General features: G+C 43.5%; 32 protein-coding genes, 16 long non-coding RNA genes, 2 other non-coding genes and 3 pseudogenes across 108 annotated transcripts; 24 read left to right on the plus strand and 29 right to left on the minus strand.

The window, feature by feature from the left end:
- The first annotated feature begins 9300 nt into the window (after positions 1-9300).
- On the plus strand, positions 9301-16778 carry LOC144990183 (uncharacterized). Its single transcript, XR_013654172.1, has 2 exons — positions 9301-11148; positions 14710-16778. It is a non-coding gene; the product is annotated as an uncharacterized LOC144990183 (long non-coding RNA).
- Positions 16637-589079, minus strand: LOC144990184 (uncharacterized). Its single transcript, XR_013654173.1, has 2 exons — positions 588966-589079; positions 16637-16848 (listed from the first exon to the last, which is right to left on the minus strand). It is a non-coding gene; the product is annotated as an uncharacterized LOC144990184 (long non-coding RNA).
- Positions 23931-24439, plus strand: LOC144990121 (uncharacterized). The gene is made up of 2 exons (XR_013654075.1): positions 23931-23961; positions 24120-24439. It is a non-coding gene; the product is annotated as an uncharacterized LOC144990121 (long non-coding RNA).
- Positions 24428-25598, minus strand: LOC144990122 (uncharacterized). Its single transcript, XR_013654076.1, has 2 exons — positions 25258-25598; positions 24428-24966 (listed from the first exon to the last, which is right to left on the minus strand). It is a non-coding gene; the product is annotated as an uncharacterized LOC144990122 (long non-coding RNA).
- On the plus strand, positions 81600-82227 carry LOC144990140 (uncharacterized; annotated as a pseudogene).
- LOC144990181 (uncharacterized) lies at positions 102170-103967 on the minus strand. Its single transcript, XR_013654169.1, has 3 exons — positions 103902-103967; positions 103008-103103; positions 102170-102513 (listed from the first exon to the last, which is right to left on the minus strand). It is a non-coding gene; the product is annotated as an uncharacterized LOC144990181 (long non-coding RNA).
- LOC144990047 (uncharacterized) lies at positions 136399-137973 on the minus strand (annotated as a pseudogene).
- LOC144990048 (uncharacterized) lies at positions 142710-145071 on the minus strand. Its single transcript, XR_013653979.1, has 4 exons — positions 144940-145071; positions 143764-143831; positions 143401-143454; positions 142710-143323 (listed from the first exon to the last, which is right to left on the minus strand). It is a non-coding gene; the product is annotated as an uncharacterized LOC144990048 (long non-coding RNA).
- On the minus strand, positions 152743-153570 carry LOC144990210 (uncharacterized; annotated as a pseudogene).
- On the plus strand, positions 306285-312581 carry LOC144990178 (uncharacterized). The gene is made up of 3 exons (XR_013654166.1): positions 306285-306467; positions 310047-310168; positions 310994-312581. It is a non-coding gene; the product is annotated as an uncharacterized LOC144990178 (long non-coding RNA).
- LOC105358199 (general transcription factor II-I repeat domain-containing protein 2-like) lies at positions 383554-389143 on the plus strand. Its single transcript, XM_078943074.1, is given in 2 exon segments — positions 383554-387700; positions 387703-389143. Coding segments are annotated over 2 exon segments (1131 nt in total). The 5' UTR covers positions 383554-387504; the 3' UTR covers positions 388638-389143.
- On the minus strand, positions 449581-486125 carry LOC144990185 (uncharacterized). Its single transcript, XR_013654174.1, has 3 exons — positions 485990-486125; positions 485777-485905; positions 449581-449890 (listed from the first exon to the last, which is right to left on the minus strand). It is a non-coding gene; the product is annotated as an uncharacterized LOC144990185 (long non-coding RNA).
- LOC144990182 (uncharacterized) lies at positions 470442-473365 on the minus strand. Its single transcript, XM_078943073.1, has 2 exons — positions 473303-473365; positions 470442-473211 (listed from the first exon to the last, which is right to left on the minus strand). Exon 2 carries the CDS (start codon positions 473152-473154, stop codon positions 471985-471987), a length of 1170 nt encoding a protein of 389 aa, XP_078799199.1. The 5' UTR covers positions 473155-473211; positions 473303-473365; the 3' UTR covers positions 470442-471984.
- Positions 486230-489550, plus strand: fezf1 (FEZ family zinc finger 1). Its single transcript, XM_004086984.5, has 4 exons — positions 486230-486997; positions 487410-487544; positions 487760-487892; positions 488521-489550. The coding sequence occupies exons 1-4, from the start codon at positions 486230-486232 to the stop codon at positions 488754-488756; spliced, it is 1272 nt and encodes a 423-aa protein (XP_004087032.1). The 3' UTR covers positions 488757-489550.
- On the plus strand, positions 509523-510487 carry LOC111947086 (uncharacterized). Its single transcript, XR_013654170.1, has 2 exons — positions 509523-509884; positions 510068-510487. It is a non-coding gene; the product is annotated as an uncharacterized LOC111947086 (long non-coding RNA).
- aig1 (androgen-induced 1 (H. sapiens)) lies at positions 539862-571483 on the plus strand. The gene is made up of 6 exons (XM_023953079.2): positions 539862-540284; positions 550877-551032; positions 551196-551297; positions 570023-570138; positions 570879-571045; positions 571278-571483. The coding sequence occupies exons 1-6, from the start codon at positions 540144-540146 to the stop codon at positions 571295-571297; spliced, it is 702 nt and encodes a 233-aa protein (XP_023808847.1). The 5' UTR covers positions 539862-540143; the 3' UTR covers positions 571298-571483.
- On the minus strand, positions 585211-588610 carry adat2 (adenosine deaminase tRNA specific 2). 3 transcript variants are annotated; one of them, XM_078943075.1, is made up of 7 exons: positions 588476-588591; positions 588391-588439; positions 587972-588076; positions 587722-587872; positions 587480-587586; positions 586906-586978; positions 585211-585338 (listed from the first exon to the last, which is right to left on the minus strand). In XM_078943075.1, the coding sequence occupies exons 1-7, from the start codon at positions 588505-588507 to the stop codon at positions 585295-585297; spliced, it is 561 nt and encodes a 186-aa protein (XP_078799201.1). In that variant the 5' UTR covers positions 588508-588591; the 3' UTR covers positions 585211-585294. The 3 variants fall into 3 exon arrangements, with proteins under 3 accessions (XP_078799201.1, XP_004085413.1, XP_004085414.1); XM_004085365.5 differs by having other exon boundaries at positions 588391-588605; XM_004085366.5 differs by lacking the exon at positions 587972-588076 and having other exon boundaries at positions 588391-588610.
- Positions 589080-589399: 320 nt separating the features above from the next.
- LOC111947073 (uncharacterized) lies at positions 589400-596244 on the plus strand. Its single transcript, XR_013654171.1, has 2 exons — positions 589400-589538; positions 593808-596244. It is a non-coding gene; the product is annotated as an uncharacterized LOC111947073 (long non-coding RNA).
- A 5123-nt stretch (positions 596245-601367) lies between these two features.
- On the plus strand, positions 601368-607831 carry pex3 (peroxisomal biogenesis factor 3). 2 transcript variants are annotated; one of them, XM_020700353.3, is made up of 12 exons: positions 601368-601486; positions 602032-602163; positions 602929-603010; positions 603083-603126; positions 603354-603475; positions 605903-605969; positions 606042-606096; positions 606163-606301; positions 606384-606454; positions 606530-606652; positions 607071-607167; positions 607246-607831. In XM_020700353.3, exons 2-12 carry the CDS (start codon positions 602157-602159, stop codon positions 607327-607329), a joined length of 891 nt encoding a protein of 296 aa, XP_020556012.1. In that variant the 5' UTR covers positions 601368-601486; positions 602032-602156; the 3' UTR covers positions 607330-607831. The 2 variants fall into 2 exon arrangements, with proteins under 2 accessions (XP_020556012.1, XP_004084984.1); XM_004084936.4 differs by having other exon boundaries at positions 601418-601629.
- An 18478-nt stretch (positions 607832-626309) lies between these two features.
- batf3 (basic leucine zipper transcription factor, ATF-like 3) lies at positions 626310-654430 on the minus strand. 4 transcript variants are annotated; one of them, XM_078943080.1, is made up of 4 exons: positions 653644-654430; positions 653118-653222; positions 652967-653011; positions 626310-628210 (listed from the first exon to the last, which is right to left on the minus strand). In XM_078943080.1, the coding sequence occupies exons 1-4, from the start codon at positions 653716-653718 to the stop codon at positions 628127-628129; spliced, it is 309 nt and encodes a 102-aa protein (XP_078799206.1). In that variant the 5' UTR covers positions 653719-654430; the 3' UTR covers positions 626310-628126. The 4 variants fall into 4 exon arrangements, with proteins under 4 accessions (XP_078799206.1, XP_078799205.1, XP_078799204.1 ...); XM_078943079.1 differs by having other exon boundaries at positions 653103-653222; XM_078943078.1 differs by lacking the exon at positions 626310-628210 and adding an exon at positions 648154-648779.
- atf3 (activating transcription factor 3) lies at positions 634532-644181 on the plus strand. Of its 3 annotated transcripts, none has more exons than XM_078943076.1 (4): positions 634532-634688; positions 635401-635653; positions 635728-635835; positions 639093-644181. In XM_078943076.1, the coding sequence occupies exons 2-4, from the start codon at positions 635402-635404 to the stop codon at positions 639330-639332; spliced, it is 600 nt and encodes a 199-aa protein (XP_078799202.1). In that variant the 5' UTR covers positions 634532-634688; position 635401; the 3' UTR covers positions 639333-644181. The 3 variants fall into 3 exon arrangements, with proteins under 3 accessions (XP_078799202.1, XP_004087030.1, XP_020557856.1); XM_004086982.5 differs by lacking the exon at positions 639093-644181 and adding an exon at positions 636938-638531 and having other exon boundaries at positions 634533-634688; XM_020702197.3 differs by lacking the exon at positions 639093-644181 and adding an exon at positions 636938-638531 and having other exon boundaries at positions 634559-634688; positions 635478-635653.
- A 143-nt stretch (positions 654431-654573) lies between the features above and the next one.
- Positions 654574-677370, minus strand: nsl1 (NSL1 component of MIS12 kinetochore complex). 2 transcript variants are annotated; one of them, XM_004086980.5, is made up of 6 exons: positions 677120-677370; positions 670694-670766; positions 670489-670619; positions 655510-655564; positions 655041-655111; positions 654574-654968 (listed from the first exon to the last, which is right to left on the minus strand). In XM_004086980.5, the coding sequence occupies exons 1-6, from the start codon at positions 677297-677299 to the stop codon at positions 654690-654692; spliced, it is 789 nt and encodes a 262-aa protein (XP_004087028.3). In that variant the 5' UTR covers positions 677300-677370; the 3' UTR covers positions 654574-654689. The 2 variants fall into 2 exon arrangements, with proteins under 2 accessions (XP_004087028.3, XP_023808671.1); XM_023952903.2 differs by having other exon boundaries at positions 655041-655108; positions 677120-677369.
- Positions 677371-719114: 41744 nt separating this feature from the next.
- LOC144990188 (uncharacterized) lies at positions 719115-721835 on the minus strand. Its single transcript, XR_013654177.1, has 2 exons — positions 721695-721835; positions 719115-720165 (listed from the first exon to the last, which is right to left on the minus strand). It is a non-coding gene; the product is annotated as an uncharacterized LOC144990188 (long non-coding RNA).
- On the plus strand, positions 721786-732180 carry flvcr1 (FLVCR choline and heme transporter 1). Its single transcript, XM_011493123.4, has 10 exons — positions 721786-722691; positions 722836-722977; positions 723395-723532; positions 724250-724317; positions 725913-726022; positions 726208-726315; positions 729342-729447; positions 729586-729697; positions 729776-729852; positions 730496-732180. Exons 1-10 carry the CDS (start codon positions 721975-721977, stop codon positions 730571-730573), a joined length of 1656 nt encoding a protein of 551 aa, XP_011491425.1. The 5' UTR covers positions 721786-721974; the 3' UTR covers positions 730574-732180.
- Positions 726159-729260, minus strand: LOC144990187 (uncharacterized). Its single transcript, XR_013654176.1, has 2 exons — positions 729124-729260; positions 726159-726383 (listed from the first exon to the last, which is right to left on the minus strand). It is a non-coding gene; the product is annotated as an uncharacterized LOC144990187 (long non-coding RNA).
- A 1615-nt stretch (positions 732181-733795) lies between the features above and the next one.
- LOC101158912 (ribonucleoside-diphosphate reductase subunit M2) lies at positions 733796-750100 on the plus strand. 2 transcript variants are annotated; one of them, XM_078943081.1, is made up of 9 exons: positions 733796-733926; positions 747830-747967; positions 748037-748153; positions 748230-748363; positions 748513-748607; positions 748676-748809; positions 748884-748988; positions 749062-749175; positions 749428-750100. In XM_078943081.1, exons 2-9 carry the CDS (start codon positions 747926-747928, stop codon positions 749578-749580), a joined length of 894 nt encoding a protein of 297 aa, XP_078799207.1. In that variant the 5' UTR covers positions 733796-733926; positions 747830-747925; the 3' UTR covers positions 749581-750100. The 2 variants fall into 2 exon arrangements, with proteins under 2 accessions (XP_078799207.1, XP_023808655.1); XM_023952887.2 differs by lacking the exon at positions 733796-733926 and adding an exon at positions 746783-747034.
- LOC111947128 (small nucleolar RNA SNORD94) lies at positions 749225-749359 on the plus strand. The gene has a single exon (XR_002872943.1). It is a non-coding gene; the product is annotated as a small nucleolar RNA SNORD94 (small nucleolar RNA).
- A 447-nt stretch (positions 750101-750547) lies between the features above and the next one.
- LOC101158661 (galectin-8) lies at positions 750548-756739 on the minus strand. Of its 2 annotated transcripts, none has more exons than XR_013654175.1 (9): positions 756254-756739; positions 755368-755456; positions 755084-755291; positions 754698-754820; positions 754578-754622; positions 754476-754502; positions 752934-753022; positions 751252-752097; positions 750548-751152 (listed from the first exon to the last, which is right to left on the minus strand). XR_013654175.1 is itself a non-coding variant. In XM_004084834.5 (9 exons), exons 1-9 carry the CDS (start codon positions 756371-756373, stop codon positions 751003-751005), a joined length of 1017 nt encoding a protein of 338 aa, XP_004084882.3. In that variant the 5' UTR covers positions 756374-756739; the 3' UTR covers positions 750548-751002. The 2 variants fall into 2 exon arrangements, 1 of the variants encoding a protein (XP_004084882.3); XM_004084834.5 differs by having other exon boundaries at positions 751252-751417.
- A 4866-nt stretch (positions 756740-761605) lies between these two features.
- On the minus strand, positions 761606-765218 carry LOC101166844 (ribonucleoside-diphosphate reductase subunit M2). The gene is made up of 10 exons (XM_023952886.2): positions 764118-765218; positions 763972-764037; positions 763438-763569; positions 763252-763368; positions 763042-763175; positions 762798-762892; positions 762596-762729; positions 762417-762521; positions 762230-762343; positions 761606-761973 (listed from the first exon to the last, which is right to left on the minus strand). The coding sequence occupies exons 1-10, from the start codon at positions 764205-764207 to the stop codon at positions 761821-761823; spliced, it is 1140 nt and encodes a 379-aa protein (XP_023808654.1). The 5' UTR covers positions 764208-765218; the 3' UTR covers positions 761606-761820.
- Positions 762042-762176, minus strand: LOC111947127 (small nucleolar RNA SNORD94). Its single transcript, XR_002872942.1, has one exon. It is a non-coding gene; the product is annotated as a small nucleolar RNA SNORD94 (small nucleolar RNA).
- Positions 765219-775163: 9945 nt separating the features above from the next.
- tmem242 (transmembrane protein 242) lies at positions 775164-778403 on the plus strand. Of its 5 annotated transcripts, none has more exons than XM_023952884.2 (4): positions 775164-775305; positions 776942-777042; positions 777138-777263; positions 777419-778403. In XM_023952884.2, the coding sequence occupies exons 1-4, from the start codon at positions 775200-775202 to the stop codon at positions 777530-777532; spliced, it is 447 nt and encodes a 148-aa protein (XP_023808652.1). In that variant the 5' UTR covers positions 775164-775199; the 3' UTR covers positions 777533-778403. The 5 variants fall into 5 exon arrangements, with proteins under 5 accessions (XP_023808652.1, XP_023808650.1, XP_023808653.1 ...); XM_023952882.2 differs by having other exon boundaries at positions 777138-777287; positions 777419-777896; XM_023952885.2 differs by having other exon boundaries at positions 777138-777329; positions 777419-777823.
- An 8314-nt stretch (positions 778404-786717) lies between these two features.
- LOC101169754 (claudin-20-like) lies at positions 786718-791026 on the minus strand. 4 transcript variants are annotated; one of them, XM_078943088.1, is made up of 4 exons: positions 788160-788232; positions 787687-787867; positions 787438-787597; positions 786718-787296 (listed from the first exon to the last, which is right to left on the minus strand). In XM_078943088.1, exons 2-4 carry the CDS (start codon positions 787752-787754, stop codon positions 786772-786774), a joined length of 753 nt encoding a protein of 250 aa, XP_078799214.1. In that variant the 5' UTR covers positions 787755-787867; positions 788160-788232; the 3' UTR covers positions 786718-786771. The 4 variants fall into 4 exon arrangements, with proteins under 4 accessions (XP_078799214.1, XP_078799213.1, XP_020570294.1 ...); XM_078943087.1 differs by lacking the exon at positions 788160-788232 and adding an exon at positions 790908-791026 and having other exon boundaries at positions 786718-787597; positions 787816-787867; XM_020714635.3 differs by having other exon boundaries at positions 786718-787597; positions 787816-787867; positions 788160-788344.
- Positions 788511-798165, plus strand: tmem251 (transmembrane protein 251). The gene is made up of 2 exons (XM_078943089.1): positions 788511-788667; positions 797144-798165. The coding sequence occupies exon 2, from the start codon at positions 797152-797154 to the stop codon at positions 797518-797520; it is 369 nt and encodes a 122-aa protein (XP_078799215.1). The 5' UTR covers positions 788511-788667; positions 797144-797151; the 3' UTR covers positions 797521-798165.
- Positions 790895-813510, plus strand: ubr7 (ubiquitin protein ligase E3 component n-recognin 7). 9 transcript variants are annotated; one of them, XM_078943084.1, is made up of 13 exons: positions 803611-803757; positions 803985-804086; positions 804349-804477; positions 804560-804693; positions 804817-804877; positions 804949-805044; positions 805112-805165; positions 805246-805351; positions 805976-806046; positions 809178-809342; positions 809507-809672; positions 809752-809813; positions 813301-813510. In XM_078943084.1, exons 3-13 carry the CDS (start codon positions 804361-804363, stop codon positions 813388-813390), a joined length of 1122 nt encoding a protein of 373 aa, XP_078799210.1. In that variant the 5' UTR covers positions 803611-803757; positions 803985-804086; positions 804349-804360; the 3' UTR covers positions 813391-813510. The 9 variants fall into 9 exon arrangements, with proteins under 9 accessions (XP_023808645.1, XP_023808643.1, XP_023808644.1 ...); XM_078943083.1 differs by having other exon boundaries at positions 803613-803757; positions 803985-804092; XM_023952877.2 differs by lacking the exons at positions 803611-803757; positions 803985-804086 and adding an exon at positions 790895-791034.
- A 2004-nt stretch (positions 813511-815514) lies between these two features.
- LOC101169259 (ankyrin repeat and SOCS box protein 2) lies at positions 815515-845349 on the minus strand. Of its 2 annotated transcripts, XM_020714619.2 has the most exons (11): positions 845245-845349; positions 843796-843888; positions 843558-843715; positions 842585-842695; positions 842180-842349; positions 841950-842105; positions 839162-839407; positions 838243-838414; positions 821830-822406; positions 816522-816675; positions 815515-816450 (listed from the first exon to the last, which is right to left on the minus strand). In XM_020714619.2, exons 2-11 carry the CDS (start codon positions 843814-843816, stop codon positions 816296-816298), a joined length of 1920 nt encoding a protein of 639 aa, XP_020570278.1. In that variant the 5' UTR covers positions 843817-843888; positions 845245-845349; the 3' UTR covers positions 815515-816295. The 2 variants fall into 2 exon arrangements, with proteins under 2 accessions (XP_020570278.1, XP_004084060.1); XM_004084012.4 differs by having other exon boundaries at positions 843558-843888.
- Positions 845350-854090: 8741 nt separating this feature from the next.
- ppp4r4 (protein phosphatase 4, regulatory subunit 4) lies at positions 854091-886675 on the plus strand. 7 transcript variants are annotated; one of them, XM_023952867.2, is made up of 26 exons: positions 854091-854315; positions 854386-854493; positions 859907-859980; positions 869063-869165; positions 869241-869388; positions 870378-870451; positions 870595-870701; positions 870794-870901; positions 870996-871117; positions 871193-871315; positions 872002-872141; positions 877432-877551; positions 879811-879888; positions 880628-880699; positions 880804-880977; positions 881060-881165; positions 881254-881401; positions 881502-881646; positions 881737-881775; positions 881853-881924; positions 882025-882085; positions 882155-882229; positions 884039-884129; positions 884225-884286; positions 884358-884655; positions 886112-886675. In XM_023952867.2, exons 2-26 carry the CDS (start codon positions 854386-854388, stop codon positions 886149-886151), a joined length of 2688 nt encoding a protein of 895 aa, XP_023808635.1. In that variant the 5' UTR covers positions 854091-854315; the 3' UTR covers positions 886152-886675. The 7 variants fall into 7 exon arrangements, with proteins under 7 accessions (XP_023808635.1, XP_023808632.1, XP_023808633.1 ...); XM_023952866.2 differs by having other exon boundaries at positions 854138-854315; positions 854400-854493; XM_023952868.2 differs by having other exon boundaries at positions 854184-854315; positions 854383-854493.
- LOC101174720 (protein Z-dependent protease inhibitor-like) lies at positions 886633-893323 on the minus strand. 3 transcript variants are annotated; one of them, XM_004083953.5, is made up of 6 exons: positions 893184-893323; positions 890273-890575; positions 889871-890161; positions 888435-888708; positions 888042-888189; positions 886633-887765 (listed from the first exon to the last, which is right to left on the minus strand). In XM_004083953.5, the coding sequence occupies exons 1-6, from the start codon at positions 893284-893286 to the stop codon at positions 887580-887582; spliced, it is 1305 nt and encodes a 434-aa protein (XP_004084001.2). In that variant the 5' UTR covers positions 893287-893323; the 3' UTR covers positions 886633-887579. The 3 variants fall into 3 exon arrangements, with proteins under 3 accessions (XP_004084001.2, XP_011490419.1, XP_078799221.1); XM_011492117.3 differs by having other exon boundaries at positions 893044-893194; XM_078943095.1 differs by lacking the exon at positions 893184-893323 and adding an exon at positions 892837-892996.
- Positions 893286-898636, minus strand: xrcc3 (X-ray repair complementing 3). 3 transcript variants are annotated; one of them, XM_020714629.3, is made up of 7 exons: positions 898198-898636; positions 895977-896114; positions 895696-895908; positions 895472-895626; positions 895193-895405; positions 894236-894270; positions 893286-894152 (listed from the first exon to the last, which is right to left on the minus strand). In XM_020714629.3, the coding sequence occupies exons 1-7, from the start codon at positions 898250-898252 to the stop codon at positions 893933-893935; spliced, it is 1029 nt and encodes a 342-aa protein (XP_020570288.1). In that variant the 5' UTR covers positions 898253-898636; the 3' UTR covers positions 893286-893932. The 3 variants fall into 3 exon arrangements, with proteins under 3 accessions (XP_020570288.1, XP_078799222.1, XP_020570286.1); XM_078943096.1 differs by having other exon boundaries at positions 898108-898400; XM_020714627.3 differs by lacking the exon at positions 898198-898636 and adding an exon at positions 897101-897374.
- Positions 898637-898844: 208 nt separating this feature from the next.
- On the plus strand, positions 898845-927518 carry brf1b (BRF1 general transcription factor IIIB subunit b). 3 transcript variants are annotated; one of them, XM_004084010.5, is made up of 19 exons: positions 898845-899226; positions 899452-899658; positions 909768-909848; positions 909916-910089; positions 910199-910230; positions 910295-910367; positions 917415-917564; positions 917637-917730; positions 917891-918017; positions 919347-919386; positions 919470-919565; positions 919630-919920; positions 924492-924553; positions 924640-924721; positions 924790-924842; positions 924909-925177; positions 925251-925299; positions 926792-926969; positions 927040-927518. In XM_004084010.5, exons 2-19 carry the CDS (start codon positions 899475-899477, stop codon positions 927075-927077), a joined length of 2073 nt encoding a protein of 690 aa, XP_004084058.1. In that variant the 5' UTR covers positions 898845-899226; positions 899452-899474; the 3' UTR covers positions 927078-927518. The 3 variants fall into 3 exon arrangements, with proteins under 3 accessions (XP_004084058.1, XP_011490426.1, XP_078799218.1); XM_011492124.4 differs by having other exon boundaries at positions 924912-925177; XM_078943092.1 differs by lacking the exons at positions 909768-909848; positions 909916-910089; positions 910199-910230; positions 910295-910367.
- Positions 900020-907436, minus strand: LOC105357248 (uncharacterized). Of its 3 annotated transcripts, none has more exons than XM_011492121.3 (21): positions 907266-907436; positions 907130-907185; positions 906969-907049; positions 906776-906903; positions 906389-906529; positions 906245-906322; positions 905814-905984; positions 905655-905751; positions 905361-905584; positions 905091-905256; positions 904814-905022; positions 904600-904717; positions 904319-904521; positions 903159-903276; positions 902903-903072; positions 902612-902709; positions 902435-902544; positions 902162-902372; positions 901268-902088; positions 900940-901194; positions 900020-900074 (listed from the first exon to the last, which is right to left on the minus strand). In XM_011492121.3, the coding sequence occupies exons 1-21, from the start codon at positions 907289-907291 to the stop codon at positions 900058-900060; spliced, it is 3498 nt and encodes a 1165-aa protein (XP_011490423.1). In that variant the 5' UTR covers positions 907292-907436; the 3' UTR covers positions 900020-900057. The 3 variants fall into 3 exon arrangements, with proteins under 3 accessions (XP_011490423.1, XP_011490421.1, XP_020570277.1); XM_011492119.3 differs by having other exon boundaries at positions 901256-902088; XM_020714618.2 differs by having other exon boundaries at positions 901250-902088.
- Positions 910651-915997, minus strand: LOC105357249 (BTB/POZ domain-containing protein 6-B). 3 transcript variants are annotated; one of them, XM_023952871.2, is made up of 5 exons: positions 915843-915997; positions 915229-915441; positions 914401-914491; positions 911849-911967; positions 910651-911766 (listed from the first exon to the last, which is right to left on the minus strand). In XM_023952871.2, exons 2-5 carry the CDS (start codon positions 915426-915428, stop codon positions 910734-910736), a joined length of 1443 nt encoding a protein of 480 aa, XP_023808639.1. In that variant the 5' UTR covers positions 915429-915441; positions 915843-915997; the 3' UTR covers positions 910651-910733. The 3 variants fall into 3 exon arrangements, with proteins under 3 accessions (XP_023808639.1, XP_011490424.2, XP_023808638.1); XM_011492122.3 differs by having other exon boundaries at positions 915229-915438; positions 915843-915994; XM_023952870.2 differs by having other exon boundaries at positions 915229-915481; positions 915843-915976.
- LOC101174068 (activator of HSP90 ATPase activity 1) lies at positions 927186-935109 on the minus strand. 5 transcript variants are annotated; one of them, XM_011492125.4, is made up of 11 exons: positions 934970-935109; positions 934792-934851; positions 934088-934190; positions 929841-930031; positions 929533-929615; positions 929342-929459; positions 929176-929270; positions 928956-929093; positions 928318-928419; positions 928180-928231; positions 927186-928111 (listed from the first exon to the last, which is right to left on the minus strand). In XM_011492125.4, the coding sequence occupies exons 2-11, from the start codon at positions 934799-934801 to the stop codon at positions 927954-927956; spliced, it is 1050 nt and encodes a 349-aa protein (XP_011490427.1). In that variant the 5' UTR covers positions 934802-934851; positions 934970-935109; the 3' UTR covers positions 927186-927953. The 5 variants fall into 5 exon arrangements, with proteins under 5 accessions (XP_011490427.1, XP_011490428.1, XP_011490429.1 ...); XM_011492126.4 differs by having other exon boundaries at positions 934088-934259; XM_011492127.4 differs by having other exon boundaries at positions 934088-934286.
- vipas39 (VPS33B interacting protein, apical-basolateral polarity regulator, spe-39 homolog) lies at positions 934792-949234 on the plus strand. 3 transcript variants are annotated; one of them, XM_020714620.1, is made up of 21 exons: positions 934792-934992; positions 935100-935321; positions 936538-936630; positions 937130-937232; positions 937310-937447; positions 937516-937554; positions 938057-938118; positions 938189-938245; positions 941297-941329; positions 947288-947380; positions 947468-947501; positions 947573-947675; positions 947739-947766; positions 947857-947930; positions 948029-948104; positions 948174-948308; positions 948386-948427; positions 948499-948675; positions 948754-948843; positions 948914-949018; positions 949091-949234. In XM_020714620.1, exons 1-21 carry the CDS (start codon positions 934807-934809, stop codon positions 949109-949111), a joined length of 1911 nt encoding a protein of 636 aa, XP_020570279.1. In that variant the 5' UTR covers positions 934792-934806; the 3' UTR covers positions 949112-949234. The 3 variants fall into 3 exon arrangements, with proteins under 3 accessions (XP_020570279.1, XP_020570280.1, XP_078799219.1); XM_020714621.1 differs by lacking the exon at positions 941297-941329; XM_078943093.1 differs by lacking the exons at positions 934792-934992; positions 935100-935321 and adding an exon at positions 935853-935991.
- A 16530-nt stretch (positions 949235-965764) lies between these two features.
- gpr132b (G protein-coupled receptor 132b) lies at positions 965765-971447 on the plus strand. Its single transcript, XM_004084009.5, has 2 exons — positions 965765-966231; positions 969058-971447. The coding sequence occupies exon 2, from the start codon at positions 969080-969082 to the stop codon at positions 970070-970072; it is 993 nt and encodes a 330-aa protein (XP_004084057.2). The 5' UTR covers positions 965765-966231; positions 969058-969079; the 3' UTR covers positions 970073-971447.
- An 11643-nt stretch (positions 971448-983090) lies between these two features.
- Positions 983091-1012899, minus strand: cdc42bpb (CDC42 binding protein kinase beta (DMPK-like)). Of its 4 annotated transcripts, none has more exons than XM_023952860.2 (38): positions 1011778-1012899; positions 1011262-1011353; positions 1011073-1011156; positions 1010904-1010999; positions 1009173-1009321; positions 1006781-1006874; positions 1004851-1005051; positions 1004347-1004595; positions 1004037-1004265; positions 1003827-1003934; positions 1003606-1003739; positions 1002070-1002312; positions 1001603-1001713; positions 1001287-1001531; positions 997003-997108; positions 996805-996929; positions 996613-996718; positions 995821-995969; positions 995648-995745; positions 994907-994986; positions 992903-992971; positions 992756-992827; positions 992576-992681; positions 992359-992495; positions 988139-988278; positions 987987-988068; positions 987695-987911; positions 987558-987620; positions 987235-987476; positions 986807-987161; positions 986623-986720; positions 986461-986545; positions 986261-986378; positions 985882-985999; positions 985523-985759; positions 985208-985316; positions 984955-985016; positions 983091-984460 (listed from the first exon to the last, which is right to left on the minus strand). In XM_023952860.2, exons 1-38 carry the CDS (start codon positions 1011944-1011946, stop codon positions 984338-984340), a joined length of 5301 nt encoding a protein of 1766 aa, XP_023808628.1. In that variant the 5' UTR covers positions 1011947-1012899; the 3' UTR covers positions 983091-984337. The 4 variants fall into 4 exon arrangements, with proteins under 4 accessions (XP_023808628.1, XP_023808627.1, XP_078799224.1 ...); XM_023952859.2 differs by having other exon boundaries at positions 992756-992830; XM_078943098.1 differs by lacking the exon at positions 985523-985759.
- A 5753-nt stretch (positions 1012900-1018652) lies between these two features.
- On the plus strand, positions 1018653-1029924 carry LOC105357406 (photoreceptor outer segment membrane glycoprotein 2-like). The gene is made up of 3 exons (XM_023953269.2): positions 1018653-1019357; positions 1028373-1028619; positions 1029494-1029924. Exons 1-3 carry the CDS (start codon positions 1018777-1018779, stop codon positions 1029746-1029748), a joined length of 1083 nt encoding a protein of 360 aa, XP_023809037.1. The 5' UTR covers positions 1018653-1018776; the 3' UTR covers positions 1029749-1029924.
- On the minus strand, positions 1025157-1026495 carry LOC144990191 (uncharacterized). The gene is made up of 3 exons (XR_013654181.1): positions 1026416-1026495; positions 1025987-1026040; positions 1025157-1025349 (listed from the first exon to the last, which is right to left on the minus strand). It is a non-coding gene; the product is annotated as an uncharacterized LOC144990191 (long non-coding RNA).
- On the plus strand, positions 1026068-1027078 carry LOC144990192 (uncharacterized). The gene is made up of 2 exons (XR_013654182.1): positions 1026068-1026195; positions 1026886-1027078. It is a non-coding gene; the product is annotated as an uncharacterized LOC144990192 (long non-coding RNA).
- Positions 1029925-1039110: 9186 nt separating the features above from the next.
- Positions 1039111-1049105, plus strand: LOC101167262 (creatine kinase B-type). The gene is made up of 8 exons (XM_023952701.2): positions 1039111-1039306; positions 1039812-1040013; positions 1041150-1041304; positions 1043503-1043635; positions 1048028-1048199; positions 1048277-1048400; positions 1048473-1048662; positions 1048740-1049105. Exons 2-8 carry the CDS (start codon positions 1039821-1039823, stop codon positions 1048916-1048918), a joined length of 1146 nt encoding a protein of 381 aa, XP_023808469.1. The 5' UTR covers positions 1039111-1039306; positions 1039812-1039820; the 3' UTR covers positions 1048919-1049105.
- A 6204-nt stretch (positions 1049106-1055309) lies between these two features.
- Positions 1055310-1067863, minus strand: ccr6a (chemokine (C-C motif) receptor 6a). 4 transcript variants are annotated; one of them, XM_023952702.2, is made up of 2 exons: positions 1067482-1067863; positions 1055310-1057330 (listed from the first exon to the last, which is right to left on the minus strand). In XM_023952702.2, exons 1-2 carry the CDS (start codon positions 1067482-1067484, stop codon positions 1056203-1056205), a joined length of 1131 nt encoding a protein of 376 aa, XP_023808470.1. In that variant the 5' UTR covers positions 1067485-1067863; the 3' UTR covers positions 1055310-1056202. The 4 variants fall into 4 exon arrangements, with proteins under 4 accessions (XP_023808470.1, XP_078799226.1, XP_078799225.1 ...); XM_078943100.1 differs by lacking the exon at positions 1067482-1067863 and adding an exon at positions 1067204-1067442; XM_078943099.1 differs by lacking the exon at positions 1067482-1067863 and adding an exon at positions 1066711-1067112.
- Positions 1067864-1074477: 6614 nt separating this feature from the next.
- cep43 (centrosomal protein 43) lies at positions 1074478-1089966 on the minus strand. Of its 4 annotated transcripts, none has more exons than XM_011492110.4 (16): positions 1089801-1089966; positions 1087894-1087947; positions 1087768-1087822; positions 1084850-1084938; positions 1084327-1084449; positions 1084000-1084056; positions 1083862-1083932; positions 1078056-1078105; positions 1077910-1077971; positions 1076854-1077023; positions 1076464-1076517; positions 1075583-1075677; positions 1075464-1075514; positions 1075354-1075387; positions 1075191-1075278; positions 1074478-1075123 (listed from the first exon to the last, which is right to left on the minus strand). In XM_011492110.4, exons 1-16 carry the CDS (start codon positions 1089882-1089884, stop codon positions 1075043-1075045), a joined length of 1218 nt encoding a protein of 405 aa, XP_011490412.1. In that variant the 5' UTR covers positions 1089885-1089966; the 3' UTR covers positions 1074478-1075042. The 4 variants fall into 4 exon arrangements, with proteins under 4 accessions (XP_011490412.1, XP_020570282.1, XP_011490413.1 ...); XM_020714623.3 differs by having other exon boundaries at positions 1084000-1084053; positions 1089801-1089961; XM_011492111.4 differs by lacking the exon at positions 1076464-1076517.
- Positions 1089967-1104090: 14124 nt separating this feature from the next.
- LOC144990193 (uncharacterized) lies at positions 1104091-1109172 on the minus strand. The gene is made up of 3 exons (XR_013654183.1): positions 1109041-1109172; positions 1104321-1104402; positions 1104091-1104244 (listed from the first exon to the last, which is right to left on the minus strand). It is a non-coding gene; the product is annotated as an uncharacterized LOC144990193 (long non-coding RNA).
- Positions 1109173-1109357: 185 nt separating this feature from the next.
- Positions 1109358-1109903, minus strand: LOC110017707 (uncharacterized). The gene is made up of 3 exons (XR_002293202.2): positions 1109783-1109903; positions 1109627-1109715; positions 1109358-1109541 (listed from the first exon to the last, which is right to left on the minus strand). It is a non-coding gene; the product is annotated as an uncharacterized LOC110017707 (long non-coding RNA).
- Between the last annotated feature and the right edge of the window lie 15659 nt (positions 1109904-1125562).

The raw sequence follows: 1125562 nt of genomic DNA on the forward strand, positions 1-1125562 counted from the left end.
CATACATTGGTCACATGATTTCAGAGACCTGCTAAAAGTGCACAATTGTAAAAGCTCTTTTATATAGACAACTGTTTGTTTGCTTAGAGCTCTAAATATAAAAAAAAATGCTTTTCTATCACCTAGACACAGATGGAGAACCATATCAACTGGATTAATAACAGGGTGGCATGTTTAGACAACATGAAGCTGTCCATCACATTTTTGACCTAAACATGTAAACACATCCTTGGCTCTGCGGTTAGGAAATGGTATTTGGGAATCTCTTTATACCAGGAGCCAGCGTGGCCATTGGAACATCGCCACAGTGCCCATCCAGACTGGGACAGCAACGGGGTCCACTTCAGAGCTGTGAGCTGCTGTGTTTAACTCCAGCTGTCCCAGCAAGGGAGACAACTGCAGCAACATCCACTGACCAAGCTGACAAGCCCTGGCAGAAAAGATCCCCACAAGAAAAACACTGGCTCAGGCAGGCTGGTCAAAAAAAAATAGTTTTGCCATTGTCTTGCAGCTCGCAGATCAAGTGGTTTAGTTTTCCAGTAATGTCAGTCAAGAATGCAAGTTCAGATTCACAATGTTCATATTCACCATATTCAACAGACATCTCCTCCAATAGCACCTTAAAAATCCTGTGCTGTTTTGCTTTGCAGCTGAGGTTCTTTACGATTTTCAGAATAAGAGTCATTATATGTCCAGAGCCAATCACTTCTGCACATAAGGCCTGCTGGTGAATGACGCAGCAGTAATGCAGACATTTTGGAAAGTCTGGGTCAGCTTTACAGTGAGTGATGAAACCTGTTTGTCTATTGATCATAGCAGGAGTCCCATCTGCAGTCACTGCTACCAGCTTTTCTAATTGTACCTTTTTCTGCACAAAAACTCCTTCACCGTGTTATACATTTCAACTCCTCTTGTAGTTGTCTGTTAGGGCAGATGTGTCAGGAGTTCTTCTCTTGTGGAAACCAAAAGCTATGCTGTACTGTTGCCGTCCACAGACTCATCACACTGGACGTTAACCACCTGCACTTTGCAAGATCCCGGTCCAGCTAATTGGCCAAGTTATCAGACATAGCTGACACTCATCTAGACATTGTAGTGGAAATTGAATGAGTTCTATTGTTCTCATCCTTAGGGACAGTGATAGCAATTATCATCATTGCTTGAATTTTTTTCATGCTATATGCAAAAGTCTTTGTCCCTTAAGGCAACAGATTACAGCCCCCCCCCCCCCCCCCAGGCTGCTGTCGTATTAACAATAGCTTGGAGCTCCAGAATGGACAAGAAAAAACGACGAGAATGGCTCGAGCAGGGCGTTGCTCACGGGGCGGTCGCTCGTGCCATGCGGTCGCACGTGCTCGGGCCCGCTAAATGCTACTTGTAGCTTTAATTATTATTATTTTTCTTCCGCCGGAAGAATCGCATTTTTGAGGCCTTTAACATACCCCAAAACTTACCAAATTTGGCACACACATCAGGGGTCGCGAAAAATTTCGTATTTTATGAGAAATTGGCATGTGTGCGCAAAAATGGCTCGACAGCGCCACCTACAGTGACTTTTGTCCCGACGCCCCGCATACGCTTTAACGTACAAGCTTGATTTTTACAGGGCATGTTCTTCCGATGGAGACCTACAAAAAAGTCTGAAAGGACCCACCTGTCACCCGCACAGGAAGTCTGATATATTGAGGTCAATATGTCATTTTTGCTCTATTTTGGACATTTGCAGGCCTCGCTCTAGAACGAACTCCTCCTAGAGATTTGTGAATAATGACTCCAAACTTTGGTTTTGTAAACTATACACATGTCCGATGTTAAATTGCAAAGCTTTTAAGTTTTTACAGAAGTTTGTGGCCGTGGCGGCGCGTAGAAATTTGACGTTGTTTCGAAAACACGCCATGAAAAGAAAAATGGCCATAACTCAGCCATGCATATTCCAATCTGATCCAAAATTGATATGCATGATTGTAGTCTGACTCTGAACACATCTGCAGTGAAAAAATCCGGAAAAAGTGTAGCGCCACCTGCTGGCAAGATGAAATGACATGTTTTACTTGGAGTATCACTGCTCTGAGTAGGATGAGCCGACACACCTGAAAATGACATCCACCTGTTGAAAAGCCATTGAAGTTTACTCTGACAAAAAACCATAACTTTCAATGCGGGGGTGTGGTCGTGACAGAGCGGCAAAGTTGGGCATCTCGCCATGCACACAAAAGTTGCTCTCACGTGCACATTCCTTGTCCAATCTCACTGAAATTCAATGGATATGATGAAGCTTCTATTCTGAACCCATGGATATGACAATCTTGGACGAGCTCTATAGCGCCACCTAGTTATTGCATTGGGCACATTCTGCCCTGTATTTTCTCTTTGCTTTGTCCGATGTGCATGAAATTAAAACTGGAGATACTCAGAAGGGTCCTCTCTCATAATCTGAAGTTTCATGGGTGTACACCTGACGGTGCCTGCGTAACAGGAAGTGGTCGATTATGTGCACCCAAATAATAGAAATTTATTATAAATCAGCCGTTTGTCTCAGGAAGCTGAGATTTCAGAATTAGATGCCTTTAATAACCTCCAGCTTTGATATGTAACACAATAGGGTCTATGAGAAACTTCATACCTCTTTTTTTCCTATGCAATTTTGGACTGAACAAAGATTTTTAGCATAAATTCTGTTTAGGTTATCAGCACCAAGAATTCAACTTTCATAGGCATTTATGTGCTACTGCTTCCTAAAAAAATTCAGAATGATTGAAGTTACAGGTGAACTTTTAGACAACATTTCATCCAAAAAGGTCCGAAAACGTCTTTTTAGGCAAAACTACAAACACCTATTTTTTTCATAACTTAATCATCATATATCAACACCATTTATTTTTTTAAATGTAGGGATCTGTGTTTGCTGCCTTCCATATTTTTTTCAGAAGTCCAGGTGAAACAGATGATTTTAAAAAAATCCTGATTCATCCCAAAACCTGTGCTTTTTCCGTCTGGACTCCAAACAAGTGCGTTTTAAAATTACTTATGCTTCAAATATCCACACCAAGTTTCACACGCATATAGCTGAACATGTCTAAATGCTTCTTGAATATTCTTTACAGATATAAAATGAACTGGTCAACTGTAGGATGTCATTTCCTCTTACATGCTTCAGTCTTTTCCTCATGCTGCAGCTTGTTCCTCAGCCTGCCCTGTTGCTGGAGTCAAGTTTCACCCCCCCCCCCCCACACACACACACACCAGCTGCCTGTTCATATGCTAACTAACCCAGAAGTGAGGTGACAATAGTTTAGACACAAGAGGGAGGGCAGACTGCTTTTTCATTTCTTTTGTATGTCTTTCATAGATTTTTATGAATAATCATTGCTTTTCTAGTCATGTAAAATGCAATTAACTTAATATTTTATCTTTTTTTTTTTACAAACAAAACATATGAATGTGCTCCAAAACAAAACCCAACTCTCAGTACAGTTCTACAGATGTAACATAAGACTTAGACAGTAAATGTCTCTTTTATCCTTTTTTAATCAATGCTGCAACTTCTTTTCCTTAATATAAATCCAATGAAATTAAACTACAAAACCAAAAAACACAACCTATAGCAAATTTCTCTACCGCCCAGTTGCACTCACTCCTGTCATCACAAAGTGTCTGGAGCGGCTGCTCCTGGGACACATCAAAGACTCCCTCCCTCCAATCTTCGTCCCCCACCAGTTTGCTTACAAAGCAAACAGATCAACGGATGATGCCATTTCCATCACCCTCCACACTGCGCTGAGCCACCTGGAACACAGAGACACCTACGCCAGGATGCTCTTTGTGGACTATAGCTCAGCCTTTAACACAATCATTCCTGACATTCTGGTCAACAAACTGTCTGAACTAGGACTCCACCCACTCACCTGCTCGTGGATCAAGGACTTCCTGACAAACAGACCACAGACAGTCAAACTTGACCCCCACCTCTCTTCCACCCGGACGCCGCGCACAGGCTCCACACAGGGATGTGTGCTGAGTCCTCTGCTGTACACACTGTACACAGCAGACTGCAGACCAGCCCACACCAGCAACACCATGGTGAAGTTTGCAGACGACACTACTGTGGTGGGGCTGATCTCTGGGGACGACGAGACGGCCTACAGAGACGAAGTCCTGAAACTCTCAAGGTGGTGTCAGGCTAATAACCTCATCCTGAACACCACCAAGACCAAGGAGATCATCCTGGACTTCAGAAAAAACAGAACAGATCCACCCCCACTCTACATCGATGGAAACTGTGTGGAGAGGGTCCACAGCTTCACCCTCCTGGGCACCACCATCTCTGCTGACCTCACATGGTCTAACAACACCATGACTGTCATCAGGAAGGCCCAGCAACGCCTGCACTTCCTGAGAAAACTTAGGAGGAACGACGTCAGCCAGGAGCTGCTGGTAACGTTCTACCGCTCAACCATTGAGAGCATTCTGTCCTATGGCATCACAGTGTGGTTTTCCCACTGCACTGAAGCAGAACGGCAGAGTCTCCAGAGAGTGGTAAAGACAGCGCAGAGGATCATCGGCTGCCCCCTCCCCTCACTGAAGGACATTTACCAGTCTCGCTGCCTTAGCAGAGTGACTAGCATCACCACTAACTCCACCCATTCTGCTTTCCCTCTGTTTGAACTGCTGCCCTCTGGAAGGAGGTACAGGTCCATCAGAACCAGGACAAACAGACTAAGAAACAGCTTTTTTCCACAGGCAATTATCATACGGAATGCACATACGTCCACCAACCACACCTCACTCTAATTTTACTACAATGCGTGCAATATCCTGACTGTCTAACCGGGTCACTGTGCAATAACTTGATATTTATTAAGCTGTGCTCACAGCAACTCATGTAATTCCATTCTATTTTATTCACAAATATTTAATATTTAACAGTTTCTGTCCATATTGTTCATATTTTGTTAAGAGTTGTAAATACAGTATTTCTTTTTCTATTCTATTTTTATTTTTATTTTATGTAACTCCTTCACTCCAAGGCTGCTGCAATTTCATTGTATCCCCATGTACAATGACAATAAACGATTCTGATTCTGATTATATCACTTAGACACAGATGGAGAACCATATCAACTGGATTAGTAACAGGGTGGCATGTGTAGGTTTAACTAGGTTAAAAACTTACATCACTAGACAACATGAAGCTATTCATCACATTTTTGACCTAAACATGTAAACACATGCTTGGCTCTGCGGTTAAGAAACGGTATTTGGGAATCTCTACCAGGAGCCAGCCTGGCCATAGGAACATCGCCACAACACCCACCCAGACTGGAACATCAACGGGATCCACTTCACAGCTGTGAGGCTGCTGTGTTTGACTCCAGCTGCCCCAGTAAGGAAGACAACTGCAGCAACAACCACCGACCAAGGCGGCAAGCCCTGGCAGAAAAGATCCCCACAAGAAACACTGCAGGCTGTTCCATAAAAATATATAGTTTTACCATTGCCTTGCAGATCACAGTTGAAGTGGTTTAGTTTTCCAGTAAAATTAGTCAAAAATGCAATTTCATATTTACCATATTCATATTCACCATATTCAGCAGACATTTCCTCCAATAGCACCTTGAAAATCCTGTGCTGTTTTGCTTTGCAGCTGAGGTTTTTTTTATGATTTTCACAATAGGAGTCTTTATGTGTCCAGAGCCAATCACTTCTCCACATAAGGCCTGCTGGTGAATGAAGCAGCAGTAATGCAGACATTTTGGGAAGTCTGGGTCAGCTTTACAGTGAGTGATGAAACCTGTTTGTTTATTGATCATAGCAGGAGCCCCGTCTGCAGTCACTGCTACTAGCTTTTCTAATGGTACCTTTTTCTGCACAAAAAGTCCTTCACCGTGTTATACATTTCAACTCCTCCTATATTTGTTTGTAAGTGCAGTTCTGTCAATAGTTCTTCTCTTGATGTTGATTTCTCGATGATGTTAAAAAGTTGTCAATCAAGCAATGATGATAATCACTAACACTGTACCAAAAGATGTGAAAAATAGAAGTGATTAATTTCCACTACAATGTCTAGACAAGTGTCAGCTATGTTTGATAACTTGGCCGATCAGGTGGACCAGGATCTTGCAAATCGCATGTTGTTTTGCATCCAGTTTGAAGATTCTCTGGACAGCAGCAGTGCAGCACAGCTGTGTGTTTGTTTGTTTTTTGTTTTTCTTCTGGATGAGAAAATGAGCAGGTCTAATCAAGGCTTCGTTTGAATTTTTTTTTCACAATATATGCAAAAATTTCAGTCCTTAAAGGAAACAGATAACAGCCCCCCCCCCCCGCCGACATGCTGCTGTCATGTTAAATGTAGCTTGCAGCTCCAGAATGCAGAAGGAAGAACGACACAAAAAAGCTCGAGCAGGGCGTTGCTCATTCACTCACTCGTTCATGCTATATGCAAAAGTCTTTGTCCCTTAAGGCAACAGATTACAGTCCCCCCCACCCCCCCACAGGCTGCTTTCATATTGACATTAGCTTGGAGCTCCAGAATGGACAAGAAAGAACGACGAGAATGGCTCGAGCAGGGCGTTGCTCACGGGGCGGTCGCTCGTGCCAGGCGGTCGCACGTGCTCGGGCCCGCTAAATGCTACTTGTAGCTTTAATTATTATTTTTCTTTTTCTTCCGATGGAAGAGTCGCCTTTTTGAGGCCTTTAACATACCCCAAAACTCACCAAATTTGGCACACACATCAGGAGTCGCGGAAAATTTCGTATTTTACAGGAGATTGGCATGGGCGCAAAAAAACGGCTCAACAGCGCCACCTACAGTGACATTTGTCCCGAGCCCCCGCATATGCTTTAACATACAAGCTTGATTTTTTCAGGACATGTTCATCAGATGGAAATCTACAAAAAAGTCTCTTGGTACCAAGCTGTCAGTCGCACAGGAACTCTGCTATATTGATGTCAATATGTCATTTTTGCTCTATTTTGGACATTTGTAGGCCTCCTTCTAGAACCAACTCCACCTAGAGATTTTGGAGTAATGACTCCAAACTTTGGTTTTGTAAACTAGACCCATGTCTGATTTTAAATTGCAAAGCTTTTACGTTTTTACGGATGTTTGTGACCGTGGCGGCGCGTCGAATTTCAAGGTCATTTCGAAAACACGCCATGAAAAGACAAATGGCCATTACTCAGCCATGCAAAATCCAATCTGATCCAAAATTGATGTGCATGATTGTAGTCTGACTTTGACCACATCTGCAGTAAAAGAATCCGGTACAGGTGTAGCGCCACCTGCTGGCATGAGGAAATGACATGTTTGACTTGGAGCATCACTGCTCCAAGTAGGATGAGCCGACACAATTGAAAATGACGTCCACCTGTTGAAAAGCCATTGAAGTTTACTCTGATAAAAAACCATAACTTTCAACGCAGGGGTGTGGTCGTGACAGAGCGGCGAAGTTGGGCGTCTCGCCGTGCACACAAAAGTTGCTCCCACGTGCACATTCCTTGTCCAATCTCACTGAAATTCGATGGAGGTGATGAGGCTTCCATTCTGAACCAATGGATATGACAATCTTGGAGGAGCTCCATAGCGCCACCTAGATATTGACAAATACATTTTTTGTCACATTCTGACCTATCTTTTCTCTGTGCTTTGTCCGACGTTCATAAAATTACAACAGGAGATACTCACAAGGGTTTTCTCTCATCGTTTAAAGTTTCAGGCTGTACACCTGATGGTGCCTGCGCAAGCCACCGCCAAACAGGAAGTGGTTGATTGCGTTGCAGGCAGATAATTAAAAATTCATAAAAAATCAGCCGTTTGTATCACGAGGCTGAGAATTCAGAATGAGATTCCCCCATACATATCTCCAACTTAGATATACAGCACTCGCACAGGTGCACAAAAACAGCTCAATAGCACCACCTACAATGTTTGTTTTCGCGAGCCCCGCCATGTTCTTTAACATACAAGCTTGATTTTTACAGGACATGTTCATCAGATGCAAACCTACAAAAAAGTATCTTGGGACCAAGCTGTCAGTTGCAAAGGAAGTCTGCTATATTGGTGTCAATATGTCATTTTTGGTGTATTTTGGTCATTCGCAGGCCTCCTTCTAGAACGAACTCCTCCTAGAGATTTGAGAGTAATGACTCCAAACTTTGGTTTTGTAAACTAAACACATGTCCGATCTTAAATTGCAAAGCTTTTAAGTTTTTACGGTTGTTTGTGACCGTGGCGGCGCGTCAAAATTTGAGGTCATTTCGAAAACACGCCATGAAAAGGAAAATGGCCATTACTCAGCCATGCATAATCCAATTTGATCCAAAATTGATGTGCATGATTGTAGTCTGACTTTAAACACATCTGCAGTGGAAGAATCCGGAACAGGTGTAGCGCCACCTGTTGGCAACAGGAAATGACATGTTTTACTTGGAGCATCACTGCTCCTAGTAGGATGAGCCGACACACCTCAAAATGACGTCCACCTGTTGAAAAACCATTGAAGTTTACTCTGATAAAAAACATATCTTTCAAAGCGGGGGTGTGGTTGTGACAGAGCGGCAAAGTTGGGCGTCTCGCCATGCACACAAATGTTGCTCTCACGTGCACATTCCTTGTCCAATCTCACTGAAATTCAATAGATATGATGAAGCTTCCATTCTGAACCGATGGATATGACAACTTTGGACGAGATCTATAGTGCCACCTAGTTATTGCATAGGGCACATTCTGCCCTGTTTTTTCTCTGTGCTTTGTCTGATGTGTATGAAATTAAAACTGGAGATACTCAGAAGGGTCCTCTCTCATCATGTAAAGTTTCATGGCTGCACATCTGACTGTGCCTTCGTACGCCACCGCCAAACAGGAATTGGTCGATTTTGTTGCAGTCATAGAAAAAGCTCGATAGGAAATCAGCAGTTTGTCTCAGGAAGCTGAGATTTCAGAGTTAGATGTCTCTTACAAATCTCCAACTTTGTAAACAGCACTATAGGGTCTACCAGAAACATTTAACCCCCTAATCCTTGTATTTTGCTGAAAGTCACTTTTAGACATTTTGGACTGAACAACTATTTTTAGCATAAATTCTGTTTAAGTTATCAGCACCAATAAATCCATTTATGTGCTACTGCTTCCTAAATATTTTCAGAATTATTGAAGTTACAGGTGACCTCTGAGATCACCTTATATCCAAAAAGGTCAGAAAACGTCTTTTTAGGCAAAACTAGAAACACCTATTATTTTTCATAACTTATCCTTCATATATCAACACCATTTTTTTTTAGAAAAATGTAGGGATCTGTGTTTGCTGCCTTCCATATTTTTTCTGACTTCCAGGTGAAACAGATGATTTTTAAAAAATCCTGATTCATCCCAAAATCTGTGCTTTTTACGTCTGGACTCCAAACAAACATTATTTTCCATAACTTATTCAAAATCCGACACCAAATTTCACAGACATGTAGCTTTACATGTCCAAATGGACCCTGATATATTTTCACAACTCTTCAATGAATAAAATATCTTTTTAATCTTACTTGTCCCCTGATGCAGCTCTTGTGTCAAGGTAATTAGCAGAACAATGCTGCTATCTGCAGGCAAACGTTTGACCTGAAATTGCGCTTTTCATGCATGGCACAGCTCTAAGCGATTCATCGTTGTACACATACAGTAAAAACTCAAACCACCCTTCACCCTTCCCACTCCCCTCCATTAGAAAATATGAACCATGACCCCCACGTACAATGAATAATGACTATGTAACTTCTAAGAGAAACGTAAGGCTTGGCTCTGTTGTGAGGAAACGGTATTTGGGATTCTCTTCATACCAGGAGCTAGCCTGGCCATTAGAACATCGCCACAGTGCCCACCCAGACTGGGACAGCAACGGGGTCCACTTCACAGCCGTGACGCTGAAAAGTTAAACTCCAGCTGCCCCAGTAAGGGAGACAACTGCAACAACAACCAGCGACCAAGCCGGCAAGCCCTGGCAGAAAAGATCCCCTCAAGAAACACTGCAGGCTGTTCCATAAAAAAGCAGCAGTGAGTGATGAAACCTGTTTGTCTATTGATCATAGCAGGAGCCCCGTTTGCAGTCACTGCTACCAGCTTAACTAATGGTACCTTTTTCTGCACAAAAACTCCTTCGCCGTGTTATACATTTCAAATCCTCTTGTAGTTGTCTGTTGGGGCAGTTGTGTCAAGAGTTCTTCTCTTGTGGAGAAATCTTCAAACATCGTGTTAGTAAAATCCAACAGCCTTGCTGTACTGCTGCTGTCCACAGACTTACCACACAGAATGCCAAACTACCTGCACTTTGCAAGATCCCGGTCCACCTGATTGGCCAAGTTATCAGACATAGCTTACACTTGTCTAGACATTGTATTGGAAATTAGATCAGTTCCATTTTTCTCATCCTTAGATACAGTGTTAGTAATTATCATCATTGTTTGTGTGACAACTCTTTAAGTTGAGAAAATGAGCAGGTTTAAACAAGGCTTTGGCTGTGAAGGAATTTGTTTTATTATTATCATTGCTTAAATGTATTTGGTTAAATGTATGTTTAAATGTTAACTCAGATTGACCTTTTTACCTCTTCTAAAAACAGTTGTGTGTTTGTTCATCTGCTTCTCATCCCCCACCCAGGATGAGGGGTTTACGACACACTGTCCTGAACTGATAAGGGATACTGTTTGAAGTTAGAATCCAACCAAAAGGGTCATTTGACGACACCCCCTAATGAACTTTTTGTTTTTGTCTTGAAAATGTTACCTCCTTCTTGTGTTCTTAATAAAAGCATCACGAGGAGATGCAGACCTTTGAGAAGAGAAACGTGGTGGACCTTTTCCAACACATTTGCTCCTCTCCCTCGTGCATGAGAAACTTGATTCTTGTTGTGGTTTGTTGTTTATAATTGTGTTTTTCTTTAATGTCTAGATGCATTTATCTGACATTCTTTGGTCCATTCGAGCCGGATGACAACATATCTGCGTCCTTGGGGGAGGACCATGCCGATTGAAGTCTGTGCACAGCCCGTGAGACTAGGTCTCCGGAGGAAAGTCCGTCGTAGTGAATTCTACGCCGGCCAATCGACTGGTCTGATCCCTGGGTCCGGATTGACGTTATTCGTTAACCAGTCAGACCACAACGACAAGGCAAGTACAGCGCTTTTTCAGGGGTTCGAGTCCCCGAAGTGGCCCAGAATTCTGAGGGACAGGTTCAAGTCCTGTTGCCTAAAACACGTGTGGGTTTGGAGTCCCGGAAAAGTCCAGAATTCTGTATAAAGGTGTAGGTTCGAGTCCTGCAGCCTAAAACGCGTAAGAGGGTTCAAGTCCCTAAAAGGCCTAGAAAAAGAACAACAAAAATAAATAAAAATAAAATAAAAAAGTTTTTTTTTGGTGTGAATGTGTGTGCATGTGTGAAAGGAGTGAACTTGTTCGAAGCAGTGAGCAGCTGGAAACCTTGCGGTGTTAACACAAGGCTGCTTGTTGGAGTAGAACAAGATTTCATCTCATTAGGCTTTAGGTGAAAAGAACCCAGAGTCTAAAACGGGTTTTGCTCCTGGAAGGACCCTAAACGTGTGACCGGATCAGACAACAGGTCTGACCTAGAAGCTTGTTGCACGGGGAGTGAAATTCGGTCCTGAGAGAAATTCTCTGTTGGTTCTGATCACACTCTGTGACTAACGTAAATGTAAAAAAATAGAAAAAATATAAAAAATGGGGGAATTCAAATAAAAAAGTTGAATTACCATGAGATTAAAAATATATAGAAAGAGGTTCATCCAGGTTCAACTACATTCTTGGTAAAATGGGATAAACCTACAATTTTAAGGGGAATGTACTGAATTAGTTCAACAGTTACCAATTCAAACCAGAATAAAAACTAAAAAAGAAACAAAAAAATAGTGAAGAATTAATTTGTGCAAAACTGTGCTTAAATGAAGCAACGAAAAATAAAGAATGGCATTCAGAAAAGTAAAACTAGAGAAGCATGTCTGATTCCTAAAAAAGAAGAGGATAAATCAGTTGTGAGACTCAGACCCCTGCAACAGCAGGCTGCAGCAGGCTGCAGACCGAGCAGGAGCAGGATGAAAGGGGGGGAGAGCAGAAACCAGCTGATTTCTCACCTCCTCCCTACCAGGGGACAAATGCTCCTCTGTTGACGGGTTTTTACCCACCAGTGACTGATTTAAATAAACTAGAAAAACAAAAAAAATGATTTTAAGAGGAAAAGGGAAAAAACTTGAATGGAGTAATACTTTGGGGGTTGGTTTGGAAGAAGCTGGAGAGTCATCTAAAGTTGCATAGACATTTCCAATGATTGAAGTGTCCAATCCCAGAGCTGGAGAAGATGGCCAGAGGCCTACACTTCTTTTGTTTAGCACCTGGACATTAGAGGATGTTAAAAAGGCAGTAGAGGGAGTTATCTCTCACAGGGAAAATCCACAGGATTTTCATGGGCAAATGATGGAAGTTCAGAGAGCTTACCATCTGAATGGCATTAAATGTCAGAAAGCATGTATGACTGCTATGAAAGCAGACTGGGCAAAAGTAAAGGAATCCTATGGATGATGATGATCCACCCAGACCTCTTCCGCATAACAGTCTAAGAGTTAATTCAAAGTCTTACACTTTTAGGACAAAGAATTAGAGAAGCCTTTCCAATGAGAACTGATTAGGGAAAGATTGGTCAAAATAACCAAAAAGATGGAGAGTTAGTGTATGATTTTAGAGTCAAATTTGAAGAAGTTTTAAAGCTAATAGTGGACTCAGGGATAATGATAATGATGATGGTCCCTATAGACAGCAGCTGAAACAAGTTTTACTGCAAGCTATGAGACCAGAGATTGCAGACTAGATAAGGAAACTTTACGTTGATCTACCAACAGGAGCACTACAACAGTTTGTGAATTTTGCTGTTCATGCAGAAAAATGATGGTGAATAAATAAGAAATTAAGGAATCAAAGTGTAGATACATTTTGGCAGGAGGAAAGTAGTGATGTGTTTTTTGGAAGGAATGTGAACAGAGGAAGAAATCGTGGTCGTGGAAAAGGAAATTTTAAAGGAAGTTTTAGATGAAGGTTTAGAGGAAGTAGCAACAGAGGGTCAGAGCAAGTTGATGATGGATGTTGGATTTGTGGACAGAGAGATCATTGGGAGAGAGAGATTGTCCTGAAAGGAAGAAATAAACTTGACTAGATGGTAGAAGTAATGAGAAGATTAACACTGAATCTGAACCAGAAATTCAACCAATTTGTGATGAATTTTTAGATCTCACTGAAAGAGAAATAGTTTTTGTTGATGGGTCAGCAAAGAAAGATGAAACAGGCAGAAACAAAGTGGGTTTTGCTGTTGTAACTCAAGATAAGGTTTTGAAGGCAGGACCCCTGCCTGGAAATTACTCAGCACAATCAGCAGAGTTGACAGCTTTAACTGAAACATGCAAACTGTTTAAAGATAAGCCAGTTACGATCTATACTGATAGCCAATATGCGTTTGCTACAGTGCATTTTGTTTTGTCAACAGTGGAAGAACTCAGGGTTAAGACATCAACAGGAAAACCAGTAACACATGTAGACTTACTGAAAGAATTATTGACTGCTGTAATGTTACTATCTAAAGTGGCAATATGTAAATGCGAGGGACACACACGAAGAACAGATCCTATTTCTAAAGAAAATGCCTTTGCAGATGCAACAGAAAAGCAAGCTGCAAAAAAAAAGATGTAGAAATATGCACAAATGAGGATGTGACTGCAGATGCAACCGCTGATGTTTTAAAAGAAATGCAACACAGCGCACCACAACAAGAAAAAAAATTTGGTTGAAAAAGGGAGCAAAGTTAGAACAAGGTTTTTATGTCAGCACAGAAGGTAAACCTATTTTACCAAAATCTATGTACAAATGGGCAGCAATGTTGAGTCATGGGCTTTGCCATGATTCAACAGGGGGGAGGATGAATTTATTAGAGACATTTTATACAACTTATGGATTTATTCTCTATAAACTCTATAAAAAAATTTTTGTAAACAATGTGTTACATGTATGCATCATAATCCCCTAGGCAATGTTAGATTTAAGAGAGGGAGATTTTCTGAACCACTTTTTCCTTTCCATACAATCCATATGGATTTTATTAAATTAAATAAAAGCAAAAAAAAATTGAAATATTGTTTAGTGATTATTGATGCATTTTCCAAATGGGTTGAAATTTTTCCATGTGCAACACAAGACGCTATTACAGTAGCTAAAGGTATTTGTAAAAGAATAATCCCAACTTTTGGCATACCACAAGTGATAAGAAGTGATAATGGTACACATTTTGTAAATCAAGTGATAGACAAAATGGTTCAACATCTTTGCATTGATCTAAAGAGACATTGTAGTTATCACCCACAGAGTGCAGGATTAGTTGAGAGAACTAATGGCACTATCAAATCAAAGTTAAAGAAATGCATGGAAGAGACAAACAGACAGTGGCCTGACTGCATAGACTTAGTTCAGCTAAGCATGCGTATCACACGCACAGCAGGTCAACCTTTAACGCCTTTTGAAATGTTGTATGGACGTTCTTATAGGTTACCAGACCTTGATCCTACACAGCAACATTCTCTAGATGATGATGCAAATTTAGTGGATTATTTGAGAAAAATGTTTACCACTAAAGATGTGCAAAGGACAAATCAAGTGCCAGATTCCTTCTTATCTCCACAGGACACTTCACCAGTGCAGGTTGGTGACTGGGTGTTTGTGGAGGCCATAAAAAGGAAGTGTTGGTCCAGCCCACGGGGGGAAGGGCCATTCCAAGTCCTGCTGACTACACCAACAGCTGTAAAGATTGCTGAAAGGACGTCTTGGATCCATCTATCACACTGCAAGAAAAAGCATCTGGGTGAGGCTAATTCCAACTGCTAGGTGGGGAAGTCTGACTACAAAGGGAGGCAGCCGTATAGAAGCTGCTTGTCTCAACGTCAGCGAAGCCGAGACATCCACCTAGTCATAGGGAAGAAAGCACACCAGATCTCTTTTGCACTACATGGATCCTACACTGTTAGAGGACTTGAGGAGGTGACGTGCTAGTAACCTCTCCCTCCCGAAGATAGGTACATATCCATCATGGCGTGTCCAACTGGGCTAAGAGACAGTTTATTTTGTTTACTGTTCCTGCTATTCCTGACAGGAGCAACCACATGGATTTGGTTTTTTTGGAATCATTATCCACCTGCAAGAAGAACCACCAACGAGGAAAGACTAAACATTTCTCGACGATGGCTGAGTATTGATGAACATGATGTTTTGAATAGTCCAAAAATGAACATAACTCACCTGTATATGACAAATTCTTGGTATAGGTATGTTATGTTACTGGCTAAGGAAAAGAATAGATCGGATTGCTATGTTTGTTCTGTAATTGAAGCTTCATCCCTACATCCTAATTTACAGGCAAAGCAATTTTCTGAGTGGAAAAGCGACTGTGTTATTGAATATAGTACCAGAGGGTATATTAGTACTGGAGCCGTCACCACTTCAAATGGTACGCTTGTAAGACCGAGTTGCAAGAGTTTGTATCAGTTTAAAAAACTGAAATTGACAAAATCATTAGCTCCATATGCTAGTGTGGAACCAGGAACTGTGTTTCCACATTGCGTAACTAACAATGGCACAGAGTTTTTAGGAACTTTGCCGACGAAGATGTGTCATGAACTTCTTGTTCCCTTCACAGTCCAGATAATCAATGACAGAGTTTCCCATGGTTATGCAGTTCCCTGCCCCAGAGGACGTTGTGTTGGATCTAATCCAGATTTAATTCCAGGTAACAATGGTACTTATGTGGTTGATCAAATGTTTTGGTTATGTGGGCAGGCCCTCTACCTCAGTCTGCCTAGAGACTGGAGTGGGATTTGTGTTTCTGTAAAGGTCACAGGTCACACTTTCATAGTTTCTGCAGTCCATGAGCCTCACCTGCGTCACAGACGTAACCTTATTGATGTCAAGCCACATGATTCCATTTGGGGATCAGATGTACCTGAAGACCATAAACTCTGGAATACGGGGCAAAAGGTAACTATGGCGTTGTTTCCCTAGGTGGGAAATGCTAAAACGCTCTCAGAATTAAGACCATTGATTATCGATTAGGTTTATTTTTGAACGCTACAATTAAAGCATTTAAAGGCTATAATGAAAAAATGTCAAGCATGAGACTTATGGTTCTACAGAACAGATTGGTTTTGGACTTATTGGTTGCTCAGGAGGGAGGTGTTTGTAAAATGTTAAATGATACCTGTTGTACATTTATTCCTGACAACACCAATGAAGGTCACAGCATCACTGAAGCATTACATCAACTTGAAAAGGTTCAGCAGGCAATGCAGGATGACAGGAAACCCCAATCTTGGGATTTCTTCTCCTGGTTTGCTTTTGGTTCCTGGTGGCAACTTTGTTAAAAATAGTGACACCTATTCTTATGGTACTGATCATATGTTGTGTGTTCACTATGTGCATTTTTCCTTGTATTCAATCTATGATTTCCAGAGCAGTGAATGGTGGAGTACAAAATGTTCTTATGAGTCAAGAATACAACTTGTTATTAAAGGGAGAACAAGATGACTGTAATGATTTTGAAATTGAAATGACTTGAGAGAAAAAAAAAGAACTTCTCATCTGAGTGTAAATTGAAAGTGTTATGAAAATGAAGATGTCACAGAAAACTGAAAAGAGATGTGATATTGGATGTGAGATTTTGACATTTATCAATGATAAAAAGGAGGGAGTATGTGAAGGAATTTGTTTTATTATTATCATTGCTTAAATGTATTTGGTTAAATGTATGTTTAAATGTTAACTCAGATTGACCTTTTTACCTCTTCTAAAAACAGTTGTGTGTTTGTTCATCTGCTTCTCATCCCCCACCCAGGATGAGGGGTTTACGACACACTGTCCTGAACTGATAAGGGATACTGTTTGAAGTTAGAATCCAACCAAAAGGGTCATTTGACGACACCCCCTAATGAACTTTTTGTCTTTGTCTTGAAAATGTTACCTCCTTCTTGTGTTCTTAATAAAAGCATCACGAGGAGATGCAGACCTTTGAGAAGAGAAACGTGGTGGACCTTTTCCAACACATTTGCTCCTCTCCCTCATGCATGAGAAACTTGATTCTTGTTGTGGTTTGTTGTTTATAATTGTGTTTTTCTTTAATGTCTAGATGCATTTATCTGACATTGGCTTAGGAATTTGTATCATGCTATCGGCAAAAGTCTCCGTGCTTAAAGCCAATAGATTACAGCTGCTACTGTTAGACTGCTGCAGGAGATTAGGTCAAACCACCCCCCCCCACCCCCCCGCTGCTGTCTGCTCACATGTTATTTAGCCAGGAGTGGCATCAAGGATAAAAAGAGTTAGAAAGGCCAGGGCTGCACGGTGGCGCAGTGGTTAGCGCTCTTGCCTCACAGCAAGAAGGCCCCTGGTTCAAGTCCCGGCTGGGGGACATGAAAAATATATCAATGGGGGGCCTTTCTGTGTGGAGTTTGCATGTTCTCCCCGTGCATGCGTGGGTTTTCTCCGGGGTCTCCGGCTTCCTCCCACCCTCCAAAAACATGCTTCATAGGTTAATTGGCAATTCTAAATTGTCCATAGGTGTGAGTGTGAGAGTGCATGGGTGTGTGATTGTGGATGTTCTACCCTGCGACAGACTGGCGACCTGTCCAGGGCATCCCCTGCCTACGCCCAAGTAGCCGGGATAGGCTCCGGCAACCCCGTGACCCCGAAAGGGACAAAGCGGTACAGAAAATGAATGAAAAAAAAAAAAAAAAAAGAAAGGCCAGTTCAACACTGAAAGACTGCTTTTTCATTTGTTTGCATGTCTTTTATACATCTTTTGTATTAATTATTTCTTTTTTATTCATCCAAAATGCAATTACCTCAATATTTTATCTTTTTTACAAACAAAACATAGCCTTCTTCTTTCTCTTTCGGCTTTTCCCATCAGGGGTCGCCACAGCGAATCATCCTTTTCCACCTCACTCTATCATGAACATCTTCTACCCTAACGTTAGCCAACTTCATGTCCTCTGTTAAGACATCCATATATCTCCTCTTTGGCCGTCCTCTTGCCCTCCGGCCAGGCAGCTCCATCTCCAACATCCTTCTACCAATATATCCACTATCCCTCCTCTGAACATGTCCAAACCATCTCAGTCTGGCTTCTCTGACTTTGTCGCTAACACAGGCAACATGAGCCGTCCCTCTGATGTACTCGTTCCTTATCCTGTCTAACCTGGTCACTCCTAAGGAGAACCTCAACATCTTCATCTCTGCTACCTCCATCTCAGCCTCTTGTCTCTGTCTCACTGCTACCGTCTCTAACCCATAGAGCAGAGCTGGTCTCACCACTGTCTTGTACACCTTTCCTTTGAGTCTTGCTGGCACTCTTCTGTCACACAACACTCCTGACACTTTCCTCCAACCGCTCCAACCTGCCTGCACTCGCCTCTTCACCTCTTTTCCACAATCCCCATCACACTGAACTGTTGACCCCAAGTACTTAAACTCCTGCACCTTCTTCACCTCAGTCCCCTGTAACCTAACACTTCTACCTTGATCCCTCTCGTTCAGACACATGTATTCTGTCTTACTACGACTGACCTTCATACCTCTTCTTTCCAGAGCAAACCTCCACCTCTCTAGCTGTTCCTCCACCTGCTCTCTACTCTCACTGCAAATTACGATGTCATCTGCAAACATCATTGTCCAGGGAGATTCCTGTCTTACCTCGTCTGTCAGCCTGTCCATCAGCATAGCAAACAAAAAAGGACTCAAAGCTGATCCTTGGTGTAGTCCCACCTCCACCTTGAACTCCTCTGTCTGACCTACAGCACATCTCACCACCGTCATACTTCTCTCATACATGTCCTGAACTACTCTGACATACTTCTCTGCCACTCCAGACGACCTCATACAGTACCACAGCTCCTCCCTCGGCACCCTGTCATACGCCTTCTCTAAATCTACGAACACACAATGCAGCTCCTTCTGACCTTCTCTGTACTTTTCCATCAACATTCTCAAAGCAAAAATGGCATCAGTGGTGCTCTTACGGGGCATGAAACCATACTGCTGCTCACAAATCTCCACCTTCTTCCTAAGCCTGGCTTCCACTACTCTTTCCCACAGCTTCATTGTGTGGCTCATCAACTTTATTCCTCTATAGTTGCTGCAGTTCTGCATGTCACCCTTGTTTTTAAAGATCGGGACCAGAACGCTTCTCCTCCATTCCTCAGGCATCTTCTCACTCTCTAAAATCCTATTGAACAACCTTGTTAGAAATTCCACTGCTGTCTCTCCTAGGCACTTCCATACCTCCACAGGTACGTCATCAGGACCAACGGCCTTTCCGCTCTTCATCCTTTTCAGAGCCTTCCTAACCTCATCCTTTCCAATCTCTGCTACTTCCTGCTCCACAACAACCACATCTTCCTCCCTTCTTTCCCTGTCATTTTCCTCGTTCATCAGCTCCTCAAAATACTCCTTCCATCTTTTCTGTACACTCTCTTGGGTTGTTAGCACCTTTCCATCTCTGTCCTTAATCACCCTTATCTGTTGCACGTCCTTCCCATCTCTGTCTCTCTGTCTGGCTAGCCTGTACAAGTCCTTCTCTCCTTCCTTTGTGTCTAACCTGTCATAAAGCTCATCGTAAGCTTTCTGTTTGGCCTTTGCCACCTCTCTCTTCACTCTACGCTGCGCTTCCTTGTACTCCTGTCTACCTTCCTCAGTCCTTTCTACATCCCACTTCCTTTTAGCCAACCTCTTCCTCTGGACGCATTCCTGTACTTCCTCATTCCACCACCAAGTCTCTTTACCGTCTTTCCTCTTTCCAGATGACAGACCTAGCACTTTCCTACCTGTTTCCCTGATAATCTCTGCTGTAGTTTCCCAGTCCTCTGGAAGCTCATCCTGACCACCCAGGACCTGCCTCAACTTCTGCCTAAATTCCTCCCAAGTTTCTTCATTCTGTAGCTTCCACCACTTGGTCTTCTTTTCTGTTTTCCCTCTCTTCTTCTTCCTGACCTCCAGAGTCATCTTACACACCACCATGCGGTGCTGTCTGGCTACACTCTCTCCTACCACCACTTTGCAGTCATTAACCTCTCTCAAATGACCTCGTCTACATAGGATGTAGTCCACCTGAGTACTCCTACCTCCACTTCTGTATGTCACTCTATGTTCCTCTCTCTTCTGGAAGTAAGTGTTGACTACAGCCATTTCCATCCTCTTTGCAAAGTCCACCACCATCTGTCCCTCCAGATTCCTTTCCTTCACACCAAACCTGCCCATCACCTCCTCATCACCTCTGTTGCCCTCACCAACATGCCCATTAAAGTCTGCTCCAATAACAACTCTCTCTCCTCTGGGGATACCCTCTATGACCTCATCCAACTCACTCCAGAATCTCTCCTTCACTTCTAACAAACAAAACATAGCCAACTTCAGTATACTCCAGCAGATGCAACATAGGATAATAAATATCTCTTATATCCTTTTTCATCAGTGCTGCAATTTTTTCCCTTTCTTTACATCCAATGAAATTAAAGCAACAAAAAACACAACTGATAACAAATGTCTCTACAAAATGATGTGTTTATATGTAGCACCTTTAAACACCAAACAAATAACAAATGCTTCCCAATTAAAGCACAAAAAATGGAACATAAAATGTAAACACAAATTCGAAATTGCCATTTTAAAAAGATCATTTTTTTCCAGCAGCTTTTTAAAATAAATCACTGATTCAAACAACTGTTTGGTTGCTTAGAGCTCTAAATATAGAAACAATGCTTTTATATCACTTAGACACAGATGGAGGACCATACCAACTGGATAAGTAACAGGGTGGCATGTTTAGGTTTAATTAGGTTAAAAACTTACATCACTAGACAACATCAAGCTGTTCATCACATTTTTTACCTAAACATGTAACTACACGCTTGGCTCTGCTGTGAGGAAACTGTATTTGGGAATCTCTTCATACCAGGAGCCAGCCTGGCCATAGGAACATTGCCACAGTGCCCACCCAGACTAGGACAGCAACTGGGGCCACTTCACAGCCGTGAGGCTGCTGTGTTTAACTCCAGCTGCCGCAGCTAGGGCGAGAACTGCAGCAACAACCAGTGAACAAGCCGGCAAGCCCTGGCAGAAAAGATCCCCACAAGAAAAACACTGGCTCAGGCAGGCTGGTCAAAAAAAAAATAGTTTTGCCATTGTCTTGCAGCTCGCAGATCAAGTGGTTTAGTTTTCCAGTAATGTCAGTCAAGAATGCAAGTTCAGATTCACAATGTTCATATTCACCATATTCAGCAGACATCTCCTCCAATAGCACCTTGAAAATCCTGTGCTGTTTTGCTTTGCAGCTGAGGTTGTTTATGATTTTCAGAATAGGAGTCATTATGTGTCCAGAGCCAATCACTTCTGCACATAAGGCCTACTGGTGAATGAAGCAGCAGTAATGCAGACATTTTGGAAAGTCTGGGTCAGCTTTACAGTGAGTGATGAAACCTGTTTGTCGGTCAATCATAGCAGGAGCCCCGTCTGCAGTCACTGCTACCAGCTTTTCTAATGGTACCTTTTTCTGCGCAAAAACTCCTTCACCGTGTTATACATTTCAACTCCTCTTGTAGTTGTCTGTTAGGGCAGATGTGTCAGGAGTTCTTCTCTTGAGGAAACCAAAAGCTATGCTGTACTGTTGCAGTCCACAGACTCATCACACTGGACGTAAACCACCTGCACTTTGCAAGATCCCGGTCCAGCTAATTGGCCAAGTTATCAGACATAGCTGACACTCATCTAGACATTGTAGTGGAAATTGAATGAGTTCTATTGTTCTCATCCTTAGGGACAGTGATAGCAATTATCATCATTGCTTGTTTCTTAATCTGATAAAAACCTTCTTCTCCTTAATGAGAAAATGAGCAGGTCTAAACGAGGCTTAGATTTAAGAATTTTTTTCATGCTATATGCAAAAGTCTTTGTCCCTTAAGGCAACAGATTACAGTCCCCCCCCCCCACCCCCTACAGGCTGCTGTCATATTAACATTAGCTTGGAGCTCCAGAATGGACAAGAAAGAACGACGGAAGTTAGAATCAGGATAAAAACCTTCTTCTCCTTAATGAGAAAATGAGCAGGTCTAAACGAGGCTTAGATTTAAGAATTTTTTTCATGCTATATGCAAAAGTCTTTGTCCCTTAAGGCAACAGATTACAGTCCCCCCCCCCCACCCCCTACAGGCTGCTGTCATATTAACATTAGCTTGGAGCTCCAGAATGGACAAGAAAGAACGACGAGAATGGCTCGAGCAGGGCGTTGCTCACGGGGCGGTCGCTCGTGCCAGGCGGTCGCACGTGCTCGGGCCCGCTAAATGTTACTTGTAGCTTTAATTTTGTTTTGTTTTTCTACAAAAATGCTGTTATTTCGGTTGTGTTGCAGTTCACCTGGCTCTTTAATTTGATTTTTTTGATTTGAAACAGTTTATTTCAAGAATAATACACAAAAACAATACAATCATCAGTTATACATTCATACAATTCATACAATTATCAAACTTAGGATACTTAGACATATTAATAAATATTGTTTGAAAGGGAGTGGAAGGAAGCAAACGTATATAATCCTACCTCTGTTCTACCATAACTATTTTATTACACGATTTATCATTTTTCGGTTCATAACTTTATCAGACAGCATAGACCTTTTTCGCAAAAACCGGAAACACGTCAGCAACGTGTAAACTTAGTTCCGGTTTGTGCTTCGCTGGCGGAGAATGGCAGAGCCTAGAGTGTTTTCGAAGAGCCTGAGTTGTGTTCCGAAGTTCATCAGCGCCGATGTGATGAATAGTGTGAAGATGCATTTGTCCACTAAAGGAAACGAATTGGACAAGGGATATAAATTCGTCCACGAAGAGTTTATCCACCATTACCAAGGTAAGCTTCAGCTAGCTTAGCCATAGCCGCATCACCGGTAACTATGTGTGTTTACGTCAACTGTAAATCCTGGTGTTATTTGTAATATAAGGTATAACACATCGCAGTGAATATGTTGTGTGTATGTTTAAGTGAAAAGGCATGAGATTAACATAACACCCAAAAATTTGGTGAAGCTGTCAATAAGAAATATTAAGTTGCCCGTATGCGTGTTCATTCTTCTTGCTGCAGACAGTTGCGGCACTTTCTTCACTTACTATTAGTATTATTTTTCTGAAAGTAGGGTGACCAGACGTCCTCTTTTCTTGGACATGTCTTCTTTTTTGATACTGATATAATAAAATAACATTGAACATAGATGAAATGTAATCATATTTGCTTATGTATGCAGCTCTGCACACCAATTACTCTCGATGAAATATCTCACAAACTCACTTCACTCCTCTTTTTTACAAACTCAAATCTGGTCACCTACTGACAGTTATTGTTTCGTGTTACATTGATGTAGCAACATAAGTATGTCTTAATTGTAACCTATTTAATTTATTGTGGTTAGATATCACTGGATGGATGCAGAAAGTGCCAACCTGAAAGCTTTCTGCTGCAGTTGTGCAGCTGGGAAAGGATTCTGCAATGACATCCTTTTGCCATCCTGTTCCAGAGCGCACATTATTCACAGCTGGGTCAGCAGGCTGATCCACCCCCCCCTGGCCTGCACCAGTGTCTTGCAAAGAGGGCACAGACCAAGAGCACAGGTGGGTTTGTGATCAAATTATCATTATGATTTAAGAACGGATGTGTATCCATAACAACTATAAATTATTATAAAAACACCCCCAGTAGTGACTACAGACTGTAATTGCTTTTTGCCTTTAACTTATAAGGGAATCCATCCTGAACCGGTTAGTGAGCTGGTGGTGCAAAAGCCCAAAACAGTTGGCAGGGACGGTCTGAGGTCCACACTGTGGTCCACACTGTACAAGACATATACAGGTGATTCATTTAACTTTTTGTTGCTTTGTGACAGCAATTTAAATTTTTTTTAATGTTATGACTAACCAAATTATGGTTACAGCAGATATAATGAATTAAATTTAAATGTGGTTATGCACTTATGTCTAACTTTTGTGTGTTGCGTTTGTCTTGTGTAGGACCACAGCCAGATCCATATATGATGGCATCTGGAAGCAGATTATGCCAGGTGCAGCCCCAACCTCTCATGGCTGTGTTGGATGGGGTTTCTGAGATGGAATGAAAGAAAACTTGGATATATAATATTATGGCAAATGCATGAGTGCATACCTTAAATTACACTTATCTTGTCTTTAACAATCAGTTCAGCCTTCTGTCTTACTGTTGATGATCTGTAATGTTATTTTTTATTGTAAATCTTTGATGTTATTTGTGTTGTGATTAATCAGTTGTTGTTACGCATACCAAAAAATTAAATGAGGCACAATTTTGACCAAAATTGTTTTATTTGTTCATCTAATTTTTTTGTGAAGTCAAAGTCACATTTCAACAGGAAAATATTACGAATATAACAATTATATTTAATTAGATTTTAAGGATATGTGGAAACACTAAATTTTCCATACTATTTGCACATTATACATTATTTACATACCAAACATTAATTCACTCTTCAACACAAAAAAGTCCTTGACAATTTGCCAAAACACGGCGGTTAAGCCAGATCTGATTCACACTGCCCATCAGTGTGAGCGGCACGGGAGAGTCCCTGATGTGGAAGGACTTTATCCTACTGATCACTCTTTCCACCATAATTCTGAGGCGGGTAATGGCTTGGGTTTGTTCTGTTTCCTCCTTGCTGATGGAGCTGAAAGCTTAAAAGGTGGAATCATGATCTTAGATCCATTGTCAGTAAGGAGGTCTTTAATGAGGAACTCTTTGTTTGCCATGACATCGTCTCCTGGCTCCAGCAAAGGAACTTGGCTTCTAAGTCATGGATGTAATCCAAAGCCTCATCCAGAGCACCTGTGAAGATAAATAAATTAAAAATCAGTCTAAACATATTTATTCTACCTTTCAACACAACACAGTAATCATGTTTTGAAAAGTATGTGAAGTATTTAATTACAAATACATTTCATTTATTTTTGTTAATGACAAAATACCCAAAATTAATTAAATATATGTAATTAAAATAGGTGAGAGCATGAACAGCTTTTATTATAAACATTAATTTGTTCAGGTAGAAATGCATTTATCCAATAACGGTACACATAGTTGACTAACATTAATCAAACACATTATGAACAACCTTACCTGCAGGTGGGTGTGTCACGTAGTCGTGATCCATCTTTACTGCCTTAGCTTAGCCACCATGTCGCTAGCTTCACAGCACAGCTGCATAGCCTGACGTTTGAGGTTCTGTCATATACTGACTCCCTTCTCCAAGGATCAGTAAAGTTGTTCCAAGGGAAAATACTCGGGACGACACCACTCTTCAGGCGACGAACGACGCAGCCGCACCACAGCCGGAGCGAAGTGCCGGCAGCAGACGGTGCTACCTGTGTTTACATTAAACTATGCCCTTCCTCTCCTCGCATTGCCTATATCCATTTGGGTTTCAGGTTTGGATCCACAGGAAAATAATGAAATGAGAGGCCGTGCTGTTTTTGGTTGGAAGACGAACAGCCTGGAACACAACAGAAACTGCAACTCTTCGACTCTGCCATTCTTCATATGTGCCGCTATGCTAAGAGGAAGTTGTTTTACACGTCATTGACGTATTTCCGGTTGAAAAATGCGGAAGTGTGAAAAAGGTCTATTAAGAATCCTGAAATATCAATAAAGCATATGACAAAGATGAATTACTTAAATTATTATGTACAAAATAACTTTTAGAAATCAACATGGCAAATGCAGATCATTTATCCAAAATATATGCAGATTATATTACTTATAAAGTCATGTATATGATTAATAAAATACTATATCATTAAAATAGGCATAACACTGTTTCAAAAATCTTCACAGCAAAATTTGATCAAGTATCAAAGTTAAAATATGTGCAACATTACGGTATGTTACATTAGGAAAAATCATGAATCAATTTTTTTTCATTTTTGGAGCAAGTGAAGTAATATCATTAGAAATCAATCAATTAAACCATTTTCAATTTTTGATTAAGCATTTTTTTATTAAGGTAATGCTATGAGGTAAAATAAAAGAGGGTCCATATTCTGTCGAATGACCAAGGTTGGTATTCCATCTTCTGCTGATTAACAGTCATTATTCTGGGTTTAAACAGAGTTTATAGTTCTCTTCGCTGTTATGTCTGCAGACTAAGGCTGGGCGATGTGGCCTAAAAATAAAATCTCTGATTTTATTACTTTTTTTATTCAATTTAAGATTTACCCCCCCCCCCCCCCCCACACACACACACACACACACACACACTTAAGGAAAGCAATAAGTACAAACGGCAGACAACTTAAAGCAGATATTGCTTTTATTTAATCAAACGCAATACAAATGTAACCCCCATTTCTGGGATGGATGAATAATAAATAAATGAACAGACTCTTGGAACAAAAGTGTTTTAAGTTACACTTTGTAGTCTCGACTAAAAGGAGACAAACATTCACCTTGAGAGTAGCACCATTTTCTAAAGGATTAACAATATAGCTCATATCTGGGGTCAAAGTTTTTAATTAAATTAATAAACACCATCTTCTCCAAGGTATATGCAAAGCGAGCGCTTCAGTGATTGTTCTCCACCGTGCCCCTTTCCTAGGAATGGGTACCGAGCCCCGGTATTGAACGAGCCCTGGGGCAACATTCTTTTTCGAGCCCTTTAAAATCCAATTTTTCAGTATGCTATGAGTTTTGCTACCAACTGAGCTCCTCATTTTGTAATTTGAGAAATGCCAGCTCTTGTAAAACACATTGATTCTTGTCAAAGAGGTTAGTCCCAACTGAAGGTAGACATAAGCATGCTAAGTGTTTGCTCTGTCTTGGTGAATGTGAAGCTTTCAAGACTGTTGTGGTGTTTAGGGATGGATGATCAGAGTGCCAGAGCAGATTGAAAATTCAAGCAAAAAATCATTTTTATTTTTTTAGCATTACATTTTTGGAAAAACATTAGCTTATTCTAAGCATCACATGGATTTTACATGATCCAGAATAGAGGGTGGCCATTTTAGAATTGGATTTTGTTTCGGATTTGGTTATATGTGACATCTATTTTGTTATTTTGGGGGATGCATAGTGTGAAATGCAGATCAAACATTTTTTTGGCATTAAATGTTCTTGGCCCCAGTGGCACAGTTGTAAAGTGAAATTAGAAAAAAAGTTTTTTAGTGCCTCTGCATTCAAATGTTGCCATTCAGCAGGTATTCTTTATTAAAAATGTCAAAATTACAGCCCAAATCATTCGAGCGAAACCTGTAGGACTGGACGCCATTAGAATGTTATTTCTTAAATATGTAACTTATGACGAGAGCAAAAGAAAGGAAAACTCCTACAAGAAACACACACACAGATTATGATTGATCAGCTACAGTTGTTTATTGCCAGAGCAAAATGCTATGGAATGGAAAATACTTTGTCTACGGTCATGTATATTTAGATGTGTATAAGAACGACTTCCAACTTTGATTTAATTAGTTTGAGGATGAGCCAAATGGAACTACAAAAAAGTGTTTTATATGTCTTATATTTGTCACCAATTTATCATTATTATTTTTTTTAGGAGAAGTAGTATTAATCAAGTCTTTTAGGGGGCCTGGAAAGATATTGGGGTTCCCTGGCGTTTATTGCATAAACGCTTGAAGAAAAACGATAGTGAAAAGTATGTCAACATTGGAGCTGACCCTCCAGTGCAATAGGGTTAAACAGTTCAAGAACGTGTCTACATACTGACTTCTGATTTGAGCACTGAGCTGAAAGGTCTGTTTGATTGGGATATGTTTTCAGGAACAGTGATTTTGCCACAAGTATTTTACGTTTTAGACATTTTATCTTTCCTGATCCAGCAACCTTGAGCCGTGGAAACAAAAGTGTGGGGTCAAGGTATTCGCTTGACTGGAGCTGAAAACATGAAAAGGTATTCATCAACGTTAAACCGGAGGGGAGTGTGTGTGTGTGCGTGGGGGGAGGGTCTGTTTTTCAATCCTATATTTTCCCTGTTTTGATGGAAGATCTTTCATGAAACCTTACCTGCTTTTCAACATGTGTCCCATAAAATGCACATTTAAGATAAAATCCTGGAGACTGCACTTTCAAATCAGCTTTTAAAGGGCCCACTTTGTTAGTTTCAATTATTTTATAATATGTCTTTGATGTGTTTTTTGCACGTCAGGAGAATGCTTTGTTATCCCAACTGATTTCTTATCGTTTTCCTTCAAATCGATTATGTTAACAGTGTATTGCTGTGAAAATGAAACAGTTGTTTCTTTTAGTTAAACATTTTATCTTATTACTGTTGTTCACAATTGCTAAAACTCATTTTCTAAAACATTAGAACAATTTAGCCAAACACAATTTTCAAAATATAGATGAAATATACAAAATACTTAATTAACTTTTGAGTCAGAAGCTCAATTTGAGGTCACAATGAAGACTCTGTTGTCAAAACTCACACACATACACACAGCAAACACAACACACTACATTGCAAAACAGCATGCAAGATTTTCAAAATATAAGCTAAACGTACAAGATACTTGACACTTTGAGGTCACAATGAATACTCTGTCATCAAAACTAACAAACACACAGCAAAACACATCACACTACTTAGCAAAACACTTGACACCGTTCTCAAAATATAAAGAATGTTACAATGGTAAAATAACATTCAGGATTTGTTTTTGTTTTCTTAGTGTAAGCAAACAGTTCACAATTATTCCACTTCACCGTCTTATCTCTGACCAGAGGACCACCATTCACATCATAGTCAATGTTCACCCTAGCCACAACACAGGGAGAAAAATATCTTGTATGCCTGATTTAGACTTGACAAGACACAACTGAAATGTCATTACAAGCCATGGCTTGCAGCAGGTTTTCTTGTGTGTATGGTTATCTCTCGTAATACCTTTTGACCCCTTTCCCTTATGGTCATTCCATAAACCAAGATATGGTCAATAACTATGGGCTGGATCTCATCAGAAATTTGTGTCCTCTGCCTGGGTCCAGGTCTTGGTGCAGGATTGGGGTCTTGCTCTTAAACGCTGCTCAGTCTTTCTAGAACTGTTCTTATATTCACTGGAGTTGATTTTCAACAAGTGTCTTCAGTTTTGATCAGTTATATGTTAATGGTGACTGTTGTGTTGGAACAGAGTTTGAGTTTTCCTCTTTGTGTTAAATTTTTGCATCATGTATGTTGTGAATTACAACTGTGTTTTAAAAGTGAGCATGTATCATGTGTTCTGCAAAGAGTAGATTCGAGTTTTGCAATTGACTGCAAACTGTGTTTAGGTTTAGATCAAAGAATGATGTTTTTGCCTTAAAGAAATTGATCATCATGTTTGGAGAATGTCTCTTTGGGATAAACTGTAATACTGAGACAGCTGCTAGGTCAACTGCAGCAAAATATCAAAAACTTTATTATGAGTAAATAATATTTGAAAAAGAGATCTCTTTAAAATATAAGACATAGAAGCATAAAAGTGCTTTAGTTAAATAGAAATATCTTTGTTCAAAATTGCACAATGTGCATATTGTTGAAGGATTTGCTGCCTCATAGGTTTAAAACAACATAATATAGGATTAAAGAAATGACCATATCATAGGAACCCAGTTTTTTGCCTTTTATTGCAGATATTATTGAATTTCTTTTTTCCTCACTCAGATTTTATGACAGCTTTTTGATTCTATCAAGTTAGAATATTACTATATTTCTTAGTGCACCTAATGTAAACCACATTAACTTTCTGTCCACTGACAGGTTTTTTTTAATGCAATTATAAGTTTCTGACTTTCCCTAATTACTGAATTTCAAAGTCCTACCAGGTGATGTTTTTTATTCTGAATACATTCACAAATGTACCTTGTTATATTGCTGTAAATCAACGGAACATCTGCCCATACATTTTTGCCTAATAAATGGCTGACCTTTTTGACCACTTTCCTTTGTTTGTTAAGTACTGTTCACTTGTCAATTAGCAACATGAAACCTCCATGAACTGCCTCATCTGTGCTCAGATGGAGCTGGAGGTGAGAAAAGCTTCTTTCATGAGAATAATTAGACAAAAGGAAGCAGCCATCTGTTGACGCTAACTAAACACACTCCGCGTTTCTCCCATCGTTCTATTCTTCTTGTCTTTTAATTTTCAATGCAGTTGTCCTTGAGATCATTTCTAAATGTAACACTCACCCACATTTTGCAACTGCAGGTAGTGCTTTTCCATTTGGACAACCAGATGGGGCCTTGAAAAGCATTAATCTTCCTCCTGAGGCGGGTGATGATTCACCTTTAAGCACTTTTGCATTTGTATTATGTTTGGACAACAAGCTTTTGGAAGAAATCCAAGGCAGTAAAGGGTAGAGATTTAGGAAAAATAAATAAATAATGGAATTAATGGATATTTTTCTATTCTGTGAAAATCCCAAAATTTTATTTGGCAATGCAGGTATTAGTTTCAAAGGCTGGCAAGACATTTTTAAATTATTTTTTTACAAGCAAACATGCGGTTAGGCATTCTACTGTTGTGCTCTACTTAAACTCTTGACGGCTTGTTGACGGCAATACCTCTAGAGCCCAGCACCTCTGTACCTAAACAACATCAAGATCTTAGGAGAGCCATCTCATGGAAGATGTAGTCTTGTGGTTGTTGTTGTCACAGAGCTCAATGACACATACAAAACTCAGTTGTAACTTAGGATAGGTACCAAAACTCAGTACTGGTACTGGTACTGACACGTATGGAACTACCGGTAGCGTATAAAAATGCCATTTTGGGGCTTTGTTTCTTTGCCAAACATTTATAATTTAATTTTGCTGTACAATGCTGACCAATCACTTTACCTTTCCTGCCATTCTTTCTCCTCCAAACATGATGAGTAGAGTTCTAATTTGGTTTTGTCTGACCAGGACATTCTCCCAATTCTCTTCTGGATCATCCAAATGCCCTTTAGCAAACTTTAGGTGGGCCTGAACATTTACTGGCTTTAGCAGGGGGACACATCTGGTACTGCAGGGTTTGAGTCCCTGGCAGCGTAGTGTGTTACTGATGGTAGCCTTTGTTACTTTGGTCCCAGCTCTCTGCAGGTCATTCACTAGGTCCCCCGTGTGGTTTTGGGACTTATGCTCACTGTTCTTGTGATCATTTTGCTCCCACTTGGTGAGATCTTGCGGGCAGCCTCAGATGGGGGGAGATTATCAGTGGTCTTGTATGTCTTCTATTTCCTAATAATTGCCCCCACAGTTGATTTCTTCCACACCAAGCTGCTTATCTGTTGCAGATAAGCAACAAACCACTGTTTGTTTCCCTCCAACAGGAGCTCTTGAAAGAACATCTGCAACTGTAATGTTTTTGCCTGCCACATGAGAGATGGTAAAAGAAAACCTCATCAGTCTCATGCATAATCGTTGTATGCGGGGTGGCAGTTCATCCAATCTCTTTGAACGCAGCAGTGAGACTAAGAGTTTGTGATCCATGTGAAAACTTTTTTGTAATGAGAAACTCTTGAAACCTCTCACGTGCCCATGTTAAGTCCAACGCCTCCTTCTCAATTTGAGTGTAGCTCTGCTCCTTTTTGCTCAAAGCTCTGGACACGTACCCAACGTGTTTCTATCCATTATTTTCTTGTTTTTGGAGGAGAACTGCACCCATCCTATTAGAAGAAGTATCTGCAGACACCAGTGTTTTATCATTTATACAGAGCTAGTCCTGGGGGTGTTGTCAGATCTGCTCTTATACTTTCAAAAGCTTCCTGCTCCTGTGAACCCCAGATTCACACGCTGGACTTCTTTGACAAGGTCTTTCAGAGATGTGTCTTTTATGCCAGGTGAGGCAAAAACTTTCAAAGGTAATTGGCCTTTCCAAGAAAACGTCTCATCTCACTCACATTGTTTGGCTCCTGCATGTCGGTGATTGCTTTAACCTTTCGGAGTTATGGCTGATCCCTGATGCTTCAATCTGACTCAGAATTTAATCTTGCTTTTTTAAAGCTCACATTTGTCATTCAGTGTGACACCTGCCTCTTGGAGATGATATAATGCTCTTCTCAGTCTCTCGTGCTCTTCTTGTGTGGTTCACTAGATGAGAACGTCATCCATCTGACACAAACCCCCTTTGAGACCTTCCAGTATGCGTGACATTAATTTCTGGAAGTGCTTGGGGGCAGACAAGATTCCAAAACACAAACAATTGTAGCAGTATTGTCCAAATGGAGTTAAAAAGATGGTCAACAGAGAAGAGTATATAGATATTGGAATCTGCCAGAATCCAGCATTGACATCAAACTTTGAAAAGACTTTGACTCCAGCCAGCTGTCCTAATGTGTTTTCAACAGAATGAATATGATTTTATTTTCTCTTAAAACAGATTTATCAGCTCTCTTAGGTCAGTGCAGATCCTCACCCTGCCTGTGCATTTTGGCACCACTACTAGGTGCACACCACTCAGTTGGCTGGTCTACTTTCTAGATGACCCCCCTCTACTCTACTGGGGTCATCTCTTCCTTAACTGTCGGCAAATGGTGAAGGGATGTGCGTCTTGGTGTTTACAGAGAAAAAGGCTGAGTGTTCGGTGTCAACACAATATTGTGCTCTCACTCCATTTTCCAAGTCCACTGAAAAGTCCAGGGATTTCCCTTTTAACAGTGTCTGTGGAGTCCGGAATGATGTTCTCTACTCTGGCAACCAGCTGTTGCCCCACTCAAGAGTGGCATTGTGTTGTGTCGGTCGAGTTTAGGAAAAGAAGTGTAGACACCTGCTCAGTTCAAGATCCAACTTTATTCTCTTCTTCTGCAGCTTCTCTCAGCCTCATCTACATACATCAGTGGTTATCTCCACGTACTGGTCAAAAGGTGTAATGACACTCCATAACAACACCACATATCCCCCCTTTTTTTTTAAAACAAATAGAGGATTCTCCATAAGAGGAAACATTTGACTCCATAACCTTTCAAATGTTATGAATAACGAAAATACAGATAGAAACAGAATTGTCAATTTGAGTTGACCCTTGAACATTAGGTTAGTATTACTCAATCTCCATTAAGTGTAACCGTAAAAGATAAGCTGTGGCCAGAATGTTTAACTTAAATATATGACCTTGGTAATATCAAATTTTATACATATATATATATATAACTTTGGTAATATGAAATTTTATTAACAACCAATGTCAAAGTCAGGAACAACGTCAACATTTGTAACAGTTTATCATAACCTGTCATCCCCCTGAAAAAAATAAAAACACTTAAGTGACGTAATCACTGAGCCAGGTAGGAGGCAGAACGTGTCTGCGACCACGCCTGCGCCCCGGAGGAGAAGGTAAAGGAGCATAAGATGGTAAATACACCTCCTCAGGCTGTACAGAACCGTCATGAGCCTCTGCAGCGATGGCAGGTGATGCTGGGGACAAATGAATGGCATTCCACACCTTGCCATCTGAGAGTTTGAAGGTTGAAGGACCTTTCTGTGCTAAAACCTGAAGCGGCTGCGTGAACTTGGAACGTCCTTTCTTCACAAAACCAGGTTTCCTAATCCGCACATAGGAACCACATGGAAAGTTTGCAGTTTGTGCTGCACGTCGCTTATCTGTGTACTGCTTAATCTTAGCTTGGCGTCGCGCAACAATATTGCTCAACATCCCACAGTTCATCTGAGAATATGCACGTGGAGGAGCCAGGTTTCTTATGTTGAGTTTGGTGCGGAAAGGGCGGCCATGAAGCAGTTCGGCTGGTGAAACAGAAGTTAAGGCATGAGGAGTAGCCCGATAAGCAAAGAGAAAGTCAGTAACATAGGGCAGCCACGGCTGACCTTGAATGTCAGCTGTTTGTAAGCAATTTACAAACACCCTGTTCCACCTTTCTATCTCACCGTTACTCTGAGGATAGTAGTTGGAGCTGCGGCAGTGCGTGATGTCACGTGCAGCGAGGAAGTCCTCAAACTCGAAACGAAACAAAACAAGAACCATTATCAGTCACTAATTCGAGGGGGTTACCTTCACGACTGAAAAGATAAACTAGAACCTGTTGTAACACAGGACAGTCCAGACAGGCATGGATCAGCTGGTCTTTTGTCACAGCGGCAAAGTCCACATTAGCCACCAGTGCTACCATGTCCTCTTCTAGCTCGTCTGGTGGAGGAGAAGAGACAGGTAAACAAGATAAACAGTCCGCCACAACGTTCTCACGACCTGGTTTATACTCTACAGTGTAGTTGAAACACATGAGGCGAGCTGACCATCTAGCAATCCGCATTCCTGCTCGTCCAAAACCTTTAGTAGATAGCAGCGCAGTGAGTGGGCTATGGTCAGTGCGTAGAGTAAAGTGTTTACCCCATAAATATGTGCGCCAGCGTTCAGCAGCCCAAACACAAGTGAGCGCCTCTTTCTCAATGATAGAATACTTCCTTTCACACTCACTAAGAGACAGTGAAGCAAACGCAATGGTTTTTTCGGTGTCCCCGTGTAACTGGGTAAGTACTGCACCAATACCATAATCACATGCATCTGTGGAAACTATGGTGGGAAGAGCTGGGTCAAACAGAGAAAGAGCAGAGCTAGTAGCTATCAGTTTTTTAGCGTTCTCAAAAGCCACTTGTGCCTCCTCAGTCCAGTTGAAGTTTGCGTTCTTACGCAACATGGCACGAAGTGGTTCCACAACCCAAGCATAGTTGGGAATGAACTTAGAATACCACCCTGTGAGGCCTAGGAAAGAGTGTAGAGTTGTAGCATCACAAGGGGAAGCAGCATCTGTGATAGCATTGATGTGATCAGGATTTGGCTTGATACCTGCAGCAGAAACAATGTGCCCCAAAAATGACAGCTCAGTTTGTCTAAACAAGCACTTTTCCATGATAAATTTCAGCCCGCTACTGCACAGCCGGTGCAGCACAGCCTTTAATCGCTTTTCATGAAGATCAGCCGTGTTAGCAAACACAATCACATCATCCAAATAACATTGAACACCATCCAAACCTGACAGAATCTGTGTCATCATCCTTTGAAAAGCACTGGGGGCTGAAGCTAAACCAAAAGGTACTCTGGTAAAACGGAACAGTCCATCATGTGTAATGAAACCAGTAAGGTCCCTGCTTTCAGGATGAAGGGGTACTTGGTAGTAAGCATTCTGCAAGTCTATGGTGGAAAACATCCGTGCTCCACGTAGCTCATGAAACACCTCCTCAATGTGTGGCAGCGGATGGCTGTCAATAACCACTGCTTTATTGGGTTCTCTTAAATCAGGACACAATCGGATACGACCGGACTTTCTTTTCACGACCACAATAGGCGAAACCCATGGGGATGAGTCAATGCGTTCAATGACGCCTTCGTGTTCCAATCTCTGTAGTTCCTTGGAAACTGCATCCCGCACAGCAAATGGCAGGCGACGCAGCTTTTGTTGCACAGGGCGAACTTCCGGTCTGATCTTCACCTTGTGGGCAAAACCCGTCACTAGTCCCAGTTGTTCAGAATTGTCTTGGGGTTCCTCAAGGTTGTTGGCAGGAGCTGTGTACTGCACAGAGACCGATGGATGTTCTGAAGTAGAAGGCACAGCTGCACTGACCCGGCCCTCTCTAATAACCAGGTTCAAAGCGTTGAAAAGATCCAAACCCAAAAGTGAGTTTCCAGTTGACACCACATACACATTGATTGTGGCACAGCTTGTTCCACAGCTCACTGTCAGTTCCAAGCAGCCTAAGACAGAAATAGGTTCTCCTGAATATGTAACTAGTCTTCTTTTTGCTGCAGAAAGTGGAATATGACCATAATGCTTCTAGTACAGGCGCATAGGGAGAATGGAAACTGCAGATCCGGTATCGACCAGCAGGTCAACTGTAATTGTAGGTCCCTCAGCTGCACGCATAGAGACTTTGCACATCAGCTTGCTGTTAAGGCTCATCATGTCCTCTTCTTCCACCAGTAATATTTTGATTGTGTCAGGCTGTTCAACTGACACGTCCCTCACTTTATTCAACACAGTCCCGCTCCTGCAGACTCTCTCAAAATGTCCATGTTTACTGCATTTTCTGCATGTGGCTGAATTAGCAGGGCATTTAGGAAAACTTGCAATGTGTGTTGAAGATCCACAGCGGTAACATGTCTTACCAGCAAACCCAGGTCCATTTGGCAGGACTCTCTGTGGTGCTTTAGCTTGTGGACGTAACTGGGGTAACGTAGTTGTTAATTGTCCCTCTTAATCAGAAAGTGTCTCACTTTCCAGCCGGTGGATTATACCACGTTTAATGTGACCGTGTCTGTACCTCCCACTGCCGGTGGCAGTCCCCTGCTGCACCATGCCAACTACAGCTTCACAGGCTGGTGTAGCCATAGCTTTAGCTTCTGCCAGAGCACTTTCAATCTGAGCAGATAAAGTGAGAGTTTTCTGTAAAGTGAGATTGTCTTCCATTAGCAGGCGTTCTCGGATCCTCCTGTTGTTGTTTTTTTCCACAATTTGGTCACGTATCATGTCATCAGCCAGCGCGCCAAAATCGCACGTAGTAACGAGCTCACGTAAGGCAGCAGGATACTGAGCAGTTGACTCACCGACACGTTGAGCCCGCTGACGAAACTTATTTCTCTCTGCCACTGCATTTTACTTGGGTATGAAAAACATCTTTAATGCCTGCAGGGCATCCGCGTAGGAGTCACCCGTATCCGGTAAAGTGTAGAAAATGCGCTGGGCTTCCGCGCCAACAGTGTGGATCAGCAGCGCGCGTTTCCTCTTGTCCTCCATCTTGTCGGCTAACGCCAGCACGTAGTTTTCGAACATGCATATCCAGGACTCCAGAGGGATCGTAGGCTTACCGGGATTCTGTAGGAATGCCGGGGGCGGCGAAATTCCCAGTAAAGCCATCCTCGTCGCCAATATGTTGTGTCGGTCGAGTTGTAGAAAAAAAGAAGTGTAGACACCTGCTCAGTTCAAGATCCAACTTTATTCTCTTCTTCTGCAGCTTCTCTCAGCCTCATCTACATACATCAGTGGTTATCTCCACCTACTGGTCAAAAGGTGTAATGACACTCCATAACAACACCACACATCGTCAGTCCTTTCACAACATAGATGTCCTCCTTTGTGTTCTTGCTATTTTTGTGAAGGTTAGCTGTGAACATACCTTTGACTTTTAAACGTGTACCTCGTGGTCTTTGTAAGATTTTTGTCAGCTTCCCAAACTGTTCTTCGTTGTACAGCATCTCTGAAACAGCTGTCACATCAGCACCAGTGTCAATTTTAAAAACTGTGCTATGGCTGTTCAAATCTACTTCTGTGATCCAAGGACTTATTGTGTCTTTGTCAGACACTCAGCCTAAGAAAGAAGCTCCATCATCCGAGTCCTCTGTCACCATAGCAATATTCATGCCTTTTGTCTTTTTAGCTCTGCAGACTCTTGTGTAATGTCCCTTTTCCTGCGCTGATTGCACACTGTTTCACGTGTTGGGCATCGCTGCATCCTTGTCATCTTGAATCTCCACATATAGTACACTTAATTATTGTATACTGTGCAGATTTTTAACTTTCTGGCAGTATTGCTGCGCGCTAGCCTTTGCACGCGCCGTGTTGACACGTGTGCACTCCATCCATCTTCATGTCTGCTCTGAAGTTACTGTTAAGCATCTCTTGCTACCTTTTAACCCGCTGACTCTGTCGCGCTCTGTTAACTGCTTTTTCTAAAGTCAGCTTTGGATCCATTTGTTGTTGTTCTGATAACCATTTGTCTTTCAAACATACAACAAATCAGTCTTTCACCATCTCACTGTGAAAAGTGCCGTAGCAGCAGTGCTCTGCCAGGCATTGCAGCACAGTATGGAAGCTGTCGACCGTCTCTCCCATCTCCTGCTGCCGTTTGTTGAACTTAGCTCTTTCAAAAATTATATTTCTGCAAGCCACAAAATCAGCGTCCAGCCTTTTCTTGACTGTGTGGAAGTCAACATGCCCCCTCCGGGCTTAGGTGCAATGAAATCGGAATATCCTCAGCTTCCTCCCCATGGAATAAATCAGTGCGTTTACTTGGTTTTCCTCAGCTCGAGTGTCCAAACCAGACACAATCTGAAACCTTTCAAAGTGCTTTATGCACTTAGGCCAGTCATTCGCCTTGAAGGTAAACTTCTGAGGCGGTGGCACCTGGAAAAATCTCATGGCGGCCCTCCTGGACTTCGGTGGTAAGTATGAGCAGCAAAATCCACACTTAATTCATTCTGAATTCCTCAGTTTAAAGTCCTCATGGGCTAACTTGAGACCATGTTCAAGTGGCTAAGTTTCATATTTCTAGCTAACTCCAACGCACGAGTCACGCTTACAGCTTCTCACAGGTTCACCTTTATTGATCTTAGGAGTAGGGAGAAGCCATACGGTAAGGGGGAAGAATTTTGATTCAGACGTTAGTTGGTTACAATAGCCTGCATTATTAAAAAGTGTATTTAGGCTGTAGTTGTAAAGACAAACTTTTTTACATTGATCTAACTTAATTATTTGCTTTGGTGATGATAATTTATATTTTTTAGTTCAGTCAACTTAAAAATACAATTTTGCTATCAGAAATATATTTTTTATTTTCATTCAAATTAATTCAGTTAAGTAGGTGAAGCTGCTGAGTGAAGCCGTCAATGCTTCATGACGTCATAACGTAAGCACCTACTTGTTAAGTGCGCCATGCGCGGTATTGACCGTATGTGACTGCAGACTCCCGCCGCTTACCAGTGTATCGACAGAGGACATTTGCTTTGATGAGTTTTAATCATATTAGTTTTGATGAAAAAGTTGACTTTGGTTCTGTAAGCATGCGTTCCTTTAAATTTGTTTATTTTTTCTGAAACTTTGCTCTTGGAATACATGAAAAGGAGCTTGGCTAGCAACCATTTTTGGACTTAAAGAAAATAAATCTGTTTTTATTACTATCGACTTTGAATAGGAAAATGTAGTAATTTTGTATGGTTTATATATAACATAAAAAAAGTGTTTACATTATTTTTGCCTTTTTTTTTGATTGCCCACCCTTTCTGGCGGAGTTCAAACATAACATATTGTCCCTGCCAAGGGTGTACCTTTCAGTTTTAATATCAGGAGAAATATTAGAGCTTAAAAATGTCATGTTTTATCCTGGCATTCATGCATGCATTGTTATAGGTTTAATTTTGAGGCAGTATATCAATTTTATTCAAACTGCAGACCAAGTGTTGGATGCAGGAGATTTTCAAATTTGGAAGGCCCCTCCCTAAATTCCTAAATGAACTGGCATGATAATTTAGGAAATTGTCTCTGTGACAGGTGATAAATAACAAGTCATAAGGATTTGACGTCAGCGCAGCTTCGCCGAGTTCCATTAAAGCCTGCCAACCACCATCCTTCCTGTGAATTGTCCCATGGGGGTAGGCAGTTTAGACCGGGTTCAAAGGTATATATATTATTATAAGATTTTTGCCTTACATTGGACACAATGAACCAGCATGGCATTTTTTGACATACCTTAAGGATATTGTTGATGTTGTCACAAATTGTTTCTGGGATCCAAAATAGGACAAACTCAGGAGCTCAAGAGAACAGATACATTTTATTTTTTCAACATCAAGGAGCCAAGTTCCTGGAGAAATACAGGCAATGTACGGATGCTGAGAAGATAGAAGAGGGTTAGTGACGCGAAATGATCTTGAGAAATCTGAGCAAAAAAAGCCTTACTGCGATGAGGAGTAAGGCTCACTGAGAGGACTGCCAGAGTTTATTGAAATCATCCAAATATTGAATATTGCAAAGCAGTTGATTTTTGTTGTGAGGAAATTCGATGGGTGTTATATTGAACATTACCAATCTTTTGAACTCAAAACATCAGCAAAGAACTAAAACTAAAGGAACTGCTGTGTCATGTCGTCAAAGACGTGGCAGACACAGATGCTGGAACCCGGAAGTACTCAGAGCCAAAAATACCAGGAAAAGGTTTTTATTCACCCAAGGGGGGAGTACAGAGTAATATGGAGAGCTTGGAAGAAGATCTTCTGTAGAGTGTCGCTATCGTCTTGGAGGTTGAAGGTAATGAGTTCTGCGTGGGCCGCTGAGGTCAGCAGAGCTTGAGGGGAAAGACGCGAGGACGCGTCTGGGCGTGAACCCAGAGGAGACGAGGCGTGGGCGCTGAGGACAGCGGAACCAACTTGAGGCGAGGTGTGGACGCAGAGGACGGCGGAACCAACTTGAGGCGAGGTGTGGACGCAGAGGACGGCGGAACCAACTTGGGATGAGATGTGGAACTCTGGATGAGGAGGAACCAGCTTGACCCGTGGAAATGAACCTGAAGGTAAGTACAAGGCGTGGTGAGTAGGATGTAAACAGGAATCATAAACTTGACTAAAAGGCCAGACTTAAGCACCAGAGTGAGTTTAACAAACTGCCGCTGGATTCTGGTGAGACGCTCCCTTATGAAGGCCTGGCAGGATGATGAGGTGATGTTGGGCAGCTGGTTCCAATCAGCAGAGCAGGAGCTGTGAGGGGGGAGGTGAGCTGACAGAGGCACTGTGACATGCTGGACCTTAAAGATGTATATTCACTAGAAGACTACAGAATAAAAGGAATGCATCTTGTTACAGTGAAAAGATATATACATGTGTAATGGGTGAGATAATAGATTATTGTAGATTTAAACATTTTGATATTTCACTGGAAATTTATTTCTCTTTCAGATAATTAAAGTATTTTAATTTTGTTGAAAAAACAAACACTTTTAGTGAAAACTTTCCACATGAAAAAACAGATGTTTTTAAACAGAAACTTCAGATAGTTTGTATATCTGTTTATAAACGTTTTGGATAGGCTTCTAATGTCAACCTTACCCACTGAAGTGTGTTTTTGCTCTATTCTCAGATTGCCATGGTAAGTCCAAAACCTCCTAGAGTGAGGGTTATTCTGGGAGAGAACAGCCCTGAAAAACTGACTTTGCCAAATGGCATTCCAGATTGGGGCGGGGGGGGGGGGGGGGGGTCATCCAGATTCTGGATGAACTTCTCAGCAAGTTGAAGAAGAAAAGAAAAAAAATCATCTTTTTCTTCAATTCAGTCAGATGACTCTGGATGACACTGAATGACACTGTTTTCCTCTCCCCCCCTGAATCTGTGTCATCGCACTCACAGCAATGGCCAACTGACTGTCCTATCCCCGTATTTTCAGATGACGCAGAGCTTCAGCTACAGGAAGGGAATTCTGAGTATCAAGCCAGCAAAAATAAATTGGGGCTGTCAGCTCCCAGGCTAAATCTGACATTTAGGGAAGGCTAGCAGAAGAAATTTACAAAGACCGAGCATATCCAGAGGACAACAATTTTTTTGTAGTTGCAGAGGCCTTAATCAAAATGATATATGACTCAGCTCAAATCACATGGGTGTCCAAAGTTGTCTGTGAACTCGCTTAAATCCAAAGCCGATACTGATCTGTCTTGTGACGCAAAAATAAAGAAGCCAAAACAAGCTGAAGCTAACTTTATCCATCCTTTCCTTTTGGAGAAACTCAAGAAAGTATGGAGGAAGAGGGGCTTGAACTGTTGATAAAGATAAAGAAAACTAACAATGACAAATTGATTGCAGACAAAATGGCTTGGACATTTGCCAACAGCCATCAGGAGGTGGTGAACTCAGAAGTTAAGATAGAGGATCTTAGAAACGCATGGCCTGCTCTGTTGCAATAGAAAGAGGTAGTAATGCAAATAAATATTCACCTGAATTTTTAAAATGAATTTGTTTGCACATAACTTCCAATTTTTAATGTTTTTTTTTTCAGATTAATGCAGAGTTTCGGAGACTTGTGGCACTACCTCTTGAAGAGACATTCATGGCCCGATTAGACAGGTTGTCGGGTCCGTTAATGAAAGTCATCTAGGCTGAAGGAGGAGCAACACGTGCAAAAGTGGCTGACATTTTGAAAATCTGTCACGTATGAATATCAGTTAATAAAGTGTTAATCAACAGAGTAATGGCAATTTAAAACAGGATGTTAAATCGTTTTAAATGAAGTACCCCGAAATAGTCTACAAACCCTCTTTTCTGTAACATCGCTGTAAAAAAATTGACAACTGGTTTATCAGATTCACTGTTTATAGCCTTTTTGGACTTTATTTGTGTCATGTTTGGAGTTTCTTTTGTATTGGTTTTTGCTTTCTGTTTTGGTCTGTCATGTTGGAGTTCTGTTTCCTGTTATATTTTGAAAGGTTTCCTGTCTTGTCATGTTTTTGAGTTTTACTTCCTTTGTCCCAATCTGTCCTGATCATGTTTACCTGCGTCTTGTCAGCCCTGTCTGTATATAAGTCTTGTCTTTGCCTTCCTCTTGTGCTGGTCCATTAACGTCGTAATGTCTCTTCCATGTAAGTCTTCTGCCCTGTTCATCATGCTATGCCCACAGTGAGTTTTGGTTTTTGTTTTGTTACCCTGCTCTGCAGCGCTCTGCACCGTGTGCTCCCGCCTATGCATTTTTGGGTCCTTCACGCTACCACAGCCCTCCCCACATGACAGAATGGACCAGCCAAGAGGAAGGCAGAGATAACACTTAAATACAAACAGGAATGACAAGACACAGGTGAACATGACAGATTGGGACAGAGGAAGTAAAACTCAAGAACATGACAAAACAGGAAACCTTTCAAAATAAAACAGGAAACAAGCCTCAAACATGACAAAAACAAGATGGAAAGCAAAAACCAACACAAAGAAACCCAAACCATGACAATTTGATTCTTTTTTAAAACATGTTTGTGTGGCATTAGGCTAGGTACACAAAATCCTATATTTTTGCACAATGTTTGCTTGTTGCTTTGATAATGGATAGTGAAACACATTTAATGTGATTCGTCTTCGTCACAGCAATATTTTGATTTCTACAGTCCTGTTTTAAGAGTTTTTTTGTAGAAAAAAACCTACCCTTTTTATTTATGGATACAGGAAAAAGAAAGGTAGACTAAACAAAACTGTGATGTGTCCAGTTGCGAACAAAACGGCTCTTATGACATAAATATGTCTCGTATTTTGCACTAGACTAGAAAATGCAATTCGCTTTTTTTTCCCAACTCTGTATTCCTTGCTCCTGCTCAGCTGACAAACACACCACCCTCCTCTTCCTCAGCACATTCCCAGACGCAACAAGTGAATGAGCAGGATGTCGTTAGGACTTTTGGGTCCTTTATTTGGCAGAGGTGTGTCCCTCCCGGGTTACTCCAGAGTAGTGCTTCTCAAACAGTGTGTGGGGGGGCTGCGATGCGATGCCAGGGGGGGCGCGCAGTAGTAGCGGTTTTAGGCACAGGTAATACAGGCAATTGCTCGGGGCGCAAAAGGGGGTCTGCAGTGACAGCAGCTCAGTACTTGGAAAATATTTGTGCCACTCTGTATAACTCTGTTATATCACAGAGTTAATAACAGCCTGAAACCTGTGAACTGCCGTCCCTGCAGCTGCTCCTGTCTCCTGTCACACACGGCTTGCGTGTGTGAGGAGAGGGGAGGGGTAGTGGGCTCAGGCTGAGCAGAGCGCTGCCTCTGTTGCGCAAGACCAGGATCATGGCGTGCCTTTAGATTACTCAGCTCATTCTAGTAATGTCATTCTTCACGAACTATTGTTGACATTTTTATGACTTGTCCTTATTTTCCATCAATGTTTTCTTTGTCTGCCTGTCGTTTAGTTGGTGTCAGTTTTTGACAGAAAGACAGCATGTAATGCAGTAAAACAGCTGCACTTAATGAGATCATAAATAAACAATCGATCATTTAGGGGGGAAAAACAGCACAATGTTTTTGTCTATTTCTTCAGACTAAAAATGTTACATATAAATAGATCAATTTAAATGTAATATTATTTATTGATTGAAATATTTTCCTCAGCATCAAATGGTTCACTTGGTCAAAATGTTTCTAGTTTAAATAAGGACTGACAATTTTTTTTTATTTCAGGCACTTTAAGCTTTTTTTCTGTTTTAGACTACAACAGGGTTTCTGTGTGGCAAAATGAAGGTAATATTTGTTCCAAGTGGATTTATATTGATTTTTTGTTTTGTTAATGTTAAAAGATGCAATTTTAAGTATACTCATACAATTTTTATTGATACTAACCTAATATATTGTCCCCGCGGTGAGTGTGTTTGGGGGATGGTGGGGGGATCAGGGGGGCGCGAAATGTTTTCTTTTTCCTAGAGGGGGTCTAGCTAAAAGTAATTGATAAGCACTGCTCTAGAGGCCAGAGAGGTGTGGCAGGTTCAACTAGCATTGTGACTTTTGGGTTGGAAGAACAAGAATAAAAGGAGTGGGGAGCAGATTTACCTAAAGGGCGGACCTCGCTGTCCTTGTTTTGTTTTTTACTGCAGAGTGAAACTCCACCATCACTCGGTCACAGTGGTGGCAGCGCTGTCAGTGGGTTAGCGAGTTGGCAAGTAACTTAAAATGTTTCCGAACCCCGCTACTTGTATTATTCAGCTTCCATCTACTGCTAGTGCAGCTCAAAGTTGCCGCCAGTAACATGTGGTGTGGGGACAAGGATCCTTTTAAGTTCTGTATGCACCGATTCGCCAATTCTCCCTTGATTTCAAAGTGGATCTGCGGGAACCAGGGGCTCCTTGGCTGGGTGAGACAGCTGGAGATGGGTGTTATAGCCATGGTGGGACATGGGGGTTGCTGTGATGATGAGCTGGCCCAAATCCTCCTGACAGATCTGAGCAAGTTTGCTTTCCTTTTGTGGGACAGCCCTCCAGATGTGATAACAGATCGGATTACAATGCCTCGAAAGAGAGACTTGGAGCTGGGTTCGGACAGATACAATTTATGGATCGTTTCAGAGCCAGCCGGTCTGCTCGGACCTGGGCTCCCGGTAAAACCATGGAGGTTTACGCAGTCTGGATCCTGCTTTGAAGTCAAGTGCCTGGAGCAGGGGGCCACGGACGTGGAGGAAGCCCTGACCATTGCTGAAAGATGTGAGAATGCGAGAGAAGCTCAACAGAGGGACTGTATGAGTATTCACGGTACTCTGGGTTACAAATATGTTTTGGTAGTAGAGGATTACTTCACTAAATTTGTGGTGTGTGCTCTGCCCAACCAGACTCCTGAGACTGTTGCCCGCTGTCTTTTTGAGGACTGCATGGGGTCCCTGAGACCAGGGTTGGTTGTTTGAAGCGGTGATTCAAAACCTCTGCCAGTTGCTGGGTATTTCTAAGACACGTACCGCAGCTTACAACCCGTAATCAAATGGCATGGCAGAGCAGCATAACTGTATCCTAATTAACCAGCTAGGCCAAGATGTTGTTGTCTCATTGGGGGTAATGGGATGACCATTTGAAATCTGTCGCTTATGCTTCCAACACCTCCAAGCACTCCAGCACACGGTTTTCTCCCTTTTATCTCATGCACATTTTATGGTTTACAGCAGAGCATAACATACAATGGTCGCTCCTTTTATGTTTTTGTAAATAAACGCCTCAAATCTTAATACAAAGATATCTTTGTATAAACCCACTGTGTAGTTTTTAATTATCAGTACATAAACAATGTTATGTGCTAATAATATAGATAGATAGATGGATGGATGGATGGATGGATAGATGGATAGATAGACAGATAGATAGATAGATAGATAGATAGATAGATAGATAGATAGATAGATAGATAGATAGATAGATAGATAGATAGATAGATAGATAGATAGATAGATAGATAGATAGATAGATAGATAGATAGATAGATAGATAGATAGATAGATAGATAGATTAAAAAAACACCTCTCTCACCCTCTGCGGGTGGTTTCTCCTCCAAGCTCGGGTCCTCTACCAGAGGCCCGGGAGCTTGAGGGTCCTGCGCAGTATCTTAGCTGTTCCTAGCACTGCGCTTTTCTGGACTGAGATGTCTGAGGTCTTTTCAGGTATCTGTTGTAGCCACTCCTCCATTTTAGGGGTTACTGCCCCGAGTGCTCCAATTACCACAGGCACCACTGTCACCCTCACGTTCCAGGCTTTGTCCAGGTCTTCTCTGAGTCCCTGGTATTTCTCCAGTTTCTCATGTTCCTTCTTCCTGATGTTCCCATCGCTTGGCACTGCCACATCCACCACAACGGCTTTCCTCTGTTCTTTATCCACCACTACAATGTCTGGTTGGTTCCCCATTACCATCCAATCAGTCTGGATCTGGAAGTCCCACAGGATGTTTGCCCTCTCATTCTCTACCACCTTCGGAGGTGTTTTCCATTTTGACCTTGGGGTTTCCAGTTCATATTCTGCACACATGTTCCTTTATATTATTCCAGCCACTTGATTGTGGTGCTCCATGTATGCTTTACCTGCCAGCATCTTACATCCTGCAGTTATGTGCTGGATTGTTTCAGGCGCCTCTTTGCGCAGCCTACACCTTGGGTCTTGTCTGGTGTGGTACATCTGAGCCTCTATTGCTCTGGTGCTTAGGGCTTGTTCCTGAGCTGCCAGGATGAGTGCTTCGGTGCTGTCCTGTAGGCCAGCCCTTTCTATCCATTGGTAGGAATTCTTGATATCAGCCACTTCAGTTATGGTCCGGTGGTACATCCCAAGCAGGGGTTTATCCTCCCATGAGGATCTGTCCTCCAGCACTGTATCCTCTGCTCTCCATTGCCTGAGACATTCACTGAGCACACTGTCAGTTTGGCCATCTTATTATTCCTGCAGGGTATCTGATAACTGGCAATGCATAGCTGTTTATTGCCCGGGTCTTATTTTTGCCATTGAGCTGGCTTTTCAGGACTTGCCTTATTCATTGGACGTATTTAGCTGTTGCAGCTTTCCTTGTTGCCTGCTCCAGGTTGCCATTTGCCTGCGGAATTACAAAGTACTTGTAACTGTCCTCAATGTCTGCTATTGTTCCTTCTGGGAGTGAGACCCCTCATGTGTGGACTACCTTGCCTCTCTTTGTCACCATCCGGTTGCCTTTTATTTATTTATTTATTTTTTACTTGTCCTGTCCAACAGCTGGGCAGTGAAGAAAAATGAGAAATCTGTCGCTTTGAGATTTCTTCCATGCGTGTTCGTATGTCGGGAGAATGACCAGAAAATGCGAACGGAATAAAATTAAGAGGTTTTATTGTCCCTAACAAAGAGCTCTAAACAAAATAAAACAGAATAAAACAGATCGATCTGGGTGTCCAAAATCAAGGCCTGCAATAGGTAAGACATTACAATCCGACTCACATGCAGCTTGTCTGGACACAAAAGAAAGTTCCTTGAGTGCAGACTTTTAAACATGTGGTCAGAACCTCCTCCCCCGGAAGCAAGATGGCGGCTGTATCTCCGCCTCTGGCCGAGATTGGCTGACAGAGGAGCCCGCCTACTTCCTTGAAATCATAGGATCTGGTCTCTGCTTCCCGTGGTCCTCCACAGGCGGCCGGAACTTCCCAGCATGCATTCAGTAGATCATAAAGCTTTTGTTCTCCACACGTGAGTGGACGCCTGGAGTGGTTCCCACAGCTTCAACCATTACCAGAGATAGTTAATTTATGGCCCATGTCAGACCTACAACCAAATGGCCTTAGAAGATCAAAGACTGTTTCTTCCCCTGACGGGGGATGGACGTGGAGCTGCCTCCTCACATATGCAACTTAAGGAAGCTTCTTCAAGGTTCAAAGGATTTTAAAGCACACACTTCAGCAAATGACTTATCTTCAATTTAATAAAATTTAAGACTGACAACCCTAATTAAATTACCAAAAATATAAATTCCTTCAGCAGGCAGATGAGAACTGAGGGCCTCTTCTGTTGGACATATTTTACTTTAACAACAGGGGTGGTTAATTTTCAGACAAACCAAAGGTATGTCTGAATAAACCCCTTTTGTAATTGAGGCAAAACTTTATTAATTTCAATCATGTTTGAAAATCTTTGGTGTTGGACCGGACAGAAAAGGAAAGAAGGGAAGAAGAGAGAGGGATGTTAGAGAGAGGGGGGGGGGGGGGGTAGGAGGGTGATAATAGGAGGGGGAGGGGGTAAGACCATTGAAGGACTTCATATTTTTGGTACTTTCATTAGGGTTGTCAGTCTTGGGGAGCCGGTTTAGCTCGTGCTGGTTTGCGGCGCCTTCCGTCCGCGAAACCCAGGTTCGAATCCGGGCTGCTCCCTGTTCCCTTCTCTACCTCTGTGCCGGTCCCAAGCCCGGTTGCTTTGAGAAGGTTGCGTCAGGAAGGGCATCCGGCGTAAAACATTGCCAAATTTACCATGCGACTTGTTCGCTGTGGCGACCCCTGATGGGAAAAAGCCGAAAGAGAAACAACAGTCTTAATTTTTATTACATTGAAGATAAGTCATGTGCTGAAGTGTGTTCTTTAACATCCTTTGAACTTTAAAGAAGCTTCCTTAAGTTGCATATGTGAGAAGGCTTTGACTGCAGCTCCACGCTCATCCCCCATCAGGGGAAAGAAAGGGATTCTTTGCTCTTCTGAGGCCATTTGGTTGTAGGTCTGACATGGGCCATAAATTAACTATCTCTGGGACTGATTATAGCTATGGGAACCACTTCAGGCGTCCGTCCACGTGTGGAGAACAAAGCTCTATGATCTACCTCCTGCGGTGACAGTTCCTGCCACATGGGGTGGACCCATGGGGATTCTGTACCGTGTCCATCTGTGAGAATGCTCCCCAGAGACCAGGGGCCTCATTTATAAAACTTTGCGTAGGATTTGCGTCAGAAGTGGCGTACGGATGAAACATAGGATGTGCGTACGCACAGAAATATTCGGATTTATAAAACCGTGCGCACGCACATCCTACGCATCTTTCCCTTAATAAATCACAACCAATTCTAAATGTAGCGCAGCTTTTGCGGCTTCATGACACGCCCATAGTTGCCCATAAATAGTCCGTGAAACGCCCACAAATTAATATTCATTGATCGCGAAACCATGGCAAACACAGAGAGGAAATCAAAAAAACGTATCTTCACTCAATGTGAAGTAGAAGTTATCGTTGGCGAGGTGGAAAAGAGGAGAAAAATGTTTTTGCCCACAGTGTGGGCATTACTCATGCAATAAAAGACAATTGAGTGGCAAACGGTGGCAGACGCATTAAATGCTGTAGCCTCACAACCTCGGACCGTGGGCGAAATATAGAACAATTTTATTTTAGTTGCTGGGTGTTCCAGCGGGGCCAGTGGTTACGATGCTGCAGTTGAGCAGCCGTCTGGACCCAGCGTCTCCACGGCACTGGAGATCACAGCAATCAGCACCACCAGGGGGTAGAGGCACGTTTTTAAGCTGTGCCACATTGTGTAGCACAGCACATGCCAGCACGATTTGGCACACACTGTCACTTTCACGTGTTTCTTCCATCTGCCGACGGTGTCGCCATTTCTCATTTCACCCGTTTTTGTGCGTACGCCTGGGTCAGAGCTTGTGTGAAGGACCGCACATTTTCACGTCAAGTTTGCTTTTTATAAATCTCAACTATTGCGTAGGGAGTGGCGTACGCCTTCCTTTGTGCGTACGCAACGTTTCTAAATGAGGCCCCAGATGCTGTGATTCCAAGTATGGACTGAAGGAAGTAGGCGGGCTCCTCTGTCAGCCAATCTGTAGCGACCAGAGGCGGAGATTCAGCAGCCATCATGCTGCAGGAGGAAGGACTCTGACCACATGTTTAAAAGAGCCATGCTTTGGAAAAAGCTTTGTTCCCAGACGGCCTCATGTGATGTTGATTGTAATTTCTTACGTTTTGATGGTTTTGGATCTGGGAACCCAGAACGATGTTTTATTTTGTTTAGAGCTCTTTGTTAGGGACAATAAAACCTCTTAATTTTATTCCGTTCGCATTTTCTGGTCATTCTCCCGACTTACGAACACGAATGGAAGAAATCTCAAAGCGACTGATTTCTCATTTTCTTCATCTTGGTGACCCTGATGTGATAGTCGTGGGATCGGAATGCGGATCGGAACGCGGATTGGACCGGATCATATTGGTTTATTACGAGAATTCTGAGACTTTCGGCGTAAAGTCATTACGAGAATTCTGAGACTTTCGGTGTAAAGTCTGGGGATGCTTCCTGCCATGCGGTCGACTTCTTCAGAGGCCTCATAAAAGGACAGTGAGCAGAGCCTTTTCTAAAGTCTGCATATTGATTAACTCAAATTAAAGGACAAATCGATTGTGTGGGTGGCGGAGTGTACCCCGTATACGGTGGGACCGTATAAGAAAAAGTGTTTGAATAGACAATTGGGAAATGGCAAATTCGGTAGTTTTGCGTCTGTTCAGCCTGTGAAATTTGGGCAATGGCAAATTCAAAAGGAAAATTGGGCAGCATAGCGCACCCGAATAAGTTTTGTGGTTCACCCTCCCTGAAACAGCGAATTGGGCAGAAGCAAATTATGAACATTGGTCGGCAGCAAATTTATGAAAATTGAATAAAAGCAAATTATGCAGGTTTTGCGTCTGTTCGGCCTGTGAAAATTGAATAACTGCAAATTGGGAGCTTGTGACAATTGGGTAACAGCAAATTAAGTAGGTTTGCGTCTGTTGGAGCCTGTACGTCGGAAACGTACAAAAAACAGTGTTACTGTAGGAACTAATTTTGCGCGTTTTAGGATTTTCGGAAACACGAAGAAGGCGGCGACCTTTATAAATTATTTTTTTAGATGGAGACATGACCAAAGAAGGATCCGCAACTATCACGGAAGGTGAACTTGGGGTAATATCAGGTGTGTGATGCATTTTGTCCGGACAGTGTACGACTGTAACACAATAGACAATACGACGACAGACGACGCTGACGACTTGACTTGACAACAGCGGTGAAAATGTCTTGAATGAGGATGAATGGAATGAAATGTATGCAATTTTGGAAAGAATGGGATGAAAAAGTGTTTGAAATCTGTGAATTTTAACTTTATTTTCCACATTTCCCTGTGTATTGTTTTCTCAATGGACGCAGCCATCTTGTTCATCATGTTTACGTCGAACGGACCAATGACGGGACGTTTTAGTTGCTTTCGAATGTGTCGACAGCTCTGATTGGTTTTGTCTGTACCACGTGGTAAGCGTGACGGAGTCCTAGCCAAAATGGCGTCGACGGCTATAATTGGCTTTGTTTGTACCCTGTGGTCGGCGAGACGCGTCCCTGGAGAGCACAATGGCGGAACACGCTAAACTTTTACACGAACAAATTTGAAGAGTTTGGGATCTAATTTGCGGTAAAATCATGGCGGGGATCGTCGTTATCGAGCGTGGTCATGACCTCGGTTGTAAGACGTCGTTTAAAAATAAATTTCAGTGGGTTTTCGGTTCGCCGAAAAAGGTTTTTAAGTAGTGCAGTGCCTCCGACGGAAGCCTCTGCCACAACGGCAAGATGACTGCGTGCATGGCTGCAGCAGCCATCTCTGTTTGAACAAAAACAACTTTCTCGGGAGGTTCCCCAAATCTTTTCAAAAAACATGGTAAGGTAGTATCGGTCTAATACATTTTGTGTAAAATAATTTTGCAATTATTTCAGTTTTCTTATTTTGAATACATGTCTCTAATTTGTTTGTATTTCCTAAAAACCGTGATTAAGTTCAGCTTTGTTCAAAGAAGTATTATTGACATTTTAAATTTGTTTAATTTAGTTTGTCTGTTTGTTTTAATCTTGTGCACTGCTGTTTGAATAAGAAGCAAATGAGTGGGGGGTTTGTCTGTTTGAATCATAATCAATAATATTTGAAAAGTGATCAGAAAATAACTGAGAATGGGAAAGGACAAAGCAGTGAAGTAAAGTAGAAATGAAAGGCATGGGAAGTGAAATGGAAGGTCTGTGGACATGGAAAGGTATGTAATGTAAAAGGAGGAGCAGGTTCTGGTAGAACGGAAGAAGGGGGAATATGAATGTTAAAACGCTAGTTATGAACGATTCATTTCAGTGAAATGGTTTATTTTGTTTATGTGTAAGGTACCTAATTTGTTGTGTTATGTCTTTTGAAAAAACGGTTAAAAGTTAATGTCTTTGTATTGATTGTCTGTGTTTTAGAGTGTGAATTGTGTTTTTGGTTAAATAAGGAAAAGCTTAAATTGTGGGATTTTGTTGCTTTTAGCACTTCTCCAAATTCCTTTTGTAGGACAGCAAGTCCTTAATGGTAAGTCAAAACAATTTGTCTTTGTTTCTTGATTAAGAGTGAATGATTAGCTGCCAGAATTCATGCAAGACAATATATTTTTCAAAGATTTTGCTCCACGTCCGTCATTTCGGACAAAGAAAATTTTAGGGATTTTTCTCTTTGCTGGCTTTCATTACTGATCAACAGACGGCGTTGGAGACGGTGAAAACTGAACATGACTAATACATTTTCTAAAACTCTTTCCAAGCAGAAGAGCAGACCTCTCCTGGGACCTCATAAATCTTTACGCAGAAAACCCCCCTCTGCTTCGTGGGTGAGTGACAAAAGGCGCAGAGGTTTACCATCCTCCGCAGCTCACTACCTTCACAGGAGGGGGCCGAGTCAGGACTGATTGGCCCTCAGGTCAGCTCTCCTAGTCAATTGAAGGCATGATTTTGCGCATGAAGAATGCATTGGAGTGTCTGGCAGGTGATAAGAGTCGATTTTAACATACATCTGATTCATCACTGCAGAACACATTACAAGACAGAGGGAGAAGTTGATCAGCTGAAAAAACAATTATTTACACTGCAAGCAAAATCCACTCGGGATAATAAAGGTGTTTAAAAACAAAAAAAAACAAAGCAAATAACAATGAGTTTAAATACCCTCAGGACCTCACATATAGTGGTCCTGTGGGTTGAACGGTTTATTTTGCATTCACAAACTCACAAATGCAATGGTACACAGCTGTACCTCACTTAGCACTCCCCCTGGTCAGGAGGCTCGGCAACTCGGACCCCTGACTAAGCGGGACGTTAACAAAGACTGGCAAAATTGTGTTTTTTTCAGGTGTTCACTTTTCTCCCTCAATAAAAATGTACAGGTTAACTTTGCCTTCAACGACTGACTCCTGAGTTCTACAGCATTTCTGCATTGTCGGTCATCGCAGCAAAGAGGAGACAGATCATGAAAATGCAGAGGTGATGTTAAAAACGCTCTCTGAGGCTTCATGGTCCACAGGTTCAGTTGATGTTCGTTCATTCTTCACCGTCCCCCCGGTGGTGATTCAGGTAACTACAGAAGCACAGATTTTTAGATCTCAGTTCAGCTGGGTGACTGATGCAGATGAACGGATGAAGGAAACTCAGTCTGGGCTGTGGAACTATGGTATCATTGAATATTCGTATTCTTCGTGGTGTATGTCTTTGAAACCGGTTTTAAAAGCAGATGGATTGAGTGGCATATGATTTAAGCTAATGTTAATTTAAGTTGACGACGTCACCATTATTTTAAAACCTATCCGTCCCTGATCCATATTGCATGCTGTCAACTTTAACCCCACAAGGTGTGTTGTTCGCTGCTATTGACTTAGCACACATTTTCTTTTGCATTCCATCACATAAAAATAGCAGACAATTATTTGCATTTTGTTACAGAGGTGTTCATAAAATTCTTCTGGCATTTCTAATCACTGTTTAAAGTCTCTCTGACAGAACATTATACTATAAGAGGTTTGTGTTTTGATGATGTAGATTGATGACATCCTGCTCGCAGCACCAACTGCTGAAATCTGCCTGCAATTAATGAAAGATCTTCTGTTGCAGTTGTATTATTTCTTCTTGTGACCTTGGCTTTTACAGGAGCGTGGACAGGACGCCTGTTCACCTTACCGGTGCACCAAATTGTTTATTGTTTTAATTTTATTCCGTTCGCATTTTCTGGTCATTCTTCCGACTTACGATCACGCATAGAAGAAATCTCAAAGCGACTGATTTCTCATTTTCTTCACCATGAAGCAGCATAGAGCAGCAAGTTTACTGGTTGTTTATCATTACGGTAAGGTTCAAATGTAGGACAAAAAGGGCGGGGCCTGTCCACACACACACTCAAATGTTATCAACACACCTGCTAGCTGCAAAAATGTCCACATGTCAACATGTACACAAAACAGATAGTGTTAACACCGGATACTTATGCCTTCAAACCAACTAGTGTAAAATATTTCATTCATTCAATCATGCAAACTATTAGTGCAAAGGTGAGCTAACACCTGTGCCCAGATGAGTGTTTATGTTCTTCTAAAATGGATGGTGGAATGTGAAAAGAAGGAAGGAGAGTGCCCAACCATCCCCACACCATGACCCCCGCCGCAGCAGCAGCGGCAGCCGGAACCCCCCAACGCCACACGGCAGCAGGCAGGGAACAACCGCCCCCCGGGTGGCCAAATCCGCCACCCAGGCCAGGGCCAGCAGGACCGCCGCGAGGCCCCCAGAGCCAGAGAGCAGGGAGGTGTAACCCTGACATGCTTTGCAGCTTCGCCCCATCCACAGGTATGACATGAAGGTCTCGCGAGAGTTTGCGCGATTATGCTTTATAAAGGGGCATGCGCAGTCAGTTTTGTTGACGGAAGTCGGACAAAGGGGCTGTCACTGCATACATGAGACGCAGGCGGGTAATGAGAAGCGCAATGCGAGCGAGCAGCGTGCGAACTGGTGAGTGTTTTGTATATATCAGGGTGTCATTCTTATTAAACACTCTCGGTTGTGTGCCCAGGCGGATCAGCTGATGCTGGCGTTAGCTGAGTTCGTCTTGTTGAACGGGTTATGTGGTTTTGAAATGCTGACGTGTTGTTGTCACTGGTGTTTGGGATTTGATTCACTCTTTATTGGTTTGTATTCACTGAATATATTGATTATGTTTGATTTTGAGTACTCTTTTTGAACTTTAGTTGTTTATTTGCTGGAATTTGTGTTTTACTTTAATGTCCTCTTCCAGTACAAACAAGTTAGATATTGCTGGTTCTGTGCAGGCCAGGTTCCACCGAGGATGGAGGCTGTTCGGCCTTGAATTCAGGCCGTTCCAAGCTGGAAACATTGGACTGGGCGGTAGGAAGCATCTACACCTACACCCCCATATGTGGATATGATGGATCTATGCGATGAACTTTGCTTACACTGAACTTCTTGGACTGGATTTATGAACATTATTGGAGGATGGACAGCAGATGCACTGCAGTGAACTGATTTATGTTTTGTTGCTTGTTTATTTCCTGTTGTAAATCAAATATGAACACATATATACACTTTCTGCATCTTAATTTTGTTTGTCATCATTAGCACTTCCTCTGAAACGAACTTTGGCCCTTCATAACTAGTTTAACTAGAGTCTGGTGGATTCTAGTTAACTGGCTACATAAATTGGCGAGCTAGCTAGGAGGAAGTGCATGGTGTTTAGTGTTGTAAATTTGTTTGTATTTTTTTCTCTCTCTCTCTCTCTGAGTATCAAGAATAACCATGAATGTGTTTTTGGATCTTGGTATTAAGTTGCCAAATGCTATTTTAGTTGAAGGCATTATAAAACCTGCATATGATGAACTGATTGATTTTGTGCGACCCTATGGCTCTATTAACAGGATAGAGACCATTAGTGATGCAGATTCTGAGTTTAATGATGCGCTTGTTGTAGAATTTAGAAAAGGTGGAGTCAAGGAGTCTGCAGTATAGATCTGGCAAGCGAAATAATGATGCAGATGTATTGTCACGGTGACCTCATCCCCCCCATACTGAATGAATCACCTCAGACTGGGGAGTGGGATCCTGCCTATCATGTTGTTGAGCGTCTATCTGATTCAAGCAGACCCTCTGAATTATCTCCTGAAGTTGTGGATGCAATCTGTCAAGGTGCTCTGGTGAGAAGTTGTCTACCTCAGTCAGCTTGCATTGATGTTGCATTGGTTGAATCAATGACAGTCTCTACTAACGTGTTTCCAGAAGCCTTTAAGGAGGAGTCATCTCATGGTTTGGACGTTGTACCGTCCATGACTGACATTGACCTACAAGAATCACAGTATGCAGATCCAGCAAACAGAGAAGTTATACAGCAGCTTGAGGCGGGAGAGAAAGTTCTGCCTGTTGCACATCGACTTCTTCCTGAGCTCTCTTTGCTTCTGAGGGAATGGAGTCGATTGAAGCTGGTGAATGGAGTCCTTTATCGTGAGAAGAAAGAAGAGGATAAACCTCATCTGCAATTGGTTCTGCCACCAGATTTGCGCCCTTTTGTTCTTGAAAGCCTCCATAATGATATGGGTCACATGGGGATTGAGCGGACATTGGACTTAGTACGGCAAAGATTTTTCTGGCCCAAAATGGCAGCCGCAGTGGAGCATTATGTCAAGACCTGCAATCGCTGTGTAAGGCGTAAATCTTTACCTGAGAAAGCAGCACCTCTTGTTAACATTCACACCACCAGACCATTGGAGCTTCTGTGCATGGACCTTCTATCTCGAGAGCCAGATAGCAGTAATATCTCTAGAGCCAGATAGCAGTAATACGAAAGACATCTTAGTATTAACTGACCATTTCACCAAATTTGCTGTCGCTATTCCAACTCCGAATCAGAAAGCCAGGACTGTCGCAAAGTGTTTGTGGAATGATTTCATAGTGCATTATGGCATTCCAGAACGTCTGCATTCTGACCAAGGCTCAGATTTCGAGTCTAGGTTAGTTGGGGAGCTTTGTGACATGACTGGCATCAAGAAATCCAGAACAACTCCCTATCATCCCAGAGGGAATCCGGTAGAGCGTTTTAACCGGACATTGTTAAACATGCTAGGCACGCTCGATAATGAACAAAAGGTTAAGTGGAAGGAGCATGTCAAGCCTTTGGTTCATGCATATAATTGCACACGGAATGATGTAACTGGGTACACGCCATACGAACTTCTTTTTGGGCGGTTACCTCGCTTCCCTGTAGACTTAGCATTTGGGTTACCGATAAAGGAACCTCCAACTGTAGCACATACAGACTATGTAAAGAACTTAAAATCCAGACTAGAAGAGAGTTATAAGCTTGCTTCAAAGAATGCATGGAGGTCTGCAGATAAGAATAAAAGTTCTTTTGACAAGTATGTGAAACCTGCTAGTCTGCAAGTGGGAGACCGTGTGTTAGTTCGTAATGTTAAAATCCGTGGGAAACATAAGCTTGCAGACAGATGGGAGCACGATGTGTATGTGGTTGTTAGTCGTGCCGGTGACCTACCAGTATATGTGGTACAACCTGAATCTGGAGGGGGACCAACTCGCACGCTTCACCGGGATTTGCTTCTCCCTTGTGGATTTTTACCTCCTTGTTATTCGGACAATGCCCCAAACTGTACTATCCTTCGGAGGCCGCATACTCGTAGCCAGAGTCCACTTCAGTCTTCCTCTGATGTAACAGAAGATCAGGAGCAAGAGGAGGATGAAGTGATCGTTCCCAGGGGACGGACTGTCCTTCCGATGAGATTCAGTATAAAACATGTGACTGATCATGACCAGCAAGCTGAGGTCTCTACTACTGGAGACGTCATTCCATCCACCACATCTGGCTGTGTTAGTCCACCTCAGGAAACTCTGGTTGTGGGACCTGCGGTGTCTAGTAATCCTCCTTGTTCAGATGCAGCACAGATTCATGATGCGTCCGAGGACGGACATGGGGATGAAGAGGATTTGGATATGGTTCTAGGACCACAAGTCACTGAAGAGGACAATGAGCTGCCTGCCCCTGTTTACCCTCTGGATGTCGCGGGCCCTTCCAGTGATGACCGTGAGCAGTCAGCCCGGTCTGTGTCACATGTGCGTCCAGTTCCGAGCCCTGTTACTTGTTCAGATGATGCTGATGCACTTCTGAAAAGGTCGAGTCGCATGCGCAAGCCGCCTAGTCGTTTTCAGTATTCTGCGTTGTGTAATCTCCTGGTGTCAGTTGTGCAGAGCTTGTTTCAGAGTCTTTCTGATGTTTACACAGAAGCTCTTGCACTCAGCGATGACCCCATTATCGCTGACCCTTAGCTCAGGTACGACTGGGACAGTCGTGGTCCAGCTGGGGGGGGTGTAACCCTGACATGCTTTGCAACTTTGCCCCATCCACAGGTATGACATGAAGGTCTCGCGAGAGTTTGCGCGATTCTCAAACTATGCTTTATAAAGGGGCATGCGCAGTCAGTTTTGTTGACGGAAGTCGGACAAAGGGGCTGTCACTGCATACATGAGACGCAGGCGGGTAATGAGAAGCGCAATGCGAGCGAGCAGCGTGCGAACTGGTGAGTGTTTTGTATATATCAGGGTGTCATTCTTATTAAACACTCTCGGTTGTGTGCCCAGGCGGATCAGCTGATGCTGGCGTTAGCTGAGTTCGTCTTGTTGAACGGGTTATGTGGTTTTGAAATGCTGACGTGTTGTTGTCACTGGTGTTTGGGATTTGATTCACTCTTTATTGGTTTGTATTCACTGAATATATTGATTATGTTTGATTTTGAGTACTCTTTTTGAACTTTAGTTGTTTATTTGCTGGAATTTGTGTTTTACTTTAATGTTCTCTTCCATTATAAACAAGTTAGATATTGCTGGTTCTGTGCAGGCCAGGTTCCACCGAGGATGGAGGCTGTTCGGCCTTGAATTCAGGCCGTTCCAAGCTGGAAACATTAGACTGGGCGGTAGGAAGCATCTACACCTACACCCCCATTTGTGGATATGCTGCTCGCGATAAAGGACTCCATTCACCAGCTTTATAAAGGTTTTTCTGGCCCAAAATGGCAGCCGCAGTGGAGCATTATGTCAAGACCTGGTCCAGGGAGGAGCAAGGCAGGGGCCAGCCGCCCCCACCCAGGAGGGGAGCACCCCGGGAAATAAAGGGGGCCCACAAAGGGTGTTGTAAACTTGGCCTGACCTGGCTCGGCAGAGCATCACCTTGGTATATCCCACATTTGATGGACACTTGTGCAAGTGGCTTGCCATTAGCTTCAAGGGTGGTTTTCCACAGCTTCATTGGGTTTCCTATGAAGGCTCTTAGAGTCCTGTTGATGTTGTACAGCTCCAAGCATTCAGTGATCCACGTGTGTGGCATTGAGTCATAGGCTTTCTTGTAATCAATCCAGGCTGTGCACAGGTTGGTGTGTCTACCAATGCCCTTCTCTGTGTTGCTCATGTATTGATCCATGTGCCTATTTATCTTGGTTGCAATGATGCCTGACATGAGCTTCCATGTTGTGGAGAGACAGGTTATTGGCCGGTAGTTGGATGAGACTCCACCCTTTGAGGGATCCTTCTGGATTAGGATCACTCGCCCTTCCGTTAACTATTCGGGGCAAGTCCCCCTTTTAGCAGCTGGCACCCCGCTATGGAAGATATAGAACCTGAATCTTCACCATGAGCCTTTGAAGTTCCAGCCTTTGAAAAACAGAATCCTGCTTTGGAAAGGAATGATTGAGAACTCCCACAGACAAGATGAACAGAAAGACATTGTAACAAGCTGTAACATTACAAAACAAACAAAAAGAAGAAACAAATAGAAAACACAGTGATTTGTTTGCACTGAGTAAAGCAATTAAAACACATGCATTTGAATGCTGTTTTAATTAATTCCAGATTCAACTCACAGTGTCCATTAAATGACTGACCAGGAAAAAGCAGAACAGAAAATAATTCAGAAATAGGACTGGAAGAAGATAACCAAGCATACTAAAACAAACCAGTTGATTGTCACACTGAGGTGTCATTTAAGTAAATGTTCAGCAACACTAGAGTAGATGTGACATGTCATAATTACTTAATTCTATGATTGATCTTTTTTTTTTAAATCATTTTGCATTTTTAGCTTTGGTTCAGTTAGCAGCACTCACACTGAAGTGGTACATGACACCACAAGTAGCTGACATGCATTAATGTCTTGTGTGGTCACATGATGAAAACAACACCCACAAACCATATGCACACAGGCTATGATGCCAAGGTACAAAACTGATTAATCATACATGGTGAAATGTGACAGCTTTATCTGCTTTAAGAAGGAAGCTTGGCTTTCAGCCATTTGTAATTACACTATTAATTACCATGCGGTCTTCTGGTGCTGCCATGGTAACAGCTCAATATATGTTTTATGGTTTAGATGTCAATTTAACTACAAAGTAGAAAGGTAAAAGGTATAGATAGATAGATGATGATGACTTTATTAATCCCACAATGTGGAAATTTCATATATCTGTGGCAGCAAAAAACGACATTCAGAAATAATCTATATAACATCAAAAAAGGACATAAAAATGATATTCATATTAAATTATTAAGAATATTAAATTATTAAAAATTATAATTACAATTATTATTGCATTTATTATCGAAAATGAGATTCATAATAAATAAATATTAAATACTACTACTAATAATAATAACAATAATAATAATCACAATAATAATAAAAATAGAATATATACAAAAAATATGTGGTCAACTGCAAATGCTTGATTCCTTATGCAACCCGCCGTTGTCAATTTCTTTTTTTTTTTTAAATTGTAAATTGTACATATTGTAAAAACAGCAACAACTGCAACAAAAGTAAATGAATCAATGAGTAAAAGAAAGAAAAACACCCCTGGGACAGTGGAGTGTCACTTTGACATGGTGTTACGCAAATCAGTTAGCGAATATGCATCTCCTCTGGTTATGGTCTGGAAGAAGGATGGAAACTTGCGTATCTGTACAGATTTCAGATGGCTGAACACACGGACACTAAAGGATGCACACCCGCTCCCTCACCAGGCTGACTGTCTAGCAGCTCTAGGCGGCAATACGTTTTTTAGCACAATGGACCTGACATCAGGGTTTTATAATATCCTCATGTGTGAAGAAGACAAGCACTACACCACTTTCACTACCCCCATTGGGCTATACGAGTACAACAGAATGCCCCAAGGACTCTGTAATAGCCCTGCATCATTCATGTGCATGATGTTGAATATCTTTGGAGACCTCAACTTTACCAGTCTACTCTACTATTTGGATGATCTGCTAGTTTTTGCTCCAACTGAGGAAGAAGCTCTTCAAAGACTGCATGTTGTCTTTGTCCACATGCTCACCAAACCAAAGTTGCAGATTGATCCAGGAAGCTGATGGGGCTGAGGTTAACATGGTGCAAGATGCTTTCAGACTCGTTCTCCAACATATCAAAGAAGTTCAGCTCTTGCACACCACCATCATTCCCACCCCAAACTCGGTTGGTTCTCCAGAGGTTAAGGCAGTTTTCCAGCACCATGATCACTGGCAAAGAGGTGCAGAAACTCAAGCTGTTTGTCTCCTTCAACATGTGCAATCACTGCAGCCCACTGATCCTGAGCCTCTGCCATCTTTCACTTTGAGCGAAATGGAGGACAGCTTAAGACGGGATGTCACAGTCTCAAAGCTGCTACCATTTGTCATCCGCAAAATGCGCCCCTCAAGACGTGAAAGGTCTGGATTTACTCCCAGCCAGCTAACCCTGTTAAAATCGTGGGAGAGACTCATCGTCAGAGATGGACTACTATATAGGGAAACCAATGATCCAACAACCAAGATGAAGAGGCTCCAGTTTGTCCTGCCTGCTGACCTCAGGAAGAAGGCCTTGGAAGGTGTCCATGATTTAGCTGGTCATCAGGGCCAGGCTAAGACTCTCCATCTTTCTAGGCAGCGGTTCTTTTGGCCATATATGGAACAAGACGTCTATGAATATGTCCGGTGTTGCCTACGTTGTGTTCTCGCCAAAACTCCAGAACCAGCCGTTCATGCTCCGCTAGAGAGTATAAGGACTACTGCTCCAATGGAGCTAGTCGGTATTTACTTTTGGTCAGCGGAGGACAAGAACAAGCCTTCTGTGGAAGTCTTAGTTGTGACCGATCACTTCACGAAGATGGCCCATGCTTTTCCATGTCGCAACCAGTCGGCAAAGCAAGTTGCCAAAAACCTATGGGACAATGTGTTTTGCATCTATGGCTTTCCTGAGCGTATCCATTCTGACCAGGGGGCCAATTTTGAAAGCGAACTGTTGTCTGAACTCCTGCGTCTGTCAGGTGTGGCTAAGTCTCACACCACTGCCTACCACCCTATGGGCAACGGAGGAACAGAGAGATTCAACAGCACATTAGGCAACATGATCAGAGCACTCCCCTTAAAAACAAAGCAGGAATGGCCTCGGCAAATCCAGACATTGACGTTTGCTTATAATGCCACTGTCCATAAGACCACAGGGTTTGCCCCTTTTTACCTAATGTTTGGTCGTGTTCCCCGACTTCCTGTAGACATAGTGTTCCGGTCAGTTATTCATGACTCTGATGTGACTGATTTCACCACCTATTCAGCCACACTTCTCACAAACCTTGCAGATGCTGCAAAAGTGGCTCAGCAGCACGCCGTTCATCAGCAAAAACATCAGGCAAAGGGGTACAACAAAAAAATCAGGGGTGTTGCCCTCCAGATTGGCGACAGAGTGCTCCTAGTCAACAGAGGTGAACGTGGCAAGAAGAAACTGGTTGACAAATGGGAACCTACAGTCTACACTGTTGTGGCCAGTCAACCACAAATTCATGTCTACAAAATACAGGATTCGAACGGACGCTGCAAAGTTGTCCACAGGGATCTGCTACTTCATGTAAGCTTCTTTCCTGTTATTGAGTCACAGAATCTTGGTGTGGAAGCAACTTCGGAGGGGTGTGACACAGAGAGAGTGGATCCGAGTGACCTGAATAGCCTCCAACATGATTCTCAGAAAGAGCGGACCCCTTCTTGGGTTTCGTCTGGGTGTGACAACAGCATCACTGGTGGTTCAGTGAAAACTAGTCTGGGATCAGATGTGTCTGTTTCCCACAACACAATGTTGCCCTGATCTCCCACCAGTCCTTGCCGGTGCTGACGGTGACTCACCAAGAGCTGATGTGACCAGTCCTCTGACTGATACTACCCCCATACTTGACTCCGGACACAGAGAATCCAACGGTGACTATAGACCTGTACCACCAGTGAGTTCAGCCCACATTCCAGGGTACTTTGTTTCTAGAATGGGTCGAGTAGTTAAACCTGTGACCAGATTTATAGAAGTCATGATGCAGGAACCTGTGTGGGTGTGAACTACAGTATAGTTGGGACTTTTTCTTTTCATCTGCTGTTGATGTTCGGGTTTTATGACATTTGGTTATTAATTTATTTTGACCAGTGTAATTAGAGATGTAGGCTGCATCTCTGTATTCTAAAAGGGTTAACAGACTTGATCAACCTGTTTACTTCTTTTAATCTGTTAAGTCACATAGTTTCTCTATACTGATTCAAGGATTTGATTCTTGCGAAATTGGTCTCTGTTTCTTTGCACAAACTTTGTTCCCCGCTGATTTGATGTGAATATTTGGTGGAATTCCAGGAGGGGTGAATGTAACAAATGTTAAGTTTATATTAGTTTAATTCCACCAAATCTATAGGAAATTGCTGTTTGCGTACATTTGCACCAGAGTATTAAGCTATCTGAGGGTACTTGAACTCACCACGAGCACGCTAGCAGGTGTTAATGAGCATGCGCACTCAGACTGCTGCGAGCCGTGGCTGAGGTAAGACGTGAACCTCTGTGTGTCCGCCCTTACTAGTTTTATTTTCCTGTAAATTGTTTGTTAGTTTGTTGCAATCATAACTCACAAAGTCGGGAATTGTGTGGTGTCAATTTTACGTAGTTTACGTAGTAAACTACGTAAAATTAACACACACCAAATTAACACCACACAATTCCTGACTCTGTCAGTTATGATTGCTGTAGCAATAGGAATTGCTTGTTTAGTTTTGGGTTCCGACCGGAGAGTTGAGAGTGGAACACCGGAAGTGGAGTGTGTATACCTGTAATGTCGAAGCAAGGGGTTTATTAAAACATCCCCTGGATAAGGGCAAAATATACATTGTCTGCAGTGGTTTTTTTGCAGGTAATTGACATTAAACATGGTGGCAGCGGTGCTTCGAACGACACACCCGGTGCGTGAGTGAAGAAAAAGCGAAGCGGACTGTCCCGTTGAGCTAGGCTAAGCTAGTTAGCCGCGGGGGTGCTAACGGCTTGAAGCAGCAGGACAGACGCAGAAGAAAGGAGCACGACAGAAAGTATAAAAGATGGAAGGATTAAAACCACCTGCACAATGGAGTATGGACGCAGCAAACCTTCCGAAAGCATGGAAAACGTGGAAAGAAGAGTTTACACTCTACACGGAACTAGCTCTGCCAGACACAGAGGAAAAGGCAAGAGTGAAGCTGTTTTACTATCTCATCGGGGAACATTGAAGAGAGCTCTGCGGAACGCTCATCGGTTAACCCATTAACCTTTTGAACCCGAACGTAAAAATGGAGCACACGGATAAGGTGCTAGTGATGTACAACAAGTCAAAGTTGTGTCCATTAGGAAAATGTAAAGTCAAAATGGTTAATCCAAAAAACAATAAAAAATACAAAGTAGAGTTCCAAGTGGTAGGAGAGGACTGCAAAACACCGCTACTCGGAAGATCAGCGAGTGAAGCAATGCTAATACAAGTCAAATATGACAACATCTACGCTTTGGACAGCTCAGTGACAAAAGCACCTGCAGAAGAAAATACCTGGTTGTTGGAGGAGATAAAAACAGAATTTCAAGATGTTTTTACAGGAGATGGATGCTTAAAAAGTGAATATGAGCTGGAAATAGACCCAACTGTACAGACAATGATCAACTATTTGGCAAACTTTTACAAACATTTGTCAGATGACTATGAGCCTCTTAGACAACTTACTCACAAAGACAGCCTTTGGGAATGGTCAGATGTGCAAGAAGATGCATTTAAAAGACTGAAAGAAAAAATAACACAAGTCCCAGTTTTGAAATATTACACCCCAGTAGAGGAGTTGACACTGCAGTGTGATGCCAGTGAGACGGGGCTGGGTGCTGCTCTGACGCAAAAAGACCATAAACTACAAATTCTGATAGAAACGATACAAAAGGGATGGCCAGCTTGTAAAAAGGAGGTACCGACAGAAATAACCCAATTCCAATCTATACAGGACGAGCTGAGTACACAGGATGGACTGGTCTTCAAAGGAGAAAGAGTGGTGATTCCAGACGCGCTGCAGGCGGAAATAACCCAGTGGATCCACTCAACACATATCGGCACAGAGGGATGCCTCAGAAGAGCCAGAGACTGCATTTATTGGCATGGTATGAATGACCACATCAAAAAATATATCGCAAAATGTGATATATGCCGAAAAGTGGACGCTAAACAACAAAAAGAGACACTAAGACCACACGAGCCGACCGACAGACCATGGACCAAAGTTGGGAAAGACTTATTCAACTTTGACGGTAGAGAGTACCTAATTACAGTGGATTACTATTCCAATTTCTGGGAGATTGATCACCTACCAGTTACTAAGTCAAGTACTGTGATTAGGAAACTGAAAGCTCATTTCGCACGTCAGGGAATACCGGAAGTTGTATTTTCTGACATGGGCCACAGTACAGCTCAACAGAGTTTGCCAGCTTTAGCCAGAAATGGGACTTTAAACATAAGACATCATCGCCTGGTTACCCTCAGAGCAATGGCAAGGCAGAGTCTGCAGTCAAAACGGCAAAAAGACTCATGAGAAAAAGCCAAACTGGCTGGACAGGATCCATATTTGGCCTTCTTAGATCACAGAAACACTCCAACACAAGGCTTGGACACAGGTCCAGCACAGAGACTTTTAAGCAGGAGAACAAGAGCACTCATTCCAATGAGTGACAGTCTTTTACAGCCCAAAGTACCAAAGAACGACCTAGGACTGACAAAGAACAGGGAGAGACAATCAAAATATTACAACCGCACAGCAAGAGACATGGACAATTCGAAACCAGGAGACTCAGTCAGAGTTCAACCTTTCAAACCACACAGCTTGTGGGACAAGGCGAGAGTGTGCAAAACACTTGGAGACCGATCCAATTAGGTGGAGTTGGACAATGGCAGAGTCCTGCGGAGGAACCGTCGACATCTGAGAAGAGCTGTGGAGGTCGACTTAAGAATACCATCAACACCAGAACCTGTTAGGCTAAACTCAGGCCAAAGCCAAAGAGACCTACAAAGTACCACCACCAAGTCAGGACGTGTTGTTCACCAGCCAAGATACCTGAAAGACTATGTTTGCAGTTAAGATGATAATTTTTGCTTATAGAGACTTTCTTTGAAGAAAAAAAATGACAAGGGGAAAGAATGTTATATTATTTGGAATAAAGAAAGCCATTAGAACAGAATGTAAGGTTATTACAAAAGAATGTAATTTTATTTTGGAGAAAATAACTATTTTCAAGAAGCTGAAAAAAGTGCATATCTAAGTTGGACACTGTTAGAATCTGAGTTATTAAATTTTTTAAAAGAAAAGGAATGTAGCAATAGGAATTGCTTGTTTAGTTTCGGGTTCCGACCAGAGAGTTGAGAGTGGAACACCAGAAGTGGAGTGTGTATACCTGTAATGTCGAAGCAAGGAGTTTATTAAAACATCCCCTGGATAAGGGTAAAATAGACATTGCCTGCAGTGGAGTTTGTGCAGGGAAAGCGACATTAAACAATTGCAACAAACTAACAAACAATTTACAGGAAAATAAAACTATTAAGGGCGGACACACAGGAGTTCACATCTAAACCTCAGCCACGGCTCGCAGCAGTCTGAGTGCGCATGCTCATTAGCACCTGATAGCGTGCTCGTGGTGAGTTCAAGTACCCTCAGATAGCTTAATACTCTGGTGCAAATGTACACAAACACCAATTTCCTATAGATTTGGTGGAATTAAACTAATAGAAACTTTACAGTTGTTACACCGGACATTGGTAAAAATGTATGTGTTCTATCATAAGCAACATAAACATAAGTAAATGTTCCTCTCTTTAGGCCTAATCAAAGGAAAACACACTAACAAATTACCATTAACTGGTCCACTAACTGCTGCTTTATAAGCTTTATACAGGTAAATTACCAACAAAGTGGAATTGCTTAGTTAATAAAATTTAGTATCATGGCTGTAAACTTGACTAATCTTCAGCTACTAAGCCTTTTGTAAAAGTAATGCATTTTATTCCTTGACTTCAACCCAAACAATGGTTTCCTGTGAGGTCCTGTTTCCTGTGACGTCATTTCCGGGTGAGCCTTTCCCAATACTAGTCGTCTTTGACTACTGTCCTCTTGTTTGGCATTAGCCTGACTACTATTGCTTACTCTAAGGGTTATCTGGGTTAATATTCACATCTAGCACCTTTTAGTAGCGAATACACTACTGTTAAACCGGTTGCTGTTCACTTTCTCATTTTGCTAAATAAACCACTTCTCTTTACCTAAACACCGCTAGCCTTAGCTTAGAACCTAGCATGGCCACCACTCTTTCCACCTCTCCCCCTTTCTCCTGCCCCGTGTGCCATATGTTTAGTGATGATCCTGCCTCCTTTAGTGAAGATAGCGGTAGGTGTGTTAAGTGTAGTCTTGTGTTAGACTTGGAGGCCAGGCTGGAGCAGTTAGAAGCGCGGCTCCGCACCGTGGAAGCTAAGCCGGCTAGCCAGGTCGTTACTCGCTGCGCGGGCCGCGCTACCAGGGCTAACTTAGTTAGCACCCCAGCGTCTTCCCAACAGCCGGGAGACAGTCAGGGGTTTGCACCGGTTGGGAGGAAACATAGTGCTAAACGCAAAAACTTAGAGCACCCGAGACTCCACGTTAGTAATAAGTTCTCCCCCCTCAGCGACACACCCGCTGAACACTCAACTCTGGTTATAGGCTCTTCTGAAGTTAGAAACGTGGAGCTCCCAGCGGCTACAGTCAAGTGTTATCCGGGGGCCAGAGTTGGTGACATCGAGGGGAACCTTAGGATGTTAGGTCAGAGTAAGTCCAGGTTCCGTCGAGTCGTGATTCACGCAGGCGGTAATGATGCCCGACGGAGACAATCAGAGGTGGTTAAGTTAAACGTAGCTTCGGTGTGTAAACTGGCTAAGACGATGTCCGACACTGTAATTTTCTCTGGTCCCCTGTCGAACTTAGTCAGTGATGAAATGTACAGCCGCTTTTCATCATTTAACCGCTGGCTTTCTAGATGGTGCCCTGAAAACGGCGTTGGTTTTCTGGATAACTGGAGCGCGTTTTGGGGGAAGCCCGGTCTCATGCGGAGAGACGGCGTCCATCCCACTCGGGACGGTGCCGCTCTTCTTTCTAGAAACATTTCTGCTAGCCTAAGTCTGTCAACCTGACAATCCAGAGACGAGACCCAGGCGCAGAGCAGCAGTGTAAAACGCTCCTCTGAGCTTCCCTAAGGGTTAGTGCAGGTGCAAAACCCATGCAGGGAAAGTCAAGCAGGCCCTAGCTTTAGCTTATGTGCTGAAAGACAAATGAAAGGAGCGCGTCACAGAAACCTTAAAGTGACAGACAGCAGTACTCACAAGCAGAATTATGATGTAATTAAATGCGGTTTATTAAACATTCGATCCATTTCCTCCAAGTCCCTATTAGTCAATGAGTTAATCATTGATAACAACCTTAGTCTTTTAGCCTTAACAGAAACTTGGCTCCAACAGGATGACTATGTTAGATTGAATGAAGCAACCCCCCCCCCCCCCCCCCCCCACCACCACCACTTATGCTAACTATCAGAAATCCAGGATTTCGGGGAAAGGAGGTGGTTTGGCAGTAATATCACAGCCTAGCTTACTTCTCAGCCCTAAAGTTAAAAATGCTTATAATTCATTTGAAAGCATCATATTGTCTATAAATCATCCAAACAGGAAAACTCGAAAACCTGTTTTACTCATAATTATTTATCGCCCCCCCCCCGGCCCATATTCAGAATTTTTAACTGAGTTTTCCGACTTCCTATCGACTATTGCCTTAGATTCTGATCAAAGTATAATATTAGGGGATTTTAATATTCATGTTGATGACCCCAGTGACTTTCTAGGAAAAGCTTTTGCAGCTTTATTGTTCTAACCCATGGTATAGAGATCAGCCAGCTGAGTGTCCTTCCTCTTAACCCCATCATTTCTGATCACTTTATGATTACCTTCCAGTTTACACTGGAACATCCTTCTGCCCCAGTGAATAAGAAACAACTTAGAAGAACCTTAACTGACCGTTCTGTGTCTGAGTTTAAACACACAGTTCAGCCAGTACTTAGTGATATTCTTAGAAAATACTCTGAGTCCAGCTCCCATAGAATCAGTCCTAGTATAAATGACCACTTTGTTAATGATGCTTTACAAGCCCTCAGGAGTACACTCGATGTTGTTGCCCCCTTGACAAAACGTTAGACAAAACTGAGTAGCACCGTGGTTTAACGCTGAAACTCGTTCTCTTAAACAAGAAACCCGTAAGTTGGAAAGACAATGGCACCGCTCCGGTTCAGAGCAGTCTCTGGATATCTGGAAACATAGCCTATTAAATTATAAAAAAGCCCTGCATAGAGCTAGAAGCCAGTACTATTCAACCTTAACATCAGAGAATGGAAACAATCCAACATTTCTTTTTAGCACTATTGCTAAATTAACTCGCAGTCAGAGCTCAGTAGAACCACATGTTCCTGTTTCTCTCAGCTCTGATGATTTTCTTACATTTTTTGATAGTAAAATCTCAAATATTAGACATAAGTTAAATCAAGTTATTCTTACTATCAGCCCAGGGCAGGCTGAAGCGGTAGAAGTGGAGGCATCCATAGAAACCTCTGTAACATTAGACTGCTTCACTATTGTGGATCAAGCGGAAATAACATCAATTATTACGTCCTCCAAATCCTCAACGTGTCTGTCTGACCCAATTCCCACTAGACTTTTTAAAGAAACTTTTCCCCTAATTAATGATCCCATATTAACAATGATAAATACCTCTCTGGAAACAGGTTACGTGCCACAGTCTTTTAAATATCCAGTTGTTAAACCTCTTCTGAAAAAGCCCAGTTTAGATCCTAGCATCTTGGCCAACTATAGACCGATATCAAACCTGCCCTTTATTTCTAAAATCCTAGAAAGAGTTGTAGTTAAGCAGCTTTACTGCCACCTACAGGACAACAGCCACTTTGAAAATTTTCAGTCGGGGTTTAGACCCCACCACAGTACGGAAACTGCACTAGTCAGAGTCTCTAATGACTTGTTATTGGCCTCAGAAAAGGGAACACTTTCTATTTTGGTCCTTTTAGACCTCAGTGCAGCCTTTGACACTATCGACCACAGTATTTTACTCCATAGATTAGAGCAGGACATAGGGATCAGAGGATCTGCTCTCCAGTGGTTTAAATCCTATCTGTCCGATAGGTATCAGTTCGTTAATGTAAATGGCCATTCCTCTCAGTGCACTCGAGTCAACTATGGAGTCCCACAGGGCTCAGTCTTGGGACCCATCCTGTTTACGCTTTATATGCTACCCCTAGGAAACATAATCAGGAAACACCGCATTAATTTTCATTGTTATGCCGATGATACGCAGTTGTATTTATCCATGAAGCCTGACCAGAATGACCAGATAGAGAAACTGAACGCCTGCATCAGAGACATCAAGACCTGGATGACAATTAATTACCTCCTCTTGAACCCAGAAAAAACTGAGGTCATTATACTTGGTCCTAAAAACCTCAGAGATGCTCTGTCTGCTCAGATAGTCTCCCTGGTGTCATGATCTGAACAGGGCGGACCCAGATGCTGCAACCCAGAAGGAAGAGGCAGTTAGGTGAATGGTAAGGAATGGGTTTTATTTTGAAAGAGCCAGCGGATCCAGGAACAGGACGGGGCGTGGAGCTTGACGAGGATTCCTCGACTAACGGTGAGTGCGGGAACTTTACTGTGGCGTGACTGGAGCTCTTGACTGCGGCGTGAATGGAGTGCCTTAGACCGCGACGTGGCTGGAGTAAAAGGCTGAGGCGTGGCAGGAGTTCTTGGCGGTGGCGTGGCTGGAGTTCTTGAGGAGCGTGGAGGGTTTCAGCTTCTGCTCGAGGTGGAATGCGGACTCGGGTTTCTCTCGTGGAAAAAGGCAGACCTGAAGCACTGCAAAAACAAGGTAAGCGAGGCAAAAACTTGGCATAGAGGGCCAGACATGGCATAAGGTGAGGTAAGCACCATCAGGTTTAACGAACTGGCAAAGACTGCTTGTGGAGGTCCTCCTTAAATGGCAGGTGAGAAGATGAGATGAGAAGAAACAGCTGTGAGTCAGGAGCAGAGCTGGGAGGGGGAGGAGTCTGACAGGCCACCATGACAGTACCCCCCCCTCAACGACCACCTCCAGGTGGTCCGGGACGCCGATCCGGGTGGGCACGGTAGAAATCGGCGATGAGGGAAGGGTCGAGGATGAGGGAACGGGAGACCCACGAGCGTTCCTCAGGCCCGTACCCTTCCCAATCCACCAGGTACTGGAAGCCACGGCCACGGCGGCGAACATCCAAAATCTTGGAGACAGTGAACGCCGGAGTGCCGTCGATGATACGGGCGGGTGGTGGGGAGACGGAAGGCGGGCACAAAGGGCTGTCCAGAAAGGGTTTAATTTGAGAAACATGAAAAGAGGGATGAACCTTAAGCGCCGCGGGCAGCTTGAGGCGAACACAGGCGGGATTGATTATCTTGTCTATGACATAGGGCCCGATGAACCGGGGCGATAGTTTGCGTGATGAGGATTGTATGGGGATATTCCTGGACGACAGCCACACCTTCTGCCCTACCTGGTACACGGGACCCTCCACCCTGTAGCTATGCGGCAGTTAGCCTCCTTAGTCCGTAGGAGAGCCTCACGGGTCTGAGTCCAGATGCGCTGGCAGCGCTGGAGGTGTTCCTGGACGGAGGGGACCGCAAGGTCGAGCTCCTGAGAGGGAAAAAGAGGGGGAGAGTAGCCCAGCGAGGCTTCAAAAGGAGACAACCCCGTAGCAGTGGAAGGATGGGTGTTGTGGGCATACTCGATCCAGATAAGGTATTCTGACCAGTCGGATTGGTTCTGGGCAGCGAGACAAAGGAGGCCGGCTTCGAGTTCTTGGTTAGCTCGTTCTGCCTGTCCGTTGGACTGCGGGTGGTAACCTGAGGACAGGCTGACAGTAGCACCAAGCGCAGTACAGAATGCCTTCCATACCTGTGATACGAATTGAGGTCCTCTATCAGAGACTATGTCAGCAGGGATGCCATGATGACGGAAAACCTGGTCAACTAGGGTCTTGGCGGTCTCGGTGGCAGAGGGAAGCTGGGGAAGGGGAATGAAGTGCACAGCTTTAGAGAACCTGTCGATCACAGTGAGGATAACTGTATTACCCTGAGAGGGGGGTAACCCCGTGACAAAGTCGACAGCAAGGTGGGACCAGGGCCGGTGAGGAGTGGGCAAAGGGCGGAGCAAACCAGCAGATGGAGAGTTACCGGATTTGGACCGGGCGCAGACAGTGCAGGCACTAATAAACTCACGAACATCCTTGTCCATGTGAGGCCAAAAAAATCTCTTGCGGAGGAGGGAGAGGGTTCTGTGAACTCCTCCGTGGCAGGCGATTTGAGAGCTGTGTCCCCAGGCAATGACGTCAGGCCTAAGGGACGTGGGAACAAAGAGAGTGCCATCAGGACATGGGGTATTACAGGTCTCCTCACCTTGGGCATTTCTGACGCGGGTTTCGATGTCCCAGGTTAGATTGCCCACGATGCAGGTAGTGGGGATGATGGGAGCAGGAGGCGAAGCATCGTCAGGGCTGTACTGTCTGGAGAGAGCATCGGGCTTGGTATTGCGGCTTCCGGGTCTGTAAGTAATAATGAAGTCAAAGCGATCAAAAAAAAGGCACCACCGAGCTTGGCGAGAGTTCAGTCTTTTGGCTGTGCGTAGGTAAGCTAAATTCTTATGGTCCGTCCAAACTATAAATGGGTGAGTAGCTCCCTCCAGCCAGTGACGCCACTCCTCCAGTGCCAATTTAATGGCTAGCAGTGCCCGATTTCCCACGTCGTAGTTGCGTTCGGCCGGTGATAATTTGCGGGAGAAGAAGGCGCAAGGTTTCATTTTGCTGGAGGATTCTTCTCTTTGGGAGAGTACGGCTCCAACCCCAGTGTCCGAAGCGTCGACTTCGACTATGAATTGTTTCGTGGTGTCCGGTTGAATAAGAATAGGGGCAGAAATGAAAAGAGCCTTTAAAGTGTCGAAAGCTTCCTGGGCCTAAGGGGTCCAGATAAATGGCTTAGAGACTGAGGTGAGCTGGGTGAGAGGGGCGGCTATGGAGCTATAGCTACGAATAAACCGGCGGTAGAAATTTGCGAACCCTAAAAATTGTTGAAGTTTTTTGCGGGTAGTGGGAGGTTCCCACTGGGCAACGGCTTCCAGCTTGGCAGGATCGGGGCGTACCTGGCCGGCTTCGAAAATATAACCTAAGAACTGAATGGAGTTAGTGTGGAATTGACACTTTTCAGCCTTAACATATAATTGATTTTCGAGGAGCCTGGACAAAACTAGACGGACATGATTTTTGTGCTGGATGGGGTCACGGGAGTAAATGAGTATGTCATCGAGGTAAACGAACACAAACCGGTTGAGAAAATCACGGAGCACATCGTTGACTAGTCTTTGAAAAACAGCGGGAGCATTGGTAAGACCAAACGGCATAACAAGGTATTCGTAGTGGCCGAGAGGTGTGTTAAAAGCCGTCTTCCACTCGTCGCCTTCTTTAATGCGTACGAGGTGATAGGCGTTGCGAAGATCTAATTTAGAAAAGATCTGGGCCCCCTGGACTGAGTCAAAAGCGGTACTGATGAGCGGAAGCGAATATTTGTCTTTTATGGTTATTAGATTAAGTTCACGATAATCGATGCAGGGACGAAGGGTCTTATCCTTCTTTTCAACGAAAAAGAAGCCAGTGCCTACAGGGGACGAAGAAGGACGAATTTGACCGGAAGAAAGAGCCTCTTGAATATAAGTCTCCATGGCGGTCTTCTCAGGGCCAGAGAGGTTGTATAGGTGGCCTTTGGGAAGCGTAGCGCCAGGAAGGAGCTCTATGGCACAATCGTAGGGGCGATGCTGGGGTAAAGAACCAGCCTTACTTTTACTAAAGACGGCTTTGAACTCGTGGTAACAAGAAGGGACGGAAGATAGGTCGATGTTTTCAAGCATAGGAGTATTAGTAGGAGAAATAGGGGGAATAGCCGATTGAAGACAATTGGCCAAACAAAACCCACTCCAATTAGTAATGCGTTGCCTGGCCCAGTCAAACTGAGGGTTGTGGATCTTAAGCCAGGAGTAACCTAGAACTACAGGGTTATGAGGAGAAGAGGTGACATAAAACTGAATAAACTCGTGATGGTTACCAGAGGTGATGAGTAACAGGGGTTTAGTGCGATGGGTTATGAGAGAGAGATGTTGACCCCCCAATCCAGCGGCATTGATAGGATTGTCGAGGGTTTCTATGGGGAGAGAGAGAAGGGAAACCAGAGAATGATCAATGAGGCTTTGTTCGGCACCAGAGTCAACAAGAGCATGGGTATCGGAACACTTAGACTGGAAACATAGCTTGACAGGAATATAACAGAAGTCTTTATGGGTAGATAAGACCGACTGACCCCCCCCGCGGCCTGTCTTTTAACGGGGTTCGGGAGTTCAAACGAAGTGAACACTGAGAAACTTGGTGTCCTTGACCACCACAGTAAAAACATAGTCCTTCCTTACGACGCTTGCAACGTTCTTCAGCAGATAGACGTGAGAGACCAATCTGCATGGGCTCGTCCAGGCTTTTACGTTGAAAATTCTGTAGTGGAGGTTCCAGTATGGATGGTTGAGCAGAATTGGTCAAGGTGATTTTACGTATAGGGAGTGGACGTTCATGTTGGCGTTCTCTTAGTCTGATATCAGAGCGTAGAGCAGCGGCCACGAGTTCCTCAAAAGAGGGGGCTTCAGGCCGAGTACATAAATGATCCTTTATAGTTTCGTTGAGTGACTGGTAGAAAACACCTCGCAGAGCGGGATCTGTCCAACCTGCCTCCACCGCCAGGATGCGAAAATCCACCACATGATCACTGACTGAACGGTTGCGTTGTTTCTTTTTTTTTTTTCAAATTTATTTTTTATTGAAAAAGCACAGGATAAATTGTACATTGTTTTGACGTGTTACAATGTTCATGCTTTCTCAGTTTTTTAATTGAAAAACAAAAAAAACAAGATAATAATAAATAAAAAAGGAACATGTGAGGAAGCAGGGACTTTCAAAACATAAATGATATGACATGATTTCAGATGAAATCTGATCTTACAGGCTTAACATATTCTGTCCATATAGATCAAGTAGCGTAAAAAACATCCAGCCGTATTTGTAAAGAGTGTGAGATTCTTTCCATTGTATAAATTCTTTGTACCACATCAATCCAGTCCTCTCTCGTTGGTTGTTCAGGTTTAAGCCATTTTCTGGTTATTGCTTTCTTACTGGCTGCCAGCAGAATGTAGAGCAGTTTCTTATTTTTGTTGTCTAGGCCATCAATTTTACTCAAAAACAGACTTTCAAAAGACAAGGGGAAAACAATAGAAAACACATTTTGCAGATGTTCATGTATGTCAGACCAATACTTCTTGATAATCACACAGTCCCAAAATATATGGAAGTGATTGGCTCCATTGTTACCACACCTCCAACATTTACTATTTCCTAGGTATTTTTTTTGAGAGGGTGTAGTAAAAAACCTCATTATGCTTTTCCAACAGAATTCACGCCAAATGTTTGATCCTGTTGTGATCCATTGTTTCCGACATATTTGTTCCCAATCCTCCTCTGTGATAGTGAGCTGTCCTTCTCGTTCCCATCTTTCCTTTACATAGTATGTGTTCTCCCCCTTGTGCGACAAGATACTATTGTATAACTTAGAAATTATTTTTGTAGGGCATATTGCTTTTATTAACGTTTTAAAAGTTTTAAGAAACCTTGGGTCATCTGTGGATATTTTAATTTTTTGATTGAAATAGTGCCGGACCTGTAGATATCTGAAGAAATCGTCAGAAATTAACCCGTGTTTTTTTTTTAGGGTATCAAATGTTTGAAATGCTCCCTTATGAACAAATGAGTTGAAATCAGTTAGCCCTTTGGCAATCCATAACTTAAATCTACCATCATATTTGTTGGGGGTGAACTCTGAGTCGTACGCACACCATCTGAGAATTTTTGAGTCTTCCATCAAGTTGCATTTTTTAACTGTGTCATTCCAGGTTTTAATCATCATATTCAGTAAGGGGTCATCTTGTAAAGGAAGTTCCCCCTGTAACTTGATATCTGCTAATAAAGCTTTTAATGGCATTTTTTCAAAAGTTTTCAGCTCTAGATCTTTCCACCCTGCAGTGTAAACTGGAGAACACATGCAGATAAGAGGCCTCAGCTGGGCAGCACAGAAATAGTCTTGTAGACAAGGAAGATTTCTGCCACCCTGATCTGTTTTTAATTGTAAGGTTTTATATTTAATTCTGGGTTTTTTCCCTCTCCATATGTAGCTTGATAACATCTTATCCCATTCTACAAACTGCTTTTGGGGTATGGGAAATGGTAAACATTGAAATAAATATAACATTCGTGGTAATATATTCATTCTTATTGAGTCAATCCGTGAGTGAAGGTCTAAAAATGGTATTGCATTCCACCTTTGTAGATCTGACTGTAGTTTAGTGTTAAGTGGTCCATAGTTCACTTCAAACATCTTTGTAAAATCTTTGTGCAGAGCAATGCCTAAATATTTAATTGAGTCTGCCTGCCATTCCCATTTGTACTCGTCTTTAATATTTTGAGGAGGGCTGTAGTTTAAAGTTAAAACCTGTGTCTTGTTTACATTAATTTTATATCCTGACAGAGTGCCAAAATCTTTAAGGGAATCCATAATTATTGGTAGAGTTTTTGTAGGTTGAGATATAGTTAATAGTAGATCATCTGCGAATAAGGAAAGCTTTTGTTCCTTTCCTGAAACTTTTACTCCTTTAATGTCTGCTCTTTGCCTGATCCATTGCCCAAGAGGTTCAATGTATAATGCAAATAAAAGGGCAGACATGTTACATCCCTGCCGAGTTCCTCTTTCTAAGGTTATCGTCTCAGTGAGGTCTCCATTGATTTTAATCCTGGCTGTTGGTTTGTTATATAACCCTGAAATTGTCTCAATGATTGATTTGCAAAAGCCAAATTTGCCGAGTACTTTATATAAAAAGGTCCACCTCACCGAGTCAAATGCCTTCTCGGCATCCAGGCTGATCACTAGAGTCTCCTGTTTTTGTTGAACAACTTGATGAATTATGTTTAGTACTTTCCTGATGCTGTCCTGTGTCTGTCTCTGTTTAATGAATCCTGTCTGGTCCTTATGTATCAGCATTGGGAGAATTGTTTCCAATCTCCGTGATATTATAGAAGTGAATAGTTTGTAGTCGATGTTTAAAACACTAACTGGCCGGTAGTTAGCACAATCCAGTCTGTCCTTTCCCTCTTTGGGGATTATTGAGATTATTGCTTCGTTCCAAGACAATGGAGTCATTTTTTTCTCCATCACCCAGTTGAATGTTTTTAATAAGGTTGGAATTAGATGAGTTTCCATCGTTTTATACCATTCTGGACTAAACCCATCTGCTCCTGCCATTTTTCCGCTTTTTAGTTTTCTGATCGCAAATTGAATTTCTTCACTAGTAATTGCTGTAAGCAATTTTTCATTTTGCTCAACTGTTAGAGTTGGCAAATCCAAATTTTTTAAAAATGCATCTATTTGGTCACTATTATTTAGGTTTGTTTCTGAGTAGAGATTTTTATAGTATTCATGAAAACACTGTTGAATTTTCTCCTGGTCCGTTTCAATTTTTTTACTTGAAGGATTTTTTATTTTATAAATTGCTCTCTCTGCTTGTTGTTTTCTCAGTTTATAAGATAGAAGTTTCAAAGATTTGCTGCCTACTTCATAATATTTTTGTTTCATTAAAACAAGTTTTTTCTGTACCGCCAGTGTATTGATGTCGTCAATTTCTTTCTTTAATTTTATAATTTCAGTCTTATTTTTGGTCTTTACACTTTGGAAATGCTCCTGTTGAAGTTTTAACAGTTTTTCTTCTAAGCACTTCAGTTTCTGTTGATTAGCTTTTTTCTGGTAGGATGAGATGCTAATTATTTTCCCTCTCAGAACTGCTTTTAGAGCATCCCAGAGAGTTCCTGGTGATACCTCACCATTATCATTATGTATTAAGTATTCTTTAATTTCATAGCTTAATTTATCTTTGATATTTGGATAATTTAAGATGTTATTGTTTAATCTCCAAACAGTGGCTCTTTTCTGTCCAGCCAAGTAGAGACTCACTGTAACTGGATTATGGTCAGAAATTGCACAAATTCCAATATCACTGTTTTTCACTCTTAGTAGGTCATTTTTGAACATAAATATGTAATCTAGACGGGAGTACGCGTTATGCGGATGTGAGTATATTCTCTTTTTGTTGGATTATTTTCCCTCCACACATCAACTATGCCCATTTCCTCCATGAGATGTCTCATCTTTTTCCCAATCTTTCTATAGTCACCTTTGCCATTTGAGGAATCGAGAGAGTTATTTAATACAATATTGAAGTCTCCGCCGCATATCAAGGTTCCTTGACTTTTTGTTGAAATTATTTCAAAAATATGTCTATAAAAAGACCAGTCGCTACCAGGGGGAACGTACACATTTAGTAATGTTATTAGAATACTATTGATTTTTCCTGTTATCATTATATACCTGCCTTCTTTGTCTTTGTATTCTGATACGTGTTGATAATTCACTTCCCCAGCTATCAGGGTGGCCACCCCTCTCCTCCGCCCTGAGCTATGGGAAGAATAGAAAACGTGTTTAAAGCCCATTTTATTCAACTTTAGATGCTCAGCCTCTGGGAGATGTGTTTCTTGTAAAAAGACTATTTCTGCTTTATCTTGTTTTAGTTTGGATAATGTTTTCCACCTCTTAACTGGATTATGTAAGCCATTGATATTAAGTGTAAGCAGTTTTACGTTTCTGTCATACATAATGTTTCACATTTTAGTATTTTGCACATATATTCCCTGCTCCTCATTTTGAACACTGAACTCTGAACAGAAAGAAAACTTAACAGTTGAACATAACTAAAAACAAATGTAGGTAACTTAAACTTCCAAGGTAGGGGTCTTAGAAATAGACCCTGTTGAGCCTCTAAAGGCAGTGTCCTCCTCACTTTGGTAGGGGGGGCCCTTTTGAGCAGGGCTTTAGGTGTGGGAGATTGTCCCACCGACAGAACCACGTATAATGTCAGTTACTTATACACCTGATGACCATTACGTCTCAATATTTTTATTTGAATTAAAGGTAAAAGGTAAAAATAAGAAAATAAAAATAAGATCTCCTCAGACAAGTTCTAGTAGATTCTGATTTATCAGAAACGGAAACCAAAGTTACCATTGGGAAACCTTTCCAGGGTATTTATAAAACTCACTCCACCGCTGGGTCAGCACCGGTTCTCCTGAATGCTCTCAGTTTTTCTTTATAACTCGGACCCGGTGGGCCTGGTGCTGTGCGGCCGGTCCCTTTAGTCACCCTGTTCCAGGTGTTCAGCTGCTTGTATCGCTCCAAAACAGATTCCGGTGGTTTGATGACCTCCACAGGAAATCCTCTTTTGCTCATGTCCTCACTTGCTTCTGTCGCTGTGTTGTAGATCTTGACTCCATCAGCATACTTCACCTTCAGCCTTGCAGGAAATAGGGTTTGAAACTGGATCTGCTTGTCTTTTAGAATCCTCCGGATAGCTGCATATTCTCTTCTTTTCTTGAGAATGAGTGGAGGGTAGTCATTGTCCAAAGATATCTGTTTACCTTTCCAGGTAAAGCCTTTTTGTTGCCATGCTTTGCGGAGTATTTGCTCTTTGGTTTTGAAGCTTAAAAACTTCACCAGAATAGAGCGTGGTGAGGCTCCGTTAGGGGGGGGCGGCCCTAGTGAGCGATGGGCTCGTTCGATGTTTATATTCTCCGCGCCCTCTAGCTTCAAACCTTCACGAAGTAAAGTTTCCACAAAAGCACTCATTGAGGGGGAATCTCGCTCAGATGTTTCTGGCACACCATAAATCCGGATGTTTTCTCTCCTTTCGCGGCTTTCCAGGTCCGTTAGCTTGTCTGTTAGCTTCACGTGTACCTGCATTAGCTCCACCATAACGTCTTCCATTGTTTGGATTCGCTCCTCTGCTTTTTCAATCCTCCCCTCAGCTTCTTCCATTCGGTTATTCACTTTAGCGATGTCTTCTTTAATACTTTCCAATTTTTCGTTGTTTTCTTGGCGAAACGCTCTAAGCTCTTGCAGCAGTATATTGTATTCTGCCATTTCGCTTGTGTTAGCAAACGTTAACTTAGGTGGTAAGCCTCCGGTGACTAGCTTTAGCAGCTAACGTTAGCCCGTTTCAAAGTCAGTTTGCTTCCACCAATTCGCTGCAAAACACTGGTCTTTGGTGTTCTCTCTTTGCCCTCGATGTTATATTCAACTTACATAGTTGATTTCGCCGTTCCCGGGGCTTTTTTTGACTGATTTCTCTGGTTCAGTCGGGAGCTCTCCCACTACACAGCCATCCCGATGATGTACAAACCGGAAGTCCGGTTGCGTTGTTTCAGAGTAAGAAGTCGCCTGGTGGCTTCTTCTTGTTTACGTGGTTGGTCGAAAACAAGTCTGAACTCACCGATGAAGCGGTCGAACAGCAAGTGGGAGATGGGGTTAGCAGCAAGGAAGGCTTGAGCCCACTGGAGCGCCTTACTCCTCAGGGAGTTAACGACCATTGCAATTTTGCTATGATCCGTGCGATAGTATCTGGGAGCCTGTTGGAACAAAAGCTGGCATTGGAGTAGAAAACCCCCACAATTTTCTACATCCCCAAAAAATGGCTCTGGCTGGAGACGGTAGTTTTCCAGGTGAACAGAAGGTGGAGCAGGATCCGGCACTGTAGAACCAGAAAATTGTCCAGTTAGTTCTGATAAAGTTTGTGTCATACCATCGAGGCGGCAAAAAAGGTCTTGTTGAGCTGAAGCCATTTTAGAAAGGGCGTCGGCTTGGCGTCCTAGCATGATGCCCTGTTGGTTTACAGCAAGACGGAGACCTTCTGGGTCAGCTGGGTCGGGGTTTTGGCCAGTTCGTTCTGTCATGATCTGAACAGGGCGGACCCAGATGCTGCAACCCAGAAGGAAGAGGCAGTTAGGTGAATGGTAAGGAATGGGTTTTATTTTGAAAGAGCCAGCGGATCCAGGAACAGGACGGGGCGTGGAGCTTGACGAGGATTCCTCGACTAACGGTGAGTGCGGGAACTTTACTGTGGCGTGACTGGAGCTCTTGACTGCGGCGTGAATGGAGTGCCTTAGACCGCGACGTGGCTGGAGTAAAAGGCTGAGGCGTGGCAGGAGTTCTTGGCGGTGGCGTGGCTGGAGTTCTTGAGGAGCGTGGAGGGTTTCAGCTTCTGCTCGAGGTGGAATGCGGACTCGGGTTTCTCTCGTGGAAAAAGGCAGACCTGAAGCACTGCAAAAACAAGGTAAGCGAGGCAAAAACTTGGCATAGAGGGCCAGACATGGCATAAGGTGAGGTAAGCACCATCAGGTTTAACGAACTGGCAAAGACTGCTTGTGGAGGTCCTCCTTAAATGGCAGGTGAGAAGATGAGATGAGAAGAAACAGCTGTGAGTCAGGAGCAGAGCTGGGAGGGGGAGGAGTCTGACAGGCCACCATGACACCTGGATGGCATAAGTATAGCCCCTAATTCCACAGTTAGAAACCTTGAGGTTTTATTTGACCAGGATTTATCATTTAAGGCTCAAATATCTCAGGCGTGTAGAACTGCCTTTTTTCACCTGCGGAATATTGCTAAGATCAGAAATATACTTTCTAAGAGTGATGCTGAAAAGCTCCTCCATGCATTTGTTACGTCGAGGCTGGATTACTGTAACTCCTTGTTAGCAGCGTGTCCTAAGAGTTCCTTAAGAAGTTTCAAGCTTCTCCTGTATTGGTTTCGCTCCATTGGCTCCCAGTTGATTCTAGAATTAAGTTCAAGATCCTCCTGTTAACCTATAAGGCCTTACATGGACTGGCCCCGTCCTATATTCAGGACCTCATAGTCCCTTACCACCCAAACAGAACAGTTCGCTCGCAAAATGCAGGACTGCTGTCCTAGAATTAGTAAAAGTACAGTTGGAGGTAGAGCGTTTAGCCACCAAGCCCCTGTCTTATGGAATAAGCTCCCAGCTCATGTAAGAGAGGCCGACTCAGTTTCTACATTCAAAGTTAGACTGAAAACATTCCTCTTTGGACAGGCTTATTGTCAGACTAGTTAGTATTCAGAGATTATTTAACTTAATGTTAATTTCTTTAAATTAAACTTAATAACAACAACTATTTGTTTTAAAAGGCTGCTAGAAGTTGAAGCTGGGGTAACTATGGTGCTCCGGGGTTCTGTCCTCTTTTCTCTTCTACTTCTACCCTTCCTCTCTTCTCCATTCTTGATCATTATTCATCATTTAGTTCTCCATGCCTCTGTTTGGTGCAGTGAGATTCATGTATTGTCCCTTTTTTCCTCTCCCCTCCTGGGGAGTGGGAGTGCTTCCAGACTCCTGTTGGCTCATCCGTGCTCCAGTTGCTGATAGTCTACCTCGCCTTTGCTCCTGCTCTTTCAACTGGCTGTGGATCCTGCCTCTGGCTCGTCTCTGCTCTGTACCTGACCAAGTACCTCGTCTCTGCTCCCGCTCCTACACCTGGCTGTGGATCCTGTCTCAGGCTCGACTCGCGCCTTTGACTGTCCCCCCAACCACAGCTGGATGAAGCTCGTCTGCTGGACTTTATATATGTAGTTGTTGATTTAGATAAGTTAATTCTTCTCTAAGAGTTCTGGTAAATCGCCTGTCCGTCCTGGGGGAGGATCCCTCCTTCATGTGGGCACCCGTGAGGTTTCAACGTTTTTTCCGGAATCCGTTTTTTTTGGGAGTTTTTCCTTACCGCGAAGGGGGGTCTAAGGGCAGGGATGCAGCTTAGTCAGTTTGTTAGTTTGTTAGTTCATTTTAGTATTTTCCTATTGAACTCTTTGTATTCGTGATCCTTTTGAGTTCATGTTTTACTTCGAAGCCCATCGAGACGACTGTTGTTGTGATTTTGGGCTATACAAATAAAATTGAATTGAATTGAATTGAACCCCAAATGTCTTGAAAACAGCAAGTTTTTCAATTTTTTAGGTAATAAAAAATAGATTACAACATTGCTACAGCCAACAGTAAAAAAGCTGATGTTACAGGCAATTATTTATGTGCGACCAGAACAAAAACTGATGTTGGCCACACTTAATACGAGCAACCGCAAGTATTTTAAATGCAACCCAGGCTGAAAAATTTCTATTAGTTTTCACACACTTAAATGAGTGATATTTGTTCTACACATTTGACTGGGAGGGAGGTGAGCTGCAGACATGGCAGCGCTCAGGTTGGGCCAGATCCGGTTCCTGACTCATGACATTGCAGTCGTCTCATCAGATCACCAGGGCTAAGAGAGCTCGAAAAACAAGACGATGGAGCTGGATTTAATTGATTTTTTTGTCACATAATTGGCACACATTAGGGTTGTTGATATTGTTCAATACCAAGTGAAGTAGTTCTTTATTGTATTAAGTTACCTTACTAGGTTAGATCCTCTGTGTTATCTGTTTAACAATGTGTCCTTTAACAGGCAGACGGCTGGATCCAAATGCAGCAGGTTTATTAGCTCAGCTTTGTGGAGGGAGTCCAATCAGGCTCAGGCAGGCAGGGGTCGATAACAGGCATGAAAGCATCAGAGGAGAAACAGGGCGATCAGAGTTCAGATGAAGGTTGGGGCGGGTGGAGACAAAACATCGTCAGAGGACAGAAGATCAGGTCCAAATATAACACTCGGTAAGGAAGGCAGAATGGCACAAACAATACTTCGCACTGAGCTTCTCTCAGTGTAGTGCTTGTTTATGCCATGGTTGTCATGGTTCCCGGAACGTGGCGGACCCAGGTGCTGAAACCCAGAAACAAGGCCGGCGAGTAACAGGTAAGAAGAGTTTAATTGGATCCCTCTCCGAGAAGTTTCTGCTTGAGATGGCGATGGTTCAGAGATGGCTGGTGTCACTCGTGATGAGATTTTCCTGTAGCAGGAGAACAACGTTAGGGCAGGAACGAGGGCAGAATAACAGCAGAGCAAACCTAGACGTGAGACCAGGGTAGTCACCATAGAGGACAACGATCTGGCGTTGAATGATGGGGTTGAGTCTCCTTTTAAACAGCAGGGCTGATGAGGTTGAGTGGCAACAGCTGGAGGTGGTTCGGAGTGGAACTGAGATGGAGGGGGAGGAGACTCACCAGACCATGACAATGGTTGATTGAATGAATGACTCTGGGGGGTATTCCAGGAAGCATGTTTAAACTAGCCTGACTTTAAGCCTGAACTCTGGCTGAAATCCGCCTGAACTTGCTTACTCTGGGTATGTCGGTTCCAAAAGACCGGATATGAGTTGGCGTAATTACGCTTTACTTGGTAACCCTGGGTTAATGCACGTGCACAGCAGCTACATAAAGACATTCTCAATAGATCGCTGATTTCTGGAGTCACCATGGAAACGCGTGGAGAAAAAAAAAAGAAAGTGTGACACTTGAGATGGAAGTGAGACGGAGTCTGACATTTTAATGACGGCGGATAAAGATTATAAGTCCATCAAAAAAGTAACATGGTTGCATCATCAAAAAAATAACAGACAAAGTAAATGCATGCGTTTCTGATATTGTTTCCATTTTCCTTGTGACGCATATATATATATATATATATATATATATATATAAATATATATAAACTTAAATAAATTTCTTACGTCTATAAAACTCAATTGTTTATACAACTCAAATTTACGTATTTATCTAACTAAATGTCACATTACTCCATTAATCTTTTTTCCATCTTAATTAATTATATTTCTTGATCTCTCATATGTCTAAGTTTGAGCCGGCAGATATGCTCATTCACTGAAGAATTTTCCATCATTGTCATTATAAGACATACTTGTAGGTGTGCTATATAAACTCATCATCCTCTCCTTCATTCTCACTCATGGTGCAGAGATGTAAGCATAGTAGGACAAAATAACTCGGCAAAACACAGTAAAATAGCTAAACAACTAAACACATTCTCTCAAAAACCCACACTTAAACCCAAATCCGTCCAGACAGGCAAAGGGAATGATATCCCAGAATCCCTTGCGGTGCCGATCTAACGGCAGCACCAAAGTTATACCTACTTAATTGAATTAATTTGAATGAAAGGAAGATAATTGTCTGACAACTATGTGTTTTTTTTAAGGTGACCTAACAAAAAAAATGATTTATCTTAACTGAAGCAAATAATTAAGTTAGATCAAAGTAAAAAAGTTTATCTTTCCAACATCCATATGTGGTCTTATCACCCTCTCATGTTGGAAAAAGTATTATCTTAGCTTCTTCATCCACTAAATCATCTTCAACACGCCATGCTGCTTCACCTCTCTGAAAACAAACTAACCTTCAACTAAACCTGCTCCAGACCAGGTTATGTTCAGAGCATGAGTTGCCATGGTAACTTGACACACCCTAAAACATACCTCCATTTCTGGAACCGAAAGCTGAGGTTATCAACTTCCTTAGCCTCAAACTTATCAAGGGAGCTAGCATAACCTGCTTTCTGGAATACCCCCCTAGTGTGCAGCATCCAGGAAGTGTGCACTGGGGTTGTTGGTAACTGTAGTGTGGCTAGAACTCTGGGGACAGTTGCCACTGGTGACCAGAGGGGGAGACGGAGCTCCTACTTCTGGCACATGGTTCCATCATGCAGAAGCAGGTTAATCTGTTTTCTTTTTTTTAAGTAAAGCATTTTAAAAGGCATTTTGTTGAAGTCATTTGGAAAATTATATTGTGAAACAGTGGAGTTTTACAGAATCCTCTAATTTGGGTTTTAGGAAAGCCAGATGGAAAAGTGAACCCTTACTGGTCATTAGCCCTGTGGGGCTCTGTCTATTTTGTGAGGTCATAGTGAACACATATGGGCGAATGAATTGGTCCCGGATGATTCTTTTTTACTTATCTACATCACGTCCAACCCAAATACCTATCAGAAACCATTTCAAACCCATACAGACAAGTGGGTGGGATGGGTTTTCTACTTCCAGCCCACATGGAAAAAAATATGGTCCCTACATGAATTCTGATGTTACCCACTTGGGGCTTACAGGAAAACCTACCACTCCCAGCCCACATGGGGAAAAAACAGATGGAACATGCATGGGAACACCGGACAAAACCATTTATGGCCCACATGCTAGCTCATTTAGTAATATGCAATACTAATTGACCCATTAGTGCAGGGGTGTCGAACTCATTTTCACAGAGGGCCACATCAGCATAGTGGCTGTCCTCAAAGGGCCAGATATAACTTATACATGTAACTAAATGTACTGAAAAATAAATGCAACTACTCCTTAATGTTAAATAACTCATTTATTTACTATAACTTTTTAAAGTGACAATTAAAGTTGTCTAGAAAACATATGTTTGCTGCTTGTCTGGCATAAATCCTTTTACAGTTGATTCTGTCAGGATAGGTTATATGGACAGTGTTTAAATCCTAAAATATAGTTGCCCAATCTGATATTTCAACTCCAATTCCCCCTAAATATGAATAAATAAACACCAATTTCTATTTTTTATTTTAAGAAATTAAAAACGTTTATGCTTGGCTTTGAGTTTGGCACATGTGCATTAGTGGGACAAAAATGGGTTATGGCTAAATTACATGATTTGGTCCATGTTTGCCCTGTTTCAATCATACTTCCAGCCCACATGGGAAGAACTATGAGCCCCATGTAGGTCATTGTTACGTCCCCTGTTGGGGCCTACAGGAAACCCACTCAGCATCCACTTCCACCCTATGCGGGAATACGCAGTTGATGTTACACCCCTGTCTAGGAGTTTGTAAACGGGAGTAAACTAAAGGTAAAAAGAAAAACTAAATTCACCAATGACTCGAAAAACCCTCACCAGACCCAGACTGAAATTAAGCTGGGAATTTATTTACAATGACAACTCAAAAACATACAAAAATAACCAACCTAAATTACCAGGATCAATAAACTCTAACAATGTTTGTTCTAATGCTCTGCTGCTGCCAGCTGGAGGGGGAGGGGCTTCAACAGATGAGGTGGCAGTTTTTAAAGCTGCCGCTGGGAAGTCCTCAGCCAATCAGGTGGTCCGGACACGGTGGAATCTAATTGGCACTAAAGAGGAGAAAGAAAAGGAAAGACAGACCCTCCCAAAAGAAAACATACAGAAAAACATTCCAAACATACAAACAAAACAATAGTACGGCCACAGCCGTAACACCCCCGCAACCTAAGAGAAAACTTCTGCCCCCCCAGAAGCCATCGCTTAGGTTGAGTGGATGCTACGCAAAAGAGCATCCGCTACCAAATTCTCAGCTCCCTTTTTGTGTTTACTATTAAGATTGAAGTCCTGAACCATCAGTGACCATCTCATTAATCTTTGGTTCGAGTTTTGCATCCTGTTCAAAAAAACTAGAGGGTTGTGGTCAGTGTAAACTGTAATCGGATGGGAATTAGAACCAATGTAAACTTCAAAGTGCTGGAGTGCCAGCAACAAAGAAAGAGCTTCTTTCTCAATTGTACTGTACCGTATTTGATGAACGGTAAACTTCTTTGAAAAATAACAAAGGGGATGCTCAACACCATGTTCATCTTCCTGCAGCAGAACTGCCCCAGCACCACAATCACTGGCATCAACTTCTAATTTGAAGGGACGCTCAAAATCAGGAGCAGCCAGGACAGGGGCATTGCAAAGAAGAGCTTTGACAGAGTTAAATGCATTCTGGCATTCAGGTGACCAAACAAAAGATTTACAGACACTAGTCTGGCTTGTTAAGGGAGCCACAACATCTGCAAAGTTAAGGCAGAAACCTCTGTAGTACCCCGCCATTCCTAAGAAACGTCAGAGTTCTTTGTGGTTCTGAGGAGCTGGAAAATCTGGATAGCCTGAACTTTTGCAGTCTGAGGACGAATTTGACCCTGACCTACTTCTTTCCCCAAGTAGGTTACAGTAGCTTTACCAAAATCACATTTGGCTAAGTTCAAGGTGAGTGAAGCTTTACTTAGCCGTTCAAAAACACCAGTCAAATGTTTTAAATATTCTTTCCAGGTTTTAGAATAGACAACAATGTCATCAAGGTAGACTTCACAGTTCTTTAATCCTGAAAGAACTTTGTTCATGAGACATTGGAAAGTGGCGGGTGCATTTTTTAGACCAAAAGGCACGACAGTGTACTGCAAAAAATGATCAGGAGTAACGAAAGCAGACACTTCAGATGCACGAGAGGTCAATGGAACTTGCCAATAGCCTTTTAGCAGATCTAACTTGGTAACAAAACGTGCTGAACCAAGTCGGTCCACACAATCTTCCATGCGTGGTAGAGGGTATGAGTCTGGTTTTGTGATTTGATTCACCTTTCTGAAATCTGTGCAAAATCGAACGGTTTTGTCAGGCTTGGGTACAAGCAGACAGGGAGAACTCCAGGAACTGGAACTAGTTATAGCTAATCTGTTCTCCAACAGGTATTTAACTTCCTGTTGGAGCAGTGCACCTTTGGTGGGGTTAACACGATAGGGATGTTGTCATGGGATATTGCAAAAGTACGGGACGGATTATCTGAAAAAAGAGAGATGTGGTTATGGATTAGTCTGAAAATGTCCTCCTGTGCAGACTTACTTAGGTGACTTAGGTAAGATGCTAAATCATCCAGTATTCCTGAATTTTGGAGTCGAGAACATGACGGGACCTGTCGAAGACCGTCACTCTCTGGACTCTACTGAGATGGGGAACCTGTTGTGGACAGAGAAGCAACAATTCCCACAGTACGGTCCACATAAGGCTTCAACATGTTAATGTGGCACACTCTGGATTTCCTGCGTCTGTCTGGAGTGCTCACAACATAATCAGTTCCAATAAGTTTTTCTTGGATCATATATGGCCCACTAAATTTTGCCTGGAGAACTGAACCAGGAACAGGGAGAAAAGTGAGAACTTTATCTCCAATGTCAAAATGTCTGCACAACTTTCTGGTCAAATGTTTTCATTTTTGTCTGTGACACAGACAGATTGCTGCGAGCCACTTCACAAACTCGATGCAACCTTTCCCTGAAAGAACTAACATAATCTAACACATTCTGTTTAGCATCACAAGAATTAGACAGAATTTTGTCTTTCAAAAGTTTCAAAGGGGCCACGAACAGTGTGACCAAACACGAGCTCTGCTGGGCTGAATCCAGTGGATTCCTGAACACTCTCTCGGGTGGCTAACATCAAAAAAGGCAGACCTTCATCCCACTCTCTACCAGAGTCTAAGCAGAATTTCTTCAACATATTTTTCAATGTTTGGTGGAATCTTTCCAGTGTGCCCTGTGACTGTGGATGATAAGCACTTGACAACCTATGTTTAATGGAAAGTGATTTAATAACCTGTCCAAAAAGCTTTGAAGTGAAATTTGACCCTTGATCAGACTGTATGGATTGTGGAAAACCAAATGTGGAGAAGTTAACCAGAGCTTTAATTATAGCTTTGGTTCTCAGTGTGCGCAAGGGAATTGCTTCTGGGTAGCGTTTTGCAGCACACATCAGGGTCAGAAGGTACTGATGCCCTGATTTGGTTTATGTAGTGGACCCACACAGTCTAGGATGAGATGTTCAAACGTTTCACCTATTGCAGGAATTGGATGCAAAGGTGCAGGTGGAATAACCTGGTTTGGTTTTCCACTCATCTGACAAATGTGACATGAACGACAATATTTGGTCACATCAGACTTCAAGCCCGGCCAAAAAAAATGACGTAAAATGAGATTGTATGTTTTCTTTCCCCCCAAATGACCCGATGGTCCATCATGGGCTAGGCTGAGAATCTGGCAACGATACTTTTCCGGTACAACGATTTGCTGAACAACATTCCATCCCAAATTACCAAGAGCGGGAGGAAACCAATTACGCACCAAAAGTCCATCATTGAAAGCATAAGATGATTTCTCTTCATTTGAATTAGCAGAAGACAAACATTTGGCAAGAGATGGATCAGCTTTCTGGACATGAACAAATTCATTTTTTTCAACATCAAAAGAAAGTTTTGCTTCATTAAATGGCAAGTTAGGCATTACATTCGACTCAGTTTTCTCAGGTTCAGCTTTAGCATGTTTAGAAACATCTTGATTACAGAGAAATGAATCAGACAAATCAATAACATCACTCATTTTTTTTGTCTGCGCACAGGTAACAGCACAAGCAGGAAACAGATAAGGTTTGCTGGCAGCAACTTGAGCAGGTTCGAGGTTTTGAGTCATTGGATTTTCCATAACTTCTGGGGCAGGAAAAACTTTTTCCCCAGCCAGATCATTTCCTGAGATCATGGCAACCCCACACACAGATGACTGAGCACGGAGCACGACTTTTGCCGGCCCAGAAAAAAGTGGCGAATATAAAAACACGTTATGCGTCGGAGCCCGAATGACATTCATGTTCACGCCCCACACAAGTGTGTCAAACCCACAGGAAGAATCAGAAGAAAATGGATAACACTGTCAAGAAGAAGGGACTGACTTGCGGCGGTGTCGCGCAGAATTAAAATCGACACCTGCTCTTCCGCCTTCCCCGTCAGGGAGACAGAACCTTTAAAGAAGAAAGGGTGAAAACTATCTTCCGACTCCTCGCAGGGCTGATCAATGACAACAGGAGATTTTACAGGGCCAGATCGAACAAAACCGACCCCTCTGGGCTTTTTGGGACTTTGATTGTTCTCCTTTGACAGGAGCATGGGACAGTTAGAGATGACGTGTCCTTTTTCGTGACAGTAGAAGCACTCCCAGCTCTCAGCAGAGAGCGGTTTTGAGCGCGGCGGACTTCTAAAAAAAGATTTGGGCTTTTTACTGGCAAAAACAGGTGGAGAAGCGTCTGCGCGCACAGATGGAAACACGGCGCGGTGTGTCAGCACAAACTCATCTGGGAGCACGGCCGCGTTGGTTAAGGAGGAGACTTTCTGCTCATTCAAATAAACAAGGATCCTCTCAGGGAGGCAGGACTTAAATTCCTCTAGTAAAACTAACTCACGAAGTTGAGCAAAGTCATCTGCCTTGCATGCAGCAGACCACCTGTCAAACAGAACGCTTTTCTCACGCGCAAACTCCACATGCGTTTAGTTGACAGCTTTTCTGCAAGCACGAAATTTCTGACGGTAGGCTTCCGGAACCAGCTCATAAGCTCTCAAAACAGTGGCTTTTACCACATCATAATCCAAACTTTCATTAATTGATAATGTGGAGCACACCTCTTGTGCTTTTCCCACGAGTTTGCTCTGTAACAGCAAACTCCACACATTTTTTGGCCATCCCAAAGTGGCAGCGATGCGCTCAAACCAGGTCAGAGATCCCGGACGGGCCCCCAATTTATGTTACACCCCTGTCTAGGAGTTTGTAAATGGGAGTAACATAAAGGTAAAAAGAAAAACTAAATTCACCAATGACTCGAAAAACCCTCACCAGACCCAGACTGAAATTAAGCTGGGAATTTATTTACAATGACAACTCAAAAACATACAAAAATAACCAACCCAAATTACCAGGATCAAGAAACTCTAACAATGTTTGTTAGAGTTAATGCTGCTGCCAGCTGGAGGGGGAGGGGCTTCAACAGATGAGGTGGCAGTTTTTAAAGCTGCCGCTGGGAAGTCCTCAGCCAATCAGGTGGTCCGGATACGGTGGAATCTAATTGGCACTATAAAGGAGAAAGAAAAAGAAAGACAGACCCTCAATAGTACTGCCACAGCCGTAACAGTTGAGACCAACGCAAAAACTGCGGTCAAACCCACTTATAACCCACATTCTAGCCTCTTTAGGTCATTAAGCCATTTGCAATATTAATTGACACATTAGTGGGGCCAAAATGGGTCTGGGGTACCTTTCCCAGTTGGGACCCATACATCCTGTTTTAATCCCACTTCTAGCCCACAAGGGGGAAAACATGGGGACTATGTCAGTTCTAATGTTACTTACCCTTTTGGGGCCTACAGGAAACCCACTCAGAACCCACTTCCAGCCTATGCGGGCACATACAGTACAATTAGGACCAACATGGAAGCTGCGGAAAAACCCACTTAGCCCAGATTCTTGCCAAGTTAGGTCCTACATAATACCCATATGCAATACTGAGAAGACACATTAGTGGGGCCACAATGGGTCTTGTGTACATTTCCCATATTCCATAATTTCCTTGTTTTAATCCCATTTTCAGGCAACTTGGGGCCTGCTGGAAACCCACTCAGTTCCCACTTAAGCCAATGTGGGCAAACACAGGTGGGGCCAGCATGGAAACTGTGGACAACCCCATTCGGGCCAACAGTGTCCGAATGTCAGCTGGCTCATTAGTCGGTGTTACGGCTGTGGCCATATTTGGTTTCGTTTTCTTTTCGTTCTGTATTTCTGTAACAGAGTGGGACCTCTGTGTTCATGTGCATGTGCATTTGTGTGTCTGTGGGTTTGTGATTATTTTCAGGTGTGCTGGAAAGGGTGTGGCCTCCATTTTGACCCAAGCTGATGGAGGCAGCCTTAAAAGCACCATTTGGACCTCCAGCCTGCGAGAAGGGAGCCTGGCTGCAAACAGTCTCCACTGCAGCTTGGCCCGCTTCTCCATTTTTGTTATGTATTTCTCCACGTGGGGGATATTCCAGAAAGCAGGTTATGCTAGTTACCACGGTAAGTTTGAGGCTAAGGAAGCGGTTGCAGTTCCAAAGACGTATGTTTCAGGGAGCAACTCATGCTCTGAAGATAACCTGGTCTGGAGCAGGTTTAGTTGAAGGTTAGTTTGTTTACAGAGAAGTGAAGCAGCATGGCGTGTCCATTTGAAGATGATTTAGTGGATGAAGAAGCTCAGATAATACTTTTTCCACCGTGAGAGGGTGATAAGACCACATATGGATGTTGGAAACATATACTTTTTTACTTTGATCTAACTTAATTATTTGCTTCAGTTAAGATAACTTTTTTTTTTTAGTTCAGTCAACCTTTGGAAGTCAATATTTCTCCAGTTCCTCATGTTCCTTCTTCCTGATGTTCCCATAGCTTGGCACTGCCACATCCACCACAACGGCTTTCCTCTGTTCTTTATCCACCACTATAATGTCTGGTTGCAAGTCCCACAGTATCTTTGCTCTCTCATTCTCTATGACCTTCGGGCGTGCTTTCCATTTTGACCTTGGGGTTTCCAGTCCATATTTTGCACACAAGTTTCTATATGTTATTCCAGCCACTATATTCCACCCTGCAGTTATGTGCTGGATTGTTTCAGATGCCTCTTTACTCAGCCTTCACCTTGGGTCTTGTCTGGTGTAGTAGATCTGGGCCTCTATGGCTCTGGTGCTCTGGCTCAGGGCTTGTTCCTGAGCTGCCAGGATGAGTGCTTCAGTGGTGTGCTGTCCTGTAGGCCAGCCCTTTCTAGCCATTGGTAGGACTTCTTGAGATCAGCCACTTTAGTTATGGGACTGAGGGATCCTTCAGGACCAGGATTGTTCGCTCTTCTGTTAGCCACTGTGATGGTTACTTGATTCTGTTCAGGGAAGTTGCTATGTTCTCAGAGAGACCACTGGGCATTGCTTTTATGTGCTGTCTCTTTCTCCCATATACTTTTCCAGTACTGTTCAGTTTCCAGCCTTGGTGGGTCTTCTCGGCCGTTCTGACCCACTGAGCGTCAACCTTTGCAAGTTGGGGAAGGGTAGCATGGTGATTATGGGGGGGGGTTAAAACCATGAATCAGAATAAAACAAAGAGTTGCTAGATGATTATAATCATTACGGTCAGGTTTAGATGTAATGCAAATTTAAAAGGGGCAAGGCCTGGGGACATACACACTCAAATGTTATAAACATACCTGTTGTATTATGGTGCCTGTCAGTCTCCTCCTCCTCCTCCTCCCCCTCCCCCTCCTGCTCTGATCCTGACTCCACCAGCTGGGACCAATTCACCTCATCACCTGCTCTGCTCTTAAGGAGATCCAGACCCATTAGCCAACGCCAGTTCGTTGCCCTCTATGGTGACTCTACCTGGTCTCAAGTCTAGTTCATGTTTCCATGTTCAAGTCTGGCCTCGTGCCTAACCTGCCTCTCTCTGTCTCAGGATTCCAGCCTCAGGGTGTCCCCAGTGTGGATGTCAGTCCGAATCCTCCAGCAGTCCGGTGGAAACCTCCAGCCACGCCACAAGCCGTTTTCCTCTCCAGCTGCCCACCAAGCCACACCAACTTTCCTGGAAGAAGAATAAAACTCATTACTTGCCTTTCACCAATCCTTGTCCTCATTCTGGGATGTTCACATACAAACATGTCGACATAAACACAACACAACTACAGTTCACCAACATATGTGAAACATTTTTATTCAGTCATGCAAACTAATTGTGCAGAGGTTAGATATCACCTGTGCTCGAGTGACTGTTTATTTTCTTCCAAGGTGGATGATGGAATGTAAAAAAAGGAAGCAAGAGTGCCCAGTCATCCCCACACCAAGACTCCCACTGCAGCGGCAGCCAGGAATCCTGCAACACCTGCACGGTGGCAGATGGACAGAAACCGCCCGGTGGGCAATGGCATCCACCACCCAAGCCAGAGCCATCAGGACCGCCACAGGGTCCCCCAAAGCCAGAGAGCAGGGAGGTATAGGGGGACAGTGAGTGCAAGCCCCAGCCCGACCAGCCCCCCCACCACCTGGGATGTGGTGACCGTGCTCCCTTGAGCAACCCCAGACCCCGGCCCCAAGCGGGGGGTTCCCCCAAGCTGGGAGAACTCCAGTTAGGCCTCGACGGGAAAAAGGCAGTCCACCAACCTCAAATACCGATAGTGGTCCCACCCCCTCCCCCAAGCAGCCCCCCCAGGACAGGCCTAACCAGCTAACCCTACCTGCCTCCCCAGACCCAGCGTCCATGGTAGGTGTCACCCAGAGCAACCGCGGGCCCCAAGAGGGTGAACGAAAACGAACGAAATGTTTCAATGAGACAAGAACTGAGACAGGAACTGTCGTTATATACGTTCGTTGAACCCAAGCTTAAGATTTTTCCCCACAATGCTGTTGCACTCCATGTAGACCTGAAAATACACAAAGCATGGAGTCAGAATCAGAAAAAGAAGTCACTCTTTATGGCGGCAAGTCGTAAGATAAGTCAAGTGTGAAAGTGCATTTGTGAGTTAAAGCACCCCCCCCAACCACAGCTGGATGAAGCTCGTCTGCTGGACTTTATATATGTAGTTGTAGATTTAGATAAGTTAATTCTTCTCTAAGAGTTCTGGTAAATCGCCTGTCCGTCCTGGGGGAGGATCCCTCCTTCATGTGGGCACCCCTGAGGTTTCTTCGTTTTTTCCGGAATCCGTTTTTTTTGGGAGTTTTTCCTTACCGCGAAGGGGGGTCTAAGGGCAGGGATGCCATTATAGCTTAGTCAGTTTGTTACTTCATTTTAGCATTTTCCTATTGAACTCTTTGTAGTTGTGATCCTTTTGAGTTCATGTTTTACTTCGAAGCCCATCGAGACGACTGTTGTTGTGATTTTGGGCTATACAAATAAAATTGAATTGAATTGAATTGAATTGAATTGAATTGAATTGAATTGAATTGAATTGAGGTAAAAAAAAAAGGTGGATTGAAAGGTAATATGAAAGAAAAATACTTTTTCAAGAGCAACACAAAAAAACATTCATCTTAATAACATGATAAAAAAAACTAAACTACATACTAAAACAATGCAAAAATTTAAAACTGTCCCTTGTAGTTTTTGATGCTGAGAATTTTAGTGGATGGCTCCCATTTGAAACATGGATCAAGGCCTGCTATTTAATTGTCATTATTGTTGATAAAGTTCCATCCAAGGGCAAAATGTTCGTGGTCTTCGTTATGTTTAGGTCTACTTTGCATTTTAGTGGAGCAGCGCCTGGACCAGCTGCAATGGGTTCAAGCCTCTGAACCAATCTTGCTCCTGTAACCTGTGAGAAATGAATCACTTACAGCTGTTCCAACCAAATGAAGGCAATTAAGTCGTCACTTTTCTGCAGAGAGACTTTGCCACATTGGAACCATACGATGTTAGTAGTGATTGGTCAGAGTCAGTCTGAATCAATATTTCTAAGCCAACCACTCTTGTCAGTCAGGAGTAAACTTGTAGGAAGGCCAGACCCCTTCGACTGAACGTGGGCTCAGGATAGATTAGATTAGATGTGGCAGCAACAACGACATTCAGAAATAACATCAAAAAAGGACATCAAAAATGACGTTCATATTAAATAAACAAATAAATATTAAATAAATACAGCTGCGAAAGTGTAAAAAACATATGATCCACTCCAAACATGTGATCAATTGTAAAAAACATGTATGTTTATTTTTAAATACAAAAAATAAGTAATAAAGTTCACACTAAATCAAACAACCGTTCAGGAACAAAAACAATTGAAAACAGCAACAACTGCAACAAAAGTAAATGAGTGAAAGAAAGAAAAAAAAACCTGGGACCATGGAGTGTCCCTGTACAGTCTGATGGCTGTGGGGAGGAATGACCTGCGGTAACGCTCCTTCTTGCACTGTGGGTGCAACAGTCTCATGCTGAAGGAGCTGGTCAGCGCCTCTACAGTTTGGTGCAAGGGGTGGGAGGGGTTATCCTGAGCTTCTAACCCTAACCCTCTGTCCCCCACCTCCTCCACGGACTCTAGTGTGTAGTCCAGAGCCGGCCTTCCTAACCAGTTTGTTAAGCCTCTTCAAGTCTCTGCCTGCACTGCCCCCCGCCCAGCACACAACTCCATAAAGGACCACTGAGGCCACCACAGTGTCATAAAAGGTCCTCAGCAGCTGTCTGCACACACCAAAGGACCTCAGTCTCCTCAGCAGGTGAAGGCGACTCTGGCCCCTCCTGTACAGAGCATCCGTGTTGTTGGACCAGTCCAGTCTGTTGTTCAGGTGAACACCCAGGTATTTAAATGTGTCCACGACCTCAATGTCTGAACCCTGGATGTTCACCGGTGAGTGTCCTGGACTTCAGGAGGTCCTGAGGGACCAGCTCCTTTGTCTTGCTGGTGTTTAGCAGCAGGTGGTTAATTTTACACCAACCCACAAAGTCAGAGATGACCCCCTGCACTACTGCTCGTCCCCCCCCCCCCCCCCCCAATACACAGCCCATAATGGCATTGTCATCTGAGAACTTCTGCAGGTGACAGTGGTGGGAGTTGTAGGTCAAGTGCAATGTGTACAGGGTGAACAGGAATGGGGGGAGCACAGTCCTTTCAGGTGCCCCCGTGCTGCAGACCACCACATCAGACACACAGTCACGCAGCCTGTGAGCCAGTCTACTGTGGCCTGTCTGTGAGGTAGTTGATGGTCCAAGCAGCCAGATGTTGGTACACACCTCCAGCTTCCTCCTCAGCAGTGATGGCTGAATTGTGTTGAAAGCACTGGAGAAATCAAAAAACATGACTCTCACAGTACTCTCAGGGGACTCCAGGTGAGACAGGGCCCGATGTTGCAGGTAGATGATGGCGTCATCCACCCCGATGCCTGGTCGATATGCAAACTGCAGCGGGTCCAGTGCTGAGCTCACTTGGGTGCGGATATGGCTGAGCATGATCCTCTCCATACAGGTCTGAAGTGGTTCAGTTCCATAGGACGAGGTATTTTTGGAACTGGAAATAATCTGTCTATCAAATTGATAATCTGTCTATAATAAAAATCTGTCTATCAAACTGTCTAAGCATTTGACATGAAACAACTTACTTACATTGAGTCACCTGATTGGTCAGTTTATAGCTCGAATGACTTGCAATACAGAAAAATGTAAAAAATTAGGATTACCAAGAAAAAAGGTATCAAATCAAGAATGATTATTCTGACTAAAAGAAGGACTTTGTAACAGCTGTTTATTTCTCTGTAGAAGTGTATGGGATTTTGGCTTCTTGGAACCAGCGGGTACGTCCTGTTTGGAATTCCAGGGATGAAGTGTCACTCAGGCCAGTTCTCTTATAAAGTCACTGCTTATGACAAAATCACGCCATTTATTAGCCTACTTTAAAATACAGATAAAAAATGTAAAGCAAAACTACAGTGTGTATCAACCATTTGGTTTTGAATGGGTATTAAAAGACAAAAATAAATGTTAAAACACAAAACAATAAATGTTGGAAAACCTTTTACGTTTAGATCTTGGTAGACCGGACATATTATTTACCATGTGTTTATTAGTCCCCATTTTAGCTCAGAATTTTTCCTTCTCACTGCACTCTCGAAGTTCACCAGTCATGGATATCAAGCCTCAATTTGGGTTGTCTGGGTTGTATGGGTTGTCTCTCCACATGTCCTGCGCATCCCTCAAACAGCTGCACTTACCTCTGTGAAACTCTCAAGACTGCGTGATTGAATGTAACATTGATTTAAGCCTTACTCACAACAGGGGAGGACTTACCAATAGTTAAAGGTCGGCGATCGCCTGGGGGCCCAAAGCTGAACAACCATGAAAAGTGTCTAAAATAAATGTACGCTCATTATTATTTTACCCTTGTGCTATCTTAGATGACCCCACCCTTGCATTGACGTGTTCTCCCTACCATGACAAAGGTGGATAAAGGTGGAAAGATTTCATGTAATCCATGGACACCAGTGAAGATCACAAATCATTGAAGAAAAAAGGTTCAGAGCACTGTCTAGTGGGTCTAGATGACCCAACTCCCAACGTTAAAGTGCCTAGGATAGCACAAGGGTTACATCTGTCAATTTATGGCTTCAAGACCATTGGCTGTTCTAATTTGTGTCAGCTCCTCTACACACAAACTGAGTTTTAGAATCAATTATCATTGATTGTTTAAAATGAAACGACAACCAATAAAAAGTATGAGGGGAAAAAAACTGTCCCTGACCACAATGTTTCACTCGTTAACAGAGCAACCATAAGCAAACATGCAAATAATGAGAGCAAAAATCTGCGCACACGTGCTCCGGTCCACAGAAAAGTCTGGTCCAAAACTGGATAAAGAGCCCAAAATAAAAATAATTTAAAATAAAAGAGGGGAACCGAGCTAATGAATGAACAAATACACTGTTAATTGACTCATATTGTCAATCATATCTTTACACACAGTGCATTTTGTATCAGGCAATGTACTCATTTCAAAAGAGGTGTATGGTGGTGCAGTGAGTAGTTCTACAGGTTGAAGTCTGGCTGCAACCTTCCTCCATGGAGTTGGGATGTACCCCGGGTCCTGCATCTTCCGATAAATCAACCACTTGCTGACATTGTAAATAGTGGTGTTTGTCCATGTGTAAATAAGTGATTCAGATCAAACTCCCAATGTAACACAAATAGTCACTGCCATAACATTGATAGCATTCCCTCTAAGCATGCTGATTTAAAAACAGTAACACTTTTGGAGTTTTTAATATTTACCTGCTTAGTTTGGTAAAGATGTACTCAATCTTATTGTGTTTTATTCATTCGTTTTCTAATCCATTTTGTCTCTTTCGGGGTCACGGGGCTGTTGGAGCCTATCCCGGCCATTTGTGGGCAAAGGCAGGAGACACCCTGGACAGGTTGCCAGTCTTTCGCAGTGCCACAATCACAAACCCATGCACACCTATATGGACAATGAAGAGTGACCAATTGACCTATGAAGCATATTTTTGGACGGTGGGAGGTGTGTTTTAGTCATATGTATTATTAAGGTAGACTTATTTTGTTCAAATATGTTTATTTTTGATCATGTTGATTCAGAAACAAAAACAATATTAAAATTTTTACATTTTACCTGCTAAATTTGGGTAGGCATTGCTCCATTTGATTGTGGCTTTGTCATGTGTAATATTTAAGTGTACTTAAATTGTGTGCATAAATATGTTTTGAAAAAATGTAATCTCATAACAGTAACATGACTTTAATGTTTAATATTTAACTTCAAAATTTGAGTACGCAAAATCTAGTTTGATTGTGTTTAAGTTGCGTAGAATATCCGTTTAATTTGTCGAAATCAAAATGTTCCAAATGATTTGATAAAGTAACACGTGTCAATATACAATGTCTAATATTTGGCTGAAAATCTTGCGTTAGAAACATTCAGATATTGTGAATTATTTAAAAAAAAGTTATTTAGATAAATGTATTCGCATTAGCAGAATAAGTTTAGACTATTATAAGAATCAATCTAACACTATATATTCGCAATATGTACATGTTGGCTTATACGTGTGTAAAAATTGCTTTTTATAAAGATGTTAATTAGGTATGAAGTATGTTTAAAATTTGTGTAGATTTAACTTTATTTTGACTTCTTCTATGTAAATTACTTCAGGCAGTTTGCCTAATAAAAGGTCAATATTAGTCATATTAGATGCAAATTGTTACCTCACATTTTTTGGGTAGTTTATTTATTTTCCCCCCCGCTTTTTTAACTTGTTCTGTCCAACAGCTGAGCAAACAGATTAGAGCTGAAGGCTATTTTGTGTTGGACAGGTTTTACTATCCCAAAAAGAGGTTATATAACTTTGAGAAACCAGAGTGTGAATTTGTATAAACCCCTTTTTGTTTTTTATTATTTTTAATTTATTTGTTACATTTACTGTGAGTGGGGAGGGAGAGGGGAAAAATGTGAGAGCCCCCCTCTGGAACAGAGTAAAAAGGAGAGAGGGGGAGAAAGTGGGGGATACAAGTACTGATTTGAATAAGTTATTATTTTAAGCTGTAACAATTATACCAGATCTGCTGGAAAGACAAATATTACATCAAAGGTGAAATTCTGACACAAAAACAAGCGGAAGATATCTGTCCATCAATACACTGTGGGTTAGGAGGGGGGATGAAGCACACGGGAGCAGTGTGGCAGTGTGCACGTGCATGTGGGGGTGAAGATACATGCACGCTGCAAAAGTGAACCGTGTGTTCATAAGGGGAACCAGATCCTCCCCAGCCACACCAGGAGAGGGGAGGAGAGACCCCCAGGTCAGGAGCGCCTCCGGCAACGGGACCCAGGCAGCCCAGGAGGGGGGGAGGAGGGGAACGCCCACCCACCCAGCCAGGCGCAGAGCACTCCCCCTACAGGGGCCCCCCCGGCGCCTAGAGTCATAGGCGAACCCGGCGTCCGGGCCCCCAGGCCACAGGACAGCTTAGCGCTTAGCCGTACCAAGCGGTCGCCATGGGGGCCACCGGGCGCCAGACACCAAGACAAGGGCCAAGGACGAGGCCAGGGCCCCGAGAACCCATGAGCCGCCCACCACCCAACCGGTGCCCCGTCTCCGCAAGCCAGCCCCCAGAGATCGCCGATTGAGGATTACGTTGATAGGACATAAATGTTCCATTCTGAATTATATGCTCAAACTGATGGATTCGTTTGTTCTTCCATGAAGCAAAATGAATCATGTTTTTGTTAATTAAAATGTCAGGGTTATTCTAAATGGGGGTGAGTTTACATGGAAATAATGTGAGGTTGTTTTTTTTTAAGAAAATCCCACCAGGCTGTTAAGGATGAGCTGATGTTTAAACTTCTGAAGCATTTGTGTTGTTTAATTTTAGAACTGAAAAAAGGTAAATTAGAAATATCTAGGTTATCACAGAGATTTTGTTCTATATCTACACTGTAAACCCGAACGAATTGACAGAACTTAAAAATTGTTTTGTAACAGATTACACAATAGTTTTTAAGTTATATTATTAAAACTTTTAAGTTAACATTTATTAAAATTTATATGGTCAGTTGGCTTAAATTTGTATTATTTCATATTAAAAATATTAAGATTCCTCAACTTACAAAAGAGTGATTATTTACTCAAAGTTTTTAATTTTTTCCAACTAAAAAAAACACTTTAACTAACTATATTTTTATAATATTACTCAACTCATAAAATATGTAAAATTCACTCAAATGTTTTATAAATTCTCTAACTCATTAAATGTGTAGCATTGAAAATATCTAAAATTCTTCAGCTTAAAATGTTTCTACTTGAAATGTATTCTAAACAGAGGTATTGATACTGCCCCACTACAAGATTTAAAAGCTAACATTGATAAAAACCAACAAACATGAAAGCCACACAATAGCAATTGCTTAATACACTTTTTTTAATTGCTCTTTAAAAAAAAAAGCACAAATATCAAGAGGATTAAGAAGCAATCAGTGAAATAAAACTCCATTATAAGAGTGCTACACAACATAACACAACAAAAAGTGTTGGTTTTGTATTGTACGGCAGAAAAAGCAAATGATCACAACAAAACACATTAGTTACATAACCCTTAAACCAACAAATAGTCCATTCTGGGAGACTCACTCAACGAAGCATTCTTCAGCGTCAATAAATGTTTCAGTGGTTTGCTGTCCTCACGGCTCATGACACAGTCTGAATAAATGTGAAGGCAAGTTCAAGTTTTTTGGGGTGCTGTAGGTCCAGAGCATAGATGTCCCCGAAGAGTAGAAGAGATTAGTCAGCCGGATCTGTGGGACCACTGACGGCAGCATCAGGAGCGTCACCACGACAACTGAGAGGAGAACCACAGCAGTGTCTGTGAGGTCTGGTATTCTGGAAAATACAAAACATAAAACACAGATGAGTTCAGACCCTCAAAGATATTCATCACACTAATGTCCAAAACTGACATTCCTGCCACCTGTCAATGTGAATCTTTTCATGCTAACATTCTGTTAGCTTTTAATCAACTGGCTGTGATACTTTAAGGACCAACTCCAATTAAAATTGTGTTTTAAAAGGTTCTTTAGCATTTTTCTGAAAAGTGAGGACATTTATAAAATAATTTAAGACTAAAGCTTCATTTTTCTTTATTCATATAATGATGGATCAGGAGCAGAAAAGGTAAACGAAAAGGTTCCTGCTCCCTCCAATCAGCAGTCCCTGATGTTCGCCTTTCATCTTCCGTCTCATTCTTAAAACCATTTAAAAATATTACTCAGTTTGCAAACTACAAACAATTGCCTATTTATTATGGCACTCAATAAAATCTCAATCAATATTAAAGGATTAGAGAAAAACATTGACAGGGAGTCATGTGCACTTACAGTACAGGTCTCTAAGAAGTTGGAGGCATCTTCATGCAGATAAACAGGAAGTGCATGGAGGACACGTGCCCGTCTCCTGTTCACATCACGCTGGTCCTAAAAGAATAAAAAGAAATATCCATTACCATTGAAGCAAACGCAGAGCAAACACTTCCAATATGTACTTAAGGAACTTTAAGAAATAATAAAATGATACCTTTTCTAGATGTCTATTTCTAGTAAGAGGACAATGCAGTGTTTATGGCATGATCCACTTCAGGTCAAAGACCCAAGGCAAGTTACACCATGGCTTCTCACTGCTGTTTACAAATGATTTGTTATCCGTTTTTGAATTATGCTCATTAGAAATTCACCTGGAGGTCATAAATCCTAACCAAGCTGGCCAGTTCCTGTCTGTTTTGGTGGACTTTGGCTCAGAAAAAGGCAGCTTTAAGTTCCACAAACATGTAAAAACTGCACAATTTCCTCTAACTGCATCTACTCAACATAAATCCATTTCATATCTTGACAGATGAGTTTTCATGGTTTCAAATGATGGAATGGTGCTAATGGAACATTATTGTATTATTGTAATATATTGTCATGAAGACATGACAATATTCCAAAGTGTCTCCACATACATGGCAGTGGAAACACCTTGGAATAGTGGCTATGTAGTACTGCAGTATTATATGTAGTACTGCATAGTGCTCAAGTAGCAGAACACAACTTGCACCTCCATTCTGTTGTGCCACCTTCAGCCTGCAATTTAAATATGTTTAGTTAAATTGTAAATAATTTCAACTCTATTTCTATTTGGCTAGTTAAAATGTGCATAAATGATTCCATGCTGCCGTATAAACCTAATAATGGTAATAGTTCAGGATGAATATATTAAATAAGTATAAAACTCACCCACTGACGGCTCTTTTCTGGTGAAATGGTGACTTTCTGGTGAACTCTCTGAAGTTCAGTATCTCTGAAAAAGTCCAAAAGAGATTTTTCAATGTTAAAGAAAAATGTTTCAATTATATTCTGATCAAAACATTTATTGCACTACACAAACTATTGCATTTTTTGTTTTTTTAATAGCTCTAGACAAATAACAGGAGACAAGTTACCTCGCTGGTCTTGGCGTCTACCTGGAGGTGAAACACTGAACACTCTTGTAGTTCGGTACCTGAACACAACACGAGCACGTTGATTAATTAATTTTTACAAAAACCTTTCTTATAATAGAGTTCAGTGATTTAAAAAAAAAGCTTAAAGCTGCATTAATAACCCAATGCTTCCATGTAGCCACCAGACTTTTGGCGGTAGCTCCTCCCACACGACCGTTAGAGGCTTTGAGTGACATTTTTGGACATGTGTCCAGCAGAAAACTTTAGCCACTAACAAAAGGCCTCCAACGCGAATTTCACACGCAGATCACGTTTAGCGTGATTGCAGCATAACAGATCATTTCTACCTCTGAAAAAACTCATCACTGTCGTAACTTACGTGCAGAAATGCATACTCGCATGCATACTCGCATTCGGCAAATCCAACATGGCCACCTGAGCTAACTTTGAGAAAACGAAAGACCCTCCCACCAGTACGTGATGACGTCATGACGCTACTTTAGGGATCTTAAAATTTTTGAGTGCTAGATACAAATAAGCTTTAAAATATTGAGCACTGTTAAGTTAAATTTGAAAAAATGTTGATAGAGCTTAATACTTTATAGTTGAATCAACTACAAAAGGACATTTAAGTTGTGTAACCTTAATAGTTATGAGCCAGTACAACTGTCAGGGTTTACAGTGTAGCCAAGATTCATCTAACACACTAGGATTCAGCCATTTTCGACATAAAACAATCTGTTAGCGGAGTAATAGTCCTGGAAGTCTGGTAGGCCTAGTCCTCCTCTATCTTTAGGTTTTTGAATAGTTTGCTTACTGATCGTTGGTGGTTTACCTTCCCAAAGGAATTAAGAAATGATTGAGTCTAATGATTTGAACCAAGTAGTTGGAGGTTTGGAAGGAATGATTGAAAACAGGTAGTTAATTTTGGGGAGAATCGTCATTTTTATGGTTGCAACTGCATTAATCAGCGATATGGGTCGATAGCTGGATGGTGATGTGGGATCTTTCCCAGGTTATAGAAGTAAGATATTTTTGGCAGAGTTCATATTTGGAGGTAGATAATTGTTTTCCTTAATTTCTATTGTCATTCTGAGAAAAATGGGAGCTAAAATTTGCCAAAACTCTTTTTAAAATTATGCAGGTATGTAGTATGTTTAAAATATGTGTAGATTTAACTTTATTTTGGCTTCTTCTAGGGTAAATTACTTCAGTCAGTTTTACCTAATAAAAGGTCAACATAACCATTCATATTAGATGCAAATTGTAACCTCACATTTTTTGGGTAAATTCATAAGGTTGTTTTTTCTTAGGTGCAGGTCACTTCCTTTTGCACATTTCAGTTCTTAATTAAATAATCTTTCTATATGCATTTTTGTTATCATTATCTTATCTGCTGTTGTTTTACTAATTTGTAATCTTTGCTCATTTACTATATCCCCTATTGCATCATTAAATATCCCTCACCAACCTCTATTATTTCACAGAGATTACTTCAGTGGATGTCTTGCAAAGGAATGGTTGTGGGAGTTAAAGAATTTTAGCGAGGTTTGGTGCTTTTTGCTTGCAACATCAAGAAACTAAAAAGGCATGTCTGATAACTCACATTTCAAGGCTACCAGCACAGGGCACTGCTGTGTAATTTCTTGAGTCTTGCATAAATCTCCATCTGGTTTTTCTGTAGCAAACACTGTCATCCAGAGAGCAGCGAACATTTCAAGGCTGATTTCATTCTGCCTCTGAAAGGTCTTTTAGCCATCAATATAGAGGTTACTTGAATAGACTAACCTCAGACGAGAGAGCTACAAAGTCGAACTGAACCTTAGACGCCCTGAATTCACAGGTACTTTTACAATGATGTCTTTGGCATTTATGTGATTTCTGTTAATGGCTTAAAAACAGGAAGCAGTCAGCAGCATGCCTTAGGTTCATTTCAACAGGGACAAATCATCTTCCCAATTAGGTTTTTGTCATTTTAAATATAAAAGACTTACACTGACTGATGACAAAATGTGTGATTTTCCATTAATGAAAAGGAGGAAAAATAAGTATCTAGTGCCAAAGTCAAAGCAGATTTCCATGGCTTTAATTATTTTTATTATTATTTGTGTGAGCATCTTAGACTGGAGCAGAACTGTTCTTTTTATCATAAAATCATGCTCGAGTGTGCACAAACTGTGACAAAGCAATCCAGTATATCCAGCTTTTGAGAGAGTAACCATGCCTCAATATGTCATGCCATGCCTTTTCTTCAGGGCTGTAGTTCTTTTTATAGTACTGTTTATTTTTACATCTTGGAGGTGGAGTGAATAGCTGGAGCAATTGACCATGATTTACTGATTCTAAAGTTTGAGTTGTTGCCACCAGAGTCTAGCTAGTAATTGTTCAAATTTATTAGCAAATCACAAAAGCATTGCTATGTATAAATGCTCATTGATACACACCACCTATCCATGGAAATGATGGTATAAGACCCATAATGGAGGTGACCGCTCAAGGTGGCAGAAATAATTTAAAAAAAAATAACTTAAGAATAAACATAAAAACACTGGTGAGAAACAAAAAGAATTGATCAGACGTAACCAAAAACCTGATCTTGTCATTCTTAATATATTAAGGATGAATGACTTAACTGATAATGGGTATGGATTATTTTAAATAAGTAGGTCAGGCTGGGACGGGAGGAAAAACCAAAGTCTAAAAAGAGAACAGGAATCAAGAAAAGAACTGATACTACACAAACCCCTTTAAAACCAAGCATGACTCCCATGACACATTTGCAAGAGCACTCTTTTCTTAAAAGTTTGTTGTATGTGGTTTCCCTTTATTACTGCTACTGAGCGAAGCCACCAGAAAACTATCAAACACATAAACACAGGACTCTCCAACACAGAAAATTGAGACAGGTATTTTAAGAAAATGTACATATCTTTATTGGTACCAAAATAAAATTTTAAAAGGCCAATGATAAAAATGAAAAAACAAAAAACAGACAAGACAAGGACAATGAGACAGATTGCCATGGCGGTTGTGTCCAAACTACTACCCTAACCCTAGCTTGATGGCAACATCAAGAAGAAGGAACATGAGAAACTGGATGGTTTCTCAAAGAACTGGAGAAAGCATGGAAAGTGGAGGCGACATTGGTCCACGTGGTAATTAGAGCACGCACTTGGGGCAGTAACCCCCAGTGAAACACACACAAAATGGGCTGGGCGTGAACACAGCACACATACAGACAGGAGAGGAAAATAGAGGGTTACCACTCAGCTTACACCAAAAGGGTTGACAGCAAAATGATCTGCTTCTGAAACAAAAGTAGTCCCAAGCTGAAATGTGTCTCCCGACGCCACGCCCTGGCATGTCTTGAAAGGGCTGACACCCTTCCGTTATCCAGTGTGGGGAAACACTCTGGGCTCCGGTGGTGTATGGTGCATCAGGGAGACGAGAAGGGAGGCTTGAGCAGATGCTGTAGTTCCCAATCCGACCATGTCACGTCTGTTGGGTGTGTGGATGGACGGCAATCACGGCGGGAGCTAAACTCAGCCCCTCAGGCAGTGGTCGAGGTGATTGGGATAAACTATAGCGAAGACTGAGAGCCAGACCTTCTAAGATAAGCTAAGAAAGATCCTTTTTCCGCTGAGGAGGAAACACCTCACCATCGGGTCCCGAGCTGTGGTCGCCGTGGACAAATTGTGCAAGATCTATTTATTTGTCAATAACCAATGTGCAGCATCAGTACAAGAAGAAACACAGCAAGGTCTGAACAAAAAATCAAATAAGTAAGACATTTAGTGTACACAAGATGTTAAGTCAGTAGAAGCTTGGTGTTGGTGTGCACAAATGCAAAGTCCAGTTCACGGTGTGCTCAGATGAGAAGATGGGAGAGGAGGGGGGTAGATGGTGGGAGGGAATGTTCAGCAGCCGCACAGCCTTTAAATAAAGGCTGTTATTCAGTCTGGTTGTTCTAGCCTCGATGGACCTGTACCTTCACCCTGAGGGCAGCATTTGAAAGAGATGGTGGGTCACAGCCTTCGGGCCCCGCCTCCTCTCCTGTGGCTCTCCTTGAGTGGCACTCAGCTGTCTGCAGTTAGGCTAATTTGTTTGTACACTTTAAGTCTGTCTGTTTATGCCTTCTATGTCGGAGTGTTGTCTTTGTTTGGTCTGTATCATGTTGGTTCCAAGTCCTGTTATGTTGTGGAGTTTTTTCCCACCCACTGTGGTGTTTTTTGTTATTAAAAGATCTCTGGATCTTCCCTCAACCTTGGAGTCTGGTCCTGCATTTGGGTCATCCTGATATACCATAACATGGTGGGCTGGATGGTGCTGGTCACGCAGGATGTTGTGGACTCTCTTTAGACAGCTGGTGGTGTTGAGGCTGCTCATCTCTGGGAGAGTGGTCCCGATAATTTTCCCTGTTGTTTTCATCACCCGTTGGAGTCTCTGCTGATCAGGCTTTGTGCAGCTGTAAAACCACACTAGAAAACCAAATGTCAAAACACTGCCGATGGCACAGTTGTAAAAGTTCACCATCAGCTGCCTGGAGATTTTAGCAGTCTTTAGTTTCCTCAGGTAGTACAGGAGCTGTTGGATCTTACCCACCACTGAGGCAGTATGTGGATTCCAAGATAGGTCCTCAGTCATAGTGACCCCCAGAAATTGAAAACTAGTCACCCTCTCCACCTTTTCTATGCCAATGGAAAGTGGCTGATGGTGTTTACTGCATCTCCAGAAGTCAACAATAATTTCCTTGGTCTTTGTGATGTTTAGGATGAGGTGGTTATTGTTGCACTATGATACCAACTGTTGCACTTCTAACCCTGTAGTCCGTTTCATTATGGTCGTTGATGAGTCCAAGCACTGTGGTGTCGTCAGCAAATTTAACGAAGAAGTTGGATGAAGATGATGAGCAGCAGTCATGAGTGAACAGAGAGTAGAATAAAGAGCTCAGCACACACCCTTGGGGGGGCCCTGTATTGATTAAAACAGTGGATGATGTGAACTTTCCCGCTCTAACACTCTGTTTGCGGTTGGTCAAAAAATCTGTAGTCCAGTTGCACAGTGCAGTGTTGAGTCTAAGGTGGTGTTGCTTGGCTCGAAGCTTAAATGGCAGTAAAAGCTGAGCTGTAGTCCACAAAAAGAAGCAGTGGATAGGTGTTCTTATTCTCCAGTAACCTATGGAGAACAATGGCGATGCGATCCTCAGTTGACCTGTTCTTCTTGTAAGCAAATTGATATGTGTCAAGTGTTGGTGGTATTTCAGCTTTGATGTGTTAGATGACCAGTTTTTCTAGGCAATCTGCGGGGATGGAAGTGAGTTCCACGGGTCTGTAGTCATTTAGACACGTGACCTTCGATTGCTTAGGATGGGGATTATTGTAGAAGATTTGAAGCTGGTGGTGACCCATGCTGTGGAGAGTGACTAGTTGATGTTTTGCAAAACACACCTCACCTTGTGTGTGCTCAGGACTGGGAGAGTGTCGGTAGTATGCAGGGGAAGGGGGCAGGATAGGATCTGTATTTCTTCTGTCAAAATGGGCATAGAAGAGGTTTAAGTCCTCAGCCAGTGTAGGGGAGTCCACTGGGGGTGGTGGTGATTTCCTCTAATAGTCCGTGATTGCCCTTATCCCCTGCCAGACCTCTTTGGGGTTTGTGGTGGAGTCAAAGCTGTCTTCAATGCACCTTTTGTATTGCTGTTTTGCAGTGTTGATGCCTTTCCTTTAAGTAGTCCTGGCTTTGCTGTATGATTCCTCATCCCCAGCTTTTTTGTGCGCAGTTCCTCGTTCGAATCAGTTGTTGCACTCTGTATTTCATCCAAGGTTGTAAAATTTGGAAAGCGACTGTCTCCAGTTTGTTACTTTATCACGCAGAAACAGATGTAATCCAAAAAACAGGGGAGGTATAATTATCCAGAGTCCCACGGGTGACCGTGCTCTGCTCTCTGAATACATCCCAATCTGTGTGGTGGAAACAGTCCAGAAGCATAGGGACAGCATCATGTTGCCATGTTCTCACTGTTTTTATCTTCTTTACCCTTTTAATTGTCCTAGGTGAGGATAAACCTAGGCTTTGTATGCTTTTGCCATGTTAGAGTACACCTGGTCCAGTGTCTTGTCTCCTCTGGAAGCACATTAGCCCACTAGCGCGTCTGGGATCGTGCTGTCCAGCCACATTTCCGAGAGAATCATGCAGCAGCAGTTGTTAAGAGTCCTTTGTGTAGCCGTCAGCAGTCGTATCTCATCCATCTTTTTCTGGATTGATCGCAAATTGAAGAGAAACAAGGTAGGAAGCGGCGGTTTAAACGGGTTAGCCTTTAGCCGAACCCCTATGCCAACTCTCTTGCCTCTCTTCTGTCTGCGCTCGCAGTGTCTCCTTCTCCGGCCTTCTGCTGTGAGTATACCGGGGGATGGTCTGGCGATCTCCGGGGGTATGAGGTCCACGGTTAACAAGATGATGTTCTCTGGTGTTTAGTTGTAGGAGTTCCGTATGACAGTACTGAAGTGATAGTGTTCTTGATATGTGCAAAAAAATGCACATCACCAGTGTTGAAGTGCAAAAAAAGAGTGACTGTGTGAGCTCCGGGCCGCTGCATCTGTGCGCGCCGCCATCTTGTTTCAGAACTACAGTTCAGTGGCCAGGAGAGAACGGATGTAACACATGTTACTCCCCTCATACATAACCACAAGTAGAACTAATGTTTTTTTTTCTGGCTTTGGGGGCCCCTGTGGTGGTCCTGCTGGCCCTGGCCTGGGTGGCGGGTGTGATCGACCGGCAGGCGGTTGTTCTCTATCTCCTACCGTGTGGGTGTTGAGGGGGGTCCTGGCTGCCGCTGCTGCTGCGGCAGGGGTCTTGGTGTGGGGATCACTGGGCACTCTCCCTCCTTCCTTTCCTTCCTTTTACATTACATTATCCACCCCAGAAGAACATAAACACTCACTCGAGCACAGGTGTTATCTGAGCTTTGCACAAATAGTTGCAAGACTGAATTAAATGTTTCAATCACAATCAAGCCGGAAATACAGCTCAATTCAATTCAATTCAATTTTATTTGTATAGCCCAAATTCACAACAACAGTCGTCTCGATGGGCTTTGTATCTGTAATTGAAAAAGATAAACATAAAATCAAAAGGATCATAAATACATACAATCCAATAGGAAAATACTAAATTGAACTAAGAAACTGACTAAGCTAAACTGGACATCCCTGCCCTTAGACCCCTCTTTGCAGTAAGGAAAAACCCATAAAAAAACCTCAGGGGTGTCTACATGAAGGAGGGATCCTCTCCCCACTCCCACAGGTGACTCCTCCAGTTGCTCCTATGGTTTCAGAAACTTCTATGAACCTCCACTGAGGTTCTATTTACCCTGAAGGGTCGTCGTGCTGACAATTTTGCAATTTTAAACACAATCCCTTCATTTCATGGGCTTGTAAGTAATTGCACAAATGAAAAAACTGGAAACAAAATGGTCATTACAAATATTTGGTTGAAAACTCTTTGTTGGCAATGAGCCTGAAGTCTTGAACTCATGGACATCACCAGATGCTGGGTTTTCTCCTTCTGAATGCTCTGCCAGGCCTTTACTGCAGCGGCTTTCAGTTGCTGTTTGTTTTTGGGCCTTTCTGTCTGAAGTTTAGTCTTCAACAAGTGAAATGAGGCTCAATTGGGTTAAGATATGGTGAGTGACTTGGCCATTCAAGAATATTTCACTTATTTGCTTTAATAAACTCCTGAGTTGCTTTTTGCTGTATGTTTTGGGTCGTTGTCCATCTGTATTATGAAACGCCGTCCAATCAGTTTGGCTGCATTCACCTGGATCTGCGTAGACAGTTTGTCTCTGAACACCTCAGAATTAATTGGGCTGCGTCTGTCCTGTGTCACGTCATCAATAAACACTAGTGTCCCAGTGCCACTAGCAGCCATGCTAGGCCAACTCCAGGCCTTTTATCTGCTTCACTCATAATGACATAACAAGGGAATTGCCCACACCTGCCCATGCAATAGCATGGAAGTCAATTGTCCAATTACTTACAAGCTCATGAAATGAAGGGATTGTTTTAAAAAATGCTTTGGTTTTTCACATTTTTATGCAATCTTTTTGTTCAACCCATGGAATAAATGCTGAAAGTCTGCACTTCAATGACATCTGAGTTGTTTTATTTAAAATTTATTGTGGTAAATATACAGTGTCTCTGTCCAAATATTTATGGTCCAGACTGTACATTTTTAAGCACTTTGAGCAGCTAGTCAGAGCGAATATAAATCCAATCCATTATTATTATGGCCCGCAGCAGCAGTCACTGACCACAAGGACCGTATTGTTTTCGCAGTTGGAATGATTTCCGCGCCTTTTAGCAAAAATGTGACTCCCACCGCATCCTCAAAAAGTCCCCAAAATGTGAACACACTTAGGATAAATTGAAAATTAATTTTCCACAAAGTCAATGTCACCCCTCCAAAGACAATGAGATCCCGGCGAGCGATCCCTTAAAAAAATGTATGGGCCGAAAATCGCGTAAGGGTCTGAAAAAAATTATTTCAAAATACAGTTACGAAACCAAAACTCACGTGTTGGGGATAGCCCAAAAAAATTTTGAAACCATTATGGCACGGCCACATGACCTAGGGCTTGGCGGCCATTTTGTGGCAAACCCTGAGAAAACGAAACTTTTGTTTGAGCGATTTTCAGGAAATTTCACAAACTTGCTGCCAGCTCCAGTCTACAAACACCAAGTGTTGTTGACCTTTGACCTTGGGAAAAGGACGCCATCTTGCATTTTGAAAAAAAAAACCTTTAGCTTCAGATACAAACAAAAGCTCGTCCTAGAGATTTTTAGCAATTGTCATAACTTTTCAGGCATCCATAACAAGGTACTGTGGACAAAATATTCAAATTAGAAGTTGTAGATTGTGGACAGTCTGTCAGTGGCGAATTTCTCAACCGTTGCGATCATAGGTAACTCGCACATTTTTGTTTGGAATTTCGTGAAAATGAAATACGAGATTCCCTGGTCCACGCTGCACAAAATGATGTAAGATACGACAAGATCAATGAGGGAAAGCAAAAAACCGTCGCTATAAAATGTGCCGACTCGGCAAAAATGAAAAAATTCATAATTTGTTTCTTTTAAAATTGACAAACGAAACCAATATATCCTTGTTGGCAATATCCAAATGAAGTTTTAAAATCATTACAGGATGGCAACATGACCGACGGTTTCAATTCAATTCAATTTTATTTGTATAGCCCAAAATCACAACAACAGTCGTCTCGATGGGCTTCGAAGTAAAACATGAAATCAAAAGGATCACGAATACAAAGAGTTCAATAGAAAAATACTAAAATGAACTAACAAACTGACTAAGCTATACTGGCATCCCTGCCCTTAGACCCCCCTTCGCGGTAAGGAAAAACTCCCAAAAAAACCGGATTCCGGAAAAAACGAAGAAACCTCAGGGGTGCCCACATGAAGGAGGGATCCTCCCCCTGGACGGACAGGCGATTTACCAGAAATCTTAGAGAAGAATTAACTTATCTAAATCTACAACTACATATATAAAAGTCCAGCAGACGAGCTTCATCCAGCCGTGGTTGTGGGGACAGTCAAAGGCGCGAGTCGAGCCGGAGACAGGAACCACAGCCAGGTGTAGGAGCAGGAGCAGAGGCGAGGTACTCGGTCAGGTACAGAGCAGAGACGAGCCAGAGATGAGCCAGAGGCAGGATCCACAGCCAGGTGTAGGAGCAGGAGCAGAGGCGAGGTAAACGGTCAGGAACAGGAGCACGGATGAGCCAACTGGAGTCTGGAAGCACTCCCACTCCCCAGGAGGGGAGAGGAAAAGAGGGACAATACATGAATCGCACTGCACCAAACAGAGGCATGGAGAACTAAATGATAAATTATGATCAAGAATAGAGGAGAGGAAGGGTAGAAGTAAAAAAAGGAAAGAGGACAGAACCCCAGTGCACCATAGTTACCCCAGCTTCAACTTCTAGCAGCCTTTTAAAAGAAATAGTTATTATTAAGTTTAATTTAAACAAATTAACATTAAGTTAAATAATCTCTGAATACTAACTAGTCTGACAATAAGCCTGTCCAAAGAGGAATGTTTTCAGTCTAGCTTTGAATGTAGAAACTGAGTCGGCCTCTCTTACATGAGCTGGGAGTTTATTCCATAAAACAGGGGCTTGGTGACTAAACGCTCTACCTCCAACCGTACTTTGACTAATTCTAGGAACCACAAGCAGTCCTGCAGGTGAAAAAAGGCAGTTCTGCACGCCTGAGATATGTGAGCCTTAAATGATAAATCCTGGTCAAGTAAAACCCCAAGGTTTCTAACTGTGGAATTGGGGGCTATACTTATGCCATCCAGGGAGACTATCTGAGCAGACAGAGTATCTCTGAGGTTTTTAGGACCAAGTATAATGACCTCAGTTTTTTCTGGGTTCAAGAGGAGGTAATTAATTGTCATCCAGGTCTTGATGTCTCTGATGCAGGCGTTCAGTTTCTCTATCTGGTCATTCTGGTCAGGCTTCATGGATAAATACAACTGCGTATCGTCGGCATAACAATGAAAATTAATGCTGTGTTTCCTGATTATGTTTCCTAGGGGTAGCATATAAAGCGTAAACAGGATGGGTCCCAAGACTGAGCCCTGTGGGACTCCATAGTTGACTCGAGTGCACTGAGAGGAATGGCCATTTACATTAACGAACCGATACCTATCGGACAGATAGGATTTAAACCACTGGAGAGCAGATCCTCTGATCCCTATGTCCTGCTCTAATCTATGGAGTAAAATACCGTGGTCGATAGTGTCAAAGGCTGCACTGAGGTCCAACAGGACCAGAATAGAAAGTAGTCCCTTTTCTGAGGCCAATAACAAGTCATTAGAGACTCTAACTAGTGCAGTTTCCGTACTGTGGTGAGGTCTAAACCCCGACTGAAAGTCTTCAAAGTGGCTGTTGTCCTGTAGGTGGCAGTAAAGCTGCTTAACTACAACTCTTTCTAGGATTTTAGAAATAAAGGGCAGGTTTGATATCGGTCTATAGTTGGCCAAGATGCTAGGATCCAAACTGGGCTTTTTCAGAAGAGGTTTAACAACGGCATATTTAAAAGACTGTGTTACGTAACCCGTTTCCAGAGAGGCATTTATCATTGTTAATATGGGATCATTAATTAGGGGAAAAGTTTCTTTAAAAAGTCTAGTGGGAATTAGGTCTAACAGACACGTTGAGGATTTGGAGGACGTAATAATTGATGTTATTTCCGCTTGATCCACAGCAGTGAAGCAGTCTAATGTTACAGAGGTTTCTATGGATGCCTCCATTTCTACCGCTTCAGCCTGTTCTGGGCTGATAGTAGGAATAACTTGATTTAACTTATGTCTAATATTTGAGATTTTACTATCAAAAAATGTAAGAAAATCATCAGAGCTGAGAGAAACAGGAACATGTGGTTCTACTGAGCTCTGACTGCGAGTTAATTTAGCTATAGTGCTAAAAAGAAATCTTGGATTATTTCCATTCTCTGATATTAAGGTTGAATAGTACTGGCTTCTAGCTCTACGCAGAGCTTTTTTATAATTTAATAGGCTATGTTTCCAGATATCCAGAGACTGCTCTGAACCGGAGCGGCGCCATTCTCTTTCCAACTTACGGGTTTCTTGTTTAAGAGAACGAGTTTCAGCATTAAACCACGGTGCTACTCGGTTTTGTCTGACGAACTTAGGTTTCAAGGGGGCAACAACATCGAGTGTACTCCTGAGGGCTTGTAAGGCATCATTAACAAAGTGGTCATTTATATTAGGACTGATACTATGGGAGCTGGTCTCAGAGTATTTTCTCAGAATATCACTAAGTACTGGCTGAACTGTGTGTTTGAACTCAGACACAGAACGGTCAGTTAAGGTTCTTCTAAGCTGTTTCTTATTCACTGGTGCAGAAGGATGTTCCAGTGTAAGTTGGAAGGTAATCATAAAGTGATCAGAAATGATGGGGTTAAGAGGAAGGACACTCAGCTGGCTGATCTCTATCCCATGGGTTAGAACAAGGTCCAGGGTGTGCTTATGACATTCACACTTTGGGTGAAACCAACATCATCTAATAAAGCTGCAAAAGCCTTTCCTAGGCAGTCACTGGGGTCATCAACGTGAATATTAAAATCCCCTAATATTATAGTTTGATCAGAATCTAAGACAATAGTCGATAGGAAGTCGGAAAACTCAGTTAAAAATTCTGAATAGGTTTGGCGACCATTTTTTGCCAAATTCTGCGATTTCGACATTTTCACATTTAAACATGGTATGGGAAAAATGAACTGTTTTTCGAACAACTTTCACAAAATGTCCCGCCCATGTCGCTAGCGTAAGTCCACAACCACTTCTGGAGTTCCTTTGACTTCGGAAAAAAAGGCATCCAATTTGAATTTTTAAAAAAAGTACATTTAATATCAGAAACAAACGTAAACTTGTCGCCTGGATTTTATCGATTATCTTGGAACCTTTTGGGCATCAATAGCAAGCTACTATGGAAAAAATGTTGCAGTTGTAGATTTTGAATGGTGTGCGTGTGGCGAGCTAGCAAAAGTGATGTATTGTTATAACTCTTTGGAGTTTCAATGGAAAACTGTGAAAAACTGTGTGCATCCATATCTGGAACTGAACATATTGAAACACACTGGATATGGCCATATAAGGAATGAGGGCGTGGTTATCAAAAAACCTCTGTTGGTAAGGACATCAAAGCGTTTACTTTTTTCGTTTCGTCTGAAACTGACGTCGATCTGTTCATCATCCCCAGGCGACCAAAACAAAATGGTTGCCACAAGCACCTTTTGCCACATTAGCATATTACTAGTATGTTAAGCATAGTTTTTTATTTTTTCTTTATTTTTATTTTTTTACTTGTCCTGTCCAACAGCTGGGCAGACAGATGAGAGCTCAAGGCCTCTTGTGTTGGACATATTTTATTTTAACAACAGGGGTTGTGAATCTTCTGACAAACCAGAGGTATGCCTGAATAGGTATGCCTGAATAGAGAAAATGCATTAAAAAAAAAGAATAGAAAAAATGCATAAATTAGCCACATAATTGAATAAGCCTCAGGGTTGAAAGTGTGTGACAAAAGTAGCGGCTTATAACCTGGAAATTACGGTACATCAGCAGATTTGGAACACCTGAACACTGTTTTTGTGGTGGGGCCAGTTTCTTTTTTTATACTAGGTCTGGCCTTTGTGTGAGTGCCCCCCCCCCCCCCCCCCACTCACACCAAGGGTTCTACATGTCCAAGGTGCAATCAAAACTGACAGGGGAGGGGCCTATGTCAGTTTTGGGGCAACCATGGGCATGGGGTGATTGCCACGAAGCCCCCCACCCCAGAAGCACATCGCAGGCTGACGAACCCCCACCCCAATCACCCTTATTAGTGGTTGTGTAAGGAAAAGAGGCTGGGTCGGGGACAACTTGCAGACTCTTTTCCTTACACAACCACTTATTGGGGTGATTAGTGAAGTAACCGTCCTTCATACCCCATAGCGTTGGGCCCCAGTTTACCTAGCCCAGGGGGCCCCATAGCAAGAGGCGCAGATCCCCCAGGCCTAACACCCCACACAAAAAAGAGAGGAGCCAAGAAATATCCAGCACCAGGGGAAAGGCCAGGTCCCCGCAGCAGAGGGATGCTCCTGCGAGAGCTCTTGTCGGGCTCTGACAGGACAGAGGCAGCCTGACCAGTAAGGGCCCCCACCGATTGCCTCAGCGGAGATCCCAACCCAATAAACCTCCAAGGACCCCCCCACACACACCCCAGACAGCAATTAGCTCCCTAAGAGTGAGAAGAGAACCTGGTTCAAATCCCAACTGGGACTTTTCTATCTGAAGATTGCATGTTCTCCCCCTACAGGTATGGATTTTTTTTCTCACTTCCTGCCACAGTTCAACAACATGTTTGAAATTTTAAGTCCTGTCTGCAAATTGCTCCTGTGTGAGTGTGACTCCATGATAAACTGGAAACTGATTGGAATGTACTCTACTTTTGAAAAGTAGCTAAGTTGGCCCCAGCAATCATGTGACCCTTAAAGGTTTTCAGCGTGTTGTGATGATAACCAAGAATGGATGTAAAATTCCGCTATTTAATTTTTTAAATAGAATATGTTTAAAAAATACATCTAATAGACATCTAAAAATATCCCAAGATTAGATGTCTGTATAGGAGACCTCTATATGTACAAATGTTTCAGGAACAGTATTGGTAGACATCTAATAGAGAAACATAAAAAGAGTTGCCTAAGATGTCTAGGACACATCTACAATAGATGTATATTAGTTATCTAATGGCCATCTTTTGCCTGGTATGAAGGCTCTGGCAGCAAAGCCATGACCTTTATTTAATGTTGTATTCATTTTTAGGACATTTCATATTCAAGGGGAAAAAAACATCAAGACATTTTAGGATTTTTTTCAGGTTTGATTTTTTTAATCCCTGATGTAGCACAGCCTCACCCAGACTCTGCCTAGAGTAGCCCGTAGGAATATTCAGTTTGGCTTTATTTATCTTTTTTGACATTTGAATTGTTCAGATTAAAGCAATGTTCCTAAAATTCTGAGAAGTCCTTGGCCACAGCTAAATGGTAACACAAAACCAAAATAATCATAAGTTAACGTTCAAAAATAATTATTGTTTACATATTACCCTAAGATTAACTTGTTAAATTAGTAAAAAATTACTTGGGTCTGATTTATTATTTTCATTCCCTAATATTTTGAAACATAGCCCCATTATTGTTTCCTAAAACATGTTAGTGCACAGCCTTGCAAGCAATCATTCTCTGCTCTGGAGAATACAACTCTTCACTTTGTTTTCATTTGCCTCTGTTAATGCTCAGGAAACAATATAACCCCCCCCCCCATTTGAATAATTCAAGTTGAGTGCTGTGTGTATGTAGGGATTTGAGTGGGGTTTTTGGGAGTGGGGGGGGCAACTAACTGGCACTACATTAGTTTGAACAGACGGACAAGTGGGATTGTCTTGATCCCAGAGGATCAGGAGGAAACGCTCTCAGATTGGAGCACTGCTAATTAGACATGAGGGGTTTAATAAGTGGGTGTATAATTGCACTTTGGATTCAGCCCAAAAATGTATTCCTGTGAGCCACTTGTTAAAGTAACAGTCTTTTAAAGGCAGAGAAAGCTGTAATTCCAGATGGGGGTGCTGCGCATTTGGATATCAGTGGGGGAACATGGTGTTGCTGTGTAACCTGCGCAAAGGAAATAAAAGCAATACTATTCATTTGCCACAATTAGGTTAGCTTTTGTTACTTACAACTAAAAACTTCAACATACTTCCTACGTATCTAATCCTCATGCTATCCTAGGCACTTTAACATATGGAGTTGGGTCATCTAGAGACACAAGACAGTGCTCTGAACCTTTTTTCTTCAAGGATTTTTGATGTTCACTGGTGTCCATGGATTACATGAAATCCTTTTCACCTTTATCCACCTTTGTCATGGTAGGGATTACGTCAATGTCAGGGTGGGTCATAGGACAGCACAAGGCTTAAGTCTTTTCAGAGTTTGTCCATGTTTGCTTTTTGTTAGTTTTCACTGTAAATTCCCTAAATGTCACATAACCAGTTTAGATTTTAAGTAATTAAAATGCATTTATCACCGTATTGGGAACTTTACAGAGTTGTTCTATTGATAAGTGGTCTTGGGCTTTGTTAATTCATCTGTTTTGATGGCAGGCCTCTTAGTGCACTAGGTAGGTAATAAATAAAAAAAACTTAGCACAAAACACGCTTTATGTTTGTGATGCAAATAGATCTGCATGGAGGAATCAGTCCAAAATACCAGCAACAGTTTGTAAAAACCTTGTGAAGGTTTACAGAAAAAGTTTGACCACTATCGTTGCCAACAAAGGGTATAAAACAAGATATTTACCAAATACTTATTTTCCACCATAATGTACAAATAAATTCTTTAAAAATAAGACAATGTGCTTTGCTGGATTGTTTTTCTCATTTTGATTCTCATAGTTGAGTTATACATATGATGAAAATTACAGGTTTCTCATCTTTTTAGGTGGTATAATTTGCACAATTAGTGGCTAAATAAATACTTTTTTGTCCCACTGTACTTACACTACCAACAAGTTAGAAATATTTTGAAAAATTTGTATTGGCATACCAAACTCATTTTGCTCATTTTATGTTTTCCACATATTGGTCTCACTGCATCTTACTTATTAGGACCTCAAAAATCAATCTGGCATCAATTTCAACATTCTGTGTGTATAAAAAGCTGATTTACCACCCCATCACAGAAGATGGAATCATGTGGATCCAATAATACACATTAAAGACACCCAAAGGAGGAGGAGAGAGGGAGGCACAGCCAGGCAATCCAAATGAAGTGATGCTTTACTCCAAAATAAAGAGAATCTAAATAGTCCATGCTCCACACTGACTGGACAGTCACAGGTACTGGAGGCTTTCTGGCACTGATCAGTTAGGCAGTACTTTCTATAAAGGCTGCAGTTTAGTTAAATAAATTGAAGACTCATTATCAAACAGTCTTGTTCACTGTTGAGTGCCTTGCAACCCTGGATGGTCCAGATGGATGGAGTAGTGGGTGGTTGGTGGATGGCCACCATGTCCCAACAAGGGTGCGACATCAGCAAGGAGGAGGCAGAGTCATACTTTGGGAGAGAGCTGGTGAGCCCCATTAAGGGTTCCTGAAGGTGTGAAAATGACCTCTGAAAGGTATGTGGATTTTCTGATTGACCACTTCCTTTCATGATACAAAAAGAACTGTGCTTTCCGTAACAAAATCCCCTTTATGCATGACAATGGGCCATCACTTCACCCTCCCTGCCTCCATTGTGGCTCCACTGGTGTGTGAATGCATATAAATGTCCCGGTGATGGTCAGAAGGACCCTAGGCACAAACTGGCACCTGGGCCTCTGTCATCACCAAGTAGGAATGAGGAGTGAATGAATAATGGACACATTGTAAGCGCTTTGAGCACCTGAAAAGTTGTTAAATGTTCAGCGCACTGTCTATTGGGTCTATATAACCCAACTCCCAATGTTAAAGTGCATAGGATAGCACAAGGGTTAAGAGGGCTGCAATACTACTGTAGTTCCTGATGAAGCGACGATAGAAGTTAGCGAACCCCAGAAACTGCTGAAGTTTTTAGGATTTACTGGGGGTTCCCAGTTAACGACTGCCGTGATCTTAGAGGGATCGGATCAGATAAAGCCAGCCTCGATGATGCAACCCAGAAATTGTGCAGTGGAAATATGAAATTTGCACTTTTCAAATTTGACAAAAAGGTGGTTCTCCAAAAGTCTTTCTAGTACCTGACGTGCGTGGTTCTTGTGTTGCGTAAGGTTCTGGGAGTAAATAAGTATATCGTCTGGATAAACAAAAACAAAACGATAGAGAAAGTCTCTGAGAACGTCGTTAACCATTCTCTGAAAAACAGCGGGAGCGTTGGTAAGATTGAAGGCCGTTTTCCACTCATCACCTTCCTTTATACGAACGAGATGGTAGGCTTTGCGTAGGTCCAGTTTAGAGAAGATGTGAGCCTCCTGGACAGAATCGAACACAGAACGTATGAGAGGGAGTGAATACTTGTCCTTAATGGTAATTTGATTTAACTCATGGTAGTCGATACATGGGCGTAAGGATTTGTCTTTCTCCACAAAAAAGAAGCCGGCTCCCCCTCCCGGTGAGGAGGACGGACGAATGTGTCCCATGGATAAGGCCTCCTGAATGTAGCTCTCCATGGCTGCTCTCTCTGGGCCAGATAGATTGAATAATCTTCCCTTAGGAAGAATAGCACCACTGAAAAGATTTATGGAGCAATCATAAGGACGATGAGGAGGTAAAGCGCTGGCTTTAACCTGGCAAAAACAGACTTTAGGTCGTGGTAACAGGAAGGAATTTTGGACAGGTGAACCTCTTCAGAGATACTGGGGACTGGAGAGGAGACAGAAGGAATGGCTGACTGGAGGCAATTGGCCATACAAAAAGCACTCCAATTACACTGACCAAAAATATAAACGCAACACTTTTGTTATTACTCCCATTTTTTATGGTATGAACTCAAAGATGTGAAACATTTTCCACATACACAAAATAACCAGTTCTCTGAAATATTGTTCACAAATCTGTGTAAATCTGTGATAGTGAGCACTTTTCCTTTGCCAAGACAATCCATCCCACCTCACAGGTGTGCCATATCAAGATGCTGATTAGACAGCATGATTATTGCACAGGTGTGCCTTAGACTGGCCACAAGAAAAGGCCACTCTGAAATCTTCAGTTGTATCACACAGCACAATGCCACAGATGTTGCAAGTTTTGAGGGAGCGTGCAATTGGCATGCGGATAGCAGGAATGTCCACCAGAGCTGTTGCTAGGGAATTGAATGTCCATTTCTCCACCATAAGCCGTCTCCAAAGGCGTTTCCGAGAATTTGGCAGCACATCCAACCGGCCTCACAACCGCAGACCACGTGTAACCACACCAGCCCGAGACCTCCACATCCAGCATGTCCACCACCAAGATCGTCTGAGACGACGCTTTTTAGATCAAACTGATCTGAGGAGCTGATGCTGTAGTATCGCGAGACTCAACGAGACCGGTGTGGCAACTCAACTCGGCGGTGCGTAAGTAGCTGAACAAACATTTCTGTATTATATCATTTTATCGCCATATCAAATTAGCTGTAAAACTAACATCTGTAAAAGTTCAAGAAGCCTTTTGACAGCCTGGAGGACCTGGAGAATTATATAGCTACAATACCTTCGTTATCGGGAAGACAGACACCACCACTCCTTCCTCCAAACGCGGCCGTCCAGAAGATTCTCCCAGAGCTGCCTCTTCTCCAGGCAGCGGAATCAGTGACGCTTTAGATTCCATCGATAAAAAGCTCTCCAGCCTTGATTGCCGCTTGAATCTGCTAGAGATCCTCCATAGAGAGTTCCAAGGCCTGCGCGAGCCTTTAGAGTTCAGCCAGCAGCAGGTGCGGGAACTCGCAGTGGAGAACCAGGCCCTCAGAGAAACTGTCAAGACCCTAAGCAGTGACACCGCTCGACTTTCTGAGGAGTGAGGGGACATCACTGTGAGTAATCAGGAGATGTCCCCTCAGTGCCCTACCCGCCAATTTTAACTGCACCCCCTTAGTACACACACCCTTTACTCCTCAAAATATACATTCAAACATAAACACACACACACACATGCACACACCCTCAAAAACACACACACACGCATTTTGCAAGGAAGGTGGGACCTAGGACCATCTGTCCCCTACCCCATCCCTGGTGGGGGGTACTGGACCCTTGGAATCGGCGGCCGTGTCCCCTGGGTGCCGGTTTCCTGGGCTCTGCGGTGCTCTCTCCGTGCAGGAAGAGGGATCCCTGAGCTTTCTGGCAAGGCCAGAAGCCGGGGATCGCATCCCACCTGAGCCGGGAGTGGGTTCTGATCCTTGCCTTTGGGTGCTGGGCCTCGCCAAATTTCCAACTGTGGCCGAGCCTGGTCGGGCCATGTTTACAACACCCCTCGTGGGCCCCCCTTTTCTCCGGGGTCCCCCCCTCCTGGGTGGGGACGGCTGGCCCCTGCCTTGCTCTCCTGGACCAACCGTGGGCCGGGTGGGTGGCTGCCTGAAGTGCGGAGCGGGTCTCCCTTGGGGGGTCCTGGCTCGTACCTGGAGTTGGGGCAGGGGGATGCCCGGAACTCCTGGGTGGTGGTGGGGTGCTCGTCTGGGGCTATGGGCACCCCTCTCGGGTGGGGCCCTGCGTTGGGCCCTCCCGGCGCGGCTGGGGGGGCGGGCTCTCCTGGTTGGGCTGGCACTCTCTTTCCCCCCATGCCTCCCTGCTCTCTGGCTCTGGGGGTCTTGCAGCAGTCCTGCTGGCCCTGGCTTGGGTGGCGGAGGTGATCGCTCAGGGGGCGGTTGTTCTCTGCCTGCTGCCGTGTGGCATTGGGGGGTTCTGGCTGCCGCTGCTGCTGCGGGGGGGGGGGGGGGGGTCTTGGTGTGGGGATGGCTGGGCACTCTCCCTCCTTCTTTTCACATTCCACCATCCATTTTAGAAGAACATAAACACTCAATTGAGCACAGGTGTTAGCTCACCTTTGCACTAATAGTTTGCATGATTGAATGAATGAAATATTTCACACTAGTTGGTTTGAAGGCATAAGTAGCCATATCTGAACACTATCTGTTTTGTGTACATGTTGACACGTGGACATTTTTGCAGCTAGCAGGTGTGTTGATAACATTTGAGTGTGTGTGTGGACAGGCCCCACCCTTTGAGATTTGTACTACATTTGAACCTTACCGTAATGATAAACATGCAGTAAACTTGTTGCTTTATGCTGCTTCATGGTTTTACCCCCCCCCCCCCCCCCCCATTATCACCCTCCTGTCCCCCCTCTCTCTAACATCCCTCTCTCTTCTTCCCTCCTTTCCTTTTCCGTCCGGTCCAACACCAAAGATTTTCAAATATGATTGAAATTTATAAAGTTTGGCCTCAATTACAAAAGGGGTTTATTCAGACATACCCCTGGTTTGTCAGAAGATTCATAACCCCTGTTTTTAAAGTGAAATATTTCCAACACTAGAGGCCTTCAGTTGTCATCTGTCTGCCCTGTTAAAAAAAAAAAAAAACAACAAAAAAATTGACCAGCCACCCGGACAGCTGCTGAAACTATCGTTTTGCATAACCACAGAATTTCTGCACAAACTGTCAGAAACCATTTCAGGGAAGCTCATCTGCATGCTCGTCGTCTTCGTCGAGGTCTCGACCTCACTCCAGTTTGTCGTCGTAACCGACTTGAGTGGGCAAATGCTCACACGCGATGGCGTCTGGCACGTTGGAGAGGTGTTCTCTTCACGGATGAACCCTGGTTTACACTGTTCAGGGAAGATGGCAGACAGCGTGTGTGGCGTCGTGTGGGTGAGCGGTTTTCTGATGTCAATGTTGTGGATCGAGTAGCCCATGGTGGTGGGGTTATGGTATGGGCAGGCGTATGTTATGGGCGAAGAACACAGGTGCATTTCATTGATGGCATTTTCAGAATCAGAATCAGAATCAGAAATACTTTATTGATCCCACACGTGGGAAATTTGTTCGTTACCATAACAACTGACAGGAAAAAAAGAGTAAGAATAATATAAATAAAAATAAAAAAGAGAACAAGGAAAATGTGGTATAATTTAAAGAGCTATTTACATAACAGTGCAGGTAAAGAGATGTGCAAAAGAAATGTGCAAAATAAAGAAAAGAGAAAAAAAAAATGTGCAAAGGTTATCTTCTGCATTGTGAATTATTGAACAGGGTTATAGTATTTGGCAGGAAGGATTTCTGGTACCGGGCAGTTTTGGAGCGGAGCTGTCTGAGCCTTCTAGAGAAGGAGCTCCGCTGTTTGTCCAGAACAGGGTGGAGAGGATGCTCTGGGTTGTCCATGATGGATAAGAGCTTGTTCAGTGACCTCCTCTCCATCACTGCTTCAAAGGTTTCCTGTTTGCAGCCAATGACAGAACCCGCCTTCCTGATCAGCTTGTTCAGTCTGTTGGTGTCACTGACTGCAATGCTGCTTCCCCAGCAGACCACAGAGGAGAACAAGGTGCTGGCCACCACAGACTGGTAAAAGATCCCCAGCATCTTGCTGCACACATCAAATGACCTCAGCTTCCTCAGGAAGTAGAGTCTGCTGCAGGCCTTTTTGTACACAGCAGTACTGTGGCTCCTCCAGCTCAGTCTGCTGTCGATAGTCACACCCAGATATTTGTACTCCTCCACCGCTTCCACATCCCTGCCCAGGATGCAGAGGGGTTGTAAGACAGTCCTTTTCCTCCGGAGGTCGATCACCATCTCCCTGGTCTTGTCCACATTGAGCAGCAGGTGATTCTCTCCAGCCCACTCCACAAATCCGTCCACCAGCCTCCTGTACTCCTCCTCCCGTCCACCGCTTATACACCCCACAACCACAGAGTCATCAGAGAATTTCTGTAGGTGACATGACTCTGAGTTGTGCTGGAAATCTGAGGTGTATAAGGTGAACAGGAATGGAGAGAGCACAGTGCCCTGTGGGGCTCCCACACCACTCAGCACCACGTCAGACAGGACGCCGCCCAGTCGGACAAACTGTGGCCTGTCTGTCAGGTAGTCAGTGATCCAGGAGACGGTGGACGCACCAGCACCCATCAGCCGCAGCTTATCACCCAGTAAAGAAGGCCGGATGGTGTTAAAGGCACTGGAGAAATCAAAGAAGGTGATTCTCACCATGCCTCCACCACCATCCAGGTGTGAGTGAGCTCGCTGCAGCAGATGGATGACAGCATCATCCACCCCCAGGCGCGGCCGGTAGGCAAACTGCAGGGGGTCCAGAGAAGAGCTCACCACCGGTCTCACTTGAGCCAACACCAGCCTCTCCAGCACCTTCATCACATGGGAGGTGAGGGCAACTGGACGGAAATCCCCGAGGTGAGATGGAGACGTCTTCTTAGGAACGGGGACCAGGCAGGAGGTCTTCCAGAGGAGCGGCACCTTCTCCAGTCTGAGGCTCAGGTTGAAGAGATGCTGGAGAACCGCAGACAGCTGGTGGGCACAGGTCCTCAGGGTACGAGGGCTGACGCCATCCGGGCCGGCTGCTTTGTGCTGGTTAAGTTTCTCCAGCTGTTTCTTCACCTGGCAGGCTGTTACAGTCAGACAGGGAGGGAGGGGGGTGGTGGTTGGACTGGGGGGAGGGGTGATGGGCTGTGGGCCCAGTAGGTGTGGTGTGTTAGAGGGGGAAGGAAGGTGAGGAGGTGTGGGGGGTTCATGAGGGGGGAGGTCAGTCAGCTGAGAGGCAGCAGGAGCGGGGGGGTGGTGTGGTGGAGTTGGGGGGGAGGAGGTTGAGGCATTCAGAGAGCTAAACCTGTTGAAAAAGGTGTTAAGCTCGTCAGCTCTCTCTTTGCTGCCTCTGATGGGTCTGCTTCTCCCCCCACATCCTGTGATCTTCTTCATTCCAGACCACACTGCTCTCATGTTGTCCTGCTGGAGTTTGGATTCCAGCTTCCTCCTGTAGGAATCTCTCCCGTTCCTCAGCTGATCCCTAAGTTGGTGCTGCACCCTCTTCAGCTCCTCACGGTCTCCAGACCTGAAGGCTCTCTTCTTCCTGTTCAGGAGGTTCTTCAGGTCACAGCTGATCCAGGGTTTGTTGTTGGGGAAGCATCGAACAGTTCGAGTAGGCATAACAGACTCCTCACAGAATTTAATATATTCTGTGATGCAGTCCGTCATGCCATCAATGTCCTCCCCATGAGGCGTGCAAAGAGCGTCCCAGTCCGTGGACCCAAGACAGTCCTGCAGGGCCTGCTCCGTTTCTGGGGTCCACCTCCTCACAGCCTTTTTGTGGACACGTTCCCGCATGGCAATAGGGACATAGTTTGGGATGAGGTGAACCAGGTTATGGTCAGACCTGCCGAGGGGGGGGAGGGCTGTGGCTCTGTATGCCTTCTTTGCATTTGCATACAGCAGATCCAGAGTTTTATTTTCCCGGGTGGGACAGTTCACATATTGAGTGAAGTCCCCAAGCGTTCTGTCCATGGTGATGTGGTTGAAGTCCCCAGTGATGATGCAGAAAGAGTTAGGCTGCTGTGTCTGCAGGCGGGAAACGGTGGTAGTGATGGTGTCAGCGGCGGCCTCAGCATCGGCGGATGGAGGAACATACACATTCACCACCACAACCGATGTGAATTCCCTCGGCAGATAATAGGGCCGGAGTCCCACCGCCAGCAGCTCCACATGCGGCGTGCAGAGTCGCTCCTTCACGCAGACGTGTCCGGGGTTACACCACCGCTCACTCACGTAAAGAGCGATCCCGCCTCCCCTCTTCTTACCGCAGCTGGCTGCATCTCTGTCCGCTCTCACAGTCGTAAAACCAGGAACCGCGACGCTGCTGTCCGGGATGTGGGAGTGCAGCCACGTCTCGGTGAAGCTCAGTAGGCTGCATTCCCGATACTCCGTCTGGGTGTTCATTAGCGTCGTTAGCTCCTCGGTCTTGTTGGCCAGTGAGCGCACATTCCCCATAATGACTGCAGGCACGACAGGCTTAAATCTCCTTCTGTTCATCTTAACGTGAGTCCCGGCTCTGCGACCCCGACGTCTCCTCCGTATCTCCTTCGGAATCTCATGCCGAGCTCCATGAAACAGGCTAGGCTCTCTCAGGGCCAGCAGCTGGTCGCGCGTGTAAACAATGGCCATGCTTTCCATTGTTATTCCCTCCGATGTGAGAATATCAACGAGAGAAAAAAGTAAATAAAAAGCACAAAAATGGAAAAAAGACAGAAATAATAAAAGAACAACAACAACAAAAAAAAATTTGAGAAAAAAAGGAAAGGAGACGATGATTACAGACTTGAGTAAAAGAGTGATTACAGGAGCTATGGCAACAGGCGTCCGTTCACGGCGCCATCTTTTAGAGAACAGGGTATCTCTGTGCATTTTGAATGCACAGAGATACCGTGACGAGATCCTGGGGCCCATTGTTGTGCCGTACATCCATCAACATCACCTCATGTTGCAGCATGATAATTCACGGCCTCGTGTTGCAAGGATCTGTACACAATTCTTGGAAGCTGAAACATCCCAGTTCTTGCATGGCCAGCATACTCACCCGATATTTCACCCATTGAGCATGTTTGGGATGGGATCGGCGTATACGACAGTGTGTTCCAGTTCCTGCCAATATCCAGTAACTTCGCACAGCCATTGAAGAAGAGTGGACCAACATTCCACAGGCCACAATAGACAACCTTAACAACTCTATGCGAAGGAGATGTGTCGCACTTCATGAGGCAAATGGTGGTCACACCAGATACTGACTGGTTGTCTGAGTCCCCTGACCCCCTCAATAAAACAAAACTGAAAAACTGAAGTCTAATCAGCATCTTGATATGGCACACCTGTGAGGTGGGATGGATTGTCTTGGCAAAGGAGAAGTGCTCAATATCACAGATTTAGACAGATTTGTGAACAATATTTCAGAGAACTGGTTATTTTGTGTATGTGGAAAATGTTTCACATCTTTGAGTTCATACCATAAAAAATGGGAGCACTAACAAAAGTCTTGCGTTTATATTTTTGGTCAGTGTAGTTATGTGACGATGAGTCCACTTAAACTGAGGGTTGTGTAGTTTTAGTCAAGAGAAACCCAGAACAATGAGGGTCTGGGTAGATTGAGTGATGAGAAATTGTAGGAACTCTCTATGATTACCGGACGTGATAAGAAGGATGGGTTTGGTGCGATCAGTAATGAGAGGTGTTGACCCCTAATCCCGAAGCCTCGATGGGAGTATCCAGGGGTTCTGTTGGCAGAGAAAGTTTAGACACAAGATGAAGATCTATCAAGCTTTGTTAGGCACCTAAATAAAAAAGGGCTTGGAGATAGTGAATTTCAGAGTGAAGGCAGATTTTGATAGGAATAAGGAGAAAGTTTTTCTCTGAGAGTCGCCCGCCCGCGGCCTGTCTTCTAACGGGCGGGCCCTGGTGTTTAAACGCAACGGGCAATGTGAGACCAGATGACCATGTTTACCACAATAGAAACAGGAACCCTCTTCTCTGGGTCTTTGACGTTCTTCAGCAGTTACCTTAGAGAAACCGACCTGCATGAGTTCTTCCGTAGTTCTGTGGGGTGTATCAACCACCGATCGAGGAGGTGAGCTCGAGGTGGTGGTGTGAACGATGGCATTGGGTGGTTGCTTACGGGCTGGGTGGTGTCGTTCATTTTGACGTTCCCGGAGGTGAATATCTAAACGAAGGGCCGCGGAGACGAGATCTTCAAATGTAGGGGCCTCCGGTTGAGAGTAAAGGTGGTCTTTTATGCTTTCATTAAGTGATTGGTAAAAAAATACCTCTTAAGGCTTGGTCAGGCCAACCTGTTTCCACCACTAGTATTTGAAAATCGATAAAATGGTCGCTGACCGATCGATTGCAATGATTGAGGCTCAGCAAACGTTGGGTGGCTTCTTCCTGCTTGCGTGGTTGATCAAAGACCAGACGAAATTAGTAGATGAAACGGTCATAAGGCAGATGTGAAATGGGAACCATTAATTCATGAAATCAAATCCTTTTGAATATTTGACATCCGAGACAAGGCGTTAGCGTGCAGGTCGAGGAATGTTCCTCGCTGTGAGACCGTGAGGCGAAGGCCTTCCGGGTCAGCTGGGTCTGGAATTTGGCCAGTTCGTTCTGTCATGACTTGCTAGGCGGGGCAAACCCAGGCGCTGGAACCCAGAAGGAAAATACAGGTGAGTTATGAAGTACTGTAAGTAATTGAGTTTATTTTTTTTTCCGACGTGGCTTGAAGTCTTGGCGAGGCTGGAGGCTTTATCGTGGCCATCAGGGTCAACTAACTGGCGATGAATGCTGGCACTGGATCTCCTTAAGACGGTCTGGAGGATGATGAGGTGAGTGCCCACAGCTGGTTCGAGTCAGAAGTGGAGGGGAGGTGGACAGCGGTGGAGAGCTGCCAGAGGCACCATGACAACAACTAGAAGTCTGCATGTCATGACCAGATCACAACTTATTTATTGCTGTAAATCGTAGGAGAATACGGCAGCATTTTAAGCAGGAGGCTAAAAAGGAAATTCAGTCAAGCCAGTGAGATGTTCATAGATGTGGACTCCCAAGGTATATAACTCTTTTTAAAACATTTTAAACTGCCAATAAGTATCTCTATTGGCTTCTCTTGACAAAAACAACAACGTACAAATACATTTCAAAAGATAAGGTTTTTGTTTCTTTTTAAAATCAAGCTTTCGATGCTGCCCACAGAAATACGGCTGCAAAGCACCTGGTAACTGTCCCAAGTGAAGTGCTCTGTTTATGTGTTAAATGATAAAAGTAAGGGGGGCCTCGCACTTGGCTAGCATTGAGACAGGGGTCCCTGGGTCATCGCCGTCTGGGCACGGGGCGGGCGGTGATTGCCGGCCGGAATAAACAACCAGGGGCCATGTTGGGAGATTGGCTGTTGTGGCGTGGCTTGTGGGGAGGCTTAGGGGTCGGCTGCCCTTGCCCGGTGTTTTGCCTGCGACCAGGTTGCTTGGCCTGGCGCCCTGGGGGTCAATGATCCATCCACAGCAGAGGGGTAAAAGGTTTAATTTATTAAATCTAATCTTATTTATTTTTTGGTTTCTTGGCTTTTTTGGGGGGAGGGGGAGTGGTGGTGCTGGACCTCCTGCCCCTCAGGTGCAGCCCTGGGCCCCTCCCTTGCTCCTTTGCTCAGCCCCCCTCCTGGCTGCCCAGTGGTAATGCACCCTGGGAGGTGATGCTGGGGGCCTCTTCTCCTGGTTGTGCCCATTCGCCTGTTCCTTCCTGCTCCCACCACAACAAATTGTGCACATATGCACCTGGGGCTCCGGGAATTGGATGGGTGGGATATGCTGGCGGGGGTCACTCTCTTTGGGGGCAAGTCGGTGCCTGCCCTCCATTCCACTTTTACTGGCATGTTAAACACGTTTATTCATCTATGGCCTTGCAGGGGTGGTCTGTTGCAGGGGGGCATGGTGAAACATCCGGGCTCGTCGCTATGCGGTCCCCCCCTCAATTTTAATTTTCACTTTAGACACCACACACTCCATGTTGGCATACCTCACATGAACAGAGGGACCCCGGGATGGGGGGGCTCTGCTTTATGGCAGCAGTGGGACCCACCACCCCACCAAAGACCCCCTATTTTACCAGAAGCACACACTGCACACCCACACTATAATGCATAGGTGGGTTCAGGGAGGGGCAGCCAGTCTTCACCCGCCTGGTCCTCTCAGGGCGGCCTGGCTTATAGGAATCCTGTTGGCCGGAACAGCGGCCAGGCGCACACCGCTGCAGGGTCGGTCAACCACTGTGGGGCCACTGTGTGGTGACAGGTGGCGGGTGGCAAACAGAAGAATATGTGTGAGGAATCATGTGTGGGGACATGCCTGGGGGCTACCTCTGGGGGGGACTCAGGGGCGGATACGGGGGGAGGGGTTGAGGAAATTGTCGGGTAAGGGGGCTGTAGAGTTTACTGTAGTGTGTGTGTGGGGGGGTGGGGGTGGAGCTGTTGTTCCGTTGTGATCCTTGGGCTCAGATACCGGTACTGGCCTAGGCTGACGAGGCTCCGGCTGGGTGGTGGGCGGCTCCAGGCTCCCAACCCCATGCTTGGCGCGCGTCTCTGTGTCTAACGCCCAATGACCCTAATGGCTGCTGCCCGGAACGGCAGAGCACGCCTGTCCTTTGGCCTTGTGGCCATGGACCCTGTTGCCGGAGGGGCCCCCTCTCGGGGGGACCTCTCATCAATCAATCCCCCCCACTCGGGCTGCGTCGGTCCCATTGCCGGGGGGTGATCACGGTCTGGGGGTCGTCTTCCCCTTCTTTCCTGGTCTGACTGGTCAGGCTGGGGAGGATCTGGTTCCCCTTATGATCCCATGGTTCACTTCGGCAGCGTGCATGTATCTCCACCCCCACTTGTACGTGCACACTGCCACACTGCTTCCTGTCTTACTTATCCCTCGCTCCAGACACACAGTGAATGGACAGATATCTTCGGCTCATTAAGTGTCAGATTTTCACTCTTGGATGTAAAATGTGTCTTTACAGCAGATCTAATATAAATGTTATTAAGTTTACAAACATACTCAAATTAGTAACTCGGCACCTGTACCCCCTTGCTTTCTGCCCCATCTGTGTTTTTTCTTCTACCCCCCCCCCCCCCCCCATACACACACACACTTTTCCACCCTCTCTTCCCTCTGTGAAAAAAATAAGAAAATATTTATTTAAAATATAAAACCTAATAAATAAATAAAAAATATCTAAAAAATTTAACTCTCCCTTACTTGCACCTGTGCACATCAGCCCAGGTGCGGTAGAAGAGAAGATGTCACATTTTCCACAAGAATTTTAAGTGAGTCCAAGGCTGGATTTTGTTGTTGGGCCCACATAATTAAAGTCCCAGTAGCTGTCACGCACATGTGTTTTCCGCATTCGTGTTCTCTCTCTGACTGAATTTGAAGGCTTGCTGTCTCGCATTAACCAGAGAGGCCACAGAGGCTTCAGATAAACATGAAATATGGCTTTTTGGTGAAAAACTTTCTAATCATGATTAAAACGTCCATGGAAACATATTTAGATTGAAATAAATTGTCATGGAGGTCCTTTAAGAACCTTTGGAGCATCCTCAAGCAAAAATATATATGGGGGTGGGAGGCAGTCCACTTTCAAACAGCAGCTCTGCAAGGCTTTTTTTGACATCCTGCAAAGGAATTCAAGCAGCACTCACAGGTTTAATGGATGTAAGTATTGTGAAGCTGCTACAAAATCAAGGGTCTTATGTTAAGATGTAACTTGAGGTTTGTGATTGGAATAGCTTTTGATTTCAGTAAATATGACCTCCTATTGGAGCAAATTCAACGAATAACCATTTTCAGTTTGTCAGAATCTATAATCACAACTCTGTTGTGAGTAATAATGTGGAACAGTTTTTATTTTTGAAAAATAAACTGTAACCTTTAGGATGTTTGTTCAATACCGGCTTGATTTAAACTGCTAGGAAGGGCGCCTTCACAGGAGTTATTAGAGCTGTACAGATTCTCATAATAAAACTGGGAGGCTTCATTTATTACCTGCTTGTCAGTGATTAATGTATCATCATGCCCTTGCCCCTTTTAGTTGATTTGTTAATATTCCACCTGCCTTGCCTCCATGTTCATAGATGTTACACCGATTTCTTAACAATAGATACTCAATGGAGTATAATGTAAGTCTGTCATTTTTGGCACTAAGTATTAGACACTCTTTAAACAGGTCTTGAGTAAAGCTGTGACAGTGTGGGATTTTTTATCACCACGGTGATGAACAACGCATTATTCTTTATTAACAAATAAAAGTAACTACTTACTACCTATCTGACAAATGAACTAACTATATAGGTGTTGTAGAATGACTAAGTGTATGTGTGTCTGCGCGCTGCATGTGTGTAGGAGGAAGGAGCGCACAGAAGTGTGTTGGGGGTGTGGGTTGATTCTTCTGCAGCTGACCACTCTCCAGCTGCAAGCAAGCCTTTATCTGTGCAGACACTGTACAGACGTCTTCTCAGAATATTATATATTGCCCAGTAATACACGAACTTCAGACACTGTCATCTTTCCTGTAGCCATGAAGCCTGACACCCATGAAGAACACGGGGCAGGAGGCTCCGCCTTTGTTTATATATACATGTAACTTTGCGCTGCACAAAATAGTTCCCAGACAAAACATATTCATTGCACTATAATAGTGCGAGTTCATGTTTGGTGTTACAGAGTGAAGGAGAACAGTAATGACCCCCCCCCCCCCCCCCCCAACACAAAATCCTCCGGCGGGCGGCCGTGTTGTGCACTCAAGAACGCATGCAGCTTGTAATCGAAATGAATACATTGGAAATGAATGATTACAACACAGTAAATTTGTTGTATTTCCTTGCAAGACAGAAACTTCTTTTGTAGAATGACGATGCGTATTTACGTCTGAAACCGCGTGTGTGTAAGTATAGGGAGCCCAGTGCTGCATGAGGCTCTAAGAGGGAGTGAGAGCCGCACAGCGCAAGAAGTGAGGGAATGAAGGTACAGTAATAAAAGGTTTCCCCAGAAACGCTTGAAGTCTGAACACAGGACCAGCAGAAAAGTAAATTATCAGCAAAGATGAATGTGTTTAATGTGTTTATTATAGTTCCAATCACGCACCATATGCAGAATTAAAAAAAAAAAAAATCGCGGTGATGCGGTTATCGTCACACCCCTAGTCTTCAGTGGGATTTTCAGAGTGTCTATAATCTATGTCGGCTATTTGTCTTTCCAAAACCGTCTACTTTAATAATAAATTGTTTTTCTTTTTGACTGTAAAAGATGTGATTTGGCCTCTAAGGTAAGCTTTACGGATGCCATTGAGAGTCAGGTTAAGTCCTGTAAAATGAGAAATTTGATATGAAATTAACTCAACAAAGTTTTTCTAATTTAATAAGTAAGTAGAATTTCCACCGACAGTCAGGTATGTTCAGTTTTAAAATAAGATGTGCATGGTCCAATTTTACAATAGGTTAAAAAAATAACATGATTGAATATTCTGTGTATGTTTGTTAACTGGAAAAAAAAAAAATCAAACCTACTGTAAGACTGATGCACACTTGAAAAAAAAGAATATTTCCTAGCCTCTGGGTGTAAAAAGCGGCAAAAATCTGAAATACCATAGGTGACGAGGAACGATTGTAAATGAAAGACAGATCTTGACATAGCGTAGCCTGGTTTCACAGGCAACCTATCCATCTCAGGGTACATACACAAGTTAAAATCCCCTCCCATAATAAGCAGCTGGGAGTTTAAGCAGGGCAACTAACCCAAAATATGAGGGGAAAAAAGGAGAGAATCGTCAAAGTAAAGCTGCGTTCACACTGAACGTGATTTATGCAGTAGAGGCGGAGAGTTTCAATGTTTAGTCAATGGCACAGACGTGATCTGAGGTCCTGCAGCATGATTTGAGCGGCGGGCGCAGCACAAATGTCTGGCAGCAGCAAGATTTGAGTGGCGAGGCTTGGGGAACGTGACGAGTTCAGTGAATCGATCAGCGGGTAGATTACACACTGAAATTTTTTTTGACATTTACTTAAAAAACTCTAGGAAGGTTTTTCCACACAGAAAGTGCTTGTAGATTTTACTCAGGCTATTTTCATGTAATATTTACTTACTAGAACCCCTATTGTTTATGAAAAATACACAAGTAAATTTAAATGACAGTACTCGCCTATAGATTATAAATTTTACTCACATTACCATTGCATCTAATTACAAATTCCAAATAAATATTGCTGCTGTTTCTTTGTGTATCTTGCTCATTTTTACTTTGTTATATTCTATGTAATTATGAAGTAAATTTTATCAATAATATATTAGTTAATTATAATTAAATTAAGTACATATTTTTACTATTTTATTAAAGAAATTCTATATTTTCCCAAAACAACAGTCGTCTCGATGGGCTTCGAAGTAAAACATGAACTCAAAAGGATCACGAATACAAAGAGTTCAATAGGAAAATACTAAAATGAACTAACAAACTGACTAAGCTGTACTGGCATCCCTGCCCTTAGACCCCCTTTGCGGTAAGGAAAAACCCCTAAAAAACGGATTCCGGAATAAACGAAGAAACCTCAGGGGTGCCCACATGAAGGAGGGATCCTCCCCCCAGGAATTAACTTATCTAACCCTGCAACTACATATATAAAGTCCAGCAGACGAGCTTCATCCAGCCGTGGTTGGGGGGACAGTCAGGGGCGCGAGTCGAGCCGGAGACAGGAACCACAGCCAGGTGTAGGAGCAGGAGCAGAGACGAGGTACTCAGTCAGGTACAGAGCAGAGACGAGCCAGAGATTAGCCAGAGGCAGGATCCACAGCCAGGTGTAGGAGCAGGAGCAGAGACGAAGTACTTGGTCAGGTACAGAGCAGAGACGAGCCAGAGGCAGGATCCACAGCCAGGTGTAGGAGCGGTAGCAAAGGCGAGGTGGACGGTCAGGAACAGGAGCACGGATGAGCCAACTGGAGTCTGGAAGCACTCCCACTCCCCAGGAGGGGAGAGGGAAAGAGTGACAATACATGAATCGCACTGCACCAAACAGAGGCATGGAAAACTAAATGATAAATGATGATCAAAAATTGAGGAGAGGAAGGGTAGAAGTAGATGAGAAAAGAGGACAGAACCCCAGTGCACCATAGTTACCCCAGCTTCAACTTCTAGCAGCCTTTTAAAACAAATAGTAGTTGTTATTAAGTTTAATTTAAAGAAATTAACATTAAGTTAAATAATCTCTGAATACTAACTAGTCTGACAATAAGCCTGTCCAAAGAGGAATGTTTTCAGTCTAACTTTGAATTTAGAAACTGAATCGGCCTCTCTTACATGAGCTGGGAGTTTATTCCATAAAACAGGGGCTTGGTGACTAAACGCTCTACCTCCAACCGTACTTTGACTAATTCTAGGAACCACTAGCAGTCCTGCATTTGCGAGCGAAGTGTTCTTATCGGATGGTAATGGACTATGAGGTCCTTAATATATGACGGGGCCAGTCCATGTAAGGCCTTATAGGTTAACAGGAGGATCTTGAACTTGATTCTAGAATCAACTGGGATCCAGTGAAGTGAAACTAACACGGGAGTGATGTGATCTCTTCTGCTAGTTTCTGCTAACAATCTAGCTGCTGCGTTCTGAACAAGCTGGAGACTTCTTAAGGAACTCTTAGGACACGCTGCTAACAAGGAGTTACAGTAATCCAGTCTAGACGTAACAAATGCATGGATGAGTTTTTCAGCATCACTCTTAGAAAGTATATTTCTGATCTTAGCAATATTCCGCAGGTGAAAAAGCAGTTCTACACGCCTGAGATATGTGAGCCTTAAATGATAAATCCTGATCAAATAAAACCCCATGGTTTCTAACTGTGGAATTAGGGGCTATACTTATGCCATCCAGGGAGACTATCTGAGCAGACAGAGCATCTCTGAGGTTTTTAGGACCAAGTATAATGACCTGAGTTTTTTCTAGGTTCAAGAGGAGGTACTTAATTGTCATCCAGGTCTTGATGTCTCTGATGCAGGCATTCAGTTTCTCTCTATTGTCATTCTGGTCAGGTTTCATGGATAAATACAACTGCGTATCGTCGGCATAACAATGAAAATTAATGCTGTGTTTCCTGATTATGTTTCCTAGGGGTACACTGAAAAAAGGAAAAACAGCGTCTTTGAATTTACTAAAATAATGCCAGTACATGCAACGCAATTTATTCATGTTTTTTCTGTTACTTTAATTGAAACAAGTTAATTCTATGTGATTGAAAAACTGTTAAATGTTCTTGATTTTATTGTGTTGCCTTTAAGTGATTAAATAAAAAAAGTAAACACGATGTAATTAATTTCCCTCAAAACCAGAAACGGAAATACATTCAAAACTAAATGGTACTGCCCTAACTTCAGCAGAAGAAAACGTGTCTGTGGAGCGGGAATTTCAGCTGGCTTGTCCTTTCACTGTTCCTAATCTAGAACCAAAAAGATAAAAGGTAAGTTTATTAACAATGATATACGCAACTTTACCATTCCTGTCGATTATATAATCCTGTGTTTTTATTTTATTTTATTTTACTACTTTATAATTCGATGGCTAACTGTAAAACGTTTTGCTGTGGTTAGCTTGTACCTTCCCACAATACACACACCCCGCTAGCTTAAAAGAGATTGAAAAAGCGATTGGTTTCGTCTCTCTTGTTGCAAAAATCGTTTTTAATAAAGGATGTTGTTTTAGACTTGTGTTAAAAGTCAAGCGTGCACAAACTCTGGGCGCTAAGAGCAACGCTTGGTGCGTAAAGAAGAATCCATCAGCGCTTGGAATAAACGTGGGGGGAAAAGGGATTCGTGCGGCAATGAGTTCTGTGCCGGGGGGTGCGATGAGAAAAATCTGCGGGTGAAGTTTCTTTATATATATATGTGTGTGTGGGTGTGTCATTAGATGTAAAAATGCAATGTTTATGAAACATTTAGAGTGAATTATTTGCCTTATGTGTTGTTGAGGATGAGAAGTACTAAAATTAAAGTTTAAAGGAATGTTTTTTTTTTTTTAAACATTTGTTTATTTTAGTGTACTGGGGAAATATTATTTGGGGACAAATAGTTCTTAAAAATTCTAGTCTGCAAAAAAACAATCATGGATGGTAACTCGTTATAACTTATAACAAAGAGTAAGTTAAAATAGTTTTACTTCAAATCATTACCAGAAGAAGAGCTTTCAGCATTTTAATAAATTTGGGCTAAAACATCAGTTGTTAGTTCCATGAAATAAAAAAATAAAAGCACACAAATGTGTATTTGAGGACATATCTTTTAGCAAAAGGAGACATGTTTTTGGAAGCATTACTTTTTGTCACATGTTTAGCAGAATGTTGTATTGTTTTCTGTCTACTTTAACATGTTTCAGTTATGTACACAGTTCCCTGTTCGGTGATGTTAAAAAAAAATACTTTTGCACAGGTCATCTTGTTACACGTCCAACACAGACTTTTATTGTAAGGGTAGGTGTTGTTACCTTCTTCAAAGCTTCTGTTGATATTTCTTAGTGTGTGTGTGTTCGCATGCGTGCAAATAAACTGTTAAAGACCACATGTGGTTAATTGTCATCTCAACATGTGTTGCAGGTCGAGGTAGTGACATTCATGTGGCGTTGTAAGGGGTGCACAGAAACTACAACAAGTAGGTCTGAGCTTTTACAGCACTATAAGTTAAAACATCCACATTTTGGGCGTAGTTGTCGTTTTCCATGTACATACCAGCAATGTCCATGCACATTTCAGACATGGAATGCCTTAATTGTTCATCAAAGTAAAATACATTGTACACTTATCTATCAAAAGGATGTAATATTCAGCTGTCAGCATTGTGCTTGTTGTGATTTAACATCAGAAAGGGATTATTTTGCTCATGTAAATGCTCACCTCAAAAGAAACGAGACTGTTGTTTGTATGGTTTTAGGATGTGACTTTAAAACAAACATTTACTGTACTTTTAAGTCTCACAAAAACCGTAAACATAGCCATCACACCTTGGTGGATTTTAAACCAGGTGTTGTTCTAGGTAGAGTACCCTCTGTGAATGAGTTAGAGACAGACAGTCAGGAACTGCTGGATCAGTCAAATAGTTCTATTCCTTCAACTAGTCATCAAACCAAGGATTTGGAGAAGGAAATAGAGCAAGGTTTTGCTGCTGCTTTGCTTAAGTTGGAACACATGGTCCATGTGCCAAGCACAGCAGTGGATGTGTTTCTAGAGGAAATCCACAGTTTTATTGGTTCCACATCTATTCCACTATCCTGTGATGTGCTCCGTGACATTTTGCATCAGAGAAACCTTTCTGTGAATGAAGTCACAATTAGAGAGATTGTTAATGCAATTTACTCTACCAATCCTGTGCAGAGATCCATACAAAAGGGTGGCCCTTTGAGTACTGCTTATCTACATAAGTAGTATTACAAGCAGAAATTCAACGTTATTGAACCAGTTGAATACATTCTTGATGCAAAAAACAAACACAGTTTCCAATATGTCCCATTACTCAAGTCCTTAGAGCAGCTATTAAATGAAAAAGAAATCATTGATAAAGTTGTTGAAAGTCATCAAAGTCAGGATGGCACACAGTCTGGAGTGTCAGGTCAGTACATGTCATCAAAAGATGGTGCCCTATTTGGAGCAAACAGTTTTCTTGGTGGAGAAAAGCCAAAGATTATCCTGAATCTATAAGTGGATGACTTTGAGGTCTGCAACCCTCTTGGCACCTCCAGGAAGAAACACAAGCTTTGTGCTGTTTATTGGACATTGGCTAACCTGCCTCCTGGGTCTCATTCCTCCTTATCATCCATCTATTTGTCAGTTTTGTGCAAAACTGACTATGTTAAAACCTACGGTTACGACAAGGTTTTTGAGCCTCTCCTACAAAATTTGAAAACACTGGAGGAGCATGGTGTTTACGTTCCCCTGTTAGGCGAGTCTCTTAAAGGCACAGTATTCAGTGTGGTGGCCGACAACCTGAGAGCGCACAGTGTTGCAGGGTTTATGCAGAGCTTTTCGGTTGAATATTATTGCAGATTTTGCACTGGGAAAAGCAGTGACATTCAAGTACACTCTGTTGCATCTGGGGCTTTCAATCTTAGAACTAAGGAACTTCATCAAGTTCACGTGAAACAAGCCCAAGATACAGGGACAAGTTGTTATGGAGTGAAAAATGAATGTGTCTTCACAAAAAATCTATCACACTTTCATGTCATTTTTGGATATCCTCCTGATCTTGCCCATGATCTTTTTGAAGGTATCATCCCAGTGGAGTTGGCTCATTGTTTGAATTTGCTTATTTCCTTATTTTTCATTGGCTGACCTAAACAATGCTATTCTAAGTTTTCCATATAAATGGACTGACAGGACAAACAAACCACATGTGTCACAAAGTTTCTCCAGCACGAAGACAGTGGGAGGGAATGCACATGAAAACTGGAGCTTGCTCCGCTTTTTGCCCTTTTTGGTTGGGTCACGTGTACCTGAACACGAACCTGCAGGGTTTGTCCTTATGGATCTTAAAGATATTACAGAGCTTGTTGTTGCCCCTGTTCACAGGGATGACTCACTAGCATTTTTGGAAAGTAAAATAACGGAGCACAGGCACAGACTAAAATAACTTTTCCCTGATTTGAGATTGTTACCAAAACACCATTACTTGGAGCACTGCCCGCAGATGGTCCAGTTGTTGGGCAATGGACAATGCGCTTTGAAGCTAAGCATAGCTTTTTCAAACAGGTTATCAGACACACAAGTTGTTTCAAGAATGTCACCCTTTCTTTATCCTTAAAACATCAGATGATGATTTCTTACCATCTGAGTACACCACATCTATCTAAGCCAGACCTTGAGGTTTCAGCTGTATCCACTCTACCAGTGGACTTGCTCAATGAAAACATAGCACAAGTCATCCAGCAAAAGTTCCCTGGCACACATGAAGTCCACTTTGCACAGTGTGTGACAACCAAGGACATTACTTACAGGAAAGGGATGTTACTGGCTCACAGAGCAGGTGGATTGCCAGAATTTTCTGAAATTGACCAAATATGCATTATACATGATTGTGTGTTCTATGTTGTCAAAGAGCTGTGTGGTTGGTATAGAGAGCATTATCGAGCCTTTGAACTCAGCCCAGCACCTAAAAGAACATTCACTATTGTAGAAATCAGTGACATCCTTGATGCATATCCGCTTGTTGACTACAAAGTTGGATCAACACCCATGGTGGCTTTAAAAAGACATATAGAAATAAAAGGTGGGTCTTGATTAGTGCATTAAAACCATGTTTTTAGTCTGTAAAACATTTTATTTGCAAATATGCATGTCATTAGTTGTTACAATTTATTATGAAATTCAAACTTTATGAAGGTGTGATGTCTTTTTTTTTTATCTGTGCAGAGTAAAAGACATGAACATGGCGACTAACATCCCAAAGACTGTGATTCTGAAGATTATTTTGCCTGATGATACACTGAAAAAAAAGACCTGTTGGATTGACATAAAAAAATCATGGACATCGGTTGCGCGCAAAAAAATCATGTTGAACCAATATAATTATTGCACATAATAAAATCATGTTCTACCGTAATGAATGCTTCTTTGTTTCTGCACCTAATAATTTTACATAAACAAACAAGATTTTATTATGTCATTTACCATAATTTTTTCAAACATTTAAAACACTATTATTTGTTTGAAATTACCTACATAGTTAATTTAATTTATAAATTATTTTAAAAACATTTAAATTGAAAAATAAAATTGCAATTGCAGATTATTATTTAAAGCAAATACTTTCTTGTGCATTATGACAATCCAATGAACATATGACACTGAACACAAATTTCAGATTTAACTTTTTTATTATCTAAACTTGAAAAATATGTTTACAGTGTAGCAAAAAATGACAAATCAAAATAAATTGGGCTTTCTATTTTAATTAAACAGAAGATAACAGAGCCAAAGCAAACAGCTGGAATCCCTTCTTAGGAAAAAGTTAAACTATTTAAAGGTCATTTTATTCAAAGAGTCGGATTTTTAAGCCTGAAACCTTAGACACCACTTTGCCTTACAACTCTAATACAGTTTTTTTTGGATCACCTCAAAGGTGTGTGACGGAATGTCCAAGGGAGAGAACCCAATCGCAGGAAGAACGACCCAAATCCAATAGTTCACTCGAAGGGCCTTAATGCCAGAGAACCATAACACCAGAGCGTAGAACGAAGACGCTCCGACACAGAAACAAGATCAGACACTGCATAAATAGACAAACCAATCAACATAATACAGAACACCTGTGACCAGCGGGAGAGCTCAAGAAGGGAAGGGCCTCCAGGAGATCATAGCAGGAGCAAAGTCACGGCCCCATGACAAGGTGTTTCTGAGATGAAGATGGTAATCAGATTTGTGCTGTAAATAAGGCCAAAAAAGCCTTGGCATCTGCCACTCAGACACTTGGTGGGTCGACCACCACAGCCTGGGAGATGTGGACCACGAGAATGTCCTCTTCCTCACCACTGCCAGTTCCCACCGTGGTGTCCTCGATTGCCTCCTGGATTGCTGCATGGTCTTCATTCTAAAGAACACAGAACATATTTGTGTGCACAGTTCACATTTGAAGTTTAGTTAAAGCGTTTAGATTACACAACTCACCTGTACTTTGAATAAACCCCTGAACTTGCTTATATTGACGAGAAGTTCAGCAGTCTGAAATACAAAGAGTCAAAAAATTTTAAATTCACATGAAAACTTTGGAAAAATACAATTCTTACCCTTGGCTCATCAATAAATGTTATAGTTACTGTGTTAACAAAATCATTATATCCTTAGTGTCATGTTAACAGAGGTAGTGGGATAACTGATCAACCATCAATTTCATTATTTATTATGTATGTATCTCTCTGCATAAAAGGTGTGTGTAAAGAGTAGGGCTGGCAATCTTGATTACCTCCCGATTCGATGACAATCCAGGAGACAATAATTGCAATAATATATAGTAAATGCATGGTGACCCACCTGACTCAGTGAAGACTGGACCCCAGCATGATCAGGGAGGAGCAGTTGGAAGTGTTGTGTGATGAGCTCTGTAATCAGGACGGAGGTTTATTAGTTAAATTTCAAATATATAGAGAGAGTGAGACTTCCACAGCTTTGTTGTATCATTTTAATAACTAAACATGCATTGTTTTGAAATCAATAGCTGCAAAAATATTCTGAAGAAATTAGACCAGAAAGAACATTAGACAGCTCCTCCCCCCACAGGACTCAAACCACGCTTGTGAGAACCCGCGAATTTTGAAATGGAAACTGCAAAACTAAACTAGCAGATCGGGAGTAGATAATCCCCCCCACCCATAAAGGATTCCCATATGAATTTATCACAAATGGGAGGAATATGTGAAGTAGGATTACAGACATTATTATAAGGCTGTAAACTTTTTACTACACGTTATACACTTGTTCCAAAAGGACATGAATATTTTCACTCCATTAAACTCTCAAAGCTAAAATAAAAATATGTTCAGCATCATAGAATGAAAACAAAGCTCTGATTGAAACCAAAGATTTATGTAAACTGGACACACCAAACGCATTCTGTGCACGAGACGCGCACGGAGAATGATTGACAGCTGACTGAGACAGAAGTGCGGTGCTGTTTACTGGTCAAATAATGCCGTCCTTAAACTAGCTCATGGTGGAACAGTATGGAAAAACTAAATAATGACAATAGTAATGATAGCTTTTCACATTTTCCTTCAATTTCGGTCTCCACAACGCAGAATATAGCAAACAGAAATCCACTTAGTGACGATGAAAATTCCCCTGGCAGAGTTTCTCTGCCTGTGGAAAAAAAAACGCCGTGCCCGCCAGCGCCCACTGCCCCTCTGTCAAAAGCGAATTCCTACGGCATAACTACTCACCACTCTTCCCCGTACATCATTTGAAATCACCGCGTTTACAGCTGAATCTGCCTGCAACGTGAAAGTACAATTTACCGCGCGCACACACCTCCCCCCTACCTGCCGTCCGAGGGCTGCGGCCGGCAGGGACAAAAGTGGCGCGCAGAGCCTTAACTTTGATAACTACGACAAAAGTGGATTACAAAGCTCTTCCCCGTGGAAAAAATAACACTAATGATACATTTAGGCCTTCCACTTTCTTAAATTAATTTGTTAGAGTAAATTAACTTACCTTTTTTAAGTTCCTCCAGCCAGAGCAGGTGCTTGTAGCTTCTCTAAAATGGCTGACTGCAAAGTTTCCCCTCCTGGAATTCTTCTTCACCGATGGGGTTTACTTATCCAAAATTAAGGGGCAAAGGATCAAACATAACTATTTCATGTTTTGTCAACATGATTTAAATATATAAAAGTAACACAGCAAGAAATGATGTGTGATTTTCAAAGCCAGTTTAGCTCGTGCTGGTTTGCGGCGCCTTCCGTCCGTGAAACCTGGGTTCGACTCCGGGCTGCTCCCGGGCTGCTCCCTGTTTCCTTCTCTACTTCTGTGCCGGTTCCAAGCCCGGTTTGAGAAGGTTGCGTCAGGAAGGGCATCCGGCGTAAAACATTGCCAAATTTACCATGCGACTTGTTCGCTGTGGCGACCCCTGATGGGAGAAGCCGAAAGTGGAAGAATTTGATGTATACGTGTTAAAGTTGTCAATGATTTTAGTTTCTTTACATTTTACTAATAATTGTGTTCTACAGCTAAAAGACATAGTCTCCCTCCAACTATATATTTTATGTTCCCAGTGGTCTTTTAAGTTTGATTATGCTGTTTCCAACAAAATACAAAAAGCATATGTTGATTTTGAGACATAGTTTCTTCAGAGCAGCAGGGGTTCATTAGAAATTCGCCTCTGAGTTTTGAGCTGGACTGTTGGCACGAGAATTCGCTTTCTCTTATTTCCCTTCAACCCTTTGTTTACAGTCACTCCCGCTAGCTTATAGCACTTCACAAGCTTAAACTCACATTAGCACAGCTAAAAAAACGGCATGCAATAGTGGAGGTATTGAGTTGTACAGTTTTGAGCCAGATGCCAGCTAGGATGAGGAAAACAACGCATCTATTTTTATGATTTTCAAGTGGATGCATCAGAATTGTAACAGAGACTTTGGTTCAAACGTTTCAGTTGATGCATCACAAACCTGGGCTTTTTTAAACTGCTGGTTTTTATCTGTTCCTGATCATCACGATTTCAATGAAGAAATACTAAAAAATGCAGTTTTTAATCTTAAAATATTTAATAATTGTCCTCCATCATAAAAATGATGTGAGAACATGTTAAAAACACCCAAAACAAAATTTTCATTGGAGTCTGTCTTTCTAGAGGTGAATAATAAAGATATTTTCTTTTCCAGTGTAATGATCTAGATGCCGGATGAGAGTCCATTATTAAAGGAGTCTGCATTTACATGGGTGAAGATCCAGAAAACTTGGTCCAGGAATATGAGGTATGTATATCTTTTGTTTAGCTAATAAATTTCTTATATGCTGGACTTCACAAAATGTTCTTTTACAGTCCTTCATTTTCTTTCCAACTGCTTAAGGCCGTGTCGCACTGCCACCACCTACAATCTTTGTTTTTTCCACATTGTGAATGGACAGTTTTCATCCGTAGACAATGCGCAAGCGGCAGTGCAACGCGGCTTTAAAGGAAGTGTACGTCTTCCTGTATTTATTAACCTACTTACCAACCTACTTAAGGAGCTCCTGGACCAGTATTCATCGCCAGTCCGTTGCCCCTTATGGTGCTCATTTTGGTCTTACATCTAGTTCTTGTTAAGCTACCTTGTTCCAAGCCTGCACCTAATGTATCTCCTTACCTGTCTTCAGGAAATCCCAAACCACGAGTGGTCGCCTGAATCAGCCGGTGTCTGGAAACCTCACTCAGTCTGCTACTCCGGTCTCACCACGAGCCTCTGCTGATCATCCAACTGTAATCATGACAGAACGGACTGGCCATTACCCCGACCCAGCTGACCCGGAAGATCTTCGTCAGACTGTCACCCAACAAGGATTATTTTTGGAACTCCTGTACAGCGCCATCACTCGGATCACTACCGTTCAAGAGGATTTGTTATCACAAATGAAAGGTACCACACAAACAATTACTGAGCAAACCAAACTCCATGCTAATTCTGCTCCAGGATCTTCTCTACCATTTTCCGGCAATACCGCTGCTTCCGCCTCCGAATCATTCGCCGCCTCAGAAAACATCCGGCTGCAACCGGAACCTTTCTCCGGGGACGTGGAAGCCTGCGGAGGATTTTTACTGCAGAGCCAACTGATTTGTCAACAAACCCCTCGTTATTATCAGTTGGACCTCAGTAAAATTACACTAATCATTAACAGTGGGCCCAAGCTTACCTTTCCGCCAACCCCATCAGCCAAATCACGTATGAACGTTTCCTCTGCGAGTTTCGCCAAGTTTTCGACCAACCACGCAAGCAGGAGGAAGCTACCCGGCGGTTACTCAAACAACGTAACAGACCGGTTAGCGATCACATTATAGATTTCCGAATTCTGGCGGTAGAGGCTGGCTGGCCCGATCTACCCCTGAAAGTGATCTTTTACCAACCACTCAACGAACAAATCAAGGATCACCGTTGCTCTCAACCCGAAGCTAACACCTTCGAAGAATTAATCTCCGCGGCGCTCCGTTCTGACATCAGGCTGCGGGAGCGACAAAACGAACGTACCCCCAAACTCCTTCGTTCTTCTGCTAATCACGTCCAGCGCTCCGACACCCCCGCTGCTCCTAAATCTCCGGACGAGTCCATGAAAGTCGGACATTCTAAATTATCAGAGGAAGAACGTCGCAGACGACGGGATGAGGGATCCTGTTTTTATTGCGGTAATAAGGGTCATTTGGTCTCCCCCTGCTCGCTTCGTTCTAAGCCCCCGGGCCCCTCGCCAGATGACCGGCCGCAAGCAGTAACTAACATGAATCATTCTGGTAAAGATTTTTATTCGTCCCTGTCAAGCTTTGTTTAGGTCTTCATGTTCACGATTCACGTGCCCTAGTCGACTCCGGGGCAGAACAGAGCCTTATTGACCAGCAGCTTGTTGATAATCTGTCTATACCCACAGAACCTCTGGATAGACTTATTGAAGCCTCCGGGTTGGGTGGCCAGCACTTATCCCGCATCACTCATCGCACCAAACCCATCATGCTCGTTTCATCAGGCAATCATCGTGAGTCCATCCGTTTTCTCGTCACTCAGTCATCCCACACTCACATTATACTTGGGTTTTCATGGCTCAAGTTACATAACCCACAGTTTGATTGGTCCCAAGGATCAGTCATCAAATGGAGCCCGTATTGTCTTGCAAACTGTCTACTGTCTTCCCTTCCCACTGTAACCCCCCATAGCGCCAAGTGCCCTAGTCAGGTTGATTTGTCCGGCATTCCTCACTGTTATCATGATTTAAAGGCCGTTTTCAGCAAAACTAAAGCCAGTGCTCGTCCCCCCCATAGACCATATGATTGTGCTATTAATTTACTGCCAGGCGCCCCTTTACCCAAGGGCCATTTGTTTAACTTATCCGGTCCTGAGAAAAAAGCAATGGAAGAGTACATCCAGGAGGCCCTCTCCCTGGGGCACATTCGACCATCCTCCTCCCCTGTGGGAGCCGGATTCTTTTTTTTAGAGAAAAAGGATAAATCACTCAGACCCTGCATTGACTACCGGGAACTGAATCAAATCACCATAAAGGATAAATATTCCCTACCATTAATCACCTCGGTTTTTGATTCCGTCCAAAAGGCCAGAATTTTCACCAAGTTAGATCTCTGTAATGCCTATCATTTAGTCCGCGTTAAGGACGGCGATGAATGGAAAACTGCCTTTAACACTCCACTAGGGCATTATGAGTATTTAGTCATGCCCTTTGGCCTCACCAATGCCCCGGCAGTTTTCCAAAGGTTGGTCAACGACGTCCTTCGCGACTTCATTAACCGGTTTGTTTTCTTCTACCTCGATGATATCCTCGTTTATTCCTGCGATCAGACTCAACACGAACACCACGTCCGTTTGGTACTAGAAAGACTACTAGAAAACCAACTCTATGTAAAACATGAAAAGTGCGAATTCCACACCTCCCCCCTACAGTTTCTTGGCTACATCATCGAGGCTGGCTGTATTCGTATGGACCCCTCGAAAATTGAGGCCGTTACTGATTGGGACCCTCCGGACAGTTGTAAGAAGCTACAGCAGGCTTTGCTAACTTCTACAGGCGATTCATACGCAACTACAGCAGCATTGCCACACCTCTGACACGCCTCACCTCCAAACACTTCAAACACCCTTTTGTCTGGTAGCTCAACAAGCCTTTGACAAATTAAAGAATCTCTTTGTATCTGCTCCTATCCTCATCCAACCGGACCCCTCACATCAGTTCGTAGTCAAGGTGGACGCCTCTGACTCTGGGGTAGGAGCAGTTCTCTCCCAGAAGGAGGAAGGCTCTGGCAAGTTGAAACCTTGTGCTTTCTTCTCCCGTAAACTGTCCCCTTCAGAGCAGAACTATGACGTTGGAAACCGGGAGCTCCAAGCTATCAAGTTAGCTTTGGAAGAGTGGCGTCACTGGTTGGAGGGAGCCGAACAGCCATTCATCGTGTGGACAGATCATAAAAACCTGGCTTACCTCCGCTCGGCTAAAAGACTCAACTCCAGGCAAGCTCGTTGGTGTCTTTTCTTTGACCGCTTTCATTTCATCATCACCTACAGACCTGGCTCCCGCAAAGTCAAGCCCGACGCCCTCTCTCGGAAATACAGTCCTTCGGAGAACACTCCCTCAGCCATCATTCCGTCTTCATGCATCATCGGTATTGTCACCTGGGACGTCGAAACTAAGGTACTTCAGGCCCAGACTGGGGACGATAACCATCCTCCAGTACCCAGGGGAACATTGTTTGTGCCTACTCCCCTCCGTCCAGAAGTTATTGCCTGGGGACACACTTCTCGTGTGGCGTGCCATGGTGGAGTTCATGGGACCATCAACCTCCTTCGCAAGAGGTTTTTTTGGCCGTCGATGGAGAAAGACGTACGCGAGTACATCTCGGCGTGTACCACCTGTGCCCGATCTAAGACGTCCTCCTCGGCCCCTGCATGGTTACTCCATCTTCTCCCCACGCCAAACCGACCCTGGTCCCATCTAGCTATGGACTTCGTCACCGAGTTACCCCCATCCAAAGGTAACACCGTCATCCTCACGGTTGTCGACCGGTTTTCCAAAATGGCCCATTTCATTTCACTTCCTAAATTGCCCACCGTCACTGAAACCGCTGATTATGGTCAATCATGTTATTCGTCATCACGGCATCCCCATGGACATTGTCTCTGACCGTGGTCCCCAGTTCATTTCCCAGGTCTGGAAAGCCTTCTGCACGGCCTTGGGGGCCACGGTCAGCCTCACGTCTGGATATCACCCCCAGTCCAACGGCCAAGCGGAGAGAGCGAACCAGGAACTGGAGGCAGCACTCCGCTGCCTGGCGGCACAGAATCAGCAGGACTGGTCCCAATACCTCGTGTGGATTGAGTATGCCCATAATACTCATCCGTCCGCTGCTACTGGGATCTCCCCTTTTGAGGCGGCCCTCGGGTACTCACCACCTCTGTTTCCGTCACAGGAACTGGACTTGGCAGTGTTTTCCGTCCAACATCACATCAAGCGGTGCCAACGCATCTGGACTCAGACGAAGGCTGCTCTCCTCCGCACCAAGGAGAGCAACTGCCGCATTGCCAATCGTCACAGGGTGGTGGGACCCGATTACCAACCTGGCCAAAGGGTTTGGCTCTCCACACGCAACATCCCCATCCAAGCCACCTCCAAGAAACTGGTTCCACGTTTCATCGGTCCATATGCCATCGAAAAACTCATCAATCCCACCTGCGTCCGACTCCGTCTTCCCAAAGCCCTTAAGATACACCCGTCGTTTCATGTCTCACAGATCAAGCCAGTCCAGGACAGTCCTCTGTGCCCGCCGTCCACTTCCCCACCACCCGCCCGGGTCATCGACGGCGCCCCGGCATACGACGTCAGCCGGATCTTGGATGTTCGTCGTCGGGGTCGCGGATTCCAGTTTCTGGTCGACTGGGTGGGCTACGGGCCGGAGGAGTGCTCCTGGATCTCTCGTTCGCTCATTTTGGACCCCTCGCTCACAGAGGACTTCTACCGGGCCCACCCAGATCGCCGCCCTTGACCGCCTGGAGGCGGTCGTTGAGGGGGGGTACTGTCATGGTGCCTCTGTCAGACTCCTCCCCCTCTCCTCTCCGCTTGGTTCCCTAATTCAGCCCAGCTGCCACCACTCAACTCATCATCACCGCCTATCTACTTAAGGAGCTCCTGGACCAGTATTCATCGCCAGTCCGTTGCCCCTTATGGTGCTCATTTTGGTCTTATGTCTAGTTCTTGTCAAGCTACCTTGTTCCAAGCCTGCACCTAATGTATCTCCTTACCTGTCTCCAGGAAATCCTGAATCAGCCGGTGTCTGGAAACCTCACTCAGTCTGCTACTCCGGTCTCACCACGAGCCTCTGCCGATCATCCAACTCCACAGATCTCCACCAACGCCGCCCTACGGAGGGATCCACCAGTGACGCCACAGAATCCAGTCTCTCGTATTGTGGACCACACGGAAACTGCTCACTCCCTAACCTTGCTGACAATTAAATCTTATTACTTACCACACCAGCTTGCTCCTGTGTTTTCTTCTGGGTTCCAGCATCTGGGTCTCTAAGGTTCTGTAATCATGACACATCAAGGTGCTACAGAACCTGGAAAATGTGGCAATGGCTGTCGCCATGCTGTTTGGATTGATGTATGCCCTCAACCTCAGCTATCCGCAAAACCTCTGTTACACGTTTGAGGTACTTCAAAAGATAATAATGGAACTGAACGAAGGAGAACTTTCCAACAAGGTTCGTGCTCTGAAAAACAGACTCTTTCAGTGACAAGATCAGAGGCCACGGACAGTGAGCAGTGTCTTCAGACATTCACCACAGAGGGTGTTTTGTCCTCACCTACCAGTAGTACTTGTTTTCCATTGTTATATGCATTTTGTGCAATGTTTGATTCTATGATTGAATAGCTTTAGATTTTAATAACAAGAATAAGAAGAAAACAGTTTTGTTTTTATTTGTTTACAATTCTTTAGGAGGATATTTTTCCACTCAGGTATATTTGCATTAGTACTTAACAGTTTTTACTTTTAAGAACTATACCTGACAATGCACTTGTTTTTTGTCTTGATACATGGTTCAACCGTCTTAATTTTGAAGTTTATTGCAACTGTGAATGTTCTCAATACAGAATTGCTTTGTGATGCCAGTCTTTTGGTGTGAAACGGACAAATGGTCAAGAAAACGTAGCATTTTCTTTAGAATTGCACTACTAAAGGTGATATGCCCTTAGTTGCCAGCACTACTTAAGTTCCATATTCTAACATTTAATTGCGTGGTGTGCAACATTTTTGTTTTCTCACTTCTACCGCTTCAGCCTGTTCTGGGCTGATAGTAGGAATAACTTGATTTAACTTATGTCTAATATTTGAGATTTTACTTTCAAAAAATGTAAGAAAATCATCAGAGCTGAGAGAAACAGGACCATGTGGTTCTACTGAGCACTGACTGCAAGTTAATTTAGCAATAGTGCTAAAAAGAAATCTTGGATTATTTCCATTCTCTGATATTAAGGTTGAATAGTACTGGCTTCTAGCTCTACGCAGAGCTTTTTTATAATTTAATAGGCTATGTTTCCAGGTATCCAGAGACTGCTCTGAACCGGAGCGGCGCCATTCTCTTTCCAACTTACGAGTTACTTGTTTAAGAGAATGTGTTTCAGCGTTAAACCACAGTGCTACTAGGTTTTGTCTAACGAACTTAGGTTTCAAGGGGGCAACAACATCAAGTGTACTCCTTAGGGCTTGTAAGGCATCATTAACAAACTGGTAATTTATACTAGGATTGATGCTATGGGAGCTGGACTCAGAGTATTTTCTCAGAATATCACTAAGTACTGGCTGAACTGTGTGTTTAAACTCAGACACAGAACGGTCAGTTAAAGTTCTTCTAAGCTGTTTCTTACTCATTGGGGCAGAAGGATGTTCTAATGTAAACTGGAAGGTAATCAGAAAGTGATCAGAAATGATGGGGTTAAGAGGCAGGACACTCAGCTGGCTGATCTCTATTTTTACGTACAACATCATCTAATAAAGCTGCAAAAGCATTTCCTAAACAGTCACTGTGGTCATCAAGATGAATATTAAAATCCCCTATTATTATAGTTTGAGCAGAATCTAAGACAATAGTTGATAGGAAGTCGGAAAACTCAGTTAAAAATTCTGAATATGGGCCGGGGGGGGGCGATAAATAATTATGAATAAAACAGGTTTTCGTGTCTTCCTGTTAGGGTGATTTATAGACAATACGATTCTTTCAAATGAATTATAAGCATTTTTAACTTTAGGGCTGAGAAGTAAGCTAGACTGTGATATTACTGCCACACCACCTCCTCTCCCTGAAATCCTGGATTTCTGATAGTTAGCATAAGTGGGGGGGGGGGGGGGGGTTGCTTCATTCAATCTAACATCGTCATCCTGTTGGAGCCAAGTTTCTGTTAAGGCTAGAAGACTGAGGTTGTTATCAGTGATTAATTCATTGACTAAGAGGGACTTGGAGGAAATGGATCGAATGTTTAATAAACCACATTTAATGACATCATTATTCTGCTTGTGAGAACTGCTGTCTGTCACTGTAAGGTTTCTATGACGCGCTCCTTTTACTTGTCTTTCAGCACATAAGCTAAAACCCCGCCCAAGGTGCATCGCAGGCTAAACCCCCCACCCCCTCACCCTAAAATGAGATTATATGAGGAAGGGGGTAAGTTGGGGACAGCTGGTAGACTGTCCCCTGGTGGTCAAACATCCGTCCCCCAGCCCCCTCCCATCATAGGGCCCAGGTTCCCCCCAGCCCAGGGGTCCCACCCCCTGAGGCACCAACACCCCAGGCCCTGCACCACCCACCCCACACAGAGAGAGAGGAGCCAGAACCCCCCCCACCCCCCGAGCTGGGAGAGCTCTGGTCAGGCCTCGACGGGACCGAGGCAGCCAACTGGCCGGGGCAATTGCCAATTGCCTCAGCGGAGACCCCGACCCGTCAAACCCCCAAGGTCCCATACCGATAGTGTCCCCCCCACACCAGAAAGCCCCCCCCCCACAGGACAGGGCCGACAAGCTCCCAGACCCCCACCCCCAGACCCCGCAGCCCCAGCGGATGACACCCGGAGCTACCGGGGGTCCCAAGGGGGTTGCCTCGCCACGTCCCAGAGCCACGGAAGGGTTTATCCCAGCCCCAGGTTTAGATGGGCCGCCCATCCAGCGCCGCTGGACCTCCCCCCGTGCAGGGCCCTTCGCCAACCCCCCCCCCCAGATTCGATCAGCTCATCTCCACTTTTCCACATCAATCCATCTCATGATGTAGCACCAGAAACATAAAATTTAAAATTTAAAAATTAAACCAAACTGCCACACAAAGAAATTTTGTGACAAGTTAAACATAATTTTGATCAGTTTGGTCCAAATTAGCAATCATAAGGTGCCATGCTCAGGAAAACAGAACAAAAAACAAAAAGGTCATCTATATGCTTTTCACCTAATTTCTACTATCTCAAGGATGTAGGTTGATATTTATTTCTTTTTTGTTACATTTATTACAAGTGATGTGAACATCATTTTGAAATATTACCTGCATGGCCTGGAGTTGTCCGAAGTAGTTGCTTAAGCGCATTCAACGTCTGATGGTCTTTCTGTTCAAGTCTAAAAGGAAAACAGAAATATGACAAGCAGGAATGGTCAAAAAACAGAACGTCATAATTTCTTATAAGTGTATAACTATTAAACCAATTGGTTAAGTAAGGGTTAATGGCAGCCATTAACCCCCCGCAGTCTGTCCGCAGACATTTGAGGTTTCACCGTATACACTCAGTGACACATTTGATTTGATTTATTGATTTATTTCAAGCATTGTAGTCGAAGCAATAAAGAATTTACACAGATTTGTCAAACTCATTATAGAAATGATAAAATGCATAGATTAAAAAAACAGAAATAAAAGTCACTTAAATAACATATGCTTAATTTAAAACAGTGATCATTAACTAAAGTCTAGTAGAGCTTGATTTATTGCTTGAAAATGAGTGGGAAGAAGCGAATTTATATAACCCCACCCCTACTGAGTTAATTAGGGCCCGAGCACGGAGTGCAAGGACCCTATTGTATCTGTTAGGTTTATTAGGGTCCGAGCACGGAGTGCAAGGACCCTATTGTAATTCGAATGTTTATTATTAGGGCCCGAGCACGGAGTGCAAGGACCCTATTGTATCTGTTAGGTTTATTATTAGGGCCCGAGCACGTAGTGCAAGGACCCTATTGTATTTACTCGGATTAATTTACTCGGATTATTAGGGCCCGAGCACGGAGTGCAAGGACCCTATTGTAATTCGAATGTTTATTATTAGGGCCCGAGCACGGAGTGCAAGGACCCTTTTGTATCTGTTAGGATTATTAGGGCCCGAGCACGGAGTGCAAGGACCCTATTGTATCTGTTAGGTTTATTATTATTAGGGCCAGAGCACGGAGTGCAAGGACCCTATTGTATCTGTTAGGTTTATTAGGGCCCGAGCACGGAGTGCAAGCGGGGGTGTAATCGTGACAGAGCGGTGAAGTCGGGCGTCTCGCCATACACAAATGTTGCTCTCACGTACACATTCCTTCTCCAATCTCCCTCAAATTAAATATATTTGATGAAGCTTCCATTCTGAACCCATGTATATGACAACTTTGGACGAGCTCTATAGCGCCACCTAGTTATTGCATGGGGTACATTCTGCCCTGTATTTTCTCTGTGCTTTGTCCGATGTGCATGAAATTAAAACTGGAGATACTCAGAAGGGTCCTCTCTCATCATGTAAAGTTTCATGGGTGTACATCTGACGGTGCCTGCGTAACCGGAAGTGGTCGATTATGTGCACCCAAATAATAGAAATTTATTAAAAATCATCCGTTTGTCTCAGGAAGCTGAGATTTCAGAATAAGATGCCTTTATTAATTTCTAGCTTTGATATGTAACACTATAGGGTGTACGAGAAACTTCATCACTTGATTTTTTTAATGAAATTTTGGACTAAACAACTATTATTATAATAACTTCTGTTTAGGTTATCAGCACCAAGAATTCAACTTTCATAGGCATTTATGTGCTACTGCTTCCTAAAAAAATTCAGAATGATTGAAGTTACAGGTGAACTTTTAGACAACATTTCATCCAAAAAGGTCCGAAAACGTCTTTTTAGGCAAAACTGCAAACACCTATTTTTTTGCATAACTTATCTTTCAAATATCAGAACAAAAAAATTAAAAACGGTAGGGATCTGTGTTTGCTGCCTTCCATATTTTTTTCAGACTTAAAAGTGTAACAGATGATTTATAAAAAATCCTTTTTCATCCAAAAACCTGTGTTAAATCTGTCTAGACTCCAAACAAACATTTTTTATGGTAACTTATGTTTCAACAATCGACACCAATTTTCACAGACCTATAGCTGAACATGTCCCATAGCTCCCTGAATATTTTCATAGATATAAAATGAACTGGTCATTCTAACATCTGGCATTCTAACATCTAACATCTTACATGTCAAAGCCTCTCTCAGCCTGGCTCTGCTGAAGGAGTCGTGTTACAACCCCGCCCCCTCCTGCTGGGACCCCTGCTTCTATGTAAATTAGCAAGCAGTGAACAGAGAGATGAAGAGTAAGAATGGCCATTACTCAGGCATGCATAATCCAAAGACAGCCAGTTAAACACTGAAAGACATATTTTTTCGGTATGTCTTTCATACATCTTTAGTATTAAAAACTCTCCCAGATGAATGTGCCTGAGTCCACCTGCAGGTGGATCACAGACTTCCTGACGGACAGACAGCAGTATGTGAGGCTGGGAAAGCTTGTCTCAGATACTCGGACCACAAGCATCGGATCCCCCCAGGGCTGTGTCCTTTCACCCCTGTTACTCTCCCTGTACACAAACAGCTGCACAGCTGGTCACCTGTCTGTCAAACTCCTGAAGTTTGCTGACGACACCACACTCATCGGCCTCATCTCTGACGGAGATGAGTCGGCCTACAGGAGTGAAATAGCCAGGCTGGTGTCATAGTGCAGCGCTAACAACCTGGAGCTTAATGCTCTGAAGACAGTGGAGATGACAGTGGACTTGAGGAAGGCCCCAGCCCCCCTCCCCCCTGTCATCCTCTGTGACTCCCCGGTGACCTCTGTGGAGTCTTTCTGCTTCCTGGGAACCATCATCAGCCAGGACCTCAAGTGGGAGCAGAACATCAGCTCCATCACTAAGAAGGTCCAGCAGAGGATGTACTTCCTGAGGCAGCTGAAGAAGTTTCACCTCCCTGAAAAGATGCTGGTAGACTTCTACGATGCCATCATCGAATCCACCCTCACGTCCTCCATCACAGTCTGGTTCGCTGCGGCCACGGCCAGAGACAAGGCCAAGCTGCAACGCGTCATCCACTCAGGAGAGAAGGTGATCGGCTGCCACCTCCCGTCTCTCCAGGAGCTGGAGGCGGGCAGCCAGGATTGTAGCGGACCCATCTCATCCAGGACATAATCTCTTTCGGCCCCTCCCTTCTGGCAAGAGGCTCCGGTCCATCAGGACCAGGACCTCGCGCCACAAAAACAGCTTCTTCCCCACTGCAGTCAGCCTGCTGAACAGTACCCCAACTACCCCAGCTGACCCTCCCCCCGCCCACCAAAGGACTGTCGGTGACACTTACAGGCCCCACCATCCCAGCCCACCTGTGCTCCCACTTTACTTCACCTTACTCTACTGTATATAGTGTGTTGTTGTTGTTAACTTAATTTTTAACTTATTCTTAATTGCACTATACACCAAGTCAAAGAGTTGGGCGTCTCGCCATGCATAAATGTTGCTCTCACGTGCACATTCCTTGTCCAATCTCACTGAAATTCAATGGACATGATGAAGCTTCCATTCTGAACCCATGGATATGACAACTTTGGACGAGCTCTATAGCGCCACCTAGTTATTGCATGGGGCACATTATGCCCTTTTTTTTCTCTGTGCTTTGTCCGATGTTCATAAAATTACAACAGGAGATACTCAGAAGGGTCTTCTCTCATCGTTTAGAGTTTCATGGGTATACACCTGACCGTGCCTGCGCAAGCCACCGCCAAACAGGAAGTGGTTGATTGCGTTGTAGTCAGATAATTAAAAATTCATAAAAAATCAGCCGTTTGTATCACGAGGCTGAAATTTCAGAATGAGATGCCTCCTACATATCTCCAACTTAGTGTCCAGAGCCAATCACTTTTACACTTAAGGCCTACTGGTGAATGAAGCAGCAGTAATGCAGACATTTTGGAAAGTCTGGGTCAGCTTTACAGTGAGTGATGAAACCTGTTTGTCTATTGATCATAGCAGGAGCCCCGTCTGCAGTCACTGCTACCAGCTTTTCTAATGGTACCTTTTTCTGCACAAAAACTTCTTTACCGTGTAATACATTTCAACTCCTCCTATATTTGTTTGTAAGGGCAGTTCTGTCAAGAGTTCTTCTCTTGATGTAAAGAAAAACAAAAAAACAAACAAACACACAGCTGCGCTGCACTGCTGCTGTCTAGAGATTCTTCAAACTGGATGCAAAACAACATGCGCTTTGCAAGATCCGGGTCCACCTGATCGGCCAAGTTATCAAACATAGCTGACACATGTCTAGACATTGTAGTGGAAATTAGATCACTTCTATTTTTCACATCTTTAGGTACAGTGTTAATGATTATCATCATTGCTTGATTGACAACTTTTTAATCTGAAAAGGCCTTCTGGATGAGAAAATGAGCAGGACTAAACAAAGCTTCGTTTGAATTTTTTTTTCACAATATATGCAAAAATATCAGTCCTTAAAGGAAACAGATTACAGCCCCCCCCCCCCCCCACCCCCCCCCACCTTTCGCCGACAGGCTGCTGTCATGTTAAATGTGGCTTACAGGTCCAGAATGCAGAAGGAAGAACGACACAAAACGGCTCGAGCAGGGCGTTGCTCATTCACTCACTCGTTCATGCTATATTCAAAAGTCTTAAGGCAACAGATTACAGTACCCCCCCCCCCCCACACCCCCCACAGGCTGCTTTCCTATTGACATTAGCTTGAAGCTCCAGAATGGACAAGAAAGAACGACGAGAATGGCTCGAGCAGGGCGTTGCTCATGGGGCGGTCGCTCGTGCCAGGCGGTCGCACGTGCTCGGGCCCGCTAAATGCTACTTGTAGCTTTAATTAGGGCCCGAGCACGGAGTGCAAGGACCCTATTGTATCTGTTAGGTTTATTATTATTAGGGCCCGAGCACGGAGTGCAAGGACCCTATTGTATCTGTTAGGTTTATTAGGGCCCGAGCACGGAGTGCAAGGACCCTATTGTATCTGTTAGAGTTATTAGGGCCCGAGCACGGAGTGCAAGGACCCTATTGTATCTGTTAGAGTTATTATTATTATTAGGGCCCGAGCACGGAGTGCAAGGACCCTATTGTATCTGTTAGGTTTATTAGGGCCCGAGCACGGAGTGCAAGGACCCTATTGTATCTGTTAGGTTTATTAGGGCCCGAGCACGGAGTGCAAGGACCCTAAGGACCCTATTGTATCTGTTAGGTTTATTATTATTAGGGCCCGAGCACGGAGTGCAAGGACCCTATTGTATCTGTAAGAGTTATTAGGGCCCGAGCACGGAGTGCAAGGACCCTATTGTATCTGTTAGAGTTATTAGGGCCCGAGCACGGGGTGCAAGGACCCTATTGTAATTCGAATGTTTATTAGGGCCCGAGCACGGAGTGCAAGGACCCTATTGTATCTGTTAGAGTTATTATTAGGGCCCGAGCACGGAGTGCAAGGACCCTATTGTATCTGTTAGGTTTATTAGGGCCCGAGCACGGAGTGCAAGGACCCTATTGTATCTGTTAGAGTTATTATTATTAGGGCCCGAGCACGGAGTGCAAGGACCCTATTGTAATTCGAATGTTTATTATTATTATTATTAGGGCCCGAGCACGGAGTGCAAGGACCCTATTGTATCTGTTAGAGTTATTATTATTAGGGCCCGAGCACGGAGTGCAAGGACCCTATTGTATCTGTTAGAGTTATTATTATTATTAGGGCCCGAGCACGGAGTGCAAGGACCCTATTGTATCTGTTAGGTTTATTATTAGGGCCCGAGCACGGAGTGCAAGGACCCTATTGTAATTCGAATGTTTATTATTATTATTATTAGGGCCCGAGCACGGAGTGCAAGGACCCTATTGTATCTGTTAGGTTTATTAGGGCCCGAGCACGTAGTGCAAGGACCCTATTGTATTTACTCGGATTATTATTATTATTATTTTTCTTCCGACGGAACAGTCGCCTTTTTGAGGCCTTTAACATACCCCAAAACTCACCAAATTTCGCACACACATCAGGAGTCGCGAAAAATTTTATATTTTATGGGAGACTGACATGGGTGCACAAAAATGGCTCGATAGCGCCACCTACAAAATTTGTTTTGGCGAGCCCCGCCACATGCTTTGACATACAAGCTTGATTTTTTCAAGGAATGTCCATCAGATGGAAACCTACAAAAAAGTCTCTTGGGACCAAGCTGTCAGTTGCACAGGAAGTCTGCTATATTGATGTCAATATGTCTTTTTTGCTGCATTTTGGACATTTGCAGGTCTCGTTCTAGAACGAACTCCTCCTAGAGATTTATGAATAATGACTTCAAACTTTGGTTTTGTAAACTAGACCCATGTCCGATGTTAAATTGCGAAGCTTTTAAGTTTTTACGGTTGTTTGTGACCGTGGCGGCGCGTCAAAATTCGAGGTCATTTTGAAAACACGCCATGAAAAGAAAAATGGCCATTATTCAGCCATGCATAATCCAATTTGATCCAAAATTTATGTGCATGATTGCAGTCTGACTCTGAACACATCTGCAGTGGAAAAATCTGGAAAAAGTGTAGCGCCACCTGCTGGCAAGAGGAAATGACATGTTTGACTTGGAGCATCACTGCTCCAAGTAGGATGAGCCGACACACCTCAAAATGATATCCACCTGTTAAAAAGCCATTGAAGTTTACTCTGACAAAAAGCCATAACTTTCAATGCGGGGGTGTGGTCGTGACAGAGCGGCGAAGTTGGGCGTCTCGCCATGCACACAAAAGTTGCTCTCACGTGCACATTCCTTGTACGATCTCACTTAAATTCGATGGAGATGATGATGCTTCCATTCTGAAACCATGGATATGACAATCTTGGACGAGCTCCATAGCGCCACCTAGATATAAACAAATACATTTTTTGTCACATTTTGACCTATCTTTTCTCTGTGCTTTGTCAGACGTTCATAAAATTACAACAGCAGATACTCACAAGGGTCTTCTCTCATTGTTTAAAGTTTCATGGGCGTACACCTGACGGTGCTTGCGCAAGCCACCGCCAAACAGGAAGTGGTTGATTGCGTTGCAGTCAGATAATTAAAAATTCATAAAAAATCAACCGTTTGTATCACGAGGCTGAGATTTCAGAATGAGATGTCTCTTACATATCTCCACCTTAGATATACAGCTCTCGCATGGGTGCACAAAAATGACTCAATAGCGCCACCTACAATGTTTGTTTTCGCGAGCCCCGCCATGTTCTTTAACATACAAGCTTGATATTTACAGGACATGTTCATCAGATGGAAACCTACAAAAAAGTCTCTTGGGACCAAGCTGTCAGTTGCACAGGAAGTCTGCTATATTGATGTCAATATGTCATTTTTGCTGTGTTTTGGTCATTTGCAGGCCTCGTTCTAGAACGAACTCCTCCTAGAGATTTGTGAACAATGACTCCAAACTTTGGTTTTGTAAACTAGACACATGTTTGATGTTAAATTGCGAAGCTTTTAAGTTTTTATGGTTGTTTGTGACCGTGGCGGCACGTCAAAATTCGAAGGCGTTTCGAAATCACGCCATGAAAAGAAAAATGGCCATTACTCAGCCATGCATAATCCAATTTGATCCCAAATTGGTATGCATGATTGTAGTCTGACTCTGAACACATCTGGAGTGGAAGAATACGGAAAAGGTGTAGCGCCACCTGCTGACAACAGGAAATGACATGTTTTACTTGGAGCATCACTGCTCCAAGTAGGATGGGCCGACACACCTCAAAATGACGTCCACCTGTTGAAAAACCATTGAAGTTTACTCTGATAAAAAACATATCTTTCAACGCAGGGGTGTGGTCTTGACAGAGCGGCAAAGTTGGGCGTCTCGCCATGCACACAAATGTTGCTCTCATGTGCCCATTCCTTGTCCAATCTCACTGAATTTCAATGGATATGATGAAGCTTCCATTCTGAACCCATGGATATGACAACTTTGGACGAGCTCTATAGCGCCACCTAGTTATTGTATGGGGCACATTCTGCCCTGTATTTTCTCTTTGCTTTGTCCGATGTGCATTAAATTAAAACTGGAGATACTCAGAAGGGTCCTCTCTCATAATCTGAAGTTTCATGGGTGTACACCTGACGGTGCCTGCGTAACAGGAAGTGGTCGATTATGTGCACCCAAATAATAGAAATTTATTATAAATCAGCCGTTTGTCTCAGGAAGCTGAGATATCAGAATTAGATGCCTTTAATAACCTCCAGCTTTGATATGTAACACAATAGGGTCTATGAGAAACTTCATACCTCTTTTTTTCCTATACAATTTTGGACTGAACAAAGATTTTTAGCATAAATTCTGTTTAGGTTATCAGCACCAAGAATTCAACTTTCATAGGCATTTATGTGCTACTGCTTCCTAAAAAAATTCAGAATGATTGAAGTTACAGGTGAACTTTTAGAGAACATTTCATCCAAAAAGGTCCGAAAACGTCTTTTTAGGCAAAACTGCAAACACCTATTTTTTTGCATAACTTATCTTTCAAATATCAGCACAAAAAAAATAAAAACGGTAGGGATCTGTGTTTGCTGCCTTCCATATTTTTTTCAGACTTAAAAGTGTAACAGATGATTTATAAAAAATCCTTTTCATCCAAAAACCCGTGTTAAATCTGTCTAGACTCCAAACAAACATTTTTTTATGGTAACTTATGTTTCAACAATCGACACCAATTTTCACAGACCTAAAGCTGAACATGTCCCATAGCTCCCTGAATATTTTCATAGATATAAAATGAACTGCTCATTCTAACATCTGGCATTCTAACATCTAACATCTTACATGTCAAAGCCTCTCTCAGCCTGTCTCTGCTGAAGGAGTCGTGTTACAACCCCGCCCCCTCCTGCTGGGACCCCTGCTATGTAAATTAGCAAGCAGTGAACAGAGAGATGAGGAGTAAGAATGGTCATTACTCAGGCATGCATAATCCAAAGACAGCCAGTTAAACACTGAAAGACATATTTTTTCGGTATGTCTTTCATACATCTTTAGTATTAAAAACTCTCCAAGATGAATGTGCCTGACTCCACCTGCAGGTGGATCACAGACTTCCTGACGGACAGACAGCAGTATGTGAGGCTGGGGAAGCTCGTCTCAGATACTCGGACCACAAGCACCGGATCCCCCCAGGGCTGTGTCCTTTCACCCCTGTTACTCTCCCTGTACACAAACAGCTGCACAGCTGGTCACCTGTCTGTCAAACTCCTGAAGTTTGCTGACGACACCACACTCATCGGCCTCATCTCTGACGGAGATGAGTCGGCCTACAGGAGTGAAATAGCCAGGCTGGTGTCATAGTGCAGCGCTAACAACCTGGAGCTTAATGCTCTGAAGACAGTGGAGATGACAGTGGACTTCAGGAAGGCCCCAGCCCCCCTCCCCCCTGTCATCCTCTGTGACTCCCCGGTGACCTCTGTGGAGTCCTTCTGCTTCCTGGGAACCATCATCAGCCAGGACCTCAAGTGGGAGCAGAACATCAGCTCCATCACTAAGAAGGTCCAGCAGAGGATGTACTTCCTGAGGCAGCTGAAGAAGTTTCACCTCCCTGAAAAGATGCTGGTAGACTTTTACACCGCCATCATCGAATCCACCCTCACGTCCTCCATCACAGTCTGGTTCGCTGCGGCCACGGCCAGAGACAAGGCCAAGCTGCAACGCGTCATCCACTCAGCAGAGAAGGTGATCGGCTGCCACCTCCCGTCTCTCCAGGAGCTGCACATCTCCAGGACCTGGAGGCGGGACCTCGCGCCACAAGAACAGCTTCTTCCCCACTGCAGCCAGCCTGCTGAACAGAACCCCAACTCCCCCAGGTGACCCCCCCTCCCCCCCCGCCCACCAAAGGACTGTCGGTGCCACTTACAGGCCCCACCATCCCAGCCCATCTGTGCTCCCACTTTAATTCACCTTACTCTACTGTATATAGTGTGTTGTTGTTGTTAACTTAATTTTTAACTTATTCTTAATTGCACTATACACCAAGTCAAATTCCTCGTTTTGTAAAGTGCGCTCTACTGAACCTGGCAATAAAACTTTTTCTGATTTCTGATTCTATTAATCATGGTTTTTTATTCATTCAAAATGCAATTAAATCAATATTTTATCTTTTTTCTTTTCCTTTTTCTTTTTTTTATCTCTTATATCCTTTTTTATAATCAATGTTTGAACTTCTTTTCCTTTCTATTGTCATGGTTTCAGTTTGTTGTCTTGTTTTTCGCTTTAGTTCTTGTTCTGCCTTGTTTGGTTCTGTTTCCTGTTTTATTTTGAAAGGTTTCCTGTCTTGTCATGTTTCTTGAGTTTTACTTCCTTTGGTCCCCATCTGCCCTAATCGTGTTCACCTGTGTCTTGTCTGCCCTGTCTGTATATAAGTCTTGTCTCTGCCTTCCTCCTGTGCTGGTCCATTAACTTCTGCTCATGTTGATCACGTCTTCTTGTCTGGCGTCCATGTCCCTTGCCATGCCACAGTAAGTTTTTGTTTTTAGTTTTGTCATCCTGCTCTGCAGCGCTTTTTGTTAGTTAAATAAACCCACTTGCCCTGAACCCGTTTGCCTCCCGTCTCTGCGCCTGGGTCCTACCTGCTGTCGAGCCTCCCCCCCACACGACATCTATACATCCAATGAAATTAAACTACAAATCAACAAACACAACTGATAACAAATGTCTCTAAAAAATGATGTGTATATTTGCAGAACCTTAAAAACACCAAACAAATAACAAATGCTTCCCAATTAAAGCACAAAAAATGGAACACAAAATGTAAAACCCAAGTTAGAAATTGCAATTTGAAAAAGATACTTTTTTCAGCAGCTTTTCAAAATCAATCACCAATTCTACTCTTCTGTGGATGAAACAAAGAACTCCAGAACAATGAAGCCATTTCTCTAAGTCTCTCTCACCTTCAGTTTTAAACAAGGTCTGTGAAAATCCACCATACATTGGTCACATGAACTCAGAGACCTGCTAAAAGTGCACAATTGTAAAAGCTCTTTTATATAGACAACTGTTTGTTTGCTTAGAGCTCTAAATATAAAAAAAAATGCTTTTCTATCACCTAGACAAAGATGGAGAACCATATCAACTGGATTAATAACAGGGTGGCATGTTTAGACAACATGAAGCTGTCCATCACATTTTTGACCTAAACATGTAAACACATCCTTGGCTCTGCGGTTATGAAATGGTATTTGGGAATCTCTTTATACCAGGAGCCAGCCTGGCCATTGGAACATCGCCACAGTGCCCATCCAGACTGGGACAGCAACGGAGTCCACTTCAGAGCCGTGAGCTGCTGTGTTTAACTCCAGCTGTCCCAGCAAGGTAGACAACTGCAGCAACATCCACTGACCAAGCTGACAAGCCCTGGCAGAAAAGATCCCCACAAGAAAAACACTGGCTCAGGCAGGCTGGTCAAAAAAAAATAGTTTTGCCATTGTCTTGCAGCTCGCAGATCAAGTGGTTTAGTTTTCCAGTAATGTCAGTCAAGAATGCAAGTTCAGATTCACAATGTTCATATTCACCATATTCAACAGACATCTCCTCCAATAGCACCTTAAAAATCCTGTGCTGTTTAGCTTTGCAGCTGAGGTTGTTTACGATTTTCAGAATAAGAGTCATTATATGTCCAGAGCCAATCACTTCTGCACATAAGGCCTGCTGGTGAATGACGCAGCAGTAATGCAGACATTTTGGAAAGTCTGGGTCAGCTTTACAGTGAGTGATGAAACCTGTTTGTCTATTGATCATAGCAGGAGTCCCATCTGCAGTCACTGCTACCAGCTTTTCTAATTGTACCTTTTTCTGCACAAAAACTCCTTCACCGTGTTATACATTTCAACTCCTCTTGTAATTGTCTGTTAGGGCAGATGTGTCAGGAGTTCTTCTCTTGTGGAAACCAAAAGCTATGCTGTACTGTTGCCGTCCACAGACTCATCACACTGGACGTTAACCACCTGCACTTTGCAAGATCCCGGTCCAGCTGATTGGCCAAGTTATCAGACATAGCTGACACTCATCTAGACATTGTAGTGGAAATTGAATGAGTTCTATTGTTCTCATCCTTAGGGACAGTGATAGCAATTATCATCATTGCTTGAATTTTTTTCATGCTATATGCAAAAGTCTTTGTCCCTTAAGGCAACAGATTACAGCCCCCCCCCCCCCCCCCCCCCCCAGGCTGCTGTCGTATTAACAATAGCTTGGAGCTCCAGAATGGACAAGAAAAAACGACGAGAATGGCTCGAGCAGGGCGTTGCTCACGGGGCGGTCGCTCGTGCCATGCGGTCGCACGTGCTCGGGCCCGCTAAATGCTACTTGTAGCTTTAATTATTATTATTATTATTATTCTTCCGACTTTTCCGTCGCCTTTTTGAGGCCTTTAACATACCCCAAAACTCACCAAATTTTGTATACACATCAGGAGTCGCGAAAAATTTCATATTTTATAGGAGAACGGCATAGGTAAACAAAAATGGCTCGATAGCGCCACCTGCAAAATTTGTTTTCGCGAGCACCTCCATATGCTTTATAGTACAAACCTGATTTTAACAGGGCATGTTCATCGGATAGAAACCTACAAAAAAGTCTCTTGGGACCAAGCTGTCAGTCGCACAGGAAGTCTGATATTTTGATGACAATATGTCATTTTTGCTGTATTTTGGTCATTTGCAGGCCTCGCTCTAGAACGAACTCCTCCTAGAGATTTGAGAGTAATGACTCCAAACTTTGGTTTTGTAAACTAGACACATGTCCGATGTTAAATTGCAAAGCTTTTAAGTTTTTATGGATGTTTGTGACCATGGCGGCGCGTCAAAATTGGAGGTCGTTTCGAAAACACGCCATGAAAAGAAAAATGGCCATTACTCAGCCATGCATAATCCAATCTGATCCAAAATTGATGTGCATGATTGTAGTCTGACTCTGAACACATCTGCAGTGAAAAAATCTGGAAAAAGTGTAGCGCCACCTGCTGGCAAGAGGAAATGACATGTTTTACTTGGAGCATCACTGCTCCGAGTAGGATGAGCCGACACACCTGAAAATGACGTCCACCTGTTGAAAAGCCATTGAAGTTTACTCTGACAAAAAGCCATAACTTTCAATGCGGGGGTGTGGTCGTGACAGAGCGGCAAAGTTGGGCATCTCGCTATGCACACAAAAGTTGCTCTCACGTGCACATTCCTTGTCCAATCTCACTGAAATTCAATGGATATGATGAAGCTTCTATTCTGAACCCATGGATATGACAATCTTGGACGAGCTCTATAGCGCCACCTAGTTATTGCATTGGGCACATTCTGCCCTGTATTTTCTCTTTGCTTTGTCCGATGTGCATGAAATTAAAACTGGAGATACTCAGAAGGGTCCTCTCTCATCATGTAAAGTTTCATGGGTGTACACTTGACGGTGCCTGCGTAACAGGAAGTGGTCGATTATGTGCACCCAAATAATAGAAATTTATTATAAATCAGCCGTTTGTCTCAGGAAGCTGAGATTTCAGAATTAGATGCCTTTAATAACCTCCAGCTTTGATATGTAACACTATAGGGTCTACGAGAAACTTCATCACTTGATTTTTTTAATGAAATTTTGGACTGAACAAAGATTTTTAGCATAAATTCTGTTTAGGTTATCAGCACCAAGAATTCAACTTTCATAGGCATTTATGTGCTACTGCTTCCTAAAAAAATTCAGAATGATTGAAGTTACAGGTGACATCTTAGAGAGCATTACATCCAAAAAGGTCCGAAAACGTCTTTTTAGGCAAAACTACAAACACCTATTTTTTTTCATAACTTAATCATCATATATCAACACCATTTATTTTTTTAAATGTAGGGATCTGTGTTTGCTGCCTTCCATATTTTTTTCAGAAGTCCAGGTGAAACAGATGATTTTAAAAAAATCCTGATTCATCCCAAAACCTGTGCTTTTTCCGTCTGGACTCCAAACAAGTGTGTTTTAAAATTACTTATGCTTCAAATATCCACACCAAGTTTCACACGCATATAGCTGAACATGTCTAAATGCTTCTTGAATATTCTTTACAGATATAAAATGAACTGGTCAACTGTAGGATGTCATTTCCTCTTACATGCTTAAGTCTTTTCCTCATGCTGCAGCTTGCTCCTCAATCATCCCTGTTGCTGGAGTCAAATTTCACCCCCCCCCCCCCCCCCCCACACACACACACCAGCTGCCAGTTCATATGCTAACTAACCCAGAAGTGAGGTGACAAGAGTTTAGACACAAGAGGGAGGGCAGACTGCTTTTTCATTTGTTTTGTATGTCTTTCATAGATTTTTATGAATAATCATTGCTTTTCTAGTCATGTAAAATGCAATTAACCTAATATTTTATCTTTTTTTTTTACAAACAAAACATATGAATGTGCTCCAAAACAAAACCCAACTCTCAGTACAGTTCTACAGATGTAACATAAGACTTAGACAGTAAATGTCTCTTTTATCCTTTTTTAATCAATGCTGCAACTTCTTTTCCTTAATATAAATCCAATGAAATTAAACTACAAAACCAAAAAACACAACGTATAGCAAATTTCTCTAAATAAATTATGTGTATATACAATATGTAGCACTTTTAAACAAAATAATAACAAATCCTTCCAATACAAGCACAGAAAAATGGAACACAAAATTTAAAACCCAAATTTGAAATGGCAATTTTAAAAAGATAATTTTTTCAGCCTGCTAAAAGTGCACAATTGTAAAAGCTCTTTTACATAGACAACTGTTTGGTTGCTTAGAGCTCTAAATATAAAAACAATGCCTTTATGGACGTGGCACGGATGGCACGGATGTTCAGCAGGGTAAACCCCAGGAAAGCGGCGGGACCTGATGGAGTTCCCGGAAAGGTTCTGCGGGCCTGCGCCGATCAACTCTCCCAGGTCTTCACAAAAATCTTCAACCTGTCGCTAGCTCAGGCTTTCATCCCTGCTTGCCTGAAGTCATCCACTGTCATCCCGATACCCAAAAAGTCCTCATCCACAGCCTTCCTCACGGACTTCCGCCCAGTTGCACTCACTGCTGTCATCACAAAGTGTCTGGAGCGGCTGCTCCTGGGACACATCAAAGACTCCCTCCCTCCAATCTTCGTCCCCCACCAGTTTGCTTACAAAGCAAACAGATCAACGGATGATGCCATTTCCATCACCCTCCACACTGCGCTGAGCCACCTGGAACACAGAGACACCTACGCCAGGATGCTCTTTGTGGACTATAGCTCAGCCTTTAACACAATCATTCCTGACATTCTGGTCAACAAACTGTCTGAACTAGGACTCCACCCACTCACCTGCTCGTGGATCAAGGACTTCCTGACAAACAGACCACAGACAGTCAAACTTGACCCCCACCTCTCCTCCACCCGGACGCTGAGCACAGGCTCCACACAGGGATGTGTGCTGAGTCCTCTGCTGTATACACTGTACACAGCAGACTGCAGACCAGCCCACACCAGCAACACCGTGGTGAAGTTTGCAGACGACACTACTGTGGTGGGGCTGATCTCTGGGGACGACGAGACGGCCTACAGAGACGAAGTCCTGAAACTCTCAAGGTGGTGTCAGGCTAATAACCTCATCCTGAACACCACCAAGACCAAGGAGATCATCCTGGACTTCAGAAAAAACAGAACAGATCCACCCCCACTCTACATCGATGGAAACTGTGTGGAGAGGGTCCACAGCTTCACCCTCCTGGGCACCACCATCTCTGCTGACCTCACATGGTCTAACAACACCATGACTGTCATCAGGAAGGCCCAGCAACGCCTGCACTTCCTGAGAAAACTTAGGAGGAACGACGTCAGCCAGGAGCTGCTGGTAACGTTCTACCGCTCAACCATTGAGAGCATTCTGTCCTATGGCATCACAGTGTGGTTTTCCCACTGCACTGAAGCAGAACGGCAGAGTCTCCAGAGAGTGGTAAAGACAGCGCAGAGGATCATCGGCTGCCCCCTCCCCTCACTGAAGGACATTTACCAGTCTCGCTGCCTCAGCAGAGTGACTAGCATCACCACTAACTCCACCCATTCTGTTTTCCCTCTGTTTGAACTGCTGCCCTCTGGAAGGAGGTACAGGTCCATCAGAACCAGGACAAACAGACTAAGAAACAGCTTTTTTCCACAGGCAATTATCATACGGAATGCACATACGTCCACCAACCACACCTCACTCTAATTTTACTACAATGCGTGCAATATCCTGACTGTCTAACCGGGTCACTGTGCAATAACTTGATATTTATTAAGCTGTGCTCACAGCAACTCATGTAATTCCATTCTATTTTATTCACAAATATTTAATATTTAACAGTTTCTGTCCATATTGTTCATTTTTTGTTAAGAGTTGTAAATACAGTATTTCTTTTTCTATTCTATTTTTATTTTTATTTTATGTAACTCCTTCACTCCAAGGCTGCTGCAATTTCATTGTATCCCCATGTACAATGACAATAAACGATTCTGATTCTGATTATATCACTTAGACACAGATGGAGAACCATATCAACTGGATTGGTAACAGCAACAACCACCGACCAAGCCGGCAAGCCCTGGCAGAAAAGATCCCCACAAGAAACACTGCAGGCTGTTCCATAAAAAATATAGTTTTACCATTGCCTTGCAGATCACAGTTGAAGTGGTTTAGTTTTCCTAAAAAAATTCAGAATGATTGAAGTTACAGGTGAACTTTTAGACAACATTTGATCCAAAAAGGTCCGAAAACGTCTTTTTAGGCAAAACTGCAAACACCTATTTTTTTGCATAACTTATCTTTCAAATATCAGCACAAAAAAATTAAAAACGGTAGGGATCTGTGTTTGCTGCCTTCCATATTTTTTTCAGACTTAAAAGTGTAACAGATGATTTATAAAAAATCCTTTTTCATCCAAAAACCTGTGTTAAATCTGTCTAGACTTAGTATTAAAAACTCTCCAAGATGAATGTGCCTGACTCCACCTGCAGGTGGATCACAGACTTCCTGACGGACAGACAGCAGTATGTGAGGCTGGGGAAGCTCGTCTCAGATACTCGGACCACAAGCACCGGATCCCCCCAGGGCTGTGTCCTTTCACCCCTGTTACTCTCCCTGTACACAAACAGCTGCACAGCTGGTCACCTGTCTGTCAAACTCCTGAAGTTTGCTGACGACACCACACTCATCGGCCTCATCTCTGACGGAGATGAGTCGGCCTACAGGAGTGAAATAGCCAGGCTGGTGTCATAGTGCAGCGCTAACAACCTGGAGCTTAATGCTCTGAAGACAGTGGAGATGACAGTGGACTTCAGGAAGGCCCCAGCCCCCCTCCCCCCTGTCATCCTCTGTGACTCCCCGGTGACCTCTGTGGAGTCCTTCTGCTTCCTGGGAACCATCATCAGCCAGGACCTCAAGTGGGAGCAGAACATCAGCTCCATCACTAAGAAGGTCCAGCAGAGGATGTACTTCCTGAGGCAGCTGAAGAAGTTTCACCTCCCTGAAAAGATGCTGGTAGACTTTTACACCGCCATCATCGAATCCACCCTCACGTCCTCCATCACAGTCTGGTTCGCTGCGGCCACGGCCAGAGACAAGGCCAAGCTGCAACGCGTCATCCACTCAGCAGAGAAGGTGATCGGCTGCCACCTCCCGTCTCTCCAGGAGCTGCACATCTCCAGGACCTGGAGGCGGGCAGCCAGGATTGTAGCCAACCCCTCTCATCCAGGACATAATCTCTTTCGGCCCCTCCCTTCTGGCAAGAGGCTCCGGTCCATCAGGACCAGGACCTCGCGCCACAAGAACAGCTTCTTCCCCACTGCAGTCAGCCTGCTGAACAGTACCCCAACTCCCCCAGGTGACCCCCCCTCCCCCCCCCCCCCCCCGCCCACCAAAGGACTGTCGGTGCCACTTACAGGCCCCACCATCCCAGCCCATCTGTGCTCCCACTTTAATTCACCTTACTCTACTGTATATAGTGTGTTGTTGTTGTTAACTTAATTTTTAACTTATTCTTAATTGCACTATACACCAAGTCAAATTCCTCGTTTTGTAAAGTGCGCTCTACTGAACCTGGCAATAAAACTTTTTCTGATTTCTGATTCTATTAATCATTGTTTTTTATTCATTCAAAATGCAATTAAATCAATATTTTATCTTTTTTCTTTTCCTTTTTCTTTTTTTTTATCTCTTATATCCTTTTTTATAATCAATGTTTGAACTTCTTTTCCTTTCTATTGTCATGGTTTCAGTTTGTTGTCTTTTTTTTCGCTTTAGTTCTTGTTCTGTCTTGTTTGGTTCTGTTTCCTGTTTTATTTTGAAAGGTTTCCTGTCTTGTCATGTTTTTGAGTTTTACTTCCTTTGGTCCCCATCTGCCCTAATCGTGTTCACCTGTGTCTTGTCTGCCCTGTCTGTATATAAGTCTTGTCTCTGCCTTCCTCCTGTGCTGGTCCATTAACTTCTGCTCATGTTGATCACGTCTTCTTGTCTGGCGTCCATGTCCCTTGCCATGCCACAGTAAGTTTTTGTTTTTAGTTTTGTCATCCTGCTCTGCAGCGCTTTTTGTTAGTTAAATAAACCCACTTGCCCTGAACCCGTTTGCCTCCCGTCTCTGCGCCTGGGTCCTACCTGCTGTCGAGCCTCCCCCCCACACGACATCTATACATCCAATGAAATTAAACTACAAATCAACAAACACAACTGATAACAAATGTCTCTAAAAAATGATGTGTATATTTGCAGAACCTTAAAAACACCAAACAAATAACAAATGCTTCCCAAATAAAGCACAAAAAATGGAACACAAAATGTAAAACCCAAGTTAGAAATTGCAATTTGAAAAGATACTTTTTTCAGCAGCTTTTCAAAATCAATCACCAATTCTACTCTTCTGTGGATGAAACAAAGAACTCCAGAACAATGAAGCCATTTCTCTAAGTCTCTCTCACCTTCAGTTTTAAACAAGGTCTGTGAAAATCCACCATACATTGGTCACATGAACTCAGAGACCTGCTAAAAGTGCACAATTGTAAAAGCTCTTTTATATAGACAACTGTTTGTTTGCTTAGAGCTGTAAATATAAAAAAAAATGCTTTTCTATCACCTAGACACAGATGGAGAACCATATCAACTGGATTAATAACAGGGTGGCATGTTTAGACAACATGAAGCTGTCCATCACATTTTTGACCTAAACATGTAAACACATCCTTGGCTCTGCGGTTAGGAAATGGTATTTGGGAATCTCTTTATACCAGGAGCCAGCCTGGCCATTGGAACATCGCCACAGTGCCCATCCAGACTGGGACAGCAACGGGGTCCACTTCAGAGCCGTGAGCTGCTGTGTTTAACTCCAGCTGTCCCAGCAAGGGAGACAACTGCAGCAACATCCACTGACCAAGCTGACAAGCCCTGGCAGAAAAGATCCCCACAAGAAAAACACTGGCTCAGGCAGGCTGGTCAAAAAAAAATAGTTTTGCCATTGTCTTGCAGCTCGCAGATCAAGTGGTTTAGTTTTCCAGTAATGTCAGTCAAGAATGCAAGTTCAGATTCACAATGTTCATATTCACCATATTCAACAGACATCTCCTCCAATAGCACCTTAAAAATCCTGTGCTGTTTTGCTTTGCAGCTGAGGTTGTTTACGATTTTCAGAATAAGAGTCATTATATGTCCAGAGCCAATCACTTCTGCACATAAGGCCTGCTGGTGAATGACGCAGCAGTAATGCAGACATTTTGGAAAGTCTGGGTCAGCTTTACAGTGAGTGATGAAACCTGTTTGTCTATTGATCATAGCAGGAGTCCCATCTGCAGTCACTGCTACCAGCTTTTCTAATTGTACCTTTTTCTGCACAAAAACTCCTTCACCGTGTTATACATTTCAACTCCTCTTGTAGTTGTCTGTTAGGGCAGATGTGTCAGGAGTTCTTCTCTTGTGGAAACCAAAAGCTATGCTGTACTGTTGCCGTCCACAGACTCATTACACTGGACGTTAACCACCTGCACTTTGCAAGATCCCGGTCCAGCTAATTGGCCAAGTTATCAGACATAGCTGACACTCATCTAGACATTGTAGTGGAAATTGAATGAGTTCTATTGTTCTCATCCTTAGGGACAGTGATAGCAATTATCATCATTGCTTGAATTTTTTTCATGCTATATGCAAAAGTCTTTGTCCCTTAAGGCAACAGATTACAGCCCCCCCCCCCCCCCCCCCCAGGCTGCTGTCGTATTAACAATAGCTTGGAGCTCCAGAATGGACAAGAAAAAACGACGAGAATGGCTCGAGCAGGGCGTTGCTCACGGGGCGGTCGCTCGTGCCATGCGGTCGCACGTGCTCGGGCCCGCTAAATGCTACTTGTAGCTTTAATTATTATTATTATTATTATTCTACCGGAAGAGTCGCCTTTTTGAGGCCTTTAACATACCCCAAAACTCACCAAATTTGGCACACACATCAGGAGTCGCGAAAAATTTCGTATTTTATAGGAGATTGGCATGGGCGCAGAAAAACGGCTCGATAGCGCCACCTACAGTGACTTTTGTCCCGACGCCCCGCATACGCTTTAACGTACAAGCTTGATTTTTACAGGGCATGTTCTTCAGATGGAGACCTAAAAAAAAGTCTGAAAGGACCCACCTGTCACTCGCACAGGAATTCTGATATATTGAGGTCAATATGTCATTTTTGCTTCATTTTGGACATTTGCAGGCCTCACTCTAGAGCGAACTCCTCCTAGAGATTTGTGAATAATGACTCCAAACTTTGGTTTTGTAAACTAAACACATGTCCGATGTTAAATTGCGAAGCTTTTAAGTTTTTACGGATGTTTGTGACCGTGGCGGCGCGTCGAAAATGGAGGTCATTTTGAAAACACGCCATGAAAAGAAAAATGGCCATTACTCAGCCATGCAAAATCCAATATGATCCAAAGTTGATATGCATGATTGTAGTCTGACTTTGAACACATCTGCAGTGGAAGAATCTGGAAAAGGTGTAGCGCCACCTGCTGGTAAAAGGAAATGACATGTTTTACTTGGAGCATCACTGCTCCAAGTAGGATGAGCCGACACACCTCAAAATGATGTCCACCTGTTGAAAAGCCATTGATGTTTACTCTGATAAAAAGCCGTAACTTTCAATGCGGGGGTGTGGTCGTGACAGAGCGGCGAAGTTGGGCGTCTCGCCATGCACACAAAAGTTGCTCTCACGTGCACATTCCTTGTCCAATCTCACTGAAATTCAATAGAGGTGATGAGGCTTCCATTCTGAACCAATGGATATGACAATCTTGGACGAGCTCCACAGCGCCACCTAGATATTGACAAATACATTTTATGTCACATTCTGACCTATCTTTTCTCTGTGCTTTGTCCGACATTCATAAAATTACAACAGGAGATACTCATAAGGGTCTTCTCTCATTGTTTAAAGTTTCATGGGCGTACACCTGACGGTGCCTGCGCAAGCCACCGCCAAACAGGAAGTGGTTGATTGCGTTGCAGTCAGATAATTAAAAATTCATAAAAAATCAGCCGTTTGTATCACGAGGCTGAGATTTCAGAATGAGAGGCCTCTTACATATCTCCAACTTAGATACACAGCACTTGCATGGGTGAACAAAAAACGGCTCAATAGCGCCACCTACCATGTTTGTTTTTGAGAGCCCCGCCATGTTCTTTAACATACAAGCTTGATATTTACAGGACATGTTCATCAGATGGAGACCTACAAAAAAGTCTCTTGGGACCAAGCTGTCAGTCGCACAGGAAGTCTGCTATATTGATGTCAATATGTCAGTTTTGCTCTATTTTGGTCCTTTGCAGGCCTCGTTCTAGAACGAACTCCTCCTAGAGATTTTTGAACATTGACTCCAAACTTTGGTTTTGTAAACTAAACACATGTCCGATCTTAAATTGCGAAGCTTTTAAGTTTTTACGGTTGTTTGTGACCGTGGCGGCGCGTCAAAATTTGAGGTCGTTTCGAAATCACGCCATGAAAAGAAAAATGGCCATTACTCAGCCATAAATAATCTAATCTGATCCAAATTTGTTGTGCATGATTGTAGTCTGACTTTGAACACATCTGCAGTGGAAAAATCCGAAACAGGTGTAGCGCCACCTGTTGGCAACAGGAAATGACATGTTTTACTTGGAGCATCACTGCTCCAAGTAGGATGAGCAAACACACCTCAAAATGACGTCCACCTGTTGAAAAACCATTGAAGTTTACTCTGATGAAAAACAAATCTTTCAACGCGGGGGTGTGGTCGTGACAGAGCGGCGAAGTTGGGTATCTCGCCATGCACAAATGTTGCTCTCACGTTCACATTCCTTGTCTGATCTCACTGAAATTAAATAGATTTGATGAAACTTCCATTCTGAACCCATGGATATGACAATTTTGGACGAGCTATATATGTTCATAAATGATCATGAAGCATGATCATTTAATCAAGCTTCATAGGAAATCAGCCGTTTGTCTCAGGAAGCTGAGATTTCAGAATTAGATGCGTCCTACAAAGCTCCATGTTTGAAAAGCAGCACTATACGTACGAGAAACATTTAACCACCTTAATCACCCTATTGTGCTGAAAGCAAATTTTTGGACATTTTGACTCAAGCAAATATTTTTATCATAACTTCTGTTTAGTTTATCAGCACCAAAATAAAAAATATTTACATTTATAAAATGAACTGGTCAACTCTAGGATTTTATTTATTCAATCTTACATCCTCAAGCTTTTCATCAGTCTCCCCTGCTGCAGGAGTGGAGTTAGCCCCCCCCCCCCCCAACCCCCGGCTGTGTGCTCACATGTAAATTAGCCAGGAGTGGCAGACAGAAAGTAGAACAGTTAGAAAGCCTAGTTCAACACTAAATTACAGCAATTTCCTTTGTTTTGTTTGTCTTTTATACATCCTTAGCACTAATCATTGCTTTTTTATTCATCCAAAATACAATTAACTTTATATTTTATCTTTTTTTTTTTTACAAACAAAATATATGAATGTGCTCCAAAACAAAACCCAGCCTCAGTACACTCCTACAGATGTAACATCAGACAGTAAATGTCTCTTTTATGCTTTTTTAATCAATGCTGCAACTTCTTTTCATTTCCTTTCAATACATCCAAAGAAATTAAACTACAACGACAACAAACACAACATATAGCAAATGTCTCTAAGAAGATTGTGTATATACAATATGTACCACCTTTAAACACCAAATAAATAACAAATCTTTCTAATACAATCACAAAAAATGGAACACAAAATGTAAAACCCAAATTAGAAATTGCAATTTTAAAAAGATACATTTTTCAGCAGCTTTTCAAAATCAATCACATATTTTACTCTTCTGTGGATGAAACAAAGAAGTCCAGAGCAATGTAGCCACTTCTCCAAAGTCTCTGTCACCTTCAGTTTTAAACAAAGTCTGTGAAAATCCACCATACATTGGTCACATGTATTCAGAGACCGGCTAAAAGTCCACAATTGTAAAAGCTCTTATATAGACAACTGTTTGTTTGCTTGGAGCTCTAAATATAAAAAAATGCTTTTCTATCACCTAGAAACAGATGGAGAACCACATCAACTGGATTAGTAACAGGGAAACATGTTTAGGTTTAAACTTACATCAATAGACAACATGAAGCTGTTCATCACATTTTTGACCTAAACATGTAAACACATCCTTGGCTCTGCGGTTAGGAAATGGTAATTGGGAATCTCTTCATACCAGGAGCCAGCCTGAACATTGGAACATCACCACAGTGCCCATCCAGACTGGGACAGCAACGGGGTCCACTTCACAGCCGTGAGGCTGCTGTGTTTAACTCCAGCTGTCCCAGCAAGGTAGACAACTGCAGCAACATCCACTGACCAAGCTGGCAAGCCCTGGCAGAAAAGATCCCCACAAGAAAAACACTGGCTCAGGGAGGCTGGTCAATAAAAAAATATAGTTTTGCCAATGTCTTGCAGCTCGCAGATCAAGTGGTTTAGTTTTCCAGTAATGTCAGTCAAGAATACAAGTTCAGATTCACCATATTCATATTCACCATATTCAGCAGATATCTCCACCAATAGCACCTTAAAAATCCTGTTCTGTTTTGCTTTGCAGCTGAGGTTTTTTATGATTTTCACAATAGGAGTCATTATATGTCCAGAGCCAATCACTTCTGCACATAAGGCCTACTGGTGAAAGAAGCAGCAGTAATGCAGACATTTTGGAAAGTCTTGGTCAGCTTTACAGTGAGTGATGAAACCTGTTTGTCGGTCAATCATAGCAGGAGCCCCGTCTGCAGGTATGGCTACCAGCTTTTCTAATGGTACCTTTTTCTGCACAAAAACTCCTTCACCGTGTTATACATTTCAACTCCTCTTGTTGTTGTCTGTTAGGGCAGATGTGTCAGGAATTCTTCTCTTGTGGAAACCAAAAGCTATGCTGTACTGTTGCCGTCCACAGACTCATCACACTGGACGTTAAACCACCTGCACTTTGTAAGATCCCGGTCCAGCTAATTCACCAAGTTATCAGACATAGCTGACACTCATCTAGACATTGTAGTGAAAATTGAATGAGTTCTATTGTTCTCATCCTTAGGGACAGTGATAGCAATTATCATCATTGCTTGTTTCTTAATCTGATAAAAACCTTCTTCTACTTGATGAGAAAATGAGCAGGTCTAAACGAGGCTTAGATTTAAGAATTTTTTTTTAATGCTATATGCAAAAGTCTTTGTCCCTTAAGGCAACAGATTATAGTCCCCCCCCCCCCCCCACAGGCTGCTGTCATATTAACATTAGCTTGGAGCTCCAGAATGGACAAGAAAAAACGACGAGAATGGCTCGAGCAGGGCGTTGCTCACGGGGCGGTCGCTCGTGCCAGGCGGTGGCACGTGCTCGGGCCCGCTAAATGCTACTTGTAGCTTTAATTATTATTATTCTTTTTCTTCCGACGGAAGAGTCGCCTTTTTGAGGCCTTTAACATACCCCAAAACTCACCAAATTTGGCACACACATCAGGAGTCGCGAAAAATTTCGTATTTTACAGGAGATTGGCATGGGCGCACAAAAACGGCTCGACAGCGCCACCTACAGTGACATTTGTCCCGAGCCCCCGCATATGCTTTAACATACAAGCTTGATTTTTTCAGGACATGTTCATCAGATGGAAACCTACAAAAAAGTCTCTTGGGACCAAGCTGTCAGTCGCACAGGAAGTCTGATATTTTGATGACAATATGTCATTTTTGCTGTATTTTGGTCATTTGCAGGCCTCGCTCTAGAACGAACTCCTCCTAGAGATTTGAGAGTAATGACTCCAAACTTTGGTTTTGTAAACTAGACACATGTCCGATGTTAAATTGCAAAGCTTTTAAGTTTTTATGGATGTTTGTGACCATGGCGGCGCGTCAAAATTGGAGGTCGTTTCGAAAACACGCCATGAAAAGAAAAATGGCCATTACTCAGCCATGCATAATCCAATCTGATCCAAAATTGATGTGCATGATTGTAGTCTGACTCTGAACACATCTGCAGTGAAAAAATCTGGAAAAAGTGTAGCGCCACCTGCTGGCAAGAGGAAATGACATGTTTTACTTGGAGCATCACTACTCCGAGTAGGATGAGCCGACACACCTGAAAATGACGTCCACCTGTTGAAAAGCCATTGAAGTTTACTCTGACAAAAAAAAACCATAACTTTCAATGCGGGGGTGTGGTCGTGACAGAGCGGCAAAGTTGGGCATCTCGCTATGCACACAAAAGTTGCTCTCACGTGCACATTCCTTGTCCAATCTCACTGAAATTCAATGGATATGATGAAGCTTCTATTCTGAACCCATGGATATGACAATCTTGGACGAGCTCTATAGCGCCACCTAGTTATTGCATTGGGCACATTCTGCCCTGTATTTTCTCTTTGCTTTGTCCGATGTGCATGAAATTAAAACTGGAGATACTCAGAAGGGTCCTCTCTCATCATGTAAAGTTTCATGGGTGTACACCTGACGGTGCCTGCGTAACAGGAAGTGGTCGATTATGTGCACCCAAATAATAGAAATTTATTATAAATCAGCCGTTTGTCTCAGGAAGCTGAGATTTCAGAATTAGATGCCTTTAATAACCTCCAGCTTTGATATGTAACACTATAGGGTCTACGAGAAACTTCATCACTTGATTTTTTTAATGAAATTTTGGACTGAACAAAGATTTTTAGCATAAATTCTGTTTAGGTCATCAGCACCAAGAATTCAACTTTCATAGGCATTTATGTGCTACTGCTTCCTAAAAAAATTCAGAATGATTGAAGTTACAGGTGAACTTTTAGACATCATTTCATCCAAAAAGGTCCGAAAACGTCTTTTTAGGCAAAACTGCAAACACCTATTTTTTTGCATAACTTATCTTTCAAATATCAGCACAAAAAAATTAAAAACGGTAGGGATCTGTGTTTGCTGCCTTCCATATTTTTTTCAGACTTAAAAGTGTAACAGATGATTTATAAAAAATCCTTTTCATCCAAAAACCTGTGTTAAATCTGTCTAGACTCCAAACAAACATTTTTTTATGGTAACTTATGTTTCAACAATCGACACCAATTTTCACAGACCTAAAGCTGAACATGTCCCATAGCTCCCTGTATATTTTCATAGATATAAAATGAACTGGTCATTCTAACATCTGGCATTCTAACATCTAACATCTTACATGTCAAAGCCTCTCTCAGCCTGGCTCTGCTGAAGGAGTCGTGTTACAACCCCGCCCCCTCCTGCTGGGACCCCTGCTATGTAAATTAGCAAGCAGTGAACAGAGAGATGAGGAGTAAGAATGGCCATTATTCAGGCATGCATAATCCAAAGACAGCCAGTTAAACACTGAAAGACATATTTTTTCGGTATGTCTTTCATACATCTTTAGTATTAAAAACTCTCCAAGATGAATGTGCCTGACTCCACCTGCAGGTGGATCACAGACTTCCTGACGGACAGACAGCAGTATGTGAGGCTGGGGAAGCTCGTCTCAGATACTCGGACCACAAGCACCGGATCCCCCCAGGGCTGTGTCCTTTCACCCCTGTTACTCTCCCTGTACACAAACAGCTGCACAGCTGGTCACCTGTCTGTCAAACTCCTGAAGTTTGCTGACGACACCACACTCATCGGCCTCATCTCTGACGGAGATGAGTCGGCCTACAGGAGTGAAATAGCCAGGCTGGTGTCATAGTGCAGCGCTAACAACCTGGAGCTTAATGCTCTGAAGACAGTGGAGATGACAGTGGACTTGAGGAAGGCCCCAGCCCCCCTCCCCCCTGTCATCCTCTGTGACTCCCCGGTGACCTCTGTGGAGTCCTTCTGCTTCCTGGGAACCATCATCAGCCAGGACCTCAAGTGGGAGCAGAACATCAGCTCCATCACTAAGAAGGTCCAGCAGAGGATGTACTTCCTGAGGCAGCTGAAGAAGTTTCACCTCCCTGAAAAGATGCTGGTAGACTTTTACACCGCCATCATCGAATCCACCCTCACGTCCTCCATCACAGTCTGGTTCGCTGCGGCCACGGCCAGAGACAAGGCCAAGCTGCAACGCGTCATCCACTCAGCAGAGAAGGTGATCGGCTGCCACCTCCCGTCTCTCCAGGAGCTGCACATCTCCAGGACCTGGAGGCGGGCAGCCAGGATTGTAGCCAACCCCTCTCATCCAGGACATAATCTCTTTCGGCCCCTCCCTTCTGGCAAGAGGCTCCGGTCCATCAGGACCAGGACCTCGCGCCACAAGAACAGCTTCTTCCCCACTGCAGCCAGCCTGCTGAACAGAACCCCAACTCCCCCAGGTGACCCCCCCTCCCCCCCCGCCCACCAAAGGACTGTCGGTGCCACTTACAGGCCCCACCATCCCAGCCCATCTGTGCTCCCACTTTAATTCACCTTACTCTACTGTATATAGTGTGTTGTTGTTGTTAACTTAATTTTTAACTTATTCTTAATTGCACTATACACCAAGTCAAATTCCTCGTTTTGTAAAGTGCGCTCTACTGAACCTGGCAATAAAACTTTTTCTGATTCCTGATTCTGATTCTGATTCTATTAATCATTGTTTTTTATTCATTCAAAATGCAATTAAATCAATATTTTATCTTTTTTCTTTTCCTTTTTCTTTTTTTTTATCTCTTATATCCTTTTTTATAATCAATGTTTGAACTTCTTTTCCTTTCTATTGTCATGGTTTCAGTTTGTTGTCTTTTTTTTCGCTTTAGTTCTTGTTCTGTCTTGTTTGGTTCTGTTTCCTGTTTTATTTTGAAAGGTTTCCTGTCTTGTCATGTTTCTTGAGTTTTACTTCCTTTGGTCCCCATCTGCCCTAATCGTGTTCACCTGTGTCTTGTCTGCCCTGTCTGTATATAAGTCTTGTCTCTGCCTTCCTCCTGTGCTGGTCCATTAACTTCTGCTCATGTTGATCACGTCTTCTTGTCTGGCGTCCATGTCCCTTGCCATGCCACAGTAAGTTTTTGTTTTTAGTTTTGTCATCCTGCTCTGCAGCGCTTTTTGTTAGTTAAATAAACCCACTTGCCCTGAACCCGTTTGCCTCCCGTCTCTGCGCCTGGGTCCTACCTGCTCTCGAGCCTCCCCCCCACACGACATCTATACATCCAATGAAATTAAACTACAAATCAACAAACACAACTGATAACAAATGTCTCTAAAAAATGATGTGTATATTTGCAGAACCTTAAAAACACCAAACAAATAACAAATGCTTCCCAATTAAAGCACAAAAAATGGAACACAAAATGTAAAACCCAAGTTAGAAATTGCAATTTGAAAAAGATACTTTTTTCAGCAGCTTTTCAAAATCAATCACCAATTCTACTCTTCTGTGGATGAAACAAAGAACTCCAGAACAATGAAGCCATTTCTCTAAGTCTCTCTCACCTTCAGTTTTAAACAAGGTCTGTGAAAATCCACCATACATTGGTCACATGAACTCAGAGACCTGCTAAAAGTGCACAATTGTAAAAGCTCTTTTATATAGACAACTGTTTGTTTGCTTAGAGCTCTAACTATAAAAAAAATGCTTTTCTATCACCTAGACACAGATGGAGAACCATATCAACTGGATTAATAACAGGGTGGCATGTTTAGACAACATGAAGCTGTCCATCACATTTTTGACCTAAACATGTAAACACATCCTTGGCTCTGCGGTTAGGAAATGGTATTTGGGAATCTCTTTATACCAGGAGCCAGCCTGGCCATTGGAACATCGCCACAGTGCCCATCCAGACTGGGACAGCAACGGGGTCCACTTCAGAGCCGTGAGCTGCTGTGTTTAACTCCAGCTGTCCCAGCAAGGGAGACAACTGCAGCAACATCCACTGACCAAGCTGACAAGCCCTGGCAGAAAAGATCCCCACAAGAAAAACACTGGCTCAGGCAGGCTGGTCAAAAAAAAATAGTTTTGCCATTGTCTTGCAGCTCGCAGATCAAGTGGTTTAGTTTTCCAGTAATGTCAGTCAAGAATGCAAGTTCAGATTCACAATGTTCATATTCACCATATTCAACAGACATCTCCTCCAATAGCACCTTAAAAATCCTGTGCTGTTTTGCTTTGCAGCTGAGGTTGTTTACGATTTTCAGAATAAGAGTCATTATATGTCCAGAGCCAATCACTTCTGCACATAAGGCCTGCTGGTGAATGACGCAGCAGTAATGCAGACATTTTGGAAAGTCTGGGTCAGCTTTACAGTGAGTGATGAAACCTGTTTGTCTATTGATCATAGCAGGAGTCCCATCTGCAGTCACTGCTACCAGCTTTTCTAATTGTACCTTTTTCTGCACAAAAACTCCTTCACCGTGTTATACATTTCAACTCCTCTTGTAGTTGTCTGTTAGGGCAGATGTGTCAGGAGTTCTTCTCTTGTGGAAACCAAAAGCTATGCTGTACTGTTGCCGTCCACAGACTCATCACACTGGACGTTAACCACCTGCACTTTGCAAGATCCCGGTCCAGCTAATTGGCCAAGTTATCAGACATAGCTGACACTCATCTAGACATTGTAGTGGAAATTGAATGAGTTCTATTGTTCTCATCCTTAGGGACAGTGATAGCAATTATCATCATTGCTTGAATTTTTTTCATGCTATATGCAAAAGTCTTTGTCCCTTAAGGCAACAGATTACAGCCCCCCCCCCCCCCCCCAGGCTGCTGTCGTATTAACATTAGCTTGGAGCTCCAGAATGGACAAGAAAAAACGACGAGAATGGCTCGAGCAGGGCGTTGCTCACGGGGGGGTCGCTCGTGCCATGCGGTCGCACGTGCTCGGGCCCGCTAAATGCTACTTGTAGCTTTAATTATTAGGGCCCGAGCACGGAGTGCAAGGACCCTATTGTATCTGTAAGAGTTATTATTAGGGCCCGAGCACGGAGTGCAAGGACCCTATTGTATCTGTTAGGTTTATTATTATTATTATTATTATTATTATTATTCTTCCGACTTTTCCGTCGCCTTTTTGAGGCCTTTAACATACCCCAAAACTCACCAAATTTTGTATACACATCAGGAGTCGCGAAAAATTTCATATTTTCTAGGAGAACGGCATAGGTAAACAAAAATGGCTCGATAGCGCCACCTGCAAAATTTGTTTTCGCGAGCACCTCCATATGCTTTATAGTACAAACCTGATTTTAACAGGGCATGTTCATCGGATAGAAACCTACAAAAAAGTCTCTTGGGACCAAGCTGTCAGTCGCACAGGAAGTCTGATATTTTGATGACAATATGTCATTTTTGCTGTATTTTGGTCATTTGCAGGCCTCGCTCTAGAACGAACTCCTCCTAGAGATTTGAGAGTAATGACTCCAAACTTTGGTTTTGTAAACTAGACACATGTCCGATGTTAAATTGCAAAGCTTTTAAGTTTTTATGGATGTTTGTGACCATGGCGGCGCGTCAAAATTGGAGGTCGTTTCGAAAACACGCCATGAAAAGAAAAATGGCCATTACTCAGCCATGCATAATCCAATCTGATCCAAAATTGATGTGCATGATTGTAGTCTGACTCTGAACACATCTGCAGTGAAAAAATCTGGAAAAAGTGTAGCGCCACCTGCTGGCAAGAGGAAATGACATGTTTTACTTGGAGCATCACTACTCCGAGTAGGATGAGCCGACACACCTGAAAATGACGTCCACCTGTTGAAAAGCCATTGAAGTTTACTCTGACAAAAAACCATAACTTTCAATGCGGGGGTGTGGTCGTGACAGAGCTGCAAAGTTGGGCATCTCGCTATGCACACAAAAGTTGCTCTCACGTGCACATTCCTTGTCCAATCTCACTGAAATTCAATGGATATGAAGAAGCTTCTATTCTGAACCCATGGATATGACAATCTTGGACGAGCTCTATAGCGCCACCTAGTTATTGCATTGGGCACATTCTGCCCTGTATTTTCTCTTTGCTTTGTCCGATGTGCATGAAATTAAAACTGGAGATACTCAGAAGGGTCCTCTCTCATCATGTAAAGTTTCATGGGTGTACACCTGACGGTGCCTGCGTAACAGGAAGTGGTCGATTATGTGCACCCAAATAATAGAAATTTATTATAAATCAGCCGTTTGTCTCAGGAAGCTGAGATTTCAGAATTAGATGCCTTTAATAACCTCCAGCTTTGATATGTAACACTATAGGGTCTACGAGAAACTTCATCACTTGATTTTTTTAATGAAATTTTGGACTGAACAAAGATTTTTAGCATAAATTCTGTTTAGGTTATCAGCACCAGGAATTCAACTTTCATAGGCATTTATGTGCTACTGCTTCCTAAAAAAATTCAGAATGATTGAAGTTACAGGTGACATCTTAGAGAGCATTACATCCAAAAAGGTCCGAAAACGTCTTTTTAGGCAAAACTACAAACACCTATTTTTTTTCATAACTTAATCATCATATATCAACACCATTTATTTTTTTAAATGTAGGGATCTGTGTTTGCTGCCTTCCATATTTTTTTCAGAAGTCCAGGTGAAACAGATGATTTTAAAAAAATCCTGATTCATCCCAAAACCTGTGCTTTTTCCGTCTGGACTCCAAACAAGTGTGTTTTAAAATTACTTATGCTTCAAATATCCACACCAAGTTTCACACGCATATAGCTGAACATGTCTAAATGCTTCTTGAATATTCTTTACAGATATAAAATGAACTGGTCAACTGTAGGATGTCATTTCCTCTTACATGCTTAAGTCTTTTCCTCATGCTGCAGCCTGCTCCTCAATCATCCCTGTTGCTGGAGTCAAATTTCACCCCCCCCCCCCCCCCCCCCACACACACACACCAGCTGCCAGTTCATATGCTAACTAACCCAGCAGTGAGGTGACAAGAGTTTAGACACAAGAGGGAGGGCAGACTGCTTTTTCATTTGTTTTGTATGTCTTTCATAGATTTTTATGAATAATCATTGCTTTTCTAGTCATGTAAAATGCAATTAACCTAATATTTTATCTTTTTTTTTTACAAACAAAACATATGAATGTGCTCCAAAACAAAACCCAACTCTCAGTACAGTTCTACAGATGTAACATAAGACTTAGACAGTAAATGTCTCTTTTATCCTTTTTTAATCAATGCTGCAACTTCTTTTCCTTAATATAAATCCAATGAAATTAAACTACAAAACCAAAAAACACAACGTATAGCAAATTTCTCTAAATAAATTATGTGTATATACAATATGTAGCACTTTTAAACAAAATAATAACAAATCCTTCCAATACAAGCACAGAAAAATGGAACACAAAATTTAAAACCCAAATTTGAAATGGCAATTTTAAAAAGATAATTTTTTCAGCCTGCTAAAAGTGCACAATTGTAAAAGCTCTTTTATATAGACAACTGTTTGGTTGCTTAGAGCTCTAAATATAAAAACAATGCCTTTATGGACGTGGCACGGATGGCACGGATGTTCAGCAGGGTAAACCCCAGGAAAGCGGCGGGACCTGATGGAGTTCCCGGAAAGGTTCTGCGGGCCTGCGCCGATCAACTCTCCCAGGTCTTCACAAAAATCTTCAACCTGTCGCTAGCTCAGGCTTTCATCCCTGCTTGCCTGAAGTCATCCACTATCATCCCGATACCCAAAAAGTCCTCATCCACAGCCTTCCTCACGGACTTCCGCCCAGTTGCACTCACTGCTGTCATCACAAAGTGTCTGGAGCGGCTGCTCCTGGGACACATCAAAGACTCCCTCCCTCCAATCTTCGTCCCCCACCAGTTTGCTTACAAAGCAAACAGATCAACGGATGATGCCATTTCCATCACCCTCCACACTGCGCTGAGCCACCTGGAACACAGAGACACCTACGCCAGGATGCTCTTTGTGGACTATAGCTCAGCCTTTAACACAATCATTCCTGACATTCTGGTCAACAAACTGTCTGAACTAGGACTCCACCCACTCACCTGCTCGTGGATCAAGGACTTCCTGACAAACAGACCACAGACAGTCAAACTTGACCCCCACCTCTCCTCCACCCGGACGCTGAGCACAGGCTCCACACAGGGATGTGTGCTGAGTCCTCTGCTGTATACACTGTACACAGCAGACTGCAGACCAGCCCACACCAGCAACACCGTGGTGAAGTTTGCAGACGACACTACTGTGGTGGGGCTGATCTCTGGGGACGACGAGACGGCCTACAGAGACGAAGTCCTGAAACTCTCAAGGTGGTGTCAGGCTAATAACCTCATCCTGAACACCACCAAGACCAAGGAGATCATCCTGGACTTCAGAAAAAACAGAACAGATCCACCCCCACTCTACATCGATGGAAACTGTGTGGAGAGGGTCCACAGCTTCACCCTCCTGGGCACCACCATCTCTGCTGACCTCACATGGTCTAACAACACCATGACTGTCATCAGGAAGGCCCAGCAACGCCTGCACTTCCTGAGAAAACTTAGGAGGAACGACGTCAGCCAGGAGCTGCTGGTAACGTTCTACCGCTCAACCATTGAGAGCATTCTGTCCTATGGCATCACAGTGTGGTTTTCCCACTGCACTGAAGCAGAACGGCAGAGTCTCCAGAGAATGGTAAAGACAGCGCAGAGGATCATCGGCTGCCCCCTCCCCTCACTGAAGGACATTTACCAGTCTCGCTGCCTCAGCAGAGTGACTAGCATCACCACTAACTCCACCCATTCTGCTTTCCCTCTGTTTGAACTGCTGCCCTCTGGAAGGAGGTACAGGTCCATCTGAACCAGGACAAACAGACTAAGAAACAGCTTTTTTCCACAGGCAATTATCATACGGAATGCACATACGTCCACCAACCACACCTCACTCTAATTTTACTACAATGCGTGCAATATCCTGACTGTCTAACCAGGTCACTGTGCAATAACTTGATATTTATTAAGCTGTGCTCACAGCAACTCATGTAATTCCATTCTATTTTATTCACAAATATTTAATATTTAACAGTTTCTGTCCATATTGTTCATTTTTTGTTAAGAGTTGTAAATACAGTATTTCTTTTTCTATTCTATTTTTATTTTTATTTTATGTAACTCCTTCACTCCAAGGCTGCTGCAATTTCATTGTATCCCCATGTACAATGACAATAAACGATTCTGATTCTGATTATATCACTTAGACACAGATGGAGAACCATATCAACTGGATTGGTAACAGCAACAACCACCGACCAAGCCGGCAAGCCCTGGCAGAAAAGATCCCCACAAGAAACACTGCAGGCTGTTCCATAAAAAATATAGTTTTACCATTGCCTTGCAGATCACAGTTGAAGTGGTTTAGTTTTCCTAAAAAAATTCAGAATGATTGAAGTTACAGGTGAACTTTTAGACAACATTTGATCCAAAAAGGTCCGAAAACGTCTTTTTAGGCAAAACTGCAAACACCTATTTTTTTGCATAACTTATCTTTCAAATATCAGCACAAAAAAATTAAAAACGGTAGGGATCTGTGTTTGCTGCCTTCCATATTTTTTTCAGACTTAAAAGTGTAACAGATGATTTATAAAAAATCCTTTTTCATCCAAAAACCTGTGTTAAATCTGTCTAGACTTAGTATTAAAAACTCTCCAAGATGAATGTGCCTGACTCCACCTGCAGGTGGATCACAGACTTCCTGACGGACAGACAGCAGTATGTGAGGCTGGGGAAGCTCGTCTCAGATACTCGGACCACAAGCACCGGATTCCCCCCAGGGCTGTGTCCTTTCACCCCTGTTACTCTCCCTGTACACAAACAGCTGCACAGCTGGTCACCTGTCTGTCAAACTCCTGAAGTTTGCTGACGACACCACACTCATCGGCCTCATCTCTGACGGAGATGAGTCGGCCTACAGGAGTGAAATAGCCAGGCTGGTGTCATAGTGCAGCGCTAACAACCTGGAGCTTAATGCTCTGAAGACAGTGGAGATGACAGTGGACTTGAGGAAGGCCCCAGCCCCCCTCCCCCCTGTCATCCTCTGTGACTCCCCGGTGACCTCTGTGGAGTCCTTCTGCTTCCTGGGAACCATCATCAGCCAGGACCTCAAGTGGGAGCAGAACATCAGCTCCATCACTAAGAAGGTCCAGCAGAGGATGTACTTCCTGAGGCAGCTGAAGAAGTTTCACCTCCCTGAAAAGATGCTGGTAGACTTTTACACCGCCATCATCGAATCCACCCTCACGTCCTCCATCACAGTCTGGTTCGCTGCGGCCACGGCCAGAGACAAGGCCAAGCTGCAACGCGTCATCCACTCAGCAGAGAAGGTGATCGGCTGCCACCTCCCGTCTCTCCAGGAGCTGCACATCTCCAGGACCTGGAGGCGGGCAGCCAGGATTGTAGCCAACCCCTCTCATCCAGGACATAATCTCTTTCGGCCCCTCCCTTCTGGCAAGAGGCTCCGGTCCATCAGGACCAGGACCTCGCGCCACAAGAACAGCTTCTTCCCCACTGCAGTCAGCCTGCTGAACAGTACCCCAACTCCCCCAGGTGACCCCCCCTCCCGCCCACCAAAGGACTGTCGGTGCCACTTACAGGCCCCACCATCCCAGCCCATCTGTGCTCCCACTTTAATTCACCTTACTCTACTGTATATAGTGTGTTGTTGTTGTTAACTTAATTTTTAACTTATTCTTAATTGCACTATACACCAAGTCAAATTCCTCGTTTTGTAAAGTGCGCTCTACTGAACCTGGCAATAAAACTTTTTCTGATTTCTGATTCTATTAATCATTGTTTTTTATTCATTCAAAATGCAATTAAATCAATATTTTATCTTTTTTCTTTTCCTTTTTCTTTTTTTTTATCTCTTATATCCTTTTTTATAATCAATGTTTGAACTTCTTTTCCTTTCTATTGTCATGGTTTCAGTTTGTTGTCTTTTTTTTCGCTTTAGTTCTTGTTCTGTCTTGTTTGGTTCTGTTTCCTGTTTTATTTTGAAAGGTTTCCTGTCTTGTCATGTTTCTTGAGTTTTACTTCCTTTGGTCCCCATCTGCCCTAATCGTGTTCACCTGTGTCTTGTCTGCCCTGTCTGTATATAAGTCTTGTCTCTGCCTTCCTCCTGTGCTGGTCCATTAACTTCTGCTCATGTTGATCACGTCTTCTTGTCTGGCGTCCATGTCCCTTGCCATGCCACAGTAAGTTTTTGTTTTTAGTTTTGTCATCCTGCTCTGCAGCGCTTTTTGTTAGTTAAATAAACCCACTTGCCCTGAACCCGTTTGCCTCCCGTCTCTGCGCCTGGGTCCTACCTGCTGTCGAGCCCCCCCCCCACACGACATCTATACATCCAATGAAATTAAACTACAAATCAACAAACACAACTGATAACAAATGTCTCTAAAAAAATGATGTGTATATTTGCAGAACCTTAAAAACACCAAACAAATAACAAATGCTTCCCAAATAAAGCACAAAAATGGAACACAAAATGTAAAACCCAAGTTAGAAATTGCAATTTGAAAAGATACTTTTTTCATCAGCTTTTCAAAATCAATCACCAATTCTACTCTTCTGTGGATGAAACAAAGAACTCCAGAACAATGAAGCCATTTCTCTAAGTCTCTCTCACCTTCAGTTTTAAACAAGGTCTGTGAAAATCCACCATACATTGGTCACATGAACTCAGAGACCTGCTAAAAGTGCACAATTGTAAAAGCTCTTTTATATAGACAACTGTTTGTTTGCTTAGAGCTCTAAATATAAAAAAAAATGCTTTTCTATCACCTAGACACAGATGGAGAACCATATCAACTGGATTAATAACAGGGTGGCATGTTTAGACAAAATGAAGCTGTCCATCACATTTTTGACCTAAACATGTAAACACATCCTTGGCTCTGCGGTTAGGAAATGGTATTTGGGAATCTCTTTATACCAGGAGCCAGCCTGGCCATTGGAACATCGCCACAGTGCCCATCCAGACTGGGACAGCAACGGGGTCCACTTCAGAGCCGTGAGCTGCTGTGTTTAACTCCAGCTGTCCCAGCAAGGGAGACAACTGCAGCAACATCCACTGACCAAGCTGACAAGCCCTGGCAGAAAAGATCCCCACAAGAAAAACACTGGCTCAGGCAGGCTGGTCAAAAAAAAATAGTTTTGCCATTGTCTTGCAGCTCGCAGATCAAGTGGTTTAGTTTTCCAGTAATGTCAGTCAAGAATGCAAGTTCAGATTCACAATGTTCATATTCACCATATTCAACAGACATCTCCTCCAATAGCACCTTAAAAATCCTGTGCTGTTTTGCTTTGCAGCTGAGGTTGTTTACGATTTTCAGAATAAGAGTCATTATATGTCCAGAGCCAATCACTTCTGCACATAAGGCCTGCTGGTGAATGACGCAGCAGTAATGCAGACATTTTGGAAAGTCTGGGTCAGCTTTACAGTGAGTGATGAAACCTGTTTGTCTATTGATCATAGCAGGAGTCCCATCTGCAGTCACTGCTACCAGCTTTTCTAATTGTACCTTTTTCTGCACAAAAACTCCTTCACCGTGTTATACATTTCAACTCCTCTTGTAGTTGTCTGTTAGGGCAGATGTGTCAGGAGTTCTTCTCTTGTGGAAACCAAAAGCTATGCTGTACTGTTGCCGTCCACAGACTCATTACACTGGACGTTAACCACCTGCACTTTGCAAGATCCCGGTCCAGCTAATTGGCCAAGTTATCAGACATAGCTGACACTCATCTAGACATTGTAGTGGAAATTGAATGAGTTCTATTGTTCTCATCCTTAGGGACAGTGATAGCAATTATCATCATTGCTTGAATTTTTTTCATGCTATATGCAAAAGTCTTTGTCCCTTAAGGCAACAGATTACAGCCCCCCCCCCCCCCCCCCCCCCCCCCAGGCTGCTGTCGTATTAACAATAGCTTGGAGCTCCAGAATGGACAAGAAAAAACGACGAGAATGGCTCGAGCAGGGCGTTGCTCACGGGGCGGTCGCTCGTGCCATGCGGTCGCACGTGCTCGGGCCCGCTAAATGCTACTTGTAGCTTTAATTATTATTATTATTATTATTATTATTCTTCCGACTTTTCCGTCGCCTTTTTGAGGCCTTTAACATACCCCAAAACTCACCAAATTTTGTATACACATCAGGAGTCGCGAAAAATTTCATATTTTATAGGAGACCGGCATAGGTAAACAAAAATGGCTCGATAGCGCCACCTGCAAAATTTGTTTTCGCGAGCACCTCCATATGCTTTATAGTACAAACCTGATTTTAACAGGGCATGTTCATCGGATAGAAACCTACAAAAAAGTCTCTTGGGACCAAGCTGTCAGTCGCACAGGAAGTCTGATATTTTGATGACAATATGTCATTTTTGCTGTATTTTGGTCATTTGCAGGCCTCGCTCTAGAACGAACTCCTCCTAGAGATTTGAGAGTAATGACTCCAAACTTTGGTTTTGTAAACTAGACACATGTCCGATGTTAAATTGCAAAGCTTTTAAGTTTTTATGGATGTTTGTGACCATGGCGGCGCGTCAAAATTGGAGGTCGTTTCGAAAACACGCCATGAAAAGAAAAATGGCCATTACTCAGCCATGCATAATCCAATCTGATCCAAAATTGATGTGCATGATTGTAGTCTGACTCTGAACACATCTGCAGTGAAAAAATCTGGAAAAAGTGTAGCGCCACCTGCTGGCAAGAGGAAATGACATGTTTTACTTGGAGCATCACTACTCCGAGTAGGATGAGCCGACACACCTGAAAATGACGTCCACCTGTTGAAAAGCCATTGAAGTTTACTCTGACAAAAAACCATAACTTTCAATGCGGGGGTGTGGTCGTGACAGAGCGGCAAAGTTGGGCATCTCGCTATGCACACAAAAGTTGCTCTCACGTGCACATTCCTTGTCCAATCTCACTGAAATTCAATGGATATGATGAAGCTTCTATTCTGAACCCATGGATATGACAATCTTGGACGAGCTCTATAGCGCCACCTAGTTATTGCATTGGGCACATTCTGCCCTGTATTTTCTCTTTGCTTTGTCCGATGTGCATGAAATTAAAACTGGAGATACTCAGAAGGGTCCTCTCTCATCATGTAAAGTTTCATGGGTGTACACCTGACGGTGCCTGCGTAACAGGAAGTGGTCGATTATGTGCACCCAAATAATAGAAATTTATTATAAATCAGCCGTTTGTCTCAGGAAGCTGAGATTTCAGAATTAGATGCCTTTAATAACCTCCAGCTTTGATATGTAACACTATAGGGTCTACGAGAAACTTCATCACTTGATTTTTTTAATGAAATTTTGGACTGAACAAAGATTTTTAGCATAAATTCTGTTTAGGTTATCAGCACCAAGAATTCAACTTTCATAGGCATTTATGTGCTACTGCTTCCTAAAAAAATTCAGAATGATTGAAGTTACAGGTGACATCTTAGAGAGCATTACATCCAAAAAGGTCCGAAAACGTCTTTTTAGGCAAAACTACAAACACCTATTTTTTTTCATAACTTAATCATCATATATCAACACCATTTATTTTTTTAAATGTAGGGATCTGTGTTTGCTGCCTTCCATATTTTTTTCAGAAGTCCAGGTGAAACAGATGATTTTAAAAAAATCCTGATTCATCCCAAAACCTGTGCTTTTTCCGTCTGGACTCCAAACAAGTGTGTTTTAAAATTACTTATGCTTCAAATATCCACACCAAGTTTCACACGCATATAGCTGAACATGTCTAAATGCTTCTTGAATATTCTTTACAGATATAAAATGAACTGGTCAACTGTAGGATGTCATTTCCTCTTACATGCTTAAGTCTTTTCCTCATGCTGCAGCCTGCTCCTCAATCATCCCTCTTGCTGGAGTCAAATTTCCCCCCCCCCCCCCCCCCCCCACACACACACACACCAGCTGCCAGTTCATATGCTAACTAACCCAGAAGTGAGGTGACAAGAGTGTAGACACAAGAGGGAGGGCAGACTGCTTTTTCATTTGTTTTGTATGTCTTTCATAGATTTTTATGAATAATCATTGCTTTTCTAGTCATGTAAAATGCAATTAACCTAATATTTTATCTTTTTTTTTTACAAACAAAACATATGAATGTGCTCCAAAACAAAACCCAACTCTCAGTACAGTTCTACAGATGTAACATAAGACTTAGACAGTAAATGTCTCTTTTATCCTTTTTTAATCAATGCTGCAACTTTTTTCCTTAATATAAATCCAATGAAATTAAACTACAAAACCAAAAAACACAACCTATAGCAAATTTCTCTAAATAAATTATGTGTATATACAATATGTAGCACTTTTAAACAAAATAATAACAAATCCTTCCAATACAAGCACAGAAAAATGGAACACAAAATTTAAAACCCAAATTTGAAATGGCAATTTTAAAAAGATAATTTTTTCAGCCTGCTAAAAGTGCACAATTGTAAAAGCTCTTTTATATAGACAACTGTTTGGTTGCTTAGAGCTCTAAATATAAAAACAATGCCTTTATGGACGTGGCACGGATGGCACGGATGTTCAGCAGGGTAAACCCCAGGAAAGCGGCGGGACCTGATGGAGTTCCCGGAAAGGTTCTGCGGGCCTGCGCCGATCAACTCTCCCAGGTCTTCACAAAAATCTTCAACCTGTCGCTAGCTCAGGCTTTCATCCCTGCTTGCCTGAAGTCATCCACTATCATCCCGATACCCAAAAAGTCCTCATCCACAGCCTTCCTCACGGACTTCCGCCCAGTTGCACTCACTGCTGTCATCACAAAGTGTCTGGAGCGGCTGCTCCTGGGACACATCAAAGACTCCCTCCCTCCAATCTTCGTCCCCCACCAGTTTGCTTACAAAGCAAACAGATCAACGGATGATGCCATTTCCATCACCCTCCACACTGCGCTGAGCCACCTGGAACACAGAGACACCTACGCCAGGATGCTCTTTGTGGACTATAGCTCAGCCTTTAACACAATCATTCCTGACATTCTGGTCAACAAACTGTCTGAACTAGGACTCCACCCACTCACCTGCTCGTGGATCAAGGACTTCCTGACAAACAGACCACAGACAGTCAAACTTGACCCCCACCTCTCCTCCACCCGGACGCTGAGCACAGGCTCCACACAGGGATGTGTGCTGAGTCCTCTGCTGTATACACTGTACACAGCAGACTGCAGACCAGCCCACACCAGCAACACCGTGGTGAAGTTTGCAGACGACACTACTGTGGTGGGGCTGATCTCTGGGGACGACGAGACGGCCTACAGAGACGAAGTCCTGAAACTCTCAAGGTGGTGTCAGGCTAATAACCTCATCCTGAACACCACCAAGACCAAGGAGATCATCCTGGACTTCAGAAAAAACAGAACAGATCCACCCCCACTCTACATCGATGGAAACTGTGTGGAGAGGGTCCACAGCTTCACCCTCCTGGGCACCACCATCTCTGCTGACCTCACATGGTCTAACAACACCATGACTGTCATCAGGAAGGCCCAGCAACGCCTGCACTTCCTGAGAAAACTTAGGAGGAACGACGTCAGCCAGGAGCTGCTGGTAACGTTCTACCGCTCAACCATTGAGAGCATTCTGTCCTATGGCATCACAGTGTGGTTTTCCCACTGCACTGAAGCAGAACGGCAGAGTCTCCAGAGAATGGTAAAGACAGCGCAGAGGATCATCGGCTGCCCCCTCCCCTCACTGAAGGACATTTACCAGTCTCGCTGCCTCAGCAGAGTGACTAGCATCACCACTAACTCCACCCATTCTGCTTTCCCTCTGTTTGAACTGCTGCCCTCTGGAAGGAGGTACAGGTCCATCTGAACCAGGACAAACAGACTAAGAAACAGCTTTTTTCCACAGGCAATTATCATACGGAATGCACATACGTCCACCAACCACACCTCACTCTAATTTTACTACAATGCGTGCAATATCCTGACTGTCTAACCGGGTCACTGTGCAATAACTTGATATTTATTAAGCTGTGCTCACAGCAACTCATGTAATTCCATTCTATTTTATTCACAAATATTTAATATTTAACAGTTTCTGTCCATATTGTTCATTTTTTGTTAAGAGTTGTAAATACAGTATTTCTTTTTCTATTCTATTTTTATTTTTATTTTATGTAACTCCTTCACTCCAAGGCTGCTGCAATTTCATTGTATCCCCATGTACAATGACAATAAACGATTCTGATTCTGATTATATCACTTAGACACAGATGGAGAACCATATCAACTGGATTGGTAACAGCAACAACCACCGACCAAGCCGGCAAGCCCTGGCAGAAAAGATCCCCACAAGAAACACTGCAGGCTGTTCCATAAAAAATATAGTTTTACCATTGCCTTGCAGATCACAGTTGAAGTGGTTTAGTTTTCCTAAAAAAATTCAGAATGATTGAAGTTACAGGTGAACTTTTAGACAACATTTGATCCAAAAAGGTCCGAAAACGTCTTTTTAGGCAAAACTGCAAACACCTATTTTTTTGAATAACTTATCTTTCAAATATCAGCACAAAAAAATTAAAAACGGTAGGGATCTGTGTTTGCTGCCTTCCATATTTTTTTCAGACTTAAAAGTGTAACAGATGATTTATAAAAAATCCTTTTTCATCCAAAAACCTGTGTTAAATCTGTCTAGACTAAGTATTAAAAACTCTCCAAGATGAATGTGCCTGACTCCACCTGCAGGTGGATCACAGACTTCCTGACGGACAGACAGCAGTATGTGAGGCTGGGGAAGCTCGTCTCAGATACTCGGACCACAAGCACCGGATCCCCCCAGGGCTGTGTCCTTTCACCCCTGTTACTCTCCCTGTACACAAACAGCTGCACAGCTGGTCACCTGTCTGTCAAACTCCTGAAGTTTGCTGACGACACCACACTCATCGGCCTCATCTCTGACGGAGATGAGTCGGCCTACAGGAGTGAAATAGCCAGGCTGGTGTCATAGTGCAGCGCTAACAACCTGGAGCTTAATGCTCTGAAGACAGTGGAGATGACAGTGGACTTCAGGAAGGCCCCAGCCCCCCTCCCCCCTGTCATCCTCTGTGACTCCCCGGTGACCTCTGTGGAGTCCTTCTGCTTCCTGGGAACCATCATCAGCCAGGACCTCAAGTGGGAGCAGAACATCAGCTCCATCACTAAGAAGGTCCAGCAGAGGATGTACTTCCTGAGGCAGCTGAAGAAGTTTCACCTCCCTGAAAAGATGCTGGTAGACTTTTACACCGCCATCATCGAATCCACCCTCACGTCCTCCATCACAGTCTGGTTCGCTGCGGCCACGGCCAGAGACAAGGCCAAGCCGCAACGCGTCATCCACTCAGCAGAGAAGGTGATCGGCTGCCACCTCCCGTCTCTCCAGGAGCTGCACATCTCCAGGACCTGGAGGCGGGCAGCCAGGATTGTAGCCAACCCCTCTCATCCAGGACATAATCTCTTTCGGCCCCTCCCTTCTGGCAAGAGGCTCCGGTCCATCAGGACCAGGACCTCGCGCCACAAGAACAGCTTCTTCCCCACTGCAGTCAGCCTGCTGAACAGTACCCCAACTCCCCCAGGTGACCCCCCCTCCCGCCCACCAAAGGACTGTCGGTGCCACTTACAGGCCCCACCATCCCAGCCCATCTGTGCTCCCACTTTAATTCACCTTACTCTACTGTATATAGTGTGTTGTTGTTGTTAACTTAATTTTTAACTTATTCTTAATTGCACTATACACCAAGTCAAATTCCTCGTTTTGTAAAGTGCGCTCTACTGAACCTGGCAATAAAACTTTTTCTGATTTCTGATTCTATTAATCATTGTTTTTTATTCATTCAAAATGCAATTAAATCAATATTTTATCTTTTTTCTTTTCCTTTTTCTTTTTTTTATCTCTTATATCCTTTTTTATAATCAATGTTTGAACTTCTTTTCCTTTCTATTGTCATGGTTTCAGTTTGTTGTCTTTTTTTTCGCTTTAGTTCTTGTTCTGTCTTGTTTGGTTCTGTTTCCTGTTTTATTTTGAAAGGTTTCCTGTCTTGTCATGTTTTTGAGTTTTACTTCCTTTGGTCCCCATCTGCCCTAATCGTGTTCACCTGTGTCTTGTCTGCCCTGTCTGTATATAAGTCTTGTCTCTGCCTTCCTCCTGTGCTGGTCCATTAACTTCTGCTCATGTTGATCACGTCTTCTTGTCTGGCGTCCATGTCCCTTGCCATGCCACAGTAAGTTTTTGTTTTTAGTTTTGTCATCCTGCTCTGCAGCGCTTTTTGTTAGTTAAATAAACCCACTTGCCCTGAACCCGTTTGCCTCCCGTCTCTGCGCCTGGGTCCTACCTGCTGTCGAGCCTCCCCCCCACACGACATCTATACATCCAATGAAATTAAACTACAAATCAACAAACACAACTGATAACAAATGTCTCTAAAAAATGATGTGTATATTTGCAGAACCTTAAAAACACCAAACAAATAACAAATGCTTCCCAAATAAAGCACAAAAAATGGAACACAAAATGTAAAACCCAAGTTAGAAATTGCAATTTGAAAAGATACTTTTTTCAGCAGCTTTTCAAAATCAATCACCAATTCTACTCTTCTGTGGATGAAACAAAGAACTCCAGAACAATGAAGCCATTTCTCTAAGTCTCTCTCACCTTCAGTTTTAAACAAGGTCTGTGAAAATCCACCATACATTGGTCACATGAACTCAGAGACCTGCTAAAAGTGCACAATTGTAAAAGCTCTTTTATATAGACAACTGTTTGTTTGCTTAGAGCTGTAAATATAAAAAAAAATGCTTTTCTATCACCTAGACACAGATGGAGAACCATATCAACTGGATTAATAACAGGGTGGCATGTTTAGACAAAATGAAGCTGTCCATCACATTTTTGACCTAAACATGTAAACACATCCTTGGCTCTGCGGTTAGGAAATGGTATTTGGGAATCTCTTTATACCAGGAGCCAGCCTGGCCATTGGAACATCGCCACAGTGCCCATCCAGACTGGGACAGCAACGGGGTCCACTTCAGAGCCGTGAGCTGCTGTGTTTAACTCCAGCTGTCCCAGCAAGGGAGACAACTGCAGCAACATCCACTGACCAAGCTGACAAGCCCTGGCAGAAAAGATCCCCACAAGAAAAACACTGGCTCAGGCAGGCTGGTCAAAAAAAAATAGTTTTGCCATTGTCTTGCAGCTCGCAGATCAAGTGGTTTAGTTTTCCAGTAATGTCAGTCAAGAATGCAAGTTCAGATTCACAATGTTCATATTCACCATATTCAACAGACATCTCCTCCAATAGCACCTTAAAAATCCTGTGCTGTTTTGCTTTGCAGCTGAGGTTGTTTACGATTTTCAGAATAAGAGTCATTATATGTCCAGAGCCAATCACTTCTGCACATAAGGCCTGCTGGTGAATGACGCAGCAGTAATGCAGACATTTTGGAAAGTCTGGGTCAGCTTTACAGTGAGTGATGAAACCTGTTTGTCTATTGATCATAGCAGGAGTCCCATCTGCAGTCACTGCTACCAGCTTTTCTAATTGTACCTTTTTCTGCACAAAAACTCCTTCACCGTGTTATACATTTCAACTCCTCTTGTAATTGTCTGTTAGGGCAGATGTGTCAGGAGTTCTTCTCTTGTGGAAACCAAAAGCTATGCTGTACTGTTGCCGTCCACAGACTCATCACACTGGACGTTAACCACCTGCACTTTGCAAGATCCCGGTCCAGCTAATTGGCCAAGTTATCAGACATAGCTGACACTCATCTAGACATTGTAGTGGAAATTGAATGAGTTCTATTGTTCTCATCCTTAGGGACAGTGATAGCAATTATCATCATTGCTTGAATTTTTTTCATGCTATATGCAAAAGTCTTTGTCCCTTAAGGCAACAGATTACAGCTGTCGTATTAACAATAGCTTGGAGCTCCAGAATGGACAAGAAAAAACGACGAGAATGGCTCGAGCAGGGCGTTGCTCACGGGGCGGTCGCTCGTGCCATGCGGTCGCACGTGCTCGGGCCCGCTAAATGCTACTTGTAGCTTTAATTATTATTATTCTTTTTCTTCCGACGGAAGAGTCGCCTTTTTGAGGCCTTTAACATACCCCAAAACTCACCAAATTTGGCACACACATCAGGAGTCGCGAAAAATTTCGTATTTTACAGAAGATTGGCATGGGCGCACAAAAACGGCTCGACAGCGCCACCTACAGTGACATTTGTCCCGAGCCCCCGCATATGCTTTGACATACAAGCTTGATTTTTTCAGGACATGTTCATCAGATGGAAACCTACAAAAAAGTCTCTTGGTACCAAGCTGTCAGTCGCACAGGAAGTCTGCTATATTGGTGTCAATATGTCATTTTTGCTCTATTTTGGACATTTGTAGGCCTCCTTCTAGAACGAACTCCTCCTAGAGATTTATGAATAATGACTCCAAACTTTGGTTTTGTAAACTAAACACATGTCCGATGTTAAATTGCAAAGCTTTTAAGTTTTTATGGATGTTTGTGACCATGGCGGCGCGTCAAAATTGGAGGTCGTTTCGAAAACACGCCATGAAAAGAAAAATGGCCATTACTCAGCCATGCATAATCCAATCTGATCCAAAATTGATGTGCATGATTGTAGTCTGACTCTGAACACATCTGCAGTGAAAAAATCTGGAAAAAGTGTAGCGCCACCTGCTGGCAAGAGGAAATGACATGTTTTACTTGGAGCATCACTGCTCCGAGTAGGATGAGCCGACACACCTGAAAATGACGTCCACCTGTTGAAAAGCCATTGAAGTTTACTCTGACAAAAAACCATAACTTTCAATGCGGGGGTGTGGTCGTGACAGAACGGCAAAGTTGGGCATCTCGCCATGCACACAAAAGTTGCTCTCACGTGCACATTCCTTGTCCAATCTCACTGAAATTCAATGGATATGATGAAGCTTCTATTCTGAACCCATGGATATGACAATCTTGGACGAGCTCTGTAGCGCCACCTAGTTATTGCATGGGGCACATTCTGCCCTGTATTTTCTCTTTGCTTTGTCCGATGTGCATGAAATTAAAACTGGAGATACTCAGAAGGGTCTTCTCTCATCATGTAAAGTTTCATGGGTGTACACCTGACGGTGCCTGCGTAACAGGAAGTGGTCGATTATGTGCACCCAAATAATAGAAATTTATTATAAATCAGCCGTTTGTCTCAGGAAGCTGAGATTTCAGAATTAGATGCCTTTAATAACCTCCAGCTTTGATATGTAACACAATAGGGTCTACGAGAAACTTCATCACTTGATTTTTTTAATGAAATTTTGGACTGAACAAAGATTTTTAGCATAAATTCTGTTTAGGTTATCAGCACCAAGAATTCAACTTTCATAGGCATTTATGTGCTACTGCTTCCTAAAAAAATTCAGAATGATTGAAGTTACAGGTGACATCTTAGAGAGCGTTACATCCAAAAAGGTCCGAAAACGTCTTTTTAGGCAAAACTGCAAACACCTATTTTTTTGCATAACTTATCTTTCAAATATCAGCACAAAAAAAATAAAAACGGTAGGGATCTGTGTTTGCTGCCTTCCATATTTTTTTCAGACTTAAAAGTGTAACAGATGATTTATAAAAAATCCTTTTCATCCAAAAACCTGTGTTAAATCTGTCTAGACTCCAAACAAACATTTTTTTATGGTAACTTATGTTTCAACAATCGACACCAATTTTCACAGACCTAAAGCTGAACATGTCCCATAGCTCCCTGAATATTTTCATAGATATAAAATGAACTGGTCATTCTAACATCTGGCATTCTAACATCTAACATCTTACATGTCAAAGCCTCTCTCAGCCTGGCTCTGCTCAAGGAGTCGTGTTACAACCCCGCCCCCTCCTGCTGGGACCCCTGCTATGTAAATTAGCAAGCAGTGAACAGAGAGATGAGGAGTAAGAATGGTCATTACTCAGGCATGCATAATCCAAAGACAGCCAGTTAAACACTGAAAGACATATTTTTTCGGTATGTCTTTCATACATCTTTAGTATTAAAAACTCTCCAAGATGAATGTGCCTGACTCCACCTGCAGGTGGATCACAGACTTCCTGACGGACAGACAGCAGTATGTGAGGCTGGGGAAGCTCGTCTCAGATACTCGGACCACAAGCACCGGATCCCCCCAGGGCTGTGTCCTTTCACCCCTGTTACTCTCCCTGTACACAAACAGCTGCACAGCTGGTCACCTGTCTGTCAAACTCCTGAAGTTTGCTGACGACACCACACTCATCGGCCTCATCTCTGACGGAGATGAGTCGGCCTACAGGAGTGAAATAGCCAGGCTGGTGTCATAGTGCAGCGCTAACAACCTGGAGCTTAATGCTCTGAAGACAGTGGAGATGACAGTGGACTTCAGGAAGGCCCCAGCCCCCCTCCCCCCTGTCATCCTCTGTGACTCCCCGGTGACCTCTGTGGAGTCCTTCTGCTTCCTGGGAACCATCATCAGCCAGGACCTCAAGTGGGAGCAGAACATCAGCTCCATCACTAAGAAGGTCCAGCAGAGGATGTACTTCCTGAGGCAGCTGAAGAAGTTTCACCTCCCTGAAAAGATGCTGGTAGACTTTTACACCGCCATCATCGAATCCACCCTCACGTCCTCCATCACAGTCTGGTTCGCTGCGGCCACGGCCAGAGACAAGGCCAAGCTGCAACGCGTCATCCACTCAGCAGAGAAGGTGATCGGCTGCCACCTCCCGTCTCTCCAGGAGCTGCACATCTCCAGGACCTGGAGGCGGGCAGCCAGGATTGTAGCCAACCCCTCTCATCCAGGACATAATCTCTTTCGGCCCCTCCCTTTTGGCAAGAGGCTCCGGTCCATCAGGACCAGGACCTCGCGCCACAAGAACAGCTTCTTCCCCACTGCAGCCAGCCTGCTGAACAGAACCCCAACTCCCCCAGGTGACCCCCCTCCCCCCCCCGCCCACCAAAGGACTGTCGGTGCCACTTACAGGCCCCACCATCCCAGCCCATCTGTGCTCCCACTTTAATTCACCTTACTCTACTGTATATAGTGTGTTGTTGTTGTTAACTTAATTTTTAACTTATTCTTAATTGCACTATACACCAAGTCAAATTCCTCGTTTTGTAAAGTGCGCTCTACTGAACCTGGCAATAAAACTTTTTCTGATTTCTGATTCTGATTCTGATTCTATTAATCATTGTTTTTTATTCATTCAAAATGCAATTAAATCAATATTTTATATTTTTTCTTTTCCTTTTTCTTTTTTTTTATCTCTTATATCCTTTTTTATAATCAATGTTTGAACTTCTTTTCCTTTCTATTGTCATGGTTTCAGTTTGTTGTCTTGTTTTTCGCTTTAGTTCTTGTTCTGTCTTGTTTGGTTCTGTTTCCTGTTTTATTTTGAAAGGTTTCCTGTCTTGTCATGTTTCTTGAGTTTTACTTCCTTTGGTCCCCATCTGCCCTAATCGTGTTCACCTGTGTCTTGTCTGCCCTGTCTGTATATAAGTCTTGTCTCTGCCTTCCTCCTGTGCTGGTCCATTAACTTCTGCTCATGTTGATCACGTCTTCTTGTCTGGCGTCCATGTCCCTTGCCATGCCACAGTAAGTTTTTGTTTTTAGTTTTGTCATCCTGCTCTGCAGCGCTTTTTGTTAGTTAAATAAACCCACTTGCCCTGAACCCGTTTGCCTCCCGTCTCTGCGCCTGGGTCCTACCTGCTCTCGAGCCTCCCCCCCACACGACATCTATACATCCAATGAAATTAAACTACAAATCAACAAACACAACTGATAACAAATGTCTCTAAAAAATGATGTGTATATTTGCAGAACCTTAAAAACACCAAACAAATAACAAATGCTTCCCAATTAAAGCACAAAAAATGGAACACAAAATGTAAAACCCAAGTTAGAAATTGCAATTTGAAAAAGATACTTTTTTCAGCAGCTTTTCAAAATCAATCACCAATTCTACTCTTCTGTGGATGAAACAAAGAACTCCAGAACAATGAAGCCATTTCTCTAAGTCTCTCTCACCTTCAGTTTTAAACAAGGTCTGTGAAAAGCCACCATACATTGGTCACATGAACTCAGAGACCTGCTAAAAGTGCACAATTGTAAAAGCTCTTTTATATAGACAACTGTTTGTTTGCTTAGAGCTCTAAATATAAAAAAAAATGCTTTTCTATCACCTAGACACAGATGGAGAACCATATCAACTGGATTAATAACAGGGTGGCATGTTTAGACAACATGAAGCTGTCCATCACATTTTTGACCTAAACATGTAAACACATCCTTGGCTCTGCGGTTAGGAAATGGTATTTGGGAATCTCTTTATACCAGGAGCCAGCCTGGCCATTGGAACATCGCCACAGTGCCCATCCAGACTGGGACAGCAACGGGGTCCACTTCAGAGCCGTGAGCTGCTGTGTTTAACTCCAGCTGTCCCAGCAAGGGAGACAACTGCAGCAACATCCACTGACCAAGCTGACAAGCCCTGGCAGAAAAGATCCCCACAAGAAAAACACTGGCTCAGGCAGGCTGGTCATAAAAAATAGTTTTGCCATTGTCTTGCAGCTCGCAGATCAAGTGGTTTAGTTTTCCAGTAATGTCAGTCAAGAATGCAAGTTCAGATTCACAATGTTCATATTCACCATATTCAACAGACATCTCCTCCAATAGCACCTTAAAAATCCTGTGCTGTTTTGCTTTGCAGCTGAGGTTGTTTACGATTTTCAGAATAAGAGTCATTATATGTCCAGAGCCAATCACTTCTGCACATAAGGCCTGCTGGTGAATGACGCAGCAGTAATGCAGACATTTTGGAAAGTCTGGGTCAGCTTTACAGTGAGTGATGAAACCTGTTTGTCTATTGATCATAGCAGGAGTCCCATCTGCAGTCACTGCTACCAGCTTTTCTAATTGTACCTTTTTCTGCACAAAAACTCCTTCACCGTGTTATACATTTCAACTCCTCTTGTAGTTGTCTGTTAGGGCAGATGTGTCAGGAGTTCTTCTCTTGTGGAAACCAAAAGCTATGCTGTACTGTTGCCGTCCACAGACTCATCACACTGGACGTTAACCACCTGCACTTTGCAAGATCCCGGTCCAGCTAATTGGCCAAGTTATCAGACATAGCTGACACTCATCTAGACATTGTAGTGGAAATTGAATGAGTTCTATTGTTCTCATCCTTAGGGACAGTGATAGCAATTATCATCATTGCTTGAATTTTTTTCATGCTATATGCAAAAGTCTTTGTCCCTTAAGGCAACAGATTACAGCCCCCCCCCCCCCCCCCCCCAGGCTGCTGTCGTATTAACAATAGCTTGGAGCTCCAGAATGGACAAGAAAAAACGACGAGAATGGCTCGAGCAGGGCGTTGCTCACGGGGCGGTCGCTCGTGCCATGCGGTCGCACGTGCTCGGGCCCGCTAAATGCTACTTGTAGCTTTAATTATTATTATTATTATTATTCTTTTTCTTCCGACGGAAGAGTCGCCTTTTTGAGGCCTTTAACATACCCCAAAACTCACCAAATTTTGTATACACATCAGGAGTCGCGAAAAATTTCATATTTTATAGGAGAACGGCATAGGTAAACAAAAATGGCTCGATAGCGCCACCTGCAAAATTTGTTTTCGCGAGCACCTCCATATGCTTTATAGTACAAACCTGATTTTAACAGGGCATGTTCATCGGATAGAAACCTACAAAAAAGTCTCTTGGGACCAAGCTGTCAGTCGCACAGGAAGTCTGATATTTTGATGACAATATGTCATTTTTGCTGTATTTTGGTCATTTGCAGGCCTCGCTCTAGAACGAACTCCTCCTAGAGATTTGAGAGTAATGACTCCAAACTTTGGTTTTGTAAACTAGACACATGTCCGATGTTAAATTGCAAAGCTTTTAAGTTTTTATGGATGTTTGTGACCATGGCGGCGCGTCAAAATTGGAGGTCGTTTCGAAAACACGCCATGAAAAGAAAAATGGCCATTACTCAGCCATGCATAATCCAATCTGATCCAAAATTGATGTGCATGATTGTAGTCTGACTCTGAACACATCTGCAGTGAAAAAATCTGGAAAAAGTGTAGCGCCACCTGCTGGCAAGAGGAAATGACATGTTTTACTTGGAGCATCACTACTCCGAGTAGGATGAGCCGACACACCTGAAAATGACGTCCACCTGTTGAAAAGCCATTGAAGTTTACTCTGACAAAAAACCATAACTTTCAATGCGGGGGTGTGGTCGTGACAGAGCGGCAAAGTTGGGCATCTCGCTATGCACACAAAAGTTGCTCTCACGTGCACATTCCTTGTCCAATCTCACTGAAATTCAATGGATATGATGAAGCTTCTATTCTGAACCCATGGATATGACAATCTTGGACGAGCTCTATAGCGCCACCTAGTTATTGCATTGGGCACATTCTGCCCTGTATTTTCTCTTTGCTTTGTCCGATGTGCATGAAATTAAAACTGGAGATACTCAGAAGGGTCCTCTCTCATCATGTAAAGTTTCATGGGTGTACACCTGACGGTGCCTGCGTAACAGGAAGTGGTCGATTATGTGCACCCAAATAATAGAAATTTATTATAAATCAGCCGTTTGTCTCAGGAAGCTGAGATTTCAGAATTAGATGCCTTTAATAACCTCCAGCTTTGATATGTAACACTATAGGGTCTACGAGAAACTTCATCACTTGATTTTTTTAATGAAATTTTGGACTGAACAAAGATTTTTAGCATAAATTCTGTTTAGGTTATCAGCACCAAGAATTCAACTTTCATAGGCATTTATGTGCTACTGCTTCCTAAAAAAATTCAGAATGATTGAAGTTACAGGTGACATCTTAGAGAGCATTACATCCAAAAAGGTCCGAAAACGTCTTTTTAGGCAAAACTACAAACACCTATTTTTTTTCATAACTTAATCATCATATATCAACACCATTTATTTTTTTAAATGTAGGGATCTGTGTTTGCTGCCTTCCATATTTTTTTCAGAAGTCCAGGTGAAACAGATGATTTTAAAAAAATCCTGATTCATCCCAAAACCTGTGCTTTTTCCGTCTGGACTCCAAACAAGTGTGTTTTAAAATTACTTATGCTTCAAATATCCACACCAAGTTTCACACGCATATAGCTGAACATGTCTAAATGCTTCTTGAATATTCTTTACAGATATAAAATGAACTGGTCAACTGTAGGATGTCATTTCCTCTTACATGCTTAAGTCTTTTCCTCATGCTGCAGCCTGCTCCTCAATCCGCCCTGTTGCTGGAGTCAAATTTCACCCCCCCCCCCCCCCACACACACACACACACCAGCTGCCAGTTCATATGCTAACTAACCCAGAAGTGAGGTGACAAGAGTTTAGACACAAGAGGGAGGGCAGACTGCTTTTTCATTTGTTTTGTATGTCTTTCATAGATTTTTATGAATAATCATTGCTTTTCTAGTCATGTAAAATGCAATTAACCTAATATTTTATCTTTTTTTTTTTACAAACAAAACATATGAATGTGCTCCAAAACAAAACCCAACTCTCAGTACAGTTCTACAGATGTAACATAAGACTTAGACAGTAAATGTCTCTTTTATCCTTTTTTAATCAATGCTGCAACTTCTTTTCCTTAATATAAATCCAATGAAATTAAACTACAAAACCAAAAAACACAACGTATAGCAAATTTCTCTAAATAAATTATGTGTATATACAATATGTAGCACTTTTAAACAAAATAATAACAAATCCTTCCAATACAAGCACAGAAAAATGGAACACAAAATTTAAAACCCAAATTTGAAATGGCAATTTTAAAAAGATAATTTTTTCAGCCTGCTAAAAGTGCACAATTGTAAAAGCTCTTTTATATAGACAACTGTTTGGTTGCTTAGAGCTCTAAATATAAAAACAATGCCTGGACGTGGCACGGATGGCACGGATGTTCAGCAGGGTAAACCCCAGGAAAGCGGCGGGACCTGATGGAGTTCCCGGAAAGGTTCTGCGGGCCTGCGCCGATCAACTCTCCCAGGTCTTCACAAAAATCTTCAACCTGTCGCTAGCTCAGGCTTTCATCCCTGCTTGCCTGAAGTCATCCACTATCATCCCGATACCCAAAAAGTCCTCATCCACAGCCTTCCTCACGGACTTCCGCCCAGTTGCACTCACTGCTGTCATCACAAAGTGTCTGGAGCGGCTGCTCCTGGGACACATCAAAGACTCCCTCCCTCCAATCTTCGTCCCCCACCAGTTTGCTTACAAAGCAAACAGATCAACGGATGATGCCATTTCCATCACCCTCCACACTGCGCTGAGCCACCTGGAACACAGAGACACCTACGCCAGGATGCTCTTTGTGGACTATAGCTCAGCCTTTAACACAATCATTCCTGACATTCTGGTCAACAAACTGTCTGAACTAGGACTCCACCCACTCACCTGCTCGTGGATCAAGGACTTCCTGACAAACAGACCACAGACAGTCAAATTTGACCCCCACCTCTCCTCCACCCGGACGCTGAGCACAGGCTCCACACAGGGATGTGTGCTGAGTCCTCTGCTGTATACACTGTACACAGCAGACTGCAGACCAGCCCACACCAGCAACACCGTGGTGAAGTTTGCAGACGACACTACTGTGGTGGGGCTGATCTCTGGGGACGACGAGACGGCCTACAGAGACGAAGTCCTGAAACTCTCAAGGTGGTGTCAGGCTAATAACCTCATCCTGAACACCACCAAGACCAAGGAGATCATCCTGGACTTCAGAAAAAACAGAACAGATCCACCCCCACTCTACATCGATGGAAACTGTGTGGAGAGGGTCCACAGCTTCACCCTCCTGGGCACCACCATCTCTGCTGACCTCACATGGTCTAACAACACCATGACTGTCATCAGGAAGGCCCAGCAACGCCTGCACTTCCTGAGAAAACTTAGGAGGAACGACGTCAGCCAGGAGCTGCTGGTAACGTTCTACCGCTCAACCATTGAGAGCATTCTGTCCTATGGCATCACAGTGTGGTTTTCCCACTGCACTGAAGCAGAACGGCAGAGTCTCCAGAGAGTGGTAAAGACAGCGCAGAGGATCATCGGCTGCCCCCTCCCCTCACTGAAGGACATTTACCAGTCTCGCTGCCTCAGCAGAGTGACTAGCATCACCACTAACTCCACCCATTCTGCTTTCCCTCTGTTTGAACTGCTGCCCTCTGGAAGGAGGTACAGGTCCATCAGAACCAGGACAAACAGACTAAGAAACAGCTTTTTTCCACAGGCAATTATCATACGGAATGCACATACGTCCACCAACCACACCTCACTCTAATTTTACTACAATGCGTGCAATATCCTGACTGTCTAACCGGGTCACTGTGCAATAACTTGATATTTATTAAGCTGTGCTCACAGCAACTCATGTAATTCCATTCTATTTTATTCACAAATATTTAATATTTAACAGTTTCTGTCCATATTGTTCATTTTTTGTTAAGAGTTGTAAATACAGTATTTCTTTTTCTATTCTATTTTTATTTTTATTTTATGTAACTCCTTCACTCCAAGGCTGCTGCAATTTCATTGTATCCCCATGTACAATGACAATAAACGATTCTGATTCTGATTATATCACTTAGACACAGATGGAGAACCATATCAACTGGATTGGTAACAGCAACAACCACCGACCAAGCCGGCAAGCCCTGGCAGAAAAGATCCCCACAAGAAACACTGCAGGCTGTTCCATAAAAAATATAGTTTTACCATTGCCTTGCAGATCACAGTTGAAGTGGTTTAGTTTTCCTAAAAAAATTCAGAATGATTGAAGTTACAGGTGAACTTTTAGACAACATTTCATCCAAAAAGGTCCGAAAACGTCTTTTCAGGCAAAACTGCAAACACCTATTTTTTTGCATAACTTATCTTTCAAATATCAGCACAAAAAAATTAAAAACGGTAGGGATCTGTGTTTGCTGCCTTCCATATTTTTTTCAGACTTAAAAGTGTAACAGATGATTTATAAAAAATCCTTTTTCATCCAAAAACCTGTGTTAAATCTGTCTAGACTTAGTATTAAAAAATGCCTATGAAAGTTGAATTCCCTGTACACAAACAGCTGCACAGCTGGTCACCTGTCTGTCAAACTCCTGAAGTTTGCTGACGACACCACACTAATCGGCCTCATCTCTGACGGAGATGAGTCGGCCTACAGGAGTGAAATAGCCAGGCTGGTGTCATAGTGCAGCGCTAACAACCTGGAGCTTAATGCTCTGAAGACAGTGGAGATGACAGTGGACTTCAGGAAGGCCCCAGCCCCCCTCCCCCCTGTCATCCTCTGTGACTCCCCGGTGACCTCTGTGGAGTCCTTCTGCTTCCTGGGAACCATCATCAGCCAGGACCTCAAGTGGGAGCAGAACATCAGCTCCATCACTAAGAAGGTCCAGCAGAGGATGTACTTCCTGAGGCAGCTGAAGAAGTTTCACCTCCCTGAAAAGATGCTGGTAGACTTTTACACCGCCATCATCGAATCCACCCTCACGTCCTCCATCACAGTCTGGTTCGCTGCGGCCACGGCCAGAGACAAGGCCAAGCTGCAACGCGTCATCCACTCAGCAGAGAAGGTGATCGGCTGCCACCTCCCGTCTCTCCAGGAGCTGCACATCTCCAGGACCTGGAGGCGGGCAGCCAGGATTGTAGCCAACCCCTCTCATCCAGGACATAATCTCTTTCGGCCCCTCCCTCCTGGCAAGAGGCTCCGGTCCATCAGGACCAGGACCTCGCGCCACAAGAACAGCTTCTTCCCCACTGCAGTCAGCCTGCTGAACAGTACCCCAACTCCCCCAGGTGACCCCCCCTCCCCCCCCCCCCCCGCCCACCAAAGGACTGTCGGTGCCACTTACAGGCCCCACCATCCCAGCCCATCTGTGCTCCCACTTTAATTCACCTTACTCTACTGTATATAGTGTGTTGTTGTTGTTAACTTAATTTTTAACTTATTCTTAATTGCACTATACACCAAGTCAAATTCCTCGTTTTGTAAAGTGCGCTCTACTGAACCTGGCAATAAAACTTTTTCTGATTTCTGATTCTATTAATCATTGTTTTTTATTCATTCAAAATGCAATTAAATCAATATTTTATCTTTTTTCTTTTCCTTTTTCTTTTTTTTTTATCTCTTATATCCTTTTTTATAATCAATGTTTGAACTTCTTTTCCTTTCTATTGTCATGGTTTCAGTTTGTTGTCTTTTTTTTCCGCTTTAGTTCTTGTTCTGTCTTGTTTGGTTCTGTTTCCTGTTTTATTTTGAAAGGTTTCCTGTCTTGTCATGTTTCTTGAGTTTTACTTCCTTTGGTCCCCATCTGCCCTAATCGTGTTCACCTGTGTCTTGTCTGCCCTGTCTGTATATAAGTCTTGTCTCTGCCTTCCTCCTGTGCTGGTCCATTAACTTCTGCTCATGTTGATCACGTCTTCTTGTCTGGCGTCCATGTCCCTTGCCATGCCACAGTAAGTTTTTGTTTTTAGTTTTGTCATCCTGCTCTGCAGCACTTTTTGTTAGTTAAATAAACCCACTTGCCCTGAACCCGTTTGCCTCCCGTCTCTGCGCCTGGGTCCTACCTGCTCTCGAACCTCCCCCCCACACGACATCTATACATCCAATGAAATTAAACTACAAATCAACAAACACAACTGATAACAAATGTCTCTAAAAAATGATGTGTATATTTGCAGAACCTTAAAAACACCAAACAAATAACAAATGCTTCCCAATTAAAGCACAAAAAATGGAACACAAAATGTAAAACCCAAGTTAGAAATTGCAATTTGAAAAAGATACTTTTTTCAGCAGCTTTTCAAAATCAATCACCAATTCTACTCTTCTGTGGATGAAACAAAGAACTCCAGAACAATGAAGCCATTTCTCTAAGTCTCTCTCACCTTCAGTTTTAAACAAGGTCTGTGAAAATCCACCATACATTGGTCACATGAACTCAGAGACCTGCTAAAAGTGCACAATTGTAAAAGCTCTTTTATATAGACAACTGTTTGTTTGCTTAGAGCTCTAAATATAAAAAAAATGCTTTTCTATCACCTAGACACAGATGGAGAACCATATCAACTGGATTAATAACAGGGTGGCATGTTTAGACAACATGAAGCTGTCCATCACATTTTTGACCTAAACATGTAAACACATCCTTGGCTCTGCGGTTAGGAAATGGTATTTGGGAATCTCTTTATACCAGGAGCCAGCCTGGCCATTGGAACATCGCCACAGTGCCCATCCAGACTGGGACAGCAACGGGGTCCACTTCAGAGCCGTGAGCTGCTGTGTTTAACTCCAGCTGTCCCAGCAAGGGAGACAACTGCAGCAACATCCACTGACCAAGCTGACAAGCCCTGGCAGAAAAGATCCCCACAAGAAAAACACTGGCTAAGGCAGGCTGGTCAAAAAAAAAATAGTTTTGCCATTGTCTTGCAGCTCGCAGATCAAGTGGTTTAGTTTTCCAGTAATGTCAGTCAAGAATGCAAGTTCAGATTCACAATGTTCATATTCACCATATTCAACAGACATCTCCTCCAATAGCACCTTAAAAATCCTGTGCTGTTTTGCTTTGCAGCTGAGGTTGTTTACGATTTTCAGAATAAGAGTCATTATATGTCCAGAGCCAATCACTTCTGCACATAAGGCCTGCTGGTGAATGACGCAGCAGTAATGCAGACATTTTGGAAAGTCTGGGTCAGCTTTACAGTGAGTGATGAAACCTGTTTGTCTATTGATCATAGCAGGAGTCCCATCTGCAGTCACTGCTACCAGCTTTTCTAATTGTACCTTTTTCTGCACAAAAACTCCTTCACCGTGTTATACATTTCAACTCCTCTTGTAGTTGTCTGTTAGGGCAGATGTGTCAGGAGTTCTTCTCTTGTGGAAACCAAAAGCTATGCTGTACTGTTGCCGTCCACAGACTCATCACACTGGACGTTAACCACCTGCACTTTGCAAGATCCCGGTCCAGCTAATTGGCCAAGTTATCAGACATAGCTGACACTCATCTAGACATTGTAGTGGAAATTGAATGAGTTCTATTGTTCTCATCCTTAGGGACAGTGATAGCAATTATCATCATTGCTTGAATTTTTTTCATGCTATATGCAAAAGTCTTTGTCCCTTAAGGCAACAGATTACAGCCCCCCCCCCCCCCCCCCCCCAGGCTGCTGTCGTATTAACAATAGCTTGGAGCTCCAGAATGGACAAGAAAAAACGACGAGAATGGCTCGAGCAGGGCGTTGCTCACGGGGCGGTCGCTCGTGCCGTGCGGTCGCACGTGCTCGGGCCCGCTAAATGCTACTTGTAGCTTTAATTATTATTATTATTATTCTTTTTCTTCCGACGGAAGAGTCGCCTTTTTGAGGCCTTTAACATACCCCAAAACTCACCAAATTTGGCACACACATCAGGAGTCGCGAAAAATTTCGTATTTTACAGGAGATTGGCATGGGCGCACAAAAACGGCTCGACAGCGCCACCTACAGTGACATTTGTCCCGAGCCCCCGCATATGCTTTAACATACAAGCTTGATTTTTACAGGACATGTTCATCAGATGGAAACCTACAAAAAAGTCTCTTGGTACCAAGCTGTCAGTCGCACAGGAAGTCTGCTATATTGGTGTCAATATGTCATTTTTGCTCTATTTTGGACATTTGTAGGCCTCCTTCTAGAACGAACTCCTCCTAGAGATTTATGAATAATGACTCCAAACTTTGGTTTTGTAAACTAAACACATGTCCGATGTTAAATTGCAAAGCTTTTAAGTTTTTATGGATGTTTGTGACCATGGCGGCGCGTCAAAATTGGAGGTCGTTTCGAAAACACGCCATGAAAAGAAAAATGGCCATTACTCAGCCATGCATAATCCAATCTGATCCAAAATTGATGTGCATGATTGTAGTCTGACTCTGAACACATCTGCAGTGAAAAAATCTGGAAAAAGTGTAGCGCCACCTGCTGGCAAGAGGAAATGACATGTTTTACTTGGAGCATCACTGCTCCGAGTAGGATGAGCCGACACACCTGAAAATGACGTCCACCTGTTGAAAAGCCATTGAAGTTTACTCTGACAAAAAACCATAACTTTCAATGCGGGGGTGTGGTCGTGACAGAGCGGCAAAGTTGGGCATCTCGCTATGCACACAAAAGTTGCTCTCACGTGCACATTCCTTGTCCAATCTCACTGAAATTCAATGGATATGATGAAGCTTCTATTCTGAACCCATGGATATGACAATCTTGGACGAGCTCTATAGCGCCACCTAGTTATTGCATTGGGCACATTCTGCCCTGTATTTTCTCTTTGCTTTGTCCGATGTGCATGAAATTAAAACTGGAGATACTCAGAAGGGTCCTCTCTCATCATGTAAAGTTTCATGGGTGTACACCTGACGGTGCCTGCGTAACAGGAAGTGGTCGATTATGTGCACCCAAATAATAGAAATTTATTATAAATCAGCCGTTTGTCTCAGGAAGCTGAGATTTCAGAATTAGATGCCTTTAATAACCTCCAGCTTTGATATGTAACACTATAGGGTCTACGAGAAACTTCATCACTTGATTTTTTTAATGAAATTTTGGACTGAACAAAGATTTTTAGCATAAATTCTGTTTAGGTTATCAGCACCAAGAATTCAACTTTCATAGGCATTTATGTGCTACTGCTTCCTAAAAAAATTCAGAATTATTGAAGTTACAGGTGACATCTTAGAGAGCATTACATCCAAAAAGGTCCGAAAACGTCTTTTTAGGCAAAACTGCAAACACCTATTTTTTTGCATAACTTATCTTTCAAATATCAGCACAAAAAAATTAAAAACGGTAGGGATCTGTGTTTGCTGCCTTCCATATTTTTTTCAGACTTAAAAGTGTAACAGATGATTTATAAAAAATCCTTTTCATCCAAAAACCTGTGTTAAATCTGTCTAGACTCCAAACAAACATTTTTTTATGGTAACTTATGTTTCAACAATCGACACCAATTTTCACAGACCTAAAGCTGAACATGTCCCATAGCTCCCTGAATATTTTCATAGATATAAAATGAACTGGTCATTCTAACATCTGGCATTCTAACATCTAACATCTTACATGTCAAAGCCTCTCTCAGCCTGGCTCTGCTGAAGGAGTCGTGTTACAACCCCGCCCCCTCCTGCTGGGACCCCTGCTATGTAAATTAGCAAGCAGTGAACAGAGAGATGAGGAGTAAGAATGGTCATTACTCAGGCATGCATAATCCAAAGACAGCCAGTTAAACACTGAAAGACATATTTTTTCGGTATGTCTTTCATACATCTTTAGTATTAAAAACTCTCCAAGATGAATGTGCCTGACTCCACCTGCAGGTGGATCACAGACTTCCTGACGGACAGACAGCAGTATGTGAGGCTGGGGAAGCTCGTCTCAGATACTCGGACCACAAGCACCGGATCCCCCCAGGGCTGTGTCCTTTCACCCCTGTTACTCTCCCTGTACACAAACAGCTGCACAGCTGGTCACCTGTCTGTCAAACTCCTGAAGTTTGCTGACGACACCACACTCATCGGCCTCATCTCTGACGGAGATGAGTCGGCCTACAGGAGTGAAATAGCCAGGCTGGTGTCATAGTGCAGCGCTAACAACCTGGAGCTTAATGCTCTGAAGACAGTGGAGATGACAGTGGACTTCAGGAAGGCCCCAGCCCCCCTCCCCCCTGTCATCCTCTGTGACTCCCCGGTGACCTCTGTGGAGTCCTTCTGCTTCCTGGGAACCATCATCAGCCAGGACCTCAAGTGGGAGCAGAACATCAGCTCCATCACTAAGAAGGTCCAGCAGAGGATGTACTTCCTGAGGCAGCTGAAGAAGTTTCACCTCCCTGAAAAGATGCTGGTAGACTTTTACACCGCCATCATCGAATCCACCCTCACGTCCTCCATCACAGTCTGGTTCGCTGCGGCCACGGCCAGAGACAAGGCCCAGCTGCAACGCGTCATCCACTCAGCAGAGAAGGTGATCGGCTGCCACCTCCCGTCTCTCCAGGAGCTGCACATCTCCAGGACCTGGAGGCGGGCAGCCAGGATTGTAGCCAACCCCTCTCATCCAGGACATAATCTCTTTCGGCCCCTCCCTTCTGGCAAGAGGCTCCGGTCCATAAGGACCAGGACCTCGCGCCACAAGAACAGCTTCTTCCCCACTGCAGCCAGCCTGCTGAACAGAACCCCAACTCCCCCAGGTGACCCCCCCTCCCCCCCCCCCGCCCACCAAAGGACTGTCGGTGCCACTTACAGGCCCCACCATCCCAGCCCATCTGTGCTCCCACTTTAATTCACCTTACTCTACTGTATATAGTGTGTTGTTGTTGTTAACTTAATTTTTAACTTATTCTTAATTGCACTATACACCAAGTCAAATTCCTCGTTTTGTAAAGTGCGCTCTACTGAACCTGGCAATAAAACTTTTTCTGATTCCTGATTCTGATTCTGATTCTATTAATCATTGTTTTTTATTCATTCAAAATGCAATTAAATCAATATTTTATCTTTTTTCTTTTCCTTTTTCTTTTTTTTATTATCTCTTATATCCTTTTTTATAATCAATGTTTGAACTTCTTTTTCTTTCTATTGTCATGGTTTCAGTTTGTTGTCTTTTTTTTCGCTTTAGTTCTTGTTCTGTCTTGTTTGGTTCTGTTTCCTGTTTTATTTTGAAAGGTTTCCTGTCTTGTCATGTTTCTTGAGTTTTACTTCCTTTGGTCCCCATCTGCCCTAATCGTGTTCACCTGTGTCTTGTCTGCCCTGTCTGTATATAAGTCTTGTCTCTGCCTTCCTCCTGTGCTGGTCCATTAACTTCTGCTCATGTTGATCACGTCTTCTTGTCTGGCGTCCATGTCCCTTGCCATGCCACAGTAAGTTTTTGTTTTTAGTTTTGTCATCCTGCTCTGCAGCGCTTTTTGTTAGTTAAATAAACCCACTTGCCCTGAACCCGTTTGCCTCCCGTCTCTGCGCCTGGGTCCTACCTGCTCTCGAGCCTCCCCCCCACACGACATCTATACATCCAATGAAATTAAACTACAAATCAACAAACACAACTGATAACAAATGTCTCTAAAAAATGATGTGTATATTTGCAGAACCTTAAAAACACCAAACAAATAACAAATGCTTCCCAATTAAAGCACAAAAAATGGAACACAAAATGTAAAACCCAAGTTAGAAATTGCAATTTGAAAAAGATACTTTTTTCAGCAGCTTTTCAAAATCAATCACCAATTCTACTCTTCTGTGGATGAAACAAAGAACTCCAGAACAATGAAGCCATTTCTCTAAGTCTCTCTCACCTTCAGTTTTAAACAAGGTCTGTGAAAATCCACCATACATTGGTCACATGAACTCAGAGACCTGCTAAAAGTGCACAATTGTAAAAGCTCTTTTATATAGACAACTGTTTGTTTGCTTAGAGCTCTAAATATAAAAAAAATGCTTTTCTATCACCTAAACACAGATGGAGAACCATATCAACTGGATTAATAACAGGGTGGCATGTTTAGACAACATGAAGCTGTCCATCACATTTTTGACCTAAACATGTAAACACATCCTTGGCTCTGCGGTTAGGAAATGGTATTTGGGAATCTCTTTATACCAGGAGCCAGCCTGGCCATTGGAACATCGCCACAGTGCCCATCCAGACTGGGACAGCAACGGGGTCCACTTCAGAGCCGTGAGCTGCTGTGTTTAACTCCAGCTGTCCCAGCAAGGTAGACAACTGCAGCAACATCCACTGACCAAGCTGACAAGCCCTGGCAGAAAAGATCCCCACAAGAAAAACACTGGCTCAGGCAGGCTGGTCAAAAAAAAATAGTTTTGCCATTGTCTTGCAGCTCGCAGATCAAGTGGTTTAGTTTTCCAGTAATGTCAGTCAAGAATGCAAGTTCAGATTCACAATGTTCATATTCACCATATTCAACAGACATCTCCTCCAATAGCACCTTAAAAATCCTGTGCTGTTTAGCTTTGCAGCTGAGGTTGTTTACGATTTTCAGAATAAGAGTCATTATATGTCCAGAGCCAATCACTTCTGCACATAAGGCCTGCTGGTGAATGACGCAGCAGTAATGCAGACATTTTGGAAAGTCTGGGTCAGCTTTACAGTGAGTGATGAAACCTGTTTGTCTATTGATCATAGCAGGAGTCCCATCTGCAGTCACTGCTACCAGCTTTTCTAATTGTACCTTTTTCTGCACAAAAACTCCTTCACCGTGTTATACATTTCAACTCCTCTTGTAGTTGTCTGTTAGGGCAGATGTGTCAGGAGTTCTTCTCTTGTGGAAACCAAAAGCTATGCTGTACTGTTGCCGTCCACAGACTCATCACACTGGACGTTAACCACCTGCACTTTGCAAGATCCCGGTCCAGCTAATTGGCCAAGTTATCAGACATAGCTGACACTCATCTAGACATTGTAGTGGAAATTGAATGAGTTCTATTGTTCTCATCCTTAGGGACAGTGATAGCAATTATCATCATTGCTTGAATTTTTTTAATGCTATATGCAAAAGTCTTTGTCCCTTAAGGCAACAGATTACAGCCCCCCCCCCCCCCCCAGGCTGCTGTCGTATTAACAATAGCTTGGAGCTCCAGAATGGACAAGAAAAAACGACGAGAATGGCTCGAGCAGGGCGTTGTTCACGGGGCGGTCGCTCGTGCCATGCGGTCGCACGTGCTCGGGCCCGCTAAATGCTACTTGTAGCTTTAATTATTATTATTATTCTACCGGAAGAGTCGCCTTTTTGAGGCCTTTAACATACCCCAAAACTCACCAAATTTGGCACACACATCAGGAGTCGCGAAAAATTTCGTATTTTATAGGAGATTGGCATGGGCGCACAAAAACGGCTCGATAGCGCCACCTACAGTGACTTTTGTCCCGACGCCCCGCATACGCTTTAACGTACAAGCTTGATTTTTACAGGGCATGTTCTTCAGATGGAGACTTACAAAAAAGTCTGAAAGGACCCACCTGTCACTCGCACAGGAAGTCTGATATATTGAGGTCAATATGTCATTTTTGCTTCATTTTGGACATTTGCAGGCCTCGCTCTAGAACGAACTCCTCCTAGAGATTTTGGAGTAATGACTTCAAACTTTGGTTGTGTAAACTAAACACATGTCCGATCTTAAATTGCGAAGCTTTTAAGTTTTTATGGATGTTTGTGACCATGGCGGCGCGTCAAAATTGGAGGTCGTTTCGAAAACACGCCATGAAAAGAAAAATGGCCATTACTCAGCCATGCAAAATCCAATCTGATCCAAAATTGATATGCATGATTGTAGTCTGACTCTGAACACATCTGCAGTGAAAAAATCTGGAAAAAGTGTAGCGCCACCTGCTGGCAAGAGGAAATGACATGTTTTACTTGGAGCATCACTACTCCGAGTAGGATGAGCCGACACACCTGAAAATGACGTCCACCTGTTGAAAAGCCATTGAAGTTTACTCTGACAAAAAACCATAACTTTCAATGCGGGGGTGTGGTCGTGACAGAGCGGCAAAGTTGGGCATCTCGCTATGCACACAAAAGTTGCTCTCACGTGCACATTCCTTGTCCAATCTCACTGAAATTCAATGGATATGATGAAGCTTCTATTCTGAACCCATGGATATGACAAACTTGGACGAGCTCTATAGCGCCACCTAGTTATTGCATGGGGCACATTCTGCCCTGTATTTTCTCTTTGCTTTGTCCGATGTGCATGAAATTAAAACTGGAGATACTCAGAAGGGTCTTCTCTCATCATGTAAAGTTTCATGGGTGTACACCTGACGGTGCCTGCGTAACAGGAAGTGGTCGATTATGTGCACCCAAATAATAGAAATTTATTATAAATCAGCCGTTTGTCTCAGGAAGCTGAGATTTCAGAATTAGATGCCTTTAATAACCTCCAGCTTTGATATGTAACACTATAGGGTCTACGAGAAACTTCATCACTTGATTTTTTTAATGAAATTTTGGACTGAACAAAGATTTTTAGCATAAATTCTGTTTAGGTTATCAGCACCAAGAATTCAACTTTCATAGGCATTTATGTGCTACTGCTTCCTAAAAAATTCAGAATGATTGAAGTTACAGGTGACATCTTAGAGAGCATTACATCCAAAAAGGTCCGAAAACGTCTTTTTAGGCAAAACTGCAAACACCTATTTTTTTGCATAACTTATCTTTCAAATATCAGCACAAAAAAATTAAAAACGGTAGGGATCTGTGTTTGCTGCCTTCCATATTTTTTTCAGACTTAAAAGTGTAACAGATGATTTATAAAAAATCCTTTTTCATCCAAAAACCTGTGTTAAATCTGTTTAGACTCCAAACAAACATTTTTTTATGGTAACTTATGTTTCAACAATCGACACCAATTTTCACAGACCTATAGCTAAACATGTCCCATAGCTACCTGAATATTTTCATAGATATAAAATGAACTGGTCATTCTAACATCTGGCATTCTAACATCTAACATCTTACATGTCAAAGCCTCTCTCAGCCTGGCTCTGCTGAAGGAGTCGTGTTACAACCCCGCCCCCCCCTGCTGGGACCCCTGCTATGTAAATTAGCAAGCAGTGAACAGAGAGATGAGGAGTAAGAATGACCATTATTCAGGCATGCATAATCCAAAGACAGCCAGTTAAACACTGAAAGACATATTTTCTCGGTATGTCTTTCATACATCTTTAGTATTAAAAACTCTCCAAGATGAATGTGCCTGACTCCACCTGCAGGTGGATCACAGACTTCCTGACGGACAGACAGCAGTATGTGAGGCTGGGGAAGCTCGTCTCAGATACTCGGACCACAAGCACCGGATCCCCCCAGGGCTGTGTCCTTTCACCCCTGTTACTCTCCCTGTACACAAACAGCTGCACAGCTGGTCACCTGTCTGTCAAACTCCTGAAGTTTGCTGACGACACCACACTCATCGGCCTCATCTCTGACGGAGATGAGTCGGCCTACAGGAGTGAAATAGCCAGGCTGGTGTCATAGTGCAGCGCTAACAACCTGGAGCTTAATGCTCTGAAGACAGTGGAGATGACAGTGGACTTCAGGAAGGCCCCAGCCCCCCTCCCCCCTGTCATCCTCTGTGACTCCCCGGTGACCTCTGTGGAGTCCTTCTGCTTCCTGGGAACCATCATCAGCCAGGACCTCAAGTGGGAGCAGAACATCAGCTCCATCACTAAGAAGGTCCAGCAGAGGATGTACTTCCTGAGGCAGCTGAAGAAGTTTCACCTCCCTGAAAAGATGCTGGTAGACTTTTACACCGCCATCATCGAATCCACCCTCACGTCCTCCATCACAGTCTGGTTCGCTGCGGCCACGGCCAGAGACAAGGCCAAGCTGCAACGCGTCATCCACTCAGCAGAGAAGGTGATCGGCTGCCACCTCCCGTCTCTCCAGGAGCTGCACATCTCCAGGACCTGGAGGCGGGCAGCCAGGATTGTAGCCAACCCCTCTCATCCAGGACATAATCTCTTTCGGCCCCTCCCTTCTGGCAAGAGGCTCCGGTCCATCAGGACCAGGACCTCGCGCCACAAGAACAGCTTCTTCCCCACTGCAGCCAGCCTGCTGAACAGAACCCCAACTCCCCCAGGTGACCCCCCCTCCCCCCCCCGCCCACCAAAGGACTGTCGGTGCCACTTACAGGCCCCACCATCCCAGCCCATCTGTGCTCCCACTTTAATTCACCTTACTCTACTGTATATAGTGTGTTGTTGTTGTTAACTTAATTTTTAACTTATTCTTAATTGCACTATACACCAAGTCAAATTCCTCGTTTTGTAAAGTGCGCTCTACTGAACCTGGCAATAAAACTTTTTCTGATTCCTGATTCTGATTCTATTAATCATTGTTTTTTATTCATTCAAAATGCAATTAAATCAATATTTTATCTTTTTTCTTTTCCTTTTTCTTTTTTTTTTATCTCTTATATCCTTTTTTATAATCAATGTTTGAACTTCTTTTCCTTTCTATTGTCATGGTTTCAGTTTGTTGTCTTTTTTTTCGCTTTAGTTCTTGTTCTGTCTTGTTTGGTTCTGTTTCCTGTTTTATTTTGAAAGGTTTCCTGTCTTGTCATGTTTCTTGAGTTTTACTTCCTTTGGTCCCCATCTGCCCTAATCGTGTTCACCTGTGTCTTGTCTGCCCTGTCTGTATATAAGTCTTGTCTCTGCCTTCCTCCTGTGCTGGTCCATTAACTTCTGCTCATGTTGATCACGTCTTCTTGTCTGGCGTCCATGTCCCTTGCCATGCCACAGTAAGTTTTTGTTTTTAGTTTTGTCATCCTGCTCTGCAGTGCTTTTTGTTAGTTAAATAAACCCACTTGCCCTGAACCCGTTTGCCTCCCGTCTCTGCGCCTGGGTCCTACCTGCTCTCGAGCCTCCCCCCCACACGACATCTATACATCCAATGAAATTAAACTACAAATCAACAAACACAACTGATAACAAATGTCTCTAAAAAATGATGTGTATATTTGCAGAACCTTAAAAACACCAAACAAATAACAAATGCTTCCCAATTAAAGCACAAAAAATGGAACACAAAATGTAAAACCCAAGTTAGAAATTGCAATTTGAAAAAGATACTTTTTTCAGCAGCTTTTCAAAATCAATCACCAATTCTACTCTTCTGTGGATGAAACAAAGAACTCCAGAACAATGAAGCCATTTCTCTAAGTCTCTCTCACCTTCAGTTTTAAACAAGGTCTGTGAAAATCCACCATACATTGGTCACATGAACTCAGAGACCTGCTAAAAGTGCACAATTGTAAAAGCTCTTTTATATAGACAACTGTTTGTTTGCTTAGAGCTCTAACTATAAAAAAAATGCTTTTCTATCACCTAGACACAGATGGAGAACCATATCAACTGGATTAATAACAGGGTGGCATGTTTAGACAACATGAAGCTGTCCATCACATTTTTGACCTAAACATGTAAACACATCCTTGGCTCTGCGGTTAGGAAATGGTATTTGGGAATCTCTTTATACCAGGAGCCAGCCTGGCCATTGGAACATCGCCACAGTGCCCATCCAGACTGGGACAGCAACGGGGTCCACTTCAGAGCCGTGAGCTGCTGTGTTTAACTCCAGCTGTCCCAGCAAGGGAGACAACTGCAGCAACATCCACTGACCAAGCTGACAAGCCCTGGCAGAAAAGATCCCCACAAGAAAAACACTGGCTCAGGCAGGCTGGTCAAAAAAAAATAGTTTTGCCATTGTCTTGCAGCTCGCAGATCAAGTGGTTTAGTTTTCCAGTAATGTCAGTCAAGAATGCAAGTTCAGATTCACAATGTTCATATTCACCATATTCAACAGACATCTCCTCCAATAGCACCTTAAAAATCCTGTGCTGTTTTGCTTTGCAGCTGAGGTTGTTTACGATTTTCAGAATAAGAGTCATTATATGTCCAGAGCCAATCACTTCTGCACATAAGGCCTGCTGGTGAATGACGCAGCAGTAATGCAGACATTTTGGAAAGTCTGGGTCAGCTTTACAGTGAGTGATGAAACCTGTTTGTCTATTGATCATAGCAGGAGTCCCATCTGCAGTCACTGCTACCAGCTTTTCTAATTGTACCTTTTTCTGCACAAAAACTCCTTCACCATGTTATACATTTCAACTCCTCTTGTAGTTGTCTGTTAGGGCAGATGTGTCAGGAGTTCTTCTCTTGTGGAAACCAAAAGCTATGCTGTACTGTTGCCGTCCACAGACTCATCACACTGGACGTTAACCACCTGCACTTTGCAAGATCCCGGTCCAGCTAATTGGCCAAGTTATCAGACATAGCTGACACTCATCTAGACATTGTAGTGGAAATTGAATGAGTTCTATTGTTCTCATCCTTAGGGACAGTGATAGCAATTATCATCATTGCTTGAATTTTTTTCATGCTATATGCAAAAGTCTTTGTCCCTTAAGGCAACAGATTACAGCCCCCCCCCCCCCCCCCCTCCAGGCTGCTGTCGTATTAACAATAGCTTGGAGCTCCACAATGGACAAGAAAAAACGACGAGAATGGCTCGAGCAGGGCGTTGCTCACGGGGCGGTCGCTCGTGCAATGCGGTCGCACGTGCTCGGGCCCGCTAAATGCTACTTGTAGCTTTAATTATTATTATTTTTCTTCCGCCGGAAGAATCGCATTTTTGAGGCCTTTAACATACCCCAAAACTCACCAAATTTGGCACACACATCAGGGGTCGCGAAAAATTTCGTATTTTATGAGAAATTGGCATGGGTGCGCAAAAATGGCTCGACAGCGCCACCTACAGTGACTTTTGTCCCGACGCCCCGCATACGCTTTAACGTACAAGCTTGATTTTTACAGGGCATGTTCTTCCGATGGAGACCTACAAAAAAGTCTGAAAGGACCCACCTGTCACTCGCACAGGAAGTCTGATATATTGAGGTCAATATGTCATTTTTGCTTCATTTTGGACATTTGCAGGCCTCGCTCTAGAACGAACTCCTCCTAGAGATTTTGGAGTAATGACTTCAAACTTTGGTTGTGTAAACTAAACACATGTCCGATCTTAAATTGCGAAGCTTTTAAGTTTTTATGGATGTTTGTGACCATGGCGGCGCGTCAAAATTGGAGGTCGTTTCGAAAACACGCCATGAAAAGAAAAATGGCCATTACTCAGCCATGCAAAATCCAATCTGATCCAAAATTGATATGCATGATTGTAGTCTGACTCTGAACACATCTGCAGTGAAAAAATCTGGAAAAAGTGTAGCGCCACCTGCTGGCAAGAGGAAATGACATGTTTTACTTGGAGCATCACTACTCCGAGTAGGATGAGCCGACACACCTGAAAATGACGTCCACCTGTTGAAAAGCCATTGAAGTTTACTCTGACAAAAAACCATAACTTTCAATGCGGGGGTGTGGTCGTGACAGAGCGGCAAAGTTGGGCATCTCGCTATGCACACAAAAGTTGCTCTCACGTGCACATTCCTTGTCCAATCTCACTGAAATTCAATGGATATGATGAAGCTTCTATTCTGAACCCATGGATATGACAAACTTGGACGAGCTCTATAGCGCCACCTAGTTATTGCATGGGGCACATTCTGCCCTGTATTTTCTCTTTGCTTTGTCCGATGTGCATGAAATTAAAACTGGAGATACTCAGAAGGGTCTTCTCTCATCATGTAAAGTTTCATGGGTGTACACCTGACGGTGCCTGCGTAACAGGAAGTGGTCGATTATGTGCACCCAAATAATAGAAATTTATTATAAATCAGCCGTTTGTCTCAGGAAGCTGAGATTTCAGAATTAGATGCCTTTAATAACCTCCAGCTTTGATATGTAACACTATAGGGTCTACGAGAAACTTCATCACTTGATTTTTTTAATGAAATTTTGGACTGAACAAAGATTTTTAGCATAAATTCTGTTTAGGTTATCAGCACCAAGAATTCAACTTTCATAGGCATTTATGTGCTACTGCTTCCTAAAAAATTCAGAATGATTGAAGTTACAGGTGACATCTTAGAGAGCATTACATCCAAAAAGGTCCGAAAACGTCTTTTTAGGCAAAACTGCAAACACCTATTTTTTTGCATAACTTATCTTTCAAATATCAGCACAAAAAAATTAAAAACGGTAGGGATCTGTGTTTGCTGCCTTCCATATTTTTTTCAGACTTAAAAGTGTAACAGATGATTTATAAAAAATCCTTTTTCATCCAAAAACCTGTGTTAAATCTGTTTAGACTCCAAACAAACATTTTTTTATGGTAACTTATGTTTCAACAATCGACACCAATTTTCACAGACCTATAGCTAAACATGTCCCATAGCTACCTGAATATTTTCATAGATATAAAATGAACTGGTCATTCTAACATCTGGCATTCTAACATCTAACATCTTACATGTCAAAGCCTCTCTCAGCCTGGCTCTGCTGAAGGAGTCGTGTTACAACCCCGCCCCCCCCTGCTGGGACCCCTGCTATGTAAATTAGCAAGCAGTGAACAGAGAGATGAGGAGTAAGAATGACCATTATTCAGGCATGCATAATCCAAAGACAGCCAGTTAAACACTGAAAGACATATTTTCTCGGTATGTCTTTCATACATCTTTAGTATTAAAAACTCTCCAAGATGAATGTGCCTGACTCCACCTGCAGGTGGATCACAGACTTCCTGACGGACAGACAGCAGTATGTGAGGCTGGGGAAGCTCGTCTCAGATACTCGGACCACAAGCACCGGATCCCCCCAGGGCTGTGTCCTTTCACCCCTGTTACTCTCCCTGTACACAAACAGCTGCACAGCTGGTCACCTGTCTGTCAAACTCCTGAAGTTTGCTGACGACACCACACTCATCGGCCTCATCTCTGACGGAGATGAGTCGGCCTACAGGAGTGAAATAGCCAGGCTGGTGTCATAGTGCAGCGCTAACAACCTGGAGCTTAATGCTCTGAAGACAGTGGAGATGACAGTGGACTTCAGGAAGGCCCCAGCCCCCCTCCCCCCTGTCATCCTCTGTGACTCCCCGGTGACCTCTGTGGAGTCCTTCTGCTTCCTGGGAACCATCATCAGCCAGGACCTCAAGTGGGAGCAGAACATCAGCTCCATCACTAAGAAGGTCCAGCAGAGGATGTACTTCCTGAGGCAGCTGAAGAAGTTTCACCTCCCTGAAAAGATGCTGGTAGACTTTTACACCGCCATCATCGAATCCACCCTCACGTCCTCCATCACAGTCTGGTTCGCTGCGGCCACGGCCAGAGACAAGGCCAAGCTGCAACGCGTCATCCACTCAGCAGAGAAGGTGATCGGCTGCCACCTCCCGTCTCTCCAGGAGCTGCACATCTCCAGGACCTGGAGGCGGGCAGCCAGGATTGTAGCCAACCCCTCTCATCCAGGACATAATCTCTTTCGGCCCCTCCCTTCTGGCAAGAGGCTCCGGTCCATCAGGACCAGGACCTCGCGCCACAAGAACAGCTTCTTCCCCACTGCAGCCAGCCTGCTGAACAGAACCCCAACTCCCCCAGGTGACCCCCCCTCCCCCCCCCGCCCACCAAAGGACTGTCGGTGCCACTTACAGGCCCCACCATCCCAGCCCATCTGTGCTCCCACTTTAATTCACCTTACTCTACTGTATATAGTGTGTTGTTGTTGTTAACTTAATTTTTAACTTATTCTTAATTGCACTATACACCAAGTCAAATTCCTCGTTTTGTAAAGTGCGCTCTACTGAACCTGGCAATAAAACTTTTTCTGATTCCTGATTCTGATTCTATTAATCATTGTTTTTTATTCATTCAAAATGCAATTAAATCAATATTTTATCTTTTTTCTTTTCCTTTTTCTTTTTTTTTTATCTCTTATATCCTTTTTTATAATCAATGTTTGAACTTCTTTTCCTTTCTATTGTCATGGTTTCAGTTTGTTGTCTTTTTTTTCGCTTTAGTTCTTGTTCTGTCTTGTTTGGTTCTGTTTCCTGTTTTATTTTGAAAGGTTTCCTGTCTTGTCATGTTTCTTGAGTTTTACTTCCTTTGGTCCCCATCTGCCCTAATCGTGTTCACCTGTGTCTTGTCTGCCCTGTCTGTATATAAGTCTTGTCTCTGCCTTCCTCCTGTGCTGGTCCATTAACTTCTGCTCATGTTGATCACGTCTTCTTGTCTGGCGTCCATGTCCCTTGCCATGCCACAGTAAGTTTTTGTTTTTAGTTTTGTCATCCTGCTCTGCAGTGCTTTTTGTTAGTTAAATAAACCCACTTGCCCTGAACCCGTTTGCCTCCCGTCTCTGCGCCTGGGTCCTACCTGCTCTCGAGCCTCCCCCCCACACGACATCTATACATCCAATGAAATTAAACTACAAATCAACAAACACAACTGATAACAAATGTCTCTAAAAAATGATGTGTATATTTGCAGAACCTTAAAAACACCAAACAAATAACAAATGCTTCCCAATTAAAGCACAAAAAATGGAACACAAAATGTAAAACCCAAGTTAGAAATTGCAATTTGAAAAAGATACTTTTTTCAGCAGCTTTTCAAAATCAATCACCAATTCTACTCTTCTGTGGATGAAACAAAGAACTCCAGAACAATGAAGCCATTTCTCTAAGTCTCTCTCACCTTCAGTTTTAAACAAGGTCTGTGAAAATCCACCATACATTGGTCACATGAACTCAGAGACCTGCTAAAAGTGCACAATTGTAAAAGCTCTTTTATATAGACAACTGTTTGTTTGCTTAGAGCTCTAAATATAAAAAAAATGCTTTTCTATCACCTAGACACAGATGGAGAACCATATCAACTGGATTAATAACAGGGTGGCATGTTTAGACAACATGAAGCTGTCCATCACATTTTTGACCTAAACATGTAAACACATCCTTGGCTCTGCGGTTAGGAAATGGTATTTGGGAATCTCTTTATACCAGGAGCCAGCCTGGCCATTGGAACATCGCCACAGTGCCCATCCAGACTGGGACAGCAACGGGGTCCACTTCAGAGCCGTGAGCTGCTGTGTTTAACTCCAGCTGTCCCAGCAAGGGAGACAACTGCAGCAACATCCACTGACCAAGCTGACAAGCCCTGGCAGAAAAGATCCCCACAAGAAAAACACTGGCTCAGGCAGGCTGGTCAAAAAAAAATAGTTTTGCCATTGTCTTGCAGCTCGCAGATCAAGTGGTTTCGTTTTCCAGTAATGTCAGTCAAGAATGCAAGTTCAGATTCACAATGTTCATATTCACCATATTCAACAGACATCTCCTCCAATAGCACCTTAAAAATCCTGTGCTGTTTTGCTTTGCAGCTGAGGTTGTTTACGATTTTCAGAATAAGAGTCATTATATGTCCAGAGCCAATCACTTCTGCACATAAGGCCTGCTGGTGAATGACGCAGCAGTAATGCAGACATTTTGGAAAGTCTGGGTCAGCTTTACAGTGAGTGATGAAACCTGTTTGTCTATTGATCATAGCAGGAGTCCCATCTGCAGTCACTGCTACCAGCTTTTCTAATTGTACCTTTTTCTGCACAAAAACTCCTTCACCATGTTATACATTTCAACTCCTCTTGTAGTTGTCTGTTAGGGCAGATGTGTCAGGAGTTCTTCTCTTGTGGAAACCAAAAGCTATGCTGTACTGTTGCCGTCCACAGACTCATCACACTGGACGTTAACCACCTGCACTTTGCAAGATCCCGGTCCAGCTAATTGGCCAAGTTATCAGACATAGCTGACACTCATCTAGACATTGTAGTGGAAATTGAATGAGTTCTATTGTTCTCATCCTTAGGGACAGTGATAGCAATTATCATCATTGCTTGAATTTTTTTCATGCTATATGCAAAAGTCTTTGTCCCTTAAGGCAACAGATTACAGCCCCCCCCCCCCCCCCCCTCCAGGCTGCTGTCGTATTAACAATAGCTTGGAGCTCCACAATGGACAAGAAAAAACGACGAGAATGGCTCGAGCAGGGCGTTGCTCACGGGGCGGTCGCTCGTGCAATGCGGTCGCACGTGCTCGGGCCCGCTAAATGCTACTTGTAGCTTTAATTATTATTATTTTTCTTCCGCCGGAAGAATCGCATTTTTGAGGCCTTTAACATACCCCAAAACTCACCAAATTTGGCACACACATCAGGGGTCGCGAAAAATTTCGTATTTTATGAGAAATTGGCATGGGTGCGCAAAAATGGCTCGACAGCGCCACCTACAGTGACTTTTGTCCCGACGCCCCGCATACGCTTTAACGTACAAGCTTGATTTTTACAGGGCATGTTCTTCCGATGGAGACCTACAAAAAAGTCTGAAAGGACCCACCTGTCACTCGCACAGGAAGTCTGATATATTGAGGTCAATATGTCATTTTTGCTCTATTTTGGACATTTGCAGGCCTCCTTCTAGAACGAACTCCTCCTAGAGATTTGTGAATAATGACTCCAAACTTTGGTTTTGTAAACTATACACATGTCCGATGTTAAATTGCAAAGCTTTTAAGTTTTTACAGAAGTTTGTGGCCGTGGCGGCGCGTAGAAATTTGACGTTGTTTCGAAAACACGCCATGAAAAGAAAAATGGCCATAACTCAGCCATGCATATTCCAATCTGATCCAAAATTGATATGCATGATTGTAGTCTGACTCTGAACACATCTGCAGTGAAAGAATCCGGAAAAAGTGTAGCGCCACCTGCTGGCAAGATGAAATGACATGTTTTACTTGGAGCATCACTGCTCTGAGTAGGATGAGCCGACACACCTGAAAATGACATCCACCTGTTGAAAAGCCATTGAAGTTTACTCTGACAAAAAACCATAACTTTCAATGCGGGGGTGTGGTCGTGACAGAGCGGCAAAGTTGGGCATCTCGCTATGCACACAAAAGTTGCTCTCACGTGCACATTCCTTGTCCAATCTCACTGAAATTCAATGGATATGATGAAGCTTCTATTCTGAACCCATGGATATGACAATCTTGGACGAGCTCTATAGCGCCACCTAGTTATTGCATTGGGCACATTCTGCCCTGTATTTTCTCTTTGCTTTGTCCGATGTGCATGAAATTAAAACTGGAGATACTCAGAAGGGTCCTCTCTCATCATGTAAAGTTTCATGGGTGTACACCTGACGGTGCCTGCGTAACAGGAAGTGGTCGATTATGTGCACCCAAATAATAGAAATTTATTATAAATCAGCCGTTTGTCTCAGGAAGCTGAGATTTCAGAATTAGATGCCTTTAATAACCTCCAGCTTTGATATGTAACACTATAGGGTCTACGAGAAACTTCATCACTTGATTTTTTTAATGAAATTTTGGACTGAACAAAGATTTTTAGCATAAATTCTGTTTAGGTTATCAGCACCAAGAATTCAACTTTCATAGGAATTTATGTGCTACTGCTTCCTAAAAAAATTCAGAATGATTGAAGTTACAGGTGACATCTTAGAGAGCATTACATCCAAAAAGGTCCGAAAACGTCTTTTTAGGCAAAACTGCAAACACCTATTTTTTTGCATAACTTATCTTTCAAATATCAGCACAAAAAAATTAAAAACGGTAGGGATCTGTGTTTGCTGCCTTCCATATTTTTTTCAGACTTAAAAGTGTAACAGATGATTTATAAAAAATCCTTTTCATCCAAAAACCTGTGTTAAATCTGTCTAGACTCCAAACAAACATTTTTTTATGGTAACTTATGTTTCAACAATCGACACCAATTTTCACAGACCTAAAGCTGAACATGTCCCATAGCTCCCTGAATATTTTCATAGATATAAAATGAACTGGTCATTCTAACATCTGGCATTCTAACATCTAACATCTTACATGTCAAAGCCTCTCTCAGCCTGGCTCTGCTGAAGGAGTCGTGTTACAACCCCGCCCCCTCCTGCTGGGACCCCTGCTATGTAAATTAGCAAGCAGTGAACAGAGAGATGAGGAGTAAGAATGGTCATTACTCAGGCATGCATAATCCAAAGACAGCCAGTTAAACACTGAAAGACATATTTTTTCGGTATGTCTTTCATACATCTTTAGTATTAAAAACTCTCCAAGATGAATGTGCCTGACTCCACCTGCAGGTGGATCACAGACTTCCTGACGGACAGACAGCAGTATGTGAGGCTGGGGAAGCTCGTCTCAGATACTCGGACCACAAGCACCGGATCCCCCCAGGGCTGTGTCCTTTCACCCCTGTTACTCTCCCTGTACACAAACAGCTGCACAGCTGGTCACCTGTCTGTCAAACTCCTGAAGTTTGCTGACGACACCACACTCATCGGCCTCATCTCTGACGGAGATGAGTCGGCCTACAGGAGTGAAATAGCCAGGCTGGTGTCATAGTGCAGCGCTAACAACCTGGAGCTTAATGCTCTGAAGACAGTGGAGATGACAGTGGACTTCAGGAAGGCCCCAGCCCCCCTCCCCCCTGTCATCCTCTGTGACTCCCCGGTGACCTCTGTGGAGTCCTTCTGCTTCCTGGGAACCATCATCAGCCAGGACCTCAAGTGGGAGCAGAACATCAGCTCCATCACTAAGAAGGTCCAGCAGAGGATGTACTTCCTGAGGCAGCTGAAGAAGTTTCACCTCCCTGAAAAGATGCTGGTAGACTTTTACACCGCCATCATCGAATCCACCCTCACGTCCTCCATCACAGTCTGGTTCGCTGCGGCCACGGCCAGAGACAAGGCCAAGCTGCAACGCGTCATCCACTCAGCAGAGAAGGTGATCGGCTGCCACCTCCCGTCTCTCCAGGAGCTGCACATCTCCAGGACCTGGAGGCGGGCAGCCAGGATTGTAGCCAACCCCTCTCATCCAGGACATAATCTCTTTCGGCCCCTCCCTTCTGGCAAGAGGCTCCGGTCCATAAGGACCAGGACCTCGCGCCACAAGAACAGCTTCTTCCCCACTGCAGCCAGCCTGCTGAACAGAACCCCAACTCCCCCAGGTGACCCCCCCTCCCCCCCCGCCCACCAAAGGACTGTCGGTGCCACTTACAGGCCCCACCATCCCAGCCCATCTGTGCTCCCACTTTAATTCACCTTACTCTACTGTATATAGTGTGTTGTTGTTAACTTAATTTTTAACTTATTCTTAATTGCACTATACACCAAGTCAAATTCCTCGTTTTGTAAAGTGCGCTCTACTGAACCTGGCAATAAAACTTTTTCTGATTCCTGATTCTGATTCTATTAATCATTGTTTTTTATTCATTCAAAATTCAATTAAATCAATATTTTATCTTTTTTCTTTTCCTTTTTCTTTTTTTTTTTATCTCTTATATCCTTTTTTATAATCAATGTTTGAACTTCTTTTCCTTTCTATTGTCATGGTTTCAGTTTGTTGTCTTTTTTTTCGCTTTAGTTCTTGTTCTGTCTTGTTTGGTTCTGTTTCCTGTTTTATTTTGAAAGGTTTCCTGTCTTGTCATGTTTCTTGAGTTTTACTTCCTTTGGTCCCCATCTGCCCTAATCGTGTTCACCTGTGTCTTGTCTGCCCTGTCTGTATATAAGTCTTGTCTCTGCCTTCCTCCTGTGCTGGTCCATTAACTTCTGCTCATGTTGATCACGTCTTCTTGTCTGGCGTCCATGTCCCTTGCCATGCCACAGTAAGTTTTTGTTTTTAGTTTTGTCATCCTGCTCTGCAGTGCTTTTTGTTAGTTAAATAAACCCACTTGCCCTGAACCCGTTTGCCTCCCGTCTCTGCGCCTGGGTCCTACCTGCTCTCGAGCCTCCCCCCCACACGACATCTATACATCCAATGAAATTAAACTACAAATCAACAAACACAACTGATAACAAATGTCTCTAAAAAATGATGTGTATATTTGCAGAACCTTAAAAACACCAAACAAATAACAAATGCTTCCCAATTAAAGCACAAAAAATGGAACACAAAATGTAAAACCCAAGTTAGAAATTGCAATTTGAAAAAGATACTTTTTTCAGCAGCTTTTCAAAATCAATCACCAATTCTACTCTTCTGTGGATGAAACAAAGAACTCCAGAACAATGAAGCCATTTCTCTAAGTCTCTCTCACCTTCAGTTTTAAACAAGGTCTGTGAAAATCCACCATACATTGGTCACATGAACTCAGAGACCTGCTAAAAGTGCACAATTGTAAAAGCTCTTTTATATAGACAACTGTTTGTTTGCTTAGAGCTCTAAATATAAAAAAAATGCTTTTCTATCACCTAGACACAGATGGAGAACCATATCAACTGGATTAATAACAGGGTGGCATGTTTAGACAACATGAAGCTGTCCATCACATTTTTGACCTAAACATGTAAACACATCCTTGGCTCTGCGGTTAGGAAATGGTATTTGGGAATCTCTTTATACCAGGAGCCAGCCTGGCCATTGGAACATCGCCACAGTGCCCATCCAGACTGGGACAGCAACGGGGTCCACTTCAGAGCCGTGAGCTGCTGTGTTTAACTCCAGCTGTCCCAGCAAGGTAGACAACTGCAGCAACATCCACTGACCAAGCTGACAAGCCCTGGCAGAAAAGATCCCCACAAGAAAAACACTGGCTCAGGCAGGCTGGTCAAAAAAAAATAGTTTTGCCATTGTCTTGCAGCTCGCAGATCAAGTGGTTTAGTTTTCCAGTAATGTCAGTCAAGAATGCAAGTTCAGATTCACAATGTTCATATTCACCATATTCAACAGACATCTCCTCCAATAGCACCTTAAAAATCCTGTGCTGTTTTGCTTTGCAGCTGAGGTTGTTTACGATTTTCAGAATAAGAGTCATTATATGTCCAGAGCCAATCACTTCTGCACATAAGGCCTGCTGGTGAATGACGCAGCAGTAATGCAGACATTTTGGAAAGTCTGGGTCAGCTTTACAGTGAGTGATGAAACCTGTTTGTCTATTGATCATAGCAGGAGTCCCATCTGCAGTCACTGCTACCAGCTTTTCTAATTGTACCTTTTTCTGCACAAAAACTCCTTCACCGTGTTATACATTTCAACTCCTCTTGTAATTGTCTGTTAGGGCAGATGTGTCAGGAGTTCTTCTCTTGTGGAAACCAAAAGCTATGCTGTACTGTTGCCGTCCACAGACTCATCACACTGGACGTTAAACCACCTGCACTTTGCAAGATCCCGGTCCAGCTAATTGGCCAAGTTATCAGACATAGCTGACACTCATCTAGACATTGTAGTGGAAATTGAATGAGTTCTATTGTTCTCATCCTTAGGGACAGTGATAGCAATTATCATCATTGCTTGAATTTTTTTCATGCTATATGCAAAAGTCTTTGTCCCTTAAGGCAACAGATTACAGCCCCCCCCCCCCCCCCCCCCCAGGCTGCTGTCGTATTAACAATAGCTTGGAGCTCCAGAATGGACAAGAAAAAATGACGAGAATGGCTCGAGCAGGGCGTTGCTCACGGGGCGGTCGCTCGTGCCATGCGGTCGCACGTGCTCGGGCCCGCTAAATGCTACTTGTAACTTTAATTATTATTATTCTTTTTCTTCCGACGGAAGAGTCGCCTTTTTGAGGCCTTTAACATACCCCAAAACTCACCAAATTTTATATACACATCAGGAGTCGCGAAAAATTTCATATTTTATAGGAGAACGGCATAGGTAAACAAAAATGGCTCGATAGCGCCACCTGCAAAATTTGTTTTCGCGAGCACCTCCATATGCTTTATAGTACAAACCTGATTTTAACAGGGCATGTTCATCGGATAGAAACCTACAAAAAAGTCTCTTGGGACCAAGCTGTCAGTCGCACAGGAAGTCTGATATTTTGATGACAATATGTCATTTTTGCTGTATTTTGGTCATTCGCAGGCCTCGCTCTAGAACGAACTCCTCCTAGAGATTTGAGAGTAATGACTCCAAACTTTGGTTTTGTAAACTAGACACATGTCCGATGTTAAATTGCAAAGCTTTTAAGTTTTTATGGATGTTTGTGACCATGGCGGCGCGTCAAAATTGGAGGTCGTTTCGAAATCACGCCATGAAAAGAAAAATGGCCATTACTCAGCCATGCATAATCCAATCTGATCCAAAATTAATGTGCATGATTGTAGTCTGACTCTGAACACATCTGCAGTGAAAAAATCTGGAAAAAGTGTAGCGCCACCTGCTGGCAAGAGGAAATGACATGTTTTACTTGGAGCATCACTACTCCGAGTAGGATGAGCCGACACACCTGAAAATGACATCCACCTGTTGAAAAGCCATTGAAGTTTACTCTGACAAAAAACCATAACTTTCAATGCGGGGGTGTGGTCGTGACAGAGCGGCAAAGTTGGGCATCTCGCTATGCACACAAAAGTTGCTCTCACGTGCACATTCCTTGTCCAATCTCACTGAAATTCAATGGATATGATGAAGCTTCTATTCTGAACCCATGGATATGACAATCTTGGACGAGCTCTATAGTGCCACCTAGTTATTGCATTGGGCACATTCTGCCCTGTATTTTCTCTTTGCTTTGTCCGATGTGCATGAAATTAAAACTGGAGATACTCAGAAGGGTCCTCTCTCATCATGTAAAGTTTCATGGGTGTACACCTGACGGTGCCTGCGTAACAGGAAGTGGTCGATTATGTGCACCCAAATAATAGAAATTTATTATAAATCAGCCGTTTGTCTCAGGAAGCTGAGATTTCAGAATTAGATGCCTTTAATAACCTCCAGCTTTGATATGTAACACTATAGGGTCTACGAGAAACTTCATCACTTGATTTTTTTAATGAAATTTTGGACTGAACAAAGATTTTTAGCATAAATTCTGTTTAGGTTATCAGCACCAAGAATTCAACTTTCATAGGCATTTATGTGCTACTGCTTCCTAAAAAAATTCAGAATGATTGAAGTTACAGGTTAACTTTTATTCAACATTTCATCCAAAAAGGTCCGAAAACGTCTTTTTAGGCAAAACTACAAACACCTATTTTTTTTCATAACTTAATCATCATATATCAACACCATTTATTTTTTTAAATGTAGGGATCTGTGTTTGCTGCCTTCCATATTTTTTTCAGAAGTCCAGGTGAAACAGATGATTTAAAAAAAATCCTGATTCATCCCAAAACCTGTGCTTTTTCCGTCTGGACTCCAAACAAGTGTGTTTTAAAATTACTTATGCTTCAAATATCCACACCAAGTTTCACACGCATATAGCTGAACATGTCTAAATGCTTATTGAATATTCTTTACAGATATAAAATGAACTGGTCAACTGTAGGATGTCATTTCCTCTTACATGCTTCAGTCTTTTCCTCATGCTGCAGCTTGTTCCTCAGCCTGCTCTGTTGCTGGAGTCAAATTTCACCCCCCCCCCCCCCCCCCCCACACACACACACACCAGCTGCCTGTTTATATGCTAACTAACCCAGAAGTGAGGTGACAATAGTTTAGACACAAGAGGAAGGGCAGACTGCTTTTTCATTTGTTTTGTATGTCTTTCATAGATTTTTATGAATAATCATTGCTTTTCTAGTCATGTAAAATGCAATTAACTTAATATTTTATCTTTTTTTTTTACAAACAAAACATATGAATGTGCTCCAAAACAAAACCCAACTCTCAGTACAGTTCTACAGATGTAACATAAGACTTAGACAGTAAATGTCTCTTTTATCCTTTTTTAATCAATGCTGCAACTTCTTTTCCTTAATATAAATCCAATGAAATTAAACTACAAAACCAAAAAACACAACGTATAGCAAATTTCTCTAAATAAATTATGTGTATATACAATATGTAGCACTTTTAAACAAAATAATAACAAATCCTTCCAATACAAGCACAGAAAAATGGAACACAAAATTTAAAACCCAAATTTGAAATGGCAATTTTAAAAAGATAATTTTTTCAGCCTGCTAAAAGTGCACAATTGTAAAAGCTCTTTTATATAGACAACTGTTTGGTTGCTTAGAGCTCTAAATATAAAAACAATGCCTTTATGGACGTGGCACGGATGGCACGGATGTTCAGCAGGGTAAACCCCAGGAAAGCGGCGGGACCTGATGGAGTTCCCGGAAAGGTTCTGCGGGCCTGCGCCGATCAACTCTCCCAGGTCTTCACAAAAATCTTCAACCTGTCGCTAGCTCAGGCTTTCATCCCTGCTTGCCTGAAGTCATCCACTATCATCCCGATACCCAAAAAGTCCTCATCCACAGCCTTCCTCACGGACTTCCGCCCAGTTGCACTCACTGCTGTCATCACAAAGTGTCTGGAGCGGCTGCTCCTGGGACACATCAAAGACTCCCTCCCTCCAATCTACGTCCCCCACCAGTTTGCTTACAAAGCAAACAGATCAACGGATGATGCCATTTCCATCACCCTCCACACTGCGCTGAGCCACCTGGAACACAGAGACACCTACGCCAGGATGCTCTTTGTGGACTATAGCTCAGCCTTTAACACAATCATTCCTGACATTCTGGTCAACAAACTGTCTGAACTAGGACTCCACCCACTCACCTGCTCGTGGATCAAGGACTTCCTGACAAACAGACCACAGACAGTCAAACTTGACCCCCACCTCTCCTCCACCCGGACGCTGAGCACAGGCTCCACACAGGGATGTGTGCTGAGTCCTCTGCTGTACCCACTGTACACAGCAGACTGCAGACCAGCCCACACCAGCAACACCGTGGTGAAGTTTGCAGACGACACTACTGTGGTGGGGCTGATCTCTGGGGACGACGAGACGGCCTACAGAGACGAAGTCCTGAAACTCTCAAGGTGGTGTCAGGCTAATAACCTCATCCTGAACACCACCAAGACCAAGGAGATCATCCTGGACTTCAGAAAAAACAGAACAGATCCACCCCCACTCTACATCGATGGAAACTGTGTGGAGAGGGTCCACAGCTTCACCCTCCTGGGCACCACCATCTCTGCTGACCTCACATGGTCTAACAACACCATGACTGTCATCAGGAAGGCCCAGCAACGCCTGCACTTCCTGAGAAAACTTAGGAGGAACGACGTCAGCCAGGAGCTGCTGGTAACGTTCTACCAGTGTGGTTTCACAGTGTGGTTTTCCCACTGCACTGAAGCAGAACGGCAGAGTCTCCAGAGAATGGTAAAGACAGCGCAGAGGATCATCGGCTGCCCCCTCCCCTCACTGAAGGACATTTACCAGTCTCGCTGCCTCAGCAGAGTGACTAGCATCACCACTAACTCCACCCATTCTGCTTTCCCTCTGTTTGAACTGCTGCCCTCTGGAAGGAGGTACAGGTCCATCAGAACCAGGACAAACAGACTAAGAAACAGCTTTTTTCCACAGGCAATTATCATACGGAATGCACATACGTCCACCAACCACACCTCACTCTAATTTTACTACAATGCGTGCAATATCCTGACTGTCTAACCGGGTCACTGTGCAATAACTTGATATTTATTAAGCTGTGCTCACAGCAACTCATGTAATTCCATTCTATTTTATTCACAAATATTTAATATTTAACAGTTTCTGTCCATATTGTTCATTTTTTGTTAAGAGTTGTAAATACAGTATTTCTTTTTCTATTCTATTTTTATTTTTATTTTATGTAACTCCTTCACTCCAAGGCTGCTGCAATTTCATTGTATCCCCATGTACAATGACAATAAACGATTCTGATTCTGATTTTATCACTTAGATACAGATGGAGAACCATATCAACTGGATTGGTAACAGCAACAACCACCGACCAAGCCGGCAAGCCCTGGCAGAAAAGATCCCCACAAGAAACACTGCAGGCTGTTCCATAAAAAATATAGTTTTACCATTGCCTTGCAGATCACAGTTGAAGTGGTTTAGTTTTCCTAAAAAAATTCAGAATGATTGAAGTTACAGGTGAACTTTTAGACAACATTTCATCCAAAAAGGTCCGAAAACGTCTTTTTAGGCAAAACTGCAAACACCTATTTTTTTGCATAACTTATCTTTCAAATATCAGCACAAAAAAATTTAAAACGGTAGGGATCTGTGTTTGCTGCCTTCCATATTTTTTTCAGACTTAAAAGTGTAACAGATGATTTATAAAAAATCCTTTTTCATCCAAAAACCTGTGTTAAATCTGTCTAGACTCCAAACAAACATTTTTTTATGGTAACTTATGTTTCAACAATCGACACCAATTTTCACAGACCTATAGCTGAACATGTCCCATAGCTCCCTGAATATTTTCATAGATATAAAATGAACTGGTCGTTCTAACATCTGGCATTCTAACATCTAACATCTTACATGTCAAAGCCTCTCTCAGCCTGGCTCTGCTGAAGGAGTCGTGTTACAACCCCGCCCCCTCCTGCTGGGACCCCTGCTATGTAAATTAGCAAGCAGTGAACAGAGAGATGAGGAGTAAGAATGGCCATTACTCAGGCATGCATAATCCAAAGACAGCCAGTTAAACACTGAAAGACATATTTTTTCGGTATGTCTTTCATACATCTTTAGTATTAAAAACTCTCCAAGATGAATGTGCCTGACTCCACCTGCAGGTGGATCACAGACTTCCTGACGGACAGACAGCAGTATGTGAGGCTGGGGAAGCTCGTCTCAGATACTCGGACCACAAGCACCGGATCCCCCCAGGGCTGTGTCCTTTCACCCCTGTTACTCTCCCTGTACACAAACAGCTGCACAGCTGGTCACCTGTCTGTCAAACTCCTGAAGTTTGCTGACGACACCACACTCATCGGCCTCATCTCTGACGAAGATGAGTCGGCCTACAGGAGTGAAATAGCCAGGCTGGTGTCATAGTGCAGCGCTAACAACCTGGAGCTTAATGCTCTGAAGACAGTGGAGATGACAGTGGACTTCAGGAAGGCCCCAGCCCCCCTCCCCCCTGTCATCCTCTGTGACTCCCCGGTGACCTCTGTGGAGTCCTTCTGCTTCCTGGGAACCATCATCAGCCAGGACCTCAAGTGGGAGCAGAACATCAGCTCCATCACTAAGAAGGTCCAGCAGAGGATGTACTTCCTGAGGCAGCTGAAGAAGTTTCACCTCCCTGAAAAGATGCTGGTAGACTTTTACACCGCCATCATCGAATCCACCCTCACGTCCTCCATCACAGTCTGGTTCGCTGCGGCCACGGCCAGAGACAAGGCCAAGCTGCAACGCGTCATCCACTCAGCAGAGAAGGTGATCGGCTGCCACCTCCCGTCTCTCCAGGAGCTGCACATCTCCAGGACCTGGAGGCGGGCAGCCAGGATTGTAGCCAACCCCTCTCATCCAGGACATAATCTCTTTCGGCCCCTCCCTTCTGGCAAGAGGCTCCGGTCCATCAGGACCAGGACCTCGCGCCACAAGAACAGCTTCTTCCCCACTGCAGTCAGCCTGCTGAACAGTACCCCAACTCCCCCAGGTGACCCCCCCTCCCCCCCCCGCCCACCAAAGGACTGTCGGTGCCACTTACAGGCCCCACCATCCCAGCCCATCTGTGCTCCCACTTTAATTCACCTTACTCTACTGTATATAGTGTGTTGTTGTTGTTAACTTAATTTTTAACTTATTCTTAATTGCACTATACACCAAGTCAAATTCCTCGTTTTGTAAAGTGCGCTCTACTGAACCTGGCAATAAAACTTTTTCTGATTTCTGATTCTCATTCTGATTCTATTAATCATTGTTTTTTATTCATTCAAAATGCAATTAAATCAATATTTTATCTTTTTTCTTTTCCTTTTTTTTTATCTCTTATATCCTTTTTTATAATCAATGTTTGAACTTCTTTTCCTTTCTATTGTCATGGTTTCAGTTTGTTGTCTTTTTTTTCGCTTTAGTTCTTGTTCTGTCTTGTTTGGTTCTGTTTCCTGTTTTTTTTTGAAAGGTTTCCTGTATTGTCATGTTTCTTGAGTTTTACTTCCTTTGGTCCCCATCTGCCCTAATCGTGTTCACCTGTGTCTTGTCTGCCCTGTCTGTATATAAGTCTTGTCTCTGCCTTCCTCCTGTGCTGGTCCATTAACTTCTGCTCATGTTGATCACGTCTTCTTGTCTGGCGTCCATGTCCCTTGCCATGCCACAGTAAGTTTTTGTTTTTAGTTTTGTCATCCTGCTCTGCAGCGCTTTTTGTTAGTTAAATAAACCCACTTGCCCTGAACCCGTTTGCCTCCCGTCTCTGCGCCTGGGTCCTACCTGCTCTCGAGCCTCCCCCCCACACGACATCTATACATCCAATGAAATTAAACTACAAATCAACAAACACAACTGATAACAAATGTCTCTAAAAAATGATGTGTATATTTGCAGAACCTTAAAAACACCAAACAAATAACAAATGCTTCCCAATTAAAGCACAAAAAATGGAACACAAAATGTAAAACCCAAGTTAGAAATTGCAATTTGAAAAAGATACTTTTTTCAGCAGCTTTTCAAAATCAATCACCAATTCTACTCTTCTGTGGATGAAACAAAGAACTCCAGAACAATGAAGCCATTTCTCTAAGTCTCTCTCACCTTCAGTTTTAAACAAGGTCTGTGAAAATCCACCATACATTGGTCACATGAACTCAGAGACCTGCTAAAAGTGCACAATTGTAAAAGCTCTTTTATATAGACAACTGTTTGTTTGCTTAGAGCTCTAAATATAAAAAAAAATGCTTTTCTATCACCTAGACACAGATGGAGAACCATATCAACTGGATTAATAACAGGGTGGCATGTTTAGGTTTAAACTTACATCAATAGACAACATGAAGCTGTCCATCACATTTTTGACTTAAACATGTAAACACATCCTTGGCTCTGCGGTTAGGAAATGGTATTTGGGAATCTCTTTATACCAGGAGCCAGCCTGGCCATTGGAACATCGCCACAGTGCCCATCCAGACTGGGACAGCAACGGGGTCCACTTCAGAGCCGTGAGCTGCTGTGTTTAACTCCAGCTGTCCCAGCAAGGGAGACAACTGCAGCAACATCCACTGACCAAGCTGACAAGCCCTGGCAGAAAAGATCCCCACAAGAAAAACACTGGCTCAGGCAGGCTGGTCAAAAAAAACTAATTTTGCCATTGTCTTGCAGCTCGCAGATCAAGTGGTTTAGTTTTCCAGTAATGTCAGTCAAGAATGCAAGTTCAGATTCACAATGTTCATATTCACCATATTCAACAGACATCTCCTCCAATAGCACCTTAAAAATCCTGTGCTGTTTTGCTTTGCAGCTGAGGTTGTTAACGATTTTCAGAATAAGAGTCATTATATGTCCAGAGCCAATCACTTCTGCACATAAGGCCTGCTGGTGAATGACGCAGCAGTAATGCAGACATTTTGGAAAGTCTGGGTCAGCTTTACAGTGAGTGATGAAACCTGTTTGTCTATTGATCATAGCAGGAGTCCCATCTGCAGTCACTGCTACCAGCTTTTCTAATTGTACCTTTTTCTGCACAAAAACTCCTTCACCGTGTTATACATTTCAACTCCTCTTGTAGTTGTCTGTTAGGGCAGATGTGTCAGGAGTTCTTCTCTTGTGGAAACCAAAAGCTATGCTGTACTGTTGCCGTCCACAGACTCATCACACTGGACGTTAACCACCTGCACTTTGCAAGATCCCGGTCCAGCTAATTGGCCAAGTTATCAGACATAGCTGACACTCATCTAGACATTGTAGTGGAAATTGAATGAGTTCTATTGTTCTCATCCTTAGGGACAGTGATAGCAATTATCATCATTGCTTGAATTTTTTTCATGCTATATGCAAAAGTCTTTGTCCCTTAAGGCAACAGATTACAGGCCCCCCCCCCCCCCCCCCCCCAGGCTGCTGTCGTATTAACAATAGCTTGGAGCTCCACAATGGACAAGAAAAAACGACGAGAATGGCTCGAGCAGGGCGTTGCTCACGGGGCGGTCGCTCGTGCAATGCGGTCGCACGTGCTCGGGCCCGCTAAATGCTACTTGTAGCTTTAATTATTATTATTATTATTAGGGCCCGAGCACGGAGTGCAAGGACCCTATTGTATCTGTTAGAGTTATTATTATTATTATTATTAGGGCCCGAGCACGGAGTGCAAGGACCCTATTGTATCTGTTAGGTTTATTATTAGGGCCCGAGCACGTAGTGCAAGGACCCTATTGTATTTACTCGGATTATTATTAGGGCCCGAGCACGGAGTGCAAGGACCCTATTGTATCTGTTAGGTTTATTATTATTATTATTATTATTATTATTATTCTTCCGACTTTTCCGTCGCCTTTTTGAGGCCTTTAACATACCCCAAAACTCACCAAATTTTGTATACACATCAGGAGTCGCGAAAAATTTCATATTTTATAGGAGAACGGCATAGGTAAACAAAAATGGCTCAATAGCGCCACCTGCAAAATTTGTTTTCGCGAGCACCTCCATATGCTTTATAGTACAAACCTGATTTTAACAGGGCATGTTCATCGGATAGAAACCTACAAAAAAGTCTCTTGGGACCAAGCTGTCAGTCGCACAGGAAGTCTGATATTTTGATGACAATATGTCATTTTTGCTGTATTTTGGTCATTTGCAGGCCTCGCTCTAGAACGAACTCCTCCTAGAGATTTGAGAGTAATGACTCCAAACTTTGGTTTTGTAAACTAGACACATGTCCGATGTTAAATTGCAAAGCTTTTAAGTTTTTATGGATGTTTGTGACCATGGCGGCGCGTCAAAATTGGAGGTCGTTTCGAAAACACGCCATGAAAAGAAAAATGGCCATTACTCAGCCATGCATAATCCAATCTGATCCAAAATTGATGTGCATGATTGTAGTCTGACTCTGAACACATCTGCAGTGAAAAAATCTGGAAAAAGTGTAGCGCCACCTGCTGGCAAGAGGAAATGACATGTTTTACTTGGAGCATCACTACTCCGAGTAGGATGAGCCGACACACCTGAAAATGACGTCCACCTGTTGAAAAGCCATTGAAGTTTACTCTGACAAAAAACCATAACTTTCAATGCGGGGGTGTGGTCGTGACAGAGCGGCAAAGTTGGGCATCTCGCTATGCACACAAAAGTTGCTCTCACGTGCACATTCCTTGTCCAATCTCACTGAAATTCAATGGATATGATGAAGCTTCTATTCTGAACCCATGGATATGACAATCTTGGACGAGCTCTATAGCGCCACCTAGTTATTGCATTGGGCACATTCTGCCCTGTATTTTCTCTTTGCTTTGTCCGATGTGCATGAAATTAAAACTGGAGATACTCAGAAGGGTCCTCTCTCATCATGTAAAGTTTCATGGGTGTACACCTGACGGTGCCTGCGTAACAGGAAGTGGTCGATTATGTGCACCCAAATAATAGAAATTTATTATAAATCAGCCGTTTGTCTCAGGAAGCTGAGATTTCAGAATTAGATGCCTTTAATAACCTCCAGCTTTGATATGTAACACTATAGGGTCTACGAGAAACTTCATCACTTGATTTTTTTAATGAAATTTTGGACTGAACAAAGATTTTTAGCATAAATTCTGTTTAGGTTATCAGCACCAAGAATTCAACTTTCATAGGCATTTATGTGCTACTGCTTCCTAAAAAAATTCAGAATGATTGAAGTTACAGGTGACATCTTAGAGAGCATTACATCCAAAAAGGTCCGAAAACGTCTTTTTAGGCAAAACTACAAACACCTATTTTTTTTCATAACTTAATCATCATATATCAACACCATTTATTTTTTTAAATGTAGGGATCTGTGTTTGCTGCCTTCCATATTTTTTTCAGAAGTCCAGGTGAAACAGATGATTTTAAAAAAATCCTGATTCATCCCAAAACCTGTGCTTTTTCCGTCTGGACTCCAAACAAGTGTGTTTTAAAATTACTTATGCTTCAAATATCCACACCAAGTTTCACACGCATATGGCTGAACATGTCTAAATGCTTCTTGAATATTCTTTACAGATATAAAATGAACTGGTCAACTGTAGGATGTCATTTCCTCTTACATGCTTAAGTCTTTTCCTCATGCTGCAGCCTGCTCCTCAATCATCCCTGTTGCTGGAGTCAAATTTCACCCCCCCCCCCCCCCCCCCCACACACACACACCAGCTGCCAGTTCATATGCTAACTAACCCAGAAGTGAGGTGACAAGAGTTTAGACACAAGAGGGAGGGCAGACTGCTTTTTCATTTGTTTTGTATGTCTTTCATAGATTTTTATGAATAATCATTGCTTTTCTAGTCATGTAAAATGCAATTAACCTAATATTTTATCTTTTTTTTTTACAAACAAAACATATGAATGTGCTCCAAAACAAAACCCAACTCTCAGTACAGTTCTACAGATGTAACATAAGACTTAGACAGTAAATGTCTCTTTTATCCTTTTTTAATCAATGCTGCAACTTCTTTTCCTTAATATAAATCCAATGAAATTAAACTACAAAACCAAAAAACACAACCTATAGCAAATTTCTCTAAATAAATTATGTGTATATACAATATGTAGCACTTTTAAACAAAATAATAACAAATCCTTCCAATACAAGCACAGAAAAATGGAACACAAAATTTAAAACCCAAATTTGAAATGGCAATTTTAAAAAGATAATTTTTTCAGCCTGCTAAAAGTGCACAATTGTAAAAGCTCTTTTATATAGACAACTGTTTGGTTGCTTAGAGCTCTAAATATAAAAACAATGCCTTTATGGACGTGGCACGGATGGCATGGATGTTCAGCAGGGTAAACCCCAGGAAAGCGGCGGGACCTGATGGAGTTCCCGGAAAGGTTCTGCGGGCCTGCGCCGATCAACTCTCCCAGGTCTTCACAAAAATCTTCAACCTGTCGCTAGCTCAGGCTTTCATCCCTGCTTGCCTGAAGTCATCCACTATCATCCCGATACCCAAAAAGTCCTCATCCACAGCCTTCCTCACGGACTTCCGCCCAGTTGCACTCACTGCTGTCATCACAAAGTGTCTGGAGCGGCTGCTCCTGGGACACATCAAAGACTCCCTCCCTCCAATCTTCGTCCCCCACCAGTTTGCTTACAAAGCAAACAGATCAACGGATGATGCCATTTCCATCACCCTCCACACTGCGCTGAGCCACCTGGAACACAGAGACACCTACGCCAGGATGCTCTTTGTGGACTATAGCTCAGCCTTTAACACAATCATTCCTGACATTCTGGTCAACAAACTGTCTGAACTAGGACTCCACCCACTCACCTGCTCGTGGATCAAGGACTTCCTGACAAACAGACCACAGACAGTCAAACTTGACCCCCACCTCTCCTCCACCCGGACGCTGAGCACAGGCTCCACACAGGGATGTATGCTGAGTCCTCTGCTGTATACACTGTACACAGCAGACTGCAGACCAGCCCACACCAGCAACACCGTGGTGAAGTTTGCAGACGACACTACTGTGGTGGGGCTGATCTCTGGGGACGACGAGACGGCCTACAGAGACGAAGTCCTGAAACTCTCAAGGTGGTGTCAGGCTAATAACCTCATCCTGAACACCACCAAGACCAAGGAGATCATCCTGGACTTCAGAAAAAACAGAACAGATCCACCCCCACTCTACATCGATGGAAACTGTGTGGAGAGGGTCCACAGCTTCACCCTCCTGGGCACCACCATCTCTGCTGACCTCACAGGGTCTAACAACACCATGACTGTCATCAGGAAGGCCCAGCAACGCCTGCACTTCCTGAGAAAACTTAGGAGGAACGACGTCAGCCAGGAGCTGCTGGTAGCGTTCTACCGCTCAACCATTGAGAGCATTCTGTCCTATGGCATCACAGTGTGGTTTTCCCACTGCACTGAAGCAGAACGGCAGAGTCTCCAGAGAGTGGTAAAGACAGCGCAGAGGATCATCGGCTGCCCCCTCCCCTCACTGAAGGACATTTACCAGTCTCGCTGCCTCAGCAGAGTGACTAGCATCACCACTAACTCCACCCATTCTGCTTTCCCTCTGTTTGAACTGCTGCCCTCTGGAAGGAGGTACAGGTCCATCAGAACCAGGACAAACAGACTAAGAAACAGCTTTTTTCCACAGGCAATTATCATACGGAATGCACATACGTCCACCAACCACACCTCACTCTAATTTTACTACAATGCGTGCAATATCCTGACTGTCTAACCGGGTCACTGTGCAATAACTTGATATTTATTAAGCTGTGCTCACAGCAACTCATGTAATTCCATTCTATTTTATTCACAAATATTTAATATTTAACAGTTTCTGTCCATATTGTTCATTTTTTGTTAAGAGTTGTAAATACAGTATTTCTTTTTCTATTCTATTTTTATTTTTATTTTATGTAACTCCTTCACTCCAAGGCTGCTGCAATTTCATTGTATCCCCATGTACAATGACAATAAACGATTCTGATTCTGATTATATCACTTAGACACAGATGGAGAACCATATCAACTGGATTGGTAACAGCAACAACCACCGACCAAGCCGGCAAGCCCTGGCAGAAAAGATCCCCACAAGAAACACTGCAGGCTGTTCCATAAAAAATATAGTTTTACCATTGCCTTGCAGATCACAGTTGAAGTGGTTTAGTTTTCCTAAAAAAATTCAGAATGATTGAAGTTACAGGTGAACTTTTAGACAACATTTGATCCAAAAAGGTCCGAAAACGTCTTTTTAGGCAAAACTGCAAACACCTATTTTTTTGCATAACTTATCTTTCAAATATCAGCACAAAAAAATTAAAAACGGTAGGGATCTGTGTTTGCTGCCTTCCATATTTTTTTCAGACTTAAAAGTGTAACAGATGATTTATAAAAAATCCTTTTTCATCCAAAAACCTGTGTTAAATCTGTCTAGACTTAGTATTAAAAACTCTCCAAGATGAATGTGCCTGACTCCACCTGCAGGTGGATCACAGACTTCCTGACGGACAGACAGCAGTATGTGAGGCTGGGGAAGCTCGTCTCAGATACTCGGACCACAAGCACCGGATCCCCCCAGGGCTGTGTCCTTTCACCCCTGTTACTCTCCCTGTACAAAAACAGCTGCACAGCTGGTCACCTGTCTGTCAAACTCCTGAAGTTTGCTGACGACACCACACTCATCGGCCTCATCTCTGACGGAGATGAGTCGGCCTACAGGAGTGAAATAGCCAGGCTGGTGTCATAGTGCAGCGCTAACAACCTGGAGCTTAATGCTCTGAAGACAGTGGAGATGACAGTGGACTTCAGGAAGGCCCCAGCCCCCCTCCCCCCTGTCATCCTCTGTGACTCCCCGGTGACCTCTGTGGAGTCCTTCTGCTTCCTGGGAACCATCATCAGCCAGGACCTCAAGTGGGAGCAGAACATCAGCTCCATCACTAAGAAGGTCCAGCAGAGGATGTACTTCCTGAGGCAGCTGAAGAAGTTTCACCTCCCTGAAAAGATGCTGGTAGACTTTTACACCGCCATCATCGAATCCACCCTCACGTCCTCCATCACAGTCTGGTTCGCTGCGGCCACGGCCAGAGACAAGGCCAAGCTGCAACGCGTCATCCACTCAGCAGAGAAGGTGATCGGCTGCCACCTCCCGTCTCTCCAGGAGCTGCACATCTCCAGGACCTGGAGGCGGGCAGCCAGGATTGTAGCCAACCCCTCTCATCCAGGACATAATCTCTTTCGGCCCCTCCCTTCTGGCAAGAGGCTCCGGTCCATCAGGACCAGGACCTCGCGCCACAAGAACAGCTTCTTCCCCACTAGAGTCAGCCTGCTGAACAGAACCCCAACTCCCCCAGGTGACCCCCCCCTCCCCCCCCCGCCCACCAAAGGACTGTCGGTGCCACTTACAGGCCCCACCATCCCAGCCCATCTGTGCTCCCACTTTAATTCACCTTACTCTACTGTATATAGTGTGTTGTTGTTGTTAACTTAATTTTTAACTTATTCTTAATTGCACTATACACCAAGTCAAATTCCTCGTTTTGTAAAGTGCGCTCTACTGAACCTGGCAATAAAACTTTTTCTGATTTCTGATTCTATTAATCATTGTTTTTTATTCATTCAAAATGCAATTAAATCAATATTTTATCTTTTTTCTTTTCCTTTTTCTTTTTTTTTATCTCTTATATCCTTTTTTATAATCAATGTTTGAACTTCTTTTCCTTTCTATTGTCATGGTTTCAGTTTGTTGTCTTTTTTTTCGCTTTAGTTCTTGTTCTGTCTTGTTTGGTTCTGTTTCCTGTTTTATTTTGAAAGGTTTCCTGTCTTGTCATGTTTTTGAGTTTTACTTCCTTTGGTCCCCATCTGCCCTAATCGTGTTCACCTGTGTCTTGTCTGCCCTGTCTGTATATAAGTCTTGTCTCTGCCTTCCTCCTGTGCTGGTCCATTAACTTCTGCTCATGTTGATCACGTCTTCTTGTCTGGCGTCCATGTCCCTTGCCATGCCACAGTAAGTTTTTGTTTTTAGTTTTGTCATCCTGCTCTGCAGCGCTTTTTGTTAGTTAAATAAACCCACTTGCCCTGAACCCGTTTGCCTCCCGTCTCTGCGCCTGGGTCCTACCTGCTGTCGAGCCTCCCCCCCACACGACATCTATACATCCAATGAAATTAAACTACAAATCAACAAACACAACTGATAACAAATGTCTCTAAAAAATGATGTGTATATTTGCAGAACCTTAAAAACACCAAACAAATAACAAATGCTTCCCAAATAAAGCACAAAAAATGGAACACAAAATGTAAAACCCAAGTTAGAAATTGCAATTTGAAAAGATACTTTTTTCAGCAGCTTTTCAAAATCAATCACCAATTCTACTCTTCTGTGGATGAAACAAAGAACTCCAGAACAATGAAGCCATTTCTCTAAGTCTCTCTCACCTTCAGTTTTAAACAAGGTCTGTGAAAATCCACCATACATTGGTCACATGAACTCAGAGACCTGCTAAAAGTGCACAATTGTAAAAGCTCTTTTATATAGACAACTGTTTGTTTGCTTAGAGCTCTAAATATAAAAAAAAAATGCTTTTCTATCACCTAGACACAGATGGAGAACCATATCAACTGGATTAATAACAGGGTGGCATGTTTAGACAACATGAAGCTGTCCATCACATTTTTGACCTAAACATGTAAACACATCCTTGGCTCTGCGGTTAGGAAATGGTATTTGGGAATCTCTTTATACCAGGAGCCAGCCTGGCCATTGGAACATCGCCACAGTGCCCATCCAGACTGGGACAGCAACGGGGTCCACTTCAGAGCCGTGAGCTGCTGTGTTTAACTCCAGCTGTCCCAGCAAGGGAGACAACTGCAGCAACATCCACTGACCAAGCTGACAAGCCCTGGCAGAAAAGATCCCCACAAGAAAAACACTGGCTCAGGCAGGCTGGTCAAAAAAAAATAGTTTTGCCATTGTGTTGCAGCTCGCAGATCAAGTGGTTTAGTTTTCCAGTAATGTCAGTCAAGAATGCAAGTTCAGATTCACAATGTTCATATTCACCATATTCAACAGACATCTCCTCCAATAGCACCTTAAAAATCCTGTGCTGTTTTGCTTTGCAGCTGAGGTTGTTTACGATTTTCAGAATAAGAGTCATTATATGTCCAGAGCCAATCACTTCTGCACATAAGGCCTGCTGGTGAATGACGCAGCAGTAATGCAGACATTTTGGAAAGTCTGGGTCAGCTTTACAGTGAGTGATGAAACCTGTTTGTCTATTGGTCATAGCAGGAGTCCCATCTGCAGTCACTGCTACCAGCTTTTCTAATTGTACCTTTTTCTGCACAAAAACTCCTTCACCGTGTTATACATTTCAACTCCTCTTGTAGTTGTCTGTTAGGGCAGATGTGTCAGGAGTTCTTCTCTTGTGGAAACCAAAAGCTATGCTGTACTGTTGCCGTCCACAGACTCATTACACTGGACGTTAACCACCTGCACTTTGCAAGATCCCGGTCCAGCTAATTGGCCAAGTTATCAGACATAGCTGACACTCATCTAGACATTGTAGTGGAAATTGAATGAGTTCTATTGTTCTCATCCTTAGGGACAGTGATAGCAATTATCATCATTGCTTGAATTTTTTTCATGCTATATGCAAAATTCTTTGTCCCTTAAGGCAACAGATTACAGCCCCCCCCCCCCCCCCCCCCCCAGGCTGCTGTCGTATTAACAATAGCTTGGAGCTCCAGAATGGACAAGAAAAAACGACGAGAATGGCTCGAGCAGGGCGTTGCTCACGGGGCGGTCGCTCGTGCCATGCGGTCGCACGTGCTCGGGCCCGCTAAATGCTACTTGTAGCTTTAATTATTATTATTTTTCTTCCGACGGAACAGTCGCCTTTTTGAGGCCTTTAACATACCCCAAAACTCACCAAATTTCGCACACACATCAGGAGTCGCGAAAAATTTTATATTTTATGGGAGACTGACATGGGTGCACAAAAATGGCTCGATAGCGCCACCTACAAAATTTGTTTTGGCGAGCCCCGCCACATGCTTTGACATACAAGCTTGATTTTTTCAAGGAATGTCCATCAGATGGAAACCTACAAAAAAGTCTCTTGGGACCAAGCTGTCAGTTGCACAGGAAGTCTGCTATATTGATGTCAATATGTCATTTTTGCTGCATTTTGGACATTTGCAGGTCTCGTTCTAGAACGAACTCCTCCTAGAGATTTATGAATAATGACTTCAAACTTTGGTTTTGTAAACTAGACCCATGTCCGATGTTAAATTGCGAAGCTTTTAAGTTTTTACGGTTGTTTGTGACCGTGGCGGCGCGTCAAAATTCGAGGTCATTTTGAAAACACGCCATGAAAAGAAAAATGGCCATTATTCAGCCATGCATAATCCAATTTGATCCAAAATTTATGTGCATGATTGCAGTCTGACTCTGAACACATCTGCAGTGGAAGAATCCGGAACAGGTGTAGCGCCACCTGCTGGCAAGAGGAAATGACATGTTTGACTTGGAGCATCACTGCTCCAAGTAGGATGAGCCGACACACCTCAAAATGATATCCACCTGTTAAAAAGCCATTGAAGTTTACTCTGACAAAAAGCCATAACTTTCAATGCGGGGGTGTGGTCGTGACAGAGCGGCGAAGTTGGGCGTCTCGCCATGCACACAAAAGTTGCTCTCACGTGCACATTCCTTGTACGATCTCACTTAAATTCGATGGAGATGATGATGCTTCCATTCTGAAACCATGGATATGACAATCTTGGACGAGCTCCATAGCGCCACCTAGATATAAACAAATACATTTTTTGTCACATTTTGACCTATCTTTTCTCTGTGCTTTGTCAGACGTTCATAAAATTACAACAGCAGATACTCACAAGGGTCTTCTCTCATTGTTTAAAGTTTCATGGGCGTACACCTGACGGTGCTTGCGCAAGCCACCGCCAAACAGGAAGTGGTTGATTGCGTTGCAGTCAGATAATTAAAAATTCATAAAAAATCAACCGTTTGTATCACGAGGCTGAGATTTCAGAATGAGATGTCTCTTACATATCTCCACCTTAGATATACAGCTCTCGCATGGGTGCACAAAAATGACTCAATAGCGCCACCTACAATGTTTGTTTTCGCGAGCCCCGCCATGTTCTTTAACATACAAGCTTGATATTTACAGGACATGTTCATCAGATGGAAACCTACAAAAAAGTCTCTTGGGACCAAGCTGTCAGTTGCACAGGAAGTCTGCTATATTGATGTCAATATGTCATTTTTGCTGTGTTTTGGTCATTTGCAGGCCTCGTTCTAGAACGAACTCCTCCTAGAGATTTGTGAACAATGACTCCAAACTTTGGTTTTGTAAACTAGACACATGTTTGATGTTAAATTGCGAAGCTTTTAAGTTTTTATGGTTGTTTGTGACCGTGGCGGCACGTCAAAATTCGAAGGCGTTTCGAAATCACGCCATGAAAAGAAAAATGGCCATTACTCAGCCATGCATAATCCAATTTGATCCCAAATTGGTATGCATGATTGTAGTCTGACTCTGAACACATCTGGAGTGGAAGAATACGGAAAAGGTGTAGCGCCACCTGCTGACAACAGGAAATGACATGTTTTACTTGGAGCATCACTGCTCCAAGTAGGATGGGCCGACACACCTCAAAATGACGTCCACCTGTTGAAAAACCATTGAAGTTTACTCTGATAAAAAACATATCTTTCAACGCAGGGGTGTGGTCTTGACAGAGCGGCAAAGTTGGGCGTCTCGCCATGCACACAAATGTTGCTCTCATGTGCCCATTCCTTGTCCAATCTCACTGAATTTCAATGGATATGATGAAGCTTCCATTCTGAACCCATGGATATGACAACTTTGGACGAGCTCTATAGCGCCACCTAGTTATTGTATGGGGCACATTCTGCCCTGTATTTTCTCTTTGCTTTGTCCGATGTGCATTAAATTAAAACTGGAGATACTCAGAAGGGTCCTCTCTCATAATCTGAAGTTTCATGGGTGTACACCTGACGGTGCCTGCGTAACAGGAAGTGGTTGATTATGTGCACCCAAATAATAGAAATTTATTATAAATCAGCCGTTTGTCTCAGGAAGCTGGGATATCAGAATTAGATGCCTTTAATAACCTCCAGCTTTGATATGTAACACAATAGGGTCTATGAGAAACTTCATACCTCTTTTTTTCCTATACAATTTTGGACTGAACAAAGATTTTTAGCATAAATTCTGTTTAGGTTATCAGCACCAAGAATTCAACTTTCATAGGCATTTATGTGCTACTGCTTCCTAAAAAAATTCAGAATGATTGAAGTTACAGGTGAACTTTTAGAGAACATTTCATCCAAAAAGGTCCGAAAACGTCTTTTTAGGCAAAACTGCAAACACCTATTTTTTTGCATAACTTATCTTTCAAATATCAGCACAAAAAAAATAAAAACGGTAGGGATCTGTGTTTGCTGCCTTCCATATTTTTTTCAGACTTAAAAGTGTAACAGATGATTTATAAAAAATCCTTTTCATCCAAAAACCCGTGTTAAATCTGTCTAGACTCCAAACAAACATTTTTTTATGGTAACTTATGTTTCAACAATCGACACCAATTTTCACAGACCTAAAGCTGAACATGTCCCATAGCTCCCTGAATATTTTCATAGATATAAAATGAACTGCTCATTCTAACATCTGGCATTCTAACATCTAACATCTTACATGTCAAAGCCTCTCTCAGCCTGGCTCTGCTGAAGGAGTCGTGTTACAACCCCGCCCCCTCCTGCTGGGACCCCTGCTATGTAAATTAGCAAGCAGTGAACAGAGAGATGAGGAGTAAGAATGGTCATTACTCAGGCATGCATAATCCAAAGACAGCCAGTTAAACACTGAAAGACATATTTTTTCGGTATGTCTTTCATACATCTTTAGTATTAAAAACTCTCCAAGATGAATGTGCCTGACTCCACCTGCAGGTGGATCACAGACTTCCTGACGGACAGACAGCAGTATGTGAGGCTGGGGAAGCTCGTCTCAGATACTCGGACCACAAGCACCGGATCCCCCCAGGGCTGTGTCCTTTCACCCCTGTTACTCTCCCTGTACACAAACAGCTGCACAGCTGGTCACCTGTCTGTCAAACTCCTGAAGTTTGCTGACGACACCACACTCATCGGCCTCATCTCTGACGGAGATGAGTCGGCCTACAGGAGTGAAATAGCCAGGCTGGTGTCATAGTGCAGCGCTAACAACCTGGAGCTTAATGCTCTGAAGACAGTGGAGATGACAGTGGACTTCAGGAAGGCCCCAGCCCCCCTCCCCCCTGTCATCCTCTGTGACTCCCCGGTGACCTCTGTGGAGTCCTTCTGCTTCCTGGGAACCATCATCAGCCAGGACCTCAAGTGGGAGCAGAACATCAGCTCCATCACTAAGAAGGTCCAGCAGAGGATGTACTTCCTGAGGCAGCTGAAGAAGTTTCACCTCCCTGAAAAGATGCTGGTAGACTTTTACACCGCCATCATCGAATCCACCCTCACGTCCTCCATCACAGTCTGGTTCGCTGCGGCCACGGCCAGAGACAAGGCCAAGCTGCAACGCGTCATCCACTCAGCAGAGAAGGTGATCGGCTGCCACCTCCCGTCTCTCCAGGAGCTGCACATCTCCAGGACCTGGAGGCGGGACCTCGCGCCACAAGAACAGCTTCTTCCCCACTGCAGCCAGCCTGCTGAACAGAACCCCAACTCCCCCAGGTGACCCCCCCTCCCCCCCCGCCCACCAAAGGACTGTCGGTGCCACTTACAGGCCCCACCATCCCAGCCCATCTGTGCTCCCACTTTAATTCACCTTACTCTACTGTATATAGTGTGTTGTTGTTGTTAACTTAATTTTTAACTTATTCTTAATTGCACTATACACCAAGTCAAATTCCTCGTTTTGTAAAGTGCGCTCTACTGAACCTGGCAATAAAACTTTTTCTGATTTCTGATTCTATTAATCATTGTTTTTTATTCATTCAAAATGCAATTAAATCAATATTTTATCTTTTTTCTTTTCCTTTTTCTTTTTTTTATCTCTTATATCCTTTTTTATAATCAATGTTTGAACTTCTTTTCCTTTCTATTGTCATGGTTTCAGTTTGTTGTCTTGTTTTTCGCTTTAGTTCTTGTTCTGCCTTGTTTGGTTCTGTTTCCTGTTTTATTTTGAAAGGTTTCCTGTCTTGTCATGTTTCTTGAGTTTTACTTCCTTTGGTCCCCATCTGCCCTAATCGTGTTCACCTGTGTCTTGTCTGCCCTGTCTGTATATAAGTCTTGTCTCTGCCTTCCTCCTGTGCTGGTCCATTAACTTCTGCTCATGTTGATCACGTCTTCTTGTCTGGCGTCCATGTCCCTTGCCATGCCACAGTAAGTTTTTGTTTTTAGTTTTGTCATCCTGCTCTGCAGCGCTTTTTGTTAGTTAAATAAACCCACTTGCCCTGAACCCGTTTGCCTCCCGTCTCTGCGCCTGGGTCCTACCTGCTGTCGAGCCTCCCCCCCACACGACATCTATACATCCAATGAAATTAAACTACAAATCAACAAACACAACTGATAACAAATGTCTCTAAAAAATGATGTGTATATTTGCAGAACCTTAAAAACACCAAACAAATAACAAATGCTTCCCAATTAAAGCACAAAAAATGGAACACAAAATGTAAAACCCAAGTTAGAAATTGCAATTTGAAAAAGATACTTTTTTCAGCAGCTTTTCAAAATCAATCACCAATTCTACTCTTCTGTGGATGAAACAAAGAACTCCAGAACAATGAAGCCATTTCTCTAAGTCTCTCTCACCTTCAGTTTTAAACAAGGTCTGTGAAAATCCACCATACATTGGTCACATGAACTCAGAGACCTGCTAAAAGTGCACAATTGTAAAAGCTCTTTTATATAGACAACTGTTTGTTTGCTTAGAGCTCTAAATATAAAAAAAAATGCTTTTCTATCACCTAGACAAAGATGGAGAACCATATCAACTGGATTAATAACAGGGTGGCATGTTTAGACAACATGAAGCTGTCCATCACATTTTTGACCTAAACATGTAAACACATCCTTGGCTCTGCGGTTATGAAATGGTATTTGGGAATCTCTTTATACCAGGAGCCAGCCTGGCCATTGGAACATCGCCACAGTGCCCATCCAGACTGGGACAGCAACGGAGTCCACTTCAGAGCCGTGAGCTGCTGTGTTTAACTCCAGCTGTCCCAGCAAGGTAGACAACTGCAGCAACATCCACTGACCAAGCTGACAAGCCCTGGCAGAAAAGATCCCCACAAGAAAAACACTGGCTCAGGCAGGCTGGTCAAAAAAAAATAGTTTTGCCATTGTCTTGCAGCTCGCAGATCAAGTGGTTTAGTTTTCCAGTAATGTCAGTCAAGAATGCAAGTTCAGATTCACAATGTTCATATTCACCATATTCAACAGACATCTCCTCCAATAGCACCTTAAAAATCCTGTGCTGTTTAGCTTTGCAGCTGAGGTTGTTTACGATTTTCAGAATAAGAGTCATTATATGTCCAGAGCCAATCACTTCTGCACATAAGGCCTGCTGGTGAATGACGCAGCAGTAATGCAGACATTTTGGAAAGTCTGGGTCAGCTTTACAGTGAGTGATGAAACCTGTTTGTCTATTGATCATAGCAGGAGTCCCATCTGCAGTCACTGCTACCAGCTTTTCTAATTGTACCTTTTTCTGCACAAAAACTCCTTCACCGTGTTATACATTTCAACTCCTCTTGTAATTGTCTGTTAGGGCAGATGTGTCAGGAGTTCTTCTCTTGTGGAAACCAAAAGCTATGCTGTACTGTTGCCGTCCACAGACTCATCACACTGGACGTTAACCACCTGCACTTTGCAAGATCCCGGTCCAGCTGATTGGCCAAGTTATCAGACATAGCTGACACTCATCTAGACATTGTAGTGGAAATTGAATGAGTTCTATTGTTCTCATCCTTAGGGACAGTGATAGCAATTATCATCATTGCTTGAATTTTTTTCATGCTATATGCAAAAGTCTTTGTCCCTTAAGGCAACAGATTACAGCCCCCCCCCCCCCCCCCCCCCAGGCTGCTGTCGTATTAACAATAGCTTGGAGCTCCAGAATGGACAAGAAAAAACGACGAGAATGGCTCGAGCAGGGCGTTGCTCACGGGGCGGTCGCTCGTGCCATGCGGTCGCACGTGCTCGGGCCCGCTAAATGCTACTTGTAGCTTTAATTATTATTATTATTATTATTATTATTCTTCCGACTTTTCCGTCGCCTTTTTGAGGCCTTTAACATACCCCAAAACTCACCAAATTTTGTATACACATCAGGAGTCGCGAAAAATTTCATATTTTATAGGAGAACGGCATAGGTAAACAAAAATGGCTCGATAGCGCCACCTGCAAAATTTGTTTTCGCGAGCACCTCCATATGCTTTATAGTACAAACCTGATTTTAACAGGGCATGTTCATCGGATAGAAACCTACAAAAAAGTCTCTTGGGACCAAGCTGTCAGTCGCACAGGAAGTCTGATATTTTGATGACAATATGTCATTTTTGCTTTATTTTGGTCATTTGCAGGCCTCGCTCTAGAACGAACTCCTCCTAGAGATTTGAGAGTAATGACTCCAAACTTTGGTTTTGTAAACTAGACACATGTCCGATGTTAAATTGCAAAGCTTTTAAGTTTTTATGGATGTTTGTGACCATGGCGGCGCGTCAAAATTTGAGGTCGTTTCGAAAACACGCCATGAAAAGAAAAATGGCCATTACTCAGCCATGCATAATCCAATCTGATCCAAAATTGATGTGCATGATTATAGTGTGACTCTGAACACATCAGCAGTGAAAAAATCTGGAAAAAGTGTAGCGCCACCTGCTGGCAAGAGGAAATGACATGTTTTACTTGGAGCATCACTGCTCCCAGTAGGATGAGCCGACACACCTGAAAATGACGTCCACCTGTTGAAAAGCCATTGAAGTTTACTCTGACAAAAAACCATAACTTTCAATGCGGGGGTGTGGTCGTGACAGAGCGGCAAAGTTGGGCATCTCGCCATGCACACAAAAGTTGCTCTCACGTGCACATTCCTTGTCCAATCTCACTGAAATTCAATGGATATGATGAAGCTTCTATTCTGAACCCATGGATATGACAATCTTGGACGAGCTCTATAGCGCCACCTAGTTATTGCATTGGGCACATTCTGCCCTGTATTTTCTCTTTGCTTTGTCCGATGTGCATGAAATTAAAACTGGAGATACTCTGAAGGGTCCTCTCTCATAATCTGAAGTTTCATGGGTGTACACCTGACGGTGCCTGCGTAACAGGAAGTGGTCGATTATGTGCACCCAAATAATAGAAATTTATTATAAATCAGCCGTTTGTCTCAGGAAGCTGAGATTTCAGAATTAGATGCCTTTAATAACCTCCAGCTTTGATATGTAACACAAAAGGGTCTATGAGAAACTTCATACCTCTTTTTTTCCTATGCAATTTTGGACTGAACAAAGATTTTTAGCATAAATTCTGTTTAGGTTATCAGCACCAAAGACTACACTTTAATAGGCATTTATGTGCTACTGCTTCCTAAAAAAATTCAGAATGATTGAAGTTACAGGTGACATCTTAGAGAGCATTACATCCAAAAAGGTCCGAAAACGTCTTTTTAGGCAAAACTACAAACACCTATTTTTTTTCATAACTTAATCATCATATATCAACACCATTTATTTTTTTAAATGTAGGGATCTGTGTTTGCTGCCTTCCATATTTTTTTCAGAAGTCCAGGTGAAACAGATGATTTTAAAAAAATCCTGATTCATCCCAAAACCTGTGCTTTTTCCGTCTGGACTCCAAACAAGTGTGTTTTAAAATTACTTATGCTTCAATTATCCACACCAAGTTTCACACGCATATAGCTGAACATGTCTAAATGCTTCTTGAATATTCTTTACAGATATAAAATGAACTGGTCAACTGTAGGATGTCATTTCCTCTTACATGCTTCAGTTTTTTCCTCATGCTGCAGCCTGCTCCTCAATCCGCCCTGTTGCTGGAGTCAAATTTCACCCCCCCCCCCCCACACACACACACACACCAGCTGCCTATTCATATGCTAACTAACCCAGAGGTGAGGTGACAAGAGTTTAGACACAAGAGGGAGGGCAGACTGCTTTTTCATTTGTTTTGTATGTCTTTCATAGATTTTTATGAATAATCATTGCTTTTCTAGTCATGTAAAATGCAATTAACTTAATATTTTATCTTTTTTTTTTTACAAACAAAACATATGAATGTGCTCCAAAACAAAACCCAACTCTCAGTACAGATCTACAGATGTAACATAAGACTTAGACAGTAAATGTCTCTTTTATCCTTTTTTAATCAATGCTGCAACTTCTTTTCCTTAATATAAATCCAATGAAATTGAACTACAAAACCAAAAAACACAACGTATAGCAAATTTCTCTAAATAAATTATGTGTATATACAATATGTAGCACTTTTAAACAAAATAATAACAAATCCTTCCAATACAAGCACAGAAAAATGGAACACAAAATTTAAAACCCAAATTTGAAATGGCAATTTTAAAAAGATAATTTTTTCAGCCTGCTAAAAGTGCACAATTGTAAAAGCTCTTTTATATAGACAACTGTTTGGTTGCTTAGAGCTCTAAATATAAAAACAATGCCTTTATGGACGTGGCACGGATGGCACGGATGTTCAGCAGGGTAAACCCCAGGAAAGCGGCGGGACCTGATGGAGTTCCCGGAAAGGTTCTGCGGGCCTGCGCCGATCAACTCTCCCAGGTCTTCACAAAAATCTTCAACCTGTCGCTAGCTCAGGCTTTCATCCCTGCTTGCCTGAAGTCATCCACTATCATCCCGATACCCAAAAAGTCCTCATCCACAGCCTTCCTCACGGACTTCCGCCCAGTTGCACTCACTGCTGTCATCACAAAGTGTCTGGAGCGGCTGCTCCTGGGACACATCAAAGACTCCCTCCCTCCAATCTTCGTCCCCCACCAGTTTGCTTACAAAGCAAACAGATCAACGGATGATGCCATTTCCATCACCCTCCACACTGCGCTGAGCCACCTGGAACACAGAGACACCTACGCCAGGATGCTCTTTGTGGACTATAGCTCAGCCTTTAACACAATCATTCCTGACATTCTGGTCAACAAACTGTCTGAACTAGGACTCCACCCACTCACCTGCTCGTGGATCAAGGACTTCCTGACAAACAGACCACAGACAGTCAAACTTGACCCCCACCTCTCCTCCACCCGGACGCTGAGCACAGGCTCCACACAGGGATGTGTGCTGAGTCCTCTGCTGTACACACTGTACACAGCAGACTGCAGACCAGCCCACACCAGCAACACCGTGGTGAAGTTTGCAGACGACACTACTGTGGTGGGGCTGATCTCTGGGGACGACGAGACGGCCTACAGAGACGAAGTCCTGAAACTCTCAAGGTGGTGTCAGGCTAATAACCTCATCCTGAACACCACCAAGACCAAGGAGATCATCCTGGACTTCAGAAAAAACAGAACAGATCCACCCCCACTCTACATCGATGGAAACTGTGTGGAGAGGGTCCACAGCTTCACCCTCCTGGGCACCACCATCTCTGCTGACCTCACATGGTCTAACAACACCATGACTGTCATCAGGAAGGCCCAGCAACGCCTGCACTTCCTGAGAAAACTTAGGAGGAACGACGTCAGCCAGGAGCTGCTGGTAACGTTCTACCAGTGTGGTTTCACAGTGTGGTTTTCCCACTGCACTGAAGCAGAACGGCAGAGTCTCCAGAGAATGGTAAAGACAGCGCAGAGGATCATCGGCTGCCCCCTCCCCTCACTGAAGGACATTTACCAGTCTCGCTGCCTCAGCAGAGTGACTAGCATCACCACTAACTCCACCCATTCTGCTTTCCCTCTGTTTGAACTGCTGCCCTCTGGAAGGAGGTACAGGTCCATCAGAACCAGGACAAACAGACTAAGAAACAGCTTTTTTCCACAGGCAATTATCATACGGAATGCACATACGTCCACCAACCACACCTCACTCTAATTTTACTACAATGCGTGCAATATCCTGACTGTCTAACCGGGTCACTGTGCAATAACTTGATATTTATTAAGCTGTGCTCACAGCAACTCATGTAATTCCATTCTATTTTATTCACAAATATTTAATATTTAACAGTTTCTGTCCATATTGTTCATTTTTTGTTAAGAGTTGTAAATACAGTATTTCTTTTTCTATTCTATTTTTATTTTTATTTTATGTAACTCCTTCACTCCAAGGCTGCTGCAATTTCATTGTATCCCCATGTACAATGACAATAAACGATTCTGATTCTGATTTTATCACTTAGATACAGATGGAGAACCATATCAACTGGATTGGTAACAGCAACAACCACCGACCAAGCCGGCAAGCCCTGGCAGAAAAGATCCCCACAAGAAACACTGCAGGCTGTTCCATAAAAAATATAGTTTTACCATTGCCTTGCAGATCACAGTTGAAGTGGTTTAGTTTTCCTAAAAAAATTCAGAATGATTGAAGTTACAGGTGAACTTTTAGACAACATTTCATCCAAAAAGGTCCGAAAACGTCTTTTTAGGCAAAACTGCAAACACCTATTTTTTTGCATAACTTATCTTTCAAATATCAGCACAAAAAAATTTAAAACGGTAGGGATCTGTGTTTGCTGCCTTCCATATTTTTTTCAGACTTAAAAGTGTAACAGATGATTTATAAAAAATCCTTTTTCATCCAAAAACCTGTGTTAAATCTGTCTAGACTCCAAACAAACATTTTTTTATGGTAACTTATGTTTCAACAATCGACACCAATTTTCACAGACCTATAGCTGAACATGTCCCATAGCTCCCTGAATATTTTCATAGATATAAAATGAACTGGTCGTTCTAACATCTGGCATTCTAACATCTAACATCTTACATGTCAAAGCCTCTCTCAGCCTGGCTCTGCTGAAGGAGTCGTGTTACAACCCCGCCCCCTCCTGCTGGGACCCCTGCTATGTAAATTAGCAAGCAGTGAACAGAGAGATGAGGAGTAAGAATGGCCATTACTCAGGCATGCATAATCCAAAGACAGCCAGTTAAACACTGAAAGACATATTTTTTCGGTATGTCTTTCATACATCTTTAGTATTAAAAACTCTCCAAGATGAATGTGCCTGACTCCACCTGCAGGTGGATCACAGACTTCCTGACGGACAGACAGCAGTATGTGAGGCTGGGGAAGCTCGTCTCAGATACTCGGACCACAAGCACCGGATCCCCCCAGGGCTGTGTCCTTTCACCCCTGTTACTCTCCCTGTACACAAACAGCTGCACAGCTGGTCACCTGTCTGTCAAACTCCTGAAGTTTGCTGACGACACCACACTCATCGGCCTCATCTCTGACGAAGATGAGTCGGCCTACAGGAGTGAAATAGCCAGGCTGGTGTCATAGTGCAGCGCTAACAACCTGGAGCTTAATGCTCTGAAGACAGTGGAGATGACAGTGGACTTCAGGAAGGCCCCAGCCCCCCTCCCCCCTGTCATCCTCTGTGACTCCCCGGTGACCTCTGTGGAGTCCTTCTGCTTCCTGGGAACCATCATCAGCCAGGACCTCAAGTGGGAGCAGAACATCAGCTCCATCACTAAGAAGGTCCAGCAGAGGATGTACTTCCTGAGGCAGCTGAAGAAGTTTCACCTCCCTGAAAAGATGCTGGTAGACTTTTACACCGCCATCATCGAATCCACCCTCACGTCCTCCATCACAGTCTGGTTCGCTGCGGCCACGGCCAGAGACAAGGCCAAGCTGCAACGCGTCATCCACTCAGCAGAGAAGGTGATCGGCTGCCACCTCCCGTCTCTCCAGGAGCTGCACATCTCCAGGACCTGGAGGCGGGCAGCCAGGATTGTAGCCAACCCCTCTCATCCAGGACATAATCTCTTTCGGCCCCTCCCTTCTGGCAAGAGGCTCCGGTCCATCAGGACCAGGACCTCGCGCCACAAGAACAGCTTCTTCCCCACTGCAGTCAGCCTGCTGAACAGTACCCCAACTCCCCCAGGTGACCCCCCCTCCCCCCCCCGCCCACCAAAGGACTGTCGGTGCCACTTACAGGCCCCACCATCCCAGCCCATCTGTGCTCCCACTTTAATTCACCTTACTCTACTGTATATAGTGTGTTGTTGTTGTTAACTTAATTTTTAACTTATTCTTAATTGCACTATACACCAAGTCAAATTCCTCGTTTTGTAAAGTGCGCTCTACTGAACCTGGCAATAAAACTTTTTCTGATTTCTGATTCTGATTCTATTAATCATTGTTTTTTATTCATTCAAAATGCAATTAAATCAATATTTTATCTTTTTTCTTTTCCTTTTTTTTTATCTCTTATATCCTTTTTTATAATCAATGTTTGAACTTCTTTTCCTTTCTATTGTCATGGTTTCAGTTTGTTGTCTTTTTTTTCGCTTTAGTTCTTGTTCTGTCTTGTTTGGTTCTGTTTCCTGTTTTTTTTTGAAAGGTTTCCTGTATTGTCATGTTTCTTGAGTTTTACTTCCTTTGGTCCCCATCTGCCCTAATCGTGTTCACCTGTGTCTTGTCTGCCCTGTCTGTATATAAGTCTTGTCTCTGCCTTCCTCCTGTGCTGGTCCATTAACTTCTGCTCATGTTGATCACGTCTTCTTGTCTGGCGTCCATGTCCCTTGCCATGCCACAGTAAGTTTTTGTTTTTAGTTTTGTCATCCTGCTCTGCAGCGCTTTTTGTTAGTTAAATAAACCCACTTGCCCTGAACCCGTTTGCCTCCCGTCTCTGCGCCTGGGTCCTACCTGCTCTCGAGCCTCCCCCCCACACGACATCTATACATCCAATGAAATTAAACTACAAATCAACAAACACAACTGATAACAAATGTCTCTAAAAAATGATGTGTATATTTGCAGAACCTTAAAAACACCAAACAAATAACAAATGCTTCCCAATTAAAGCACAAAAAATGGAACACAAAATGTAAAACCCAAGTTAGAAATTGCAATTTGAAAAAGATACTTTTTTCAGCAGCTTTTCAAAATCAATCACCAATTCTACTCTTCTGTGGATGAAACAAAGAACTCCAGAACAATGAAGCCATTTCTCTAAGTCTCTCTCACCTTCAGTTTTAAACAAGGTCTGTGAAAATCCACCATACATTGGTCACATGAACTCAGAGACCTGCTAAAAGTGCACAATTGTAAAAGCTCTTTTATATAGACAACTGTTTGTTTGCTTAGAGCTCTAAATATAAAAAAAAATGCTTTTCTATCACCTAGACACAGATGGAGAACCATATCAACTGGATTAATAACAGGGTGGCATGTTTAGGTTTAAACTTACATCAATAGACAACATGAAGCTGTCCATCACATTTTTGACTTAAACATGTAAACACATCCTTGGCTCTGCGGTTAGGAAATGGTATTTGGGAATCTCTTTATACCAGGAGCCAGCCTGGCCATTGGAACATCGCCACAGTGCCCATCCAGACTGGGACAGCAACGGGGTCCACTTCAGAGCCGTGAGCTGCTGTGTTTAACTCCAGCTGTCCCAGCAAGGGAGACAACTGCAGCAACATCCACTGACCAAGCTGACAAGCCCTGGCAGAAAAGATCCCCACAAGAAAAACACTGGCTCAGGCAGGCTGGTCAAAAAAAACTAATTTTGCCATTGTCTTGCAGCTCGCAGATCAAGTGGTTTAGTTTTCCAGTAATGTCAGTCAAGAATGCAAGTTCAGATTCACAATGTTCATATTCACCATATTCAACAGACATCTCCTCCAATAGCACCTTAAAAATCCTGTGCTGTTTTGCTTTGCAGCTGAGGTTGTTAACGATTTTCAGAATAAGAGTCATTATATGTCCAGAGCCAATCACTTCTGCACATAAGGCCTGCTGGTGAATGACGCAGCAGTAATGCAGACATTTTGGAAAGTCTGGGTCAGCTTTACAGTGAGTGATGAAACCTGTTTGTCTATTGATCATAGCAGGAGTCCCATCTGCAGTCACTGCTACCAGCTTTTCTAATTGTACCTTTTTCTGCACAAAAACTCCTTCACCGTGTTATACATTTCAACTCCTCTTGTAGTTGTCTGTTAGGGCAGATGTGTCAGGAGTTCTTCTCTTGTGGAAACCAAAAGCTATGCTGTACTGTTGCCGTCCACAGACTCATCACACTGGACGTTAACCACCTGCACTTTGCAAGATCCCGGTCCAGCTAATTGGCCAAGTTATCAGACATAGCTGACACTCATCTAGACATTGTAGTGGAAATTGAATGAGTTCTATTGTTCTCATCCTTAGGGACAGTGATAGCAATTATCATCATTGCTTGAATTTTTTTCATGCTATATGCAAAAGTCTTTGTCCCTTAAGGCAACAGATTACAGGCCCCCCCCCCCCCCCCCCAGGCTGCTGTCGTATTAACAATAGCTTGGAGCTCCACAATGGACAAGAAAAAACGACGAGAATGGCTCGAGCAGGGCGTTGCTCACGGGGCGGTCGCTCGTGCAATGCGGTCGCACGTGCTCGGGCCCGCTAAATGCTACTTGTAGCTTTAATTATTATTATTATTATTAGGGCCCGAGCACGGAGTGCAAGGACCCTATTGTATCTGTTAGAGTTATTATTATTATTATTATTAGGGCCCGAGCACGGAGTGCAAGGACCCTATTGTATCTGTTAGGTTTATTATTAGGGCCCGAGCACGTAGTGCAAGGACCCTATTGTATTTACTCGGATTATTATTATTATTATTTTTCTTCCGACGGAACAGTCGCCTTTTTGAGGCCTTTAACATACCCCAAAACTCACCAAATTTCGCACACACATCAGGAGTCGCGAAAAATTTTATATTTTATGGGAGACTGACATGGGTGCACAAAAATGGCTCGATAGCGCCACCTACAAAATTTGTTTTGGCGAGCCCCGCCACATGCTTTGACATACAAGCTTGATTTTTTCAAGGAATGTCCATCAGATGGAAACCTACAAAAAAGTCTCTTGGGACCAAGCTGTCAGTTGCACAGGAAGTCTGCTATATTGATGTCAATATGTCATTTTTGCTGCATTTTGGACATTTGCAGGTCTCGTTCTAGAACGAACTCCTCCTAGAGATTTATGAATAATGACTTCAAACTTTGGTTTTGTAAACTAGACCCATGTCCGATGTTAAATTGCGAAGCTTTTAAGTTTTTACGGTTGTTTGTGACCGTGGCGGCGCGTCAAAATTCGAGGTCATTTTGAAAACACGCCATGAAAAGAAAAATGGCCATTATTCAGCCATGCATAATCCAATTTGATCCAAAATTTATGTGCATGATTGCAGTCTGACTCTGAACACATCTGCAGTGGAAGAATCCGGAACAGGTGTAGCGCCACCTGCTGGCAAGAGGAAATGACATGTTTGACTTGGAGCATCACTGCTCCAAGTAGGATGAGCCGACACACCTCAAAATGATATCCACCTGTTAAAAAGCCATTGAAGTTTACTCTGACAAAAAGCCATAACTTTCAATGCGGGGGTGTGGTCGTGACAGAGCGGCGAAGTTGGGCGTCTCGCCATGCACACAAAAGTTGCTCTCACGTGCACATTCCTTGTACGATCTCACTTAAATTCGATGGAGATGATGATGCTTCCATTCTGAAACCATGGATATGACAATCTTGGACGAGCTCCATAGCGCCACCTAGATATAAACAAATACATTTTTTGTCACATTTTGACCTATCTTTTCTCTGTGCTTTGTCAGACGTTCATAAAATTACAACAGCAGATACTCACAAGGGTCTTCTCTCATTGTTTAAAGTTTCATGGGCGTACACCTGACGGTGCTTGCGCAAGCCACCGCCAAACAGGAAGTGGTTGATTGCGTTGCAGTCAGATAATTAAAAATTCATAAAAAATCAACCGTTTGTATCACGAGGCTGAGATTTCAGAATGAGATGTCTCTTACATATCTCCACCTTAGATATACAGCTCTCGCATGGGTGCACAAAAATGACTCAATAGCGCCACCTACAATGTTTGTTTTCGCGAGCCCCGCCATGTTCTTTAACATACAAGCTTGATATTTACAGGACATGTTCATCAGATGGAAACCTACAAAAAAGTCTCTTGGGACCAAGCTGTCAGTTGCACAGGAAGTCTGCTATATTGATGTCAATATGTCATTTTTGCTGTGTTTTGGTCATTTGCAGGCCTCGTTCTAGAACGAACTCCTCCTAGAGATTTGTGAACAATGACTCCAAACTTTGGTTTTGTAAACTAGACACATGTTTGATGTTAAATTGCGAAGCTTTTAAGTTTTTATGGTTGTTTGTGACCGTGGCGGCACGTCAAAATTCGAAGGCGTTTCGAAATCACGCCATGAAAAGAAAAATGGCCATTACTCAGCCATGCATAATCCAATTTGATCCCAAATTGGTATGCATGATTGTAGTCTGACTCTGAACACATCTGGAGTGGAAGAATACGGAAAAGGTGTAGCGCCACCTGCTGACAACAGGAAATGACATGTTTTACTTGGAGCATCACTGCTCCAAGTAGGATGGGCCGACACACCTCAAAATGACGTCCACCTGTTGAAAAACCATTGAAGTTTACTCTGATAAAAAACATATCTTTCAACGCAGGGGTGTGGTCTTGACAGAGCGGCAAAGTTGGGCGTCTCGCCATGCACACAAATGTTGCTCTCATGTGCCCATTCCTTGTCCAATCTCACTGAATTTCAATGGATATGATGAAGCTTCCATTCTGAACCCATGGATATGACAACTTTGGACGAGCTCTATAGCGCCACCTAGTTATTGTATGGGGCACATTCTGCCCTGTATTTTCTCTTTGCTTTGTCCGATGTGCATTAAATTAAAACTGGAGATACTCAGAAGGGTCCTCTCTCATAATCTGAAGTTTCATGGGTGTACACCTGACGGTGCCTGCGTAACAGGAAGTGGTCGATTATGTGCACCCAAATAATAGAAATTTATTATAAATCAGCCGTTTGTCTCAGGAAGCTGAGATATCAGAATTAGATGCCTTTAATAACCTCCAGCTTTGATATGTAACACAATAGGGTCTATGAGAAACTTCATACCTCTTTTTTTCCTATACAATTTTGGACTGAACAAAGATTTTTAGCATAAATTCTGTTTAGGTTATCAGCACCAAGAATTCAACTTTCATAGGCATTTATGTGCTACTGCTTCCTAAAAAAATTCAGAATGATTGAAGTTACAGGTGAACTTTTAGAGAACATTTCATCCAAAAAGGTCCGAAAACGTCTTTTTAGGCAAAACTGCAAACACCTATTTTTTTGCATAACTTATCTTTCAAATATCAGCACAAAAAAAATAAAAACGGTAGGGATCTGTGTTTGCTGCCTTCCATATTTTTTTCAGACTTAAAAGTGTAACAGATGATTTATAAAAAATCCTTTTCATCCAAAAACCCGTGTTAAATCTGTCTAGACTCCAAACAAACATTTTTTTATGGTAACTTATGTTTCAACAATCGACACCAATTTTCACAGACCTAAAGCTGAACATGTCCCATAGCTCCCTGAATATTTTCATAGATATAAAATGAACTGCTCATTCTAACATCTGGCATTCTAACATCTAACATCTTACATGTCAAAGCCTCTCTCAGCCTGGCTCTGCTGAAGGAGTCGTGTTACAACCCCGCCCCCTCCTGCTGGGACCCCTGCTATGTAAATTAGCAAGCAGTGAACAGAGAGATGAGGAGTAAGAATGGTCATTACTCAGGCATGCATAATCCAAAGACAGCCAGTTAAACACTGAAAGACATATTTTTTCGGTATGTCTTTCATACATCTTTAGTATTAAAAACTCTCCAAGATGAATGTGCCTGACTCCACCTGCAGGTGGATCACAGACTTCCTGACGGACAGACAGCAGTATGTGAGGCTGGGGAAGCTCGTCTCAGATACTCGGACCACAAGCACCGGATCCCCCCAGGGCTGTGTCCTTTCACCCCTGTTACTCTCCCTGTACACAAACAGCTGCACAGCTGGTCACCTGTCTGTCAAACTCCTGAAGTTTGCTGACGACACCACACTCATCGGCCTCATCTCTGACGGAGATGAGTCGGCCTACAGGAGTGAAATAGCCAGGCTGGTGTCATAGTGCAGCGCTAACAACCTGGAGCTTAATGCTCTGAAGACAGTGGAGATGACAGTGGACTTCAGGAAGGCCCCAGCCCCCCTCCCCCCTGTCATCCTCTGTGACTCCCCGGTGACCTCTGTGGAGTCCTTCTGCTTCCTGGGAACCATCATCAGCCAGGACCTCAAGTGGGAGCAGAACATCAGCTCCATCACTAAGAAGGTCCAGCAGAGGATGTACTTCCTGAGGCAGCTGAAGAAGTTTCACCTCCCTGAAAAGATGCTGGTAGACTTTTACACCGCCATCATCGAATCCACCCTCACGTCCTCCATCACAGTCTGGTTCGCTGCGGCCACGGCCAGAGACAAGGCCAAGCTGCAACGCGTCATCCACTCAGCAGAGAAGGTGATCGGCTGCCACCTCCCGTCTCTCCAGGAGCTGCACATCTCCAGGACCTGGAGGCGGGACCTCGCGCCACAAGAACAGCTTCTTCCCCACTGCAGCCAGCCTGCTGAACAGAACCCCAACTCCCCCAGGTGACCCCCCCTCCCCCCCCGCCCACCAAAGGACTGTCGGTGCCACTTACAGGCCCCACCATCCCAGCCCATCTGTGCTCCCACTTTAATTCACCTTACTCTACTGTATATAGTGTGTTGTTGTTGTTAACTTAATTTTTAACTTATTCTTAATTGCACTATACACCAAGTCAAATTCCTCGTTTTGTAAAGTGCGCTCTACTGAACCTGGCAATAAAACTTTTTCTGATTTCTGATTCTATTAATCATTGTTTTTTATTCATTCAAAATGCAATTAAATCAATATTTTATCTTTTTTCTTTTCCTTTTTCTTTTTTTTATCTCTTATATCCTTTTTTATAATCAATGTTTGAACTTCTTTTCCTTTCTATTGTCATGGTTTCAGTTTGTTGTCTTGTTTTTCGCTTTAGTTCTTGTTCTGCCTTGTTTGGTTCTGTTTCCTGTTTTATTTTGAAAGGTTTCCTGTCTTGTCATGTTTCTTGAGTTTTACTTCCTTTGGTCCCCATCTGCCCTAATCGTGTTCACCTGTGTCTTGTCTGCCCTGTCTGTATATAAGTCTTGTCTCTGCCTTCCTCCTGTGCTGGTCCATTAACTTCTGCTCATGTTGATCACGTCTTCTTGTCTGGCGTCCATGTCCCTTGCCATGCCACAGTAAGTTTTTGTTTTTAGTTTTGTCATCCTGCTCTGCAGCGCTTTTTGTTAGTTAAATAAACCCACTTGCCCTGAACCCGTTTGCCTCCCGTCTCTGCGCCTGGGTCCTACCTGCTGTCGAGCCTCCCCCCCACACGACATCTATACATCCAATGAAATTAAACTACAAATCAACAAACACAACTGATAACAAATGTCTCTAAAAAATGATGTGTATATTTGCAGAACCTTAAAAACACCAAACAAATAACAAATGCTTCCCAATTAAAGCACAAAAAATGGAACACAAAATGTAAAACCCAAGTTAGAAATTGCAATTTGAAAAAGATACTTTTTTCAGCAGCTTTTCAAAATCAATCACCAATTCTACTCTTCTGTGGATGAAACAAAGAACTCCAGAACAATGAAGCCATTTCTCTAAGTCTCTCTCACCTTCAGTTTTAAACAAGGTCTGTGAAAATCCACCATACATTGGTCACATGAACTCAGAGACCTGCTAAAAGTGCACAATTGTAAAAGCTCTTTTATATAGACAACTGTTTGTTTGCTTAGAGCTCTAAATATAAAAAAAAATGCTTTTCTATCACCTAGACAAAGATGGAGAACCATATCAACTGGATTAATAACAGGGTGGCATGTTTAGACAACATGAAGCTGTCCATCACATTTTTGACCTAAACATGTAAACACATCCTTGGCTCTGCGGTTATGAAATGGTATTTGGGAATCTCTTTATACCAGGAGCCAGCCTGGCCATTGGAACATCGCCACAGTGCCCATCCAGACTGGGACAGCAACGGAGTCCACTTCAGAGCCGTGAGCTGCTGTGTTTAACTCCAGCTGTCCCAGCAAGGTAGACAACTGCAGCAACATCCACTGACCAAGCTGACAAGCCCTGGCAGAAAAGATCCCCACAAGAAAAACACTGGCTCAGGCAGGCTGGTCAAAAAAAAATAGTTTTGCCATTGTCTTGCAGCTCGCAGATCAAGTGGTTTAGTTTTCCAGTAATGTCAGTCAAGAATGCAAGTTCAGATTCACAATGTTCATATTCACCATATTCAACAGACATCTCCTCCAATAGCACCTTAAAAATCCTGTGCTGTTTAGCTTTGCAGCTGAGGTTGTTTACGATTTTCAGAATAAGAGTCATTATATGTCCAGAGCCAATCACTTCTGCACATAAGGCCTGCTGGTGAATGACGCAGCAGTAATGCAGACATTTTGGAAAGTCTGGGTCAGCTTTACAGTGAGTGATGAAACCTGTTTGTCTATTGATCATAGCAGGAGTCCCATCTGCAGTCACTGCTACCAGCTTTTCTAATTGTACCTTTTTCTGCACAAAAACTCCTTCACCGTGTTATACATTTCAACTCCTCTTGTAATTGTCTGTTAGGGCAGATGTGTCAGGAGTTCTTCTCTTGTGGAAACCAAAAGCTATGCTGTACTGTTGCCGTCCACAGACTCATCACACTGGACGTTAACCACCTGCACTTTGCAAGATCCCGGTCCAGCTGATTGGCCAAGTTATCAGACATAGCTGACACTCATCTAGACATTGTAGTGGAAATTGAATGAGTTCTATTGTTCTCATCCTTAGGGACAGTGATAGCAATTATCATCATTGCTTGAATTTTTTTCATGCTATATGCAAAAGTCTTTGTCCCTTAAGGCAACAGATTACAGCCCCCCCCCCCCCCCCCCCCCCCCCAGGCTGCTGTCGTATTAACAATAGCTTGGAGCTCCAGAATGGACAAGAAAAAACGACGAGAATGGCTCGAGCAGGGCGTTGCTCACGGGGCGGTCGCTCGTGCCATGCGGTCGCACGTGCTCGGGCCCGCTAAATGCTACTTGTAGCTTTAATTATTATTATTATTATTATTATTATTCTTCCGACTTTTCCGTCGCCTTTTTGAGGCCTTTAACATACCCCAAAACTCACCAAATTTTGTATACACATCAGGAGTCGCGAAAAATTTCATATTTTATAGGAGAACGGCATAGGTAAACAAAAATGGCTCGATAGCGCCACCTGCAAAATTTGTTTTCGCGAGCACCTCCATATGCTTTATAGTACAAACCTGATTTTAACAGGGCATGTTCATCGGATAGAAACCTACAAAAAAGTCTCTTGGGACCAAGCTGTCAGTCGCACAGGAAGTCTGATATTTTGATGACAATATGTCATTTTTGCTGTATTTTGGTCATTTGCAGGCCTCGCTCTAGAACGAACTCCTCCTAGAGATTTGAGAGTAATGACTCCAAACTTTGGTTTTGTAAACTAGACACATGTCCGATGTTAAATTGCAAAGCTTTTAAGTTTTTATGGATGTTTGTGACCATGGCGGCGCGTCAAAATTTGAGGTCGTTTCGAAAACACGCCATGAAAAGAAAAATGGCCATTACTCAGCCATGCATAATCCAATCTGATCCAAAATTGATGTGCATGATTATAGTGTGACTCTGAACACATCAGCAGTGAAAAAATCTGGAAAAAGTGTAGCGCCACCTGCTGGCAAGAGGAAATGACATGTTTTACTTGGAGCATCACTGCTCCCAGTAGGATGAGCCGACACACCTGAAAATGACGTCCACCTGTTGAAAAGCCATTGAAGTTTACTCTGACAAAAAACCATAACTTTCAATGCGGGGGTGTGGTCGTGACAGAGCGGCAAAGTTGGGCATCTCGCCATGCACACAAAAGTTGCTCTCACGTGCACATTCCTTGTCCAATCTCACTGAAATTCAATGGATATGATGAAGCTTCTATTCTGAACCCATGGATATGACAATCTTGGACGAGCTCTATAGCGCCACCTAGTTATTGCATTGGGCACATTCTGCCCTGTATTTTCTCTTTGCTTTGTCCGATGTGCATGAAATTAAAACTGGAGATACTCTGAAGGGTCCTCTCTCATAATCTGAAGTTTCATGGGTGTACACCTGACGGTGCCTGCGTAACAGGAAGTGGTCGATTATGTGCACCCAAATAATAGAAATTTATTATAAATCAGCCGTTTGTCTCAGGAAGCTGAGATTTCAGAATTAGATGCCTTTAATAACCTCCAGCTTTGATATGTAACACAAAAGGGTCTATGAGAAACTTCATACCTCTTTTTTTCCTATGCAATTTTGGACTGAACAAAGATTTTTAGCATAAATTCTGTTTAGGTTATCAGCACCAAAGACTACACTTTAATAGGCATTTATGTGCTACTGCTTCCTAAAAAAATTCAGAATGATTGAAGTTACAGGTGACATCTTAGAGAGCATTACATCCAAAAAGGTCCGAAAACGTCTTTTTAGGCAAAACTACAAACACCTATTTTTTTTCATAACTTAATCATCATATATCAACACCATTTATTTTTTTAAATGTAGGGATCTGTGTTTGCTGCCTTCCATATTTTTTTCAGAAGTCCAGGTGAAACAGATGATTTTAAAAAAATCCTGATTCATCCCAAAACCTGTGCTTTTTCCGTCTGGACTCCAAACAAGTGTGTTTTAAAATTACTTATGCTTCAATTATCCACACCAAGTTTCACACGCATATAGCTGAACATGTCTAAATGCTTCTTGAATAGTCTTTACAGATATAAAATGAACTGGTCAACTGTAGGATGTCATTTCCTCTTACATGCTTCAGTTTTTTCCTCATGCTGCAGCCTGCTCCTCAATCCGCCCTGTTGCTGGAGTCAAATTTCACCCCCCCCCCCCCCACACACACACACACACCAGCTGCCTATTCATATGCTAACTAACCCAGAGGTGAGGTGACAAGAGTTTAGACACAAGAGGGAGGGCAGACTGCTTTTTCATTTGTTTTGTATGTCTTTCATAGATTTTTATGAATAATCATTGCTTTTCTAGTCATGTAAAATGCAATTAACTTAATATTTTATCTTTTTTTTTTTACAAACAAAACATATGAATGTGCTCCAAAACAAAACCCAACTCTCAGTACAGATCTACAGATGTAACATAAGACTTAGACAGTAAATGTCTCTTTTATCCTTTTTTAATCAATGCTGCAACTTCTTTTCCTTAATATAAATCCAATGAAATTGAACTACAAAACCAAAAAACACAACGTATAGCAAATTTCTCTAAATAAATTATGTGTATATACAATATGTAGCACTTTTAAACAAAATAATAACAAATCCTTCCAATACAAGCACAGAAAAATGGAACACAAAATTTAAAACCCAAATTTGAAATGGCAATTTTAAAAAGATAATTTTTTCAGCCTGCTAAAAGTGCACAATTGTAAAAGCTCTTTTATATAGACAACTGTTTGGTTGCTTAGAGCTCTAAATATAAAAACAATGCCTTTATGGACGTGGCACGGATGGCACGGATGTTCAGCAGGGTAAACCCCAGGAAAGCGGCGGGACCTGATGGAGTTCCCGGAAAGGTTCTGCGGGCCTGCGCCGATCAACTCTCCCAGGTCTTCACAAAAATCTTCAACCTGTCGCTAGCTCAGGCTTTCATCCCTGCTTGCCTGAAGTCATCCACTATCATCCCGATACCCAAAAAGTCCTCATCCACAGCCTTCCTCACGGACTTCCGCCCAGTTGCACTCACTGCTGTCATCACAAAGTGTCTGGAGCGGCTGCTCCTGGGACACATCAAAGACTCCCTCCCTCCAATCTTCGTCCCCCACCAGTTTGCTTACAAAGCAAACAGATCAACGGATGATGCCATTTCCATCACCCTCCACACTGCGCTGAGCCACCTGGAACACAGAGACACCTACGCCAGGATGCTCTTTGTGGACTATAGCTCAGCCTTTAACACAATCATTCCTGACATTCTGGTCAACAAACTGTCTGAACTAGGACTCCACCCACTCACCTGCTCGTGGATCAAGGACTTCCTGACAAACAGACCACAGACAGTCAAACTTGACCCCCACCTCTCCTCCACCCGGACGCTGAGCACAGGCTCCACACAGGGATGTGTGCTGAGTCCTCTGCTGTACACACTGTACACAGCAGACTGCAGACCAGCCCACACCAGCAACACCGTGGTGAAGTTTGCAGACGACACTACTGTGGTGGGGCTGATCTCTGGGGACGACGAGACGGCCTACAGAGACGAAGTCCTGAAACTCTCAAGGTGGTGTCAGGCTAATAACCTCATCCTGAACACCACCAAGACCAAGGAGATCATCCTGGACTTCAGAAAAAACAGAACAGATCCACCCCCACTCTACATCGATGGAAACTGTGTGGAGAGGGTCCACAGCTTCACCCTCCTGGGCACCACCATCTCTGCTGACCTCACATGGTCTAACAACACCATGACTGTCATCAGGAAGGCCCAGCAACGCCTGCACTTCCTGAGAAAACTTAGGAGGAACGACGTCAGCCAGGAGCTGCTGGTAACGTTCTACCAGTGTGGTTTCACAGTGTGGTTTTCCCACTGCACTGAAGCAGAACGGCAGAGTCTCCAGAGAATGGTAAAGACAGCGCAGAGGATCATCGGCTGCCCCCTCCCCTCACTGAAGGACATTTACCAGTCTCGCTGCCTCAGCAGAGTGACTAGCATCACCACTAACTCCACCCATTCTGCTTTCCCTCTGTTTGAACTGCTGCCCTCTGGAAGGAGGTACAGGTCCATCAGAACCAGGACAAACAGACTAAGAAACAGCTTTTTTCCACAGGCAATTATCATACGGAATGCACATACGTCCACCAACCACACCTCACTCTAATTTTACTACAATGCGTGCAATATCCTGACTGTCTAACCGGGTCACTGTGCAATAACTTGATATTTATTAAGCTGTGCTCACAGCAACTCATGTAATTCCATTCTATTTTATTCACAAATATTTAATATTTAACAGTTTCTGTCCATATTGTTCATTTTTTGTTAAGAGTTGTAAATACAGTATTTCTTTTTCTATTCTATTTTTATTTTTATTTTATGTAACTCCTTCACTCCAAGGCTGCTGCAATTTCATTGTATCCCCATGTACAATGACAATAAACGATTCTGATTCTGATTTTATCACTTAGATACAGATGGAGAACCATATCAACTGGATTGGTAACAGCAACAACCACCGACCAAGCCGGCAAGCCCTGGCAGAAAAGATCCCCACAAGAAACACTGCAGGCTGTTCCATAAAAAATATAGTTTTACCATTGCCTTGCAGATCACAGTTGAAGTGGTTTAGTTTTCCTAAAAAAATTCAGAATGATTGAAGTTACAGGTGAACTTTTAGACAACATTTCATCCAAAAAGGTCCGAAAACGTCTTTTTAGGCAAAACTGCAAACACCTATTTTTTTGCATAACTTATCTTTCAAATATCAGCACAAAAAAATTTAAAACGGTAGGGATCTGTGTTTGCTGCCTTCCATATTTTTTTCAGACTTAAAAGTGTAACAGATGATTTATAAAAAATCCTTTTTCATCCAAAAACCTGTGTTAAATCTGTCTAGACTCCAAACAAACATTTTTTTATGGTAACTTATGTTTCAACAATCGACACCAATTTTCACAGACCTATAGCTGAACATGTCCCATAGCTCCCTGAATATTTTCATAGATATAAAATGAACTGGTCGTTCTAACATCTGGCATTCTAACATCTAACATCTTACATGTCAAAGCCTCTCTCAGCCTGGCTCTGCTGAAGGAGTCGTGTTACAACCCCGCCCCCTCCTGCTGGGACCCCTGCTATGTAAATTAGCAAGCAGTGAACAGAGAGATGAGGAGTAAGAATGGCCATTACTCAGGCATGCATAATCCAAAGACAGCCAGTTAAACACTGAAAGACATATTTTTTCGGTATGTCTTTCATACATCTTTAGTATTAAAAACTCTCCAAGATGAATGTGCCTGACTCCACCTGCAGGTGGATCACAGACTTCCTGACGGACAGACAGCAGTATGTGAGGCTGGGGAAGCTCGTCTCAGATACTCGGACCACAAGCACCGGATCCCCCCAGGGCTGTGTCCTTTCACCCCTGTTACTCTCCCTGTACACAAACAGCTGCACAGCTGGTCACCTGTCTGTCAAACTCCTGAAGTTTGCTGACGACACCACACTCATCGGCCTCATCTCTGACGAAGATGAGTCGGCCTACAGGAGTGAAATAGCCAGGCTGGTGTCATAGTGCAGCGCTAACAACCTGGAGCTTAATGCTCTGAAGACAGTGGAGATGACAGTGGACTTCAGGAAGGCCCCAGCCCCCCTCCCCCCTGTCATCCTCTGTGACTCCCCGGTGACCTCTGTGGAGTCCTTCTGCTTCCTGGGAACCATCATCAGCCAGGACCTCAAGTGGGAGCAGAACATCAGCTCCATCACTAAGAAGGTCCAGCAGAGGATGTACTTCCTGAGGCAGCTGAAGAAGTTTCACCTCCCTGAAAAGATGCTGGTAGACTTTTACACCGCCATCATCGAATCCACCCTCACGTCCTCCATCACAGTCTGGTTCGCTGCGGCCACGGCCAGAGACAAGGCCAAGCTGCAACGCGTCATCCACTCAGCAGAGAAGGTGATCGGCTGCCACCTCCCGTCTCTCCAGGAGCTGCACATCTCCAGGACCTGGAGGCGGGCAGCCAGGATTGTAGCCAACCCCTCTCATCCAGGACATAATCTCTTTCGGCCCCTCCCTTCTGGCAAGAGGCTCCGGTCCATCAGGACCAGGACCTCGCGCCACAAGAACAGCTTCTTCCCCACTGCAGTCAGCCTGCTGAACAGTACCCCAACTCCCCCAGGTGACCCCCCCTCCCCCCCCCGCCCACCAAAGGACTGTCGGTGCCACTTACAGGCCCCACCATCCCAGCCCATCTGTGCTCCCACTTTAATTCACCTTACTCTACTGTATATAGTGTGTTGTTGTTGTTAACTTAATTTTTAACTTATTCTTAATTGCACTATACACCAAGTCAAATTCCTCGTTTTGTAAAGTGCGCTCTACTGAACCTGGCAATAAAACTTTTTCTGATTTCTGATTCTCATTCTGATTCTATTAATCATTGTTTTTTATTCATTCAAAATGCAATTAAATCAATATTTTATCTTTTTTCTTTTCCTTTTTTTTTATCTCTTATATCCTTTTTTATAATCAATGTTTGAACTTCTTTTCCTTTCTATTGTCATGGTTTCAGTTTGTTGTCTTTTTTTTCGCTTTAGTTCTTGTTCTGTCTTGTTTGGTTCTGTTTCCTGTTTTTTTTTGAAAGGTTTCCTGTATTGTCATGTTTCTTGAGTTTTACTTCCTTTGGTCCCCATCTGCCCTAATCGTGTTCACCTGTGTCTTGTCTGCCCTGTCTGTATATAAGTCTTGTCTCTGCCTTCCTCCTGTGCTGGTCCATTAACTTCTGCTCATGTTGATCACGTCTTCTTGTCTGGCGTCCATGTCCCTTGCCATGCCACAGTAAGTTTTTGTTTTTAGTTTTGTCATCCTGCTCTGCAGCGCTTTTTGTTAGTTAAATAAACCCACTTGCCCTGAACCCGTTTGCCTCCCGTCTCTGCGCCTGGGTCCTACCTGCTCTCGAGCCTCCCCCCCACACGACATCTATACATCCAATGAAATTAAACTACAAATCAACAAACACAACTGATAACAAATGTCTCTAAAAAATGATGTGTATATTTGCAGAACCTTAAAAACACCAAACAAATAACAAATGCTTCCCAATTAAAGCACAAAAAATGGAACACAAAATGTAAAACCTAAGTTAGAAATTGCAATTTGAAAAAGATACTTTTTTCAGCAGCTTTTCAAAATCAATCACCAATTCTACTCTTCTGTGGATGAAACAAAGAACTCCAGAACAATGAAGCCATTTCTCTAAGTCTCTCTCACCTTCAGTTTTAAACAAGGTCTGTGAAAATCCACCATACATTGGTCACATGAACTCAGAGACCTGCTAAAAGTGCACAATTGTAAAAGCTCTTTTATATAGACAACTGTTTGTTTGCTTAGAGCTCTAAATATAAAAAAAAATGCTTTTCTATCACCTAGACACAGATGGAGAACCATATAAACTGGATTAATAACAGGGTGGCATGTTTAGGTTTAAACTTACATCAATAGACAACATGAAGCTGTCCATCACATTTTTGACTTAAACATGTAAACACATCCTTGGCTCTGCGGTTAGGAAATGGTATTTGGGAATCTCTTTATACCAGGAGCCAGCCTGGCCATTGGAACATCGCCACAGTGCCCATCCAGACTGGGACAGCAACGGGGTCCACTTCAGAGCCGTGAGCTGCTGTGTTTAACTCCAGCTGTCCCAGCAAGGGAGACAACTGCAGCAACATCCACTGACCAAGCTGACAAGCCCTGGCAGAAAAGATCCCCACAAGAAAAACACTGGCTCAGGCAGGCTGGTCAAAAAAAACTAATTTTGCCATTGTCTTGCAGCTCGCAGATCAAGTGGTTTCGTTTTCCAGTAATGTCAGTCAAGAATGCAAGTTCAGATTCACAATGTTCATATTCACCATATTCAACAGACATCTCCTCCAATAGCACCTTAAAAATCCTGTGCTGTTTTGCTTTGCAGCTGAGGTTGTTAACGATTTTCAGAATAAGAGTCATTATATGTCCAGAGCCAATCACTTCTGCACATAAGGCCTGCTGGTGAATGACGCAGCAGTAATGCAGACATTTTGGAAAGTCTGGGTCAGCTTTACAGTGAGTGATGAAACCTGTTTGTCTATTGATCATAGCAGGAGTCCCATCTGCAGTCACTGCTACCAGCTTTTCTAATTGTACCTTTTTCTGCACAAAAACTCCTTCACCGTGTTATACATTTCAACTCCTCTTGTAGTTGTCTGTTAGGGCAGATGTGTCAGGAGTTCTTCTCTTGTGGAAACCAAAAGCTATGCTGTACTGTTGCCGTCCACAGACTCATCACACTGGACGTTAACCACCTGCACTTTGCAAGATCCCGGTCCAGCTAATTGGCCAAGTTATCAGACATAGCTGACACTCATCTAGACATTGTAGTGGAAATTGAATGAGTTCTATTGTTCTCATCCTTAGGGACAGTGATAGCAATTATCATCATTGCTTGAATTTTTTTCATGCTATATGCAAAAGTCTTTGTCCCTTAAGGCAACAGATTACAGCCCCCCCCCCCCCCCAGGCTGCTGTCGTATTAACAATAGCTTGGAGCTCCAGAATGGACAAGAAAAAACGACGAGAATGGCTCGAGCAGGGCGTTGCTCACGGGGCGGTCGCTCGTGCCATGCGGTCGCACGTGCTCGGGCCCGCTAAATGCTACTTGTAGCTTTAATTATTATTATTCTTTTTCTTCCGACGGAAGAGTCGCCTTTTTGAGGCCTTTAACATACCCCAAAACTCACCAAATTTGGCACACACATCAGGAGTCGCGAAAAATTTCGTATTTTACAGGAGATTGGCATGGGCGCACAAAAACGGCTCGACAGCGCCACCTACAGTGACATTTGTCCCGAGCCCCCGCATATGCTTTAACATACAAGCTTGATTTTTTCAGGACATGTTCATCAGATGGAAACCTACAAAAAAGTCTCTTGGGACCAAGCTGTCAGTCGCACAGGAAGTCTGATATTTTGATGACAATATGTCATTTTTTCTGTATTTTGGTCATTTGCAGGCCTCGCTCTAGAACGAACTCCTCCTAGAGATTTGAGAGTAATGACTCCAAACTTTGGTTTTGTAAACTAGACACATGTCCGATGTTAAATTGCAAAGCTTTTAAGTTTTTATGGATGTTTGTGACCATGGCGGCGCGTCAAAATTGGAGGTCGTTTCGAAAACACGCCATGAAAAGAAAAATGGCCATTACTCAGCCATGCATAATCCAATCTGATCCAAAATTGATGTGCATGATTGTAGTCTGACTCTGAACACATCTGCAGTGAAAAAATCTGGAAAAAGTGTAGCGCCACCTGCTGGCAAGAGGAAATGACATGTTTTACTTGGAGCATCACTACTCCGAGTAGGATGAGCCGACACACCTGAAAATGACGTCCACCTGTTGAAAAGCCATTGAAGTTTACTCTGACAAAAAACCATAACTTTCAATGCGGGGGTGTGGTCGTGACAGAGCGGCAAAGTTGGGCATCTCGCTATGCACACAAAAGTTGCTCTCACGTGCACATTCCTTGTCCAATCTCACTGAAATTCAATGGATATGATGAAGCTTCTATTCTGAACCCATGGATATGACAATCTTGGACGAGCTCTATAGCGCCACCTAGTTATTGCATTGGGCACATTCTGCCCTGTATTTTCTCTTTGCTTTGTCCGATGTGCATGAAATTAAAACTGGAGATACTCAGAAGGGTCCTCTCTCATCATGTAAAGTTTCATGGGTGTACACCTGACGGTGCCTGCGTAACAGGAAGTGGTCGATTATGTGCACCCAAATAATAGAAATTTATTATAAATCAGCCGTTTGTCTCAGGAAGCTGAGATTTCAGAATTAGATGCCTTTAATAACCTCCAGCTTTGATATGTAACACAATAGGGTCTATGAGAAACTTCATACCTTTTTTTTTCCTATGCAATTTTGGACTGAACAAAGATTTTTAGCATAAATTCTGTTTAGGTTATCAGCACCAAGAATTCAACTTTCATAGGCATTTATGTGCTACTGCTTCCTAAAAAAATTCAGAATTATTGAAGTTACAGGTGAACTTTTAGACATCATTTCATCCAAAAAGGTCCGAAAACGTCTTTTTAGGCAAAACTGCAAACACCTATTTTTTTGCATAACTTATCTTTCAAATATCAGCACAAAAAAATTAAAAACGGTAGGGATCTGTGTTTGCTGCCTTCCATATTTTTTTCAGACTTAAAAGTGTAACAGATGATTTATAAAAAATCCTTTTTCATCCAAAAACCTGTGTTAAATCGGTCTAGACTCCAAACAAACATTTTTTTATGGTAACTTATGTTTCAACAATCGACACCAATTTTCACAGACCTATAGCTAAACATGTCCCATAGCTACCTGAATATTTTCATAGATATAAAATGAACTGGTCATTCTAACATCTGGCATTCTAACATCTAACATCTTACATGTCAAAGCCTCTCTCAGCCTGGCTCTGCTGAAGGAGTCGTGTTACAACCCCGCCCCCTCCTGCTGGGACCCCTGCTATGTAAATTAGCAAGCAGTGAACAGAGAGATGAGGAGTAAGAATGACCATTATTCAGGCATGCATAATCCAAAGACAGCCAGTTAAACACTGAAAGACATATTTTCTCGGTATGTCTTTCATACATCTTTAGTATTAAAAACTCTCCAAGATGAATGTGCCTGACTCCACCTGCAGGTGGATCACAGACTTCCTGACGGACAGACAGCAGTATGTGAGGCTGGGGAAGCTCGTCTCAGATACTCGGACCACAAGCACCGGATCCCCCCAGGGCTGTGTCCTTTCACCCCTGTTACTCTCCCTGTACACAAACAGCTGCACAGCTGGTCACCTGTCTGTCAAACTCCTGAAGTTTGCTGACGACACCACACTCATCGGCCTCATCTCTGACGGAGATGAGTCGGCCTACAGGAGTGAAATAGCCAGGCTGGTGTCATAGTGCAGCGCTAACAACCTGGAGCTTAATGCTCTGAAGACAGTGGAGATGACAGTGGACTTCAGGAAGGCCCCAGCCCCCCTCCCCCCTGTCATCCTCTGTGACTCCCCGGTGACCTCTGTGGAGTCCTTCTGCTTCCTGGGAACCATCATCAGCCAGGACCTCAAGTGGGAGCAGAACATCAGCTCCATCACTAAGAAGGTCCAGCAGAGGATGTACTTCCTGAGGCAGCTGAAGAAGTTTCACCTCCCTGAAAAGATGCTGGTAGACTTTTACACCGCCATCATCGAATCCACCCTCACGTCCTCCATCACAGTCTGGTTCGCTGCGGCCACGGCCAGAGACAAGGCCAAGCTGCAACGCGTCATCCACTCAGCAGAGAAGGTGATCGGCTGCCACCTCCCGTCTCTCCAGGAGCTGCACATCTCCAGGACCTGGAGGCGGGCAGCCAGGATTGTAGCCAACCCCTCTCATCCAGGACATAATCTCTTTCGGCCCCTCCCTTCTGGCAAGAGGCTCCGGTCCATCAGGACCAGGACCTCGCGCCACAAGAACAGCTTCTTCCCCACTGCAGCCAGCCTGCTGAACAGAACCCCAACTCCCCCAGGTGACCCCCCCTCCCCCCCCCGCCCACCAAAGGACTGTCGGTGCCACTTACAGGCCCCACCATCCCAGCCCATCTGTGCTCCCACTTTAATTCACCTTACTCTACTGTATATAGTGTGTTGTTGTTGTTAACTTAATTTTTAACTTATTCTTAATTGCACTATACACCAAGTCAAATTCCTCGTTTTGTAAAGTGCGCTCTACTGAACCTGGCAATAAAACTTTTTCTGATTCCTGATTCTATTAATCATTGTTTTTTATTCATTCAAAATGCAATTAAATCAATATTTTATCTTTTTTCTTTTCCTTTTTCTTTTTTTTTTATCTCTTATATCCTTTTTTATAATCAATGTTTGAACTTCTTTTCCTTTCTATTGTCATGGTTTCAGTTTGTTGTCTTTTTTTTCGCTTTAGTTCTTGTTCTGTCTTGTTTGGTTCTGTTTCCTGTTTTATTTTGAAAGGTTTCCTGTCTTGTCATGTTTCTTGAGTTTTACTTCCTTTGGTCCCCATCTGCCCTAATCGTGTTCACCTGTGTCTTGTCTGCCCTGTCTGTATATAAGTCTTGTCTCTGCCTTCCTCCTGTGCTGGTCCATTAACTTCTGCTCATGTTGATCACGTCTTCTTGTCTGGCGTCCATGTCCCTTGCCATGCCACAGTAAGTTTTTGTTTTTAGTTTTGTCATCCTGCTCTGCAGTGCTTTTTGTTAGTTAAATAAACCCACTTGCCCTGAACCCGTTTGCCTCCCGTCTCTGCGCCTGGGTCCTACCTGCTCTCGAGCCTCCCCCCCACACGACATCTATACATCCAATGAAATTAAACTACAAATCAACAAACACAACTGATAACAAATGTCTCTAAAAAATGATGTGTATATTTGCAGAACCTTAAAAACACCAAACAAATAACAAATGCTTCCCAATTAAAGCACAAAAAATGGAATACAAAATGTAAAACCCAAGTTAGAAATTGCAATTTGAAAAAGATACTTTTTTCAGCAGCTTTTCAAAATCAATCACCAATTCTACTCTTCTGTGGATGAAACAAAGAACTCCAGAACAATGAAGCCATTTCTCTAAGTCTCTCTCACCTTCAGTTTTAAACAAGGTCTGTGAAAATCCACCATACATTGGTCACATGAACTCAGAGACCTGCTAAAAGTGCACAATTGTAAAAGCTCTTTTATATAGACAACTGTTTGTTTGCTTAGAGCTCTAAATATAAAAAAAATGCTTTTCTATCACCTAGACACAGATGGAGAACCATATCAACTGGATTAATAACAGGGTGGCATGTTTAGACAACATGAAGCTGTCCATCACATTTTTGACCTAAACATGTAAACACATCCTTGGCTCTGCGGTTAGGAAATGGTATTTGGGAATGTCTTTATACCAGGAGCCAGCGTGGCCATTGGAACATCGCCACAGTGCCCATCCAGACTGGGACAGCAACGGGGTCCACTTCAGAGCCGTGAGCTGCTGTGTTTAACTCCAGCTGTCCCAGCAAGGGAGACAACTGCAGCAACATCCACTGACCAAGCTGACAAGCCCTGGCAGAAAAGATCCCCACAAGAAAAACACTGGCTCAGGCAGGCTGGTCAAAAAAAAATAGTTTTGCCATTGTCTTGCAGCTCGCAGATCAAGTGGTTTCGTTTTCCAGTAATGTCAGTCAAGAATGCAAGTTCAGATTCACAATGTTCATATTCACCATATTCAACAGACATCTCCTCCAATAGCACCTTAAAAATCCTGTGCTGTTTTGCTTTGCAGCTGAGGTTGTTTACGATTTTCAGAATAAGAGTCATTATATGTCCAGAGCCAATCACTTCTGCACATAAGGCCTGCTGGTGAATGACGCAGCAGTAATGCAGACATTTTGGAAAGTCTGGGTCAGCTTTACAGTGAGTGATGAAACCTGTTTGTCTATTGATCATAGCAGGAGTCCCATCTGCAGTCACTGCTACCAGCTTTTCTAATTGTACCTTTTTCTGCACAAAAACTCCTTCACCGTGTTATACATTTCAACTCCTCTTGTAGTTGTCTGTTAGGGCAGATGTGTCAGGAGTTCTTCTCTTGTGGAAACCAAAAGCTATGCTGTACTGTTGCCGTCCACAGACTCATCACACTGGACGTTAACCACCTGCACTTTGCAAGATCCCGGTCCAGCTAATTGGCCAAGTTATCAGACATAGCTGACACTCATCTAGACATTGTAGTGGAAATTGAATGAGTTCTATTGTTCTCATCCTTAGGGACAGTGATAGCAATTATCATCATTGCTTGAATTTTTTTCATGCTATATGCAAAAGTCTTTGTCCCTTAAGGCAACAGATTACAGCCCCCCCCCCCCCCCCCCCCCCCCCAGGCTGCTGTCGTATTAACAATAGCTTGGAGCTCCACAATGGACAAGAAAAAACGACGAGAATGGCTCGAGCAGGGCGTTGCTCACGGGGCGGTCGCTCGTGCAATGCGGTCGCACGTGCTCGGGCCCGCTAAATGCTACTTGTAGCTTTAATTAGGGCCCGAGCACGGAGTGCAAGGACCCTATTGTATCTGTAAGAGTTATTATTAGGGCCCGAGCACGTAGTGCAAGGACCCTATTGTATTTACTCGGATTATTATTATTATTATTTTTCTTCCGACGGAACAGTCGCCTTTTTGAGGCCTTTAACATACCCCAAAACTCACCAAATTTCGCACACACATCAGGAGTCGCGAAAAATTTTATATTTTATGGGAGACTGACATGGGTGCACAAAAATGGCTCGATAGCGCCACCTACAAAATTTGTTTTGGCGAGCCCCGCCACATGCTTTGACATACAAGCTTGATTTTTTCAAGGAATGTCCATCAGATGGAAACCTACAAAAAAGTCTCTTGGGACCAAGCTGTCAGTTGCACAGGAAGTCTGCTATATTGATGTCAATATGTCATTTTTGCTGCATTTTGGACATTTGCAGGTCTCGTTCTAGAACGAACTCCTCCTAGAGATTTATGAATAATGACTTCAAACTTTGGTTTTGTAAACTAGACCCATGTCCGATGTTAAATTGCGAAGCTTTTAAGTTTTTACGGTTGTTTGTGACCGTGGCGGCGCGTCAAAATTCGAGGTCATTTTGAAAACACGCCATGAAAAGAAAAATGGCCATTATTCAGCCATGCATAATCCAATTTGATCCAAAATTTATGTGCATGATTGCAGTCTGACTCTGAACACATCTGCAGTGGAAGAATCCGGAACAGGTGTAGCGCCACCTGCTGGCAAGAGGAAATGACATGTTTGACTTGGAGCATCACTGCTCCAAGTAGGATGAGCCGACACACCTCAAAATGATATCCACCTGTTAAAAAGCCATTGAAGTTTACTCTGACAAAAAGCCATAACTTTCAATGCGGGGGTGTGGTCGTGACAGAGCGGCGAAGTTGGGCGTCTCGCCATGCACACAAAAGTTGCTCTCACGTGCACATTCCTTGTACGATCTCACTTAAATTCGATGGAGATGATGATGCTTCCATTCTGAAACCATGGATATGACAATCTTGGACGAGCTCCATAGCGCCACCTAGATATAAACAAATACATTTTTTGTCACATTTTGACCTATCTTTTCTCTGTGCTTTGTCAGACGTTCATAAAATTACAACAGCAGATACTCACAAGGGTCTTCTCTCATTGTTTAAAGTTTCATGGGCGTACACCTGACGGTGCTTGCGCAAGCCACCGCCAAACAGGAAGTGGTTGATTGCGTTGCAGTCAGATAATTAAAAATTCATAAAAAATCAACCGTTTGTATCACGAGGCTGAGATTTCAGAATGAGATGTCTCTTACATATCTCCACCTTAGATATACAGCTCTCGCATGGGTGCACAAAAATGACTCAATAGCGCCACCTACAATGTTTGTTTTCGCGAGCCCCGCCATGTTCTTTAACATACAAGCTTGATATTTACAGGACATGTTCATCAGATGGAAACCTACAAAAAAGTCTCTTGGGACCAAGCTGTCAGTTGCACAGGAAGTCTGCTATATTGATGTCAATATGTCATTTTTGCTGTGTTTTGGTCATTTGCAGGCCTCGTTCTAGAACGAACTCCTCCTAGAGATTTGTGAACAATGACTCCAAACTTTGGTTTTGTAAACTAGACACATGTTTGATGTTAAATTGCGAAGCTTTTAAGTTTTTATGGTTGTTTGTGACCGTGGCGGCACGTCAAAATTCGAAGGCGTTTCGAAATCACGCCATGAAAAGAAAAATGGCCATTACTCAGCCATGCATAATCCAATTTGATCCCAAATTGGTATGCATGATTGTAGTCTGACTCTGAACACATCTGGAGTGGAAGAATACGGAAAAGGTGTAGCGCCACCTGCTGACAACAGGAAATGACATGTTTTACTTGGAGCATCACTGCTCCAAGTAGGATGGGCCGACACACCTCAAAATGACGTCCACCTGTTGAAAAACCATTGAAGTTTACTCTGATAAAAAACATATCTTTCAACGCAGGGGTGTGGTCTTGACAGAGCGGCAAAGTTGGGCGTCTCGCCATGCACACAAATGTTGCTCTCATGTGCCCATTCCTTGTCCAATCTCACTGAATTTCAATGGATATGATGAAGCTTCCATTCTGAACCCATGGATATGACAACTTTGGACGAGCTCTATAGCGCCACCTAGTTATTGTATGGGGCACATTCTGCCCTGTATTTTCTCTTTGCTTTGTCCGATGTGCATTAAATTAAAACTGGAGATACTCAGAAGGGTCCTCTCTCATAATCTGAAGTTTCATGGGTGTACACCTGACGGTGCCTGCGTAACAGGAAGTGGTCGATTATGTGCACCCAAATAATAGAAATTTATTATAAATCAGCCGTTTGTCTCAGGAAGCTGAGATATCAGAATTAGATGCCTTTAATAACCTCCAGCTTTGATATGTAACACAATAGGGTCTATGAGAAACTTCATACCTCTTTTTTTCCTATACAATTTTGGACTGAACAAAGATTTTTAGCATAAATTCTGTTTAGGTTATCAGCACCAAGAATTCAACTTTCATAGGCATTTATGTGCTACTGCTTCCTAAAAAAATTCAGAATGATTGAAGTTACAGGTGAACTTTTAGAGAACATTTCATCCAAAAAGGTCCGAAAACGTCTTTTTAGGCAAAACTGCAAACACCTATTTTTTTGCATAACTTATCTTTCAAATATCAGCACAAAAAAAATAAAAACGGTAGGGATCTGTGTTTGCTGCCTTCCATATTTTTTTCAGACTTAAAAGTGTAACAGATGATTTATAAAAAATCCTTTTCATCCAAAAACCCGTGTTAAATCTGTCTAGACTCCAAACAAACATTTTTTTATGGTAACTTATGTTTCAACAATCGACACCAATTTTCACAGACCTAAAGCTGAACATGTCCCATAGCTCCCTGAATATTTTCATAGATATAAAATGAACTGCTCATTCTAACATCTGGCATTCTAACATCTAACATCTTACATGTCAAAGCCTCTCTCAGCCTGGCTCTGCTGAAGGAGTCGTGTTACAACCCCGCCCCCTCCTGCTGGGACCCCTGCTATGTAAATTAGCAAGCAGTGAACAGAGAGATGAGGAGTAAGAATGGTCATTACTCAGGCATGCATAATCCAAAGACAGCCAGTTAAACACTGAAAGACATATTTTTTCGGTATGTCTTTCATACATCTTTAGTATTAAAAACTCTCCAAGATGAATGTGCCTGACTCCACCTGCAGGTGGATCACAGACTTCCTGACGGACAGACAGCAGTATGTGAGGCTGGGGAAGCTCGTCTCAGATACTCGGACCACAAGCACCGGATCCCCCCAGGGCTGTGTCCTTTCACCCCTGTTACTCTCCCTGTACACAAACAGCTGCACAGCTGGTCACCTGTCTGTCAAACTCCTGAAGTTTGCTGACGACACCACACTCATCGGCCTCATCTCTGACGGAGATGAGTCGGCCTACAGGAGTGAAATAGCCAGGCTGGTGTCATAGTGCAGCGCTAACAACCTGGAGCTTAATGCTCTGAAGACAGTGGAGATGACAGTGGACTTCAGGAAGGCCCCAGCCCCCCTCCCCCCTGTCATCCTCTGTGACTCCCCGGTGACCTCTGTGGAGTCCTTCTGCTTCCTGGGAACCATCATCAGCCAGGACCTCAAGTGGGAGCAGAACATCAGCTCCATCACTAAGAAGGTCCAGCAGAGGATGTACTTCCTGAGGCAGCTGAAGAAGTTTCACCTCCCTGAAAAGATGCTGGTAGACTTTTACACCGCCATCATCGAATCCACCCTCACGTCCTCCATCACAGTCTGGTTCGCTGCGGCCACGGCCAGAGACAAGGCCAAGCTGCAACGCGTCATCCACTCAGCAGAGAAGGTGATCGGCTGCCACCTCCCGTCTCTCCAGGAGCTGCACATCTCCAGGACCTGGAGGCGGGACCTCGCGCCACAAGAACAGCTTCTTCCCCACTGCAGCCAGCCTGCTGAACAGAACCCCAACTCCCCCAGGTGACCCCCCCTCCCCCCCCGCCCACCAAAGGACTGTCGGTGCCACTTACAGGCCCCACCATCCCAGCCCATCTGTGCTCCCACTTTAATTCACCTTACTCTACTGTATATAGTGTGTTGTTGTTGTTAACTTAATTTTTAACTTATTCTTAATTGCACTATACACCAAGTCAAATTCCTCGTTTTGTAAAGTGCGCTCTACTGAACCTGGCAATAAAACTTTTTCTGATTTCTGATTCTATTAATCATGGTTTTTTATTCATTCAAAATGCAATTAAATCAATATTTTATCTTTTTTCTTTTCCTTTTTCTTTTTTTTATCTCTTATATCCTTTTTTATAATCAATGTTTGAACTTCTTTTCCTTTCTATTGTCATGGTTTCAGTTTGTTGTCTTGTTTTTCGCTTTAGTTCTTGTTCTGCCTTGTTTGGTTCTGTTTCCTGTTTTATTTTGAAAGGTTTCCTGTCTTGTCATGTTTCTTGAGTTTTACTTCCTTTGGTCCCCATCTGCCCTAATCGTGTTCACCTGTGTCTTGTCTGCCCTGTCTGTATATAAGTCTTGTCTCTGCCTTCCTCCTGTGCTGGTCCATTAACTTCTGCTCATGTTGATCACGTCTTCTTGTCTGGCGTCCATGTCCCTTGCCATGCCACAGTAAGTTTTTGTTTTTAGTTTTGTCATCCTGCTCTGCAGCGCTTTTTGTTAGTTAAATAAACCCACTTGCCCTGAACCCGTTTGCCTCCCGTCTCTGCGCCTGGGTCCTACCTGCTGTCGAGCCTCCCCCCCACACGACATCTATACATCCAATGAAATTAAACTACAAATCAACAAACACAACTGATAACAAATGTCTCTAAAAAATGATGTGTATATTTGCAGAACCTTAAAAACACCAAACAAATAACAAATGCTTCCCAATTAAAGCACAAAAAATGGAACACAAAATGTAAAACCCAAGTTAGAAATTGCAATTTGAAAAAGATACTTTTTTCAGCAGCTTTTCAAAATCAATCACCAATTCTACTCTTCTGTGGATGAAACAAAGAACTCCAGAACAATGAAGCCATTTCTCTAAGTCTCTCTCACCTTCAGTTTTAAACAAGGTCTGTGAAAATCCACCATACATTGGTCACATGAACTCAGAGACCTGCTAAAAGTGCACAATTGTAAAAGCTCTTTTATATAGACAACTGTTTGTTTGCTTAGAGCTCTAAATATAAAAAAAAATGCTTTTCTATCACCTAGACAAAGATGGAGAACCATATCAACTGGATTAATAACAGGGTGGCATGTTTAGACAACATGAAGCTGTCCATCACATTTTTGACCTAAACATGTAAACACATCCTTGGCTCTGCGGTTATGAAATGGTATTTGGGAATCTCTTTATACCAGGAGCCAGCCTGGCCATTGGAACATCGCCACAGTGCCCATCCAGACTGGGACAGCAACGGAGTCCACTTCAGAGCCGTGAGCTGCTGTGTTTAACTCCAGCTGTCCCAGCAAGGTAGACAACTGCAGCAACATCCACTGACCAAGCTGACAAGCCCTGGCAGAAAAGATCCCCACAAGAAAAACACTGGCTCAGGCAGGCTGGTCAAAAAAAAATAGTTTTGCCATTGTCTTGCAGCTCGCAGATCAAGTGGTTTAGTTTTCCAGTAATGTCAGTCAAGAATGCAAGTTCAGATTCACAATGTTCATATTCACCATATTCAACAGACATCTCCTCCAATAGCACCTTAAAAATCCTGTGCTGTTTAGCTTTGCAGCTGAGGTTGTTTACGATTTTCAGAATAAGAGTCATTATATGTCCAGAGCCAATCACTTCTGCACATAAGGCCTGCTGGTGAATGACGCAGCAGTAATGCAGACATTTTGGAAAGTCTGGGTCAGCTTTACAGTGAGTGATGAAACCTGTTTGTCTATTGATCATAGCAGGAGTCCCATCTGCAGTCACTGCTACCAGCTTTTCTAATTGTACCTTTTTCTGCACAAAAACTCCTTCACCGTGTTATACATTTCAACTCCTCTTGTAATTGTCTGTTAGGGCAGATGTGTCAGGAGTTCTTCTCTTGTGGAAACCAAAAGCTATGCTGTACTGTTGCCGTCCACAGACTCATCACACTGGACGTTAACCACCTGCACTTTGCAAGATCCCGGTCCAGCTGATTGGCCAAGTTATCAGACATAGCTGACACTCATCTAGACATTGTAGTGGAAATTGAATGAGTTCTATTGTTCTCATCCTTAGGGACAGTGATAGCAATTATCATCATTGCTTGAATTTTTTTCATGCTATATGCAAAAGTCTTTGTCCCTTAAGGCAACAGATTACAGCCCCCCCCCCCCCCCCCCCCAGGCTGCTGTCGTATTAACAATAGCTTGGAGCTCCAGAATGGACAAGAAAAAACGACGAGAATGGCTCGAGCAGGGCGTTGCTCACGGGGCGGTCGCTCGTGCCATGCGGTCGCACGTGCTCGGGCCCGCTAAATGCTACTTGTAGCTTTAATTATTATTATTATTAGGGCCCGAGCACGGAGTGCAAGGACCCTATTGTATCTGTTAGGTTTATTATTATTATTATTATTATTATTATTATTATTCTTCCGACTTTTCCGTCGCCTTTTTGAGGCCTTTAACATACCCCAAAACTCACCAAATTTTGTATACACATCAGGAGTCGCGAAAAATTTCATATTTTATAGGAGAACGGCATAGGTAAACAAAAATGGCTCGATAGCGCCACCTGCAAAATTTGTTTTCGCGAGCACCTCCATATGCTTTATAGTACAAACCTGATTTTAACAGGGCATGTTCATCGGATAGAAACCTACAAAAAAGTCTCTTGGGACCAAGCTGTCAGTCGCACAGGAAGTCTGATATTTTGATGACAATATGTCATTTTTGCTGTATTTTGGTCATTCGCAGGCCTCGCTCTAGAACGAACTCCTCCTAGAGATTTGAGAGTAATGACTCCAAACTTTGGTTTTGTAAACTATACACATGTCCGATGTTAAATTGCAAAGCTTTTAAGTTTTTATGGATGTTTGTGACCATGGCGGCGCGTCAAAATTGGAGGTCGTTTCGAAAACACGCCATGAAAAGAAAAATGGCCATTACTCAGCCATGCATAATCCAATCTGATCCAAAATTGATGTGCATGATTGTAGTCTGACTCTGAACACATCTGCAGTGAAAAAACCTGGAAAAAGTGTAGCGCCACCTGCTGGCAAGAGGAAATGACATGTTTTACTTGGAGCATCACTACTCCGAGTAGGATGAGCCGACACACCTGAAAATGACGTCCACCTGTTGAAAAGCCATTGAAGTTTACTCTGACAAAAAACCATAACTTTCAATGCGGGGGTGTGGTCGTGACAGAGCGGCAAAGTTGGGCATCTCGCTATGCACACAAAAGTTGCTCTCACGTGCACATTCCTTGTCCAATCTCACTGAAATTCAATGGATATGATGAAGCTTCTATTCTGAACCCATGGATATGACAATCTTGGACGAGCTCTATAGCGCCACCTAGTTATTGCATTGGGCACATTCTGCCCTGTATTTTCTCTTTGCTTTGTCCGATGTGCATGAAATTAAAACTGGAGATACTCAGAAGGGTCCTCTCTCATCATGTAAAGTTTCATGGGTGTACACCTGACGGTGCCTGCGTAACAGGAAGTGGTCGATTATGTGCACCCAAATAATAGAAATTTATTATAAATCAGCCGTTTGTCTCAGGAAGCTGAGATTTCAGAATTAGATGCCTTTAATAACCTCCAGCTTTGATATGTAACACTATAGGGTCTACGAGAAACTTCATCACTTGATTTTTTTAATGAAATTTTGGACTGAACAAAGATTTTTAGCATAAATTCTGTTTAGGTTATCAGCACCAAGAATTCAACTTTCATAGGCATTTATGTGCTACTGCTTCCTAAAAAAATTCAGAATGATTGAAGTTACAGGTGAACTTTTAGAGAACATTTCATCCAAAAAGGTCCGAAAACGTCTTTTTAGGCAAAACTACAAACACCTATTTTTTTCATAACTTAATCATCATATATCAACACCATTTATTTTTTTAAATGTAGGGATCTGTGTTTGCTGCCTTCCATATTTTTTTCAGAAGTCCAGGTGAAACAGATGATTTTAAAAAAATCCTGATTCATCCCAAAACCTGTGCTTTTTCCGTCTGGACTCCAAACAAGTGTGTTTTAAAATTACTTATGCTTCAAATATCCACACCAAGTTTAACACGCATATAGTTGAACATGTCTAAATGCTTCTTGAATATTCTTTACAGATATAAAATGAACTGGTCAACTGTAGGATGTCATTTCCTCTTACATGGTTCAGTCTTTTTCTCATGCTGCAGCCTGCTCCTCAATCTTTCCTGTTGCTGGAGTCAAATTTCACCCCCCCCCCCCCCCCCCACACACACACACACCAGCTGCCTGTTTATATGCTAACTAACCCAGAAGTGAGGTGACAATAGTTTAGACACAAGAGGGAGGGCAGACTGCTTTTTCATTTGTTTTGTATGTCTTTCATAGATTTTTATGAATAATCATTGCTTTTCTAGTCATGTAAAATGCAATTAACTTAATATTTTATCTTTTTTTTTTTACAAACAAAACATATGAATGTGCTCCAAAACAAAACCCAACTCTCAGTACAGTTCTACAGATGTAACATAAGACTTAGACAGTAAATGTCTCTTTTATCCTTTTTTAATCAATGCTGCAACTTCTTTTCCTTAATATAAATCCAATGAAATTAAACTACAAAACCAAAAAACACAACCTATAGCAAATTTCTCTAAATAAATTATGTGTATATACAATATGTAGCACTTTTAAACAAAATAATAACAAATCCTTCCAATACAAGCACAGAAAAATGGAACACAAAATTTAAAACCCAAATTTGAAATGGCAATTTTAAAAAGATAATTTTTTCAGCCTGCTAAAAGTGCACAATTGTAAAAGCTCTTTTATATAGACAACTGTTTGGTTGCTTAGAGCTCTAAATATAAAAACAATGCCTTTATGGACGTGGCACGGATGGCACGGATGTTCAGCAGGGTAAACCCCAGGAAAGCGGCGGGACCTGATGGAGTTCCCGGAAAGGTTCTGCGGGCCTGCGCCGATCAACTCTCCCAGGTCTTCACAAAAATCTTCAACCTGTCGCTAGCTCAGGCTTTCATCCCTGCTTGCCTGAAGTCATCCACTATCATCCCGATACCCAAAAAGTCCTCATCCACAGCCTTCCTCACGGACTTCCGCCCAGTTGCACTCACTGCTGTAATCACAAAGTGTCTGGAGCGGCTGCTCCTGGGACACATCAAAGACTCCCTCCCTCCAATCTTCGTCCCCCACCAGTTTGCAGAACAGAACAGATCCACCCCCACTCTACATCGATGGAAACTGTGTGGAGAGGGTCCACAGCTTCACCCTCCTGGGCACCACCATCTCTGCTGACCTCACATGGTCTAACAACACCATGACTGTCATCAGGAAGGCCCAGCAACGCCTGCACTTCCTGAGAAAACTTAGGAGGAACGACGTCAGCCAGGAGCTGCTGGTAACGTTCTACCGCTCAACCATTGAGAGCATTCTGTCCTATGGCATCACAGTGTGGTTTTCCCACTGCACTGAAGCAGAACGGCAGAGTCTCCAGAGAGTGGTAAAGACAGCGCAGAGGATCATCGGCTGCCCCCTCCCCTCACTGAAGGACATTTACCAGTCTCGCTGCATCAGCAGAGTGACTAGCATCACCACTAACTCCACCCATTCTGCTTTCCCTCTGTTTGAACTGCTGCCCTCTGGAAGGAGGTACAGGTCCATCAGAACCAGGACAAACAGACTAAGAAACAGCTTTTTTCCATAGGCAATTATCATACGGAATGCACATACGTCCACCAACCACACCTCACTCTAATTTTACTACAATGCGTGCAATATCCTGACTGTCTAACCGGGTCACTGTGCAATAACTTGATATTTATTAAGCTGTGCTCACAGCAACTCATGTAATTCCTTTCTATTTTATTCACAAATATTTAATATTTAACAGTTTCTGTCCATATTGTTCATTTTTTGTTAAGAGTTGTAAATACAGTATTTCTTTTTCTATTCTATTTTTATTTTTATTTTATGTAACTCCTTCACTCCAAGGCTGCTGCAATTTCATTGTATCCCCATGTACAATGACAATAAACGATTCTGATTCTGATTATATCACTTAGACACAGATGGAGAACCATATCAACTGGATTGGTAACAGCAACAACCACCGACCAAGCCGGCAAGCCCTGGCAGAAAAGATCCCCACAAGAAACACTGCAGGCTGTTCCATAAAAAATATAGTTTTACCATTGCCTTGCAGATCACAGTTGAAGTGGTTTAGTTTTCCTAAAAAAATTCAGAATGATTGAAGTTACAGGTGAACTTTTAGACAACATTTGATCCAAAAAGGTCCGAAAACGTCTTTTTAGGCAAAACTGCAAACACCTATTTTTTTGCATAACTTATCTTTCAAATATCAGCACAAAAAAATTAAAAACGGTAGAGATCTGTGTTTGCTGCCTTCCATATTTTTTTCAGACTTAAAAGTGTAACAGATGATTTATAAAAAATCCTTTTTCATCCAAAAACCTGTGTTAAATCTGTCTAGACTCCAAACAAACATTTTTTTATGGTAACTTATGTTTCAACAATCGACACCAATTTTCACACACCTATAGCTGAACATGTCCCATAGCTCCCTGAATATTTTCATAGATATACAATGAACTGGTCATTCTAACATCTAGCATTCTAACATCTAACATCTTACATGTCAAAGCCTCTCTCAGCCTGGCTCTGCTGAAGGAGTCGTGTTACAACCCCGCCCCCTCCTGCTGGGACCCCTGCTATGTAAATTAGCAAGCAGTGAACAGAGAGATGAGGAGTAAGAATGGCCATTACTCAGGCATGCATAATCCAAAGACAGCCAGTTAAACACTGAAAGACATATTTTTCGGTATGTCTTTCATACATCTTTAGTATTAAAAACTCTCCAAGATGAATGTGCCTGACTCCACCTGCAGGTGGATCACAGACTTCCTGACGGACAGACAGCAGTATGTGAGGCTGGGGAAGCTCGTCTCAGATACTCGGACCACAAGCACCGGATCCCCCCAGGGCTGTGTCCTTTCACCCCTGTTACTCTCCCTGTACACAAACAGCTGCACAGCTGGTCACCTGTCTGTCAAACTCCTGAAGTTTGCTGACGACACCACACTCATCGGCCTCATCTCTGACGGAGATGAGTTGGCCTACAGGAGTGAAATAGCCAGGCTGGTGTCATAGTGCAGCGCTAACAACCTGGAGCTTAATGCTCTGAAGACAGTGGAGATGACAGTGGACTTCAGGAAGGCCCCAGCCCCCCTCCCCCCTGTCATCCTCTGTGACTCCCCGGTGACCTCTGTGGAGTCCTTCTGCTTCCTGGGAACCATCATCAGCCAGGACCTCAAGTGGGAGCAGAACATCAGCTCCATCACTAAGAAGGTCCAGCAGAGGATGTACTTCCTGAGGCAGCTGAAGAAGTTTCACCTCCCTGAAAAGATGCTGGTAGACTTCTACGATGCCATCATCGAATCCACCCTCACGTCCTCCATCACAGTCTGGTTCGCTGCGGCCACGGCCAGAGACAAGGCCAAGCTGCAACGCGTCATCCACTCAGCAGAGAAGGTGATCGGCTGCCACCTCCCGTCTCTCCAGGAGCTGCACATCTCCAGGACCTGGAGGCGGGCAGCCAGGATTGTAGCCAACCCCTCTCATCCAGGACATAATCTCTTTCGGCCCCTCCCTTCTGGCAAGAGGCTCCGGTCCATCAGGACCAGGACCTCGCGCCACAAGAACAGCTTCTTCCCCACTGCAGTCAGCCTGCTGAACAGTACCCCAACTCCCCCAGGTGACCCCCCCTCCCCCCCCGCCCACCAAAGGACTGTCGGTGCCACTTACAGGCCCCACCATCCCAGCCCATCTGTGCTCCCACTTTAAGTCACCTTACTCTACTGTATATAGTGTGTTGTTGTTGTTAACTTAATTTTTAACTTATTCTTAATTGCACTATACACCAAGTCAAATTCCTCGTTTTGTAAAGTGCGCTCTACTGAACCTGGCAATAAAACTTTTTCTGATTTCTGATTCTGATTCTGATTCTATTAATCATTGTTTTTTATTCATTCAAAATGCAATTAAATCAATATTTTATCTTTTTTCTTTTCCTTTTTCTTTTTTTTTATCTCTTATATCCTTTTTTATAATCAATGTTTGAACTTCTTTTCCTTTCTATTGTCATGGTTTCAGTTTGTTGTCTTGTTTTTCGCTTTAGTTCTTGTTTTGTCTTGTTTGGTTCTGTTTCCTGTTTTATTTTGAAAGGTTTCCTGTCTTGTCATGTTTCTTGAGTTTTACTTCCTTTGGTCCCCATCTGCCCTAATCGTGTTCACCTGTGTCTTGTCTGCCCTGTCTGTATATAAGTCTTGTCTCTCCCTTCCTCCTGTGCTGGTCCATTAACTTCTGCTCATGTTGATCACGTCTTCTTGTCTGGCGTCCATGTCCCTTGCCATGCCACAGTAAGTTTTTGTTTTTAGTTTTGTCATCCTGCTCTGCAGCGCTTTTTGTTAGTTAAATAAACCCACTTGCCCTGAACCCGTTTGCCTCCCGTCTCTGCGCCTGGGTCCTACCTGATCTCGAGCCTCCCCCCCACACGACATCTATACATCCAATGAAATTAAACTACAAATCAACAAACACAACTGATAACAAATGTCTCTAAAAAATGATGTGTATATTTGCAGAACCTTAAAAACACCAAACAAATAACAAATGCTTCCCAATTAAAGCACAAAAAATGGAACACAAAATGTAAAACCCAAGTTAGAAATTGCAATTTGAAAAAGATACTTTTTTCAGCAGCTTTTCAAAATCAATCACCAATTCTACTCTTCTGTGGATGAAACAAAGAACTCCAGAACAATGAAGCCATTTCTCTAAGTCTCTCTCACCTTCAGTTTTAAACAAGGTCTGTGAAAATCCACCATACATTGGTCACATGAACTCAGAGACCTGCTAAAAGTGCACAATTGTAAAAGCTCTTTTATATAGACAACTGTTTGTTTGCTTAGAGCTCTAAATATAAAAAAAAATGCTTTTCTATCACCTAGACACAGATGGAGAACCATATCAACTGGATTAATAACAGGGTGGCATGTTTAGGTTTAAACTTACATCAAAAGACAACATGAAGCTGTCCATCACATTTTTGACCTAAACATGTAAACACATCCTTGGCTCTGCGGTTAGGAAATGGTATTTGGGAATCTCTTTATACCAGGAGCCAGCCTGGCCATTGGAACATCGCCACAGTGCCCATCCAGACTGGGACAGCAACGGGGTCCACTTCAGAGCCGTGAGCTGCTGTGTTTAACTCCAGCTGTCCCAGCAAGGGAAACAACTGCAGCAACATCCACTGACCAAGCTGACAAGCCCTGGCAGAAAAGATCCCCACAAGAAAAACACTGGCTCAGGCAGGCTGGTCAAAAAAAAATAGTTTTGCCATTGTCTTGCAGCTCGCAGATCAAGTGGTTTAGTTTTCCAGTAATGTCAGTCAAGAATGCAAGTTCAGATTCACAATGTTCATATTCACCATATTCAACAGACATCTCCTCCAATAGCACCTTAAAAATCCTGTGCTGTTTTGCTTTGCAGCTGAGGTTGTTTACGATTTTCAGAATAAGAGTCATTATATGTCCAGAGCCAATCACTTCTGCACATAAGGCCTGCTGGTGAATGACGCAGCAGTAATGCAGACATTTTGGAAAGTCTGGGTCAGCTTTACAGTGAGTGATGAAACCTGTTTGTCTATTGATCATAGCAGGAGTCCCATCTGCAGTCACTGCTACCAGCTTTTCTAATTGTACCTTTTTCTGCACAAAAACGCCTTCACCGTGTTATACATTTCAACTCCTCTTGTAGTTGTCTGTTAGGGCAGATGTGTCAGGAGTTCTTCTCTTGTGGAAACCAAAAGCTATGCTGTACTGTTGCCGTCCACAGACTCATCACACTGGACGTTAACCACCTGCACTTTGCAAGATCCCGGTCCAGCTAATTGGCCAAGTTATCAGACATAGCTGACACTCATCTAGACATTGTAGTGGAAATTGAATGAGTTCTATTGTTCTCATCCTTAGGGACAGTGATAGCAATTATCATCATTGCTTGAATTTTTTTCATGCTATATGCAAAAGTCTTTGTCCCTTAAGGCAACAGATTACAGCCCCCCCCCCCCCCCCCCCAGGCTGCTGTCGTATTAACATTAGCTTGGAGCTCCAGAATGGACAAGAAAAAACGACGAGAATGGCTCGAGCAGGGCGTTGCTCACGGGGCGGTCGCTCGTGCCATGCGGTCGCACGTGCTCGGGCCCGCTAAATGCTACTTGTAGCTTTAATTATTATTATTATTCTTTTTCTTCCGACGGAAGAATCGCCTTTTTGAGGCCTTTAACATACCCCAAAACTCACCAAATTTGGCACACACCTCAGGAGTCGCGAAAAATTTCGTATTTTACAGGAGATTGGCATGGGCGCACAAAAATGGCTCGACAGCGCCACCTACAGTGACATTTGTCCCGAGCCCCCGCATATGCTTTAACATACAAGCTTGATTTTTTCAGGACATGTTCATCAGATGGAAACCTACAAAAAAGTCTCTTGGTACCAAGCTGTCAGTCGCACAGGAAGTCTGCTATATTGGTGTCAATATGTCATTTTTGCTCTATTTTGGACATTTGTAGGCCTCCTTCTAGAACGAACTCCTCCTAGAGATTTGTGAATAATTACTCCAAACTTTGGTTTTGTAAACTAAACACATGTCCGATGTTAAATTGCGAAGCTTTTAAGTTTTTACGGATGTTTGTGACCGTGGCGGCGCGTCGAATTTCAAGGTCATTTCGAAAACACGCCATGAAAAGACAAATGGCCATTACTCAGCCATGCATAATCCAATCTGATCCAAAATTGATATGCATGATTGTAGTCTGACTCTGAACACATCTGCAGTGAAAGAATCTGGAAAAAGTGTAGCGCCACCTGCTGGCAAAAGGAAATGACATGTTTGACTTGGAGCATCACTGCTCCAAGTAGGATGAGCCGACACACTTGAAAATGACGTCCACCTGTTGAAAAGCCATTGAAGTTTACTCTCATAAAAAACCATAACTTTCAACGCAGGGGTGTGGTCGTGACAGAGCGGCGAAGTTGGGCGTCTCGCCGTGCACAGAAGAGTTGCTCTCACGTGCACATTCCTTGTCTAATCTCACTGAAATTCGATGGAGGTGATGAGGCTTCCATTTTGAACCAATGGATATGACAATCTTGGACGAGCTCTATAGCGCCACCTAGTTATTGAAAAACACAGTTTTTGTCGCATTCTGACCTATCTTTTCTCTGTGCTTTTTCCGATGTTCATAAAATTACAACAGGAGATACTCACAAGGGTTTTCTTTCATCGTTTAAAGTTTCATGGGTGTACACCTGATGGTGCCTGCGCAAGCCACCGCCAAACAGGAAGTGGTTGATTGCGTTGCAGTCAGATAATTAAAAATTCATAAAAAATCAGCCGTTTGTATCACGAGGCTGAGATTTCAGAATGAGATGCCTCTTACATATCTCCAACTTAGATACACAGCACTTGCATAAGTGCACAAAAACGGCTCGATAGCGCCACCTACAATGTTTGTTTTCGCGAGCCCCGCCATGTTCTTTAACATACAAGCTTGATATTTACAGGACATGTTCATCAGATGCAAACCTACAAAAAAGTCTCTTGGGACCAAGCTGTCAGTTGCACAGGAAGTCTGCTATATTGGTGTCAATATGTCATTTTTGCTCTATTTTGGTCATTCGCAGGCCTCCTTCTAGAACGAACTCCTCCTAGAGATTTGTGAATAATTACTCCAAACTTTGGTTTTGTAAACTAAACACATGTCCGATGTTAAATTGCGAAGCTTTTAAGTTTTTACGGTTGTTTGTAACCGTGGCGCGCGTCGAAAATGGAGGTCATTTCGAAAACACGCCATGAAAAGAAAAATGGCCATTACTCAGCCATGCATAATCCAATCTGATCCAAAGTTTATGTGCATGATTGTAGTCTGACTCTGAACACATCAGAGGTGGAAGAATCCGGAAAAGGTGTAGCGCCACCTGTTGGCAACAGGAAATGACATGTTTTACTTGGAGCATCACTGCTCCAAGTAGGATGAGCAAACACACCTCAAAATGACGTCCACCTGTTGAAAAACCATTGAAGTTTACTCTGATAAAAAACCATAACTTTCAAAGCGGGGGTGTGGTCGTGACAGAGCGGCAAAGTTGGGCGTCTCGCCATGCCCAAATGTTGCTCTCACGTGCACATTCCTTGTCCGATCTCACTGAAAATCAATGGATATGATGAAGCTTCCATTCTTAACCCATGGATATGACAACTTTGGACGAGCTCTATAGCGCCACCTAGTTATTGCATGGGGCACATTCTGCCCTGTATTTTCTCTGTGCTTTGTCCGATGTTCACAAAATTACAACAGGAGATCCTCACAAGGGTATAAGTTTACTCTGATAAAAAACCTTTCAGCTGTTTGTCTCAGGAAGCTGAGATTTCAGAGTTAGATGCATCTAACAAAGCTCCACGTTTGATAAGCAGCACTATAGGGTCTACGAGAAACATTTAACCACCTTAATCACCCTATTCTGTTGGCAAAGCAGTAGAGACGTGGAAGACTCTGTAAAATGGAACATTAATGTATTTCATTGAGGAAATTAAATCTCATTTTTTGAATGTTTCTATTTATTTTTGATGTCTTACATTTTAGTTTATGAAGTATTTTTAAATGCTGAAAAATCTTGTGTTTTTTTTTTACTGGGTGAAAAATGAAAGTATTTAATAAATGAAAGTATTTTTGTTTTCAAACAAGTGATATGGTTTGACTCTGAATAAAAAATACTAAACTTTGAACTCAGGTGTCAAGTGTTTCATGTAGTTAGACTATACAACTCAATGTTGAAAAAGAATGTTAAACTCTTACCCAGCAGATTGTGTAACCTTAAGAACAATTAGTGACAAATGCTTTAACTAAAAAAGTTAAACTAAAAAAAAAAAAAACTTTAAGTTTGACTCACAGGTTGTTCATGTCTGGCCAGGCCATCCAGAGGAAATCTTCTGAGACGTCAACTTCTCCTCCTTGCTGTCCTGTGATGCTGCATATCTGCTCGTTTTCGGTTTGATCTCACAAGAAATGGTTGAATTATTGCCAACAGGAACAGGGTCAGATTCATATTCAAAGCTATTTTCAGTAAGACGGAAGAGAAAACTACTGAAAAAAAGCCTCCTCGCAAGACCCTGTAAATCGTTCAGCGGCAAAAAAAATAAATATTGCCATAGACTAATGACTTGAGGGTTTATTTCTGAACAAATACATTAAATCGCCACCAAAGTGTTTGTAATTTTATTATTTAGAAAATCGGCCACGTTTTCCATGGTCAAAACATAGCAGATTCATAAATAGTCTTTGTAAAATGTTCATATGTATTATGTTTGTACTTTGACAAATAGGTGTCATTCTCCGTGTTAAATAGTAGTAGTTCCCCTCCAGACCAGGTGGTGGCGGTAATGCGCCACTTTTGTTTCGTGTCAAGCGCTTTATGTAAACACCTGAGATAGAAAAGTAGAAAGCACGGGGTGTCCAAATTGTTATGAAATTCAGGGAACTGCATGATGCCGATCTTTGAAGGCTTTCCAGGAGTTACAGGAGAGAACAGGAATTCTGACAAAGTCTGAGTCTTCTGAGGATCACTTGATGATCAACTGTTTTGTAGGAGACTGACTCTATTCAGAATGAACTGACTTTAAGTTGAACCAGCCTGTATCTTGGAACACCTTTGTTGGCAACACCACCCAAAGTTATGGTTTTTAAGTTAAAAAATATTTTGGAACTCTACCCTTCACATCATACAAAGCACATCTCAACAGTACTGTAAAATTATTGCTTATTGGAAACAAACTCTCCAAGGGATTAAAAAGAGAGTTCTTTTGAAATTTCCCCCACCAGCAAAGCATCATGGGAAGTATGACGTCACGACCCCGGAATAGCACACGTTTCTTGTGAGAATTATCTAACAGAATCACCCACAAAACACACATACATAACACAAAGAAGACAGCACACCACCACTTTGGGATTGGAATGTAATTTTATTAGATTTCAACCCTTGGGAGTCAAACTAAAAACGGAGCTGTCTGATTGGTCCATGGGAGAGCTCATGCAAATGAGAACAAACTCAATAGCTAGAATGTTCAACAACGGATTAATGATCAATACAATAATTACTATAAAATGTTCTACACATACATAAGGAACTAAACTAAGTAGAACTTCTATTATTTCATGAAAAAATAACATGTAATCAACCTACTTCATCAAATACGAACGAGAAAAGGGAAACCTTGAGTCAAGCAGCTGGTCAAGCCAATCACCCCAGGGGATTTTCATATCAATCTTCCCTCTACTCGACCCCTGCTGGACGACTGGAGAACCACACCCCACGGAGAATTTCACTCAAGGTTGCCGAACTAGAGCAAAAACAGCTCTTTTAAGAGCTTTCCTCATTTCTACTACACTTCGATCTTCGACGCTCCTGACCAGCAAGGAAGACCACCGGACCCCCAGTGAGAAGAAGGAGGAGGTCTTCAACTTTACTCGAGGTTAGTCACGACCATTATGAATTTTCCCGCGACTTTAAAAGGGCCGTTACTGTAAATCAACGACCTTTTTCACACTAAAGGCCCGTACACACCGGGACGAATATTCGCCAGGCGTTATTCGCCAGCGTTTTTCGCCACGTTTTTCGCCACGTTTTTTGTGTTCACACCCAGGCGATTTTCGCTGACGATGAGTGGAGTGAACATGCAATTTCATTCCCTGACATTAGATGGCGCTTAATGTAAAACAGAAATACTCCTGTACACAAGGTGGCACTGCGCAACTTTACGCTTCTTAAACTCGCTTTTCCCTCAGAAGAAGAGAGCAAGTATTTACACGCTTGTCAGAATCAAACAAAGAAAACATGAATATTTCAAGCACCAGTAGCTCCAACTGGTGCTTGGTTCGGGGATGTTTTAGAATGTCCGTCATTATTGCTTCGCGGCTGTGTAGACGCTACTTGGCGTCTATCTTCTTCGCTGGTATGTGTGCTCAGCAAGGCAGTTTTGTGTTTGAGCGCCCCCAAGTTGTGTTTTACTGTAACTTCAGAAGCTCCAGACACGTGAGCAAAAGCGCCGTTCTCATTGGTCGAGTAGATTTCGACGCGACGCGTCGAAAAAAAAAGACGAACCCGAGGCGTTTTTTTTTTTTTTGACGCTTTAACGCCTGGCGTTTTTTCGCGTCGGTGTGCACACTCTCGTTGGTGGCCTTTGTTTAGTCACGAGGCGTTAAACGTCGGCGAAAATCGCCGGCGAAATTCGTCCCGGTGTGAACAGGCCTTAAGACAACACTACTCACCCTCTGATAAACAATTTTTTTGAATAAAAACCGTAAAAGTTTAAAATCGATAGGACGAACGTAAATGATTTGAACTTTTCCTTCGTTGAACCGGAAGTGGTCATGGCAATTTGATTCGAACGTAATTTTTAAAATACTTTTTAAAGCAAACCAACCGACGAATTTTCTTTTTAACGGACACAAATGTACAAAATGACACGTAGAATCGATACTGATCGACAAACAACAACTTTCTATCCGTTTCAGAGATCGGTTTTTGTAGTCATTCCGCCATCTTTATAGTTCTTGGAATTCGAACGTAGTTTTTACAGTTTTTAAACCACATTAAGTAGTGAAACTCCTTTCTAATTGATCAAATACATAGCAGTTCACATATAATACTTTTTAAACACCGCGGTCGACATCTGTGGAAGTGCGGTCTCGCTAGCCGTCACTGACTTTTTGCATGCGCGTTGACATCATAGTTTACATCATAGTTTACATCATAGTTTACATCATAGTTTACGGTGCACACCGCCAGCGAGCTGAAAAGACGGTATAAAGTGTTAATATCACCCATGTCAGTTACTCATCAAATAACATGTACTGTGCTCAGAAATCAATGAGAGATATTGCAGCTCTAGATTGTCTTTTGATGTACAGATTTATTCCTTTATTGCATGTCTGACCATTCTATAATCAACTACCAAGAATGTGTGTGTTTGAAATATATGCAATCAGACAGAATGTAAAAGTGAGTTTGAACACTAACAAGAGTGTTTTGTGTGTTGTTGAGCACGGCATGGAATGAAACAGAAATAAAGATTCTCCACGTAAAATGACACATCTGATCCAGTCATGTCAATTCATTCTAAAGTGGCTTCTGTCCAAGATTACACAAAACTTTCAGTGGATTATTGTTGTTAATGATGTTCACTAATATAACAGCAAGCCTGAAGAAGATTTACTGTATAAAATTAGAGATATTGATATAGTCTCATTCAGGCTGTCTCCTTCAGTCAGCATATAACATGGAAACTACCCAAAATGCCAATTTATTAAAAGATTACAAAAAAAAGTCACTGGATTATTGTTGGTAATAATGTTCATGATAATCTCAGCAATTTTGAAGAATATTGACAGGAGAAAATTACAGATATTAAAGTTTAATTCTCCTAGGCATCCTGCCTTCATAGTTAAAGAACATTTGATCCACCCAAAATGCCACTTTAACCGGTTTATAAACATTTTATACTATGAATAAGGAGGCCTGAATTGGTCTATTATGTCAATATCTTTACTTTTCTACAGTCATTCTTCTTCAAACTTGCTGTGATGATCATGGACACCATTACTAACAATAATCCAGTGAACGTTTAGCGTCACCTTTGAAAAAAGGGTATTTTGTAAGGTTTAAATATTACACTATGACTGTGAAGTGGTCTATAACTTGACTTTCTTATATTCTTCAGTCAAATTTGTTTAAACTTGCCGTGTAGTTAGTGAACAACACTTCCAACAATAATATGTTAAATGTTTGGCGTCACCTTTGTACCAAATTTTATTTTGGATGGTTATACGTAATACTATGAATGAAAAGGCATAACTAACAATAATCCACTGAAATGTTTGTGTAATCTTTTAATAAATTGGCATTTTGGGTGGTTTCCATGTTATGCTGACTGAATGAGACAGCCTCAGTGAGACTATAATGGCAATATCTCTAATTTTATACAGTAAATCTTCTTCAAACTTGCTGTTATATTAGTGAACATCATTAACAACAATAATCCACTGAAAGTTTTGTGTAATCTTGGACAGAAGCCACTTTAGAATGAATTGACATGACTGGATCAGATGTGTCATTTTACGTGGAGAATCTTTATTTCTGTTTAATTCCATGCCGTGCTCAACAACACACAAAACACTTGTTAGTGTTCAAACTCACCTTTAGAATCTGTCTGATTGCATAATTTCAAACAAACACATTCTTCTTGGTAGTTGATTATAGAATGGTCAGACATGCAATAAAGGAATAAATCTGTACATCAAAAGACAATCTAGAGCTGCAATATCTCTCATTGATTTCTGAGCACAGTACATGTTATTTGATGAGTAACTGACATGGGTGATATTAGCGCTTTATACCGTCTTTTCAGCTCGCTGGCGGTGTGCACCGTAAACTATGATGTAAACTATGATGTCAACGCGCATGCAAAAAGTCAGTGACGGCTAGCGAGACCGCACTTCCACAGATGTCGGCTCACCTGACCGCGGTTTATAAACGCCTGCCGACCCGTGGGTATTTCCACTGAAGATCAGTTCCAACGTATTTAGTACTTTTTAGGTTTTATGTTCAATTTTCAGTGTTTAATAATCTAATATAGGACACATGTTAAATTTGTGTATAAATTTCTTCAAATAATCTATAAGTGTGTGGCAGCCAGTATGAATATATTTGCAGGAACACAGATTTTAAAATGGCTGCTTGGCCTCCTGTTCGCTTTAGGATTGATGTTAAAGTTTTTATTAGTTTATAAATGTTTGTATGGTCTTGGGCCTTCATATTTATCTGATATTTTAAAGTATGATCCCCTCTGGACCCTGAGGTCCTCTGATACAGGCCTTTTGGTTATCCCAAAAGTTAAAACACACTGAAAGGCCTCATTCAGTTTTAATGGACCTCCTCTATGGATTAGCCTCCCAGAGAGCATTTACCATTTTATGTCTATTAAAGTTTATGTATTTGTTTTAAATAAATGTTAATTTTTTTTATTCCTTTTACATTTTATTTGTAACTCCAGAGTTTTGCTCTGAGGGATCTTCCACACCAGTGGCTGACCATTTCTGGACAACAGAGAGGAGCTGTTTGCTGGTTTTTCCAGAGAGCCTTTTGTTTTGTAAGCCAGTTAAGAGTTTGGTAAAGGTAAGTTAAATTTGCAGTGTTTAATAATCTATAGCAGTGCTCCCCAACCTAGTTAGCGCCACGGCCCGGTATGACGTAATTCAAGGTTTTCACTGATAAGGTTTCTTTTTTCAATAAACTTTATTGCACATTTTTTAAGTTAATGGATCGGTCTTTGAGATGTTGGTGGAGGATTACTGTAGCAACGCCACGCAGAAGGAGTAACAGATACGTGACAACACACATCCCGAGCTTTAATTTTGACACCCATGAATGGGACATTGCATGGGTCTCATCATCCTCCCCCCTTCTCATACTCATGGTGCAAAAAAGTACTGTCTGTTAAGTGTAGCTTTCTTTTCTGGAAGTGGAAGGCTCCTCCTGTCTCCTGGCCGGGCCTTTTCCCCTAGGCTCATTTTGCTAGCTTCTGGGTTTTATTTTAGCAGTAACTTATCACGTGGCCGAGAGGAGCACCTTGGTCTGCGTTACTGTTGACAGACGGGTGTGACAGTCACACAGAATCGGGCAACTTTTCTAAATAAAACATCTTTCAGATTCAGATATAAAAAAAACGGAAGTAAGTTATTATTTCTGTGCGGCCCGGTACCAAATGACCCACAGACCAGTACCGGTCCGCGGCCCGGGGGTTGGGGAACACTGTATTTTAGGACACATTTATTATTATTTTTACTTTTATCTGTGTAGAACTATTTTCCAATAGTCTGAAAATATTGTTTGTTTTTGATTATTGGTCTGTGTGGCATAAATGTATTGCTTTAGGTATACATAATAGAAATGATAATCTTATTTTACTGGTGGTTTCATTTTTATATTTTTTTTTTATAGATGCCACGAAAGAAGGGATTTAATATGCGTCGCACCAAAGTGTGTAAGGTTCAAGAAGAAGGTAAAACTTCTGGTTGTGTGTGTCAGGAGCAAATACAGAAGCCTTTGATTTCTGGAATGAAAGTAAGATTAACACATTCAAGTGATAGTACAACATCTCTTACATGTTGTGTTGTGGCTGCAATCAACCATGTTGTTGCTCCAGTGTGTACATGGAGGGACGCTGATGTTGACAATATTAGAAATGAAGGTGTGCAGTTGGTTTGTTCATTTAATGGAAGTGATGGATGTGTGAACAATTCCGAAAAGTTATTCAAGGTTTCTGAAAAGCTCAGTGTGTTTGGAAGAATTTGGGATGTTGCTATCAATGAGCCTGTGTATTCTGGTGATTCAAAGAGTGAAGATTTTTCACTGTATGAAATGATGCAGGAGCGACTGATGGAGGAAGATCTGTGTTTGTTGGATTTGCAGGGTTTCGTTTGTGCTGTCATTCATCACAAAGAGTATTTTGTTGTGGTCGATTGTGGTGCACGAGATTCATCTGGAATGTTTTCTAATATTGGAACATCTGTGGCTGTTTTCAACAGTTGCTTTAATGACTTGATGTTGCACATTTGGAACTTGAAAAAGTCTTTGAATGCAGAATGGTTTGGCATCAGTTCAATGTTTGTGAAAGAAGCTTCTTGGGATGGGTGTAATAATACATTTGGTTTGGGAGCAGAGGATGCACGTGTGAATCAGTCAGTTTTGGGCAAAAGACAGACTGGTTTTATAAAAGAACATGTTCAGGAGTTAAATGACAAAGTTGTGGTTGGCGAACAATGTAAAGTGTTAATGGAACGCAAAAATTCATTGAAAATTGGAAAAAAATGCATTAATTTAAAAAAAAAATCATCTTCAGTGATTTTAAATGAAAACAATTGTAACAGATTTGACACAGAACGTTGTGTAAGGGGATCTTTTCATCAAGGAGATCGGCAGCTTCAAAACAGAGGTGTGCAGTGCATGGCAATAGCCCTGGTGAGTATGGCTAAACACACGGATCGTAGTGTTTTTGAGTGGGAGGCAACAGACTTGGACCATGTTGTGTTTCTTGGTGATCAGCTTTACTCCTCGGTGTGTGAAAACAAAATCATCCCTGGAAATTTGAAGTTTTTGTCAGTACCTGATTTGCCCATGGATTCTGAAATTGATGGTAAATTATTTAAGTTTGAGTATGGTGAATACGTTTCTGGGATTGTTAATGTGAGTAATGGTAAATTTGTTGACAGTGGTGAAGTGATAACTCTTAAAAAGGGACTGGAGCACATGCTTGTCAAGTATAAAACATGTTTTTTGACCATAGGCAGTAGTACTTGTGCTGTTATTTCAGAAAACGGCCATTATGCTGTGGTGGATTCACATGCACGCAGTGGTACTGGAATGGCAGATGTAAATGGAAGAAGTATTATCATGTACCTTCCTAGTCTTAATGATTTATACAATTATATTTGTTGCTTGAGTATTTCACTTGCAGGGAAAGAAATGGCTTTTGAAATTGCATCCGTTGCTGTTACTGACAATGATCATAGTGAGAAAAATAAACAAAGTGTGCTTGAGAAGGATTGTAAAACTGGATTAAATACTGGGTCACAGTTTGGTTTCGGGTGCAGTTTAGATGTTCAAACTAGTCCCTTACCGTTGCATGAAAGTAACAGAAAGCGTAAGCTTTCTACTGTGCAACGTGAATCAAAGAAGACAAAATGGTATGATGCTAATGAAGCTAGTTTGGATGTTGAGTTTCTTGGTGATGTTTCATCAAAGAAACTTGAGTTTTACCCTGTTGATTTTGATGTTACACAAGCATTGTGTAAACAACTGAATGTGCATTGTGAAAACACTGCTTGTTCTAACCCTCTAGAGGTTGATATGTTGGGAATTCCATGTCAAACTGATCATATAGTAGCCGATGGCAATTGTTTTTTTAGGGCTGTGTCCAAAGTTATTAGTGGTACAGAGAAAAATCACATAAAGTTAAGACGTGCAGTTGTCACACATTTACAAAAGAATGTTGGAAATTATAGTTCTCTTTTGAGATCTGAAAATATGTCTGTGGATGAATATCTCAATGTTTCTAGAATGAGATTTTCTGGTAGTTGGGCTACAGAGGTTGAAATTCAAGCTACAGCTGACTACTTGGGTGTGAGTGTGTATACATTTCACAATGAACGTTGGTTGAAATATGCCTGTCAACGTAAGGCCATATCTAAACAAGGCATATATTTGCAAAATATAAATGAGTGTCATTATGAAGTTGTAACTTGCGTTGAAATTTTTCAGCAGCAGCGTTGTTTTGGGTTGTGTAAATCTATGGAAAAAAATAATTTGGGTCATAATATGAGGCAACGCAAAAGAGACTCAGAAATGCTGTCAGAAGGAGATTGCAAGAGTGTTAAACATGGCAGGTCTGAAGTTGGTGATTGTAATGAAGTTTTGTTTAGTGCATTGGTTAACAATGATCACCAAAACAGTGAAATCTATCAAAGTAACAATTTAGTTGAAAATGCTTTCAGTTTTTATCCATTGTCGTTTGAGAGTGCAGTTTTGTTGTCAAAACATATTGATTTAGATTTTGTGAAGCAGTATGAAGACATTCCAACTAATAATGTAACGCTTGGTTCTATTTGTAAGACAGAGGTCACATTAAATGATGGCAATAGTTTTTTTCGTGCTATTTCTCGAGTCATTAGTGGATCTGAAAATTGTCATAGAAGAGTTCGACTGGCTGTTGTTAAGTTTATGCTAAAGAACAGTGACATTCATATGAAGTTGCTGGAGAAAGGCTATGGAACAGTGTCTGAGTACATTCAGAAGTCACGTATGAAATATGTTGGCAGTTTTGTATCGGAGATTGACATTCAAGCTACTTCAAATGTTTTGGGAGTAGAAATTTTTGTACACAATGGTAGCATATGGAGAAAGTATAAGCCTGTAAATAGAATATTTGGAAATCAAGGAATTTATTTGCGAGAATGTGATAAGAAATATTATGAGGTTGTTGTCTGTGTTCATTGTAGTGGTGAAGCTGGATGTGCCAATTGGTGTAAAAGCAATAGTATTTGTTCTGACACACCACTGCTAAGATGCCGTTCTTTTCAACCACATAATGTTAGTTGTGATTCAGTTGGTGAATCTTCTTTTTCTAAGTATCTAAAAAAAAAGAGATCCTTTTACCACAAAATGCATTATCAAATAATTGAACAGCATAAACAAAAGAAAAAAGATATGAGTAAAAGGAAATATGAATCTGATTCTTTGCATAGATCCAGAGCATTGGAATTGAGTAAAAATAAGTATAAGAAAAATGCTATCTATAGAACGTGTGTTAAAGAACGTAGTGCTGCAAAATACAGAACTGATCCTTTACACAGAGATAAAAAAAAAAATGGAAGTAAAAACAAGTATAAATTGGATTTGTTACACAAATGTAATGTTAAGGAAATGAGTAAAAGAAAATATCAGAGTAATGTTACTCACAGAGAAAATGTTAAAGCCCTGAGTTCCAGAAAATATCACAGTAATGTTACTCATAGAGAAAATGTTAAAGCACTGAGTTCTAGAAAATATCACAGTAATGTTACTCATAGAGAAAATGTTAAAGCACTGAGTTCTAGAAAATATCACAGTAATGTTACTCATAGAGAAAATGTTAAAGCACTGAGTTCTAGAAAATATCACAGTAATGTTACTCATAGAGAAAATGTTAAAGCACTGAGTTCTAGAAAATATCACAGTAATGTTACTCATAGAGAAAATGTTAAAGCACTGAGTTCTAGAAAATATCACAGTAATGTTACTCATAGAGAAAATGTTAAAGCACTGAGTTCTAGAAAATATCACAGTAATGTTACTCATAGAGAAAATGTTAAAGCACTGAGTTCTAGAAAATATCATCAAGATCCTCACTTTAGGAAAAGTGTGTTGGATGGGAATAAATTGAAGCGACAATTGAATAAAGAACGGTTAGAAGAGTTTGATGTTGTGATGAAACAATTTTTGGATAAAGTTAAGGATGGACCTGGGTTTGTTTGTTGTGTATGTCATAGGTTGTTATTTGAACATCAAGTATTACATTGTAGAAAAGAGTCCTACAGTAATGCAGGACTTGAACTTATTGCTGATCAATGTATCACTTCTGATTATTTGCATACCTGTAATGCTAACTGCTCAAAAAATTGTGAATGGATGAAAACACCAAGAAGCAAGTTGTGGATTTGTTACACGTGTCATGCTAAAATAAAAAAAGGTCAAGTACCAGCTGAAAGTGTTAAAAATAACTTAGAACTTGAACCTATACCAGCAGAATTGGCATGTTTAAATCAATTAGAACAACATCTAATAGCGTTACATATTCCATTTATGAAACTGTTAGCATTGCCCAAAGGTGGGCAGAATGGTGTGCATGGACCTATTACTTGTGTTCCTGCAAATACTGAACAAACCAGTTTTTTGTTACCACGCATGTCTATTGAGGGTTCTCTTGTGCCTGTGAAATTAAAACGGAAGCTTACTTATAAAGGACATTATGAATATCAGTATGTTGATACGGAACGTGTTAAGCAGGCTTTACAGTTTTTACAAAGCCATAATTCTTATTATAACAACGTGAAATTTAATAATGATTGGATTAATGGTTTTTGTAAAGAAAAATCTGATGTTGTAGAAAAAAATGTTGAATGCACTGCAGATGTTGACGTTTCAAATGTTTTAGGAGATGAACTTCTGCATGATAGACAGCAGCATTGCATGTTCCAGGACACTTGTCTAATGCCAGTAGACATTGGTCAAGAGGCTTTGGATCAATATTTTGATCACATTTTGAATGTAGCTCCCGCTGAAGGCAATAGTCCGGTGAAGTTGTTGTCCGATATTACAAATGAGGCTAAGTGTTTTCCTGTGTTGTTTCCCAAGGGTGGACCAACATATCATGATGGAAGACAACATCCTTTAACTCTATCACGATATTTTAACAACAGGATTCTTAATGCTGATTGTCGTTTTGCACAAAATGTGGAATATATTTTTTTTGCCCAATATATGACAGAATTAGAAAAGGTCGTTTCAAATGTTTCGATTGCAGTAAGAAAAGGTAAGTATAATTTTAAAAATAAACGAGTAGTTACTGGAGAGTTGTTGAATAGTGATGATTCCATTAAAAGGATGTTGGAATTTGATGATGGGTACCGATTTTTAAAACCAATTAGAGGTACGCCAGCTTTTTGGCAGGCGGCCCAGAAAGACCTCATGGCTTGTGTGAGGCAGCTTGGAATCCCCACATGGTTCTGTTCATTTTCTTCAGCTGATATGCGGTGGAAGAATTTACTTTCCTGCATTCTGAAGCACGAAGGTAGAACTGAAACTGTGGAGCAGTTGGAATGGGCAGACAGATGTGAGCTTTTGCGTCGGAATCCTGTCACTGCTGCTCGGATGTTTGATTTTCGTTGGCATTGTTTTCTGAAAGAGGTTCTTATGTCGCCTGCATGTCCTATAGGAAAAATTAAGGATTATTTTTATAGGGTGGAGTTTCAGCAACGAGGCTCACCACATCTTCATTGCCTGTTTTGGATAGAGGATGCACCTGTAATTGACAGAAATACAGATGCTGAAGTGATTGCATTTATTGATCGTTATGTGACTTGTGAGTTACCATCAAATATTGACTTACTGGAAATTGTAACATCTGTGCAAAAACACTCTGAAACACATGCGAAAACATGTAAAAAAAAAGGGACTGTGTGTCGTTTTAATTTTCCTAGACCACCTTCTGCGCGTACATTCATATCACGTAGCACAAGTGCTGAAGAGACACAGTCTTGTCAATGTGTGTTATCACAGAAAGAGTCTTGCAACTGTAAAGAAAATGCACAGACACAGCAATTGAAGAAAAAAGAGGCTTCTGCATTGATTGCACACATTAAAGCTGCTCTCTCAACTGATGGGCCAACTTGTGACAATGTTGAGGATTTGTTTGAATCTGTTGGGTTACACCAAAGCACATTTGAAACTGCATATAACTGTTGTGCTCGGAAAACCCATGTTGTGCTGAAACGTCAACTTAAAGAAGTTTGGATTAATCAATATAGCAAGCCACTGTTAAAATGCTGGAATGCTAATATGGATATACAGTTTGTTGTCGACGCATACGCATGTGTTGTGTACATCATTTCTTACATCTCTAAATCAGAGAAGGAAATGGGTTTATTATTGCAGTGTGCACAAAAGGAAGCAAGCAGGGATGGAAATGCTTCTGCCAAAGAGAGTCTAAAAACATTAGGCAGTACATATTTGCACAACAGAGATGTATCTGCTCAAGAAAGTGTTTATAGACTGACAAATGCACATTTGAAAGAGTGCTCTCGGAAAGTTGTGTTTCTTCCTGTTGGTGAAAATACTGTTAAAATGAGTTTACCGTTAAAAGTACTAAAAGAAAAAGCATCAAAGCATTCTGTTAGTACAGATGATATGTGGATGACAAGCATTGTGGATAGATATAAGAACAGACCTAAGAGTGATGATTTTCCTTCAATGTGTTTAGCAGTATTTGCTTCCGAATTTCGTGTGTTGTCAAAAAATGAAAGTGCTGCTAAGCGAATAAAGTTGAACAACAACACTGGATATGTTGTGAAAAGAACCCGCACACAACCTGCTGTTGTACGTTACGTTAAGTTCTCTGAAACAAAACAGCCTGAACTGTTTTATCAAAGCAATCTGCAGTTGTTTTTGCCATACTACAGCGATAGCCAGCTGAAACCTCAAGGTTTTGAAACGTATCAAGACTTTTTTCATAAGGGCACGATAAGACTTGGTAATTCAGGTCTGCAGTTGGTAAAGTCCGTGGTAACATTAAACAGAAGTAAATTTGAAATTGATGGTGATAAATTGGTTAATGCTCAGCAAGGGATAGATAATGCTGGTGTAGTTGAAGATGGCTGGTGTGAATTATGCCCTGAGCAAGAATTGGAAAGACTTGAGTGTCAAGAGTTGTTGCAGAACCAAAAAAGTGTAGATGATGAACAGGAATTTGATATTCCTGATTTAAGAGTTTCAGCTCAACATAGCCATTTCTTTCAACTGAATAAAACAAAAATGCCTCGTAGTGATGGCTTGGCTTTAATTCGCTCTTTAAATGAAATTCAGATGGATATTTTTTACCAAGTGAGAAAATGGTGTGTGGAAAAGGTTTTGGGAAAAAAGCCAGAACCATTCCACCTGTTCATAACAGGAGGTGCAGGGACTGGTAAAACTCACCTAATTAAAGCAATACAATATGAATCAAATAGACTATTGTCTCCTCTTTGTCGTCATGTAGATGACATCTGTGTTTTGTTGACAGCTCCCACAGGAATTGCTGCGTTTAATGTACAAGCAAGTACTATACACAACACTTTCTGTATTGGTAAAGATGTCCGCTTACCTTACACACCACTGGGTGAGGAAAAATTAAATTCTTTACGTGCCATTTACAGCAGTTTACAGATTTTGATAATTGATGAAATATCCATGGTAGATCATAATTTATTAGCATATATTCATGGGCGTCTGAGGCAAATAAAGCAAACTGGTAACTCTGCATTGTTTGGAAATGTTTGTATTATTGCAGTTGGGGATTTCTTTCAATTACCTCCAGTGAGAGGAAAACCATTGTATGTAGAAAATGTGGGTATGGATCTTTGGTGTGGTGTGTTTAAAATTGTTTGCCTGGAAACCATTGTACGCCAAAAAGATCAGGAATTTGCCAAATTACTCGGCAGAGTTAGGACACGATGCAAAGGTACTGAAATGTTAAAAAGTGATATCCAACAATTGAAGTCACGTGAAACGGGAGAAGGCAGCGCTGCTTTACATATTTTCCCAACTAATGGTCAAGTAAATCAACATAATTTAACCCATCTACATTCATCCTGTCCAGATTATGTAACTATTAAAGCTCAAGATTATGTAAATTGTAAGGAAACAGGTAGACAAGTGTTACTAAGTGGTAATCATTCAAACGCTAACAATACTTGTTTAGCAGGAAGACTTCTTTTGGGGAAAAATGCACGTGTCATGCTTTGTAAAAATGTTGATGTGGCAGATGGTCTTGTCAATGGTGCATGTGGAATTGTGACTGATATTGTCTATAGAAACTCTGACTTTCCACAAATTGTTTTTGTGAATTTTGATAATAAAGACATTGGAAGACAACGGAAGAAACAGTATGAAAATCATCCAGGGCTTGTCTCAGGTTCTGTAGCCATTGTTCCAGAAGAGGAACGACTCACAGGAAGAGGTGGTCTGAGACGTCAGTTTCCTCTAAAACTTGCTTGGGCTTGTACTGTTCATAAAGTTCAGGGTCTTACCATTGATAATGTTGTTGTGTCTTTGAAAAAAACCTTTGCTCCTGGGCAGGCTTATGTTGCATTAAGCCGCGTAACAAGTTTGTCTGGTTTAATTATTCAAGATTTTAAGGAACAGGCCATTTATTGTAACAAAACAGTTTCTGAATATGTGGCAAACATGCCTCAATATCTAATAAATAAAGAAAATCTCACTTCTAGTTCATGTGACTTTAGCATTTTCCTTATGAATGTGCAAAATTTAGAGTGGCATGTAAAGGACTTAGCTTTGTGCACAAAACAGTTACATGCTAACTGCATAGCTGTAACTGAAACATGGCTTCCAAATGCCCCTTTTACTGATGCATTGAACATCAGTGGCTACAATTTTTATAGTATGCCACGCTCACTGTCTTATAGTGGAGTAGATCCTAGACTGAATGTCATTAAAGGCTTAAAACATGGTGGTGTTGGAATGTACACCGTTGAAAATATCCTGTTTGAACATGTAGAGGTACAAAGTGTAGATATTGAATGTTTAGTGCACAGATTTATTAAATCGAACATAGTCGTGGCAGTTCTGTATCGTCCACCATCATATGCCATTTCATTATTTAGAGAGAACCTTAAGAAATTAGTCGATCTGTTGGAGCCCCTGGGTGATACCATTGCTATAATGGGTGATTTCAATGACAATCTAGTAAACTCGAAGACAATAACTGATTTCATGGCACATAAAGGTTTTATTCAACTGGTTTCTGAAAACACAACGTTAAAAAATACGATAATCGATCATGTGTACTTAAAAACAACAAAATATAAAGTCGAATGTACAGTTGTACAAACATACTTTAGTGATCATGATGGGATTCTTTGTCGTTTTAAACATGTAAGTGACTGTTGATGATTGTGGCGAAGGAGAAAGGGACATCTTTATCTCTTTTAAGTCACAAACGTCTGACTTAATATAAAACGTCAAATGTTGAACTAAATACATGCTGGTGTCAGTTATTGTGGCGAAGGAGGCGGGGAGAAATGACGCATCTGCGACATTTTTATCTCTGTTAAGTCACAAACATCTGACTTAATGTAAAACGTCAAATGTTGAACTAAATACATGCTGGTGTCAGTTATTGTGGCGAAGGAGGCGGGGAGAAATGACGCATCTGCGACATTTTTATCTCTGTTAAGTCACAAACATCTGACTTAATGTAAAACGTCAAATGTTGAACTAAATACATGCTGGTGTCAGTTATTGTGGCGAAGGAGGCGGGGAGAAATGACGCATCTGCGACATTTTTATCTCTGTTAAGTCACAAACATCTGACTTAATGTAAAACGTCAAATGTTGAACTAAATACATGCTGGTGTCAGTTATTGTGGCGAAGGAGGCGGGGAGAAATGACGCATCTGCGACATTTTTATCTCTGTTAAGTCACAAACATCTGACTTAATGTAAAACGTCAAATGTTGAACTAAATACATGCTGGTGTCAGTTATTGTGGCGAAGGAGGCGGGGAGAAATGACGCATCTGCGACATTTTTATCTCTGTTAAGTCACAAACATCTGACTTAATGTAAAACGTCAAATGTTGAACTAAATACATGCTGGTGTCAGTTATTGTGGCGAAGGAGGCGGGGAGAAATGACGCATCTGCGACATTTTTATCTCTGTTAAGTCACAAACATCTGACTTAATGTAAAACGTCAAATGTTGAACTAAATACATGCTGGTGTCAGTTATTGTGGCGAAGGAGGCGGGGAGAAATGACGCATCTGCGACATTTTTATCTCTGTTAAGTCACAAACATCTGACTTAATGTAAAACGTCAAATGTTGAACTAAATACATGCTGGTGTCAGTTATTGTGGCGAAGGAGGCGGGGAGAAATGACGCATCTGTGACATTTTTATCTCTGTTAAGTCACAATCCTCTGACTTAATGTCAAATGTTGAACTAAATACATGCTGGTGTCAGTTGTTGTGGCGAAGGAGGCGGGGAGAAATGACGCATCTGCGACATTTTTATTTCTGTTAAGTCACAATCCTCTGACTTTATGGAAATGTGGTTTCTTTTCCTGCATCATGAATACATATTAGGCATTACAAATTTACATTTTTTTTCTGTAATTAGCAATTGAGTAAAGAATCAAAATGCTTTTTTTTGCATATTTCTAAATTTCAAACCATCTGATGTACAAACATATTCGAAGTACTTAAAGTACTTTAGAAAGTAATTGAAATTTATGTATCTATTGCATTCCTATGGCCTAGTTATTCATGATGCAGGTTTTGCTTTCCTTGCCATGTGACCTCAAAAAAAGCAAAAGACATTGGTAATGGTACTCTCAGTTACTGGGATGGGGTTCGATTCCCTACAATGTCCATGTTCTGAGGTCACATAAACACTTTTTTAATGTTAGTGCATATATGTGTCTTCATGAAATAACTCTTGTCTATTTTTAATCATAGAGAAATTTCTATAAATCTCGTCATAGGAACATCCCCACAGTAACCACCCTGACTGGAACATCAACGTGGTCCACTTCACAGCCGTGAGGCTGCAAAGTTAAACTCCAGCTGCCCCAGCAAGTGTGACAACTGCAGCAACAACCACCGACCAAGCCCTGACAGAAAAGATCCCCACAAGGAACACTGCAGGCTGTTCCATGAAAAATATAGTTTTGCCATTGCCTTGCAGATCACAGTTCAAGTGATTTAGTTTTCCAGTAATATCAGTCAAACTGCGAGTTCAGATTTACCATATTCATATTAACCATATTCAGCAGACTGCTCCTCCAATAGCACCTTGAAAATCCTGTGCCGTTTTGCTTTGCAGCAGAAGTTGATTTCACAATAGGAGTCATCATGTGTCTAGAGCCAAACACTTCTGCACATAGGGCCTACTGGTGAATGACGCAGCAGTAATGAAGACATTTTGGGAAGTCTGGGTCAGCTTTACAGTGAGTGATGAAACCCGTTTTTCTATTGATCATAGCAGGAGCCCTGTCTGCAGTCACTGCTACCAGCTTTTCTAAAGGTACCTTTTTCTGCACAAAAATTCCTTCATGTTATACATTTCAACTCCTCTTGTAGTTGTCTGTTAGGGCAGTTGTGTCAAGAGTTCTTCTCTTGTGGACTCCAAAAGTTTGTACTGCTGCTGTCCACAGACTCATCACATTGGACATCAAACCACCTGCACTTTGTAAGATCCCAGTCCAGCTAATTAACCAAGTTATCAGACATAGCTGACACTTGTCTAAATATTGTAGTAGAAATTAGAAGAGTTCAATTGTTCTCATCCTTAGGGACAGTGATGGCAATTATCATCATTGATTGTTTCTCAAACTGAAAACAACAAGCAACAGAATACAGTCCCCCCCCCCCCCACCCCCCCCCCACCCCCCCACAGGCTGCTGTCATGTTAACATTAGCTTGGAGCTCCAGAAAAGAACAAGAAAGAACAAAGAGAATGGCTCGAACAAGGCGTTGCTCACGGGGCGGTCGCTCGTGCCAGGCGGTCGCACGTGCTCGGGCCCGCTAAATGCTACTTGTAGCTTTAATTATTATTATTCTTTTTCTTCCGACGGAAGAGTCGCCTTTTTGAGGCCTTTAACATACCCCAAAACTCACCAAATTTGGCACACACATCAGGAGTCGCGAAAAATTTCGTATTTTACAGGAGATTGGCATGGGCGCACAAAAACGGCTCGACAGCGCCACCTACAGTGACATTTGTCCCGAGCCCCCGCATATGCTTTAACGTACAAGCTTGATTTTTTCAGGACATGTTCATCAGATGGAAACCTACAAAAAAGTCTCTTGGGACCAAGCTGTCAGTCGCACAGGAAGTCTGATATTTTGATGACAATATGTCATTTTTGCTGTATTTTGGTCATTTGCAGGCCTCGCTCTAGAACGAACTCCTCCTAGAGATTTGAGAGTAATGACTCCAAACTTTGGTTTTGTAAACTAGACACATGTCCGATGTTAAATTGCAAAGCTTTTAAGTTTTTATGGATGTTTGTGACCATGGCGGCGCGTCAAAATTGGAGGTCGTTTCGAAAACACGCCATGAAAAGAAAAATGGCCATTACTCAGCCATGCATAATCCAATCTGATCCAAAATTGATGTGCATGATTGTAGTCTGACTCTGAACACATCTGCAGTGAAAAAATCTGGAAAAAGTGTAGCGCCACCTGCTGGCAAGAGGAAATGACATGTTTTACTTGGAGCATCACTACTCCGAGTAGGATGAGCCGACACACCTGAAAATGACGTCCACCTGTTGAAAAGCCATTGAAGTTTACTCTGACAAAAAAAAACCATAACTTTCAATGCGGGGGTGTGGTCGTGACAGAGCGGCAAAGTTGGGCATCTCGCTATGCACACAAAAGTTGCTCTCACGTGCACATTCCTTGTCCAATCTCACTGAAATTCAATGGATATGATGAAGCTTCTATTGGGGAGCCGGTTTAGCTCGTGCTGGTTTGCGGCGCCTTCCGTCCGTGAAACTGGGGTTCGAATTCGGGCTGCTCCCTGTTCCCTTCTCTACTTCTGTGCCGGTCCCAAGCCCGGTTAATTCGAGAGGGTTGCGTCAGGAAGGGCATCCGGCGTAAAACTTTGCCAAGATAACCATGCGAATCATCCGCAATGAATAGGCTGATTCGCTGTGGCGACCCCTGATGGGCCAAGCCGAAAGAGAAAGAAGATGATGAAGCTTCTATTCTGAACCCATGGATATGACAATCTTGGACGAGCTCTATAGCGCCACCTAGTTATTGCATTGGGCACATTCTGCCCTGTATTTTCTCTTTGCTTTGTCCGATGTGCATGAAATTAAAACTGGAGATACTCAGAAGGGTCCTCTCTCATCATGTAAAGTTTCATGGGTGTACACCTGACGGTGCCTGCGTAACAGGAAGTGGTCGATTATGTGCACCCAAATAATAGAAATTTATTATAAATCAGCCGTTTGTCTCAGGAAGCTGAGATTTCAGAATTAGATGCCTTTAATAACCTCCAGCTTTGATATGTAACACAATAGGGTCTATGAGAAACTTCATACCTCTTTTTTTCCTATGCAATTTTGGACTGAACAAAGATTTTCAGCATAAATTCTGTTTAGGTTATCAGCACCAAGAATTCAACTTTCATAGGCATTTATGTGCTACTGCTTCCTAAAAAAATTCAGAATTATTGAAGTTACAGGTGAACTTTTAGACATCATTTCATCCAAAAAGGTCCGAAAACGTCTTTTTAGGCAAAACTGCAAACACCTATTTTTTTGCATAACTTATCTTTCAAATATCAGCACAAAAAAATTAAAAACGGTAGGGATCTGTGTTTGCTGCCTTCCATATTTTTTTCAGACTTAAAAGTGTAACAGATGATTTATAAAAAATCCTTTTTCATCCAAAAACCTGTGTTAAATCGGTCTAGACTCCAAACAAACATTTTTTTATGGTAACTTATGTTTCAACAATCGACACCAATTTTCACAGACCTATAGCTAAACATGTCCCATAGCTACCTGAATATTTTCATAGATATAAAATGAACTGGTCATTCTAACATCTGGCATTCTAACATCTAACATCTTACATGTCAAAGCCTCTCTCAGCCTGGCTCTGCTGAAGGAGTCGTGTTACAACCCCGCCCCCTCCTGCTGGGACCCCTGCTATGTAAATTAGCAAGCAGTGAACAGAGAGATGAGGAGTAAGAATGACCATTATTCAGGCATGCATAATCCAAAGACAGCCAGTTAAACACTGAAAGACATATTTTCTCGGTATGTCTTTCATACATCTTTAGTATTAAAAACTCTCCAAGATGAATGTGCCTGACTCCACCTGCAGGTGGATCACAGACTTCCTGACGGACAGACAGCAGTATGTGAGGCTGGGGAAGCTCGTCTCAGATACTCGGACCACAAGCACCGGATCCCCCCAGGGCTGTGTCCTTTCACCCCTGTTACTCTCCCTGTACACAAACAGCTGCACAGCTGGTCACCTGTCTGTCAAACTCCTGAAGTTTGCTGACGACACCACACTCATCGGCCTCATCTCTGACGGAGATGAGTCGGCCTACAGGAGTGAAATAGCCAGGCTGGTGTCATAGTGCAGCGCTAACAACCTGGAGCTTAATGCTCTGAAGACAGTGGAGATGACAGTGGACTTCAGGAAGGCCCCAGCCCCCCTCCCCCCTGTCATCCTCTGTGACTCCCCGGTGACCTCTGTGGAGTCCTTCTGCTTCCTGGGAACCATCATCAGCCAGGACCTCAAGTGGGAGCAGAACATCAGCTCCATCACTAAGAAGGTCCAGCAGAGGATGTACTTCCTGAGGCAGCTGAAGAAGTTTCACCTCCCTGAAAAGATGCTGGTAGACTTTTACACCGCCATCATCGAATCCACCCTCACGTCCTCCATCACAGTCTGGTTCGCTGCGGCCACGGCCAGAGACAAGGCCAAGCTGCAACGCGTCATCCACTCAGCAGAGAAGGTGATCGGCTGCCACCTCCCGTCTCTCCAGGAGCTGCACATCTCCAGGACCTGGAGGCGGGCAGCCAGGATTGTAGCCAACCCCTCTCATCCAGGACATAATCTCTTTCGGCCCCTCCCTTCTGGCAAGAGGCTCCGGTCCATCAGGACCAGGACCTCGCGCCACAAGAACAGCTTCTTCCCCACTGCAGCCAGCCTGCTGAACAGAACCCCAACTCCCCCAGGTGACCCCCCCTCCCCCCCCCGCCCACCAAAGGACTGTCGGTGCCACTTACAGGCCCCACCATCCCAGCCCATCTGTGCTCCCACTTTAATTCACCTTACTCTACTGTATATAGTGTGTTGTTGTTGTTAACTTAATTTTTAACTTATTCTTAATTGCACTATACACCAAGTCAAATTCCTCGTTTTGTAAAGTGCGCTCTACTGAACCTGGCAATAAAACTTTTTCTGATTCCTGATTCTGATTCTATTAATCATTGTTTTTTATTCATTCAAAATTCAATTAAATCAATATTTTATCTTTTTTCTTTTCCTTTTTCTTTTTTTTTTTTATCTCTTATATCCTTTTTTATAATCAATGTTTGAACTTCTTTTCCTTTCTATTGTCATGGTTTCAGTTTGTTGTCTTTTTTTTCGCTTTAGTTCTTGTTCTGTCTTGTTTGGTTCTGTTTCCTGTTTTATTTTGAAAGGTTTCCTGTCTTGTCATGTTTCTTGAGTTTTACTTCCTTTGGTCCCCATCTGCCCTAATCGTGTTCACCTGTGTCTTGTCTGCCCTGTCTGTATATAAGTCTTGTCTCTGCCTTCCTCCTGTGCTGGTCCATTAACTTCTGCTCATGTTGATCACGTCTTCTTGTCTGGCGTCCATGTCCCTTGCCATGCCACAGTAAGTTTTTGTTTTTAGTTTTGTCATCCTGCTCTGCAGCGCTTTTTGTTAGTTAAATAAACCCACTTGCCCTGAACCCGTTTGCCTCCCGTCTCTGCGCCTGGGTCCTACCTGCTCTCGAGCCTCCCCCCCACACGACATCTATACATCCAATGAAATTAAACTACAAATCAACAAACACAACTGATAACAAATGTCTCTAAAAAATGATGTGTATATTTGCAGAACCTTAAAAACACCAAACAAATAACAAATGCTTCCCAATTAAAGCACAAAAAATGGAACACAAAATGTAAAACCCAAGTTAGAAATTGCAATTTGAAAAAGATACTTTTTTCAGCAGCTTTTCAAAATCAATCACCAATTCTACTCTTCTGTGGATGAAACAAAGAACTCCAGAACAATGAAGCCATTTCTCTAAGTCTCTCTCACCTTCAGTTTTAAACAAGGTCTGTGAAAATCCACCATACATTGGTCACATGAACTCAGAGACCTGCTAAAAGTGCACAATTGTAAAAGCTCTTTTATATAGACAACTGTTTGTTTGCTTAGAGCTCTAAATATAAAAAAAATGCTTTTCTATCACCTAGACACAGATGGAGAACCATATCAACTGGATTAATAACAGGGTGGCATGTTTAGACAACATGAAGCTGTCCATCACATTTTTGACCTAAACATGTAAACACATCCTTGGCTCTGCGGTTAGGAAATGGTATTTGGGAATCTCTTTATACCAGGAGCCAGCCTGGCCATTGGAACATCGCCACAGTGCCCATCCAGACTGGGACAGCAACGGGGTCCACTTCAGAGCCGTGAGCTGCTGTGTTTAACTCCAGCTGTCCCAGCAAGGGAGACAACTGCAGCAACATCCACTGACCAAGCTGACAAGCCCTGGCAGAAAAGATCCCCACAAGAAAAACACTGGCTCAGGCAGGCTGGTCAAAAAAAAATAGTTTTGCCATTGTCTTGCAGCTCGCAGATCAAGTGGTTTCGTTTTCCAGTAATGTCAGTCAAGAATGCAAGTTCAGATTCACAATGTTCATATTCACCATATTCAACAGACATCTCCTCCAATAGCACCTTAAAAATCCTGTGCTGTTTTGCTTTGCAGCTGAGGTTGTTTACGATTTTCAGAATAAGAGTCATTATATGTCCAGAGCCAATCACTTCTGCACATAAGGCCTGCTGGTGAATGACGCAGCAGTAATGCAGACATTTTGGAAAGTCTGGGTCAGCTTTACAGTGAGTGATGAAACCTGTTTGTCTATTGATCATAGCAGGAGTCCCATCTGCAGTCACTGCTACCAGCTTTTCTAATTGTACCTTTTTCTGCACAAAAACTCCTTCACCGTGTTATACATTTCAACTCCTCTTGTAGTTGTCTGTTAGGGCAGATGTGTCAGGAGTTCTTCTCTTGTGGAAACCAAAAGCTATGCTGTACTGTTGCCGTCCACAGACTCATCACACTGGACGTTAACCACCTGCACTTTGCAAGATCCCGGTCCAGCTAATTGGCCAAGTTATCAGACATAGCTGACACTCATCTAGACATTGTAGTGGAAATTGAATGAGTTCTATTGTTCTCATCCTTAGGGACAGTGATAGCAATTATCATCATTGCTTGAATTTTTTTCATGCTATATGCAAAAGTCTTTGTCCCTTAAGGCAACAGATTACAGCCCCCCCCCCCCCCCCCCCCCCCCCCAGGCTGCTGTCGTATTAACAATAGCTTGGAGCTCCACAATGGACAAGAAAAAACGACGAGAATGGCTCGAGCAGGGCGTTGCTCACGGGGCGGTCGCTCGTGCAATGCGGTCGCACGTGCTCGGGCCCGCTAAATGCTACTTGTAGCTTTAATTAGGGCCCGAGCACGGAGTGCAAGGACCCTATTGTAATTCGAATGTTTATTATTATTATTAGGGCCCGAGCACGTAGTGCAAGGACCCTATTGTATTTACTCGGATTATTAGGGCCCGAGCACGGAGTGCAAGGACCCTATTGTATCTGTTAGGTTTATTATTATTATTATTATTCTTCCGACTTTTCCGTCGCCTTTTTGAGGCCTTTAACATACCCCAAAACTCACCAAATTTTGTATACACATCAGGAGTCGCGAAAAATTTCATATTTTATAGGAGAACGGCATAGGTAAACAAAAATGGCTCGATAGCGCCACCTGCAAAATTTGTTTTCGCGAGCACCTCCATATGCTTTATAGTACAAACCTGATTTTAACAGGGCATGTTCATCGGATAGAAACCTACAAAAAAGTCTCTTGGGACCAAGCTGTCAGTCGCACAGGAAGTCTGATATTTTGATGACAATATGTCATTTTTGCTGTATTTTGGTCATTTGCAGGCCTCGCTCTAGAACGAACTCCTCCTAGAGATTTGAGAGTAATGACTCCAAACTTTGGTTTTGTAAACTAGACACATGTCCGATGTTAAATTGCAAAGCTTTTAAGTTTTTATGGATGTTTGTGACCATGGCGGCGCGTCAAAATTGGAGGTCGTTTCGAAAACACGCCATGAAAAGAAAAATGGCCATTACTCAGCCATGCATAATCCAATCTGATCCAAAATTGATGTGCATGATTGTAGTCTGACTCTGAACACATCTGCAGTGAAAAAATCTGGAAAAAGTGTAGCGCCACCTGCTGGCAAGAGGAAATGACATGTTTTACTTGGAGCATCACTGCTCCGAGTAGGATGAGCCGACACACCTGAAAATGACGTCCACCTGTTGAAAAGCCATTGAAGTTTACTCTGACAAAAAACCATAACTTTCAATGCGGGGGTGTGGTCGTGACAGAGCGGCAAAGTTGGGCATCTCGCTATGCACACAAAAGTTGCTCTCACGTGCACATTCCTTGTCCAATCTCACTGAAATTCAGTGGATATGATGAAGCTTCTATTCTGAACCCATGGATATGACAATCTTGGACGAGCTCTATAGCGCCACCTAGTTATTGCATTGGGCACATTCTGCCCTGTATTTTCTCTTTGCTTTGTCCGATGTGCATGAAATTAAAACTGGAGATACTCAGAAGGGTCCTCTCTCATCATGTAAAGTTTCATGGGTGTACACCTGACGGTGCCTGCGTAACAGGAAGTGGTCGATTATGTGCACCCAAATAATAGAAATTTATTATAAATCAGCCGTTTGTCTCAGGAAGCTGAGATTTCAGAATTAGATGCCTTTAATAACCTCCAGCTTTGATATGTAACACTATAGGGTCTACGAGAAACTTCATCACTTGATTTTTTTAATGAAATTTTGGACTGAACAAAGATTTTTAGCATAAATTCTGTTTAGGTTATCAGCACCAAGAATTCAACTTTCATAGGCATTTATGTGCTACTGCTTCCTAAAAAAATTCAGAATGATTGAAGTTACAGGTGACATCTTAGAGAGCATTACATCCAAAAAGGTCCGAAAACGTCTTTTTAGGCAAAACTACAAACACCTATTTTTTTTCATAACTTAATCATCATATATCAACACCATTTATTTTTTTAAATGTAGGGATCTGTGTTTGCTGCCTTCCATATTTTTTTCAGAAGTCCAGGTGAAACAGATGATTTTAAAAAAATCCTGATTCATCCCAAAACCTGTGCTTTTTCCGTCTGGACTCCAAACAAGTGTGTTTTAAAATTACTTATGCTTCAAATATCCACACCAAGTTTCACACGCATATAGCGGAACATGTCTAAATGCTTCTTGAATATTCTTTACAGATATAAAATGAACTGGTCAACTGTAGGATGTCATTTCCTCTTACATGCTTAAGTCTTTTCCTCATGCTGCAGCCTGCTCCTCAATCATCCCTGTTGCTGGAGTCAAATTTCACCCCCCCCCCCCCCCCCCCCCCCCACACACACACACCAGCTGCCAGTTCATATGCTAACTAACCCAGAAGTGAGGTGACAATAGTTTAGACACAAGAGGGAGGGCAGACTGCTTTTTCATTTGTTTTGTATGTCTTTCATAGATTTTTATGAATAATCATTGCTTTTCTAGTCATGTAAAATGCAATTAACCTAATATTTTATCTTTTTTTTTTTACAAACAAAACATATGAATGTGCTCCAAAACAAAACCCAACTCTCAGTACAGTTCTACAGATGTAACATAAGACTTAGACAGTAAATGTCTCTTTTATCCTTTTTTAATCAATGCTGCAACTTCTTTTCCTTAATATAAATCCAATGAAATTAAACTACAAAACCAAAAAACACAACGTATAGCAAATTTCTCTAAATAAATTATGTGTATATACAATATGTAGCACTTTTAAACAAAATAATAACAAATCCTTCCAATACAAGCACAGAAAAATGGAACACAAAATTTAAAACCCAAATTTGAAATGGCAATTTTAAAAAGATAATTTTTTCAGCCTGCTAAAAGTGCACAATTGTAAAAGCTCTTTTATATAGACAACTGTTTGGTTGCTTAGAGCTCTAAATATAAAAACAATGCCTTTATGGACGTGGCACGGATGGCACGGATGTTCAGCAGGGTAAACCCCAGGAAAGCGGCGGGACCTGATGGAGTTCCCGGAAAGGTTCTGCGGGCCTGCGCCGATCAACTCTCCCAGGTCTTCACAAAAATCTTCAACCTGTCGCTAGCTCAGGCTTTCATCCCTGCTTGCCTGAAGTCATCCACTATCATCCCGATACCCAAAAAGTCCTCATCCACAGCCTTCCTCACGGACTTCCGCCCAGTTGCACTCACTGCTGTCATCACAAAGTGTCTGGAGCGGCTGCTCCTGGGACACATCAAAGACTCCCTCCCTCCAATCTTCGTCCCCCACCAGTTTGCTTACAAAGCAAACAGATCAACGGATGATGCCATTTCCATCACCCTCCACACTGCGCTGAGCCACCTGGAACACAGAGACACCTACGCCAGGATGCTCTTTGTGGACTATAGCTCAGCCTTTAACACAATCATTCCTGACATTCTGGTCAACAAACTGTCTGAACTAGGACTCCACCCACTCACCTGCTCGTGGATCAAGGACTTCCTGACAAACAGACCACAGACAGTCAAACTTGACCCCCACCTCTCCTCCACCCGGACGCTGAGCACAGGCTCCACACAGGGATGTGTGCTGAGTCCTCTGCTGTATACACTGTACACAGCAGACTGCAGACCAGCCCACACCAGCAACACCGTGGTGAAGTTTGCAGACGACACTACTGTGGTGGGGCTGATCTCTGGGGACGACGAGACGGCCTACAGAGACGAAGTCCTGAAACTCTCAAGGTGGTGTCAGGCTAATAACCTCATCCTGAACACCACCAAGACCAAGGAGATCATCCTGGACTTCAGAAAAAACAGAACAGATCCACCCCCACTCTACATCGATGGAAACTGTGTGGAGAGGGTCCACAGCTTCACCCTCCTGGGCACCACCATCTCTGCTGACCTCACATGGTCTAACAACACCATGACTGTCATCAGGAAGGCCCAGCAACGCCTGCACTTCCTGAGAAAACTTAGGAGGAACGACGTCAGCCAGGAGCTGCTGGTAACGTTCTACCGCTCAACCATTGAGAGCATTCTGTCCTATGGCATCACAGTGTGGTTTTCCCACTGCACTGAAGCAGAACGGCAGAGTCTCCAGAGAGTGGTAAAGACAGCGCAGAGGATCATCGGCTGCCCCCTCCCCTCACTGAAGGACATTTACCAGTCTCGCTGCCTCAGCAGAGTGACTAGCATCACCACTAACTCCACCCATTCTGCTTTCCCTCTGTTTGAACTGCTGCCCTCTGGAAGGAGGTACAGGTCCATCAGAACCAGGACAAACAGACTAAGAAACAGCTTTTTTCCACAGGCAATTATCATACGGAATGCACATACGTCCACCAACCACACCTCACTCTAATTTTACTACAATGCGTGCAATATCCTGACTGTCTAACCGGGTCACTGTGCAATAACTTGATATTTATTAAGCTGTGCTCACAGCAACTCATGTAATTCCATTCTATTTTATTCACAAATATTTAATATTTAACAGTTTCTGTCCATATTGTTCATTTTTTGTTAAGAGTTGTAAATACAGTATTTCTTTTTCTATTCTATTTTTATTTTTATTTTATGTAACTCCTTCACTCCAAGGCTGCTGCAATTTCATTGTATCCCCATGTACAATGACAATAAACGATTCTGATTCTGATTATATCACTTAGACACAGATGGAGAACCATATCAACTGGATTGGTAACAGCAACAACCACCGACCAAGCCGGCAAGCCCTGGCAGAAAAGATCCCCACAAGAAACACTGCAGGCTGTTCCATAAAAAATATAGTTTTACCATTGCCTTGCAGATCACAGTTGAAGTGGTTTAGTTTTCCTAAAAAAATTCAGAATGATTGAAGTTACAGGTGAACTTTTAGACAACATTTGATCCAAAAAGGTCCGAAAACGTCTTTTTAGGCAAAACTGCAAACACCTATTTTTTTGCATAACTTATCTTTCAAATATCAGCACAAAAAAATTAAAAACGGTAGGGATCTGTGTTTGCTGCCTTCCATATTTTTTTCAGACTTAAAAGTGTAACAGATGATTTATAAAAAATCCTTTTTCATCCAAAAACCTGTGTTAAATCTGTCTAGACTTAGTATTAAAAACTCTCCAAGATGAATGTGCCTGACTCCACCTGCAGGTGGATCACAGACTTCCTGACGGACAGACAGCAGTATGTGAGGCTGGGGAAGCTCGTCTCAGATACTCGGACCACAAGCACCGGATCCCCCCAGGGCTGTGTCCTTTCACCCCTGTTACTCTCCCTGTACACAAACAGCTGCACAGCTGGTCACCTGTCTGTCAAACTCCTGAAGTTTGCTGACGACACCACACTCATCGGCCTCATCTCTGACGGAGATGAGTCGGCCTACAGGAGTGAAATAGCCAGGCTGGTGTCATAGTGCAGCGCTAACAACCTGGAGCTTAATGCTCTGAAGAGAGTGGAGATGACAGTGGACTTCAGGAAGGCCCCAGCCCCCCTCCCCCCTGTCATCCTCTGTGACTCCCCGGTGACCTCTGTGGAGTCCTTCTGCTTCCTGGGAACCATCATCAGCCAGGACCTCAAGTGGGAGCAGAACATCAGCTCCATCACTAAGAAGGTCCAGCAGAGGATGTACTTCCTGAGGCAGCTGAAGAAGTTTCACCTCCCTGAAAAGATGCTGGTAGACTTTTACACCGCCATCATCGAATCCACCCTCACGTCCTCCATCACAGTCTGGTTCGCTGCGGCCACGGCCAGAGACAAGGCCAAGCTGCAACGCGTCATCCACTCAGCAGAGAAGGTGATCGGCTGCCACCTCCCGTCTCTCCAGGAGCTGCACATCTCCAGGACCTGGAGGCGGGCAGCCAGGATTGTAGCCAACCCCTCTCATCCAGGACATAATCTCTTTCGGCCCCTCCCTTCTGGCAAGAGGCTCCGGTCCATCAGGACCAGGACCTCGCGCCACAAGAACAGCTTCTTCCCCACTGCAGTCAGCCTGCTGAACAGTACCCCAACTCCCCCAGGTGACCCCCCCCCCCCCCGCCCACCAAAGGACTGTCGGTGCCACTTACAGGCCCCACCATCCCAGCCCATCTGTGCTCCCACTTTAATTCACCTTACTCTACTGTATATAGTGTGTTGTTGTTGTTAACTTAATTTTTAACTTATTCTTAATTGCACTATACACCAAGTCAAATTCCTCGTTTTGTAAAGTGCGCTCTACTGAACCTGGCAATAAAACTTTTTCTGATTTCTGATTCTATTAATCATTGTTTTTTATTCATTCAAAATGCAATTAAATCAATATTTTATCTTTTTTCTTTTCCTTTTTCTTTTTTTTTATCTCTTATATCCTTTTTTATAATCAATGTTTGAACTTCTTTTCCTTTCTATTGTCATGGTTCCAGTTTGTTGTCTTTTTTTTCGCTTTAGTTCTTGTTCTGTCTTGTTTGGTTCTGTTTCCTGTTTTATTTTGAAAGGTTTCCTGTCTTGTCATGTTTTTGAGTTTTACTTCCTTTGGTCCCCATCTGCCCTAATCGTGTTCACCTGTGTCTTGTCTGCCCTGTCTGTATATAAGTCTTGTCTCTGCCTTCCTCCTGTGCTGGTCCATTAACTTCTGCTCATGTTGATCACGTCTTCTTGTCTGGCGTCCATGTCCCTTGCCATGCCACAGTAAGTTTTTGTTTTTAGTTTTGTCATCCTGCTCTGCAGCGCTTTTTGTTAGTTAAATAAACCCACTTGCCCTGAACCCGTTTGCCTCCCGTCTCTGCGCCTGGGTCCTACCTGCTGTCGAGCCTCCCCCCCACACGACATCTATACATCCAATGAAATTAAACTACAAATCAACAAACACAACTGATAACAAATGTCTCTAAAAAATGATGTGTATATTTGCAGAACCTTAAAAACACCAAACAAATAACAAATGCTTCCCAAATAAAGCACAAAAAATGGAAAACAAAATGGAAAACCCAAGTTAGAAATTGCAATTTGAAAAGATACTTTTTTCAGCAGCTTTTCAAAATCAATCACCAATTCTACTCTTCTGTGGATGAAACAAAGAACTCCAGAACAATGAAGCCATTTCTCTAAGTCTCTCTCACCTTCAGTTTTAAACAAGGTCTGTGAAAATCCACCATACATTGGTCACATGAACTCAGAGACCTGCTAAAAGTGCACAATTGTAAAAGCTCTTTTATATAGACAACTGTTTGTTTGCTTAGAGCTGTAAATATAAAAAAAAATGCTTTTCTATCACCTAGACACAGATGGAGAACCATATCAACTGGATTAATAACAGGGTGGAATGTTTAGACAACATGAAGCTGTTCATCACATTTTTGACCTAAACATGTAAACACATCCTTGGCTCTGCGGTTAGGAAATGGTATTTGGGAATCTCTTTATACCAGGAGCCAGCCTGGCCATTGGAACATCGCCACAGTGCCCATCCAGACTGGGACAGCAACGGGGTCCACTTCAGAGCCGTGAGCTGCTGTGTTTAACTCCAGCTGTCCCAGCAAGGGAGACAACTGCAGCAACATCCACTGACCAAGCTGACAAGCCATGGCAGAAAAGATCCCCACAAGAAAAACACTGGCTCAGGCAGGCTGGTCAAAAAAAAAATAGTTTTGCCATTGTCTTGCAGCTCGCAGATCAAGTGGTTTAGTTTTCCAGTAATGTCAGTCAAGAATGCAAGTTCAGATTCATAATGTTCATATTCACCATATTCAACAGACATCTCCTCCAATAGCACCTTAAAAATCCTGTGCTGTTTTGCTTTGCAGCTGAGGTTGTTTACGATTTTCAGAATAAGAGTCATTATATGTCCAGAGCCAATCACTTCTGCACATAAGGCCTGCTGGTGAATGACGCAGCAGTAATGCAGACATTTTGGAAAGTCTGGGTCAGCTTTACAGTGAGTGATGAAACCTGTTTGTCTATTGATCATAGCAGGAGTCCCATCTGCAGTCACTGCTACCAGCTTTTCTAATTGTACCTTTTTCTGCACAAAAACTCCTTCACCGTGTTATACATTTCAACTCCTCTTGTAGTTGTCTGTTAGGGCAGATGTGTCAGGAGTTCTTCTCTTGTGGAAACCAAAAGCTATGCTGTACTGTTGCCGTCCACAGACTCATTACACTGGACGTTAACCACCTGCACTTTGCAAGATCCCGGTCCAGCTAATTGGCCAAGTTATCAGACATAGCTGACACTCATCTAGACATTGTAGTGGAAATTGAATGAGTTCTATTGTTCTCATCCTTAGGGACAGTGATAGCAATTATCATCATTGCTTGAATTTTTTTCATGCTATATGCAAAAGTCTTTGTCCCTTAAGGCAACAGATTACAGCCCCCCCCCCCCCCCCCCCCCCCCCCCCCCCCCAGGCTGCTGTCATATTAACATTAGCTTGGAGCTCCAGAATGGACAAGAAAAAACGACGAGAATGGCTCGAGCAGGGCGTTGCTCACGGGGCGGTCGCTCGTGCCAAGCGGTCGCACGTGCTCGGGCCCGCTAAATGCTACTTGTAGCTTTAATTATTATTATTATTTTTCTTCCGACGGAACAGTCGCCTTTTTGAGGCCTTTAACATACCCCAAAACTCACCAAATTTCGCACACACATCAGGAGTCGCGAAAAATTTTATATTTTATGGGAGACTGACATGGGTGCACAAAAATGGCTCGATAGCGCCACCTACAAAATTTGTTTTGGCGAGCCCCGCCACATGCTTTGACATACAAGCTTGATTTTTTCAAGGAATGTCCATCAGATGGAAACCTACAAAAAAGTCTCTTGGGACCAAGCTGTCAGTTGCACAGGAAGTCTGCTATATTGATGTCAATATGTCATTTTTGCTGCATTTTGGACATTTGCAGGTCTCGTTCTAGAACGAACTCCTCCTAGAGATTTATGAATAATGACTTCAAACTTTGGTTTTGTAAACTAGACCCATGTCCGATGTTAAATTGCGAAGCTTTTAAGTTTTTACGGTTGTTTGTGACCGTGGCGGCGCGTCAAAATTCGAGGTCATTTTGAAAACACGCCATGAAAAGAAAAATGGCCATTATTCAGCCATGCATAATCCAATTTGATCCAAAATTTATGTGCATGATTGCAGTCTGACTCTGAACACATCTGCAGTGGAAGAATCCGGAACAGGTGTAGCGCCACCTGCTGGCAAGAGGAAATGACATGTTTGACTTGGAGCATCACTGCTCCAAGTAGGATGAGCCGACACACCTCAAAATGATATCCACCTGTTAAAAAGCCATTGAAGTTTACTCTGACAAAAAGCCATAACTTTCAATGCGGGGGTGTGGTCGTGACAGAGCGGCGAAGTTGGGCGTCTCGCCATGCACACAAAAGTTGCTCTCACGTGCACATTCCTTGTACGATCTCACTTAAATTCGATGGAGATGATGATGCTTCCATTCTGAAACCATGGATATGACAATCTTGGACGAGCTCCATAGCGCCACCTAGATATAAACAAATACATTTTTTGTCACATTTTGACCTATCTTTTCTCTGTGCTTTGTCAGACGTTCATAAAATTACAACAGCAGATACTCACAAGGGTCTTCTCTCATTGTTTAAAGTTTCATGGGCGTACACCTGACGGTGCTTGCGCAAGCCACCGCCAAACAGGAAGTGGTTGATTGCGTTGCAGTCAGATAATTAAAAATTCATAAAAAATCAACCGTTTGTATCACGAGGCTGAGATTTCAGAATGAGATGTCTCTTACATATCTCCACCTTAGATATACAGCTCTCGCATGGGTGCACAAAAATGACTCAATAGCGCCACCTACAATGTTTGTTTTCGCGAGCCCCGCCATGTTCTTTAACATACAAGCTTGATATTTACAGGACATGTTCATCAGATGGAAACCTACAAAAAAGTCTCTTGGGACCAAGCTGTCAGTTGCACAGGAAGTCTGCTATATTGATGTCAATATGTCATTTTTGCTGTGTTTTGGTCATTTGCAGGCCTCGTTCTAGAACGAACTCCTCCTAGAGATTTGTGAACAATGACTCCAAACTTTGGTTTTGTAAACTAGACACATGTTTGATGTTAAATTGCGAAGCTTTTAAGTTTTTATGGTTGTTTGTGACCGTGGCGGCACGTCAAAATTCGAAGGCGTTTCGAAATCACGCCATGAAAAGAAAAATGGCCATTACTCAGCCATGCATAATCCAATTTGATCCCAAATTGGTATGCATGATTGTAGTCTGACTCTGAACACATCTGGAGTGGAAGAATACGGAAAAGGTGTAGCGCCACCTGCTGACAACAGGAAATGACATGTTTTACTTGGAGCATCACTGCTCCAAGTAGGATGGGCCGACACACCTCAAAATGACGTCCACCTGTTGAAAAACCATTGAAGTTTACTCTGATAAAAAACATATCTTTCAACGCAGGGGTGTGGTCTTGACAGAGCGGCAAAGTTGGGCGTCTCGCCATGCACACAAATGTTGCTCTCATGTGCCCATTCCTTGTCCAATCTCACTGAATTTCAATGGATATGATGAAGCTTCCATTCTGAACCCATGGATATGACAACTTTGGACGAGCTCTATAGCGCCACCTAGTTATTGTATGGGGCACATTCTGCCCTGTATTTTCTCTTTGCTTTGTCCGATGTGCATTAAATTAAAACTGGAGATACTCAGAAGGGTCCTCTCTCATAATCTGAAGTTTCATGGGTGTACACCTGACGGTGCCTGCGTAACAGGAAGTGGTCGATTATGTGCACCCAAATAATAGAAATTTATTATAAATCAGCCGTTTGTCTCAGGAAGCTGAGATATCAGAATTAGATGCCTTTAATAACCTCCAGCTTTGATATGTAACACAATAGGGTCTATGAGAAACTTCATACCTCTTTTTTTCCTATACAATTTTGGACTGAACAAAGATTTTTAGCATAAATTCTGTTTAGGTTATCAGCACCAAGAATTCAACTTTCATAGGCATTTATGTGCTACTGCTTCCTAAAAAAATTCAGAATGATTGAAGTTACAGGTGAACTTTTAGAGAACATTTCATCCAAAAAGGTCCGAAAACGTCTTTTTAGGCAAAACTGCAAACACCTATTTTTTTGCATAACTTATCTTTCAAATATCAGCACAAAAAAAATAAAAACGGTAGGGATCTGTGTTTGCTGCCTTCCATATTTTTTTCAGACTTAAAAGTGTAACAGATGATTTATAAAAAATCCTTTTCATCCAAAAACCCGTGTTAAATCTGTCTAGACTCCAAACAAACATTTTTTTATGGTAACTTATGTTTCAACAATCGACACCAATTTTCACAGACCTAAAGCTGAACATGTCCCATAGCTCCCTGAATATTTTCATAGATATAAAATGAACTGCTCATTCTAACATCTGGCATTCTAACATCTAACATCTTACATGTCAAAGCCTCTCTCAGCCTGGCTCTGCTGAAGGAGTCGTGTTACAACCCCGCCCCCTCCTGCTGGGACCCCTGCTATGTAAATTAGCAAGCAGTGAACAGAGAGATGAGGAGTAAGAATGGTCATTACTCAGGCATGCATAATCCAAAGACAGCCAGTTAAACACTGAAAGACATATTTTTTCGGTATGTCTTTCATACATCTTTAGTATTAAAAACTCTCCAAGATGAATGTGCCTGACTCCACCTGCAGGTGGATCACAGACTTCCTGACGGACAGACAGCAGTATGTGAGGCTGGGGAAGCTCGTCTCAGATACTCGGACCACAAGCACCGGATCCCCCCAGGGCTGTGTCCTTTCACCCCTGTTACTCTCCCTGTACACAAACAGCTGCACAGCTGGTCACCTGTCTGTCAAACTCCTGAAGTTTGCTGACGACACCACACTCATCGGCCTCATCTCTGACGGAGATGAGTCGGCCTACAGGAGTGAAATAGCCAGGCTGGTGTCATAGTGCAGCGCTAACAACCTGGAGCTTAATGCTCTGAAGACAGTGGAGATGACAGTGGACTTCAGGAAGGCCCCAGCCCCCCTCCCCCCTGTCATCCTCTGTGACTCCCCGGTGACCTCTGTGGAGTCCTTCTGCTTCCTGGGAACCATCATCAGCCAGGACCTCAAGTGGGAGCAGAACATCAGCTCCATCACTAAGAAGGTCCAGCAGAGGATGTACTTCCTGAGGCAGCTGAAGAAGTTTCACCTCCCTGAAAAGATGCTGGTAGACTTTTACACCGCCATCATCGAATCCACCCTCACGTCCTCCATCACAGTCTGGTTCGCTGCGGCCACGGCCAGAGACAAGGCCAAGCTGCAACGCGTCATCCACTCAGCAGAGAAGGTGATCGGCTGCCACCTCCCGTCTCTCCAGGAGCTGCACATCTCCAGGACCTGGAGGCGGGACCTCGCGCCACAAGAACAGCTTCTTCCCCACTGCAGCCAGCCTGCTGAACAGAACCCCAACTCCCCCAGGTGACCCCCCCTCCCCCCCCGCCCACCAAAGGACTGTCGGTGCCACTTACAGGCCCCACCATCCCAGCCCATCTGTGCTCCCACTTTAATTCACCTTACTCTACTGTATATAGTGTGTTGTTGTTGTTAACTTAATTTTTAACTTATTCTTAATTGCACTATACACCAAGTCAAATTCCTCGTTTTGTAAAGTGCGCTCTACTGAACCTGGCAATAAAACTTTTTCTGATTTCTGATTCTATTAATCATGGTTTTTTATTCATTCAAAATGCAATTAAATCAATATTTTATCTTTTTTCTTTTCCTTTTTCTTTTTTTTATCTCTTATATCCTTTTTTATAATCAATGTTTGAACTTCTTTTCCTTTCTATTGTCATGGTTTCAGTTTGTTGTCTTGTTTTTCGCTTTAGTTCTTGTTCTGCCTTGTTTGGTTCTGTTTCCTGTTTTATTTTGAAAGGTTTCCTGTCTTGTCATGTTTCTTGAGTTTTACTTCCTTTGGTCCCCATCTGCCCTAATCGTGTTCACCTGTGTCTTGTCTGCCCTGTCTGTATATAAGTCTTGTCTCTGCCTTCCTCCTGTGCTGGTCCATTAACTTCTGCTCATGTTGATCACGTCTTCTTGTCTGGCGTCCATGTCCCTTGCCATGCCACAGTAAGTTTTTGTTTTTAGTTTTGTCATCCTGCTCTGCAGCGCTTTTTGTTAGTTAAATAAACCCACTTGCCCTGAACCCGTTTGCCTCCCGTCTCTGCGCCTGGGTCCTACCTGCTGTCGAGCCTCCCCCCCACACGACATCTATACATCCAATGAAATTAAACTACAAATCAACAAACACAACTGATAACAAATGTCTCTAAAAAATGATGTGTATATTTGCAGAACCTTAAAAACACCAAACAAATAACAAATGCTTCCCAATTAAAGCACAAAAAATGGAACACAAAATGTAAAACCCAAGTTAGAAATTGCAATTTGAAAAAGATACTTTTTTCAGCAGCTTTTCAAAATCAATCACCAATTCTACTCTTCTGTGGATGAAACAAAGAACTCCAGAACAATGAAGCCATTTCTCTAAGTCTCTCTCACCTTCAGTTTTAAACAAGGTCTGTGAAAATCCACCATACATTGGTCACATGAACTCAGAGACCTGCTAAAAGTGCACAATTGTAAAAGCTCTTTTATATAGACAACTGTTTGTTTGCTTAGAGCTCTAAATATAAAAAAAAATGCTTTTCTATCACCTAGACAAAGATGGAGAACCATATCAACTGGATTAATAACAGGGTGGCATGTTTAGACAACATGAAGCTGTCCATCACATTTTTGACCTAAACATGTAAACACATCCTTGGCTCTGCGGTTATGAAATGGTATTTGGGAATCTCTTTATACCAGGAGCCAGCCTGGCCATTGGAACATCGCCACAGTGCCCATCCAGACTGGGACAGCAACGGAGTCCACTTCAGAGCCGTGAGCTGCTGTGTTTAACTCCAGCTGTCCCAGCAAGGTAGACAACTGCAGCAACATCCACTGACCAAGCTGACAAGCCCTGGCAGAAAAGATCCCCACAAGAAAAACACTGGCTCAGGCAGGCTGGTCAAAAAAAAATAGTTTTGCCATTGTCTTGCAGCTCGCAGATCAAGTGGTTTAGTTTTCCAGTAATGTCAGTCAAGAATGCAAGTTCAGATTCACAATGTTCATATTCACCATATTCAACAGACATCTCCTCCAATAGCACCTTAAAAATCCTGTGCTGTTTAGCTTTGCAGCTGAGGTTGTTTACGATTTTCAGAATAAGAGTCATTATATGTCCAGAGCCAATCACTTCTGCACATAAGGCCTGCTGGTGAATGACGCAGCAGTAATGCAGACATTTTGGAAAGTCTGGGTCAGCTTTACAGTGAGTGATGAAACCTGTTTGTCTATTGATCATAGCAGGAGTCCCATCTGCAGTCACTGCTACCAGCTTTTCTAATTGTACCTTTTTCTGCACAAAAACTCCTTCACCGTGTTATACATTTCAACTCCTCTTGTAATTGTCTGTTAGGGCAGATGTGTCAGGAGTTCTTCTCTTGTGGAAACCAAAAGCTATGCTGTACTGTTGCCGTCCACAGACTCATCACACTGGACGTTAACCACCTGCACTTTGCAAGATCCCGGTCCAGCTGATTGGCCAAGTTATCAGACATAGCTGACACTCATCTAGACATTGTAGTGGAAATTGAATGAGTTCTATTGTTCTCATCCTTAGGGACAGTGATAGCAATTATCATCATTGCTTGAATTTTTTTCATGCTATATGCAAAAGTCTTTGTCCCTTAAGGCAACAGATTACAGCCCCCCCCCCCCCCCCCCCCCAGGCTGCTGTCGTATTAACAATAGCTTGGAGCTCCAGAATGGACAAGAAAAAACGACGAGAATGGCTCGAGCAGGGCGTTGCTCACGGGGCGGTCGCTCGTGCCATGCGGTCGCACGTGCTCGGGCCCGCTAAATGCTACTTGTAGCTTTAATTATTATTATTATTATTATTCTACCGAAAGAGTCGCCTTTTTGAGGCCTTTAACATACCCCAAAACTCACCAAATTTGGCACACACATCAGGAGTCGCGAAAAATTTCGTATTTTATAGGAGATTGGCATGGGCGCAGAAAAACGGCTCGATAGCGCCACCTACAGTGACTTTTGTCCCGACGCCCCGCATACGCTTTAACGTACAAGCTTGATTTTTACAGGGCATGTTCTTCAGATGGAGACCTACAAAAAAGTCTGAAAGGACCCACCTGTCACTCGCACAGGAAGTCTGATATATTGAGGTCAATATGTCATTTTTGCTCCATTTTGGACATTTGCAGGCCTCGCTCTAGAACGAACTCCTCCTAGAGATTTGTGAATAATGACTCCAAACTTTGGTTTTGTAAACTAAACACATGTCCGATGTTAAATTGCGAAGCTTTTAAGTTTTTACGGATGTTTGTGACCGTGGCGGCGCGTCGAAAATGGAGGTCATTTTGAAAACACGCCATGAAAAGAAAAATGGCCATTACTCAGCCATGCAAAATCCAATCTGATCCAAAATTGATATGCATGATTGTAGTCTGACTCTGAACACATCAGAAGTGGAAAAATCCAGAACAGGTGTAGCGCCACCTGCTGGTAAAAGGAAATGACATGTTTTACTTGGAGCATCACTGCTCCAAGTAGGATGAGCCGACACACCTCAAAATGATGTCCACCTGTTGAAAAGCCATTGATGTTTACTCTGATTAAAAGCCATAACTTTCAATGCGGGGGTGTGGTCGTGACAGAGCGGCGAAGTTGGGCGTCTCGCCATGCACACAAAAGTTGCTCTCACGTGCACATTCCTTGTCCAATCTCACTGAAATTCAATAGAGGTGATGAGGCTTCCATTCTGAACCAATGGATATGACAATCTTGGACGAGCTCCATAGCGCCACCTAGATATTGACAAATACATTTTATGTCACATTCTGACCTATCTTTTCTCTGTGCTTTGTCCGACATTCATAAAATTACAACAGGAGATACTCATAAGGGTCTTCTCTCATCGTCTAAAGTTTCATGGGTGTACACCTGACGGTGCCTGCGCAAGCCAGTGCCAAACAGGAAGTGGTTGATTGCGTTGCAGTCAGATAATTAAAAATTCATAAAAAATCAGCCGTTTGTATCACGAGGCTGAGATTTCAGAATGAGAGGCCTCTTACATATCTCCAACTTAGATACACAGCACTTGCATGGGTGAACAAAAAACGGCTCAATAGCGCCACCTACCATGTTTGTTTTTGAGAGCCCCGCCATGTTCTTTAACATACAAGCTTGATTTTTACAGGACATGTTCATCAGATAGAAACCTACAAAAAAGTCTCTTGGGACCAAGCTGTCAGTCGCACAGGAAGTCTGCTATATTGGTGTCAATATGTCATTTTTGCTGTATTTTGGTCATTTGCAGGCCTCGTTCTAGAACGAACTCCTCCTAGAGATTTTTGAACAATGACTCCAAACTTTGGTTTTGTAAACTAAACACATGTCCGATCTTAAATTGCGAAGCTTTTAAGTTTTTACGGTTGTTTGTGACCGTGGCGGCGCGTCAAAATTTGAGGTCGTTTCGAAATCACGCCATGAAAAGAAAAATGGCCATTACTCAGCCATAAATAATCTAATCTGATCCAAATTTGTTGTGCATGATTGTAGTCTGACTTTGAACACATCTGCAGTGGAAAAATCCGAAACAGGTGTAGCGCCACCTGTTGGCAACAGGAAATGACATGTTTTACTTGGAGCATCACTGCTCCAAGTAGGATGAGCAAACACACCTCAAAATGACGTCCACCTGTTGAAAAACCATTGAAGTTTACTCTGATGAAAAACAAATCTTTCAACGCGGGGGTGTGGTCGTGACAGAGCGGCGAAGTTGGGTATCTCGCCATGCACAAATGTTGCTCTCACGTTCACATTCCTTGTCTGATCTCACTGAAATTAAATAGATTTGATGAAACTTCCATTCTGAACCCATGGATATGACAATTTTGGACGAGCTATATATGTTCATAAATGATCATGAAGCATGATCATTTAATCAAGCTTCATAGGAAATCAGCCGTTTGTCTCAGGAAGCTGAGATTTCAGAATTAGATGCGTCCTACAAAGCTCCATGTTTGAAAAGCAGCACTATACGTACGAGAAACATTTAACCACCTTAATCACCCTATTGTGCTGAAAGCAAATTTTTGGACATTTTGACTCAAGCAAATATTTTTATCATAACTTCTGTTTAGTTTATCAGCACCAAAATAAAAAATATTTACATTTATAAAATGAACTGGTCAACTCTAGGATTTTATTTATTCAATCTTACATCCTCAAGCTTTTCATCAGTCTCCCCTGCTGCAGGAGTGGAGTTAGCCCCCCCCCCCCCCCAACCCCCGGCTGTGTGCTCACATGTAAATTAGCCAGGAGTGGCAGACAGAAAGTAGAACAGTTAGAAAGCCTAGTTCAACACTAAATTACAGCAATTTCCTTTGTTTTGTTTGTCTTTTATACATCCTTAGCACTAATCATTGCTTTTTTATTCATCCAAAATACAATTAACTTTATATTTTATCTTTTTTTTTTTTACAAACAAAATATATGAATGTGCTCCAAAACAAAACCCAGCCTCAGTACACTCCTACAGATGTAACATCAGACAGTAAATGTCTCTTTTATGCTTTTTTAATCAATGCTGCAACTTCTTTTCATTTCCTTTCAATACATCCAAAGAAATTAAACTACAACGACAACAAACACAACATATAGCAAATGTCTCTAAGAAGATTGTGTATATACAATATGTACCACCTTTAAACACCAAATAAATAACAAATCTTTCTAATACAATCACAAAAAATGGAACACAAAATGTAAAACCCAAATTAGAAATTGCAATTTTAAAAAGATACATTTTTCAGCAGCTTTTCAAAATCAATCACATATTTTACTCTTCTGTGGATGAAACAAAGAAGTCCAGAGCAATGTAGCCACTTCTCCAAAGTCTCTGTCACCTTCAGTTTTAAACAAAGTCTGTGAAAATCCACCATACATTGGTCACATGTATTCAGAGACCGGCTAAAAGTCCACAATTGTAAAAGCTCTTATATAGACAACTGTTTGTTTGCTTGGAGCTCTAAATATAAAAAAATGCTTTTCTATCACCTAGAAACAGATGGAGAACCACATCAACTGGATTAGTAACAGGGAAACATGTTTAGGTTTAAACTTACATCAATAGACAACATGAAGCTGTTCATCACATTTTTGACCTAAACATGTAAACACATCCTTGGCTCTGCGGTTAGGAAATGGTAATTGGGAATCTCTTCATACCAGGAGCCAGCCTGAACATTGGAACATCACCACAGTGCCCATCCAGACTGGGACAGCAACGGGGTCCACTTCACAGCCGTGAGGCTGCTGTGTTTAACTCCAGCTGTCCCAGCAAGGTAGACAACTGCAGCAACATCCACTGACCAAGCTGGCAAGCCCTGGCAGAAAAGATCCCCACAAGAAAAACACTGGCTCAGGGAGGCTGGTCAATAAAAAAATATAGTTTTGCCAATGTCTTGCAGCTCGCAGATCAAGTGGTTTAGTTTTCCAGTAATGTCAGTCAAGAATACAAGTTCAGATTCACCATATTCATATTCACCATATTCAGCAGATATCTCCACCAATAGCACCTTAAAAATCCTGTTCTGTTTTGCTTTGCAGCTGAGGTTTTTTATGATTTTCACAATAGGAGTCATTATATGTCCAGAGCCAATCACTTCTGCACATAAGGCCTACTGGTGAAAGAAGCAGCAGTAATGCAGACATTTTGGAAAGTCTTGGTCAGCTTTACAGTGAGTGATGAAACCTGTTTGTCGGTCAATCATAGCAGGAGCCCCGTCTGCAGGTATGGCTACCAGCTTTTCTAATGGTACCTTTTTCTGCACAAAAACTCCTTCACCGTGTTATACATTTCAACTCCTCTTGTTGTTGTCTGTTAGGGCAGATGTGTCAGGAATTCTTCTCTTGTGGAAACCAAAAGCTATGCTGTACTGTTGCCGTCCACAGACTCATCACACTGGACGTTAAACCACCTGCACTTTGTAAGATCCCGGTCCAGCTAATTCACCAAGTTATCAGACATAGCTGACACTCATCTAGACATTGTAGTGAAAATTGAATGAGTTCTATTGTTCTCATCCTTAGGGACAGTGATAGCAATTATCATCATTGCTTGTTTCTTAATCTGATAAAAACCTTCTTCTACTTGATGAGAAAATGAGCAGGTCTAAACGAGGCTTAGATTTAAGAATTTTTTTTTAATGCTATATGCAAAAGTCTTTGTCCCTTAAGGCAACAGATTATAGTCCCCCCCCCCCCCCCACAGGCTGCTGTCATATTAACATTAGCTTGGAGCTCCAGAATGGACAAGAAAAAACGACGAGAATGGCTCGAGCAGGGCGTTGCTCACGGGGCGGTCGCTCGTGCCAGGCGGTGGCACGTGCTCGGGCCCGCTAAATGCTACTTGTAGCTTTAATTATTATTATTCTTTTTCTTCCGACGGAAGAGTCGCCTTTTTGAGGCCTTTAACATACCCCAAAACTCACCAAATTTGGCACACACATCAGGAGTCGCGAAAAATTTCGTATTTTACAGGAGATTGGCATGGGCGCACAAAAACGGCTCGACAGCGCCACCTACAGTGACATTTGTCCCGAGCCCCCGCATATGCTTTAACATACAAGCTTGATTTTTTCAGGACATGTTCATCAGATGGAAACCTACAAAAAAGTCTCTTGGGACCAAGCTGTCAGTCGCACAGGAAGTCTGATATTTTGATGACAATATGTCATTTTTGCTGTATTTTGGTCATTTGCAGGCCTCGCTCTAGAACGAACTCCTCCTAGAGATTTGAGAGTAATGACTCCAAACTTTGGTTTTGTAAACTAGACACATGTCCGATGTTAAATTGCAAAGCTTTTAAGTTTTTATGGATGTTTGTGACCATGGCGGCGCGTCAAAATTGGAGGTCGTTTCGAAAACACGCCATGAAAAGAAAAATGGCCATTACTCAGCCATGCATAATCCAATCTGATCCAAAATTGATGTGCATGATTGTAGTCTGACTCTGAACACATCTGCAGTGAAAAAATCTGGAAAAAGTGTAGCGCCACCTGCTGGCAAGAGGAAATGACATGTTTTACTTGGAGCATCACTACTCCGAGTAGGATGAGCCGACACACCTGAAAATGACGTCCACCTGTTGAAAAGCCATTGAAGTTTACTCTGACAAAAAAAAACCATAACTTTCAATGCGGGGGTGTGGTCGTGACAGAGCGGCAAAGTTGGGCATCTCGCTATGCACACAAAAGTTGCTCTCACGTGCACATTCCTTGTCCAATCTCACTGAAATTCAATGGATATGATGAAGCTTCTATTGGGGAGCCGGTTTAGCTCGTGCTGGTTTGCGGCGCCTTCCGTCCGTGAAACTGGGGTTCGAATTCGGGCTGCTCCCTGTTCCCTTCTCTACTTCTGTGCCGGTCCCAAGCCCGGTTAATTCGAGAGGGTTGCGTCAGGAAGGGCATCCGGCGTAAAACTTTGCCAAGATAACCATGCGAATCATCCGCAATGAATAGGCTGATTCGCTGTGGCGACCCCTGATGGGCCAAGCCGAAAGAGAAAGAAGATGATGAAGCTTCTATTCTGAACCCATGGATATGACAATCTTGGACGAGCTCTATAGCGCCACCTAGTTATTGCATTGGGCACATTCTGCCCTGTATTTTCTCTTTGCTTTGTCCGATGTGCATGAAATTAAAACTGGAGATACTCAGAAGGGTCCTCTCTCATCATGTAAAGTTTCATGGGTGTACACCTGACGGTGCCTGCGTAACAGGAAGTGGTCGATTATGTGCACCCAAATAATAGAAATTTATTATAAATCAGCCGTTGGTCTCAGGAAGCTGAGATTTCAGAATTAGATGCCTTTAATAACCTCCAGCTTTGATATGTAACACTATAGGGTCTACGAGAAACTTCATCACTTGATTTTTTTTAATGAAATTTTGGACTGAACAAAGATTTTTAGCATAAATTCTGTTTAGGTTATCAGCACCAAGAATTCAACTTTCATAGGCATTTATGTGCTACTGCTTCCTAAAAAAATTCAGAATTATTGAAGTTACAGGTGAACTTTTAGACATCATTTCATCCAAAAAGGTCCGAAAACGTCTTTTTAGGCAAAACTGCAAACACCTATTTTTTTGCATAACTTATCTTTCAAATATCAGCACAAAAAAATTAAAAACGGTAGGGATCTGTGTTTGCTGCCTTCCATATTTTTTTCAGACTTAAAAGTGTAACAGATGATTTATAAAAAATCCTTTTTCATCCAAAAACCTGTGTTAAATCGGTCTAGACTCCAAACAAACATTTTTTTATGGTAACTTATGTTTCAACAATCGACACCAATTTTCACAGACCTATAGCTAAACATGTCCCATAGCTACCTGAATATTTTCATAGATATAAAATGAACTGGTCATTCTAACATCTGGCATTCTAACATCTAACATCTTACATGTCAAAGCCTCTCTCAGCCTGGCTCTGCTGAAGGAGTCGTGTTACAACCCCGCCCCCTCCTGCTGGGACCCCTGCTATGTAAATTAGCAAGCAGTGAACAGAGAGATGAGGAGTAAGAATGACCATTATTCAGGCATGCATAATCCAAAGACAGCCAGTTAAACACTGAAAGACATATTTTCTCGGTATGTCTTTCATACATCTTTAGTATTAAAAACTCTCCAAGATGAATGTGCCTGACTCCACCTGCAGGTGGATCACAGACTTCCTGACGGACAGACAGCAGTATGTGAGGCTGGGGAAGCTCGTCTCAGATACTCGGACCACAAGCACCGGATCCCCCCAGGGCTGTGTCCTTTCACCCCTGTTACTCTCCCTGTACACAAACAGCTGCACAGCTGGTCACCTGTCTGTCAAACTCCTGAAGTTTGCTGACGACACCACACTCATCGGCCTCATCTCTGACGGAGATGAGTCGGCCTACAGGAGTGAAATAGCCAGGCTGGTGTCATAGTGCAGCGCTAACAACCTGGAGCTTAATGCTCTGAAGACAGTGGAGATGACAGTGGACTTCAGGAAGGCCCCAGCCCCCCTCCCCCCTGTCATCCTCTGTGACTCCCCGGTGACCTCTGTGGAGTCCTTCTGCTTCCTGGGAACCATCATCAGCCAGGACCTCAAGTGGGAGCAGAACATCAGCTCCATCACTAAGAAGGTCCAGCAGAGGATGTACTTCCTGAGGCAGCTGAAGAAGTTTCACCTCCCTGAAAAGATGCTGGTAGACTTTTACACCGCCATCATCGAATCCACCCTCACGTCCTCCATCACAGTCTGGTTCGCTGCGGCCACGGCCAGAGACAAGGCCAAGCTGCAACGCGTCATCCACTCAGCAGAGAAGGTGATCGGCTGCCACCTCCCGTCTCTCCAGGAGCTGCACATCTCCAGGACCTGGAGGCGGGCAGCCAGGATTGTAGCCAACCCCTCTCATCCAGGACATAATCTCTTTCGGCCCCTCCCTTCTGGCAAGAGGCTCCGGTCCATCAGGACCAGGACCTCGCGCCACAAGAACAGCTTCTTCCCCACTGCAGCCAGCCTGCTGAACAGAACCCCAACTCCCCCAGGTGACCCCCCCTCCCCCCCCCGCCCACCAAAGGACTGTCGGTGCCACTTACAGGCCCCACCATCCCAGCCCATCTGTGCTCCCACTTTAATTCACCTTACTCTACTGTATATAGTGTGTTGTTGTTGTTAACTTAATTTTTAACTTATTCTTAATTGCACTATACACCAAGTCAAATTCCTCGTTTTGTAAAGTGCGCTCTACTGAACCTGGCAATAAAACTTTTTCTGATTCCTGATTCTGATTCTATTAATCATTGTTTTTTATTCATTCAAAATTCAATTAAATCAATATTTTATCTTTTTTCTTTTCCTTTTTCTTTTTTTTTTTTATCTCTTATATCCTTTTTTATAATCAATGTTTGAACTTCTTTTCCTTTCTATTGTCATGGTTTCAGTTTGTTGTCTTTTTTTTCGCTTTAGTTCTTGTTCTGTCTTGTTTGGTTCTGTTTCCTGTTTTATTTTGAAAGGTTTCCTGTCTTGTCATGTTTCTTGAGTTTTACTTCCTTTGGTCCCCATCTGCCCTAATCGTGTTCACCTGTGTCTTGTCTGCCCTGTCTGTATATAAGTCTTGTCTCTGCCTTCCTCCTGTGCTGGTCCATTAACTTCTGCTCATGTTGATCACGTCTTCTTGTCTGGCGTCCATGTCCCTTGCCATGCCACAGTAAGTTTTTGTTTTTAGTTTTGTCATCCTGCTCTGCAGTGCTTTTTGTTAGTTAAATAAACCCACTTGCCCTGAACCCGTTTGCCTCCCGTCTCTGCGCCTGGGTCCTACCTGCTCTCGAGCCTCCCCCCCACACGACATCTATACATCCAATGAAATTAAACTACAAATCAACAAACACAACTGATAACAAATGTCTCTAAAAAATGATGTGTATATTTGCAGAACCTTAAAAACACCAAACAAATAACAAATGCTTCCCAATTAAAGCACAAAAAATGGAACACAAAATGTAAAACCCAAGTTAGAAATTGCAATTTGAAAAAGATACTTTTTTCAGCAGCTTTTCAAAATCAATCACCAATTCTACTCTTCTGTGGATGAAACAAAGAACTCCAGAACAATGAAGCCATTTCTCTAAGTCTCTCTCACCTTCAGTTTTAAACAAGGTCTGTGAAAATCCACCATACATTGGTCACATGAACTCAGAGACCTGCTAAAAGTGCACAATTGTAAAAGCTCTTTTATATAGACAACTGTTTGTTTGCTTAGAGCTCTAAATATAAAAAAAATGCTTTTCTATCACCTAGACACAGATGGAGAACCATATCAACTGGATTAATAACAGGGTGGCATGTTTAGACAACATGAAGCTGTCCATCACATTTTTGACCTAAACATGTAAACACATCCTTGGCTCTGCGGTTAGGAAATGGTATTTGGGAATCTCTTTATACCAGGAGCCAGCCTGGCCATTGGAACATCGCCACAGTGCCCATCCAGACTGGGACAGCAACGGGGTCCACTTCAGAGCCGTGAGCTGCTGTGTTTAACTCCAGCTGTCCCAGCAAGGGAGACAACTGCAGCAACATCCACTGACCAAGCTGACAAGCCCTGGCAGAAAAGATCCCCACAAGAAAAACACTGGCTCAGGCAGGCTGGTCAAAAAAAAATAGTTTTGCCATTGTCTTGCAGCTCGCAGATCAAGTGGTTTCGTTTTCCAGTAATGTCAGTCAAGAATGCAAGTTCAGATTCACAATGTTCATATTCACCATATTCAACAGACATCTCCTCCAATAGCACCTTAAAAATCCTGTGCTGTTTTGCTTTGCAGCTGAGGTTGTTTACGATTTTCAGAATAAGAGTCATTATATGTCCAGAGCCAATCACTTCTGCACATAAGGCCTGCTGGTGAATGACGCAGCAGTAATGCAGACATTTTGGAAAGTCTGGGTCAGCTTTACAGTGAGTGATGAAACCTGTTTGTCTATTGATCATAGCAGGAGTCCCATCTGCAGTCACTGCTACCAGCTTTTCTAATTGTACCTTTTTCTGCACAAAAACTCCTTCACCGTGTTATACATTTCAACTCCTCTTGTAGTTGTCTGTTAGGGCAGATGTGTCAGGAGTTCTTCTCTTGTGGAAACCAAAAGCTATGCTGTACTGTTGCCGTCCACAGACTCATCACACTGGACGTTAACCACCTGCACTTTGCAAGATCCCGGTCCAGCTAATTGGCCAAGTTATCAGACATAGCTGACACTCATCTAGACATTGTAGTGGAAATTGAATGAGTTCTATTGTTCTCATCCTTAGGGACAGTGATAGCAATTATCATCATTGCTTGAATTTTTTTCATGCTATATGCAAAAGTCTTTGTCCCTTAAGGCAACAGATTACAGCCCCCCCCCCCCCCCCCCCCAGGCTGCTGTCGTATTAACAATAGCTTGGAGCTCCACAATGGACAAGAAAAAACGACGAGAATGGCTCGAGCAGGGCGTTGCTCACGGGGCGGTCGCTCGTGCCATGCGGTCGCACGTGCTCGGGCCCGCTAAATGCTACTTGTAGCTTTAATTATTATTATTATTATTATTCTACCGAAAGAGTCGCCTTTTTGAGGCCTTTAACATACCCCAAAACTCACCAAATTTGGCACACACATCAGGAGTCGCGAAAAATTTCGTATTTTATAGGAGATTGGCATGGGCGCAGAAAAACGGCTCGATAGCGCCACCTACAGTGACTTTTGTCCCGACGCCCCGCATACGCTTTAACGTACAAGCTTGATTTTTACAGGGCATGTTCTTCAGATGGAGACCTACAAAAAAGTCTGAAAGGACCCACCTGTCACTCGCACAGGAAGTCTGATATATTGAGGTCAATATGTCATTTTTGCTCCATTTTGGACATTTGCAGGCCTCGCTCTAGAACGAACTCCTCCTAGAGATTTGTGAATAATGACTCCAAACTTTGGTTTTGTAAACTAAACACATGTCCGATGTTAAATTGCGAAGCTTTTAAGTTTTTACGGATGTTTGTGACCGTGGCGGCGCGTCGAAAATGGAGGTCATTTTGAAAACACGCCATGAAAAGAAAAATGGCCATTACTCAGCCATGCAAAATCCAATCTGATCCAAAATTGATATGCATGATTGTAGTCTGACTCTGAACACATCAGAAGTGGAAAAATCCAGAACAGGTGTAGCGCCACCTGCTGGTAAAAGGAAATGACATGTTTTACTTGGAGCATCACTGCTCCAAGTAGGATGAGCCGACACACCTCAAAATGATGTCCACCTGTTGAAAAGCCATTGATGTTTACTCTGATTAAAAGCCATAACTTTCAATGCGGGGGTGTGGTCGTGACAGAGCGGCGAAGTTGGGCGTCTCGCCATGCACACAAAAGTTGCTCTCACGTGCACATTCCTTGTCCAATCTCACTGAAATTCAATAGAGGTGATGAGGCTTCCATTCTGAACCAATGGATATGACAATCTTGGACGAGCTCCATAGCGCCACCTAGATATTGACAAATACATTTTATGTCACATTCTGACCTATCTTTTCTCTGTGCTTTGTCCGACATTCATAAAATTACAACAGGAGATACTCATAAGGGTCTTCTCTCATCGTCTAAAGTTTCATGGGTGTACACCTGACGGTGCCTGCGCAAGCCAGTGCCAAACAGGAAGTGGTTGATTGCGTTGCAGTCAGATAATTAAAAATTCATAAAAAATCAGCCGTTTGTATCACGAGGCTGAGATTTCAGAATGAGAGGCCTCTTACATATCTCCAACTTAGATACACAGCACTTGCATGGGTGAACAAAAAACGGCTCAATAGCGCCACCTACCATGTTTGTTTTTGAGAGCCCCGCCATGTTCTTTAACATACAAGCTTGATTTTTACAGGACATGTTCATCAGATAGAAACCTACAAAAAAGTCTCTTGGGACCAAGCTGTCAGTCGCACAGGAAGTCTGCTATATTGGTGTCAATATGTCATTTTTGCTGTATTTTGGTCATTTGCAGGCCTCGTTCTAGAACGAACTCCTCCTAGAGATTTTTGAACAATGACTCCAAACTTTGGTTTTGTAAACTAAACACATGTCCGATCTTAAATTGCGAAGCTTTTAAGTTTTTACGGTTGTTTATGACCGTGGCGGCGCGTCAAAATTTGAGGTCGTTTCGAAATCACGCCATGAAAAGAAAAATGGCCATTACTCAGCCATAAATAATCTAATCTGATCCAAATTTGTTGTGCATGATTGTAGTCTGACTTTGAACACATCTGCAGTGGAAAAATCCGAAACAGGTGTAGCGCCACCTGTTGGCAACAGGAAATGACATGTTTTACTTGGAGCATCACTGCTCCAAGTAGGATGAGCAAACACACCTCAAAATGACGTCCACCTGTTGAAAAACCATTGAAGTTTACTCTGATGAAAAACAAATCTTTCAACGCGGGGGTGTGGTCGTGACAGAGCGGCGAAGTTGGGTATCTCGCCATGCACAAATGTTGCTCTCACGTTCACATTCCTTGTCTGATCTCACTGAAATTAAATAGATTTGATGAAACTTCCATTCTGAACCCATGGATATGACAATTTTGGACGAGCTATATATGTTCATAAATGATCATGAAGCATGATCATTTAATCAAGCTTCATAGGAAATCAGCCGTTTGTCTCAGGAAGCTGAGATTTCAGAATTAGATGCGTCCTACAAAGCTCCATGTTTGAAAAGCAGCACTATACGTACGAGAAACATTTAACCACCTTAATCACCCTATTGTGCTGAAAGCAAATTTTTGGACATTTTGACTCAAGCAAATATTTTTATCATAACTTCTGTTTAGTTTATCAGCACCAAAATAAAAAATATTTACATTTATAAAATGAACTGGTCAACTCTAGGATTTTATTTATTCAATCTTACATCCTCAAGCTTTTCATCAGTCTCCCCTGCTGCAGGAGTGGAGTTAGCCCCCCCCCCCCCCCCCCCAACCCCCGGCTGTGTGCTCACATGTAAATTAGCCAGGAGTGGCAGACAGAAAGTAGAACAGTTAGAAAGCCTAGTTCAACACTAAATTACAGCAATTTCCTTTGTTTTGTTTGTCTTTTATACATCCTTAGCACTAATCATTGCTTTTTTATTCATCCAAAATACAATTAACTTTATATTTTATCTTTTTTTTTTTTACAAACAAAATATATGAATGTGCTCCAAAACAAAACCCAGCCTCAGTACACTCCTACAGATGTAACATCAGACAGTAAATGTCTCTTTTATGCTTTTTTAATCAATGCTGCAACTTCTTTTCATTTCCTTTCAATACATCCAAAGAAATTAAACTACAACGACAACAAACACAACATATAGCAAATGTCTCTAAGAAGATTGTGTATATACAATATGTACCACCTTTAAACACCAAATAAATAACAAATCTTTCTAATACAATCACAAAAAATGGAACACAAAATGTAAAACCCAAATTAGAAATTGCAATTTTAAAAAGATACATTTTTCAGCAGCTTTTCAAAATCAATCACATATTTTACTCTTCTGTGGATGAAACAAAGAAGTCCAGAGCAATGTAGCCACTTCTCCAAAGTCTCTGTCACCTTCAGTTTTAAACAAAGTCTGTGAAAATCCACCATACATTGGTCACATGTATTCAGAGACCGGCTAAAAGTCCACAATTGTAAAAGCTCTTATATAGACAACTGTTTGTTTGCTTGGAGCTCTAAATATAAAAAAATGCTTTTCTATCACCTAGAAACAGATGGAGAACCACATCAACTGGATTAGTAACAGGGAAACATGTTTAGGTTTAAACTTACATCAATAGACAACATGAAGCTGTTCATCACATTTTTGACCTAAACATGTAAACACATCCTTGGCTCTGCGGTTAGGAAATGGTAATTGGGAATCTCTTCATACCAGGAGCCAGCCTGAACATTGGAACATCACCACAGTGCCCATCCAGACTGGGACAGCAACGGGGTCCACTTCACAGCCGTGAGGCTGCTGTGTTTAACTCCAGCTGTCCCAGCAAGGTAGACAACTGCAGCAACATCCACTGACCAAGCTGGCAAGCCCTGGCAGAAAAGATCCCCACAAGAAAAACACTGGCTCAGGGAGGCTGGTCAATAAAAAAATATAGTTTTGCCAATGTCTTGCAGCTCGCAGATCAAGTGGTTTAGTTTTCCAGTAATGTCAGTCAAGAATACAAGTTCAGATTCACCATATTCATATTCACCATATTCAGCAGATATCTCCACCAATAGCACCTTAAAAATCCTGTTCTGTTTTGCTTTGCAGCTGAGGTTTTTTATGATTTTCACAATAGGAGTCATTATATGTCCAGAGCCAATCACTTCTGCACATAAGGCCTACTGGTGAAAGAAGCAGCAGTAATGCAGACATTTTGGAAAGTCTTGGTCAGCTTTACAGTGAGTGATGAAACCTGTTTGTCGGTCAATCATAGCAGGAGCCCCGTCTGCAGGTATGGCTACCAGCTTTTCTAATGGTACCTTTTTCTGCACAAAAACTCCTTCACCGTGTTATACATTTCAACTCCTCTTGTTGTTGTCTGTTAGGGCAGATGTGTCAGGAATTCTTCTCTTGTGGAAACCAAAAGCTATGCTGTACTGTTGCCGTCCACAGACTCATCACACTGGACGTTAAACCACCTGCACTTTGTAAGATCCCGGTCCAGCTAATTCACCAAGTTATCAGACATAGCTGACACTCATCTAGACATTGTAGTGAAAATTGAATGAGTTCTATTGTTCTCATCCTTAGGGACAGTGATAGCAATTATCATCATTGCTTGTTTCTTAATCTGATAAAAACCTTCTTCTACTTGATGAGAAAATGAGCAGGTCTAAACGAGGCTTAGATTTAAGAATTTTTTTTTAATGCTATATGCAAAAGTCTTTGTCCCTTAAGGCAACAGATTATAGTCCCCCCCCCCCCCCCACAGGCTGCTGTCATATTAACATTAGCTTGGAGCTCCAGAATGGACAAGAAAAAACGACGAGAATGGCTCGAGCAGGGCGTTGCTCACGGGGCGGTCGCTCGTGCCAGGCGGTGGCACGTGCTCGGGCCCGCTAAATGCTACTTGTAGCTTTAATTATTATTATTCTTTTTCTTCCGACGGAAGAGTCGCCTTTTTGAGGCCTTTAACATACCCCAAAACTCACCAAATTTGGCACACACATCAGGAGTCGCGAAAAATTTCGTATTTTACAGGAGATTGGCATGGGCGCACAAAAACGGCTCGACAGCGCCACCTACAGTGACATTTGTCCCGAGCCCCCGCATATGCTTTAACATACAAGCTTGATTTTTTCAGGACATGTTCATCAGATGGAAACCTACAAAAAAGTCTCTTGGGACCAAGCTGTCAGTCGCACAGGAAGTCTGATATTTTGATGACAATATGTCATTTTTGCTGTATTTTGGTCATTTGCAGGCCTCGCTCTAGAACGAACTCCTCCTAGAGATTTGAGAGTAATGACTCCAAACTTTGGTTTTGTAAACTAGACACATGTCCGATGTTAAATTGCAAAGCTTTTAAGTTTTTATGGATGTTTGTGACCATGGCGGCGCGTCAAAATTGGAGGTCGTTTCGAAAACACGCCATGAAAAGAAAAATGGCCATTACTCAGCCATGCATAATCCAATCTGATCCAAAATTGATGTGCATGATTGTAGTCTGACTCTGAACACATCTGCAGTGAAAAAATCTGGAAAAAGTGTAGCGCCACCTGCTGGCAAGAGGAAATGACATGTTTTACTTGGAGCATCACTACTCCGAGTAGGATGAGCCGACACACCTGAAAATGACGTCCACCTGTTGAAAAGCCATTGAAGTTTACTCTGACAAAAAAAAACCATAACTTTCAATGCGGGGGTGTGGTCGTGACAGAGCGGCAAAGTTGGGCATCTCGCTATGCACACAAAAGTTGCTCTCACGTGCACATTCCTTGTCCAATCTCACTGAAATTCAATGGATATGATGAAGCTTCTATTGGGGAGCCGGTTTAGCTCGTGCTGGTTTGCGGCGCCTTCCGTCCGTGAAACTGGGGTTCGAATTCGGGCTGCTCCCTGTTCCCTTCTCTACTTCTGTGCCGGTCCCAAGCCCGGTTAATTCGAGAGGGTTGCGTCAGGAAGGGCATCCGGCGTAAAACTTTGCCAAGATAACCATGCGAATCATCCGCAATGAATAGGCTGATTCGCTGTGGCGACCCCTGATGGGCCAAGCCGAAAGAGAAAGAAGATGATGAAGCTTCTATTCTGAACCCATGGATATGACAATCTTGGACGAGCTCTATAGCGCCACCTAGTTATTGCATTGGGCACATTCTGCCCTGTATTTTCTCTTTGCTTTGTCCGATGTGCATGAAATTAAAACTGGAGATACTCAGAAGGGTCCTCTCTCATCATGTAAAGTTTCATGGGTGTACACCTGACGGTGCCTGCGTAACAGGAAGTGGTCGATTATGTGCACCCAAATAATAGAAATTTATTATAAATCAGCCGTTGGTCTCAGGAAGCTGAGATTTCAGAATTAGATGCCTTTAATAACCTCCAGCTTTGATATGTAACACTATAGGGTCTACGAGAAACTTCATCACTTGATTTTTTTAATGAAATTTTGGACTGAACAAAGATTTTTAGCATAAATTCTGTTTAGGTTATCAGCACCAAGAATTCAACTTTCATAGGCATTTATGTGCTACTGCTTCCTAAAAAAATTCAGAATTATTGAAGTTACAGGTGAACTTTTAGACATCATTTCATCCAAAAAGGTCCGAAAACGTCTTTTTAGGCAAAACTGCAAACACCTATTTTTTTGCATAACTTATCTTTCAAATATCAGCACAAAAAAATTAAAAACGGTAGGGATCTGTGTTTGCTGCCTTCCATATTTTTTTCAGACTTAAAAGTGTAACAGATGATTTATAAAAAATCCTTTTTCATCCAAAAACCTGTGTTAAATCGGTCTAGACTCCAAACAAACATTTTTTTATGGTAACTTATGTTTCAACAATCGACACCAATTTTCACAGACCTATAGCTAAACATGTCCCATAGCTACCTGAATATTTTCATAGATATAAAATGAACTGGTCATTCTAACATCTGGCATTCTAACATCTAACATCTTACATGTCAAAGCCTCTCTCAGCCTGGCTCTGCTGAAGGAGTCGTGTTACAACCCCGCCCCCTCCTGCTGGGACCCCTGCTATGTAAATTAGCAAGCAGTGAACAGAGAGATGAGGAGTAAGAATGACCATTATTCAGGCATGCATAATCCAAAGACAGCCAGTTAAACACTGAAAGACATATTTTCTCGGTATGTCTTTCATACATCTTTAGTATTAAAAACTCTCCAAGATGAATGTGCCTGACTCCACCTGCAGGTGGATCACAGACTTCCTGACGGACAGACAGCAGTATGTGAGGCTGGGGAAGCTCGTCTCAGATACTCGGACCACAAGCACCGGATCCCCCCAGGGCTGTGTCCTTTCACCCCTGTTACTCTCCCTGTACACAAACAGCTGCACAGCTGGTCACCTGTCTGTCAAACTCCTGAAGTTTGCTGACGACACCACACTCATCGGCCTCATCTCTGACGGAGATGAGTCGGCCTACAGGAGTGAAATAGCCAGGCTGGTGTCATAGTGCAGCGCTAACAACCTGGAGCTTAATGCTCTGAAGACAGTGGAGATGACAGTGGACTTCAGGAAGGCCCCAGCCCCCCTCCCCCCTGTCATCCTCTGTGACTCCCCGGTGACCTCTGTGGAGTCCTTCTGCTTCCTGGGAACCATCATCAGCCAGGACCTCAAGTGGGAGCAGAACATCAGCTCCATCACTAAGAAGGTCCAGCAGAGGATGTACTTCCTGAGGCAGCTGAAGAAGTTTCACCTCCCTGAAAAGATGCTGGTAGACTTTTACACCGCCATCATCGAATCCACCCTCACGTCCTCCATCACAGTCTGGTTCGCTGCGGCCACGGCCAGAGACAAGGCCAAGCTGCAACGCGTCATCCACTCAGCAGAGAAGGTGATCGGCTGCCACCTCCCGTCTCTCCAGGAGCTGCACATCTCCAGGACCTGGAGGCGGGCAGCCAGGATTGTAGCCAACCCCTCTCATCCAGGACATAATCTCTTTCGGCCCCTCCCTTCTGGCAAGAGGCTCCGGTCCATCAGGACCAGGACCTCGCGCCACAAGAACAGCTTCTTCCCCACTGCAGCCAGCCTGCTGAACAGAACCCCAACTCCCCCAGGTGACCCCCCCTCCCCCCCCCGCCCACCAAAGGACTGTCGGTGCCACTTACAGGCCCCACCATCCCAGCCCATCTGTGCTCCCACTTTAATTCACCTTACTCTACTGTATATAGTGTGTTGTTGTTGTTAACTTAATTTTTAACTTATTCTTAATTGCACTATACACCAAGTCAAATTCCTCGTTTTGTAAAGTGCGCTCTACTGAACCTGGCAATAAAACTTTTTCTGATTCCTGATTCTGATTCTATTAATCATTGTTTTTTATTCATTCAAAATTCAATTAAATCAATATTTTATCTTTTTTCTTTTCCTTTTTCTTTTTTTTTTTATCTCTTATATCCTTTTTTATAATCAATGTTTGAACTTCTTTTCCTTTCTATTGTCATGGTTTCAGTTTGTTGTCTTTTTTTTCGCTTTAGTTCTTGTTCTGTCTTGTTTGGTTCTGTTTCCTGTTTTATTTTGAAAGGTTTCCTGTCTTGTCATGTTTCTTGAGTTTTACTTCCTTTGGTCCCCATCTGCCCTAATCGTGTTCACCTGTGTCTTGTCTGCCCTGTCTGTATATAAGTCTTGTCTCTGCCTTCCTCCTGTGCTGGTCCATTAACTTCTGCTCATGTTGATCACGTCTTCTTGTCTGGCGTCCATGTCCCTTGCCATGCCACAGTAAGTTTTTGTTTTTAGTTTTGTCATCCTGCTCTGCAGTGCTTTTTGTTAGTTAAATAAACCCACTTGCCCTGAACCCGTTTGCCTCCCGTCTCTGCGCCTGGGTCCTACCTGCTCTCGAGCCTCCCCCCCACACGACATCTATACATCCAATGAAATTAAACTACAAATCAACAAACACAACTGATAACAAATGTCTCTAAAAAATGATGTGTATATTTGCAGAACCTTAAAAACACCAAACAAATAACAAATGCTTCCCAATTAAAGCACAAAAAATGGAACACAAAATGTAAAACCCAAGTTAGAAATTGCAATTTGAAAAAGATACTTTTTTCAGCAGCTTTTCAAAATCAATCACCAATTCTACTCTTCTGTGGATGAAACAAAGAACTCCAGAACAATGAAGCCATTTCTCTAAGTCTCTCTCACCTTCAGTTTTAAACAAGGTCTGTGAAAATCCACCATACATTGGTCACATGAACTCAGAGACCTGCTAAAAGTGCACAATTGTAAAAGCTCTTTTATATAGACAACTGTTTGTTTGCTTAGAGCTCTAAATATAAAAAAAATGCTTTTCTATCACCTAGACACAGATGGAGAACCATATCAACTGGATTAATAACAGGGTGGCATGTTTAGACAACATGAAGCTGTCCATCACATTTTTGACCTAAACATGTAAACACATCCTTGGCTCTGCGGTTAGGAAATGGTATTTGGGAATCTCTTTATACCAGGAGCCAGCCTGGCCATTGGAACATCGCCACAGTGCCCATCCAGACTGGGACAGCAACGGGGTCCACTTCAGAGCCGTGAGCTGCTGTGTTTAACTCCAGCTGTCCCAGCAAGGGAGACAACTGCAGCAACATCCACTGACCAAGCTGACAAGCCCTGGCAGAAAAGATCCCCACAAGAAAAACACTGGCTCAGGCAGGCTGGTCAAAAAAAAATAGTTTTGCCATTGTCTTGCAGCTCGCAGATCAAGTGGTTTCGTTTTCCAGTAATGTCAGTCAAGAATGCAAGTTCAGATTCACAATGTTCATATTCACCATATTCAACAGACATCTCCTCCAATAGCACCTTAAAAATCCTGTGCTGTTTTGCTTTGCAGCTGAGGTTGTTTACGATTTTCAGAATAAGAGTCATTATATGTCCAGAGCCAATCACTTCTGCACATAAGGCCTGCTGGTGAATGACGCAGCAGTAATGCAGACATTTTGGAAAGTCTGGGTCAGCTTTACAGTGAGTGATGAAACCTGTTTGTCTATTGATCATAGCAGGAGTCCCATCTGCAGTCACTGCTACCAGCTTTTCTAATTGTACCTTTTTCTGCACAAAAACTCCTTCACCGTGTTATACATTTCAACTCCTCTTGTAGTTGTCTGTTAGGGCAGATGTGTCAGGAGTTCTTCTCTTGTGGAAACCAAAAGCTATGCTGTACTGTTGCCGTCCACAGACTCATCACACTGGACGTTAACCACCTGCACTTTGCAAGATCCCGGTCCAGCTAATTGGCCAAGTTATCAGACATAGCTGACACTCATCTAGACATTGTAGTGGAAATTGAATGAGTTCTATTGTTCTCATCCTTAGGGACAGTGATAGCAATTATCATCATTGCTTGAATTTTTTTCATGCTATATGCAAAAGTCTTTGTCCCTTAAGGCAACAGATTACAGCCCCCCCCCCCCCCCCCCCCCCAGGCTGCTGTCGTATTAACAATAGCTTGGAGCTCCACAATGGACAAGAAAAAACGACGAGAATGGCTCGAGCAGGGCGTTGCTCACGGGGCGGTCGCTCGTGCAATGCGGTCGCACGTGCTCGGGCCCGCTAAATGCTACTTGTAGCTTTAATTATTATTATTCTTTTTCTTCCGACGGAAGAGTCGCCTTTTTGAGGCCTTTAACATACCCCAAAACTCACCAAATTTGGCACACACATCAGGAGTCGCGAAAAATTTCGTATTTTACAGGAGATTGGCATGGGCGCACAAAAACGGCTCGACAGCGCCACCTACAGTGACATTTGTCCCGAGCCCCCGCATATGCTTTAACATACAAGCTTGATTTTTTCAGGACATGTTCATCAGATGGAAACCTACAAAAAAGTCTCTTGGGACCAAGCTGTCAGTCGCACAGGAAGTCTGATATTTTGATGACAATATGTCATTTTTGCTGTATTTTGGTCATTTGCAGGCCTCGCTCTAGAACGAACTCCTCCTAGAGATTTGAGAGTAATGACTCCAAACTTTGGTTTTGTAAACTAGACACATGTCCGATGTTAAATTGCAAAGCTTTTAAGTTTTTATGGATGTTTGTGACCATGGCGGCGCGTCAAAATTGGAGGTCGTTTCGAAAACACGCCATGAAAAGAAAAATGGCCATTACTCAGCCATGCATAATCCAATCTGATCCAAAATTGATGTGCATGATTGTAGTCTGACTCTGAACACATCTGCAGTGAAAAAATCTGGAAAAAGTGTAGCGCCACCTGCTGGCAAGAGGAAATGACATGTTTTACTTGGAGCATCACTACTCCGAGTAGGATGAGCCGACACACCTGAAAATGACGTCCACCTGTTGAAAAGCCATTGAAGTTTACTCTGACAAAAAAAAACCATAACTTTCAATGCGGGGGTGTGGTCGTGACAGAGCGGCAAAGTTGGGCATCTCGCTATGCACACAAAAGTTGCTCTCACGTGCACATTCCTTGTCCAATCTCACTGAAATTCAATGGATATGATGAAGCTTCTATTGGGGAGCCGGTTTAGCTCGTGCTGGTTTGCGGCGCCTTCCGTCCGTGAAACTGGGGTTCGAATTCGGGCTGCTCCCTGTTCCCTTCTCTACTTCTGTGCCGGTCCCAAGCCCGGTTAATTCGAGAGGGTTGCGTCAGGAAGGGCATCCGGCGTAAAACTTTGCCAAGATAACCATGCGAATCATCCGCAATGAATAGGCTGATTCGCTGTGGCGACCCCTGATGGGCCAAGCCGAAAGAGAAAGAAGATGATGAAGCTTCTATTCTGAACCCATGGATATGACAATCTTGGACGAGCTCTATAGCGCCACCTAGTTATTGCATTGGGCACATTCTGCCCTGTATTTTCTCTTTGCTTTGTCCGATGTGCATGAAATTAAAACTGGAGATACTCAGAAGGGTCCTCTCTCATCATGTAAAGTTTCATGGGTGTACACCTGACGGTGCCTGCGTAACAGGAAGTGGTCGATTATGTGCACCCAAATAATAGAAATTTATTATAAATCAGCCGTTGGTCTCAGGAAGCTGAGATTTCAGAATTAGATGCCTTTAATAACCTCCAGCTTTGATATGTAACACTATAGGGTCTACGAGAAACTTCATCACTTGATTTTTTTAATGAAATTTTGGACTGAACAAAGATTTTTAGCATAAATTCTGTTTAGGTTATCAGCACCAAGAATTCAACTTTCATAGGCATTTATGTGCTACTGCTTCCTAAAAAAATTCAGAATTATTGAAGTTACAGGTGAACTTTTAGACATCATTTCATCCAAAAAGGTCCGAAAACGTCTTTTTAGGCAAAACTGCAAACACCTATTTTTTTGCATAACTTATCTTTCAAATATCAGCACAAAAAAATTAAAAACGGTAGGGATCTGTGTTTGCTGCCTTCCATATTTTTTTCAGACTTAAAAGTGTAACAGATGATTTATAAAAAATCCTTTTTCATCCAAAAACCTGTGTTAAATCTGTCTAGACTCCAAACAAACATTTTTTTATGGTAACTTATGTTTCAATAATCGACACCAATTTTCACACACCTATAGCTGAACATGTCCCATAGCTCCCTGAATATTTTCATAGATATAAAATGAACTGGTCATTCTAACATCTGGCATTCTAACATCTAACATCTTACATGTCAAAGCCTCTCTCAGCCTGGCTCTGCTGAAGGAGTCGTGTTACAACCCCGCCCCCTCCTGCTGGGACCCCTGCTATGTAAATTAGCAAGCAGTGAACAGAGAGATGAGGAGTAAGAATGACCATTATTCAGGCATGCATAATCCAAAGACAGCCAGTTAAACACTGAAAGACATATTTTCTCGGTATGTCTTTCATACATCTTTAGTATTAAAAACTCTCCAAGATGAATGTGCCTGACTCCACCTGCAGGTGGATCACAGACTTCCTGACGGACAGACAGCAGTATGTGAGGCTGGGGAAGCTCGTCTCAGATACTCGGACCACAAGCACCGGATCCCCCCAGGGCTGTGTCCTTTCACCCCTGTTACTCTCCCTGTACACAAACAGCTGCACAGCTGGTCACCTGTCTGTCAAACTCCTGAAGTTTGCTGACGACACCACACTCATCGGCCTCATCTCTGACGGAGATGAGTCGGCCTACAGGAGTGAAATAGCCAGGCTGGTGTCATAGTGCAGCGCTAACAACCTGGAGCTTAATGCTCTGAAGACAGTGGAGATGACAGTGGACTTCAGGAAGGCCCCAGCCCCCCTCCCCCCTGTCATCCTCTGTGACTCCCCGGTGACCTCTGTGGAGTCCTTCTGCTTCCTGGGAACCATCATCAGCCAGGACCTCAAGTGGGAGCAGAACATCAGCTCAATCACTAAGAAGGTCCAGCAGAGGATGTACTTCCTGAGGCAGCTGAAGAAGTTTCACCTCCCTGAAAAGATGCTGGTAGACTTCCACACTGCCATCATCGAATCCACCCTCACGTCCTCCATCACAGTCTGGTTCGCTGCGGCCACGGCCAGAGACAAGGCCAAGCTGCAACGCGTCATCCACTCAGCAGAGAAGGTGATCGGCTGCCACCTCCCGTCTCTCCAGGAGCTGCACATCTCCAGGACCTGGAGGCGGGCAGCCAGGATTGTAGCCGACCCCTCTCATCCAGGACATAATCTCTTTCGGCCCCTTCCTTCTGGCAAGAGGCTCCGGTCCATCAGGACCAGGACCTCGCGCCACAAGAACAGCTTCTTCCCCACTGCAGTCAGCCTGCTGAACAGTACCCCAACTCCCCCAGCTGACCCCCCCCCCCCCCCCCGCCCACCAAAGGACTGTCGGTGCCACTTACAGGCCCCACCATCCCAGCCCATCTGTGCTCCCACTTTACTTAACCTTACTCTACTGTATATAGTGTGTTGTTGTTGTTAACTTAATTTTTAACTTATTCTTAATTGCACTATACACCAAGTCAAATTCCTCGTTTTGTAAAGTGCGCTCTACTGAACCTGGCAATAAAACTTTTTCTGATTTCTGATTCTATTAATCATTGTTTTTTATTCATTCAAAATGCAATTAAATCAATATTTTATTTTTTTCCTTTTCCTTTTTCTTTTTTATCTCTTATATCCTTTTTTATAATCAATGTTTGAACTTCTTTTCCTTTTTATACATCCAATGAAATTAAACCACAAATCAACAAACACAACTGATAACAAATGTCTCTAAAAAATGATGTGTATATTTGCAAAACCTTAAAAACACCAAACAAATAACAAATGCTTCCCAATTAAAGCACAAAGAATGGAACACAAAATGTAAAACCCAAGTTAGAAATTGCAATTTGAAAAAGATACTTTTTTCGGCAGCTTTTCAAAATCAATCACCAATTCTACTCTTCTGTGGATGAAACAAAGAACTCCAGAACAATGAAGCCATTTCTCTAAGTCTCTGTCACCTTCAGTTTTAAACAAGGTCTGTGAAAATCCACCATACATTGGTCACATGAACTCTAAAACCTGCTAAAAGTGCACAATTGTAAAAGCTCTTTTATATAGACAACTGTTTGTTTGCTTAGAGCTCTAAATATAAAAAAAAATGCTTTTCTATCACCTAGACACAGATGGAGAACCATATCAACTGGATTAGTAACAGGGTGGCATGTTTAGGTTTAAACTTATATCAATAGACAACATGAAGCTGTTCATCACATTTTTGACCTAAACATGTAAACATATGCTTGGCTCTGCGGTTAGGAAATGGTATTTGAAGACTTCAACCTTGTTTTGGACCCTGAACTTGACAGACTCAGCACAGCAGCAAATCAGCGTACAGGGCGATCTGCAAGTATTCTAAAGCAGTACATGAATGATCTGGGTCTCTGCGACGCGTGGCGCTCATGTCACCCAAGCACTAAAGGGTTCACCTTTTTTTCTCCAGTTCACTATTCACACTCCCGTTTAGACTATTTATTAATCAGTAACTCTCTTTTAAAAAATATTCAAAGCTCCAATATCCATCCAATTATTATCAGTGATCATGCACCAGTCTCTGTAAACATTTCTAGGGAAAAATCCACACCCTCTGGTACAACCTGGAGGTTTAATACGTCTCTGTTAAAGGACCAGGAATTTCTTGAATTCTTTAAAAAAAAGTGGGCAACCTTCTTAGACTTCAACAATACTCCAGACATCCCACCGTGCGTTCTTTGGGAAACAGCAAAGGCAGTCATGAGAGGGAAAATCATTTCTTATTCAACGCACAAAAAACGCAAAGAGAAAGCAGATTTATTAGAATTAGAAAATAAAATCAAAACCCTGGAGACTGCTTATGCTGCTTCTGCACAGGAACACATTCTGGGAGATCTGAAAAATTTAAAGCTGCAGTTAAATGATATCATTAATAAACGAACACAATTTCAAATACAAAGGCTACGACTTGAAAGATTTGAAAACTCTAATAAATTTGGCAAATTTCTGGCTAATCAGCTTAAAATTAATAGAGAAAAATCATCAATCACCTCTATTATGGACCAAACAGGAAATGTCACCCATGACCCGGTCAAAATTAATAATGCATTTGAAAACTTTTATAAAAACCTGTACACACCGCAGATCAATCCGTCAGAGCAAAGTATTGACTCATTTCTTAATAATGTAAACCTACCCAGGCTAAATGAGGATCAAATCACAAACTTAGATTCTCCGCTCTCGCTGTCTGAACTTCATGAAGCTCTGTTACTTATGCTTAATGGTAAAGCACCAGGGCCTGACGGCTTTCCTGCTGAGTTTTATAAAGAATTCTGGGAACAACTGGCACCAACATTTTATAAAACTGTCACATCTATTAATGAGAGCCAATCAATGCCACCTAACATGAACTCAGCCAACATAATTCTTCTTCTAAAACCAGACAAAGATCCCACTAGTCCTTCAAGCTATCGCCCTATTTCTCTAATCAATGCAGATGTAAAAATTATCTGCAAAGCACTAGCACAGAGAATAGAAAAAATCACTCCTCACATAATTCACTTCGACCAGACTGGATTCATCAAAGGCAGACACTCGGATGATAATATCCGTAGACTAGTTAATATAATAGACTTTGCCACCATTGAAAACCAGGAAATGACGGTACTATCGCTGGATGCTGAAAAAGCCTTTGACAGAGTTAATTGGAAGTTCCTTATTGCTGCCCTCCATAAGTTTGGTTTTGGAGAAGCATTCATCAATTGGATCAAAATATTATATCACAACCCCAATGCATCAGTTAGAACTAATAAACAGACTTCAAACAGGTTTTTTCTTGGAAGAGGAACCAGACAGGGCTGCCCACTCTCTCCTTCTCTTTTTGCTATATTCATTGAGCCTTTAGCTGCAGCAATAAGACAGAATGAGAGCATTATAGGAATAAAAACCAAACACAGCCATCATAAAATTAGTCTTTATTTGGATGACATATTACTGTTTTTAAGGAATTTACATTCTGTAAATGAAACAGCAATGATCATAAATGAATTCTCCTCCATATCAGACTATTCCATTAATTGGAATAAGTCTGTTTTATTACCACTCAACAGGAATATGGAACAAAGACTCACAATTCCAGTTAAAACAGGAAATATCAAATATCTGGGTATCTACTTTTCCCCCAAAATTATCAGAACTGGTGCAGCTAAACCACACCCCATTACTGAAAAGCATACAGGACGATCTAACACGCTGGACCAACCTGCCTCTGTCCCTTATGGGCAAGGTAGCCACGGTTAAAATGAAAATCGTACCCAAAGTTAATTATCTCTTCTCAATTATTCCCACACAACCGCCATTAAAATGGTTCAAAACATTAGACTCATCCATATCAAGCTTTCTATGGAACAACAAACCTGCAAGAATTAGTCTAAAAACTTTAAAATCTGCAAAAAGCTGTGGAGGATTAGAACTACCTAATTTCCACAAATACTTTCTTGCAAATAGATTACAATATATCTTAAAATGGTTAAAAAATAATCCAGAAACCAACTCATGGTTAGACTTGGAACAGGCGTTATGTGGAAAGATCAACCTGTCACAGCTACCATTTATTAGCCAAACAGTTAAAAAACAGGATTGTTTCAAAAGCATTAATATAAATGCCACCTTAACAGCCTGGTGGGAATTTCTCAAAATATCAAAATCATCAATTCAACCGTGCAAAATGACACCCATCTGGAACAACCCGGACATCCTTATTAACAAAAAAATGATTCACTTCCCAGCTTGGCAAGCAGGGGGCATAAAACAACTAGAGCACGTAATTATTGATAGAAGATTCATAACTCCCCAGGAACTTCAAGACAAACATGGAATAAATAACTTCTTGGAATATCAGCAACTTAAATCAAGTATTACTAAAAAGTATAAAATTAAAGACGACGATTTAAAGCTACCAGATGTAGTTACCACTCTGATTAATTTTTCAATGAATAGAACTCTCTCCAAAATATACAAACTTTTATGTAATTTAGATAACAATATTGCCCTTCCAACAAAAAAATGGGATGCAGATTTGAGCATCAGCACAGATGAAAGCTTCTGGTCAGAACTCTGTCTAAACACCTTTAAACTGACAAAAAGTCCAAATCTGCAGCTAATCCATCTCAAAACTCTTCACAGAATTTACTACACTGGACAGAGGATGTTCAAGATGGGTCTCAGTAACTCAGACATTTGTCAGCACTGTGACAGTAATCTACCCGACAGTTACATGCACGCACTGTGGTTCTGCACTCCTGTCCAGGCTCTCTGGCAGCAGGTATGTGCCGATTTATCAGTCTGGCTTAAGGTTTCAATCACTGCCTCACCGTCACTTTGTGTGCTTGGTGACATGAGTGCCATCGATATAGAAGAAGGATTAGCATCTATCATTTTCATAACTCTTTGTATTGCCAAAAAAACTATTTTAATAAATTGGAAAAACAAGAAAAATATAAACATAAGTCAACACAGAAATCTGCTGTTTGATCATATCAGCTTGGAAAAAATGTCAGCCCAAAGCTCAAGTAACTTTGAAAGAATTCAGTCTCTCTGGTCTCCTGTGGTTGACTCCATGACTTAGGGGGTGGAGGGCTTGGTCGTCGCTGCTCCTTGCCCTTCCGTGGTTTGGGGTGGGGGTCGGGGCTTCCGGTGCCTGGCGGGGGCGGTGGGGGGCTCCGTTGGTCGGGGGATCGGGTCCGGTGCCTGGGTGGGGCGGGCTGGGGCGCTGCGTGGTCCTCTGGGCTTGGGTGTGGGGGTGCGTGGTGGGGGGGTGGGGTGGTGGTCTGGCTTGGCTTGGGGGGGTGGTCCCTTTGCCTGTGCTGGGGGGGGTTGGCGGGGGGCCCTGCTCGGGTGGGGGGGGCCCAGCGGCGCCGGATGGGCTGCCCATCTGCACCTGGGGCTGGGATCGGCCCTTCCCTGGCTCTGGGACGGGACAACCCTCTCGGGGCCCCCGGTCGCTCTGGGTGTCACCCGCTTCGGCTGCGGGGTCTGGGGTGGGGTGGGGTGGGGTGGGGGGCTTGTCGGCCCTGTCCTGTGGGGGGGCGTTCTGGGGGGGAGGGGGGGCCCATTATTAGTACGGGTTGGGGGGGCTAACGGGTCGGGGTCTCCGCTGAGGCAATCAGTGGTTGCCTCAGCCGGTTGGCCTCGAGGCCTGACCAGAGCTCTTCTAGGGCCCACTTCTGGGGGTGGGGGCCTGGGCTTGCTCCGGGGGGGGCGACGCTTTCTGGCTCCTCTCTCTCTGTGTGGGGCGGGTGGTGCCGGGCCTGGGGTGTCGGCGCCTCCGGGGGTGGGGCCCCTGGGCTGGGTGGCCCTGGCCCCTTTGCTGGGGGTGGGCTGGGGGACGGCTGTTTGACCACCGGGGGACAGTCTACCAGCTGTCCCCAACTTACCCCCTTCCTTATATAACCTCATATTAGGGTGAGGGGGTGGGGGGTCTAGCCTGCGATGCGCCTTGGGGGGGGGCTACTTGGGAGTGGCCCCCCTCCTATGGTTGCCGTATGGAGTGGGCCCCCCCTCTTTCGGTTTTATTTGCACCTTAGACATGTAGGGTCCTTGGTAGGGGGGGTGCTTGGACATCACTGCAAGCAAGCAGCAGATGTCCTCCTGGAACCCTACCCGCCAATTTTAACCGCACCTTAGACATTTAGGGCCCCTTGTTGTGGAGGGTGAGGGGACATCACTGTGAGTAATCAGGAGATGTCCCCTTAGTGCCCTACTCACCAATTTTAACTGCACCCCCCTTAGTACACACACCCCTTCCCCTTCAATATATACATTCAAACATAAACACACACACATGCACACAAACACCCTCTCAAACACCCATACACGCACACACATTTTACAAGGAAGGTGGGACCTGGGTCTTTCTGTCCCCTACCCCTTCCCTGGTGGGGGGTGCGGGCCCCTTGGCGATGGCGGCCGTGTCCCTTGGGTGCCGGCTCCCTGGGCCCGGCGGTGCTCTCTCCGCGCGGTGGGGGGGTTCATATTACACCTGAGCCGGGGGTGTTCGTGTCCCTGGGGGGTGGGTCCTGGTCCTTGCCCCTGGGCGCTGGGCCCCGTCAAACTTCCAACATGGCCGAGCCTGGTCGGGCCATATTTATAACACCCCTTGTGGGCCGCCCTTTTTTCCCCGGGGTTCCCCCCTCCTGGGCGGGGGCGGCGGGCCCCTGCCTTGCTCCTACCTGGACCAACCGTGGGCCGGGTGGGTGGCTGCCTGGAGTGCGGAGCGGGTCTCCCTTGGGGGGTCCTGGCTCGTACCTGGGGTCGGGGCGGGGGGATGCCCGGAACTCCTGGGTGGTGGTGGGGTGCTCGTCTGGGGCTGTGGGCGTCCCTCTCCGGTGGGGCCCTGCGTTGGGCTCTTCCGGCGCGGCGGGGGGCTGCTTTCCTGGCTGGGCTGGGGCGGCGCTCTCTTTCCCTCTGCGCCTCCCTGCTCTCTGGCTCTGGGGGCCTCGCGGCGGTCCTGCTGGCCCTGGCCTGGGTGGCGGTCTTGGTCGCCCGGGGGGCGGTTGTTCCCTGCCTGTTCCTGTGTGGCGTTGGGGGAATTCCGGCTGCCGCTGCTGCTGCGGCGGGGGTCTGGGTGTGGGGGTGGCTGGGCGCTCCTCCTCCTTCTTTTCACATTCCACCATCCATTGTAGAAGAACATAAACACTCACTTGAGCACAGGTGTTAGCTCACCTTTGCACTAATAGTTTGCATGATTGAATGAATGAAAGATTTCACACTAGTTGGTTTAAAGGCATAGGTATGCGTTCGTGAACACTATCTGTTTTGTGTGCATGTTGACATGTGGACATTTTTGCGGCTAGCAGGTGTGTTGATAATATTTGAGTGTGTGTGAACAGGCCCCGCCCTTTCTGTACTACATTTGAACTGTACCGTAACGATAAACAACCAGTAAACCTGTCTGCTCTATGCTGCTTCATGGTCTTACCCACCTTCCCCTCCTATTATCACCCTCCTACCCCCCCCCCTCTCTCTAACGTCCCGCTCTCTTCTTCCCCTCTTTCCTTTTCCGTCCGGTCCAACACCAAAGATTTTCAAACATGATTGAAATTAATAAAGTTTGGCCTCAATTACAAAAGGGGTTTATTCAGACATACCTTTGGTTTGTCTGAAGATGAATAACCCCTCTTGTTAAAATAAAATATGTCAGACACAAGAAGCCCTCAGCTCTCATCTGTTTGCCTAGCTGTTGGACAGGACAAGTTAAAAAAAAAAAAAAAAAAAAAAAAAAAACAAAGGAAATGGTATTTGGGAATCTCTTCATACCAGGAGCCAGCCTGGCCATTGGAACATCGCCACAGTGTCCATCCAGACTGGGACAGCAACGGTGTCCACTTCAGAGCCGTGAGCTGCTGTGTTTAACTCCAGTTGTCCCAGCAAGGGAGACAACTGCAGCAACATCCACTGACCAAGCTGGCAAGCCCTGGCAGAAAAGATCCCCACAAGAAAAACACTGGCTCAGGCAGGCTGGTCAAAAAAAATAAAAAATAGTTTTGCCATTGTCTTGCAGCTCGCAGATCAAGTGGTTTAGTTTTCCAGTAATGTCAGTCAAGAATGCAAGTTCAGATTCACCATGTTCATATTCACCATATTCAGCAGACATCTCCTCCAATAGCACCTTAAAAATCCTGTGCTGTTTTGCTTTGCAGCTGAGGTTGTTTACGATTTTCAGAATAGGAGTCATTATATGTCCAGAGCCAATCACTTCTGCACATAAGGCCTTCTGGTGAATGACGCAGCAGTAATGCAGACATTTTGGAAAGTCTGGGTCAGCTTTACAGTGAGTGATGAAACCTGTTTGTCGGTCAATCATAGCAGGAGCCCCGTCTGCAGGTATGGCTACCAGCTTTTCTAATGGTACCTTTTTCTGCACAAAAACTCCTTCACCGTGTTATACATTTCAACTCCTCTTGTAGTTGTCTGTCAGGGCAGATGTGTCAGGAGTTCTTCTCTTGGGGAAACCAAAAGCTATGCTGTACTGTTGCCGTCCACAGACTCATCACACTGGACGTTAAACCACCTGCACTTTGCAAGATCCCGGTCCAGCTAATTGGCCAAGTTATCAGACCAAGCTGACACTCATCTAGACATTGTAGTGGAAATTGAATGAGTTCTATTGTTCTCATCCTTAGGGACAGTGATAGCAATTATCCTCATTGCTTGTTTCTTAATCTGATAAAAACCTTCTTCTCCTTAATGAGAAAATGAGCAGGTCTAAACGAGGCTTAGATTTAAGAATTTTTTTCATGATATATGCAAAAGTCTTTGTCCCTTAAGGCAACAGATTACAGTCCCCCCACCCCCCACAGGCTGCTGTCATATTAACATTAGCTTGGAGCTCCAGAATGGACAAGAAAGAACGACGAAAATGGCTCGAGCAGGGCGTTGCTCACGGGGCGGTCGCTCGTGCCAGGCGGTGGCACGTGCTCGGGCCCGCTAAATGCTACTTGTAGCTTTAATTATTATTATTATTTTTCTTCTGCCGGAAGAATCGCATTTTTGAGGCCTTTAACATACCCCAAAACTCACCAAATTTGGCACACACATCAGGGGTCGCGAAAAATTTCGTATTTTATGAGAGATTGGCATCTATCTTTTCTCTGTGCTTTGTCCGATGTTCATAAAATTACAACAGGAGATACTCACAAGGGTTTTCTGTCATCGTTTAAAGTTTCATGGGTGTACACCTGACGGTGCCTGCGGAAGCCACCGCCAAACAGGAAGTGGTTGATTGCGTTGCAGTCAGATAATTAAAAATTCATAAAAAATCAGCCGTTTGTATCACGAGGCTGATATTTCAGAATGAGATTCCCCCATACATATCTCCAACTTAGATATACAGCACTCGCACGGGTGCACAAAAACGGCTCAATAGCGCCACCTACAATGTTTGTTTTCGCGAGCCCCGCCATGTTCTTTAACATACAAGCTTGATTTTTACAGGACATGTTCATCAAATGAAAACCTACAAAAAAGTCTCTTGGTACCAAGCTGTCAGTTGAACAGGAAGTCTGCTATATTGGTGTCAATATGTCGTTTTTGCTGTATTTTGGTCATTTGCAGGCCTCCTTCTAGAACGAACTCCTCCTAGAGATTTGTGAATAATGACTCCAAACTTTGGTTTTGTAAACTAAACACATGTCCGATGTTAAATTGTGAAGCTTTTAAGATTTTACGGTTGTTTGTGACCGTGGCGGCACGTCAAAATTGGAGGTCGTTTCGAAAACACGCCATGAAAAGAAAAATGGCCATTACTCAGCCATGCATAATCTAATCTGAACAAAAATTTTTGTGCATTATTGTAGTCTGACTCTGAACAAATCTTCTTTCTCTTTCGGCTTTTCCCATCAGGGGTCGCCACAGCGAATCATCCTTTTCCACCTCACTCTATCATGGACATCTTCTACCCTAACATTAGCCAACTTCATGTCCTCTGTTAAGACATCCATGTATCTCCTCTTTGGCCGTCCTCTTGCCCTCCTGCCAGGCAGCTCCATCTCCAACATCCTTCTACCAATATATCCACTATCCCTCCTCTGAACATGTCCAAACCATCTCAGTCTGGCTTCTCTGACTTTGTCGCTAACACAGGCAACATGAGCCGTCCCTCTGATGTACTCGTTCCTTATCCTGTCTAACCTGGTCACTCCTAAGGAGAACCTCAACATCTTCATCTCCGCTACCTCCATCTCAGCCTCTTGTCTCTGTCTCACTGCTACCGTCTCTAACCCATAGAGCAGAGCTGGTCTCACCACTGTCTTGTACACCTTTCCTTTGAGTCTTGCTGGCACTCTTCTGTCACACAACACTCCTGACACTTTCCTCCAACCGCTCCAACCTGCCTGCACTCGCCTCTTCACCTCTTTTCCACACTCCCCATCACACTGAACTGTTGACCCCAAGTACTTAAACTCCTGCACCTTCTTCACCTCAGCCCCCTGTAGCCTAACGCTTCTACCTTGATCCCTCTCGTTCAGACACATGTATTCTGTCTTACTACGACTGACCTTCATGCCTCTTCTTTCCAGAGCAAACCTCCACCTCTCTAGCTGTTCCTCCACCTGCTCTCTACTCTCACTGCAAATTACAATGTCATCCGCAAACATCATTGTCCAGGGAGATTCCTGTCTTACCTCGTCTGTCAGCCTGTCCATCAGCATAGCAAACAAAAAAGGACTCAAAGCTGATCCTTGGTGTAGTCCCACCTCCACCTTGAACTCCTCTGTCTGACCTACAGCACATCTCACCACCGTCACACTTCTCTCATACATGTCCTGAACTACTCTGACATACTTCTCTGCCACTCCAGACGACCTCATACAGTACCACAGCTCCTCCCTCGGCACCCTGTCATACGCCTTCTCTAAATCTACGAACACACAATGCAGCTCCTTCTGACCTTCTCTGTACTTTTCCATCAACATTCTCAAAGCAAAAATGGCATCAGTGGTGCTCTTACGGGGCATGAAACCATACTGCTGCTCACAGATCTCCACCTTCTTCCTAAGCCTGGCTTCCACTACTCTTTCCCACAGCTTCATTGTGTGGCTCATCAACTTTATTCCTCTATAGTTGCTGCAGTTCTGCGTGTCACCCTTGTTCTTAAAGATCGGAACCAGAACGCTTCTCCTCCATTCCTCAGGCATCTTCTCACTCTCTAAAATCCTATTGAACAACCTTGTTAGAAATTCCACTGCTGTCTCTCCTAAGCACTTCCATACCTCCACAGGTACGTCATCAGGACCAACGGCCTTTCCGCTCTTCATCCTTTTCAGAGCCTTCCTAACCTCATCCTTTCCAATCTCTGCTACTTCCTGCTCCACAACAACCACATCTTCCTCCCTTCTTTCCCTGTCATTTTCCACGTTCATCAGCTCCTCAAAATACTCCTTCCATCTTTTCTGTACACTCTCCTGGGTTGTTAGCACCTTTCCATCTCTGTCCTTAATCACCCTTATCTGTTGCACGTCCTTCCCATCTCTGTCTCTCTGTCTGGCTAGCCTGTACAAGTCCTTCTCTCCTTCCTTTGTGTCTAACCTGTCATATAGCTCATCGTAAGCCTTCTGTTTGGCCTTTGCCACCTCTCTCTTCACTCTACGCTGCGCTTCCTTGTACTCCTGTCTACCTTCCTCAGTCCTTTCTACATCCCACTTCTTTTTAGCCAACCTCTTCCTCTGGACGCATTCCTGTACTTCCTCATTCCACCACCAAGTCTCTTTACCGTCTTTCCTCTTTCCAGATGACACACCTAGCACCTTCCTACCTGTTTCCCTGATAATTTCTGCTGTAGTTTCCCAGTCATCTGGAAGCTCATCCTGACCACCCAGGACCTGCCTCAACTTCTGCCTAAATTCCTCACAAGTTTCTTCATTCTGTAGCTTCCACCACTTGGTCTTCTTTTCTGTTTTCCCTCTCTTCTTCTTCCTGACCTCCAGAGTCATCTTACACACCACCATGCGGTGCTGTCTGGCTACACTCTCTCCTACCACCACTTTGCAGTCAATAACCTCTCTCAAATGACCTCGTCTACATAGGATGTAGTCCACCTGGGTACTCCTACCTCCACTTCTGTATGTCACTCTATGTTCCTCTCTCTTCTGGAAGTAAGTGTTGACTACAGCCATTTCCATCCTCTTCGCAAAGTCCACCACCATCTGTCCCTCCAGATTCCTTTCCTTCACACCAAACCTGCCCATCACCTCCTCATCACCTCTATTGCCCTCACCAACATGCCCATTAAAGTCTGCTCCAATAACAACTCTCTCTCCTCTGGGGAAACTCTGTATGACCTCATCCAACTCACTCCAGAATCTCTCCTTCACTTCTAACTCACAGCCAACCTGTGGCGCATACCCACTGACTACATTCACCATCACCCCTTCGATTTCTAACTTTAAGCTCATCATCCTGTCTGAGACTCTTTTCACCTCTAGAACACTGTTTACAAACTCCCCCTTCAGAATCACTCCTACCCCGTTTCTCTTCCTATCAACACCATGATAGAACAGTTTGTATCCTCCTCCAATACTACGTGCCTTGCTGCCCTTCCACCTTGTCTCCTGCACACACAGTACATCTACCTTCCTTCTCTCCATCATGTCTGCCAGCTCTCTGCCTTTCCCTGTCATTGTGCCAACGTTAAGAGTCCCTATTCTCAAACCTATGTTCCTGCCTTTTCCCTTCTCTCTCTGGCCACGGGCCCTTCTGCCTCCCCTCTTTCTTCGACCAACAGTAGTCAAATTTCCACCGACACCCTGTAGGTTAACAGCATCGGTGGCGGTCGTTGTTAACCCGGGCCTCGACCGATCCGGTATGTCTAAAGTGTTGTGGATGATTCGCATGGTTATTTTGGCAATTTTTACGCCGGATGCCCTTCCTGACGCAACCCTCTCTATTTATCCGGGCTTGGGACCGGCACAGAGGCAACTGGCTTGCAACCCCTGTGGCTAGATTCTGAACAAATCTGCAGTGGAAAAATCCGGAAAAGGTGTAGCGCCACCTGCTGGCAACAGGAAATGACATGTTTTGCTTGGAGCATCACTGCTCCAGGTAGGATGAGCAAACACACCTCAAAATGACGCCCACCTGTTGAGAAGCCATTGAAGTTTACTCTGATAAAAAGCCATATCTTTCAAAGCGGGGGTGTGGTCGTGACAGAGCGGCGAAGTTGGGCGTCTCGCCATGCATAAATGTTGCTCTCACGTGCACATTCCTTGTCCAATCTCACTGAAATTCAATGGATATGATTAAGCTTCCATTTTGAACCCATGGATAGGACAACTTTGGACGAGCTCTATAGCGCCACCTAGTTATTGCATGGGGCACATTATGCCCTGTTTTTTCTCTGTGCTTTGTCCGATGTTCATAAAATTACAACAGGGGATACTCACAAGGGTCTTCTCTCATCGTTTAGAGTTTCATGGGTGTACACCTGACGGTGCTTGCGCAAGCCACCGCCAAACAGGAAGTGGTTGATTGCGTTGCAGTCAGATAATTAAAAATTCATAAAAAATCAGCCGTTTGTATCACGAGGCTGAGATTTCAGAATGAGATGCCTCCTACATATCTCCAACTTAGTGTCCAGAGCCAATCACTTTTACACTTAAGGCCTACTGGTGAATGAAGCAGCAGTAATGCAGACATTTTGGAAAGTCTGTGTCAGCTTTACAGTGAGTGATGAAACCTGTTTGTCTATTGATCATAGCAGGAGCCCCGTCTGCAGTCACTGCTACCAGCTTTTCTAATGGTACCTTTTTCTGCACAAAAACTTCTTTACCGTGTAATACATTTCAACTCCTCCTATATTTGTTTGTAAGGGCAGTTCTGTCAAGAGTTCTTCTCTTGATGTAAAGAAAAACAAAAAAAAAACAAACAAACACACAGCTGCGCTGCATTGCTGCTGTCTAGAGAATCTTCAAACTGGATGCAAAACCACATGCGCTTTGCAAGATCCCGGTCCACCTGATCGGCCAAGTTATCAAACATAGCTGACACATGTCTAGACATTGTAGTGGAAATTAGATCACTTCTATTTTTCACATCTTTAGGTACAGTGTTAATGATTATCATCATTGCTTGATTGACAACTTTTTAATCTGAAAAGGCCTTCTGGTTAGAAAATGAGCAGGACTAAACAAAGCATTGTTTGAATTTTTTTTTACAATATATGCAAAAATATCAGTCCTTAAAGGAAACAGATTACAGCCCCCCCATCCCCACCTTCTGCTGTCATGTTAAATGTGGCTTGCAGGTCCAGAATGCAGAAGGAAGAACGACACAAAACGGCTCGAGTAGGGCTTTGCTCATTCACTCACTCGTTCATGCTATATGCAAAAGTCTTTGTCCCTTAAGGCAACAGATTACAGTACCCCCCCCCCCCCCACCCCCCACAGGCTGCTTTCCTATTAACATTAGCTTGGAGCTCCAGAATGGACAAGAAAGAATGACGAGAATGGCTCGAGCAGGGCGTTGCTCACGGGGCGGTCGCTTGTGCCAGGCGGTCGCACGTGCTCTGGCCCGCTAAATGCTACTTGTCGCTTTAATTCATTTTATAGTTTTACAGTTTTTGTAATCCGGTTATTAACAGATTCTTTTCAAGTTACAAAATGCAGGGCCTATTAATGATTGATTATTTTCAGAAAACATTAATTTATGATTTCAGTAACAGTTACCATTATGTAATAACCATTGACTATTATTAGAACATATTATCACATTAAACCAGTAATTATTGCTACACATTTCAGATCAAGTAAAGAAAATCAATAGCTTGTTAATTGTAATTAAAACATTTCAGTAATCATTATTGCACATTACAATGTAATACTCATTGGTTGTGATTAAAAGATCTTTGATTATTTCACCAAAATCAAGTTCACACATGGATTTGGAATTATTCAAACACTTGTTTATCCATAACTCCTCTTATCTTTATATTTTGAAATCCGAGTTTATTTTTAAATTTTCTTGAATATTCGGATATTTGAACATTGTTTGAGCTCAATACTTAACCTGTTCTAAAGTTTAGTTCCACACAGACACACAGAAACTTTTCTTTGTGGTTCTTATTAATTTGATCTTGAAGTTCCTACATCCCCTCAGTTTATTCCTCCTTCTTTCTTTAAGAACTGTTTCTGGATATTGAATGGTAAGGATTTCCCACCAGCTCAGTATAGAAGTTGCACAGTGTGAAAATTAAAACGTCATGAAGTTTTAAAAGTCTGGATTGATAAAAGAAATTGTATGATCAAGATAGCCTGCTTTATGTACAATTCTGATGCCTTGTTTTTGACATAAAAAAAGGGGATGTATTGAACTCTTATAATTATTCCCCCAAAAAGCTGTGCAAACGACAATAAACTCATTCTGAATTTCTACACAGTAGGTCAAATATGGTAATATTAAGGAGCAGTACAATAAATATTTACTGTTGTATTCTAATATATGTTTAGATCTATTTATGATTGAAATACTTTTTGAGACTTTAGTTTGTATGTGTCTGATGTGTTGCTTCCAACTTAGTTTGTCATCGATAAAACCCCCTAAGAATTTGATTTCTGTAACACTTTCAATTAAGACATTATTTATTTCAATTGAGAGCTCGGTATTGGTGTTGTTACTAAAACTTGGTTTTATCTAGGTTCAAAGATAATTTGTTGTAATCCATCCGTGATTTTATTTTGTTTAACTCTGTGTTCACCATATTGATAAATTCCCTATGATTGTCTGTAGAATAGAATAATTAGTGTCATCAGCAAATAATAGGAGTATCAAAAGCTTTGAAACATTGAATATATCATTAATGTAAATATTGAATGGCAGCAGGCCCAGAATTGATCCTTTTAGAAAACCACAACTTATCTCTATGGTTTCTGATGTAAATAAATTATTCAAACTGAAACTCAAACTTTATTTATTTATATAGCGCCTTTCATTTCAGTTAAAAACACAAAGCGCTTCACATAAAAGCAGATAAAACAGTCATAAAAACCGAAGATTGTTAAAAACAGCAAACAAAGGACAATCACACAAAGATGGGACCCCTCCCTCACCCCCCCCAACCCACCCACCCACACCCCACCTACCCAGTTCCCCCTGTAGAACCCTGAACAAAACCAAAGAACTGCAGCTTAAAGAATTCATTCATCTTCTTCATCATCATCTTCTTCTTCATTCATCTTCTTCCGTTTAGTCCCTTTCGGGGTCAAGGGGCTGCCGGAGCCTATCCCAGCCACTTGTGGGCCAAGGCAGGGGAGATCCTGGAAAGGTCGCCAAGGCCACATATCACACATCCATTCACTCTCACACTCACACCTATGGACAATTTAGAGTTGCCAATTGACCTATGGAGCATATTTTTGGACGGTGGGACGAAGCCAGAGAAACCCGGAGAAAACCTACGCATGCACGGGGAGAACATGCAAACTCCAAACAGAAAAGTTCCCTGTTGATGTTCTGTTTCAGGTCCCCCAGCCGGAACTTGAACCGGGGGCCTTCTTGCTGTGAGGCAAGAGCGCTAACCACTGTTCCGCCGTGCAGCCGTAAATTCATCAATCTTGACAATTTTTTTCATCCCGTTAAATAGCTTTTGACCCAAGTTAGCGCTAGTCCTCTTATCGCACACACTTCCAGTTTGTCGAGTAAGATGTCATGATTGAGAGTCAAATGCTTTTTTCAAGTCAATGAAAATTCCAGCTGCACATTTCTTTTTGTCCAGAGCATTTTAGATTTCCTCCAGAGCATCAATGATAGCCAATGAGGTTGATTTGTTTTCTCTAAAATCATGTTGGTTCTCATTTATAATGTTACATTTATCAATAAATAAAACTAATTTATCATTTATCATTTTACGTCAGGCCATCTGGCAAGTAGTCTGACGGTCCAAGCACGTCCCCTGTGTGTGCAGGCCTAGTGGTTCCCGGCGCATAGGTCCAATCCCCCCTCCTGGCCGAGTGGGAACCTCTCCTTAAGCGAGCGCCTTGTGTCATCAGCTCTTCTCCTCTGCTCTTATATTTTCACTCAATCAGAATCAGAATCCTTTTAATATCATTGTACACAAGAGGCTTGTTACAATGAAATTCGACAATGAAAGTCGATGCAAGGTCTTAGGGATTTATCTTTTTTCTCGCCGAAAAAAAAGCCAGCCCCAGCAGGGGATGAAGAGGGGCGGATGTGTCTCGAAGAAAAAGCCTCCTGGATATACTTTTCCATGGCAACTTTTTCGGGACCGGACAGATTAAATGACCTCCCCTTAGGCAAGGTGGCGCCGTCTAAGAGTTGAATGGAACAGTCGTAGGGCCTATGCGGGGGTAATGAGCCTGCTTTAGACTTACTAAACACCGCGCAGAGATCGTGGTAACAAGCGGGAACGTTACTGAGGTCAATTTCCTCAGGATGGCTGGGAACCGGATGGGCTATGGAGGGAACAGCAGAACAGAGACATTTGGCTAAGCAAAAATCACTCCAGTTATTAATACAGTGATTTACCCAATCGAACTGAGAGTTGTGTCTTAAGCCAAGAAAACCCTAACACCACGGGAGTCTGGGGGGTGTGAGTGATGAAGAATTGTATGTCTTCTCTATGGTTATAGAGGTGATTATGTAACCCGGATCAGGGCCCCACCTGCATTACCAGATTAGAAACACCTGGGTGCTCTTATTTTGGTGGGGCCAGTTCCCTATATTAACATCCGGGTCACATAGCCACTTCCTGTCATCCATGCTCTGGCTGTTGCTGATCTGCTGTGGCTGGCTGCATCCCCTTTGGCTGTCTGCTATTTAAACTTAACACCAAACTTTGTAACATCTCACTGGATCAACCACACTTTGAACTAACTTCTCTTCGGTGGGTTTATGCGATCGGGTCACACACATAGCAGTACATTAGTATTTCAAAGGCTTTCTACCTCACAGAAATGCAATTGCTAGTCTGGCTACATACAGATTTTTGATCATTATTTTTTTTCTCTTGAAATTGGAAATATTTCAGTTAATAATTGTTTTCAGTTTTGTCTGTTTTAGGACTTTTCAACTTGTTTTTGTATTTGTGCCTGGTCGGCCATTTAGGTTTTGAATTCATTCATTAATATCATTCATTGTTTTTTCTCCTGATTTATACTGAATTGATTAATGCTAAAGCTAAATGATTAAAAGTGCACTTTATTTTTGAAATCATTGGAACCAATTGAAACCCATTGATTTATAGGCCTGGAATTTGAAAGTAGGTTTCTACAAATTTTGTTAGGACCTTATTTGATTATTATTTTTCTTACAATTATGACATACAGTTGACTACTGTACTTGTTGTAAATAGTATGTGTTGTAAATAATGTCTTGTAAATAGTATGGTTGTAAATAATGTGTCTAATCCATCATTTGTTTGACCTTGTTTAGGTCAGGGTTTTTTTCCACCCCCACTTCTATCCTTATTGGAAGAACTTTTTGATCTGCACCATACAGGAATGGTGCATGGCGAGCTACCCACGAACTCTCAATGAGACATTGAATTAAGAACCTATGAAAAAGGAACTTTGCAAAAGACGCCATACCCAAAGGAAAAAAGGAACTTTGAAAACCAAAGACTGGAAAAATATCCTTGTGGATCCCTGGACACTCCTTCCTCCACTGTCTCAACTTATTGTTTTGTTATTTGCTTTCTTTGTTTTAATACAGTCAATTGATTGCTTCATCCCTGTGTTGCGTCTTCTATCCACACACTCTGGGCTCCATGAGTCGAACAAAATCTTCTGTAGGTCAGAGCAAGCTAAAAAAGCGCTACAAGTGGCAAGCTAGCTAGGAGCCTGAGTGTGTGGATATTTATTTTTCTGTTTTCTCTTTTTTTTCCCGACACCATGGATTTTATAACTCAATCTGGTGTTGACGTTTCAGTTTCTGTCGTAATCTCGGGCACCGCAAACGCATCACATAATGATGTGCTTGATTGGTTGCGTAGTTATGGAAAATTGAATCGTACATTTTACGTTAACGATCCCAATAGTTCTTTTGATAAAAACCAGGTCTCAGAGTTTACAGACACAGCCGCGTTTTCTGCCTTAAAACCATTGCTACCATACACTTACACTTCAGCTACTACTAACCTTGTGTGCCATGTGACCACGTTAGCCTCAGAGTGCGCCGCCACAGTGGACAGCAGCAGTCAACCCCCTGATTACCTAGTCGAACTAAAAAGACTCGCAGACCGGAGCGGCTGCAGTTTTGAAGAGGTTCTAAGAACAGTGATGACCCAGATCGGCCAGCACCTGGATGCAGCAGGTACAACTCTCAAAAGCTACTCCAGAACCACACTCAATACTGAGAACGAAGAGGTAGAGGATGAGGAGGAAGAGGAAGAAGATGATGGTGCATCAGCACGGTCAATGCCAGCATCCTCCCCACCTTTACCCAGTTTACCCACTTTAAACGCTGGTCTGCAGGGGCCACGCCCTCGCCAAAGTAGAACATCACAACGCATCTCCTTGTCAACAAATCAATTAAACCCACCAGCAGTCCAGAAAGTTGTTGTTGAGCATGTCGTCAAAAACGCAGACCTCACAGCCACTTCGCTGCGTCTTCGCTCTTTCTCTGGAAGAAGTCCAAAACCTAGTAATGAAGTGGACTATGAATCCTGGCGATCTCAAATAAATCTTCTCCTTGCAGATCCAAGTATTTCAACACTCAGTGTCACTCGGAGAATCATAGAGAGCCTGATGTCACCTGCTGCTGATGTGGTAAAAGGTCTGAACCCAGACGCATTGCCCTCTGCTTTCCTGAGTGTGCTTGACTCAGCCTTTGGAACGGTCCAAGACAGGGAAGAGTTATTTGCCCAGTTCCAGAACACCCTTCAAAACTCTGGTGAAAGGTCTTCCTCATACCTTCAAAGACTGCAACTCACCATCTGCTCTGTTGTCAGACAGGGTGGAATTTCAGCACATAAAGTGGACAAACGTCTCCTGAAGCAGTTCTGTCGTGGCTGTTGGGACAATACTTTAATAACAAAGCTACAACTGGAGCAACGCAAGGACAACCCTCCACCATTCCCTGAGTTGCTGCTCCAACTTCGAACAGAAGAAGACCGACAGACTGCCAAAGAGTCTCTCATGAAGCAACATATTGGCACATCCAAACAGAGAGTCAACATACAGTCGCAGAGCACTTGTTCCTGTGACCACAGCCCTCATGCAAATGAAGGGGTGAAGGATATGAAGCTGCAACTAAAGAAACTTCAGCAACAGATGTCACAGCTCCTATCCAGAAACCCACATCTGACTCCCAACTCACAACGCGTCAGCACAAACCCAGTCATCCTGTAACACCACCCGCCAACAGGCCAAAGCCATGGTACTGTTTCAACTGTGGTGAAGACGGTCATGTCTCCTCCACCTGCAGCAACCGATCCAATCCAATGCTGATCCAGCAAAAGAAAAAGTGCCTACGCCAAAAACAAGAAGCATGGGATGTCAAATACAAGCATTTAAACTAGATTCTGCTCCTGTGGTGGGACACTCAGGAGCTGCTCACAACAAAAGTCCCAAGAAGAGGATGCCACACCTGCCAAGAGGTCTTATTGGAGCCAAAAGTACTGGTCAGATTGAAATAGTAGAATCTGTAGTTCCCTGGGTGGTCTAAGTGAGTCAGAGCAGAGTGTAGTGTGGTGAATATGGCGTCATCTGTAGAGCGGTTTGGTTTATATGCAAACTGAAGTGGGTCTAGAGTGGGTGGAAGGCTAGCTTTGTGTTTTGATACAAGCCTTTCAAAACACTTCATGACTACAGGCGTGAAGGCAACTGGCCTGTAGTCGTTGAGACTGTCCGCTACTGGCTTTTTGGGAATCGGAATTATGGTTTAGCTTATGAGGCAGGCTGGGATGCTGCATTGTTCCAAGGACTGGTTGAATATTTTGGTGATGACCTCTGCTAATTAATTCGCACATGCACTCAGTACTTTGCCCATCGGGGCCTGTTGCCTTCCTTGGGTTGGTTGACTTAAGCACTTAAGCTTATGTTCCTGAAGTACTAGTGTGCTGTTGGTGTGGGATGGTTATGCCTGTGGGAGCATCTGCGTATCAAACCTGGCAAAAAAGTGTTATATTCTTTGAGCACTGCAACCTGATGATGACATACCACGCATGCAGGTTTTGCATTCAACTCCATGGACAAATAAAACTATTTCCATTTTCCCAAGAAAGCTTAGGCCCTCCACTTCAACCTTTTTTTTTTTCTTTTTGACAACATTTTGTTTATTAGTGTGTCACTACTGATCATTCTTATAGCAATGCAACAGCGGTGGGGCTCGCGCGGAAAATTTGTGAGGTCGTTTGCTTGGGAAAAAAACAGACATTGATAAATGTAAGCCTGAGCAGAAATACTGTAGCCGAGCGTGCATCTGAACTTGCCACCAATCTAAAAGAACAGCTGATGAGAAAGGGAGAAGATTTTGTTGCATACTCACTTGCTGTGGACAAGAGCAGCGACACCTCCGATACAGCCCAGCTGTCAAGTTTTATTCGTGGAGTGGACTAGAATCTTTGCGTTACAGGGGAACTTTTAGAACTAAAATCCATGCATGGCACAACGACAGGAAAACACGTCTTTGAGGAGGTATCCAAATGTGTCGTGAAATGAAGCTGCCTTGGGATAAGCTTGTGGGACTGACCACTGATGGAGCACCCGCAATGTGTGGTCAAAAGAGTGGGTTGGTCGGCAGGATGTGAGAGAAGATGCGGGAAAAGCAGGCAGGCGAGCTTACAGTTTACCACTGCATCATACACCAAGAGGCCTTGTGTGGCAAAGCCTTGAAAATGGATCACATTATGAACACTGTAACGCAAATAGTCAACTTCATAGAAGCAAAAGGTTTGAATCACCGTCAGTTCAAGTCTTTCCTAGGGGAGTTGGGTGCAGACCATAGTGACATGCCCCATCACACAGAGGTGAGGTGGCTGAGCCGAGGAAAAGTTGCGAAGAGATGTTTTGAGCTGCGTGAGGAAATTTGTCTTTTCATGGAAAGCAAAGGGAAAGACACAACAGAGCTCAGGGATGAAAAGTTTCAATGTGAGTTTGCATTTCTATGTGACATCATGAATCATCTCGACGCGCTCAATCTGCAGCTTCAGGGGCGCGTGCACGTCATCACAGACATGTACAACGCCGTGAGGGCTTTTAGAACCAAGTTGGGCTTTTGGGAGAGTCAGATGCAGCAGGGAAACCTGGCTCATCTTTTGAGCTGCCAAGTCATAAAAGAGCAGACCGCTACCGCCGTGATGCCTTTTGCCCGACGATTTGCCAACTTTGAAGCCCAAAAATGTAGATTTGAACTTTTTAGCAACCCCTTTGCATTTGATGTGAATAACGCACCAAGCAATCTCCAAATGGAGCTTATTGAGCTACAGTGTAATAACACGTTCAAGTCAAAGTATGACTCTGTCGGTGCTGCGCAATTTCCACCTTGCCTCCCTGACACGCTGCCCGAACTCCGTGCCCAAGCTGCACAAATGCTCTCTGTGTTCGGCAGCACATATCTGTGTGCAAGCAACTATTTTCGTCAATGAAAATGAACGAAATACCACATAGGAGTCGTTCATTCATTCAGTCCTGAGGATTTCCTCTGCGCAGAGCCTGACTCCAGAAATTGATGCACTTGCATGTAAAAAGCAATGCCAAGTATCTTGCGTGGACCCATGTGCATCATCAGAGTAAATGGACAATGAAAAAAACTAAACTGGATAAATATTATTTTATTTACTGAAGGCATGGTCTGTTCAAAGTGGAAAGATATTGTGTTAGGTGTTGGCCTTGATGGCCTGTGATGAAAAGATTTAGGTGACAATTAAAATGAAAAAAGTTAAAGATTTAGAGCCTTGATATTCATTTCAGTTTTTGTTTTTATTATTTTCTTAAACCTGTTCTGGGTTCAGTTTTTAAGCAAAAATTCAATTGTAATATATTAAAATGGTTAATACAGTAGTTTCCTGTATCTCAAAGATAATAAAAACATAAATAATGTTCTTCTTTTTAATTTTGGCCCTCTGTGAATTTGAGTTTGACACCCCTGGTCTAGTCGATCTAGATGACCCAACTCCCAATGTTAAAGTGCCTAGGATAGCGCAAGGGTTACACAAGAAAAGTACTTTGTAAAGCTCTATTGTGGGAAGTGTGCATTACTTTTTGTAGCAAAAATGCATGCAGCTGTTGTATAGTTAATATTTTTCTGACAAAAACTTTCCATACAAAATAAAATAAAAAATATGTCCATGAGTTTTAAAAACGATTCATCAAAATCTGAAAAGCCGAAGGCAGGACTGTAGGGGTTGAAAGATGGGGTAAATAATAAAATGAATAAGGATATTAAACGGCTATAGGGGAATGATCTGGGTAAGAGCACACATGCCACCAAAAAGGACCCAAGTTTTTGGCCACAATGACAATTTATTTTTAGTACTAAAAATATGGCTGGCCACTGGGTTGCAGTTGAAAACACTAAAAAGAGGATAAAATCATTGTAAAATTCCAGGGGCAGATTAAAAACTGTAAAAAAAAGATAAAAATCCTGGAACAAGTTAAAACCCAATAAAGGAAGGCTAAAAGTCCTAAGGACAGTTAAAACTGGTTTAAAAGGCAGCTTGAAGGGGGGTCTCGGATCCCAAACCAAGGGGGCGTCCTCTCCCAACCAGACTTTGTTCCCGGAGTCGACTCCTGTTGATCAGAGGATCCCTCTGGTCACGCCCACCAGGACATGGAAGGCGCGTCTTCCCTCTGCCTCTGTGGCTTGCGCGTCAGTCAGACACTCCTCCGTGTCACTTCCAGCTGGCCCTCCGGACATGCTGGAAGTACTGCGAAAACAGACAAGCGGCAGCACAAACCACTCCAAGATGCAGGCTGCAACCCAGTGGCGGTTTTTGATATGGGCCATGTGGGCGGTCGCCCAGGGCGGCATTTGCCGAGCCCGATGCGTGCGACTATATTCAAAGAGGCTACTATATTCATAGAGGAAACTGTGAGCTTTTAATTTGAAATTGCTTCAGCTGCCGACACTTAACACTTTTATCATGACACATCAGATTCTTAAGAATGTCTTCATCCTGTTTCCCCTTCACACTTATGGTGCAAAAAAAAACAAAAAAAAAAACAAGAAATAACTCAGAGTAAAACAACGTAAAACAGGCACATGAAAAGGAATTAGGCAGAACAAACACCCGTGCTCAACCCAATTTCGACAAAAGCAGGCAATGGAGATTATTTCCCACAATTCTTTGCTCCAACACAGCAGACCCGACGCGCACGTGACCACCGCCCTCTGCTGCAAGATGCTTGCGGCCACACCTCTTTGCGGTAGTCTTTGGAACATAAGTCAAAAAACTCGAGAGGGGAGCGCAACACGCCGGTGGCTGGCTGAATCACACTAACAGGTGATTGGGAGTCTTTTTCTATCTGACAATCAACTCTGGGCCGCAGCTGCGCCTCCCGTCATAGAGACGGAGCCGCGTGTGTCAGAGGGAAGGGGAGGGGGAGGGGTTGTTACGGGGGGAGAAGGGAGGAAGCACCCAGGCGCAGAGAGCGAGAGGAGGCAGGAGGTTGCAGGGGAACGGGGGCTTTAATAAACACAACTAAGGACACAAAACCAAAACCACTGCAGACGGCAGGCTAGAACACTAAACACTCGAAACGGGGAGAGCAGACTAACATACTATGGACCAGCCCAGGAGGAAGGGAATGACAAGACTTAAATACATACAGACAACCGAGACACAGGTGAACACAATCAGGAAGGATGGGGAACCAAAGTTAAACTCACAACAAAAACGAAACAGGAAACCCTACAAAATAAAACAGGAAGTTAAACTCAAAACATGCCAGAACAAAAAGGAAACAAACCACAAGGGCAAAGAAACAGAAACCGTAACAGGGGTGGTGGGCGCAGACCATTTTTTATGGATTGAGTTTTTTTGGAGGATTTCTGCTGTTGGTGTTGCACAAATTTAGAGAAATGCCAAATATTTTTGGAGTAATCCCACTGATGAATTCTATGATTTAGTCTTTAATGTTTTATAAGACATAAAATCACAATAAGTTTTTTCTTTTTAGATCTAATCCCTCTGATATGTTTCACAAAGACACACACAGGACGTCACACATTAAGAAATTATTGCTAAAAATGAAGCAGGAGTCCAGCTCTAAAAAAAAATGCTCTAAAAAATGATGAAAGAGCAAAAAAAAAAAAAAAAACGGAAATATTTGATTTGTAATTTCTTATTAATATTTCCAGGCTTTTTTTGTTTTGTTCTGCAGCATGTTCATATTTGTATAATTTTGACAGAATATATTTCTATGGAGAGCAAAATATTACAAGTTATTTAGGGTTTATGTTTTTAACTTAGGCCCCTGTGTGACTGAGTTTGACCCCCCTGTAATACGAGTCTAGAAAATTCATGCATTTTTTGTGTAAAATGGCTAAATAGAAGATAGGGAACACAACAGGATGTTGTCAAATTTTGTATGTGTGCGGGGGGGGGGGGGGGGGGGGGGGCTGTGGGGTTGCTCGCCCAGGGAGTAAGTTAGTGTAGAACCGCCACTGCTGCAACCAATCTGCTAAGTCACGTCTTGCTACTTACAACACAGACAGGGTCCCTGCCCTGCCCCTGCGTGTTACTCGCGTTGCAGACTGTCGGTCCCAGGGCTAAAAGCACTCCCCGTGCTTGCGCCCTGCTGTTGGGGTGCAACCTCTTCCTGCGCTTTCCTCCTCGGGTCTTTTATAACTCCCTTCTAATGAGGAGCAGGTGTTGCTGATCAGCGAGCTGTGTATCAAGGGTGCGTGTCCATAGAAAGCATGCAAAAACAGGTAGCACCACAAAACATGCACACAAGAAAAAATACACACTACAACATGCAATCCCCCCGCATGATCACACTTCCATGAACTGGGATAAGGGGGCCTTCCTGCTCTCTCTGATACCTGGAGTAACATCCTCCATTTGAAAATGGACATCAAGGGGCGGAGTCACCTCTTAAAGTTTGAGAGGTGTTTTTATATATGTTACATCACTACCATTGGACGACTGATGAAGATGGAAGACATCCGTCAAAACATGTAAGGTATGTGAAAAAACACAATCGGATCTGATAAAAGATGAACCAAAGATGTCAATTATTGATCCAGACATTATGAACTTTATTGAACTAATACGAGAAAGTTTTGGACAACTCTCTCTCACCTTTGTTTAACCAGGATAAAAAACTCATTGAGATTAAAAATTTGTTTTGCAGGAGCGTCCTGGCAAAGAGGCAGCAGCACAACAATAACACACATTTATCAATTACACTCACACTCAGCTAACCCTTGTGCTATATCCTAGGCACTTTAACATTGGCAGTGGGGTCATCTAGACCCAACAAGACAGTGCGTTAAAACTTTTTTCTCCAATGATTTGTGATCTTCACTGGTGTCCATGGATTACATGAAATCCTTTATCCACCTTTGTCATGGTAGGGAGAACGCTTCAATGTAAGGATCGGGTCATCAGGACCCCATAGGATAGCACAAGGACTATTATAGAAAGACAGTCTCAAATAAAGCAGTTTCAGCAGCAGACTGAAACTGTCATAACACTGCACCATGGACAGACTTAGAAAGTCTTTTGTCCCACGAACCATCAGACTGCAGAACACTCTGTGTTGAGAGCTTTTAATTTATTTTTTAATTAGAAGGAAATTCTGGGAAACTTGACTAGATTTTAGTTGATTGTTCATATTTGCTTTAAACTTTTTATCCTACCTATCTGTCTGTCTGTCTGTCTGTCTATCTATCGAGAACAGCATATATTTAGTCTTGTTATTGTTTAAAACCAGTTTTAAATGATAAAAGATGTGAAAGTGCTTAGGTTTACAAGATGGTATCATCAGCATACAGGTGCAAGTTATTGATGATACTTTTATCAAGATTGTTTATACGGATGTTAAAAAAGAAGCGGCCCAAGAATCGAGCCTTGTGGAACCCCTGTGGATCCTTTAAGAACATATTTGATTTGAAATGGTTTATTTCAAGCAATCAAATAAGAATAATACACAACAACAATAAAAATCATCAGTTATACTTTCATACAATGACTAATCAAACATAGGATATTTAATTAAATTTTGGTTAGGGTTCACCCGACGGTGAACTCTGACAGCCCAATTCCGCGCTGTTTCCGTTTGAGCTTAGTATGGTGTATCAAAGGCTTTGAAGAGGTGGTTGAAGAGGGTGGCACAGTGAACTTTGTCATCCAGGGATTCTGATATATCATTTAAAACTTTAAGAGCTGCAGTTGTTGTGCTATGTTGCTTTCTAAAACCTGATTGTGATGGGCTTAAAATATTATTTGAAGTGAGAAATCCTTTAATTGTACACTCATGAGACCTTCTAAAACTTTTGCCCAAATGGCTAACTTGGAAATTGGTCTATAGTTATTCAAATTTGTTGGGTCACCACCTTTAAGTAGAGGTAACACATAAGCCGATTTCCATAAATGCGGAATGGTGTTTGTGGACAAAGACAAATTAAATAAATAGGTCAGCGGAAGTGGGATAGAGTCTGCTGCAGCTTTTATGAAAAATAGTTCCAGATCATCAAGCGGCAGAGACAGGTGAGCGTGACGAATCGGCAATGGTTTGGAGCAGGGACTGGAGCTGGGACAACTGCTGTGAGATGGATTGTTGATTATCCGAAAGGCTGTGTATCATTTGTTCATGTCGGTCCATAGTGGTGGCGTGGTAGGACAAAGTCTGGTTTAAGGGGTCCGAGCCTGCTGGGTCCATGATGGTCGGTTCGTTTTGTTAGGTTAGGAGTAAGCTGGACCCAAAAATTCAGACAGGGACTTAGTTTGAAATTGTGAAATTTATTGTAGGATGATGAAGAAGGGTTTGGCTTTGGATCTTTGGCGTAGGTTTTTGGGTTCTTTGACATTGGCTTTGGTTTTTGACGTTGGTCTTGGTTCTTTGGCTTTTGTTCTCTTGGGTTGGTTTTGAGTTCTTTGGCGTTGGCTTTGGTTCTTTGGCTTTGGTTCTTAGGCATTGGCTTTGAGTTCTTTTTTTTTTTTTTTTTTTTTTTTTTTTTAACTTGTCCTGTCCAACAGCTAGGCAAACAGATGAGAGCTGAGGGCCTCTTGTGTTGGACATATTTTATTTTAACAAGAGGGGTTATTCATCTTCAGACAAACCAAAGGTATGTCTGAATAAACCCCTTTTGTAATTGAGGCCAAACTTTATTAATTTCAATCATGTTTGAAAATCTTTGGTGTTGGACCGGACGGAAAAGGAAAGAGGGGAAGAAGAGAGAGGGACGTTAGAGAGAGGGGGGGGTAGGAGGGTGATAATAGGAGGGGAAGGGGGGTAAGACCATGAAGCAGCATAGAGCAGACAGGTTTACTGGTTGTTTATCGTTACGGTACGGTTCAAATGTAGTACAAAAAGGGCGGGGCCTGTTCACACACACTCAAATATTATCAACACACCTGCTAGCCGCAAAAATGTCCACATGTCAACATGCACACAAAACAGATAGTGTTCACGAACGCATACCTATGCCTGGCTTTGAGTTCTTTGCCGTTGGCTTTGGTTCTTTGGGGTTGGCTTTGGTTCTTTGGGGTTGGTTTGAGTCCTTTGGCGTGGGCTTTGGCGTGGGGTCTGTCATGGAAGCAGAAGAACCGACAATGGCTGGATGGCGTGAAGGACCAATATACAGTAGGTTCTCTTAATGCCAAACAGGTGTGAACGATCAAGTCCTCAATCAGGAGTACGAGCGCGACCCTGACACCTGACACAGGTAACCAATGTAGGCATTAATCCTGTTATTGTGCTCTTGGCTATTAGCTCAGTGCTCATTTTGGCTATTAGTTCAGTGCTCATTTTTAGTCGAAATTGCTATATTCAGTGCTGTTTATTGCAGTTTATTTTTTTCCTGTTATCTGGATTAAGGTTAAAGGTCTTCAAATTATCCATGTTAATACGAGGAGTCTATTACCAAAAATAGATCAACTAAGGGCCTGGCTTGTCTACAATAAACCCAGTGTCATCACTATATCTGAAAACGGCTTTTTTCTAATATCTCAGATAGTGTTATTAGCCTGGACAATTACACTTTATACAGAGCAGATAGAAGCTCGAGAGGAGGTGGAGTAGCTACACGTGTCTTCAAACATACAGTCACGTCCTTTTACCCAGAGTGGAACCAGTGTGTTTTGAAGGTCTGTTTATTAAATTAATCTTGCTTGATAAAAACATTTGATAATTGGCAATATCTACAGACCCCCTTATCTCCCTCTGACTCAGTTAAAAATATTGTATCTACTGCTACATCTCTGGGTTGTAAAAGTGAAATGATCCTGTTGGGAGACTTTAACATAAATTGGTTATGTCCGACATCTGCTATTGAACGTAATCTTTTTAATAGCTCTAATTTTTCACAGTTAATTACAAAACCTACAAGAATCAGCACTAATTCCAAATCTCTTATTGACTGGAATGTAGTAATACATCCAAGACAGATTCCAGGACTCTGGCGTCTTATTAGATTGCTTCAGTGACCACTGTATCATATATTGTATTTGGAAAATTAAAACTCTTCATCTTCCCCCAAAATTGGTTAAAGTTCGACAAACAAAAACATTAAATACTAATAACTTTATTGAGGATTTGCCTAACATTAATTGGGCTACACGTAACTTAATACCTTTCAAATGAAGCTTGGGACAATTTTTCTACTGAGTTACTGAATGTTATTGATAAACATGCACCACCGACTGTGATCCGAGTAAAAGGTAAACAGATGCCGTAGGTAAATGGAGAACTGATTAGTCTGTTCAGACAGAGGGATAAAGCCTGGGAGAAATCCCATCATACTCGAGACCCTGCTTATCGGGATGCTTACAAATGTTTAAGAAATATCTGTACAACAAGAACTAGAAATGCTAGATCGAACTATTACAAAGATAGTCTATCTAACAATGTTAATAATCCAAAGCAATTCTGGAGGCAAATTAACAACTTATTAGGAAAAACGGATTCTGCTTCAACTAATATGCTTATTAATAATGTGTGTACAAATGATCCGACTGTTATCTCAGAGGCATTCTGTCAGCATTTCTCAAAATCACCTCTTATTTAATCTCCTTCCCACTCCATTTCTCATTGTGATGACATGTCCAGTGGCAGTTCCTTTTCCTTTAAAATGGTTAACCCGACTGATGTGCAACAGGTCATAAATGAGCTTTCCTCCACCAGTAGCGCTGGACCAGTTGGCATTGAAGCAAAGTTTATTAAACTTGCTTCCTATGTGCTTTGTTTTCCCTTAGCTGCTCTTTTGAATCTCTCTTTTAGCACGTCTGAAGTTCCCTTGGCTTGTAAACATGCAAAAGTTTTACCTCTTCACAAATGAGGGAGTTCTAATGACATGAGCAATTATAGACCAATCTCAATCATTAATAGTATTGTCAAAGTATATGAAAAAAATCCTCTTCAATCAACTTTCGGAATACGTAACAGTTAATAATCTCTTTTCCAATCCAGTTTTCGAAAGCACTTCTCTACTACTTCAGCCTTGTTAAAATTTACCAATGATATTTTCTCTGGTTTTGATAATAACATGTTAACTGGTGCCTTATTTATTGATCTTACCAAAGCTTTTGACATGGTAGATCACTATCTGTTATTGGACAAACTTCATTCCATTGGCCTTGATAGATCCTCTCTCCTTTGGTTCAACTCATACCTTCATCATCGTCAGCACTGTGTGTTTTTTAATGGCACCTATTCCAACTTTCTAAGCGTAGACAAAGGCATTCCAAAAGGTTCCTCACTTGGTCCCCTTTTATTTTCAATTTTCATTAATGACCTTCCAACTAAATGCATTTACAGCAAGATTCAACTCTATGCTGATGATACTGTCATTTACTCATCTAAATTTAATATTTTTGACATTCAGCACTCAATTCAAAATGATTTTAATTCTGTTCAATTGTGGTTACAATCTAATAAGCTCCTACTCAACAAATCAAAATCCTAGTTTATGTTGGTTCAAAGAAGATTACGTCCTATAGCTGCATTCATTCATTCATTTTCTATTCCGTTTAGTCCCTTTCGGGGTCACGGGGATGCCGGAGCCTATTGTGGGCGAAGGCAGGGGACGCCCTGGACAGATCGGCAGTCTTTTGCAGGTCATCTTTAGCCGCAAATGAAATAAATTGAACTTACATGGACATGTCGCCCATTTCGGCAACAGAAAAATTCAAATACCTAGCTTTGTGACTTGACTCCTCACTCTCTTTTAGTGCTCATATACAGTCCATTGTCCATACAATTTCTTATCCTTTAAATTACTTTATCTATCAATCAATTGTTTTAGTTTCTGTTGGAATAATGTATATAGGTCATCTCATATTTGGAACAACAAAAAAGATTTGATCTCCATGACGTAAATTATAAGAAGATTGAAAAGCACTTAGACATTGTTTGAGATATTCTGGGTAACTGAGGTTAATACATTTGAAGATGTACAATAGCCAGTGAAGTTGACGTTGAGAATAGGGGAAGCCAGGACAGTTTCTCAGTCAGGAAGAAAATTATCTCACAACTGATTATCCCGATTTTAGATTATGGTGACATAATATATCAAAACACCACTCTCACTCCGACCACTGAATGTGTAGGTTTATTCTCCGTTGTCCGTTTAGAACTCTCCACTGTCTAATGTATCAGCAACTGGTCTCCAGACGTCAACTTCACTGGCTATTGTACATCTTCAAATGTCTTAACCTCAGTTACCCAGAATATCTCAAACAATATCTAATTGTCAAAAAAGTAATCGGAAAATACTCATTTTATTACAAAGCACCCTCTGACTGGAACTATCTTTGCATTTAAAATTGCCCGTTTAGAACATCTTCAACACTCATGTAACTGTTTTTGATTGAATTTGTCTTCTTTCCTGCTTTTTATTCCCTTACCTTCAAACTAACTGCTAAGGAGTGCCATAAATGTCTGTGTTCGTGTGTGTGTGTGTATGTGTGTGTGTGTGTGCGTGTGTGTGTGTGTGGGTGTGTGTGTGTGCCTGCTCATTGCCTAGTATATGTTACAGTCAGGACCATAAATCTTTGGACAGAGACACATTCGTTCTAATTTAGTTTCTGTACATTACCACAGTGAATTTTTAATAAAACAACTCAGATGCCATTGAAGTGCAGACTTTTAGCTTTTATTCCATGGGTTGAACAAAAAGATTTCATAAAAATGTAAAAACTAAAGCATTTTTTAAACACAATCCCTTCATTTCATGGGCTCGTGAGTAATTGGACAAATGAAATAAGTGAAAACAAAATGGTCATTACTAATATTTGTTTGAACACCCTTTGTTGGCAATGACAGCCTGAAGTCTTGAACTCATGGACATCACCAGATGCTGGGTTTTCTCCTTCTAAATGCTGTGCCAGGCCTTTACTGCAGCGGCTTTCAGTTGCTGTTTGACTATGGGCCTTTCTGTCTGAAGTTTAGTCTTCAACAAGTGAAATGCTGCTCAATTGACCCCTTGAAAACGAGATGACACATCCCAAGGGGCTTATCCTACGAACAAATAAATTGAAATTAAAATTGAGTTTGGGTCCCGATGTGCATTGACTCGCACAGTTTCTGAGCTAGCCTTACTAAAAACGAGCTCGATAGTTAAAAACCAAAACAACTTATTCTAAAAGGCCCGAATGGGCAAATACACTCCACCTCCTGTCTGACAGACAGAGACCGAGTGCGTGCTGCCATCTTGGCTTGCCTAAGAGAGCTCCGACGGCTGGAAAAACTGGAATGTAAATGGGCGCGCCAGAGAAACCATCTGCGATTTAACCTCCCCTGCCGGGATGAAGAGATTATACCAACCAGTCTCAACATAAGGAACCTGATCAGAACCGACAACACAAAATGGATAAATAATAAAGAGCGGAGGGCTTTGGTCAAAGAAAAGATTCGGTGCACAGGAAACAAGATCAACAATATGGAAACACAACTGGGACAGGAAATACAAGATTTAATTCAACAACACTCACTCGACAACTAAACGTGCAAAACCTGAGAGGACATTTCCGCAATATACTCAACAGTGAGTATGAAAAAATGAACCATGTCACATAGCAAAACTTGAAAGGCTAATAGCTAAAGCAGCAAACAAAGAACATAGACAGCATTTATGGCATAGTTCAATCCGTGTGAAAGTGCACTGTGTTCAGCTTCGGTTAGTGTATGTTTTGAAAGACTGCAGATCAAATCACATTCACACGTGAAGAGGAAAAAGACAACACCGTCAACTTTTTGGATATAAATATCACTCACACAGAAAATAAGTAGATACAAATAAAAGTATACAGAAAATTAACTCACACTGATTTTTCATGGAAATCAGAAAACCCTACCGCTCACAAAATATCTGTAGTAAGAACCTTATTTGAAAGAATTGATAACAGACGGAGAGGACGAAAAAGAAGAGAAAAAATACATCCAAAACGCATTAACCAGGTATCAGTATCCTCAATGGGCCATAAAGAAGGTACAAAAACAGGTGGAGCAGAGGAATTTCAAGGAAACAGAGACAAAGAAACAAAGAGGACAGAAAACAAATGAATGGTCACATTGCCATACATTAGAGGAGTAACAGAATGCATCCAAAGGGCCATGAAAAACATCACATCAGCACCCCAGTCAAACCGTCTAAAAAGCTCAGGCAACTACTGGTATATGCAAAAGACAAGACTGAACAAAACAATAAATGCAACCGTATTTACGAAATACCATGTCACACCTGCAACAAAGCATACATCGGAGAAACAGAATGGAACTTCATCACAAGAACAACAGAGCATAAAAAAGAGTCCAAAAAAGAATCAAAGAAAAGAAAGGACTAACAATAGCAAGACAACAACAGGCAGTTCAAGAGAACATGAAATCAGCCATAACAGACCATTGCAAACAAGAAAACCAAATCACAGACTGGGAAAAGGCCAAAGTTCTCTGCACTGAAGACAACAGACACCGCAGATGGATTATGGAGGCTCTGGAGATCTGAAAGTGAGCCCACACTTCCATGAACCGAGATGAGGGGGCCTTCATGCTCTTTAATACCTGGAGTAACATCCTCCAACAGAAAATGGACATCGAGGGGCGGAGTCACCTGTCAAACTTTGAAAGGTGACTCCTGTACATCCATCACTACCATTGGACGACTCTGACGAAGACATCCGTCAAAACATGTTAGTTATGTGAAAAAGCAAAACCGTGTCTAATAAAAGAAGAACTTAAGATGTCAGATTCATCAAAACTTTGTAAAAAGTGCCTCTTTGATCTAAAGCAGGGGTCTCAAACTCGCAGCCCACAGGCTATTTGTGGCCCCCTCCTTCATATGAAAGTTTAACGTTAGTGCGTCCCGCCAGTTTTTCTATGACACTTTTTCAATGATGTGTGTGGAGCTGATGAACCAACCAATCACAGTGGGGTATATGACTCTTGGGGGCGTGGCATTGACCGGGTTTAGAAGCAGGGAAACATTTAAGGCAGGAGCAGGAAATCCTGCCTTTCCTTGCGATGCAAGTTCCTGGATCATCGCGCGCCTTTACATTCCTCAGTTCATGCTAATAATGTCATTCTTTATGAACTGTTGTAGACATTTTAATGACGTTTCTTCATTTTCCATAAATGTATTCTTTGTCTGCCTGTGGTTTAGTTGGTGTCAGTATTTGACATACAGACAGCAGGTAATGCAGGAAAACAGCTGCACTTCATGAGATCATAAATAAACAATCCATCATCTAGAAAAAAAATTAGCACAATGTTTTTTACCTATTTCTTCAGACTAAAAACATTAAATATATTGGTGCTGTTACTGTTTCAAATCAATTTAGATTAACTACTATTTATTAATTGAATTATTTTTTCTCAGCATCAAATAGTTAAGTTGGTCAAATGTTTCTAGTTTAAATAATTTTTTTTTATTTCAGGCACTTTAAGCTACTTTTTTCTGTTTTAGACTATAAAAGGGTTCTTGTGTGGCAAAATCTTCTTTCTCTTTCGGCTTTTCCCATCAGGGGTCGCCACAGCGAATCATCCTTTTCCACCTCACTCTATCATGGACATCTTCTACCCTAACATTAGCCAACTTCATGTCCTCTGTTAAGACATCCATGTATCTCCTCTTTGGCCGTCCTCTTGCCCTCCTGCCAGGCAGCTCCATCTCCAACATCCTTCTACCAATATATCCACTATCCCTCCTCTGAACATGTCCAAACCATCTCAGTCTGGCTTCTCTGACTTTGTCGCTAACACAGGCAACATGAGCCGTCCCTCTGATGTACTCGTTCCTTATCCTGTCTAACCTGGTCACTCCTAAGGAGAACCTCAACATCTTCATCTCCGCTACCTCCATCTCAGCCTCTTGTCTCTGTCTCACTGCTACCGTCTGTAACCCATAGAGCAGAGCTGGTCTCACCACTGTCTTGTACACCTTTCCTTTGAGTCTTGCTGGCACTCTTCTGTCACACAACACTCCTGACACTTTCCTCCAACCGCTCCAACCTGCCTGCACTCGCCTCTTCACCTCTTTTCCACACTCCCCATCACACTGAACTGTTGACCCCAAGTACTTAAACTCCTGCACCTTCTTCACCTCAGCCCCCTGTAACCTAACGCTTCTACCTTGATCCCTCTCGTTCAGACACATGTATTCTGTCTTACTACGACTGACCTTCATGCCTCTTCTTTCCAGAGCAAACCTCCACCTCTCTAGCTGTTCCTCCACCTGCTCTCTACTCTCACTGCAAATTACAATGTCATCCGCAAACATCATTGTCCAGGGAGATTCCTGTCTTACCTCATCTGTCAGCCTGTCCATCAGCATAGCAAACAAAAAAGGACTCAAAGCTGATCCTTGGTGTAGTCCCACCTCCACCTTGAACTCCTCTGTCTGACCTACAGCACATCTCACCACCGTCATACTTCTCTCATACATGTCCTGAACTACTCTGACATACTTCTCTGCCACTCCAGACGACCTCATACAGTACCACAGCTCCTCCCTCGGCACCCTGTCATACGCCTTCTCTAAATCTACGAACACACAATGCAGCTCCTTCTGACCTTCTCTGTACTTTTCCATCAACATTCTCAAAGCAAAAATGGCATCAGTGGTGCTCTTACGGGGCATGAAACCATACTGCTGCTCACAGATCTCCACCTTCTTCCTAAGCCTGGCTTCCACTACTCTTTCCCACAGCTTCATTGTGTGGCTCATCAACTTTATTCCTCTATAGTTGCTGCAGTTCTGCGTGTCACCCTTGTTCTTAAAGATCGGAACCAGAACGCTTCTCCTCCATTCCTCAGGCATCTTCTCACTCTCTAAAATCCTATTGAACAACCTTGTTAGAAATTCCACTGCTGCCTCTCCTAAGCACTTCCATACCTCCACAGGAACGTCATCAGGACCAACGGCCTTTCCGCTCTTCATCCTTTTCAGAGCCTTCCTAACCTCATCCTTTCCAATCTCTGCTACTTCCTGCTCCACAACAACCACATCTTCCTCCCTTCTTTCCCTGTCATTTTCCACGTTCATCAGCTCCTCAAAATACTCCTTCCATCTTTTCTGTACACTCTCCTGGGTTGTTAGCACCTTTCCATCTCTGTCCTTAATCACCCTTATCTGTTGCACGTCCTTCCCATCTCTGTCTCTCTGTCTGGCTAGCCTGTACAAGTCCTTCTCTCCTTCCTTTGTGTCTAACCTGTCATATAGCTCATCGTAAGCCTTCTGTTTGGCCTTTGCCACCTCTCTCTTCACTCTACGCTGCGCTTCCTTGTACTCCTGTCTACCTTCCTCAGTCCTTTCTACATCCCACTTCTTTTTAGCCAACCTCTTCCTCTGGACGCATTCCTGTACTTCCTCATTCCACCACCAAGTCTCTTTACCGTCTTTCCTCTTTCCAGATGACACACCTAGCACCTTCCTACCTGTTTCCCTGATAATTTCTGCTGTAGTTTCCCAGTCATCTGGAAGCTCATCCTGACCACCCAGACCCTGTCTCAACTTCTGCCTAAATTCCTCACAAGTTTCTTCATTCTGTAGCTTCCACCACTTGGTCTTCTTTTCTGTTTTCCCTCTCTTCTTCTTCCTGACCTCCAGAGTCATCTTACACACCACCATGCGGTGCTGTCTGGCTACACTCTCTCCTACCACCACTTTGCAGTCAATAACCTCTCTCAAATGGCCTCGTCTACATAGGATGTAGTCCACCTGGGTACTCCTACCTCCACTTCTGTATGTCACTCTATGTTCCTCTCTCTTCTGGAAGTAAGTGTTGACTACAGCCATTTCCATCCTCTTCGCAAAGTCCACCACCATCTGTCCCTCCAGATTCCTTTCCTTCACACCAAACCTGCCCATCACCTCCTCATCACCTCTATTGCCCTCACCAACATGCCCATTAAAGTCTGCTCCAATAACAACTCTCTCTCCTCTGGGGAAACTCTGTATGACCTCATCCAACTCACTCCAGAATCTCTCCTTCACTTCTAACTCACAGCCAACCTGTGGCGCATACCCACTGACTACATTCACCATCACCCCTTCGATTTCTAACTTTAAGCTCATCATCCTGTCTGAGACTCTTTTCACCTCTAGAACACTGTTTACAAACTCCCCCTTCAGAATCACTCCTACCCCGTTTCTCTTCCTATCAACACCATGATAGAACAGTTTGTATCCTCCTCCAATACTACGTGCCTTGCTGCCCTTCCACCTTGTCTCCTGCACACACAGTACATCTACCTTCCTTCTCTCCATCATGTCTGCCAGCTCTCTGCCTTTCCCTGTCATTGTGCCAACGTTAAGAGTCCCTATTCTCAAACCTATGTTCCTGCCTTTTCCCTTCTCTCTCTGGCCACGGGCCCTTCTGCCTCCCCTCCTTCTTCGACCAACAGTAGTCAAATTTCCACCGACACCCTGTAGGTTAACAGCATCGGTGGCGGTCGTTGTTAACCCGGGCCTCGACCGATCCGGTATGTCTAAAGTGTTGTGGATGATTCGCATGGTTATTTTGGCAATTTTTACGCCGGATGCCCTTCCTGACGCAACCCTCTCTATTTATCCGGGCTTGGGACCGGCACAGAGGCAACTGGCTTGCAACCCCTGTGGCTAGATTTCTTGTGTGGCAAAATAAAGGTAATATTTGTTGAAAGTGGATTTATATAGCTTTTTTCTTTTGTTAATGTTAAAAGATACAATTTTAGGTGTACTTACACAATGTCATGATTCGAATAACGAAGCAGACCCAGATGCTGAAACTCAGGAGATGAGGATTAGAACAAAAAGGTTTATTTTCAAGAACGGAATTTATAGATGAGTCTTGAAGAGTTTTGAGTTCATAATAAGGTGTTATTTGACCAGAGGCTGGAGTCTTGGCGTGGCGGGAGTTTTGGCATGGCTGAAGATGTGGTGTGGCTGAAGATGTGGCGTGGCAGGAGTCAAATCTTGGCAGTAATCTTGGCGTGGCTGGAGATTGGAAGCGTGGAGTCGGAACAGACTGCTCTTGAGAGGATAGACCCCGGACTGGTGGTGAGAAGACCTGAAGATTAGGCGGAGAAACAAGGTAAGCAAACACTATTACTATTACTTGGAAGCCGAGACAAAACTTGGTGACCAGACTAAGCACTATTTTGGGTAAAGAACTGGCGATGAATGCTGGAGCTGGATCTCCTTAAGAAGGCTGGCAGGTGATGAGAGGAGTGTCCACAGTGGGGACCAATCAGGAAAGCAGAGCAAAGTGGGGAGGGGAGGAGAGACTGACAGAGGCACCATGACATAGCCTATATATTGTTATGTTAATATATTATTAGAGTGCTGGGGGTTTGGGGGGGGGGGGGGCGCAAAACACTTTCTTTTTCCTAGGGGGGGCCTTGCCAAAAATAATTGAGAAGCACTGTATTACGGCAACACCATCTCCATCAAATCACTCTGGTCCTCTGCTCACCGTCCATCAAGGCACACAGGTCTCCATGCTAACCACAGGGTCTTAGCTTGCCTTGCTCGCTTAGCTAACAACATGGCTAACAATCTCCCCTGCGTGTCTGTCAACTTCGGTCTCCTGAACATTCACTCCCTAACAACCAAGGGAGCTCTTGTCCAAGATGTCATCATTAATCGTGAGCTGGATTTCATGTGCTTGACTGAAACATGGCAAAATCCCCTGGATTTTACTTAAGTCAATGACGCTACTTGGCTGGGGTTTGTTTACATCGCCAAACCACAACTCCCCGCGGCGGGGGTGGTTACGCAATGATGTATCGCGAGAGCTGGATAGTGCCTGTGTTTGGATGTTTCAAATTATTAGTCTCTCAGTTCTTTGGATCAACTCCAACTATTACTGTCACCTTCTATCACCCACATAAACTTAATAACATAATGATAGTAATAACTTAACTACTGAAGATTTTGTATCCTGTTTAGGCAGTATTGGTATTCATCAACATATCACAATTCCCACCCACGGCATTCTAGATATGTTACCACTACAAATCAGTTTCTGACCATCACCTGAAACATGAAACTTGTCCATTTATTAACAGGTTTCATTTTAATGAAATTTGTGGTCATGTGTTGTAATTGTCGTCACCCCATTGATTGAACGGGACAGGTGACAGGCAGGTGACAGGGCGACACCTGTTTTTTAATTAGACACGGGTGTGTAATTAATCGGTGGGGTGAAATGCACAGCGGACGGCCGACCAGGAGTGCAGAGGAGGATGCGGTCTCACATTTGGATTACCTTTCGTCATAATTTTTGTCACAGTATTATTTCCCAAGAGCTCGGATCATCTACTATGAGGATCAGCCGCAGCCTCATTAACGGGTGAAATGTGTTCCAGTAAGTGAGGCGGAGTGGGTTCCCATAAAATGTATGACTGTCGAGCATTAATTTCTTCCAGAACATTTCGTTTTTGTTTGCAAGACTGCAGGACTTGGGTTTGGACTGTGGGTTTTGTAAACATTATGGAATCAGGTTGTTCGTATTTTGAATGTTGGGCGTGATGTTTATCAGAAAAGATAAACTGCGTCAGTCTGTGTCTGACTCTGTCTTTTTACTCGTTATAAACTGGACCAGCCTGTGTACTGAACTTTGTTTGACTCTGGAAAATAAATCATGTAAGCTGGTGAATGGCGATCGAAACCAACAAAAATTCCCTTTTTGCCTTTCGGGTCAAGCTTTTTCTTGTTTAGTTCATACACCACACAATCTGAACCAAACGTTTTCATTTTTGACAGATTCGGTCTCTTCCCAGTAAAAAGAAAATATGGTGTTTCCCTTGTTCTCTTACAATAACACCTGTTTCTTACAACTGCAGCTGCATAAGGCCACAACTCTTTTGGCAGGCCTGATTCTATCAACATGCAGCGCACCATTTCAAACAATGTGCGCCAGTTCCTCTCTGCAGTCCCATTCTGATGGGGGGAGTAAGGTGCAGATCTCTCATGCTTAATAGATTATAGATTGCTTAATAGATTATATAGACCAACATTAAAACAAAATATTTCCCCAAACAAGAACACGTAATGACATTCATCGTAGTTCAACAAAAATGTTAAAAACATTTCAAATGACAGCATACGTTTGGACTTATAGATGTTCAAGATGCAACAACCAGGTTTGAAAAATGTCCTGTGCAAAACTCAGTAGTCAGAAATTAATTTACAAGAAAGTTTTAATTTAATTGCCATTCTTTTATATTTCTTGTAATATTTTTTTTCACATTAAAGAACAATTAATTTAATTTAGATCATATAGACCAACATTAAAACAAAGTTTAAATAAATTAGATTTTGGTTGTCTAAAGATGATCTCTTGGGAAGGTGAAGTGAGAGATGGAGTACAATTGGTAAACAACTGTAAAACACAAGATGTGAAAAACTGAAGAAGAGCGTATTAGAACAATAAAACTTAGTAAGTCATTAATTCATTCATCTTCTCAACCGGGGTCACAGGGCTAAAGAATCCTATCACAGCCACTTATGGGCAAAGGCAGGGGACATCCTGGAAAGGTCTATAGTAAGTTATGTATGTTTTAATTTGGCCTTTTAGTCATTCCTCCATTTCAGGATGTGCTTTCTTCACAGACTGCTGCCACCCAAGATTTAAATTTAAACTATTATTTTTTGTGGGGATTTTTCAACACAAATCAGCACCATATTCAGAGCAATGGGCCAGCTCAGAGGTAAGTACTTCATACACATTAACAGCACGAAGCTGAACGATGGATTTCTGCCACCCACTGACTCCTGTGAGAGTTCAGAGCTTTGTGTGAAGCGGGAGGGGTTCAGAAGGATAAGTTTAATGGAGCTCAGAAGCGCTCAGTCATGCACCTAGGAGGAGGTGTCCAAAGGCCTTTAAGTGTCTCCACTGATCCCATTCAGTGTATATCACACACACATACACAGACTTTTAGTAAGGAACAAACAAAGCAAATCCTGTGTTAGACAGCACCATCAGACCTCCTGGCGATAGTGTTTTGAGTGTGTGCTTCTTTTGTTTATAGGCTTTGTGAGAGTCAGTTAAATTTATTAAAGGCATGGTTTTCTTTAAAAACACACCTTGTTAGCATTGGTGGGTGTCAATAACTAAAATTAGCTTCAGCAAATATGTGGGGATGTATATTAAGCTATAAACATGCTTAATAATTTTATCTCATGCTCAAATGTACCAATCACAGTTTATTTGTCTATAATTGTATGCCATATTCATTGTACTCAGGGGAGAACTAAATGCATAGACACAATAATTCAAATGATTCTCCTTCATTCAGTTGACATCTTGAGGTTGAGTCATGGCATCTGGACTTAATGACCTGCTTGACTATAATGTTCTATATTTCGTTCTCACCAAATCGATTTACATGTCAGGGGCTTCTAGTTTTAATGTTGAGTCAGCGTAAAGACACTGGAACACAATTTGACAGTCCAAACCAGTACAAATCTGTAATGGCAGCACTTTTCAGGTGGTGTGGAAACCCTTTAAAAATTCTGACAGAAACAGCAACAATTTTCCAGAGTTTAAGTGTCTGAACTCTGACTAAAGTTTGCATCATGCCAAGCAGTCAGAAACTAAGTTTGCCAATTGCCATTTGTGCATTTATGATTTTTTCTAACTTGTCCTGTTCAACAGCTGAGCAAACAGATGAGAGCTGAAGGCCCCGTGTGTTGGACATATTTTACTTTTACAACATGGGTTATGAATCTTCTGGCACACCAGAGGTATGTCTGAATAAAACCCTTTTGCAATTTATACTCAACTTTATTTATAATAGTTATATTTGTAACAGTTTTTTGGTTGGACTGAAACAGCCCCCCCCCCCACAGCAATGGGCCCAAGTCTCCTCAGCCCAGGGACCCCATCTCCGAAGTGCCGAGCCCCCAGGCTCCACACCCCACACAAAGAGGGAGGAACCAAAAAAGCGTCACTGCCCCCTGGAGCAAGTCCAGGCCCCCCGCCCCCAAGTGCCGCCCCTGGAAGAACTCGACGGGACCGAGGCAGCTGAACAGCAGGGGCAACCACAGATTGCCTCAGTGAAGACCGCAAACTGCCAACCCCCACCCCCACCCACCAGGCCAACCAGCCTACCCGCCTGCCACCCCCTTTTGATGACTGCGGTCACACAAGATTATTATTATGGTGAAGTGTACAGTTACATTTGTTTTTGTAAATGTGGCACAAGGTCAACACCACAGTCAACACCCTGTGATTATCTACCACAGTGGTGTCAGAAGTGGGATCTGTTGGTCAAGAGCTCAGGTTATTTCTTCATTCCCTTTTTCTCCAAGAAGCCATTCAAAGAACCTTGAGAAGTGACAAAGCTTCAAGAGGAGATGGATCTAACCAGTCGATGGATTCTGAGGCACAAACCCTGGGGGAAAAGGAAAATGGAGCTTCTGGAGGTACAGATTGCACTGAGGGGCAAGGTAAAGAACCAACAATTATGGATATGTCTCTTCTCCACGCTCACATGGGACAGCAGGAAGCCCGGGAAGCTAAACAGAAAGAGAAGCTGACACGGCAGGAATAATTTAGGGTGCTTCAACATCAGTTCCAGCTTCTTCAGGCGGAAGTACAAGCACGCACTACACGTCCTCCTGATTCCAGGTTAAATCAATCTGAACCACCAGACTTGGACCCTTCGGAGGTGTGTTCTCTCCCCCAAAGTGGCTCTGGCAGCAACCTCATGAATGCCCCATCAGGTCAGTCACACTTCTATGAACCAAGAATGGAAAAGCTGACAGACGATGATGATATTGAACATTTTTTGACAACCTTTGAGTGTATTGCAGCAGCTTGTCGATGGCAGAACGTTGATTGGGTGTTTCACTTAATACCTCTACTTACGGGCAAAGCTAGAAGTGCATACGTACACATGGATGTTGAGGACTCCTCAGAATATGATAAAGTAAAGACTGCTATTACCGGGTATCTGTAAATATAATGTGAAGCCTGAAACGTATAGGCAAAGGTTCCGCTCCTTAGATGTAAACTTTGATGAAAGTCCCAAGGAACTTTATGCAAGATTAAAGGAGCTTCATGTAAAGTGGATCCAGCCGCAGGGTAAAACGACACAAGAAATTGGAGAAAACAATCATAATCTTAGAGCAATATTTGAGAATGCTGTCACCTGAGTTGCAGGTTTGGATCAAGGAGCATGACCCTAAATCAGCTGCAGAGGCTGCAACCCTTGCAGAGGTGTTTGTGTCCGCCCGTAAAAGTGGACAAAAATGGAGCTACATTTTAGTGGGACAAAAAGATAAGTCAATTTTTAAGGCCAGTTATGAGTGGGGGCAAAACTCAAAGGAGTCAGTTGGCTAATAAACCTTCACACCTTTCTGTCAGAAAACTGTTTTCTCTGTGGGATGGACGGTCACACAAAACCTAACTGTCCACAAAATTCTGCCAAAATTACACAGATGTGTGTGGTGCCACGCAATTGTACAAGGCTAGAAAATACATCAGAAGACAATGTAAAACTAACATCAGTTGATGTTAATGGCAGAACTCTGGCTGTGTCCGAATTACCGCCCTAACCCCTATATAGTGCACTATTTAGGGCGGTCGCCATTTTGTAGTGCTGTCCGAATCTAGAGTTCAAAAATCATGTGCACTAGAAATTTCCCAGAATTCTCTACGAAAAACCAGTATGGATCGATGCTCACTCGATCGGCGAATATTGCCCAGAATGCACTGCGTTCATACCAGAATGCATTGCGTGTGACCCACAATACACTGCGTTTGAATTATTCGAAGATGGCGGACGGTTGCGCGAGAAAGAGGACTTAAAAATGTAAGTATATTTAAAAGTATCAAGTATCTGTTGTAAAATATATTTGTAAATACGTAAGATGATGTGTTTAATATGTTATATACCTCAATCAACTATCTACATTGTTTTGAAGCGCATCAATTTTGGTAATGCTAAAGCTAACGCTAGCGCGAATTAGCGCCGAATGCTAAAAAACAAACGCTGTTGATATTACATAAAACATGAGTGAGTTCTAACCGTAGTAATAAGTTATTAACACATTTTTTAAATGTGTTTATATATGTAGGGACTGAAGAGGATAAGGAAAATCTGATCCATCTTTGGATGGAGAAAGATAGCCTGTTTGTTTTCAGGCAAGCTCGTACCGGATGGGAGTAAGAGACACTTGATCAGATTTGTTTTTATTTTGTCATGGTCTGGTCAGTCTCCTCCCCCTCCATCTCAGTTCCACTCCGAACCACCTCCAGCTGTTGCCACTCAACCTCATCAGCCCTGCTGTTTAAAAGGAGACTCAACCCTATCATTCAACGCCAGATCGTTGTCCTCTATGGTGACTACCCTGGTCTCACGTCTAGGTTTGCTCTGCTGTTATCCCGTTCTCGTTCCTGCCCTAACGTTGTTCTCCTGCTACAGGAAGATCTCATCACGAGCGACACCAGCCATCTCTGAACCATCGCCATCTCAAGCAGAAAACTCTCGGAGAGGGATCCAATTAAAACTCTTCTTACCTGTTACTCGCCGGCCTTGTTTCTGGGTTTCAGCACCTGGGTCCGCCACGTACCGGGAATCATGACAGAACGATCTGGCCTCACCCCGGACCCAGCTGACCCGGAAGGGCTCCGTTTTGCCGTGAGTCAACAGGGCATCGCCCTGGGCCGACAAGCTGACACTCTGTCACAGATTTCTACCGCCCAGCAGGAACTGTTTCGACGGTTAGACGGGCTCACGCAATCGCTAAGGGATGTTACCGAGCGGATGGCTACTCCTGCCGCCGCGGCTACACTTCCGGCTCCCTGCAACCTCGTCACTTCCGCTTCCGAGTCGTCTCCGGAAAACTTCCGCCTTCAGCCTGAGCCTTTTTACAGCGATGTGGAAGCCTGTGGCGGTTTTCTGCTTCAATGCAGACTCAAATTCCAACAAGCCCCAAGGTACTACCATTCTGACCTTAGTAGAATAACACTCATCATTAATTCTTTCCGCAATAAGGCTTTACAATGGGCCCAGGCGTTCCTGGCGGCCAACCCCATCTCCCATATTACCTATGAACACTTCATTGGAGAATTCCAGCTGGTTTTTGATTTACCAAAGAAACAGGAGGAGGCCACACGTAAGCTCTTGGCTCTCAAACAACGCAACCGTCATGTAACAGACCATGTCATTGACTTCAGGATCCTGGCGGTGGAAGCAGGGTGGTCTGACCCCGCTCTAAAAGGGGTTTTCTACCAATCCCTCAACGAGAACATCAAGGACCACTTAAGTACTCAACCAGAGACCCACAACTTCGAAGAGCTCGTCACAGCCGCCCTTCGCTCCGACACCCGTCTACGTGAACGACAACGTGAAAGACCCTCTCCACCTCGCCGAAGTCCTGTAAGACCCTTGCAAATTGCTGTGCTGCATTCCTCATTTGGCTTCCCTCCTCCTGAAGGTTCTCCCAGTCAAGCGGATGAACCAATGCAGATCGGTCACTCCAAACTCACCTCGGAAGAACGACGGCGACGTCTTGAAGAGGGTGCTTGCTTCTACTGTGGCAAGACCGACCATCAGATTAATCAGTGCAGGGCGAGGTTAAACTCCAGAGCCCCCCGCTAGACGACAGGCCGCGGGTGGGTGATGTTTCTTCTACGAATAAAACCTTTCTCTACGTACCTGTCAAGCTGTCCCATGCTTCTAAATGTATAGACCTTCAGGCCTTAATCAACTCAGGAGCCAAACAGAGCCTCATAGACCACAGCATTGTAGCCCGTTTGTCTATACCCACTGAAAAACTTCAAGCCCCTGTCAAGGCTGCTGGCTTGGGTGGTCAACACCTATCAGTTATTACGCACTGTACTGAACCCGTTCTGCTAATCACCTCAGGCAATCATAGGTAGTACATCCGGTTTTTTGTTACTCACGCCCCCCAAAATCCCGTCGTGCTGGGGTTCTCCTGGCTTCAGCATCACAACCCTCAGTTCAATTGGGGGCGTCTCAGCCTCACCAATTGGAGTGATTATTGTCTCGCTAACTGTCTTCAGTCAGCTATCCCTGCCATCAATACGCCCACCATAATCGAGCCCGAGAACATTGATTTATCCAACGTGCCGGAATGTTATCACGATCTTTGTATGGTCTTTAGTAAGACCAAAGCCAATTCTCTGCCTCCCCACAGACCGTACGATTGCTCTATCAACCTGTTGGATGGGGCTCCTCTACCCAAGGGCAGATTATTCAATCTTTCCGGTCCCGAGAAGGGCGCCATGGAGACTTATATCCATGAGGCCCTTTCCTTGGGACACATCCGCCCCTCGTCTTCTCCCGTTGGTGCTGGGTTTTTCTTTGTTCAAAAGAAGGACAAAACCCTGCGACCCTGTATAGATTACCGCGACCTCAAACAAATCACCATCAAAGACAAGTACTCTCTTCCCCTGATTTCCTCTGTTTTCGATTCCATTCAGGAAGCCCGTATCTTCTCTAAGCTCGACCTGCGTAATGCTTACCACCTCGTCCGGGTCAGAAAAGGGGATGAATGGAAAACGGCATTTAAGACTCCCCTCGGTCACTACGAGTACCTCGTTATGCCTTTCGGGTTGACCAACGCACCAGCTGTGTTCCAGCATCTAGTCAATGACGTCCTCCGGGACTTCATCAATCGCTTCGTGTTCGTGTACCTCGACGACATTCTCATATACTCCAAAGATCCGGTCCAACGTCAAGAACATGTCCATCAAGTGCTTCAAAGATTATCCGAGAATCAGTTATTCGTTAAGGCAGAGAAGTGCCAATTTCACACCCCCGTTATTCCATTTCCCGGTTATGTCTTCGAAGCTGGTGGTATCCGTCCCGACCCCGCAAAAATTGAGGCCGTATCGTCGTGGGAGCCTCCCACTACTCTTAAAAAGCTTCAGCAGTTTCTTGGGTTCGCAAATTTTTATCGACGGTTCATTAGGAACTATAGCACTATCGCTGCCCCACTCACCCAGCTCACGTCTAACACCAGGTCCTATCAATGGACTGCCACAGCCCATACTGCCTTTGACACACTCAAGAGATTGTTCGTATCCGCTCCCATCCTGATCCAAAATGACCCTACTAGGCAGTTCGTGGTGGAGGTTGACGCTTCCGATTCCGGTGTTGGGGCCATCCTCTCGTAGCGAGAAGAAAAGTCCGGAAAGCTCAAACCTTGTGCGTTCTTCTCCAAAAAACTAACACCAGCCGAGCGCAATTACGATGTGGGGAACCGGGAGCTCCTCGCAATTAAATTGGCTATCGAAGAATGGCGTCATTGGTTGGAGGGTGCGGCTATCCCCTTCATAGTCTGGACAGATCACCGGAACCTCGCTTACTTACGCTCAGCCAAAAGGCTTAATTCACGACAGGCACGATGGTGCCTATTCTTCGATCGTTTCGATTTTACTATTACTTACCGACCAGGAAGTCGCAACGTAAAGCCTGATGCTCTCTCCAGGAAGTACTGCTCCGCTGGCATTCAAGATGCCTCCACCACTAGCATCATCTCCGACACTTGCATTATCGGAAACCTGACGTGGGACATTGAGTCCAAGGTCATGCGGGCCCAAGGTGAGGAAACTAACCATCCTGATCCTCCCGCTGGTACCCTGTATGTGCCTTCCTCCTTAAGGTCTGAAGCCATAACCTGGGCCCACGCCTCACGCATAGCCTGTCATGGAGGCGTGGCTCGAACGCTCAACCTGCTCCGTCGGCGTTTTTTCTGGCCATCCATGGGCAAGGACGTCAGAGAGTATGTTGCCGCTTGCTCCACCTGCGCTCGCTCTAAGTCCTCCAACTCTCCGCCCTCAGGTCTTCTTCAACCTCTGTCCACTCCCAGCCGCCCTTGGTCCCATAATGTGGTCGACTTTGTCACCGGTCTCCCGCTCTCCCAGGGTAACACTGTCATACTTACTGTCATTGACCGCTTTTCCAAGTTTGTGCACTTCATCCCTTTTCCCCAGCTACCCTCCGCCTCAGAGACTGCCGAAGTTTTGGTTCAGAATGTTTTCCGACACCATGGAATACCTGTCGACATCGTGTCTGACCGTGGGCCCCAGTTCGTGTCGCAAGTCTGGAAGGTTTTCTGCTCCGCCCTGGGCGCCACTGCCAGTCTCTCCTCTGGCTACCACCCTCGATCTAACGGGCAGGCGGAACGGGCTAACCAGGAGCTGGAGGCCTCCCTTCGTTGTCTGGCAGACCGCAACTCCACGGACTGGTCCAAATACTTAGTTTGGATTGAGTATGCTCACAACTCGCATCCTTCCGCTGCTACGGGTCTCTCTCCATTCGAGGCTGCCTTCGGATACCCACCACCACTGTTACCTACTCATGAACTGGATTTAGGTGTGCCCTCTGTGCAGGACCACCCCGGAGGTGCCAGGACATTTGGCTACAGACTAGGGCTGCTGTTCTTCGGACGAAGGAGACCAACAGCCGATCCGCCAATCGCCACAGGGTGGTGGGACCCGACTATCAGCCAGGTCAGAAAGTGTGGTTGTCCTCCCGAAATATTCCTGTTCAAGGCCATGTCACGTAAACTCGCCCCACGCTTTATTGGGCCCTATACCATCGACAAGATTATTAACCCCACCTGTGTCCGTCTTCGGCTCCCGGCGGCCCTCAAGATCCACCCCTCGTTCCATATTTCCCAGCTCAAGCCTGTTCTGGACAGCGAGCTTTGCCCTCCTTCCGCTTCCCCTCCGCCCGCCCGGGTCATCGACGGCGCTCCTGCCTACTCTGCCTCTCGGGTTTTGGGCGTCCGCCGCCGTGGTCGGGGTCATCAGTTCTTGGTGGATTGGGAGGGTTACGGTCCGGAGGAGCGCTCCTGGGTGTCCCGCTCCCTCATTGTGGACCGTTCCCTCATTGACGATTTCTATCGCGCCAAACCCGGATCGGCGTCCTGGACCGCCAGGTGGCGGTCGTTGAGGGGGGGGTACTGTCATGGTCTGGTCAGTCTCCTCCCCCTCCATCTCAGTTCCACTCCGAACCACCTCCAGCTGTTGCCACTCAACCTCATCAGCCCTGCTGTTTAAAAGGAGACTCAACCCCATCATTCAACGCCAGATCGTTGTCCTCTATGGTGACTACCCTGGTCTCACGTCTAGGTTTGCTCTGCCGTTATCCTGTTCTCGTTCCTGCCCTAACGTTGTTCTCCTGCTACAGGAAGATCTCATCACGAGCGACACCAGCCATCTCTGAACCATCGCCATCTCAAGCAGAAAACTCTCGGAGAGGGATCCAATTAAAACTCTTCTTACCTGTTACTCGCCGGCCTTGTTTCTGGGTTTCAGCACCTGGGTCCGCCACGTACCGGGAATCATGACATATTTATCATTAAACTGTAATCATTGTCATGTTGGGGTAAAGGTTGTTGTTGAAAGAGGAGAGGAGGAAAGAGCACGAAGGGACAAAGAGTGACAGAGAGTCTGTTAAGCTTACCTGAGTTTAAAATATTGTTCACAAAATGTAACGTTGTCGTTGTTTTCGCAATTTGTTTAATAAATGCAGGAACAAAAATGAAATATTTACATGTATTATTTAAATCTGAGCCATTTTTAACAATCTCAAAAGAATTTTCATATAAATATCAAATGTACATATTTACATTTTCGTTTTATATGTTAACATTTATTTTTATACATTTTAATAATAATCCTGGTCTTCTAGAGTCATGTGTGTCACAGTTGGAGCTGAAAGGAAAGCAGAGATTTGTCCTCGCAGATGGACGCCACTTTACCCGTCCTACTGGTTCCTGGTGTGGCTCAACATCTGTGGCTCCAAGCAGTCCCCTTTGCTGATGCACAGATTGTGCAGAACTGAACTGCAGGCAATGATTTTCATTGCAAGGGTTGGTTTTACTTCCAGTGCCCCCAGAAATATTGCTCTCCTCCTCATCTGCCAAATGATCTCTCTCCACCACAGAGCGTGCCTTGGCGTGGTGCTGGTTGTAACGGGCCTGAACCGCATTCCTCATGGGTTCCCTGTAGTGCAGGGGTCGGGAACCTTTTTGGCCAAGAGAGCCATAAACGCCACATATTTTTAAATGTAATTTCGAAAGAGCCATACATTTATGTAGTGTCCCTTTCCCACACTGAGGCACGGAGACTTAACCTCTTTTAAGGTTCTTTATTCTGGTTACTGTAGACCACAACAAACGCCGTACAATTAATTCAGCAACTCCTGAATCTCTCCCGCCGAGACGAGAGTGCTTCTCCCAACTTTATATTCACCTGCTCCCGCTCCAGCCCTCCCATTTCCCTTATTCGGCCCATAGCTGAACCCCATTGGTCCAAACTACCTGACAACAGCCTGAGCGACAGAACTCAGGGCCAATCAGATCTCTGCTTGATGCGTTTAATGAACTCCAGAACTTTTAACGCGGCCCAACACCCACTCAGTCCAACTCAGATCGCGACAATATGTTTAAAACTAAATATACAAGTGAATGTGTGCATTTGATTTAATTTCAACATTTTTAAAGTACAATAAGTCTGTGGATTCTTTTTAATAACATTGTTATGCTGTTGCTAATAAATGATGAGTATTTCTCGTGGTAGTTCTGCTGATGGTCTAGTCTGGTTGATACGTGGTGAGTTTCTGCTTCATGCAGGCGTTGAGACTTTAAACGTGATCATAGGTCTGAATGTTCTGTAGATGTGACAAAGACTGCTCACCTGCAGACGGGGAGCCAGACACACACCGACGCTGCAGTGAGTGACGGGCAGCGGGTTTTACGTTTTTACAATCCCTGCGCGGTTCACCTTACTGGCCGTGCCCACCCCCACCCCCCACACTGCTTTCTTCCTCACACATCCCGTCCCCGCAACTGCGCGCTCTTTCTCAGAGACGATGATGGGAGCGCGCAGTTTTAGGCACGTCAATTCAAAGGTTTCCGGCTGGTACAAACTCTGTGAAATACTAGATAATAGTAAAGTGACAGTGCTGCCGCAGATTTTGTTCTCCAAGCCCCGCTACTACTGCGCGCCTCTGGCATCGCATCGCGCCAGACAAGGACTGGTCTAATGAAAAAAAAAAGTATAATTAAAGATTTGTCTGCGAGCCACATGTGACCATCAAAAGAGCCATATATGGCTCGCGAGCCATAGGTTCCCGACCCCTGCTGTAGGGTGTCATGATGCAGGGATACCCACCATCACCCAAAAGGATCCTTCAGGTGGGTAATGTTTTATTTACATAAAATGGGCTTTTACGTAGAACCTGTGAACTGTGGACTGATCCTTGATTCCCAACAAAAATATCTCTAAATTTGGCATTAGTCACGTACAGCCTGCAGTTGAATGGAATAAAAAAGCTTCCTGTTAAAATAACAAGCTGCATAACACAAGAGGCCCTCAGCTCTCATCTGCCTGCCCAGCTGTTGGACAGGACAAGTTAAAAAAATAAAAAATAACAAGCTGCATTTTCTTTTAGGGCCTTTATTCTTCAGTGGCAGCCATCAATGCTCCCTACGACCTTTTGGAAGGTGGAAAAAACCTGAGGTGACTAATGGCAGTTCATTCCCACTGGATGCTGGGTGACCCTGCTCATCAGCTGGAGGATGCGGTCTGCCGTCCTGTGGACAACGTCGCTCACAGTGGACCGTGGCATGTCAAAGGCTCTGGTTACCACACCGTAAGATGTGCCACACGCCAGCCAGCCCCCCCCCCCCCCCCCCCAGAGTGTGAGGAACCCGAAGCTGCTCCACCAGATGCTCGATGGTCCTGCGGGTCAACCGATCTGCGGGTCTCCCGGTCTGGTCTTGTGTTGCACTGACCGTCAGCGTGAAGGGCCACGACAGACACCTTTATGTTGGCAAAGCGTAGAGACATGGAAGACCCTGTAAAATAGAAAAATTATTATTTCATTGAGAAAATTAAATCTGATTTTTTTGAATGTTTCATTTTATTCTGATGTCTTACATTTTAGTTTATGACGTATTTATAAATGCTGGAAAATCTCGTGTTTTTTTTTTGGCTGGGTTTTTGGATTTTTATATAAATATTTAAAAATTAAAGTATTTTTGTTTAAAACAAGTTATATGGTTTGACTCTGAATAAAAAATACTAAACTTTGATCTCACAAGTGTTTCATGTAGTTAGACTATACAGTTCATAGTCCAGTGTTGAAAAAGAATGTTAAACTCTTACCCAGCAGACTGTAACCTTGAGCAGAATTAGTAACAAATGCTTAAATTGAACTAATAAAAAAACTTTAATTTTAACTCACAAGTTGTTCATGTCTGGTCAGGGGCATCCAGAGGAAATCGTCTGACACGTCTACTTCTCCTTGCCGCCCTGTGATGCTGCATATCTGCTCGTTTTTGGTTTGATCCCATGAAAAACGGTTGAATTATTGCCAGGAACACGGACAGATTCATATATAAAGCTATTTTCAGTAAGGTAGAAGAGAAAACTACAGAAAAAAAATGCCTTCTCGCAAGAGCCCGTAAATCGTTCGGCGGCACAAAAATAAATATTGCCATGGACTAATGACTTGAGGGTTTATTTATCAACTAATACATAAAATCTACACCAACGTGTTTGTAATTTTATTATTTATAAATCAGCCACGTTTTCCATGATCAGAACACAGCAGATTCATAAGTAGTCTTCATAAAATGTTCATATTTATTGTATTTTTACTTTGACAAATGGGTGTCATTCTCCGGGTTAAATAAAAGTAGTTCCCCTCCAGACCAGGTGGTGGTGGTAATGCGCCACTTTGTTTTCGTGCCAAGCGCCATTTGAAAACACCCGAAAGAGAAAACTAGTGAGCACGGGTGTCCGAATTGCTTTGAAAATTCAGAGAACTATATAGAGAACTATATAGTGTATATAGGGTTTTAGTAGTTAGGGGTTAGGGCAGTAATTCGGACACAGCCTCTGACAGCACTGATGGATTCCGGAAGCGATCAGACTTTTGTACGTAAACAGCATGTCTCTTCAAGTGTTATTTGTACTGACAGAACCATCCCTGTTTTTTGTGTGCATGGAGATGTAAAACCATATCCAACAGCTGATTTATACATCAAAGTGCTTGATCAGACTTATCTCCTAACTGTGGGTGTGGTAGATAATCTTCCATATCCAGTTGTACTTGGTCGGGATCTCCCTGTCCTATTTGATCTTCTGAGTGCTAATCGTGAATGTAATGTTGCAGTGACTCAGGCTAAGATGTTGGAGTAACCCAGTTCAGCTCTCCAGGCGCTGCCATTCTTTCATGCTGACATAGAGAAAGCACCCGGGAAATCTCGTAAGTCGCGCAGACGGAAAAGGTGTGAAAAATTGTGCCACTCTGCTTTGCATAAAAAATCCACCGCTGAGCCTGAACCACCTTTGGGTTTTAAGATTCCTGTGAATTTTGTAGACCTGCACTGTGACGACCCAATGTTAGCACCTCTCTTTTAGCACCTCTCAGAGAGCACTGGAAGGAACACCTAAGACTGGATCAGACCTCTGCACTGTTGAAACCTTTTTTTTAACCAGGGCATGCTTTATCGTAAGCAAGGGTCCCAAACTCAGCTAGTTGCACCACAGGCAGTGAAGGATTTGGTGTTGACCTTGTGCCACTCAATCCCATGGGATGCCATTTTGGGAAACACAAAACCACTTCCCGAATTAAAAAACATTTTTTTTTGGCCTGGCTTGCACTTTGATGTTGCCCTGTTTTGTAAAAGTTGCCACAAAATAGCCAGATGTGTTTCCACTGAAGTCCATAAAGGCAAAATCAGTTGCTTCCTCCCTTGTGCAGTTTTTTTCAAGAGTTGGTTTTCCCCTGGAGATCTTGACGGATCGTGGAAGCAATTACATGTCAAACCTGCTGAAACAAGTCGACAAGCTGCTGGATATCAAAAGTTTAAGGACAACACCATAACACCCACAGACGGATGGCCTTACTGAAAGGTTCAATAAAACCTTGAAACAAATGCTAAGGAAGTTTGTGGATGAAACGGGCAGAGATTGGAACCAGTGGCTACCATATCTCCTTTTTGCTAATAGGCAGGTACGACAGGCATAAACTGGGTTTTCTTCTTTTGAACTACTTTATGGTCATGAAGTGAGAGGCGTTTTGTCACTGTTAAAGGAGACATGGGGAGGTGAAAATGAGGAACACTCTGTAAACCTGCTTTCGTATGTTCTACAGATGAGTGAACGTTTGGAACGGATGAGAGAGCTAGCCGACTCTCATATGTCAGAAGCTCAGCAGTATCAGAAGGGGTGGTATGACAAATCAGCCCGACAGGTCTTTTAATCCTGGGCAAGGGGTCCTGGTGCTGTTGCCAAGCGAAAGCAGCAAATTACTTGCAAAGTGGCAGGGTCCATATGAGGTTCAGCAGAAGCTGGGACCATCAACATACAGAGTGGCAACCCCACCCCTCCGTTCCAACAGGGTGTTGCATGTCAACTTCCTGAAGAAGTGGGTGGAGAGGCCCACAAATATTGCTCTATTAATTAGAGGGGTGCAGGAGGAGGAAGATGGGGAAGAACAGTATCTGCCAGTGACTACCTCAGTGGACTTGGATCTCACCTGCCTCAGGAAAAACAACTTCAGGTGAGAGAACTGACTAACTCAAAAGTGTTTCAAGAAAATCCAGGGAGGACGAATATTGTCTCCCATGACATTGTATTAAAAGAAGGAGCATCGGTGAGACATTTGAGTTACAGAATTTCAGAGAGGTTGCTGATCCCACTGAAGGAGGAGGTTAACCTAATATTGTCCCTTGGAATTATTGAACCCTCAAAGAGTGAATGGTGCCACCCAGTGGTCCTGGTTAGAAAAAAGGATGGAAGCATGAGGTTCTGCATTGATTTCAGGTATTTAAATGCAAACTCAAAATTTGATTCCTACCCAACTCCTAGGATTGATGACCTAGTGGAACGGCTGGGAAAAGCAAAATACCTTTCAACTATAGATCTCTGCAAAGGATATTGGCAGGTCCCCCTTACTGAACGATGCAGAGAACTAACTGCTATCCGGACACATGTGGGTTTGTTCCAGTTCACCGTCATGCCCTTAGGACTTCATGGTGCTCCTGCCACGTTTCAGAGGCTGATGGATAAGGTAGTGTATGATATCACCAACTTCACAGCAGCCTATTTGGATGACATCATTGTTTACAGTGATACTTGGGCGGAACACATGAAACATCTGGAATGTGTTCTGGAGTGTTTGCAGTCTGCTGGCCTGACAGTAAACCCATCCAAGTGTGACTTTGCTAAAGCGGAAACTCAGTATTTGGGGTATGTCATTGGAAATGGGATGATAAAACCTCAGGTGAACAAAGTCTCTGCCATTGAGTCCTGCCCATTACCACTGACCAGAAAAGAACTGAGATCATTTTTGGGTATGGCAAGGTTTTATCAATGTTTTATCCCTCATTTCTCTACCAGGGCAGCTCCTCTTACAGATATGACTGGAACAAAGTGTCCAAACAACATCAAATGGACAGAAGATGCAGTGACAGCCTATAAAGATCTTCAAAAATTCCTCAGTGAGCCCGGTTTTGTATGGTCCAGACTTTGAAAAACCATTCGTCTTGCAAACTGATGCCTCAGAGAGAGGGTTGGGAGCTGTTCTCTGTTCTACAGGGAACATCTGAGGAGCGGCACCCAGTGGCATACGTCAGTCGGAAGTCGTTTCCGAGAGAAGTCCTATATTCTACGGTAGAAAAAGAGACTCTGGCCATAAAATGGGCTTTGGACTCCCTCAGATATTACTTGCTGGGACGAGAGTTTTCACTGGAAACGGATCATAAGGCTCTTCAGTGGCTCAATAAGATGAAGGATTCAAACGGAATCCTTCATCTTGGGATGAAGGATTCTGAAGGTGGTACCTCTCGATGCAGCCTTTCTGCTTTACCCTTCGCCATGTTCCTGGCAAGATTAACTGCATCGCGGATTACCTGTCCCATTCCTGACCAGAGTCCTGAAGGGGAGAGGAGTGTGATGACTGTGGTCACACAAGATTGTTATTAAGGTGAAGTGTACAGTTACTTTTGTTTTTGTATGTATTTTTTGGTATGCTTATTTGTGTATATTGATTCTTTGTTGTTTGAGTTTTTATGTGGAGCTGTACCGGCTTGAGGTGGCCTAGAGAGGGTGCCAAATGGAGAGGCTTTCAAAAGGGTTCTACCATTACCTGGACTCTATGGGGAAGGGAATGGGTTTCTCTGTTCTGCTTTTGTTGTTTTTTGTCTCAACCCCCCTATTGTATCATTTGTGGTTTAACCCACTTATTTTAAAGTCCTCAGGTGTGCGGTAATGAGAGGTCTGTCATTTGAGTTCTTTCCTATGTCGCAAGTTAGTCTAGGTTTGTTGACCTTTTTATGGGCCCTTTTAAAACTGTTCAGTTGGATCCTTGACATAAAAAAATATATATTTTTGGACTAAATATCTGTGCTCGGCGGGGGCTGTGGAGTCCCCACAGCCCCCGCCGGGCAACAGAGGGCCCCGCCCCCGCCCCCAACCACGGCAGGCAGACAAGGAGCAGGGACGCCCAGGCACCCCACCCCCTAAGTCATGGAGTTAGCTATGGGAGACCAGAGATACTGAATTCTTTCAAAGTTACTTGAACTTTGGGCTGACATTTTTTCCAAGCTGATATGATCAAACAGCAGATTTCTGTATTGACTTACATTAATATTTTTCCAGTTTATTAAAATTGTTTTTTAGCAATACAAAGAGTTATGAAAATTATAGATACTAATACTCATTCTATATCGATGGCACTCATGTCCCCAAACACGCATAGTGACGGTGAAGCTGTGATTGAAACCTTAGGCCAGACTGACGGATCGGCACATACAAATCTAGAAGGGGCGGGGCCTGTCCACACACACACTGAAATGTTATAAACATACCTGTTAGCTCCAAAAATGTCCACATCAAGATGTACACAGTACAAATAATATTCACACACGCATACCTATGCATTCAAAACAACTAGTGTGAAATATTTCAATCACGAAAACTATTATTGTAAAGATGAATCAACACCTGTTCTCAAGTGAGTGTTCATGTGCCTCTAAAATGGATGATGGAAAGTAAAAAGAAGAAGGGAGAGTGCCCAGCCATCCCCACACCAAGACCCCCGCCACAGCAGCAGCGGCAGCTAGGTACCCCCCCAAACACTTGCACGGCAGCAGATAGAGAACAACTGCCCTCTAGGCAATCACATCCACCACCCAGGCCAGGGCCAACAGCACCGCCACAGGGGCCCCCAAAGCCCGAGAGCAGGGAGGCATAAGGGAACAGAGAGTATAAGCAACAGCCCAACCACAAGAACGCAACCGCCATGCCGGGAGGGCCCAACGCGGGGCCCTGCCCCGGAAAAGCAGCCCCAGGGGACCCTCCCCACCCTTCAGACAGCCACCCACCTGGCTCACGGTTAGTCAAGAAGAGAGCAAGGCAGGGGCGGCCACACCCGTCCAGGAGGAGGACGGCCGAGAGAAGTGGGGGTCCACAAGGAGTGTTATTAACATGGCCCGACCATGCTCAACCGCAGTTGAAATTTTGGCATGATGTGATGTGACCCCCGGCTCTTGGTGTTGCCAGAGAACTCAGGGATCCCTCTCCCTGCGTGGAGAGAGCCCAGGAAGCCAGCACCCAAAGGACACGGCTGCTGTCACCGAGGGCCTGGTACCCCCCCCTCCAGGGATGGAGGGGGGTACCAAGAGGGTTGCCCCGTCCCTGAGCAAGGTACGGAGTAAGTTAAGACAAATTTCTCACCAGAAGTTTTGATCTGTGTATGCTCAAATCTACATCCCATTTTGTTATCGGAAGTGAAATGTTATTATCTAGGTTGCATGACAGTTTTTCTTTTTTTGGAAAGAGTTTTATCAATTGAAAAATTAATCAAAAGGTCACTAGTTCTTGTAGTTTTAGGTCATTGTCTTTGTATTTAAACTTTTTAGTAATAATGGATTTAAGTTGTTGATATTCCAAGAAGTTATTTATTCCATGTTTGTCTTGTAGTTCCTGGGGTGTTATGAATATTCTATCAATAATTATGTGCTCTAGTAATGTTACACCCCACGGCTTGCCAAGCTGGGTAGTATAATATTTTTTTGTTTGTAAGGATGTCCTGGTTGTTCCAGATGGGTGTCATTTTGCATGGTAAAAGTGAGGAGTTTGAAACTTTAAGAAACTCCCACCAGCCTGTTAAAGTGGCGTTTATATTAATACTTTGGAAACAGTCCTGTTTTTTAACTGTAACAGTCCTGTTTTTTAACTGTTTGCCTAATAAATGGTAGATCTGGTAGATCTTTCCACATAACATCCAAGTCTAACCATGAGTTGGATTCTGGATTATTTTTTAACCATTTTAAGATGTATTGTAATCTATTTGCAAGCATGTACTTGTGGAAGTTAGGTAATTCTAATCCTCCACAGCTTTTTGCAGATTTTAAAGTTTTTAGACTAATTCTTGCACGTTTATTGTTCCATAGAAAGCTTGATATGGGTGAGTCTAATGTTTTGAACCATTTTAGTGGCGGTTGTGTGGGAATCATTAAGAAGAGATAATTAACTTTAGGTAAGATTTTCCTTTTAACCGTGGCTACCTTGCCCATGAGTGACAGAGGCAGGTTGACCCAGCGGGTTAGATCGTCTTGTATGCTTTTCAGTAATGGGGTGTGGTTTAGCTGCACCAGTTCTGATAATTTGGGGGAGAAATATATACCTAGATATTTGATATTGCCTGATTTGACTTGTAGCGAGAGTCTTTACTCTGCATTACTTTTCAGTGGTAATAAAACTGATATATTCCAATTAATTTAGTAGTCTGAGATGGAGGAGTATTTCCCCAAACATCTACGCTGTACTATAAATATGGTCGTATTATGGATGTATATATTAGTAAACGTGCTTTGTGAGTGAGAGTATGGCGCGTTTTTTCCAACACTGCTATGCTTTTAAGCAATTTTAGCTCTGACCTGCTTTGTTTGTGGTTTCCAGCTTGTTTTGTCGTCCAGAATTACTCCAAGGAACTTAATTTCATTCACTCTTTCCAAAACATGATTATCAATGGCAACTTTTATTTCTAAATCTCAGAAAACCATGAAATTAGTTTTGTTAACATTGAGTGACAGGTTATTTTTGTCAAACCATTGTTTTAGTTTCCCTAATTCTTTATTTACTGTTTTTACATTTTCCCTGAGATTTCCAGGAGAATTAAATGACAGAGCCCAGAGCCCCTTCCTTTGAAGGGATTGGATTTATTTGTAGTTGCGTCTGGTTTCTATGAACAGAAACACAATAATACGAACTGATGAGAATAACTGACATCATCAGAAAGAAAATACAGGATGTATATAACTCTTATTCAACCCAACATAGTTTCAGAATGATCAAATAAACAAAAATTGTCAGTTCAGGAACTAATATTGGGTATAAAGTTATTTATAACAGCATCACACACTGTATTTACATATCTGTAGCAACAAAACAAAGTGTCTCAGCTGAGCCTGAGGTGTTATCATTAGCTCTGCCACGCAAGCTAGCAGCTATTTATGCATATTTGTGGTTAAACAGAAACTAAAACTTGTAGTAAATAGTCAAAATACACTCATAATTGAAAGAAACATAACTTGAGTGCTTAATAACTTTACACTTTACATTTTACATTTTTACCAACTAAAGAGTCTGGGTAATTTGTTTTCTCTTTGCGTTTCCTGATGACACTGTTCAGTACTTTTCAAATGTATGTGTTTGATTTATTTTTTTCTAATATTTCTGTGTAATAGTCTTTTTTGCATGTTCTCATGATACTGGTTAGTTTGTTCTTATATTTTTTGTATCGCTGTTCCGCCTCACCAGTTCTGTTTTTCAAGAATTGTTTGTATAAACTGTTCTTTTTTTTTGCATGCATTTCTCAGTCCGGTTGTCATCCATGGGTTTTTATTATGTTGTTTTCTATTACAGAATTTTGTGAGTGGGCAATTTGGTCATACATGGATGTAAACTCCTCCATAAATATGTCATAAGCTGCGTTGACATCATTGCTCCCATAAAGAGTTTTCTAGGTTTGATCTTGTAGTTCTGATTTAAACGCATGTATTGATTCCTCTGTTAGTTTTCTTCTGTAAACTATTTGCTTTTTCTCTTTTATTTCTCTGCAAACACATTCATAGTTAGCAAATACTGGGAAGTGGGCGCTGATGTCTGTCATTAGTAGTCCGCTTTTTATTTTGTTTTCTAGGCAGTTTGTGAAAATATTATCTATCAAGGTTGCGTTTTTTGTTGTTATTCTGCTGGGTTTGTTGATTAATGGATATAGGCTTAAACTGTACATTGTATGCGTAAAATCTTCTGTCGTGGTGTGATTGTTTGGGTTCAACAAATCAATGTAAAAATCACCACAAATACAGGTGACCTTTTTGGAAATATTAGCAAACATGTTTTCAATAGCACTTGTGAAGGTTTCAATGTCAGATGCTATATACGCAGATCGATATACGCAGCTGATTATGATGTTACTCTGTTTCTCCATACTAATCTCTACAGATATTCTATGACATCATCAATACAGCCCGACATTGTCTCCACAACTATGTGTTTAAGACTGTTGTGTATATAAATAGCCACCCCACCGCCTTTTCCTGTTCACATAGTGAAATTCATAGCTCTCAAGCTGGAAGCCCTTTTCTGCCTTTAGCCAGGTTTCAGATATTGCAATTATTTTGAAAGGTTTGTTAAATTGCTGTAAGTATTCTTCAATGGTTTGGTGATTTGCGTATAAGTTTCTGCTGTTGAAATGTATGATTGAGAGTTCGTGATTAGGATTTGTGTTTCTATTGTATTCTTCTGTGTAATAACTGCAGTGGTTCTTCACAAAGTCAAATAAATTGGTATCTGGGTCAATGTCTAAGTCCATAGTTGTGTATTATTTTTTATTCTTGTTAGAGAACACTGTACTTTTGCCGTTTTCTATCAAAATTGATTCAGGTCTTCCATTTCTCTGTGATTGCGATGACTTATGTCTATTCAGGTGGGCCATGTAGTTTGATGAAAACTTTGCAGTTTGTGGTCCACGTTGATTGCATTTTTTTTCTTTTCTGAGAAATCCTGCTTTCCGTGTGATGTCAGCATTTTTTTTGGTTAGATGTTTATACATGTAAACGTTTGATCCTTATTAGTTTTTTTCCGGCTTTAGGAGAGCATTTTTATGCTTTCTATTTGAAAATCACTTTGTTAGTGGGTTATTGTACTGCTTTGCTTGCCTTTTGTTGGTGGCATTGTAACCTGTTACCGCTTGTCAGCTGGGGTCGGTGCTGTTTTCTGCTGCTGGATGTCGACCTTGTTTTGCGGTTAGCATGGCCAGGCTAGCTTTGGTGTCAGTGATCAGCGAGAGGAAGGCCGCCGATTTGCTGATGTTTGGTGTTAGGCCTCACGGGTTAGCTGATTGCTCGCTGGTGAGGGGTCGCCACACGTCGGATATTGGAGGTTAGCCACGAGGGGTGCTGGGTGGAAGGTAGCTCATCAGAGTTGGGAGCTTAGCCACGCCGGGTTAGCTGAAGCTTGCTGAGTTTGGTAGATTACACTACTCTCCGGTTTTTGTTGTTGGTCAAAGTTAAGCCCAAACAACTTAAAAATAAAAGTCTCCAATTTTTAAGATTAATATACCGTGGTTATGTCTAAGTTCATGCTTAGGTTTTTTTTTAGCAGTTGGTGTCGGAGCTATGTCCCACCACGTCCGGTCTTGCCGCCATCTTTGTTCTTTCTAATTGCTGTTGTTTCATTTACAGAATGTCAATTATTGAAAAAAGTAATATGTCATCTGCAGAGAAACTAGACTTTATGATTGCTTTTTTTGGTTTAATTCCTTTAATGATCTTATTCTGTCTTATTGCTGCTGCTAGAGGCTCAATAAATATAGCAAAAAGAGAAGGGGAGAATGGCCAACTCTGTCTGGTTCCTCTTCCCAGAAAAAAATTGTTGGAAGTCTGTTTATTAGTTCTAATTGATGCATTTGGGTTGTGATATAATATTTTGATCCAGTCAATGAATGATTCGCAAAACCCAAATTTATGGAGGGCAGCAATGAGGAACTTCCAGTTTACTCTATCAAATGCTTTTTCAGCATCTAATGAGAGTATGGTCATTTCCTGGTTTGGAATAGTGACAAAGTCTATATATATCTATATTAACAAGTCTGCGGACATTGTCACTTATGTGTCTGCCTTTGATTTAAACCAGTTTGATCAAGGTGGATTATGTCAGGAGTGATTTTTTTCTATTCCCTGTGCTAATGCTTTGTAAATAATTTTAACGTCTGCATTGATTAAAGAAATGGGGCGATAGCTTGAAGGACTTGTGGGATCTTTGTCTTCATGTTAGGTGGTAGTGATTGGCTTTTCTTGATAAATGTGTCCATTTTATGAAACATTGGTGCCAGCTGATCCCAATATTCTTTGTAAAACTCAGCAGGAACGCCATCAGGCATAAGTAACAGAGCTTCATGAAGTTCAGACAACGAGAGCGGGGAGTTTAGTTTGTTATTTGATCCTCATTTAACCTGGGTAGGTTTACATTATGAAGAAGTGAGTTGATGGTTTGATCTAATGGATTGATCTGTGATGTGTATCAGTTTTTATAAAAGTCTTTAAACTATTTATTAATCTTGGCCAGCTCATGGGTGACCATTCCCTGTCTGGTCCATAATGCAACACTTTTAGAGCGTTCTCTGCCTAGCTGCTAACTGTTTTTAACCTATTGTCGTGGGTTCTTCAGGGAATGAATGCAGAGGAGGTAAGGTGATAGTTTTCTTACTTAATTCCAGGAAAAAGAGCACATCAACTGCTCCACACAAGGCCACATCATCATAAGACATCCTCCTTAATTTCATGTAACACTTCCTCTTTTTAAACCATAAGCCCCTCCTACTGGGCGTTGCTCTTCATTAGCTCAACAAAGAAAGAGTTTTACAATGTTTTCCAAAAACATAAATAAACATAGAAAAATAAACATTTTCATTCAAAGAAATATAATCTGTTATTTACAAAAAATCCCATTAATCTACCCTAAAAATAAAAATAAAACAACAAACGTCAGGTGAGTCACATGACCTGGTGGGTCGGTCGCTACCCCCTGGAAAACAAAAGAAACGAATGATGACGCCGTGTTCAGCTGTGACAGAAGAGTGATCAGAAAGGAGACGTGTTAATAGAGCATGATTTGGTCCAATCGAGAGTTGGTCTTGAAACAAAGATAAAATGGATTCTGAGAGAAGGAATTTTGAGGATGAGAGAAGAATGTAAAATCTTTTCCTTGCAGGTTGATGACCCTCCATGCATCTAGCAATCCAAGAGCTGTACACAGATCTGTTGTAGCACGAGAGATTTTGGAAGGAGGACTTTTTTTAGCTGGTTTATGATCTAAGTTAGGGGTTAAGCCACAATTAAAGTCGCCTCCAAGTATGATGTGGCCAGGACATAATGCCGAAATTTCAGCTGATAATTTGGAGTAAAATGAGCTTTCATAGCTATTTGGAGCATAGACACTTCCTATCATAATATTTTCCTCGTACAAAAAACAGTAATCAAGATAAATCGCCCCTCTTTGTCCTGTACAATTTTATCAATTGTGAATGGCAAGTGTTTGTGGATGAGTATTGCCACTCCTCTACTTTTTGAGGTTTGTGAGGCAAAGAAGATATGGCCAACCCAATCTCGTCTGAATATCAAATGTTCTGGGTCAGTTAGGTGAGTTTCCTGTAGAAGTGCTACCTGCATTTTATCCTTTTCTAGCATGGAGAGTAGTTTACGCCTCTTCACCACGTGGTTGATGCCTTTGACATTTAGTGTAAACATTTTTATAAGGTAAATCAATTTTAGCTATCAAATAAAGGTGACTTAGTTTGAGAGATGTAACAGAGTGATACCAAACGACCCCATGTGTGATTGATAAAAGAGTTGTGCTGTCATAAACAAACCTATTCTGAACATCAGGAGATCAAACAGAACCGTTGAAGGTATTCCACCAAAACATGTCGGTATGTTTAACAAAAACAAACCAGTGTCTGATAAAAAAATAATTTAAGTACTAAACCTTTGCATAGGTCGAGGGTGGTGATGAAATTGGCAGCTCCAATCTTCTCCAGCAGATCATCAATGGGTTGTCCATTTTTGAGTCATATGGTATGTTCGATGAGTGTGGTTTTTCCTGGCTGTGCAGAAAAGCGAGATGGAACTTTATGAAACAAGTCAAGTAACTGTGTGGTCTTTTCAGGGGGTAAATGTGACAGAGACGGAGGGGTTCAGTGTGTCAGTGTTTCAAGATCAGAATCCAATTCTTCTTCAGCCTTCTCTCTAGGATGGTCAGCACGTTCTTTTCACTCCTTGAGCAGGTTCACGTGATAGGTTGGTTTTACTTTCTTCTTGTCAGGATGGTGCACCTCATAGGTGACAGGCCCCATCCTGCAAATAATTGTGTACGGCCCTTGCCATTTTGCCAGGAGTTTGGAAGAAGAGGGGAGAATCAGCAGAACCTTCTGACCTGGTACGAGTTCGCGATGACGGGCCCTCTGGTCGTACCACGTCTTCCGGCTCCTTTAAGCTTCTTGCTGGTTGATTTCTGCCTCTTCCCTTTACCGTTCTCTCATTTCCAGGACAAACTGGATCACAGCCCTCTCGGAGGTCTCAGTTGGTTTTTGCCTCCCAGCTCTTCTTGAGGAGATCCAGTGGGCCTTTGGACCTCCCATTCAAAAAGGAGTTCAAATGGAGAGAAACCTGTTGAAGCTTGAGGGACCTCCATGTAAGCAAACAACAGAAATGGCAGCCAACAATCCCAGTCCTTCCCCGTGTCACTCACAAACTTTTTGGATCTCTTCAGGATTTGGTTGAAACATTCCACCAAGCCACTGGTCTGTGGGTGGTATGGTGTTGCCTTGATTGCAGAGATGCCAAGCTGCTGTTTAAACAGTTTCATCAACCGGAAGGTGAAGTTGGTTCCCTGAATTAATGCTCTCATAACTGCAGGAGCTGTAATGGTGCAGTACTTTTGAATATCAGTGTACATGGATGGCCAGAAAAAACGTGAACTAACACAAAGATATGCTTTGTGACGACCCAGGTGACCCGCCCATGGAAGTCTGTGAGCTAAATGCATGATGAGTGGACTTCAGGTGATTGGAATAACTAACAGTCTGTGTTCACCTTCAGCTGCATACAGAACATCATCAACAACAATAAACTGCATACTTCCCAAACATTTCTCACTTTCAGTCGTCACTTTGGCAAACAAAGGTTTCAAAGTTTGATCATCATTTTGTTAGGCTGAAATTTTGCTTTGAACTGCCTAAATGCTGCCACCACACGCTCCTCGGCCCTGAGGACCCCATGTCCTGAGTCACCTAACCTCAGTAAAGTACCTTCTGTTTATACGACATGGGTGAGGTGTTTTGTAAGACTTGAGCAAAATCTCTGCCCCCCCATCGACTGTTCTATAGATCTTCTCCCAGGTATTCAACCACCCAGGGGACACCTCTACCCACTCAGTCCCCCTGTACGAAAAGCCATGGAGCATTATCTTAATGAGAGCCTTGAAGCTGGCATCATACGGCCTTCTTCCTCCCCAGCAGGAGCAGGATTTTTCTTTGTCGGGAAACGTGATGGTGGATTGCGTGCCTGCATTGACTACAGGGGGGTTAAACAACATCACTGTCCGTTGTACTTACCCTCTCCCTCTTCTTCATTCTGCCTTTGATCTGGTGAAAGGTGCCAAGATCTTCAGGAAGCATCTGGTATACGAGAAGGAGACACCCCCAATGGACATTTTGAATACTTGGTTATGCCCTTTGGTCTAACCAATGCCCCTGCAATCTTCCAGTGTCTCATTAATGTCAGGTTTAACATCATTCCTGTTTAGGACCTGTTCTGAAGAATTGTCAAAAGCTTGTTCCAAATGTCAATACAGAGCTGTGAGGTTCCTGCTCTATGGAAAAACTGATAGAACTAATTACCATTCTAAAAATCAGCAGTCCACAGTCTGGAAATGACTTTAGACCTATCGCAATGACACGTATAGCAATGAAGTGTTTGAAAAAAATCATGATTGAGCGTCTTAAGTAAGAGGTGTCACTAGGGCTGTGCCGATGGACGATACCATCGTCCATCATGATGGGTGAGTGACATAAAGATGGAGAGACACCATCGTGATGCCACACCCCCGGCACGTTGCGAGTCGACACCATAAGCCGCGGTTACATGTGCAAAATACTTTGATGGGATCAATGGTCGGATTAGAATCCAACCGTGTACATGGTACAGTAAAATGTTTTCAGAATATAACCAACGTTCACTAAGGTCACACTTTCGGTCGAAATAAATCATGGGTACATGCGCAGTAGGGTTTGAAAAACCGGAAGAGGATGTGAGTTCCGCCAAGCGGCTATTTTTTTTTTCAAACTTTATTGAATGTAACAATTCAATACAAAACAATGTTAAACAGCGCCGAGCGGCTATATACATTGACATGTCAGCTCGGTAATATACGAGACGATCTTCTAAACGTGCTTTTAATAATGTTACGATTATTATATTGGGTGGCGCTGCATCCTGGCTGCACGTAAACGTGGGAATAACAACAGCCTTTATATAGTCGGGACACGACTGGAAACACAAATCCACGTGATTGTTTGAATGTTTTCTAAGGACTGAGCGATATTTCTGCTTTGAAGCTCAAACCACTGTGTGTGCTGACGATCCGAGCTGTGCTCAAAGACACACACTTTTAGACCCGGTTCTGAGTTCTGTAGCTCGTACCCCTAGAGCTGCGGGACGGATCGCGGTCTTAAATCTCCCACGCTCATGTAACAAAGCATCTCCCCCCCCATCAAACACAAAGCTGTAAGTCCGCGCTCCGCCGGTCCACTTGACTAGTTAAGTGCGGGAGCGGACCACTTCTTGTCTATTTTGTTTGTTACTTTTTTTTGTTAAAGTCACTTCCTTCAGTTTATACTGGATCATCGCGGATGAGTCATTAGTTGGGAAATAAAATAAATAATGTAATAAAGTAAAATAACGAATAGCAATTATCTAAGAACAAAAAATGTAAAAATACCCCCCCCCCGACGATATCATCGTCCATCCTGATGGTTGACAGCAAACATCGTCAACGACCAATTTAGGGAACATCGCCCAACCCTAGGTGTCACCATTCTTGGATAACTTGCAATTTGCCTACAAACAGGGCAGCAGCACTGTGATCTGTGATCAGTGCATCTCGTCTCATTTTAAAGCACTTAGAGGCACCTAACACTTATGCTAGGGTGTTATTTCCAGAATTCAGTTCTGCCTTTGATACTGTACGACCAGCGATACTGGTCAAAAAGATGATGGAAATTAATGTAAATCCAGACACGGTTAAATGTTTTTTTCACTCATGACTGATAGAACACAACGATCAAAGCTCAATGGCACACTTTCAAAAGTGTTAAGTTGTAACACCGGCATACCACAAGCGGCAGTGAGTTCACCATTTACTCTTTACACTAACAGCTGCCAAAGCAGCCACACTCAAAACAAAATTATAAAGTTCTCTGATGACACAATTATTGTCAGTGTCCTTTCCGTTTCACATAACCCTTCAATTTACTTTGATGAGGTCAAACACTTCAATAAATGGTGTGAGGATCATAATTTACTCTTGAACACAACAAAAACCAAACAGATCATATTCAATCCAAAATGTGTCACTTCACATATACCTTTAGCAACTGGAAGCAGTCAGATTGAAGCAGTAAACTATCAAATATTTGGGTGTCTGGATTGATAACCAACTGAAGTAGACTGTTCATGTAGATTATCTTTGTGGAAAACTCACCCAAAGACTCTACTTTCTGAGAAGGCTGAGGCTGTTTGGTGTCAGTTTTAAGTTACTGATCACCTTTTACAATGCAGTATTGGAAAGCCTAGCGAGATACGCAAGTAGCTGCGTTTACATGGACAAAAGTAATTAGAAAGGATTCCTGATCGGAAGAAAAATTAGTCATGTAAACACGCCGTTCGGAATAATCTGCCCCGATAAGACTCGTTAGGATCAAAATTTCTTTCTGATCAAGATAGGCGGGGATAGACGGACGGTGCGCTGTTTCAGAAAAAGCATTGGAGCGCATACGGGACTGACCGGCTTCTCCGCGCGAGAGAACTGTGTCTGTGAGCAGAGCAGCCGGAGTTCTAGCTTTGTGTTTGCGGACAGGGGCGGTGGTGCTTTGTTACGTGTGCGCCTTGGGGGGGAGGCTTCCGACCCTCCGCCCTGGCTCAGCAGCTGCCGGACTCAGGAGAACCGTGTGTCCGAGCAGAGCTCGGCCCGCCAGCTCACTCAGTGGCTTTGGGGCAGTGTGTGAGCTTTTCAAAGCAGAAATGTCGCTCAGTCCTTGAAAACCGTTCAAACAATCATGTGGATTTGTGTTTTCAGTCAAAATAAAATAAATCCCGACAAAATAAAGGCTGATGTTATTCCTTCATATTTACGTGCAGCCAAGATGCAGATTGCAGCATTTCCCGCATGGATTTTGTGTTCATGTAAGGCTAATGTTGCTAGCGCGTGTTGTTAGCCTTCTCCTTACCCTGGCTTCTTCCAGCTCCGTTCTTCCACAAAAAAAAGCACTGACCACACGGATTAAAAAGAAAATGATGAGCGAACAGGTGCTTCATAATATTCATAACATTAAGTACATTAAGTACATTTAGAAGATAGTCTCATATATTACAGAGCTGCTGCATAAATGTATATGGCATTTCACTTTGTTTACGGCAGGACTCATTTCCTCTTCCGGTATTTTCAACACTACTGCGCGTGCCCAAATGATTTATTCCGGGCAAAAGTGTGACCATGTGAACGTTCTTTCTAATCGGGAAATGTTTTTCTGGGCCCATGTACACGGTTAAATTCTAATCCGACCATTGATCCGATCAAGATATTTTGCACATGTAACCGCGGCTACTTAGGCTAGCAAAGAAAGTAAAAATGACCCTGGTCACTTTCTGTTCCCAGAATTTGCGCTTTTACCTTCAGGCAGATGATTCAGAGCAGTCAAAGCAGTGTGTGTTGGAGTGTATATTTTTAAGGGGTAAAGGGTGTGTGTACTAAAGGGTGCAGTTAAAATTGGCAGGTAGGGCACTGAGGGGACATCTCCCACTCACAGTGATGTCCAAACACCCCCCAACCCCCTAAAAAGGGTCCTACATGTGTGAGGTGTACTTAAAACTGAGAGGGGAGGGGCCCGTTTCCATACGGGAACCATGTGTGGGGGACCGCTGCCAAATAGCTCCTCCCCCCAAGGTGCTTTGCAGGCTGACACCCCCCCCCCCCCATCCCCCTAATAAGTGATTATATGAGGAAGAGGAACCTATCACTTAAGGGGCCTGTTACCCCAACTGGCTTGAGAATAATCTACGTTCAGGTGTGCTGGTGAAGCAAGAACCTGGCTTAGCATAAGTTTGTCTCTCATGGGTGCTACTAGAGACCAGGTATGGGCCCTAATTGCTACCAGAGCCATGCCTGCCACTGGTAGGGTGCTAGTCTTCGGTTGTGCTTCCGCAGCCTTGCGCACTGGGGCTATCCCTTTGGACCTGTATGTGTGCTCTGGGAACCTGGGGTCCAACAGAAGGGCTCTTAGGTGAGACAGTCAGAAAAGATGACGTTCTGAAAAAACTAAACTGTTCCTCACAAAAACTTTCAGAGGACAAAAATGAATTCAGCTGCATTGATTAGCATGGCGCCGCGTGTGTGGCAGCTTATCTGGGCAGCTCTACCTTTTTGTGTTCCTTACTTTGCGTTTTTTAATATTTTCTTCCACCTGATTTGTGTTTTTTGTATTTTTCAACAACTATTACGAAGTTCTGCGACAAAGGACAGGAACATTATTACTTTTGCTTTTTGTTTTTTTATTTTTTCTCAACTTTTTGAACCGGCCTCGGGGAATCCGTTAGGATGCAGCTCCATTGTTTACACTCGAGATCAGCTGTTAGCTCTTGGTCGAGTTGAGATTCTCCTCGCTGGAAAGCCAGATGTTCCAGCTGAAATACGGAGGAAACTACGAGGCTGCAGAGCTGGAGTTAAACGCCGGGAGAGAAGACGGAGGTACAAGCCATGTTTACCATCCGTTACTATGGGAAACGTCTGCACGCTCTCTAACAAGCTGGACGAGCTAACAGCGCTCATGCGTCTGCAGCGGGTGTACCGTGAGAGCAGCCTGCTGTGTTTCACCGAGACGTGGCTCAACCAGGACATGACAAACTCCGTGGTCTTAGTTACTGGATTCACGCTGGTGCGGGCGGACCGGAGTGCGGCGCAGAGCGGTAAGAAGAAAGGCGGTGGTCTGGCGGTGTTCGTGAATGACAGATGGTGTAACCGGAACCACATGACTGTGAAAGAACAGCACTGCAGCAAAGACATTGAACTGGTGGCAGTCAGCGTTCGGCCGTACTACCTTCCACGGGAGTTCTCCCATGTGCTGGTGGTGACTGTTTACGTCCCTCCGTCGGCTGACGCTGCTGTCGCTTGTGAGCGCGTGCACAGCACTGTGTCCCAGCTGCAGACACAACACCCACAGGCCCTGATCCTGATTTCTGGGGACTTTAACAATGCATGCACCCCCCTCTCCGCCACCCTGTCCAACTTCACCCAGTATGTGAACTGTCATACGAGGGACAGAAAAACTCTGGACCTTTTCTATGCTAACGTCAAGAATGCATATACTTCTGCCCCCCTCCCCCCTTTAGGACGCTCTGATCACAACCTGGTCCATCTCTCCTCTGCGTACACTCCAGTGGTGAAACAGCAGAAACCACAGATTAAAACGGTGAAGATCTGGACTGAGGAGGTAACAGAGCGACTAAGGGACTGTTTTAGCACCACAGACTGGGACTTTCTCTGCAGTCCACACGGGGAGGATATTGACAGTCTTACTGACTGCATCACGGACTATGTGAATTTTTGTGCGGAAAACACAGTGCAAACAAAATCAGTGCAGTGTTTTTCCAACAATAAGCCCTGGGTCACTCCTGAGCTGAAGACCCTCCTAAATGAGAAGAAGAGGGCTTTTCTCTCTGGGGACAAGGAGGAGCTACGCAGAGTACAGAGGGACCTGAAATATAAGATCAGGAAGTGCAAGGACTGCTACAGGAAGAAGCTGGAGCAGCGCCTGGAACAGAACAACATCCGTGATGTGTGGAGAGGTCTGAAACACATCTCAGGACATGCTGAGGCTGGAAATGGTTGCCAGGTCACAGGTGACCATGCCTGGGCAAACGAACTGAATTTGTTCTTCAACAGATTTGATTCTGCTCATCCACTCTCCCCTTCTTCCAAAAGAAGCAAAAGGACCCCCCCCAACGACTCACAGCATCAGACCAGCCACCGCCCACCCATCCTCCAACCCCCCTCTGCCTCACCCTGAATCAGGTTAGGATGGAGTTAAGGAGAACAAAGGCCAGGAAGGCAACAGGCCCAGACAGCATCACCTCCAGGCTCCTCAGGGAGTGTGCAGAACAGCTCTGTGTGGCGATGCTGTTCATATTTAATATGAGCCTCAGACTGGAGAAGGTACCAGTCCTCTGGAGGACTTCCTGCCTGGTTCCGGTTCCAAAGGTACCTCGTCCTACGGAACCGAAACACTTCAGACCTGTCGCCTTGACTTCCCACCTGATGAAGGCTATGGAGAGGATCATCCTCAGCCATCTCCGCACTCAGGTGAGCTCAGCACTGGACCCGCTGCAGTTTGCATATCGACCAGGCATCGGGGTGGATGACGCCATCATCTACCTGCAGCATCGGGCCCTGTCTCACCTGGAGGTCCCTGGGAGCACTGTGAGAGTCATGTTTTTTGATTTCTCCAGTGCTTTCAACACAATTCAGCCATCACTGCTGAGGAGGAAGCTGGAGGTTGCAGGTGTGGACCAACATCTCACTGCCTGGACCATCAACTACCTCACAGACAGGCCACAGTTTGTGAGGCTGTGTGACTGTGTGTCTGATGTGGTGGTCTGCAGCACGGGGGCACCTCAAGGGACTGTGCTCTCCCCATTCCTTTTTACCCTGCACACATCGGACTTCACCTACGACTCCCACCACTGTCATCTGCAGAAGTTCTCAGATGACAGTGCCATTGTGGGCTGTGTATCAGGGGGGGATGAGCAGGAGTACAGGGGGGTCATCACTGACTTTGTTAGCTGGTGTGAAGTTAACCACCTGCTGCTTAACACCAGCAAGACAAAGGAGCTGATCCTGGACTTCAGGAGGTCCTCACCATCACAGTCACCGGTGAACATCCAGGGTTCAGACATTGAGGTCGTGGACACATTTAAATATCTGGGTGTTCACCTGAACAACAGACTGGACTGGTCCAACAACACGGATGCTCTGTACAGGAGGGGCCAGAGTCGCTTTCACCTGCTGAGGAGACTGAGGTCGTTCGGCGTGTGCAGACAGCTGCTGAGGACCTTTTATGACACTATGGTGGCCTCAGTGGTCCTTTATGGAGTTGTGTGCTGGGCGGGGGGCAGTGCAGGCAGAGACTTGAAGAGGCTTAACAAACTGGTTAGGAAGGCCGGCTCTGTCCTGGGCTGCACACTTGAGTCCATCGAGGAGGTGGTGGACAGGATGTTAGCTAAGCTGAGCCATCCATCATGGATAACCCCTCCCACCCCCTACACCAAACTGTAGAGGCGCTGACCAGCTCCTTCAGCACAAGACTGTTGCACCCTCAGTGTAAGAAGGAGCGCTACCGCAGGTCATTCCTCCCCACAGCCATCAGACTGTACAACACCGTGTCAAAGTGACACCACGGTCCCAGGGGTGTTTTTCTGTTTAGTCATTGATTCATTTACTTTTGTTGTAGTTGTTGTTTTTCAATTTTAAATTGTTTTTTGTTCCTGAACAGTTGTTTGTTTTTGTTTTTGGTCTGAACTTCATTAGTTATTTCTGTATTTTGAAAAAATTTGTAATGTTTTTTACAGTTTACATGTTTTGCAGACCGCATGTTTTTTACACTTTTGCAGCTGTATTTATTTATTTCATATTTCATATTTATTTCTTTATTTAATAAGAATCTCATTTTTGATAATAATTTTTCATAATAATTTTAGTAATATTTTTAATTATCTAATATAAATGTCATTTGTGATGTCCTTTATTGATGTTATATTATATAGATTATTTCTGAATGTCGTGTTGCTGCCACAGAAATGAAATTTCCCCATTGTGGGATTAATAAAGTCATCTATCTATCTATCTATCTATTGAGACAAGAAAACTTGAAAATTTTGAAACTGCTTAAACTGAGGGGAAACTCATTATTTCCCCTAGTTGCAGCCTCACATCCTAAAAATAGTTTTTCTTCATTTTAATCTTAACATAAAAAATGAGGAAATTTCCTATGAGTTTCAGAAGGAAATAGTGATTTTCCTTGATACGAAGGAATCAAGAAAAAGATACCTGCGTATCACTAACTTTGGCTTTGACTACTCTATGAAAGTATTGATTACAAATTCATAAACAAGAATTTTTTTTGGTGCAATTTCTAGATATTTTTAGTTATTAGGTGAGTAACTCCAGTGTTTTGTGTTGAAACTTCCTCAGCCTGCAGCCTACTCAACTGCCTCACGTGACCAGAGGGGCTGTGAGTTGTGTATGTTACCCTTAGCAACTACACAACACGGCATGAGCAGGTGATTTTGAAAGAGCAGAGATTAAAAAGAAATGGTCAAAAAAATGAAGCAGTGCATGAAGATATTTTTTGCCAGCTGTCAAAACTTGAGCCAGGTATAAATGAATATTACAAAATAATTCAACACAGCAACAACACAAGCAATCTGTTCAAATACCTGTGTGTGTGTGTGTGTGTGTAAGAGACAGAAGAGAGCGCGTGCAGCGAGGTAGAGAATGAGGGGGGCAGTCGGGGCGCGCATTCATGTTGTGTGTTAGGGAGGAAGAACGGTAATAACAGAAGGCGTCCCCCAGAATAAATTCTATTGACTCTTTATTAACCCGTTCTGGAGAATCTGGGTCCGAACGGGGAAGTGAAGCCTGAAGGAGGATCTGCTTTGGGTCCCCCGCACTTCTGACCACGGTCGGAAAGGGAGAAAAAAAAAGTAATCGTGGGAAAGGTTCAACACCACGCTCGGCCAATTCGCTAGAAAATTTAAAAAAAAAAACATCCGGTTGCGATTAGAACCCTGGAGTTTGGCCTGAATAGAGCTATCACCCCAAATATTAATTCAATCGATGTCCTAGCTTCCCTTCCACTGACTGGTATCAGCAGCATCGTGCTGGTTGATGTTTATGTTTCGTGCCCGCCCACTTCAACGCAGAATAATGACTTTTGTAGCGTATCGATGACGTACGGGTCGTATACATGTGGCCTGGCCGTTCAGATGGAAGTCACATATCAAAAGATCAGATACGTATCGGACTCAGGACCACATACCCAAGTGGCCTGGGTTGCCTTTCAAAAAGATCGGATCTGTGTCATTCAAACTGTCATGAAAAGATCAGATACAGGTCGCATAGGGGCAAAAACATCGGAATTGGGTCGTTTCAGCCTGCGGTGTGAATGTAGCCATAAAGTCACTAGAACTCACTGTCAAGTCATTTCTTTGTATTGGAACCTATTAATCTATGATCATAACTTATGAAAAAGAAAATTGACATTTCAGTTAACTGATGCATCCAGAGGCATCCAGACGAGAAATCTGTTGCACCATATCCGCCCAATGCAAAGGAGAATTAAATCTACTCTGGACTTCCTGTAGGTGACCAAACTCTTCACCACATTCCTAAGGGAGCTTGCTTCTGCTCTTATCTGCTCTGCTCTGAGTCCCCCCCCCCCTCACAGCAAGCAGGTTTTTTGGTAATGCTTTCATTTACAGTACAGTATTTACAGTGTACTTAAGTTGTATTTAAACGGTACTTATAGTGTAACTACTGGGTACCTTCAGGGTATTTGCATGGTACTTTTTATGGAATTTATTGGGTACTTGCAGGGTATTTACATGGTACTTTTTTATGGGACTTACTGGGTACTTTTTTGTGTCTTCTCTTTACTTACATGGTACTTGCTGTGTATTTATGTGGTACTATTTGGTTCATACTTATGTGGTACATACTGGGTATTTATAATATACTTACTGGGTATTTACATGTTGTGCAACGGTGTCTTTTGTGGTACTTGCCACATGTAAGAACAAGGTAAGTACAAATAAAGTACCTTGACCTTTAGGTCTGCACTGGTATGTTTCATGGTATTTATTTACCATGAATTTACCACAGAAACTACCCCTTAAGTACAATGGAAATGGACTGTAAAAGAAAGTCAGCCCTATTTCCACTCTATTACATGGTACTTTCAGTAGTAAATGCTGGGTATGTTCACGTATTACCTTCCTATACACTGTACATACACACTTGGTCTTCTGACTTTACCAAATGAGACAATGCTAACTTGTTGGCAAGGGTAAAGTAACTGAATTGTAAAAACATATTCTGGCCTGATTACTTCTTGTAACATGTGGCAAATTAAAGAGAAACAAGACAGCAGTGAAAACAACAATCTTTAATATGATACACTTCTGCAGCATACAAAGTGACATCACAATGAAATGTGTTTTAAGTTCTCAACAAAACAGTAAAAAGCAGCATTCCAAAAGAACACATTATTTTTCATATTATTTATCTTCTCTTCCAGAGTTTTGTGTTGTTCCAGGAATGATTCACACTACTTTGCATAGCTTATGAGTTTGTCTCCCACCGTGAAAACAGGAAATGGCCCCAGATCCTCACCTTTTCCAGCCAGTCATTTTTGCAATAGCTGCAGTCAAATCTATTGTATTTTTGTCTATATTACACTGACGACATTTGGGGTCGTGCTTTTGTCCATGGAAATTGTTTCAGCAGCGTTTGGTAACGGTGCAGGACTTCTTCAGGGTTTGTAACTACAAGAAAAATCCCAACACAAGCTTAAATGAACATAAAGAACATAATGACTGATAAAATACAAAGTATATTTTAGTTATTTAATCATTTCTGTAATGAGTTTGATAAATCTCTGAATTATTTATTGCTTTGACTGCAATTCTTGAAATCAATCAATTATCCTCATTTAAAAACATGAATAGATGCAAAATAGATGATTGACTCTTTGCAGTGTACTATTTTCTCTCAGCTGTTCTGGTTCACCTGATTATTAACAGTTGTCCAGTTTTGGTGGGCATATAAATGGGCAACAAGTACATTTATATCAAAGGTTTGCACACAACAATAAAGAAGCTCCAGTTATAACTTCTTGATGTTTTGCAGTGACACAATAAAATGCATTTACTATGGATGAATAATATTATTTATATATTTTTTTCTTCTGTGCAGATTGACAGTGATGTCATTGCTTTGATGGATGATGCAGCTCTGGCACATTACGTCCCTTTCTTTGGAGATCATATTGCCCTTTTCAATTTCTGCAAAATTAAGCAGTCACTCTCAAAAAGAAAATTAGTAATTTTTCAAAAACTTCGTGGCAAAATGTCTCAAATGTCGACACAAGACCAAGACATACAAAGAAACACAAAACAACACGAAATGTGGAAATAGGTTGGATGCACAGTGATGGACAAATAACCAAACAGGTGAGAGCCAAACATGGAGGTGGTACCAGAAAAATTCAAATGGCGATAGAGGCAGGATTAAAGGACATTCTTCAAGAAGGAAAAAAATAAAATAGGCTATACATAAATTAGCTAAATTAAAAAGGTGGGTCTTGAGCCTCTTCTTAAAAACCTCTGCAGTCTCTTCAGCCCTGAGGTTCTCCGGCAGGCTGATGGTCCACAGACGAGGACCGTAATGGTAGAACAGTAATATGTCATCTGCATAGAGACTATTTTATGATGGCTGTGTTTGGTTTTAATTCCTTTAATGCTCTCAGCGTCAGGCCACCGCCTCTTTCGGCAGACGGCGGCGTTTCCCTCTCGTGGCGGGCGCCAGCGGAACACGGGAGGATTCGGGCGGCTGGGCCAGTGTCGCGGTTCCAGAAAGAAGAGCAAGCCGGTCAGGCTACAGCAAAGCGGGCCCCAAGCAGCAGACGCTGTTGGACCCGTAGGGGTGGAAGCGGAAGACGTCGCCTGGCTGAGACCAGCAGCAGAGCCGGATGTCTTGGTAGGAGTTCCGCCCGTTGTCGGTCCCTGTGAGCCCGCTCGGGTCACTGACGCCGCAGTGAGGTCTTCAGCCAGCGGGGCAAAGCGGTTGGTCAGCGCTGGGTTCCCCAACTTTCAGTGTCGGTTAGGATCCATTGATCCTCTGGTCGCGACGTGTCACCTCAGCCCACGACTGCTTGGGCGCAGAGCAGAGTGCGGTAGCCCTTGGCCCAGCATCGACCTGGTCTTCTTGAAGGTCCTGTGGACTACTGGACTCCACTGCAGAGCTGATGTTGGTGGTGCTCGGAGCCCCGTCCGTCCGCTCCCACCCGTTGTTTTTACGGCCACATATTTGAATGATGTTGCTGACCGTGGCTGTGGAATGGGCTTCAGGGGGAAATTCTCCAGACCACGAGAGGGTTTCTAGACAGGGAGGGATTGGTCCTGATGGAATGCTGTAGATGTCGGAGTACTTAGAGAAAATTCTATCAGTAACGGCTTCCCAGTCTATCAGAACAGATTTTTCTCTGAGCTCCAGTCTAAGCTTTTCAACAGTGTCCTTAAGTTTGGCAATGTCCTGGGTTACAGTCGTCGGGAGTGCATGAAACTCCGTCTGGTGGAGCGGCAGCCATTTGGGATCTCCTTCAAGCAGCTTTAACCTCTCGTTGCCGGGCTTTTCTCTCTGCCACTGAGCAGCTGCCGTGCCACACCGTGATGCAGGAGGTCAGGACACTCTCCACCACACACCTGTAGAAGGAGGTCAGGTCTGCGATCCCCATCCCAGCGCGCCTGAGCCTCCTCAAGAAATAGAGGCGCTGATGTGCCTTTTTTACCAGGCAGGAACTGTTGGTTCTCCAGATAAGGTCGTTGGAGATGTGCACGCCCCAAGTATCTGAAGCTAAAAAGCGCTTCCACCACGGCCCCTCCAATGTAAATGGGGGAGGCGGGTGTCTGTCTTTCCTGAAGTCCACGATCATCTCCTTGGTCTTCTTCACGTTGATGCAGAGGTTGTTGTCTCTGCACCAGCCCTCCAGATGTTCCACCTCCTGCCTGTAGTCGGATTCATCGTTGTTGGTGATGCATCCAACCACAGCTGTGTCATCCGCAAACTTCACGATCAGACAGCTGGGGTGACTCGCCGTGCAGTCGTGCATGATCAAGGTGAAGGGGAGGGGGCTTAGCACTAAACCCTGGGGGGAGCCCGTGCTGAGGGTGATCGGGGAGGAGCACACGTCACAGATCTTCACAGACTGTGGTTTGTCAGGAAGTCCATGACCCAGTTGCACAGAGTGGGGCTCAGGCTGAGTGTGTGTAGTTTTTGGATGAGGGTCTGTGGGATGATGGTGTTTAAGGCTGATGTGAAGTCCACGAAGAGCAGGCAAACGTATGAGTTCTTGTTCTCTAGGAGGGTGAGGGTTGTGTGGACCACAGAGGAGATGGCGTCCTCTGTGGATCAGTTTGACCTGTAAGCATATTGGTGCAGGTCCTTGGTGACATCGATGGATTCTGTGATGCAGGTCATGACCAGCATATGTGATAATTGAAGTTACAATATTATAAGACAACATGTTGACGTTTTAAGAATTGCCAAAAATGTTAAACTGTCATCTATTGTTTGATCCCAGAGCATTATGTATCTGTTTCTTCATAATAACTGTTTTCATGACTATCGGTGTCAGGGTCACCAGCCGATAGTCATTCAGGCCCGTCACTGAGGATGTTTTGGAGATTGGAATGATGATGGCAGTTTTCAGGCAGGTGGGGAGTAGAAAAGGTTGAGTGTGTCTGGTAGAGAGGGATCCTCGGGGCACTGTGCATCTCTGGCGTTGTGGTCTGTGATGCACTTAATGCCCTTCCACATACTCCGGGGATTATTGGACGTAAAGTGTCCCTGAATATATATGCATATGCGGCCTTGGCCCTCTTCACCCCAGCGTGCAGCTCCCTTCTCGCTGCTCTGAGTGCCATCTTGTCACCAGACTGGAACGCATCATTCCTGTTCTTCAGCAGAGACTGCACCTCTGCATTCAGCCAGGGTTTCTGGTTGGTATAGTCCGTTACAGTCCTGGTGCTGGTGTCATCCTCCATGTACATTCTGATGTACCCGAGGACTCCTGATGTATAATCCTCCAGGTCCACCTCCCCCTCGTGCAAAGCTGCCTCCCTAAAGACCTGGCAGACCTCCCAGTCTGTGTGCTTCCCTGTGTGAAGAATCTCTTCACTCATTGGTCAGGAATTACAAGGGCGCAGCAAAGCAAATATAGACAAAAAGTACAGAAGTCCTGCACTTTCTCGGCATGGTTCATTCAAACTTTAAGTTTTGCTGACCAATTTTAAACACCTGCATTAACCTCAGGCTTAACACTTTGTACTCACTAAATGGCTGTCTGGATTTTATATTGTAAGGAACAGGTTTTGGTCGATGTTACGTGCATAAAATCATGGTGTTTTTCCACTTTTCATCCTAAACTAGAATGTAAATGTATTTCTTGTGAAATTTGGCTTCATGCTGGTTTGCAGCATAGATCTGAAATATTACAGGTCAGTAATGTGTCAGAGCAATTTTGTCTTGTATTGTTGTTAAGGCCTAACTGTTACCTGAATTAAACTGCCAAATGTGTGCATTTGAACAGAAAGAGTTCTGAATGCTTCGAGGAAAAGACTGAGCCATTTTCCCTTCCTTTTCATCTTTGATGTTCAGGGCACAACCTTGAACTATTTAATTCATTTTCAGTATTCAACAATTTTCCAGTAAACTGGTGTCTTTCAATAAGTAAATATTTTTTTCATCTATGCATTTTACTGTGTTCATGCTGTAAACCCCTTGACCTTGTGTGGTGGAGTTGTCAACAGAACTGAAGAGAGGCATTTTACAATTTGTCGGCAGATGACTATAATCTGAACCCTGAAGGCAAAATACACTTGGAGAAATAACCACACATGGCTTTTATTTGAAAAGCAACCTCTTTTTGAATTACTGAAATTGTTGCCTCCCTGGAATTGACAAGCTTAAAATGAGGGAAGCTGGAATTTCTCTCATTTGAATAGCATAATTAAATGTTTTTAACGTAGGGCAATCAATTCTTTATTTGAGCAGCAGTAGAGAGTCAAAGCCGTCTGGTCTGATTGCCTTTCCCGGTTTTAGTCTAGTGAAAGCTGCTTTAATTTCCTTAATTGAAATTGGGTGCGTTAAATTAACATTTTGATACTATTTTAGTGAGGGTAGATTCAAGGCGCTAAGGAAAGTATCGATATAGTTTTCCTCCACAGCTTTGGGTTGTGAGTATAGATTACTTAAAAAGAAAACTTAAACCATAAAGCAATCTTTATTTTGTTTCTGAAATACCTTTTTAATAGTGTTTGATTTTATTTATTGTCCTTTCCTGTTGTCTGTGTAATTTACAGTAGGGCAAAAAAAGTATTTAGTCAGCCACTAATTGTGCAAATTCTCCATCTTAGAAAGTTGAGAGAGGCCTGTAAATTTCCTTATAGGTATGAGACGAAATGAAAAACAGCAAGATTTCTGGTTCTCACAGACCTGTAACTTCTTCTGTGAGAGGATCTTCTCTCCTCCACTCATTACCTGTATTAATGACATCTGTTTGGACTGGTTATCTATAGAAAAGACACCTGTCTGAAACCTCAGTCACACTCCAAACTCCACTATGGCCAAGACCAAATAGCTGTCTAAGGATACCAGAAACCAAATTGTTGATCTGCAGCAGGCTGGAAGACTGAATCTGCAATTGTTAAGTAGATACAAGTTTAATATTCATACCATATTTCATTTTTTAAATAGATAGAGAAACTGGGCAATGGTCAGATAGATCCCTGGTTAAATATAACAGTCTTTTATGTTAAATATATTGACATTAAACATAAAGTAATCTAATCTAGCACAGGATGTAAGGGGATGTCTTAAGAATAGTGGGTACATTTTCTGATAGATGGGTTATGTCCTATCCAGTTATCAATTATGCCCAATAACTCCATATAGAATTTTACTTTTCTAGTTGTTGGGTTACCCTGATTAAGTGGATTGGTAAAATCTAAATCTAAATCAGGTCTACAGGGTCTACGGGCTGCCGGAACCTATCCTGGCCACTTGTGGGCGAAGGCTGGGCCTTCTCTTTCTTTAATTTTCACCACATTTAAAACCCCACTTACATTAAAAGAAAGCAGTTATAATAATTAATTTTGCATAATATGTATGCAAAGGGGGGCCGGCGCTTCAGGCGATGGGGCCCCTGCGCTGGGGAGGCCTGGGCCCAATGTTGGGTGGGGGGCTGGGGACAGTTGACTCACCACCGGGGTCAGTCCTCCAGCTGTCCCTGACCCTCTTCCTCATATAACCATTTATTAGGGTGAGGGTGGTGGGGGTCGGCCTGCGATGCACCTTGGGGGGAGGAGCTACTTGGCAGTGCCCCCCCTTCCCTTGGTTGCCGTATGGAACATGCCCCCCCTCTCGGTTTTAATTGCACTTTAGACATTTTAGGGCCCCTTGGTGGGGAGGGTGCTTGGACATCACTGTTTGCAAGCAGAAGATGTCCTCTCAGTGCCCTCCCTGCCAATTTTAACCACAACCTTCTGTACACACACCCCCTTTACATCACAAAATACACACTCCAACACACACACCCATGCACGCACATACACACGCTCATTAACACACATACATCACACAAGCAAGAGGGACTTCTGATCTTCTGTCCCCTGCCCCATCCCTGGCAGAGGGAACTGGGGGCCTGGGATGCTAGCTTTCTGGGCCCAGCAGCCCTCTCTCCACGCAGGGAGAGGGATCCCTGAGCTCTCTGGCAAGACCGGGAGCTGGGGATCACATCACATCTGAGCCTGGGGGTGTCCGTGTCCTGGGGGTGTGGATTCTGGTCCTGGCCCCTGGGCGCCGGCCTTCTTCATATTTTTCAACTGCGGGTGAGCCTGGGCAGGCCATATTTATAACACCCTTTGGGGACCCTTGCTCCTCTTGGGCGTCCTCCAACTGGGCGGGGGGGCCGCCCCCCGCCTTGCTCTCACCTGGAGTAACCGTGGCATGGGGTGGGGCTGCCTGAAGCGTGGTGGCGGGTCTTCCCTGGGGCCGGGGGATGCTCAGGACTCCTGGGTGGTGGGCCGCCTGTCTGGGGCTTGGGGTGCCCCCCTGGGGAGGCCCCTTGTTGGGCCCCCTGGGTGCGGTGGGAAGGCTGCTCTACAGGTCGGGCTCGGGCTTGCACTTTCTGCCCCCTACGCCCCTCAGCTCTCTGGCGTTGGGGAGCACTGTGGCGGTCCCGCTGGCCCTGACTGGGATTGCGGATGTGGTTGCCCGGTCTTTCTCTATCTGCTGTACTGTGCGGGTGTTGGGTATTCCCGGCTGCCGCTGCTGTTGCGGTGGGGGGCCTTGGTGGAGGGGGGCTGGGTTATCTCCCTCTTTTTACATTCCATCATCCACCCCAGAAGAACATAAACACTCACTGGTGCTATCTCACCTTTGCACAAACAGTTTGCGTGACTGAATGAAATGTTTCACATGTGTTCGTCTGCATGAGTATGCGTGTGTGAATGTTAGTGGTAGTATGTCCATGTGGATTTGTTTGTGTGTGAATGCTTTTGGAGCCAACAGATGTGTTTGTAACGTTTGAGTGTGTGTGTGGACAGGCCCCGCCCATTTTAGATATTTAGTGCATCTTCATCTGTCAGTTGTGATAATAAAGCTCCAGCAACTTGTTGCTTTCTGACGCTTTATGATCTTACCCTCGCTACTATAATCACCCCTCTAACCCCCCCCCCCCCCCCCCCCCCCCCTTATCTGTCATCCCTCTCTATTCTTCCCTCCTCTTCTTTTCCATTCGGTCCAACAAAATGTTTTTTACAAATATAATTAACATGAATAAAGTTTAGCTGAAATTACAAAAGGGGTTTATTTAAATATACATCTGGTGTATCATAAGATTCATAACCCCTGTTGTAAAAGTAAAATATGTCCAACACAAAAGGCTTTCTAAATTGTCCCTAGGTGTGAGTGTGAGAGTGTATGGGTGTGTGATTGTGGACATTCTACCCTGCGACAGACTGGCGAACTGTCCAGGCCTTCGCCCACAAGTGGCCAGGATAGGCTCCGGCAGCCCCGTGATCCTGAAAGGGAAAAACGGAACAGAAAATGAATGAAACAAAAGGCTTTCAGCTCTCATCTGTTTGCTTAGCTGTTGGACAGGACAAGTTAAAAAACAAAAAACGCAAGTTTTTTCTCTATTATAATCCTCTCAGTGAATATTTCATCTGAATGTTGGAGCTTATTCTCACGTTCTGCGACCCTGGTTTCAACTTCATTGAGGCACACCTTGACAGTGTCAGTTCTGTTTTGTCTTCCTCATTCTTGTGTCTCCCAGTGTGCCAATAACTAAAGTTGTATGAATCCTTCTACAATTTCCCAATTAGTTTTTTAACTTTACTGTCTCCAGTTGGAACTTATGAAAATGTTTTTGGGTCTAAAACTAAAATGGGGAGTTCTGATGGAAAAAAAATTCAGCACAGCTGTGACTTAAAGTGAGTAAACTACATACTTTGGGCAAAGTGTACCCGTACAGATCTGAATATGGCATTTGATAAAAATTCAATATCGTCCTTTTAATATAAATTACTTTCAGTGTGGTTTATGTTGTACAATGCTGTTCATTAAAAACAGTCACATGTTATTTTTGGTGCACAAAAAACACTTTCTAACTGGCATGTTTATGTTCTCTCTTTGTCAAAATGTTTCTTTCAATGATAGGATCAGGATGGAACTGACAAGGACTCGTACAGTGAAACTCCAGTGGGAATTCTCTGCCTTGGTCAAGAAAATACCCAGCTCAACCCATCCAGAGTAGGGGTCATCTTGGAAGGGTCTGGGGTAATGGATAATAATAATAATAATAATAAATTTTATTTATATGGCGCCTTTCTAGACACCCAAGGTCGCCTTACAGATAGAAAACAATAAAATACAATTAAAAGAAAGACGCATTAGTTAAAAACAAATAAAACAATGCAATCATAAAATTAATTAGGGTGGGTATGCTTGTCTGAAGAGGTGGGTTTTCAGATTTTTAATGAACTGTGGGAGTGAGTTCATGTTCCGCAGACCTGAGGGAAGTGAGTTCCAGAGCTGGGGGGCAGAGCGGCAGAATGCTCTGCGGTGGGTGAAACAAGCTGAAGTGAGGAAGCAGACCTCAGGGAATGGCAACATGGATAAGGTCAGACAGAAATGGGGGGGCGAGATTATGGAGGGCTTTGAAGGTCAAGATAAGGATTTTATAATTAATCCGGAGAGGCACTGGTAGCCACTGAAGCTTCTTTAGGACAGGTGTGATATGCATAGTTGAGGGGGTTTGTGTTATGATCTGGGCAGCAGAGTTTTGGAGCAGTTGTAGTTTGTGAATAGTTTTGTGAGGGAGTCCAGATAAAAGGGAGTTGCAGTGGTCCAGACGGGAAGTGATGAGACTGTCGACTAGAATGGCTGTGGAGTGAGGACTGAGAGAGGGGCGGAGACGGCCGATGTTTTGGAGGTGGAAATAGGCCGTCCGGATGATGTTATGTACATGGGCAGTAAAGGAGAGAGTGCTGTCGAGGATGACACCCAGACTCTTAACTTGTGGGGAGGGAAGGATGGAGCAGTTATCGAAGGAAATGGAGAAGTTAGGGAGTTTATTCAGGGTGGTCTTTGTTCCTACGATGAGAAGTTCAGTTTTGTTGCTATTTAATTTAATGAAGTTTGCAGTGAACCAGGACTTTATTTCAAGAAGGCATTTGGAGAGGGAGGCAGGTGGAAGAGTGGAGTCAGGCTTGGAGGAGAGGTAGAGCTGGGTATCATCTGCGTAACAGTGAAAGTGGATGTTGTGTTTACGGAAGATATAACCAAGAGGGAGAAGGTAAATGATGAATAGCAGGGGCCCTAGGACAGAGCCTTGGGGCACACCTGCGGAAATTGGAACTGTGGGAGAGGTGAATGACTTTAATTGTATGAATTGCGTGCGGCCTGAAAGATAGGACTGGAACCAGCTGAGGGGTAAGTCAGTGATGCCAATGGTTGAAAGTCTTTCCAGAAGGATGGGGTATGAGATTTTATCAAAGGCAGCAGTCAGATCGAGTAGAAGGAGGATGGAGGCTAAACCAGAGACAGCGGTGAGAAGAAGGTCGTTAGTAATTTTAAGGAGGGCTGTTTCTGTACTATGAAATTGACGGAAGCCAGACTGGAGTTGTTCATATAAATTATTGGAAGAGAGGTGAGTGTGGAGTTGAGAGGTGACAGTTTTTCCGAGGATTTTTGCAATGGGTGGAAAATTAGAGATTGGGCAGTAGTTATTGAGATTGGTGGGATCTGAACCTGTTTTATTCAGTATGGGGGTGACAGCTGCGTTTTTGAGAACAGCAGGAACAGTTCCAGTCGCACTGTCTAGTTGGTCTACATGACCCAACTCCTAATGTTAAAGTGCCTAGGATAGCACAAGTGTTACAAATAAATAGACCACAACCAACTCAGTTTTGCTCCCGCTAATTATTGTAATGCCTTCCTATCTGGCCTTCCCAGAAAAAGGATAAATAACAGGCATAAGATCATCTGAGGAGAGACAGGGTAGTCAGGATCTAGGCGAGAGTCAGGGCAGGCGGCAGGCCACACACAACAGGGTCAGAGACAGAAGATCTGGTCCAAATACAACGCTCTGTAATGAAGGCAGAGTGGCACAAAAAATACTTTGCACGGAGCTCCACTCAGTGCAGAGCTTAAGTATGGTGTGGTTGATGAATGAATGAGAGTCAGGTTTGTGGCATCCAAGAAGTGTGTGCTGGGGTTGCTGGGAGCTGCAGTGTGGCAAGAACTTTGGGGAGGGCCCCCGGCGCTGAGCAGAGGGGGAGACAGAGCTCTGACTTTTGACAAAAAGATAAGAACTGAAACATACAGCGAGGCCTCATTCAGTTTTTATGGACCTCGCCTGTGGAACAGCCTCCCAGAGAGCCTCAGAGACTGTTCGTGTTTTTGAAGGAAGAATCAAGACCTACCTTTTTAATCTAACTTTCAATTGACATTTGGGAATTTATTTGATATTTTAATTATTTTATGTTCTCCTTTTACTAATTTGATATACATGTACATATTGTCGAGTCTTTTGGTCTCCCCCAGCTCCTGTCTGACTCGATAGACCATGTTTTCCAAAGGACATGGAAACAACTCAAACACACATCTACTTTGCTTTGCCTTTGTATTTATTTCGGCAGGTAGCTCTCTGATTTTAGATGAAGGTGATAGGTTGAAAACCTTAAAAGACATAAACCAGAATTTCCATTTCATACATTTCAAAACTTAACATGTCAAACATCAAAATGCTCATGACATTCAAATTATAACCAATAACCAGCATTCAACATAACATAGATTCGTAATTCAATATCAGTCCATACCAGTTGTGTCTTTGGCTTGGTTTCTGGAGCAGGAGTGGAATCAGACCAAACAAAGATGCAGGTGTAAGTTTTTCCAGTGATGAATGAGTGGAGTTAGGTGTGTTTGGTGTTGACATTGGCATATCTGGCCCGGGTGGAGACTGTATGTTTGGCCCGTGTGGAGACATTCCAATAGCTACGATGTTTAACATGACACCTCCCACTTGAGCTCCTGGTTCTTGAACCCAAGGAGGTCATACTTTGGCTTCACCTTCATTTGGGTTAGACTGTTCCTCAACTGGTAGAACTGACTCCACCTCCCCTGCGCGCCTCTAGATGTGCTATCCCCCAGAGCTAGGATGAAACGGGCCCCCAGTGTCCTAGGAAAGGTTATGTCAAACTGGGGCCCTGTGATGAACAGCTTCCTTCTGGTGCTATACCTGTAGTTGCACCACGTAGAATTCAAAAAAGGGCAGTTAGACTGTCCAATCAAAGAAATCTAGTTGATATCCCTTGCAAGAAGGTTTTGACCAGTCCCAAGGAAACTAATCTCAAACTTGCTGCACTCAATGTCAGATCTTTATGCAACAAATCATTTTTAATCAATAATCTTATCTCTTCTTTTAATCTTGATTTTATGTTTTTAACTGAAACATGGCTTGACAAAAACACAGGAAACATAGTTCTAGTCGAATCAACTCCCCCCAACTACAAACATGTATCGGAAATACGAGAAAATAAAAAGGGTGGAGGCGTTTCTGCACTGTTTAGAGATAATATTGCAACCCGCAGACTATCATTTGGTGTGTTTTCATCATTTGAGTATGTGTCCTTTAAGATTGAGTTAAAACAAACTCCTCCCTTACTCTGCATAGTCATGTACAAACCTCCTCAGCACAGCCAAAGTTTCATTGATGATTTCACTGAAATACTCTCAGTTGTGTGCACAGACTTTGATGGTCTAGTCATTACAGGTGATTTTAATGTTCATGTTGATAATGTCAATGACAGAAATGCAAAAGAGCTCAATGCTGTCCTTGAAACCTTTGATCTAATTCAGCATGTAAGTTGCCCCACCCACAGCAGAGGGCACACTCTGGACCTGCTCATCACAAAGGGGGTTAATATTTACAATGTCAGTGTGGTTGATGTCGCCCTCTCTGATCATTTCTGTGTATTCTTTGACCTGTCTGTTGCTCCGAAACCACCGCCTGGCCCTGCAGTTATCCAAAGGAGACAAATAAATGAGAGCACTAGGGCACAGTTTGTAGAAATGATTAACCCTGAAAACGCCTCTGGTGCCAATGTTGATGAAATGCTGAATTCTGTTACTTCTAGCATCTTGAATGTTCTGGATGCCATTGCCCCTATGAAGGTTAAATTGAGAAAACATAGACAGAAAGCTCCCTGGAGGAACGATGATCTAGTCAGGGCACAGAAACAACAGTGCCGCAGAGCTGAGCGAAACTGGCGCAAGTCAAAACTCCAAGTTCATTATGAAATGTATAAGGGGGAGTTGTACGCTTACAACCAGATCTTATGCAGAACAAGGGAAAGGTACTTCTCTGAAATCATTGGAAGTTGCAGCAGCAACTCTCGTGTCCTGTTCACAACAGTAAACAGATTAACTAACCCTCCAACCCAGCTACCAATAGAACTGGTTTGCACACCTAAATGTAATGAGTTTGCTGTATTTTTTTAATGACAAGGTTCAGGGCATTAAAAAAGCCATCAACTCCACAACACATAACTATCGAACGGCCACCTACTCACTCTAAGCTGACTCACTTTGTACCTGTCACTGACCAAACTGTCCAAGAGACCATCACCCGTCTGAGCTCGTCTACATGCTGCCTTGATGTGTTACCCACTAGATTTCTAAAGTCTGTCCTGAACAGTGTGTTGCCATCAATTACTCAAATAGTTAACATGTCTCTTCAATCTGGAATATTTCCAGAGGCCTTAAAAACTGCAGTCATTAAACCTCTCCTGAAGAAAAGCGGTCTTGATCCCACTGTACTGAATAATTACAGACCTATCTCTAATCTGCCATTTTTAGGAAAAGTCCTTGAAAAAGTTGTCTACCAACAGCTCACTGATTTTCTCTTATTAAACAATTCATTTGATGTTTTCCAGTCAGGTTTTAGACCCCATCATAGCACAGAAACTGCTCTTATCAAGGTAACCAACGACATCCGCCTGAACACTGATGATGGCAAAGTCACTGTCTTAATCCTGCTAGACCTGAGTGCTGCCTTTGATACTGTTGATCGTGGGATCCTTTTGCACAGACTCCAAGACTGGGTTGGCATCTCTGGATCTGCCCTAAGTTGGCTCGAGTCTTATCTGGAAGACAGGAAATATTTTGTTGAAATTGGGAGTTGTGTCTCAGACTACATGGCCTTGACTTGTGGTGTGCCCCAGGGATCGATCCTGGGACCCCTTCTGTTCAACCTCTACATGCTGCCACTAGGGCAGTTAATACGCAGTAATAACATATCTTATCACAACTATGCAGATGATACTCAGATCTATGTGTCACTGACAACAGGTGAATATGGGCCGGTGGATTCACTCAGCCACTGCCTCCAACAGATCAGTGCGTGGATGCAGAACAACTTTCTCCAGCTAAACTCAAACAAGACCGAAGTTATTATTTTTGGCCCACAGAAACAAAGAGAAAGTGTCAGCAGCTACCTTCATTCTCTGTCTCTTAAACCCTCAAATCAAGTCAGAAATCTAGGGGTAATCATGGACTCTGACCTGAACTTTAACAGCCATATCAAGTCAGTAACATCAGCGGCATTTTACCATCTGAAAAACATTGCCAAAATCAAAAACATAGTGTCAAAGCCAGACCTGGAGATACTTATTCATGCATTTGTCTCCAGTAGGTTAGACTACTGTAACGGCCTGCTCAACGGCCTCTCCAAACGAGCTGTAAAACAGCTTCAGTACATCCAGAATGCTGCTGCTCGAGTCCTGACCAGAACCAGGAAGTATGATCACATTAGTCCTGTGCTCAGGTCTCTGCACTGGCTCCCTGTACCTGAAAGAATAGACTTCAAAGCAGCTCTGCTTGTGTACAAGTCTCTCCATGGCCGAGCACCAAAGTACATCTCTGACATGTTAGTGCCATATGAACCATCTCGTACTCTGAGGACCACAGGGGCCGGCCTCCTGTTGATTCCCAGAGTCAGAACTAAACAAGGGGAATCAGCGTTTCAATATTCTGCAGCTAAAATCTGGAACAGCCTCCCTGAAGTCGTAAGACAGGCCTCTTCTGTGTTCATGTTCAAATCTAGACTTAAAACATTTCTGTTTAGCCGTGTATATGACTGAAAGGTCCTATCTGCACTTTTCTTTCCTTTCCTTAATTTATTTTTAAATCAATTTTCAATTATTATTATTTTTTCTTTTCTTTTAAAGTAAATTTTGCGTTGATTATTTCTATGATGTATTGTGATTTTAATGCATTTTTCTGTTTTGTGAAGCACCTTGAATTACTTTGTGTACGAATTGTGCTACACAAATAAACTTGCCTTGCCTTGCCTTGCCTAGAATCACAATGATGCGCCTAACATCTCGATGTAGGACTATGGCTGGAATTTTTATTGCAGACTTATTTTCCTTTGGTTTAGCCTTGGTGTTTGAAACAGGATAGCTGGAGAATGTCCTTATATTCACATCTCTGACAACTCCAAACTTGTCGCTGTTTGCCTTGACAACTCTGCCGAGTCTGTACTGACCTCTCAGGGCATTTGAATCTGCAATCCATACAATATCTCCAACAGCCACGTTCCTTGTTTTGGTATGCCATTTGCTCCTAATAAAGAGGTTTAGTCCAGCAAGTTGGCTCCATTTCTTCCAGAATCTGTTCACTTCTACTTGGATGACATTCAGTCTTTTGAATGGATAGCTGGCAAAGTCAAAACTGCAGGAGTCACCCTTAGGACCAGCTCTTCCCAGCAGTAAGGTGTTTGGTGTTATGTAGCTTATACAGTCTTCTTGAGTTTGAGTTCTTACATCTATGGGTCTTTTATTAGTTAAATTGGCTGCCATGTAGAGGAAGGTTTGGAATTCACCCCAAGTAAATATGCCATCCCCACCTAGATTGTGCAGGGCTCTCAGCACCCGGACAGCTGCTTCTGCTGCTCCGCTTCTGTGGGGTGAGTCGGCAGGGTGTATCTTCCAACTCCAATCGGTCCCATGCAGCGCAGCTTCATTTTGGATATTTGACCTTTCCAATCGATCCAAGAATGCATACAGGCGTTCAAGAGTTGGTTTTGCTCCTACGAAGTTGCTTCCAGGATCTGACCAGAGTTTTCTTGGGTGACCTCGGATGGCAGTGAATCTCTTGTATGCTAACAGAAAACCTTCAGTTGACTGATCGCTTACGACATCAGCATGAACAGCTCTGGAAGCCATACATGAAAAGACGATCCCCCATACCTTAAGTCGTACCCTTTTCCTCACTTCATCTTTAACTTCATAGGGCCCAAACAAATCAACTGTGGTAAACTCAAAGGGTTGAGCTGGACGTGTTCTCTCAGGAGGAAGGTCAGCCATGATTTGCTGACATTTTTTGGCTTTATTCTTTCTGCACTCCACAGCTATCAACCACCTTTTTAGCTAGTCTTCTGCCTTTAACAACCCAGGCCTTTTTCCTCATCCTCATGAGTGTTCCAGCAATGTCTTCATGGTTTGCTTTGTGTGTTTCTCGGGCGAGGAGTGTTGACACCCAGGAGTTATATGGCAAAAGGGGCACTGCTGTTTTGTCCTCATCAAAGCTTTGGATTCTTCCACCACAAACTTGAAGTCCCGTTTCCTTGTCCTTGTACACAACAAGTCTGTTCAGAGTGGTATCTTCAAATTTCACCCCTTCCTGTGCAGCGTGGAATGCATCCCTGAGAGCATCTTGGTATTCTTCCACAGTGAGTGTGAGTTTTTTAATTGCATCTCCTAATTCCTCTTTTGAAAGGGCAACTTTGATTTGTCTCCTGTTTGTGTTCTTCAGTTTTTGCTTCCATATTTCAACAACTTTCCAAAGCCAAGCAATAATCCTGACTAATCGCATTAAACTGCTGATTTTGGTCACATCTATGAGTTTTTTCACTGCTGATCCAGCTGAAGGCCTGCGAACATGAGCAATCTTCACTTTGAACTCACAAGATGCCTTTTTTGGACTACTTTGAATCATATTGTCGAGTGCATTTGTCTTGATTTTTGCCGGAGCTCTTGTGATGGCAGAAGAATAAGCTTTTCGTAGGAGTTTGTTAACTCCTTCTTTGGAACCGGCAGCAATTTCTTTGGCTGACTTTATTGGCCATTCTGCCATAAGTTTCCTCAAAAATGGTGGTCCTCTTTGCCATTCAGACTCCTCATGGAGGTTTTCAGGTCCAGTACCTCTTGTAATGCAGTCTGCAACATTGAAGTCTCCTGGTATCCACCACCAATCTTCTATGGGTCCAATCTTTTGGATTTCACCAATCCTGTAAAAGGTTTGGTACCCATAACTGTCTCTCTGAATGGCTCCAAGAACAGTTTGACTGTCCACTAGGTGATACCAGCAGTCTATTTTCATGCGGCTGTGCTTTTCGACGTACAGTCTTAGTCGAGATGCAAAGACAGCTCCACACATTTCAGCTTTGACTGCATCTCCTTTCTGGTTAAGTGGAGTAAGCTTTGCCTTTGACTCAACCAGTCTAACTTGAACGCCTTTGATTGTTTCCCACCTGAAGTAAACCACAGCACCATAGCTTTTGTCACTTCCGTCAGAAAACGTTATTCCGCAGAGATTTCCAACCCAGTCTACTGGTGTGAGGCTCCTGGGAAAAGTGATGTGACTGAGACGTATATAATCTTCAAAAAGCTGCATTGCTTCTTCTCTCAGGTGGTCAGAAAGGGGGTTGTCCCAGGTGTCTGTGGTCTTAGCTCCACTTCCTAATTTTTGGAAGGCTTTCCTGACAAGAATCACCCCTTTTTGTTTTGTAGGTGTGGCTAAACCCATTGGGTCATACAGACTTGCGACCTGGCTAAGTAACTCCCTTCTTGTTAAGGGGTTTGGAGTTTTTCTCCTTACTTCCTCTTCCAGAAGATCTTGTTCAACTCTTATTTTGTATTTTCTTTTTGAGAAATTGATTGCAGTCATTACATACAGTTTATCTTCTTTCACCAGGTAGCCAACTCCAAGAGCTTTATTTTCCTCCATTTTCATCTGATTGGGTAGTATGAGGACTTTGTTTTCATTTGCTGGAGTGAGAGGATCTGAAGTTTCAGTGTGCCTCCCACTTTGGCCAGATCGGATCCATGGTTTGAGGAAAAACCCTCCTGCCTTCAGGATCTCTTCGACTCCCTTTATGTTTTCATTCAAGCTCTTCAAGTTGTTGCTGGACGTCAAAATGTCATCAACATAGCTGTCTTCTTCAACAATCCGTCGTTCCTCTTCTAGGTTGATCAACATTTGAAGATTTGCTGTTTCCCGCATAGCCAGTTGAGCAATACATCCAGCTGGTCGATCACCCATGTTCACTCTGGTGATGGCGTATTCACTGATTTCCTGTTCTTCGTCATCCCTCCAGAGGAAACGGTGAAGATGCATCTCTTTTTCTTCTAACCATACAGAGTTAAACATCTTCTTGATGTCGCCCAGAGCTGCGTGCACTCCTCTTCCGAACCGTAGTAAAACTGCTCGTATGGGATTTAGAACATCAGGTCCTTTCAACAAGAAGTCGTTCATGCTCAGCCCATTGAACTTTTGGCTACTATTCCAGACAAGACGCACAGGAGTAGACATGGAATTTGGCTTTGGTGCAATTAGATGGCTCACATACCATATTGGTCCTTTCCAGCTGTTCAAGTCTTCCTGTGTGAGTTGTTTTGCTGCTCCCCTCTTCACCATGTCATGGACTTAGGCAGCGTAAGTCATCTTCCACTCAGGTTGCCTGTTTAATTGCTTTTCTGTTTTCAGAAATGTTTGCTCCACTCCTTTCCTGTTGTTTGGAAGAGATGATGGATCCACAATCCAGGGATAAATTGCATCCCAGTGTGGTGAGTCGCAATGTGAGTCTGATGAGACATAGGTTAGGCCTTCCTTTATAATTTCAAGTTCTTTTTCCTCCACCAATGACATTTCTTTACCTCCTGGCTGACACTTGCCACACCGACAACCTCCACACTTCGGATCACAAGCAGCTCCGATACTCTCCCAAGTCCACCAGTCCAGGAAGTTACTCGCAGCAACTGCACACCTATGCTGGGAAGATACATTTGAACTGCAGACTTCATTATATTTAGCAGCAACTGTTCTCATAGAACGAGCAAAATGTGTTTCAGACCTGTGAGCTGAGACATCAACATTTTCAAACAGATCAGGGTGAGCTCCACCTACAATTTTCCCCAGAGGACTGTCCCACAGGACTAGATCACCCACCATTTTGAGCCTTTGTGGAGACAGACGCCCCTCTCTGTGACTAATTAGTAGGTCAATTGTGTCTGGTCTCTGTAGGTCTTCTGGTTCAATCTCTGGAAAGAATCTTCTTAGTTGCTCTGGTGTCACAACTTGATGCACCTTTGCAATCTCATCAAGGCCGTAGCATATCAACGGATGTGCCTTTTCAGTTCCTTGAGGGGTTTTAACTCTGATTTTTAGGAAGTATCTTCTTGACTTCACTTTTGTTGACATCCCTCCAACACCATGAACAACCAGTGTGATTTTCTCACTTTTTAAGTTTAGTCTTCTGGCTGCTCTGTGAGTGATGTAGTTCGTGTCAAAAGCCAGGTCTATGAGAGTCCCAATTTTCTGACCTGCATTGGCAGTGACTTCCAACAACATCAGGATGACAGGCAGCTCTTCAACTTTGACCCCACTTTCTTCACGAAAGTTAGTTTTGTCTTTTGTGACTGCAGCAACGTTTGAAAAAGCTCTTTTAAATTGTTCTGCCAGTTCAGGTGAAAGTCCGGCAATTAACTTTTCTTGCTCTTGTGTGAAAGTTGGTCTTTTCTTGATTTCTTTTCTACCTTTTGCAGTTTCACTGGGTTCTTCTCCAAAAGGGCAAAGAAAGAAATGATGGTTTGAAGAACCATATTTCCTACAGTCCCTTTTTCTGCATAGGTAATTGGTTGTCAGACATTGTTCATCCTCAGAGTGACACCCTAAACATTTTTGGCAAGCTCCCAGTTTCTTCACTGCATTTAATTTGTCTGAAGGGTTCAGTGCTTTAAACTGTTTGCAGAAGAATATCTTCTCTCTGTGTTTTCCATCCCCACAAACGACACATCCACCATCCTTTCTGGTAGAGCGGGTGGAAGCATGCTTTTTATCCAGTCTCTGGTCTGACTTCTCTGACACTCCAAGCTGCTCCAACCTCTCAAAGATGTCTTCTTGAGTTTTCAGGAACCCGAGAAGACTGTCAAAATGGCTGTCTGGGGTGATTCTGTTTGCAGGGTTAACCATAAAGACGAGCCAGTCTTTTTTCACAGTATCTGGTAGTTTACTTTCAATGGTTTTAATCATAAGTAGATTCTTCAGGGCTCCTGAATTTCCAAGTTCAGTGAGGTCAGCAAGAGCTTTTTCCACAGTCTGGATTAAATCAATGACTTTTCTGGGTTGATTAGCTTTCACGATTGGCATCTTCTCTAGATCTTATATTATTTCCAGAGCAATGGCTGTTTTGTTGCCGAATCTGTTCTCAAGCACTCTGAAGATGTCCTCTGCTGTGTTGTAAATTGACAGGCGATGTTGATGGCAGATTTTCTCATCTATGCTGTCCAATAACTGGAGCCTTTTTACTTCTGGGGAACCAGTTGGTTCTCCTTGTTTCTGTAGACTATCCCAGTCTTTCTTCCAGCGATGAAAACTTCTTTTACAACCAGAAAATTTAGGCAAATTAGTTGGCCTTAATTTAATGGTTGGCGTCGTTTGCACATTCACCAAACTTGCTGCAGCAGCTACTGCTTGAGATGCACGGTTCTCTTCTGCAACGATTTGTGCTGTGATGAACTCGGACTTTCTTGCTTCAAGACCATTGATCATAGTTTTTAACCTTTTTACTCTGGCTTCAAAATCCCCTTTTTCTGCAATTGGTATCCACAGCTCCCAAGATGTTAAACTCTGTATTCAATCTTGGACAAGTTTCTGCACAATTGTAAACCGTGCTTCATATCCAGCTTTGTTCACAGAAGTTACAGGGATGGCGGCAACATCATCACATGCTTTTTCAGCTTCTTGAACAGCAACACTCATTACCTCAAAACCGTATCTTGACCAGAGGTTCAGTTGAACAACACTTTTCACACTGTCAAACCTTGAATCACAGTCATTTATTGTTTTTTCTAAATCTTCTTCTTGTTGCTTATAAAGTTCCACTTCTTCTGTGTCTTTGCCACTAATTTCCAACTCTGCAAGTAGACCAGCTCTGTAATCATCATTTGCTTCACTTACATTTCTTGCCTCCATTGCGAGTCTTTTGAACTCCTCTTTTAGTTCATTTTCTCCCATACTTCGGGCCCTTCTGCTCAGGTAGTTGGCTTGTTTAGTGAAAGCATTTTTTGCCATGGTTCTTTCTCGCTTCAGTTGTTTTAATGTTCTTCCAAGAGCTTCTTCAGCCATCTTTGTAGATTATGATTTGTTCCTGTGAACTTGCTTATTTCCCACGTCGACAGATGATTTCTCTGACTTTATCAGTTTTAGTTTCACCGTCACACGTTGGTTTTCAACTGTCGAGTCTTTTGGTCTCCCCCAGCTCCTGTCTGACTCGATAGACCATGTTTTCCAAAGGACATGGAAACAACTCAAACACACATCTACTTTGCTTTGCCTTTGTATTTATTTCGGCAGGTAGCTCTCTGATTTTAGATGAAGGTGATAGGTTGAAAACCTTAAAAGACATAAACCAGAATTTCCATTTCATACATTTCAAAACTTAACATGTCAAACATCAAAATGCTCATGACATTCAAATTATAACCAATAACCAGCATTCAACATAAAATAGATTCGTAATTCAATATCAGTCCATACCAGTTGTGTCTTTGGCTTGGTTTCTGGAGCTGGAGTGGAATCAGACCAAACAAAGATGCAGGTGTAAGTTTTTCCAGTGATGAATGAGTGGAGTTAGGTGTGTTTGGTGTTGACATTGGCATATCTGGCCCGGGTGGAGACTGTATGTTTGGCCTGGGTGGAGACATTCCAATAGCTACGATGTTTAACATGACATATGATATGCGTGTATATATATAAAAAAAAAACCTGCTTACCCTTTGCGGGTGGTTTCTCATCCAAGCTCGGTTCCTCTACCAGAGGTCTGGGAGCTTGACGGTCCTGCGCAGTATATTCGTTATGATGTATCTACCTCATAACCAATAATGCCAGTAATGCCGGCTCAGATGTCGCCCGGCCAAACAAGGAGCCTCAAGTGCTGGGGAACCAGAGCACCCTGATGGAAAGTGTGCTACTGGAACAAGATGGAAATGGACTAGACGTGAGATCAAGGTTCTAGTGGAATGCTACTACTCAAGCAATCCCACCCAGAGAGGTTACATGCAGAGAATTTGGTTGCTTCGAAACCCACAATCAAGGCTAACTGCCAAGCAACTTGTAGCTCAGTGTTCTAACATACACAAACGGCAACTCCTATCACAACTTGAGATTGAAGCAGTATGATACAATTGCAACACCACAGGAGAGGCAGAACACCAGGTCAGAAAGGAGGCTATACCACACTCCCACCCTGAGCTTGGATACACAGCCCCAACAACCACAGATACACTGAGCCAGGCAGCAACTGACCTGAAAGACAAGATTACGTCTAGAATGAACAGCAGGCAACCCCGACACCAGCTAAAACGGTTATTCAATTCAATTCAATTCAATATTATTTGTATAGCCCAAAATCAAAATAAGGAAAAACTCCCCAAAAAAACGGATTCCGTAAAAAACGAAGAAACCTCAGGGGTGCCCACATGAAGGAGGGATCCTCCCCCAGGACGGACAGGCGATTTACCAGAACTCTTAGAGAAGAATTAACTTATCTAAATCTACAGCTACATATATAAAGTCCAGCAGACGAGCTTCATCCAGCTGTGGTTGGGGGGACAGTCAACGGCGCGAGTCGAGCCGGAGACTAGAGACAGGAACCACATCCAGGTGTAGGAGCGGGAGCAAAGGCGGGTAGACGGTCAGGAACTGGAGCACGGATGAGCCAACTGGAGTCTGGAAGCACTCCCACTCCCCAGGAGGGGAGAGGGAAAGAGTGACAATACATGAATCTCACTGCACCAAACAGAGGCATGGAGAACTAAATGATGAATAATGATCAAGAATGGAGAAGAGAGAAAGGGTAGAAGTAGAAAAGAGGACAGAACCCCGGAGCACCATAGTTACCCCAGCTTCAACTTCTAGCAGCCTTTTAAAACAAATAGTTACTATTAAGTTTAATTTAAACAAATTAACATTAAGTTAAATAATCTCTGAATACTAACTAGTCTGACAATAAGCCTGTCCAAAGAGGAATGTTTTCAGTCTAACTTTGAATGTAGAAACTGAATCGGCCTCTCTTACATGAGCTGGGAGCTTATTCCATAAAACAGGGGCTTGGTGGCTAAACGCTCTACCTCCAACCGTACTTTTACTAATTCTAGTAACCACAAGCAGTCCTGCATTTAGTGACTGAAGTGTTCTTATTGGATGGTAAGGGACAATGAGGTCCTTAATATAGGACGGGGCCATTCTATGTAAGGCCTTATAGGTTCACAGGAGGATCTTGAACTTGATTCTAGAATCAACTGGGAGCCAATGGAGTGAAACCAACACAGGAGTGATGTGATCTCTTCTGCTAGTTCCAGCTAACAATCTAGCTGCTGCGTTCTGAACAAGCTGGAGACTTCTTAAGGAACTCTTAGGACACGCTGCTAACAAGGAGTTACAGTAATCCAGCTTTGACGTAACAAATGCATGGATGAGTTTTTCAGCATCACTCTTAGAAAATATATTTCTGATCTTAGCAATATTCTGCAGGTGAAAAAAGGCAGTTCTACACGCCTGAGATATGTGAGCCTTAAATTATAAATCCTGGTCAAATAAAACCCCAAGGTTTCTAACTGTGGAATTAGGGGCTATACTTATGCCATCCAGGGAGACTATCTGAGCAGACAGAGCATCTCTGAGGTTTTTAGGACCAAGTATAATGACCTCAGTTTTTTCTGGGTTCAAGAGGAGGTAATTAATGGTAAATGGTAAATGGCGTATACTTATATAGCGCTTTCTACCTTCTTAAAGGCCCAAAGCGCTTTACAGTCACAGTCCCATTCACCCATGCACACACACATTCACACACTGATGGCGGCTCCGCTGCCAAACACTGGCGCCAACCTCCCACCAGAGGCAAGGTGGGGTTCAGTGTCTTGCCCAAGGACACTTCGACACATGGGCATGCAAGGCGGGAATCGAACCTGCAATCTTACGATCATGGGTCGACCGCCCTACCGCTGCACCACGACCGCCCAATTGTCATCCAGGTCTTGATGTCACTGATGCAGGCGTTCAGTTTTTCTATCTGGTCATTCTGGTCAGGCTTCATGGATAACTACAACTGCGCATCATCAGACTTAACAATGAAAATTAATGCAGTGTTTCCTGATTATGTTTCCTAGGGGTAGCATATAAAGCGTAAACAGGATCGGTCCCAAGACAGCCCTGTGGGACTCTTCAAAGTGGCTGTTGTCCTGTAGGTGGCAGTAACGCTGCTTAACTACAACTCTTTCTAGGATTTTAGAAATAAAGGGCAGGTTTGATATCGGTCTATAGTTGACCAAGATGCTAGAATCCAAACTGGGCTTTTTCAGAAGAGGTTTAACAACTGCATATTTAAAAGACTGTGGCACGTAACCCATTTCCAGAGAGGTATTTATCATTGTTAATATGGGATCATTAATTAGGGTTTAGGGTTTCTTTAAAAAGTCTTGTGGGAAGCTAAAGCTAGGGCTTGCTTGACTTTCCCTGCATGGGTTTTGCACCGGCACTAACCCTAAGGGAGGCTCAGAGGAGCGTTTTACACTGCTGCTCTGCGCCTGGGTCTCGTCTCTGGATTGTCAGGTTGACAGACTTAGGCTAGCAGAAATGTTTCTAGAAAGAAGAGCGGCACCGTCCCGAGTGGGATGGACGCCATCTCTCCGCATGAGACCGGGCTTCCCCCAAAACGCGCTCCAGTTATCCACAAAACCAACGCCGTTTTCTGGGCACCATCTAGAAAGCCAGCGGTTAAATGATGAAAAGCGTCTGTACATTTCATCACTGACTAAGTTCGGCAGGGGGACCAGATAAAATTACAGTGTCGGACATCGTCTTAGCCAGTTTACACACCGAAGCTACGTTTAACTTAACCACCTCTGATTGTCTCCGTCGGGCATCATTACAGCCTGCGTGAATCACGACTCGACAGAACCTGGACTTACTCTGACCTAACATCCTAAGGTTCCCCTCGATGTCACCAACTCTGGCCCCCAGATAACACCTGACTGTAGCTGCTGGAAGCTCCACGTTTCTAACTTCAGAAGAGCCTATAACCAGAGTTGAGTGTTCAGCGGGTGTGTCGCTGAGGGGGGAGAACCTATTACTAAGGTGGAGTCTCGGGTGCTCTAAGTTTTTGCGTTTAGCACTATGTTTCCTCCCAACTGGTGCAAACCCCTGACTGTCTCCCGGCTGTTGGGAGGGCGCTGGGGTGCTAACTAAGTTAGCCCTGGTAGCGCGGCCCGCGCTACGAGTAACGACCTGGCTAGCCGGCTTGGCTTCCACTGTGCAGAGCCGCGCTTCTAACTGCTCCAGCCTGGCCTCCAAGTCTAACACAAGACTACACTTAACGCACCTACCGCTATCTTCACTAAAGGAGGCAGGATCATCACTAAACATATGGCACACGGGGCAGGAGAAAAGGGGAGAGGCGGAAAGAGTGGTGGCCATGCTAGGTTCTTTTTTTTTTTTTCTTTTAACTTGTTCTGTCCAACAACTGAGCAAACAGATTAGAGCTGAAGGCTTTTTGTGTTGGACAGGTTTTACTATCACAAAAAGAGGTTATATAGCTTCGAGAAACTAGAGTGTAGATTTGTATAAACCCCTTTTTGTCGTATTATTTTTTATTTATTTGTTACATTTAGTGTGTGTGGGGAGCGAGAGGGGAAGAATGTGAGGGGAGGGTGGAAGAGAGTAAAAGGAAGAAAGGTGAAAAGGTGGGGGATACAAGCACTGATTTGAATAAGTTATTATTTTAAGCTGTAACAATTATACCAGATCTGCTGGAAAGACGAATTTTACATCAAAGGTGAAAATCTGACACTAAGATGAGCGGAAAAAAAAATCTGTCCATCAATACACTGTGGGTAAGGAGGAGGGATGAAGCAGACAGGGAGCAGTGTGGCAGAGTGCACGTTTACGTGGGGACGGAAATACATGCATGCTGCCGACGTGAACCGTGTGTTCATAAGGGGAACCAGATCCTACCCAGCCAGACCAGGCAGCCCGGGAGGGGAGGAGGAGGGGACCGCCCACCCCACCAGCCAGGCACAGAGAGGGCCCCCCTACAGGGTCCCCCCCAATGCCCAGAGGCACAAGCAAACCCAGTGTCCGGCCCCCAGGCCACGAGACAGGAGCGCTTAGCCGTACCAGGCGGCAGCCATGGGGGCCACCGGGCGCCGGACACCGAGACAGAGGCCAGGGACGAAGCCAGGGCCCCCGGGACCCATGAGTCGGCAACCCCCCGACCGGCGCCCCGTCTCCGCAAGCCAGCCCAGTCACGCGACCTAAACAACCCAGGGATCGCCACGCACCCACAGCCACCCCCCATAACCCTACAACCCCACACACTACAACCCCCCCACCCCCGCCATAATATCTGAGCCCCCCTCCCCAACCCTCTCAGTGCCCTCCCCTCTCTGTGATGGGGAGGGAAAGCCCCAGAGGGTCCCAGCAAGCCAGCCCCCAGGTCCGTCCTACCCATGCACTCACGCACACATACTCACAATCATCTGGTTACCCTCCCTCCCCCCGCCGCCACGCAGTAACCCCCCTCCATAAATAAATAAATAATAAAAAAATGAAATAATAATATTAATAATAATCCAATATTAATAATAATCAAATAATAATAATAATAATAATAATAATAATGAAATAAACCCACCCAAGTGAACCCCTTAACCCCTGCTGTGACTGCGGCGTCGACCCCCGGGGGGCCAGGCCACGCGCCAACTACCGGCCACGGGCGAAACACCGGCCATGGGCAGACGACCCCAGGCCCCAGAGCCCCAAGCCCCCCCCCCCAGCCCCCGCCACGGCGACCAGCCACCCAGCACGGCACCCGGCCGCCGTTCCCGGTCAGCCGCACTGCCTACCCCGCGCCCAGAAGGCACCCGCCCAGGAACCCCTGCCAAGTTGCTGGCAGAGTGTGCGCCCCCACCACCACCCCACCCAGGCAACCAGAGCCCCGAGCCGGGAGAACGGCAGGCCCGGCAGAGCCCACCCGCCATGCTAGGTTCTAAGCTAAGGCTAGCGGTGTTTAGGTAAAGAGAAGTGGTTTATTTAGCAAAATGAGAAAGTGAACAGCAATGGGTTTAACAGTAGTGTATTCGCTACTAAAAGGTGCTAGATGTGAATATTAACCCAGATAACCCTTAGAGTAAGCAATAGTAGTCAGGCTAATGCCAAACAAGAGGACAGCAGTCAGACACGACTAGTACTGGGAAAGGCTCACCCGGAAATTACGTCACAGGAAACAGGAACCAGATTGAAGAGCGATGGTTATGTGATGTACCACCTGAAAGTCTCCTGGAAACTGTGAATGAAGCATTGAGGGTAATCCCTACCACAACAATCACAGAAACCTATGAACTGGTTTACACTTCAGCAGCAGTGATCCTTGAGATGCTTGGCTATAAGAGCAACCATGGGAGAAAACATACCCACCACAATCAAGGCAGCTCGGAGGGATGTGAGCCAGCTGACAGAGGCTCAAAGAAATGCAATAAAAAACCAAGTACCTTAGAGATAGAGCCAGATGCCCATACGTGAAGCCCTGGAAACTGCCAAACAAAGGCTCCTTGCATTGAGCAGCCACTTAAAGAGGTAAACAAGAGACAAAGAAGCTAGATGGATAAACAGGCTTGCTGCAAATCAACCTGCAAGGGTGTACGCTCAGTGGCAGGGTCAAAACAGCAGAGCAGACCCACCAAGGCTTGAAACTGAACAGTACTGGAAAAGTATACAGAATGGGAGAAAGAGACAGCACATAACAGCAATATCCAGTGGCTGGTCACTCTGAGAAAAGAAACTAGCAACCTCCCTGAACAAAATCCAGTATCCATCACAGTGGCAGACATACAAGAAAGAGTCTTAGGTATGAAGAACTGGACAGCACCAGGCCCTGACATGATACATGCCTACTGGATAAAGAAACTCACCGCACTTCATGAGCGCCTGGCAACACAAATGAACCAGCTGCTAAGAGATGGGACTCACCTCGAATGGCAAACAGAAAGTCGAACAACCCAGATCCAGAAGGATCCCTCAAAGGGTGCAGTCCCATCCAACTACCGGCCAACAACCTGTCTCTCCACGACATGGAAGCTCATGTCAGGCATCATTGCAACCAAGATAAATAGGCACATGGATCAATACATGAGCAACACACAGAAGGAGCCAAACACCAACTCCTGGTTAAAAGAACAGTCGCTCAAACTAACCTGTGCATAAGTAAATGTTAGTGCATAAGTAGATAGATAGATAGATAGATAGATAGATAGATAGATAGATAGATAGATAGATAGATAGATAGATAGATAGATAGATAGATAGATAGATAGATAGATAGATAGATAGATAGATAGATAGATAGATAGATGACTTTATTAATCCCACAATGGGGAAATTTCATTTATCTGTGGCAGCAACACGACATTCAGAAATAATCTATATAATATAACATCAATAAAAGGACATCACATTGACAAATGATAAATGACATTTATATTAAATAATTAAAGATATTACTAAAATTATTATGAAAAAATTATTATCAAAAATAAGATTCTTATTAAATAAAGAAAGAAATATTGAATATTACATAAATACAGCTGCAAAAGTGTAAAAAACATGCGGTCTGCAAAACATGTAAACCGTAAAATATATATATATATATATATATATATATATATATATATATATATATATATATATATATATATATATATATATATATATATATATATATATATATATTAAAAAAAAATTTCAAAATACAGAAATAACTAATGAGGTTCACACCAAAAACAAAAACAAACTGTTCAGGAATAAAAAACAATTTAAAATTGAAAAACAACAACTACAACAAAAGAAAATAAATAAATAAATGAGTGAATTAAAAAACACCCTGGGACCGTAGAGTGTCACTGTAACACAGTGTTGTACAATTTGATGGCTGTGGGGAGGAATGACCTGCGGTAGCGCTCCTTCTTACACTGAGGGTGCAACAGTCTTGTGCTGAAGGAGCTGGTCAGCGCCTCTACAGTTTGGTGTAGGGGGTGGGAGGGGCTATCCATGATGGATGGCTCAGCTTAGCCAACATCCTCCTGTCCACCACCTCCTCGATGGACTCAAGTGTGCAGCCCAGGACAGAGCTGGCCTTCATAACCAGTTTGTTAAGCCTCTTCAAGTCTCTGCCTGCACTGCCCCCCGCCCAGCACACAACTCCATAAAAGACCACTGAGGCCACCACAGTGTCATAAAAGGTCCTGAGCAGCTGTCTGCACACGCCGAACGACCTCAGTCTCCTCAGCAGGTGAAGGCGACTCTGACCCCTCCTGTACAGAGCATCCGTGTTGTTGGACCAGTCAAGTCTGTTGTTCAGGTGAACACCCAGGTATTTAAATGTGTCCACGACCTCATTGTCTGAACCCTGGATGTTCACCGGTGACTGTGATGGTGAGGACCTCCTGAAGTCCAGGATCAGCTCCTTTGTCTTGCTGGTGTTAAGCAGCAGGTGGTTAACTTCACACTAGCCAACAAAGTCAGAGATGACCCCCCTGTACTCCTGCTCATACTGATACACAGCCCACAATGGCACTGTCATCTGAGAACTTCTGCATATGACAGTGGTGGGAGTCGTAGGTGAAGTCCGATGTGTGCAGGGTAAAAAGGAATGGGGAGAGCACAGTCCCTTGAGGTGCCCCCGTGCTGCAGACCACCACATCAGACACACAGTCACACAGCCTCACAAACTGTGGCCTGTCTGTGAGGTAGTTGATGGTCCAGGCAGTGAGATGTTGGTCCACACCTGCAACCTCCAGCTTCCTCCTCAGCAGTGATGGCTGAATTGTGTTGAAAGCACTGGAGAAATCAAAAAACATGACTCTCACAGTGCTCCCAGGGACCTCCAGGTGAGACAGGGCCCGATGCTGCAGGTAGATGATGGCGTCATCCACCCCGATGCCTGGTCGATATGCAAACTGCAGCGGGTCCAGTGCTGAGCTCACCTGAGTGCGGAGATGGCTGAGGATGATCCTCTCCATAGCTTTCATCAGGTGGGAAGTCAAGGCGACAGGTCTGAAGTGTTTCGGTTCCGTAGGACGAGGTACCTTTGGAACCGGAACCAGGCAGGAAGTCCTCCAGAGGACTGGTACCTTCTCCAGTCTGAGGCTCATATTAAATATGAACAACATCACCACACAGAGCTGGTCTGCACACTCCCTGAGGAGCCTGGAGGTGATGCTGTCAGGGCCTGTTGCCTTCCTGGCCTTAGTTCTCCTTAACTCCATCCTAACCTGATTCAGGGTGAGGCAGAGGGGGGTTGGAAGATGGGTGGGCGGTGGCTGGTCTGATGCTGTGAGTCGTTGGGGGGGGTCCTTTTGCTTCTTTTGGAAGAAGGGGAGAGTGGATGAGCAGAATCAAATCTGTTAAAGAACAGGTTCAGTTCATTTGCACAGGCTTGGTCACCTGTGACCTGGCGACCATTTCCAGCCTCAGCATGTCCTGAGATGTGTTTCAGACCTCTCCACACATCACGGATGTTGTTCTGTTCCAGGCGCTGCTCCAGCTTCTTCCTGTAGCAGTCCTTGCACTTCCTGATCTTATATTTCAGGTCCCTCTGTACTCTGCGTAGCTCCTCCTTGTCCCCAGAGAGAAAAGCCCTCTTCTTCTCATTTAGGAGGGTCTTCAGCTCAGGAGTGACCCAGGGCTTATTGTTGGAAAAACACTGCACTGATTTTGTTTGCACTGTGTTTTCCGCACAAAAATTCACATAGTCCATGATGCAGTCAGTAAGACTGTCAATATCCTCCCCGTGTGGACTGCAGAGAAAGTCCCAGTCTGTGGTGCTAAAACAGTCCCTTAGTCGCTCTGTTACCTCCTCAGTCCAGATCTTCACCGTTTTAATCTGTGGTTTCTGCTGTTTCACCACTGGAGTGTACGCAGAGGAGAGATGGACCAGGTTGTGATCAGAGCGTCCTAAAGGGGGGAGGGGGGCAGAAGTATATGCATTCTTGACGTTAGCATAGAAAAGGTCCAGAGTTTTTCTGTCCCTCGTATGACAGTTCACATACTGGGTGAAGTTGGACAGGGTGGCGGAGAGGGGGGTGCATGCATGGTTAAAGTCCCCAGAAATCAGGATCAGGGCCTGCGGGTGTTGTGTCTGCAGCTGGGGCACGGTGCTGTGCACGCGCTCACAAGCAACAGCAGCGTCAGCCGACGGGGGGATGTAAACAGTGACCACCAGCACATGGGAGAACTCCCGTGGAAGGTAGTACGGCCGAACGCTGACTGCCACCAGTTCAATGTCCTTGCTGCAGTGCTGTTCTTTCACAGTGATGTGGTTCCGGTTACACCATCTGTCATTCACGAACACCGCCAGACCACCGCCTTTCTTCTTACCGCTCTGCGCCGCACTCCGGTCCGCCCGCACCAGCGTGAATCCAGTAACTGAGACCACGGAGTTTGTCATGTCCTGGTGGAGCCACGTCTCGGTGAAACACAGCAGGCTGCTCTCCCGGTACACCCGCTGCAGACGCATGAGCGCTGTTAACTCATCCAGCTTGTTAGAGAGCGCGCGGACGTTTCCCATAGTAACGGATGGTAAACATGGCTTGTACCTCCGTCTTCTCTCCCGGCGTTTAACTCCAGCTCTGCAGCCTCGTCGTTTCCTCCGTATTTCAGCTGGATCACTGAATGCTTGGAACTGTACAACATCAACAGGACTTCATAGGAACCTTGATGAGGCTATGGAAAACCACCCTTGAAACCAATGGCAAACCACTTGCACAAGTGTCCATCAAATGTGGGATACATCAAGGTGATGCTCTGTCCCCACTGCTGTTCTGCAAAGGTCTGAACGCCCTCAGCCAAACAATCAATAAGACTGTCTATGGACACCAACTTAGAAATCGGGGCAACATCAATCAACTCCTCTACATGGATGAAATCAAGCTATATGCTCAGAGCAAGCGTGACTTTGACTCCCTGATCCACACCACCAGGATCTACAGTACTGACATTGGGATGTCATTCGAGCTTGAGAAATGTAGCCGGATGGCGACAAAGAGAGGTAAGTAGTCCACGCAGGAGGGGTCTCACTCACAGAAGGAGCAATAGCAGACATTGAGGACAGTCACAAGTACCTTGGAATTCATACAAATGGCAACATTGAACAGGCAACAGGAAAGCTGTAACAGTTAAATACCTCCAACGAGTAAGGCAAGTCCTGAGAAGCCAGCTCAATGACAAGAACAAGACCCGGGAATAAACCGCTACACACTGCCAGTTATTAGATACCCTGCAGGAATAATAAGATGGCCAAAGAAAGAGATACAGACCCCAGATGTGCAGACACGAAAGCTCCACACCATACATCGAAGCTTCATCCCAAATCCAGCACCCTGAGACTGTATGCTAGCCACAAAGTAGGAGGCCGAGGACTAGTGAGCGTGGAACCCACAATCCAGGATGAAACATCCAAGATCCATGAATATATCAAGCACAAGGCCCCAACTGACTGTGTGCTCAGTGAATGTCTCAGGCAATGGAGAGCAGAGGATACAGTGCTGGAGGACAGATCCTCATGGGAGGACAAACCTCTGCAAACCACCGGACCACAACTAAAGTGGCTGATAAACACCTAGGTAGGACTTGTACACCTAGGTAGGACTTGTACACCAGGTCCTACCAATGGCTAGAAAGGGCTTGCCTAAATGACAGCACTGAAGCACTCATCCTGGTTAAACATCGCTAGAGGGTTGTTGGTGGAAAAATAACAGATTTGTGAGCCTATTTACAGTGGATATCAATAGTCAATAGTCCCATCCGTGTTCAAATGGCAAATTTTTTACAAAGTAAAAAATGAGAGAAAAACAATTAATTTCATAAATTTTTCCACCTTTAAAATGACCTAAAGTATTACATGTACATTGCAAGTGAAAAACAAACTGATCTTTCAGGGAGACTAATTAAAATAAAATAGCTGAAATTTTTTGGATGCATAAGTGTGCAGACCCTTTTTTAACCTGGAGTGTAACTGTGTTCAGTTTGACCAATGACATTCAACCTCATCTTAAACTGGAGTCAGCACACACCTGTCACCAATTTAGGTGCCTTTGATTATCCCCAAATACAGTTCAGCAGATCTAGTACGCTTCTTCTAGTACGCATTCTTGTAGCCACATCTTCCAGCTAAAGCCATAGTCCGCAGACAACTTTACAAGCTACAGAGGGACCTCATCATTGAAAGATATCAGTCAAGTTAAGGCTACAAAAGAATTTCAATGGAATTAAATATACCATTGAAGACAGTGAAGAAGACCATCATTATCAAGTGAAGAAAATACGGCACAACAGTGCCATCACCTAGAATAGGACGTCCATTCAAAATTGATGAAAAGATGAGTAGAAAACTAGTCAGGAAGGCTTCCAAGAGGCAAACAGCAACACTGAAGGAGCTGCAGGAATTTCTGGCAAGTACTGGTTGTAGTACACATTTTGATTTTGGTTTCATCTGTCCAAATAATGTTTTTCCAGAACTGTGCTGGCTTTTTTAGATGCTTTTTAGCAAAGTCCAATCTAGCCTTCCTATTCTTGAGGCTTATGAGTGGCCTGCATCTTGCAGTGTACTCTCTGTACCTACTTTCATGCAGTCTTCTTTTTATGGTAGGCTTGGATATTGATACGCCTACCTACAGGAGAGTGTTGTTCACTTGGTTGGCTGTTGTGAACGGGTTCCTCTTCACCATGGAAATGATTCTGCCATCATCCACCACTGTTGTCTTCCGTAGACGTCCAGGTCTTTTTGCGTTGCTGACTTCACCAGTGCTTTCTTTCTTTCTCAGGATGGACCTCACTGTTGATTTTGCCACTCCTAATACTGTAGCAATTTCTGGCATGGTTTTTTTCTGTTGCTCCTTTCACCTGCATGGAGAGCTCCTTTGACCGCATGTTGTCTGTTCACAGCAAAATCTTCCAAATCCAAGTACGAGTCCTCCAATCAACTCCAGGCCTTTTATCTGCTTCACTCATAATGACATAACAAGGGAATTGCCCACACCTGCCCATGCAATAGCATGGAAGTCAATTGTCCAATTACTTACGAGCCCATGAAATGAAGGGATTGTGTTTAAAAATGCTTTAGTTTTTCACATTTTTATGCAACCTTTTTGTTCAATCCATGGAATAAAAGCTGAAAGTCTGCACTTCAATGGAGTCTGGGTTGTTTTATTTAAAATTGACTGTGGTAATGTACAGAAACAAAATTAGAAAGAATGTGTCTCTGTCCAAATATTTATGGCCCTGACTGTATATAGGATCGGGGAGGGGCAGCCGGTCTTCACCCGCCTGGTCCTCTCAGGGCAGCCTGGCGTGTGGAGGATCCTGTTGGCCGGGGCAGTGGTCGGGCATACAGTGTACAGTGCTGGGGGTCGGTAGGCCGGCGGGGTTACTACGTGGCGACTGGGGGCAACCAGAAGAATGTGTGTGTGCGTGAAAGTGCATAGGTGGGGACAAGCCACCGTCCCTTTTGCTGAGTGGGGAGGGCATCGGGGCGGATACGGGAGGAGGGGTTTCAGGAAGGTGATGGGTGAGGGGGCTCTAGAGGGTAGTGTAGTGTGGGGAAGTAGTTGCGGAGCTGTGGTTGTGTCGTGATCTTTGGACTGCTTGGGTCGAGCGTCAGGGCTGGGCTGCGGTGACGAGGCCACCCCCCACCACCCAGCCGGGGCTCCTAGGCCCTCTGGGTCCTGGCTCTGTCCTTGGCCTGCATCTCGGTGTCCGGTGCCCCCAATGGCTGCCGTCCAGTATGGCGGAGCACGCCTGTCCTGTGGCCCTGACGCCGGGATCGCATATGCTCCCCGGTGCTGGGTGCAGATGAGCCCCCCCCTCAGCTCGGGCTGCGTGGCTCCTGTTACCGGGGGTGCCCCTGGGGGTCTCCCCCTCTCTCCCGGTCTGCTGGTCGGGCAGGCAAGGATCTGGTTCCCCTTATGATCACATGGTACACTTTGGCAGTGTGCATGTATCTCCACCCCCACTTGCACGTGCACACTGCTCCCTGTCTGCCTTATCCCTCACTCCTAACCCACATTGTATTTTATGGACAGATATAATCCGCTTATCTTAGTGTCAGTTTTCACTCTTGGATGTAATATTTGTCTTTCCAGCAAATTTAGCATAAATGTTACGGAGCTGAAAATCATAACATAGTCAAATTAGCAACTCAGCTCGCTCCTCTCCCACCTCCTCTCACACACGCACGTGCGGTCCCAGCACATACACATCCCCACTCCACAACAAAATATATATTTAAAACATAAAATGTAACAAATAAATAAAAAGAATAAAAAAACAAAAAGGGGTTCATACAAATATATACCCTGGTTATCTGTAGATACATAACTTCTTTTTGTAATGATAAAACCTGTCCAACACAAAAAGCCTTTTGCTCTCATCTGTTCGCTCAGTTGTTGAACACAACAAGTAAAAAGAAAAAGAAGAAAAAACATGCTAATATTCAAATGTGTACTGATTTTATCTTAAGTATTTTCTATCAATATTGTTTTGAATGAATTGATGCTACCCAGAAGTTACTCCTGCAAGACTTAGCTACTATCTGAATATTTCTGTTATATGTCAGAATGCCAGAGTACATCTACGAAAGCAAACAGAATATGGACAATCCACATAGAAGGCCTTGCCAAAGTAGTTCTTTCAGACCAAGTATCTTTGTGCCACATTTTGATTACCCAAATCAAGTCACAATGAAATGTCCTTGAAAGCAGGAGTGTGAAGATGTGGAGAGGTATGAAAAAGAAAACTGCTTAGCTGTGTGTAGCTACCTCTTGCTGCTTTCTTTTTTTTTTTTGGTTTACTAGTTTAACTAGGAAGCAAGAAAGAAAACAAGAAATAATAATAGCCTTTGAGTTGAAAGGAAAAAAAAAACCTTCAGACAACTCAGCCTACGTTCCTTGACACATAAAAGACCCAGAATGTCCTTGAGCTTTTCAGCTTTTGTCTTCATTAAAATGGCGATTAGCAGCCGCCGGCTTCTAACGGCAACATTTGTAAGATGATGTTTTGTTATTTCTTTTGCACCCTCACACTTACCTACTAGACTTACTTTAAATTCTAGCTGTCCTAGATGGCCCTCCAAAACAAGAGCTACAAGACCTTTTTGAAAAGCCTGATAGTAGGAAAAGCCACAGCTGCAGTCAAGGCTGGAGGTTGTCTCTAAGGCATCAGAATGAAAGACATTGATGAGGGAAATGACTAAACACCAAAGAAGAATGTGAGAGCATTGTGTGTGAGCAATGAGAATGCAGAGGATGGGGTTAATGGAAGTGGATGATACACAATGGAACTTATTAAGGGTAAGATTAAATAAACAGAATCCCATTTTGATCCCACACTGATAATATCTATTTACGAAATCTCCAAACAATTAATGAGGTGTACAGAATAAAATGATAGCCAACAAAATATCTAATTAACAAACCAGTGATCAGGTGCAAATAAAAAATATATATGCAAAAGAGATATCTATTAAACAAATTTGCAGTTTAAAACAGTATAAAGAATTATTCAAAAATGTCCCAAAATATGTAAAAGTCCTTTGGATGGGGAAGTTAGACTGATTGATCACACAGTCTAAACGCCGTGGGAATAAAGGATCTGCGGTACAGTTCCCTCCTACACTGAGGGTGGATCACAGTGTCAACAGCCTTCCCAGACTAATGCAGAGGGTGGGAAGATAAGGACTTGACTGCAGACAGCTAGATGGTGCCTGACATCATCAGCTGGAAGCAAAAATTACACAACTTTAGGGAGAATGTTGCAGTTCACCTTTCCCGGTCTTGCAGTGCAATTTTGCATGTTTTTTTTGTTTTGTTTTTCAATGCACTGATTTCAGCATCCTGATAGGCTATTGATCATGCCTGTAAAATGTTTCCATGTTGTGTCTCTTGCACAAAATGTGTGCAGCTTTCCTTTGGTTGTAAGCAGATTTTTGTTTTCATTCTATAAAACTGGACTTACACTCACTGCCCACTTGATAAGGTACACCTTGCTAGTACCCTTTTACCTTCAGAATTGCCTTTATCCTTTGTGGCATTGATTCAACAAGGTACTGAAAATTATATTTATATTTACACTGGTAACTGATATTTTTTTACTTCCTTTTTTAAAATATTGTTTGTCCGCCATCCTCACTCTCTTCACCAGTTTAAAATTACATTTGTTTGTTACCCGGAAAGCCATGTTCACATCCCTTTAGGGTCCTTGAAGGTGTGACTAGGACCTCTAAAACGTAGATGGTGTTTCTGACTGACCACTTTCTTCTGTGGTACTAAAAGAACCGTTGCAAAATCATCTTGACGTATGACAATGCACCATCTCATGCTGCAGGAAATACCTCTGCATCATTGGCTGCCATGGGCAGAAAAGGAGATAAACTTACCTCAACCCTATTGACAAACATTTGGAGCATTCTCAAGCAAAATATCTCTGAAGATGGGAGGCAGTTCACATCCAAACAGGATGTGGGAGACTATTATGACAAGTTCAACAGATGCAATTATTTATACAGCACTTTTCGCAGAGAATGACTCACAAGTTCTTCACAATGTTAAAACAATATCAAATCAGAGAAAAAACACAGAATGGCACCGGTAGGTTTAGACACATGACTGACCGAAGTTGAGAATCGAGTGAGCGCTGAGGAGGATAGCCACATCCACCATGAGAATGTACTGAGCTACTTGCTACATAGAGAAGCTAACCTCCCTACCAACCCTGATGACATGGAAAACAGGCTCCGGCGTAACAATATTCAATTGTATGGAATTCCAGAAGAGTCTGAGAAGGATGACATGGTGAATTTTGTCATTTTCTTAAAACTGTTCTGGAAATCAGAGAACTGATCAACATCAAGGTGGAAAGGGCTCACAGAGCCCTCGGAGAAGGGCCAGAAGTACAACAGCACCTCCACGGTCCATGGGAAGTAGGCAAAGTTATAAGGTAAGATGTAAACACCTCCAGGGACATAAACAAACGTTTGTCAGAGACTTTATAATTTCTAAACTAAACTAGCTAAACATGTGGCACATAGGGCAGAAAAGGGGGGTGAAGGCAGAAGAAGTGGTAGCCAAGATAAATGCTAAGCTAAGGCTACCGGTGTTTAGCTAAGGCACATATGTCAAAGTCAAGGCCCGCGGGCAGAATCCGGCCCGCGAATGAGTTATCTATGGCCCCCGGGATGATATTTGATTAGTATTAGAACCGGCCCGCAGGCTGTAGCCGCCCGCTGGTGGTTTGCACGCAACAATACTACGTTTCCCATAATGCAACGGTAACCCGCGAACTCACTGCAGCGCAGCAAGCGGACCTCGGCTTCATCATTCATCCCCGACACAATGGCCGAGCTGCGCATCCAATCTGCTCAGACGCTCTCTATGTTTGGCAGAACATACCTGTGTGAACGACTGTTCTCTTTGATGAAGCTAAACAAAACATCACACAGGAGCCGTCTTAATGATCAGCACCTTCACTCAATCCTGAGGATTACCTCAGCTCAAAGCCTTACCCCGAACATTGAACTTGTACAAAAGATGAGACATCACCAAGTACAGGCCCATCCTCAGACAAGTGAGCATCACAGAGCATTAACGTATTTTTAGTTTTTAATTCAGTTAAATTTTTACATTTGTTTCTACAAGAAATGGGATTTTTCTTTGAAGGACGTATTGTTTTGTCTGTGTGCCATATATTTTTGCATTTTATTTTATTTTATTTATTTATATTTATTTTTCAGTTAATGGACTCAGGGGAAATTGCAGTTAAGAGCCATGAGAAAGAATACAACTGTTTTGATTTATTCTATATTTTCTCATTTTACTATTTGAAGCAGTAATTGGTGGGATAATAGAGCAGCATAATATTTATAGTATTTATACTGCATGCAGTTTCATTTATGCATTTATCTTGATATAAGGAACATATTTTGTTTTTGAAGGAAAATTGCTTTTTTGCTGTTTGCCTGTTGAAAATGTTTTCTCTTCAACTTACTGACAGAGCCATAAGAAAACATTACTTTATTCATTTAATATACAGGACATGTGATTTTTCTTTGAAGGCAGTTTGTTCTTGTCTGTGTGCCTGCTGAAAAATGTTTTCCCAATTATTCATTTAATCATTTAATGATACACTATGTTAGGTCTTGGTTCAATAAGCTACGTGCAACCATTTCAAAATGTTTAATAAACATTGAACCAGTGCGGCCCTCGGCCTCTAGCCAATTTGTTTTTTTGGCCCTCAGTGTGTTTGACTTTGACATCCCTGAGCTAAGGGGAAGCGGTTTACTTTGCAAACTTAGAATAGCGTGGACAGCAAGCAGTTAACACAGTAGTATATTCACTAAGTTAACTAAAGATGCTAATTAAATGAGAATATTATACTACATAACACTTATGTTAGGTAATAGCAATCAGGTTAATGCCAAACTAGAGCACTGGCCCAGTGCTCTGGCCTAGAGCACTGGCCCAGACGAGCCAGGACACTGGCTCGTCTCACACCCCCAGTCGTCCCCCAACTCATCTGGATGAAGCTCATCTTCTGGACTATTTAAACATGTAGGTGTTGAGTTAGATAAGCTATTTCTCTCTAAAATATCTGGTACATTACCTGACCGTCCTGAGGGAGGATCTCTCCTTCATGTAGACACCCCTGAAGTCTCTTCTTTTTTTCCGGAATCCGTTTTTTTTAAGAGGTTTTTCCTTACCCAGAAGGAAGATCTAAGGACAGGGATGCCCAGTTTAGTTTAGTCTGTTTAGTTTAGCCATTACCTATTGAATTCTATGACTTAATGTTCTTTATGATTCATGTTTGTTACACAATCTACCGGTAACTTTGAAGCCCATTGAGAAGACTATTGTTGTAATATTGGGCTATATAAATAAAATTGAATTGAATTAAAATATAGACACATGCATAGTAAAAACCCTTAAAGCTAGAGGTATATTGGGAAAATGGATTCAGAGATATTTCACGATATTTCATTTTGCAAAACATGCCCAGGTCCTTGGTGGAAAAGTCAGTCACCTGTGGCCACTATATGATTACAATGATCTGGCTGCCTACACTCCCCCACACAGTGTTACGTTAACCCTTGTGCTATCTTAGATGACCCTCCCCCTTACAATGACGTGTTATTCCTACCATGACAAAGGTGGATAAAGGTGGAAAGATTTCATGTAATTCATGGATACCAGTGAAGATCACAAATCATTGACGAAAAAGTTCAGTGCGCTGCCTTGTGGGGTCTAGATGATCCAACTTCCATTGTCAAAGTGCCTAGGATAGCACAAGGGTTAAGAGCAGGATGAAGTTGGTCATTGTTGAGTCTGACAATAATCCTTAAATCAGCATGATCTGAAAACTCCAAACCTTTTTTTGTATGCAACCTCATAACCTTTATGTCCGAATGTAATAACACCGGCAAAAAAGAACTTGCTTCAATTGACGGATGTCTTTCTAATGTCTTTCTAACCTTGCTTCTACATTTTTTAAGAAGCAGGCTTGAAGACTCCTGTTTTCACATGTTTGACTTCTTCACCATGAATGCTCAGGCCTGGATGAATGCCTGTTTCTCAACTACAGAAAGTTCATATTACAGTTTTTTTCTGGATTGTCATTTTTCAGCACACCACCAGTGTCTGTACTTCCTCTGTATAGCCCTCAAATAGTTGTTGGAATGCACTGTATGTGCAGAGTAAACAGATAAAAACACAATGAAGACCTGAGGAATTTTAGTGTTCAGGATAATTTTGAAGGATGTGGAGTTTCCCACCCTTACAGGCTGGGGTCTCTTTGTAAAGAATCTCTTTAACTAGAAACAGCTGTAGCCCCTGTATTTTGTTTATTACTTGACTGGGATTAATAGGGTTAAATGCTAAACTGAAATCTACAAATGTATGTTTTGGAGTTATCTATGTGAAGGAGGGCTTTGCGCTGAACTATAGATATGGCAATGTTTGTGGATCAATTAGATTTGTATGCAAACTGCTGCTGGTCCAAGCCAGGCAGAATATAGGACTTTATAGAGTGAAACAACTCAGTCCATTGTGTTTGTCAGACCCAAAGGTCATAAACCATCCAGTCCTTTGAAAATGGGGGGTTTGGTTACTGGTATTAACCAATAAAACCTTAGATGACTAACTCTGTTTTATGTTTTGGAGACAGTAATTGTCAAAATACATAAAGCAAGCTAAAACAGAAAAAAAAATATCTATGTGATTTATGCTTAGCAATATTATACTTAATGCAAAGAAAATTACAAGTTAGGACACTTAAATGATAGTTTGCTTGTTTTTTATAAATGGATCCAAATGAAAGAACCTAAAATGTGTATTTCAATGTAATTCATTAGCAGTCAATTTCCGCTATCTTCTCTTCCTTTTGGCTTTTCCCTTCATGTCTTTGACCACTGCATCCCTAAATCCATAAGTAAAATTTTCCACATTTCCCCCAGAATTCATGTTCCTTAATCATTTATTTTTATTAGAAAGTGACTATTGGCACGTAATTTCCCTAAATGCACACCCTGGGAAGTGAACCCAGGTTTTCTGCACGTACATTAGTACAGGACTGTCACTTATGTTAGTACATATTTTTGAGATTTAACAAGCTGACACCAACTTTCAGTTTTCTCTCAAAAATTGTGATGTGAAAAAAACAACAATAGTTGTAAAGTGCCAAAAAGCTTTCATAGCATGTTTTAATGAATATTAATTTGATTTGGGCAAAAAATATGTAGATGTGTTTACATCGAACACATTTTGATCATGGTGGGATAGGAAGTTCAATCATTCCTCATTAATAGAACCAAATGACACTTTATCAGCTAACCTCTATCAATCGTTTTGTTCACATTCTCTGTGTGAAAACAACAACAATTTTGATTGTTAGACAATGTGACTGCATTATTTTTTTAGACTTTTTTAAAACATTGAAATATTTTATATAGTCAATGATTTTCATTCCAGTTACTATTCGAGCATAATCAGCTGTAATTTTCTAATCCTAGTCATACTGTAGTAATTTAATGTAGTAGATTTTTGCCTTGGACCTCTGCAGTTAATCCACCTATATCTGTTTCATATCTAAACAGATATATCAGAGCAAGAGAGCAAGAACTCTTATTTTCAGATCTGACTACAGCAGATTTTGAGAATAATTAACATTTATTCAAATGTTAAAAGAAAAATCTTGAATGCTCTTTTAAATTGGTCACAGAGGTTGTGAATTGAAATTGTTATCCCTTCTTTTGTTACATGAGCAGATTTAACGAAACAAACACCAAGTGACAGGGGCGTTTGTATTTTGGATGTTTTTCTATTTTGAATTTAGGTGTAATTTATGTATATGAAAGATTTTAAAGGGGTATTTACACAAATAATCCAATTTTGCTGCATTTACACAAAAAGCAATATTCTACATTTATATTCACTTTAGTTCCAATTCTTAGACTATATCACCAAAATGGAAAAAAGAACTCACTTTGAATAAAAGAAATGATGCCGATTTGAATGAACCAGACAGCTTGGACCTGAGGAACACACAGCAAATATATATTTGGTATAGCTCAAAAAAAGGTTGTGCCTGTAATTTTTACAGGCCCTAAAATTTACCTAATTTATCTGCATACTGTGAAGCAATTTTGCACATTTAAATGTTTTCTGCCTTTTATTGACACATGATTTTACGAATTTGGTTTAGGGCTAACAGACACCCTAAACAGTCACTTTTTTCATTAAATAAAAAAATGACTCTGTAACAGCAATATAATAATAATAATAATAATACCATCATGGCTTGATTTCTTATTTTCCTTTTAAATACTTTGAAGCGTTCGTACTTTTTGGTGCAATCTCTGAATGAAGTTACAAAAATTTTTTTTAAAAACGTAATATTTAACAAACTGTCCTTAAAAAACATCCGCTTTGATCAAAATTTGGCAGGAGCACGTGATTGAATATTACAGCCGAACAAAGCATTTTTTAAGCAGCCTAAAATAAATTAGGTCTATATTAGCTAATATTATATAGAAGGAGTTTTTTTATGAAAAGGAAATTAATAAATGTAAACCTAAATGTTTTTTTTCGTTAGAAATGTTACACTTTGTGTTAACGGTGGTCTAAAACAACAACAACAACGCTGCTTGGAAAAAATCCTTTACTTTCTCGGCTTTTGAGTCTGTCCATAAAAATGTTGGACAGTTTAGCGAAACTGGATCCGTTGATTCGTTTCGTACAAACTAGGCTTGTGTCGGTTTTCTTACAAAACAAGATATTGGCTTTTCAATTCCCCCATAATATTTTTTTTAATAGATCCATCCTAAAACGTTAGGCTAAACTATTCAAATGTAGGCATATTCTAATTTCAGAATTGTATGATCATTTTATTTGTTTTCATCTCAAACTAAGCCGAAGGTTTGAAAGGACATCGATCGGCGGAGCACTGCCGTTAAATAAATATATGTATAGATTTCACACTTAGAAGCCTTAGCCAATAATATAAAATGCATTTTAAAAGTTGAATTCAATGTGTTGTATTGTCATCTAAATAATTGTGTTGAAAGTCTGGAGAGCGTCGGTCCTGTTCTCTGCTCCCGTCATTTAACGGAAAAGACATTTCATGAATCTATGCGTAATCTGTGTGCGCTCCTGTGCGGGGGTGGGCTTTTGTTCCGCAGCAGGAATGTGCTTGAACCTTGAATTTATTTAGTTGCTGTGAATGGACATTTTTAAGTGTGAAATAACCGTGTATGCAAATAATTTCATATTTCATAACATAAATGTTAAATCAATTAATATGGGCCAATGTAGAGGCCCGTGAACGAAGCTGGACTGAGTCCCGGAGTGGATGTGTTCAAATATAAATGTTTTCATAGATCTTTTTGAACAAACACGTCCACGTACAAAATGCTGATTTGAAATGACATTTTTGTTTTATAACATGATCCATTTTTATGGTTTCACTCCGTCGTCATCTGATCCATTCGTTAAAGGTTTACTTTTATTGCAAACATGTTCAAATCTGACCTCCGACTCTTGCCAGCTCCTGATGAGGCCGCTGTGCGTCTGAAGCAGGCTACTGGGATGAAACGTGATGTCACGCAAAGCCACAAAGGAACCTGGGATTTAGCAACTTCTTCCCAGTTGAGCAGGAGTCTGACAAGTAAAGAACATCTTCTCCTTCATTCAGCCGCAACAAGCGTCGACAATCAGCTGAGAAGAATTGAGCAAATTATTTACCTTCTAGCTTCTTCCCGGACGGTAACGATCAGCAAGGTCTCGGCTCTCCACACGCAATTATCGAACGAGTGAAGGCCACCCTGAGAGCCGTCAATAGGGAAAGGAACGGAGCAGAGATTTGGAGGAGGGTGGGGGTCTTCGCCACACATGCCCTTTTTTGTGGACCTGTAAGGAACAGCACCGACCCCGAGCCTCTGTCTGTGCTGCTGCAGTTCTCTAAAAGCTGTTGATGCGGAGGTGATGGACGGTTCTTTCTGTCGCCCAGCGGGGGTCCTCGGTTCCCCCCTGGCTTCTGGGAGCCGGCCCGCGGGCTCAGACATCCTCGCCTTTAGCGGGAGCAGCAAGCCTCTCTCTTTTTCCATCGACCGGATTATGGCCAGGACACCCGAACCCAGGTCGATTCCGCTTCCCACCTGGTACCAGCCCGCTCCCGCGGGAAACCCCGATGCGTGCCCGTCTTCGCTCCATTGTATGATTCCACTGGTGCCGCTTGGATACGAAACGGCGCACCGGTTCAGCATACCCGGTCTGGAAGGAAGTCACTTTGACACCTGCTCTCTGCCGGCCTCAGCGGAGATTTTCGGCTTTGGACTGAACTGTACGAACCCACAAGAGGACGCTTCTGTCAGCCAAACTATCGGCCAGTACAAACTCTTCAGACCCCGGGTCGTCAACCAGTCGTCCTTGTCCGCTATGGGGACCGTGTGCTACCTGAACTGCAGCGGAGACGGCGGCGCCTGCACCCAAACCACCGGTCTGGTCAACCTGCACCCAATGGCGTCGTATCTGCTGACCGCCCGTCACAAAGCTCTGATGGTGGAGAAAAGCAAAGCCAGCCTGCAGCCTCCGAGTGAGCGCTTCTCAATCTCAGCGTCTCAGCAGAGCCACGTCCAGAATTACATGAAGGACCGGGATCAGATGCTGAAAGGCTCCGCGGCAGCCGTCCGGCTCGGCGCCTCCTGCCACAACAGCAAGCCCAAAGTTTTCACCTGTGAGGTCTGCGGGAAGGTGAGCGTCTCACTTCTGACCAACGTCAAATGATCATCACTCAACTACCCAGACCTAAAATAAAATGATTTATGAGCAACAGCCTAATATAAACGAAAACTATTAAAAAAAAAGGAAAAAAGAAACTCGTAGCTGAACGAGCATCTTCTGACTGTTTCTAAATCAAATCAAATAAAAAAAAATTAAAAAAAATAGGTCCATTTCATTTTGCATTCGATTCTTATGTTTAAAAAAAGATCCGAGTCGGTAGACTTCAACAATTAAAATTATCAGTTGTATTTTCTCCTTTATGTTGTAATGGATACTCGAGAAATTAATTTCGCTGTTTTCTTTTTTTTAAACAGTCAATAATAATAATATTACTTTTCTGAAAAGGGAGTAGTAGTATTTATTTGCTGGTTTCTTTTTGCAGGTGTTTAATGCGCATTACAATCTGACGCGCCACATGCCCGTGCACACGGGCGCCCGGCCTTTCGTGTGTAAGGTCTGCGGGAAAGGTTTCCGCCAGGCAAGCACGCTCTGCCGGCACAAGATCATCCACACTCAGGTGACACAACGGAAACATTTCCAAGCGTCTCTGTTTAGAAAGAACAGTGTGGGATTCGTAGCCGGCTTTCCATTTTAGTTTAAACGAGATCACGTGCGCCTGGAGAATCGTTATTGTGTGATGTTGCAGCTTTAGGTTTCAGTCAGAAATATAATTTAATTTTCTAAATATCCAATGCATTTCATAACAGATTTTCTTCCGAAAACATATTGCAGGAAAAGCCTCACAAATGTAACCAGTGTGGAAAAGCCTTCAACCGGAGTTCCACCTTAAACACGCACACACGCATCCACGCAGGCTACAAACCTTTTGTGTGTGAGTTTTGTGGGAAAGGATTCCATCAAAAAGGTAAGACCACATTTTAACCAATGTTAGATAAAATATTTATTTCGATCTAAATGTTTTCTGTATTTATTGTCCTGTAGGAACAGTAATGTCTTCCAAGCTACTTAGATTGTTATTTGGAGGAACTTTAGTGAAATTTCTATTTTTCTGGTAAAAACCAACAAAAAAAATGAATTGGTAAAATATTATCTCAGTAACTAATTTAAAAACACTGCAGCAGAGTATTGACAAACTGCATACAGTAATACAGTTTCAAACAAAGTGTAGCTGGTAATGGCTGGGTTTAATACAAAAAATACGTGACTGATATAAATCTATTTTATCTTTTAGGTTGTTTTTTTTTTAAAAAGCCATGTGCAGACAACATTGGCTGAAGTTATAAAACTGTCATAAATCAAAGAGTGCTTTTAAATAAATGTGATAGCCTACTGAAAGGTTTTATAAAAAGTTCTGTTTTTATTTATAAAAATGTTTTAAAGCTATGCTGTTCTTTGACAAGATTATAGGAAAATAATTTTGTCTTACCTGAAAAATGTTATGATAGAAATACATACTTATAAAATCTTGTGAAAATTTCAGTTTGCCTTTTTATGTAAAGTATTTCATTTTAAATGTAACTTATACTTTGCAGGGAACTACAAGAATCACAAGTTGACCCACAGTGGGGAAAAACAATTTAAATGTTCCATCTGCAGCAAGGCATTTCATCAGGTCTACAACCTCACCTTCCACATGCACACGCACAATGACAAGAAGCCCTTTACCTGTCCCACTTGTGGTAAAGGTTTCTGCAGGAACTTTGATCTGAAGAAACATGTCAGGAAGCTGCATGACCCAGCTGGTGGCCAGTCACCCCTGGAGTCTTGAGAGACCTGAACAATCACCCTGTCTCACTTATCCCCTGTTGCCTGTCAGAAATGTGTGAACGTAAACCCTTCTACATCTTCAGGTGTCAGAAAAAAGGGTTAATAAAAATCATATTTCATTTTGTGCATTTTTTTAACACACAACTGATTAATGAAGATGGGTATTGTAAAGTATTTAAACCATAAACCCCAATGCTATGATTTTGAAACATGTCTCCTTATGTTTGTTTTTCTAAAATACAGCAAACATATTAAACCAACCACTTAAGTCATTTTACAGAATTCATAAGTTTAACAATTTTACACGTTTTTTAATTATTGCTTTTCTTTTCTTTTTTTGCTTGCTGGGCTGAGCTTAGTGCTTTTGCCTGGTTCAAATCCCAGCTGGGACCTTGCTGTGTGGAGTTAGCATGCTCTTACCATACATGTGTGGGTTTTCTCCAGGTACTCTTGTTTCTTCCCACAGTCTAAATACAGTCTTCATAAGTTAATTGGTAACTCTAAAGTGTCCCTTGGGATGTACAAGTACGTGTGTGGTGAAGTGTGTTTGCCCTGTGACAGACTGGCAGTCTGTCCAGGCAGTACTTTGCCTTCACCCAACAGTTTAGCCAGGACAGGCTCTGGCATCCCCATGACCCCCACAGAGATATAGGGGCTTAATAAAATGGATGGATGGTTTTTTTTTGTTATTGTAGCATTTTTAATTCAGTCATAAATGTTCTTTAACAACTATATTTCAGTGACTACGTTGACATGTATTCAGAATATTATGAATAAAAAATACCATATTCAGAATACTTAGTTTACCTTCTTTTAAGAATATTTGAGTAATACACTATCAGCAGTTGTGACATCATGAGAGTGCATTGATTTTTTGTTAACAAGTCTCTTAAGGCCAAGAAAATGATAACTGCAAGAAATTGTGTACACATTTATATTTTTACCAGTGCAGCAGTCCAGAGAGGCAGGTGAGGCTGTGCCTTACCTGCAAAATACAGCTTAATAATACATAAATTAAATAAAATGAATATACTTTTTAAAATTACAAATAAAAATCTAAAATACCTTTTAGACATGTCTATTCTTTGATTACTTTTTTTCTGTGTGGGGTTTCAATGCTTCTTTGGTAAAAAAAAAAATGTAGCAAATTCACGGTTTTCCTGTTGAAATACACAAGAAAGCAGCAGGTGAGGCACCAGCCATCGTGCCTACGCAGCATGCAAACTGACTGAGCTGCAGCACATGCATGCGCTTTCTTGTTTTGGTCTTTCCATCATCATAAAAGACGCTTTATTTTTAATTACTACTTTTGCTATATTTCTAGCCAACTATCTGAATACATTGGTGCCAGTCTGTGACCCATGTAGTTTTTTGATCTGCTAAAAATGCGCATTAGAAATACACTGTATGTAGTACTTGTGCCTCAAGGCAGAGGGCGCTAGTGTGACACTGCAAGTAAAGACTGATAGAATTAGTGGTAGCAAGTCAAGTGCAGACGTACAGTTATTGTTTAGCATCATTTTCTAAATGGAGGATTACGTGTCTAAACCCAGGAATTTGTGGAGACACGTCTCTGGCAGTGATCTCCACTGAGACAGAGACTTTTAAAGCTGAAGAAAAGGAACACTTACAAAAACGGGTTGTCGATGTGTGTGTCTTCAGAAGGAGAGGCATATGGACTTCATTTATAAGTAAAAGTAAGTCAATGATAAAAATTTGGGGGATTTTTTTTCCCATGCTACAGTTTGTAAACGGAAGAAAAATGTTAAAAAGAAATTTTAAACAACACACCAATCAAATGGTGAATAAGCTACAATTGTTACAGGGGGGAGGATGAGGAAGTACCCAGGTGCAGAGAGGAGGAGGCAGGACATTTCAGAGAAGAAGGAGCTTTAATAAATAAACCAAAACCTGCAAAACAAAACCACTGCAACACGAACCACACAGGAACACGGGGTATGACATAATATGGACCAGCACAGGAGGAAGAGAAGGACAAGACTTAAATACATACAAGGCAACAAGACACAGGTGGAAACACTCAGGACTGATGGGGAAGGGTAAAACTACAACAAGACAGGAAATACTACAAAATAGAACAGGAAGTAACTGAAACCTATACAGGAAATAAAGGAACCAAACACAAAGAAACTGAAACCGTTGCAACAATGTGGGGATATGTTTGTAAATCTGACTGATGACATTAGTGGTTCACCAGCTGTGAACCTCACCGCACATCCCTGTTTTTACAGATTTAAAACAAATAAGAAAATACTTCATTAGCATATAAGTGAAGGCTTGTTAACGTCCTGATCTACTCAGTTCTACTCAGTGACTTACACATGTTTTTCATTTTTCAAATATGTCTATATGTGGGTACATTCTTGACAAAATTACCATATTCCATTTCTTTCATCCTTAAAATGGTTTTGAATTATTAGAAACAAAAACATGTTTGTATTGGCGTGTGTAAACCTGGTCTAGTAATATGAAGCACAGAAACGCAAAATGCAGCAAGTTAAACTTTCATTTTGAGATTAATTCTGGCAAAGTATAAATAAAAAACAGTTTCTCTGATATTATGATCTGCCGCTTTATATAATGCTGAAGGAAAAAGAAACATAAATTTCAGTCTTCAGACTGATGGAAACTGTAAATTTTCTTCTACAAGCCTCAGGATATATTACTAAATAGTATCCACGTTACTTTTAATAGTCCCAAATTAAAGACAGATTTAATCAAGTCATTTCTGAAGTTGTACTTTTACACTTTAAGAAAACCTTCTGCAGTGCTTCAGCCATCTGGAGACAAAAATGCATAACTTAAAGGGTTAATACCATGCTATTCTTAAGCCTTTTATAGTAAATAATATCAATGTAAATGATAATGAATTACCTTTGGCTCACCTAAGAATGAATTTTTAAGGAAATAATAGTTATTTTCTTTTCCAACCCAGTTGTCAGAAACAAACAACCTTCTAACTTTTACAAAGAAGAATGTGCATATTGTGCATAAAACTGAAAGCATTTAGCTGATCACAGCTAGCTCCACGGAGAAAGTGGGTGTGTGTGTTAGTCTGGGGCGGAGCTGGCAGCGAAGACTCTTCCAGGAAGGGGCTGTTTCTCACTTATCTACGACAGAGAAATGCATGAATGGATCAAAATACCACTTTGGGGTTTCTTTCCATGAGGAATGAACATTATAATACACTTAAAAGCTAAAAAAATGAATTTTGCATTGTATAGGCCTTTACGTTTTCACATATGCCGAAAGAGAAAGAAGATATGCCCCCCCTACAATTAAAGTATAGTTTTCAATTAAAAATTCATCAGAACATTTCTTATTAAATCTTGACCTCTGGTCAGGGCTGCTCAGACATTTGAACTTACTAGTCTTGGCTACTGACACAATAACAAGCAATTATTTAAAAAATAAAGAAAAAGAAAAAAAAGCTTAAATCATTGCTTTATTTATAATATATTTTCATATATTTACACATGACGGTGGAATGTAAGACATATGAGATTGAAGCTCTGACTGGTATGAAATAATAAGTGAAGTTTTTTGTGTGTTATTGTGATCAATTAAAATGGTAACAAAATGTAAAAACTCAAGTTTTAGTAAAACCTTTATATTTCCATAGAGAAAAACGTACATATGAGTATAATACGTACTTTTGAAAGTATGTCTGAGTTGTTTTTTTATTTTTTTCCAAATGAAAATGGGATGCTTAACAAAGTTGAGGAGTTTTTACTGACAGTAAAAACAGTGTAGCAAAAATGGCAGCATAGACTGTTATTTGAACACTTAAAGAAAGACTACACATATAGAGATAAAATAAACTTGAATTAAGAAAATCAAAACTTGAATAAGTCTTTTGTTTTTAGAACTTATGACAAATGTTTGTTTTTTTATTGTCTTTTTAATTGTAATGAATTGCTGTTAGGGTCCAATCATTAAAACAAGCACAAAATACCACTGTGTTTTTCAATGTGTGGTTCTTTTTTTTTCCTATTGAGTAAATAAGTGTGACTGTAAATATAGTAAATGCACATTATGACTTCATCATTGTTGTGACAAAGGTTTCCTTGAACGTAAAGTGGTGCTACACGGGATAAGAGACTTGAATCTTAAACCTGTGACTTTAGACATAGATACGTCTTTTACACTGAATTACAAATGAATTCTTAATATTTTTGATTTGATTTGAAATGGTTTATTTCAAGCAATCAAATAGAATACACACAAAAGCAATATAATCATCAGTTATACATTCATACAGTAACTAATCAAACTTAGGATAATTAGACATAATTAATAAAAATTGCTTGAAAGGGAGTGGAAAGAAGCGAACTTATATAATTCCACCCCGTTATACTATAACCATTTTATTACATGATTTATCAATATCCGGTTCCTAGGTTTTATCAGACAGAATTAAGAATCATAAGGTATCAATAAGGCACGTGCCAAAGATGAAATTACTTAAGTACTACGTCAAAAATAACTTTAGAAATCAACATGGCAAATGCAGCATCTGAAATATATGCAAATTATGTTACTTTTAAAAGTCATTCATATGCTTTAAAACATAATACTATACCAGTAAAATAGACAACACTGTTTCAGGAGTTATCATAGCAAAATTACATCAAGTATCAAAAGTTAAAAACATGTGCAAAATTATGCTACATTAGGAAAGATTTTTGAATCATTTTATCAATTTTAGGAGCTAGTGAAGTAATATCATCAAAAGTCAATCAATTTAACAATTTTCAATAAGTGATTAATCATTTGTTTTACTTTTTTAATTTTTTTTTCTTTTTTTTTTTTTTTTCTTTTTTTATAATAAGGTAATGCTGTAAGGAAAAAAATTAAAAGGGTCCACAATCTGTCGATTGTCCAAGGTTGGTATTTCTTCTTTTACTGATAACAGCTGATCTTCTGGGTTCAAAACAGTTAATAGTTCTCTTCGATATTATGTCTGCAGACATTAGATTCAGGTCCATATCCTTCTTCAGCTGATATCAGCTGCGGTGAAAGTTGAGGTCAAATTGTCTGCAGGTCAGAACTCTCTGCTGTTATTCAGGTGACGTCAGACTTATGGAGAAAGTGAAGATTCCAGGTGTCATATTTCTTGAAATTATTTGGCTCTTTGATTTATTACTCCACGTTGATTCAGACGACCGTGATCAAACACTTCTCAAAGTCCTTCATGGTGTTCACAACCATAACCTTGGTGCGGTCCTCTGGACCGAGTGGTTTGACGTAAATCCTGCAGCCTTTAACCCAAGTGTTCTCAATCTGCTTACGCTTCCTGAGAAGTCGTGCATGTTTTGAGATTTCAGCATTCCTCCTGGTCAGATGGTCGTTCAGATAAGCAGCCGAACCTTTCAGGTTTTTGCGTTGATTCATCAGAGCTAGCTTGTGTTTGTGATTCACAAACCTGATGAGGATCGCTGGTTTATCCGTCTCCTTTCTCCTGGGGAGCAGGTGGCAGGTCTCGATGGTATTGAGATCCAGGGAAATCCCTTTAGATGTGAGAAATGAATGTATTTGCTGTTCCAGCGACGCATCGATCTCCGTATTAGCACTGCTAGCTACGCTAGCGCTAGCATTAGCAGCGCTAGCTCCAGCTGAATTCAGCTTCGCTCGAGGCTTGATTGGTACTCCAGTGAGAATGACATTATTCATCCTTACTTGCTGTTCCACATCGTCCAGTCTTTTCTCCAGAATCTCGACCCGGTTTTCTCCCTGCTCGTTTTGAGCCCGAAATCTTCGGAACTCTTCCATCATCTCCCAGAGCGGCGTTAGTTTAGCCGACACTTGATCCATAAAACTTTTCAGCGTTTCTTGAATAATGTCAAGAGATTTTTTGAGCTCTTCATATTCCTGGGGTTTCTTCGGGGGCATGGTCAGCTCTCTTTTTGGAGAAAATCAACTTCTTAAGTAATTTGAAGATAGTATCCGCAGAGAGCCGCGACCACGCGTCCTGCCTTAACCCCGGAACCGGAAGATTCATATATAAGATTAAAAAATGAATAACTTTAGCATATCAATAGTTAATTTTATTATTAGCATGTTTTTTGTTATCCCAAGTAGCGTACATATAAGTAACACACACAAACTTTACTGAAGAAGTGGGCCAATGTGCAGACCTGAAGGAAAGAGTGCGGCATTTCAGTAATTATTCAAGTAAAAGAAAAAAGTGCAAGATGTAGTCCAACAAGATGCACAATTGACAAACATGACATTAAGTGAGGTGGTGTTAAACTATTGTGTATATATATGTATGTGCATAGCTCTGGTAAAGTTCTTTTACTCATAAATGTGCGAAAGTCGCTTGGAGACAAATTTCTGGAATGCAAAGCAACCCTTGAAGTTTAAATTTGAAGTTTAAATCCAAAGGATTAAACTTTAAAAACAAGAGGAAGAAGCTTTATTAATCTTAAAGGAAATGAATAAGCTGCATGCATTCACCACACACAATCAGATAAACAATTAAAAGAATAAAGCCACAAAAACCATCAATATTAAAATCTATTAGTTAAGAATAGTAACATATTATTTACAATATATCATAAATCAATAAAATATTCAGATATGAAAATCTAATACAATAGAACAATACAAATTTCAAAAATTAAAATTCAATAAGGTTATCGACTTTTGATGCTCTGTCAGGGAGTTGTACTGTCGTATAGCACCAGTGACAGAAGACTTCCTCGGTCTGTCTGTGGAGCAGCGTTGGGACACTAGTCTGCTGCTGAACACGCTCCTCCTCCCGGTGAAGGCCTGGTGCAGCGGGTGTGAGGAATTGCTCACAGTATCCCTGAACTTGAACGAAGTGTTCTGCTCTGCCACGTGCTCCACGGATGCCAGTTTGAGTCCAACCACGGAGCTCGCCGTATGGATTAATTTGTTCCGCTGGGAGATCTTCTTACAGGTGCCACACCAGCATCACAGCAGTATACAGGAGGGCACTCGCTTCTACAGACTGATGAAACATGTGCAGTAGTTTGGAGCACATGTTAAATGAGCGCAGCCTATGAAGGAAGTACAGCCTGGAGTGGCTCTTCTTGTTAAGGTGGTCTGCATTGGTGGTCCAGTGCCGCTTGTTATCCAACCCCCAGGTAGTTGTAGGACTGTACCATCCCTTAATCTATCCCTTGTGCTATCTTAGATGACCCCCCCCCCCTTCCATTGAGGTGTTCTCCCTACCATGACAAAGGTGGATAAAGGTGGAAAGATTTCATGTAATCCATGGACACCAGTGAAGATCACAAATCATTGAAGAAAAAAGGTTCAGAGCACTGTCTAGGGCAGGGGTTGGCAACCCAAAATGTTGAAAGAGCCAAATTGCACGAAAAAAACAAAAAACAAACATGTCTGGAGCCGCAAAATATTAAAAGCCCTGTTTAAGCCTTATAATGAAGGCAACACATGCAATGTGTATCTATATTAGCTATATTAGCCTACTATCAAAATAACTAAGTTGCTAAAAATACATAGAGCATTATTGACGATGAAATGTTTATTTGCCCTGCAGTGCATTCTGCAAAGAACGACGCGTCACGTGACTGCTCTGTTGTGCAAGTTTAACTTCATTACAATATCAATGAATTATGTTTCATTGCTTTGATAAAATTAATGTAATTAAGAAATCCGATTTTTGATGTCATTTTTATTTTGAGGATTCGAACAAAAAACAATAAAATGGAACGTGAGTGATGACGTGCCCCATGACAGTCAGCTGTGCTCGAATGACAGAACAGCTTCAAGCTTTTGTGCGCCTGCAGACTTTCATTCAGCTCATTTAGGTGTTTGTCACAGTCATATCCACCCAAAAGTGCAGCTTTTCCAGCCACTCAGTATCTTCCAGTTGCGGGTAGTTCAGGTCTTTACTTTTCAGGAATGTTTTCACGTGTTCAAAACAGACGACAAAGCGACGCAAAACGTCACCCCTGGACAGCCATCGGACTGTGTTGTGTAGCAGGAGATCAGAATATTCGCTTTCAACTTCAAGAAATGCACGGAACTGACGGTGGTTTGATTTCCATCAGCCACCTGCCTAGCGGTCCGCTAAAAGTAAAAAAAAAAAAAAAAAAACCCTGCTGATAGAAACATGTATCGCAGGCTATGACGCAAATCTTCGTTGACAGAAATGTTGAAATGTAATATTGTAGTGGGGGTCTGTGATGGATCAGACAAACACGGCCAAGAGCACAGATATTTAGTCCAAAAATAAATTCTTTTTAATGTCAAGGATCCCACTGAACAAACAGTTTTAAAAGGGCCCATAAAAGAGGTGAACAAACTTGCGACTTAGGAAAGAACCCAAAGGACTGACCTCCCATTAACACACACCTGAGGACTTTTAAGTAAGTGGATTGAACCACTAATGATACAATGGGGGGGGGGGGGTTTAAGACAAAACACAACACAAGCAGAACAGAGAAACCCATTCCCTCCCCCATGGAGTCCAGGTAATGGTAGAACCCTTTTTGAAAGCCGCTCCATTTGGCACCATCTCTTGGCCACCTCAAGCCGGTACAGCTCCACATGAAAACTCAAACAAAGAATCAATATACACAAATAATCATAGCAAAAAAATACACAACTACAAATGAAAAGTGTACACTTCACCTTAATAATAATCTTGTGTGACTGCAGTCATCACACTCCCCTCCCCTTCAGGACTCTGGTCAGGACGGCGGGACAGGTAATCCGCGATGCAGTTAATCTTGCCAGGAACATGGCGGATGGTAAAGCAGAAAGGCTGCATTGAGAGGTACCACCTGGTAATCCTTCCGTTTGAATCCTTCATCTTGTTGAGCCACTGAAGAGCCTTATGGTCCGTTTCCAGTATAAATTCCCGTCCCAGCAAGTAATATCTGAGGGAGTCCAAAGCCCATTTTATGGCCAGAGTCTCTTTCTCTACCGTAGAATAACGGACTTCTCTCGGCAACAACTTCCGACTGACGTATGCCACTGGGTGCCGCTCCTCAGATGTTCCCTGCAGAAGAACAGCTCCCAACCCTCTCTCTGAGGCATCAGTTTGCAAGACAAATGGTTTTTCAAAGTCTGGACTATACAAAACCGGGCTCTCACTGAGGGATTTTTGAAGGTCTTTAAATGCCGTCACTGCATCTTCTGTCCATTTGATGTTGTTTGGACACTTTGCACCAGTCATATCTGTAAGAGGGGCTGCCCTGGTAGAAAAATGGGGGATAAAACGTTGATAAAACCCTGCCATACCCAAAAATGACCTCAGTTCTTTTCTGGTCTGTGGTAATGGGCATGCCTCGATGGCAGAGACCTTGTTTACCTGAGGTTTTATCATCCCATTCCCAATGACATACCCCAAATACTGAGTCTCCGCTTTAGCAAAGTCACATTTGGAGGGGTTGACTGTCAGGCCAGCAGACTGCAAACGCTCTAGAACACATTCCAGATGATTCATGTGTTCCTCCAAGTATCACTATAGACAATTATGTCATCCAAATAGGCTGCTGTAAAGTTGGAGATGTCATACAGCACCTTATCCATCAGCCTCTGAAACGTTGCAGGAGCACCATGGAGTCCAAAGGGCATGACAGTGAACTGGAACAAACCCACAGGTGTCCGGAAAGCAGTTAGTTCTCTGCATCGTTCAGCAAGGGGGACCTGCCAATACCCTTTGCAGAGATCTATAGTTGAAAGGTATTTTGCTTTTCCCAGCCGTTCCACTAGGTCATCAATCCTAGGAGTGGGGTAGGAATCAAATTTTGAGTTTGCATTTAAATACCTGAAATCAATGCAGAACCTCATGCTTCCATCCTTTTTTGGAACCAGGACCACTGGGTGGCACCAGTCACTCTTTGAGGGTTCAATAATCCCAAGGGACAACATTAGGTCAACCTCCTCCTTCAGTGGGATCAGCAACCTCTCTGGGATTCTGTAACTCAAACGTCTCACTGATGCTCCTTCCTTTAATACAATGTCATGGGAGACAATATTCGTCCTCCCTGGATTTTCTTGAAACACTTTTGAATTGGTCAGTGCTCTCACCTGAAGTTGTTTTTCCTGAGGCAGGTGGCTGAGATCCAAGTCCACTGAGGTGGTCACTGGTAGATACTGTTCTTCCCCATCTTCCTCCTCCTGCACCCCTCTAATTAACAGAGCAATCTTTGTGGGCCTTTACACCCACTCCTTAAGAAGGTTGACATGCAACACCCTGTTGGAACGGGGTTGCCCAGGGGTTGCCACTCTGTATGTTGATGGTCCCAGCTTCTGCTGAACCTCAAATGGACCCTGCCACTTTGCAAGTAATTTGCTGCCTTCGCTTGGCAACAGTACCAGGACCCTTTGCCCAGGATTAAAAGACCTCTGCCGGGCTGATTTGTCATACCACCCCTTCTGATACTGCTGAGCTTCTAACATATGAGAGTGGGCTAGCTCTCTCATCCGTTCCAAACGTTCCCTCATCTGTAGAACATACGAAAGCAGGTTAACAGAGTGTTCCTTATTTTCACCTCCCCATGTCTCCTTTAACAGTGACAAAGGGCCTCTCACTTCATGACCATAAAGTAGTTCAAAAGGAGAAAACCCAGTTGATGCCTGTGGTACCTCCCTATAAGCAAAAAGGAGATATGGTAGCCACTGGTCCCAATTACTGCCTGTTTCATCGACAAACTTTCTTAGCATTTGTTTCAAGGTTTGATTGAACCTTTCCGTAAGGCCATCTGTCTGTGGGTGATATGGTGTTGTTCTTAACCTTTTAATACCCAGCAACTTGTAGACTTGTTTCAGCAGGTTTGACATGAAGTTGCTTCCACGATCCGTCAAGATCTCCAGGGGAAAACCAACTCTAGAAAACAATTGCACAAGGGAGGAAGCAACTGATTTCGCCTTTATGGACTTCAGCGGAAACACATCTGGATATTTTGTGGCGTAATCCGTGATAACAAGCATGTAGCGGTTGCCTGCTTTGCTTTTTTCAAGAGGGCCGACAATGTCCATCCCCAACCGCTCAAATGGAGTGTTTATAATTGGTAAAGGTTGAAGTGGAGCTCTGGGAGGGGTTTTGATAGAAGACTTCTGGCACTGAGGGCAACTTTTACAAAACAATGCAACATCAGAGTGCAAGCCAGGCCAAAAAAAATGCTTTTTAATTCGAGAAGTGGTTTTGTGTTTCCCAAAATGGCCGGCCCATGGGATCGAGTGGCCCAAGGTCAACACCAAATCCTTCACTGCCTGTGGTGCAACTAACTGAGTTTGGGACCCCTGCTTACGATAGAGCATGCCCTGGTTCAAAAAAAAGGTTTCAGCAGCGCAGAGGTCTGATCCAGTCTCAGGTGTTCCTTCCACTGCTCTCTGAAAAAAAGGTGCCAATGTTGGATCGTCACGTTGCAGGTCTACAAAATCCACAGGAATCTTAAAACCCAAAGGTGGTTCAGGGTCTGGGGTGGATTTTTTATGCAACGCAGAGTGGCACAGTTTTTCACACCTCTTCTGTCTGCGTGACTTACGAGATTTCCCGGGTGCATTTTCCATGTCAGCATGAAAGAATGGCAGCGCCTGGAGAGCTGAATTGGGTTCCTCCAACATCTTAGCCTGAGCTCGTGTCACTGCAACATTTCATTCACGATTAGCTCTCAGAAGATCAAATAGGACAGGGAGATCCCGTCCGAGTACAACTGGATATGGAAGATCAACTAACACACCCACATTTAGGAGATAAGTCTGATCATGCACTTTGATGTATAAATCAGCTGTTGGATATGGTTTTACATCTCCATGCATACAAAAAACAGGGATGGTTCTGTCAGTACAAATAACACTTGAAGAGACGTACTGTTTACGTACAAAAGTCTGATCACTTCCTGAATCCATCAGTGCTGTCAGAGTTCTGCCATTAACATCAACTGATGCTAGTTTTACATTGGTTCCATTTTCTGGCCTTGTACAGTTGCATGGCACCACACACATCTGTGTAATTTTGGCTGAATTTTGTGGACAGTTAGGTTTGGTGTGACCCTCCATCCCACAGAGATAACAAATCAGTTTTCTGGCAGAAAGGTTTGAAGGTTTATTAGCCAACTGACTCCTTTGAGATTTGCCCCCACTCGGAGCTGGTCTTTGTTCAATTGACTTATCTTTTGGTCCCACTGAAATGTAGCTCCATGGTTGTCCACTTTTACGGGCGGCCACAAAAACCTCTGCAAGGGTCGCAGCCTCTGCAGCTGATTTAGGGTCATGCTCCTTGATCCAAACCTGCAACTCAGGTGACAACATTCTCAAATATTGCTCTAAGATGATGATGATGATTTCTCCAATTTCTTGTGTTGTTTTACCCTGGGGCTGGATCCACTTTACATAAAGCTCTTTTAATCTTGCATAAAGTTCCTTGGGACTTTCATCCAAGTTAACATCCAAGGAGCGGAACCTTTGCCTATACGTTTCAGGGTTCACATTATATTTACAGAGAATGGCAGTCTTTACTTTATCATATTCGGAGGAGTCCTCAACATCCATGTGTACGTATGCACTTCTAGCTTTGCCCGTAAGTAGAGGTATTAAATGAAACACCCAATCCACTTTCTGCCATCGACAAGCTGCTGCAATACGCTCAAAGGTTGTCAAAAAATGTTCAATATCATCCTCGTCTGTCAGCCTTTCCATTCTGGGTTCATAGAAGTGTGACTGACCTGATGGGGCATTCATGAGGTTGCTGCCAGAGCCACTTTGGGTGAGAGAACCCACCTCCGAAGGTTCCAAGTCTGGTGGTTCAGATTGATTTAACCTGGAATCAGGAGCAGGTGTGGTGCGTGCTTGTACTTCTACCTGAAGAAGCTGGAACTGATGTTGAAGCGCTCTAAATCTTTGTTCCTGGCGTGTCTGCTCCTCTTTCTGTTTAGCTTCCCGGGCTTCCTGCTGTCCCATATGAGCACGGAGAAGAGACATCATATCCATAATTGTTGGTTCCTTACCTAGGCCCTCAGTGCAGTCTGTCCCTCCAGAAGCTCCATTTTCTTTTTCCTCCAGGGTTTGTGCCTAAGAATCCATCCGCTGGTTTGCTCCATCTCCTCTTGAAGCTTTGCCACTTCTCATGGTTCTTTGCATGGGTGCTTGGGGAAAAGGGGAATGAATAAATAACCTGAGCTCTTGACCAACTGATCCCACTTCTGACACCAATGTGATGGATCAGACAAACACGGCCAAGAGCACAGATATTTAGTCCAAAAATAAATTCTTTTTAATGTCAAGGATCCCACTGAACAAACATAGTTTTAAAAGGGCCCATAAAAGAGGTGAACAAACTTGCAACTTAGGAAAGAACCCAAAGGACTGACCTCCCATTAACACACACCTGAGGACTTTTAAGTAAGTGGATTGAACCACTAATGATACAATGGGGGGGGGGGGGGGGGGGGGGGGGGGGGTTAAGACAAAACACAACACAAGCAGAACAGAGAAACCCATTCCCTCCCCCATGGAGTCCAGGTAATGGTAGAACCCTTTTTGAAAGCCGCTCCATTTGGCACCATCTCTTGGCCACCTCAAGCCGGTACAGCTCCACATGAAAACTCAAACAAAGAATCAATATACACAAATAATCATAGCAAAAAAATACACACAACTACAAATGAAAAGTGTACACTTCACCTTAATAATAATCTTGTGTGACTGCAGTCATCACAGGGTCATGTGCATTTTAGGTCTGTTAGCAGCAGGGGATTATGGGAGTTGGTCTCCTGATCTGATTAGGGCTCAGCAGGAGCGTTTCTGTTTACCCACGTTTCTTTTCATATGGCAGTTTTGTTGTTCCACCTTAGTTTATTCTTCCTGCTATGTTTGTTTCTTTATGTTGCACCGTGAGTGTGGGAGGGGGAGAGGTTGTTGACTCCAGTGCAATGTTCAATATGGTGCGTGTTCAAAATAAATGGGCTTGTTGTGCCAGAGAAGAGGCTTCGCTCTCAGCTTCTCTTTCTGCCTCCTCCTCTCTAAGACCGTTCGGTGTCGTGTGGTGGATGGGACACGGACAGTTCTCCATAGCAGCCAGTTGTTTGACAGCTCAACTATTTGGTCAGCTTGGCTCCCGTTTTTCCCGTTGCAAGTGACGTACCTGCTGGGCGTTACAATATTTATTCTACATATTCTACAGCATTGGAAAACGTTAAGAATGTTTGTTTCTTGTTTTTCCTCCCACAGAAACCATATTAAAACAAAAAATATATTTCTCTCCCCCATCTTTTAAAATTTTTAAACATTGGGAGCCAGGGAGCCACTAGGGCAGCGCTAAAGAGCCGCATGCGGCTCCTGAGCCGCGGGTTGCCGACCCCCGGTCTAGTGGGTCTACATGACCCAACTCCCAATGTTAAAGTGCCTAGGATAGCACAAGGGGTACATGGGTTAAGGTGTTGGAAGCTTTCTTCTGAACTCCAGGACCATTTCTTGGTCTTCTGCACATTCAGCTGCAGCTGATTATTCCTGCTCCAGTCCACAAAGTCCTCCACAAGCTGCCTGTACCCCCCCCCCCCCCCCCCCCCCATTTATGCAGGCCACAATGGCTGCATCATCTGAAAACTTCTGATACATGGTCGGTTGAGGTATTATGGCAGAAGTCAGACGTATATAGCGTGACCAGGGCAAGAGACAAAACAGTTTCTTTCAGTGCCCCGACACTGCAGCTGAGGGTATTTGATATGGAACATATTGCAGCCTGTTGGTTAAGAAGTCCATGATCCAGGACATGGATCACATGCCGAGGAGGGGGGAGGAGAGATATCGTGATTAAAAAATGAAGGAGCAGCCTGACCGACTGGACCGACATCAGCTGACTAAAGGGTAGGAGCAGGCAGTGACGAGAGACCAGTGATGGGTTTGGTGCAGATCGGGCTGATATTGGAAACAGTGGGAATGACAGGTGTACCGTTAAACCTGTTAGAATAGGTTTTCAGGTCATCGGCTTTTTCAGTGCTTCCCCTAACCACACCAGTCACCTTTTTGCACCTTGTGATTGTTTTCATCCCTGACCACACTTCCTTGATGTTTTCTTTCAATTTCAATTTTTGTCTTCATTTTTCTCATCTCATGCCTCATTCCAACCTTTGATTTGATGCTCTCTTCTTTTCATTGAGAATCCTCTTTATCCCTCGAGTGATTCAGGGTTTATTATTAGCAAAACAGTGTCCTTTCTTTGTTGGTACAATAATGCAGAAGTTCATGTTATCGGTTATGCACTGAGTTGCTCCCTAAATGTCCTCTCCGTAATGCTTCCAGAACAATCCCTGAGCTCCTCCTCCGCTTCAGGTGTCCCCCTCCTCACTGTTCGTGTTGTTGCAAGTTGCCTCTTCACAAAGGATGTGTAGGTAGGCTTTAAGGAAACCAGGACGTGGTCTGATTTGCAGAGAGGGGGAAGAGGCGTGGCTTGATATGCATCTTTGATGTTGACGTAAAACAAATCAATAGTACTATCACCACCAGTGGGAGAGGATAAAAATTGATGAACAGATGATAGCGTGGAATCCAGGGTGACATGATTAAAGTCCCCTGAGATGACCACGAGTGCCTCTGGGTGCCAGGTTTGGAGCTCTGCCACTGTGTTGATCATGACAGCTGTTTTCATGTGTGCTCTTGGAGGGATGTAAACACAGACAGCTGAGGCATCCCAAGGTAGGAAATACGGACAGATGCTAACGGCGAAAAGCTCACAGTCTCTGCAGCATATATTCTTTTTATGATAAAGTGTCCAGGCTTACGCCACCTATTGTTGATGGAAAATTTGAGGCCACCTCCTTTGCTTTTCCTGCTGCAGTGTTAATGTTCACGCTCCGGCGTCTTTGTCAGCTTGTACCAACGAGAAGGTGGGTAGCACCACATTGATATCAGGTGTGTTCGCTGTTAGCCAAGTCTCTGTCAGCATAAATAAGTAGCACTTTCTGTAGTTCCTTTGACTCCCAACAGACGCAAAGAGTTAATCTGTTTTATTTGGTAAGGCGTTTACATCGTCCATAATCACCGAGGGAGCTGGTGGCTTGTATCTCCGGCTGCGTTCCTTTTTGACGAGAGTCTTTAATTTTAAATTTGCGCCGGCTCTGGTCCCTCTGTATCTCCTTCTCAACTCTTTGGGAATGTCATGCCTCAGTCCAACCTTACTTTTCTTCAGAGCCAGTAGTTCAGTTCTCTCGTAAACAATCTTGTGGGGTTTGGAGTCCCCCCATTCACACTCAGAGTCACACAAAGCAGCAGATCGGCAGCACGTCTCTGGCAGCGGTGCCATTTTTCTTAATTAGTAAAATCACATAGCAGAAGATGAAAAATTGTGATCTGGAAAAGCAAATTTAAACAGATTTAAAAATTCAAAAGGAGTCAATATTAAGGAGGTCTGGGGGTGGGAGTTCCAGAGTTGGGGAGGCGAGCGGCTGAAGGCACGGCTCCCCATTGTGACCATGTGGGCCGGAGGGACAGAAAGCTGAAGGGAAGAAGAAGACCGGAGACAGCGAGGGAAAGTGTTAATATGGAGGAGATTAGGAGGAGGAGATAACTCATCTCTTATGTCAGTGTAAATGCTGTACATGTGACAATAAAAGCTATTCATTCATTAGAAAGATAAGAGGGAGCCAGCTTATGGAGGGCTTTGAATGTATAGAAAAGTTTGAATTGAATCCTGAAAGCTACTAGAAGCCAGTGCAGCTGCTGGAGAATGGGAGTGATGTGATGGAAGGAAGGAGTTCTGGTGATGATGCAGGCCGCTGAATTCTGGACCAACTGAAGTTTATTTAGAGTTTTTTTGGGACGACCAGAGAGAAGTGCATTGCAACAGTCAAGGCGAGAAGTGACCAGACTATGAACTAAAACGGAGCGGTGATGGAGGGGCGGAGACAATTAATGTTGTGTAGATGAAAGTAGGCAGAGAGAGTAATGCTATTGATGTGAGACTGAAAGGATAATGGACTGTCAAGGATGACACCCAGACTCTTTACCTGAGGGGAGGGAAAAACTGGAGAAGAATCAAGGGAAAGTGTCAAATTGGAAACTTTAGAAAAATATATCAATTTATACAATTAAACATTTAGTTTATTCCAAATATATTGGTCATTTTTAGAAATGACCAAGATATTTATTTCCAAACTAAACATTTAAGCTTTGTAAGTAAATATTTTTTTTAAAAAGGAATTTAAGTACATTGATTATTTTGCTTTTTAACTAAATATTTAGTTTGGAGCTAAACGTTTAACTCTTAACTCAGAGTTTCTCAATATTTTTTGAGTCAATGTGCACTTTTTCCTTGACAAAATCCTGCGGCTCACTAGAATCCAAAAATATATATATTAAAAAAAGGAGTCTCCACAGTCCACAGTTTTTTCAGGATAGGTCCAGTTAGTTGTTTTTCCTTCCAGTTTATTAACAAGCAGTTTTATGTAACCTCACAAAAATCAAATGAGAACAATAATATGTTTCTAAACAGTGATTGATTGATTTATTATTTTATATGATTTTATGATGCGTGAAAAATTTTACACAAAAAGAACAACATTTTGTGCATGTTTATTTGTTTTTCTTTTCTCATAATCACAAAGGTAATTTTACCAAAAAAAAAATTTTTCTTTTTGGGTGAATAAATTGTTTCAATTTAGTTGAAATATGTCTGTTGGCCACTTAACCTTGCAGAGTGGGTCTAAACAAAACGAAGAACACAAACAGTTTGGCCTTAGATGGAACTTTATCATCAATGACAATTAAAATAGAAGGCCTTGGGCCTCGTGTCAAGTGGGAGCTATCCACTGAAATTCTCAAAGCTTAAAAAAAGGTCACATGTCATTACTACTTAGGTTTGCATTGTGTCTTGTTTTAGTATGTAGTTTACTTAGTTTCTCATGTTATTATGGTGAATCATCTGTGTTGTTCTCTAAAATTTCATTTTTTTATTACTTTTCAGTTCATCTTTTTTTTATTATCTCATGGTGCTTTCTTTACACTTTCATAAAACCACACTTGACTCATCTTACGACTTGCCGACACACAGAGTGACTTCTTTTTCTGAGTCTCACTCAAAGCTTTTATAAAAAGTTGGCAGCCCTGCGATCATAAAACACAAATTAAAAAGTGCTTATTCTCCATATGATAGCAGGCGGAGCTCATTGAAAAATGCAAGACTACTAAAACAGAACAGCTCTTTCCATTTCAAAGAACAGCCCCCATGCCCACTTCCCGGGACGTGGGACGGGACGTGCCATTTTGTGAGAACCTGCTCGGTTTCGTGGGTTGGGAGGGGCTGGTGCTCAGAGTGCAGGTTTTTAGAGAAAAACTCAGAAATGCATGAATGGATCAAAATACCACTTTGGGTTTCTTTTCGTGAGCAATGAACATTATAATTAACTTAAAAGCTCAAAAAATGGAGTTTGCATGGTTCAGGCCCTTTAAGGATAAAAAAAGGCAGCAAAACAAGCCCTCAGTGGCAGCTTTTAGAAGAAAAGGGAAGGAAGAGGAAAAACGGGCTCAAAGCAGAGGATTGTCTGTCTTATTTACATGATATAGCATGACAATTCTACACTTGTACAAATTTATACACGATGTCTTCCCAAAACTGTTTATATATTTAATCAACTAAAATGTTATGCTGCGTCAACAAATTCTACAATTCATTTATTGTCCAGATGCATTTAGAACATTTATGCAGCCACAAGAGGCGCTAGCTTCTGCAGAGGAGCCGTTATAATAGATTTTAGACCTTTTCTGATGTATTTTTTCTTATTTATTAAATAAACAATGCACATCATGTGAACAATATCGTGCTCTACTCGAAAGGTTTAAGTAACCACACAAGAGGGACAAACTATTCTGAATTGGATATAAGTTGCTGAATATTTGAAACAAATATTCATTCATTCAATCATCTTCTTCCGTTTGTTCCTTTCGGGGTCACAGGGCTGCTGGAGCCTATCCCGGCCACTTATGGGCAAAGTCAGGGGGCACCATGCACAGTTCACCAGTCTGTCGCAGGGCCACAATCATACACCCACGCACACTCACACCTATGGACAATTTAGATTAACCAATTAATCCCTGAAGCATGTTTGTGGACGGTGGGAGGAAACCCACACATGCAGGGGAGAACATGCAAACTCCACACAGAAAGGTCCCCCATTGATGTTCTGGTTCAGGGGCCTCATTTATAAACGTTGCGTACGCACAAAAGAAGGCGTACGCCACTCTCAACGCAATAGTTGAGATTTATAAAAAGCAAACTTGACGGGAAAATGTGCGGTCCTCCACGCAAGCTCTGACCCAGGCGTACGCACAAAAACGGGTGAAATGAGAAACGGCGACACCGTCGGCAGATGGAAGAAACAGGTGAAAGTGACAATCCTGCCTCTCAGAAATAACATGAAGACTTCACAAAGCAAGTCTTACAATTAACAGCTACACCAACACCCGTTTGATCGATCAGCAGTGAAACAAACGAAAATTACAACAGAAATTCAAATGAACACTTATTTGGAAAAAGAAAAGTGAAATTTGTTCTGCAATATTGGCATGTTGTGCAATTCATCCTCATAAATAATATAGTTAACAGAACGAAATAATGTACAAAACTGATATTCTTGTCAATGTGTCCGTCTGGCGGAGCAGATATAGGTGCAGGCGTGCGGACGGACGGACGGACGTACTAATTATCCACTGGGGAAAGTTGTTTTCATAGTAAAACATTTCTTCATAAGCTATGGAATTATGGTATTCATGCATATGCCTTTAGTTTGTTTTATTTTTGATAAAACAATGTATGGCGTATGTCTCAACCATTCAGAAAGCAACAAGAAATTACATTTGCTGATCAATTTCCCATTTCCACGTTGATTATTACCGACATCTGTAGCTTGTCAGATGTAATTAAATGGAGGGAAATAAAATGCCCCATCACAATGCGTAATGACGCACAATGGCTGATCTTACGCTCTTAGAAGATGTGGCAAATGGAAGAATTCGGAGTGAACGCATCTTTAGACAGCAAGAAGACGTGCTGGCAAATGAGGACGAGTGACTTATGAGCCGGTTCTGACTTCCTCCAGCCGTCCTGTTGGACCTCTGCGGGCTTTTGGGCCCGGCGTTACAGAAGAGCACTCGGAGGAACCACGCGTGTCACCCGGTGCATCTGGCGCTCCGGTCCCCCCGGCGCATGCATCTGGCGCTCTGGTGTCCCCCCCCCCCCGATGGAGCGCTGTAGCCTCACAACCTCGAATGGTTGTGAGGCTACAGCATTTACGGCGTCCGCCACCGTTTGCCGCTCACGTGCCTTTTTGGCATTAGTAATGCCCACACTGTTCCCTCCAAACAACGTTTTATCCTCTTTTCCACCTCGCCAACGATAACTTCTACGTCACATTGAGTGAAGTCACGTTTTTTTGATTTCCTCTCTGTGTTTGCCATGGTTCCGCAATCAATGAATATTCATTTGTGGGCGTTTCACGGACTATTTATGGACAAATATGGGCGTGTCATGAAGCCGCAAAAAGCTGCGCTGCATTTAGAATCGGTTGTGATTTATTAAGGGAAAGATGCGTAGGATGTGCGTGCGCACGGTTTTATAAATCCGAATATTTCTTTGCGTACGCACGTCCTATGTTTCATCCGTACGCCATTTCTGACGCAAATCCTACGCAAAGCTTTATAAATGAGGCCCCAGGTCCCCCAGCCAGGACTTCAACCGGGGGCCTTCTCTGAAACAAAAAAAAGAAAAATTGTAATTAATTTTTTCCCAATTTATTTTGAAAAAAATGTCTCTTTGGTAATTGTTTGAAAATCTATATATTTATTTTGTTTAACCCTTGTGCTATTGTGACAGACAGGGCTGTGGGTGGTAGTTTGTCCCTCATGGTGTTCCATAGATGAACATTCATGGCCAGCACCTGTCTGTTGAGCTGTGATTGGCTCACAAGGCTGATAAATAGCAGCAGTGGGAGTTCCATCTAGGTGCTGGTTTCCTGGTTTGGCCTTGGTGGGTGAGCTTGACATGTGGACCTTTTTTACTAAAGCTTTTAATCATTTGAGTCCTTTTAAAGTTTTTAAGCATTTGAGTTTGCAAGATTTTAAACTCTATTCATATTAACAGGTGGTGGCATGAGTTCTGACCCTGGGGCATGAGAGGTAAAATAAGGGTTTGCAAAACATGTGTTTGTCCCAGGGGAGAACTAACTTATTTTTCTTTTTCCAGCAGAGTTGCCACTGCTGTTTTGCTTGTAGTGTTTTTAGTCATTGTTTTTAATGTTTTAATCAAGCTTGACGCCCTTGCTTTTATCCATTTTTAAACTGCTTTGTGCTAATTTTTAGTATCTTGGTGTCTGGACCTGGCTGAAGGTGGCTGCCTCCTCTTATCCTTATGGTAGCTGGTGGGTGCCATATATAGTACTGTGTAAGGGGGACTCCCCTGTTTTCAGCCCATAAATTGGTGGTGACCTGCTCAGGTGCACCTCTTCTGTTTTGTATTTTCTTTTAATCACTGTTTGGGTTGTGGTGTGTTTTTGTGTGCATTTGGGCCCTGAGCAGGTGCTCCTGGTGAGAGTTGGATCAGAGACCTTCCTTTGGTGGAGTTTGTGGCTACCCGCCGGTGCAGTGGGGCTGAGGTGATCTTGGAGGCAGCCGCCCTCATGCAGTGTTGGAGTGCAGTCCAACTGTCCGAGTCCATTTTAACTTTCTCTTTTATGGAATCTGTGTCAAGTTTTTAATTAATTATGTTTTTAACCTATCAAATCCAGTCTCCATTTGGGTTACAAATGTAAGAGGGCGTTCGGTCACACTATCTTAGATGACACCCCCCCCCCCCCCCCCTTTACATTGAGGTGTTCTCCCTACCATGACAAAGGTGGAAAGATTTCATGTAATCCATGGACACCAGTGAAGATCACAAATCATTGAAGAAAAAAGGTTTAGTGCACTGTCTAGTGGGTCTAGATGACCCAACTCCCAATGTTAAAGTACCTAGGACAGCACAAGGCTTACTTAAAACAAATAAATAAAATAATAAAATTCCAATTCATTATAAAATATCAGTGACTGTTTTGTGCAGTCATGCAGCGAAAAATAGCACAACTGTAAGTGAAATGCAAATTCAAAACGTAGATCCAGGTAAGTTAGTAGAAAGGGGCAGGTGCTTGAACAGGTCAGTCAATGGTTTGATCCCTTCTCCCCCGAGTCAACTGTCGTGTCCTTGGGGAAGACACTCCACCCTCCCTGCCTCAGTGTGGCAAAAGAAATAAACATTCAATCAGTTTTTATTACTTTATTGTTTTTTTAATTATATCTTTTCGGTTTAGATCGCTATTTGTTACGTGGTGCAAACATTTGTTTTAACAAGCCAGTGCAGTAATATAGAACATTTAGGCTATATGACCGGAACTTATTTTTTAGGTGTGCATTATCACTGTGGATTACCACTTTTTAATCCATACCCAGCAGCCAATCAGAATCACGCCTGCTTGCCCTGTTATTTCTCTTAGTAGATTCAGGATTCTTAATTTTCATTTCACCACAGGGATAAAACCAAATTTGTATCTCTGGTCCCGGGCCACCTGTTTACAGTGAAAGATAGGAAGAGATATATCAATGTGATATATTATGATTTCTATTGAATATTGCACAGAAGAGAATATATAACAGTATTGCACAAGTCCCATGATTATTGAGTTCAGCAGTCTGACTGCTTTTGGGAAGAAACTGTTCCTCGGTCTGGTGGTCCTGCTCTTTATGCTCCGCAGTCTCCTGCCAGAGGGGAGCAGGGAGAACAGAGGGTATGAGGGGTGATTGGGTTCTTCTAGGATGCGGGAGGCTCGTTTCTTGCATCTGGTATCGTAGATGTCAGTGGTAGTCTGCAGGCTGCAGCCCACAGTCCTCTGTGCAGCTGTAACCCTTGTGCTATCCTAGGCACTTTAACATTGGGAGTTGGGTCATCTAGACCCACTAGACAGTGCGCTGAACCTTTTTTCTTTTATGATCTTCACTGGTGTCCATGGATTGCATGAAATCTTTCCGCCTTTATCCACTTTTGTCATGGTAGGGAGAACACGTCAATGGTCATCTTGACCCCGTAGCATAGCACAAGGCTTAACCACTCGTTGCAGGGCTTTTCTCTCTGCCACAGAGCAGCTGCCGTGCCACACCGTGATGCAGGAGGTCAGGACACTCTCCACCACACACCTGTAGAAGGAGGTCAGGTCTGCGATCCCCATCCCAGCGCGCCTGAGCCTCCTCAAGAAATAGAGGCGCTGACGTCCCTTTTTTACCAGGCAGGAAGTGTTGGTTCTCCAGATAAGGTCGTTGGAGATGTGCAAGTATCCGTGGTGGAAGCTATAAACCACTTCCACCACAGCCCCTCCGATGTGAATGGGGAGAGGGGGGCATCTGTCCTCCTTGGTGTTCTTCACGTTGATGCAGAGGTTGTTGTCTCTGCACCAGCCCTCCAGATGTTCCACCTCCTGCCTGTAGTCGGATTCATCGTTGTTGGTGATGCATCCACCCACAGCTGTGTCATCCGCAAACCTTATGATCAGACAGCAGGGGTGACTCGCCGTGCAGTAGTGCGTGAGCCGGGTGAACGGGGGGGGGCTTAGCATACAACCCTGGGGGGAGCCCGTGCTGAGGGTGATCGGGCAATCGGGAAATAGCAAGATCATTTTTTACCTAGGGCGGTGTGCAGCTCATGGCCAAACCTGCATCTTCCCAATTGTTAGTTTTACTCTGTTTTCAATCATGCTAACAAACCTATGAAGTTGATATTCTGTAAAGGGTAGCAATTCAATTTATTCTGAAGCCACCCGAGCATTGACAGCAGGCATGTGGTCTGCTGCCACTTCATGAGATGATACTCTGCCTCCAAGGCAGACTAAGAGTAGCTTTTGTCCATTTCACAAACATGCTTGGGCTCAGTGAGAGCCTAAAGGAAAGAATAGGGTCCTTAATTTGTATTACCTCAGATATATTCTCAAAGCCCTGCATATAGTTCTTTAAACCTACTCTAAGTTTGTGCACTTCATTCATCTTTTGTTATCACAGACAGCATAATAACTGGCCACTCTCTGGAACATGATGTGTGATTGCCCTCTGGTGGTACTGGTTTGCTAAATATTTTTTTATTGACCATTTATGTGCAGGGATTGTAAATGTCACTGACTAACTATAAAAAAAGCCAAACTTTATTTTGAAATGTATATACTACTAAACAGAGACAACTCTGAAAAAAAACTCTTTGTTTTTGTAATGTTTACAACTGTGACCTCAGCATTTTTGCTTGCATGCGAAAGATGGCAACGCATGGTAGTGCAGTGGCCTTTCATGCTGCCAGCTTCAAGCCTCTTTTTAGTACTTTTTCAGTTGGTTTTGGGGTCAGCTTCAAACCTTCTGCTTTTATTAACAAGTGCACAAAGATGGGAGGAGTGATGCTGTAGTATCGCAAGACCCGACGGAATTCCTACCACAACAATCACAGAAACCAATGAAACGGGTTTACACCTCAGCAGCAGTGATCCATGAGATGCTTGGCTATAAGAGCAACCATGGAAAACAATACCAGATGAAGTACTATAAAAAAGCAATTGCCTAAGAGATACAGCCAGATACCAATACTTAATGGACTGGAAACTGCAAAACATTGCACTTATGGACCCCACAAGTAAGTTTTTTTTATTTTGATTTGATTTGAAATAGTTTATTTCAAGCAATCAAATAAGAATAATACACAAAAACATTACAATCGGCCGGTCTACATTCATACAATGACATATCAAACTTAGGATAATTAGACATATTAATAAGTATTGCTTGAAAGAGAGTGGAAGGAAGCGAACTCATATGATCCCACCCCTGTTCTACCGTAACCATTTTATTGGAATTCGGAACTTTTTTAAGTTTATGGTGAGTTCAAAAGGACACATCAAGTCAGGGTGCATGACTTTTTTTCAGTTTATGGTCAGTTCATATGGGCCCCTCAAGACAGGGCCGGAACTTTTTTTCTTTTTTAGCTTATGGTGGAGTCATATGGACCCCACAGGACAAGGCAGAGACCTTTTTTTATTTTTATTTTTTTGTTTATGGGAGTTCATATGTACAACAGACTTTTAGGGCCACCAAAAAGAGACGCTGGGTCCAGACGGCTGCTCAGCTGCAGCATTGTAACCACTGGCCCCGCTGGAACACCCAGCAACTAAAATAAAATTGTTCTATATTCGTCGGCAGCCGTCCGTCTCGAGAGACGATGGTGTAGCTCCTTGTTGAATCTACCTGCACCGCCGAGAGTGGCTGTGCAGTCCAATTCTGGAATGGCAGTCCCTGCCACACTTTGTACAGGTGAAGGATGATGGCTCTTGCAGCTGCTGCTGCCGCTGCTTCCTCCTAGTTCTTTTCTGTACAGCATTCTCGTTCCGCTTGGCCTCTGCATCTGTTGTACCCTGCCTAACTGCAAGTCTCCAAATGGGGCGATCGTCTGCTTGACTTTCCCATGTGTTGGGGTCAATGGAGCACCACCTCATATCCTTCGTGCAGACGTCTTTGAAGCGCAGCTTTGGATGCCCTCTTGTTCTACAGCCTTTAGCTAGCTCGCCGTAGAGGAGGTCTTTAGGAATGCGGCCTGCGTCCATTCTCATGACATGGCCAAGCCACCTCAGACGTCTCTCACCAAGTGCTGCGTGTATGCTGTTCATGTTGGCTCGTTCCAGCACCTCGATGTTTGGGACATTGTCCTGCCACTTGATCCGCAGCACGCGCCGCAAGCACCTCAAGTGAAAGGTGTTGAGCCTCTTCTCATGCCTTGCTTAGGTGGTCCACGTTTCGCTGCCATAGAGGAGAGTACAGAGCACGCAGGCTTGGTAGACGTGCAATCTGGTCTTCTCAGTGAGGCTGGAATTATTCCACACTCACTGGATCAGTTTGGCCATGACTGCAGCTGCCTTTGCGATTCTGCTGTTGATCTCCGAGTCGATGGACAGCGAACTGGAGATCATGGACCCGAGGCAGGGGAAGTTCTCCACAACGTCCAGGATGTGTCCGTCAATGGCGATTGTTGGAGGAGTTTCAGTGCCCTGGGCCATGACGTTGGTTTTGTTCAGACTGATGGTAAGTCCAAACTCCTTGCAGGCGTGGGAGAGGCAACTGACGAGCTGCTGAAGGCCGCCTTCAGAGTGTGATGTCAAGGCTGCGTCATCAGCAAAGAGCAACTCACGGATGAGTACTTCTTTGACTTTAGTCTTGGCACGAAGACGGGCTAAGCTATAGAGCTTGCCATCCGACCTGGTGTGGATGTAGACACCCTCACTACAGTCCCTGAAGGCATATTGAAGGAGCATGGAGAAGAATATGCCGAAGAGTGTAGGCGCGAGGACACAGCCCTGCTTTACTCCACTCCTAACGGAGAAGGCCTTAGATGTTGCACCATTGTAGCAGACCGTACTGTGCATGTTCTCATGGAAGGACATGACCACTGCAAGCAGGTGTGGGGGGTATCCGATCTTTCGCAGCAAACTGAAGAGTCCGCTTCGACTGACCAAATCGAATGCCTTTGTGAGGTCGATGAAAGCGATGTAGAGTGGCATGTTCTGCTCCTGGCACTTCTCCTGCAGCTGGCGTAGGGAGAAGATCATGTCTAAAGTTGATCGGCCAGTCCTGAAGCCACACTGGGACTCTGAGTAAACGGGGGAGGCAAGGGCCTGCAGGCGGACTAGGGCGACATGGGCGAACACTTTGCTGAGGAGAGAAATGCCCCGGTAGTTGTTGCAGTCGCTCCTGTCCCCTTTGTTTTTGTACAAAGTAATGTTATTGGCGTCTCGCATGTCCTGGGGGATGTAGCCCTGATCCCAGCAGAGGCAGAGGAGGTCATAGAGTGGATGAAGCAGGACTGATTTCCCACTCTTTAGGACCTCTGGAGGGATTCCGTCGCTCCCAGGTGCCTTCCCACAGGCAAGGCCGTCGATGGCTTTGCTGAGTTCTTCCAAAGTAGGTGGGTTGTCTAGCTGCTCCATGGCTGGCAGGTCTGGGATGGAATTGAGAGCTGCATCAGTTACTATGTTTTGTGTTTCATACAGCTCAAGATAGTGCTCTATCCATCGCTCCATCTGCTTATCCTGGTCGATGATCTACTGGCCCGTTTTGGACTTGAGGGGGGCGGTCTTGCAGAGGGTTGGGCCTATTGCCTTCTTAATGCCCTCGTACATTCCTCTTGCATTGCCTGACTCTGCAGCTGACTGTATAATGCTGCAGAGGTTCAGCCAGTAAGTGTTGGTGCACTGGCGGGCGGTCTGCTTGCTGCTTTGTTCCTGGCAGTCTGTAAGGCTTGTAGTGTACTTGGGCTGGGATTTGGCCTTGAAAGCCAGAAGGGCTTTTCCCTTTGCCTCGGTCACAAGCTCCATTTCCTCCCAGTGGGCCTCGTACCAGTCAGCGTTTTTCCTCTCTTTCTTCCCATAGGCAGTGATGGCAGAGTTGTATACAGCATCGCGGAGGTGGAGCCACCTGGAATCAATGGTGCCATCTGCTGCCACTCCCTCGCTGAGGGAGTTTTCCAGCCTGCTGTTGAATTGCTGAGTTTTCGTATGGTTGCTGGAGCAACTGGTGTTGATGCGCGGCCGACCTCTCTTCTTTGAGTGGTGCAACCTCTTCGGCCTTATGTGCACCTTGCTTGCCACAAGGGCATGATCCGTGTCACAGTCTGCGCTGTGGTAACTGCGGGTGAGGAGGACGCTGCCAATGTCCGCTCTGCTGGTGAGAACTAGATCAAGCTGATGCCAGTGGCGTGAACGCGGGTGCCTCCATGACACTTGATGGATCTCTTTGCATTTAAAAAAAGTGTTGGTCACACACAGGCTGTGGTAGCAAGAAAACTCCAGTAGTCTCTGGCCATTCTCATTGATCTTCCCCCTCCCATAGCTTCCGAGGCAGGTGGGCCAGGCCCCTTGGTCAGCTCCAACTCTTGCATTGAAGTCTCCTAGAAGGTAAAGGCCTTCAGTGCTGGGAATCCTGGATATCGCTTCTTCCAGGGCCTGGTAGAAATGATCTTTCTCCTCGGGAGTGGAGCAGAGGGTTGGTGCGTACACACTGAGAATGCTGACTGGGCCAGAGGACGTTGACAGTCGAAGTGTGAGAATTCTTTCTGTTCCTGCAGTGGGGGACTCAGTGTAGCTGACAAGCGTGTTCTTCACCGCGAAGCCAACACCTTGCTGCCTGGGTTGGTCTGGAGATTTCCCCTGCCAGTAGAAGGTGTAGTTTGCTTCTCTGATGTTGCCGTTGCCAGCCAACCGTGTCTCCTGTAAGGCAGCAATGTCGATGTTTAGTCGCAAGAGTTCTCTATCGATGACAGTTGTCTTCCTTGCATCATTGATCTGCTGGAGGTCTGCTGTGAGTCCGGGACACATGGTCCTGACGTTCCAACTAGCAAAATGAAGAGCTGGAGGCTTCTTTCTTAGTGCTTTGGGATTGCCTGGTGCAAGTGTTTATTGGCCCACTTTTCGAGAGGCACCTCTCTAATCCCCATGCACCCAGTGGGGCAGGTAGGCCATGGCGAGACATGCACCTTACTGGCTGGGGGCTGCCCAGCTTGAGGCGGTAGCTGTCCAATAAGGCACAATGACCTCTCCCACCATCAAAGGAGACCCCTGGCGTTCATTTCCTTCGCCAATCGGACGAGCTTATAACCGGTATCTGGCCCCTTTCCGTGTTGTGTCGCCATCTTTCGATGGCGCTGGAGTGTCCTCTCCAGTGGAGCTACTGAGCCTGGGCAGGGTGAAATGGAGGGATAGCTGTTGCCCATGCAGCAGTCCCCCCCTCTCCGCGAAACTAAAGGGTCCAAGGGAAAGACAGAGTCAGTACAGCTTGGCTCCAGCTGCGCCGCAGGAGTTGCCGGTATTGACGATACGATGTCAGACCGCCTTTGGGACTCTGGCTCTTCTGTCAGGGTTTACTCCCTTAGCCTTCCCTGAGAGGGTATACCGCAAGGCAGCGGAGGTTTGTAATCAGAGTTTCCTTCTCCTAGGTGAGCTACCGTCCAAGGTTTGCGAGCCCCACCTGCCCGAAGCAGCTTGTTTTGAGGCGCCAGCAGGCCGCCTTTGCCCCTTCCCCTGTCAGTAAAAACGGTTTCGCCGGGCTTAGTAGCAAAGCCACACGAGAAGGCCAGGAGCTGGACTGGGTTGTCAGAGGCTATATGAGACGCACACAATGGGAGCTTTTTATAGGGAGTGGGTGCTTATCCCCACTACCACCCCCGGTTGTAACAACATTGAAACCAAATATATAACCAAAATGTTCTATATTAATAAACTGTAATTGTGTAGCCTGCATACATGTGACTTGACTGCATTCATTTTAATTATTTCTCTCACCTGTGTCACCCGGTGCATCTGGCGCGTCGGTGTCCCCCTCCGCCTCAGTCACCACTCCACTTAATAGGGATTCCCCAATAATTGCTGCCAGTCTCTCATCAAGAGGGGTCAGCTCCGGTGTCCCCTTTCCCCCACCCGTGGCGGACACACTCTGGCGATGCAGCGCTAGACGTCTTTTCACCTCGACTTTGATGTCCGACCATTTCTTCTTCTTTTTTATTTCGGCCACGGTCCGAGGTTGTGAGGCTACAGCATTTATGGCGTCTGCCACTGTTTGCCACTCAAGTGCCTTTTTGGCATTAGTAATGCCCACACTGTGCCCTCCAAACAACACTTTTCTCCTCTTTTCCACCTCGCCAACGATAACTTCTACCTCACAGTGAGTGAAGTTAAGTTTTTTTGATTTCCTCTCGGTGTTTGCCATGGTTTCGCAATCAATGAATATTCATTTGTGGGCATTTCATGGACTATTTATGGGCAACTATGGGCGTGTCATGAAGCCGCAAAAGCTGCCCTGCATTTAGAAGTGGTTGTGATTTATTAAGGGAAAGATGCGTAGGATGTGCGTGCGCATGGTCTTATAAATCCGAATATTTCTGCGCGTATGCACGTCCTATGTTTCATCTGTACGCCACTTCTGACGCAAATCCTACGCAAAGTTTTATAAATGAGGCCCCATAACTCTACGCCTATGTGATGCTTCCGTCTTAGGAGGAGCACTTTTTTTTGGCATTTCCAACGTTCTAATGCTAATATAACAGACTATTTTCATTCCTCTTTATTGTTATATGTTGAAACAGGACGTTTCATCTGGAGGAGGGGGCGTATGTAACACTGTTTACTTCCGCACTGGTGTTGGGATGACAGGTTCATGACGTAAGGTGACAAATCAACTTCAGGATTTGTGAATGAAAAGGAGAATAAAGGCAGCAGCGGTCCTCTACACCCATACGTGTCTCTGAGCTCCTTATTTTACATATGAAACTCCACTTTACCGACACCGAACCCCGGAAAGCCGGCTACACTGAAAATAATCTGATTTTGAGTCGACAAAAGTTTCAGAATCTCTTTGTTTTTGCTATCATGGTAGGTGTCATATTGACCCCAAAGACAGGGTGTGGAACTTTTTTTTTCTTTTTGTTAGCGTCATAGGGACCCCAAAATGCAGGGCGTGGAACTAAATTTCTTTTTAACTGAATGGTGGGTTCATACGATTCCTACAAGACTTGTTGAGGAAGTTCTTTTTGCTTTTTTTGGGGGGTATTCTGGTGGTTTGGATCCCCAAAAAATTCTACGCCCTGTCTTTTGTGGTCTATATGACCCCACCATGACACAAAAACAGGGCGTGAAACTTTGAACTTTTCTTTTAGTTTGGAACTTTTTTTTTGTAGTTTATGGTGGATTAATATGGACCCAAAAAGGCAGGTAGTGAAACTTTTATTTTTTTTTTACTTCATGGTGGATTCATATGGACCCCAAATGGCTGAGCGTGGAACTTTTTTTTTTGAAACTGAAACAATGTCCAAACATAAAAGAATTTAAGTATAAACACAGACAAATGATCATTGATAAATATGTACAAATACAAAACAATACAGAACATCAGCATTTGTAAATCTGCATGCTTATGAAATAAGATTGTGTCATTTAGTTGTGTGCTTTTGGAAATGAGAATTACATGTGCAGCTGTAACCGAATATCCACTTGGGTAGAGCACTGGAATTTGATGGTGGGTGTACTGGGTTCAGTTGGGAAAGTAATGACTTAAGGTAGAGGGGGTGAGAAAACGATTTTTCTTCTTCTCGCTACCTTTTCGACTTTTATTGTTTATAAAATTTTGTCTTACATATCTTTGTCTTTGTCTTGACAGGGCGAGGGATGTTTTATATCATTTTCTTGTTTTGTACAATTTTGTCTTGTTTTGTCTTATGTTGTTATTCTACACTTGTTTTCACTTGTCCAAAAATATTTTTGGGTTTGAACTCATGGTGGGGTCATATGGACCCCAAAGACAGGTCATGACATTTTTTTTTGTTTTAGTTTTTTTTTCTTTTCTAACTGTATGGTGAGGTTTCGTGTTCCCCAAAGACAGGGCGTGAGATTTCTGTTTTTTGCTGTCATGGTGGGGTCATATGGGCCTCAAACACAGGACATTGAACTTTTTTCTTTAGGTTTATGGTAGCATCGTAGTTTATGGTGGGGTAATATGGATCCCAGAGACAGGGCGTCTAACTTTTCTTTTCTTTTTTTTTAGTTTTCGGTGAGGTCATCTGGACCCAAAAAGGCAGGGTGTGGAACTTGTTTGGTTTTTTTTACTTTATTTTTGGGTCATATGAACCCTATATAGAGGGAATAGACCTCATTTTCCAACATATTTGTTGGGGTCAGATGGACCCCAAAGACGGGGCCTGGAACATTTAACCCTTGTGCTATCTCAGATGACCCCCCCCCCCCCCCCCTTCCATTGACGTGTTCTCCCTACCATGACAAAGCTGGATAAAGGTGGAAAGATTTCATGTAATCCATGGACACCAGTGAAGATCACAAATCATTGAAGAAAAAAGGTTCAGAGCTCTGTCTAGTGGGTCTAGATGACCCAACTCCCAATGTTAAAGTGCCTAGGATAGCACAAGGGTTCCATGTTGTAGTTTATGGTCTGGTCATATGAACCCAAAAGGTTAGGTAGTGGAACTTTTTTTTTACTTCAACAATACCATTTTTTACAACAATATCAGATTAATACTAGACATGATTGATTATAATGAACATATTAGAGATGATAGTTTTATCTTATTTGTTGACTTTTACAAGGCATTTGACACAATTACTCATAATTTTATGACTCAACTTATTAAAGAATTTGGATTTGGTAAAAGATTTTTAAAAGCGATTGAGGTTCTATACCAGTGGTCACCAACCCCGTGTCCGCGGGCGCCCAATTTTTTTTTTTTTTTTTTTAATTGAAGAAAGTATTCAACAAACAATCACGGCATGTCTGTCAATGACAACAATATCAATTCTGAGATAAAGGTGGTCAAAAAAAACAAATATGAAAACAAATATAACTTCAAAAAATTACCAATACAAATAAGGGTCTGTTACAAAATTTGAAATAGATCAAATAAATTACACAACGTCTGGGCATTCTTATGATTCATGTAATGTAAAGTTTTAGAGAATAGGTTGATACGGTTGAGTAATCCATTAATGTGAGGTTTCACCTTTAACCCTTGTGCTATCCAAGGCACTTTAACATTGGGAGCTGGGTCCTCTAGACCCACTAGACCAGACATGTCAAACTCAGGCCCGCGGGCTAATTTTGGCCCGTACTACGATTTATATTTGGCCCGCGAGATGATTTCAAATATGTATTACATCTGGCCTGACGGCCCGTTATACAGCTTACATACCGCTGATACTAAAATTCCCACAATTCTGTCCTGGCGCGTCAGACTCCAGAGCGCGAAAACGCCCCCACCTCTTGTGTTGATGCTCATTAGCAAACCTGCTACGAAGCACACGCTCAAATCCAGCCCTAAGGAAGAATGGCCAAATGAAAAATAGAAAACAGAAGCTTTCAAGACAGATGGGAGACAGACTACATGTTCATCGTGGTAAAGGACAAACCTATCTGTCTTGTATGTGGCGCCAACGTGTCTGTCTCAAAAGAATATAATGTTTCTAATCACTCCTAACACAAGTATAAGGATCTGAATGCAAATGAGAGACTAAAGAAGGTGGAAGAGATGAAAAAAAGGTCTGATGTCACGGCAAACTATGTTCCCCAAAGCAAAATCCCAAAGTGAGGCTGCAGTAAAGGCTAGTTTTATTGTGGCGCAGGAGATCACCAAATCAGCCCAGCCCTTTAATGAGGGAGAGTTTGTAAAAATGTGCATGGTCAAAATTTGTGAGGTCGGTTGCCCGGAAAAAAAACAGGCATTTATAAATGTAAGCCTGAGCAGAAATACTGTAGCCGAGCGTGCATGTGAACTTGCCACCAATCTAAAAGAACAGCTGATGAGAAAGGGAGAAGATTTTGTTGCATACTCACTTGCTGTGGACAAGAGCAGCGACACCTCCGATACAGCCCAGCTGTCAAGTTTTATTCGTGGAGTGGACTAGAATCTTTGCGTTACAGGGGAACTTTTAGAACTAAAATCCATGCATGGCACAACGACAGGAAAACACGTCTTTGAGGAGGTATCCAAATGTGTCGTGAAATGAAGCTGCCTTGGGATAAGCTTGTGGGACTGACCACTGATGGAGCACCCGCAATGTGTGGTCAAAAGAGTGGGTTGGTCGGCAGGATGTGAGAGAAGATGCGGGAAAAGCAGGCAGGCGAGCTTACAGTTTACCACTGCATCATACACCAAGAGGCCTTGTGTGGCAAAGCCTTGAAAATGGATCACATTATGAACACTGTAACGCAAATAGTCAACTTCATAGAAGCAAAAGGTTTGAATCACCGTCAGTTCAAGTCTTTCCTAGGGGAGTTGGGTGCAGACCATAGTGACATGCCCCATCACACAGAGGTGAGGTGGCTGAGCCGAGGAAAAGTTGTTTTGAGCTGCGTGAGGAAATTTGTCTTTTCATGGAAAGCAAAGGGAAAGACACAACAGAGCTCAGGGATGAAAAGTTTCAATGTGAGTTTGCATTTCTATGTGACATCATGAATCATCTCGACGCGCTCAATCTGCAGCTTCAGGGGCGCGTGCACGTCATCACAGACATGTACAACGCCGTGAGGGCTTTTAGAACCAAGTTGGGCTTTTGGGAGAGTCAGATGCAGCAGGGAAACCTGGCTCATCTTTTGAGCTGCCAAGTCATAAAAGAGCAGACCGCTACCGCCGTGATGCCTTTTGCCCGACGATTTGCCAACTTTGAAGCCCAGAAATGTAGATTTGAACTTTTTAGCAACCCCTTTGCATGTAATGTGAATAAAGCACCAAGCAATCTCCAAATGGAGCTTATTGAGCTACAGTGTAATAACACGTTCAAGTCAAAGTATGACTCTGTCGGTGCTGCGCAATTTCCACCTTACCTCCCTTACCTCACCTTACCTGGCCCTCTGGGCCATGAGTTAATGTGTTGTGTTGTGAGTTAATGTGTTGTGTTGTGAGTTAATGTGTTGTGTTGTGAGTTAATGTGTTGTGTTGTGAGTTAATGTGTTGTAAGTAATTGTGTTGTGTTGTGAGTTATTGTGTTGTGTTGTGAGTTAATGTGTTGTGAGTAATTGTGTTGTGTTGTGAGTAATAGTGTTGTATTGTGAGTTAATGTGTTGTGTGTAAAGTTAATGTGTTGTGTGTAAAGTTAATGTGTTGTGTGTAAAGTTAATGTGTTGTGTTGTGACCCTTCTGGGCCACCGTACCGCTCCTATGTGGACAGAATGGTCAAGGCGGCTGCCAGAAAAACTATAAATTAGCCACATCACTACATAAGCCGTAGGGCTGTAAGCGTTTGAAAAAAGTGGCAGTAGGGAATCAGAAAATCCAGATTTTTGTCAATTAATTGTAATCGAATTTTAATTGTACTCCTATTTAAAGGGTTAATGATGGTAGTTTTGGATTTGAGCCAATTTTGAAAAGACTCTTTTACATGAAAACATTCAAAGAAATGATGTTCCACAGTTTCTACATCATTTCCACAAAAGACACAAAGATCACCATCCCAGTTAAAGCGAGAATGTAAAAAATGATTGGAAGGGTAAACGTAATTTAAGGGGAATACTCCAAAAATAGCACAACTCATATAGCAAATCAATATATTGTGGTGATTTGGGGTTAGCCCCGTCTTCAGCTTTTAACACTGATGGGAAGAGGGGAATCTTGGTATGTTAAATCGCTCACCATAAGTGAGGAAGCTGTGAGCAGAAGTGAAGTTAATGTTGTTTGGCTGGTGATGGGTGTGTTCAAAATAAACTGACAGATATGATTGTCCGCTAACTTATGTGAGTGATTTTTTCAAAAAACCGGGGTTGGGCTTAGCATGAGGCATGGGTAGCAGATTTGGACATGTCCAGTGGGGCTGCTACAAAGTAAGAGGATAGTGAATTAAGACTAAGGGGCAACGGTACTTGCCCGGATAGTAGAGGGTGGCGAATCAGTGCTTGCTATTAGTAATTGTGGCAATTTAGTTCTGCTATCGTGAGTATGAAATGGCCTGAAACTTGCTAATCGGCACTCCCGTCTTTCAGAAAGAGGCGTGTGTGTGTGTGAGGAGGAGAAGGGGAGGGGTGGTGGGCGCAGGTTACGAGGTAAAACGGCGCACCATTGCGCAACATCTGGATCATCGGGGGGCTTAAATGACTCAGCTCATTCTAATAATGTAATTCTTCACAAACTATTGCAAACATTTTTAATACTTGTCTGTATTTTCCATATACATTTATTTTTACGGTTGTTTAGTTGGTGATAGTAACGTATAAATAAAGACAGCAGGTAATGCAGGCTGGAAAACAGCTGCACTTTTTCAGACCATAAATAAACAATAGATCATTTGTTTATGAAAGTATTGAGGATTTTGGAGGATTTTTACTGTTTGTGTTGCACAAAATTAGAAAAATGCCAAATCTGTTTGGAGTAATCCCAGTGATGAGTTCTGTGATTTAGTTTTTAATGTTTTGTGAGACCTAAACATGATTTTCACAATAACAGGTTTTTAAATAATCAAATCCCTCTGATATATTTCACAAAGACACACACAGGACCAAAGACACACACAGGACCAAAGACACACACAGGACCAAAGACACACACAGGACCAGAACCACACACAGGACCAGAACCACACACAGGACCAGAACCACACACAGGACCAGAGACACACGCAGGACCAGAGACACACGCAGGACCAGAGACACACGCAGGACCAGAGACACACGCAGGACCAGAGACACACACAGGACCAGAGACACACGCAGGACCAGAACCACACACAGGACCAGAACCACACACAGGACCAGAACCACACACAGGACCAGAGACACACACAGGACCAGAACCACACACAGGACCAAAGACACACACAGTACCAAAGACACACACAGGACCAGAGACACACGCAGGACCAGAACCACACACAGGACCAGAACCACACACAGGACCAGAACCACACACAGGACCAAAGACACACACAGGACCAAAGACACACACAGGACCAGAACCACACACAGGACCAGAACCACACACAGGACCAGAACCACACACAGGACCAGAGACACACGCAGGACCAGAGACACACGCAGGACCAGAGACACACGCAGGACCAGAGACACACGCAGGACCAGAGACACACGCAGGACCAGAGACACACACAGGACCAGAGACACACGCAGGACCAGAACCACACACAGGACCAGAACCACACACAGGACCAGAACCACACACAGGACCAGAACCACACACAGGACCAGAGACACACACAGGACCAGAGACACACGCAGGACCAGAGACACACGCAGGACCAGAGACACACGCAGGACCAGAACCACACACAGGACCAGAACCACACACAGGACCAGAACCACACACAGGACCAGAGACACACACAGGACCAGAGACACACGCAGGACCAGAGACACACGCAGGACCAGAGACACACACAGGACCAGAGACACACACAGGACCAGAGACACACACAGGACCAGAGACACACACAGGACCAGAGACACACACACAGGACCAAAGACACACGCAGGACCAAAGACACACACAGGACCAGAGACACACACAAAACCAAAGAAACACACAGGACCAGAGACACACACAGGACCAAAGACACACACAGGACCAGAGACACACACAAAACCAAAGAAACACACAGGACCAAAGACACACACAGGACCAGAGACACACACAGGACCAGAGACACACACAGGACCAGAACCACACACAGGACCAGAACCACACACAGGACCAGAACCACACACAGGACCAGAACCACACACAGGACCAGAGACACACACAGGACCAGAGACACACGCAGGACCAGAGACACACGCAGGACCAGAGACACACGCAGGACCAGAACCACACACAGGACCAGAACCACACACAGGACCAGAGACACACACAGGACCAGAGACACACGCAGGACCAGAGACACACGCAGGACCAGAGACACACACAGGACCAGAGACACACACAGGACCAGAGACACACACAGGACCAGAGACACACACAGGACCAGAGACACACACACAGGACCAAAGACACACGCAGGACCAAAGACACACACAGGACCAGAGACACACACAAAACCAAAGAAACACACAGGACCAGAGACACACACAGGACCAAAGACACACACAGGACCAGAGACACACACAAAACCAAAGAAACACACAGGACCAGAGACACACACAGGACCAGAGACACACACAGGACCAGACACACACACAGGACCAGACACACACACAGGACCAGACACACACACAGGACCAAAAACACACACAGGACCAAAGACACACACAGGACCAAAGACACACACAGGACCAGAGACACACACACAGGACCAGAGACACACACACAGGACCAGAGACACACACACAGGACCAGAGACACACACACAGGACCAGAGACACACACACAGGACCAGAGACACATACACAGGACCAAAAACACACAGGACCAAAGACACACACAGGAACAGAGACACACACACAGGACCAAAGACACACACAGGACCAGAGACACACACACAGGACCAGAGACACACACACAGGACCAGAGACACACACAGGACCAAAGACACACACAGGAGCAGAGACACACACACAGGACCAAAGACACACACAGGACCAGAGACACACACAGGACCAGAGACACACACAGGACCAAAGACACACACAGGACCGAAGACACACGCAGGACCAGAGACGCACACAGGACCGAAGACGCACACAGGACCAGAGATGCACACAGATTTTTGGGCCAATAAACATGAAATAAAAAATGCAATCAAAGGAATCAAGGACTTCTCTGGAGTCTCTGGATTAGAAATGAACTTTAACAAATCTGTCCTGTTTCCAATAAAAGATTGCGATTCACCAGAAATCAGCAGTATTCCAGTTAAAACTTCACTTACATTTCTTTGTATAATTATGAATAAAAATGAAAAAAATGGCAGTGATGTTTATTTCAAGCCAATAACTGAACAAATGATCAAAAGATATAATATGTGGTTAATGAGAGATCTTTCTCTGAATGGTAGAATTCTGCAATCTAAAGCTGAGAGAATTTTTAGATCTGTCTTTGTGTCTGTCTTTAGAAATGCCAAAACACATCTGAAACCTATTAAACAAAACATTATTTGATTTTTGTTTGGAGGAAAAAATGTCATTACTTAAGGAAAAATGTTTTTTGTAACACCAGAAATTATGGGGGCATGGATGTATTAACCATTGAAACTTTAAAAAAATAAATAAATAAAGGAACATAATAAGGAATATCTGGAGCGCTTTTCCCAACTATATATTTGACACAATGGAAGAAATTAAATTCTTGCTCAAATGCAATTATAAAGTTCAAAAATTACCCACAAAACCTACAAACTTTTATTGTCAAGCCCTGCTGGCCTGGAAACTTGTTTATAAACAATTTTTTTCGCCAACAACTCGTTTTGTTTGGCATAACAGTGATGTGCAACACAAGAATAAAGATGGTATGAAAATGATATTGTTTCAATTAGACAACTTTTCAATTCTCATGGACATCTTCTGACGTATGAAGAATTTCTTTCAAAATTCGGTATTCCAGTTCCACCAAAAGAATATGCAATAGATGCCGTTCCAACCAGTCTACTACAACCGTTTATCCCTTATGCTATCCTATGACCCCACCCTGGGCTTATGCTTGGACTATTTATAATAAATACTGTTTAAATAACAAAATAAGAGAGGTGTCCATTAAAATATTGCATTGTATATATCCTGGCAAAAAAACTTTGAGTAGATTTGCTGTTGACATGGACCTATCGTGTTCATTCTGTGGAACTCAAGAGGAAATCATTTATCACCTGTTTGTGGACTGCAGACATACAAATATGTTTGGGATGGAAGAAGGAAATTATATTGCAAATACAACTACAAAAACTGTAAAGTTTTTGTATAAAGAAATTATTCTGGGTTACCTTAATGACAAAGTAGACAAAGATTGTATCTTTATTACACAATTGTTTTTATCATGAGCAAAATTCCATATTCATAAAGCCATATGGTCGAACTCCAAACCTAAATTCCAGCATTTGTTTTTGAGTGAAATCAATCAGTACTGTACCATTATCAAACATCTGCATAACCAAATGGCAATTCAAACTTTATTAAACCCCAAAAGGTTTTTGGATTGATGTTTCCTTTTCTCTTATGTTGTATATGTATGTGTAAAACGCCCCTCTCACCCTCCATGGGTGGTTTCTCCTCCAAGCTCGGGTCCTCTTCCAGAGGCCTGGGAGCTTGAGGGTCCTGCTCAGTATCTTAGCTGTTCGCAGAAGCAGCTTTCATCGAGATGCAGCTCTTGCTGGGGGAGTGAAGCGGAGAGTCTCTGGGAGAATCGCTGAATGATCTCATGAACTCAAACACGGAAACATGATTACTAGTGTAGAACTCTTGAAAATAAATAAACCTGATATCTAAACATCATCCGTGTCTTCCGTGACTTGCTAATGAGATAAACGCATACACAACTCCATGTAGGGATCAGGCTAAAAACATTTGCTGTTAGCTCCTCCCACACGTGGCTGGGGCATCAAGCTTCAAGAACACATTTTTGGACAGGTGAGGCAGCAAACCCCCAAAAATAGGTTAAATGACAGAACCCAGGGCCCTTAAGCATCCCTGCCTGGTATGTTCAGGGAAATCCAGAACATATTAGTGTAGCGGACTGGGTTGGACTGGGTGGCTGTTTGGTCACGTTCCAAGTTCCGGAGTTCATTGAACGCATCAGGCAGAGACACTGGTTAGCCCTCAGTTCTGTTCCTGAGCCTGTCATTGGGGAGTTTGGACCAATGAGTTATATCACTAGAGGAGACATCACGTGGTTCCTCATGGGAGGAGAGCACCGCCATCTTGGTGAGGTCAAGTTACTGCTGCAGTGAATGCATGTGAACACATTTTTTGCATAATACCAGTTCATTGTGCGGGTTTCAACTGCCAAAATCAGATAAATGAGTCCATGAAGGAGGTAGGTGTATCATTTCACAGGTAAGTATTTTAATTTTTTTCTTTTAAGGCTGCAGGGGCTTAATTAATAGAACACATGTTGACATGCATGATGATGCAGGGCTGTTATCAACATGCTGCATGATGTACATTTATTTTGCTGTCAATATAAATTTACATTTTATTTTGCTAAACCTGTATACAGCATACTAGGCTATTATAGTAATACAGATTTATACATTTCTGACTCAGTGACTGAACTTTTCTTGCAGGTATCCAATGGATTTAGACTTAGGGAAAAAGTGGGCCTTGGCTATCAAAAGAGTTAACCCAGATGGATCACTGTGGTTACCAACTAACAACACAGTCTGGCTGTTCAAAACATTTGTGGAAACAGATTTTGATGAGAGGCCATACTGTTTTTTTTAGGGTAAATCTGTTGTTCACTTTTGGACTTCTTTTGATTATTATTATTATTATTATTATTATTATTATTATTATTATTATTATTGTTATTATTATTATTATTATTATTATTATTATTATTATTATAATAACAATAATATCATTGTTTTTATTATTATTTATTGACTTATTATTTATTTATTGTTATGTATTGTTTGTTTTGACTTAATTTAATTCAATTCAATTTATTTGTATAGCCCAAAATCACAACAACAGTCGTCTCGATGGGCTTTGAAGTAAAACATGAAATCAAAAGGATCACGAATACAAAGAGTTCAATAGAAAAATACTAAAATGAACTAACAAACTGACTAAGCTATACTGGCATCCCTGCCCTTAGACCCCCCTTTGCGGTAAGGAAAAACTCCCAAAAAAACCGGATTCCGGAAAAAACGAAGAAACCTCAGGGGTGCACACATGAAGGAGGGATCCTCCCCCAGGACGGACAGGCGATTTACCAGAACTCTTAGAGAAGAATTAACTTATCTAACACTACAACTACATATATAAAAGTCCAGCAGACGAGCTTCATCCAGCCGTGGTTGTGGGGACAGTCAAAGGCGCGAGTCGAGCCGGAGACAGGAACCACAGCCAGGTGTAGGAGCAGGAGCAAAGGCGAGGTAAACGGTCAGGAACTGGAGCACGGAGTCTGCTGGAGTCTGGAAGCACTCCCACTCCCCAGGAGGGGAGAGGAAAAGAGGGACAATACATGAATCGCACTGCACCAAACAGAGGCATGGAGAACTAAATGATAAATTATGATCAAGAATAGAGGAGAGGAAGGGTAGAAGTAAAAAAGGAAAGAGGACAGAACCCCAGTGCACCATAGTTACCCCAGCTTCAACTTCTAGCAGCCTTTTAAAATAAATAGTTATTATTAAGTTTAATTTAAACAAACTAACATTAAGTTAAATAATCTCTGAATACTAACTAGTCTGACAATAAGCCTGTCCAAAGAGGAATGTTTTCAGTCTAGCTTTGAATGTAGAAACTGAGTCGGCCTCTCTTACATGAGCTGGGAGCTTATTCCATAAAACAGGGGCTTGGTGGCTAAACGCTCTACCTCCAACCGTACTTTTACTAATTCTAGGAACCACAAGCAGTCCTGCATTTTGCGAGCGAAGTGTTCTGATTGGTTGGTAAGGGACTATGAGGTCCTTAATATAGGACGGGGCCATTCCATGTAAGGCCTTATAGGTTAACAGGAGGATCTTGAACTTATTTCTAGAATCAACTGGGAGCCAATGGAGCGAAACTAACACAGGAGTGATGTGATCTCTTCTGCTGGTTCCAGCTAACAATCTAGCTGCTGCGTTCTGAACATGCTGGAGACTTCTTAAGGAACTCTTAGGACACGCTGCTAACAAGGAGTTACAGTAATCCAGCCTTGACGTAACAAATGCATGGATGAGTTTTTCAGCATCACTCTTAGAAAGTATATTTCTGATCTTAGCAATATTCCGCAGGTGAAAAAAGGCAGTTCTACATGCCTGAGATATGTGAGCCTTAAATGATAAATCCTGGTCAAGTAAAACCCCAAGGTTTCTAACTGTGGAATTGGGGGCTATACTTATACCATCCAGGGAGACTATCTGAGCAGACAGAGCATCTCTGAGGTTTTTAGGACCTAGTATAATGACCTCAGTTTTTTCTGGGTTCAAGAGGAGGTAATTAATTGTCATCCAGGTCTTGATGTCACTGATGCAGGCGTTCAGTTTCTCTATCTGGTCATTCTGGTCAGGCTTCATGGATAAATACAACTGCGTATCGTCAGCATAACAATGAAAATTAATGCTTTGTTTCCTGATTATGTTTCCTAGGGGTATCATATAAAGCGTAAACAGGATCGGTCCCAAGACTGAGCCCTGTGGGACTCCATAGTTGACTCGAGTGCACTGAGAGGAATGGCCATTTACATTAACGAACTGATACCTATCAGACAGATAGGATTTAAACCACTGGAGAGCAGATCCTCTGATCCCTATGTCCTGCTCTAATCTATGGAGTAAAATACCGTGGTCGATAGTGTCAAAGGCTGCACTGAGGTCCAACAGGACCAGAATAGAAAGTAGTCCCTTTTCTGAGGCCAATAACAAGTCATTAGAGACTCTAACTAGTGCAGTTTCCGTACTGTGGTGAGGTCTAAACCCCGACTGAAAGTCTTCAAAGTGGCTGTTGTCCTGTAGGTGGCAGTAAAGCTGCTTAACTACAACTCTTTCTAGGATTTTAGAAATAAAGGGCAGGTTTGATATCGGTCTATAGTTGGCCAAGATGCTAGGATCCAAACTGGGCTTTTTCAGAAGAGGTTTAACAACTGCATATTTAAAAGACTGTGGCACGTAACCCGTCTCCAGAGAGGCATTTATCATTGTTAATATGGGATCATTAATTAGGGGAAAAGTTTCTTTAAAAAGTCTAGTGGGAATTGGGTCTAACAGACACGTTGAGGATTTTGAGGACGTAATAATTGATGTTATTTCCGCTTGATCCACAGCAGTGAAGCAGTCCAATGTTACAGAGGTTTCTATGGATGCCTCCATTTCTACCGCTTCAGCCTGTTCTGGGCTGATAGTAGGAATAACTTGATTTAACTTATGTCTAATATTTGAGATTTTACTATCGAAAAATGTAAGAAAATCATCAGAGCTGAGAGAAACAGGAACATGTGGTTCTACTGAGCTCTGACTGCGAGTTAATTTAGCTATAGTGCTAAAAAGAAATCTTGGATTGTTTCCATTCTCTGATATTAAGGTTGAATAGTACTGGCTTCTAGCTCTACGCAGAGCTTTTTTTATAATTTAATAGGCTATGTTTCCAGATATCCAGAGACTGCTCTGAACCGGAGCGGCGCCATTCTCTTTCCAACTTACGGGTTTCTTGTTTAAGAGAACGAGTTTCAGCATTAAACCACGGTGCTACTCGGTTTTGTCTGACGAACTTAGGTTTCAAGGGGGCAACAACATCGAGTGTACTCCTGAGGGCTTGTAAGGCATCATTAACAAAGTGGTCATTTAAACTAGGACTGATACTATGGGAGCTGGTCTCAGAGTATTTTCTCAGAATATCACTAAGTACTGGCTGAACTGTGTGTTTAAACTCAGACACAGAACGGTCAGTTAAGGTTCTTCTAAGTTGTTTCTTATTCACTGGTGCAGAAGGATGTTCCAGTGTAAGCTGGAAGGTAATCATAAAGTGATCAGAAATGATGGGGTTAAGAGGAAGGACACTCAGCTGGCTGATCTCTATCCCATGGGTTAGAACAAGGTCCAGGGTGTGCTTATGACAGTGAGTGGGTTCTTTCACACTTTGGATGAAACCAACATCATCTAATAAAGCTGCAAAAGCCGTTCCTAGGCAGTCACTGGGGTCATCAACATGAATATTAAAATCCCCTAATATTATAATTTGATCAGAATCTAAGACAATAGTCGATAGGAAGTCGGAAAACTCAGTTAAAAATTCTGAATATGGGCCGGGGGGGCGATAAATAATTATGAGTAAAACAGGTTTTGGAGTTTTCCTGTTTGGGTGACTTATAGACAATATGATGTTTTCAAATGAATTATAAGCATTTTTAACTTTAGGGCTGAGAAGTAAGCTAGACTGTGATATTACTGCCAAACCACCTCCTTTCCCTGAAATCCTGGATTTCTGATAGTTAGCATAAGTGGGGGGGGTTGCTTCATTCAATCTAACATAGTCATCCTGATGGAGCCAAGTTTCTGTTAAGGCTAAAAGACTAAGATTGTTATCAGTAATTAACTCATTGACTAAGAGGGACTTGGAGGAAATGGATCGAATGTTTAATAAACCGCATTTAATGACATCATAATTCTGCTTGTGAGAACTGCTGTCTGTCACTTTAAGGTTTCTATGACGCGCTCCTTTCATTTGTCTTTCAGCACATAAGCTAAAGCTAGGACCTGCTTGACTTTCCCTGCATGGGTTTTGCACCAGCACTAACCCTAAGGGAGGCTCAGAGGAGCGTTTTACACTGCTGCTCTGCGCCCGGGTCTCGTCTCTGGATTGTCAGGTTAACAGACTAAGGCTAGCAGAAATGTTTCTAGAAAGAAGAGCGGCACCGTCCCGGGTGGGATGGACGCCGTCTCTCCGCATGAGACCGGGCTTCCCCCAAAACGCGCTCCAGTTATCCACAAAACCAACGCCGTTTTCTGGGCACCATCTAGAAAGCCAGCGGTTAAATGATGAAAAGCGGCTGTACATTTCATCATTGACTAAGTTCGGCAGGGGACCAGAGAAAATTACAGTGTCGGACATCGTCTTAGCCAGTTTACACACCGAAGTTACGTTTAACTTAACCACCTCTGACTGTCTCCGTCGGGCATCATTACCGCCTGCGTGAATCACGACTCGACGGAACCTGGACTTACTCTGAGCTAACATCCTAAGGTTCCCCTCGATGTCACCAACTCTGGCCCCCGGATAACACCTGACAGTAGCCGCTGGGAGCTCCACGTTTCTAACTTCAGAAGAGCCTATAACCAGAGTTGAGTGTTCAGCGGGTGTGTCACTGAGGGGGGAGAACCTATTACTAACGTGGAGTCTCGGGTGCTCTAAGTTTTTGCGTTTAGCACTATGTTTCCTCCCAACCGGTACAAACCCCTGACTGTCTCCTGGCTGTTGGGAGGGCGCTGGGGTGCTAGCTAAGTTAGCCCTGGTAGCGCGGCCCGCGCTACGAGTAACGACCTGGCTAGCCGGCTTAGCTTCCACTGTGCGGAGCCGCGCTTCTAACTGCTCCAGCCTGGCCTCCAAGTCTAACACAAGACTACACTTAACACACCTACCCCTATCTTCACTAAAGGAGGCAGGATCATCACTAAACATATGGCACACGGGGCAGGAGAGAGGAGGAGAGGCGGAAGGAGTGGTGGTGGCCATACTAGGTTCTAAGCTAAGGCTAGCGGTGTTTAAGTAAAGAGAAGTGGTTTATTTAGCAAAATGAGAAAAGTGAACTGCAAGCGGTTTAACAGTGGTGAATTCGCTAATAAAAGGTACTAGATGTGAATATTAACCCAGATAACCCTTAGAGTAAGCAATAGTAGTAAGGCTAATGCCAAACAAGACGACAGCAGTCACACAACTAGCACTGGGAATAGCTCACCCGGAAATGACGTCACAGGAAGTCACGCAGAGAGGCACGCCAGCTGCTATTGACTTACTATTGATTTATTATTATTATTATTATTATTATTATTGACTTATTGTTGGGTTTTTCTAAATAATTTAAATTACATGTCAAAGAGGTTTAAAACTTCTAAATGTTTAGAAATTAATTTTAAAAATTCTTTTTAATATTTTTTTTATTTGTAAGAAGTCCTGCAACACTGCATTTTCATTCAAGTTTGAGCTTTTAAGGCTGACTGTTTCTCTTCTTTAACAACAACAAATGAAGTTTATATATATATATATTATATACATAAAATATAATATATTTATATATATGTATAAAAATATTTAAATCTAAAAATATATACATTTTATAAAAGCTACTTAGACACCACTAAAATCAATAGAAATCAATGTCATGTGGGCGTCGTCGACCTCACCAAGATGGCGTCGCGCTCCGCCACCGTCGGTCAGGCTTCTAAAGCGGGCGTGTCTCCTCTAGTGATATAACTCATTGGTTTGGACTAATGGGGTTAGCTATGGGCCGAGTAAGGAAATAGGAGGGATGGTGCGGGAGCGAGGGAATAAAACGTTAGGGGGGGGGGTGCTCTCTCAGGGGAGAGATATACGACTTTCTGGGCAAGTTGCACTGCGTTCGTTGGTTACGGCCTGCAGTAACCAGAATAAAGAACCTTAAAAGAGTGTAGCGACCTGGGGGTTAGCCCTGCCTCCTGCCCCTAAGGCTCATGGGAAGTGGGGAGTTTTAGGGTGAAACCTTGAGTGAGAGGGTTGTGAATTGAAGTATGCTGTTTGTGTGTGCTTTATTATTATTATTATTTTATCCACCTTTATTTAACCAGGATAAAAAAACTCATTGAGATTAAAAATCTCTTTTGCAAGAGCGTCCTGGCCAAGATACAGCAGCACAAAAATAACACACAACCCTTATATACACTCACACTCAATCATAAAAGACAGTTTTAAATAAAGCATTTACAGTTTGAAAGCTTTGTCTCATGTTCATTTAAAAGTTTTTTAAAAGAGCCCAGGGAGATCAATTCTTTCAATTTAAACTCTTTCTGGAGTTCATTCCAAAACTGTGCCGCAGCAAATCTAAAAGCTTTTTTTCCCATCTCTGTGCGCACTATGGGCACAGAGAGCAGGAGCATGTCATTAGAGCGCAGGCTGTAGCTGCTGTTGCTCTTCAGTTCTACGAGCTGCTGAAGATAAGACGGTACCAACCCAAGAATGCATTTATAAATTAAAAGGTACCAATGTTTCAGTCTGCGCTGGGATAAGGAGGGCCAACCTACCCGAGCATACAGAACACAGTGATGGGTTAGTGACCTCATGTTTGTTATAAAACGCAGTGCACCATGAAAAACAGTGTCCAAAGCATGCAAAGCATCAGCAGAAGCATTCATATAAATCACATCACCAAAATCAAGGACAGACATAAAAGTGGCAGTGACAAGATTCTTACGGGCTTCAAATGATAAACATGATTTGATTCTGAAATAAAAGCATAATTTTAGTTTCAGCCTGTGAGCCAGTTTCTGAATATGTGGTTTGAAAGTTAGACAGTCATCAATTAAAATACCAAGGTATTTGTATTCTGTGACCAGTTCAATTAAATGTCCTTCTTTTGTAATAATTGGGAGCAGGTTTTGGAGTTTGGCTTTGCTTTTAGAGAATAGCATGTATTTAGTCTTATTAGAGTTTAAAACCAGTTTTAAATGATAAAAGGTGTTCTGCAGTTGATTAAAAGCTGATTGGAGCTTTGATATGGCAAGCTCAACTGAAAGTGCTGAAGTGTACAAGATGGTATCATCAGCATATAAGTGCAGGTTATCGATGATACCTTTATCGAGGTCGTTTATATAGATGGTAAAAAGAAGCGGCCCAAGAATTGAGCCTTGTGGAACCCCTGCGAATACTTTAAAAAATATTGATTTTTGGTTCTGAACCTTTACACACTGTGTCCTGTCAGACAGGTAGTTTGCAAACCACCCGACTGTATGCTCTGACAGCCCAATAATGCACAGTTTCTGTTTAAGCACAGTATGGTCCACAGTATCAAAGGCTTTAGAGAGGTCGATGAAAAGGGCGGCACAGTGGTGTTTGTCATCCAGAGATTCGGATATGTCATTTAAAACTTTAAGAGTTGCAGTTGTTGTGCTGTATTGCTTTCTAAAACCTGATTGTGATGGGCTTAAAATATTATTTGAAATGAGAAATTATTTTAATTGTTTATTTATAAGACCTTCCAGGACTTTTGCCAAAATGGGTAACTTGGAAATTGGTCTATAGTTATTCAAATTTGTTGGGTCACCACCTTTAAGTAGAGGTAACACATAAGCCGATTTCCATACATGCGGAATGGTGTTTGTGGACAATGACAAATTAAATAAATAGGTCAGTGGAAGTGCGATAGAATCTGCTGCCCCTTTTATAAAATATGGTTCCAGATCATCAGGATCAGCAGATTTAGTAGGATCAAGGAGTTTAAAAGCTTTTGAGACTTCTAAAGTTGTGAAGGGGGAAAATGAGAAATTATGTGACAAGTCTCTGTGATTGTTGATAAAACATTCAGCTGAGTATTCAGGGAAGGAATACTCAGCTGAATGTTTTATAGAACTAAATAATGATCCAGAGGAAACAAAATGCTCATTAAAACATGAAAGCATCTCTGTCTTGTCTGTTATATTACAAGTGTTTTTCATTATACTTGAAGGGAGCTCAACACCTGAATTATTTTCATTTAGGGACTTAGCTATCTTCCAAAACTTTGAGGGATTATTTAAATTTTCTGTAGTATTTTTCAAAAAATAGTCAGATTTCACATTTCGAATTGCAGTAGTGCAAGCATTGCGTAGTTTTCTGAATGCCAGCCAGTCAGATGCATTATCAGAATGTCTAGCTTTTGCCCATGCTACATTCCTTTCATGTAGCTGCTTAGCCAAATCTGAGCTAAACCACGGGTTATTACGACCTTTCACTTTATAGTGCCAGATAGGAGCATGTTTATCAAGGATTTTTGTAAATACATTATGGAAATAACTCCAGGCCGTTTCAACATTATCAATTTCCATCATCGTGTGCCAGTCAAAATCATATAGTTCCTGACAAGAGGATTGTTCACAAAATTGCTTGACATTGCGCTTTATGATAATGTGTGGTTTGGTTTTGGGCATTTTTGTGTTTCTTGAAGTAGCAATGATACAGTGATCACTTATATCATTTGCAAATACAGCAGCAGTTGAATACTTTGAGGGAGAATTTGTAAGTATCAAATCAATTAGCGAGGATTCATCTGGAAATTTGGAGTTAGGTCGAGTAGGATCATTTACTAATTGAAAGAGGTTCAGGGAATCACAGTAAGATTTAAAATCATCAGAAACAGGTTGCAACCAGTTCCAGTTTAAATCCCAAATTATTACAACTTCATTGTACTTTAAGGAAGACAGCAGTTCCATTAAAGAGGGAAGAGCAGAGCTATCAGCAGAGGGTGCTCTATAGCAACCAACCAGGGTAATATGCAGAGAATTGGAGATCTCCAGATCCAGAGCTAAAAGTTCAAATTTCTTTGCCATTGATGTTTGCGTAAGAACTTTTGCATTAAGTTTAGTTTTAATATAGATGGCTATACCTCCCCCTCTTTTGGGACGATCAGCCCTAAAAACATTATAACCATTGATATGTATGTCAAAGTCAGTTATTGATTTGTTTAACCATGTTTCAGAAACAACAATTACATCTGCTTCAGTCGTAATTGCCCAAATGCGTATCATATCCATTTTAGGCAATAAACTCCTAACATTGTGATGAATGAATCCAAGACCATTACGAGATTTGAAGTCTTCAGGAGTACTAAAAGTAGGACTATCTGGTCCAGGGTTTGGTGGAATATTCCCGGAGATTAACAACAATAAGAAGATGAGGCGTCTTTGAAGTTGTGGTTTCTTACATACTGAATTTGAAGGTCCTAGAGATGGGAACGTTTTTAAGAAGGCTATAGAGTTTATAGTAAAATTCATCTGGAGAGCCATTACACAGCTGAGGTGCAGCAATTCATTTGGATTGTCTGAGAGACACACAGACGCGTAAGCATTATGACATTCATGAATAAAAGTTTTTGTTCCAGCATGAAATACACAACACACTGGATTCACTGGACGGGAGTCATCTGACTCCTGAAGAGTTACGGCAATGCCAAAGTCTCCGATGGAAAATAAGGCCAACGTTAGCAGGAAGAATATTTCAGCCCTTGATATTATTTGCCGGGGACCCTGAAGGAAGGTATTTAAATCTTTCGCCATGGCAGCCTTCAGTCCAGGTTTCTGCCAGAATCCAGTTCGGGATACACCGAACTGGATTCTATGGGCTTGATGTTCAAACAGCTACTTGACTTCTCTGCCAGTTTCTTCCAACCTGAGACTGTCTGGGGTCATGTGATGGGGGGGGGGGGGGGGGGGGGGGGCACGGACAGCTCTCCAATGAAGCCACTGTGATAGCAGCTTGACTTTTGCTACCCTGCTAAAGTGACGGTCCGGCTGGGTCATTACAAGAGATTACGTCTCAGTGTGGGAAAGGAACTCTATTAGCAGAACTTTAACAGCCACTCAGCGTGCTACTATATTTTCATAAGAAAATAAGATTAACCCAAATTATGCCTACAAAGCCCCAAAGCCATTGTTGTCTGCAAATTTAGAACCAAAACTGCCCAATGTGTGCTGACTTGCTGTTGACTGGAATATACCATTGCTGTAGAAGGATGGGGGAGGACCAAACACTTTTACATGGTTAAGCTTATGAGTGATTTTGAGTGTTTTTCATGACAGAGTAGTGAAGGACATAAAATTTATTTTAGACACTTTTATTAAGTGTTCAGCTAGGGGCCCTAGAGTGTTGGGAGCCCCAGGCGATCGCCTACCTTTGCCAAATAGTAAGTCCACCCCCGCATGTAAGAAGGTGGCGGTACATGTCCCTGTTGAGTTCTACATTACTAATTAAGATGTCTTTTTTCTTTTTTTCAATTTTTTTTTGTGTACATAGCTTTGATTTCATACACAAGGGGCTGCAAAAAGGAAGTGGAGGACCCCCCACACACACACCCACGCACACGTGCCCTCCCCCTTGCATCATCATCATCGTCGTCGTTGTCTTCATCATAACACGGAAGCGGTGAACACAACAGGCAGCTGCAGGCAGACAGGAGGAAGACAACGCAGGTGAAAGCAGTCTACTGCAGCTGTGCCGTGAAGAAACTAAAGGCCACGTGGACAGACAGAGAGCACGAGCCGACATGGCGCTGATCCCCTCGCAGGTCCTCCGAGCCGCCATCCTATTATCTTACTTCTCCATCCTCTGCCACTACAAGGCTCTGGACATGCCGGCGCACCAGACCTACGGAGGCAGCTGGAAGTTCCTGACCTTCATCGATCTGGTGAGAGAACGCTTTTGTTCGGTTTTGCCCCCCACCCCACCAGAAATTGCAGCATCGCGCGATCTGCAGGCTCGACGCTTTGTTAGTCAAAGTTCAGGTACGGAGAGCTGTAAGGGCCCTAAAGAAGCACGTGTGCCACGATCCACATTAAAGCTGGTGTGATGCATGCTTGTCCTCATTATTCAAAGAATGTAGCCTACTTTAGAAATTCATTGTTCATTTTCTGTAGTTTCCGAATGTGTGTAAACGTAGATATCTTTTCTTGTAACAGTAAGTCTGTGAATAATATGTGCATCAGGTTTCTTATGAGAGAGAAAAAAGAAGTCATTTCTTCAAAAGCAGTAAAGTATCCGGGGGAAACTGCGGGCAGCAATGTTGTCGTTCGGCTTATCCTGTAGGAATCCCCACTGTGAACCAGTGAAACCAGCTTCATAGAGTTTTTAACCCGAATGTCTTTCCTTAAACAACTATGGAACAGGGAGACCCAGATGGCGCTGGAGCATATGGAAAGGCTCCAACTGTTGTTTATTCTGCTGCCTTCAAAGCTTATTTTTTATGGCTGACACGTTTGACAGCTGAGACCCCTCAAAGGTTAGGTTTAAGAGTTCAAATTGCAGTTATTGATATTTTGATTTTTATTTATTTAATTGCTTTCACCTGCTTAATATAAAAAGGCAAGACTCGTGTTTTTCTACGTGAGCCGTGTAGAATGTCTCATTTTTAGGGACGTGCACATTATTATAGAGGGACAGGGGCTCAAAGTAGCAGCTTTGGGCAATTTATTTTTCAAGCCTTCAAACAATATGGAAATAAATGCACATTCAACAGTGAAACATGATCTTTAAAAAAATGTGTGCAAAATGGAAGTAAATGTGAAAATCAGTCCCTCCTCAAAGCAGTAGCCTAAACTTCTGGGGGCCATGTCCCTGTAGACATTACACCATTGTGGGTCAGGGCAGGGGTCATCAACTGATTGCTGCTCACCTGGATCTGGGGCCTGTTTCAGTTAAGTGTAAACTCTGAGTGCGTTAACCCTGAAATCAGGGAAACCCTGGGTTTTCCGTTTCAGAATGGGAGGTTTGTTAAACCAGAGTAAATAGAGTAAGTCAAACCCGTTTCTGAAAGAGAGGTAACTTATACTCGGAGTCAGTGTCCATGGTTACTTACGCTGTGAACCTAACCTGGTCGGGAGCAGGTTTTATCCTCTAAACTCAAGGTTTCTGCCGGTCCCCTCCCCTTTTTAAAGACGAAGCGGTATTTTTCGCTTTAACCTTCATTGCCCACATTTCCGTCACACAGAGACAAGTGACAAGAATGGCTTGTCCTTTTTGGAGGACCCAATAGACGAGGACGCTGCATTAATTCCTAGAGAATTACATTTACGTCGTGCAAGGATTTTGAGAAGACTTTTTTGTCATTTCCCCATACGTTTTTGTTTGAGCGTTACCGTTTGTCGTTGCAGTCAATTACACATATACAATGAAAACAACATTAGACATGTATTGCTATGTAGATGTTTCATATGTCAAATATTGTCAACATGCCTACATCCATGACATGCTCACATTTGACCTGATTGAATTATGTTTTTATACTTCATTTTTAGCTGCTGCCATGTTCTTTTAATTCCTGCAGGATTGCATCTACATGAAAATGAAATCAGGGACATTGAATTAGATTAATGTAACAATTACTTTTTGGAAACACAATTTGCTAGTACTGCTTACTTTCTTAATCCCATATAAACCTATACCACTTGATCAATACAAGGGTAGACATGAGCTCACTTTTAAAAACACAATTGCATGGATTAATATTAAACTTATCAACGTTTGCAAGAGGGGAAGGTTAATAAAAAAAGTCCTCTAAACATTACCGACGTTAAATGCATTTTTCCCCCAGATTGGTTCTGTACACTATGCAGCATTTCATGCATTTACACCAGCAATAACACTTCAAAAGTACACCTAAATATCCCCATTTTTATTTCACACCTTGCGCTATTTAAAAAGTTATTACAGATAGATGACTTTATTAATCCCACAATGGGGACATTTCATTTATCTGTGGCAGCAACACGACATTCAGAAATAATCTATATAATATAACATCAATAAAGGACATCACAAATTACATTTATATTAGATAATTAAAAATATTACTAAAATTATTATGAAAAATTATTATCAAAAATGAGATTCTTATTAAATAAAGAACTAAATATTAAATAAATACAGGTGCAAAAGTGTAAAAAACATGCGGTCTGCAATACATGTAAACTGTAAAAAAACATTACAAATTTTTTCAAAATACAGAAATAACTAATGAAGTTCAGACCAAAAACAAAAACAAACAACTGTTCAGGAACAAAAAACAATTTAAAATTGAAAAACAACAACTACAACAAAAGTAAATGAATCAATGACTAAACAGAAAAACACCCCTGGGACCGTGGTGTCACTTTGACACGGTGTTGTACAGTCTGATGGCTGTGGGGAGGAATGACCTGCGGTAGCGCTCCTTCTTACACTGAGGGTGCAACAGTCTTGTGCTGAAGGAGCTGGTCAGCGCCTCTACAGTTTGGTGTAGGGGGTGGGAGGGGTTGTCCATGATGGATGTCAGCTTAGCTAACATCCTCCTGTCCGCCACCTCCTCGATGGACTCAAGTGTGCAGCCCAGGACAGAGCCGGCCTTCCTAACCAGTTTGTTAAGCCTCTTCAAGTCTCTGCCTGCACTGCCCCCCGCCCAGCACACAACTCCATAAAGGACCACTGAGGCCACCACAGTGTCATAAAAGGTCCTCAGCAGCTGTCTGCACACGCCGAACGACCTCAGTCTCCTCAGCAGGTGAAGGCGACTCTGGCCCCTCCTGTACAGAGCATCCGTGTTGTTGGACCAGTCCAGTCTGTTGTTCAGGTGAACACCCAGATATTTAAATGTGTCCACGACCTCAATGTCTGAACCCTGGATGTTCACCGGTGACTGTGATGGAGAGGACCTCCTGAAGTCCAGGGGCCTGTTTCAGAAAGGAGGTTAAGTGTAAACTCTGAGTGCATTAACCCTGAAATCAGGGAAACCCTGGGTTTTCCGTTTCAGAATGGGAGGTTTCTTAAACCAGAGAAAGCAGAGTAAGTCAAACCCGTTTCTGAAAGAGAGGTAATTTATACTCTGAGTCAGTGTCCATGGTTACTTATGCTGTGAACCTAACCTGGTCGGGAGCAGGTTTTATTCTCCAAACTCAAAGTTTCTGCCGGTCCCCTCCCCTTTTTAAAGACGAACGACGTATTTTTCGCTTTAACCTTCATTGCCCACATTTCCGTCACACAGAGACGGTCTAAGTGACAAGAATGGCTTGTCCTTTTTTGGAGGACCCAATAGACGAGGAGGCTGCATTAATTCATAGAGAATTATATTCACCTTGTACGAGAATTTTGAGAAGACTCAATTTTTTTTCACTTTTAGCTGCTGCCATGTTCTTTTAATTCCTGCAGGATAGCATCTACATGAAAATAAAATCAGGGACATTGAATTAGATTAATGTAACAATTACTTTTTGGAAACACAATTTTCTAGCACTGCTTACTTTTTTAATCCCGTATAAACCTACACCACTTGATCAATACAAGGGTAGTGTTGCAGTGTGTGTGTGCTGAGCGGGGTGCGAGCCACGAGAGACAAGGGGAGGGGTGATTGCAGGTGCAGATGGGGGGGGGGGGGGGGGTAGAGCGTGGTATATATTGTGTGTTCGGAGGACGGAGCACTTAGTTAAATAAAGAGAAGGTGTCATTCCCAGAATAACTGTTTTGGAGTCATTCTTAATCCGCTCTGGAGGTTGAGGGTTTCCAACGGGAAGTGAACCCCGAAGGAGAATTCCCGAAATCACGGTCGGAAAGACGAGAGAAAAGAAAGGAGAAGTCTTCGCGCAGCGAAAGGTTCAACATTAAACAAAAGTTCACTTCTAAAAACACAATTGCATGTATTAATATTAAACTGACCAACGTTTGCAAGAGGGGAAGGTTAACAAAAAAGTCCTCTAAACATTATCAACGTTAAATGCATCCCCCCCCCCCCCCCCCCCCCCCCAGATTGGTTCTGTACACTATGCAGCATTTCATGCATTTACACCAGGAATAACACTTCAAAAGTACACCTAAATATCGCCATTTTTTATTTCACTCCTTACGCTATTTAAAAAGTTATTACAGCCAATATTTTATAACAATGATTTAAATTCAAACTTAGGCATTAACTTGAGCAGCTATGTTTTCCCACGCTAACTGTCTCTGTTTTGCAGATGCAGCGGTGTTGCTTTTCTTCTGGAATATGTGCTCATATTCACTGTAACTCTGCAGCAGCACGTCAAGTTCAGCTGGCGAAAAATACGCAGACATCTTCTTTTCCATGGTTGCCATTGTGACTCGTAATATCTGCGCTCCATTGATAATGGCTTCTTATAGTCGCGGTGCGGACGCTTAACTCTGAATCAGTCCACTCAGAGTTGATTGACCTAACTCCGATCAGCTTCTCTGAAACAGAAAACTCAGAGTTGTTAATCTCTCGATTGACCAACTCAGAGTTCAAGTTTAACCTCAGAGTTGGTTGAACCTCCTTTCTGAAACAGGCCCCAGGTGTGTTCAGTCAATCAGAAACTGGGCTGATTGAATGCAGGTTATCAGCATCTACGGATTCAGGGTTAGCTGCAAAACAAGCAGGGCTGTAGCCCACGAGGAACACGGTTGGTGACGTCTGGGTTAGGGTGTGGGTATGTTTTTTTCCGTGTAGACAAGAAGGAGATCAGAGAGCCTCTCTTCTTTGAAAAGGCTGCTTAGTGAAATTTTCAGCTCTCAACCGTTGCAGTGGACTCTGGAATTGTGGCATATATTCTCATCAATAGAGTTGAACTAAAATGTATTAAAATTAGATTTGTTGAAAAAGCTGGTGTACTTCTCTATCCAATGAAGACAAACGACAAGTGACAGTTTTGTGACATAATATTTCAGAAAAATGCTTTATTTTAGTCAATGTGTCTGTGTCTTCTACGTAAGCCAAAGTTCAGAGCATAGTGCATCAATTCAGCACATGGAAAGGAATTCTTGTAGACCACAAAATACAAAATAAAACACCAGGTTGATTTTCATAAAAAATTAGACCATGTTTACAACAGGCTCTTATCCGCCTCCCACGAGGTCTGAAGGAATAAGTTTATGGTTTGAAGTACTACTGTGTCGGCTAATCCTTTATAACAACAATAATAATTATTATTATATTAATAATAATAATGAAAAAGCCTCCATCCATCCATCCATCTTCTTCCTCTTATCCGGGTCGCGGGGGCAGCATTCTAAGCAGAGATGCCCAGACTTCCCTCGCCCCGGCCACTTCCTCTAGCTCCTCTGGGGGGACCCCAAGACGTTCCCAGGCCAGCCAAGAGACGTGGTCTCTCAAGCGTGTCCTGGGTCTTCCCCTGGGCCACCGCCCAGTGGGACATGCCTTGAGCACCTCCCCAGGGAGGCGTCCAGGACGCATTCAGACTAGATGCTCGAGCAACTTCAACTGGCTCCTTTCGATGTGGAGGAGAAGCGGTTCTACTCTGAGCTCTCTGCCGGTGACCGAGCTTCTCACCCTATCTCTAATGGAGCGTCCAGCCACCCTACGGAGGAAGCTCATTTCAGCTGCTTGTACTCAGAACCTCATTCTTTCGGTCATGACCACAGGGGAGTATAGGAATGAGGATCAGCTGTTAAATGTATAGCTTTGCTTTCTGGCTCAGTTCTCTCTTCACCACAACGGAACGGTACAGCGACCACATAACTACGGACGCTGCTCCGATCGGCCTGTCATCTCACGCTCCGGTCTTGACTCACTCGTGAACAAGACCCCAAGATATTTAAATTTCTCCACCTGCGGCAGGAACTTTCCACCCACCCAGAGATGGTAAACTACCTTCGGTCAAGAACCATGGCCTCAGATTTAGCGGTGTTGACCCTCATCCCAGCCACTTCACACTCTGTTGCAAACCGCCCCGATGCATGCTGGAGGTTCTGGCTCGATGAAGCCAACAGGACATCATCTGCAAAGAGCACAGAGGAAATCCTGTGATCCCCAATCCAGACCCCTTCCTGGGCCAGAGGGGGCTGTCCAAAAAACTATGAACAAAACCGGTGATAAAGGGCAGCCCTGCCGGTGTCCACATGCACCGGGAACAAGTCTGACTTACTACCGGGTATGCGAACCAAGCTCCTTCTCCGGTCATACAGAGACCGGACAGCCCTCAGTAAGGCTCCCCGGACCCCATACTCTCAGAGCACCCTCCACAGTACCACGGGGGATGCAGTCGAACGCCTTCTCTGAACAGCTCGGAACAGCAGCAAAGACAATGGAGGTGGAAAACATGGTCCCAGACAGCTTAGCTCCTGGGATCACTCGAGCTCCCAAACTCCTCCGAAACGTTAATGGAGAAGCAGACAAAGACAACTGACTCTATCTTTTTCTATTGTAAAATTGTTCCAAGTGGTCTATGAATTATGATTATGCAGTTTTTAGCAAAACTCAAAATGCCTGTTTTGTTTTTTAAGACATATTTTCTGCAGAGCTGCAGGAGCTCATTAGAAATTTGCCTCTGAGTTGTCGGCGGGACTGTTGGTGTGGAACTAACCCTATGTGATGAGTAATAAGTAATCCCAGCATGTCTTTTATTTATACTCTCTCCTACGAGCGAATAAGTTAATGAATCTATTTTTCTGCAAGACAATGCATCAGAAATGTAGCAGAGCAGGCAGACTTTGTCCCGCCCACAACCTTTGCTGTGTCACAAGCCTGAGCTCTTTAAACCGCAGGTTTTAGTTTGCTCATGATCCTTCACAATTTGAATACAGAAATACTCAGAAATGCAGTTTTAATCTTAAATTGTTTACATATGTCCTCCACGAAAGATGTTACAAGAACATGTTAAAAACATGATTCTTATACGAGTGGGTCTTTAAAGGCTGGTTTAGGCAGAGTGCATGGGGGGCAGTGAAACAATGCCGTTTTGGTCCTTTTTTTCAATCAACCATTTTGTTGGGCAAGTTAGCAAATCTAAATGGGGCTTAGTGTGAGCCCCCTTTCATCCACTAACCCGTGAGTTCTGAAAACACCCCGTTTTTTAGGGTTTTGTGCAAACAAGACTGGTGCACTCCGTGTGCAGCCTGCGCCGTAATTGTAAAGGAAACACGCAAAATGCAGCGATTTATGAGGATAAAAAGGATTCAAAGTAATTTCTCTGGGTCTACATCGTCACTGTTGTGGTTAACCTTTCAGCACATACCTTCAGCGATCGCCCGAGTTTGTCTTAGTCCAGATGCCCTGTATTTTCACGGCTCAGAGATCCCAGACAGGCAGCAGTGCAGAGGGGTCTTGTCTAAGGACCTACAATGGTTGCTTTTTAGCAGCAGTGGTGCCATTTCCTGACAAATCTATGCATGACATTTTACCATCTAAACCGAGCATTAACAAAGACATGCATATTAAATGAACAACAAATACAGTACATGGTGGAAATGCATTCATTCCATGTGTCCATCCTGTAACTAACAGGGGGTTAGGTTTTATGATAAAGCAAGTCATTGCTACTAATTTGTATTTTGTTTTTCTCTTTGATGAGCAACAATGTAGTACAAGGTAACCACCAAATAAGATTTTTTGCATGTCTTTCACTCATCGTTTTAAAATTTCAAAAGAATTGGCAGTGAAGACTTAGTGACATTTTCATAAATCACATACTCTGCTCTGCGTCATGTCGATACTTATGTGGCTCCCTTCAGAACTGAACTGAACACGTTTTCCAATGGTAAAAGATTTACTGCTCTAATCTCAGCTCGAAATCCTCCATAAATTAAGCTGCATAGTTTCCTTGTTAGTGTCTTAACAGCGTTGTAAAAACTGAGAAGCAGCATATATTTATCTACATTAACAACATTATAGATTCTCTTCTGAAATTCAATTAAACACTCAACCGTGAACCAACTCTGTGAAAACTAGAGACACAAACACACCCGGCAGTTGTTTCCACAAACAATACAAGCATTCACCATTTCACAAAGACACCATTCTACTGCAGGCAAACACACACGCAGTTTTGTGACTTTTAAAGTTGTTAATGTCAAGGCCTGGGTTTCATTCATCCTATGACTCTCCCACCCATCTAACCTTCAGTTATCTAAAGTGTGATGTTTCGCTTATTTGTGTTTTGCCTTTTCTTTCTATTTGGATCCATCTCATCCATTTCATAATGTTTTCCAAAAGTTCCCATAACAACAAAAATAGAAAAAGAACATAAGCAGAAAGCAGGAAAGCAAATGCTTCCACCAGGAGAACCCATACAATATGATTTCATTTAAAAAATTAAAAAGGTTTCAAACTTAAGCATAGAGTAAAATATGCAGATGTATCTTATAAAAAAAAGTAGCCACAAGAGGGACCGAGCCAGGGTCTTTGTGCCGGCCCCATGCCCGGATAAATACAGAGAGTTGTGTCAGGAAGGGCATCCAATGTAAAATCTTTGCCAAACCAAATATGTGAATCAGATTTATGATATCCATACCGGATTGATCGAGGCCCGGGTTAACAACGACCACCATCTGTGCTGTTCACCGACAGGGTACCGGGGGAAATTGGACTGCTGTTGGTTGAAGGAGATGAAGAATGCGGCATTAGTAGGAAGAGAGAGAAGAGGAAAGTCATGAGAGTTGGACTGAGAGTAGAGACTTTGAATGTTGGAACTATGACAGAAAAGGGTAGAGAGTTAGTTGACGATGCAGAGGAGGAAGGTAGACATACTGTGTGTGCAGGAGACCAGGTGGAAAGGTAGCAAGGCCAGAAGTTTAGGAGCAGCATTCAAGTTGTTCTGTCATGGTGGAGATGGGAAGAGAAAAGGGGGAGGAGTTAACCTAAAGGAGGAGTTTGTTAGGCGTTAGGGCTGGGTATCACTAATAACTTCCAGATTTGATTCGATATGATTGAGGATTATTTTCCGATTATTTGATTCATTCGATTTAATTAGACTTTTGCACATCGTTTCACACATTTAGATTTTATATTTAAAGAAAAATACTAAGGTAATCTTTAATTTACATGGCTACACTTCCAAGATTCCATTTATTATTTAAACAATTATTCCACAACCTGATATAGTTCACACACTTTGAACATTTATTTAATAAATGAGCACATTACATTATTAACACAATAACATGGTTTGTTAAACGGAAGCATCATCTCTACAGCTCACAGACATCAACTCCACAGCTTGGACTATATCACTGTCACAGGGTCTTTATGTGTAATTGTCCACTCTTGTAAAGATTCAGATGGGTCTGCCAGATTTTTTGCCGTGTGACTAGTTTGAATTTGCCCTGTTTGCAAAACATGAGACAAAGGAGCTAGTCCTCATTTATTAAGTGGCAAGTTATTGTCAGATCTGTCGCTCTTGATGTCCATCTGTCACATGTCAAAGCAGCACGTTTTGCTAACTGAAGCATCGTTTTTCACCTCCTCAATGTTTTGGGATGACCACTTTGCTTAGTTCTGTGTTGACAACACGTATCTCAGCTCAAATAAAGTAATTAGACTGCAGAACCCATCATTTTCAACAACACTATATGGTCTAATTATCTTTGCAAATGACAAATTACTGATTGCTTTGGTAATTTTCTGAAAGCTTGCTGCAAACTTGAGGGCATTTTGCTGCCAAATGCCTTTTCTAGTGGAGTTTGGCTGTATGCTGCTCTTGAATTGGTCTAACGATGATCTCGCAATAGATGGTTTCCAAAGTTTGTAGTGTTTCCTCTGTATTTTACCACAATGCGGCAAAGCTTGCATTTGGCTTTTGTTCTGTATACTTTTGTAAAAAAAAAAAAAATCAGAATGGCTGCTTTTCTGTTGATTTGGTCTAAATAGCAACCATTTTATGATTTGGTCTCCTTGGGATATCAAAAAGATCTGTCAGCTTTTTGTGCCTCAATTATTACTAGATATGCCCCGATCATTTCACGTGATCAGAAATTGGGCCTGATTGTGTAGTTGAAGACTCTATTTGAAATTGGATGTTGTCTCCCAATCGATGGGAGATCGATCTGATATTGATTTGTTCCAACTGCCACCGTCAGGCCGGCGGTACAGATCACACAAGGCACGCACCAATAGACTCCAAAACAGTTTTTCCCCAGAGCAGTCAGCCCCCTAAACAAAATATGAACCTTCAAAAAATAAAATCTGTAACAACTGTATACCAATCATGTGCAATATTAGATATGCAATGACTGTTATGTGCCATACATGTATTTAGGTATGTGTAAATGTATATATCCATAGTTTCACATATTCTTCTATTGTTCTTCTCTTTTATTCCATATATTTATATGTATATTATTTTATTTATATTGGCCAAACAGCTGGAGAGCACCAATCCAGATCTGAAATTCAGCAGCTTTTTGTTAGTGAAACTTACCTGTTGTTAAGACGATTGAAAAACATCCTCTGACTTGATGAGAAAGTTCATTTGATGTAGTCATATACTCCATTTGGGTTACTGTGCCGTTTCCTTCTGTCAACAGGTGATCCAGGCCACGTTTTTCGGGTTGTGTGTCTTAATTGATGTGTCTAGTCTGCTCACCAATGGGGGGGACAGCAGGGAGCAGGAGCGGCAGCACAGGAAGCTGATTGGCCTAAGGGACTGGATCATGGCTGTCCTGGCCTTTCCTGTTGGAGCAGTGAGAAGATGAACACACTCACACACACACACACACACACAGACTGCCTACTATGGGCTTTGTTCAGGGAAGTCCAGAGTTCACATCTTCCACTCTATATTCAATAAGATCTTGGTTCTGTGGCAGGATGGGGCTCTAACTCTTCCTTTTTTCTACCTTTCAGTTTGTGGTGTTCACCTTCTGGACTTTGTACCTGTACGACAGGGAGCTGGTTTACCCCAAATTGCTTGATAATTTCATTCCTCAGTGGCTCAACCACGGCATGGTGAGTGATGGCACGGTGATGTCTGTCTGCTTTTTGGATTCTCAAAAGCCTTTGATCCCGTCATGAGGGTAGACATTCAGAAGTCATTGTTTAAAGGGATTCAATAACATAACATAAACTCAATACACATAGGCTACTCTCTCTGCACCAACCAGTCGACCACACGAGCAGTGACCCAGTAGAGTTTCCCTTCATTCAGGTCCACGCGGCCAAGAAAAAAGTTCAGCACTGGGTGTACTTACGTACAACTTTTGAAAAATTCTAATAGATCTTTCTTTCTTTTTGTTTTTTAGATAATGAATCATTATTAAACAAGAAGTAAACATTTGTTTTTTCTAAGTCAGCAGTTGAATGATAAATTTGCTGCATCTTTTTTTAATTTAAGCTTCGTTGAGAAAGCATGTTGAAATTTTACTGCAAAGTCTTAGCCCTGCATATTTTTCATTGTAAATGTATACATTTGTTCATAAGATACTTTTCCTGTTCATTGGGCAGAACCCAAAATGCTTTTTTTTTATATAAGACATGTCTGAAAATGAAAACTTAATTAGAATTTTGTGACAGTATTTTGCCCGTTTTTTTATGTGTTACTGTAATGCAGTGGTTCTCAAACTGTGAGGCGTGCCCCCTGGGGTGTACAAGTCTGGGATGTCAGAATTTTTTTCTGTAGCAGAACATAAACAAACCGTGCTTCCGCATCGCATATCCGCGGGTCTTACGTCACCTAAATTAAACAAATCCTAACTTTGACATTTGAAGACGTTATTATTCTTGTTAACAGCGGTTATCAGATTAGTTGAAGAATGAAGAAAAGCATGTGTTGTGGGATGAGTGTATGTGTGTGCTGAAACCGGTGTCGTGCAGGAAGGGAGGGGGGAGAGCGCGTGTGAGCATGTGGAGCGCATACACCAGGGGTGTCCAAGTCATTTTGGTTCGGGGGCCACCCGTCTGATCCCAAGTAGGCCGGACCAGTAACAAAAAAGCAAAAGTTGGAAAAAATGCCTCAACCAACATGGTAGCCTAATCATTTATTATTACACATTCATTCACAGAGGCAAATGGATCTCAAATAAAATGCATTTCACTTTTTAAAAAATGGTTTATTTTGTGGACTTTTGTGGCAACACCTGCCTTCTTCCTGACCTTTAATGAGCGGCATCAGTGACCAGACTGACATCGCGTGACTAGTTCACTTCAACATAGTCTGGCACTGCAACTAGAGAGCTGACTATGTCATCAGCTGTTGTTGTGTCCATCAACTCAAGAAACTCTGCTGTGACGTCTCTTTAACACCTCTAATAAATATACACAGCTGTATAAATCCGTGATGTCATTGATTTCATCAATAGTGACTGAAAATACAATAAATGACTGGATTCCTTCATTTGGCGGCCAAGTCTCCTCAGAGATGTTGTATCTGTAATTGTAATCCTTGAAAGACTTGTGTTGGAAAAGGTCAACTGCTTTTTGAGGTACAACCCTTCTGCAGCCTTCAGCATTTTTCCATAAGTTCACCATCCGAAAATGGTTTGGATGTTAACAAGGTGTCTGTCACTGCTCCATCACTGATGTAAATGCTGCAGTGAATGCAGACGGTTGTTTTTTCCGTCCAGCTAATAGTTGGTAAATCTTCTCTTTTCTTAACTGCAAATGGTGAAACTTTTCTTTATGGTGAGTCTCATAGTGGTGCTGAATGTTGTATTCTTTGAGCACTGTGACCTGTTGATGACATTCCACGCATGTAGGTTTTGTATTCAGCTCCATGAACAAATAAAACTTCAGGAATCGTTTTTTCTGGAAAGCTCAGCCCTCCACTTTAACCTTTTTTCTTTGTGACAACATTTTGGTCATTATTGTGTCACTACTGATCATTCTTATAGGAATGTAACAGTGGTGAGGCTAACGGGGAACCAAACTGCATCTTACACAGACACAAGCTGTTAATTTTCACTTTTGGCACGTGCAGAGATGAGCTGTTTCACCTGTTTTGCTTTTCCTTTGCTCCCCCTAGTGGCTGAATTGCACATTTTGGTTATTTCTTTAAAAAATCACAACTCACCACAGGAATGTACGGAAGAGGATAAGGGGCAATGGAGAAAGAAAAAAATAAAGGGCATAGAAAATTCTGACTTTAATCTCAGAATTTGGACTTTAATCTCAGAATTCTGCAGAATGTTGCAGACTCCACAGGAAGGGATGTGAAGTGTCATTTCTGGATCCTCCAAAGCAATGACATCACTGTCAATCTGCACAAAAGAAAAATAAATTAGCTTAAAAAAATAATAAATGAGTTTTATTTGATGTCACAAGGAACATATAGAAAACAACAAGTCCAGTAGTATTTCAGAGGAGTAAATAAAAGTGATAAATTTAGCTTCTTTCTTGCTGTGTGCAAACATTTGATATTAATGTACTTGGTGGCCATTTATAATCCCACTAAAACTGGACAAATGTTGTTAATCAGGTGAATGAATCCAAGCGGACTATGAAAATGCAGCTGAGAGAAGATAGTAGGCTACAAAAGAGTCAAATATCTGATTCGGCAGAACTACGGACATAATGATGTAAGGTTCAAGCTTCCCGGTGCTACAAAAAACCCCACCCAAAAGAAAAAAAAAAAAAAAACCCGCCCTGTAAAAAAAGAATAAACTGTACCCTGTAAAGTTTGTAGCGGTGTCGATAGCTTCGCTAATGTGGGTGCTAATGTGCTTTGAAAATAGTAAACACATTGCTGCGGTTCTCTGTTCCACGAAGAAGAAACGGCTGTTGCCGTGGATACGTAACGGTACTCTGAGGCGTCACGTGACTTCCACCTCCTGAGCTTTATTTAAACTCACGCAGATACAAAACAACAAATTTGTGTTGTATTAAATGTTTTGAAAGGTTATGATTCAGTAACAGGGGGCCGTCGTTTGCAGAGTGTTTGTTTGACAATGAGATAATAAAAAGAGAGAAGGTGTCACGTGACGAGAAAGCTGAAAACTGAATTTTATTGTATTAGAGAGTAAAGATCGGTGGGTATCATGCATAGTAAAACACGAACATCTGTTAAACATATGTAGAGAGTATTTTCTGAAGGCTATAACAAACAAGATTATAGATTATAGGGGAGTTGTTGATATAAACGGGCACGACAATCATTTACAAGATCCAGTTTAAAACTATTTCTTTTTTACTTACCTTCTGCTCTTCCATTAGCAAAATGACCTCCTCTGGTAAGCCTTGAGCACGCAAAAAGACACTTACAGACGTCAGTTTTGTTGGTTTCACTCCTGCAGCTCCTCGGACTCTGCAGTGCTAAAGGAAGTGGCTCACATGCGCCAGTAGTGCATAATTCTGAGATCAAAGTCAGAATTCTGAGTTCAAAATCAGAATTGTGAGACTAAAGTCAGAATGTGTGTGTGTGTGCCTGCGTGTCTGTGTAAGGAGAGGAGAGGGGGTGTGTCGGAGAACCGTAAATTAAAAACAAGGTGTCTCCCCCAAAAGTTTTGGAGTCTTTCTTAACCCACTCTGGAGGCTGAGGGTTCAGAACGGGAAAGTGAACCCCGAAGGAGAATCCGCCTTCGGCCCTAGAGGAAATCTCCCGTGCGTTTCTGACCACGGTCGGAAAAGAGAAGTCATCGCGCAGGAAAGGTTCAACACTTGGATCAAACTGTTAGTACAGCACGTCTGCAAACACTTCCTCATTCAAAATTCAGAGAGAGCCGAGCAGCCCTCCTTTTTCCTCTCCCCTCTGGAGCACCCAAGGCAACGCCTCCTTCCGTCGCAGCGTTGCCTCCATGACAACCGCTGTCACACTAAAGTCCGAAGGAGGTCCGCGGAAGGCAGAAATGCTGCTACGTAGTCCTCAGAACGTCTACGTTTGATAGTTTCAGCATTGTATAGTGTAAATTCAAAAATCGGATACGGGTCACTTTTAAAAGATGATGTAAGCGGGTCGTCAAAAAAATCGGATATAGTCAGAAAATCGGATATGGGGATCAAGACCTGCAGTGGAAATGCAGCCTTAGACTTTCTCTAAGCTTTCACACGGGTGATAAAAAAAAGCCCCGCCAATCTTTGATTCTGTACTGGTCGTCGTTAGCGTGTTAGCATGGCTCCTCTAGGTTTATTGTCTTCGGTCTTCAAAAATTACTGGCTTGTGCAACTTTCTTGTGGACTTTGAAGCAAGGCAACAGTGGTTGAATGCAGTTGGCATTGAATGCAGAGAACTGTCTCCTGGTGATGGGATTTGCAATGAATGTTTCACTCACGATAGATGCTAATACTTTATCCTTATTAGCTATGATGCTAGAGTCATCCAACACCGGTCCCTGTTTTTTATTTTATTTTTTTAATTTGTCTGAATTAAATTACTATATTTCTTTTACAGAAAGATTTTTGTATGTTTAGTTTTATTTGTTTTAAACTTTATTTTTTTATTGAGTGTTTTTTCATTTGTCAGTTTTTACAAACATGGGTAATCAACCACAACATAAACAAAAAAATAAATAAAACGCAACAATTGGGCTGTATTTCTTTGTTTTCACAATCCTCTTAGAGTTTTAGTTGTTTTTCACACATAGTGGCACCATTTTTCCCATCTTTTTTGGAAAATGTCTAACTTTAGTTTTAGTTGAAATGTCAACTTTTCCATGGAGTAAATTGTCCATATGATTTTCACCCGGTCATCCTTTCAGGAGGGTCCACCCTACGCCATTTTTTTGTCACTGCTTTCTTGCTTGCCAAGAGTAATATCCTTACCAGGTAAAGATCTTCATTCAATCCAGAGTCTTCAATGTTTCCTATGTACAAAACTATAAATTTGTTTGGCAGATGATATTCCAAAACACTCTTTATAAAAGTTGTTACAGCCTTCCAAAATGATTGTAGTCTGGGACAAGACCAAAATATGTGTGTATGATTCCCTTCCTAACTCCCACATTGTCTCCAACAAGACTGTGAAGTTTGTAGTTGTTTGCTTTTGATTTGGGGCATTATAAAATACCGTGTAAGATTCTTTCATGCAAATTCCTTCCATATTTGAGAGCACTGTGTGAGACACATTTTAAACCAGTCTTCTTCTGTCATTTTTTTATTGAGCTCAGATTTCCATTTACTTTTAATATAGAGTGATGAATTTTTCCTGTTAGCAGTAAAAGAACAGTAAAATGTTGAAATAACCATTGTTTTGCTGTTTTTATAAGCGTCTGATATTACTTTAGTTATACTGTCTCTTTTTTTTGTTCTAGATTAGGTTTAATTTCCTTTGTAAAAAAGTCTTGAATTTGTAGGTATATAAATAAACCTTGATTTCCCAGATTAAATCTATTTTTTAATTCCCTAAAGCTAAGTAAATTGTCCTCTTTTGTAATTGTGTACCATGCAGTTATGCCATTGTCTATCCAGTGTCTAAATGTTGAATCATATCGATTTGGTTGGAAATTTGGGTCATACGCGATCCAATTGAGTATTTTTCTTTCATTTTGCAGTTTGTATTCTTTAACTACTTTTTTCCATAGTTTTGGTTTAAAGGATGTAATTAAGTCAACATTCCTTTGGTTATAGTCCGTCTGTTTAACGTCTCCTACAATCGTTTGTATTGGTATGTTTATGCTTTTAGTCTCTATTTCTTTCCATCTTGCTTCGTATTCTGGTGTACACCAGCAGACTACTGGCCGCAGCTGTGCTGCATAAAAATATTCTTTCAGATTTGATAAAGCCAACCCTTCTGTGTTTTTTTGGTTACTGGAGGGTGGAAAATCTTATCCTAGGCTTTTTTTCCATTCCAGATGAATCTAGATATGATCTTATTCCAAAAGTTAAACTTATGCTGTGGTATTCCTATTGGTAAAGTCTGGAAAAGGTAGACAAATCGTGGGGTGATGCTCATTTTAATGATTTTTACTCTAGAGCTGAGATCTAAGGGGTAGAGTTGTCCATTTTTGCAGACCTTTTTACATGTTTTGTTCAATCTGATCAAAATTTGCTTCATATAGTTTGTCGATCTCTCTTGTAAGTATGACACCCAGATATTTTAAAGTCTTACTTTCCCATTTCAAATTATAAGTTTCTTTAATCTGTTTAGACGGGGAGTCGTTTAGTGTAAGAATTTGGTTTTTTTCTATTTTAATTTTGTATCCTGAGTTGTGACCAAATAGTTTCAAAAAGTCCATCAATATACACTGACCAAAAATATAAACGCAACACTTTTGTTATTGCTCCCATTTTTTATGGTATGAACTCAAAGATGTGAAACATTTTCCACATACACAAAATAACCAGTTCTCTGAAATATTGTATATATATATATATATATATATATATATATATATATATATATATATATATATATATATATATATATATATATATATATATGTCTAAATCTGTGATAGTGAGCACTTCTCGTTTGCCAAGACAATCCATCCCACCTCGCAGGTTTGCCATATCAAGATGCTCATTAGACAGCATGATTATTGCACAGGTGTGCCTTAGACTGGCCACAAGAAAAGGCCACTCTGAAATCTTCAGTTGTATCACACAGCACAATGCCACAGATGATGCAAGTTTTGAGGGAGCGTGCAATTGGCATGCCGATAGCAGGAATGTCCACCAGAGCTGTTGCTAGGGAATTGAATGTCCATTTCTCCACCATAAGCCGTCTCCAAAGGCGTTTCCGAGAATTTGGCAGCAGATCCAACCGGCCTCACAACCGCAGACCACGTGTAACCACACCAGCCCAAGACCTCCACATCCAGCATGTCCACCTCCAAGATCGTCTGAGACCAGCTACTCGGACAGCTGCTGAAACAATCGCTTTGCATAACCACAGAATTTCTGCACAAACTGTCAGAAACCGTCTCAGGGAAGCTCATCTGCATGCTCGTCGTCCTCATCGAGGTCTCGACCTCACTCCAGTTCGTCGTCGTAACCGACTTGAATGGGCAAATGCTCACATGCGATGGCGTCTGGCCCGTTGGAGAGGTGTTCTCTTCACAAATGAATCCCGGTTTACACTGTTCAGAGCAGATGGCAGACAGAGTGTGTAGCGTCGTGTGGGTGAGCGGTTTTCTTATGTCAATGTTGTGGATCGAGTAGCCCATGGTGGTGGTGGGGTTATGGTATGGGCAGGCATATGTTATGGGCGAAGAACACAGGTGCATTTCATTGATGGCATTTTGAATGCACAGAGATACCGTGACGAGATCCTGGGGCCCATTGTTGTGCCGTACATCCAACAACATCACTTCATGTTGCAGCATGATAATGCACGGCCCCATGTTGCAAGGATCTGTACACAATTCTTGGAAGCTGAAAACATGCCAGTTCTTGCATGGCCAGCATACTCACCGGACATGTCACCCATTGAGCATGTTTGGGATGCTCTGGATCGGTGTATACGACGGCGTGTTCCAGTTCCTGCCAATATCCAGCAACTTCGCACAGCCATTGAAGAAGAGTGGACCAACATTCCACAGGCCGAAATAGACAACCTGATCAACTCTATGCCAAGGAGATGTGTCGCACTTCATGAGGCAAATGGTGGTCACACCAGACACTGACTGGTTTTCTGAGTCCCCTGACCCCCTCAATAAAACAAAACTGAAGATTTCAGAGTGGCCTTTTCTTGTGGCCAGTCTAAGGCACACCTGTGCAGTAATCATGCTGTCTAATCAGCATCTTGATGAGTAAGGTGGGATGGATTGTTTTGGCAAAGGAGAAGTGCTCATTATCACAGATTTAGACAGATTTGTGAACAATATTTCAGAGAACTGGTTATTTTGTGTATGTGGAAAATGTTTCACATCTTTGAGTTCATACCATAAAAAATGGGAGCAATAACAAAAGTGTTGCGTTTATATTTTTGGTCAGTGTAGGAAGCTCTTTGTCTGGGTTCTTTAGAAAAATTATTACGTCATCTGCAAAGAGGCCAATTATCTGTTTTTTGTTGCTTATCTCTATTCCTTCTAAGGCACCGTTCTGTTGAAGAGCTTGAGCTAACGGTTCGATGTATAATGCAAAGAGCGTTGGACTTAAACAACAGCCTTGTCTGGTGCCTCTTTCTAATTTTATTTTATTTGACAAATCTCCATCTACTTTTATTCTTGCTGTTGGGGCTTGATATAATGAATTAATAACTTTAATAGAATTTTCATCAAATCCAAATTTTTAAAGCACCAAGTATAAAACTTCCCAGCTAACACTGTCAAAGGCCTTTTCTGCATCTAGGCTAATAAGTGCAGATTTAATTCCCTTCTATTGTACATGGTTAATGATATGTAGACTTTTCCTATATTGTCTTGTGTCTGGCGTCCTTTATTAAAACCTGTCTGGTCTTCATCTGTTAGATCAGACACAAAAAGTTCAAATCTTTTACATAATATTGATGTATATATTTTAAAGTCTACATTCAAAACAGAAATTGGTCTGAAGTTTTGGCATAGTTTTGTATCCTTCCCTTCCTTAGGGATAAGGGAAACAACTGCTTCCTGCCATGAAGGGGGGATATTTCCTTCCCTTAATGTCCAATTAAGGCATCCGAGTAGTAAAGGTGACAGGTCACTTTCGAACATCTTGTATATTTCAGAGGGGAACCCATCACTACCTGTTGCCTTGCAGGTCTTTAGTTTTCCAATAGCATATTTCATTTCTTCGGTCTAAATTTCTGATTGTAATACTTTTGTTTTGAACTTCTCCTATTGATGGTAGATCAAGTGAGTTAAGAAAGCTCGTTGCACTGTCTACACTTGCTAGTAGGGGTTTTGAATATAAATCCTTGTAGAAATTCTCAAAAATGTCTAGTACTTCCTCTGGATCATCTGTTAATTTGTCTGTTCTGGGATTTTTGATACTAGTTATTGTGTTATTAGATTGTTGTTTTCTTAATCGTCTTGCTAGCAATTTGATTGCCTTAGGGCCTGAATCATGATACATTTGCTTAACAACAAACCTTGTTTTCTTTTCTATTACTTCACTCAAAATATCATTTATTTCTATCTTTAGTGTTTTAATTTGTTGTAGGATAGCTTGGGACTGACTTTGCTTGTGCTGTTTCTCTAGGTTGTTTAAGATTGCCACTTTCTGGTTGTATTTATTCTTTTTTTTTCCTTATATCTGGCTGATGCAATGGCTTTTAAATTTCCTCTCAAAACTGCTTTTAACGTATCCCACAGAATATTGGGGTTTACCTCTCCACTGTCGTTTTCTTAGATGAATCTTTTAATAGTAGTTATGGCCCACAGCAGCAGTCACTGACTGCAAGGACCATATTGTTTTCACAGTTGGAACGACGACTTCGCCGCCTTTCAGCGAGAATGTGACCCCCGCCGCATGCTCGAAAAGTCACCAAAACGTGCACACACCTGGGATAAATTGCAAATGAATTTTCCACAAAGTCAACGTCACCCCACCGAAGACGATAACATCACGGCTAGCGATCCCGTCAAAAAAATGAATGGGCCGAAAATCGCGTATGGGGCCCAACAAAATGTACTTCAAAATACAGTCGCGAAACCAAAACACACGTGTCGGGGATATCCCAAAGAAGTTTTGAAATCATTACGGGGCAGCCATACGACCTAGGCCTGGCGGCCATTTTGTGGCGAACTCTGAGAATTGGCGATTTTCGTGTTTTCCCACGATATGGGGAAACGACACTTTTTTGGGGTTTTTTTTTACGCAATTGCACACACTTGCTGCCAGCTCCAGTCTACAAACACCACAGAAGTGTCGTTGACCTTTGACCTTGGGAAAAGGCCGCCATCTGTAATTTTCTCAAAAAAGCACCTTTAGCACCAGATACAAACGAAAACTCGTCGTTGGAATTTTCATCAATCGTCTCGTAACTTTTCGGGCATCAACGGACAGCTACTCTGGACAAAATGTTGGAATTAGAAGTTGTAGATTTTGAACGGCGTGCGCGTGGCAAGCTAGCAAAGTGGCGCACTGTTAAAACTCCCATGCCTTTCAATGCAATACAGTTAAAATTGAATGCATGCATTCATGCCTGAAACTGAATACATTGAAAAACACTGGAAATGGACATATAAGGAATGTGGGCGTGGTTAGCATAAAACCACTGTTGCTAAGGACGACAAAAAGTTTACTTTTACCGATTTGTCCGAACTGACGTCAATCTGTTTGTCTTCTCAAGGGGACCAAAACATAAAATCAGAATCAGAATCCTTTTATTGTCATACGCACAGCTTTTACACCGACATACGAAATTACTTCCAGTGCAACCCGAACAAGATCAGACATACAACAAATACACATACAGTTCGAGTTTTACTGAGGCAGCTGCAGCGACTGCGCACCTTTTTCTTAGGATGGGTAAAGATGGTTACAATAGGTGGGTAGGGTGATGATTGGTGACAAAAAAAGTCGTATCTCAACACTGTGATACAATGTGTAGGTACAAGAAAAAAACACCGTCTGAACACAGAAGCACATATTCTCACAGCCACGCAGTACACAAGGATCACTGGGAGGGTTGGATAGGGGGGTGGGGCCCCCGCCTGTGTTACACTCCGCTCGCAGCTGCTCCTCACGGGCGCTCGCGTCTCCAGGAGTGCTCACTCGGGGGCGGGGGGTGAGTTCCGAGGAATGTCGAGGTCAAGGGGGGGGAAGCAGCAGCATCGGCCTTCAGCACAGCGGCGGTTTTCACACTCTGAGAGCGAATGATGTTTTGGTTGGAGCCAAGGAGTCTCAGCTCGGGGGGGGGGGTGTCCGATTAGATTAGATTTTCCGGCGCCAGCAGGTTGTTTGCTCTGCTGGCTGTGTCCTTGACTGGTCTTGCACTGAGAGGCAGATTGATTCAAAATGTGGGCAATTTAGACCAGTCTAGCCTCAATTCGGGCAGAAACGCGCTCCAAGTTGGTATCCATCTTCTGCACAAGTTCAAAGATCGAGAGCATCCTGCTTAAGTGGGCAAGACAAGCACAGAGCTTTTGATCCACTTGTGAAAGTTTCTCGTACTGAGTCTCTCCTCCCCGAAGAATCCTTCCATAGAGCTCAGACGAATCGCCTCTCTCCGTCTTCTGCTCCCAGACTGCTTGATAGATCAGAAATCCTCCGATCCCAATGATGAGGAATCCAATTATCATGAATCCAAAGAGGTACACATCCTCAACGTCTTCCACAGACAGCTGGGCCAGGCACACCAGCCTCCACTTGCCCCATGGATCGTTGGTGTATCCAGCCGCGTGGGTGCCGTCTGGGCAGGAAGGGTCCGCTTTCCCGTTCCTTAGTGTGGAAAAAACTCTGTCGATCGAATTCAAAGACCAGCTGATCAAATCCATCTTTAGAGTGTAAAAAGAGCAGGAGTAGCAGCAGGCAGAAAGATGCAGCTCCAGGGAAGACAGACAAAAGCTGGGGGGGGGGGCTGATACAGGAGGAGCGAGAAGAAAAGCGTCCGTCCTCGACAAGAGCAGGAAGAGAATGGTTGCTATGGAGATAAAATAAACAAAAAAGCCGCCATTTTGGAGAAAGTGGGTTTTTTATCAACTTATGGCATATGGCTCTCACCAATGGAGGAATGTGTTTTTCTGAGTCAGTTGATGATGCTGATCGCTATGCTAGCACTTTTAGCTATGTTAGCATATTTAGCATAGTTAGCATAATTAGCATTCTAGGTAATGTGTTTTTCTGAGTCAGTTGATGATGCTGATCGCTATGCTAGCACTTTTAGCCACGTTAACATAGCTAGCATAGTTAGCATAATTTGCATTTTAGGTAATGTGTTTTTCTGAGTCAGTTGATGATGCTGATCGCTATGCTAGCACTTTTAGCCCCATTAGCATAGTTAGCATTATTAGCAAATCCAGCCTTGACTAGCTTTTAATTTGTGGGCGGTGAGGTAGGTGAGGACGGCGGTGATGCGTAGAGTTGGCCGTGATGGCGGGTTGCGTCTGCGGGCCATACAACGCCGCTTGCGGCTTTAATTTTTATTTGTTCCTTCACAGTTCCCTTATTTAACATTCCTATGTTTAATCTCCACAACGTATTTCGTTTTCTGTTGTCTATATTAATTGTTAAAACACAGGGCTATGGTCAGAGACACTCATTGTACCAATTTTGCAGGATTTCACTCTATATCTATCACATGTGTTGATCAAGAAATAATCAATTCTAGAATAAACCAAATGTGACCCAGAATAGTAAGTATAGTCTTTTTCTAATGGATGTATTTCTCTCCAAACATAAATAACTCCCATTTCCTCTAAAGTTGTGTTAATAAATTCTGACAAAGGTTTATGCTGGTTCCTAACACTTGTGGTATCCAGGCTCTTTAGAGTTACATTAAGGTCTCCCCTGCACATCAATATACCTTCAGCCTCAAGTGCGAGCAAGATCTGTAGAATGTTTTTTTACTTCCGGGGGGGCATATACATTTATCATTGTAATTGGTTCATTTTGCAGTCTTCCTTTAACTAGTATATATCTTCCACCTTTATCTTTTATCTCTTTGTTACATTCAAATTGTAAGGAATTCGATATAAGGATAGCCACCCCTCTTTTCTTGTTTGGTTCATTAGAGCTATAAAAAGTGTTTCTATATCCCATTTGTTTAAATTTGTTGTGTTCTTGATCGTCTAGCTTTGTCTCTTGTAAAAATAATACCTGCGCATTTTCTTTCTTTAATATTGAAATAACCTTTCTTCTTTTAATGGGATTATTTAGGCCATTTACATTAAGTGTAACCGTTTTTATATTACGACCCATTACTTAATTTCTTCCAGAACTCAGAATGTACAGCCCAAAAAACATTGAACAAAAAGGCCAGAACGTGTGGCCCCAAAAAGAACAGAAACAAAATGATTTGCTTCCAAAACTGGAATGAACATTTTCCCTCGATGTCAGTGAGCCGCTCTCGTAATATTTTTTGTTGCTTTAGCGATTTAGGCCTCCTTCACCTCCATACTCCAGGTTTCCATGTCCGCGATGCGTTCTTCAGCCTCGGCAATCTGGGCTCTGTGCGTTTGGAGAGTTTTATTGTTTGTTGCTAGTTGTTGGTATATTTCTTGTTTTAATTCCTTGATTTCCATCTTGACATCTTCTGTAATTTGCTCCTTCAAGGAGTTCATGTCCTTTTTCATGTCAGCTCTTAGGTCGTGGATTTCCTTGCTAATGGAGTCGAGTCCACAGCGCATGGTTTCAGCTAGCTGGTTAGCTCCAGAGAGTTCGTCTCCGTCTTCTTTGGTTTTATCCACATTTCGTCCTTTCATCTCATCTTGTTTTTTCATTTTTCCTCTGGTTTATACTTCTCCTTTCATTGATCATTTCGCTCTGTTTGTTAATAATGATAATTTTGAGGAGTCTATTTGCTATTTTGTTGGGAGCAGCAAATGGTAAATGGTAAATGGCGTATACTTATATAGCGCTTTCTACCTTCTTACGAAGGCCCAAAGCGCTTTACAGTCACAGTCCCATTCACCCATGCACACACACATTCAGACACTGGCGGCGGCTCCGCTCCACTTGTGCCAACCTCCCACCAGAGGCAAGGTGGGGTTCAGTGTCTTGCCCAAGGACACTTCGACACATGGGCGGGAATCGAACCTGCAATCTTATGATCATGGGTCGACCGCCCTACCGCTGCACCACGGACGCCCGTACACGCCAGCAAATTACACAGGAATCACGTCCGCTTAGTCTGTTTTAATGTTATAAAGTTCTTTTTACAAGCTTTATGCTTTGTGGTTGTTTGTGGTCAAAGCATTCCTCACTTTAGATGAGGTACTGCAAAAAAATGTATAAACTGTTAACAAAGTTAATTAATACATTTATTAAGCTTATAACCAGTTTAGTAATATGGATTTTGAAGACAATGGTCTGACTTTAGATGTTAGTAAATCTTATTAACACTTTCAGGTATTTGCAAGACATCTATAATGCTTATAAATATCTTAGTAGCATCTCACACATTAATAAAGCCTATTATTTGTTAAGTTAGTTAATAAAACTTATGAAGCCTATTAACACTTAGGCTTGCGTGAGACATTTATAATGCTAATAAATGTCATACTAGAACCCCAAACAATAATAATACTTCTTAATTTATTAACAAAGGTTGTTAATAAATGTTATTAAGTTTATTAACACTTACACATTTGTTAGGCACCTATAATGTCAAGAAATGTATCATTAGCATCTTAAAATCATCCTAAAAATAATGCTTGTAAATGTTTTAACTAAGTAATTTAATTAACCTTATTGAGCCGGTTTAGCTCGTGCTGGTTTGCGGCGCCTTCCGTCCGTGAAACCAGGGTTCAAATCCGGGCTGCTCCCTGTTCCCTTCTCTACTTCTGTGCCGGTCCCAAGCCTGTTTGCTTTGAGAAGGTTGCGTCAGGAAGGGCATCCGGCGTAAAACATTGCCAAGTTTACCATGCGACTAGTTCGCTGTGGCGACCCCTGTTGGGAAAAGCCGAAAGAGAAAGAAGAATTTAATTAACCTTATTAGACTTATTGCTAATAAATGTCTTACTAACAGCCTAAAAATTCTATTATAATGCTTTTTAATGTGTTAACAAAGCTTGTTTTTTTTGTTTTTTTTTAACAAAGCTTGTTAAGGAATCTTAATATGAAGTATTACCGGAAACTATAACCTTAACTATGTGAACAAAGTAAACAAAAAAGGTGGAGGAGTCGCAATTTATGTTAAAAAAATACAAAGTTTACAGAAATTGATAAATTGTCAGTTGAAGTAGTTGGAATACTGGAATGCCTTACAATTCAAATATTAAACCAATCAGGGAAAAATGTCATCATAAGCTGTGTTTCTAGGTCGCCAGGGTCAAGCTTAGAAGTGTTCAGTGACTGGATGGAAAAGATGTTTAGCTCTCTAAATAACAAAATATTATACATCTGTGGAGATTTCAATATGGATCTGATAAACCCCAGCAAACATAAAGCCACCGACGACTTTATCAGCAGAATGTATGGAATGAGTTTCTATCCAACCATAACAAGACCCAGCAGAATCACTACTCAAAGTACTACTCTAATTGATAAGATATGTAAGGGTTAATGGCCGACGAAGTGTGGGTTATTACTTTCTTTTTTTTTTTTTTTTTTTTTTTTAACTTGTCCTGTCCAACAGCTAGGCAGACAGATGAGAGCTGAGGGCCTCTTGTGTTGGACATATTTTACTTTAACAAGAGGGGTTATTAATCTTCTGACAAACCAAAGGTGTGACTGAACAAACCCCTTTTGTAATTGAGGCCAAACTTTATTCATTTCAACCATGATTGAAAATCTTTGGTGTTGGACCGGACGGAAAAGGAAAGAAGGGAAGAAGAGGGAGGGATGTCAGAGGGGGGGGTGATAGTGAGAGGGGGGGGTAAGACCATGAAGCAGCATAGAGCAGACAGGTTTACTGGTTGTTTATCGTTACGGTACAGTTCCAATGTAGTACAAAAAGGGCGGGGCCTGTTCACACACACTCAAATATTATCAACACACCTGCTAGCTGCAAGAAATGTTCACATGTCAACATGAACACAAAACAGATAGTGTTCACACACGCATACTTATGCCTTAAAACCAACTAGTGTGAAATCTTTCATTCATTCAATCATGCAAACTATTAGTGCAAAGGTGAGCTAACACCTGTGCTCAGGTGAGTGTTTATGTTCTTCTAAAATGGATGGTGGAATGTGAAAAGAAGGAGGAGGAGCGCCCAGCCACCCCCACACCCAGACCCCCGCCGCAGCAGCAGCGGCAGCGGCAGCCGGAATTCCCCCAACGCCACACGGGAACAGGCAGGGAACAACCGCCCCCTGGGCGACCAAGACCGCCACCCAGGCCAGGGCCAGCAGGACCGCCGCGTGGCCCCCAGAGCCAGAGAGCAGGGAGGCGCGGAGGGAAAGAGAGCGCCGCCCCAGCCCAGCCAGGAAAGCAGCCCCCCCCCGCCGCGCCGGAAGAGCCCAACGCAGGGCCCCACCGGAGAAGGACGCCCACAGCCCCAGACGAGCACCCCACCACCACCCAGGAGTTCCGGGCATCCCCCCGCCCCAACCCCAGGTACGAGCCAGGACCCCCCAAGGGAGACCCGCTCCGCACTCCAGGCAGCCACCCACCCGGCCCACGGTTGGTCCAGGGAGGAGCAAGGCAGGGGCCCGCCGCCCCCGCCCAGGAGGGGGGAACCCCGGGGAAAAAAGTGTGGCCCACAAGGGGTGTTATAAATATGGCCCGACCAGGCTCGGCCATGTTGGAAGTTTGGCGGGGCCCAGCGCTCAGGGGCAAGGACCAGGACCCAGGGACACGAACACCCCCGGTTCAGGTGTAATATGAACCCCCCCACCGTGCGGAGAGAGCACCGCCGGGCCCAGGGAGCCGGCACCCAAGGGACACGGCCGCCATCGCCAAGGGGCCCGCACCCCCCACCAGGGAAGGGTTAGGGGACAGATGGACCCAGGTCCCCCTCTTCCTTGCAAAATGTGTGTGCGTGTATGTGTGTTTGAGAGGGTGTGTGTGTGCATGTGTGTGTGATTATGTTGGAATGTATATATTGAAGGGGGAGGGGTGTGTGTACTAAGGGGGGTGCAGTTAAAATTGGCGAGTAGGGCACTAAGGGGACATCTCCTGATTACTCACAGTGATGTCCCCCCACCCTCCCCACCAAGGGGCCCTAAATGTCTAAGGTGCGGTTAAAATTGGTGGGTAGGGTGCCAGGAGGACATCTGCTGCTTGCTTGCAGTGATGTCCAAGCACCCCCCCCTACCAAGGACCCTACATGTCTAAGGTGCAAATAAAACCGAAAGAGGGGGGGCCCACTCCATACGGCAACCATAGGAGGGGGGCCACTGCCAAGTAACCCCCCCCCCCCCCCCCCCCCCAAGGCGCATCGCAGACTAGACCCCCCACCCCCTCACCCTAATATGAGGTTATATGAGGAAGGGGGTAAGTTGGGGACAGCTGGTCGACTGTGCCCCGGTGGTCAAACAGCTGTCCCCCAGCCCCCGCCCCCCCCCCCCCCCCCCCCAGCAAAGGGGCCAGGGCCACCCAGCCCAGGGGCCCCACCCCCGGAGGCGCCGACACCCCAAGCCCGGCACCACCCACCCCACACAGAGAGAGAGGAGCCAGAAAGCGTCGCCCCCCCCCCCCGGAGCAAGCCCAGGCCCCCACCCCCAGACGCCGGCCCTAGAGGAGCTCTGGTCAGGCCTTGGCGGGACCGAGGAGGCCAACCGGCCGAGGCAACCACTGATTGCCTCAGCGGAGACCCCGACCCGCTAGCCCCCCCGATCCGTACCAATAATGCCCCCCCCCCTCCCCCCCAGAACGCCCCCCCACAGGACAGGGCCGACAAGCCCCCCACCCCACACCACCCCGGACCCCCAGACCCCTTTCTAACGCACGCCGTGGAAGCCTATTGCTTCCGCAAAGTGCGTTAAAAAGTAATAATGCACACTTTGAAGGCCATTAACCCACTTATACCATGGTCACTTACAAAAGTAATACATATTAACCAGTTTTTAGTCCTTTATTCTTGTTTTTTCCCCGATTTGGATCGCTTTTCTCACAAAAGGCGGACTATTTGTTACGTGATGCGGCGCATAGATGTTACTCATTATGTAACGTCTAAATAAGCTCTGTGCTTGGAGCGGAACAACTGGACCCAAACGGCCACCGTAGCCGGTCGTCACATGATGTAAACAGATTAGGAAAGTAGCAACCAAGCCACAGACAAATGTAAAGCAACAATTGTCATATTTTTGAAGAGGAAAAAGGAGTCCAACTGTTTATTTGTTAGAATGTTTATTTTAACACGGCTGAAAACGTTTCTTACATGCTTTTTGGTGTCTCGTTATGAGGCATGCACCCTGTGCTGCTGTGACATCACCCTAAAAGCTACCTCGTAGTTCCTTAACAAGACAATGCCATAAAACCACAACAGATTAACCGGAGACAGGTCCATGGTTTTTTTTGCACGGTGGCGCAGTGGTTAGCGCTCTTGCCTCACAGCAAGAAGGCCTCCGGTTCAAGTCCCGGCTGGGGGACATGAAAAAACTACATCAACAGGGGACCTTTCTGTGTGGAGTTTGCATGTTCTCCCCGTGCATGAGTGGGTTTTCTCCGGGATCTCCGGCTTCCTCCCACCGTCCAAAAACATGCTACAAAGGTTGATTGGCAACTCTAAATTGTCCATAGGTGTGAGTGTGAGAGTGAATGGATGTGTGATTGAGGATATTCTACCCTGCGACAGACTGGCGACCAGTCCAGGGCATCCCTTGCCTACGCCCAAGTGGCCGGGATAGACTCCGGCAACCCGGTGACCCTGAAAGGGAATAAACGGTTAAGAAGATGAAAAAAAAGATCCATGGTTTGTCTCATTTTTTATTTTATTTTTCAGCTTTCTGCAAGGAAAACTAGTAGCTCTTCAGTGTGAGTTTTGCCGCGCCGTGGGTGGGAGTAGTGGGGCGATGGGGGGGTAGAGGTGGAGCACCAGGAGGGAGGGGTGTGGCACCTGTCACATTAAATTAGATGAAAAGGGTCTCCAGTTTGGGGGGAGGGGGGGGGCACACCTGTTACCAGTCAAAGTTTGATTTTCTCTCTGATGTCTTTGAGTCACTGGCTTTCCTCTACTGACTGCTTCCTGTTTGTTCTGTGTTCCTCGGCTTATGCTCACCTTTTGGATCTGCTTTGCTGACTGTTTGTCTTTGTTTGTAGTGAAGTTTGCCAACAGAAACCACTTCTACTGTGTTTTCTGAAAAATCCTTCTCCATTTCCCCTTCTCCTCCCAGCATACCACCGTTCTGCCTTTTGTTATCATCGAGATGAGGACGACTCACCACAAGTATCCCAGAAGGCTGTGGGGTCTGGTGGCAGTATGTGTCTTCAGCATGGCCTACATCAGCTGGTAAGGAGTTTCTTCCACATTTCCACCCAGAAGCCAGGACTGGATGATCACATTTACTGAAGTGAAGTCTGCTGCACTTTACTGTTTTGTTGTTCCTCACACTGTTGTGAAAAATGCTGAAATTGAGTTCACATGTAAATGTCCAACTGGTGCATCTAATGCAGTGTTTCCAAAGCCTGGTCTTAAGGCCACTGTCCATGCTTCCTTCTCAAACACACTTTATGTAGCCTATCATCCACCAATGCAGAGACCTTAAAGCAGCCATTGTGAGGATTGTGAATTTCTGTTTGGTTTTCGTCATGATCTGTTTTGAGTTGTCCCACAGTCACACCAGTTTTAGCTTTGCCACGATTCACAGCTGTCTTCATTTCAGTTAATTGCCCTCAGTCTGTTCAAGTGGTTTTCAGTTCTTACTTGTCAGGTCATCTGTTCTGTTCTAGTCTGCTTTGTCACCCTTTTTGATGCTCCCATGGTTTTGTCATGTTTTAGTTTATGTATCAAATGTTTTAGTTTCTGTCACCAAACCTGGTCTCCTGCATTTTTGGTGGTTCTACACCACCAGTTCCTGACGTGTTTGGGCTGCATAACAAGGAGAACCTGAGAACCAAGGTTCACAAACACTGAGCTGTGTTTGTGATGTGATCCAGACTATTTCATAATTTTAGTTTAACATGCAACCACCCCCACCACCACTAACAAGTCTGTATGAAACACTGACACAGAGCTATGTCTGCTTTCAGGACCTGCTGGGTGCACCATGTGACTGGTGTGTGGGTGTACCCAGTTCTGGAGCGCGTCTCCTCCATTGCTCGAGCTGCTTTCTTCGGGACCATGACACTATTGATCTTCATTCTCTACGTCCTGGGGGAGATCCTCAACAGCTACATTTGGGAACAGCCACAAAAAGGCATGCATATGGCAACAGCAGCAGAGACTGGCTGAGCTTTAAGTTCAAAGAACATACACGTGCATAAACACGCACATGTACAAAGACATTCAGACACACACACAGGTCTGCAAGTAACCTAAAATCTTTGTCTTGTTAGATTTTATGGACAGTGTAAAACAAGAACATATCAATCACACTTTGCTCGTTTTGCAGTGTCTTATTTTTCATTTTTCTTTTGTGTCTTTTACAGAAAAGGTTAAAGATGAGTGAAGCCTCCCCGAAAGCAACAAAGGAAGACAAGTTTCGCCCACTCGGGACTGCAAGAACAAAGCCAAATGTGCAAGATGTTTATAATCCAAAAAACTAAAACAGAAAAAGAACTGTTTTTTTCTCCAGGAGTCTCTGCATCAACATAAATACATGTTGTAAGCGCATAAATACAATGGGGAAAAAATATTTGATTCTCTAATGATATTTTCATATTGAATCTGCATGCTGTCTAAAGATTAGAAAAGTATCCAATGCTCATAGATACACTGTCAGAGACAGAATTTTAAAAGAATCCAGGAAATCACATTCTTTGATTTTTAAAGAATTTATTCTTATAATAGTGCAGAAAATAGGTATTTATCTCCTAAAACCTAACAAGAACCGACAACAAGCTTCTCACAGACCTATTGCTTATTCTTTTAAGTCCCACGCCAATCATCTTTTGATCTATTTTAAATTTGTTCCTAGAGGTCTTTTAATTATGATTGTGACGTTTTTAGCCTAAATTAGAAAAAACTGTTGTTGCTTTTCATCAGTTATTGCGGAGCGGTAGTAGTTCATTAGAAATCAGAGTTGTAGGCAGAAAGTAAGCCCGCCCCTACTTCAGTCCCTCACACTCCTTAGGCTAAAATTTGTGGTGCAACAAAAATGGCGAGCAATATTGGAACTACCCAGCCAGCCAGTTTTGAGCTAGATGCAGCTCAGACAACAAAATGGAAGACGTACATGGATCAGTTGGTCTGACAGTGGATGCATCTGAATGGAGCAGGGCAGAGAGCTTGTGACTCGCGGTTGTAGCTACTACGTCACAGCTACGAGCTTTTCGAAATGGCATTTTTTCGTCTGCTCCTGATTGTCAACAATTTGAACAAAGAAATATCCTGAAATAGGTTTTCAAGCTCAACATTTTCTTTATGTGTGTCCTACATTATTTTTTATTTTTATTTTTTTTATACACTGTATTTTATCCCACGAAGGGAAATTCTGTCTCCGCATTTGACCCATCCCCCTGGGGAGCGGTGAGCTGCAGCCGAAACCGCGCTCGGGAGGCAGTAGCGTTAAGGGTCTTGCCTAAGGACCCTCACTGGGTGATGTTAACTGCTCGCCATTGATATGGTATTTGCCCCCAGTACCATTGCTCATTCCCCTCCGGGAATCAAACCCTGGTTTCCTGCATGGTAGCTTCCCACCTTACCAACCGAGCTACCCAGCCGCAATTTTTTATCCCCCTTCGTGGGATAAAAAATACATTATGAGAAAAATGCCACAAAAACCTGTTAAAATGACCAGAAACACAATTTCCATTTGCATGGGTCTTTAAAGACCCATTCAATCTGTCCCGTGTTATCTCTATAAATGGCCCCTGTCTACACTTAAAGGGCCTATACCATGCAAAATCTTTTTTTGAGCTTTTAAGTGTAATGTTAATTCCTCACTAAAAACAACCCCAAAGTAGTATTTTGATCCATTCACGGATTTCTGAGTTTTCCTCTAAAAACCTGCTCTCTGAGCACCAGGCCCCCCCGTCCATGAAAATGAGTTCTCACGAGCTGACCAGTCAGAAAACAGCACCTTCCAGAAAGAGTCTGCACTGCCAGCACCGCCCCCAGGCTAACTGACACACCCACTTTCTCCATGGAGCTGGTGGTGATCAGCTAAACACGTTCCTTCTACATGCACAATGTGCACATTCATCTTTGCAAAAGTTCAGATGTTGTTGGTTTTCATGGACAAAAACGCAGACATGTTGCCAAGGCCGACTCTAGCACTGGGTGGCACCCACAAGGACAGAAAGGGGAGCCTTAGAGATTGAGGAGTCCTTGGGGACAGCTGTTTGACCACCGGGGGACAGTCTACCAGCTGTCCCCAACTTGCCCCCTTCCTCATATAACCACATATTAGGGTGAGGGGGTGGGGGGTTTAGCCTGCGATACGCCTTGGGGGGGGGGGGGGGGGGGGGCTACTTGGCAGTGGTCCCCCTCCCATGGTTGCCGTATGGAGTGGGCCCCCCCTCTTTCGGTTTTATTTGCACCTTAGACATGTAGGGCCCTTGGTAGGGGGGGTGCTTGGACATCACTGCCAGCAAGCAGCAGATGTCGTCCTAGCACCCTACCCGCCAATTTTAACTGCACCTTAGACATTTAGGGCCCCTTGGTGGGGAGGGTGAGTGGACATCACTGTGAGTAATCAGGAGATGTCCCCTCAGTGCCCTACCCGCCAATTTTAACTGCACCCCCCTTAGTACACACACCCGTCCCCCCTCAAAATATACATTCCAACACAAACACACACACATGCACACACATTTTGCAAGGAAGGTGGGACTTAGGACCATCTGTCCCCTACCCCTTCCCTGGTGGGGGGTACGGGGCCCTTGGCAACGGCGGCCGTGTCCCCTCCTGGGCCCGGCAGTGCTCTCTCCGCGCAGGGAGAGGGTTCACATTACACCTGAGCCGGTGGTTCTGGTCCTTGCCCCTGAGCGCTGGGCCTCGCAAAATTTCCAACTGTGGCCGAGCCTGGTCGGGCCATGTTTACAACACCCCTTGTGGGCCCCCCTTTTCCCCGGGGTGCTCCCCTCCTAGGCGGGGGCGGCTGGCCCCTGCCTTGCTCCTCCTTGGACCAACCGTGGGCCGGGTGGGTGGCTGCCTGGAGTGCGGAGCATGTGGACATTTTTGCAGCTAGCAGGTGTGTTGATAACATTTGAGTGTGTGTGTGGACAGGCCCCGCCCTTTTTATACTACATTTGAACCTTACCGTAATGATAAACAACCAGTAAACTTGTTGCTTTATGCTGCTTCATGGTCTTATCCCCCCCTCCTATTATCACCCTCCTACCCCCTCCCCCCCCCCCCTCTCTCTAACATCCCCCTCTCTTCTTCCCTTCTTTCCTTTTCCGTCCGGTCCAACACCAAAGATTTTCAAACATGATTGAAATTAATAAAGTTGGCCTCAATTACAAAAGGGGTTTATTCAGTTTACTATGAAATGCTTAAGAAAAGCATGATAAAGGCCCTTCAAAGAGTCACACTGCAACCTCTCCTGCCGTGACCAAGACCAAAGAGCTGTCTAAGGAACCGGGGACAAGAGCATATACCTATCAAGATTGGCACGGACTACCGTAATATACAAGAAGCAACAACTTGGTGAGCAGAGATAAAATGTTGGAGGAATTATGAGAAAAGGAAAAAAACAAAAAACAATCTCTCTCCACCTGAAGCTCCATGCAAGATCTCATCTGGTGGGGTACAAATTATCTAGAGAACAACACGGAAATAGGGTAGAGGCTTCGTTAATTGTCAGAATTAACAAAGCCTCTTGGATAAGAAGTGAAACGTCTTCTAACTTTAAAAACTAAGTCCAGATGACAGCCCCTAAACCTACTACTACGATGTTCTTGCCTATCCAAATTTATTCAAGTTATAAACTGACCAATCAGTGGCTTCAGTAAAAGAAGGAAGTAAAAAATGCAACGGATTGTTGATGTGTAGAGGTCAATCAAATATGCAAGCCCCCACTGACCAAAGATACTTTCATTGAATCCACAACAAAGAGGCTAATAGCTCTGTTTTTGCTAATGTAAGTATCATTGTCTTTTTATTCATCCATCTTCTAAACCCGTTTGTCCCTTTTGGGTCGCGGGGCTGCCGGAGCCTATACCGGACATCCCCGGATGTCCCCTGCCTAGTCTGTTAGGGCCACAAATTACACACCCACAACACCGGGAGCCGGGCATCACGTCACAGCCTGGGGGTGTCTGTGTCACTGTGGTGTGGGCTCTGGCCCTTATCTCGAGCACCAGCCTTCTCCAAAGTTTCAACTGTGGGTTTGCCTGGTCGGGCCCTGTTTACAACACTACTTGTGGACCCTCACTTGTCTTGGGTGTCGTCCTCCTGGTGAGGGGTGGCTGGCCCCTGCCTTGCTCTCTCCTGGACCAACCGTGGGCTGGGTGGGTGGCTACCTGAAGCGTGGGTCGGGATTCTCTTGGGGGGCTTGGCTTGTGCCTGGGGTTGGGGTGGGGGATGCTCGTCTAAGGCTCGGGGTGCCCTCCTGGGTGAGGCCCCACGTTGGGCCCTCCTGGCACGGCGGGGGGGCTGCTCTCCTGGTTGGGCTGGGGCTTGCACTCTCTGTCCCCCCCATGCCTCCCTGCTCTCTGGCATTGGCCCCTGTGGCGGTCCTGCTGGCCCTGGCCGCGGTGGCTGATGTGATTTCCCGGTGGGCGGTTGTTCTTTATGTGCTACCGTGCGGGTGTTGGGGGGTCCTGGCTGCCACTGTTGCTGCGGTGGGGGCCTTCTTTTTACACTCCATCATCCACCTTAGAAGAACATAAACACTCACTCAGGCACATGGCCCTGTTCCAGAAAGCAGGTTATGCTAGCTCCCACGGTAAGTTTGAGGCTAAGGAAGCGGATAACCTCAACTTTCGGTTCCAAAAATGGAGGTATGTTTCAGGCTATGTCAAGTTGCCATGTCAACTCATGCTCTGAACATAACCTGGTCTGGAGCAGGTTTAGTTGAAGGTTAGTTTGTTTCAGAGGTGAAGCAGCATGGCGTGTCCATTTGAAGATGATTTAGTGAAAGAAGAAGCTCAGATAATACTTTTTCCACCGTGAGAGGGTGATAAGACCACATATAAATGTTGGAAACATAAACTTTTTTACTTTGATCTAACTTAATTATTTGCTTCAGTTAAGATAAATATTTTTTGGAATTCAGTCAGCCTAAAAATAACACGTAGTTATCAGACAGTTATTATACTTTCATTCAAATTAATCAATTAAGTAGGTGTAACTTTGGTGCTGCTGTTAGTTCGGCACCGCAAGGGATTGTGGGATACCATTCCCTTTGCCTGTCTGGACGGATTTGGGTTTAAGTGTGGGTTTTTGACCAAATGTGTTTAGTTGTTTAGCTGTTTTACTGTGTTTTGCCGAGTTATTTTGTCCTGTTATCTTTAATTCTTTCTGCACCATGAGTGAGAGGATGATGAGGATATATACCAGCCCTACTGGTTATTGGAGTAATGATAAATTCAGAGAAATGGTATAGTTACAAGTTCCAAAGCTGTCTTGTTTCATTTATTTTATTGCTATAAAAATGTCTGTCTGGACGGATTTGGGTTTAAGTCTGAGTTTTTGACCAAATGTGTTTAGTTGTTTAGCTGTTTTACTGTATCTTAGAGTCATTTTGTCCTACTATATTAAATTCTTTCTGCACCATGAGTGAGAGGTGGATGACCAAACCCCCTGTGCTAAATAACGTTGCAAGAGCAGAAGTTAAAGTCAGAGTCATGAACACTTGCATCATTTATTTTAATGTTATAAAAATGTGAATATCTGCGGGCTTAAAATGAGAAATATGAGAGTTCAATAACTTAAATAAATTAAGATGGATAAACATTAAATTGAATATGAGTAAGATGACATTTAGTTAGAAAAATATCTAAATTTGAGTTGTTTAAACAATTATTGAGTTATATAGACATAAGAAATTAGGTTGTTCCTCCTTTTCTTTTCCGTCTGGTCCAACAAAAAAATGTTAAAAATATAATTAAGATGAATAAAGTTTAGCCTAAATTACAAAAGGGGTTTGTTCAAATATACAACCCCCTGTTGTAAAAGTAAAATGATGTCCAACACAAAAGGCCTTAATTTCTCATCTGTTTGCGCAGCTGTTGGACAGGAGAAGTTGAAAAAACAACAAACAAAAAATCACACACCCACATTCACACCTAGAGACAATAGGCTCCGTGCACGAAAGAAGGCAGTTCTACTTCCGCCGCCTTGAGTGTGAGGCCGACCATTTCCGGCTTGCGACTTCTATAGCAGCGACACGGCAGATTTTGATTGCGAAAGATGTTATATTTCACCCGTTTTCTACAAGGTCTCCCGAAAATCGACGTGAACGACATCTACAGGATTGTCGACCAGTGCGTGGTTACATGGGCAAAATATCGTGTCTAAAATATATAGTGTCGAAAATACCGAAAGGAAATCTGTCCCGTTGTAGACAAACCTGTGCTGTCACATATTTATGCAGCAGCTCGGTAATATACGAGGCGATCTTCCAAACGTGCTTTTATTAATTTTATGAATATTATGAAGTGCCTGTTTGCTCATCATTTTATATTTAATCCTTGTGGTCAGTGCTTTTCTTGTGGAAGAAGAACAGAACTGAAGAACAACCCAGTGTTAGGATAGGCTAACAACACGGGCTAACAACATTAGCCTTTTGATGGAGACAAAATCCAGGACAAACCATGTGGGAAACGCTGCAATCTGCATCCTGGCTGCACGTAAATGATCAGCCTTTATTTGTCGGGGCACAATTAGAAACACAATTCCATGTGTCGTGATTTTTTTGAACAGTTTCTAAGGACTGAGCGGCATTTCTGCTCTGAAAAGCTCACACACGCTGTGTGCTCTGCTCTGTCCTCGCGAGTCCGGCAGCCGCTAACCCAGAGCGGCGGCTCGGCTTTCAGTCCGAATTCTCACACACAACAAAACAATAAAACGCACACGTAACAAAGCATCTCTCCCCTCAAACACATTAATAAATCCGGCTGCTCTGCTCAGAGAGGTTCACTCGGTCCACTGGCACCGGAGCCCGAACGCAGAGCTCGGATGCCGGGTCCAGACGTCAGTGGACACGCATCCCCCCCACATCTCCCTCGTGAGGGGGGAAAGAGAGGGGAGAGCCAGCGGGGCGAGAGCGGAGCGGGGCTTTTCACGGGGCGTCCGTAGAGCCGCTGGTCGGTCCCGTATGAGCTCACTAGCTTTCTCTCAGCGAAACACCGTCTATGCATGACGTAACCCAGAGCAGCAGTGACACACAATCGGAATGAACCGTTTACATGAACAACGATCGGTATACCCAGCTATCTCGATCGGAAAGAAATTTTGATCCGAACGAGTCTGACCGGGGCAGAATATTCCGAACGGCGTGTTTACATGACGCATTTTCCTTCCGATTGCTGCAAATACGAAACACGACTCGTCTTGCTTGGGGTGAAGTCCTCCCGCCGTGTTCACCATCCATTCGGCTCTCACCGACACATATACTGGAAAGCTATGAAAGCTTATATTAGTACTGTTGTACTTTGACAAATTCGCACACGGGTACACAACAATGTTGTGATGTCTTTGTCACGCGTTGAAACACCAAACGCCTTTCTTTTACCCGAAATCCGCTCCTATTTACTCAAAACTAGCAACTCAACAAAACTCCCCACAACAATAACACGACCAACAGGAAGTTGTCGGCCTCACACTCGAAACACGGAAGTTAACCGGAAGTTCTATCGTGCACGTAGGCTGTGAAGCAAGAGCGCTAATCACTGGCCCACTGTGCAGCCCTTTTAGTTTCACCTTAATAGAAGTACATGAGAAAAATACAGAAATCACCTAGAAAATGGCACCACTATATCATTTTCCTCACTTATGTTCAACCCCATAACAATCGTCCCCTTTTTATTAGTAATGGTTTAGTCCAACTTAAGCACCCAGGAACTGACAACATTAAATATTTTGCTCACTCACACTGTCATGTTTGCATACTTTCTTACCTATATTCCATTGTCCCATTGTCATCAAGCTCTACCTTTTAACTCTGTTACATGCAGAAATTATATTTACTGTTGTTTTAAGAAAAATAACAATTGTCTTGGAAAACTATAAGCTATTGATTTCTTGTTTTCCTCGTGTCTTATGATGCTCCATATTCTATCTAGGCCTGCATCTAGGTCCAGCCCAAGTCTTCAACTCCATAACAAAGTACTGTGACTTGGTTGAATCATTGTTGCAAGGCTGAAGGTTAAACTTTAATTTAAATAATTTAGAATCAAAGAAAATATACTTATAATTGTATACACAAGGGACATGCGATAATCAAAGCAATGGAAAGATCTGTTTTTGATGCGTTTTAAAATAATAGTCATTAACAAGTCAGATTAGCCTGTGTCCTGTGAGTAAGATTGTCCTGGGAATTTAAAACAGCGTTACCAATTAATCTCTAATAATATGGTGGGAATGCCTATTTTCTGTTAGGTTAAAAAAGTCCATCGCGTAGAATTCACAGGATCCATGTGAAAAAGAGTGAATGGATGAATGGAGCCATATAAAGTGAGAATTTGGGCAAGAATCTTCCATCAGTGCATTAAGGCTGAAATGACCGTAACCCTTGTGCTATCCTAGGTACTTTAACATTGGGAGTTGGGTCATCTAGACCCACTAGACAGTGCTCTGAACCTTTTTTCTTCAATGATTTGTGATCTTCACTGGTGTCCATGGATTACATGAAATCTTTCCACCTTTATCCACCTTTGTCATGGTAGGGAGAACACGTCCAAGTAAGAGGGGGGGGGTCATCTAAGATAGCACAAGGGTTAATCTAGTAGAGGGTGTTGAAAGTCTGTATTTCCCAGCAACAGCCCCAAGACATCCCAATTCTTGAGAAGATCTGGATAGAGGAATAGACTAAATCATCAGCTACAGTGTGTGGACACCTGTTGAAGACTTACAGGAAACCTCTGTCATTACCAACAAGAGTTACAATACAAAGTATTGAGGTGAATTTTGTTGTTCACCAAATATTTATTTGGTGCAGAGGTAGAGCGATCGACTTCTGCACAAGGAGTCGCATGCTCAGTTTCTAGCTTTCCTGCCTGTGTCAAAGTGTCTGTGAGCAAGACACTGAACCCCACAATACTCCTGATGGTTGAGATTCGCTGCATAAGTGTTTGAATGAATGTGCATCTGACTGTAAAGTGCTTTGGGCTTTAAGGTAAGATAAGAATATTACCCTTTTATTTTCAGCTTTATTATACAAATAAATACTTTCAAATGTATACAATACATTTTTATACATTCTGTGTTGAAGTGTATCTATGATGAACATTTTCCTCTTTTTAAATTGGACAACCTGCAGAATTGGTGGCTGTCAAATGCACTTTTGATCCACTGTATGCTGCAAAAACAGAAAAATGCAGTAAACATGCAGTCGTGCAACAATAATAATAAATAATAATAAACTTTATTTGTATAGCACCTTTCCAGAAAAAAATCACAAAGTGCTTCACAGTACAACACGATAAAACAACAGTAAAACACAGTAAAAACACATGTTAAAAAGAAATTAAGAAAAAGCCATTTTAAAAAGATAGTGTTTTCTTTTAAAAAGCAGCTAAAAACCTGAGTCCACAGATCTGAGGCTGAGAGGAAGAGAGTTCCAGAGGGATGGGGCCACTGCGGCAAAGGCTCTGTCTCCTTTAGTTTTTAATCGGGTTCTCTTAACAGCCAGCAGACCCTGGTCACATGACCTCAGTGACCTGCTGGGAGTGTATGGCTGCACCAGGTCTTTTATGTAGACTGGTGCTTGGTCATTAAGAGCTCTGTATGTTAAGACCAGGATTTTAAAATGCACTCTGTAGTGAATGGGGAGCCAGTGCAGCTGCATTAACAACGGGGTGATGTGTGAGAACTTGGATGACTTGGTTAAAAGCCTAGCAGCAGCGTTCTGGACAACCTGGAGCCGTTCTAGAGATTTTTTACTTAAACATGTGAAGATGGAGTTGCAATAATCAAGACGGGAGGATATAAAACTGTGAATGAGCATCTCCATCTCAGAACGCGACACAATTGGACTCAGTTTTGCAATGTTTTTAAGATGATAAAAGCAAGAGCGAACAAGTGACCCGACATGAGAGTTCAGGGATAAAACCGGGTCTAAAGTTACACCTAGGTTCCTGACAGAGGACTTGATAAAAGAAGCAAGTGGACCGAGCTCATGGATTATCTGGGGGAGACAACTGTCAGGAGCACAAACTAGGACCTCAGTTTTGGGTTCATTGAGTTGGAGAAAGTATTTATTCATCCAGCTCTTAACTGAATCCAGACACTTTTGTAAACTCTGTATTTTAAAAACATCCTGGGGTTTAAAAGACACATAAAGCTGAATATCGTCAGCATAAAAGTGATAAGACATGTCGTTAAAAGAACTTAAAATATGCTGTAAAGGCAGCAGATATAAAATAAACAATAAAGGTCCCAAAACTGAGCCTTGGGGCACACCAGAAGTGAGCGGAACAGAGGAGGACTTAAACTTGGAGAAAACAACAGAGAAAGATCTGCCAGTCAAATATGAGGAGAGCCAGTTTAAGGCTGATCCGGAGACCCCAACCCAGTTTTTCAGCCTGTCCAAAAGGATGTAATGGTCCACAGTGTCAAAGGCTGCGGTCAGGTCCAACAACAGTAACACAGAGCATTTTCCTGCATCACTCTGCATCAGGATGTCATTAGTGACTCTGAGAAGGGCTGTTTCAGTGGAGTGAGCTCTGCGAAAACCTGACTGAAATTGATCGAATATCCCATGACTGTCGAGAGCAGCTGTAAGTTGTTTGGCAACAACCTTTTCTAAAATTTTAGACATGAAAGGAAGGTTAGAAATAGGTCTAAAACTGCTCAAGAGGGAGGGGTCAAGCCCAGGTTTTTTAAGGAGAGGAAGAACAACAGCTTCCTTAAAGTGCTCAGGGACTTGACCAGACAGCAGAGACGAGTTCATTATTGACACGACACAGGGACCAATGGACTGGAAGACATCTTTGAGCAGAGAAGTTGGCAACGTGTCGAGGGAGCAAGAGGATGACTTCATTGTCCCAACTAATCTGACTAGCTCAGGGAGGGAAACAGGTGAGAATGTGTCTAAAATCACAGGACGAGGCGGACTAGGAATAGAGCCAGAGCCAGGACCAGCTGTGTGACACAGAGAGCTTCTCACAGATCTGACCTTTTCAATAAAAAATGATAAAAACTTTTCACAATCATCATTTGAATGGATGGGAACAGCAGGTGAACTGGGCATAACAATATCACTCATAGTGTTGAACAGCACTTTAGGATTACCTCTGCTTTTGGAAATGAGATTAGTGAAATATGCAGCCCTCGCATCTCTAACAGCATTGTTAAAAGAGACTAAAAGATCCTTAAGATGAAGGAGATGAACATCTAGGTGAGTTTTTTTCCATAAACGTTCAACTTTTCTACATTATTGTTTCAGACGGCGAATACTGTTGTTAATCCAAGGGGAAACCTTAGTGACAGGAGCCAGTCTAGTTTTAACAGGACAGACTTCATCCAAGATGGAAAGACAATAACGGTTAAAGTTACATAATAAAGTATTAACATCGGTACACGGAGAAAGAACCAGGTTAAAAGCATTAGAAAAGACCTCAGCTGTGGAGGAGTTAAGGATGCGAGAGCTGACTTCTCTGCGTACAGGCAAGAGCGACACAGAAAAAGATAAATAAAAAAAAAATGCAATGATGGTCAGAAATAAAAATGTCCTCAGAAAAGATAAAATCAACATGCACACCCAAGGTAAAAACAAGATCGAGTGTACCACCTTAAACATGTGTGGATCCAGACACATGCTGAATAAAGTTAAAAGAGTCCATTAGGCTAATAAAACCTCTGGCAAATAGGTCAGAGTCATCATTAATGTGCATGTTAAAATCACCAACTATCAGGTTAGACAGCTTCATAGTGGAAGAAAGAAAGTCTCTGAACTCCTGTAAAAACACACCATTTGATCCAGGTGGACGGTAGACAACGGCACAGAAAAGAGGGTACTTATTCCTGACTTTGAAAATGCAAAAGTGCATCATACAGACAAACATGCAGCAGGCGTACAGCAAACTTTCAAAAGTCGTATGAGGGGTTTTTCCAGGCTCATCCTTCAGTGTAGGTTCTGCAGGGCTTCAGGTCATCTCTCTCTCTCTCTCACTCTCTCCGCCCCCCTGCAAACCTACAGAGCTTCATCCTTCCGTCTCTGTAGCTGCAGTCGGTGTTTCTGCTGGGCTGTGTGTAAACCCAGAACAAGAGTGGAGTGAGTTTTTCAGGCTTTATCCCATGTTAGGAAACGTGGAGATTTCAGCATCTTCATGTTTGAACTTTGAAACAGTCCAGCAGCTCTCCTTCAATCCATATGATTAGTTCTCAGTGATCTACTGGAGCAAATTCCTTCAGATGACCCACTCCCCTCATGACCGCAACAGTGAGAAGACAGACCACAGAGAATAGACATGTATTTGAAACAAATGTCTTTGAAACAGATTCAAAATACCCAAAGGTAGTATAGAAAACATTAAGTTCAAAATAGTATCAGTCAATAATGAGCTGAAAGTTGTGCCTTGAGCCTGTTTATAAACTCTGCAGCATCAGGCTCACTCACTGACCCAAGGCATTACAGTGGAGGAAGAGGCTTCATGATGGGTTTGAATTAGACTCTGGGAGCAGCTAGAAGGCTGGAGATCCTGAGGGTCAATATGGGACAGCTCCTGAATGAATGGACTTCTGGCAAATTCAGTTCAGGAAAGTCCACTGGTCCCCTTCATTGAGGGATGGGCTTCTTCAGTGGCTGCCCATCACACATCGGATTACGTACAAAATACTTCCCCTGAATTTGAAATCTATCCACAACCTTGACCCTCCATACCCGTCAAACCTTTTTCATGTTGCAATACCCAGCCGTGACCCCCACCCCCAAAACACTCTTCCTTTTTCAACTTCCACCACTTGATCCTCTGCTCTGGCCTTGTCCTCTTCATCATCCTCACCACAGTCATCCTCACACCATCTGCTGTCTGGCTATACTCTCCCAAGACATCACTTTCCAATCACTGATCTGTTTTAGAATCCGTCTGCTCAAGATGTAATCAGGTGTGTGCTGAGGAAAAACTTTAGAACAGTCAGTCAAAAGTAATTTCCAGGTTTTTAAGCTCATTTAACGATTAAAGACCAACTCCAAAAAAATTGTGTTTTTAAGATGTTTATGTAGCATTTTCCTGTGATAGAGGACATATTTAAGATTGAAACTGCGTTTCTGAGTATTTCTTTATTCAAAGTGTGAAGAATCAGGAGGAGTTAACAACCCGTGGTTTGAAAAAGCTCAGCTTTGTGACGCAGCAGCTGCCATGGGAGGTTTAAAGTCTCCCTGCTCCGCTCCAATTCTGAATCCTCCACTTAAAAACAATCACAGTAGATCCATTAAAGTCTTCCTATTTGTCTTCTGAACTGCCCTCTGGCTCAAAACTCCAAAATTGCTCGCATTTTTTATTTTTGCTACACTAATATTAGCTTGGGGTTGTGAGAGGCTGTAAGCTAGCAGGCGAGATCGTGAACAAAGGAATGCTGGGATATCACTGTAGGGTTACTTCCAAACCTACAGTCCCGCCCACAACCCAGAGGCGAATTTCTAATGAGCTCCTGCTGCGCTTCAGAAAATATGTCTTGAAAAACAAATTAGGTTTTTTGATTTTTGCTAAAAACGGCATAATCCTAATTAAGAGCACTGGGAACACTTTTACAATGGATACTAATATAGTTGAATTGGAACGTTCTGCTGGTTTTTTGGTTTTGGCTTTAGGACTAATTTTTAAACTGCCAGGGTCTTTAACATTTATTAAAAGCTTTTAACCAGATACTTCCAATTACGTTTTACAAATGGGTGAAATGTGTCCCTGATTTATGAGGGAGAGAACTGTATTATCTGCAAAAAGAGGAGCACTCCTGTTGTGAGATGTCTACTTACAAAATGCACTCAACGTTTTAGTCAACATGCTCCACTTATAGACTTGAACTATTACAATTGAACAAGAGCTTCTGTCATTTTTGAAGTTGATTTAAAACTTAACTGCAGCCAGATAAGTTCAACAGGTAACTTCTGGAGGGCTGTAAGTACGTCTTCATTTCCCCTCAGTGTAAATCGAACCCTGGAACAGGATAACATCCAGTACAAGTCAGTCTTTGTGATTCATCTTTTACTTTGTCTTTGAGACCAGATGTACTGCTCCTGCATGACATCAAAGAAACTCGGAGAGCTCACGTGGTTGTATTTAAAACAAATCTTCACAACTGATAGAAAGCTTCCAAACATCACAAATGTATTTTTATTTAACAAAACATTTATTTATTTTTGTATTTTTAATATAAACAACTAATCCAGCTGCATCACACCTGTAGAGCTGCATCTGTCCTTGTTTTGGGTTTGGGAGCTGAAAGACAGAAAGAAGATGAGCAACATACTGTCCATTCCTGTGCAGCATCAAAACCATCTCCTGTACACTGTATTACCAAAAGTATTCTCTCCCCCATCCAAATGATCAGAATCAGGTATCCTGATCACCTGGCCACAGGTGTATCAAATCAGCACTCAGTCATGCTCTGTTTTTACAAAGATTAGTAAAGAATGAGGCGCTCTCAGCAGCTCAGTGAATTCCAGCGTGGAATAGGGCTGGGCGATAAAACGATAAATAATTGTAACACAAAAGAACTTTACACTAAACTTATTTTGAAAGGTCAGAAATGAACACTCGTCTGTTGCGAGCATTTTCTCCTCTTTGGGCAGAAAAAGTTAGGTTAGTCACCACAAGGCGAGTAAACGTTTGTGTAAACTCAGTCATATTCATTTACTCTCCTTCAGGGGGGTATTCCAGAAAACAGGTAATGCTAGGATGATTAGACCACATATGGATGTTGGAAAGATGAACTTTTTTACTTTGATCTAACTTAATTATTTGCTTCAGTTGAGATAAATCAATTATTTTTAATTAAGCCAGTTTAAAAATAACATGTAGTTATCAGACAGTTATTATACTTTTATTCAAATTAATTCAATTAAGTAGGTGTAACTTTGGTGCTGCTGTTAGATCGGCAACGCAAAGGATTGTGGGATACCATTCCCTTTGCCTGTCTGGACGGATTTGGGTTTAAGTGTGGGTTTTTGACCAAATGTGTTTAGTTGCTTAGCTGTTTTACTGTGTATTGTCTAGTTATTTGTCCTGTTATGTTTAATTCTTTCTGCACCATGAGTGAGAGGGAGGAAGAGGATGATGAGTTTATTTAGCAGCTCTACTGGTTATTGGAGTAATGACAAATTCAGAGAAATGGTATTGTTACAAATTGGAAAGCTGTCTAGTTTCATTTATTTTATAGTGATAAAAATGAAAATATCTGCAGGCTCAAATTTAGACATGAGTTCAAGAATTACAATAAATTAAGATGAAAAACTTTAATAGAATTGGACTAAAATTACATTTATTTAGATAAATATGTAAATTTGAGTTGAAAAAAAATATTTTATATATTTGGTGTTGCCCATGTTGGTAGATAGCCTTCTGACTGATTGTGGGGGGGCACAGGTGCCTTTATGCAAGCTAACCACCTCAAACAGGTGCCACTCATTTAGAATCATGAGCAGAGTGGAGTTGGACTATTTCAAAGCAGAACAGCAGGTCTTTGCTGGTCAGAAATCTATCTGATAATCAAGTGATCAAATACTTTTTGACCTCACTGTGAGGTCAAAAAGTATTTGATCACCCTGTGATTTAGAAAGTTCTCCCACTTAGAAAACATGGAGGGGTCTAAAATTTCCATCATAGGTGCATTTCCACAGAGAGAGACAGAATCTGAAGAAACATTCAGAAAACATGTTGTATGCTTTTTTTTAAACAATTTATTTGTACCCAAGTGATCAAATACTTATTTGTCACAGTAATATACAAATAAATTGTTTAAAAGGCTTGAAAAACAGACTGAACAATTTTGAAAATTATATCCCACCGTTTGGGTTCTGCTGTTTGTAGAAAGTTTTCAGAATCTCCACAGCTTCATCTGCTCTGTGGCCTGAAATACACTAAACACAAAAACACAAGCTGACACAAAAACATCTCCACATCAGGGCTGCACGACATGAGGAAAACTCAAGATATGCCATATTAGTCATCAATATTGCGATGACGATATAACTTGCGGTATATGAACAAGTAGCAAAACAACCAAAAACCTAATTTCCATTTCACTGAAACAGTATACGGTAGTTTAAATAAGAGTTAACCCTAGTCTACATAGGAGGCCAACATCTAACAAAAGAGCTCCATCCGATTGGTCTATAATATGAAGGCGTGCATCTGGTTGGTCAAATGCATAAATGGATTTATTTGATTTGTTAAATACTTCCAACTACCATAAGATTTTTAGTGATCTTATGGCAGCTTGCAGGTAACAATTTATTGCAATTTTTGGCATCTTTTGCGATATGCGTATTGCACAGCGTGATATTGCGATAACGATAAATTTGGGATGTATTGTGCAGGCCTACTCCACATAAACACATTCATCAGGAGTGAATGCTGACCTTAAATGTGGTCCCAGTCTGCAGCAGGTCGGCAGAGGAAATGTCCAGAACAGAGCCACAGCCTCCAAACCGCTCATTCCAGCAGCCATACACGACCAAAGCCATGTCTGACAATCGGCTCAGAAATGACACTTCAAACTGAGGTTACATCCACGTCAGACAAGAATGCTCCTTAGGAGAAATGCATGTCCCCTAAGGACCACAAGGCCGAGAGGAGAGCCACACAGGAGCAGACAGGATACTGAGCAGGCGCAGGGCTGCAGCACACATGATGCATGGTTCCACCGTGACGTACAGGACTGTGTGCTCACACACGCTTCTCAAATCCAGGTTGCTATTGCGACACCAGTCCAGAAGCTCATCCAGAGCGACCAACTCAGCGTGACGAGTGGCCTGAAAAACCAGAGAACCGTGAGAAGCTGCTCATACTAATGCCGCATCAGAACAAAACCTCGAGTTAAAATCCTGTTTACACTTTAGAATTATTCCTACATTCTTAGTCTTGTTAACTTCATTCCTTCCTTTCCCAATTGCTTGATCTTTGTAGACCATCAGACATCCGACAGCCACTTCTCCATTCTGCAGAGCTTCTCTGGCCTGCAGAAACCTCAGTGACTTACTCAGGCGTGTGTGCACATCTGGGGTAGAAGGACTGACATTTTCAGACAGCATGTTGTCCTCAAATAAATACATCTACTTTCATATAACTTGACTCAAGAAAAAAAGTGTTTCATAAAGAAATGCACCAATGAGAGTTAAAAGTAACGTCTTTAAATGTCGTTTTTTTACCTATGCACTTATTAGCGCAATAATGGTAAAGCACTGTTGGGTCTTTCGCCTACAGAAAAGCTGGTCATTACGTTCTAAGGAATAAATTAACACACAAACCCGCTGTAACGTGGACCACTCACCATTTCAAACGCGCGAGACATCCATCTCTCGATCTCCTGATCGTTCGGACCGAACTTCTCCATCGAGCCGAACTTCTCCATCGAGCCGAACTTCTCCATCGAGCCGAACTTCTCCATCGAGCCGTGCTGTTTCGGGTTGTTTTCCACTTTTTTGTCACACTATGGACACCATCACACCGGAAACGAACAGGGGAAGAAAATATTGAACGGACCGACCCTCCGTGTTTCCGATTACGTGTTTTCATTGTTTGTGTGTGTGTGCGCGCGCGCGTGTGTGTTTTTTAAAATTGAAATATAATCATTACAAACTATCGCAGACAAAACCACACAATGATGCAAGACACAGCTCTCAAATAAAAAAGTAACAAACAAACACGTATAAATAAAATATAGAAATCTTTCAGCATAAATTAAATTTCAAGGCAATCATAACCTGGAGCATAGATCAGTAATGATCCTGTAGAAGTGTTACAAATGTCATCAATAAAAGGATTTAAGCTCTGAATGTGTGAAGGAATTTGTTTTATTATTATCATTGTTTAAATGTATTTCTTTAAATGTTAACTCAGATTGACCTTTTTACCTCTTCTAAAAACAGTTCTGTGTGTTTGGTCATCTGCTTCTCATGCCCAGCCAGGAACAGGGGGGTTTTACGACACACTGTCCTCAGCTGATAAGTGATACTGTTTAAACTTAGAATCCAACCAAAGGGGTCATTGTACGACACCCCCTAATGAACTTTTTGTCTTTGTCTTGAATTGTTACCTCCCACTTGTGTTCTTAATAAAAGCAGCACAGGGAGGGGCAGACCTTTGAGAAGAGAAACGTGGTGGACCTTTTCCAACACATTTGCTCCTCTCCCTCGTGCATGAGAAACTTGATTCTTGTTGTGGTTTGTTGTTTATAATTGTGTTTTTCTTTAATGTCTAGATGCATTTATCTGACATTCTTTGGTCCATTCGAGCCGGATGACAACATATCTGCGTCCTTGGGGGAGGACCATGCCGATTGAAGTCTGTGCACAGCCCGTGAGACTAGGTCTCCGGAGGAAAGTCCGTCGTAGTGAATTCTACGCCGGCCAATCGACTGGTCTGATCCCTGGGTCCGGATTGACGTTATTCGTTAACCAGTCAGACCACAACGACAAGGCAAGTACAGCGCTTTTTCAGGGGTTCGAGTCCCCGAAGTGGCCCAGAATTCTGAGGGACAGGTTCAAGTCCTGTTGCCTAAAACACGTGTGGGTTTGGAGTCCCGGAAAAGTCCAGAATTCTAAATAAAGGTGTAGGTTCGAGTCCTGCAGCCTAAAACGCGTAAGAGGGTTCAAGTCCCTAAAAGGCCTAGAATAACAACAAAAATAAAATAAAAAAAGTTTTTTTTTGGTGTGAATGTATGTGCATGTGTGAAAGGAGTGAACTTGTTCGAAGCAGTGAGCAGCTGGAAACCTTGCGGTGTTAACACAAGGCTGCTTGTTGGGGTAGAACAAGATTTCATCTCATAAGGCTTTAGGTGAAAAGAACCCAGAGTCTAAAACGGGTTTTGCTCCTGGGAGGACCCTAAACGTGTGACCGGATCAGACAATAGGTCTGACCTAGAAGCTTGTTGCACGGGGAGTGAAATTCGGTCCTGAGAGAAATTCTCTGTTGGTTCTGATCACACTCTGTGACTAACGTAAATAAAAAAAAAATTGGAAAAATTAAAAAATGGGGGAATTCAAATAAAAAAGTTGAATTGACATGAGATTAAAAATATATGGAAAGAGGTTCATCCAGGTTCAACTACAATTTTAAGGGGAATGTACTGAATTAGTTCAAAGGTTACAAATTAAAAACAGAATTAAAAACTAAAAAAGAAACAAAAAAATGGTGAAGAATTAATTTGTGCAAAACTGTGCTTAAATGAAGCAACGAAAAATAAAGAATGGCATTCAGAAAAGTAAAACTAGAGAAGCATGTCTGATTCCTAAAAAAGAAGAGGATAAATCAGTTGTGAGACTCAGACCCCTGCAACAGCAGGCTGCAGCAGGCTGCAGACCGAGCAGGAGCAGGATGAAAGGGGGGGAGAGCAGAAACCAGCTGATTTCTCACCTCCTCCCTACCAGGGGACAAATGCTCCTCTGTTGACGGGTTTTTACCCACCAGTGACTGATTTAAATAAACCAGAAAAAGGAAAAATAATGTTAGGAGGAAAAGGGAAAAAAAACTTGAATGGAGTAAAACTATGGGGGTTGGTTTGGAAGAAGCTGGAGAGTCATCTGAACCCAATGATTGAAGTGTCCAATCCTAGAGCTGGAGAAGATGGCCAGAGGCCTACACTTCTTTTGCTTAGCACCTGGACATTAGAGGATGTACGGAAGGCAGTGAGGGGAGTTATCTCTCACGGGCAAATGATGGAAGTTCAGAGAGCTTACCATCTGAATGGCATTGAATGTCAGCAAGCATGTATGACTGCTATGAAAGCAGACTGGGCAAAAGTAAAGGAATCCTATGAATGATGACAATCCACCCAGACCTCTTCCGCATAACAGTCTAAGAGTTAATTCAAAGTCTTACACTTTTAGGACAAAGAATTAGAGAAGCCTTTCCAATGAGACCTGATTATGGAAAGATTGGTCAAACTAAACAAAAAGATGGAGAGTTAGTGTCTGATTTTAGAGTCAGATTTGAAGAAGTTTTAAAGCTAATTGTGGACTCAGAGATAATGATGATGGTCCCTATAGACAGCAGCTGAAACAAGTTTTACTGCAAGCTATGAGACCAGAGATTGCAGACTAGATAAGGACACTTTACATAGATCTACCAACAGGAGCACTACAACAGTTTGTGAATTTTGCTGTTCATGCAGAAAAAATTGATGGTGAATAGAAAGAAATTTAGGAATCAAAGTGTAGATACATTTTGGCAGGAAGAAAGTAGTGATGTGTTTTTTGGAAGGAATGTGAACAGAGGGAGAAATTGTGGTCGTGGAAAAGGAAATTTTAAAGAAAATTTTAGAAGAAGGTCTAGAGGAAGTAGCAACAGAGGGTCAGAGCAGGTTGATGATGGATGTTGGATTTGTGGACAGAGAGATCATTGGGAGAGAGATTGTCCTGAAAGGAAGAAATCAGATTGACTAGATGGTAGAAGTAATGTCAAGATTAACAATGAATCTGAACCAGAAATTCAACGAATTTGTGATGAATTTTTAGATCTCACTGAAGTTTGTCTTATGGAAAAGCCAGAAATAACTCTTTATGTTCAGGGACAATCGTTTGTTTTTCTTTGTGATTCAGGGGCTTGTAGAACTGTGATAAGAAGTTATTACAATGATTTTCCTAAGTCAAATAAAACAATACAAATGAGATCTGCAGATGGTCAAATTGAAACTAAACATTAGAGTAAACCAGTTTGTTTTGAAAATCCTGACACTAATGAAACAACAAGCATTCCTGTGGTTTTAGCACCAAACTGTCCTTTTAATCTTTTAGGGAGAGATGTCATGATAAGATTAAAGTTAGGAATTTACCCCACCAGAGAAGGGGGGATGCAAGCACGACGTTGCCCCGATACAGACATCTGTGTGCTAGAAGGCAGAGGTGAACCACACTATTATTGGATTTTAGATCTACCTAAAACTGATCTTGGACAGACTGCAAAAAACTTAATGGAGAAAGCAAAAGCCAGAGTGTCACCCCATGCAGATTTTATGTCTTCAGACATTCTGTATGTCATGTTAAGATGCAAAAAGTCTCCTGGTCCTGACAGGAGATATGACGAAGCAGTGAGTAAACTAGGATTTCAAAAATGTACAATAAATGATTTTTATTGGAAAGATGAAACTAGTTTCTGTACTGTGACAGTTACACCAGAAGCAAAAAACTTAATGTGTACAGAAAGAGTGACAAGTTGGAAACAAATGGCAGATGCAGTTCCATTTATTTCTTGTTCTAAAGGTTCACGAGAAAAATGGGAAGAAATGAAAGAACATGTGCAGGAAGTGACCTATACTTTGGACTGGCAGACTGATCCGGAAACTGGAATTTCTACCAATCCTGAAACTTAGTTTAAAAGGATTGCATTAAACTGGGTAGTGATTACACAGGCTAATGTGCATCTGACTGACAGAAGTAGCTGAGTGAAAATTATGTTGACAGAGGAAGAGGAAGATTCTCTTAAAGACCTTCCACAGTCACTTTGGACTAAAGAGCCAGCAGATGTAGGGTTAATTACAGGATGCCCACCAGTGGTCATTAGATGGAAGAACAGAGGGTTTAAAACATCAACAGGAAAACCAGTAACACATGTAGACTTACTGAAAGAATTATTAACTGCTGTAATGTTACCATCTAAAGTGGCAATATGTAAATGTGAGGGACACACACAAAAAAAAACAGATCATATTTCTAAAGGAAATGCCTTTGCAGATGCAACAGCAAAGCAAGCTGCAACAAAAGATGTAGAAATATGCACAAATGAGGATGTGACTGCAGATGCAACCACTGATGTTTTAAAGGAAATGCAACACAGTGCACCGAAACAAGAAAAAGATTTATGGTTGAAAAAGGAGCAAAGTTGAACAAGGTCTTTATGTCAGCACAGAAGGGAAACCTATTTTACCAAAATCCATGTACAAATGGGCAGCAATTTTGAGTCATGGGCTTTGCCATGTCTCAACAGGGGGGAGGATGAACTTATTAGAGAAATATTAAACAACTTGTGGATTTATGCTCTATAAACTCTATAAAAAAATTTTTTTGTAAACAATGTGTTACATGTATGCATCATAATCCCCAAGGCAATGTTAGACCTAAGAGAGGAAAATTTCCTGAACCACCTTTTCCTTTCCATACAATCCATATGGATTTTATTGAATTGAATAAAAGTAAAGGATTGAAATATTGTTTAGTGATTATTGATGCATTTTCCAAATGGGTTGAAATTTTTCCATGTGCAACACAAGATGCTATTACAGTAGCTAAAGCTATTTGTAAAAGAATAATCCCAACTTTTGGCATACCACAAGTGATAAGAAGTGATAATGGTACAGATTTTGTAAATCAAGTGATAGACAAAATGGCTCAACATCTTTGTATTGATTTAAAGAGACATTGTAGTTATCACCCACAGAGTGCAGGATTAGTTAAGAGAACTAATGGCACTATCAAATCAAAGTTAAAGAAATGCATGGAAGAGACAAACAGACAGTGGCCTGACTGCATAGACTTAGTTCAGCTAAGCATGCGTATCACACGCACAGCAGGTCAACCTTTAACGCCTTTTGAAATGTTGTATGGACGTTCTTATAGGTTACCAGACATTGATCCTACACAGCAACATTCTCCAGATGATGATGCAAATTTAGTGGATTATTTGAGAAAAATGTTTACCACTAAAGATGTACAAAGGACAAATCAAGTGCCAGATTCCTTCTTATCTCCACAGGACACTTCACCAGTGCAGGTTGGTGACTGGGTGTTTGTGGAGGCCATAAAAAGGAAGTGTTGGTCCAGCCCACGGGGGGAAGGGCCATTCCAAGTCCTGCTGACTACACCAACAGCTGTAAAGATTGCTGAAAGGACGTCTTGGATCCACCTGTCACACTGCAAGAAAAAGCATCTGGGTGAGGCTAATTCCAACTGCTAGGTGGGGAAGTCTGACTACAAAGGGAGGCAGCTGTATAGAAGCTGCTTGTCTCAACGTCAGCGAAGCCGAGACATCCACCTAGTCTTAGGGAAGAAAGCACACCAGAACTCTTTTGCACTACACGGATCCTACACTGTTAGAGGACTTGAGGAGGTGATGTGCTAGTAACCTCTCCCTCCCGAAGATAGGTACATATCCACCATGGCGTGTCCAACTGGGCTAAGAGACAGTTTATTTTGTTTACTGTTCCTGCTATTCCTGACAGGAGCCACCACATGGATTTGGTTCTTTTGGAATCATTATCCACCCGCAAGAAGAACCACCAGTGAGGAAAGAAACATTTCTCGACGATGGCTGAGTATTGATGAACATGATGTTTTGAATAGTCCAAAAATGAACATAACTCACCTGTATATGACAAATTCTTGGTATAGGTATGTTATGTTACTGACTGACTAAAGAATAGATCGGATTGCTATGTTTGTTCTGTAATTGAAGCTTCATCCCTACATCCTAATTTGCAGGCAAAGCAATTTTCTGAGTGGAAAAGCGACTGTGTTATTGAATATAGTACCAGAGGGTATATTAGTACTGGAGCCGTCACCACTTCAAATGGAACTCTTGTAAGACCGAGTTGTAAGAGTTTGTATCAGTTTAAAAAACTGAAATTGACAAAATCATTAGCTCCATATGCTAGTGTGGAACCAGGAACTGTGTTTCCACATTGCGTAACTAACAATGGCACAGAGTTTTTAGGAACTTTGCCGACGAAGATGTGTCATGAACTTCTTGTTCCCTTCACAGTCCAGATAATCAATGACAGAGTTTCCCATGGTTATGCAGTTCCCTGCCCCAGAGGACGTTGTGTTGGATCTAATCCAGATTTAATTCCAGGTAACAATGGTACTTATGTGGTTGATCAAATGTTTTGGTTATGTGGGCAGGCCCTCTACCTCAGTCTGCCTAGAGACTGGAGTGGGATTTGTGCTCCCGTAAAGGTCACAGATCACACTTTCATAGTTTCTGCAGTCCATGAGCCTCACCTGCGCCACAGACGTAACCTTATTGATGTCAAGCCACATGATTCCATTTGGGGATCAGATGTACCTGGAGACCATAAACTCTGGAATACGGGGCAAAAGGTAACTATGGCATTGTTTCCCTGAGTGGGAAATGCTAAAAACGCTCTCAGAATTGAGACCATTGATTATTGATTAGGTTTATTTTTGAACGCTGAATTAAAGCATTTAAAGTCTATAATGAAGAAATGTCAAGCATGAGACTTAAGGTTCTACAGAACAGATTGGTTTTGGACTTATTGGTTGCTCAGGAGGGATGTGTTTGTAAAATATTAAATGATACCTGTTGTACATTTATTCCTGACAACACAGATGAAGGTCACAGCATCACTGAAGCATTACATCAACTTGAATAGGTTCAACAGGCAATGCAGGATGACAGGAAACCCCAATCTTGGGATTTCTTCTCCTGGTTTGCTTTTGGTTCCTGGTAGCAACTTTGTTAAAAATAGTGACACCTATTCTTATGGTACTGATCATATGTTGTGTGTTCACTATGTGCATTTTTCCTTGTATTCAATCTATGATTTCCAGAGCAGTGAATGGTGGAGTACAAAGTGTTCTTCTGAGTCAAGAATACAACTTGTTATTAAAGGGAGAACAAGATGACTGTAATGATTTTGAAATTGAAATGACTTGAAAAAAAAAAAAAAAAAAAAAAAACGTCTCATCTGAGTGTAAATTGATAGTGTTATGAAAATGAAGATGTCACAGAAAACTGAAAAGGGATGTGATATTGGATGTGTGATTTTGACATTTATCAATGATAAATAGGAGGGAGTATGTGAAGGAATTTGTTTTATTATTATCATTGTTTAAATGTATTTCTTTAAATGTTAACTCAGATTGACCTTTTTACCTCTTCTAAAAACAGTTCTGTGTGTTTGGTCATCTGCTTCTCATGCCCAGCCAGGAACAGGGGGGTTTTACGACACACTGTCCTCAGCTGATAAGTGATACTGTTTAAACTTAGAATCCAACCAAAGGGGTCATTGTACGACACCCCCTAATGAACTTTTTGTCTTTGTCTTGAATTGTTACCTCCCACTTGTGTTCTTAATAAAAGCAGCACAGGGAGGGGCAGACCTTTGAGAAGAGAAACGTGGTGGACCTTTTCCAACACATTTGCTCCTCTCCCTCGTGCATGAGAAACTTGATTCTTGTTGTGGTTTGTTGTTTATAATTGTGTTTTTCTTTAATGTCTAGATGCATTTATCTGACAGAATGCATTTCAATGGGTATAAATACAGTCTGATTTCATTTTTAAAACAGAAATTTTTGCCGATCTTTTTACCATTTTTGTGTAATGAATATGATATTTTCCCCAAATCAGGAGAATGTTCACTAAAATTGTTTTTTTTTAATAACTTACTGTTATAGAACAATATATCTTCTTCTGTGAATTTTATGAGGTTAATATTCTGACTAAGCCAGTAATGAAAATCTGAAGCTTCTGGCATGGTAGGGAGAACACGTCGATGTAAGGGTGGGGTCATCTAAGATAGCACAAGGGTTAATCACCCTGCTATGTTTCTTCCTTTTATAAAGGCAGATTGAAAACTATCCTATACTTTGTCTAGAACCAGTTCGCATAGACCAGTGCCAATAGTGTATAATCATTACACAGCAGTGTGATGGGCCTCCAATTATCTAATTTTGTCAAGTCCTTATTTGGACTTATGTGAACCAAAACAATGGTAAATGGCGTATACTTGTATATTGCTTTTCTACCTACAAGGACAAAGTGCTTTTACAGTCACCGACCTATTCACCCAGTCACACACTGGTGGCCAATCTGCTGTTAGCCAGAGGCAAGGTGGGGGTTCAGTGTCTTTCCCAAGGACACTTTGACTCATGGGCGTGCAAGGTGGGAATTGATCCTTCAATATTAAGGTCATGGGTCGACCGCCCTACCACTGCACCACGGCCGCCCCAGTCATTTCAATAAGTCATTTCTAGTGAACAAAGCAGAGCACAAACTGATTATAAAGTTATGGCTTTGATATTTGCTAATAGTATCAAAGAAGTTATGGATATAATCATTGATGAAACACAGTCAGGCTTCATGAAAAACAGGCATATCTCTAATATCAGACTACTTTTAGATCTTCTGGATTACTCTGATTTGGTACCCGATGATGGCTTAATTCTTTTCCTGGACCTTTATAAGGCATTTGACACAATTAGACAAAACTTTATTTTCAACTCTTTAGAATTATTTTGTTTTGAAGAATTTTTGCAGTAATACCTTGTACTCAAATAGTAACAGCTCTATTAAAAAGAGACATGGCTCCATTCCTAGATTCGACCCGAAAAATCAAATCAAACAGAAAATAAAACAAAAAAACATAATCAATGACTACACAGGGACTTATCTTTAGGAGGTAGCCTTCTGATAACCAAGACTCAATTTTTTAGACTTCAACACTCAATAATACTCTTAAAATTAATTGGGCCAAACATTTTCCTACGAGCCCCACTTCTATCTTGAAAATTATACCATTTTAGGTTTTCTTCCGTTTTGGAGGCTTTTACTTTATTTTGAACTATAATGTTGAGAAACTCCCAGTAAAACTCCCATCCTTCTATAAGCAGGGGCCTCATTTATAAAACTCTGCGTAGGATTTGCGTCAGAAGTGGCGTACGGATGAAACATAGGACGTGCGTACGAACATATCAGCAGCGCCGCTAACAGACCATTGTAGCGTAATCTTGTACATTAAACCCAAAAACAGTATAAAGTACTTGAATAAGTGCTGGAAATTCAACTCCAGCCTTATTAAAAATATTGATTATTGCCAAGAAATTAAATCACTGATTTCAGAAATAGAGACATCTGAGGAACTTGATTCCCCATCAGAAAATGTGAATACCTTAAATACAGAATTCATAAACTCTCAATTTACTTTAGTAAAAAGTTAAAATCAAATCTGGATAAAAAAGAGCTGGACATAATAGAACAGCTGAATGATCTTTGTTGTAAATCTAACCCGTCTGAGGATGAAAGACAACAGATATTAAACCTACAATCTAAATTAGATGAGCTTTATACTCAGAGAGCCCGAGGAGCAGACATCAGATCCAGAGCAAGATGGATAGAAGAGGGCGAAAAATTCAGCATATTTTTGCAGCCTGGAGAAGAGAAGGCAAAAAAGGAAAAGCCTAAAGTCACTTCTAGTGAATGATATGGAAATTACTGATGAAAAAGCTGTATCCTCAGAAATGTATAGATTTTATAGCCACCTCTACAGCTCTACATTTTCAGGAATAGACTGTAACAATTATTTAAAAGAGATTGCGCAACACATCCCCAAAATAGACAACAATTTTAAACAAACGTGTGATGATCAACTTTTAATCTCTGAGCTTGATGCTGTCATTAGTCGACTCTCTCTTAATAAATCTCCTGGTTCAGATGGGTTCACATAGGGAACTTTTATAGACACTTTGGGAAGATTTCAGAAATTTACTGTAAAAAGTCCTGGAAATGTATGAGACCTGCACACTTCCAACTACAATGAAACATGAAATGAACAAGAAATTCAGACTACAAATTATTGACATACATTTTCGCTTCTCGTCTCCAGACGGAACTTTCAGAACTTATTACAGAAACACAATCTGGTTTTCTGAAGGGCCGTTCAATTCATAATAATATCAGACTGGTTATGGACATCATTGAATACTGACATCTTATAGAAGATAATGGTTTTATTCTCTTTCTGGATTTTACAAGGCCTTTGATTCAGTGGAGCATCCGTTTATGATGACAGGACTGGAGAATGTTGGGTTTGGCACTAAATTTAAGAACCTGGTCTATATCAGAATATCAACAGCTATGTTATCCTTCCTAATGGCACCACCCTAAGTTTCAAAGTTGATGTAGGAATCCCTCAAGGTTGTCCTATCTCTCCATATCTGTTCTCATTAGCTACTGAGATGTTGGCCATTTACATTAGGAATTGTTATGACATCAAAAAGTTCAATGTCTTGGGCACAGAGATCATTATTAGCCAGCTAGCAGACGACACAACACTGTCTTTAAAAGATGAGCATCAAATGACAGCAGCTATTGAAAAAGTCAAACACTTTTCCGAAACATCAGGGTTCAACTTAAATTTAAAGAAATGTGAACTATTGGCCATTCATGACACACCTTTAAAAGAAATCAATCATATCCCCATTAAGTCAGAAATGAAGTACCTGGGCATCCACATCAACAAAGACCAAAAAATAAGCCAATCGAGGAATGTGGGTGAAAAACTTGATGAATGTAAGACGAGGTTGAATACGTGGCTCCAAAGAGACACATGGCTGCTGGATCTGTCTGACAAAGATGGAGGGTTTGTACAGATTTATTTACTCATCTTACTCTAATGCCATCTCAAACAAAGTGATAATATCCATCAACCAAATGAATTTTGACTTTATTTGGAGAAACAAGCCTCATTACATGAAAAAGAACTACATGGTCAAAGAATTTAAGGATGGGGGTCTCAAAGTTATTGATTTTGACTGTCTTAACGGAACCCTGAAGATAAACTGGTTGAAATCGTGGATCAAACACAACCAATCCTTCTGGTTTTGTGTCCCAAATCATTTATTTAACAAATTAGGCGGGTTAAAGTTGATGCTTATTAGTGATTTTGACATTAATAAGCTCCATATAGCATTATCAGAGTTCCACAAACAAATTCTGCTATACTGTAAAATATTATATGTGCATAATTTCTCGCCACACTCAAATATTATTTGGAACAACAGATACATCCTCCACAGAAACAAATCTTTGTTTTGTGCTGAATGGTTTGACAGAGGTGTCTGGTCGGTGTCTGATCTGATGGATACGGAGGGAAATTTATTAGACTATGAACTATTTTGTTTAAGACATAACTTTAATCCTCCTATTTCAGAATTCTTAAAAGTCAGTAATTCTCTTCCTCGAGAATTTGTATTTCTAACAAGGAACACAATGACACACGTAATGATAAAACCACAGTTGGCCACATTATCGATTGAAGGTTGCCCTCTTATGGACAGAAAATGTAATAACTCTTTCATCAGAAATTGGTTCATAGAAAGGTTTTTTCCTGGTCGACAGAACAAAAATAATATACTGCAAAAATGTGAACAAAATGTTGTTACTAAATTAAGAACCGATTTCATGAAACTTCCTATTCCCCCAAAAGTTAAAGAAACACACTTCAAAATTATGAATGATATTTATCCTACAAAAGAATGACTTAGATTACGTTTCAACATTGATGACAACAGCTGTTCCTTCTGCCAAACTGCTGTTGAAGACATCGACCACAGATTCTTCCTGTGTGATGTTGTTCAAGTGTTCTGGTTGGATGTTTACAAATGGTTAAAAATAAATTCCCATTCATCATGGACTTCTTTTCCAAAGAAGTAATAATCTTTGGCCTGTCACTACACAACAATGTAAATAATGTATGTATCAATACTGTGTTATGTTTAGCCAAGTTTTTTATACACAAAAATAGGTTACAGAAATGTCACCCCAGCTTTAACTTCTTTAACAATGAGATCAATTTATACTTAAAATCTATAAAGTTAATCGACTCACCTAAAGCCATAACAATTTATGACACCCTGAGTGATATTCCAAGTATCTGAGACAATTTATTTTTCTGTTGTATCCCCCTGCATTTTGTAACACTATCCAACTCGCGCACGCACATCCTACGCATCTTTCCCTTAATAAATCACAACCGATTCTAAATGCAGCGCAGCTTTTGCGGCTTCATGACAAGCCTATAGTTGCCCATAAATAGTCCGTGAAACGCCCACAAATGAATATTCATTGATTGCGAAACCATGGCAAACACAGAAAGGAAAGGAAAAAAACGTATGTACTTTTTTTTTTGGGTGGCCCTAAAACTCCGTCATACGAAGGTCTTATTTTTTTATATTTATTTTAATAATTAATGTATTAATTCTTCAGGTGAAATACTACATACATGAATGTTAATGTAATAAGAAAACACCATACTTCCCCCAATTCATCAAAGATTTTTATATAAAATCAGTGTCATACTCCACCAGCAGAAAGGCCCTCAAAACTAGTGAAATCTGTCAATCTTTGCAGATATTTATGTAATCACCCCTATTGTTATTTAATATAGTCTATAGTATATGCTGTGTACATTCCTTGTACATTGTACATTGAATGGTTCTTTCTCGTGTTGTGTACTTGTATTTTGTTCAAAAGAGTTTTATTTAAAAACCAAATTATGCAGCTTTCTGGAACAGGGCCCGGGTGGTGGCGGTAATGCGTCCATAAAACTACACAAGAAAAAGGAGAATGACGTCATTTCCGAGGCCTTTTTTTCCTCTTCCGTTACAGTGTGTGCAGCTCGTGTGAGCGGCTGAAATGTAAATAAACTCCACGTCGGATGTTTTTTATATTATTTTTTTAATTTAGAACTTCTTCGACTTCGCAAAGATGTTTTCCTCTGTGGGGTCCTTTATTAAACGCCACAAAAGGAAGTTTCTTTTCACGGGAGCTGTGGTTGCAGGTACATTATTCTGTTAGCCTGTTTGCTAACAGCAGCATTTTGTAGTCTTATTACGTTAAACCGATACATTCATATTTAAAATACGTAGAACTGGGGAGGTCCGTCTGCAGTAAATAACCTCTTACGTCTCCGATGCAAAAAACTCGTTTTCTTGAAGTTACTTTCCAACTAATATTAATAACGTTCACGGCGACTGTTGAATTGCCAAGTAGTATAGTGAGGTTAGCTTATCTGCATCTTAGTGTCTGTTTTTGTAATGTGATATTATGGGAATGCTGGCTGCAGATCTGAAGGAACAGACTTTGTGGTTTCAGCTTGTTTGCTGCTTGATCTGTGGGGGTTTCTGTGTTAGTAATTCAAAAGAACAGTTTGCTCAGACAGACCACTCCCCATTCCTTTAAGGAGTTTACCTGCTGGGAAAATATGCCCAGAAGAAGTTGAAGGAGGTCCAGGAGAAGGAGGCTGCAGAGTACATCGCTCAGGCCAGGAGGCAGTTCCACTTTGAGAGCAACCAGAGGACCTGCAACATGACGGGTAAAGGCCCGTACACACCGGGACGAATATTCGCCAGGCGTTATTCGCCAGCGTTTTTCGCCACGTTTTTTGTGTTCACACCCAGGCGATTTTCGCTGACGATGAGTGGAGTGAACATGCAATTTCATTCCCTGACATTAGATGGCGCTTAATGTAAAACAGAAATACTCCTGTACACAAGGTGGCGCTGCGCAACTTTACGCTTCTTAAAGTCGCTTTTCACTCAGAAGAAGAGAGCAAGTATTTACACGCTTGTCAGAATCAAACAAAGAAAACATGAATATTTCAAGCACCAGTAGCTCCAACTGGTGCTTGGTTCGGGGATGTTTTAGAATGTCCGTCATTATTGCTTCGCGGCTGTGTAGACGCTACTTGGGGTCTATCTTCTTCGCTGGTATGTGTGCTCAGCAAGGCAGTTTTGTGTTTGAGCGCCCCCAAGTTGTGTTTTACTGTAACTTCAGAAGCTCCAGACACGTGAGCAAAAGCGCCATTCTCATTGGTCGAGTAGATTTCGACGCGACGCGTCGAAAAAAAAAAAACGAACCCGAGGCGTTTTTTTTTTCTGACGCTTTGTCGCGTGGCGTTTTTTCGCGTCGGTGTGCACACTCTCATTGGGGCCCTTTGTTTAGTCACGAGGCGTTAAACGTCGGCGAAAATCGCCGACGAAATTCGTCCCGGTGTGAACGGGCCTTAAGGCAGCTGTCCCTCACTGATGTGGGACGGGGACAGTGCTTCATGGCTCTCACACAGGTTTTTGTGTTGCAGTGCTGTCCATGCTCCCCCCACTCAGAGAAGCCATTATGACCCATCTGGACTCAGAGAGTCTGACCACACTGCTGAAAACCAAGTGAGCAGAAGCTTGAATGAAGGCTGGAGATGAGTGAAGTGTGGAGGTTCACCCTCTGTGTTTGTCTCACAGACCAGCCAACAAGTTGGAGATCTGGGAGGATCTGAAGATCATTAGTGAGTGTTTGAAGGTTCCAGAGGGTTAACCAGTTTCACGTTTGTCCAAGTTCATCTGTCTCGTTTCTAATCTCCTTATTGCTTATTAAAAGTAAAAAAAGTTCTGAATCTTTCAGATGTAGGTGGTAAAAGCATTTCTTCAGTCTCAAATGTCACTGGTTTGGTTAAAGAGGAAGCTGTTTTTGTTAATGCTGCTGCCCTTCTCTCTCACAAACTGCTTCATTCAGGTTTTACACGGACCATAGTGGCTGTGTACAGCTCCTGCATGCTGGTGGTTCTGCTCAGAGTCCAGCTCAACATCATTGGGGGGTACCTGTACCTGGATAACTCTGCAGGGAGGAGCCCAACGGTAAGGAGTGCACATAACTGATATGACTTTAGCCCTTCAGGCTATTTGCACATACACACACATTGTGACACACTGAACCCTAATTCAAGGGTGTCCAATTCAGCCTCGGGGGCCAGTGTCTGACATGTTTTCGAGCCAGCCTGCTAAGTGAAGCAACTTATTGGCTAAACAGACCTCATCTAGGTAATCGACAGCAGATCCTCTGGGTTTCTGGAAAACCATCGGGAGGCCGGCCCTAAAGGCCTGGGTATAGACCCCCCCCCCCCCCCCCCCCCCTGACTGCAGGCTCCTTGAGCAGAGGTTGCTGAGTCCCTTCTACTCTTTCAGGACTCTGACGTCAGAAAAAAATGTATTTTAGTCAGAATTAACTTTTGCATTTACACTATACAATGCTGAAACTATCAAACATAGACGTTCTGAGGACTACGTAGCAGCATTTCCACCTTCCGCGGATCTGAGCACGGATTAAAAAAAATATGAGCGAGCAGGCCCTTAATAATAATCATAACAGTAATAAAAACACATTTGGTCCAAACGGCAAACGTTTAGCCTGGCAACCCCCCCCCCCCCCCCCCCCCCCTTTTGTTGTGTTTTTTGTGTGACTGCGGTTGTCATGGAGGCAACGCAGTGACAAAGGAGGCGTTGCCTTGGGCGCTCCTGGATGAGGCTGGACGGGGATGCGCAGGAGAGGAAAAAGGGGGGCTGCTCGGCCATATGTGCTCTTTCTGAGTTTTGAACGAGGAAGTGTTTGCAGACGTTGTTCTGCACTAACAGTTTGCTCCAAGCAAAGAAATAAACGGCTTCTAGCGTGTTCCAGAGCAACAGTGTCCCGCCACATGAGAGGAAAAAATCGGGTCACTTGAACCATGCAGTGTAAATGCGGCCATAGAGGCAGACAACAGGATGTGGAAGAACCTCCCAAGCCTGAAAAAGTTCAGCACAGGTAGTGCTGTGAGGGTGTGGGATTTTTGATCAGCGCGGTGATGAAGCAGTAGGAGTCACGGTTACCCCCCCCGGCAAACACAAAGTCCCCCGGCGGCCGCGTTGGAAATGAATACAATTCACAATTACAACGCAGTATTCTTTATTAACAAATAACAGTAACAACTAACTACTAACTATATAGGTGTTGTAGAATGAGTATGTGTGTGTGTCAGCACGCTGCGTGTGTAGGAGGAAGGAGGGCACACCACGCGAGAGTGAGTGAGAGCGTGTACAAGTGTTGGGGGTGTTACAGTGGAGGAGAACAATAATAAAAGGTTTCCCACAGAAGTAGTTTGCAGTAGTTCAAATCACGCACCATATGCAGAACTTTCAATAAATAAATGAGGTGATTAGATGATCACGTTTGCAGTTATTGTCTCACCCCTAAGCACAGAGCTCAGCATGAATGAGTACAACCCACTACATTTGTCAGAAAAGCTTTAGTGTCCTGTCAGAATCAACATTTTCTGTAAAATACTAAACTACAAAATAAACCTACAAAGGATGGCCATTGATTGCAAACACCATATGTTCATTTGCACACACAAAAAGGGGATTTTCCTACCAAATGAATGTTGCAAAAAGGAGAACACGCAGTCATTGGTTGTGTCCGAATTCCTTCACTGCTCACTATATAGTGTGTTCGCCATTCTGTAGTTCTGTCTGAATCTACTATTCCCAAATCCAGTGCCCTGCAAATCTCCCAGAAGTCTCTGGGAGAAACCAGTGTGCATCGATGCTCACTAGATTGGCAAATGTAGACCACAATGCATTGCTTCTGAACAACTTTTGTTAATGTTTTGTTAAAAGAAACATTGTTGCATAATGAGGAAATAAAACACTTTATGTTCTTAATTTGTTATTTATTTATTTATTGTCCTCAAAAAGTATTGGTAAGAGTTTCGTTAATATATGGGATCGATAAGCTGTATCAATAAGAGTAGTAGTACTGTTAAAACCTTAACGATACCCATCCTTAGTACTGTCCTTTAAAACCACAGTCCTCATTCAAAATACTAGATGTAGTCGTTTTTGTTGCTATGTGCATTCATTTTATTTTTTTATTCAACCAATGTAAGTAAAACTGAAGATGATGTGATCTGAGTTAGATCAGGAACGTTATTTTCATGGAGTTAAGAATGTGTTCAATAAAACCTAATCTTGTTTGGAAATGTTTCTTTTGTTCTTTGAGCTACTGTTTAAATTCGTACTTTTTAGAGGGGGTGTCCTCATTTCTGCTGAGCACTGCAAACCCCTGAACACAGACACTGGGGGGGGGGGGGGGGGTTCTAGGCTGGGAGGTGTGAGGGCATTTGAAGGGAGGGAGTAGCGACGCCCCCTCCCTGTTGTGGCCCTTATAGCAGTATCATTCCAGAAAAGGCTCAGACATGGAGTGGGGTGTGAGTTTAGAGTTAGACTGAGCGTCATCATCTGTTTCCCCAGACGCCTCTGGCTCCTCCAGATGTCCAGCAGCAGTACCTGTCCAGCATCCAACACCTGCTGGGAGATGGTGAGGGGCTCTGTCAGCCACACCTGCAGGACTGCTGCGGCCCCCAATGTCTGACAGCCTCTGTTTCTGCAGGTCTGATGGAACTGATCAGTGTGGTGAAGAGGGCCGTGCACAGCTCCTTGGGGGGGTGAGCATCAACCTGAGAGGTTTCCACGTGGTGGGCGTGGCTGTGATGCATCCGCTGCTGTTTCAGTGTGTCCCTGAAGCAGACTCTGTCTCTGCTGGATGTGGAGCAGCAGCTCAGCTGGATCAGAGCTGAGGTGGAGGGGGCGTCCAGACACCCGCTGTCCTGGTACCTGCTGTCTGATGATGAGAGTGCCCTTGCTGATCAGGTGTGTGACACGGACCCCCCCCCCCCCCCCCCCCCCGCCCTTCGGGAGCAAACATTTTCTCAGTCTCCTCTCTGCCCCCCAGGCATGCGGACTCACTGAGAACGACGTCATGACCATCAGACTGTTAAACGAGACACGGGACATGCTAGACAGGTGAGCTTCACCTGCGCAGCAGTGTTAGTGCAGCAGTCACCCAATCCATATGTGTGTGTGTGTGTGTGTGTGCAGTCCAGACTTTTCGGCTGTCCTTGCCGCCTGCCTGAACCGTGCTTTCTCCCGTCTTCTTGACAACCTGGCAGAGTTTTTTCGCCCACCTCTGGGTGGCTCCGCCCCCTCTTCTGCACCTGACAGGTAATCTTTGTACTTTGCCATATTTTGCTCCCAACAACTTAGAATGCTACGAAGAACACTTGTTGAAATTCTGGACAGAGTGAGCACCTTTATGCGTTTTATCCTCCACGTCTTTCCAAACAGCTGGTCTTAGGTTGAGATTGATCAGAATAATCAATTATATTCTTTATATAGCACTTTTCATCAACATGCTATCAAACACAAGGTGTTTAGAAACAAAGTCTTAAGAACATTAGATATAAAGCAACAATAAAAAGGACATAAAAAGGAAAGAAACACTGGCTAAAATTTGAGGAGGCAAATGTACAAATGATAAACCAAAAGGCATCAACTACTTTGAAATAAAACACAGTATTAGAAAAATGTTACTGTGAGGACATCTGCAGAGCCATTCTTACCTGTACCTGTCTCTGCTCAGCCTGTCTGTGGTCAGTCTGCCTCTGGCGAAGATCGTCCCTATTGTCAACGGTCAGATCAACAGCATCTGCAGCGACGCCCCCAGCCCCTTCGTGCAGGTATACGCCTCTGCTGCCGCGTTGACGTCCTTCAGTAGAAATCTGATCTCAGGATCTTCTCTTCCTTATTCCCTTCAGGAGCTGTTGATGAGCGACCACATGAAGAAGTTTGCAGCCAATGTTTATGAGACCTTCAGCACACCACAGGAGCTGCAGAAATGACCGAAAGGGGGAGGAGCTTTGGCAGGAGTCCTGCTGTACATGCCGCCCCCCTCTTTTTTTTTGACGATCACCCTGAACGGGAGACGGTCTGTGTTTGAAGCAGAGCCTGCAGTCGTCCTCCCTCTGCTTCAGAAACGGTGTGTGGGGAGGCGCAGCAGTCACCCCCCACCCCTGAGCGGGGGCGGATCGGTCATCTGTCCTGCGGCTCATCAGACCTGCACCCCTGCAGACTGTGGTTTTCATGGCAGCTGCTGCTTCAGGGCTCTGACTGCTTTAAACTTTGGAGCCGACCTGGATTCAAATTCTGATGAAAACAGTTGAAAGAAACGTTCAATTCCCAGCCTCAGAGCTGTGTGGAGCTGTGCCGCAGCGGCCTGTTGGAGTCTCCGAGCAGTCGGCCACCCACTGTAGACTGCGCCATGATGGGAGGGGGTGAGGTTATCTGTCACATCTGTTCGGAATCAAAAGCAGATTTGTGTCTTTTAATAAAGTTTGGACTGTATTGGTTTTACTGTTAGTGCTTCTCCTCCAGTAGAGAGTTCTGGTCCTGATTCAGATCCTGCCCCATCTTCTGGTTCAAGTCCTGCTAAGCAGGTGCTTTGAGTCTTTTCTCAGCTTTAGGTACTGGTTCAGCTCTTTTCTCAGGCTGTAGTCCTCTTATTGGGTCTTTTTTAAATCTTGGTATGGGTCTTGGTTCAGATCCAGCTCACAAAGACTCAGCATTTTGGCGTGTTCCACATCTCTTCTGTCGAACCATCTTTTCCCTCCTGTCCACTTTACTCCAGCATTTGAAGGTTCCTGAGGCCCGCAGCTTTCTCTGCCCATCTTTTTCTGAGGCAGTTACGTTTTCTGATTCCTTAAGAAATCAGAAGAGAAACTAAAAGAGCAGGAAGAGCAACTGTAACCAGACTAACACATTTGTGGAAGACAACACAGACACAGGGGCAAATGTGTCTCACTGAATCTTTACAAATTTGTTCCTGTTCCCCAAACTTTTAGGTAAAAGACTTTACCTAAAATATAAAGCGCATTCTATTTTTTATTTTTATTTTTTTTAACTTGTCCTGTCCAACAGCTGGGCAGACAGATGAGAGCTGAGGGCCTCTTGTGTTGGACATATTTTACTTTAACAAGAGGGGTTATTCATCTTCAGACAAACCAAAGGTATGTCTGAATAAACCCCTTTTGTAATTGAGGCCAAACTTTATTAATTTCAATCATGTCTGAAAATCTTTGGTGTTGGACCGGACGGAAAAGGAAAGAGGGGAAGAAGAGAGAGGGACGTTAGAGAGAGCGGGGGTAGGGGTGATAATAGGAGGGGAAGGGGGGTAAGACCATGAAGCAGCATAAAGCAACAAGTTTACTGGTTGTTTATCGTTACGGTAAGGTTCAAATGTAGTACAAAAAGGGCGGGGCCTGTCCACACACACACTCAAATGATATAAACACACCTGCTAGCTGCAAAAATGTCCACCTGTCAACATGCACACAAAACAGATAGTGTTCACACGCATACTTATGCCTTAAAACCAACTAGTGTGAAATATTTCAGTCATTCAATCATGCAAACTGTTAGTGCAAAGGTGAGCTAACACCTGTGCTCAGGTGAGTGTTTATGTTCTTCTAAAATGGATGGTGGAACGTGAAAAGAAGGAGGGAGAGTGCCCAGCCATCCCCACCCCAAGACCCCCACCGCAGCGGCAGCCGGAATCCCCCCAACGCCACACGGGAACCGGCAGGGAACAACCGCCGCCCGGGCGACCAAGCCCGCCACCCAGGCCAGGGCCGCCGCAAGGCCCCCAGAGGCCAGGGAGGCACGGAGGGAAAGAGAGCGCCGCCCCAGCCCAACCAGGAGAGCAGCCCCCCCGCCGCGCCGGGAGAACCCAACGCAGGGCCCCACCGGAGAAGGACGCCCACAGCCCCAAACGAGCACCCCACCACCACCCAGGAGTTCCGGGCATCCCCCCGCCCCAACCCCAGGTACGAGCCAGGACCCCCCAAGGGAGACCCGCCCCGCACTCCAGGCAGCCACCCGCCCGGCCCACGGTTGGTCCAGGGAGGAGCGAGGCAGGGGGCCCGCCGCGGTCAGCGATCAGCAAAGAGGGCCCACAAGGGGTGTTGTAAATATGGCCCGACCAGGCTCGGCCACAGTTGGAAATTTGGCGGGGCCCAGCACCCAGGAGCAAGGACCAGAACCCACCCCCCAGGGACCAGACACCCCCGGCTCAGATGTAATGTGAACCCCCCCACCGCGCGGAGAGAGCACCGCCGGGCCCAGGAATCCGGCACCCCGGGGACACCGCCGCCGTTGCAAAGGGGCCCGTACCCCCCACCAGGGAAGGTGGGGGGTACGGTCCCACCTTCTTTGCAACATGTGTGTGCGTGTATGTGTGTTTGAGAAGGTGTGTGTGTGCATGTGTGTGTGTTTATGTTGGGATGTATATATTAAGGGGGGAGGGGTGTGTGTACTAAGGGGGTGCAGTTAAAATTGGCGGGTAGGGCACTAAGGGGACATCTCCTGATTACTCACAGTGACGTCCCCTCACCCTCCCCACCAAGGGGCCCTAAATGTCTAAGGTGCGGTTAAAATTGGCGGGTAGGGTGCTAGGAGGACATCCGCTGCTTGCTGGCAGTGATGTCCAAGCACCCCCCCTACCAAGGGCCCTACATGTCTAAGGTGCAAATAAAACCGAAAGAGGGGGGGCCCACTCCATATGGCAACCATAGGAGGGGGGCCACTGCCTAGTAAACCCCCCCCCAAGGCTCATCGCAGGCTAAGCCCCCCACCCCCTCACCCTATTATGAGGTTATATGAGGAAGGGGGTGGTCAAACAGCTGTCCCCCAGCCCCCCCCCAGCAAGGGGGCCAGGCCCACCCAGCCCAGGGGCCCCACCCCCGGAGGCGCCGACACCCCAGGCCCAGCACCACCCCCCCACACAGAGAGAGAGGAGCCAGAAAGCACCGGCCCCCCCCGGAGCAAGCCCAGGCCCCCACCCCCAAACGCCGGCCCTAGAAGAGCTCTGGTCAGGCCTCGACGGGACCGAGGCAGCCAACCGGCCGGGGAAACCGCCGATGGCCTCAGCGGAGACCCCGACCCGTCAACCCCCCCTGCCCCGTACCAATAGTGCCCCCCCCTCCCCCAGAATGCCCCCCCCACAGGACAGGGCCAACAAGACCCCCCACCCCACCCCACCCCAGACCCCGCAGCCGAAGCGGATGACACCCAGAGCGACCGGGGGCCCCAAGAGCCAGTGAAGTCCCGCCCCAGTGGGAAGTGCCGCCCCAGAGCCAGGGAAGGGCCGATCCCAGCCCCAGGTGTAGATGGGAAGCCGATCCAGCGCCGCTGCCCCCCCCCCCCCGAGCAGCGCCCCCCGCCAACCCCCCCCAGCACAGGCAAAGGGACCACCCCCCAAGCCAAGCCAGACCGCCACCCCCCCCCCCACCCCCCACCACCACACACCCCCACACCCAAGCCCAGAGGACCACGCAGCGCCCCAGCCCGCCCCACCCAGACGCCGGACCCGACCCCTCGACCAACGGAGCCCCCACCACCCCCCGCCAGGCACCGGAGGCCCCGACCCCCACCCCAAACCACGGCAGAAGGGCAAGGAGCAGCGACGACCAGGCCCCCCCCACCCCCTAAGTCATGGAGTCAGCCACGGGAGACCAGAGAGACCGAATTCTTTCAAAGTTACTTGAACTTTGGGCTGACATTTTTTCCAAGCTGATATGATCAAGCAGCAGATTTCTGTGTTGACTTATATTTATATTTTTTTTGCTTTTCCAATTTATTAAAATAGTTTTTTTAGCAATGCATAGAGTTATGAAAATGATAGAGCCTAATCCTCATTCTACATCGATGGCACTCATGTCACCAAGCACACAAAGTGACGGTGAAGCTGTGATTGAAACCTTAAGCCAGACTGATAGATCGGCACATACCTGCTGCCAGAGAGCCTGGACAGGCGTGCAGAACCATAGTGCATGCATGTAATTGTCGGGTAGATTACTGTCACAGTGCTAACAAATGTCTGAGTTACTGAGACCCATCTTGAACATCCTCTGTCCAGTGTAGTAAATTCTGTGAAGAGTTTTGAAATGGATTAGCTGCAGATTTGGACTTTTTGTCATTTTAAAGGTGTTTAGACAAAGTTCTGACCAAAAACTTTCATCTGTGCTGATGCTCAAATCCGCATCCCATTTTGTTGTCGGAAGTGAAATATTGTTATCTAAATTACATAAAAGTTTGTATATTTTGGAGAGAGTTTTATTCATTGAGAAATTGATCAGATTGGTAACTACATCTGGTAGCTTTAAATCGTTGTCTCTGTATTTAAACTTTTTAGTAATAATTGATTTAAGTTGCTGATATTCCAAGAAGTTATATATTCCATGTTTGTCTTGAAGTTCCTGGGGAGTTATGAATCTTCTATCAATAATTATGTGCTCTAGTTGTTTTATGCCCCCTGCTTGCCAAGCTGGGAAGTGGATAATTTATTTGTTTATGAGGATGTCTGGGTTGTTCCAGATGGGTGTCATTTTGCACGGATGAATTGATGATTTTGATATTTTTAGAAATTCCCACCAGGCTGTTAAAGTGGCATTTATATTAATACTTTTGAAACAATCCTGTTTTTTAACTATTTGGCTAATAAATGGAAGATCTGACAGGTTGATCTTTTCACATAATGCCTGTTCCAAGTCTAACCATGAGTTAGTTTCTGGATTATTTTTTAACCATTTTAAGATGTATTGTAATCTATTTGCAAGAAAGTAATTGTGGAAGTTAGGTAATTCTAATCCTCCACAGCTTTTTGCAGATTTTAAAGTTTTTAGACTAATTCTTGCAGGTTTGTTGTTCCATAGAAAGCTTGATATGGATGAGTCTAATGTTTTGAACCATTTTAATGGCGGTTGTGTGGGAATCATTGAGAAGAGATAATTAACTTTGGGTAAGATTTTCATTTTTACCGTGGCTACCTTGCCCATAAGGGACAAAGGCAGGTTGGTCCAGCGTGTTAGATCGTCCTGTTGTTTTTTTCAGTAATGGGGTGTGGTTTAGCTGCACCAGTTCTGATATTTTGGGGGATTTAACTGGTATTGTGAGTCCTTGCTCCGCATTACTGTTCAGTGGTAATAAAACAGATTTATTCCAATTAATGGAATAGTCTGATATAGAAGAGAATTCATTAATGATTGTTGCCGTTTCATTTACAGAATGTATATTACTTAAAAACAGTAATATGTCATCTGCATAGAGACTAATTTTATGATGGCTGTGTTTGGTTTTAATTCCTTTAATACTCTCATTCTGTCTTATTGCTGCAGCTAGAGGCTCGATAAATATAGCAAAAAGAGAGGGGGAGATTGGGCAACCCTGTCTGATTCCTCTTCCAAGAAAAAACCTGTTGGAAGTCTGTTTATTAGTTCTAACTGATGCATTGGGGTTGTGATATAATATTTTGATCCAATTGATGAATGATTCTCCAAAAAAAAATAAAGCGCATTCTAAATAAAACGTATTATTATTATTAAACTGAGTGAAAGTGAAGAGCAGTTTTGAGCAGCAGCAGCAGCCCAGAGTCCTGAGGAATGTGGATAGATGGGCGTCACCTGCAGACTCGTGGTTCTGACCTGCCACAGAGATAAGCTAACTTCATCATCCAGTTAGTTCAGATCTCAGCTGCTCGCTTCAGAGGCCAGAAGAAAAAACTCCCACTACTCCACTTTTAGGCTCTTTGCTGCCTGTGGACTCTAGAACTGCTTTTTGGATTGTTCTTTTTTGTTTTTAAAGTCCCACTCCAATCATATTTTGATCTATTGTAAAAGCGTTAAATGGTTTCTGCAAAGCGGAGGGAATTCATCAGAAACTCACCCCTGAGTGTCTGATGAATTCCCTCCGCTGATATCCCATCATTCCTTGGGTTTTTACACTCTCCCTCTAGCTTACAGCCCCTCACAACCCCACGCTGATACAGGAGTTATATAGCTATACAGTTTTGAGCAGATGCCAGCTCAGACGAGGAAAATGAAGATGTTATATCTGTTTGTCTGCAATAGACAGATGGATGAATTCCATGTATCTGTGGTCACTCCACTCCATCAGGATGGACTGAAGCAGAGAGACTGACCCGCCCAATTCAGTTACTGCGTCATAACAGAACTTTTTCAGACAGCATTTCGTCATATGCTCCTGCATCACATTTGGAATAAAGAATACTGTGAAACACAGTTTAATCTTGTAGAAAAATGCTACAAGAAAATATAAAAACACCATTTTCATTGGAGTGGATTTTTAAACCCATCAGATCTTTCACCTTACAGAGTTTAAAAGGTTATGAGAAAAAAAAGTTGATTACAGGCCAATGAAGCCAAGCAGTGACAGTAATGATTTTTCATGAGCACTAGTAAAACGTAAGCTGCAGGAGAACAGTTCATGCAGAAAGTTCCATTCAGGGTAACGATGAACTGTCATTTGGAACATCCATTGTGTACAAAGGTCAGTCAGAATCAAAGCCACTTAGAAGGAGTTTTTTTTGTGCCTTAGCACCAATCAGGTATTGTGAGCAGTTGGCTGATGTTCAAGGCTTTTTTTCGGACCACACTTTATGGCTAACATCATAACTGTACCTGTCCCTGTTGTGGTGGGAATAGACACTCAGACCTGCTGACAAAGTACCACATCAGAACCCAGATGGACTGAGCTGAGCAGCTTCCAGAGCGTTACTCCAGTGGTGACTAACAACTGTGACTCATTCTGACACTGAGATCATCCGCTTCTCACTTTTCATCCTTTCCTCTCGTTCTGTCCTCTCTCTCTCTGCCCCTTTCCTTAACCCCCACCCCGCCCCTACAGCCGCTGCTTGGTCGCTAGCAGAGAGATGAGATTTTTTGATGAGGCAACAGGTGAGCAGATGATGTCATCTCATGACCAGTCCAAATGATGGATGGATAAATAGACTGAAGGATGGAAGAATGAACATATAAAATGGATGAGCAGAAGGAAGGATGGACAAATGGATGGAAGGATGGACAGAAAAAAACTGTAGGTTTCTATTTTTTTTGTGAAAGGCTGCTGGCAAAATGACCTGATTACTAGGGCTGCAATGATTAATTTTAAAAGCTATTGGATTCATACATAATTTGTAGTGGCTGAACAATCCAATTTAATCTGATTCACTGACCAAAAATGATCTAGGACATTTCTAGCCAAAAATTCAAGCTGTCTGACTCAAAAATAAATACACTATATTACCAGAAGTATTGGTTCACCTGCCTTGATTCACATATGAACTGAAGTGCCGTCACATTCCTAATCCATTGAGTTTAATATGATGTGGCTCCAGCTTTTGCAGCTATTACAGCTACAACTCTTCTGGGGAGGCTGTCCACAAGGTTGGGGAGTGTTTCTAGGAATTTTGGACCAAAAGGTCATTGGTGAGGTCACACACTGATGTTGGTGGAGAAGGCCTGGCTCTCAGTCATTACTCTAATTCATCCCAAATGTGTTCTATGGGGTTCAGGTAGGGACTCTGTCCAAACCAGTCAAATTCATCCATGTCTGTATGGACCTTGCTTTGTGCACTGGTGCACAGTCATGTTGGATGAGGAAGGGGTCGCTCCAAACTGTTCCCACAAGGTTGGGAGCACGGAATTGTCCAGCGGCGGCGGCGTGCTTTCCACCACTGTATCAACGCTTTGCATTCCACTTGGTGATGTGTGGCTTGGATGCAGCTGCTCGGCCATAGAAACCGTTCCATGAATCTCTCTGCATGCTGGACTTGGACTAATCTGAAGGTCTGTTTGGAGTTCTGTAGCAATTGACTGCAGAAAGTCCTCGACCTCTTTATGCTTCAGCATCCTGACTCCTTTCCATCAGTTTATGTGGTCTACCACTTGGTGGCTGAGTTGCTGTTGTTCCCAAACTCTTCCATTTTGTTCCGATAGAACTGACAGTTGACGGTGGAAGATTTAGGAGAGAGGACATTTCACCACTGGATCTGTGGTACAGGTGGCATCCTATGACAGTTCCACGCTGGAATTCACTGAACTCCTGAGAGCGGAACATTCTTTTACAAATGTTTGTGAAAACAGTCTGGATGACTGAGTGATGATTTGATACACCTGTGGTCACATCACGTGATAAGGACACCTGATTCTGATCATTGGGATGGGGGAACAAATGCTTTTGGTAATATAGTGTAACTGGGTACTGAACAGTGCAGGTGAGGTTTTCCAGATTCTTTGTATTTCTTTCAGGATGATCAAGTATAAATTAAATATGTGTGAAAAAAAGAAAAGAAAAGATAATTGATGACAAATCCATTCACATTTTAGTTTTTTGAAGTCCAGCCCACTGTTTTATTTTCCACATCAAAATAATAGAAACAGAACATAACCTGGGGCCTGTTTCAGAAAGGAGGTTAAGTGTAAACTCTGAGTGCGTTAACCCTGAAGTCAGGGAAACCCTGGGTTTTCCGTTTCAGAATGGGAGGTTTGTTAAACCAGAGTAAACGGAGTAAGTCAAACCCGTTTCTGAAAGAGAGGTAACTTATACTCGGAGTCAGTGTCCATGGTTACTTATGCTGTGAACCTAACCTGGTCGGGAGCAGGTTTTTATTCTCTAAACTCAAAGTTTCTGCCGGTCCCCTCCCCTTTTTAAAGACGAAGCGGTATTTTTTGCTTTAACCTTCATTGCCCACATTTCCGTCACACAGAGACAAGTGACAAGAATGGCTTGTCCTTTTTTGGAGGACCCAATAGACGAGGAGGCTGCATCAATTCCTAGAGAATTACATTTACGTCGTGCGAGGATTTTGAGACCTAGACTCGATTTTTTGTCATTTCCCCATACGTTTTTGTTTGAGTGTTACCGTTTTTCGTTGCAATCAATTACATATATACAATGAAAACAACATTAGGTATTGCTATGTAGATGTTTCATATGTCAAATATTGTCAACATGCCTACATCCATGACATGCTCAAATTTGACCTGATTAAATTATGTTTTTATACTTCATTTTTAGCTGCTGCCATGTTCTTTTAATTCCTGCAGGATTGCATCTACATGAAAATGAAATCAGGGACATTGAATTAGATTAAAGTAACAATTACTTTTTGGAAACACAATTTGCTAGTACTGCTTACTTTCTTAATCCTGTATAAACCTATACCACTTGATCAATACAAGGGTAGACATAAGCTCACTTTTAAAAACACAATTGCATGGATTAATATTAAACTTATCAACGTTTGTGAGAGGGGAAGGTTAATAAAAAAAGTCCTCTAAACATTACCGACGTTAAATGCATTTTCCCCCAGATTGGTTCTGTACACTATGCAGCATTTCATGCAATTACACCAGGAATGACACTTCAAAAGTACACCTAAATATCCCCATTTTTATTTCACACCTTGCGCTATTTAAAAAGTTATTACAGTCAATATTTTATAACAATGATTTAAATGCAAACTTACGCATTAACTTGAGCAGCTATGTTTTCCCACGCTCACTGTCTCTGTTTTGCAGATGCAGCGGTGTTGCTTTTCTTCTGGAATATGTGCTCATATTCACTGTAACTCTGCAGCAGCACGTCAAGTTCAGCTGGCGAAAAATACGCAGACCTCTTTTTTTTCACGGTTGCCATGGTGACTCGTGATATCTGCGCTCCATTGATAATGGCTTCTTATAGTCGCGGTGCGCACGCTTAACTCCGAATCAGTCCACTCAGAGTTGATTGACCTAACTCCGATCAGCTTCTCTGAAACAGAAAACTCAGAGTTGTTAATCTCTCGATTGACCAACTCAGAGTTCAAGTTTAACCTCAGAGTTGGTTGAACCTCCTTTCTGAAACAGGCCCCAGAACAGAAACTAAGACAGGGTGCTGCTGATGGATCAACAAAAGACATTGTCATCATTCTACTGAGGATGGAATGAAGACAAATCAAAGATGATCATTATTTCCCCTGAACCTCCACAACAGAAGATCTATTCACTGCCACAGTTATAGCAGCATCTGGTTTATTCCAGCAGTGCAGGACATTCATCTCAATATAAGTTATTACATTTTCTTGATAACAATAATAATCAGCTATAATAATAATACATTTTATTTTACAGCCCGGGACAAATAAGTGCAAACGACGTTAACAAGCAGAAAGAGTTACAGTTGGTTTGACTGTAAGCCAGAAAGTGAGTCAGTTTCTCATTTGTCTGACACTGTTCATGAAGGGAGGGGGTGAGTTTCAGGCAAGATCAAAGTCTTTCTGGAAGTCCCAACTTCCTCCCTGCACTAACGTAGTTATCACTTGATAAGGTGGCCCCCCCCAGCACTGCTCAGACATGTCTCTGGTTTGTGACAACATTCCTGTTTGTGTTTCTGATCTGGCCTCAAACTCTGGTTTTGAACCATAACTTTGTACAGAAGTGAGTCAAGTTTCTCCATAATTTCTGTCAAACGCATTTATGTTGAATGTGAAAAAGTTGGAGGAACAACAATGAGTGAAAGCTGCGATTTCATCAGAGAGCAGCAACATGAGACGCTGGAACAGCGCTGACTCATAGTTATCCGATCATAGGTTGTGTGATGAAAAATGATCTGAGAATGTGTAACAGGGTCACATGTTCTTGTGCTGTGTCATGCAGTGAGAGAAGGAAGGAAAGTGAGACAAAAGCAAGCTGCTGGGAAAGAGTTCAGGCAGAGAGCAGCCTGTCCTGCTGAGAGCAGCCAACACAAGAGGCAGGAAGCAACCGCAGTAAAGACGGACATCTCATACTGAAAGTTTGACCTCTTCAAAACAGACTTTAGATCCAGTTTATGCAACCATGAACCAGTTTTCTTAAGAAAAAACATTAAGTGGTAACAAAAAGAGAAACATCAAACCTTTTAAAATTATTTTAATATCATTTAAATTCAATCATTGGATCATTATAATTATCAAAATTGTATTTAGTTATAGTTAGAAACTGCAGAGATCTGAAGAGAGCCATGTTACCCAAAACTCAGATGAAGGATAATCTCAGTACCAACGGCTCCATCAGGTTGATGCTGCTTTCATGTCAAAATGAATTGTTAGATGTCAACATCTTCATTCAGAGTCTTCAAACCCTGATGATCAACCTGCATGTGCCTGCAGGTTAACCCTTGTGCTATCTTAGATCAGTGTTTTTCAACCTTTTTTGAGCCACGGCACACTTTAACCTTGACAAAAATCCCGCGGCACACCAGCGTCCCCAAAAAAAAAAAAAAAGCAGAAACTCATGGTCTGTTTCCCCCGGGCAATCTGACGTGCATTTTTGTGATAATTGTGGCAGAAAAAGCAGGAAGTTGCAGATGTTTTTTCTAAAAGATGTAATAAAAGTTAAGTTACATACAAACTGACTATGTTCGTTGTGGTTTCAAGACGTGAGCCGCTGTCCCTTTAAGCCAATGCATCATGGGAGATGTAGTGAAAATACTGCTAGATAACGGCAGAAAGACTCGCGTCTCTGAGGTTCATGGTTTTTTTCACTTGTTCCACGGTCTGATACCGGATTCTGTGGAAAGCTACCCCGCTAAAGACGAGCTTTAGCTGGTGTTTTTGTTGGAACTGAGTGAGTTATGAGCTAAATTGGAACAAGGAAGTGAAGACTTTAAACACTTCTGATTGGTCAGACTGATGACATGTGATTAAGCCTTCTAGAATGATTGGTGGAGTCGTGGAGACAGTAAAAGCTGCTGGACTTTTCAGAAAAGAGTTATAGCTGCAGATAAATCGCGGTGCCGTCATTCTTATCAAAATGTCTTTAATAGAATCAATTAAACACAAAGAAAAAAGTATTTTATGATCTTTCATATTCCTAACTCCTCAGTGTTTTATCAGGACCTGTTTGGATGAACAAAGAGCTGAAATCCTGGAGATGGAAAATGTTGTTAAATCAGGTAATGAGGGCAATTTCCTAAGGCACACTTGACAATCTCCCACGGCGCACGGCACACTGGTTGAAAAACACTGATCTAGATCAGTGTTTTTCAACCTTTTTTGAGCCACGGCACACTTTAACCTTAACAAAAATCCCGCGGCACACCAGCATCCCAAAAAAAAAAAAAAAAAAAGCAGAAACTCATAGTCTGTTTTGATCTACAGCCCCCCCCCCCCCCCCCCCCCGGCAATCTGACGTGCATTTTTGTGATAATTGTGGCAGAAAAAGCAGGAAGTTGCAGATGTTTTTCTAAAATATGTAATAAAAGTTAAGTTACATACAAACTGTATGTTCGTTGTGTTTTCAAGACGCTGTCCCTTTAAGCCAATGCATCATGGGAGATGTAGTGTGAAAACTGCGACAAAACGGCAGAAAGACTCGCGTCTCTGAGCTTCATTGTTTTGTTCACTTGTTCCACGGTCTGATACCGGATTCTGTGGAAAGTTACACTGCTAAAGACGAGCTTTAGCTGGTGTTTTTGTCGGAACTGACTGAGTTATGAGCTAAATTGGAACAAGGAAGTGGAGACTTTAACCACTTCTGATTGGTCAGACTGATGACATGTGATAAAGCCTTCAAGAATGATTGGTGGAGTCGTGGAGACAGTAAAAGCTGCGGGACTTTTCCTTACACAGTTATAGCTGCAGCTATTTCGCGTTACCGTCATTCTTATCAAAATGTCTTTAATAGAATCAAATAAACACAACGAAAAAAGTATTTTATGATCGTTTATATTCCTAACTACTCAGTGTTTTATCAGGACCTGTTTGGATGAACAAAGAGCTGATTTCCTGGAGATGGTTAATGTTTTTAGATCAGTTAATGAGTGCAATTTTCCACGGCACACTTGACCATCTCCCACGCACACTAGTGTGCCGCGGCACACTGGTTGAAAAACACTGTCTTAGATGACCCCCCCCCCCCCCCCCTTCCATTGACGTGTTCTTCCTACCATGACAAAGGTGGATAAAGGTGGAAAGATTTCATGTAATCCATGGACACCAGTGAAGATCACAAATCATTGAAGAAAAAAGGTTCAGAGCACTGTCTAGTGGGTCTAGATGACCCAACGTTAAAGTGCCTAGGATAGCACAAGGGTTAATCAGAAGCTGTTAAAATGCTGCTTCTTGTTTTTTTCAATCAAAACATATTCATCTAACTCTTCAGATAATCCTTATTAGGAATTGATACAACATCACTTATAAGGAAAAGCTGTCTTGAATGAAAAAACTCAAATATCTTATTGACTTCACAAGGAAACTCCAGAGTTTAAGAACACTGGAAGGTACTGCAACAATATTATAGCAGTCTTTTTGTACAGCTTTTCCATTGACATAATACTAGAAGAATGCTTGTCCGTGTTTACAACCTCATGTATTTATGCACAGAAGCAAATGTATACCTGGGAGATATTTTCAACAGCAGCCCTCGCCTCTTCCTCATTAATGATTTCTCATTTATGTGATGTATTTTTGCATCACTTCTGTGATCAGGATAATGAAAGGGTTTCTATTTCACTGTTTCTAAAGCTGCTAGGGCCATAGCGTCTCAATCATGTCTGATATATGATTTATATATGATTTAGCAGCTCTTAGTGGACAAGGATGTGACGCCACCTCCAGCTGACAAAGATGAGGCAGATCTGGGACCTAGCAGACAGAGCGACAGCAATCCAGCCAACTCTGGGGGAAAAGATGCGTCAAAGAAAACACTTCAACTGTCAAAGCAAATTATCTTAAACCTAAAAATACGACTTCAAATGATCGAATAGCAACCCAAGAAAGAAACCTAAGTCATGTGTAGCTTTTGCTCCCTGCACTTGTTCTCTAAACATTTTGTCAGTCTGTTTCCTAAACCATGGTGGAAAAGAAAGATGATATGTGTTTCAAGCAGCAGTTTTTGCATTCAACAGATGCCTATGAAGGCTCCTCAAAAACTCTGCTGTGTGAATCATGAAAAAGTTTGGAAATGTCTGCTGGGTGTTGTAGTGAGGAGCTGCAGGGGCTTCTTCAGAGATGACTGGGACCAACCTTGAGTTAAAGTGACCATCATTCAATTCAAAACAATCCAATTTTATTTATATAGCCCAATATTTACAACAATAGTCATCTCATTGGGCTTCATGCCGGTGATTGTGTAATAAACATGAAGTCATGAAAAACATTAACTCATAGAATTCAATAGCTGAATTGAACTGGGCGTCCCTGCCCTTAGACCCTCCTGAAAAATTGATTCCGGGGTGTCCACATGAAGGAGCGATCCACCCAACAACCAACAGGCGATGTACCAGAACTTTTAGAGAGAATTAGCTTGTCTACAACTACATGTTTAAATAGTCCAGCAGATGAGCTTCATCCAGATGGAGTTGGGGGTCGGCTGGGGGGTACGAGACGAGCCAGAGAGGGTCAGGTACAGGAACATGGAATCTGGAATCACTCCGACTCCCCCGGAGTAGTGCAGCCTACTAACAAGTAATTGTTATTATTATTAAGTTTAATTCAAACATGTTAACAGTAGATTAAATAATCTCTGAATACTAACTAGTCTGACAATAAGCCTGTCCACAGAGGAATGTTTTCAGTCTAACTTTGAATGTAGAAACTGAGTCGGCCTCTCTTCCATGAGCTGGGAGTTTATTCCATAAAACAGGGGCTTGGTGGCTAAACACTCTACCTCCAACTGTACTTTTACTAATTCTAGGAACCACAAGCAGTCCTGAATTTTGGGAGCGACGTGTTCTATTTAGATGGCAAGGCACTATGAGGTCTTTGATAAAGGATGGGGCCATTCCATGTAAGGTCGTATAGGTTAACCCTTGTGCTATCCTAGGTACTTTAACATTGGGAGTTGGGTCATCTAGACCCACTAGACAGTGCTCTGAACCATTTTTCTTCAATGATTTGTGATCTTCACTGGTGTCCATGGATTACATGAAATCTATCCACCTTTATCCACCTTTGTCATGGTAGGGAGAACACGTCAATGTAAGGGGGGGGGGGGGGGGTCATCTAAGATAGCACAAGGGTTAACAGGAGGATCTTGAACTTGATTCTAGAATTAACCGGGAGCCAGTGAAGTGAAACTAACACAGGAGTGATGTGATCTCTTCTGTTAGTTCCTGCTAACAATATAGCTGCTGCATTCTGAACAAGCTGGAGACTTTAATACTAAACCACATTTAATGACATCATAATTTATCTTGTTGTGATTGAGAGTACTAATGTTTGTCCCTGTAAGGTTACTGTCTCTCACTCCTTTCACTTGCCTTTCAGCACATAAGCTAAAGGTATGAACTGCTTGACTTTCCCTGCATGGGTTTTGCACCAGCACTAAGGGAGGCTCAGAGGAGAGTTGTTCTGCTGCTCTGCACCCGGGTCTCGCCTCTGGGTTGTCAGGTTGCACGACTAAGGCTAGCAGGAATGTTTCTAGAATTTCCAAGGACCAGAGATAAATGTTGGTGGTCACAAATGATAGTTTCCAATTCTGAACACAGAAATACATAAACTATCCCAATAGACCTAAAATTGAGCAAGTTATTAACATCTTACGTCTAGCTGATCGCCTTTGTTTTGCGGCTAGAAAACAATGAGAAAACTTGGTAATCACAGCTAGACACATCAAGGATTTTTGGTCTTTTTTGATACTAGATCTTCCCTATCTGTGCTGTAAACACCATCAATTTGTAACATGACACGGTGAAAGGGATTCTGAAGGTTTGAAATTTTTTTTAGAAAATTGTTCATTTAGTGTTATAACATGCTTCAAGTCCTCTGGCTGCAGTTTATTATGCCATATTAAGGGCTTGAACCCGTGGCCGCTCCTCACCGCGCTTATTTACATTGTTTGTCATGATGTGATCATGATGTGTCAGACTTGGGTCTGCAGCGACAAATGCACCACGTTTCGTCAAGTTTCCTTAATGTTTAGGGGGTGGTTTTGGGGACCTTATTTATCTTGTATCTTTCACAAAGCTGTGAAAGTGATCCAAAGTCGTGAGAAAGTTGTCGTTGGCTCACAAATGTCCACTAAGTCTACTTTACCATTTTTCGATTCGAAATCTAAGTATAAGCTATCCCAGTAAGCACCGCAACGCATACTTTAACAGCGTTGATTTTCCAATGCGAAAACTAAGTTTTTCAATGGTGAAGCAAACATGAGCGAACGGCATGCGCAGTGACACCCTTTGCGGTCCCTAAAGTTTGCACACCGATTTTACGTTTAACTTGAGAACCTCTGATTGTCTCCGTCGGGCAATGTTACTAAGAGTCTGGCGATATGATACATATCCCGATATTGTACTGGAACACATTTTCTTTCTTTTTTTTTTTAAATTAAATATGACTTAGAAAAAACTCTACCTGGATTTCAGCACGGCCTGCGCTACATGTAATGACCTGACTAGCCGGCTTGGCTTCCACTATGCGGAGCCGCGCCTCTGACTGCTCTAGCCTGTCTAACACAAGACCACACTTAACACACAACCACTATCCTCACTAAAGGAGGCAGGATCCTCACTAAACATATGACACATGGGGCAGGAAAGTTGTAGGGCAGCAGTGGAGGTTGAAGCCATGCGAAGTGCTAAGCTAAGGCTAGCAGTGTTTAGCTAAGTAGAAGCAGTTGCAAGCTTAGAGTAGCGTGGACAGCAAGCAGTTAACACAGTAGTGTATTCACTTGTATACTAAAGATGCTTCTTAAAGGATGTGAAAATTATCCAGAAGAAACTTAAGTCAGGAAATAGCAAGCAGGCTAATGCCAAAGAGGAGAAACAGTCAAACAACAATCAGGAACTGGTGACGCTCACCCGGAAATGACGTCGCATCAATGAGCGACGTCAGTGAGCCCTTCTATGATTCCAGGGGGGTATTCCAGAAAGCAGGTTATGCTAGCTCCCACGGTAAGTTTGAGGCTAAGGAAGTTGATAACCTCAGCTTTCAGTTCCAAAAACAGAGGTATGTTTCAGGGTAGGTCAAGTTGCCATAGCAACTCATGCTCTGAACATAAGCTGGTCTGGAGCAGGTTTAGTTGAAGGTTAGTTTGTTTACAGAGAGGTGAAGCAGCATGGCGTGTCCATTTGAAGATGATTTAGTGGATGAAGAAGCTCAGATAATACTTTTTCCACCGTGAGAGGGTGATAAGACCACATATGGATGTTGGAAAAATAAACTTTTTTACTTTGATCTAACTTAGTTATTTGCTTCAGTTAAGATAAATCATTTGTTTGTTAAGTCAGTTTAAAAATAACACGCAGTTTTCAGACAGTTATTTTACTTTCATTCAAATGAATTCAATTAAGTAGGTGTAACTTTGGTACCGCAAGGGATTGTGGGATACCATTTCCTTTGCCTGTCTGGACGGATTTTGGTTTAAGTGTGGCTTTTTGACCAAATGTGTTTAGTTGTTTAGCTGTTTTACTGTGTTTTGCCATGTTTTGCTTAGTTATCTTGTCCTACTGTGCTTACGTCTCTGCACCATGAGTGAGAGTGAAGGTGAGGATGATGAGTTTATATAGCACCCCTACCAAGTCTTACTGTAATGATAATGATGAAAATTCTTTAATGAATTTGTGCGTAACGTGCATTTTTTCCCCCGTCCTTTTTATTGTTATGAAAATGAGTATATCTGCCGGCTCATACTTAGACATATGAGAGAACAAGAAATATAATTATTAAGATGGAAAAAATATTAATTGAATTGGAGTAATATGACATTTAGTTAGATAAATACATAAATTTGAGTTGTAAAAACAATTATTAAGTTTTATAGACGTAAGAAATTTGGTTGATTAAATTTAACTCAGTTATTTGTTACCAATAGAAGTAATTCATTTAACCACCGAAGTGCTTTCTTTTTTTCCACGCGTTTCCATGGTGACTCCAGAAATCTGCGATCCATTGAGAATGTCTTTATGTACTTGACATGCACGTGCATTAACCCAGGGTTACCAAGTCCAGCGTAATTACGCCAACTCATATCCAGTCTTCTGGAACCGACATACCCAGAGTAAGCAAGTTCAGGCGGATTTCAGCCAGAGTTCAGGCTTAAAGTCAGGGTAGTTTAAACATGCTTCCGGGAATACCCCCCAGGACCTACTCACATTCGTTTTGAACCTATGTAAACATATATTTGATAACAGGCACTGAACAGTACTGTGTGCTAATGTTCGACCAATCGAGTGTCTAAAAATAGATCTCAAGGATGATCACGAATGGCATAGAAGAGGTCACTTCCTGTCTGATAGTTTGATCCTGGTGTTGTGCTTTTGTTTTCTAAACTAAACAGGCCTGAATGGACAGTTTTCACAAATGTCCCTCCCTAAAGTGGGAGGGACATTTTTTGATTATGGGTAGTGGTCATGTCCTGAAGGTTTGGTCCAGTGACCCAGGCTGCTCACTTAGAATTGTGGCAGGATTTTATTGTGGGGGGGTGGCTGGTGGAACGTGTCATCTAAACCTACTGTCCCTCCCTAACTGGGGGTCGTCCATTCTTCAAACTACTTCAGTCACCTCATCCGTGCTCTCGAGTTGTGGCTGTTGTGGCAAGCGTTACTGCTATCTCTCTAAGCGTGGCTCAAAATGATGGGGGGGGGTTCATGATTGTAATCCAGGAATGGTGTCCCCATCCTCATATTATATTCCTCTCTCTGCTCCCTCCTCCCATGCTTACTTCACCCCCACAACCTCCCCCTTGTTGCTTCAGTACTCAGACAGGCTCCATGGCAGCAGCCAAACATAAACAGAAGAGTTTTAAAGTCCAAGTGAGATCAGAGAGGATTCACTCAGAGTTAATAATGGAATAGCGTCTCAGCTGGAAAGGAGATCCCCTGACACTCCCCTACAAACACATAACTGCAGAGATGCTGTAAATCATATGTGAACTATTTGGAGTATTTACGAAAACAGGACATCCTCAACTTCCATATAAAATGCTGTTTTCTGTTATTCCTGTTAAAGTCCTGTCCCTTTCTTCTCGTTTCAGCATTTTTCTCCTCACTTCAAAATAGACATTAATGGTGATGAATGTTTTATTTTCACAAACATGAGATTGAACGGACATGGTTTTTATTAGGGCTTCATACAAATACCAAATCCAATCCTATACTTTTCTAAAGCATTTAAAAATATTTTTAAAAACGGTACATTTGATAGTTATGAATATGGCTATTTTGATTTTATCAACCTCCTTTTATCATTAAGCACTTAAACAGAGCTTGAACAATCAAGTAAAAATATTGCAACAATCAGCAAGAAAAAAAAATGTTGACTATAATCTAGTAAAAATAGGTGGTCATTAGTCATGTAAGAAAGTTTGGAAACTGTAGTTTCAGTTTTTCTTTTTTTTTTCACTTGTCCTGTCCACCAGCTGAGCAAACAGATGAGAGCGGCCTCATATTTTACTGTTACACTAAGGGGTTATGAATATTCTGACACACAAGGTGTGTATTTATATAAGCCCCTTTTGTAAATTAGGCTGAACTTTATTTAATTATATTTGTAATAATTTTTTGTTGGACCAGACGAGAAGAACACCTGTGCTCTACTGAGTGTTTATGTTCTTCTAAAATGGATGGTGGAATGTGAAAAGAAGGAGGGAGGGTGTCCAGTCATTCCCACACCAAAACCCCCGCTGCAGCCGCAGCAGCAGCGGCAGCCAGAACCCCCCAACACCTGCACGGTAGCAGATAGAGAACAACCGCCCCCAGGGTGATCACATCCGCCACCCAGGCCAGGGCCAGCAGGACCGCCACAGGGGCCCGCAGAGCCAGAGAGCAGGGAGGCATTGGGGTACAGAAAGTGCAGCTCCGGCTCAACCGGGAGAGCAGCCCCCCCGCCGCGCTGGGAGGGCCCAAGGAGGGGCCCTGCCCAGAAGAATGCCCACAACCCCAGAAAACCACCTCATCACCACCCAGGAGTTCTGGGCATCCCCCCGCCCCAACCCCGGGTACGAGCCAGGACCCCCCAATTGAGACCCACCCCGAGTTCCAAGCAGCCACCCACCCAGTCCAGGAAGGAGCAAGGAAGGGCCAGCCGCCCCCGCCCAGGAGGAGGACACCCAGGGGAAGAGGGTGTCCACAAGAGGTGTTGTAAACATGGCCCAACCAGGCTCGCCCAAAGTTGGAAATTTGGCGAGGCCCAGCACCCGGGGTCAAGGACCAGAACCCACACCACAGGGACACGGACACCCCCGGCTCAGGTGTGATGCGATCCCCGGCTCTTGGCCTTTCCAGAAAGCTCAGGGATCCCTCTCTCTACGTGGAGAGAGGGCCGCCGGGCCTAGTCAGCCAGCACCCAGGGAACACGGCCGACGTTGCCAAGGGCCCAGTATCCCCTACCAGGGATGGGGTAGGAGAAAGATGGTCCGAGGTCCCACCTTCCTTACGAAATGCATGTGTGTGTGAAGGTGTGTGTGTGCATGTATGTGTGTGTGTGTTGGAATTTATATGTTGAAGGGTGAAGGGTGTGTGTACTAAGGGGGTGCAGTTAAAATTGGCGGGTAGGGCACTGAGGGGAGACCTCCTGATTACTCACAGTGATGTCCCATCACCCTCCCCACCAAGGGGCCCTAAATGTCTGGGGTGCAGTTAAAATTGGCGGGTAGGGTGCTAGGAGGACATCTGCTGCTTGCTGGCAGTGATGCCCAAGCACCAAGTACCAAGGGCCCTACATGTCTAAGGTGCAAATAAAACCCAGAGAGGGGGGGCCCAATCCATACGGCAACCATGGGAGGGGGACCACTGCCAAGTAGCTCCTCCCCCCCAAGGTGCATCGCAGGCTGAACCCCCCCATCACCCTAAAAAGAGATTATAAGAGGAAGAGGGTAAGTCGTCTTTAAACTACGTCAGCTTCTGTGGTCCGGATGACAGCCCTTCAGTCAGCTGATCCGCTCCAGCTGTCCCACCTCTCAGCTGATCAAGTCGCTGAAAGAGAGAAGAGAGAAACAAACAGGAAGTAAGTAAGTAAGGCCTTAACTTTAAGCCTCTGGTAAATATCATAGACATTAGTTATGTAAACCCCTCATGGACTGTCGCTGCCTTTCTGGAGGTGGCGTCTCGGCGCGCCGCCATCTTGGAAAGGTATAAGTGCCCCCGCAGTGCCATTGTTTCCATGAGGAATGTGTATTTAGTCAAAAAAAAAGTTTTATTATGCTTTCTAACATAATCTGACATAAGATACAGCTTGTTAATAAAAAAGTAAAATGTTTAAGAAGTAAAACAAGGATGACGATTATTTGTAAATTTTTTATTTTTTTTATTTCTCTCCTTTTTCTGCAGTGCTGGGGAGCCAAAAACCATTGGGGGAAAAACTGAGACATGTATTATGTAATATTAATAAAAAGAATGAAAAAACTTTCAATTGTAATACAAAAGAGAAATGACCTTTCAATTTTTCAAAAGATGACTAAAACGTGTTGATAACAGTAACAGATCTAACTACAGGCAAACATAGTTGTAAGAAAATATTTTTTTACAGATCTTGTCACAAAAATCTGATATTTGGTAAGCAATTTAATAAAATAAACAAAACAAATATTTTGTATTATAGATTTTCAAAACATGGCCTAATTATAAATAAAAAATAGATCAGTAGAATAACTTTGGAAGTCCTCCAAGTGACTACGTGGAAACGTGTTCCCAGTGGTATTTTAATTATGATTATGCTGTTTTTAAAGGAAATTTTTAAAAACTGGTCATTTTCTAATTATTATATCCCAACCATCCTATCGAATTAATCTGTCTGAGAAAAGTTGCTAATCAAATGGATTCCACTTATTTCATTATAAAATCTTTTCAAAATGAAAAAAATGGTTATAATCAATATCAGAAAATACCATTTGGATTGAGGGACGGTAGGTTTATTTTATGATAACGTAAAAACGACAAAGTACCATCACAGTGGACAAAATACATGAGATGTCAGCCAAAAAGCTGACATCAAGCTAGCATTACGGCAGGCGACAGTAGCTGCAGTTACACATGCAAAATGTATTTGATCGGATCAACGATTGGATTAGAATTGGACTTTGTACATGGGTCCAGAAAAACTTTATCTGATTATAACAAACGTTTACATACGCCACACTTTCGATTGGAAAAAGTCATTTTGACTTGTGCAGAACTTTCTAAAATACCAGAAACAGCTGCAGTAGAAGAAAAAACAAATAATGCAGCAGCATGGAACGCGATGGTCCTCTAAACGTGATTTTATTATTGTTAGGACTATTATTAAGTGCCTGTTCGGTCATAATTTTTTTTAATCCGTGTGGCCAGTGCTTTTTCTTTGGCAGCACAGAGCTGGAAGAAGGGTTAGGGTGAGGCTAATACTACGAGCTAACAACACTTAGCCATAGAGGCAGTTTAAATTCATGCGGTCATTGCCGCGATGTGCACTTTGGCTGAACGTAAATACGTTGCAATAATGTCAGCCTTACTTTAGTCTGGACACGATTGGAAACACAAATTCACATGATTGTTAACACTGCATTTCTGCTTTGAAAAGCTGCCTCTGTTAGCTCACACCGTCCCAAACCGGTCCTCTGCTCAGAGACACCGTTTTACCGGGAGACACAGTTCTCCTGAGTCCAGCAGCTCACTCACGCAGAGCAGCCGGACAAACTGTGGTCCGAAGCCTTCTCCGGAGCGCATGCCATAACAAAGCACCTTCCCCAGCTCACAAACACAAAGCTACTAGTCCGGCTGCTCTGCTCTGAGACATGGTTTGCAGCCGGCCGCTCCTGTTTGCACTCCAAGTCCAAAGACTCCTTCAGAGCACCACACCGTCTACGCATGACCTACACCAGTAGTGACCCACGATCGGAATAAACTGTTTTACATGCACCACCATCTGATCAACAATCGGCATAACCCACCTATCTCGATCGGAAAGAAGTTTTGATCCGAATGTTAACATGACATATTTTTATCCCAATTAGGTGTTTATTCCGATTACGTTTGTTCATGTAAACAGAGCTACGAATTGGTCCAGGTTGGCCTGAGTCAATGTTTCTATGGCAACTACATTTTCTAGTCAGGAGTAAACTCCTTTGAAGTCCACACCCCAGTCTGGCAATCAAATGTGGTGTGGGCCAGTGGGCACTACATGGTATTATTGAGGCATCTGATTGGTCAGTTATAACTTGGAAAAAAAGAAAAAATATCATAAAAAATATGGATTGGCAAGAAAATGTTAAAACAAAAGTATTCGAACAAGAATAGCTATTTCGACAAGTAGAATGAGTAGCAGCTCGTCATTTCTCAATAGAAGTCTGTGGGATTTTAGCTTCTTGGAGACAGTAGCTACTTCCTGTTTGGAATGCTAGGGGAGAGGGATCAATCAAAGTGAGCTCCAGAACCACCGGTCATTTGGGGTACTGCAACGTTTTGCCACGTGCTGGACGGGTTCACCCTCACCCACCCACCCCGTCTGGAAAAGTTACTGCTGTGTCAGAATCCGCTTAAATCCTAGAAGTTCACATGCAGCCTTCCTCAGAGGGATGGCATCATCATCAGCTCAGACAATTACCGGAAAGCTCGAATCACTCAGATCAGTGCAAAGGACCCTACTGGGCTGCCGTAAGACTTAAAGCTATAAAGCCACATTAACGTGTCCGTAATCATGCTGTGCAGCAGCGGGCGCACGAGAAGAAACAGAAGGAAGGTGGGGGGCGGGGTAGTTACTGAACACGTAGTGACTGAGATGGAGGAGGAAGAGCTGCAGCTTCCCGGAAAGGATGATGCAACACAGGAAATAAACACTATGTATGCTGAATCTGAAGACTCTTTCTCCAGTTTTATCATGACCCAACAAAGCCTCACAGCGGGTATGTGATGATGTTCTCTTCTTTGTAATTCTGCTTTATTAGGAATACATTCTAATTTGTTATATGAGGGTAAATTATGCTTTCTTTTTCTTTTGTTTTGTCTGTGCAGAGTTTGAATGGAAGAAGCCCAGTCCTCCTCCTCCTCTTCTGCCCATCTCTGCTTCCCTGCAGAAGCAGATTACGTCACCCTCTTGGTTCCGGGAAATTAAACCCCTGATGCTCCTGGTGGCTTTATTGGGAAGCAAGCATGGACCCAGGAATTATCAGCATAAATGCTGCGAACGCCTTCTAGAAGTCTGGATGGAAATTTGAAAATAATTTTTTCTTACTACAGTTTTTCTCAGTCGCTTTAGTACAATTCTCAGATCAGAATTGAAGTTTGCAAATACGTGTGTGCATTTCTCAAAACAATTTGTACAAACAGCAAAACACAATGGTTTTCTTGCAAAAGCCTGTAACTTGCTCAAAATCTTTAGTTCATCTCTCCAAACTAAGTCTTTATGTCATTGAACATGTCAGTGCCATCAGAATGTCAAGTCCTTGTGTCATTGTCTACGAACAAGACAGTCAAATGACTTAGTCATGTTGTCAATATAACTGTGTACTTTAGAGGGAGGTTCTGATGGAAACTATGGCTAAAGTTTGGATGACAATTATTGTAAAATGGAAGTTACACCTTTTTTGTTTGATTGCAAGAGACTGGACAAGATTCACATTTACACTTTTATTGTTCTTATTGTAATTTGTTGACAGACCATGTCATACCAACATAGAAAAAACCCACTGCAAACAGTAACACAAAGGGAAAAAAAGATAGGACAATATTCTGTCCAACAGTACAGGAAGTGCAGTAGGAATTGGTGTGGTCTTCCTACACCTCTTGTCGTTCCTGTTTGTTAGGACACAAATTCTCATCCACATCACAGCGAATATCCTCTCCAGCAATGCAGCGAAATATGTTTGTCACATTATGACAACTCGGTCAACCATTTTGCAGTTAATGACGATGAACTAATGACTAGGTGTTTTGAGGAGTAAGACTATTGCACAGTGAACTATATAATACATTTTGATCAACATGACATAAACAATTGATAATGTAGCAAAGAGCAGAGAATTGTACAGAATCATTTGCATGGATGTACCAAAGCAATTGCAACTTGTTCAAAGAAGTGAGAAACTGCTTATATGATGTGCACAAGTGACAACATGATGTGAAGATTGAACAAATAGTTTGGGGAATTTCATTCTGATCTGAGAATTGTACTAAAGCGACTGAGAAAAACTGTAAAGCAGTGAGCAAACATGCAATCGCACCCTCCAACTCCCACTGAAGATTTGCTGTGGCTTCAAAAGACTTTAAGAAAGTTAAACAAAAAGAACTACATCACCTGACCACGTGGAAATTCTAGCAGAAAGGTGTTTCACTTTCCCTTTTCTGATTCTCAGAATGAGACTCCTGCAGTTGTGTCACAGTGAAACCAGAGGGGAGCAGCTGGCCTGCTGTGAACTCCTGCTCACTCGTCCTTTTTTCACATCTGTTTTAGGCACAAGATTCGAGACATACAATTGCTGGTTTTTCTTTAAAAACAGCAATTGTTCTGAAATCAAGTCAAACTTCTGTGTTCTGCTGTTTTGAGCTTCCCACATAAACGACTCCGACACCAGAACCTGCAAAAGTTTTTAGTGCAGGTGGGGAGCTGTTGATTTCGACTGGTGATATTGTCGAGCAGTAGAAGGAAAACTTCCAAGAACTTCCAAGATCTCCTCGATCCTGCTGACACACCTCCTCTTGAGGAAGCAGGGGCTGAGGACTGGGGTGGGGCTGTCCATCACCCAGGCTGAAGTCATTGAGGTAGTCAATGAGCACCTCGGTGACAAGACCCCGGGAGTGGATGAAGTCCGCCCCGAGTACCTTAAGTCTCTGGATGCTGTGGGAGGGTCTTGGCTGACACGTCTCTGTAGCATCGCGTGACAGTCGGGAACTGTACCACTGGACTGGCAGACAGGGGTGGTGGTTCAAGAAGGGAGACCGGAGGGGGTGTTCCGACTACCAGGGAATCACACTAGTGTCACTAGTGACAGTGTCACTTTAATTAATTGTAAAGGTGATTTGTTTTTGTTTTTTTGGTTTTGTTCAGGAAGAAGTTGCCATTTTGTATGACTTACAATGTTAAGTAAAGTCCAGTGGAGTTTAGAAACAAAGGATTTGTATGTTTGTGTCAGTCTGGGGGGGCTTGAAAATATTCTAATCTTCAGAAAGGGGGGCCCTGCAGAAAAAGTTTGGGAACCACTGCACTAGACAGTGAACCTTTTTTCTTCAATGATATGTTATCTTCACTGGTGTCCATGGATTACATGAAATCTTTCCACCTTTATCCACCTTTGTCATGGTAGGGAGAACACGTCAATGGAAGGGGGGGGGGGGGGGGGGAATCTAAGATAGCACAAGGGTTATTCTCTCCATTCCTGCAGAAATGCCCCAGCTCCGTCTACATATGGCTCCACCTTTGTGCATGTTTGGATGCACATTTCTGTGAGAGAAGCTCTTCTCAGTGATGAAGACTAACTAAACAGCAGACAGCTGTCGTCTCACTGATGATCACCTGCAGTCCATCCTGAGAATCTCCACAACACAGAACCTCACAGCAAACACAAACCAACTGTGTGACACAAAACGATGCCAGACGTTCAGCTCTGATCAAATGACACAGGAGTAAAGAAAACAGAATGATATGATTTGTAAACGCTGAATTTGTATAATTTGGGCAGGATATAATCTTATGGAGAATAAAATCTTTTGGGATATTTACAATTTGAACTTAATTTTTGTATAAAATGACATGTTTAATGAAATTTGAATTTTTTTCTTTAATATTTACTTTATTTCTATCTTGTTTAATTTTGAGAGTAGAGCAAAATAAAGTTATTTAGAGTTTAAGTTGATTTATTCTGGAACAACGTTTTAGATTTATGTTTTAAAAAGTTGTAAAAGTTTACATTTTTAAATTTTAGTTTACAACAGTAGTGACCCATTTACAAACGGGGGGGGGGGGTGCAGGAGGAAAACAGATCTCTAAAGAGAAAAAAAAGGAAAGTGATCAAAAAGAATGTTTTAAAAGTTAAAAGCCATTTAATTTTATGTATTTACCTGAATCTATATCTATCTATCTATCTATCTATCTATCTATCTATCTATCTATCTATCTATCTATCTATCTATCTATCTATCTATCTATCTATCTATCTATCTATCTATCTATCTATCTATCTATCTATCTATCTATCTATCTATCTCAGGTGCTTTGGGGGGAGAAGGGGACCCCCGTTTTGGTCCTTGGGTGGCATCATCACTGGATCAGAGTCTATAAATAAGATGATGTCATCCCCCTCCCCACCCCCACCCCTCCTACCCTCGCAGTCTAGTAGGATTCCTAGGTACTGCGTCACTAAGCCCCGCCCCTGGAGTTCCTATAAGTGGGTGATGCAACGGGAGAGACGAGAAGCGCAACTCAGTACTGCGGAACCGAACGGAGCAGTCCACGCCGGAACCAGAGCCGGAACCAGAACTTTCAAAGGTGCGTTCCTGTCTTGTGCTGGAGGCGGGGAAGGGGGGCGCTTTTCCGCCGGTCCGGTCCGGTCCGGTCCGGCCGTGGCTCTAAACAGAAAGCAAACTGTTTGTAGGTGCTTCTCGTTGAAAGACTTAGTTTCTGTTCATGGAAGTGTTTCTATTTGAATCCTCCGCTTTAACCTTCGTTTTCTGCTTACCAGTTTACCTTCAGTCAGTAAATAACACTCAAAAACGCCTTAGGGAGGGAATCGAACCGGTGTGATGATCAGAAGTTCTTCTTCCGTTGTAGCCGCGGATGTTCCTCTGAAGGAGCAGAACCTCCTTCACCTGCTGTTACACAACAAATGTGTTGACTCTTTATCTTCATGATGTCATTATTACTCAGCAGAATCTGTCCTGGAAGTCTCTGGTTAGCAGTCAGAGATCTTTAGGGTTCATGTGGGCGTTTCTGCCTGAATGTAGTCAGTTAGTTTATGCTACTGGAAACCTGTGTGGAAAAACATTGATACTACACAAATACTAGATAAAAAAACACCAAGCCACATATAAGTGCAACATTAGCTAAAAAAAAACTAAAAAAGTTCCAGAGCAAAGTATTTCTTGTAAAAAGCAGAGGGCGTGTTCAGGAAGGGGCTAAAGAAAGTCCAAAACCAGAAAGACAAATGGTGGGAGGGGGGACGCTGAGCCTGACTGTGACTGAAAGTCTGCCGTGTCTCCAGAATGATGCTGCAGCACCTGGGACCGTCATTGGCTGACATCAGCTGCTCAGCCCTGGTCCCCTGCCTGTCCCCCCCAGGAGAACTCACTCTAGAAGACTTCACCAACTTCACCCCCATAGTGAAGGAGGAGCTCCGTCAGGTCATCCAGAACAAGCGACTGTCCTGCGGGCTCAGTGCAGACGCCAGTTCTGACAGCGCCAGCTCTGCCTCGGACCAGGCCCCGCCCACCCACGAGTCAGGGGTCAAGAGAGAGGTGAGGCAGGTACTCCCCCCACGCCAGTCTGTTGCTGAGTGGATTCTTTATTCAGAACTCTGTGTGGGTTTCAGCTGACGCTAGAGGAGCACGACAGGAAGAAGAGGAGGCGAGAGAGGAATAAGATTGCTGCTGCAAAATGCCGCAGCAAGAAGAAGGAGAAGACTGAAGGTCTGCAGAAGGTAAACTCTGTTTTCACCAGGCTGTAACCAGGAGCTCTTTGGAGGACATGCATGAGACCAAGTGTCTTACTACCATCACAGTTTACTCATTTAGCAGATATGTAGCTTCTGTGTGCTTGAAACGGAAGCCTGAAGGTTGCCTCTGTGAACCTTCATCATTTCTGATAATGCAGATTATTCTGCTTATACTATGGTCACTTCCCAAAGAAATATTTAGTACTTTATTCTTGTTTTTTTTTTTAGGTTTTCACAAAAATCAGACTAAGTTATATGCAGTACGTTGTCATGGTAATGGCCATAGAGACTGCAGCGGCAAAAGAAAGTGATTCATATGCTGATGGGTTGAATAAAGCATCAGTTCAGTGTGAAAGTTCACGTCTTACTGCTTCTTTTTGTCCAGATGAGGAAGTTAAAGTTTGTTTCAAAGAAACTAACTGTAAAGTCTAAATAGTTCAGTTCCTCCTCTTGTCGTATTTCTTCCTTCTAGATCCACTTCTCTCTCGTTCTCTTTTGCTGCAGTCTCTAAAAAGATCAAATTAACCAAACAGGTGAAAGGAAACTATAAAATCACTCATGTTTTCTACTGTCTTACTGTTGTAATAATCTGGAATAAGGCATGACAAACTATGTTTGTTTATGTTTTAATGGTGATAATCGGAATACCGACTTGTGTTTAGGCCACTGCAGTGATAAGGAACATTTGGGGGGTGTGACTGGAACTTCTTTTTTAGGTGTGGGATATCACTTTGAAATATACACACTGCAACCAATCAGAATTAAGTATTCACCTGGACAATGGTATAGAGACTTAACAGATTCTCTGAGGTGGAATTAGTCTTTCTAGAAAAAAGATCTGAATTTGAGGCATTTTACAAATGGAAATACAATTTCATGAGGAAAAGAAGATAAAAGTTTGGTAAGAATTAAAGTTGTCAAAAAACATTTATCCTCAAATGAAAAGCGTGTCCCGGATCTTGGTTTCTCTTCAGCAGCTTCTTTTGGTTTCAGACCTGGAACTTTTTTAACCAAAGCAGCTTTCTGATCCCTCCACCTGATGTTCCAAAAGACTGAGCCCCGTTTGTTCTGCGTCTGCTCCTGTTAGGAGTCAGAGAAGCTGGAAAGCATCAACGCTGACCTGAAGGCTCAGATCGAGGAGCTCAAGCAGCAGAAGCAGCAGCTGGTCTACATGCTGAACCTGCACCGACCCACCTGCATCGTCCGGGCCCAGGACGGACAAACCCCAGAGGACGAGAGGAACCTCTTCCTCCAGCACATCAAGGAGAGCAACTTCCAGCTTCACAGCCTCACCTCCACCACAGAGGGCTTGCTGGGGGGGGGCCCGCTAAGCCTTGACCACATTTGCTGTCCCGCTGATCTATGACTGAGCAGAGGCTGCCCCCTACCAACATCAGAGACTAGCTGAGTGTTAGCCTGACCTGAACAGGCCTGACCCAGAAAGGACTGCGGGCCACACTTGGCTCACACAAAGCTGCAAAAACCTGACTATGCACTGAGGGTTGTGAGGGAGGGGGACATCTGTCATGCATTTTTTTTGACATTACACATATCAAAGCTTTCCTGATGGTTATGTTGGTGTGTTGCACTGAAGTCAGATTTCAACAAAGCACTTTTTCTGTTGGCTCAGCCCGGCCTGCACAGCAGCAGCACCAAAGTGAGAACAATTACTGAATGACTGCTGTATGTTCCGATTTTCCCAAACAACCTGGCTCTGTCCGATGTCAGGAGAAAGATCCAACTTGCTGCTAACCTCCACTTAGGACGTCACTTATTATTTCAAGTTTTTGTTGTTGATTTAGTGACCCACCACAGACCAAGTCCTGGTTATCAGCCCTGAACCAGCTGGGAACTGTGAATCTAAACAGCATCTGCCATGCCGCTGTTTAGATTGCCTTTGACAGTCATTTTTGTCAAAATGTTCATTTTCTTTCCTCATTCTCTCTAAATCTGAGCGACTTGAGAGCAGTGTTTTCAGAATCACATACCTCCCCTGATTTATTTATCTGCTTTAACCCTTTCACTGGTTGGTGGAAGTGCTCAGTTACCATCAAGCTCTCGATTCGAACGATTTATTTTTCGCTTTACCAAAATGTCTTTCTTCTAATAGCCAGTGCTTCAAACGGACTAAGGTAGAACTTGTCTTTCTGAAAAGTACTAATATGTACATTCAATCAAACTGAAAAGCATTGTTTGCTTGCTTTCTGGAATATAATCATTGGCTTTCAGTTATATCATTATATATTATTTGTTTTTGTTTTCAAACTCAGTTTTGCTCTGAACTTACTGCTGTCTCTCTAAAAGTCAGTGGTTTCATTTTGAGTTGCAGTCTTTGTTTTTTTCTTGACATAAAGGAAATATTCCAATGATTGCAGAAAAATGACTTTTGAAATATTTTGATAAAAGAAAGTTTCCGACCTACCGACACTTGCATTTTTTTCTGAGCTACTGTCTCTCTCAGGTTGCAGAATATCAAGGGTTTGATGGTAATGAGAGCTAAACTTTCTTTTTTGAGATGAGTAAACAATTGTTTGTGGTTTCTTAGTTGTCAAATATCAAAAGATGCAGGCGTCTGTGTATGTGTTGTTGTGTGTCCACTGCTCGTCTGTGTTCTTCCTCTATTGCTATCTGTCAAGCTTTGTTTTTGATACTTACATTAAAAACACCATTAGCCAATGAAACCTGCTGTCCTTCATTACTTTATCTCACTTTCATTCAGCTACTGAAACCAGAAAATAGTCACTGTGCATCATGACTGCTGCTGTTTATGGTTATGGGAAATGTGAGCTCTGGACAGGACTATGTCAGACTCAGAGTACAACTGTGATCTAGCACATCAGTCTGGGTGGATAGGTCTGAACAGGCAATAGGCAATACTGGTGGAGACTCTGGTTGCTCAGGAGTTCTCATACTGGGCCTGAACAGCTGCTAGTGCTCCAAGGCCTATGTCAAGCCGTCACATCTTTAACCTTTGTGTTATCCTAGGCATTTTAACATTGGGAGTTGGGTCATCTAGACCCACTAGACAGTGCTCTGAACCTTTTTTCTTCAACGATTTGTGATCTTCACTGGTGTCCATGGATTACATAAAATCTTTCCACCTTTATCCACCTTTGTCATGGTAGGGAGAACACGTCAATGGAAGGGTGGGGTCATCTAAGATAGCACAAGGGTTAAGAGTGAAAATGTAACATTTCACATCAACTGAGATTTCATATTAATCCTCGTCTGACGTCCATCAGGCGACTGATCGTCCAGGTCTGGTGTTCGTCGATGACACGAGGAGGCGGAGGCGGGGGAGCGGTCTGATGGAGACTACTCGTGGAGAGGGGCTTGATCTGGGACACATGGACACGCATTGTCCGTGGCAAACGCAGCTGGACCGCCACAGGATTGACCACCTTCACAACCTCGAACGGACCGATGAACCGAGGCGACACAGCCAGTGCGGCGGTCTCCACGGCAGAGGGCAGCTTCTTTAGGGCTATGAAATGGGCTGCTTTGGAGAACCGATCCACCACCGTCATGACCACGGCTCTCACGGGTGTGAGCCTCCCTTAATAGTCCTCTCTAGTTGCCAGGTGACAGCACCCAAAACATGGTCAGCTGGGATCACGGTAGTGGGCTCCCGCTCCTCTACAACCGGTTCCTGCTGCTGAGAGAGGGCATCAGGCTTAACGTTCTTGGAACCAGGACGGTATGACACCAGAAAATCAAAACGGGTTAAAAACATGGACCACCGAGCCTGCCTAAGATTCAGCTGCTTCGTGGTCCGGATGTATGAAAGATTTTTGTGATCCGTCCAGACCACAAACGGCTGAATCGCCCCTTTTAGCCAGTGGCGCCATTCCACCAGAGCCAGCTTAATGGCTAGTAGCTCCTTGTCCCCTACGTCGTACCCCGCCTCCGTTGGGGTAAGACGCCGAGAAAAGAAGGCGCAGGGGTGGATTTTACCGTCGGTAGCAGAGTGCTGGGACAAAACAGCCCCTACCCCTGTGTCGGAGGCGTCTAATTCGACTATGAACTGACCGGAGGGGTCGGGTTGGATCAAAACCGGCGCAGTGGAAAACAATGACTTTAAACGTAGAAAAGCAGCATCAGCAGCATCTGTCCACTGAAAAGGTACGGGGAGGGAGCTAAGACCCGTCAGAGGTGAGGCGACAGAACTGTAATTACGAATGAATCTAGGAGGAAATTTGTAGGAAATTTGCAAACCCCAAAAAACGTTGAAGCTGCTTCCGGTTAGTGGGAACGGGCCACTCCACCACTGTGCTCACCTTGGCCGGATCGGATCGCACCTCCCCCTCGGCAGTGACAAACCCCAAAAAAGAAACACAAGAGGAGAGGAAATCACACTTCTCGGCCTTGACATACAGTTTATTCTCTAACAACCGCTGGAGGACCAGCCGAACATGCCCCCGATGTTCGTCCGGGTTCAGCGAAAAAATAAGGATGTCGTCTAGATAAACAAACACAAAATGATGAAGAAAAACGCGGAGCACATCATTTATCATGCCCTGGAACACAGCAGGGGAGTTAGACAGGCCAAAAGGCATCACCAAATACTCGTAGTGACCCAGCGGGGTGTTGAATGCGGTCTTCCACTCATCACCCTGCCTGATCCGCACCAGGTGGTAGGCATTCCGCAAGTCCAACTTGGTGAAAATCCTAGCCTCCTGCAGGGATTCGAACGCCGAGTTCATCCGGGAAAGAGGAAAATGATTTTTAACCGTAATGCCGTTCAGCCCCCTATAGTCAATACATGGCCGCAAGGAGCCGTCCTTCTTACCCACAAAGAAAAACCCAGCTCCCATGTGGGAAGAGGAGGGACCCGCCTTCAAAGAATCAGTCACATACTGTTCCATGGCCTCCCTCTCAGGCCTCGACAGATTGTACAGTCAGCCCTTAGGCAGAGGGGCGCCCGCCCGCAGTTCAATGGCACAGTCATAGGGCCTGTGCGGCGGCAAGGAGAGAGCCTGGAATTTAGCAAACGAAAGCGTCAATAAGCGCCGAGGGATTCCATGCGCTCTCGGCCGCGAGAGTCCGGAAGTCAATAGCGTAATCCGCCACTCGGCGCCTCCCCTGGCGCAGCCGCATCAGTGCCCGGGCAGCCTCCCTACCCGGCCTCGTATGTTGAAATACCTGGGTGAAAGCCTCCAGGAAGGCTGGGAGCGAAGCGCAGGAGGCGGACCCGCGCTGCCACTCCGCCGTGGCCCAAGCGGCGGCTCTGTCGGTAAGATGTGAAACGATGAACGCCACCTTGGGGTGATCCGTGGGGTAGGCGGCCGCTTGTAGCTCGAAGCGCATTTCGCACTGCGTGATGAACGCCCGACAGTCCCCAGACGCACCGGAGAACCTCTCCAGTCGGGCCAGCGGAACCGTGGGAGCGAAGGACGTCTGGCTATCTGGGCGGATGCGGAGGAGGGCGGCTGCACCGGCGGCGGCTGCTGGAGCTGTTGCGCCAGCTGATCGATGCTGCTCCTGACGGTTGGCCATCTCCAGCATACCCCTGCGTAAGTAGTTCATCTGCTCCTCCTGCTGGCAGAGCACTCTCTCCTGGTTGGAGGACTCTGAACGCGAACTGTCTATGTCTGCTGGGTCCATGGTGACCCATGGCGCAGACGCAGGGACTCGTAGTCAAATCGTAGGTTTTAATAACACTCACGATCGTAACAATAATCCAAAATGAACCCGTGACAGGGACAGGATCAGTGTAGGCTAAATACCCTCCAGGTGATTCAGCAACAGGTGAGACCAATAAGGTAAAGACAGAACGAACGAGCAGAGACAAAAAACCGGAAGTGTCAAAAAGAAAAAACCCAACAACCGCCCTGGCCCAGAACCTGACAGATAGAGGGAGGGCATTCCAGAGTCTGGGTTATTGCCTGGAACGACTGGTCACCTCTGGTTTTATACCTGCTCTTAAAAATCTTTAAATGATTTTGATCCGAGGATCTAACCAGGAAAGTCCCATTGAGATTAAAAACCTCTTTTCCAATGGATTCCTGGCCAAGAGGCAGCACATTTCAATACAAAAAATACATAAAAACAAACATTATTAAAACCACATACATCAGAAAAAGCAGTTGCACATTATTGTTTCAGCCTCTGATGCTTTGAGCTTGTCCTTAAAAACATTTAAAGATACCAGTTCAGTCAGTTTCCAGTCTTTCTGCAGCATATTCCAAGCAAAAGTAGCAGAGTTCTCCCAGCTCTGTGTGGGCAAATGGAACAGAAAGCAACAACTGGACTTTAGATCTTAAGGAGTAAGATTCCACACTTCTCCTTTTAATTAAAGAACAAATGTAGGGAGGCAGTAATCCAAGCAAGGCCTTGTAAATAAAAGTGTACCAATGTCCCTGCCTCCTAGTGGCCAGAGAAGGCCATTGTACTCTTGAATATACGTCACAATGATGCGCGTCATTGATCTACAGTTGGTAATGAACCTCAGAGAAGCATTATTGTCCAGTTTGTCCAGAACCGGCTAGAGAGGATGGTCTGGGTTGTCCATGATGGATGAGATCTTGTTCAGTGACCTCCTCTCCATCACTGCTTCAAATGATTCCAGTTTGCAGCCAATGACAGAACCCGCCTTCCTGATCAGCTTCTTCAGTCTGTTGGTGTCACTGACTGCAATGCTGCTTCCCAAGCAGACCACAGAGGAGAAGAAGGTGCTGGCTACCACCGACTGGAAGAAGATCTCCAGCATCTTGCTGCAGGCCTTTCTGTGCACAGCAGTACTGTGGCTCCTCCAGCTCAGTCTGTTGTCTGTTGTTGATAGTCACTCCTAGGTATTTGTCCTCCTCCACCACTTCCACATCCTTGCCCAGGTTGCAGAGATGCTGCAAGACTGGCCTCTTCCTTCTGAAGTCGATCACCATCTCCCCGGTCTTGTCCACATTGAGCAGCAGGTGATTCCCTCCAGCCCACTCCACAAATCCGTCCACCAGCCTCCTGTACTCCTCCTCCTGTCCACCGCTTATACACCCCACAACCACAGAGTCATCAGAGAATTTCTGTAGGTGACATGACTCTGAGTTGTGCTGAAAATCTGAGGTGTACAAGGTGAACAGAAATGGAGAGAGCACAGTGCCCTGTGGGGCTCCCACACCACTCAGCACCACGTCAGACAGGACGCCGCCCAGTCAGAAACTGTAGCCTGTCTGTCAGGTAGTCAGTGATCCAGGAGACAGTGGACGCACCAGCACCCATCAGCCGCAGCTCATCACCCAGTAAAGAAGGCCGGATGGTGTTAAAGGCACTGGAGAAATCAAAGAAGGTGATTCTCACCATGCCTCCACCACCATCCAGGTGTGAGTGAGAGAGCTGCAGCAGATGGATGACAGCATCATCCACCCCCAGGCGCGGCCGGTAGGCAAACTGTAGGGGTCCAGAGAAGAGCTCACCACCGGTCTCACTTGAGCCAACACCAGCCTCTCCAGCACCTTCATCACGTGAGAAGTGAGGGCAACTGGACGGAAATCCCCGGGGTGAGATGGAGAGGTCTTCTTGGGTACAGGGACCAGGCAGGAGGTCTTCCAGAGAGGGGGGGCACCTTCTCCAGTCTGAGGCTCAGGTTGAAGAGATGCTGGAGAACCGCAGACAGCTGGTGGGCACAGGTCCTCAGGGTACGAGGGCTGACGCCATCCGGGCCGGCTGCTTTGTGCTGGTTAAGTTTCTCCAGCTGTTTCTTCACCTGGCAGGCTGTTACAGTCAAACAGGGAGGGAGGGGGGTGGTGGTTGGACTGCGGGCCCAGTAGGTGTGGTGTGGTGGAGGGGGGAGAAAGGTGAGGAGGTGAAGGGGGTTCATGAGGGTGGAAGTGCAACAACTGAGAGGCAGCAGGAGCGGGGGGGGGGGGGTATGGTGGAGGTGGGGGGGAGGAGGCTGAAGCATTCAGAGAGCTAAACCTATTAAAAAAGGTGTTAAGCTCGTCAGCTCTCTCTTTGCTGCCTGTGATGGGTCTGCTTCTCCCCCCACAACCTGTCATCTTCTTCATTCCAGACCACACCGCTCTCATGTTGTCTTGCTGGAGTTTGGATTCCAGCTTCCTCCTGTAGGAATCTCTCCCATTCCTCAGTTGATCCCGTAGTTGGTGCTGCACCCTCTTCAGCTCCTCCCGGTCTCCAGACCTGAAGGCTCTCTTCTTCCTGTTCAGGAGGTTCTTCAGGATCAGCAGTGGCTGATCCAGGGTTTGTTGTTGGGGAAGCATCGAACAGTTCGAGTAGGCACAACAGACTCCTCACAGAACTTAATATGTTCCCTAATGCAGTCCGTCATGCCATCAATGTCCTCCCCATGAGGCGTGCAAAGAGCATCCCAGTCTGTGGACTCCAGACATTCCTGCAGTGCCTGCTCCTTTTCTGGAGTCCACCTCCTCACAGACTTTTTGTGGACACGTTTCCACAGGGCAATAGAGACATTGTTCGGGATAAGGTGAACCAGGTCATAGTCAGACCTGCTGCATTCTTTGCATTTGCATTCAGTAGATCCAGAGTTTTATTCTCCAGAGTGGGACAGATTACATATTGATTGAAGTCCCCAAGCATTCTGTCTATGGTGAAGTCGTTAAAGTCTCCAGTGATAATGCAGAAGGAGTTAGGCTGCTTTGTCTGCAGGCGGGAAACGGTGGTAGTGATGACGTCAGCGGCGGTCTCAGCATCGGCAGATGGAGGAACATAAACATTCACCACCACAACCGATGTGATCTCCCTCGGCATATAATAAGGCTGTAATCCGACGGCCAGCAGCTTCAAAAGTCATAACAAGGGGCTTATTTTCATCAGAGTTTGCTTCATCTACGTTAAATCACATAAAGGCATTAAATGTCCAAAAAGGCATTGAATATACATAGAATAAACAATTTGTGTAACCCTTTTGTTATCCTAGGCACTTTAACATTGGGAGTGGGGTCATCTAGACCCACTAGACCAGAGGTGGGCACTGAGGGCCGCATTCCTGCATGTTTTCCAGCATACCCTGCTCTGGCATGTTCTGATTGGCTGGACACACCTGAACCAGGTAATCAGCCACGAGTAGGGCAAGACTATCTGGAAATCATGCAGGCACACCGGCCCTCGAGGCCTGGAATTGCCCACCCCTGCACTAGACAGTGCTCTGAACCTTTTTTCTTCAATGATTTGTGATCTTCACTGGTGTCCATGGATTACATGAAATCTTTCCACCTTTATCCACCTTTGTCCTGGTAGGGAGAACACGTCAATGGAAGGGGGGGGGGGGGGGGGGTCATAGGATAGCACAAGGGTTAAAGAGAAGAAGTACGGGTCCCCACAATATACACTTTCTTTATCAGGGCATTGTATCACCAGTGGGGGCAGCATTTCAAGTTAACTTTAAGTTTTAGCCATTTCAACAGAGAAATACATGTGCAGTCTATACTGACATAAAAAAGAGGCATACGTCCCACCACGTTTTCAAAGACGCCCTGGGACACTGCTGTGAAAAATGACAAAATGTTCCTTTACATCAGAATTGACAAAGGACTTCTCTGATGCAACATAACTGCTAAGTGATCTTCAACTAAATCCCAGCTTTGTTACTAATAATGGCGAAAGGCTAACAGCTACCACATCATTGTAGGTGCGCGCAACACTTCCATAGTTGACAGTCCTTAACAGAAAATATTTGTTAACTGCTCTTTCCATTTAAATGCTCCTTCACAAAGTGAGTGTAGTGTGCACACTTAAAAAATGAGGTTGTTATTATTGTTAGCAAAGCATCGCATTGTTTTGCGTAAAGTACAGCAAATGACAACCTTATGGATCCAAATATAACAAAAGTGAAATGCATGTGTTAGGAACAGAACTTCATCCTCACATGGTGTTATCTTCTACACCCTGTTCACCCACGACTGTGTGGCGTCTCACAAGGACAACATCATCCTGAAGTTTGTGGACGACACTGCCGTGACAGGACGCATCACTGACTGGGACGAGGCAGCCTACAGGAGGGAGGTGGCAGTCTGGTGACTTGGTTTGAGGACAATAAGCACACAGTGAAGGTTCAATGGACAAAGGTGTGTTTTCTTGCAAGATAGTTTAATACATATATTTTTTGTGATTTTGTTTTGTAATGAAGGAGAAAAAGTAAAAAACAGAGTATTTCCAAAGACTAAAGTAATTTGGACCCAACTGAAAAACTAAATGAACGAATCAAGCGGAACTAAAGTGACCAGACTCAGCCTCCCAGCACTGAAACTGGAGAAGCTTTATAGAGCGAGACAGACCATACTGGACACAGGGTTTTGGGAACCCTGAGAGAGCCAGAGCTTGTGGCTTTTCATCACAGATAAGCAGAATATTACAACACTGGTCACAACAACAACCTCCAGCCAAGGGCTCAACTGCAGCAGCACAACAACCCCAATCAGATTTGACTTGAACCAACAGCTAGCTGCACTGTCCCTGGGTCTGTCGTTACAGGCCTTGGATCCATCTGTGGCCCCAGCAGAGAGCTCGGAACCAGAAATACTACCATCTCCGTTTCTTCCCCCCATTTTCACCCATGGCCCCACCCAGCCATCTTGATAACCTCATCAAATCAGGAATTACGATGGCTCCCCTAACACCTGTGGGCCTCACACCACACAGGAGCTCTTCTACCCAATGCTCAGCAAAAGGCAGTTAGACTGTCTAATCAAAGAAATCTAGTCCACATCCCCTGCAAGAAGGCTATGACCAGTCCCACTGAAACTAATCTCAAACTTGCTGCACTCAAATCACAAATCTGAAATACGAGAAAGTAAAAAGGGTGGAGGCGTTTCTGTACTATTTAGAGATAATTTTGTAACCCACAGATTATCATTGGGCGCATTTCATCATTTGAGTATGTTTCCTTTCAAATTGAAATAAAACAAACTCCTTCCTTACTCTGCATAGTTATGGACAAGCCTCAGAACAGCCAAAGTTTCATTGAGGATTTCATTGAAATGCTCTCAGTTGTGTGCACAAAATAAAAAATATGAAGGAAAAGATCAAGATAAATCCAACAGTTTTTAGGGTGTAACAGTTCTCTTGTTGTGACTGGTCAGGAGTTCACCAGAGTGGCAGCTTGGAGGAAGGAGCTGACTTTGTGGCGAGTGGTTCTGGCGCACATAGTTCTGAAACGCCGCCCTGACAGAAGGAGACTGAAAAGATTGTGTCCGGGATGTGAGTTGTCTGTCGAGATTCTGCCAGCCCGCTTCCTGAACCTGGACCGGTGCGGGTCCTGAGACGGATGAAACCAATAATCCTCTCAGCAGATCTGATGATTCTCTGCAGTCTGTCCCTGGTTGCAGGTCCAAACCAGACCGTGATGGATGTGGTCAGGACAGACTGGATTATTGCAGTGTAGAAGGTGGTCTGCAGCTCCTGAGGCAGGTTGAACTTCTTGGGCCTTTTTCCTGTAGTGAGTCAACGTGGTAGGTCCACTTAAGGTCCAGTGTGTTGTTTTTTTAAAAGATCCTTTTGTGTCGAACTTTTATATATATTATATTATTCTCTGGATGTTCAAAACGAGGCCTCAAGAAACATCAAGTCAATTTGACACAGCTTTTGATAGACAACAAGGAGCTTTTAAAACACTAAGTTTTCTGGAGTTTCCACATATTAATTCCACTGTTCTGAGAGTGGAAGACTCTTCTGGTTCTAAATGGAAAAACTTTTTTTTAATGTTCTCATCTTCTCTTCTTTGTCTTTCTGCTGCTCCCTTTACAGGGTGCCCTATCCTTTATAATGTCCTCTCTCACACCAACCACCCTCATGTACCCCTGCTTTACATCCATACACATCCTCTTTGGTCTTCTTCCAGGCCTCTTTCCTGATACCTTCAACATCATCTTTGTTCCTCTTCTCAATCTGTCCAAACCAACTCAATCTGCTTCCCTGCATTTATCTCTAGAACATCTACCATGATCTGTCCCCCTGATGTCCTCATTCCAGATCCAACCTGTTCTCTCTCAGAGAACCTCAACATCTTCATCTCTGCTACTACTGCCTCTTGTATCTTTCCCAGAGTCTCTAAAGTCTCAAGAATTTCTTTTCCTGTCATTCTGGTTACTCTTTGGCCACACATCACAATATTTGAAGGTTTTTCCATAACATTTTTGAAAATGAGTGTTATTATTCTAATTGTTTTGCTGAAAAATGTATTTTCTCTTACCAGCAGGGGGCGGCACAGGCACTCCTTTACCACTGCCGGTTGGGTGGTTCTTCTGGCAGATAAAAGTTTTACTTTGAAGCAATGTCAGTGTTTTTCTGTTTGCCTTGAAAACATAAGAAGGAAACGGAAAATCTAGCAGAACCAGAGGATTTTCTTTCATTTTTATTGTAGTCTGTTCTCCACAAGCAGATGACAAAAACCATGTCAAAGGTGAAATGCAGAGCTGTGCTGATCATTTTTCCTAATTTTTATCCATTAGGAAAAAATGACATAACATTTTTAACTTTCATAACCATAATCACATGCTCTTCAAAGTTGGTCTTATTATTTGGTGCATAAAAGCTTTCAGTATTTTCAGTAACAGAACATTTTGAGACAGTTACAGAACGGACGCCACTTTCACTGCATTACTAAAAATAGAAATCGTGAAAACTTGATCATGTAATTTAGACAACCAAGCATTTAAGTCAGCTGCAAATGTCAAGGATGTTCCATCACAGAGATGAGGTTACCCTGAGACAAACCTTTGGAACTTAGCAGGAACCTCTGCTCTGAGTGTCAAAGCGCCCTCTAAAGGCTGCCTAGGGCATTGCAGTGCTCAGTTCTGACGGGGCCAGCAGGCTGGGGTCATCTTCACTCACAGAGAGCGGGCAGCCATGTTGTCAGGCTGCAGACTGGCTGAGTTGAAGGAGCAGAGTATGCTGGGACAGAAAGGCTCATGGGCTCTGAGGGCTTCAGTGAGGAAATGCTGCTCCTCTGACAGAGACTCCACCTGCAGTAGATCACTGTTAGGCTGGTTTGGACAGACAGTTACATGAAAGCTTCTCTCTACACATCTGTTCTGAATGTGCTGCAGCTTTAATTCAAAATGTTTTACAGCAATAAATGATGTCTGCGACAGACTGGCCACCTGTCCAGGGTGTCCGTGCCTTTGCCCGCCAGTGGCGATAGGCAGCCCCGTGACCCCGAGAGGGAACAAACGGATTAAAAGATGAAGGAAGGAAGGAGGGAGGGAAGGAAGGAAGGAAGGAAGGAAGGAAGGAAGGAAGGAAGGAAGGAAGGAAGGAAGGAAGGAAGGAAGGAAGGAAGGAAGGAAGGAAGGAAGGAAGGAAGGAAGGAAGGAAGGAAGGAAGGAAGGAAGGAAGGAAGGAAGGAAGGAAGGAAGGAAGGAAGGAAGGAAGGAAGGAAGGAAGGAAGGAAGGAAGGAAGGAAGGAAGGAAGGAAGGAAGGAGGGAGGGAGGGAGGGAGGGAGGGACGGACGGATGTATGAATGGTTGAATGATGTAATTCTTAGTTCAAACCGGGGTGGGGGTTCTTAAGTAGAGATCAAAAATAAAACACAGATTTACTTTACTGTATTATAGAGGGTTAAGTCACTGATGAAACCTGATGTTTTTTTTATTTACAGTAAAAAGAAAATGGAACATTTTTGTTGTTGCAGAGAAACTATTTTTGGAAGGTTTTCTTCAAAAGAACAGGATAAAGTTCATTAGTTCTCACCCACCAACTTAAAGTAAGCATGAAAGCAGAGTTTGGGTGGAGCAGCCAGGTGGTTGAGAGATGACCCTTTAAATTTAGGCTTAAACCTGATAAAGTTAGCTTCATTTGACCAGCAGAGCAGCTGAAAGCAGCTTCAGCCCTTTTGTTAAAACTCAAGGTTTTACAGCTGACCACAGCACTTTGATATGCTAGATTAGTGGATGACGTTTGGATCTGATAAGTTTTTAGGTCTCACACCAAACCAGCATCTGCTTCATTGCCACCGGTAGGTCTGTTGCTACGAGCTTGAGAGCAGAACAGATGTCATCAGTTCTCCTGGTTCTGACCCAAACTCTGGATGAGGTGCAACCGTTTGAAAACCGTCCAGTTCCAAGCATTGTTGAACTGAAAGAAGTTATAGAAGTGCTTTCACCCATAAATCAAAGTAGTATTCAGTTCTCAATAGACAATTCAATTTGTAACTTGAGCTTGCAATCTGAAAATACGTTTTGCTATGTAAATAATTTAAAAATTTTCTTACATTTTTAAAAATAAAATAAAAACAAAATCAGTTGCATTTTAAAATGTCACAGGTTTTTTTGACACCAGATTTAAAATATATATATATATATATATATATATATATGGCCAGCGTCGAGCGTCACATCCTCCGTGATCGACGTATTAATAATAATAATAATGACAGTTGTATTTTTCTAGCTTGTTACTGAAAGGTCGTGAGTTCAAATCCAGGCCGAGTCATACCAAAGACCCAAAAAATGTGACCCAATGCCTCCCTGCCCTCAGCGTTAAGAAGTTGGATTGGGGGGTTAAACCACCAAATGGTGGATTGTGGGTTAGGGTTAGGCTTAGGCTGTGTCTGTAGCTCACCGCTCCCCCAGGGGAGGGGTCAAATACGGAGAACAAATATTACACACCTAGATGTGACAGCTAATGGTACTTTAACATGACTCCTGGTGTTTAGTCTGACTCCTGAACTTTGGAGGGATTCTAACTACCAACCAAAACAGACACCCGCTGATTTTTGGAAAACAATAAGTGGGACAATTCTTCTCTTGTGGTGCCGCAGCGGGCGGGAAGACTGTCCCAACACATCACACAGGTAGACACGCTAGCAATGTGAAAGTTATGTGAACATCTTTCAAATTTCTAAGAACTTCCCAACCACTAACATGACCCCAAAAATAAAGCATAGTTTGGTTTATTCATCTTTTGTAACATTATGAGACAGGGCCTGAGTAACTTAGGATGTAAAAAATCATTTGTTCTGGATCGAGTCCACTTGTGTTTGGTCTGTATTCAGTGTCATCAGCCATTCCTGTTCCGGACCAAAACTTGTAAAGAAAACAACGTGTCTAAAGATCTCTCCAGTCATTGGCCAGGAGTTACGAGGGAGGAGCAATGCAACTAGAAGCAGAATTGATGGAAGTGCTGCACTTTGCAATCCTTGTCGTAATAGTTCACTTATTCAAACCTTATCTTTTGCTGATCAATTTTGAACGCCTTCATCAGCGTCACTTTCTATTGCTACTTTGGTATGGTGGAGACATGCTGCAACACGATAACCAACAGCTAAGAAAGTACGCTGATAAATTTGTTCAGGTTTATCGGGTGAAACAAACTCTGGTTCACTTTAAGCAAACCAAATGTGTCCAGTCTGAATAAACCCTAACTGTAAGTTAATTCTGTCATGGTGCTTTTGATGCATGTAAAATTAAATGTTTTTTACTATTTCATTAATGTGCTAATTAGAATAATATCAATTTCCTGCAATTCTGCAAAAACCATGCCAGAAATTGCTACAGTGTTAGGAGTGGCAAAATCAACAGTGTGGTCCAGAAAGAAAGAAAGCACTGGTGAACTCAGCAACGCAAAAAGACCTGGACGTCTACGGAAGACAGTGGTGGATGATGGCAGAATCATTTCCATGGTGAAGAGGAACCCGTTCACAACAGCCAACCAAGTGAACAACACTCTCCAGGAGGTAGGCGGATCAATATCCAAGTCTACCATCAAAAGAAGACTGCATGAAAGTAGATCCAGAGGGTACACTGCAAGATGCAAGCCACTCATAAGCCTCAAGAATAGGAAGGCTAGACTGGACTTTGCTAAAAAGCATCTAAAAAAGCCAGCACAGTTCTGGAAAAACATTCTTTGGACAGAAGAAACCAAAATCAACCTCTACCAGAATAATGGCAAGACAAAAGTATGGAGAAGACGTGGAGAAGCTCCTGATCCAAAGCACACTACATCATCAGTAAAACACGGTGGAGGCAGTGTGATGGTCTGGGCGTGCATGGCTGCTAGTGGCACTGGGACACTAGTGTTTATTGATGACGTGACACAGGACAGACGCAGTCCAATGAATTCTGAGGTGTTCAGAGACAGACTGTCTGCGCAGATCCAGGTGAATGCAGCCAAACTGATTGGACGGCGTTTCATAATACAGATGGACAACGACCCAAAACATACAGCCAAAGCAACTCAGGAGTTTATTAAAGCAAAGAAGTGGAATATTCTTGAATGGCCAAGTCAGTCACCTGATCTTAACCCAACTGAGCAGCATTTCACTTGTTGAAGACTAAACTTCAGACAGAAAGGCCCACAAACAAACAGCAACTGAAAGCCGCTGCAGTAAAGGCCTGGCAGAGCATTCAGAAGGAGAAAACCCAGCATCTGGTGATGTCCATGAGTTCAAGACTTCAGGCTGTCATTGCCAACAAAGAGTTTTCAACCAAATATTAGTAATGACCATTTTGTTTCCAGTTATTTCATTTGTCCAATTACTTACCAGCCCATGAAATGAAGGGATCGTGTTGAAAAACTGCTTTTGTTTTTCACATTTTTATGCAATGTTTTTGTTCAACCCATGGAATAAAAGCTGAAAGTCTGCACTTCAATGGCATCTGAGTTGTTTTATGTCAAATTCACTCTGGTAATGTATAGAAACTAAACCAAATAATTATGGTTCTGACTGTGATATTGTATGTCAGTGTAAAAGCTGTGCATATGACAATAAAAATGATTCTTATTGATAAATAATAAAACCCTTTGTAGGAAACTTCAAAAGTTATCATGCATTTCTCAAAAATGTCGCTTCAAAAGCGTATCCAAATGTTTAGAGGACAGACATTTTAAAAACATTATCGTGATATGTAAATGTGACCCACTCTGGCTGCTTTAAATTGAATGGCTTATTATTTTTTATAAATCATTATTTTATTATTATTGTTCTGGACCATCTTTTTGTTCCTGCACTCAGATGTTACACCATATAGCCTCCTTTACCAGAATAATGAATGCTGTTTGATTCAGTGGTGCAATAAGTCTGTTGTTATTTTCTGGTGACTTTTCATGAAAACCAACACAATTCATTGAAACAACTTCAGAGGGCCTTACAGTGTGACCCAGCAGCGTGGTTAAACCCAGCTAAACTTCTGTAGGAGTTGTGTCAGTTACCTCTCTCTTCAGGCTTTTGTTCCTCTGCTCCAGCAGCTCACAGGCCTGATGGGGAGGAACATACAGCATTGTTCAAACACTTCTCTAATCATCAGTAAGACGCAGACGTGCAGGTGTGTCCGTGTGATGGACTAACCCTTCTCTCACACACCTCATGCAGCAGGTCAGCTCTCTGCATTTGTCTCTTCCGGCTCCTCTGAGCTGCAACTCTGTTCTTCTCTCTCCTCTTCAGCCTCCTACCTTCATCCAGTGTACACTGACACACACGTCAACAAACACATGCATGAGCCTCGACAAAAACACATACACGGGTGTCAACAAACGCAAAAACAGGTGTAAACAATCATGTAAATGTAATAAACATATAGGAAAGAACGGACAGACAGAAAGAAAGAACACTAATGGTCCTACATGGGAGATCCTTGTAAACACATATGTAGGTGAACACACATATGCATACAGATACATTTAAGCAAACACAATCTATTTGATGGTAAATCTGCTTCTTTATCAATGTTTTTCCTGGAACTTCCCCTTTTTCTGCTTCAGATTCTGCACCTTTCTGTCATCGCTGCAATCTCAAAAACAATAAAAAGCACAAACAAATGCTAAATAAAACAAATGACCCCCTAATGGTCTTTTCTGCATGCAGCAGCCATTAAAGACAGAGAGTTTACCTGTTGAACCTGCCATCCTTCACAGAACTGCTCCTTTACCATCATCTCCTGAACAGACTGGAGGGACTCTGACATTGTTGATGGCCAAGCTGGAAGAGTTCAAGTGGAAGTGCAGCATCTGATGCAGTGGGTCAACAGTCCAGACAAGTTTAGAGCACCAAAATAAAAACAGGCTGCACTTTCGCATCAACTTTCTTTGACTTCTCACTTTCAATGCCTTATAAGGAGAAGTTGTGGGTTTAGTTTCCAATAAGTTCACATGAATTCTGTCCACAGCCCAACATTTGTGGAGTGACAGATGGTTTTAGTGGTTTCTTCTTCTTCATGATTTTGCTGCTGATACTCTGCAGTAACTACAGCAACTCTGTGGCTAGATGCTGCACTCTCTGAATGGGGAGGAAATGCTGCTATCCACTCCAAGAACTCATGGTCTTCCAGCTCTCTGAACATCCGAGTCAGTCTTCCAGCCTGGTGCAGGTCAACAATGTGGTTTCTGGTGTCCTTAGACAGCTCTTTGGTCTCTGACATAGTAGTCTGGAGTGAGACTGTTTGAGTGTTTGGACAAGTGTCTTTTCTATGGATAAAAGTTCAAACAGTGGCATTAATACAGGTAATAAGTGGAGGACAGAGGATCCTCTACAGAAGAAGTTACAGGTCTGAGATCCAGAAATGTTGCTTGTTTGTTGGTGACAAAATACTTATTTTTCACTATAATCTACAAATTCTTTCAAAATCAGAAAATGTGATTTTCTGGATTGTTTTACTCATTTTTTCTCTCATAGTTGAGATTTACCTATGATGAAAATTTCAGGGCTCTCATCTTTTTGGAGAACTTGCACAATTGGTGGCTGACTGAATCCTTTTTGCCCCAGTCTAGGTGAAGGCACTAAGCTTCTGGCTGAACAACTGGAACCACACAGGCAACGGATGTTCAAAAGTTCCAATTTTGTTTTATTTCATGTCTCTTTATTTTTATGAGAGGAGGAAAACACTTTTCACCATGACGTCCATGCAGTTATTTAGTCATTTTAAAGGCAAGCAGGTTTTCAGTGCGACATGGCAGCATGCTCATGGTTCTGCACAAGTCTCTCATCACTGCAAACAGGTTTTTTGTTTAGGGGAGAGTAAGCCTGTTGGGCTGCTGCCTCCTCTATGGCTCTTTTGATTGGCTGCCTGTTCCTGGCATGTGCTGCTTCAGAAGGTTCCGGCAATTCTTCTGGGTCAAAGCCAAACACCTCTCTGTGGATCTCCAGGGAGGCCTGGGTGGGTTTCCTGTTCAGGATCTCAGAGAGGCCTTCAACCTGGACTTGCAGAGTAGTGACTGACTGCAAAAAAAGACAAAACCGTCATGCACTTATGCAGAACTGTGCAAACATGCAGATGTCCAGGTAGGGCACCTTTATAACCTGGATGGCTTCTCTAACCAGCCCAGGAGCTGCTGCTGACAAATCCTTCATGAGACCCTCTGCTGAAACAAACAGGATCAGAACAGCCAGGATATCATCTGTGAGCCTGAGCTTCTGCTGAAAACACGAACAAACCCTTGTGATGCATTTCACTCTCACTTTCAGAATAGGCTCTTCCTGATTTTCAGAAGCTGAGTAACAGCCGAAGACATCAGCCAAAGAGCCAGAGCTTAGCTCAACCGAGTGTGTCTGTATTTATGCACATCTGTGTGCACCTGCTTTGTAAATGTGTGTATAATTGTGTGTGGCTGTGTGCACGTCTCTTTCTGTGCATCTGTGTGTGTCTCTCTGTGGATTTGTTTGTGTGTCTGCGTGGATCTGTGCTTATTGGTGTGTGTGTGTGTGTGTGTGTGTGTGTGTGTGTGTGTGTCTCTATGCATGCTTGTCTGTGTGTTTCCACCTTGTTCAGGGTCTTTGATCAAGTCCCGGGGTTGAACGGCAGGCTCATACAGGCCCTGAAACAGCAGATGACGGAGTCAGCTGATGATCCGCTCAGTTCTGTAACACACATGAACATGTAGGGCGACGGCAGTGCTGAGCTGAGCTGAGCTGAAGTGGGACAGACCAGAACTGGGGTGTTGGGTTGTACCCTTCTTTCAGCTGATCACTGAGGTCTGCTGGTCGGTGAACTGAAGCATGAACCCCTTCATGGTGTGGACCACCGCTTTCTTTACAGAGACATCATTATGATAATAATAATAATAATAATACATTTTATTTATATGGCGCCTTTCTGGGCACTCAAGGTCGCCTCACAGTACAAAGTAGGTAAAAACATAAAAATACAACAATAAAATTCCAGAACACAAAATAAGTTAACAGTTAAAAACAGCAATTTAAATATTATGAGCTAAAAGCATGACGGAAAAGGAAAAAAAAATTGGGATGTCTGCAGAAGTGAACTTCTCTGAGCTGATTCTTAAAGACAGACGGATGGCAGAGGATGTTTCTATAGAAAGAGATCTTTCTATAAATAGTTTTAACTAAACAAATCAAAGTTTGACAAGTTAACCATTTAACATCTGAGCTTCACCCCAGTGTTGACATTCTTTTGACTAGAATAGAAGAGAATAGAACAAAACTTTTTTGAACCCAAAAAAGGGAAATGAACTCTATTGGCAGATAGATGATTGAAAAACATTTTAAAAAATGTAACAGAAAATGTTATTTTCCTGGTTCTATGAGGTGTTGTAGAGTGTAATAGCCGAGGAAAGGTCTGCAAAAGTTCTCCTTCCTAGCGGTGTCAAATTATCGCGCTTAACACAAGTATTTCATTTCAGACTAAAAAGCCCTTTATTGGTTCTACTCGCATTATTCTTATTTTTTAATTTATAACTGTTAACAATTATGTAAGGAATAGTGCCACGATAAGGTGTCTGTTATCAAAAATTACTGTTAAACGCAGAAACCTGATGGTATCTTTTTTTTTTTTATTGAGAGAGGGACATTGCATTTTAATGAACAATAAAAAATCAAATGTAAATATGCCTGTGTTTAGCCACAGACTCATTTCCATCTGCAGCTCCCTGGCAGGTCAATGTTATTAAAGACATTAAACAGATTTTAAGAAGAAGAAACTACACATAATATAAAACAGAAGTAAAAGCCAATATACAAATGGAAATAGAGCATAACACTAAACCAAATATAATCTTTAAAAGGGCATATATCATGCTTCTCTTAAAGGTAAACTATATTTATATGATCATTTATATTATCTATATCTTTGGCACTCTAAAGATCAATTTCTTTTAAGGAAATACGAGTTATTTTCACCGTTAATTTTCCTACCCGGAAATAACACGACTCAATCTCTGAGGCTCCGCCTTTCGCTCCTTGTGGGTGCCGCCTATTTAATTTTGTTTTGTTCTACTTGTCCTGTCCAACAGCTGGGCAGGCAGATGAGAGCTGAGGGCCTCTTGTGTTGGACATATTTTACTTTAACAAGAGGGGTTATTAATCTTCTGACAAACCAAAGGTATGTCTGAATAAACCCCTTTTGTAATTGAGGCCAAACTTTATTAATTTCAGTCATGTTTGAAAATCTTTGGTGTTGGACCGGACGGAAAAGGAAAGAAGGGAAGAAGAGAGAGGGACGTTAGAGAGAGGGGGGGGTAGGAGAGTGATAATAGGAGGGGGGGGGGGATAAAACCATGAAGCAGCATAAAGCAACAAGCTACTGGATGTTTATCATTACAGTAAGGTTCAAATGTACTACAGATCTCAAAGGGCGGGGCCTGTCCACACACGCTCAAATTTTATAAACACACCTGTTGGCTCCAGTAATGTACACAATACAAATATTGTTCACACACGCATACTTATGCCTTCAAACCAACTAGTGTGAAATATTTTATTCAATCCCGTAAACTATCAGTGCCAAGGTGAGCTAACACCTGTGCTCAGGTGAGTGTTTATGTTCTTCTAAAATGGATGGTGGAATGTGAAAAGAAGGAGGGAGAGTGATAAAAGTGAAAGCATTTAGCTGATCACCGCTAGTTCCACGGAGAAAGTGGGTTCATTCTTCACTAAAAAAGAACCCCAAAGTGGAATTTTAATCCATTCATGCATTTCTGAGTATTCCTCTAAAAACCTGCCCTCTGAGCACCAGCCCCTACATATCCATGAAAACGAGTGACTTCTCATAAGATGACCCAGACCAGTGACAACACTCACTTTGAGGAAGAGTCTGCACTGCCAGCACCGCCCCCAGACTAACACACACACACACACATTTTCTCCACAGAGCTAGCGGTGATCAGCTAAATGCATTCATTGCACAATATGCACATCCATCTTTGTAAAAGTTTGGATGTTGTTAGTTTTTCATGGGTGAAACGCAGACACGCCCTCGTTGACGTTATGAAAGGGGCAGCACAGAGCAAAAGGCGATGCCTCAGAAATAAGAGTTGTTATACTTCATGTAATATTGATGATTCAGGACTACAGACTTAGTTTGAACAGGCTTTATTGTGGCTAGATCAGGGGTTGGCAACCTGTGGCTCTGGAGCGGCATATGGCTCTTTCATCCCTGTGGTTTTGTAAAACAAATGTTATTTCCCAAGATTGTCGTGGTGCCTTTAACACCGTCGGGATGTGCGAGTTGGCAGGAGGAAGAAAGCAGCGTGAACGTGCGGAGGAGACGTGAACGCTGACCAGAGTCTGTTATGGGATGGAATGTTCCTCTAAAAAGACAGTACATGTTGAACGAGGTTGAATGAGAAGTGAATAAAAGCTAAATCCTTCAGGTCGTCTGTCGTCCAGCTGTTGTATTTTTGTGAGCAGGTCTGAACCAGGAGCAGTTTCATGGTTCACAAACATAGTTTTAAAAAACATCAAACAAACGGGCTGAATATTAGGTTTTTAAAATAATTTAAAAGTAGACATTTTCTAAGTAAACTTCTACAGTATGTGACTATCAACCTGAGTCACGACTCCCGCCGGCATGTTATCCCAACAATGTTCCACCCAGGTAGGACAACGATGGAGAATTTACAGAAAATTGAAGTTCCTGTAGAAAACAGCATGTTTAATGACACCTGGGCAGAATTGTTTGCTTGCTACGACTTTACCAGTATGATTCATATGTAATGAAGAATTAGCAAACAACAAAGTCTCAAAAGTGGCGAGACATCCCAAAATAACACCCAGCTAAACACGCAGCTTTGAAAAAAATCTATTGGAGAAGTGGATTTACTGCTAGTTAGTTATGAAATATTTGCCAGTTTTGTGGGGAAATAGTTCTCATCAGAACCCATTAAATGACAGAGGATCTAAATAAAAGAATTAGTATCTTAAGCATTGTGTTTTCCTAGTCAGTTGATGATGCTGATTGCAATGCTAGCACAATTAACGTTTCTTCAGGAAATTTATAAACGAGTGACATGATGCCATTCACTGGAAACACCGGGTTTTCCAAAGTAGAGGTAAGATCAGGCCTATAAAATCCAGCCTGACCCGACCCAGGCCCACGGGCATTAAAGCCCAACCCGGCCCGAACCAGACCAATTAACTTTCCAGGCCCGAGCCCGAAGCAAACCCGAAATTTCAATTTATCCCATAATATTTTTGGCAGAAGAAAACGCTAAATTTCTTAAGGTTAAAATAATCTACATATTTCTATGATCATGATAAATGCATTTGCACAAAGAAATAACGCTGGAACACAGAATAAGATGCCAGACAAAGAGAGTGAAAGAGAGATCTTGATGCGCACTCGCTTCATTACGCAGAGAAATACTGCAGCCACGGCGGTGCGTGTTTGCCTTTTCAGTTCCCCTGTCTTAAGTTTATCCTTGACTTCTTGCTGCTCCATATTGGGGATACCTAAACAAAATAGATGCAGACTTACGGAGGGAAGATTACATTCAGGACACGTGCGCAAAGCGGGCCCTGGCTCTGCGTCTGCGCTTGTTTAGTAGTAGGTATATAGCAATGACCTTACAGCGCCTTCTCTGTTTTAACCAAATTATTTATTTATAAGAAGTATTCCTTAGTTTAGTATCCACACATCATTTTAGTATACATTTTTATAAACATATTGTAACGACCCAGAGTTTGGACAGAGCTGCGGGTGGCCGGGGCCCCCCTCTTTCTGCCAGTTGCTGGACCACACTGTATGTCAATCAACGGTGGGCTGGTGACTGGGGGGCGGGGTCTACCTGTGTGGGTGTGTGTGTGTGTGTGTGTGTGTGCGTTCGGTGAACGTTCTCCCTCTGAGTAAGAAGAAGCTGGCTGTGCCTTTCGGTTCGTGCGGTAACCGTTCTGACATTCAGGATTAACAAAGAGCTGTTTGACAACCGCCCGCCTAAGGAGCTTCTTTGCAGCCATTACAATATATTTATTAAAAAAGTCAGCGAGAGAGAAGCCCGGCCCGAACCGACCCGAACGTAATGATTGTCATTTTAGTCAACGACCCGACCTGAAATTCGGGTCAAGAACACAGACCAATAATTGGCTGCTAGTCCTGATCTAGACCTACACAAGAAACGACTCTCACTACAGACGGAGCTTGATCTCATCTCGACCAAGGCAGGTCAGAACGTCGCTACTTAAATCAGGACAACGTTTCTTCGTTTAATATAAATGAGATGTTTGCAAAGTTCTACTTGACTCTTTATACATCCGATTGTCCACACTCCCCAGATCCTGCACTGGATAAAATTAACTTTACACATTTCGCTGATGCTGAAACTCCAGGGGCCTCATTTATAAACGTTGCGTACGCACAAAAGAAGGCGTACGCCACTCTCTACGCAATAGTTGAGATTTATAAAAAGCAAACTTGACGGGAAAATGTGCGGTCCTTCACGCAAGCTCTGACCCAGGCGTACGAACAAAAACGGGTGAAATGAGAAACGGCGACGCCGTCGGCAGATGGAAGAAACACGTGAAAGTGAAAATGACAATCCTGCCTCTCAGAAATAAAATGAAGACTTCACAAAGAAAGTCTTACAATTAACAGCCTACACCAACACCCGTTTGATCGATCAGCAGTGAAACAAACAAAAAAATCAAACGAAAATTACAACAGAAATTCAAATGAACACTTATTTGGAAAAAGAAAAGTGAAATATGTTCTGCAATATTGGCATGTTGTGCAATTCATCCTCATAAATAATGTAGTTAACAAAACGAAATAATGTACAAAACTGACATTCTCGTCAGTGTGTCCGTCTGGTGGAGCAGATATAGGTGCGGGCGTGCGGACGGACGGACAGACGTACTAATTGTCCACTGTGGAAAGTTGTTTTCATATTAAAACATTTCTTCATAAGCTATGGAAGTATGGTATTCATGCATATGCCTTTAGTTTGTTTTATTTTTGATAAAACAATGTATGGCGTATGTCTCAACCATTCAGAAAGCAACAAGAAATTACATTTGCTGAACAATTTCCCATTTCCACGTCGATTATTACTGACATCTGTAGCTTGTCAGATGTAATTAAATGGAGGGAAATAAAATGCTCCATCACAATGACGCACAATGGCTGATCTTACGCTCTTAGAAGATGTGGCAAATGGAAGAATTCGGAGTGAACGCATCTTTAGACAGCAAGAAGACTTGTTGGCAAACGAGGACGAGTGGCTTATGAGCCGGTTCTGACTTCCTCCAGCCGTCCTGTTGGACCTCTGCGGGCTTTTGGGCCCGGCGTTACAGAGGAGCACTCGGAGGAACCACGCGTGTCACCCGGTGCATCTGGCGCTCCGGTCCCCCCCCCCTCCTCACAACCTCGAATGGTTGTGAGGCTACAGCATTTACGGCCTCCGCCACCGTTTGCCGCTCACGTGCCTTTTTGGCATTAGTAATGCCCACACTGTTCCCTCCAAACAGCACTTTTCTCCTTTTTTCCACCTCGCCAACGATAACTTCTACTTCACATTGAGTGAAGATACGTTTTTTTGATTTCCTCCGGTGTTTGCCATGGTTCCGCAATCAATGAATATTCATTTGTGGGCGTTTCACGGACTATTTATGGGCAACTATGGGCGTGTCATGAAGCCGCAAAAAGCTGCCCTGCATTTAGAATCGGTTGTGATTTATTAAGGGAAAGATGCGTAGGATGTGCGTGCGCACGGTTTTATAAATCCGAATATTTCTTTGCGTACGCACGTCCTATGTTTCATCCGTACGCCATTTCTGACGCAAATCCTACGCAAAGTTTTATAAATGAGGCCCCAGGTCAGGGGTGCTCATTACGTTGATTGCGATCGACCGGTCGATCTTCAAGCATAAGATGGTAGATCGCAGGTCATCAAAGATAAATAACAAAAAAAAATTACTCCAAAAAAATCCACCAGCCAATCAAAATCCTCACCGAGAAGAACGGGACATGATTGACATGCAGAACGGCCAATCAGACATACTATGACATACGTCACTACACAGGCGTGTTTAAATTCACTGAGCACAAATTCTGTCTGTCATCAGAAAGTCGCTTTCTGTCTTGTCAAGTCAACGGGAGAAGACCACTCCGGACAACCGAGGGGTTTATTGAAGCCGCCCCGCGTGTGTCCTCCTGCTATCGGCTCTGCAGTTCCAGCTCAATAATTACAAACTCATTAAGGAAGCTGTTTTTTTCCGTGGCACGCGCTTCGTACGGAGCCAGCAGCACTTTAAAATGCCACGCTCCCCGCTTTGCACGGTTTACAACAGAGCATGACAAACGATAGTAACTGCTTTCTGTTTCTGTAATAAAACGCCTCATCTGTTCATACAAAACTATTTTTGTGTAATCTTACTATGTAGTTTTTCATCATCAGTATAGAAACAACAATGTTCAAATAAACATGTAACAAATAAACAAACATTTAACAACAAACATTTATTTCATGATATATGTAAGGGTTAATGGCCAACAAAGTGTGCAGTTAGTACTTTTTAACGCACGCTGTGGAAGCCTGAACCGGAGGACGGTTTCTTCCGCGAAGTGCGTTAAAAAGTAATAACTGCACACTTCGTAAGCCATTAACCCGCTTACACCATGGTCAGTTACAAAATTAATACATATTAACCAGGTTTTAGTCCTTAATTCTTGTTTTTTTTCCGATTTGGATCGCTTTTCTCACAAAAAGCGGACTATATGTTACGTGATGCGGCGCGGCGCGCCGCACCACCGCTGCAGTCAAGTTTCGGTGATATATATATGCTGATCGTCCCGATGGGTTGAATAAAGCATCAGTTCAGCAGGGCTCCAGACTAACTTTTTTCACTAGGAGCACTGTGGCCCCTAAATGAAAATTTTAGGGGCACAACCAGAAAATTTAGGGGCGCACACCGTAAATCAACATGCTAACCGAATCTGCTAATTTCCACTGTATTACTAATAATACAGTGATGCAACAAGGTAAACTGACAGCACCATCGCTGTCATGACAGTACAAATAGTAAAACAAATACCATACATTCAGAAGGGAAAAAAAGGGCTTAGTAAGAGAAAAGCTCCAAAACTGATTGAAATTTATGTTGGTGACACCAAATAAGTGCAGCCAAGATGCACAATAAGCGTGTTTGAGATCACCCAGGTGGAGGAAACGCTGAGCAGATACCCTGGTGTGTGATCTTTTTGCTCCAACATCACCTGTCAATCATCACAAAAATATCACAAGAAAGGGGCGGGAGCAAGGCCCCAACCTACGTGAACACAGCTGGAAATTTAGTAATGTGCTGACTGAAAAGCGGCCCTATTGACTACAAAACAATGCATTATGGGACATGTGTCATGATGGGTTTTTGTAGTTGGGTGATCAATTAAAATAGTTTAAAATACGAATTGATTAAAAAAGGCTGCATACATTACAAAACATTCAAATCAATATAAAATATATAATAACACAGATCATACTAAGAGGAAGAGGCATATTAAAACTAAATTGAATGTTAAAGACAACTCCAACTTCCTGTTCTCACTCAGTCTCGCTGCAGAAAACTCTGTGATTTTGGCTAATCTGACGAAGATCACTGAGGTAAACGCTGCTGATATAAAGGACTGTAACTCCAAAGTGCATAATTTGTAAAAAGTAATTTCTGTGCTGAAAAAAGAAAATGATGACTTAAAAGAGAGCAACAGCACACATCGGTCTTGGAAATGGTTGTGGATACAGTACATCGCCTGGAGGAGAGAAACTGGGAGGCACCGGCAAATCATCATCCAGTTCTCCATGAGGCACTACCGCGACATCTTCAGGAAAGGTTTCTAAGGATGCAAAGGTTTGTAAAGAGCTGGGAATCTTCTTCAAGCAGGATTTCTGCAAATCTGACCGAGAAGCAAGAGCTGCTGTCTGGCCCAAAATGGAGAAAGCGAGAGCTGCGGGACAGAACGTGTACTATCGGGGCCATATCGGGTACGCCAACGGAGTCCGTTTGTTTCCAAACTAGCTGTGTTTTATTTATTCTTCTTTATACGTTTGGAGTTAATTACCATAAATGCTTTGTTATTTAAAGCATAAACTTCATTTGCTCCGTTTTTTCCACACCTTAAGTTCACAGAGGAAAGTGAAACTCTGTTGTTGTTAACTTGAAAGTTATAAATTATAAAGTATTTTTCTAAAAGTTTGAGGTCTAGTTTTGCATTACAATGTTGTTTGGGATCTGAATTCCAACCGCTCACTTTCACCTTCAGTAACTAGCTAAGTAAGTAACTTTTTGTTCATTTTTGTGTTATTGTTTTTTTGCATTTCATCCTTAATTTTAACTTTGTTTCTTTAAATGTTAGGGGTTCATGAGACAATGTAAAAAGAAAATCCATGTTCCTATTCTGTAAAAATGTGAAAGCCAGCTGCATTCTACTGCAGGAAACTCATTCTGTTAAAGCAGACCAACAGTTTTGGTCTAATCAATGGGGAGACAAAATCCTATTCTGTCACGGTACAAACAAATCTTCTGGAGTTGCTTTGCTCTTTAAAAACTGTCTGTTCAAAGTGATTACCCGTATCTCTGATAAAGACGGCCACTGGCTCATCTGTGTTCTTAAAACTGATGATGGTTTTCTGATCCTTTGCAATGTCTATGGCTATAATATTCCTAGTCAAAACAAGTCATTATTAACAGAAATTGCAAAACATGTCAAACTTCTCAATCATAAGTACTGTACAAATACTGTAGTAATTGGTGGTGATTATAACATGGTTCTAGATGAATGGCTGGATAGAGGACCCTTAAAGTTCAGGACCCATCATATTAATCCAACTTTACGGGACTTTTGTCTTGATCTTAATGTTTCTGACCCCTGGAGGATTAAAAATCCTCTCAAACATTGTCTTGGTTCAAGCCAAATGGATCTTCAAAATCTCGGATTGACTTCTGGCTAGTCTCAAATAACCTTCTACAAAACAAAATAGACGTTAACATCTCAGCAGCTCCCCTGACTGATCACTGTTTGATTGAACTTAATGTCAGCTCTCAAATCCAAAAATCCTTTGGAAGAGACTACTGGAAATTTAATTCTTCACTTCTCAATAATGAAACTTTCTGTAATGCTGTTATGGAATTATTAGAAACAATAAATAGTGATTCAACCCTAAAATCTTACACTGATAAGTGGGAAATCTTTAAATTCAAAGTACGTCAAACTGCCGTTAAACATAGCAAATTAATTGCAAAACATTATAAGCAAAAAGAAACTGAAATACTGACTGAGTTAAATCAGATTTGTTCCAAGCCTGTTTTCAATGAGGATGATAAACAACGCAGAAGCATTTTACAGTGTTCCCTTGTCGATATTTATATTAAAATAGCGAAAGGAGCCTTCATCAGATTCCGAACAAAGTGGGTGGAGCTTGGTGAAAAGAGTACCGTAAATTCCAGACTACAAGCCGCTACTTTTTTCCTGCGCTTACAGCCCTGCGGCTTATTCAGTGAGGCGGCTAATTTGTAGATTTATTTGGCAGCCGCCTTGAACGTACTTTTGATCTTGGAGCTGGGGTTGAATGCGTAATCCAGGGGTCGGGAACCTTTTTGGCCAAGAGAGCCATAAACGCCACATATTTTGAAATGTAATTTCGAAAGAGCCATACAATAATGTAGTGTCCCTTTCCCACACTGAGGCACGGAGACTTAACCTTTTTTAAGGTTCTTTATTCTGGTTACTGCAGACCGCAACAAACGCCGTTCAATTAATTCAGCAACTCCTAAATCTCTCCCGCCGAGACGAGAGCGCTTCTCCCAACTTTATATTCCCCCCTCCTGCTCCAGCCCTCCCATTTCCCTTCTTCGGCCCATAGCTGAACCCCATTGGTCCAAATTACCTAAGAACAGGCTGAGCGACAGAACTGAGGGCCAATCAGATCTCTGCTTGATGCGTTTAATGAACTCCAGAACTTTTAACGCAGCCCAACAGCCATCCAACTCAGTCCGCGACAATATGTTTAAAACTAAATATTCAAATGAATGTGTGCATTTGATGTAATTTCAACATTTTTAAAGTACAATAAGTCTGTGGATTCTTTTTAATAACATCGTTATGCTGTTGCTAATAAATGATGAGTATTTCTCATGGTAGTTCTGCCGATGGTCTAGTCTGGTTGATACGTGGTGAGTTTCTGCTTCATTTTTTTTCCTTTTTTTTTTTTTTCTCGTATACTTTATTTATCCCTCAATGGGGAAAGTCTTCTCCGCATTTGACCCATCCCCTGGGGGAGCGGTGAGCTGGCGTTGATACTTTAAACGTGATCGTAGGTCTGAATGTTCTGTAGATGTGACAAAGACTGCTCACATGCAGACGGGGAGCCAAACACACACTCACACGCTGCAGTGAGTGACGGGCAGCGGGTTTTACATTTTTACAATCCCTGCGCGATTCACCTGCTGCCTGTCCCCACAACACCTCAGCCCCACCCTCTGCTTTCTCCCTCACACATCCCGTCCCCGCATCTGCGCGCTCTTTCTCAGAGACGGGAGCGCGCAGTTTTAGGCACGTCAATTCACAGGTTTCCAGCTGGTACAAACTCTGTGAAATAATAGATAATAGTAACTGATAGCGCTGGCGCAGATTTTTCTCTCTAAGCACCGCTACTACTGCGCGCCTCTGGCATCGCATCGCGCCCGAGAAGGACTGGTCTAATGAAAAAAAGTATAATTAAAGATTTGTCTGCGAGCCACATGTGACCATCAAAAGAGCCATATATGGCTCGCGAGCCATAGGTTCCCGACCCCTGGCGTAATCCAACTCCAAGCAGCAAGCCAATTATTTATCTTGATTACAGCATGGACCTGACTTCAGGTCTTAGACACTTCAGTCTTGGTTCAACAAAAAGAAACACGCATGCCCAGCCGCATCCCACAATCCTTTGGTGCCATTAGACCCAACGTGCACGTTATCGCCACTAAAATATGGTGCAGCTTTCAAGTTAAAAGCAGTGTGAAAAAAATCCACCATCACCAACGGGTTTGGAAAAGCCGGTCAGCTGCGTGACGGAGAGAACAGCGCAAGCTCAGGAGTGAATTTACCTCTGAGTCAGAGTGACACTAGCCCGTCTATTAGCAGCTCCGTAATATATGAGATGATCTTCTAAACGTGCTTTTATTATTATGTTATGGTTATTATGAAGCGCCTGTTCGCTCATTTTATTTTTAATCTGTGTGGTCAGTGCTTTCTAGAGGCAGAACGAAGCCGGAAGTATGGTTAGGTGAATGCTAACAAGCGCTAAAAACATTTAGCCTGGATGAACATGAATCGATGCGGGAAAAGCTGCAATCTGCATCTTGGCTGAACGTAAATATGTGGGAACAACATCAGCCTTTATTGTGTCGGGACACGACTGGAAACACAAATCCACGTGATTGTTTGAACAGGTTCTAAGGACTGAGCGGAATTTTACTTTGAAAAGCTCACACCGCCCCACAGCCGGCGTGTGAGCTGGAGACATGTTCTCCTGCTGCTCGTTCACATAGAGCTGCGGGACAGATGGCAGTCTGAAGGCTCCCACACGTAACGACGCATCCTCTCTCGCCCCTCATCCACAAAACGTACAGTATTAAGTTCGATTGCTCTGCACAGACACTCCGTCCACCAGCAGCCACGCGCAGCGACCGGGCGCCGCGCAGGGGCGCGTGTATCGTGCTGAGGCGCACGCTTTTCAGTCGCCGTTTCTTTATTTTACTGGTGTGTTTTTTTAACCAGCCCAGTTACTACCATAATGCTGCCGCGACACAGGCGGAAGGAAAACTGCTCTCCCGTTCGCCCATCCCACCACTGCTGCTCCTTGCTCATTCTTTAAACACTGACAACAGTGTGGTGACCCGGGGAATAGCCCCACCTTAAGCCCCTAAGACTCATGGGAAATGGGGAATCGCGGATGTAAATTTCCTCATCATAACTGAGGGAAGTAATGTTGATTATGTGGTTACTGTTTGTAATTTTATGTATGATGCCTCAGTTGTCAATAAGTAAAAAAAAACTAAACACACACAAAAAAAAACCATAACTGAGGAACTTGTGAACAGGAGTGAGGTGCATGCTGTTTGGCAGATGTGGGTATCTTCAAATGCATGAGCTGACGCTAAGCTGACTCCTCCCACAGTTAGGTTAAAAACAACAGTCAGTCTTGGAGTCAGGACATGCTTTGACAGTCTGGCCACATTGCTTGTTGCATGCAGCTTGTAAACTGATGTGGTTTATGTATGTATGAAGGAAGCTTAACATGTGAAAATGAGAGGGTACGGCTCTATAACCCGGAATTTACGGTACTTCTTACTTCAGCAATCTAGAGAAGAAGAGTGCCATAAAGAAACTTCATATTAATAATCAATTATGCTCTGATCCTCAAATGATCTCTAAAGAAATAAACTCATTTTATAGTCATTTGTACTCGTCATCTTATTCCGAATCCCACACTGATACATTTTTCCAGACAATTAAAGATTTAATTCCTAAGATTGATGACAATTTTAGAAATTATTGTGATTCAGAAATAACTTTGCAGGAATTAGAGAAGGCTTTAAGCTGTCTGTCTAATGACAAAGCTCCAGGATGTGATGGACTGACCAGTAACTTTTATAAATTCTTCTGGGAGCATATCAAAGATTTAATTTTTGAAATGTTTACAGACGGTTTTATTCTATTCTTAGATTTTTACAAGTCCTTTGATATGATTGTGCATAATTTCATGTTTCAAACTCTGCAATTCTTTGGTTTTGGTAACAAATTTATTAATACAGTTAAAACCTTTTATTATGAAACCAGTATTTCTGTTTGTTTACCTCAGGGGACGTCTCACAGATTTAACATTAGCAAAGGTATAAAACAAGGTTGTCCTCCTTCACCCATTCTTTTTATTGCAGCAGCAGAAATGTCGTCTTTGCTCATTAAACACACTGACTTTGGTAAGCTGTCAGTTACAAATGCTGAATTTTCAATAAGCCAACTGGCCGACGATACAATTTTCCTGAATAATCTTCATGACATCCCAAGATTCTTAAAACTATTGACATCTTTTCAAAAGCTTCAGGCCTCAAATTGAACCTAGACAAATGTGAGATCTTACCCATTAAACCATGTACATTATTGAATGCTTATAATATTCCCATTAAATCCACAGTTAAATATCTCGGAATGCATATAACTAAAAACAAAACAGACTTGGAAAAACTAAATGTTTGTGATACACTAGAGAAATGTTCGTCTCTGCTAACTAACTGGGCACAGAGAGATCTTTCTATTTTTGGTGGAATTTTCCTCACTAAAATTGAAAGCATATCAAGATTCATATATCCCACCTATTCTATAGGTGTCCCTAAACAAGCCATTACATCTGTTAATCAAATCAATTTTAACTTCCTATGGAAAAGGAAAACACACTATTTTAAACAAGGTACGCTGACTAAAAAATATGAAGACGCAAAGCATGCTGGGAAACGTGACGTACTGCTATTGTTGCTATGCTACGAGCTAAAGGTAAGTGCTTTAGGCGAAGCAGCCAGCTTAATATGATATTTTTCAGATTTTCATCAAGACAATAACAGATCGACCATTCTTGCTTTTATTTTTACCCCTATTGAATGCTCACAGAGACACGGAAGTAGCGGCAGGAAGCGGCTTTTGCAGCAAGATGACTGAGGGCGTACCATCAGGGTGATCATGTGAATGAATGTGAATCCGATGGACGCTTTTGTGCTTTTTAAAATAAATAAATCTGTTCTCTAAACATCTTCCGTGTCTTTAATGCAATGTAATGAGTCGCAAACAGACAGAAATGTGAGGGTATCTGCTGTAAATCTATGACGTAAATCAATAACAGGATAAATGATCGGCTAGTTAGTTAGCATGTAGCCTAATAGCCTTCGAATGTAAAGCGACTGACTGCTAAAGTTAATAAAAGACAAGTCCTGAATATTATTATTCCTGTTCGACCTTAAACTACAATATCAGCTGTCTGTCAACCGACCAGCCAGTTGCCCAAATGCCGGCATACATCAAAGAGCTCTGCGGCGGAGCTAGTAGTAGCCTAGCAGGAGCTATCGTATGACAAAGCAGCCTAGTTATCATAAATCTTTTGATATTTTTCTTATATTCATTGAGACAGCTATAAAGTGATCATTTTTGTTTTTCATGTTCCTTTTTTGAACGAATATGGGTCACAGAGACACGGAAGTTACCGCTGAAAGCGGCTTTTGCCGGCGTACAGACAGCATATCCGCGTGAATGACTTATGACGTGAATAATTATTGCGTTCGAACTGATTAATTATTGCGTTTAAACGAAATAATTATTGCGTTCGCACGAGTTAATCATTTCGAGGGAACGGAATAGTATTTCGTGCGAACAAGATAACAATCTGTGGGAACAAGATATATTTTAATATGTTAATGTCAAGACACGGGCTCCGTACAATTGTCTTTATCAATAAAAAAATAAAAAATAAGAAAGGGGATGACCCACCATGATCTTGCGCTCTGCTTTGAGCGAGCGGACTGCATGGGGGAGGATTTTCATGGGAAACACCCGACGCCTTCTGGTGGCTTCAATGATAGTTTCATCAAGAAGACTTTCCACATCCACGGCCTGGTCTTCTACGGGTCAGGAAACACAGACGGTCAGAGTAAGGAGCGTCTGCTCCGCCAAACTCACCATCACACAAAGTTACCATGTGCTGCAGGAGCCTCCCCCCAAAGAAGTCCATCTATTAGTACGTTCCCCTGAACAGCAGCCTCAAAGTCCTGCACAAACAACCACAGTCACGCAATGGCATAAAGACATGCAACACAAACACACAAAAAAGGTGTCCTTTTGGTATGTTAGTGACTTACAGAAGTACATTTACTGTTATTTTTCGTAACTATTAAATTAGAATAGAATAACATTTTTTACCAGACTCTAGGTGCAAATCTCAACAAATCTCTTTGCCCCCCAATTGCCCAATTCATGCCGGGCTGCTCAAATCACCCTGCTGTCAGACCTTCAGGCCACGTCCACCACACAAATCGCGCCGCAGGTTCTCAGATCGCGTCTTTACCATGGACTTACCATTGAAACTGGCCGCCTCTGTCACGCAAATTGCATGTGATGCGAACAGAGCTTAAAAGGCTCAGACAGTTGTAAAGGAGGCAGAACTGTTGAGAAATGCTACCGGCAGCTAATCTCTTTCCAATAGTTTTTATCTTTTGATAATAAATTACCAGGTTTACAATCTTGGAACAACAAACATATGTTAAAAATACAAGTTTCGGAGTGAATTTGATTCAAATTACAAAACTGTTGAAATGTGGCCACGCAAACAAAGTGACGGAATATTTGTGTAACCGCAAACTGATCGGATAGACGTTACAAATGAGGTAGCGGCTCCGCCCACAACCCAAATGGGAATTTATAATGAGCTCCTTTGGCTCTGCTCTGCAGAAAATGTTTCTGTTTTTCAAATATTATTATGTAAAAAAAACAGTCCAAGCATAATTAATAGACGACTGGGAACGTTTTACGATAGAAAAAATATATAGTTTGAGTGGGACCATAGACTGTTACTGTCAACGAGTGGGACTTTTCCAGAAAGCGACTGCAGCTGAAAGATTTGAGCGTAAGCTCCGTATCTCTGAGACGACGCTTAAGTTGGCTTCCTATTCACAGCTTCTGATTGGCGAGGGCACTAAAGGAACATTCCTCTGCATTTTTCACACTAAGACCACCAGGCTGGGTCCTGATCAAAGACCACAGGACCTGGGGCCTCATTTATAAACGTTGCGTACGCACAAAAGAAGGCGTACGCCACTCTCTACGCAACAATTGATATTTATAAAAAGCAAGCTTGACGGGAAAATGTGCGGTCCTTCATGCAAGCTCTGACCCAGGCGTACGCACAAAAACGGGTGAAATGAGAAACGGCGACACTGTCGGCAGATGGAAGAAACACGTGAAAGGGAAAATGACAATACTGCCTCTCAGAAATAACATGAAGACTTCACAAAGCAAGTCTTACAATTAACAGCCTACACGAACACCCGTTTGACACCAGTTTTTTCTACTACAGAAATAAATCTTGTCTAAGCCTAGTGTGAGGAAAAGACTTGTTCAAAGCACTTTCCTCCCAATTTTGGATTACTGGGACATTCTGTATATGAATGCTGCCTCCAACTCTCCGTAGTCTGGACACAGTTTATCACAGTGCCCTGCGTTTCATCACAAACTCTGCATACAGAACCCACCATTGTGAACTGTACTCTCTGCTCTCTTGGTCTTCACTCAAAGTCAAGCGACAGAAACACTGGCTAATATTCACCTATAAGGCCATTCTCGGCAAACTACCTCATTATCTGTCCCGTCTTCTTTCTCCTGTTAACAACATATATAACTCTCGTTCCTCACTCAAATTGCTTCTTTATGTCCCTAGATTCCTCAGTGAATTAGGAAAAACAGCCTTTTCCATTGCTGCTCCGCTTCCCTGGAATAATATTCAAAACTCTCTGCATTTAAGTGACCTTATTCCATTGAATTGTATTAAAGCAAAACTTTCTGAGCTTTTAAAAGAAACATGCACATGTCACCCTTGACCTATCTGTACCACTTTTTAATTAATCCTATTAGTCATTGCCCTACTGTTCATTTCAATTTTAATTGCATCTGTATTTTGTAATGTATTTTATTTCAGTTGTTTTTTAACTGTATTTATTTTGTATTGATGCCCTTTGGCCCAGGTCTTCCTTGAAAAAGAGATGCAGTCTCAATGGAATTTCCTGGTAAAATAACATAAAATGAAACTAAAAAACTTGATCCATCAGCAGTGAAACAAACAAAAAAAAAATCAAACGAAATTACAACAGAAATTCAAATTAACACTTATTTGCAAAAAGAAAAGTGAAATATGTTCTGCAATATTGGCATGTTGTGCAATTAATCCTCATAAATAATATAGTTAACAGAACGAAATAATGTCCAAAACTGATATTCTCGTCAATGTGTCCGTCTGGCGGAGCAGATATAGGTGCAATTAGACAGACAGACAGATGCATTAATTGTCCACGGGGGAAAGTTGTTTTCATAGTAAAACATTTCTTCATAAGCTATGGAATTATGGTATTCATGCATATGCCTTTAGTTTGTTTTATTTTTGATAAAACCATGTATGGCGTATGTCTGAACCATTCAGAAAGCAACAAGAAATTACATTTGCGCGGAACAATTTCCCATTTCCACGTGGATTATTACCGACATCTGTAGCTTGTCAGATGTAATTAAATGGAGGGAAATAAAATGCCCCATCACAATGCGTAATGACGCACAATGGCTGATGTTGTGCTCTTGGAAGATGTGGCAAATGGAAGAATTGGGAGTGAACGCATCTTTAGACAGCAAGAAGACGTGCTGGCAAATGAGGACGAGTGGCTTATGAGCCGGTTCCGACTTCCTCGAGCCGTCCTGTTGGACCTCTGCGGGCTTTTGGGGGGGTGTCACCCGGTGCATGTTGCGCGTCGTGTCCCCCTCCGCCTCAGTCACCACTCCACTTAAAAGGGATTCCCCAATTATTGCCGCCAGTCTCTCATCAAGAGGGGTCAGCTCCGGTGTCCCCCCCCCCGGTGGCAGACACACTCTGGCGATGGAGCGCCAGACGCTCTTTTTGCCTCGACTTTGATGTCCGACCATTTCTTTTTTATTTCGGCCACGGTCCGAGGTTGTGAGGCTACAGCATTTACGGCGTCTACCACCGTCTGCCACTCACGTGCCTTTTTGGCATCAGTAATGCCCACACTGTGCCCTCCAAACAGCACTTTTCTCCTCTTTTCCACCTCGCCAACGATAACTTCTACTTCACATTGAGTGAAGTTACGTTTTTTTTTCCTTTCCTTTCTGTGTTTGCCATGGTTTCGCAATCAATGAATATTCATTTGTGGGCGTTTCACGGACTATTTATGGGCAACTATGGGCGTGTCATGAAGCCGCAAAAGCTGCGCTGCATTTAGAATCGGTTGTGATTTATTAAGGGAAAGATGCGTAGGATGTGCGTGCGCACGGTTTTATAACTCCGAATATTTCTGTGCGTACGCACATCCTATGTTTCATCCGTACGCCACTTCTGACGCAAATCCTACGCAAAGTTTTATAAATGAGGCCCCTAGACTGCTCAAACCTGGATCAAATTATGATTTCGATACATTAAACACACTTTCGGATTTGTGAAACCTTTGTCTGATTTGTGAAAATTACAGATAGGATTTTATGTTGTTGATAAATTTAAAATGATGGATCTTTGTTTGTACATCAGTCTGCCCATTGTTGTGGGGTGAGCTGTATTGTAGGCAGACGACACAAATTCACAAGATGGGAGGTAACACAAGTTCCACACAACAAATGTTTATTTTTAAACACAAAGCGCTGCGAGCAGGAAAGCAACAAAAAAATAAACCTATCATAAAGTAAAAGTGATCAAACCAACTTGTAAGATTACGTTTCTCTTTTTGGACCCTGACATTTTAATGTTTATCTCTTCCTTTTTCAGTTCCACCCTCTGTCGTCCACACTCTCCTCTCTTTAGTTCTTCGTATCTCTCCCTTCCTCATTTTCACAAATCAGAATAAAGATTCACAAATCAGAAACTGTGTTTCATGTGTTCTTTACTATCTAAACCATGCTTTAATCCAGGTGTGAGGAGTACAGGTCCTGTGGTTTTTGAACAGGACCCGGTCCGGTGGTCTTAGTGTGAAAAATGCAGAGGTATGTTCTTTTAGGGCCCTGCCTATGGGACGCTTTTTTAAAGACTTACTGACAAACAACATATAACAACGACATGGCTGCATTTCCACTGCATGGTTCAAAGGCCCAATTCTGATTTTTTCCTCTCATGTGGCACAGATCAGATATGACTGGTGACCGGGTAAGCAGGACAAAAGCGCATGGATTCCGATTTTCTCAGATCGGATTCAGGCCTCACTCATATGTGGAAATAAATCGGATACGAATCGGATGCGTCCATTTGCGTGTGTCATGTAAGCAGACAAATCGGATATTCCCCAGTAAATGTGAGTCATATGTCAGTGACGTCAACTCAGGAGAGCATCAACTGAGATCACATGACTTATTAAGGTGCTTTTGTGCGCTGATTTTGCGGTCAGCGTGTTACCTTTCAGCCTCAGCCTTCAGACCGTAGTCGGAAACCGCTGTTATTCACGACGCTGAAGTTAGCTTCCGATTCGCGAAGGCACTAAAGAAACATTCCGCTGCATTTTTCGCACTAAACCACCCAAAACCGGGTCCTGTTCAAAAACCGCTGCACCTGGACTGCTCAAACCTGGATTAAATTATGCATTGGATACTAAATAACACATTAAACACAGTTTCTGATTTGTGAAAATGTGAAATAGGTTGATTTTTATCCCATTTTACACACTGAATCCACTTCAGACCAGGTCCTGGACCTGGACTGCTCAAACCTGGATTAAATTATGCATTAGATACTAAAGAACACATTAAACACAGTTTCTGATTTGTGAAACCTTCCTCTGATTTGTGAAATAAGTTGATTTTTATCACTTTTTCTCAGACCAGGTCCTGTTCATGAAATTTGGGTGGAAATGTATTTTTTTATTCCTTAACACTTTTATTTTTTATACTGCATTGTACTATTGTATTTGTTCACACAGGTACGAGCCGGTGGCCCTAACATATCACCTGGGTGACCAAAATCACTTTGTTGCATTCCACAGACTTCTGCCCAGACAAAAGCTGGCACTTTTACGATGCACTACAGGAATCCAAGAAGGCTAGACGAGGCGACATCTAAATCTCAACATACAAAAGAAACTGGGAAACAGATGTCAGATTGGACAAATAGTTATGGTCATGGTTAGCATGTACCCCTGACTTAAGTTTTGTTTTTTTGTTCAATATTTCTTGGTTTGTTTTCTGATTTACTTTAAAGTTCCTGTTATGGTGTTTTCCTTAAAGTTGTCCTTCCCTTGTCCCCATTATCCTTAAATTCTATTTCCCACAGCGGTTTTTGAACAGGACCTGGCCTGAAGTGGACTCAGTGTGCAAAATGTGATAAAAATCAACCTATTTCACATTTTCACAAATCAGAAACTGTATTTAATGTGTTCTTTACCATCTAACGCATAATTTAAGTCAGGTTTGAGCAGTCTAGGTCCAGTGTTTTTTGCAGGACCTGGTCTGAAGTGGACTCAGTGCGTAAAATGCGATTAAAAATCAACCTATTTCACATTTTCACAAATCAGAGGAAGGTTTCACAAATCAGAAACAGTGTTTATTGTGTTCTTTACTATCTTAATTATAATTTAATCCAGGTTTGAGCAGTCCAGGTCCAGCGGTTTTTGAACAGGACCCGGTTTTGGGTGGTTTAGTGCGAAAAATGCAGCGGAATGTTTCTTTAGTCCCCTCGCGAATCGGAAGCTAACTTCAGCGTCGTCTGTTATTCCCGGTCCGGTCCCAGTCGGGACACAAACGGTAACTAATGAAGCGGGACACCGTTGCTCTGGAACAGGCTAGAAGCCGTTTGTTTCTTTCCTTGGATCAAACTGTTAGTACAGCACATCTGCAAACACTTCCTCATTCAAACCTCAGAGAGAGCACATATGGCAGAGCAGCCCCCCTTTTTCCTCTCCCCCGCATCCCCTCTCCTGCCTCATCCAGGAGCGCCCAAGGCAACGCCTCCCTCCGTCGCAGCGTTGCCTCCATGACAACCGCAGTCACACAAAAGTCCAAAGGATGTCCGCGGAAGGTGGAAATGCTGCTACGTAGTCCTCAGAACGTCTACGTTTGATAGTTTCAGCATTGTATAGTGTAAATTCAAAAATCGGATACGGGTCACTTAAAGATTATGTAAGCGGATCGTTAAAAAATCTGACATAGTAAGAAAATCGGATATGGGGATCAAGACCTGCAGTGGAAACGCAGCCTATGTGAATGTCTCAGGGGCAAAAGGTGTACAATTTGCAGAAAAAACAAGCACAAATGTATTTATACATATACAAACAGACATATACAATATATGAGAAAAAGAACCATCAACTCAATAACCTATGGGGTATAAATCGGCTCTTACCGCCTCTCTAGCGTACTATAGACTCACCGCCTGAAGCTCCCGCACCAAAGCCTGCCGCGTCTCCTCGTCCACGGCGGCCTGTCCGTCCAGCGCGCTGCTCAGGAGCTGCTTACCCCTGTCGATCAGCTCCATGACTCTTCCCTTTGACCTGACCGACACTCTGCTCTCCGGCTCGGAGTGTTGCTGTGGAGGAGTCCAAGCCGCCATCTCTCCCGCCAAATGATACAAACATTTTCAAGCTGCCACTGAGCGATGGCGTAACTTCCTGTTTCCGCCTCATCACTTTTTTTCCCCCAAAACTTTATTAAAAGTATAAACAATTCAACGGAGAAGAGAAAACACTGTACTTTACATACTGTGCAACCTGCATGTCAACAATCAGCATTATGATTTTGTTTAATATGAAGTTTCTGAAAAACATTTAATATGACTGTAGTCTTTATATTTTGTATTTGTTCAAGAGTTTTTTAAATATGATTTAAAGTCCAAATGAATACAGTAAAACAAACTTGTGAGTTGGAAAATTTATATTTCGTGAATGTGGAATTTGCCCAAGATAATAAAGAAGGATTACATTTTTTGTTAAACATTGTGATTCTACGACAGGTTTTAGGGCCACCCAAAAAAAAAGTAATATAATGAGATTAAAGTGGAAGTGAGCATACAGAGCAGCAAGTTAACACCGCGCAGCAGCAGAGCAGACCCACTAAACTTAGTTGAGCCGGGGGGTATTCCAGAGAGCAGGTTATGCTAGCTCCCACGGTAAGTTTGAGGCTAAGGAAGTTGATAACCTTAATTTTTCGGTTCCAGAAATGGAGGTATGTTTCAGGCTATGTCAAGTTGCCATAGCAACTCATGCTCTGAACATAACCTGGTCTGGAGCAGGTTTAGTTGAAGGTTAGTTTGTTTTCAGAGAGGTGAAGCAGCATGGCGTGTCCATTTGAAGATGATTTAGTGGATGAAGAAGCTCAGATAATACTTTTTCCACTGTGAGAGGGTGATAAGACCACATATGGATGTTGGAAAGAGAAACTTTTTTACATTGTTGATCTAACTTAATAATTTGCTACAGTTAAGATAAATCATTTTTTGTTAAGTCAGCTTAAAAATAACACATAGTTTTCAGACAGTTATTTTACTTTCATTCAAATTAAATCAATTAATAGGTGTAACTTTGGTGCTGCTGTTAAATCGGCACCGCAAGGGATTGTGGGATACCATTTCCTTTGCCCTTCTGGGCGGATTTGGGTTTAAGTGTGGCTTTTTGACCAAATGTGTTTAGTTGTTTAGCTGTTTTACTGTGTTTCGCCATGTTTTGCCGAGTTATTTTGTCCTACTATGCTTATTTCTCTGCACCATGAGTGAGAGTGAAGGAGGGGATGAGGACTTTTTTTTGTCTTTGTTAAGAAGTAAGATGGTGGTCTGAGGCAGTGTATTGACTACTGCAGCCTTAATAATGCGACTGTGAAGTACCGTCATCCCCCGCCTCTGGTTCCTGCAACCCTGGAGCAGCTTCGCACAGCTCGCTTCTTCACAAAGTTGGATCTGAGGAGTGCCTACATCTACATCTGCATTCAAGCAGGGTTAGTGAATGAGTGAAAGACTCATTCACGCATTCACTAACCCTTTCACCTACCACAGGACACCATGAGCACCTGGTCATGCCCTTTGGTCTCTGTAAAGCCCCCTCCATGTTCCAGGCTTTCGTAAATAACATCTTCCGTGACATGCTGCAGCACTATATTGTTGTATACATCGACGACATCCTGATCTGCTTTGACACATTTGAGGAACACGTTGCACATGTCTGGCAGGTGTTACAGCGGCTGATTTCTGGGCTATGTTATCAGTGCGGGGAGCATGGCAATAGACCAGGGTAAGGTGGCGGTGGTGAAGCAGTGTTTCCTGCCGACCTCAGTGAAAGAGCTGCAGTGGTTTTTCAGGTTCGCCAACTTCTATCTGCATTTCATTCATAGCTTCAGCACAGTGGCTCTGTCCTGAAGGGCGCTCCCAAGCGACTGCTCTGGACTCCGGCAGCCACTGAGGCATTTCAGACGCTGAAACAGTGCTTTACCCAGGCGCCAATCCTGATCACCTGGACCCAGCCATGCAATTTATCGTGAAGGTGGATGCCTCTAGCACATGGGTTGGGGCTGTGCTCTCTCCATGCCATGGTCAGCCAGCCAAGACGTTCCCATGCACCTACTTTTCCAGGAAACTTAACAACGCAGAGCAGAACTATGACGTGGGCGACCAGGAACTGTTGGCAATGAAGGAGGCATTCTCCGAGTAGAGGCACATGCTTGAAGGGTCATCTCAGCCCTTCCTGTTTTAACCTGACCTTAAGAACCTAGAATACATAAAGTCCGCCAAACGGTTGAACCCACGACAAGCATGTTGGTCCCTGTTCTTTTCACGCTTTCATTTCCAAATCACATATCACCCAATCTACAAGAACGGAAAGGCTGATGCGCTGTCTCGTCTTTTCGACACCTCGGCTGAAGAACCTGTTGCACCAGTTGCTGTGTCCTCGACATTGATCCTAGGTCCTGGACAGTGGGACACAATGACAATGTTGACTTTACACAACGGCTCCACCACTGTCCTGTCCGGCTGATAGGGTGTACCTTCCTCCGTCCCATCGGCAACAGGTCTCCACCTTGTACACGACTTGCCTGCAGCCGGAGACCCAGGTATGGCCAGCACGCAAGCTTTAACTGCAAGCTCTTTCTAGTGCCCTACCCTGCACGTTGACGTAGCCCAGTACGTAATCCGATGTGCATCCTGTCAAATGGCTAAGTCTCTGCGACAGATGACACAATGTCCCTGGTCACACATCACTGATCTACCCCGTTTAAGAAGTAACCCCACCATCCTCTCTGTCATTGGTCATTTTTCAAAGTCATGCTAGCTGATTCCTTTGCCCAAGCTGCCCATAGCTCTAGAAATAACAGGGTGAGTTAAACAAGATTATGTAATTATCTATAATGAATCATTTTTTTCAGGACCTAGTCTTTGTGACTAAGGTGGAGTACATCTTTGTTTTTGGTCTGACACATGCAGCTCATGTCAAGGTAATCTTGGCTGAGAGAAGGTTGGTAAGCTCTGATCCACACAGGTCTTACTTTTGCACAGTGAGGTCACTAAATGTCTCTTTAAATAAAATGAGGACACTAGGGAAATGGATGCAGAATCAGATCAATGTGATACACATGGCTCCTCAAAGCAGATAGAAATAAAGTAATATTGTTAACAGCTTTATTTGTTAATTGATAAATAAACCTGTTAAGAGAAAGATGATGATTATTTTCTACAGTTGTTTTTAAATGTCGGACTCCAATGGGCCACTTAGATAAATGACGTGGGTTTATCTTGTCAGATAAACCTTCATCTGTGGGCTCGAGAAGCTTAAATTGAGGACAGATGTTTTCACATTCCACCTTAAGCTTCTCTCAGCAGGACAGCTTGACTTTGTTATCTATCTGACTGTATCCACATCTGATGGATGCAGAAATAATCCCCATGTCAGCAGGGGTGCATGCAGTTTAGCAGCATGAGGTCTCAGGTAAACCTGGTGTCCTGTTGACTTAGAGGAGAGTGGAGGCATCTGTCAGGATGTGAGGTGTTTCCATGTACAATAAATAAGACAGAAGAAGATAATCCAACCACAAAGAGAAGAAGGTGCAGCAGCAAGAACAGCTCACAACCTCTTACCAAATTATAAACCCAGCATGAGAGGCACAAACCAAATATTTGTTGGCCTCTAGTGGTTACAGAACAATAAATGTGGCCAGCTTGAATGTATAGCCAGAGATAACACTTATGTCTAAACAAAAGTGTGTGTGTGTTTGTGTGTGTGTGTGTGTGTGTGTGTGTGTGCGTGTGTGTGTGTGTGTGTGTTGGATAAGGTCAGTATGAGCAAATACTACAAATTTCCAGCACATCTGAATGCAACAATAGTGAGCTCTTACTGAACACATATAAGTGCGGAAATTCCATGCAGCCCCTGAATGCACCTTCTGCTGCCGTCCATAAATCTGCATGATAAAGTTTGAATTCATTGTTCGGACGAACTCTGGGATGGATGTTTGTGGTGGCCAAGTGGGGGGAGGCAGACAATTGGTCATAGTTGTGAGTTTGAGCCCTTTGTCAGAGATGCTCAACAATGTCTCACCTGCCAAAGTGGCCAGATGTTTTTCTACCCGCCAAATTGAAGTTTGACCCACATTTTCACAAAGCTTTGATTAAAGAAAAAGGACTTTCATGTAAAACTTGACAGAGAAAAGCAGCTTTGCGCTGCAGCTCTACATCAGTAATGTGTTGCACTGGAGTAACCCTCTGCTGGTCTCTCAGGATATCTTCATTTATTCTCTCCTGCTAGCTTACATCCCTCACAACCCCAACCTGACATTAGCAGAGCAACAAAAATGGTGAGCAGTATCAGAGCTATCCAGCCACACAGTTTAGATCCAGACTCTACCTCAGTCGAGGTGGCTCAGGAGGTTGAGCAGGTCGTCCAATGATCAAAGGGTCGGCGGTCTCTCTCAAAAGTGAAAATTGTTCTTGTATTTTTACTTGTCATGAACTTAGATGAGGCAAAATAAAAGCACATTCAGGACATGGTTTATTAAGAAAATTGAGCTCAAATTGCATTTTTTGAGTATTTCTTTAATTCAAGTGTTGTGAATCAGGAGCTACCTGCTTCCTCTCTAAAACGTTCTTGTACAATTTGGAGGTGTGTTTTTGGTCATTGCCCTGTTGTAGGATGACATTGGCTCCAATCAAATGGAGTGATAGGCCTCCTTACTTAAAGTCTCCTTTAGCCTGAACAAATATTCTACTTTACCAGCACCAAAGCAACCCCAGACCATCGAAAATTTAAATGTGAATTAAGTGTCTTTGTATGTTTTTTCTGTTTTTTTATCTATGAATTTTATATTTTCTGAAAAGAGTTTGATAAATCTTTGTGAATTATTTTATTTGATTGACTACAATTCTTGAAATCAATCAATCACCTTACCCTCACCTTGCTTGACAGATGGCGTCAGGCACTTTTCCAGCATCTTTTCAGTTTTTCTGCGTCTCTCAGTTGCTTTTCTGATCCAAACACCTCAAACTTCGATTTGTCTCTCCATGACACTTTTTTTCAATCTTCCTCTGTCCAATGTTTGTCTTCTTATCCCCGTATTAATCTTTTTCTTTTGGTAGCCAGTCTCAGATAAGACTTTTTCTTTGACACTCTGCTCTGAAGGCCAGCACCCCTAGGTCGTCTCTTCACTGTAGACGTTGAGACTGGTGTTTTGCGAATCTATTGAGACAGTCTTAGAATAAACTAATAGATATAGTCCTGTGTGTGCTTCTAGTTTGGGTTGTCCTACTTACAACATTACAATTTCTAAGAACAATAATACTGTTGCGTTTTACATGAAAGTTATTTTTCTTTAATCAAAGCTTTATGAGTCAGGAGGAGGCGCTGACAGGGCTTACCTGTGACAGAAAACACACTGTGGTGCCCACAAGCTCCCTGCCCCCCCCCCCCCCCCCCCCCCCCCCCCCCCCCCCCCCCCCCCCCCCCCCCCCCCCCCCCCCCCCCCCCCCCCCCCCCGCCCCTCTGTAGCCCACTCACGTTCAAGAGTGTGTGTGACGAGAACAGAGATGAACAAAAATCAACGCCTTTGAGCTGTAGTAGGTTGCAAATCTAAGAAGAGTTATATGGCAGTAATATAGATGTGTGAGGGACGTAAGTTTGTGGGAAAGTGCGTAAACAGAGCTTTCAGCAACAGAGAGAGGGAGTAGGTCTGCGCCATGGTCCTGCCCACAACTTGGAGGTGAATTTCAAGTGAACTACTGACAGAAACAGTCCAAGAAAACGACACCTTTTTTGATTTTGCTAAAACCAGCATTATCATAATAAAAGACCATTAGGAGTTATGGCCTGATTTAAACAAAAGCGTGCTGTTGATGCATGTTTTGGAACCCTAAAGAAAGTCATTTTTACTCAAGAAAACAACAGTTTTTGATGACTCTAGGACAACACAAATCATTACTTGTGCCTTTTTAACAATACTTCAAAAACTATTTATTTTGGCTATCAAACCATTTTTGTTACACGTGTTATGAATCCTCTTGGCTCAGCGTTGCCCTGCCCCCAGAGGGACAGCCACAGTCAGTCAGTTAGGGAAATCCTCCAACTGCCTATGAAGCTTCTCTGAATCCACAGAATCCTCTAGAGGCAGCACAGGCTACTTTTGCATGAAATCGTCTTACTAGTCTGCTCAGATAGTCTCCCTGGATGGCATAAGTTTAGCCCCGAATTCCACAGTTAGAAACCTTGGGGTTTTATTTGACCAGGATTTATCATTTAAGGCTCACATATCTCAGGCGTGCAGAACTGCCTTTTTTCACCTGCGGAATATTGCTAAGATCAGAAATATACTTTCCAAAGTGATGCTGAAAAACTCATCCATGCGTTTGTTACGTCAAGGCTGGATTACTGTAACTCCTTGTTAGCAGCGTGTCCTAAGAGTTCCTTAAGAAGTCTCCAGCTTGTTCAGAACGCAGCAGCTAGATTGTTAGCAGGAACAAGCAGAAGAGATCACATCACTCCTGTGTTGGTTTCACTTCCCTGGATCCCAGTTGATTCTAGAATCCAGTTCAAGATCCTCCTGTTAACCTATAAGGCCTTACATGGACTGGCCCCATCCTATATTAAGGACCTCATAGTCCCTTACCATCCAATAAGAACACTTCCATCGCAAAATGTAGGACTGCTTGTGGTTCCTAGAATTAGTAAAAGTTCAGTTGGAGGTAGAGCGTTTAGCCACCAAGCCCAGGGGTCGGCAACCTTTTTTACTCAAAGAGCCATTTGGGACCGCCCCTAATGAAAAGAAAGCACCCAGAGCCACAACCCGTTTTGACATTATTATATTTATTATGCATGTATACATTATATCAAGGGTGCTCATTACGTCGATCTTCAAGGACATGAGTGTAGATCGCAGGCCAGAAAAGATTAAAAAAAAGTACTTCTTAAAATCCACCAGCCAATCAAAATCCTCACTGAGAAGTACGGGACTTGATTGACATGTAGAATGGCCAATCGGACATCCTCTGAAACATACATCACTGCAAATGCACATTATGTTCTTAAAAGGATGATACCGCTGTCGCGTTGGGAGGAGCCACCAGTTGAAGTTATGGTCTGATCGCTGCATGGAGCGATGTGTTTGTCAATGCATGGTAGACACTGAGAATGTGCAGAGATCAGGTTTATTATTTTGAAGAGTTCTACTTGGTAATCATGTTTCCATGTTTGAGTTCATAAAATCATCCCAGAGAAAGTCTCTGCTTCAACTCCCGCAGTGAAAGCTGCGTCTCAATCTGACGCCTGTGTTTGCATCTCTGACAGAGTTTGAAGCCAAAGCCCCTCCTCCGCCTCTCCATCTGCTTTTGCACTCTACCTATTCAGCTGTTAACATCCTCTGCAGCTGAGAGTTGGTTTCCCCCGCGCTCCTCAGTGTGTCCTACCCAGAGAGCGCAAAATACGATAGTCGGGGCGCTCCAGAACCGCACAAGGAGGAAAGAGCTGGACGCAGGTTAGCGGGGATGGAGCGGGTTAAGCAAATGAATGGAAGAAGGCGGCCCGCTGAAGAAATATTCAGTATTGTACAGATTTTATTAGTCAGAACTATCTTTTATTTAGAAAAATCTTTTCTTTTTCTTTTTTTTTTTTTTTTAACTTGTCCTGTCCAACAGCTGGGCAGACAGATGAGAGCTGAGGGCCTCTTGTGTTGGACATATTTTACTTTAACAAGAGGGGTTATTAATCTTCAGACAAACCAAAGGTATGTCTGAATAAACCCCTTTTGTAATTGAGGCCAAACTTTATTAATTTCAATCATGTCTGAAAATCTTTGGTGTTGGACCGGACGGAAAAGGAAAGAGGGGAAGAAGAGAGAGGGACGTTAGAGAGAGGGGGGGTAGGGGGTGATAATAGGAGGGGAAGGGGGATAAGACCATGAAGCAGCATAAAGCAACAAGTTTACTGGTTGTTAATCATTATGGTAAGGTTCAAATGTAGAAAAAAAGAAAAAAAAAGAAAAAAAAGGGGCGGAGCCTGTCCACACACACACTCAAATGTTATAAACACACCTGCTAGCTGCAAAAGTGTCCACCTGTCGACATGTACACAAAACAGATAGTGTTCACACACATACTTATGCCTTAAAACCAACTAGTGTGAAATATTTCAGTCATTCAGTCATGCAAACTGTTAGTGCAAAGGTGAGCTAACACCAGTGCTCAGGTGAGTGTTTATGTTCTTCTAAAATGGATGGTGGAACGTGAAAAGAAGGAGGGAGAGTGCCCAGCCATCCCCACCCCAAGACCCCCACCGCAGCAGCAGCGGCAGCCGGAATCCCCCCAACGCCACACGGGAACCGGCAGGGAACAACCGCCGCCCGGGCGACCAAGCCCGCCACCCAGGCCAGGGCCAGCAGGGCCGCCGCAAGGCCCCCAGAGCCAGAGGCCAGGGACGCACGGAGGGAAAGAGAGCGCCGCCCCAGCCCAACCAGGAGAGCAGCCCCCCCGCCGCGCCGGGAGAACCCAACGCAGGGCCCCACCGGAGAAGGACGCCCACAGCCCCAAACGAGCACCCCACCACCACCCAGGAGTTCCGGGCATCCCCCCGCCCCAACCCCAGGTACGAGCCAGGACCCCCCAAGGGAGACCCGCTCCGCACTCCAGGCAGCCACCCGCCCGGCCCACGGTTGGTCCAGGGAGGAGCGAGGCAGGGGCCCGCCGCCCCCGCCCAGGAGGGGGGAACCCCGGGGAAAAAAGAGGGCCCACAAGGGGTGTTGTAAATATGGCCCGACCAGGCTCGGCCACAGTTGGAAATTTGGCGGGGCCCAGCACTCAGGAGCAAGGACCAGAACCCACCCCCCAGGGACCAGACACCCCCGGCTCAGATGTAATGTGAACCCCCCCACCGCGCGGAGAGAGCACCGCCGGGCCCAGAAAGCCGGCACCCCGGGGACACGGCCGCCGCCGCAAAGGGGCCCGTACCCCCTACCAGGGAAGAGGCAGGGGACAGACGGACCCAGGTCCCACCTTCCTTGCAAAATGTGTGTGCGTGTATGTGTGTTTGAAAGGGTGTGTGTGTGCATGTGTGTGTGTTTATGTTGGGATGTATATATTGAGGGGGGAGGGGTGTGTGTACTAAGGGGGGTGCGGTTAAAATTGGCGGGTAGGGCACTAAGGGGACATCTCCTGATTACTCACAGTGACGTCCCCTCACCCTCCCCACCAAGGGGCCCTAAATGTCTAAGGTGCGGTTAAAATTGGCGGGTAGGGTGCTAGGAGGACATCCGCTGCTTGCTGGCAGTGATGTCCAAGCACCCCCCCTACCAAGGGCCCTACATGTCTAAGGTGCAAATAAAACCGAAAGAGGGGGGGCCCACTCCATACGGCAACCACAGGAGGGGGGCCACTGCCTAGTAAACCCCCCCCCAAGGCTCATCGCAGGCTAAGCCCCCCACCCCCTCACCCTATTATGAGGTTATATGAGGAAGGGGGTAAGTTGGGGACAGATGATAGACTGTCCCCCGGTGGTCAATCTTTTATTTTTCTAAATCAGTCCAGTGCGGAAAAAAACATCAACAAAAGTTGTGTTGGGCGGTTTTTGGCTGGGTCTGGCGGTTTTCAGATGACTTTTGGGCTGGAAAACTGTACCTATCTGGCAACACTGGCGCGAACTCTCTGTCATCAGCGAGTTACTCTCTGCCCCACGGCACGTCAAGTTCCCGGCAGAAGATCACTCCGGACTGTGTGTGTCCTCCTGCTATCAGCTCTGCAGTTTTCGCCCGATAAAAACGAGCCCATTTAGGAAGCTGGTTTTGACTTGGTACACGCTTCGTACGGAGCCAGCAGATGAACAAAATAAATAATTAATTGGTCAAAATAAATAAATAAAATTTAATTATTATAAAATACTCATTATTTTCCAAAGTCACAGGGAGCCACAACAAAAGGATGAAAGAGCCACGTGTGGCTCCGGAGCCACGGGTTGCCGACCCCTGACCTAGCCCCTGTTTTATGGAGAGGCCGATTCAGTTTCTATATTCAAAGTTAGAGTGATATCATTCCTCTTTGGATAGGCTTAATGTCAGACTAGATAGTATTCAGAGATTATTTAACTTAATGTTGATGTGTTTAAATGAAACTTAATAACAATTAAAGCCGCAAGCGGCGTTGTATGGCCCGCAGACGCAACCCGCCTTCCACGCCCAACTCTACGCACCACAACCGCCTCCCTCACCGCCCTCACTGCCCACTTTTGATAAAGGCTAGTCAAAACGGCATTTGCTAATTATGCTAACTATGCTAGCTATGCTGATTTGTGTAAAAGTGCTAGCATAGCGATCAGCATCATCAACTGACTCAGGAAAACACATTTTTCTTCTTCTTTCTCTTTCGGCTTTTCCCATCAGGGGTCGCCACAGCGAATCATCCTTTTCCACCTCACTCTATCATGGAAAACACATTTTTAAAACTGCTAATTATGCTAACTATGCTAGCTACGCTAATGTGGCTAAAAGTGCTAGCATAGCGATCAGCATCATTAACTGACTCAGAAAAACACATAACCTAAAATGCTAATTATGCTAACTATGCTAGCTATGCTAATGTGGCTAAAAGTGTTAGCATAGCGATCAGCATCATCACCTGACTCAGAAAAACACATTACCTAAAAGGCTAATTATGCTAATTATGCTAGTTATGCTAACATAGCTAAAAGTGTTAGCATAGCGATCTGCATCATCAACTGACTCAATTGGTGAGAGCTATATGTCATAAGTTGATAAAAAAAAACACTTTTTCCAGAATGGCGGCTTTTCTGTTGATTTCATCTCCATAGCAACCATTTTATGTTTTGGTCCCCTCGGGAGGACGAACAGATTGAAAAACACTGGATATGGACATATAAGGAATGTGGGCGTGGTTAGCATAAAACCACTGTTGCTAAGGACGACAAAAAGTTTACTTTTACCGATTTGTCCGAAACTGACGTCAATCTGTTCGTCCTCCCGAGGGGACCAAAACATAAAATGGTTGCTATGGAGATAAAATCAACAGAAAAGCCGCCATTTTGGAAAAAGTGGTTTTTTTATCAACTTATGACATATAGCTCTCACCAATGGAGGAATGTGTTTTTCTGAGTCAGTTGATGATGCTGATCGCTATGCTAGCACTTTTAGCCACATTAGCATAGCTACCATAGTTAGCATAATTAGCATTTTAGGTAATGTGTTTTTCTGAGTCAGTTAATGATGCTGATCGCTATGCTAGGATTTTTAGCCACATTAGCATAGTTAGCATAGTTAGCATAATTAGCATTTTAGAAAATGGGTTTTTCTGAGTCAGTTGAGGATGCTGATCGCTATGCTAGCACTTTTAGCCACATTAGCATAGCTAGCATAGTTAGCATAATTAGCATATGCTGTTTTGACCAGCCTTTATCAAAAGTGGGCAGTAAGGGCGATGGTACGTAGAGTTGGGCGTGGTAGGCGGGTTGCGTCTGCGGGCCATAAAACGCCGCTTGCGGCTTTAATTATTATTATTATTATTATTCCGCTTTCTTATCACGCCTTTGAGCTCAAATTTGACCCCCGCCACATACCCGAAAACTCACCAAAATTGGCACACACCTAGGATAAATTGAAAATGAATTTTCTGCAAAGAGAAAATCACCCCCCCCCCACGATGATGACATCACAACAAGCGTTCCCGTCAAAAAAATGAATGGGCCGAAAATTGCTTATGGGGCCAAAAAAAAAAATATTTCGAAATACAGTTACGAAACCAAAACACGCGTTTTGGAGATATCCCAAAGAAGTTATGAAATCATTTTGGGATGGCCACACGACCTACGGCTTGGCGGCCATTTTGTGGCGAACTCAGAGAAATGGCGAATTTCGAGTTTTTTGACAATATAGGAAAACGACACTATTGTATGAGCGATTTTCACGAAATCGCACACATATGCCGCCAGCGTAATTCTACAATAACCAAAGAAGTTTTGTTGACCTTTGACCTTGGCAAGGGGCGGCCATTTTGAATTTTCATTAAAAAGCACCTTTAGTAACGGATACAAACGAAAACTCGTCCTAGGGATTTTTTTCGATCTTTTTGAAACTTCTAGGGCATCAATGGCAAGCTACTGTGGACAAAATGTTGGAATTAGAAGTTGTAGAATTTGAAACGCGTGCGCGTGGCGAATTCGCAACCGTCGCCATTTTAGCTAGCTCACACATATTTTCTCGGAATAGCCTGAAACTGAAATATTCGATTCCCTGACCCACACTGAAAAAAATTATGTCACATACGACTAAATCGATAAAGGAATGTGGCCGTGGTAAACAAAAAACGATCGCAAAAAAAAGTGCTGACTCGGATAATTTCGGCTAAAAAAGAATTTTAAGAATCGGCTAGCGAAATCCAGATAACTTTGTCGGGTATATCCAAACAAAGTTTTGAAATGTGAAAAGGTAATGTGTTTTTCTGAGTCAGTTGATGATGCTGATTGCTATGTTAGCACTTTTAGCTATGTTAGCATAACTAGCATAGTTAGCATAATTAGCATTTTAGGTAATGTGTTTTTCTGAGTCAGTTGATGATGCTGATCGCAATGCTAGCACTTTTAGCCACATTAACATAGCTAGCATAGTTAGCATAATTACCATGTGCAGTTTTGACTAGCTTTTATCAAAAGTGGGCGATGAGGGCGGTGAGGGAGGTGGTGCGTAGAGTTGGGCGTGGAAGGCGGGTTGCGTCTGCGGGCCATACAACACAGCTTGCGGCTTTAATATTTTCACTGTATTGTATTGAAATGCATGGGAGTTATAACAGTGCGCCAATTTGTTAGCTTGCCACGCGCACGCCGTTCAGAATCTACAACTCCTAATTCCAACATTTTTTCCACAGTAGCTTGCCATTGATGCCCAAAAAGTTTCGAGACGATCGATGAAAATTTCAACGACAAGTTTACGTTTGAATCCGGTGGTAAAGGTGTTTTTAACAGAAAATTAAAGATGGCCGCCTTTTCCCAGGTCAAAGGTCGACGAAACTCCAGAGGTGATTGTACACTTACGCTAGGGACATGCGAGTCAAATTTCGTGAAAATTGCTCGAAAAAAAGTTCATTTTTCCATATTGTGTAAAAACGCGAAAATCTCAAAATGGCAGATTTTGGCACAAAATGGCCGCCAAACCGTAGGTCGTGTCGCCTTCACGTAATTCTTTCAAAATTTTGTTTGGGTATACCCGACAAAGTTATCTGGGTTTCGTTAGACGATTCTTAAAAAAAAATCCGATTTTTTTGTTTTTTTTTTGCCGAGTCAGCACTTTTTTTTTGCGAATTCGCCACACGCACGCCTTTCAAAATCTACAACTTCTAATTCCAACAGTTTGTCCACAGTAGCTTGCCATTGATGCCCGAGAAGTTTCAAGAAGATCGATAAAAATCCCTAGGACGAGTTTTCGTTTGTACACGTTACTAAAGGTGCTTTTTAAAAAAAAATCAAGAACGCTGCCTCTTCCCAAGGTCAAAGGTCAACGAAACTTCTTTGGTCGTTGTAGAATCATGCTGGTGGCATGTGTGTGCAATTTCGTGAAAATCGCTCAAACAAAAGTGTCGTTTTCCCATATCGTGGGAAAACACAAAAATCGCCAATTCTCAGAGTTCGCCACAAAATGGCCGCCAAGCTGTAGGTCGTGTGGCCGTCCCATAATGCTTTCAAAACATCTTTGGGATATCCCCGACACGTGTGTCTTGGTTTCGCGGCTGTATTTTGAAGTACATTTTGATCGGCCCATACGCGATTTTCGGCCCATTCATTTTTTTGACGGGATCGCTGGCCGTGATGTCAACGTCTTCGGGGGGGTGACGTTGACTTTGTGGAAAATTCATTCGCAATTTATCCCAGGTGTGTGCACGTTTGGTGACTTTTCGAGCATGCGGCGGGGGTCACATTCTCGCTGAAAGGCGGCGAAGTCGTCGTTCCAACTGCGAAAACAAAGTGGTCCTTGCAGTCAGTGACTGCTGCTGCGGGCCATAATAACTATTTGTTTTAAAAGGCTGCTAGAAATTGAAGCTGGGGTAACTATGGTGCACTGGGGTTCTGTCCTCTTTTCTCTTCTACTTCTACCCTTCCTCTCCTCTATTCTTGATCATCATTTATCATTAAGTTCTCCATGCCTCTGTTTGGTGCAGTGCGATTCATGTATTGTCACTCTTTCCCTCTCCCCTCCTGGGGAGTGGGAGTGCTTCCAGACTCCGGTTGGCTCTTCCGTGCTCCTGTTCCTGACCGTTTACCTCGCCTTTGCTCCTGCTCCTACACCTGGCTGTGGATCCTGCCTCTGGCTCGTCTCTGCTCTGTACCTGACCAAGTACTTCGTCTCTGCTCCCGCTCCTACACCTGGCTGTGGTTCCTGTCTCCGGCTCGACTCGCGCCTTTGACTGTCCCCACAACCACAGCTGGATGAAGCTCGTCTGCTGGACTTTATATATGTAGTTGTAGTGTTAGATAAGTTAATTCTTCTCTAAGAGTTCTGGTAAATCGCCTGTCCGTCCTGGGGGAGGATCCCTCCTTCATGTGGGCACCCCTGAGGTTTCTTCGTTTATTCCGGAATCCGTTTTTTTAGGAGTTTTTCCTTACCGCGAAGGGGGGTCTAAGGGCAGGGATGCCAGTATAGCTTAGTCAGTTTGTTAGTTCATTTTAGTATTTTCCTATTGAACTCTTTGTATTCGTGATCCTTTTGAGTTCATGTTTTACTTCGAAGCCCATCGAGACGACTGTTGTTGTGATTTTGGGCTATACAAATAAAATTGAATTGAATTGAATTGAACTAGTCTAGTGTATAGACTGAGATTAAAGGAGGATCTCAGCTCATCCAGCAGTGTTTATCAAAGGCGATGAACCAAGTGGTTGGGGGAGGAATGGACAAGCATCATGCTGTGGGTCAGGTGACAAACGGATCAGAGCGGATCAGGCTGAGCAGATGTACTTGGAATTGATCCACAATCTGTTTTGCCACTTCATCTAAGTTTGTTGCTTTTGTGAAACTTGAGGTTGATTAAAAATGTATTTTCAGATTCAGAAGAAGAATTGTGAGCTTCGTCTTTTTATTAAAAGATTATGCAAATGAATATCCAGGCAGCCTGATTTTTATATTTCAGGCTTAAAACCTGAAATTAGGTTCCTCCTGAGCCGGAGCTGCATTTCAAAATAAGAGATTAATTTGCATTACTTGCACACCATCCGTTGACCTAAATTAACATTTAGAAATATAGAATTCCATTTACAATAACGTCCCCCCAGTGTGGGCTGTCCTTATGACCAGGAAGTGAGTTTGTAGTTCATACTGGAAATCTAAACTCCACAGACAGCAAAGAGACTCAATGAGACTTCTAAACACAGAAGAGCAGACTTGGAGAAAACTGTTCCATCTGATCAGAGAGCAGCTTAAAGACCCACTCCAATAAAAATCATTTTTAACACGTTCTTGCAGAATTCTTCTTGTACTGGAAGACTTAAAAGACATTAGGATTAAAACTGCATTTGAGTATTTCTTTTTAAATCGTAAAGGATCAGGAGAAAAAAAAAAGGCTCAGATTTGTGACATAGCAAAGTCTGCACCAAAGTCTCCCTGCTTCTCTCCAATTGACAAATTGTAGACAACCAGTGTACGCTTTGGGTGTCTAGGCATAATTTGAGTGGTCAGTTCAGCTTTTTCTTTTTTCTCATGAAAATATAGTAGCGGACTAAGTTAGGCCAGGAGGCTGTTGGAGTTCCACTAAGCTTCTATGTACTGGAGCTCTATGAATGCACCAGGCAGAGACACTTAATGGCCCTGGCTCTGTCATTTAACCTGATGTTGGGGGTTCACGCCCTGCTCCGCCTGTCCAAAATTGTGTTCTTTCAAGCTTGAATCGCGGCACACGAACCTGGTGCTCAATTGCTCTAAAACAAGCAAAAACGTAGTCGTAGATGTTTGCATCTTCTGCAGCAATTATCAAGCTGAGCATTTCAAAAGTGTTATAAACCAGTGTTTTTCAACCAGTGTGCCGCGGCACACTAGTGTGCCGTGGGAGATGGTCATGCCCTCATTAACTGATGTAAAAGGTCTTTGTTCATCCAAACAGGCCCTGATAAAAACCTGAGTAGTTAGGAATATAAACGATCGTAAAATACTTTTTTCTTTCTGTTTATTTGATTCTATTAAAGACATTTAGCTGCAACTAAAGCCGTATTCTGAAAAGTCCCGCCCCTTTAACTGTCTCCACCAATCATTCTTGAAGGTTTAATCACATGTCATCAGTTCGACCAATCAGAAGTGGCTAAAGTCTTCACTTTCTTGTCCCGATTTAGCTTGTAAAGTCTTTCAGTTCTAACAAAAATAGCAGCTAAAGATCGTCTTTAGCGGTGTAGCTTTCCACAGAATCCGGTATCAGACCGTGGAACAAGTGAACAAAACAATGAAGCTCAGAGACACGAGTCTTTCTGGCGTTCGGCGGCTGTTTGCACTACATCTCCCATGTTGCATTGTGTCAAAGTAACAGCGTCTCAGCGCACAATGAGTTGCCTTTATTAAATGTCTTAAAACCACAACGAACACACATCAAACAGTTTCTAAATCTTCTAACTTAACTTTTATTACATCTTTTAAAAAAACAGCTGCAACAAAAAATCTTTTTCTGCCACAATTATCACAAAAATGCATGTGAGATTGTGAAGGGACTGTAGATCAATACAGACTATGAGTTTCTCCTTTTTTTTAATTTTTGGATACTGGGTGCCGCAGGATTTTTGTCAAGGTTGAACTGTGCCGTAGCTCAAAAAAGGTTGAAAAACACTGATCTAAAATCAAAATGGCGTCTGCTGACAGATTGTTTGTCTCTAATTGATCCGCTAATGTCAGCAAAGCCGAGCGGATGTCGCCGAAATATGTCATCTGTCTGACGGAAACACAGCAGAGCAGGTCTCTAGGAGTGCGCGATTTCAAGGGGTCAGGTGATGTGCGTTTAGACCCCACCCACTTTCACTGATTGACAGACTCATTCTGCTGAAAAACTAATAAAATAAATAAGTCATTGTGAAAAACAGCAATGTGACATAAAAACAAACCTACTTTGGAAAATATTGATTTTGAAATCCAAGCTTCTGAAAAAAGACGTAGAATTATAATAATATTCACCATGATTAAAAATGATTTTTTTAAAATGCTGTTTTAGAATAATGAACAGATTTTTAAAGCAACGAAATATATTTCATAATATAATGGCTAATTTAAAATCTGTATGCAGGTTTTTCTCAATTTCATGATCTTTTAAAATATTTATGAGAGATTTATTGTTGATTGTGTGATTGCACAAGGTCATATTTATTTATTTAATTATGAACAGGGATATGCTTCTTAGCATTGATGCCAAACTATCCAGCTTCGACAGCCGTCTTTCCCTCCTGGAAGTTCTTCACCGGGAATTTCAAGAGATCAAGGATGCTCTAGAATTTTCCCATAAACAAGTGTAAACCCTGACCGCGGAGAATTCAGCGCTGAGGGAGTTGGTAAAGTCCATCACTGATGGAATGAGCCAACTCTCTGAAGAAAATAAGAAGATCAAGGAGTCCATTCTGGATCTTCAATCAAGATCCATGAGAGATAACCTGGTGGTCATGGGAATACCAGAAACGCCAGAAGAAAACGCCGAGGAAAAAATTAAAAACTTTATTCAAACCCAGCTAAAGCTTCCAGAGGAAAAAGTTAAAACCATAAACTTTCACCGTGTGCATCGCATGGGAGCAGTGAGACCTGGGAACCGCAGGCCCAGACCCATCGTGGCCAAGTTTGTCCTTCACAAGGAGAAGGAAGAGGTGAGGCGCCGTGGCAGGGAGCTCCGGGGAACCGACTTCAGGATGGATGATCAGTTCCCCAAAGAAATCTTGGAGCGCCGAAGGATCCTGTTCCCCATCAGGAAGAAATTTCTGAATGAAGGGGCCCGCGCTGTCATCTCTGTGGACCGGCTCTATGTAAACGGACAGCTCCACCGCGACCCAAACGTCACTCCCTGGCTCTTCTAAATCAGATATGTATCCACACCCTTTACACTCTCTGCACAGGTGTTAGTTTATGCTTATATGTGACACACTGGGCATAACTCACGGGGCATAAAGGTTTTCCACTTTAGGTAAAATCACCACCAGTCTCCTCAGCAGCTTCAAGCCTGTTCATGATAGGTTTGTTCTATTTCTACCCTCCCTGTTTTCTTAGTTATCCCCCCCCCTGCACTCCTTTCCCTTTTTTCTTTTTTCACACACTATTCCCTTCCGCTCACCTAAGCTGCCACTTAACTCAGCCACTCTACAATAGTAATGATCTGCACAACACACTCAGACACTCAGGATGTCCAGCATTACATCACATGCACTGTACATTACACATAAAGCCTCATAGCAACATCAAGCACACCATTATGTGTACATATAAACTCATTTTTGCCTCAATCAATAACATACAGTTTCTTGCATTCACCTCAACAGCAGAATGTCCACCCTAAGGTTAGTTACTTGGAATGTGCACGGAGCTGGAACCAGAGAGAAGAGACTGAAAATAATGAGCAAATTAAAAGATCTCAAAACTGATTTTGCGTTTCTTTTTTTTTTTTTTTCTTTTTTTTTAACTTGTCCTGTCCAACAGCTAGGCAAAAAGATGAGAGCTGAGGGCCTCTTGTGTTGGACATATTTTATTTTAACAAGAGGGGTTATTCATCTTCAGACAAACCAAAGGTATGTCTGAATAAACCCCTTTTGTAATTGAGGCCAAAATTTATTAATTTCAATCATGTTTGAAAATCTTTGGTGTTGGACCGGACGGAAAAGGAAAGAGGGGAAGAAGAGAGAGGGACGTTAGAGAGAGGGGGGGGTAGGAGGGTGATAATAGGAGGGGAAGGGGGGTAAGACCATGAAGCAGCATAGAGCAGACAGGTTTACTGGTTGTTTATCGTTACGGTACGGTTCAAATGTAGTACAAAAAGGGCGGGGCCTGTTCACACACACTCAAATATTATCAACACACCTGCTAGCCGCAAAAATGTCCACATGTCAACATGCACACAAAACAGATAGTGTTCACGAACGCAAACATATTCCTTAAAACCAACTAGTGTGAAATCTTTCATTCATTCAATCATGCAAACTATAAGTGCAAAGGTGAGCTAACACCTGTGCTCAGGTGAGTGTTTATGTTCTTCTAAAATAGATGGTGGAATGTGAAAAGAAGGAGGAGGAGCGCCCAGCCACCCCCACACCCATACCCCCGCCGCAGCAGCAGCGGCAGCCGGAATTCCCCCAACGCCACACGGGAACAGGCAGGGAACAACCGCCCCCCGGGCGACCAAGACCGCCACCCAAGCCAGGGCCAGCCAGACCGCCGCGAGGCCCCCAGAGCCAGAGAGCAGGGAGGCGCAGAGGGAAAGAGAGCGCCGCCCCAGCCCAGCCAGGAAAGCAGCCCCCCGCCGCGCCAGAAGAGCCCAACGCAGGGCCCCACCGGAGAGGGACGCCCACAGCCCCAGACGAGCACCCCACCACCACCCAGGAGTTCCGGGCATCCCCCCGCCCCGACCCCAGGTACGAGCCAGGACCCCCCAAGGGAGACCCGCTCCGCACTCCAGGCAGCCACCCACCCGGCCCACGGTTGGTACAGGTAGGAGCAAGGCAGGGGCCCGCCGCGCCCGCCCAGGAGGGGGGAACCCCGGGGAAAAAAGGGCGTGTGTGTGTTTATGTTTGAATGTATATATTGAAGGGGGAGGGGTGTGTGTACTAAGGGGGGTGCAGTTAAAATTGGCGAGTAGGGCACTAAGGGGACATCTCCTGATTACTCACAGTGATGTCCCCTCACCCTCCACACCAAGGGGCCCTAAATGTCTAAGGTGCGGTTAAAATTGGCGGGTAGGGTGCCAGGAGGACATCTGCTGCTTGCTTGCAGTGATGTCCAAGCACCCCCCCTACCAAGGACCCTACATGTCTAAGGTGCAAATAAAACCGAAAGAGGGGGGGCCCACTCCATACGGCAACCATAGGTAGGGGGCCACTCCCAAGTAGCCCCCCCCCCAAGGCGCATCGCAGGCTAGACCCCCCACCCCCTCACCCTAATATGAGGTTATATAAGGAAGGGGGTAAGTTGGGGACAGCTGGTAGACTGTCCCCCGGTGGTCAAACAGCCGTCCCCCAGCCCACCCCCAGCAAAGGGGCCAGGGCCACCCAGCCCAGGGGCCCACCCCCGGAGGCGCCGACACCCCAGGCCCGGCACCACCCACCCCACACAGAGAGAGAGGAGCCAGAAAGCGTCGCCCCCCCCGGAGCAAGCCCAGGCCCCCACCCCCAGACGCCGGCCCTAGAAGAGCTCTGGTCAGGCCTCGACGGGACCGAGGAGGCCAACCGGCCGAGGCAACCACTGATTGCCTCAGCGGAGACCCCGACCCGCTAGCCCCCCCGACCCGTACTAATAATGGGCCCCCCCTCCCCCCCAGAACGCCCCCCCACAGGACAGGGCCGACAAGCCCCCCACCCCACCCCACCCCAGACCCCGCAGCCGAAGCGGGTGACACCCAGAGCGACCGGGGGCCCCGAGAGGGTTGTCCCGTCCCGCCCCAGAGCCAGGGAAGGGCCGATCCCAGCCCCAGGTGCAGATGGGCAGCCCATCCGGCGCCGCTGGGCCCCCCCCACCCGAGCAGGGCCCCCCGCCAACCCCCCCCAGCACAGGCAAAGGGACCACCCCCCCAAGCCAAGCCAGACCACCACCACGCACCCCCACACCCAAGCCCAGAGGACCACGCAGCGCCCCAGCCCGCCCCACCCAGGCACCGGACCCGACCCCCCGACCAACGGAGCCCCCCACCGCCCCCGCCAGGCACCGGAAGCCCCGACCCCCACCCCAGATTTTGCGTTTCTTCAAGAAACTCATATGTCTAATTCCTCAGTGAATATTCTCGCCACAGCAGATTTTCCCAACGTATATTCAGCCTGTTATAATTCTAGACAGAGAGGAGTAACAATTATGATAAATAGGGAAATTAAATTCACAGAAACTAGTACAGTCATAGATCCAGTAGGAAGATTTATAATAGTCACTCTTTCCACCCAAAATATGCAGCTGTGTTTAGCTAATGTGTACGCCCCCAATGTAGATGACCCTAAATTCTTTCATTCCTTCTTCTCTGCGCTATCTGAACATACAGACAAAACGCTAATCATTGCGGGTGACCTCAACATGTGTTTAGATCCAGAGATGGATAGGCTAAATAACACAGGAAATCTTAGAATCTGGCAATCCACAAACACTGTTAAACAGTACATGGAGGATTTTGGTCTTTGTGATGTTTGGCGTTTATTCCACCCCACAAAAAGAACTTATACCTTTTTCTCCACAGTTCATCAATCATACTCCAGGTCAGATTATTTCTTGGTTAACAGCTCCTTGTTGAGCATAGCTACGGAAGCACAGATCCACCCCATTACTATCAGCGACCACGCACCAGTTTCCCTGACTCTTAAAAACAAAACATCACCACCTTCATTAAGGAGCTGGAGGTTCAATACATCGTTGCTCAGAGACCCTAACTTTAGAGATTTCTTTGCTAAAGAATGGTCCTCATATCTTCAAAATAATGACCACCCAGGTATTTCCTCGTGCCTTTTATGGGAGGCCGGGAAAGCAGTCATGAGAGGAAAAATAATCGCCTTCTCATCCCACAAAAAAAGAAAAGAAAACTCTAAACTAGTGGATTTAGAGCAAAAAATCAGACTGTTAGAGGAAACCTACAGCAACTCTCCGGATGAACAAACTCTACAACAAATAAGGAAAGTAAGAATTGAATTAAATGAAATAACTAATCAAAGAACACAGTTTTTATTACAGAGACTACGCTTGGAGAGGTTTGATCACAGTAATAAATCTGGGAAATATTTGGCAATTCAAATCAAAATAAACAAAGAGAAGACAACTTTTTCATCAGTCATAGACCTAACAGGAAATGCAACACATGATCCAGCTGCAATAAATTCAGTTTTTAAAAACTTTTACCAATCTCTCTACTCATCCCAAATTAATCCTTCTGACAATGACATCAACAGTTTTCTCAACAGCATAGATTTGCCTAGACCAACAGAGGAACAAATCACAGCCCTGAAGTCCCCTCTTACTAAAGAAGAGCTACATAAAGCATTAACCAACATGCCTAGTAAAAAAGCCCCAGGACCAGACGGCTTCCCAGCAGAATTTTAGAAAGAGTTTTGGCAAATCTTAGCTCCCATTTTTCAATAGAAATTAAGGACAACAATTATCTACCTTCAAATATGAATTCTGCTAATATTATCTTACTTCTGAAACCTGGGAAAGATCCCACATCACCATCCAGCTATCGACCCATATCGCTGATTAATGCAGATCTTAAAATAATCTGCAAAGCTTTGGCAGGAAGGCTAGAGAAGGTAGTTCCCTCTCTAATACATCCTGACCAAACAGGTTTTATAAAGGGTAGACATTCATCTACCAACATGCGCAGATTAATCAACCTCATAGATTATACAACCATCAACAACCGAAAAGCAACCATTTTGTCACTGGACGCAGAAAAGGCATTTGATCGGGTCAACTGGAAATTTTTAATAGCCACCCTGAACAAATTTGGCTTTGGAAAATCATTTATTAACTGGATTAAAATATTATATGCCTCTCCTAATGCTCGTGTCAGAACAAATGATCAAACATCTCTAAGCTTTAATTTACAAAGAGGAACCAGACAAGGCTGTCCACTATCTCCGTCTGGGAGGGGTATGCTGGCGGGGCTCACTGGGGATGCCCCTCTCTGGGTTCTCGTTAGCACCCGCCCTCCTCCCCGCTTTTTACTTGCATATTAGACACTCTGATTCATCTAGGGCCTTGTGGAGAGGGTCTGGTGGAGGGGGGCATGGTGAAACATCCGTGCTCACCTTTCGCTGGTCCCCCCCACAATTTAAACTTCCTCTGTAGACACACACACTGCATGCTAGCAGCACACACACAGCAAATACACACCACTCACAGAGGGACCCCGGAGTGGGGGGCTTTGCGGCTTGGCAGGGGTGGAGCCCCCCACACTGGGGACCTCCTATTTTACCTGCAGCACACAGACAGCACTCCCACACCTCCATACATGGGTGGGGTCGGGGGGGGGCGGCTGGTCTTCACCCGCCTGGTCCTCTCAGGGCGGCCGGGCTTATGGGTAACCTGTCGGCTGCGGGAATGGTCGGGCATACGGCGCTGGGGGACGGCCGGCTGGGGGGAGGGGGGGGTTACTGCGTGGCGGCGGGGGTGGGGGGGGTAACCAGATGATTGTGAGTATGTGTGCTTGAGTGCATGGGTAGGACGGACCTGGGGGCTGGCTCGCTGGGACCCTCTGGGGCTTTCCCTCCCCATCACAGAGAGGGGAGGGCACTGAGAGGGTTGGGGAGGGGGGCTCAGATATTATGGCGGGGGGGGGGGTTGTAGTGTGTAGGGTTGTTGGGTTATGGGGGGTGGCTGTGGGTGCGTGGCGATCCCTGGGTTGCTTAGGTCGCGTGCCTGGGCTGGCTTGCGGAGACGGGGTGCCGGTCGGTTGGTGGCCGGCTCATGGGTTCCGGGGGCCCTGGCTTCGTCCCTGGCCTTTGTCCCGGTGTCCGGCGCCCGGTGGCCCCCATGGCTGCCGCCTGGTACGGCTAAGCGCTCCTGTCTTGTGGCCTGGGGGCCGGACACTGGGTTCGCTTGTGCCTCTGGGCATTGGGGGGGCCCCTGTAGGGGGGCCCTCTCTGTGCCTGGCTGGTGGGGTGGGCGGTCCCCTCCTCCTCCCCTCCCGGGCTGCCTGGGTCCGGATGCTGGGGGGGCTTCTGGCCTGGGGGGCTCTCCTCCCCTCTCCTGGTCTGGCTGGTCTGGCTGGGTAGGATCTGGCTCCCCTTATGAACACACGGTTCACGTCGGCAGCATGCATGTATCTCCACCCCCACGTGCACGTGTACACTGCCACACTGCTCCCTGTCTGCTTCATCCCTCCTCCTTACCCACAGTGTATTGATGGACAGATTTTTTTCGCTCATCTTAGTGTCAGATTTTCACCTTTGATGTAACATTCGTCTTTCCAACAGATCTGGTATAATTGTTACAGCTTAAAATAATAACTTGTTCAAATCAGTGCTTGTATCCCCCACCTTTTCACCTTTCTTCCTTTTACTCTCTTCCACCCTCCCCTCACATTCTTCCCCTCTCCCTCCCCACACTCACTAAATGTAACAAATAAATAAAAAATAATACGACAAAAAGGGGTTTATACAAATCTACACTCTAGTTTCTTGAAGCTATATAACCTCTTTTTGTGATAGTAAAACCTGTCCAACACAAAAAGCCTTCAGCTCTAATCTGTTTGCTCAGCTGCTGGACAGAACAAGTTTAAAAAAAAAAAAAAAAGAAAAAAAATTATGAACAGTTTGGGGCTCCATATTAGTCATCATTATTCTGTCTGTTATGGAATAAACGGCGGGGCTACTAAAGGCAGATACAGGAATGCACATCCATCTTTGTGAAAATTTTTGATGTTTGTTTTTCATTGGAGAAATGCAAACACACTGCAGAGGCTGACTCTAGGTTTGCTCTTGCCATGAACATGGCAGCTGAGGTGTAATGCAGGGGACCCCTAACAAAAATAGGTGTACAACAGCCCCCTATAAGAGCCTGTATGGATGACCTTACCTTCACAACGTCATCGGTCACAGGGAGCAGGTGGATCTTACAAGGACTTCAGAGACTCTTTACCAGGGCAAGGATGAGATTTAAGCCTTCAAAGTCAAGGTCCATGGTGCTGAAGAGGGGGAAAGTCACAGAACAACCGGTTAAGAGTTTGGGGAGGTTTTTCGACTCCAGCCTGAAAGACGTTGCCGCCATCCAGAAGTCTAACAAAGAACTTGGAGTATGGCTCACAAAGGTTGACAAGTCTGGTCTGCCGGATAGATTTAAAGCTTTGATCTGCCAGCATTCCATCCTGCCCTGAGTCTTGTGGCCCTTGCTGGTCTATGCAGTCCCAATGACAACAGAAGAGTCCCTAGAAAGAAAGATCAGCAGCTTTCTTCGGCGGTGGCTGGGCCTTCCACGGTGTCTTACCAGCGCTGCGTTGTATGGGATGAGTAATATCCTGAAATTGCCCTTCAGTGGCCTCACGGACGAATTCATGGTGGTACGCACCAGGGAAGTCCTACAGTAAAGGGACTCCAGGGATGGCAAGGTGTCAGCAGCCGGTATTGGAGTGAGGACAGGAAGAAAATGGAAGGCTGGAAAAGCAGTGAAGGAGGCAGAATCACGCCTCAGACGAATGGCACTGGTGGGCACCGTGGCGACAGGCAGAGCGGGCTTGGGCTACTTCCCAAAGACATTGGTCAGCCAGGTCCATTTCAAGGAAAGACACCGTCTACTCCAGGAAGAGGTCCGAGCAGGTGTGGAGGAAGAGCGAGCGAGCAGGTTGACGGGTCTTCGGCAGCAAGGAGCATGCACTAGGTGGGAGAGTACACTGCAGCGCAGGATTGCCTGGGCAGACATCTTGCAGGCAGACTTCCATCGGGTCCGTTTCCTGGTACAAGCTGTCTATGACGTCCTGCTAAGCCCAGCAAACCTCCATGTCTGGGGAAAGAGTGAAACACCATCCTGCCTTCTTTGCTCTGGGAGTGGCTCTTTAGAACATCTCCTTAGCAGCTGCCCAGGGGCTTTGGCTGATGGTCGCTACCGCCGGCGCCATGACCAGGTGCTCAAAGCACTTGCTGAGAGTTTAGCCTCAGCCATTAAAACCAGCAAAAATCATCGTGCTCCAAAGAAGGCAGTCTTCTTCATCAAAGCTGTAGAGAAACCTCAGGCGCGGCTACAATTAACAACAGGCCTCCTCCACAAAGCCTCGGACTGGCAGCTGCAGGTCGACCTAGGAAATCAGCTGAGGTTTCTTCAGCACATTATAAGTACATATCTCCACCTAGATATGACAGTAATCTCTGAGGTTTCTAAACACCTGGTCATGCTGGAACGTACGGTGCCCTGGAGGAAGCAAATGAGAGGAAACGCGCTAAGTACCAGGAACTGGTTGAGGGTTGCAGGGAAAGAGGCTGGAAAACCTTCTAGGAGCATGTAGAAGTTGGCTGCAGAGGCTTTCTTCAGGCTTTCTACGTTCTCTTTGCAAAGTCCTCTGCCAATTAGGCATCACAGGTGCGGCCAAGAAGAGGGCCATCCAATCCGTGAGCAAAGCCGCAAAGAAGGCTACGAGGTTTCTTTATGTTGCACCATAAGTGTGGGAGGGGGAGTGGTTCATGACTCCTGTGCAATGTTCGATGTGGTGTGTGGTTTAAATTAAGAGGCTTGTATTGTCAGAATGGAGACAATGCTCTCGGCTAGGCTTTCTGCCTGCTCCTCTGTGAAGCTGTTCGGAGACGTGTCTTGTACGGGGCATGGACATTTCCCCAATGCGGTCAATTGACTGACAGCTCAACTTCCAGATAGCTTGGCTCCCGTTTTGCACTCTGCAAGTAACGTACCTGCATGGCGTTACAAAGTTTTTTCTACGCATTCTTACAGCATTGGAAAACGTCAATAATGTTTGTCTTGTTTTTCCTCCTACAGAAACCATATTAAAACAAAAAATATATTTCTCTCCCCCATCTTTTTACATTTTCAAACATTTTTGAAAATGCTCCAGGGAGCCACGAGGGCAGCGCTAAAGAGCCGCGGGTGGCTGATCCCCGGGTTAGGTTATATGGACAGTGTTTAAGTCCTAATGTATAGTTGCCCAATCCAATATTTCAAATCCAATTCCCCCATAAATATGAATAAATACACTGCAATTTTTGGATTTTTCATTTCAAGAAATTAAAAACTTTTATGCTCCCGCGGGCCACATAAAATGACATGGCGGGCCACATTTGAGCCCCGGGCCTGCAGTTCGACACGTGCCCTGTGATCAACCTCCTATCCCCCCCTCTTTAACATCCCTTTCTCTTCTTCTTTCCTTTTCTTTTCCGTCTGGTCCAACAAAAAATGTTACAAATATGATAAAGTTTGACCTAAATTACAAAAGAGGTTTATTCAGACATACCTCTGGTGTGTCAGAAAATTCATAAACCCTGTTGTTAAAGTAAAATATGTCAAACACAAGAGGCCTTCAGCTCTCATCTGTCAGCTCAGCTGTTGGACAGGACAAGTTAAAAAAAAATAACAAAAAAAACCTAACACCTATGTGGTGGTTTGAGGCCCAACCACCACTCTCTCCCCCTCCTTCGGACTTTCCCGATGGCAGCGGGAAAGATAGTCAGCAACAATGTTTTCTTTGCCAGGGATGTGGACGACTCCAAAGTTGAAAGGCTGGATCGCCAGGTTCTAGCGGGTTGTTCTGCTTTTGGTGTCATTTATGCCTTCCAGACATTTCTTTATTTAGGCTTTATGGTCTGTCTCTATGGTGAAGGATCTTCCTAAAAGGTAATATTTGAAGGAATATAAGGCCCATTTCACCACCACACACTCCTTCTCGATGATAGAATAGCAGGTTTCTCTGGGGTGCAGTTTGCGCCTGATAAAAGTAACAGGGTGGCAATCTTTAAGAAGTCCTTGGAGCAATACCGCACCAAAACCCTGGTCTGAAGCATAAGTTTGCAATATGAAAGGTTGTTGAAAGTCAGGACACTTCAGAACAGGATGTCCACTTAAGGCTTGTTGAATGTGTCTGTCCATTCCAGCTGGCTGGGGCCCTTTTTACTTCTCATGACTGTAAGTAAAGCTGCTCTAGTTGAAAAATCAGGGATGAATTTGTGATACCAGCCGGACATTCCAAGGAAAGATCTTAATTGTTTCTTTTTGAGGCAGGAGCTGGTGGTGGAGGACCCAAAATGCAGGAGACCATGCTTGGTGACAGAAAATAAAAGTTTTAAGAACCAAACTGAAACATAACAAACCCACGGGAGCAACAAAAGGGTGGCAAAGTAGAAAAGAGCAGATTACTTGACACTGATGAACTGAAAACCAGATACTTACTGACTTACGTCGCTAAATGAAGACCAGCTGTGGATGAACAACCTGGATCTGGTATGACACACAGGGCAAACCAAAACATGACCAAAACAGCATAAAAACCAAACTAAGCAACAGAACCCTCACAGATATGGTCCCCATGGGGTTCTATAGGCAGTCAGCTCCCTGGACCTGGTCTAAATGGGACCTGCAAATATACTTTGGAGAGAACAATTGTTGACAGATATTTTGCCTGACCAAGGCGGTCAATGAGTTCATCAATTCATGGTGTAGTGCAGGGGTCGGGAACCTTTTTGGCCAAGAGAGCCATAAACGCCACATATTTTTAAACGTAATTTCGAAAGAGCCATACAATAATGTAGTTTCCCTTTCCCACACTGAGGCACGGAGACTTAACCTCTTTTAGGGTTCTTTATTCTGGTTACTGTAGACCGCAACAAACGCCGTACAATTAATTCAGCAACTCCTGAATCTCTCCCGCCGAGACGAGAGCGCTTCTCCCAACTTTATATTCCCCTGCTCCAACCCTCCCATTTCCCTTATTCGGCCCATAGCTGAACCCCATTGGTCCAAACTAGATAACAACAGGCTGAGCGACAGAACTGAGAGCCAATCAGATCTCTGCTTGATGCGTTCAATGAACTCCAGAACTTATAACGCGGCCCAACAGCCACCCAGTCCAACTCAGTCCGCGACAATATGTGTATCACTAAATATACAAATGAATGTGTGAATTTGATGTAATTTCAACATTTTTAAAGTACAATAAGTCTGTGGATTCTTTTTAATAACATCGTTATTAGTAGGTTGATACGTGGTGAGTTTCTGCTTCATGCAGGCGTTGAGACTTTAAACGTGATCTTAGGTTGGTCTGAATGTTCTGTAAATGTGAGAAAGACTGCTCACATGCAGACCTGGAGCCAAACACACACTCACACGCTGCAGTGAGTGACGGGTAGCGGGTTTTACGTTTTTACAATCCCTGCGCGATTCACCTTGCTGCCCGTGCCCACAACCCCCCCCCTTGCTTTCTTCCTCTAACATCCCGTCCCCGCTACTGCGCGCTCTTTCTCAGAGACGGGAGCGCGCAGTTTTAGGCGCGACAATTCACAGGTTTCCAGCTGGTACAAACTCTGTGAAATAATAGATAATAGTAAACTGATAGTGCTGGCGCAGATTTTTCTCTCTAAGCACCGCTACTACTGCGCGCCTCTGGCATCGCATCGCGCCCGAGAAGGACTGGTCTAATAAAAAAAAAAGATTAATTAAAGATTTGTCTGCGAGCCACATGTGACCATCAAAAGAGCCATATATTGCTCCCAAGCCATAGTTTCCCGACCCCTGGTGTAGGGTATGAATCAAACTTAGAAACAGAGCTGAGATAATGAAAATATATGCAAAACTGTATTGTTCCATACTTTTTTGGCACATAGCCAGTAGCTTGTTCCCCACCGTTGGCAGCGTCACCAACACTTTCTTATCTGGGTAAAAACTTCTGGTGCGAGCAGCTTTATCACACCAGGTTTTCTGGTTGGTTTAAGAGATCACCATGTGCTAATGAACAAGGGAAGACATCTTCTCCAACTTTTTTCTCATCTTGATGACATAAGCAGCCACACTTGCTTCTCTCCACTGGGCCCATAATGTCCATTCCAAGGCGTTCAAAGGGGGTGCTGATGAGTGACAAAGGCTGGAGAGGAGCTTTAGGTGGGAATCTGCTTGAAGTCTTCGGGCACTGCAGGCAACTTTTACAGAAGTTAGTGACATCTTTCTGTAGACCAGGTCAGTGAAACCCCCTCTTGATATGAGCCAAAGTTTTGTTCTTCCCCAGGTGGCCAGCCCAAGGAATTGAATGGCCCAGGGATAACTTTGTGTCTCTGACGTCATGAGGAACCATTAGTTGTTTCACTCCTCAGTGCTGTCTATAGAGGATGCCATTTTCAATGCAAAGGTCACTCCTTGCACTTTTGCATTTGTTCAGCTTTTTAAAACAATCCGCTTATGTTTTATCTTGGCGCTGCAGCTTACCAATATTACTAGGGATTTAGTAACCAAGCAAAGTGTCAGGTTCTGGCAGTGCTGCAGTTGACGCTACATTATGCAGGAACTTCTCTCGCCTTCGCTGTTTGCGTGATTTATGCACTTTAGTCACCCCAACTTCTATGCCTGCATCATAGAATAGCATTGAGTTCAACATTTTGACAGTCACACATTTTTGTTTAGCTTGGGCCAGAGTTACAACATTACATCCTGGAGTAACATGCAATAACTCCAGTAGTAGAGGTAAATCATGCCCCAACACAACTGAAGAAGGCTGAATTGGTGTTGAAGAGCTTTAAACCTCTGATATCCCACATAGCCTGTTGTGCTCTTTATTGTCCAATGTGGGTTTGCAGAATGTTTCCAAGGTCAGCTAAGCTGGGCTCCTTACCTTCTTCACCCACAGTGCCACCCACAGCTCCACTCTTCTCAGCGTCAGAGTCGTTTTGTACATCTTTGTCTGATGATGACAGGTTTGAAGCTTTGGCTCCTCGCATGACTTAAACTAATGTTCAAGTGACTATCCCACTTCTGACACCAATTGTGAAGGTTCACATTGAGTCAATGGAAAAAGGTGGTGTTTCTTGCAAAATTGTTTTATATATTTCATTTTCTGTTGTGTTTTTGTTATTTATTTATTTCGTAAGGGAGGAAAAAAAGTAATTTGGGCCCAACTGAAAAAATAACTAAATGAACCAAACAAATGGCACTAAAATGAACAGACCTGACCAGACTCACCCACTGCACTAACACACTAGGGAGGCTTTATAGACCGGGACAAACCATACTGGACACATGAGGGTTGGGGAAACAAACTAATCAAACTTCCAACTAATTATTATTGCAAAACAGGAAAACAGAAAAAAGAAACAAATTTTATACACCGTATTTTCATGACCATAGGGCACACTGGATTATAGGGCCGGTTCCTGTGACATCATTTCCGGGTGAGCGTAATCCAGTGCTGGTTTTGTCTGACTGTTGCTCTCTTGTTTGGCATTAGCCTGACTACTATTACTTAATTTAAGTGTTATTATGGCCCGCAGCAGCAGTCACTGACTGCAAGGACCATATTGTTTTCGCAGTTGGAACGACGACTTCGCCGCCTTTCAGCGAGAATTTGACCCCCGCCGCATGCTCGAAAAGTCACCAAAACGTGCACACACCTGGGATAAATTGCAAATGAATTTTCCACAAAGTCAACGTCACCCCCCCGAAGACGATGACATCACGGCCAGCGATCCCGTCAAAAAAATGAATGGGCCGAAAATCGCGTATGGGGCCGAACAAAATGTACTTCAAAATACAGCCGCGAAACCAAGACACACGTGTCGGGGATATCCCAAAGATGTTTTGAAAGCATTATGGGACGGCCACACGACCTACGGCTTGGCGGCCATTTTGTGGCGAACTCTGAGAATTGGCGATTTTCGTGTTTTCCCACAATATGGGGAAAAGACACTTTTGTTTGAGCGATTTTCACGCAATTGCACACACTTGCTGCCAGCTCCAGTCTACAAACACCCCAGAAGTGTCGTTGACCTTTGACCTTGGGAAAAGGCCGCCATCTGGAATTTTCTCAAAAAAGCACCTTTAGCACCAGATACAAACGAAAACTCGTCGTTGGAATTTTCCTCAATCGTCTCGTAACTTTTCGGGCACCAACGGCCAGCTACTCTGGACAAAATGTTGGAATTAGAAGTTGTAGATTTTGAACGGCGTGCGCGTGGCGAGCTAGCAACCGTTGCCATCTTGGCTAGCTCGCACATTTTTCATCGCAATGTCGTGAAGAGGACATATGCGATTCCTTGGCCCGCGCTGAACAAAACGATGCTACGCACGACAAGATCGATAAAGGAATGTGGGCGTGGTAAGCAAAAAACCGTCGCAAAAAAATGTGCCGACTCGGCAAAAACGAAAAAATTCGGAACTTTTTTTTTGAGAATCGACTAACGAAACCCATATACCCTTGTCCGCGATATCCAAAGGACGTTTTGAAATCATTACGGGATGGTGACACGACCTACGGTTTGGCGGCCATTTTGTGCCAAAATCTGCCATTTTGAGTTTTTCGCGTTTCTACACAATATGGAAAAAGGAACTTTTTTTCGAGCGATTTTCACGAAATTTGACTCACATGTTGCTAGAGCCAGTCCACAACTACCTCTGGAGTTTCGTCCACCTTTGACCTCGGGAAAAGGCCGCCATCTTGAATTTTCTATAAAAAACGCCTTTACCCCTGGATTCAATCGTAAACTTGTCGTTGGAATTTTCCGCGATCGTCTCGAAACTTTTTGGGCATCAACGGCAAGCTACTGTGAAAAAAATGTTGCAATTAGAAGTTGTAGATTTTGAACGGCGTCCGCGTGGCGAGCTCGCAAAGTCGCGCACTGCTATTCCTCATACCTTATTATGGCCCGCAGCAGCAGTCACTGACTGCAAGGACCATATTGTTTTCGCAGTTGGAACGACGACTTCGCCGCCTTTCAGCGAGAATTTGACCCCCGCCGCATGCTCGAAAAGTCACCAAAACGTGCACACACCTGGGATAAATTGCAAATGAATTTTCCACAAAGTCAACGTCACCCCCCCGAAGACGATGACATCACGGCCAGCGATCCCGTCAAAAAAATGAATGGGCCGAAAATCGCGTATGGGGCCGAACAAAATGTACTTCAAAATACAGCCGCGAAACCAAGACACACGTGTCGGGGATAGGGCATCATTACCGCCTGCGTGAATCACGACTCGACAGAACGTGGACTTACTCTGAGCTAACATCCTAAGGTTCCCCTCGATGTCACCAACTCTGGCCCCCGGATAACACCTGACTGTAGCCGCTGGAAACTCCACGTTTCTTACTTTAGAAGAGCCAATAACCAGAGTTGAGGGTTCAGCGGGTGTGTCGCTGAGGGGGGAGAACCTATTACTAAGGTGGAGTCTTGGGTGCTCTAAGTCTTAGCACTATGTTTCCTCCCAACTGGTTCAAACCCCAGTGTGTTTCCCGGCTGCTGGGAAGGAGCTGAGGTGCTAACTGGGTTAGCCCTGGCAGCGCGGCCCGGACTACGGGTAACGACCTGGCTGGCCAGCCTAGCTTCCACTGTGCGGAGCCGCGCTTCTAACTGCTCTAGCCTGGCCTCCAAGTCTAACACAAGACTACACTTAACACACCTACCGCTATCTTCACTAAAGGAGGCAGGATCCTCACTAAACATTTGGCACATGGAACAGGAGAGAGGGGGAAAGGCGGAAGGAGTGGTGGCCATGCTAGGTTCTAAGCTAAGGCTAGCGGTGTTTAGGTAAAGAGAAGTGGTTTATTTAGCAAACTGAGAATAAAGTGGACAGCAAGCGGTTAACACAGTAGTGTATTCGCTACTAAAAGGTGCTAGATGTGAATGTGAATATCAAACTAAATTAAAGCCGCAAGCGGCGTTGTATGGCCCGCAGACGCAACCCACCTTCCACGCCCAACTCTACGCACCACCGCCCTCACCGCCCTCACCGCCCTCACCGCCCTCACTGCCCACTTTTGATGAAGGCTAGTCAAAACTGCATATGCTAATTATGCTAACTATGCTAGCTATGCTAATGTGGCTAAAAGTGCTAGCATTGCGATCAGCATCATTAACTGACTCAGAATAACACATTACCTAAAATGCTAATTATGCTAACTATGCAAGCTATGCTAACGTGGCTAAAAGTGCTAGCATAGCGATCATCATAATCAACTGACTCAGAAAAACACATTACCTAAAATGCTAATTATGCTAACTATGCTAGCTATGCTAATGTGGCTAAAAGTGCTAGCATAGCGATCAGCATCATTAACTGACTCAGAAAAACACATTACCTAAAATGCTAATTATGCTAACTATGCTAGCTATGCTAATGTGGCTAAAAGTCCTAGCATAGCGAGCAGCATCATTAACTGACTCAGAAAAACACATTCCTCCATTGGTTAAAGCTATATGTCATAAGTTAGTAAAAAAAACCACTTTTTTCAAAATGGCGGCTTTTCTGTTGATTTTATCTCCATAGCAACCATTTTATGTCTTGGTCCCCTCAAGAGGACGAACAGATTGACGTCAGTTTCGGACAAATCGGTTAAAGTAATATTTTTGTCGTCCTTAGCAACAGTGGTTTTATGCTAACCACGCCCACATTCCTTATATGTCCATATCCAGTGTTTTTCCATGTATTCAGTTTAAGGCATGAATGGATGCATTCAATTTTCACTGTACTGTATTGAAATGCATGGGAGTTATAACAGTGCGCCACTTTGCTAGCTCGCCACGCACACGCCGTTCAAAATCTACAACTTCTAATTCCAACATTCTTTCCACAGTAGCCTGCCATTGATACCCAAAAAGTTTCGAGACGATCGATAAAAATTCCAACGACAAGTTTACGTTTGAATCCAGTGGCAAAGGTGTTTTTTATAGGAAATTCAAGATGGCCGCCTTTTCCCGAGGTCAAAGGTCAACGAAACTCCAAAGGTAATTGTAGACTTATAATACGGACATGCGAGTCAAATTTCGTGAAAATCGCTCGAAAAAAAGTTCCTTTTTCCATATTGTGTAGAAACGCGAAAAACTCAAAATGGCAGATTTTGGCACAAAATGGCCGCCAAACCGTAGGTCGTGTCACCATCCCGTAATGATTTCAAAACGTCCTTTGGATATCGCGGACAAGGGTATATGGGTTTCGTTAGTCGATTCTCAAAAAAAAAGTTCCGAATTTTTTCGTTTTTGCCGAGTCGGCACATTTTTTTGCGACGTTTTCTTGCTTACCACGCCCACATTCCTTTATCGATCTTGTCGTGTGTAGCATCGTTTTGTTCAGCGCGGGCCAAGGAATCGCATATATTCTCTTCACGACATTGCGATGAAAAATGTGCGAGCTAGCCAAGATGGCAACGGTTGCTAGCTCGCCACGCGCACGCCGTTCAAAATCTACAACTTCTAATTCCAACATATTGTCCAGAGTAGCTGGCCGTTGGTGCCCGAAAAGTTACGAGACGATTGAGGAAAATTCCAACGACGAGTTTTCGTTTGTATCTGGTGCTAAAGGTGCTTTTTTGAGAAAATTCCAGATGGCGGCCTTTTCCCAAGGTCAAAGGTCAACGACACTTCTGGGGTGTTTGTAGACTGGAGCTGGCAGCAAGTGTGTGCAATTGCGTGAAAATCGCTCAAACAAAAGTGTCTTTTCCCCATATTGTGGGAAAACACGAAAATCGCCAATTCTCAGAGTTCGCCACAAAATGGCCGCCAAGCCGTAGGTCGTGTGGCCGTCCCATAATGCTTTCAAAACATCTTTGGGATATCCCCGACACGTGTGTCTTGGTTTCGCGGCTGTATTTTGAAGTACATTTTGTTCGGCCCCATACGCGATTTTCGGCCCATTCATTTTTTTGACGGGATCGCTGGCCGTGATGTCATCGTCTTCGGGGGGGTGACGTTGACTTTGTGGAAAATTCATTTGCAATTTATCCCAGGTGTGTGCACGTTTTGGTGACTTTTCGAGCATGCGGCGGGGGTCAAATTCTCGCTGAAAGGCGGCGAAGTCGTCGTTCCAACTGCGAAAACAATATGGTCCTTGCAGTCAGTGACTGCTGCTGCGGGCCATAATAAGGTATGAGGAATAGCAGTGCGCGACTTTGCGAGCTCGCCACGCGGACGCCGTTCAAAATCTACAACTTCTAATTGCAACATTTTTTTCACAGTAGCTTGCCGTTGATGCCCAAAAAGTTTCGAGACGATCGCGGAAAATTCCAACGACAAGTTTACGATTGAATCCAGGGGTAAAGGCGTTTTTTATAGAAAATTCAAGATGGCGGCCTTTTCCCGAGGTCAAAGGTGGAAGAAACTCCAGAGGTAGTTGTGGACTGGCTCTAGCAACATGTGAGTCCAATTTCGTGAAAATCGCTCGAAAAAAAGTTCCTTTTTCCATATTGTGTAGAAACGCGAAAAACTCAAAATGGCAGATTTTGGCACAAAATGGCCGCCAAACCGTAGGTCGTGTCACCATCCCGTAATGATTTCAAAACGTCCTTTGGATATCGCGGACAAGGGTATATGGGTTTCGTTAGTCGATTCTCAAAAAAAAAGTTCCGAATTTTTTCGTTTTTGCCGAGTCGGCACATTTTTTTGCGACGGTTTTTTGCTTACCACGCCCACATTCCTTTATCGATCTTGTCGTGCGTAGCATCGTTTTGTTCAGCGCGGGCCAAGGAATCGCATATTTCCTCTTCACGACATTGCGATGAAAAATGTGCGAGCTAGCCAAGATGGCAACGGTTGCTAGCTCGCCACGCGCACGCCGTTCAAAATCTACAACTTCTAATTCCAACATATTGTCCAGAGTAGCTGGCCGTTGGTGCCCGAAAAGTTACGAGACGATTGAGGAAAATTCCAACGACGAGTTTTCGTTTGTATCTGGTGCTAAAGGTGCTTTTTTGAGAAAATTCCAGATGGCGGCCTTTTCCCAAGGTCAAAGGTCAACGACACTTCTGGGGTGTTTGTAGACTGGAGCTGGCAGCAAGTGTGTGCAATTGCGTGAAAATCGCTCAAACAAAAGTGTCTTTTCCCCATATTGTGGGAAAACACGAAAATCGCCAATTCTCAGAGTTCGCCACAAAATGGCCGCCAAGCCGTAGGTCGTGTGGCCGTCCCATAATGCTTTCAAAACATCTTTGGGATATCCCCGACACGTGTGTCTTGGTTTCGCGGCTGTATTTTGAAGTACATTTTGTTCGGCCCCATACGCGATTTTCGGCCCATTCATTTTTTTGACGGGATCGCTGGCCGTGATGTCATCGTCTTCGGGGGGGTGACGTTGACTTTGTGGAAAATTCATTTGCAATTTATCCCAGGTGTGTGCACGTTTTGGTGACTTTTCGAGCATGCGGCGGGGGTCAAATTCTCGCTGAAAGGCGGCGAAGTCGTCGTTCCAACTGCGAAAACAATATGGTCCTTGCAGTCAGTGACTGCTGCTGCGGGCCATAATAAATAACTTCTTGGAATATCAGCAACTTAAATCAAGTATTACTAAAAAGTATAAATTTAAAGACGACGATTTAAAGCTACCAGATGTAGTTACCACTCTGATTAATTTTTCAATGAATAGAACTCTCTCCAAAATATACAAACTTTTATGTAATTTAGATAACAATATTTCACTTCCAACAAAAAAATGGGATGCAGATTTGAGCATCAGCACAGATGTAAGCTTCTGGTCAGAACTCTGTCTAAACACCTTTAAACTGACAAAAAGTCCAAATCTGCAGCTAATCCATCTCAAAACTCTTCACAGAATTTACTACACTGGACAGAGGATGTTCAAGATGGGTCTCAGTAAATCAGACATTTGCGAGCACTGTGATAATAATCTACCCGACAGCTACATGCATGCACTGTGGTTCTGCACTCCTGTCCAGGCTCTCTGGCAGCAGGTATGTGCCGATTTATCAGTCTGGCTTAAAGTTTCAATCACTGCCTCACCGTCACTTTGTGTGCTTGGTGACATGAGTGCCATCGATATAGAAGAAGTATTAGCATCTATCATTTTCATAACTCTTTGTATTGCCAAAAAAACTATTTTAATAAATTGGAAAAACAAGAAAAATATAAACATAAGTCAACACAGAAATCTGCTGTTTGATCATATCAGCTTGGAAAAAATGTCAGCCCAAAGCTCAAGTAACTTTGAAAGAATTCAGTCTCTCTGGTCTCCTGTGGTTGACTCCATGACTTAGGGGGTGGGGGGCTTGGTCGTCGCTGCTCCTTGCCCCTCTGCTGTGGTTTGGGGTGGGGGTCGGGGCTTCCGGTGCCTGGCGGGGGCGGTGGGGGGCTCCGTTGGTGGGGGGGTCGGGTCCGGTGCCTGGGTGGGGCGGGCTGGGGCGCTGCGTGGTCCTCTGGGTTTGGGTGTGGGGGTGCGTGGTGGGGGGGTGGGGTGGTGGTCTGGCTTGGCTTGGGGGGGGTGGTCCCTTTGCCTGTGCTGGGGGGGGTTGGCGGGGGGCCCTGCTCGGGAAGGGGGGGCCCAGCGGCGCCGGATGGGCTGCCCATCTGCACCTGGGGCTAGGATCGGCCCTTCCCTGGCTCTGGGACGGGACAACCCTCTCGGGGCCCCCGGTCGCTCTGGGTGTCACCCGCTTCGGCTGCGGGGTCTGGGGTGGGGGGCTTGTCGGCCCTGTCCTGTGGGGGGGGCGTTCTGGGGGCGAGGGGGGGCCCATTATTGGTACGGGTCGGGGGGGCTAACGGGTCGGGGTCTCCGCTGAGGCAATCGGTGGTTGCCTTGGCCGGTTGGCCTCCTCGGTCCCGTGCCTGACCAGAGCTCCTCTAGGGCCGGCGTCTGGGGGTGGGGGCCTGGGCTTCCTCCGGGGGGGGCGACGCTTTCTGGCTCCTCTCTCTCTGTGTGGGGTGGGTGGTGCCGGGCCTGGGGTGTCGGCGCCTCCGGGGGTAGGGCCCCTGGGCTGGGTGGCCCTGGCCCCTTTGCTGGGGGGGGGGCTGGGGGACGGCTGTTTGACCACCAGGGGACAGTCTACCATCTGTCCCCAACTTACCCCCTTCCTCATATAACCTCATATTAGGGTGAGGGGGTGGGGGGCCTAGCCTGCGATGCGCCTTGGGGGGGGGGGGGGGCTACTTGGCAGTGGCCCCCCTCCTATGGTTGCCGTATGGAGTGGGCCCCCCCTCTTTCGGTTTTATTTGCACCTTAGACATGTAGGGTCCTTGGTAGGGGGGGTGCTTGAATATCACTGCAAGTAAGCAGCAGATGTCCTCCTGGCACCCTACCCGCCAATTTTAACCGCACCCTAGACATTTATGGCCCCTTGGTGTGGAGGGTGAGGGGACATCACTGTGAGTAATCAGATGTCCCCTTAGTGCCCTACTCGCCAATTTTAACTGCACCCCCCTTAGTACACACACCCCTCCCCCTTCAATATATACACTCAAACATAAACACACACACATGCACACAAACACCCTCTCAAACACCCATACACGCACACACATTTTACAAGGAAGGTGGGACCTGGGTCCATCTGTCCCCTACCCCTTCCCTGGTGGGGGGTGTGGGCCCCTTGGCGATGGCGGCCGTGTCCCTTGGGCGCCGGCTCCCTGGGCCCAGCGGTGCTCTCTCCGCATGGTGGGGGGGTTCATATTACACCTGAGCCGGGGGTGTTCGTGTCCCTGGGGGGTGGGTCCTGGTCCTTGCCCCTGGGCGCTGGGCCCCGCCAAACTTCCAACATGGCCGAGCCTGGTCGGGCCATATTTATAACACCCCTTGTGGGCCACCCTTTTTTCCCCGGGGTTCCCCCCTCCTGGGCGGGGGCGGCGGGCCCCTGCCTTGCTCCTACCTGGACCAACCGTGGGCCGGGTGGGTGGCTGCCTGGGGTGCGGAGCGGGTCTCCCTTGGGGGGTCCTGGTTCGTACCTGGGGTCGGGGCGAGGGGATGCCCGGAACTCCTGGGTGGTGGTGGGGTGCTCGTCTGGGGCTGTGGGCGTCCCTCTCCGGTGGGGCCCTGCGTTGGGCTCTCCCGGTGCGGCGGGGGGGCTGCTTTCCTGGCTGGGCTGGGGCGGCGCTCTCTTTCCCTCCCTGCTCTCTGGCTCTGGGGGCCTCGCGGCGGTCCTGCTTGCCCTGGCCTGGGTGGCGGTCTTGGTCGCCCGGGGGGCGGTTGTTCCCTGCCTGTTCCCGTGTGGCGTTGGGGGAATTCCGGCTGCCGCTGCTGCTGCGGCGGGGGTCTGGGTGTGGGGGTGGCTTGGCGCTCCTCCTCCTTCTTTTCACATTCCACCATCCATTTTAGAAGAACATAAACACTCACTTGAGCACAGGTGTTAGCTCACCTTTGCATTAATAGTTTGCATGATTGAATGAATGAAAGATTTCACACTAGTTGGTTTTAAGGCATAGGTATGCGTTTGTGAACACTATCTGTTTTGTGTACATGTTGACATGTGGACATTTTTGCAGCTAGCAGGTGTGTTGATAATATTTGAGTGTGTGTGAACAGGCCCCGCCCTTTTTGTACTACATTTGAACCGTACCGTAATGATAAACAACCAGTAAACCTGTCTGCTCTATGCTGCTTCATGGTCTTGCCCCCCTTCCCCTCCTATTATCACCCTCCTACCTCCCTCCCTCTCTCTAACGTCCCTCTTTCTTTTTCCCCTCTTTCCTTTTCAGTCCGGTCCAACACCAAAGATTTTCAAACATGATTGCAATTAATAAAGTTTAGCCTCAATTACAAAAGGGGTTTATTCAGACATACCTTTGGTTTGTCTGAAGATTAATAACCTCTCTTGTTAAAATAAAATATGTCCAACACAAGAGGCCCTCAGCTCTCATCTGTCTGCCTAGCTGTTGGACAGGACAAGTTTAAAAAAAAAAAAAAAAGAAATGTCACAGCGGAGTTTCTGGAGTTGATGGACACAACAACAGCTGATGACGTAGTCAGCTCTCTAGTTGCTGCACTTGACAATGTTGGAGTGAACTGGTCACGTGATGCCAGTCTGGTCACTGATGGCGCCCATCAAAGGTCAGGAAAAGGGCAGGTGTTGCCACAAAATTCAGGCAGAAACCAGGAAAAGATTCTTGGACATTTCATTGTGTTTTCCACCCTTGAATGACAGTAAATGCGTTGCTGAACAGGATCTGAATCCTGATATTGACGGCCAGGTGAAGTTTAAGGAAATAAAGGAGGTTAACTCCAAATTCTTATGTTCACAAATGTTTGCAGGTTTAATTTAGTTGAACTTTTCATTTATTCGCACATTTACATTTTAGGCAGGTGTTTCATTTTCTGTAGCCCCTCTCAAGTTTATTATTGGGATTGCTTCAGTGTCAGATGTAAAATATTGAGTCTGTGTAAAATAGAATAAACCAATTTTTTTTTAAGTGAATTGCATTTTTTTCCCATCCATTGGCCTCTGTGAATAAATGTGTAATAAAAAGTGATTAGGCTACCATATTGGTTGAGGCATTTTTTCTGAGAAAAAAAAAAAGCTGTTGTTTGCTTTTATGTTACTGGTCCGGCCCACTTTGGATTGTTTGCCTTGAATGTGGCCCCCGAACCAAAATGAGTTTGACACCCCTGCACTAGACTTTTTAAAGAAACCTTTCCCCTAATTAATGATTCCATATTAACGATAATAAATACCTCTCTGGAAACGGGTTACGTGCCACAGTCTTTTAAATATGCAGTTGTTAAACCTCTTCTGAAAAAACCCAGTTTGGATCCAAGCAACTATAGACCAATATCAAACCTCCCCTTTATTTCTAAAATCCTAGAAAGAGTTGTAGTTAAGCAGCTTTACTGCCACCTACAGGACAACAGGACAAGTTATTGGCCTCAGAAAAGGGACTAGTTTCTATTCTGGTCCTGTTAGACCTCAGTGCAGCCTTTGACACCATTGACCACAGTATTCTACTCCATAGATTAGAGCATGACACAAGGATCAGAGGAATTGCCCTCCAGTGGTTTGAATCCTATTTATCCGTTAGGTACCAGTTCGTTAATGTAAATGGACATTCCTCTCAGTGCACTCGAGTTCCACAGGGCTCAGTTTTAGGACCTATTCTGTTTATGCTTTATATGCTACCCCTAGGAAACATAATCAGGAAACACATCATTAATTTTAATTGTTATGCCGACGATACGCAGTTGTATTTATCCATGAAGCCTGACCAGAATGACGATATAGAGAAACTGAATGCCTGCATCAGTGACATCAAGACCTGGATGACAATTAATTACCTCCTCTTGAACCCAGAAAAAACTGAGGTCATTATACTTGGTCCTAAAAACCTCAGAGATGCTCTGTCTGCTCAGATAGTCTCCCCGGATGGTGAAAGTATAGCCTCCAATTCCACAGTTAGAAACCTTGGGGTTTTATTTGACCAGGATTTATCATTTAAGGCTCACATATCTCAGGCGTGTAGAACTGCCTTTTTTCACCTGCGGAATATATCTAAGATCAGAAATATACTTTCTAAAAGTGATGCTGAAAAACTCATCCATGCATTTGTTACGTCTAGACTGGATTACTGTAACTCCTTGTTAGCAGCGTGTCCTAAGAGTTCCTTAAGAAGTTTCCAGCTTGTTCAGAACGCAGCAGCTAGATTGTTAGCAGGAACTAGCAGAAGAGATCACATCACTCCTGTGTTAGTTTCACTTCACTGGATCCCAGTTGATTCTAGAATCAAGTTCAAGATCCTCCTGTTAACGTATAAGGCCTTGCATGGAATGGCCCCATCCTTTATCAAAGACCTCATAGTCCATTACCATCCAATCAGAACACTTAACTCACTTAATGCAGGACTGCTTGTGGTTCCTAGAATTAGTAAAAGTACGGTTGGAGGTAGAGCGTTTAGCCACCAAGCCCCTGTCTTATGGAATAAACTCCCAGCTCATGTAAGAGAGGCCGATTCAGTTTCTACATTCAAAGTTAGACTGAAAACATTCCTCTGTGGACAGGCTTATTGTCAGACTAGTTAGTATTCAGAGATTATTTAACTTACTGTTAATGTGTTTAAATTAAACTTAATAACAACAACTATTTGTTTTAAAAGGCTGCTAGAAGTTGAAGCTGGGGTAACTATGGTGCACTGGGGCTCTGTCCTCTTTTCTCATCTATTTCTACCCTTCCTCTCTCCTCTATTCTTGATCATTATTCATCATTCAGTTCTCCATCCCTCTAGTGCAGTGCGATTCATGTACTTTCCCTCTTTCCCTCTCCCCTTCTGGGGAGTGGAAGTGCTTCGAGACTCCAGTTGGCTCATCCGTGCTCCTGTTCCTGTCCGTGTATCTCGTCTCTGGCTCGTCTCTGCTCCTGCTTCTACACCTGGCTGTGGATCCTGTCTCCGGCTCGACTCGCGCCCCTGACCGTCCCCCCAACTCCGTCTGGATGAAGCTCGTCTGCTGGACATTAAACATGTAGTTGTAGAGTTAGATAAATTAATATTTCTCTAAGAGAGAAAATTTTGAGAAATACCAAAACCTATGCGGTGGTTTGAGGTCCAATCAGCAGACCCCTCTTTGCATTTTTGGTTTACCTATGTCACAGAATGAGTGATGTTGAAGTAGAAAATGAAAAAGCATTTTGAAGGATTGATTTTTTTTTTTATTTATTTGATGCAGTTGCATTGTGAAAATGAAAAAGCATTTCTGTTAATCCATTTTAATTTTTTTCCATTTACCATTTACCAAATGTCAAATTAGATGTTTCTAATTAAATTGAGATATACATTTAATAGAGAACTTTTTGAAAACTAAATGTCAAATACCATTTTCTCCATTGTTTTAATTAAGTGGCAGATTGAGCTGTGTTGAGGAAGAAAAAGAAAAGGCAGTTTGTTAGATTGCTTTTTCATTTTTGAGTCAACAAATGCAGCTTTTTGAAAACAAAAAGCATTTCTGGTATTGACTTTTATTTTTAGTTCTGCTACAGAAACGTAGTTCTCATACAAGAACTGTCATTATATTTTATGTAGAAACAAATCAATATTTGGCAAAAATTGGATTAATAACGGTATTTGGTCATTATTACACATTATGAGTTATAATGGAAACATTATCTCATTTGAAACTTTTTCCACTAAGTTTCCTTTTCCTATTCCTATTCAGTTACAAAAATACTTCATATTATTTGGAGTAGTTTCTGGTGATAATTTATTTGATTTGGCATTTAAGACTTTATTAATTTCTGGGAAATTCTTTTCTTTATTTGTAAGAGCATATTTTCAAAAACCAAACCATTATTTAATACATTTAATAAAGAGATCCGTTTATATGTTAAATCACTGAAATTCATGAAAAACAAAAACGCAATAAAACTGTCCATTTTCATTGAAGATCACATGTTGTATGACAATCCCTATTCTAATTGTAATGTTTTTATTTTTATTTTATTCTTTTCCTTTTATTTCTTTCTGTTGTAGTTATGTAAATGTGTGTATCATCCTTTGAAGTTCCAATACAGAAAAAATAAAAATAAACTTTTTGCGCCACTGGGTGCAGCCCCCTTGCTTCTCCTTTCCCTGCAGTTCGGAGAGCCTGCAGTGAAGCAGGTCCCCTCCGTGGTGCGTGGAACAATGCTGCACCTTCTGTGGGTGGGAGGGCGGGCCACGCGTGGCGTGTCTGCCCCACAGCGAACGTTACCCCTGGAGTTTTCTGCAGGATTTTCGTCTTGTTTGAAGACATTTGATGTTTATTGTTTCCTTTCGGGATTTTTTTATTATTCATATTTTTTAATAAATGAGTTTTACTCCATTTATTTTAGATTTAAATATTGTATTTTTATCACATTTCCTGGTTTTAGAACTTCATTCTTGTGCAGAACTGTGGTTAACATCATTTGGATTGTTTCTTATTGTGAAATAAAGAATGACAGTTCATGAAAAAAATAAAAAGGTTTTAAGTACAGTTAACGAGTACATCGAACTTGCTTCGTTGTTGCGTCATCACTTAATGCTCGTGCACGCGCAGACAGCTCCGCCTCTCTTCTATTGGCCACTCAGCATTGGAGGGCCGTGCGTCAGCTCAGAGGAGCGCGCGCCGTGCCGGCACAGGAAGCCGGGTGGTGAAAGACGTGGATCTGATCTGATGGGGCAGCCCGCCTGAGCTGCTTGTCCGGGCATCACTGCCGAAGGACAACGGATCCCCCCCTCACCGTGCCGCCGCCAGGTATCGCTCCACTTCCCGGAGGTGGCGCTGCAAAGCGGCACCATGGTGGCTGGAGAGCTCATGCAGGACCTGCACCTGCGCGCGGATGCCGGCGCGCCGGACCACATCACCGTCGATACAAAGAGTCCCGAACCAGAAGATGCTGAGCTAGAGGCAGACCCGACAGTCAGAGCTCCGCCGGCTGGAGGAGCGGATGGCTTAGACACGCTCCCGGGCTTTGAACGTGAACAGGAGCCCCCCTCGGATGAAAGAGAAGCGATGCTGCCCAATGGAGGGGGAGCAGGGAGCGAAGTGGAGGCGCAGGTGGAGACGCGACTAGAAACACGGCTGTACCTGAAGCGGTTCGCGGTTCTGGCCGTGTTCAGCCTGTCCTCGCTGGTCAACGCGTTCCAGTGGATCCACTACAGCATCATCGCACACGTCTTCACGCGCTACTACGGCGTGAGCAACAGCCAGGTGGACTGGCTCTCCATCGTCTACATGGTGGCCTACGTGCCGCTCATCTTCCCAGCCACCTGGCTGCTGGATCGGCGGGGGCTGCGGCTGACGGCCATGCTGGGAGCCGGCCTCAACTGCGCCGGCGCGTGGCTAAAGTGCGCCAGCGTGAACCCCGAGCGCTTCGGCGTCACTGTCACTGCGCAGGTCGTCTGCGCCGTGGCGCAGGTCTTTATCCTCGGGCTGCCGTCCCGTGTTGCCTCGGTGTGGTTCGGACCTCGGGAGGTTTCCACCGCGTGCGCCACAGCCGTGCTCGGAAACCAGGTAAGGGGGCGCGCGTGCAACAGGTTTGAAGTGCTGCGAGTTTCTTCTGAACCAACCGACTCTGATCATCTTTGGTGTTTTGTTGCATTTTGAGCCAAAACTGTGTGAGAACAACAGTCACCCCCCTGCTGTTCTTGTGTGTAGCTGGGCACCGCCATCGGCTTCCTGCTGCCTCCAGTTCTGGTTCCGACAACTGACGATGTGGACCTGACGGGTCACAACATCAGCATCATGTTCTATGGCACCGCCGCTGTGTCTACGCTGCTCTTCATCCTCACCGTCACAGGTGCCCTCATTATTACACTCCCACCTGCTTTAGTCAGGTGTGCTGCACAGGACGTTTGCGTGCACAAGCATGAGGGAGGTGGGATTTTGACTGATCACTCTGTTCTGTGCTTTGACACAATTATTTTTTGTGAACCGTGCCATTATCGGACGGATTTCCAAACAGAGGTTCTGTTTGGGACAGAACCTCAAATGTAGTACCAAAAGCAGCCACAAGGGCTGTGAGGATTGCTGTTCCTCCTGCCCAGCTGAAAGCTAAGCACAGGGTGACTCGGCTGACTTTCACATGGGGGCATACCTGACACCCTTCTGCGCAGGTTAAGGAGCCATGGGGGCAGCTGAAGGTGTTCCTGTCCTTCACATGGAAAATCTTCCTCTTTGGTGACTCTTCGCTTCTAACTTCAGATGTTTCCCACAGTCATACAGGACCGACCTCCTCTGCCCCCGAGCCAAGCTCAGGCCGTCTTACCAGACCTGCTGGAGGAGTACTCCTACAAACAGTCCATCATCAATCTGGTAAAGAACAAAGCCTTCATCCTGCTGCTCATCAGCTACGGCAAGTCAAACAGAGACATTTCACATGACACTCATTTACTAGAACACTGTCTCATCAACAGATTAGGCTTTACTTTGAGCCGGATCAGGGGTCAAGTATAGACTCCTGCCGACTCAGCAGACGTAGGTTTGAATGAGGCTGTGGTTGAACATCAGAGTGGCTGAACCCACCTTGCACTGGTCCAAACGGGCCAAATTTCTGTTTTGGGGGTTCAAACGTGCTGCATTCACTGCTGTCCTTAGCACCTTCCAAGCTCTCCTATGACATACATTTGCCCAGCTCTGTAACGTTGCAATAATCAGCAGGTTGAAGTGTAGCCTGGGGCAGCAGGTGATGTTACTGGAGATCAAATGCTGAAATATTTTTTTTTTCTAAATGGATTTAGACCTTCTGTGATTGACAGCTCATTTGCATTTTAAGGAGATCATGAATAAGGTTCCCCTTTAGACCTGGAAGACTTTTTCCTGAGGGGAGAACGCTCACAGAGCTCCTCAGTGCCATAAATGAGCTATAAAGAAACAAATTGGAGTAAACAGTTTAGGTTTTCATTATTTTTGAATTGTGCTAAATCCGACATTGTTAATGGAGGCAGAGGTGCAGTTGAGAACTGAAGAAGCCTCGAGTCTGGAGGAACTGCTTTGAAAAACCGAATCCTGCTAACATGACCTGGACGACTGAGAATCTCCATTGATCCAAAGCTCTTTGCTTTGTTTTCAGGCATCCTGACAGGAGCCTTCTACTCCGTTTCCACTCTCCTCAACCAGATGATCATGACCTGCTATGTGGTAAGACCATCCATCTTATGCCCCCCATTGAATTCCTTTTGGGGTAATGGGGTTACTGGAGCCAACCCAGCTACTGCTGGGCAAAGGTGGGATCTGTTGCAGGGCCACACACACACACACACACACTGTCATGTATAGGGTTGGGCGATGTCCCCTAATTTGGCCGTTGACGATGTTTGCTGTCAACCATCGGGATGGACGATGACATCGTCGGGGGGGGGGGTATTTTTACATTTTTCGTTCTTATATAACTGCTATTCGTTATTTTGCTTTTTTCATTTTATTTCCCAACTAATGGTTAATCCGGGATGATCCAGTATAAACTGAGGGAAGTGACTTTAACAGAAAAAGTAACAAGCAAAATAGAAAAGAAGTAGTCCGCTCCCGCACTTAACTAGCGAAGTGGACCGGCGGAGGGCGGATTTACAGCTTTATGTTTGATGGGAAGGGGGGGGGGGGGTACATGAGCGGTATGTGTGGGAGATTTAAGACTGCGATCCGTCCCGCAGCTCTAGGGGTACAAGCAACCGAACTCAGAACCGGGTCTAAAAGTGTGTGTCTGAGCACAGCTCGGATCGTCAGCAGACACACAGCGGTTTGAGCTTCAAAGCAGAAATGTCGCTCAGTCCTTAGAAAACATTCAAACAATCACGTGGATTTGTGTTTCCAGTTGTGTCCCGACTAAATAAAGGCTGATGTTATTCACAGTATGCAGCGCCACCCAAAGCTAATGTTGTTAGCCCGTGTTAGCATACTGCTAATCCTGGCTACGTTCAGAAAAAGCACTGACCACACGGATTAAAATTCAAATGATGAGCGAACAGGTGTTTCATAATAACCGTAACATTATTAAAAGCACGTTTAGAAGATCGTCTCGTATTTTACCGAGCTGACATGTCAATGTATATAGCCGCTCGCCGCTGTTATCGTTTTGTATTGAATTGTTACCTTCAATAAAGTTTGGAAAAAAAGCCGCTCGGCGGAAGTTGTATCCTCTTCCGGTTTTCAAACTGCGCATGTGCGAATACTGCGCGTGTGCGAATGATTTATTCCGACCGAAATTGTGACCTTAGTGAACGTTTTTATATTCTGAAAACATTTTTCTGGGCCCATGTACACGGTTGGAGTCTAATCCGACCATTGATCCCATCAGGATATTTTGTACATGTAACCGCGGCTTATGATGTCGACGCGCAATGTGGCGGGGGCGTGGCATCACGATGGTGGTCTCTCCATCGGGATGTCAGTCACCCATCACGATGGACGATGATATCGTCCATCGGCACAACCCTAGTCATGTACAACTAGGGGCCATTTAGAGTCATTAGTTACCCTGAGAGGCATGTTTTTGGACCGTAGGAGGTTCTGCTTTGGCAGCTGTGTGTGTGTAGGGGCGAACAAAGATAGGGAGATGAAAACTTTGATGGAACGAATAGTTCAAGCGTCATGTTGCTGCTTTGGGCACACATGCACAAACACGTGTAAACACATTGACAGACATGAAAACTTACACACACAAGGGTAAAAATACATATAGACAGACATGAGCAAAGATCTGATACATTTCTCTGATACTTGTCTGCTCACCTCACCAGGATCAGGGCCAGGAACTAAATGCTGGAAGAATCGGTTTGACTCTGGTCATTGCCGGGATGGTTGGCTCCATCCTATGTGGGGTGTGGCTGGACCACACCAAGACGTACAAGTAAACACTCACACACACACAGAGACAGAGTCCCAACGACCTGATAAGGAAGTCTGACACTTCATCATCAGTGCTTCTTAACTGCTCCCCCACTCTATACTTCAGTGTGTCAGCATGTGTGTGTTTCTCTGGAAGGTGACATTGATTAGTACAAAGATAATGTTTGAAGTTTTTCTCTGCCGCAGGTCCACCACCTTGGTTGTGTACCTTCTGTCCTTTGTGAGCATGCTGGTCTTCACATTCACCTTAAAGGTGGACATCTACCTGGTGTTCTTCACTGCAGGGCTCCTGGGGTATGTTCCTCGTAGTTTTATTGTCTTTGTGCGTACAGCGGTCCCTCAATTATCGCAGGAGTCACATTCTAAAATATGAAATCCACAAAGTTAGATATGGATGTTTTAAGGCTGTATCTCACTCCACACTCTGCACTTTTCTCAGACAGACATGAACATTCTCACACTGTCCTCTCTTGTTTAACTCTCAAAGTTCAAACCCCGATAGAAAATTACCAGTAAGTCCAGGATTATAGAATGAAAACAAAGATGAAAGAGGCTGACAGTCCTGTCTGGTCCCACCCCCACAGAAAGTAATCCTGTCCCATCCCGCTGCTGCTAGTATGACTACCACTCCCATCCCACTTCCATTCAAAATGACTTCTGTTCCTGTGGCCATCCCTAATGTTTTTTTCTTTAATATCAGAATCAGAATCAGCTTTATTGGCCAAGTACAGAGCATGTACAAGGAATTTGGCTTCGGTGTCTTGTGCTCTCGTGCAAACTAGAAAGATGTGAAAAAAGTTTAAAGGAGTAAGACAGAAGAGGATAAATAATAAAAAGAAAGTACTATAAGGTAGATAACCGCATCACTGCACTTTTTTTTTAAAGTTTTTTTTTGTTTAAGTTCTGCATTTGCTGCGTGATTGGAACTATAATAAACAATGAAAACATTCATCTTTGCTGATAATGTACTTTTTCTGCTAGTCCTGTGTTCAGACTTCAGGGGTTTCTGGGGGAAACCTTTTATTACTGTTCTCCTTCACCCCCTCTACGCGGCTCCCTCTACTTACACACACGTGCGCAGTTTCAGACACGACACGGCCGCCTGCCGGAGGATTTTGTGTTGGGGGGGGGGGGGGGGGGGGGTTATTACTGTTCTCGTTCACTCTGTAACACCAAACATGAACGTTCATTGTTAGATTTCTATGAATGTCACTACATGTTTTGTTTGTTAACTATTTTGTGCAGCACAATTTTACGTGTCTGTATAAACAAAGGGGGAGCCTTCTGCCCCGCGTTCTTCATGGGTGTCAGGCTTCATGGCTAGCAGAAAGGTGACAGTGTCTGCAGGGGACATGCGGTTAACTGCGACACCGCGCCCCACTGCTAGGTTCAACTCCAGGTGGTTCTGGCTCCAGAGGACTAGCCGCTCCACTTCTCCTCTGTATGCAGTCTCATCACCGTCCCGGATGAGCCTAATGACTGTGGTGTCGTCTGCAAACTTCAAGAGTTTCACAGGGGGGGCTCCTGATCTGCAGTAGAGGGAGAAGAGCAGAGGGGAGAGAACACACCCCTGGGGGGTGTCAGTGTTAAGGATCCGGATGCTGGATCTAAAGCGTCCCAGTTTCACCTGCTGCCTCCTGTCAGTCAGGAAACTGGTGATCCACTGACAGGTGGGGAGAGGCACAGTGAGCTGGGACCGTTTGTGGTGGAGGAGCTCTGGGATGATGGTATTAAATGCAGAGCTAAAGTCCACAAAAGGACCTGTGCATACGTGTCTGCAGAGTCGAGGTGGTGCAGGATGTAGTGGAGAGCCATGTTGACTGGAGAGCCATATGGTCACCATGCAACCCATTACATGTTGTTTTATCTGTTCTCATCCTTTTTAAAAGCAGATGAGTCAGTTTGTTTAGATTTTGCATACCAGTACACCATGTCTTCCATAGTTAGACTACCAGTAAATCAAACATAAAACTGCATTTGACTTATTCATTGAACATTTTTTTAATGGACATGTTAACCATCTTCATCCAACATGTTTTTACATAATAAGTGCAGTTTCTATGTTGCTGTGTAGGAACAAAAATGCATCCACATTTTATGGAGCTCTTTTGTGAAGATGTGCGGCAGATGTGAAGACAAAACTTCACATGTGAGGTCAATATCTGTTGGATGAACAAAGAGATGCTTGGCTGATTCTTTCCTGAATTTGCTTTGTAAGTTTCTTTTCAGGAATCCCAAAGAGACTGGTGTACTTTACTATGATAAGACGTGTTCCACAAGCTTCACATGACGTGGTATCACCGTCGCACTCGACTCAATATATCCAACTTTCCTACAAGCTCCTTGAACTATAGATATGTCTTTGTTGTTCTTATGTCAATTTTTCCTTAATCAAACTAGCCGTGGATGGCGGCTCCCTCCATTGCTGCACTTAGAATTACAGCGAGAGAAACCGTGAATAAAAGCACTGGGGTCTTCTGGTTGATGTGCATTTTTAATGGCTTAAATTATTACCAGAAAACTAAAAAAGGCTCTGTCTTTACTGTTTTGTTGCCTTGCTTATTGGTTGGCCCCACTATTTTAACCTGTAGCGTCCCAACTCTGTGGTTAGTGAAACGGATGACTACCATCCCACAGGAATCCCGTGACCCATGGGATTCCTGACAAAATGTTAGTCTCTAATATACAGCAGAGTTCTGTTTTATGTCATTTTTATAACTAGGTAGAAAATGATGAACGGTTAACGTTGGTTCTCTGCCCAACCTCCTGAAGATCTCCTTCAGGAGTTCAAACATGAGGATTTTAGGCAACATTTCTGCAGACACTCTTAACTGAACATGAACTGAACAGTGTTTTATTTTTTTATTCAAATGCTGTGGGTGGATGTCGGTTGCTTGAACAAAAACTGGACTAACAGGTTCTGAGTCTGTTCTCCTCTTAAATATAAAAGCTGTGGCATGAAGCATGTGGTTTTCTTATTTTCATAAATCAGGAGCTCACAAATGGGAGATGTAAAGGAAAAAGACGGATACATTCTATTTTGATCAAGGCCCAGAGTCCCATTCATCCACACACACTCATACACTGATCAGATAAAGATACCTTATTGGTTGGTCCCAGCTTGGGAAATTCGGTGATGGCGGGTCCACTGCTGAACACTGGCACAGACCTATAACCACCATGGGCAACGTGGGATTCAGTGTCTTCCCAATGAAACGTTGACACAGAGGCGGGAGCCGATCCCGCAAACCTCCGTCCTATCAGCGGTTGACCCCCCTGTACCACAAAACTGACATCAGAAAAATGGTCCTGTGTTTCAGCTTCTTCATGACGGGATACTTACCACTCGGCTTCGAGTTTGGAGTAGAGATCACTTACCCAGAGTCTGAAGGAACGTCTTCTGGCCTCCTCAATGCTTTTGCTCAGGTACGTGTCTTACCTGCAGAAGATCTTCTAATTTTGTCTGAAACTATTCTGAACTTTGTAAAAAGAGATGTCTTCTAAGGAGCCAAGAGACGTGTTTCAGATAAGCTGTAAATGTCTCCTGTGTGTGTTTATTTGCAGATCTTTGGGATCCTATTCACTCTCATTCAGGGCAAACTGACCACAGACTACGACCCACTCACTGGAAATCTCTTCCTGTGCGCCTGGATCTTTGGGGGAGCTATTCTCAGTGGTGAGCTGTGTGTGTATGTGCACATGTGCGTGCCTGTCACAGAAAATGCTAAAGCTGCCGCCTGCCTTCCTATTCCAGCTTTAATCAAGTCGGACCTGAAGAGACACAGCGTGAACGTGGGAGCTGGCGGCGCTGTGAGCAGTGAGCTGCAGATGGTGAGTCTGCAGAGAAAGGGCCTCTTCAGCTTGTTTCTGTCTTCAGCAGGAACCCTGAAAGGTCAATCTGTGCAGTGAAAGCGTTCATGTCTCTGTGTGAGCCCTCCCTGACAAATTGATTCATGACATTCGTAAAAACGACATTAAGCAGAACTTTTTCTGAGTCACAATGACGAGTTCAAAGAATCATAAATATTTTTCAAAACACTTTTCCCAAAAACAAGCAAAATTCTCGGGAATTAAAAAAATGTGTCCAGTGTTTACATACACTATCTACAGTGCAGGAATGGGTTTTAACTCATGGCGCATTATTTACACAACTGGATTTAGGTCTGATCAAGTGCTGGTTCTGTTCCTGGTCTGGTCCTGGTCTAGTTCAGAGCTTATCCTGATTTGATCAAGGTCTGGCCCAGGTTTAGTCTTGGCCTGACCCCTATCTGGTCCAGTGCTGGTTATAGTCTGGTCAAGAGCTGATCTTAGTCAGATCCAAAGCCAGTTTCTGGTAATGGTCCTGCTTTAGCAGGTTTGAAGGTTCATCTGAACTCTGGTTTGGACCAAACAACAGGACCCTGTGGTCTCTTTGTGCTCCTGAGGTAAAGTTCTGCTGATTACTTGTTGAGAAACTGCTAATTTCTTCCAACAGCCCCCTCCTGAAGAAATAAAGACCAGGACAGTCCTCCTGGAGCCATCTGTCAGCTTTTCCTGTGAAACCTCGCTGTGATCTGTGGGGGGCGGAGCTTTCCTGGAAATGGCACAAGCAAACAATCTGGGGCGCCCTTTTTGTATGATCACCTGGACAACCGGCGGCTCATCTGAGTCTGGGTCGGATCCCTGCAGGGTGATCACACGCTCACATGTCCCCCTTCATCTCTGCTGAGGAAGACAATGGGCTCAGGTGACCTCTTCTGGTTTTACTGCAGCTGTGGCGCAAAATGATCTGAAGCATAAGACGATCACATGACCAGTGTGTGGTGTGATCTCTGTAAGGAGGAGGAGGACTTTGGAATTTTCCTTAGCTGTTCCTGTTAAATGCAGCGTTATGTCTGAGCTTCAGATCTTCAGCTGCACCTGAGAGTCTGGGCGCTGGACGCCATCCTGCACAAAGATCTTCATGACTGAAACCTGGAACATGAACAGAAATGCAGTTGTTTTTATCAAAACCTGTTCTTAATGGACCAAACACAATGTGAAGTAGTTTGGCTCACAAAGATGCACAACTTCAGGCTCAAATGCACAAGTTAGGTCTTTATGTTGAAACAGTCAGGCTCTGATGGACTTCCAGTTTTAAGGCCGTGTCAGACAGCCACTACTTCCATTTTGCTTATTGTCCACATATGACATTTCTTTCCTCTGTAATCCATGCGTGATCTACATCATTCATAAGTGTTTCTTGCGTTTGTCGTTCAACAATGTGCGCAGATGTCCGTCAAAGATGTCAGCTGATGCGTCTTTATGTGAGCTCCGTTTTGCACTGTTCCACAGTTTTGGTTGGTTGAGAATAACACAGTCATTTCATAAATTCTACGCATTCTACGTGCGTGATTTTTGCGAGATGCATAGGCAGATTTGTGGCTTTCCACAACTGTTCCACGCATGTCTCACATGCTTTTAATGCATGTACCATCGATGTATAACTTTTATATCACGTACACATAACACGCTAAATTTACGTAATTGACACACCAAATAATTACAAATAAACAGCACAATAATCATGCACAATTGGAGTATCGTGTGGCTTTTACGTTGGTTAACGTGTTCTTTGCGTGATTTTGGACCAATTTTCATCCGTGCAGTATGTTCAAAATGTATGTAGTGGCTATGTGACATCATCTTTACGTCTTCATGCTGATAATTATGTTTGACATGTTTGCGTGTTTCACTGAGATGCTGCCAGAGCTCATCAAAGAATCGGTTTGACTGGAACTCCACTGACCCAGCTCAGAACCGCCCCGGTTCTTTAGGATCCTTCCAAAAGCAGCTTGTTTTTTGGGGAAGAAAGCAGCATGTCTGCCAACGTAAAGTCAGAAAACCTTCAGGGTCTCCTGGAAACAGCTGCTGAGGAGCAGGAGTTTAAGTCCACACTGCTGTCATGTCTGTCTGAAAAGTGATGCTTTGTTTTGTTTTTCCTTTAACTTTGCTGTAACGGTTCTGGTGCCAGATGTTTCACCCACTTGCTTCCTTTGTGGGGTCAGCTTATTTTATTTCAAAGGGAGCGTAGCTGTTGGAGCCAGTTGATTTCCAGATTAACAACGAAATTCCAGGATTCCCAAACTCCTCAAGGGGTGTGAACGCACCTCTGTGACCAAATAAAGGATCAACCAAGAACTTTGTGTGCCTAATGTTGCCCTAATCTGTAACGTTGCCTCAGATTATTCAGTAATTTAACCCCTTCATGTCTGACTTTATTTCAAAGATTTGAAAAGATGTTCTTCAGTGGAATCCTGGTTTTAATGGTACATTGTGAATTAAGGAGATGTGGCATAAAGGGGTTAACAGCTAACATTTACACAAAAACCTCTGTTGAGTTTCATATTTCACACCTCACATTATAAAGACATCTCAAATTCAGAATGTTCAGTTGAAGAAAAAACATTAATCCGAGAGTAAATCAGGTGTTATATGAAGTCTTCTTATCACATCCTGCAGAGATTCATCACAGCTGTGAGGAAGATCTCCTGCAGCTAAATAAGGTTCTGACTGAAGACGCTTGAGTTATCGTGTTATGAAGATGATGGTGGAGGTTTTCCACCACGGTTTCAATCTAATGAAGGCTCCTTCTTTGGATGATCAGCTCTAGAGCAGCATCCAGAACAGAGCCAGACCTTTTCATCACTTTGTTCAGCCTCTTGAAGTGGTTGATGCTGCTGCCTCAACAGGTGACCGCAGAGAATAATCCGCTTTGTCACTTCGTTAAAACAGCATCACTGTTGGGTCTCCAGTCCAGCCTCTCATCCAGGTTAACACCAAGGTGCTCATACTCCTCCCCCACCTCCACTTTCTTCTCCTTGATGGAAACAGTGTTTGACATCCTGCTGCACCTCCCTCCCACTGTTATGATGACACTTCCTCCAAATTTTCTGGTGCACCTCCATGTTGTTTCTGATCTTTAACTTGTTCCTGAATGCTTTAGAATAATTTCCAGTCTCCCTAAAAATAAACTTTTTTTCTTAAACCAATTTTTTTAGCCACTGCTGATCCACAGTTTGTTGTTGGGGAAGCTTCTCACTGAATCGCTAGGGGGGATGCTGTCCACAGTTAGTCAGTCAGGCACAGAGTGCTTCCCAGTTTGAATCTTCAGAACAACCTGGCAGAGTTTCTGCCTCCTCCTCTTCCTCACAGCTCCTCACAGTTTGCCTCTGAATGATGGTTTTCACTCAGAGCAGAGAAAGACTAGATTGGGACCCCTCTTTCCGACAGCAGCGAATGAAGAGAACTGATGTTAGCAAAAACCAAATCAACGTGGATTTTCACTGGTAGAGACACTGTTGAAATGGATGGAGTCTAGAAAGGTAAGGCATAGTTTAAAGCTCCATGTTGGAGTAGCTTGGCAACAGCAGAGCCGACAAGGTTACATGCAGAGTGCAGATAGATGCCTCTGCTGCTTTTAACATGCTTTGTCACTGAAATTCTGTTTGTTGAACTAAAAGGCTTGGCTCTTGTACCTTTGAATTTTTCAGTCTGATACAGCCTAGCAGTGATGGGAAGATCTGGGGCCTCATTTATAAACGTTGTGTACGCACAAAAGAAGGCGTACGCCACTCTCTACGCAATAGTTGATATTTATAAAAAGCAAACTTGACGGGAAAATGTGCGGTCCTTCACGCAAGCTCAGGATCAGGGGCTGGATCAGGGACTTAAGGGACTGGACTCTCATCTCAACTACTGGAAACTTCTACAGAGCCACCATAGAAAGCATCCTCTGTCTGAGGATACTCCAGACAGGAAGGACTTGGCCCGGCTGGTGAAAACGACTCGACTCAGTGTACGACAGCCGGGTCCGACGGAGGCTGGTCGTATAGCTGCAGACTCCACCCACCCAGGACACCAACTGTTTTGACCTCTTTCCTCTGGGTGGGTGTGTGTGTGTGTGTAGGTGTGAGTATGGATGGATGGATGGATGTGTACGTACGTATGTATTGTTTTGTATTTCTTTATCTGATTTTTCTTCTTTTATGAATTTAAACTAGATTAATGATCGTTTATTTTAATATTCCTTATTTCAATGTTTTATTGTTTATTTTTATATTGCTTTTATCAGTATGTTTACTTTTTATTCTCATTTTTATTTCCGATGCTTCCTCAGCTTGAACCTCTCCCTCTGGGTCGGCTGCTGTTCAGTCGCTGCAGCTCTAGATGGGGACCTGCATCGCCCCCGCCTGTGGTGAGGCTGGCCCCCGGCTGTGGTGAGGCTGGTCCCCGCCTGTGGTGAGGCTGGCCCCCGCCTGTGATGGGACTGGTCCCCACCTGTGATGGGGCTGGCCCCCGGCTGTGATGGGGCTGGCCCCCGGCTGTGGTTAGGCCGGTCCCCGCCTGTGATGGGGCTGGCCCCCGCCTGTTATCGGGCTGGCCCCCGGCTGTGATGGGGCTGGCCCCCGTCTGTGGTGAGGCTGCCCTCCCCCCCTGTGGTGAGGCTGGTCCCCGCCTGTGATGGGGCTGGCCCCCACCTGTGGTGAGGCTGGTCCCCGCCTGTGATGGGGCTGGCCCCCACCTGTGGTGAGGCTGGTCCCCGCCTGTGGTGAGGCTGGCCCCCGCCTGTGATGGGACTGGTCCCCGCCTGTGATGGGGCTGGCCCCCGGCTGTGGTTAGGCCGGTCCCCGCCTGTGATGGGGCTGGTCCCCGCCTGTGATGGGGCTGGCCCCCGCCTGTTATCGGGCTGGCCCCCGGCTGTGGTGGGGCTGGCCCCCGTCTGTGGTGAGGCTGCCCTCCCCCCCTGTGGTGAGGCTGGTCCCCGCCTGTGATGGGGCTGGCCCCCACCTTTGGTAAGGCTGGCCCCCGGCTGTGGTGAGGCTGGCCCCCGCCTGTGATGGGGCTGGTTCAGTTTTCAGTTCAATTTTAGTTTTGAACTTTGCACACTCCACCAACTTTAAGACAATGTACCTAAAGCATTTAGGTGTACTCTTTGGATTCTTTACCTTGGGCTCTGAAAGTACCCCGTATCATAGCCCCATCAGCACCTTGACCTCTGACGTTATCCATCTTCAGGTCATTTTCGTCTAGAAGAGCCATCACTTTTCAAGTGCCTCTGCAGTTGTTGACTTCTCAGTCCACACTGGCTTTTACATGAGTCTGTTATTTTATCAGCCATACTTGACGACACTGACACTATGTCCGAATTCCCACCCTAACCCCTATATAGTGCACTATATAGTGCGTTCGCCATTTTCTAGTGCTGTCTGAATCTACAATTTCAAAATCCAGTGCCCTGGAAATTTCCCAGAAGTCTCTACGAAAAATCAGTGTGCATCGATGCTCACTAGATTGGCAAATATAGACCACAATGCATTGCGTCGCAACAATTTTTACAAAAAAAATGTCTTTAAATGTACTTTTTTGATAAACCATCAATGTTTTGATCTTCAGAATACAGTGGACTCATAAATAATCGTCGCAAAACGCTAATTTTAATTCGTTTTTAACTTCCTGAAATTGATATCATATTTGTCGTTGAAACAAAGAAAGTAGTGAGCATGGTTCCGAATTGATTTGAAATTCACGGCACTACATAGTTTTTTTTAGTAGTCAGACACAACCTGAGATTGTATTAATTTACTAAATCTAAACAAAAAAACAGAAACTAAACTGTTTCTTTAAATTAAAAAATAAATAAATACTTAGGGTTTGGAAAAAAAAATGTTACAAAATTTTCTACAATACAAAACGGAACTGCAGTTTTTGAAAAAATAATGGAAAACTACAAAACTTTATTAACTTTGTACATCACTGATGCAATTTTAATGGTTATAAAAAATAACTGTATAGATCAGAGACAACAAAAACCACTGGTGTGAGGTTTCACCCGCCAACCTCTGCATATTTGTTGATGAGGAAGATGAATTCATACAACTAAAGATATCAAACTTGGAGAATCACCTAATATAGTCAACAAAATCCTAATCTTAGTTAAAGAAATGGCTCCAAAGAGATTTAAAACTTTTTGGTAGAATTAATCTAACCAAAATGGAATCACTAGCTTGATTCATATATCTAGCATATTCAGTGCTAACATTGCAAAAAAAATACATCAAAGCTATCAATCAAAATAACTTCTTAAATTAACTTCATCTGGAAAAAGCAGAGATTTTAAAAGACTTTTATTACTTTTATTTAAGACTTTTTAATTCTTTTTAAGTATCAAAATAGTATCTTTTATTGTCTTTCTTACGGGTTATTACAAAAAAAATGGAAATGATTCAATTTGTCCTCTAAAGTGATTTTTGTGTTCCAGCAGAGGTGGCTGTACCGACAGGTCTCTAAAGTGTAGCGATGCCCTGAGGAGAAGTCTGTTTACAAAGAAACCTGACCTTAAAAACTCTATTATTGAGCAGTTTTGTGATGCAGATGTTATACAACTCTAAAAACAAATGACCTATAATACCCTTTAAGCCCTAAGGCAAAAGAAAATCATTATAAAATTCTTACCAATATTTTTCTATCCAAATAATTGCTAAAACAAAGATTCAATCTGGACGATAATCATTGTATTTTCTGTGATTGAAATGGCACACCAATTATTCTTTTATTGTATTTTTTCCTAAACCTTCTGGGAAGACCTACAAAACTAGTTATCAACCAAATCTTTTCTACCACACACCATCAAAAGAGAGGACATCATATTTATATTTTCAAATATTGGAAGAGGACTAATAAATACCCCCCCCCCCCCCCCCCCCATTGATATGACTTATTGTTTCCTTTTTTTCCAATACAATTTTTCTTTCATTTTTTTTTTCCAATACAATTTAGCTATTTTTCTGTTATTGTTATTATTGTCACCATGTATCCTCAATCATATGGTTTTTTGTTCACATCTGGGGGGGTATTCCAGGAAGCATGTTTAAACTATCCTGACTTTAAGCCTGAACTCTGGCTGAAATCCGCCTGAACTTGCTTACTCTGGGTATGTCGGTTCCAAAAGACCGGATATGAGTTGGCGTAATTACGCTCGACTTGGTAACCCTGGGTTAATGCACGTGCACGGAAGGTACATAAAGACATTCTCAATAGATCGCCGATTTCCGGAGTCACCATGGAAACGCGTGGAAAAAAAAAGAAAGCGCTATCCTTCAGTGAGACGGAGTCTGACATTTTAATGACGGCGTATGAAGATTATACGTCCATCAAAAAAGTAACACGGCTGCATCATCATCAAAAGAAAGAGTTTCTATGGAGAGAAATTAGACTCAGTCAGATTTGTGCGTGCGTAATTCTTGATTTGTGCGTAAATTAGGATTTGTGTATGCATATTCTTGCTTTGTGCTGCGTTAATTAGGATTTGTGCATAAATTTGGATTTGTGCGTGATTTGTTACTCACATAGTTCGTTTAGTGTATAAGTTAAAAAATTATAAAAAGAAAAAAATACAAAATGCAATTTACGTATGCACAAATTAAGATTACAACAGCTTGAAACTACTTACACACACACACACATCTTTAAAAAACACGCACGAATCCCTTGTTACGCACACAAGAAGCCAAAGTTACGCACGGATCTACCGTGAGACTGTTATCACGTCTCACAAATTCGTACGTAAGTGCTGCGTTTAAAAACCAATGGAATGCTCGGTCGTTAAAATTTTCCTATCAGCCTTCCCTTCTAAACGTATTTCTTTCAGTGGGTGTAGCAGGGCTTAAAAACTGGCCTCCTGTTGATTCCCAGAGTCAGAACTAAACAAGGGGAATCAGCGTTTCAATATTCTGCAGCTAAAATCTGGAACAGCCTCCCTGAAGTCGTAAGACAGGCCTCTTCTGTGTTCATGTTCAAATCTAGACTTAAAACATTTCTGTTTAGCCGTGTATATGACTGAAAGGTACTATCTGCACCTTTCTTTCCTTCCTTTCTTTTTAAATCTTTTTTTTTTCTTCCTTTTCTTTTAAAGTAAATTTTATGTTGATTATTTCTATGATGTATTGTGATTTTAATGCACTTTTCTGTTTTGTGAAGCACCTTGAATTACTTTGTGTACGAATTGTGCTATACAAATAAACTTGCCTTGCCTTGCCTAAAAAAACTTTAAAGGAAAATAAAAATTATTATCTGAGAATATGAGGTTCACTTTTAAACACTAATATATATGTTAAAAGTATATCATTCTCCGAGACACCGAATTGATACAAAATGCGTAACAGGAACGACCAGTAGGGGGCACTGTTTTTTTTCTACCGGAAAAATCAAAGGCAGTCAGACTGAGAGTCACGGGAAGAATGGTGGCCCATCTCGGTGGTCAGCGCCTATGGTGTCAAATTAGAGTCTAAAGTATTGCGCATCAAAACAGTAAAACCGCGAATCAAAACCCCAAATCTGCGAATCAAAATGTATAAATGGAGAACCAAAACCCACAATTTGCAACCAAAAGCCTTTCCCCAAAGCACAATCCTATTTCTCAGCTGCCGTTTTTTTTTCTCGCCATTCTGAAATCCTGTTTTTGAGTTGCAGTTTTATTTTGAAATTATCTTTTTGAGTTGCGCTTTTATTTTTTGAGTTGCGCTTTTATTTTTTGCGGTTTTGATTCTAAAACCTATCGACACGTAAAAACAGCGACATGTCAGTCAAGGGGAGGGGAGGCGGGACATCCCTGATATCCAGAAGCTCAATGGCTGCCAAATAACACAGAGTCTTACATCAACAGACCAGTTTAGAATGTGCCGGTAAGTTTTTCATGTTTTTCAAATCTTTTACTATATTAAACGATCAAACTTGTACTTTATTTAACCAGAGGACGCCAGCACAGTCAGATGAGAAGCTCCACCAGTAGCTGCTCGTGAAAAAAGATGTTAGAAAGTTAGATGTTGCATGACAAACTATCACCATTGTCCTCCCGTGTTAGCATGCTAGCTAGCTCAATGCTAGCAGGGTTTCCAGCTCTTTTCATGACTTTTATGGATTAAACAAAGTAGATTTTTTACCACAGTGTCAGGATTGGTCATGTCAACCTGGGAATAATTGCCCGTGGATTGTCACTAGGGTTAATCAAATAGTTTTTTAAGGAGTACATTCATGTATATATAAGGTTTCTCAATGTTTCCTTAGGGCAGTGTTTTTCAACCAGTGTGCCGCGGCACACTAGTGTGCCGTGGGAGATGGTCAAGTGTGCCGTGGAAAATTGCCCTCATTAACTGATCTAAAACATTAACCATCTCCAGGAAATCAGCTCTTTGTTCATCCAAACAGGTCCTGATAAAACACTGAGTAGTTAGGAATATAAACGATCATAAAATACTTTTTTCGTTGTGTTTATTTGATTCTATTTAAGACATTTTGATAAGAATGACGGTAACGCGAAATAGCTGCAGCTATAACTGTGTAAGGAAAAGTCCCGCAGCTTTTACTGTCTCCACGACTCCACCAATCATTCTTGAAGGCTTTATCACATGTCATCAGTCTGACCAATCAGAAGTGGTTAAAGTCTCCACTTCCTTGTTCCAATTTAGCTCATAACTCAGTCAGTTCCGACAAAAACACCAGCTAAAGCTCGTCTTTAGCGGTGTAACTTTCCACAGAATCCGGTATCAGACCGTGGAACAAGTGAACAAAACCATGAAGCTCAGAGACGCGAGTCTTTCTGCCGTTTTCTCGCAGTTTTCACACTACATCTCCCATGATGCATTGGCTTAAAGGGACAGCGTCTTGAAAACACAACGAACTTACAGTTTGTATGTAACTTAAATTTTATTACATCTTTTAGAAAAACATCTGCAACTTCCTGCTTTTTCTGCCACAATTATCACAAAAATGCACGTCAGATTGCCGGGGGGGGGGGGGGGGGGGGGGGGGGGGGGGGGCTGTAGATCAAAACAGACTATGAGTTTCTGCTTTTTTTTTTTTTTTTTGGGATGCTGGTGTGCCGCGGGATTTTTGTCAAGGTTAAAGTGTGCCGTGGCTCAAAAAAGGTTGAAAAACACTGCCTTAGGGATTACAGATGGATTGAACAACAAAGCAACATATTGCTGCAAGAAAGTGACACCTTTCCTACTTAGGGATCAAGTTAATCCCTATTTAAAAAAATAAATAAAAGTACAATTATGATTCAGAAACACAATTTTATTTATAACTATTTTATTTGAGGTACCAGAGCAAATTTCCCAGGGGTGGGATCAATAAAGTTTTTCTGATTCTGAACTGTATTCCAAAACCATACAGTTAAAATGTGTGTGTATATATATATATATATATATACACACACATTTTAACTGTCTTAAATACATTTTTCTTTGTGTGCAGGATGCTGTGGATATTGGACGACAGTCTAACTTAAACCAGGCAGAGCAGGAAACTGTTGGAGTTGTTGTTCCCTCTGTGGCTTGTCCTCTCTCCTCTCAGACCTGTTCAACCCTTGTGGGGCATCGGAAAACCATGGTCAAGACATTAACATTTATGTACTGATCTATGCATGTCATCTCAGCAGGATGTAACAAAAACTAACAATGTGAACAGGGGCCTGTTTCAGAAAGGAGGTTCAACCAACTGAGGTTGAACTTGAACTCTGAGTTGGTCAATCGGGAGATTAACAACTTTGAGTTTTCTGTTTCAGAGAAGCTGATCGGAGTTAGGTCAATCAACTCTGAGTGGACTGATTCAGAGTTAGGCGTGCGCACCGCGACTATAAGAAGCCATTATCAATGGAGCGCATATATCACGAGTCACCATGGCAACCGTGAAAAAAAAGAGGTCTGCGTATTTTTCGCCAGCTGAACTTGACGTGCTGCTGCAGAGTTACAGTGAATATGAGCACATATTCCAGAAGAAAAGCAACACCGCTGCATCTGCAAAACAGAGACAGTGAGCGTGGGAAAACATAGCTGCTCAAGTTAATGCCTAAGTTTGCATTTAAATCATTGTTATAAATATTGACTGTAATAACTTTTTAAATAGCGTAAGGTGTGAAATAAAAATGTCGATATTTAGGTGTACTTTTGAAGTGTTATTCCTGGTGTAAATGCATGAAATGCTGCATAGTGTACAGAACCAATCTGGGGGAAAAATGCATTTAACGTCGGTAATGTTTAGAGGACTTTTTTGTTAACCTTCCCCTCTTGCAAACGTTGGTCAGTTTAATATTAATACATGAAATTGTGTTTTTAAAAGTGAGCTCATGTCTACCCTTGTATTGATCAAGTGGTATAGGTTTTATATGGGATTAAGAAAGTAAGCAGTACTAGCAAATTGTGTTTCCAAAAAGTAATTGTTACATTAATCTAATTCAATGTCCCCGATTTCATTTTCATGTAGATGCAATCCTGCAGGAATTAAAAGAACATGGCAGCAGCTAAAAATGAAGTATAAAAACATAATTCAATCAGGTCAAATTTGAGCATGTCATGGATGTAGGCTTTGTTGACAATATTTGACATATGAAACATCTACATAGCAATACATATCTAATGTTGTTTTCATTGTATATATGTAATTGACTGCAACGAAAAACGGTAACACTCAAACAAAAACGTATGGGGAAATGACAAAAAATCGAGTCTAGGTCTCAAAATCCTCTTGAGTTAAGGGAATAGGACCTGAGAGCACCATTTTGTTCAACATCTCCAACTCTGCTTTTTCGCTGAGAGTGCATGCCATGGATCCTGAATCTAACATTCCCTGTACTTCAAATGTGTTGTTCAACTTGACAGTTGTGTAAAACAGTTCATCATAAGAACCCAATCGCTGCGTGTTCTGCACAATAACCTTAGCACCAGCTGGTGCTACACTGCAAGCTTTAACGTAGTGTTCTTGCATATCACCACTTTCGAGGGTATTATTACGAATGCCCACACATTCCCTCACCCAATGCGGGCCAGCTAGTTTAAAGGCGGGGTGTTCTGCTGGGTGGATGTGCCTGATTTTTGGGTGGCTTTATCGTTAGGGCAGTTCCTCTTTATGTGGTTTGGTTCAAAGCATGCTAAACACAAGCGCTTTTGTCTGCAATGAGCAAGAGTGGAGTGCTCTTGGGACTGGCAAACTCTGCATGAGCGTCGCTGAAAATGATCAGGTTTGATAGAATCAGAAACTGCATGGTTATTCTGTGATAGTGCACGATCAAAAATAGTCATTAATGTCTTTAGACAGTCGTCGTTACATAAGGGATTAAGGTTATCCTTCTGTTTGACTGGCTCTGCTGGAGGAGTTGCACTTTCTGACGGGCTGGGTTCAGGCATTTGGACATGAACTGTAACAGGACGAGTGTGTTTATGCCTAGAGAGGGCCTGCTCTTTTCTTTCAACCTGGAAACGATCAATGTGCTCTTGGACTTCACTAGCAGTCCATTTGTCTGGGGCTTTGAATCTGAAAATGGATTGAAGTGTGGGATCCGGGCAGTGTTTAACAAACATCATGGTTGCCTCCTGACAAGGGTCTTCCATGTGCTTCCCTAGCCGCTTTAACCCCTCCTCAGCAGCATCTACAGCTTTATTCAGTCGAAACCAGTACTCAACTGGGGCCTCTCCTGGCACCGGGACTGTGCTATAAAAATCGGCCATTGGCATACATGAGTACGTCACATCACTGAAGTGCTGTCTGAGAATGTCATAGATGAGTTTGGGATTTTCCTGAGGCTTCATGGATGGACTGCTGCGCAGAGTTATCCTTACCACATCTTTAGCTTTGCCTGTTAGCTTAGACATTATTTCAGAATGCTGTTCACCAAGAGGTATGGTTCTTTTTCTGAAATAAGTTTCCATTAACTCTTGCCACTCGCACACTGTGTTCTTGTCCGAACCATCTCCCCTGAAGACTGGAGGCTCTTTCGCATCTGGTTGGAGAACAAATTTTGCACCGGACAAATTCAGGTGACTGGGATCACGAAACGGCTGACTCACACAACTCTGGTCAGGTGTCTCATTCAATCCTTGTCCCATCTCACTTTTTAACTGATCCTTTATAGTCTGCCCTACCTGCTGAGCAATATGCGTTATCAACGAGTCTAAACTTGAGTCAGTAACAACAGGAAAACTTGAAACAGTTTCATTTTGGTTAGGGCCAGTAGGTACACTCCCCAAGATGCGGGTGGAACAAAAGGCTGGTGACCTAGTATCTGCATCTCTGACCGGAGTTTGGAGTAACTCACTCATATGTCTCCCTCTACCCACACCGAAAGAAAATGTCTGAGTAGGAACTATAGGGTTTTCCTCCCTCATCATCAAAAAATGCCATTTTGAAATGTAGTAATCAAATTACCTGAAGTTAAACAAAATACTGTACAAACTCTTAAACCCAAAAAGAAAAGTGTCTGGTAAATAATTCTTTGCTTAAGTAGAAAATAACCCCTTTTGGGGCGCTCTGCAGCAACCTCTGGTGACCAAGCTGGCGTTGATCCACAGCTCCAGGAACGATGTAGAACCACTCTGAGCGATGTGGATCCGGGTCACGGCACCAATGTAGCCGGGCGCACTCTTGCTGCTCGGCGAGTGCAGCATCAGCTAAAATCTTCTGCGTTGTGTCTTCAATGAATAAAGAGTCTCACACAGGGATTGCCATCCATTTAAGGGGATTTACTGTGTGAAAACAAAAATACAGCACATAAACGTCGCGTCGGGTCTCACTCTTCCACACACACCTCCTCTCGGCAGTCCTCACAGAGACTCCACATATTACAAAAGTACATATATAGCACACTTCCGCTCATTGAATGGCATTTTTGTATCATTTCAAATTACAAAACATCAATACAAATAACACTGTGTTAAAATATACCCCAAACAAATATAAATCAATTAATAAAAAGCAAAAGGTAATGAAATATATCTGATGAAAATAAATGCTCACATACCTGTGTGAAAACAAAAATACAGCACATAAACGTCGCGTCGGGTCTCACTCTTCCACACACACACCTGAGGAAGGGGGAGAAAACCCCCAGTCACATGTGAGACCATAAATGCTAGCTCAAGTCCCGTCAACAAGGCTAGCATACCTCCGAGTGCTGCATTTGCCCATAACAATATATTTCACACGATAAACAAAAATAGAAATGATGTGAGGAAAGTTTTATCTTGTTAACATTTTTTTATTTTTTTTAACTTTAACTAAACTCCACTTTTACCCAAACTGGTTAGAGCAAAATCTGCTGCTTACCTCCTCTCGGCAGTCCTCACAGAGACTGAGGGGGATGCCGCGAAAAGAGAGGAAGTAGCAGCGAACCACCAAAATAAAAGTCTCCGCTTAAAACATTCCCATAAAAACAACAAAATAAAGACAACAAAAGCGATTTTGGTGAAATTAACACAAAACATATTACATGGGCTACATCTACATAAACCTATCTATATTCATAAACAGTTTAGGGAGAAATTAGGGAAAAGTATAGCATATAGCATAAGAAAACAACAATTTCAGAGTTGGATAGTGTTACAAAATGCAGGGGGATACAAAATATAAATAAACTGTCTTAGACATCAGGGGCCTGTTTCAAAAAGGAGGTTCAACCAACTCTGAGGTTAAACTTGAACTCTGAGTTGGTCAATCGAGAGATTAACAACTCTGAGTTTTCTGTTTCAGAGAAGCTGATCGGAGTTAGGTCAATCAACTTTCAATCAACTTAAAATGCATTTAACGTTGGTAATGTTTAGAGGACTTTTTTGTTAACCTTCCCCTCTTGCAAACGTTGGTCAGTTTAATATTAATACATGCAATTGTGTTTTTAAAAGTGAACTTTTGTCTACTGTTGAACCTTTCGCTGCACGAAGACTTCTCCTTTCTTTTCTCTCGTCTTTCCGACCGACCGTGGTCAGAAGCGCAGGGGAGATTTCCTTCAGGGCCGAAGGGAATTCTCCTTCGGGGTTCACTTCCCGTTGGAAACCCTCAACCTCCAGAGCGGATTAAGAATGACTCCAAAACAGTTATTCTGGGAATGACACCTTCTCTTTATTTAACTAAGTGCTCCGTCCTCCGAACACACAATATATACCAAGCACACACCTCCGCTCCGTGCTCACCCCCCCCCCCCATCTGCACCTGCACTCGCACCCCGCTCAGCACACACACGCTGCAACACTATCCTTGTATTGATCAAGTGGTATAGGTTTATACGGGATTAAGAAAGTAAGCAGTGCTAGAAAATTGTGTTTCCAAAAAGTAATTGTTACTTTAATCTAATTCAATGTCCCTGATTTTATTTTCATGTAGATGCAATCCTGCAGGAATTAAAAGAACATGGCAGCAGCTAAAAATGAAGTATAAAAACATAATTCAATCAGGTCAAATGTGAGCATGTCATGGATGTAGGCATGTTTACAATATTTGACATATGAAACATCTACATAGCAATACCTAATGTTGTTTTCATTGTATATATGTAATTGATTGCAACGACAAACGGTAACGCTCAAACAAAAACGTATGGGGAAATGACAAAAAAGTCTTCTCAAAATCCTCGCACGACGTAAATGTAATTCTCTAGGAATTAATGCAGCCTCCTCGTCTATTGGGTCCTCCAAGAAAGGACAGGCCATTCTTGTCACTTAGACCGTCTCTGTGTGACGGAAATGTGGGCAATGAAGGTTAAAGCGAAAAATACCGCTTCGTCTTTAAAAAGGGGAGGGGACCGGCAGAAACCTTGAGTTTAGAGAATAAAAACCTGCTCCCGACCAGGTTAGGTTCACAGCCTAAGTAACCATGGACACTGACTCCGAGTATAAGTTACCTCTCTTTCAGAAACGGGTTTGACTTACTCTGCTTTCTCTGGTTTAACAAACCTCCCATTCTGAAACGGAAAACCCAGGGTTTCCCTGATTTCAGGGTTAACGCACTCAGAGTTTACACTTAACCTCCTTTCTGAAACAGGCCCCAGGAATATCACTCAGGGTGTCATAAATTGTTATGGCTTTAGGTGCGTCAATTAACTTTATGGATTTTAAGTATAAATTGATCTCATTGTTAAAGAAGTTAAAGCTGGGGTGACATTTCTGTAACCTATTTTTGTGTATAAAAAACTTGGCTAAACATAACACAGTATTGATACATACATTATTTACATTGTTGTGTAGTGACAGGCCAAAGATTATTACTTCTTTGGAAAAGAAGTCCATGATGAATGGGAATTTATTTTTAACCATTTGTAAACATCCAACCAGAACACTTGAACAACATCACACAGGAAGAATCTGTGGTCGATGTCTTCAACAGCAGTTTGGCAGAAGGAACAGCTGTTGTCATCAATGTTGAAACGTAATCTAAGTCATTCTTTTGTAGGATAAATATCATTCATAATTTTAAAGTGTGTTTCTTTAACTTTTGGGGGAATAGGAAGTTTCATGAAATCGGTTCTTAATTTAGTAACAACATTTTGTTCACATTTTTGCAGTATATTATTTTTGTTCTGTCGACCAGGAAAAAACCTTTCTATGAACCAATTTCTGATGAAAGAGTTATTACATTTTTTTGTCCATAAGAGGACAACCTTCAATTGACAATGTGGCCAACTGTGGTTTTATCATTACGTGTGTCATTGTGTTCCTTGTTAGAAATACAAATTCTCGAGGAAGAGAATTACGGACTTTTAAGAATTCTGAAATAGGAGGATTAAAGTTATGTCTTAAACAAAATAGTTCATAGTCTAATAAATTTCCCTCCGTATCCATCAGATCAGACACCGACCAGACACCTCTGTCAAACCATTCAGCACAAAACAAACATCTGTTTCTGTGGAGGATGATTCCTCACATCTGTCAGCACAGGTGAGCGTTGTTGGCCTTCCTGATTGGTTTAGTTGTGCGCCTGCGCCACAGATGTATAAAGATCTCTTCTAGTTGGCATTTCAGGCTGCAGCTTCTCGCGGTGCTGCCCACGCGTGCCCCACTCATACACGTGCAGTGCGTTCGGCTGAACAAAGAAGCCACGGTAACGAACGGGTGACGTCACATCACTGGATGATCGAGTCTTTTTTGACGCACGTGTTTCCGTCTGGCCTCCGAACCGGGATAGCAGACTTCCGGCGTCAGGACTAATGAGGAGGCCTGGGAGCGCATGTGAGGTGAAGGCGCATGCGTAGTAGAACGTGTCTGAAAACGAGCATCGAAACTACGCCTGATGCTGCAGGCTCAGTCCACACAGAGGGCATATTTAATGGCATAATATTTAATGCTAAGGCTTCTGTTGAAGGTTAAGTTGAAGAAGAAAGAGGCCTGCAGTTCAGAGCCGGACTAAAGCTGTTGAGGAACTTTGGGGAAATGCTGCAAATCACTTCTTGTGTCCACTGGATCTATGCAGTTTTTGTTTCATACAGTTATTAATTAATATTTTTTTAAAGATTAACTTTGACCTGGAGTAACTTCTCAAACTATGCTCTAAAATGTTTCCAGTGAGAATATACAAAACTAAAACTAATGTTTTCCAAGCAGAACAAGTAGATTAAGTCAAATTCCTAAAAGGGTTACATTTTTGAAAGTCCTTTTTTTATCTATTTAAATGCTGTCCAGTGAGGTAGTCCTCATACACCAGGCTGCCAGCATCCCTGAGCTCTTCAGCTCTTGTGGGTGGCTGTGGTGCAGTGGTAGGGTGGTCGACCCATGATCTTGTTGGATTCCCGCCTTGCACACCCATGAGTCGAAGTGTCCGTCCTTGGGCAAGACACTGAACCCCACCTTGCCTCTGGTGGTAGGCGGGTGCCTGTTTTTGGCAGCGGAGCAGCCACCAGTGTGTGAATGTGTGTGTGAATGTGTGTGTGACTGGGTGAATGGGACTGTGACTGTAAAAGCGCTTTGTCCTTGTAGGTAGAAAAGCGCTATATAAGTATACGCCATTTGAACAGTTCATTTCTTGGAACCAGAACACTAAAAGCCTTAAAACGGAGGAGGAGCCGCAGCTGAAGGAGAATCCTCGCCGCTTCGTCATCTTCCCCGTCCAGTACCACGACATTTGGCAAATGTACAAGAAGGCTGAGGCGTCTTTCTGGACGGCAGAGGAGGTAAGTGTTCTGCTGCTTTAGACCTCCTTCAGTGTTTCTGGATCTTCTGAACACGTTTTGTGTGTTTAGGTGGATCTGTCTAAAGATCTGCAGCACTGGGAGACTTTAAAGGACGATGAACGCTTCTTCATCTCCCATGTGCTGGCCTTCTTTGCAGCCAGTGATGGAATAGTTAACGAGAACCTGGTGAGAAGCTGCTGCTGGTTAATGCTTGCTTGTGTTTTAGTCAGCTGGATATCTCAGTTCTCTTTTTGACCACCAGGTGGAGCGGTTCACACAGGAAGTTCAGGTGACGGAGGCCAGGTGTTTTTATGGTTTCCAGATAGCCATGGAGAATATTCATTCAGAGATGTACAGCCTCCTGATCGACACCTACATCAAGGATCCAAAGGAGAGGTAAGCTGCAGGTTCTGACAGACAGAGTTTAGAATATTCAGTCAGAGTGGTTGTATTTTCTACTCTATAAACGTCCTTTGATAGCTCATGTTAACTGAAGTTTTCAAGATAAAGAATGCAGAAACTGAGCCACACCTCCTCCTCCTCAGAGAATACCTGTTTAACGCCATCGAGACTCTGCCGTGTGTGAAGAGGAAGGCGGACTGGGCCCTGAACTGGATTGGAAACAAGCACGCCGCCTATGGTGAGCCGTCTACCTGCGTGGTGGTGCTGCCCCACGCCCTGGTACTGACTGTGTTTCTGAACATTCAGGGGAGAGGGTGGTGGCCTTTGCAGCGGTGGAGGGGATCTTCTTCTCTGGTTCCTTTGCTGCCATCTTCTGGCTGAAGAAGAGGGGCCTGATGCCCGGCCTGACCTTCAGTAACGAGCTCATCAGCAGAGACGAGGTGAGTGCCGCTGTGCTCAGACGGGAACTGCAGGCCGCAATGCCGTCGCCGTAATGGCTCTGTGCTGCCTTCAGGGACTCCACTGCGACTTTGCCTGCCTGATGTTCAAACACCTGGTGAACAAGCCCTCCTCAGAAACCGTCACAGAGATCATCAGGAACGCTGTGGAGATCGAGCAGGTTAGACTGGCGGCGTCTCTGTAGTTCTGCTCCCGTTGCCTTCAGCTCAGCTGATTAACCTTCTGCTCCGCAGGAGTTCCTGACCGAGGCTCTGCCCGTCAAGCTGATCGGGATGAACTGCGAGCTGATGAAGCAGTACATCGAATTTGTAGCCGACAGGCTGCTGCTGGAGCTGGGCTTCTCCAAGGTGAGGGGGGGGGGGGGGGGGGGCATGGGGCGGAGGGGGCATAGACCGTGCAGGCATGATGAGAGGCGCAGGGGTACGGACCTCAGCCGCTGATGGGGGCTGAGCGCTGCTGCACGGGCTGGCAGGAACACGTGGTTCACTGTCAGACGGGAAGCAGCGCGACACAGACGCCACACTGACCTGCATCCGCCGCCGCGGGCCTTCCTGCAGCGGGACACAAGCCGGACTTCTGACCCTTCTGTCTGTTCACAGATCTACAGAGCAGAGAACCCCTTTGACTTCATGGAGAACATCTCTCTGGAAGGAAAGACCAACTTCTTTGAGAAGAGAGTAGGAGAGTACCAGAGGATGGGGGTCATGGCGGGCCCCACAGACAACACCTTCAGGCTGGATGCTGACTTCTGAGCCTGCAGGGGTCATGAAGTGCAGTCAGGCCACAGTGTGCTGGGATGTGCACTACATCCTTAGTGCAGCTTCAGAGTCTTAAACTAAAATATCTGCTCTTAGAATATTTTCCTTTTATTCTTTTAACTTCCATTTGTAATAAAGAATTCATTGGTTTTATCAGTTGTAATGGTTTAGTTGTGGCTCTTTCAGACTTCATTTAGTCCTGCCCCTAATGCTAAAGGAATTTTTAGATGTCTTTTTGAATTGATTATTTATTTTAGTTTCATTCCTCAGACTGAAGCTGGTTGGATGAGTGACATGAAGGTCTAAACTTTTTCTGGATGAATGCGTGTTCATGTGGCTGAAGGTAACTGCTGCTGCTGGAGGAGCAGCAGTAACTGAACGATGCTTCAAGTGTTTTACACATTAACCAAACTGTAAACCTCTTTCTCTATTGACCTGCAGAAATTCTGAAATCATTGCAGGAAAATGAGAATTAGTTTTTCTTAATAATAAACAGCCATGTATACCTTTGGCACAAGGACTTTTTTTATTTTCCTCCTCTGGAAATGTCTCATTTGTTCTGATGCACTGGGACTGAATACAGAATTTCTTCAAATGAGTTTCCAAACCCAAATTTATGCAAAACAGATTTTTTTCAATTCTCCCTTTGCTAATAAAATTATGGTTTTCTGATTTTAGAGGCAAAGTCTTAACCATTTTCAGTTGAATGTCTTCAATCCATTTTGATCAGTGAATTGTGGGGAGTCATCTTGTCTCCCAAGTGCTTTACATATCATTAGGTGCATTGATCAGAGATGTGGGGGGGGGGGGGTCTTTCTGGCTTGAATCATATTAGCTGAGTTCATATTTGCTGGTAAGGAGTTATATAGTAAATATAATTATTTTATTACAAACTGGCACCAAGAGGTTCCAAAATTCTTTGGAAATGTTCATCAGTTTAACCAAAGTCATGGCATTCATGTAGGAAGAGGATTCATCCCTTAGTTTATTTAACTTTATTTTACAAAGTCTGTAGAATTAGAAATTTGTCAGTGCAGATGCATAACTTGGTGGCTAGCTGTGTCTGCAGAGCAGGACTCCAGGTATCGGGGGTGGATTCACCGTGTTCGGCCTGGAGCCCACTTCCTGTCCTTCATCACAGGAGCTCAAGATTGGCTCACAGGTCTGTTCCAGTGAAACAGTCAAGTGGAATACTTCCACCCCCCATTAAAACAGGAAGCTGGTACTGATCTTTGACAGAAACAGTGTTCATTTGAAAGGAATACAGGCAAAAGGTTTTGCCAACTGAAAAACGTGAGCAGAAAGAGGCAGCTTCTTCACAGCCACAAAGCAGAGCGGCTCTGGTCCAACCAGGACGACCACGGAGATGAGAACTACACTGTTTGTTTCAGTGCTGGTTTGTGACGCCGCCTGGACTTAATGCATCCTGACGGCGAGCAGCCGGATGTCCCCCAGCACCTCCAGCATGTCGATGCAGCTCAGGTCCTGCACACGGTGCCGGTACTGCAGCTGGTGCTGCCCGTTTACAGCCAGCTTGAAGTGCTTGCAGTCACAGAGGATGATCATCTACACAGACATGAAGGTCAGTACATTCACAGCAGCAAAATCACAGCTCCTAAAGTAACACCTCCAGCTGTGTGTGTGTGTGGGGGGGGCAGAGATCACCTCAAAATACTGTCCTGCAGAAAAGGGAAAGCAGTCCAGCTCGGTCTCCTCAGGGCCCCAGCACTCAGACAGGAAGGAGTTCCTGACAAAGACGCCTCTGTTCAGATGGGGGTTCAGGTGGAGAGCAATGTCATTGTGGCTCCGCCCCCGCAGGTTCACACTAAAACTGGAAAGGGGGAGAGAATATTGGGTCTGTCATCTATAGAAAATGTAAACACTTCATACTTATGACTAAAGAGAAAAATCTGTTCATCTGGAATGAAGTCTGTCAGTTTGGAGGATATGATGTCATCCTGACAGGAACAATAGAGAATGATCAGATATTTGACAGTAAAAACAACCAATAGGTGTTCTTTCCCTTATCTGTGGTCAAAATGCTCAGACGTTTTTTTCCCCGAGTCAGAGGAATTCTGAAACCCTCCCAGGAGAGAAGATGGACCTGAACTCTTGTATCTTTGAGATAGGAAGAAAGCAGTTAAACAGGACCAGAGAGGCCCAAACGTCTCTGCCTGTTCAGTCAAATATTCTGATCTATTGTATCAAACGCTGCACTCAGATCCAGTAGGACCAGGACAGGCAGTTTCTGCGTGTCCAGGTTACATAATAATGTCCTTAACTATTTTGAAAAGGTCTGCATGACTGCTGTCCTCATTCTGTCTTTATCTGCACCGACCCGTGTGTCTCTGAATCAGCCACAAATCTCTTCATAGTACGATGATCACGCTGAAGTTTTAGTGAAAATTAAGAAAATGTTCATTCTCCTTATCTGGTTCAGACTCCAGGTGACTGACTGAGCGTGCTCTCCTCATGGGGTGGGGGTGTTCACAGGGGGGCTTTGTAGCTGTGCTAAAGAGGACAGAAGCGACTCATTTGTGATAGACTTTAGGAAAAACACTTCCTGGACAGTGAAAACAGCAAAAGCAGAGAGAAAAGACGGATTCACAATCAATGAAGGAGTTTAGCTAGAAAAATGTCTTTGAAAATAATGTTGTAATGACTTCCTCTCTGTTTACATTCAATATAATATCATTTTATGAAACATTGCTTCTCGGTAAAATCCTGTAATATTTAGCAGGTGGATTTTTTCCTCTTCTAGTGACTGCAGGTCAGTGGAGCAGTGACTTCAAGCTGCAGCATCAAACACACACAGCTGAATCTATAGAGGCTGTTGTTAGCAAGAATTTGTTTCTACACCTAAAACAAACTCTGTGGAGGGGGAGAAGTATTTCTCTTTATGAAATACTCCCAAACATCTGATCTACAAACATTAATACAGCTTGGATTTAGATGAACTTTGGTTTTGAGCATATTTTCAAAAGAGATGTTAAAGTAATTTATGTTAAAATATTCCATCATTTGTAATTTTTGTTAAAGAAAATAAACTTGATAGTTTCATGAACAGATCAGAAACTCTAGTGTTTTATGAGAAGAAGGAATTCTCATATGTCTGAAGCTAAAATTCAGCATTCAAATCCTTCCAGAATACCCCCCCACACACACACACACAGTGTGTGTGTTGTTGGTCCGTTTCTGCACCTCGTAGTACACAGGCTGTGAGTTCATCTTTCTGAAATCTTTTCTCTTCTTCCCTTCAGATCACAGACAGACATGCGTCATGTGGGCAGCCTGCTCAGTGTTTGTGGTCTGGGGGTGTTTTTAGCTGTTAAGGTAGAGACCTTTACCTCTTTGAGGATGGTCTGGTTTCTGCCTGGATGACGATGCTCCTCCCCACGCTGAGCCCTGGGACCAGCTGCCCTCTGAAGGGGACGCTCTGCAAACAGAATACCTGCTCAGGACACAGCCAGCTTTAGTTAAGCTTGCGTACGTCAGCAGAATCTGAGAAGATTAGCTGCCGCCGCCCGATTTTTATGGAAATCGTTGGCGTGGTCACGCCTGCATGTGGTCACGCCTGCATGTGGTGGCAGTCAGTGAGGCGGGGATTACGTCATCGCAAAAGTGGGCGACATCTGGGAGTCACAGCCGGATCGCCGACCGGCTGCAGCTCTGACTGGACGATGTGTGAATGTCTCCGGACGGCTGCCGTCCATACCAAGTGCCGCGCTGGGGAAGGGTTCTCTGTGTGCAATCGCGCAGTCTCAGTGCACAAGAAAATATGTGCAGCGCACAAAGTCTAATGACACACTACTGAGATACACATATATACTATTTGCATCAAAAACAAAGTTACAAAGTCAAATTCAGCAGAGATGTGGCGTTCACCATTGAACAGATGGTTACCATGAAGGATGTGAATGGACTCTGTCGGCTGGGAACTGCTCTTTATTTTCTTCTTTGTTCCTCCATGAGTTTCACATGTTCACATAAATGCTTAAACGAGCAGAAGCAAAAGAAGAGGACGGCCTCAGAGGGGCAGGGGGGGTCTCTCACAGGGGTCCTCAGGGAGCTTGTATGTGTGCATAGACAGGAAAAATCCCAGGGAACCTTCCTGCCATGGGATTGCCACTGCACCACCTCCAAATGTGCCATGGCGGTGGCTGACCCATGTCAAAAAATAGTCCAGTCACCGCTGAATTTCAACTTTTGCTTAAAACCTTGGCGGCCGCCGCACGATTACAAGTGCTGGCTCACGGCCACCTGCCGGTTTGCTGAAGAATTGGCATTTAGTTCATATGCCACCGTAGCTTTAACTGACCGCTGTATGAGGACAGGTACAGCTCTGCTTAAGAGAATCAGAGGGACTGATGCCTTTTCAGTGCTTTAATCTGGGCTCAGTCTGATGTCACGACTGGAAGCTGAAGGGTTAGAAACAGAAACGGAACGGCACTGCCTGCAGGTCGCTCCACCCACTTCCACAACAAACTGAAAATGATGATTGGACAAATTTAAACTTTACACTCAGTTTGGTCCATCAGCCTGCCAAATAAAGAACAATCACCAAAAATGCCTGGAAAAAATATGCTAAGAACATATGAAATCAAATTTTTAAACTTGGAAGTCAATTTTCATAACCGGACTCCTGTGGTCTTTTAAGGAACTGACACGTTCTAAGACAGCCGAGTTCCCCAAATAGGCCGTATTTGGACAGATGTTGATGTGGGTGGAGCATTCTGATTACTACAGGTAACCTACTTCAGGCTTCCTTTTCCTTCTTGTGAATCCATTTTGTGACTGTTTGTGGCATTTGTAGCTTCAGGAAAGAGCAGCAGAGAGAATCTGTAACCACAGAAGCAGCACCGCCAATCACTGGCCACACAGAAACTCACCAGGTCACCTGATGCAGACACAATGGCCTAGAAGAAGAGCAGACAAAGAATCAGAGGTTGCATTCTCCAGAAGTGTGCAGGACCATCAGGGACTCTCCTCACCAGTGAGTCCTTCCTGCTCCCACTGTCAGAGGTAGAAGCGGAGCTCTGCAAGCAAACAAACGGCCTGAGACTAGTTTTCTTTTATTGACTGAAGACAAAAACGAAACAAAAAAAACTGACAGAGTTCGGAGGGACGATGCCCAGAGCCTGAACTTGAACGTCTCCTGAGATGCAGATGGTGTCGACCCGATCCAGCTCCATCCGGTGTTTGTATTCCAACAGGTGAGACCCGTTCACAGCCACCTGGGAACAGAACAAGTCATTTTAACCTCAATCTTAGACTTTTTGGAAAGGTTTTTGACGGTTCCCAGTACATTTGAATATTTTCAATTCTATTCAAATCAGTACATTTCAAATCTTTTCTACAAGTACAAAAAAGACTTTCCCATTTTCCTATCTGCAGCTGCTATAGCAACATGAAATGCTCTGTGGAATTAATAAAGGATTGTCTAAAGCTGTCAAATCCAGCAGACTGCACTCCTGTCATGAAACAGACAAACTCTTACTTTGAACTTGTCTTTCAGGATGAGGATGATGACCTCAAAGTCCACTCCGTGCCTGAAGGGCATCTTGTACAGGATCTCCTCGCGGCCCCACCGCTCCTTCTGCAGAGTGTTGCAGACGATGCACATCTTCTTCATTCTAGGGTTGAAGTGAAACGCCACGTCAGCGCGAGGCTTCACGCCGCTGCCACAGGTGAAGTCCACCTGAAACCTGTGCACACAGGAACCCGTCACCTTCTAAAACTCAGAACAAGAACATGTTTTAGTTGTCATGTTGTCCATTTCACCTGACAGCACCAGGCGGCACAGAACCCTGCAAGACCACCATTTCTCCTGGAACCAGGCCACCCAGAACTGTCCCGGCAAAGGGGATGATCTGTGGGAAACATGGACAAATAATGAAAACACTTGACTGGGAACACTAGCTGCTAGTTTATTTTCATTTGAAGATGCCTGCAGAATGCAAAAATTCGTAGTGAATCCAAAAGAACTGCATTTCCTAGAGAGAAGGCGTGTGTGAATGCAGCCATGATGAAGCTGAAAGAAAACTGAAAAAACATTTCTTACTATTTCAAAGAAATCAGCGGCACAAACAAAACTTGCACAAGAAAAGAAAATGCCCAGAAATGGTTGAATATAATTACGTTGACAAAGATGCATAAATGATTTAAATCAAAAGTGAAACCTTGAAACTTTTTGAACCTGGCTTTATGTAAGGAATCAAATATGGAGAATTAAATGGATTATCACAATTCTTCACAGTTGAAAATGTATTTGGATGCTTCAAACAATAAATAAAACATAGAAGTTCCAGTTGCCAGGATGTCTCATCAAATCAAGGTGCTGTCATGACGTCATCCGCTGTGACACACTGGGCTCCTGACTGTAAGAAATGTTTAAACGTTCAGAAAAGCCACTGGTGTTTCTGAGAATTATGTAAAAACAATTATACCAAATAAAGGGTACATAAACGACAGGAATGATCTTGTTTCTCAACTACTCACGTAAGAGCAGCGAGTAAAAAGAAAAGCTTAACTTAAGTCGCAGTAAAGACTAGAGTGAAGCTAACAGGGCAGCACAGATCTGTACAGGAGGGGTAGATCTGTGAATAATAACAGCAGTTCCTAAAAATGTCTGAACTGATGACCAACAAAAACAGAGAATGGTCTTTACCAGATCTGAAAACACTTGTCTTGTGCTGGAAATGGACATTTTCGATGTGAAAACTTGCAGCCGCGTCTTTTCGTTGTTTACTTCCGTATATGACGACAGAGAATCGCCCATGTCAATCATAGTGAAAATATCGCGAGAAAGGGGCGGGAGCAGGGAGCCCCCCTCTTTTCTGTCTTGTTTGTTTGTTGAGAAAATAGGCGTCTTCTCTTTCGTTGTTCAACCTTCAAGACTTTCTGGAAAAATCTACATTTAAAATCTGGAAAAATCTTATTAAAGCCTCAAAATGGGAAAAAAAGTACCGCCTAATTTAACTTGAATTCCCTAAATGCTTTTCTGAACGTTTAAATTGGGGCGGCCGTGGTGCAGCGGTAGGACGGTCGACCCATGGTAGGTGGGCGCCAGTGTTCGGAAGCGGAACTGCGTGATGTGTGTGTGACTGGGTGAACGTGTGTGTGACTGTGTGAACGTGTGTGTGACTGGGTGAACGTGTGTGTGACTGGGTGAACGTGTGTGACTGGGTGAATGTGTGTGTGACTGGGTGAACGTGTGTGTGACAGTGTGACTGGGTGAACGTGTGTGTGACAGTGTGACTGGGTGAACGTGTGTGTGAATGTGTGTGTGACGGTGTGAACGTGTGTGTGACAGTGTGAATGTGTGTGACTGCGTGAACGTGTGTGTGACAGTGTGAATGTGTGTGACTGGGTGAACGTGTGTGTGAATGTGTGTGTGACGGTGTGAACGTGTGTGTGACAGTGTGAATGTGTGTGACTGCGTGAACGTGTGTGTGACAGTGTGAATGTGTGTGACTGGGTGAACGTGTGTGTGACGGTGTGAAAGTGTGTGTGACTGGGTGAACGTGTGTGACTGGGTGAACGTGTGTGAGATGGTGTGAATGTTTGTGTGACTGGATGAACGTGTGTGTGACTGGATGAACGTGTGTGTGACGGTGTGAAAGTGTGTGTGACTGGATGAACGTGTGTGTGACAGTGTGAATGTGTGTGTGACTGGATGAACGTGTGTGTGACGGTGTGAATGTGTGTGACTGGGTGAACGTGTGTGACTGGGTGAATGTTTGTGTGACTGGATGAACATGTGTGTGACTGGATGAACGTGTGTGTGACGGTGTGAAAGTGTGTGTGACTGGATGAACGTGTGTGTGACAGTGTGAATGTGTGTGTGACTGGCTGAACGTGTGTGTGACAGTGTGACTGGGTGAATGTGTGTGTGACTGGCTGAACGTGTGTGTGACAGTGTGACTGGGTGAAAGTGTGTGTGACTGGATGAACGTGTGTGTGACTGGGTGAATGTGTGTGTGACTGGCTGAACGTGTGTGTGACAGTGTGACTGGGTGAATGTGTGTGTGACGGTGTGAACGTGTGTGTGACAGTGTGAATGTGTGTGACTGGATGAACGTGTGTGTGACTGGGTGAACGTGTGTGTGACAGTGTGAATGTGTGTGACTGGGTGAACGTGTGTGTGACGGTGTGAATGTGTGTGACGGTGTGAAAGTGTGTGTGACTGGGTGAACGTGTGTGACTGGGTGAACGTGTGTGAGATGGTGTGAATGTTTGTGTGACTGGATGAACGTGTGTGTGACTGGATGAACGTGTGTGTGACGGTGTGAAAGTGTGTGTGACTGGATGAACGTGTGTCTGACAGTGTGAATGTGTGTGTGACTGGATGAACGTGTGTGTGACGGTGTGAATGTGTGTGACTGGGTGAACGTGTGTGAGACGGTGTGAATGTTTGTGTGACTGGATGAACATGTGTGTGACTGGATGAACGTGTGTGTGACGGTGTGAAAGTGTGTGTGACTGGATGAACGTGTGTGTGACAGTGTGAATGTGTGTGTGACTGGGTGAACATGTGTGTGACAGTGTGAATGTGTGTGTGACTGGGTGAATGTGTGTGTGACGGTGTGAATGTGTGTGACGATGTGAAAGTGTGTGTGACTGGGTGAACTTGTGTGACTGGGTGAACGTGTGTGAGACGGTGTGAATGTTTGTGTGACTGGATGAACGTGTGTGTGACTGGATGAACGTGTGTGACTGGGTGAACGTGTGTGAGATGGTGTGAATGTTTGTGTGACTGGATGAACGTGTGTGTGACGGTGTGAAAGTGTGTGTGACGGTGTGAATGTGTGTGACTGGGTGAACGTGTGTGAGACGGTGTGAATGTTTGTGTGACTGGATGAACATGTGTGTGACTGGATGAACGTGTGTGTGACGGTGTGAATGTGTGTGACGATGTGAAAGTGTGTGTGACTGGGTGAACTTGTGTGATTGGGTGAACGTGTGTGAGACGGTGTGAATGTTTGTGTGACTGGATGAACGTGTGTGTGACAGTGTGAATGTGTGTGTGACTGGATGAACGTGTATGTGAATGCGTGTGTGAGACAGTGTGACAGTGTGAATGTGTGTGTGACTGGATGAACGTGTATGTGAATGCGTGTGTGAGACAGTGTGACTGGGTGAATGTGTGTGTGACAGTGTGACTGGGTGAATGTGTGTGTGAATGGATGAACGTGTGTGTGACAGTGTGAATGTGTGTGACTGCGTGAACGTGTGTGTGACTGGGTGAACGTGTGTGTGACAGTGTGAATGTGTGTGACTGGGTGAACGTGTGTGTGACGGTGTGAATGTGTGTGACGGTGTGAAAGTGTGTGTGACTGGGTGAACGTGTGTGACTGGGTGAACGTGTGTGAGATGGTGTGAATGTTTGTGTGACTGGATGAACGTGTGTGTGACTGGATGAACGTGTGTGTGACGGTGTGAAAGTGTGTGTGACTGGATGAACGTGTGTCTGACAGTGTGAATGTGTGTGTGACTGGATGAACGTGTGTGTGACGGTGTGAATGTGTGTGACTGGGTGAACGTGTGTGAGACGGTGTGAATGTTTGTGTGACTGGATGAACGTGTGTGTGACTGGATGAACGTGTGTGTGACGGTGCGAATGTGTGTGTGACTGGGTGAATGTGTGTGTGACGGTGTGAATGTGTGTGACGATGTGAAAGTGTGTGTGACTGGGTGAACGTGTGTGTGACAGTGTGAATGTGTGTGTGACTGGGTGAACATGTGTGTGACGGTGCGAATGTGTGTGTGACTGGGTGAATGTGTGTGTGACAGTGTGAATGTGTGTGTGACTGGGTGAACATGTGTGTGACGGTGCGAATGTGTGTGTGACTGGGTGAATGTGTGTGTGACGGTGTGAATGTGTGTGACGATGTGAAAGTGTGTGTGACTGGGTGAACTTGTGTGACTGGGTGAACGTGTGTGAGACGGTGTGAATGTTTGTGTGACTGGATGAACGTGTGTGTGACTGGATGAACGTGTGTGACTGGGTGAACGTGTGTGTGACGGTGTGAAAGTGTGTGTGACTGGATGAACGTGTGTTTGACAGTGTGAATGTGTGTGTGACTGGATGAACGTGTGTGTGACGGTGTGAATGTGTGTGACTGGGTGAACGTGTGTGAGACGGTGTGAATGTTTGTGTGACTGGATGAACATGTGTGTGACGGTGCGAATGTGTGTGTGACTGGGTGAATGTGTGTGTGACAGTGTGAATGTGTGTGTGACTGGGTGAACATGTGTGTGACGGTGCGAATGTGTGTGTGACTGGGTGAATGTGTGTGTGACGGTGTGAATGTGTGTGACGATGTGAAAGTGTGTGTGACTGGGTGAACTTGTGTGACTGGGTGAACGTGTGTGAGACGGTGTGAATGTTTGTGTGACTGGATGAACGTGTGTGTGACTGGATGAACGTGTGTGTGACGGTGTGAAAGTGTGTGTGACTGGATGAACGTGTGTTTGACAGTGTGAATGTGTGTGTGACTGGATGAACGTGTGTGTGACGGTGTGAATGTGTGTGACTGGGTGAACGTGTGTGAGACGGTGTGAATGTTTGTGTGACTGGATGAACATGTGTGTGACTGGATGAACGTGTGTGTGACGGTGTGAATGTGTGTGACGATGTGAAAGTGTGTGTGACTGGGTGAACTTGTGTGATTGGGTGAACGTGTGTGAGACGGTGTGAATGTTTGTGTGACTGGATGAACGTGTGTGTGACAGTGTGAATGTGTGTGTGACTGGATGAACGTGTATGTGAATGCGTGTGTGAGACAGTGTGACTGGGTGAATGTGTGTGTGACGGTGTGAATGTGTGTGACTGGATGAACGTGTGTGTGACGGTGTGAATGTGTGTGACTGGGTGAACGTGTGTGAGACGGTGTGAATGTTTGTGTGACTGGATGAACATGTGTGTGACTGGATGAACGTGTGTGTGAATGTGTGTGTGAATGGATGAACGTGTGTGTGACTGGGTGAACATGTGTGTGACGGTGTGAATGTGTGTGTGACTGGGTGAATGTGTGTGACTGGTTTAACATGTGTGAGACGGTGTGAATGTTTGTGTGACTGGATGAACGTGTGTTACTGGATGAACGTGTGTGTGATGGTGGGAATGTGTGTGACTGGGTGAAAGTGTGTGACTGTAAAGCGCTTTGAGCCTTGAAGGTAGTATATTTAAAATGTATGCTTGAGCCGCCTAAAGACTACAAACGATGCATTGTGGGAAACTGTCTTGTAGTTGGAAGTGATGCTGAACAGAAACAGCTGGCGCTCAATGAGGGAAATCTGTATTTTGTAACTCCTATAGTAAATCACTGATGACAAACTAAACAGGATCTGTTTTTACAAATGGTTGTAATTGAATCCATCATTCAAATTACTTTATTAGAAATTATTTTACTGGAAACATTTGATACATCGTTTTGGTTTTAATGCTAAACATGTTATTTGTCTGCACATTAAATGAACCCAGCAGCTATTTTTCATTTATTGTCCCTGGACAAATGTTAAACTTAAACTTTCTACCTACAAAGCTACCAATAAATAAAATGTCAGACAATGAGTTGAAATGGCTATTGATCACCGTTGTACCTAAACCCCAGAAAGACAAACATCTCCATGTTTGTTAAAATGGACCAAAGATCTTTGCAAAAAGTCTTCAGCTCTAAATTCATTCATTCCAGACACCATCAGGAGTATAGACACTCCAAGAAGTCAGCTACCCGATGACACCAAGTTTCCTGAGCTCTGGTGTTAAAGTCAGCAGTTTCTTTTTGGTTTTGACTGCATTATTGACAAAAGCATTTTCTAAATTACAGTAATTTGTTACCGGACAGCAGCATCACCACAGAACCTTGCGGGTAAACAGATGCTGGTTTAGCCTGTTGTTGCCATCTTTTCTTAGCTTGTTTTTTAACCAAATTATTCTCTTAATTTTACAGCAAATGTGTCAATATTTAGTACCATTTATTCAAACCCAATATCTCAATAAAAGTGTTAGACAATGGGGAGCTGAATCTTTAATTTAAACACTTGAAAAATATCCAGTTCAACAATAAAATGTATTACAAAAAATAAAACGTCGTTAAAAACAAAAATTACTATATACACATTTTCAGTTTGTAAACAGACTGACAGCAGTCGCCTGATTAGCTGAAGCTTCAGATTTAGTGCACATCCCAGCACACTGTGGCCTGACTGCACTTCATGACCCCTGCAGGCTCAGAAGTCAGCATCCAGCCTGAAGGTGTTGTCTGTGGGGCCCGCCATGACCCCCATCCTCTGGTACTCTCCTACTCTCTTCTCAAAGAAGTTGGTCTTTCCTTCCAGAGAGATGTTCTCCATGAAGTCAAAGGGGTTCTCTGCTCTGTAGATCTGTGAACAGACAGAAGGGTCAGAAGTCCGGCTTGTGTCCCGCTGCAGGAAGGCCCGCGGCGGCGGATGCAGGTCAGTGTGGCGTCTGTGTCGCGCTGCTTCCCGTCTGACAGTGAACCACGTGTTCCTGCCAGCCCGTGCAGCAGCGCTCAGCCCCCATCAGCGGCTGAGGTCCGTACCCCTGCGCCTCTCATCATGCCTGCACGGTCTATGCCCCCTCCGCCCCATGCCCCCCCCCCCCCCCCCCCCCCCTCACCTTGGAGAAGCCCAGCTCCAGCAGCAGCCTGTCGGCTACAAATTCGATGTACTGCTTCATCAGCTCGCAGTTCATCCCGATCAGCTTGACGGGCAGAGCCTCGGTCAGGAACTCCTGCGGAGCAGAAGGTTAATCAGCTGAGCTGAAGGCAACGGGAGCAGAACTACAGAGACGCCGCCAGTCTAACCTGCTCGATCTCCACAGCGTTCCTGATGATCTCTGTGACGGTTTCTGAGGAGGGCTTGTTCACCAGGTGTTTGAACATCAGGCAGGCAAAGTCGCAGTGGAGTCCCTGAAGGCAGCACAGAGCCATTACGGCGACGGCATTGCGGCCTGCAGTTCCCGTCTGAGCACAGCGGCACTCACCTCGTCTCTGCTGATGAGCTCGTTACTGAAGGTCAGGCCGGGCATCAGGCCCCTCTTCTTCAGCCAGAAGATGGCAGCAAAGGAACCAGAGAAGAAGATCCCCTCCACCGCTGCAAAGGCCACCACCCTCTCCCCTGAATGTTCAGAAACACAGTCAGTACCAGGGCGTGGGGCAGCACCACCACGCAGGTAGACGGCTCACCATAGGCGGCGTGCTTGTTTCCAATCCAGTTCAGGGCCCAGTCCGCCTTCCTCTTCACACACGGCAGAGTCTCGATGGCGTTAAACAGGTATTCTCTGAGGAGGAGGAGGTGTGGCTCAGTTTCTGCATTCTTTATCTTGAAAACTTCAGTTAACATGAGCTATCAAAGGACGTTTATAGAGTAGAAAATACAACCACTCTGACTGAATATTCTAAACTCTGTCTGTCAGAACCTGCAGCTTACCTCTCCTTTGGATCCTTGATGTAGGTGTCGATCAGGAGGCTGTACATCTCTGAATGAATATTCTCCATGGCTATCTGGAAACCATAAAAACACCTGGCCTCCGTCACCTGAACTTCCTGTGTGAACCGCTCCACCTGGTGGTCAAAAAGAGAACTGAGATATCCAGCTGACTAAAACACAAGCAAGCATTAACCAGCAGCAGCTTCTCACCAGGTTCTCGTTAACTATTCCATCACTGGCTGCAAAGAAGGCCAGCACATGGGAGATGAAGAAGCGTTCATCGTCCTTTAAAGTCTCCCAGTGCTGCAGATCTTTAGACAGATCCACCTAAACACACAAAACGTGTTCAGAAGATCCAGAAACACTGAAGGAGGTCTAAAGCAGCAGAACACTTACCTCCTCTGCCGTCCAGAAAGACGCCTCAGCCTTCTTGTACATTTGCCAAATGTCGTGGTACTGGACGGGGAAGATGACGAAGCGGCGAGGATTCTCCTTCAGCAGCGGCTCCTCCTCCGTTTTAAGGCTTTTCTGTGAGGTTTGAAGTAGGGTCAAGACCAAACAAAACATCTGTGACTGTAGTTTCAATAGTTTCTTTCAGCAGTTTTTATATCCCTCAGCTTTTCCTGATTGAAGCCAATTGTGCAAAATGGTGCAGTGGAAACTAACAAGTAGAAATGTTCAAGTGGTCTTTTTTGTCCAGATTTGAGTCAGAGCGTCTAGAATGATAGAAATGACCGGGTCCTGTTCAAACCAGTTTCAAACCTGAGCACTTAAAGTGACAGTAAATATATTTACACCATCTAATCAACTCTACATCCTTCGATGAAATTGAAAAGAATAACTTCTGTGTTCTGAAAAAAAGGTAGTTGTCGGAAAACAACGCAGCATTTGCTGATGGCGATGGAGGCCATTAAGCTCAATCAGACTTACGGCGTCGCTGAAAATCTTCCGCGCCGTTTTGGACCCGAGGACGCGGCTGCTGTTCAGACTGGGCGGCTGGAAGCAGAAGACAAAGCCCGACATGAGGCGGCAGAGCGAGCTAAGGCGGAGTGAGGCTTCACCGCTGGATATCTTACCGTGTTTTCTTTGTCGAGCGCCATGCTGCTCATCTTAACGTTAACGCTGTTTTCAGTCTTCATTGAGAGGGGGGACCGCGCGGACAACATGTTGGCTTCAGCAGGAGAAAATACGACGGCACAAGTTGAAGATTAGCGTGACCAAACACGGCGCCGGAGAGCAGACACAAGCGGCGACGCAGAATGGAACGCTTTCTGAAAGACGTTCGCCTTTTTATTGAAATGTTGGCGCGTGAACCGAGACAGCCAATAAGAACACGGCTTGTCGAGTCTCTTTAAAGAGCCTTGGTGCATAAACCAATCAGAGAAGAGAACCGCAGTCACATGGTACCAAACTACAGCGGGAATTTCTAACGCTTGAAGTTATGAAACGGACTCAAAACCGGTTACAAAACCAAAATTTAAACACGAAAGCATTACCAAACGATTCAAACTAGTAACAATTTACCCATCCGAGATCAAAACTAAAAATGAAAACTGTTTAACAAATGTTAGAAGTACGTACTGTTGCTGTTTTAAAAAAGGTTTCTGTTTATTTGTCAGTCAGTAATTTAAGGTATTTCTCCAGAAACACGGGCATAAAACAATGAAAAGTTTTCGGCTAAAAATGAACAAATTACTTTAATGATTATAAGATGAAAATGTATTTATTACAATCTATTTTAGAGAAACACTGTGAATGTGTTCGCGGTTTCCCGCCACTACTTTCTTCTACAGGCATCAGATGACGTTTTGAAGTGAAACAACGGCCCCAACCGCATCTAGAAAACAACCATCGATGCTGTGTGTAGCTGCGTTTCTCGTGGATTTTAGATTCTCCGATTATAGACTCGGAATCAAAACGTTTAACGAGTTTTAGTGCCGAAAGGTTCCAATGAAGAACAAACAAAGGCGCACACAAAATCCGCGCGTCTTCTCAGCGCTTTTAAATGAGGTTTAGTTTCTGGAAGATTCTGTGCCTTTACAAAGTCAAAACTTGATCGCACCCGGTTTGACCACTAGCTTTACTGTTTTCCCTCTAAAATCAGACATTTGTTCAGTCTATTCCAATACAGACAATACATACGTCAACTGCTTCCGGGCAAATGTCATTCCAGCGCAGGCGCGCTGACCGGCAGTTTCACGTTACACCGCCTCCTATCGGCAAGGGGGACTAACAAGCGAAAGAGAAATACCTACATGTTATCATTGAAGCAAAGGAAATACATAAATCAGGTTTTATTGAAACCAAATAATACCATTGGTTGTTTATTGATAATCCATATGTAAGAGCAACTGAGGTAATCTGTTCCTAGGAAGTCCACAAAAGGATAAGCATAAGCAAATACTTCTAAAATGCCTTTTAGTTTAGTTTCACACTGATTAAAATTAGTTTTGGCTTTCTTTGTTCCCTTTTATTTTGGTCCAGACAGAAAGGTCTGAGCATGCTGAGCACAGCTGATGGCTACTTAAGGAATTTGAAAAATTCCATCCATCCCTGTTATAAAACCATTTTATCCCTTACGGGGTCATCAGGTTGCCAAGTGCTTAACCTGGCTACTGTTGGGCAAAGGTGGGGTACACCCTGGACAGGTCCAATGCAGGGCTACAATCACACACCTATTGATACCTAGGAGCAATTTTTAGTAATCAGTTCACCTATGCTGCATGTTTTTGGACTGTTGGAGGAAGCTGGAGTCCCCGGAGGAATCCCACAAACACACAAGGAGAACATGCAAACTCCACACAGAAGGGTCCCTTCTGGGACTTGAACTGGGGCCTCTCTCTTGCTGTGAGGTGAGAGCGCTGACCAGTGTGTCACCTGACAGCCCATATTGAAGCAGTTTTCATGATTAAAAAAAAAAAAATCATGCTACTTTTTCTTCCTATCAGTTCACATTATAATAACAAACCTCCTAAAAATAACAAAGGTTTTTTTTTAAATAAAAGCCTTCAAAGTCAATGTTCCACATTATTACACACAACAGAGTTCCACAACATGTTATAGATTCTAAAGAACTGAAAATGGTCATTTGTTAAATTTGCTCCATTGAAATGGTGAGTTGTTGGAGAGTTTCTGCTTGGGTTTATTTGCAGGATGTCAGAATATTCTCCCACATCCTGTTTGGATGTGAACTGCCTCCCACCCTCCAATGATGAAGATGCTCCAAAGGTTCTGAATAGGGTTCATGTCAGGGGAGGATGGGGGCCACACCATCAGTTTATTTCCTTTTCTGTCCATAGCAGCCAATGATGCAGAGGTATTCCTTAGAGCAGTGTTTTTCAACCAGTGTGCCTAGTGTGCCGCGGGAGATGGTCAAGTGTGCCGTGAGAAATTGCCCTCATTAACTGATCTAAAAGCAATTACCATCTCCAGGATATCAGCTCTTTGTTCATCCAAACAGGCCCTGATAAAACACTGAGAAGTTCTTCTTCTTTCTCTTTCGGCTTTTCCCATCAGGGGTCGCCACAGCGAATCAGCTTTTTCCACCTCACTCTATCATGAACATCTTCTACCCTAACATTAGCCAACTTCATGTCCTCTGTTAAGACATCCATATATATGATAAACTCTGTTTTGAACCCAGGAGATCAGCTGTTATCAGTAAAAGAAGAAATACCAACCTTGGACAATCGACAGTTATGGACCCTTTTTACTCTTCCCCTACAGCAGGGGTCGGGAACCTATGGCTCGCGAGCCATATATGGCTCTTTTGATGGTCACATGTGGCTCGCAGACAAATCTTTAATTATCCTTTTTTTTCATTTTTTTTCATTAGACCAGACCTTCTCGAGCGCGATGCGATGCCAGAGGCGCGCAGTAGTAGCGGTGCTTGGAGAGAAAAATATCAGTTACTATTATCTATTATTTCACAGAGTTTGTACCAGCCGGAAACCTGTGAATTGCCGTGCCTAAAACTGCGCGCTCCCGTCTCTGAGAAAGAGCGCGCAGTTGCGGGGACGGGATGTTAGAGGAAGAAAGCAGAGGGTGGGGGGTGGAGTTGTGGGCACAGGCAGCAGGTGAATCGCGCAGGGATTGTAAAAACGTAAAACCCGCTACCCGTCACTCACTGCACCGTGTGTGTTTGTGTTTGGCTCAGCGTCTGCATGTGATCAGTCTGTCTCACATCTACAGAACATTCAGACCAAGATCAGGTTTAAAGTCTCAACGCCTCATTTATCAGCAACAGCATAACAATATTATTAAAAAGAATCCACAGACTTATTGTACTTTAAAAATGTTGAAATTACATCAAATGCAGACATTCACTTGTATATTTAGTTTTAAACATCGTTGCTTACTGAGTTGGACTGGGTGGCTGATGGGCCGCGTTAAAAGTTCTGGAGTTCATGGAACGCATGAAGCAGAGATCTGATTGGCTCTCAGTTCTGTCGCTCAGCCTGTTGTTAGGCAATTTGGACCAATGGGGTTCAACTATGGGCCGAATAAGGGAAATGGGAGGGCTGAAGCGGGAGCAGGGGAATATAAAGTTGGGAGAAGCGCTCTCGTCTCGTTGGAGAGAATAAGGAGTTGCTAAATTAATTGTATGGCGTTTGTTGCGGTCTTCATTAACCAGAATAAAGAACCTTAAGAGAGGTTAAGTCTCAGTGCCTCAGTGTGGGAAAGGGACACTACATTATTGTATGGCTCTTTTGAAATTACATTTCAAAATATGTGGCGTTTATGGCTCTCTCGGCCAAAAAGGTTCCCGACCCCTGCCCTACAGCATTACTTTATTATAAAAAAAAAATACAAAAAAATATTAAAAAAAGTAAAACAAATGATTAATCACTTATTGAAAATTGTTAAATTGATTGACTTTTAATGATATTACTTCACTTTCTCCAAAACTTGATAAATTGATTCAAGAAACTTTCCTAATGTAGCATAATTTTGCACATGTTTTTAACTTTTGATACTTGATGAAATTTTTGCTATGATAAATTCCTGAAACAGTGTTGTCTGCTTTACTGATATAGTATTATGTTTTATTCATATGAATGGCTTTATAAGTAACATAATCTGCATATATATCTGCATTTGCCATGTTGATTTCTAAAATAGTTATTTTTGACGTAATACTTAAGTAATTCATCTTTGTCATGTGCTTTATCGATATCTTATGATTTTTAATTCTGTCTGATAAAAACTGGGAACCTGATATTGATAAATCATGTAATAAAATGGTTACAGTATAATCGGGGTGGGATTATATAAGTTCGCTTCCTCCCACTCCCTTTCAAGCAATATTTATTAATATGTCTAATTATCCTAAGTTTGATTAGTTACTGTATGAATGTATAACTGATGTTTATATTGCTGTTGTGTATTATTTCTACTTAATTGCTTGAAATAAACCATTTCAAATCAAATCAAATCAAATCAAATCAAATCTCCTCTTTGGCCATCCTCTTGCCTTCCTGCCAGGCAGCTCCATCTCCAACATCCTTCTACCAATATATCCACTATCCCTCCTCTGAACATGTCCAAACCATCTCAGTCTGGCTTCTCTGACTTTGTCGCTAACACAGGCAACATGAGCCGTCCCTCTGATGTACTCGTTCCTTATCCTGTCTAACCTGGTCACTCCTAAGGAGACCTCAACATCTTCATCTCCGCTACCTCCATCTCAGCCTCTTGTCTCTGTCTCACTGCTACCGTCTCTAACCCATAGAGCAGAGCTGGTCTCACCACTGTCTTGTACACCTTTCCTTTGAGTCTTGCTGGCACTCTTCTGTCACACAACACTCCTGACACTTTCCTCCACCCGCTCCAACCTGCCTGCACTCGCCTCTTCACCTCTTTTCCACACTCCCCATCACACTGAACTGTTGACCCCAAGTACTTAAACTCCTGCACCTTCTTCACCTCAGCCCCCTGTAACCTAACGCTTCTACCTTGATCCCTCTCGTTCAGACACATGTATTCTGTCTTACTACGACTGACCTTCATGCCTCTTCTTTCCAGAGCAAACCTCCACCTCTCTAGCTGTTCCTCCACCTGCTCTCTACTCTCACTGCAAATTACAATGTCATCCGCAAACATCATTGTCCAGGGAGATTCCTGTCTTACCTCGTCTGTCAGCCTGTCCATCAGCATAGCAAACAAAAAAGGACTCAAAGCTGATCCTTGGTGTAGTCCCACCTCCACCTTGAACTCCTCTGTCTGACCGACAGCACATCTCACCACCGTCATGCTTCTCTCATACATGTCCTGAACTACTCTGACATACTTCTCTGCCATTCCAGACGACCTCATACAGTACTACAGCTCCTCCCTCGGCACCCTGTCATATGCCTTCTCTAAATCTACGAACACACAATGCAGCTCCTTCTGACCATCTCTGTACTTTTCCATCAACATTCTCAAAGCAAAAATGGCATCAGTGGTGCTCTTACGGGGCATGAAACCATACTGCTGCTCACAAATCTCCACCTTCTTCCTAAGCCTGGCTTCCACTACTCTTTCCCACAGCTTCATTGTGTGGCTCATCAACTTTATTCCTCTAGCCTTCCTAACCTCATCCTTTCCAATCTCTGCTACTTCCTGCTCCACAACAACCACATCTTCCTCCCTTCTTTCCCTGTCATTTTCCTCGTTCATCAGCTCCTCAAAATACTCCTTCCATCTTTTCTGTACTCTCCTGGGTTGTTAGCACCTTTCCATCTCTGTCCTTAATCACCCTTATCTGTTGCACGTCCTTCCCATCTCTGTCTCTCTGTCTGGCTAGCCTGTACAAGTCCTTTTCTCCTTCCTTTGTGTCTAACCTGTCATATAGCTCATCGTAAGCTTTCTGTTTGGCCTTTGCCACCTCTCTCTTCACTCTACGCTGCGCTTCCTTGTACTCCTGTCTACCTTCCTCAGTCCTTTCTACATCCCACTTCCTTTTAGCCAACCTCTTCCTCTGAACGCATTCCTGTACTTCCTCATTCCACCACCAAGTGTCTTTACCGTCTTTCCTCTTTCCAGATGACACACCTAGCACCTTCCTACCTGTTTCCCTGATAATCTCTGCTGTAGTTTCCCAGTCCTCTGGAAGCTCATCCTGACCACCCAGGACCTGTCTCAACTTCTGCCTAAATTCCTCACAAGTTTCTTCATTCTGTAGCTTCCACCACTTGGTCTTCTTTTCTGTTTTCCCTCTCTTCTTCTTCCTGACCTCCAGAGTCATCTTACACACCACCATGCGGTGCTGTCTGGCTACACTCTCTCCTACCACCACTTTGCATTAACCTCTCTCAAATGACCTCGTCTACATAGGATGTAGTCCACCTGAGTACTCCTACCTCCACTTCTGTATGTCACTCTATGTTCCTCTCTCTTCTGGAAGCTTCATTGTGTGGCTCATCAACTTTATTCCTCTAGCCTTCCTAACCTCATCCTTTCCAATCTCTGCTACTTCCTGCTCCACAACAACCACATCTTCCTCCCTTCTTTCCCTGTCATTTTCCTCGTTCATCAGCTCCTCAAAATACTCCTTCCATCTTTTCTGTACTCTCCTGGGTTGTTAGCACCTTTCCATCTCTGTCCTTAATCACCCTTATCTGTTGCACGTCCTTCCCATCTCTGTCTCTCTGTCTGGCTAGCCTGTACAAGTCCTTTTCTCCTTCCTTTGTGTCTAACCTGTCATATAGCTCATCGTAAGCTTTCTGTTTGGCCTTTGCCACCTCTCTCTTCACTCTACGCTGCGCTTCCTTGTACTCCTGTCTACCTTCCTCAGTCCTTTCTACATCCCACTTCCTTTTAGCCAACCTCTTCCTCTGAACGCATTCCTGTACTTCCTCATTCCACCACCAAGTGTCTTTACCGTCTTTCCTCTTTCCAGATGACACACCTAGCACCTTCCTACCTGTTTCCCTGATAATCTCTGCTGTAGTTTCCCAGTCCTCTGGAAGCTCATCCTGACCACCCAGGACCTGTCTCAACTTCTGCCTAAATTCCTCACAAGTTTCTTCATTCTGTAGCTTCCACCACTTGGTCTTCTTTTCTGTTTTCCCTCTCTTCTTCTTCCTGACCTCCAGAGTCATCTTACACACCACCATGCGGTGCTGTCTGGCTACACTCTCTCCTACCACCACTTTGCATTAACCTCTCTCAAATGACCTCGTCTACATAGGATGTAGTCCACCTGAGTACTCCTACCTCCACTTCTGTATGTCACTCTATGTTCCTCTCTCTTCTGGAAGCTTCATTGTGTGGCTCATCAACTTTATTCCTCTAGCCTTCCTAACCTCATCCTTTCCAATCTCTGCTACTTCCTGCTCCACAACAACCACATCTTCCTCCCTTCTTTCCCTGTCATTTTCCTCGTTCATCAGCTCCTCAAAATACTCCTTCCATCTTTTCTGTACACTCTCCTGGGTTGTTAGCACCTTTCCATCTCTGTCCTTAATCACCCTTATCTGTTGCACGTCCTTCCCATCTCTGTCTCTCTGTCTGGCTAGCCTGTACAAGTCCTTTTCTCCTTCCTTTGTGTCTAACCTGTCATATAGCTCATCGTAAGCTTTCTGTTTGGCCTTTGCCACCTCTCTCTTCACTCTACGCTGCGCTTCCTTGTACTCCTGTCTACCTTCCTCAGTCCTTTCTACATCCCACTTCCTTTTAGCCAACCTCTTCCTCTGAACGCATTCCTGTACTTCCTCATTCCACCACCAAGTGTCTTTACCGTCTTTCCTCTTTCCAGATGACACACCTAGCACCTTCCTACCTGTTTCCCTGATAATCTCTGCTGTAGTTTCCCAGTCCTCTGGAAGCTCATCCTGACCACCCAGGACCTGTCTCAACTTCTGCCTAAATTCCTCACAAGTTTCTTCATTCTGTAGCTTCCACCACTTGGTCTTCTTTTCTGTTTTCCCTCTCTTCTTCTTCCTGACCTCCAGAGTCATCTTACACACCACCATGCGGTGCTGTCTGGCTACACTCTCTCCTACCACCACTTTGCAGTCATCAACCTCTCTCAAATGACCTCGTCTACATAGGATGTAGTCCACCTGAGTACTCCTACCTCCACTTCTGTATGTCACTCTATGTTCCTCTCTCTTCTGGAAGTAAGTGTTGACTACAGCCATTTCCATCCTCTTCGCAAAGTCCACCACCATCTGTCCCTCCAGATTCCTTTCCTTCACACCAAACCTGCCCATCACCTCCTCATCACCTCTTGCCCTCACCAACATGCCCATTAAAGTCTGCTCCAATAACAACTCTCTCTCCTCTGGGAAAACTCTCTATGACCTCATCCAACTCACTCCAGAATCTCTCCTTCACTTCTAACTCACAGCCAACCTGTGGCGCATACCCACTGACTACATTCACCATCACCCCTTCAATTTCTAACTTTAGGCTCATCATCCTGTCTGAGACTCTTTTCACCTCTAGAACACTGTTTACAAACTCCCCCTTCAGAATCACTCCTACCCCGTTTCTCTTCCTATCAACACCATGATAGAACAGTTTGTATCCTCCTCCAATACTACGTGCCTTGCTGCCCTTCCACCTTGGCTCCTGCACACACAGTACATCTACCTTCCTTCTCTCCATCATGTCTGCCAGCTCTCTGCCTTTCCCTGTCATTGTGCCAACGTTAAGAGTCCCTATTCTCAAACCTATGTTCCTGCCTTTTCCCTTCTCTCTCTGGCCACGGACCCTTCTGCCTCCCCTCTTTCTTCGACCAACAGTAGTCAAATTTCCACTGACACCCTGTAGGTTAACAGCATCGGTGGCGGTCGTTGTTAACCCGCGCCTCGACCGATCCGGTATGTCTAAAGTGTTGTGGATGATTCGCATGGTTATTTTGGCAATTTTTACGCCGGATGCCCTTCCTGACGCAACCCTCTCTATTTATCCGGGCTTGGGACCGGCACAGAAGTAACTGGCTTGCAACCCCTGTGGAACCCCTGAGAAGTTAAGAATATGAAATATCATAAAATTATTTTTTTCTTTGTGTTTATATGATTCTATTAAAGACATTTTGATAAGAATAACGGGATACCGCGATTTAGCTGCAGCTATAACTGTGTAAGGAAAAGTCCCGCCCCTTTAACTGTCTCCACCAATCATTCTTGAAGGCTTAATCACATGTCATCAGTCTGACCAATCAGAAGTGGTTAAAGTATTAACTTCCTTGTTTCAATTTAGCGCAAAAAAGTCTCTCTGTTCTAACAAAAATACCAGCTAAAGCTCGTCTTTAGCGGTGTAGCTTTCCACAGAATCTGGTATCAGACCGTGGAACAAGTGAACAAAACCATGAAGCTCAAAGACGCTGGTCTTTCTGCGGTCGGCGGATCACGGGCACTACATCTCCCATGATGCAGTAAAGTGACTGTCTTAGCGCACAATGAGTCTCTCCTCTGAACGTCTTAAAACAACGAACACACATCAAACAGTTTTTGAATCTTTTGACTTAATTTTTAATACATCTTTTAGAAAAAACAGCTGCAGCTTCCAGCGTTTTCTGCAACAATTATCACAAAAATGCATGTGAGATTGCAGAGCAGCTGTAGATCAATACAGACTGAGCTTTTTCTTTATTTATCTATTTTTTTGGATGCTGGTGTGCCGCGGGATTTTTGTCAAGGTTAAAGTGTGCCGTAGCTCAAAAAAGGTTGAAAAACACTGCCTTAGAGCATGAGATGGGGAATTGATGCTGTCCAATAGTGGAAAATTTATATTACAATAATCAGCATTCTAATGGAAAAGTAAAAACATTTCATATTACATGCAATAAACACACCATCACATAATTAACTTAAATGAAGTAATAATAATGTTACAAAAGAGGAATAAACCAAAATATGCGTATTTTTTCATGTTATTTCATGTGAAATTCCTTAGAAATGGTCTTTTGTTCTGACGTATCTAATCCTATTGCTGTGGTATGACATACAACAAATCCAGTACTATTGGTTTTAAAAATAATTGCAATACTATTCCATTTTTGACCTATTTTACTTGTGCAATATTTTTATGAAAGCAGTTTTTTAAGTTAATGCCAAATTATGTTTTAAAAAGTTATTTGATCTGCTGCTTTTGAATTAAATAAAATGTCATATATATTGGAAATGTTTTTGTATTTCTTTGTATTAGAGTTCACATTATAGTCTGTGATAGCACCGTTGTTAAGGAGAAATGTTAAATAGGTACTTCATGTCATAAACCTAGCTGCTAGCGCTCTGCTCTGGAGGATCCTCCACCTTGATGTTGGTGGGACTCCAGAGACTCCAGCAGCTTCAAACATGTGCTTGCTGCTTTGTAATGCTATTTCAGCAGCTGCTCTCTTAATCTGATGGATCTGTCTGGTAGAAACCTTCCTCATTCTGTCTTTATCTGCACCAACCCGTGTGTCTCTGAATCAGCCACAAATCTCTTCATAGTACGATGATCACGCTGAAGTTTTAGTGAAATATCAAAGGTTTTTATACCTAGTTTAAAACTTTTAACTATTACACACTTTCAGCAGCAGAGATCCTTTTTCTTTCCCAATTTTATCTTTTTGAAATGTAAATACGGTTTGCATAATACTTTGGAACCACTGTAATCCCTAAGAATATTATCTTCACTGCCACTTGCGTACCAGTAATGAAAAAAAACAGGTACACATCTTTTACTAAGTCAAATGTCAGAGTCAACTATAAAATCAGAGTGGCTACACTGGACAGTAGAAAGGCACCTGTCTTTCTTCTTTTTGAGAACCTAATTTTTAAATTTAAATGTATTTATTTTTCACACTGTGTTTATTGTTACCCTCATGTTTTTGTTTTGTTCTATCATCTTTTTCCTTCTAAAATTTTAGCCAGCGATTTCACAAACTCTAAATGATCATTTAAAACTCCATCAAAGGGGAATTTGGAAAGTTGTTTTTCCTACAGAATCCAAAAACTGAAAAAGATCAAATGCCCTTTTGAGTCAACAATTTGTTCCGTACTAGTTTAGTGTGCTTACACGCCCAAAATATGTGCAGTACTGTTTCTTCATATTGTTTACAAAATGTACAGTTTTTATTGAAATCTATTATGAACCTTTGCGTGAAGGTTGAAAGAACAAAGAAGGAAGAAAAAGAAACCCGAAATATTTTCGTTCCTAGTTTGTTTCTGGCCGGTGCTATTATGCAGACGGATCACATCAACATGACGGTTGTAGAAGAAGAGGGGAGCACCGAGTCGCGAAGAAGAACAGACAGCGACGGAGAAACCGACGTGCAGATGCTGACAGGTGAGTCATGTGAGCGCAGGTAAGGCTGTTTCCCCCGCGAGAACAGCGGAACCACGACAGCAGCAGCGTGTGCGCCTGTGGAGTGTGGATGGTGTCTGAGGTCACGCGCTGCAGTTCTACTCAAAGCCAGAAGGAGGCGCTAAAGTCCCCCAAACATTTCACAAAAAGTCCGGGTGAAACCTGCGCCTCTGTGATCAACACGGAGCTGATGTTCTGGTGATGGGAAACGTCTGTAGATCAGAGCTAGAAAATGAAGAATTTCCGATGGCTCACCTGACCATCTGTCACGGAAAACACTGATCCAAAATAGCCTAATGTTTTCTGGAATGTGTCTGTTTTTCATGAAGCCGGATTGAGGTTCATCAATTATGGAGTTTGAATCTTTTAGCAAGAATTGCAGACTGGAAACTGATTACATGTCAATGAGAACGAATCCTTTTTGGTTTAGGAATAAGACTTGTTAGACTTTAAAGTAGAAGGACGGACTCTGGTTTCAGCATTCAAGACTTCATGCAGGAAAGAAGCTAATTCAGAAGCAGTTCCAAGACAGGTAACTGATTGTTTCTGGGTGTTCTTGTGTGTGCAGTTGGGATCAATAGTTTTATTGATGCACTGATTAGTGGGATAGATTCAATGTAGAAGCTCGTTGGAGACATTTCTCCTCTTATTATTCATAATTCTGATGCAAAGACTTCACCATGGCAGCTCAGGGATGAATTGTTTCCAACAGCAGAGACCTGAGAGTCTTCTAAACAGAGCAGATCCACACTGAGAAACCAGATCAGCTCCTCAAAACTCAGACACTTGCTATTTCTAAATGCCAACCTTCAAACCAGGGGTCCTCAGAGTTTTTGTGGAGGGCCAAATTAGGAACTCAACATTAGACTGGGGGCCAATTTTGGTGAAAAAAGTGGATAAAGACAAAAAGTTGTTTTTACTAAATTTAATGACCGAGTGTCATTTGTCCAGTTAACCAGAACCTCCAGATGTTTTCCAGAGGTTGCTGTCTAGATCTTCTACTTGTTTAGTATTTGCATCATTTGACAGAATCGTTTCTTCAGACTTTTCTTTTCTCCTCGCCAACACAATGTTTTTCCTCAAAAGAACCTGCTCTGCCTCTCTTTTATTGAGGGCCACAACATTTTTTAAACGGGCCCCCATTGGCCCCTGGGCTGCACTTTGAGAACCCCTGCTTTAGACATTCATCATTCAGTCATCATCGGTTTTTAAGAGTTTGAAATGAAGATTTTCAAACTAAAGTCACTAACCTTTCCCACATGACTCATGATCACCTATGTTTACTAGATAATACTTCATTTTGTTTACTACTCAATAGTTGCACTATTTTGTTGCCTCTGAACTGGATTCCTCTAAGGATTAACAGACTTGTGTTAATTTGATTTCGTTGAAAAGTGAAACCCAAAGATTTAGACCTGACATTATTACATTAGTCACTAATGACTCATTCAAAGCTTGAAATGGAAAATGTAAAAGAACTGAATGGGAACTCATTTCTTTATTTCTACATACTTGTGAAGATGACCTCTGTTCTCTACCGCTGGTGTTGCATTGGGGGACAGACTGGGCTCTGAGGGGGGGGTCGTGTCTGTCTGTGCTTAACCAGCTGTCTGCGCAGGCGCAGTGTTCCTGACCATGGCAGCCTCTGCAGGGATGGTCGCTGGTTTCGGCTCCACAGTAGCGCTGGCCAAAAAGAAGAGTCCAGAGTGGTTCAGTAAGGTCATTACTGCACATGCAGCATTTTTGGTGTTTTCTGTGGAGGGGTGGCGGATGCCATGGAGGGATGGTCATGTGAGGCTTTGGTTTGTGTGCAGGGCGTGGCAGCACAAGGAAGCGGCGCCTCTCTGGCCCTCCGAGCTCTGGGTTGGGGCTCCCTGCTGGCCTGGTGTGGGGTTGGTCTGCTCAGCGTCACGGCATGGAAGGCTCTGGGGGTCCACAGTGTATGTTCAACTCCCCATTCTCTGGTTAGGAAGGTTTGAAGACAAACCTCCAGAATGGACTGAACGGTCTGTTCTTTACATTTGATGTGAACCATGAGTGAATTTGGATGGAATAAACTAGAAGTCTGTCTCTGATGCTCTTGTGTTCTTCTCAGCTCGCAGAGTTCAGGCAGAAGATGCAGAGCTTCTTCCCGTCCATCCCAAAGACCCCGGAGGGGGCTTCTGGCTCAGAACCTGTGGACTGGGATTCTGTCTTCAGGTCCAAGTGATCCTTTTTCAGGTTTAAAGGACCAGTTTGGCTAGTTTGTTCCCCACCTGGCTGCAGCATCAGGTTCTGGACTGATGTGAAACATCAGGATCCAGCTGCTTGCTTCTGTGAAGTTCGAGCTCCTGGACCTAAATGTTGAAAAGGGAAGCACAGATGTTTATCAGAATGCTCCCCCCTCTCCCCCCGTTGCCATGATGGATCAGAGGACAGCAAGTTCCACTTGGACACAGTCAGTTTGGATGTGCTGGCTGTGTTATGAACGTGTTCTTGTGGTGTGGCTGTGGCTTTGCTCAGTAAACACACATGTGGAGCGCTGCTGTCACCTGCTTCCACCTCCACTGATGCTGCTCACAAGGTCACCGCTTGTTGCAGCACAACAGAAACAGATTGTAAAAACAAAAGTAGATGGGATTCATTGTTGACAGTGCTGATGAATCTGCGAAACAACCAACCAGGGAACCATGGCGACGTGGACCTCCAGCTTTTTTCTTTAGGACTGATGACTTTCTCCACTCTGTAAATGTGTTTTTTCACAGTTTGTGAACTTCCTGCACCATGACCACATGCACGAAAACTCACCAACATTTCAGCAGTGGGCCCTGTCGGGGGGAGGACTGGGGGGGGGGGGGGGGGGGTGCAGGACCTTGGCGAGCTGAGGTCTCCGCTGAGGCCTCTCCCCCATCTGGTGGTGTTGTAAACGTCCAAGCAGGACATGTGTCCACGGTTACAGAGGAAATCCTGTGGTCGGTGTCTTCAACAGCAGTTTGGCAGAAAGACCAGCTGTTGTCATCAATGTTCAGACGGAACCCAACTAATTCTCCAGAGGGATAAATATTAGTCAGAAGAAAAAAATAAAGAAATATCATTCATAATTGTGAAGTGTGTTTCTTTGAACTTTTTTGGGAATGGGAAGTTTCATGAATTTGGTCCTTAATTTAGTAACAATATTTTGTTCAAATTTCTGCACTATATCCTTTTTTTAGAAATAATCTTTCAATGAACCAATTTCTGATCAAATAATTCTTAAATTTTTTGTCCATAAGAGGACATCCTTCAATTGATAATGATGCTAATTGTGGTTTTATGATGACGTGTCATTGTGTTCTTTGTTAGAAATACAAATTCTCAAGGAAGAGTATGAAGTACTTTAAAGAATTCTGAGGTGGGAGGATTGAAGTTATGGTTTAAACCAAATTCCTCAGAATCTAATAACTTACCCTCTGTGTCCATCAGATCAGTCACAGACCAGACACTTCTGCCATGGAGGATGTATCTCTTTTTCCAAATAACATTTGAGTGTGGCGGGAAATTATGCAATATTCATAGAATATTTTCCAGTGGAACTCTGATAATGCTATAGGGAACTTATTAACATCAAAATCCCTAACAAGCACAAACTTTACACCCGCCTAATCTGTTAAATAAGTTATTTGGGACACAAAACCAGAAGGATTGGTTGTTTTTGATCCAGGATTTGAACCAGTTTATCTTGAGGGTCCGGCAATAACTTTGAGACCACGACCATGTAGTTCTTTTTCATGTAATGAGGCTTGTTTCTCCAAATAAAGTCAAAATTCATTTGGTTGATGGATATTATCACTTTGTTTGAGATGGCATTAGAGTAAGATGAGTAAATAAATCTGTACAAACCCTCCATCTTTGTCAGACAGATCCAGCAGCCATGTGTCTCTTTGGAGCCACGTATTCAACCTCGTCTTACATTCATCAAGTTTTTCACCCACATTCCTCGATTGGCTTATTTTTTGGTCTTTGTTGATGTGGATGCCCAGGTACTTCATTTCTGACTTAATGGGGATATGATTGATTTCTTTTAAAGGTGTGTCATGAATGGCCAATAGTTCACATTTCTTTAAATTTAAGTTGAACCCTGATGTTTCGGAAAAGTGTTTGACTTTTTCAATAGCTGCTGTCATTTGATGCTCATCTTTTAAAGACAGTGTTGTGTCGTCTGCTAGCTGGCTAATAATGATCTCTGTGCCCAAGACATTGAACTTTTTGATGTCATAACAATTCCTAATGTAAATGGCCAACATCTCAGTAGCTAATGAGAACAGATATGGAGAGATAGGACAACCTTGAGGGATTCCTACATCAACTTTGAAACTTGGGGTGGTGCCATTAGGAAGGATAACATAGCTGTTGATATTCTGATATAGACCAGGTTCTTAAATTTAGTGCCAAACCCAACATTCTCCAGTCCTGTCATCATAAACGGATGCTCCACTGAATCAAAGGCCTTGTAAAATCCAGAAAGAGAATAAAACCATTATCTTCTATAAGATGTCAGTATTCAATGATGTCCATAACCAGTCTGATATTATTATGAATTGAACGGCCCTTCAGAAAACCAGATTGTGTTTCTGTAATAAGTTCTGAAAGTTCCGTCTGGAGACGAGAAGCGAAAATGTATGTCAATAATTTGTAGTCTGAATTTCTTGTTCATTTCATGTTTCATTGTAGTTGGAAGTGTGCAGGTCTCATACATTTCCAGGACTTTTTACAGTAAATTTCTGAAATCTTCCCAAAGTGTCTATAAAAGTTCCCTATGTGAACCCATCTGAACCAGGAGATTTATTAAGAGAGAGTCGACTAATGACAGCATCAAGCTCAGAGATTAAAAGTTGATCATCACACGTTTGTTTAAAATTGTTGTCTATTTTGGGGATGTGTTGCGCAATCTCTTTTAAATAATTGTTACAGTCTATTCCTGAAAATGTAGAGCTGTAGAGGTGGCTATAAAATCTGTAAATTTTCTGATGGGGAATCAAGTTCCTCAGATGTCTCTATTTCTGAAATCAGTGATTTAATTTCTTGGCAATAATCAATATTTTTAATAAGGCTGGAGTTGAATTTCCAGTATTTATTCAAATACTTTATACTGTTTTTGGGTTTAATACACAGAATTACGCTACAATTGTCTGTTAGCTGCGCTGCAGATGTGTTACATTTAATCTCATGACATAACAAGTGATTTGAATTTAACCAATGATCAATTCTTGATTTTAGAGTAGAACTGGAGTTGAAGACTGTGAACTGAATTATACCTGGATTAAAGTGTCTCCATGTGTCAGTTAGGCCTTAACCGTCACAGAAATTGTTAAATGTTCCTTTAGGGTGACTAGAATCAAAGTTAGAGGGAAATCTGCATCCAGTTATCTTGCACTGGATTCAAGTCCCCTCCCACTGTGATATTATTGGATGAATATGCTAATCTGAGTCACTGTAAAAAAAAAAAACGTAGTTTTTACGGTAAAACGCTGGCAGCTGTGGTTGCCAGAAAAATACCGTAAAAACTACGGTGAAACATTTTTTCATTTTACGGCATGAACGTATTTTTTTTGTAGATTTTACGATCAAAAACTGTCGTACAGTCAATATTTCACTGTGGAAAAAAATGTTTTTACTTGACGAAAAATCAAAATTTCACTGTAGAAAAAAATGTTTTTACTTGATGAAAAATCGATATTTCACTGTAGAAAAAAATGTTTTTACTTGAAGAAAAATCAAAATTTCACTGTAGAAAAAAATGTTTTTACTTGATGAAAAATAAAAAATAAACCATAATTTTTACGGTAAAACGCTGGCAGCTGTGGTTGCCAGAAAAGTACCGTAAAAATTACGGTGAAACATTTTTCCATTTTTACGGCATGAACATATTTTTGTTGTTGATTTCACGCTAAAAAAAAACTGTCATACAGTTGACATTTCACTCTAGAAAAAAAATGTTTTTACTTAAAGGAAAAAAAAAATCAATATTTCACCCTTAATAAACAATAAAATAAAGCTAAGTCAATAAAAACAAAAATTTCTCCCTGTAAAAGTTACAATGAAAATGATTTTATAAAAGAAAATTCTGTAAAATTACTATAACTTTAACTTTTCTTAATGCTAATTTTATGATAAAATCCTGGCAGCTTAAATGACAAATTATTTATGTATAGAATTTTTTTTAAATAGAATTAAAATATCTAACCAACTTTGTAGTTTAATTGCCGTTATCAGAAACTACAAAACTTTTCATACATTAGTACTTTTAGTCATTCTCATCTGCAAGCCTAATACACGAAGTATAGATTATTTAATACAGCACAAGTCAAAATGTCCACGTCAGATTTCAATTTAAGTGTTTTATTTAATATCTGAAGAAGAACATCAGATATTTGGATTTTTCCACAATAAACCAAATAATTTTCTCATTGACATCAAGAATAAGCAATTAAAAAAAAAGTTCTCTTACTTGTGGAAAACCAAACTAGAAGCATAACAATACACCCGCTCAGAGATGTAACTGCACATAAGCAGGTTCAAAGGTATATATATATATATATATATATATATATATATATATATATATATATATATATATATATATATATGCAACTTCCATCAATGTAGTTAGGGTGCTGCTGCTAATGTCTGAGTAGAGGAGTTGCCAATCACAAAAGTGTCTCCGCCTTGTCTGGTTTGATTGAAAGACAGACTCATTTGCTGAAAAAGCTCATTATGGAACAAATGTGGGACAGCAAAACATAGAAACACAGCGGAAGCTGCATTTGGTTTGCTTTGTCAGAGATTCATTCATTCTGATCATTTCGTTTAGTTGGAAACATGCAGTATAAATGTATATTTCATAATTCCAACTGTAGGCCATTTATTTATTTATCATGTATGCCATTATGGTTTTATACTTAAAGGAATTCCAAGTAAGGAACTCTCAAAAATAATAGCATTAAAAGTTCTTATTAAGTCCAGAAGGACATAAATTGTAAATTTTACCATACTCTCAAATTTCTGCAAAAATCACAACATATCCCAGTAACTGCACATTAACATTTAACCTTAAAAACCTGTGCTTTTGTCAATAAAAACTTGTAAAAATAACAGTGTTTGACTGTTATACGCATTATGGAAAATTTCCGTTAAAATAACAATGTCCAAGTGATTTACGGTAGGATTATGTATTTTTCCAAAGAAATTATGTACTAATTACAAATTTTACCTGTGAACTGATTAACAGGAACTTTACGTCAAAATAACAGTTTTAAACAGTTTTATAGTTTACTGGATTTTCCTGTCATGGTTTTACGGTTTTGTACTGTTAAATATACAGTTTTTTTTACAGTGGTTGATGTAACTGTAATGTAATTTGCTCTAACAAATGTTTATTCTCTTTAATATTATTGTAGCCATATATGTTAACCAGGCTGAATTTAAAATGATCAATATCTGCTATGATGATCAGCCAGTGACCGTGTTCATCTGCTATATGGGACACATTTTTGCCCTGGAAGTTTTTGGGAAGTATAACGACCCCTGCAGCTCTGGGACTGCCATGACTGAAAAAAAACCTTGTCCCTCCATAGCTGAGACCAAATAAATTGTCTTCCTTTGAGTGTTTCTTGTGGAAAAACAAAATCAACATTCTTCCCTTTACAAACTAAAAAAAAAACGTTTTCATGACACAAAACAGTAATCTTAACAGACTTAAATGAGGCTGAAAATGTTAGATCAAAAACTTTAAGGCAACAAAACCTTGAATTTACAGTATTCATCTTGAATTACTTGCAAGACTAAATGGTGTGACTCTCTGACCATTGATGAAAGCACAAGGACCACGAAACACAGTCTTACAACCACTCGCCTGTTCATGTCTTCTTTGATGAGGTCTTCTGCAAACCGAATGTTGAGGTCTCTACAGACAGGATGGTGTTCAGTCATTCCTCACAGCTCGTCTCTGGATCTCCTTTCTGTGAACTGAATGCTGATTTGACGGGGCGGTTGACATCCATTGGGCCCAGCTGGTGTACTGTGTCGAGGTGTCCAGGGTGGTGTGATCTTTGTGATGGTATCTGCCACAATCGCTGGGGTGTCTTCACCTTAACACCATTTAACCTCAAGTTCCATCTTTTTGTATCTTTCCTATTCTAACGTTTTCTTTTCCATCTCTGACGCTCTTTTCTCTAACTCCGTGTTTCTCTCTCTCTCAGACTTTTCACTTCTTCTGTTTTTTATTTCTATCTTTACATTCTTGGATTTCAGCAGTCAACACGCCATCTTGATGGCACTTCCACAACGGAAGTCCATTGTAGAGCCGACTGTCTTTTGTGCTTTGGTGTCCTCTGCCTTAAGTACTTTTAGTAGGACCTAAAGTCTGAGGTGCTCTGTGCGCGCCTGATAAAAATGTTTTTGAATATTTATTTACATTTATCATGGATGCATATCATCTTTCATTTTCAGTGGTTATGTGGAACTTCTACTGTGGATCTGGCGTATACCTGCGTATCACATACACTACACCGCTGCCTAAATGTCTGTACACGCACACCCTTGAGCACAGTTTGTGTAAAGATGGAATCCTTTATTGTAGATTCTACCATTGGCTGTATTGGTGAACTGGACTGAGTAACCCCTCCCCCCTTGCGTTCCAAATAGGAAGTTTCTGCTGGGTCCAAGATCCTATAAACTTCTATGGCGAAATAAACAGCTCTTTGTTCTATTTGCCAGAATGACCATTCTTGCTGTACTATCTCTTTTTCACATGTTCTCCTGATCGTTTCTGGTCAGTCAGATGCCTCGTTAAAGCATGTGGTGCCTTCCGGCCCCCACCTTGAATTTGTGAAATGCTTGATTGACTGACTCTCTCCAGCCCATTCTCAGTGGAAGGAGTGTGGACTCAGACCGAGGACCAATCATTGCTCACTAAAAATGTAGTCTGGTTCAAACCTTCTTTCTCTTTTGGCTCTTCCCATCAGGGGCCGCCACAGCGAAACAACCTCTCTTTTGAGGATGAGTCGCATGGTTAAACTGGCAATGTTTTACGCCGGATGCCCTTCCTGACGCAACCCTCTCAATTTATCTGGGCTTGGGACCGGCACAGGAGCAGAGAAGGGAATAGGCAGCAGCCCGGAGTCGAACCCTGGTTTCACGGACAGAAGGTGCCACAAACCAGCACGAGCTAAACTGAAACATGGTAAAAACCATTTAGCAGAAAAATGGTGACTGAATTGGCTTCATTTCGTTGGAACCAGAAGTAAGGCATTTTCTTTGAGGGACGTCACACTCGCTCTGTCCAGTTCTCTTTTACAGTCAACAAGTGAAATGTGTGATTCAGTGTGCTGACGGAGCAGAACCTCGTGTCAACGTCATCTCTGCTTTTTGTTCTTTTCCCTCTTTAGAAGTTTTAACCAGTTTTTTTTTACTGAGTATCTGGTTTTTATTTATTGGTTTTTTCAACTAATACATAAGTTCACAGATGTCAAACAGAAATGCTGTAGCTAGCAGCTGTTCCAGATGTTCACTGTGTTTCAAAAGAACAAAAACATGGAGAGCTTTTACAAACAAGTTTCCTTCCAGTGTTCTTTCTTCCTAATGCTCTGCACTGGAATCAGAGAAATGAACAATATACGAAGAATGGACATTTAGAGCACAGCTGCATTCTGATAAAGATCAGTGAGGCTCTTGAAGGTGCTTCAGGTTCTATAGATATGTCACCACCTCTCTCGATTCTGAAATTGAATAACGAAGCTGTCTCAATGTTTGACACAATCAGCTCCTGTCTTCATCAAACTCCACATATCCACAGTCTATAACTGAAGCGCGCAGCCAGCTCAGCACCAGCATGCAGTCTGAAAGTGTCTAGCTTGTCCAGATGAAGCAGGAAGTCTTCGGTCTGACCCCCCCAACCCTACGTCGGTGCAGATCTGTGCTGAAGAGATGAAGAATAACGGAACTAGAGCTGTTGTTTAAGAATTTCATCAAAAAGCACCTTGAGCTATCTTTAAAAATATAGTTGTGTGGTGAAAAACAGCAGGAATAGATTTGACCTCAGCAAAAACATGTTTTCCTGGAGATTCTGGAGTCCGGCAGCAGCAGAAGCCGTCTGCTGTGAAAACCTCAGAAATGATTCTGCCGATGCAGAATGAGTGTTTCTCAACTGCAGCCCTGTTCTTCAGCGTGCTTCATCAGCATGAAGGGTCTGAGTTGAAGTGTGGGGGCTGCAGCTGATGCACTGACTTCTCATACACACAAGCTGCTTTTTGATGTTTAAGGTTTTCCTTAAGGGAGGGGGGGGGGGGGGGGCATTCAGTTCTGGAGAGTGGCAGAAGTGATTGACAGTTCATTCAGACTGGACGCCCCCCCACCACCACCACCAATCCACACACACATACATACCTGTCCATAGTAACTAGTAAGTTACAGCCTGAAACTGACTGCATGTCCTCTTGTGCCGCTGAGCCAGGCTGCTGGGGGAGGGGGCATGTGCATCCATGTGTGGAGATGGGGTAATGGGGAGGCAGAGAACATCATTACCTCTTTTCACGCAGCACTGCTCCTCCGCCTCCCCCAACCGCTGAAAGACGGGCTGGGTGTAGTCACCTTCAAGTCCCTGATCTGAACTTAGCAGATGAGTCATTTCTGCTGGACACTTTTATGTGACACTTCTGATGCAGAATACTATCCATTCATCTGTGAGAAAATACGCTTTTAATTTTTAATTTGGAGCGACCTGTGGCATGTTGATCCTTTGTGACAGTTGAGCCATTTGTGTGATATTTTACATGTGATCTTAAAAATTAAAGACAAATGCTTGAGTTCAGCATCTACTGTGATGCGTTTAAAAGTGTGGTACTCTTCAGCATCAAGTTCTTGCTCCACTTTGATGCGTTACCTGCACAGTTTGTGCAAATGAACTCCACAACTCATTTGGTTCTTGTATTTATTGGAAACTCTTATTCAGTCCAGCAGACCCGTCACTTTATGCTGCCGTTTTAAACCTTGAGGTTTCTGTTCCAAAAGGAAACACGGCGTTTCCTTTAAATCTCCACGTCATGAACGACACACAGCAGTACTGACTGAAACCTACATGTGTGCATGTATTCGTGTGTACACACCAGGGTTCACAGTAATAATTGAGACTTTGGCTCCGCCCTCAAACAACAAAGGGGGGGGGGGGGGGGCATCCACCTCTCCAGCTGTCAAATCATGAACATAGGCTTGGGGGGCTCAGAGTTTGTGGATGTATTTTCTCTGCATCTCAGTTCAGCAGAGCTGCAGCAGTGATGCGGACAGTTTCTTAAGGGGACCCCCCCCCTGACTACATTTTTTCTTTCTCCGCAGTTTCTCCTCTCTATTTTGAGTCTATAGTTATTTCCAACTACCCCCCCCCCCCCCCCCCCCCCCCCCCCCCATCACTACAAGAGTCAGACGGACTTGTGGGGGTTACACGTATTCCTGGAGACTGTAGCTGTCCTTGAGGTCTTCTGAAGAGTGTCTGCAGGGGGGCGGGTGCTCTGGCTCCCCCAGGTTAGGCTCGTCTGTCTGCAGCTTGACATTTTTCGTTTGCTTCTCTCGCAGGCGCCCCCTCCTTTGGTCGTTCCTGTCAGAAGAGGTTGCCTGGTCCGGCCACCTTGATCTTTTTCCAGGACAGGACAGGCAGAAAATGACCCCTCCAGCCAAAAGAAATCCAGCAGAGACAAATGTGATGCACAGAGCCCCCCCAGGCTGATATTTGCTGCTGTCCGGCAGGTCTGTGGTCAGGAAGGCGGTGATGACTTCGTTGGTGAACCAGGATGCAGGAACCAGGCAGAGAAGGCTGGAGAGGACAAAACATCCCCCGGCAGCGATGGCTGTGTGCCCCTTGGCTCGATAGCTGCCCCCCCAGCGGGTACATTTTAGTCCAAGGGAGGCAAGGCAAAGTCCGAATGTGGCCAGCATGCAGCAAAGAACCATGGCGGCCCGCGTGGCCTGAAGGGAGGCGGGCAGCGTCAGTGGTGAGTTCTTCATGGTGCAGCTGAACACCCCCGCGCTGTAGCACACACAGTCCATCCACAGACCCTGCATCTGGGAGGTGGGGGTCATGATGCTCGTCCACATACTCATGCTCACCTTCCAGTTGGGCATCAGAGTGGCCACCGTGGCACCGAGGACACCCAGCAGCGCCAGGCCAAACGCCAGAATCTGAATGTCTGCGGACAGCATGGCTGAGCCCCCCCCGTAGAGATGGAGTCTTGGAAGAAGATAATTCCCTAGCTCAAGCTCCGGTGAGCTGAAACCAGAGCAGAAATGAGAATGAAGGAGAGCGTGACGGGTTCACAGCTGAGGCTGCCCCCCCAGACTGATGAACTGATCACTGACAGTGATGCTGAAGCTGCAGTGCCCCTCCCCAGGATATTCCAGAGGTTCACAGCAGATCCCCAAGTCATTTCCAGGAGGTCCTCAGTTCTCTTGATGCAGCCAACTTGCAGCAGACTGAGCTGTTCTTACCTGGGGGGTGGATCTCCTGAGCGTGAAGAGGGGGCTCGTCCCGAGGAGAGTCCTGAAACAGAGAGGCAATGTGGATGAAGGAGCAGCTTTTGTCTCCTCACCGTCTCCTTGGAAACCGTACAAACAGATCCATCCCATTCTGCATCCTGAAAAAGAAGACAGTTTTCTTCATTTGAATCCGAAGACCTGCAAACCTTTAAGAACCAGGTTCTGGTCTCTGAAGGTCATCTGCTCCAAAGGAGCCGCAGAGCAGCACTCTTATCTGATGACTTGATGGTGGGGGTACGTCAGCTCTGCGGCGCCCAAACCTGAAGCCTCTGTTTGGTAGAAAAGCAGGCGCTTACCTCGCATCATGTCTGCAGACTCGCTTTGTCTTCTTGACTTTTATGTATGGATGTTTAAAAAACCTGGCGGAAGAAAAAAAAAGCGAGGAGGAGGAGTCTCATTTGCAATGATCACTGATGGTTTCCCAATCAACTGCGCCGCAAACTGCTCCTGGTTTTGGAGATAAAGCCGCTGTGGTGAGTGGAGTTGTAAAGAAGTGGCCACTGCAATGTGCTGATAAAAGTCCACAGCCCGCCCACCCAGCTGAGTGACAGGACAGGCAGCCTGTTATTACCATAATCCTGCAGTCTCCAGCTGGAAACTGTAAACACACATTTGAGAGCGGCAGGTTCTGTGGGAAAACAGCAGTTTATAGGAGGTGCAGGTATCCTCCTGTGTTTGCAGAGGAGATGACAGCAAAAGCCAGCTGAGTATTTCCCAGGACTCAAGCCAGGCCCTGACGTCAGAACTCGACCTGGTTCAGTTTCAGCCCGAAGTAATGGAAGCGGAAGAAAAAGAGCACTTCAGGTTAGTTTCTAAAACCAAAAAAATCCTTAAATGATGTCAATTTGATTTGAAAAAAAAAATGTTCTAGAGAATGACCAAAAGAATTTTGATTTTTCTGCCAACATATTTACTGACTTTGTCAGTTAATATCTGACAAAAAACAAATTTGTTTTAGGATTTGTTTTGATAATTGCATTGCTTTTATTTCAACATACATCTTTGGTCATTTTTTCACATTTTTGTCAATAGCTATTTTGCAGTTTATAGGGAAAATATGAACATCTGTGTTTTTAAATGCAGAGAATGAAGCTGTGAATAAATTCACGGATCAGTTGATATTTGTATGAAATGTTTGGATCAGTCAGTCCTTGACAGGTGTGGTTCTAAAGCGTTCAGGGTCACAGGGTTGACCCGCATGCTGAGCGTCCCATTCAAAGGCTTTTAATGCATCAGTCAGCGTCCCAGAGCACAGCGGGGCTCTGTCGGGGTGGGTCTCTGGGGGTTTGGCTGTGGGTCCTGGAGCTAAATGCTCCCAGCTCCCACATTGGATTCTTTTTCTTTTACTTACCTGAATTGTTCTGTTGTTGTTTTTGTCAATATTTTGTCATTTTTAAAGTAATAGTATTTATTTTTCTGTTAAAAACTTTGTGCAGAATAGATGTTAATATCTGAAGTAAATTTTCTGTAAGTCTTTTGTTTATTCATGTTTTACATTTTTGTAGATTCTTTTTATCTTTTTCAAATGTTCTGATGTTTTCTGTTTTTTGTTTATTTGCTTATGTGGTTCAAACACTCTTTTTAATGGCGGAGACCTGCCATCACAGCAAAAAAACAGTCACTGCTAATAGAAAAAAAAGGAACTATATAAAGAAGAAATAAAGAACAAATAAAGAAAACTGCTGCAAATAGAAATAAATTATGTTGCAAATAAAAGAAAAGCTCCAAATAAAATGAAGCACTGAAAATTAAAAAGCCACAACGAAAGTGACTTATCAGGGATGGTTTATGGCCATGCACTGCTGTGAGAAGAAGGAGAAAAAAAGAACAGGACTAAAATAGGAAAATAAACAACAAAAGTGTCACAAATGTCACTATGTGTAATTTTGAAAGGTTCTTAGGCTGTGCTTTGAAGGTAAACTGGAAGATGCCAGGTTATTGTTAGCTTGGGCTAAACATAAAAAAAAAACGTGCAGAAAGGCACTGACAAGAGGAGAATGAGTTCTGTAGTTTTACTCCAATATTACACTGATCAGTTACATGTGTCACCGCACAGACTCACTCCAGAACAGTCTTCCCCAGACAAACACAACTGATGACAATTACTGAGAGCACGGAACGAAAACTGGAAACAAATAACAGCTAAATACATCCAGCAGCTTATTCCTGTGGTTGTTGGTATTTTATCATTAATAATCATGCTGATAATAATCTAAAGTGTGGTAAAAGTAGTTATATGGATGAATGTGAAGTTTGCTTTTATTTGTAGCACTTGTTTTCTTGACATGATTTATTTTCTTTGCAACAGTGTTTCTTTTTTTATGTATATTTACTTTCTTTTGGTGCGATGATTGTTTTAAAAAGAATGCATGGAGAAAGATTTGTGTGAGTGTGTTTTTAAATTCATGAAGACAAACTCTTAACAGTATAAATTAGAGTAATGTTACGTTAAGGAGTTAGGACATGCATTATCTTAAAGAAATTCTGTATGTGCACAGACATGCTTGTTTTTGTTACCATATTAGGATGCTGTCTTACATACAGGCATTCAAAGAGAAAAGGCAGTTTTGTTGCTCCTGGAGACATGTAGGAATATATACTAAGTGATAAGACCATAGACACAAACGGGAGCGACTTACACTTTACACTATACAACATTGTCTTAAATAAACACACAATTAAGTCATTATTTAAACAAGAGTTATGTTTACTCAATATTAATTGATCAACAAACATCTACTTAAAGTTAAACCCCGAAAATGAACCAAAATACAAATTAGAAATCCCAGCATCCCCCTCTTCCTCTGACAGCAGTGGTTAGGTCCTATCAATGAGTGGCAGCATAAAAAGCAGCTTTACCGTCAGCCACAAAAATAGAAATAAGGACACTAAATTTAAAAATTGAATAAAAGTCACAAACAACAACATAAGAACAACCACATTTGTGTGGTGGATAGAGAAAAGCCTGCTGCACTAAAAAGTATATCAACATGTATTGCGTGCAAATCAAACAAATCCGAGCGGCAGGAGGCGCCATTACTCACACATGACGTCATTAAAACGCGTCAGGTGACAAATCAGGAAGTGAGTGCCGGAGTCTTCGGGATCAAGTCTGTTCTAAATCTGGGTTTTCCGATGAGATCCATACGGGTATAATCTGCGGTACAGAAGGTAAGAGTTTATGACAAACGAGCGCGTGCACGAGACCACGCAAGAAAGGCGCGCGCGCGCGTACATGACTGGTGTTCATGAAAATCCCTTAACAGACGACTCTACCTTGTTGAATGTGGCAGACAAATGCATACTATTTCAGCGTGCTTGTGTATATGGGATTTAATTAGGTTAACTCTCTCCACTAATCTGCTATCCTATCCTATTTCTAAAACCCAGATTAGGATGTTTTACATTTATAATTTTAATATCTATTCTTTTAGAAAATATATTTCTCCAGAATAGAGGAAGTAGCTGCGACAGATTATTTTAAGGCTTCTCCTTGTGTTGCCATCCGTTATGAAAACAAAGGCAGATGCAGCTCAGCTACATTTTGACCGATCAGACAGATGTTGCCTTGATGATGCTGTGGGACAGAGGCGGACGTTTGACCGTTCAAATACTAGTCTCAAGAGGACTTTATTTAAGGCTGCAAAACAAAACTAAAGTCAAGCGTTTTCAAAAGCATCTTGAGCTGTTGCAGCTGATTGCAGTTTGCTCGTGTGCTGGGACATCTCAGTAAATACCAGAGATGGACAAATCAAATCAAATCAAACTTTATTTATAAAGCACTTTTCAGATAAAAATATAACACAAAGTATTTTACATTAAAACACAACAAAATATAAAAACATAAAGAAATGAAAATAAATAAATAAAAAGGGCCCCCCTCCCCGTACCTAGCCTGATATCAGGTGAACTACTTCAGCATTTTAGTCTCCATTAATGCCAGATTTTTCAAGTCCCCCCATTTTGACACACTATAACACCATGGTTTCTAGAAATGGGCAGAATTGTAAGACAGTCATTTTTTAGGACATGCCTACTAAAGCTACTGATGAACTATTAATCACAACATGCCTCCTTTAAGAGTGTTTTAAATCAAATCACCTCAGTATAGCTTCCTGTAATGTCACATCTACCTACAGAAGTACAACGTATGGATCAGTAATAGGGGTGTGTATCTGTCCCTCTTCCCACTCCAATTTAATATCTGCATGCTCCCACTGGCCCAGGTTATAAAGAAATACAACATTAGTTTCCATAGCTACGCAGATGACACACAGATAAATATTACAGTGATACCAAGTAATTTTTTTTTTTTTGGGGGGGGGGGGGGGGGGGGTCTAAAGAGAAACAGTTGGAATTCACTTCAGAGCTTCAATCCAGTCATCTAAAAACCACCAACCAGACCAGAAGTTGGGTGTAGTGATGGACACAAACCTAAATGGTGATAAACACGCTAAGGCAGCTGCCAAATCAGCCAACTATCATCTTATACATATTTGATGTCTAAGCAGGTCCTGGAGAAACTCATATATGCCTTCATCTTTTGTCAACTTGACTACTGTGTTTTTACAGGATGACCAAAAAAAATCAATCAGGATCAGCAGCTTATTCAAAACTCTGCTTCTCCGGTTCTCACAAGGACCAAAAAAGCGGACCACATCAGTCCAGTTCTGAGGTTTTTCCACTGACTGCCTGTCTGCCAGAGGGAAGATTTTAAGGTTCTGTTGCTAATTAATAAAGCTTTGAATGGATTAGGACCTAATACATGATTGACCCCCCTCACCCAGTAAGTACCAACCAAACCTCTCTGGTCATCTGGATCTGGCTTTTGTCACTTCCTGGAAGAACTGACAACCAAACAGGGAGAAGCAGATCTGGAACAGATCCAGAAAGTTTTAGATCAGCCAAAACATAAAGTCCAGGTTAAAGACCTACCTGGGGGGTCTTCCAGAAAGCAGGTTATGCTAGCTCCCACTGTAAGTTTGAGACTAAGGAAGTTGATAACCTCAGCTTTCAGTTCCAGAAACAGAGGTAAGTTTCAGGGTAAGTCAAGTTGCCATAGCAACTCATGCTCTGAACATAACCTGGTCCGGAGCAGGTTTAGTTGAAGGTTAGTTTGTTTACAGAGAGGTGAAGCAGCATGGCGTGTCCATTTGAAGATGATTTAGTGGATGAAGAAGCTCAGATAATACTTTTTCCACCATGAGAGGGTGATAAGACCACATATGGATGTTGGAAAAATAAACTTTTTTACTTTGATCTAACTTAATTATTTGCTTCAGTTGAGATAAATCAATTATTTTTGGTTAAGCCAGTTTAAAAATAACACGTAGTTATCAGACAGTTATTTTACTTTCATTCAAATTAATTCAATTAACCCTTGTGCTATCCTAGGCACTTTAGGGTTGGGAGTTGGGTCATCTAGACCCACTAGACAGTGCTCTGAACCTTTTTTCTTCAATGATTTGTGATCTTCACTGGTGTCCATGGATTACATGAAATCTTTCCAACTTTATCCACCTTTGTCATGGTAGGGAGAACACGTCAATGTAAGGGTGGGGTCATCTAAGATAGTACAAGGGTTAAGTAGGTGTAACTTTGGTGCTGCTGTTAGATCGGCACCGCAAGGGATTGTGGGATACCATTTCCTTTGCCTGTCTGGACGGATTTGGGTTTAAGTGTGGGTTTTTGACCAAATGTGTTTAGTTGTTTAGCTGTTTTACTGTTTTTTTCTGAGTTATTTTACCCTGTTATGTTTAATTCTTTCTGCACCATAAGTGAGAGGGAGGGAGAGGATGATGAGGATATTTAGCAGCCCTAGTGCTTTGTGGTTTAATGGTAAAGTCCGAGAAATGGTTAAATGAAATCATGTTGCAAATACATTTTGTTTCAATCATTTTATTGTGATAAAAATGAGTATATCTGCAGGCTCAAACTTAGACATTGAGAGTTCAAGAATTACAATAAATTAAGAAGGAAAAACATTTAATTGAATTGGAGTAATATGACATTTAGTTAGATAAAATATGTAAATTTTGGTTGTATAAACAATTATTGAGTTTATAGACGTAAGAAGTTAGGTTGAATAAATTTAACTCAGTTACTTGTTACCAATAGAAGTAATTCATTTAAGTTGGATAAGTTATATATTTATATATGCGTTACAATGAAAATAGAAATGAGATAGAAACTTGTGCGTTTATTTTATCCGTTATTTTTCTCCAAGCAGAAACTTTCTTTTGCTGATGCAGCCATATTACTTTTTTGATGGACGTATAATCTTCATACGTTGTCATTGAAACCTCAGACTCCGTCTCACTGAAGTATAGCGCTTTCTTTTGTTCACCACGCGTTTCCATGGAGACTCTGGAAATCGGGGATTCATTGAGAATGTCTTTATGTAACTGATGTGCACGAGCATTAACCCAGGGTTACCAAGTCACCTTCATTCATTCATTCATTCATTCATCTTCTTCCGTTTGTCCCTTTCGGGGTCATGGGGCTGCTGGAGGCTATCCCGGCCACTTATGGGCGAAGTCAGGGGGACACCCTGGGACAGTTCACCAGTCTGTCGCAGGGCCACAATCACACACCCATTCACAATTACATCTATGGACAATTTAGATCAACATATTAACCTATGAAGCATGTTTTTGGACAGTGGGAGGAAGCTGGAGACCCCGGAGAAAACCCACACATGCAGGGGGAGAACAGGCTAACTCCACACAGCAAGGTCCCCTGTTGATGTTCTGTTTCAGGTCCCCCAGCCGGGACTTGAACCAGGGGCTGAGAGGCAAGAGAGCTAACCACTGCTCCACTGTGCAGCCCTAGTTTTTTTAGTTTAAACGTGGTTTCTGAAACACCCCCCTGTTCTCAGCTGCATCTGATTAGTTTGTGTTCAGAAGTTTAAGTCCGTACTGTTACTTTAAGCTTACTTTAACCCTTGTGCTACCTTAGATGACCCCCCCCCCACCCCTTCCATTGACGTGTTCTCCCTACCATGACAAAGGTGGATAAAGGTGGAAAGATTTCATGTAATCCATGGACACCAGTGAAGATCACAAATCATTGAAGAACAAAGGTTCAGAGTTTTGTCTAGTGGGTCTAGATCAGTGTTTTTCAACCTTTTCTGAGCCACGGCACACTTTAACCCTAAAAAAAATCCCGCGGCACACCAGCATCCAAAAATAAAAATAAAAAAGGAGAAACTCATAGTCTGTATTGATCTACAGCCCCTCCACAATCTCACATGCATTTTTGAGATAATTGTTACAGAAAAAGCTGGAAACTGCAGCTGTTTTTTTTTTTCTAAAAGATGCAATAAAAGTTAAGTTAGAAGATTTAAAAACAGATTGATGTGTGTTGGTTGGTTTCAAGACGTTTAACAACAGATCTCCTTGTGTGCTGTCACTCTCACAACCCAATGCATCATGGGAGATGTAGTGCATAAAACGGCAAAAGATCGCTTTTCGGAGCTTCATGGTTTTGTTCACTTGTTCCACGGTCTGATACCGGATTCTGTGGAAAGTTACACCGCTAAAGACGAGCTTTAGCTGGTATTTTTGTTGGAACTGAGCGACTTTACGAGCTAAATCGGGACAAGGAAGTGAAGACTTTAACCACTTCTGATTGGTCAGACTGATAACATGTGATTAAGCCCCCCAGGGATGATTGGTGGAGACAGTAAAGGGACGAGACTTTTCCAAAATACAGCCGAAGGTGCAGCCGAATCGCGTCATTCTTATCAAAATGTCTTTAATAAAATAAAATAAACGCAAAGAAAAAGTATTTTATGATCTTTTATATTCCTAACCTCTCAGTGTTTTATCAGGGCCTGTTTGGATGAACACAGAGCTGAAATCCTGGAGATGGGAAATGTTTTTAGATCAGTTAATGAGGGCAATTTCACACGGCACACTGGTTGAAAAACACTGGTCTAGATCAGTGTTTTTCAACCAGTGTGCCGCGGCACACTAGTGTGCCGTGGGAGATGGTCAAGTGTGCCGTGGAAAATTGCCCTCATTAACTGATCTAAAAACATTTTCCATCTCCAGGATATCAGCTCTTTGTTCATCCAAACAGGTCCTGATAAAACACTGAGTAGTTAGGAATATGAAAGATCATAAAATACTTTTTTCTTTGTGTTTAATTGATTCTATTAAAGACATTTTGATAAGAATGACGGCACCGCGATTTACCTGCAGCTATAACTGTTTTCTGAAAAGTCCCGCAGCTTTTACTGTCTCCACGACTCCACCAATCATTCTTGAAGGCTTAATCACATGTCATCAGTCTGACCAATCAGAAGTGTTAAAAGTCTTCACTTCCTTGTTCCAATTTAGCTCATAACTCACTCATTCCCAACAAAAACACCAGCTAAAGCTCGTCTTCAGCGGTGTAGCTTTCCACAGAATCCGATATCAGACCGTGGAACAAATGAACAAAACCATGAAGCTCAGAGGCGCAAGTCTTTCTGCCGTTTTTCGCAGTATTCACACTACATCTACCATGATGCATTGGCTTAAAGGGACAGCGCCTCAGCGTACAATGAGTTGTCCTTGTTACACGGATTGAAACCACAACGAACATACAGTTTGTATGTAACTTAACTTTTATTACATCTTTTAGAAAAAAACATCTGCAACTTCCTGCTTCTTCTGCCAAATTTATCACAAAAATGCACGTCAGATTGCCGGGGGGGGGGGGGGGGGGGGGGGGGGGGCTGTGGATCAAAACAGACCATGACTTTCTGCTTTTTTTTTTTTTTTTTTTGGATGCTGGTGTGCCGCGGGATTTTTGTCAAGGTTAAAGTGTGCCGTGGCTCAAAAGAGGTTGAAAAACACTGGTCTACATGACCCAACTCCCAATGTTAAAGTGCCTAGGATAGCACAGGGTTAAATACAGTTCTTTTGATGTTTAATTATTTATTTTTAAGATCACACCTGTAATATTTCTTTTGAATGTTTCTTTTGTCTTATTTAAATCACTTTTTAAAGTCCTTGTAAACAACATATAAGAGACATTTGCCTTTCATTGCCCTCATATGTATAAAAAATAACCCTTTTTCTTCTTACAGGCACCTATTTTAACAGCTCAAGCAAACACACTTTGCACTCTGGGTCGTTGACTGTTTTGTTCCTTGGATTAAAAAGAATCACAATTTAGACTTCAACTGAGAGGTCTAAAGCAGCCACCAGCATTCTCCTGCCCCACTAACTTACCTAACTTTATGCAACCCCTCTCTCTCTGACCACCCCTCACGATGCCCCTCTCTCCACAGGATGGAGGATGATGAACTTTCGCCAGAGGATGGGATGGGTGGGCGTGGTTCTCTTCCTGCTGTTCAGCATGATGGCAGCCTACTACGTCTTTGAGGTGCACAGCTTCAGTCTGGAGCATGTGCAGAGAAGCAGCATGGGTACTTTGGTTATGCCCCCCCTTGTCTCCACCCACTTGTCATCGCTGCCTGTGTGGATGCTGGCGTCAGTCTTCTTGCTGCCGTACCTTCAGCTCTTCCTGTTCCTGTTCTCTTGCACCAGAGCGGACCCCCGAGCTGTAGGATACTGTGTGCTCCCCGTCTGCATCGTCCTGCTGTGCAGCCGTCACCAAGCAGCCAAACCAACCAATCACAGAGCGGGCACACTTATTGACACGTAGGGGGCAGAGCAGCAGATGGACATGCTAGTTTCTGTGTTTGTCATGTCACTTCCTGTGTGCCTTTCAATGAACACTCCTTTGGGTGTTAATAGTCATGCTGTCAATTATCCCACAACACCTCAGAGGTGGACCAACTTCCCCGTCCTAGAGCTAAGCTATTGACCAGCTCACATCTTTTAAATCAATCAGGGAGCAGTAGTCTCAATTGTGTGTTTAATAACATGACTAACTGGTTACCATGACAACAGAAATACAGTGAAGTTATGAAAATAAAGGGTCCAGGTGAACAGCAGTGGGGCGTGTCCACTGGTGATTCAGGTTTTGGATCTTTTGGTGGGAGGCGGCGGATTTGATCTCAGCTCTTCTTCATCTTCCTCGTCTTCGTCACTGCTCTCTTCTCCTTTACCTGCAAATTTTAAAAGGGGAAAAAATCAGAGGCCCAACGCTGTCTGGACTGTGGTTTTGCCCCTGAGGAGCGGTGCTGCTGGCTGCCAGGTGCCGGGCGACACTTTCCTGTCCTTTCAAGTTCCCTTTTCAGAATTCCATTCTAAAGGAATTTAGTTTAGAAACAACGGTTGCATCTTTCATTCAAAGGCTGGAATTTTAAAAATAAATAAAGGTCCACATACACTGCCACTGCCAAAATACTGAATTCCTTTCATTCAAAATACATTTAAAAATCAGTCATTTAAAACCAAGTTTGAACACAGCTAATGACTCAAACGTACCATGCTAAATCTTTTTGGGGCTTTTAAGTGTTTTATAATGTTCTTTCCTCACGAAAAACCACCCCAAAGTGGTATTCTGATGCATTTCTGAGTATTCCTCTAAAAACCTGAACTCTGAGCCCCTCCATATCCACGAAAATAACTGGTTGGCTTGTCACAAAGTGAGAAACGGCCCCCTCCAGGAAGAGTCCACACTGCCAGCACCGCCTCCAGCTGCTTCTTTTTTTTAAACTAGTGCATGTCTACCACCTACAGCTGGAAGAGGCTTGGTGTGAGATGTCGAAGTGAAAACTGCAAATCTCTTGAATCTTGCTCCAGACTTTTTCTTTTGCAGCTCTATTATGATAGACTTGGTGTCATAATTCTGGGGAGAAAAAACTTTCTCCATCATGATCACTTTTCAATGTTTTAAACACTTCCATCTTCTGTAAATGATGCCATCCACACGGAGCTTGCCCAATCAATGCCCTGATTAGTCAAGGTTCAGCTGTTTGACTCTAGCAGTGGAAAGTTCACCTGGTTGAGCTTTCAAAGGGCTTTTAAAGTAAGTAAAAAAGTGGGTCAAAGCATTTTTTTTTCTTCAGTAAAATCCTTCCCAGTAGTCCTTTAATTAAGACTTATTTTATGCCCAGCGGCAGTAGCTCACTAGAAACAATTCTGGTTTGTGGGTGGGACTATTTGCTCATAGCGACCCCCGCCCCCAAGATGCAGACTGTCCAATTTGCTAGCAAAGCCCTTTTTTCTTCTGTGGGTTGAGGAAACTCCGCTAAAGTGTTTACAGCAAATGCATGTTTGTGTTTTGACGTTTCTGACTAATTCTAGCCATTTCTCTCTCAGTGCAATACATGTTGGAAAATAATGCAAGCTGACATGTTTGTTCAGAATTTCAATTCGCTACAGCAGATGAGCGTTGAAGGCTCATTTCTCGCACACCTAACAGGCCAGGGTGCGTGCAGGGGGGCGGAGGAGCGGAGTGGAGTGCCTTTTCAAGCGGGATTTGAATTAGAAAACACTCAGAAGTGCAGTTTTAATCACAAATTATTGTATATAGGTTCTCCATTATGCTACAAACATGTTAAAAACACAAAAAAAAATATTTTCATTGGAGTTCTTTAATAAAAGCTGGTTTGTATGTAGAGCCAGAGAAAGAACTTGCGTCGTGACCATGGACATATGGTAGCAACGCTGGAATGCGAGTGTTTTGAACACTAATATGGCAAGCAAAAAGGATGAATCGCCAGGAAAAATGGCGATTAAAAATGGCGTATTGGCCATCAAAAACACATCTTTGTTTTAAAAGTAGCAGGTCATTGAAAAAAAGCAGCATCTTTATTGCGTACAAACCACGCCTCCAAAACGACATTCTTGCGTGTTCACAATCGCGCATCCAATACATCCTTTTGGACGTTAAAATGCTGGTATGTTTGGATAAAAAGGCTGAGGCCGTGCTCATGTTAGAGTTGATTGTGATTTTCCTATGTGGGAATTGCGAGTTCAACTCCAGGGCACACACACTGGATATTTGTGTCCATCTTTTCAAAAATAATACTGTCGCTATAAGAACTGCTGTGTATGCCGTGGGGGGTATTCCAGAAAACATGTTTAAACTACCCCGACTTAATTGTTTATACAACTCAAATTTACCTATTTATCTAACTAGATGTCATATTACTCCAATTCAATTAAATATTTTTCCATCTTAATTATATTTCTTGAACTCTCATATGTCTAAGTTTGAGCCGGCAGATATGATCATTTGTATAACAATAAAAAGAACAAAAAAAATGCACAGAGTGAATAAATTCATTTAGGAATTTTGTCATTGTCAATATAGCAGCAGATGGTAGGGGTGCTAAATAACCTCATCATCCTTTCCCTCACTCTCACTCATGGTGCAGAGACTTAAGCAAAATAGGACAAAATAACTCGGCAAAACACAGTAAAACAGCTAAACAACTAAATACATTTGGTCAAAAACTCACACTTAAACCAGAATCCGTCCAGACAGGCAAAGGGAATGATATCCCAGAATCCTTTGCGGTGCCGATCTAACAGCAGCACCAAAGTTACACCTACTTAATTGAATTAATTTGAATGAAAGTAAAATAACTGTCTGAAAACTGTGTTATTTTTAAGCTGACTTAACAAAAAAAAAAGATTTTTTTCAAGACCAGGTTATGCTCAGAGCACGAGTTGCCATGGCAACTTGACATAGCCTGAAACATACCTCTGTTTCTGGAACAGAAAGCTGAGGTTATCAACTTCTTTAGCCTCAAACTTACCGTGGGAGCTAGCATAACCTGCTTTCTGGAAGACCAGACCTGGGTGAGGTGAAGCAGCATGGCGTGTCCATTTGGAGATGATTTAGTAGATGAAGAAGCTCAGATAATACTTTTTCCACCATGAGAGGGTGATAAGACCACATATGGATGTTGGAAAAAAAAATCAACTTTTTTACTTTGATCTAACTTAGTTATTTGCTTCAGTTAAGATAAATCAATTATTTTTAGTTAAGTCAGCTTAAAAATAACAAGTAGTTATCAGACAGTTATTTACTTTCATTCAAATTAATCAATTAAGTAGGTGTAACTTTGGTGCTGCTGTTAGATCGGCACCGGAAGGGATTGTGGGATACCATTTCCTTTGCCTGTCTGGACGGATTTGGGTTTAAGTGTGGGTTTTTGACCAAATGTGTTTAGTTGTTTAGCTGTTTTACTGTGTATTGTCATGTTTTGCTTAGTTATCTTGTCCTACTGTGCTTAAGTCTCTGCACCATGAGTGAGAGTGAAGGAGAGGATGATGACTTTATATAGCACCCCTACCGATCATTAGTGTAATGACAAAGCCGGATAATTCTTTAATGAATTTAGGCACGACATGCATTTTTCCCCCGTCCTTTTTATTTTTATAAAAATGAGAATATCTGCCGGCTCAAACTTAGACATATGAGAGTTCAAGAATTATAATTAAGATGGAAAAAATATTAATTGAATTGGAGTAATATGACATTTAGTTAGATAAATACATAAATTTGAGTTGTATAAACAACTCAGCGACAGTGGCTCAGGTGGTTGAGCGGGTCGTCCAATGATCGAAGGGTTGGCGGTTCGATCCCCGCTCCCACCAGCCAAAATGTCGTTGTGTCCTTGGGCAAGACACTTCACCCTCCTTGCCTCCAGTGTGGCTCCACTGGTGTGTGGATGTGTATGAATGATCCCGGTGATGGTCAGAGGGGCCGTAGGCGCGAAATGGCAGCCACGCCTCTGTCAGTCTGCCCCAGGGCAGCTGTGGCTACAACAGTAGCTACCATCACCAAGTATGAATGAGGAGTGAATGAATAATGGACACAATGTAAGCGCTTTGGGTGTCTTGAAAAGCGCAGATAAATCCAATCCATTATTATTATTAATTATTGAGTTTTATAGACGTAAGAAATTAGGTTGATTAAATTTTACTCAATTATTTGTTACCAATAGAAGTAATTCATTTAAGTTGGCAAAATTGGATAAGTTATATATATATGCGTCACAAGGAAAATGGAAATAAGATCAGAAACTTGTGCGTTTACTTTGTCTGTTCTTCTACTACAAGCAGAAACTCTTTCTTTTGATGATGCAGCCGTGTTACTTTTTTGATGGACGTATAATCTTCATACGACGTCATTAAAATCTCAGATTCTGTCTCACCGAAGTATAGCGCTTTCTTTTTTTCCACGCGTTTCCATGGTGACTCCAGAAATCGGCGATCCATTGAGAATGTCTTTATGTACCGTGCGTTAACCCAGGGTTACCAAGTGGAGCATAATTATGCTAACTCATATCCGGTCTTCTGGAACCGACATACCCAGAGTAAGCAAGTTCAGGCGGATTTCAGCCAGAGTTCAGGCTTAAAGTCAGGCTAGTTTAAACATGCTTCCTGGAATACCCCCCTGGAGTCTGACTCACAATTCCCACACAAGAAAAATATAACGTGCAGCTGCCTTAACGACTAGGCTAAAGCCTTTTTTATCTCATTTAATTATCATAGGGTTTTCAACACACGTCACATAAAAAACTGCACTTTGTACGGTTTTAAATGCACTACAACAGCGTTTTGGATGCGCAGTTTGTACGTGGAAATTTGTTGTTTTTATGCCAGTCATGGGACAACAGACTGTGTAAATTATGTGCTACTTTATACGTCCTTCTTTGCACCGCTTTTCCTGGTGATTTATGGTCTTTTTTGCTTGCCATACACTGACTGAGGCACCAAACGTGGGTTTCCATGAAACAGACTTTTCATTGAAAGCAGTCGCTCGAACTCCAGTTGCAGAGGCCGTTGTGTACGTAGTTTGAGAGTCGGAATACTGTCAGCGTTCCCCTTATCTTGTTATCACACACACACACACACACACACACACACACACACACACACACACACACACACACACACACACACACACACACACACACACACACACACACACACACACACACACACACACACACACACACACACACACACACACACCCCTATGGCGTTGTAGGCTAGCCCAGTCCTCAGCTCACCGCATGCTGCTCGGCCTCCGAGCGACTTTTCCTGCTCCACCAGCTTACTTAGAAGAACAGACGCATTGGCTGTAAGCTCGGAAATCCCACTGATGAGGGAGCTCAGGCTGTTGTTCACCTGCACGCAGAGGTTCCGTCTCTGTCCGTCTCTATACCTGAGCTCCGCTGACACAAGAGCCGCCATCTTCCACGTCTGCTGTCGTCATTACGTAAGGCGTGCTGCCTTCAGAGCTCTGTTTACATGGGTGCATGTGCGCCAACACAACCACACACATGGAATCGCACTTAAAGTGAAAGTGGAAACACATTACAGGCAGCTCGGATGTAATGTCGTTGAAACCATACAATAAGGCCCAGTAGGTGTGGCCTCCATGTACCTGCAATACCTGCGTAAGCTTCTGGTGAGGCGGCGGGTGGTCACAGGGGATCTTCTCCCACACCACACAGTCTGTGCCGACATGATCCCGTCAAAGTTGATTCACTGTGGCGATCCCTGAAGGGAAAAGCTGGATAGAAAAAAAGAATATTTAAAATAGTTTTCATTAGCCAAAGTCTGATTTATGACGATAATATAACTAAATGAATTCCGTTTGGACATTTGAACGCATCACTGCATCGTCTTCATGCAACTCCTTTATTTTCCCCTCGTTCAGGTAAATTCTTGTTAGATCTAAAGAAGGTCCAAAAAAAGCAGAGTTTTTCTTTCTGCCTTTATGTTTTTATCAAACCGACTGATTGGATTTAAAACATGAAACGCGATGACGTCAGGAGTCAGGAAGCCGCCAAAATACAATCTCCGACGACGGCCGGAAGTTGTTGCTTGCTAGGAGCAGCTAGCTCTGACGAAGTCCGCGGGTTTTTCACGCTGCCTGCAGTTGCTGCTTGTTGTTCGGCGCGCGGCCTTTTTGCGCGGATCACGCGCTGAAAGACGTCTCTTAAAGCTCCAGGTTTCCGTGACTTCGGTGAGTTTGTGCGGTTTTGTCCCGCGGCTTAAATGTCACTGCGGCCAACAGAATCTGAAAGTTTGACTAATTCTCGACAGGAAGATGGCGACTTAGGGAATGTTGTGAAAGCCCTTTTCCTTGTAAATACGAATTATTAGGCCGCAGGTTCGCTGACACTGCATCATTGATCAAGTCTGAAGCATCCTCTCAGGTAACCACGGTAACCGTCTCTCCTGCCTTAGCAGCCAACCGCGACTAGCCCTGACTGACACGTAACTTTCGGACTCCTCCCTCTGTCGGACCGGACATCTACCTGTCTGACGTCAGACCCGTTACTCATCTAAGCTGTGAGGGTGCATATGTTTGTGCTCATGTTTTTGTACATTTTTCACAACAAACGGATGCGTTTATTTACCCCGCAGAGGCTGTCACAGTGATCAGTCCGCTCTGATCTTTATGGAGGCTCTTTTCAGCAAACACATTTGCTGCCCCCCTCCTCCAATTGGCTTTGGGGTGTAAGCACATTGAATGGGACAGGACCCCCTCCCAGCAGAGTTGGGGGTGTGGAGTCAGTGTCCTTGCTGAGCTGCTGGTGTCCGTCTCTTCCAGGAGGGGGGCAGCATGTGTGAGGAGCAGACGGTGTCTCTGGTAGACGTTCTGGAGGAGGATGAGGAGCTGGAGGAAGAGGCTTCAGCCGTACTGGCTGGAAGTGACTCGGATCACTGCTCGTACCCGCTGGTAGGATTCCTCCTGCAGGCCTCTGACAGGTAGGTAGTGGTTCAGACTCACACCCTCTCGTGTGTGTGTGTGTGTGCTTCAGGGCTACGTGAAGAGGCAGGCGCTGTATGCCTGCAACACCTGCACGCCAAAGGGGGGTGAGGCTGCAGGGGTGTGCTTGGCCTGCTCCTACAAATGTCACGAAGGCCACGAACTGTTCGAGCTGTACACCAAGAGGTGATAACCTGTGCCATGCTGTTCACAGGGTTGGGGGGTTTCTTGCTGATATCTATCATAAAGTTAAGATGACACAATAAACTGTCCCCCATCCACACACACACACTCTCTCTCCTGCTACAGGAACTTCCGCTGTGACTGTGGAAACAGGAAGTTCTCAGATCTGCAGTGTAAACTTCAGCCTGTGAGTTAACCTGCTGCCGCTGCTCCTTCCACCCAGCCACCCCACCCTCTGAAACTCTGTGTGTGTTTCAGGAGAAGGATGACATCAACAGTCTAAATAAGTACAGTCATAACTTCTTTGGGGTGTACTGCACCTGCAGACGGCCGTACCCGGACCCGGATGACCCGGTGAGTCTCCTTTCATGCAGCAGCTGGTCGTCTCTGCGTCGTCTCTGACTGTTGTCTGCGTTGTCAGGTGGAGGATGAGATGATTCAGTGTGTGGTGTGCGAGGACTGGCTACACAGCAGGGTGAGTCCCATTCGCCTGACCTGTGTTGGATGTCCCACAGCAGTGGGGGCTCCTGACAGCTGAGCTGTGTGTGTTTGCAGCACCTGGGCTGTGTGGTTCCTGACTGCGTTGAGCTCCAAGAGATGATCTGTGAGGCCTGCATGAAGAGAAGTCCTGTCCTGTGGGTGTATGCAGCGCACCTGGCAGGTAATCCATTGACTTTGCTGCTTGAGTTCTGACTAAAACCAGGACTTGGGACCACTTCACCACAGGTGCCCCACTTAGCATGGCGGCCGTGGTGCAGAGGTAGAGCGGTCGATCTCTGATCAGAAGATCACAGGTTAGGTCCCGCTTTGCCCACCCATGTGTTGAAGTGTCCTGGTGCAAAACACTGAACCCCAGTTTGCTGCCAGTAGTTGTAGATTGATGCCAGTATTTGTCAGCGGAGCGGCCATCAGTGTTGGAATGAGAGTGTGAATGAGACTGTGACTGTAAATATAGAAGTACACACCATTTATCATTCGGCTTCCGTCTTCTGGTCTTTACACTGGCTTAAGCTCTGAGAAGCTCAGGAGCAGACCTTCTGATGGGGCCAAGTCAGGACTAAACTCAGAGATTTCTGTTTCATGCAGCTGAAACTTTAAACATTCTTCCTGATGAAGTTAAATTTCTACTCTGATGATGTTCAAGTCCAGACTAAAATACTTCTCCATAATTCAGTTTGTGGCAACTGAAAGCCTTCTGTTCTTTTTTTAAAGTTATTTTAATGATAACATAAGTTTTACATTTTATAGTGATTGCTGTCTGTGTGCTTTTATTGGTTGTTTTCAGCTGCAGGTCCAGAAGAACCAAAAGAGGAGGGGCCTGGAGCTGAAGAGATCACTGCTAAGTCGGAGAACCATGTGAGGCACCGAAGAATGTTGGAGGAATAATTCAGAATCTAAAGACAGAGGAAGGGAGTTGTTCTGATGAGGTTGTCAACGTTTTACAAGCAAGGAGTCCAAACATGGATTAACATAAAGATGAGAACTTTTGAAAAGTTTGCATGACTAAGTGTCAGAAAGCAACACACATCAGAAAATTTTATTTTGCATAGTGTTATACAGTGATCCCTTGCTATAACGCGGTTTACTTTTCACGGTTTCGCTACTTCACGGGTTTGCATCGTGCATTGTGTTCTGCGTTCTGATTGGTTCAAAAGTCACTTCGCTTCTTCTCTAACTGTGCGTCAATAACGTTGCAGTTTAATATGTACACGTACGTAAAACAGCTTGCCAAATTAACAATATGTACGTGCAAATCGTTCAGTTTTTTTTCCGAGTTTCTCTAAAACCCATAGAAAAAAAGAGCGACAACAACTGTCAATCACTATGTTCTTCTCCCGAACAAACACAGCTGCACCGCGGGCTTCAGAAGAAGAAAACTGCAGAGAGGAGTCAGGATGCATCAGTTCAGTCTGAAGAGCAGTGAAATACACCTGAGTCACTATTTGTCCCACTGTACTTTGTATTTTTTCATAATCATTTTAAATTTTCTCCTGTTTAATCCAATTACTCGGGTCGCGGTGGGCGGGGCTAATCTCCGCGATTTGAAGCCTTCTGTTCACATGGATGATTAAAATTGTTTTTATTAGACAGTACAGTACAGAAGATATTTGTTAAAAAAACGTTTCCAAAAGTACTTTTATTTGTGAAACAAATGCTTGAGCCTGTAAAATGGTCTGTTCTTTCTTTTCAATGTATAATAGAGTATTTAATTGTATATTAATTGTAAGAAAAAACAAAGGTTTCTACTTCACGGATTTTGCCTATCACGGGTTCTTTTTGGAACGTAACCCCCGCGAAAAACAAGGGTTTACTGTACACTATATTACCAGAAGTATTGGTTCACCTGCCTTGATTCACATATGAACTGAAGTGCCGTCCCATTCCTAATCCATTGAGTTTAATATGATGTGGCTCCAGCTTTTGCAGCTATTACAGCTTCAACTCTTCTGGGGAGGCTGTCCACAAGGTTGGGGAGTGTTTCTAGGAATTTTGGACCAAAAGGTCATTGGTGAGGTCACACACTGATGTTGGTGGAGAAGGCCTGGCTCTCAGTCTCTACTCTAATTCATCCCAAATGTGCTCTATGGGGTTCAGGTAGGGACTCTGTCCAAACCAGTCAAATTCATCCATGTCTGTATGGACCTTGCTTTGTGCACTGGTGCACAGTCATGTTGGATGAGGAAGGGGTCACTCCATACTGTTCCCACAAGGTTGGGAGCACGGAATTGTCCAGCGGCGGCGTGCTTTCCACCACTGCATAAAGGCTTTGCATTGCACTTGGTGATGTGTGTTTGGATTCAGCTGCTCGGCCATAGAAACCGTTCCATGAATCTCTCTGCATGCTGGACTTGGACTAATCTGAAGGTCTGTTTGGAGTTCTGTAGCAATTGACTGCAGAAAGTCCTCGACCTCTTTATGCTTCAGCATCCTGACTCCTTTCCATCTGTTTATGTGGTCTACCACTTGGTGGCTGAGTTGCTGTTGTTCCCAAACTCTTCCATTTTGTTCTGATAGAACTGACAGTTGACGGTGGAAGATTTAGGAGAGAGGACATTTCACCACTGGATCTGTGGTACAGGTGGCGTCCAATGACAGTTCCACGCTGGAATTCACTGAACTCCTGAGAGCGGAACATTCTTTTACAAATGTTTGTGAAAACAGTCTGGATGACTGAGTGATGATTTGATACACCTGTGGTCACATCACGTGATAAGGACACCTGATTCTGATCATTGGGATGGGGGAACAAATACTTTTGGTAATATAGTGTACATCAGCATGTGTTGTGTGAGAGCTGAAAACAAACCATGCTATTGATGGTTTAAGTCATCCTGGCACACGACAGTGCTGTATCACAGACTTTTGGAGGAGCATTTAGTGTAGCCATGAGAGGGTCCAAGCCAGGGTCTCATTGTGGTACCAAGCCCAGATAAATACTGAAGGGCATCTGACTAACAATCTTTGCTAAACCAAATATGGGATTTAGACTTATGATATTGACAGGTGTAATGAAAAGATGGAAAGAATACTTTGAAGAGTTGATGAATGAACAAAATGAGAGACAACAAAGAATAGAAGAGGTTCCTGTTGTGGAGCAGGAAGTAACAAAGACTAGCAAGGGTGAAGTGAGAGGGGTTTTTGATGATGAGAGGATGAAGAGTGAACCGAGTCTCTGATCAGAACAGCTGGACTCTCGTAGCTCCGTGTTTGCAGGCGGGGAAGGTGCTTTGTTATAGTGTTCGGTCCGGAGAAGAGTTCTGAATGCAGTCCGTTCTGCTGCAAATGGACTTAATAATAATCATAACAATAATAAAAGCACGTTTAGAAGATAATCTCGCTCTGTGTCAGAGCTGTGCTTGATTACAACGGACTTTATAAGTTCAATGAAAAAAAACAAAAATATACAGACTTCATAATATCTTCTTCTATGGTAGTGTAGTAATTTGTCCAGACCAATCACTATCTGATACGTCATCGGACAAACAGACAGCCAATCACATAATGTGACGTCAGCACTACTCGAAGGAGCCCGAATGGTTATTGTACCTACACCGCCGCTCCCAATGGGCATTTACGTTAAGTCGCTGATTGTGAGCAAACAAGCTTAAAGTTTAAAGAATCAAGCCTTATCTATTGGCTATGTAAACAACAAGGTGGTCTAAGGTAAGGCAAGTGTTATCTTTCACTCATAAAGGGAGTTTGAATCTGACCTCCCCGACTTCACTGGCCACAGGTCAAAGCAGAGGAGAGATTCAGAAGAAAACAGACTCAGCCTTTCCTGCAACCCCACACTGTAGCTAAACTACAACTGTAGAATACAAACTACAAACCGTGCACTTCCTGCCGTGTCACACCAGATTGTAAACAGGTGACGTGTTTGCATGAAGAAGGTTCAAATCTTCAGTTCCGCTGTTTGTGAGAAAGATGACCATAACATTTACATGTAATATGACTTCCCCATTGGTGCTTGTCTCCTCTTTTCACAGGAGAAGGATGTTACAGAGCCCAGCTGTAAGCGAAGCCATGAGGAGGCGGAGCCTAGCTGCCGGCTGAAGGAGCTGCAGGCAGGGGGGCAAAAAAGGGTTCAATCAGGAGCCGTCTTTTGGCCGTCCGGGTGGCGCTCTAAGCTGTGTTCCTGTGCTTCCTGCCAGGTAACCATAAATACTTCTGCCAGGGGTTAGCCCCGCCCCTTTTATTGCACTTTCCCCCCTCCATTTGACTCTGACTAAATTTCATCCACAAGACAGTTCAGAAACTTTCCAAAATAAAGTCTTCATCAAGTGAGCCCAGTCTGTACGCCCCCTTCCCCCCCCAGCTGATGCTGTCTGAAGCCGGTCTGTCCTTCCTGCTGGACGAGGCGGACACCGTTCTGGAATACGAGAACAAAGGGAAGACCAGAGAGCGTGAACAGCCGGGAACCGACCCTCTGATGTCGGCGCTGGACAACCTGAGCCGCGTGCAGCAGTTGGAGATCATCCACGGTATGCCAAGCTGGATCTCAGAACTACAGCTCCCATGGATCCTTGCAGCTAATGCTGATGCTGTTTGTGTTTCTCTCAGGGTACAATGACATGAAGACGGATCTGAAGGACTTTCTCCAGAGGTTTGCAGCAGAAGGAAAGGTGGGTCAAAGACCTGACTTTATTTTCTTCTCTTTTTCTCGACTTCCTCTGTCTGTCTCTTCTCCTCTTCATCCTTCAAGCAGGTCAGATCCTGCAAAACCCCCAAAATGTTGTGTCTCTGGTGTCTTTGGGTCACTGACATCAATCTTAGACACCGTGATAATTAGTTTGACAGGTGAGATCAGTTAAAGGAAAAACTACTAAAGAAGGACGTTCCACATTAGTAAACAGACCAACATTTTCAAGTAATATGGGAAAGAGAAAGGATCTCTGCTGCTGAAAAGCATGAAGTAGTTAAATGCTTTAAACTAGGTATAAAAACCTTTGATATTTCACTAAAACTTCAGCGTGATCATCGTACTATGAAGAGATTAGTGGCTGATTCAGAGACACACGGGTTGGTGCAGATAAAGACAGAATGAGGAAGGTTTCTACCAGACAGATCCATCAGATTGAGAGAGCAGCTGCTGAAATAGCATTACAAAGCAGCAAGCACATGTTTGAAGCTGCTGGAGTCTCTGGAGTCCCACCAACATCAAGGTGGAGGATCCTCCAGAGGACTGCAGTTCTACCTAAACCTTCTAACCCCTAAACAACAGTCCCAAACAGAAACGGCTGCAGTGGACCCAGACATGCATGAAGACTCATTTTCAAACAGTTCACTGATGAAACCGTGGATGGAGTAGTGGATGGTTGGTGGATGGCCACCACGTCCAACAAGGCTGTGACATCAGCATGGAGGTGGTAGAGTCATGTTTTGGGCCTGAATCATGTGGAGAGAGCTGGTTGACCCCTTTAGGGTCCCTGAAGGTGTGAGAACGACATCCAAACAGGATGTGGGAGAATATTCTGACATCCTGCACACAAACTCAAGCAGAAACTCTCCAAGAACTGGAACTTGACCTATGAAGATGTTTTTGATTGGAATAGCTTTAAAGTTCAGTAAATATGACCTCCTAATGCAGCAAATTAATCAAATGACCATCTTCAGTTCTTTAGGATCTATGAAATGATGTGGATCTCTGTGTGTAATAATGTGGAACATCAACCTGCATTTGAAGGTTTTCATTTATGAAAAAATACTGTTATCTTTAGGATTTGTTCAATAACAATTAATGAATTGAAAATTGTGCTGACTGGTATTAAGTATTTAGAAAAATCATAGAAAAAGATTATTTGCATAATAATCATTAACAAACTGTAGTCAGATGTGGCAGAGAATTCAGTAGTTTTCAGAAACAAAGCTTCCAAATAAAATAAAATGACCGCCGCTCTCCTACACCACCTACCTGTTCTGATGTGCTCTCATATTTCCATGGATTTTGTTACATGTGTTTTCATCTCTCACATGGACATACCATCATTTTCCCATTTGAGGGCAGGTTTTCTAAAATCCTTCATTTTATTCCCCTTCCCAGGCTTCCTTTGCCTGCATCATGTGTTCAGACTCCATGGATTCCCTAGAGCAGGGCTCACCAACCCTGTTCCTCGTGGGCTACCGTCCGGCTTGTTTTGCAGCTAACCCGGCTTCAGTAATTGCTGCTGACCTGGATCAGGTGTGTTCAGTCAATCAGAAACTGGGCTGATTGAATGCAGGTTATCAGCATCTACGGATGCAGGGTTAGCTGCAAAACAAGCAGACGGTTCAATTATAAACTCATGGATGATATACAAATCAAATCAAACTCGGTTGCCAGGTTCTGGGCTGAGTTTTGTCAGTTACTGGGGGTTTCTGTCAGCCTTTTGTCTGATTTTCAACTTCAGTCAAATGGCCAGTCGGAGCGTCTGAATAAACAGCTTAGGGGATCCTTGCGGATGCTGTGTGCCAAGGACCTCTTCTTTTCCCTCTTTGAGGGATGTTGTTTGGGCAACTCTTGTCCCACTGCTCTATCCCTTCAAGGTTGTCTATGGCTATGGTTTTCCTTTCCCCGGATGGTTTGGTTTCAGTTCTGTCAGCTCAAGCTTTGGTGCAGTGAGTTCTTCAATCCTGGCACAGGGCATGCCAAATCCTCCTATGGATGCTTACAAAACAGCTCTGGATGCTGAGCATGGGCTTCCTCTCTTCTACAGCGTCGGCCAGAAGGTCTGGCTCTTCACAGCAGATCTTCCTCTTAAGGTTACCCCATGTTCCATCTGTCCAGTCATCTGTGTAGGTTGATGGTGGTCCTGCTGGTCTCTTCTTAGGTCCTGCCATAGGGGGCATAGTGTGCAGTACCTTGTGGATTGGGAGGGTTATGGGCCTGAGGAGCGTTCGTGGGTTTCTGTTTGTTTGATCTTGAATCCTGCCCTCATTGCTGACTTCCACTGCCATCATCCAGATCGGCTTGGTGGTCTGTCAAGTACCAGTCATTGAGGGCACGGGGAATGAGTCAATTCATCTCACCTGTGTTCCCCTATATATACAGGGGAACAGTATATATATACTCTTCCACTTATGTCTGTCGTTGCCAGCTTTTATGAGTTCTTTACTCATCCCAGCAATCTTCACGTTCTGTCACGTTCATGTCCCATGGGGGTCCTCCAGCGTTTTCACCTTCTATGGCTCTCTGCCTCTGCTGCATCTAGCTGCTTTGACCACAACGTTGGCCAAGTGAAACTGGTAGTTTCAAAGTCCTACACAGTCGAGGATGACTGACTCTACATCAACTCAGTGCATGCAGCCTTCCTCCACTGCCCCCTTCAGGAGAACAAAGATTCTACTCCCATCATCCTATTTCACTAATAAAGCTTTAATAGTGACCTACCATGAGTTTTTTCTGGGGTATCTGTTATCCTTATTCAGATGCTACAGTCTTTAACTTTGACTTGCTTGTCTATAACTTTCTGTCTAATCTCCAGGGACAACTCTTTTCTTCACGTCCTCTTGTCTATTTCAAATGTGGTACACGCTGTCACCAACTTACTGACTGGAGTTACACATAGCTAGTCACCACAGGGACTTCAGTACCCATAAGCCCACTGACTGATTACAAAATTGTGCTGCTAATAGTGGGCACACCTATTTGGTCACATTATTTTCAGTATTTTCTATTCATTTTTATCCAGGCCCGTTTCATGATTTTATATTAATTATAATAATTCTGTTGAAGCATGGTTGGAAAGCAATGTCGGACTTTGGTTACATTTCATAGAATTTGTATTATTTTATTATCACTTTTGTCAGATTCCAGTTGTTTCTTTGACCATTGGGAGTTTTTCTGTTATCAACCAAAGGATAACAATAATTTAGTCCACATGTGGTTTGCTGTTTTTTGGTCACTAATACATGAGGGTCATTTATTTGTCCCTGTTTCTCCTCATATGGAAAATGAGGTAAGGCATTGTACTTGTGCTCATTTAGCTGCAATAACAGTGAGGGCGATCCATTCATTATGAGAAAACGGGCCTGCGTTTGGATTTAAACTGAGAGCTTTGAATGGAGGTCATATGGAGGAACAGTGCAGGTCTGTATGAAGCCACTCTGACGCCGTCTTTTGCCTTCTTCCAGGTTGTGACATCTGAAGATATCCGTCAGTTCTTCGAGCAACAAAGTAGTAAAAGACGCCGCATGGACGCCGGCACCTTCTCCTGCTCCTGATCACCATTCCTTCTTGAATGCACGTTTCTGTTGGTCCTCCAGCTGTTAGTGTTGAATTTGTCAGACCTTTTCCCTGTGAAAAAAAATAAAAGTTGCTTAGCAGGCATCCTGTCATCTTCATGAAGACTGCTGTGGTTTTTCATCCTCAGCACTGATCACATCAATGATTAAGTCCACCTTTGATGCGTCTCTGGAGCACCTGCACAGTTTCAAACATCAGTCACATCATGGTGGCGCCGCCCTCTGTGTTTTTCTGCAAGAGTCTGCGGCCAGCAGCTGCAGGTTCTATTATCCACCAGGAAAAGCAGATCTCAGATTGGGAGTTCGGTCTAAAGTGACCCGTCGGTCTGGGCTGGCTCCTCCTCCTCAGCTCTGCAGAGCTCAGTCTGGGGAAGAAGTGCTGCAGTTCAGACGTGTGTCAGCTCAGACAATGTTCCACGCCGTCTGTAAGATGATGGGAAAAGCTGTGACTCTAGCCCGTCCAGGTGAAGTTCTAAAAGAATCCAGGAGGACCATCTACAGCAAACCTCCTCGACACCAGATCGGAGCCGCAGTGAGTCACCTCAAAGTAGCTAGCGGTTACGAGAAAACCAATACATGGCAGTGGGGATTTGTCAATGGCTCCTGGTCAGTTATGATCATCCTATTCACTTGGAAACTTTTGTCTTTACTTCTCCCTGGTTATTAATGTGTGTAGTATCTGCTAATGCTGCGTCAGTCCAAACCTTTTCAGTTGGTCCAAGGCTTCACAGAACCTACTGGTTGATCCTGAGAGCCTAGCTTCACCTGAAAGGAACTAATGCTCAGGAAGTTCTGTCTTTACAGAGCAGCGTCTTCTGATAGGCTGAGTTTCTCTATCTCTGCTTTGTTTCTGACAGCAAAGCGTCTTTGTCATGATGGTGTTTGCAGCAGCTATGCTGACTCCTGCAGCCTGGATCCTCCATCACCTGCCGGACTACAGGCAGCGCGCCCAGCAGAGGCCCAGAACCTGAGGATCTTCTTCACTGGCCCCTTCATCCTTGTCGACACCCAGCTTTCACCTGCATACTTCTAAATCCGACTGCTAAAATGCCTTAAACACAAATGTGACCTCGGGTCAATGCTTTTATTCTACAAGAGGGTGATTTGCAAGAAAAGCTTCAGTTTTGCCTAACTGGTGACTTTTTTGTGACACTGCGCAATTTAATGTCGATATTTCATATTATTTCATCAAAATAAAGGATGTGAATTTCTCTGCCTGTGTGGGTGGTGGAATTGAACGCATGCCCATCGAGACGACTGTTGTGATTTTGGGCTTTACAAATAAAAATTGAACGCCATTCTTCAGCCTGTGTATTTTAGCAGAATGTCTTTGCTTGTTTACTCTGCTCTGTTGTTGAAACAAAGTTAAGCACTTCCTGTTTGAATATTCTGGTTCTCACAAAATGAGCTGAGACAGGAAGTCTTCTTTGGCTTTTTCACCCTCATTGGTCAAACAGACTATTCTAGCACAGAGCTTGCTGTGATGTTCTCTGCAGATGATGCCAAGTTGCATCTAAAAACCATTGGTAATGATACCTGCAACGTTGACATCTGAAACATCAATATTTGCAGCAACTTCTACAGAATCTGATATTAACATCTGCAGTATCGACATTGCAGTATTTGTAATCTTGCACTGTTGACACTAGGGACATTGATTAAACTAATGGTCACAGCAACTTCTCAGACATCAGCATTGAAGGATATATTTAGCTCAGAAACCTGAAATGATAGTGAGATCAACAAGAAGAAAGACATCGTGCCATGTATCGGAGAAGTTCTGACATGAATGGGAAGCTAGGTGGGGCCTTGAGGCAAAGCTTTGCATTCATCTCTCTGTTACAGGTGTCAAAGACAGTTTGGCTAATTCTAAAATCCATCCATTCTCATCATCCACCCAGAGTCTGTATGTTACTGTGAGATGATTGATCATGGGAAATGCAGTGTAATTCTTCATTCTGATAGGTTGGCTGGGTGCATGAAACTTCTGATGAAGGGAAGCAACTGTGGAGTGACGTGGATCAGCCTTGTGGGCAGGCGTACCTCTACAGGTGAAAGTGGGGTGTTGCCTGATGCTCATTGTTTAATGGAAAAAGGCTCACAGTCCGTGCAAAGAAAACTTTATTGATAGAGATCTTTTCCAAGTCCCAAACAGGAAGCCAACTTCAGACAACGGATAGGTCACAGTGGGACAAACTGTCACCCCACCTGCTTCATGCTGCAGACCCCTCCTTGAGTGTAAACACCTCGTATTGACAGTCTCTACTGAAGTATCAAGATAGAGATAGATAGATAGATAGATAGATAGATAGATAGATAGATAGATAGATAGATAGATAGATAGATAGATAGATAGATAGATAGATAGATAGATAGATAGATAGATAGATAGATAGAACTTTATGAAATTCCGGCAGCAAAAAACACAGTAAATAACAATACAATAACAATTTATAAAATATCTGTTTATATCAGGCACATTTGTTAAACAGCCTGATAGCTGAGGGGACTGACAATAACTCAGTCACCTGACAGAATGACAATAACTCATAGAAGGACCTTGAAGCTTTATTTCATATCGCTTCGATTAGCCGCCTACACACCGAACCTGGAGTGGGCAGATAAAAAGACAATCCCTGTATTCCTCCGCGTAGGGAAATGTAGTCATTGCGTATGAGACATGTTACAACAGACAGAGAGGGCTGATTACTGGGACAAAGGCACCACATCAGCTAATGAAGTCATGGTGTGAGCTCAGCAGGGATATCAATCATCAGAGTTTGTCACGGCACATCAAAGGCGACCTGGGGCCCATAATCATCCTCATCATCTGCAGCGGCAGCATCCACACATCACACCAATCCTCTCGCTGTAGCCCAGCAGTTCAAGTGGAGACAGAATAGCAGTCATCCAGCCATCTTTCTTGGTGCTTAAGGAAGCATATCAGACTTGCAGGAAGAGGTAACCTCTTTAGCTTCTGGTGTCTGACCATCTGTAGAATCCGCAGCCTGCAAAGCTGGAGCAGTGGGCGTGGGGGGGCTGCAAGACAAAGCACACGTCACACCAGAACTAGGACCACAGAAACTAGTAAATGTCAGGAACCAGGTCACCTGCTTTCTCTTTGATGTTGCTCCAATCAGAGAAGCTATCCAGGTGCTCCATCAGTCTGGAGCAAAGAGCCACATCACCAACGTAATCTAGAAGGAGGTCAATGATTGGCCCAGCCCACCGGGAGATGCTTGGAACCGAAATCATGTCACAGAACTGTCAATCAATGAATGGATCAGTTAGTGAAAGAAGATGATCATGATCGAGTCCCACTGTGTGCAACCATCAATGCTTGATTAGCATTAACCCTTGTGCTATCCTATGGGGTCAAGATGACCACTGATGTGTTCTCCCTACCATGACAAAGGTGGATGAAGGTGGAAAGATTTCATGTAATCCATGGACACCAGTGAAGATCACAAATCATTGAAGAAAAAAGGTTCAGAGCACTGTCTAGTGGGTCTAGATGACCCAACTCCCAATGTTAAAATTCCTAGGATAGCACAAGGGTTAAATCAAACTAACAAAAAGAAGTGGCAGTTCATATTTGCAACAGTTTCAGTTAAGCAAAGACTTCCTGGGTCGTACTCTAAGCAAACATGCCCAGACTTCCTTTTCCCCAGTAATTTCTTCCAGCTCTTCTGGGAGGACCCTGATGTGTTTTCAGGCCAGCTGGGAGACATTGTGTCTCCAGCGTGTCCTGGGTCTTTCCCGGGTTCTCTGCTCAGTTGGACATGCCCAGAACACCTCCCCAGGGAGGCGTCCAGTAGGCATCCGGCCCAGAAGCCTGAGCCAACTCAACTGGCTCCTCTGGATGTGGTGCCAGTTGAGGTGGCTCCACATCCAGAGGAGCTCTCTCCGCGTGACCGAGCTTCTTCCCTATCTCTAAGGGAGCACCCAGCCACCCTATGGAAGCAAGCTTGTTAGATGTGTATACTTTATTTTCTTTATTATCATTCTAACTGCTGTTTTTAAGACAGCTTTTTGAACTCTGTCGACCTACATATTGAAGGCTGCTGTGTTGGGATTTTTTTTCACCTGTTTTTCTCCATATACCATCTGGAACGAGTCTGAGAAAGCAGAGGGAGTTTGGGATACAAACTGATAAGACCTAATTCAGGATCTGTGACCTAACACTCCTATGTCTGCAGCGTTAAGTTTAAACAAGTGTTTTTTTAACCAAGCATCTCTTAGATTCATAATTCTTTTCTGTAACAAGGGCAACCAATTCTACATAAAATGGGCGGTCAGACAGGCATCAGCTGAGCCGTAGGAGGCAGAGGTATTGGACAATTGTACGTTTCCTGCTCTTGGTTACTGGGCTCTTGCATCTGTTCTTATTACTGTCTTGGGTTTTCAGAAATAACTTTGACAAAGCTCATTTCAGCTACTGACCTCATTCTTTTGGTCACATCATGAGAGCTTTGCTTTCTGGCTCAGCTCTCTCGTCACCACAACGGACCTGTACAGCGACCGCATAACGCCAGATGCTGTTCCAATCTGCCTGTCAATCTCACGCTCCGGTCTCTCCTCACTCGTGAACAAGACCCCAAAATATTTTAACTCTTTCACCTGGGGCAAGAACACTCCATTCACCCAGAGAGGGCAAAATACCTTTCTTCGGTCAAGAACAATGGCCTCAGACTTATCGGTGCTGTCCCCTCATCCCAGCCACTTCACACTTCAAACCGCCCCAGTGCATGATGGATGTCCTGGCTTGATGAAGCCAACAGGACAACATCATCTGCAAAGAGCAAGACGAACTCCTGTAGTCCCCAGACCAGACCCCTCCAGCCTCTGGCTGGGCCTAGAAATTCTGTCCATTAAAAACTATGAACAGAACCAGTATCAAAGGGCCGCCCTGTCGGAGTTCACCATGCACCGCTAACAGGTCTGACTTACTACCGGGTATGCGAACCAAGCTCCTTCTCGGGCCATACAGAGACTGGACAGCCCTCATTAAGGCTCCCCGGACCCTATACTCTCAGAGCACCCTCCACAGGACACCACGGGGGGTGTGGTCTAATGCCTTTTCTAAATCCACAAAACACATGTGGACTTGATGAGCGAACTCCCACGAACCCTGCAGCACCCTGAAGAGTGTAGAGCTGATCCACTGTTTCAGGACCAGGACAGAAACTGAATTGATTTTTCTGTATCTGAGGTTTGACCAGCCTTGGAGGTTAATAAATACAAGAATGACACAATAAGAGGGGCCTAACCCCAGCCACCAACACCTGAATGACTTCAGTTCTAATGTTGAAGCTGTGATGAGAGGCTGTAATGCCTCCCACCACACCATTTTGCTGATTGTCTCTCCTTGTGGTTCAGAGGTTTGATTACTCAAAGTTTGTGTAGAAGTGGGTGATGGGTGTCAAACAAAAGCTCACGTAGATAAATGAAAGCGAGACAGAGTATTTCTCTGTCTCGCTTTCATTCATCTACGTTTATCTACATTTATCTTCACTTATCTACATAGACCAAAAGTGCACAACTCAGGACAAAAGATAAGAATGACGAGACATGACAATTAAGGCTTCGTGTAATATTAGTGTTTCCACTGTCAAAAAGGAAGTGACTGACTGGTTCTGATAGTAGTTCAATGCACTTCCAACTTTTTTGTCAAAACCACAATTACAAAGGAAATGACCCTCTGAACCCTTGAGCATTCAAGCATATAGAGTGGTGCAATAAAGTATTCAGTCAGCCACCTATTGTGCAAGTTCTCCCATTTAAAACGGATGACAGAGGCCTGTCATTTTTTATCATAGGCACACCTCAACTATGACAGTCAAAATGAGAAAAAAAATCCAGAAAGTCACATTGTCTGATTTTCAAATTATTTATTTGTAGATTATGGTGGACAATAAGTATTTGGTCACCTAAAAACAAACAAGAGTTCTGGTTCACACAGACCTGTAACTTCTTCTGTAGAGGATCCTCTGTCTTTGCCTGTCTGCCTTTGAAATGGTTATCTATATAAAGACACCTGTCCACAACCTCAAACACTCACACTCCAAACCAAGACCAAAGAGCTGTCTAAGGACACCAGAAACCAAACTGTTGACCTGCAGCAGGCTGGAAGACTGAATCTGCAATACATAAGCAGCTTGCTGTGAAGAAATCAACTGTGGGAGCAATTATTAGGAAATGGAAGACATCCAAGACCACTGAGAATCTCCCTCCATCTGGGGCTCCCTCCAAGATCTCACCCCATGGGTTCAAAATGATCACAAGAACTGTGAACATAAGTCCCAAAACCACATGGGGGACCTAGTGAATGACCTGCAGAGAGCTGGGACCAAAGTAACAAAGGCTACCATCAGTAACACACTACACCACCAGGGACTCAAACCCTGCAGTGCTGATGATCCAGAAGAGGATTGGGAGAATGTCCCATGGTCAGATGAAACCAAAATAGAACTTTTTGCTAAGAACTCTACTGGTCGTGTTTTGTAGGATGAGGAATGGTGAGCAGCATCCAAAGAACACCATACCTATTGTAAAGCATGGGGGTGGGAATGTCATGCTTTGGGGCTGTTTTTCAGCAAAGGGACCAGGACGACTGATCCGTGTAGAGGAAAGAATGAATGGGCCCCTGTATAGTCAGTGAAAACTTCCTTTCATCAGCAAGGGCATTAAAGATGAAACGTGGCTGGCTCTTTCAGCATGACAACCATCCCAAACACGTTGCCCGGGTAACGAAGGAGTGGCTTCATAAGACACATTTTGATATCCTTGAGTGGCCTAGCCAGTCTCCAGATCTCAACCCCATAGACCAGGGGTGTCAAACATACGGCCCGCGGGCCGTATCCGGCCTGCCAGGTGGTTAAGTCCGGCCCACACATGAAAAGTAAAAATAATAAGGATCTTTATAAAAGTAAGCAAGTTTCTAGTCCATTCCTGTGGCGAGTTATGATTTTTTTAAGAAATAGCCGAAATGCGCAATTCCGCCACTAGGGGGAGCAAAAGAAAGGCAAGACAGGTACATGAGCATATCTTTGCATGTGATAAAAGTGAAACCTAACAGCTGTGTCTGGGTAAGATACACTTTGATTCCCCATGAGCCTTACCGCTGTTGTCTTCCTATAAGGATGATCAGTAGCAACACCCTAATGACCAAAATGTTGTCAAAAAGTGAAGTGGATTTCCAGGAAAAATGGGCAGAGTTTTTTTTCTTTCACGAAGCTGAATGCAAAACCCCCATGCTTGTCATGTCATCAACAGGTTGCAGTGCTCAAAGAATATAACATTCAGCACCACTAAGAGACTCACCATAAAGAAAAGTTTCTGGATTCCTTAAGTGTCAGATGTAAAATATTCAGTCTGTAGAAAATTAAATAGACCAACTTTTTTTTAATTGAAATTAATTTTATTCGATATCCATTGGCCCCAAGTGATTAGGCTACTATGTTGATTGAGGCATTTTTTCCAACTGAGTAAAAAAACTAAAACAAAGCTGTTATTTTGCTTTTATGTTATGGTCCGGCCCACTTGAGATCAGACGGGCTGAATGTGGCCCCCGAACCAAAATGAGTTTGACACCCCTGCCATAGACAATCTTTGGAGGAAGTTGAAAGTCTGTGTTTCCCAGCGACAGCTCCAAAACATCACTGCTCTAGAGGAGATATACCTATGATGAATATTGCAGGCTTATTTCATCTTTTTAAGTGGGAGAACTTGCACAATTGGTGGCTGACTAAATACTTTTTTGGCTCACTGATAGATTTTCTTTGCAACCAACCCGTTAAAAGTCAAGTTTCTTTGTTTTCATTCTTCTGGATTACAAGGTCAGTCTGGCCTTTGTTGTGTTTGTTTTTCTCCCAATAGATTATTCCTTTCCTTTCAAACCTCCTTCTGAATGAATAATCTTTGCTTTACTTTGACTGTTGGACCCTTCCCTCTTTTCTGTGTTTCTCTGCAACCACATCTGTGTAATGCTGTGTTCACACGAAACGCAATTCATGCGTCAAAATTGCTTCTGCTGCCTCTATTTGTACACGCGACAAATTTGCTGCTTGGTTCTTGTCCGAAAATGTGTTCATAAGAAAAATATCACAAAGTTCAGGACGAGAACACTCAGTTTATCCCCCGTGTTGGTTTTGGACTCCACCCGCTGATCGTGTCATTGAACACACCACAAGTCAAAGCAGAGTCCCTGATTGGTTGAAGCGACATGCCATCTTTGCTAAGGTTCTGATATTTTAAGTCTGGACGCCAAATCCCACCACAATGCTCAAATCTGCCGCTGGACCTCAGATTGCATCTGTACATGAACTCAACACTGAAACTGGATGCCTCTGCCACACAAATCACGTTCAGTGTGAACACAGCTTTAGAGAGCACGCTATCATGTGTGTAGACTCTTACCTGAACTCCTTTTATTTGGTGTGTCTCTGGCAGGAGTTGGTTGTGTGGCTCGTTCCACTCTGATCGGGTGATTTTGACCTCAGGATGAGACTGGTTGCCATAAACACAGTTGAAACAGGACTGAGCATCACCTCCGTGGTCTAGCAGGTACTTGAACATCGGAAGGTACTTCATGGAAAACATGAAGACAGCAGGGAAGGTGGTGGGGTGGGTGGGGATGCTGGCATTAATGTCGGCACCATGTTCCACAAGCAGGGTGATGGTCTGCATGCAGCCCTGCCTGGCAGCCACCATAAGAGGCCTAAACACATCCAGGTTTGTGTCAGCGCCAAAGGTCAGTAGTGTCTGGACTGCATCAATGTTGCTGTTGATGACAGAGAAGTAGAGTGCCGTGCTGCGGCGATCCTCAAACAGCCTGGACCGCTCTTCGGACAGCTGAGCATTGACATCAAAGCCTGCATCGATCAGCATCATCAGTGCGTTGTTACGGTTGTACTCTGCTGCCAGGTGCAGTGGGCTGATCCCACTCCGCCGGACTCTTGCCTTAAGGGTGACCGGGATCAACATGGTGACAATCCTTAAAACAAGATGTAACACAGGAGTGAGTACACAGAACAAGGATGAAAAGGTCAGAAAAGAGACTCTGTATCATAATGTGTTAGCTAAAGGCCTGATCCAACCCATAAGTCATAAAAAATTCTGAAGATAAAAAGCAAAAGGTCCAAGGCATCAAAAGCTTCTTACCTTGTCTCAGTAATCAACCTGTCTATAGGAGAAGCTGCACTTTCTATTTCTCCATCATTCTGACAAGAAGGGAGTTCTTCATCCAAGATCAAACTGCCAAATTACTTTGAGGAAGATGAACTCATAGATGTTGGGGGAATTCCTCATGCTTCAAGGACAAACCCCCAATGTGCAAGGTGAGAAAGAGAAGGGATAATCATGCTGAACCCCTACACAGCTTAAACTCTATCAAATATTAAATGAACATTTGATAGAATTGTCCTGGGAACAGAGGCTGTGTCAAATTAAATCAAATTTTATTCATAAAAAGTCCTTCTTATGCATTGCACAGCTCGAAGTGCTTTATATTTAAAACAAAAACATACATAGGTATCACAAAAAAAAAATACCCACTCTTTACCCTCGCCCCTCGCCTCCCTTAACACATACATTCCATTACCAATAAAAAATTAATACTTGTAAAAATAACTCCTAAAAGAAACTTAAGGCTTGGCTCTGCTGTGAAGAAACAGTATTTGGTGAATCTTTTCATACCGGGAGCCAGCTCAACCACAGAACATCGCCACAGCGCCCACCCAGACCAGGACAGCAATGGGGTCCACTCCACAGCTGTGAGGCTGAAAGACTGGACCCTGACTGCCCCAGTAAGGCCGGCAACCATGGCAACAACCATTGACCAAGCCAGACATCCCTGGTAGAATCATTGGGGCCAAAATTCTAATAGGATGTTAAAATTAAATACATAAAACAATATATATTAAAAATGATAAATAAATTAGTAAATAAGCAGATAAGATCAACCAAAAGCGAAATTAAAAAGGTGGGTCTTCAGCCTCTTGAGGCTCTCCAGCAGGCTGTTCCACAGAACAGCCTGCTGGAGTAAGTTTTGGTCCTCGCCTTAGGGACAACTAAACGGCCAGCACCGGAGGACCTAAGGGTCAGCGAGGGCCCATACTTTAAAAGTAGATTAAATAAGAAGGACCATAACCATTAAAATACTTATAAATTATTAGGTAACTTTAAAAACAATCCTGGAACCAAACAGCGAATTAAAAATGGTTGTTATGTGTTCCCGCCCCCTGATCCTTGTCAGAATTTGTCCTGCTGAGTTTTGTAAAAGTTGTAGGCTTGCGAAAGATTTTGGGTAAACCAGAGAGCAGAGCATTACAATGATTTAACCTACTAAAACTAAAAGCACGCATCAGCACCTCTGTGCTGGCAAGAGAGAGGAAATGGCAATGTTTTAAGGTGATAAAATCCTGTCTTTTAATATGTATGATCAACTCAGATTAAAAGAGTATGCCCAGGTTTCTCACACAAGGAGGTAGTTTAAATTTCTGGAGTTTAGGCAAAATTATCTCTTGTGTCTTCAGGAAAGATGACTAGAACTTCAGTTTTGTCCTGTTTGAGCTGTGAGGCACTTTCTGCCATACCTGACTTTATATCTAAAATATAATTAAAAAGAAGAATAAATTGGTTGGCTCATCTGTGCTCATACACTTGGCTGTGGATCCTGCGTCTGGCCACCCCCAGCCGTCCCCCAACTCCATCTGGATGAAGCTCATCTGCTGGACTGTTTTAACATGTAGTTGTAGAGTTAATAAGTGAATTCTTCTCTGAGTTCTGGTACATCACCTGTCCGACCTGGAGGAGGACCCCTCCTTCATGTGGACACCCCTGTACTGTGGTTTGTCCTAAAACCAGTCTGATATTTTTCTAAAGTTTTTGGGTTATTTTTAAACTCATGTAGCATAGCTACAATTATTTATATAATCTTACTTAAAAATGGACAGTTGGATACAGCTCTATAGTTATCCAGGGTATTTAGGATCTAAATGAATCTTCTTCAGAAGGGGCGTGACCACTGCCATCGTACAGGCAGAGGAGAAGACACCCGTCTTAAGAGAGCAGTTTACTATATTTTAAAGCTCTGACTCAAAGAATCCATTAACTGTTTTAAAAAGTGAAGTGGGAATGGGATCCAAAAGGCAGATTGTGGCATTTATTTGGGATAAAACATGTCCAAGCAATTTTGCTTCAACCAGGACAGAACTCCCCAGTAGCCGCGGTTACATGTGCAAAATATCTTGATCGGATCAATGGTCAGATTAGAATTCAACCGTGTACATGGGCCCAGAAAACCTTTTTCCGATTAGAACAAACGTTCACATGGGTCACACTTTCGGTCGGAATAAATCATTCGCAAATGCGCAGTAGTGTTTGAAATACTGGAAGAGGAAATGAGTCCCACAGTAAACAAACCTTTGCTCTCATATACATTTATGCAGCAGCTCGGTAAAATATGAGATGATCTTCTAAATGTACTTTTATTAATGTTATTATCAAGCACCTGTTCGCTCATCATTTTATTTTTAATCCGTGTGGTCAGCGCTTTTTTTGTGGAAGAATGGAGCTGGAAGAAGCCAGGGTAAGGAGAAGGCTAATACGGGCTAACAACATTAACCTTGGATGAACACAAAATCCATGCGGGAAATGCTGCAATCTGCATCCTGGCTGCACATAAACATGTGGGAATAACATCAGCCTTTATTTTGTCGGGACACGACTGGACACACAAATCCAGGTGATTGTTTGAACGGTTTCTAAGGACTGAGCAGCATTTCTGCTTTGAAAAGCTCACACACCGCCCCAAAGCCGCTGAGTGAGCTGGCGGCCCGAGCTCTGCTCGGACACACGGTTCTCCTGAGTCCGGCAGCTGCTGACCCAGAGCGGCAAACACAAAGCTATAGAACTCCGGCTGCTCTGCTCCCAGATACGGTTCACTCGCGTGGAGTAGCCAGTCGGTCCCATATGCGCTCCAAAGCTTTCTCTGAAGCACCACACCGTGACGTAATCACAAGATCGACACACGATCGGAATGAACTGTTTACATGCAACACGATCGGATAAACAATCGGCATAACCCACCTATCTCGATTGAAAAGAAATTTTGATCTGAACGAGTCTGATCGGGACAGACTATTCCGAACAGCGTGTTTACATGATGCATTTTTCTTTCGATCAGGCGTTCTTTCCGATTACTTTTGTCCATGTAAACGCAGCTAGTGTTTCTTCTGGTAAAAACAACTCTGGTGATCTATTAAAAACAAGAGTATTGTGCAGATGAAGTATTAGATCTCACAGCATTGATTTTACCCATGAAGTGGGCATTAGATAATTGCATGGAGGACTTTTTGAAATTTTGTTTATTAAAATATCAATTGCTTTAAAAAGCAACTTGGGATTATTTTTGTTTTCTGAAATGAGGTTTGAAAAGTAGAAAGTTCTGAGTTTTCTTTTAAAATTTCCTAATGATTTTATTCTGTCTTGCTGTATCTTCTCTCTGCTCTCCTGTTTCTGACAATGTCATCAGTCTTCCATAGGGTTTTAGAAGTGGTTCTTGATAGTTTGGTGTGGTGGTGGAGCCACTTCATCTAAGGAAGACTGTAGGCTGTTATCAGCTGTATAAATAAAAGATGCAGGTAAAATCTGAGCAGGGATATCTTTAAAGATATTAATAAAACTATCACAAAACAGGCAGACGGCTGGATCCAATTGTAGCAGGTTTGTTAGCTCAGCTGAAAGTCCACAAAACCAAATTAGGGTCAGGCAGGGAGGGGTCAACAATGAGCATGGAATCAAAGGAGAAAAAACAGTAGGCAGAATCCAGGCGAGATTTGGGGCAGGCGGCAGGCAAATGTAGTCAAAGACAAAACAGGGTCAGGAAAACAGAAGATCCGGTCTGGATCTAACACTCTGTAATACAGGAAGAGCTGCACAAGAAATACTTCACACTGAGTGAGGCTCAGTGCAGAGCTTAAGTAGACTGTGATTGATTCGGGGAATGAGAGTCAGGTGTGAGTCAGTCAGAAAGTGCACGCTGGGATTGCTGGGAGATGTAGTGCATCTAGAACTCTACAGATGGTTCAATCCAGTGACCAGAGGGGGAGACAGAGCTCTGACCTCTGACAAAGCCCCCCCTCCTGCGGACAGCCTTTAGGTACGGGGCCCCCCCCGACGCCGAGGTCAACCACGAGGTCAGGGTGCTGGCCTTTCCGGGTGGCTTTGGGGGAAGTGGTTATCAGGGAGAGGTCAAGAATCTCGTCAGCGGTGACCCTGGAGTGTTTCTCTGGGCCGTACCCCTCCCAATCCACCAGATATTGAAGCAGACCCCTCTGGCGGCAGGAATCGAGGATCTCCCAGACAAGATAGGCTACTTCGCCATGAACCATCAAGGGGGACATGCCGACATCAGAGGGCTCCGACTGCGACCCTCCATCCGGAGGTCCACCGGCTAGCTTCGACAGCAAGACATTGAAGGGGGGCGAGATGCGGTATTCAAGAGGTAACTGCAGATGGTAGGACACAGGAGTGATCTTTTTGAGTATTTGGAATGGACACACCTAGGAACTTCTTGCAGGGGAGCCATAGTCGGAGAGAGCCTGACCCACTGAACAGAAACCAGATGGGAACCTTCCCATCTGTGCCAATCTGCCTGCTCTCGGGTCAGATGGACGGCATGCCGGAGCTGTACATGAGACGCCTCCCACGACTCCTCACAGCAGCGGAACCACTTGTCCACTGCTGGTAACTGTGTGGGCTCTCCTGACCACAGAAAGAACAACCTGATCAACTCTATGTGAAGGAGATGTGTCACAGATCATGAGGCAAATGGTGGTCACACCAGATACTGACTGGTTGTCTGAGTCCCCTGACCACCTCAATAAAAGAAAACTGAAGATTTCAGAGTGGCCTTTTCTTGTGGCCAGTCTAAGGCACACCTGTGCAGTAATCATGCTGTCTAATCAGCATCTTGATATGGCACACCTGTAAGGTGGGATGGATTGTCTTGACAAAGGAGAAGTGCTCACTATCACAGATTTAGACAGATTTGTGAACAATATTTCAGAGAACTGGTTATTTTGTGTATGTGGAAAATGTTTCACATCTTTGAGTTCATACCATAAAAAATGGGAGCAATAACAAAAGTGTTGGGTTTATATTTTTGGTCAGTGTATTTGGCAGGATGTTCATTGGGTCATGTACTGGGCCATGTCTGCAGCATGGGCCACCAGAAATAGTTTGCAGTTAAAGCATGTGTGCTGGCCATACCTGGTTGTCCGGCTGCAGGCAAGTCAAGAACAAGGTGGAGAGCCTGTTGCCGATGGGATGGAGGAACCCTATCGGCCAGACAGGACGGCGTTGGAGCCTCAGCAGCATTGTGTTCAGTCAACTTGGTTATTATGTCCCACTCAACACGAGCCAGGATCAATGATGAGGGCTTGACAGGTTCAGGTGCGACTTGTTCGTCAGGAGAGGTGTTGTAGAGATGTGACAGTGCATCAGCCTTTCCACTTTTGGAGCCCAGGGATATGTGATTTGGAACCGATAGTGTGAAAAGAACAGGGACTAAAGTGTTTGCCGTGGGTTACACCGCTTTGCGGACTTGTTGTATTCCAGGTTCTTGTGGTTCAGTTAAAACCAGAAAGGGTTGAGCTGACCCTTTGGGCCAGTGAATCCACTCAGAGAACGCCTTCTTCTTGACTAGCAGTTCCTGGTCGCCCACGTCATAGTTCAGCACCACATTTTTAAGTTTCCCGGAAAGGTAGGCGCACAGGAATATCTTGGCTGGCTGACCATGGCGTTGAGAGAGCATGGCTCCGACCCCTGTGTCAAAGGCGTCCACCTTCACGATAAATTGCTTGGCTGGGTCCGGGTGATGGAGGATGGGCGACCGGGAAAAGTGCTGTTTTAGTGTCTGGAAGGGCTCAGGAGCCGCCAGAGCAGTCGCCCTTCATGAGAGAGGTGAGAGGTGCCGCTACTGTGCTGAAGCCACGAATGAAAGGTAGAAGTTGGTGAACTGCTGCAGTACCGCCTACACCATAGCCGCACTTATCACATAGTCCAGAAATGTGACTGAGGTCTTATGGAACTTGTATTTTTCCCCTTTTACAAAAAGTTTGTGTTCAGTCACTGTAACACCTGCCGGACATGCGCAATGTGCTCCTCAAACGTGTCAGAGTAAATCGGGATGTCGTCGATGCAGACGACAACAAAGCGCTGCAGCATGTCGTTGACAAACGCCTAGAACACATAGGGGACGTTACAGTGACAAAAGGGCATGACCAGATACTCAGTGTCCTGCGGTAATCGAAAAGGTGGTCTTCCACTCATCCCCTGCTCGACTGCGGATCAGGTTGTGGGAACTCCTTAGATCCAACTTTGTGAAGAACCAAGCTGTGCAGCGCTGCTCCAGAGATGCAGGAGCCAGAGGCAGGGGATAACTGTACTTAACAGTGACGTCGTTAAGGCTGCGGTAGTCAATGCATGACCTCAGACCACCAACCTTCTTCTTAACAAGGAAGAAGATAGATTCCTTGTAGAAGGTTGGATGAAGCCCTTTGGAAACCCCCTCTCGGCTGTAGGATTGCATGACTTCTTCTTATTTTCTTTCTAACTAAACAGTCGAACAGCTGAGCAGACAGATTTTACTGTTACAGGGGGTTCTGGATCTTCTAACGAACTAGGTGTGTATTTGTATAAACCCTTTTTGTAATTTAGGTTAAACTGACCTAAATTAAACTGAGACTGACGGAAAAGAAGAAGAGGAAAGAAGGGAGGGATATTGGAAACAGGGGGTAAGGGCACAGAAGAAAGGGGGAAAAGGGAGTTAAGGAAATCTGGAGGATGATTACAAAAGTGGTGGTGGAGGGTACAATTATTTCGCAACAAGATGCTGGAAGTTTATCATCATTACTGCCTAATGTAAATGTTAGTCAAAAGGGGCCTGTCCACACACTCAAGTGTTACAAACATACTTGTTGGCTCCAAAAATCTCCCCGCACAATCATGTCAACATGTACTCAGCACAAGTAAAGTTCACATGTAAGTATGCATACAAACCAACACGTATCAAGCATTTCATTCTGTCACACATAATATTTGTGCAAATTTTAGCTGACACCTGTGCTCAGGTGTGTGTTTATGTTCTGCTGAGGTGGAATCCGCCCGTTAAGCAATCGAGCTAGACACCCAGACCAGGGCTAGGAGGACCACCAGGGGGGCTCCCCAACATCAAAGAGCAGGCACAGGAGCACGGAGAATGCAGGCTCAGCCCAGCCAGGAGGATAGCCCTCCGCCCCGCCAATGTTCCCAGCACGGGCTTGCATGACTTCTGACTCAGGCTGGGAAAGCGGGAACACCCGATCTCGGGTGGACATAGCTCCAGGCAGGAGATCGATAGCAGGACCGGTGTGGAGGGAGCTGTATGGGACACTGCTTGTTGAAGGCCCCTCGCAGGTCCCCGTACTGAACCAGCAACCCCTCTACCTCCCCTGTCAAGCTGATCTTGGAAATTGTGGTGGCTGGGATCAACCCCGACGGACCACAGTTTTCAGACCTTCCTGTGGTCTTAAGGTACTGTCGCTGATGAGCAAAAGGACATGGTGAGAGTGAGCTAAAGCCAGGTCAATGAAATTCCCAGCCGCCCCAGCATCAATCATAGCCTGTGTTTCCACTACGCAGTTTTCTAAGCACAGGGAAATGGACAGAGTACAGGTGAGAGCGGGTTCACTCACTGATTTTGCAGAGCATTGTAGGCGGCGATTGGGACAAGTGTTGCAGATGTGACCTGGCCGCAGTAGAGACAGAGGTTCTCGCGGAAATGTCTCACTCTCTCCCCTGGTGGAGCCGAGTTGTATGGGCTCTTGATTGGAGCCAGAGGCCCTGGGAGAAACGCTGAGATGGGTATGGCGTTGGCTGAGGCTGGGTTGCGCTGCCTCCGGGTTCTTATTTGGTTATAAGTTTAATGGTGAGGGTGATGAATTGATCAAAGGATAAACCCTCATCGCGGATTGCCAGTTATCGCTGCAGCTCTGCTGTGAGTCCCTCTTGGTAAGCAGTATCAGCGAGCTGATTCTCCAGTCTGTGGATGCCGCCAGATTTCTGAATCATAGTGAATGGGTGGATGCAGTCTGCCACCCCTGTTTAAAGCCAAATAACCCCTCCCCGTGGTCTTTGCCATCCACTGGATGGTTAAACATCTGCGGTAACTCATGTGTGAGTGCAGCATGAGTGAAAGGGTAGAGATCCTTCAGTCCAGAGTGCAGCTATCCACTCTCGCGCTTCTCTTTATTATTATTCATCATTTAGTTCTCCATGCCTCTGTTTGGTGCAGTGCGATTCATGTACTCTCCCTCTTTCACACTCCCCCCCGGGTGAGTGGGAGTGCTTCCAGATTCCAGTTGGCTCATATGTGCCCCTGTACCTGACCGAATACCTCATTTCTGGCTCGCCTCTACTACTACTCCTACACCTGGCTGTGGATCCTTCCTCTGGCTCGTCTCTGCTCTGTAAATGCCCCTGTACCTCATCTCTGCTCTGTACCTGGCCATGTACCTCGTTTCTGGCTTGCCTCTACTCCTGCTCCTACACCTGGCTGTGGATCCTGTCTCCGGCTCGACTCGCGCTCCCGACTTTCCCCCAAACTCTGTCTGGATGAAGCTCGTCTGCTGGACTTTAAATATGTAGTTGTAGTGTTAGATAAGTCAATTCTTCTCTAAGAGTTCTGGTAAATCGCCTGTCCGTCCTGGGGGAGTATCCCTCCTTCATGTGGGCACCACTGAGGTTTCTTCGTTTTTTCCAGAATCAGTTTTTTTTAGGAGTTTTTCCTAACAGAGAAGGAAGGTCTAAGGGCAGGGATGTCCAGTTTAGTTTAGTCTGTTTAGTTAGTTCAATTTAGTATTTTCCTATTGAATTCTATGTATTCATGATACATTTGATTTTATTTTTTACTTTTTCATTACCGATAAGAAGCCCATTGAGACGACTGTTGTTGTGAATTGGGGCTATACAAATAAAATTGAATTGAATTGAATCGAATTCTCCGGGCAGGATGGAGCACACCAGTGAAAGTTTGGCATCTTCTGTAGGATAAAGGCTGGGTTATGGACACAAAAACAGATCACACTTCATAAGGAAGGCCAGGCATGGCTCGGGGTACCCTGTTGAACTTATCCGGAAGCACCATTCTCTGCCCCAGTGCGTGAGCGGGAGGTGGACTAGGCGCGCCGTCTTCGGGGGTTGTTGATGACTGAGCGATCAAAAGTGTTGATTTGCAGGAGCTACATTACAGCTTTGGTCGCCGAGGTTACACGTTGGAGCTGGCGACCGTTCTCCAGCAACAGAGTAGCAAACGCCACCAGGTTCATCGGGGTAGGAACTCCTGCTGCTGGATTTATATTTTGCGAAGTATTCTGTGATAAAACAGCCAGACAGCTGGTTCCACTAGCAGCAGGTTTATTAGCTCAGCTAATCAGCTAAATCAGGGTCAGGCAGGGAGGGGTCAATGACGAGCATGGGAGCATCAGAGAACAAACAGGGGTAGTCAGGATCCAGGCAAGATTCAGGGCAGGCGGAAGGCAAAAATGGTGTCAAAAACAAAACAAGGTAAAGAAAACAGAAGATAAGATCTGGTTATAATACACTATAACGCAGGCAGAGTGGCACAAACAATGCTTTGCATTGAGTGAGGCTCAGTGCAGAGCTTAAATATGCTGTGATTGAGTTGCCGAATGTGAGTCCTGTGTACAGCACTTAGAAACTGGACGCTGGGGTTGCTGGGAGAAGTAGTGCATCTAGAACTCTGGAGATGGTTCCCACCGATGATCAGAGGGGGAGACAGAGCTCTGACTTCTGACAAAAGCCTGCAGCCATCTTAGGACTTATACCGCTTCCTCACAGTTCTCACTGAGGCTTTTTCTGGATTACATTTAATTCAACTCAATTTTATTTATATTGCCCAATATTACAAAAATGGTCCCCTTCATGGGCTTCAGACTGGTAATTGTGTAATAAACTTGAAATCATAAAGAATGTGAAGTCATAGAAATCAATAGGTAATGGCGTAACTAAACTAAACAGACTAAACTAAACTGGCATCCCTGCCCCTAGACCCTCCTTCCCAGTGAGGAAAAACGCCAAAACAAATGCATTCCAGATAAAAAAAAAAGAAAAGAAACCTCAGGGGTGTCACATGAAGGAGGGATCCTCCCCCAGGACAGAGAGGCGATGTACCAGAAGTCTTAGAGAAGAACTAGCTTATTTAACACTACAACTACATGTTTAAATAGTCCAGCAGATGAGCTTCATCAAATGGAGTTGGGGTTCGGCTGGGGGGTGCAAGACGAGCCAGAGGCAGAGTCCACGGCCAAGTGTAGCAGCAGGAGCAGAGACGAGGTACACGGTCAGGCACAGGAGCACGGACGAGTCAACTGGAATCTGGAATCACTCCCACTCCCCTGGAGAGGTGGGAAAGAGGGACAATGCATGAATGGCACTGCACCAAACAGAGACATGGAGGACTAAAAAAACTAACAAAGAACCAAGAGTAGGGGAGAGGAAAATTAGTTGGGAATAGAGGACAGAACCCCAGTACATCATACTTTCACCAGCTTCTAACTTGACAACCTAATAACAACAAATTGTCATTGTTATTGAGTTTAATACAAAAATGTTAATAGAAAGTTAAATATGCTCCGATTACTATCTAGTCTGACAATAAGCCTGTCCAAAGAGGAATGTTTTCATTCTAACTTTGAATGTAGAAACTGTGTGGGCCTCTCTTCCATGAGCTGGGAGTTTATTCCATAAAACAGGGGCTTGGTGGCTAAACGCTCTACCTCCAACATTACTTTTACTAATTATAGGAACCACAAGCAGTCCTGCATTAAGTGAGTTAAGTGTTCTGTTTGGGTGGTATGGGACTATAAGGTCTTTAATATAGGATGGGGCCAGTCCATGTAAGGCCTTATAGGTCAACAGGAGGTTCTAGAACTTGATTTTAACTGGGAGACAGTGAAGTGAAACTAACACAGGAGTGATGTGTTCTCTTCTACTAGTTCCAGCTAATAATCGTGTTGCTGCATTTTGAACAAGCTGAAGACTTTTTAAAGAACCTTTAGGGCATGCTGCTAGCATAGAATTACAGTAATCCAGTCTGGATGTGACAAATGCATGGATGAGTTTTTCAGCATCACTTTTAGATAGTATATTTTTGATCAGGTGAAAAAAATTGAGTTTCACAAGCCTGAGATATGTGAGCCTTAAATGATAAGTCCTGGTCAAATAAAGCCCCAAGGTTTCTAACTGTGGAATTGGAGGCTATACTTACATCATCCAGGGAGACAATCTGATCAGACAGAGCATCTCTGATATTTTTAGGACCTAGTATAATGACTTTAGTTTTTCTGGGAGGAGGAGGAGGTCATCCAGGTCTTGATGTCTCTGATGGAGGCATTCAGTTTCTCGATATTGTTTTTCTGGTCAGGTTTAATGGATAAATTCAACTGCGTATCATTCGCATAACAGTAAAAAATAATGCTGTGTTTCCTGATTGTTTCCTAAGGGCAGGACATAAAGCATAAACAGGATGGGTTCTAAAACTGAGCCCTGTGGGACTCCGTAGCTAACTTGAGTGCAGTGAGAGGACTGTCCATTTACATTAACGAACTGATACCTGTCAGATAAATAGGATTCAAACCACTGGAAAGCAGATCCTCTGATCCCTATGTCCTGCTCTAATCTATGGAGTAAAATACTGTGTTCAATGGTGTCAAAGGCTGCACTGAGATCTAACAGGGCCAGAATAGAAAGTGTTCCCTTTTCTGAGGCCAATAACAAGTCATTAGAGACTCTAACTAGTGCAGTTTCCGTGCTGTGGTGGGGTCTAAACCCCAACTGAAAATCTTCAAAGTGGCTGTTGTCCTGTAGGTCGCAGTAAAGCTGCTTAACTACAACTCTTTCTAGGATTTTTTTTAATAAAGGGGAGGTTTGATATTGGTCTATAGTTGGCCAGATTGCTAGGATCTAAACTGGGCTTTTTGAGAAGAGATATGGTACATAACCCGTTTCCAGAGAGGTATTTATTATCGTTAATATGGAATCATTAATTAGGGGGAAGGTTTCTTTAAAAAGTTTAGTGAGAATTGGGTGGAGGATTTGAAGGACGTAATAATTGATGTTATTTCTGCTTGATCCACGATAGTGAAGCAGTCTAATGTTACAGAGGTTTCTATGGATGCCTTCGCTTTACTGCTTCAGCCTGCTCTGGGCTGATAGTAGGAATAACTTGATTTAACTTATGTCTAATATTTGAGATTTTACTATCGAAAAATGTAATAAAATCATCAGAGCTGAGAGAAACAGGAAAATGTGGTTCTACTGAGCTCTGACTGCGAGTTAATCTAGCAATAGTGCTAAAAAGAAATCTTGGATTGTTAAACTATAAACCATGATCTTACTCTGTTTTGTCTAACAAGCATAGGGGGCAACAACATCGAGTGTTCTGTGGGCTTGAATGGCATCATTGACTAACTTGTCGCTTATATTGGGGCTGAAGCTATGGTAGCTGGTCTCAGAGTATTCGCTATGCATGTTACCAAGTAATGGTTGAAATGGGAGTTTAAACTCTGACACAAAAAGGTCAGATAAAGTTTTCTAAGTTCTAAGCTGTCAGCGGTTTGACCTGGCACCTATGGCTACATCAGCAGTTATCAGCGTCTGAAAAAGCACAGACAAGTCCAATCCATTATTATGTTAATCTCTATACCACGAGTTAAAACAAGGTCCAGCGAGTGCTTGTGACAGTGAGAGGGTTCTTTTTCATTTTGTGTGAAACATTATCTAATAAAGCTGCCAATGCATTTCCTAGACCAAGGGTGCTCATTACGTTGGTCACCGGTTGGCCACCGGTCGATCTTCAAAGACACAAGGGTAAAAAATAAAAACAAAAACACATGGGGGTAGATTGCAGGCCAGCAAAGATAGATAACCTAAAAAATAAAGTATACTTCTAAATAATCTGTCAGTTAATCAAAATTCTCACAGAGAAGTACATGACTTGACTGACATGCAGAACAGCCAATCGGACATACTCTGATACATACGTCACTGCACATGCGTGTTTAAATACACGCATACAAATTCTGTCTCTCATCAGAAAGCCGCTACTTGCCTCGCGGCACGTCAAGTCCCCGGCAGAAGACCACTCCGGGCCACTGGAGTGTTGATTGAGGTGCAGATCGCCCTGCGTGCCTCCGCAGTTGCCGCCCGATGGATCCGACCCCACCAAGGAAGCAGTTTTTTCGGTGGCACGCTCTTCCCAAGGAGCTAGCAGCGCTTTAAAAATGCCATGCTCCCCCCATTGCACGGTTTAACAGAGCATGAAATACGATGGTCACTGCTTTCTGTTTTTGTAACAAAACGCCTCATCTGTTAATAATAAAGTATCTTGCGTACTCTTACCGTGTAGCTTTTGAATGATCTATACATAAATAATTGTATGTATTAATAAGTCATACTATGTTAAGTATTTTAGTCTCAAAATACTTTGTATGTACGATAGATAGATAGATAGATAGATAGATAGATAGATAGATAGATAGATAGATAGATAGATAGATAGATAGATAGATAGATAGATAGATAGATAGATAGATAGATAGATAGATAGATAGATAGATAGATAGATAGATAGATAGATAGATAGATAGATAGATAGATAGATAGATAGATAGATAGATAGATAGATAGATAGATAGATAGATAGATAGATAGATAGATAGATAGATAGATAGATAGATAGATGGTAGAGGACCCAAGCTTAGGTGAGAAACCAGGGTGACAGTTTTTTTTTATATATAGGTAGATCTTCAAGACATTGCCGTCTCAAAAGTAGCTCACATGACAAAAAAGTGTGAGCACCCCTGTCTTAGACAGTCACTGGGGTCATCAACATAAATATTAAAATCACCTATTATTTCAATTTGATCAGAATCTAAAACAATAGTCGATAGGAAATTAGAAAACTCAGTTAAAATTCTGAATATGGGCCGGGAAAACAATAAATAAGTATGAATAAAACGGCTTTTTGAGTCCTTTTGAGTCTTCCTGTTTGGGTGATATAGGTTTGGGTGATTTAATGACCGCCCGGGTCTCGTTTCTGGGTTGTCACGCTGCATGCCTAAGGCTAGCAGAAATGTTCCTAGAAAGAAGGCCGGCTCCATCCAGAATAGGATGGACGTTATCTCTCCACATGAGACTGGGCTTTCCCCAAAACGCGCTCCAATTGTCAACAAAGCCAATGCCGTTTTCTGGGAACCATCTAGAAAGCCAGCGGTTTAGTGATGAAAAGCGGCTGTACATTTCATCATTGACTAAGTTCGGCAGGGGACCAGAGAAGATTACAGTGACGGACATCGACTTAGCAAGTTCACACACCGAAGCTACGTTTAACTTAAGAACCTCTGATTGTCTCCGTCGGGCATCATTACCGCCTGCGTGAATCATGACTCAACGGAACGTGGACTTACTCTGAGCTAACATCCTAAGGTTCCCCTCGATGTCACCAACTCTGGCCCCCGGATTTCACCTGACTGCAGCCGCTGGGAGCTCCATGTGTCTAAGAGCTATGGTGGTCTGTACACTGTGACACACATACACACACACACATATATATATATATATACGCGTTTCCATGGTGACTCCGGAAATCGCGATCCATTGAGAATGTCTTTATGTACTTGACGTGCATGTGCATTATCCCAGGGTTACCAAGTCGACCATAATTACGCTAACTCATATCCGGTCTTTTGGAACCGACATACCCAGAGTTAGCAAGTTCAGCCAGAGTTCAGGTTTAAAGTCAGGCTAGTTTAAACATGCTTCCTGGAATACCCCCCAGATGCTGCTCAGAAGATTTGAAAACTTAGAAGCATAGATATCATTGTTTTTGTCAACATGTAAATAAAAATCACCAGTTATTAAATTCCTGTTGTACTTATGTTGTACTTAATGTGAACATAAGACAAAAATTCTGAAAAACCTCAAATAAAACAGTTAAGGGGGGTTCGGTGGCCTGTACACTGTGACAACTAAAACAGGTGAGTTAAAGCAACAGTTGCAATCACAACAGCATGAAAAGCTGTCATCGTCACAACTGTACTGGATCAGAGAACAGGACAATCTGTCCAGATTACAAGTGAAACTTTATCCATCATCGTCATCTTGTCACTGTTGTTCGGAGAGCAGTCTCAGTAAAAAAGCCAAGATCTTCTTTTTCTGCCACCACTGGCTTTTTCAGGAGAACACAGAGTCCTTCCCAGACCAGCATCTCTCCAGCCTGTCCTTGGGTTGGGGGAGGGGGGAGGGGGGACTCTTTGTTAGATCATTCTGTTAAGCCTCAGTAGAAGACATACAGGTGTTATTCTCACCAGATGTTGAAACAATCTCATCAGGTTCCTGCTGATGCTGAGGTGCAACAGCTCTGCCCAGAGTTCCTAGCCATAGCTAAGACCATTTACACCACTTCTGCTGTGATCTTAACCACCTTTTGACATGGTCACACCAGAAGGAAGGGACATGGAGCAGTGCTGGAAAAACTGAAGTAAAAATGGTAAAGACCCCTAAAGGGGTTAAAGACTCTCATTTGTTGGCTTTGTTGCAGCTTTGCTCTTTTGAACATCACTGAATTGCTCTGAAGGGCAAGAAATCATGTTATACAACGACCGTCATGAAGGAGAATCTTCATAGAAAAATGTTTCCTTAGCACTTTTTTGGTATTATCCATTGTAGCAATTTAGCATTGTACCATTTTAAAAACAAGGTACTTACTTGTTATGCCCCTTTTGAGTAGCAATGTGAAGCGGTAACAGCCCTGTCTTCCCAGGCTTGTTGGCATCAGCATTTTGAGAAAGAAGGAGCTCCACAATTTGCTGATGTCCATTTTTTGCAGCTTCATAAATAGCTGTGGCCCCATCTGCTGCCTGTGTGTTGACGTCTGCACCTGGAGCGAGACAGGGACGCAACTGTACCTAAAGTGACAACTCAGAAATTGAACCACAGGCAGAAGTATGGAACAATGGAATCACACAGCATTCATTTGTCTTTGTAACCTTAGTTACAAAGAGTCAAGATCATCCAAAGGTGCTTCACAAACATCAACAAACACTAAACTAAGCTAAACTCATTTGTATTGGGAGTAAAATAAAGTCCAAATAATGACAGAAAGGACAAATTAATTAAACTGTTTTTGATAAATCATCAGGGTGAACGGAGAGTAAAAGTAAGAGTAAACAGGAAGGGGGATCTTAAGATAGCGATATATGTCTTGGGTTATCAAGTAGCGTGAGCAAAGAGAGCACACAGTAGGAGTAAATATTGTCTGACGTAAAGCAAAAAAAAAATGTTAGTTCTAACTACACCAGTAAATCCCTGTCTACTGAGACATAAGGAGGAGTCTTCTCTGTGCTCAGACTTCAGTCACATCTTTTCATTTTGCCATTTCAGAAGTAGATTCCTTCTACGTTGTCCTCAAGTTTGTGCCAACATCCTGCTTTAGGTTAATCTGGATCCCAAACCTTCTTAACAGATCACAGTACTGTGTGAGCTACACACGAAAAGAAAAACTCCTGGCTTTTTGATTATACATTCTTCCAAGTGGATGTGCTAGTAAGCAGAATAGAAGTTAGTGAGTTTTTAAGGCAGTAGTAAGATGAAGCTCTAGACGGAGCTGAAGGAGCTTTTAGGATACCTTGTCTGAGGAGGAAGCACAGTGTGCTAAGCTGCCCAGTCTGAGCTGCTGTGAACAGTGGTGTGATGCCGTAGATGTTGCGAATGTCGTGTTTGGCTCCAGCCTGCATGAGCATCCCACAAATCTCCACGTTGTCTCGGACCACCGCTTCCTGCAAAGCTGTCCAGCCCTGAATGCAGGGAGTGTTCACTGCCACTCCGTGGTTTAGCAGGGAGGCCACTATAGCAGGGTTGCTCTTTTCACATGCTGCAGAGAAACAGAGGTGGAAGCTCAGTACAACAGTGAAAGCAGTACCAAATGAACTCAAGGCCATTTCTATTTCCAGCAGCAATACTTCATTTCTCTTAAACACAAAAAAAACAACACAGACAAAAACAATGTAATCTACACTGTCCAAAAATATAAACGCAACACTTTTGTTATTGCTCCCATTTTTTATGGTATGAACTCAAAGATGTGAAACATTTTCCACATACACACAATAACCAGTTCTCTGAAATATTGTTCACAAATGTGTCTAAATCTGTGATGATGAGCACTTCTCCTTTGCCAAGACAATCCATCCCACCTCACAGGTGTGCCATATCAAGATGCTGATTAGACAGCATGATTATTGCACAGGTGTGCCTTAGACTGGCCACAAGAAAAGGCCACTCTGAAATCTTCAGTTGTATCACACAGCACAAAACTGTCGCAAGTTTTGAGAGAGTGTGCAATTGGCATGCCGATAGCAGGAATGTCCACCAGAGCTGTTGCTAGGGAATTGAATGTCCATTTCTCCACCATAAGCCATCTCCAAAGGCCTTTCCGAGAATTTGGCAGCACATCCAACCGGCCTCACAACCACAGACCACGTGTAACCAAACCAGCCCAAGACCTCCACATCCAGCATGTCCACCTCCAAGATCGTCTGAGACCAGCCACTCGGACAGCTGCTGAAACAATCGCTTTGCATAACCACAGAATTTCTGCACAAACTGTCAGAAACCGTCTCAGGGAAGCTCATCTGCATGCTCGTCGTCCTCATCGAGGTCTCGACCTCACTCCAGTTCGTCGTCGTAACCGACTTGAATGGGCAAATGCTCACATGCGATGGCGTCTGGCACGTTGGAGAGGTGTTCTCTTCATGGATGAATCCCGGTTTACACTGTTCAGGGCAGATGGCAGACAGAGTGTGTAGCGTCGTGTGGGTGAGCGGTTTTCTTATGTCAATGTTGTGGATCGAGTAGCCCATGGTGGTGGTGGGGTTATGGTATGGGCAGGCATATGTTATGGGCGAAGAACACAGGTGCATTTCATTGATGGCATTTTGAATGCACAGAGATACCGTGACGAGATCCTGGGGCCCATTGTTGTGCCGTACATCCAACAACATCACCTCATGTTGCAGCATGATAATGCACGGCCCCATGTTGCAAGGATCTGTACACAATTCTTGGAAGCTGAAAACATCCCAGTTCTTGCATGGCCAGCATACTCACCGGACATGTCACCCATTGAGCATGTTTGGGATGCTCTGGATCGGTGTATACGACGGCGTGTTCCAGTTCCTGCCAATATCCAGCAACTTCGCACAGCCATTGAAGAAGAGTGGACCAACATTCCACAGGCCACAATAGACAACCTGATCAACTCTATGCCAAGGAGATGTGTCGCACTTCATGAGGCAAATGGTGGTCACACCAGATACTGACTAGTTGTCTGAGTCCCCTGACCCCCTCAATAAAACAAAACTGAAGATTTCAGAGTGGCCTTTTCTTGTGGCCAGTCTAAGGCACACCTGTGCAGTAATCATGCTGTCTAATCAGCATCAAAGGTTTTTCTGCCATGGATTGTTTTGGCAAAGGTGAAGTCCTAACTATCACAGATTTAGACAGATTTGTGAACAATATTTCAGAGAACTGGTTATTGTGTGTATGTGGAAAATGTTTCACATCTTTGAGTTCATACCATAAAAAATGGGAGCAATAACAAAAGTGTTGCGTTTATATTTTTGGTCAGTGTATGTGCAGATATGTTATTTTGTTTACAGGCACATGTACAAAGTTTATAACTTCAATTCTACAGATGGTGTGACCGTCTATGTTTTATGATCAAGCACAGAGAACCGGGGCCTTGTTTCAATGGCTCCAAATTATTTCAACTTGTCCCCAATGACCACAAAGATTCCACAGACCAGCTTTGTTGGTAAATTGTGTTTTTTCCCTCTAACTTAAAGGCCCATAGAAAAACAATTTTGGGTGTTCATCTGCTGTTATAAGGAGTGAAAAAACAGTCTGACCAAAGGACCTAAATATATTTCTAAAAGACATTTTTTTTATAAGAGTGCAGAGCTATAAAACTTTTTTCTACACATGCTCAACTTTTTCCATACAAACACAGATTGTTACAGAAAAATTGTTCTGCATTTGTAATTTTTACCACTTGTGTTTGCAGATGCAAAACTCATGTGTTTACATCCTGTTACAACAGCAAACTATATTTTTGACAGAAATATGCTTTAGAAATCAGGCTTCTCAAAACCCTTTATATTTCTTTTTGCCTTTCTTGGAAAAGATGGAGTCTAACTTTGCTAACATGCTCACAGGTGGGCATTACATTCTAGTTTTTACATCAGAGTGGACATCATTTCTCTGAAAGAGGTGAACGTTCTAACATTCAGTCTTGTACTCACATTACTTGATAAAGAACTTTCAAGTCAATCCTTGTTTGGAGTTCCTGCTAAATCTTTTTTAAAATTCTGCTGTAAAGCGGTCCTATAACACCTGTGACTTGTGACACCCAATACCTTTGTAAAGTGGAGTCTCTTTATCATTGTTAGGGATGTCGGCTGCAGCACCCCTTTCAAGCAGAACTTCAACACATCTGAGCTGATCTCTGCTGACTGCAATCAGCAGTGGAGTCTCTCCACGTGTCGTCCTCTTGTTGATCATCCCTGGCTGAGCTGCTCACATCAAGACAAAGAAAGTTATTACATCATCATGGCATCATCATGTGGTAGTTTCTGAGTGACTGCACCTGTCAGTAGCACCCGCAGACAAGAGTCCTGGCCAAACCACACAGCCTGGTGAACTGTCAGCCAGCCAGGCCTGTTAGGAAGCATCAGGTTCATTTCTGGACACATCGTCAGTGCCTTCACTTTGCTTGCATTGCCTTCACGGATTGCACTGAACAGAGGTTCTTCCTCTCTACAAAGAAAAGTTTTTCAGCACATTTAGCACCTCCTGCCTCCACTGAAACACCTTCACTCTGCTACAACTGAGCCCACACTCAGTCCAACATGAAAACAGCTGATCAGAAACAGATGAACACAGGCATAAAAACATACAGATACACACACACAAACACTTACATAAAACACACAAACAGAGACTTAAGCACATAGACACATATTTACACTTTTACACACTGAAGTATACTCACTCCTCAGGTTCTGGAGCAATGTGGACTACATTACCATCTGCTTTGTAGTACGCCATCATTCTCTTTCCAGATCCAGTCATGAATCGGCTGACAGTCCCATCAAAGGTTTTTCTGCCAACACAGACAGGAACCAATCGAAACACAGAACCAGGTTCAGCAGCATATCAAATAGAACAGAATCATCCTCAGACACTAACCACAGAACTGAAACCAGGGCAGAAGCTCAGTGGAAGACACTCGGGTCGTATCTAATTTGCCCTGTATTGTAGCTGAGCTCAACCCCCCTCTCTCCAAACTAACTACTGGCCTGCACGTGCACTGAATTTATTTTCAACCTAAGCAGCAAATGTATTTTTAGGACTCTATATGGTGAGTGACACTATTGCTTCTACCAGTCACACTTAAGTTAACAGAAAATGTCCCAATGCAAAAACAACAGTCGTGCTTTTACCAAGGCTCAGCTGGAGTTCTTCTGAACGAAATGATTTCTCCCACATGGGCTTATATAAGCCTTATGCTTTAAAGTAAAAGTTTGAACTGTTTTTTGGAGTAGGGCAGCTGCATGAGCATTAAGCTGTGATTCATTGTTTGAACTCGTCCAATCAGACCGAGGAGCAGCAGGGTTGTCAGCTTTTGACACTTGTAGGCTCTTTATTCAGTTGTAGCCCTACTGTAGAGTTTCAACCAGATTTAACCACACCAGTTTAGCCTACATGCCATTGCTAGAAGCAGGAGGCTGTGCAGGCAACACTGGTATGCTGTAGTTCTTATTACCAGAGGTTTGTGTTTGAACTGCCGAGTTTAACCTTCATGTTCTATGGGTTTGGTCCAAACAAACTCTCAGGACAATATTTCTAAACCAGTATCTGCTATCAAACTAAAATATGAATTCCCTCTGATCTGATGAAACACACACTCAATTCAGTACTCAACACCCAAAACACAAACAGAACCACAAGCCTACACTGCTTACAAATCAGGAGGTTTCTCGCTCGGAGGGTTCGGAGAGCTGTAGTGTGCTGGGGTCTGGGCAGCTGGAGGATCTTGGGAGCTGTAGTTCGGTGGATTGTAGCTGGGACGGTCTGAGTTTGTGACTGCACCGCTCTGTCTACTGTCATGGCTGTGGGGGGGCTGCGCAGCGGCAGAGCATTGCGTGTCACTTAGACTGCGTTCAATGACGAGCTGCAGCAATTCATCATCACTTAGATTACTGTAGAGAGAGTAATCCTCATAGGTCAGACTGGGAGATGGAGCCCAGCGTGATGTGCTGTCATCTGCCATGTCCAAGCCGAGGGTTTGAGAGCCTGAAGGAGTTGCAGGAAAAGCACTCAGAAACTTTTTAAAACAGAAAATGTCACTGCCAGTTCTGATAAACAAAGGCATACGGTAATAATAAGAATACCACAAAGGTGTCTTTGAAAGGGCCCCCCAGAGAAACTGTTAAGAATTCACATTTAGACATTTAAATACATCATACTGAAACATATAAGATAAAAGTAGATCAAATATACCTAAAAACTTTTTATGTTAATGTCAGTTATTACAGATGACTTGAAAGATATGAGAATGATTTGTCATGCTTTGGGGTTCTGTAATTTGTATAATAATGTCTTTGAGTGACAATCTCTTCTCACTATGAGCTTTTGCCCCTATGGGGTCATAAGGAAAGGGTCCATGACGCAGCGCTGTGACTTTTCTGCGTCAGCCTTCATGACCGGATGATTTAAATATAAATAAGCACACCGTAGGAAAAAAGCTAAGTTTGTGAAATGGAACTGTTGTAAAAATGTTCCTGTGTTTTGAAACTGTTTCCGGTGAGGTGACAGGTGGGGCGATTTGAGCGAGTGTCTGTGGAAGGAACGTGAGCGCATGCGTGCGTAAGTGAGGAAGCTGATCCCTGAGCTGTTGCACACGTTCAGGACTGCACAGCTGTTTTTTTGGTCACATTTTTGGCGTCGCAGCAGCTGACATTTATGAAGTTACCAGTTCAATTTGTTGAACAAAAACCAGATTCTACCCAGACGTTCTGTCTGTTCTGCCAAATGTCAATATGAAATGTCAACAAGTTTTAAAAATATACACAATCACTTCATTTAGTGGGGGTGAAAAAATGAATAATGATGCTGTCCAATTGCGGACAATTAATATTACTATAATTTGCAATTGAATGAAAAAGTACAAATTAGCATGCCCCAACAGAATTAACTTACATTAAGTTAGTCAGGTTCTGTCTCAAAATGTAACAAAAGATGAACAAACCACAAGCATTTTTTCATGGTAACGGCTGTGAAGTATTGATGGTATTTTCTTCTGATGTGTCCCGTCCTATTGCTGCAGCTATGAAATACCTCAACAGCAGTACTTTTTGTTTCAAACTAATATAGTTGTAATACTATTTCAACTTTGACCTATTTTCCTTGTCCAATATTGTTATGAAAGAGTTGAGTTGATGCCAAAATATGTTTAAAGAAGCTACTTGACCTGCTGTAAGTGAATTTACCATTTAATTGTTTTCTAACAGCCCAAATCCTTGACAAATTGAGCAATGAGAGAAATAAGCAGCTTTTCAGGTCCCCTCCATCCTGACTGCAACTCTTTTTATGAGCAGCTCATCAAACGTTAGAACCGAAAAACTTTGAAATTCAGAAAAACTGTCTCACCAAACCACAGAGTCCCCCAAAGCTCGTGGACAGGAGAGGCGTCCTCCTCCTTCGGTCTAGACTGTTATGTGGTCTGCGGGGTCTGTGTCAGACAAGACACTGTGGTGGTTATATAAAGTTTATTTTAGGGGCCTGCTGTTGAAGTTTTACCAAATGACCTGTTATGTCACTCTAATGTTGCTGGGGGGGAGCTGGGGGTCACATGACACCCAAGCACCCAACACCCCATGTCTGAAGTAAACAGCAGCGTTCTTTAGGATTCTAACTGTGTTTGTAAGTGTAAAACCGCAGTGTGCTGATATTTGTGAAAACTGTCAAAACTGAGAAAATAGTCACAAGCAATGAACCAATGGACACCAAATCACTCTGAAGCCATCATAAAAAGGTCTTTAAGAGTCCTGAGGTCTCAGAAGGACCCAAGTCTCCAGAGCCTCCTGCAATCTCCGGTCACTTCTGCAGCGGCATGTGTAAACGACACCCAGACCACTTCAAGCCCTGAAGTGGTGGAAAAAAGTTCCAAAAAGGAGCAGAAAGCTTGGAGATCATTAGCTTAGGAATGCACCATTCAAGTGTGGATATACTGACTATTCTCTTGTGGTGCTCTGTGTTTTTGTGAAGGATTTTACACCAACAAGTGCGTATTGGGATTTTAAATTCTGTTTCAACGTTTGTTGCTGGTTTTAAGGATGTTTTGTTTTCTTTTGGACTCATTTTAGACAAAAGAATTATTTACTTCTCTCTGGCAATGGTGGGACCGTAGTGAGAATGAAATGAAGCTTTTGTGCCAGCAGTACTCTCTCAACAATAATCACGTTACGCGTGATTACTGTTAATTTGTGAAAGACTTGGAGGCTGATATTGTGGACTTGGAATCTTTGAGTGAGTCCACTGAAAATCAATGACATTAAACTCCTCAAATCGAAAAAGTTGACTTGGGAGCACCTGTTGGACTCTAAAGTTCAGGGGGTACTGGTTGGGTCCTGGTTTCAGGATGTCTCTGAAATGGATCCTGCCTCTAGCTTCTTTCTGGTTTGGAGAAGAGGCATGGACAGATGAAGGTGATCCTTATTGTCTGAGGCAGGAGAGGAGCTGTTTGGACCTGACCAGATCAGACAGAGGGCTGTGGACTTTTATTCCTCCCTCTACACCAGTGAGTGTGACGGTGATGACAGCCTGATGGAGGAGTTCTGCAGTGGACTGCTTCAAGGTTTTGAGGAGATGAACTCTCAGTTGGACCGCCCTCTCCAGCTTCCTCAACTGCATGCTGACCTTGAGAGCATGAAGGGTCGGAAGGCTCCTGGGATGGAAGGCCTCACTGTGGAGTTTTACAAGGCTTTCTGGGATATCCTTGCTCCTGACATCTCAGAGGTGTTCAAAGACTGTCTGTTCTCTGGCTCTCTACCGACATGCTGTTGCAGAGCTGTTGTTGCTCTCCTGCCAAGGGATTAAGAACTGGCGGCCCCTCTCTCTACTTTGTGTGGACTAGAAGGAACATTGACATTTCCAGGCAACATGCTGTTTGGGGGCCTCCATTTTGTAAAACCTCCAGCGGGCAGCTTTGCCAGGTGATTGAACTGATTCATCTCACCTGCGTTGCAGATTATTTAGCAGGCGCTGCTTTGCTGCTCAGTGCCAGAAAGTTGCATGTGCCTGTGACTGTACAGCCAGAGTGGAAGTTTCCTGTTCTTGCCTGCCCAAACTTTGATTCCTAGGGATTTGCCACTACACCATTCCTAACCCACTCCATTGGACTTTATAATACGCTGTGGACGCTGCAACAAACCAATTTCCCAAGGTGGGATCAATAAAGTATCTTTATCTCATCTCATCTCCTGGTGGCTCACCAACCTCAGCGGCCGCTTCACCTCCCACCCCAGGTGTAACGCCAACTCCCGCTTGTCTTCCTGCTGCGACCAGTCTGCTTACTTCAGTGGCTAGAACTGGCATTCGTGAGGATCACCTTCTTTCCTTTGTTGTGGGAACCTCCATGGTCAGGCAGGTCCATGTTAACAGGAGCGGCACTTTCTGTCGCCATCACAACCCCTCCGTTCATACTATAACAGTCCACACAGGAGTGAATGACCTCAAGCTTCAGCAATCTGAGACCCTCAAGAAGGACTTTATCACCCTCATCCACTCCATCAAGCAGCTGGACAAGCAGTGCATCATCTCCGGTCCGCTAGATAGGCTAGATAGCTGCTCCACATTTGAGCATCATGCATTTTCTTTTAACAGCCTGCTTATTTTATATGTTACTGTCTACTGACCACCAAAGCCTCTCTCCTGTTTTATTCAAGAATTTTCTGAATTTTTATCATCTAAACACTCTAAATATTGTAGAGTTTTAATAACTGGTGATTTTAACCTACATGTTGACAAAGACAGTGTTGCTGATGTAAACGAGTTTCTTAACCTTTTGCAGTGTATGGATTTTACACAGCATATCACACAGCCCACCCATAGCAGGGGGTGCACTCTAGACTTGGTCATAACCTGTGGCCTGTACTGTAGCGTGTACTCTGTTGTTGACATGGCTATGTCAGATCACATATGTGTATTTTTTAATACCACCAGTTTTACTCAACAGGAAGCTCAAACGAGAACTGTGAGGAAATGATGCATAACTTCTGATGTGGCCACAAATCTTCTCAATATTTTACATCATACTCCCACTCAGATTTTACCTGTATTATGTGATTTTAGAGTTGAACATTTTAACAACAAACTTCAGTCAGCCATTGATGCTGTAGCTCCATTTAAACCAAAAACGGTGAAAACTAAAGCTGTAGCACCCTAGAGCAGTGTTTTTCAATCAGTGTGCCGCGGCACACTAGTGTGCCGTGGGAGATGGTCAAGTGTGCCGTGGAAAATTGCCCTCATTAACTGATCTAAAAACATTTCCCATCTCCAGGATTTCAGCTCTGTGTTCATCCAAACAGGCCCTGATAAAACACTGAGAGGTTAGGAATATAAAAGATCATAAAATACTTTTTCTTTGCGTTTATTTTATTTTATTAAAGACATTTTGATAAGAATGACAGCAGCGCGATTCAGCTGCAGCTCCGGCTGTATCTAGGAAAAGTCCCGCCCCTTTACCTGTCTCCACCAATCATTCTTGAAGGCTTAATCACATGTCATCAGTCTGCCCAATCAGAAGTGGTTAAAGTCTTCACTTTCTTGTCCCGATTTAGCTCGTAAAGTCGCTCAGTTCCAACAAAAATAGCAGCTAAAGCTCGTCTTTAGCGGTGTAGCTTTCCACAGAATCCGGTATCAGACTGGAACAAGTGAACAAAACCATGAAGCTCCGAAAAGCGATCTCCGCCGGCCGTTTTTATGCACTACATCTCCCATGATGCATTGGGTTGTGAGAGTGACAGCGTAAAAGGAGTTCTGTTGTTAAACGTCTTGAAAACAACGAACACACTTCAAACTTTTTTTTAAATCTTCTAACTTAACTTTTATTGCATCTTTTAGAAAAACAGATGCAGCTTCCAGCTTTTTCTGCAATAATTATCAAAAAAAATGCATGTGAGATTGTGGAGGGAGGGGCTGTAGATCAATACAGACTATGAGTTTCTCCTTTTTTTTTCATTTTTGGATGCTGGTGTGCCGCGGGATTTTTTTTTAAGCTTAAAGTGTGCCGTGGCTCAGAAAAGGTTGAAAAACACTGCCCTAGAGAAACAAATCGATCAGAGCCATGAAACGTGAATGCAGAAGAGCGGACAGGAAGTGGAGAAAATGAAATTAAGTGTACATCACAACATTTTTAAAGCACATCAAATGATGTACACTCATGCAATAAAACAGCTAGAACCCTCCATTTCTCAAACTTAATCATACAAAACAAAAATTACCCTAAAGTCATCTTTAAAAAATAGACACTCTAACTAAAATAGCTTTTCAGAGGTCTTCCATAGCAGCACTGAATACTACATGTGAGAGTTTTGCAGACCACTTCGGGTGTAAAATCAATGCTATTATATCTAGTCTTTTAACTCAAAAAGGTGTTGATTTTAATGAATTCATGGCAGGGCTGGCCAATTCTGGTCCTCAAGAGCCTCAACCCTGCCTGTTTTCCAGCTCTAGCTGCACTGCTTGGTGCTGACAACTTAAACCAGGTGTGTACAGTCAATCAGGATGTGGAATCACTTGAGACAGTCAATCAGTAGCAAGCTGGTCAGGGAGGACTGGAAAACAGGCAGTGTTGAGGCTCTTGAGGACCAGGGTTGACCAGCCCTGATCTGTAGCATTGTATTCATCAGAGGAACCACTGGAAAGTTTTGTCCTGGTTGATGCTGTGGCCCCAACGCATCTCTAACAGAGCCTTAAGAGCCCCAAGCCTCCTGACTTGTTGTGCAACGCCGGGCCGATGGTTCGGCCACGTCCTCCGTCTACCCTCTTACCATCCGACGCGAGCCATTTAGCAGTTTAATCCAGGGGCTGCGAGCTGGAAATGACCTCAAGGCAAACCCCGTACTCGGTGGACAGATGTCATTGCGGGAGATGTTATACCTCATGGGGTTGATATGAAGGATGCTGAGCTTCTGGCAGAAGACCGGAAAATATGGAAAACCCTTGATTTTTTGGTCGGCTCTACGCAGCCCCCCCTGCAAGAGCCTTGATTGATTGATTGATTGATTGATTGATTGATTGATTGATTGATTGATTGATTGATTGATTGATTGATTGTGTAACTGACGTTGCAGTTACATTCGGATATCTTGGGGAGCAGGAACCGTCTTTACGCGTGCTTCATAAAAAAGTTGTTGTTCTTCCTTTTAAGTCATTGATTTTCTTGCACTTTGTTGAACAATAAAAATATAAAGTACAAACCACAAAAATACTCTTTAAAGGCATGAATACGTCCTTACTATGAAAATAACATGTTCTAAACACAGTCTAAGCACGGTCTAAGATTAATGTGCTGCCGTACTTCCCAAGTTCAAAATCCAAAAGCAAAAACCAATAAAAGACACGGTGGCTCCCAAAATGCACCTAACCAATAGGAAGCCAGAACACCTGTATGGCCAAGGAATGACAGGCACATGCATGCATAAAATCTAATAAATAACCTAAGTTCAGCCAAATGGCTCCAACAGATTGGTTTGTTGATTGGTTGGTTGGTTGGTTGATTGATTGATTGATTGATTGATTGATTGATTGATTGATTGATTGATTGATTGATTGATTGATTGATTGATTGATTGATTGGTTGACGCTGTGGTACTTGGTTGAGTTTTCTCCCAGTTAACCCTTGTGCTATCTTAGATGACCCCCCCTTCCATTGACGTGTTCTCCCTACCATGACAAAGGTGGATAAAGGTGGAAGGATTTCATGTAATCCATGGACACCAGTGAAGATCCCAAATCATTGAAGAAAAAAGGTTCAGAGCACTGTCTAGTGGGTCTAGATGACCCAACTCCCAACGTTAAAGTGCCTAGGATAGCACAAGGGTTAAAGCCAACCTCCTGCCTCTTAGACCCAATTCCCACATCGCTGTTAAAAATATTTTATTACTTCTAGTAAAATCTAGAAATCTAGTAAATGACTCTCAAAAGCCAGGTGTCTCCCCTGCTGCCTTTAAGACGGCAATGGTGAGGCCTCTTCTGAAGAAGAGTAATCTAGATCCAAACAACTATAGCAGTTATTGGCCAGTATCCAACTTACCATTTTTAAGTAAAATGATAAAACAGTTTAAATGGAATTCAATGAGTTTTTAAAGAAGAAATAACATCTTTGAAAAGTATCAGTCTGGTTTTAGGACATACCACAGCACAGAGACAGCCCTTGTTAAAATGGTAAATGATATTAGATGTAACTCAGTCCTGGAACTACTGGATATGAGTGCTGCATTTGACACAGTAGATCACAGTATTTTACTTAACAGACTGAGAGGTTTGGGCATCGCTGTTCTGAAGTGGTTTTGTTCCTATCTCACAGATTGAAGATTTCATAAAAGTATGGATACATGCTTAAAGGTCTTTGAAATCAATTGTCGTGTCCCCCAAGGTTCAATTGTAGGCCCACTACTTTTTAATTCATAAATTATGCCACTTGGGAACGTCATAGGAGGCCTGGCATTTGTTTTCATAGCTATGCCGATGACACAACTCTACATCGCTGTGTCTCCTGAGGATGAAGAGTCAATCAACATACTCTAAAAAATGCATTTTAGACATTAAGTCATGGATGGCTGAGACCTTCCTACAGCTCAACCAGGACAAAACAGAGGTTTTAGTGATCGGTTCTGAAGACAAGAGAGAGATTGTTTTAACCAAACTAAAGAATGACAAAACTTCTCAGTGTGTGAGAAACCTCTGCATTTGTTTTTTTGACCCCGAGATGAATTTTATTCCACAAATTGAAAATAGAACAAAAACAGGATTTTATCATCTTAGATATATTGCCAGAGTCAGCCCATTTCTCTCTATTGCCCGCATAGAGGTGTTGATGCATATTTTTATTTCCAGCAGATTAGATTATTGTAAGGCCCTGCTCTCTGGTCTTCCCAGAACAAGGATATTGAATCTTCAACAGCTGCAAAATTCAGCAGCAATGTATTGACGAGGACCAAGGGGCGGGAACACATTACACCGATTTTAAAATCACTGCATTGGCTCCCTGTGTGCTTCAGGATTGATTTTAAAGTTCCTTTATTGGTTTATAAATGTTTTTATGGTTTCAGGCCTTCATATTCATCTGATATGATTTTAAAGTGTGAGCCCTCGCGGAACCTGAGGTCCTCTGATACAGACCCTTTGGTTATTCCAAAATTGGAAACTAAAACATACGGCGAGGCCTCATTTAGTTATCACGGACCTCGCGTGTGGAGCAGCTTCCCAGCATGCCTCAGGGCCGCAGAGACTGTTCATGTTTTTAAAGAAAGGTTCAAGACCTACCTTTTTAATATAGTTTAAGTTGAATTTAGTAATGAATTTATTTAATTTTTTTGTTATTTTGTTTTTTCTTTTCACTCATTTGATATTTTTTATTCACTTTTACTGATTTATATCTGTCTATTAAGGTTTATTTTTATATTTATTTATCCGTTTCAACTTTATTTTATTGCTTTCACAATTTATTTGTAACTTCAGTGTTTTCCTCAGAGGGATCCTCCACATCAGTGACTGACCTTTTTCAGTGAACGGGGTCACTGCAATGGGATCTACCAGGTCTGGCTCTTATACTTAGATCTGGGGGGTCCCGTGGCAGCTGTTCTGTGAACTTTAGTGGGGGTCAATGATCTGGACATGTCCCTGGACATGCAGATTTCTACATTGCATCATTTCTCTTACCATGGTGTGTGTATGTGTGTGCGGGGGGGGGGGGGGTTCTGGGCACTGTATTGGTTTTGGACAAATTATTTGGCTATTGTCTTGTCTTTTGTTTTTAAATTTTAATTGTTTTCATGTAAAAAAAGGACTTTGATTAGCATGGCACATAACAATTGAAAAAGTGCTGTAGAAATAAAGTTTGATTTGATTTGATTACTGGACAATCATCTCTGAAGTCGGCCATTACTTCTACACTCCCCTACTGGAAGGCTAAAATGGCAGCTCTCATATTGGCTGATGTTAACTTGAACCTTTCTCATATGGGGAAAAAAGGCAGGACCGGATTAAGTCATTTTTTTTCCCCTTTTGTTTTTGTCCACACCCATGTTGTACGCCGGACCCTCCATACTAACGCTAACTACTTCAGCTACTTCAGCTTGGAAATGTTTTTTAACATTTAAAGCTTTTATAGTAGAGTGGTGCAACAAACATTTTCACTTATTTTAGTACAAACAGCCCCTTCTAACACATGACAAGTTTGAATGTGTTATTTCTGTGGTCCTAATCTGTCATATCAAAATATGATATCCTATTGTCATTAATCTCTTGATGCTCAAGCTAATATTTAAGTTAACCCTCTTCACACACAGTCACAGCAGGACCCCATAAGCAGAATGAACATCTGTGGCCACAGACCCCAAAATGTGATGTCCACCCATGTGGACCACATGTCTGCAGAGGGTAAAAATGCCTGATGCTGCCTCCTCTTCTGATGACAATCCAAAGAAAAGTAAATACAGAATTGTTCTTTTGAATTCAAACTCATTTACTTAAAAAATGTTGTCAAAATATATTTACATATGGTATGTATGTTGAGTATGAACAAGATTAAATAATAATTATTAAATATTTTCCATTGTGTATTTCAGACACATCTTTGCAAAACCAGCGAGTGTCCAAATGTTTTTTGAGTGAAATCTATTTTATTTTCCTCACAATTGCAGTCTGAATTATCAGTGATGGTTAAGTCTGCCGGGCATCAGAAAGTGCAGCTCAACAAAACCAGATATATCAACATTTACTACGGCGGCGGACGGGATGAAAGAGGACGTCCAACATGCCACAATGCTTACCCCCTTTTTTCTTTTCTTATTTATTTAAAATTTTACATTTTAAATTCTTATCAAAACATTTGGATTCTTGACATTGAGGTTGTCTAAAAGTGGACCAGTAAGGAAGTTATTTGACGTTTTACCCTACAGATAAGGATTTAAAAAAGTGAACAAAACCGCAGCAGAGGGCCCCGTGTCAAAGTTTGCCTGGGGCCCCCAAACTGCTAAATCCGCCAGTGCTCAGGTCAGGGTGTTTTTGTCATTCTGTCCCGGATCAAGCCGTATGCTTCGGAGTTTCCGCAGCTCCGAACTTTGCGTTAGAAATACTTACAGTCGTGTTGGGTTTCTGTTTATTTTGTGTGCGCTGCCACTTTTACGGACAAGGCTGCTGTGGACGACGTGCGTGCTTGCGTGCGTGTATGCACAATGTACTGTAGGCAGTAGTGAGGGGGTGATGACATGCGCACACATAATGCGCGTGACCAGAAGGAGTGGGCATTCAAAGTAGGCTAAGCTCTGCTATTGGTAACACACGCCCTCCCGGGACCAGTTCTGAGAGATCCAGGATGGAAGGTGTGCGTACTGCGGGTTCGGAGGATTCGGTTCGACTTATGTGACGTCTCCCATCCGCGAGCAGGGATCTCCTTGGAAACGGATGGTGGCAGCCTCCCCCCTCCCTCCTCGGTTGGTGCTGAGCTTGCTGCCTGGCTTCCCACAGAAACTACTGACCGACTGGGCCGCTTTCATTCAGCAGATGTTTCCCGGCAGGATGGCCCTGAGCCCCCCCAGCCCGCTGTGCGGGCCCCCAGAGGAGCTGCAGGAGCTCGCCTTCATAGAGCGGCCGATTCGCAGGACCCTCAAGGTAGGGATGCCCTGTCCACGCGCCGGTGGACAGTTCTAGCACGCACGTGCGCGAATAGGCGCGTGAAAACTATGCTGATAGAATGATGGTTCTATGAAGAAGCGGGGGGAGGAAGATGGGCAGCCGAGGAGAAGCAGACGGAGACCCGCAGCGTGACGCAGTTCCTCAGCCTGTCCATACAGAGACGGAGTTAAGATGACGGGCACGCGCTCTTCCACTCTGTTCGAATTTGAAGAAAGAAAGACAGCACGTTTAAGTAGCTGTCACCTCACTGGTCACGCGAAGATGGTAATGACATGTTGGGACAGAGCAAGGGGGTAACTCTAGCGGGCGGGGGGGCAGTACCTCTAATGACCAGAGAGGCTGGTGCTCAGACTGAGCATTTTGTATTGACGAAGTTACAATTGGGATTCCCCCCATAAATAAACCCTTTTATTGCCTGGTGCTTAAACCTTTTTTGCCTAAATGGTTGAACATTTAATACATGACAATTCTGGGGGCAGTGTATATTTTTTAAATTTGTAGCTTTTTTAAACAGTTTATTTTTGCTTAATGGGGTGGCACGGCTTTATGATTGACCGATGATGATCGCGGTGGATTCAAGTATTTGCGCTTGGAGGAGGAGGTGATATTTGAGCCCAATCAAAATTGACATATTTCATAAAACTGCAATAAAAACACTTTTTTTCAAATTAAATGAATCACGTGCCCATTAACTCTGCACAGGTAGCCAGTTTGCATCCATTTTCTTACCCACCGGGGTGCTGAGTTTGCGGAGACTGTCCGGCTACTGTTGGCCGAAGGAGGGAAACACCCTGAACAGATCGCCAGCCGGTCGCAGGGCTATGGGGCTGGAGCGACTGCGCTGGCTACGCCGGCTGAAGAGCAGACAGAGCACCACTGCTGGATGGGGAGGCAAAAAAGTGCACTTTTCTTATTTTTTCATTTTGAATACTTCTTCGTTTGGACAAAATAATATTTTGAGGGAATTATTCAATTATTTCACTGGTTCCAAATCAATCCCCTGGTGCCATTTGTCGTCACTCCATTGTCATCCTGGCATACATGGAACTGCTACTGTAGTCAGAAAGAGTTTTTGGTGGCCTTCCTTACTCTCTGACATGAGGAAATATGGGACTGCAAGTCCAGTTTGTGCCAGGAACAAAACCTCCTGTCTACGACCGTCTAGTCTCCTCAACCCTCTACTATTCCCTGCTGGCCCTGGTCGCATGTCACCATGGACTTTGTGACTGGTCTTCCAAGCTCTGAAGGTAACAACACTATACTAACAGTCGTTGATAGATTCTCAATAATGGTGCACTTTATCGCTCTACCAGGGTTACCTTTTAGACCGCTGAGGTACTCTTGCGTCAGGTTGTCAGGTTGCACGGCATCCCTAGACACATAGTCTCGGACAGGGGCCCACAGTTCACAGCAAAGATCTGGTCTGAGTTTTGCAGACTGCTGGGTGTATCTGTTAGTCTCTCATCACGTTTCCATCCCCAATCCAATCTCCATCAGAGAGACTTAACCAGCAGCTGGAGACCAGCCTAAAAATACTATGCTCTTCAGATTCTTCGTCCTGGTCACGCAATCTGATTTGAGCAGAATATGCCCACAACACCTTACATTGACCTCTACTCGTCCTTTGAGGTTGTCTACCACCTGTGTTTCCCACCCTGGAGGGTGCTGTCTCTGTCCCATCAGCTCAAGCATCCATTCGTATGATCCATCTTTTCTAGTGCAGGGCTAGGTTGGAAATTGTTCAGGACTGTGGACTCCTAAAAGCACCAGGCAGACAAACACAGAAGACCGGCACCCGTGTACGGACACGGTCAAATTGTATGGCTATCCACCTTCTGCTGTGTGTGACCCATAGGAACCTGGCACTCCGTTTCATCTAACCCTTCCCTATAACCAAAGTAATTAACCCTGCTGCTGTAAGGTTACGGTTGCCCTAGCCCCATATGAGTAAACCCCACCTTCCATGTGTCCAAGCTCATGCCTGTCCAGGAATCTGACCTCGTTCCCCCTGACAGACCCCCTCCCCCTGCTCGGTTCATAGATAGGGGTACCGCCTACACCATTAGGGCTCTTCTCAACTCACGACGCAGGGGAAAAGGCTACCAGTATTTGGTCAACTGGGAGTAATACGGTCCAGAGGAGCAATTTTGGGTCCCCTCCAGGCTCATTTTGGACCCTGTCCTGATTGGTCAGTTTCATCGGGATCACCCTGGGCAACCGGGTGATCCATCAGTAGACGGCACTTAGGTGTGGGGCACTGTCAAGATTTGTTTCTGGTTCTCCATTTCTGCCTTCCTATCCCCACTCGCTTCAGCTGTGACCCGGGGTATATTAGATTGGTGTGTTCGCTCATTCTCTGCCAGTTCGTGGTTCCTCATCTGTCGTTGAATCCAACCGTTTGCTCAAGTAATTCTTGTCTGTCTTGTTTCTACTGGCTTCCCAATACATGACTTCCATGGAGTCTGCTCCCCTCAGCCCTTGTCGCTCATGCACAGAGTCTGCTGGCCCCACCTCCCCAACACTCACAGGATTCCCCTCCATGTCAATGACGTCACACTTCCTCAGACGCTCACCAGGACATCGGGCCATTCAACGATAGGACCTTTGGACTCTAAATAAACTTTTTCCTTCCCTGTGCGTGCCTCAACTTAGGTCTCCACTAAAACATAACAATAAAAATAATTTAACGTTTTTGTGAATGACAATTTACTTTTCATTAGAATGATGTATTTATGAGTTATGTTATGTATTTATTTTTAAAATATATCTATTTATTCAAAACATTAAAAGTCATTAACACTGATAATTCTGTACATTTTTTCCTTCATGTAAAGCAGGGGTGCCCACAGTTTTTTGCCGTGCGAGCTACTTTGGAGGTGACAAGCTCTAAAAGATCTACCCATCTATTTATATATATATACCAGGGACGGAATCAACTATCAAGGCTAATGGGGGAATTAAAATAACAATGGTGAGCTATTGACATAATCCAGTGAGGGCCCCCCTGAGAACCCATGAGAGACAATGAATCACGTCATGCCAGACGTCGCCCGTCCAAACAAGATCCGCGTCAGGTGCTGGGGAACCAGAGCACACTGATGGAAAGTGAGCTACTGGAACAAGACGGAAATGGACTAGATGTGAGAACAAGGTTCTGTTGGAATGTTACTACTCCAGTAAAACTACTAATAGAGGTTATGTGCAGAGAATGTGGAGTGAATGGATGCTTCGAAACCCACAAGAAAGGCTAACTGCCAAGCTCAATGTTCCAACATCCGCAAATGGCAACTCCTATCACAACTTGAGATTGAAGCGGTACAACACAATTGTAACACAACGGGAGTGCCAGAACACCAGGTCAGAGAGAAGGCTAAACCACACTCCTAGCCTGGCAGCAAAAGAACCAGCTGCTAAGAGACAGGGACTTACCCCGAATGGCTAACAGAAGGGCGAACAATCCTGATCCAGAAGGATCCCTCAAAGGGTGCAGTCCCATCCAACTACCGGCCAAAAACCTGTCTCTCCACAACATGGAAGCTCATGTCAGGCATCATTGCAACCAACATGGATCAATACATGAGAAACACACAGAAGGGCATTGGTAGAGACTCCAGAGGAGCAAAACACCAACTCCTGGTTGACAGAACAGTCGCTCAAGACTGCAGGTCACGACACACCAACCTGTGCACTGCCTGGATTGATTACAAGAAAGCCTATGACTCAATGCCACACACATGGATCACTGAATGCTTGGAGCTGTACAACATCAACAGGACTCTAAGACCCTTCATAGGAAATTCAATGAAGCTGTGGAAAACCTCTAGCCCAAGTGTCTATCAAATGTTCGATATACCAAGGTGACACTCTGTCCCCACTGCTGTTCTGCATAGGTCTGAACTCCCTCAGCCAAATAATCAACAAGACCGGCTATGGATACCGACTTAGAAATGGGGCCAACACCAGTCACCTCCTCCACATGGATGACATCAAGCTATATGCTAAGAGCGAGCGTGACATTGACTCCCTGATCCACACCACCAGGATCTACAGTACTGACATTGGGATGTCATTCGGGCTTGAGAAATGTAGCCGGATGGTGACAAAGAGAGGCAAGGTAGTCCACACAGGAGGGGTCTCACTCCCAGAAGAAACAATCACAGACATTGAGGACAGTTACAAGTACCTTGGAATTCCGCAGGCAAATGGCAACCTGGAGCAGGCAACAAGGAAAGCTGCAACAGCTAAATACGTCCAACGAGTAAGGCAAGTCCTGAGAAGCCAGTTCAATGGCAAGAATAAGACCCACGCAATAAATAGTTACGCACTGCCAGTTATTAGACATTCTGCAGGAAATGTAAGATGGCCAAAAGAAGAAATACAGATTACAAATGTTAAGACACAAAAGTTCCTCACAATACATTGAGGCTTCCACCCCAAATCCAGCATCCTGAGACTGTATGCCAACCCAATTAAAAGGAGGCAGAGGATTAGTGAGCGTGGAAGCCACTATCCAGGATGAAACATCCAAGATGCATGATTACATCAAGCTGAAGGCCTCAACTGACAGTGTGCTCAGTAAATGTCTCAGGCAATGGACAGCAGAGAATAAAGTGCTGGAGGACAGATCCTCATGGGAGGACAAACCCCTGCATGGGATGTACCACCGGACCATAACTGAAGTGGCTGATATCAAGAAGTCCTACCAATGGCTAGAAAGGGCTGGCCTACAGGACAGCACTGAAGCGCTCATCCTGGCAGCTCAGGAACAAGCCCTGAGCACCAGAGCCATAGAGGCTCAGATCTACCACACCAGACAAGACCCAAGGTGTAGGCTGTGCAAAGAGGCGCCTGAAACAATCCAGCACATAACTGCAGGGTTGAAGATGCTGGCAGGTAAAGTATACAAGGAGCACCACAATCAAGTGGCTGGAATACAGTACAGTACAGGAACATGTGTGCAGAAGATGAACTGGAAAACCCAAGACAGGATGGTATTGGCGAACCAACCAGACATTGTAGTGGTGGATAAAGAACAGAGGAAAGCCATTGTGGTGGATGTGGCAGTGCCAAGCGATGGGAACATCAGGAAGAAGGAACATGAGAAACTGGAGAAATACCAGGGACTCAAGAGAAGAACTGGAGAAAGCCTGGAAAGTGAAGATGACAGTGGTGCCTGTGGTAATTGGAGCACTCGGGGCAGTAACCCCCAAGCTAGAGGAGTGGCTACTACAGATACCTGGAAAGACCTCAGACCTATCAGTCCAGAAAAGAACAGTGCTAGGAACAGCTAAGATACTGCAGGACCCTCAAGCTCCCAGGACATGTCAATGGGGCAGAGGTGTGGGGTTATTGCAACAAAGGCTTCACACTGATTTGTTTGCCCTGACAGACTGCTGAGGAGATTGATCAGCTGACAGTGGATGAAGGCCTGAATGAAGTTGAAAGAGCCGTGTACCTGCTCAGGTGAGTTGTGAACCTGTCCAACCATCACAATGATAACAAAAGTCAGCAATATATCCTTTTTCAGCAATTTTATCCAATACCCTGCTGTTGTTCATGTTTCTTCTGACTGGCAGAAGATATGTACTAGGATATGGACTTCAGTTTCATGGACTCGGGTTTGAAAGTTTTTTCAACCCTGAACCCTCCTTGAGATTTATTAGTGCTGTTCAATTAAAAGTTGCGCACTTTCCTGTGCGTCCCTAGCGCACAGGGTGCATGGGCAATTGCGTGGGCATCCTTCAAGAACCACCTTCATGCCTTTTCAGCAGTATTGCTTGGACTCAGTAAGGAGCCAGTGTGTACCTATGGGATATGATGACTGTCAATAAGAAACGTTTGCATGAATTGAGACTTTGTTTACAATTAAAAAAATATGAATACAACATCTAGTGTTACGTTTGACAGATATGTTTTGAATACGACTTGCTTGTCTTGAATACAAAATTTCGCCGGTTAAAAAACTGTCAAATATTCGTCATGGGGTCCCAGACATACACATCCAGAAACATTAATTCAACTGAGTGAGCATGGGCTTTGAGCCTCATTTATTAAACTAAAATAGAATAAAATGTTTTAGAATGCTATTGATCCCCTGGCAGGGATAGTATCTTAATACCATAGCTCTGTTGAATTAAAAAAAAGTATTTAACAGCTACGTCCTGCTGCATGCTTTGTTGTTGTATGTATGTTTCCCGACACAATAGTCATGCCTTTGACCCTGTCACGTATTTTTGACAGTGAATTAATCTGGGTAATTTGGTATTCAAGACAAAGACAAATAGTAATAACAACAGACATGTTAAACGTCAAACTAAATATTATACATTTTTCTGTAAAGTTGTGCAAAAAGTATTAATTTGTGCAGAACTTTGTCTTTATGAATATGTTTCTTATTGACAGATTAAAACTAACTGACTAACGACTGGAGTGCTGTGTAAAGGGTACCATACGACAGTATGCTTAGCAATACATAACGATACTACACAATGGTACATTCCATTTTTCTGACTAAGGTGACTGCAAGAGCCTCAAGGGAACTGCAAGACGCACCTGCGCTCTACCTGAGATAGATCTGCTTTTCTTTAAAACATTGGATACTCTAATGCTATATTTTGGTCATATACATAGGGGATTAGTATTTGTGCCGGCTTGGTCATTTTTTCACACAGACGAGAGGCGTTCGAGTTCCTTGTACTGCTGTTTAATGTGGTGTTCCTTTCTTTAAACTTTACACCGCATCAACATCCGTAGAACACTTTGGCCTGCTAATGAACCAACCGGTGAACTAAAACACAAAAATTCTTCTTAATTGTTCTCTTATTGCCGTCTGTCGTGCTGACTTTGCATGTGCTGCTCTTATAGGAAACAGGAAGTGCCTATTACAACCTGTAACTGAACTCAGGTAAACTAAACATTAAAAACTCTTCAAAATTAAATCTTACTGCTCCTAAAGCTTCATAGGTGTGATATAAAATGTAGAAAATACAAATATTTAAATCTACAAATTAAAGAAAAATAATTAAAAACGTTTTAGGTAGCACTGCGGCAGAGCGCCCTCTGCTGTCAAAATAAATAACTACTAAGACATCAACTGCTATACTCCCACCATCACAATACTAACAGTATGTGATTCTGAATAGAAGCTAATACTATAAATAAGCATTAACAAATACTACTCTGCTTCAAGTAAGAGAACAGTCTTGTGGACTGGTCTTTCCAGAACAGTCTTGTTGGTACGTGTTCCTCCTTTATCTTCAGTAGAGTCACCAAGAAGAAGTTTAACCCTTCTGACCTTGCCGTCGGCTCCTGGAAGGACTTCTATGACTCTGGCGAGCTTCCACTGGTTTCTTGGAACACACTCATCTTGTAACAAAACGATGTCGTCCACCTTTGCATTTCTCCTGGTCTTGTTCCACTTACTTCTCTGTTGCAGATTTAACAAATATTCCTTTCTCCATCTAGTCCAGAACACATTTGTCAAATACTGCACTCTTTTCCATCTTCTCTGCAAGTAGAGATCCTCTTTAACGAATTCTCCAGGTGGTGGTGAGATTACTGTTGATTTCATCGTCAAGATGTGATTTGGGGTCAGCGCCTCAGGTCCAACAGGATCGTTGAGGAACTCCACAGTTAGTGGTCGACTATTCACCACAGACATAGTCTCATACAAGAATGTTCTCAGTGATGAAGTATCTAATCTTGAGGCAGACTCATCAAGAATAGAACTCAAAACATTTCTTATTGTCCGAATTTGCCTCTCCCAGACACCTCCCATGTGGCTGGAAGCAGGTGGGTTAAAGATGAAACTTATACCCAACTCTTTCGCCTTCTCTTTAGAAGCTTGTGTTAAGCTCAGGAACTCATGCTTGGCACCAACGAAGTTAGTTCCTTGATCACAATGGAGTTGACTGACATTGCCCCTTATCGAAATGAAACAACGTAGTGCATTGAGGAAACAATCTGTGCTGAGATCGTCCAGGACTTCAATATGAATAGCTCTGGAGCACATGCATGTAAACAAAAGTCCATACCTCTTCATCTCCTTCCTTCCTTCCTTCACATAGAATGGTCCAAAGCAATCCATTCCGCTGTATGTGAATGGAGACATAGCTTCCGTTCTTTCTGATGGCAGGTCGGACATCTTCTGCTCCTGACTGTTTTGTCGATATTTTCTGCACTTGACACACTTGCGTATAAATGATGCAACTTCACTACTGCAGCTAATGATCCAAATGCCATTAGCACGTATTTCATTGACCGTCATACCCCTTCCCTGATGATGAATCTTTTCATGGAAGTGCTTTATAAGTAGACGTGACACATGATGTCCCTTTGGAAGTATGGCTGGGTGTTTGACGTGTGGATGGAGTGATGCTTGCGAGAGTCTTCCTCCCACCCTCAAGACATTGTGCTCGTCGAGGAATGGGCTTAATTGATGAAGCTTGAAGTGAGAACCCTCCACTTCTTTATTTTGCTTTAAAGACTTGATTTCCTCGTCAAATGCTTCCTTCTGCACAGAGCGTATTATGAACTCCTCCGCTTCTTTCCTTTCTTCCAGCGTGCTACTTTCATTGGACATTGCCTTGTGGTTTGTTGCATATTTGGCTCGTCGCTTCAATCTTGCTATTGCTTTCACAACTCTTTTCCAGTCAGAAATTCTTTGTAGTCTGTCAACAACTGACTTTTCTTCTCTTGCTTCAACTGTGAAGACTTGCGTGACCTTGAATTCCGGATCTTCTGAGTTGATCTCTTTCATTTCCACTTCTTCTTGAGGCAGTTCTTTTTGCCATAAAAAACTTGGTCCTGTGAACCAATTAGACTCCGCTAATTGTTTTGTCATTTCTCCTCGAGATGCCCTATCAGCAGGGTTTTGTTCAGAGGCAACATATCGCCATTGACTTGGTTCTGTAGTTGACCTGATTCTCTGTATTCTGTTGGCAACAAATACATGGAACCGTCTGGCGTCATTGTTAATGTAACCAAGGACAACCTTGGAATCGGTCCAGTAGTATTCTTTTAAACCTTGAATGTCCAACTCCTTTTTTAGGAAACTCGCAGTTCTGACAGCTACTACTGCAGCTGTGAGCTCCAATCTTGGGATGGTTGTCACCTTTGTGGGAGCTACTCTGGCCTTTCCCATTATGAAGTTGCATTGTACTTCTCCTGTCTTAGTTACAGTCCTGAGGTATGAGCACACGCCGTAACCGGATACACTGGCATCAGAAAAACTGTGTAGCTCACACTGCTGAACGTGTTTGAATGTTGAGGTGATGTAGCATCGAGGTATGTTTATGGTTGGCAAGTTCTTGAGGTCTTTGAGCCAGGCTTCCCATTGTGGTTTGAGGTCTAGAGGGAGCGGCTCATCCCAACCCAGCTTTTCTTGACACATCCTTTGTAAAATTCTTTTGCCGACCAGAATGAATGGGGCGACAAATCCAAGTGGATCAAATATAGATGCCACTGTGGAGAGCACTCCTCTTCTAGTGAAGGGATTGTTCTTTACATCAACTTTGAAGCTAAATGTGTCAGACGTTACGCACCACTGGACTCCTAAGGCCCGTTCCATCTTTGGTTCTCCCAAAGCCAGGTCCAGATCAGTATCTCCTGCTGCACGTTCTTCTTTGGGGATTGTGGCGATCACTTCTTTGCTGTTACTGATGAACTTGTGCAGGTGCAACTTTCCTGTGTCACAAAGTTCTCTGGCTTCTTTCACAAGGTGAATCGCTTCTTGCTCTGAGTCTACAGCAGCCAAACCATCATCTACATAGAAGTTACGTTGTATGAACTTCACAACAGCTTGACTAAACTTGCTTGCTCCCTGTGTGGCTAGATGCTTGAGCCCGAAGTTTGCACATCCAGGTGAGGAGGCTGCACCAAACAAGTGGACTTTCATGCGAAACACAGATGCTGGATGTTCCATGTTGCCGTTTTCCCACCATAGGAAACGAAAGTAATCTTGGTCTTGTGGAGCAACATGAAATTGGTGGAACATGCGTTCGACGTCACACATGATGGCCACCCGTCCTTTCCTAAAACGACACAAAACTCCCACTAAAGTGTTAGTTAGATCTGGTCCTGTCAAGAGCTGCTCGTTCAGTGATGTGTTTTGGTACTTGGCTGATGCGTCAAAAACAACTCTGATCTTATTCGGCTTCTGGGGATGATAGATGCCATGGTGAGGGATATACCAAGCTGGTAGGTTGTTTATTTCGTCTTCCGGAACTTTCTCAGCATCTCCTCTGACTATTATGTCTTGCATAAACGCCACATAGTCGTTGTAATAATGTTGATCCTTTCTCAAACGTCTTTCTAAGCACTTCAGTCTGTGTTCTGCACAAGCCTTGTTGTTGGGTAGGTCAGGTCTTTCTTCTTTAAAGGGTAACGGCATTTCAAAATGACCGTCTGCCTTTTGCCTTATGCCTTCCTTTACTTTAGCCAAGAACATCATGTCTTCTTGTGACATTGATTCTTCTTCAGCCATGTTTTCAACAAAGTCCTTTTCCAATGCTTGGATTATCTCAGATGGAACAATCATTTCCCTTACTTTGCTTCTCTTTACAAAGTGGACTTGAGTTTTAATTTCTGGAGATGACTCAATTACTGGTAAGACTTGTTTTACAATAACACGATGACTGACTCCGATCTCATCTTCATAGTCGCTTGCAGAACAGCTGTAACCAATAATGCTCCAACCAAGCAGAGACTTTTGTGCGAAAGGCTGGTCTCTCTCCCCGCTGATTACTTCTATGGGAAGTAACGCTTGAGGACAATTATATCCTATGAGCAAGCCAACTTCACAATCAAGCTTGGGAGCCATTTCCTTTGACAAATGCTTTAGATGGGGCCAATTCTCTGCTGTCTTGTTTGTGGGAATATGAGATCTGTTGGCAGGAATATAGTCTCTGGTGTAGGTCGTTGGTAACTTGACTCTCAATTCTGAGTTCATGCCTCGTACTTGTAGGTCATTCAGCTTGTGACTGGACACAACCTTAGTTTTAGATGTTATTGTGGAGATCTTGAGCTTGACTGGCTCTGATGTTGTATTGAGTGACTCTGCTGTGTCCTTTAGAATGAAGGTTGTATCGCTTTGAGTGTCAAGCAATGCATACACCAACTTCTCCTCTTGTGGGTTGTCTTTGGTAGAGATATAAACTGGAATGACTGAGGAAGTGCAACCTTGTAACTGTTGTTGCACCACTCTGTTCGATGTGACTTCCTTAGACTCTTGCTTGGTTTCTTGTTCCCGTGGATTAGGCACATTTTCTTTCACTTGATTAGTCTTTAGAGCTTCTTGATTTGTCTTTGGATTTTGTTCTTTGTCTCTTTTCTCTCTTTCTTGGTGTAAACATGTTGGGTGTGGCTTTTGGCATTTATCACACACGCTTCTGGAATAACAGCTTTTGGAGTTATGGCCTGACTTGAGACAGCCAAAACACAACTTCTCAGACTGCACAAACTTGATTCTCTCTTCGACTGGGTTTTCCATTAATTTCCGACATTTGTGGAGTGAATGACCTGGTTTCTTACAGAAAAGACACGTCTTATTTGGCTTTTCACTGGTACTTGTACTCAGAGTTTTAGTATTCAAAGCGTGACTTCTTTTTGGCTTGTCTCTAAGGAAGTGGTGTTGTTCTATGTCAGATGGCTTTAGTGCTTGCAGTGAGGTTATAGGATTGCATGCAATTCTTGCTTCTTTGTTCAGAAACTTGACAAAATAACTGAAATCAGGGAACACTTTATGTTCGTCCAGGAATTTTGTCACTGTTCTATTCCAACGTGCACTCAGCCAATCTGGTAATTTTGCTGCGATTCTCATGTTTTCAACACAGTCATTCAGCACTTGTAAGCCTTGTACGTACGGAATTGCGGACTCGACACTGCTCAAAAAGTCTGCAAACTCACGTAGATCTTTGCTGTCTTTAGTTATTTTTGGCCACATTTGAATCTTGTCTCGATATGCCTTGCCTATTACAAAGGGATTTCCAAATCGATCTTCAAGTGTGTCCCAGGCTGCAAGATATGCTGTGTCTGTTCCAACTAAAAAGTGACCTTCAATAGCCTTTTTTGCTGAACCTCCAACATACTTTCTTAAGAAAAAGAGCTTTTCATGTATGGGCAGGTTTTTACGGTCCACTAATGTTTGAAAGGACAGCTTCCAATCATTATACTGCAGCGGATCGCCTGTAAACACTGCTGGTTCAGGAATTGGAATTCTGTTAGCCGTGATAGCTTCAGCGAGTGTCTTTACAAGTTCGATGGAAGCCACTTGTTCAGAAGAAGAAGCTGCAATTTGTGTTACAGATGCTTGAGGAGGAGCATGGCAGCTTGAAGGAATCATGGGTTTAGATGGGATGAAAGGTCGTGAATGCACATTAAGGAAACTTGGTAGTAGGAGAGAACTGTCCTCTTTTACTTGTGTGTGCATAAGAGGCTTTTCTTCATCCTCATCTTTAATACTTTCAGCGTAAACTCTTAACCTTGCTTGTGCTGCGTTATGCTTTTGCATCTCTTTTAATAGTTCCACTTCTTTTCTTTTCTCCTCCAACCTGTTTTTTATTGTTGCACTTTCTGTTAGAAACTGTGCTCGTTTTTTTGCATCTTCAACTTCTAGTTCTCTGATTTCTTCTTCACGTTGATGTTGGGTTTTCATTATTTTGATGACTTCTTCTGAGGCGGCTACTTCAGCTGCTGCTAGTTGTCTTTGTACTGTGTCAGAAGATGACCGCTTGGACATATCAGACATGACCTTTGATTTGTAAGACATGCTTGAAGAAGTACTACTTGAACTACTGTGAAACACTGATTCAGAATCTGGCCAAGGAATATCTTCTGGATTGCCATCTTGTTCGAGTAAACACTGTGCTTTAGCTTTGGCTGTGTGACTGATCGTATGGCACATGTCACATTTTCTTCTTATTTCAATGTCTGGACTTCTAATTTGTCTTATTGAATCATAGATATTGCAGATTTCTTTCTGAAACGTGTCTATTGTGTCCACAGCTTCAGCGATTATTTCTATGTCTTTACCTCTCATAAATCTCCTGAAACAGTTTATGTGATACTTCCACTTTTTGTATAGACACTCAAATTCTTTTGTTAAATCAGTCAGGTGAGCTTCTTGCAGAGATTTTCCCTTTTCAGTTAGTGTGCGTTTGCGCTGACTTTTGCGAACTGCTGTTTGTTTACTTTCAGCTGATACTGATGTTTGCAGAGTTTCTTCTCCATCTGACTGCTCATTATCATCATCTTGTGTTTTACATTCTGCACCGTCTTCCTTAGTGCGCCCTTCTGTATCCTTCTCCTCATCTGCCATTTTGAGTGTAAATTGTAGCTTGTAGTTGTCTTAAGCTTGATATGCATTCACTTTTTGATGCCTCAGCTCTCTATCTTTAGCTTTCACATGCAGCTGTCTAGTTTTGTGCTGCTCCAAAAAATGCACTTTGGTTCTTGTTTGTCTAACTCTCACTTGATCACTTTACCTTAGATTTTGCAGTGCTTCGTTTAAGCATGTGATCCTTCCCTTGTATTTGCAGCTTCTTGCTTGCAGCTTGCTTCAGTCCCGACAGTGCTTTGCCTTCTCCGGGGCAGTAAAGTGTTCTACTGTGCCGGCTTGGTCATTTTTTCACACAGACGAGAGGCGTTCGAGTTCCTTGTACTGCTGTTTAATGTGGTGTTCCTTTCTTTAAACTTTACACCGCATCAACATCCGTAGAACACTTTGGCCTGCTAATGAACCAACCGGTGAACTAAAACACAAAAATTCTTCTTAATTGTTCTCTTATTGCCGTCTGTCGTGCTGACTTTGCATGTGCTGCTCTTATAGGAAACAGGAAGTGCCTATTACAACCTGTAACTGAACTCAGGTAAACTAAACATTAAAAACTCTTCAAAATTAAATCTTACTGCTCCTAAAGCTTCATAGGTGTGATATAAAATGTAGAAAATACAAATATTTAAATCTACAAATTAAAGAAAAATAATTAAAAACGTTTTAGGTAGCACTGCGGCAGAGCGCCCTCTGCTGTCAAAATAAATAACTACTAAGACATCAACTGCTATAGTATTTAATTAAGTCTATCTAATTGCATTGTAATGGTTGGACTAAACTGGATTGTAACATCTGTAATGAATCTGGACATGTTTATATTGATTTCTCATGGCTTATGTGCAGCTCTTTGAGACACCCTTGGTTGTGAATCGGTTCTCTGTAAATAAACAGAATTGACCTGAAAAACGAGAAATAATGACTGTTCATGCTTTACTGCACATAAGCAAAACTGTGATATAGCATGATATTTAGGTCTGGGGTCTTTTCTATTCTCTTGTGTCAGGGCTCAGTAAGTTCTGCAGCCAATTTATCAGTTGTGCTAATCCTCAGTCTGGTCCTGGAAGATCCAAACTAGTTCACTGAAATGATTCTTCAACAGACCTGAGGCCTGCAGCTAAAAAGGGAACCAGAAGAACATAGATTGGTTAAAGTTTTTAGAGTCTGAACTGGTTTTAGTTCAGATATTCTAGCTCTAATTAACTCTCATGTCTTTAGCCAGGGTCAGGAGATGCAGAGGGCCTGCGTCATCAGTAACTTACCCAGTCTAGTTCGCCAGAACCCTGCTGAGACATTCCGCCGGGTTGTACCAAAGGTTCGGGTATGTAAACACCATAAAGCTGCTTCAGATTTCAAGAGGTGACGGGGTTTCACCTGATATGCTTCTGTTCTCCAGGAGGTCCTAAATGGTGCAGGTGTTGAGATCCAGCTGGCAGCAGCAGCTTCGTTTTTAACCATCTTGCAGGATGACATAATTCTGATCCACACTCACACCTATTCCATTCTAAAGACTGTCCTGCAGCAACTGAACCACAGAGACACAGGTAAACTCACCTGAACCACAGAGACACAGCTTGGATTTGATTTGGATTTGAATGATTTATACAAGTATTTAAATAATACAATTTTAAAAAGTATAAAATTCAGAGTTATCAAAGCTATTTTACATATTAGGTAATACATTAATTAAAAAGCAAATATAATAAAAAAAAAAGGGCTGCACGGTGACGCAGTGGTTAGCGCTCTTGCCTCACAGCCCCTGGTTCAAGTCCCAGCTGGGGGACCTGAACCAGAACATCAATGGGGGGCCCTTTCTGTGTGGAGTTTGCATGTTCTCTCTGCGTGGGTTCTCTCTGGGATCTCCGTCTTCCTCCCACTGTCCAAAAACATGCTTCATAGGTTAATTGGTCACTCTAAATTGTCCATAGGTGTGAGTGTGAGAGTGATTGTGATTGAGGCCCTGCAACAGACTGGGGACCTGTCCAGGATGTACCCTGCCTTCGCCCACAGGTAGCCGTAATTAACCAATCAGGACAGGTAATTAATAGGCTCCGGCAGCCCCGTGACCCCGAAAGGGATAAAACGGGAGAAAATGAATGAATGAATGAATATAACAAACAAAGGAGAAAGAAGATGCCATCTTTTGACAGAGTAATTACTCATAACTAAAAATAAAGGTATTTTCCCCATACATAGAGTACAGACACAACACACATTAGATTCCTTAACCCTTGTGCTTTCTTAGATGACCCCCCCCTTGCATTGACGTGTTCTCCCTAACATGACAAAGGTGGATAAAGGTGGAAAGATTTCATGTAATCCATGGACACCAGTGAAGATCACAAATCATTGAAGAAAAAAGGTTCAGAGCACTGTCTAGTGGGTCTAGATGAGTTGCAGAAACTCAGATTGTCTTTGTAATGTTTACGTTTTATTACAACCACTGAATTAGGATGCTCAGAGCTGAGATGTTGAAATGAGGCCAATGCTGATTTTGCCTTGTGTTTGGCTGACATTGTTGTTTCTGTCACAGTGGTGAGCAGCGCCTGGTTGGAGACTCTGCTGTCAGCCATAAATGTTCTTCCCAAGGAAACCATCAAACAGGAGGTTAGCTCCAACTCAAACTTCCTGTTGTATTTGTGATTGTGTTCACCTGCTCTTTGCTAACTGATGAAAAGAACTCAGTGGATGTTCAACATTATAAATCTGTAAAATATCTTTGATAGCTGTGCCTGTCTCTGTCCTTCCAGGTGTTGAACTCTCTCATGTATCAGACGCAGATGTCTCATTTCCTTCAGGGTCGTTTGGCTGCTTGCCGTATTTTAGGAAAAGTTGCCTCTAGGTTTAATTGTCACATGTGAGTTCCACAAACTGAAACACAATGCTCCTTGTTTATCACACCTTCCTGGTACTGTGAAGACCTGAACAGGTACATCGTCTGCTTGTCAGGGTGATGAAGGAGTTGTTGCCACTGGCTCGTTCTTTGCTTCAGGATGTGGAACCTGAAGTCCGTGCCTGCATGTGCAATCACTTGGAGAGCATTGCCAGAGCCATTGGGTAACTGCTCCCAAACAAAAGAGAAACTGAACAACAGGTGACCAATGCACACCACATGTCTCTAATAAAAGCTTTCCTTGGGTTTATGCTTCAGTGAAGACAATTACAGGACAGAACTTTGGCCAGAGCTTGTTGAGCTTGCTGGAGATGAGGAGAACAGTGTCCAACTGGCAAGCTTTGACACAATCATCAACCTGATGGAGATGATAGATGGCAGTGAGTGCAGAATGAAAGCCCTCCTTGCTGAGCAAATCCCTGTACAACATATTTAAATTCCTAATTTCTTTTCAGAGGACCTACTTCCTGTCATGGTTCCCATGGTGATGATGGTTTGTGAGGCTGCAGCACAGGCGGATGAAGCAGTTATGGTGTCCCTGTCCTTCCAGTTTGGGAAGCTTTGCAATGGATTGGCTGGTGAGACCAGCACTGCTTGTTTGTTTGTTACACCTTGAAGTGTTCTTGAATCCTTACATGGATAACAAAGGCTGTAAGTGGATGTTCAGGCACCACATGAACTAAAGTTGAATATTTTATTAAGAAATGTAATTTTTTTAATATGTCTATCATTATAAGAAAAATGCTCAAGAGCAAACACCAAAAATATAATTTTCATTGGAGTGTGTCTTATAAGAACCCATCAGTGTAACAGAACATTTTCTAAATGTCTTCTATGGTCTACTTGGTCTGTAGTATATTACACATAATTTTAGTTTGAAGGAAAAGTGGATCTGGATTCGGATGGGTTTAAGAGAAATACACAATGAATTCAAAAATGTTCAAACCAAGAAAATCATAAATCTTTTTGCTACGAAAGATCATCTGAGCCTGAATTAAATTCTCAGTGTTAAAATGGCATTATAGATACGGTTTTGAATTTAGAAACAACTTCTACAAATCAACAACTTTGTTCTCTTCGATCTTTACTACCTGTAAAATATCAATACAATTTTTAGATTGTATTTTTAAACAAAATTATATGCATTTTTTGGAAACCAGAAGCTAAAAAACAATTTGTAAAAAAAAAAACTAAATAAATGGATTTAATAACAGTCTTTTGTTCCAGGCAGACACTCTGAATACTGATCCACATTTGTTTCCAGGGTATCTGTCAGAAGAGCAGAAGGGTCAACTTCTGCAGAGGTTTAGGCTCCTGTGTGTGTTAGGACTGCAAGACGAGAGCCAGCAGACAGACAGCAGCGCCCCAACTTTGATCCGCTGCAACTGCTGCTACAATATGCCGGTAACTCTCACACAGACACAGATTTGATGAAAAGCTATGTCCATGATGTCCTCTGGGTTTTTCATGCCAATAAGAGGTTATGTGATGCTAATGATGCTGAAGTGTTTTAGCAAAATGGTTTTATTGCTCTAGATCAGGGTTGCTCACACTTTATCAGGATTTGACCTACTTTTGGGGAGAGATGGGCATTGTGTGTATATATATATATATATATATATATATATATATATATATATATATATATATATATATATATATATATATATATATATATATATATATATATATATATATATATATATATATATGTGTATTATAGATGTGTGCGGAATATGAACTGGAAACCCCAAGGTCAAAATGAGAAACACCTCTGAAGGTGGTAGAGAATGAGAGGGCAAAGATCCTGTGGGACTTCCAGATCCAGACTGATAGGATGGTAATGGAGAACCAACCAGACATTGTAGTGGTGGATAAAAAAAAGAGGAAAGCCGTTGTGGTGGATGTGGCAGTGCCAAGCGATGGGAACATCAGGAAGAAGGGACATGAGAAACTGGAGAAATACCAGGGACTCAGAGAAGAACTGGAGAAAGCTTGGAAAGTGAAGGTGACAGTGGTGCCTGTGGTAATTGGAGCAGTCGGGGCAGTAACCCCCAAGCTGGAGGAGTGGCTACAACAGATACCTGGAAAGACCTCAGACCTCTCAGTCCAGAAAAGAACAGTTCTAGGAACAGATAAGATACTGCAGGACCCTCAAGCTCCCAGGCCTCTGGTAGAGGACCCGAGCTTCTTTCACTTTCCTTATTTTTCTTTTTTTTTCTAACTTGTCCTGTCCAATTGTAGCCAGAGACAATTCTTGCATTGTGTGCGGCCAACAACAAAATCCAGCCTTGGTCGCACTTAAAATGCGTGCGGGGAATGCAGCAATGTGGCATCTTCTCTTCTCCTGCACCTTCTCCTGTTAGTCATTTATTAGTCGTCTTCTTTTTTGCAAAAAGTTATAACTGATAAGTCCATATCCAGGCTTTTACACTGACCCTGCCAGTTCAGAAAGCCTCTGCCAGTTCGGCTGCATGTTGGACAATTCAAGCATTTACTGAGCGTGCACAAGCGTTGAAGTTTGCAGCACCGCCCGAGGAGTCGATCTCTGCTGCTGCTTAGCACTAGCTTTAGCAAACTGCGCAGTCAACTCGTTTCTTGGATAACTCCAAAAAAGAGAGCGAGAATTGATTAAAAAAGAAGTGATGAAATCATTTCAGTGATAAATAGCAGACAAAACTCTGAGCAGCGGCTAAGCTCAGCTGACAGGTTGTGTCTGCTGGGACTGTGAGTGACGGAGTGAGACGAGCAGTGAAGGAAGTGGCCACTCGCTCTTTTGCATCAACTAATCAGCAGCTTCGGGGGGTCGGGTCCGGTCGGGGGGTCGGGTCCGGTGCCTGGGTGGGGCGGGCTGGGGCGCTGCGCGGTCTTCTGGGCTTGGGTGTGGAGTGTGTGGTGGGGGGGGATGGAGTGGTGGTCTGGCTCGGCTTGGGGGGTTGGTCCCTTTGCCTGTGCTGGGGGGAATTGGCGGGGGGCCCTGCTCGGGGGGGGAGGCCCAGCGGCGCTGGATGGGCTGCCCGTCTACACCTGGGGCTGGGATCAACCCTTCCCTGGCTCTGGGACGGGACGGGACAACCCTCTTGGGGCCCCCGGTCGCTTTGGGTGTCATCCGCTGTGGCTGCGGGGTCTGGGGTGGGGTGGAGGGGGGCTTGCCGGCTCTGTCCTGTGGGGGGGCTTTCTGGGGGGGGGGGCACTATTGGTACGGGACCTTGGGGGGTTGACGGGTCGGGGTCTCCGCTGAGGCATCGGCGGTTGCCCCGGCCGGTTGGCTGCCCCCAGGGCCAGCACTTGGGGGTGGGGGCCTGGACTTGCCTCAACCGCCGGGGGGGCGGCGCTTTCTGGCTCCTCTCTCTCTGTGTGGGGTGGGTGGTGCTGGGCCTGGGGTTTCGGCGCCTCCGGGGATGGGACCCCTGGGCTGAGGGGACCTGGCCCCTATGCTGGGGGGGGCTGGGGGGGGGGGGCTGTTTGACCACCGGGGGACAGTCTACCAGCTGTCCCCAACTTACCCCCTTCCTCATATAATCTCATATTAGGGTGAGGGGGTGGGGGGTTTAGCCTGCAATGCACCATGGGGGGGAGCTACTTGGCAGTGGTCCCCCTCCCAAGGTTGCCGTATGGAGTGGGCCCCCCCTCTCTCGGTTTTATTTGCACCTTAGACATGTAGGGCCCTTGGTAGGGGGGGTGCTTGGACATCACTGCCAGCAAGCAGCAGATGTCCTCCTAGCACCCTACCCGCCAATTTTAACTGCACCCCCTTAGTGCACACACCCTTTACTCCTCAAAATATACATTCAAACATAAACACACACACACATGCACACACACACCCTCACAAACACACACACATGCACACACATATTGCAAGGAAGGTGGGACATAGGACCATTTGTCGCCTAGCCCTTCCCTGGTGGGGGGTACTGGGCCCTTGGCAACGGTGGCCGTGGCCCCTGGGTGCCGGTTTCCTGGGCCCGGCGGTGCTCTCTCCGCGCGGGAAGAGGGTTCACATTACACCTGTGGGGTGGGTTCTGGTCCTTGCCCCTGAGCGCTGGGCCCCGCCAAATTTCCAACTGTCGAGCCATGTTTACAACACCCCTCGTGGGCCCCCCTTTTCCGCGGGGTGCTCCCCTCCTGGGCGGGGGCTGCTGGCCCCTGCTTTGCTCCTTCCTGGACCAACCGTGGGCCGGGTGGGTGGCTGCCTGGAGTGTGGAGCGGGTCTCCCTTGGGGGGTCCTGGCTCGTACCTGGGGTTGGGGCAGGGGGATGCCCAGAACTCTTGGGTGGTGATGGGGTGCTCGTCTGGGGCTGTGGGCGCCCTTCTCGGGTGGGGCCCAGCGTTGGGCCCTCCCGGTGCGGCGGGGGGGCTGCTCTCCTGGTTGGGCTGGGGCGGCGCTCTCTTTCCCCCCATGCCTCCCTGCTCTCTGGCTCTGGGGGCCTCGTGGCGGTATTGCTGGCCCTTGCCTGGGTGGCGGATGTGATTGCCGGGGGGCGGTTGTTCTCTGCCTGCTGCCGTGTGGCGTTGGGGGGTTACAGCTGCCGCTGCGGCGGGGGTCTTGGTGTGAGGGTGGCTGGGCACTCTCCCTCCTTCTTTTCACATTCCATCATCCATTTTAGAAGAACATGAACACTCACCTGAGCACAGGTGTTAGCTCACATTTGCAGTAATAGTTTGCGTGATTGAATGAATGAAATATTTCACACTAGTTGGTTTAAAGGCATGGGTATGCGTGTGTGAACACTATCTGTTTTGTGTACATGTTGACAAGTGGACATTTTTGCAGCTAGCAGGTGTGTTGATAACATTTGAGTGTGTGTGTGGACAGGCCCCGCCCTTTGAGATTTGTACCTTACCGTAATGATAAACAACCAGTAAACCTGTTGCTTTATGCTGCTTCATGGTCTTATCCTCCCCCCCCACCTATTATCACCCTCCTAACCCCCCCCCCCCCTCTCTCTAACATCCCTCTCTCTTTTTCCCTTCTTTCCTTTTCCGTCCGGTCCAACACCAAAGATTTTCAAACATGACTGAAATTAATAAAGTCTGGCCTTGATTACAAAAGGGGTTTATTCAGACATACCTCTGGTTTGTCTGAAGATTAATAACCCCTGTTGTTAAAGTAAAATATGTCCAACACAAGAGGCCCTCAGTTCTCATCTGCCTGACCAGCTGTTGGACAGGACAAGTAAAAAAAATAAATAAATAAACTAATCAGCAGCTTCTTTGGAAGGAGGCCAGGGAGAGCAGAGAGCGCTCTATTTGTCTTTAAATTATTTTGAAATATTGTCCAATTGTCCAAAAATGGCGAGCATTATCCGATATTGCCCACCATTTTTGTTTCACCACTAATGTTAGGTTGGGGTTATGAGGGGCTGTAAGCCAGTGGGAGGGAGTGTAGACAAAGAAATGATAAGTGATCACAAGGTTCATGCGTGCATTTGCTCTGTATCCGTTTAAGTTGTAGTTTTAGTTTGATTGTTCCTGAGCACCTTTAACGCCACATCATCCATGTCTCCCCCTGCTTATCTGAGATAACAGGCAGCTCTCTGCCGGGACCCTCGCATCATTGCTCTTGTGGATTCAATGTTCTTCCCTATTTTCTTTGTTAGTCTGCATGCGTCCATGTATAAAGATGTCAGTGTTGTCTCTTTTAGGATGTTTATTCAGCTGTTTTAGGGATGTGTACTCTATTTTGTTCACATTCTTGAGTTTACTTAAATTAATGTCTTCCGGAAATGTTTAAAACTGAGAGGAAGTGGGTTTGATATGATTACACTTATGTTCAGGTCCATGTTTATTTGATCAAATCCTTGTGGTTTGGGGATGCACGGCCCTGACAAAGATGCATTGTCACGTTCTCCGGGACACATGATGGTGTTGGGGATCTTTTAATTTTGACATTTAAATGAAAGAACAGCTGTCTTTCATATTTTACATGTATGTTTATATTTAACAACATTGATTCTGTTTTGTTATTATTCTAATCTCTTGTCTTGTTTGGCTTTGTTTAATAGAAACCATGAATTATATGAAGCACATGAACAATTCCTTTGATAAGTAAGTGGCGTGTGGGTGGATCGGATTGACGTCTTATCATTTTTCAAAGTGTACAATCCTTGAGGTCACAAGGTTGAGATGAAATCACCAATACCTCCTTTACAATGGGAAATGAAGATAGGCTTACTTCCCACCAATGGTCCCACCAGAGTTGAATTTCTGATAAACTCCTGATGTCCTAGAAAAAGACACAGGTCTGTTGATTTGGGCTAAAAAAGTAATTAAAAGACCACTGCAAATGCTTTTCTAATAGATCAAATTTTGATTAAATGAAGACAGCTGTGGGTAATCAAAAACCTGACCTTGGGGTGACTCTGACAGACCTGAAATTCTAACATGACATGAAGCAACACCAACCTAAAGACAATCCATCCACACATCAATCCTTCTACCCTCCTATCTGTTTATTGTTCTTTTCTTTGGTCAACTAAATGGCAGACTGTTTTGTCAGAAAACATCAAAGTGTTCCAATAGTTAAGCAGGTTGCCTTATTCTTAAAAATCCTATAAGATACAAAAATATACTTTTAGACTTCTAAATAGAAAGAGACAACTCCTAACTTTTGTCATTTGGAAGCAGCTTCTTTTCACCTTCAGGCCCTAAAGCACAGCAGAGTCTTATTTTGTGTCTTCTTTTTATATAGGCCATGGTGGCGTTTGCGGACTCTGCTCACTTCCTTTCCAAGCTCTACTCCTCCTTCTCTAGTCTCTGCACTGACCCTGAGGTCAGCGTCAGGCGAAGCGCCGCTGCCAGTTTTCATCAGGTCAGACCATAACCCCTCACCCCAACAGTCAGGAGGTATGTAGGAAGCGTTCGTGCAGGGTTTACCTCTCCCAGAACAAAGTGGGCTGATTGTGAATGAGGCAGACATGAAACTTTTCATTTCCAAAAATGGCTTCATTTAACAAAAAACAAATGAAACTCATGATTAACTAATATATGTAACCTTTTGAATGCAGTTAGTGTTGATTTACACATCTACACAGGGACCTTCTTCCCTTACAAGTACAAACTTGGCTCATCCTGAATGCTTATTGTCCTTATTGTTACAGTAAACATTATTGTAGATCAAATTGAAGCATCTCAAATAAACATATTTAGTTCAACCTCTAATTTTCATAATATTCCCATGCTTCCTTGAGCCCTGAAACCCACCTTTGATCTCATTCTGTCTATTGAAAAGATACATTTTTATGCATATTTACACAGGACAGCAAGTCACTTAGGTCATCGTTTTACCCAGATTACACTGGACCTGAGAACAGGAGGGTCGGGTAAATGTTTAACACAGGACCGGTTAGCGTATTTCATCTATGAAGCACAATGTTTCATTTCCAGAGCAAACTTTTTGCCAATAAAGCATTTTCAAGGAATCTGACCCTCCTTGATCACCTACAACAGCCACATATGTTTGTGCAACTTTCTGTTGTGATGGAATCGTACCTTCACCCAAAATACAGTAGAGCTATTGGGAAAGCACACTCTCCAGCCTCCTCAGAAAAGTCTATTTCAGAATGTTGAAGAGGAGAGATCGGCCAATAGTTGCCCCTCAGATTTAGGAACAACACTGCGGTTTAAGTCCTGGTCGTTGAAATGTGAGTCAGTCTCTCTATTTGGTTGGTGGAAGTTCGCTCGTCCAGTCCATATGTGTTTTGTGGATTTGGAGAAGGCATTTGACCGTGTCCCTGTGGTTTCCTGTGGACGGTCCCTCTGGGGGTTTGGGGTCTGGGGAGCCTTCCTGTGGGCTGTCCGGTTGTGTTTTATGTCTTAAAGAAAAACATGTTAAACGCGGCTCCATCTTACCTGATCCACCCTTACTCGTGTGCTGTAGTGTTCACCATGACAGCATGTCCATAGAAAAAATGTACATGAACATTTTCAGTGAGCGTTTTACAACTGTGACATTGTGTGCAGGCCGCCTGTGTGCCCCGTACACGTTTGCCCATTTCTTCCAGTAGGCAGCCCACATCCACCTGTGAGGGCAGCTGTGATTAAGGCTTAATGGAAGCAAATTTGAGCTAATGAGGAATGAATCCAGCACAGAGCCTTGTGGTACACTGTGACTGAGCTTTGTAAAGAAGACACATCATTTACATGAACGCACAACAATCTATCAAATAAAAGGACTTCAAGTAGCTTAAAGCTGTTCCTGCAGTGCCAAAGACATGTTCCACCCTCTAATAAAAGTTTCTAATCAATAGTGTCAAATGCAGCACTGAGGTCTAAAAGATCAAGAACAGACACAAGTTCAATGTCTGCAGCCATGAGGAGATCTTTGTTCCCTTCAGCAGAACCTTTTCTGTGCTATGAGAGAAGGTGAGATTGGATACAGGCCTGTGTTTATCTGAAACGTCTTGATCAGGGCTACATATTCAACTGAAGCCGTAATCCAAAGCAACAAAAGTTATTATTAAGGACAAATGTGGTAACATTTCTCCAACCAAATTTCTGAAATATCAATCTCCAGCTGATAGGAACAGGTAACTGAAGTACTTTTTTCCTGTAACATGTATTCAGGAACTTGAAATGAACTGGTCTGACCACTAGCATGGCATGCTGGGTTTCAATTATCTGGTTCCAAGTGCTTTCTGAACAGTCAGATTTTCCCAGGAAATGGGTGCCGGGGGGAAAATCTTGGTGAATCTCTTTTAGGGAACAACTGGCAGCCAAAGGCGGTTTTGCCAGTTCTACAGTTTCCTCAAGTCTTTTGGTCCAGCTTTTCTACCAAGGTTCCAAAACGAAATATTTCACTTGTTGCACAACACACTAAAGCAATGCATTACATCTAAAATTGTTTTCTTTTAAGACCTGTAAGTTTAGTTATACAATGACAGTTTAAAGCAAAACACAAACAAAGGCAGGATGGTAAATGTTTGGTGAAAGAAATAATCTATGAAAATTAGAAATATGTGAAGATGGAATGAGAACAAAATGCTGCAACCTATTTGCCCCAGGCAACCTGTCTTTGTCACTCCTGCCATTCTGATCTGGTTTACATGATGGTTACACCTCTTCCTGTCAGGTGCTGAAGCTGATCAGCCCAAACAGCCACCTGGTGCACAAAGAGTTTCTGCTGCTGCTGCAGGACGACTCCCTGGAGGTGAGACGCTCACGCACAGCAGGAGCTGCAGGCTTTTCATTTGATGTAGTGCTGCGCCCTCTGGAGGACAGAAATCCACCGTACTTCAAGAAATGGAGTAAAGGAAGCTTGAATTTTCTCATTTTCTAGAACTGAATAAAATACGGAAGGAAACTCAGAAACGGACCTGTTTTTGCCGGTGTGTAACAGAAAGTCTGTTCTGGGGCAGCATCTTGGACTGCTGATTTGCTCTTTACCCTACCAAAGTAAAGTTATTCGTTCCAGTCTTGTTTCAAAGATATTTCATTATTATTGATAAAATCATTATGAAACAAGACTTGAAGAGTGTCCCTCAGCCGTCACATACTGAGCTCAGATGAACAGTTTTCCTCCTTGGCTTGAACAGTCAGATTTGACTGATGTAGTGTGGACAGAATGGAGGCAGCGTGTGGATGACACACAAGGAGATGACTTGTTAGAGTGTAACAGGTTTCTAGTGTTACCGTTCTCATTGTCTCTGCTAGAGCTGTTATCTGTGTTTTGGAATCTGCTACAATCTTGTCATTAAACCTTTCGAAAAGCTTCTTGCACGTACTGTACGTGTGAAACTGGGTTCTGAAGAAAGGGAGCTCTGAGAGGTTTTTAATGTGTTCCATGTAGCATGTCTAAATGTATGTAGGAGAACCTGCAGATTCGTGAAACAGGATCTGTGAAAAGACATACCTGAAGCTGTTCTTTACATGCCTGCTTTGCTGTTTAGGTGCTGGACGCTCTGATGAACCACCTTGAGGAAACTCTTGAGCTGCTTCTGTTGGGAGAAGACTCCCCAATGGTAAAGATGTGGTGACACAAAGAAGCTCAGTCCCTTTCTGATCAGATCATGGCTGCCTGAACCTGATGTCTACTTCCCTCTCTCTGTTCTCTTGCGGGACTCAGCTGCCAGAGCTGCTGTCGGTGCTGCTGTTAGCTGAAAAAAAAGTTGGAAGTTCCCTGCGTTGGCGGCTTCATGAGAAGTTGCTCCAGCAATACAGCTGCTTGGCAAGGCTGCTTTCTGGGGAGCTGCTGCATCAGAGCTTTTCCCACCGCATCTTCAGCCTCCTCATCACCAACGTTAGCAGCCCCGTAATCCATGCTCTACAGTAGCTACAGCTGAAGGGGGTAACTAACTCTGCTCTGCTTTCCATGGCTGCAGAAAGTCCTTCCAGTGCAGAAGGAGGCTGCACGAACTCTTTGCACAATCATGCGTTACAACCGCAAGCAGGAACAACGTCAGGAGATGATGGAACGTTTGATCCAAGGTCAGAGTATCTTCTGCTTTTTCCAGCTTTAGTGAAGATGAAAACAAATGTGTCAGGACAAGACAAAGAGGACTTTCTCTGATTGTAGATTTGGCTTTGGGTCGAAGCTATTGGAACCGTCTTAGGTTCCTTGACGTCTGTGAAATTGCCACAGAGATTTTCTCAAAAAAATACTTCAGTAAATATTTCCTGATTCCAGCGCTGGAGCTTGCCCATGACCCCATTGCCAATGTGAGGTACTTCAATGCATTTCTACTAAGCCACAAGCTGAAATTTGACAAATATTAAGGTCACCACATCCCACTCAATAGCTTGTCCTGCTCACCTGTTTCTTAGATACAAGCTCTGCCAGCTGCTGCCCAGGTTGCGCTTATGTCTCTGCCTGCCAGCAGACAAACTTCTGCTGCAGAAATTGGACTTTTGTGTTCAGAAACTTTTATGCAGGGAAAAAGACAAAGATGTGGTGGCCACAATCCCGAAGGTAAACCTCACCAAAGAACTGTCCGGATTGAGGATGGGCTGTGATGGTGTTCAAGATTCTGTGTGTAACTATATCTAATATCATTTTCAGACTGTGCTGGAACTGAACAAACTGGACCTGTCAGAACCTGTAAGCTGCAAAGCATGTGTTCTGCAAATGCATTAGGCAAACATTTGTTCCAAACTCCATCTTCTGGGTATGTGCAGTTTCACAAGAGGCAGGAGAGGGACCTGCTGGACCTGAAGAAAAAGAAAGAAGAGACTGTCCAGCTGGAAATGGTGAGTCAAAAGCCAGAACGTGACTCCAGCTTGGAACTGGCCAACTTGGTCCAACTGGTTTTAATGTCATACTGCTGTTTGTTGTGTTATGTGTTGTCAGGAACAGTTGGAACAGGACAGCGATGGTAAAGTGACCTCTGACAGGCACACAGAGAGAAAGCGTGAGCTGAACCTTCATCCTCTCAAAAGATTTTTGGACCAAAGCTTTGGTTAACCTTTTCCTCCAACAGGAAGAGACAGCAAGACCAGCCTGACTTTCACTAAGTCTGTGTCCATCTCCTCCCCAGTAGCAGCACCACCCTCTGGTAAGTTGATGATAAAGATGATAGCAATAACCATTATTTCTTAAATACACCTTTGTCCTCTTGAGCCCTCTACACTAGCACAAGTAACATACAGCTGCAAATCTTCCTTTCCTTTCTTGGATCTGATTTCCTCTTATTGTCAACTGAGAATTTTCCTGTAATCCATGTTTCTAGAAAATTGATCTGAATAATGTGTCTTAAAAATAGAGTATGTTCCTGTGGATATAAAGGTTACAGTAATTACAGCGTTAGCTAAAAATCAGAAAATATCTCATTATTTGAAAAATCATCTAAGGTGCTTGAAAAAAAACTGTTGCAGATCAACTCCTTAAGCACCTGATCAAAATTATTTTTTAGGATTAAGGAGGATTTTTGAGTGAGGATTTGGAGCTCATCACAGCATAGAAATGGTTCTGCTAGAGGGAACAATGATCTCCTCATGGTGTAGACACTGGACCTGTTCTTGTTCTTTTAGACCTCAGTGCTGCATTTGACATCATTAATCAGAACATTTTTTTGCAGAGACTGGAATATATCATTGGTATCACAGGAACAGCTTTAAGCTGTTCTATTATGTCCTTTTTTATGTCAAACCTTTTATCTGATAGATTGCAGGGTAATTGTGTAACCGATGAGTCTTTCTCACCCAGCAATCAGTCATGGTGCACCACAAGGCTCTGTGCTTGGTTCACTCCTAATTAGTTCAACATGCTCCCTTGGGTAACATTATTCAGTAGCACAGCATACATTTTCTTTGCTGCTGATACTCAGATATATTTACCTATTAAACCAGGAAAGGTTGGTTCTCCCAGCAGATGAAGATCTGTCAAGAATGTCTTGAAGATAGATCCAGGAGTTTTGTGTTAGTCACTTTCCTTGTCTCTCATTGTTAAAGTTACTAATACAGTGATCCCTTGCTATATCACGGTTTACTTTTCACGGTTTTGCTACTTCACGGATTTGGATTGTGCATTGTGTTCTGCATTCTGATTGGCTAAAAAGTCACTCAGCGAGTAGCTCAAGAATGGGACCCTTTGATGAGCCGTTCATTACAGTTCTCCAACATAATCGATGGGGGCATGTCGGTGTAAGAGGGTCTTTAGCAAAGAAGAAAAAAGAGCGACAACAACTGCCTATCACTATGTTCCTCTCCCGAACAAACACACCTGCAGCTGCACCGCGGGCTTCAGAAGGAAAAAACGCTGCAGAGGATGCAGCGGCTCAGTATGAAGAGCAGTGAAAAAGTAGACCGGAGTCACTATCTGTCCCACTGTACTTTTTTATTTTTTTCATAATCATTTTAAATTTTCTCCCGTTTAATCCAATTACTCTCGGGTCGCGGTGGGCGGGGCTAATCTCTGCAATTTAAAGCCTTCTGTTCTTATCGATGATTGAAATTATTATTTGACAGCACACTACAGAAGTTATTTGTTGAAAAACGTTTCTAAAGTTAAATTGTTAAAAAAACAATTGATTTAGCCTGTTAAATGGTTTGTTCTTTCTTTTCAATGTATAATAGTGAATTTCATTGTATAATAATTGTAAAAAAATAAAGGTTTCTACTTCACGGGTTTTGCTTATCACGGGTTCTATTTGGAACGTAACCCCCGCGATAATCAAGGGATCACTGTACTTTTGTTTCATCCTAACAGGTAAACTGGTTGATTTTATTGCTTGTTGACTTTCTTTTGTCTCACTGCTGAACTAACTAACTTTGTCTCACTGGACTATGGATGGTAATAATGGTGGTGCTGAAAATCTAAATAAAGATGATTGATGATTTGGATGATGAGGCCTTCCGTCTTCCAGGTAAAGAGAGGAGGAAGCCAAAATTGTCTCGCAGTCGTTCCCTCAGCAGTCAGCCGTCATCAAGCAAACCTGTGAATTCTGACAGACCACTGTAAGATGCACTCACGTAGAGACACGCCACAGATTGGTTTTGTTTCTGCCTTTAAATCTTTGACAAATATTCTTATAATGTAACCTTTTTTTCAGGAAGGTCAAAGACCTAAGTGGTTCGTTTCGACTTGGGAAGTCCTCTGTGTTGGTTAGCAAAGGTAACAGTGTGCACTCAGGACCTTGCATGTTTTTCTGACATATACAGTACATCACTTCATGTGTTTTGCAGATGCCTCCCTGAGAACAAGTCACTTCACCATGACAACCCAGACCACCTCCTTTATGCCGATTCTGGTACGAAATGACACAAGCCTATCAAGTGTACTGGACAGACCCAGTATCTTGGACAGAACTACCAGCGTGGACTCCATGAAAAGTGTGATGGAGCACAGCAATAGTGGTTTTTATTCCAAAGACCACAGAACCAGTACTTTGGACCACAGAGGGCACAGAAGTAGCACTTTGGAGCAGAGCAGTAAAACAATGGAGCGTAGCAGCGGGGTGAAGGACAGTCGGTCTAGAAAACTGTAAGTCCAGACCAATTCTGAAACTGCTTTGTTTATCCTGTATCTTTCACAAATCCAAAGAAGAGTTTTATTTCCTGTTGAACGAGCATCCTTGTGATGGTTAGACCTTGATGTTCTGATGTTTCTTTTACACAAACCTTGTCTGTCGTGGTTGGACATCAACTTAATTTGGGACAGTGCATACCCTATTTTAATCCAGAATGTTCTGCTTTAGTCCTTAGCTCAATCCACTCAACAGTGTTCTTCCACCAGCTAGAAGCAGAGATGGCGTTATGTCGTTATGCAGATGAACATGTCAGTCTAAAGAGGAAGAAAGACACTCAGGCAGAGACTGAACTTGGAGGAGTTCCCTGTGTCTAAACAGGCTCTGTTGTGGGTCTTCTTTGATAGAACTAACATTCAGGCCCTAGGTGTTCTTCAGACAAGACAAAGCAGAAGTGCATTGAATGTTTATCATAGAAAAAAGGTTAATGTATCTGTAGTTGGACTGTTGAGTTGTACGGTCTAACAGCGGTTGGAATGCAGGACCTGTGGTACCGCTACTTCTAATGCTGCATTCACACCGGGTCAAATCCACGTCTGCTGCCTCTCTTTTGATCAAATTTACTGTCTGACACCTTGACGCCCCGGTCACAGAGCAACCAACGTTTTTATGGACTTTATTCATCTCCACATCTTGGAAACATGGATGACGTTAAGCGAGTAGCTTGGGTTTATATGTTATGGAGAGCTTGTCGCCGTGTCTGGGTTCACCAGATCATTTAGTCTCTCCCAGTGTACTTCACTCCTGCAGTGAAAGCTGCACCTGGGTTACAGCCGTTTAAACGTTACGTCCGTCTGTCTGTGGCCCAGGGGGTATTACCAAAGAGGGGAAAAGAAAAGAAAACTGGGGGATCTTTTTATTATTTTCTCAATGAAAATAAGATAAACATCATAAGCCCATGGAGCTGGAGTGATGGTGCCCACTATGACAGCACCCATGGTGGCTCTCCGTCTGCCAGTATAGCGGGCTCGGCTGCCCAGGGCCTGACAGCCTGGGCGGTGAGGCACACTAGCTCTGACCCTGGCATTGGAGCCTGCTAGCTCCCACACTGTCCACTGGGGGGCTGGTACTCGAAGCTGTCCATCGTCTCAGTGCCCGAGCCCTGGATGCTCACTGGTGAATAAAGTATAACAAAAAGCTGTTACCCGTTTTTTTTTTTCTCCATGGAAACTCTTGATTCTGTTCTTAGCCATTTCAGAATCAGGATTTTAGATTGGGGGGGGGGCAGAACGATATCAGGCTATGGCTCAAATGTAGAACCAGCTCTTAGATAAAGGGTCTGTAGTTTAGCTGTAATGTTTGCTGCAGAACCGACTTGTTTCTGCGTTGGTCTGATCCTTTCTTTAGCTCTACACACTTGCAGTTTCTGTGTTTGTCTATACAATATAACCACTTTTGTTTCCTCCTAAACAGGAAGTCAGGCTCCTTCAGCGTCCAGTCAGGACAGGACTAAAGAGGACGGGGGTCACCATTGCTCCACAACTACATCAGACAGAAGCTAAAGAAAATTACCCAAAATCTAACGCATCAACAGAAGACTTTAGTGTTTTCCTGCTGTTCATCCCCTCACCGACTGTTGACTGCAGTGTTGCTGCTGCATCATAAACCGCCATGTGTTTTTTTTTCTACCATAACAAATCCTTACAATAATCTTATTGTACACATGTGAAAAAAGAGCTCCATATTTTTCCAAAATAAGACAGCAGAGTGGTCAGGTCTGACCAACTGTGTCAGGAATGAAGTCTATTTGAATAAATACTCGTGAAGTCATGCATGTCAGAGAAAGATCTTAATTTTTGAGGACATCTAAAGCAGGCAACCAACTCCTGAGAAATCAAACCAGCAGCTGATTGGTGAGGTCACTGTGATGCATGGTTACTCCACATTGACTTTCTGGTTCCAATCTTCATCAGACAGTAAAATGCAGAGGCAGACAATGTTCCACAAAGCTTTAATATCATTAAAGCCGTCAGCATACATGGTTTCCTAGCATGTGCTTATTGGCTTTGAAACTCTAAACTTGGTGCAGCCTTCATCCGTCTGAAAGAGATGACCTTGGACAGCATGTGGAAAGCTTCATGCACTCCTTCAAACTATCTGAAAAAGTGCTCCAGAACTTGCTGCTGATTTCCTGGATCAGTCAATCAGGATGTGGAACCACCTTACAGATATTTGTTGTGTAATTATATGTCCTATAATACAGCTTCATAGATAAGTTGATCAGATTTCAGTTGGTGTCCTGTAGGGAGCTTTAGCCAGAATAAAGTGCTACATTTCTATTTCAAACTAATTTTGTTTAAATAGGAAAAACTGTTTTCTCATAAGCAAAAATTTAACAACTTAAGAAACTGTTAGTAAAATGTTATTTTCTTACATTTGAAATTAACATAAGCTATTTAAACAAAAAATAATCAAGACAAAGCTTTAAAATGAAACTTAATCCATGGACATACCATGTTTTATTGATAGAGATTTGCTTCAATAGTTTTTTTCATAACCAACCTTCACTGGTGCCATCCAACAAAAACCTGCAGAACGCTGCTCTGAGTGAAAATGTCCCTGAAGCACGAGGCTCCATGCTGACCACCCTGACCTCACTGGACTCATTCCACTGTTCATGTGTTCACAGAATTCAACATCAAAAACTTCTACTTGAACATTTCATAAATAACTAATGGCTAAAAGACAACCAACACAACATTATGCTAGGATATTAGCATCAGCATGAGAGAACAAAAACACACGGCTAACGTGGCATTAGCATGCACAGAGCAACATCATGCTAACCACTGATTAATGGATAATATTTACATCAAACGGTTTAGTTGTTGTTAAACAGGTATACTCAAAAGCTGGGCGGAAAGTTTAGCTTTTTCAACATTTAATTTTTGAGTGGATTGGTAACCCGCCCCATGAAGAGCAGGCTGCCGGTGGTCTGCTGAAAAATGATGAAGATAAAAGGTCTGTTGATAGTCAGCCGAGGAGGAGGGGTGGCGAACGCAGCGTCTCTGCCCTGAATGCCATCATCGGTGGCCTCATCAACGGAGATGACAGATTTATGATAAACCTGAGGGGCAAAAGACGCCACATTTAAGACACCAGACATTTGGTTGTTAAACCAAACAAAAGGTTCATGCAAATGTCAAAGATTTTCACACAAAATCCATTTTTTAAATGTTCCTAGCATCCATATAGTGATTTTACTTTATTTACACTGAGCTCAAGGGTTTGGAGTCCAGAAGGTGAGTCACTTTAGCATGTGAAGCGGTTGTTTTGTGTTTATTTGTGAAAAATAAAATTCCTCCCTTAAACTTTAGTTAAAGTTTTTAACTTCATCACCCACCTGAGTGAGTTTAGTTCCTTTAGCTCCACCCATGTTGCTGATGTCAGCGTCGTCCTCAAACACCTGAGTTATATGAAGAGTCTGGAGGGTGTCTTTCAGAGAGTAAGAACTCTCAAGTGTGAAACGAGGAAGCTGGACCTCCAACTTCCTGTTTTCAGAGAGAGGAAAAGGTGTGTTCTGTTAAAGTGGCTGCTTCACAGACAGAACAGTGAAGGACGGGGAACAAATAAAGGAAAAGGGGGAGGAGGCAGGAATAATTAAAGCTTCAAATCAGGGAGGGGCAGGAAAATCAATGAAAATAAAAGAAACAAGGAAGGGTGGGAGAAACTAAGTGGCAAAAAGTAAAGAGAAGAAAAGGAGACCATGTAAGAAAAGACCAATGAGGAGCCTCACGTCTTCTTCAGCTGTCGGATCCAAGCTTGAATATTCTCAGATGTCACTTCATCCTCCACAGCAGTGATGTCAACATCTTCATCCGGCAGCACCACCAACATGGCTGCTCCATCTGCCATGGGCAGCTTCAGCACACCCACCTTCACCGAGCGGTCATACGCCAGAAAGTACTTATCAGCTCGGAACATCATGGGAACCATGACAACATGGTACTTATCCACGAAGAACCGCTCGTCCAGAGTGACTGAAGAGTTGAACGGTGGATTAAAGCGAGCTGAAAGATGCAGAACAATGGAACTTAAAAAACGCTGTTCATCAGCTTTTGTCTTTTCCCTTCAGGGGTCGCCACAGCGAATCCGCTTTCACTGATGGCACATTTGGTTTGGCAGAGAGTCCTAATGCCTTTCCCGACACAACCTTGTAATTTTTCCAGGCTGGGACCCAACCCAGGGAGACTCAGACTCAGACCAAATCCGAATTCTTCCCCTACCACTCTGGCTTCTTTCTCCCTGGTCTTAGATTTAACCCTCCAAACAGAGAGATATGGAAAAACAGTGTCTTCAGATTCTTATGTCACTACCACTAGATGATGTCGTTAATATTCACTACTCGTCTACATAAGCGCAGGAAGGGCTCAGACTAAGGGCTCAGGAAATACATTATAATGGTTTTATAGCTTTAAAAAGCCGTGCTAAAACCTCCCCGTGGAGGGATAGCCAGCTCTAAGTCACTACGGCTTCCCTTAATAAAAAAACAAGTTCAGACACGACTACAGCTCCAATTGGAGCAAAGTGGGGAGGGTCAGAATTTGGATTCTGCCTTCGGCCCCTTGTGGCCACATATTTAGGCAGAAGCCAAATGACCCACACTGGATGACACTCATTGTTGTGCACCCTGGGAATCAAACCCTGGTTTCCTGCACGTCAGTTCTGCACATTACCAAATGAGCTATCGGACTGATTTTCTGACCGATGTAACATCAAAGTGCTGCACATAAAACATTTTCCAATTTTAAAAACCAAAAGCAAGACCAAAAGAAGTACACATACAATGCCACACTCACAAAAACTCACACACACATAAAAAGCGTAAAATGATACATTGATAAGAAATCTGACTTGATACTTAAGTAGGGAAATGATCATTTGGGACCCAATCCACACCAGTGACCGCCCCACTCATTAACACAGAACACGCCCCCACAGGATCTCCCAGATCACAGCAAGGAGCCAGACCCGGGAGATCCCACTGCAACAAGCCTGCTCACTGAGAAGATACAATCACTGGTGTGTAAAGTATAAAAAGGAAACAAAAAGTGAAAACAGATATTAATAACCAAATAAAAATGTAACCAATGTTTGTGGAAACCACATGTGATCACAGAGAAAGAGCATTTTACATAGCCCTGTCCCTTGGTGCACTCCAGGGTTACGTACTTTGGTAGGAGGCAACAGAGGCAAGCAGTAGCTGTGTTTGTGGGTCTAGGGTGGGCACCAGCTCCTGGATTTTGCCTTCAGTTTGCTCCTGAGCCCAGCCGTTGATGGCATCTTCAGATTCACGAGGCAATGTGTAGGACAACTTCTGAGCCTTCACTCCAAACTTGTTCTGAACCAGATCTTGAAAGGCTGTTGACAGCTGGAAATTCTCTCCAGGGAATATAGCTGCACCCTGTTGTAAGTTGGCTGCATCCCTTCTCAGGACCACGTTTCTCAGAGTCCGGAACAGATCTGAGAAGACCAGAAGAACAGCTTTATGTCTCCACATTCTGGCATCTCACCAGCTCCTCTGGCTCCTGAACTTGGGCTATTGTGTTGAAGAAGACACAACACCTGACTTACCTGGAAGGCTCTGATGGTCAAGACCAGTCAGTGTGAGTCCCTGAAACAGCTGTTCTTGAGTTGAACCACTGGTGGCGCTCAACAACACAAGCAGTCCAGTTGACAGCGTGAAAGGAGACAGGAAGATATTATCATCTGTTCGACTGGCGATGGCTCGGTACATGCGAGTGCCAAAGTCTGCGTTCCTGTTCGTCAGATCAACCAGAGCGGGGTTAATGGTCTCCTGGGAAGCTGGACCGAGCAGGACAAGAAGGAGGATAACTGGTAATAGGGGAGTGCAGGGAGCCATGGTCACCATGTTGTCTGCGAACAGACAACAAGACAGTTTTCAGAGGTTTACCCACTGGATGGATTAAAGGCTCTAGATTAGGCTTTTCTTAAACCTTTCAGAGTAAACTTTCACTTCAAAGTTAAGATTGAGATGGAATTGTGTTATCATTTGCCATTATGACAGAGTTTCTCCCTGTGAGAAACTCTAAATTCAATGCATCAGCAGTTCAATTCAATTGATCAATTATCAACATCTGGTTTGGTATTTGATTGTGAATTTTGTAGAAAAAGTACTATATCATTTGCATAAAGACTCAATTTTTGATGGCTGTGCTTTTTTTTAGTTCCTTTAATGCCCTCATGCTATCTTATTGCTGCAGACTGGTTCAATAAATACAGAGAGGGGGAGAGGGGGCCACCCCGTCTGGTTCCTCCTCCAAGACTGAAGCTGTTTTAGAGTGCTGGTCTTTTGGGCTGACTGATGCAGTGGGGTTTTTCTCCAAACCCAAATTTATGGAGGGCAGCGGTGAGAAACTTCCAGTTTACTCAAGTGGTTTTTTTTGCGTCTAACAAGAGTATGTACGGGGGTTTCTTGGTTTTTAATAGTGGAAAAAGCCTGTTATGTTAACAAGTCTGTGAACATTGTCACTTTAGCGTCCACCTTTGATAAATCCAGCTTGACCAAGGTTGCTGTTTGCAGCCGTTTGCTTCATTGGCAGGACTCATTTTCTGGATGGTTGGCACCATCTCTGCATTAGGATAAACACAACAACCAGAGGTGTTGGTCTTCTGGTTTTTGTTGTGTTTTATTTATTTGGTTCCTTCCTATGCCTACTTCTACCACATGCAGAGTTTAGTCCAGAAGTCTGTTGTTTGGAAATCCCGTTTGGATCAGAACCACTGCACCAGGGGGGTATTCCAGGAAGCATGTTTAAACTCCCCTGACTTTAAGCCTGAACTCTGGCTGAAATCCGCCTGAACTTGCTTACTCTGGGTATGTCGGTTCCAAAAGACCGGATATGAGTTAGCGTAATTACGCTGGACTTGGAAACCCTGGGTTAACGCATGTGCACAGCAGGTACATAAAGACATTCTCAATGGATCGCGATTTCCAGAGACACCATGGAAACGCGCGGAGAAAAAAAAGATAGCGCTATCCTTCAGTGAGACGGAGTCTGAGATTTTAATGACGGCGTATGAAGATTATACGTCCATCAAAAAAGTAACACGGCTGCATCATCATCAAAAGAAAGAGTTTCTGCTTGGAGAAAAAGACCAAAGTAAACGCACGAGTTTCTGATCTTACATTAAATTGTGATGATTATATACATAACTTATAACACTTAAATGAATTGATTCAATTGGTAACAAGTAATTGAGTTAAATTTATCCAACCTAATTTCTTACTAATTCCTTCTCAATAATTGTTTATACAACTCAAATTTACATATTTATCTAAATGAATGTCATATTACTCAAATTCAATTAAACGTTTTTCCATCTTCATTTAATGCACTTCTTGAACTCCCATATAACTAAGTTAGAGGCTGCAGATTTTCTCATTTTTATAATATTAAAATATATAATACAATGTGGATTTTCAATATGTAACATTCTTTGAATTATAACTGTAACTTCAGCTCTTACACCATACTGCTGCACTAGGGCTGCTAAATATCATCATCGTCTTCCTCCCTCTCACTCATGGTGCAGAAAGAATTAAAAATAACAGGACAAATAACTGGGCAAAACAGTAAAAAAAGAAGAAGCTACAACTAAACACATTTGGTCAAAAACCCACACTTAAACCCAAATCCGTCCAGACAGGAAAAGGGATGATATCCCACAATCCCTTGCGGTGCCGATCTAACAGCAGCACCAAAATTACACCTACTTAATTGAATTAATTTGAATGAAAGTAAATAACTGTCTGATAACTACGTGTTATTTTTAAGCTGACTTAACTAAAAATAATTGATTTATCTCAACTGAAGCAAATAATTAAGTTAGATCAAAGTAAAAAAGTTTATCTTTCCAACATCCATATGTGGTCTTATCACCCTCTCATGGTGGAAAAAGTATTATCTGAGCTTCTTCATCCACTAAATCATCTTCAAATGGACACGCCATGCTGTTTCACCTCTCTGTAAACAAACTAACCTTCAACTAAACCTGCTCCAGACCAGGTTATGTTCAGAGCATGAGTTGCTATGGCAACTTGACTTACCCTGAAACATACCTCTGTTTCTGGAACTGAAAGCTGAGGTTATCAACTTCCTTAGTCTCAAACTTACAGTGGGAGCTAGCAGAACCTGCTTTCTGGAAGACCCCCCGACCCCACCATGTGAAACCTACAGCCGTCCAGACGCAAGGAAGCCACGCCCCTGCGCCTCCACCCACTACAGCGGAACCGGCCCGGTTAACTAGAATCAAGGACATGTCCGAACCACTTCTGGAGCGTCTTCACTTTGACCTGGGAAGCCTCAGTTACGTCATCTTACCGCCATCATGATTTCATCAAAACGTCGTTGGTCAGAAGGGCCGCGCCTAATGCTCAACATGACGTCATCTGTTTTTGATTACGGACCGACCTGACTCCACTTAAGACAACAGCTCGTCTGGTTTAAGCAAACAAACTCACCGCTGCCGTATGCTGCTGAGGAAACGGTCATCCGATGTGGAGCACCGATGCTGCGCGTGCCCGTTATTTTCCCGGAAATAACAGAACCACCTCGGCCAATCATTTCAAAATAAAAGTCCTACGACAAACAGGTTTATTGTGGATTTAAGTGTGTGCGTGTGCAGATGGGAGGCATACATCCTCCTGACCTCTGACGTCATTTCTGGGCAAAAAGCTCTCCTGGTCCAGCAATAAAGAAGACTTAAAGGAGACGACATCTATCAGGTACAATCAAATGAAGAGACAGACGACTAAGTCTGGCAATAAAAAACCAGCAAAGATTTTTGTTGGGCTGCAAAATGTGGTAATTGTTTACTAGGAACACAAATTCAGAAGCTGTTAGAATTGTTGAATGACAGACAAACATTTCTTATTTTCATCAAAATCCAATGATGAGCTTCATTTAGAAGTTTGACTGGTCCTCAGAACTCTAGCATACGTTTGCAGGGTAATGATGGTTTATTTTGTAAAACTGTATAACAGGTCTAATTGTATTGTACTGTTGTACTGATCTAAAACCACCACAGCAGTACAGGTGTAGTTCCAGAGTGATATCATTGTAGTCCAGCAGTAGCATAGCTATAGTACAAGTGCACTGAATAGAGTGAGCGGCAGTCAGTCATTGTTCTTGGATCAGTCCTTGAGGAAGTGCTGACAGACCTGTGCACACAGAGACAGTCTGACATGTCCAGGTCTGTCCAGGTCTCAAGTTACTCAAAAGCCGCGACTCCACGGACCCCCTCCCTCCAAACAGCAACTTCACATTTGCTGCGGGCCAGGTGCGGCGCAAACACCACCTCCAGCTGGCGGAGGGCGCTACTTTGGTCGCCACGGGAAACTGTCTTCTGAAGTCGCCGTATCATCAGCCGCACCAGAACCTGATTGGCCCAGGCCAGGCCAAGAGCGGGAGTGACGGAGGAGGACAGAGGTCTGACACAGAAGGAAACACACCAGATGGTTTGGCCCTCACCACTGGATCAAGAAGAATTGTGAGAGGATGGAAAGCTCCTTACCCCAGACTGTCATGATCCTTTAGAACATCCGTGACCTGCAACACCAACAGTCATCAGCAAAAACTCGCCAATGAGCGACAGCTCAGAGTCTAACAGCCGGGACGAGGAAGCGTGTTTATGAAGTGTAAAGCAGAGATTTGAACCTGAGCGCGTACCCGCGGATTTAGACAACTTTTCATTCCAACACCATCAGGTGCTGCAGGTTTCTGTTAAGAACGTATAGATCATTTCTGTTTCTAAACGTATTTTAAACATAAATGACTGTTTCAGATTCATGTTGTCAGACAGAGAGCAGCCCTTTCTGATCATGCAATCAGGTGTTAATAAAGAAAACGTCTTGGAAAGAGGACAGCAATATACAGAACTTTATTATTTTGTGGAAAAACAGTAAGAAACTTTGGGGCGTCGGAAGTGAAGCAGTAATATTAAAACATCATTTCTCCTTTATTTATTATATATATATTTGGTGTTTAGCTCCGCTGGCCTTTGATTCCAGTAATACAGTTCCCGTGACTCCATTTTTAATTGTAACTTTCCTCACTGTTTTAGATAGTTCCAAACTGTGGGGATGTGAAGAAAAGCGTGTCAGCCAGAATCAACAGCAGCTCCATGTGGTTCACGGAGCTTTGTGCTCTTTTGGTGATAGCTTTTCAAAAGTAAACATCTTCATCTGTGTTTGACGGTGTCTGCAGATTGTTTGAAATGTTGCTGCTTGTTTTTTTCAATCATGGCATCTTCATCTAGCTGAACATAACCTCCATCATGAATGGATCCACCATCAATGCTTTTCAAAAGACAAAATGACTAAAAAAGCTGGAGACAATCAAAATCTAAATCCCAAATATGTGATTGAGATCTACAGAAACGACTCCATCCTTCATTCACTTTTAGTGGTCATATGTTTCCAGCTGATATGTTTCAGGCAGTCGTGGAGAATGTTTCCTTCAGTTCACTGACCTGATTGATGCAGAGGACAGGAGTTGTGAATTCTTGACTCAACTGGTGCAGCATGGAGGAGAAGGTGAGCAGCTGTTTGTTCCTCTCCATCCAGTCTTCTGCCTGAAACTCACTCCTGAACAAAGCTGCCACCGAGTCCACCACAATGAGCCGCACGAGACCTGCAGCCAGCAGGACGGGGGCGCGGCGAGACAGACACACCTGCAGGGAGTCCTGCAGGCCAGGAGGACCCGTCAGGCTGCAGCTGTGATCCCAGAAGCTGAGAGAGGTCAAACTCACCAGATCAGCTGCGTGTTCGATGTAAACATGGTCACTGAAGCGCAAACCCCTGATCAGAGAGGAAGGAACCTCCGAACGCAGGTTGGCCTGCTCTGAGATCATCTGCTGCAGGCGCCGAATGGGGAAGGAGTCCTCGGTGCAAATGTAGAGCGCTCCTGCAAGACATGCTGCATTCACTGACCTGTCTGAAAAAATGCTGTGTTCACTGACTCACATTTATGTACCTCCTCCTAGGCCTCCATGCTCAACAGGGTACTGCACAGACAGGGAGATTTGCAGGGCCAGCTGGGTCTTTCCAGCTCCACTCTGTCCTGACAGCTCAGTGATGCCCCCGACAGGCAGACCCCCCCTCAACAGCCCATCAAGAACTGGACAGCTTACACCGAGTCTGAGTCCAGACTCACACCTGCAACACTCACCGCGCTGCAGCTGCAGGACTGAGCAGAGACACACAGAGGAAACACCTGCCCTGAACCACGCCTCCTCCTAGAACACACTGCCTCACCTGAGAGAGGGGCGTGTCTTCTGCAGGCGTGTGCAGCCGCTGTGAGCAGCTGATGCACCTCAGGATGGGCCAGCCCAGTGAGTCTCTGGACATCCACAGCAGGCAAGGACAGGACTTCCCGGACCGACTTCAGATTAGCTGCAGAAGGAGACACGTAGGGTTGTCAAATTATAGTGTGGCTCTTGAGTGTGTCAAGCACATCATCCACCTCCTGACGTAGCTTTGTGAGGAGGCTGGCGTTTCCGTTGGCATCTAACATCAATGATGATCATGAATGGTTCTGGTATGGAGACAGCATGCATGTAAAATTCTATGATTTGTTGTTACCCAAGAAGTTAAAATATTTTTCCACAAACATTTGGATAATTTAGTCTACAGTATTCTGACTCTTTGTAGCTTATTTAGCTGGTTTTGTTGTTGTTCTCCTGCATCATCTGTTTCATTCAGACAGTTGTTCTCCAAGGATGAGCATATTGCCTGATAAAAAAAGAATTGGTTGATTCTAGTAAAAGTGAAACTGATTTGCTTTTAAATGTATAAAAACATCATAATGGTGCCAAATGTGACCTGTGTTACACACCAGCAGAGTCACACAATCACCCTGACAAGTAACACAAGCACTTTACCGCGCCTGACATTAATAGATGTACTGTTCAAATTTTAAAATTAGTTCATAGTTGAAAGAATTAAACGTTTCCAAAACCAAACTATAATTTCCAATGTTTTCTTTTCAAACCTCCTCATGTATATTTTGATCTACAGCGTTTTTGCACATTTCACCTCCAGCTTGATGTTCACAGTAACTATAAGTGTCGTTATAGCATGTAGATACCCAACCCATTTATTGTAAGAGAAAGATGCAAGCCCAGACAAGCATGTTTGGGAGCCTTTCAAAACCTTTTCGGCTTTAATTTCAGGGACCAGTAGGTGGCCCTAGTGTTCATTTGAGCCCTAAATCATTTTCCATCACACCTGGCCGAGAGGCCTCAAAGCCTGATGAGGCTTCGTTTGCCATCACTTGTCACTACAACAATAGACAGGCTGACAGCTTGTTGTTTTAAATTTAATCAGCTTATTCCACGCTGGCTACGTCAACCCATTCAAAAGACGCTGCGTTCACTGACCTGACTGAAAGTGGCTTACAATACGGCATTTCTGCTCCTGTGCTGGTCCGTTGACCGTGGTTGGTCTGTAGCCTGCTAAGCACTGTAAAATCTCTGTCATATTTTTTATTCTTTGTCTTTTAAGCTGCTGCTTTTGACCCCAGCAAATCATCCGCCTCTATCTCATCCTCTTGTCTGCATCCTCCTCACTCCCACCAACCAACCACCCTCATGTCCTCCTCCTCTACATCCATGAACCTCCTCTTTGGTCTTTTTCCTGCTAGCTCCAACCTCAGCATCCTTTTTCCAACATCATCACTGTTCCTCCTCTGAAAGTGTCCGACCATCTCCATCTGCTTCCCTGCATTTATCTCTAGAACATCCACCATGATCTGTTCCTCTGATGGATTCTTTCCTGATCCATCCTGGTCTCTCCCAAAGAGAACCTCAACATCTTCATCTCTGCCACCTCCAGCTCTGCCTCCTGACTCCCACACCAGGAGTCTAAACCCGTTTGTTGTTCCATGTCCCTGTTCCTACCGCTCTGCTTTTTTGCAACTAACCCACTTTCAGTAGTTGTTGATTAGCTGAACTGATTGATCCCAAACAAGAAGGAGCTCAAAGCAGATCCTTGATGGAGTCCCACCTCCACCTGCAGAACATCTCACCACTGTGGTCCAGCTCTCATCCATGTCCTGAACAAACATTCTTCTCTGCCACTCCAGACTTCACGCACCTATGGGTGTGAAAGGCGTTCTCTGCATTTGATCATGGGGGAGCTGCAGAAACAGAGTCAGGAAACTCTGACCTTAAGTTCCTCCAGGTCTGTGCAGCTAAGAACAGATTCAGCTCTGGCTGCACGTATTTCAAAAATGACATGCGAATAGACACTTTCTTCCTTCTTTCAGTGTTTGTCCATTAAGTTTTTTAATGACTCGAGCAGCTGAGCTTTTGACTTAAGTACAGTTCGGTGACCCCGACTTAATCTAATCATCTAAGATTCCTAAATCGTTTCAGAAATGTCAAACCTGTAGTAGCTTTGGGTACTAGAAGTCCCACGCAGCGAGGATTCTCTCTAACAGAACTGGAGTGTTCGCGTGAAAAACAACAACACTCACTTCTCTGGAGCGCAGAGCTGATCCTCGGGGGAAGCGACAGCTGATCCCAAACCATGACCTGCTCCTCCTGACCTGTCCACGCGCCCAGCCTCTGTTTCTGTGTTAGCCTCCTGTCCACGCGCCCAGCCTCTGTGTTTTTAGCCTCCTGTCCACGCGCCCAGCCTCTGTTTCTGTGTTAGCCTCCTGTCCACGCGCCCAGCCTCTGTGTTTTTAGCCTCCTGTCCACGCGCCCAGCCTCTGTTTCTGTGTTAGCCTCCTGTCCACGCGCCCAGCCTCTGTGTTTTTAGCCTCCTGTCCACGCGCCCAGCCTCTGTTTCTGTGTTAGCCTCCTGTCCACGCGCCCAGTCTCTGTGTTTTTAGCCTCCTGTCCACGCGCCCAGCCTCTCTGTGTGTTTAGCCTCCTGTCCACGCGCCCAGCCCTGTGTTTACGGCATCGAGAATCTCCCGCCCAAACATGTGACGCCATCCAGAGCCGCGGGTCGGATCATTGTGTGCTTTGGGGGTCACCGAAGGCACCACGGATCTGTAGAACACTCCAGTCATTTTCTTCGTCGCTGACCGACACAGCATGGAATGACGAAGATATCCAGAATCAGAACTATTGCTTAAAACTATAAATAGTCTCAGTTCTAACAGATTTAGTCTCTCGTCATTGATCGCGCTCCCCCTTGATCCATGCGACTTGTTTACGTCATAATTGTGCGCCGTCAGAAAACAAAGCTGGTGTATTAGTTTATGATCCATAAGCGATCTTTATTCGTTAGTAATCTCTGTGGATCAACTCGGAGGGGGGGGGGTCTTCGTTGGGGCAGAAAGAACCGGAGTCTGACCCGAATATGACGCCGAGGATTTGGTCGTCCTAACAGCCGAACTGGACTCACTCTGGGGTTTGTTATTGAATTATTGTAGGCGGCGAGCTGGAGGAGGCAGGAGCGGAGTAACCCATGTGAGGTTCGAGTCCCGCTCAGTCTGATTAGGGCTGCTCGGAACCAGCTGTACCGGATCCTGGAGCACAGGTCACCTGTACAGGTATGAGCCTCGTTTACAGAAGTGCTATGTCAGAGGAATGAGTTTCTTTCTGTGCGTTTACAACTTTAATGAAATTTACCACAGCTCTTTCAAATATATAAGATTAATAATTAACAGTAGCACAATGACAAAATTGGTGCGTCTAGCAGTTGATGTTGCAGCAGTAAAACTGCAGGGGAAAAGACCCCCCCAATGGGTTTCATCCTCTGACCCCTCCCTCCTCAGATTACACCCACCTTCCATCTACCATGAGCTCCCGGGTGTGTAAGACTTGTGGAGGGGGTGACATTGACGTGGACCAAGCCCGGGGGAGCGCCGTGTGCACCAGCTGTGGTTCTGTTCTAGAGGACAACATCATCGTCTCAGAGGTCCAGTTTGTGGAGGGCAGTGGAGGCGTGTCTTCTGCTGTGGGACAGTTTGTGTCTGCTGATGGTAAGATGGACGGCCCAGTCTGTCAGAGCTTAGCACTCACACTCTTGTCACTGAAACTTGGTTGAAGTTCGATCTGCTTGTAAGTGATCTTTGGATTCCTGAAGATCCACTTCACGGCTCAGTTTAATTGTTCTAGTTCTATGAAGTCAAATCACCATCTTTATTCTACTTAGAGATCAGTTCTATCTGGTTCTGCAGAGATGCAAAGTAATGCACCCTGAGCAGAATTGGACTTTATTTTTAAAATCAGGTTGAGCCGTCTGTGCTGGATGAGGCCCAGGTCAAACCTTATGACACTGAATGTTTACCAGCATTTAGCTTCAGGGTTACAACAGCTTTAGAAAACAGATCAGACAGTAGATGTGGAAAAAAAAATCTTTAATAGTCGTCAGTCAACCATCAGCTGATCCATTTACCTGCAGAGAAAGCAGAAGTACAGCCCATTAACAGTTTGGAAGATCCCCTCTGTGTGGTGGTGCAGTAGCAGTGTGTGGTCTCAGATGGACATGTGCAGAACTGGATCCACCTCACTTTTAGGTGGATCAATAACTGCTTTCAAATGCCTCTTTGCCCTTTTCACTTCTCATTGAATCAAAACCGGCAGCTGTACTTGTTGGCGGAGACATTTCCCTTAGTTTGTACTAAATGCCATCAGTGGCATTGTGTGGTTGCTCTCTAGAGGCTAATGACGCAGAGACTGCATGCATCTTTACATTTTATATTTCAGGGGGTGGGTGGGTAAGCAATGTACCTCAGAGGAACTTTTGAGCCTGACCCATGAGGAGCACTAACAGGCTAGCAATCCACTGCATACAGTTAAAACCATGATAATAAAGAGATGGAAGATCAAAATTAAAAGTATTTCCTGTCCTAGATGGTCCATTGCCAAGCCAACTTTTCTCCATGTGATAAGGGGAAGCAGCTTTTAGCACAGGGTTGGGGACATTACATGACTTACTTACTTTTAGGTTCTAATTTGTTGAACACACTCACGTGGTATTAAACCACCAGAAAAGAAAGGATAACTGGAAACTGCAGATATACTGGCCCTTTTGGCTGTGGATTCCCCACCCCAGGCAGAACAGTTTCCCCTCTGCACTGAAAGGGGTTCATGATAAATGGGAAGCATTTCAGATTTGTTGAGCTCAGACTCAAAGCAAAACTTTGGTTGGAAAAAAAACAGCAGCACTTTGGACTCTAGTCAAACTTGTAGCAGAAATTATGCTTTTGTTCTTACAAGGAGGTTTTCCAAGGGGTGGAGTTAGATGTGAATGTACTTACCCATGCGTCTGACAAGACCTTGATGGACACTAGTCCCTCGCAGGTCAGACTCTTCTCCACAGCTCAGCACTCTCTGGTCCAAGTCTTGGAAACTGTTTTGGAGGGTCGACCAGGAAGCGACTGAGGAGTTTGTGTTTCCTGTGCTGAAGCCCTTCTTGTGCACTGAGCTGTGGAGTTGCATCCTGGTAGCAATCTCTGGATTCTGGCCCTCAGACTGAACCTTTTCTGCAGCGCCATAGCCACCATGAGGCATCCCTGATGGAAGAAGAGGTCAAACATCTGAAAAGCAAATCATTTAACAGTCGGTTACCTGCACCTTGAAGATCACCTCCTCCAAATGACCCCCATGTTTTTATGCCAGTTTCCGCCAAGGATGGGACCCATTTCTGCTGCTGTGAAGAAGGACCAGGGCTTTGTTTTAACTGATCTGGCTTGATCCTGTGTAGAGCTGGTTCCTGTAGGGATGAGACCTTTGCTCTCTGAAAGACTGTGTCCTCCCTTGGGTTTGTGCGTCTGTGCTCAAACATCTGTTGGGGTATCCAGAGGTTCTGTCGGCTTGATGTGGTCACAGAGGCATGAGGGTTTTCTGTCTGAGGGTTCACTCTCTGAACTAGAGGCTTTTGGTTGAGATTTGGGCTCAAAGACATAAATTTACTTGGAGGTTTTACTCTTATGCTCTGAACGTTCTGGCTCTCAGTCCCAGCTCTGTTTGGGGGCTGGGCGTCTCTGCTGACCACGTTGGTCATTTTGGTCCCGGGAGGCTCCAGGACCTTCTTGGACCAGTCAGTGACTGTGTATGTGGTGGAAGAAGCTGGTGCCGGTGTTTTGTCTCTGCTGGACACAAGTAACTGATTTCCAATGTGGTACTTTGGTGGTAGTAGTGGGTGGAGGTCAGGGGCATGAGGCGGTTCATGTGGACTTGCAGGCTGGTGGATTGGCCCATCTGTGTTAAATCTCTCGTAGTGTGGGGAGCCAAATCGCTCAGATTTCTGTCCCCACCCCCTTGAGTCGCCACTGCCCGACGTGTCAGAAATCCCACCAAAAAACTTCACGTTTTCATTTGGTCCTTCCCAAGTTGGCCCCACAGGGCTTGGCGTTGGCGTCCTGAAACGTACCCACTGGGTTCCACTGTCTGGCAACCTGTTCAGTCTAGACAGAAGAAAAAGTTACACACCAGTAGCTTTTGTGGTCACTCATGAAAAGAGCAGGACCAGGTACCTACTCAGGGACTTGCTGCGTTTGAGTTTCTAAAGACTTTAAAGGATTTGTGGAGACATCCATCTTGGAATTAAATTCTGGAATCAAGTGACTCTGCACAGGTTGAGGGGTAATGACTCTCTGGGTCAGGTCTTCCCCTGCAGCCAGGTTGGGGTGGAGCTCGTCAAGGGGAGAGTTTGGAACAGCCTTATGTGGACAGTGTTTGTTCCCAGGGTCTGTAAGAGTATGTAAAGTTTAAAACCTTAAAGAAGGCAGTCAGTGTCATCACTGAACTGACCTTTGTGGCTCTGAAAGACTTTGATGGATCCAATTCCAGGAGCTGCTGAGAACCGGTCTATGGATAATCTATTGATGGCACCAAGGGGATAGAAGCACCTTACTGTCACTCTGTAAATAGAACTGTGATCAGTGCTCTATCCTGATATTTTTAGATCTAGTTACACCGACTTCTCACTTGAACTGGGGCTCCCTGGAGATGAAGTTCGGGCCGTCTGCGATCAGTTGCCGATCGTGCAGGATCTCATTCTCATAAACCACGTACCAATCCCCAGCCTGTTGAACGGACTAGTCAACTCTGAAAAATCCCATCTTTTACCAATATCTGCTGCTTCTATAAGTGAAGACTTTATACTCAAATTCTACTGAACCCAAACAACCCATTTACCATGATCTGAATATTTGAATAAAAGTCTTGTTTTGCATTTGTCCATTTTAGCAAACAGTCATCGTCAAAGAGGATTCATACCACAGCCCTGGTGCCACAGGAGTCCAGCTTAAACTCAAACAGAGCGCGGCTTGTGTCGGTCTGTTTAGGCCGGCAGTGGCGGTCTAGCAGACTGGTCCTCTCAGGCTGTACTGAGGGCCAGGTGGAGGCTGGGGTTGCCACCACTGTCATGGTCCCATCTGAAGAGCAGACTGAAAAACAAAAAAAAAAAAAAGACATCTCAGATGAACCAGGTGACGAATCTCATCCAGCAGCATTTCCAGTTCTGGTGGATTACCTATCATGTCTCTGGTTTTAAAGAGGCAGCGTTTAGAGGTTGATGCTTGGACCTCCAGAGTTTTAGAGTCTCTTAAAAGCAGTTTGAATGTGGCATAGAAGTTCGACAAGTTTATTTCCTTAAAAGCAGAATTGGAGAAACAGATTTAGTCCAAGTTTTGCATGATGTACAAGACCTAAAATGCTAAACTAAACTGGTCAAACAGAACCAGACCATGTCTCCGTATGGTTGCAGTCAGGTCAGTGGTTTATCATCCCAAAAACTACAGTTACAAATGTTTACACTTGTGTGGACATCGTGGACATCCAGCAGTTGCTAATCAATGGAGCCTTGCTTGGTGTTTGAAATGTTCAGATGTTTGGGAGAGAACCTGCTTATTAAAAGTAGGGAAATGGGGGGGGGGGGGGGGGGGGGGGTAACCAATAACCTATAACGGATCCCTGCTTTGAGCCTCTAGTACCCTCAGGTGAGCATCAGCTTTGATCAGAACAGGCCTTTGATGAGATCATGACCAGCTGGTGGTCCTCAAAACCCAGACGCTGCATCATTGGAATTGACCCCCGAAAGCATCTCAAGGCACAAGCACAGTGCAGATCAATCTGAATGATAAGCTATAGGGAAGAGATTCAGTAATAATCATTTTCCCCAAACCACAATCCAAGGCAAGTAATTGAACCCACACAGCACTTCCTGAACTCCAGAATCTGGGAGTCCAGTGGGTGCTTAGACCCGTCAACATTCCTCAACCTCATTGATCACTTGTATCAATTTGGATTCCTCCTTCCATATAGACCAGCAGGCAGAAGACCTGTGACCACTGAAGGATGGGATGATCCTACAATACTGTTTGGCCAGGCAAGGGGAGGCGCCAGCATTTGTCCTCTTTAAAACAAACAAGCCCAATAAGATTGAAAAAAAAAATCTGAATACGCATTTTGGATGTACAGAAGCTGCTTAGAATTTTTAGTTTTAAGCTGGTGTAATTTCAAGTTGTGCGTGCGCGGTGCGCATGTGAATACACAATTTCAAGTACAGTCTCTCCATATGAAACACAGAAGAAGAAGAAACTGAATGTTTAGTGGCTAAAGTGGAAGAAACTGAAGATAAACTGCAGTTAAAGAAGCAGCTGAAACATCTGAAGGACTTGGCGGCTCCCTTACTTCATAAGTGTATCCAACAGAGAAGATGGGGACCTCTAGGACAGTTCTGAGACTGTCGTTCAAAAGGCGGTACCCCCTTTGCGCCACCAGCTCCATCGTCAGCGGCTCCTGGTCGATTCCTACTTCCCAGAGACCAAGTGTGGGTCTCACCACACTGAAGGAGATTCCTCCCTCCAAACACTGAGCTGTGATTTCTGGAGGGACTTTTAAGAACAGCAGGTCTCAGAAAAAACATGATAGAGTCCAGTTCCTGAATCAGGACAATTCTGACAACCACTTACATGCATTCAGCACCTGCGCTGTGATCACAGTGTTGTAGTAGTAGGACTGCCTGTGAGGCATCACAGTGAGTGTGAAGTTTGCATCTATAGTATACAGCACCACACCTCCACCCATGTTCTGTGGGGCAAAACCAAACATTTTCAGCAGATAGTCAGACAAATGTGACATGACAGCCAGAAACTTCTGCCAGAAATCTAAACAGGAGCGCCTCACCGTCCAGCGAACAGCCGGATCATCAAAGGGCAGCTGAAGCTCATAACCTCGGCTACCGTTCAGGTGCACGACTGGCCTGATGCTCAATCCCAGCTTCGGCTCCCCCGACACCAGCAGCTGCTTTCCATTTATCAGAACTTCTTCCAAGAAAACGTCTGCAGGAATGTTCCCCAAGTAGATGCTGAACATCTGCTGCTCACTGATGCTCTCTGCATACAGACATGAGAATCATTTATGCCGACACCATCCTACAATTTCAGCCAATTTGAGAGCTCACTGTTGAGGCTGAAAGGCACGCGGCAGATCAGAGGTGATTCCAGCACTTTCAACATTCTGTGTTTAGTCTGGAAGCTGCTCCCATCTTCAGAGACCAGCGAGAAGACATGTTCATACAGGAGCTCCATCGTAAATGCCTCCTTATACACGTTCTCCAGAACCAGACTCTGCAGAGAGAGCACAGGATCAGGTCTGCGTGTCTGGACAGACCACACACTCCACGGTGCGCGTTTCCAAACAAACCTCTACCCCCACAACAGACAGGGTGTACCTTTGTGTAACCGCCTTCTGCCCCAAAAGGAACTCTAATTTTGACCATTCCTCCTTGTTGAAGCAGGCTCAGTCCTCTGGAGGCGGCAGTGGACTCATCCAGCAGAAAGCCCTCCACTCCCAGACTAAAGTTTTGACTTTCAAATTTTGCTCCGTCGCCAACAAGAGGAGGTATAATCTGGGGGATGTCCCACTGTAATTGGGTGCCGTCAAACATGGCAGAATCTGAGGAAATCAAACTGTATGAGCCCAGACTGAACAGTTGCTTGTGCATACAGGTCAGTGAATGACTTACTGACGGGGCAGGCCATAGACACGTCTATCATCACCACCAGGAGCTTCTGTTTGAAGAACAGGAACACCCGGAGGACCTCTACAGGGACCCCATCCACCTGAAAAAAAGCTCAGTCTAAACCACTCATTTTCAAAAGTCAACTTCCTGGACACCACCCACCTTTGTCAGCACAGCATGCGGTCGCTGGTACGGAGCACGAAGTACCAGCCTGTGGGTGGAGGCCGTCAGGCTGTAGCCCCACCTCTGCGCCTCAAGGGGAGACATGGAGGGAAATCTTCCATCCTCCTGTAGGAACATCAGCTGCCAGGCAAAACTGGCCGTTCTCTGAGCCTGAGCACCAAAAAGCAGACCAGTCACACGGATGTAGAAAATGCAGTGCTGCAGTTTTGGTGTCAGGGTAAAAAACAAAAAACAGTTGTTCTGCAGGCCTCCTGCTGTGCAGATGTGAAGCTGTGTGCTTCCCAGTGTGTGGAGTGTGCAGGCGATGTGTGTGTGTGTGTGTGTGGGGGGGGGGGGGGTACTCTAGCCGACCGTTGACATTTTAACATGGGTTGCTTTAGTAACCACTGTGGAGCAAACACGCGATTTACCTGAAAGAGAGCTTCCTGCCACACCTGTGCCCCCTCCCCCATCTGGCCCCCACACGAGGACTGTCTGTTCACGTTCACCTGTGGACACAGCACTGTCAAAGCGGCCTCAGCAGCTTTCCATTGGGTCAAATGTCCTGTCCTTGCCTCCATGTAGTCCTCCTCACAGATGACCTCCCTGTGGGTCCAAACCAGACCGGGACAGAGCGCAGAAACGGACCGGCTGCTCCACCTGCCGCTATCGTCACTCACCATCACATTGAATTTGAACACGAACACCTCGTCGTTCTGCATCATCCAGCAGCATTAAATCAGACTTTCACCCAAGGTGCTGCGATGCATCAGAACTGAACTTTGTCATTTCGTGAAGTTGGAAGGTAACCAGAGTAGGAGCTGGGGCGGCACCACAGCAGTCATAGGCTTGAGAGAATGCATCCTTAGGCTTTAAAAGTTCTCTTTTCAATATCCTAACCACAAAGGACACAGGGTTCTGGTACCCAGACAAGCCTCCAAACCTCACCTGGGGGGCCTTACCTGGTTGTGGGTGAAGCAGGAATAGTAGGAGGCTCTGAATGAGTAGAAGGGCTCAGGCTTTAAGGAGCTGATGGTGTAGCCACAGCGCGAGGCCAGCTGCTTGTCAATCAGATGGACCTCACTTCCATCTGCAGGGGGAGCTCACAGTCACACAATCCTCACAGCCAGCAACCAATGAATGAGTGGAACTGACCGACAGCTTCCAGGCGCGGTGGCTGAGCCGAGACCACCTGGATCCACAGGTGTCGATCACGACATTCCCACTGAATAAAACCTGCCAAGACCAAAGGTCAGCCATGTCAGCAGTCCTGAGAACCAGCCCACTGTCACCTGGATACACAGAAACCAACTCACCCTCCAGTTGGTCTGCAGCCACTCCTTCATTAAATCTCCAGCAGAACCATGCCAGGCTGGAAGATAGAGTTCAGCAGTTAACTGCTGAGGTGGGAGGGGCCTCCCTCCAACAAGAACAACCTTCTGAGAAACTCACCCAAAGACGATCACAGCAGGTTTCATGCTGAGGTTGAAAAAACTCAAACTCTGGAAGATGTCTCTGTGTGCAGAGGAGAGCCAGTCACTGCAGCCAGGTGACCTTATCAGCTGGCTGTCAGGGAGGCTGGTCCCAGGTGAGACTGGTTTAGTCTGATTACAGCTGAAGGCTGAACCCTGCTGGCATGAAGCAGGAAGTGACCTCATCTGTGTCAAACTAAGGTCAACATTTAGGGAGCTTACAGAAATAAAAGGCATTAAAGACATTTGCATTTATGAAAATAACGATCATAAAAAATAAATAAGAAAAGATAATCCTCTTCCAACAGAGTCATGCTGAACATCACATCAGTGGGGGTCATGTGCTCCGATGAAAGGGGCCGATTCTTTGCTTGACCTGTTTTTAAAGATGTCATTTACTGTAGAGTCTGTGCTTGTGAGTTTTTTCTGGGTGGGGGGGTTGCTGAGACGTTATCGTGTCATCTGTAGTGCTCTAGCTGGAGCTGAGTTGTTTGGTTTTTGATAAGTGCCCCCTCCCGAACTGTTTCCTAGGGGGCACAGAGGAGCCTCTGAATGAAGGTTGGAGGATGTTATCTGGGGTTTTTCTGCCTTCAAATCCGTCTTTTGTTATTTTACCGCACTCTCAAATTTTACCGAAAATTCACAGTTTTCTTTTTGTCTGTGATGTCAAAAATTCCCAGATACCCTTTCACAGTGTTTCCATGTGGGTTTAATAAGTTTTTTTCTCTACTCTTATCTGCTGCTAGACTTGTGATAAAGTCTCTGTGTGTATCTCACATGCCTGTATGAATGTTGTCTTTGTTGTTTTTGATCTTGGATTTCGAAACATGCAACAAAACTGCACACCAGCAACAATAGATCTTTACAGAAAAATCACATGAAAATATGCAAAAGTTCTGTGAACCAACAACAGTTGGATCACGTCATGACAGAGCGGAACATTCAAAGAAAGATTTCAGACTGAAAACACGTCAGAGACCTACACCTTTATTCTGAAATCCGTCTGTCAAAGCCAAAACCCTCTAAGTTTCTGAAGTATTTTTATCTTAAATGTTTGTAAGGTGAGCCGAGAAGAATCTAAAAGAAAACCTTTGTTACAACACGCTTCTGTGTTAGCAGATAATGTGAGGGTTTCCCACACTGTTGTTTCAGTAACAACTATCAGGGCTTCTCAACCGCATCTTTTACAGGCTTTAATGTAGAGTCCCTTAAGATTTCAGACCTCTCTAGGGCCGTAACGATTCATTTGAACAACAATTTGATTCATATCATAATTTATTTAATGGTCAATTTTCCTAAAGTGGATCCAGATCATCTTGATCCAAACTTCCAGCAGTCAGACTCAGACAGAAATTCCTGATACTGAACAGTGAAGTTTTCCAGATTCTTGGATTTCTTCCAGATCATCAAGTGGAAATGAAATCTGTGTCCAAACCAACAAGTAAACTAGAATGAATGTCAAATCCATTCACATGTTAGTTTCCTAAAGTTCACCACTGTTGTTTTTCCACATCCAAAGAATCCAAAGGGAACATTCTTAGAACATTCTAGACACTGGATGGTCACATGACTTTATTCAAAGTCTGTCCACACATTGGACTGGAATGACGGACTGATGATGTCATCACATGTGTGTTGTCCGCTGAAGCACTTGGTCGTTTTTACTTTATAGTCAAATAAACCTACTGTGACTCAATCCAAATGGTATTTTCCAATACTGATGAATGGATGTATTTTATTTTGAAATGATTTTTTAAGGGTGTAGGTCAATTCAATTTGATAAACAATTTGCTTCAGACAGATCGTTCTGGTTGGTAGGAATATAAATTGATCAAGTCAAACAATCGTTCCCCCCCCTACACCTCTCTTCTCTTCTTGGACCCCTCCCCCTTATGGAGAAGGGCACAGGGTCTGGTTTTCCAGCCTTGGGTTGGGATTACAATACCACAGGCCGAGGACCGACACCCCATCCCCCCACTTCTTTATCAGACTGAAAGTACATGTGAGCCCCCTTTGGGTCCAACCACCCAGGACAGGGAAGTGTGAAGTATTGGGAAAACAGAGTCTAATGTTCTTGATAATTGAGGATAAGTCATGATCTGTGAAGCAGGTCTGGGTGAACACGAGAGGATCGTTTGCACGGAACCATAACCGGGAACGTTGGGTCCACGTTTCCTCTCTGTCCCTGCGTGCTTTCTGTCTGCAGGGAGGGTGTCACCTTAAACTAACAGAAACAGTGGCTTTAAGCTTCTCATGGTTTGGGTCACCTCCTTTCTGCTCACTAAGGATGCTTCAAGCCCTCTTTTCCTCACCAGGCATCTTCTTTCTCAACCACAGGGATTGGGAAGTCAGGCTCCGCTCCTTACTCATGGTTACCTTTAAAATCCTGGTTACATTGTCCAGTTTTGGAAATGTTCTTTTGACTTTTTCCAACGCTCGGTCCAATGTAGACATATTTTTGAACAGATGTCTGTGTCCTCAGGTCCAGTCAAAGCTCCCCTGCTTGGTTCTGGGTTCCACACCAGTGTTGGGAAGGAGTCTCGTGCTCAGACCCTGCAGAATGGTGAGTGCAGGCTCCTGTTCTGGTGTCCTTGCCGACTCCAGGTGTAAGCAGGTCCTGATGTCTGCAGGTAAGCGTCAGATCCAGAAGCTTGGCAGCCAGCTTCAGCTCAACCAGCACTGCCTGGACACGGCCTTCAACTTCTTCAAGCTGGCGGTCAGCAAGCATCTGACACGAGGACGCAAGACGGAGCATGTCATTGCCGCCTGCCTCTACCTGGTGTGTCGCACAGAGGGGACGCCTCGTATCCTAGCAACCCAGTCGTGTCCTGATCACCTGCCTGACTCAGCGCAGTCACTGTAAAACTTATCAGGTTCAGTAACCAGTGAAAGAGCTCCTGAACTGTGCCTCAGACATGCTGCTGGACCTGAGCGACCTGCTGCAGGTACGACTGACTGTTTATATGCTGGGCGGCCCACCAGGTGGATTCACCTGTGTCCTGTTTCCAGGTGAATGTTTACGTCCTGGGAAAGACATTTCTGCTGCTGGCTCGAGAGCTGTGCATCAACGCGCCCGCCATCGGTGAGCCTCTTCTTTACTCCGGACAGCCCTTCATCTGAACAGCAGCTGTGACGCTCCTGAATGTGGCAGAAACGCTTCCTCTGTGCTGCTGCACCGGATTTATGCAGGAAGTTTGAAATACATTCTACATGTTATTTGAAGCTGTAAGCAGCATCTCATTGACCCAGCCACTATTGAATGGTATTGCACCTCTGCTTGGCTCTTGAGCTCCTCTGAGCGATGAAGCACCTAGTGGCATAAGTAAGAAACTACAACACCAACATACTCAGAATCAAAAGCACACTTGAGTCAAACCAATTTTAATGTTCTTCATTTCTGTCAACAAACCCCTAAGCTGCAGTTCCTTTTCTACACATAAGTACCAATTTAACAGAAAAAGACCAGTTCTGGTATCTGCCCCCCCTGTACACCAGTGCCATTGGTGCTGTCTGATGAGCACTGGAACTGGAAGGTCACTTTCCCACACTGCACCTCGGTCATCCCTTCCTGACCAAAGTAGCTCAGCTCGTTCCCGTCCAGCACAGCACTGACCGTGTAGAAGGTGTCCTGTTCCACTTGGACCGGGTGCTCGAACCACACTGGAAAGGTACTGCTCGACCCGTCTGAAAGGAACTTGGTTGGGTTCTGGGCCAAAACAGATCCATGTCTCTTTAGTTCAATCTTAACACTGTACTCAGCCTTCCCACCACTGGACCCATAAAGGCCTAGCCCGGCTATAAAGATCCTGCTGTCCACAGCAAACTGGATGCTGTCACATCGACCCCTGTAGCGCCATTGGTTGCTCCTGTAGGCAGCAGACTGGAACCTGTGGCACTTCTGTGGCACCAGGCCAGCCCGCTTCACCACAGGAAAGTTGAGCTGGGGTTTGTTAGTTGCTGTGTACCACAAGAAAATGCTGTGAGTCTCCTTTAGCATGAGCAAGTCCGACTGGGCTGGGCCATCTGCAAACTCCTGGAGCGACATGGAGGGGATCCGTACCAGATACAGAGCCTTACCCAACACCGCCCGCTGGTTGTGGGGGGTCACAGGCATGCCCTGCCGCCAACACTCTGCTGTGGCCCAGTTAAGTGCTGCCTGGAAGACCACCAGCTCGCGGATGTGGAGTGTCTCTCTCTGCAGGATGATTTCCAGCGTGGGCTTGTCAATCTCACAGAAACCTTCGGACAGCAGAGCCAGCTCAGCCTGGGCATCTATCACCTCCCAGCAGCGCTGGGTCAGCTCCGGCTCCTCGAACAGCCGGCTCTGAGACAACAGCACGCAGGCATTCTTTGCCTCCAGGCTCGTCTCCAGGAAGCTGACACAGGCTTTGGCCAGGGCGGGAACGATGTACTTCTTTGCAGCGTAGAGCGTGGCAAGGACGGTGTCTGCCTCCAGCTCGATTTCATCGCTATACATGTACCTGACAGAGAGCACATGGTGAAAACATGCAAAGGGCACTAGAACCATACCAAGATCAAGTTCAGATTCCAGCTTGAACTCACTTCAACAGGATGAGGAAGGCAGCCGGCTCCACGTCAGGAATGTGAATGACAGACTGTCCCTCTGCCAGATCCCCGTAAAACATGGCTCCAAACACAGAGCTCCCAACTGCCAAGACGTACTGCAACACAGACAAAAACCGCTGTAGCCTGACCGAAGAGACTCGTGAAAAATCATGAAGCTGTTTTAGAGAAGAAATGAAGAGGACTGGCATCATTCAACTCCAGGTACAGCACAGTGCTTCAGTCTGTTCAAGCCCACACTCTGGCTGGATTGGCTGCAGAGATGCTTCTAAAAATGTTTGATTTTGAGAATCACTTTTTTTTCTAGAAGAACATTCAGGTGTCCCCCTAAAGACGTTATACAGTGGAGGACAAAGTTGTTGGTGCCCCTCAGTTAAAGAGAGAAAGTCCACAATGCTCACTGAAATGAATTGAAATGTTCAAAAGTAGCAATAAATTAAAATTTATTGAAAATTAAATCATCAAAATCAGCCATTACTTTTGAGTTGTTGATTAACAGAATTATTTAAAAAAACAAACTAATGAAATAGGGCTGGACATAAATGATGGTACCCATTGGGCCTGCACAATATACCGCAAATTTATCGTTATCGCTAAATCCAGCTCTGCAATATGCATATCGCAAAAGACGGTAAATATCGCAATAAATCGTAAACCTTAAATATGCTAAAAGAATCTTATGTCAGCTTGAACCATTTAACGAATCAAATAAATCCCTTTATGCATTTGACCAATCGGATGGAGGCCTATTATGTTAGATGTTTGTCACCTATGTCGACAAATGACATTTGGAGTATAATTTTTAAACTGTTGCAATGTAATGGGAATGGTTATTTGGTTATTTTGCTATTAGTTTATATACCGCAAATTATATCGTTATCTCAATTTTAATCTCTAATATCGCATATCGCGAGTTTTCTTCATATCATGTAGCCCTAGTACCCATAACTTAATATTTTGTTGAACAACCTTTTGAGGCAATCACTGCAATGAAACGGTTTCTGTATTTGTCAATGAGCCTTCTGCACCTGTCCACAGGTATTTTGGCCCACTCCTCATGAGCAAACTGCTCCAGTTGTCTCAGGTTTGACGGGTGTCTTCTCCAAATGGCATGTTTCAGCTCCTTCCACAGATGTTCAATGGGATTCAGATCTGGGCTCATAGAGGCCACTTCAGAATAGTCCAACGCTTTTCTCTCAGCCATTCTTGGGGTTTCTGGCTGTGTGTTTTGGATGGTTGTCCTGTTGGAAGACCCATGACCTGCGACTGAGACCAAGCTTTCTGACACTAGGCAGCACATTTCTACCCAGAATGCCTTGATAATCTGGAGATTTCATTTTACCTTCACAACTTCCAGACACCTTGTCCCAGATGCAGCAAAGCAGCCCCAAAACAGAACTGAGCCTCCTCCATGTTTCACAGTAGGGACATTGTTCTTTTGGTTGGATGCTTCATTTTTGTGTCTACCAACATAGAGCTGATGTGTCTTACCAAAAAGCTCCAGTTTGGTCTCATCTGTCCAAAGGACATTTTCCCAGAAGCTTTGTGGCTTGTCAACATGCATTTATACAAATTCCAGTCTGGCTTTTTTATGATTTCTTTTCAACAGTGGTGTCCTCCTTGGTCGTCTCCCATGAAGTCCACTCTGGCTCAAACAACCACGAATGGTGTGATCTGACACTGATGTACCTTGATCTCGGAGTTCACCTTTAATGTCTTTGAAGGTTGTTCGGGGCTCTTTGGATACAGTTCCAACTATCCGTCTCTTCAATTTGTCATCAATGTTCCTCTTCCGGCCACGTCCAGGGAGGTTGGCTACTGTCCCGTGGGTCTTAAACTTCTGAATAATATGTGCCACTGTCGTCATGGGAACCTCAAGCTGCTTAGAGATGGTTTTATAGCCTTTACCTTTACCATGTTTGTCTATAATTGTGTTTCTAATGTCCTGGGACAATTCTCTCCTTGGCTTTCTGTTATCCATGGTCAGTGTGGTACACACCTTTTCACCAAACAGCAATGTGACTATTTGTCTCTCTTTAAATAGGCAGACTGACTGATTATGGGTTTGAAAACAGCTGTGATGTCAATTAAAGGACATACCTGAGTTCATCATGACCCCCTGGACAATTAGATCTCAGTCTTTTACGGAGGTACCATCATTTTTGTCCAGCCCTATTTCATTAGTTTTTTTTCTTAAAGAATTCTGTTAATCAAAATCTCAAAAGTAATGGCTGATTTTGATGATTTAATTTTCAATAAATTTTAATTTATTGCTACTTTTGAACGTTTCACTTCATTTCAGTGAACATTGTGGACTTTCTCTCTTTAACTGAGGGCTACCAACTATTTTGTCCTCCACTGTATCTGCTCAGAAAGCGTCAAATTGTATTAATGGACAATGTGAGGCCAGCCAAGGAGGAGCCAGACTAGGAGAATAACTGGGATCCAGCACAGATCAGTACAGACTGATGCAGTGAGCAGACCTTGAGAACATCTACAAACCTGAGACCAAGACCCCCAGGGTTATGTACCTTATGAGCTGGGACCATCTGGGTGTCTCCTGGTGGACCAACAATGAAGTGGACATCAGCCATGTGCTCATTGTTGAACATGAGGGCATTCCTGCAAAAGAACAACAAACATCATGAACTCAGCAGCTTCACCATAGAAGCTCTGCTCTTACCCTGACAGAGCACTTTGTTCTGACCCGTACAGGCCCGCTATTATATCATCAGGAGGCCTGCTTTTTATTACTTTGATACAAAAGAACTTAAAGTATAAAAAGATCTTAAGTGCCCAACACCATGAATTACAGCCACTGCCCAGCTACACCCTGGACAGGATGCCAGTCTGTCAGTGGGCCACAATCTCACATTCTCAACATTTTACAGTCACCAACCGATAAAGGAAGCATGTTTTTGGGGCTGTGGAAGGAAGCCAGAGCGCCTGAGGAAAACCCAGACAAGCACGGGGAGAACATGCAAACTCCATACAGAAAGGTCTCACCCCCTGTGAGGTGAGAGTGCTAACCACTACACCACCCCACAGCCCAGAGTGAGTCTGATCAAGCAGCATGTAATTTGTAAACTTCCAAGACAAGTTTAGCAGACTGATGAAAGACAAATATATCCACATACTGGAACTGAAACAGGAGAAACTCTTTAAAAAAACACAAATCCTTCCACAAACATAATTTTTCCCTGAAATACCCAAACAGTAAACCAATGGGTGGGTTTGAACCTTGTGGACAAACATTTCAAGAAAGTTTAGAAAGTCATATGAATTAGTTGCTTAGTGGCATCTGTTGCCGTGGTGATGGTGGAGGGGAGGATGCTGAACTGAGGTGTGAGCCTGTTTACCTCTCTCTCAGGGTGGGGTGGGCTGCCTGCCAGCCCTCTCCGTCCTCCTCGCCCTCATTGCTGGCCGGCCCCCCTCCGGGCTTGCCCTCCTCATCCACTGGGAGTTCTTGCTCGCTCTGCTGGATGAAGCTCCTCTTAGCCTCCAGCACCTCAGCCTCCTGGCTGTGGGGGATGCTGGTGGGGAAGACCTCTGCTGCCATCTCCTCCTCCCTGCTGAGGGGGCGGAGCATCCAGATTACAGCATGATCACATCCTATATACAGAAAGCAGGCCTGTGATCTGATGACACAACACCCCCCCCCCACCCCCCCCCCAAAAAAAAAAAAAAAACAACCACACACACACACACGGATGCAGTGCAGCCCTGCAGGGACTGGCCCTCTTCTGCCTGCCAGAGTCAGCAGCTCTGGGACTGGTTAGATCTTTGAGGCCCAGCAGCTGCAGAACCTGAACCTCCAGATTGGGTTTCAGTTCTAAAACCACAGAGTGCTGTTCTGGCTTTAGGAACTTGCATGTCTGGTTCTGATAGCGTCCGCTAACATTCAGTAGGCGGAAATCTTTGGTCGGTCTCCCCGCCGCGGGACCGGGCTGACGGGTAAATGTAGGCACATTACCTTCGAGTCTCCGTCGCTGCCGTTTCAGCCGCCTGCCTGCATATCAACACGAGCGACGCCGTTCGTGTCCAGACGCCATCTTAGTGCTTGTGTTGCTCTGCTGTGCGTTGTGTGGCCGCTGGGGGGCGACAGAGCGCGTCCTCCCACACGAACCCTCTCCTCCTGCGCTCTTCTCTGAATATCACTTTCAATTGAGACAGTCCAGCAGGGACTGCACACCAGTGCTTCTCAATTGTTTTTTGCAAGGTCCCCCCTAGGGAAAAGAAAATGTTTCGGCATCAGCAAAAGTTTTTTACATCATTAGATATATAATTTCCTTGGTGACAATCAGGGTTTTGACTTTTTCCTTAATAAAGAGAAGAAGCACACAGGAGATGAGAATTTTTGCGAGTTCTTACATTTCTCCCCCTGTTGGTTAGGATGTGCACCAACTTAGAATGTAGGAAGTGTCTTCCAGGCCACATATCTTAAGTTCTTTATTCCATGCAGCTATCATCACCTGGGAAATAGGTTCATCTGTCAAATTTACCCCATTTTGTCATTTGCTGCCTGCTAATTAAGCTTTGATTGGTATTCCCTTAACAACAGTCCCCTCCACTTCCTTCCATCATGCAGTGTTATCTGATGAGCACAAACACAACAAGGTAGACCCTGATCTCCCTTATCTTTCTTCAGTTGTAACGTTTTGTACTGGACTCTTGATGATTTCCCTTTCCAAATGTATTGATTCTGTTCCACACTACGAATACTTTTTGGGGTATGAGAATTGATGAGCACTAGACTATGTAAAGCCATGGAGGGGGGGTTGTTCTAATTGAATCTATCCTAGAGTATAAGTCCAAAAAGGCATGGTATTCCATCTCTGTATTACTGATTTTGTCGCCAGTCTGAGGGGGCATAGTTGATTTCAAACATTTTGGTAAAGTCTCAGTGCAATATTACCTCTAAATAGCTATACTGCCTGCATCCCATTTCCATTTATAACTATCCAAAAATTCTCCAGGTGGGACGTTCAAAGATAGTACCTGTGTTTTCTGTACATTAACCTTGTACGCTGAAAAAGAGCCGTAATCAATTAGTAATTTGGTGATTTTGGGAACACTTTGGGTTGGGTAAGAGATAGTCAATAGTAGATCATCAGCAGCAGGTTATTGTATAGTCCTGAAATATCTGAATTACAGATTTATTAAATTCAAACTTCTCAAGCACCTTATATAAAAAGGACCACCTAACCGAGTCAAATTCCTTTTCAGCATTTAAACTCAGTATTAGGGGCTCCAGTTTTTGCTTCTATACTTGCCTCATTATGTGTAAAACCTTCCTGATATTAGGTTATAGGCCCGCTCCCCGCTCCCCCCAGTCCACTGATGTTGTGTCCATAGGCAAGACACCTTATAGTAAAGATTACAATACAAAAACCACACAACACAACTTTAACTGCATTGGTGTAATCAGAGCAGACCTCTGTTCTGCTTCTTCACCAAACACCTCCGCCTGGAAATTTCCATTAAAGTAAAAGACTTTACACATTTTATGTGTTAATGACCCCCCCGCCCTCTCTCTCCCTAAAAGACCCCTGCCTGTACATCCCTCGCTTTGCTCACATGCTGGAGTTTGGGCTGAAGACTCACGAGGTTTCCATGACAGCTCTACGCCTCCTTCAGAGGATGAAGAGAGACTGGATGCACACAGGGCGGCGTCCTTCTGGACTGTGTGGTGCAGGTACTCCATGATGACTGCAACACAACAGCAGACAGCAACAGTACAATTCCATGAAACCCTCCTTCTTCACAGCACTCCTGGTGGCCGCTCGAATGCACAAGTTTCGTCGTTCAGTGAAGGATGTGATCAGTGTGGTGAAAGTCTGCCACACCACCTTGAGGAAGAGGTAATGTCCAGAAGTAAATCATTAATTCTTACCTGACTTGATACACTACTGGACGTCATAGTAGACCACTTCAGGTCTCAGTGGATCACAGTAAATGTTAGATTACATTGGATCTCCTTAAATCGCAGTAGATCTCATCAACATCCATCCATTTTGACAGGTTGACAGAGTTTGAGGACACGCCCACTAGTCAGCTGACAATTGATGAGTTCATGCGGGTGGATCTGGAGCAGGAGTGTGACCCCCCCTCCTACACTGCTGGACAGCACAAAGTAAAGATGCTGCAGGTAAATGTCCTGCGTGACTGGCTTCTGGGGTTGATGCTCCCTGCAGCGACCTTTTCTATGGTTTAGAAGAATCTTCTGGAAAACAGGGCAGCTTCCAAAGGAGAAATCAATCGACTTAACCTTCTGTCCTGTATGTAAACCTGGACTGAAAACTTGTTTCCTGGGTTAGGTTCTTATGTAGGGAAAGTTCTGATCCTGTGAGGGAAATACAAGACCCTCCCTAACACTAAGCAACAGGATCCTCCATGCGGGAGCTGCATGTACAAAAGCTTTCTTCCCAAATGACTGATTGTAGGGAGTGGGTGGAAAGACTTCTTTGCCTAATTATGGAGGATGCCAGATCAGACACGTCCCTTCTAAGTTTGCTGGGTAATGGAGTTCTCTTACAGAACTGACTTTCATAACACTACAGTTTGTTTAGTTTACATACTTACAATCCAATATTATTCTGCATTTTAGAGCTACAATCACATGGTCTGATGCGTGTTTTTACTAAATTCTACTGCAGTTATAAAATTCACGGATGTCAGAAAAGATTGGTATTTGTTTTGGGGAACAGCTGGTGCATATCCAGCTACTCCTTACTGTGAATGCAGCAGCACCTGAGCATTACACTGAAACCAACATGGAGCTGATGACAGAAATACCACATCAGCAGGAGAGTTTCAGAATATGCTAAGGAGCTGCATCATCATCCTGAGGTTGGACAAGGGCGTCAGCTAGATATTTGTCAGAACGAGAAACATTGACTGTATAAGAGAACTGGACTCTTAGAACCGTAAACCATAATTCAAAATAGGAAGAACCTGCCGGCTCCAAGAAGCCAAGATCTCCTAGACTTCTATAGAGAAATAAACAGCTGTTACTCAGTCATTCTATTTGTTAGCATATTCATTCTTGCTCTGATACCTTTTCTAACATGTTCTTGCTAATTCTATTATTTGAAAGGAACTTTATAGGAACTCAGATGCCTCAATAAAAGCATGTGGTGCCCCCCCCTCAAACATGTGATTGTCAAATTTTCCTTTAGGGGAAGGGGTGTGGCCTTGCAACAAGCTCACTCCTGATTGGTGACAGTTAGCTCAGACTGACTCGGACCAGTCACTGATTACTCATCTCATCTCATCTGGCTCCAACGTGGTGAAATTGACTTCATGTCGTTGGAGCAGGAAGTAACCCGTTTTCTATAGGTGGCGTCACGCTCAGTCCCGTTCTGTTCTACAGTCTAGTGGTGGGAACAGCATCACAGAAACACCACTCACAGCCTCAGACGGGTTGTGGGGGGTTTCTGGAACTCTGCATTCATGCAGTCTCCTTTTTTCTTCACAGCTTGAGCAAGAGCTCACCAAGAAGCTGGATGAGGTAGAAGGTGTGTCTTAAATTTGTTTTCTCCAGGCCGTTTTAATGCCTGTGCTGGTTTTAGTAGATTAACTGATGCTCTGGTTTCTGCAGGAGAAATCAGCTGCTACAAAGATGAGATTGAGAATGAGCTGGAGAAAAGTCGTCCTAAACTTAGAGGCATCTACGCTGCCTACTCCAAAGAAATAGGTGGGTAGTCTCCAGCTGGGGCAGGGCTGTGAGGGCCTCCTCACTAAGATTGTCTTTCTTTCAGCCCCTGAGAATGAAGAGGCGCTCTCGTCAACCTCTGAGGAGGCAGACGGGGAAGACATGGAGCTCCAGGCGGCCAGTGAGCACCTGACACAGGACTTCCTGTCCCAAGTAATCCAGGAGGTGAATGAGAGGCAAGACAAGAGGCAAGGTTCCTGCAACCCCGAGGTGGAGTCAGAGAACAAGGTCACCCACCTGTCCACCATCCAGGAAACACTGCTGAACACTGCCAGCCTGTGCCTCCAGGAAACCTTTCACACCTTGGAGAATTCAGGGATGGAGAACAAAGTGGACAGTGAGCATTTTATGTTTTCTAAACCACTTTCATTCACTTTACCTATAAAGCAATATAGTCCAGATCATTCCAGCAAGGCCAGGCTATCCTTATTGTTCAACAACAATCTAAACAGTTCAGTATATAAGTGAGTGACAGATCAGATTGAGCGGTTTTCAGTGTAATCCTCATACGGAGCAAACAAAAGATGACAGTGAGGAGGAAAAGCTCCTCTATATGTAAGATTAGGTAGAACCTCCAAAGAAGACAAACCTGAAAAATACTGGCACATCTGTGAGAGGGCAGGAGGGGACAAGTCAGTGACATCTGTGTTCATAGATGAAAGCAGACAGAGGAAAGCATGGAGAAAGCTCAATTTAAACATTCAGCAGCACGACCAGGAGGAGGGCCCAGGGTAACCTTTGACCATCAGCTCTATCAGACAAGAAAGTCTGAAATCTTTGAGACTGAGGTGGTGTCTTCACTAAACACTCCAATCTACAGAACATTCTATCAATACCCAGGAATCAGTTGGAAACAGATCTACAGGAAATATTGTTGATGCTAGTTCAGAAAGCGCAGGAGAATAGAATTAGTCTAAAGACGTACCCAAATGAAAATACTGTTAACAGAACAGAACATTATGCTTAAATGCATTTCTGAGTACTTTTTTATTCAAATTGTTAACCAGGAGCAGATTGTCTGACATTTTTCTTGGGCTTTCAGATTTTGCTTTAACATCCACTCTTCCATTTCTTAAATACATTCTGAACAGAGGATTTTGGCATCTGAAAAGGCTTTACTCTCTTCTTATAGCCTTTCCAGCTTTGTGAGCATTAACAGTTTGGAGTTTCAAAGTTGTAGACAACTGCTTGGAAGAACCCATGATGCTAATTGTTGAGGTAAAGGTCAGATGACTCGGATTATTTAAAATCTTTGAGATCAGGTCAGGTCTCATTTTTTGACAAAGTGGGCGGAGCATTCTATAAATTCTGCTGGCTGCCCAAACTTTTGCACACACTATTATTTTATTTTCTGGTATTTTGAAAGGGTAAATGATAGAAATAAAGCCCAAGTATTTTTTTAACATATTACAAGAATGTCTCATCTGTAATCTGATGCCTTTTGAAGATTTTTCCATTTTTCCTCAGCTTCCATACGCACAATCATAGAACGTTTGACCTGTTGCGCCCAGACTTTCAATCCTCACTGTAGATCAACGTCTTTGTTTTCCTTGTCTGAGCTGGACTCTGGGTCTAAACTAAACAACGGGATAACTCCAATATAGATGTCCATTTCCCTGCACCGCTTATGCTAGGTTGTGGGTTTGAGGGGCTGTAAGCTAGCGGCAGAGAATGTAAAGTGATCGCTCAGTTACGGGTGATGTACTTATGCTTACAACTCAGAGGAAAATTCCTAATGAACTAGTGTCTAATTTATGTAAAAAGGTTTTAAATGTGTGGATCTGAAATTTCCAGTAGTCTTAAGTCCTACTTTATTGTTCTGACTTGAGAGATGAACCACGGAGCCAGTCAGTAAAGATTCATCGATTAATTGATGAATCTTTTCTACGATTCAACCCGATCAATCTGTCTGAGGCAGAATCGAATCGAATCAACCGCTACAGTTAAAAAATATTTTCAAAATGAAATAGATATATTAATCGAACTTGGAAAATACTATTCGGATTGAGTCAAAGTAGGTTTATTCTATTATAAAGTAAAAACGACCAATCACAGCAGACAACACACGTGATGTCATCAAACACAGATCAGTCCATCATTCCAGTCCAATGTGTGGACTGACTTTGAATAAAGTCATGTGACCATCCAGTGTCTAGAATGTTCTAAGAATGTTCCCTTTGGATTCTTTGGATGTGGAAAAACAACAGTGGTGAACTTTAGGAAACTAACATGTGAATGGATTTGACATTCATTCTAGTTTACTTGTTGGTTTGGACACAGATTTCATTTCCACTTGATGATCTGGAAGAAATCCAAGAATCTGGAAAACTGTTCAGTAGCAGGAATGTCTGTCTGAGTCTGACTGCTGGAAGTTTGGATGAAGATGATCTGGATCCACTCTAGATCAGTGAATCAGATAAATCGAATCGTTCAAATTAAACCAAAATCGAAAGTGAATCACATCAGCAACACAAATATTGAATTGAATCAAATGGTTAAAATGAATCGTTACAGCTCTACTTTTTTCCTAAGAGGAAATAGAATGTTGAATGTTGAAAATGCTGACACAAACCATTCAAGAGCATTATAAATCTTTGCTGGAGTAAAGGCCAAGACGTTTTCCTGGATCTACTAGCACAGGGGTCGGGAACTTTTTTTTGCCAAGAGAGCCATAAACGCCACATATTTTTAAATGTAATTTCGAAAGAGCCATACAATAATGTAGTGTCCCTTTCCCACACTGAGGCACGGAGACTTAACCTTTTTTAAGGTTCTTTATTCTGGTTACTGCAGACCGCAACAAACGCCGTACAATTAATTCAGCAACTCCTGAATCTCTCCCGCCGAGACAAGAGCGCTTCTCCCTACTTTATATTCACCTGCTCCCGTTCCAGCCCTCCCATTTCCCTTATTCGGCCCATAGCTGAACCCCATTGGTCCAAATTACCTAGCAACAGGCTGAGCGACAGAACTGAGGGCCAATCAGATCTCTGCTTGACGCGTTCAATGAACTCCAGAACTTTTAACGCGACCCAACAGCCACCCAGTCCAACTCAGTCCACGATCATATGTTTAAAACTAAATATACAAGTGAATGTGTGCATTTGATGTAATTTCAACATTTTTAAAGTACAATAAGTCTGTGGATTCTTTTTAATAACATTGTTATGCTGTTGCTAATAAATGATGAGTATTTCTCGTGGTAGTTTTGCTGATGGTCTAGTCTGGTTGATCCGTGGTGAGTTTCTGCTTCATGCAGGCGTTGAGACTTTAAACGTGATCTTAGGTTGGTATGAATGTTCTTTAGATGTGACAAAGACTGCTCACCTGCAGACGGGGAGCCAGACACACACCGACGCTGCAGTGAGTGACGGGCAGCGGATTTTACGTTTTTACAATCCCAGCGCGATTCACCTGCTGCCAGTCCCCACAACCCCTCACCCCCACCCTCTGCTTTCTTCCTCACACATCCCGTCCCCGCAACTGCGCGCTCTTTCTCAGAGACGGGAGCGCGCAGTTTTAGGCACGTCAATTCACAGGTTTCCGGCTGGTACAAACTCTGTGAAATAATAGATCATAGTTAAGTGATAGAGCTGGCGCAGATTTTTCTCTCCAAGCACCGCTACTACTGCGCGCCTCTGGCATCGCATCGCGCCCGAGAAGGACTGGTCTAATGAAAAAAAAAGTATAATTAAAGATTTGTCTGCGAGCCACATGTGACCATCAAAAGAGCCATATATGGCTCGCGAGCCATAGGTTCCCGACCCCTGTACTAGCAGGTGGTTACAAAGAGAGCATCAGAGCTTTCTTGAATTAAGTTGCAGTTTTTTCTGGAATCGATCACCTCTGTAAATCCAGTTTGCCTGTTTTCAGGGTGACCTCAAATCCTTGAAAAGTTTTAAAAGGTCTTAAATTTAATGTAACTCCAATAAAGCCTTAAATCAGGGGGGTCAAACTCATTTTCACTGAGGGCCACATCAGCATAGTGGCTGTCCTCAAAGGGCCAGATGTAGCTTATACATGTAACTAAATGCACTGAAAAATAAATGTAACTACTCCTTAATGTTAAATAACTATAATTATTTATTTCTTATAACTTTTTAAAGTGACAATTACAGTTGCATAGAAAACATATGTTTGCTTGTTATTCTAGCATGAATCCTTTAACATTTGATTCTGTCAGTCTAGGTTACATGGACAGTGTTGAAGACCTAATGTATAGTTGACCAATCCAATATTTCAAATCCAATTCCCCCTAGATATGAATAAATACACAACAATTTTTATTTTAAGAAATTCACTGGCCACATAAAATGACATTGAGGGCCACATTTGGCCCCTGGGCCTTGAGTTTGACACATGTGCCTTAAATTGTCTTAAATTCTGGTGAATGGGTTTACTTTTTTCTCGTCAAAGCGATGTGACTTCCTGTCACTTTAAACAAAACCCCCTGGATGTGCTGAGTAAACGGGTCGTGAACGGGTCGTTTAGCCTCAGCCAGCTAAATAGTTCAGGTCCACTTGTGGAAAGTGAAAATTCATGGTGAAATTCAGAACCAGGTCAAGAAAGTTGTGGAGCATGTGAGAAGGTCTGAGAACTCATGAGTAAAGTCGACTGAGTTCAGAATAAAAGTAAATGCATTGTTTATGTTGTCAGTGACTTCAGTTGTGTTCAGCACAAAGTCACATCAATTCAGAGAAATCTCACAGAAGCTCTGAATGAACAAAGAACAGCAGCCGTGATGAATCTCTCTGACTTTGACTGAGAGAAAAGTCAGCCATTCAGTCGAGTTAAAGCCAGAAGTGCCTGTTCGTCACATCCTCAGCCGTACTCTGACAGGCTGCAGTCACTTTCATGTCATCCTCATGGTTTCTGAATCTTACATCCATCGGATCTCTCCTCTTTCAGACCCCATGGAGCCAAGCGGAGAGCTGGACCTGGAAGGCATTGACGATCAGGAGATCGAGAAGGTGAGATTGGAGGATGTTTATCTTGAGAATGGACATTCTGGTGGGGTGTGTTGAACCTGAATCTGTTTCTGGGGGGTTGTGGACAGTACATCCTGAACGAGAAGGAGGTGGAGGTGAAGACAGGGCTGTGGATGAAACAGAACGCAGAGTATCTGCAGGAGCAGAAAGGTGGGTTGGAACGCCTCTGAGCGCCCCCCCATATAATGTGCTTGACTGATTGGTGTTTATATGTGCAGAGAAGGAGGAGAGGATCAACAAGGAGAAGGAGCAGGGTATCTACAAAGAAAAGGTCAGTGAAAGACAGGATCTCCCAGCTTCAGGACAACAAAGCCGTTTCTGACTTTTTTGTCTGCAGCAGAAAAAGAAATATCGGAAGCGGGAGCAGATTGAGGCATCAACTGCAGAGGAAGCCATTGAGAAAATGCTGGAGAAGAAAAAAATCTCCAGTAAGATCAACTACGATGTTCTCAGAGACTTGAACACAGGGGCTGGAAGTCCCAGCCCTTTGTCCCCCGACCCGCCCAAAGGCTCTTCTGCTCAGAAACGACTCAGTCGCCGTCGCCGCAGGAAGACCAGCGACACCAACCAAGACCTGGCTGCTAACGCCACCATCATGGGGAAGAGGTGAGGCCTGAGTCATGGAAGACCTGCAGCTCTGATGATCCTAAGGTCCTCATAGGTCCCCTCTGTGCTTCAGGTTCCGCCACCTAATCTCCACATCACCAAAGAAGAAGACACCTGCTCAGGTAAACACACAAACCTAATGCTCTTCTCTAAAGTCATCATCATTTCCTACCCTGCCTGCCCTATGCGTGAAAAAACTCTAACCCCAACATGGCGCCAGTGTTCAGCAGCAGGTCAGTGTGTGATTGGATGAATGGGACTGTGACTGTAAAAGGCTTTGTGGCTTAAAAGCAAGGTAGAAAAACGTCTTACAAGTATGCACCATTTACTATGTATTTACCATCTCTCACCTGCTGGCCAAAGGTCACACCTGTGTGGAAATGGAGACCTGCAGACTGAGCTTCTCATCGTTTGTTTGATCAGCAGATAAATGTATGTCTAACCATCAGCCATAATGTCTCCAGAAGCTCCAGCATAAACTAAAGCCAGAGCAGCAGAGCAAAGCCTCATGGTTAACCCCCAACCATCACCGTCTGAGCACCACCAGGAGGCTAGACTGTTCTTAGAGTCCCACTCCCATCCTCTTTTGATCTACTGTAAAAGTGTCTTTTAATTAGGATTAAGCTGTTTTTAGCCAAAATATAAAAAGCTGTGTCGCTTTCTAGTTTAGATACAGATTCCAGCTCAGACCAGGAAAACAAAGACGTTCATGGATGTATTTGTCTGACAGTGGATGATCAGAATGGAGCAGAGCAGGGAGACTTTGGCCTAGTGATATTTTTAATCCATTCACACATTTCTGAGTATTCCTCTAAAAACCTGCTCTGTGAGCACCAGCCCCTCCCAATCCACGAAAACATGTGGTTGTTCTTACATTGTGACATCACAAAGAGAGGAACAGCCCCTTCCAGGAAGATTCTGCACTGCTAGCTCCGCCCCCAGGCTAACACACACCCACTTTCTCTGTGGAGCTAGCAGTGATCATTTTATATGAACAACATGCACATCCATCTTTGCAAAAGTTTAGATGTTTGTTTTCGAGAGAGAAATACAGACACACAGCTGAGGCCGGCCCTAGGATGATGTCATGAAAGGGGCGGCATCCAAAGGGAGCGAAAGGCGGGGCCTCAGAGATCAAGTTGTCTTGCTTCTGGGTAGTAAAATGAGTTGTGAAAATAACTCATATTTCATTAAATAAAATTCTTCTCTAGCCAAAGGTGTAATATATTATCATATATGATAATATACATGATAATGTATTATATATATAAATACTGTTTACTATGAAATGCTTCAGAAAAGCATGATATATAGACCCTTTAAATAATACAAAATATGTAAACAGGGACTGTGATAGGTCGTCTCAAACTAAAATTTAAAACACAAAAAAACAGAAAACCCCAACCTTAGCTGCAGGCCTGAGTGTCCTTCCAACTCTGCTCAATTCTGCTTAAGGATGAGCAGAGACGGATCCCCGCTGACATGACAGATGAGCAGTGCTTTATTCTGACAGCAAAGACGTCAGAGAGCATGCAGCCTTGGTTCAAGCAGGACCAGAGAAAACTGCAGCTGCTCCAGGCATCATCACCACAGCTTTGTTTCAATTTGTCTCAGTCCATTCAGGTTGAACCCGCGGTCACCATAGCAACACATTCAACGGAGCCACCTGATAGCGTTCCAGATGCAGGCTTCACCCCTTCAGCTGCTCTACCGCCTGCAGAGGAAGATGAAGAAGAAGAGGAAGAGGAGGAGGTGGAGAAAGAATGTGTCAGTGCCCTGCAGCTCGTAGGAGGTCAGTCCAGGACGGGGTCTCACCATCAGACCATTTGGACGGTCACTGACTGCTTTTTTGTGATTGGCAGATTATGGCTGTGAGGCAGAGGAGGAAGAGGTATTTTAGCCCCGCCCCCTGAGCCCCCCCACTGTAGGAATAATCTCCGTCCAGGCTGAGGATACTGCAGGGGTCAAAGTTCAAGTGTCCAAAAATGTTTTCCATTTTCTGATGAACTGGTTTTAATCGGATTTTATTCTGAATCAAGCGTTTATTTCATGTTATATTTGAATGTAAATTGAAAACAAAAACGTACACATACACAGTGTGTCTTCAGTGTGTTAGAACCCACCAGAACATTCTTTCAGAAACCAGAAATGAAGCTGATAATCATTTTTTAATCAGACTCCACGCTTTTAAAGCAGACTAAGTCAGAGAAGAGGGTTGCTGGTTTCACCTTTTAAATGCAGGGACCCTCTGCTGAGATGTTCTGAGATGTTCAAGCGACACTTCTTAGATATTAAAAAAGAAAGGATTTGTAGAAAAAATAAATGTACAGAAATGTTGAAATATTTGTGCCTGGCGTCTGACACCTGCTTGACTGTTGATCCCAGATGTGTGTGAGTGAAGGGGGAGTGAAAACACTGAGGAGTGGAGCATGTCATTGTGTGTCCATCTAATGACATTCAATGTGCTTTAACGGTGATGAGCAGCTGGATGGCTCAGTTGGCAGAAAACAAAAAACAAATCCAGTGTGGGTCCTCAGGCAAGAGCCTTCATCCTGCTGCCTGTCTGGGTCTCCCTGACCCAACCCAAATACAGGGTTGGGTCAGGAAGGGTATCCGGACCGAGTCACTGTGACAACCCCAAAAGGTGAACAACGTGCTTCAGCAGTGATGAAGTGACTGAGCAGCACTTCATCCTGCTGCTCAGCAACAAGATGAACATGATTTCCCTGAACAGTCTGATAGGGAGCCTGACAGACGAGCCATAGGGATCAACGGCTCAGTATCCAAAGGCTTGCTTAATAGCATTAAAGTAGAAGCGCTTCCAACCCTCCTCGGTGGACCCCTCTTGGCCTGCAGGGACCCCTCGGCACTCCATTCTCAGCTCCGTCTCATCTCCATGATCCTCCAGCTCCAGACTGACAGCAGCAAAGTGTTCTGAAGGAAAGTGCGCAGTAAGCCGAGCACACATTCAAACCACCACAGCATCCTTCAGGTGGACTCACCACTGGGCCACGTCCTGAAGCGCCACTTCATGTGAATGCGCTGGTGGGGCACCTACACATACAGCAGCCATGGTGATCTGAGCATACTGTATGACCTATAACATGCTGACATGTGATTGGTTGGTTAGGTGACCTCACCAGCTCTGTGAACTCTCCGTGGACACTTCCATCCAGATGCCAGAACTTCCCGCCTTTCCTGCTGTCCACAGCTGCCGGCAGTCTTGTAAAAACTTGCACAAACTGTGCAGAGAACAGGCATTGCAGGGAACTGGACCATTACTGCTACTTCTGGACTTTAAGTTAAGGCCCAGATAGAGGTGCTGACAGGACTCACTACAGTCTGGGAGCACCGTCACACCGAGTTCCCGGTGTGCTGCTGCCGTAATAACATGGTTGGGTGAAGTTTCACTTAATCAGCGCTCAAGTAAGACCCAAAGATATGTGCCAAATCCCACACCTGTATGCCCATCTCCATCCAGTGTGGACCAGGAATCAGCTTTAGCTCGTCTTCTAGGCCAGTGGGCATGTAGGAATAGTGCAGCATCCTTGAGAGCTGGACATTGTTTCCCAAGCCCACTCCCAGACTTGGGACTGTGTTTAACTTTGGGCTAGGCCCAAGAAGAACTACACCACAACTGTTCTACAATACAGCAGTGTGGCCGTGTAACTGCTTTCTTTGACTAGAGTGAGCGCTTGTGTTTCTAACTTAGTAGCTCTAAATGCTGCTGGTTCACACAACAACAGTGAATGTGACTTTGGTCAATCCGGTTTGGTACCTCTTGGTTGATAAAGGTCTCATAAAGTTCTTCAGCAGAAGTCCGGAAACTTTCTTGAAGGTTGAACCCACAGGTTGGGATAAGGACTCCTGTGGAAGTTTGGGTCGGGCTGGACAAGCTCTTTTGAGATGGGGTAATCTTCAGGAAAGCAAAGATGAGTCAACACTCTTACCAGTTTACCATTAGCCAGTGCTGGGTTAGAAATACCAGCCACCTCTACCTGAGTTCTGGTTTTGACAAAGTTCCGCTTGGCTTTTGCAGGAACTGATGGATCTTTCCCATCAGCAGTTGGAAGAATCATCCCCTGACTAAACTCTGTAAGTTCAAAGGTCACTGTTACTACAGGGTTCTGAGGAGCAGGTCCTCGTGACAGCTGAGTAACAAACCTGATTTAAGGTCCTGAACGTACTTGGTCAGAACTCTGCGGACCTCTTTAACCCCTGTCCTTTTCATGAGGTCAAGGAGTGGTGTGTTGGGCTGATCCTTACACAGAGACACATTGATCTGGACAGGAGCATGCTCATTACAGAGATGAATACAATTGTACGTATGCTGAGTCCCTAGGAGCCTGACGCACATCCAGGTCATCTTCATCGTTCTCGTCGGACAGGTTGGAGACCTCTACAGTACCTCTGTACTTCACTCCACCAACTGATGTTCCTGAAGAGGGAAAATAAGAACAATTTTGTAAAAATCAGAAACACCACTTCCTTTGTAGATAGAACTAGAGATATCGAAGAATAGATGAACAAATCAATAAAGGAATTGACAAATGGGGGAGGGGGGTTGATGAATAAATGACAGGTGGATGTGTAAACAGCAGGATGAAGTCAAAGTCAGTGGTGGGGATATTCATAGTCAGACATCTTCAGTGACGTCACTGACCCAGCCAGCTGGCCTTCAGCTGCCACTCGTAGAAGAAGAAGAGTTTTCCTTTGCGGTTGTTGATGGAGGCTTCTCCATCTAACTTGCTGACCTCAGTCATCAGGCAGACTCCTTCAGGTCCCTCCACCCGAATGCTGAGCAGGAGCTGACGTAGGCGATCTGAAGACCAGGCAGAGACATCCCTTTCTGTCCTGCAGTAGGGAGGGGGGGTGATGAAGCGTGAGTCTCAGCTGTTCCTGAAGTTCTGGAGACCCACCCACCTCTGACATCAGAGCCTTTAAAAAGAACTGGACACGTACCCAACCCACTGCTGGGACACATGATACTCTTAACACACAAGAATAACTCATCTCAAAATATCCCACAGAACCTCCATAATCTGTTACTGTTATGTGGGGTTTCCATGACAGCAGTGAATTCCTGGTTTCATTCAACAGGAAAGAAGAGCCCCTACCCCAGGCATTGATTCAAAAACTTGATTCAAACTCAGATGAAAGTCAAACGTTATAACTACTAAGTGAAGAAAAATGTTGAAGACAAACTAAGCCTCCTTCACCGATGTTTTAAACAAAAAGTACGGAGCCCCCCTCCTCCTGACAGTCTCCAGACTCATCACAACAACACAAACCACAGCAGAAGAACACTGACCAGTGCCAGTTGTTGACATTTGTTGCATCAGCTCTCTCCTCAACAATCCAGCGAGGATCTCCTTCCCCCCATTTTGCCATGAATGCTCGCAGATGTGTGATCCGTTTGGACTGAAGATGAAGACTTAATGTTGCAATGACTGTCTGTCTGCCGACAGCACAAGGAGGGGGGGGGGGGGTCTCTTGACTGAGAGCAGCTGAAAGATGAACCCTACACTTCCTGTGGGGCCTTTCAAAATAAGTCTCACAGATAGAGGGTATCTAGAGAGTCGTCCATGTAATGTCAATATGTTCGTCTAAAGCTCCTAACCAAAACCTCTTCCACTTTCGGCTTCTCCCATCAGGGGTCGCCACAGCGAACAAGTCGCATGGTAAATTTGGCAATGTTTTACGCCGGATGCCCTTCCTGACGCAACCTTCTCAAGCCGGGCTTGGAACCGGCAGAGGTGGAGAAGGGAACAGGGAGCAGCCCGGAGTCGAACCCGGGTTTCACGGACGGAAGGCGCCGCAAACCAGCACGAGCTAAACTGGCTCCTCCTAACCAAAACCTATGACAACATTATTCAGCCTTCAATCAGCTGGACTAGTCACCTGATTTGACCTGATAGAAATAGAATGAAATAGACTGGTTTCCCCCGTTGGAAAACAAGTGTGTACATTTGCACACAAAGATATTTATCAAAATCTTGCTCCAATGTTTGCCCATTGTGGACCTGTGGGGCTAGTTTTTATATTCCATTTACACATGTAAAAGTACTTTGTGACTGCAGATGAAACTCTCAACCAAGCTTCAGTTTCACATGGAGCATTTCAGACTTTTGTGGAAAGCAGTAGCAACAGAATGTGGAGCACTGTCAGATCAGGTTTAGCAGGGTTTGCTATGTCCCACAATTCCACATTAAAGAAAATGCTTCCTTCTCTAACATGAAGACCAAAGTAGTCAAAGAAAATTCCGTTTTTGCCTAAAACAAGAGAGGTATAATGTATAAATTAAGAGGACATGCATTTTCCAGAAAAGAATTACAGGAATTAAACAGGAAAAATTGAGTCTGAATGAGAGACACACAGCCGGTATGTCCCTAAAATAAAAGGCTACCAGGAACCATCAATCAGACACAGTTTGATTGATGGCTAGTTCTTTGTGTGTCGTGGTAATTGGATCCTGTCTATGGAAGCGATTTTGAAGCATAATTAAAAATAAAAGTCAAAACCAGAAACGCCTTTTCATTTTCTAAATGAAACTGCATTTTTTGACTCAAAATGAAAATGAAAAAGCAATCCACTAAAATGCTTTTTCATTTTCTTCTTCAAAACCGTTTATTCTGTCACTTAATTAAAATGATAATGAAAATGGTATTTGACATTTCATTTTCAAAAAGTTCTCTGGTAATGAATTTTGCTGAATTCATTTAGAAATGTCTAACTTGACAATTAAAATGGATAAATAGAACTGCTTTTTTCATTTTCAAAATGTAGCTGCATCTAATGACTCAAAATTAAAAATACTTCAAAATGCTTTTTCATTTCTACCTAAAAAACGCTTATTCTGTGTCATAATTAAAATGAAAATGCAAAGAGGGGATTGCATTTTCATTTTCACATTCACCCTGCGAACGTTGTCACATAATTCAATTAGAATTTGCATTTCCAGCGGGGAGGCGGGGCGATGACGTCAGAGCTATCCCTGTGTGTCCGGCTGCTAAGAGACACAGACATACTAGCAGCAGTGGAGCTTTGTGTTAGCGGCAGAGAAGAGGGCTTTGTGATGGTTGTGAACTTCTGATGATTGTTCACAGCTTCTCAGGACTACGTAGCAGCATTTCTGCCTTGTGCGTTTGGGACCACAGCCTCCTTTGGAAGCCCCCACTGTCCACACGGTGGGAATTACATCAGCCTTTATTTTGTCTGGTCATCACTTGAAACACAAATTCATATGGTTTAGTTTTTAAGGTCAGCACTTCCGCCTTCGGCGATCCGGCTGCAGGTCCGAAGATAGCTAATCGTCCGGGGGAAAGTTTCAACGAACTGCAGTGCGTCCAAAGGAGGACCACAGAAGGTGTAACTGATGCTACATAGTCCCGAAAAGCTGTGTACTTTTATTTTTAATTATGGTACAGAAACGCTTCCATACCTGTTGTCCTCATTTGTTGGTACTTCTGCTATCCATTAACACATGGATTCTGAACTTTGCTTGTCCCTCATTTCACGGATTCTGCCTGACCCAACAGCAAAGGACTGTGAGGGATTTTGCACTATTCTGCTCATTGTTGCCCAGTAGCAGACCACACCGCCTCCTGCCTCGTCTCCTGCTACTTCTCGCCTCTGCAGCTCATTGAATCAACCTGCTGTCTTAAGTTGTTGCATTTTAGGGTCCACTTCTTTATCCATCGAGTTTGGGCATCATGTTTGTTATAAAATGGGGCTCAAAGCAACGTTTTCTCAATCAGTCACACTGAGTCCAATGCACATTTGACCATTTGCAAATGACATGATGAGGTGGTTCAGAGTCTCTGAAGATTATTTTTTTTATCAACACTGCCCACTGTGTAGCAGGAACATGCTTCCCAGCTGCAGTCAATCCCCTGATTACCCCTCCTAGGTAATCAGGGGATTAAGGGATTAACCCTTGTGCTATTTTAGATGCCCCCCCCCCCCCCTTCCATTGAGGTGTTCTCCCTACCATGACAAAGGTGGATAAAGGTGGAAAGATTTCATGGACACCAGTGAAGATCACAAATCATTGAAGAAAAAAGGTTCAGAGCACTGTCTAGTGGGTCTAGATGACCCAACTCCCAGTGTTAAAGTGCCTAGGATAGCACAAGGGTTACGGGCGGTCAAGTGCCCATTTCTTGGTGACCAACCTGCTGTGCTCTCTGGTAAGTATGGAGATGCTCTCTCCCTATGGGCCTGGTTTGGGGTCTCAATAAAGTTTTGTTTGTAGCCAAGAAAGAGAACTCTGGCATCAGGAGCTCCCATCGACGCTCAAGCATGTTTAAGGTATGACTCTCCTCACTAGAGATGGGATAATGCCTCAAGAAGTGTGACACATTATCCAAACTGTGACACTAGTGATGGGCAGATGAAGCTTCATGAAGTGATGAAACTTTCATCCAGTTAGTTCGCTCAAGCGCTCTAGGAGGATATCTAGTGGATGCAAAAAATCTGTTGAATTTGAAATGTGACACTTTGAAAAGCCAATGAATGGACATGTCAGCAAAATAAAGTTTAACATGTATGTTGCCAAGTACTCTGTTAACCTATGACTTTGGTGTTCAATCATACAGAATAACAGACTAAAAGTGGATTCATTCAGACATTTCAGTGAGACGACAAGTTTTTGCTCCAAGATGATCTCTTTTGGTAGAACATATGAAGCTGCAATGAGCTCCAGGATCCAACAATCCCTCCTTTTCAACAGTGATGAGTGGCTGACAGTCTTTGATCATCTTCACCACGGCCTCCTCTGCTGGTTAGGAACTGAACACTAAAGGAAATATTTCCTTTAAAGATCTGTCATTTTACAAACAATATAGCAGAGTCACACAAAGCCTTCGGTGTGTAATAAACTATTCTTAATCAACATATTTGTGAGATACTCACATGAGGATCTGCATATTGTCTGACAAGTTAGGCTCTAACACGTGCCCACCAGGGGAGCTGGAGGGAAGCCCGGGCATCTTCTGCTGCCCCCACAGACCCGGTCCTGGATGAGCGGATGGAGATGTTAAGCTCTATAATGCCTCAGCGTTGATGAAGTGTTCTTTTTGATGCTCTGTGGAGTTGACACTTCTCTTAATGCCTACAATAAAATAAGGTTCATTTATCTGAAATCAATTCAACTTTCTTACAGAAAAGGATAGACGCATGTTTCATTCAAAAACTAAAAGCAAACAATGTCCAAAGGTGAAAAATGTTGACTTTTTTGCTATCAAAAGATCAAAATGGTTCCAGACTGGGGGAAATTTCTTATTGGAACGATCCATGTAGTCAGAACAGTTTCATCTCCATTCAACAAATCTACAACACAAGGCTAAACGCAGCAACACTCACAAACACAATTTGGCACAACTCTCCCAAACAAAAGCCGTCCTGACAGCCTCCCTAATCCCAGGACTCTTCCTGGGTTTAGGGAGGCGGCTTTTCCAAACTCCCCTCTTCCAGATTCTAGACTGTTATTGAAAATGCCTGAGAGAAAATGTCAGTTAAGATCTGTTCACAAGTTCTGTGAGCTGCAGAGACATAATGTTTAAATGAATGCAAAAAAAAAGATCATCTGAGCTCAAAAAGGATGCAGCTAAACGTACCTTTTAGCATGAAAAATGCAGAAGCTTGGAGTCCAGTGGGGTCTCTGCCAACCCGGGACCCTGCAGAGAGTGGAAGTCAAATGGATTTTTCCAGGAGGGACTTCTGCATCTGGCACCCCCGCCCCGTCTCAGTGGACCACTGACACGAGTATTTTGTCCAGTCAATGGGTGTACTCACAAAGGCATTGGCTCCTCCCACAGGTGAGCTCTTAGGTATGACTGACGTGGTTTTCTTCGCGGAAACTATTGAGTTTCATGATGGAGATGAAAAAAACCATGAACGTCTGGTTTTTACTGATAAATACCAGGTTAATGGGCGGAAGAGCAGAAAACATCTGCATGTCAACGCGGACCCCTTCAGGGCCGTGTGGCCGGGAGGAGGTTCCGCTGCGACCAGAGGGGGCGCTGTTTCCCCTCTGAGGGAGGAGGGGAGTCGCCGCCCACCCTCAAAGAAGAATCAGTCAGGAGGAAGAGGAGCAACAGCTGGAGGAAGAGGAGCAACAGCTGGAGGTGTCGTCTGCACCGTAGAGGTTGGCATCAGTTATCAATTAGTCTGATTGTGTCTGTTGTTCGTGTCAGCTGTCGTCATGTTTACGTCACTACGTTCGTCAGGAGATGTTTGTTAGCCTGCTAGCATGCTAGCATCTCAATTGCGGGTGCCCAAATATTTTCACGTCAGCTCTTCTTTACCTTATCTGTAAACAACAAACAACGTCTCACGACACCGAGGCTGGCGGGGGGGGGGGGGGGGGCTGAAGCGGACAGCGGGGGTTGAGTCTGCAGACGGTCTGACTGATGAAGATGATGAAGAAGAGGCAGCAGACCGTCCTTTCCGGCGCAGGTGCTCAGCGGAAGTCCTGACCATGATGGAGCTTCCTGTTAAATCCTGTCAGTATTGTTTCCTTGGACTCCGTGAAGACTTCCTCCGTCTGCTGTGGCTCTGAAGGCTTGTGGAGAGTCTCATCCTTCCTGTGGAAAAGCCCACGTAAAGCTGCGACTCCGCCAAATCTTCAGGACCTCTTCCTTTTGGAGCTAAGACTGTCAGTCTGTGGTCTGAGGAAACTGACCGCTCCACGAGCCGCTGCCTCTTCCTCCAACACCCCAGACTTAGACTGAGCTCACTGTAGAGATGAGTTGCAGTAACTGCAGCAGGTGGATTAAGGGGAAAAAGGTCAAACATGCAACACAGCTGAGGCCCAGGTACAGACAGCGATGTCTTTCAGGTGCCTCTAACCTCCAAAACAGAACCATCTCCACTTCACCACTTTGGTTCGGCCTCTTCCATGACGTTTGGGATCCATCCTTTCAAACGGATTCATCCTCGAAGCGCCGTTACGTTCCGTGACATTCCGAAAGCCGGAATGAAACTGCCTGCAGCAGTGTGTCTTTTTCAAAGACTCGTAACTTTGGCAGCAGGAAATTCAACCAGCAACCCTTTGGTTGGGTTTGGTTCTTCCGACTAAGTTTTCCATGGTTGTTTTTAGGCTGCATGTGTGATCTGAGTTTGAGGTGAAAATCCACAAGCATCACTGCAGAAGGCTCATGTCACGCCTTCCCAGCAGCGCTCTCACTGCAGTGTTTCCAGGCAGCAGGTGTATATTTCCACTGTATGTTCTTTTAGAAGAACCTCCACCAATTGTTGTGGACCCCCCTGCTTACAGCCCCTTATTTTGAAAACCCACCAACCTCAAAGAATGACAGAGTGGTGACCAATGTCTCTGAAGCGGATTCTGTCTCTGCAAACAGATGATGAGGAGCAAGGCGGATGAGGAAGAGTACTGGCACAGTTCCAAGTTCAAGGCTTTCACTTTCGAGGACGAAGATGAAGAGCTCAGCAGGGTAAGATGCTTTTAAGTGAAGTCACTCAGACTCCTTTGTCTGTTTTCTGATGTGTCCAGGTCTAGACTCCTTCAGAGTTCCTCTGGGTCCCATAGGGTTCTTTGGGTTTGTGAGGTCTCCTTAGTCTCTTAAGGTTCTTTGGGGATCTCAGTGTCACTCTGCATCCTTCGCCCTTTTTGTTTCTTTAGATCTTTCAGATTTCTTCAGAGATGTGAAATGATCCTTTTATGCTCTTCAAGTTCCTTTGGGGTTCTCTGGGTTCATTGGAGAGCCATAGATTTGTTTTGACATCTTTGGGTTTTTCAGGTTCTTCAGTTGATGTTTATTTTTCTTAGAAGTCCAAACCAAGACAGCCTTAGGTTTCTCTGTTCGGTTTAACAATCTCTACAAAAATAATCCATCACTAAGTGAAGGTGCTCTGATGAGGGTTGTGGGTTTCTGTTGTGTTACTGAAGTGGGGGTGAATAAAGTTGGTTGAATCAGGACTGTGCTGTGATAGCTGAAGGAGTCAAAGCAGGCGGTTAACAGCATTCGGCAGCTGGTGGAGGAAGATGATGATGATGACACGGAGAAGGTCAGCTGGAGTGGAGAGCCAGTTGGCAGTAAGTCACCTTAAGGTGGGGGGGGGTCCTGCTTTGTGACTGGCTGCAGGGATATGACCTAGGGATTGGTTTTTCAGGTATCTCCTGGTCCATCAAAGAGATGGCAGGGTCCAATCAGAAGATAGACAGAGAACCCGCCTTCCCCAGAATCCCAACAGAACCATCAACCCTTAACAAAAGTCACTCCGGACTCTCTCTGAGCTCCCTGTTCAGAGGTATGTGGTGGGAACGGGTCATGTGACCCAGACAGACAAACATCTGACTTACATCTGTCTGCCTGCAGGAAAAGCAAAATCAGAAAACTTCCAGAGCTTCTCCGACGGTCAGTGATGGAAACATGCATCATTTTAAGACTTAAGGCCACTGTCAGGTCTGTTGAGGGATCCCCAAATCAGAGAAAGAGGATTGTCTGATGTGATGACCACAGATGATGGAGCCCTTTGAAGAAACCTTTTGACAATCCTTATTCTTTTGTATTTCTTGCAAGGTCACCTCAAAAGTGGTTTCATGTCAGCTGCTTATAGATGGGCTGAACTGTAGACATATAAACGCATGAGAATCTCTGATGAACCCATCTGGTTCTGCAGAACAAAAGAGAGACTTTGAGAAAGGGGGACCGCATGCCCAGGGGCGTTGACTCCACCCACCTCAACAACATTCTGAAAATGGCAATTACTGCTATGCCCACCCACCTGCCAATCAAAAACCATGCTCCTAAACATGCTAAAAATGGAGCTGCAGTTCAATCAAAAGAACTGGGGAGGGGGGGGGTCAGTTTACTAGTACTGCATTTAGAAGCTAACTCCACTCCTCCTTTGTTTCAGCATTCAGTGACTCTGTCCGGATCTACGCTCCCGAGTTACGAAAACCTAAATCTGAATACAAGGTGCACTTCTATCATTTGGTTACAGATGAAGGCATTTACTCTGGTTCTGATGATGTCACTGTCCGGTTAGGATTATGTCTGCGACTGGTCGCCGGAAGAAACGGTTCAAAGGCTGCTGCAAGGAAAGGTGACAAACTGCACATACATGTACTTCATAGCTGCAAAGTACTTCAGTATAATTTAGCATAACTTTGGGGAGTTTGTTGTACTCCAGTGTAGTCTGCTTTAGTTAGGGGTGTAACAATCTGTTTATCCAACCAGATCGATCTGTCTGAGGCAAGATGTTAATCAAATTAAATTGAGCTATACTATTAAGAAATCATTTCAAAATGAAATAAATCTATGAATCAATCTTGGAAAATACCATCTGGATTGAGGTACAGAAGTTTATTTTATTATAAGGTAAAAGCGACCAATCACAGCCATCAACACACATGTGATGTCATCAAACACGGATCAGTCCATCATTCCAGTCCAATGTGTGGAAAGACTGAATAAAGTCATGTGACCATCCAGTGTCTAGAATGTTCTAAGAATGTTCCCTTTGGATTCTTTGGATATGGAAAAACAACAGTGGTGAACTTTAGGAAACTAACATGTGAATGGATTTGACATTCATTCTAGTTTACTTGTTTGTTTGGACACAGATTTCATTTCCACTTGATGATCTGGAAGAAATCAAATTATTTAAAATGAACCCATCGGATCAGATCCCAGGAATCGGTTTGGCAACCACAAACTATGAGATGAATCGAATCCTTGTTAAAATGAATCGTTACACCCCTAACTTCAGTGTATTAAAGCCGAATAATTTCTTGTTTTTAGTTTATGTCTGTGTACTTAAGCTTAGTTCAGTGTTCAGTATTATACTTCAATGTATTTCAAGATACATGAACATACTCCAGTGTTCTACAGCAGGAGTCCCCAACCCTTTTGCCACTGACCTCACCGGTCCGTGAGTGACTTACACAAAATGACATCTTTACCAGTTGATGTAGTGTCTGAATTTGTAGGATGTTTATTTTGAAGAAACTCTCAGATTCTCTCCTCCAGACCAGGATGTTTGTCTCAGTCACCTTTGTTATCTACGCCCACTACCTTCTTAAAGCGGCGCGTTGGCATAATACACAACCGCTAAATTGAAACCCCTGAGCTAGTAAAGTTAACTAAAACCACCAAGCACCTTTTGAAAGTTTCTTTGTGCAAAAAAGCCAGTGTGGTGGCTTAAAAAGATCTTTATTTAACAGACAAAACTAGGAGTCTTCACCCAAAATATGGATTTATTGTGACAGTTGTTCCCACACGTCAAGCCTACTCTGCATATATGCAGCAGCCGCCTCTAATATAATATAAGATAAGATAAGATATTCCTTTATTAGTCCCACGATGGGGAAATTTCCGTGTTGCAGCAACAGTACAGGTTCAGAGAGCGATATATAAAGAAAAAAGAAAAATACACAATATAAACACAATATACACACATACATTGCAGTCTATATATATATCTATCTATAATCTAATATTGAGAGGATGCTGCTAATAAAGTTCTAAAAACAATTGCTTCATTATTATCATAATCATAATTAAAATAAATAATAGTTATTGTGGTTGTCATATAATTTTATTGTGTTGTATTTATTTGACACACTTTAAAGGTCTGTCTGTAAAATATTCTCTGACTTTAAACCCATATGTGCAAAAAGGACCTCTGCTCTAGAGAATTCTACAGTAGGCGAGAATGTGTCAATGCATGAAGAAACACACTAGTTCAGTTAGGTGCTCTAAAGCAGTGTTTTTCAACCTTTTTTGAGCCACGGCACACTTCAACCTCGACAAAAATCCCGCGGCACACCGGCATTCAAAAAAAAAAAAAAAAAAAAGGAGAAACTCAGTCTGTATTGATCCACAGTCCCTTCATGATCTCACATGCATTTTCTGTGATAATTGTGGCAGAAAAAGCTGGAAGCTGCAGCTGTTTTTTAAAGATGTAATAAAAGTTAAGTTAAATAATTTAAAAACTGTTTGATTTGAGGTCGTTGTTTCACAACGTTAAGAGGAGAGAGTCGTGCACCCAGACGCTCACACTGTCACTTTAATAACCAAATGCATCATGGGAGATGTAGTTCAAAAATCCGCCGAACGCAGACAGACTAGCGTCTCTGAGCTTCATTGTTTTGTTCACTTTTTCCACAGTCCGACACCGGATTCTGTGGAAAGCTACACCGCTAAAGACGAGCTTTAGCTGGTATTTTTCTTAGAACTGAGAGACTTTTCAGCAGAATTCAGAACAAGGAAGTGAAGACTTTAACCACTTCTGATTGGTCAGAATGATGACATGTGATTAAGATCCCAAGACTTATTGGTGGAGACAGTTAAAGGGGCGCAACATTTCCTAACACAGCTGAAGCTGCGGCTAAATCACGGTATCGTCATCCTTATCAAAATGTATTTAATAGAATCAAATAAACACAAAGAAAAAAGTATTTTATGATCTTTCATATTCCCAATTTCTTAGTGTTTTATCAGGGCCTGTTGGGATGAACAAAGAACTGAGATCCTGGAGATGGGAAATGTTTTAGATCAGTTAATGAGGGCAATTTCCCACGGCACACTTGACCATCTCCCACGGCACACTAGTGTGCCGCGGCACACTGGTTGAAAAACACTGATCTAAAGTGTGTGAAAGTAGACTATTCATGGATTACTAGCTTGTAATTTATGCAGACTGGTACCAATAGACTCACAGACCTGTGCTGGTCAGCACTCCGGGGCTTTGGGACCTCTGCTGTGGCGTACTTCAGGAGACTCTAGAGCAGGGTGTCAAACTCCAGGCCTCTGGGGCCGTTTTTTCAGAAATCCTGCCTTATCTGCTGCTGTTCACCCAGATCAGGTGTGTTTGGCCAATGAGGAGAGGAGCTACAGTGGTTGGTTGGAAAACATGTTGGATACCGTCCCTCGAGGGCTGGATTCTGACACCCCTGCTCTACAGTATTTCTAGCTTTAGTCTACTGTTGTGTACTTTCAAGTATTTTGACATTGTCTGGTGTATTTCAGAATACTTTAGCCTGCTGTAGTAATTAATAATGTACTTTACTATAGCATACACTAGCCTATTCATCACACACTAGTTTACTGTTGTGATCTTTAGAATAATTCTGTTTACTCTGCTCTAAATTAGTGTACATGGAAGCATACTTCAGGATGCTGGAGTGTAATCCAACTTACTTTCACACACTTAAGTATTCTTTTGTATTCTCTTACATACTCTGGAGCTCTTCAGTTTAAACTCTAGTGTACTTCTATGGTTCTAAGTACACTGTTTGCCATACCTCGGCGTATACTACCATAGTTCAGCTTACTGTAGCGTACTTCACTATCATAGTTTAGCTTACTCTAGCGTACTTCACTACCATAGTTCAGCTTACTATAACGTACTTCACTACCATAGTTTAGCTTACTCAAGCGTACTTCACTACCATAGTTTAGCTTACTCTAGCGTACTTCACTACCATAGTTTAGCTTACTCTAGCGTACTTCACTACCATAGTTTAGCTTACTCTAGCATACTTCACTACCATAGTTCAGCTTACTATAGCGTACTTCACTACCATAGTTTAGCTTACTGTAGCGTACTTCACTACCATAGTTCAGCTTACTATAACGTACTTCACTACCATAGTTTAGCTTACTATAGCGTACTTTACTACCATAGTTTAGCTTACTCTAGCGTACTTCACTACCATAGTTTAGCTTACTCTAGCGTACTTCACTACCATAGTTTAGCTTACTCTAGCGTACTTCACTACCATAGTTTAGCTTACTAGAGCGTACTTCACTACCATAGTTTAGCTTACTGTAGCGTACTTCACTACCATAGTTCAGCTTACTATAGCGTACTTCACTACCATAGTTTAGCTTACTGTAGCGTACTTGACTACCATGGTTCAGCTTACTATAAGGTACTTCACTACCATAGTTCAGCTTACTATAGCGTACTTCACTACCATAGTTTAGCTTACTATAGCGTACTTCACTACCATAGTTTAGCTTACTCTAGCGTACTTCACTACCATAGTTCAGCTTACTGTAGCGTACTTCACTACCATAGTTCAGCTTACTGTAGCGTACTTCACTACCATAGTTCAGCTTACTGTAGCGTACTTCACTACCATAGTTCAGCTTACTCTAGCGTACTTCACTACCATAGTTTAGCTTACTCTAGCGTACTTCACTACCATAGTTTAGCTTACTCTAGCGTACTTCACTACCATAGTTTAGCTTACTCTAGCGTACTTCACTACCATAGTTTAGCTTACTGTAGCGTACTTCACTACCATAGTTTAGCTTACTGTAGCGTACTTCACTACCATAGTTTAGCTTACTGTAGCGTACTTCACTACCATAGTTCAGCTTACAATAGCATACTTCACTACCATAGTTTAGCTTACTGTAGCGTACTTCACTACCATAGTTCAGCTTACTATAGCGTACTTCACTACCATAGTTCAGCTTACTATAGCGTACTTCACTACCATAGTTTAGCTTACTATAGCGTACTTCACTACCATAGTTCAGCTAACTCTAGCGTACTTCACTACCATAGTTCAGCTTACTATAGCGTATTTCACTGCCATAGTTTAGCTTACTCTAGCGTACTTCACTACCATAGTTCAGCTAACTCTAGCATACTTCACTACCATAGTTTAGCTTACTCTAGCGTACTTCACTACCATAGTTTAGCTTACTATAGCGTACTTCACTACCATAGTTTAGCTTACTCTAGCGTACTTCACTACCATAGTTCAGCTAACTCTAGCATACTTCACTACCATAGTTCAGCTAACTCTAGCATACTTCACTACCATAGTTTAGCTTACTATAGCGTACTTCACTACCATAGTTTAGCTTACTGTAGCGTACTTCACTACCATAGTTTAGCTTACTCTAGCGTACTTCACTACCATAGTTTAGCTTACTCTAGCGTACTTCACTACCATAGTTTAGCTTACTAGAGCGTACTTCACTACCATAGTTTAGCTTACTGTAGCGTACTTCACTACCATAGTTCAGCTTACTATAGCGTACTTCACTACCATAGTTTAGCTTACTGTAGCGTACTTGACTACCATGGTTCAGCTTACTATAAGGTACTTCACTAACATAGTTCAGCTTACTATAGCGTACTTCACTACCATAGTTTAGCTTACTATAGCGTACTTCACTACCATAGTTTAGCTTACTCTAGCGTACTTCACTACCATAGTTCAGCTTACTGTAGCGTACTTCACTACCATAGTTCAGCTTACTGTAGCGTACTTCACTACCATAGTTCAGCTTACTGTAGCGTACTTCACTACCATAGTTCAGCTTACTCTAGCGTACTTCACTACCATAGTTTAGCTTACTCTAGCGTACTTCACTACCATAGTTTAGCTTACTCTAGCGTACTTCACTACCATAGTTTAGCTTACTCTAGCGTACTTCACTACCATAGTTTAGCTTACTGTAGCGTACTTCACTACCATAGTTTAGCTTACTGTAGCGTACTTCACTACCATAGTTTAGCTTACTGTAGCGTACTTCACTACCATAGTTCAGCTTACAATAGCATACTTCACTACCATAGTTTAGCTTACTGTAGCGTACTTCACTACCATAGTTCAGCTTACTATAGCGTACTTCACTACCATAGTTCAGCTTACTATAGCGTACTTCACTACCATAGTTTAGCTTACTATAGCGTACTTCACTACCATAGTTCAGCTAACTCTAGCGTACTTCACTACCATAGTTCAGCTTACTATAGCGTATTTCACTGCCATAGTTTAGCTTACTCTAGCGTACTTCACTACCATAGTTCAGCTAACTCTAGCATACTTCACTACCATAGTTTAGCTTACTCTAGCGTACTTCACTACCATAGTTTAGCTTACTATAGCGTACTTCACTACCATAGTTTAGCTTACTCTAGCGCACTTCACTACCATAGTTCAGCTAACTCTAGCATACTTCACTACCATAGTTCAGCTAACTCTAGCATACTTCACTACCATAGTTTAGCTTACTGTAGCGTACTTCACTACCATAGTTCAGCTTACTATAACGTACTTCACTACCATAGTTTAGCTTACCAAATTGTACTTCACTACCATAGTTTAGCTTACTCTAGCGTACTTCACTACCATAGTTTAGCTTACTCTAGCGTACTTCACTACCATAGTTTAGCTTACTCTAGCGTACTTCACTACCATAGTTTAGCTTACTGTAGCGTACTTCACTACCATAGTTTAGCTTACTGTAGCGTACTTCACTACCATAGTTTAGCTTACTGTAGCGTACTTGACTACCATAGTTCAGCTTACTATAGCGTACTTCACTACCATAGTTCAGCTTACTATAGCGTACTTCACTACCATAGTTTAGCTTACTATAGCGTACTTCACTACCATAGTTTAGCTTACTCTAGCGTACTTCACTACCATAGTTCAGCTTACTATAGCGTACTTCACTACCATAGTTCAGCTTACTGTAGCGTACTTCACTACCATAGTTCAGCTTACTGTAGCGTACTTCACTACCATAGTTCAGCTTACTGTAGCGTACTTCACTACCATAGTTCAGCTTACTCTAGCGTACTTCACTACCATAGTTTAGCTTACTCTAGCGTACTTCACTACCATAGTTTAGCTTACTCTAGCGTACTTCACTACCATAGTTTAGCTTACTCTAGCGTACTTCACTACCATAGTTTAGCTTACTGTAGCGTACTTCACTACCATAGTTTAGCTTACTATAGCGTACTTCACTACCATAGTTTAGCTTACTGTAGCGTACTTCACTACCATAGTTCAGCTTACAATAGCGTACTTCACTACCATAGTTTAGCTTACTGTAGCGTACTTCACTACCATAGTTCAGCTTACTATAGCGTACTTCACTACCATAGTTCAGCTTACTATAGCGTACTTCACTACCATAGTTCAGCTTACTATAGCGTATTTCACTGCCATAGTTCAGCTTACTCTATCGTACTTCACTACCATAGTTTAGCTTACTCTAGCATACTTCACTACCATAGTTTAGCTTACTCTAGCGTACTTCACTGCCATAGTTCAGCTTACTCTAGCGTATTTCACTGCCATAGTTCAGCTTACTCTAGCGTATTTCACTGCCATAGTTCAGCTTACTCTAGCGTATTTCACTGCCATAGTTCGGCTTACTCTAGCGTACTTCACTACCATAGTTTAGCTTACTATAGCGTACTTCACTACCATAGTTTAGCTTACTCTAGCGTACTTCACTACCATAGTTCAGCTAACTCTAGCATACTTCATTACCATAGTTCAGCTAACTCTAGCCTACTTCACTACCATAGTTCAGCTTACTCTAGCGTACTTCACTACCATAGTTTAGCTTACTCTAGCGTACTTCACTACCATAGTTCAGCTAACTCTAGCATACTTCATTACCATAGTTCAGCTAACTCTAGCCTACTTCACTACCATAGTTTAGCTTACTGTAGCGTACTTCACTACCATAGTTCAGCCTACTCTAGCGTACTTCACTACCATAGTTTAGCTTACTCTAGCGTACTTCACTACCATAGTTCAGCTTACTCTAGCGTACTTCATTGCCATAGTTTAGCTTACTCTAGCGTACTTCACTACCATAGTTTAGCTTACTGTAGCGTACTTCACTACCATAGTTTAGCTTACTGTAGCGTACTTCACTACCATAGTTTAGCTTACTGTAGCGTACTTGACTACCATAGTTCAGCTTACTATAGCGTACTTCACTACCATAGTTCAGCTTACTATAGCGTACTTCACTACCATAGTTTAGCTTACTATAGCGTACTTCACTACCATAGTTTAGCTTACTCTAGCGTACTTCACTACCATAGTTCAGCTTACTATAGCGTACTTCACTACCATAGTTCAGCTTACTGTAGCGTACTTCACTACCATAGTTCAGCTTACTGTAGCGTACTTCACTACCATAGTTCAGCTTACTGTAGCGTACTTCACTACCATAGTTCAGCTTACTCTAGCGTACTTCACTACCATAGTTTAGCTTACTCTAGCGTACTTCACTACCATAGTTTAGCTTACTCTAGCGTACTTCACTACCATAGTTTAGCTTACTCTAGCGTACTTCACTACCATAGTTTAGCTTACTGTAGCGTACTTCACTACCATAGTTTAGCTTACTATAGCGTACTTCACTACCATAGTTTAGCTTACTGTAGCGTACTTCACTACCATAGTTCAGCTTACAATAGCGTACTTCACTACCATAGTTTAGCTTACTGTAGCGTACTTCACTACCATAGTTCAGCTTACTATAGCGTACTTCACTACCATAGTTCAGCTTACTATAGCGTACTTCACTACCATAGTTCAGCTTACTATAGCGTATTTCACTGCCATAGTTCAGCTTACTCTATCGTACTTCACTACCATAGTTTAGCTTACTCTAGCATACTTCACTACCATAGTTTAGCTTACTCTAGCGTACTTCACTGCCATAGTTCAGCTTACTCTAGCGTATTTCACTGCCATAGTTCAGCTTACTCTAGCGTATTTCACTGCCATAGTTCAGCTTACTCTAGCGTATTTCACTGCCATAGTTCGGCTTACTCTAGCGTACTTCACTACCATAGTTTAGCTTACTATAGCGTACTTCACTACCATAGTTTAGCTTACTCTAGCGTACTTCACTACCATAGTTCAGCTAACTCTAGCATACTTCATTACCATAGTTCAGCTAACTCTAGCCTACTTCACTACCATAGTTCAGCTTACTCTAGCGTACTTCACTACCATAGTTTAGCTTACTCTAGCGTACTTCACTACCATAGTTCAGCTAACTCTAGCATACTTCATTACCATAGTTCAGCTAACTCTAGCCTACTTCACTACCATAGTTTAGCTTACTGTAGCGTACTTCACTACCATAGTTCAGCCTACTCTAGCGTACTTCACTACCATAGTTTAGCTTACTCTAGCGTACTTCACTACCATAGTTCAGCTTACTCTAGCGTACTTCATTGCCATAGTTTAGCTTACTCTAGCGTACTTCACTACCATAGTTAAGCTTACTCTAGCGTACTTCACTGCCATAGTTTAGCTTACTCTAGCGTACTTAAGTGGACTTGTTCTTTGTTCAGGCAGTGTCTCTGGAGAAGTTCCGTTCACTGCAGGACAAACTGCTGCTGCTGGACTTTGCAGTCGCCGCTCATGATGGGAACGTCATAACTGCAGTAACTTCAATGCTCTAATACCTTTCATCAGAAACCTTACATGCCGTCTCAGATTTCTTAACAGCTGATGTCTCCATTTGTCTCAAGGTTTTAATTCACCTAAAGAGGTCTCTACGTAAAGGTGAGTTTCCTGGATGAGTTCTGTCAGGATGGATCTGGGTTTCTGGCTGACGCCCTTCCTTTCCGGCTCAGAGGTTCTGTTTCGTGAGCTGCAGTCCAGGCAGACGGCTCTGAGGCATTTCATCCACTACCTGACTGAGAGCAGAGAGCAAAAGCTGCTGCTTGAGCTGCTCAGGTATGAACACACCTGAACACAGCAGCATGCACGTCACAAATCTGACGCCTTTGTTGTCCTTAGGGCTCTAGGCAGGACAGAAGATATGGCGGTATGTGGTACTCGGTAGTACTGAGACACTGATTCTTTCCTGTATTATTACATTTGAGCTGAATTGTTTCATGTGTTTCCATGGAAACAGTTGCTGCAGTATAAAGAACACCTTATCATCACAGATGAAAACAACAAGCGAGACTTCCTGAAGAGCTGTCTCAGGTCAGAGACCTGATCAAAGAGCTGATCCGCTTTCATTTGGTTACCACGCCTGTAATCTGATTGCAGTCAGTAATGTTAATCCGGTTTCTGTTTGCCAGCCTTCCATTTTCTGCAGAAGACTCTACTCACGTTCAGGATCACTATACACTGCTGGAGAGGCAGATCATCGTTGAGGTAAGAAACCCGTTCAGATCTGGTCTGCATTGGTCCAGCGGTTGTCTGATGCTTTGGTGTTGTTGCCAGGCAGCAGACCGGCAGGCGGAGCGTGGAGGAAAGGTGGATATATTCCAGAAGTTTCCCAGAAAAGCTTCGATCCTAAACATGCCTCTGATCACGACTCTGTACTACTGCTGCTTCTACCACTACGGGGAGCCTGAGGTGAGTGCTTCGTCCTGCAGCTCACCTGCACAGGTGGGCTCAGAGCCACAATGCAGGGTTGTGTTCTCCATCTGCAGGGGACCTTCAGCAGCCCTCTGAATGTGCGACGCACCTTCAAGGTGAGAATATTTCCTCTGTGAAGTCTAAGCACAGAACTCTGAAGTTCTGACTCCGCCCCTTGTCACCTCAGATCTCGGAGAAGCAGTACTTTGTAACGGCGCTGGCAGCAAGGGCGAAGCTCAAGGCGTGGTCGGATGTGGACGCGCTGTTTACGGGCAGGAACTGGTTAGGCTTCACCAGAAAGAAATCCCCTTTGAGCTTCCACCGGGTTGTCGACGTGCTGCAGAGAAACTCCGCCCCTACACAGGTGAGGGGGGAGCCAGACATACCAATTTAATGGTCGTTGAACTAATCGCTGAGCATGCCGTTTCTGGACTTCGGGCAGGTGCTACAAGACTATGTTGCCCTAATTGATGATGCAGAACTGAGGATCAGTTTGGCTCAGAAACTGAAATGCCATGACATCGTCATCAGCGTAAGTCCGCTCTTCATCATCATCAGCCAGGGCTGCCCTCCGCTGGTTAAAGCTTTCTTGTCTCAATCAGACGTTCCGCGACATGAAAGACCGGCAGATGCTGGTGGCCTACAGAGGAAAGGTGGAGCCAGGCTCGGCCCCCGAGAGGAAGATTGATGATCTGCTCAACAACCAGGTAAAGGCAGAGGAGAACCAGCATCTTCATTCACATCAGCAAGTCCAGCCCAACGTTTTTCTCCTCTTTCAGCAAATTCGCTGGAAAAACTGATGAAGCTGGACAACAGAAGGACAGCTGACTCCTCACACGAAGCACAAAGCAGGCCCCAAACTCCTCACTATTACTGTATTCCTGAAACTTTTTGTACAAATAAAAGCCAAACGAAAACACAAACAGATGTTTCACATAAATGAATCAAAGTCTATCGCTTGATCCACCTCCGATCCTGTCTGTCACCTTCTACACAGACACAAAAAAGGGGGAACCCACACACCTTTTTGTTCTTTTTAACTTGTTCTGGTTCTACTATCACAAAAAGAGGTTATGTATTTTCAGAAAACCAGAGTGTAGATTTGTATAAACCCCTATTTGTTTTTTATTTATTTGTTACATTTAGTGTGTGTGGGGAGGGAGAGGGGAAAGGTGTGTGTGTGTGTGTGGGGGGGGGGGGGGGGGTAAAAGGGAGAGAGGTGAAGAATGTGGGGGATTCAAGTACTGATTGGAATAAGTTATTATTTTAAGCTGTAACAATTATACCAGATCTGCTGGAAAACAGGGGACCCACACATCTAATAGAAACCAAGGCATGATATGGAATCACCATAAAGCTGTTTTCATCTGTAAACTGAAGACTTTCCCCCCAGATGATGTATTTGAGTAAACATTTACTCCAATATCAGAAGACAAGTAACGTTGATATAACTTAGCAGACCTTGGCGTTGAATAAAACAGTTCCTCAAGTTAGTAGATCACAATTCCTTGATAGTACTACCTAGTACTTTATATAGTACTAACACACAAAGTATCGACTCAGGTTACTGTGTACTTTTTGAGTACTCTCTGGGTGACCGAGCTTTTCTCTTTATCTCTAAGAGAGCGCCCAGCCACCCTACAGAGAAAACAAATGTTGGTTGTTTGTATCTGGACCGTGTTCCAGTTGAGGAACAATGGCCTCAGACTCAGCGGTGCTGACCATCATCCCAGCAGCTTCACACTTTAAACTGTCCAAATGTATGCTGGGTTGATGAAGCAAACAGGACTACATCATCTGTAAACAGCAGAGAGGAAATCGTCTGGTCCCTAAACCGGACCCGGTCCAGCCCCTGGCTGTGCCTAGAAATTCTGTCCATAAAGACTATGAACAGAAAACTCAGCTGGAGGTGGAAAACATGGTCCACTCGGATCCCACTCTCCCTCGCTATCTGTTTGAAACTCTCCTGGATGTGGGAGTTAAAGACCCATTAACAGTACGTTTGGATCTGCCAAGTCTTTCCAGCCTCCTTATCCGCCAGCAAATCGACTGGCTCCTTTAGGAGGACAATAGAGTGCCCCGTTGGGGGCTTTTCTAATACCCTTGTAAGAGACACCAAGATTGTTGGGGACTCCAAACTGCTGTTCAGCCTGTGGAACTACAGTCAGAGACTCATCTCCTGCCTCAAGGCCAAGAGACACGACTCTCTAGTCCACTAGGGAGAAGTCAAACAAATGTTGGTTGTTGAGCTAGGAGCTCATGCATAAGCCCACACTGGCCCTCCCCTCATCACGAGCAAATCCAGAATGGTGGAGAATCCAACTCCTCTTGATGGATTCAGTGTTTTATGTGCACGTGTTCAATATTTTATGTTTGAAAATTCTTTTCTTTCACATTCTATGCCAGTCTGTCACAGGGCACACAAGCAATTACACATGCAATGCACAACTTTACCCAGCAGTAGCCAGGACAGGCTCCAGCAACCCTGTGATCCTGAAAAGGATAAAGCAGGTAGAGAGGAATTTCTATACAAAAGTTACAATGACAATTTAACTAAGTTACACTATCTTACCAGAAGTATTTGCTCCCCCATCCCGATGATCAGAATCAGGTGTCCTTATCACGTGATCTGACCACAGGTGTATCAAATCATCACTCAGTCATCCAGACTGTTTTCACAAACATTTGTAAAGGAATGTTCCGCTCTCAGGAGTTCAGTGAATTCCAGCTGTCATTGGACGCCACCTGTACAACAGATTTGTATTTGTATTTATTTATTTAAGGGACAATGCATACAACAAACAGTGTAGAATACTCTAAAAGTAATGAGACACTGTAAATATGCAGGATTGTAGCCTAGGCTAATTTCCATCCTCTGTCCCGTTCTGACCATGGCCAGCCACCTAGAGACTAAAAATAAAATGAGTAAAACAAAGTAAAAATGTACATATATGGCGTAAAATTGCATTAAATAAATGACATAAAATTACCATAACTCGGATAACATTCAAAACTGTTTCAAATGCATAGTTCCCCAAAATATACATCAATAAAATTGCCAAAATCAGAACAACACTATGACAACTGTGACCACTTTTTTCACCCCCCAATGATTAATTTTTTATTTTTTATTTTTGTCAGCAAACAGTTTTCTGGCATTGTCCCTAAAGTTAGCTATGAGTGCAAGTTTGGTTTTCCAGCAGCCAAGATCTTAATTGTTTTGAGAAAGATAGAAGTGTAGAGAACTGTCGAATGCTTTCTGGGATTGTGTTCCAGGTTTGAGAGGCTCGAAAGGAGAAAACAGTCTGTCCAAAGCTGCTTTTTCTGGAAGGAATGATGCAGTCGCCTCTTGAACTTGCTCTGGTGCCTCTGTTTTGTCTTTTTTTGACAAAGTCCTGAAGTGGGGGAGGAGCCAGACCGTGAAGGATTTTATAGACCAATATGCAATCTGTATGTTGAATCATATTTTTGAAGCTCAGTATATTGTGTTTCTGAAGTATTTTACAATTATGGTGGCTTTTAGACTTTTTGTCCAAAGTTTTCAGAGCTTGTTTGTGAACAGCTTGTAGAGGTTTCAGAATGGTTCTGCATGCTGATGCCCAGCTGGTCATACAGTAGGTCATTTGTGAAACAATCATTGCATTATAGTACAGCTTAGCAGCTTCCAGAGTTAAGTTGTTTCTTATGTGTCTAAAATTTGATAAATTGAATTTAATTGAGTTCACAACCTTTTTGATGTGTGATTTGAATGTTAATTGTGTGTCAATTGTTATTCCTAAATATTTATATTCAGAGACAGATTGTATAGCTGTTCCATTTATCAATACCGGAGGGGTGTCTTGGTTAGTTGAGCTTTTAGAAAAATACATGCACACGGTTTTAGATACATTGAGAATCAGCTGGGATTTTTGGAGCCACTCTGAGATCTTGTTCATGGCTGATGTGAGTTCTTGAGCTGCTTGGTATCTGTCCCTAGCATGAACATAGATGACAGCATCATCTGCATAAAGCTGGCACTGCACATTAGGTGGGCAGCAGCTAGGGAGGTCATTGATGTAAAGACTGAACAGTAATGGGGATAGTGATGAGCCTTGAGGTAACCCTAGTTGATTTTCTCCACATGATGATGTTGCATTATTGACTCTGACCTGTTGTTTCCTGCATGTCAGGTAAGATTCCAGCCAGAGTAGAGTTCTTGGTGAAAGATTAAAATGATGTAATTTTTCGGTTAAGATATCCCTGTTGACTGTGTCAAAAGTTTTCTTAAGGTCAAGGAACACAGCTCCCACAACTCCTCCTCTGTCAATCTTTAGTTTTAAGTTTTCGAGAAGAAAACAGACTGCTGTTTCCGTAGAGTGATGCTTTCTAAATCCAAATTGCATTTGATGGAGGTTATAAGAACTATAGTTAAGATGTCCTGCAAGTTGTTCTACTGCACACTTTTCCAGCACTTTAGACACGACTGGCAAGATGCTTATTGGTCTGTAATTGTTTATTTCTGTTGGATCTCCAGATTTAAGGATTGGTGTGATCACTGATGTTTTCCAGAGGTCTGGAAAAGTACTTGTGTTTATTGATTTGTTGATTATGGTGGTAATAGGACATACCAGTGACTCTTTGTGAGTTCTTATAATTAATGTGCTCAGGCCAAATGCATCTTCAGCTTTAGAATTTTTGAAACCACCAAGTATTTTTCCAATTTGTTCTTGTGATACTGGACTTAGACTAAACGTTGGTTCTTTTACTGAAGCAGGCATTACAACAGGCTGGATTGTAACAGGAGACAATGTCTGTGTCAAGTTTATGGCCGAGGTCACAAAATATGTGTTGAAGGCATCTGCAATATCTAAAGGGTCATTGGATGGACCCTTCTTTAATTTTATTTCACTAATGTTACGTGTTGCAGTAAAGCATCCTGCCAGTTTATGAATGTGTGCCCAGACTTCTTTTGCATTACCTTTTGAGTTAACTATAGCATTGATGCTGCCCAGCTGAGGCCTCTTATCTGCATGTGCTCTCCAGTTTACACGGCAGGATGGAAAGATCTAGAGCTGAAAACCTTTGATAAAATACCATTAAAAGCTTTATTAGCAGATCTCAAGTTACAGAGGGAACTTCCTTTACAGGATGACCCCTTAATGGATATGATGATTAAAACCTGGAATGACACAGTTAAGAAATGAAACTTGATGGAAGACTCAAAAATTCTCTGATGGTGTGCATATGACTCAGAGTTCACTCCCAACAAATATGACGGTAGATTTAAGTTATGGATTGCAAAAGGGCTAACAGATTACAACTCATTTGTTCATAAGGGAGCGTTTCAAACATTTGATACCCTAAAAGACAAACACGGGTTAATTTCTGAAGATTTCTTCAGATATTTACAGGTTCAGCACTATTTCAATCAAAAAATTAAAATACCTACAGATGACCCAAGGTTTCTTAAAACATTTAAAATATTAATAAAAGCAATATGCCCTACAAAAATAATTTCAAGATTATACAATAGTATCTTGTCGCACAAGGGGGAGAACACCTACTATGTAAAGGAAAGATGGGAGCGAGAAGGACGGCTCACTATTACAGTGGAGGATTGGGAGCAAGTATGTCGGAAACAATGGGTCACAACAGGATCAACCATTTAGCGTGAATTCTGTTGGAAAAGCGTAATGAGGTTTTTTACTACACCCTCTCAGAAAAAATACCTAGGAAGTAGTAAATGTTGAAGGTGTGGTAATAATGGAGCCAATCACTTCCATATATTTTGGGACTGTATGTGTCACGGTGCATGTGTCAGCCACCTCCCCCTTCCAGCACTCCTGCTCCTGCTCTGCTGATTGGAACCAGCTGTCCTGCATCTCCTCATCTCCTGCCTGCCTTCATAAGGGTTCTCCTCTCCAGTATCCAGCGCCAGTTTGTTATATTCACTCCGGTGCTTAAGCCTGGCCTTTTAGTCTATGCTAACCAAGTCAAGTTTCCATGCTCACCTCGTTCTCTGTTCATCTCCAGGTTCCTCATCCATTGGTCACGCTGGTTCCTCGTCCAGAGCTATTCTCCATTCCTCACCTCAAGCTGGTCACGCCATCCTCGGCGTCACGCCTCTCTCCTAGGTGGTCCCGCCGTCCTCGGTGTCCACGCCTCGCCTCACCTTGCCTCGCTTCACGGTCCCCGAGGTTGCGCTCCACCGCAAGGAGGCCCGGCCGTCCTCGGCTCCCATGTCACGCACCTCCGGAGCCTGGTGCCACAGCGCTCCTAGAAACTCTTTTTCCCTTGGAGCAATAAACTCCGTTAATAACTATCCGGAGTCTGAAGTTCTTTCTGGGTTCCAGCATCTGGGTCTGCCATGTCTACGACATCCCTGACAGAACAAACTGGCCAAAACCCAGACCCAGCTGACCCAGAAGGACTTCGCCTCGCCGTCACGCAGCAGGGACTAGCGCTCGGACGGCAGGCTGAATCCCTCAATCAGCTGGCTTCGGTCCAGCAGGATTTATTCCGCTGTTTGGACGGCATTTCACAGGCTTTGTTGGACCTGACTGGACAGCAATCGGCTCCGATTACGTCCTGCCCCATGCCTCCCTCTGCTGGGGGTTCTGGTCATAACGCCGACACCAGGGCTCAGGAGAACTTCCGGCTACAGCCCGAACCATTCCTAGGTGGCATTGAATCCTGCAGAGGTTTTCTTTTACAATGTCAATTGATCTTTCAGCAGGCCCCGCGGTACTACCACGCTGAACACTGCAAGATTTCCCTCGTTGTTAACTCCCTCCGAGGTAAAGCCCTTCAATGGGCTCAAGCTTATTTATCCTCTAACCCTGTTTCCCAAGTGCCATTTGAACGTTTTATCGGGGAGTTTTGTTTGGTCTTCGATCAACCCCGCAAGTCTGAGGAAGCCACCCGCCGCCTGCTGCTCCAAAAACCCCCCGCTAGGAGACAGGCCGCGGGAGGGTTTTTCGTCCAAGACTCAGGGAAATAACTTCCTCTACGTTCCTGTCAGGCTATGTCACCAGTCTCAGGCTCAAGAATGTCAGGCTCTCATCGATTCTGGAGCCGAACAAAGTTTTATTGACTCTTTTCTAGTTTCCAAGCTCTGTCTTCCTGTCGAACCTCTGGAACACCCGGTCAAAGCTGCTGGGTTAGGTGGACAATTACTCACACGCATCACTCATCGTACCCAGCCAGTCCAACTCATCACCTCTGGTAATCACCATGAACTCTTGCAATTTTACATCACCCAATCCCTCCAGTCTCCTGTTATTTTAGGTTTCCTCTGGTTACGAAGTCATAATCCTCAATTCGACTGGGCCAACCACCACATCACTAACTGGAGCGCCCACTGTATGGCTAATTGTCTCTGTTCCGCCATTCCCTCTGTTCCCCCCAGTCCGTATCCTGTTCCAGAGGAGATAGATCTCACCAAAGTACCCTCCTATTATCATGACCTTAAGCCAGTGTTTAGTAAAGTAAAAGCGGGTGCTTTACCCCCTCACAGGCCCTACGACTGCTCCATCGAGCTTTTAAACGGGGCCACGCTCCCTAAGGGGCGCCTTTTCAATCTGTCCGGTCCTGAGAAACTCGCGATGGAGAAATGTATTCATGAATCCCTTGCTTCGGGTCACATCCGTCCCTCCTCATCTCCTGTGCGCGGGTTTTTTCTTCGTTCCGAAGAAAGACAAGTCCCTGCGGCCCTGTATTGATTACCGGGAACTTAACCAGATCACCGTGAAAAATAAATATTCCCTGCCACTTATCAGTTCCACTCTCGATTCTGTTCAGGACGCGTGTGTGTTTTCCAAATTGGACCTTCGTAACGCCTACCACCTCGTTCGCATGCGTGAAGGGGATGAATGGAAAACTGCCTTCAACACCCCTCTAGGGCACTTCGAATATCTATTGATGCCCTTTGAGCTCACTAAAGCCCCCGCTGTATTTCAACACCTCGTCAATGACGTGCTCAGAGACTTTTTAAACAGGTTCGTGTTTGTTTATTTAGACGACATACTCATCTATTCACCCAATGTCGAGCAACACACTTCCCATGTGCGTCAGGTTCTGGAACGCCTCCTTGAGAATCAGCTGTTTATAAAAGCTGAGAAATGCGAGTTCCACGTTTCCACGGTATCATTTCTGGGATTCATTATTGAAGCGGGAAATATCCATCCAGACCCTGCTAAGGTTTCGGCAGTTTCTGACTGGGAACCTCCCGTAACACGGAAACAATTACGTTTTCTTGGGTTTGCTAACTTCTACCGCCGGTTCATCTGTAACTACAGTTCTCTCGCCGCACCCCTCACCCGACTCACTTCCGTCAATAAACCTTTCATTTGGAGTACTGAGGCCCAAGATTCCTTCGATAAACTCAAGAAGATGTTTGTTTCCGCGCCTATTTTGATTCAAACTAATCCGCAACGAAAATTCATTGTTGAGGTTGACGCCTCAGATACCGGGGTTGGGGCTGTCCTGTCCCAACGTGAAGACTCCACTGGTAAACTTAAGCCTTGCGCGTTCTTTTCGCGTAAGCTTTCCCCGGCGGAACGAAATTATGATGTAGGTAATCGCGAACTTCTAGCGATTAAACTCGCACTGGAGGAATGGCGGCATTGGCTAGAGGGTTCTGAACAACCCTTTATCGTATGGACCGACCATAAAAATCTTGCTTATTTGCGCACAGCCAAACGTCTCAACTCTCGCCAGGCCCGTTGGTGCCTCTTTTTTGACCGGTTCACCTTCACGATCACCTATAGACCAGGTAGCCGGAATGTCAAACCCGACGCCCTTTCTCGGGTTTTTAGCACCCACGACCACCAAGAGGCAGTTCCGAACATTCCCCCGACCTCGTGGCGTCGTGGGAAACCTTACGTGGGACATTGAGACGTGGGTCCTGCAGGCGCAGGACGAGGAACCAGGTCATCCCGCTCCTCCCGCTAACCTATTATACGTTCCCGTCTCACTTCGATCTGATGTTCTGGTTTGGGGTCACTCATCCCGCGTTGCCTGCCACGGGGGTGTTCATAGAACGCTGAGTCTCCTCAAGCGTAAGTTTTTCTGGCCTACTATGGAACATGATGTTAGGGAGTTCGTTGCAGCTTGTACCACCTGTGCCAGGTCCAAATCCTCCAACGCACCCCCGGCCGGTCTGTTACATCCCTTGCCTATCGCCGACCGCCCTTGGTCACACCTAGCCTTGGATTTCGTCACTGGTCTGCCCCCGTCATTGGGCAACACGGTCATCCTCACTATTATTGATCGCTTCTCCAAAGCCGCACAGTTCATTCCCCTGCCCAAACTCCCCTCAGCCACTGAAATGACTGAGGTTTAGGTACACCAGGTTTTTAGACATCACGGCATTCCCAAGGACATCGTGTCCGACCGGGGACCACAGTTTGTGTCCCAGGTCTGGCGGTCGTTTTGTTCTGCCCTAGGCGCCACGGTCAGCCTGACTTCGGGGTATCACCCACAGTCTAATGGACAAGCAGAACGGGTGAATCAGGAACTTGAGGCCGCTCTCCGTTGTCTGGCCGCCCAAAATCCTGCTAGTTGGGCTAAGTTTCTGGTCTGGGTCGAGTATGCACACAATAATCATCCTTCCTCCGCCACGGGACTGTCCCCTTTCGAAGCTTCCCTTGGCTATTCACCTCCTCTGTTCCCTTACCATGAGCTCGATATAGCAGTACCCTCTGTTCAGCACCATCTGCAGCGCGTCCAACGCATCTGGCGCCAGGCCAAGGCGGCTCTCCTGCGCACCCGGGAGAACAACTGCCGCTTGGCCAACCGTCGCAGGAGGTCGGGACCTGATTACCAACCGGGGCAAAAGGTCTGGTTGTCTTCTCGGAACGTTCCCCTTCAGGCGACCTCCCGCAAACTGGCACCCCAGTATATCGGACCCTACATCATCGAGAGGATTATTAACCCCTCCTGTGTCAAGCTACGGCTCCCGGCGGCTCTTAAGGTACACCCGTCCTTCCACGTTTCTCAGATTAAGCCGTTCCTGGAGAGCCCTCTTTGCCCGCCGTCCGCTTCCCCGCCACCCGCCCGGGTCCTCGACGGCACCCCTGCCTTCTCCGTCAGTCGTGTTTTGGACATTCGCCGCCGGGGCCGTGGTTTCCAGTATTTGGTGGACTGGGAGGGTTACGGTCCGGAGGAGCGTTCGTGGGTCTCCCGCTCCCTTATTCTGGACCGTTCCCTCCTGGATGACTTTTTCTGGGTCCACCCGGATCGCCGTCCCGGACCGCCTGGAGGCGGTCGTTGAGGGGGGGGTACTGTCACGGTGCATGTGTCAGCCACCTCCCCCTTCCAGCGCTCCTGCTCCTGCTCTGCTGATTGGAACCAGCTGTCCTGCATCTCCTCATCTCCTGCCTGCCTTCATAAGGGTTCTCTTCTCCAGTATCCAGCGCCAGTTTGTTATATTCACTCCGGTGCTTAAGCCTGGCCTTTTAGTCTATGCTAACCAAGTCAAGTTTCCATGCTCACCTCATTCTCTGTTCATCTCCAGGTTCCTCATCCATTGGTCACGCTGGTTCCTCGTCCAGAGCTATTCTCCATTCCTCACCTCAAGCTGGTCACGCTGTCCTCGGCGTCACGCCTCTCTCCTAGGTGGTCCCGCCGTCCTCGGTGTCCATGCCTCGCCTCACCTTGCCTCGCTTCACGGTCCCCGAGGTTGCGCTCCACCGCAAGGAGGCCCGGCCGTCCTCGGCTCCCACGTCACGCACCTCCGGAGCCTGGTGCCACAGCGCTCCTAGAAACTCTTTTTCCCTTGGAGCAATAAACTCTGTTACTAACTATCCGGAGTCTGAAGTTCTTTCTGGGTTCCAGCATCTGGGTCTGCCATGTCTACGACATCCCTGACAGTATGATTATCAAGAAGTATTGGTCTGACCTACATGAACATCTGCAAAATGTGTTTTCTATTGTTTTCCCCTTGTCCTTTGAAAGTCTGTTTTTGAGTAAAATTGATGGCCTAGACAACAAAAATAAGAAAGTGCTTCACATTCTGCTGGCAGCCAGTAAGAAAGCAATAACCAGAAAATGGCTTAAACCTGAACAACTAACGACAGAGGACTGGATTGATGTGGTACAGCGGATTTATATAATGGAAAGAATCTCACACTCATTACAAATAAGGCTGGATGTTTTTTTACGCTACTTGGTCTATATGGACAGAATATGTTAAGCCTGTAAGATCAGACTTTATCTGAAATCATGTCGTATCATTTATCTTTCGAAAGTCCCTGCTTCCTCACATGTTCCTTTTTTATTGATTATTTTGTTTTTTTTTTATTTTTCCATTAAAAAACTGAGAAAGCATGAACATTGTAACCCGTCAAAACAATGTACAATTTATCCTGTGCTTTTTCAATAAAAAATAAATTGGAAAAAAAAAAAATTATAGTATTGATGAAGAAATTAGCTTTAGCATGTCTGATTTCTGTAGTAACTTTATTCCTTAGTGAGGGAAACAGCAATCTATTGGAGGTTTATTTAGTTTTCATGAACATTTTAAGTGCTTTATCTCTCTGTTTCATCAGTTTCCAGATTTTGTCATTCAGCCAAGGCAGATGCTTTTTTTGGTGCCTTGCATTTACCTCTTTTTTAAATTGAAGCGATACATCCTGAAGTATTTTGGTAAATGTTTTACAGTTTTCATTCACTTGATCATGCAAAAGATGTTCTGACCAATTCACTCCTTTCAAAGTTGTCTCTAAGTTCTTAGTTTCACTTTGTGGTATTTTTACCTGCTTCACTGGTTTATTAAGGGGGCACAAGGACCTAAGTTTGGGTAGTTTCCTTGAAAAAAGAATTAAGTTATGATCTGATAGACCGGTGACTAAATTGTAAGTTTTATAAATTCTTTCTTGTCTATTAGAGAACACTAGGTCTATACATGTTTCCATTGATTCAGTTATTCTCGTTGGTCCTTGTATTAGTTGTACAAGATCATGTCTGTTTACAACTGATTCCAGTTTCTTGCGGCTTGTTTTATCCAACCAGTTTACATTGAAGTCACCAAATAGGATCATTTCCTTTTTCCAATTACACTGCTTTAAAATGTCCTCCAGTTGCTCATAGAATAAATTGGAGGATGATGGAGGCCTATATATTCCAATTAGTATAATGGACATTTGAGGAGAGAGGCTTACATTAAGTCCAATACATTCTAAATGGTTAGGAAATGTATATTGTATTTGACTGCACTTTACGTGATCCTTTAAATAGAACATTACCCCTGCGCCCCTACCCTCTGTTCTGTCCCTTCTAAAAACCTTGTATACTGGTACAGACAGGGCAGCTAGGGGGAATTTTTATGTAACCAGGACTCTGTTAAGCAGAGGAAGTCGATATTTGATTCATTCAGAAGGTGCTGTATTTGATCACATTTAGGTGTGATACTTCGGGTGTTAATAAGACCTCCCAGCAGCCCTTTCGGTTTGTCTTTCATACACCATAAAATTCATGTTCTACTTATTTAACGTCTGGAAAAAAATTTGCTTGGGATGCTTAAATATGACTTCCTTTTTCACTTGATGAAGTGGTTTGACAGTATTAATAAAGGTAGAAATAGGGTTTGTTGACCCATTTGAAACAGGTGTTCCAGACCTGGGTAGAACTGACCTAACAGACCTGAATGGTGCCCATGTTACTGATCCAGCTAAGGCCGACGTCCTGGGCTTGGGAGGGACTGATGTTCCGGGCCCAGGTGAGGTTGGTGTTGTGGACTTGGGTGGAACCAGTGTTCTGGATCCATGTGAAGCCGGTGTTGTAGGCTTGGGTGGAGCTTGTGTTCTGGTTCCAGGTGGGACCGGTGTTCTGGATCCAGGTGATGCCGGTGTTCTGGATACGTGTGATGCCGGTGTTGCGGGTTTGGGTAGAGCCAGTGTTCTGGATCCTGGAGAACCTGGTGCGGCAGTCTTGAGTGGAGAAGGTGTTCTGGTTCTTGGTGACTCCGGTGTTGCGGGTTTGGGTACAGCCTGTGTTCTGGTTCCAGTTGAAGCCGGTGTTCTGGATCCAGGTGACGCTGTTGTTGTAGACGTGGGTGGGGTAGGTATTCTGGATCCAGGTGAAGCCGGTGCTGCAGTCTTGCGTGGAGCCGGTGTTCTGGTTCCAGGTGAAGCAGGTATTGTAAACTTGGGTGCAACCAGAGTATTGGCTCTGGATGGAGCCAGTGCTCTGGGCTTAGGTGGAGCATGTGTTTCGGATCCAGGGGAAGCCCGTGTTGTAGCCTTGGGTGGGGCCGGGGTTCCGGGCCGGTCCAGACCTAGTTGATGTAGACGTCCCGGACCTAGGTGGAGCCGGTATTCTGAACCTACGTGGAGCTGGCATCCTACACCTGTGTGAAGCCTGTGTTTTAGGCCTTGGTGGAACCTGTGTTTCGGACCTGGGTGGAACCTCTCTCCTGGCGCTGGATAGCACCAAAGTCCAAGCTTTGGGTGAAACCAGCATTCTGGATTTGGGTGCAGCTGATCCCCTGGTGCTGGGATGAACAGGGGCCTCTGAACAGGATGAGGGTAATCCAGGGGGGCATGGTTTAGATTTTTTTGCTGTCCATGGGGTTAGCATTATTGGTGCATCCTGTGGCTTTGGGAGTGAGTCCGGTGGGGGTGGAGTCACTATTGGTTGGGATGTTTGCCATTTGGTGGGTTTTGCTAAGGTCAACAGTGATGATGTGGTAGCTCTGGGTGGTGGCTCAGCTCCGTGACTAGCAGAGTTGGTGAGCTAGTTAAAAGGGGGGGTATCCAAGGTGGTGTGCCAGTTTGCAATGGAGCTAGCAAAAGAGCTGTGGTATCCAGCCAAGTATTTGCTCCAGCTAACTGCAGGGCTACTTTAGACTGAGCCTGATTAGTAGTATCTATGTGTTCAATGTTCGAAAAAGAGGGGCCTGGGTTAGTCTCAACATCCCCAGGTAGGAGCATAATCATCAACAGGTGTAGAAGTCCCAACCAAGAAGTAGATGGCTTTCCATCTTTACCTTCAGGCCTGGCATAGCCATTCTCCAGAACTCTTGTGAAGAGAATGTGCTGACTCCTTGTAGCTGGAAAAAGGATTTGTTGGCTGTTGTTATCTTGATTTACCTCTTTTCATAGGTATTTAAGGCCCATCAGCAGGAAGAAGGGTATAAATGCAGTTTGAGTAAGTATTGGAGGTAGAGACTGTAGTTTGTTCTTGTATTTAAACCAATTTTTGGGCAGGAAAGCTGGAGCTGACTGACTGTGTGTCTGCATCACGGCGGCCATCTTGGATCTTGAAAATCTGTCTGGATCAGAAACCAACAGCAGACCAGATCCAGTGGTGAAATGTCCTCTCTCCTAAATCTTCCACCGTCAACTGTCAGTTCTATCAGAACAAAATGGAAGAGTTTGGGAACAACAGCAACTCAGACACCAAGTGGTAGACCACATAAACTGATGGAGAGGGGTCAGGATGCTGAAGCATAAAGAGGTCGAGGACTTTCTGCAGTCAATTGCTACAGAACTCCAAACAGACCTTCAGATTAGTCCAAGTCCAGCATGCAGAGAGATTCATGGAACGGTTTCTATGGCCGAGCAGCTGAATCCAAACACACATCACCAAGTGCAATGCAAAGCCTTTATGCAGTGGTGGAAAGCACGCCGCCACTGGACTCTAGAGCAGTGGAGACGCCTTCTCTGGAGTGACGAATCACGCTTTTCCATCTGTTAATCTGATTGAGGAGTCTGGGTTTGGAGGTTGCCAGGACAACGGTCCATTTTGGACTGCACTGTGAAGAGAGAAATTTGGTGGAGGAGAAATTATGGTGTGGGCTTGTTTTCTGGACTTGGCCCCTTAGTTCCAGTGTAAGGAACTCTGAATGCTTCAGGATAACAAAACATTTTGGACAATTCCATTCCAATTTTTCAAAAACTACAGAGTAAAATTAGTTGAAACTGTGTGTGTTTGTTAGTACTCTATGAAGTACTACGTAATGTAGAGGTATGGTGATCTACTTATTTAAACAACAGGTTTTATTCAAAGTCAAAATTTGAGTTTTAATCTATTTTATTATTGGAAATTTACAAAGATGCATGCCATTGTATCTTATGGTTTGCATTGATTACATTCCTCAATTACAGCAGTGGTCCCCAACCTTTTTGTCACCGCGGACCGGTACAACGCAAGACACATTTACCGCGGACCGGTGGTGGGGGGGTTGAGGTGCAGCGCACAGCACGTTTACCGCTGCCCGTTAAAGGCAGATTTCCGGATTTTCCAGGTTTTTTAGCGGGTGCAGGTTCCTCTTCTGTCCCTTCAGTGGACCGTTTCCCCTTGATTTTTGCTCATTTTGGTTGTTTGGGTTTAATTTTAGCGGGGTGTATCACATGATGTTTGGTGTGTCGCGACTTTGACGTGCGTTAAGGCCTGTTCACACCAGGACGAATTTCGCCGGCGATTTTCGCCGACGTTTAACGCCTCGTGACTAAACAAAGGGCACCAATGAGAGTGTGCACACCGACGCGAAAAAACGCCACGCGACAAAGCGTCAAAAAAAAAAAACGCCTCGGGTTCGTTTTTTTTTTTCGACGCATCGCGTCGAAATCTATTCGACCAATGAGAATGGCGCTTTTGCACACGTGTCTGGAGCTTCTGAAGTTACAGTAAAACACAACTTGGGGGCGCTCAAACACAAAACTGCCTTGCTGAGCACACATACCAGCGAAGAAGATAGACGCCAAGTAGCGTCAACACTGCCGCAAAGAAATAATGACGGACATTCTTAAATATCCCCGAACCAAGTACCAGTTGGAGCTACTGATGCTTGAAACATTCATGTTTTCTTTATATTATTCTGACAAGCGCGTAAATACTTGCTATCTTCTTCTGAGTGAAAAGCGACTTTAAGAAGCGTAAAGTTGCGCAGCGCCACCTTGTGTACAGGAGTATTTCTGTTTACATTAAGCGCCATCTAATGTCAGGGAATGAAATTGCATGTTCGCTCGGCTCACCGTCAGCGAAAATCGCCTGGGTGTGAACACAAAAAACGTGGCGAAAAACGCTGGCGAATAACGCCTGGCGAATATTCGTCCCGGTGTGTACGGGCCTTTAAGTGTGACTGATGTAACAGAGAGAATCCGGTCACTTTTCAAAATAAAACGTTTTTTTCGAGAAAAACAATAAAATGGAAATTGTTTTTTCTTTCTGTTCGTCCCGGTGCCAAAATTTCCCGCTGCCAAGTGTCCCGGTGGTTTGGGACCACTGAATTACAGCACTGTTACCATAATTCTCACACAAATTCCGCGTGCATCCCTTGTGCTATCTTAGATGACCCCTCCCCCTTCCATTGACGTGTTCTCCCTACCATGACAAATGTGGATAAAGGTGGAAAGATTTCATGTAATCCATGGACACCAGTGAAGATCACAAATCATTGAAGAAAAAAGGTTCAGAGCACTGTCTAGTGGGTCTAGATGACCCAACTCCATATGTTAAAGTGCCTAGGATAGACGTGTCAGCCAAGACACTTCCACAGCATCCAGAGACTTGAGATACTCAGGGCGGACTTCATCCACTCCCGGAGCCTTGCTACCAAGGAGCTCGTTGACTTCCTCAGTGACTCAATGTCCTCATTCTCTGCTTCCTCAAAAAAAGGCGTGTCAGTGGGATTGAGGAGATCCGTGAAGTACTCCTTCCACCATCCTACATTGATCCCAGTCGAAGTCAATAGCTCTCCTCCTGTACTGAAAACGGTGCCTGTAGAGAACTGCTTTCCCCTCCTGAGGCGCCGAACGGTTTACCAACCGATAGTCCTTCTCCATGGCCTCACCAAACTCCAGAGAAGTGACGTTCCATGTTTCAAAAGCCAAGTTCCATGACCGGGTTAGGGGTTTGGGCCGCTCAGGCACCCGCCTTCAACTGCCACCCAAACCACATTGCATCTGCCCCTTTTGAGGTCTTATACAGGTGTTGGGCCCATGGGAGAGTGGTCCCACGTTGCTCCTTTGGGCTGAGCCTCGGTCACCAGACGGTCGCCTGCGAGGCCTAACCCCAGGCCTGTTTTCAGAGTGGGGCCCCACTGATGCCAATCCGGCCGACGTAATTGGGTCCCTGGTTTTCCTTGTCATAAGAGGCTTCTGAACCGCTCTTTATCTGACTCGTCACCCAGGACCGAACATGGGACAGACAGCTTAGCTCCTGGGATCAATCAAGCTCTCAAACTCCCCCTCAACGTTATGGTGGTGGTTCACGGGGGAAAGAGCAGGGTTAGAAATGTAGACATTGAGCAAAATACAGTTTTGGGATTTTTTTTGTGGTGAATTAACATCAAAATGGATTTAGCATGAGATAAGCAATTTAAGGACACACATTTCTTATTACAGGTAGGCTTACAAAACCTTTTACAGATGAACAATCCTTTTGCAACGAATCTAACTCTATACTGTTTGCCCTGAACTTAGTTTGAACTTAACCTGCTTCCACAGCAGCCTGATGTTCCAGCTGTCACCACCAGAGGGCGCGCAGGGTCCGCGTGCGTCAAGCCTCTTGCTTGTTTCGGTCATAGAGATCAGAAAATGTGTGAAATAACTGAAACCGTTGGAGGCGCGCTCCTGATGACACTCCTCCCACTCATAAACATCCCGTCATCATAAAACTGCTTGGTAAAAAGCGACGTTTGTTCAAAAACTGCACGCACACGCACGGCGGGAGTCACGTAGACCTCGGCTCTTCCTGCCTGCCATAACCCCAAAGGATTCGAGCACTAATACGCACGAGTCATCTGAACTCCGGTCCAAGTCCCACAGCAGAACCCGCGGATCTGGTGCGTTCAGAGCGCGCGCTACCACCGCAGCAGGCACTGCCTACGGACGGGAGGGAGCACGTGCACCTTTGTGATGCTGGCCCAACGTTCACTGAGGATGAAAATGATGAAAGAGTGCAGCTTCTTCACAGTCTGAGTCTCAACGTTTACCAGGTGAGTTTGGGATCAACTGATGGCTGTCTGGTTAGTTTCATCAGGAGCAGACAAGAGGAAGGGGAGGATGCAGGGAAGGGGGGGGCGGGATTACTGAGGGGAACTTATGATGACCTTTGAAAAAGGTCATCAGCAGATCAATAGGTGAGCTTCCTGCCTGACAGGAACAGGAAGTGTAACCGCAGTCTCCGGCAGCAGACGTGCAGGTGTGAAGAGATGATAGCGATGGGGTTCTTTCTGAGCCGCTGTGCAGCACCAGAGCAGAAACACAGTGCTTATGGTCGTTCAGACATGTGTCCTGAGGGGAAGTGTTTCAGTTCAGTGTGGTCCCACGTGTGTGTTCACCACCAGTTCCCATGATTACACCAACACTAGATCTGGGTCTGAAAGAACACAGAAGCCAGTGGAGTCTAACACTTGAAGAAGCAGATGGAGGTCTTTACAGAAACGTGCTGGACTCAGTTGTAGAGTTGATCTGAACCAGATTCCATTCTCTGAACCCAATGTAGCCACAAGGGGGCCTAAGGGGTCATTGTGCCGGTCCCAAAAAGCAGATGAGCCATACAATGAAGTTATGGGAAAGAGTAGTTGAATCTAGACTGAGAGCAGAAGTGAACATTTGTGAACAGCAGTATGGTTTCATGCTAAGAAAGATCACTACAGATGCAATAGTTTCTTTGAGGATGTTGATAGAGAAGGTCAGAGAGGTACACTGTGTCTTTGTAGATCTGGAGAAAGCTTCTAACAGAATGTCCAGAGAGGAACTGTGGAATTAAGTCTGGAGTGATAGAGAAGTATGTTGGAGCAGAGCAGGACATGTATGAGGGCTGTAGGACAGTGGTGGGGTGTGCTTTAGGGGTGACAGAGGAGTTCAAGGTGGAGGTGGGATTACAATAGGGATCAGCTCTGAGCTACTTCCTGTTTGCAGTGGTGATGGACAGACTGACAGATGAGATTAGACAGGAATCACCATGGAGGAGGCTTCGGACGCTCGCTCACGCGGAGCGGCCGGACTGACGGTGGAGGAGAACCGTGTGTCTCGGGGGATTTGTATCTCCAGACAGCGGACGGGCTTTGGGGCGGGTGGAGGCGGCTTTTGAATGAACAGTCCTGAGAAACCTTGCAAACAATCATGTGAATTCGTGTTTCCAGTCGGGTCCAGACAAAATAAAGGCAGATTTTATTCCAGTTTAAATTCATCCGCGGCTAATGTTGTTAGCACGTATTAGCCTAACATGCACTTAGTAATAATCATAACAATAATAAAAGCCTATTTAGAAGATCATCTCGCTCTATGTCGGACCTTTGTTTACAACAGAACTCATCATTTCTTCTTCTATGGTTGTACTGTAATTTGTCCAGACCGGGGGTCGGCAACCCGCGGCTCAGGAGCCGCATGCGGCTCTTTAGCGCTGCCCTAGTGGCTCCCTGGAGCATTTTCAAAAATGTTAAAAAAAAATTTAAAAGATGGGGGAGAGAAATATATTTTTGTTTTAATATGGTTTCTGTAGGAGGAAAAACAAGACACAAACATTATTAACGTTTTCCAATGCTGTGAGAATATGTAGAATAAATATTGTAACGCCCAGCAGGTACGTCACTTGCAACGGGAAAAACGGGAGCCAAGCTGTCAAAAAGTTGAGCTGTCAATCAACTGGCTGCTATGGAGAACTGTCCGTGTCACACGCACCACACGACTCCAAACGGTCTCAGAGAGGAGGAGGCAGAAAGAGAAGCTGAGAGCGAATATTCTGATCTCCTGCTACACAACGAAGTCTGATGGCTGTCCAGGGTGACATTTTGCGTCACTTTGTCGTCTGTTTAGAAACAGAAACATTCCTGAAAAGCAAAGATCTGAACTACCCGCAACTGGAAAATGCTCAGTGGCTCGAACAGCTCCACTTTTTGGTTAATTTTGCAGGATGTAAGCCCTTTAATATAAGTTTGCTTAAGCCACGCCCACAACAATCCACTGGAAATATCACTCAGAGGTTTTCCTTAAACCAGCATGTACTAACATCTGTTTTTGGTCAGAAGTTGGATTTTTTTTACTTTGAGTTGAGAAATTGCTTTTCTCTGACACCTGCCTCCAGTGGCCATTTGAGGAACTGCAGAATTTGGTCGTTCTTGGTTTGCTTACATTTGGAAAGAAGGTGGGGGTTTGGAGAAAACCTGTTGAAAAAAGGGCAGAAGCTAGAGAATTTGCAGAGTTGGATCTCTGAAGCTTTATTCACACTGAATGCTATTCACACTCAAATCGGCACGGGACGCCTCTCTTTTGACGCGCGTCAAATTGGCTGCTTCAGGTATGCCTAAAAATGTGCTTGATGCCTGGATGTCCTGGATGCCAGCAAGCTCCGCCCCCACAAACACTGACAGCGAGCTCTGCTGCCAGGATCCAGCGAAGCAAGTTCAGCTTTTGTAGAGCTACAAACGTGCCGTTGAGCTCCACCGATTGCAGGCGCACTCGCTCCAGCTCCATGTGCTCTGTGCCAGGCTGGCGACCCGTCCAGGGTATACGCCCCCTTTGCCCCGCAGTAACCGGGACAGTCCCCGCCAACCGCAGCTGCAGCGGGTTAAGAAAATGAATGGAAGTTCAGGATGAAAATCCTCGCATCGAGCAGCCATGTTGGATATTTTTTTACCATCTGATTGAGTTACTAAAAACATCACGTGCCCAAAGCTGAGTCTCTGATTGGTTGACACGCCGCAGGACTTCAGGACCTACATTGACTTAACATTGAAAGTTGAATGGCGTCTGGTGTGAAAGCAGCATTACGGTAATCAAAAAATCTTAAAGCATTTTCTTCCACTCCTCTCTGATAGATCTCTCATCCTGCTGGCCGTCATGCTGCCTGATGAGGCCCCCCCCCTGAGCAACATGACACATGTGGGCTGTGAACCCCCCTATCAGAAGGACCGCCTGCCCCTGACACTTCTGTACAGCGGCGTGATGGTAATTGGACTTCCTGCCAACCTGCTGACCCTCTTCTTGAACTGGATGCAGGTGCGCAGGAAGAATGTGCTGGCCGTGTACCTGTGGGGCCTGTCCCTGTGTGACCTCACCTACCTGGGCACGCTACCTGTGTGGGCAGATTACGTGAGCAGAGGTCACATCTGGCAGTGGAGCTCCTTTGCCTGCAAAGTCACTGGCTTCATCTTCTTCACTAACATGTACATCAGCATCTTCCTGCTCTGCTGCATTTCCTACGACCGTTACACCGCCGTGGTACACAGCCTGGAAGTGCGTGGCCTGCGCCATCGCCGCCATGCCGTGCTGGTCCTGGTTGTTATTGTATTTGTGGTGGCAATTGTGCACTCCCCAGTCTTCATAATGAAGGAGGGGGCTGCAGAGGGCCTAAAGCGCTGCTTTGAGCCAAGTCAAAGCAGCGCCATGGTGGCAGGCTTCAACTACGCCCGCTTCACCTTTGGTTTCCTGCTGCCGCTGGTGCTGCTGGTGTTTACAAACCAAAGGGTGCTGGCCAGCGTGCAACGCAGCACGGGTTTGCGGGGGGAACAGAAGCGGCGTGTGCGTCTGCTGGTGGTGGCTGTGGTGTTGCTCTTCTTGGTTTGCTTCACCCCCTACCATCTGATTCTGCTGGCCCGGGCCATCAGCTTCCATCTGGACAGCGGTGACTGCGAGTTCATGTACACGCCCTACACCATCTCCCTCGGCCTGGCCACCGTGAACAGCGCCGTTAACCCCATTCTTTATGTCCTAGCCAGCAAAAATATACGCAAAGACCTGTGGCAGGGACTGGCTCAGCTGTGTGGCCAGGAGAATGCCGGTGTGCCCTCCAGCAGCAGCCAAAACCAGGTCCAGCAGTCCATCAAGTCCTGAACAGTTCTTGAACAGATTCACAAATCTTTACCAAAGAGCGGACTGGACCCAGCTGAACCCAGTCCACTGGCTAAACTCTGGAGTATGAAGAACAGTCCAGTTTCTTCTTCAAGTGAAAAAGGATCAGAACACAGAATCAGTTCACAGCTAAATCAGTAACAGAAACAAGCCTGAACTGGATCAGCTGAAATCGGTTTTCAACCCTGTGGATGCTTTAGAAAGACAAACCAGAGCATCATGCTCCGATTCTGCAGACATACATTCATTTTTTGTGTGTGAGTTTTTTTTTTAATAAAGGTGGTATTATTTTGGGTCAGAACCAAATAAGGCGAACCCACTTCAACTGTTGTAGTTACTTCGGCTAAATGAATAATATTTTTGGTGGAAATTGTTTTGTACAGAAGCCTAGAATGGCCCACGTTGGTTGTTTTTTCCCATTGTCTCATGATAAGGACTGACTATCATGGGGGAACATGTTTTTCAGTCGTGTCAACAGATAGTAGACATCATTACTAGAAGACAACAAATTTCATTATCTTGTGATAACGAGATAAACTTTTTTCATTTTTCTACCATCTGCAGCAAAACTAGTTTTTCAGTGAAAATGTGGAACACATTGGAAACGTGGTATAACTTCTACTGATGTTGTCATTCATTGACAAGGTCCAAATCGGTCATCAAGACGAGAAGGTTGGCTCAGCTGAAGTTCAGTAATCCTTCAGTTCTTGGCAGCTTCCTCAGTGACCAGATGAGGGGACCGGGCGTCTACACAGGGACAGAATACTGGAAGGCTTCTGTTATTGCAAGAAAAAAGAAGATGTTAAGAAGATGGTAGATCACGAGAAAATGGGCACAAAAAAATCAGTGGGTTGTTCTCTGTTTTCCTAGTTTTGGTCTATTGGTGAAATATATTGCTAATTCAAAATTACAGCAAGACTGGGAACCAGGCGACTCCAGGCACCATCTTCTTAAAAAAGTGTTATCTGCAGAAATCCTTCGTACTGACCGCTAACCCTGGAAAAGACTTATTATTTATATTTCTTATTTTAAAACTAGGAGCCATCGAGTGTTTACAGCGATGGCTCCCCAACAATGTCCACTCTGCCTCTGTCCCTTCACTGCATGATTTTAGCTTAGGGGTTAAAAGCACATGGGGGGAAGAGCTGCAGCTGTCACCTGTATTGTTCAGCACTTTTGATATTTTTTTTATCATATAAACACAGTTATCCAAGAAACTTGTAGAAATGTTGACATTTTCTATAACCAAGCACAATCCTGCCAAATTAACAGCTAATGTAACACAAAGTCTTCACACTGATATTTTGCCAACATTTTCTTTTTAAACTGGCATAATAATAAAAACAACAAAAACTCCTCATTGTCTGCAGTGTGTTCAGATTTCTTCGCTGGCCAACTTCCTCCTCAGCTGCTTTCATGTTTGTGAAAATAAAAACAGCTTCATGATTGTCACCTGCAGAATGAGGAACATGAACTCAGTTTGATTCAGTTTATTGGTCGGAAGGAGATCGTCGTGTTTTGTGACTACTCTTCATGTGGTTGCTGCTTGTAAATGTGTAAAGGGGCATTTTGGGTCTTTTCTCACCATTCTGCACTGATCAGAGACCAGTGCTTGAGTGGCTCTGCTGGTCTTAGCTGTGTCAGTGCTACTGTGGGTCACTGGTCTCTGATCCAGCATTTGTAATGAAGATGAAAGCAGAAGGCCCTTCCAGCCCTTGTGATCATGGCAGTCGCCCCCGACAGGGCTTCATCCTCTGCTAAAATATAAGGTCTGTCGTTGGCTTTTATCTAGCTGGTGAGAATTCCTTCTCTTTGGACCTAATAAGTCAGTCTGACTGTGGAATCAGAAGTCTCAGGCTTCCTTCACCACAGAAGCAGACCCCTGCAGCATCCGCCCGTTGAAGCGACTTCCTCCAGCTGAGCTGCTTCCTGTTGGTTCGTTGTGTCACCGTCTCAGCGTAACGCCACATCAAAAGTCAAACTGCAAACATCCTTCTCTTACGACAGAGCAAGTGGAAAAAGACCAAATTCAAGTTAGTTCTGGGTGACTCTTTCTTTTTGACAAAAACTGGTTCATCCAAAGGACAAATTTCCAGCTACAAACAGAGTAATGTTGTGTACTCTATCCACAGCAAAGAGAACTGCAATGAACAATACAAGGAGAAACCAAACAACCTCTACACAAGCGGCTTTACCAACATCGCAGAGCCAACCCAAGTGGACCTGAGTCTGCAGTGCATCTCCACCTGAAGGCCACAAACCACTTGTTCAAGGACAGTGAAGTCCGAATTCTAGCCAGAGAGAAAGGATAGTTTGAGTGAGGAGTGAAAGAAGCCATCTTTGTCAAGAAGGATAAACTTTCTCTTAATAAGAATGGTGGTCTCAGGTTTATTCTTCCATCCATCTACGGCAGTGTTCTGAAACCCAAACAAACCAAACCAGTTCCACCTGGGTCGTTAATAGCTGAAAGAGATGACCAGTTTGGGGAGGGAGTCACTGACTCCCCAACCCCCAGCTGAGGACAAAGGACTCTTAACAACCCGAAACCATGTAGCCTAAGTTGACAATACCACCCAGTTTCAGGTCTGACTCCTCCCCCATGAGCGCATATATACCAGCTCTTCTGCCAGCTAATTCAGAATTGACAAAGCCTCTTGGATAAGAGGTGAAACGTCTTCTAACTTCAAAACCAAGTCCAAATGACATCCCCTAAACCTACTACAAAATAGCATAGTGTCACCTTCTGGGTGGGGGAAGCAATGCTTGCTCAGCCCAGAGCGTACCTGGACTGGATGGGGAGAAGCTAGACCAGGGCCCGGTTCCAGAAAGCAGGATTAACTCATGTGGAGGTTGATCAACTCCACACCTGCCGACACTGGTTGGGTATGTCCGGTCCAAAACATCTGATAGGTTTTAGTTCAATCAACCCCCATTCGGTCACCACCAGAGGTAATGGAGGTTTATGCTTAAAAAACACGAAGACCCTCTCAACTGATTACAGAATTCATGAATCACAATGGAAATGTAGTAGAAGACGGGTTGGAGGTTTTATTTGCTGCCTTACAATAAATTCAACCCCGTTTTCATGAACAAACAGCTATACTGCATCAATGAAGGAGTCCTTTTGGCAAAAAAAAAAACATTGATGGAGCTTGGACATCACTGTGAGTAATCAGCAGATGTCCTCTTGGTTCCTTACTCGCCAACTTTAACTGCACCCTTTAGTACACACACCCTTTACCCCTCAACAATGTACACACACACCCTCACAAACACACAAGGAAGGTCTTCTCTGATCTTCTGTCCCCTACCCCATCTCTGTTGGGGGTAACCAGGCCCACAGCAAAAGCGGTTGTGTCCCTTGGGTGCTGGCTTTCTGAGCCTGGCTGCCCTCTCTCCATGCGGCCTTTTCAAAGTTCCAACAGTGGGTTTGCCTGGTCAGGGCATGTTTATAACATTCCTTGTGGACCCCCACTTGTCTTGGGCGTCCTGTGAGTTAACACATGTGGAATTATATACAGAACAAAACAGTGTTTAACAACTGAAAATATGTCATAGTATATAGTATATATGTAGTTTCTTCATAGTAGCCACCTTTTGCTTTGATTACTGCTTTGCACACTCTTGACATTCTCTTGATGAGCTTCCAGAGGTAGTCACCTGAAATGGTCTTCCAACAGTCTTGAAGGAGTTCCCAGTATGCTTAGCACTTTTTGGCCCTTTTGCCTTCACTCTGCGGTCCAGCCCACCCCAAACCATCTGGATTGGGTTCAGGTCCGGTGACTGTGGAGGCCAGGTCATCTGGTGCAGCCCCCCATCACCCTCCTTGGTCAAATAGCAGTTGTTGTAGAGATGTGTCTGCTGCTAGAACTCTGTGTGCCATTGACCTGCTCTCTAATCTGAGCTGCTGTTATCCTGCCATTTCTGAGGCTGCTGACCCGGATGAACTCATCCTCTGCAGCAGAGGTGACTCTTGGTCTTCCTTTCCTGGGGGGTCCACATGTGAGCCAGTTTCTTTGAAGCGCTTGATGGTTTTTGTGACTGCAATTGGGGACACTTTCAAAGTTTTCCCAATTTTTGGGACTGACTGACCTTCATTTCTTAAAGTAATGATTGCCACTCGTTTTTCTGTACTTAGCTGCTTTTTTCTTGCCATCATACAAATTCCAACAGTCTATTCAGTAGGACTATCAGCTGTGTGTCCACCTGACTTCTGCACAACACAACTGATGGTCCCAACCTCATTTAGAAGGCAAGAAATCACATTTATTAAACCTAACAGGACACACCTGTGAAGTAAAAAACATTTCAGGTGACTACCTCTGGAAGCTCATCCAGAAAATGCCAAGTGTGCAAAGCAGTAATCAAAAGGTGGCTACTATGAAGAACCTACAATATGACATATGTTCAGTTGTTTCACACTGTTATGTATACAATTCCACATGTGTTAATTCATAGTTTTGATGCCTTCAGTGTGAATCTACAATTTTCATAGTCATGAAAATAAAGAAAACTCTTTGAATGAGAAGGTGTGTCCACACGTTTGGTCTGTACTGTATGCGTTGGTTTGTATGCATAAGTACACGTGTGTGAACTGTAGTTGTGTTGTGTTCATGTTGATATGTTTGTATGTGAACATTATTGGAGCCAACAGGTATGTTTATAACATTTGAATGTGTGTGGACAGGCCCCGCCCCTTTTAGACTTACAATTACACCTGACAGTAATGAATATAAACTTCCAGCAACTTCTTAGCAACTGATTTACCCTCCCCCCCCTGTATAATCAAACCTCTGTCTTCTTCCCTCCTTTTCTTTTCTCTCCAGTCCAACAAACTGTTATAAAAAAAATTCAAATAAATAATGTTTTGCCTAAAGTACAAAGGGGGTTTATTCAAATAAATGTCGGGCCCCGCCTTTGCCAAATAGGGGGGGTCCGGTTAAATTGCTACACCCAAAAGATTCAGGACCAGGGGAAGAGCGCCACACAGAAAACCCAAGGAACAATTGTTTTTTAAACTGCAATAATTTAATCCAATAAAAACATGCAGCCACAACACGACAAAGCCCAAACGGTTAAAACCTAAATAACTAAGACCAAATGTTTAAAAAGGTAGTAAAAAAAACTTTAAAGAGGGACCTCATAAAAACATTGTTAAAATAGTTAAAAGAAATAGTCCATGAAGCACCAGGGAGACAGGTCCTGCAGTCAGCCACAGTCTTGTCTTTGTCCACCCTCGCAGGCGTGGTGGGGTGTTCCTCCCAACATCTACCTGCAGAGTGAAGATAGATCCTGCGAGTATCTCAGCTGTGTGGGGTAAACAGGCCTGGCTATATGCAGGGTGAGAGTGCCACTGGAAGGGTAGAGGATACTCACACACCGGCAGGGCTCCTCACCCTGCCTATGAGTGTATGTCGCACTGTGGCACTCCTGTCCTGGAGAAGACTCCTACACCGACTGCAGCTCCAGCCACACAGTTTGCTCCAGTGCTGTGTCCTTCAACAGCTACCAGCTGCTCTCTCTGCTTTCTCCTGCTGCCAGTGCAGCTTTATGGGTGGGGCCATCAGCTTACTGATTGGACACCCAGGTGTGTCCAATCTGGGACTCAGTCTTCATGGGGGTGAAACAACACAAAACACAAAAACCAAATCCACCATAAAAGCATGCAAACAAACAGAGAAGACTTCCTCCATCAAAACAAACTTAAACACAAAAGCATGCAAAAAATGACAGGAAAAGGTTTCACCACACAACATCCCCCCTCATTTTAACGCAAGCAGTCTCTGCGCATAGTTCAGTCCCCATATCGCTGGGGTGGTCTCCCCAACGTCGTCCTTGTAGAGCGCCGTGGTCCACCATATCCTTCCCCAGGGTTCGACGTTCCAGCCGATGCAGGAGGAAACCCATAAATTAGTGGTGGCGTACAAGTTTGTGTCTGTGTCCTGTCCTCCTGTACTGCATGGGGGGGTTCCACTAGAGGCGCTGTACACACCTTCAAAGAGTTTCTGTGTATGGTCAATGCCCGTCCTCCTTTTTCTGGTTGAACGCGATACACTACCCCGGTGTCCCCCACAGTCTCCAAAATAACATATGGGTCCGAGGACCACCGTGAACACAGTTTACCTTTGCCTTGCCTATTTCGGTCCCGCAGCCACACTCGTTCCCCAGGCACCAGTGGCAGAGCATTCACCTTCCTATCATAGGACTGTTTACTTTGCAATGTGGCCTTGTCTACCCTTTTCCTTACTAGGCTATATGCAAATGAGAGCCTCTTTTGATGATCGACTACCCAGCCACCCAAGTCATGGCTTCTCTGTTGTGGGCCCACATTGAGTACTACATCCACCGGCAGTCTTAAATGTCGACCAAACATAAGGAAAGCCGGGGTGTAGCCTGTCACACTATGCCTGGTATTATTGTAAGCCTGCAATAGTTCTGGTAAATACTCATGCCAGCGGTTTTGTTTTGAGGCCTCCAACGAACGGAGCATGCCCAGCAAAGTTTGGTTAAACCGTTCCACGCCACCATTACCGGCAGGATGGTATGGCGTAGTGCGACTCTTAGCTATGCCATACGTCTCACACAGCTCTTTCATTAGTGTGGACTCAAAATTGGGTCCTTGATCCGAATGGAACCTAGCCGGACAGCCAAAAGGCTGAATAACATTAGTCCAAAGGGCCTTAACCGTAGTCTGAGCAGTCTGGTCCCGTGTAGGGATAGCCCAGGCAAATCGGGTGAACAGGTCAGTTGCAACCAAGATATTTGGATAAATATCTGTAGGCCGACCTAATGACAAAAGTCAATACCCACTATTTCGAGTGGGTATGACACTGCGATTGGATTCAACGGCGCCCTAGGTTTTACTTGCTCTTTCTGCAGGTTATAAGAGACACAACCCTGATGGAACTGACGCACCTCTCTTTCCATGTTGGGCCAAAAGAACCGTTGACGAAGTCCAGCTAGAGTTCGGTCGACACCAGCATGCGCAGTGGCCTCGTGCATCTTCTTCCAGACTTCGTGACTCTTAGCACTTGGGCACACGATCTGAAAGCTCGACTCATGCGTAAAAGGATTAATGACTTGACGGCAGAGTATGTTGTCCCTCACCTTGAGTCTCTTATGTTGTTGCAACAACTGCCGAGCTCTGAGGGGTAATGCCAGACGTTCGGACTTGCTTGGCACAGTCTGAGTCTCCAGAAGTCCTTTTACAGTTTGTATATCCGCGTCCGCAGCCTGGATCTCCTGCCACTCAGTTCCACCAACCTCCTCTCCGCTTCCTTCTGGGGCCAACTCGATCGCCAGCGTTACTGGCGCCATTTCCATCTCTTCAGTCTGGAGCTGTGTTGTCAAGGTGCTACTTGGGTTTCTTGACAGTGCATCAGCATTAGCATTGCTCTTCCCTGGACGGTACTTTATGTCGTAGTCAAATGAAGCCAATTGTGCAACCCACCGTTGTTCTGTTGCTCCCAGATGTGCAGTCTGCAGATGGGCAACTGGGTTGTTATCTGTGAACACTGTGAACTTCACTCCAGTCAGATAATCTTTAAATTTCTCAGTCACAGCCCACTTGAGAGCAAGAAGCTCAAGCTTGAAGGAACTGTAGTTGGCATCATTTCGTTCGCTTGGATGGAGGCTACGGCTAGCATAGGCTATCACCCGTTCTCGCCCGTCCTGAACCTGAGCAAGGACTGCACCCAACCCTTGATAACTGGCATCAGTATAAACAAGGAATGGCAATGAATAGTCGGCATAAGCCAAGACGGGTGCTTCAGTTAAAGCAGTCTTCAGCGTCTCAAAGGCTTTTTGGCAATCTGTGGTCCACTGTACTCTCCCGGTTCCAGACTTATTGTTAGCAGGAATGCCTGTCAATAGTTGGTTTAATGGGCGTGCGATCCTTGCAAAGTTAGATACAAAGCGGCGATAATAGCCAGCCAGTCCCAGAAATGATCGCACCTGTTTTATGGTAGTAGGAGGTGGCCAGTCCTGAACAGCTGAAAGTTTTTCTGGGTCCGGCTTGACTCCTTGTTTGTCCACTATGTGGCCTAGAAACTTTACTTCCTGTTGAAGCAACTTACACTTGTCCAAGCGCAACTTTAAGCCATGATGCCTCAGTCTTTCAAAAACTCCTTCCAAATCCTGTAAATGTGAGGAGAAATCAGGTGAGTAAATAATAATGTCGTCCAAGTACACCAGTAAAGACTCCGACAGTTGTCTGCTCAGGCACTGTTGCATCAACCGCTGGAAGGTAGCTGGTGCATTACAGAGTCCGAAAGGCATACGGTTAAACTCAAAGAGGCCCAGGGGTGTGGTAAAAGCAGTCTTTTCGCGGTCCTTTGCATCCATGGCAACCTGCCAATAGCCACTGGCCAAATCGAGAGTTGAAAACCACTCAGCATGAGTCAAGTTGGTCAAAGTCTCCTCAATCCTGGGAAGTGGGAAAGCGTCTTTGTGAGTGACTGCGTTTAATTTTCTGTAGTCCACACAAAATCTCAAACTGCCATCTTTTTTCCGGACCAACACAATAGGGGCAGCCCAAGGGCTACAACTGTCTCTGATTACTCCTTTTTCCAGCATGTCAGCAAGTAGAGTCTTCATTTCTTTATACATTGCAGGAGGCAGGGGTCGATAACGCTCTTTAATGGGGGGTGCATCTCCTGTATGTATGGTATGCTGTACCAGATCAGTGTGCCCAAAATCCTCATCGTGTTGTGCAAATACCCCTGTCCACTTTTGCAACAGGGCCTGTAGGTCCGTCCGTTGGTCTTCTGTGAGATGAGGCTGATTAACGAGAGCACTCACCTCTTGGGATGGCTTCTGGCTCTGTACAGCTACTGTGTCCACCAGGCAAACCTCAACGACAGAGTCACATTTAGCAGCCAAACTTAAATCCCTGGGTCCATGGACATCTACTTCTTCAATGTGATAGAGTTTGGCCAACTTCTGGTAGTGACCTATACTAACTGAGTGAGAATGCGGATTTAGAAGCCTCACAGGGACTCTTCCGCTCTTGACCACAGCAAGCGTCCTAGCCACACCAATATTCGGCAGTTCAGGCCCTGCTTCAACTAGAGCACAGTAGTCTGTCCCTCCTGGGCCCATCTGGGCTCGTCCCTGCACCAACAATTCAGTTCTTGGGGGAATTTTAATGGGGTGCCGGCTGGCTAGCCGCACAAACCCTAAACATCCATCGCCCGCCGTGGTGGCCCTGACTCTCCGGCATGTGACAAAAGCATCTCTCCAAACTTTTTGTTTTTGTAGCTTGGGTGGGCAGGCAGTATGCCTAGCTGGCCAGTTAAAAAGGGTGTCCCAGCAAGCAGTCACAACGTTCATCCCAATAATGAGGGGGTGCGAACAATTTTTATCTTCGACAATCACGACCCCACGTGCAGGTATTTCAATACCTTCTATCGCAAAATCTAACACTGCATAGCTAGTGTAAGGGATTTCAAGACCATTGGCTGCCCGCAACTGAAACACCACAGGGACTTTACCTAGCTTAGCTAGGGTAAAATGCTGCTCAAAGAGACTCTGCTGCATTAATGTCACCTGAGACCCTGTATCAAGTAGCCCAGTCAGCTCCACTCCTTCAATATTCACACAGATGTTGGGACAATCACCAATGACAGCCTCTGCGGCCCTTTTTTCCAACGTGGATCCAACCCCTGCCCCTTGGACCTCAGCAGCAGGGATGTCTAGTTTAACGGCGTCTGTGAAGTGGTTGGCGTCCTACAAAACCTTGAAATGTGACCAGATTGTTTACATAGGCGACAAATGGGTCTACCTTGTTCATCCCATTGATTCATCACTGATGTTGGTCGTCGCCGACCCCTTCTGGTTTGAGAAGGGAGTTGTCTTTCGGTGACCCCTGGCTGCAGAAGGGGTTTAATCTCCTGAAGCAATTCCTGTGTTAGGCCTGACATTTGCATCTTCACATCCTCCATGATTTCTCGTTTCAGTTTCTCTCTCCAGTTTGTATCCTGTAACGACAGAGGTGCACATGGGCCGCTTACTGCTGTGCATGTTACCTCAGATTGTGAGTTCCCTCGGTCAGCGTCCAACAGCAGCGCTTCATTTCTGATAGACGAAAAGTCCTGGTCCGGATTGCGACGAACATAAGTCCTCAGGGCCTGAGCCAAAGGGCCTTCCTGCAGCCCCAACAGCAACTGATCTTTTAAGGCTGCGTCTGAGGGGGCATCATCAGGGTCATGTCGCCGCAACCTGCAGTACAGTTCTTTTAACCGCAGAATAAATGAGGGTACTGATTCGTCGGATTGTTGCATGCATCTGAAAAACTGAGCTCTTAAAACAGGGATGGGGGTTCTATCCCCATATACAGAATCTAAATATAAAAGAATCTTTCGAACTGTACCCTTTTCATCATCTTCCAGCACACTAATTTGTCGTTTTGCCTCCCCAACTAATGCACCTAATACAATATCAACTTTCCGGCTTTCAGATAAGTCTTGTGAACCCAACAGGCCTAACATTTGTTCTTTCCATTCACAGTATTTTACATCATCACCAACCCCTTTAAATTTTGGGAGCCAGGGGGCGCCAGGGTACACCGGCATCATCATGATATGTTCCTTTGGTTAACTGTGGGCACCCTTAAAACCTGGATCCTGCCGACAACGCCAAAATTTATGTCGGGCCCCGCCTTTGCCAAATAGGGGGGTCCGGTTAAATTGCTACACCCAAAAGATTCAGGACCAGGGGAAGAGCGCCACACAGAAAACCCAAGGAACAATTGTTTTTTAAACTGCAATAATTTAATCCAATAAAAACATGCAGCCACAACACGACAAAGCCCAAACGGTTAAAACCTAAATAACTAAGACCAAATGTTTAAAAAGGTAGTAAAAAAAACTTTAAAGAGGGACCTCATAAAAACATTGTTAAAATAGTTAAAAGAAATAGTCCATGAAGCACCAGGGAGACAGGTCCTGCAGTCAGCCACAGTCTTGTCTTTGTCCACCCTCGCAGGCGTGGTGGGGTGTTCCTCCCAACATCTACCTGCAGAGTGAAGATAGATCCTGCGAGTATCTCAGCTGTGTGGGGTAAACAGGCCTGGCTATATGCAGGGTGAGAGTGCCACTGGAAGGGTAGAGGATACTCACACACCGGCAGGGCTCCTCACCCTGCCTATGAGTGTATGTCGCACTGTGGCACTCCTGTCCTGGAGAAGACTCCTACACCGACTGCAGCTCCAGCCACACAGTTTGCTCCAGTGCTGTGTCCTTCAACAGCTACCAGCTGCTCTCTCTGCTTTCTCCTGCTGCCAGTGCAGCTTTATGGGTGGGGCCATCAGCTTACTGATTGGACACCCAGGTGTGTCCAATCTGGGACTCAGTCTTCATGGGGGTGAAACAACACAAAACACAAAAACCAAATCCACCATAAAAGCATGCAAACAAACAGAGAAGACTTCCTCCATCAAAACAAACTTAAACACAAAAGCATGCAAAAAATGACAGGAAAAGGTTTCACCACACAACATAAACACCTGGTATATGTCCAGCACAAGAGGCCTTCAGCTCTCATCTGTTTGCTCAGCTGTTGGACAGGACAAGTTAATAAAAAAATAAATAACCAACTGAGTAAATGCTCAAGTTCCAAAATATGATTTGTAGTCCATTTTTAAGATAATGAAGGGTAAAAAGCCTTTTAGAAAATGAAGTTACACATTATTGTAAAACAGTAATGCTGTTTTAAATAATCATCTGGATCAGACATCACACACGTGGCCTCATCACCCTCTCACAGCAACAAAAAAAAGCCGTACGTAGTTTGTGCTTCTACTGCAAAGGATTGTTGTCCAAAGGGCACAGTGTGCTCGGTGACCCCCCGAAACAAACTATTACATCCCTGGGGCTCCGGTTTTGGAACAGAATGTGGAGGATATCAACTAACTTGTCCTTAAACTTACTCAGGTATGTAACAAACCCTGCTCACAGGTTCCTGGAGAAATGTGTTCAAGCGCAGGTCGGTACAAACTGACTTCTGTGAGGCAGACTTGGGTCACCAACGATCTGGGCAGAACATTTGATTCAAACAGAGTTATGAAGAAAGCGAAAGCTTGAGGGAGAAACCATCGTTAGGTCTGACCTGATTCCTGCTTTGCTCTCATTGGCTCCACTGTTGCTCTGCTCTCAGCAAGTCGCTCTGATTTGCTGATTCCAGCGGTTTTAATGACCAGACAGCCTTATGAATCTTTAATGCACCTGTCAGACAGAACTGTGGGCAAATTAATCTTTTATCTGACAATCTGCAGTTCAAACCTGACATCAGAATGGGGAAGAAAGCTAAACACCTCACCAGGTGCCTCTCCTGTCAGACAAACAGGAAACTAACTACCTAAAACTCACAGACTTACTGGACAATAGAAGATGGAAAAACGTTTTCTGGTCTGATGAGTCTCCATTTCTGCAGTCACAATAAGATGGTAGGGTCAGAAATTGGAGTCAACAGCATGAAAGCATGGATCCATCCTACCCTAAATCAATAGTTCAGTCTGGTGGTGGTAAATTGGTGTGGGGGATATTTTCTTGGAACACTTTGGTACTTATTGTGCATGGCTCCAACACCACAGCCTACCTGGTTATGGTAGCTGACCATGTCCATCCACAGTGAACCATCTTCTGATGCTACTTCCAGCAGGATCAGGCTCCATGTCAGGAAGCTGGAATCATCTCAGACTGGTTTCTTGAACCAGACAATGAGTTCTCTGGACTCAAACAGTCACCAGAACCCATTAGAGAACCTTTGGGATGTGGTGGAACAGGAGATCGGCATCATGGATGTGCAGTCAACAAATCATCACGGTGTGATGCCGTCATGTCAACATGGACCTAAACTCTCTGAGGAATGTGTCCAGAACCTTGTTGTATCCATGCCACCAAGGATTACAGCAGTTCTGAAGACAAATGGGGTCCAACCCGGTCCTAGTGAGGTAACTAAGAAAGTGGGCGGTGAGTGTGTATAAAGAAACATTAACTTAAAATTGTGTTTAAGTATTTTTTATTCAAATCATTGTGAATTAGGAGCAGACAAAAAATGCTGTTGGAAAAAGCTTGTAGCTGTGACAGGTGATCCAGTCGGCGGGCCAGAGTCTCCCAGCTCCGCCCCTTTCTGACCATCCACCTGCAGACACAGATCCACCAACGTTTTTGTTTTCCTGGTCTGAGCTGGAATCTGGATCAGAACTGTACAGCTGGATAGATACGATATTGCTCTCATTTTTGTTGCAGCGCTAACGTTAGATTGGGGGTGTGAGGGGCTGTAAGCTAGTGGGAGAGAGTGTGAACAAAGAAATGATGGGAAATGGGGGCAGGCTTACTCTGCAGCAACAGTCCTGCCAACAACTCAGAGGTGAATTTCGAATGAACTCCTGCCGCTCGGCAGAAACTATGTCTAGAAAAGAACAGTTTTTAATCTCATCTCCAAACGGCATAATCATAAGTCAAAGATTGATCCCAGTGGGACTTCAAAGAGATGAAACAAGCAGCTATTTTCCTCTACAGGTAAACCGTAGAATCTTGGTGTTCAGAGAACTTCCTCCTCAAGTCCCCTCTGTTTACCGCTGAAATCCGTTCACCACATTCTGGACCTGCAGTCTGAACCTTCTGTGAGATCAAACAGTCTAAAGGACTGACGCTGCACCCATTTCAGGTTAGTTTATTGGCTTTCGGCTGCTAACAGTTTAAAGTTACAAATATCTTTTTAATTTTGTAAGAAACAGAAGCAGTAGTTTTCACCCGACCCCCAGCTTGTCACCTGGTGCTGCCAGAGCAGAGGGGGGGGGGGGGGGGGGTCAGGCTACAGCGTAGCCAAGGGAAAATTCATCACTGCCAATATGAAAGGTTCTTTTTTTCCAACAGCAAGGACGATGTGCAACATTAACAAAGGTTTCAAACTGATACAGTGTTTGTTTTCCTCCTCCTGCCTGTCGGCTTTGCCACAGCTCAGCACAACACGCCTGACATTAGAGCAAAGCATGAGAAGCATTCCCACAGCCCACGCCATGAGGTTCACGGTCACGGTGGGGGCAGATCCACGGCAGGGGAGCGTAGCTTCAGCTTGGGCTTCAACCACGAGGCAGGGTGGGGGCAAGGGTGCAAGAGGAGATAAAAGCAGCCCCTTTTCCCCACCGCAATAAAATCTAGGAAGTAAAAGCCACATTCAGTCTGCAGACTGATTGGCTCAGGTGATGGGCGGAGCCACCGCTGTGTGCAGTAGGGGGCGCGAGCCTCACGGCTCAGAGTCCAGACCGTCAAGCGTGAGCCGGCTGCGGTGGGGGGAATTTGGGCTAGGGGGGGTGCTGGGGTTGGAGCTGTTGGAGGGGGTCGAGTGTTTGGTAGAGTCCGAGTCCGGCTGAGGGAGAGAGAGAGAGAGAGAGAGAGAACGTTTGAGGTTGGTCAACCAAGAAAACCTGATTGTATTTTCTTCATCTACAACTCGTTGCTTTGTTCATGTTCAGCCTCTGATGTCATCACTGCTAACAATCTAAATGCATTTGGATATGAAACTATTCAGACCTCCGTGACCCCAACAGGTCACAGCTCCTATTGGACGAGCGGGAGGACCAGCATGTCTCTGACCACAGCTGGGTCAAGCTTCTGTTTTCCCCACAGTCTGAACCTCTGCTGTTCACACTAAAGATGCTCCCTTGAGTCGGACACTGACTGCTAACAACAATTCCTGCCACAGGTATGCAGACAGCCCCACAGCCCCCCTGCTGGGACGCCCCACAGCCCCCCTGCTGGGACGCCCCACAGCCCCTCTGCTGGGACGCCCAACAGCCCCCCTGCTGGGACGTGGAACTTTCTGCCGCTGCACACGTGTGGATCCCTGAACTAAAAACCAACCTCTCGCTCCAGGTCCTGGTCTAGTTCACCGGCGCTGCGGGTTGGAACTCCTCCTCCAAAATCTAAGCCAATGACAGAGCAAGCTGTGATGACATCACATCTCCAGTATGACATCACAATAATAAATGAAAGTATGTAACTCTAGTCTAATTTAAAAAACTCTTGTCAACAGTTTTGGTGATTTGTTCAGACTAAAAGGCATGACAGAAACACGAGTCACTCAGCTGTGTGTGTGTGTGTTGTGTGTCTTCACCTGAAGCTGTGCGCGAGACGTTAGACTTGCTCCGGTGTTGTCGGGAGATACTGGATAGTGGGCGTGGCTTATCTTTACTGGGCTCATCCTGAGACGAGGGCATCACACTCTGCATGTATGTAGGAAGCGTGTCACACACTAGAGTCATACGGCGGGTTTAGAACCATAAACACCCGTCAACCCAGTCCAAGCTGAGGTCCACAACAAACACAAGTGTCCACATGCAGGACCTGCAGGTTTGCAGTACTTAAGAGTTTATGGAGGTCATCTGCTCTGAAGGGGGGGTGGGGGGTGAAGAAGGAGAAGGTAGCCTACCCTTCCCAGAGAGGAGATGGAAGGAGATGAGGAGGAGGAGGAGGAAGGCTGCAGGAGGCTCTGCTGAGAGGAGAAGGAAGAGGAGGAGGCCTCCTTCTGCAAGAAGGCGCCGGCCGATGCCAACGTCATGTGATAGACGTGCTCAAAGTTGGAGGGGGGAGAGATGAGGGTGTGACGGGAGGAGGAAGAGGAGGGGGAGGGAGACAGGGAGGGTGAGAGGGAGCTGAGGTCACCAACCTGAACACCAAGCAGAAGGACGGATAAGGAGGGTGAGACAGGAGGGAGGAAGAGAAAAGGAGGTGGGGGAGGTTCATGCAGCAGGAGCAAGAAGCAGAGAAGCAGAGAGGAGGCGAGCTCACCAGGGGGAGGTCCATCAAGACCTGCATGCCGTCTCCTGGTCCCATGTGGGCCACGTGGTTGAAGTTAGTGGGGTTAGAAATCATCCGGGACCGCAACTCTGGATCCTTCAGCATCTCCCTACAACACCACACACACACACACACACACATATAACACGCACATACACACACAGAACATAAAAACACACACATACAAAGAAGTCAGTGAAAATACACAATTTTGGATTTCATGGTAAACATTACTGTAACACCACTGAGATTAGTAAAAAAATCTTTAAAGGGGGGGGCAACAATGTGAAAACTAAAGCAATCATGCAGTTTAAGAAAACGCTGGAGGCGGAGCTAGGAGCAGGTCACATGCCAATGTGTTGTTCTTAACCTCCTCTGCTGCAGCCGCTCCTCTTCAGGAACCTTGAAGAGAAACTTCCTTTTGCTGCGGGTTCGAACCATCGCTTTCCGGCTGTGCTCCGTGGTCTCTGGGATGGTCAGGTCACCCGCTGAGGTCACACAGATGGACACAGATCAGCTGGAGGGCTTGGGGCGGGGGGGGCACAGAGGATGGATGAGGTGTGAGTTTACCTGAGGAGGCGTTGCTGAAGTAAATCAGGCGGGGGGCTTCAGAGCTCAGCAGGTTCAGCGTCCCCTCCACGTTGAGGGGTTTGATCTAAGGACGAGGCCACACGTGTTTCCAGCAGCAGTGAGCTGTGCACCAGCGGTGCTCGTGCGTCTACAATTGGTTACCTTGCAAAGAGAGATGGTCTGCACCCACTCCATGGTCGTCACATCAAACACGTCCACGCCGTACTCACTATAGACCGTGAGGTGGGAGGAGTTTGAGCCTGAGGGGCAGAGAGGAGGGTAAGTACAGAATCAGTGAATGGCACCCCCCCTCAACCCTCAAAAACCCCTGGTCACGGGGACATACAGCAGGCCAGCGGTGTAGCGGGCCACATCAGCTCCTGGGCCCGTGAGCGGCGCCCCTGTCCATCCACGTAAATGCCAAGCTGGCTAAAGCAGAGCAGCACCTCGCTGGAGCCGACCTCCAGGGCGTGCAGGGCGTCCAGCGGCTGCTGCGCCAGAAAAGCCAGGGTGGGGTCAGCGGGGCTTACCAGGCTGATGGGGGACGACTCCCCCTGCAGGGTTAAAAGAGCAAAGCCGGAGGGGTAGCCGACGCACAGCCGGTCCCGGACCATCCCCAGCCACTGCACCGTGCCTGGAGCCTGCACCTCCCAATGCTTCTTGTAGTGCGGCTTTGCTCGCGTGATCTCATAGCACTGAACCTGGAAGGGGGAGGAGCCTCATGAGCCGGATCCACAGTGGGACAAAGCAGACTAAAGGAAGACTGCTCTCTACCTGACGTTTAACAGCAGCCAGAAGGTAGGCGGGGCCCCCCTGCCGCAACACACCAGTGCACAGAGCCTGGCAGCCTTTGGTTTCAGCCAGTTTGATGTCAAAAAAAGATTCAGCCCCCTCCAAAACCCCCCAGGGATGAAGGTGCACGTGGCGGTTCCGCCCACACAGGACAGCGATAATCTTCTCCTTTGGGACCAGGTCAACTTGATGAACTTTTTTACAGTCAGCGGCCCTGACGATCACTGCAAACAGAGGGGTCAGAGGTCAGCGCGGGCGGCCTGGCTGTGACTCTGAGAAGGCGTCGGTCTGAGCAGCGGTCTCACCGTCTCTGGTGAGCTCCACTACAAAGAGCCCATCTTCTGTTCCCAGAGCGATTCTCTCTCGGTCTACATAAAATTAGAACAGCTTTAATTTTACAGAACCAGCCGACCCAAACAACCCCAGCAGCACCGTCACTAACCCAGCACGGCAGCTGACAGCGTGGTCTTGATGAGCGGCAGCGAGGCGTCGTAGGCTTCAAGCAGCCGATGGACCTGCTGGCTCTTCAGCTGGTTTTTGCTCAGGATGCTCTGCAGGCTCTCCAGCATCCGAACCCACTTCTTCTTCTCTGCCTCGCTCTCCGCCAAAACCAGGAGGGACACTGACGACAGCTGTGACATCAGCTGCGAGGAGGCAACCTGCTCACAACGACAGACGGTCAGTTTGATTCACAGACCGGCGGTCAGCTGAGGAGGGGTGGGGCATCCATCAACCTTAAAGATGCAGGGGATGTCCTTCCTGGTGGCGTGGATCACATCAGAGGCCATCACTGAACTCACAGACAGATCCTCGTCCCTGAACACAGAAGTGCTGCATGTTCAAAGAAGACACACTCTGGGAGCAGCTCAAATGCCCCTCCCCTTACCTGAGGTCCAGAACAAGACTGGCCACTACCCCCGCCTGGGTGGACTTCCCCTCTGGGACATCGTAGAGAAATAGTTTGCAATCAGAGACGATGGCGAAGGCTCGCTGCCAGCCTTTCTTCACGCCGCTTGGCTTTGGGATCTGAGAGAAGCAGATTGGAGCTGTTGTGTTTCTGACAGCAGGTCTGAGCGTCTGCTAAGTTCCTGAATCCTGCTGCCAATCGGATCAGCCTGTGAAGTTTGTCACCGCACTTCTATCTATTTGATAAAGTTTGACAGGCGAGCACATGACATCCACAAAAACCCAGAGGAGGAGACTTCAGTCAACAGGCCTCATCTTGTAGTCCTGCATGGGGGAGGGGCTTCAGAGTGAACACCTGCTGGCAAACTTCACCTGTGTGGTTTTAACATCTGTATGGTTTCAGTGGCAAAGTAAGTCATGGGATTTGGTATGTTTGAATCTGGCAGTGGAATCTTGATCTGCTATAGAGCAGAGGTTCAATCACACACACGGAGATCACATGATCACTTCTGCCCCTTCATGTGTGTTTAGCATCCTCAGACCCCACATTGGCTGGTTAGTGCCTGACATGGCAGCTATCCTGCTCTGGATGAGTGAATGTGTGTGTGAGTAAAGACAGTGTGTTTGGAATTATTATGCAAATTGTATTTAAATGTCAAAAAGATCAAACTCCTTGTTTTTCAATTGAATCCTTTGGGTCACTGACATCAATCTCAGACATCTTTAATTATTAGTTTGACAGGTGAGATCAGTTAAAGGAAAAACTACTAAAGAAGGACGTTCCACATTAGTAAACAGACTAAGGCTGCACGATATGAAGAAAACACGCGATATGTGATATTAGTAATTAATATTGCGATAACGATATCATTTGCGGTATATAAACAATTAGCAAAACAACCAAAAATATTATACCCATTCCATTACAACAGCTTAAAAATTATACTACAAATGACCCTTGTTGACATAGGAGGCGAACATACAACATAATAGGGCGCCATCCGATTAGCTAACAACGTGAAGGGGTCCATCTGATTGGTCAAATGCAGAAAGGGATTCTTTCAATCCATTAAACACTTCAAGCTGCCATAAGATTGTTTGGCCACATCTAAGGTAGCCATTTATTGCAAATTTGCTGTCTTTTGCGATATGCATATTGCACAGCTTGATATTGCGATAACGATAAATTTGCGGTATATTGTGCAGGCCTAAAACAGACCAACATTTTCAACAATATGGGAAAGAAAAAGGATCTCTGCTGCTGAAAAGCATGAAGTACCGTAATTTCCGGACTACAAGCCGCTACTTTTTTCCTGCGCTTACAGCCCTGCGGCTTTTTCAGTGACGCGGCTATTTTATGGATTTAATTGGCGGCCGCCATGTACGTATTTTAGAACTCAGTGAATAGTTTGAATTCTCTATCTAACACCAAGCACGAGGCATTTTTTTCAACACACCTCTTGGCAGCCAAACAGCATGGACTTGACTTCAGGTCTTAGACACTTCAGTCATGGTTCAACAAAACGAAACACGCATGCCCGGCCGCATCCCAGAATCCTTTGGGGCCATTAGACCCAACGTGCACGTGATCGCCGCTACATTATGATGAAGCTTTCAAGTTAAAAGCAATCGTTAAAAGCAGCGTAAAAAAGTCCACCGTCACCAACGGGTTTGGAAAAGCCGGTTTGCTGCGTGACGGAGAGAACAGCGCATGGAGTGAATGTATACTCCATTTACGGTTTCTAAGGAAACCGTAAAAGCGGAATTTTGCTTTGAAAAACTCCCAGCCTCCGTGTGAGCTGGAGACATCTTCTCCTGCTGATTGAGCTGCGGGGCCGATGGCAGTCTGAAGGCTCCCACACGTAACAACGCACCCGCCCCTCATACACAAAACGTACAGTATTAAGTCCGATTGCTTTGCACAGAAACGATTTGCTCCATCCACCGGCGCAACGGGGACGAAGTGCTCCTCCTTGAAGCTGCCCTGGCCAGAGGTGTCGGAGTAGATGGGAAGGGGAGACAAGGAGCGCGCGGGGCGGGAGCGGAGCGCAGAGGCGTCCGCGGAGTGCAGAGGCTTCTGAATTCTGACGCACGCGCCGCACTGAGGCGCGCGTATCGCGCTGAGGTGCGCGCTTTTCAGTCGCCGCTGCTTTATTTTACCGTTGTGTTTTCTAACCAGTCCTGTTACTCCCATAACGCTGCCGCGACACAAGCGGAAGGAGAGCTTTTCCCGTTCACCCCTCCATGCACTGCTGCTAATTCCGAAACACGTACAACAGTATGGCGAGCCGGGCGTTGGCCCCGCCTTTAGCCCCTAAGACTCATGGGAAATGTGGAATCGCGGATGTAAACTTCCTCATCATAACTGAGGGATGTAATGTTGATTATATGGTTACTGTTTGTAATTTTATGTTAGATACCTAGATTGTCAATAAGTAAAAAAAAAATGAAATAAAAACACCATAACTGAGGGACTTGTGAACAGAATATAGGTCCATGCTGTTTGTCAGATGTCGATACACTAAAATACGTGACCCAGAGGCAAAGGTGGCACCACCCACAATGTGCTAATGAATTGCACTCACTCTGGGATGCTGGGCGTGATTTGTCAGGATGATAACATCGGCTATCACATGCGCGGCTTATACTCTGACGCGGCTTGTGTATGTATAAAAGCAGTCAAACACGTGAATATGGGTGGGTGCGGCTTGTAATCGGGTGCGCTTTGTAGTCCGGAATTTACGGTAGTTAAATGCTTTAAACTAGGTATAAAAACCTTTGATATTTGACTGAAACTTCAGCGTGATCATCGTACTATGAAGAGATTTGTGGCTGATTCAGAGACACACGGGTTGGTGCAGATAAAGACAGAATGAGGAAGGTTTCTACCAGACAGATCCATCAGATTGAGAGAGCAGCTGCTGAAATAGCATTACAAAGCAGCAAGCACATGTTTGAAGCTGCTGGAGTCTCTGGAGTCCCACCAACATCAAGGTGGAGGATCCTCCAGAGGATTGCAGTTCTACCTAAACCTTCTAACCCCTAAACAACAGTCCCAAACAGAAACGGCTGCAGTGTACCCAGACATGCATGAAGACTCATTTTCAAACAGTTCACTGATGAAACCCCGGATGATCCAGATGCATGGAGTTTGTAGATCAAATTAAAACCGTGTTCATACTGTTTATCAAGTTCTTTTACGCAATTTCCTTTAAAGAATTTCAAGAGAAGCCTCATCTGGTTCAGACTCCAGGTGACTGACTGAGCGTGCTCTCCTCATGGGGTGGGGGTGTTCACAGGGGGGCTTTGTAGCTGTGCTAAAGAGGACAGAAGCGACTCATTTGTGATAGACTTTAGGAAAAACACTTCCTGGACAGTGAAAACAGCAAAAGCAGAGAGAAAAGACGGATTCACAATCAATGAAGGAGTTTAGCTAGAAAAATGTCTTTGAAAATAATAATGTAATGACTTCCTCTCTGTTTACATTCAATATAATATCATTTTATGAAACATTGCTTCTCGGTAAAATCCTGTAATATTTAGCAGGTGGATTTTTTCCTCTTCTAGTGACTGCAGGTCAGTGGAGCAGTGACTTCAAGCTGCAGCATCAAACACACACAGCTGAATCTATAGAGGCTGTTGTTAGCAAGAATTTGTTTCTACACCTAAAACAAACTCTGTGGAGGGGGAGAAGTATTTCTCTTTATGAAATACTCCCAAACATCTGATCTACAAACATTAATACAGCTTGGATTTAGATGAACTTTGGTTTTGAGCATATTTTCAAATAAAATCTCAAACTAAAATAGTTTGTGTCAAATATATTGAGTGATTTCTCATTTTTGGTACAGACAGTAAAAGGTAGCAGAAAGAAAAGTTGGTAATTGACTTTACTGTGAAATAATGAGGTATTTTATGTTTTGGTCCCATTGCTCAGCCCTGATTTAATGTTCCTCGCTTCCCTGTTTAGTTATCTGACAACGTCTTTATGAATCAACTGATATTGTCCAACTCTTCCCACAGCTGGCAGAGATGATCTGGACCCCCCCCCGGATAAGTGCTGGATGATGAGTCTGAAGCTCCAGTTAGGTGGTTACAGGTGGAAAACAGAAACATGCTACAAATCCCAACAACAGAGAAGTCGCCTTCTTTCATTTTCTGATGGGGAGGGGGGAAGATGCAGCTGCGCTGTGGTCCTACCCTCACGTAGCCCCTGTAGGCCGTGCCGATGCCCCGCTGCACGTCAATGCCCTGCGGCCTCTTGGCCTGCTCTGCTGGGATGGGACAGATCAGGGGGGCGTGGTCTTTGCAGGACACGTGGCAGATGAAGGAACACACTGAGGAAACAGAGAGCCCCACTGTGGCTGTGAGGGGCTGGATTCAGAGGAGCACATGGAGCGTTGGTGTGCAGGCCTACCTTCGCAGGCGTACCCCTGTCGAATGAGGCCCACCATCAGGGAGCTGCAGTGTGTGCACTGGGTGGGGCTGGAGAAGGTCTTGATGCTCAGTTGGTGAGCTTTGGGCTGAAATGAGACAGCAGCCATTAAAGCTCATGCATGCAGTGAGAGCTTGACACACCTGGGGAGGCGGGGCCTACGTTTGGTGCAGTAATTGTAGAGCTATAGAAGCTGGGGGAGGGGCTGATGGGTCCTAAAGCTGCACGTCCTTCCTGCTGAAGCAGCCAAGAAGCAGTTCAGGCATTTTCCTTAAAGAGTTCGTACAAAACAAAGAAACCTTCACCGACCTCCAGTTCCGAGGGGGAGGAGGAGGGCGTGGCGTCGGCTTTCAGAGGCATAGGGTCGATGTCCGAGGTCTGTGGGCAAAAGAACACAAACTATGAGGACAATATTTTTCCTTTGGACTAAAGACGTCCTGATCAGGTTATTCCGGCCCGATACAGAGTCCAGATCTGATCCTCTAGTGACACATTCATACATGGATCCAGGTTTTTTCCTATTTTTAACTTAATAATCTTTTTTTATCATTTAAACAGAGCACTTCTGTGAATTTGCTTTAACAATCAAGTAAAAATAGCAACGATAATAGTGACATGTAAGTAATAATAATAGATGATTACAGCGTGTTCCAAATTATTATGCAAATTGTATTTAAGACCAACATTTTCAAGTAATATGGGAAAGAGAAAGGATCTCTGCTGCTGAAAAGCATGAAGTAGTTAAATGCTTTAAACTAGGTATAAAAACCTTTGATATTTCACTAAAACTTCAGCGTGATCATCGTACTATGAAGAGATTAGTGGCTGATTCAGAGACACACGGGTTGGTGCAGATAAAGACAGAATGAGGAAGGTTTCTACCAGACAGATCCATCAGATTGAGAGAGCAGCTGCTGAAATAGCATTACAAAGCAGCAAGCACATGTTTGAAGCTGCTGGAGTCTCTGGAGTCCCACCAACATCAAGGTGGAGGATCCTCCAGAGGATTGCAGTTCTATCTAAACCTTCTAACCCCTAAACAACAGTCCCAAACAGAAACGGCTGCAGTGGACCCAGACATGCATGAAGACTCATTTTCAAACAGTCCACTGATGAGTGCCATGAAACCCTGGATGATCCAGATGATCCAATGGATGGTTGGTGGATTTTGGCCACCACGTCCCAACAAGGCTGTGACATCAACATGGAGGTGGTAGAGTCATGACCTCTGAAAAGTAGGTGGAGTTTCTGACTGACCACCTTCTTCTGTGGTACAAAAAGAAGAACCGTTTGTCCTCATGCATAACAATTCACCATCTGATTGCTCTACACCAGTGTTTTTCAACCAGTGTGCCGCGGCACACTGGTGTGCCGTGGGAGATGGTCAAGTGTGCCGTGTGAAATTGCCCTCATTAACTGATCTAAAAACATTAACCATCTCCAGGATTTTAGCTCTCTGTTCATCCAAACAGGCCCTGAGAAAACACTGAGTAGTTAGGAATATAAAAGATCGTAAAATACTTTTTCTTTGCGTTTATTTTATTTTATTAAAGACATTTTGATAAGAATGACGTACCGCGATTCAGCTGCACCTTCGGCTGTATTTTGGAAAAGTCCCGTGTTGGGGGGGTTAATCACATGTCATCGGTCTGACCAATCAGAAGTGCTTAAAGTCTTCACTTCCTTGTCCCGATTTAGCTCGTAAAGTCGCTCAGTTCTAACAGAAATACCAGCTAAAGCTCGTCTTTAGCGGTGTAGCTTTCCACAGAATCCGGTATCAGACCGTGGAACAAGTGAACAAAACAATGAAGCTCCGAAAACCGATCTTCGGCCGTTTTATGCACTACATCTCCCATGATGCATTGGGTTGTGAGAGTGACAGCGCAAAAGGAGATCTGTTGTTAAACGTCTTGAAACTAACGAACACACAAACTGTTTTTAAATCTTCTAACTTAACTTTTATTGCATCTTTTAGAAAAAAACAGCTGCAGTTTCCAGCTTTTTCTGCAACAATTATCTCAAAAATGCATGTGAGATTGTGGAGGGGCTGTAGATCAATACAGACTATGACTTTCTCCTTTTTTTTTAATTTTTGGATGCTGGTGTGCAGAGGGATTTTTTTTAAGGTTAAAGTGTGCCGCGGCTCAGACAAGGTTGAAAAACACTGATCTAAGGATATCTCTGCATCATTGGCTGCTATGGACAGAAAAGGAGATAAACAGTTGCGAGGACGCAACCTGCTCAAAACACACATGTGACTTCAACAGTCACATGACTCTATGACTGGGGGGGGTTGGCAGATGAGCAACTCACTCTGAAGGTGAGATCTGGAGCCAGAGGAGATGTGTTGAAGTACTCAAAGATGGAGTCCTGGAAGTCCTGAAGCTTCAGACCTGCAGACACAGCAGTGGTTTAGGAGATCTGTTCAGAACTCTGCAGAACCTACAGCTCCAGAACCCGAGCGGATCTTTGTTCTTCACCGAGACCCCGACAAAACAAAACACAAGAAGGTGAATTACAAACAGCTGGCAAAAACCAGGAGTCATATTTAGAGAAGAGCCATCATAACAGGATGTGATGTCATCAAAGCCTGGCCCTTCTGCTCATGGAAGGGCGGCAAACCTCTGATCGGAGGATTGCAGGTTTGATTCCCGCCTTCCCCGCCCATCTGTCGAAGTGGGCAAGACGCTGAACCCCACGTTGCCTCTGGTGGGAGGTTGGCGCCAGTATTCTGCCGTCTGGAGACTGTGAAGCTTTGGGCCTTTGAGGAAGGTAGACAGCGCTATACGAGTATACACCATTTACCATGGAGGACGTGGGGCACCAGCGTTGGGACACACCCAACCTTTGACCCCGGTGAACCCAGCAGTTTACCAGGGTCACAGCTGCTGAACGCAGCACTTACTAGTCAGAGCCTAAACTTCCTCATCTAGAACTGGTTATGCTGGGGAAACATCAGATGAAGTCCACAGCATGAAGTATAGCTCCATCTTATATTCCTCTCTAAAGAGCAACACCCCCCCCCCCCATACCCCCCACCCCAGCGCTCCTCACTTTTTTCGGGGTGAGAGCGACTCTCCTCCACCTCCTTCTTCAGATTCTCCATCTGCTCCACGGCTTCCCTGCTCCTGTCCTCAGACTCTCTCAGCTTACTGCATACAGAAAGACAGGTGCAGGTGAGCAGGGGTGCAACCATGTGGGCTGTGTGTGCCAGTGTGACCTCTGACCTCTCCAGGTTGATGTTGGCAGCTTTGACTTTGCGGAGCTCCTCCTGCAGCAGTTGTTTGGCTCGGATCTCAGCTTCCAGAGCAGACTGTAGCTCCAGACGAGCGGACATGTCCAGCTTCTGGCTGCGCCTCACCTTCCACAGCGGGTCCTGCAGAGGGGGGGGGGACAGAGTCAGCAGCCATGCTGACCAACACCCACCTGCTTTATTACAGCCTTAGTCCCAGACTGCCCTTCCAGGTGGATGTGGGCTGTCTGCAGGGGAAGAATGTATATCTGTACACGGCACACAGGTGGCCCCCACAATCATTGAAGCTGGGAGACCACATGGAGAGCCTGGAAATGTTCGGGAATGTTTTCTTTTTCTGTGGACATTGTGCGGGTGAAACACGTAAATACCAGTAAAGGTGAAGGGGGCCCGTCAGAGCAGGTCACATGATTAGTGCACACTCCCTGCAGCACCACCAGTGGGGTCCTGGGGTGAGCGAGGTCTGTATGGTCTGACAGAGTCCTCTTTTAGGGTCCACCAGGGTCTCTGTGGACTGACAGGATCTCCTCCTAAAGCAGACCAAGAAGACCCCGGCCTGGCCTTTGAGTCCCAGCCTCAAACCAACTCACCCTCCTGTCTCCTTTCACAGAAGCACAAGGATTTGTAAGAAGTGTGGGAGCTCTGTCCTCGGGGGGTTAGAACACACACTGAGTCCCTGAAGACGTGAGGAAGACAAACCTGCCAGTCCATGAAGGAGCAGGCCTTGAGGTGGGCCCATTAGCAGCCAGACTGGACTGGTTCTTACCAGAGGTCTGGATCCCAGACTGGAGCTGCGCAGCGTTTCCAGCTCCTCTGTCATCTTGGTGGCCAGAGCTTGCAGGTAACCTCGAGCATCCTTCTCATCACTGACCCTGAACAAAGTCAAAACAGCTGAACTAAGAGCCCCCTGCTGACTGAGCACCAACCATCAAATGAAACCCTGTGAGAAGTGACCTACCACTGGATGATCTCTGCGATCTGAGCCTCCCAGTGAGCCACGCTCTCCTTCTTGGAGGACAGGTCCTGCAGGTCGTCTTCCAGCTGTCGGTTCTGAGCAGTCAAGTCATCAACGAAGGAGCACAACTAGAGAGGAGAGCACAGGTCCTGTAGCTGCGTACACACATGACACACACATCCTGCAGGAGGAGGCTCACACCTTATCTGTCTCTGCACTAAGTTTACGGTTCTCCTCTGTCAGCAGGCTCTTCTCGCGCTCATACTTTTCCTTCAGAGCAGCAACAGCATCATCCATCTCTATTTGCCTGCAGAAATACATGAAAATGAAGATAATGTCAATCCAGATCCATTACTATGACCCCTTCTCTTTCTCCAGTTTATTCTTTGTTCGGCCCGATACAGACGTTAAGTCTTGCTGGTAAACGTTCATTTTTACTGCAGATATACATTGATATGAAGTGGATTGGCAGCCACGTTTCAGTCCAACACTGAAGACCCACATGTGTCATAGAGGTGGGAACCTCCTCTGATGTAGTAAGACAGCAGCAGGCAGTTCAGGGACAAGTGCAGCGCAGAACTAGGGGTGTGACCATAACCGCATCACATGACCTCATCACCGCACTTTTTTGGGGGAATTTCTTTTTTTAAGTTCTGCATTTGCTGCGTGATTGGAACTATAATAAACAATTAAAACATTCATCTTTGCTGATAATGTACTTTTTCTGCTAGTCCTGTGTTCAGACTTCAGGGGTTTCTGGGGGAAACCTTTTATTACTGTTCTCCTTCACCCCCTCTACGCGGCTCCCTCTACTTACACACACGTGTGCAGTTTCAGCAGCACACACACATCCTCATTCTACAACAGACGTTTCTGTCCGACGAGGAAATACGACAAATTTACTGCATTCTAATTATTCATTTCCATTACAAGCTGCGTGCGTTCTTGAGTGCACGACACGGCCGCCCGCCGGAGGATTTTGTGTGGGGTTATTACTGTTCTCCTTCACTCTGTAACACCAAACATGAGCATTCATTGTTAGATTACCATGAATATCACTACCGTAAATTCCGGACTACAAAGCGCACCCGATTACAAGCCGCACCCACCCATTTTCACGTGTTCAATTACTTTTAAACATACACAAGCCGCGTCAAAGTGCAAGCCGCGCATGTGTTAGGCGACATTGTCATCCTGACAGATCACGTCCTGAGTCCCAGAGTGAGTGCGATTCATTAGCACACTGTGGGTGGAGTCAGCTTTACCTCAGGCTCATGTATTTGAGTATGTCAACATCTGTCAAACAGCATGGAACTCTATTCTGTTCACAAGTTCAAGATTCAAGATTCAAGAGGTTTTTATTGCCATATTCTGTGTAGCTACACAGAGTAGGAATTTGTTTCGGTGCAAATGTGCAACATAAAACAGAAGAACAGTAAGCAACAAAATTTTTACACAATGGACTGAACAAAAACTATAAATAGAGTCAGTAGTGCAAGGAGTGTCAAAACAGTGCAAACTGAGAATGTTCAAGGTGCAGGTAGTGGGCTGGTGACTGGTTGGACATTGACGTGAAATTTAGGGGGGGGGTTACAGGGCATTTAAGAGTCTGACTGCAGAGGGAAAGAAACTGTTCTTGTGTCTGGAGGTTCTGGTCCTGATGGACCTTAGCCTCCTGCCTGAAGGGAGTAGTTTCAGTAGGTAATGTCCAGGGTGAGAAGGGTCGGCAGCTATCCGGCCTGCACGTCCCCGGGTTCTGGAGACATATAGTTCCTGGACAGATGGGAGGCTGCAGCCGATCACCTTCTCTGCTGAGCGCACAATACGCTGTAGCCTGTTAATGTCCCTGGTTGTGGCACTAGTGTACCACACGGTGATGGAGGAGGTGAGGATGGACTCAATGATGGCCGTGTAGAACTGCACCATCATCTGGGCCGGCAGCGGGCTTTCTTCAATTGCCGCAGGAAGTACATCCTCTGCTGGGCCTTTTTGAGGAGAAGGCAGATGGATGGCTCCCACTTGAGGTCCTGCGTGATGGTGGTGCCGAGGAAACAGACAGAGTTCACAATGGTGATGGTAGAGTCTGTCAGGATGAGAGGGGATGAGGGGGCTGTGACTTTCCTGAAGTCCACGATCATCTCCACTGTCTTCTGAGTGTTCAGCTCCAGGTTGTTGATGCTGCACCACGAACCCAGCCGGTCCACCTCCCCCCTATAGGCAGACTCATCATCATTAGAGATGAGTCCGATGAATGTGGTGTCATCTGCAAACTTGATCAGTTTGACAGAGTCATGGTTGGAGGTGCAGCAGTTAGTGTACAGGGAAAAGAGCAGAGGGGAAAGTACACAGCCCTGTGGAGTTCCTGTGCTGATGCATTGGGTGGTGGAGACATTCTTCCCCAGCCGCACACACTGCCTCCGGTCTATTAGGAAGTCAGTGATCCACCTGCAGGTGGAGTCAGGCACGTTGAGCTGGAGGAGCAGTGATAGTGGTGGGGGAGGAAAGTGTTGAGGAAACCTGTTCAGTGAGGGGGGAGGAGGAGAGTTGTGGGACCTCAAACCTGGCATAAAAGGTGTTAAGCCTCTCAGCCAGTTGTAGGTCGTCAGCAGCATGATGGGCTCTGGGCTTGTAGTTCGTGATTTGCCTAAGCCCTCTCCAAACAGAGGTGACGTCGTTGACAGAGAAGGTCTTCTAGGTTCCTCAGTTATGGTGTTTTATTTCATTTTTTTTTTTTTTTTACTTATTGACAATCTAGGTATCATACATAAAATTACAAACAGTAACCATATAATCAACATTACATCCCTCAGTTATGATGAGGAAATTTACATCCGCGATTCCCCATTTCCCATGAGTCTTAGGGGCTAAAGGCGGGGCCAACGCCCGGCTCGCCACACTGTTGTACGTGTATGAGCAAGTATCAGCAGTGCATGGAGGGGTGAACGGGAAAAGCTCTCCTTCCGCTTGTGTCGCGGCAGCGTTATGGGAGTAACAGGACTGGTTAAAAAAAACACCCCGGTAAAATAAAGCAGCGGCGACTGAAAAGCGCGCGACTGAAAAGCGCGCGCCTCAGCGCGATACGCGTCAGAAGTCAGAAGCCTCTGCGCTCCGCGCTCGCCCCGCGCGCTCCTTGTCTCCCCTTCCTATCTACTCCGACACCTCTGGCCAGGGCAGCTTCAAGGAGGAGCACTTCGTCCCCATTGAGCCGGTGGAAGGAGCAAATCGTGTCTGTGCAGAGCAATCGGTGGATGCGTTTTTACGTGTGGGAGCCATCAGACTGCCATCGGCCCCGCAGCTCTATAAGAGCAGCAGGAGAAGATGTCTCCAGCTCACACGGAGGCTGTGAGCTTTTCAAAGCAAAATTCAGCTCAGTCCTTAGAAACCGTAAAAACGATCGTCGATTAGTGTTTCCAGTCGTGTCCTGACAAAATAAAGGCTGATGTTATTCCCACATATTTACGTGCAGCCAGCTGCAGATTGCAGCTTTTCCGTCAGCAGCAGAGCGGCTTTTCCAAACCCGTTGGTGATGGTGGATTTTTCACGCTGCTTTTAACGATTGCTTTTAACTTGAAAGCTTCATCATATTGTAGTGGCGATCACGTGCACGTTGGGTCTAATGGCACCAAAGGATTCTGGGATGCGGCTGGGCATGCGTGTTTCGTTTTGTTGAACCATGACTGAAGATTCTAAGACCTGAAGTGAGGTCCATGCTGTTTGGCTGCTTAGAGGTGTGTTGAATATAAATGCCTTGTGCTTGGTGTTAGATAGAGAATTCAAACCATTCACTGAGATCGAAAGTACGTACATGGCGGCCGCCAATTAAATCCATAAATTAGCCGCGTCACTGAACAAGGCGCAGGGCTGTAAGCGCAGGAAAAAAAGTAGCGGCTTGTAGTCCGGAAATTACGGTACATGTTTTGTTTGGGAACTATTTTGTGCAGCACAATTTTACGTGTCTGTATAAACAAAGGCGGAGCCTCCTGCCCCGCGTTCTTCATGGGTGTCAGGCTTCATGGCTAGCAGAAAGGTGACAGTGTCTGCAGTCTGTTTATTACTGGGCAATAAATAATATTCTGAGAAGATGTCTGTACCAGAGAGCACAGGTGAAGCCTCGCATGCAGCTAGAGAGCAGAAGAATCAACACACACCCCCAACACACGTGTGTGCGCTCCTTCCTCCAACACACAGCGTGCTGACACACATACACACAGTCATTGTACAACACCTGTATAGTTAGTCAGATAGGAAGATAGTTAGTTGTTACTGTTATTTGTCAATAAAGAATACTACTGTAATTGTATGTATTTTTCCGACGCGGCTGCCAGGGGATTTTGTGTGTTGTTTTTTTTGTTTTGTTTTTTTGGGGTGTGGGGGGTGTGGGGGGGTGCAGTTAACCGCAACACCGTGCCCCATGCTGGTTCATCACCGCGGTGATCATAAATCCCACACCGTCACAGCTCTGGGCACAACCAGTAGTCATCTCACCTCTCCTTCTTGGCTTTGTCCAACTTTTCTCGGAGCTGGAGCAGCTCCTTATTGGCAGCTAGTTGTGCTCCCTCGGACTCCTGCAGATCTTTGCGCATGTTTTTCATCTCTGTGGAGTGGGACAGGTCTCTCTGCAGCAACTCCTGCTCGTAGAACAGGACCTTTTTGTCGAGCTCTGCCTTCAGGCGCGACAGTTCCTGCTGGGACTCTGCTCCGGCTGCAGCAGAGCCCTGGCCCTGCTGGGACTGGAGTCAAAAACCAGGCTTTTGGTCTGCTTTAGAATCAGCGTGACAGGTGAGTGGGCGTGGCCTCTTACCTTCAGCCCCTGCAGCTCTGTCTCCAGCTGCTTGGAGTAAACCTCACTGTTCTCCCGGAGCTTCCTCTCCTTCGACGCCTCTGCCTTTGCCTCATCCAGCTGTGCCTCCAACTGCCAAACACATCAGAAAAAGGCTCTTATTGTGACGGTCCCACGGGGTCCATGTGCACCCAGTCAGACTGTCAGAGCTGGTATCATCCTTTCTGAATGAATCCTGGACCTCCAGAATAGCTATGAAGCCAAGTAGTGGTATGTGCTGCCTCCTTGTGGCCATAAGAGACTAATGCACCGTGACCAGGACTCTTCTTCACACCAGCCCTGAGGTCAAACTACCGTCTTCTTTGGAGCCTTTAGCACAGAGAAACTGTTTGCCATGGACTGGTATCATTTAAACAAACAGGTCACTTTAAGTCCATCAAGAGTCTGCAAGTGGAACATTTTAAGTGATGCCTTTGCCTAAATCTCACCTCCTTGCGGTTCTTGTCCATCTTGCGCATCTCCAGCCTCATGGCATCCATCTTCTGCAGGAGCACATCTGCCTCCTCCTCTTTGTCCCGGAGCTGGCGGGACAGTTTCTGTTTGGATGAGCGCAGTTCAGCCATCCTCTCAGACAGCTCCGAGTACTCCTGCAGGGCCAGCTTCCTTTGGGAGTGTGCATCCTTCAGCTCCTTCGTCAGACTCCTCATCCGCTCCAGAGAGTCACTCAGCTGCTGCTCAAGGAGGGATGTAACAGGTAAGGACATGCCCAGCCCAGCTTTTACCAGCAACCGGAGTGATTCCCAATCCTGGTCCTTGAGATCTAATCAGGAATCTCCTTATGGTGATTTAGGTAATCAGCAGCAAGAAGAGCAGGTGAGAAATGGGAAACAGGCAGGGTGATGGATCTCAAGGACCAGGACAGACACAACTACAGAGTTTTAGTCTGTACTCCAAATACATTGTGTGTATTTGAGTGTAGTTCTGAGCTGTAGTACACAGTAATAGTACAGGATGTGGTAGAGCAGTGGTCTCCAAACCTTTCAGGCCACGTACCGGTTTGAAAGAAGCCGAAGTTTACATTTAATATTTTGAGCTTCAGGTTTCTGAAAAACTAAAAACTTAACATTTAAATTCTACTACAGGAAATTTAGTTTAGAATTAGAAAATATTACAGATGGAAAGATTCAATGAAACAAAGTTGTTGATTTGTAAAAGTCGTTTCTGATTTGTAAACCGTTCAATAAAAGCAACATTAGTTTATTTTCATACAACACTGACAATTCAACCTCAGATCAGCTTTCAGGGAAGAAGATTGATCCTGTTTGGTTTTTACGTCAATCCTGAGGAACATTTTCTGTGCCAAAGTTTCTTAACAGGTTTCTGCCTAATTCACTCATGCTGCAGGAAAATTCATAAATGTCCATTTTACAAGTGTCCACAGATCAGAACACAATTTTATTTGATTGACTCTTTATTTTCTGTTAAAGGTTTGCGGTTGGTTTAAACTTAAACTTTGTGATTAAGATTTTCCTTTTAATGTCTTGGTGGATGCTGACGTGAATCCACCGTGTCTGTAACTTCATTATCTGAGAGTGAAACATTCACGTCTATCGCTGCACATCAGGCTGAGAGGCTTCTGGGCCGTCAGAACAACCGTCTCAATAAATCCGTATTTGGAGGAAGACTCCCGGCTTTGGAGCAGCTTTCTGTCTCCTTGTAGTTGAAGGCTCTTCTCCGGTTTCCTCACTGACTCTTTTCTCCCCAGAGAAACTTTCCAAATACATTTATTGTTTGCTTTTTATTAGCTTTGGGTTAATAACTCAGCGGTCCGAGCAGCTACTTAAAGACACGTGAAACGTCAGGACAGACGGATGAGGGGAACTGAATTCTGTAGTTTTTCAAAATAAAACTACCTTCAGTACCAGAAAATAAACAAAACAGAAATAATATAAGTGTATGTATGTTTTTTCTTTCTGCGGCCCGGGGGTTGAGGGACACCCGTAGTAGAGAACCGCCCAAGTTACCTTGTGGACATCCTCCTTCTCCTGTCTCAGGGCCTTCACCTGCCTTTCCAAAGCCTTCAGTTTGGAGGCTGAGCTCTCGTAGTCCTGTCTGAGCGTAACTGCCTCCTCCAGCTGGTGCTCCAACCTATCAGAGTCTGCACCATCGCAAAAGCGGGCTTTAAATATGTGACACGACAGAAAAAGACCTCAAGGATGTGTTGGTGATGCTGCTACGTTATGACCTGCCAGCTTCTTCTTGAGGCGATCGATCTCCTCATTTAGCTTCTTGATTTCTTTGTCTCGAGACAGTGTTCCTCCTCGAGACGGAGCCTGCAGAGCGAGAGTGGACTCTGCAGGTTTAGACACAAAGCAAGCTCAGTATCTCAGCAGCAAGTCACGGCAGAGCCACAGTCCATGCTGACCAACTGAGATGATGCAGAAGCCGTTCTCACCCTGCAACTGCCGGTTCAGGTCCTGTTTTTCCTGCTCCAGGCATCGGATCCTCCTTTCGAAGGCTTCCACGTCCCGCCCTTTAACCTCCCCCTCCTTCTGCAGGACTCCCAGTGCCGCCTTGCTGATGGAGCAGCGGTCAGAGAAGCAGCTGTCAGTGGTGAAGGTGAAGCCAACGAAGGGGAGATGCTGGCCGCTGAAGCCGGAGTGAGACACCGGAGGTCCAATGTCCTGCATAGAAACAGACTCAGAATCACCTGCATACTGGAAAAGAGGGGGCTAAAGCCAGGTGGTAAGAGGCTCAGTCCTCACCGGGTTCTTCAGAACGTCATCATCCACATCAAAGTTGGAGGTGTCTGTAGGTGAAGACACGTCAGGGATGTAGGGCGCCTCCATGGAGCGGATGTTGTCCCAGTCAATCCCTTTGAAGAATGAGTGGCTCTTGAAGTCTGAGATCCCATTCAGTCCGAGGCGACGCTCCCTGGAGCAGATAAGCCTCTGGATCAGATCCCTGGCGTCCTCCGACACGTCAGTCACATGAGAAGGAAACTGGAAACGCTCCTGGACCCATAAAATAAAGCAGTTTCAGGAGGAGAGGGGACCTGAAGGCAGAAATGGAGAGCAGGCTGTCTGTCCAACAAGGGACACATTCAAATTTAGAAAGTGGGGCGAGAGTCTGGAGACAGAAGACCTGAAAACAGCAGCTGAGGACAAGAAACTGAGCTTCAGAAATGCTGGCATCAATGTTCCACAGCAATGAGAAGCCTTCACATCTTTAAACCGCTTCCAGGAGCTGCAGTCACTTGGCCGTCTCACCTCGTGGTTCATGATCTTGCCGTAAGTTTCCACCAGCGACTCTGCATAGAAAGGCGTCTCTCCAAAAAGCATCTCGTACATGCAGACTCCCAGGGACCACCAGTCGCACTCAGGCCCGTAACGACCCATTCCGTCCTCCATCGCCTGCAGGATCTCTGGTGAGATGTAATCCGGGGTGCCCACTGCCACCGAGGATTGCACCTGCAGTGGTCACAGGAGGAGGAGCTTTAGCCCCCTGACCAAGCAGAGATCAGTAGGTACAACTACTACGGATGCACCGATTCATTTGCCTGAGGTTGAAATCACATCAAAGATCATTATCAGGGGACTCAAAAAAAAAGAGTAACCAGATTTGGCCAAGACAATTGAAATCTGACTAAATTGGAGTGAGTGTGTGTTAACTTGGAGTGTGTGTTAAATTGGAGTGATTGTATGTTAACTTGGAGTGTGAGTGTGTGTTAACTTGGAGTGATTGTATGTTAACTTGGAGTGTGAGTGTGTGTTAACTTGGAGTGTGTGTATGTGTTAACTTGGAGTGTGTGTATGTGTTAACTTGGAGTGTGAGTGTGTGTTAACTTGGAGTGAGTGTGTGTTAACTTGGAGTGAGTGTTAAATTGGAGTGATTGTATGTTAACTTGGAGTGTGAGTGTGTGTTAACTTGGAGTGATTGTATGTTAACTTGGAGTGTGAGTGTGTGTTAACTTGGAGTGTGTGTATGTGTTAACTTGGAGTGTGTGTATGTGTTAACTTGGAGTGTGAGTGTGTGTTAACTTGGAGTGAGTGTGTGTTAACTTGGAGTGAGTGTGTGTTAAACTAGAGTGAGTGTGTGTTAACTTGGAGTGAGTGTGTGTTAACTTGGAGTGAGTGTGTGTTAACTTGGAGTGAGTGTGTGTTAACTTGGAGTGAGTGTGTGTTAACTTGGAGTGTGAGTGTGTGTTAACTTGGAGTGAGTGTGTGTTAAACTAGAGTGAGTGTGTGTTAAACTGGAGTGAGTGTGTGTTAAACTGGAGTGAGTGTGTGTTAACTTGGAGTGAGTGTGTGTTAACTTGGAGTGTGTGTTAAACTGGAGTGAGTGTGTGTTAAACTGGAGTGAGTGTATGTTAACTTGGAGTGAGTGTGTGTTAACTTGGAGTGAGTGTGTGTTAACTTGGAGTGAGTGTGTGTTAACTTGGAGTGAGTGTGTGTTAAACTGGAGTGAGTGTGTGTTAAACTGGAGTGAGTGTATGTTAACCTGGAGTGAGTGTGTGTTAACTTGGAGTGAGTGTGTGTTAACTTGGAGTGAGTGTGTGTTAAACTGGAGTGAGTGTGTGTTAAACTGGAGTGAGTGTGTGTTAACTTGGAGTGAGTGTGTGTTAACTTGGAGTGAGTGTGTGTTAACTTGGAGTGAGTGTGTGTTAAACTAGAGTGAGTGTGTGTTAACTTGGAGTGAGTGTTAAATTGGAGTGATTGTATGTTAACTTGGAGTGTGAGTGTGTGTTAACTTGGAGTGAGTGTGTGTTAAACTAGAGTGAGTGTGTGTTAAACTAGATTGAGTGTGTGTTAACTTGGAGTGAGTGTGTGTTAACTTGGAGTGAGTGTGTGTTAACTTGGAGTGAGTGTGTTAACTTGGAGTGAGTGTGTGTTAACTTGGAGTGAGTGTGTGAACTTGGAGTGAGTGTGTGTTAAACTGGAGTGAGTGTGTGTTAACTTGGAGTGAGTGTGTTAACTTGGAGTGAGTGTGTGTTAACTTGGAGTGAGTGTGTGTTAACTTGGAGTGAGTGTGTGTTAACTTGGAGTGAGTGTGTTAACTTGGAGTGAGTGTGTGTTAACTTGGAGTGAGTGTGTGTTAACTTGGAGTGAGTGTGTTAACTTGGAGTGAGTGTGTGTTAACTTGGAGTGAGTGTGTTAACTTGGAGTGAGTGTGTGTTAAACTGGAGTGAGTGTGTGTTACCATGCCGTCCTCCATCATGTGCAGACACGACCCGAAGTCTGCCAGCCGAATGTGACCGTTCACATCGAGCAGGATGTTGTCTGGTTTAATGTCTCTGCAGAAAAGCAAAAGAGACAAGGTCAGCTGCTTCACACCTCCTACCACTTCTTATGTCTGCCTTTTCACCAAGTACTGCGCCCCCTGGAGGCCAGAAAGCTGCTGCTTCTGAAGGCCATGTTGTGCTGTCATACAGAGCTGTATGATAGCTCTCTGTAAGAAGCAGAAGTTTCTTACTCTCTCTTTGTGTGGTATGGGAGATGTGGGGCTTGGGGGGGTCGGCTCTTCTAGTAATGGGGCCCCTGTTGGGCTGGGGAGACCTGAGCCCAACACTCCTCATACCACCACTTGTAAGAATGATTTGGGGGGAGGGGGGACTCCTTGGCAGGGTCCCCCTCTACCATGGTTGCCGCCTCTATGCTCCCCTCTCGGGTTTTAATTGCACCTTAGACACGTAGGACCCTTCGCGGGGGGGGTGGGGGTGGGGGGTGCTTAGACATCCCTACCAGCAAGCAGATATTCTCTCAGCGCCCTACCCGCAAATTTTAACTGCACCCTTCAGTACACACACCCCTTTACCCCATGACAATATAAACTTCAACACACACTCCAGCAGGCTGGGTGGGTGGCTGCCTGGAGCATGGGACGGGTCTCCCCTGGAGGCCCTGGCTCGTGCCTGGGGTTGGGATGGATGCCCGGAACTCCTGGGGTGGTGGTGGGCTGCTCGTCTGTGGCTGGGGGTACTCTCTGAAGGTGGGGCCCACGCTGGGCCACATGGCACAGCAGGGGCTTTTATTCTGGCTGGGCTGGAGTTTGCCCTCTCTGTCCCTCTATGCCTCCCTGCTCTCTGACGTTGGGGCCCCTGTGGCAGTCCTGCTGGGAGGCAGATGCTATTACCCCGCGGGGTATTTCCTGTATCTGTATAAGGTATTGATATCGGGGGATCCTGGCTACCACTGCTGCGGGGGGGGGGGGGGGGGGGGGGGGTCTTCATGTGGGGACTGAATGAAATGCTTACATGTGTGTTTGTATGCATCCATATGTGCATGTTTTAGCCGTAGTTGTATTGTCTTCATGTTGAGATGTTTGTATGTGAACATTATCGGAGCCAACAGGTATGTTGGTAACATTTGAGTGTGTGGACAGGCCCCGCCCCTTTTAATTAACATCAAAGCCTGACAGAAATTATGATAAACTTCCAGCAACTTGTTGCTTGAAGTCAGTGCTTCAGGTGATTAAGAGATGGGTGTCATTTCCTGTTCCAGAAGGAACAAGCCTCCTGCACTATTTGCAGTCCATGTTCCTCTGTTTTGGTCAGATTTTAAATAACTCTAATACCTCCACACAGGGGCCAAACTTTTATTTTTGAATCACCAGCCGGTAGATAAAGAACAATCTACCTGCTAAACATAGTTTACCGGCCAAATTAGAATACTCTAAGTGTTTTACTTTTAGATTTTTTTTAAAGAAAATGAAATTGCATTAAAACAAGAACAAATGAACAACAAATTTCCTAATTCTGCTTCCAGGTGATCACATTTTATATGAAATCATAACAGAAATAGCCTGAAAACACAATAATGTTTTTGATTATTGTTATTCTACATCAATAACAATAATCGACAGTGGCTCAGGTGGTTGAGCGGGTCGTCCAATGATCGAAGGGTTGGCGGTTCGATCCCCGCTCCCACCAGCCAACTGTTGTTGTGTCCTTGGGCAAGACACTTCACCCTCCTTGCCTCCAGTGTGGCTCCACTGGTGTGTGAATGTGCATGTATGATCCCGGTGATGGTCAGAGGGGCCGTAGGCGCGAAATGGCAGCCACGCCTCTGTCAATCTGCCCCAGGGCAGCTGTGGCTACAACAGTAGCTACCATCACCAAGTATGAATGAGGAGAGAATGAATAATGGCCACAATGTAAGCGCTTTGATACTGTTTTTTATGGATGTCCTATGAATTCATTTTGTTGTATTTATCTGCTACGTCTGTGAAAATACTGTCAGACATTAAACCTGTTTCCATTTGGACAGACAGAGCAGCTGTTTTTCCAGTTTTACACTCCTCTCTACTCAAAACCCTCATTTTAAATCTGTAAATCTCCAACGCCTTACACAAACAGGTTAAATTCAGTTGTCGTTTTGTGCAAACCAACAAATGTTTCATATCAGTTTGATAACTGCGGCCATGCCAGCTCCTTCAGGAAGGGAGTGACTATTCGACATTTTCCTGTAAGCACCGCTAGCTTCCTGTCTGTCACCCGTGCTCAGCAAAGAAGTGATCATGTGATCCTAGCAGCAGCCCTCATTATGTTACCGGGGCAACCAGATTAGACACGTCACCTGTGAACCTGCTGTACCTGTGAACGTAGTGCTGCTGATGAATGGAGTGAACGGCGAGGACCATCTCCGCTACGTAGAACCTAGCCATGTCTTCAGGAAGACGATCCTCAAACTTACTGAGCAGCGTCAGAAGGTCGCCCCCCACATAGTAGTCCATGACCAGGTACTGTAAGTGAACACAGAAACACAACGCTTACACAAACACGCACACAAAAATCCACTCAGAGGGAATAAATAAATAAATAAGCATGGACACACATAAGCACGCATAGCAGGACTAATGCACATCTATAGATAAAGATGTGCCTACATACTCAGAAAACCCCACAGGAACACATGCAGATAAACACAAAGATACACAACAAAAGTTACAAAGGTAGAAACACAAACACACATGGATGCACGCACAAGAAGCACAACTTAACACAAAATAGGTATAATAATAATAATGATAATCATAACATTAATCTGCGTTTTTCCATACGTTCAAAGTTCTTCCAATGTGTCCAATATTCATTCATACTCCATGATGGTAACTGCTGATGTACCACAGCTGTCCTGAGGCAGAATGACAGAGGCGTGGCTGCCAGTTGACGCCTACCCCCCCCCCCCCCCCCCCCCCCCCCCCCATCACTGAAGGCAGGGAGGGTGGAGTGCCTAGCCCAGGGGGTAAGCGTCTGTGGTGAGCGGGGATCGACCCTGATCCTTTGATCATTGGTCGACCTGCTCAACCGCCTGAGCCACTGGCGCCCAAAGCTACACAGGTAGAGCTACACACACACACACACACACACCCACACACACACACACACACTCACACAGCTACAGCTAAACACACACAGAACACAGACACACCTACCGGTACACACAAAACTCTTTTATACATGTATCCAGCTTTTAATAAAACATGAGTTTTCAAAACTCAACAAATTTGGAATTTAGTAGATATTTGGAAAATATTGAGATGTGATGACTGGTTGGACTCAAATAAAGGTCTTCTAGTCGTGTCTTTGTAGACCCAGAGAGTCCAGGTCAGAGACCAGAGCTGCTGTTGGGGGGAGAAAGTCTGGAGTCGTGCAGGACATGAATGACAGCAGTGAGATGTGCTGCACACAAGAATTGTTTTTTGATTATCATTATGCTGTTTTAGCCTAAATAAAAAAAACAGCATTGTTTTTAGGACAGTATCTGCAGTAGAAATTTGCTTTTTAGTTGTTGGCGGGGCTGTTGGAGCGGAGAGAGCCTTCCCCCATTTCCCATCATCCAACATTAGCAGTGCAACAAAAAATGGACATCAACATCAGATCTATCCAGTCGTACAGTTTAGATCCAGATTTCAGCTCAGACCAGGAAAACAAAGACGTTCATGGATCCATTTGTCTGTTAGTGGATGATCAGAATGAAGCAGAGCAGAGAACTTATGACCTGCTGACCTCTAGGTCCTACAACAGTCAGCAGGTCAAATGATGTGAATAAAGTAATACTAGGAAACAGAATTTTATTTTTTCCTCTATCATGAGAAAAATGCTACAAGAAGATTTTACATTTTCATTGAGGTGGGTCTTTAACATCACACGAGTAGAAAACTAGAATGGAGAATAGACACTCAGTGTTTAGGCAGTGATACCCACCTCCACACACAGACACGCACACGCAAAGACACACACACTCGCAGGCACACATACAGCAGGAATGACGTCACCGAGACATGAACGATCGATGGAAGCTTCTGCCGACCACTCACTCACCAGGAAGTTGTCATCCTGGAAGGCATAATGCAGCCTGGTGATCCACTGGCTGTCTCCCTTCACCAAAACGTCTCGCTCTTCACGGAAACACGCCGTCTGCACACATGACGAGTCAACCAGGGGTTCCCAGCACCACTGCAGCCCACTAACACGTCAAAGGTGGACCCACCTCAGCTCTCTTCAGCATTTCCCACTTGTTGAGGATCTTCATGGCGTACACCCTCTCTGTGTTCTTCATTTTCACCACAGCAACCTAAATGAGGGCAGGACGTTACTACTGGAGTAGCGGTGTGCGTCCCTCCCCCCTTCACTCTGCAAACACTGCCTAAGAGGAAGAGGAGTCCAAAGGAATTCTTACCTCTCCAAAAGCTCCTCGACCAATCACCTTCAGCATCTCAAAGTCGTCCCTGTGCAGCCTCATGTCCTTCACGGCCGTGGTGAAGGGTTTCACTGCAGTGCAGAGGGACGCCAAACACAACCGGGTCAGTCCCAAACAGGCCAAAGGCCCATCCCTCCCCCCTAAACTGGTGGCTCCAGATGAGGCAGACTGCCAAGAGGCAGAGCGCTGACCCCTCCATGGGTCAGACTGCAATCCGACTTACAGGACCTGTTCTGACCCCGCCCACATCTGAGGTCATCTATCTCCCACCGCTGGTGGATCAGCGAGGAAAGCCTGGAAAGATCCAGCTTTCCAGAACCTGCTGCGATATCATAGGATTGGAGAAAGCAGGTCACACAGAACCAGGTCAGAACTGGCAAAGCGGGGGGGTTGCTGCAACTCGCCGCTCCTTCCTTCCTTCCTTCCTTCCTTCCTTCCTTCAGGGAGGGGTCAGAACAGGTCTCCCACTGAGGTGTTTTCTGTGGCGGTCCTTACCCCACTGCAGGAAGTCGGTGACGTGCTTCTCCCTCTTTAACGGGCAGCTGGAGCATTCGGTGTAGAGGCAGACGAGCAGATCCAGCAGCGCCTCCACACTCAGGCAGCCCGTCGCCCTCCGCTCCAGCAGCAACTCCTCCAGCCGCGCCAGGCGCTCCTTGGCCGACATCCTGCCTGGCGGAGGACTACCGCCGCTGTCCGCCCAAAGTGCCAGCCGCCGCCGCCGCCGCCGTGTCCGTTGCCCTGAGGCGCCGCTTCCTGTCGAAGCTGCTAGCAGCAGCTAGCTCGTTAGCTGTGGAAAAGCATTCCCGACATTTTGCTCCGGGTCGCCGCCGCCTCACTGCGTGTCCGCCGGTTAGCCGAGCCGCAAATCTCCGTCAGCCAAACAGGCAGTGGGCCTGCGCGTGTAGCGCCTCCGCATCGGCTTTAATCCGATAAAACTAGACTTTCCTTCCAGAAATCAGCGTCGAATTCTCAGAGCTGCCGTCACTCTTCCATGTTAGCCGCTCGGTGTACCATCCCGGGAAATGAGCCCGAGGCTTCGAAACCGGATCCGGTGGTTTCTCAGTGTCTGTAAACTCCGACAGCCAGAACCCTGATGGATTACAGGCGAATTTTCGGGAGTTCTAAGCTGCTGCCGGTGTAGTTGATCAGTAGGAATATGGCTGAATCCAGGTCGGATGAGCCAGGACAAGCTGCAGAACCCAAATCCCGTTTCCGTTCTAGCGGATTTCACATTAAAAGACGCCCCACTTTTTTTTCTTTTTACAAATCACTACAAATAAATCATGATTCAACATAAACGACCCAAGTGCTGATTTGTTTTTGTTCTTTCATGCATACGTTTAGGTTGTTATTTTCATTTATGATTAATTCATTGGCTGGTTTGTTAATTCATGTAAACATTTTCCATGCATTCGTTAAGTTGGCTTGTCTGTTCATTTGGTCATTTTATTTACTCATAAGTTCCCCTGGAGGATGAGGTCAGAAAAAGTTGATCCATCAACGTTTCGGTCGTGAATGCGGTTGTGACATAAGCAATTCGTCCTCGTTCAGTTGTGTGACACAAAGCCCTCACTAGATTTTCCTCCCCTGCTCTTGTTTTATTCTGAAAGGTCAGCTCCTGGTCTGGGAAGCTTCACGTGCAGCCGCGCGCGGATGTGACTCATCCCGAGGAACTCCAAGGCCCCGCCCTCCTGCAGCGGAAACGCTCCAAACGATGACGCCGAGATTTGATTGACAGGAGTTAAGAGCGGACCCCCTCTGCAAAGACTGGCAAATAATTCACCAATAAACCAACTAAGTTGTTTTTATCATATCTGAATCACTTTTTAAACAATGATTTGTATTTGTTTTATTAATAGGTTCATTTATTAAATTGAGGACCCCCCCCCCCGAAAACGAGATGACGCCTCTGAAGGGGCTTATCCTCCAACCTAGTCATCTAAATAGACTTGAATCCGGTAATTGTATAATAAACATGAATCATAAAGAACATAAAATCATCCATTTCAATAGGGATTGGCTAAACTGAACTAAACAGACTAGACTAAACTGGGCATTCCTGCCCTAAGACCCGCCTTCTCAGTAAGAAAAAAATCTTTAAAAAACGGAAAGGAGTAAGTAAGACGGATAATGCATGAATTGCAATGCACCAAACAGAGGCATTGAGAACTAGATAAGAATAGAGGACAGAACCCCAGTGCACCATAGTTTCCCCAGCTTCTAACTTCTAGCAGCCTAACAACGAACTGTTATTGTTACTAACTAACTAATACTAACTAGTCTGACAATAAGCCTGTCCAAAGAGGAATGTTTTCAGTCTAACTTTGAATGTAGAAACTGAGTCGGCCTCTCTTCCATGAGCTGGGAGTTTATTCCATAAAACAGGGGCTTGGTGGCTAAACGCTCTACCTCCAACCGTACTTTTACTAATTCTAGGGACCACAAGCAGTCCTGCATTAAGTGACTGAACTGTTCTGATTGCATGGTAAGGGACTATGAGGTCTTTGATATAGATTGGGGTCATACCATGTAAGGCCCTATGGCTGCTTTGTTTTCATTGCCTCGGTTTTTTATGTCTCTTATCAATACAGTGAATTGTAAGTATAGAAGAAAATGTTTTATCGCTATTTTTATAAGTAGGATTTCTTTAGACAAAGCAAAGCAAAATTTAAAATCCATGTTTGAACAACAACGTCTGTAATGTGTTTTTCTTCATGTTGTCCAGCAGGAGTCAGTAATGAGCTGTGAGGTTCGGTTTCGGGGGTTGATTCCTCCTCCCTTACAGGTCATGTCTCTGAAAAAGGAAAAGTAGTGCCAAGTTGTAAACCTGGAGTTTCATCTTCCAAGAGATGGTTTGATGCCACGAGTGGTTTCCTGCAGGGATGCAAGGCTACAATTTAGCCACGGTTCAATTCGTACCTTGATACTTGGCTACTTAAAAATTAAAAACCCCACAAAAAGTATTCTTTTAAAGTCTTCCCAACACAAAGTTTGTATCAAACAGCTGTGAGGATGGAGATAAAGACGAGAAAAGAGAGAAAGAATCAGGACAGATGGAGGAAAGAAACAGGCTGGTCTGATGGTGGACGTTCAGGGCAAAGCCAGTTCAGATCAAGTCAGTCATTTTTAAATAGTATTCTTAGTTTTAAAAAAACATGCATTAGCAAGATGTTTAATTTATTTAAAACATGAAATAATTGTTGCTTGGCCGTATGATTTAGTGGAGAAGAACACAGCAGAGGTGAAGGAGACAGACATGAGGTTGGTGATGCATCTGATAGAAAAGACAGCAGAGATGAGGGAGGAATCATTAAACTATTAAAGTCACAAAAACCTAGATGCTCACTCTGGTTTAAACTTCTGCTGAACACCTGTTCACCTATTCTGGGAAAACAAGTGCAGACATACACGACAATCAGTCCCAACAGAGAAGAATGAGGAGAGAGGTTCAGATGAAGATAATGATGATAGAGAGAAAGAGAGACGACCAGCTGATGATGAAGAGGGAGAAGAACAGAGACGACCAGCTGATGATGAAGAGGGAGAAGAACAGAGACGACCAGCAGATGATGAAGAGGGAGAAGAACAGAGACGATCAGCTGATGATGAAGAGGGAGAAGAACAGAGACGACCAGCTGATGATGAAGAGGGAGAAGAACAGAGACGACCAGCTGATGATGAAGAGGGAGAAGAACAAAGACGATCAGCTGATGATGAAGAGGGAGAAGAACAGAGACGACCAGCTGATGATGAAGAGGGAGAAGAACAGAGACGACCAGCTGATGATGAAGAGGGAGAAGAACAAAGACGATCAGCTGATGATGATGAAGAGGGAGAAGAACAGAGACGATCAGCTGATGATGAAGAGGGAGAAGAACAGAGACGACCAGCTGATGATGAAGAGGGAGAAGAACAGAGACGACCAGCTGATGATGAAGAGGGAAAAGAACAGAGACGACCAGCTGATGATGAAGAGGGAGAAGAACAGAGACGACCAGCTGATGATGAAGAGGGAGAAGAACAGAGACGACCAGCTGATGATGAAGAGGGAGAAGAACAGAGACGACCAGCTGATGATGAAGAGGGAGAAGAACAGAGACGACCAGCTGATGATGAAGAGGGAGAAGAACAGAGACGACCAGCTGATGATGAAGAGGGAGAAGAACAGAGACGACCAGCTGATGATGAAGAGGGAGAAGAACAGAGACGACCAGCTGATGATGAAGAGGGAGAAGAACAGAGACGACCAGCTGATGATGATGAAGAGGGAGAAGAACAGAGACGACCAGCTGATGATGAAGAGGGAGAAGAACAGAGACGACCAGCAGATGATGAAGAGGGAGAAGAACAGAGAGATACGGAGAGGGCATTACTCAGAAGATCCTTCTGAATGGCCTTCAACACACAAATTTGGGGAATCATTGAGGCAATACACTGTTAAAAATGGCTCACAAAAATGTTCTGTTTCTATATCCATGATCAGCTAAGAAGTAATGAAATGTATACCTTTAAACAATAAAAGTGTAGTGTGGGTGTTTAGATAGCGAGGTGTGAATGGGATGTTTTATTATGTGCATTTATGTCTGTATGTTTTTGTGTGTGTGTGTGGGGGGGCGCTTTTTTACGTGGCCGCATACCACTATGAAATTAGGTAGTTGCGCCCCTGGGTGGGGGTCTCTATCATTTGTGCAGACACAGTCCTGTGCATCGCCGGAGAGTGGCTTGAGAATGGAAACAATCTGAGAGTCTGTAAGCCATTCAAGAGTGAAATATGGAGTTAAAGGTGGCCTTCAGACCTCTGAACCTGATGTAGGGATGGTGATCTTTACAGAATGCATAGGACTTCTCTATGAGCAGACAGACGGCTGAGAAGTGATCTGTTGTGGATCAGTGATTGCTGCAGAAGAGCCTGTCACCCTTATGTTTGCTAAAGGGCAGGATGACCCTCTGGTCAAGGCGCTGGGAAATCCCTGTCTCCCAAACCTTGTTAAAGGTGTGGGCTAGCCACTTGACCATGTAGTGCTCACCCGATTTCAACATCTTAGTGGTTATAGCTGAGAAGGCGGGGACTTTCCTGTTGTTGAGATGTCTTACAGCAGCTCCAGCTTCCTGGGGTGTAATGGGGTCTGTTCTGAAGGCATTGCTGGGGGCAGCAGCATTGGGAGCTGTTGAGCCAACAGGGTCAACTGAGGAGACATTGTGATGCAGAAGGAGGCTGAAGGTTCATATCCTTGTTTTTGGATGTGGATTTGAGGTTTTGGGCTTCTGCTTGACAGAATTTGTTCTATCCTCTGAGCGTAGGGACATTACGCTGATGGTTCAGCCGCGCATACTCCATCAGGTGGCCTTCACGTCGTTGTTTGAAGATCTTAAATATCTGCTCTGATATATTTTTTCCAGTTGTTTGCTCTTTCACAGTTTTTCAATTTGTCCTTGGCCTTAAAGTATAAAATGAAAATAAATACTGGCAAAACTATCATGTGCACCTGCCATCCCTCAGTAAGCACAGAAAAGCTCATTCTTCTCATCAATGTTCCCCTGCAAATCCTCCTCCACTCCAGCATCTCCTTACCAGTACGTAGAGGCTTGTCTACAAGGTTCAGCATCTTCAAGTCTTGTCAAGTTCATGTTTCTGACCTGGCTGAGTCCCAGTCCATGTTTCTGTTACTTCTGTCTTCAACCAAGTTTTGTCCACGACCTTTCTCCAATGAATGTCCTATTTTATTGATCCAGTGCACCACTTCAATCAAGTCATTGTGAATTTCTCAGTGTGCAACAGCTGTTGTTTCCTGTTTTTACTACAAACTTGGCCTCGTGGAACTACAACTTCAATGTTCTACTTCCTATTCGGATTACAGACTCTGCCTCAGTCTTCCTGCACTGCCTCCTTCAGAAAGACAAAGATTCAACTCCCACCATCAGAATTTATGTGGGAACAATAAAATCAGATGGTGATGGTTGTCATGCTGAAAGAGCCAGCCACGTTTCATCTTTAATGCCCTTGCTGATGGAAGGAGGTTTTCACTGACTATACAGGGGCCCATTCATTCTTTCCTCTACACGGATCAGTCGTCCTGGTCCCTTTGGTGAAAAACAGCCCCAAAGCATGATATTCCCACCCCCATGCTTTACAATAGATATGGTGTTCTTTGGATGCTGCTCACCATTCCTCATCCTCCAAACACGACCAGTATAGTTCTTACCATGGGACATTCTCCCAATCCTCTTCTGGATCATCAGCACTGCAGGGTTTGAGTCCCTGGTGGTGTAGTGTGTTACTGATGGTAGCCTTTGATACTTTGGTCCCAGCTCTCTGCAGGTCATTCACTAGGTCCCCCATGTGGTTTTGGGACTTATGCTCACAGTTCTTGTGATCATTTTGACCCCATGGGGTGAGATCTTGGAGGGACCCCCAGATGGAGGGAGATTCTCAGTGGTCTTGGATGTCTTCCATTTCCTAATAATTGCTCCCACAGTTGATTTCTTCACACCAAGCTGTTTATGTATTGCAGATTCAGTCTTCCAGCCTGCTGCAGGTCAACAGTTTGGTTTTTGGTGTTCTTAGACAGCTCTTTGGTCTTGGTTTGGAGTGTGAGTGTTTGAGGTGTCTTTTATATAAATAAAAGTTCAAACTGGTTCCGTTAATACAGTACAGAGTAGAGGACAGAGGATCCTCTTACAGGAGAAGTTACAGGTCTGTAAGAGCCAGATATTTTGCTTGTTCGCAGGTGACCAAATACTTACTGTCCACCATAATTTGCAAAACAATTCTGTAAAAATCAGACAATGTGATTTTCTGGAATTCTTTCTCATTTTGTCTCTCATAGTTGAAGTTAACGTATGATAAAAAATTACAGGCCTCTCTCATCTTTTTAACTGGGAGAACTTGCACAATAGGTGGCTGACTGAATATATTTTTGCTCCACTTGACTAAAGAAAGAGCCTAGAATGAACTGCAGTTCTGCTTCTTACTTTGAGCAGAGGAAGACTGTGCCGTAAAGCTGAGCGACTAAAATACTTTCTTAAGCTCATTATGACACCCTCCCAGCAGCAACTCCTCTTCCTCGTCTGTCTAGCAGCAACTCCTTTTCTTTGTCTGTCCAGCAGCAGATCCTCTTCCTCGGATGTCCAGCAGCCCCTCTTTGAAAAATGCTTCTACCAAAGCTAAACTCTGATGTAAGCTTATGAGTGATCAGGATCTGCAGCTTCACTGAGCCGAGTCTTGGATTTGATGGGATTATTGTGTGGAAAGCTAAAGTGGGTCACAGAAGATTTTCAAGAGTTGATATGTCAAGGATGGATCCAAACCTTTCATGAGACTGAAGCAAACTGCCTGCAGACAATGAAAACTTGGATTTAGGTTTGTGGAGAATCTGTTGGTTTCTGCAATGATTTACCTAAAGGTCAGGAGGAGTACTGTTCCCTGAGGAGCTGCTGTTTTGACCATGGCCACCTCTCCTTGGACTTGAGTCCTACAGAGAAGCTTGGACCGTCATGAGTGTTGGCAAGGTAAACTTCACCAAGGCGGAGAGGGAAAAGTTAGCTGAGCTGCTTTGGCTGCTCAACTGGATCTCTGTGGTGACTGGAGCCATCCTCTTGGGTATGGGTTTGTTTCTCAAAGTGGAGATCCAGACATGGCAGGAAGTGATGTCAGAGCAGGGGGTGCTATTTGTGCCGCACATGCTGATCACCACTGGTCTGGCTGCATGTGGCATCAACTTCCTTGGGGGTAAGATTTGCCTGGACTGCGCCGACACCAATAAGTTCCTGCGTTGGAAGCTAGTGATGATGCCGTATGTCATCTGCACTTTCTTCTTCACTGCCTGCATCCTGGCTGGGGCGCTCATGTGCTACAGCATCCGCAGCCAGCTGGAGGAGTCCCTGTTCCTGGGTCTGAGGCACTCCATGCGCTACTACAAGGACACAGACACACCTGGACGCTGTTACCTAAAGAGGACTCTGGACCTGCTACAGATCCAATTTCAGTGCTGTGGAAACACTGGCTATCAGGACTGGTTCCAGGTCCAGTGGATCAGCAGTCGCTACCTGGACCTGAGAAGTATGGCTGTGGTGGAGTAAGTTGACATGGTGCTGCCGAGAATCAAATCAAATCAAATCAAACTTTATTTATAAAGCACTTTTCATATAAAAATATAACACAAAGTGCTTTACATTAAAACAACAAAATATAAAAACAAGCAAGCATTAATAAATAAATAAATAAATAATAGGGCCCCCCTCCCCGTACCTAGCCCCCCACGCCTTTCACACCTCCCACTCTCTAACTGATGGAAAATGACAATGAAAAATAGGCTGTAAAACATATGCTGAGCACAAAAACATGATGCGGGAAACGCTAGTAATTGGAACCTCCCCCCCTGTGAACAGCCGCATAGACAGCCAAATGCAACATCACAGGCGGGGACCGCTCCACCACAGCTAAGCGGTGATGCAGGTCCCCACCCAGAGCCGCAGCGGCTGAACAGCAGCCGTCCCAGAGGGAGAGGTTCCAGCTGAGGAAGCACCGGAAATAAAAATGAATAAAAATTGAGAATCAAAAAGTAAACATATTGATAAAAACGATAAAACATTGAAATAAGGTAAATTAAAATAACACGTTAAAAATCAGGTTCAAGTTCATAAAACAAGATAAAATGGATAAAGAAATAAAATAAAAATAGAAAATACATATAGATAAATAACAATAAATAAATAAAAGTAGTAAAATAAATAAATAATAAATAAAAATTAGCTAAAAGCCAGGTTAAAAAGATGGGTCTTGAGCCTTTTCTTAAAAGTATCAATGCTCTCTGCGGCTCTCAGGCCCTCTGGCAGACTGTTCCATAAGCGGGGACCATAGTGCTGAAATGCAGCTTCTCCATAGGTTTTAGTTTTTACAGTTGGAATGGTTAACAGACCAGTGCCAGAGGATCTCAGGGTCCGCGAGGGTTCATATCTTACTAAAAGATCTGATAAATAAGAAGGCGCAAGACCGTTAAGACATTTAAAAACTGTTAAAAGTATCTTAAAATCAATCCTGAAGCATATGGGGAGCCAATGCAGGGATTTTAAAATTGGGGTGATGTGAGCCCGCCTCCTGGTCTTTGTAAGAACTCGTGCAGCAGAATTCTGGAGAAGCTGAAGGTTCCTAATATTTGTTTTTGGAAGACCAGCAAGCAGGGCGTTACAGTAATCAATTTTACTCATGATAAAAGCATGCATTAGCATCTCCATATTAGCAAGAGAGAGTAGTGGGCGGACTCTAGCCAGATTTTTGAGATGATAAAAACCAGTTTTAACCACCTGTTTTATATGGGGGATAAAAGTTAGCTTAGAGTCAAAAATAACACCCAGGTTTCTGACTGCTTCCGAATGACTTAAGGAAAGTTCCTGTAGCTTCAGAAACTGTTTCTCCCTCTTGGCTTCAGGACCAATAACTAAAATTTCAGTTTTTTCCTGGTTGAGCTGCAGAAAATTGGCCCTCCTTTATCATTTTAGTCAGTCCTGCTGAACAAAAGCATTCAAAAATCCATTAAAGATGGCGAAAACTACAACATATAACTATATCTTCTTACACAAGAAACAGGATCATGATGATCTGACAGGTTGTTTTTCACTGAGTTAGAATGACTTATTTTTAGAAAGTGGTTCTTAACCCATAAGAACCCACAGTGACATTGGTGTATCAGAAATATGTTCTGTGGTCCACTTGGTTTGTGGTAAAATACACATAATTTTATATTTAAGAAAAAACTGGTCTGGGTTCTTATGGTAGACAAATATTGAAAATTTTCATTTTCATTTCATAAAAGGGGTTTTGCTGATGAAACTTTTCTTTATTAGATATTTTATCTAATTACAAGTTCTTCTATCTGAGTTAAAATGTACTTGTTAATCTTGCTGAAAAAAACACAAAAAATAAAACATCCCCTTTTCAAGCTTTAGAGGAGATTCAAAGTCATTTTCATGGAATAATTAAATACAAATAGAAACAGAAACACCCATAAGCTTTGATTCAGCAGCCACAATGAAAGCCTTGCATCCTTGCAGCGCTGCCTGCTCATTTAGTCTGTTGGAATCCAGAACCACAGTTAGGGTCAGAGTTCAGCAGACAGCCGCTCTGCTGTCTGCTGTTGCTGCAGTGGTGTCCATCTTCTTCATGAAGGGCTGGGGTGGAGGATTTTGGGACAGAATGATGAAAGGTACAGCAGATCCGAATCCCAGCGGGTTCCTTTCTGTGTGGACTCTGCATATTTTTATGCATATGTGGGTTTTCTCTAGCTTCCTCCCACAGTCCAGTAGTATGTTTCAGAGGTTGATTGATAACTTGATTGTCTCTTAGGTGTGAATGTTTTTTGCATTTTGCCTGCTCGAGCATTTTTGTTGTTTTGTTTCATCGTTCTCTTATTATCATCTCTTTTTTTGACGAACATGGACTTTTTACACCTCATAAGAGGAATGTCTGCTGCTCTTTTGTCCACTGGTCTGAAACGTTCCGCTGGTGTCCTGTTTACACAATTGGCTACTGTTATCTGAACACAATGAAATGCGGCTGGAGATCGCAGTTATTATTATTAGTTTTTTAATTCAACAGAGCTATGGTGACAAGTTACTTTCCCCACTATGTGATCAATAACATTCTAACAAGTTCTATGCTATTTTAGTTTAATGAATGAGCTCAAATACACATACTCACCATGCTGTGTCGAGGTTTTGGAACTCGATGTATATGCCTGTGACCCTGTGGTGTATTTTATATTTTTTGTGACCCTGTGGTGTATTTTATATTTTTTGTGACCCTGTGGTGTATTTTTTATTTTTTGTGACCCCGTGGTGTATTTTTTTATTTTTTGTGACCCTGTGGTGTATTTTTTTATTTTTTTGTGACCCTGTGGTGTATTTTTTATTTTTTGTGACCCCGTGGTGTATTTTTTTATTTTTTTGTGACCCTGTGGTGTATTTTTTATTTTTTGTGACCCCGTGGTGTATTTTTTTATTTTTTGTGACCCTGTGGTGTATTTTTTTATTTTTTTGTGACCCTGTGGTGTATTTTTTATTTTTTGTGACCCCGTGGTGTATTTTTTTATTTTTTGTGACCCTGTGGTGTATTTTTTATTTTTTGTGACCCTGTGGTGTATTTTTTATTTTTTGTGACCCCGTGGTGTATTTTCGACAATAAGTTAACAGGAAATTTTGTATTCAAGACAGGAGAAAGTGGGATTCAAAACAAACATGTTGAACGCAAAACTAAATTTTTTATTCCTACTTTGTCGCTAAGTTATGCACAAAATATTGATTTGTGCTGAATTTTGATTTTATAAATATGTTTCTGTTTGACAGATCTCTAACCCCATAGAAATGTCCCAGAATGGAACCTTGGGGAACTCCTTTCTTATCCCTAAATTTTTTGTCTGACCTCTCTTACACCCACGTTGTTTTGAGTGTTTTTGATAAAATGTTTTAAGATTAGTTTGGGTTGCTTTAGAACTTAGTATTTCAGTTTTATTTGTGTTGCTTTCTCTGTTTTCTGTGTGTTTGTGTGTGAAGGGGGGTGCCTGACAGTAAGGATGTTCAAATTGAGGCCACTGCACGTAAAATACTGAGATCAAAAGATTAACCAGCAGCTTCAGGTCAGCTTCTACTGATTCCAGTTAACCTGTTTGTGTTCGGGCCAAAAGTAGCCGTTTTACTGGTAAACGTTTTATTCCACCATCAACAGAAACACACGGTTCTGCTTTAACAGAGAAGTGTAAGGGATTGCTAACTATTTTACCACGTAAATGTTCTAAGTGTGTGAGAGGATAAAGCATTAATGCATCAAGAAAAGCCACAAACATTTGTTCTCTACTTCTCAGAGATTTGAAGCCTTTTTGTATTTTTTTAACTAGATAACAAAGACAAACGTATCATTGGGGCTCATAAACCCAAAGACTTCAATTTCATATTTTGTGTTTCTAATAAGTGTGCCTAGTCCTGTTTTTTCTTTCAGGCTGGGCAGGGAAGCTCTTGTCTGTTTTTTTCCAGATGGGATGTCTTATGCACACAGGTCTCAGGTTCTCTATTTGGTTTTGGTTTCCCTTTTTTCAAATATTTTGACTTCAGATCGTTTTGTTCTATGTATACAGATGCTGAACTTAAAAGCAACACTTATGTAAAGTGTTACAATTCCTAAAGGAATGAATTACTTTGTATAAAAATAGGCAATTTAAAAGGTATTACATCTTGGTTGTATGACTATTGATTCATTATCTGGGCAAAACATGATTATCAAAAGAGGAAAATATTGCAAAAGATTAGAGAGACCGGGTCCAAGACTTTTGAGGAATCAGACCTGCAGCACTCTAAAAAGAGTATTTGGGCTGTAGTTGGTAAGATGCACTTTTTTACTAACTTAATTATTTCGTTTGGTGAAAATAAATCATTTTTTTGAGTTCATTCAACTTAAAAATAACTAGTAGTTGTCTGACATAGTTATTTTACTTTCAATCAACTTAATTCAAGCTACGTTGGTGTAACTTTGGCGTGAAGCTGTCAATGCGTAATGATGTCATAATGTAAGGCAGCGCAAGGAATTATGGGATACCATTTTCTTTGCCTATCTGGGCAGATTGGAGTTTAAGTGTGAGTTTTTGTCCATGGGTTTGTTGTGTAGCTGTTTTACTCTGAACTAGTGATTTAAACTGTTATGTTTACTTTTTTCTGCACCATGAGTTAGAGTTTGGTAGAGGATGATGACCAACCAACTCCGTCTTTAATATTTGGTACTGTGTACCAAATATTAAAGACGGAGTTTGCAACATGTGAGCTCCTGCCTTGAAATGCAAGACATTGCTAGGTCAGTCATGTCTTTGATATGAAAATTATCAGGCCCGATGGTGGAAACTCTAGAAAAATGAGTCAATTTAAAATGTATAAACAAAATTAAAAAATATTTTCGGTAACGCTTTCTTTTACAGTACAGTACTTACAGTGTACTTAAGTGGTATTTACATGGTACTTATAGTGTAACTACTGGGTACTTTCAGGGTACTTACATGGTACTTTTTATGGAATTTACTGGGTACTTACAGTGTGTTTACATGGTACTTTCTATGGGACTTTACTGGGTACTTACATGGTACTTTTTGTGTCTACTCTGTACTTACATGGTACTTACTGTGTATTTATATGGTACTATTTGGTTCATACCTATGTGGTACATACTGGGTATTTATAATATTCCTACTGGGTATTTACATGTTGTGCAAAGGTGTCTTTTATGGTACTTACCACATGTAAGAACAAGGTAAGTACAAATAAAGTACCTTGACCTTTAGGTCTGCACTCGCTGCATGTTTCATGGTATTTACCATGAATTTACCACAGAAACTACCCCTTAAGTACACTGAAACTGTAACTGTAAAAGAAAGTCAGCCCTATTTCCACTCTGTTACATGGTACTTTCATTACTAAATACTGGATATGTTCACTTGAATATTACTTGGTACTTACCCCTTAAGTACAATGAAACTGTAACTGTAAAAGAAAGTCAGCCCTATTTCCACTCTATTACATGGTACTTTCAGTAGTAAATGCTGGGTATGTTCACTTGAATATTACTTGGTACTTAACCCTTAAGTACAATGAAACTGTAACTGTAAAAGAAAGTCAGCCCTATTTCCACTCTATTACATGGTACTTTCAGTAGTAAATGCTGGGTATGTACACGTATTACCTTCCTGTGCAGTGTACATACACACTTGGTCTTCAGACCTCACCAAATGAGATAATGCTAACTTGTTGGTAAGGGTAAAGTAACTACATTGTAAAAAAAATATACTGGCCTGATTACTTCTTGTAACATGAGGCAAGTTTAAAGAGAAACAAGACAGCAGTGAAAACAACAATCTTTAATATGATACGTGTCTGCAGCATACAAAGTGTCATCACAATGAAATAGGTTTTAAGTACAAAACAGTTCAAAGGAGAATTCTAAAAAACACATTGGCCTGAGGGTCGTGCTTTTTGTCCATCAAAATTCTTTCAGCAGAGTTTGGTAACGGTGCAGGACTTCTTCAGGGTTTGTAACTGCAAGAAAATTCACAATATGAGCTAAAATGAACATAAAAAGCATAACGACTTTGATGAAATACAAAATATATTTTACTTATTTAATCATTTCTGTAATGAGTTTGATAAATTTCTGTGAATTCTTTATCGCTTTGACTGTAATGCTTGAAATTAATCAATTATCCTCATTTATGAACATGATAATAAATTATTCACAACTTTATATTTTAGTTACATAAACAAGAACAACAAAAAAGAAATCAAAGAAAAAAAATCAATATTGCCATAAAAAAATCTAATTTGTTTAGACAAAGAATGACAAAAGCAATGTTTTAATTGGCAATTACTGTGTGTATTTCTTCTTTATAAATATTATTCGCACCTACAATTTGCATTAGCATGAAAAACATTGCAGGGTAAAAGAAAAGGAAAAAAGAAATAAATAGGCGATTTCAAATTCAACACAGTTATTCACAAAAATATGTTTTAATTTTCAAACAGTTACATTCACTGTGTTGGGTGGTATTGTTGTCTCTATCATATTTGAAAATAAATAAAAATAAAATAAAAACGGCAAAAGAAAAGAAAATGGGGAAAAGGCAGTTAAACTCTTCATTAATGTAAATAATATGTCCACTTGGTGGATTTAACTTACTTTTGCTTACTCTCCTGTGGATTCGTCTGGAATGTCTTCTTCACCATAGCTGATCTAAAGCGGTAAAAAGACGGAAGTACGTCATCATTATTTTAAATAAACGCCTTTCATTGTTTTTCCCAGAAAGACGTGCTCTCAGTCAAACGAGCACAGAACAACAGACGTTATCATTTAGGCTACGTGCTTGTTTTACAGGTGCCCCTCTCCTGGTAAGTAACAACAATGTTTGTAGATTTTCATTACAAACTTTGAAAATGTATACATGAAATAACTGAAATTATTGCAGTAAGGTAGACATGCTCTTACGTCACGTTTCAAACACAGAGATAGTGGCTTGAAATCACGAAGTTAGCTTCTTTATAAAGTTTGATCAGTTTAAATATTTACATGTAATTTATCCAATATTTAGAAAAAAAAACACTGGTTTACCTGCCAGATGAAGAGAAATTCAAACTGTTGCGCGCGCCTCGAGGCTCTCCGGATCTGCACGTTCACTTTGGGGGTAGTTGTGCTGCATTCAAGTGCGCTGGGAATTTGCAACTTTACTTGCCCCGACCTATTTAACAAAAACACACACTTGGGGTGTTTTTAGTATTAAAAGTAAATATTTTGCCTTGTTGTTTTACATATTTTCCTGACATTATATAATATATATTAAAACAAGTTCATTTTTAGAACAATATTTAAAAAAAGTTAAGTTTTGAATAATGTATTATCATGTTTTTAAATGAGGATACTTGATTAATTTCAAGCATTACAGTCAAAGCGATAAAAAAATTCATAGAGATTTATCAAACTCATTACAGAAATGATTAAATAAGTAAAATATATTTTGTATTTCATCAAAGTCGTTATGCTTTTTATGTTCATTTTAGCTCATATTGTGAATTTTCTTGCAGTTACAAACCCTGAAGAAGTCCTGCACCGTTACCAAACTCTGCTGAAAGAATTTTGATGGACAAAAAGCACGACCCTCAGGCCAATGTGTTTTTTAGAATTCTCCTTTGAACTGTTTTGTACTTAAAACCTATTTCATTGTGATGACACTTTGTATGCTGCAGACACGTATCATATTAAAGATTGTTGTTTTCACTGCTGTCTTGTTTCTCTTTAAACTTGCTTCATGTTACAAGAAGTAATCAGGCCAGTATATTTTTTTACAATGTAGTTACTTTACCCTTACCAACAAGTTAGCATTGTCTCATGTGGTGAGGTCAGAAGACCAAGTGTGTATGTACACTGCACAGGAAGGTAATACGTGTACATACCCAGCATTTACTACTGAAAGTACCATGTAATAGAGTGGAAATAGGGCTGACTTTCTTTTACAGTTACAGTTTCATTGTACTTAAGGGTTAAGTACCAAGTAATATTCAAGTGAACATACCCAGCATTTACTACTGAAAGTACCATGTAATAGAGTGGAAATAGGGCTGACTTTCTTTTACAGTTACAGTTTCATTGTACTTAAGGGGTAAGTACCAAGTAATATTCAAGTGAACATATCCAGTATTTAGTAATGAAAGTACCATGTAATAGAGTGGAAATAGGGCTGACTTTCTTTTACAGTTACAGTTTCAGTGTACTTAAGGGGTAAGTACCAAGTAATATTCAAGTGAACATATCCAGTATTTAGTAATGAAAGTACCATGTAATAGAGTGGAAATAGGGCTGACTTTCTTTTACAGTTACAGTTTCAGTGTACTTAAGGGGTAGTTTCTGTGGTAAATTCATGGTAAATACCATGAAACATGCAGCGAGTGCAGACCTAAAGGTCAAGGTACTTTATTTGTACTTACCTTGTTCTTACATGTGGTAAGTACCATAAAAGACACCTTTGCACAACATGTAAATACCCAGTAGGAATATTATAAATACCCAGTATGTACCACATAGGTATGAACCAAATAGTACCATATAAATACACAGTAAGTACCATGTAAGTACAGAGTAGACACAAAAAGTACCATGTAAGTACCCAGTAAAGTCCCATAGAAAGTACCATGTAAACACACTGTAAGTACCCAGTAAATTCCATAAAAAGTACCATGTAAGTACCCTGAAAGTACCCAGTAGTTACACTATAAGTACCATGTAAATACCACTTAAGTACACTGTAAGTACTGTACTGTAAAAGAAAGCGTTACCATATTTTCTTTAAGTTAGATCAACATATCAAATTAAGTTGGTTAGCCATAACAATTTTAGTTGAATAAACTTAATTCAATTAGGTGTTACCAATTGAAGTGATTCAATTAAGTTGGATCAACTTTTTTCTTTTTACAGTGTAATTGAAATGATGGTGAAGGCGTGGCACTAACAGCAGTTCTCAGAGTTTTTGTTACTACAGCTAACTTTCCGTTTTCTGCCCCCTTCCCTGTTACAGTCGTCTGAGGAACAATGTTGAAGGGAAGTTCCTGATGGACAGCGTTCCCTTTAGTTGCTGCAGCCCCCTCTCCCCTCGGCCGTGCATCCAGCAGCAGCTCAGCAGACCCTTGGCTCACTTCAACTTCGACCAGCAGAGTCAGCACCTGAACCTGTGGAGGAAGGGCTGCCGGCAGGCACTGCTGGACCACTACACTGGTATCATGCAGTCCATCAGCCTAATTGTGCTCCTCATCTGGCTTTTTGAGGTGACTTTAACACTCTCAGCATAGTCCAGATTAAAACCACAATTAAAAAGCCTGATAGAAGCCACAGCAGCTCCCGTTGAGATTAAGGTCAGGGACTTTCTGAGATCAGAGACTCCTTGAGATGAAGAACTCAGTAGAATATCCATCTATCCATCCATCCATCATCATCATCCTTCATCCCTTTAGGTTTTACAGGGTTTCTGGTTTACTCCAGCAACTCTGTGACCCCTAAGAGGATGAAGGGTTGCTGGAGCTTATCCCAGCTGCTGTTGGGCGAAGGCAGGGCACCCCTAACCAAGTCACAAGTCCATCTTCGGATTCACTGGAATATATATATATTTTTTTTCTTAAATCGTTGTCTTCAGGAACTCACTAAATTTAGAAATTTGTCGATGTCAGGGACACACCAAAATCTGAAATTCATCAGGACCAGAAATCCGCTAAAAAAGCGATGAGATCAGAGAGACACTGCGACTTAAAAAGTTAAGACTTGATAAGGTCAGGGGCTCGTTGGGTATAAAGACTTGTGCAGCTCTGAATCTCACTCAGATCTTGACTCAAAGAACCAGTAGATAACTGAAGACAATGATTAACTAAGGTTGGGGGTTGTACTGAAGTAAAATATTTACTGAGAACAGAGTCCATGATCCAGATGTAACTGGTCTTAGGGATTCCCATATTGGGAGTCACTGAGGGCAGGACTTACTAAGTTAAGGTCATGCCAAGATCACAAAATCACCAATATTAGACTCACTAAGATCAGAATTAGTACTGTTTTAGAGATTTACTCAGGTTCGGATGTGCTGAGCCCTGATCTACTCATGATTAGGCTCAGTGCCAGACTTCATACTAACATTTTTTTATTTCATTTCAGTTGCTGGTTCTGACTGGCGTCCGGTACCTGCAGACGGCCATGGAGAATGTTATTCGCCTGGGTGACCCTGAATCAGAGTCAGAGGGTTGGATTCTGGAGAACAGTTTAGCAGAAACGGCGCGTTCCAACTTTAACATCATTAAAAACCTGGGGAAATGTTACCAGGTGGACAATGACCCAAACATCAATGTTCCAGCGGTGATGGCAGAACAGGAAATTCAGTCAGACCAAGTCCAAGTCCAAAGGATGGGCTAGCTCTGAGTTTGCGTCCTATAGACCAGTGTTTTTCAACCAGTGTGCCGCGGCACACTAGTGTGCCGTGGGAGATGGTCAAGTGTGCCGTGGAAAATTGCCCTCATTAACTGATCTAAAAACATTAACCATCTCCAGGATATCAGCTCTTTGTTCATCCAAACAGGTCCTGATAAAACACTGAGTAGTTAGGAATATGAAAGATCATAAAATACTTATTTCTTTGTGTTTAACTGATTCTATTAAAGACATTTTGATAAGAATGACGGCACCGCGATTTACCTGCAGCTATAACTGTTTTCTGAAAAGTCCCGCAGCTTTTACTGTCTCCACGACTCCACCAATCATTCTTGAAGGCTTAATCACATGTCATCAGTCTGACCAATCAGAAGTGTTTAAAGTCTAAACTTCCTTGTTCCAATTGAGCTCATAACTCAGTCAGTTCCGACAAAAACACCAGCTAAAGATCGTCTTTAGCGGTGTAGCTTTCCACAGAATCCGGTATCAGACCGTGGAACAAGTGAACAAAACCATGAAACTCAGAGACGCAAGTGTTTCTGACGTTTTCTCGCCGTATTCACACTACATCTCCCATGATGCATTGGCTTAAAGGGACAGCGCCTTAGCGTACAATGAGTCGTCCTTGTTACACGGATTGAAACCACAACGAACTTTCACAACACTAACTTAACTTTTATTACATCTTTTAGAAAAAACATCTGCAACTTCCTGCTTTTTCTGCCACAATTATCACAAAAATGCACGTCAGATTGCGGGGGGGGGGGGGGGGGGGGGGCTGTAGATCAAAACAGACTATGAGTTTCTGCTTTTTTTGGGGGGGGGGGGTGCTGGTGTGCCGCGGGATTTTTTGTCAAGGTTCAAGTGTGCCGTGGCTCAAAAAAAGGTTGAAAAACACTGATCTAGACTAATCAAGTCCATTTGTGACAAAGGGGTTTGCTGTCCTCCGGGAGAACCGATCCAAAGATGACAACAGATTTACATTTGGATGATGGTGTAATGTACCTGTTCAATGTCAACAAACTCTGTGTACAGAAAACAAAGCAATAAATGATCAATGTCTTAACCCCAGGTTAACAAGACAATGCGGTTTATGATAGCCATAAGTAAATAAATTGATCATCAAACTTCGCCAATATCAGCTCAGTTAACTAAATAACAATGTGTTTGTTTGTTTGACTTACTTAACAAGGTAATAACCCTTGTGCTATCTTAGATGACCCCTCACCCTTCCATTGACGTGTTCACCCTACCATGACAAAGGTGGATAAAGGTGGAAAGATTTCATGTAATCCATGGACACCAGTGAAGATCACAAATCATTGAAGAAAAAAGGTTCAGAGCACTGTCTAGTGGGTCTAGATGACCCAACTCCCAATGTTAAAGTGCCTAGGATAGAACAAGGGTTACACTACTGCAGTCCATGTCAGTGCTGGTTGACAGAAATAAACTAATGTGCTCTATGTCAGACCTGTTTATAAAAGGGGGTAAAATAATCTTGTTCGTTTCAGCTCTTGACTGACATAAGTGCTGGCAATAAACTAACATGGTCCATGTCAGCTCTGGTCAAAAGTATTTATTAATCTGACCTATTTCAACCCAGATAAATGTGTGTATTATCAGGGAAAAGTCCAGCATATGGTTTATAGATCGGGTTTATGTCAGCTCTGGTCAGTAAGGGGAAAAAGGAATATTAAAGTTAATAAACATTTAGTGATGAAATAAATGATCACTGTACACCATGATACAGTGATGCCATGGTTTAACAGTAATGACTTGTTTAATTTAGAAAGTAAAAATGAATAAAATGACAAATAAATTAAATCATTCCAAATAAACTAATACCATAGCGTAGTACCTTACATAACAAACAACCCATAGAAGAAACGATCCGCATGATGAACTAACATCTCCCATGGAACCACAGAGTGAGCTGGGATTTTTTAAAGGAGTCTGGGAAATAGTTTCATTTGACAAACATCAATCACAATGAAGTCATCATCGGATAGAACTACATTATTTTATTCAAGGTACCACTGGGCAAAACACAAAAGGCAGGGTAATAAACTACCTTGGTACAGGTTGGCTGCTGTCGTGGACTGAGCAGTTTGAGGCAAGGACGGCAAAAATTATAACGAAAATATTTCAATTTCTTTTTCAAAAAACATCTAGATGGGCAAAAGTGGGCCCCCAAAATAGGTCACAGTAACAAAAATAACTGAAGCTTTAAATTTTCCAGAGGACAACAGAACAGACAAACAAACTTACTTACACTGACCTGCCTGATTGAAAACACAAGAGAACATATAGTGGCTGATCAGACCAACTATAAACACAAGGGGGGACTGAGAAAGACAAAGTACAGTAAACAAACAGAATTAATGTCCATCCTATGGTAACATTTTGTACAAATATAATGAACCAATTCAAATGAAATAGAAACTAACGTAAAGCAACACAGAAAGAGTTTCTTCTCCCCTGGGTGATGGTTCAGTCCAATTAGCTGCCTGCTGAATACAAGGCCTCTGCTGACTTGCATGCATTGTTGTGATGCATGAGAAATGATATGTGGTGTGTTGTGCAGGAGGTCACTGGCCCGCTGGGGGGCGGCGCAGGCAGCCACCACAGCGGCCATGAACAGTACAATGAAGCCACTTGCCTTGTAGCAAAATTAAGTAAACTGTGCTGAAAGGTACAACATGTAGTTATGAAGCAAACTCTCTGAAGTTACGTCTAACTATAATTAATTTGGCAATGGATTCTAGATGTATGGAGGCTGCTCTGTTTGGGCAGACAGTCCTACCCTGAAGCAAAATGGAGAACTGAAAACAAATGGATGGACGTTTTGTTTGTATTAGTAATGTATGCTGTGTTGATGTTTATTTTCACTTTGGTCTTTATAACTTTGTTAGATTAAATGCATAAGCTCTCCCTCTTAGGCTTTTTGCTTAAATCATTTCACGTTTGGAATTTAACAGCTTCCTAGTCTTCCAGTGTGAAAGTAACCTGGACCTGTTTCCTGTCAATCAAACCATGGGAGAAGCTGAGTTTATGTCACTAGTTTGATCTGTGGACAGACTTTTCTGATGTACATCAAAGGGGAACTGATGCCATGAACGGGTGTCAGTCATCACCAGCCAAAACTCTGGTTGTGCTCCAACAGCGCCCTCCTGTGGGCTCCATCACTAACAAACACTAAAACCTTTCTTTCAATCACATCTGATGTTTGTCCACAGGGCAGCAGCACTGATCAGATGTTTCACTACCAGGGAGGCTGAGACACAAAACCAACTCCCCTGCAGGTTTGAGTTTTTCTGACTAGTAGTCACACAAATGTGGACTGACATTTCTGCAGGTTCAAGCCAATCACAGCACACCCCTTTGCTCCTCCCACAGGGAGTTGGTTGTTATGGAGATACAAACATGGTTCTTAATGTCCCAAATTATTTTGCCTGTCCTTTCTTCATTCTGTTCTACTAATTGCTTTTCCTTCCCATTTTTTTCTTTCTTTATTCATTTTTGTTTTTTAGGCTTTTTTAAAAATAATTCCTTCCTCTTTTCTTTGCATACCAACCTTCATCTTTCTGATTTCATTCTGTTCTTCCTTCCTTCTATTCCTCCGCTTGTTTTTGCTCTCAATTTTTAATTCAGTTTCCTTTCTCCTCTAGTCTTTTCCTTCTCTTCCTTGTGTTTGTAGGATCATTTCTTACAATCATGTGTAATCAATCCCAATGACTGCCAATCAGATTTCTGTGACATCACAGTAAGGATCAGGTCCTGTGTGTGTGTGAGCATGTGCAGGTAAGCTTCTTGGTTGAATGAATACCATATCATGGGTCGACTCAGCCAATCAGAGACTGCTGTGTCACACAGCAGCTGTTACAGTTTTTCTCAGTCGCTTTAGTACAATTCTCAGATCAGAATTGAAGTTTGCAAAAACGTGTGTGCATTTCTCAAAACAATTTGTACAAACAGCAAAACACAATGGTTTTCTTGCAAAAGCCTGTAACTTGCTCAAAATCTTTAGTTCATCTCTCCAAACTAAGTCTTTATGTCATTGAACATGTCAGTGCCATCAGAATGTCAAGTCCTTGTGTCATTGTCTACGAACAAGACAGTCAAATGACTTAGTCATGTTGTCAATATAACTGTGTACTTTAGAGGGAGGTTCTTATGGAAACTATGGCTAAAGTTTGGATGACAATTATTGTAAAATGGAAGTTACACCTTTTTTGTTTGATTGCAAGAGACTGGACAAGATTCACATTTACACTTTTATTGTTCTTATTGTAATTTGTTGACAGACCATGTCATACCAACATAGAAAAAAACACTGCAAACAGTAACACAAAGGGAAAAAAAGATAGGACAATATTCTGTCCAACAGTACAGGCAGTGCAGTAGGAATTGGTGTGGTCTTCCTACACCTCTTGTCGTTCCTGTTTGTTAGGACACAAATTCTCATCCACATCACAGCGAATATCCTCTCCAGCAACGCAGCGAAATATGTTTGTCACATTATGACAGCTCGGTCAACCATTTTGCAGTTAATGACGATGAACTAATGACTAGGTGTTTTGAGGAGTAAGACTATTGCACAGTGAACTATATAATACATTTTGATCAACATGACATAAACAATTGATAATGTAGCAAAGAGCAGAGAATTGTACATAATCATTTGCATGGATGTACCAAAGCAATTGCAACTTGTTCAAAGAAGTGAGAAACTGCTTATATGATGTGCTTAAGTGACAACATGATGTGAAGATTGAACAAATAGTTTGGGGAATTTCATTCTGATCTGACAATTGTACTAAAGCAACTGAGAAAAACTGTAACAGCTAAAGCCAACACGTAAAAAACCAAAATGATCAAACAGACAGAATGACTCCATTCTATCACACATTATCACAACATCTTCTTTGTCTGTAACAAAAATAATATACAGTGTTGCATTTAGGGGTTTTTCTCTTATTTTTCTGCACTGTAATCCGGTCAGGGGAAGCTCTCTGTTGTTGAGGAAAACCTAAATTCTTGTGACTGCTGAGTTTTCCGCTGGTCAAAAGGCTCGGACTGTCGTAACGGAGGCAGAAATGTTGGGAAATTCTACTGGCAGCTGATCTTTTTAAAGACTTTTTTATTTTCATTTTTGATAATGAATTACAGGGTTTATAATCTTGAAACAACAAATCTATGAAAAAAATATACAATTTCCAGAGGGAATATAAATCAAATTACTTAACTGTCGTAACGTTCAATTTAATTCAACTTTATTTCTATAGCCCAATATTACAACAGTAGTCGTCTCAACGGGCTTCATACCGATAAATGTATGAGAACATAAAATCAGTCATAGAAATCAATAGGTAATGGCTGAACTAGACAGACTAAACTAAACCGGGTATTCCTGCCCTTAGACCCTCCTTCCCAGGAAGGAAAAACTAAAAAAAACAACGGATGCCGGGGAAAAAACAAGAGGAAACCTCAGGGGTGTCCACATGAAGCAGGGATCCTCCAGGACGGACAGGCGATGTCCCAGAACTCTTAGAGAAGAACTAGCTTATTTAACCCAACAACTACATGTTTAAATAGTCCAGCAGATGAGCTTCATCAAATGGAGTTGGGGTTCGGCTGGGGGGTGCAAGACGAGCCAGAGGCAGAGTCCACGGCCAAGTGTAGCAGCAGGAGCAGAGACGAGGTACACGGTCAGGAACAGGAGCATGGACGAGTCAACTGGAATCTGGAATCACTCCCACTCCCCCGGAGAGGTGGGAAAGAGGGACAATGCATGAATGGCACTGCACCAAATAGAGACATGGAGGACTAAAAAAACTAACAAAGAACCAAGAGTAGGGGAGAGGAAAATTAGTTGGGAATAGAGGACAGAACCCCAGTACATCATACTTTCACCAGCTTCTAACTTCCAGCAGCCCACTAATAATGTTATTATTGAAATTTAATTTAAACATGTTAATATTAAGTTGCATGCACTATGGTACTTATAGCAGATGGTAATAATAATATTACTAATAGAAAATCTACATTTTTAGAATATCAATATTAATACAGTATAGTATGAATCCAAGTAGGGGGAATGGGCCGCCATGGCCCGCTTTATGAAGCAATCTTCCCTCTTCTGAGAAATATAAACAATGGTTGTCATGAAAATTGTAATTATTCCCCCAAACTTCATTACAGTAGGTGAGGTAGGGGGAGCAATGAGTTAAAAATATTCTCGATTACTAACCAGTCTGATAATAAGCCTGTCCAAAGAGGAATGTTTTCAGTCTAACTTTGAATGTAGAAACTGAGTCGGCCTCTCTTCCATGAGCTGGGAGTTTATTCCATAAGACAGGGGCTTGGTGGCTAAACGCTCTACCTCCAACCGTACTTTTACTAATTCTAGGAACCACAAGCAGTCCTGCATTAAGTGAGTGAAGTGTTCTTATTGGATGGTAAGGGACTATGAGGTCCTTAATATAGGACGGGGCCATTCCATGTAAGGCCTTATAGGTTAACAGGAGGATCTTGAACTGGATTCTAGAATCAATTGGGATCCAGTGAAGTGAAACTAACACAGGAGTGATGTGATCTCTTCTGCTAGTTCCAGCTAACAATCTAGTTGCTGCATTCTGAACAAGCTGGAGACTTCTTAAGGAACTCTTAGGACACGCTGCTAACAAGGAGTTACAGTAATCCAGCCTCGACGGAACAAATGCATGGATGAGTTTTTCAGCATCACTCTTAGAAAGCATATTTCTGATCTCAGATATATTGCGCAGGTGAAAAAATGCAGTTTTTACAAGCCTGTGATATGTGAGCCTTAAATCCTGGTCAAATAAGACCCCTAGGTTTCTATTGGCCACATACAGCAAGTGACGTAATATTTGCACATGTGCAGAATGATCTTGTAAACAACATTGAGAACACTGCTGCAGAAAAAGGAGCAAATGATTTCCTGCTGAAGGTGCAAAAAAAGAGAAAAGAAACATTCACATCTTCACAGGTCTGTTCAGAATATAACACAATGTTGTCATCATTTCAATAAATCCTGGCTATAGGGTGATGTCATGAAATGGGAGGCACCCACAAGGAGTGACGGCCTCAGAGATGGAGACATCTTATTGCAGAGTAGGAAAAGAGTTCATAAAAACAACTCATATTTCATTACAAATTCGTTCTTTAGTGTGCCAAAGGTAATAAATGATAACATATTTGGATATAGTTGACTCTGAATGGCTTAAGAAAAGCATGGAATGGGCCCTTTAAGTTCTCCGTGGCTTCAGATTCTGCTGGGCTTCAGGTTTGGTTCAGGGTCACCTTGGTGCTGAGCAGTGGGTCATACAGTGTTTTTCTCTTCCTGCTAGGGATGAAGTGACGGCAGCCAGCAGCTGGTCTCCTGGTAACGGGCCGGCACTCTGATGAACAGAGTGACATTGAATGCTGCAGCCTGACAACAGGCCTTGTTTTAACACAAAAAGATTTATTTAACATGCAGAGCTTGTCTGCAGGAGCTGCAGAAACTGATCCAAAAGCCAGGGAGCAGCTCCGCTCAGGTCACATGACTGTAGATCACGTGCGCGGGCAGGCGCTTGCAAGACTTGCATGTTAAAGAGTCAGTACAGTGCAGGCCCTATACCCTGCAACTGGATGGTCTGCCGGTGGATTTCCTTTACCTGTCAGTGTAGGGGGGGGGGGGGGGGGGGGCATGATTGGCTGCAGCAGAGAAGAGTTCATAGAAATGTTCGTTTCCTGCTGGTCCTGGCTGAAACAATGTTTCCATGGCGATAGAAGGGGGGAGCCATGTTTATCTTTAACACATGGCTTGGAGGGGGGGGGGGGGGTGCAGGCTCTCTACATGCTGATGGGGGACTGGGGAGGGGCAGCAAGGGAGGGGGGGGTGATTTGTCTTCAGCTGTCAGCACTTGACTCTCTCTCCTCATCCTGCCGACGGTACTTTATTCATTGCACATGGAAATGCCACTGAGACGAGGCTCCGCCTATACACACACCCGTAATCCAGATCCCCTCCCCTCCCCAGGTTTATAATCCTGACACAACCCCATTTGTTATCACAACTGCTAAACCGGTGGTTGATGGAGCAGCTGTTACCATGGAGACGAGCATCAAGGCGGGCCTAACCTCCAGTAATCTCTGTTGGGGTTTAAGATGGAGGCAGAGCCAGACAGCAACACTGAGTGTGCACGTGATTAGACCTCAGTATAAGGACTGCGCATGCGACAGACAGGCTGGAAGAGCACGATCATCACAGTGCTTCAGTCTCATTCAAACAAATGAAGTGGGGTAGGCCTTTAAACCTCGGCAGATCGAGTGGGAGGGATAATGGGAGTGTTTGTGTTGTGGAATCGGCCAGTAAGAGCAGAGCGAGAGAAGCCATTGGGGTCCTAACCTAACTTAAACAAGAACAGTCTTCTTAGTACTCATGTGAGATTTGTGAGATGAGGGAGGGGCTTGTAAATCCCCAGAAAATGTGGGAGGGGCATTTTTGAAGTCCATCAGGCTGGGCGACATGGACTAGAATACCCAGGAAATTTCAGAGGCCTGCTGCTAAAATCTGTTTGACTGAAGCAGATTATGTAAACTCTGCTTGATGTGATTTCTGTTGTATGTGCAGGGAGTGGGATCAGGATGACAATAAGGGCTGTCATTATGCAATCCAGCAAATCTGGCCCAACTAGAATGATCTGGTTGAATTGGTTTATAACCTTCATCTGATATTGAATGGAACTGAACTGCATCCATGCTGGTCTGAGGGCTGTAATCCAGCAGCATGTGACGTTCTTAACAGCTTTTATAGAGCGAAACTCTGCAGTTTTGAAGGACAAATCACCTTCCTCACATTTCAGACCTTTTTTTAAATAAACCTGCTGACCAGACGGGAACCTTTGACTTCAAAGCTTTAAGACGGACCAATTCTGGACCAATCTTTATAGAGACAACTGCTGTACAGACAAGAACACAGAGTTGCAGCCCTGTGCACGTGCACGCTGTCCTCCTGCAGCTAATGAATAATTCAGAGCTGCAGGAGAAAGTGCTCTGTCACTGGAGGACTGTGACCTTCATGCTTCTGCTCATCTCATCTCCACACAGACACTTAGAAATGGATCAGAGCTGTAGTTCCGACATGATTCCACTCTTAACCCACACAATGAGAACATATTGTCTGAGCTGAGATGAACGCTGCTTCTGCTGGACTCTGGTCCTGTCCAGCTTTGAGTTTTTGAAACAATCTCAGCGCCTCATCTGCAGGCGAGGCATGCGTAGCTGAAGGAAGCTATGTAGGACGTCCCATCCTGGAAGCGGACTCCTTTCCCTCAGTCTGGCTCAATGGCACTGCAGCAGGACATCAGAAGATGGAGACGCAGTGGCACCCGGTCACGTGGCTATCTGCCCAATGGAATGAATAGACCGTAAATAGGAGCCAATGGGAGGCGGAGGGCGCATATAAAAGCGGTGAGTCCTGTAATCCGCAGCAGCAGCACCAGAACCGCTTGAGAATCTCATCGGGACGGAACCAAGGTAAGACTGCAGCCCGACTTTGTGTGTCGTTGCAAACACATCCATGTCCGTGCGCGCTTACGGGACCGGTGCTTTGCTGGGCCAAAGCGGGGAGGAGGGGAGCGGGGCTGGCGCGCGGATCCCGGCTGTGACCTTGCCGCGTGCGTCCGCAGGTGCTGCGCAGAATCCTCTGCAGCAGCGGGCATTGGTCTGCAGAAGGCAGCGTAATCCGCGCAGACGAAGCATTTCTCCAGCCCGTGCACAGGACAGGCCAAGGAACGCACGCGCACAACGTCAGAGTGGGATACGTTACTTGGGATGAATGCGCCGCATAGGGTTCCGGTCTATTTGGTCATGTCCGCGGGTCAGCACGCAGGTTGCACACGCGGACTATGTGCTGCAGTCTCTTAAGAAGCGGGGCACGCGAACATCCTAATGACGTCATGACCATAATTCATCGTTTTTGGGGGGGTATAGCAGCAGTGGATTTCTGCGTCATAGGTGTCTGACACCCCTCCCTCTCCAGGTCAGCAGGATGCCGTTCGGAAATTCCCACAACCAGGTGAAGATGCGCTTCTCTTCGGACGAAGAGTTCCCCGACCTGCGCGCTCACAATAACCACATGGCTAAGGTGCTCACGCCCGACATGTACGCGCGCCTGCGTGACAAGGAGACACCCAGCGGATTCACCTTGGACGATGTCATTCAGACTGGTGTGGACAACCCAGGTAAGAACTGTGGGGACAGCTCACCCCCAACCTGAGACAGGACAGGTGAGCTCTGAGAGTGAATGTCTGAACAGATTCAGCCTGGAGAATTTGATGAACATGAAGGGCTGGCAAAGGCTGCTCAGAACACATCTGGTTGCTTTTCTGGTTTCCTAGCCTTGCCTGAATGCAGCATCCTGCTGACAGAACACCCTCCTTCCCCACACACAAACACACCTTCATATGGAAGAGATTCTGTAGCATAATTACAAATCAAAGTGAAAACCAAGAAATGCTTTTCATTTTCTAAATGTAACTGCATCAAATGAATCAAAATTAAATGAAAAATCAATACTTCATAATGATTTTTCACTTTCTACTTAAAAATCGCTTATTCTGTGTCATAATTAAAACGAAAATGCAAAGAGGGGATTGCATTTTCATTCCAACATCCACCCTGTGAACATTGTCGCATAATTCAATTTGAATAAGCATTTCCAGCGGGGCGATGACGTCAGTCCTGTCTCAGTGTGTCCGGCTGCTAAGAGACACATGCTAGGAGCAGTGGAGCTTTGTGTTAGCGGCATAATCATAACAGAAATAAAGCACATTTAGAAGAAAGTCTCCTTCGTGCTGATTTTGCTGTTCGATGACAGATTTCACCATGCTAAACGTTTGCTAAACGTTTGCTGGTTGGAGCAACACCCACTCAGCGCGAAGCTGAGTGGGTGTTGCTACACATTTGCTACACATTTACCAGAGAACCTTTTGAAAATGAAATGTCAAATACCATTTTCATTATCATTTTAATTAGGTGAGAGAATAAGCAGTGTTGAAGAAGAAAATGAAAAAGCATTTTGGTGGATTGCTTTTTCATTTTTAATTTGGGTCAAAAAATGTAGCTTTATTTTGAAAATGAATAAGCATTTCTGGTTTTGACTTTTATTTGTAATTATGCTACAGAATCGCTTCCATACTTTCACTCAGAAGTTTGGCAAACGCAGTTCTGAATGGCTGCTGGGGTAGGCAGCTTGTGTGGAGGTCAAGCTGTTCTTGGTTTGAATGGGGGGCAGAAGTGACACCTCTCTGTCTCCTTCGGGGTTTTTGTTATGAATCTGCATTTTATAAAAAATTCTGACTCCTCATTCTGTCCCCAGGTCACCCTTTCATCATGACGGTGGGTTGCGTGGCTGGGGATGAGGAGACCTACGAGGTGTTCAAGGACCTGTTGGACCCTGTGATTGAGGACCGCCATGGGGGATACAAACCCACAGACAAGCACAAGACGGACCTGAACCCAGAAAACTTGCAGGTACGCCTGCTGATACATTAAAATGGGTGCGGTGAGAAGCGACTTACCAATTACAGGTCAGAACTGCACTTAGTGGACTCTGAAACACTGACTGAATATGAGAACTGGACTAAGAGTGGCGTCACCCATGTAAAATGGCTTACTTTCTGCTCCAGCAAAATGAAGTCAATTTAGCCGCCATTTTTAAAAAATAAGGATGCCGTCATGTTGGAACCAGAGATCTTCAATGAGCAGTAGGGGTTTAACAAAACATTTGAACAGGATTCGATTTGATTTGATATTTGTAGCTGCCTATTTAATTTACTTTTGAGTCCAATTTGATGTAACTCCCTGACCTAAAAAACAGGACATCTTTACCCAAAACTCCAACCAGTGAGACACAGAGAGAAATTCCTGCTACTGAACAGTGAAGTTTTCCAAATCAAATCAAATCAAACTTTATTTATAAAATGCATTTTGTGCAGCTTGAAGCGCTTTAACATTAAAAACAGAAAACACACAACATTACAGTAAAAACCCAACCCACCCTTCCCACTTCCCTCCGTTAAAACACATGACTCATGGCCCCCAGGTACAAAGAATAATGACTATGTAACTTTAAATAAATAAATAAATAAGCAAACAAACAAAAAAGTATGGCTTGGCTCTGCTGTGAGGAAACAGTATTTGGGAATCTCTTCATACCAGGAGCCAGTCTGGCCATTGGAACATCACCACAGCGCCCATCCACAACACTGGGGTCCACTTCAGAGCTGCAAAATTAGACCTCAGATGCCCCAGCAAGGGCAAAAACTGCAGCAACAACCCCTGACCAAGCCGGCAAGCCCTGGAGGAAAAGATCCCCACAAGAAACACTGGGGCTAAAATCATGATAAGATACTAAAATTAAAGACAGAAGATGTATATAAAAACATAAAATTGAGAATAAGATGCATAAAATGAAAATAAATACCTAAAATAGCCTATACTAAAACTAATAGAATAAATTAGCAGTTAAAATCAACTGAAAGCTAAATTGAAAAGATTCTTGAATTTCTTCCAGATCATCAAGTATAAATGAAATCTGTGTCCAAACAAACAAGTACACTAGAATGAATGTCAAATCCATTCACATGTTAGTTTCCTAAAGTTCACCACTGTTGTTTTTCCACATCCAAAGAATCCAAAGGGAACATTCTTAGAACATTCTAGACACTGGATGGTCACATGACTTTATTCACAGTCTGTCCACACTTTGGACTGGAATGATGGACTGATCCGTTTTTCCTGACATCACGTGTGTGTTCTCCGCTGAAGCACTTGGTCGTTTTTACTTTATAATAAACCTACCGGGTCTCAATCCAAATGATACTTTCCAATAGTGATTCAATTATCGTGTATCTCATTTAAAAAAAATATTTTTAATGGCATTCATTTGATTTGATTCTGTCTCAGACAGATCAATCTGGTCCGATCCTAGGAATATAAATTGATTCATCGATTTATTGTGACAGCCACAGTAAGCAGTGATTGGTCTGAGCCATCATTTCTATAGAAACTGCTCTGGCCAATAAGAAGTGAATTTGTTTAAAGTCCACACCCCTACCACTGGAAAGCGGGCTCTGGAAAATTAATCAAAGTTTTGAATGCTGGATGTGGGGGCCAGCAGGCGCTACAGACTTTTATTGAGTAATCTGATTGGTCAGTTTATAACTTGAACTACAGAAAGTATATCATGAAAAAAGAGGATTATCAAGAATAGGTTCAAAAGCATCAGAGCAAGAATGGTTATTCTGACAAAAAGAATAACAGTAATAGCTATTTATTTCTCTATAGAAGTCTTAGGGATTTTGGCTTCTTGCAACAAGCGGGTACTTCCTGTCTGGAATGTCAGATGGGAGGGGTCACTCAGTCCAGTTCTCGTATTTAGTAAGAAGTCAGACACAGTGATTACATCAGCAGAAAAAAGTCCATCCCATCTGTTCAGTGATGTGACAGTGCCTCCTCTAAATCAGTCATGTTTTCATAACCGGGCCTCCTCTACTCCCTCTGAGCACCCCCTTCAGGTGTGTCCAATGTTCAGATTTCATCTGTGGTTGTGCAAACACATGCAGATGGGAAGCTAAGGTTTTTTGAGGGAGGGAAGGCTGTCCTCAGAAACCTGGTTTAGTCTCATGACCACATTTTCTAATCTCACTCCTTCACCTTCTACCTTTCAGGGGGGTGATGACCTGGATCCCAACTACGTGCTGAGTTCTAGGGTCCGGACAGGTCGAAGCATTCGTGGCTTCTGCCTGCCCCCCCACTGTAGCCGTGGAGAACGGCGCGCCATCGAACAGTTGTCCATCCAAGGTAAACTCTAAACTTGGCTTTACAATGTGTCCATTATTCATTCACTCCTCATTCATACTTGGTGATGACAGTGGCGTGGCTGCCAGTTTGTGCCTACAGCCCCTCTGACCATCACCGGAACATTTATACACATTCCCACACCAGTGGAGACACACTGGAGACAGGGAGGGTGAAGTGTTATACCCAAGGACACAACAACAGTTGACTGTGGGGATCAGGGATCGAACTGCCAACCCTTCAATCATTGGACGACCTGTTCAACCGTCTGAGCCACTGTCACCACTGTCGCCACCAAAAGTATTTGCTCCCCCATCCAAATGACCAGAATCAGGTGTCCTTATCACTTGATCTGGCCACAGGTGTATCAAATCATCACTCAGTCATCCAGACTGTTTTCACAAACATTTGTAAAAGAATGTTCCGCTCTCAGGAGTTCAGTGAATTCCAGCGTGGAACTGTCATTGGACGCCACCTGTACAACAGATCCAGTGGTGAAATGTCCTCCCTCCTAAATCTTCCACAGTCAACTGTCAGTTCTATCAGAACAAAATGGAAGAGTTTGGGAACAACAGCAACTCAGCCACCAAGTGGTAGACCACATAAACTGATGGAAAGGAGTCAGGATGCTGAAGCATAAAGAGGTCGAGGACTTTCTGCAGTCAATTGCTACAGAACTCCAAACAGACCTTCAGATTAGTCCAAGTCCAGCATGCAGAGAGATTCATGGAACGGTTTCTATGGCCGAGCAGCTGAATCCAAACACACATCACCAAGTGGAATGCAAAGCCTTTATGCAGTGGTGGAAAGCACGCCGCCGCTGGACAATTCCATGCTCCCAACCTTGTGGGAACAGTTTGGAGCGACCCCTTCCTCATCCAACATGATTGTGCACCAGTGCACAAAGCAAGGTCCATACAGACATGGATGAATTTGACTGGTTTGGACAGAGTCCCTACCTGAACCCCATAGAACACATTTGGGATGAATTAGAGTAATGACTGAGAGCCAGGCCTTCTCCACCAACATCAGTGTGTGACCTCACCAATGACCTTTTGGTCCAAAATTCCTAGAAACACTCCCCAAACTTGTGGACAGCCTCCCCAGAAGAGTTGTAGCTGTAATAGCTGCAAAAGCTGGAGCCACATCATATTAAACTCAATGGATTAGGAATGGGACGGCACTTCAGTTCATATGTGAATCAAGGCAGGTGAACCAATACTTCTGGTAATATAGTTTACTGTATGTCAAACCACCATGCCTCTATTACAGTGGATAAAGTTCAATTCAATGAGATGATCACAGATAGTAGCCCTTGTGCTATCCTAGGCACTTTAACATTGGGAGTTGGGTCATCTAGACCCACTAGACAGTGCTCTGAACCTTTTTTCTTCAATGATTTGTGATCTTCACTGGTGTCCATGTCAGGATCCTGTTGCAGACACAAACGCAGGATGCAGGAATGCAGAAGCAAAGTTCTTTAATTCTGGACTGAACTGGATGACACTCAAGGCTTGAGGTTACAGTAGACTCGAGAGGCAAACAAAACAATCTCGTAAAGAGTGGAGGAAACACACAGATTAAATACACAGGAGGACTGATGACATAAGTGAACACAGGTGTAGCCAATAAGATGCCAGGTGGAAGGAAAAGTAACTGCAATGAAGAAAACCCAGGAAACAATGAGCTGGAAACAGGATAAACTGAACACAATTACACACCCCACCCCAAATACCCCACAGTACCCCCTCCTCAAGGGGCGCCTCTGGGCGCACGGCTAGGCTTGTCGGGGTGACGACAATGAAACGCACTAACAAGAGCCGGATCCAAGATCCTGGAGGCCGGCACTCAGGACCTCTCCTCAGGACCACAACCCTTCCAGTCCACCAGATATTGAAGACCTCTGCCCCGCCGCCTGGCATCCAGCAGGAATCGAACTGTATAGGCTGGATGACCATCTACGCATCTATGATGCGAGGGGGGGGGGGGGTGGTGGAACAGAGGTAGGCTGTAGAGAGGTGTCCACATGGGGCTTGATTTGGGAGACGTGAAAAACAGGGTGGATGTGTAGGGACCTGGGAAGCCGAAGCTTGACCGCCACTGGGTTAACAACCTTCACCACCTCGAATGGGCCAATATACCTTTGGGACAACTTCTTTGATTCGGTATGAAGCTTTATGTTAGTAGTGGACAGCATGACCGACTGACCAGGTGTATACTTCGGCGCCAGTATGCGATGACGATCAGCCAGCCGCTTATTTGCTGCAGATGAGCGGAGCAGAACAGCCCGGGCCTCCCTCCAGATGTGCCTGCATCGGCGATAGAGGTACTGGACTGAGGGTACGGCCACCTCCTTCTCCTGCTCTTGGAATAGTGGAGGCTGATAGCCCAGAGAACACTCGAAGGGGGATAAACCAGAAGCAGATGAGGTAAGAGAATTGTGTGCGTACTCTACCCAGGGCAGCAGGAAACTTCAGGAGGACTGGCGGCGGGAGCAGACGCAACGGAGGGCAGCCTCCAGGTCTTGGTTGGTCTGCTCAGCCTGGCCATTTGTTTGGGGGTGAAAGCCAGAGGACAGGCTGGCTGTAGCCCCAAAAGCTGCACAGAAGGCCTTCCAAACCTACGAAATAAACTGAGGGCCCCGATCTGACACAATGTCCACAGGAATGCCGTGCAGCCTGAACACATGGTTGAGGATTAACTTGGCGGTCTCTGCAGCAGAGGGTAGTTTGGTTAATGCCACAAAATGGACCGCCTTGGAGAAGCGGTCCACAACAGTCATGATTACTGTCTTACCAGCAGAGGGGGGTAACCCGGTTACAAAGTCCAAACAAATGTGAGACCACGGACGAGTTGGAACAGACAAGGGGGCAGTTGTCCAGCTGGTGGTCTGTGACTGGCCTTGTTTTGAAAACAGATGAGGCAACCAGAAACAAAGTCCTGTGTGTCTCGAGACATACTGGGCCACCAGAATCTGCGACGCAGGAAAGACACCATCCTCCGTACACCCGGGTGGCAGGTGAAAAGGTGTGAACCACACTGAACATGGACAACAGAAAGCCAAGGAGAGAATTGTCCCAGGACATTAGAAACAAAATTATAGACAAACATGGTAAAGGTAAAGGCTATTAAACCATCTCTAAGCAGCTTGAAGTTCCCATGACAACAGTGGCACATATTATTCAGAAGTTTAAGACCCACGGGACAGTAGCCAACCTCCCTGGACGATGGAGGAGGAAAATTGATGACAAATTGAGGAGACGGATAGTTGGAACTGTATCCAAAGAGCCCAGAACAACCTCCAAAGACATTAAAGGTGAACTCCTAGATCAAGGTACATCAGTGTCAGATCGCACCATTCGTGGTTGTTTGAGCCAGAGTGGACTTCATGGGAGACGACCAAGGAGGACCCCACTGTTGAAAGGAAATCATCAAAAAAAACTGGAATTTGCAAAAATGCATGTTGACAAGCCACAAAGCTTCTGGGAAAATGTCCTTTGGACAGATGAGACCAAACTGGAGCTTTTTGGTAAGACACATCAGCTCTATGTTGGTAGACTCAAGAATGAAGCATCCAACCAAAAGAACACTGTCCCTACTGTGAAACATGGAGGAGGCTCAGTTCTGTTTTGGGGCTGCTCTGCTGCATCTGCCACAGGGCGTCTTGAAGTTGTGAAGGTCAAATGAAATCTCCAGATGATCAAGGCATTCTGGGTAGAAATGTGCTGCCTAGTGTCAGAAAGCTTGGTCTCAGTCGCAGGTCATGGGTCTTCCAACAGGACAACGATCCAAAACACACAGCCAAAAAACCCCAAGAATGGCTGAGAGAAAAGCGTTGGACTATTCTGAAGTGGCCTTCTATGAGCCCAGATCTGAATCCCATTGAACATCAGTGGAAGGAGCTGAAACATGCCATTTGGAGAAGACACTCGTCAAACCTGAGACAACTGGAGCAGGAGACAGTGCTCTGATCCTTTGTTCTTCAATGATTTGTGATCTTCACTGGTGTCCATGGATTACATGAAATCTTTCCACCTTTATCCACCTTTGTCATGGTAGGGAGAACACGTCAATGTAAGGGTGGGGTCATCTAAGATAGCACAAGGGCTACACACAGCGCTGACACACACACACATAGTCATTCTACAACACCTATATAGTTAGTTCATTAGTTAGATAGGTAGTAGTTAGTTGTCCTGTTATTTGTTGATAAAGAATACTGCGTTGTAATTTTATTCATTTGCAACGCCGCGGGGGGGGGGGGGGGGGGGGGGCGCTGTTAACGGCTACACCCCGCCCCCTGCTGGTTTATCAACGCGATGATCAAAAATCAAAAATCCTGCACCGTCACAGCTCTACTCTTAACCTGGTTGTTATTTATGCTTGTGCCCACAGCTCTGGACTCCCTTGAGGGGGACTTGAAGGGGAAGTACTACGCCCTAAAGAACATGACTGACGAGGAGCAGCAGCAGCTTATTGATGATCACTTCTTGTTTGACAAGCCCGTCTCTCCTCTGCTGCTGTCGTCTGGCATGGCTCGTGACTGGCCGGATGGCCGTGGCATTTGGTCAGTTTGCCCAGAGTTTAATGGCTGCAGTAGAAGTTAAACTGCCACCTCGCTAACTCCCTGCTGTCGGCCCCCAGGCACAATGACAACAAGACCTTCTTGGTGTGGGTCAATGAGGAGGACCACCTGCGGGTCATTAGCATGCAGAAAGGGGGCAACATGCGGGAGGTGTTCAATCGCTTCTGCACTGGTCTCACTAAGGTGTGCACCAGACCTTTCCTTTGCCTCCCCACTGTTTCACCTCTCCTAAAGCCTGTGTGTTCTCCCTGGTAGATCGAGGAGCTCTTCAAGGAGCAAGGACACGAGTTCATGTGGAACGAGCACCTGGGCTACGTCCTGACCTGCCCCTCCAACCTTGGGACGGGGCTGAGGGCCGGCGTGCACGTCAAGCTGCCCAACCTTAGTAAGCACGAGAAGTTCGGGGAAGTCCTGAAAAGGCTGCGGCTGCAAAAGAGAGGAACCGGTATGAGAAGAATGAGGCATTTATACGCCGCTGCCTGGCTCAGGTTAATCCATAGCTCTTCTGTATTTCTTCTCCAGGGGGGGTGGACACTGCAGCTGTGGGGGGAGTTTTTGACATCTCCAATGCAGATCGCCTGGGCTTCTCTGAGGTGGAGCTGGTCCAGATGGTGGTGGATGGGGTCAACCTGCTGGTCAGCATGGAGAAGTGCCTGGAGGCTGGTGAGGGCATTGATGACCTCATGCCTGAACAGAAGTGAACTGTCCTGCAGGAACAAAACCTCCACTTTCACTCGACCCCTCCTCACTAATCAGAAACGTCCTGATGCTGCAGGACCTTAGACCGCTGTTAGACCTCAGTCTTCCAACATGTGAAGGGTTTTCTATTTCCTGTCTGCACCTGTTGGAGTTCCAAACCATAATAAAGTCTCTGTGGCCCAAACCGAGCGCCAACGCTTCACGTGTCTGCATTTTCTTTCATCAGATGTTCAGCAGCAGTGAAGTAGTCTCAAACTTAGTCCTTTCTCACTGATGACCTCTGCAGGTTTCTGGATCAGTTCAACACATCCAAATTCAGCTGAACATTTGACCTGGACACTGGGTAGGGGGTCCCTGAGATGCATGTGAAGTGGACTCTGGCAATATCTCCACCACTGTGTAATTGTACTCCAGGCTTACGGGTAGAGAGATCTGACAGAAGAACTCTGTCACTGTTCTACATAAATAATACAAGGTAACTTACCAATTATAAAAAAATATACATTGTAAATGCTGCCTTAGAAGGCCCAAAGTCCCATTCACCCACACACTGGTGGCACCACCAGGAGTAATGTAGGATTCAGTGTTTTGGCCAAGGACACTTTGACACATGGGTCTATCCATTTGTGCCAAAATGTGTTTTTGTGTCTACTGTCTGTCTTTAGTCCAAAATAGAACCCCATAATGGGTGAGCAGGACAGGAACCAAATCTGCACATTCTGATCAGAGGTCCATTGCTTTAGCTCTGCACCACACCTGCCCCGTCACAATATTTGTTCTACAAATTTCCCACATCCTGGTATTTGTCTTCCCCTCTCAGATTATTCACAAATAAGAAGGCTATTTGTAGTAATCATATATTCAAAGTTGTATTGAAATGACAATTTTTTTGATCAGACCAATTTGAGTTGTTTAACGGTTTATGAAACGGTTTTTGATTCATCCCCTGGTTCTCACTTTTTGACACTGATGAATATGGCACAGTTAACCAGCAGGTGTCACTGTAGCATTCCTTTTTGTTCAAACAACATGTGCCTTTTATCCTGCGTAAAAACTCTCCACCAAAGCACCTGTGCAAATCAGTATAAGCTGATTCCCTGTGTTGACTCCTGACAGAATAAGCTGAAAGGTTAGAGAAAAAGAGCTTGAAAAAATCAAAACAAGCGCCGTAGAGATGCTGTCCTGGATGCCTCTCAAAACGTCCTGCCTTTCCATTGATCAAAAAAGATTTTCTGATAAGACTAGTCCTTTAGAAGTCGTGGCCTAGTCTCAGTAAAAGACTTTTACACAGAGGGAACTTTAGTTTCATTTGAATTACTATCTAAATAGTTTTTTTCTACCCAACACTCACTTGTTCAAGTATCTGCAGGCTCATAATTGTATTTGTCGTCACTTCCCTGAGTCTTCCAGTGCCCCAACATGACATGGTGCCTCTGTCAGCTCTCCTCCCCCTCCCCTCTCTGCTTGGCTCCTTATTCGACACAGCTGCGACCACTCACCTCATCACCTACCTGCCGTCAAAAGGAGATCCAGCTCCAGCATTCATCGCCAGTTCGTTGCCCCTGATAGAATCCATTACCACGAGTGGTCGCCTGAATCTTCAACTGTCTCAGATCCAAGCCTCAGCACTTCTTCCAGTCACTCCACGAGCCTCTGCCGATTCTCCAGTGACGCCAGGAGTACGGTGGCCGAGAAGGGTCACAACACAACACATTAACTTTATACACAACACACTAACTTTACACACAACACATTAACTTTACACACAACACATTAACTTTATACACAACACACTAACTTTACACACAACACACTAACTTTACACACAACACATTAACTTTACACACAACACATTAACTTTACACACAACACATTAACTTAACACACAACACATTAACTTAACACACAACACAACACAATAGCTCACAACACAACACATTAACTCACAACACAACACATTAACTCACAACACAACACAATAACTCACAACACAACACAATAACTCACAACACAACACATTAACTCACAACACAACACAATAACTCACAACACAACACATTAACTCACAACACAACACATTAACTCATGGCCCAGAGGGGTCACAACACAACACATTAACTTACCTCACAACACATTAACTCACAACGGAAGTAAAGCAGCAATTGAAGTGCTTTTATTCTGAAATTTCTACTGGGCTGAGCAGCTAACTACCTAACAGAAAGTAATGTCACAGTGAGCTGTGGAGGGAGCATGTTATTGCTACAAGAGAAGCTAGCAGCAGTGTTGCCAGAAACTTTGTTTTTACTACGGTTCTCCCTCCTCTAAACACACACAATATGAACACACACTCCTCCCTCCGCTCTGACACCCCCCTCTGTCGCTGCACGCGCGCTCCTCTCCTCTCCTTTTTTCCGCACCGTCCTGTGTGTGCGTGTGTGTTGGGGACTGCACGTGCCTGTGTGAGAGGACGGAGTGGAAAAAAGGAGAGGAGAGGAGCGCGCGTGCAGCTCCCTCCACAGCTCACTGTGACATTACTTTCTGTTAGGTAGTTAGCTGCTCAGCCCAGTAGAAATTTCAGAATAAAAGCACTTCAATTGCTGCTTTACTTCCGTTGTGAGTTAATGTGTTGTGAGGTAAGTTAATGTGTTGTGTTGTGACCCTTCTGGGCCATGAGTTAATGTGTTGTGTTGTGAGTTATTGTGTTGTGTTGTGAGTTAATGTGTTGTGTTGTGAGTTATTGTGTTGTGTTGTGAGTTATTGTGTTATGTTGTGAGTTAATGTGTTGTGTGTTAAGTTAATGTGTTGTGTGTAAAGTTAATGTGTTGTGTGTAAAGTTAATCTGTTGTGTGTAAAGTTAGTGTTTTGTGTGTAAAGTTATTGTGTTGTGTGTAAAGTTAGTGTGTTGTGTGTAAAGTTAGTGTGTTGTGTATAAAGTTAATGTGTTGTGTTGTGACCCTTCTGGGCCACCGTACACGAGCCACAGTCGTATCCTCCAGTGACGCCACGAGCCACGGACAACAAACCAGCCATGTCACGGGTCCTCTTCGGGTTTTCCTGCTACGCCTACAACCATACAGGATCAAGAAAAATAAACTTTCTTACTCACCCCAAAACTCACCTGTGTTTCCTTCGGGTTCCAGCGTCTGGGTCTGTTTTGTCTTGCTAGCTATGACACAACAGCCACTATGACTGATACTTTCATGCCGATCAACCCCTCCCTGAAGGCTCTTCTTCCTCTTTCGGCTTCTCCCATCAGGGGTCGCCACAGCGAACAAGTCGCATGGTAAACTTGGCAATGTTTTACGCCGGATGCCCTTCCTGACGCAACCTTCTCAAACCGGGCTTGGAACCGGCACGGAGGTGGAGAAGGGAATAGGGAGCAGCCCGGAGTCGAACCCTGGTTGCACGGACGGAAGGCGCCGCAAACCAGCACGAGCTAAACCGGCTCCCTCCCTCCCTGAAGGCTACAATATCAAAAATTTATAACCTCTTACTATCCACCCTTAATTCAACATCTGACCATCTACACGTGGCTTGGCCAGAAGAGCTCCAGGTGGACATAAATGATGATCAGTGGAGATCTGTCCTTGGACGATTTCACTCCTCATCAATATGTGCCCTGTATCATTCAATGTAAAGTGGTTCATAGAGTTACATATACTGTCCTCGTACTTTTAGACTGGAAATCTGCTTTTGACACTGTGGATCATAACATTTTAATTGAACGTCTTCACAAAGACTGTGGTTTTAAATTGGTTTATTTTGTATCTTAGTGGAACAACTTTTAATGTGGCTGTCAGTTTCTCAAGCTCTGAAATTGAAAAAATAACTTGTGGCATTCCCCAGGGTTCTGTACTTGGCTCAATGCTATTCATTTTATGTATGATTCCTCTTGGAAAACTTATTAATGAATTCAGCCTCATCTCATATCATTTCTGTGCACACGATATCCAGCTCTACTGTTCTTTCCCAGAAAACGATTACAACAAACTACGAAATTTGTTGAATTGATTAACGAGGAATAAATATGGCTGACCAATAATCATTAAGTTTTAAACACCCAGAAAACCGAGACGCTGATTTTTGCCCCAGAACATAAAATCCTTTCAATCAGACAACACCTTAGGCCTGTGAGCTCTTTTGTCCAGTCAAGCTTCAGAAATTGGGGTGTTGTTTGACAGGTCTATGTCCCTGGAAGGTCACTCAAAAGAGATCATAAAACAGCTGTTTTTATTATCTGAGGAGTGGGGCAAAAATAAAAAGTGTTTTGTTTCAATCTGACTCGGGAAAAATTATCCATGCTTTTATTTCTTCTCGTTTAGATTACTGCAACTCTGTTTTTACCTGTTTTAACAAACGTTCCCTAAACTGTCTTCAGCTTGTCCAAAACTCTGCAGAGAGGCTTTTAACAGGAACCAGTAAACGGACACATATCACTCCTCTGCTGTCTGCTTTACATTGGTTACCAGTCAAATTTCAAATTGATTTTAAAATTCTACTTTTGGTTTTTAGGGCCTTTTAGGACAAGCTCCAACGTACATATCTGACCTTTTAACCGAACAACCAACCAAAATCTTTTAAGCGTTTAAAAAAACCTCTTTAAGACTAGAGGAGATCTCTCTTTTGAAGCTGTTGCTCCTCATCATTGGAACTCCCTACCATGGTCGTTGCGTAAGATTGACTCAGTTGATTGTTTTAAATCTCAGGTCAAGAGATTGTTATTAAGGAGAACTTTTAGTTGATTTTATTCCTTGCTTTTCTCTGTTTGACTGTGTTTTGTTTCATTATTATTGTATTTTATTACTTTTTTGAGTTTTGATATGATTTTATGCTCCTTTTGCAAGGCACTTTGTAATTCGTTCTGGGTTTTAGTGTTATATAAATAAAGATATTCTATTTGATTCTATTCTACAATTTTGTCTCTTGTGTAATGTGACAGCTCTTTGGTCTTGGCCATGTTAAATAAAAAAAAAAGCAATAGAGTCCACGTTTACAGTGACAAGGTTGAGAGCTTCGCATGTGGGCAGTCCAAATATTGCTGGACCTGGTACATCCACAACACAAAATATGGCGTTAATCCACTCTGAATGTTTCCATTGACATGGGATGTTTATTTTCCCATAGCATCGGATCCTGTGTCCGCTGTAGGCTGAAAGTTTTGCAAGGCTTGTTTGGAGTCTGTTCATCGCCTGTCTGCCTCTGCCGTACATTTGTCTGTATGTACCCAGAGGCAGGGTGTTCCCTGACACATCTGTCGATTTTCAAGCTAAGTGTGCTTTTCTGGCCCGATAAGTTGGGTGGTTTTACATTGAGAATTGTGTAAGCCTCTTCTCTTGCCATTTTTGCATCAATGCTGTGGATGCATTTTTTTTTTGGATTTCATTTTTTTTCTTTTTCTGCAGCACTTGGCCCAGTGTCCCGTTTAGCCACATAGGTGACACGTATCATTAAAAGCAGGACGTTGTGGTGGCTTATGATCTGATCCACATCTTTGGCAAAACCTTCCCCTGCCTTTGGTGATAACATCCACTCTTTCCTTTTGCTCTGTTTTGCATACCTCAAGTTGGTGAAGTTGGAGATTTCCTGCTGTGAGAGCTTCATGTTTTCGTCCTTCAGTCAGGACTTCGGCTAGAGAACAACCTTGAGGCTTGCTGTAGAGCTCATTTCTGAAAGCTTCATGTAGCGTGCTGGCTATGATCAGCTCAATCAGGCGTTCATGGAGTTCTTCATCTGTGAATTGACATTTTAGTACAAGAGTTCTCGCTCTGGTTATAAAATCATCAATACTCTCGCCTGGTTTCTGTCTATATTGCATAAGATGCAGTCTGTGAATTCTGAAGTTGACATCCAGCTTTAATTGTCCTTCAAAACACTTCCACAGATTTGCCGGGACTTTCTTTTCATCTGCCGTTAGACCGCTAGCATTTAGCCTCTTTAGCCCCTCATCTCCGATGCCTCTGCACATTTTCCTAACTTGTATTTCTCCATCTGAGATTTCCTCATCCTCTAGGTACAGGCACATTTTTTGCTAGAATAATGAAATTGCCTCATCCAGGTCCGGGTCGGACCAGTTCATAGTAGGAAGATGTGACACCATCTCGAACCAGCAGGCTACACGTCCAGTTAGCTAGCAGCAGAACGTCACTTATCCACGGACAAGTTGCCGCTTCAGTTCGCGTCCGGCAAATTCTTCTCTCTTCTCGTTTTTTCTTTTGGTCAATCTCAGTTTTCCGCTGCCACCATGAAGTCACTTATGGAGGAACCTTGCAGCTTTATTCACTTCCAATGTATCAGCCATACATGTAGAATGAAAGCCCTGGTGAAAAGGCAATCTCTGTATCCCTCCGCGTAGGGAACTATTTTCACTGTATGACAGACATATCACAACAGACAGGTGTTCAAATATTTATTTACAGCAGTAGCATACAAATACATTATTGAAAAAAATCATGCAATGCGATTTCCAGATTCTTTTAAATGATGTCTCACATGGACATGCACTTAAGATGAAACTGTCCATGACGTCGTGTGAGAGCTTATAACATAACAGGGTGTTCAAATATATATTTACCTCACTGTATTTTAGTGGTTTCTGCTCTATTCTGGCCTTATTTGCTTGTCTGCATTCTTTGAGTTGTTAACCCCACCCCCAACCATCACAACTATCTGACCTTAAAGTAAACAATATTTGATGAATAAGAGATGGAAGGTTTGACTGTCAGTAATCTACCTCTGTTGTTACATGAAAATTGTCTGTCATGAAACAGTCTGTCATGCTGAGCTGCTTGACAAAACAAAACAAGTATGAATTAAAAAAAAGCTTTTATTAAAATCAATAAGAGCACACATGGAGCTTTAACTGTACACTAAATCAATGAGATTGATTTGTGGGCGGGTGTGTCTGCTCGGACAGCAAGTTGTACAGGTTAGAACAAAGAACTGAGACTTTGATTCGCACAGTTCATGTCTGTTGGACAGAATAAACCCCAAGTCTGTAAACCATCAGTGTGAGGATGTTCCACTGTGGGATATGATGCAAATATTGATGCCCTTTAATCATAAACACACAGTTTCAGTTTCTAAAACACAGCTCACAGAATGTCATTAGCAGAAAAAAAAAGAAGGCAGTTAGCATGTTTTTGTTTCCAATCATAGAATAAAGATGCAGATGCGTTCTCCTTCAAAGATCCTTCAGAGACAGTCTTCTTGGATCTTTGTTGTTTCACAGCCAACTCAGCATAAGTCCACTTCCAACTTGTAGACCCTTAAAGCTGAAGCTCTACACCTTACATGGTGAAAGACAAGTTGCTGTCACCAGATCCCTCCACAGAGCGGCGGATGGAGGACATGTACATGTCGGAGGTGACCCTGGAGAAGCGGCGCTGGGTCATGTACTTTTTACTGAGGCAGAACAGGTCTCTAAAGATCCTCCTGAAATGGTTCCTGAACTTAACTCCAACAAAAGCATAAAGAACCGGGTTCAGGCAGCAGTGCAGGTAGGCAACAGCTTGCAGAGCATTCTGGGTCACTTTCAAAGTATCTGCAACTTGGCACTTCACCACGTCGAACATGTTGATGGTGTGGTACAGCAGAGAGATGTTATAGGGAAGGTGGCAAATGACAAACACCACCACCACAGCCAACACCACCCGCACCGCTTTGTGTCGCTGGAAGTTTTTAGCTTTCATTAGTGTGACGATGATGGAGGTGTAGCAGAAGATCATGATTAACAGTGGCAGGAAGAAGCCGACTCCCAGCTGGATGCTTGGGATCATCACTTTAAAATAGGGAGCCAAATTTCTGTCGTCATGTTTGAAGTCGCACACGTAATGATGGTCATCGGGCTCATTCTCCTCTTCGTTTGGAAGAAAGAAAGTGCTGTTTTCGAACGGCTCGTATCGCTGGTAGAAGTAAAAGGTTGGGATGGACACAAGGACAGCGAACACCCAGATGAGGGCGCAGATCAGGCGGCTGTAGGACAACGAGCGCAGCCTGAAGCTCCGGCGGGCCTGCACGATGGCAAGGTAACGGTCTATGCTGATGCAGCCCAGCAGCAGCATGCCGCTGTACAGATTGACACTGTAGGAGCCGCGCAGCAGCTTGCAGGAAAGCCAGCCCATGGACCAGGATGTTATCTCATTGTAGATGATCAGCGGCAGTGAAAGCACAAAAAGCAGGTCAGCAATGGCAACATTGAGCAGGTAGAGGTCAGTCATGGACTTGGCCCTTTTGTACAGAGCGTAGGTGATGATGACCAGACTATTCCCCACCAGGCCTAGAGCACAGATGATGGAGTGAACAAACGGCAAAACCTTTCTGTCCATGCTGCTGTTCAGACTGTATACACATGGCTCTTCGTAATCAAAAGTGAAGTTGCCGGCAAGGTCTTCCTCTAAGTAATCCATCTTCTTAATCTGTAACAAGATGAAAGAAGGTCAAGATTTAATAATATAATTAATATATATAAAATATTAAAATATATACACATAATAATAGAATAAATATACTGCAGGAGGAAAAAAGAAAAATATTCCTCCACTATTGATCATTGGTCTCCGAGGAGAGTGAGGCAGACTTCCTGGGATACCACATAGAGGAGAGCTGGAGCACTGAGCTGTTGAAAAAAGTCCAGTAGAGCCTGAACTTCCTGAGTTGCTCAGAAAAAAACATCTGCTGGTGACCATCTAATGTGCCACCATAGAAGGCATATTGACATACTGTAAATGCATTAATTCAGCAGCTGTACAATGGTTCAGAGGTAGGACCTCCAACAGGTCATCAACACCGCCCCAAAAGATTCTTGGCTGCCCTCCCCCACCCTGGAGACCCTCCACAGCTCACGCTGCCTCAACGGAGCACAGAACCTCATCAGAGGCACTTCTCACCCCAGACCCCCCCCCCTGTTTTGACTTCAGACAGATGGTGCGGGTTAAACAACGCAAGAAAAAATAACTGGTAGTTTTTAACGAAATGCAATACAAAAACAGAGCATAACATAGAAATAATGTCAAAAAGTTAAAATCTGCAGCTGTTGCAACTTTTTATTCATTTATTTATATTATAGAATGATTGTGTGCATTAGATATTTTTTGGTATATTTATTTTCATTTAAGGTTTTATTAGTGTTTTTGTTTTCAAAACTGAATGATGTACTAATCAGAAAGCAACTTTTTAATTTTCATTGTAACAGGGAGAATATTATCCATCTAAAATGTACAGTATGCCTAATGATCAGTGTAATACGGATGATACTGAAAATCAAAGAAGGAACACAATTATTCTTCAATAATTATTCTTTATTTGTGGAGAAACAAAAAAGAATCTGGGAAAGGTTGTTTCACTTAGATCTTTGATGCTCATAATGTCAAATATCCATGTGTGCCACTTTGTTTGGCCACTGAACATTACACCAATATTTCATCTCCTTTGAAGGCCTCAGAAACTCTAAATTTACCAAACACATTTGCCTGTTTTAGAGTTAAATGAACTGGTGTGACAAAGACATATTGTGAAGTATCAGTGAGGATAATGGAAGTTACATGCACTTACAATGCACAGGTGATGCTGACATAAAGGGCTCTTAGATCTCTAAAGGCTCAAGCTCTTGCTGGACTGCGGACACGGTGAGATCTAGTTTTTAGAAATATACGAGTACTGGCTCCTTACTAACTTTCTCTCCAAGAAAATCATTAAAGCTGGACTGAAGTTTGCCAAAGGGAACCTTGGCAGAGACCGTGATTGTGTCCAAATTCCCTCACTTCTTACAAATTAGTGCACTGTACAAGGCATTTGCCATTTTGTGGCAAAATACCTATCCCCGGTCGAGAACCATGGCCTCAGATTTGGTGGTGCTGACCCTCATCTCAGCCGCTTCATACTCGGCTGCAAACCGCCTCAATGGACGCTGGAGGTCCCGGCTCGATGAAGCCAACAGGACAACATCATCTGCAAAGAGCAGAGAGGAAATTCTGTGGTCCTCAGACCAGACCCCCTCCTGCCCCTGGCTGGGCCTACTGTCCATGAAAACTATGAACAGAACCGGTGATAAAGGGCACCCCTACCAGAGTCCAACATGCACCGGGAACAAGTCTGACTTACTGCTGCCTATACGAACCAAGCTCTAGCTCCGGTCATACAAAGACTTGACAACAAGAGCTTGGGTCACTACCGATAGCGAGTGATACTGTTATGACAGCAGCCACCCTGCCTTCGCAACTGTTGCTCGTCAATGCTAATTCCCTCCGAGCATCAGAGAAGACATCAACGAATATTTCTCTGCTTGCCCGGAGTGTGCTAAAGTCAAAGCGTCTACATCTCCTCCTTCTCAATTGCTACAGCCATTGTTGGTCCCTAGGAGGCCCCGGTCTCACATCTCCCTGGATTTTTTAATAATAATAAATAATAATAATGGATTGGATTTATCTGTGCTTTTCAAGACACCCAAAGCGCTTACATTATGTCCATTATTCATTCACTCCTCATTCATACTTGGTGATGGTAAGCTATGGTTGTAGCCACAGCTGCCCTGGGGCAGACTGACAGAGGCGTGGCTGCCATTTCGCGCCTACGGCCCCTCTGACCATCACCGGGATCATTCATGCGCATTCACACACAGTGGAGCCACACTGGAGGCAAGGAGGGTGAAGTGTCTTGCCCAAGGACACAACGACATTTTGGCTGGTGGGAGCGGGGATCGAACCGCCAACCCTTCGTTCATTGGACGACCCGCTCAACCACCTGAGCCACTGTCGCCCCTCTAATTTTTCACAGGGCTTCCACCATCAGACGGAATGATGGTAATTCTGACTGTGGTGGACCGGATCTCTAAGATGGAGCCTTTAATTGCTCTTTCCAGACACAGCTAAGGAGAACACTGAGGATCTTTTCAACAATGTCATCTGTATCCATGACATTCACAGAGGTATTGTCTCAGACCAGGGTCCCAAATTTATGGCCAAGTTCTGGGCGGAGTCCTGTCATTTACTCTGTGTCTCTGTGAGTCTATCCTCTGGTTTTCATCCACAGTCTAATGGCCAATCCGAACGACTCAACCTGCAGGTGGAGAGCAGTCTCCGCCTCCTCTCTGCACACACCCCACCATCCATGTATCCAAGTGAAGCCAGTTAAAACCAGTTCCCTTGTTCTTCCTGCCGATGCCCCACCAGCGGTCCGGTACACGGTTGGATGCCTGCTGTGTTCTTACTGCCATGGACGTGGATTGGAAGGACAATGGGCCTGAAGAACGTTCCTGGATTCCTGCTCGGTTCATCCTCAACCCTGATTTGATCTCCTAGTTCCATAGAGACCATCCTGACCCACCCGCAAGACCATCAGGTGCCGGTTGTTAAGCAAGGGGCACTGTCATGACAGCAGCCACCCGCCCTCGCTGCTCATCAGTGTTGATTCCCTCCACCTGGTCCCTCTCTATATACAGTAGTGGACAAAATTGTTGGTACCCCTCAGTTAATGATGGTACCCATAACTTAATATTTTGTTGAACAACCTTTTGAGGCAATCACTGCAACAAAACGGTTTCTGTATTTGTCAATGAGCCTTCTGCACCTGTCCACAGGTATTTTGGCCCACTCCTCATGAGCAAACTGCTCCAGTTGTCTCAGGTTTGACGGGTGTCTTCTCCAAATGGCATGTTTCAGCTCCTTCCACAGATGTTCAATGGGATTCAGATCTGGGCTCATAGAAGGCCACTTCAGAATAGTCCAACGCTTTTCTCTGAGCCATTCTTGGGGTTTTTTGGCTGTGTGTTTTGGATCTTTGTCCTGTTGGAAGACCCATGACCTGTGACTGGGACCAAGCTTTCTGACACTAGGCAGCACATTTCTACCCAGAATGCCTTGATCATCTGGAGCTTTAATTAGATCTTACTCAACTTCAAGACACCTTGTGCCAGATGCAGCAAAGCAGCTCCAAAACAGAACTGAGCCTCCTCCATGTTTCACAGTAGGGACAGTGTTCTTTTGGTTGGATGCTTCATTCTTGAGGCTACCAACATAGAGCTGATGTGCCTTACCAAAAAGCTCCAGTTTTGTCTCATCTGTCCAAAGGACATTTTCCCAGAAGCTTTCTGGCTTGTCAACATGCATTTTTGCAAATTCCAGTCTGGCTTTTTGATGATTTCCTTTCAACAGTGGTGTCCTCCTTGGTTGTCTCCCATGAAGTCCACTCTGGCTCAAACAACCAAGAATGGTGCGATCTGACACTGATGTACCTTGATCTAGGAGTTCACCTTTAATGTCTTTGGAGACAAAATTTTAATTTATTGTTACTTTTGAAAGTTTTAATTCATTTCAGTGAGCATTGTGGACTTTCTTTAACTGAGGGGTACCAAAAATTGTGTCCACCAAAATTCCTGTTACACAAAACCTTAGCTTGTCTTTTACTCCATATACACTCCTGCACCTCCTAATTCTACCACCAAGTACACACATACCTGTCTCCCTGATCTCATCAGCTGTAGTTATCCAGTCATCTGGGAGTACCTCCTGAATACCCAGAGTCTGTTTCCACTGCTTCTTCTTCTTTTTTCAGCTTCCACCAGATTGTCCTCTTCTCTGCCTTTGCCCTTTCTTCATCTTCTTCATCACCAGAGTCATCCTACACACCACCATCCTATGCTGTCTGTTGACAATCTATACCACTTCTTTGTAGTCATTGATCTCCTTCAGGTCACACCAGATGTAGTCTATCTGTGTGCTTCTACCTCCATACTTATGGTTCACCCAATATTCCTGCCTCTTCTCAAAGAACATATTCACTACAACCATTTCCATCTGTCTTTCAAAACTTGCATTTCTATCTTCAGACTCATCACTCTATCTGACACTCTTTTTACCTTTTCAACACTCCTAACAAACTCCTCCTTTAGGTTAACTCCTCCCCCTTTTCTCTTCCCATCTCCACCATGACAGAACAACTTGAATGCTGCTCCTAAACTTCTGGCCTTGCTACCTTTCCACCTGGTCTCCTGCACACACAGTATGTCTACCTTCCTCCTCTGCATCATGTCAACTAACTCTCTACCTTTTTTCTGTCATAGTTCCAACATTCAATGTCTCTACTCTCAGTCCAACTCTCATGACTTTCCTCTTCTCTCTCTTCCTACCAATGCCGCATTCTTCATCTCCTTCAACCAACAGCAGTCCAATTTCCCCCAGTACCCTGTTGTTGAACAGCACAGATGGTGGTCGTTGTTAACCCGGGCCTCGATCAATCCGGTATGGATATCATAAATCTGATTCACATATTTGGTTTGGCAAAGATTTTACATTGGATGCCCTTCCTGACACAACTCTCTGTATTTATCCCTTGTGCTATCTTAGATGACCCCCCCCCCTTCCATTGACGTGTTCTCCCTACCATGACAAAGGTGGATAAAGGTGGAAAGATTTCATGTACATGGACACCAGTGAAGATCACAAATCATTGAAGAACAAAGGTTCAGAGCACTGTCTAGTGGGTCTAGATGACCCAACTCCCAATGTTAAAGTGCCTAAGATAGCACAAGGGTTATCCGGGCATGGGATCGGCACAAAGACCTTGGATTGGCTCATTGATGTCTTGCAGACTTAAATTTCTCAATAAAAGAAAAATTGTTCCAGATTTAGCTTATTTTCCTGGTGTCACTCATCTTCTTTACGCTGTGTTTCACTGTTGATGTTGAGTGTATAGTGAGAGAAAAGGTAAAATCAATGAAATAAAAAAGTTACAAACAAAACCCTGGAAGAACTGACACATTGACAACTCCTGCTCTGAATTCAGAACTGCTGCGAATGGTTGGCAATTCATGAACAATGAAATGAAGCGTCATTTAGAAAGTCATGTGATCAAATGCAATGTGAAGCGAGTCCTCGATTCGTCACCAGTAACACTGTTGCTTTAAAATAGTCGAAACAAAGTTGAGCCGCCTGCTCGAGCAGAACATCTCTACTGTTAGGCACTTTTGTAATGTTTATCTTTGGGTCTCTGACCCTAACCCAGGGGTGTCAAACTCATTTTCACTGAGGGCCACATCAGAATAGCGGCTGTCCTCAAAGGGCCAGATGTAACTTATACATGTAACTAAATGTAATGAAAAACTATTGTAACTACTCCTTAATGTTAAATAACTCATTGCTTATTTATAATAACTTTTTAACCCTTATGCTATCCTAGGCACTTTAACGTTGGGAGTTGGGTCATCTAGACCCACTAGACAGTGCTCTGAACCTTTTTTCTTCAATGATTTGTGATCTTCACTGGTGTCCATGGATTACATGAAATCTTTCCACCTTTATCCACCTTTGTCATGGTAGGGAGAACACGTCAATGGAAGGGGGGGGTCATCTAAGATAGCACAAGGGTTAAAGTGACAATGACTTTTGCATAGAAAACATATGTTTGTTTGTCACTCTAGCATAAATCCTTTTAAATTTTGTCCGCTTATAAAAATCCACGATCAAACTGTCCAAGTGAATAAAGAAAAATAACATAAAACAGAGCTAGAAAGAACATGTATTATAGTGTTACATTTTACAAAAAAAGGCTGCACACAGCCTTGCATCCAACTGATGGTTTGATGACAACTTTGTATGAAAAACAGAGACTTTGTATGTATGACGTCATAGAAAAGAAATGTCCTGATTTGTTTTGGTTATCTGAAGACAAAATTTTACGTTGGCTTTTTGAAAATGAAATCTTTTGTTTGGCAAATTTTGTGTCAAAGGCATGGACAATAAGAATGGACACTATGTATTCTGTTAGACTCTGATTAGGGGGGTTATTGGATTTTTTTTGTGATGGGGATGTATCTTTATGTATTGTGTATTTTGTTTTTCAGTGTCATATAAGCCCGTGTGGGCTGGGCACATTAGTGCATGACACTTGAATAAATCAAATCAATCAATCAATCAATCAATCAATCAATCAATCAATCAATCAATCAACAATTTCTCTGCATACACACATGAGACCTGCAAACATTGAATAATCACAACAGCAGCTACACATAAACAATATGTAATCAACTAAAAAGAAATTTTATTTTAAGAAATTAAAAACTTTTATGCTCTCGCGGGCCACATAAAGTGTCATGGCGGGCAACATTTGGCCCCCGTGCCTTGAGTTTGACACGTGTGCCCTAACCATAAAGAATAAAAAAAAACTGGAAAAATCCATTTGAGATTTTTATGTGAAGCAAAAACTTAAATAATGTGATTTCAATGACTGTGGGGAGGCACACTTGTGAACTATATAACAAAATACATTTATTGTCAGTGTCCACATGTACAATGAGATTAAAAACTGTCACCATACCCTGCAAAAAATAAAGTATATACATAATCGAAACATAAATAATATATCCAGCATGGACTTCACTTTTGCCTCCATGCAGCATCTCTGTGATCCTCCACAGAATAGAGGATGTATGGATATTTAGAACGACCACATGAAATCTTGATTGGTCCTCTAGGGCAGAGTTGCTTAACCTTTTTGACACTGGGGCCCAATTTTCCCCGTACAACGTGATTCAAGGCCCATTCAAATAACATGTTAATGTAAATTGATCTACATCTCATTCGATTTGTGTTTAATGATTACATCAAGTCATTTTATGGTTTATTAAAGTACAATCTTGTGGGAAAAAATGCTACAATATGATCATCTCAAAGACATTTATTTTCACCCTGAACAGTTGTCATGCTTAGCACAAATTAGAATTCCAAAAACATTTATAAGGGATTTTGATAAATAAAATTGTGTGGTAATAAAGCAAGCACACCTAAATATAATTTTGAAATTAAATAAACTGTAAATGACACTTAAATTAAGTTCTAATTAAAATATTACCTTACGAAATGCTTACAAAAGTGGAAACATGTCCAGTCTCTCTTCATGGGCCCTCTTACTCCACAAAGAAAGTTTTCTCTGGAAAGCTTGAACTTTGTCTGCAACAAAAATATGTTGCTATTTCTCCCTTGAAGTGAGATGTTCAGCTGGTTCGGAAGTGAAAAAATGTCAGAGAGGTAGGCAAGTTTAGCTATGAATGTGGCGTTGGTGTAATGATGTGCAAGAGGAGATTTCTTATCAGTGAGAAAGGAGAAAACTTCCTTCCTAAGCTCAAAGATCCGTGTGAGAACAAGCCCTCTTGAGAGCCATCTCACCTCACTATGGTAGAGCAGCTGGACATGATCTGCTTCCATGCCCTCACAAAGTTGAGCAAAACATCTGGAGTTCACAGCATTACTTTTAATGAAGTTGATGGTTTTCACAGTGACATCCATCGCCTCATGGAACTCCGGTGACATTTTTTTTGCTGCAAGGTTTTCACGGTGGAGAAAACAATGGGTCCATTTAGCTTCTGGCGCAAGATCAAGTATCTGCTTGATGACACCGCGATGCCTGCCAGTCATTGACGCTGCGCCATCACTGCACACTCCAACACAGTTCTGCCAGTCAAGGCCATTCTCAGTGAAGTAGTTATCCATGCAGCGGAAACATTCCTCAGCTGTAGCCCGAGTTGGAAGTTCTCCACAAAACAGAATGTCTTCTTGCAAAGAGCTATCCCACCGGTAGCGAACAAAAACCAACAGCGGCGCAGCATTTGTGACGTCAGTCGAGTCGTCCAGCTGCAAAGAGAAAAAGGGGCTCTTTCTTATTCTCCCCAGAAGCTGCTGCTCAATGTCTGAGGCCATGTCAGCAATACGGTGACTCACAATGTCATTCGACAGCGGGATGGTCTTGAGCTTCTTTGCTGCAGCCTCACCAATCATCTCACGGCACAAGTCCACAGCGGCAGGCAGAACCAGTTCTTCCGCTATGGTGAACGCTTTCTTACTCTGCGCCACACGTCTGGCTACGAGGTAGCTGGCCTTTAACGCACACTTAGCGTCGCCAGTCAGTGACACGATAGACCTCCTCTGCATCTGAAGCCCATCATCCTTTCTTTTGAAATAATCCACTGGCTTTCCAATGAGCTTCGGATGTTTGGTTTCCAGATGGTGCTTTAATTTTGACGGTTTTAGTGCTTCATTGGATAATGTTAGCCCACACTCAACACACTGGGCTCTGGGCTCTGCCTCACTGCCTCCGTTCACAAAGACGAACTTTATAAAATCAGGGTTGTATTTTCGTATAAATTTCGCCTTTGAAGAGGGACTGGCATAACTTTGTACTTCATTTTTTCGTTTTAAAAACTTCTCCATGTTTTCTGCAACTGTTTTCTTTACTCTTGTAATCAGGATCTCCCGTTTATTCTATAAAAAGTAGCATCAGAGAACAATTACCACACTAGAATGTCAACGGCACTGTGCTGCGAGTCAGAGGACAGAAAATAAAAATCTTCGACAGTTTTAACACAAATAAAATGGACATTGTGCCATCAGTCTGCGGTAAGACTCCAAGACAAGTTGGAGTCCAAGAAAGAACATAGTCTTGCAGCTGTCCAAAGCAGTGACGTGCGGTGAGGTTGATGACTGGTGAGGCACTGACTCCTCTGGAGTCAGATTTACAATGAAAGAGCTAAATATTTAACCATTAATCCAACAACAGCTAACATCTTATAAAATACACAAAATCATATTTGTCCTACAGAGAATACTTCTTTTATAGATGTATAGAACACTCTCCTTGGTTAAAAATTAGTCATATGCACTTTAAGAATAAAGATGTGTTCAGCACGCATTTGACCCTCAGTAACGATTTCTGGTATTTTTCCAACTTCAAATTCTGGAGCTTTAATAAGTTATCAAATATTGTCTGTGAAAATTATCATAAAAATAAAATAAATTATTTTACTTACATTTTTATCCACTTTTACTCCCATGTTATTTTTTTAAAAAGCAAACATTTAAAAACATATTTGTCCTCACTTTTTGCGTCTGTCTGCCGATCCTTCTTCACAAAAACTCTGTGATCTGGTGAAAAATTCTTCCTTATTTTCCTTTATTTTATGAGTTTCTCATCCTCTGTCTGTTTCTACGGAACTAGTGTAGCTACAAAGCAGCTGTCAGCTCACGTCTGCCCCCTGCTGGTGAGGCTTGCCTCACCTGAAGCCGTTTCTGCAGGCCTATAGCAGTGCGTCCACGGCACGTCTCTGTATTGAGTCTGGCCGTCAGACATGAGGCACAGCGCTCCCGAGCCTCACCCGGAGATTCACATATTCAGCTCCGTCTGTGATCGCGGAACGCTCAAATTCGGCGATTTTAACCTCAGAAACCTTGGAAAATGTGTTAAGTTGAATGAAAATGTATATATAACACAGATCAGTGGAAAATAATATTTACTTAATTTACCTTTTTCTATTTCATCACGATTATAACAGGTGAGGCTCCCCCTTGCCTCACCTGACCGCACGTCACTGGTCCAAAGGCTCTTTCTTAAACTGTGTCTTAGGCCCGATCTTACCGCTAGTCCAGCAACTGACAGAACGAGAGGGACGCAGACCGCCTGCAGTTTTGATTTAATTCAGGGTTGTTATAATATGTTTAAGTTACTCTTTCATTAAGTTTTGACCGAAATAGATCGTTATAAAGTTAACGTTATTAACAGAGAGAACATTAGTACGTCTTACCATCAATCGGATCTCCTAGCGTTTGCCCGGACAACTGCAGCAGCGCGAGACAGTGACAGACAGGTGGCGGCCCTCGCGGCCCACAGGTTCAGAACAGATGTTTTTCGCGGCCCACTAGTTGGCGCTCGCGGACCGAGATTGGGCCGCGGCCCCATGGTTAAGAATCACTGCTCTAGGGATATATCAGAACCTCATCATCCACCCAAAGGGTTATACCAGAACCTCATCATCCACCCAAAGGGTTATACCAGAACCTCATCATCCACCCAAAGGGTTATACCAGAACCTCATCATCCACCCAAAGGGTTATACCAGAACCTCATCATCCACCCAAAGGGTTATACCAGAACCTCATCATCCACCCAAAGGGTTATACCAGAACCTCATCATCCACCCAAAGGGTTATATCAGAACCTCATCATCCACCCAAAGGGTTATACCAGAACCTCATCATCCACCCAAAGGGTTATACCAGAACCTCATCATCCACCCAAAGGGTTATACCAGAACCTCATCATCCACCCAAAGGGTTATACCAGAACCTCATCATCCACCCAAAGGGTTATACCAGAACCTCATCATCCACCCAAAGGGTTATATCAGAACCTCATCATCCACCCAAAGGGTTATATCAGAACCTCATCATCCACCCAAAGGGTTATACCAGAACCTCATCATCGACCCAAAGGGTTATACCAGAACCTCATCATCCACCCAAAAGGTTATACCAGAACCTCATCATCCACCCAAAGGGTTATACCAGCACCTCATCATCCACCCAAAGGGTTATATCAGAACCTCATCATCCACCCAAAGGGTTATATCAGAACCTCATCATCCACCTAAAGGGTTATAACAGAACCTCATCATCCACCCAAAGGGTTATATCAGAACCTCATCATCCACCCAAAGGGTTATATCAGAACCTCATCATCCACCGAAAAGGTTATATCAGAACCTCATCATCCACCCAAAGGGTTATATCAGAACCTCATCATCCACCCAAAGGGTTATATCAGAACCTCATCATCCACCTAAAGGGTTATAACAGAACCTCATCATCCACCCAAAGGGTTATATCAGAACCTCATCATCCACCCAAAGGTTTATACCAGAACCTCATCATCCACCTAAAGGGTTATATCAGAACCTCATCATCTACCTAAAGGGTTATACCAGAACCTCATCATCCACCTAAAGGGTTATATCAGAACCTCATCATCCACCCAAAGGTTTATACCAGAACCTCATCATCCACCTAAAGGGTTATATCAGAACCTCATCATCTACCTAAAGGGTTATACCAGAACCTCATCATCCACCTAAAGGGTTATATCAGAACCTCATCATCCACCCAAAGGTTTATACCAGAACCTCATCATCCACCCAAAGGGTTATACCAGAACCTCATCATCCACCTAAAGGGTTATATCAGAACCTCATCATCCACCCAAAGGGTTATATCAGAACCTCATCATCCACCTAAAGGGTTATATCAGAACCTCATCATCTACCTAAAGGGTTATACCAGAACCTCATCATCCACCCAAAGGGTTATATCAGAACCTCATCATCCACCCAAAGGGTTATACCAGAACCTCATCATCCACCCAAAGGGTTATATCAGAACCTCATCATCCACCCAAAGGGTTATATCAGAACCTCATCATCCACATTTCCTCCAAAAGAAGAGCAGCTGCCCCACTGTCTCTATGAAAGTCAAACATCTTCAGGTTTCTGTCACTGACCCACTTTAGTCTGTCTCTGTCTGACTGTCTCAGTTGATCTTATCTTCATCCTCCAACTCCCTGACATTAGATAGTTAGATGAAGTGAAAGAGGCAAGGCGGCGGGGGGTTTGGTGGTGAGGTTCGGCTTACGAATGTGCTCCAGTTGTGGTCCATCAGAAGCCTGGTGCTGCGCTGTTGTGTGCTCTCAGGTGTTTGAACATGGGGAGGAAGTTTGCAGAAAAGAGGTCAGGTAAATCGCCGTGACCTTACTGTACATGTGGGCGCTCGCTCTGCGGCTCTGCCTCGCATTCTCAGTTGCGCTCTTTCATTTTGCCGCCTTCTGGGTTTTTCAGGGTTGGAGGTTCTGTCTCAGCAGTTCAGGACTTCATTCAACTTTTCTGCTTTCTCTTTTTTTAGAAAAAACTCAAAAACTCAAAAAGTGAATCACAGAGGAAGTCTGAAAATAATCCTGCATGAATTATTTAATCTCAGACTTGACAAACTTCCAAATATTTAAATCTCCACATCAGACATAGAATTAAATAATCTCTAAATAATAAATTAAACCAAGCAATTTGTTGATTATAAACTGTGTGGTTTGTAGCTTACCGCTTGTTGGTACTCCCCTGCTTCACCTATTGTGGTAAAATGTGGGTGAATGATTATCAACTTCACTGTATTCTCAATACATTTTACAAAAGAAAAGTCTGCAACATACTGGATTTTTAGTGCACAAAAATAAACTTTCTTTCCTAATCCAAACTAATAAATCTCCATAATTTACTTAAATATTAAATAGGACAAATTCCTGTCAAAGCTTGACATAAACTTTTACTAACCAATATTCAAAAGAAATGACTTTGACCTTTGAGAGTTTAAACTCATATGAACATGTTCATATCTGTCTGAGAAAAGGGAAGAAAGTGTTTAGTGAAGAATTTTACAGCCTTAAAACATCTGTAATCCTAATTAGTTTCACATATAACAGGTTCTTTACGGAATGTGTCCTCTACGATGGGAGGATATATGCTGATCACATCATGATAAATGATACAAAGAATGATTTCAGTTTCCGTTAAAATGATGAAGCAAAAGTTTGTTCCAAAGAAACAAAAATCCCTAAACGAAATAGTTCAATTCCTCATCATGTCTCGTCTCGTCCTTCTTAGGTTCTCTTTCTCTTCTGCTTCATCCCAGTCTCTAAATGATCAAATTCAAAAATCAGGTTGAAGAAATCCATCAAATCACTCGTCTTTTCTGTTGTGGTTCATTGTGGAAACTGTGGATTAATGAGGCCTAATTCAACATCTGTATTGTTGTACTAATATGAGGTTTGTGGTCAATATTTTTTGGATTGCTCAGAAAAATGTTCCTAATGTTTTCTAAGGTTCACTCTGGACCTGCGGTTTTGTTTTTTTCTTAATTGTTGGAGTTAGAAAAAAATACTGCTTGTTGGTGTAAAAGCAAAAGTTGGAAGTCTGTTTCCTAAAAAAATAAAACCCTCATGAACTCATGTTTTAAATTGCATTTTGATCTTTTGCTGCGCCAAAATGTCAAACATTTAAAGGGAAATAACTCAAAATTAGATTTTTTACAGGACTTATTAGGTTAGATTTAAAATAGATTTATTAATTACAAGTCATAATTACCTGCTTAAAATATTATTTGCATGCCAGCATTAGTCATAATTAATCACTCACACAACATGCATGACTTGACATTATTATTATTTTATTGTTGTTGTTTTCTGTTCTTTATGAGGAATGTCCAAACATTACAAGATACAGCTGCACGTGAATTCTCTGGATGACCTCCATGGGTGCTGTGACCCCCAGCACCCGTTCAGGTCAACCCTTCATGGTTGCATGTGACCTTTAACCCTTGTGCTATCCTAGGCACTTTAACGTTGGGAGTTGGGTCATCTAGACCCACTAGACAGTGCTCTGAACCTTTTTTCTTCAATGATTTGTGATCTTCACTGGTGTCCATGGATTACATGAAATCTTTCCACCTTTATCCACCTTTGTCATGGTAGGGAGAACACGTCAATGTAAGGGGGGGGTCATCTAAGATAGCACAAGGGTTAAACCATTTTAAGTGAGATATTTCTAGTTGGATTTTGCTTCACATTTTGAAAATGAAATGTCAAATACCATTTTCTTTATTATTTTAATGACAAGACAGAATGAGCAGTTGAAGAAGAAAAAGCTGTTTGGCGGATCGATTTTTCGCAACAACGCAGCTTTATTTTGAAAATGAAAAAGCATTTCTGGTATTGACTTTTATTTTGAATTATGAGACACAAATGTTTCCATATTCAACAACTTTCCCCACCAAGCCTCTTTCGATAAGAGGTGGCGGACAAACGCAAGTAAACGTAGAAAAAGGAAAGAATCCTACCCTGCTGTGTGAACTCCAGCGGATGAATGCTCAACACATGCACAGCGTGAATGTAGCTTTAAAGAAAACAATACATCAGACCTTTAGGTAACAACAGGTAAAACTGGATCAAACCTGAAAGCAGGAATTAGATTCAACCTGGAACTTTCAAAATGGAGACAATTGGAATGGAGAACCTTTTAACCACTTCTATCCTGCGTGAAAACGATGAGGAGGAATTCTGATTAAAGGGTGGAGGAAATACGTAAACCCACTGAACAGGTAAAACCAAAAGCAATCCTTTTAGAAAGTCAACTAGATTACATAACTAGTCAAGTAGATGAATAGAACATTTGCATTTCCTATGATAATGTGAGAAGAATCTGGTGTAGCGAGTTTCCAAAGGCAGTTGAAGCAAAAATGTCCTGGAACTTACTGAAGCTGTTTGCTGACAAGGCAACAAGAAGTTAAAGTTTGAAGCTGAAAACTTTTGAGTCAATTGATGAATTAGCTAAAAAAATAACTCTTTGATGCTTCACAGTCATCAATTTTTGAACATCATTACCAAAAAGTATGAAGAGTAGAGGTGATTTGTGGGGAGGAGTAACGTAAAGCTAGGCCTGACTGCTATATTTCCGGTTAGTTTGTGGTAATGATACATCTGCTTTATTGCAAAAATACGTCTCCAGATTCCACTGAAGGTTAAAGAACGAGTGAGGAAGCTGCCAAAGTGTTCATCGTTGTTCCTGTGAGGCTGCAGGTCGTTGACTAGAAGCAGAGACGGTGCAGACACACGACTTCACCCACCTTCACCCCCAACCGGATGCTGTTTCTGATCATCAGTTTTCTGGTTTGGATTTAGCACTATCCATGTTATTTGGCTGAGTGGCAACCTTCACTCCCTTGAAATAAAAAGTTCATATCTTCAAATATGAAATATGTAAAAATAAAAATCCCTTCATTGACCAAAATCATTCAACCCTGTGAAAGAATCCCAACCTTTTTGGCTACTATCTGTGCTGGAATCGGGTCTCTAAGGTCAGAATTCTTCTCACAATTGCAAGTTGGAGATCAAATTTGGAAAGAAAAATATGATTTTGGGTAAAATGACTGAGTATGGGAGAGTTGAGTAAATTGTGTCATGTGTGGGGCTCTAGAGGGAAAAATATTTATGAAGCAATATTCTGTCAAACTAGAAACACATTTCCACGTTTAGCTAAAATAAACAAACATAAATAAATAGATAAGTATCCCGGACTCTGTGACAAACAGTGTTGGAGCTGTGACAGTTTAGAAAGAAAACTCTGCATGAAGGAGTTCAGACGAGCCAAAGATCCTACGGAACTTTAAAGAGATACTGGGAGCCATCTGAAGCTAGACGCATGCTTCAGAGCCTTTCTAAATGTCAGGACTTGTCAGAAAATGTCATAACGTCAAGCTCAGAACTCAGTTGGTGCTCACAGCAAGAGGCCAAGGAGGAACCTATGGGGTGGATGTCAGAACGCAATCAGCTGGATACAGGACACCGCTGGTGACCTTTGAGACAGGAAGTGTGGGCTTACAGTCGTGAGCCGTCTGGAGCAGAAGTTCAGATCAGAAACACAAAACTCTGGAGGAAGTTGACTCTTTATTTCTGCTTTAATTGTTCATGATGGAGAAGATCTGAACTCATTTGTGTTCATTTATCACCAAGTCAACATAAACAGACGTGCCTCTCAGCCTGCCCCCCCTCCCCCCCGAAGATTTCATGTGACATTAAGATAAAGGCTGTCGGGTACACTAGGTTTACTCATATAAAGAGCTGGGCCTTAATGTCATAAGGCCCCCTCCCTACCGAAAAGCAGCCACACTTCTACAGGTGGAAGGTGTTTTCCTCCAGCTTTGCAGAAATGGAGGATCTTCATGCATGATCTTGTTTTCATGGGGCGTTTCCGCTGCGGTTTGCAGACTTTTCTTAGTGAAAGATGTTTATCAGATCTTCTCTTCCTTTTTCTGATGTTCCCATTCAGACACTGAGGAAGAGCAGCTCGTCTTCAGTTTCTGTCCCCTGTGGTTTGTGAAAATGACATTCTGTGTCATTTTCTGTTGTTGGAGCCAAAGAGGATGGGGGCTCCTTCAACAGCCGTCTGTGAAACCTGCAGCATGAGTGCAGATTCCCCTCAATAATGAATAACCGAGCATTTCAATCAGAGCTTAGGTCCTCCTTTTGATAAACGGAATAACTTTCTCACAGACGCAAATGCATGGGATCGGACCCCGTCTGCTGCCTTCAGGAGGGATTTCTGCATGACCACAACATTTCAGAACAGCTGTCACAGGTGTCTGGGAAGCACGGTGGCCCTCGAGGCCTGAATTCAACCAAACACACCTGATCCAGGTAATCAGCAGCAGATAAGGCGGAGTTTTCATGATTCTTGATCCAGGACAGCTCTTCTTGATTCTTTCAACTCTTTCATGCAATTTTCCATTTCTCCCCATCAACAATCGTGCCTCAAATGCACCTTTAGTAGCTTTGTCATTTATGCACAGATTGTCATACATGTACAACTGCTCCAAACCAGTTTTCCCTTGTGGGATGAATAAAGAACATCAATCTAATCTAATTGAAAAGATTTGGTGAAGTGGACCCTGAGCTCAGTGTGAGCCGCTCCCTCCTGGATCAAACCTGGAAGGCTCCTCCACTGAGGCGAAAACTGTTGCAAAACTGGACTCCTGAGAAGCATCAAGTGAGGAAGAAGGAACTTCTGTCCTTTAGCTTTCTCCTCTCAAGCAAACGGTTGTAGAATCAGAACCTGAAGCTGCTTTTTAAGTCAACTTGTTTGAAAAGGAGAAGCAGACTCCTGTGAGCTGAGAAGCTCAGCATCATCAGACAAACTCCAGAGAAAAACTTTCAGTCAGAGATTTAATCAGCAGGTAAGAAACAGGACAGAGAAAGAACCGAGCTGGACGGACCTGTGCGGCAGCGGCCGGACTCTCGATGTGCAGGACTCGGTGGGGTGGTCTGGATGAGCAGGAGCTGCTGGTGCTGAGGTGCTCTGATCAGTCTGACAGCAGTTCAGAGGCGAACAAATGAAACTCAACTCTGCCTTCCTCTTTCAGCTGCAGTGTGCACGCTCACGTGCACACTGCAGCTTCTCTACATCACAGATGGAGAGCATCTCTTTCTGCAGGGATTGAGCAGCCTCAGAACCAGAACCACCACAAAAGAGCAGCTTCAGGAAGGTGAAAGCTGGAGAGCAGAAGTCTCATGTGAGATCAGATCAGTCCCACCAGGTCAGCATGAACATACATGTGCAGTGTGGAAAGGGAGGCATGAGGAGAGGACAGCAGCTTTTCAGATCTGTAGAAGTGGATATGACTGATTGACCGCTGCAGATCCTGGTCAGGAGACGCTCCCTCGTCAGGCCAGCAGCACAGGCCTTTACTGCAAAGGCAGAGGCCACACCGACACCCTCACGACACGTCCTCCATGAAATCAGCGGCGTCAGCCTGGCTGAGCTGCGACACGCTCACGTCCAGCGTAGTTTCTTCAAGCTGCAACAACACAGCATTTTAAAGCAGCTCAGGGCGGAGCCCCCCCCCCAGAAGATCCCAGCCTCACCTTGTCGCTGCTGTCAGGGCCCTCAATGGAAACTTCCTGAATCTCCTCATCGATGCTTTGCTCACTCTTGGAGAGCTCGGAGCGATGGCTGCAACAGAGGAAGAGTGCGGTTCATGGCGATGAAGGTGTTCCAGCAGGAGCCCCCTCAGCCCTGCCCTCATACCTGTGGAAGTCATCGTCATACTCGAAGTCCTCGTCTGTGGAGAAAAGACCAGCGCGTTAGTCGTCTTCAGCAGCTGATGTCTCTTCCTCCTGTCGTGATGTCCACTATACCTGTTCTGTCACTGGGGGCCCTGAAGCTCCCGTCCCTGGAGTCTGAGGCTCCTGCAGGACAGACCACACTTTACAAACAGGCCTGCTGCACATGCAACAATGATGCAAACCCCACCCACCCTTTCTGCTGCCAGCCCCTCCTCTTCCTCCTGGCCTTAGAGCCCCAGACAGCGACTCTGCATGACTCCCCCTGGTCTCAGCGGGGCCCGTCCACCTGCAGCACCAACACAGCATCTTGACTGAAGGATGGCTGAGCGTGGAAATAACCTCCAGAGAGAACGTGGAAGCAGGTGGGGGCTGGGGGGCTGCTTTCCACCACGCTTTAGTGCTGATTCCTACTATTAGTCAACACTATGACAGTAGTGATACAAACAACACACCTAATAAAGAAGAAAGTCTCTTTATCTTTGTCAGCAGAAGTAAAAAGCAAAAACATCTGATTTTTTCTTAATAAAACATTCATATACAACCTTAGCTCAGTTGGTAAGGTGGGAAGCTACCATGCAGGAAACCAGGGTTCGATTCCCGGAGGGGAATGAGCAATGGTACTGGGGGTAACTACCATATCAATGGCGAGCAGTTAACATCACCCAGTGAGGGTCCTTAGGCAAGACCCTTAACGCTACTGCCTCCCGGGCACGGTTTCGGCTGCAGCTCACCGCTTCCCAAGGGGATGGGTCAAATGCGGAGAAAGAATTTCCCTTCGTGGGATGAAATACAGTGCAAAAAAAACCCAAATGGTTTTGGTCCGTTTTGTTCTACACAAACTCAGGTCAAAGAAAGAGAAAGAGAAAGTATACGATGTCTTTATTCTTCTGATGCACAGAGACAGAAAACAGCCTCTGCAGCTGCCCCCCCCCCCCCAACCCAGACGAGCTTCAACTGGGCTTCAAAGAGCAGCGCAGCACTGAGCCAGCATTTTTTAGGCGCCTCACATGACTCAGAAAACTGTCTGTTTTCCTGCTGTAGTGCCGTTTCAGCATGATGGTTTGATACTCACTGCTGTGACTGGGTCTTTTCTGGAAAGTCCTTCTCTCCAGCTGAAGATGTTGGACTTCAGAGACAGAGTGGGAAACCAACAAAGATTTAGGTCAATGTTCTCACCAAAACCTGAAGTCCTCACGCACTGTGGAATCTGAACCCTGCAGGGACGTACCGGGTCTGAGCCCGAGTTCTGGGTCTGCTGTGTCAAACCTGCTTCTCTTCGGGGCCTGCTTCTAATCATTGGTCAAAGTTTTGATGGCATGAATCTACTAATACTACCTTTATGTCCAAATATAATATCTGGAGGATCTTCTAATGAACCCATCAGCATTCAGGTTTAGTATCTGGATCTCCCAGATTTAAAACAAGAAGCCTCTCCACTTCAAACAAAAGCAAAGCTTCTCACCAGCCATACGTCTTCTGAGGCTTCGGAAGAGGATCGTCGAAGAACGAGTCCTCTTCTTCAAGATTTACCACTGCATTCAAGTCCAGGTCTAAGTGCTCCTGCTTCTGGTTGGGGGAGGTTGTTAGCTGCTGAAGATCTTCATTGTCTGCAGGGAACACCGGCACGCCGTCCTGAGACGAAAACTCAGCGTCAGGTCAACCGTCCAGCTGCTACCAACTTATGCAGCCAAGGCCGGAGGAGGAATTAGGGTTAATATATGGTAACATTGGTGAAAAATAGGTAACTTGTGGAAAAAAAACATAACTCCTGAGGGAAAATCTACAGTCTCTGAGGAAAAAAGACGCAACTATGGTGGGGACAACATGTGTGAACTTCTTAACTTATTGGAAAAAAAAACAGGTACCTTCCTTTGGAATAAAATGAACTGTGAAAAAGAAGATTCTTTTATGTAACAAAAGAAACCTTTTTGAGAAAAGACAAAAGTTGTAATGTAACTTCTGTGTGAAAATAGTGACTTATGTAAAAAGTAACCTCTGTGAGAAAAAGGTGAATGATTATGTAGAGACCTGTGCAAAAGCAGCACAGAGTATATAGTTCAGAAGAAACAGTCTTAGCAAAAGTGCATCACGTTGAAACCACGGGTTCTATCTATCTGGATCAGGTGTGTTTGCACTTGTTGAGGGTGATCAGGTGTGTGTGCTGTGGAGTCAGCAGAGGTGAACTACTGTCATTTCACTGAAACATGAGTATATCTTCAGTTTACTAGGAGTGCAGAGATAACATGCTCTATTACTCTGAATGGATATGAGCCAACAATGACAGAACAGCTAAGAATCCATCCTCACAAACAGTATACCCTGATCTCCATGTTACAAACATACGCAGCTCAGGCTCAAGCGTTCTGCTGGCAGCAGCTTTTCCTCATGATCATCATCATGTCTAACAGCTGATCCTCAGACAGCGTTTGCAAAGTGATTCGGAGGAGCACTTGCACTTCAGGAAGACCTGCTGAGGCGTACTGATGAACAGTGAAGCCATCAGAGAAAGGATGCTCACCGCATGACTACAGCGAGGGAGGAGACGCTTGAACAACAGCAGGAAGAACTGGAAGTCCATCTCTGCATACAAACAAAGTCTTTATCGTTGCACAGCAGGGCTTTATTTGTTGAGAACTTCATGATGAAGATGATGGTGATACTTGCCCTGGTCTGCTGCCTGAAGCTCATTGGCGAAGAACTTCTCCAAGTCGTGCCTGCAATGCAGTGTCTGAAATTAAGCTTCTGGACTTTCCTGACCTGCTGGAGTATTTTATGATTACAATATAATGACCCCACCATTTAAATAACAAGAACTGACAAGTTTTCAGTTGGTTTATACCTAGATTATCACCAAAAACTAAAAAACACACAGAAATGACTAACACACCTTTTATATTATAGTTGCTGCTGTATTAGGAAAAAATGTTAAAAAAGAATGTGCACTTTGGAGAAAATACCATTTACATTTTGATTCTACTTTATTGTACAAGATTGGGAGATGTTACACACGAACAGTTCAAAAGAATAATCACGTTAAAATAGAATATGGTCTTTTGTTCAGAGTAAAGGAACTCTAGTTCACAGGTTCACTGACGTTTATTGGACAGCAATTGGGAATCCCTCTAGGACCTTGAAGGCACTTTATATGGTTCCTTTTGCTCAAAAAGCTTGAAGTTGTGACTGTATTTTTTAAGTTGGGATATTAGAAAATAAAAATAAAGGGACAGTTAAATAAAAAGAGCAGCACTTCAAATTTTGGATGACCAGTTTGGAGCAGCGCATGTCTGACCTCGAGGACAGGTCTCCACAGAGTGCGCAGAGTATGGAGTCGGTGGAGAAAGCTCTCAAGAAAGCACTGGAAAGGCTGAACAACTACGAGAACCAAAGCCGCCACCAAAATGTTAGAATCATTGGGCTTAAAGACAGCGCTGAGGGGAATGATTCAGTTACATTCTTCCAGGAATGGATCCCTAAAGTTTTGGGAAGTGGATCAAGATTGAGATAGCCCTCCATCCTTTGAGCAGGCGAGATGGTAAAGGCAGCACACAAACCGTCCTGGTGAGGCTACACAACTATACCAACAAATAGAAGTTTCTGGAAGAAAAACAGGTAAACTGCAAATGATAGAGAAATATCCCACGGCTTCACCGTCACTTTGTGTGCTTGGTGACATGAGTGCCATCGATATAGAAGGAGGATTATTATCTATCATTTTCATAACTCTTTGTATTGCTAAAAAAACAATTTTACTAAAATGGAAAAACAAGAAAAATATAAATAGAAGTCAATACAGACTGCTTGGAAAAAATGTCAGCCCAAAGTTCAACAAGTAACTGAAAGAATTCAGTCTCTCTGGTCTCCCGTAGCTAACTCCATGACTGGGGGTGGTGGTGCCTGGGCCTCATTGCTCCTTGTCTGTCTGCTGTGGTTAGGGGTGGGGGTTGGGGCCTTCCGGTGCCCGGTGGGGGGCAGTGGGGACTCCATTAGTTGGGGGGTCGGGTCCGGTGCCTGGGTGGGGCGGGCTGGTGTGCTGTGCGGTCTTCCGGGCTCTGGTGTTGGGGGGTGTGTGGTTGGGGGGGTTGAGTGGTGGTCTGGCTTGGCTTGGGGGGGTGGTATTTTTGCCTGTACTGGGGGGGGCTGCCTAGGGGAGGGTCCACTATCGGTACGGGACCTTGGTGGTTTGACGGGTTGGGTCTCCACCCCCCCCGCAGATAGAGGGTTGGCCAAATTCCCTTCAAATGTGGAAACTTTGATTTCTAAGATTATCACCTTAAGATTAAGATGTTATCTAAGTGGAAAAGTTTATGTTTTCAAGACATTGGAAAAGTGGGATAGTTTGAAAATGATTAAGTCATACGAATTAAATCATGATGGGGCGGCCATGGTGCAGTGGTAGAGTGGTTGACCTCTGATCAGAATATTACATGTTTGGTTCCTGCCATGCACACCTATGTGTCTTTGGGAAAGACACTGAACCACATTGCTCCTGGTGGTTATAGGTTTGGCGCCAGTGTTCGATTGCGGTGTGTGTGCGCATCGGTGAATGGTACTATAACTATAAAGGGCTTTGGGCCTTCAAGGAAGGTAGTAAAGCGCTACACAAGTATCCGGTATTTACCATTTGCCATGTCGGCATCCCTGTATCAAGGAAGTGGAGATATTAAACACATATGATTGGTTAGACTAATGATGAATTGGCTAAGACAGTTTAATTGTTGAAAACGAGAGCTTTAGGACAACTTTTGAGAGTTTATTAAAAAAACATTGGCTTCCCTCTCTCTGCAGGTGGTTTCTTACCCAAGCTCATGTCCTCTACCACATGCCTGTGAGCTTGAAGGTCCTGCACAAATTCTTTGTTGTTACTAGCACTCCAGTTTTGTCAAACAAGATAGAGGTTTTTCCAAGTAACTGCTGAAGACACTTCTCCAGTTTGGGGTATACCCTTCGAGGGTGGTTTTCCCCAATCTTACCAAGTTTCCTATAAGCGTCCATGTTGCGGAGAAACAGGTGATTGGTCGGTAGTTGGATAGGACTGCACTCTTTAAGGGATCCTTCTGGATTAAAACCGTTTGCTCATTCATTAGCCATTCGAGGTGAGTCCCATCTCTTAGAATTTGTGGTTCCAGGTGCTCATGGAGTGCAGTGAGTTTCTTCAGCCAGTAGGCATGTATCATGTCAGGGCCTGGTGCTGACCAGTTCTTTATACCTTTGGGTCTTTCTTGGATGTCTGTCACTGTAAAGGTTGCTGGATTCTGTTCAGGGAGGTTGCTATGTTCTTTTCTCAGAGAGACCAGCCATTGGGCATTGCTGTTATGTGCTGCCTCTTTCTCCCACATACTTTTCCAGTACTGTTCAGTTTCCAGCCTTGGTGGATCTGTTCTGCTGTTATTACCCTGCCACTAAGCGAACACTTTCACAGGTTGTTTATTATTGGCTCTTGTGTACCTCTTAAGGCGGCTGGTCATGGCCAGGAGTCTCTGTTTTGCATTTTCCAGTGCTTCAAGTATGGGCATCTGGCTGTGTTCCTTGGGCACTTGCTTTTTCATCGTTCCTCCCTGTGCTTCAGTCAGTTGACTAATTATATCTCCAAGCTGCCTTTATTTTTGCATTCAACTGTTGCTTTCATGCTAGGTTTGTTTTCTCCTATGTTTACCCTTGTAGCCAAGCATCTCCAGGATCACTGCTGCTGTAGTGTATCCCTGAAAAGAGTCAGAGCTCTGTTCTTCCCCTCTGGTCACTGGCGGGAGTGTCTCCAGAATTCTAAAATACTACATCTCCCAGCAACCCCAGCATGCAATTTCTGGATGCTGCACACCTGACTCTCATTTGCCAATCAATCACATGACACTTAAATGCTTTACTGAGCCTCACTCAGTGCAAAGTATTTTTTGTGCCACTCTAGCTGAATTACCGACCTGATCATTTGATTTGCTAACCCTGTTTTGTCTCGACTCCGTTTGCCTGCCCCAACTCTCGTCTGGATCCTGACTATTCTCGTTGTTTCTCTGATGCTCCCATGCTTGTTGTTAACCTCTGCCTGCCTAACCCTGATTTAATTTTATGTACTTTTAGATGAGCTAATAAACCTGCTGCAACTGGAACCAGCCGTCTGCCTGTTCAGAGGCTGGTTCAGAGGGTGGAGGGTTGCCGGTTCAATATGAGATCCACGGGAGGTCTTCAACAAACCGCGTGCCACACAGCTCCCTCCACACCAGTCCTACGACTGAGCCATCAACCTCCTTCCCGAAGCTATGCCCACCAGAAGATGGGTGTTCCTGCTTTCCTAGCCTGAGTCGGAAACTATCATACACCCGAGAGAAGTTGGCAAAGGGCTTCATCCACATACCCAGCCTCAGCGGGCTTCTTCTTTGTTAAGAATAAAGATGGCGGTCTGATGTAACTGATGTGGGGATGTAACTATTCATCATTCATTTTCTATTCCGTTTTGTCCCTTTCAGGGTCACGGGGCTGCCGGAGCCTATCCCGGCCACTTGTGAACGATGGGGTGTAACTAGTAACTATAATTACTTTTTTAAAGTAAAAAACCCAACACTAGAGCCAGATGCAGAAAACCAGTACTGGAACATAACAAAGGCTCCTAAATGCTTCACAGTAGGGACAGTGTTCTTATCCTGATATTCTTTATTTTTCCGTCTGTGAACAAAGAGCTGATGTGCAAAATGTTAAATTTTTGTTTTATCTGTCTATAGGACATTCTTCCAGTAATGTCCAATAGACATGTAATTTGGCAAATTCAAGTCTGGCATATTTATGATCCATTTTCAACAAAGGTGTCCTCCTTGGTCGTCTCCCATTAAGTGCACTTAAGCTGAAGCAACAACAGATGGCGGGATCTGACAATGATGTAACTTGAGACTGAAGTTCCCTTTTGGTGTCTTTTGTAGTTTTCTGGACTCCTGTTACCATTTGCGAGCAATACGAGAAGCACCCCCCCCACCCGGCAAATTCTGTTAATCCACATCCATGTAGCGTTTGGCTGATGAAGCAGCGACACATGACAATATTTAACAGGATCCAGACAGAACTGGAGGTTAAACCTGTTGGACTTGGTGTTGTTAGACACTGATGCTATGATGCTTTGTTATGAGTAGTTCTATGTGTCACCAGTATGCAAACACTGACTGGTTTAATGTCAGACAATATTTTACCTACCCAGACTTTTAAAAGTGGCAAATAAATATAACAAAATAAATTAACAGGACCATTAATTAAAAAACAGCATTTTATAAATATGATAACAGACATGAATTCACTTTGTATGCAGCTTAATTAGCAGTGTCTTTGTAACATTACAAAGAGATGTTGTGCTGACCCCCCCCCCCATTGATCAGAATTCAATACAGGAGATACTTAGAAAATAATCTTTTTAAAAAGTTGTTATTGCTGCATCGTGTTTTAATTATGTAGTGACTTCCTCTTTTTGCATTGAATATATTATCATTTTAGATAGAAAACTGTACTGAATGAAGATCTACCTGGTAAGGATTTTATTCTTGGCAAGCACTAAAAATGGTGAACCCTCCCAGATGGAGATTACCGGTATGTGTGTCATTTCCTTGATGGAAAATTGACATCTCGACAAGAAGTAAAAGTAGACATTTTCAACAAATGTTGGATCTCTACACCTAAAGTTTTGTTTTACCAAAAAAGAAAAAAAAAGAAAAGGAATTTGTTTGCCTCTTTGTTTTTGTTGTTCAGTGTAAATAAAATGACAGGAAAACACAATAAAAATAAAGCTAAAGAACAAAACAAAACATATTTTATAAAATAACGGCTACGGTTTTTCTTTGTAAAATAATGTAATAATTAGGCCAGTAACAAATCTGCTTGGCCAGTAGATTTTTTAATCTACCGTCTACTCTGCAAAGGATGCTCAAGCGAGCGGTAGCTCACAAAACATCTGCTGCATTGACACAAACATGATCACAGCTTCTATTTATGTCAGAGGCAATTTCCAAAAGAGATGTTAAAAAAAGTTTTTGTTAAATGTATTCTGTCATTTGCAATCTTTGTTAAAGAAAGTATAAGGAAGGAGAGAAAATCGATAAAAATCAGAAATCAAATATGGTATGAAAAATATGGGAGCTTTTATTTTATGGCCATATATCCCAGCCCTGCTTTCCAGATGGTTCTGTGACTTGTGGTTCTTGAGATCTCAAAACTACTGGGAGCAGCGTCGATCACTGCGCTGTTGAGGCATTAACTGCATTGTTTTCAGTGGAAAAAAGAGCTTTGGAGTGTTATAGCAGTGATAAAATACAACTCAGCTTTTAAGCTATGTATTTTTGAATCCTGACATTTGTACTGGCATATCTTATATTGTATATTTTTAACAAGCTGCAGGACAGACTTTGGACAAGCGGTTTGTGGGCAGCGTCTTTTCTTATGAAGCTCTTTTGGACCCAAGGGGATGACAACAAACCTCACATAAGTAGAAAAAGATACTTACTGATTCAAACTCGGGAGCAGATCTGTGAAAATGCTCTTCAAATCTCGCCTTTGCAGCAGGCCACTCTGATTCTGCACACAGGAACAATTCTGAAGGTCTGTCAACAGCTCACAGGCTGAAGGAAATCGCTGCACTCACCTTGTAAAGGTCAAAGGTCTTCTGAACATTTTGGAGTTGGTTCTGGGAGAGTTCCTGCTAGAAGAAAAGCGGCAGTGACTAAAACGGACAGAGCTTTCCACAGCTTACATTTTCAAACGCTATTGTTTAAAAAAGGAATATTAGTACATTATTGTCATATGTTATATATGTCATATTGTTATATGTCATTATCCTACTTTTCAGTTCCTGCTTAGAATATGGATATTTAATTTGTCCATCTGGTAAAGAGCTTTAGTAAAGGGCTGGAACATTTGAGTGCAGACCAAGAACAGTTCTGGTTCTGATTGTAGTTGGCAGCTGCCTTACCTGTTGGGGGGGGCGTGGTGCAGTTCTGAGGAGCTCCAGCAGCAACGGAGAGCTCTTGTCCACCTCAGAGTCCCGAAGACCCAGCTCTCTGCAGACCACCTCCCTGCTGTCCACACCGTTTGGCTACAGCAAAACACACAGGCAGGCATCGTATGTGCATGCACACACACACACACACACACACGTCTACAACTTACTTTATGTGTTTACATTCAACCCGTGGTTTCATAACTGTATGGCTAATTTGTGTTATCCTCTCCCCAGTTAAACCTGTGTCTGTGTGCTTCTTTTCTCAATGAAAGCTGCAGGGGTGTGGCATACATTTTTATTTTACCTGCACAGTTATGCAAAAAGGGTCACATGCACAGTTTTCAGATGATCAAACAATCTGAACATTTAACTGTGAAATGTTCTTCTGCAGAAGACCCGAATGTTTCACTGCAACACTGCTTAGCTTTGTGTCACAGTCATCCAAACATAAAAATGGAGATGCTGCAGTTGCAGAACACACTCAGAAACTCACAGAGTTGATCTCTGGCAGGAACACCGCCAGGCTGAAATCCAAGCTGAAGACCTGCAGGAAGTCCACGATGAAAGCCACTGCCAGGCGACCTACAAAGACACGAGGCCGCATTGAGAAAGGGGCTCAGACATTCTCCACATGGAAACATAAGATGAGATTTGACTACAAAAAAAGGAGCATTAAAACAGGTCACGACATGATGTTTGCAAGCACCAGGTCACCCACAAACACCACACGAGTCATGCACAGGTCTGCTCTAAAAACATCTCATCATCGCGCCACTTTTCAGTTAACATGGGAGAAAAAAGTTTAAAAATACAGATCTTTCTATTTTTGTTGAGAAAAATGATGTGAGACGCAATGTCAGCCTCGTCTGTCTAGCGGCAAAACCACTGGTACTGATAAACTGGTTCCATGAAATAATCAACACTTCACTTTCAACAACATTCAAGGGTAGCAATTGGTTTGCGAATTTCCTCTGTAACCTCCATATCACATCTCTTACTTGCTGAGTTTGTGGTGACGGTCGGTTGATCTGTAGAAGAGGTTTTATTTACAAAATTCACATAAATGTTTGTGGTCTTGGGCTCTAAACACAACAGCCCTGGCGAAAGACGCCGATGGCGAACTTTTTACAAATGAAGAAAACTGCCTTAAGCGCTGGAAAGACCACTTTAGCCGCCTCCTGCAGCACAGCATTGACTCAACCGCCTACATCAGCCCAGAGGCTCCAAACAGTGCTGCCCTCAGTGGTGTTTGTAGGGTTCAGATCTTATTACACCCCAAGAAGTCAGAGCTGCTCTAAGACATCTTAAGAACGGGAAAGCTCCCGGTTTTTGTGCCATAACCACTGAGATGTTTAAGTCAGGTGTAGACGGCATGATCGAGTGGCTAACCCACATCTTTAATAAGGTGTGGAGTCAGAGAGGTTACCAAAGGACTGGACTAGAGGGGTCATTCTGCCCCTCTGGAAAGGCAAGGGTTATCTTATCTGCAACAACCACAGAGGCATAACACTTCTCTGCATTCCTGGCAAGCTCTTCACCAGGATCTTGCTCAACCGTGCTCTCCCAGCCATCAGAAGCAGCCGACGTCCCCAGCAGGCTGGCTTTATGCCCAACCACTCCACAACAGACCACATCTCTGCCGTCCCTTTACTCATAGAGAAGACCTATGAATTCCCTAAAGATCGCCATCTCTACATTGAGATCTAAAGGCTGCATTTGACACCGTCTGCCATACCTCACTGTGGAATATCCTAAAGACCCTTGGGGCACCACCCAAGATTGTTTCTCCGTTTAGTCTGCTCTACAGCAACGCAGAAAGCTGTGTCTGTGTAAATGGCAAAGACAGATTGGTTTCCCATCTCCAGTAGCGTTCGCCAGGGCTGTGTGGCAGCTCCTGATCTTTTTAACTGCATCATAGATCAGCTGATGTCCCGGGTTTGTGAACAAGTCCCTGAAGTGTCTCCTGGCAAATACCATTTGACTGACCTGGAGTATGCCGACGACACCATCCTGCTCAGCACATCCCTTAGTCAGCTAAAAAAACGGTCCAGGAATTTACAGTGAAGAAGCAAAGTATGGTCTCCAGGTGAACTGGACAAAAAACAAATTCATGCAAGTTGGTCAAATGCATAAATTATTCGATTCGTTAAATACTTCAAGCTGCCATAAGATTGTTTTAGCACATTTAAGGTTTACCATTTACTGTGATTTTTGCCGACTTTTGCAGTATGGATATTGCACAGCTTGAGATCGCGATAACGATACATTTGCGATTTATTGTGCAGACCTAGCCCAGACCCATGCCTCTCATAGAGCCTGTGAAGAGCTTTGCATACCTGGGATCCATAGTGACAGCTATCAGTGACCTAAAACCAGATATCACCCGCAGAAGGGCACTGGCAGCATCAGCTCTGCATTCTCTAAACAAAAAATCACTGTGGCGTCATCAAAACATAACGCGCAAGACAAAGCTCCAGATCTACAACTTAGCTGTACTCTCCATCCTGCTTTATGGTTCGGAGACGTGGGCTTTAAATAAAAGCTTAGCCACAAGAATAGATGGCTTCGACAGCCGGGCTCTCAGGACCATTGAGAACATCAAGTGGCCCAAACGCGTCTCTAACCTACCAGCCCCAAGCCTCCTGCCTTGTTGCGCAATGCCGCAGCAGGTGGTTCGGCCACGTCTTCAGTTTACCCTCTTACCATCCGACGCAAGCCATTTTGCTGTTTAATCCAGGGGCTGCGGGCTGGAAATGACCTCAAGGCAAACCCCGTCCTTGGTGGACAGACGTCATTGTAGGAGATGTTAAACCTCATGGGGTTGATATGAAGGATACTGAAGGATACTTCTTGCAGAAGACCGGAAAATATGGAAAACCCTTGTTTTTTTGGTCGGCTCTATGCCGACACCAGAGGAGGGATGAGTCTTTAAATATTTTTCCATAATGTTCAATCTGGTTTTTCATTCACTTTAAGATGATCCTGATTTGACTCTAAAGACCAGAGCTGGACCCGGTGAGTAGCTGCTAGGGGGAGAGAGGAGACAACGGGCAGCAGCAGAGAGGCATGGCCATTCCCCGCCCCTCTTTCACATCAGTAACCTACTCTCTCTCTGCCTCAGTGTGATGAATGATTAGCCAGTTTTTTTTTAATCAGATCAGGTTTTTGATCGTGTGCTCCTCTGATTATGACAGATTATTTGGGCTACCAGAGGCTCGACATTATTAAACGACGGCACTGAGGACAACAAACTTTTTTCCCCCTCCTAAACTGTTGTACCTTTCACAATAATCAAAGTGGGTTTATGTGACCCTGCTCTATCCAACTTTTTCATGATGAGTTCATACTGATTCCATTCCTCTTGTTGGCTTAGAGCAGCCAGCACTCAGAGCCCACAGCATCAAAACTCACCGTCTCTGCTGTTCAGACACTTCTTTAGGCTTTCATTGACGAGCGGGACTTTGTTCTGAAGACGAAAAGGAAAAGCAGGTGAGAGAGGAGCCAAGAGTGGAGAGTCCACTCAGGACCAAGGCCCACCTCCAGTCTATCTTGGTCCTCCATGGCCAGAAACACTGCAGCCCTCATCTCCGCCTGCAGGAGCAAAGACAAGCAGCAGCATGAGAGCCGCCCTTCATCTCCAATCCATCAACATTCCTTTTGACAGTTCTTTAAATTCAAAGTGCAGCTTCAGTTCTAACCAAATGTTTGAAACAAAGTCAGTACAGCAGAAGGAGGAGGGGCAATAAAGTCATTCAGTATCTATCTATCCATCCATTTAATTTTTAACCTGACACACGGTAACATTTATGACAGATTTTTTGATGGTGAGGTGGCCAGGTCCTGCAGTAGCAAAGCATCCCAAAACTATGACACTTCCACCTCTGTGCTGCACAGTTGTTATAAGGATCTTTTCTTTGAATGCTGTACTTGGTTGAAGCTGAGCAGGTCTTCTCTTCATCACTTAGTCTCATCTGTCCAAAGAACATTTTTCCAGCAGGCATGGACTATGTCTGCATTCTCTCACTTCTCCCTAACCCTAAATGATTACAAAGTGCAGGACCATCCAGTATCTAGATTTTGATGCAATTCAGAGTCACTTTTTTCTTTTTTAAAACAACACCTATAACATCAGTTTGCAGAAGTAAAAACCTAATAGATTTGAATATTTAACAAAGACAACGTATGAATCCATACGTTAAATTTACATAACCTTTTTCAAATGACAAACTGTGCAAACACAACGCATTGTGGTCTGTGACAAGAACAGGCCGACGGCTGGATCCAAGTGCAGCAGCTTTATTAGCTCAGCTAAAAGTCCACAAAGCTAAATCAGGGTCAAGCAGGCAGGAGTTGATAACAGGCATAAGATCATCAGTGGAGAGACAGGGTGGTCAAAATCTAGGCGAGGGTCGGGGCAGGCGGCAGGCAAACAGAGTCAGGGTCAGAAGACATAAGATCAAGTCCAGATATAACGCACAGTAATGAAGGCAGGAACTATACTTTGCACTGAGCTTCACTCAGTGCGGAGCTTAAGTTTGCTGTGGTTGATTGAATGAATAAGAGTCAGGTGTGCAGCATCCAGGAAGACTCCTGACAGTGGTCTATTTTTGCCATCCTTGTTAACATAGATGAACACTAGTTCTTTGCAGAAATTTGTGGGAAATTTCCAGAGCAGTGGATTTTGGAATTTTAGGCTTTGTCCAAATTCCTTCAATACGCACTATATAGTGTGTTCACCATTCTGATGTGCTGTCCAAATCTACTATTCCAAAATCAAGTGCCTAAGAAATTTCCCAGAAATCTCTGAACAAAACCAGTGTCCATTCGATGCTCACTAGATTGGCAAATAAAGACCACAATACATTGCGCTTGAACAATTTTTGCGAAAAAATTGCATTTAAATGTATTTTTTTAATAAACCATCAACGTTTTCATTTTCAGAACTCAGTGGATTCATAAATGATCGTCGCAAAACACTCCTATCAATGAGATTTTTACTTCGCTGTTTGAAAAAAAAAGAAGAAGAAGTAATTAGATAAGTTAAGACTTTATCCCACGATGGGGAAATTATTTTGTCTGCAGCAGCAAAAAAAGACTTAATAAATAGCAAAAGTAAAATTCAAGCAGAAGTAAAGTGACCTTCAGGTTTAACAGTAAATGATTATGAAAATCTTTTATATTAACATAGCGAGCATCATGGTGTCCAAACTGCTTTTAAATTTCAGGGCACTAGATGGCCTTGTATGGAGAGAAATTAGACTCAGTCGGATTTGTGCGTGCGTAATTCTTGATTTGTGCGTAAATTAGGATTTGTGTGTATGCATATTCTTCTTGCTTTGTGCATGCGTAAATTAGGATTTGTGCATAAAGCCAACGTAACGTTCAGCCCGGCAGAGAGCGCTGACGAACCAGACAACCGTTCTGTTTGGATTTGATCCGCGCACCTTCATCTTGTTCAGGACTCCACTATTCTCCAAGTTCTGGATCACCAGGTCCCGCAATTCCGTGTCATCTTCCGCAGCAGACATGTTCACCTGAAGCTATGCTAACAGAAAACCGCAGGTGTGTGTGTGTGTCTCTTCTTCCTCCTTTTCTTCTTCTTCTCCTTCTGCGTTAAACTAAGAGCGCCCCCTGTCGCCCTGGAGGAGCTGGAGCCTCCAGACACCGTCAAGTTGATCTCTCATTTAGGGGGTAATGAGTTCATGCTAAAATGTGATTTTTGACTACAGAAATCTTTCTGTTAAACTTGTACTTATCATCAGGAAACTCATATTTAAACACAACTCTCCCATATGTAACTGTTGGTAGATTTTATGGGATAACAAATCAATATTTTACAAAAATTGGATTGATAACGGTATTTGGTCATTATCACACATCATGAATTATAATGGAAACATTATTTAATTTAAAAGTGTTTCCTGTAAGTTTAAATTAAATTATAGAAAAACAATATAACAATGTGATCAAAGCAATCCCTCAGACTTTGGTCCAAATGTCCTCCAGTCTGGTTCATGATGTTCAAGTTCAGCTTCCATCTCTGTTGTTTGATGGTCAATCGCTTTATTCAAAACTTTCAAACTCATTAAACAGTCTTTGTTAGAGAACTGTTTCATCATTTCACATAAGAGGAAATGTGCAAGTTTAGATCTAAATTTATTAAATATCAGATTTTTGCAAAATACAAAGAAATCCATTTAATAACCATGAACTACGCTTTGGTTTTCCAGAAAATAACTGTTATTTTTATGAGATCAATATAGAAACACTTGATCATCTGTTTTTGAATGTATACTGTATATGTTATGTTATAACAGTTTTGGGGAGTTTTTTTGTTGGTGCTGTTCAAAGTCTCCTTTTCCTATTCTTATTCAGCTACAAAAACACATCGTATTATTTGGAGTAAATTCTGGTGATAAATTATTTAATTTGGCATTTAAAACACTATTAATATCTGGTAATTTTTTCATTAATAAAAGCAGATTCTTAGCAATAAAACTATTATTTAATACATTTCATAAAGAGATATTATATTTTCAATCACTGACATTTATGATAAACAAAAATGCAAGAAAACTATCCATTTTCATGATAGATAACATGCTGTATAACAATCCATAATTTAATATTATATTATGACATTTGTACTAGGCTCAATTCTAATTTTATTTTATTATGTTGTATTTTATTATTGTCTACATTTGTATTTCTTTCTGTTCTATCCATGTGAAAATTTATGTGATCTTTTGAAGTTCTAATAAAAAATATAAATGAAAATTCCTTGAAGTAGAACCATATTGTTTTCAAAGCAGAGGAAATACTTTCATCTTTGACCATTTTGTCGTCGTGCTTTATCTCTGACATAAATGTAAATTATTGATAGTGATGTTTGGTAAACTAGGAGGAAAGGAAACCTTTCTTTCATGTGTCTTGACATGGATAAATGTCATTCATGAAGTGTGTCTCTTTAGTTTTAGGTTGGATTGAAAGTTAAAGATATAATGTTCTCAATTCTCTACTGAAGTTATATTACATTTCTAAAGTAGGTCATTCCTGTTAATTTTGCCTAGCAAGAGATTTTCTGTGAGAGTTTGTCCAATGAAACTATTGGTACATTTTTTGTCTGTGGATGAGTTTATTATGGATAAATAAAGAGTCTAATCATAGAATATTATTTTATTACAAGTTAAGTAAATGTATATTTTTTGGGTAATGCTTCATGTAGTCCGACAAACTCAGTTAAAGGTGTGTGAAAATTGTATTTGATACAAAACTGATGAAACGTCTGCCTGCGAGTCCTTTAAATGGACAATAGCTGTTTATAACAAAACATTTCTGTTTAGAACAAATATATTGTTGCACATTATACTGAGATGAGGTGAGTAATTGTAACATACAACAATTTACAGTATAGTACTCCTGTTTGTGGAACTTTAATAATTTGATGGTAATTTATTGATATTATATTCAAGCAGGAGAAGAAGCTTGAATCCAGTCATTTGTTAAAAACTGTAGTTAGGAACACAAAAGCAGAACCAATAAGAGTTCCTGATCTGGATTTCAACCACTGAATCTTTAGGTTCCATTTTGGGATTTCAAAGAACCGAGGCAGACCCAGGTGCTGGAACCCGGAAGGAAAACAGGAGAGTGTAAGGTAAGTTAGATGATTTATTTTTGCAGGACGTGGATTTGAAGGCGAGGATGACGGCCAAGGACAGCAGGTGAGTAGTAGAATAAGAAACGGGAATCCTGGCTTGAAGTCGTGGCGTGTCTGGAGGTTTTCTGCAGAGGCTGAGCTGGGAGGTAGGCATGAAAGGGGATCGTGGCGTGATCGAGGAGGACTGATAACTCTGGAGGCAAATCCCAGCTTAACACTCCTGGTGAGTTTGTTTCCTGAAAACAAGGCGTAGGAAATATTAACTTGAGGCAAAAACTTTAAGAGCGAGAACATGAGTGACCAGACTAAGCACCATGGAGGAGCAACGAACAGGCGATGAATGCTCCATATCTTTTGATTTCTTTTCTTCCTTCCTTCACTATGAAGGGGCCAAAAAAGGTCGACGCCACAGTAGGAAAATGGAGGGGCTGTTGGACGTTTGTAGTCTTTGAGTACTACATTTCTACATTTCACACATTGATAGATGTGTGACGAAAAAACATTTCCACATCCTACAATCCAGGTTCCATTTGCACGTAATTCATTTGTGGTAATGCCTCTACCTTGGTGCTGTACATGTTCATGGTAGTTTTTCACAATCAGCTCTACACTACGAAGTCAAACACCCTACAATCCTTCCCAAAAATTTGCATGTCAGCCTTACTTGCTAAAGTCTTCCTCCTACTGTGAGAACATTTTGCTTGTCTAGAAAGGCATTTATCTGTCTTAATCTGTTGTTCTTGGGTATAGTCCTTTCTCTTTGTGTTCCTATTTTCCGTATTTCTTCTGTAAAGGCTTCTCCTCGTGGTTGCTTAATAATGAAGATTTCTGTTGCCTTTCTCTCTTCAAGATCAGAAGCTTCATTTGTTCTTTGTTGAAGACCTTTGAACTCTTTGAGAAATCTTCTAAGTCGAGCAAAACCCTTAACAGCTCTTGACCAATCTGAAAACGTCTTTATTGGTTCAAGCAAAATGTTTGCCTCCTTTGATTGAGTGGTGGGAGTGTGACCTTTACGAAGCTCTGGATCTGCCTCGAGTATTTCTCCCACCGTTTCTGTTGGAATAATGTATATAGGTTATCGGTTATCTCATATTTGCTTATTTTATGCATCACCTAGCTATACATATATATATATATATATATATATATATATATATATATATATATATATATATATATATATACATATATATATATATATATATATATATATATATATATATATATATATATATATATATATATATATATATATAGGGGATTTAATCATGTTTGCAGAAGTGTCTGTGTGTGTCCAAATCTGTTTCACAGGAAGGTGGAGGTGACACCCTTGGGAGAAAATGTTTATCTTTGCGTCTTTTTAGCATTCTCCTGAGAACCTGTGTTAACTGTGTCTAAAATGAATCGAAGGACGCTCTGTGTTAGTTTATCTGTGAAAAACGGATTTGCAGGTCCAGAGATGATTTGAGAAGACTGTGAAAGGACGGACATGTTGTAATAAATGCTTTCTGATAGCGCTGCAGCTGTGTTTTTATCTGTTTCCCCTCCTTAGAGCTCAGCGCATGTGTAACTTAGGGACAACCCAAATCAACTTATTAAAAGAGGAGGCAGCAGAATTTGGGCCAGAGTGGAGAGAGATTGTTTACTGGGTAGATCTCTGTCTGCTCTCCTCCTAAAGGTACCTTTGTCTGTTGGTCTTTCTTTCCTTTTTGAATTGTTATGATGTTGCAGGTTGTTTTAACCCAACAGTTTCCTTTCTTACTGGAAGGTTTTGCTGCCAAAGAAAGGCGGGACCTTGTAACCAGTTTGACTCTTTGTTGCATTTAAGCCTCTTGAAGCTTGATTGGCTGGATTGTTTTCAGAAACAACATGTTGCCATTGGCTGGGACTTGTGCTTTGTCTTATTCGCTGAATGTGATTCGCTACAAATGAGTGGAATCTTTTGGCTTCATTGTTTATGTAGGCAGAAAAAACTTGTGAGTCTGTCCAATAAAAGTCTTGAAGATTCTCTATTTCAAGCTCTCTGTTAATCATGTCTGCATTGCAAACTGAGGTTACGGCTGAGGACAGTTCAAGCCTTGTAATGGTTGTTGCTTTACCCATGACGAGTGAGCATGTGATCTTTTCTTCTTTACTTATTGCTCCGAGATACGAACAAGCACAATAACCATTGAAACTTGCATCTGCAAAACTGTGTAGTTAATATTTGATTTGACATGGTTTATTTCAAGCAATCAAATAGGAATAATACACAAAAGCAATACAATCATCAGTTATACATTCGTACAATAACTAATCAAACTTTGGATAATTAGACATATTAATAAATATTGCTTGAAAGGGAGTGGAAGGAAGCGAACTTAATCCCACCCCTGTTCTACCATAACCATTTTATTACATGATTTATCATTATCCGGTTCCTAACTTTTATCAGACAGAATTAAAAATCTTGCAATATCAATAAAGCACATGACAAAGATGAATTACTTAAATTATTTTGAAAAAAAAAAGTTTAGAAATCAACATGGCAATAAAGTATCCAAAATATATGAAGATTATGTTACTTATAAAAGTCATTGATATGATTAAAAAACAATACTATATCAGTAAAATAGACATAACACTGTTTCAGGAATTTTCATAGCAAAATTTAATAAAGTATCAAAAGTTAAAAATATGTGCAAAATTATGCTACATTAGGAAAAATCATGAATAAATTTATCAATTTTTTTGGAGCAAGTGAAGTAATATCATTAAAAGTCAATCAATTTAACCATTTCCGATAATTGATTTATCATTATTTTTATTATTTTTTTTTGTATTTTTTTCATTTTTTAAATTTTTTTCATTAAATTTTTTTTTATGATAAAGTAATGCTGTGAAGTAAAATAAGAAGGGTCCATATTTTGTCAAATGACCAAGGTTGGCCTTTCTCCTTCTGCTGATTAACAGCCGTTCTTCTTGGTTAAATCTTACAATGTCAATGTTCTTTGAGTAGCTTCGTGGGATCTTAAGAGCCGCAAGTTTTGGTAGATCTCGAAGCCATGATTCCCACTAAGGTTGGATGTAATCCAGGAGTTCGTCGTTCCAGTTACTTTTCTCTTTGCACAGTGTCTGGAGTATCTGCTTTCCAATCAGTACAAATGGTGCGATGAACCCAAGGGGGTCATAGACTGAAGCAACAGTTGAGAGAACCCCTCTTTTTGTTGATGGGTTTTCTTTGACTAAGACTCTGAATTGAAACTCATCCACTTCAATGCACCATTGTACTCCGAGTGCGCGTTTAATTTGACTTTCTCCTAGGGTTATGTCTTGAGCCTTAGCTTGAACTTGTTCTGCTTCTGGTATTGCTGCAAGCACTTCTTTGCTGTTTGACACAAACTTGTGAGGGCGGAGATTACCTGTCTTGCAGAGATTTCTTGATTCTTCAACCAACTTAATGGCTTCAGCAGTTGATGTGACGCTAACGAGTCAATCATTGACCTAAAATCCTCTTTGAATGCATTGGATGGTCTCTTTGCTGAACTTCTCTCGGCCTTGTGCTGTGAGCTGTTTCAGTCCAAAATTGCAAGATCCTGGAGACGAAGCTGCTCTAAAAAGGATTAACTCTCATCCTGTACACTGATGGCTTGGAGCATAGATTGCCTTCGTCCCACCAGAGAAATCTCAGATAGTCTTGATGTTCCTTGACTACATGGAATTGATGGAACATTCTCTCCATGTCACACATTATGGCTATAGGACCATTCCTGAATCAGCACAACACTCCGACTAGGGCGTTGGTGAGATCTGGTCCAGTCTGGAGGTGATCATTGAGAGATGTGTCTTGATGAAGAGCTGAACTATCAAAGACTAGACAAATTTTACCAGGTTTGTGGGGGTGGTACACCCCATGGTGTGGTATGTACCATGCTACTTCTTTGTTGAGCTCTTGTTCTGGGATCTTTTGTCATGATATGGATGACGTGGCAGACCCAGATGCTGGAACCCGGAAGAAAACTCAGGCGTAGTAGATTGAAAAAAGATTTATTTTTCCAGAACGGAAAAGTAATAGTGTCTTTAGAGTTCATAGTTAGGATGGTAAGCGGAGTCAGCAGTCTTGCCGTTGCTAGTATGGCCCTGAGGCAGGACACGAAGCGAGGTGGAGGTCTTTCATGGCTCGCGTGGCTGGAGAGAGCGAAGCAGGAATAGTGGCGTGGCTGGAGTTAGCGTGGCAGGAGTCAAGACGTGAGGTGAGTCGGACTGGGCAGCTCATAGAGAGGAGGATTCCAGGTGGACACTCGTGGTAAAGTACCTGAGAGTGAAGCGACAAGACGAGGTAAGTATCAAGACAAACTTGAAGACTACACTTAACTTGGCGACCAGACTAAGCACCATTAGGAGCAACGAACTGGCGATGAATGCTGGAGCTGGATCTCCTTATGAAGACTGGAGTAGATGAGGTGAGTGTCCACAGCTGGTTCCAATCAGAGAGCAGAGCAGAGCAGAGAGGGGAGGGGGAGGAGAGACTGCCAGAGGCACCATGACACCTTTTCAGCATCTCCACGAGATACTATATCAGCCATAAACTTGGCATAATCCTTGTCGTATTGATTATCTTTTTAAAGACGACATTCCAATGAAGAAAGTTTTTGTTCTGCAAATTGTTTGTTATTAGGGAGATTTAGATAGTCTGTTTTGAATGGAAGTGGAAGTTTGCAATGGCCATCTTCCTCCTGTTTTACCTTTCTTCACCTTGGACATGAAAAGAATGTCTTTCTGGGACACTGGATTGTCATCTGTTGCATGCTCAATGAAATCTGCTTCCAGAGTCTTTATCACATCCAGAAGGCTGACTTCTTTCACTTAGGTTCTGCATACAAAGTGTACTTCTTGCTTAAGTTTGACTGTTTGATGTACTTTAGGCGTTACTTCACGCACAACAACTCTATGACTGGTGCCAATAACATCACTTTGGCTATGTATTTGATATGAACAACCTCCAATGCTCCAGCCAAGATCTGTCAGTTGTGCATACGGTTGGTTATCTGTACCAGACAAGTCATTAAACATCCGAAACAAAGCTTCTCTGTTTGTACAAACTTAACACAATCTTGTACAGTTTGCTTTATAGATTTGTGACACTTGTTGAGAGAGTGACCAGACCTTTTCCAAAATATGCATGTTGTGGTACTTAGGTTTGTTGTTAGAGTTTTGGCTTGAATGACTTGCATTTTCTGTGTTTGGGGTTTTCTGATTCCAAAGCTTTGAGTGCTTGTATTGAGGTTATGGGGTCGCAGGCCAAGTCTGCTTCAGCTGACATGAATTCTACAAACATCTGGAATGTTGGAAAATCGCCACTGATTTGTCTTATTTCTTTAGCTTTGCGGTTCCATCTTGACACAAGCCAATCTGGTAGTTTTAACAGTATCCTTCCATACAATGGTTAAGAACTTCCAGATTCTTGATATATGGCATTGCCACTTCACAACTTTTAAGGAAGTCCGCAAATTCTCGTAATTCACTTTCATCCTTGGAGTTTATTTTTGGCCAACTTTGGAGCTTGTCTCGAAAAAGTTTTTCTATGGTGAATGGATCTCCAAATCGCTTTTCCAAGAAATGTCGAGCTGAGTCGTGCCTATACGGAGAAATCCTTCGACTGCCTTTTTTGCAGGTCCACCAACATACTTTCTGCGGTAGCACAGCCTTTCATTTTTGGGGATATTTTTTCTTTCAATTAATGTTTCAAACGACAACTGCCAGTCTTCAAACTTTAGAGGGTCTCCAGTAAACACTGCAGGTTCTGGAGTTGGAAGCTGATTGGCACATGCTAAGATGCTTACTAAATCAGAGTTATGCTTAAGTTGTGTGGCAGCTGCGGGGACTGGCATTTCTGTAGGAACAAATGGCGGACTTGATTCTTGAATGATTTGACTTTGACTACTGTGTTAGCAAGTGGAACAAATGCAGGGCTTGTTGCACTTAGAAGTTGTGCTGTGTTTGAAGCTTGAAAGAGTGTAAGCGGTGTGACGGGAATTTCCTTACGTTCAACTACCTACTACGTTGCTGCTTGTGGAACTGTAACTTTCATAGCTGTTTTCAGCCTTATTACAGATTTTCACTCTGGCTTTGGCAGCATTAAGCTTTTTAATCTCTTCCAAACGTTCTATTTTCCTGCGTTGTTCCTCCATTGCTTGTTGTCTCATTAAAGTTTCAACTTTAAGTTTTTGTAATTTGGTCGCTTACCTTTCTTGTGCCTCCTTGACAGTTAAGATTTCTTGAGATGCTGCTGCATCGGCTGCTGCTTCAACCTTTTTGATTGACTGTGCGCATGACAGCAGACTTTTTTATCAAATCCTGCGAGTTCTCAGGAACTCTCGCATTATTAGCGTTATACACAACTTCATATAACAGTGCAATACAACTTATTACTTATATCCTGGAGATGGTAAATGTTTTTAGATCAGTGAAAATGGGTAATTTCCAATGGCACACCTGACCATATCCCATGGTACAGTGTGCTCAAAATCAATTCACCATGTTATGTAACTCAGTTGTAAATAAAGTTCTTTGTAAGAGTTACTTCCTGTTTTGTTCTAAGGTGTTTGATACAACTGAACTTGATGAAGTGATTTTAAAAGTTCTTCTGAATTATTTACTAAAACTCTAAACGTGTATCTTAATTATTTAAGTCTACAGTCCACATTCATGCACATTATTTTGCATTCTATATTTAATTCTACAATACACATTCTTTTCTTATTTCATTTTTACATAGTTTCACTTATGTATATTATGTATATTTTACAGAAATATATTATGTACATTTCCTGTACTGTTTTCCTTAATTATTGCACTGTCCATGGAGCGGACCTGGGTTACATTTCACTACTGGTTGTATTTGCTAAATATAACATTGTATGTGACAAATAATAGAATCTTGAATCTTGAAAAAAGAAAAAAATTGAATTTGAGGGAATTTGTGTCATAAATATAACTTATGTTACATTTATGGACTTTAGGAATTTAGCAGAAATCAGGGCGTAAACTTCATTTAATTATTGATACACAGTTAATCAAGTTACAGAGCTGTAATCCCAGAAAACAGTTTGACAAATTCAGGTCACACTGTTTTGCATCAACAAAGTTCATAATAGATACAGTTGGGATGACTGAAGTGGACTTTGAGGATTCTTCCACTGACATATGTCACACAGCAGCTCAGGGACTCTAAAGCTGCGTTCAAACTGAACGTGATTCGAGCGGTAAAAATAGGTTGGATATTCGACAGACATTCAGCGCGGATCCCCAGTGGGATCTCTCAGGGACCGTCAACAAATTAACAAGTAAATGATATGGCTAATATTATAGATGCAATTCAATAGTAAATGGCTTGCATTCTTATTTTTTTTTTAATACAGTTTTGTTTTCTACATGTTGCTATTTGACATCTCAACAGGTCTTCCCACACAAGAACTAGTGCAATCAAGAAAACACGACGAACAGAAAAGAACAAGAGCTGCCACTCCTGGGCCACCGAACGTGTGGTCACTCCAAAATGGTCACAGTCTCCGAAAAACAATACCCCAGCAACTTTACAGATTATGGTCCATTAGGTGGGTGATTCCAGGCCCAGGGTGCTCAGGCTGCGCCAAAAATTGGGCCCCGGGTGCAGCTTGTCTGATACCTTGATACGTTGCAATCCATGCATCGCACATTGGTCGCATCGGCAGGGTGATGTTGTCCATCCCTGGAGAGCGAGGTTTCCCCCAACGTGAATGGAAAGCTTCAGGGCGACGTACAACGCATGTGGCATCATAGCGATGCGCATGTTCCGCTGAGGGATGGTCCTCAAGGCAAAGGTCCAGCCACTCCAGTGACCTCCAGCAGCCTCCTCTTCATCCCGCAGGTCTATGTAGTCAGCATAATCCACGACGTTCCTCAGCTCACCGACACCAGTTCCGATCAGAATGGCCCCGCGGAGCCGGGCAAGTGGGGCAAGATTGAAAAGATTTACCTGAGCCATGTTCTCTTCCTCATGTGCAGAGCAACACAAAAAGCTTTTAATACATTGTTTGATTTCTACCAGATGAGGAGGAATATTCTACATACATTTTTATATCAAAATCCCATATATAATTCATATATAATTTCTGGATTTTTTTTTCAATCGCTCTCAAACCATATGACCCATACGAGTCCAAATGTACACCCAAGTGTGGCACTGACATCCCAACAGCAAACACAACACTGTATTTTCTTTATGTGTCTGATGTTGGGGGGCCAGTGACACTTTTCGGCACACATTTTATGTTGTTGGGTCATAGGGTTTGGGAGCTATTGAAAAAAAAGACCAGATTTCATAAGTGAACCTATGAAATTTTCATACAAATTTTTTTTATTATTATTTAGGATTGCAAAACTATATGGTGTTTCTGATGTTGGGGTGTAAGTGGCACAATTCGGGATACATTTGGACCCGTGGGGTCATATGGTTTGGGAGCTATTGAAAAAATGGCCAGAATTCATATGCCAACCTCTGGAATTTTAATATAAAACTAAAATAAAATATTCCTCATCTATAATTGCAAAAGGAAGTGGTGTGTCTGATGTTGTCAGTACCAAAATGCGGGATAAGTTTAATCTCTTTGGGTCATATGGTTTGGGAACTATTTTAGAAGCCAGAAATCATATGTGAATTTATATAAATTATTCAGCATCTATGATTGCAAAATAAATTGGTGTGTATGGTATGTAAGTGCCATAAGTAGGCATATATTTGGAAACATATGTTCCCATGGTTTGAAAGCTATTTAAAAAAAATATCCGATTATTAACTTAAAACTATTTTCCCTATGAAAGCATTGCAAAAATAAGATTGTTTACACACAACATGAGGAAATGTTTCACTGTAATATTTATTTTTTAGGCATTTACTCTTGGGTTGGATCTATAATCTTAGTCATATTTGTTAATTTGTTGACGGTCCCTAAAGGACACCGCTGAGGATCCGAGCTGAATGTCTGTTGAATATCTAACATAAAACTAACTTCACCGCTGTTCCAAAAATGTGTTTCTATTAGCTAACTGCCTTGGCCGCGTGTGGGAGGAGCTTTCAGCTAATGATTTTAGCCTGATCGCTACACAGAGCGGTGTCTGTGTTTATCTCATATACACCACACGGATGATGTTGAGAGATCAAGTGTATTTATTTTCAACAGTTCTACAAAAACATCTGTAATCACGTCTCTCCATGTCTGGGATCTGTCAGATTCTCTGTTTAGTGATCTTCTCTCCTGCTGCTGTGTTTAAAAAACGGTCTTTCCGTCTCTCTTTGACAGAGTTTGAAGGCTTGCTGTCCCGCGTTAACCCGAGAGGGAAAAAATAAAAACAAGAATAAAATTAGGGGATCTTTTTTATTATTGTCTTGATGAAAATAAGAAAAATATCAAGTTCAGCCAGAGCAGGCTGTCTGTCCATCGGTGTTCCGCTTCCATCTGTGTCCCGCTGAAAGGGAATGGAAGTTTAGGAGACTTTACATTCCAACGGGTCGCTTTCGCCGCACAAATCACATTCGGTGTGAGCGTACTCCACCCAAATGAAATACTTGGACCAGTCAGCACTGTTTTGGGCAGCCAGACACCTGAGAGCAGCCTCCAACTCCTGGTTAGCCCTTTCTGCCAATTGGATTGTGGGTGGTATCCAGATGTGAGACTAGTGGTGGCTCCGAGGGCGGAGCAAAACGTTTTCCAAACTTGGGAAATGAATTGTGGACCTCTGTCGGAGACAATGTCTCCGCGATGTGGGACCAGGGTTGACTGGGGGTGTGGAGAGGTAGCAGATCACCAGCAGGGGGAATTAAATGAATTAAATGTTTTCGAGCAGGCGCAGGTAGTGCAGGCAGCCACGTATTCGCGGACATCCTTCAACAAGCGTCTTTTGAGGAGGTTAGCAGTTCTGTGGACCCCTCCATGGCAGGCAATACGAGAGGCGTGTCCCCAGTTGAGTACGTCAGTTCTGAGAGAGGTGGGGACAAATACAGATCCTGGCGGACAAACGACATGGTCAGGTTTCTCACTTTGGGCCTGCTGGACTTTGGTTTCGACATCCCATGTGAGGTTCCCCCTGAAACAGGTGGAGGGGAAAATGGGGGAATCAGTCAAGGACTCGTCGGAATTGAACTTTCTGGAAAGGGCGTCAGGTTTGATATTACGGCTGCCTGGGCGGTAGGAGATGGTAAAGTTGAACCGATCAAAAAATAGACACTGAGGCCTGACGAGAGTTGAGGCGTTTGGCGGTTCGAAGGACGAATGTGACCTGAGGACAAGGCCTCCTGTGTATATTGCTCCATAGCAGATCTTTCGGGACCCGACAGGTTGAACAGTTTCCTCTTGGGAAGAGCGGAGCCACTAAGTAGCTCAATGGAGCAATCGTAAGGCCTATGGGGGCGGGGGGGGGGGGGGGGGGGGCAAGGCGCTAGCTTTAGTTTTACAAAATACAGACTTGAGATCATGATAGCATGAGGGGAACTTTTGAGAGATCGACAGCAATAATCCGAGGAGGGGGCGACGGAGGAAGGAATAGCAGAGTGTAAACAATTAGCCATACAGTACGTGCTCCAGTTGGTAATGCGAAGGGCGGACCAATCGATGTGGGGATTGTGAAGATGTAACCAGGAAAACCCCAGGATAATACGAGTCTGAGGCGACTGCATGATAAAAACGTGATGTATTCCCGATGATTAACTGAAGTAAGAACTAAAATAGGTTTGGTACTGTGAGTGATGCGAGAAAGTTGTTTGCCGCCCAGCCCGACCGCAGTGATGGGATTGCTAAGAGCTTCGATGGGAAGCGAAAACTGTTTGACTAAGTGCTGGTCGATTAAACTATGCTCAGCGCCGGAATCAACGAGGGCCCTACAATCATGAACAAGCCCGCTACGAGAAATCTTGACAGGTACGAACAGAAAGTCTGTTTCTTGGGTGTTTGAAGCGATTTCCCCCATGGTCTGTCATCTAACGGAGGGCTCGGTAGTTTAAACGTAGCAAGCATTGTGAGACCATATGACCCGAGTGACCGCAATAAAAGTATAAACCCTCATATTTGCGTCTTTGTCTTTCTTCAGCGGTCAGCCTGGAATGACCAATTTGCATGGGTTCTTCAGTGAAACCACCAGAAGGTTCGTGACTAGGCTGAGAGGAAACATTTGCCGTTGGAGAACAGGTGGGTGTGTTGGAGTTTTGCTCACGTTGCTGGTGGCTTCTTTCTGCTTGTCGTTCTCGGAGTCGGACATCAGACCGGAGGGCTGCGGAGACGAGTTCTTCAAAATGTTTAGCTTCAGGCAGTGAGCACAGGTGATCTTTTATATTATCGTTCAGGGATTGGTAGAATATTCCTTTGAGCGTGGCGTCGGGCCAACCTGCCTCCACCGCCAGGATACGAAAGTCATTGACATGATCACTCACTGGTCGGTTGCGGTTGCGTTCTCCAATAACATGGTCAAAAGGTAAGTGGGATATGGGATGAGCAGCTTGGAATGCTTGGGCCCACTGGAGCGCTTTATTACGTAATGCATTGACAATGAGGGTGATTTTGCTGTGATCCGTTTGACAATACCTTGGTGCTTGTTGATAGATGAGTTGGCACTGTAGTATAAAAACCGCTGCAGCCTTCGACTTCCCCGTAAAAAGGTTATGGTTGCAGGTGTAAGTTTACCGATGACGTGGCGGAAGCAATAGGGGGATTGTTGCCGGAAGACGGTGGCGGAGTAGGTGCTGTGGGGTTAGAAATTTGTCCGGTTAGTTCCAAAAGAGTTTGAGTTATACTGTCAAGGCGACGGAAAAGATCCTGTTGGGCCGAAGACATCTGAGCGAGAGCGTCCGCTTGACGGCCGAGAATAATTCCTTGTTGCGATATGGTGTAGCGGAGTCCTTCCGGGTCAGCTGGGTCGGGGGTTTGGCCAGTTCGTTCTGTCATGATTAGTCTAACGTGACAGACCCAGATGCTGGAACCCGGAAGAAACTGAGGAGGCGAAAGTTAAGTATGAGAGTTTAATTATAGGTAAGTGGTATTTGTTCGTAGGCTTGACAGGATGAGTCCGAGGGCCTGAGTTTGAGTCGTTGGCTTGAAGGTTCGGCGCGGCTGGAGGGATTCGGCAGGAGAATTTCCAGAGTGGTGAGGCAGTTGGCAGGCGGCTTGACGTGGGACCAGAGCTGACCATGGAAACCAGGTAAGAACCCGAGGACGAATTACCCTGTCGGCGAGGCAAGGTTAGATTAGCAAGAGCCAAAGACATGGAACGAGAGATTAAACTTGACCAGACTAAGCACCGTTGAGGAACAAAGAACTGGCGTCGAATACTGGTGGTGGATCTCCTTAAGAAGCGGCAGTTGATGAGATGAGTGGAGTCAGCTGGTCACGTCCGGAGAGAGCAGAGGAGTAAGGGGGAGGAGTCTGACAGAGGCACCATGACATTTTTCAGGCATCTGGGGCATTATTTAAGCTGATTTGAAAGCAGTAAAGAAGTGGGATTTAGTACTTAACTTCTGCTCTATCACTGTTGACAACGGTGGCGTTTTCTACACTGACTCCCCGGGTAATAAATGATCCTGGTTAATATACCAGAAAATACAGAAATATGTCTATTAAGACTCTCATTCATGGATTCCATCATAGAGGTTTAAAGGTTGTCATCTGGACTTGGTTTTTAAAGTTGAAGACGTTTCACCTCTTATCCAAAAAGCTTTGTCAATTCTGAATTAGCTGGTAAAAGAGCTGGTTTATATGTGCTCATGGAGGAGGAGTCAGATCTGAAACTGGATGGTGTTGTCAACTTAGACAACATGGTAGTCTTGTGAGAAACTGGATAAGGTTTTTTTTCATTTTGTGTTTTTTGTTCATTTAAGTTTGGTGACAAAACCATTACTTATTACCATTACTATTTAACATTGTTATGCCCCTCTAGGTACCCCTGGACCAGTGTTTTTCAACCAGTGTGCCGCGGTACATGGTCAGGTGTGCCATTGGAGATTACCCATTTTAACTGATCTAAAAACATTTTCAATCTCCAGGATATCAGCTCTGTGTTCATCCAAACAGGCCCTAATAAAACACTGAGTAGTTAGGAATATGAAAAACCATAAAATTTGTACATATATTTGGCAGTTAGTTTCTGTCATTACAAGGTTCGGACTCGTTTACGCGAATCCTGGCAGTTGGAGATCTATATAAAAGATTGATCCAATTTATAAAATTTGTACCCAGTCCAAACTTGTCTAGCGTATTAATAGATACTCCTACTCAACAAGGTCGAATGAATTTAAGTATTTTTATCTAATTGACCATCATCTGGATCTGTAAATCATTGCAAATTGGGTAAAATCAGAATAGAAGTAGATATTTCCTTCAGAATGAAATGTTTCCTTTTTTCTGTAGAGACACAGAAGATCATCAGGCGCATGAAATCATTGCTCAGTTAGCAATGGCAATTAACCACTAGAAGGTCAGCGGGTTCAACATTTGCCGGTCAGATGTATGGGACGGGGTTGTTCGAGGATTTCGACGCAGCACATACTCTAATAATAATGACTTAATCATCAAATTTACTGATGAAGCTGGCTGCTTTGAAGGATTGGATACAGGTGGGCCAAGGAGGGAATTCCTCACACTTCTTATGAACCATTTAAGAACACGTCCCATCTTCCATGGACCTCAAGAAAGCCGTTATATTGTATATAATTCAAAAGGTGTGTTTATTTTCCCCCCAGAGAAGTGTTAGAATTAATAAGAAAAATTGGCATTTGCTTTTTTCTATTAACAGACCTAAGTAGCAATTAACAAATAGGATTTCTTTGCCCTGCACAACAGCCAGGGAAGATGAGTATTTTTTAGCTGGAAAGCAGATAGCAGTATCCATTGTACATGGGGGACCAGCACCAAATTTCTTATCATGAACCTGGTCAACAACATGATAGGGAATCCAAGTTTCAACGCCACCGTAGAAGATGTGAAAGATGAGGAGATAGGAAAAGTTCTACATCAGGTAGGAGTGACCTGAGCACAGGAAATGGATATACCAAGGAAACATAGATTTCATTTAATTTAAACCTAGATTGCACTTGAATGCCAAATTTGTTTTGATAAAATGCTGTTATTTATTGATTGATTTTCTCCTATATATCTTTATCTTTTTTAATGGCAAATGCATGTTTTTTGTTTGTTTTTCCTTGAATAAACCATTTATTTTTCTTATAGGTCCTGGAAGCAGACTCGGACGAATCTTTGCAAAGTATTATGTTGTAAAACAGCACCATGGTCCAAAATGCTGGATGCCTCTGGGTAGTGAGGACTTGTGAGAAGCAGGCTTTTGTGGAGGAGTATCTCAGATGGGACATTACAGACAGAAACCACAGTTCCATTCAACAATAAATTATTTGGCATTAATTGTCAAAAAAATATGTTACATTAAAATCTTCTAAGACTTTTAAAGCTAAGTAGTCTATATGAAATCCATAGACAGAACAGCCATTCACTTTAAGATATTCTGATTATTATGAAAAACCTAGTTAAATAGTATCCGTGGAATCTGAGCCCCTACACTGAAAACATGAGAGAAGTGGGGTTTTACTAAAAGCAATGTTATTTCTTTTTTAAGAAGGGTACAGTACAGACCAAAAGTTTGGACACACCTTCTCATTCAAATGAATGGACAGGTGTGTCTAAACTTTTGGTCTGTACTGTAGATGCTATTTAATGTTACAGCATTGTTGCAAACTTACTTAAAAAATTCTTAAATTAATCACTATATTACTGACCTGAAAAATAATCTTAATAAATTGCAAAGTATTGACTCTCTTTAAATGAACAGTCTCTGAATGTTTCTGTTTATGCAGATGAATGCTTGCTATTATCAGCCCTAATTGAAATATTAAACGTGTTTTTGGTCCCTGCAGGGTTTAAAAAAGTACCATCAACAACTTAAAAATCAAGTAAATTAAATTGTAGAACTGATGAGAGGAGAACTGCACCGTAGCTTGAGCCTGCTGGCACTGTTTCAGGGCCCCAAAATTTTACATCTGGGGCTGTCAACACCTCAGATTTTCCAAACAGGGCCCTGCCATACTGGGCAAAGAGCTCTTGGTAACAGCGCTGGATGATGTTCATCCCCAAAACGCCCGGCGCCTGTAAAGGTCCTCCACCGGGAATATCTTTAACTACTAGCACACCACATTGTGGCAATAACTTGCCACAAAGTCCCACTTCCAACTCCAAGTAGCCAAGATATGGTTTAGCCAGCCCGTTAGCTGCCCTCAATTGTAGCCACTGGCAGGAGCGAAGTCGCTCTGGTCCCCGTGGCTCAAAATGCTGCTTGAAAAAACTTTTCGTGATGGTGGATACCATGGACCCAGTATCCACTAAACACGAAATGGAACGGCCCCCCATGCACACCTGTAAATGAGGACAAGAGGCCAGAAGTCCATCAAACTCCCTCCTGGAGCCAGAGGTTCCCCCCTCCGAGCTGTGGCTCAACAACTCGGTGGGCATTAGTTTTCCGATGGTGATGGGGTGTTATTATTTCTCTGGCGGGACCTTTGGGTAGGCGAGACCGGGCGGGCCGAAGGAGCCACCCGAACGCCATCACAATCCTGGGCAAAATGCCCAGGCTGCTGACACCTTCTGCAAATAATGGGACCACGACGAGGGGGACGATTGGCCTGGATAGGATTCTGCAGGCGCAGCAGGTCCTGAGACATCTGGAGGATCTGTTCTTGTTGCAGTTGTAACATCTCCTTTATTTCCGTTAGTTCTGAGACCGGAGGAGCTGATTGGGAGCTACCCCCAACGCTGCACTGGAACCCGGGAACTGAGAAACTACGACCCTGCACCCCTCCAGGGAGACCCTCCAGCTCCCATTGCATTGCCTCACCCCTGACCTCCAGCAAAGTAGCGGTGGGCTGTCGCCGCACAAACTGCTTCAATTCACGGCGTAGGGTGGAGTCAAAAACATGCTCAACAAATTGATCCCGCAGCAAGATCGCTGCGTTTGGGACACCACTAGGTGCAGCTCCCTTAACTGATGCCATGAGGCTCATTAAAGCAAGGGAGAATTCTTGCAGCGTCTCACCTTCCTGCTGCCGACGAGAGAAGAAAGCTTCCTGCAAGGCAACATAGGAGTCCGTGCAGCCATATAGTTCCTGCAGTACTGCAATGACCCTCGCCGGGTCCTCTCGATCAGGGCTAGGGCGATATTTAATTTCGTTGCGAGCCTCTCTTTCCAGGTGATCGAACAAAAAGAACGCCTGATCAGCTGCACTTAGCTGGCGAGCCCTCATGCAAGCCTGCACTTCCTCAAGCCACTCTGTAAGCCCAATGCCGGTACGTCCTCTAAACATTGGACATTTTCTATCACGAGGGACATACAGCAGTCTCTCTACTACTGGAGGATTGGTTGAAGGCCCAGCCAAAGCGGCAGGTGCTACACTAGGGCCAGGAGCTGCTGCATGTTGCTGCCGCAGCCTCTCATTTTCAGCCTGCAACCGTGAAACCAGGTCTGTTAAATCCTGAATTTGTCCTTCCATTACTTAGCCTTGGAGAAAATATATATATAAAAAATAAAATCTATCACTCTTCCGGCTTATTAGGACCCCAAGTTACCTGAGACTAATCACCTTCCTCACTTCCGAGCGGAACTAGCTGCTGCTTCTTAAAAAATAAATAGTTAAAAACAGAACTAAAATGTTCGGTCTGCGTGTGACCAAAAGCACAATATAATTTAACTTTAAAAACCACACGTCTTTGCCAAGTGTGCGATCCTGCCGACAACGCCAATTGTGGTCCCGAGGGAGTTTATTTTTCTTTTGGCAGATGCACACAAACAGGCAGGAGACGGAGGTATCAAGAATAAAATTGTTTTATTACAAAACGTTAAAACCAATTAAAAATGGACCCGTTTAAAAGACATGCACAAACAGATTCAGTATGCTGAGGACCAGAAGACTTAAGGGAGGTGGAGGCTCCCAGAGAACAAAGATAAAATTTCACCCCACTCACGTGATGCAGACCACACACACTTGTGAACCCTTCACCCAAGGACACGTCACTCCAAACTGGGGGGATAGCCTCCACCTAGAACTCAGGGCTGGCACCTGAGTCCTCAGCACTGAGGGAGGGGGGGAAACAAAGGTGGATTACACAATAAAATGCACAATTAAAACACAATTCTAAAAGAATTGTATAAAAATGCTTAAAACAAAATAAAAGACACTCTCGTGAGAGTAAGTCCGCCCCTAGGGTGCTGCTCAAAGGACGGAGCGCGGCCGAGCTTTTATCCTCGTTGGTGGTGCAGGAGGATTCAGGCGTGACGCCCCGTTTAGTCCTCCGTTGCTCAGGCTCAGAGGCAGCTGAGGAGCACCCGGGCCCGGCAGAATCCTGGTCAGGAGTCCGCAGGGATTCTGATCACGAGCGGTGACAGTTCCTTAAAATATTTCTAAAATTCAATATATAAAAAGCAGCAGCTGTTCAGCAGGTGGGAGCGTCAGAAAGTCCCCGGCGCTGCAAGAACAACAAACATTACCAAAATAAAAACAACAAAAAACAGCTTAAAGGCAAGCGCAGGACTTGACCCTCGCCGGCTTACCAGACAGACTGTTCGTCACCTGGGAGGCGCGCTCAATTGCAGAGGCTGTATTTGGCTTCGAAATCTGTGCCTGCAGTTCTCATCCGGTGCTGAAAGAGCGTGTCAATAAGAGGCAGCGAACAAACTCCTGTCATTAGCCTACCACCGCTACTTTACCTGTGAGGCCAACCGGAAAGTGTGCAAACAGGAAGTGGGCGGTTCCAATGGCCAAATGCTGCCCATGGCCAAGTGAAGGCTTCTTTGCTTTTTATAGCGCCCCATGAGGCCACTGCTAGTGATTATCCTCCCCACTGCACCTGAGCCAATTAATCCTGCCACATCTCCATGGCCGCGCACCAAAGTACATCTCTGACATGTTAGTGCTATATGAACCATCTCGTACTCTGAGGACATCAGGGACCAGCCTCCTTTTGATGCCCAGAGTCAGAACTAAACAAGGGGAATCAGCATTTCAATATTCTACAGTTATAACCTGGAACAGCCTCCCTGAAGTCGTAAGACAGGCTTCTTCTGTGTTCATGTTCAAATCTAGACTTAAAACATTTCTGTTTAGCCGTGTATATGACTGAAAGGTCCTATCTGCACTTTTCTTACCTTTCCTTCCTTTATTTTTAAATCAATTTTCAAATGTTTTCTTTTCTTTTAAAGTAAATTTTACGTTGGTTATTTCTAGATGTTTTATTCTAGATGTATTGTGATTTTAATGCATTTTTCTGTTTTGTGAAGCACCTTGAATTACTTTGTGTACGAATTGTGCTATACAAATAAACTTGCCTTGCCTTGCCTTGCCTTTATTCAGACATACCTCTGGTTTGTCTGAAGATTCATGTTAAAGTAAAATATGTCCAACACAAGAGGCCCTCAGCTTTCATCTGTTTGCCCAGCTGTTGGACAGGACAGGTTGAAGACATCCTGGTAATTGTACAGAAAGGAATCTGTTTGTTAAACGATGTATTATAAACCTTTCTACCCTGTTATTGGATGCAGGTCCTGAAATCCATAAAGGATGTTAATGAGCCCAAGTTTCTGTCCCATGATATTCCCCTGTTTAACGGAATCATCAGGGACTTATTCCCAGGTGTCTCCTGAAGGAATTTTACTATATTTTTGCTCTTCATTTCATTAGGGTTTTCAGTCTTACTTTTTATTACATTGAAGATTGGTCATGTGCTGATGTGTGCTTTAATGTTCTTTGAACTTTGAAGAAGCTTCCTTAAGTTGCATATGTGAGAAGGTTTTGACTTCTGCTCCAAAGCTCACCCCCATGCAGAGACTTTGATTTTCTAATGCCATTTGGAGACCTGGGCTGTGATGGTGTCAAAGATCATAAATTAACCATCTCTCTGACTGATTCAATGTGTGGGAAGCTCTTAAGGAGCCAGCTCACATGGGAAGAACAAAGCGTTAAGACCGACTACCTGCGGTGAAAGTTTCGGCCACCTATGGAGGACCACAGGTGGAGCAGAGGCCAGATGCTGTGATTCCAAGTATGGACTGAAGGAAGTGGGCAGGCTCCTCTGTCAGCCAATCCAAGCGGCCAGAGGCAGAGATTCTGACAACATATTTAAAAGGGCCGTGCTTTGGAAAAAGCTTTGTTCCCAGATGGCCTCATGTGATGCGGATTGTAATTTCTTACGTTTTGATGGTTTTGGATTTGGGAACCCAGATCGATCTGTTTTATTTTGTTTAGAGCTCTTTGTTAGGAACAATAAAAACTCTTAATTTTATTCCGTTCGCATTTTCTGGTCATTCTCCCGATTTTTGGAACACGCATGGAAGAAATCTCAAAGCGACAGATTTCTCTTTTCTTCACTCCCTTCCTGTGGCTGACTATGAAGTTTGACATCCTAACTTATTCTTTTACGATAATTTCAGAAATGCTTTGATTTTTCTTTGTTCTTTTTTACTTTTTCTTTAAACCTGTTTGACTTTCATATTCCTGTCAGCTTTTCTTAGAGGCTGCTGAAAAGAGCAGCAAAATTTACAATGTCCAGCCAACACAGTTCTCCCTGGACAAGCTGATCCAGACGCATAAGATGATGAAGCTAGGGCTTGGGTATGTCTTCCTTTTAGATTTCTTTTTGTCTTATTTGTGTCCTGTTGCTTAGAGATTCGATTTAGACCATATGTACAGTGATCCCTTGCTATAACGCGGTTTGATTTTCACGGTTTCGCTACTTCACGGATTTGCATCGTGCATTGTGTTCTGCATTCTGATTGGCTAAAAAGTCACTCCACTTCTACTCTACCTGTGCGTCAATAACAATGCAGTTCAATATGTGCACGTACGTAAATCAGCTTGCCAAATTTTCATTACTACGAGCAAATTCTCTTGATGGTGGCATGTCGGTGTATAAGGATCTTTTTGCAAAGCAGAAAAAAGAGCGACAACAACTGCCTATCACTATGTTCTTCTCCCGAACAAACACAGCTGCACCGCGGGCTTCAAAAGCAGAAAACACTGCAGAGCGGAGTCAGGATGCAGCGGCTCAGTCTGTAGAGCAGTGAAATACATCTGAGTCACTATTTGTCCCACTGTACTTTGTATTTTTTTCATAATCATTTTAAATTTTCTCCCGTTTAATCCAATACCCGGGTCGCGGTGGGCGGGGCTAATCTCCGCGATTTGAAGCCTTCTGTTCACATTCATTAAAATTATCATTTGACAGTACAGTACAGAGTTATTTGTTGAAAAAAAGGTTTCTAAAGTACTTTTATTTGTGAAACAAATGCTTGAGCCTGTAAATTTGTTTGTTCTTTCTTTTCTATGTATAATAGAGTATTTAATTGTATAATGATAGTTTAAAAAAATAAAGATTTCTACTTCACGGATTTTGCCTATCACGGGGTCTTTTTGGAACGTAACCCCCGCGAAAAACAAGGGTTTAATGTATATATAATATATAGATATATATATTATATATATATATATATATATACATACATAAATATATGTATAAACACCCCTCTTACCTTTCCGTGGGTGGTTTCTCACACACAAGCTCGGGTCCTCTACCAGAGGTCTGGGAGCTTGAGGGTCCTGCGCACTATCTTAGCTGTTCCTAGTACTGCGCTTTTCTGTCTAGCTTGAGTCGCACATATAAAAATGCTTTGATTACATATATATACATATATAGATATATCTATATATAACTATATATATAGATATATATATAAAAAAACCCGCCCCTCTCACCCTTCGCGGGGGGTTTTTCTCCTCCAAGCTCGGGTCCTCTACCAGAGACCTGGGAGCTTGAGGGTCCTGCAGTATCTTAGCTGTTCCTAGAACTGTTCTTTTCTGGACTGAGAGGTCTGAGGTCTTTCCAGGTATCTGTAGTAGCCACTCCTCTAGCTTGGGGGTTACTGCCCCGAGTGCTCCAATTACCACAGGCACCACTGTCACCTTCACTTTCCAGGCTTTCTCCAGTTCTTCTCTGAGTCCCTGCTATTTCTCTAGTTTCTCATGTTCCTTCTTCCTGATGTTCCCATCGCTTGGCACTGCCACATCCACCACAACGGCTTTCTTTTGTTCTTTATCCACCACTACAATGTCTGGTTGGTTCGCCAATACCATTCTATCAGTCTGGTCTATCAGCTGTTTATTGCCCGGGTCTTATTTTTGCCATTGAGCTGGCTTCTCAGGACTTGCCTAACTCGTTGGAGGTATTTAGCCATTGCAGCTTTCCTTGTTGCCTGCTCCAGGTTGCCATTTTCCTTCTGGGAGTGAGACCCCTCCTGTGTGGACTACCTTGCCTCTCTTTGTCACCATCCGGCTGCATTTCTCGAGCCGGAATGACATTCCAATGTCAGTACTGTATATCCTGGGGGTGTGGTTTAGGGAGTCAATATCAGGCTCGCTCTTAGCATATAGCTTGATGTCAACCATGTAGAGGAGGTGACTGATGTTGCCCCCATTTCTGAGTCGGTATCCATAGCCAGTCTTGTTGATTAATTGGCTGAGGGGGTTCGGACCTATGCAAATCAGCAGTGGGGACAGAGCATCACCTTGGTATATCCCACATTTGATGGCTTCAAGGGGGGGTTTTCCCTAGCTTCATTGAGTTTCCTATTAAGGCTCTTAGAGTCCTGTTGATGTTGTACAGCTCCAAGCATTCAGTGATCCACGTGTGTGGCATTGAGTCATAGGCTTTCTTGTAATCAATCCAGGCTGTGCACAGGTTGGTGTGTCATGACCTGCAGTCTTGAGCGATTGTTCTGTCAACCAGGAGTTGGTGTTTGGCTCCTCTGGAGTCTCTATCAATGTGCCCATTTATCTTGGTCGTAATGATGCCCGACATGAGCGTCCATGTTGTGGAGAGACAGGTTATTGGCCGGTAGTTGGATGGAACTGCACCCTTTGAGGGATCCTTCTGGATCAGGGTCATTCGCCCTTCCATTAGCCATTCGGGGTGAGTCCCATCTTTTAGCAGCTGGTTTATTTGTGCTGCCAGGCGCTCGTGGAGTGCGGTGAGTTTTTTTTAGCCAATAGGCATGTATCATGTCAGGGCCTGGTGCTGTCCAGTTCTTTATACCTGAGACTCTTTCTTGGATTTCTGTCACTGTGATAGTTACTGGATTCTGTTCAGGGAGGTTGCTATGTTCTTTGTTCTCGGTTGCTATGTTCTCTGTAACCCCTCTGGGTGGGATTGCTTGAGTAGAAGCATTCTAACAGAACCTTTTCTCACATCTAGTCCATTTCCGCCTGGTTCCAGTAGCCCACTTTCCATCATGGTGCTCTGGCCCCCCTAGCACCTGTCACAGACCTTGTTTGGCTGGGCGACGTCTGAGCCGGCATGACATGCGGTTCATTGTCTCTCATGTTGTGAGGTAGGCAGTAGCGTTAAGGGTCTTGTCCAAGGACCCTCACTGGGTTATGTTAATTGATCACCATTGCTATGGTAATTGTCCCATTTCCATTGTTATTGTAATTGCCCGATTTCCATACATACATATAGATATAGATATATATACATAGATATTGATATATCTTTATCGATTGTGAGGAAACTGGAGATTCTAAACAGGACTGTAAAATAGGTAATTAGGTTCGTTCCCCTTCAGCTTCCTGCACACAGAAATGAATGAATAAGACTCAGAGACAGTTACTTATCTTTTGTGGAGGTTTTACTTCGTACAAACACGAAGGGGACAGACAGATGAACATGGTGCATTCAAAGTCCGAACCAACGAGCTCAGAGATGGGCTTGGTATAAAAACCCTGCATTTGCATATTCAGAAGATCGTCCGATGGACCTCGTGTGAAAATCACGCCCACAGGTTACTGCTGGAGAGAAGCTCCAAGGCTAAAGTGAAGATAACTCTGAGGCCTGCTCAGCAGATCACACATGCACAGAAAAAAGGGAGTATGAGAATAAACTGTGAGAACAAAAGCTTGGCTGTGCTTTCTTCAAATGTAATATAATTTTGAGATGACAATACATGCTCAGTGAAATAAGTTTAAAACATTGGTGTAATAAAAGTTAAAGGCAGTTTCTAACTATTCTTCACATAGATATATCTATAAACATATAGATATATCCATATAGATATAGATATAGATATATCTTTATATTTCTTTTTTTTTTTTTACTTGTCCTGTCCAACAGCTGGGCAGACAGATGAGAACTGAAGGCCTCTTGTGTTGGACATATTTTACTTTACAAACCAGAGGTATGTCTGAATAAACCCCTTTTGTAATTGAGGCCAAACTTTATTAATTTCAATCATGTTTGAAAATCTTTGCTGTTGGACCAGACGGAAGAGGAAAGGAGGGAAGAAGAGAGAGGGATGTTAGAGAGAGAGGGGGGGGGGGGGATAGGAGAGTGATAATAGGAGGGGGGAGGATAAAACCATGAAGCAGCATCAAGCAACAAGTTTACTGAATGTTTATCATTACGGTAAGGTTCAAATGTAGGACAAAAAGGGCGGGGCCTGTCCACACACACACTCAAATGTTATCAACACACCTGCTAGCTGCAAAAATGTCCACATGTCAACATGTACACAAAACAGATAGTGTTCACACACGCATACTTATGCCTTCAAACCAACTAGTGTGAAATATTTCATTCAATCACACAAACTATTAGTGCAAAGGTGAGTTACTACCTGTGCTCAATTGAGTGTTTATGTTCTTCTAAACTGGATGGTGGAATGTGAAATAAGGAGGGAGAGTGCCCAGCCACCCTCACATCAAGACCCCCGCCGCAGCAGCCAGAACGCCCCAAAGCCACACGGCAGCAGGCAGAGAACAACCGCCCCCCGGGCGATCACATCCGCCACCCAAGCCAGGGCCAGCAGGACTGCCGTGAGGCCCCCAGAGCCAGAGAGCAGGGAGGCACGGGGGGAAAGAGAGTGCCGCCCAAGCCCAACCAGGAGAGCAGCCCCCCGCCGCGCTGGGAGGGCCCAACGCAGGGCCCCACCCGAGAGGGGTGCCCACAGCCCCAGACGAGCACCCCATCACCACCCAGGAGTTCTGGGCATCCCCCTGCCCCAACTCCAGGTACGAGCCAGGACCCCCAAGGGAGACCCGCTCCGCACTCCAGGCAGCCACCCACCCGGCCCACGGTTGGTCCAGGAAGGAGCAAGGCAGGGGCCAGCCATCCCCACCCAGGAGGGGGGCACCGGGAAGCAGAGGGAAAAGGAGAGCCCACGAGGGGTGTTGTAAACATGGCCCGACCAGGCTCGGCCACAGTTGGAAATTTGGCGGGGCCCAGCACTCAGGGACAAGGGCCAGGACCCACCCCACAGGGATACGGACACCCCCTGGCTCAGGTGTAATGTGAACCCTCTCCCTGCGTGGAGAGAGCACCGCCGGGCCCAGGAAACCGGCACCCAGGGGACACGGCCGCCGTTGCCTAGGGTCCCGTACACCCCACCAGGGATGGGGTAGGGGACAGATGGTCCTAGGTCCCACCTTCCTTGCAAAATGCATGTGTGTGTGTTTGTGAGGGTGTGTGCATGCGTGTGTGTGTTTATGTTTGAATGTATATTTTGAGGACTAAAGGGTGTGTGTACTAAGGGGGTGCAGTTATAATTGGCAGGTACGGCACTGAGGGGACATCTCCTGATTACTCACAGTGATGTCCCCTCACCCTTCTCACCAAGGGGCCCTAAATGTCTAAGGTGCGGTTAAAATTAGCGGGTAGGGTGCTAGGAGGACATCTGCTGCTTGTTGGCAGTGATGTCCAAGCACCCCCTCTACCAAGGGCCCTACATGTCTAAGGTGCAAATAAAACCGACAGGGGGGGGGGGGCATTCCATATGGCAACCATAGGAGGGGGACCACTGCCAAGTAGCTCCCCCCCCAAGGTGCATCGAAGGCTAAACCCCCCACCCCCTCACCCTAATATGAGATTATATGAGGAAGGGGGTAAGTTTGGGACAGCTGGTAGACTGTCGTCAAACAGCTGTCCCCCAGATCCCCCAGCATAGGGGCCAGGTCCCCTCAGCCCAAGGGTCCCATCCCCAAAGGCGCCAACACCCCAGGCCCAGCACCACCGACCCAACACAGAGAGAGAGGAGCCAGAAAGCGCCGCCCCCCCCCCCCGGAGCAAGTCCAGGCCCCCACCCCCAGGCGCCGGCCCTGGGAGAGCTCTGGTCAGGCCTCGACGGGACCGAGGCAGCCAACCGGCCGGGGCAACCGCCGATTGCCTCAGCGGAGATCCCTATGTGTGACAGACAGGGCTGTGGGTGGTAGTTTGTCCCTCATGGTGTTCGATAGATTAACATTCATGGCCAGCACCTGTCTGTTGAGCTGTGATTGGCTCATGAGGCTGATAAATAGCAGCTGTGGGAGTTCCAACTAGATGCTGGTTTCCTGGTTTGGCCTTGGTGAGTGATCTTGACATGTGGACCTTTTTTACTAAAGCTTTTAATCATTTGTGTCCTTTTACTAAAGTTTTTAAGCATTTGAGTTTGCAACATTTTAAATTCCATTTATATTAACAGGTGGTGGCATGAGTTCTGACCCTGGGGCATGAGAGAGTTGCCAGAAATTTTCTGCCAAGCAATTACTTGACTTGTTCAACATTGGTGGCTTCATTGTTTTATGTAGAACAGGGTTTAAAATGAATACGCATTTTCTCAATAAAATGGCATCATGAGGGAAGCACACAATTTATATTAACATTATTTTTCAGCTGTCAGAATCCTCTTTCTTTCAAATGAGATCATATCTATAAATGTAACAATGCCATACTGCTTTGCAAAGATTTTTCAAAGTAACCCCCAACAATTTCTTTTTGGTTTGTGCACTTTGACTCTGCCCCACAACTCTGGAACTCCCTTCCCTCTGATCGACAAAAAACAGACTCACTCTCTCGGTTTTCCAAACATCTCAAAACTCACCTTTTTTGTCATGCATTCAGCACATAATATTTAAACTGCTGTTTTAACTTTTAATTTATTTTGTGTTTTGTGGAGTTTTATTGTTGTATTTTTATCCTTTCATATATTCTTTTACTGTGAGGCGACCTTGAGTGTCCAGAAAGGCGTCATATAAATAAAATGTATTATTATTTTTATTATTTGACTGATTTCCGATTTTAAAAGAATTGTAAAGATTGGATGTGATTTTGTTTACAGGAAGTTGTCCCCACTACCAACAGTCACACAGTGGTTGCGCTCTGTTGATTGTTCAAAAAGACTCTTGATGAACCGGTGAAAACAGGACCCGATGATGAAAGTATACACTTGGATCATTGTAAAAAATATGCATTTTCTTAAAAAGTAATTGATTTTTTAAAACCTAATTTATACCAAATATACTGGATTTTAATACACCAAAGAGTAAATACCCTCTCTGTGCTGGGATATTTCTATTCACTGAAAGCATAGAAAGCTTCTTCTCTTTTGTTTTGGGTTATAGGCGGCCTTTGCTTTCTCCCTGGTGTTGTCTTTAGAACTCAAATATCACAGGGAAATTATTTTTTCTTTCATTTGTTTTCACTTGGTTTATTTGCCCAATTATTCAAAATAGGAACAGTTAGGTTGAAGAAGATTAATGTCCTGTCTAATTATTGAAACATAATTCTGAATTCCTTGACTCCTATAATTTACCAACAAAATATGATTCAGACAAGCTACTGGCAATGATTGGTGACTGCTAAGAGTTGTTTTCATATATTAATCACAATAACCCAGAGTAAAAAAACATAAAGGGAATATTTTCTTGTCTGTGTCAATTTATTACAATCTAGAATGTTTTATGTACCAATGATGTTGTGTAACCCCTTTCTCTTGGTGACACTTTGCGACCAAAATAAGCCTGAATATGTTCAACCTAAAAAACGTGGAACTAATGGAATTTGAACATTTTGCAAAACATGAAATAATTTGATTTGATTTATTTCCAGCATTGCAGTCAAAGCAATACAAACTTTGCATATATTTATCAAACTCATTACAGAAATGATGAAATGCATAGATTAAAAAGACCATAAATAAAACAAAACAAAAAACTCACTTGAATCACATTTGCTTAATTAAAACAGTGATCATTAACTAAAGTATAAGAAGAGCTTAATTTATTGCTTGAAAAGGAGCGGGAAGAAGCAAGCTTATATAATACAACGCCTACTGAGTGTTATAGTCTCCTCCCCCTCCTGCTCTGCACCTGACTCCACCAGCTGGGACCAATTCACCTCATCAATTGCTTCAGCTCTTAAGGAGATTCAGCCCCAGTATCCAACGCCAGTTCGTTGCCCCTTATGGTGACTAAACCTGGTCTCAGTCTAAGCTCATGTTTATGTGTTCAAGTCTTGCCTCGACTCTAACTGATCTCTCCCTGCCTCAGGATTCCAGCCTCCAAGTGTCACCAGTGTGGAAGTCAGTTCGAGCACTCCTGCATTCCTGTGGAAACCACAAGCTCAGCAAAGCCGCGCTATTACCTCCAGCCACGCCTCAAGCCGCAGTCCTCACCAGCTTCATACCAAGCCTCTACCATCTCTCCTGGAGGGAAAATAAAAGCTCTTACTTACCTCTCACCTACCTGTTTCCTCATTCTGGGTTTCAGCATCTGGGTCTGTCCATCCTACCAGTCATGACACTGAGTTCATCATTTTATAGTTTTACAGTTTTTGAAATCCGGTTCTGATCAGATAGATATTCTTCACGTAACAAAATCCAGTGTCTAGTAATGATCATCTTCAGATAACATTCATTCACGATTTCAGTAAACGGTAACGGTAACTGATATGTAATAATCATAATTTATCATTAGTACACATTATCACATTAAACCAGGGGTGGTGAACACGTGGCTCTCAGGCCGAATGCGGCTCTTTGCGTCTCACCATATTTTCTATATACTGTGCCTCATTTCATAGTTTTTCCCTCTTAAACCACACTCAAATCCATCAGAGGGTATTACAAATAAATCATAAACAAAAGTAATTTGGCAGTGTGTGTGTTTTGATGCTGCTCCCGACACATTACGTTACGCCCAATGCCGGAACACATAAAGATTTGATGTGTGTGCAGACTGTTACCCTCATGGTCAAAATGGTAAAATTCAGAGTACCACAGGACGTTTCTGGAAGAATGGGAAGATTCTTACTTTTTCACTGAACAGAATGGCAAGTCACTTCCTGATCTGACACAAAGTGTCTCCTTTATGAACAAGTTGAAGCTTTTCAAAGTACACATTCAAAACGGCCATCATGCCACTTTCCTTCTTTGTGGAGCTCACAGCAGAAAGCTGCAATCCAAATGAATAAAGCGCAGAACGTGACGCTGCTTGCTGGACAGAAATTTAGTTTGTGGTTTGAGGACCTGCAGCAGAAACGACCGCAGATCACTTTTCTCATGGATCCTTTAATGCAGAGACGGACTGCCTGAGATCCCCGCTTGTCACTGATGAGGCAGTGAGAGAACCGGAGATGATTGAGCTGAAATCTCTTTGAAAGAAGGCCCTGTTACGTTTTGGAGAACAGAGAAATACCCGTGTGTCAAAGAGCTGCTCTCAAGCTGCTGTCGATGTTCTCCCCAATATATGTCTGCCAGTCCCTGATTCTTAGCTTGAAACACGTGAAATCAAGGCATCGGTCTGTTCTCACATAAAGGAACCGATCAGAGAGGCTATAACTGAATATAAACCGGATCTGCAGAGGATCACTAGAAACAAGAGAAATCCCACTGAGATCATCATCCATCACTGCAGCAAGGTAAGAAATTCTGAGATGGAGTTTGAAAAACACACCTGACTGAGCATGCTGGTGTGAATATTTTAATATTCCATCAAATATCAGTTTTTCATGCAAAAAGTCAATCATTAGTTTTTTGTTTTTTTTAAAGAAAAGTCAGAGAAGTAAAACATTTTTACTGAAGGTCAAAATTTAATGTATGTTACACACATCTGAAATGTAATGTATTTAATGTGTTTATTGTGAATATGAATGACTTAGACACCAGGGGCCTGTTTCAGGAAGGAGGTTAAGTGTAAACTCTGAGTGCGTTAACCCTGAAGTCAGGGAAACCCTGGGTTTTCCGTTTCAGAATGGGAGGTTTGTTAAACCAGAGTAAATAGAGTAAGTCAAACCCGTTTCTGAAAGAGAGGTAACTTATACTCGGAGTCAGTGTCCATGGTTACTTAGGCTGTGAACCTAACCTGGTCGGGAGCAGGTTTTATCCTCTAAACTCAAGGTTTCTGCCGGTCCCCTCCCCTTTTTAAAGACGAAGCGGTATTTTTTGCTTTAACCTTCATTGCCCACATTTCCGTCACACAGAGACAAGTGACAAGAATGGCTTGTCCTTTTTGGAGGACCCAATAGACGAGGACGCTGCATTAATTCCTAGAGAATTACATTTACGTCGTGCGAGGATTTTGAGACCTAGACTCGATTTTTTGTCATTTCCCCATACGTTTTTGTTTGAGCGTTACCGTTTTTCGTTGCAATCAATTACATATATACAATGAAAACAACATTAGGTATTGCTATGTAGATGTTTCATATGTCAAATATTGTCAACATGCCTACATCCATGACATGCTCAAATTTGACCTGATTGAATTATGTTTTTATACTTCATTTTTAGCTGCTGCCATGTTCTTTTAATTCCTGCAGGATTGCATCTACATGAAAATGAAATCAGGGACATTGAATTAGATTAAAGTAACAATTACTTTTTGGAAACACAATTTGCTAGTACTGCTCAATTTCTTAATCCCATATAAACCTATACCACTTGATCAATACAAGGATAGACAAAAGTTCACTTTTAAAAACACAATTGCATGTATTAATATTAAACTGACCAACGTTTGCAAGAGGGGGAGGTTAACAAAAAAGTCCTCTAAACATTACCGACGTTAAATGCATTTTCCCCCAGATTGGTTCTGTACACTATGCAGCATTTCATGCATTTACACCAGGAATAACACTTCAAAAGTACACCTAAATATCGCCATTTTTATTTCACACCTTACGGTATTTAAAAAGTTATTACAGCCAATATTTTATAACAATGATTTAAATGCAAACTTGCGCATTAACTTGAGCAGCTATGTTTTCCCACGCTAACTGTCTCTGTTTTGCAGATGCAGCGGTGTTGCTTTTCTTCTGGAATATGTGCTCATATTCACTGTAACTCTGCAGCAGCACGTCAAGTTCAGCTGGCGAAAAATACGCAGACCTCTTCTTTTCCATGGTTGCCATGGTGACTCGTAATATCTGCGCTCCATTGATAATGGCTTCTTATAGACGCGGTGCGCACGCTTAACTCCGAATCAGTCCACTCAGAGTTGATTGACCTAACTCCGATCAGCTTCTCTGAAACAGAAAACTCACAGTTGTTAATCTCTCGATTGACAAACTCAGAGTTCAAGTTTAACCTCAGAGTTGGTTGAACCTCCTTTCTGAAACAGGCCCCAGAAGGATGCTCTGTACAGATGTTTATGTATTTGTTGGTGTAAGGGTCATTGAAAGAGGAATGTTGAGACACAAAGAATTACCAGTTAAATACTGATTGTTTTGTAACACTACACTAAGTTAAGAAGAATTGTTTACCAGTTTTTTTGGTTCTCAGGGCAAAATATTGTGTGCTGTAAACAAAGTTGACAAAAATATAGGGAAATTTAATCTAAAAAAATGTATTTGAGTTTATAAATTTACTAACCACAACTGTTATGTGTGTCAGTGAACTTTTGTTTTTTTTATATTTCTGAAAGTGAACGGGAAACAGAAAAAACTTTGTTAGAAGTATTTTGGGTCGAAAACCCAGCCATGTCCTTTAGAGTTAAATACAGTTCTAAGGCAGATTCCCAGTCTTGTGGTTGTTGTAATCCATTTTGTAGTCCAGCTTCTTGTAAGTATTACTCAATGTCTGGATCACCACATAGGTCAGGCACTTGCCTCACCTAAGGAAACACATCCAGATCCCTCTCCTCAATAGCAAATCCACAGTCCGTTGAACCATATCTGCAAAAGGAAAATATAATGATGGCCCACAGCAGATAGTTTATCTAATATAGATTGCAAATAGTCACGTCCTATTCTATATTCATGCCATTTTAGTATATATCACCTCAAGTTAAATATTCCTTATTCTGTTGGTATTGTCATGTTGTTAAATGTATGTTGTTATTGTATTTCATCTTTGATGATGAAATATATTACATCTGTTGAATTATCCATCACCTGTGAGGTAGAAGATAGAGCTCATTTGGAATCCCCCCAGGACACGATGCAGGTCTACTTGGCCGAATCCTGTGTTTGTTCCAGAGATCTGGACATTCATCCAAGTCTATCTGCAGAACATTGATGAAGCAGAATCTCAGCAAAGATCAGTGTTCATGGCTTCCATTGAAGTTTCCAGACTCTCGCAGGCCTCCAAACAGGTCCATCCAAAACTGAGACTTGGGGATACGTTAAATTTATACTGAATTAAGCTCTTGTTCAGTGATGTTATATTTAAATAAAAAGCTTCCTTACTCTTTCTAAAGTCATGTCATTCATGACCGTCAAATAGATAAGGGTATGAAAATATTTTTGCACAAATTTTGATTCTTAGTGTTTAGTCTCACCACACAGATATACCCACTTTCCTCTCCTGAAAAAAGACCACCAAGACCCAATGCGCGGGTTCCCTGTTGAAGATCCATAACTGTGACATGATGCCATGGTCCCGTTCTCTGTCCCAAGGTCTGTTCGTAGTCTCATTGCCACAAGGTCCGATCGCCAAACAACTGCCCTGGTCCCCGTAGGTTATGGAGAGAAATTACTCAGTCGGATTTGTGCGTGCGTAATTCTTGATTTGTGCGTAAATTAGGATTTGTGTATGCATATTCTTGCTTTGTGCGTGCGTAAATTAGGATTTGTGCATAAATTTGGATTTGTGCGTGATTTGTTACTCACATAATACGTTTTGTGTACAAGTTAAAAAAGTATAAAATGAAAAAAAAATGCTATTTACGTGTGCACAAATCAAGATTACAACAGCTTGAAACTACTTACACACACACATCTTTAAAAAACACGCACGAATCCCTTGTTCCGCACACACGAAGCCAAAGTTACGCACGGATCTATCGTGAGACTGTTTTCACGTCTCACAAATTCATCCGTAAGTGCTGCGTTTAAATACCAGTGGAATGCTCGGTCATTACAATTTTCCTATCAGCCTTCCCTTCTAAACGTATCCAGACAATGACTCAATCAATACATGAAGACAGCAGATGTTAGTGTTGAACATAGAGGCTACTTACTTTGGGGCGCTGACCACCGAGATGGGCCGCCATTCTTCCTGTGACTCTCTCAGTCGGACTGCCTTTGATTTTTCCGGAAAAAAAAACAGTGCCCCCTACTGGTCATTCCTGTTACGCATTTTGTATCAATTCGGTGTCTCCGAGAATAATATACTTTTAATATATATATTAGCGTTTAAAAGTGAACGTCATATTCTCAGATAATAATTTTTATTTTCCTTTAAAGTTTTTTTAAGCCCTGTTACACCCACTGAAGGAAATACGTTTTGAAGGGAAGGCTGATAGGAAAATTGTAATGACCGAGCATTCCACTGGTATTTAAACGCAGCACTTACGGACGAATTTGTGAGACGTGAAAACAGTCTCACGGTAGATCCGTGCGTAACTTTGGCTTCGTGTGTGCGTAACAATGGATTTGTTCGTGTTTTTTAAAGATGTGTGTGTGTAAGTAGTTTCAAGCTGTTGTAATCTTGATTTGTGCACACGTAAATTGCATTTTGTATTTTTTTCATTTTATATTTTTTTAACTTGTACACAAAACGTATTATGTGAGTAACAAATCACGCACAAATCCAAATTTATGCACAAATCCTAATTTACGCACACACAAAGCAAGAATATGCATACACAAATCCTAATTTACGCACAAATCAAGAATTACGCACGCACAAATCCGACTGAGTCTAATTTCTCTCCATAGTAGGTCATTCAAAATGGCATGCCTAACCTCATGAAGGGGAAGGGGAGAGTTGTTAGTTGTTCTAAACAGTCCGGAATTTTTCAAATGTGTTTTCAATGTCCCCATACTACTAAAAGTTTCGTAATTAGTACGGAGAAGATCCAGAATGACTTCATAGGTATGTCCTGAATTAAAATATTCTTTCATAGTGGCAGCTATGTTTGAATCACCAGTAACATTCTTTTTTTTTTATATGGCGCGTCATGACAAATAACTTCCTGTTGAAACGGTGAATAATCATCCAATCAGCGATGTCCGTCTTTGTCCTAAAGTACCTACCTATTCCAGTTTGCTCTTGTTTTTCATTTTTCAACATTGGCTTTTGTTTTCCCACAAGTTTTTTCTTTAAACGTATTTTTGCTTTTCGAATTGTGATTAATTTCCCCCCATTTTTTTGTGTTGTACAACGGAGTTTTAGGGCCAGTTTACAAAAAATGTTGTTTTTTTTAAATTACGACTCACAAATAACTTTCCGTTATTTGTGAGCTCGATA

This window comes from Oryzias latipes, chromosome 24 (genome assembly GCF_053564925.1).
Source record: "Oryzias latipes strain Hd-rR chromosome 24, Olatipes_Hd-rR_3.1".
Lineage (NCBI taxonomy): Eukaryota > Metazoa > Chordata > Actinopteri > Beloniformes > Adrianichthyidae > Oryzias > Oryzias latipes.

Excerpts from the sequence above, each read along its gene's own strand:
- LOC144990182 (XM_078943073.1), bottom strand. The coding sequence starts at position 473,154 with ATGACAAACTCCGTGGTCTCAGTTACTGGATTCACGCTGGTGCGGGCG.
- fezf1 (XM_004086984.5), top strand. The coding sequence starts at position 486,230 with ATGGACGGTTCTTTCTGTCGCCCAGCGGGGGTCCTCGGTTCCCCCCTG. Across the intron at positions 486,998-487,409 it reads CCTGTGAGGTCTGCGGGAAG|GTGTTTAATGCGCATTACAA; the intron begins GTGAGCGTCTCA and ends TTCTTTTTGCAG. Across the intron at positions 487,545-487,759 it reads ACAAGATCATCCACACTCAG|GAAAAGCCTCACAAATGTAA; the intron begins GTGACACAACGG and ends AACATATTGCAG.
- aig1 (XM_023953079.2), top strand. The coding sequence starts at position 540,144 with ATGGCGCTGATCCCCTCGCAGGTCCTCCGAGCCGCCATCCTATTATCT. Across the intron at positions 540,285-550,876 it reads TCCTGACCTTCATCGATCTG|GTGATCCAGGCCACGTTTTT; the intron begins GTGAGAGAACGC and ends TTCTGTCAACAG. Across the intron at positions 571,046-571,277 it reads TTGGGAACAGCCACAAAAAG|AAAAGGTTAAAGATGAGTGA; the intron begins GCATGCATATGG and ends TGTCTTTTACAG.
- adat2 (XM_004085365.5), bottom strand. The coding sequence starts at position 588,507 with ATGGAGAAGTTCGGCTCGATGGAGAAGTTCGGCTCGATGGAGAAGTTC. Across the intron at positions 588,077-588,390 it reads TGTCTCGCGCGTTTGAAATG|GCCAGAGAAGCTCTGCAGAA; the intron begins GTGAGTGGTCCA and ends AGGTTTCTGCAG. Across the intron at positions 587,873-587,971 it reads AAGTTAACAAGACTAAGAAT|GCCACTCGTCACGCTGAGTT; the intron begins GTAGGAATAATT and ends CTGGTTTTTCAG.
- pex3 (XM_004084936.4), top strand. The coding sequence starts at position 601,557 with ATGTTTTCCTCTGTGGGGTCCTTTATTAAACGCCACAAAAGGAAGTTT. Across the intron at positions 603,011-603,082 it reads ACCACACTGCTGAAAACCAA|ACCAGCCAACAAGTTGGAGA; the intron begins GTGAGCAGAAGC and ends TTTGTCTCACAG. Across the intron at positions 606,455-606,529 it reads ACACGGGACATGCTAGACAG|TCCAGACTTTTCGGCTGTCC; the intron begins GTGAGCTTCACC and ends GTGTGTGTGCAG.
- atf3 (XM_020702197.3), top strand. The coding sequence starts at position 634,595 with ATGCAACGGGAGAGACGAGAAGCGCAACTCAGTACTGCGGAACCGAAC. Across the intron at positions 634,689-635,477 it reads CGGAACCAGAACTTTCAAAG|GAGAACTCACTCTAGAAGAC; the intron begins GTGCGTTCCTGT and ends TGTCCCCCCCAG. Across the intron at positions 635,654-635,727 it reads AGTCAGGGGTCAAGAGAGAG|CTGACGCTAGAGGAGCACGA; the intron begins GTGAGGCAGGTA and ends TGTGGGTTTCAG.
- batf3 (XM_078943077.1), bottom strand. The coding sequence starts at position 653,718 with ATGTCAGAGTCCCTCCAGTCTGTTCAGGAGATGATGGTAAAGGAGCAG. Across the intron at positions 653,223-653,643 it reads AAGGATGGCAGGTTCAACAG|TGTACACTGGATGAAGGTAG; the intron begins GTAAACTCTCTG and ends CGTGTGTGTCAG. Across the intron at positions 648,780-652,966 it reads ACAAAAGCCTGAAGAGAGAG|GTGGAGTCTCTGTCAGAGGA; the intron begins GTAACTGACACA and ends GATCTACTGCAG.
- nsl1 (XM_004086980.5), bottom strand. The coding sequence starts at position 677,299 with ATGGCGGCTTGGACTCCTCCACAGCAACACTCCGAGCCGGAGAGCAGA. Across the intron at positions 655,112-655,509 it reads GATCAAAGACCCTGAACAAG|CAGAGGGTCTCATGAAGGAT; the intron begins GTGGAAACACAC and ends TGTTTGTTTCAG. Across the intron at positions 654,969-655,040 it reads AAGCCATCCAGGTTATAAAG|TCAGTCACTACTCTGCAAGT; the intron begins GTGCCCTACCTG and ends CTTTTTTTGCAG.
- flvcr1 (XM_011493123.4), top strand. The coding sequence starts at position 721,975 with ATGGTGGCTGGAGAGCTCATGCAGGACCTGCACCTGCGCGCGGATGCC. Across the intron at positions 729,448-729,585 it reads TCCTCAATGCTTTTGCTCAG|ATCTTTGGGATCCTATTCAC; the intron begins GTACGTGTCTTA and ends GTTTATTTGCAG. Across the intron at positions 729,698-729,775 it reads TGGGGGAGCTATTCTCAGTG|CTTTAATCAAGTCGGACCTG; the intron begins GTGAGCTGTGTG and ends TTCCTATTCCAG.
- LOC101158912 (XM_023952887.2), top strand. The coding sequence starts at position 747,008 with ATGAGGAGGCCTGGGAGCGCATGTGAG. Across the intron at positions 747,968-748,036 it reads CTTTCTGGACGGCAGAGGAG|GTGGATCTGTCTAAAGATCT; the intron begins GTAAGTGTTCTG and ends TTGTGTGTTTAG. Across the intron at positions 748,810-748,883 it reads AGCTCATCAGCAGAGACGAG|GGACTCCACTGCGACTTTGC; the intron begins GTGAGTGCCGCT and ends TGCTGCCTTCAG.
- LOC101158661 (XM_004084834.5), bottom strand. The coding sequence starts at position 756,373 with ATGATTGACATGGGCGATTCTCTGTCGTCATATACGGAAGTAAACAAC. Across the intron at positions 754,821-755,083 it reads TCCTGAAAGACAAGTTCAAA|GTGGCTGTGAACGGGTCTCA; the intron begins GTAAGAGTTTGT and ends TTCTGTTCCCAG. Across the intron at positions 754,623-754,697 it reads GCATCGTCCCTCCGAACTCT|AGCTCCGCTTCTACCTCTGA; the intron begins GTCAGTTTTTTT and ends GTTTGCTTGCAG.
- LOC101166844 (XM_023952886.2), bottom strand. The coding sequence starts at position 764,207 with ATGTTGTCCGCGCGGTCCCCCCTCTCAATGAAGACTGAAAACAGCGTT. Across the intron at positions 763,570-763,971 it reads GGAAGATTTTCAGCGACGCC|AAAAGCCTTAAAACGGAGGA; the intron begins GTAAGTCTGATT and ends CAAACCTCACAG. Across the intron at positions 761,974-762,229 it reads TGGAGCTGGGCTTCTCCAAG|ATCTACAGAGCAGAGAACCC; the intron begins GTGAGGGGGGGG and ends GTCTGTTCACAG.
- tmem242 (XM_078943082.1), top strand. The coding sequence starts at position 775,200 with ATGCAGACGGATCACATCAACATGACGGTTGTAGAAGAAGAGGGGAGC. Across the intron at positions 777,038-777,137 it reads GAAGAGTCCAGAGTGGTTCA|GGCGTGGCAGCACAAGGAAG; the intron begins GTAAGGTCATTA and ends GTTTGTGTGCAG. Across the intron at positions 777,288-777,418 it reads GTTCAACTCCCCATTCTCTG|CTCGCAGAGTTCAGGCAGAA; the intron begins GTTAGGAAGGTT and ends TGTTCTTCTCAG.
- LOC101169754 (XM_078943086.1), bottom strand. The coding sequence starts at position 787,754 with ATGACTTGGGGATCTGCTGTGAACCTCTGGAATATCCTGGGGAGGGGC. Across the intron at positions 787,598-787,686 it reads ACTGCAGCTTCAGCATCACT|CTCACCGGAGCTTGAGCTAG; the intron begins GTCAGTGATCAG and ends CTCTGGTTTCAG.
- tmem251 (XM_078943089.1), top strand. The coding sequence starts at position 797,152 with ATGATGAACTTTCGCCAGAGGATGGGATGGGTGGGCGTGGTTCTCTTC.
- ubr7 (XM_023952875.2), top strand. The coding sequence starts at position 802,888 with ATGAGGGAGCTCAGGCTGTTGTTCACCTGCACGCAGAGGTTCCGTCTC. Across the intron at positions 809,343-809,506 it reads GTTCCTGTGCTTCCTGCCAG|CTGATGCTGTCTGAAGCCGG; the intron begins GTAACCATAAAT and ends TTCCCCCCCCAG. Across the intron at positions 809,814-813,300 it reads GGTTTGCAGCAGAAGGAAAG|GTTGTGACATCTGAAGATAT; the intron begins GTGGGTCAAAGA and ends GCCTTCTTCCAG.
- LOC101169259 (XM_004084012.4), bottom strand. The coding sequence starts at position 843,865 with ATGGCAGATGACAGCACATCACGCTGGGCTCCATCTCCCAGTCTGACC. Across the intron at positions 839,408-841,949 it reads AGAGACTCCACTTTACAAAG|CATGTGAAAAGAGCAACCCT; the intron begins GTATTGGGTGTC and ends GTTTCTCTGCAG. Across the intron at positions 816,451-816,521 it reads CAACATCAAAGAGAAAGCAG|CCCCCCCACGCCCACTGCTC; the intron begins GTGACCTGGTTC and ends TTTGTCTTGCAG.
- ppp4r4 (XM_023952864.2), top strand. The coding sequence starts at position 854,287 with ATGGTGGCAGCCTCCCCCCTCCCTCCTCGGTTGGTGCTGAGCTTGCTG. Across the intron at positions 871,118-871,192 it reads GATGGAGATGATAGATGGCA|AGGACCTACTTCCTGTCATG; the intron begins GTGAGTGCAGAA and ends ATTTCTTTTCAG. Across the intron at positions 882,086-882,154 it reads CAGGCACACAGAGAGAAAGC|GAAGAGACAGCAAGACCAGC; the intron begins GTGAGCTGAACC and ends TTCCTCCAACAG.
- LOC101174720 (XM_078943095.1), bottom strand. The coding sequence starts at position 892,981 with ATGTCCTTGATTCTAGTTAACCGGGCCGGTTCCGCTGTAGTGGGTGGA. Across the intron at positions 890,576-892,836 it reads AGGTTCTGCTAGCTCCCACT|ACAACATGGTGACCATGGCT; the intron begins GTAAGTTTGAGA and ends GTCTGTTCGCAG. Across the intron at positions 888,190-888,434 it reads ATCCGACAGCTGAAGAAGAC|GAAGTTGGAGGTCCAGCTTC; the intron begins GTGAGGCTCCTC and ends CTCTGAAAACAG.
- xrcc3 (XM_020714627.3), bottom strand. The coding sequence starts at position 897,251 with ATGATTTGCTGGGGTCAAAAGCAGCAGCTTAAAAGACAAAGAATAAAA. Across the intron at positions 895,627-895,695 it reads GCATGGAGGCCTAGGAGGAG|GAGCGCTCTACATTTGCACC; the intron begins GTACATAAATGT and ends CATGTCTTGCAG. Across the intron at positions 894,271-895,192 it reads CTGTCCTCTGCATCAATCAG|GTCACGGATGTTCTAAAGGA; the intron begins GTCAGTGAACTG and ends TTGGTGTTGCAG.
- brf1b (XM_004084010.5), top strand. The coding sequence starts at position 899,475 with ATGAGCTCCCGGGTGTGTAAGACTTGTGGAGGGGGTGACATTGACGTG. Across the intron at positions 919,566-919,629 it reads TGCCTACTCCAAAGAAATAG|CCCCTGAGAATGAAGAGGCG; the intron begins GTGGGTAGTCTC and ends TCTTTCTTTCAG. Across the intron at positions 924,554-924,639 it reads ACGATCAGGAGATCGAGAAG|TACATCCTGAACGAGAAGGA; the intron begins GTGAGATTGGAG and ends GGTTGTGGACAG.
- LOC105357248 (XM_020714618.2), bottom strand. The coding sequence starts at position 907,291 with ATGAAACCTGCTGTGATCGTCTTTGG. Across the intron at positions 907,050-907,129 it reads GGCTGCAGACCAACTGGAGG|GTTTTATTCAGTGGGAATGT; the intron begins GTGAGTTGGTTT and ends TGGTCTTGGCAG. Across the intron at positions 906,323-906,388 it reads GTGAGGAGGACTACATGGAG|GTGAACGTGAACAGACAGTC; the intron begins GCAAGGACAGGA and ends CTGTGTCCACAG.
- LOC105357249 (XM_023952870.2), bottom strand. The coding sequence starts at position 915,458 with ATGCTCCGCCCCCTCAGCAGGGAGGAGGAGATGGCAGCAGAGGTCTTC. Across the intron at positions 914,492-915,228 it reads CACCCCACCCTGAGAGAGAG|GAATGCCCTCATGTTCAACA; the intron begins GTAAACAGGCTC and ends GTTCTTTTGCAG. Across the intron at positions 911,968-914,400 it reads AGATGGTCCCAGCTCATAAG|TACGTCTTGGCAGTTGGGAG; the intron begins GTACATAACCCT and ends TCTGTGTTGCAG.
- LOC101174068 (XM_011492125.4), bottom strand. Across the intron at positions 929,271-929,341 it reads CGTTCAGGACCTTAAATCAG|AGTTTAGTCAGGGGATGATT; the intron begins GTTTGTTACTCA and ends TTGAACTTACAG. Across the intron at positions 929,094-929,175 it reads TTGTCAAAACCAGAACTCAG|ATTACCCCATCTCAAAAGAG; the intron begins GTAGAGGTGGCT and ends GCTTTCCTGAAG.
- vipas39 (XM_020714620.1), top strand. The coding sequence starts at position 934,807 with ATGCAGAAGCTTGGAGTCCAGTGGGGTCTCTGCCAACCCGGGACCCTG. Across the intron at positions 936,631-937,129 it reads AAGATGAAGAGCTCAGCAGG|CTGAAGGAGTCAAAGCAGGC; the intron begins GTAAGATGCTTT and ends GTGCTGTGATAG. Across the intron at positions 949,019-949,090 it reads ATGATCTGCTCAACAACCAG|CAAATTCGCTGGAAAAACTG; the intron begins GTAAAGGCAGAG and ends CTCCTCTTTCAG.
- gpr132b (XM_004084009.5), top strand. The coding sequence starts at position 969,080 with ATGCTGCCTGATGAGGCCCCCCCCCTGAGCAACATGACACATGTGGGC.
- cdc42bpb (XM_023952859.2), bottom strand. The coding sequence starts at position 1,011,946 with ATGTCGGCCAAGGAGCGCCTGGCGCGGCTGGAGGAGTTGCTGCTGGAG. Across the intron at positions 1,011,000-1,011,072 it reads AAATGCTGAAGAGAGCTGAG|ACGGCGTGTTTCCGTGAAGA; the intron begins GTGGGTCCACCT and ends TCATGTGTGCAG. Across the intron at positions 984,461-984,954 it reads ACCAGGACCTGGAGCGAGAG|CCGGACTCGGACTCTACCAA; the intron begins GTTGGTTTTTAG and ends TCTCTCCCTCAG.
- LOC105357406 (XM_023953269.2), top strand. The coding sequence starts at position 1,018,777 with ATGAGTGTTGGCAAGGTAAACTTCACCAAGGCGGAGAGGGAAAAGTTA. Across the intron at positions 1,019,358-1,028,372 it reads AGAAGTATGGCTGTGGTGGA|TCGTCTGAGGAACAATGTTG; the intron begins GTAAGTTGACAT and ends TCCCTGTTACAG. Across the intron at positions 1,028,620-1,029,493 it reads TCCTCATCTGGCTTTTTGAG|TTGCTGGTTCTGACTGGCGT; the intron begins GTGACTTTAACA and ends ATTTCATTTCAG.
- LOC101167262 (XM_023952701.2), top strand. The coding sequence starts at position 1,039,821 with ATGCCGTTCGGAAATTCCCACAACCAGGTGAAGATGCGCTTCTCTTCG. Across the intron at positions 1,041,305-1,043,502 it reads TGAACCCAGAAAACTTGCAG|GGGGGTGATGACCTGGATCC; the intron begins GTACGCCTGCTG and ends TCTACCTTTCAG. Across the intron at positions 1,048,663-1,048,739 it reads GCTGCAAAAGAGAGGAACCG|GGGGGGTGGACACTGCAGCT; the intron begins GTATGAGAAGAA and ends TTTCTTCTCCAG.
- ccr6a (XM_078943099.1), bottom strand. The coding sequence starts at position 1,066,734 with ATGGGAGTAAAAGTGGATAAAAAT. Across the intron at positions 1,057,331-1,066,710 it reads GAGTAAAAGTGGATAAAAAT|ATTAAGAAGATGGATTACTT; the intron begins GTAAGTAAAATA and ends ATCTTGTTACAG.
- cep43 (XM_011492110.4), bottom strand. The coding sequence starts at position 1,089,884 with ATGTCTGCTGCGGAAGATGACACGGAATTGCGGGACCTGGTGATCCAG. Across the intron at positions 1,084,450-1,084,849 it reads TCCTGCCAGAGATCAACTCT|CCAAACGGTGTGGACAGCAG; the intron begins GTGAGTTTCTGA and ends GTTTTGCTGTAG. Across the intron at positions 1,084,057-1,084,326 it reads CACCACGCCCCCCCCAACAG|CAGGAACTCTCCCAGAACCA; the intron begins GTAAGGCAGCTG and ends CTTTTCTTCTAG.